This window comes from Oryzias latipes, chromosome 17 (genome assembly GCF_053564925.1).
Source record: "Oryzias latipes strain Hd-rR chromosome 17, Olatipes_Hd-rR_3.1".
NCBI classification, from domain to species: domain Eukaryota; kingdom Metazoa; phylum Chordata; class Actinopteri; order Beloniformes; family Adrianichthyidae; genus Oryzias; species Oryzias latipes.
Window position 1 is genome coordinate 14,186,163 of NC_136253.1, and position 1,123,713 is coordinate 15,309,875.

Here is a 1,123,713-nt window from a genome sequence, read left to right on the forward strand (position 1 = left end):
GCCCAAAGTTCAAGTAACTTTGAAAGAATTCGGTCTCTCTAGTCTCCCATAGTTAACTCCATGACTTAGGGGGTAGGGGGGGCCTGGTCGTCGCTGCTCCTTGCCCTTCTGCCGTGGGCCGGGGTGGGGTTCGGGGCCTCCGGTGCCTGGCGGGGGGTGGTGGGGGCTCCGTTGGTCGGGGGGTCGGGTCCGGCGCCTGGGTGGGGCGGGCTGGGGCGCTGCGTGGTCCTCTGGGCTTGGGTGTGGGGGTGCGTGGTAGGGGGGTGGGGTGGTGGTCTGGCTTGGCTTGGGGGGGTGGTCCCTTTGCCTGTGCTGGGGGGGGTTGGCGGGGGGCGCTGCTCGGGGGGGGGGCCCAGCGGCGCTGGATGGGCTTCCCATCTACACCTGGGGCTGGGATCGGCCCTTCCCTGGCTCTGGGGCGGGACGGGACAACCCTCTTGGGGCCCCCTGTCGCTCTGGGTGTCATCCGGTTCGGCTGCGGGGTCTGGGGGGGGGGGGTGGGGGGTCTTGTCGGCCCTGTCCTGTGGGGGGGCATTCTGGGGGAGGGGGGGGGCACTATTGGTACGGGGCAGGGGGGGTTGACGGGTCGGCGTCTCCGCTGAGGCCATCGGCGGTTTCCCCGGCCGGTTGGCTGCCTCGGTCCTGTCGAGGCCTGACCAGAGCTCTTCAAGGGCCGGCGTTTGGGGGTGGGGGCCTGGGCTTGCTCCGGGGGGGGGGGCCAGCGCTTTCTGGCTCCTCTCTCTCTGTGTGGGGGGGGTGGTGCTGGGCCTGGGGTGTCGGCGCCTCCGGGGGTGGGGCCCCTGGGCTGGGTGGGCCTGGCCCCCTGGCTGGGGGGGGGGGGGCGGGGGACAGCTGTTTGACCACCGGGGGACAGTCTATCAGCTGTCCCCAACTTACCCCCTTCCTCATATAACCTCATAATAGGGTGAGGGGGTGGGGGGCTTAGCCTGCGATGAGCCTTGGGGGGGGGTTTACTAGGCAGTGGCCCCCCTCCTATGGTTGCCGTATGGAGTGGGCCCCCCCTCTTTCGGTTTTATTTGCACCTTAGACATGTAGGGCCCTTGGTAGGGGGGGTGCTTGGACATCACTGCCAGCAAGCAGCGGATGTCCTCCTAGCACCCTACCCGCCAATTTTAACCGCACCTAAGACATTTAGGACCCCTTGGTGGGGAGGGTGAGGGGACGTCACTGTGAGTAATCAGGAGATGTCCCCTTAGTGCCCTACCCGCCAATTTTAACTGCACCCCCCTTAGTACACAAACCCCTCCCCCCCCCAATATATACATCCCAACGTAAACACACACACACAGTCACACACACACCCTCTCAAACAAACATACACGCACACACATTTTGCAAGGAAGGTGGGACCTGGGTCCATCTGTCCCCTGCCTCTTCCCTGGTGGGGGGTACGGGCCCCTTTGCAACGGCGGCCGTGTCCCCAGGGTGCCGGCTTCCTGGGCCCGGCTGTGCTCTCTCCGCGCGGTGGGGGGGTTCACATTACATCTGAGCCGGGGATGTCTGGTCCCTGGGGGGTGGGTTCTTGTCCTTGCTCCTGAGTGCTGGGCCCCGCCAAATTTCCAACTGTGGCCGAGCCTGGTCGGGCCATATTTACAACACCCCTTGTGGGCCCTCTTTTTTCCCCGGGGTTCCCCCCTCCTGGGCGGGGGCGGCGGGCCCCTGCCTCGCTCCTCCCTGGACCAACCGTTTGGCCGGGCGGATGGCTGCCTGGAGTGCAGAGCGGGTGGGCTGGCTCGTACCTGGGGTTGGGGCGGGGGGATGCCCGGAACTCCTGGGTGGTGGTGGGGTGCTCGTTTGGGGCTGTGGGCGTCCTTCTCCGGTGGGGCCCTGCATTGGGTTCTCCCGGCGCGGCGGGGGGGCTGCTCTCCTGGTTGGGCTGGGGCGGCGCTCTCTTTCCCTCCCTCTCTGGCCCTGGCCTGGGTGGCGGGCTTGGTCGCCCGGGCGGCGGTTGTTCCCTGCCGGTTCCCGTGTGGCGTTGGGGGGATTCCGGCTGCCGCTGCTGCTGCGGTGGGGGTCTTGGGGTGGGGATGGCTGGGCACTCTCCCTCCTTCTTTTCACGTTCCACCATCCATTTTAGAAGAACATAAACACTCACCTGAGCACTGGTGTTAGCTCACCTTTGCACTAACAGTTTGCATGACTGAATGACTGAAATATTTCACACTAGTTGGTTTTAAGGCATAAGTATGCGTGTGAACACTATCTGTTTTGTGTACATGTCGACAGGTGGACATTTTTGCAGCTAGCAGGTGTGTTTATAACATTTGAGTGTGTGTGTGGACAGGCTCCGCCCTTTTTTTTTTTTTTTTTTTTTTTTTTTTTTTTTTTACTACATTTGAACCTTACCATAATGATAAACAACCAGTAAACTTGTTGCTTTATGCTGCTTCATGGTCTTATCCCCCTTCCCCTCCTATTATCACCCCCTACCCCCCCTCTCTCTAACGTCCCTCTCTCTTCTTCCCCTCTTTCCTTTTCCGTCCGGTCCAACACCAAAGATTTTCAGACATGATTGAAATTAATAAAGTTTGGCCTCAATTACAAAAGGGGTTTATTCAGACATACCTTTGGTTTGTCTGAAGATTAATAACCCCTCTTGTTAAAGTAAAATATGTCCAACACAAGAGGCCCTCAGCTCTCATCTGTCTGCCCAGCTGTTGGACAGGACAAGTTAAAATTTAGAGTCTTAAGATTATTGTCGTGGGTTGACTATGGAACACAAATGAACAAATGAACAACCAATTAAATCAAGATTTGTTCTTTAACCATCATAATTTCATTGAACCCAGTCACACTCCATGAATCGCGCTCCCGATTACATTATAGGCCCGTTCCATTGCTCCGGCCTCTGCACAGTTGTTCTTAATTGCTCTTCCACTTCACTTAAATAATCATTTGGCAGAAAAGCAGATAAAAAAGCCTCCTTGAATGTTAACCAATCATGCACAACAGGTTTAGTGGCTTTCCACCAGCTTAAAGCAGGTCCCTTCAGAACCGCGGACAGGGCTCCTAACAGCTCATGATTTGATAAGGGTCTAAGGTCAAGATAGTTCTCACACTGTTCAATGAAATTCAGCGCATCCGAGGTCTGCGGACCACCGAACGTGGGAAAATCCAACCGAACAGGAGGTTTGGAGTAAAAGGAGGTTGCACCAGACTGACTTATTTGGTGTGAATGACAGGGTGTGGGTGTCACAGTGTAATCTGTTTCGGTGGATATGGCTACTGTTCGCCGAGGCAGAGGGGTACTAACAGTCCTAAGTTTCTTTAGTTGGTTCTGCCATTTCTCATCCCTTCGCAATAAACAGTTCACCACATCCTTCTCTAGTTTTTCTATGCTGGACATTAAAGTTTTTTCTAGCTTAGCAAAGCTGATGTCCACATACTCCCTGAAATTACCTTCTCGGTTAAGAGAGCTTGTGACAGATGCTCTGAAAGTTTCTTCTAATTCCTTCACGTGATCTTTAAGTGCTGCCACCTTCTGAGCTAGATTGTCATTCTCCGTTTGACAGTTTTGTTCTTGTGTATGAGCTTCTTCTGTCTCAGCAACTTCAACCCCAGCATCATCATTCACATCATCCACTTCATCATCCTCATTATCCCCCTGTACGGACCCGTCATCCTCACTGTTATGCAGGTATAAGGTACTTAGTAATGATGATAATCCTCCGTCTGAAGTTTGTCTGCGGGTAACAAATGGCCCAGCTGTGAAATCTAAATCTGTTTCAGCCTCAGCCATTTCTGTTGCTTTGTGTCTCAGTAACTTTTTAGAAATTATAGAAGTAATACATACACAAATCACCCCACACACCCACGAAAACAAATTACAAAAAGGATAAATTAATCCCCATACTGGCCACCATATGTAACACTCTACAGTTCATTTAGAGTCTTAAGATTATTGTCGTGGGTTGACTATGGAACACAAATGAACAAATGAACAACCAATTAAATCAAGATTTGTTCTTTAACCATCATAATTTCATTGAACCCAGTCACACTCCATGAATCGCGCTCCCGATTACATTATAGGTCCGTGCACGCGTTTACGATGATTCCCTATTGTCCGTCTAGCGACTCCCACCTGTGTGCGCGTAAGCGCTCCGACGTAAACAATTCCTCCCAAAGTCAAAAGAAACAGAAAAACTGAAATGATCTCACCCCGTCCTTCGGGTTAACGTCAGGGAGTCTCATTTTTCTCATGGTCACTTTCCAGCCACGTACTTCCCCAAAAGAAATTAATAATAATCCCAGCGGCAGAAGTTGGAAAGGTCCGCGTCAGATCCTCCTCTGTGACTCCCGATGGTCGGTTTCCGGGGTATTCCGTGCGTGCTTGCTGTTGGAAGGGCCCTCTTAGTCTCCCTTTCCGTCTTGTCAGAGTTTGAACTCTCCTTAGGCTCCTAGCCCACCTTGTCTGTCCCTTTTTAACCCGGAAGCCATGCCGGGTGTTAACGCACCCCAGCTGATCGCATCAGCTGTGAGGAGGGACGTCAGCGGCATCCCCGGTACACAAATACCCAAAATACACACATTCACTAAAATAAAAGGAAAACATAGGACCTCTTCACCTCATAGGGTGTAAAATACAGAAAACATGATACATTTATGTGGCTTTGTCACAGCTTTGAATCGGTAATCCCTAAAATAATAAATCCAGATCAATCAGGCTTTATACCTGGTAGACAGTCATTCTATAATATGCGCCGCCTGCTGAATGTGCTGCACACTTCCCATTCCGTGCACCAGCCAGAAGTTGTCATTTCACTAGATGCAGATAAAGCATTTGATCGAGTAGAATGGGAATTTTTATTCGCCACTCTAGAAAAGTTTGGATTTGGTCATAATGTAATTTCCTGGATAAAAACAATTTATTCTACACCCATGGCATCAGTATGTACTAATTCTACATCGTCTGACTATTTCCATCTGTATCGTGGAACAAGGCAGGGCTACTGTTTATCACCATTTCTTTTTAATTTGGTCATCTGGCCATTGCCCTACGAATGGATGACAGGATCTGTGGAGTGCTCAGACATAATGAAATTCATAAAGTCTCCTTGTACGCAGAGGATCTTTTAGTATATTTATCTAATCCCAAGCAATCAATCCCAGCATTTTTAGCATACTAAACTCGTATAGTAAAATATCTGGTTACACAATAAATTTCTCCAAAAGTAACCTCTTTCCAATCAATGAATTGGCAGCAACAATAGATTATACCCCCTTTCCTTTTAAAAGAGTTGAAGAATTTACTTATCTTGGTGTTAAAATTACACACGATTACAAAGACCTCTACCATTTCAACTTAAAGATTTTGTCAGAACAAATAAAGGAAGATCTGACGAGATGGTCTTCATTACCTATCTCTTTAGCCGGGAGAGTAAATATAACTAAAATGTCTGTCCTCCCCCGTTTTTTATATTTTTTCCAAATGATCCCTTTCTTTTTACCAAAGACAATGTTTAGGGAAATAGATAATATGATCTCATCTTTCATATGGTGCAGAAAAGTTCCAAGAATGAAAAATATGTTTCTGGAAATGCCAACATCTGCCGGAGGTCTAGGCTTACCTAATTTTATATCTTACTACTGGGCGGCAAACATTAGTAAGATACCACATTGGATTTCCACATGGGGTAGTAGCCAGGGTCCAGCCTGGGCTAAAATGGAGGTAAATAGCATGTATACAGTTGGTCTGGTTTCAATTGTGAGTTCCCCTAACCCTATAATTTCACATCCCCAGATTCTTAATCCAGTTTTAAAACATTCCCTAAAAATCTGGTTTCAGTTTAGAAAGCACTTTAGCTTTACTCGTCTTTCCTCTTTTTCTCCCATAGTTAATAATCCCCTTTTCCCACCGTCCCATATCGATGGTGCATTCCAGATGTGGCACAAAAATGGGCTGGTATTTTTGAAGGACCTTTTTTCCAAAAGAAATCTAATGCCCTTTGAATTACTACATGAAAAATACAATATTCCCAGATCCCACTTTTTCAGATTCCTCCAACTCAGAAGTTTTGTTAATAAATATTTTGATCCCTCAGAAGCTTGTCACATTGACACCATGGACGACTTACTTGCTTTAAACCCTCATACAAAGGGCAATATATCTAAAATTTACAACAAGATCCAGGGTATTAAACCACTTTCATTGAACAAGACCAGGCTGGCATGGGAAAAAGATCTTGATGTTACATTTTCAGAAACATTGTGGCAACTCTGCTTGGAACGGATTCACACCTGTTCTATTTGTATTAGACACCGTCTTATTCAATTTAGAGTGTGACATCATCTTCATTATTCAAATGAAAGACTTTCTAGGATCTACCCTGATGCCAGTCCTTCATGTCTAAAGGCCCGTACACACCGGGACGAATATTCGCCAGGCGTTATTCGCCAGCGTTTTTCGCCACGTTTTTTGTGTTCACACCCAGGCAATTTTCGCTGACGATGAGCCGAGCGACCATGCAATTTCATTCCCTGACATTAGATGGCGCTTAATGTAAACAGAAATGCTCCTGTACACAAGGTGGCGCTGCGCAACTTTACGCTTCTTAAAGTCGCTTTTCACTCAGAAGAAGAGAGCAAGTATTTACGCGATTGTCAGAATCAAACAAAGAAAACATGAATATTTCAAGCACCAGTAGCTCCAACTGGTGCTTGGTTCGGGGATATTTTAGAATGTCCATCATTATTTCTTCGCGGCAGTGTAGACGCTACTTGGCGTCTATCTTCTTCGCTGGTATGTGTGCTCAGCAAGGCAGTTTTGTGTTTGAGCGCCCCCAAGTTGTGTTTTACTGTAACTTCAGAAGCTCCAGACACGTGTGCAAAAGCGCCATTCTCATTGGTCGAGTAGATTTCGACGCGACGCGTCGAAGAAAAAAAACGAACCCGAGGCGTTTTTTTTTTTGACGCTTCGACGCCTGGCGTTTTTTCGCGTCGGTGTGCACACTCTCATTGGTGCCCTTTGTTTAGTCACGAGGCGTTAAACGTCGGCGAAAATCGCCGGCGAAATTCGTCCCGGTGTGAACAGGCCTTAAGATGTAAACAAAGTCCAGCCTCTCTAGGACATATGTTCTGGAACTGTATCTCACTGAGGAGTTTCTGGACAAATATTTTTGAGGTCCTTTCACTGATTTGTGAGACAAAGGTTCCATCCTCCCCACTCACTGCTGTTTTTGGGGTTTTGCCCCCTGAAGTCAAAGTCTCTAAATTCAAAGGGAGGGCAGTTGCCTTTGCAACAACAATAGCCCGTAGGACTCTCCTCTTCCAGTGGAAATCAGATAAACCTCCTTCGTTTAATGGCTGGATTAGAGAAATGCTCTCTGTGTTGCAACTGGAAATTATTGAGATACAGCAGGGAGAACAGCTGTGAAAAGTTTATGAAAATTTGGACACCCTTTACAAATTATGTTAAAAATGTGAGTCTAAGCTGAAACCTCTTTGCATGTTTTAGCCTAATAACCTAAACGTGAACATATAGAGGTATGCGGACATAAGTGTGTGTATTGTGTGGGTCTATAAGTGTTTGAATATGCCTGGGTACTTGTTTTTATACAGATAGAATAGAGAAAAACATTTGAAAATTTCTGTCATGGATGTACACTTTTCTTTCCTTTTTAAATTTCTTTCTTTTTTTTTTTTGTTCTAAATTTATTCATTATTATTATTATTATTATGTTTTGGGGTGGGGTGGGAGGGTTTCTGTGCAGGTTCGTGTCTTTAAGTTTGTATCATAAAATTTCTGAAAATAAAGTTTAAAAAAAAAAAAAAAAGGTATGTCCTTTAATTGACATCACAGCTGTTTTCAAACCCATAATCAGTCAGTCTGACTATTTAAAGGGAGACAAATAGTCACGTTGCTGTTTGGTGATAATGTGTGTATCACACTGAACATGCATGGACAACAGAAAGCGAAGGAGAGAATTGTCCCAGGACATTAGAAACAAAATTATAGACAAACATCGTAAAGGTAAAGGCTATAAAACCATCTCTAAGCAGCTTGAAGTTCCTGCGACCACAGTGGCACATATAAGTTTAATACCCATGGGACAGTAGTCAACCTCTCTGGACGTGGCCGGAAGAGGAAAAGAGGAAAATTGATGACAAATTGAGGAGACGGATGGTTAGAACTGTATCCAAAAAGCCCAGAACAATCTCCAAAGACATTAAAGGTGAACTCCTAGATCAAGGTACATCAGTGTCAGATCGCACCATTTGTCATTGTTTGAGCCAGAGTGGACTTCATGGGAGACGAGCAAGGAGGACACCACTGTTGAAAGGAAATCATATAAAAGCCAGACTGGAATTTGCAAAAATGCATGTTGACAAGCCACAAAGCTTCTGGGAAAATGTCCTTTGGACAGATGAGACAAAACTGGAGCTTTTTGGTAAGGTACAACAGCTCTATTTTGGTAGACTCAAAAATGAAGCATACAACGAAAAGAACACTGTCCCTACTGTGAAACATGGAGGAGGCTCAGTTCTGTTTTGGGGCTGCTTTGCTGCATCTGGCACAGGGTGTCTTAAAGTTGTGGAAAGTAAAATAATATCTCAAGATTATCAATGCATTCTGGGTAGAAATGTGCTGCCTAGTGTCAGAAAGCTTGGTCTCAGTCACAGGTCATGGGTCTTCCAACAGGACAACTATCTAAAACACACAGCCAAAAACACCCAAGAATGGCAAAGAGAAAAGCGTTGGACTATTCTGAAGTTCTATTCTATGAGCCCAGATCTGAATCCCATTGAACATCTGTAGAAGGGGCTGAAACATGCCATTTGGAGAATACACCCGTCAAACCTGAGACAACTGGAACAGTTTGCTCATGAGGAGTGGGCCAAAATACCTGTCGACAGGTGCAGAAAGCTCATTGACAAACACAGAAACTGTTGAATTGCAGTGATTGTGTCATGATTTTCGAGGCTTCAAGACAGACCCAGATGCTGGAACCCGGAAGGAAAACAGGAGAAATTTGTGGTAAGTAATTTGGTTTATTTTAATCTTATTTTCCTTCTTTTGTAAGGACAAGGGTCTTTGGCTTGAGGCAGCAGGTGAGTAGCTGATGACGTGGCGTGGCTGGAGGGCTTCTATGAAGACTGTGCGAGCATGAACAGCAGACGTGGTGAGCGTGGTTTGTATGGATGAGGTAATCCCAAGGTAACACTCGTGGTGAAATATTCCTGGAAGCTAGGCCTAAAAACAAAGTTATTTGACGAGAATAATTCAAAGGCAAAAACATGAGTGACCTGACAAGCACCATGGAGGAGCACTTCCAACAAAGAGTTACAGTAATCGAGCCTAGACGTAACAAACGCATAGATATTTCTGATTTAGCAATATTCTGCAAAAAAGGCAGTTCTACACGCCTCAGTTTTTTCTGGGTTCAAGAGGAGATAATTAATTGTCATCCAGGTCTTGATGTCTCTAATGCAGGCATTCAGTTTCTCTATGTTGTCATTCTGGTCAGGTTTCATGGATAACTACAACTACAACTAAAACTAACTATAACTACATCTGCGTATCATCTGCATAAAAATGGAAATTAATGCTGTGTTTCCTGATTATGTTTCCTAGGGGTAGCATATAAAGCATAAACAGGATGGGTCCTAAAACTGAGCGCTTAGAGTGCACTGAGAGGAATGTCCATTTACATTAACAAACTGATCCTATCGGATAAATAGGATTTAAACCACTGGAGGGCAGATCCACTGATCCCTATGTCATGCTCTAATCTTTGGTGTGAAATACTGTGGTCAATGGTGTCAAAGGCTGCACTGAGGTCTAACAGGACCAATAATAAGTCATTAGAGACTCTAACGAGTGCAGTTTCCGTGCTGTGGTGAGGTCAAAACCCCGACTTAAAGTCTCAAAAGTGGCTGTTGTCCTGTAGGTGGCAGTAAAGCTGCTTAACTACAACTCTTTCTAGGATTTTAGAAACAAAGGGGAGGTTTGATATTGGTCTGTAGCTGGCCAAGATGCAAGGATCTAAATTTGGCTTTTTCAGAAGAGGTTTAACAACTGCATATTTAAAAGACTGTGGCACATGAGGTATTTACTATCATTCATATGGAGTCATTAATTAGGGAGGAAGGTTTCTTTAAAAAGTCTTGTGGGAATTGGGTCTAACAGACAAGTTGAGGATTTGGAGGAAGTAATAATTATTGCTATTTCCGCTTGATCCTCAATAGTGAAGCAGTCTAATGTTACAGTCGTTTCTATGGATGCCTCCAGTTCTACCGCTTCAGCCTGCTCTGGGCTGATAGTAGGAATAACTTGATTCAACTTCTGTCTAATATTGGAGATTTTACTATCGGATAATGCAATATTCCTGTGTTTGCAGGACCATGGATTTGATGTCCCAGGTGAGGTTCCCTACAATGCAGGTAGAGGGGACAATGGTAGATGGAGTGGTGGATTCAGAATAATTGTATTTTTTAGAAAGAGCATCGTTTTTCGTCTGCGCCCCCGGGGGTGGGGCCCCTGGGCTGGGGGACAGCTCTTTGACCACCGGGGGACAGTCTACCAGCTGTCCCCAACTTACCCCCTTCCTCATATAACCTCATATTAGGGTGAGGGGGTGGGGGGTCTAGCCTGCGATGCGCCTTGGGGGGGGGGGCTACTTGGCAGTGGCCCCCCTCCTATGGTTGCCGTATGGAGTGGGCCCCCCCTCTTTCGGTTTTATTTGGACCTTAGACATGTAGGGTCCTTGGTAGGGGGGGTGCTTGGACATCACTGCAAGCAAGCAGCAGATGTCCTCCTGGCACTAAGTAGACGTAAACAAAATGGTTGAGAGAATTATGTAAGACATTGTTGACCAGTCTTTGAAATACTGCCAGGGCGTTAGTGAGTCAGAAGGGCATCACCAGATACTCGTAATGACCTAGCGGTGTGTTAAAGGCCGTCTTCCACTCATCGCCCTCACGGATATGGACTAAGTGGTAGGTGTTGCGTAGGTCTAATTTAGAAAACACATGAGCTTCATGGACAGAGTCAAAGACAGGGGTAGAGAATACCTGTCCTTGACAGTACCGTAATACCGTTCGGAATAAATTCTGGGTTATAGAGCGCACCTGATTACAAGCCGCACCCACTCATTTTCACGTATTAAGCTTCCTTCTTAAATACACAAGCCACATCAGTATATAAGCCGCATACATTAAGCAACGCGGTCAAGCTGCAGATTGTAGCTTTTCCCGCATCGATTCATGTTCATCCAGGCTAAATGTTGTTGTTAGCGCCTGTTAGCCTTCACTTAACCGTTCTTCCGGTTTCGTTCTGGCGCAAAAAAGCACTGACCACACAGATTAAAAATAAAATGAGCAAACAGGCGCTTCATAATAACCATAACATAACAATAATAAAGGTACGTTTAAAAGATCATCTCGTATATTACGGAGCTGCTAATGGATGGGCTAATAAATAGATGGGCTAGTGTCACTGTGACTCTGAGGTAAATTCACTCCTGAGCATGCGCTGTTCTCTCCTTCACGCAGCTGACTGGCTTTTCCAAACCCGTTGGTGATGGTATATTTTTTCACGCTGCTTTTAACGATTGCTTTTAACTTGAAAGCTGCATCATATTGTAGTGGCGATCACATGCACGTTGGGTCTAATGGCACCAAAGGATTCTAGGATGGAGCTGGGCATGCGTGTTTCTTATTGTTGAACCATGACTGAAGTGTCTAAGACCTGTAGTCAGGTCCATGCTGTTTGGCTGCTTAGAGGTGTTTTGAAAAATAATTGGCTTGCTGCTTGGAGTTGGATTACGCATTCCACCCATGCTCTGAGACCGAAGAAACGTTCAAGGCGGCCGCCAAATAAATCCTCAAATAAGCCGCGTCACTAAATACACCACAGGGCTGTAAGCGCATGACAAGAGTAGCGGCTTATAGTCCGAAAATTACGGTAATTTGATTAAGTTCAAGGTATCTATGCAGGGTCATAGGGACTTATCTTTTTTCTCTACAAAGAAAAACCCTGCACTGACAGGAGACAAGGAGGGACGAATGTGACCTAGAGAGAGGGCTTCTTGATTATAGTTTTCCATGACTTTCTTTTCGGGACCAGAAAGACTAAACAGTTTGCCATTAGGTAGCGGGATGTCATTTATCAGGTTGATAGCACAATCATAGGGCCTATGAGGAGGCAAAGCACTAGCTTTAGTTTTACTGAAAACCATTTTAAGATCATGATAACAAGAGGGTATCTTAGATAAATCAACGGTTTCTGTGATGTTAGCGGCTAAGGGTGCCGTGGCAGGGATGGCAGAATGTAAACAGTTGGCTAAGTTGGCTCCAATGAGAAATGCGTAAATTAGTCAAGTCAATCTGAGGGTTTCAACCAAGAAAAAAACAGAATTTATAATAATAAAAAGAATAGATACTTCATTGATCCCACAATGGGGAAATTCTTCTCCGCATTTGAGCCATCCCCTGGGGGAGCGGTAAACTGCAGCCGCTACTGCGCTCGGGAGGCAGTAACGTTAAGGGTCTTGCCTAAGGACCCTCACTGAGTGATGTTAATTGCTCGCCCATTGATATGGTAAGTGCCCCCAGTACCATTTCTCTTTTCCCTCCAGGAATCGACCCCTGGATTCCTGCATGGTAGCCTTTCACCTTACAAACGGAGCTACCCAGCCGCCTAGAAGTTTGGGGGGTCTGGGTGATGAAAATATTCTCTGTGGTTACCTGACGTGAGGAGTAGGAGGGGTTTGGTACGATGAGTAATCCTACGTAGATAGGTGTTGTCCTCCTAATCCTGAAGCTTTGATGGGTCAATCGAGAAGTTCTATGGGGTTTATGGAGCCACAACACCTGCAATGCAGACTAGACAAAAGCACACCATCCTAATGACTTATTTTGTATGTTTTCATCTTCCCTTATTGAATAATAAAAATAACTTTTTGCCTTGAGGACAGAGAGAGCGGACAGCCACAGAGCCTAACACGTCGTGTTTCTCCACCTCTCCCCTTTTGCAAAGGGTTTGAAAATTCATACAAATTCTTGTGTATCTTTTCGTTTCCCAACTGCACATTTCATTTTCATACGTCCTGAACCATCCGAATCTGCGAAGGCTGGATGGGAGGCCAACTTAAGTTATTTGTTTTTTTTTTCTTGCAGGATGTTTCCCAAGGACGAGAGTTTTCAGCTTGAGGCAGCAGGTAAGTATCTGATGATGTGGCGTGGCTGGAGGGCTTCTGTGAAGGCTGAGCATGGACAGGTCCGGAGGTAATCCAAGGTAACACTCGTGGTGAAATATTCCTGGAAGCTAGGCCTAAAAACAAAGTTATTTGACGAGAATAATTCAAAGGCAAAAACATGAGTGACCTGACAAGCACCATGGAGGAGCACTGGCACAGGTAGGGTTTATGACTTTGTCAATGACGTAGGAACCAATGTAGTGGGGATCCAACTTCCGGGAGGTAGCCTGGATGGGGATGTTCCTCGACAAGAGCTATACCCTTTGACCTGGTCGGTAGGTGGGTCCCACCACCATGTGGCGATGGGCGATCTGGCAGTTGCTTTCCTTGGTGCGGAGGAGAGCCGCTCTGGCCTGGTGCTAGATCTGTTGGCACAACTGGAGATGGAGCTGGACCGAGGGCACTGACAGATCAAGTTCCTTTGACGGAAACAGAGGTGGTGAGTACCCGAGGGAGGCCTCAAAGGGAGATATCCCCGTGGCAGAGGAAGGATGATTGTTGTGGGCATGTGATTGGCCCACAACACCATGGAGGAGCAACAAACTGGCGATGAATGCTGAATCCTTAAGACTGGAGGTTGATGAGGTTAGTGAATACAGCTGGGAATCCTCAGGAGCAGAGCAGAGAGGGGAGGAGGAGGAGAGCTGCCAGAGGCACCATGACAGATTGCCTCAAAAGGTTGTGCAACAAAATATTAAGTTATGGGTACCATCATTTTTGTCCAGCCCTTTTTCATTATTATTTTTTTTTTTAAATAATTCTGTTAATCAAAAACTCAAAAGTAACGGCTGATTTTGATTATTTAATTTTCAATACATTTTAATTTATTGTAACTTTTGTCATTTGCCATTTCAGTGAGCATTGTGGACTTTCTCTCTTTAACTGAGGGGCACCAACAATTTTGTCCACCACTGTATATATACTATGACAATATGGTCGGAAATTCATTATTAACCATAATATTAAGGCAAATACAGTATAATTGTTTATTAATACTATATCTTAATCCAGAGGTTTGTGCTCCTACTGTAAAAAATCCTGCCTTGTGTTGACACCCTCAGGTTTCCAGCAGAGCTGCTGATTCCAAACACAGTTATGGCTTCCACTCACACATACGCAGCCATTCACATCATTCCGGATCCTTAGGTTGCAAAGTTTAATCATTTCAGGAAACTCATTTGACAAACTTCCACAACCAATCAGAAAAATACCACAGTACCTGATAGGGTCTAGAATTCTCAGGCTTTATCCAACAAATTTAGAAAAACACGTAATTTAACTGACTCCGCTGTCCAAGCCAATTAAACGTTTCTACTCACAGATCAGCAGGACCTTCACTGCTCAGTCTGCGTGGTCACAATGTTCTTCGTCCCAATCTATGGAGTATCGTCAACCGTTGGGAACCGGAGAAAAACCAGCCCAAAAATGGGATCTGACTGTGGCCACAGATTTTTCAATTTCTGCAGTTTTGCCGATCCATCTAAACTAAACCAACACTTCTCAACTATATTTGAGCCGGAAGAAAGGACACTAGCCGCGGTTACATGGGCAGAATATCTTGATCGGATCATTGGTCGGATTACAATTAAACCGTGCACATGGGATCAGAAAAACTTTTTCCGATTAGAACAAACGTTCACATACTCTGCAATTTTGTTCGGAATAAATCATTTTGACATGCGCAGACCTTTTCAAAAATCGGAAAGGGGCGTGGAAGAAGAACCAACGGATGTCCGTTGAGCATTCTGTGTAAACAAAGATGGCTGCGGTTGGGATGGAGCGTGACGAGCTGCAGAGCATGCATTTTGTTTTTGTGGACACCGTTTTACAAGCTCAAGCTAGACTATATACATTTTGGCATAATTTGATGAGAGAAAGAGAACCAGAGGAAAATTTAATTCCACCCGCTATCACTTTAGTCCCCCCTCCACCGCCACAGACACAAAGCCACTGGATGAAGGTGAGGAGTAAAGACTGGTGGTAGAGGGTGGTACTTCTGGAGTTCAGCAATGAAGGGTGGAAGCAGAATTTCCGGATGACATGACCGTTTTTGTGAAGCTTCGCGCATTAATGGAGAGTTATATGGCCCCAGAAGATGTTACCGTGAGAGCTCCAGTCCCTCTCATCATGCGTGTTGCAGTAGTGCTGTAAAAACTGGGCAGCTGTGGCAAACCAATTTGGAATAAGCAAAAGCAGCATCAAGAAGTTTGTCTACATGTTTTGCAAAGGAATGGTACAAGGGCCAATTAAACAGCTGATCCGTACACCGACGGAGGCAGAGGCCGAAGAGATTGCCAGGCGTTTTGTCACATAATATTCCACAAATTATGGGGCTTATCGATGGAACACACATTCCAAAACTTCCTCCTTCAGACGGCTACAAGGACTTTGTGAATCGTAAAGGATGGCCATCCTACATACTACAGGCTGTTGTTGACGATCAATTCTAGTAAAAATAAATACTCTCTACAAACTCTATATATATATATATATATATATATATATATATATATATATATATATATATATATATATATATATGACATATTGCTGTAATATATATAACATATTGCTGCAAGAAAGTGGCACCCTTCCTAGTTTGGGATCAAGTTAATCCCTATTAAAAAAAATAAAATAAAAGTAAAAGTATGATTCAGACACACAATTTTTATTTGAGGTACCAGAGCAAATTTCCCACGTGTGGGATCAATAAAGTTTTTCTGATTCTGAACTTTATTCCCAAACCATTTTATTCTCAACCTTAAAGATTGCGAGTTCACACAGGAAGTTAACTCTCACAATATGCAGCTACTGAGTATCATTTAAGGTGTGTGTGTGTGTATATATATATAACCTGGGAATAATTGCCCGTGGATTGTCACTAGGTTTAAGAAGTACATGTATAATTTATAATAAGGTTTCTCAATATTTCCGTAGGGATACAGATGGATTGAACAACAAAGCAACATATTGCTGCAAGAAAGTGACACCCTTCCTAGTTTGGGATCAAGTTAATCCCTATTTAAAAAAATAAAATAAAAGTAAAATTATGATTCAGACACACAATTTTTATTTGAGGTACCAGAGCAAATTTCCCACGTGTGGGATCAATAAAGTTTTTCTGATTCTGAACTTTATTCCCAAACCATTTTATTTTTCAACCTTAAAGATTGCGAGTTCACACAGGAAGTTAACTCTCACAATATGCAGCTACTGAGTATCATTTAAGGTGTGTGTGTGTGTATATATATATATATATATATATATATATATATATATATATATATATATATATATATAGATATATATATATATATATATATATATAGATATATATATAGATATATATATATATATATATATATATATATATATATATATATATATATATATATATAGATATATATATAGATATACATACACACACACATACACACACTCATTTTAACTGTCTTAAATACATTTTTCTTTGTGTGCAGGATGCTGTGGACATTGGAAGACAGACTAACTTAAACCAGGCAGAGCAGGAAACTGTTGGAGTTGTTGTTCCCTCTGTGGCTTGTCCTCTCTCCTCTCATACCTGTTCAACCCTTGTGGGAAATCAGAAAAAACCATGGCCAAGACATTAACATTTATGTATTGATCTCTGCATGTCATCTCAGCAGGATGTAACAAAAACTAACAATGTGAACAGATCTCATCTGCCCTAAAAAATACTGCCCCCCTTAAGAAAATAAATGGCTAATAATCACCACTGGTATTTTGTAAAGCTTCATTTTTTAATGTTTGACCATTAAATGTGTTTTGTTCAAAAGACTGATGGTTTTGTAAATATCTTTGAAACACAGAGTCAAGTGGATTAGATTCTGTGAAATTCTGAACCACAATTCAGAGAAATTAAAATAACTGTTTTTAAAACTCCTCAAAAGACTTGAGGTGGAAAAGTCACTGTTTTGGTGCAGGCACTGAGAAATGGGAAGCAGACAGTGTGCCTGGGCATGTTGTCAATGCAATCATGGTCAAAATGGACAACTATGTTAAATGCTTCTCTTTCAGTTAACAGGAGATGTCTGTGAGCCAGCTGGACAGCCTTTGCATCACACTAGGGATGTCTTTGGGGCCTGCATCTGGAAAGAAACAAAAACAGCAAAGTTGATTAACCAAAAAAAAAGTGAAAAATTAGGATTAAAATTGTTTTCTTACCTTAAAGAAGTTGTAGACATCCACGTCGTAGCTGGCTCAGTATTCCTGCCTTATTTCTTATGGCACGCATAACAACGGCCCTTATAGAAGACAACAGAAATTGAAGGAATTTTATATTTTTGTGGTCCTCATTTCTCCTAGGCTTTTATCTTATCTTTATTTCATTGAAGGATTCCTTTAGGTTTACTGTGTGTGGTTCCTTTGAATTTCAAAGGGACTTCCTGAAAATTTCATTATGTAAAGAGGTTTTGATGCTGCAGCTTCGAACTCATCCCCTTCAGGAGAAAACAGTCTTTGATCTTCTAAGGCCATTTGGTTGTAGCTCTGACATGGGCCATAAATTAACTATCTCTGGTACTGTAGCTGTGGGAACCACTCCAGGCGTCCGCTCACGTGTGAAGAACAAAGCTCTAGGATCTACTTCCTGCGGTGACAGTTCCTGCCACCCATGGGGATTCCGTACCGTGTCCATCTGTGAGGTTCCCCCCAGAGACCAGATGCTGTGATGGACTGAAGGAAGTAGGCAGGCTCCTCTGTCAGCCAATCTCTAGCGACCAGAGGCGGAGATTCAGCTGCGGGGGAGGAGGTTCTGACCACATGTTTAAAAGTCTGCACTCAAGAAACTTTCCTTTGTTCCCACACGGCCTCAAGTGATTCAGATTTGTAACTTCTTTCGTTTTGATGGTTTTGGATTTGGGAACCCAGATCGATCTGTTTTATTCTGTTTTCAGAAATATTGTTAGGGAATAAATTTGTTAAACTTAATCCGGTGGAATCCCGTGGTTTTCTTCTTCTCGACTTTTTTGAACATGCAACAAGGAAAGTAATCTCAAAGCGACAGATTATTTTCCTACATTTTTGGTGACCCCGACGTGATAAGTGGGGAAGGAACGCGGAATCGCAACGCGGATAAGAGGACCGATAGTGGTTTATTACGAGATCTCTGAGACTTTCGGCGAAAAGTCGGTGACGCTCCCCCCCACGTGCTTGACTTTCCTCGAGGCCTCACAAACAAGAAGGTAAAGCAGGAACCTGTTCGTAAATTCTGCATATTGATCAGGTTATTCTCTTAGTGAATAACTCAAATTGTAGGGAAGTGAAGTATGTGGGCGGCATAACGCACCTGCATAAGTTTTGTGGTTCACCCTCCCTTGAACAGCGGATTGGACGAGAACAAATTATAAACTTTGGACGGCTGCAAATGGATGATAATTGAATACAAGCAAATTATACAGGTTTTGCGTCTGTTCAGCCTGTGCACATTTGAGCGGGAGCAAATTGGGAGCTTGTGATATTTGGAAATCAGCAAATTTAGTAGGTTTGCATCTGTTTACCCTGTTACGAAATCCCGTACAAAAAATAGTGTTACTATAGGAACTAATTTTGCGCGTTTTAGGATTTTCGGAAACACCAGGAAGGTGGCGACCCTTCACAATTTTTTTTTTTAATGCATAAAGAAACCACAGAGAGATTCAAAATAAAAATGAAAGGTGCATTAGACAGAAGAAATGAGGAAACCGGTGAATTTTGTTTTGACGACAGACTTGATGACGCTGACGACTTGACTTGACAACAGCGGTGAAAATGGCTTGAATGAGGATGAATGGAATGAAATGTATGTAATTTTGGAAAGAATGGGATGAAAAAGTGTTTGAAATCTGTGTATTTTAACTGTATCTTCCACATTTCCCTGTGTATTGTCTGCTCTATGGACGCAGCCATCTTGCTCACAGCGTGTTTACGTCACATGGACCGATGACGGGACGTTTTAGTTGCTTCAAATGTGTCGACGATTCTGATTGGGTTTGTCTGTACCACGTGGTAAGTATGACGGAGTCCTAGCCAAAATGGCGTCGGCGGCTGTGATTGGTTTTGTTTGTACCATGTGGTTGGCGAGACGCGTCCCTGGCGACCAATATTGCGGGAAGTGCTGAACTTTTTCACGATTAAATTTGAAGAGTTTGGGATGTAATTTGCGGTACAATCATGGTGGGGATCGTCGTTATCGAGCGTGGTCATGACCTCGGTTGTAAGACATCGTTTAAAAACAAATTTCAGTGGGTTTTCGGTTCGCCGAAAAAAGGTTTTTTTGTAGCGCAGCGCCTCCGACGGGAGCCTCTGTCGCAACAGCGAGATCAACATGCATGCTGGCAGGGTCTAATACATTTTGTGTAAAATAATCTTGTAATTATTTCGGTTTTCTTATTGTGAATACATGTCTCTAAGTTGTTTGTATGTCCTAACCGTGATTAAGTTCAGCTGTGTTAAAAGAAGTATTATTGACATTGATTAGTATCTGTTGGTTTAGATCCGGACTTTCTTAAAAAGAATCTCTACAATGTTTAATTTAGTTTGTCTGTTTGTTTTTAATCTTTCCCTGATAATTTAGGATTGTTGTGATGTGCTGGTTTTCTGTGTGAATGAGAATGACTGGCGATTCTGTTTGTTTGAATCATAATCAAAAGTATTTGAAAATTGTTATCAGAATGGGGAAAAGGAGGAGGTAAATAAAAGGGAAACATGGTTTTGAGGATCTGGAAGGATGTTGCAATGTAGAGACAAGAAATGTAAGGTGAAAAGCAGGAGAAATGAAAGGCATGGGAAGTGAAATGGAGGGTCTGTGGACATGGAAAGGTGTGGTAAGAAGGTGCAGGGTCTGGTAGAACGAAATGTTTTTGGTTAAATAAGGAAAAGCTTAAATTGTGGGATTTTGTTTCTTTTAGCACATCTCCAAATTCTTTTTAGGGCAGCAAGTCCTTAATGGTAAGTAAAAACAATTCGTCTTTGTTTCTTGATAAGAGTGAATGATTAGCGGCCAGAATGCATGTAAGACAACATATTTTTCAAAGATTTTGCTCCAGGTCCGTCATTTCGGACAAAGAAAATTTTAGGGATTTTTCCCTTTGCTGGCTTTCATTACTGATCAACTGACGGCGTTGGAGACGGTGAAGAATGAACATGACTAATAAATTTCTAAATCTCTTTTCAAGCAGAAGAGCAGACCTGTCCTGAGACCTCATAAATCTTTACGCAGAAAACCCCCCTCTGCTTCAAACCCCCCTCTGCTTCAAAACCCCCTGTGCTTCAAAACCCCCTGTGCTTCGTGGGTGAGTGACAAAAGGCGCAGAAGTTCACCATCCTCCGCAGCTCACTACCTTCACAGGAGGGGGCCGAGTCAGGAATGTCTGACCCTCAGGTCTGCTCTCCTAGTCAATTGAAGGCATGAATTTACACATGAAGAATGCAGTGCAGCGTCTGGCAGGTGATAAGAGTCGATTTTAACATGCATCTGATTCATCACTGCAGAGCACATGACAGGGCAGAGGGAGAAGTTGATCAACTGAAAAAACTATTTCTATGAAACTATGAAAAAATTATTTCTGGATAATAAAGGCGTTACAAATTAAAGGAAAGCAAATAACATGATGACTTTAACGTTAACACAGACTGGCAAAATTGTGTTTTTTCAGGTGTTCACTTTCCTCCCTCAATAAAAATGTACAGGTTAACTTCGCCTTCAACAACTAACTCCTGAGTTTTAGAGCATTTCTGCATTGTCAGTCATCACAGCAGAGAGGAGACGGCTCATGAAGATGCAGAGGTGATGTTAAAAACGCTCTCTGATGCTTCATGGTCCACAGGTTCAGTTGATGTTGGTTCATGCTTCACCGTCCCCCCGGTGGTGATTCAGGTAATTACAGGAGCACAGGTTTTTAGATTCCAGTGCAGCTGAGTGACTGATGCAGATGAAGGGAAGAAGGACACTCAGTCTGGGCTGTGGAACTATGGTGTCATTGAATATTCGTATTCTTCATGGTTTAGTTTTTTGAAACCGGTTTTAAAAGCAGATGGATCACGTGGCATATGATTTAAGCTAATGTTAATTTAAGTTGACGACGTCACCATTACTATAGAACCTATCCGTCCCTGATCCATATTGCATGCTGTCAACTTTAACCCCAAAAGGTGTGTTGTTCATTGCTATTGACTTAGCACATGTTTTCTTTTGCATTCCATTACATAAAAATAGCAGACAATTATTCGCATTATAGTACAGAGGGGTTCATAAAATCCTTCTGGCATTTTTAATCACTGTTTAAAATCTCTCTGACAGAATATTATGCTATAAGAGGTTTGTGTTTTGCTAATGTAGGTTGATGACATCTGCCTGCAATTAATGAAAGATCTTATGTTGCAGCTGTATTATTTCTTCTTGTGACCTTGCCTTTACAGGAGCGTGGACAGGACGCCTGTTCACCTTATCGAAGCACCAAACAGTTTATTGTTTTTATGTTCTTGCTTTACATTTAATTCGTTTTATGTGTTTGTGTCCTGGAGCTTAGCCCCAGGCCAAGAGAGGGAGGTAGACAAAAGAGGTCTTGATAATTAAAAGAAGGACATTATTTTATTATCATCATTTAAATGTATTTGTCTAGAAAGAATGTTTAAATGGGAACGCAAAATAACAATTTTCAAAGCTTTGTGTGTCTGTTCATCTGATTTTCTCTCATCCACAGCATGAGTATGTTCTACGACTGGGTCATTAGACGACAGCCCCTAATACACTTTTTTCTTTTTCTTGAATATTTATCTTCCCCACTTGTGTTCTTCATAAAACAGCATGAGGGGAAGCAGACCTTTGAGAAGAGAAATGTGGTGGACCTTTTCCGTCATATTTGCTCTTACCCGCGCATGCGTAAATTGATTCTTGTCTCATTGTCTTTTGTGTTTTATTTTTTATTTTTTAATTTCCTGACCCTAACACTAACAAAAACTTAGACCCACAGCAAAATCATCTTGGCAGAACAGTACCACAGCAGTGGACACCCCAAGTTCTTTAGCAGCCGTTCTGTTGTATCAGATGTGTCACATCTCTGATAACAGGCTTATTGAGAAGTCCATAGGAGGCCAGGTCCAAGCTTGCCAGAGCTTGTGGGACATGCAGAAGGAGGACGCGAGTGTTCGAGGCCCGGAATGACCTTTTTTGGACTTTGTTGCATTTTACAAAATTGCTTGCTGTTATGTTTGACAATTCTATTTTTCTTTTCATCGTCTGTGTGATTTTGTTCTGCTTTAACATTTCTCAATTTCCCCCTTAATTCCAGGTGTTCCTTTTCCTTACAGGAAGTGCTATTTTATTGTCTTTGTATCTTTTGCCTTTTAGAATAATTTGAATTTGTATTTGTGCATTTTCTTTATTTACTATTTTATGTCTTGTTCTTTGTAAACGCCAATGTGCCAAAGATCCAATGAAGCATGAGTATCCTTAGGGATGGTCGCCGAAAGGGGCTCGGGGCCTTAGCAAGCATTTTTCCTGTCCAACTGAATGTTTCTTAAAGATCATTGCAAGCTTTCTTAAAGATCAATGCAAAATCCACAGGTTTTTCGCTGCTAAACTCATAAATGGATCATCAACACCTTTGAAATGCACATTAATGCACATTGGTTCTGTTATAGATTGTGAGGGCTTGAGACCACAGCTGTTTTGATTGCATGATGTGATAATGTGTTTTTACTTTTTGTGTAAGAGACCCTAATTTTATAGATTTCTTTGCTAAAGAATGGTCCTCATATCTTCAAAATAATGACCACCAAGGTATTTCTTTGTGCCTTTTATGGGAAGCCGGGAAAGCAGTCATGAGAGGAAAAATAATCGCCTTCTCATCCCACAAAAAAAGAAAAGACTGTTAGAGGAAACCTACAGCAACTCTCCGGATGATCAAACTCTACAACAAATAAGGAAAGTAAGAATTGAATTAAATGAAATAACTAATCAAAGAACACCGTTTTTATTACAGAGACTACGCTTGGAGAGGTTTGATCACAGTAATAAATCTGGGAAATATTTGGCAAATCAACTCAAAATAAACAAAGAGAAGACAACTATTTCATCAGTCATAGACCTAACAGGAAATGCAACACATGATCCAGCTGCAATAAACTCAGTTTTTAAAAACTTTTACCAATCTCTCTTCTTCCACTTTCGGCTTCTCCCATCAGGGGTCGCCACAGCGAACAAGTCGCATGGTAAATTTGGCAATGTTTTACGCCGGATGCCCTTCCTGACGCAACCTTCTCAAACTGGGCTTGGAACCGGCACAGAGGTAGAGAAGGGAACAGGGAGCAGCCCGGAGTCGAACCCTGGTTTCATGGACGGAAGGTGCCGCAAACCAGCACGAGCTAAACCAGCTCCCGTTTTTACCAATCTCTCTACTCATCCCAAATTAATCCTTCTGACAATGACATCAACAGTTATCTCAATAGCATAGATTTGCCTAGACCAACAGAGTAACAAATCACAGCCCTGGATTCCCCTTTTACTAAAGAAGAGCTACATAAAGCATTAACCAACATGCCTAGTAAAAAAGCCCCAGGACCAGACGGCTTCCCAGCAGAATTTTATAAAGAGTTTTGGGAAATCTTAGCCCCTATTTTTCTCAGAATGACAATAGAAATTAAGGACAACAATTATCTACCTCCAAATATGAATTCTGCTACTATAATCTTACTTCTGAAACCTGGAAAAGATCCCACATCACCATCCAGCTATCGACCCATATTGCTGATTAATGCAGATCTTAAAATAATCTGCAAAGCCTATGCAGGAAGGCTAGAGAAGGTAGTTCCCTCTCTAATACATCCTGACCAAACAGGTTTTATAAAGGGTAGACATTCATCTACCAACATGCGCAGATTAATCAACCTCATAGATTATACAACCATCAACAACAGAGAAGCAACCATTTTGTCACTGGACGCAGAAAAGGCATTTGATCGGGTCAACTGGAAATTTTTAATAGCCACCCTGAAGAAATTTGGCTTTGAGAAATCATTTATTAACTGGATTAAAATATTGTATGCCTCTCCTAATGCCCGCATCAGAACAAATGATCAAACATCTCCAAGCTTTAATTTACAAAGAGGAACCAGACAAGGCTGTCCACTATCTCCATCTTTATTTGCACTATTTATTGAACCTCTAGCTGCTGCTATTAGGCAAAGTCGAGACATTGAAGGCATTCATACCAAAAATTTAGAACACAAAATAAGTCTTTATGCAGATGATGTTTTACTATTTACTCCAAATTCACAATCTTCCATCTGCCAAATCATCTCCCTAATTAATAGATTTTCCTCAGTTTCAGAATACTCCATAAACTGGTCTAAAAGCACAATTCTACCAATTAATTGCAATTATCTAAATCCGTCATCTATTAAAATACAAACAGGCAACATAAAGTACTTAGGTATAAATATCTCCTCTAGGCTTTCTGATCTACTCAAGCTAAACCACACCCAACTACTTAAAACAACCGAGGCTGATCTCACTAGATGGAAACTCTACCCATTTCTCTAATCGGGAGAGTTGCAACCATAAAAATGACGATTCTCCCAAAAATTAACTACCTATTTTCAATGATTCCTTCCAAACCTCCAACTACTTGGTTCAAATCATTAGACTCATTCATTTCCCAATACCTCTGGGAAGGTAAACCCCCACGGATCAGTTTAAAAACTATAAAAACAAACTAAAGATAGAGGAGGACTAGGCCTTCCAGACTTCCAGGACTACTACTCCGCGAACAGATTGTGTTATGTACAAAAATGGCTGAATCCTGGTGTGCTAGATGAATCCTGGCTAGACATAGAACAAAATCTCTGTGATAACCTAGATATTTCTAATTTACCTTTCTTCAGTTCTAAAATTAAACAACACAAATGCTTCAGAAGTTTAAACATCAGCTCATCCTTAACAGCCTGGTGGGATTTTCTTAAAAAAAAACAACCTCACATTATTTCCATGTAAATTTACCCCCATTTGGAATAACATTTTGATTAACAAAAACATGATTCATTTTGCTTCATGGAAGAACAAAGGAATCCAGCAGTTCCAGCATATAATTCAGAATAGAAAATTTATGTCCCTCTCAACGTTATCCTCAACCTATGTAATTAATATAAACAAATTTCTAGAATATCAGCACATTAAATCAGCTATAAGCACAAAATACTGCCTGACCCAAATAGACCGAGACCCCCCCCCCCCTTACAGTGACACGTTTCATTGACCTTAAAAATCCCAAATTCACCTCCAAAATTTATAAGATGCTATTTGACATAGATGAAACAATTTACTTACCCATGACAAAATGGGAGTCTGAGCTATCATTGAATTCTAGTGATCAATTTTGGCTACAGATCTGTTTGAATGCCTTTAATATGACCAAATGCCCTAATCTGCAACTTATTCAATACAAGGTTCTCCACAGAACTCACTACACCGGACAGAGGTTATTTAAAATGGGTCTCAATCAGTCTGCTATATGCACACAGTGCATAGGTAACAACATAGACGACTATTTGCATGCCCTGTGGTTCTGTCCACCTGTCCAATCATTCTGGCGTAAGGTTTGTGAGGATTTATCAATCTGGTTTAATCATAAGATTCCTGCTTGCCCCAAATTCTGCTTATTAGGTGACCTGAATAACATCAACATGGAATCTAACAAGGCCTATATGGTTCTCACCGCTGTATGTATCGCAAAGAAAACTATCCTCCTAAACTGGAAATCTAAAAATAATCTTAGCATCAACCACTACAGAAACCTCATGTCAGAGCATATTAGTTTAGAGATAATGTCCTCCACAAAACACCTGTCGGCTTCAGACTCTCCCTGGCTCCAGCTGGTTAGTCACATCACCTAGTAGGGGTGGGATGGTGATAGGTTGAGCCGGGTCCTGGCTGGTTGGATGGGCCGGGGTGGGTTTGGGGGGGTGGGCTCTGCCGGGCCTGCCGTTCTCCCGGCTCGGGGCTCTGGTTGCCTGGGTGGGGTGGTGGTGGGGGCGCACACTCTGCCAGCAACTTGGCAGGGGTTCCTGGGCGGGTGCCTTCTGGGCGCGGGGTAGGCAGTGCGGCTGACCGGGAACGGCGGCCGGGTGCCGTGCTGGGTGGCTGGTCGCCGTGGCGGGGGCTGGGGGGAGGGGTTTGGGGCCTGGGGTCGTCTGCCCGTGGCCAGTGTTTCGCCCGTGGCCGGTAGTTGGCGCGAGGCCTGGCCCCCCGGGGGTCGACGCCACAGTCACAGCAGGGGTTAAGGGGTTCACTTGGGTGGGTTTATTTCATTATTCTTCTTTCTCTTTCGGCTTTTCCCATCAGGGGTCGCCACAGCGAATCATCCTTTTCCACCTCACTCTGTCATGGACATCTTCTACCCTAACATTAGCCAACTTCATGTCCTCTGTTAAGACATCCATATATCTCCTCTTTGGCCGTCCTCTTGCCCTCCTGCCAGGCAGCTCCATCTCCAACATCCTTCTACCAATATATCCACTATCCCTCCTCTGAACATGTCCAAACCATCTCAGTCTGGCTTCTCTGACTTTGTCGCTAACACAGGCAACATGAGCCGTCCCTCTGATGTACTCGTTCCTTATCCTGTCTAACCTGGTCACTCCTAAGGAGAACCTCAACATCTTCATCTCTGCTACCTCCATCTCAGCCTCTTGTCTCTGTCTCACTGCTACCGTCTCTAACCCATAGAGCAGAGCTGGTCTCACCACTGTCTTGTACACCTTTCCTTTGAGTCTTGCTGGCACTCTTCTGTCACACAACACTCCTGACACTTTCCTCCAACCGCTCCAACCTGCCTGCACTCGCCTCTTCACCTCTTTTCCACACTCCCCATCACACTGAACTGTTGACCCCAAGTACTTAAACTCCTGCACCTTCTTCACCTCAGCCCCCTGTAACCTAACGCTTCTACCTTGATCCCTCTCGTTCAGACACATGTATTCTGTCTTACTACGACTGACCTTCATGCCTCTTCTTTCCAGAGCAAACCTCCACCTCTCTAGCTGTTCCTCCACCTGCTCTCTACTCTCACTGCAAATTACGATGTCATCCGCAAACATCATTGTCCAGGGAGATTCCTGTCTTACCTCGTCTGTCAGCCTGTCCATCAGCATAGCAAACAAAAAAGGACTCAAAGCTGATCCTTGGTGTAGTCCCACCTCCACCTTGAACTCCTCTGTCTGACCTACAGCACATCTCACCACCGTCATACTTCTCTCATACATGTCCTGAACTACTTTGACATACTTCTCTGCCACTCCAGACGACCTCATACAGTACCACAGCTCCTCCCTCGGCACCGTGTCATACGCCTTCTCTAAATCTACGAACACACAATGCAGCTCCTTCTGACCATCTCTGTACTTTTCCATCAACATTCTCAAAGCAAAAATGGCATCAGTGGTGCTCTTACGGGGCATGAAACCATACTGCTGCTCACAAATCTCCACCTTCTTCCTAAGCCTGGCTTCCACTACTCTTTCCCACAGCTTCATTGTGTGGCTCATCAACTTTATTCCTCTATAGTTGCTGCAGTTCTGCGTGTCACCCTTGTTCTTAAAGATCGGGACCAGGACGCTTCTCCTCCATTCCTCAGGCATCTTCTCACTCTCTAAAATCCTATTGAACAACCTTGTTAGAAATTCCACTGCTGTCTCTCCAAAGCACTTCCATACCTCCACAGGTACGTCATCAGGACCAACGGCCTTTCCGCTCTTCATCCTTTTCAGAGCCTTCCTAACCTCCTCCTTTCCAATCTCTGCTACTTCCTGCTCCACAACAACCACATCTTCCTCCCTTCTTTCCCTGTCATTTTCCACGTTCATCAGCTCCTCAAAATACTCCTTCCATCTTTTCTGTACACTCTCCTGGGTTGTTAGCACATTTCCATCTCTGTCCTTAATCACCCTTATCTGTTGCACGTCCTTCCCATCTCTGTCTCTCTGTCTGGCTAGTCTGTACAAGTCCTTCTCTCCTTTCTTTGTGTCTAACCTGTCATATAGCTCATCATAAGCTTTCTGTTTGGCCTTTGCCACCTCTCTCTTCACTCTACGCTGCGCTTCCTTGTACTCCTGTCTACCTTCCTCAGTCCTTTCTACATCCCACTTCCTTTTAGCCAACCTCTTCCTCTGGACGCAGTCCTGTACTTCCTCATTCCACCACCAAGTGTCTTTACCGTCTTTCCTCTTTCCAGATGACACACCTAGCACCTTCTTACCTGTTTCCCTGATAACCTCTGCTGTAGTTTCCCAGTCATCTGGAAGCTCATCCTGACCACCCAGGACCTGTCTCAACTTCTGCCTAAATTCCTCACAAGTTTCTTCATTCTGTAGCTTCCACCACTTGGTCTTCTTTTCTGTTTTCCCTCTCTTCTTCTTCCTGACCTCCAGAGTCATCTTACACACCACCATGCGGTGCTGTCTGGCTACACTCTCTCCTACCACCACTTTGCAGTCATTAACCTCTCTCAAATGACCTCGTCTACATAGGATGTAGTCCACCTGAGTACTCCTGCCTCCACTTCTGTATGTCACTCTATGTTCCTCTCTCTTCTGGAAGTAAGTGTTGACTACAGCCATTTCCATCCTCTTCGCAAAGTCCACCACCATCTGTCCCTCCAGATTCCTTTCCTTCACACCAAACCTGCCCATCACCTCCTCATCACCTCTATTGCCCTCACCAACATGCCCATTAAAGTCTGCTCCAATAACAACTCTCTCCCCTCTGGGGATACTCTCTATGACCTCATCCAACTCACTCCAGAATCTCTCCTTCACTTCTAACTCACAGCCAACCTGTGGCGCATACCCACTGACTACATTCACCATCACCCCTTCAATTTCTAACTTTAGGCTCATCATCCTGTCTGAGACTCTTTTCACCTCTAGAACACTGTTTACAAACTCCCCCTTCAGAATCACACCTACCCCGTTTCTCTTCCTATCAACACCATGATAGAACAGTTTGTATCCTCCTCCAATACTACGTGCCTTGCTGCCCTTCCACCTTGTCTCCTGCACACACAGTACATCTACCTTCCTTCTCTCCATCATGTCTGCCAGCTCTCTGCCTTTCCCTGTCATTGTGCCAACGTTAAGAGTCCCTATTCTCAAACCTATGTTCCTGCCTTTTCCCTTCTCTCTCTGGCCACGGACCCTTCTGCCTCCCCTCTTTCTTCGACCAACAGTAGTCAAATTTCCACCGACACCCTGTAGGTTAACAGCATCGGTGGCGGTCGTTGTTAACCCGGGCCTCGACCGATCCGGTATGTCTAAAGTGGTGTGGATGATTCGCATGGTTATTTTGCCAATTTTTACGCCGGATGCCCTTCCTGACGCAACCCTCTCTATTTATCCGGGCTTGGGACCGGCACAGAGGCAACTGGCTTGCAACCCCTGTGGCTAGATTAGGTTTATTTCATTATTATTATTATTATTATTATTATTATTAGATTTTTATTAGATTATTATTAATATTATTATTATTATTATTTATTTATTTTTTTTGGGGGGGGGCTGGGGGGGGCGGTGTGCTAGTCCTTAGGGAGGCCAGGGTATGAATGGTGGGGCTGGACCCCCTGCCCCTCCGTTCTGGCGCTGGGACACTTCCTTGGTGGCTGTCTCTCGGTGCTACGAGGTTCTGGCCTCCAACTGCGGCTGACTTGCCGTTTCTGGCTGCCTGGCCGCTCTGGGAAGGGGGGCACCTACTGCGGCCAGCTGGGGGGCCGGTCGCTCGGGGGAGCCTTCTCCCCCGGTTGTGCCCATCCGCCTGCTCCTCCCCGCTTTCACCCAAACAAATATTGCACACAGGCACATAGGGCTCCGGGATCTGGATGGGAGGGGTATGCTGGCGGGGCTCACTGGGGATGCCCCTCTCTTGGTTCTCGTTGGCACCCGCCCTCCTCCCCGCTTTTTACTTGCATATTAGACACTCTGATTCATCTAGGGCCTTGTGGAGAGGGTCTGGTGGAGGGGGGCACGGTGAAACATCCCTGCTCACCTTTCGCTGGCCCCCCCCACAATTTTAACTTCCTCTGTAGACACACACACTGCATGCTAGCAGCACACACGCAGCAAATACACACCACTCACAGAGGGATCCCGGAGTGGGGGGCTTTGCGGCTTGGCAGTGGTGGAGCCCCCATCACTGGGGACCTCCTATTTTACCTGCAGCACACACACAGCACTCCCACACCTCCATACATGGGTGGGGTCGGGGAGGGCGGCCGGTCTTAACCCGCCTGGTCCTCTCAGGGCGGCCGGGCTTATGGGTATCCTGTCGGCTGCGGGAATGGTTGGGCATACGGCGCTGGGGGTCAACCGGCTGGGGGGGGGTTGCTGCGTGGCGGCGGGGGGCAGAAGGGTAACCAGATGATTGGGTGTATGTGTGCGTGAGTGCATGGGTAGGACGGACCTGGGGGATGGCTCGCTGGGTCCCTCTGGGGCTTTCCCTCGCCATCACAGAGAGGGGAGGGCACTGAGAGGGTTGGGGAGGGGGGCTCAGATATTATGGCGGGGGGGGGGTTGTAGTGTGTAGGGTTGTAGGGTTATGGGGGGTGGCTGTGGGTGCGTGGCGATCCCTGGGTTGCTTAGGTCGCGTGCCTGGGCTGGCTTGCGGAGACGGGGCGCCGGTCGGGGGTGGCCGACTCATGGTTCCCGGGGGCCCTGGCTTTGTCCCTGGCCTTTGTCTCGGTGTCCGGCGCCCGTTGGCCCCCATGGCTGCCGCCTGGTACGGCTAAGCGCTCCTGTCTCGTGGCCTGGGGGCCGGACACTGGGTTCGCTTGTGCCTCTGGGCATTGGGGGGGCCCCTGTAGGGGGGCCCTCTCTGTGCCTGGCTGGTGGAGTGGGCGGTCCCCTCCTCCTCCCCTCCCGGGCTGCCTGGGTCCGGGTGCTGGGGGGGCTTCTGGCCTGGGGGGCTCCCCTCCCCTCTCCTGGTCTGGCTGGTCTGGCTGGGTGGGATCTGGTTCCCCTTATGAACACACGGTTCACGTCGGCAGCATGCATGTATCTCCACCCCCACGTGCACGTGCACACTGCCACACTGCTCCCTGTCTTCTTCATCCCTCCTCGTTACCCACAGTGTATTGATGGACAGAATTTTTTTTTTTTTTTCTCGCTCATCTTAGTGTCAGATTTTCACCTTTGATGTAACATTCGTCTTTCCAGCAGATCTGGTATAATTGTTACAGCTTAAAATAATTACTTATTCAAATCAGTGCTTGTATCCCCCACCTTTTCACCTTTCTTCCTTTTACTCTCTTCCAATCTCCCCTCACATTCTTCCCCTCTCCCTCCCCACACACACTAAATGTAACAAATAAATAAAAAATAATACGACAAAAAGGGGTTTATACAAATCTACACCCTAGTTTCTCGAAGCTATATAACCTCTTTTTGTGATAGTAAAACCTGTCCAACACAAAAAGCCTTCAGCTCTAATCTGTTTGCTCAGTTGTTGGACAGAACAAGTTAAAAAAGAAAAAAAAAAAAAACATCACCCAGTGAGGGTCCTTGGGCAAGTCCCTTTACGCTACCACGTATCTCACAACATGAGAGACAATAAACCACATGTCATGCCAGCTCAGACGTTGCCCGGCTAAACAAGGTCTGCGTCAGGTGCTGAGGGACCAAAGCCTCCTGATGGAAAGTGGGCTACTGGAACAAGATGAAAATGGACTAGATGTGAGAACAAGGTGCTGTTAGAATGCTACTGCTCAAGTAATCCCACCCAGAGGGGTTACATGCAGAGAATGTGGAATGAATGGATGCTTCGAAACCCACAATCAAGGCTAACTGCCAAATAACTGGTAGCCCAGTGCTCTAACATCCACAAATGGCAACTCCTATCACAACTTGAGATCGAAGCGATACAATACAATGCCGAGGGAGAGCCAGAACAACAGGTCAGAGAGGAGGTTATACCACACTCCCACCCTGAGATTGGGTACACAGCCCCAACACTGCAAAAAAGCCCCCAGAATCAGGAGATATATTTGTCTGGATATCCTCAGAAATACCCCATATCTGGTGATATCTATGGTGGATACTCTCCGGACATGACTGTTTATAAGTTCATGTCCTGAGCATATTAACTCCGAGTATGGGACACTTTTATTCTGATAGAATCTGGAGATGAGATTCTCTCCAGATATGAGATGCGTCACTAGTGATATCCAAGGTCAGGATGTTTCCAGATTCTATCCATGTCAAATCTGTTGATATCTGATGTCCGTATACCAGTCATATCTGAAGTTAGGATTTGGAACATATGGCCCTCTGTCATATCTGAAGAACCAACATCAGTGATATCCGAGGTCAGGATATTTCCAGATTCTATCCATGTCATATCTGTTGATATCTGATATCCGTATACCAGTCATATCGGAAGTTAGGATTTGGAACATATGGCCAGCAGGCAAATCTGAAGAACAAACACCAGTGATGTAAGTCGGGATATTTCAAGATACCAGTCATCTCAAAAATATATAAGAAATAAAAGGTGACAGAAAACCGGTATTACTCAAAAATATCTTATTACAAAATAAATAAATAAGTCAAAAACCACAGACAAACATGCATCCTTTTTTTCTCCTCTGCCAGATAGCAGCTCTTAACTGGGCGTGAGTTTCTTTCAGTAAAGCCAGCTGAGTGTTTAAAGCGTAATTTTGGCTCAATTCCACTCTTCCAGTTTTCATCCCAGGCTTTTTGGCATTTCAGCATCACCTTGGTTAGCCTAGTTGAGCGTCACTTTGGCGAGGCTTGATAATAAGATGGTTTGTCCTCGTCAATTTCCTCGCCGCTAACATAGTTTGCATTGGCTATGACAGATCCTCTTGATTGAGAATCTTCTCAGCAATTTTGACCCTCTTTTTGAAGAGCTTTGGACCAACAGGAAAGGAAAATATTATTTTAATTAGAGGAAACAACATACACACACATAAACAGTTCAACTGGACCATGCATGACCTGAGTAAATGAAACAAGGTCACAAATAGGACAACTCACCTGGGGCCTCATTTATAAAACTTTGCGTAGGATTTGCGTCAGAAGTGGCGTACGGATGAAACATAGGATGTGCGTACGCACAGAAATATTCGGAGTTATAAAACCGTGCGCACGCACATCTTACGCATCTTTCTCTTAATAAATCACAACCAATTCTAAATGCTGTGCAGCTTTTGCGGCCTCATGACACGCCTATAGTTGCCCATAAATAGTCCGTGAAACGCCCACAAAGGAATATTCATTGATTGCGAAACCATGCCAAACACGGAGAGAAAATCAAAAAAACGTAACTTCACTCAATGTGAAGTAGAAGTTATCGTTGGCGAGGTGGAAAAGAGGAGAATAATGTTGTTTGGAGGGCACAGTGTGGCCTTACTAATGCCAAAAAGGCACGTGAGTGGCAGACGGCGGCAGACGCTGTAAATGCTGCAGCCTCACAACCTTGGACCGTGGCCGAAATAAAAAAGAAAAGGTCGGACATCAAAGTCAAGGCAAAAAAACGTCTAGCGCTGACACCCTCCCCCCCCCCACACACACACACACCCGTGTCTGCCACGGGTGGGGAGGGGTGGGGGGGGGACACCGGAGCTGACCCCTCCTGATGAGAGACTGGCAATAATTGGGGAATCCCTCATATTACACCAGAGCCGGGGGTGTTCGTGTCCCTGGGGGGTGGGTCCTGGTCCTTGCCCCTGGGCGCTGGGCCCCGCCAAACTTCCAACATGGCCGAGCCTGGTCGGGCCATATTTATAACACCCCTTGTGGGCCGCCCTTTTTTCCCCGGGGTTCCCCCCTCCTGGGCGGGGGCGGCGGGCCCCTGCCTTGCTCCTACCTGGACCAACCGTGGGCCGGGTGGGTGGCTGCCTGGAGTGCGGAGCGGGTCTCCCTTGGGGGGTCCTGGCTCGTACCTGGGGTCGGGGCGGGGGGATGCCCGGAACTCCTGGGTGGTGGTGGGGTGCTCGTCTGGGGCTGTGGGCGTCCCTCTCCGGTGGGGCCCTGCGTTGGGCTCTTCCGGCGCAGCGGGGGGCTGCCTTTCTGGCTGGGCTGGGGCGGCGCTCTCTTTCCCTCTGCGCCTCCCTGCTCTCTGGCTGTGGGGGCCTCGCGGCGGTCCTGCTGGCCCTGGCCTGGGTGGCGGTCTTGGTCGCCCGGGGGGTGGTTGTTCCCTGCCTGTTCCCTTGTGGCGTTGGGGGAATTCCGGCTGCCGCTGCTGCTGCGGCGGGGGTGTGGGTGTGGGGGTGGCTGGGCGCTCCTCCTCCTTCTTTTCACATTCCACCATCCATTTTAGAAGAACATAAACACTCACCTGAGCACAGGTGTTGGCTCACCTTTGCACTAATAGTTTGCATGATTGAATGAATGAAAGATTTCACACTAGTTGGTTTAAAGGCATAGGTATGCGTTCGTGAACACTATCTGTTTTGTGTGCATGTTGACATGTGGACATTTTTGCGGCTAGCAGGTGTGTTGATAATATTTGAGTGTGTGTGAACAGGCCCCGCCCTTTTTGTACTACATTTGAACCGTACCGTAACGATAAACAACCAGTAAGTCTGTCTGCTCTATGCTGCTTCATGGTCTTACCCCCTTTCCCCTCCGATTATCACCCTCCTACCCCCCCCTCTCTCTAACGTCCCTCTCTCTTCTTCCCCTCTTTCCTTTTCCGTCCGGTCCAACACCAAAGATTTTCAAACATGATTGAAATTAATAAAGTTTGGCCTCAATTACAAAAGGGGTTTATTCAGACATACCCAAAAATAATTGGGGAATCCCTTTTAAGTGGAGTGGTGACTGAGGCGCAGGGGGACACCGACGCGCCAGATGCACCGGGTGACACACCCCCAAAAGCCCGCAGAGGAAGTCGGAACCGGCTCACAAGCCACTCGTCCTCGTTTGCCAACAAGTCTCCTTGCTGTCTAAAGATGCGTTCACTCCGAATTCTTCCATTTGCCACATATTCTAAGAGCACAAGATCAGCCATTGTGCGTCATTACGCATTGTGATGGGGCATTTTATTTCCATCCATTTAATTACATCTGACAAGCTGCAGATGTTGGTAATAATCGACGTGGAAATGGGAAATTGATCAGCGCAAATGTAATTTCTTGTTGCTTTCTGAATGGTCGAGACATACGCCATACATTGTTTCATCAAAAATAAAACAAACTAAAGGCATATGCATGAATACCATAATTCTGTAGCTTATGAAGAAATCTGTTACTATGAAAACAACTTTCCCCAGTGGACAATTAATGCATCTCTCTCTATCTATCCATCTGTCTGTCTAATTGCACCTATATCTGCTCCGCCAGACGGACACATTGACGGGAATGTCAGTTTTGTACATTATTTCGTTCTGTTAAATATATTATTTATGAGGATGAATTGCACAACATTCCAATATTGCAGAAAATATTTCACTTTTCTTTTTGCAAATATGTGTTCATTTGAATTTCTGTTGTAATTTTCGTTTGATTTTTTTTTTGTTTGTTTCACTGCTGATCGGTCCAACGGGTGTTTGTGTAGGCTGTTAATTGTAAGACTTGCTTTGTGAAGTCTTCATGTTATTTATGAGAGGCAGGATTGTCATTTTCACTTTCACGTGTTTCTTCCATCTGCCGACGGCGTCGCCGTTTCTCATTTCACCCGTTTTTGTGCGTACGCCTGGGTCAGAGCTTGCGTGAAGGACCGCACATTTTCCCATCAAGTTTGCTTTTTATAAATCTCAACTACTGCGTAGAGAGTGGCGTACGCTTTCTTTTGTGCGTACGCAACGTTTATAAATGAGGCCCCAGATCATGCTGACTGGTCCTCCTTTTGACCTCCTCCTTGCTTCGATCTCCATTCTCTCTCTTGCACTTGAGATTGTCAATAGCTCGATTACAAGCTCCTAGTCGATGGAAATATCAAATGTACAGAAGATGAGGTCAACATGTTGCATTGCAACATGTTTCCAAAGTGGAATATTCAACATGTGCCATGCAGACTGTCACAGTGGCTTTTTTTAATTATCCATTATCAATGCTATATCATTATTGTAACTTAGTGTTTGGTCTTAAGACATGGAAACACTAAATGAGCTGTCTATCACACTAATACAATTGCAATCCTATTCAAAAAATCTCTGAAAAGAAAGTAACACTGAATACTTGACATTGAGTCTCTCACATTATCTCTAACTTATGGCAAGTTGTGTAAATCCAACTTCATGTGCTTACTTCTAGATTGGTGGAAAGTCCAATTTGGTTCCACATCTTTCACTGCTGCCGTCATCTCCTCATTGTGCGGTGTTCTGAAGCAAAAAAAAAGACAATATTTTATAACTGACTGGAGTTCTTGTCAAGTTTCCTAAAACCATCGTGAGAAAGAAACATACTTGTCATCTGCCCGGACCTTCCACTGGAGCTGCTCTCCGAGGTTCTTGTGTATGTGATGGACAAGAATCTGAAAGAAAGAAGAAGTCTGTTAGGTTACAGTAACATTGCTGTTCTTGCCAATGTTCTAGAATACAGGCACCTGCCCAACACAAAACCCCCCAGCGGCCGAGTGGCAAACTAAAGAAGGCATGTAGCTTATAACCACAAAGGAAGATCCGCCAACGTTTTCCGACCACGGTCAGAAAGAGAAAAGTCATCGCAGGAAAGGTTCAACAAAGGCTAAACATGAACAACCATTTTTAAAGTGCAAAAAAAAAAGTGAACACGTGTTTGTCTGTTTGGCTGCTTTAGTGAATCGTGCTGCTGCTTTTATTTGTCCTTCTTACAAGTTAACCGTGTCAGCTATCGGTGAGGATCTTAATGGGGTGACGATGTTTCCTGCCGCGCTGAATTCACGCTCCCATGGAGAGCTCGTAGCGCATATAGACGTATATTTTCCTGCCACTTTTGACAGAAGTGCAGAGCCATCGGGGCGCCTTCGCTTCACCCTCGCCCCCGCAGGCTCCTCGCCTCTCCTTTCCCTCCTCCAGTGCCCCTAGCGAGAGGGCAGCCGACGTTCGGACCCTGTGTCTCCGTGCTGCCCGCGCTAAACAGGCCCCACGGCGGTGGGGGGCGACGTCTGCCGCTCCAGCGGGGGAATCGGGAGGGAGTGACGCCGCGGCCGGCCAACACGTAGAACCTAAAAGAAACCTAATTGACATAGTGCCCAGGGTGTCCAACATCCATAACCGCACGAGAATTCAGAATACACAATAATTAGCAAAGATGAATATGTTTATAGTTCAAATCACACACCAAATGCAGTCCTGTAACTTCAAATAAATATATAAAGTGTGGGTCCTCGGTGATGACGTCTCGCGGGTGATGCGCCAGTTTTACGGTCTGACACCGAATCCCAGGAAAAGCTACTAGGCTGCGCAGATGATCCATGATCCTTATGGATCACAGGCCCCGGTTCTGCACAGATGTGTGCCGCGGATTCCAACCCCCCCCCCCCAATCCTCCGTCCCCTCCACGCACTTCATTCAATCTATACGGTCACGTCCTCTGCTGTTTACTGCGTTAAAGTCGCTGCTCGACGTTTGTCCGTTAGGTGATGTCATGTTTCTGGGTTACTTGAAGTTTTATACAAAAGCGAAGTTTTTCAGCACCAAATATTTTTACACACTGAAGATACATACGGAAACTTCAAGCGGAGGGGGGTCGTATCCGGTGTCCTTGTAGCTTCTTCTCGGTTTTTTACACGTCGTCCAGCCTCTGCAATTCTGTTTCAATCGCTTCAGATGAAGACTCTTTTCCTGAAAAAAGGGAAGGATGTGGTTTATTTTTGCTATTTAAAATAGCCCCCGGAATTGGTTAAATATAACCCCGTAGCCGCCAAGCCCCGAATATAAACATGCCCATTAATTTAGATCAAAGTTACATGAACTTATCGGCTCGGCCGGGTCATTGCTGCCAACTCCCGGATCCTCTGAGGTCTGGTCACTGTTAGGACGCGGTCGGCCTCGCTTACAAGAGGGTGTGCACGCAACATAGTCATCCATGTCTCCTACGGTCAACTTTTATTCTTTTTTCTGTCTTCATCTTCGGACCTACAGCCATTGTTTTCAAACAGATTGCATCGTGGCGGCGCGGAGCACTATAACTCGACAGCTGATTGGTCGCGTTGCAGAACGTGACCAATCAAATTTCACTTTACTGGAGCTCGGGTAACACTTCCGTTTGGGGTCCTTTCGACTGAGTATAACGTCACACTGCAGTAACCAAACTTGAAAAAACTACGTAGCGTCGACATCTGCTTGGGCTCTACGTATTTTCATTTCACTTTCCCTTTTGTAACCTAAAGGAATGTTCCCTCATAAATTGTGTCTGACAATATTCTTTGTCATTTTTATAAAGACATGTTGTCACAATCCGCTCGTTACTCCAGTTTAAGTTCAGCCGTGGCTGAAATTTTTGTCAGCATGGCTAAATGTTGCCCTTCCGGGTCCGTTCTGTCAATAATAAAGCAATGGGTGCACGGATTAAAAAACTATAAGAGAACATGAATTCAATAATAATCATAACAATAATAAAGGCACGTTTCGAATACAATCTCGCTCTAACTCGCAGCTCTGTTCGTTTACAACAGACGTCATAATATTTTCTTCTATGGTAGTATCCTAAATTGTCAAGACCAATCACTGTCTGACACGTCATAAGACCAACATACAGCCAATCACATAATGTGACGTCAGCATTCGTCGAAGGACCCCGAACGGAAGTTCCAGGCCGAACGGTTATGGTACCTACAGCGGCAATGGTAACTACGGAGGATATGCACCAGAAATGCCTCAACACTTAGATAAGTATAAACTACAGATACTACAGGATATTTACCTTCTTTAGTATCTTAACTCCAGATATTTCCAGATTTGAATTCAGGTCATATTCGGAACTTGGATAAGACCAAAACAAGACACAACCAGTATCTTCTGCCCGGATATCTTCAGATATGCTGCATGTCTGGATATGCACCAGAAAAGCCTCCACACTTAGATAAGTATACAATAAAGATACTACAGGTTATGTACCTTCTTCAGTATCTTTACTCCAGATATTTCCAGATTTTACTTCAGATCATATTTGGAACTTGGATATGACCAAAATAAGACACAACCCGTATATTCTGCCTGGATATTTTCAGATATGCTGCATGTCTGGATATGCATCAGAAATGGTCCAGATTCTTTAGATTTTTAAGAAAGTATCCCCAACAGATATTTATGGATTCTGGCTCTTTTCGCGCAGTGCAACAACATGCAGGCAGCAACTTATCAGGTGCAGCTCAGGCGGACACAATGGTGGAGTCAGGGAGTGGCAGAATCAGAGTCTTTAATATAATTTCAGGAGGCCATCCAAAAGAGGAATGATTCAGGAACAAAAAAGCTCTAAGAACTCTGGAGAGATTAAGGCTGGATTGCTCACAGTGAAAGAAAGAAAATCTGGCACTGGCTTGAGAAAAAGCACTGCTTATATAGGGAAGACAATGAGGCACAGGTGGAGCACATTAGGGAGGAAGCAGATCACACAGCAGGAACTGGAAATTAAGACAGAAAAGACAGGACTTCAAAATAAAACAGGAAGTTACAGCCAGAGGGCTAACTAGTCCTGACAGTACCCCCCCTCCCACGGCCTACCCCGTGCGGCCCAGACCCGTGAGAGGTGCGGAAATCCTGGATGAGCTGGGGGTCCATGATATGATATAAGCAAGCGGCCGACAGTATATACAGGGCCTCCACCAAGGATCCGGGGGGGCGGAGGTGGTACAGAGGATGGAACCAGGGGGCTTTCCCGCACCGGCTTGATGCGGCTAACATGGAAGGTGGGATGAATCCGAGAAGACCTGGGTAAGCGGAGTCTGACAGCAGAGCGATTAATTATTTTTGATACTGGAAATGGTCCAGTGAATCTCGGAGCCAGCTTACGGCACTGCAATTTCAGCGGGAGGTCCCGGGATGAAAGCCACACCTTCTGCCCAGGCGAGTAAACCGGAGATGGACGACGGCGGCGGTCTGCAAACTTTTTGTATGAGTGCGACGATTTCAACAGGGTTGCCCCCGCTCTGATCCACATGCCTTTACAATGACGCACCATAGCTGCTGCTGAAGGAACTGCAACCAAAATTGTGGGCCCCGGTCAGACAGAATGCTCTGAGGAAAGCCAAAGTCTTTAAACAGATGGGTGGTGAGGAGTTCAGCAGTCTGTTTGGCAGTTGGAAGTTTGGGCAGGGCGAAAAATTTGGTCATCTTGGAGAATCTGTCAACCACTGTAAGAACCACAGTGTTACCTTGAGATTCAGGTAATCCGGTGACAAAATCCACAGAGATCTCTGACCAGGGACGCTGAAGAATAGGCAGGGGTTGAAGGAGTCCAGCTGGAGGGGCATTTGAGGATTTCTGTTGGGCACAGACAGAACATGCAGACACAAACTCGGACACGTCTTTTTTCATATCTGGCCACCAGAACCTCTCTGTTACACGAAACAAGGTCCGTTTCACCCCTGGGTGACAAGATATCAGGGAGGAGTGCCCCCACTGTAGTACTTCACTTCTCAACTCCGGAGGAACAAACAGCCGATTAGGGGGCAATGCTGCAGGACTGGCGATGGATCTGTTGGCAGACCTTACTTTGGATTCAATGCTCCATGTGAATGCTCCCAGAACTCTTTCAGGAGCCAAGATGACAGACTCCTCCACAGGCAGGTCAGCAGAGGAATACATCCGGGACAGAGAATCTGGTTTTACGTTTTTGGATCCAGGTCTGTATGAAAGTATATGGTTAAATCTGGAGAAAAAGAAAGCCCACCTTGCTTGCCGGGGATTCAGACGTTTAGCTGTCCTTATGAATTCCAGATTCTTATGATCGGTCCAGATCAGAACCGGATGGACTGCGCCCTCTAGCCAGTGCCTCCATTCTTCCAGTGCGACTTTGACTGCCAAAAGTTCGCGGTCCCCCACAGCATAGTTCCTCTCTGCAGAAGACAGCTTGCAAGAAAGGAAAGCACAAGGGTGAACTTTTCCGTCCTCACCTGACCTCTGGGAGAGTACAGCTCCAACACCAATATCGGAGGCATCCACTTCTACGATGAACTGTTTAGCTGGGTCCGGCAAGGTGAGGACGGGGGCTGTAGTGAAAGATGACTTTAAACGTTGGAAGGCGGCGTCAGCCAATGCAGACCACTGGAAGGTAGTTTTAGAGGAGGTTAGCGCATGAAGGGGAGCAGCCACCGAGCTGAAACCCTTGATGAACTTCCTATAGAAGTTTGCAAAGCCCAAGAACCATTGGAGATCTTTCCTGGTGGTAGGGGTGGGCCACTTCAGCACACTATCCACCTTGGATGGATCCATGGCCAGAGACCCCTGCGAAATGATGTAACCCTAGAAACTGACCTGGTCCTTATGGAACTAACACTTCTCCGCCTTCACATAGAGGTTGTTGTCAAGTAGTCGCGTAAGGACTTCTCTTACTGTGGAGACGTGTTCGTCCAGGCTGGGGGAAAAAAACAAGATATCATCCATATACACAAAAACCTTTTCATTTAACAGATCCCGGAGAACATCATTCACTAGAGATTGAAAGACGGCGGGGGCATTTGTGAAGCCAAAAGGCATGACCAGGTACTCATAATGTCCGATGGGGGTGTTGAAGGCCGTCTTCCACTCATCCCCCTCCCGTATTCTGATCAGGTGATAGGCATTCCGTAGGTCAAGTTTTGTGAATATTTTAGCACCCTGCAGAATGTCAAAAGCAGACGAAACAAGGGGAAAAGGGTACCTGTTTTTGATGGTTATGTCATTTAGTTGAATGTAATCTATACAAGGTCTCAAAGACTTGTCCTTTTTCTCAACAAAAAAGAATCCTGCACCAGCAGGGGAAGAGGACGGCAGGATCAGCCCCGCCCGTAGCGAGGTCTTGATGTATTCTTCCATGGCAAGACGCTCAGGGATTGACAGGGAGAACAGCCTGCCTTTAGGGATGGGTGCCCCTGGGAGGAGGTCAATGGCGCAATCACCGTCTCTGTGGGGAGGTAAAGAGGTGGCATAACATTTATTAAACACATCCTTTAAGTCATGGTAGCACAGAGGAACACCTTCCAGGTCTGGAGTGTCATCAGGATTTAGGTTAGGGGACACAGGGAAACAGTCACTAAAGCAGCTTTTCCCCCAGGACTTCACAGTTCCCATGGACCAGTCTATGGCTACGTTCACACTGCAGGCTGAAACGACCCAATTCCGAATTTTTTGCCCCTAAGCGGCCCAATTCCGAACTTTTCATGACAGTCTGAATGACACAGATCCGATCTTTTCAATTGCGACCCAGGCCCCGTGGGTTTGCCGTCCTGATTCCGAATTGTAGCCATTCTTTTCAATTGCGACCGCCGTCTGACCGGCCAGGCGCCTTGATTCAGAATCGTACGTCATCGACACGCAACAAACGTCATCATTTTGCGTTGAAGTAGGCGGGAACGAGAACGTAAACATCAACCATGGTGGACGATGCTGCTGAGACCAGTCAGTGGAAGGGAAGCGAGATCCCCGATTGGATTAATAGTTGGGGTAATCGCTCTATTCAGGCCAAACTCCAGGGCTGGGCGGTTTTTGAAAAAATTTCCAGCTAAATGGCAGAGCGTGGTGTTGAACCTTTCCCGCGATAACTTTTTTTTCTTTCTCCCCTTTCCGACGTGCTCAGAAGCGCGGGGGACCCAGGCGATCCCCCTCCTCCTCCCTGTTCTGATCCTTAGATTCTCCAGAACAGGTTAATAAAGAGTCCATAGCATTTATTCTGGGGGAAACCTTCTTTTATTACCGTCATCCGTAACACACAACATGAATGCGCGCACACACTGCCCCCCCCCCCCCTATTCTCTATCGCGACACGCGCTTGCACACACAAACACGCGGGCGCGCGGGCCCAACACATACACATTCCTCTTCCACTACAGTGGGTACAGACGATCCCGACTCCATTGCCTTCTTAAAATGAGAAGATTGTAATTGTGCTGCTCCTTCGTGAAAATAAATTTAATATTACAAAAAGAGTTCCGCTTTTGACAACACTGTTGTTGACATCCATGTTAACGTTTGCTCGTCAAACAACAAGTGACGTCGTTCACCGTTGAGTATTCTTCTGGCTTCTGCGCATGCGGGTCTCGTTTGGGTCGTGTCACGGTCACACTGGAGATCACAAAAGTTCGGATTTACTTGGAAATGTGAACGGTCTAGCAAACAAATCTGATTTTTTCAAAAAATCCGAATTGAGCATTAAGCCCTGCAGTGTGAACGTAGCCTATGTGAGGGTTGTGCCTGAGAAGCCATGGGAACCCTAACATAAGAGGATGAGCTGCTGAGCGAAACAGGTGAAAGGTTACCAGTTCTGAATGTCCGTCAGGAAATGACAGAGTCACGGGAGGGGTCTTGTGCGTGATGTAGCAAAGCAATCTACCGTCCAGTGCAGTGGCTGTGAGAGGTACTGACATCTCAACTTCCTTTATGCGTAGTTTCGACGCTAGCGCATAGCTCATCAAGTTGGTGTCTGCTCCGGAATCTAACAGCGCACCCTGAGCGGATGTGGAGGTGTCTGTGGTGAGCGTGACTTGCGTTAATTTTCTGGGTACGAGATCCTGGACTGGGTTGCACTCACCATGACGGAGGAGGTGTTGGTGGAAGCAGCTCCCCTGATAGGGCAGTTGGCGATCAGGTGTCCCAGCTGAGCACAGTAGAGGCAGCGACCCTCGCTGAAACGACGTTGGCGTTCTGCTGGAGTTAGGCGGGTGTGACCCACTTGCATGGGTTCAACAGCATCAAGAGGCGGAACAGCCCCTGAGCATGATGGTTGGAGTGCAGGGGCGTAGGGCAAACTTGGAGGTCTGGAGAGAGGGGCAGATAATCTCCCACGTTGACGCTCTTGTAAACGTTGATCTATTCTGGACGCCAGCGAGACCAGAGCATCCAGCTCTGGGGCGAGGTCGAGAGGAGCGAGATGGTCCTTTAAACGCTCCGACAATCCTGTGTAGAAGGCATCCACTAGCGCCGGCTGGTTCCATCCACTATCAGCAGATAGAGTTCTGAACTCAATGGCATAATCCATCACTGATCTTCTACCTTGTTTTATGTTCACAAGAGCTTTGGCAGCCTCTCTTCCAGGGACAGCAGAATGGAAAATCTGTCTGAAAGTCTCTAATGGCATAATCCATCACTGATCTTCTACCTTGTTTTATGTTCACAAGAGCTTTGGCAGCCTCTCTTCCAGGGACAGCAGAATGGAAAATCTGTCTGAAAGTCTCTAGGAATAAAGGCAGCGAGTTGCACACAGCGCTGCGCCGGCTCCATTCCGATGTGGCCCACGCCTTGGCTCGTCCAGACAGGTAGGATACGATGTAGGCGATTTTGGCTCTGTCCGAAGGAAAGGCGTGGGATTGGAACTCAAAATGGAGCTCACACTGCGTGAGAAAACAGCGACAGTCTCCTGAGTCCAAAAGAAAAGCGCTCTGGACTGGATAGTCTAACAGGGCGGGGCTCGGAAGGTCCGGGGGACGTAGTAGCTGTCTCAGAGGGAGCAGAGGGAGTCACAGAGGAAGAACACTCCGAAATGTTCCGATTCTGGAGCGCCGTGGTTACGTCAGAGAGCTGCGTTGAGAGTGATGACATGGTGGTGGCAAAATCATGCGAGCTGTGCGAGCTGTTGGTGTTGCTGGGTTATTCTCTGACCTTGTGTTCCAAGCGCTGCGAGGAGACGTTCTGACTCAGGTGTATCCATGTTATGGCCAGATTGTAGTATCAGGTGCAGCTTACGCGGACACAATGGTGGAGTCAGGGAGTGGCAGAATCAGAGTCTTTAATATAATTTCAGGAGGCCATCCAAAAGAGGAATGATTCAGGAACAAAAAAGCTCTAAGAACTCTGGAGAGATTAAGGCTGGATTGCTCACAGTGAAAGAAAGAAAATCTGGCACTGGCTTGAGAAAAAGCACTGCTTATATAGGGAAGACAATGAGGCACAGGTGGAGCACATTAGGGAGGAAGCAGATCACACAGCAGGAACTGGAAATTAAGACAGAAAAGACAGGACTTCAAAATAAAACAGGAAGTTACAGCCAGAGGGCTAACTAGTCCTGACACAACTGACCTGAAGGACAAGATCATGTCTGCAATGAACACTAGGCAACCCTGACAGCAGCTACAACGGTTAAGTGATATACCGCCTGAAAGTCTATTGGAAACTGTGAATGAAGCATTGAGGGCAATTCCTACCACATCCATCACGGAAACCAATGAACTGGTTTACACTTTAGCAGCAGTGATCCTTGAGATGATTGGCTATAAGAGCAACCATGGAAGAAAACAGTACCCACCATGGAAGCAACGGTTAGAGGACAAAATCAAGGCAACTCTGAAGGATGTGAGTAAGCTGACAGAGGCTCAAAGAGGTACAATGAGAAACCAAGTACCTAAGAGATACAGCCAGATGCCCATACCTGAAGCACTGGAAACTGCCAAACAAAGGCTACTAGCCTTGAATAGCCGCCTAAAGAGGTACACAAGAGACAATGAAGCCAGACGAATAAACAGGCTCTTCGCAACTCAACCTGCAAAAGTGTACGCTCAGTGGCAGGGTCAAAACAGCCGAGCAGACCCACCAAGGCTAGAAACTGAACAGTACTGGAAAAGTATATGGGAGAAAGAGACAGCACATAACAGCAATGCCCAGTGGCTGGTCTCTCTGAGAAAAGAACATAGCAACCTCCCTGAACAGAATCCAGTATACATCACAGTGGCAGACATCCAAGAAAAAGTCTCAGGTATGAAGAACTGGACAGCACCGGGCCCTGACATGATACATGCCTACTGACTAAAGAAGCTTACCGCACTCCACGAGCGCCTAGCAGCACAAATGAACCAGCTGCTAAGAGACGGGACTCACACCGAATGGCTTACGAAAGGGCGAACGATCCTGATCCAGAAGGATCCCTCAAAGGGTGCAGTCCCATCCAACTACCGGCCAATAACCTGTCTCTCCACAACATGGAAGCTGATGTCAGGCATCATTGCAACCAAGATAAATAGGCACATGGAGTGACACACAGAATGGCATTGGTAGAGACTCCAGAGGAGCCAAACACCAACTCCTGGTCGACAGAACAGTCGCTCAAGACTGCAATTCACGACACACCAACCTGTGCACAGCCTGGATTGATTACAAGAAGGCCTATGACTCAATGCCACACACATGGACCACTGAATGCTTGGAGCTTTACAACATCAACAGGACTCTAAGGCCGCCTTTACACTGCAGGTCTAGATGCCCATATCCGATTTTCTGACTATATCCGATTATTTTGAAGACCCGCTTACATCATCTTTTAAAACTGACCCGTATCCGATATTTGCATTTACACTATACAATGCTGACACCATCAAACGTAGACGTTATAACCCGGAAACGGAAGTAAAACAACGGATTTCCTTTTCCGGGTCAGAACGTCTCCAATAGATACTGACAATAACAATGGATGCCGATACAAATAGAACCATACAGTGTCTTGCTTTCCATACCATTTTGAACAGTCGCCAAAGATATCTGCAAATCATTGATCTTGTGCGGCGTCGGAGAAAAAAGAGGAGAGCCCTCGTTGCAGCGTGGGCGAATTTAGCGATGATCGCTGCAACTTCTGTGCAAAGGGAGGTTTGGATGCATCAAGGGACTCAAGACTGGTGGGATCGCGTTGTTGGAACCTGGGATCAGGAACTGTGGGTCGGCAACTTTTGTATGCGACAAGAAACCTTTGAGATGTTGTCTGTGCGGCTGTCACCAATGCTCTCTTACGAGGATACGACATTTCGCCAGGCAATCCCAGTGCAGAAGCGTGTTGGAGTTGGACTATGGTGGCTCGCGACAGGAGCGGGTTATCGAACACTGGCACATCTGTTTGGTATAAGTGATGCATCAGTGTGCCTAATAGTCCGGGAGTTTTGCCATGCCGTACGACATGAGAGGATGCGTGAGTACATCAAGCTGCCAGAAGGTGAGGAGCTCCAAACCGTACTCCTAGGATTTAAGAATCGATGGGGCTTCCCTCAGTGTGCTGGGGCTATTGACGGGAGTCATATTCCAGTCATCGCTCCCCATGAGAACCATGCAGATTACTTTAATCGCAAGGGATGCCATTCTGTGATCTTGCAAGCAGTTGTGGACCACAAATACTGGTGAGTACATATATAATGCATATTGATTTTCTTTCCTTGTTGTTGCTATGCCTTTTGCCATGTTATTCTGTTATTATGTGTTGTTTTCCATTTGTATCTGTCACTGTCTTCACTCAGATATTGTGTATTTCCCTTTTTAATCTACAATTAATACCTCCACCCGAATAGTTTCAAAAATATCAACATCGGATGGCCAGGAAGTGTTCACGACTCCAGGGTTCTTCGTAATTCTGAGATCTACGAGAAGGCAGAAAGCGGAGTCCTCTTTCCAAACGTGAGTTGTGTTTCTCTTTAACTCTAATTCAGCCTTCATTGTGTGCAAAGCATACATAGTATAGAAAGTTATCTCCATACACATTACTTAACTATCCCCGCTTTATCTACAAACATATGTATTAATTAGTGCGGAAGGTTATTGTCATGAAATATGGATCAATGATATAGACGCACAATAATGTAACTACAAACATTCACCTTGATTTGCACAGTAATGTCATTATCACAGAATCTCTCTTCAGCAAATGTAATTTGTTTTTTCCATGATCACAGACCACTGAGGAGATCCAGGGCACACAAGTGCCTATCATGCTGTTGGGGGATCCAGCCTACCCACTTCGGTCCTGGCTAATGAAGGGGTACCCGGAAACTGGGAATCTGAATGAACAGCAGCGTCAATTTAACAACAGACTAAGCGGGGCCAGAATGACGGCGGAGTGTGCATTTGGAAGACTGAAAGGTCGTTGGAGGTGCCTGTCAAAACGTCTTGATGTGGACATATCACTGGTCCCCACAGTTATCTCTGCATGCTGCACCCTGCATAACATCTGTGAGAAACACAATGAAGCCTACAGTGAACATCCTAGTGCAGCTGGACTTCCTGATGTACCACCAGGTGATGTTGACCCATTGGGCATTGGAGACATCCAGACCCTGAGAATCAGGGAGGCACTGACCCAATATTTTGCTCAGAAATAAATGTAAACAATTTAATAAAAGATAAAAAGACATTCCTAATGCTGTACTGGTTTTTATTTCACTGTTGTTCAAATAAAAGTAACATTTTCTAGTCTGTGCATATATTAAACATTTTACTCACATAGCAATAAGAATAACAATGCTCTTCCAAAAAATAAATACATTAGGACTATAATTCAGTCTGTACTTTACATTCTGTAAACAACGTATAACATAATCCAGAATAATCAAAAACTAGAAAATAAGTACAAGATGACTTCAAAACAACTAGTCATCCTCTGAAGGCAGGAGTGATGTAAATTTCAACTCCGGTAGCTTTGGATTGGGGGAACTGACAGGCTTAGAGCTGATGCGGCCCTGTTGAGAGGGTGGAGGTTGAAGGGTGGTCAAGATATTTGGAGGTGGCATTAGAGGAGGTAGGAGTGGTGAATGATTATCTGAAATGAATGGAGGGTGGGAATAGTGAGAGGGACCAGCAGAAACACAATCCTGGTAAAAGGACCATCATTTTGGGTCAAACGTGGGCGTGTGTGATCCTGAGTAAAGGGACCTGGGTGTGAAAAAGTCTGACTGAACCTATGTGGGTGAACCTGATCTGAGAAATAGCTTGAACCTGTGGCCTGGCCTGGGTGAGGTGGTGGCTGGTACGATTGTCTTCCTGCAAGAAATTGTGTGAACATTGTCATCATCTTCATTTGTTTGTAGAGTGCTTTATCAATAACTACATTATGAGTGTTGCCCAATAACATTATAGCTGTATTGCTGTAATATTGATTTTTATGTAAATAAAATAAGTACATCACACTGTGAATGAAAATGAAATGACCTACTTGTAAAAGACAAATATTGGAATTACGGTTATACAAATGATTATTTATTATACTTGGTGTACTACGGTCCGGAGGTGTTGGTGTTGAGGCTCTTGTAGGTCCTTATGTGGTGCACATGCTGGTTGTGGCTCTCTCATATGAAGAACTGGTCTCACTTGAGGTGGCCTGTGGCGTGTCAGGGGGGTCATCTGTTTGAACAATGATGACATTTAAAATTACAAAAAGGGGCTGATGTGAACTCAATATATCAGAGATTACTCTTAATAAGTATGACTAACTGTGATCACATTTGTCATGAGTCTATGATAATAAAAATAGAAATGGAATATAGAAAACGAATGTAATAGCCTATAGTTTATTATATAATATTGAAGCATTCTTCGAACTATAAATACCTGTTAACTATCAATCATACTTTGTTATGAATGATGGTAGCTGTAATATTTTAATCGCTTAAATATTCTTCTAATCTGTCCAATACAGAGACAACTTTAAATTGCTGGACTATTATAAATGCAATGGAATAACATTAACAACATAAACGAAGATTTAAAATAAATCCTGTTTGCCCTTACCTGTACTGTTACTGTTCTCACACTCCGGCTGTTCACAGTCCAGCGATGACGGCACATCGTCATCATCTCTGAGGGAATCCAGTAATTCGGGTGGTCGGCAACTTGGCCTGTCACCCAAAATGCCTTCCATTTGATCATAGAATGGGAATGTTGCACGGCTATTTCCACTCTTATTATTGTGGTCTTTTACCGATTTGTATTTGGATTTCAAGCTTTTGATCTTACGCTGGCACTGTAGCCACGAGCGCTTAAACCCGTGCTTCCCCATATCTCTTGAAATGTCTTCATACAAGGATTTGTTTCGATAACATCCCTGCAATTTCGCCTGCACTGTCTTGTTGCCCCACAGACTTAAGAGGCATGACACCTCCGCATTGCTCCACTGTGTGTAGCCTTCGTCCTCCATCGCTCTTGTAATTACTCATGTGGTCCGAGGTGGTGGTTTCCACCTGAAATGACGTCACTCACTGACGTAGGACTCGCATTTTCCGGGGAATATCCGATATGTCTGCTTACATGGCACACGCAAATGCATGTATCCGATTTGTTTCCGATTTATTTCCACATATGCGAGAGGCCTGTATCCGATCTGAGAAAAACGGAATCCACGAGCTTTTGTCCTGCTTACACATTCACCGATCATATCCGATCTGTGCCAAATGAGCGGAAAATATCGGAATTGGGTCACTTGAACAATTCAGTGTAAAGGCGGCCTAAGAGCCTTCATAGGAAACTCAATGAAGCTGTGGAAAACCACCCTTAAAGCCAATGGGAAGCCACTTGCACCAGTGTCCATCAAATGTGGGATATACCAAGGTGATGCTCTGTCCCCACTGCTGTTCTGCATCGGTCTAAACCCCCCCAGCCAAATAATCAACAAGACTGGCTATGGATACCGACTCAGAAATGGGGCCAACATCAGTCACCTCCTCTACATGGATGACATCAAGCTATATGCTAAGAGCGAGAGTGACCAGGCCTCTGGTAGAGGACCCCACTTTGGAGGAGAAACCACTCGCGGAGGGTGAGAGGTGCACGTTTATATATATATATATATATATATATATATATATATATATATATATATATATAATTTGATTTGTTTTTGTAAGAACATCTCATGCATAATAAAGCTATGTTACATCTGTTTGACCTGTTTCATTTGTCCCTGCCATGCAGTCTTTGGAACATCAGCTGTAAAATGCCAGGCAGTGCACATGATGCAAATGCATTCTGATCTTTTCCAAAGGGCTTATCTCTCACCCAAGGTAAGAAAACATTTGTTTTTTTGTTTTTGTTTGATGGAACTGCCTAAAATGTATGCTTGCAAAAACATGTCCACCAATAACCGGTAATTTCCGTTTTATTTAATAGGGAATCAAGCCCATTGGGGGTAAAGACACCAATCTCCTAATTGTAGGAGACCCTGCCTACCAACTTCTTGACTGGCTGATCAAGGGATACTCAAACTCCCAACGGCTGACTCCTGAGCAGGAGTCTTTCAACACCTACCTAAGCTCAGTCAGGGTAGGAGTAGAGATGACTTTTGGACTGTTAAAGTCAAGGTCGAGGGTTCTGCTTAAGAGAAGTGACTTTCATTTCACTTTCATGCTAACCATGATTGCCACCTGCATGCACTGCACAACTTCTGTCAGAAGGAACGGGAGCATGCCACCAGCAGCTGGTTGGAAGAGGCCCGTGATCGGACAGTTCATTTTCCACAGCCCAACCAGCAAGTTAACCCACAGTGCAGTAGTGGTGACAGCAGCATAAGAAAGGCTTTGACTAACTATATGGCCGCTGCATTCCCACTCCAGACAAGGCACCAACACTAGATCTTTCTTGCTTTTTTATTAACTGAAATAATGCCAACCTTACTTTCTTTGGAGTTCTTTAGTGTTTTCACAAATGCAACCGACAGTGCAAATGTTAAGGTTTGTACATATCAGTAAAAAGAAAAAGAGTGTTGTTTTGTGCTTCAAATGATTGTTTATTGAAATAAAATCTAAATAAATGTAAAATTTTTCAAAGGATTCCTGTTTTTAAATATTCCCTGTTGATCCTTCAATGCTACAGCTGTGCAAAAAATATGGTGTCACTGCTAGTGACCCCTGAAAGTACGCGTTTTCACAAGTGTTTTGTACAATACCTTAAAAAAAATGTTACAGTATAAAAAAATATAAAACAGTATAAAAAATATAAACATAATATAAAGTGTCAAAAGGACATTTAGCTCTTTCGCGCAAAACAATTTGTAAAATGTGCATTTCAACAATCAGGAGAAGGTAAACAGATCAAAATGTCACATTTGCATGTAAGTGTAAATGTAAACATACAAAGCCTTAAATATCAGCAGCAATAACAATGTGCAATTATTAAATGAAACAATTAGCAGCAATGTTCTGGAACTTGTGCAATGTCTAAATGAAATGATGACATTAACAGTTGATTCCATTTTTAACTCAGATCGTGCAAGGTGTACTCTGAGTTGTCGCTGTAGTGCGACGCGTTTTGGCTGTAGTTAGCCGACCTGCTGTAGTTTGTGAAGGAGTGCTGGGGAGAATACGGAGCCACTGGAGGAGGAGGATGTGCTGGAGGTGGAGGAGGAGGTGGACGGACGATGGTTCTTAGACCATCCAAAAGTTGGGTGACAAGGCGCTCATTTGCCCGTGAACTCTCTTCCACAAACTGTGTGAGGAGACGCTGATCCCTCTCTAGTCTTCTTTGTTGTTGTTCCCCAATCCACCGGTTTTGGAACTCTTGCATTCTTTCGAGGAATGCTTGCTGCTCTGTCATTCAAGTGCTCATGGCTTTGGCATATCCCGATGAACTGTGCCTTTTCCCTAAAAAAAACAGTATAAAAATCAAAACACTAAACCAAAAAATGAGGTTGTGATATAAAGACAAGTTTAATTCAACCTCCAAATCAAATGCAGAAAAAACAGATATTTAGCTATTGCATTGATCAAAAGTGGCTTTTATAATTAAATTCCTTGTGTTGTTAAGGATTTATGACCCACCAAAAAAAATGTAATACTTTTAAATACTCACTTTTTTTAATTGCTTCTCCCAATGATCTATTGTCACTTGTGGCCAGCTCTGAGCTCTGTGCGCCATTGTTAATTTCATCTGAATGAGACACAAAAAACATGTTATTTAATAGGCTCTTTAGGCTAAAAAAAATAGTAAATATTGTGCAGTATGTTCTAAGTTTACACACTTACCATTAATGCTACATTCATTGGGATCTATTAAGTCCTGGCTCGCCGGTGTGCTGCATGTGGCACACTGGAGAGCCAGAACATCCACGCCATTTGTAAGTACGTTGGACAATGTTCTGTCGCCCATGAACTCGTCCATCGCCCGGTAATAAGGAAAGGTTGAAGGGTCAACCCCGCTTCTGGTGTTGTGATTTTTAGCTTTGTAATAGGCTGTCTTTAAACTTTTCCAACGATTTTTTATCTGCTCTATTGATCGATCTATCCCATCTTCCTTTTAACGCTCGTGCACTTGAATGAATAATTCTTGGTTCCGAGACTTCTACTATTTTAAGTTCATTTAAAATCTCCAGTAAAATATGGGTGTCGGGAAAAGACCTGTTTTTCTTCTGTCCCGCCATATCTTTACCCAGCTCCCGTAACGGCCACGTGGGGTATGTCTGCGCGTGACGTATAATGCGTGCGCAGTAGTGACCACGTAAGGTACGTTTGCGCGTGACGTGAAATACGTGCACAGTAGTGACCCTCAATCGAAAGAAACATACATGTACCCCGGTCGGATTAACAAGCGGTATAACCCACCTATCTTGATCGGAGAGTATTTCTGATCTGAACGAGTCTGATCGGGGCAGAGTATTCCGAACGGCGCGTTTACATGGCGCATTTTTCTTCCGATTGGGCATTCTTTCCGATTACTTTTGCCCATGTAAACGTGGCTACTGACTCACTCTAAATCTTTTCTCGAGAGAGAGCAGACAGGAACACAATCATGCAATTCTCCATTTGCGCTGAGTTTACAAAGGTCTGCCTCCTCGTTTTTATTTAAAAACAGGGTGTTTCCCTGCATACAGACATGTTGGGTCTGCTTCTAAAAGGGAGGGAGAACACAGGTCAGTAAGCTTATTCTAAACAAACATCTTCAAAGAACAAATGCTCCTTTGAGATACAGCTTTGTTGTTGACTCCTGTGGTTTTAGGGTCCATCTCCTGCATATCAAAGGTGATCAGCTATCACCGGGTCAATGCAGGACGGCTGTGCTGGGTCATGTCCTGTTTTCCCCGAGAACCAGTTTCTCGCAGAAAAGCAATATAAACACACTCTATAGTTCAAAAGGTCAGAGTAAATATGGGATAACGTATCTACAATTCTTGCAACAAATAGTATTTTTAGCCTATTGGTGGATTTTTTTATATTCTTTTCTGCTGTTCTGATGTGATTTTTACCAGGAGTAAAATGATACATAATAAATAATTGTGCCCTGTGGTAGGGGTTAAAAAAGAATACTACCAACGTATTCCCTGCGTGTCGTAAAAGGCGACTAAAGGGGACAGAGCGAGAGGGCTGGGAATCCTCTCCCCTGTAACTATATTCCTAAATATGGTGGTTACCTCCCCAAACCCTTAAGATTGGGTGGTTGAGGCCCGCGTCCTATTGTTGCTAAATTCGAACATTTCAAACAGAAGGAGTTGGTGAAGGGCCGCGGACGGGAACTCAAAGGCACGCATTACAGCGTTAATGACCAGTTCCCGGCAGAAATCCTCCGTAGAAGAAAGATCCTGTTCCCGCTGAGGAGGAAGCATCTTGCTGCTGGTTCAAGAGCGATTGTGGCCGTTGACAAACTTTACGTGGACGGCCGGCTGTTCTGGGACCCGGAGATCACCCCCTGGGTTTGCTGAAGGCTTTCAGATCCGCGCTGAGAACATCTGCGCTGCCCAGAAGAAACCCGCTAAACTTACTTCAATGAATGGAAAACCGGATCATCAATAATCCACACCTCGATCTCAGGAAAACAGTCTTTTTTTTTCTTCTTCACCTCAGTCCCACTCATGTGTCTATTGTTGTTTTGTTGTTGTTTTCGTTTTCCCTTCTATCTCTTTTTTTCTTGCCTTTACTCCCCCCCCCTCTCCCCCCTCATCATATGTAAATCACCTGGAAGCAACTCATCCTCGGTAAGTATTTATTTATGCACGGAACGGGCGCGCGCGCACACAGGGGTGTGCACATGCGATCCCGCACACACACGCCGACATACTGCAATCACCTCACACAGGCTCTCATAGGACGCACGCGACACGCAGCTCACATAGCCAGAAAACGTTCACGCGCACAGCGCTTCTCAATGCGGGCACGCGCACACGGACTGGTACACAAGCACTACTTAGCTTTACACCTTTTCAGTCAGAGCAGTTATGAACAGTCTTAACATCGTTAGCTGGAATGTGCGTGGACTTGGCTCTGAGCCAAAGAGACTGAAAGTGTTAAATCACCTGGATGGTCTAAAAGCAGATATAGCTCTACTACAGGAGACCCATTTATCAAATTCTTTGAATCACCTTATGTGCTGCTTACAATTTCCAGTTATATACTCTGCCAGTTACAACTCCAAACAACGAGGAGTTGCTGTTTTAATTAATAAAAATCTTAATTTTACTCATAAGGATACAGTTACTGACCCAGAAGGCAGATTTGTAATCATTAATATATCCATTCAGAATAAGGACTTTTGTATAGCGAGTGTTTATGGCCCTAATGTTGACGACTCTTCCTTCTTTCACAGATTCTTCACCTCACTCTCAGTTCACTCTGACTCCACAATCATTATAGGAGGAGACTTCAACCTTGTTTTGGACCCTGAACTTGACAGACTCAGCACAGCAGCAAATCAGCGTACATGGCGGTCTGCAAGTATTCTAAAGCAGTACATGAATGATTTGGGTCTCTGCGACGCTTGGCGCTCATGTCATCCAAGCACTAAGGGGTTCACCTTTTTTTCTCCAGTTCACTATTCACACTCCCGTTTAGACTATTTATTAATCAGTAACTCTCTTTTAAAAAATATTCAAAGCTCCAATATCCATCCAATTATTATCAGTGATCATGCACCAGTCTCTGTAAACATTTCTAGGGAAAAATCCACACCCTCTGGTACAACCTGGAGGTTTAATACGTCTCTGTTAAAGGACCAGGAATTTCTTGAATTCTTTAAAAAAGAGTGGGCAACCTTCTTAGACTTCAACAATACTCCAGACATCCCACCGTGCGTTCTTTGGGAAACAGCAAAGGCAGTAATGAGAGGGAAAATCATTTCTTATTCAATGCACAAAAAACGCAAAAAGAAAGCAGATTTATTAGAATTAGAAAATAAAATCAAAACCCTGGAGACTGCTTATGCTGCTTCAGCACAGGAGCGCATTCTGGGAGATCTGAAAAATTTAAAGCTGCAGTTAAATGACATCATTAATAAACGAACACAATTTCAAATACAAAAGCTACGACTTGAAAGATTTGAAAACTCTAATAAATCTGGCAAATTTCTGGCTAATCAGCTTAAAATTATTAGAGAAAAATCATCAATCACCTCTATTATGGACCAAACAGGAAATGTCACTCATGACCCGGTCAAAATTAATAACGCATTTGAAAACTTTTATAAAAACCTGTACACACCGCAGATCAATCCGTCAGAGCAAAGTATTGACTCATTTCTTAATAATGTAAACCTACCCAGGCTAAATGAAGATCAAATCACAAACTTAGATTCTCCGCTCTCGCTGTCTGAACTTCATGAAGCTCTGTTACTTATGCCCAATGGTAAAGCACCAGGGCCTGACGGCTTTCCTGCTGAGTTTTATAAAGAATTCTGGGAACAACTGGCACCAACATTTTATAAAACGGTCACATCTATTAATGAGAGCCAATCAATGCCACCTAACATGAACTCAGCCAACATAATTCTTCTTCTAAAACCAGACAAAGATCCCACTAGTCCTTCAAGCTATCGCCCTATTTCTTTAATCAATGCAGATGTAAAAATCATCTGCAAAGCACTAGCAGAGAGAATAGAAAAAATCACTCCTCACATAATTCACTTCGACCAGACTGGATTCATCAAAGGCAGACTCTCGGATGATAATGTCCGTAGACTAGTTAATATAATAGACTTTGCCACCATTGAAAACCAGGAAATGACGGTACTATCGCTGGATGCTGAAAAAGCCTTTGACAGAGTAAATTGGAAGTTCCTTATTGCTGCCCTCCATAAGTTTGGTTTTGGAGAAGCATTCATCAATTGGATCAAAATATTATATCACAACCCCAATGCATCAGTTAGAACTAATAAACAAACTTCAAACAGGTTTTTTCTTGGAAGAGGAACCAGACGGGGCTGCCCACTCTCTCCTTCTCTTTTTGCTATATTCATTGAGCCTTTAGCTGCAGCAATAAGACAGAATGAGAGTTTATAGGAATAAAAACCAAACACAGCCATCATAAAATTAGTCTTTATGCGGATGACATATTACTGTTTTTAAGGAATTTACATTCTGTAAATGAATCAGCAATGATCATAAATGAATTCTCCTCCATATCAGACTATTCCATTAATTGGAATAAGTCTGTTTTATTACCACTCAACAGGAATATGGATCAAAGACTCACAATTCCAGTTAAAACAGGAAATATCAAATATCTGGGTATCTACTTTTCCCCCAAACTATCAGAACTGGTGCAGCTAAACCACACCCCATTACTGAAAAGCATACAGGACGATCTAACACGCTGGACTAACCTGCCTCTGTCCCTTATGGGCAAGGCAGCCACGGTTAAAATGAAAATCTTACCCAAGGTTAATTATCTCTTCTCAATGATTCCCACACAACCGCCGTTAAAATGGTTCAAAACATTAGACTCATCCATATCAAGCTTTCTATGGAACAATAAACCTGCAAGAATTAGTCTAAAAACTTTAAAATCTGCAAAAAGCTGTGGAGGATTAGAATTACCTAACTTCCACAAATACTTTCTTGCAAATAGATTACAATACATCTTAAAATGGTTAAAAAATAATCCAGAAACTAACTCATGGTTAGACTTGGAACAGGCGTTATGTGGAAAGATCAACCTATCAGATCTTCCATTTATTAGCCAAACAGTTAAAAAACAGGATTGTTTCAAAAGCATTAATATAAATGCCACTTTAACAGCCTGGTGGGAATTTCTCAAAATATCAAAATCATCAATTCAACCGTGCAAAATGACACCCATCTGGAACAACCCGGACATCCTTATTAACAAAAAAATGATTCACTTCCCAGCTTGGCAAGCAGGGGGCATAAAACAACTAGAGCACGTAATTACTGATAGAAGATTCATAACTCCCCAGGAACTTCAAGACAAATATGGAATAAATAACTTCTTGGAATATCAGCAACTTAAATCAAGTATTACTAAAAAGTATAAATATAAAGACGACGATTTAAAGCTACCAGATGTAGTTAACACTCTGATTAATTTTTCAATGAATAGAACTCTCTCCAAAATATACCAACTTTTATGTAATTTAGATAACAATATTGCCCTTCCAACAAAAAAATGGGATGCAGATTTGAGCATCAGCACAGATGAAAGCTTCTGGTCAGAACTCTGTCTAAACACCTTTAAACTGACAAAAAGTCCAAATCTGCAGCTAATCCATCTCAAAACTCTTCACAGAATTTACTACACTGGACAGAGGATGTTCAAGATGGGTCTCAGTAACTCAGACATTTGCGAGCACTGTGATAATAATCTACCCGACAGCTACATGCACGCACTGTGGTTCTGCACTCCTGTCCAGGCTCTCTGGCAGCAGGTATGTGCCGATTTATCAGTCTGGCTTAAGGTTTCAATCACTGCCTCACCATCACTTTGTGTGCTTGGTGACATGAGTGCCATCGATATAGAAGAAGGATTAGCATCTATCATTTTCATAACTCTTTGTACTGCCAAAAAAACTATTTTAATAAATTGGAAAAACAAGAAAAATATAAACATAAGTCAACACAGAAATCTCCTGTTTGATCATATCAGCTTGGAAAAAATGTCAGCCCAAAGCTCAAGTAACTTTGAAAGAATTCAGTCTCTCTGGTCTCCTGTGGTTGACTCCATGACTTAGGGGGTGGGGGGCCTGGTCGTCGCTGCTCCTTGCCCCTCTGCTTTGGTTTGGGTTGGGGGTCGGGGCTTCCGGTGCCTGGCGGGGGCGGTGGGGGGCTCCGTTGGTCGGGGGGTCGGGTCCAGTGCCTGGGTGGGGCGGGCTGGGGCGCTGCGTGGTCCTCTGGGCTTGGGTGTGGGGGTGCGTGGTGGGGGGGTGGGGTGGTGGTCTGGCTTGGCTTGGGGGGGTGGTCCCTTTGCCTGTGCTGGGGGGGGTTGGCGGGGGGCCCTGCTCGGGGGGGGGGGGGGGGGGGGCAGCGGCACCGGATGGGCTGCCCATCTGCACCTGGGGCTGGGATCGGCCCTTCCCTGGCTCTGGGACGGGACAACCCTCTCGGGGCCCCCGGTCGCTCTGGGTGTCACCCGCTTCGGCTGCGGGGTCTGGGGTGGGGGGCTTGTCGGCCCTGTTCTGTGGAGGGGCGTTCTGGGGGGGAGGGGGGGCCCATTATTGGTACGGGTCGGGGGGGCTAGCGGGTCGGGGTCTCCGCTGAGGCAATCGGTGGTTGCCTCGGCCGGTTGGCCTCCTCGGTCCCGTCGAGGACTGACCAGAGCTCCTCTAGGGCCGGCGTCTGGGGGTGGGGGCCTGGGCTTGCTCCGGGGGGGGCGACGCTTTCTGGCTCCTCTCTCTCTGTGTGGGGTGGGTGGTGCCGGGCCTGGGGTGTCGGCGCCTCCGGGGGTGGGGCCCCTGGGCTGGGTGGCCCTGGCCCCTTTGCTGGGGGGGGCTGGGGGACGGCTGTTTGACCACCAGGGGACAGTCTACCAGCTGTCCCCAACTTACCCCCTTCCTCATATAACCTCATATTAGGGTGAGGGGGTGGGGGGTCTAGCCTGCGATGCGCCTTGGGGGGGGCTACTTGGCAGTGGCCCCCCTCCTATGGTTGCCGTATGGAGTGGGCCCCCCCTCTTTCAGTTTTATTTGCACCTTAGACATGTAGGGTCCTTGGTAGGGGGGGTGCTTGGACATCACTGCAAGCAAGCAGCAGATGTCCTCCTGGCACCCTACCCGCCAATTTTAACCGCACCTTAGACATTTAGGGCCCCTTGGTGTGGAGGGTGAGGGGACATCACTGTGAGTAATCAGGAGATGTCCCCTTAGTGCCCTACTCGCCAATTTTAACTGCACCCCCCTTAGTACACACTCCCCTCCCCCTTCAATATATACACTCAAACATAAACACACACACATGCACACAAACACCCTCTCAAACACCCATACACGCACACACATTTTACAAGGAAGGTGGGACCTGGGTCCATCTGTCCCCTACCCCTTCCCTGGTGGGGGGTGCGGGCCCCTTGGTGATGGCGGCCGTGTCCCTTGGGTGCCGGCTCCCTGGGCCCGGCGGTGCTCTCTCCGCATGGTGGGGGGGTTCATATTACACCTGAGCCGGGGGTGTTCGTGTCCCTGGGGGGTGGGTCCTGGTCCTTGCCCCTGGGCGCTGGGCCCCGCCAAACTTCCAACATGGCCGAGCCTGGTCGGGCCATATTTATAACACCCCTTGTGGGCCACCCTTTTTTCCCCGGGGTTCCCCCCTCCTGGGCGGGGGCGGCGGGCCCCTGCCTTGCTCCTACCTGGACCAACCGTGGGCCGGGTGGGTGGCTGCCTGGAGTGCGGAGCGGGTCTCCCTTGGGGGGTCCTGGCTCGTACCTGGGGTCGGGGCGGGGGGTTGCCCGGAACTCCTGGGTGGTGGTGGGGTGCTCGTCTGGGGCTGTGGGCGTCCCTCTCCGGTGGGGCCCTGCGTTGGGCTCTTCCGGCGCGGCGGGGGGGCTGCTTTCCTGGCTGGGCTGGGGCGGCGCTCTCTTTCCCTCCGCGCCTCCCTGCTCTCTGGCTCTGGGGGCCTCGCGGCGGTCCTGCTGGCCCTGGCCTGGGTGGCGGTCTTGGTCGCCCGGGGGGCGGTTGTTCCCTGCCTGTTCCCGTATGGCGTTGGGGGAATTCTGGCTGCCGCTGCTGCTGCGGCGGGGGTCTGGGTGTGGGGGTGGCTGGGCGCTCCTCTTCCTTCTTTTCACATTCCACCATCCATTTTAGAAGAACATAAACACTCACCTGAGCACAGGTGTTAGCTCACCTTTGCACTAATAGTTTGCATGATTGAATGAATGAAAGATTTCACACTAGTTGGTTTAAAGGCATAGGTATGCGTTCGTGAACACTATTTGTTTTGTGTACATGTTGACATGTGGACATTTTTGCAGCTAGCAGGTGTGTTGATAATATTTGAGTGTGTGTGAACAGGCCCCGCCATTTTGTACTACATTTGAACCGTACCGTAATGATAAACAACCAGTAAACCTGTCTGCTCTATGCTGCTTCATGGTCTTACCCCCCTTCCCCTCCTATTATCACCCTCCTACCCCCCCCCCCCTCTCTCTAACGTCCCTCTCTCTTCTTCCCCTCTTTCCTTTTCCGTCCGGTCCAACACCAAACATTTTCAAACATGATTGAAATTAATAAAGTTTGGCCTCAATTACAAAAGGGGTTTATTCAGACATACCTTTGGTTTGTCTGAAGATTAATAACCCCTCTTGTTAAAATAAAATATGTCCAACACAAGAGGCCCTCAGCTCTCATCTGTTTGCCTAGCTGTTGGACAGGACAAGTTTAAAAAAAAAAAAAAAAAAAAAGATTGGGTGGTTGAATGTGCGGGGGTGTAGTACGGATGGAAGCACAAAGAGATCTGATTGGAAGGATGTTTGGAGAGAGGGGGATGAGCTTGTAAGCACTGAGTGAGACAAAGATGAAAGGGAAGGGTGAGTGTGTGTTTGGAAGTGTGAGTGGGAGAATGTCTGGTGTAGAGAGCGGGAGAGCAAGAGAAGGTGTGGCTTTGCTGGTGAGCTGTGAGGTGAGACGATGTGTGGTTGAATGGAAGGAGGTTTCACCAAGACTGATGTGGGTGAAAGTGAAAATTCTGAAGGAGTTGTGGGCGTTTGTGAGTGCATATGGTCCTGGCAGTGAGAGGAATGAAGAGGAGACAGTGACCTTCTGGAATGACTTAGATGAGTGCTTGCAAGGATCTGGAGCAAATGTGAATGTAGTGCTGATGGGAGATCTGAATGCTAGAGTGGGTGATGAGAAAATTGAGGGTGTTGTTGGCGTGCATGGTGTTCCTGGAAAGAATGATAATGGTGAGAGACTGATAGGAATGCGAACTGAAAGAGAGATGGTGATTGGGAATACATCGTTCAGAAAGAAAGAGATCCATAAGTATACATGGGTGAGGCAGAGTGGTGGAAGAGTGATTGATAAAGCACCGATGGATTATGTGGTGGTTTCAAAGGTTGCATGTAGTAGATTGCTGGATGTAAGTGTGAGGAGGGGAGAGAGTGGAGGTATGTCTGATCACTATTTGGTGGAAGGAAGGTTGCGTGTGGGTATGCCATGGGTGAAATCGAGAAAGAGTGGGGATGCAAGAGAAGTTCTGAGAGTGAGTATTTTGAAGAACAGAGAGAAAATGTGTGAGTATCAGAAGGAATAAGGTGGCAAGTGGAATATGGTGAAGGAGCGAATGGTTGTTGGAGTGGAGGAAGAATGGCAACAGTTCAAGAGTGCAGTGGTTGGAAGTGCAGAGGAAGTGTGTGGTGTGATACGTGTTGGGGGTGGTGTAAGAAAGGGAAGTGAATGGTGGTGCGAGGATGTAAGGTTGGCTGTAGCTGAGAAGAGATCTGCGTACAAAGTATGGCTGCAGAGAAAGGACAGGGAGTCATATGAGTGTTATAAGGAGGAGAAAATGGATGCTAAGAGAGCTGTGCGTGAGCCAAGAGTGGCTGTGGACAAAAGTTGGGGCAGACAGTTGACTGATAAGTTTCGAGAGAAGAAGAAAATGTTTTGGAAGGAGGTGAAAAGAGAGGAGGGAAGGATGTTGAATGAGGGGAATGCAGTAAGAAAAAGAGGCTGCTGAATGTGGAGGAAGATTGGGATGCTGTGATTGGGATGAATGGAAGGGAAAGTAGACTGAATCTATTGGGAGAGTTGAATGAAGCGTTGATTACGGGAGAGGAAGTTGAGCAAGCTGTGGGAAAGTTAAAAGTAGGAAAGGCTGCAGGTGTGGATGGGTGTACTGTGGAATGCCTGAAGTGTGGTGGAGCGATCGTGATTGAGTGGTTAGTGAGATTGCTGAATGTGTGTTTTGTAAGTGGGCAGGTGCCGCTTGATTGGATGAGTGCGTGTGTGGTTCCCCTGTACAAGGGTAAGGGTGATAAGTACGAGTATGGTAGTTTTAGGGGTATTAGTCTGTTGAGTGTTGTAGGCAAGGTGTATGGGAGAGTGCTGATCAATAGGGTAGTGGAGGGGACTGAGTGTATTATAGCTGAAGAGCAGTGTGGTTTCAGGAGAGGTAGAGGGTGTGTGGATCAGGTGTTTGTTGTGAGACAGGTGTGTGAAAAGTTTTTGGCTAAGGGGAGGGAGGTGCTTTGGGCATTCATGGATTTAGAGAAGGCGTATGATAGGATTGATAGAGAGGCGTTGTGGGTTGTGTTAAGTATGTATGGTATTGATGGTAGTTTGTTGGAAGGTGTGAAGAGTTTTTATAGAAACAGTAGAGCGTGTGTGAGAGTAGGAAATAGCATGAATGAGTGGTTTCCTGTGAGGGTTGGTCTGCGTCAGGGATGCGTGATGTCTCCATGGTTGTTTAACGTGTATATGGATGGTGTGGTAAAAGAGGTGAAAGAAAGGGTGTCGGGTACGGGTGTGAGCATGATAAATATTGACGGCAGCGAATGGAATGTGAATCAATTGCTGTTTGGAGATGATACTGCTCTAGTGGCTGACTCAGAAGAGAGTTTGGCACGTCTGGTTGAGGAGTTTGGAAGGGTGTGCGACAGAAGGAAGTTGAGAGTGAATGTGGAAAAGAGTAAGGTGATGAGGTGTACGAGATTAAAGGGTGAACATAGATTGAATGTGGCATTAAATGGGGAGATGTTGGAAGAGGTAGAGTGTTTTCAGTATTTGGGGTTGTGTGTCTGTGTGGATGGTGGAATAGGGGGAGAGGTAGGGTTTAGAATGAAAAAAGTACGAAAGGTATGGGGGGGAATGAAGAGAGAGTTTGAATGTAAGTCACTGGGAAAGGATGCGAAAATGAGATTGTATGAGGGTGTGGTGGTGCCTGCAGCGTTATATGGGGCTGAAACATGGAGTCTGAAAGTGGTGGAAAAGATGAAGCTGAATGTAATTGAGATGAGATGTTTGAGGAGTATGTGTGGTGTGACGCGTATGGATCGTATCAGAAATGAAGTTATTCGAGAGAACTGGTGTGATGCGAGAGTTGGCTTATGGAGCAGAGCAAAAGGCACTGGGATGGTTTGACATGTTGAAAGAATGGAAAGGGAGCGATTGGTAAAAAAAGGTATGCAAAACTGATGTGAGTGGAGTGAGATTGAGAGGAAGACCACGAATGGGATGGACATAGGGTGTAAGGAGAGCGCTGAATGCAAGAGGGATGACTGTGGTGCAGGGGAGAGTGTCATGACGCTCAAGGCGTGAGGACCCAGACGCTGGAACCCAGAAGAAGACAGGTAAGTGATTTTGGCGAGAAAAGGATTTATTGTTTCTCCAGGTATGGTAATGTAAATAGTTGGAGGTATTCTAGGCTTGAAGACAGCTGGTGGCGTGGCTGGAGGGCTTAGTGCGGTTAGTGTGGGCTGTGAGACCTTCTGGCTTAACCGAGCAGCAGAATGGCAGGAAGCTGACGTCACTCGTGAGATGATGATGATCCTGAAGCAGAGAGCAAGGATTAATGCAAGGCTGAGAGCAAAACAAGAGCATGAGAGCATAAACTGAAGACCAGGCTTAGTCACCATAAGGGGTAACGAGCTGGCGTTGAACTGATGAGTGAGGTCTCCTTTTAAGCAGCATGGTAGATGAGGTGAGTGAAGTCAGCTGGTGGCAATCAGGGAGCAGGGCAGGCAGGGCTGGAGGGGGAGGAGTCTGACAGGCACCGTGACAGAGAGAGGCTGGTCAGGATAGGGATGGGTGGAGAGAGTTTTGTGTATGAATGAATGGATGGGTGTAGTAGAGGTCTGGGGCCTCATTTATAAAACTTTGCGTAGGATTTGCGTCAGAAGTGGCGTACGGATGAAACATAGGACGTGCGTACGCACAGAAATATTCGGATTTATAAAACCGTGCGCACACACATCCTACGCATCTTTCCCTTAATAAATCACAACCAATTCTAAATGCAGCGCAGCTTTTGCGGCTTCATGACACGCCCATAGTTGCCCATAAATAGTCCGTGAAACGCCCACAAATGAATATTCATTGATTGCGAAACCATGGCACACACCGAGAGGAAATGAAAAAAACGGAACTTCACTCAATGTGAAGTTGAAGTTATCGTTGGCGAGGTGGAAAAGAGGAGAAAAATGTTGTTTGGAGGCCACAGTATGGGCATTACTAATGCCAAAAAGGCACGTGAGTGGCAGACGGCGGCAGACGCTGTAAATGCTGCAGCCTCACAACCTTGGACCGTGGCCGAAATAAAAAAGAAATGAAAGAAATGGTTGGACATCAAAGTCGAGGCAAAAAAATGTCTGGCGCTGCATCGCCAGAGTGTGTCTGCCACGGGGGTATGGAAGCGATTATGTAGGATAAATAAAAAGCAAAGTCAAAACCAGAAATGCTTTTTCATTTTCAAAATGAAAAAGCATTTTTCGACTCAAAAATATAATTAAAAAGCAAACCACCAAAATGCTTTTTCATTTCCTTCCTCAACACAGCTTATTCTGTCACTTAATTAAAATTAAAATGAAAATGGTATTTGACATTTCATTTTCAAGACGTTCCATGGTAAATGTGTAGCATAATTATGGCCCGCAGCAGCAGTCACTGACTGCAAGGACCATATTGTTTTCGCAGTTGGAACGACGACTTCGCCGCCTTTCAGCGAGAATTTGACCCCCGCCGCATGCTCGAAAAGTCACCAAAACTTGCACACACCTGGGATAAATTGCAAATGAATTTTCCACAAAGTCAACGTCACCCCCCCGAAGACGATGACATCACGGCCAGCGATCCCGTCAAAAAAATGAATGGGCCGAAAATCGCGTATGGGGCCGAACAAAATGTACTTCAAAATACAGCCGCGAAACCAAGACACACGTGTCGGGGATACCCCAAAGATGTTTTGAAATCATTATGGGACGGCCACACGACCTACGGCTTGGCGGCCATTTTGTGGCGAACTCTGAGAATTGGCGATTTTCGTGTTTTCCCACAATACGGGGAAAAGACACTTTTGTTTGAACGATTTTCACGCAATTGCACACACTTGCTGCCAGCTCCAGTCTACAAACACCCCAGAAGTGTCGTTGACCTTTGACCTTGGGAAAAGGCCGCCATCTGGAATTTTCTCAAAAAAGCACCTTTAGCACCAGATACAAACGAAAACTCGTCGTTGGAATTTTCATCAATCGTCTCGTAACTTTTCGGGCACCAACGGCCAGCTACTCTGGACAAAATGTTGGAATTAGAAGTTGTAGATTTTGAACGGCGTGCGCGTGGCGAGCTAGCAACCGTTGCCATCTTGGCTAGCTCGCACATTTTTCATCGGAATGTCGTGAAGAGGAAATATGCGATTCCTTGGCCCGCGCTGAACAAAACGATGCTACGCACGACAAGATCGATAAAGGAATGTGGGCGTGGTAAGCAAAAAACCGTCGCAAAAAAATGTGCCGACTCGGCAAAAACGAAAAAATTCGGAACTTTTTCTTTTAGAATCGACTAACGAAACCAATATACCCTTGTCCGCGATATCCAAAGGACGTTTTGAAATCATTACGGGATGGTGACACGACCTACGGTTTGGCAGCCATTTTGTGCCAAAATCTGCCATTTTGCGTTTTTCGCGTTTTTACACAATATGGAAAATTGAACTTTGTTTCGAGCGATTTTCACGAAATTTGACTCACATGTTGCTAGAGCCAGTCCACAACTACCTCTGGAGTTTTGTCCACCTTTGACCTCGGGAAAAGGCCGGCATCTTGAATCTTCTATAAAAAACGCCTTTACCCCTGGATTCAATCGTAAACTTGTCGTTAGAATTTTCCGCGATCGTCTCGAAACTTTTTGGGCATCAACGGCAAGCTACTGTGAAAAAAAATTTTGCAATTAGAAGTTGTAGATTTTGAACGGCGTCCGCGTGGCGAGCTCGCAAAGTCGCGCACTGCTATTCCTCATACCTTATTATGGCCCGCAGCAGCAGTCAGTGACTGCAAGGACCATATTGTTTTCGCAGTTGGAACGACGACTTCGCCGCCTTTCAGCGAGAATTTGACCCCCGCCGCATGCTCGAAAAGTCACCAAAATTGGCACACACCTAGGATAAATTGAAAATGAATTTTCGGCAAAGAGAACATCACCCCCCCCCCGATGATGACATCACGGCGAGCGTTCCCGTCAAAAAAATGAATGGGCCTAAAATCGCTTATGGGGCCAAAAAAAAAATATTTCGAAATACAGGTACGAAACCAAAACACGCGTGTTGGAGATATCCCAAAGAAGTTATGAAATCATTATGGGATGGCCACACGACCTACGGCTTGGCGGCCATTTTGTGGCGAACTCAGAGAAATGGCGATTTTCGTGTTTTTTCACAATATGGGAAAACGAGACTTTTGTTTAAGCGATTTTCACGAAATTGCATACACATGCCACATACACGATTCTACAACTACCAAAGAAGTTTTGTTGACCTTTGACCCTGGGAAAAGTAGGCCATCTTGAATTTTCATAAAAAATCACCTTTAGTACTGATACAAACGAAAACTCGTCCTAGGGATTTTTATCGATCTTTTTGAAACTTCTCGGGCATCAATGGCAAGCTACTGTGGACAAAATGTTGGAATTAGAAGTTGTAGAATTTGAAACGTGTGCGTGTGGCGAATTCGCAACCGTCGCCATTTTAGCTAGCTCGCACATATTTTATCGGAATAGCCTGAAACTGAAATATGCGATTCCCTGGCCCACACTGAACAAAATGATGTCACATACGACAAAATCGATAAAGGAATGTGGCCGTGGTAAACAAAAAACAATCGCAAAAAAAGTGCTGACTCGGCAAAAAAAAAAAAAAATCGGATTTTATTTTTAAGAATCGGCTAACGAAACCCAGATAACTCTGTCGGGTATATCCAAATAAAGTTTTGAAATCATTACGTGATGGCGACCCGACCTACAGTTTGGCGGCCGTTTTTTGCCAAAATCTGCCGTTTTGAGTTTTTCGCGTTTTTACACAATATGGAAAAATGAACTTTTTTTCGAGCGATTTTCACGAAATTTGACGCGCATGTCCGTAGCGTAAGTCTACAATCACCTCTGGAGTTTCGTCGACCTTTGACCTCGGGAAAAGGCGGCCATCTTGAATTTTCTATAAAAAACACCTTTACCACCAGATTCAAACGTAAACTTGTCGTTGGAATTTTCATCGATTGTCTCGAAACTTTCTGGGCATCAATGGCAAAATACTGTGGAAAAAATTTTGGAATTAGAAGTTGTAGATTTTGAACGCCGTGCGCGTGGCGAGCTAGCAAAGTGGCGCACTGTTATAACTCCCATGCATTTCAATACAATACAGTGAAAATTGAATCCATGCATAAATGCCTGAAACTGAATACATTGAAAAACACTGGATATGGACATATAAGGAATGTGGGCGTGGTTAGCATAAAACCCCTGTTGCTAAGGACAACAAAAATTTTACTTTTACCGATTTGTCCGAAACTGACGTCAATCTGTTCGTCCTCTCAAGGGGACCAAAACACAAAATGGTTGCTATGGAGATAAAATCAACAGAAAAGCCGCCATTTTGGAAAAAGTGGGTTTTTTATCAACTTATGACATATAGCTCTCAGCAATGGAGGAATGTGTTTTTTCTGAGTCAGTTGATGATGCTGATCGCTATGCTAGCACTTTTAGCCACATTAGCATAGCTAGCATAGTTAGCATAATTAGCATTTCAGGTAATGTGTTTTTCTGAGTTAGTTGATGATGCTGATCGCTATGCTAGCACTTTTAGCCACATTAGCATAGCTAGCATAGTTAGCATAATTAGCATTTTAGGTAATGTGTTTTTCTGAGTCAGTTGATGATGCTGATCGCTATGCTAGGACTTTTAGTCACATTAGCATAGTTAGCATAGTTAGCATTATTAGCAAATCCAGCCTTGACTAGCTTTTAATTTGTGGGCGGTGAGGGCGGTGAGGGCGGAGAGGGCCGCGGTGTTGCGTAGAATTGGGCGTGGAAGGCGGGTTGCGTCTGCGGGCCATACAACGCCGCTTGCGGCTTTAATTCATTTAGAAATGTCTAATTTGACATTCAAAATGAATTAATTGAAATGCTTTTTACAAGCAAGTTCACCGCAAAGCTGCAGATAAATGTGTAAATATCTGGGAATTATATCAGTCTTTATTTTGTTCTGGACACCACTGGAAACACAAATTCATATGATGGTTTCTCAGATCGTAGCAGCATTTCCGTTTTCAGCGATCATCGGAGCTTCGCGCTCCGCTGTGCGAAGGCAGCTGGCGGTCCGCAGAAAAAAGCTTGTCCGCGGTGGGTCCGGAGGAGGACCGCAGAAGGCGGACATGCTGCTATGTAGTCCTGAGAAGCTGTGGAAACTCATCAGAAGTTCACAACCATCACAAAACCCTCGTCTCTGCCGCTAACACAGTCTGCTCCTGGTGCGTGTGTGCGTCAGTAAGCAGCCGGACACACGGAGAAAGCAGTGACGTCATCGCCCCGCCTCCCCTCTGCTAATGCTTTTTGGAAATGAATATTGTGACAAGGTGGGCGGGGTGGATGTTAAAATGCAAATGCAATCCCCTCTTTGCATTTTCGTTTGAATTATGATACAGAATAAGCGGTTTTAAGTATAAAATGAAAAAGCATTTTGAAATATTGCTTTTTCTTTTTAATTTTGAGTCAGAAAATGAAGCTACATTTTGAAAATTAAAAAGCATTTCTGTTAATCCATTTTAATTGTCAAATTAGACATTTCTAAATGAATTTTGGTACACATTTACCAGGGACCTTTTTGAAAATGAAATGTCAAATACCATTTTCATTATCATTTTAATTAAGTGACAAAAAAAGCTGTGTTGAAGTATAAAATGATAAAGCATTTTGAAGTATTGCTTTTTCTTTTTAATTTTGAGTCAAAAAATGCAGCTTCATTTTGAAAATTAAAAAGCATTTCTATTAATCCATTTTAATTGTCAAATTAGACATTTCTAAATGAATTATGCTACACATTTACCATGGAACGTCTTGAAAATGAAATGTCATATACCATTTTAATTTTAATTTTAATTAAGTGACAGAATAAGCTGTGTTGAGGAAGGAAATGAAAAAGCATTTTGGTGGATTGCTTTTTCATTATATTTTTGAGTCAAAAAATGCTTTTTCATTTTGAAAATGAAAAAGCCTTTCTGGTTTTGACTTTGCTTTTTATATATGCTACATAATCGCTTCCATACGGGGGGGGCGGAGCTGACCCCTCTTGATGAAAGCCTGGCGGCAATAATTGGGGAATCCCTTTTAAGTGGAGTGGTGACTGAGGCGGAGGGGGACACGACGCGCCAGATATACCGGGTGACACACCCCCAAAAGCCCGCAGACGGCTCAAGGAAGTCGGAACCGGCTCATAAGCCACTCTTCCTCGTTTGCCCGCAAGTCTTCTTGCTGTCTAATGATGCGTTCTCTCCAAATTCTTCCATTTGTCACATCTTCTAAGAGTGCAAGATCAGCCATTGTGCGTCATTACTCATTGTGACGGGGCATTTTATTTCCCTCCATTTAATTACATCTGACAAGCTGCAGATGTCGGTAATAATCCACGTGGAAATGGGAAATTGTTCAGCGCAAATGTAATTTCTTGTTGCTTTCTGAATGGTTGAGACATTCGCCAAACATTGTTTTATCAAAAATAAAAAAAACTAAAGGCATATGAGTAAATACCATAATTCCGTAGCTTATGAAGAAAGGTTTTACCGTCTGTCTGTCTGTCTGTCTGTCTGTCTGTCTGTCTGTCTGTCTAATTGCACCTATATCTGCTCCGGCAGACGGACACATTGACGAGAATATCAGTTTTGTACATTATTTCGTTCTGTTAACTATATTATTTATGAGGATGAATTGCACAACATGCCAATATTGCAGAACATATTTTACTTTTCTTTTTGCAAATGAGTGTTCATTTGAATTTCTGTTGTAATTTTTGTTTGATTTTTTTGTTTGTTTCACTGCTGATCGATCAAACGGGTGTTCGTGTAGGCTGTTAATTGTAAGACTTGCTTTGTGAAGTCTTCATGTTATTTCTGAGAGGCAGTATTGTCATTTTCATTTTCACGTGTTTCTTCCATCTGCCGACGGCGTCGCCGTTTCTCATTTCACCCGTTTTTGTGCGTACGCCTGGGTCAGAGCTTGCGTGAAGGACCGCACATTTTCCCGTCAAGTTTGCTTTTTATAAATCTCAACTATTGCGTAGTGAGTGGCGTACGCCTTCTTTTGTGCGTACGCAACGTTTATAAATGAGGCCCCAGGTGATTTTGGACGCAGTCTTCTCCACTCTCTGCCGGCGTTTGCGGTCTTTTTCTAAGATTATAAAGCGTGGAGATTCTGTTGGAATGAATGCGCATAGATGGGGGTTTTTTACAATTCAAGCCAAATATTTATTACACTAACAATATCTGTAATACAGAAATCTGGCCTCAATAAATACCCCGAATGCCTTTTATTAAAACAGGGCTCACAGCAGGAACACAAGAAAGAGCGCTGTTTCTCTCCCTGCCCGGGGATTTATACAATGTATTGATGAATATGTAAATGCAGAGAGGAGGGTAGAGAATCCGCCTGGTCAGTGGTCTCCATTGCTCCCAGGGCCATTAGCTGTCACAAAACCATCTGCACAGACAGACAAACTACAAAAAGGCGCCCCCCCCCACCAAGAGTGCCTGGCACCCACCTCCCCAACCTGCACTCCCATGAATCTGCTCCTCTAAACTGCATTGGAGCCTCTCACACATGTATAATCAACAAAATGAAATGTTAAAAGTGTGTTTTCTTATTTGCTCGTCAGTTTCCTTCCTAAATGTCATTCTTCTAAATCTGTAAAGTGTTTGTGTCTCTAAATGTTTCCAGTTGCTGTTTTCCAACATGTTAGAAAACTGTGGTTAGAGAAATAACAGGCCTGGAATGTTGAATGTGTTTGTTCTCACACTGATGTTCAAACTGGAGTTTTTTCTATTTCCAGTTTGAAAATAAGGAGAAGCAGAGAAACAGTTCAGTTCAGTGGATCTGAAGGCTGCAGAGCAGCAGATGTTCTCTAAAGGCTGACTAAACATTGACAGCTATTTATTAATGAAGTTTGATTTGATTCTGTTTTCATTTGGTTCCTTAATCCTCAGTTCAGTGAGTTTAATAATATAATAAAATAAATGATTGATACTTTATTTATCCCACAATTGGGAAATTCTTCTCCGCATTTGACCAATCCCCTGGGGGAGTGGTGAACTGCAGCCAAACCACACTCGGGAGGCAGTAGCGTTAAGGGTCTTGCCTATGGGCCATCACTGGGTGATGTTAATTGCTCATCAGTGATATGGTAATTGCCAGAGTACCATTGTTAATTGATAACTGGATTCCTGCATGGTAGCCTCTCACCTTACCAACAGAGCTACCCAGCCGCTAAAGTTTGTGAGTCTGTGTGAGATGGAGGTGAAACATGTCAACCTGGCTGTGGTTTCCTGCTCTCTTTCTGTCACAAACAGTAACATCTGTTCATCTGCAGGTTTTTGTTCAGCCTGCAGGGATCATTTCTCACTGTGGAGGTCAAACTTCCAGCAGCTGCAGTAGTAGGAGGCTGAATGATCCACTTTGACTTTATTGATCTTCAATTCAGATCCACTCTGGGTTTTTTTAGCTGTGAAATCATTTTTCTGAGGATGACCATAACCTTTGTATATGTCACGATTACTTTCACGAAACCGAAGAATCAGTCTGAATGTTTCTGTTTCTCTCTTCTGGTACCAGTATATGTAGCTACCACACGGCTGAGTTCCACAGCTAAAAAGGACACTTTGACCAACTCTTCTGGTCAATGTTAAATCCTCCTGAATCAGTTCTGCTGCCATGGCAACCAGTGCTGCAGAGACACAGACAGACAGGTGAAGGTCAGGATGACAGTGTTTGTTCCAGGTAGACCTGGTTGGCTCCTGATTGGCTGCAAACACTCACCTGAACACAGACAGCACAGAGCAGCAGCTGGGAGGAAAAGCATTTTGTTCAGCCGTGTTTCCTCTGCTCAACCTGAGGAGAAGTGGTGTTCTGATGCAGCTGAGGACAAAGAAGGACCTGAGAGCTGTGAGATGAGAGCAGGACCACGTTCTTTGGGACTCCTCCTCCAAGCTCCCATCAGCCCCTGCAGCTCACAGAGAAGACTGCTGCTGCAGACGGACAGCTCAGCTGAAGCTGCTGTGTGGTTTCATCTTCCTGATTTGAATCTGACAGCAGATGAAGAGAATCTGGGTCACATGATGCAGAAACACTCCAACACATTCATGTTCCACAAACACACTCAGCTTGATGCTGAACTCACAAACACACACTGTTATCTGCTGTTTAACAGCTGTGGAGAAAATACACAAGTATCAATTCATGTTCTGTTTCTTGATGAATCTCTGTGATCCATGATGAACTCATGTTGATGCTGGAAGCTGCTTGAAATGTTTTCTACACTATTTATGTCTAGAGAAAAATATCCATCCCACAAAAACACACACATGCAAGGAGTAAACAGGTGTGTTCAGGTGAGAATCTGCTTCAAGCTTCCTCTCAGTAAACAGTCATTTCCAGCATTTGGATTGAAGACTTCTGTCCCTAAAATGGGTTCTGGATGCTGATGATCACAGAGAGCAAACTGGTCAAGCGTGTGTTTAATCCCCAAACAACCACAGACCAAATGATGACCTTTGACCTTTTCCTTCTTTAATGTAGTTGGATTTACAGTAGAAGATACATCCATGCCTGTTTTGCACATGTGTCTGTGTGTGTGGTTCTACAACAGAATAAAGGAAACAAATAATACATTTATAATAAATCAAATTCAATAACCAAACCCAAAATAATAATATTCATGATTCAATAATTTAGCAACAGGATGTCTTAACAATAACCACTTAGCCTTTTGGATCTGCATTTGGAAACATTCTACAAACCTCTTATAGCATTATTATACCCAGAATATTATACCCAGAAAACTTATGTTAACTGGAGGAACTAATTCAATCCAATATTCTAGAACTTCTAACCAAACTAGCTTAACTTGTTAAGTGAGCAGAAAATGTCCACACCAAAAAACAAACAAATTTTACTCTAAACAAACACAAACATTGTCTCACTGCTCTCATGGACGCTTACTTAAGCTTAGAAACCCAAACTGCTCTTTAAAATATTGTGTTTGCTGCTCTGTTTACTTCTGTTTACAATTTAGAATTGGATTTACTCAAACAACGACGGCGCCCTCTAGTGGTGAACTTCAGAACAACGCCTCAGTCCTCTCTATAGAACAGCATTAACAATGTTGAGTTTCAAACAACTTTAGTTGTTGTCTATTTTCAGATTTTCTTTCTTCTGGTTCATGATTCTTAGTTTTTATCCTCTCCATCTTCCCCTCTTTACCCTCTCTCCTCTACCCATGATTAGAGACAATGGAAGTGATGATGCATTTAAAGCTCTGAATTCAGAATCCTCATGAAGAAATAAAATATGAATACACATATTTTGGGATTTGAGATTCTATATTTACTAAAAACAATGTCTAAAACAGAAAACAAGAGAATTTTTGTCATGATCAGAAACACAAAAATGATGTTTGTGTGTTTCTTTTGTGTTTGTTTTCAATTGTGTAGCCAGAGTTCAGGGTGTGAAGGCTGCAGAGCACAAACACACACATCTGCAGGCAGTTTGATTGTCTGTCAGCAGCATTTCCTGTAATCCAAACCACTGAGAGCAGATTCATATCTGCTGCTGTTCACTCATCAACCTCCCTCCTCTCTGCTCTCTGTCTTTATTCTGCTGCATGGAAACTTTTCATTTGTTGATGTTCTTGAAAGAATCACAAACTTACAGTTAAATGTCTTCAAACAAGAAAATTGTCTTTGAGTTTATTGAGAATATTGTTGCAAATAAAATGTAAGAATATGGATCAATGTGTAGAAACAGAAAATGTAAATGAAAAAGCAGAAAACTGCAAAGTTCCATCTCTACAACACAGCTGACACAGTTTGATGAAGGATCTACAGCAAGTCATGAAGAACATTTGAGAACTGTGATCAAAGTGATGAATGAGATGAAAGGAGGAGATTTGATGGAGAGAAAAGACCAGCAGAAAACAGTCATTCATGTCTGGAGTTGGTGGATGCTCCCTTGTTTCTGAGGATCATCAGCAGAGAGAGTCCACAGCAGTACACCAGACTCTTCACTATCAGCACTGAGTACAGCAGGCAGAGCAGCTTCACCCTGCACTCAGACTGGAAGGACAGCTTCACCAGGTCCAGAGGAGGAACAGAAGCTGTTCCCTCTGCTAGAATGCTGGAAGATGCTGGATGGGATGTTGGAGCTGCTGGATGGGATGTTGGAGCTGCTGGATGGGATGTTGGAGCTGCTGGATGGGATGTTGGAGCTGCTGGATGGGATGTTGGAGCTGCTGGATGGGATGTTGGAGCTGCTGTGGAACCTGCAGCTGGAAGTGCAGGAACCTCTGAAACAGAGAAAGAGTCAGAAAGAGTCAGCATGAAGCTGAATCTCTGTTGAACACAGTCACCAAGCCTTCATTGCCTTGTTGTGTTTGGGCCTCCACTGTGCCCCCCTCATGTTTGACGGAGCAGATGTATTTATAGGAGCTGTCCTCTTGCTGATGGAGCAGCAGGATGGAGGCGCTGCGTCCCGACTCTCTGAGATCCAGCTGCTCTTCAGAGGTCAGGTCCTCCAGTGGTCCGTTGTTCTTCTGTCTTTTCCAGGAGAACTGGACCACAGGAGGAAACATGGCTGAGGCCAGACACAGCAGGGAGCTGCTCCCCTCCACATGGACTCTGGATGCTGCTGGGTACACGCTCACCACGGGCTTCACTACGGACTCATCTGAAGTTTGACAGCAGCAACAAGCAGCACAGACACACACTCACACAGTCAACAGCAGCTTCCAGAAGTGCATTCAGTCTGATCCTGGAAACTCCATGAACTCTGATCACTAAACTCCTCATCAATGCAGCACAAAGTTCACTTCACTCACTGGATTCAGCTTCACATCAAACCGTCATCAGGAGACACGACGGCTGCAAATCATTTCTACACTCAGACTAACTCATTTGGAAGAAAAAGATCTTTAGATATTTGGAAATTAAACACTAAATCTGTGCTTAAAAATTTTAAATATGCGGAATTAAAATACACATTTTTTATTTAATTTACCAAAAGATTTATCTTATCGTTTTATGATAACATTTATAGATTTTTTAACACTTACACAATCTTACTTTTTACAGAAAATTGTTCACATTATCACAAAAATCAAAACACATTTATTTTTACTTTAAACTATTTTTAGATTTTTGAAAATATTCAAGAACAAAAAGGACCTTAAAAGACTCCAAAAAACATGTCAAGTTAAGCAAATAAATCCTTTAATCTTTCATTAATGACTTTTTAAATTCTAGATATTTTAGAGAAAAGAAACAAGTTCTAAACAATAATTGATCTGATAAAAGTATTTTGTTTTTTTATGATAAATACTTCAATTATGTAAAGTGCTTTAAATGTTTTCAATTTAGTTTTACATTTATGTAATGCATTTATATATAAAGCATTAATTTAATTTTATTTAAATTAGTTAAAATTCAAGAACCATTTTTACAACATTTTTGTGAATTTTTAAACATCTATTCTAATCATTAACACTCAAAAAAATTATGCAAAGTGCTTTGACTCATTCAAATTTATGTATAATTTATAATTTCAATTTAGTTTAAACAAGTTCAAAGTCAAGATCAATTTTTACAACTTTTTTGTGAATCGTTATTTACTTCAAAATGATAATTTTCTTCCGTTTCATTTCCAAACTTCATTCAATTCAGTTGAAGCTCAGATCTGATCTTGTTCTCAGAAACCAGCAGATGTTCCAGAATCAGTGAGACCATCAAACTCTAAATATTTGGAACATCACTCAGATTTACAGAAATCAAGAATCAGTTTAGTTGTTCAGTGAGATTTCAACATGTTTGCAGAAATGATTCAGCTTTTCTTCTGGAACAATGGCTGCTTGATGAATTCTCTGCTAATGATGAACAAACTAACATGTGAAGCTGAAGCAGCAGAAACTGACTTGAAACACATTTTCTACAATCAAACAGCTCAAGGAGCAGAAATGGTTCTTCTTACCCGTTACAAACAGTCCAGTTCCAGATCCAAAGATGAGGTAGGCATAGTCATAGCTATAGTCGAACCACACAGTGAGAAAGTGTGCTCCAAAAACCTGTGTGCTGTTAAAGTGTCATCTGAGTGAATCAGGATCATATTTCAGCTCCATGATGAGTTTCTCTAATGTTCAGATCAACATGACTGTCTCTGTCTGCAGTGGAGGAACTTGGTGAACTGCTGTGTGAAATGAGAGAAGAAAATGACAAATATTCCTGCAGTTATTAGATGAAAGATTCATGCAGAAAGTGACAGCATGAAAGAGGAAATGTAGAGTTGTGCACGTGTTCAGTTATCCTGAAGTCCATCAGTCTGTTTTCTTCTGCTCCTCCTGAAACCACAGGAACATGAGAGAGCAGCACAGTTCTGCTGGGAGTCCAAACACAGACACATTCAGCATTCAGAGCTCACTTCCACTCTCAGAGTTTCTGTCTCACTTCTGGTCTCTGCTGCTTTCATGCAGTCAAACAGAAGCAGAAAGATCTCTGCTCCTCTGAGAAAACCACACTTTGGGTTTCAATCCCATTCTGTCTGAACAGAACATTTCTCTGAACCAGAGCAGTTTGTGTTTCTGAAACTAGAGAAGCTGATTCAATAAAAACTGCAGATGTAGACCATGAAGAAGCTCAAATCCACATTCACATTCTGGAAGGATCAGTTCCTAAAAGTCCAGGACAGAGACTCTGGAACATTTAGAAAATGCTTCTTTCTGAAGCTCAGTGATGTCGTTGGTGGAGAGATAGTTAAGTTCAGATGGGAGAGTTAAAGATGAACAACTCTGGTAAAAACATGGATGGAACAACACAGAAAGACTCTTTAGTGAGAAGCAACACATTTAAACAGAGTCAGAGAAATCAATAGTGTGACTCTTCCTCTCTGAGGATGAAGAGTCTCTGGAATGAACAGAAACCTTCAGGAGAGCAGCAGCTGTAGAGATGAACCAGCAGCTCCATGAAGTCCTTCCTCAGCACAGAACAGAGTTCTCCATTGGAGAAAAAAAAACTTCAAAGCATTTTGGACCTTAAAGCAAAGTACAGAAAAGTTCTATAAATATAAACCATTTACCAGAAAAGATGAGTCAAGTCAACTTTCTTTATAAAGCGCTTTTAAAACTGCAGAAGATGACCAAAGTTCTGAACAACTCAGGATAAAAACAAAACAACAAACTAAAACAAACAGCATCAAATCAATGAATTAAATAAAAACCAATAAAAACATCAACTCACACTGAGGGAGAAAAAGTGAGTTTTTAACTTGGATTTAATTCATTCAGTGAACGGTCCTGCCTAACCTGCAGAGGGATTCCATTCCACAGGATGGGGTCAGCAACGGCAAATGCTCTGTCCCCTCTGAGTTTCTGCCGTGTCCTTGGCACATCCAGGAGCAGCTGGTCAGCTGATCTAAGCCAGCGGGAAGGGGAATGCAGATTTAGCAGCTCAGAGAGGTAGGGCGGAGCCAGACCATTTAAAGACTTAAAAACTAATAAAAGAAGGTTAAAACCAACTCTAAAATGGACAGGCAGCCAGTGGAGAGAAGCCAGAACTGCTGTAATATGCTCTCTCTTCCATGTTCCAGTTAAGAAGTGTGCAGCAGCGTTCTGCACCAGCTGGAGACGGGACAAGGATGAGTGAGGGACACCAAAGGAAAGAGAGTTACAGTAATCCAGCTGAGTTGTAACAAAAGCATGAATTACTGTCTCAAAGTGCTTTCTTGATCAAAATGATTTGACTTTAGCCAGCTGCCTGAACTGAAAGAAGCTGGATCTCACCACTGAACTGATCTGCTTGTCCAAATGAAAACCATTGTCCATCTTCACTCCTGAGTTTGTGACAGTAGATTTAACAGATTGAGTGAGAGAACCCAGAGACTATAGGGTCTGACTCACTGTTGCCACTGGGACCAAAGACGATCACATCTGTCTTTTCCACATTGAGGTGGAGAAAGTTCAGAGCCCTCCAGAAACATGAAAGTTTGATCTGATTGATCCTTTTATAATTCAGATTTCTGACAATGAGGTTTGGATTTCTTGGAGCTGAAACAGCTTGAAACTGTTCTAACAGTTGGACTGACATGGATCCACTGAAGAAAAGAGAAGCTTTTTGGATGTTTAGATGCAGAGAAACAGGAGTCAGAGAATCTCTTCCTTTAGTCAACAACTAACTGCATCTGCTGGTTTGGTTGCTGAGGGTCTAGTTGAGCATCAGCCTTCAGGTGGAGATCCATTCAAACAGTAGAGACTCACTGAATAGTTTCTCAAGTGGACAAGATTCATTTTTCATTGTTTTGGGGTTTAAAGTAACTTTTCATGTTCAGTTTGAAAGACTTTATTAAAGATCACTGTTCTGATTTCAGTGTTTTCTGATTATCAGAGTTTTCACCTTCAAGAAATTAAACTTCATCTTTTTGTTTAGTTTGATCTATTTTTTCTGGATCATCAAGAAAAAGAAAAAAAACATGTTTATGCTGAGTATGCAGAATCCAAGTAGCTGCACATTATGAAAGAAAACTGTTGAGCTTTTCGTTGAGTGTTTTGAATTGACATGACTTCCTGTTTGGGAGGAACAACATGTCTGTGGGAGTTGTTCATCTACTGGAAAATGTCCACCTCTTTCCTGGACACAGGAATGTTGGACAAAGACAACAAAGACTCTGATGATTCCTCTGCAATGTGGCTTCATCTATGAATTCCAGCCTTTTCATGAAGGCAGCAGCAACACATACATTTATTTATGACTCTGTCAGTAAATCCTGGGACTCAGGATCAAATAAGCAAAGATGATGGATGAATTTTATTTTTGATCAGCTTTGATTTTTTGGTTATTTTGGTATCAAAACATTGAGATCAATCAGGAAAAGTGTTTATGCTTTGATAGTAAAATGCTTTATTATTAACAAAATCTCTGTATATCATAGAAATGGAAGAAGAGGTGTTCAACGCTGAAAGTTTTGTTCTCTCTAAAAACTGTAAACTTTTGCAAACTTTCAGCCTGAGAAACTTTTCAACCTTCAAGCTGAGAACACTGCAGGAGACAGGCTTCAGGAGAGAAACATGGAAGAACGGGTGGATGCGCAGGGAGGCAGGCAACTTAAGACGGACCACTGAGGGGTTGATGACCCGGTCGATCTTGAAAGGGCCAATGAACCTCGGAGACAACTTCCTGGACTCGACCTGCAGAGGAATTTCACGTGTGGATAACCAAACCTTCTGACCCGGTTCGTAGTCCGGGGCTGGGACCCTGCGGCGGTCCGCCAGAGCATGGTTCCGATCCCTGCGATCTCCCTGCGGAGATGATTCTGGACATAAGGGACGGCCACTGCTCTTTCCTGAGAGGGGAAGAGGGGAGGTTGATAGCCATTGGATGCCATGAATGGAGACAGACCTGTGGCGGAGGAGACCAAGGAATTATGCGAATACTCAATCCAGGGAGGATGAGTTGACCACAAAGCAGAATGACTAGCTGCCACACAGCGCAAAGCCGGCTCCAGGTCCTGGTTAGCCCGCTCAGTCTGGCCGTTGGTTTGGGGGTGGTATCCAGAGGACAGGCTAGCTGTGGCTCCAATAGCCCGACAGAAAGCGTTCCACACCCAGGAGGTGAACTGGGGGCCTCGGTCTGACACAATGTCCTGGGGCAGACCATGCAACCGGAATACCTGCTGGACCAGGAGGTTGGCTGTCTCGAGGGCAGAAGGGAGCTTGGGAAGTGGCACAAAATGGACGGACTTTGAAAAAGGGTCAACAATTGTCATGACTGCTGTGTTACCTTCAGAAGGTGCGAGGCCAGTAATGAAATCCACAGCTATGTGGAACCAGGGTCGATGAGGAACTGGGAGTGGTCGCAGAAGATCAGCTGGTGCTCGATGAGAAGCCTTTCCACGAGCATAGACAGAGCAAGCCTGGACAAACTCCCATGTGTCCGCAGATATGGAGGGCCACCAGAACCGCTGTTTAAGCAACGTCAAAGTCTGGTGTATTCCAGGATGGCAAGCCACCTTGGAGTTGTGGCCCCACTGCAGCACAGAGGAGCGAGCAGATGGGAGAAAAAACAGGAGACCTGTGGGACATTCAGGTGGAGAGGGGAGGTCCTTCAGAGCTCTCTCAACCTCACGCTCCACCTCCCAGATGGCAGCACCGACAACACAGGAGCGAGGTAGGATGGTGTCCTGAGGAGTATCACAGGAGGCTGGCAGCTCGAATTGCCTGGACAGGGCATCAGGCTTTAGGTTGCGGGACCCTGGGCGGCATGTGAGTGTGAAATTGAAGCGTCCCAGAAAAAAGGACCACCGAGCTTGACGGGGATTCAGTCTGCGGGCAGAACTGAGGTACGACAAGTTCTTGTGATCCGTCCATACCAGGAAAGGTTGAGATGTTCCTTCCAGCCAGTGGCGCCATTCCTTCAAGGCCAGCACAACTGCCAACAGCTCACGATTCCCCACGTATTAATTCCTCTCCGGAGGAGACAGCTGTCGGGAGAAGAAAGCGCAGGGATGCATCTTCCGATCTGAAGATGAACGCTGAGAGAGCACCGCCCCAACTCCAGACTCTGAGGCGTCCACTTCCACCATGAACTGAGCTGTAGGATCAAGATGGGACAGTACAGGAGCAGAACAAAAGATTTTTCAATTTAATAAAGGCTGCCTCAGCTCTTGAGGACCATGAGAAGGATTCTCTTACAGAGGTCAGCTTGGTCAAGGGAGAAGCCACAGAGCTGTAGTTTCTGATGAACCTCCGATAAAAGTTGGCAAACCCCAAAAACCGTTGGAATTGCTTTCTGGTTGTGGGTGTAGGCCACCTTTCTACAGCTTGGATCTTGGCAGGATCTGGCTTGAGTTGGCCCTTCTCAATCACAAACCCAAGAAAACTGACATTGGAGGCAGGAAAGTCACATTTCTCACCTTTAGCATAGAGCCTGTTTGCTAACAGCCTCTGTAACACAAGCCTGACATGTTGAACGTGCTCATCAAGAGTCCGTGAAAAAAATCCAAATATCATCTTGTTTTTGACTGTTATATTGTTTAGACCTGTGTAATCAATACATGGGCGAAGGGACCCATCCCTATATCAACAAAGAAAAATCCTGCTCCAACAGGGGAAGAGGAAGGCCTGATAAGTCCAGCAGCCAAACTCTCAGTTATATATGTCTCCATCGCATTCCTCTCAGGCTTGGAGAGGTTGTACAGTTTACTGGAGGGGCTACTGGATTTGACTTCTAACGCATATATTTGCAAACAGACTCAAATCAGACATAACCCAAATAATCTCTGAAACGCAGTCAGGTTTTATTAAAGGTCGCTCAATTCATAATAACTTGCGCCTTGTTCTGGGTATGATTGACTATGAAAATCTCATAGATACAGACGGTTTTATTCTATTTTTAGATTTTTACAAGGCCTTTGATATGATTGAGCATAAGTTCGTGTTTCAAACTCTGCAGTTCTTTGGTTTTGGTAACAAATGTATTAATACAGTTAAAACTTTTTATTATGAAACCAGTAGTTCCGTTTGTTTACCTCAGGGGACGTCTCAAAGATTTAACATTAGCAAAGGTATAAAACAAGGTTGCCCCATTTCACTTCTTGTTTTTATTGCAGCAGCAGAAATGCTGTCTTCTCTCATTAAACATACTGACTTTGATAAGCTGTCAGTTGCAAATTGTCACGGTGCCTGGCGGCCTCCTTCCCCCTCCAGCTCTGCCCTGATGTTCCTGATTGCCACCAGCTGCCATCACTCTCCTCATAATCTTCTGTGGATTCAAAAGGAGATCCAACGCCACTACTCGACGCCAGTTTGTTACCCCTTATGGTGACTGTTCTGGTTCTAGCCTCGTTACAGCTTTGTTCCAAGTCTCTGGCTCTGACTCTGACTAATTCTTTGTTCCTTGTCTCAGGATCCTACCGCTCACGAGTGACGGCAGCACGGACCTTCCATCCTACGCCTCAGGAGAACGGAAACCCTCGGCAACCGCTAACCGCTTCAAGACCCTCCAGCCACGCCACAGCCACGTCTAATCGGGACACTCTTCAAACCAGCCATCTTCACATCTGGAGAAAACAATAAATCCTTTCTCATCATCCACTTACCTGTCTTCCTTCTGGGTTGCAGCATCTGGGTTCCTCACCCTTGTGAAATCATGACACAAATGCTGAATTTTCAATAAGCCAACTAGCCGATGATACAACAATCTTCCTGAATAATCTTCATGACATCCCCAAAATTCTTAAAACTATTGTCATCTTTTCAAAAGCTTCAGGCCTCAAATTAAACCTAAATAAATGTGAGATCTTACCCATTAAACCATGTACATTATTGAATGCTTATAATATTCCTATTAAATCCACAGTTAAATACTTCGGAATGCATATAACTTAAAACAAAACAGTCTTGGAAAAACTGAATGTTTGGGACAAGCTAGAGAAATGTTCGTCTCTGCTAAATAACTGGGCACAGAGAGATCTTTCTATTTTTGGTAGAATTCTCCTCACCAAAATTGAAAGCATATCAAGATTCATATATCCCACCTATTCTATAGGTGTCCCTAAGCCATTAAATCTATTAATCAAATCAATTTTAACTTCCTATGGAAACGGAAAACACACTGTTAAAAAAGGTACGCTGACTAAAAAATATGAAGATGGAGGTCTACAAGCCATAGAATTTAACAGCCTTAATGGCACCTTGAAAATAAACTGGTTAAAATCATTTATTAAAAATCAAAACAGGTTCATTGTTTGGTTCATTGTTCCTAATAAAATGTTTTCCAGCCTAGGAGGGATCCAATTTTTACTCAGTTGTGATTTTGACATTAAGAAACTTCCCATCCAACTCTCATCTTTTCATCAGCAAGTTCTTCTTTATTGGAAACTCATTTATAAACATAATTACAGTCCACACAATACTCCCCTATGGAACTGCAGATACATCACTGTTAAAAACAAATCCATCTTTGTTCCAACATGGTTTGAAAATGGAATTTGGTCTTTAATGCATCTTCTTAATGACAATGCTACTCTCATGTCTTTTGATGATTTCACAGCTAAATATGGTTCACTAACAAATAGAAAAGATTTTGAAAAAATTATTAAGGCCATTCTTAAAAATGTTGTAAAATCAGTTTCTGATCTGTTTCATGATGACATCTACAGACATCTTACTGTCCCCAAGCTTCTGATTAATGGACACAACATAGCAACTGCCAAACCATCAAATCAGAGAATATTTAATGAAATGTCCTTTCCCTACATCTCAAATCCAAATTATATAACTCAATATTTTAATATTTCATAAAAGAAACAAATACGAACTAAATACCGTATTTTCCGGACTATAAGTCGCCCTTTTTTTCATAGTTTGGCAAGGGGTGCGACTTATACTCCGCAGCGACTTATATTAGAAATAAATTGAAATAAATACATTGTTAACCCTCCTGTTATGTTCATTTGTGAGGAACAGAGATGATGTTCCTGGGTCAATAGGATGTATGAGGTATGTTAAGTGTTAAGAGTATGTTAAGTGACTCAGAGAATCAGCAAACCTTTTTTACAGTAAGATCTTGAAGGCTAAAAACACAATATTCTATTTTCCAATGATTTTATAGATTCAGAAATGCAATAAAAATGAAAACTGTTTTTACAAATACAGGATGAAAACAGAGTATTAGTTGGCCAATGATGCTTCATGAAAGGAATAAAAAAATAAGTTTGAGAAAGAATTACTGTGAAATTATGAGATAAACAGTCTGCTATGATTGTGTCATATGAGGTTGTGCAAGTTATTAGTTGTTGGTCTCAGATTTTGTCAAATAAATTTCCAGTCAAAATGCGACTTATAGTCCAGTGCGACTTATCTGTGTTTTTTTCTACTTTATAATGCATTTTTGAGCTGGTGCGACTTATACTCCGGTGCGACTTATAGTCCGGAAAATACGGTATTTAAAACTCCCCATCCCTCCGAAAGCCAAGGAAGTCCACTTTAAAACCTTTTCAGGTATCCACCCTTCCAAAGAATTATTATGAGAACGGTTTGGAATTCCTGAAAATTGTTGTTCTTTTTGTCATGTGGAGATTGAAACAACTGAGCATCTTTTCTTTGAATGTTTTTATTCTGATGTCTTTTGGAATAATTTACATTATTGGCTTTTCCCCAAGATTCCACTTTTAGCAGACTTTTCTATTAAGGATATGATTTTTGGGTTTATTTTAGAAAACAAGAACACAGAACTTAATCTGAATGTTGTAATTATTTTGGGTAAATTCTATATGCATAAATGTCTTTTCCTTAAAATCAAACCATTTTTTTCTACATTTCATAAAGAACTCTGCTCTTTTTTTCATCTGTAAACTTCATGGAAAACAAACTTGCTATGGAACTTCAAAGTATCATATGTAAATTGCAGCTTTTTGATAATCCCCTAAGCTAAGAATCATTCAAATGTCTATGTAAACACCCCTTTTTTTCTACTTATTTTTATTTATATTTTATTTCAATGTCTTGTATTTAATTTTTTTCTGTATTATTGGTAAAATTTTACTTTATTTTATCATGCATTTCTTGTTTGTACATGTCCAGTACTTTTTTCGATGTTTCTATACTTTGAAAAAATGTTCAAAATAAAAGATGATAACTAAGAAAAAAAAAAGAAAAAAGAAAAGTTCCTCAGGGGTGAGAGTCATCCTGCCGAGCTGCATTGTATGAGGTGTGTGTGAGAGCATTTTCACATGTGTATGTGAATGAATATATTTTCAGTTGTATGTATACAAGCATTTCACTAGTGTATGTGAGAGATTTGATATGTTTTTATGAATGCTAAGGAAGACTCAGCAAGGAAGACTCATTGTGCGCCGAACGAAGACAGACTCGCTTTTCTGAGCTTCATTGTTTTGTTCACTTGTTCCACGGTCTGACACCAGATTCTGTGGAAATACTAAAGACGAGCTTTAGCGAGTATTCTTTTTGGAACTGAGCGAATTTATGAGCAGAATCACAACAAGGAAGTGAAGACTTCAACCACTTATGATTGGTCAGACTGATGATGTGTGATTAAGCCTCCAAAAATGATTGGTGGAGACAGTTAGAGGGGCGGGAGTTTTCCAAAAGAAGAGCTGACACTGTGGCTAAATTGTGGTACCATCATTGTTATCAAAATGTATTTTATAGTATCAAAAAAACAGAAAAAAGTATTTCACGATCTTTCATATTCCTAACTTCTCAGTGTTTTATCAGGACCTGTTTGGATGAACACAGAGCAGGGGCCTGTTTCAGAAAGGAGGTTAAGTGTAAACTCTGAAACCCTGAAATCAGGGAAACCCTGGGTTTTCCGTTTCAGAATGGGAGGTTTGTTAAACCAGAGAAAGCAGAGTGAGTCAAACCCGTTTCTGAAAGAGAGGTAACTTTTACTCGGAGTCAGTGTCCATGGTTACTTACGCTGTGAACCTAATATGGTCGGGAGCAGGTTTTATTCCCTAAACTCAAGGTTTCTGCCGGTCCCCTCCCCTTTTTAAAGACGAAGCGGTATTTTTCGCTTTAACCTCCATTGCCCAAATTTCCGTCACACAGAGACAAGTGACAAGAATGGCTTGTCCTTTTTTGGAGGACCCAATAGACGAGGAGGCTGCATTAATTCCTAGAGAATTACATTTACGTCGTGCGAGGATTTTGAGACCTAGACTAGATATTTTGTCATTTCCCCATACGTTTTTGTTTGAGCGTTACCATTTTTCGTTGCAGTCAATTACATATATACAATGAAAACAACATTAGATATCTATTGTTATGTATATGTTTCATATGTCAAATATTGTCAACAAAGCTAACATCCATGACATGCTCAAATTTGACCTGATTGAATTATGTTTTTATACTTCATTTTTAGCTGCTGCCATGTTCTTTTAATTCCTGCAAGATTGCATCTACATGAAAATGAAATCAGGGACATTGAATTAGATTAATGTAACAATTACTTTTTGGAAACACAATTTGCTAGTACTGCTTAATTTCTTAATCCCATATAGACCTATACCACTTGATCAATACAAGGGTAGACAAAAGTTAACTTTTAAAAACACAATTAATGTATTAATATTAAACTGACCAACGTTTGCAAGAGGGGAAGGTTAACAAAAAAGTCCTCTAACTGTCTCTGTTTTGCAGATGCAGCGGTGTTGCTTTTCTTCTGGAATATGTGCTCATATTCACTGTAACTCTGCAGCAGCACGTCAAGTTCAGCTGGCGAAAAATACGCAGACCTCTTTTTTTCCACGGTTGCCATGGTGACTCGTAATATCTGCGCTCCATTGATAATGGCTTCTTGTTGTCGCGGTGCGCACGCTTACCTCCGAATCAGTCCACTCAGAATTGATTGACCTAACTCCGATCAGCTTCTCTGAAACAGAAAACTCAGAGTTGTTAATCTCCCGATTGACCAACTCAGAGTTCAAGTTCAACCTCAGAGTTGGTTGAACCTCCTTTCTGAAACAGGCCCCTGATATCTTGGAGATGGAAAATGTTTTAGATCAGTGAAAATGGGTGATTTCCCACGGCACACCTGACCATCTCCCACTAGATTTAGGGAAAAACCAACAAACTTAATAAAGAAGGAGGCGACAGAATATGCGCCAGAGAGGAGAGAGACTGTTGCTGGGTATTATCTCTGTCTGTTCTCCCCGTAAAAAGGTACCTTTGGTCTGTTGTCTTTCTTTCCTTATTGTTATTCTGATGTTGCAGGTTGTTTTAACCCTTGTGCTATCCTAGGCACTTTAACATTAGGAGTTGGGTCATCTAGACCCACTAGACAGTGCGCTGAACCTTTTTTCTTCAATGATTTGTGATCTTCACTGGTGTCCATGGATTACATGAAATCTTTCCACCTTTATCCACCTTTGTCATGGTAGGGAGAACACGTCAATGTAAGGGTGGGGTCATCTAAGATAGCACAAGGGTTAACCCAGTGCTTCTCAAATAGTGGGGGGCGCGACGCGATGCCAGGGGGGCCGCGCAGTAGAAGTGAAATATTTTATTGGGGGGGGGCTTGCAAAAAATAATTGAGAAGCACTGTTTTAACCCAACAGTGGTGGTTTTTCCTCCTGATTGTAAAAACATACGTGATCTTAAAGACATGAAACACATGAACACTCAAGATTCTGACAAAGGTTCCATTTCTTTGTCATTTTTTATAGTCATTGTTTTATCAGGGATTTTTATTTGACATTAGAACAGCTTTGTGTCTCAGTTCTGATCAATTTGACTTTTAGCTTGAGATAAATATAATGTTTGTTATTTTCTTGCTAAACTTCACTAAACTGAAAGAATTTCCTGATCAGACTTAAGGTCACAAAACAGCATCCAGATGTTTGGAGCAAAGAGCTTGAAGCTGAGTTTCTGCACAAACTTTGGGTCTTTTTATCAAACACACCTGTTTAGAGTTGAATCAATGAATGTTTACAAACACAATGTTTACAAACACAACAACAACAACAGCTTGACTCTCACTCACAGACTGATGAAGACTTTGACATCTTCATCACTATTTCTTCAACTTGAATAAACACAGAAATCTGTCTGCAGTTCAACAGGTTCAGGATTCTGACAAACAATTAGATTTTTCTGGATTTAACATTTCAATCATTAAAAGCAATTCTCAATAGATCGCCGATTTCCGGAGTCACCATGGAAACGCGTGGTGGAAAAAAAAAAAGAAAGCGCTATACTTCAGTGAGACGAAGTCTGAGATTTTAATGACGGCGTATGAAGATTATCCGACCATCAAAAAGTAACACGGCTGCATCATCAAAAGAAAGAGTTTCTGCTTGGAGACAAAGAACAGACAAAGTAAACGCACAAGTTTCTATCTCATTTCTATTTTCATTGTGACGCATATAAATATAACTTATCCAACTTAAATGAATTACTTCTATTGGTAACAAGTAATTGAGTTAAATTTATTCAACCTAATTTCTTACGTCTATAAAACTCAATAATTGTTTATACAACTCAAATTTACATATTTATCTAACTAAATGTCATATTACTCACATTCAAATAATTGCTTTTCCATCTTAATTTATTGTACTTCTTGGACTCTCATATGGTGGGTATGCAGCATATGCGTCACTTTGGGGCGGCGGCCAAAGAGGAGGCCAAACTGAAAATGTGAGAATTATTTGATAGTCCGTATTTTTTAATTTCCCTGCTGTTTGTGCAGATATATTTACATGATATGATCAGAAACAGAAGCACATTGTAACTGATTGGGCGCTCCTGCTGCAGCCGCTCCTCCCTCCCTCAGGTCTTGAACAGAGAGCGCAATCCAGCACGAGTCTGCTGTTAGAAATCTGGAGGTTCTCTTTGACGGCTCAATATCAGTGTCTCCCCATAGATGGAACATTACAAATTGACCTTCACCTTTAGTGTAGATGCAGAAAGTTGTTCTGCATTCATGTTGTTTTGGAAGATTTGTTGTTTTTCTGATTTTTCTGATCATTTCAACACCGCATGAACGCAGCATTTCTCTAAGTTTGTTTCTGTCCTTGAGGGACATCAACACTTTGGTGCAATTGGAACTAAAATGAGAACAAAAGTCACAGTTTTAAATAAAACCGCAGAATGTTAAGTTTAGAAAATATTAAAACTTGTTTTCATCCACATTCTATCTTCTTTCTTTCTCTTATCAGGTGGATTACTAAAACACTCCCCTCATCTGCTCCTGGACCGGCCCTTCTGTCAAACTTTAGAAGCATCTGTTGCTCATGAGTCAGAAAGTTTGTCCACCACTGCTCTAGGGCGTCCCTACTATCAAGTCAACAGAACAGATAGTCTGACTCTGAGAGGGAAAGCAGGTAGAAGGACGAGGAAAGAGAGGATGAGACTCACCATTTCTGATTCCAGACCCACAGCACACTGCTGCTTCCAAACAAGGAAATGAATCATTTTTCATTCAGAAAATGAGTATATTTTATTGACTGTACTGGATCATGTAAAACAATGAAAATGTAATTAATAAATTAAAGCCACAAGTGGCGTTGTATGGTTGTCTTTGCCGAAAATTCATTTCACATTTATCCCAGGTTTGTGCCAATTTTGGTGAGTTTTGTTATGTGGCGGGGGTCAAATTTGATGTCAAAGACGCCGTTAGAAAGAAGAATAAAAAAACATTTGAAAAACATTATTGAAGATTTTGCGGTTAGGATTTCTTATTTCAATCCACCCTGTCTATTACTATAGGCTGGGCATGTCTTTTTGGCTTTATGCCCTTCCTTTGAGGCCTTTTTGTGTTTTTGTCGTCATTTTTGCGATGACAATTTTGACGTTTTTGCAGTGATGTTTTGCATTACACAATTGCCATGTCGTTTGTGCTTTGGGCGACTTTTGACGCGTTTATTTTGACGTTTTGAACCTTTTTGAGTGTTTAAAGTTACAATATGGTCCTTGCAGTCTGTGAATGCTGCGGACCATAATAAATGATAATCTTTGTCAAAATGGTTTTATATCCATCACTTCACTCGTCTTGTTTGATGGACAGAAAAGTCTATTAAAGGTTTTCAGGTTGTGGACAAAGGACAAAAGATTCAAGAAAGCATCAGGTGTTCAGTTTAGACAGACAGGCTGACTAAGCATTGACAGCTATGTGGACTTTTCTGGAGGTTTAGCAGGTGGACAAAAGGACAGAAGATGGTGAGCAGTCCATCAAGGAATCATCTGGAAAAAACAGATTGTCAGAACTTTGCCAGATCCACAGTCTTCTTTGTTTTGTGTGTTTCTCTGAGCAGCTGCTAATCACTGCATTGAAAGCAGACTGAAAGCTCAGCTTTTTCAGACTCACTGATTTCTGAGTTTCTGTGTCTGCAGAAGCTGTCACTCTGGTTTCTGCATTCAGGAAACTCAGAAAGAGATCATTTATTCTCCACACATTTGGACAAAGGAACAAAGGAATTAGAACAGGTTCATGATTTCAGGATTTCATTTCCTGCAGAGTCAAGCCATGAGTTTCTTTTAGAACTACAGTCATGATTTCATGTCTGGATTCATTGTGTGTGGGGTCATGGGGTCAATGTGTCAATGGAGGGGAAGGGGGGGGGACAATGGGGTGACTTTGTTTTTTAACTGTAAATCACTTTAAGCTGTGTGTCATAAAAATCACTTTTTGTTTAACAAATAAAGTTTGATTTGATTTGATTGTGTTTTCATTTGGTGCCTTAATCCTCAGTTCAGTGAGTTTGTGAGTCTGTGTGAGATGGAGGTGAAACATGTGAACCTGGCTGTGGTTTCCTGCTCTCTTTCTGTCACAAACACTAACATCTGTTCATCTGCAGGTTTTTGTTCAGCCTGCAGGGATCATTTCTCACTGTGGAGATGAGATCCAGCAGCTGCAGTAGTAGGAGGCTGAATGATCCACTTTGACTTTATTGATCTTCAATTCACATCCACTCTGGGTTTTTTCAGCTGTGAAATCATCTTTCTGAGGATGATTATAACTTTTATCTAGTTGACCGTTTCTTTTATCAATATCAAGAATTACTTTAAATGTTTCTGTTTCTTTCTTCTGGAACCATCGCAAATAATCAGATTCACACTCCTGAATTCCTCCACAGCTGAAAGAGACACTTTCACCAACTCTCCTGGTCAATGTTAAATCCTCCTGAATCAGCTCTGCTGCCATAGCAACCAGTGCTGCAGAGACACAGACAGACAGGTGAAGGTCAGGATGACAGTGTTTGTTCCAGGTAGACCTGGTTGGCTCCTGATTGGCTGCAAACACTCACCTGAACACAGACAGCACAGAGCAGCAGCTGGGAGGAAAAGCATTTTGTTCAGCCGTGTTTCCTCTGCTCAACCTGAGGAGAAGTGGTGTTCTGATGCAGCTGAGGACAAAGAAGGACCTGAGAGCTGTGACATGAGAGCAGGACCACGTTCTTTGGGACTCCTCCTCCAAGCTCCCATCAGCCCCTGCAGCTCACAGAGAAGACTGCTGCTGCAGACGGACAGCTCAGCTGAAGCTGCTGTGTGGTTTCATCTTCCTGATTTGAATATGACAGCAGATGAAGAGAATCTGGGTCACATGATGCAGAAACACTCCAACACATTCATGTTCCACAAACACACTCAGCTTGATGCTGAACTCACAAACACACACTGTTATCTGCTGTTTAACAGCTGTGGAGAAAATACACAAGTATCAATTCATGTTCTGTTTCTTGATGAATCTCTGTGATCCATGATGAACTCATGTTGATGCTGGAAGCTGCTTGAAATGTTTTCTACACTGTTTATGTCTAGAGAAAAATATCAATGATTCTCATCTGTTAACACAGGGAAGTTCCTAAACAGCCATGTGGGGGCGCTCTCCAGCTGCTTTAAATTAAAGTAATGGTTTCAGAGATATTTCAGTTACTTTTTAATGGAAGATTCTAAACCATGAAGTCTGTTTTCCTCCATTAGAAACATTTCAGGAGATCTTTGTGTGAAAACTTTTGACCTGATCGTCACAAAGACAAGATTCCAGTTTTTTCTTTGGTTCTCACTGATCTCATGAAGATTTTTCTCTGATGTTTTCAATGTCCTCATTAGGACCAAATAATAAGACGTTTGAGTGAAACTTTTTGTTTCAGGAACTTCACATGTTGTAAAAAACAAAAACATTTTTTTGCTTGTTTGCTTGGATGAAAAATCATTTGTAAAATTCTAACTCTGTATTTTTACCTGATATCAGATTTTTAAAGATTTGAATGTTGTCCATTCAAACAGTCACCTACCAATTTTTATCTACCCTTTCATAAATACACACTCATGTTCATCACAAAAACACACACATGCAAGGAGTAAACAGGTGTGTTCAGGTGAGAATCTGCTTCAAGCTTCCTCTCAGTAAACAGTCATTTCCAGCATTTGGATTGAAGACTTCTGTCTCTAATATGGGTTCTGGATGCTGATGATCACAGAGAGCAAACTGGTCATGTGTGTGTTTCATCCACAAACAACGACAGACCAAATGATGACCTTTGACCCTTTTCTTCTCTAATGTAGTTGGATTTACAGTAGAACATACATCAATGCCTGTTTTGCACATGTGTCTGTGTGTGTGGTTCTACAACCGAATAAAGAAAACAAATAATACAATTATAATAAACCAAATTCAATAACCAAACCCAAAAAAATAATATTCATGAGCCAATAATTTAGCAACAGGATGTCTTCATAATAACCACTTAGCCTGTTGGATCTGCATTTGGAAACATTCCACAAACCTCTAATAGCATTATTATACCCAGAATATTATACCCAGAAAACTTATGATATTGTGACCAATGGGGATTTGGTTCGGGGGTGTGATGCAGTATATAAGGAGAACAGGTGTGTGTGTGGGATGTGACACTTGGCCGTTTTCAGTTTTGCGGTGTGTCGTGTCGTGGGGTTGCTGTTTATGGTATGTGTTTGTTTTCACATTCATATATTTAGTGTGTTTAATGTTTCACCTGTTTCTTTAAATATATTTGTGTATATCACATTATTGTATGTCATCATCTTTTGGTTAGTGCCGCTGCTTTGGTATGACAATATAAAAATAAAAGGGCTTGAACCTTTCTATTGTCTTCGCTCTTGTTTCTGCCGTCGTGGCACGCACCTGCGGAGGAACGGGCGACAATATTAACTGTAGGAACTAGTTCAATCCAATATTCTAGAACTTCTAACCACAACTAGTTTAACTTGTTAAGTGAGCAGAAAATGTCCACACCAAAAAACAAACAGATTTTACTCTAAACAAACACAAAAATTGTCTCACTGCTCTCATGGACGCACACTTAAGCTTAGAAACCCAAACTGCTCTTTAGAATATTGTGTTTGCTGCTCTGTTTACAATTTAGAATTGGATTTACTCAAACAACAACGCCTCAGTCTTGTCTTAAGAACAGCATTAATAGTGTTGAGTTTCAAACAACTTTAGTTGTTTTCTATTTTTAGATTTTCTTTCTTCTGGTTCGTGATTTTTTGTTTTTATCCTCTCCATCTTCCCCTCTTTACCCTCTCTCCTCTACTCATGATTAGAGACAATGGAAGTGATGATTCATTTAAAGCTCTGAATTCAGAATCCTCATGAAGAAATAAAATATGAATACATGTATTTTGGGATTTGTGATTCTATAATTACTGAAACCAATGTCTAAAACAGAAAACAGGAGAATATTTGTCATAATCAGAAACACAAAAATGATGTTTGTGTATTTCTTTTGTGTTTGTTTTCAATTGTGTAGCCAGAGTTCAGGGTGTGAAGGCTGCAGAGCACAAACACACACATCTGCAGGCAGTTTGATTGTCTGTCAGCAGCATTTCCTGTAATCCAAACCACTGAGAGCAGATTCATATCTGCTGCTGTTCACTCATCAACCTCCCTCCTCTCTGCTCTCTGTCTTTATTCTGCTGCATGGAAACTTTTGATTTGTTGATGTTCTTGAAAGAATCACAAACTTACAGTTAAATGTCTTCAAACAAGAAAATTGTCTTTGAGTTTATTGAGAACATTGTTGCAAATAAAATGTAAGAATATGGATCAATGTGTAAAAACAGAAAATGTAAATGAAAAAGCAGAAAACTGCAAAGTTCCATCTCTACAACACAGCTGACACAGTTTGATGAAGGATCTACAGCAAGTCATGAAGAACATTTGAGAACTGTGATCAAAGTGATGAATGAGATGAAAGGAGGAGATTTGATGGAGAGAAAAGACGAGCAGAAAACAGTCATTCAGCATGTCTGGAGTTGGTGGATGCTCCCTTGTTTCTGAGGATCATCAGCAGAGAGAGTCCACAGCAGTACACCAGACTCTTCACTATCAGCACTGAGTACAGCAGGCAGAGCAGCTTCACCCTGCACTCAGACTGGAAGGACAGCTCCACCAGGTCCAGAGGAGGAACAGAGGCTGTTCCCTCTGCTAGAATGCTGGAAGATGCTGGATGGGATGTTGGAGCTGCTGGATGGGATGTTGGAGCTGCTGTGGAACCTGCAGCTGGAAATGCAGGAACCTCTGAAACAGAGAAAGAGTCAGAAAGAGTCAGCATGAAGCTGAATCTCTGTTGAACACAGTCACCAAGCCTTCATTACCTTGTTGTGTTTGGGCCTCCACTGTGCCCCCCTCATGTTTGACGGAGCAGATGTATTTATAGGAGCTGTCCTCTTGCTGATGGAGCAGCAGGATGGAGGCGCTGCGTCCCGACTCTCTGAGATCCAGCGGCTCTTCAGAGGTCAGGTCCTCCAGTGGTCCGTTGTTCTTCTGTCTTTTCCAGGAGAACTGGACCACAGGAGGAAACATGGCTGAGGCCAGACACAGCAGGGAGCTGCTCCCCTCCACATGGACTCTGGATGCTGCTGGGTACACGCTCACCACGGGCTTCACTACGGACTCATCTGAAGTTTGACAGCAGCAACAAGCAGCACAGACACACACTCACACAGTCAACAGCAGCTTCCAGAAGTGCATTCAGTCTGATCCTGGAAACTCCATGAACTCTGATCACTAAACTCCTCATCAATGCAGCACAAAGTTCACTTCACTCACTGGATTCAGCTTCACATCAAACCGTCATCAGGAGACACGACGGCTGCAAATCATTTCTACACTCAGACTAACTCATTTGGAAGAAAAAGATCTTTAGAAATTTGGAAATTAAACATTAGTCTGTGCTTAAAAATATAAAAAATGACCAGTTAAATTCAACACCTTTGTTTTGATTCATCAAAAGATTTTTGTCATTCTATGATAACTTTTTTATAGTTATCAACATTTAAACCATATATATTTTTGTTATCCAGTAGTCAGTTCTTTATAAAAAACAAATGATCATTTGTTAGTTTGTAGGTCTAAAAATTGTTTTTTGACTGTAAACCTTTTTAGAATTATGACAATATTTAAGAAAGAAAAACATGTCAACTTAGTCAAATAAAGCCTTTAATCTTAAATCAATGACTTTTTTGATTTTTTTTTAGACTTTGAGAGAAGAAATGACATGTTTTGATAAATAATTGATCTGAACAATTTTGTTTTAATGATAATTACACTCAAAGGTAAATCATGCAAAGTGTTATCATTTTGATTTAATTAAAACAAATTTAAAATCAGGATCAATTTAAAATGCTGTTTTAGTGAATCATTATCTACTTTAAAATCACCATTTTCTTCAGTTTTATTTCCAAACTTCAGTTCAATTCAGTTGAAGCTCAGATCTGATCTTGTTCTCAGAAACCAGCAGATGTTCCAGAATCAGTGAGACCATCAAACTCTAAATATTTGGAACATCACTCAGATTTGCAGAAATCAAGAATCAGTTTAGTTGTTCAGTGAGATTTCAACATGTTTGCAGAAATGATTCAGCTTTTCTTCTGGAACAATGGCTGCTTGATGAATTCTCTGCTAATGATGAAAAAACTAACATGTGAAGCTGAAGCAGCAGAAACTGACTTGAAACACATTTTCTACAATCAAACAGCTGAAGGAGCAGAAATGGTTCTTCTTACCCGTTACAAATAGTCCAGTTCCAGATCCAAAGATGATGGACCCATAGCCTGACACACACAGTGAGAAAGTGTGTTACAAAAACCTGTGTGCTGTTAAAGTGTCATCTGAGTGAATCAGGATCATATTTCAGCTCCATGATGAGTTTCTCTAATGTTCAGATCAACATGACTGTCTCTGTCTGCAGTGGAGGAACTTGGTGAACTGCTGTGTGAAATGAGAGAAGAAAATGACAAATATTCCTGCAGTTATTAGATGAAAGATTCATGCAGAAAGTGACAGCATGAAAGAGGAAATGTAGAGTTGTGCACGTGTTCAGTTATCCTGAAGTCCATCAGTCTGTTTTCTTCTGCTCCTCCTGAAACCACAGGAACATGAGAGAGCAGCACAGTTCTGCTGGGAGTCCAAACACAGACACATTCAGCATTCAGAGCTCACTTCCACTCTCAGAGTTTCTGTCTCACTTCTGGTCTCTGCTGCTTTCATGCAGTCAAACAGAAGCAGAAAGATCTATGCTCCTCTGAGAAAACCACACTTTGGGTTTCAATCCCATTCTGTCTGAACAGAACATTTCTCTGAACCAGAGCAGTTTGTGTTTCTGAAACTAGAGAAGCTGATTCAATGAAAACTGCAGATGGAGACCATGAAGAAGCTCAAATCCACATTCACATTCTGGAAGGATCAGTTCCTAAAAGTCCAGGACAGAGACTCTGGAACATTTAGAAAATGCTTCTTTCTGAAACACTGCTGTGTGGCAGATTATAGCTGAAATTCAGATTTCTAGTCACCGAACAAGTTCACAGGCAGTGTTGCCAGATAGAGTCACAGTTTATAAGATCAAATAAGATCAAGTCAAATGAATTACACATTCACAAATCACATATGTAGAAAGGGGATGTTACTCGACTGGCTTTTTCACAGCTACCTGTCCAGTCTAAAAGCTCAATCATATCTATCTATCTATCTATGATTGGGAGAAACAACAATATACAGCTTTTGTAGATTTATTTTCCCCTACTGGACTGGTTAAGTACCCGATGCAGTGATTTTTCAAAATAAAACATTTCTCAAAATCAAAGGTAGTTCAGACTATTAATAAAAGGAGTACAGTATTGAATATTTCTTCAGCAGACCGGCCTTCTTCCATTCATTTTCTTAACCCGCTATAACCTATGTATAACCTCTTCCATCCTTGTGCTGCGCTGTTGTGTATTCAATTGCTCCACCACAACACTAGAGGGCGCGTTGTATGACTGACTAAGTTCAGTTCTGTATGTCACGTTGTGAAGAGGAAGCATTAAAGAATATAGCGGGAAAGCAATCTGAGTCACGTCCTGATTTCTGTGCAAATCTGAGGATTACTTCTACAAAAATACAACAAATTGGTGACGAGGATGGCGAATCTTGTCCCCTGCCCTGCGTTTTTTCTACAGTCCGCCGGACAACCTGCGATTCCATTCGAGATGTGGATGAAAATGTTTTCCAATTACCTGCTTGCTATCGGCGCAGATGGGGATGAGTGGCCCGACAAGCGTAAACGTGCGCTGCTTCTACATTGCCTGGGAACGGAAGGACAACGCATATTCTACACGCTGAAGGACGGAGGTGCAAGTTTTGACTCAGCCGTAGCTGCATTGAAAAAACATTTCACACCAGCAATCAACGTGGTGGTGGAGTGACACAAGTTCAGACAGGTAGAGACCGCATGAGACTGTTGCTGAATATGTGGGCGCACTGCGTGAGCTGGCGGCGACATGTGAGTTTGCTGAAAATACGGACGAGATGATACGGAATCAGCTCATCGAGCATGCTAATTGTCCGAGAATACGGGAGAAATTGTTGGTGTAAACGGAGGGAACGCTTACACTGGACATGGCAGTAAAGATGGCGTCTCAAGTGGAGTCGGCAATAGGACACGCACAGACTCTAGCAACACCACCGGAGGCTCCGGTGAACGTCATGACTGCAAAGCCAAAGCACCCACCCAAAGTAAGGAGAAATAAACCAAACGAGCCCGGAGCAGCACCTAAACGGGACCGGTGTTGTTTTAGATGTGGCTCTTCAGCTCATCTTGCCAACGCTCCAGACTGCCCTCCACGCAAAGTGACCTGCCGAAGCTGCTGCAAAACTGGACATTTTGCCCGTGTGTGTAAGTCCAAAGCTACAGCTAAGGTGGGAGAAGTGGTTGTTCTTGAAATGAATACAGTACTGATGTTACAAGATTAGCCAGTCAGCAACACTGTTCACAGGTAAACAGAAAAATCTACCAGCCAAACACATTTCTTTCCAGCCAATTTACTTTACACAGAAAAACCTTAAGAGTTTTACTTCATACAATGATAATTGTCATGGTGCCTCTGGCAGCTCTCCTCCCCCTCCCTTCTCTGCTCTATTCCTGATTCGACCCAGCTGTGACCATTCAACTCATCAACCACCTGCCATACTTAAAAAGATCCAGTTCCAGCATTCATTGCCAGTTCGTTACCCCTGATGGTGCACAGGCTGGGCGTCACGTTACTCTTAGTTCATGTGTTTATGCTCTCGCCCAACTTTGTTTTATGCCTCGTTCTCAGGACATTATTACCACCAGTGGTCACCTGAGTCTCCAGCCTTCCTGATCAGAAGCTCCTCACACATTCTTACCTCATACTTACTTACCTCATAACTCATAACATAGTTTTCCTTCCGGGTTCCAGCATCTGGGTCTGTCTCGCCTAGCAAGTCAAGACAATAACATGTTGAATGATAACAGGAAAGGGTCACAACAACAATTGTTTATGCTTTTTATTTCTGAAGAATCTTTTTCTAAGTAACTCCTTTATTGATTTATAATCCAAGTCTGTGTTTTTGGTGTTTCTCACCATCAATGAAGTGTTTCATTTTTTTTCAAAAATTACTTGTTTTCTTTAGTCTAGCAGTAAAACATTGTGCTGAAAACACATGTTATCTCTTATAAAGAGATGAAATATTGGTTATTGAAATTTGCTTAAGAAAAGAAATTTGCATAAAAGTAACTTATAAATGGTATAATTTAAATAAATGGTTACACTTTTTATTGATAATGATCTTATTTATACTCATTGTGGGGGGGGGGGGGGGGGGGTCTTTTTCCTAAGGGGGGGGGGTGCTTTGCCATAAATAATTGAGAAGCACTGATGTAGAGGAATGAAGAAAAGCCTCTCTAATGGTTGAGGGACAGCAGGCATGTTATAGCAGTGTTAAAAACAGGCTGGCAGCTGAGATTGTAATGAGAAAAATAAAGGAGCTTGTTTGAGCTGGTTTTGTTTCAGACATATATTAAGAATTTCTTTAACTCTGAAAGTTTTATCCCTTGACTGAAACAGCACTGAATAAAGATAAAAGCTGCTCCTATGGGAAGAAGTAGGGAGAAGTATGTGTGATGCTGGGTTAGATGGTGTTTTTGTTTCATTTTTTATTGTTAAAAATATGGATAATTATTGTTTTTTGAGTGACTTTTTAGTTTACAGCGTTTTGCTTTTAATATCACTTTGGCTGAACGACACTTTGGATTTTAGTTAAATATTTGGAAATGTTTGACAACAATGAAGAAAATCTATTATTTACCATCACTAAGTGATATCCAACAAAAATGTATGTTAAAATAAAAAAATATATCTATTCTTATATATAATTTAGTCTGTATTCTTTCCAAATCTTCCCAAAATAATGTTTATAGAGAAAGAATCAGGACAGATGGACAGAAACAGGTTGGTCTTATGGTGAACGTTCAGGGCAAAGTCAGTTCATATCAAGTCAGTTGCTTTCAAATAGTCTTTTTAATAAAAAAATTAAAATAAAAAAAACTGTGCCTTAGCAAGATGTTTAATCTATTTAAAACATGAAATAATTCATGCTTGGCCATAATTTAGTGGAAAAGAATACAGACAAGAGGTGAAGGAGACAGACATGAGGTTGGTGATGCATCTGATAGAAAAGAGAGCAGAGATAACTTTAGGTAGGAAGAATGAAACTATTGAAGCCACAATAACCTAGATGCTCATTCTGGTTCAAATTTCTGCTGACCACCAGTTCACTGTGGCCTTCTGGGAAAATAAGTACAGACATACATGACAAATCAGTCACAACAGAGAAGAACGAGGGGAGAGGTTCAGACAATGAAGATGCTGATAGAGAGAGAGAGACGATTAGCTGATAATGAAGAGGGAGAAGAACAGAGAGGTACAGAGGAGAGGGCTGGGGCATTCCTTCATCAGAAGATCCTTCTGAATGGCCTTAACCACACTAAATTGAGGGCTCTTTGAGGCAATAATGGTTGAAAACGGCTCACATAAATGTTCTGCTGGGCCATATCCAAGATCAGTTAAGCATTAATTAGTATATACATTTAAACACAAAAGACGTGTTGTGTGGATGTTAGGTTAGCTTGACGAGGGGTGGGTGGAGCATTTTATAATGTGCATGTACAGTGGTGGACATAATTGTTGGTACCCCTCAGTTAAAAAAATTACGTCCACAATGCTCACTGAAATGACTTGAAACGTTCAAAAGTAACAATAAATTAAAATGTATTGAAAATTAAATAATCAAAATCAGCCATTACTTTTGAGTTGTTGATTAACAGAATTATTTAAAAAAAAGAAAAAATTAAATAGGGCTGGATGATGGTACCCATAACTTAATATTTTGTTGCACAACCTTTTGAGGCAATGACTGCAATGAAACAGTTTCTGTATTTGTCAATGAGCCTTCTGCACCTGTCCACAGGTATTTTGGCCCACTCCTCATGAGCAAACTGCTCCAGTTGTCTCAGGTTTGAAGGGTGTCTTCTCCAAATGGCATGTTTCAGCTCTTTCCACAGATGTTCAATGGGATTCAGATCTGGGCTCATAGAAGGCCACTTCAGAATAGTCCAACGCTTTTCTCTCATCCATTCTTGGGGTTTTTTGGCTGTGTGTTTTGGATCATTGTCCTGTTGGAAGACCCATGACCTGCGACTGAGACCAAGCTTTCTGACACTAGGCAGCACATTTCTACCCAGAATGCCTTGATAATCTGGAGATTTCATTTGACCTTGCACAACTTCAAGACACCCTGTGCCAGATGCAGCATAACCCTAACCCCAAAACAGAACTGAGCCTCCTCCATGTTTCACAGTAGGGACAATGTTCTTTTGGTTATATGCTTCATTTTGAGTCTACCAACATAGAGCTGATGTGCCTTACCAAAAATTCACAACTGGAAAAACTTGCAGACTGGAAAAACAAATTCCAGTCTGGCTTTTTTATGATTTCCTTTTTAACAGTGGTGTCCTTCTTTAAATTAAGGCAATTTGATCTAATACAGTTTGTCACATAAGTTCTACTGTAAATATATACAGAGAGCAGCTCTCCAGCTGACTCTACTGCTGTTAGAAATCTGGAGGTTCTCTTTGACGGCTCAGTATAAGTGTCTCCCCATAGATGGAACATTACAAATTGACCTTGACTTTAGTTTAGATGCAGAAAGTTGTTCTGCATTCATGTGGTTTTGGAAGATTTTGGATTTAAGAGTACTCTCCTACAACTGTCGTGGCCTGCGTTTGGGTCAGAGTGCAGAGGACCGAGCCCGCCGAGTTGTTGTAGACCAACTGCTGGAAAAATGTGATGTGCTTTGCGTACAAGAGACCTTTTTAACAAAGCAGGACTTGGAGGGATTAAACTCAATGCATGAGAATTTCCATGGGGCTGGGGAGTCCACGACGGATATTTATGATGGAATAATAAGAGGTCGAATATCAGGGGGAGTAGCCATCCTCTGGGATAAAAGACTTGATTCCTGTATAAATATCAGAAGGATGGAAGTGGACTGGTGTATAGCTATACACTCAACACAGAACGGCAAGGAATGTGTCATCCTTAATGTGTACACCCCCTATGAGTGTCATCAAAATGAAACAGAGTTTCTTAATAGGCTTGCTTTTATTAACTCTTTTATGCAAGATTATACATTTTTAAATGTGTTTGTTATTGGTGATATGAACTCTGACGTCTCTGACAACAAATCTATTTTTGCGAATCATTTGAAACATTTCTGTGTGGATAATGGTCTGACACTCTCATCTGAAATCTTGCTGCCTGAAGATAGTTTTACACACATTAATGAAGCATGGCATATGACTTCCTGGTTAGACCATTGTATTACAACAGCTGATGCTCATGCCTCCCTGACTAACATTACGATTTTTTATGAACTGTCATTTGCTGACCATATTCCTTTTGGGATGCAAATAAATTTGCTGAGTTTACCTTTGAGGCAAAGGTACAATCCTGATAGTTCCTCATATTTGGATTGGAGCACTCTCTCAAAAGATGAAGTGTCATTGTACTCTGTATATTCAGATACATTATTAAGTTCCATTTCTCTGCCTAGAGAAGCAATTACATGTAGAAGTGGAAATTGCAAAAACCCTGCTCATGTCTCTGCTATCTCCTCTCTGTACAAGAATATAACGAAAGCTTTGCTTGATTCTAGTAGCTTCTTAAGAGCACGAGAAGCCTCAAAGGAATGGGTTCTCGCTGGGAAACCAAGGCCTGGGCCAGTTTTTGAGCAAAAACGGGTTACCAATGCAAGATATAAGTATGCAAAAGTTTTTATTTGTAAAAACGACCAGGAAATGAGAGCTGACTCTTCTGGAAACTTCTGGAAAGAAGTGAAAGTTAATACTGCTGGCATAAAAACAATTCCATGTGTGGTAGACGGGGCCTCTGGCACTGAAAATATTTAAGAGCTATGGCGACAACACTACATAAGAATATTCAACTGTGTCCAGACTGATCTGTATGTAGTCAATGATGCTGATACCACTGGTATAATCACAACACATAATGTTCACTAAGCCATCTCCAGACTGTCTAATAACAAAGCTACTGGACTTGATGGGGTATCTTCTGAGCATGTGAAGTTTGCCAGTGGAAGGGGAACTCCACTACTTGCAATGTGTTTTACAGCTTTTCTTGTTCATGGATTTTTACCAGACTCCATGATAGCTGTAATGTTAGTACCAGTGTTAAAAAACAAAGCTGGAAAGATTGGTTGCACTGAAAACTACAGACTAATTGCTCTGGCTAGTATTCTATCTAAACTCGTTGAGATAATCCTGCTGGACATGATTACAGAGTTTGTGAAAACAACTCACAATCAATTTGGGTTCAAAGAAAAGCTTGGTACTGACGTGTGTATATATGCTCTTAAAGAAATGATTTACAAATATAGGAGTCTAAATTCCTCTGTTTTTCTGTGTTTTTTAGATGCCTCTAAAGCAATTGACAGGGTAAATCATAAGAAATTATTTATGAAACTGACGAAGAGAGGTGTACCCAAATGTGTTGTGTGTATTCTGCCGTATTGGTAAGCTCAACAAACAAAGCAGGTTAAATGGGGAAACCAGGTGTCAGAACCTTTTAAATCCACCAACGGGGTGAGACAAGGGGGCATTCTCTCTCCTATTCTGTTTAATTTATATTTGGATGATTTGTCTCTTAAACTTAACGCCTGTCACACTGGTTGTGTGGCTGGAGATCTAATTATCAACCATTTGATGTATGCTGACGATCTAGTTGTGTTGAGTCCAAGTACTGCTGGTCTTCAACAATCGCTTAACATCTGTTCTGCTTATGGGCCTGATAATGACATCATTTTTAATGCACAAAAAAGTCTGATTATGATCTCTCGGACAAAAGAAGACAAAAACCAAAAATTCTCTGATTTTTACCTGTCAAATGCTGTCCTTGTGTGTACTAATAAGATCAACTATATTGGGCATATCATTTCAGAAGACTTGTCTTGGGCGACTATAAAAGTGCCAGTAGGAGAAAGCTGCAGGCGGCGTACAATGATGCTGTCAGACTGCTTTTAAAAAAGCCAAGGAGGACAAGTGCTAGGGAGCTTTTTGTTTCACTCAGAATTAACACTCTCTGGGCTTGCATGCGCTCGCTTATGTTCAAATTTATCTGCAGATTAAACGCTTCAGAGAATACTCTCATCTTGGCTATAAGCAACATTAGATTTAGTGCAATACGTTTCCGGTCAAATCTATGGAAACACTGGAGGGACTGTCTTTGTACTTGTCTTTGTAATTAAGGTTTTATAGTGTGGTATGTATATGTAATCTTTTTATCTTGGTATTTATTCTTATCCTTTTTTAATCAATTTATTTTTATTAAGTATCTTTTCATTAACTTTTTTATTAACCGTAACTATACACCATACCTCAGCTTGTGTATTCTTGACACTGTATTTTTTTAAACGTGGTAGGTCTGTGTACTCCTTTTTACTGATTGGACCATGAGTCTGGAATAAATTCTATCTATCCATCTATCTATATCAGACTTAAGGTCACAAAACAGCATCCAGATGTTTGGAGCAAAGAGCTGGAAGCTGAGTTTCTGCACAAACTTTGGGTCTTTTTAACAAACACAACATGTTTAGAGTGGAATCAATGAATGTTTACAAACACAATGTTTACAAACACAACAACAACAACAGCTTGACTCTCACTAACAGACTGATGAAGACTTTGACATCTTCATCACTGTTTCTTCAACTTACAAAAGAATAAACACAGAAATCTGTCTGCAGTTAAACAGGTTCTGGATTCTGACAAACATTTAGATTTTCTGGATTTACGTGTCGCACGGTGGGACGTGTCCTACGGTGGAGCACGTGATGCTGTAGTATCGCGAGAGCCGACGAGAGGAGTGTGGTGAGTTTACTTGGCGGCGCGTAAGTTGTGAACAAACATTTTTGATTTATTTAATTACACCGCCATATTTAAATAATCCAGAAAGTTAAAAAATAAAAATCTTAAAAAGTTTGTCAAGCATTTGCCAGCCTGGATGACCTGGAGGACCTGGAGGATCTGGAGAATTACATCGACGAGTGTTTCAATACCTGCCTCATGAAGAAATCCAACACCGCCACTCCGTCCACCAAACGCAACCGTCCGGAAGACTCCCCGGGGGCTGCCTCCTCCCCAGGCAGCAACATGAGTGATATCCTGGATTCGATTGATAAAAGGCTCTCCAGCCTTGATTGACGTTTAAATCTGCTGGAGATCCTCCATAAGGAATTCCAAGGTCTGCGAGAGTCTCTGGAGTTCAGCCAACAGCAGGTGCAGGAGCTCGCAGCGGAGAACCAGGCCCTCAGAGAGACCGTGAAGATCTTGGGCCACGACACCGCCCGTCTTTCTGAGGAAAACCGATCCATCAAGGAAACCCTCCTGGATCTTCAGGCGAGGAGCATGAGGGACAATCTAGTGTTCGCAGGGATTCCAGAAGAGGCAGGGGAAGTCCCGGAGAACATTGTTAAGTCCTTCATAGAGGTCCACCTGAAACTCCCCAAGGAAGAAGTCCAGAAGATCTCCTTCCACAGGGTTCACCGGCTCGGAGGAAAGAGGCCGGACAATCAGCGTCCCCGTCCTATTGTTGCTAAATTTGAACATTATAAACAAAAGATGCAGGTAAAAAGCAGAGGGCGAGAGCTGAAAGGCACACATTACAGTGTTAATGATCAGTTTCCAGGCGAGATCCTCCGCCGGCGGAAAATCCTCTTCCCGCTGAGGAGGAAGCACCTGTCTGCTGGAGCCAGTGCGGTGGTTGCCGTTGATAAACTTTTTGTGAATGGCAAGCTGTTCCGGGACCCAGAGGTAACACCCTGGCTGTGCTGAAGGCTTTCAGAGGCGCACTGACATCTGCGCTGCCCAGAAGAAACCCGCAAACTTATTTAATTGAATAGGAAATAATCGGATCATCAATAATCCACACCTCTCAGGAAAAGTGTTTTTTCTTTCTCTCACATTCATGTTTCTGTTGTTGTTTCGTTGTTTTTGTTTTTTGTTCTTTCTCTTTCCCTCTCTCTTTTCTCTTGTCCCCCCCCCTTCCCATGTCCTCATATGTGAATCAGGTAAAGTCAACGCAACCACGGTGAGTATTTATTTATGCACGGAACGGGCGCGCGCGCATACTAGCGCGCATAAGAGCATGCACACGCGATCCCGCACACACACGTTGATAAACTGCAAAAACCTCACTTAGGCTCACACAGGACACTCGCAACATGCAGCTCACAGCCAAGACAAGTTCATCCCCAACGCACAGCGCTTGTCAGTGTAGCAGGTACGCACAGCGGGCACGCGCACACGGACGGGCACACGCACTATTTAGCCTTGCACTCTCCCGGTTAGAACAGCTATGAACAGTCTTAACATCGTTAGCTGGAATGTGCGTGGACTTGGTTCTGGGCCAAAGAGATTGAAAGTGTTAAATCACCTGAATGATCTTAAAGCAGATATAGCTTTGCTGCAGGAGACCCATTTATCATTATCAGCTGGTCATCTCCTGTGCTGTTCCCAGTATCCAGCTATGTATTCTGCCAGTTTCAACTCCAAACAAAGAGGGGTTGCAGTTTTGATTAATAAAAATGTTACATTTACTCATAAGGATACAGTTACTGACCCAGAAGGCAGATTTGTAATCATTAATATATCCATTCAGAACAAGGACTTTTGTATAGCGAGTGTATACGGTCCTAATTTTGACGACTCTTCCTTCTTTCACAGATTCTTCACCTCACTCTCAGTTCACTCTGACTCCACAATCATTATAGGAGGAGACGTCAACCTTGTTTTGGACCCTGAACTTGACAGACTCAGCACAGCAGCAAACCAGCGTACATGGCAGTCTGCAAGTATTCTAAAGCAGTACATGAATGATCTGGGTCTCTGCGACGCTTGGCGCTCATGTCATCCAAACGCTAAGGGGTTCACCTTTTTCTCTCCAGTTCATCATTCACACTCTCGTTTAGATTATTTATTAGTCAGTAACTCCCTTTTGAAAGAAATTAAAAGTTCCAACATTCATCCAATTATTATCAGTGACCATGCACCAGTTTCTGTTACTATTTCAAGGGAAGTACCCAGACCCTCGGGTTCAACCTGGAGGTTTAATACATCTCTGTTAAAAGACCAGGAATTTATTGAATTCTTTAAAAAAGAGTGGGCAACCTTCTTAGAATTCAACGATACTTCTGAAATATCACCAAGTATTCTTTGGGAAGCAGCAAAAGCAGTCATGAGAGGGAAAATCATCTCTTATTCAACGCATAAAAAACGCAAAGAGAAAGCAGATTTATTAGAATTAGGAAATAAAATAAAAACTCTGGAGACTGCCTATGCTGCTTCTGCACAGGAACACATACTGGGGGACCTGAAAAATTTAAAGCTGCAGTTAAATGACATCATCAATAAACAAACACAATTCCAGATACAAAGGCTTCGACTGGAAAGATATGAAAACTCAAATAAATCTGGCAAATTTCTAGCTAATCAGCTTAAAATTAATAAAGAAAAATCAACAATCACTTCGATTATGGACCAAACAGGGAATGTCACCCATGACCCGGTAAAAATTAATAATGCGTTTAAAGACTTTTATCAAAACTTATACACTCCACAGATCAATCCATCAGAACAAAGCATCAACTCATTTCTCAACAATATAAACCTGCCCAAGTTAAACGAAGATCAAATCACAAATTTAGACTCTCCGCTCTCGTTGTCTGAGCTTCATGAAGCTCTGTTACTTATGCCTAACAGCAAAGCACCAGGACCCGACGGCTTTCCTGCAGAGTTTTATAAGGAATTCTGGGAACAACTGGCACCAACGTTTTATAAAACGGTAAAATTTATCAATGAAAGCCAATCTCTACCACCTAACATGAACTCTTCTTCTAAAACCAGACAAAGACCCCACGAGTCCTTCAAGCTATCGCCCCATTTCTTTAATTAATGCAGATGTAAAAATTATCTGCAAAGCACTAGCACAGAGAATAGAAAAAGTCACTCCTCACATAATTGACTTTGATCAAACTGGATTCATCAAAGGCAGACACTCGGATGACAATGTCCGCAGACTCGTTAACATAATAGACTTTGCCACCATCAAAAACCAGGAAATGACTATACTATCACTGGATGCTGAAAAAGCCTTTGATAGAGTAAATTGGAAGTTCCTCATTGCTGCCCTCCATAAGTTTGGGTTTGGAGAATCATTCATCAATTGGATCAAAATATTATATCACAACCCCAATGCATCAGTTAGAACTAATAAACAGACTTCCAACAGGTTTTTTCTTGGAAGAGGAACTAGACAGGGTTGCCCACTCTCCCCCTCTCTTTTTGCAATATTTATCGAGCCTCTAGCTGCAGCAATAAGACAGAATGAGAGTATTAAAGGAATTAAAACCAAACACAGCCATCATAAAATTAGTCTCTATGCAGATGACATATTACTGTTTTTAAGTAATATACATTCTGTAAATGAAACGGCAACAATCATTAATGAATTCTCTTCTATATCAGACTATTCCATTAATTGGAATAAATCTGTTTTATTACCACTGAACAGTAATGCGGAGCAAGGACTCACAATACCAGTTAAATCAGGCAATATAAAATATCTAGGTATTTATTTTTCCCCCAAAATATCAGAACTGGTGCTGCTAAACTACACCCCATTACTGAAAAACATACAGGACGATCTAACACGCTGGACCAACCTGCCTTTGTCCCTTATGGGCAAGGTAGCCACGGTTAAAATGAAAATCTTACCCAAAGTTATTTATCTCTTCTCAATGATTCCCACACAACCGCCATTAAAATGGTTCAAAACATTAGACTCATCCATATCAAGCTTTCTATGGAACAATAAACCTGCAAGAATTAGTCTAAAAACTTTAAAATCTGCAAAAAGCTGTGGAGGATTAGAATTACCTAACTTCCACAATTACTTTCTTGCAAATAGATTACAATACATCTTAAAATGGTTAAAAAATAATCCAGAAACCAACTCATGGTTAGACTTGGAACAGGCGTTATGTGGAAAGATCAACCTGATCTTCCATTTATTAGTCAAATAGTTAAAAAACAGGATTGTTTCAAAAGTATTAATATAAATGCCACTTTAACAGCCTGGTGGGAATTTCTCAAAATATCAAAATCATCAATTCAACCGTGCAAAATGACACCCATCTGGAACAACCCAGACATCCTCATAAACAAAAAAATTATCCACTTCCCAGCTTGGCAAGCAGGGGGCATAAAACAACTAGAGCACATAATTATTGATAGAAGATTCATAACTCCCCAGGAACTTCAAGACAAACATGGAATATATAACTTCTTGGAATATCAGCAACTTAAATCAATTATTACTAAAAAGTTTAAATACAGAGACAACGATTTAAAGCTACCAGATGTAGTTACCACTCTGATCAATTTCTCAATGAATAAAACTCTCTCCAAAATATACAAACTTTTATGTAATTTAGATAACAATATTTCACTTCCGACAACAAAATGGGATGCGGATTTGAGCATCAGCACAGATGAAAGTTTTTGGTCAGAACTTTGTCTAAACACCTTTAAAATGACAAAAAATCCAAATCTGCAGCTAATCCATTTCAAAACTCTTCACAGAATTTACTACACTGGACAGAGGATGTTCAAGATGGGTCTCAGTAACTCAGACATTTGTCAGCACTGTGACAGTAATCTACCCGACAATTACATGCATGCACTATGGTTCTGCATGCCTGTCCAGGCTCTCTGGCAGCAGGTATGTGCCGATCTATCAGTCTGGCTTAAGGTTTCAATCACAGCTTCACCGTCACTTTGTGTGCTTGGTGACATGAGTGCCATCGATGTAGAAGGAGGATTAGGCTCTATCATTTTCATAACTCTTTGAATTGCTAAAAAAACTATTTTAATAAATTGGAAATGCAAAAAAAATATAAATATAAGTCAACACAGAAATCTGCTGCTTGATCATATCAGCTTGGAAAAAATGTCAGCCCAAAGTTCAAGTAACTTTGAAAGAATTCGGTCTCTCTGGTCTCCCATAGCTAACTCCGTGACTTAGGGGGTGGGGGGGGCATGGTCGTCGCTGCTCCTTGCCCTTCTGCCGTGGGCCGGGGTGGGGGTCGGTGCCTGGCCTCCGGTGCCTGGCCGGGGGTGGTGGGGGCTCCGTTGGTCGGGGGGTCGGGTCCGGCGCCTGGGTGGGGCGGCCTGGGGCGCTGCGTGGTCCTCTGGGCTTGGGTGTGGGGGTGCGTGGTGGGGGGGGTGGGGTGGTGGTCTGGCTTGGCTTGGGGGGGTGGTCCCTTTGCCTGTGCTGGGGGGGGTTGGCGGGGGGCGCTGCTCGGGGGGGGGGCCCAGCGGCGCTGGATGGGCTTCCCGTCTACACCTGGGGCTGGGATCGGCCCTTCCCTGGCTCTGGGACGGGACGGGACAACCCTCTCGGGGCCCCCGGTCGCTCTGGGTGTCATCCGCTTCGGCTGCGGGGTCTGGGGGTGGGGTGGGGTGGGGGTCTTGTCGGCCCTGTCCTGTGGGGGGGCATTCTGGGGGAGGGGGGGGGGCACTATTGGTACGGGGCAGGGGGGGTTGACGGGTCGGGGTCTCCGCTGAGGCCATCGGCGGTTTCCCCGGCCGGTTGGCTGCCTCGGTCCCGTCGAGGCCTGACCAGAGCTCTTCTAGGGCCGGCGTTTGGGGGTGGGGGCCTGGGCTTGCTCCGGGGGGGGGCGGCGCTTTCTGGCTCGCCTCTCTCTGTGTGGGGGTGGTGGTGCTGGGCCTGGGGTGTCTGCGCCTCCGGGGGTGGGGCCCCGGGGCTGGGTGGGCCTGGCCCCCTTGCTGGGGGGGGGCGGGGGACGGCTGTTTGACCACCGGGGGACAGTCTATCATCTGTCCCCAACTTACCCCCTTCCTCATATAACCTCATAATAGGGTGAGGGGGTGGGGGGCTTAGCCTGCGATGAGCCTTGGGGGGGGGGGGTTTACTAGGCAGTGACCCCCCTCCTGTGGTTGCCGTATGGAGTGGGCCCCCCCTCTTTCGGTTTTATTTGCACCTTAGACATGTAGGGCCCTTGGTAGGGGGGGTGCTTGGACATCACTGCCAGCAAGCAGCGGATGTCCTCCTAGCACCCTACCCGCCAATTTTAACCGCACCTTAGACATTTAGGGCCCCTTGGTGGGGAGGGTGAGGGGACGTCACTGTGAGTAATCAGGAGACGTCCCCTTAGTGCCCTACCCGCCAATTTTAACCGCACCCCCCTTAGTACACACACCCCTCCCCCCTCAATATATACATCCCAACATAAACACACACACATGCACACACACACTCTCTCAAACACACATACACGCACACACATTTTGCAAGGAAGGTGGGACCTAGGACCATCTGTCCCCTGCCTCTTCCCTGGTGGGGGGTACGGGCCCCTTTGCAACGGCGGCTGTGTCCCCGGGGTGCCGGCTTCCTGGGCCCGGCGGTGCTCTCTCCGCGCGTTGGGGGGGTGCACATTACATCTGAGCCGGGGGTGTTCGTGTCCCTGGGGGGTGGGTTCTGGTCCTTGCTCCTGAGTGCTGGGCCCCGCCAAATTTCCAACTGTGGCCGAGCCTGGTCGGGCCATATTTACAACACCCTTTGTGGGCCCTCTTTTTTCCCCGGGGTTCCCCCCTTCTGGGCGGGGGCGGCGGGCCCCTGCCTCGCTCCTCCCTGGACCAACCGTGGGCCGGGCGGATGGCTGCCTGGAGTGCGGAGTGGGTCTCCCTTGGGGGGTCCTGGCTCGTACTTGGGGTTGGGGCGGGGGGATGCCCGGAACTCCTGGGTGGTGGTGGGGTGCTCGTCTGGGCCTGTGGGCGTCCTTCTCCGGTGGGGCCCTGCGTTGGGTTCTCCCGGCGCGGCGGGGGGGCTGCTCTCCTGGTTGGGCTGGGGCGGCGCCCTCTTTCCCTCCGTGCCTCCCTGCTCTCTGGCTCTGGGGGCCTTGCGGCGGCCCTGCTGGCCCTGGCCTGGGTGGCGGGCTTGGTCGCCCGGGCGGCGGTTGTTCCCTGCCGGTTCCCGTGTGGCGTTGGGGGGATTCCGGCTGCCGCTGCTGTTGCGGTGGGGGTCTTGGGGTGGGGATGGCTGGGCACTCTCCCTCCTTCTTTTCACGTTCCACCATCCATTTTAGAAGAACATAAACACTCACCTGAGCACAGGTGTTAGCTCAACAGACTGAATGACTGAAATATTTCACACTAGTTGGTTTTAAGGCATAAGTATGCGTGTGAACACTATCTGTTTTGTGTACATGTCGACAGGTGGACATTTTTGCATCTAACAGGTGTGTTTATAACATTTGAGTGTGTGTGTGGACAGGCTCCGCCCTTTTTTTTGTTTTTTTTTTACATTTGAACCTTACCATAATGATTAACAACCAGTAAACTTGTTGCTTTATGCTGCTTCATGGTCTTATCCCCCTTCCCCTCCTATTATCACCCCCTACCCCCCCTCTCTCTAACGTCCCTCTCTCTTCTTCCCCTCTTTCCTTTTCCGTCCGGTCCAACACCAAAGATTTTCAGACATGTTTGAAATTAATAAAGTTTGGCCTCAATTACAAAAGGGGTTTATTCAGACATACCTTTGGTTTGTCTGAAGATTAATAACCCCTCTTGTTAAAGTAAAATATGTCCAACCCAAGAGGCCCTCAGCTCTCATCTGTCTGCCTAGCTGTTGGACAGGACAAGTTAAAAAAAAAAAAAAAAGATTTTCTGGATTTAACATTTCCATCATTAAAGGCAAATTTGAACTGTCTAATACTGTTTGTCACATAACTTCTACTGTAAATATATATTGTTTTTTTTTAATGAGTTATCAAAACCAGAGAGCAGCTCTCCAGCTGACTCTACTGCTGTTAGAAATCTGGAGGTTCTCTTTGACAGCTCAATATCAGTGTCTCCCCATAGATGGAACATTACAAATTGACCTTGACTTTAGTTTAGATGCAGAAAGTTGTTCTGCATTCATGTGGTTTTGGAAGATTTGTTCTTTTTCTGACGTTCATGTGTGTTTTCTGAGTCTGATAGTCATTTTTCTGATCATTCCAACACCACATGAATGCAGCATTTCTCTAAGTTTGTTTTTGTCCCTGAGGGACATCAACCCTTTGGTGCAATTGGGACTAAAATGAGAACAAAAGTCACAGTTTTAAATAAAACCGCAGAATGTTAATTTTCAATCAACATCAAAACTTGTTTTCATCCACATTCTATCTTCTTTCTTTCTCTTTATCAGGTGGATTACCAAAACACTCCCCACATCTGCTCCTGGACCGGCCCTTCTGTCAAACTTTATAATCATCTGTTCCTCATGAGTCAGAAAGTTTGTCCACCACTGCTCTAGGGCGTCCCTACTATCAAGTCAACAGAACAGATAGTCTGACTCTGAGAGGGAAAGCAGGTAGAAGGACGAGGAAAGAGAGGATGAGACTCACCGCTTCTGATTCCAGACCCACAGCACACTGCTGCTTCCAAACAAGGAAATGAATCATTTTTCATTCAGAAAATGAACATATTTTATTGGATGTACTGGATCATGTAAAACAATGAAAATGTCATTAATAAATTAAAGCCGCAAACAGCGTTGTGTGGTTATTTTTGCCAAAAATTCATTTCACATTTATCCCAGGTGTGTGCCAATTTTGGTGAGTTTTCTGGTATGTGGCGGGGGTCAAATTTGATGTCAAAGACGCCGTTAGAAAGAAGAATAAAAAAACATTTGAAAAACATTATTGAAGTTTTTGCCGTTAGGATTTCTCATGTATTTCAATGCAGTCTGTCTTTTACTATAGGCTGGGCATGTCTTTTTGGCTGTATGCCATTCCTGTGTTTTTGTCGTCATTTTTGCGATGACAATTTTGACGTTTTTACGGTGATATTGTGCACGTGTGTGTGTGTTTTTGTTGTGTTACACAACTGCCCTGTTGTTTTGTGATTTGGATGACTTTTAACCTGATTTTTAGGCATTTTCAACCTTTTTGAGTGTTTACAGTTACAATATGGTCTTTGCAGTCTCTGAATGCTGCGGACCATAATAAATAATAATCTTTGTCCAAATGATTTTATATCCATCACTTCACTCGTCTTGTTTGATGGACAGAAAAGTCAATTAAAGGTTGTCAGGTTGTGGACAAAGAACAAAAGATGAAAGATAGCATCAGGTGTTCAGTTTAGACAGAAAATAATAAGAAAAAAAACGCTCCAAAGAAAAAGATAAGCAGACATTTTCTGAAATTAACACTCGGTAAACACCAAATGATACTAAATGTACCATTTGATGAGTCAAATTTTGAGGACCATTTGCCAAATGCCTAATAAATATTTGCACCTAAACAGACTAGTATTGTTATTTAGCTTATTGCTGGATTTATTTCTGTCTTTTTTTGCAGGTCTGATGTGATTTTTACCAGAAATCTTTAAAAAGAAAACAGCTTCAAGTTAAGTGAGAACTAACTTAGACACTGTATCTTAGTTGGGAATTCAGTATATATTTTACTTTTAATAGTTAATACAGTGACATCAATTCTATATTTTGTTTTTGTATGTATGCAGGTTTGAAGTCTTGGGGGCGGGGCTAGGGGGGTTCCAGTGTTTCACCCAGGGCGCCAAACTGACCAGAACCGCCTCTGAAAATAAGAATTGAGAACCAAACAGACAAAACTGAAAGCTCAGTTTAGAAAAGACAAGAAGGTTTTTGCTAAAAGCTGGAATGTAAACATTTGTAGAATAATGTCTGCAGACTGATGATGACAATATTTAACAGGAGAATCAATCAGATGAAGTTCAGACAGGACTGAGTTACCCTCTAAAAACAAACACACTGATAACAATGTGGGATTTAGATTCAATGAACAAAACTGAATGTAATCATCTTACATGATTCCAGTTTATTGGTTATTTTTATTCACCTCTTCATGCAGTAGGTCACTAATTTGCAACATTTCATTAAATCCAGGACTCAACTTAACTTGCAGTAACTTACAATAAAATTAAAAAAATAATAAATGAATAACATTTTTATCTACCAGTAACTGTGAATATATTCAGGCATAAAGGGGTTAATATTTTATAAAACTCCTTTTCTTAGGTTAGTAAATGTAAATAGTTTATTTTCTTCTTTGCTTGTCAAACAGTTTCCTTACTAAATGTCATTCTTGTAAATCTGTAAAGGGATTGTGTCTCTAAATGTTTCCAGTTGCTGTTTTCCAACATGTTAGAAAACTGTGGTTAGAGAAATGACAGGCCTGGAATGTTGAATGTGTTTGTTCTCACACTGATGTTCAAACTGGAGTTTTTTCTATTTCCAGTGTGAAAATAAGGAGAAGCAGAGAAACAGTTCAGTTCAGTGGATCTGAAGGCTGCAGAGCAGCAGATGTTCTCTAAAGGCTGACTAAGCATTGACAGCTATGTGGACTTTTCTGGAGGTTTAGCAGGTGGACAAAAGGACAGAAGATGGTGACCAGTCCATCAAGGAATCATCTGGAAAAAACAGATTGTCAGAACTTTGCCAGATCCACAGTCTTCTTTGTTTTGTGTGTTTCTCTGAGCAGCTGCTAATCACTGCATTGAAAGCAGACTGAAAGCTCAGCTTTTTCACACTCACTGATTTCTGAGTTTCTGTGTCTGCAGAAGCTGTCACTCTGGTTTCTGCATTCAGGAAACTCAGAAAGAGATCATTTATTCTCCACACATTTGGACAAAGGAACAAAGGAATTAGAACAGGTTCATGATTTCAGGATTTCATTTCATTTCCTGCAGAGTCAAGCCATGAGTTTCTTTTAGAACTACAGTCATGATTTCATGTCTGGATTCATTGTGTGTGGGGTCATGGGGTCAATGTGTCAATGGAGGGGGAGGGAGGGGGGGCAATGGGGTGGGTTGATTTTTAGCTGTAAATCACTTTGAGCTGTGTGTCATGACAAGCACTTTTTGTTTAACAAATAAAGTTTGATTTGATTTGATTGTGTTTTCATTTGGTGCCTTAATCCTCAGTTCAGTGAGTTTGTGAGTCTGTGTGAGATGGAGGTGAAACATGTGAACCTGGCTGTGGTTTCCTGCTCTCTTTCTGTCACAAACACTAACATCTGTTCATCTGCAGGTTTTTGTTCAGCCTGCAGGGATCATTTCTCACTGTGGATACCTGCAGTAGCAGTAGTAGGAGGCTGAATGATCCACTTTGACTTTATTGATCTTCAATTCACATCCACTCTGGGTTTTTTCAGCTGTGAAATCATCTTTCTGAGGATGACCGTAACCTTTATATATTTCACCATCACTTTCACGAAACCAAAGAATCAGTCTGAATGTTTCTGTTTCTTTCTTCTGGAACCAGTATCTGAAGCTGCTACTACACTCCCGAATTCCTCCACAGCTGAAAGAGACACTTTCACCAACTTTCCTGGTCAATGTTAAATCCTCCTGAATCAGCTCTGCTGCCATGGCAACCAGTGCTGCAGAAACACAGACAGACAGGTGAAGGTCAGGATGACAGTGTTTGTTCCAGGTAGACCTGGTTGGCTCCTGATTGGCTGCAAACACTCACCTGAACACAGACAGCACAGAGCAGCAGCTGGGAGGAAAAGCATTTTGTTCAGCCGTGTTTCCTCTGCTCAACCTGAGGAGAAGTGGTGTTCTGATGCAGCTGAGGACAAAGAAGGACCTGAGAGCTGTGAGATGAGAGCAGGACCACGTTCTTTGGGACTCCTCCTCCAAGCTCCCATCAGCCCCTGCAGCTCACAGAGAAGACTGCTGCTGCAGACGGACAGCTCAGCTGAAGCTGCTGTGTGGTTTCATCTTCCTGATTTGAATCTGACAGCAGATGAAGAGAATCTGGGTCACATGATGCACAAACACTCCAACACATTCATGTTCCACAAACACACTCAGCTTGATGCTGAACTCACAAACACACACTGTTATCTGCAGTTTAACAGCTGTGGAGATGCTCATGTTGATGCTGGAAGCTGCTTGAAATGTTTTCTACACTGTTTATGTCTAGAGAAAAATATCAATGATTCTCATCTGTTAACACAGAGAAGTTGCTAAACAACAGACCAAATGATGACGTTTGACCTTCTTCTCCTTTAATGTAGTTGGATTTATAGTAGAAGATACATCCATGCCTGTTTTGCACATGTGTCTGTGTGTGTGGTTCTACAACAGAATAAAGAAAACAAATAATACAATTATAAATGAACCAAATTCAATAACCAAACGCAAAATAATAATATTCATGAGTCAATAATTTAGCAACAGGATGTCTTCATAATAACCACTTAGCCTGTTGGATCTGCATTTGGAAACATTCCACAAACCTCTTATAGCATTATTATACCCAGAATATTATACCCAGAAAACTTATGACGTTAACTGTAGGAACTAATTAAATCCAATATTATAGAACTTCTAACCAAAACTAGCTTAACTTGTTAACTGAGCAGAAAATGTCCACACCAAAAAACAAACAGATTTTACCCTAAACAAACAGAAAAATTGTCTCACTGCTCTCATGGACGCACACTTAAGCTTAGAAACCCAAACTGCTCTTTCAAATATTGTGTTTGCTGCTCTGTTTACTTCTGTTTACAATTTAGAATTGGATTTATTCAAACAACGACGGCGCCCTCTAGAGTTGAACTTCAGAAAAACGCCTCAGTCCTCTTAAGAACAGCATTAATAATGTTAAGTTTCAAACAACTTTAGTTGTTGTCTATTTTTAGATTTTCTTTCTTCTGGTTCATGATTTTTTGTTTTTATCCTCTCCATCTTCCCCTCTTTACCCTCTCTCCTCTACCCATGATTAGAGACAATGGAAGTGATGATTCATTTAAAGCTCTGAATTCAGAATCCTCATGAAGAAATAAAATATGAATACACATATTTTGGGATTTGGGATTCTATATTTACTGAAACCAATGTCTAAAACAGAAAACAGGAGAATATTTGTCATAATCAGAAACACAAAAATGATGTTTGTGTATTTCTTTTGTGTTTGTTTTCAATTGTGTAGCCAGAGTTCAGGGTGTGAAGGCTGCAGAGCACAAACACACACATCTGCAGGCAGTTTGATTGTCTGTCAGCAGCATTTCCTGTAATCCAAACCACTGAGAGCAGATTCATATCTGCTGCTGTTCACTCATCAACCTCCCTCCTCTCTGCTCTCTGTCTTTATTCTGCTGCATGGAAACTTTTGATTTGTTGATGTTCTTGAAAGAATCACAAACTTACAGTTAAATGTCTTCAAACAAGAAAATTGTCTTTGAGTTTATTGAGAATATTGTTGCAAATAAAATGTAAGAATATGGATCAATGTGTATAAACAGAAAATGTAAATGAAAAAGCAGAAAACTGCAAAGTTCCATCTCTACAACACAGCTGACATAGTTTGATGAAGGATCTACAGCAAGTCATGAAGAATATTTGAGAACTGTGATCAAAGTGATGAATGAGATGAAAGGAGGAGATTTGATGGAGAGAAAAGACGAGCAGAAAACAGTCATTCAGCATGTCTGGAGTTGGTGGATGCTCCCTTGTTTCTGAGGATCATCAGCAGAGAGAGTCCACAGCAGTACACCAGACTCTTCACTATCAGCACTGAGTACAGCAGGCAGAGCAGCTTCACCCTGCACTCAGACTGGAAGGACAGCTTCACCAGGTCCAGAGGAGGAACAGAGGCTGTTCCCTCTGCTGGAATTCTGGAAGATGCTGGATGGGATGTTGGAGCTGCTGGATGGGATGTTGGAGCTGCTGTGGAACCTGCAGCTGGAAGTGCAGGAACCTCTGAAACAGAGAAAGAGTCAGAAAGAGTCAGCATGAAGCTGAATCTCTGTTGAACACAGTCACCAAGCCTTCATTACCTTGTTGTGTTTGGGCCTCCACTGTGCCCCCCTCATGTTTGACGGAGCAGATGTATTTATAGGAGCTGTCCTCTTGCTGATGGAGCAGCAGGATGGAGGCGCTGCGTCCCGACTCTCTGAGATCCAGCTGCTCTTCAGAGGTCAGGTCCTCCAGTGGTCCGTTGTTCTTCTGTCTTTTCCAGGAGAACTGGACCACAGGAGGAAACATGGCTGAGGCCAGACACAGCAGGGAGCTGCTCCCCTCCACATGGACTCTGGATGCTGCTGGGTACACGCTCACCACGGGCTTCACTACGGACTCATCTGAAGTTTGACAGCAGCAACAAGCAGCACAGACACACACTCACACAGTCAACAGCAGCTTCCAGAAGTGCATTCAGTCTGATCCTGGAAACTCCATGAACTCTGATCACTAAACTCCTCATCAATGCAGCACAAAGTTCACTTCACTCACTGGATTCAGCTTCACATCAAACCGTCATCAGGAGACACGACGGCTGCAAATCATTTCTACACTCAGACTAACTCATTTGGAAGAAAAACATCTTTAGAAATTTGTAAATTAAACATTAAATATGTGATTAAAATATTAAATATGCTGAATTGAAATACGCATTTTTTATCTAATTTACCAAAAGATTTATCTTATCGTTTTATGATAACATTTCTAGATTTTTTAACACTTACACAATCATACTTTTTACAGAAAATTGTTCACATTATCACAAAAATCAGAACACATTTATTTTTACTTTAAACTATTTTTAGATTTTTGAAAATATTCAAGAACGAAAAGGACCTTAAAGACACCAAAAAACATGTTAAGTTAAGCAAATAAATCCTTTAATCTTTCATTAATGACTTTTTAAATTCTAGATATTTTAGAGAAAAGAAACAAGTTATAAACAATAATTGATCTGAGAAAAGTATTTTGTTTTTTTATGATAATTACTTCAATTATGTAAAGTGCTTTAACCCTTGTGCTATCTTAGATGACCCCACCCTTACATTGACGTGTTCTTCCTACCATGACAAAGGTGGATAAAGGTGGAAAGATTTCATGTAATCCATGGACACCAGTGAAGATCACAAATCATTGAAGAAAAAAGGTTCAGAGCACTGTCTAGTGGGTCTAGATGACCCAACTCCCAACGTTAAAGTGCCTAGGATAGCACAAGGGTTAAATGTTTTCAATTTTTTTTACATTTATGTAATACATTTATATATAAAGCATTATTTTGATTTTATTTAACTTAGTTAAAATTCAAGAACCATTTTTACAACATTTTTGTGAATTTTTATCGATCAATCAATCAAACTTTATGTATGATATAGCGCTTCTCATGCAGTTGCGCAGCTCGAAGCGCTTTAACATTAAATTTAAACATCTATTCTAATCATAAACACTCAAAAATAAATTATGAAAAGTGCTTTGAATCATTCAAATTTATGTATAATTTATAATTTCAATTTAGTTTAAACAACTTCAAAGTCATGATCAATTTAAACAACTTTTTTGTGAATCATTATCTACTTTAAAATGATCGTATTCCTCCGTTTTGTTTCCAAACTTCAGTTCAATTCAGTTAAAGCTCAGATCTGATCTTGTTCTCAGAAACCAGCAGATGTTCCAGAATCAGTGAGACCATCAAACTCTAAATATTTGGAACATCACTCAGATTTGCAGAAATCAAGAATCAGTTTAGTTGTTCAGTGAGATTTCAACATGTTTGCAGAAATGATTCAGCTTTTCTTCTGGAACAATGGCTGCTTGATGAATTCTCTGCTAATGATGAACAAACTAACATGTGAAGCTGAAGCAGCAGAAACTGACTTGAAACACATTTTCTACAATCAAACAGCTGAAGGAGCAGAAATGGTTCTTCTTACCCGTTACAAACAGTCCAGTTCCAGATCCAAAGATGCCGACCCACACAGTGAGAAAGTGTGTTACAAAAACCTGTGTGCTGTTAAAGTGTCATCTGAGTGAATCAGGATCATATTTCAGCTCCATGATGAGTTTCTCTAATGTTCAGATCAACATGACTGTCTCTGTCTGCAGTGGAGGAACTTGGTGAACTGCTGTGTGAAATGAGAGAAGAAAATGACAAATATTCCTGCAGTTATTAGATGAAAGATTCATGCAGAAAGTGACAGCATGAAAGAGGAAATGTAGAGTTGTGCACGTGTTCAGTTATCCTGAAGTCCATCAGTCTGTTTTCTTCTGCTCCTCCTGAAACCACAGGAACATGAGAGAGCAGCACAGTTCTGCTGGGAGTCCAAACACAGACACATTCAGCATTCAGAGCTCACTTCCACTCTCAGAGTTTCTGTCTCACTTCTGGTCTCTGCTGCTTTCATGCAGTCAAACAGAAGCAGAAAGATCTCTGCTCCTCTGAGAAAACCACACTTTGGGTTTCAATCCCATTCTGTCTGAACAGAACATTTCTCTGAACCAGAGCAGTTTGTGTTTCTGAAACTAGAGAAGCTGATTCAATGAAAACTGCAGATGTAGACCATGAAGAAGCTCAAATCCACATTCACATTCTGGAAGGATCAGTTCCTAAAAGTCCAGGACAGAGACTCTGGAACATTTAGAAAATGCTTCTTTCTGAAGCTCAGTGATGTCGTTGGTGGAGAGATAGTTAAGTTCCAGATGGGAGAGTTAAAGATAAACAACTCTGGTAAAAACATGGATGGAACAACACAGAAAGACTCTTTAGTGAGAAGCAACACATTTAAACAGAGTCAGAGAGATCATTAGTGTGACTCTTCCTCTCTGAGGATGAGGAGTCTCTGGAATAAACAGAAAACTTCAGGAGAGCAGCAGCTGTAGAGATGAACCAGCAGCTCCATGAAGTCCTTCTTCAGCACAGAACAGAGTTCTCCATTGGAGAACAAAAACAACTTTAAAGCATTTTGGACCTTAAAGCAAAGTACAGAAAAGTTCTATAAATATAAACCATTTACCAGAAAAGATGAGTCCAGTCAACTTTATTCATAAAGCGCTTTTAAAACAGCAGAAGATGACCAAAGTGCTGAACAACGCAGGATAAAAACAAAACAACAAACTAAAACAAACAGCATCAATTCAATAAATTAAATAAAAATCGATAAAAACCAATAAATACATCATCTCACACTGAGGGAGAAAAAGTGAGTTTTTAACTTGGATTTAAATCATTCAGTGAACGGTCCTGCCTAACCTGCAGAGGGATTCCATTCCACAGGATGAGGCCAGCAACGGCAAATGCTCTGTCCCCTCTGAGTTTCTGCTGTGTCCTTGGCACATCCAAGGATGAGTGAGGGACACCAAAGGAAAGAGAGTTACAGTAATCTATAGAGTTGTAACAAAAGCATGAATTACTGTCTCAAAGTGCTTTCTTGGTAAAAATGATTTGACTTTAGCCAGCTGCCTGAACTGAAAGAAGCTGGATCTCACCACTGAACTGATCTGCTTGTCCAAATGAAAACCATTGTCCATCTTCACTCCTGAGTTTGTGACAGTAGATTAAACAGATTGAGTGAGAGAATCCAGAGACTATAGGGTCTGACTCACTGTTGCCACATGGGACCAAAGACAATCACATCTGTCTTTTCCTGATTGAGGTGGAGAAAGTTCAGAGCCATCCAGAAACATGAACGTTTTAGTCAACAACTAACTGCATCTGCTGGTTTGGTTGCTGAGGGTCTAGTTGAGCATCAGCCTTCAGGTGGAGATCCATTCAAACAGTAGAGACTCACTGAATAGTTTCTCAAGTGGATAAGATTCATTTTTCATTGTTTTGGGGTTTAAAGTAACTGTTCATGTTCAGTTTGAAAGACTTTATTAAAGATCACTGTTCTGATTTCAGTGTTTTCTGATTATCAGAGTTTTCACCTTCAAGAAATTAAACTTCATCTTTTTTTTAGTTTGATCTATTTTTCTGGATCATCAAGAAAGAAAAAAAACATGTTTATGCTGAGTATGCAGAATCCAAGTAGCTGCACATTATGAAAGAAAACTGTTGAGCTTTTCTTTGAGTGTTTTGAATTGACATGACTTCCTGTTTGGGAGGAGCAACATGTCTGTGGGTGTTGTTCATCTACTGGAAAATGTCCACCTCTTTCCTGGACACAGGAATGTTGGACAAAGACAACAAAGACTCTGATGATTCCTCTGCAATGTGGCTTCATCTATGAATTCCAGCCTTTTCATGAAGGCAGCAGCAACACATACATTTATTTATGACTGTCAGTAAATCCTGGGACTCAGGATCAAATAAGCAAAGATGATGGATGAATTTCAGTTTTGATCAGCTTTGATTTTTTGGTATCAAAACATTGAGATCAGGAAAAGTGTGTTTATGCTTTGGTAGTAAAATGCTTTATAATGAACAAAATCTCTATATCATAGAAATGGAAGAGGAGGTGTTCAACTCTGAAAGTTTTGTTCTCTCTAAAAACTAAACTTCTGCAAACTTTCAGTCTGAGAAACTTTTCAACCTTCAAGCTGTTCAGCAGAGATTGGACTCTTTCATTTGTTCTTCTTTCAACAATTCCTTACATGGTTTTCACACAATCACAGTTTAGGTTTGACTAAAAATTTAAAGCATTTCTGGATTGAATGGATCTCACTAAAGAATGTTTACAACCAAGTGGTGACATCACAGGTTACAGTGTATGAGGATAGTTTTAGATTTCCTTTTTTGTGTTGCTGCCACAACAGCAAAACAGTTTGTCACAGATTTCATATTTATTTTCAGCATAACATTATTCCTCTGAAACAGCCACTTTTTTCTCTAGAGCTGAAAATCTAATCCAAACTTTACTGAACTCCCTCATATCTGACCACTTTACATTAATTTCCTAAACTTACTTGATCCCTAACTGGGTCAAGATGAACAGATGAAGACTTAGACAGCTTCATCACTGTTTCTTCAACTTACAATGGAATAAACACAGAAATCTTTCTGCAGTTGAACAGGTTCAGGATTCTGACAATTGGATTTTTGTTTTTTAATGAGTTATCAAAAACAGAGCAGGGGGGGTATTCCAAAAAGCATGTTTAAACATATATATCTACACATCTACACATATATAACTTTTCCAACCTGAATTAATTACTTCTATTGCTAACAAGTAAGTCATGACTAGAACGCAGGACAGACCCAGGTGCTGAAACCCAGAAGGCAGAGACAGGTTAGTGAAGGATTAGTAAGAAGTTTGAGTTTTTGGTTGATCCTGGCGAAGCTGTGGGTGACGTGGCTGCGGCTCTTGGCTGGAGGCTCCGGTACCGTTCGTGGCGAGCTCCCTGAGCGAGGGGCGAGACAGAGTTCGTGGCTTGAGTTCTTGGTGCGTGGCGTGGCTGGAGATCTTGAGGACAACAGAGACTGTGGCTCGCAATGGCAGGCGGCGTCAGCGATGGAGAGCTGTGGCTTCTGCTGCTCGAGGTGGTAAGACTCAGGTGACATTTGTGGCATGAGGTGGAAAACCTGAAGTGCAGAGGACAAGACAAGATTAGCTCAGACAGCGCCAAGGGGGCCAGACGTAGAGAGCTTCAGGAGGGTTAACAAACTAGCAAAGAATGATGAAGCTGGGTCTCCTTTTGTAGCAGGTGGCTTGATGAGTTGAGTAGTCACAGCTGAGATGAATGAGCAGCAGAGCTGGAGGGGGAGGAGTCTGACAGGCCACCATGACAAAGTAATTGAGTTAAATTTATGCACCCTAATTTCTTACGTCTATCCAACTCAATAATTGTTTATACAACTCAAATTTACATATTTATCTAACTACATGTCATATTACTCCAACTCAATTAAATGTTTTTCCATCTTAATTTATTGTACTCCTTGAACTCTCATATGTTTACGTTTGAGCCTGCAGATATACTCCATTTTTATGACAATAAAAAGAAAGAAACAGTATGGATTCACAGCATGAAATCAATTACCCTTTCTCAGACTTTAACATTACATCAATCCTCAGTAGGGGTGCTAAAACTTAAAACTCTTCATGCTCTCTCTCCCTCTCACTAATGGGGCAGAAAGAATTAAACATAACAGGACAAAATAACTAGACAAAACACAGTAAAACAGCTAAACAACTAAACAAATTTAAACAAAAACCCACACTTAAACCTTGTGCTATCTTAGATGACCCCACCCTTACATTGATGTGTTCTCCCTACCATGACAAAGGTGGATAAAGGTGGAAAGATTTCATGTAATCCATGGACACCAGTGAAGATCACAAATCATTGAAAATAAAAGGTTCAGCGCACTGTCTAGTGGGTCTAGTTGACCCAACTCCCAATGTTAAAGTGCCTAGGATAGCACAAGGGTTAAACCCAAATTCCTTTTGCCCGTCTAGACAGGCAAGGGGAATGGTAACCCACAATTCCTTGCGCTGCCGATCTTTTTTTTTTTTTTTATCAACTTTATTGCACATTATGTCATTTTACAAGGATGTACTTTTCAGGTATGCAATAAAAAACACAACTGCTATGGAGTGATATTTCTGCCACCACGTTGCACACAAAACTTTCTAAGTTGAACACAAAACTTTTTTGCTCAAAAATTGTTTTTTTTGCTTTCAAAAACTTTTTTTTGCTTTCAAAAACGTTTTTTGAGTTTGCAAAACACATTTTTTTGCGTGCATTGTGTCAAATCTCGCTTTTGTCTTCTCTTTGATTTTGCTGACTACTTTGAGCGCGAATTAGCGTGATATGACTGCCACTGGCATCGCCAAAAAGAAATTTGCATGCGTTGTGTGTCATCTCACTTTTTTCCTATCTTTGCTGAGTTAAGTTTCGGTTTGAAGTGACAAAGCTGCCATCAAACACCTGCTGATTGGGCCAGATTCTAACCAATCAAGTGTCTTTGTCTCATATTGACGGTACTCGGAGGCAGACATGGACTTTGGACTTTGTGTCGGTTCTGTTCGTACGGGTTTCTGCCGTTTTCAACCATTCTTATGGAGTCCTATACTGTTCATAATTAAATAAATAAATATTTAATTAAATAAATAAATATGGCCTCATGAAAATACACAATCAACCAATAAATCTCTCTCTCTCTCTCTCTAAATATATAAAAAGATCATGAAATGGTGAAAAACCTGCATACTGATTTTATATAAGCCATTATATTATTCAATATATTTCATTTTGCTTTAAAAACCTGTTCATTATTTTAAAACAGCGTTTTAAAATATTCATTTTTAATCATGTGGAATATTATTATGATTCTGTCTTTTTTCAGAAGCTCGTATTTCAAAATCAATATTTTCCAAAGTAGCTTTGTTTTTATTTCATGTTGCTGTTTTTCACAATGGCTTATTTATTTCATGAAGAGCTTTTTCAGGAGAATGAGTCTATCTGTCAATCAGTGAAAGTGGGCGGGATCGGAGATCGTCAGCCATAAATTTTAAAATCTGACTTAATAAAAATGAACGAATGCTCAAAATAATAAAGTATGAATTATTGTTAAAATTATATTTAAAAAAACGAAAACGCCTTCATCCAAAAATACAAAAATGAGGGTAAAAAGAGCTATTTCAGCCTCTGAGCCTCGGCAGCAGACACCATGTTAGAGTCATATGGCAATGTGATTGGTTAGAATCTGGACCAATCAGCAGCTGTTTGATGGCAGCTTGGTCACGTCAAACCGAAACTTAACTCAGCAAAGATAGGAAAAAAGTGAGATGACACACAACGCATGCGAATTTCTTTTTGGCGATGCCAATGGCAGTCATATCACGCTAATTCGCGCTCAAAGTAGTCAGCAAAATCAAAGAGAAGACAAAAGCGAGATTTGACACAACACACGCAAGAAAATGTGTTTTGCAAACGCAAAAAACGTTTTTGAAAGCAAAAAAAAGTTTTTGAAAGCAAAACAACAATTTTTGAGCAAAAAACTTAGAAAGTTTTGTGTTCAACTTAGAAATTTGGTGGCAGAAATATCACTCCATAAACTGCAAATATCAAAGACACATCTGTAACAAACAGAAGAACAAGAATAGAGATAGAAATAAGCCAGGGGGTTAAACTCTACGAGAAAATACTGAAACTATCACATACAGACAATGTTCTGATTGCTTTTTGCTTCTCTGAATTTCGAATGCTGATGATATACTGATTTAATTCAGAAAGGAATACAGTGAAACAAGGTTTTTTCTACCAGAAAATTTACATTTATGAACATGGAATTTAGCCACAATTAGTAAAAGATTTAAAAGAAAAGCAGAGTCCTTTTGCATATTTTTTGATATTAGACCCAACAAAACATCTTTCCACAATAAGACAAAACAAGAATCAATTTTATCATTTATAAAATCCCATATCTTCTGCCAAAACACCTTAACTTCGGGACAATACCAAAAAAGATGGATAACTGTTTCAGGGGAATTACAACCAAAACTAGACAGTGTGTCAATGTTTAATTTAAATCTGTTTTGAATAAACATTTTAGCTGGGTAAATTCTATGGATAATCTTAAAAGAAACTTCTTTAACCTTATTAGTAATTAAAAATTTATTGGGTGTTTGCCAAACCTCCTTCCATGCAATGTCTTCAACAAACATGTTCCAATAAGACATGCTACGAGGTAGTGAAACAATGTTCGTTTGAAATAATGCCCGTATTGCTTTGTTGTTTTTCCTAGGATAACCAGTCAGACAAATTTTCTCCACAGGAGTATTTATGGGAGAGAGTAGAAAAGGCTCCTCAATATTAACTCTGTGTTGGAATTTAAACAGCATGCATACACCAGAGCATGGCCGGCCCTCCCTATACGCGAATTACGCAGCCGCGTAGGGCCCCCGTCATCACCAGGGCCCCGAAGTGGCGAAAAAAATAAAATAAAGAAAGACCCAAATCTGGCAACCCATTTCATAGACCTTCCGTACCAACGTGCGCTCTGAATGTTGTGCAAAAGAAACTTGCCTGCACTTTTGTTATCCCCCCTTCAACACACCTGAACCAATTTGGCAACCCAAATAAGGGCGTCACGCCCCTCTTAACAACAATTGGTCAACATCATTCCATCTGAGCCATACTCAGTGTGCATTTACGAGCGCATTTTGTTTCAATAAAGTTGGGAAAAAGAAAAAAACGAGCACATTTTATCACACTGATCAAAGCGACAAGACAGCTTCATGCCAAAGATACTTTATCCATCATTAGGAGCTGAAAAAAGATGAAGAACTTCAACATCAATCACAAGGTACGTTTGGAGGATGTTGGAGCCGTATTTATACATTATCCTGCCTTTCGGTGCAGCTGCGCAATTTACGTCAAATAATATCGATCCGAGGTGAAGATTGCATAAACAATCCCGTTTGTCGTCATTTCCAATGGAGAACTCGAAAATAATTCTGATATCCAAGTTTCCAAGATCATGAGGTCGGACATGACCTTCCAAAACGGATAATAGCAGAGAAAAGTAATGATTATGGTATGGTGGCTGAAAAATGTTTTAAACTCATGTTAATCGTATTGTTTAATTGTTTTGCTAACACATTTAGTGCGTTCTGCATTTTCCGGTTTATGTCATTATAAAAACTGCTGTTTATTCTAGCAGGTCAGGTATTCCGACTTTTTCAACATTGAATGTGTCTTAAAATCTTGCATTGGCATGAAATATGGAGAATCAAAACTGCCAAATACATAGGAAATAAATGTTCTCATTTATAAATGACAAGCAATATAAATGTACTAATTTTAAAATCATGAATGTAAAATAATAGATAAAGACGTGTATAAATGCTTATATTTCCATTTATACTCAAATTACTGTTCACAGTTATTATTTATAAATGGGTACAATTATTTCTTATTTGTATTTTGTAGTTTTGGTTTTACAGTTTCTTCTGCTCTCAAAACGTATTGGAGGTGGTGCAGCGTCCACATCCCAAGATGTTCCTGACTTCACTGAAGATTTCATCTCAGGTAATTTTATAGCATGTAAAGTAATAAAAAAAACAGTGTCTGCATAAACCCTTATATTTATAAACAGCAGCTGAAGAGAATGGAGTCCCAAGTTCTTCATAATTAAATTAATGAAATATGACCTCATGCAAATAATCAAACAATAAATCTCTCATAAATGTATAAAAAGATCATGAAATTGTGAAAAACCTGCACATAGATTTTAAATGAGCCATTATTAATATTCTGCTATAGATATTTTATTGGCTTTATCAGTGATTATTGTATAATAAAACTTCTTGTTTTTTAGCTGCAGAAGAAACTCCTGTCACCACATCTACTGTTGAAAGGGAAAACATTTGACTGTTTGACTTTTCACTGTTAGCTTTTATTGAAGTTCTGTATCTTATGTTCCAGAGGCTCCAAGAGAGGCGTGTATGGAAGAGGAGCAGACTGGATCCAAAATTCCACCTACCGGTACCTCAAATCTAATGGTCCAGATGAATGACCAACCACAGTCTCTGATCCAGTAAGAATGGATTTGGTGCAAAGAAGTCCTTTTCAGACTGAGAAAGACTATGACCTTTATGTTGGATTGTTTTATTGTTATTTGATTTGCAATTAAGTTGCTGTTTTTAATAAGTTGGAGTTTTGGGAATGTCATTTGTTGAGTGCCTAATGTTACAATAAAAATATATATTTATATATCTATATGCATTTGTCATTCATATTTATTTCTTTGCATTTAAAATTTGTTCGGCACCACTAAATGTGTATCCAACATGCAGACAATTTACTGTATTCAATTCTTTGGCAGCAACAATAATTCACAAATGTATTAATAGAGATATCTCATTTATATTACAATAACAGTTGTGTTTTTTTGGTGCTGCTCATCGGTTAGAGGGCCCACAAATTAAATTTCGCTTAGGGCCCCCAGAAGACCAGGGCCGGCCCTGCACCAGAGGGAATCGCTCCGAACACTCTAGCATATTCTAAAGGGGGAACAGGGAAGTTAAATTTAGAGAGAAACTCCTCATAAGTTAAAAGTAAGCCCTGGTTGTTAAATAACTGACACACAAAAATAATCTTATTTCGCAACCAATGTTCTATGAAGAGTGATTTGCGTTTATATAAAATGTCCCTGTTATTCCAGATAGAATATTTGTGAGGTGAAAAGTTGTGTTTGTATACAAGGGACCATGAAAGGAAGGCTTGGCGATAAAACGCAGATAACTTAAGTGGGATTTTACATACATCATAATTACACATGAGAAAGAAACCAGCCCCACCAATTTTAGATAAAACATGAAGAGGTATAGTGTTCCAAATGGAGCTGGGATTTCTAAAAATTTGTTTCAGTCAATTAATTTTAAATGTGTTATTCAAGGTAGAAAAATCAAAAGAAAATTGAGGCCACCTTTGTCATAGGAGTTCATGAGAACCTTTTTTTCTTAAGTAATGGGTTCTATTTTTCCAGATGAAATTTAAAAGCATTTTGTCAATTTCTTTGATAATTTTATCATCAACGTGTAAAGCCAAAGCTGCGTATGTTAAGCGGGAAACACCTTCTGCTTTGCTGAGTAAAATCCTTCCTCTCAAAGATAAATCTCTGGAGAGCCACTGATTCAATTTCCTTTGGGTTTTTTCGATTATTGGGTTAAAATTTAGGGAGCTTCTTGCATGTTGGTATTTTGTTATTAAAATACCTAAATATTTCACTTCAGATTTAACTGGAAGATTATACAAAGTAGTAGCAGCACATTCTTTAATTGCCATTAATTCGCATTTATTCACATTCAGACAAAGACCGGACGCCTTTGAAAATGTCCCAATAACGTCAAAAGCAACAGGAATTTGCTTTTCATTTTTTAGAAAAAGTGTAGCGTCTTCTGCAAATTGAGTAATGATTAGTTCTTTGTCAATGAGATTGATGCCTTCAACTGCACTGGATTTAATGTGATCTGTTAACAGTTGAGAAACTAAAAGGAAAAGATACGGAGAAACTGGACAACCTTGCCTAATTCCTCTCTCTAGATTAAATCTGGGAGAGGTGCCACCTGCTAATTTAATAGAGCTGTTGCAGTTTTTGTATAATTTAACAATAGCTGAAAAGTATTCCAAAACCAAATTTTTGAAGACAATGCAAAATAAATTTATGTTCTACGGTATCAAATGCTTTGTAAAAATCCAAAAATTTAATAAAACCATTATCATTTATAATGTCTGGATGATCAAGAATGTCCAAAACTAGCCTGGTATTATTCATTATATGTCTTCCTGACATAAAGCCAGACTGGGTCTCATCAATTACTGAGTCCAGTGTCAGTTTTAGTCTCTTAGCCAAGATTGTTGCAAAGATCTTATAATCATTGTTTAGTAGCGATATTGGACGCCAGTTATCTAAGAATGAAGTCTTTTCCGGATTTCGGAATTAATGTCATCAAGCCTTGAGTCAACGTCGTAGGAAGAAGTTCTTTATCTATACTTTCTAAAAACATTTGATGTAAAAAGGGAGACAGATCCTCAGCAAAACATTTATAAAACTCTGAAGTCAGCCCATCTGTCCCTGGTGATTTATTGGATTTAAGTTGTTCTATGGCCTTTTGCACTTCCTCAAGTGTTGTAATGCTTTCACATTGCTCCTTTTCACTTTCAGTGATGGTCTTAACTGTTAACGAATCTATGAAGGCATCTGTTGAAACTTGACAAAATTTAGAGCTATAAAGTTTCTGGTAAAATTCACAACAATAGTTAGAAATGACTGTATGGTCTTCTGAAATAATTCCATCTATATTCATTCTGTGAATGCTGCTACCTTTAGAATGGTGTCTCTCCAGATTAAAGAAGTAGTGTGAATTTTGTTCACCGTTTTCAAGCCATCTTGATCGAGATCTCATTAAAGCTCCCTTGGCTTTTTGAAGATATAAATGATCCAATTCAGTTTGAAGGTTAGAGAGTTGGAGTTTATCTTCATCTGATAGTGTCTCAGCATTATTTTGACACAAGTGAGTGATTCTTGAAATGACATTAGCTTCATGTGCTCTTCTACTTTTAGCTTTATCACTACTTACTTTTCTGAGATATTTACTTCAAATTTTTCAAATTTTAAAAGCTCCCAGTGTAAACTATATTTCTTGTCTATGTTAGCTTTAGACCAAAAATGTGCCATTTCTCTTTTGATTTGTTTTTTAACATTGTCATCCAGTAAAATAGAGCTATTAGGTTTCCAATAAGCTGAATGAGTGGCATAAGACTTAGAGATGGTAAACCTTATCTTAATAACTATGGCTTTGTGATCTGTAAGAGTAGTGGGGCAAATGTTTACATCAATCTGATCTATAGCAACACTTTTTGAGACCAACCAAAAGTCAATTCTGGACCGACTTGTACCAGTTTTGTTACTCCATGTAAAGCATTTGACATCAGGGTTTTTCCTTCTCCATATATCATGGAGGTCAAATTTCTCCATAAAATTCTTTAACTTGGTGTTGCTTCCATCCGGCGCACGAGGAGGCCACCTATCTGCATTATTATCTGGGACATTATTGAAGTCACCCCCCAACAATATGATAGCATTTGGAAATTTTTCTAACCATTTTAACAATATGTTTTCTATAGAGAAAAGAAGTTGATCATTTTTTTTTGACAGTGTTGTATCCATAAATATTGGCTGAAATAACAATATTATCATCACATTGTAGTATTTGGCAAATATAATGACCCGATGGATCACTTTCAGTAAGTAAAATATCCCCACTGAACCTACTTTTTAGAGTTGTTACCCCGGCTGATCGCTCTGTACCATGTGAAAACCATAAAGAATTACCCCATTGACACTTCCAGAATTTGGCATCAGATATTGAATGAGACTCTTGTAAAAAACAGAGATCTGACTGAAACTGCTTAGCAAAAAGAAATAAAGCTTTGCGTTTAACATTGTTGCGTAGCCCCCTGGCATTAAAAGAAACAAACGATAGAGTAAACAGATTATTACTTCATGGACCAGGGCATAGTAGGCTTTTTAGCAAGAGGAGGCTTACTTGGGGTTCCTGGGAGTGAAGGAAATTCCTCCTCCGAAGTTACGGGTATGTCCATGCTGCTGCCGGAGTAGTCGTGCTCGTCGGCTATCAACAAGCTAGCGGAGCTTTGTTTCTCTTTTGAAGATTCGCTTTGTTTATGTAACCGGCAGGTCTGCCTGTGACAGGTGTAGGCCTGCTGATTGGGGATTTGGTACAGCTGTGTCTGTCCCTATATAAGAAACGGGGAGTGAGTGGACAGACAGTGGCTGCCTCTTTTCGTGGTGGTATGTATGGCTGAAGCTCCTCTTGTTGGGGGGGGACGTAGATCACATTTTACTCATATTCTACTCTTTTTAACTAGATGCTGTAAGCGGCTGGACGTATTGCAGATGTCTTGAGCCACTGCGTGTTTTTTACCCACCTTTTTTTTTTTTTTTTTTTTTTTATTGCACACTGCGTGTTCTACCCAAAAAAAAGAAATCAGCCCAATTTGGTTACCACAACTGCACCAAACGAAATCAGATCCTGCCGACAACGCCAGAAATGTGACCAAGGCACCGTCAGTGCAGAGTGGAACCACCAAAACAATGGCTGAGACAATAAAAGCTTATAAAAATTTAATTTAATGAACAAGTTTAAAATCTAAAATTGTAGTTTTACTCTGATTAACAGTACACAGAATAAACAATAGAAGGGAGATGCAGGAATAAAAACAGGAAGGCCGAGCCGACCGCCTGTGCAGGAGGGGAGGGAAAGAGAGAGGCCGTGGACTAAGCCAGTAAGAGGCAGCGCACCTCACTCCACTCCGTGCTAAAAACAACTAAAACAAACCCACACAAGATAAGAAAAAAACATGCCAAAGAAACTTCCACTACACACTAAAAGGGAAAAATAATAAACAAATACAGTGAGGGAACTGGAGTGAGGAAGACGCTGCCACCAGAGGCCCCCTCACCGACACCACACGCACCGGCGCCCGACTCAGACCTGTAAACCAATAAAAGAAATCAGAGTCAACCACACAATAAGTACAACATCACTCTAAAAGCACATTAAAATGTATAAAAAAAGGGTGGGTAAAAAACACGCAGTGGCTCAAGACATCTGCAATACGTCCAGCCGCTTACAGCATCTAGTTAAAAAAAGAGTAGAATATGAGTAAAATGTGATCTACGTCCCCCCAACAAGAGGAGCTTCAGCCATACATACCACCACGAAAAGAGGCAGCCACTGTCTGTCCACTCACTCCCCGTTTCTTATATAGGGACAGACACAGCTGTACCAAATCCCCAATCAGCAAGCCTACACCTGTCACAGGCAGACCTGCCGGTTACATTTAGGAGGTTTGGGCATTTTGAATGGTGGGAATTTGTAAAAAGTATCCAAAAACTACAATCCAGAACGTTCCCTGATCGTTTTCAAGAAAAAACAAAATCTTGCTGCTTCAAAAAAGCTCAATAAAAAAGTTAGGTGCTCGGAGCTCGATAAAAACAAACCGGTCACGCCGCCATCTTGCCGGCTCCCCGGTGCCGATCTAACAGCAGCACCAAAGTTACACCTACTTAATCGAATTAATTTAAAAAAAAGTAAAATAACTGTCTTATAACTACGTGTTATTTTTAAGTTGACTTAACAAAAAAAAAAAGATTTATCTTAACTGAAGCAAAAAATTAAGTTAGATCAATGTAAAAAAGTTTATACTCTTACTCAAAATGTATAGCCACTCTACTGTCTGTCATTCAGACTAAATGAAATGGTTGTATTCCATGTGCCTTTTTGTAAAATTGTTTCATAAATGTCAATTTGTAAGTTCAATAAAAGAATTGACAAGTGATTTTGTTTTCATTATTTTATTCATTATTGAAACGATAAATTTTAATCAAGCTCCTATATACTAGTTTTTAGTTTTTTGTCTTAAATCATTGCTCAAAATAAGGGTTTTTGCCTAGTTTTAAGATTTAACTTATTTACCTAGGTCTAGACATTTTTTCTTAAATCAAGACATCTTCTTCCTCTTTCGGCTTTTCCCATCAGGGGTTGCCACAGTGAACAAGTCGCATGGTAAACTTGGCAATGTTTTATGCCGGATGCCCTTCCTGACACAACCTTCTCAAAGCAACCGGGCTTGGAACCGGCACAGAAGTAGAGAAGGGAACAGGGAGCAGCCCGCATTCGAACCCTGGTTTCGCGGACGGAAGGCACCGCAAACCAGCACGAGCTAAACCAGCTCCCTTCTTAAATCAAGACATCTTGTCAAGTAAAATTTACTAGCTGCACTGGCAGATAATTTCACTTGTTTCTAGTGATTTTCTACTAGAAACAAGTACTTTTTTCTAGAATTAAGATGGTGGTTTTTTGCAGTGCGTCACATTGGGGCGGCGGCCAAAGAGGGGGCCAAACTGAAGATGTGAGAATTATTTTATAGTCTGTATTTTTTAATTTCCCTGCTGTTTGTGCACATATATTTACATGATATGATCAGAAACAGAAGCACATTGTAACTGATTGGGCGCTCCTGCTGCAGCCGCTCCTCCCTCCCTCAGGTCTTGAACAGAGAGCGCAATCCAGCACGAGTCTGCTGTTAGAAATCTGGAGGTTCTCTTTGACGGCTCAATATCAGTGTCTCCCCATAGATGGAACATTACAAATTGACCTTGACTTTAGTTTAGATGCACAAAGTTGTTCTGCATTCATGTGGTTTTGGAAGATTTGTTGTTTTTCTGACGTTCATGTGTGTTTTCTGAATCTGATAGTCATTTTTCTGATCATTTCAACATCACATGAACAAAAGTCTTAGTTTTGAAATAAAATTGCAGAATGTTAAGTTTAGAAAACATCAAAACTTGTTTTCATCCACATTCTATCTTCTTTCTTTCTCCTATCAGGCGGATTACCAAAACACTCCCCACATCTGCTCCTGGACCGGCCCTTCTGTCAAACTTTAGAAGCATCTGTTGCTCATGAGTCAGAAAGTTTGTCCACCACTGCTCTAGGGCGTCCCTACTATCAAGTCAACAGAACAGATAGTCTGACTCTGAGAGGGAAAGCAGGTAGAAGGACGAGGAAAGAGAGGATGAGACTCACCGCTTCTGATTCCAGACCCACAGCACACTGCTGCTTCCTAACAAGGAAATGAATCATTTTTCATTCAGAAAATGAGTATATTTTATTGACTGTACTGGATCATGTAAAACAATGAAAATGTAATTAATAAATTAAAGCCGCAGGCAGCGTTGTGTGGTTGTCTTTGCCGAAAATTCATTTCACATTTATCCCAGGTGTGTGCCAATTTTGATGAGTTTTCTGTTATGTGGCGGGGGTCAAATTTGATTTCAAAGACGCCATTAGAAAGAAAAATAAAACAACATTTGAAAAACATTATTGAAGTTTTTGAGGTTAGGATTTCTTATTTCAATGCGGTCTGTCTTTTACTATAGGCTGGGCATGTCTTTTTGGCTTTGAGGGCTTTTTGTGTTTTTGTCGTCATTTTTGCGATGACAATTTTGACGTTTTTGCGGTGATATTTTGTAGCGTTACACAATTGCCATGTCGTTTGTACTTTGGATGACTTTTGACCTGATTTTTTGACGTTTTGAACCTTTTTGAGTGTTTACAGTTACAATATGGTCCTTGCAGTCTGTGAATGCTGCGGACCATAATAAATGATAATCTTTGTCAAAATGATTTTATATCCATCACCTCACTCGTCTTGTTTGATGGACAGAAAAGTCTATTAAAGGTTGTCAGGTTGTGGACAAAGGACAAAAGATTTAAGAAAGCATCAGGTGTTCAGTTTAGACAGAAAAGATGAAGAAAAAACACTCCACAGAAAAAGACAAGCAGACATTTTCTGAAATTAACACTCAGTAAACACCAAATGCGACCTGATGATTTAAGGACCATTTGCCAAATGGCTAATAAATATAAATAAATAGACTAGTATTGTTATTTAGCTTATTGCTGGATTTATTTCTGTGTTTTTCTGCTGTTCTGATGTGATTTTTACCAGAAATCTTTAAAAAGAAAACAGCTTCAAGTTAAGAGTGAACTAACTAACATACTGTATCTTAGTTGGAATTCAACAATTTTTTTGTATCTGTGTGTATGCAGGCTTTGAATTCTTGGGGGCGGGGCTAGGGGGGTCCAGAGTTTCATCCAGAGCGCCAAACTGACCAGAACCGCCTCTGAAAATAAGTATTGAGAACCAAACAAACAAGACTCAAAGCTCAGATTAGAAAAGACAAGAAGGTTTTTGCTAAAAGCTGGAATGTAAACATTTGTAGAATAATGTCTGCAGACTGATGATGACAATATTTAACAGGAGAATCAATCAGATGAAGTTCAGACAGGACTGAGTTACCCTCTAAAAACAAACACACTAATAACAATGTGGGATTTAGATCTAAGGAACAAAACTGAATGTAAACATCTGACATGATTCCAGTTTATTGGTTATTTTTATTCAACTCTTCACAACGTATGTCACTGATTTGCAACGTTCCATTAAATCCAGGAATCAACTGAACTTTCAGTAACTTTAGAAATATATTCGGGCATAAAGTGGTTTATTTGTCAAATTAATTTTCTTAGGTTAATGTTAAAAGTCTATTTTCTTATTTGCTTGTCAATCAGTTTCCTTCCTAAATTTCATTCTTGTAAATCTGTAAAGGGTTTGTGTCTCTACATGTTTCCAGTTGCTGTTTTCCAACATGTAAAAAAACTGTGGTTAGAGAAATAACAGGCCTGGAATGTTGAATGTGTTTGTTCTCACACTGATGTTCAGTTGACAAAAAGACAGAAGATGGTGACCAGTTTGTTTCATTTCCTGCAGAGTCAAGCCATGAGTTTCTTTTAGAACCATAGTCATGATTTCATGTCTGGATTCATTGTGTGTAGGGTCATGGGGTCAATGTGTCAAAGGAGGGGGGGGGGCAATGGGGTGGTTTTTACTTTTATTTTGTTTGTCTTCTTGCTTTTTTACTTTAAATCACTTTTAGCTGTGTGTCATGAAAATCCCTTTTTGTTTTACAAATAAAGTTTGATTTGATTTGATTGTGTTTTCATTTGGTGCCTTAATCCTCAGTTCAGTGAGTTTGTGAGTCTGTGTGAGATGGAGGTGAAACATGTGAACCTGGCTGTGGTTTCCTGCTCTCTTTCTGTCACAAACACTAACATCTGTTCATCTGCAGGTTTTTGTTCAGCCTGCAGGGATCATTTCTCACTGTGGAGATCTCTCTTCCTACAGCTGCAGTAGTAGGAGGCTGAATGATCCACTTTGACTTTATTGATCTTCAATTCACATCCACTCTGGGTGTTTTCAGCTGTGAAATCATCTTTCTGAGGATGATTATAACTTTTATCTAGTTTTCCGTTGCTTTTATGAATATCAAGAATTACTTTAAATGTTTCTGTTTCTGTCTTCTGGTACCAGACTATGTAGTTGCTACCATCACACTCCTGAATTCCTCCACAGCTGAAAGAGACACTTTCACCAACTCTCCTGGTCAATGTTAAATCCTCCTGAATCAGCTCTGCTGCCATGGCAACCAGTGCTGCAGAGACACAGACAGACAGGTGAAGGTCAGGATGACAGTGTTTGTTCCAGGTAGACCTGGTTGGCTCCTGATTGGCTGCAAACACTCACCTGAACACAGACAGCACAGAGCAGCAGCTGGGAGGAAAAGCATTTTGTTCAGCCGTGTTTCCTCTGCTCAACCTGAGGAGAAGTGGTGTTCTGATGCAGCTGAGGACAAAGAAGGACCTGAGAGCTGTGAGATGAGAGCAGGACCACGTTCTTTGGGACTCCTCCTCCAAGCTCCCATCAGCCCCTGCAGCTCACAGAGAAGACTGCTGCTGCAGACGGACAGCTCAGCTGAAGCTGCTGTGTGGTTTCATCTTCCTGATTTGAATCTGACAGCAGATGAAGAGAATCTGGGTCACATGATGCACAAACACTCCAACACATTCATGTTCCACAAACACACTCAGCTTGATGCTGAACTCACAAACACACACTGTTGTCTGCTGTTTAACAGCTGTGGAGAAAATACACAAGTATCAATTCATGTTCTGTTTCTTGATGAATCTCTGTGATCCATGATGAACTCATGTTGATGCTGGAAGCTTCTTGAAATGTTTTCTACACTGTTTATGTGTAGTGTTTAATCCACAAACATCGACAGACCAAATGATGACCTTTGACCTTTTTCTTCTTTAATGTAGTTGGATTTACAGTAGAAGATACATCCATGCCTGTTTTGCACATGTGTCTGTGTGTGTGGTTCTACAACAGAATAAAGAAAACAAATAATACAATTAGAATAAACCAAATTCAATAACCAAACCCAAAATAATAATATTCATGATTCAATAATTTAGCAACAGGATGTCTTAATAATAACCACTTAGCCTGTTGGATCTGCATTTGGAAACATTCCACAAACTTCTTATAGCATTATTATACCCAGAATATTATACCCAGAAAACTTATGATATTAACTGTAGGAACTAATTAAATCCAATATTCTAGAACTTCTAATCAAAACTAGCTTAACTTGTTAAGTGAGCAGAAAATGTCCACACCAAAAAACAAACAGATTTTACCCTAAACAAACACAAAAATTGTCTCACTGCTCTCATGGACGCACACTTAAGCTTAGAAACCCAAACTGCTCTTTAAAATATTGTGTTTACTGCTCTGTTTACTTCTGTTTACAATTTAGAATTGGATTTACTCAAACAACGACGGCGCCCTCTAGTGGTGAACTTCAGAACAACGCCTCAGTCCTCTCTCAAGAACAGCATTAATAATGTTAAGTTTCAAGCAACTTTAGTTGTCTATTTTTAGATTTTCTTTCTTCTGGTTCATGATTTTTTGTTTTTATCCTCTCCATCTTCCCCTCTTTACCCTCTCTCCTCTACCCATGATTAGAGACAATGGAAGTGATGATTCATTTAAAGCTCTGAATTCAGAATCCTCATGAAGAAATAAAATATGAATACATGTATTTTGAGATTTGTGATTCCATATTTACTGAAACCAATGTCTAAAACAGATAACAGGAGAATATTTGTCATAATTAGAAACACAAAAATGATGTTTGTGTATTTCTTTTGTGTGTGTTTTCAATTGTGTAGCCAGAGTTCATGGTGTGAAGGCTGCAGAGCACAAACACACACATCTGCAGGCAGTTTGATTGTCTGTCAGCAGCATTTCCTGTAATCCAAACCACTGAGAGCAGATTCATATCTGCTGCTGTTCACTCATCAACCTCCCTCCTCTCTGCTCTCTGTCTTTATTCTGCTGCATGGAAACTTTTGATTTGTTGATGTTCTTGAAAGAATCACAAACTTACAGTTAAATGTCTTCAAACAAGAAAATTGTCTTTGAGTTTATTGAGAATATTGTTGCAAATAAAATGTAAGAATATGGATCAATGTGTAGAAACAGAAAATGTAAATGAAAAAGCAGAAAACTGCAAAGTTCCATCTCTACAACACAGCTGACATAGTTTGATGAAGGATCTACAGCAAGTCATGAAGAACATTTGAGAACTGTGATCAAAGTGATGAATGAGATGAAAGGAGGAGATTTGATGGAGAGAAAAGACGAGCAGAAAACAGTCATTCAGCATGTCTGGAGTTGGTGGATGCTCCCTTGTTTTTGAGGATCATCAGCAGAGAGAGTCCACAGCAGTACACCAGACTCTTCACTATCAGCACTGAGTACAGCAGGCAGAGCAGCTTCACCCTGCACTCAGACTGGAAGGACAGCTCCACCAGGTCCAGAGGAGGAACAGAGGCTGTTCCCTCTGCTGGAATTCTGGAAGATGCTGGATGGGATGTTGGAGCTGCTGGATGGGATGTTGGAGCTGCTGTGGAACCTGCAGCTGGAAGTGCAGGAACCTCTGAAACAGAGAAAGAGTCAGAAAGAGTCAGCATGAAGCTGAATCTCTGTTGAACACAGTCACCAAGCCTTCATCACCTTGTTGTGTTTGGGCCTCCACTGTGCCCCCCTCATGTTTGACGGAGCAGATGTATTTATAGGAGCTGTCCTCTTGCTGATGGAGCAGCAGGATGGAGGCGCTGCGTCCCGACTCTCTGAGATCCAGCTGCTCTTCAGAGGTCAGGTCCTCCAGTGGTCCGTTGTTCTTCTGTCTTTTCCAGGAGAACTGGACCACAGGAGGAAACATGGCTGAGGCCAGACACAGCAGGGAGCTGCTCCCCTCCACATGGACTCTGCATGCTGCTGGGTACATACATAAAAAAACATGTTTATGCTGAGTATGCAGAATCCAAGTAGCTGCACATTATTAAAGAAAACTGTTGAGCTTTTCATTTAGTGTTTTGTATTGACATAACTTCCTGTTTGGGAGGAGCAACATGTCTGTCAGTGTTGTTCATCTACTGGACAATGTCCACCTCTTTCCTGGGGGGTATTCCAGAAAGCAGGTTATGCTAGCTCTCCCGATAAGTTTGAGGCTAAGGAAGTTGATAACCTCAGCTTTTGGTTCCAGAAATGGAGGTATGTTTCAGGGTATGTCAAGTTGCCATAGCAACTCATGCTGTGAACATAACCTGGTCCGGAGCAGGTTTAGTTGAAGCTTAGTTTGTTTATAGAGAGGTGAAGCAGCATGGCGTGTCCATTTGAAGATGATTTAGTGGAGGAAGAAGCTCAGATAATACTTTTTCCACAGTGAGATGGTGATAAGACCACATATGGATGTTGGAAACAGAAACTTTTTTACTTTGATCTAACTTAATTATTTGTTTCAGTTCAGATAAATCTTTTTTTTTGTAAGTCAGTTTAAAAATTACACGTAGTTTTCAGACAGTTATTTTACTTTCATTCAAATTAATTCAATTAAGTAGGTGTAACTTTGGTGCCGCTGTTAGATCGGCACCGCAAGGGATTGTTGGATATCATCCTCTTTGCCTGTCTGGACAGATTTGGGTTTAAGTGTGGGTTTTTGACCAAACGTGTTTAGTTGTTTAGCTGTTTTACTGTGTTTTACCGTGTTTTGCCGAGTTATTTTGTCCCACTGTGCTTATGTCTCTGCACCCTGAGTGAGAGTAAAGGATAGGATGATGAGTTTATATAGCACCCCTACCGTCGTATATTGTAATGACAACGAAATAAGTTTTTTAAATTAATTTATGCACGCCGCGCATTTTTCTCCCGTCCTTTTTATTTTTTTAAAAAATAAGTATATCTGCCGTCTCATACTTAGACAAATGAGATATAAATATAAATATATTTAATAAAGATGGAAAAAATATTAATTGAATTGGAGTAATATGACATTTAGTTAGATAAATACGTAAATTTGAGTTGTATAAAAAGTGAGTTTTATAGACGTAAGAAATTAGGTTGAATAAATTTAACTCAAATACTTGTTACGAATAGAAGTAATTCATTTAAGTTGGCAAAATTGGATAAGTTATTTATTTATATATATATATATATATATATATATATATATATATATATATATATATATATATATATGCATCACAAGGAAAATGGAAATAAGATCAGAAACTCGTGCGTTTACTTTGTCTGTTCTTCTACTACAAGCAGAAACTCTTTCTTTTGATGATGCAGCTGTGTTAATTTTTGATGGCCGTATAATCTTCTTTCGCCGTCATTAAAATCTCAGACTCCATCTCACTGAAGTATAGCGCTTTCTTTTTTTTCACCACGCGTTTCCATGGTGACTCCAGAAATCTGCGATCCATTGAGACGGCCTTTATGTACCTGCTATGCATGTGCACTAACCCAGGGTTACCAAGTCGAGCGTAATTACGCCAACTCATATCCGGTCTTTTGGAACCGACAGAGTAAGCAAGTTCAGGCGGATTTCAGCCAGAGTTCAGGCTTAAAGTCAGGCTAGTTTAAACATGCTTCCTGGAATACCCCACAGGTTATGTTCAGAGCATGAGTTGCCATGGCAACTTGACACACCCTGAAACATACCTCCATTTCTGGAACTGAAAGCTGAGGTTATCAACTTCTTTAGCCTCAAACGTAGCTAGCATAACCTCCTTTCTGGAAAACCCCCCTGTATGGAAGCAATTCTGTAGCATTAATAAAGAAGCAAAGTCAAAACCAGAAATGCTTTTTCATTTTCAAAATGAAGCTGCATTTTTTTGATTCAATATTAAAATGAAAAAGCAATCCACCTAAATGCTTTTTCATTTCCTTCCTCAAAACAGCTTTTTCTGTCACTTAATTAAAATGATAATGAAAATGGTATTTGACATTTCATTTTTAAGACGTTCTCTGGTGAATGTGTAGCATAATTCATTTAGAAATGTCTAATTTGACATTTAAAATGGATTAATAGAAATGCTTTTTAATTCTCAAAATGAAGCTGCATTTTTTGACTCAAAATTAAAAAGAAAAAGCAATCCACCGAAATGCTTTTTCATTTCCTTCCTCAAAACAGCTTTTTCTGTCACTTAATTAAAATGATAATGAAAATGGTATTTGACATTTCATTTTCAATAAGGTCCATGGTAAATGTGTAGCATAATTCATTTAGAAATGTCTAATTTGACAATTAAAATGGATTAGAAGAAATACTTTTTAATTTTCAAAATTTAACTGCATAAAATGACTCAAAATAAAAAGAAAAAGCAATATTTCAAAATGCTTTTTCATTTTATACTTAAAACTGCTCATTCTGTGTCATAATTAAAACGAAAATGCAAAGAGGGGATTGCATTTGCATTTTCAAATCCACCCTGGGAAACTTGTCTCAATATTCATTTAGAAAAAGCATTAGCAGAGGGGAGGCGGGGCGATGACGTCACTGCTCTCTCTGTGTGTCCGGCTGCTGACAGACGCACACACACGCGCACCAGGAGCAGACTGTGTTAGCGGCAGAGAAGAGGGTTTTGTGATGGTTGTGAACTTCTGATGAGTTTCCACAGCTTCTCAGGACTACATAGCAGCATGTCCGCCTTCTGCGGTCCTCCTCCTGACGCACCACGGACAAGCTTTGTTCTTCGGACCGCCAGCTGCCTTCGCACAGCGGAGCGCGAAGCTCCCGATGATCGCTGAAGGCGGAAATGCTGCTGCGATCTGAGAAACCATCATATGAATTTGTGTTTCCACATGATGGTTTCTCAGATTGCTTCACGCTGAATTTGCTGTTTGATTTATTAAGATCCAGAAATCCAGGTTTGAGCAGTCCAGGTCCAGCGGTTTGTGAACAGGACCCGGTTTGAGGTGATCTTTACGACGGAGTTTTAGGGCCACGGGGAGGAAAAAAAATTCTGGCCAACATGACGAGATTAAAGTCGTCATGTCGACTTTAATCTCGTCATGACGAGAAAAAACTCGACACAAAGTTTCGAGAAAAAACTCGTCCTGTCGAGATAAAAGTCGATATAAAGTTTCGAGATTAAAGTCGCAATGTTGCGCGCGAGCAGTGAAGCTGAGTCTTTCAGGAGTATTCAGTGTTATGGCTGTTAGTGAGCTAGTGGCTTTGTATTTAAGAGTTTACGACAGAGTTTTATGGCCACCAAAAAAAAGAAATTTTATTAGGAGATATAAACTCGTAAATTTACGGGGAAAAAAGTCATAGATTAACAAGGAGAAAACCCCGAAGTTGTCTGTTTATCGGAGCATCGCTTGAAGATGAACTATGTGGAGCCTTTTGTGAAGCTTTATTTCCGGATTATAGGTTTAAAACAGAGATTCTGAGTCTTTTGGCGACTCAAAATCAGATTATTTTCCGTGTAGCAGTCTTTCCGGGGTTCGGTGTCGGTAAAGCGGAGTTTCATATGTAAAATAAAGAGCTCAGAGACACGTTTGGATGTAGTGGACCGCTGCAGCCTTTATTCTCCCTTTCATTCACATAACCTGAAGTTCATCTGTCACATTACGTCATGAACCTGTCATCCGATCACCAATGCGGAAGTAAACAGTGTTACATACGCCCCCTCCTGCAGAAGAAGCGACCCGTTTGATCATTAAAAAACAAAGATGAATGAAAATAGTCTGTTATATTAGCATTACAACGTTGAAAAAGGCAAAAAGTGCTTCTCCTCCTCAGACGGAAGCATCACACAAACATAGAGATCTTGTCTTTGGTGGAGGAAGAAAGGATTCAAGCAAACAGCTGCAGGGACACCCGATGACGGCTTCATCGGGCTGCAGTGATCCTGCAAACCAACCATCAATAAATAAAACTTTAATAACTTGTAAATCAAACAAATGAGCTTCCAAACATTTGGAACGTTATCAATAAACATTCAGCTCACCTGTTCAACAAAGTTTAGTCGGTCTGCTCTGCTGCTGCGCGGCGTTCACCTGCTGCTCTGCGTGCTGCTCACTTCCACAATAATCTCGTAAATTTATGAGTTTTTTTGCTCGCGCGCAACATTGCGACTTTAATCTCGAAACTTTATTTCGACTTTAATCTCGACAAGACGAGTTTTTTCTCGAAACTTTGTGTCGAGTTTTTTCTCGTCATGACGAGATTAAAGTCGACATGACGACTTTAATCTCGCCACGTTGGCCAGAATTTTTTTTTCCTCACCGTGGCCCTAAAACTCCGTCGTAGATCTTAATGTGAAAAATGCAGCAAAATGTTCCCTTTGCCCCCGCGAATCAGAAGCTGTGGATCGTAACCCAACTTCAGCGTCGTCTGACCGCACGGATTTAAAAACATATGATCGAGCAGAGCAGGCCCTTAAATATAATCATGACAGTAATAAAAGCACATTATGAAGATAGTCTCCTGACGCTTCGCGCTGAGTGAGTGTTTTTGGTCCAACCAGCAACGTTTAGCATGGAGAAATCTGCTGTCTGTTGATGGGGCTCCAGCTGTCATCAAACAGTAAATTTAGCGCGAAGCTGCAAATAAATGTGTAAATATGTGGGAATTACATCAGTCTTTATTTTTCTCTGGACACCACTGAAAACACAAATTCATATGATGGTTTCTCAGATTGTAGCAGCATTTCCGCCTTCAGCGATCATCGGGAGCTTCGCGCTCCGCTGTGCGAAGGCAGCTGGCGGTCCGATGAACAAAGCTTGTCCGCGGTGCGTCAGGAGGAGGACCGCAGAAGGCGGACATGTTGCTATGTAGTCCTGAGAAGCTGTGGAAACTCATCAGAAGTTCACAACCAACTCAAAGCCGTCTTCTACTCTGCCGCTAACACAGTCTGCTCGAATGGCAGGCCATTTTAACATTAAAAAGCTAGACTGGATGTGTGTTGCAGATATCTTTATTTGAGTTTTGCCTTGTCAAAAAGAACATTTCAGATATCCGCAACTACATTCTTCCTATCCGTAATTTAGTCAGAAATATGTTGCTGATATCTACAATGTTCGTTCCGGATAGTCAAACTTAGCTTTTTAATGTTAAAATGGCCTGCCATAGTACTCGTGGTGTGTCTGTGTCTGTCAGTGGCCGGACACACGGACAAAGCAGTGACGTCATAGCCCCGCCTCCCCTCTGCTAATGCTCACTGAGAAAGAATTTTGCTACAAATTTCGCAGGGTGGATGTGAAAATGCAAATGCAATCCCCTCTTTGCATTTTCGTTTTTATTGTGAAGAATACGCGGTTTTAAGTATAAAATGAAAAAGCATTTTGAAATATTGCTTTTTAATTTTGAGTCATTATATGCAGTTACATTTCTGTTAATCCATTTTAATTGTCATTTTAATTGTCAAATTAGACATTTCTACAAAAGATTGCTACACATTTACCATGGACCTTATTGAAAATGAAATGTCAAATACCATTTTCATTATCATTTTAATTAAGTGACAGAAAAAGCTGTTTTGAGGAAGGAAATGAAAAAGCATTTCGGTGGATTGCTTTTTCTTTTTAATTTTGAGTCAAAAAATGCAGCTTCATTTTGAAAATTAAAAAGCATTTCTATTAATTCATTTTAAATGTCAAATTAGACATTTCTAAATGAATTATGCTACACATTTACCAGAGAACGTCTTGAAAATGAAATGTCAAATACCATTTTCATTTTAATTTTAATTAAGTGAGAGAAAAAGCTGTGTTGAGGAAGGAAATGAAAAAGCATTTTGGTGGATTGCTTTTTCATTATATTTTTGAGTCAAAAAATGCAGCTTCATTAAAAAAATGAAAAAGCATTTCTGGTTTTGACTTTGCTTTTTATTTATGCTACAGAATTGCTTCTATACCTTTGGAGTCTTTAAAAAGAAAACATAAACTGATGTAGTTAAGTGTGAACAAATTTCTATATCTTAGATTTGAAATCAGCATATAAGTCAATTCTACTTGTATAGTTAATAAAGTAACATAACTTATTTACTTTGTTTTTGTATCTGGATGTATGCAGGCTATGAATTTCTTGGGGGCTGGGGGGTCCAGTGTGTCACCCAGGGCGCCAAACTGACCAGAACAGCCTCTGAAAATAAGTTTTGAGAACCAAAAAGACAAAACTCAAAGAACTAAACTTAACTTGCAATCACTTGAAATAAAAATAACATAAAAAATAATCATTTACATTATTTATATATCAGTAACTGGAGATATATCCATGCATAAAGGAGTTAATATTTCATCAAACTCCTTTTCTTAGGTTAGTAAATGTTAAAAGTGTATTTTCTTCTTTGTTGTCAAACAGTTTCCTTCCTAAATGTCATTCTTCTAAATCTGTAAAGGGTTTGTGTCTCTAAATGTTTCCAGTTGCTGTTTTCCAACATGTTAGAAAACTGTGGTTAGACAAATAACAGGCCTGGAATGTTGAATGTGTTTGTTCCAACCCAGTCAAAGTCACGTGATCCTGAGAAGGCTCGTAGAAAATGAATAGAAAAATGAAAGGTATCCGCCTCACAGTTTAGGGGGCGTTTTTGTAAAACTCTCACGCATTTCCATGTGGACAAATGTAGCTACTACACATTTTAGGAGGAGACTGGGTTGGTTTGTTCTCACACTGATGTTCAAACTGGAGTTTTTTCTATTTCCAGTGTGAAAATAAGGAGAAGCAGAGAAACAGTTCAGTTCAGTGGATCTGAAGGCTGCAGAGCAGCAGATGTTCTCTAAAGGCTGACTAAGCATTGACAGCTATGTGGACTTTTCTGGAGGTTTAGCAGGTGGACAAAAGGACAGAAGATGGTGAGCAGTCCATCAAGGAATCATCTGGAAAAAACAGATTGTCAGAACTTTGCCAGATCCACAGTCTTCTTTGTTTTGTGTGTTTCTCTGAGCAGCTGCTAATCACTGCATTGAAAGCAGACTGAAAGCTCAGCTTTTTCAGACTCACTGATTTCTGAGTTTCTGTGTCTGCAGAAGCTGTCACTCTGGTTTCTGCATTCAGGAAACTCAGAAAGAGATCATTTATTCTCCACACATTTGGACAAAGGAACAAAGGAAATAGAACAGGTTCATGATTTCAGGATTTCATTTCATTTCCATGAGTTTCTTTTAGAACTACAGTCATGATTTAATGTCTGGATTCATTGTGTGTGGGGTCATGGGGTCAATGTGTCAATAGAGGGGGGGGGGGGGGGGGGGGGCAATGGTGTGGGTTTGTTTTTAACTGTAAATCACTTTGATCTGAGTGGCATAAAAATCCCTTTTTGTTTTACAAATAAAGTTTGATTTGATTTGATTGTGTTTTCATTTGGTCTCATGAATATTGTTCTCTGATGTTTTCAATGTCCTCATTAGGACAAATAATAAGACGTTTGACTGAAACTTTTTGTTTCAGGAACTTCACATGTTGTAAAAAACAAAACAGTCTTTTTTGTTTGAATAAAAGAATTGTATGTGAAATTCTAATTCTGTACTTTTACCTGATGTTAACCCTTGTTAACTGAGCAGAAAATGTCCACACCAAATAACAAACAGATTTTACCGTAAACAAACACAAAAATTGTCTCACTGCTCTCATTGACGCAAACTTAAGCTTAGAAACCCAAACTACTATTTAAAATATTGTGTTTGCTGCTCTGTTCACTTCTGTTTACAATTTATTATTGGATTTACTCAAACAACGACGGCGCCCTCTAGTGGTGAACTTCAGAACAACGCCTCAGTCCTCTCTTAAGAACAGCATTAATAATGTTAAGTTTCAAACAACTTTAGTTGTCTATTTTTAGATTTTCAGGATTTTTTGTTTTTATCCACTCCATCTTCCCCTCTTTACCCTCTCTCCTCTACCCATGATTAGAGACAATGGAAGTGATGATTCATTGTAATTCTATATTTAATGAAACCAATGTCTAAAACAGAAACAGGAGAATATTTGTCATAATCAGAAACACAAAAATGATGTTTGTGTATTTCTTTTGTGTTTGTTTTCAATTGTGTAGCCAGAGTTCATGGTGTGAAGGCTGCAGAGCACAAACACACACATCTGCAGGCAGTTTGATTGTCTGTTAGCAGCATTTCCTGTAATCCAAACCACTGAGAGCAGATTCATATCTGCTGATGTTCACTCATCAACCTCCCTCCTCTCTGCTCTCTGTCTTTATTCTGCTGCATGGAAACTTTTGATTTGTTGATGTTCTTGAAAGAATCACAAACTTACAGTTAAATGTCTTCAAACAAGAAAATTGTCTTTGAGTTTATTGAGAATATTGTTGCAAATAAAATGTAAGAATATGGATCAATGTGTATAAACAGAAAATGTAAATGAAAAAGCAGAAAACTGCAAAGTTCCATCTCTACAACACAGCTGACATAGTTTGATGAAGGATCTACAGCAAGTCATGAAGAACATTTGAGAACTGTGATCAAAGTGATGAATGAGATGAAAGGAGGAGATTTGATGGAGAGAAAAGACGAGCAGAAAACAGTCATTCAGCATGTCTGGAGTTTGTGGATGCTCCCTTGTTTCTGAGGATCATCAGCAGAGAGAGTCCACAGCAGTACACCAGACTCTTCACTATCAGCACTGAGTACAGCAGGCAGAGCAGCTTCACCCTGCACTCAGACTGGAAGGACAGCTCCACCAGGTCCAGAGGAGGAACAGAGGCTGTTCCCTCTGCTGGAATTCTGGAAGATGCTGGATGGGATGTTGGAGCTGCTGGATGGGATGTTGGAGCTGCTGTGGAACCTGCAGCTGGAAGTGCAGGAACCTCTGAAACAGAGAAAGAGTCAGAAAGAGTCAGCATGAAGCTGAATCTCTGTTGAACACAGTCACCAAGCCTTCATTACCTTGTTGTGTTTGGGCCTCCACTGTGCCCCCCTCATGTTTGACGGAGCAGATGTATTTATAGGAGCTGTCCTCTTGCTGATGGAGCAGCAGGATGGAGGCGCTGCGTCCCGACTCTCTGAGATCCAGCTGCTCTTCAGAGGTCAGGTCCTCCAGTGGTCCGTTGTTCTTCTGTCTTTTCCAGGAGAACTGGACCACAGGAGGAAACATGGCTGAGGCCAGACACAGCAGGGAGCTGCTCCCCTCCACATGGACTCTGGATGCTGCTGGGTACACGCTCACCACGGGCTTCACTACGGACTCATCTGAAGTTTGACAGCAGCAACAAGCAGCACAGACACACACTCACACAGTCAACAGCAGCTTCCAGAAGTGCATTCAGTCTGATCCTGGAAACTCCATGAACTCTGATCACTAAACTCCTCATCAATGCAGCACAAAGTTCACTTCACTCACTGGATTCAGCTTCACATCAAACCGTCATCAGGAGACACGACGGCTGCAAATCATTTCTACACTCAGACTAACTCATTTGGAAGAAAAACATCTTTAGAAATTTGTAAATTAAACATTATGTGATTAAAATATGGGTAACGCTTTATAATAGGTGTCCTTAATAAACTATAACGCTTTATAATAGGTGTCCTTAATAAACTATTTATAAGACATTAACAAGCACTTTTAATGTTGTAGTAAGCTGCTTATAAAGACAACTATTACCAGTTGTAAATGTCTTACAACTGACTTACAAGTTCAAATAAGCTGCTTATGAACACATTAAAAGACTCATTAATAAACTATTTATAAGACATTAACAAGCACTAGTAATTTTGTATTAAGCTGCTTATAAACACATTTATTAATCCTTCATAAAATGCCTTTCTTGATAATAACAGTGTTGTAATTAACAGTTTATTAAGTGTTTTGCAGCCCCCCAATCTAAAGTGTGATCAAATAGGGGTTCATATTCACAAGCCATTTATAAACTGCTTGTATGGGATTAATAAATATATTAACAGGTCCCATGTTAAGTGGACTTACATTTTCTTAAGGCCAGCTGCTATGACTTAACCTCAAGACTACACCACCTGGATGAATGAGAACCTTTACTGACAGTTTGAGTGTTTTGCAGCCTCCTAAAGTGTGGGCTATGTTTTGCCACAAACAAAAGCAAAGTACAGAATATGAGAAACGCCCTTTATAACATTAACCAAAGCAACAAAAAAAATCACGTATTTGTATTGATATTATTAAAGAGATTCATGTCCCTCCTCCAGCCTCATCCTTTCATGCATTCCTCTTTTGTGTAATTTGCAACTTAATTATTAAATATATTTTCACAAATTCTGTTCGGTTAAAAGTGTGCGTGTGTCCGCGCGCAGACAGACGGCCTGAAGCGCGCTCTTGGTAAGAGGCGGGGCGGGGCGTTGCACACCCCCAACAACAGGTTAGATGACAGAGGCCATTAGGCGTCTCTACCTGGTGCTTCAGTACATAAGACTCCAACAGCCGCACAACCTAACGTAGTCCACCAATATATATTCATGAGATATTGATGCCAGCACTGATCCCGCGGGGGGGGGGGGGGGGGGGGGGGGGGGGGCGTCCGCTGCGGGCGGGAGCGGACGCCCCCCCCCCCCCCCCCCCCCCCCCCCCCAGCACAATTCAAACCGCCCAATCCCGCGAGATTTGGGTTGGGACCCGGCGGGACCCGATCCCAATGCAGCTCTCTAGTCTGCTGCTCGCTATAGTTATCCACTTTGTCTGTCCCACAAGTCCGAAGCCGCATGAACACCCGTTCTGGAGCTGGAAGGGCGAAGTCGCCCGAGCTGAAGAAAAGCATGAAGAGGAAGCAAACAGACGAAGCACGTCTCCCTGGTAAGCTACAAACAAATATGTCAAGTCCTGGCTTCTCTGAAGACCTAAAATAGCTGAATCGTGTTTTAATTATATTTTGTCAAATAACTCCAAATGGATCAGTCCATTAATATTTATTTTGTTTATGACGGTTATGCCACTTTCAGACAGACGTATTTTCCCATTGGAGCGTTTAAACCAGTGGCGATTTCTTTAAGACTGCAAAGGAAGCTCGGCTTCCCATATAATGTCACATAATTAATGGTAAAATATGTACTATTGTATTAACATTTCACTAACCCTAACCCTCCCATGCGGATTTTTCAAGTTCAGTCGAAATAAAAACTGCCGCAACCTATGTCTTCGATATTTGCTCGGCGAAATTGCTTGATTTTCATCATACATTGAACACAATTATACACCACATTCCTTGTTTCAGTTTTTGCGGAGTTTAATTTTAATTTAAGATCGTTCCAATCGCATTTCAGCTGCCCAGAGACATTCACTATCCGTTCTAAAGGTCCTGTGATGTCGGTCTTTTACTTCTTTCAACCAATCAGATTTTGAGATGGTGTCAGCACGCACTTCTAGCAGGCTAAGACAACGTCACGGTATTCGGACCTTTTGATTGGACATAAGTTTCAGGAAGTCACACGCAGCTTTGTCCAGTTTGACACAGAGCTGCGGAGCACTTTCTGATCTGTCCTAGTTAAAAACAGAGCTGACTGTAATGTACGCCATGGAGGATTTTTTAGGAAAATCTCCCACTTATCTTGACTTCCTTCATCAGAAAAATCTGAGTGAGATCGTGAAGCAGTCATACAGATTTGTGTGTTTGGCGCTGACCATCCCTTAAAAATTGTACCATAAGAATGTTACTTAATATTTGCAAAACATAAAATGTATTCTTCAAAATGTTGTTTTAATGTTTCTACCAATCCCAAATAGTCTTTTAAATGATAAACTTTTATTTTTTTTCCCCCTAACAGATCTGGCTGAAGTGTCACCTACTGCCCAGCTTGTTACAAAACAACAGCAACAAGCCATCAAAAAGCTGACAGAAAAAATTCAGAGGCAGGAGGAGCTCATCAAAGAGCTGTCAGCAGAAAAAGATTTTCTGAAAGAACAGCTAGGTATGTGCAAGCAACACCACATACTACAAGTAGTGTTGTTGCCTTTCCTTAATAAAAGTAGTAGCTTAAAAATTACACTGTGCTTTTGGGTTGCAACAATTATATTTTTGTTCTGCAGCTAAACATCCTCCACAAGCCTCCACAAATGACATAATGCTGCATGGGAAACAACAAAAAACTTCCCAAGTTCAGTCAAGTTCATCTGCAAGTTCATCGAGCAGTTATTCAGACTCGAGTGACTCTTCATGCAGCGATTCTTCATGTGACTCTTCCTCTGAGTCTTCATCTTCAGATGAAGAGAAGAAGAAGAAGAAGAAGAATGGAAAGAAGAAGAAAGGAACACCAAAAAAGAAGAAAAAAAGAGGCAAGTGTTATGGTGAGCGGTAGGACCCCAAAGCAGAATCTGACTCCGAGGGCAGTTAAACAGTTTTTATTCCTCACAGGACAAGGAACAGAATTGGACAGGCAGCAGAATCAGGGAGCTAAACTGGAAAACCACAGATATGTAGAGCAATGGAAAAGTGATAATCCGGCATGGAGAAGCAACAGGCTCAGGCATTTAAAGACCTTGATGAGATGAGGATCAGGTGTGCCATGTAGGGAGGCAGCAGGGAAAAAGTCAGCCACGCCCACCTGGTCACACTGATCACAACAGTGCCCCCCCCTCAAGGGACGCCACCCGGCGGCCGACCAGGCCTGTCGGGATGACGGGCATAGAAGTCATCAAAGAGAGCAGGGGACAGGATAAAGGAGCGGGGAACCCAGGAACGCTCCTCCGGGCCATAACCCTCCCAGTCCACGAGATACTGCAGACCGCGACCCCGTCGCCGGACATCCAGAAGGCAGCGAACAGGAAACGCCGGATGATCATCCACGACCAGGGCGGGAGGAGGGGGCTCGGCCGGAGGGCTGAGAACACTGCAGGAGACAGGCTTCAGGAGAGACACATGGAAGGAAGGGTGGATGTGCATTGAGGCAGGCAACTTAAGACGGACCACCGAGGGGTTGATGACCCGGTCGATCTCAAAAGGGCCAATGAACCTCGGAGACAACTTCCTGGACTCGCACTGCAGGGGAATGTCTCGTGTGGAAAGCCAAACCTTCTGACCCGGTTTGTAGTCCGGGGCTGGGACCCTGCGGCGGTCCGCCAGAGCACGGTTCCGAGAGGCAGTGCGGGAGAGGGCTGCCCGGGTCTCGTGCCAAACACGACGGGCCCTGCGGAGATGGTCCTGGACAGAAGGGACGGCCACGGCTCTTTCCTGAGAGGGGAAGAGGGGAGGCTGATAGCCATTGGACGCCATGAATGGAGAGAGACCTGTTGCGGAGGAGACCAAGGAATTGTGTGAATACTCAATCCAGGGAAGATGAGTTGACCACGAAGCAGGATGAGTAGCTGCCACACAGCGCAAAGCCGCCTCCAGGTCCTGGTTAGCCCGCTCAGTCTGGCCATTGGTTTGGGGGTGGTATCCAGAGGACAGGCTAGCCGTGGCCCCAATGGCCCGACAGAAAGCGTTCCACACCCTGGAGGTGAACTGGGGGCCTCGGTCTGACACAATGTCCTGGGGCAGACCATGCAAACGGAATACATGCTGGACCAGGAGGTTGGCTGTCTCGAGGGCAGAAGGGAGCTTGGGAAGTGGCACAAAATGGACGGACTTTGAAAAACGGTCGACGATTGTCAAGACTGCTGTGTTACCTTCAGAAGGTGGAAGGCCAGTGATGAAATCCACAGCTATGTGGGACCAGGGTCGATGAGGAACTGGGAGTGGTCGCAGAAGACCTGCTGGTGCTCGGTGAGAAGCCTTACCACGAGCACAGACAGAGCAAGCCTGGACAAACTCCCGTGTGTCCGCAGATATGGAGGGCCACCAGAACCGCTGTTTAAGCAACGTCAAAGTCCGGTGTATTCCAGGATGGCAAGCCACCTTGGAGTTGTGGCCCCACTGCAGCACAGAGGAACGAGCAGATGGGGGAACAAACAGAAGACCTGTGGGACATTCAGGTGGAGAGGGAAGGTCCTTCAGAGCTCTCTCAACCTCACGCTCCACCTCCCAGATGGCAGCACCGACAACGCAGGAGTGAGGTAGGATTGTGTCCTGAGTAGTATCACAGGAGGCTGGCAGCTCGAATTGCCTGGACAGGGCATCAGGCTTTAGGTTGCGGGACCCTGGGCGGTAAGTGAGGGTGAAATTGAAGCGTCCCAGAAAAAGGGACCACCGAGCTTGACGGGGATTCAGTCTGCGGGCAGAACGGAGGTACGACAAGTTCTTATGATCTGTCCATACCAGGAAAGGTTGAGATGTTCCTTCCAGCCAGTGGCGCCATTCCTTCAAGGCCAGCACAACTGCCAACAGCTCACGATTCCCCACGTCATAATTCCTCTCCGCAGGAGACAGCTGTCGGGAGAAGAAAGCGCAGGGGTGCATCTTCCGATCTGAGGATGAACGCTGAGAGAGCACCGCCCCAACTCCAGATTCTGAGGCGTCCACTTCCACCATGAACTGAGCTGTAGGATCAGGATGAGACAGTACAGGAGCAGAACAAAAAAGATTTTTCAACTTAATAAAGGCTGCCTCAGCTCCTGAGGACCAGGAGAAGGGTTCTCGTACAGAGGTCAGCTTGGTCAAGGGAGAAGCCACAGAGCTGTAGTTTCTGATGAACCTCCGATAAAAGTTGGCAAACCCCAAAAACCTTTGGAGTTGCTTCCTGGTTGTGGGTGTAGGCCACCCTTCTACAGCTTTGATCTTGGCAGGATCTGGCTTGAGTTGGCCCTTCTCAATCACAAACCCAAGAAAACTGACACTGGAGGCATGAAAGTCACATTTCTCACCTTTAGCATAGAGCCTGTTTGCTAACAGCCTCTGTAACACAAGCCTGACATGTTGAACGTGCTCATCAAGAGTCCGTGAAAAAATCAGAATATCATCAAGATAAACAAACACAAATCTATTCAACATGTCACGCAGAACGTCATTGATGAGACATTGAAAAACAGCTGGAGCATTAGTCAGTCCAAACGGCATCACTAAATACTCAAAATGTCCCAGAGGAGTATTGAAGGCCGTCTTCCACTCATCACCCTCCTTTATTCTCACTAAATGGTAAGCGTTTCGGAGGTCGAGCTTGGTGAAGATGGTTGCAGTCTGGAGGGAGCTGAAAGCAGAGTCCATGAGTGGGAGAGGATACTTGTTTTTGACTGTTATATTGTTTAGACCTGTGTAATCAATACATGGGCGAAGGGACCCATCCTTCTTATCAACAAAGAAAAATCCCGCTCCAACAGGGGAAGAGGATGGACGGATGAGTCCAGCAGCCAAACTCTCAGTTATATATGTCTCCATCGCGTCCCTCTCAGGCTTGGAGAGGTTGTACAGTTTACTGGAGGGTAGAGAAGCACCAGGTAACAACTCAATCTCACAGTCATAGGGTCGATGAGGGGGCAGAGAGGAAGCACGGTCCTTAGAAAAAACTTCCCTGAGGTCATGATAATCCGATGGTACACAAGAAAGGTCAATAAGTTTAGGAGGCTCAGGAGAGGTGGAAACAGGTGGTACAGCAGCATGTAAACAGTGAGAGTGGCAAAAAAGACTCCAATTAACTATGGATTGAGAAGACCAGTCTATGTGTGGATTATGGAGTGAAAGCCAGGGCAGACCCAACACCAGCAGAGAGGATGGAGATGAAATGATGTTAAAACTAATCAGTTCTCTGTGGTTGCCAGAAACCAGCAGGGACACAGGACGTGTTCGGTGAGTGACACAGGATAACAGTCTACCATCCAGAGCAAACACTTTTTTAGGGTTTGGTAGAAGTTCAGTGGGGATGTTGGATTGGGACACAAACTGAGAGTCAATAAAATTGTCATCTGCACCGGAATCCATTAAAGCCTGGATCTGTAATGTTGTGGTGTCATATGAGATCGTACCTTGAAGATGGATGCGTCTGGAGGAGGGATCCACAGGGGTTCGGCTCACCAGTGCCCCTCCTGAGCCTGATGAGCCCGGTCTTTTGGCCGTACGGGGCAGTTGGGCCGGAAATGGCCAGACTTGCCGCAGTAGAGGCAGAGCCGCTGGTAGATGCGGCGCTGACGTTCCTCAGGTGTGAGAGTCATCCTGCCGAGCTGCATAGGCTCCTCGCTGCAGCGCGGCGTGCTCTGTTCCTGGGGAGGCGTGGTCGCGGAGTCCCGCTGAGTTGCAGGTGGAGGGAACACCGGCAGATGAAGGGGCGTGACCGGCAAGGAGCTGGCGGGACGAGAGGGTCGAGCTGCTCTTTCCCTGCGTCTCTCCCGAAGGCGGTTATCCAGCCTTATGGAGAGGGAAATTAACTCCTCTAGGTTGGAAGTTTCGTCACGAGCAGCTAGTTCGTCTTTGATCTCCTCTCTAAGACCCCGGTAAAATATTCCGGTGAGGGCCTTTTCATCCCAGCCACACTCCGCAGCGGAGATGCGGAAGTCAATGGAGTACTCCGAAACTGAAGCGGGACCTTGGCGTAAGGAGAGCAGGCGATTTCCAGTCTCTTTTTCCTGGAGAGGATGATCAAAAACTTTGAGCATTTCAGCCGTGAATAAAGCCAAAGAGTCGCAGTGGGGAGAATTACTGCCGGCTAATGCAACAGCCCAGGCAGAGGCTTTGCCTGACAGTAAACTCATGATGAACGCCACTTTGGATCTTTCAGAGGAATAAGTGAGAGGTTGCTGATCGAACACGAGTCTACAGTGATGGATAAATGATTTGCATAGACCTATCTCTCCGGAGTACCTGCTGGGAGTGGGGATGAAGGGCTCACGGGGAGATGATGCAAGAACATGAGGAGCAAGTGACGGGGCTGGATCCGATACTGCGGCTTGAACTGGATCCGGGGATCTTCCTGAGGTGAGTTGAGACGAGACCTCCTCCAGGCGACCGCCGAGACGATTTATTCCGGTGGAAAGATGTTGAAGGGTGTTCATGATTTCCTGGAGAGCTTGATCATGCCGTCCAACAAGGGCCCCTTGGGACGAAAGGGCATGTTTAACCTCTTCAAACGCTGCGGGGTCCATAGTTTGGCCGGATTATTCTGTTATGGTGAGCGGTAGGACCCCAAAGCAGAATCTGACTCCGAGGGCAGTTAAACAGTTTTTATTCCTCACAGGACAAGGAACAGAATTGGACAGGCAGCAGAATCAGGGAGCTAAACTGGAAAACCACAGATATGTAGAGCAATGGAAAAGTGATAATCCGGCATGGAGAAGCAACAGGCTCAGGCATTTAAAGACCTTGATGAGATGAGGATCAGGTGTGCCATGTAGGGAGGCAGCAGGGAAAAAGTCAGCCACGCCCACCTGGTCACACTGATCACAACAGCAAGAGTGGAAAGAAGAAACAAATTAAAGCCCGCAAACATGTCAGAAGAGGTAACTTCAAATTTTCAATTTTCTTGAGAAATAATTGCTCTGGTGTGTCCCCTTACAGACAGGTAATAACATAGACAGAAACCCAAATGTGACAGGTATAGACAGTTAACATGTAAAAATGATGAGATGTGTATTCCATTAAAGGGTAACACAACAGGACAGTTAGAGACTCCACTCCCAGCCCGGATTTAAAAAATGGGGAAAAAAAGTGGCGGGGCGAGGCTTGGTTACACTCACACTGCCTCTTCAGTATGGGGAGTGATACTGACCTCAGCAATGCCCAACAGTGGGGCTGCTTGCACAGCTGAGGGTTTGCAGAACCATGTCGGAGTGATAAAATGAAGCTAACATCATAGCAAAGAATCCTGAGTGAATGTTCATTCCAAATCCCATCACCAGGACAGAGTTTGCTGGATTAAATGACAATTACACTTAACAACTGTTGTCTAACTTCCACGTCCGACCGTTACACAATCTAAGATGGGCAGGGCTTTTATATGCTGGAGATGTAAAGTATGACACGAAACCTCTGAAATGACATGGGACCTAGACATAAATAGACCAATCGTAAAATTCAACTTTAGTACCTTGTTTTAACCTCTAGTGGGCAGCACACAGACAGTTTTAGACCATAAAATCAGGAACATATATGTTTGACAATTAATATATGTCATGCAAACATGCAGAGTACACAATTTCAAAACATTGCTTGACCATCCTTTCTATGTTTCAGCACGTGTCCCAGATGAGGTGGTGGAGCGTTACAGAAAGGTCCTCAAGGCCTTTAACAAAGGACAAACATTAACTGCAGCATTCATAAAAGTGGGAGTAGATCGGAACACCGTTGTGTGCAGTGCTGCGGTGGCAGAACTTGCCATTGCAGCCCCACAGAAGTACTCCGAGCTGAAACAGTTTCACAATCCCAAAAAGAAACTTAGCAACTTTACAAAAGCTTGCATCGACACAATTGATGCAAATTCACAAATTGAAGACACAATCGACACTTTCAAAAAAAGTGGACAGTTACTGCCCCTTGGGAAGGGCAGATATTGATTTTTTTTTTTTTTTTAAAGTTTGTTGAAAGTTTAAAATGTTATCCACAATGTTGTTGTGATGTGTTAGAGTTGTTATATGTTTGTGGCTTTGGTTAATGTTATAAAGGGCATTTCTCATATTCTGTACTTTGCTTTTGTTTGTGGCAAAACATAGCCCACACTTTAGGAGGCTGCAAAACACTCAAACTGTCAGTAAAGGTTCTCATTCATCCAGGTGGTGTAGTCTTGAGGTTAAGTCATAGCAGCTGGCCTTAAGAAAATGTAAGTCCACTTAACATGGGACCTGTTAATATATTTATTAATCCCATACAAGCAGTTTATAAATGGCTTGTGAATATGAACCCCTATTTGATCACACTTTAGATTGGGGGGCTGCAAAACACTTAATAAACTGTTAATTACAACACTGTTATTATCAAGTAAGGCATTTTATGAAGGATTAATGAATGTGTTTATAAGCAGCTTAATACAAAATTACTAGTGCTTGTTAATGTCTTATGAATAGTTTATCAAGGACATTTACAACTGCTTATAAATGCGTTTATAAGCAGCTTAATACAACATTTCTAGTGCTTGTTAATGTCTTATAAATAATTAATTATGAGTCTTTTAATGTGTTCATAAGCAGCTTATTTGAACTTGTAAGACATTTACAACTGGTAATAAATGTGTTTATAAGCAGCTTACTACAACATTAAAAGTGCTTGTTAATGTCTTATAAATAGTTTATTAAGGACACCTATTATAAAGCGTTACCGAAATGATACACAACAGCAATATAAACATCAGTTATACATTCATACAGTAACTAATCATACTTAGGATAATTAGACATTAATAAATATTGCTTGAAAGGGAGTTCAAGGAAGCGAATTTATATAATCCCACCCCGTTAGGATCCCACCCATACTATAACCATTTTATTACATGATTTATCAATATCCGGTTCCTGGTTTTTATCAGACAGAATTAAAAATCATAAGATATCGATAAAGCACATGACAAAGATGAATTACTTAAGTATTACGTCAAAAATAACTATTTTAGAAATCAACATGGCAAATGCAGATCAGTCATCTGAAATATATGCAGATTATGTTACTTATAAAAGCCATTCATATGAATAAAACATAATACTATATCAGTAAAATAGACAACACCGTTTTAGGAATTTTTATAGCAAAATTTCATCAAGTATCAAAAGATAAAAACATGTGCAAAATTATGCTACATTAGGAAAGATTTTTGAATCAATTTATCAATTTTTGGAGAAAGTGAAGTTATATCATTAAAAGTCAATCAATTTAACAATTTTCAATAAGTGATAATTCATTTGTTTTACTTTTTTTAATTTTTTTTTTGTATTTTTATTTTATTTTTTTATAATAAAGTAATGCTGTAGGGGAAAAGTAAAAAGGGTCCATAACTGTCGATTGTCCAAGGTTGGCATTTCTTCTTCTACTGAATAACAGCTGATCTTCTGGGTTTGAACAGAGTTAGATAGATAGATAGATAGATAGATAGATAGATAGATAGATAGATAGATAGATAGATAGATAGATAGATAGATAGATAGATAGATAGATAGATAGATAGATAGATAGATAGATAGATAGATAGATAGATAGATAGATAGATAGATAGATAGAGTACTTTATTAATCCCGAGGGAACTTGCATAACCATCCGATGCTGCTCAAATACACAAACATTCAATAGAAATTTAAAGTAGTTGAGTAATAAATAGTCATAAATTCATAAAATAGTCACCCCACTAAAAACAGAATAAAATGGATAAAAATATAAGAGCAGTAAAAACAAAATAGAAGAAGTAAAAGCAAAACCATAAAAGTGGTAAAAAGTAGATGCCCGTTTAGTGACTCCTCCTCATGCCCCCTCCCCTCCCAGCAGCATTGAACAGTTTAATTGCACTCGGTGCAAAGGACTTCCTGAGTCTTTCTGTGGAGCATGGCAGAGAGCGAAGGCGGTCGCTGAATACGCTCCTCTGGTCACTAAAGAGTCCATGTAGGGGATGACCAGTGTTCTTCATGATGCTGTCCAGTTTGGACAGCATCCTCCGCTCTGCCACCACCTCCACTGTCTCCACGGTCCGGCCCACCACACAGCCTGCCCTCCTGACCAGACGATTCAGTTTTTTTATTGTCCTTTTTGTTCGCGCACCCCCCCCAACACACCACCGCATTGGACAGGGCACTTAAAACAATAGATTGATAAAACATCAAAAGGAGATCTGAGCAGACATTAAAAGAGGCAAGTCTTTTTACAAAGAACAACCTGCTCTGCCCCTTTCTATATATGGAGTCCATGTTTACCGACCAGTTCAGCTTCTTGTCCAGGAGGACTCCAAGATATTTGTAGTTATCCACTACCTCCACCTCTGCTCCACCAATGAGGATGGGCTGAACCTCAGCAGGTGTTCGTCGGAAGTCCAGCACCATCTCCTTTGTCTTGGATGTGTTCAGGTGGAGGCAGTTTCGTTGGCTCCAGTGCACAAAGTCCTCCACCAGCTGTCTGTACTCCCCCTCCTCACCCTCTTTGATACATGCCACAATTGCTGTGTCATCCGAGAACTTCTGAAGGTGGCAAGCATCAGAGTTATAGTGGAAGTCGGTGGTGTAGAGGGTAAAGAGGAGAGGTGATAGGACTGTGCCCTGTGGAGCCCCCGTGCTGCCAGTCAGCATGGAGGAACTGCAACTCCCCATTTTGACAAATTGTGGCCTGTTGGTCAGATAGTTCGTTATCCATGACACCAGATGGAAGTTCACACCAAGGGAGAGGAGCTTCTGCTAGAGAAGGAGGGGCTGGATTGTATTAAAAGCGCTGGAGAAGTCAAAAAAGAGCATTCTCACAGCACAGCCCCCTGTGTCCAGGTAGGAGAGGGCCCGATGTAGAAGATACAGGACGGCGTCCTCAACTCCTACTTTAGGTTGATAGGCGAACTGGAGAGGGTCCTCATCCCCCCGCACCTGGGGTCTCAGGCGCTGCAAGACCAGCCGCTCCAGCGTCTTCATGACATGAGATGTAAGGGCGACCGGCCTGTAGTCATTCAGCTCACTGGGGCGACTCTTCTTGGGCACAGGAACTATGCATGATGTTTTCCACAGTGATGGGACCCTCCCCAGCTGCAGGCTCAGATTATAAACCTGCTGTAGGGGTTCTCCCAGTTCTGCAGCACAGGCCTTAAGGAGCCGTGGACTCACTCGGTCTGGGCCAGCTGCCTTCCTGGGGTGGAGTCGTCTCAGTTCCCTGCTCACTTGATCCGCAGTGATGGAAAAGGGGTGATCATCGGGAGTTGGTGACTGAGATGGGGGCAAGGGGAGGGCAGCAGGAGGGGGAGCAGAAGCAAGATGGTTGGGGAGGACGGTGGGGCACTGCAGAACCGGGGAGCAGGCAACATGTGGAGTAGCCTGGGGGGAGCTGAACCGGTTGAAGAAAATATTGAGTTCATCTGCCCTCTCCTGACTCGCACTTGTCGCACCGCCCTCTTTTTTGCTGCATCCAGTCATGGTCTTCATGGTGTTCCAGACCTCACGCAGGTTGTTGTCCTTCAACTTCAATGCAGACATTAGATTCAGGTCCACATCCTTCTTCAGCTGATATCAGCGATGGTGAAAGTTGAGGTCAAGTTGTCTGCAGGTCAGAACTCTGCTGTTATTCAGGTTACGTCAGACATACAGAGAAAGTGATGAATCCACGTGTCATATTTCTTGAAATTATTTGGCTCTTTGGTTTATTACTCCATGTTATATTCCCTTTGCAAGCTTCCTCTCAGTAAACAGTCACTTACAGCATTTGGATTGAAGACTTCTGTCTCTAATATGGGTTCTGGATGATGGATTCTTCTTTAATGTAGTTGGATTTACAGTAGAAGATACATCCATGCCTGTTTTGCACATGTGTCTGTGTGTGTGGTTCTACAACAGAATAAAGAAAACAAATAATACAATTAAAATAAACCAAATTCAATAACCAAACCCAAAATAATAATATTCATGAGTCAATAATTTAGCAACAGGATGTCTTCATAATAACCACTTAGCCTGTTGGATCTGCATTTGGAAACATTCCACAAACCTCTTATAGCATTATTATACCCAGAATATTATACACAGAAAACTTATGATATTAACTGTAGGAACTAATTAAATCCAATATTCTAGAACTTCTAACCAAAACTAGCTTAACTTGTTAAGTGAGCAGAAAATGTCCACACCAAAAAACAAACAGATTTTACTCTAAACAAACACATAAATGGTCTCACTGCTCTCATGGACGCACACTTAAGCTTAGAAACCCAAACTGCTCTTTAAAATATTGTGTTTGCTGCTCTGTTTACTTCTGTTTACAATTTATATTTGGATTTACTCAAACAACGACGGCGCCCTCTAGTGGTGAACGTCAGAACAATGCCTCAGTCCTCTCTCAAGAACAGCATTAATAATGTTAAGTTTCAAGCAACTTTAGTTGTTTATTCTTAGATTTTCTTTCTTCTGGTTCATGATTTTTTGTTTTTTATCCTCTCCATCTTCCCCTCTTTACCTTCTCTCCTCTACCCATGATTAGAGACAATGGAAGTGATGATTCATTTAAAGCTCTGAATTCAGAATCCTCATGAAGAAATAAAATATGAATACACATATTTTGGGATTTGTGATTCTATATTTACTGAAACCAATGTCTAAAACAGAAACAGGAGAATATTTTTCATAATTAGAAACACAAAAATGATGTTTGTGTATTTCTTTTGTGTTTGTTTTCAATTGTGTAGCCAGAGTTCAGGGTGTGAAGGCTGCAGAGCACAAACACACACATCTGCAGGCAGTTTGATTGTCTGTCAGCAGCATTTCCTGTAATCCAAACCACTGAGAGCAGATTCATATCTGCTGCTGTTCACTCATCAACCTCCCTCCTCTCTGCTCTCTGTCTTTATTCTGCTGCATGGAAACTTTTGATTAGTTGATGTTCCTGAAAGAATCACAAACTTACAGTTAAATGTCTGAAAACAAGAAAATTGTCTTTGAGTTTATTGAGAATATTGTTGCAAATAAAATGTAAGAATATGGATCAATGAGTAGAAACAGAAAATGTAAATGAAAAAGCAGAAGACTGCAAAGTTCCATCTCTACAACACAGCTGACACAGTTTGATGAAGGATCTACAGCAAGTCATGAAGAACATTTGAGAACTGTGATCAAAGTGATGAATGAGATGAAAGGAGGAGATTTGATGGAGAGAAAAGACGAGCAGAAAACAGTCATTCAGCATGTCTGGAGTTGGTGGATGCTCCCTTGTTTCTGAGGATCATCAGCAGAGAGAGTCCACAGCAGTACACCAGACTCTTCACTATCAGCACTGAGTACAGCAGGCAGAGCAGCTTCACCCTGCACTCAGACTGGAAGGACAGCTTCACCAGGTCCAGAGGAGGAACAGAGGCTGTTCCCTCTGCTAGAATGCTGGAAGATGCTGGATGGGATGTTGGAGCTGCTGGATGGGATGTTGGAGCTGCTGTGGAACCTGCAGATGGAAGTGCAGGAACCTCTGAAACAGAGAAAGAGTCAGAAAGAGTCAGCATGAAGCTGAATCTCTGTTGAACACAGTCACCAAGCCTTCATCACCTTGTTGTGTTTGGGCCTCCACTGTGCCCCCCTCATGTTTGACGGAGCAGATGTATTCATAGGAGCTGTCCTCTTGCTGATGAACCAGCAGGATGGAGGCGCTGTGTCCCGACTCTCTGAGATCCAGCTGCTCTTCAGAGGTCAGGTCCTCCAGTGGTCCGTTGTTCTTCTGTCTTTTCCAGGAGAACTGGACCACAGGAGGAAACATGGCTGAGGCCAGACACAGCAGGGAGCTGCTCCCCTCCACATGGACTCTGGATGCTGCTGGGTACACGCTCACCACGGGCTTCACTACGGACTCATCTGAAGTTTGACAGCAGCAACAAGCAGCACAGACACACACTCACACAGTCAACAGCAGCTTCCAGAAGTGCATTCAGTCTGATCCTGGAAACTCCATGAACTCTGATCACTAAACTCCTCATCAATGCAGCACAAAGTTCACTTCACTCACTGGATTCAGCTTCACATCAAACCGTCATCAGGAGACACGACGGCTGCAAATCATTTCTACACTCAGACTAACTCATTTGGAAGAAAAAGATCTTTAGAAATTTAGAAATTAAACATTAAGTCTGTTCTTAAAAATATGAAAAATGACCAATTAAATTCAACACCTTTATTTTAATTCATCAAAAGATTTTTTTTGTCATTCTATGATAACATTTTTATAGTTATCAACATTTAAACCATTAAAATTTTTGTTATCCAGTAGTCATTTTTTTATAAAAAACAAATGATCATTTGTTAGTTTGTAGGTCTAAAAAATGTATTTTGACTGTAAACCTTTTTAGAATTATGACAATATTTAAGAAAGAAAAACATGTCAACTTAGTCAAATAAAGCCTTTAATCTTAAATCAATGACTTTTTTTGATTTTTTTTTAGACTTTAAGAGAGAAATAACATGTTTTGATAAAGAATTGATCTGAAAATTTTTGTATTTTAATGATAATTAAACTCAAAGGTAAATTATGCAAAGTGTTATCATTTTGATTTAATTTGAACAAATTTAAAATCAGGATCAATTTAAACAGCTGTTTTTGTGAATCATTATTTACTTTAAAATGATAATTTTCTTCCGTTTTGTTTCCAAACTTCAGTTCAATTCAGTTGAAGCTCAGATCTGATCTTGTTCTCAGAAACCAGCAGATGTTCCAGAATCAGTGAGACCATCAAACTCTAAATATTTGGAACATCACTCAGATTTACAGAAATCAAGAATCAGTTTAGTTGTTCAGTGAGATTTCAACATGTTTGCAGAAATGATTCAGCTTTTCTTCTGGAACAATGGCTGCTTGATGAATTCTCTGCTAATGATGAACAAACTAACATGTGAAGCTGAAGCAGCAGAAACTGACTTGAAACACATTTTCTACAATCAAACAGCTGAAGGAGCAGAAATGGTTCTTCTTACCCGTTACAAACAGTCCAGTTCCAGGTCCAAAGATGTAATAGTAATAGCTCCCACACATTGAGAAAGTGTGTTACAAAAACCTGTGTGCTGTTAAAGTGTCATCTGAGTGAATCAGGATCATATTTCAGCTCCATGATGAGTTTCTCTAATGTTCAGATCAACATGACTGTCTCTGTCTGCAGTGGAGGAACTTGGTGAACTGCTGTGTGAAATGAGAGAAGAAAATGACAAATATTCCTGCAGTTATTAGATGAAAGATTCATGCAGAAAGTGACAGCATGAAAGAGGAAATGTAGAGTTGTGCACGTGTTCAGTTATCTTGAAGTCCATCAGTCTGTTTTCTTCTGCTCCTCCTGAAACCACAGGAACATGAGAGAGCAGCACAGTTCTGCTGGGAGTCCAAACACAGACACATTCAGCATTCAGAGCTCACTTCCACTCTCAGAGTTTCTGTCTCACTTCTGGTCTCTGCTGCTTTCATGCAGTCAAACAGAAGCAGAAAGATCTCTGCTCCTCTGAGAAAACCACACTTTGGGTTTCAATCCCATTCAGTCTGAACAGAACATTTCTCTGAACCAGAGCAGTTTGTGTTTCTGAAACTAGAGAAGCTGATTCAATGAAAACTGCAGATGGAGACCATGAAGAAGCTCAAATCCACATTCACATTCTGGAAGGATCAGTTCCTAAAAGTCCAGGACAGAGACTCTGGAACATTTAGAAAATGCTTCTTTCTGAAGCTCTGCTGTGTTGTAGGTTAGAGCTGAAATTCTACTTTCTAGTCAACGATCAAGTTGGCAAGTAAATTAAAAAAATCAACCAGACACATTTTTTACCGGCCAATTTATTTAACACAGAAAAACCTAAGAAGTTTACTTCATACAATGATAATACGTTGAATGATAACAGAAAAAAGTCAGAATAAAAATTGTTTATGCTTTTGACTTCTAAAGAATTTCAAAACTCAAAGTGAAACATGCAGAGAAAACAAGGATTGATTCACGCACTTTATCTTTGTAATGTTACAAAGACGCTGTTAATAAACAGTGGATTCAATTCTGTTACTTAGAACATAAAAGGTTTTATGAATGTCCTATTATTAAATTAGCTGTATTTATCCGTTTATCCGTCTTAAAGTCCAGTGTTTAAAATTATTGTCAGACTTTAAACTGCTCCTTGAAAACACATTAGTGACACACAGAACAGCTCTTTAGCATTTCATCACAGCGTTGTAGCTTCACAGCTTCATAGCATCAGTGTCTAACAACACCACTGTCTCCAAATCAAAACTTTAAATAAACATTGAAAAGATGTAAATGACAGTTTGATCTTTTTAATCATTTTGACTCTAAATAATTCAGATTTCTGACTCTGAGGTTTGGATTTCTTGGAGCTGAAACAGCTTGAAACTGTTCAAACAGTTGGACTGACATGGATCTACTGAAGAAAAGAGAAGCTTTTTGGATGTTTAGATGCAGAGAAACAGGAGTCAGAGAATCTCTTCCTTTAGTCAACAACTAACTGCATCTGCTGGTTTGGTTGCTGAGGGTCTAGTTGAGCATCAGCCTTCAGGTGGAGATCCATTCAAACAGTAGAGACTCACTGAATAGTTTCTCAAGTGGACAAGATTCATTTTTCATTGTTTTCGGGTTTAAAGTAACTGTTCATGTTCAGTTTGAAAGACTTTATTAAAGATCACTGTTCTGATTTCAGTGTTTTCTGATTATCAGAGTTTTCACCTTCAAGAAATTAAACTTCATCTTTTTCTTTAGTTTGATCTATTTTTTCTGGATCATCAAGAAAGAAAAAAACATGTTTATGCTGAGTATGCAGAATCCAAGTAGCTGCACATTGTTAACCCTTGTGCTAAGCACTTTACCATCGGGAGTTGGGTCATCTAGACCCACCTGACCAGGGAGCTGCCCTAGTGGCTCCCTGGAGCATTTTCAAAATATTTTGAAAATGTAAAAAGATGGAGGAGAGAAATATATTTTTTGTTTTAATATGGTTTCTGTAGGAGGACAAACAAGACACAAACATTCTTAACGTTTCCCAATGCTGAAAAAATGTGTAGAATAAATATTAAATTTCAACATTTCTGTCAACGAAGATTTGCTTCATAGCCTGCGACACAAATTTCTACCAGCACGGCTTGTTTTTGTTTTTTTTTTACTTTCAGCGGACCGCTAGGCAGGTGGCTGATGTAAATGGAACCGCCGTCAGTTCCATGCGTTGCTTGATGAAGTTGAAAGCGAATATTCTGATCTCCTGCTACACAACAGTCCGATGGCTGTCCAGGGGGAGGTTTTTTGTCGCTTTTTCGTCTGTTTCGAACACGTGAATACATTCCTGAAAAGCTAAGACCTGAACTACCTGCAACTGGAAGATACTGAGTAGCTCAAAAAGCTGCACTTTTTGGTGGATATGACAAGCCACCTGAGCGAGCTGAATGAAAGTCTGCAGGCGCCTCAAATGCTTGAAACTGTTCTGTCATTCAAGTGCAGCTGACTGTCTTTGCAGAGATGTACAGCTAAAGAAGAGGATGCTGCTAGGTTTTACCCGTGCACTGACTTGCTTGGCATTAGCACAAAAATCAAACTTAAACTGTATTAATTTGATTTTATATAATTTACCTTTTCAAAAGGCTGCTGTTTTTTCTTTTTTATAAAATCAGGCTGCGTTTTATTGCACTCTGTTTAGTTCCCAGAGAGGGGCGCGTCACGCATGTTCCATTTTGTTGTTTTTTGCTCGAATCCTCAAAATAAAATGAAATGATAGTCATTTTCTAATGATTCAAACACAACTCTTCTTTCTTTCTCTTATCAGGTGGATTACAAAAACACTCCCCTCATCTGCTCCTGGACCGGCCCTTCTGTCAAACTTTAGAAGCATCTGTTGCTCATGAGTCAGAAAGTTTGTCCACCACTGCTCTAGGGCGTCCCTACTATCAAGTCTACAGAACAGATAGTCTGACTCTGAGAGGGAAAGCAGGTAGAAGGACGAGGAAAGAGAGGATGAGACTCACCGCTTCTGATTCCAGACCCACAGCACACTGCTGCTTCCAAACAAGGAAATGAATCATTTTTCATTCAGAAAATGAGTATAATTTATAGCTGTAATGGATCATGTAAAAAATGAAAAAGTAAAAATATAGATAAATAATAATCTGTGTTCAAATGATTTTATTTCCATCACAGTTTCCTTCCTAAATGTCATTCTAAATCTGTAAATGGTTTGTGTTTCTAAATGTTTCCAGTTGCTGTTTTCCAACATGTTAGAAAACTGTGGTTAGAGAAATAACAGGCCTGGAATGTTGAATGTGTTTGTTCTCACACTGATGTTCAAACTGGAGTTTTTTCTATTTCCAGTCTGAAAATAAGGAGAAGCAGAGAAACAGTTCAGTTCAGTGGATCTGAAGGCTGCAGAGCAGCAGATGTTCTCTAAAGGCTGACTAAGCATTGACAGCTATGTGGACTTTTCTGGAGGTTTAGCAGGTGGACAAAAGGACAGAAGATGGTGAGCAGTCCATCAAGGAATCATCTGGAAAAAACAGATTGTCAGGACTTTGCCAGATCCACAGTCTTCTTTGTTTTGTGTGTTTCTCTGAGCAGCTGCTAATCACTGCATTGAAAGCAGACTGAAAGCTCAGCTTTTTCAGACTCACTGATTTCTGAGTTTCTGTGTCTGCAGAAGCTGTCACTCTGGTTTCTGCATTCAGGAAACTCAGAAAGAGATCATTTATTCTCCACACATTTGGACAAAGGAACAAAGGAATTAGAACAGGTTCATGATTTCAGGATTTCATTTCATTTCCTGCAGAGTCAATCCATGAGTTTCTTTTAGAACTACAGTCATGATTTCATGTCTGGATTCATTGTGTGTGGGGTCATGGGGTCAATGTGTCAATAGAGGAGGAGGGGGGGCAATGGGGTGGGTTGATTTTTAGCTGTAAAACACTTTGAGCTGTGTCATGAAAAGCACTTTTTGTTTTACAAATAAAGTTTGATTTGATTGTGTTTTCTTTTGGTGCCTTAATCCTCAGTTCAGTGAGTTTGTGAGTCTGTGTGAGATGGAGGTGAAACATGTGAACCTGGCTGTGGTTTCCTGCTCTCTTTCTGTCACAAACACTAACATTTGTTCATCTGCAGGTTTTTGTTCAGCCTGCAGGGATCATTTCTCACTGTGGATATAGTATTTATAGCAGCTGCAGTAGTAGGAGGCTGAATGATCCACTTTGACTTTGTTGATCTTCAATTCACATCCACTCTGGGTGTTTTCAGCATTGAAATCATCTTGTTGAGGATGATTATAAGGTTTATTGATTCCACAACTGCCTTCAAGAAAATAAAGAATTATTTTAAATGCTTCTGTTTCTTTCTTCTGGTACCAGAATCTGAAGCTGCTACCACACTCCCGAATTCCTCCACAGCTGAAAGAGACACTTTGACCAACTCTCCTGGTCAATGTTAAATCCTCCTGAATCAGCTCTGCTGCCATGGCAACCAGTGCTGCAGAGACACAGACAGACAGGTGAAGATCAGGATGACAGTGTTTGTTCCAGGTAGACCTGGTTGGCTCCTGATTGGCTGCAAACACTCACCTGAACACAGACAGCACAGAGCAGCTGGGAGGAAAAGCATTTTGTTCAGCCGTGTTTCCTCTGCTCAACCTGAGGAGAAGTGGTGTTCTGATGCAGCTGAGGACAAAGAAGGACCTGAGAGCTGTGAGATGAGAGCAGGACCACGTTCTTTGGGACTCCTCCTCCAAGCTCCCATCAGCCCCTGCAGCTCACAGAGAAGACTGCTGCTGCAGACGGACAGCTCAGCTGAAGCTGCTGTGTGGTTTCATCTTCCTGATTTGAATCTGACAGCAGATGAAGAGAATCTGGGTCACATGATGCACAAACACATTCATGTTCCACAAACACACTCAGCCTGATGCTGAACTCACAAACACACACTGTTATCTGCTGTTTAACAGCTGTGGAGAAAATACACAAGTATCAATTCATGTTCTGTTTCTTGATGAATCTCTGTGATCCATGATGAACTCATGTTGATGCTGGAAGCTGCTGGAAATGTTTTCTACACTGTTTATGTCTAGAGAAAAATATCAATGATTCTCATCTGTTAACACAGGGAAGTTCCTAAACAGCCATGTGGGGGCGCTCTCCAGCTGCTTTAAATGAAAAGTAATGGTTTCAGAGATATTTCAGTTACTTTATAATGGAAGATTCTAAACCAGGGGTCGGCAACCCGCGACTCAGGAGCCTGTTTTGCTCATGTGTCTGTGTGTGTGGTTCTACAACAGAATAAAGAAAACAAATAATACAATTATAATAAACCAAATTCAATAAACAAACCCAAAATATTAATATTCATGATTCAATAATTTAGCAACAGGATGTCTTCATAATAACCACTTAGCCTGTTGGATCTGCATTTGGAAACATTCCACAAACCTCTTATAGCATTATTATACCCAGAATGTTATACACAGAAAACTTATGATATTAACTGTAGGAACTAATTAAATCCAATATTCTATAACTTCTAACTAAAACTAGCTTAACTTGTTTAGTAGCAGAAAATGTCCACACCCAAAAAAAACACTAAAATTGTCTCACTCATCGTGGGCCGGGTGGGTGGCTGCCTGGAGTGCGGAGCGGGTCTCCCTTGGGGGGTCCTGGCTCGTACCTGGGGTCGGGGCGGGGGGATGCCTGGAACTCCTGGGTGGTGGTGGGGTGCTCGTCTGGGGCTGTGGGCGTCCCTCTCCGGTGGGGCCCTGCGTTGGGCTCTTCCGGCGCGGCGGGGGGCTGCTTTCCTGGCTGGGCTGGGGCGGCGCTCTCTTTCCCTCTGCGCCTCCCTGCTCTCTGGCTCTGGGGGCCTCGCGGCGGTCCTGCTGGCCCTGGCCTGGGTGGCGGTCTTGGTCGCCCGGGGGGCGGTTGTTCCCTGCCTGTTCCCGTGTGGCGTTGGGGGAATTCCGGCTGCCGCTGCTGCTGCGGCGGGGGTGTGGGTGTGGGGGTGGCTGGGCGCTCCTCCTCCTTCTTTTCACATTCCACCATCCATTTTAGAAGAACATAAACACTCACCTGAGCACAGGTGTTGGCTCACCTTTGCACTAACAGTTTGTATGATTGAATGAATGAAAGATTTCACACTAGTTGGTTTAAAGGCATAGGTATGCGTTCGTGAACACTATCTGTTTTGTGTACATTTTGACATGTGGACATTTTTGCGGCTAGCAGGTGTGTTGATAATATTTGAGTGTGTGTGAACAGGCCCCGCCCTTTTTGTACTACATTTGAACCGTACCGTAACGATAAACAACCAGTAAGTCTGTCTGCTCTATGCTGCTTCATGGTCTTATCCCCTTTCCCCTCCGATTATCACCCTCCTACCCCCCCCTCTCTCTAACGTCCCTCTCTCTTCTTCCCCTCTTTCCTTTTCCGTCCGGTCCAACACCAAAGATTTTCAAACATGATTGAAATTAATAAAGTTTGGCCTCAATTACAAAAGGGGTTTATTCAGACATACCTTTGGTTTGTCTGAAGATGAATAACCCCTCTTGTTAAAATAAAATATGTCCAACACAAGAGGCCCTCAGCTCTCATCTGTTTGCCTAGCTGTTGGACAGGACAAGTTAAAAAAAAATAAATAAATAAATAAATAAAATAAAATAAAATAAAATAAAATTGTCTCACTGCTCTCATGGACGCACACTTAAGCTTAGAAACTCAAACTGTTCTTTCAAATATTGTGTTTGCTGCTCTGTTTACTTCTGTTTACACTTTAGAATTGGAATTATTCAAAGAACGATGGCGCCCTCTAGTGGTAAACTTCAGAACAATGCCTCAGTCTTCTCTTAAGAACAGCATTAATAATGTTACGTTTCAAACAACTTTAGTTGTTGTCTTTTTTTAGATATTCTTTCTTCTGGTTCATGATTTTTTGTTTTTATCCTCTCCATCTTCCCCTCTTTACCCTCTCTCCTCTACCCATGATTAGAGACAATGGAAGTGATGATTCATTTAAAGCTCTGAATTCAGAATCCTCATGAAGAAATAAAATATGAATACATGTATTTTGGGATTTGGGATTCTATATTCACTGAAACCAATGTCTAAAACACAACACAGGAGAATATTTGTCATAATCAGAAAGACAAAAATAATGTTTGTGTATTTCTTTTGTGTTTGTTTTAAATTGTGTAACCAGAGTTCATGGTGTGAAGGCTGCAGAGCACAAACACACACATCTGCAGGCAGTTTGATTGTCTGTCAGCAGCATTTCCTGTAATCCAAACCACTGAGAGCAGATTCATATCTGCTGCTGTTCACTCATCAACCTCCCTCCTCTCTGCTCTCTGTCTTTATTCTGCTGCATGGAAACTTTTGATTTGTTGATGTTCTTGAAAGAATCACAAACTTACAGTTAAATGTCTTCAAACAGGAAAATTGTCTTTGAGTTTATTGAGAATATTGTTGCAAATAAAATGTAAGAATATGTATCAATGTGTATAAACAGAAAATGTAAATGAAAAAGCAGAAAACTGCAAAGTTCCATCTCTACAACACAGCTGACAGTTTGATGAAGGATCTACAGCAAGTCATGAAGAACATTTGAGAACTGTGATCAAAGTGATGAATGAGATGAAAGGAGGAGATTTGATGGAGAGAAAAGACGAGCAGAAAACAGTCATTCAGCATGTCTGGAGTTGGTGGATGCTCCCTTGTTTCTGAGGATCATCAGCAGAGAGAGTCCACAGCAGTACACCAGACTCTTCACTATCAGCACTGAGTACAGCAGGCAGAGCAGCTTCACCCTGCACTCAGACTGGAAGGACAGCTTCACCAGGTCCAGAGGAGGAACAGAGGCTGTTCCCTCTGCTAGAATGCTGGAAGATGCTGGATGGGATGTTGGAGCTGCTGGATGGGATGTTGGAGCTGCTGTGGAACCTGCAGCTGGAAGTGCAGGAACCTCTGAAACAGAGAAAGAGTCAGAAAGAGTCAGCATGAAGCTGAATCTCTGTTGAACACAGTCACCAAGCCTTCATTACCTTGTTGTGTTTGGGCCTCCACTGTGCCCCCCTCATGTTTGACGGAGCAGATGTATTTATAGGAGCTGTCCTCTTGCTGATGGAGCAGCAGGATGGAGGCGCTGTGTCCCGACTCTCTGAGATCCAGCTGCTCTTCAGAGGTCAGGTCCTCCAGTGGTCCGTTGTTCTTCTGTCTTTTCCAGGAGAACTGGACCACAGGAGGAAACATGGCTGAGGCCAGACACAGCAGGGAGCTGCTCCCCTCCACATGGACTCTGGATGCTGCTGGGTACACGCTCACCACGGGCTTCACTACGGACTCATCTGAAGTTTGACAGCAGCAACAAGCAGCACAGACACACACTCACACAGTCAACAGCAGCTTCCAGAAATGCATTCAGTCTGATCCTGGAAACTCCATGAACTCTGATCACTAAACTCCTCATCAATGCAGCACAAAGTTCACTTCACTCACTGGATTCAGCTTCACATCAAACCGTCATCAGTAAACACTATGGCGTTTCATCGGTGCCATTAATTGAACGAGCGTAAAGACAACTAAGGCCGCCTTTACACTGCATGGTTCAAGAGACCCAATTCCGATTTTTTCCTCTCATGTGGCACAGATCGGATATGACCGGTGAACGTGTAAGCAGGACAAAAGCGCATGGATTCCGTTTTTCTCAGATCGGATACAGGCCTCATTCATATGTGGAAATAAATCGGAAACGAATCGGATACGTGCATTTCTGTGTGCCATGTAAGCAGACAAATCGGATATTCCCCAGTAAATGCGAGTCGTACGTCAGTGACGTCAATTCAGGACACCACCAACTGAGATCACATGACTTATTAAGGTGCTTTTTGTGTGCTTATTTTGCTGTCAGCGTGTTACCTTTCAGCCTCAGTCTTCAGACCGTAGTCGGAAGCCGCTGTTATGTCCGGTCCCGTCCCGTCCCGGCCCGGACGCAAACGGTAACTAATGAAGCAGGACAACGTTGCTATGGAACAGGCTAGAAGCCGTTTATTTCTTTGGGGGGCGTGTATGATGGGGACCGTGTGTGTGTGTGAGCGCACAATTAACAATTAAAGCCATATTATTTTTCACATAACACAATCCTCTCCTTACAATACAACAGCACTGGATTAAACGGCCCAGTTTCAGTTATGGGTGTTTTTTCCTGTATTTAATGCTAACACATACCGGTAAAACATGCATGCTGGTGTGTGTTTTAAAAGGCACCAAGAGCAAAGAGTCGGTTGTGATTTATTTTTATTTTTTCAGTCATCAATTAGCATCCAAAAATCCATCAAAGTCTTCATCTTCTGTATCTGAAATGAACAGCTGGGCTACATTTCTATGAAACAAGTCAGCTTCCCTTTGGTCATCATCAGAGTCCGTCTCTTTGCCTTGCGGCTCCCAAGAACAAGCAGACACGTCAGCCCAAGTTTAAGGCCTGTACACACCGGGACGAATTTCACGCACGATATTCGTCGACGTTTAACGCCTCATGACTAAACAAAGGGCACCAATGTGAGTGTGCGAACCGACGCGAAAAACGCCACGGGTTCGTTTTATTGGTTTGACACTCTGCGTCAAAAATTATACGACCAATTAGAATGGCACTTTTGCGCACCTGTCTAGGGCTTCTGAAGTTACAGTAAAACGCAGCATGGGGGCGCTCAAACACAAAACTGGTTTTCTGAGCACACATACCAGCGAAGAAGATAGACGCAAAATAGCATCTACACTGCCACGAATAATGACAGACATTCTAAAATATCCCCCTAAACGCTCATGATACATTTTCAGCTCTTGTACCAGTCGATAAAACTCCCGATGTTCTTCTCTTCTCGTAACTATAGGATGTACCCAAAATCGGGGTCTTTTCCGGCATCTTTCATCTTTCAACAGAACAATAATTTCTTCATCGCTGGAACTGGAGCTAGAGCCACTGGTGATGATTTCTTTGTATGATTCTGACAAGCACGTAAATACTTGCTCTCTTCTTCTGAGTGAAAAGCGAGTTTAAAAAGCCCGGGGTGTACTACAGTCCTACAGTCCTATAGTCCAAAAGTGTAGTGTAACTCGCCCGTTGCTGCGTCCCAGTAAGAGGGGCAGAAGATGGACAGCTTATCTTTATAACCTTTTTTAATCATGAATGTTCTTTAAGGAAAAGAAAATAACATGTTCTCAACAAACGATTTAAAAAAAATCAAATTTGTTTTTCTTTTGAGAATTACTTTAATAAATGTCAAACTAATTTCAAATAAGGGGTAGTTTATAAGATTTTTTTTAAAGAACCATTTTCTCCCTAAAATCATTTTCTTCCGTTTTGTTTCCAAACTTCAGTTCAATTCAGTTGAAGCTCAGATCTGATCTTGTTCTCAGAAACCAGCAGATGTTCCAGAATCAGTGAGACCATCAAACTCTAAATATTTGGAACATCACTCAGATTTGCAGAAATCAAGAATCAGTTTAGTTGTTCAGTGAGATTTCAACATGTTTGCAGAAATGATTCAGCTTTTCTTCTGGAACAATGGCTGCTTGATGAATTCTCTGCTAATGATGAACAAACTAACATGTGAAGCTGAAGCAGCAGAAACTGACTTGAAACACATTTTCTACAATCAAACAGCTGAAGGAGCAGAAATGGTTCTTCTTATCTGTTACAAACAGTCCAGTTCCAGATCCAAAGATGTAGTAATCCCCTGACACACAGTGAGAAAGTGTGCTCCAAAAACCTGTGTGCTGTTAAAGTGTCATCTGAGTGAATCAGGATCATATTTCAGCTCCATGATGAGTTTCTCTAATGTTCAGATCAACATGACTGTCTCTGTCTGCAGTGGAGGAACTTGGTGAACTGCTGTGTGAAATGAGAGAAGAAAATGACAAATATTCCTGCAGTTATTAGATGAAAGATTCATGCAGAAAGTGACAGCATGAAAGAGGAAATGTAGAGTTGTGCACGTGTTCAGTTATCCTGAAGTCCATCAGTCTGTTTTCTTCTGCTCCTCCTGAAACCACAGGAACATGAGAGAGCAGCACAGTTCTGCTGGGAGTCCAAACACAGACACATTCAGCATTCAGAGCTCACTTCCACTCTCAGACTTTCTGTCTCACTTCTGGTCTCTGCTGCTTTCATGCAGTCAAACAGAAGCAGAAAGATCTCTGCTCCTCTGAGAAAACCACACTTTGGGTTTCAATCCCATTCTGTCTGAACAGAACATTTCTCTGAACCAGAGCAGTTTGTGTTTCTGTAACTAGAGAAGCTGATTCAATGAAAACTGCAGATGGAGACCATGAAGAAGCTCAAATCCACATTCACATTCTGGAAGGATCAGTTCCTAAAAGTCCAGGACAGAGACTCTGGAACATTTAGAAAATGCTTCTTTCTGAAGCTCAGTGATGTCGTTGTAGGTTAGAGCTGGAATTCTATTTTCTAGTCACTGATCAAGTTGTGCCAGTAGATATAAAAAATCTACCAGCTAAACAAATTTTTTTGCACATTTTTTAACTCTGCCTTCAGATGATTATAGATTATATGAAATAATAAAAACAGCTGGAAAACATCATAAAATGTTGGATTAATGTCATTGTGTCAATGACAGTAAAGATGCAGAACTCTCTCAAGGGAAGGGGGGTTCAACACCAGCTTTGTAATTTTACAAAGACACTGTTAATAAACATTGGATTTAACTCTGTCACTTAGAACATAAAATGTTTTATAAATGTCCTGTAATTAATGTAGCTGTATTCATCCGTCACGTCTAAAAGTTCGGTGTTTAAAAATATTGTCAGACTTTAAACTGGTCCTTGAAAACACATTAGTGACACACAGAACAGCTCTTTAGCATTTCATCATAGCTTTGTAGCTTCATAGCATCAGTGTCTAACAACACCACTGTCTCCAAATCAACATTAAAAAGTTGAATATTAAAGTTTGATTTGTTTGATCATTTTATCTCTAAATAATTCAGATTTCTGACTCTGAGGTTTGGATTTCTTGAATCTGAAACAGCTTGAAACTGTTCAAACAGTTGGACTGACATGGATCTACTGAAGAAAAGAGAAGCTTTTTGGATGTTTAGATGCAGAGAAACAGGAGTCAGAGAATCTCTTCCTTTAGTCAACAACTAACTGCATCTGCTGGTTTGGTTGCTGAGGGTCTAGTTGAGCATCAGCCTTCAGGTGGAGATCCATTCAAACAGTAGAGACTCACTGAATAGTTTCTCAAGTGGACAAGATTCATTTTTCATTGTTTTTGGGTTTAAAGTAACTGTTCATGTTCAGTTTGAAAGACTTTATTAAAGATCACTGTTCTGATTTCAGTGTTTTCTGATTATCAGAGTTTTCACCTTCAAGAAATTAAACTTCATCTTTTTGTTTATTGTGGCAGGATTAATTGGCTCAGGTGCGGTGGGGAGGATAATTGCAGGTAGTGGCCGCATGGGGCGCTATAAAAAGGCCAACAAGCCCTCAGTTGGTCATGGTCAGCATTTGGCCATTGGAACCACTTCCTGTCGCGCTCCTCCGATTAGCCTCACAGTAGGCCTGCACTATAAATTGCAAATTTATCACTATCACGATTTCAAGCTGTGCAATATCCATATCGGAAAAGTCTGCCAAAATCGCAATAAATTGTTAACCTTAAATGTGTTAAAACAATTCTATGGCAGCTTGAAGTATTTAATGATTTTTGATTGATTTTTAAGGAACTTTATGTGTTTGACCAATCAGATGGAGCTTTTATGTTAAATGTTGACTTCTTATGTAGTCGACGGTCATTTGGAGTATAATTGAAGCTATTTTGACTCTTATTTAAATTATACACCTGCAGTGAAATGCAACTTTCTTTAGTTGTTTTGCTATTTTTTCATATACCGCAAGTCATATCGTCATCGCAATATTGATCACTATAATCGCACATCGCAAGTTTTCCTCATATCGTGCAGCCCTATACCTCACAGGTAATGTAGCGGGGGTAGGCTGTTTACAGGAGTTCGATCGGTGCCTCATGCTGACAAACTGGTCTCAGCTCCAGATGAGAACTGCAGGCACAGATTAGAGGCAAAATTACGGCCTCTGCATTTGAGCGCCACCCAGGTGGCAAACAGTCTGTCTGGTAGGCCTACTAGGGTCAAGTCCTACGCTTGCCTTTAAGCTGTTTTTATTTTTGCTAATGTTGTTTGTTGGTCTTGTATCACCAGGGACTTTCTGACGCTCCCACTGGTGGAACCACTGCTGCTTTTTATATACTGAGTTTTTGGAAGCATTTTAAGGAACTGTCACTGCTCGAATCCCTGTGGACTCTGACCAAAAAAAAAAGCTGTTCTGCAATGGCCTGTTCCTTCTGGACGTAAGCAGTTACAGCGCTTCCTGGGGTTTGCAAATTTTGACAGGCGTTTCATTCCAGGCTTCAGTGGCGTGGCTGCACCTCTTCACAGACTCATCTCGGCTAAGGTACGTTTCGTCTGGGATGAGGGAGCAGATAAAGTGTTTGCCGAGCTGAAAAGACGTTTCTCTGCAGCTCCTGTCCTGACTCAACCTGACTCCTCCAAACAATTCATTGTGGAGGTGGATGAGTCTGAGTCTGGAGTGGGGACTGTTTTGTCTCAGAGGGCGTCTGATAACAAAGTCCATCCCTGCGCATATTTCTCCTGCAAGCTCACTCCTGCAGAGAGAAATTATGACATAGGGAACAGACAGCTGCTAGGAGTTAAATTAGCCTTGGAAGAGTGGCGGTTGGAGGGGGCTGAACAACCGTTTCTGGTTTGGACTGATCACATAAACCTGGAATATATTCAACCAGCCAAGACACTTAATCCACGCCAGGCCAGATGGGCCCTGTTTTTCGACAAGTTTAATTTCTCCCTTTCCTACCGACCGGGCAGTAAAAATATCAAGCCTGATGCTCTTTCACGCCAGTATCAGCAAGAGGATTCTGAGGATTCTATGGCAATCACCACCATTGTTCCTCCCCATTTGGTGCTAGGAGCCCCTCGGTGGGCCTTGGAGCGCAGGGTCAAGTCTTCAGTTCCTGATGTGGCTGCCATCCCTGCTGGATGCCCTGCTAACTGCCTGTATGTTCCTCCCTCTCTTCGGCCTGCAGTTCTCAAGTGGGGTCACTCCTCTCGGTTGGCATGTCATCCTAGAGCAGGGGTCGGGAACCTTTTTGGCCAAGAGAGCCATAAACGCCACATATTTTTAAATGTAATTTCAAAAGAGCCATACAATAATGTAGTGTTCCTTTCCCACACTGAGCCACGGAAGCTTAACCTCTTTTAAGGTTCTTTATTCTGGTTATTGCAGACCGCAACAAACGCCGTACAATTAATTCAGCAACTCCTGAATCTCTCCCGCCGAGACGAGAGCGCTTCTCCCAACTTTATATTCCCCCCTCCCGCTCCAGCCCTCCCATTTCCCTTATTCGGCCCATAGCTGAACCCCATTGGTCCAAACTACCTAACAACAGGCTGAGCTACAGAACTGAGAGCCAATCAGATCTCTGCTTGATGCGTTCAATGAACTCCAGAACTTTTAAAGCGGCCCAACAGCCAAGTTAAACTCAGTCCGCGACAATATGTTTATAAATATACAAGTGAATGTGTGCCTTTGATGTAATTTCAACATTTTTAAAGTACAATAAGTCTATGGATTCCTTTGAAAAACATTGTTACGCTGTTGCTGATAAATGATGAGTATTTCTCGTAGTAGTTTTGCTGATTGTCTAGTCTGGTTGAGACGTGGTGAGTTTCTGCTTCATGCAGGCGTTGAGACTTTAAACGGGATCTTAGGTCTGAATGTTCTTTAGATGTGACAAAGACTGATCACATGCAGATGTGGAGACAAACACACACTCACACACTGCAGTGAGTGACGGGCAGTGGGTTTTACGTTTTACAATCGCTACGCAATTCACCTACTGCCTGTGCCCCCCATCCCCAACCCCCACCCTCTGCTTTCTTCCTCACACATCCCGTCTCCGCAACTGCTCTTCCTCAGAGACGGGAGCGCGCAGTTTTAGGCACAGCAATTCACAGGTTTCCGGGTGGTACAAACTCTGTAAAATAATAGAGATTTGTAAACTGATAGTTTTCTCTCCAAGCACCGCTACTACTGCGGGCCTCTGGCATCGCATCCCGCCCGAGAAGGACTGGTCTAATGAAAAAAAGAAAAAAAAAGTATAATTAAAGATTTGTCTGCGAGCCACATGTGACCATCATAAGAGCCATATATGGCTCGCGAGCCATAGGTTCCTGACCCCTGTCCTAGAGTGACAAGAACCACGTTCCTGGTGGACCAGCGGTTTTGGTGGCCCACAGTGTCCTCTGACATCAGGGCTTTCGTGTCTTCGTGTCCTGTATGTGCCAGTGTCAAGGTACCCAGAAAACCACCTGCCGGTGTCCTGCAACCTCTACCTGTGCCCTCCAGACCTTGGTCCCATATCACTATGGACCTCATTAGTGGGTTACCCAACTCTAAAGGTAACACTGTCATCTTAACCACCATAGACAGGTTCTCCAAACTGGTTCATGCGGTTCCTCTGCAGAAGTTGCCATCAGCCAAGGAGTTGGCTGTTATAATCGCCTAGCGTGTGTTTTGTGTACATGGCCTTCCGCAAAACATCACTTCAGATCGAGGACCGCAGTTTGTTGCCACCTTCTGGAGTGAGTTCTGCAAGCTTCTTGGGATCAAGGTCAGCCTGAGTTCTGGTTTCCATCCTCAAACCAACGGCCAGGTAGAGCGTTTCAACTAGGATTTGGAGAAAACATTACGAGCCATGTGTGCCAAAAACCCGAGCACTTTGTCTTCTCAGCTGCCCTGGGCTGAGTATTCTCACAACACCCTCCAAAATTCCTCTGGTTATTCACCTTTTTAAGCTGCCTATGGCTACCAGCCTCCTCTTTTTCCCCACCAGGAACAGTCAGCTTCTACCTCTGGTCCTGCTGCTTTCGTGAGGCGCTGTCGACATACTTGGAGCAAATACAGACAACAACTTCTGCAAAACCAGGAACGATTTACTGCCTAACTAAAATGAGAACAAAAGTCACAGTTTTGAGATAAAGCTCCATAATCTTCTGCTTTCAAATATACATGTTAATTTTCAATCAACATTAAAACTTGTTTTCATCCACATTCTATGTTCTTTCTGTCTCCTATCAAGTGGATTATCAAAACTTTCCCCACATCTGCTCCTGGACCAGCCGGACTTGAATCAGACGATGGACTCAATGATGTTAACTGATGGACTATTATGGGGTATTCCAACCCATTTATTTACTCCACAGTCATAGTCACACTGTAAAAGCTAAAGTAAAGCAAAGGAGCAAACTTATAATAATTCCTTTTTGATATACAACAATTCTTTTTTTTTTTTAACTTGATGAGATGAGATGAGAACTGAGGGCCTCTTGTGTTGGACATATTTTACTTTAACTATTAGTGCAAAGGTGAGCTAACACCTGTGTTCAGGTGAGTGTTTATGTTCTTCTAAAATGGATGGAGGAATGGGAAAAGAAGGAAGGAGAGTGCCCAGCCATCCCCACACCAAGACCCCAGCCGCAGCAGCAGCGGCAGCTGGAACCCCCCAACGCCACACGGGAGCAGGCAGGGAAAAACCGCTCCCCGGGCGACCAAATCCGCCACCCAGGCCAGGGCCAGCAGGACCGCCGCGAGGCCCCCAGAGCCAGAGGGCAGGGAGGCATGGGTGGAAAAAGAGCACCTCCCCAGCCCAACCAGGAGAGCAGCCCCCCCGCCGGGAGAGCCCAACGCAGGGCCCCACCCGAGAAGGGCGCCCACAGCCCCAGACGAGCACCCCATCACCACCCAGGAGTTCCGGGCACCCCCCCCCCTAACCACAGGTACGAGCCAGGACCACCCAAGGGAGACCCCCTCCGCACTCCAGGCAGCCACCCACCCGGCCCACGGTGTGTCCAGGGAGGAGCAAGGCCGGGGCCCGCCGCCCCCGCCCAGGAGGGGGGCACCCCGGGGAAAATATACATATATACCACAATTCTTTACCTCAGCCAGTAGCGTTAGATTGTTGGATAACTTCAAACAGAAACCCATTTTGTTATTTTACACAAAACAAATTGAAAATAATCACAAAATGTATACAGTAAACATAACCAAAGATCATACCTGTTCGCCTTCTAGCTAGGTGTCATAAACATATTACAGCTTTACACAGTTATCCGTCCATTTTTCTTCTGTTTCCTCTGTTGCAGTAGCGTCAGCTGTTAACCTTTTCTTTTTTGTTTCTGTTGAACTGACACGCTTCACAGAAAAAGCGGAAGTAGGTGGAACCTTCACAATAAAAGTTTAAAAGAAAATACACTTTACAAACATTAACACTGTTTTTTTTTATAATTTTCTTTTACATCTTCAACATACTTCTTTTTAAAATTAAAGGCATCTTCAATGAAAGGAAATGTTAAACAATGATAAGAAAGCAATTAAAATAGGTCATTTACACTCCCACCAAATCATTTTGGTGTTTTTTTTTTTTTTTAATAACAGGTTGATAACCATAGAGGGAACAAACACAAATGATTTCCAAACAAAATGAACAATGACCAGAAACTAGTTACTTAAAGTAGGCCTAAAAACTGTCAAGAAGGTGTGCCTTGTAGCAATCTAGTCACCTTCTAGCAATAAAACCAGTTTCTGAACAGGACGTTCAAGCACTAACTGCTTGATAATACGTTCATCCTTCTAGTTAAATTTTCTGTCACCCAAACATATCTTCACTCCTCTAACACACCCATCTTTATCTGTTGTGGTCTCTGAAACTCTACCCAACCTCCATTCAGTTCTAGGCAGGTCATCATCTTTTATCATTACTATATCTCTGATCTGCAGATTGTCATGACTATAGAACGACTGAGACCCAGATGCTGAAACCCAGAATGAGACACAGGACAGAGATGTCTTGGCGAGAAGGTAGATTTAATATGATGGCCAGACAGGTAGGTAACGGTTACTGGAGGTCCGAGAATGTAACTGCGGCTCGTGGCGTCACTGGTGGAACTGCTCGTTCGGGTCTGGAGTCGGCAGCGTGGGTCCGTCTCGTGAGGCAGCTGGTTCGGCAGAGGCTCGTGGTGAGGATGGAGGGAACAGACCAGTAGAAGAGTCCGGATTACGGCTGCTGTGGGTGACCACTTGTGGCTGAGGTTTCCTGGAGACAGGTAAGACAGCATATGTTAACTACTTGGCTTAAGGCAAGGCAACAAAGCATGAACTTGACGTGAGGCCAAATATGCACCATCAGGGGCAACGGACTGGCGTTGAATGAAGATCCTGGAGCTCCTTAAGAAGGCAGGTGTGTCGATGAGGTGAGTGGAAGCAGCTGGGGATAATCAGGAACCAAGCGGAGAGGAGAGGGGGGAGGAGTCTGACAGAGGCACCATGACAGTACCCCCCCCTCAACGACCGCCTCCAGGCGGTCAAGGGCGGCGATCTGGGTGGGCCCGGTAGAAATCCTCAATGAGCGAGGGGTCCAAAATGAGAGAGCGGGAAATCCAGGAGCGCTCCTCCGGCCCGTAACCCACCCAGTCGACCAGGAACTGGAATCCGCGACCCCGACGGCGGACATCCAGGATCCGATTGACGTCGTAAGCCGGAGCACCGTCGATGAGCCGGGCGGGTGGCGGGGAAGCAGACGGCGGGCACAGAGGACTGTCCAGAACTGGCTTGATCTGGGAAACATGAAATGACGGGTGAACCTTCAGAGCCTTGGGAAGACGGAGTCGGACGCAGGTGGGGTTGATGAGTTTCTCTATGACGTAAGGTCCGATGAATCGTGGAGCCAGTTTCTTGGAGGTGGCTTGGATGGGGATATTACGTGTGGAGAGCCAGACCCTTTGGCCAGGTTGGTACTCGGGTCCCACCACCCTGTGACGGTTGGCGATGCGGCAGTTGCTCTCCTTGGTGCGGAGGAGAGCAGCCTTAGCCTGTGCCCAGATGCGTTGGCACCGCTGGATGTGATGTTGTACGGAAGGCACCGCCAAGTCCAGTTCCTGTGACGGAAACAGAGGTGGTGAGTACCCGAGAGCGGCCTCAAAGGGAGAGAGCCCAGTGGCAGTGGAGGGATGAGCATTATGGGCATACTCAATCCACACGAGATATTGGGACCAGTCCTGCTGGTTCTGTGCCGCCAAGCAGCGGAGAGCTGCCTCCAGTTCCTGGTTAGCTCTCTCCGCTTGGCCGTTGGACTGAGGATGGTAGCCAGATGTGAGGCTGACCGTGGCCCCCAAGGCCGTACAGAAGGCCTTCCAGACCTGAGAAATGAACTGGGGGCCACGGTCAGAGACAATGTCCAGAGGGATACCATGGTGACGGAAAACCTGCTTGGTCATGATATCAGCAGTTTCGGTGGCAGTGGGTAGTTGAGGGAGCGGAATGAAGTGGGCCATCGTGGAAAATCGATCTATGACTGTGAGTATGACGGTGTTACCTGCTGATGGGGGTAGCCCGGTGACAAAGTCCATTGCCAAGTGGGACCAGGGCCGGCTGGGCGTAGGAAGTGGGTGGAGCAACCCCGCCGGAGCCGAGGAGGACGTCTTGGATCGGGCGCAGGTGGTGCACGCCGAGATATACTCCCTAATGTCCTTCTCCATAGACGGCCAATAAAACCTCTTACGAAGTAAATGGAGGGTACGGTGGACCCCCCCATGGCACGCCAGACGAGACGCGTGACCCCAAGTGATGACTTCGGAGCGGAGATGAGCGGGTACAAACAGTGTGCCCCTGGGAGCGGGTGGATGGTCAGAGTCCCCTTCCAGGGCTTGAAGAACCTTGGCCTCGATATCCCAGGTGACACTTCCTATGATGCAGGATGAAGGGAGGATAGATGATAGAGTGTTCTCAGACGGACTGTATTTCCTGGAGAGGGCATCGGGTTTGATGTTGCGGGAGCCCTGTCTGTAGGTTATGGTGAAGTGAAACCGGTCAAAGAAAAGACACCAACGAGCTTGCCTGGAGTTGAGTGTTTTCGCGGAGCGTAGGTATGCCAGGTTTTTATGGTCCGTCCAGACGATGAAAGGCTGCTCGGCTCCCTCCAACCAGTGACGCCACTCCTCCAGGGCAAGTCTGATGGCTAAGAGGTCCCAGTTGCCAACGTCGTAATTCTGCTCAGAAGGGGACAGCTTGCGAGAGAAAAACGCACAAGGTTTGAGTTTTCCAGAACTCCCCTCCTTCTGTGAGAGGACAGCGCCCACCCCTGAGTCAGAGGCATCGACCTCAACGATAAATTGCCGCGAGGGGTCAGGTTGGATGAGGATCGGGGCAGAGACAAACAGTTTCTTTAACCTGTCGAAGGCCTGTTGGGCTTCGTTGGACCAGACAAAGGGATGCTTTATGGAAGTGAGGCGTGTAAGGGGAGAAGCAATACTGCTGTAATTGCGTATGAAGCGTCTGTAAAAGTTAGCAAAGCCCAGGAATTGCTGTAGCTTCTTACGGCTGGTTGGAGGTTTCCAGTTGGTAACAGCTTCTATTTTGGATGGATCAGGGCGTATGCAGCCAGCCTCGATAATGTAACCGAGAAACTGTACAGTGGGGGAATGAAATTCGCACTTTTCATGCTTAACAAAAAGCTGATTTTCCAATAGTCTCTCCAACACCAGACGAATGTGATGCTCGTGTTGAGCCAGATCGTGGGAGTAGACAAGAATATCATCTAAATAGACAAAGACGAATCGATTAATGAAGTCCCGAAGGACATCGTTAACTAGCCTTTGGAAAACTGCCGGGGCGTTGGTGAGGCCGAAAGGCATTACTAAATATTCGTAATGCCCTAACGGGGTGTTAAAGGCAGTTTTCCACTCGTCCCCTTCCTTAATTCGGACCAAATGGTAGGCATTGCGGAGATCTAACTTTGTGAATATGCGAGCCTTCTGGACGGAATCAAAAACAGAGGTGATTAATGGCAGTGAGTATTTGTCTTTTACGGTGATTTGATTTAGTTCGCGATAATCAATGCATGGTCGGAGGGACTTGTCTTTTTTCTGCACAAAGAAAAAGCCTGCTCCCACGGGGGAGGAGGAGGGTCGAATGTGCCCCAGGGCGAGGGCTTCCTGTACGTAGTTCTCCATGGCTGTCTTTTCTGGTCCAGATAGATTAAACAAATGGCCCTTGGGCAATGGAGCGCCTGGCAACAGGTTTATGGCGCAATCATAAGGTCTATGAGGTGGGAGAGCACTAGCTTTGGTTTTGCAAAATACTGCTTTTAAATCATGATAACAACGAGGAATGTTGGACAAATCGACTTGGCTATGACACTCAGCGTTAGGAGAAGTAACGGAAGGGAGAGCAGAGAGAAGACAATTAGCGAGGCAATATGGGCTCCACTGGATTATAGTCCCTTGAGCCCAATTAAACTGAGGATTATGCAGTTTTAGCCAGGAAAACCCGAGTACTATGGGAGTATGGATGGACTTGGTGATGAGGAAACGGATAGACTCACGATGGTTGCCTGAAGTAATGAGCAGGATGGGTTTGGTGCGGTGGGTGATGCGGGATAAGAGTTGACCGCCTAAACCGGAAGCCTCGATGGGGGTCTCCAGGGGTTCTGTGGGAATCGACAGATCATTAACAAGTTGCTGGTCAATTAAACTCTGCTCGGCCCCGGAGTCGACCAGGGCCCGTAACTCATGCACATGGAGATCTTGACTTAACTTGACAGGGATTAGTAAAAAATTATTACCGGCCAGGTAGATGTTTGTTACCCCTCGCAGCCTGTCTCCTAGCGAGGGGTTCGGGTGTTTAAACGAAGCGGGCAGGAGATGACAATGTGGCCCTTTGCTCCGCAATAGAAACAGGCCCCCTCCATGCGCCGTCTGCGGCGTTCCTCTTCAGACAGTCGAGAGTGTCCAACCTGCATAGGCTCGTCTGGAGGTCTAGAGGGGCTGAGGGAGTCGAGAGGGGTGGCGTGAACAGCGTGTGAGAAGTTGGAGGATGTAGTGGTTGCGGCACGCTGGAAAACAGGCCCTCGTTCCCTTTGACGCTCCCGCAGGCGAACATCAGAGCGGAGTGCCGCAGAAACCAGTTCCTCAAATGACCGGGCTTCGGGTTGAGAACACAGATGATCCTTAATTTGTTCATTTAAAGACTGGTAAAAGATCCCCTTCAAAGCTGCGTCGGGCCAGCCTGCCTCGACCGCCAGAATACGGAAATCTATAACGTGTTCACTCACCGAGCGGTTACGCTGCCTGAGCGCGAGTAACCGACGGGTTGCTTCGTCCTGTTTGCGTGGTTGGTCGAAAATTAACTGGAACTCTCTGAGGAAACGTTCATAAGTGAGGTGGCTTATGGGATTGGAGGAGAGGAGAGCCTGGGCCCACTGGAGGGCTTTATTGCGTAGAGAGTTGACGATCAGTGATATTTTACTGTGATCCGACTGATAATGACGGGGGGCTTGTTGGTAAATCAGCTCGCATTGGAGGAGGAATCCTCCGCAGGCTTCGACGTCACCAGTAAATGGTTCCGGTTGCAGCCGGATGTTTTCGTGAGCGGAGGGTGATCCGGAAACGGAAGTAGCCGAGTTAGCCGTAGCTTGAGCCGTATCTGTTGGAACATGGGAAAAATGTCCGGTTAAATTGTTCAATGTCTGTGTCAAACCGTCCAGGCGATGAAAAAGGTCCTGTTGGGCCACGGCCATCTGGGATAGGGCGTCGGCCTGGCGACCAAGCAATATGCCTTGCTGGGATACGGCTAATCTGAGTCCCTCCGGGTCAGCTGGGTCGGGATTATGGCCAGTCCGTTCTGTCATGACTATAGAACGACTGAGACCCAGATGCTGAAACCCGGAATGAGACACAGGACAGAGATGTCTTGGCGAGAAGGTAGATTTAATATGATGGCCATACAGGTAGGTAACGGTTACTGGAGGTCCGAGAATGTAACTGCGGCTCGTGGCGTCACTGGTGGAACTGCTCGTTCGGGTCTGGAGTCGGCAGCGTGGGTCCGTCTCGTGAGGCAGCTGGTTCGGCAGAGGCTCGTGGTGAGGATGGAGGGAACAGACCAGTAGAAGAGTCCGGATTACGGCTGCTGTGGGTGACCACTCGTGGCTGAGGTTTCCTGGAGACAGGTAAGACAGCATATGTTAACTACTTGGCTTAAGGCAAGGCAACAAAGCATGAACTTGACGTGAGGCCAAATATGCACCATCAGGGGCAACGGACTGGCGTTGAATGAAGATCCTGGAGCTCCTTAAGAAGGCAGGTGTGTCGATGAGGTGAGTGGAAGCAGCTGGGGATAATCAGGAACCAAGCGGAGAGGACAGGGGGGAGGAGTCTGACAGAGGCACCATGACACAGATTTCTTTTTGGAGTGTACCAGCATTGCCTGATGGCGATGTTGGACAAATATTCCTTGCGCCAACGACTCCAGAACTGTTCTGCTAGGTATTGTACATGATGCCATCTCTTTCTAGCGTAAATGTCTTTGACAAACTTGCCGGGGGGAAAAAGAACTGGAGTAGACTTCAAGGTAAGTAGGTGGTTAGGGGGGAGTGGCTCCAGACAGTTAGGATCGTTGAGGTTTTCAACAGTGAGAGAGTGACTGTTAACTATTGACATTGCCTTATAAAGGAATGTTCGAAGTGAAGCGTCATCGAGATTTCCAGGAGAGAGAGAGAGAGAAAGAGTCGAGTTGAGGATACTCCTGACCGTTCAAATCTGACGCTCCCATACTCCGTTGGCATGGCTTGAACCTGGAGCATTCATAAGAAAGTCACACTGATACAACACCCCTTGTGGGCCCTCTTTTTTCCCCGGGGTTCCCCCCTCCTGGGCGGGGGCGGCGGGCCCCTGCCTCGCTCCTCCCTGGACCAGCCGTGGGCCGGGCGGATGGCTGCCTGGAGTGCGGAGCGGGTCTCCCTTGGGGGGTCCTGGCTCGTACCTGGGGTTGGGGCGGGGGGATGCCCGGAACTCCTGGGTGGTGGTGGGGTGCTTGTCTGGGGCTGTGGGCATCCTTCTCCGGTGGGGCCCTGCGTTGGGTTCTCCCGGCGCGGCAGGGGGGCTGCTCTCCTGGTTGGGCTGGGGCGGCGCTCTCTTTCCCTCCGTGCCTCCCTGCTCTCTGGCTCTGGGGGCCTCGCGGCGGTCCTGCTGGCCCTGGCCTGGGTGGCGGGCTTGGTCGCCCGGGCGGCGGTTGTTCCCTGCCGGTTCCCGTGTGGCGTTGGGGGGATTCCGGCTGCCGCTGCTGCTGCGGTGGGGGTCTTGGGGTGGGGATGGCTGGGCACTCTCCCTCCTTCTTTTCACGTTCCACCATCCATTTTAGAAGAACATAAACACTCACCTGAGCACTGGTGTTAGCTCACCTTTGCACTAACAGTTTGCATGATTGATTGACTGAAATATTTCACACTAGTTGGTTTTAAGGCATAAGTATGAGCGTGAACACTATCTGTTTTGTGTACATGTCGACAGATGGACATTTTTGCAGCTAGCAGGTGTGTTTATAACACTTGAGTGTGTGCGTGGACAGGCTCCGCCCTTTTTGTACTACATTTGAACCTTACTATAATGATTAACAACCAGTTAACTTGTTGCTTTATGCTGCTTCATGGTCTTATCCCCCTTCCCCTCCTATTATCACCCCCTACCCCCCCTCTCTCTAACATCCCTCTCTCTTCTTCCCCTCTTTCCTTTTCCATCCCGTCCAACACCAAAGATTTTCAGACATGATTGAAATTAATAAAGTTTGGCCTCAATTACAAAAGGGGTTTATTCAGACATACCTTTGGTTTGTCTGAAGATTAATAACCCCTCTTGTTAAAGTAAAATATGTCCAACACAAGAGGCCCTCAGCTCTCATCTGTCTGCCCAGCTGTTGGACAGGACAAGTTAAAAAAAAAGAAAAAAAAAAAAGAAAGTCACACTGATTTTCGGCTAGAAAGGTTGTTAGTTTGTCTCCATCAACTTCTTTGAGAGCTTCCTTCAACTCATTTCTGGCTCCCAAGAAGTTACTGCCTTGATCAGATGTGATTTGTCGCACCATTCCACGTATGGCAATAAAGCAACGCAGTCCGTTTATGAAGAAATCTGTTGACAGATCCTCCAGCATTTCAATGTGAACGGAGAAACAATTGAAAGGAAGGCCATATCTTTTCCTTGTGTTCCGTCCTTGATTAGTGTAGAAGGGTCCGAAGCAGTCCATTCCACAGTTCATTTCAATTCAGTTCAATTTTATTTGTATAGCCCAAATTCACGACAACAGTCGTCTCGATGGGCTTCGTATCGGTAATTGAAAAAGTGAAACATGAACTCAAAAAGGATCATGAATACATAGAATTCAATAGGAAAATACTAAAATAAACTAACAAACTAACTAAGCTATACTGGCATCCCTGCCCTTAGACCCCCTTCGCGGTAAGGAAAAACTCCTTAAAAAAACGGATTCCGGAAAAAACGAAGAAACCTCAGGGGTGTCCACATGAAGGAGGGATCCCCCCCCAGGACGGACAGGCAATTTACCAGAACTCTTAGAGAATAATTAACTTATCTAACTCTTAAACTACATATACAAAGTCCAACAGACGAGCTACATCCAGCCGGGGTTGGGGGGAGAGTCAGGGGCGCGAGTTGAGCCAGAGAAAGGAACCACAGCCAGGTGTCAGAGCAAGAGCAGAGATGAGGTACACGACAGGGTACAGAGCAGAGACGAGCCAGAGGCAGGATCCACAGCCAGGTGTGGAAGCAGTAGTAGAGGCAAACCAGAGACGGGTACATGGTCAGGTACAGGAGCACGGATGAGCCAACTGGAGTCTGGAAGCACTCCCACTCCCCAGGAGGGGAGAGGGAAAGAGGGACAATACATGAATAGCACTGCACCAAAAAGAGGCATGGAGAACTAAATGATAAATGATGATCAAAAATAGAGAAGAGAGGAAGGGTAGAAGTAGATGAGAAAAGAGGACAGAACCCCAGTGCACCATAGTTACCCCAGCTTCAACTTCTAGCAGCCTAAAAACAAATTGTTTTTGTTATTAAGTTTAATTTAAACAAATTAACATTAAGTTAAATAATCTCTGAATACTAACTAGTTTGATAATAAGCCTGTCCAAAGAGGAATGTTTTCAGTCTAACTTTGAATGTAGAAACTTAGTCGTGGTGGTCCAGCTTGATTAGTTACCGTTTGCGTCCCCGCCGGGACCGGGCAGGAAATCACAGTGGTATCCGACTACGGTCTGAAGCCTGAAAGGTAACACGCTGATAGCAAAATCAGCGCACAAAAGCACTTTAATGAGTCATGTGATCTCAGTTGGTGGTCTCCTGAGTTGACGTCACTGACGTACGACTCTCATCTACCGGGGAATATCCGATTTGTCTGCTTACATGGCACACGCAAATGCACGTATCCGATTCGTTTCCGATTTATTTCTATATATGAATGAGGCCTGAATCCGATCTGAGAAAACCGGAATCCATGCGCTTTTGTCTTGCTTACACGTTCACCGGTCATATCCGATCTGTGCCAAATGAGAGGAAAAAATCGGAATATGGTCAACTGATTAAAGCAGTGTAGATGCGGCCTAAAAGTTCTCTCTCAGTAGTCTCTGAGGTGTCTTCGAGAGCGACTTTGATCCTTTTGATTTTGCAGTGCAGGTTATCTATTTATTTCTGTAACTCTATCTGTAAATTGTGATTTTCTGTGTCCTCTATATTAAATAAAAAGTTGTTTCAGTATTGCTCTTAGACTACACAAATGGAAATAACTTATTGTTTAGAATATAAGCCGATAACTTGAATGTAGCTCACAGTAAAATAGATAATTCAGTCAATTGAACTGCCTTTTTAAATCACAGACTTCGAACGTAAGTCAATCCCCTTTTTTCTTTTTGTAAACAAAATCAATATACAATATAAACTGTTTACATATCAAACTGAACACATTTTTTTAAATAAATTAAATCAAGAAATAAACAAAGTGATAACAGTCCTTTGCTCAAAGTGTAACCTTTGTTGTTCTTTTAGTCCGACAAATGTTCTTTAAAGTTGATGTTGTTTCCTTCTTTAACCAGTTCTGATTGGAGCAGTCAATGTTCTTGCTGGAGCTTGGCCTTTTCTTTCTCAAGTTGAATAAAATGTTCCATACCTTGTCTGACCGTCACATCCAACTGTTAAGTCAGCTGCGAAATGATCATCTTGTGGACTTGCAGAATGGTGCTGAGTTGCCTGATGAAGTGTATGATCTTCAATGCCAAACGATTGGCAGCACAGCCCCTTGCTTGTCCTCATGAGTCCGTGGTGCAGCGTGACCATGGGATGATGTAGGTGTCAGCTCTTACTGTAGCATTCCAGCCGGACTTGATTGAGACGATGGACTCAATGATGATAACTGATGGACTATGATGGGGTATTCCAACCCATTTATTTACTCCACAGTCATAGTCACACCGTGAGAGCTGAAGAAAAGTAAAACAGCAAACTTACAATAATTCCCTACCTCACCCAGTAGCGTTAGATTGTTAGATAACTTCAAACAGCAACATATTTTGTAATTTTACACAAAACAAATTGAAAATAATCCCAAAATGTATACAGTAGACATAACCAAAAATCCTACCTGTTCGCCTTCCAGCTAGATGCCAAAAACAAATTACAGCTTTATGTAGCAGGATGATGCAGGTTTTCTCCTGTTTTTACCTGTTTTGATTGTGACTGTTTGTGTGACGGTGGGCATTGATTGTGTTTTTGTGGTTTTCTTTCAAACAATATTGCCGACCCTTTTTTTATATTTCTCCCCCCCCCCCTTTTCTCAGGGGTGTTTTGTTCTATTTTTGGTTGCCAATCTCCACGTGGGTCGGCCCAATGCTACGTTGGTAAGCCTCGGCCCTCGAAGGGTCTCCTCCCATTTTTCCCTCCCCAGGGTGATTGAGTCCCTTGTTTTTAATACATTTAATGTAAATAAAATCACTTCTTACTGGTACCACGTCTTGGCCTCATTTTAAACAAAAAATCTGCATGCCTGTGTTGCAGCGCTTTGGGTTCCCCGGACCCTGTACACAGGTTGGCTTTTTTTTTTATCACAATGATGTTCAAACTTGAGTTTTTTCTATTTCCAGTTTGAAAATAAGGAGAAGCAGTTCAGTTCAGTGGCTGACTAAGCATTGACAGCTATGTGGACTTTTCTGGAGGTTTAGCAGGTGGACAAAAGGACAGAAGATGGTGAGCAGTCCATCAAGGAATCATCTGGAAAAAACAGATTGTCAGAACTTCGCCAGATCCACAGTCTTCTTTGTTTTGTGTGTTTCTCTGAGCAGCTGCTAATCACTGCATTGAAAGCAGACTGAAAGCTCAGCTTTTTCAGACTCACTGATTTCTGAGTTTCTGTGTCTGCAGAAGCTGTCACTCTGGTTTCTGCATTCAGGAAACTCAGAAAGAGATCATTTATTCTCCACACATTTGGACAAAGGAACAAAGGAATTAGAACAGGTTCATGATTTCAGGATTTCATTTCATTTCCTGCAGAGTCAAGCCATGAGTTTCTTTTAGAACTACAGTCATGATTTCATGTCTGGATTCATTGTGTGTGGGGTCATGGGGTCAATGTGTCAATAGAGGGGGAGGGGTATGCGGTGGGTTTACTTTTCAACTGTAAAAGCACTTTGAATTGTGTGGCATAAAAATCACTTTTTGTTTCACAAATAAAGTTTGATTTGATTTGATTGTGTTTTCATTTGGTGCCTTAATCCTCAGTTCAGTGAGTTTGTGAGTCTGTGTGAGATGGAGGTGAAACATGTGAACCTGGCTGTGGTTTCCTGCTCTCTTTCTGTCACAAACACTAACATCTGTTCATCTGCAGGTTTTTGTTCAGCCTGCAGGGATCATTTCTCACTGTGGAGATCACCCTTCTCGCAGTTGCAGTAGTAGGAGGCTGAATGATCCACTTTGACTTTATTGATCTTCAATTCAAACCCACTCTGGGTTATTTCAGCCGTGAAATCATCTTGTGGAGGATGACTAATATTTTTATCTAGTTTTAAATTGCTTTTATGAATTGAAACAATGATTTCAAAGGTTTCATTTTCTTTCTTCTGGAACCAGTATAGGTGGTTAAAGAAGTCACCATCACACTGCTGAATTCCTCCACAGCTGAAAGAGACACTTTCACCAACTCTCCTGGTCAATGTTAAATCCTCCTGAATCAGTTCTGCTGCCATGGCAACCAGTGCTGCAGAGACACAGACAGACAGGTGAAGGTCAGGATGACAGTGTTTGTTCCAGGTAGACCTGGTTGGCTCCTGATTGGCTGCAAACACTCACCTGAACACAGACAGCACAGAGCAGCAGCTGGGAGGAAAAGCATTTTGTTCAGCCGTGTTTCCTCTGCTCAACCTGAGGAGAAGTGGTGTTCTGATGCAGCTGAGGACAAAGAAGGACCTGAGAGCTGTGAGATGAGAGCAGGACCACGTTCTTTGGGACTCCTCCTCCAAGCTCCCATCAGCCCCTGCAGCTCACAGAGAAGACTGCTGCTGCAGACGGACAGCTCAGCTGAAGCTGCTGTGTGGTTTCATCTTCCTGATTTGAATCTGACAGCAGATGAAGAGAATCTGGGTCACATGATGCACAAACACTCCAACACATTCATGTTCCACAAACACACTCAGCTTGATGCTGAACTCACAAACACACACTGTTATCTGCTGTTTAACAGCTGTGGAGAAAATACACAAGTATCAATTCATGTTCTGTTTCTTGATGAATCTCTGTGATCCATGATGAACTCATGTTGATGCTGGAAGCTGCTTGCAATGTTTTCTACACTGTTTCTGTCTAGAGAAAAATATCAATGATTCTCATCTGTTAACACAGGGAAGTTCCTCAACAGCCATGTGGGGGCGCTCTCCAGCTGCTTTAAATGAAAAGTAATGGTTTCAGAGATATTTCAGTTTGTAACCCTTGTGCTATCCTAGGCACTTTAACATTGGGAGTTTGGTCATCTAGACCAGTGATTTTCAACCAGTGTGCCGTGGGAAATTGTCCTCATTACCTGATTTAACAACATTTTCCATCTCCAGGATTTCAGCTCTGTGTTCATCCAAACAGGTCCTGATAAAACACTAAGAAATTAGTTATATGAAAGATCATAAAATACTTTTTTCTTTGTGTTTATTTGATTCCATTAAAAACATTTTGATAAGAATGAGGGTACCACGATTTAGCTGCAACTAAAGCCGTTTTCTGAAAAGTACCGCCCTTTAACTGTCTCCACCAATCATTCTTGGATTCTTAATCACATGTCATCAGTTTGACCATCAGAAATTGTTAAAGTCTTCACTTCCTTGTTCTGATTCTGCTCAAAAAGTCGCTCAGTTCTAACAAAAATACCAGCTAAAGTTCGTCTTTAGCGGTGTAACTTTCCACAGAGTCCGGTGTCAGACCGTGGAACAAGTGAACAAAACCATGAAGCTCAGAGACGCGAGTCTGTCTGTGTTCGGCGGATTTTAACTACATCTCCCATGATGCATTGGGTTAAAAGTGACAGCGCGAGCGTCTCGGTGCACAACGTGTCTCTCCTCTTAACGTCTTGAAACAACAGCAAACACAAATCAAAACGTTTTTAAATCTTCTAACTTTGAAAAACAGCGGCAACTTCCAGCTTGTTCTGCCACAATTATCACAAAAATGCATGAGAGATCATGGAGGGACTGTGGATCAATACAGACTGATTTTCTCCTTTTTTTTTTGAATGCTGGTGTGCCGCGGGACCTTTGTCAAGGTTAAAGTGTGCCGTGGCTCAAAAAAAGTTGAAAAACACTGATCTAGACCCACTAGACAGTGCTCTGAACCTTTTTTCTTCAATGATTTGTGATCTTCACTGGTTTCCATGGATTACATTAAATCTTTCCACCTTTATCCACCTTTGTCATGGAAGGGAGAACACCTCAACGTCTCTGCCGATTGGTAATCATTTAATTTAATAACTTTAATTTTGGGGACCACTGGCCATTTTATGAATTTCCATAGTTGGGCACCCGATGTGACAGGTGTTTCAGTTATTTTATATTTCACTTTTCTATTAAAGTGGTACAATTTACTTTTAAAGGATTTGTTTAGACATTTATTATCACATTTCTTTCATTAAGTTTTTTTTCACCTATTACTACATTTGGTAGTTTAATTAGAACATTGGAAGATATTATTGTATTTCTTAGTAAATGTATTAAAGCAATTGGAATTGCTTTGCAGGTTTTCTGAAATTTCATGGCTGAACATTCAATATCTTATTTGCTTTTAAAGTCCCTTAAATGAAGAATTTTTCCATTCAAATCAAGAATATAACTTGCAAAAAAAATCTTGTGGTCAAACCAAAGCTGATGAAACATTGTCTTCCTGTTTATGGTAATTACTCTGTTGTTCCACAGGGTGGCGCAGTGAGGAGTAAAACTATGGCTAAGTATCAGTTTCCAGTAGAAGAGTACTTGTTTGTGAAATTCTGAAATCTTTTTAGGAAGTTTGGAATTTTCAAAGTCATATCTCAGCAAGAAAACTAATCCACCTACTTTTTTGAAGATATTTTTGGGAATATAAACCTATATTGAGTCAGGGTTAGCCATAAAGTCTTTTAACCATTTTATTCTAAAGGTTCCAACCATTGATTCAAAATCAGTCGTCTTTATACCTCCCAAATTATATTCCTTAATTAGTTGAGATTTTCTGATGTTATGGGTTTTATGTCTCCAAATAAATTTATGAATAATTGAGTTGTTTTTTTTTTTTTACATTCTTTGGGTTAATGTAAAGAGATTGACGCGAATATATTAATTTGAAAATTCCTTCTGGACAACAAGTTTCTACCAAAAATAATTAAATCTCTGATTAACCAATGATTGACGATTTCTGCATTTGGAAAAATTCTTTCCATCATGTCTTTTTCTACTCTTTCTTTTTTATTTCTGATTAATTTAATTCCTAAATATCTCACTACGTGGTTTACTGTGATTGAAAACATTTATTTTTCCAGACAAGAGTACAGGGGGAGTTGAGTTGAGTGTTCGGGTACATAGTTGAGTACATAGAATTACATTTTAAGGTGATATTTGACATCCTTGCCTTATGCCACATGTTACATTAATTTTGGGTGTTAATACTGAGTTTGTGATGTAACTGTAAATTTCTAGACGTTATATAGAAAATTTTTATAATTGAGCAAAAGAGTTTTTCCAAATCCAAAATGTTCCAGCGTTTGAAATAAAAAAAGTTATGTTCTACAGAATCAAAGGCTTTAAGTAGTCAATAAAGAAAATGAGACCTTCTGTTTCTAACATAGATTGATCCATCATATCCAGAATTAATCTAACATTATTATGTATGTTTCTACCTTTTATAAAGGCAGATTGAAAACTATCCACTGCTTTGTCTAGAACTCATTTTAATCCTGTTTGCATAAACCAATGCCAATAGTTTATAATCATTACACAGAAATGTGTTGGGCCTCCAATTATCTAATTTTGTCAATTCCTTATTTGCTTTAGGAAGTAAGGTTATCAGTCATTTTTCAATGCAATTTAAATTTCTGATATAGTTACATCATCTTCTAAACTAATTTTTATCATCGTGTTCTATCTTTTCTTTTGAATGTGTTTGTTAATTTGAGCACAAAATATGTTACAATTTTCTTTACAAAAATTCGAGCTACATATACTTGAGTTAAATGAAAAAAATTCAGATTTTATTTGCTCTTGGTCTTCAATTAACATTCCATTTTTGATTATTTTACCTATTTGTTTTTTTTTGTCTACATTTTTTAAACCATAAAAGTATGTTGTGTTTTTTTCTCCTTTAATCCACTTGGATCGTATGAAAGCACCGTTTGCTTTTTCCATATAAATCTCATCAAGTTGCCTTTGGAGCAAGTTTAACTCGACCAGATCTTCCTTTGAAGGATCAGCCTTGCTGCATTAAATGTGCATCTTTCTGACAATTTACTTTTGCTTTAGTTTTCTAGTTTTTACAACATTTTTGCCAATTTCACCTGCTATACATTTGCATTGGCTACATTACATTGGCTAAACTGAAGACAATGTTAACCAGGTCTGACCTTCAGCTGATCATCCATGCTTTTATCTCATCTTGTTTAGACTACTACAATCTCTTTATACTTATTTTAACAAAAAGTCTCTTAAACATCTCCAACTGGTCCAGAACTCTGCTGCAAGGCTTTTAACTGGAACAATAAGCGCACTCATACCACCCCTCTGCTTTTATCTCCACATTGGCTTCCTGTTAAATTTAGAATAGATTTTAAGATTTTGATTTTAGTTTTTAGAGCCTTGCACAGACAAACCTGGATCTATATTTCTGACCTTTTAACTCCCTACACGTTCTCTAAGGTCCACTGAAAAAATCTTTTGTGTTCCAAAGACTCGTTTTAAAACTAGGTGAGACGTCGCCTTTCAGGCAGTCGCTCCCCGACTTTGGAACGACCTCTCCCTGTCTCTGCGCCAGATTGACTCAGTGGAGTGTTTTAAATCTCAAGTTAAGACATTTTTTTTTTAGTAGAGCTTTTAGCTGACTTTTACTTGTGTTAACTTCTGCCTGTTTGTTTGTTTACTTCTATGCCTGTGTGTGTTTTATTGGGTCTCGCTACTGATTTTATATTGTTTTAACATTTTGAAGCACTGTCATTTCTGTCATTTCCATTCCTTTGACTTTCAAACATAGAGATCTGATCTCCTTAGTAAATATATCATTAGGTTGAAGTTTGTTAAATTTCCACGTGTTGTGAGATGAGTGTGTGGTCCTGAGGAATTTATTTTTCTATTGGCGGATGCACACAAAAAAAGGGCAGGAGACTGAGGTACTAAGATTAAAATGATTTTATTACAAAACGTTAAAACCAATTAAAAATGGACCCGTTTAAGAGACATGCACAAACAGATTCAGTATGCTGATGACCAGAAGACTTGAGGGAGGTGGAGGCTCCCAGAGAACAAAAATAAAATTTTACCCCACTAACGTGATGCAGACCGACCACACACACACACACACACACACACACACACACACCCACCCACCCACCCACACACACACACACACACACACACACACACACACACACACACACACACACACACACACACACACACACACACACACACACACACACACACACACACACACACACACACACACACACACACACACACACACACTTCACTCCAAACCAGGGGGAATAGCCTCCACCTAGAACTCAGGGCTGGCACCTGAGTCCTCAGCAGATGGGAGGGGGGAAAACAAAGATGGATTACACGATAAAATGCACAATTAAAACACAGTTCTAAAGAATTGTATAAAAATGCTAAAAACAAAATTAAAGAAACTCTCGTGAGAGTAAGTCCTCCGGTAGGGTGCTGCTCAATGAACGGAGCGCGGCCGAGCTTTTATTCTCGTTGGTGGTGGAGGAGATTCAGACGTGATGCCCCGTTTAGTCCTCCGTCGCTCATGCTCAGAGGCAGCTGAGGAGCACCCGGGCCCGGCAGAACCCTGGTCAGGAGCCCGCAGGGATTCTGGTCACGAGCGGTGACAGTTCCTTAAAATATTTTTTAAATTCACTTCATAAAAAGCAGCTGCTGTTCAGCAGGTGGGAGCATCAGAAAGTCCCTGGCGCAGACAGACTGTTCGTCACCTGGGAGGCGCGCTCAATTGCAGAGGCTGTATTTGGCTCAAAATCTGTGCCTGCAGGTCTCATCCGGAGCTGTGAGGCAAACCGGAGGTGTGCATACACGTGAACACATTTTTTGCATAATACCAGTTCATTGTGAGGGTTTCAACTCCCAAAATCAGAGAACTGAGTCCATGAAGGTATATCATTTCACAGGTAAGTATTATAATTTTTTTCTTTTAATGCTGCAGGGGCATCATTAATAAAACACACGGACGAGCCCCCATAACACACACACAATGAGGAACTTTTAAAGATTTTATTGAACTTGGAGAAGGGGAGGTAGGGACTCAGGTTGGGCCAAAGGAATGAAATTAATAGAACAAAACCCAGCCTGGCTATCAAAGCGCTAGAACTAAAACAGGAAAACAAAAGACTCACTGCCTTATCTATAAAGTGGTGATAAAACATACAAGGGGTGGCACCAACCAACTTACCTAGTGTGTCTAACAGAAAGCAAGCTGCATGAGGTGTACAGGGTACCCTGTCTTACCTGTCCACAAACCTCCAACACAACAAGCTCAAAACATTCATCTGGTTGTGATCCAGAAAGAGCTCCTCTCCAGTGGCTCACAGGAGCTTATATGAAGCCCAGGTGGCTGGCTTTGGGGCCTGATTGTGCAGCTCGTCAGGTCTCCACCAGGTGTTTTCACTCAGCTCTTTAAACACATGCAGAGGAAGGAAACAAAAGAATGACACATGAAAAACCCCTGCATGTAACAACATGCATGATGCTGCAGGGCTGTTATCAACATGCTGCATGATGTACGGATAAATGTAAATGTAAAAATGTACATTTTATTTTGCTAAACCTGTATATAACATACTAGGCTATTATAGTAATATAGATTTATACATTTCTGACTCAGTGACTGAACTTTTCTTGCAAGTTTCCAATGGATTCAGACTTAAGGAAAAAGTGGGCCTTAGCAATAAAAAGATCTAACCCAGATGGATCACTGTGGTACCAACTAGCAATACAGTCTGGATATGTTCAAAACATTTGTGGAAACAGGGGGGTATTCCAGAAAGCAGGTTATGCTAGCTCTCCCGATAAGTTTGAGGCTAAGGAAGTTGATAACCTCAGTTTTCGGTTCCAGAAATGGAGGTATGTTTCAGGGTAGGTCAAGTTGCCATGGCAACTCATGCTCTGAACATAACCTGGTTGGGGGCAGGTTTAGTTGAAGGTTAGTTTGTTTACAGAGAGGTGAAGCAGCATGGCGTGTCCATTTGAAGATGATTTAGTTAATGAAGAAGCTCAGATAATACTTTTTTCACCGTGAGAGGATGATAAGATCACATATGGATGTTGGAAAATTAAACTTTTTTACTTTTATCTAACATAGTTATTTGCTTCAGTTAAGATAAATCATTTGTTTGTTAAGTCAGTTTAAAAATAACACGCAGTTTTCAGACAGTTATTTAACTTTCATTCAAATTAATTCAATTAAGTAGGTGTAACGTTGGTCCTGCTGTTAGATCGGCACCGCAAAGGATTGTGGGATAGCATTTCCTTTGCCTGTCTGGACGGATTTTGGTTTAAGTGTGGGTTTTTGACCAAATGTGTTTAGTTGTTTAGCTGTTTTACTGTGTTTTGCCATGTTTCGCTGAGTTATTTTGCCCTACTGAGCATATGTCTCTGCACCATGAGTGAGAGTGAAGGAGAGGATGATTATTTTATATAGCACCCCCACAGACATCTATATAATGACAATGGTGGAAAATTCTTTAATGAATTTGTGTGCTACGTGCATTTTTTCCCCGTCCTTTTTATTGTTATTAAAATTAGCATATCTGCCGGCTCATACTTAGACATATAAGAGATCAAGAAATATAATTAATTAAGATGGAAAAAATATAAATTGAATTGGAGTAATATGACATTTAGTTAGAGAAATACATAAATTTGAGTTGTATAAACAATTATTGAGTTTTATAGACGTAAGAAATTAGGTTGATTAAATGTTACTCAATTATTTATTGCCAATAGAAGTAATTCATTAAGGTGGCAAAATTGGATAAGTTATATATATATATATATTTATATGCGTCACAAGGAAAATGGAAATAAGAACAGAAACTTGTGCGTTTACTTTGTCTGTTCTTACTACAAGCAGAAACTCTTTCTTTTGATGATGCAGCCATATTACCTTTTTGATGGACGTATAGTTTTCATAAGCCATCATTAAAACCTCAGACTCCGTCTCACCGAAGTATAGCGCTTTCTTTTTTTCTACGCGTTTCCATGGTGACTCCAGAAATCGGCGATCCATTGAGAATGTCTTTATGTACTTGACATACACGTGCATTAACCCAGGGTTACAAAGTCGAGCGTAATTACGCCAACTCATATCCGGTCTTTTGGAACCGACATACCCCGGGTAAGCAAGTTCAGGCGGATTTCAGCCAGAGTTCAGGCTTAAAGTCAGGCTAGTTTAAACATGCTTTCTGGAATACCCCCCAGATTTTGATAAGACTGGCCAGACTGTTTGCTTGAAACCCAACACCATAACATCTGTGTTACACAAATTGATCACTCACATGAATCAGTATAAATCTATTGTTTTTCTTTGCTGTTTTTGTTTTTTTAGGGTAAATCTATTGTTCACTTTTGGACTTCTTTTGAATATTTATTTTTATTATTATTAATAATAGACTTATTTTTTTTATTTATTTATTGACTTATTATTTCTTTATTGTTATTATTTATTGTTTGTATTGACTTACTATTGATTTACTATTATTATTATTATTATCATTATTATTATTGACTTATTGTTGGGTTTTTCTAAATAATTTAAAGAGGTCAAAGAGGTCTAAAACTTCCAAATGTTTAAAAATTATTTTTAAAAATTATTTGTAATAATTTTTTTACAAGAAGTCCTGCAACAATGCATTTTATGCTTGAGCTTTTAAGGCTGACTGTTTCTCTTCTTTAACAACAACAAATGATGGATATATATATATATATATATATATATATATATATATATATACATACATAAATATATATATATCTATATATATGTATAAATATATATAAATGTAAAAATATATATAGTATATAAAAGCTACTTGGACACCACTAAAATCAATAGAAATCATTGTCATGTGGGCGTCGTTGACCTCACCAAGATGGTGTCACGCTCTGCCACCGCCAGCCAGGCTTCTAAAGCGGGCGTGTCTCCTCTAGTGATATAACTCATTGGCTGCCCTTGAACAAGTGAAGGCTTCTTGGCCTTTTATAGCGCCCCATGAGGCCACTGCTTGTAATTATCCTCCCCACTGCACCTGAGCCAATTAATCCTGCCACCGGTGTGTATTATTGCACAGTTTTAGGGAAAGGCCAATTAAACAATGGTCAGTAAGTGGAGACGGTTCTATTTCACAGTTTTCCACATCTGCAGATACTGGTTGAGAAACAAGACATTAATCCATTCTTGATCGCTGGTTATTGTTTGAGGCACTAATCTATGTATAGTTTAGAGACGTGGGATTTTTTAATCTCCAGTAATCAAACAAGTTTGAAGCAATGTTAAAGTCTCCTCAAATATTTATTTTATCTGTTGCATGACAAATTTTCCATTCCACCAAACCTTAGCAAGTTTTTCCAACATATTCTTATTTTGTAATTTGTTTTGTACCCATATAAAGTCAGCACAATAATAATTTGCTCATTAATTTCAATAGCTGCTAATAACCAGTGGCCTTCTCTATCTCCAAGATGCTTAATTAACTTCCCCGAAAACCTGGTAAACAGAATCAAGACTCCTGCTGAGCGGCTTGTGCTGTGTGAGTAAAGGATTGTATCTCCCTTTTGTTGTTTCCAAAATACTTCATCTGCTGGACCTGAGTGGGTTTCTTGCAGTAAAATGAGATTTGCCTCAAGTTCTTTACAAAATAAAAAGAGTGCCTTGAGTTTTGCAATATTTTTCAAACCTCTAGTATTTAAAGAAACAAATAAAATAGACATGAACACTGAACAGAATATTTGGAGTCTAAATAAATGCTGAGATTTCCTAAAGATGCAGGAATGAGCAGATTGTCCATCCAAAACCATAAGAAAACATAACTGGACCAACTTTCCCAGACAACATTAGTTATAAGTATTTATTTTATTATTACTATTATTTATTTATTTTAAACTTTGTCTTTATCAACCTTTGAACTTACATCATTCTAACGCTCAACAAAAACAGACCTTTAAACTCTGTCTCTGGTCTTCATGGCATCACTTTCCTCCCTTCAATCAGAGTATCCCTCCTTCAGAAAGGCTCTCTTCCCGCTCCGTCTGGCTTGTTCCACTATCGGCCAGAGTTTAGCTCTTGCTTCTCGATCTTCTTTGGAAAAATCCTCCCTGAAGTGGATCTTCATCTCTTTGCAGACTCTGGCTTCCTTAGATTTTTTTCAAACTTCGTCTCTCACCGTGCGCATTGCAAACTGGATTATTATGGGTCTTGGCATGTTGTTATTCACTGCGCCTCTTTTTCCCATCCGATGAACGGTGTGGACAGTGTCCCGGAGCTTCTCCACAGACATCAAAACTGCACTTTTAGATTTTAGTGTGTGAGGATACCGAGGACGACCTCTCTCGTGTTTTCGTTGTCTTTCTCAGGCACCCCCATCAGCCACAGGTCCCATCTCCTCTTGCATCTTTCACTCACCAGACATTTCTCTCTCAACACTTTGTTTTCTGATGAGAAATGCTCCACACCTTTTTGCAGCTTCACAATATTTTCTTTGTTCCCCTTTGGTAGATTTTCCAATCTCATCAATGCGTTCTCCGTGCCTTCCCATTTCTTTTCCAAGTCGTCAAATCTTTTCAGAGCTGTTTGGATTTCATCCATTCATGAATTGAGGCCGTCAAATCTTGTTCAAATGGTCTGCACGGCGTGAGCGAGGCTAGCATTACTAGCGCCATCTTGTTTTTTCAAGGCTCCTTTTTTCATCATTCGTTTTGGGTTTGGGCTGTTTAAGCAGATCAGGTCATTCACATCATCAGCAACCGCTTGCTCCATTTGTTCCGTTTCTTCTTCTTCACAACAGTTTTCCATAACCCGGAAGTCATAATCATGGTCGCTAACGTTAGCTTGCCTTGGGTTAGCCATTCTTTGAACAGTAGAGAAAAAAAACGTGAAAAATGTATCTCGAAGTTATCTGGTATCTTCTGATGCTTCTGAGGATGGTTGGTCTCACCACAATTCCTAACTGTGGGCTGCCAGCTCTACCTCTCTACCCCCGGGACACTCCTCTCTCAGAGTGTCTGAAGATCCTGATTGTGTCTGGTTAAAAACTGCAGCTTGTGGCTGCCAACGTCAGGCCTCGGTGCCCCAGCTCCTGCCAGAGGGCTTCAGGCTGCACCCTGAGCTTCTACTTGGCCTCTGCTGCAGCCAACAGAGAGTGGTGTCAACCCCTTGCTTTTCCATGGTCATTGGAATGAGGACCTGCTGAGAGGTGCCACACCCTTCCCAAGGACCTATGCTGTGCTGTTTTTATCCTTTTTTACCTTTTGGTTTTAAGGTGTGTGTGTGTGTGTGTGTGTGTGCGTGTTTGTGTGCGTGTGCGTGGGTGTGTGTGTGTGTGTGTTGGTGTAGTGTAGGAGTGAGGGTGGGCATTGTTTGTTTTTGATCTTCTAAAGCAATATTGCCGGACCTGGTTTTTATGTTTCTCCCCCGTTTTTTTAGAGTTGAGTGGGAGTCGGAGCATGTTGGGAAGCAAACCAGGTGGAGGCTGAATTGGGGTGTGTGTGGATTTAGTCAATTTCTTTTTTCACATGTGTGCATGCCACAGAGTGGTGTGTTTCTTTTTTTTTTTTTATTTTGGTTGCCAAACTGCTCCACGTGGGTCGGCCCAGCGCTCCGTTGGTAAGCCTCGGCCCTTGAAGGGTCTCCTCCCATTTATCCCTCCCCAGTGTGATTGAGTCCCTTGTTTTTAATACATTTTAGTGTTAATAAAATTGTGTTTAAACTGGTGCCACGTCTTGGCCTAATTTAAAAAAATAATCTGCGCGCCTGTGTTACAGTACTTTGTGTTCCCCGGACCCTGTACCTGGGGTGGCATTGTTGCTTTTCGTCTGCTACGACCACTTGCTATAAAAAGAAAACATAAACAGATGTAAGTTAAGTGTGAACAAACTTAAATACTGTATGTATCTAGTGTTTCACCCAAGGCGCCAAACTAGCAAGGAACGCCTCTGAATACACGTATTGATATCAGAACAGACAAAACTCAAAGCTCAGATTAGAAAAGACAAGAAGGTTTTTGCTAAAAGCTGGAATGTAAACATTTGTAGAATAATGTCTGCAGACTGATGATGACAATATTTAACAGGAGAATCAATCAGATGAAGTTCAGACAGGACTGAGTTACCCTCTAAAAACAAATCAACAAAAATGATTTAGATATAATAAAAAACTGAATGTAATCATCTGACATGATTCCAGTTTATTGGTTATTTTTATTCACCTCTTCACGCCGTATGTCACTAATTTGCAACGTTCCATTAAATCCAGGACTCAACTTAACTTGCAGTAACTCAAATTAAAAACATATAAAAATAATAAACATTTTTATAGACCAGTAACTGAAACTATATTTATGCATATTTCATCAAACTCCTTTTCTTAGGTTAGTAAATTTTAAAAGTTTATTTTCTTCTTTGCTTGTCAAACAGTTTCCTTCCTAAATGTCATTCTTCTAAATCTGTAAAGGGTTTGTGTCTCTAAATGTTTCCAGTTGCTGTTTTCCAACATGTTAGAAAACTGTGGTTAGAGAAATAACAGGCCTGGAATGTTGAATGTGTTTGTTCTCACACTGGTGTTCAAACTGGAGTTTTTTCTATTTAATAATAATAATGGATTAGATTTTTCTGCGCTTTTCAAAGCGCTTACATTGTGTCCATTATTCATTCACTCCTCATACATACTTGGTGATGGTAAACTACTGATGTAGCCACAGCTGCACTGGGGCAGACTGACAGAGGCGTGGCTGCCATTTCACGCCTACGGCCCCTCTGACCATCACCAGGATCATCCATGCACATTCACACACCAGTGGAGGCCACACTGGAGGCAAGAGGGTGAAATGTCTTGCCCAAGGACACAACGACATTTGGCTGGTGGGAGCGAGGAATCGAACCGCCGGCCCTTTGATCATTGGACGACCAGCCCCAACACCTGAGCCACTGTTGCCCCCAGTTTTCAGTTTGAAAATAAGAAGAAGCAGAGAAACAGTTCAGTTCAGTGGATCTGAAGGCTGCAGAGCAGCAGATGTTCTCTAAAGGCTGACTAAGCATTGACAGCTATGTGGACTTTTCTGGAGGTTTAGCAGGTGGACAAAAGGACAGAAGATGGTGACCAGTCCATCAAGGAATCATCTGGAAAAAACAGATTGTCAGAACTTTGCCAGATCCACAGTCTTCTTTGTTTTGTGTGTTTCTCTGAGCAGCTGCTAATCACTGCATTGAAAGCAGACTGAAAGCTCAGCTTTTTCAGACTCACTGATTTCTAAGTTTCTGTGTCTGCAGAAGCTGTCACTCTGGTTTCTGCATTCATGAAACTCAGAAAGAGATCATTTATTCTCCACACATTTGGACAAAGGAACAAAGGAATTAGGACAGGTTCATGATTTCAGGATTTCATTTCCTGCAGAGTCAAGCCATGAGTTTCTTTTAGAACTACAGTCATGCTTTCATGTCTGGATTCATTGTGTGTGTGATCATGGGGGGACTGTGTCAATGGAGGGGAAGGGGAGGATAATAGGGTGGTTTGTTATTTTTAACTGTAAAAGCGCTTTGAGCTGTGTGGCATGAAAAGCAGTTTTTGTTTTACAAATAAAGTTTAATTTGATCGCTTTTCATTTGATGCCTTAATCCTCAGTTCAGTGAGTTTGTGAGTCTGTGTGAGATGGAGGTGAAACATGTGAACCTGGCTGTGGTTTCCTCCTCTCTTTCTGTCACAAACACTAACATCTGTTCATCTGCAGGTTCTAAAGAACAAATTCAATTCATGTTTAGTGATTAATCTATGATTAATAAAGAATGTTTCTGATCTGATAACAAAAGAAACCGCATAAAACAGCCATGTGGGGGACCCCTTGAGTTGTAGTAGTAAAAGTAGCTGTCTGTTTATGAAGGTAAATATGTTCCAAAAAGAACGCGCTTGTAGATTTGATGTGAGAACTTGTGATATAGAATCTGAAAACTTGCACACCAAAAATCTGCATCTGTGTGTAGAAATCTTCTGCTGTAAAATTCGACAAACTAAAGTACAACTGACAAATTCCCATTAGTATGTGTTCATTTAGAGTTACAACTTCACATCTGTGATTACAACTGCTAAAATGTGCTTCTGCGTGTGTTCGAATCTGCTGGCACAAATCACAAGTGTGCTACCACTGAGCTCTGAATTCTGACACATTCCTTGCGGGAAACTTGTGTCAAAACTGATCTGTGTCTGAAAATGGAACAAGGGGGGGAGGGAGAGTAAGAGGAGGCGGAGTCAACACTCAGAGAACCAGGTAAAGTTAGAAAGTTATTCACAGATTCGGACTTCCTGCTTAATTAACTCTTCTGATAAACGGTCAAAGTATCTCAATCCTTTTGTATTAACCCAGAGAGTTAACTACAAATGCATTTCTAAAGAAAAAAGTCTGTTTTTTCCTGTATTTTAACGAGAAATGATCTCTTTGTGCTGTAAATGCAGACATGCAGCGAGACGGCTGCAAATGGACCGTCAGCAGGAAAATCCTCTTTGTTGTATCAGGACAATAGGGCCAGGGCTATTGAGCAGCTTTATTATAAATCATATGTATTAACATTTGAAAAAAAAAATTAGATTAGATCAACGCGTTCCACGTGGCTGTCGAGGACCCAGCCGTCACCCAGCACCTGAGTCTGCGCGACAGCCAAGCTCCGTGGAGGAAAGGAGAGGCGAAGAGCCCGCTGGGTGAGGGCGGAGAGCGACGGTAAGGATGGGACAACACAGGAGCAGAGCAAAATAGATTTTTTAGCTTCACAAAGGCATCATCAGCTACTGAGGACCAAGAGAAGTGTTCTCTGACAGAGGTCAGCTTGGTCAGGGGAGAGGCCACAGAGCTGTAGTTCCTGATAAACCTCCTATAGAAGTTAGCAAACCCCAAAGACCTATGCAGCTGCTTCCTAATAGTGTAAGGGTGTAGGCCAATCTGCTCTTTGATCTTGGCAGGATCTGGTTTGAGTTGGACGTTCTCAATCACAAACCCAAAAGAACTGACTGCAGAGGCATGAAAGTCACATTTCTCACCTTTAGCATATTGTCTGTTTGCTTGTAATACAAGCCGGACATGTTGAACGTGCTCCTCAAGAGTCCGTGCAAAAATCATAATGTCATCAAGGAAAAAAAACAAAAATCTGTTCAACATGTCACGCAGCACGTCATTGATAAGACATAGAAAAACAGCTGGAGCATTAGTCCGTCCAAAAGGTATCACCAAATATTCAAAGTGTCCCAGAGGAGTGTTGAAAACCGTCTTCCACTCGTCTCCCTCCTTGATTCTTTAAGCTTGGTTGTAGCGGCTGCGAGGTTATGAGCCGCTAGAGAGGCTGCGACAGGTCCTGTTTGCGACGCGCTCCACAAAAAAACTATCACCAAAAATCCACTTTGTTTGTGTGTCGTGATTTATTCCACTTCGTTGCCACAGATGACACATATGATACGATCCATCATGTGGAGTTCATAATCAAGTATAAAGGTGGTCAACAAAAAATACTGGGCCCTGTGCACCCTCTCTGTGTCAAACCAACAAACCAAACTAACACAGGTGACAGGTGCGCCTAAATGACGTCTTAACTAATCACGTGACCAAAAAAGGGAATTATAAACAAACATGATAATGGCGACTACACACCAGCCCCTAATTATTTGGCAAATAGACATATAATTACACACTCAAAAGAAACATTAAATCAGCATAAACAATACAAATTCATTCAATTCCTTTCTTTTTTCACATTCTTTTTCGTTAGTCAATTGGGGAATTATAAACAAACATGATAATGGCGACTACATTGGTGAAGACGGTTGCAGAGACTGGGGCCGAGGGCAGGTTGACAATTTATTTCTCATGAACAAAAACTAAATTAGACAGGATGCTGAATTCACGGAGTTAGACCGATATACAGGACAGGTGCTAAGAGCTACTGAATAGTAATAATCCAGGCAGGGAGCAATGACAGGCTCAGGCTTTTAAAAGTTTTCTTGTGGGTTCCAACATCTGGGTCTGCTACGTCATACATATCGTGACAGATCGAACTGGCCAAAATCCAGACCCAGCTGACCCGGAAGGACTCCTTCTAGCTGTTTCCCAGCAGGGATTAGCTCTGGGGTGCCAAGCCAAGTCATTAACTCAAATGGCCTCGGCTCAACGGGATCTTTTCCGATGCCTCTACAGCATATCTCAAACCCTGAAGGAACTAACGGGTCAAAGCTCTGCTAACTTCGCAGCTTCTGCTCCACATCCGGCTTCCAGCAACTTTAACACTTCCGCTTGCGCTTGGACTCAAAAAACTTCCGGCTCCAACCTGAACCATTTCATGGTAATGTAGAAACATGTGGAGGTTTCCTCAGCAAGCACCCCGATATTATCAATCTGACCACAGCAAGATTACATTAATAGTTAATTCACTGAGAAGCAAGGCATTACAGTGGGCTCAAGCTTTTCTCGCATCTTACCCCATATATCATGTTTCATTTGACCGTATTTGACCAACCTCGTAAGGAGGAGGAAGCTACACGAAAGTTGCTAAGTCTCAAACAATGCAACCGTTCAGTAAATGATCATCTTATTGACTTCCGTATTCTAGCGGTGGAAGCTGGTTGGCCTGATGTCGCTCTAAAAGGGATCTTCTATCATTCACTAAAAGAATCCATCAAAGATCATCTATGTTTCCAACCTGAGACCAACTCATTTGAAGAACCTGTTTTTGCAGCGCTGCAATCTGACATCCGTCTCCAGGAATGACAGGTGGAACGCAATGTCATGAACGGAAAGCAAACTCAAACTCCACGGTTGGGGCTGGGTTCTTTTTTGTTGAAAAAAGGACAAAACACTACGCCCATGTATAGACTTTAGCGAACTTAACCAAATAACAGTTAAAGATAAATTTTCTCTTCCCCTGATAAGTTCATTTTTTGATTCCATTCAGGAAGCTCGTGTTTTCACTAAATTGGACCTTCGTAATGCTTACCATCTGGTCCATATAAAGGAGGGAGATGAATGGAAAACTGCATTCAAAACTCTGTTTGGGCACTTTGAATATCTTGTTATGCCCTTCGGCCTTACTAACGCCTTACTAATCTGCAGTATTTCAATGTCTCGTTAACAATGTCCTCAGACACTTCCTGAATCGCTTCGTGTTCGTCTACTTAGAAGATATACTCATATACTCTCATGACATCTCTCAACACATGAACCATGTACATCTCGTTTTTGGAACGCTTACTTGAGAAACAACTTTACGTTAAAGCACAAAAATGCGAATTCCATGTGTCTACTATCTATTTTTGGGCTATATTTTTGAAGCCGGTAACATTCGTCCAGATCCTGCTAAAATCAATGCCGTTACCAGTTGGGAACCCCCTGACACTAGAAAAAAACTACAGCAATTCCTAGGGTTTGCTAACTTCATTAGAAATTACAGCACTATCTCTTCTCCTCTCACTCAACTCACATCCATCAACAAACCCTACATTTGGAGTCATGAGGCCCAGTCTGCTTTCAACTAGTTGAAAGAACGTTTTTTCTCAGCGCCTATCCTAATACAGCCAGATCCCACCAGTCAATTCATTGTTGAAGTAGATGCCTCAGATTCTGGAGTGGGAGCTGTCCTATCCCAAAGGGAGAAATCATCTGGCAAACTAAAACCATGTGCCTTCTTTTCCCAAAGGCCATCCATGGAGAAAGATGTTAGGGAATATGTCTCTGTCTGTAATACCTGTGCCCGCTCAAAATCCTCTAACTCTCCGCCAGCTATTGCAATCACTGCCCGTTCCTAGTCGCCCTTGGTCGCACATCACTATGGACTTTGTCACAGGACTATCACCATCACAAGGCAACACCGTCATCCTCACCATAATTGATTGTTTCTCCAAGGCCGTCCAATTCATCCCTCTTACCTAGTTACCCACAGCCACGGAATAGGCCGAGATTCTAGTCCAGAATGTCTCCCATCTCCATGGCATACCTAAGGACATTCTTTCCAATTGAGGCCACCAATTCATATCCCAGGTATCCTCCGCATTGGGTGCCATGGTTAGTTTGACCTCTGGTTACCATCCACAATCCAACGCTCAGGCGGAGAGAGCTAACCAGGAGTTGGAAGCTGCTCTTCAGTGCTTGGCAGCTCAAACCCAGTGGATTGGTCCAAATATCTGGTTTGGAACGAATACTCCCATGATAATCACCCTTCCTAAGCCACCGGGTTGTCTCCGTTTGAGGCCTCCCTCGGGTACTCACCACCTCTGTTTCCGTCACAGGAACTAGGTAATGCCCTCGGTCCAGCACCATCTCCAGCTGTGCCTACGTATTTGGCACCAGACCAGGGCAGCTCTCCTGCGCACCAGGGAGAGCAAATGTCGAACAGCCAATCGCCCCAGGGTGGTGGGACCACGTACCATCCCGGTCAGAGGATTTGGCCCTCCTCTCTGAACATTCCCATCCCTACACCACTAAGCGGATCATCAATCCCTCCTGTGTCCGCTTGTGGCGGACCTTAAGGTGGTACACCCATCATTTAATGTTTCCCAAATTAAGCCTGTTCAGGAAAGTCCTCTGTGATCATCATCCAAGTTACCTCAACTACGTCTGAGTTTTCTTCCGGGATCCAGCATCTGGACATCATACATGTCAGGACAAGAAATAAGGAATAAATCTTCTGCCAAACTAAAAGAAATGTGGAACAAATCTTCTTTACTGCATGAGTTGTCTGCAGTATTCAATTGTGTAACCAGAGTTCAGGGTGTGAAGGCTGCAGAGCACAAACACACACATCTGCAGGCAGTTTGATTGTCTGTTGCAGCATTTCACGTAACCCAAACCACTGAGAGCAGATTCATATCTGCTGCTGTTCACTCATCAACCTCCCTTCTCTCTGCTCTCTGTCTTTATTCTGCTGCATGGAAACTTTTGATTTGTTGATGTTCTTGAAAGAATCACAAACTTACAGTTAATGTCATTGAAGAAAAAGAAACATGAAAATTGCCTTTAAGTTTATTGAGAATATTGTTGCAAATAAAATGTAAGAATATGGATCAAAATGTATGAACAGAAAATTTAAATGAAAAAGCAGAAAACTGCAAAGTTCCATCTCTACAACACAGCTGACACAGGATCTACAGCAAGTCATGAAGAACATTTGAGAACTGTGATCAAAGTGATGAATGAGATGAAAAGATGATGTTTTATGGAGAGAAAAGACGAGCAGAAAACAGTCATTAAGCATATCGGAAGTTGGTGGATGCTCCCTTGTTTCTGAGGATCATCAGCAGAGAGAGTCCACAGCAGTACACCAGACTCTTCACTATCAGCACTGAGTACAGCAGGCAGAGCAGCTTCACCCTGCACTCAGACTGGAAGGACAGCTTCACCAGGTCCAGAGGAGGAACAGAGGCTGTTCCCTCTGCTAGAATGCTGGAAGATGCTGGATGGGATGTTGGAGCTGCTGTGGAACCTGCAGCTGGAAGTGCAGGAACCTCTGAAACAGAGAAAGAGTCAGAAAGAGTCAGCATGAAGCTGAATCTCTGTTGAACACAGTCACCAAGCCTTCATTACCTTGTTGTGTTTGGGCCTCCACTGTGCCCCCCTCATGTTTGACGGAGCAGATGTATTTATAGGAGCTGTCCTCTTGATGATGGACCAGCAGGATGGAGGCGCTGCGTCCCGACTCTCTGAGATCCAGCTGCTCTTCAGAGGTCAGTTTCTCCAGTGTTCCGTTGTTCTTCTGTCTTTTCCAGAAGAACTGGACCACAGGAGGAAACATGGCTGAGGCCAGACACAGCAGGGAGCTGCTCCCCTCCACATGGACTCTGGATGCTGCTGGGTACACGCTCACCACGGGCTTCACTACGGACTCATCTGAAGTTTGACAGCAGCAACAAGCAGCACAGACACACACTCACACAGTCAACAGCAGCTTCCAGAAGTGCATTCAGTCTGATCCTGGAAACTCCATGAACTCTGATCACTAAACTCCTCATCAATGCAGCACAAAGTTCACTTCACTCACTGGATTCAGCTTCACATCAAACCGTCATCAGGAGACACGACGGCTGCAAATCATTTCTACACTCAAACTAACTCATTTGGAAGAAAAAGATCTTTAGAAATTTGGAAATTAAACATTAAATCTGAGCTTAAAAATGCAAATGTGTTGAATTTTCATTAAACATTTTTATTTATAGAAATACCTTTTTTTAATTATTAAAAGTTTTTTGTCATTCTATTATAAAGATTTTCATATTTTTCAGTATTAAAAAATATATAGTTATTTGTATAATCCAGAATATTAGTCATTTTTTTACAAAAAAGTTATTTTTTTTCAAAAGTTTACCTTTTTAAATTACATTTATGGCTCAAATTATCATTTTGATTTAATTTCCACAAGTTCAAAGCCAAGATCAATTTTACAACGTTATTGTGAATCATGATCTACCTTAAAATGATCATTTTCATCAGTTTTGTTTCCAAACTTCAGTTCAATTCAGTTGAAGCTCAGATCTGATCTTGTTCTCAGAAACCAGCAGATGTTCCAGAATCAGTGAGACCATCAAACTCTAAATATTTGGAACATCACTCAGATCTGCAGAAATCAAGAATCAGTTTAGTTGTTCAGTGAGATTTCAACATGTTTGCAGAAATGATTCAGCTTTTCTTCTGGAACAATGGCTGCTTGATGAATTCTCTGCTAATGATGAACAAACTAACATGTGAAGCTGAAGCAGCAGAAACTGACTTGAAACACATTTTCTACAATCAAACAGCTGAAGGAGCAGAAATGGTTCTTCTTACCCGTAACAAACAGTCGTGTTCCAGATCCAGCGATGTAGTACTTGTTGCCCGACTCACACAGTGAGAAAGTGTGCTCCAAAAACCTGTGTGCTGTTAAAGTGTCATCTGAGTGAATCAGGATCATATTTCAGCTCCATGATGAGTTTCTCTAATGTTCAGATCAACATGACTGTCTCTGTCTGCAGTGGAGGAACTTGGTGAACTGCTGTGTGAAATGAGAGAAGAAAATGACAAATATTCCTGCAGTTATTAGATGAAAGATTCATGCAGAAAGTGACAGCATGAAAGAGGAAATGTAGAGTTGTGCAGGTGTTCAGTTATCCTGAAGTCCATCAGTCTGTTTTCTTCTGCTCCTCCTGAAACCACAGGAACATGAGAGAGCAGCACAGTTCTGCTGGGAGTCCAAACACAGACACATTCAGCATTCAGAGCTCACTTCCACTCTCAGAGTTTCTGTCTCACTTCTGGTCTCTGCTGGTTTCATCATCGCCCCCTTCAAAGTCCCGTTCTTGTTCTGTAGGTGGTCCGGGACACACCACAGCCTGATCCAGTGGTGGTCCTGGATGCACTCCAACCCATCCCTGCACTCTGGCCCGACCAGCCGGAGCTTAACGACTGGCCCGACCCGCCGGAGCTCGACTACTGGCCCGACCCGCCGGAGCTCGACGAATGACCTGACCCACCAGCCGACTGCTGGCAGAACCCTGACTGTGCCATTTTTGGTCCCTGACTCCATGCCTGACAGGTCAGCTGACTCCATGCCTGACCGGCCAGTTGACCCTATGCCCGACCCGCCGGAGCTCGACTACTGGCCCGACCCGCCGGGGCTCGATGACTGACCTGACCCACCAGCCGACTGCTGGCAGAACACTGACTTGGCTCTGGGCCAAAGAGATTGAAAGTGTTAAATCACCTGTGTGGTCTAAAAGCAGATATAGCTTTACTGCAGGAGACCCATTTACCGAATTCGTTGGACCATGTCATGTGCAGCTCACAATTTCCAGTCATGTATTCTGCTAGTTATAACTCAAAACAACGAGGAGTTGCTGTTTTGATTAATGAAAACCTTAATTTTACTCATAAGGATACAGTTACTGACCCAGAAGGTAGATTTGTAATCATTAATATATCCATTCAGAATAAAGACTATTGCATAGCCAGAATCTATGGCCCGAATGTTGACGACTCTTCCTTCTTTCACAGATTCTTCACCTCACTCTCGGTTCACTCTGACTCCACAATCATTATAGGAGGAGACGTCAATCTGATTCTGGACCCTGAACTTGACAGACTCAGCACAGCAGCAAACCAGCGCACATGGCGGTCTGCAAGTATCCTAAAGCAGTACATGAATGATCTGGGTCTCTGCGACGCTTGGCGCTCATGTCATCCAAACACTAAGGGGTTCACCTTTTTCTCTCCAGTTCACCACTCACACTCTCGTTTAGACTATTTATTAATTAGAAATTCTCTCTTAAAAGATATCCAAAGTTCCAACATTCATCCAATTATTATCAGTGATCATGCACCAGTTTCAATAAAAAATTTAAGGAAATATCCATACCCTCTGGTACGACCTGGAGGTTTAACACGTCTCTTTTAAGGGACCAAAAATTTATTGAATTCTTTAAGCAAGAGTGGGCAACCTTCTTAGAATTCAACAATACTCCATACTATACAATACTCTATATTTCACCATGCCTTCTTTGGGAAACAGCAAAGGCAGTCATGAGAGGGAAAATCATTTCTTATTCAACGCATAAAAAACGCAAAGAGAAAGCAGATTTATTAGAATTAGAAAATAAAATCAAAACTCTGGAGACTGCTTATGCTGCTTCTGCACAGGAACACATTCTGGGAGATCTGAAAAATTTAAAGCTGCAGTTAAATGACATCATCAATAAACAAACACAGTTCCAAATACAAAGGCTACGACTTGAAAGATTTGAAAACTCTAATAAATCTGGCAAATTTCTGGCTAATGAGCTTAAAATTAATAGAGAAAAATCAACAATCACCTCTATTATGGACCAAACAGGAAATGTCACTCATGACCCAGTAAAAATTAATAAAGCATTTGAAAACTTTTATAAAAACTTGTACACACCACAGATCAATCCGTCAGAGCGAAGTATTGACTCATTTCTTAATAATGTAAACCTACCCAGGCTAAATGAGGATCAAATCACAAACTTAGACTCTCTGCTCTCGTTGTCTGAACTTCATGAAGCTCTGTAACTTATGCCTAATGGTAAAGCATCAGGGCCTGACGGCTTTCCTGCTGAGTTTTATAAAGAATTCTGGGAACAACTGGCACCAACATTTTATAAAACTGTTGTGACGGTGTGGCACTGTCAGACGACGAGTGGGGGGCCACGCCGTGTTTTATTGTTTGTGTATTGATGTATTTTTCATTTAATGATTTAATGATTACTACCTGTGGTGCCACCTGGGTGGAATGGAGAGCAACACCCCGTGGGCGTGGCGTCCCATTTAAGAGGGAGCACTGCAGGTGGTGTAAGGAGAGAGGAGTGACGGAGGTACCATGCGCTGTGTGGCCCTGCGTTGAGAAACTGTGGTGTCAACTGGTTCTGAATAAAGAACGACCCTCCTCACCTTAGCTCCTCTGCATCCTTTCCTGGCGGGACCCCGTCACATATGGTGTCAGAAGTGGGATCGCAGAGGGGCCACAAAAAGGTGAGGACGCAGTGGCGTGGTGGGGAAGACTCCCCGGCAGCTCAGCACCTCCTCCAGGTACTCTATCCTCTGGGGAAGAGGGGGTGGATCCGGGTCGCCTCGTCGGAGCGTCAGGCCTGGCCAGGGCCCCGGAAAGGAACATTACGGCGTCCAGATCGGCGTCCATAACGAGCGGCGGACTTCGCGGGCAGCAGGGGCGGACCGCCGGAGCGCGGAGACGGCCGGAGGCGGGACGGGCACACCGCCCGGTTCCACTGCCGCGGATGCGGGCATTGGAGGCCTGCGCGGAGCTGGACAGGGGATGGACCGACGTCTACCGGGCCGTCAGGGGAGTGCTCCGGGAGAGGCGTAACGACTCGCCTGTAACCTGCTGTCGGCGGCTCCGATCGGCTGAGGTGCCATCCAGGAGGAGACCAGCGGGTGCGTGTGGCCGAAGGAAGGGCCGTAGCCGGGGCTGGGACCGACTGGAGCGGCGCACCGAGGAGCGGATCGGAGGGATCGCCGTCGTGGAGCAGCCGCAGCCCGTGCATCCATCTGACGCGAGGACGTGGGAGGAGGAGCACGTGCCGGAGGAAAGTCCCGCTGATGCCTGTAGACCAACTGGACAGGGCCTCTACATTAGGCGAGGGGCGCCTGCGGAACGGGTTGGTGGTTCGGCGTGGCCGGGCTTGCGCGGCGGCGGAGGGCTGGACTGGATCGCCGCACACCGTCGATCTCTCAGAGGAGGGGGATGGTGTGACGGTGTGGCACCGTCAGATGACGAGGGGGGGCCACGCCGTGTTTTATTGTTTGTGTATTGATGTATTTTTCATTTAATGATTTAATGATTACTACCTGTGGTGCCACCTGGGTGGAATGGAGAGCAACGCCCCATGGGCGTGGCGTCCCATTTAAGAGGGAGCACTGCAGGTGGTGTAAGGAGAGAGGAGTGACGGAGGTGCCATGTGCTGTGTGGCCCTGCGTTGAGAAACTGTGGTGTCAACTGGTTCTGAATAAAGAACGACCCTCCTCACCTTGGCTCCTCTGCATCCTTTCCAGGCGGGACCCCGTCACAACGGTCATATCTATCAATGAAAGTCAATCACTACCACCTAACATGAACTCAGCCAACATAATCCTTCTTCTAAAACCAGACAAAGATCCCAATAGTCCCTCAAGCTATCGCCCAATTTCTCTAATCAATGCAGATGTAAAAATTATCTGCAAAGCACTAGCACAGAGAATAGAAAAAAATCACTCCTCACATAATTGATTTCGACCAAACTGGATTCATCAAAGGCAGACACTCGGATGACAATGTCCGTAGACTAGTTAATATAATAGACTTTGCCACCATTGAAAACCAGGAAATGACGGTACTATCGCTGGATGCTGAAAAAGCTTTTGACAGAGTAAACTGGAAGTTCCTTATTGCTGCCCTCCATAAATTTGGGTTTGGAGAATCATTCATCAATTGGATTAAAATATTATATCATAACCCCAATGCATCAGTTAGAACTAATAAACAGACTTCCAACAGATTGTTTCTCAGAAGAGGAACCAGACAGGGTTGCCCACTCTCCCCCTCTCTTTTTGCTATATTTATTGAGCCTCTAGCTGCAGCAATAAGACAGAATGAGGGCATTAAAGGAATTAAAACTAAACACAGCCATCATAAAATTAGTCTCTATGCAGATGACATATTACTGTTTTTAAATAACTCACGTTCTGTAAATGAAACGGTAACAATTATTAATGAATTCTCCTCCATTTCAGACTACTCAATTAATTGGAACAAATCTGTTTCATTATCACTGAGCAGTAATGCGGAGCAAAGACTCACAATACCAGTCAAATCAGGCAATATCAAATATCTAGGTATTTAATTTTCCTCCAACTTATCAGAACGGGTGCAGCTAAACCACACCCCATTACTGAAAAGCATACAGGACAATCTAACACGCTGGACCAACCTGCCTCTGTCCCTTATGGGCAAGGCAGCCACGGTTAAAATTAAAATCTTACCTAAAGTGAATTATCTCTTCTTAATGATTCCCACACAACCGCCACTAAAATGGTTCAAAACATTAGACTCATCCATATCAAGCTTTTTATGGAACAATAAACCTGCAAGAATTAGTCTAAAAACTTTAAAATCTGATGAAAGGTGTGGAGGATTAGAATTACCTAACTTCCACAAATACTTTCTTGCAAATAGATTGCAATACATCTTAAAATGCTTAAAAAATAATCCAGAAACCAACTCATGGTTAGACTTGGAACAGGCGTTATGTGGAAAGATCAACCTGTCAGACCTACCGTTTATTAGTCAAACATTAAAAAAACAGGATTGTTTTCAAAGTATTAATATAACGCCACTTTAACAGCCTGGTGGGAATTTCTCAAAATATCAAGATCATCAATTCAACCGTGCAAAATGACACCCATCTCGAACAACCCAGACATCCTTATAAATAAAAATATGATATATTTCCCAGCTTGGCAAGCAGGGGGCATAAAACAACTAGAGCACATAATTATTGATAGTAGATTCATAACTCCCCAGGAACTTCAAGACAAACATGGAATAAATAACTTCTTGGAATATCAACAACTTAAATCAATTATTACTAAAAAGTTTAAATACAGAGACAACGATTTCAAGCTACCAGAGGAAGTTACCACTCTGATTAATTTCTCAATGAAAAAAACTCTCCAAAATATACAAACTTTTATGTAATTTAGATAATAATATTTCACTTCCGACAACAAAATGGGATGCGGATTTGAGCATCAGCACAGATGAAAGCTTCTGGTCAGAACTTTGTCTAAACACCTTTAAACTGACAAAAAGTCCAAATCTGCAGCTAATCCATTTCAAAACTCTTCACAGAATTTACTACACTGGACAGAGGATGTTCAAGATGGGTCTCAGCAACTCAGACATTTGTGAGCACTGTGAAAGTAATCTACCCGACAGTTACATGCATGCACTATGGTTCTGCACGCCTGTCCAGGCTCTCTGGCAGCATGTATGTGCCGATCTATCAGTCTGGCTTAAAGTTTCAATCACGGCTTCACCGTCACTTTGTGTGCTTGGTGACATGAGTGCCATCGATGTAGAAGGAGAATTAGGTTCTATCATTTTCATAACTCTTTGTATTGCTAAAAAAAACTATTTTAATAAATTGGAAAAACAAGAAAAATATAAATATAAGTCAACACAGAAATCTGCTGCTTGATCATATCGGCTTGGAAAAAATGTCAGCCCAAAGTTCAAGTAACTTTGAAAGAATTCAGTCTCTCTGGTCTCCCATAGCTAACTCCATGACTTAGGGGGTAGGGGGGCCTGGTCGTCGCTGCTCCTTGCCCTTCTGCCGTGGTTCGGGGTGGGGATCGGGGCCTCCGGAGCCTGGCGGGGGGTGGTGGGGGCTCCGTTGTTCGGGGGGTCGGGTCCAGTGCCAGGGTGGGGCAGGCTGGGGCGCTGCGTGGTCCTCTGGGCTTGGGTGTGGGGGTGCGTGGCGGGGGGGGTGGGCTGGTGGTCTGGCTTGGCTTGGGGGGGTGGTCCTTTTGCCTGTGCTGGGGGGGGGGGGGGGGGCGGCGCTGGATGGGCTGCCCATCTGCACCTGGGGCTGGGATCGGCCCTTCCCTGTCTCTGGGACGGGACGGGACAACCCTCTTGGGACCCCCAGTCGCTCTCGGTGTCATCCGCTTCGGCTGCGGGGTCTTGGGTGGGGTGGGGTGGGGGGCTTGTCGGCCCTGTCCTGTGGGGGGGCGTTCGGGGGGGGGGGGCACTATTGGTACGGGGCAGGGGGTTGGACGGGTCGGGGTCTCCGCTGAGGCAATCGGCGGTTGCCCCGGCCGGTTGGCTGCCTCGGTCCCGTCGAGGCCTGACCAGAGCTCTTCTAGGGCTGGCGTTTGGGGGTGGGGGCCTGGGCTTGGTCCGGGGAGGTGCGACGCTTTCTGGCTCCTCTCTCTCTGTGTGGGGTGGGTGGTGCCAGGCCTGGGGTGTCGGCGCTTCTGGGGGTGGGGCCCCTGGCCGGGGGGCTTGGGGGACAGCTTTTTGACCACTGGGGGACAGTCTACCAGCTGTCCCCAACTCACCCCCTTACTCATATAACCTCACATTAGGGGGAGGGGGTGGGGGGTTTACCCTGCGATGCGCCTTGGGGGCGGGGACTACTTGGCAGTGGCCCCCCTCCTATGGTTGCCGTATGGAGTGGGCCCCCCCTCTTTCTGTTTTATTTGCACCTTAGACATGTAGGGTCCTTTGTAGGGGGGGTGCTTGGACATCACTGCCAGCAATTAGCAGATGTCCTCCTAGCACCCTACCCGCCAATTTTAACCGCACCTTAGAAATTCAGGGCCCTTTGGTGGGGAGGGTGAGGGGACATCACTGTGAGTAATCAGGAGATGTCCCCTTAGTGCCCTACCCACCAATTTTAACTGCACCCCCCTTAGTACAAACACCCCTCCACCCTCAATATATACATTCCAACATAAACACACACACATGCACACACACACCCTCTCAAACACACATAGACGCACACACATTTTGCAAGGAAGATGGGACCTAGGACCATCTGTCCCCTGCCCCTTCCCTGGTGGGGGGTGCCGTCCCCTTGGCCGTGTTCCCTGGGTGCCGGCTTCCTGGGCCCGGCGGTTCTCTCTCTGCGCGGTGGGGGGGGTATACATTACACCTGAGCCGGGGGTGTTGGTGTCCCTGGCGGGTGGGTCCTGGTCCTTGCCCCCGAGCGCTGGGCCCCGCCAAATTTCCAACTGTGGCTGAGCTTGGTCGGGCCATATTTACAACACCCCTTGTGGGCCCCCTTTTTTTCCCCGGGGTTCCCCCTTCTGGGCGGGGGCGGCGAGCCCCTGCCTTGCTCCTCCCTGGACCAACCGTGGGCTGGGTGGGTGGCTGCCTGGAGTGCGGAGCGGGTCTCCCTTGGGGGGTCCTGGCTCGTACCTGGGGTTGGGGCGGGGGGATGCCCGGAACTCCTGGGTGGTGATGGGGTGCTTGTCTGGGGCTGTGGGCGTCCTTCTCCGGTGGGGCCCTGCGTTGGGCTCTCCCGGCGGTCCTGCTGGCCCTGGCCTGGGTGGCGGTCTTGGTCGCCCGAGGGGCGGTTGTTCCCTGCCTGTTCCCGTGTGGCGTTGGGGGGATTCCGGCTGGCGCTGCTGCTGCGGCGGGGGTGTTGGGCTGGGGATGGCTGGGCACTCTCCCTCCTTCTTTTCACGTTCCACCATCCATTTTAGAAGAACATAAACACTCACCTGAGCACAGGTGTTAGCTCACCTTTGCACTAAAAGTTTGCATGGTTTAATGACTGAAATATTTCACACTAGTTGGTTTGAAGGTATAAGTATGCGTGTGAACACTATCTGTTTTGTGTACATGTCGACATGTGGACATTTTTGCAGCTAACAGGTGTGTTGATAACATTTGAGTGTATGTGTGGACAGGCCCCGCCCTTTTTGTCCCACATTTGAACCTTACCGTAACGATAAACAACCAGTAAACTTGTTGCTTTATGCTGCTTCATGGTCTTATCCCCCCTCCCCTCCTATTATCACCCTCCTACCCCCCTCTCTCTCTTCTTCCCTTCTTTCCTTTTCCGTCCGGTCCAACACCCAAGATTTTCAAACATGGTTGAAATTAATAAAGTTTGGCCTCAATTACAAAAGGGGTTTATTCAGACATACCTCTGGTTTGTATGAAGATTAATAACCCCTCTTGTTAAAGTAAAATATGTCCAACACAAGAGGCCCTCAGCTCTCATCTGTCTGCCCAGCTGTTGGACAGGACAAAAATAAAAAAGAAGAAGTATCCACACCAGAATGTTCTTTCATTTGTCCGATCAGTCTGTCAAACTCCCTTCTGCATCTGGGTTATTAGATATGAAAGTACAACACTGTTCCCCGAAGATAGCGCAGACACCCCTTTTTTCTGCCAACAGCATTTCAAGAGTGATGCGATTTTGGAATGCCATGAGAAAAGTGGCTGCCAACTGCCCGTGCACCGCTTCAAACCCACTTTGAGTTCAATGGCCTAATCTTTGTACATTATAGTGTATATAATTCATTCTGTCTACGTTCTTATTGATGGTACAGCACCAACACAATACTGATTCAAATCCCACTGCTACCTGGTTTACCAGTTTATACTCATCTGGTACCCCCCTTGGAAATCCGACTGCGTCTATATATGTTGGATCAGGTGTTTGCCAAGAAGTGTGACGTTTGCCTCTATGCAGCCATTGTTGAGGTAAAGTGCTAGACATCCTCTGAACCAGTGCTACTGAAGAGATGGGGTACACTGAAACTGGTAACAGAAGGGATACTAAGGCAAGTTCCTGTGATTTTTAGGGCTAGTTTGTCCAAGAGTCTATCATCCCCACACCACCACCAAATATCCGCTCTTGCCACCGGGGAGAATTTGCTGGATATTATGTAGGTATAATTATAACATTCTCGAGTGAGCTTCCCTATAGGTTCCCCAGTGCCCATCAGATTTACACAAGTGAAGATATTTCGAGCTACTTTAGACGAGAAGATTGTTTTTTTCCTTTCAGCTGATACTACAGGATATACGTTATCCCAACTAAAACAGTTCGGGATGTGGTTGGTGTTATTCATCACTGGAAGGGTACATGAGACAGTTATAGTTGCCCTGTAACAGGGGTCTGGGACCTAAACACACCACACAACTTTGTTTTGACATGGTAGCCGCTTGTTCCGCCATCAACAACAAATATTTCGAGCCTCCTGATACACCTGTTACAATTTGGAACCACTCATCTGTGGAGGGGCGACCGCTGATTATTTTCACCCTTTTTGCTGGTTTAGATCCGGGACCGGGTCTTAACCCTCCAATCTGCACTTGTGCTGGCGCAGGGGTGATGACTGACCCAGCCTGTGCAGTGGGTTGTGCTCGAGGGGGTTCTAGACAAAATGATATTTGCAGGGGTCGTGTCCCTGTGCCCCATCACACAGCTCTATCCAAGAGCAATAAACTTTGCCAGGATTCTCCAGCAGGGGTGGGGGAATTTGAGAGTACGTGGTGTTTAACCTAAAGCTAACTTTTTTCAGACTGTCGAACCGTTTGTCCTGTTTTAAAAAAAATCTTGTGCTTTGACAATGTTCTGTGTCGTGTGTCAAATGGTGAACTATGTTATGCTCCTTTTTTATGTGAGTTATTGTTCTTTTTCTTGTTGTCATGGATCCTTGATTAAACTGACGTATTAAAACTCTTCTTCTTCTTGTTTAAATGGCGGGAGGCACCAATGAAGGTGCATTACTGCCACCTACTGTGTTGGAGTATGGGTCGAAGTGGGGGACTACCTAACAGAACAAAAAACAATTATATTCTCCTTAATAATCTGGTTCTGCCCAAAAAAACCATAATTGCGCTATTCAAATTTTCCTCCCCTCCAAAGAGCGTCTTCAAACTAAGCCTTTCACCCTTTGGCAACCGTCCCCTATTCTCCAGCTGTCTTCTAAAATCTGCTCAACTGATTCTTCCCCGTTCCCCCAATCACAACTGCACTGACGGTGAATCACATGCACGAGCTCAACGTGGCCGGGGTTAGCATTCCACAATGTGTGTGGACGGGGTTAACATTACACAGCGTTTCAGCATTCCGCAACGTTGAGTGTTCTGCAGGCTGCAGCCAGGGCTTACTCGGAATAAGAGCTTCATGGATGGGAGAAGAAGAACTCACATGAGGCGGCTGAAGAGGAGGAGCAGCTGAAGATGAAGGTAGGTGCGATGTGCCATCAGCGATGGTTTGGAGCAGGGACTGGAGTTGGGCTAAGTGCTGCAAGAAGGTCAATTGATTGTTCGACAGTGCATTGATCATCTTTCCCTGTTGGTCCAGGGTGGTGGCATGGGTAGACAGAGTCTGGATGAAGAGATATGAACCTACTGGGTCCATAATGGTCAGTCTGTTGTGTTATGACAAGTGTGGCTGGACCCAGAAGCAGGACAGAAACAGAAGGTGGCTGAATAAGTGATATTTATTGAGTCCCAGTGGTGGTAGGGGGTTCAGGCTTGGATGATTTGTGGCTATCAAGGTGACGGAATTGAACCTTGCTTGGAGTCCAGAAGAGTGACAAATGGTAATCAAGGCTGATTCCTGGAGAGGCAGACAGAGAGAGGATGAGCTTGCAGCATGAGGAACTTGGCATAGAACTAAACGTAGACATAGAGCATAACATGGGTCTGAACTCTACCGCATGAAACAGACGGACTGACGTCAGTTGATGGGTGAGGAGTCCATATGAAGGCTGCAGGCTGATGAGGTGATGGGTGGCAGGTGTGATGAGGATTCCCTGCTAGGTGTGAGGGAAGACCAGGATCCTAACACTGGGACTGTTCCTCCAGCTGTAAAATGGGACCAGTATCTCTGCTGCCAGGAGCGTCAAAGCATGCAAAGAAGGTTTTTAAGGTGTCAGGCAAGGTGGGGTCATGGGTGATCTGCGTGTTGCTCCTGTAGTCTGTGATGATTCTAATGCCTCTCCACATCTCCCATGGGTTGTTGTTTGCAAAGTGCTCCTCTACTCATTGTCTGTATCTGCGTTTGGCCGGGTTGATGCCCTTCCTCAGCTCTGCCCGGGCCTTACTGTAGGCCAGCCTGTCACCTGACCTATAGGCTTTAACCCGAGCTTTGAGCAGAGACCACACTGTGCCAACAAAAAAATGGTTTCTGGTTTGGGTACACTTTGATGGACTTTATGCTATATCTTAGTTGTGAATTCAGTACATAAGTTAATTTAATTTTAATAGTAATTAAAGTAACATAAATTATATATTTTGTTTTGTATACGTATGTATTCAGGCTTTGAATTCTTGGGGGCTGAGCTGGGGGGTTCCAGTGTCTCATCCAGGGCGCCAAACTGACCAGGACCGCCTCTGAAAATATGTATTGAGAACTAAACAGACAAAACTCAAATGACTCAACTTAATTTGCAATAACTTAAAATAAAAAAATATAAAAAATAAATAAATTTACTTTTTTTATAAATTTTTATGCGTAAAGGGGTTATTATTTCATCAAATTCCTTTTCTTAGGTTAGTAAATGTTAAAAGTGTATTTTCTTATTTGCTTGTCAAACAGTTTCCTTCCTAAATGTCATTCTTGTAAATCTGTAAAGGGTTTGTGTCTCTAAATGTTTCCAGTTGCTGTTTTCCAACATGTTAGAAAACTGTGCTTAGAGAAATAACAGGCCTGGAATGTTGAATGTGTTTGTTCTCACACTGATGTTCAAACTGGAGTTTTTTCTATTTCCAGTTAGAAAATAAGGAGAAGCAGAGAAACAGTTCAGTTCAGTGGATCTGAAGGCTGCAGAGCAGCAGATGTTCTCTAAAGGCTGACTAAGCATTGACAGCTATTTATTAATAAACTTTGTTTTGATTTGATTGTGTTTTCATTTGGTGCCTTAATCCTCGGTTCAGTGAGTTTGTGAGTCTGTGTGAGATGGAGGTGAAACATGTGAACCTGGCTGTGGTTTCCTGCTCTCTTTCTGTCACAAACGATAACATCTGTTCATCTGCAGGTTTTTGTTCAGCCTGTAGGGATCATTTCTCACTGTGGACATCTCTCTTCCCGCAGCCGCAGTAGTAGGAGGCTGAATGATCCACTTTGACTTTATTGATCTTCAATTCACATCCACTCTGGGTTATTTCAGCCGTGAAATCATCTTGTTGAGGATGACCGTAAGGTTTGTTGATTCCACACCTGCTTTTATGAAAATTAAGAATTATTTTAAAGGTTTCTGTTTCTTTCATCTGTAACCAGAGCAAATATTCAGAGTCACACTCCCAAAGTCCTCCACAGCTGAAAAAGACACTTTGACCAATTCCCCTGGTCAATGTTAAATCCTCCTGAATCAGTTCTGCTGCCATGGCAACCAGTGCTACAGAGACACAGACAGACAGGTGAAGGTCAGGATGACAGTGTTTGTTCCAGGTAGACCTGGTTGGCTCCTGATTGGCTGCAAACACTCACCTGAACACAGACAGCACAGAGCAGCAGCTGGGAGGAAAAGCATTTTGTTCAGCCGTGTTTCCTCTGCTCAACCTGAGGAGAAGTGGTGTTCTGATGCAGCTGAGGACAAAGAAGGACCTGAGAGCTGTGAGATGAGAGCAGGACCACGTTCTTTGGGACTCCTCCTCCAAGCTCCCATCAGCCCCTGCAGCTCACAGAGAAGACTGCTGCTGCAGACGGACAGCTCAGCTGAAGCTGCTGTGTGGTTTCATCTTCCTGATTTGAATCTGACAGCAGATGAAGAGAATCTGGGTCACATGATGCACAAACACTCCAACACATTCATGTTCCACAAACACACTCAGCTTGATGCTGAACTCACAAACACACACTGTTATCTGCTGTTTAACAGCTGTGGAGAAAATACACAAGTATCAATTCATGTTCTGTTTCTTGATGAATCTCTTTGATCCATGATGAACTCATGTTGATGCTGGAAGCTGCTTGAAATGTTTTCTACACTGTTTATGTCTAGAGAAAAATATCAATGATTCTCATCTGTTAACACAGGGAAGTTCCTAAACAGCCATGTGGGGGCGCTCTCCAGCTGCTGTAAATGAAAATGAATGGTTTCAGAGATATTTCGTTTACTTTTAATGGAAGATTCTAAACCATGAAGTCTGTTTTCCTCCATCAGAAACATTTCAGGAGATCTTTGTGTGAAAACTTTTGATCTGATCATCACAAAGACAAGATTCCAGTTTTTTCTTTGTTTCTCATTGATCTCATGAATATTTTTCTCTGATGACAAAATAATAAGGCGTCCTCGGCTGGGGGTTGGGGAGCCAGTGACTCCCTCCCCAAGCTGGTCATCTCTTTCTGCTGTTAATGACCCAGGTGGAACTGGTTCAGTTTGTTTGGGTTTCAGAACACTGCCATAGATGGATGGAAGAATAAACCTGAGACCACCATTCTTATTAAGAGAAGGTTTATCTTTCTTGACAAAGATGGCTTCTTTCACTCCTCGCTTAAACCATCCTTTCTCTCTGGCTAGAATTCGGACTTCACTGTCCTCGAACGAGTGGTTTGTGGCCTTCAGGTGGAGGTGCACTGCAGACTCAGGTCCACTTGGGTTGGCTCTGCGATGTTGGTAAAGCCGTTTGTGTAGAGGTTGTTTGGTTTCTCCTATATATTGTTCATTGCAGTCCTCTTTGCAGTGGATAGAATACAGAAAATTACTCTGTTTGTAGCTAGGATTTTGTCCTTTGGATGAACCAGTTTTTGTCTGAGAGTATTAACTGGTTTGAGATGAACTGGGATGTTATGCTGTCTGAAAATCCTTTTTAGTTTTTCAGACAGGCCTGAGATATAGGGAATTGAAATACTGTTCCCTTTCGGCTCTTGTTCCTTGTCTTGTTTTCCTGTATGTTGGGATGGTGAATGCCCAGTTGAGATATCCACAGGTTTGGAGGGCTTGACGGATATGTTGCCCTTCTTTCTTCTTTCCGTCAGAGCTTGTGGGCACCTCCTGGGCTCTGTGTTGTAATGTTCTGATAACGCCTAGTTTGGGCTGTAAAGGGTGGTTTGAATCAAATAAAAGGTACTGATCTGTGTGAGTTGGCTTCCTGTACACTTCAACCTGGAGCTGTCTGTCCTCTCCAATGATCACAGCACAGTCTAAAAAGGCTAGGTTGTTGTCCTTTGTGTCTTGCCTGGAGAACTAGATTTTCTTGTCGACTGTGTTGTTCTGTGAAAGTCTCCACTTCCTGGATCTTGATCTTGACCCAAGTGTCGTCCATATATCTGAACCAGTGGCTCCCAAGAGCCCTGGGAAAGAGTCCAGGGCTCTTCTCTCGAATTCTTCCATGTACAAATTGGCCACAATGGGCTAGATTGGAGAGCCCATAGCACAGCCGTGTGTCTGCCTGTAGAAGTTTCCCCTGAATTGGAAATATTCTAAACCGCTCTTGGGGGGTATTCCAGAAAGCATGTTTAACCCTTGTTTATCTTAGATGACCCCACCCTTACATTGACGTGTTATTCCTACCATGACAAAGGTGGATAGAGGTGGAAAGATTTCATGTAATCCATGGACACCAGTGAAGATCACAAATAATTGAAGAAATAAGGTTCAGAGCACTGTCTAGTGGGTCTAGACAATGTTAAAGTGCCTAGGATAGCACAAGGGCTACGAACAGCATTAAGAATGTTACGTTTCAAGCAACTTAAGTTGTTGTCTATTTTTTGATTTTCTTTCTTCTGGTTCATAATTTTTTGTTTTTTTTATTTGTTTTTATTTTTTGTTTTTTATAAAATATGAATACACATAATTTGGGGTTTGTGATTCTAGATTCACTGAAACCAATATCTAAAACAGAAAACAGGAGAATATTGTCATATTCAAAAACACAAAAATGATGTTTGTGTATTTCATTTGTGTTTGTTTTAAGTTGTGTAGCCAGAGTTCAGGGTGTGAAGGCTGCAGAGCACAAACACACACATCTGCAGGCAGTTTGATTGTCTGTCAGCAGCATTTCCTGTAGTCCAAACCACTGAGAGCAGATTCATATCTGCTGCTGTTCACTCATCAACCTCCCTCCTCTCTGCTCTCTGTCTTTATTCTGCTGCATGGAAACTTTTGATTTGTTGATGTTCTTGAAAGAATCACAAACTTACAGTTAATGTCATTGAAGAAAAAGAAACATGAAAATTGCCTTTAAGTTTATTGAGAATATTGTTGCAAATAAAATGTAAGAATATGGATCAAAATGTATGAACAGAAAATTTAAATGAAAAAGCAGAAAACTGCAAAGTTCCATCTCTACAACACAGCTGACACAGGATCTACAGCAAGTCATGAAGAACATTTGAGAACTGTGATCAAAGTGATGAATGAGATGAAAAGATGATGTTTTATGGAGAGAAAAGACGAGCAGAAAACAGTCATTAAGCATATCGGAAGTTGGTGGATGCTCCCTTGTTTCTGAGGATCATCAGCAGAGAGAGTCCACAGCAGTACACCAGACTCTTCACTATCAGCACTGAGTACAGCAGGCAGAGCAGCTTCACCCTGCACTCAGACTGGAAGGACAGCTTCACCAGGTCCAGAGGAGGAACAGAGGCTGTTCCCTCTGCTAGAATGCTGGAAGATGCTGGATGGGATGTTGGAGCTGCTGGATGGGATGTTGGAGCTGCTGTGGAACCTGCAGCTGGAAGTGCAGGAACCTCTGAAACAGAGAAAGAGTCAGAAAGAGTCAGCATGAAGCTGAATCTCTGTTGAACACAGTCACCAAGCCTTCATTACCTTGTTGTGTTTGGGCCTCCACTGTGCCCCCCTCATGTTTGACGGAGCAGATGTATTTATAGGAGCTGTCCTCTTGATGATGGACCAGCAGGATGGAGGCGCTGCGTCCCGACTCTCTGAGATCCAGCTGCTCTTCAGAGGTCAGTTTCTCCAGTGTTCCGTTGTTCTTCTGTCTTTTCCAGAAGAACTGGACCACAGGAGGAAACATGGCTGAGGCCAGACACAGCAGGGAGCTGCTCCCCTCCACATGGACTCTGGATGCTGCTGGGTACACGCTCACCACGGGCTTCACTACGGACTCATCTGAAGTTTGACAGCAGCAACAAGCACAGACAGACAACAACCTTTTTGACTCAGAATTTTAAAAACAGTTTAAATTTCTAATGAATATTAATGAAAGAATGATTTGGCCAAAAAAATGTAAATTTAGTCAAATAAAGCCTTTAATCTAACATTTTTTAAATTCTAAATATTTTGGAAAAAAAGGAAAACACCATGGTATGAACAATAACTAATCTTAAAAATTTATTTTGTTTTTTAGGATAATTACTTAAAAACTTAAAGGTAGATCATGAAAAATGCTTTGAATTTTTCAAATCTTTAACACGTATGTCTCAAAGTATCATTTTGATTTAATATAAACAAATTTTAAAAAGGTAAACTTCAGTTCAGTTGAAGCTCAGATCTGATCTTGTTCTCAGAAACCAGCAGATGTTCCAGAATCAGTGAGACCATCAAACTCTAAATATTTGGAACATCACTCAGATTTGCAGAAATCAAGAATCAGTTTAGTTGTTTAGTGAGATTTCAACATGTTTGCAGAAATGATTCAGCTTTTCTTCTGGAACAATGGCTGCTTGATGAATTCTCTGCTAATGATGAACAAACTAACATGTGAAGCTGAAGCAGCAGAAACTGACTTGAAACACATTTTCTACAATCAAACAGCTGAAGGAGCAGAAATGGTTCTTCTTATCTGTTACAAACAGTCTAGTTCCAACTGCTGTGTGAAATGAGAGAAGAAAATGACAAATATTCCTGCAGTTATTAGATGAAACTTTCATGCAGAAAGTGACAGCATGAAAGAGGAAATGTAGAGTTGTGCACGTGTTCAGTTATCCTGAAGTCCATCAGTCTGTTTTCTTCTGCTCCTCCTGAAACCACAAGAACATGAGTGAATCCCAAAGTGGTGTGCGGCCTGTTCACACACACCCCCAAATGCCACAAACATACCTGTTGGCTCAGAAAATGCTCACAGACAAATTATGTTAACCTTTACACAATGCAACTGATATTCACAGACGCATACTTATGCATTCAGACCGACCCAAGTGAAATATTTAATTCAGTCACTCAAACTATTTGTTCAGAGGTGAGATAGCACCTGTTCTCAACTGGGTCTTTATTTTCTTCTAAAGTGGATGATGGAATGTAAAAAGGAGGGAGAATGTCCAGTCATTCCCGAACCAAGACCCCTGCCACGGCAGCAGCGGCAGCCAGGAACCCCCCAACATCTGCACGGCAGCAGATAGTGAACAACTAATCACATCCACCACCCAGCCCAGGGCGAGCTGGACAGGCGCCCCCAAAGCCAGAGAGCAGGGAGGCACCGGGGGACAGTGAGTGCAAGTCCCTGCCCAACCAGGAGAGCGGCCCCCCCACCGCACCAGTAGGGCCCAATGCAGGGCCCCGCCCCAGGAGAGCACCCTCAGCCCCAGACAAGCAACCAACCACCACCCAGGAGTTCTGGGCATCCCCTTACCCCAACCATGGGTGGGGGTGGGGGGAGGCCTACAAGGGCCATGTAGATGTGGTGAGGTACCTTCCAAAGGGAGACCCACCCCACGCGCCAGCAACCGCCCACCCAGTCCATGGTTGGTCTAGGTGAGAGCAAGGCAGGGGTCGGCCACACCTGCCCAGGAGGCCATTTACATAAACGAAGTGATACCTATCGGACAGAGGATTTAAACCACTGGAGGTCAGATCTTCTGATCCTTATGTCATGCTCTAATCTTTGGAGTAAAATACTGTGGTCGATAGTGTCAAAGGCTGCACTGAGGTCCAACAGGACCAGAATAGAAAGTTGTCCCTTTTCTGAGGCCAATAATAAGTCATTAGAGACTCTAACTAGTGCAGTTTCCGTACTGTGGTGGGGTCTAAACCCCGACTGAAAGTCTTCAAAGTGGCTGTTGTCCTGTTGGTGGCAGTAAAGCTGCTTAACTACAACTCTTTCTTGTTTAAGTGAACGTGTTTCAGCATTAAACCACGGTGCTACTCGGTTTTGTCTGACGAACTTAGGTTTCAGGGGGGCAACAACACCGAGTGTACTCCTGAGGGCTTGTAAGGCATCATTAACAAACTGGTCATTTATACTAGGACTGATGCTATGGGAGCTGGACTCAGAGTATTTTCTCAGAATATCACTAAGTACTGGCTGAACTGTGTGTTTAAACTCAGACACAGAACGGTCAGTTAAGGTTCTTCTAAGCTGTTTCTTATTCACTGGGGCAGAAGGATGTTCCAGTGTAAACTGGAAGGTAATCAGAAAGTGATCAGAAATGATGGGGTTAAGAGGAAGGACACTCAGCTGGCTGATCTCTATACCATGGGTTAGAACAAGGTCCAGGGTGTGCTTATGACAGTGAGTGGGTTCATTCACACTTTGGGTGAAACCAACATCATCTAATAAAGCTGCAAAAGCCGTTCCTAGACAGTCACTGGGGTCATCAACATGAATATTAAAATCCCCTAATATTATAATTTGATCAGAGTCTAAGACAATAGTCGATAGGAAGTCGAAAAACTCAGTTAAAAATTCTGAATATGGGCCGGGGGGGCGATAAATAATTATGAATAAAACAGGTTTTCGAGTCTTCCTGTTTGGGTGACTTAAAGACAATATGATGCTTTCAAATGAATTATAAGCATTTTTAACTTTAGGGCTGAGAAGTAAGCTAGACTGTGATATTACTGCCAAACCACCTCCTTTCCCTGAAATCCTGGATTTCTGATAGTTAGCATAAGTGGGGGGGGGGGGGGGGTTGCTTCATTCAATCTAACATAGTCATCCTGTTGGAGCCAAGTTTCTGTTAAGGCTAAAAGACTGAGGTTGTTATCATTGATTAACTCATTGACTAAGAGGGACTTGGAGGAAATGGATCGAATGTTTAATAAACCACATTTAATGACATCATAGTTCTGCTTGTGAGAACTGCTGTCTGTCACTTTAAGGTTTCTATGACGCGCTCCTTTCATTTGTCTTTCAGCACATAAGCTAAAGCTAGGACCTGCTTGACTTTCCCTGCATGGGTTTTGCACCAGCACTAACCCTAAGGGAGGCTCAGAGGAGCGTTTTACACTGCTGCTCTGCGCCCGGGTCTCGTCTCTGGGCTGTCAGGTTACCTTTGCAGTTACTGAGGATCAGCAGTAACTCACTACTCATTAATTTTGCTTTAACAGCAATCAACATGACGTTAACCTGAGCACTCTCAGACATAACAGTGTACTTTTTTCATTAGAGTCTTCACAGTCTTTACCGAGTTTTCCGCTAAGCCATTGGACTTTGGATAGTTTGGACTTGATGTTACATGTTAAAACCCCCCATCTTTAGCAAGGTCAGCAAAGTGACTGCTGGGAAACTGCGGTCCATTGTCTTAAAACAGCTCACAAGAAAACACAGTGTCTGGAAAACACACTTGGGGAAATTGATCACTGCTATGCTTGATGTTGAATGCAGCGCTTAGACTTCAGGATAGTTTGAATAGTAGCCTGTTACTACCAAGTAACTTTTACCATTACAGTCAAACAAATCAGTTCCAACCTTATAATAAGGTCTGTGTGGAACTGGGTGATACATCAGTGGCTCAGCTTGTTGTTTCGGTCTGTAAATGCGGCAAAGTTCACACGAAGCTGTCGTCTGGCTGATGTCTTGGTTGATTCTTGGCCAGATCATTACATCCCTTGCTCTCCGTTTACACTTGACCTCTCCAAGGTGACCTTCATATATCTTATGAAGCATCTGCTTGCGCAGGAAGGTTGGAATGACAAACTTGCTTCCTTTTAACACTATGTCCTCCACCACTGTGAGCTCTGCTCTGCAGTTCCAGAAGTCCTGAATTTTTTTAGGCCATCCTTTGAGTAATGTTCTTTTCTGTTCTTTCCTGGTTTCATCTGCATTTGTCTCTGTTTGTATTTGTTCTGTTCGGTCAGCAGCTACCGGCAGAGATGTCAGGATCATGTCCACATACGCTTGTATTTCTGCACCTTTTCCGCTGTCCTCCTTTTCATCTTTGTCCACTGCTCTAGACAAAGTGTCAGCTGTGTACATGTACTTTCCTTTTGTGTACATCACATGGACGTCATATTTTTGCAGCTTAATTTTAAGAGACAGAATAAGGGGTGTTGAGGAAGAAAATGAAAAAGCAATTTTAATTTTGAAAATGAAAAAGCATTTCTGGAATTGACCTTTATTTTTAATTATGCTACAGAATTGCTTCTATAGGAGGCAGCTTGATGCTGAACTCACAAACACACACTGTTATCTGCTGTTTAACAGCTGTGGAGAAAATACACAAGTATCAATTCATGTTCTGTTTCTTGATGAATCTCTGTGATCCATGATGAACTCATGTTGATGGTGGAAGCTGCTTGAAATCTTTTCTATACTGTTTCTGTCTAGAGAAAAATATCAATGATTCTCATCTGTTAACACAGGGAAGTTCCTCAACAGCCATGTGGGGGCGCTCTCCAGCTGCTTTAAATTAAAGTAATGGTTTCAGAGATATTTCAGTTAGCTGTTTAGAAAATGCATTTTCACAACTATTGGTGAATTTTTGTGATCCATGGTTTTATTATTGACTGATTGTTGCATCAAAGTGAAACCTGCTTCTCTATAAATCTGATTTCAAATTTTTAAAATGGTAAATGGTAAATTAAATTTACCATTTAAATTTCTGCTTGAATCTGCTTTGTTTGTTTTCTACACTGACTCTAATAACATGTAACTGATTATCTTCTAAACAAAGAAGCGCCTAAACAGCCATGTGAGGGCGACATTAGGCTGTTTCAAAGTGAAAGTCACTGTATTCATGCTCTTCATTACAGTTGTTTTTCATCAGTTCAATTCAATAATTTAGTTACTTTTTGATCGAAGCAGAAAAAATCTATGCAGTCTGTTTTCTTCCATTAAATAAGTGTTTTGTTTGTGAACACTTTTGACCTGGTCGTCACAAGGACAAGTTGAAAGTTATTTCTTTGATCCTCATTTATGTCATAGATGTTTTTTACTGATGTCTCCCGTTAGGACAGTAAAACCAGAAATTTGTGGGAAACAATCAAGTTCAACAAAAATGGTGACAAATATAATTCAGATAAGTAAAGTTTACTCTAAGTTACAAAAGGGGTTTTATTCAAATATACACCTTGTGTGTGAGAAGATTCACAACAGTAAAATATGTCCAACACAAGATGCCTTCAGCTCTCATCTGTTTGCTCAACTGTTGGATAGGGCAAGAAATTTGTGGGAAAGATTTTGGCTCTGAGTCTTCCTCTACTGTAGAAATCAAAACAATCGAGTTTGTCTTGGAATGAAAACTGAGTAAAATTGTAATTCTTTACTTTTACCGTCATCATATCTTAGGTTAGGTGTTTAAGTTGTTCATCTAAACTGTTATTCTTTTATTTTTATTTTTAATAAAATAGACAATGATTCTCATCACACACAAAAAAAACACACATGCAAGGACTACACAGGTGTGTTCAGGTGAGTGCGTCTCATTTTGAACATTGATTTTGTTAAGCTCTAACCAACCTTTATTTGTCGTCTATTTACCAGATTTTCTTTCTTCCTTTTCATGTTTTTTTTCTGTACTACTTGATTCTCTACACCTTCCTCTCTTTTCCCTCATTCTACTCTCCTATTCATATTAGAACACACGCCCCCAACCTAAAATTCTTAGAACGCATTCTTACACAACCCCAACCTACAAGATGTGTTTCTCACATTTATAGAAACTTTTCTTCAAACATTGACCATCCTACAGATTACTGCAAAAGACAGTGGCAGACTGATTTAGGTGAATAAATGAGTAACAATGAGTGGACCCATCTGATAGAGAACATGCTAAAACTCATAACTTCAAACTCACAAAGAGAAACAATTTAAAATATTACACAGACTCCATTTTATACCATTGCTAAGGAGCATGCTGGGCTTAGACTCTGCCTACTGTTGCAAGTGTAACAGTGAAATAGGTACATATGCACACATGCTGTGGAAATGTAGTAGGATACAAAAATACTGGACTGAAATAAAAAAGGAAGTCACAATATCGTTGGGATGTAGCGTGGAACTCTCAACCTTTCAGTGTGTTCTTGGCGCTAAAATGGATGTGTCAGGTACAAACACAACGCCATGCTAAGTGAAATTCTTCTGTTTGTTTCTGGAAAAAATATTCTGAAATTCTGGATTTTCAAGGACACTTCGACCATAGAGGACTGGTACACAGAGGTTTTGAAGCTCCTCCCTCTGGAAAGAATTACGCATAACCTTTCATGACAATATTGAGGAGTTTAAAAAAAATCTGGCAACCAGTTCTGGATAAAACTAATCTCTCCCTGGATTGAAGTCTGTTCTGGTGAAATGCAAAAAACCTGTACTAGACTTTTTTGCCGCTGGTGATGAAGGAAGCCCCCTTTTTTAATATTTTATTATTTTTTTAACCTGCTGCCTGTTTATAATAAATAAGGGTTTGTAAGCATCTTGATGTTCTACTTGTCATGATTGAGTATGTTTTATCTACCCAAATGAAAAGAAAAAAAAATCAGTTATTAGAACTCTACTATATCTAGACTGTATAGACACTAAAAATTCAGAGAATTCTTGAATAAAACAGAAGTGGGCTTTGGTGGTCTGTAGACAGTAACACAAAATAAGCGGACTGTTGAAAGAAAATACATGATGCTCAAACGTGGAGTAGCTATTTAACGTGATTGTTTTTGTTGCAGATGGATTATTTTGTGTTTTGTCTGGTAATGTGTGAATGAGATGGAGATATCTGACTGTGGAGCTGGTGGATCTGAGCTGGGGGTGTTTGTAAAATCTGCTTTTTATGTGAACTGGGATGTGTTGTGTGATTTTAACTGAGCATGCAGACAGTCAACGAACAGTGTAGTGGAGCGGAGTGTGAGGTCAATGTTCATTGATAGAACTTGAGATCCTGTTTGATTTTTGTGGATGACGTCAGGTTTAAGGAGATATGGTCTGTTGCAGTGGTGAAATTGTCAACATATGAAATATTATTGGAAATTCAGTGTTCCTTAAGCCAGATGTGAAGTTGTCACAGACAGCTGCAACAACTTAACTCATAAAGGAGGAAGCATGTGCTTCCTGTTTTAAGGCAGATTGACACTCCTAATGTGCGTTAAAAAGTAAGCTATGATTCATTAATCCAGTGGTTCCCAAACTGGAGGGAGTGCGTTGGAGTTTTTTTTTTTTTCATACTTTATTGACAAACAACACACTACAATAACAATGTGAATGTCTCAGGGGGAATTGAAATGTGTACATATTGCAGAAAAATATAAGAAATAAAACAAAAAGTATATAAATATATACACATACATATACAACATAAGACAAAAAGAATTATTACTTCAAAAATCTTTGGGGTTTAATACATTTTAAATCTTTCAAAAATTAAATTAGTTCGAATTGCTTTTTGGTTTAGCAGATGTTTGATAATGGTACATTACTGATTGATTTCACTCAAAAACTGCTGGAATTTAGGTTTGGAGTTTGACCATTTGGCTTTATGAATATGGAATTTTGCCAAAAATAAAAACAATTGTGTAATGAAGATACAATCTTTGTCTACTTTGACATTAAGGTAACCCAGAATAATGTCTTTATCTAAAAATGTAACAGTTTGTTTAGTTATATTTCCAATATAGTTTCCCACTTCAATCCAAAACGTATTTGTATGACTGCAGTCCATAAACAGAATTCCACAGAATGAACAAAACAGGTCCATGTCCAGAATAAATCTACTCAAAGTTTTTTTGGTAGGATATATACAATGCAATACTTTGAAGGACACCTCTTTTATTTGGTTATTTAGACAGTATTTATTGCTAATAGTCCAAGCATAAGTCCATTTTATGTCCACAAATTTGGATTCCCAATAAAACCTCCCAGCAGGTAAGTTTGTTGTATGTAAAAGATTTCTTATTTGTTTATTGGAAACTGAATTAACACAAATATCCACATTGTCCAAAAAACATTGTCTGGGTTCTTAATTGACTTGTGTTATAAATCCCTTTAAACAGTTGAAGTAGACTGGTTGGAACGACATCTAACACTATTGCATATTCTCTGGGTGGAACAGGAATACCGAATTTTAAAAGAATTTCTTCATGCGTCAGAAGATGTCCATGAGAATTGAAAAGTTGTTGTCATGGCTCGCTAACTTGGCGGACCCAGTTGCTGGAACCCGAAGGAGGACAGGAGGTGAATGGAAGTAAGTAAGTAAGTTTAATAGTTCCAGAAAGGTGACATAGTATGCTGTGGCAGGAGGGCGGCGAAGCTGGAGGGACGTCGAAGTTCCGAAGCGAGACGTGGAAGTGCGGCTGCGGCTCCCGACGTGGTTTCGGCTCGGCTGTGGCTCTTGGCGTGGCTTCGGCTCGGCTGTGGCTCTTGGCGTGGCTTCGGCTCGGCTGTGGCTCTTTGGCTTGGCTGGAGGTTCGGCTATGGCTCTGGACGTGACTGAGACTCCGTGACTAGGTAGGTGGCTTCTGGTGATGTTCTGCTCGGTTGTCTCTTGATTCGAGGTGTCCACTCGTGGGCATGAAGGTCCTGGAGACAGGAAAACGTACGTGAGGCATGGACGAGATACTAGACATGAAAAGACAGAGAGGAAGACCAGACTAGCACCATCAGGGGTAACGATCTGGCGATGAATCCTGGTCTTGAGGCTCCTTAAGTAGGTCGGTGAGGTGATGAGATGAGTGGACGCAGCTGGGATGAATCAGAGGCCAAGCAGAGAGGGGAGGGGGAAGGAACCTGACAGAGGCACCATGACAGTACCCCCCCCTCAACGACCGCCTCCAGGCGGTCCAGGGCGGCGATCAGGATGGGCCCGGAAGAAATCCTCGATGAGGGACGGGTCCAGGATGAGAGAGCGCGAGATCCAAGACCGCTCCTCAGGACCGTAACCCTCCCAGTCAACCAGGAACTGGTGCCCGCGACCCCGACGCCGGACGTCCAGAATCCGGCTAACCGTGAAGGCGGGGGCGCCGTCGATGACCCGGGCGGGTGGTGGGGAAGCGGACGGCGGGCACAGAGGACTGTCCTGAACAGGTTTGATCTGGGAGATGTGGAAAGAGGGGTGTACCTTGAGCGCTCGCGGAAGGCGAAGGCGGACACAGGTAGGATTAATGATCCGTTCAATAGTGTAGGGTCCGATGAACCGTGGAGCCAGCTTTCGGGAGTGGGCTTGAATGGGTATGTTGCGCGTAGAGAGCCATACCCTCTGACCAGGCTGGTAAGTGGGTCCCACCACCCTGTGTCGATTGGCGATGCGGCAGTTGCTCTCCTTGGTGCGGAGGAGAGCATCCTTGGTTTGGCACCAGACGCGTTGGCAACGCTGGAGATGTTGCTGGACCGAAGGCACCGCCAAATCGAATTCCTGGGACGGAAACAGAGGTGGTGAGTACCCAAGAGCGGCCTCAAAAGGTGACACCCCAGTAGCAGAGGAAGGATGCGTGTTATGAGCATACTCTATCCACACTAAATACTGGGACCAGTCCTTCTCATTCTGTGCCGCCAGGCAACGTAGAGCTGCCTCCAGTTCCTGGTTGGCCCTCTCCGCTTGGCCGTTGGACTGGGGGTGATATCCGGAGGTGAGGCTGACCGTGGCCCCCAAGGCGGAGCAGAAAGCCTTCCAGACTTGGGAGATGAACTGAGGGCCACGGTCGGAAACAATGTCCAATGGAATGCCATGATGCCGAAAGACCTGGTCAACCAAAACTTGAGCAGTCTCTGTAGCTGAGGGTAACTGGGACAGAGGAATAAAGTGTGCCATCTTGGAGAAACGATCTATGACGGTGAGGATGACGGAATTACCCTGGGAGGGAGGTAAACCAGTGACAAAGTCCAAGGCGATATGGGACCAGGGACGACTGGGGATAGGAAGGGGTTGCAATAATCCAGCAGGAGCGGAATGGGAAGCCTTAGAGCGGGCGCAGGTGGTACAGGCAGCCACAAACTCACGGACATCCTTCTCCATGGAAGGCCAGAAAAATCTTCTGCGGAGGAGATTGAGTGTTCTTCGTACGCCGCCATGACAGGATACTCGAGAGGTGTGCCCCCAGGAAATGACGTCGGACCTGAGGTTGGTGGGTACAAACAGGGTACCGTTAGGACATGGGGGATGATCGGGTTCCTCACCTTGAGCTTGGAGGACTCGATTTTCAATATCCCAGGTGAGGGCGCCCACTATACAGGTGGATGGGATGATGGTGGTAGTGGTGTTTTCCGTGGAGCAATATTTCCGGGAGAGGGCGTCGGGCTTGATATTCCGGGTTCCGGGTCGATAGGTGATGGTAAAACGGAATCTATCAAAGAACAAACACCACCGAGCCTGCCGTGAGTTAAGCCTTTTAGCCGTTCTCAAGTAAGCCAGATTCTTATGATCAGTCCAGACGATGAAAGGTTGTTCTGCCCCCTCCAGCCAGTGCCGCCACTCCTCCAGAGCCAGTTTAATAGCCAGCAGTTCGCGGTTTCCCACGTCGTAGTTCTTTTCTGCTGGTGACAATTTCTTAGAGAAAAAAGCACAGGGTTTAAGTTTACCTGACTTTTGCTCCTTCTGGGACAGGACGGCTCCCACCCCGGAATCGGAGGCATCCACCTCAACTATAAACTGGCGTGAGGGGTCGGGTTGAATCAATATGGGAGCAGTGACAAATAGTTCTTTAAGATGATCAAAAGCCCGTTGAGCCTCAGGGGTCCACTGAAAGTTGAGGTTAGTGGAAGTCAGGCGGGTGAGAGGAGCAGCTATGCTGCTGTAATTTCTGATAAATCGTCTATAGAAATTGGCAAACCCAAGGAATTGCTGTAGTTTCTTCCGATTGTTAGGGGGCTCCCATTTAGATACTGCCTCAAGCTTGGAGGGATCGGGTCGTATACGACCAGCCTCAATGATGTACCCCAAAAACTGGACGGTTGCCACATGAAACTCACATTTTTCTGTTTTGACAAACAGTTGGTTTTCCAATAATCTAGTGAGTACCTGACGAACATGTTGCTCATGCTGAGTTTGGTTGCTGGAATAGATGAGAATGTCGTCCAAATAGACGAAAACAAACCGGTTCAGGAAGTCTCTGAGGACGTCATTCACGAGTCTCTGGAAGACGGCAGGGGCATTCGTCAACCCAAAGGGCATAACAAGGTACTCATAGTGCCCTAGAGGCGTTGTGAATGCCGTCTTCCACTCGTCTCCTTCCTTGACACGTACCAAGTGATAGGCGTTGCGCAGATCCAGTTTGGTGAAGATGCGTGCGTCCTGAACAGAATCAAATACGGAGGTGATTAGAGGCAGGGAGTATTTATCCTTGATAGTTATTTGGTTGAGTTCCCGATAATCAATACAGGGACGGAGAGATTTATCCTTCTTTTCCACAAAGAAGAAGCCTGCTCCAACTGGGGAGGAGGAGGGACGGATATGACCCAGGGAGAGCGCCTCCTGGATGTAGCTCTCCATTGAAAGTTTTTCAGGTCCGGAAAGGTTGAATAATCTCCCCTTAGGTAGTGTGGAGCCGGGCACAAGGTTAATAGCACAATCGTAGGGACGGTGGGGGGGTAGTGTGTTAGCTTTAGTCTTACAGAAGACATCTTGAAGGTCATGATAACATGCAGGGATCTTTTCTAAATCAACCTTACTTGACTGCACAGTGGAATGATGGTGAGCGGTGGGTATAGCGGACGAAAGACAGTTAGCCAGACAATAGGCACTCCAGTTAGTGATTTGACCTAGGCACCAATTGAACTGAGGGTTATGACGTTTAAGCCATGAAAAGCCTAAGACAATAGGAGTGTGAGTAGATTGAGTAATAAAAAATTGTATAGTTTCCCGGTGGTTGCCGGACGAAAGCAGTTGAACAGGTTTGGTGCGATGCGTTATCCTGGAGAGGTGTTGACCTCCTAGGCCAGAGGCTTCAATGGGGGTATCCAAAGGTTCTGTGGGAAGGCAGAGTTTGTTAACCAGATCATGATCTATCAGGCTCTGTTCTGCTCCGGAATCAATAAGGGCCTTGGAACAATGAATTTCGTTCTTACAAACAATCTTGACCGGGATGTAAAGAAAACTCAAGGTACAATGAGTGATAGCTTCTTCCCCCCGCGACCTGTCGCTTAGCGGAGGGGTTCGGGTGTTTAAACGCAAAGGGCACTGAGAGACTAAATGTCCTTGAGCCCCGCAATAGAAACATGAACCCTCATCCCTGCGTCGTTGTCGCTCCTCTGCTGACAATGTGGAATGACCTATTCGCATAGGTTCCTCCGGTGTTTTGGAGGTTGTATTTAAATTTGTTCTGGGAGACGACAGGAAAGTGGTGGTAGATTTTTTTGTGTTCAGTGGACGTTCGTTTTGACGTTCTCTGAGCCGAATGTCGGATCTGAGAGCTGCTGTGACGAGATCTTCAAAAGTATTAGCTTCAGGTTGGGTACACAAATGATCTTTTATGGACTCGTTCAGTGACTGATAAAAGATGCCTTTTAGCGCCAAGTCTGGCCAGCCAGCTTCAACTGCCAGGATACGAAAATCTATGATGTGTTCACTGACAGTTCGGTTACGTTGTTTCAAATTTATGAGGCGTTTTGTAGCCTCCTCCTGTTTTCTGGGCTGATCAAAAATCAGACGAAACTCTGTTAGGAAACGGTCATAACTAAGGTGAGAGAAGGGATTAGCCGAGATAAAGGCTTGGGCCCACTGTAGGGCTTTGTTTCTAAGTGAATTAATGACAAGAGTGATTTTGCTGAGGTCCGTGTGATAGTACCTGGGGGCTTGCTGAAATATGAGTTCACATTGCAATAGGAAACCGCCGCAGGCTTCGACGTCACCTAGAAACAGTTCCGGTTGTAGCCGGAAGTTCTCCGGTAGGTCGGCTGAACCGGAAGCGGAAGCGGAGATGTTGCTGGAAGACGGTAAGGCTAAACCTGTAGCAGACTTAGCATGTTGTCCGGTTAATTCAATCAGAGTTTGTGTCATACCGTCTAGTTTGCGAAATAAGTCCTGCTGAACTGATGCCATCTGGGATAGAGCGTCAGCTTGATGTCCTAGCAAGATTCCCTGCTGGGTTACGGCGAGGCGAAGTCCCTCCGGGTCAGCTGGGTCGGGTGTCTGGCCAGATCGTTCTGTCATGGCTCGCTAACTTGGCGGACCCAGTTGCTGGAACCCGAAGGAGGACAGGAGGTGAATGGAAGTAAGTAAGTAAGTTTAATAGTTCCAGAAAGGTGACATAGTATGCTGTGGCAGGAGGGCGGCGAAGCTGGAGGGACGTCGAAGTTCCGAAGCGAGACGTGGAAGTGCGGCTGCGGCTCCCGACGTGGTTTCGGCTCGGCTGTGGCTCTTGGCGTGGCTTCGGCTCGGCTGTGGCTCTTGGCGTGGCTTCGGCTCGGCTGTGGCTCTTTGGCTTGGCTGGAGGTTCGGCTATGGCTCTGGACGTGACTGAGACTCCGTGACTAGGTAGGTGGCTTCTGGTGATGTTCTGCTCGGTTGTCTCTTGATTCGAGGTGTCCACTCGTGGGCATGAAGGTCCTGGAGACAGGAAAACGTACGTGAGGCATGGACGAGATACTAGACATGAAAAGACAGAGAGGAAGACCAGACTAGCACCATCAGGGGTAACGATCTGGCGATGAATCCTGGTCTTGAGGCTCCTTAAGTAGGTCGGTGAGGTGATGAGATGAGTGGACGCAGCTGGGATGAATCAGAGGCCAAGCAGAGAGGGGAGGGGGAAGGAACCTGACAGAGGCACCATGACAGTTGTCTGATTAAAACAATATCATTATCATACCATCTAGGAAAAAGTGATTTATTCTTGTATTGTACATTACTGTTATTCCAAATACAACAAGTTGTTGGAGAAAAATTATGTTTATAAAGGAGTTTCCAGGCCAGCAGGGCTTGTTTGTAAAAGTTTGAAAGTTTTGTGGGTAATTTTTCAATTTTACAATTACATTTTAGCAAGACTTTAATGCCTCCCATTGTGTCAAATATATATTTGGGAAATGCTTTCCAGATATTGTCTTCCCCTTTCAATAAATTACTTAACCACTTTATTTTAAAAGAGTTGTTTAAAGTTTCACAGGTTAATACATCAATGCCCCCATGTTTTCTGGTGTTACACAAAACATTTTTCCTTAAGTTATGACATTTTTTCCTTCAAATAAAATCAAATAATGTTTTGTTTAATAGGTTACAGATGTGTTTTGGCATTTCTAAAGACAGAGACACATAGACAGATCTAGAGATTCCCTCAGCTTTAGATAACAAAATTCTACCATTCAGAGAAAGATCTCTCATTAACCACATGTTATAAGGCGCGGTGGAGTTTAGAAACAAAGGATTTGTATGTTTGTGTCAGTGTGGGGGGGTCGAAAATATTCTAATCTTCAGAAAGCGGGGCCCTGCAGAAAAAGTTTGGGAACCACTGCATTAATCTAATTTTTATGTCAGTTGGTTGCTTCCGTTCAAGGCCGTTCATGTCTGATAATGCACACCTCGAAGAGCATTATTACACTTATACCATAGTAAATTACAAAATAAATAAATATTAACTAGATTTGTAGAATTTCAAGAATATTAAAGTATTTTTTACACCACACAAGAGCTGGATCCGCTGGCTCATGAATCACTGTAACCGAAGTTTTTGCCCCTGCATCGAGAAATGGCATCATCTGACTTAGAATATCCTGATACGCTGAGGAAGATCATCGCGGAGAATAGGCCTAATCACTCATCTTGATGATTGAATGATGGGTGCAACTGGCCAATCCTGGAAGAAGCGACGCTCAAAACAAGCTGCTGACGGACAGGAAATCAGAGAACTTGAGGAGAAGATCCAAAATGTGACAGAATTCCTCAAGGGTAATAAGGAACTAAGCTAGAAAGCTACAAGACAGTTTTAGAAAGGACAGAAATGATAACAAAACAACTGCTTGAAAACAACAATCTAAATTTACAAATGGAAGATGAAATTGGAAAACAAAAGGAGAAAAGAGAAAATCTTGAAATTCAGTTGGTAGAGATGATCTTTCTATCTAACTTAGCAACCAATGGAGTCAGCAACCGAGCAGAGACAATTGTGTGTGCACCTCAACAGAAGACATCAACACAGACAGAATTTGATAGACCTGAAAGTGCTTCTGGATTGAACTAAGTAACAGACTCTGCTTGTTTTGAATCACAAAAAAGTATTTTTACCACTGGAGCTGCACCTAGGAAAACTACCAACAATAGAAGAAAAAATAAAACCATTTGCCCTAAAGCCGTTAATCTGTCACATCAGTTCAATTGGGTTCAATTCGAAGAAGCGGCTGTTAGAGTTAGCAGCTGTCCATGTACAATAGGGGTAAATATTAGATAACATTAGCTAGTAGAAATATAACTATTGTAGTAAATAAACTTCGATTAGATCCACCTAAAATTCAATTTCATGAAGTATGTAGCATTAAACACTTTTAAAAGGTGTGACAGTTTTTTTTATCCCTTGTGCTATCCTAGGCACTTTAACATTGGGAGTTGGGTCATCTAGACCCACTAGACAGTGCGCTGAACCTTTTTTCTTCAATGATTTGTCATCTTCACTGGTGTCCATGGATTACATGAAATGTTTCCACCTTTATCCACCTTTGTCCTGGTAGGGAGAACATGTTAATGGTCATCTTGACGCCATAGGATAGCACAAAGGATAAATTAATTTATATTAAAATATTTATTATAAAAAATGTTGATGTTTTTTATGATGATAAATGTAAGTTGTCATTAATTTTTTTTTGGAAATGTTTTTACTTGGAAGTAGAGAAAGTAGTCTACAGTTAATGAATATTTGTACATCTTTGTTTTTGAGATTCATTTTTTTATTTAGCTTAGTTTGTAATCATTCATTAAACATTTATGTCACAGTCAGTTACGTTTTTTAACCTTTTGTATTTAGTAACTTAATATAAGCTCATAGTCATCACATGAAACGGAAAAAAAAAAGGATTTGGGGATTTTTGTGATTTTTGGGTTTTTATTTGCTTCTTTTTTTCTTTATTAATGTTATACTTTCTCGGCCTTCCAATTAACAAAAAGTATTATTTTTTTAACTGCACTGTATTATTTTAGTTGGTTTATATCTGTTTGACTTGTACCTTTGTTCAGTTTCTCTTGATCTTTGTTTTTAAAAGTAAAAAGATATTGATTAAAAAAATGTATTTATATAAAAATATGTTAGGATATATTGTCTTAGACAAAAAAATAGAAACATAGACTCATACATATACATACAGAATCAAAAAATATAGAGAGAGAGATAAAGTTGTTAAAATATGAAAAGAGATTTATAGACATACATACAAATATATTTAAATAGCCCTCAGTAAACTGGCATCAGGCTGAGAGCAAAGATGTTTGGGGCTAATGCCCCTGCTGGGGTCACCTAAAGCAGACAGGCCCTAAGCGACGAGCCAGACCAAGAGCGGTTCAAAGCTCTTTCATGAAAAGGCAACAGGAAGTTCTGACAATGTTGCCTGAATTGGTGCCACCCAGGCCCCACTGTTACATCCCTTTTAATCCATGATGCCTATGTAAAAAGGGATGAATGTGTAACATAACAAAAAACCTGTCAGGGATCAGCAATAATTGGCAGCTAGGCCATTTATCACAAGTATTGCACCAACAAAGAGGGATAGTAAAACATGGACACAAATGAAAGGGGATTAGTAAATAACAAATTAGAGAGTCTGGCTATTTCAACAACAAAAATGAAGACAGAAATAGAACACAAACAAGAGCGAAAGTAAAATGAACCTAAAATGTGAAGAGACAAAAGAAAAGCTCAACACCAGTGAAAAAACACCAAAAGTAATAAATAAAGGCAAAACCTGGCCGAACAGGCAAAACAAGGCAGCAGGCTGGTGTGGGTAAACTTGTTAGCCCTCCCTGGTCGGCCATCCCGCGTTGAGAGTGGTGTCAATCACAAACAGCTCAACTCATCTTTAGTTGTATAGCACTTTCAATCAACAGCAGCCGACAGAAAGTGCTGAAAACGAGAAATGAAGAAAAGAAACACTAAAACATCTTAAAACACAAGAGCGTTGAAACACCAGCGTTGAAACTCAAAACCTCACCCACACTAAAGTTGCCTGAGCTGATAGCACAAATAAACATATCAGAAGGGTTAACAATGTATTTATTTCAATTTATTTCTAATATATTGTATATATATATGTGTATATATATATATATATATATATATATATATATATATATATATATATATATATATATATATATGTCTGTAGTGGTTTTAGAATGGACCTACTCAAAGTGCTTTACATGAAAACATAATCAAATTTAAAAACGAAATGACAAGACACCAAACAAATATCTTGTTTAAAACCCACACAATGCCAACGCCCCCCCACACACACGCACACACACACACAAACACACACACACACATATACACACGTATACACACCATGATAAGAAGAATGATAAAATGATATAATGTGGAAAATATCTTGTTCTGAAGTGGGGAAACAATATTTTGGGGACATGTCCACATCAGTGACCCCCCACTCAAGTTCACAGAATACACTAGCACAGGACACCCCCAGATCTAAACAAAGAGCCAGACCTGGAAATAAAATGTGAAAGGAATAAAAAAAAAAAGAAAGGATTAAAATAGAATTATAACTAAAGAAGTACACAAATAAACATTAATAGACAGATTAAAAAAATGGTAAATGTGAATAAAGAAATAAAGTATAAATAAAAATGTATACATACACATTTATCAAATTAGTAAAAAGAGAACACAAATAATTAAAATATCAAATGAGTTCCTAAATTTCAACTAAAAGCTAGATTTTAAAAGGTAGGTCTCCTTCATTTAAAAACTAAACAGTCTTTGCGGCCCTGAGGATCTCTGGGAGGCTGTTCCACAGGCGAGGTCCATAAAAACTAAATGTGGCCTCGCCGTATGTTTTAGTTCTGACTTTTGGGACAACCAACAGGCCTGTTTCAGAGGACCCCAGAGTCCAAGAGGGCTCATACTTTAAAATCATGTCAGATAAATATGAAGGCCCGAGACCATAAAAAACATTTATAAACCAGTAAAAGAACTCTAAAATCAATTCTGAATTTCAGAGGGAGCAAATGCAGCGATTTTTAAATGGGTGTAATGTGGTCCCGCCCCCTGGTCCTCGTCTACATGCATGCGGCTGAATTTTGCAGCAGTTGAAGGTTCGATATCATTGTTCTGGGAAGACCAGAGAGCATGGCATTACAATAATCTAATCTGCTGGAAATAAAAACATTCATTAGCACCTCTGTGCTGGCAAGAGAGAGAAATGGACGGACATTGGCAATATTTTTAATACGATAAAATCCTGTTATTGTTATATTTTTAATTTTCCTGAATAAAATTCATCCTAGAGTCAAAAATAACACCCAGGTTTCTCACACACTGAGAAGTTTTGTTATTCCTTAGTTAAGATAAAACTATCTCTCTCTTGTCTTCAGAACCGATCACTAAAACCTCTGTTTTGTCCTGATTGAGCTATAGGAAGTCCTGTGCCATCCATGACTTAATGTTTAAAATGCATTTTAAGAGTTTACTGAGTGACTCTTCGTCATCAGATGACAAAAGAATGTAGAGTTGAGTGTCACCAGTTTAGCTATGAAAACAAACGCCATGCCTCCTGATGACATGCCCAAGTGGCAGAATATGTAGATTCAAAAGTAGTGGGCCTAAAATTGAACCATGGGGACCCCACAATTGATTTCAAAGACCCTTGAGGGGCATGTATCCATACTTGCGTAAAATCTTCGAGCTGTGAGATAGGAGTAAAGCCACTTTTGTACGGTACCAGAGATGTCCAAACCTCTCAGTCTGTTAAGTAAAATGCTGTGATCTACTGTTACAAATGCAGTGGCGGACCGTGCAGTACAGAACTGGGCCTTCAGTAGTGCTACGTCTGAATCACTCAACCCCTCATTAAACATTTTTATGCCTCTAATTAAACCGAATAATCAAAGCAGTAAACGAATCTCGCCATGCAGCTACAGCCACCACAAAACCTTGAAATAAACCTCATACATTTGAAAAAGTCATTATTAAATTTATCATTTCACTCATCAAAACATTGGATTATTTGAAGACAAAATCTATCCAAATCTCTTTCCTCAAACACAGTTTGATCGCCCTGTCATGTAGATTATCGCGCTTCAGTTCCATCAAGAAGTCCTTTTCTATTCCTTCAAGGCCAGTGCTGAGAGCCGAGTCTGTCCAGTCGTGTTTCTGTGTAGGTTTGAATTCGCTTTAGAACACAAGATTTCCGCTCGACAGATGCAGTGGACACGGAGATGGTCAGTGACACGCACACAAATCTGTACGGCTGCTTCACAATCCCACTCAGATTTTTCTGATAAAGGAAGTCAAGTCAAGGAGATCACTGGAAGATTTTCCTGCTAAATCCTCCATGGCATACATTTCAGTGAGCTCTGTTTTTACTGTAACTGAGACGGCGCGAAAAAGTGACAAGGCTGCATGTAACGTCCTGAAACATCTGTCCAATCTGAAGGTCTGAATACTGTGATGTTGCCTAAGCCTGTTAGAATCCATCTAACACCATCTCAAAATCTGATTGGTTGAAAGAAATGAATGACCAACACTGATTTCACATCACAGGATCTTCACAACTCTTGCTGAAGGCCCTTATCCTGCCTGGCAACAAAAGACAGCTGAAATGCGATTGGTTAAATGCTCCAATATGAAAATATGTCTGTCTGGAAGCAGCATAACCATCACAAACATAATAAAAATGAATGGACAGACCATTTAGAATGTTTTAATGAGTGTGCATGGACAAAATATAATTAACACGTGAATCAGATAATTTTTTGGCCTTCAGAGAAGGCTTTGAAGGCCGTAACGGCCCACCACTGCTTGAATACCCCTCTGCTCTTCCGTTGAGGCCTTCTATGGACCCGGACAGCCCAAAACCCCACAGCACCCGTACGGGTGCCTGTGACCAAGGCCTAAACACTTTAAATATTGAATGAAAACATTCATTTTATTCATTTATTTATAAGTAACCCTTGTACTATCTTAGGCACTTTAACATTGGTTGTTGGAGTTGGGTCATCTAGACCCACTAGACAGTGCCCTGAACCTTTTTTGTTCAATGATTTGTGATCTTCACTGGTGTCCATGGATTACATGAAATCTTTCCACCTTTATCCACCTTTGTCATGGTAGGGAGAACACGCCAATGTAAGGGTGGGGTCATCTAAGATAGCACAAGGGTTACAAAAGTTTATGATAACCTTTACTATGAAGACGTACAAAGTGCCACATTAAAAATGTCTGATTTAACTTGGGTTGTGTTTTCTCCTTTGTGACCCCACTCCCCAGCAGTAGACTTCATCCCCACAAATACAACAAAAACGATGTAGAAAGATTCCAAGATCATCACAGATCAGTTAAAGGAGCATCCAAACAGCTCGCATTATATTGTAATGAGCCTGACTTGAGTCTCTGCTCAGCTTGATATGATCGAGGACCTGAGGAGCTTGTCTGAGACCTCCATTCTTGAGTGTTCTCTAGAGACTTAAAGGAAACCTGGATCTTCAATTCTGAGATTGACTTTGTCATAACAGTGGAGACTTTTGTTACTTTCAAGATTCCAGGTCAATGAAGAATTAAAAAATAGAACATTTAAAGCTAAACTTGACCTGGTTTTTTGTGACCTGGCACAAGTTCACAAATCCACCCTAATCTGGCTGGAAGCCAACATTGTCAGAGCTGGTGTCCATGTTGGACTGAGGTATGTGTGGACAGCTCTTCCTCCTGGACTTGGAGAGAACTCTTTGGAGGAGGCTGTGCGATCGCTGGGGGGCCGCTGATGTTCCGGGTTCAGCCCTCACGGGGGGCCTGCTGAGCTGCCGTTGAACACTGTTCTTCCTCAGCATCTTTGGAGTGTTATGACCGCTGCAACACACAGGACTGGATCAGAACACGGAATCTGGTTCTGCTTCAAAAAACTCTCAAAATGTTCTGTTGTCTCATAGAGGTATGTGACTATGTGGTAAAACTGAACCAACAAACAGCAGCAGCGGAAAAAGACATAAAATGCCCCTCCCCCAAAATAACAATTTCTTTGTTATCATCAATCTGGCAGGAAGCTTAAGAGATATTGATTTGGTTCGTGTCATGTGAAACCTCTAAAACTCCACATGGCTTTGGTGACCCAGGTTCTAAAGTACCTGGTGCAGCCACAGGGGAGGCGAGTTGTTTCCATAATGGCTGGCACTGACCCCCTCCTAAGCAGAGTGGGTGTGGCCCTGGATGAGTCTTTGTCCTGTAGAACAAATACAATTACATCACAGCCTGCTGTTAGCCAATCAGCTGCTGGCTTCATTTCCACTCTATTTTATCCTCTCAAAACAGAAACCACAGGTATTTATTCACCAGACACAGGATCTCTGATGTCACTCAGATGGTTCTGAGCAATTTCAGGCAAAATGGCAATTGGGTGGGAAAATAGTAAATAAGAGTAGAGTCCGTCCATGGGGACTACCCCCCTGCCAAATTTCACGCTTCATTTTACTGTAATTAACATGCTAAAAACCTAAACTTAGGTCAGAGAAGATCAATGCTGAATTTAGCAGAAGTCACAGGTTATGACAAACCAACCAGTTAACAAATGTTTGTATGTTAAATCTTAAAACTCTTTTAATGGGTCACCCTGGTTCTGTTTGAGTTCTCCAGAACAGAAATGTTGTAAATATGGTTCTGTTCTGTTAGATCCTTCAAGCAAGGCCTGAAAAAGAGCTGCAAGTTGATTGATTCTAAATTTACATCAGAACCTCAAAGATCTCCTGTTATTAGAAAATATTTAAATATATCAGAAAAGTAAACAGAACCTTGTGATTAAACTTTATGTGTTTACATTTACTTTTGAAAGCTAAAGTTTAATTGAAAAAAGAGGAAATTAAGAGAATTCTGGTTTATTTGCGGGTGAATTCTGGTTTGGGTCACTTCAGACACAAACCAAAGAGTAAAAGACAAAAAAATGTAAAGAAATAATATGTATTTTAAAAAAAAAACAGCTTAAATCTAAACAAATCTGAGCTGATAATAGTTGGAGAATGAATCATCAGAAAATACCTGAAAGTCCAAATACAAACAAAAACAATTTTGAAGAGTTTTGACATGAAAAAATGTCACTTATTTAATGACCGATAACATTTTTTTTATGAGATTTCACAGAAACACCCGAATTAAATAAATGTAAATAATTTCACAACACTGTAACATATTTGGAAACTTACAACAGGTGATGATGCTGGTTTAAAAGAATTTAAATAATTTTAGACCACACTTTATATTCTTTCTATTCTGATTTTTTTTAAACATTTAGAGATGTCCATTTTTTTGTTAAAGATTTAATTTAAATTCCTTAAATTAAGAAATGATGCAGAATTCTCCACCAAATCCTCATCAAAAATAACTGAAAACTGAGAACTGAGGATCTTTTTCAAGCTGTAAAGCATCTTAAATCCAAATAGACAGAAATCCTTCAGTGTTTACATTCATTCAGGTCCAGTCAGATTAAGAGCTTTCTGAGGTGTTAATCCTTCAAAGAAAGTAACTTGTAAGGATTGCTGCAGCCAAATCTCCGGTTACACATCTGTTTTACCTGCAGCAGCTCCACACATGCGACTGGGAAGTAACCCTCATCTCCGTTCATCAAGCGTCCGAACCACCAGGTCTCATCCTCCTTAAACAGAACCTGGATCAGGTCTCCCTGGTTCAGGTCCAGCTCCTTTGGCCACTGAGAGCGGTACTCGATCCGGACTTCCACCACCTGCCACTGAAAGAGAGGATTCAAGGTTTTTCAAGATTCAAGGTTTTATTGCTGTTTGCACAAGCAGTACATCGGAATTTTTCTTTGGCATCTCTCATGTCAGGGTAAATATAGAAAAGACAAAAATGTAAAAATAAATTAAAAAAAGTAAAATTAGACAACAAAAGTACAAAAGTATAAATTATAATTATGAGTAAAAATGAATATTGCAGCGTCCCGATCTATTCAGAAGAATTATTGCAAATGTGGAGTTAATTGTTTATTGCATTTAGTGTGCTAGCTGGATGGCATGTCATATGATTCAGTTCAGTCTTCCCTCTCTGTTGTCCTGAGCCAGCATTCTGATTGCTGCTGGGAAGAAAGAAGCTGTTGTGGAAGCGTGTGGTGTGTGCGTGGATGCTTTCGCGCCTGAAAAAGAGGACATGCTTGTCCAGACTGAAGATCAGAGCTCTCATGTCATTCATCAATTAAAGTCTCTTTAACAAATACATTTATACTTTTAAATGTCATAGGCCTGCAGTCACAACAGAAAGAAGCTCCAGCTGAGCACTGCTAGCTCTGAAAAGGCAGTAAATCCAACCACAGAAGAAGAATAGCACATCTGTATTTTTTTTTTACTTAAAGAAGTCACAAAAAGTGCAGTATGATTCTGCTCCAGAAGCTTGTGGGAACATGAACTATTTTTATTTTTCAATTCTTTAATTTTTAATTTATGTCTCATTACTGATATAGAAATATTTGCAATCAGATTTCAGAGAAGTTTATGTCCACTCCATGACTGTCCTGTGGCTGCAACGAGCCCCCACATGACCAGTGTTCCACCACTATGCTTGATACTTAGTGCTGAAAGGATCATCATTCCCTTAGTTCCAGTTTAATAGATTTAATTTACGCTTCAAGACTTTTCTTTGCCACATTTTTTTCTCTCTCAGTCAAATCATAGTTGTTGGGTCTTCTTATGGGTCCCCAACATTTTGTGTGAAAATATTCAGCTGTTGTTGTCTGATGATGGACAGATCCTGTTTGCACATCCACAACTAAATTGCCAACTGCGGTTTGAATGTCTACAAGGCTCCTACACCAGAGGCCTGGGAGCTTGAGGGTCCTGCAGTATCTCAGCTGTTCCTAGCACTGCGCTTTTCTGGACTGAGAGGTCTGAGGTCTTTCCATGTATCTGTTGTAGCCACTCCTCCAGCTTGGGGGTTACAGCCCCGAGTGCTCTAATTACCACTGGCACCACCATCACCTTCACTTTCCATGCTTTCTGCAGTTCTTCTCTGAGTCTCTGGTATTTCTCCAGTTTCTCATGTTCCTTCTTCCTGATGTTCTCATCGCTTGGCACTGCCACATCCACCGCAACGGCTTTCCTCTGTTCTTTATCCACCACTACAATGTCTGGTTGGTTCGCCATTATCATCCTATCAGTCTGGATCTGGAAGTCCCACAGGATCTTTGCCCTCTCATTCTCTACCACCTTCGGAGGTGTTTCCCATTTTGACCTTGGGGTTTCCAGTCCATATTCTGCACACATGTTCCTGTATATTATTCCAGCCACTTGATTGTGGCGCTCCATGTATGCTTTACCTGCCAGCATCTTACACCCTGCAGTTATGTGCTCTTTTTGTAAACTCTACACTTTGGCTCTTGTGTGTCATACTGCCTCAGCAATTTAAAATGACAAAAAAAATAGAAATGCAAGTGAAATTAAAGGACAATTTTAACTTTTTATGAATCCTAAATAACTTTATCTTTAGCATTTTAAAAATGTTATTTTTGGGTGATTCTTTATTATTTTTTAAATCAGTTTGTGGCTGAAGCTAACTTTGCCCTTTAAAATAAAATAAAATAAAAAAACATAATGTTTATCAAAATAAATTAAACAAGACTTTCAAGAAAATGTTGATTCATTGTTTGCGCTCCATGTGTGTGTGTGTATGTGTGTGTGTGCTAGTGTGAGTGCTGTGTAATCTGCTCAGCAGGCTGTAAATACTTAGAGGTCAGAGGTCACAGTGATGTAACACTGATTAAGTCATTTGCCAGACCTCTAAACCTGGTTCTGATGTACACCCTGAAACAAGGTCTGGATCTGATGTTCCTGCAGAAAGAGCTTCCTGAACGTCTCATTTCTCACATTTCTTAACATTTTAAGGTTTGAATGTTTGAGTGTTCACATGCAGACTTGACTCACAGAAATCAAACGTCATCCGGACCTCATCTTCACCCTGAACCCATTACTCACTGCAGCTGACCCTCAAGATGCTCCTGCAGGAGATGGAGCTCCAGAAAGAAGGTTCTGGGTATCTGGGTATCGTGTTAGAACGTTCAGCTTTTCCCTTCTGTTCACCAGAACCAGGTGACACAAGTCTGTAATCTCAGTTCAGAGAAGCGTTCAAATCCTTCCCCCACGATGAAGTAGCTGTTCGTGGAGGGATTTGTCAGTTTGGTACATCTCTTTGGAACGGTTATAGCGTTTAAGTACTCTAGGAAAATCAGATTGTTCTCCTGAATGAGCTGGAGGAAACTGTCAAGGGGACAAAGGTTGTCAATCTCTGCTCCAGCTACTGCATCCATGACCGAGTCCACTCCAGCTGACAGAACAACTGCATGAAAGCAAGAACACCTGACATCTTCAGACAGATTAAATAGCTTCATTAGAAAAGACGGAAAGCTGGGAGAAAAGCCTCCCCCGTCCAGATAGAAATGAGCCATGAAGCAACTTCCAGGTGGTTTGAGATTTTAAATATGGCAGTGACCCACAGGGCTGTTATCAAAGATAGCTGGACTTCTGCTTGACATGTTTCCTTTGCTTGCCAGAAGATGCAATCAGCTCAGACTTCCTGTAGAGAGTTCAGGCTTTTTAAGTACCAGTAAAGTGAACAGCGAGACTTGTGTCACATCAGACCCTGATTCCATCATTTCTCATAAAAAGTTGTTTTAAATTAAAATGGATATTCTCCCAACTTCCTCAAATGATCCTCCCACACAGTGAGGGAGAAGAAGTTTGTGTCCGTTCTTCCCTTTGTAGCTACATATTTAGGCAGTAGCATAAAGGGTCTTCCACAAGGACCCACACTGGATGAAACCCATAGCTCATCCGGGGAGTTTCCCGTGTGTCAGTCCTGCACTTACAAATGAGCTATCCAGCTGCTCAGTGGAGAGTTCAGACTCCAAAACAGCAAAAAGGTAACCCGGTAAAATCTGTAGTAATGGCCCATGAGTTATGCCATCCCAGAGAGCAGTAATGCAGCTGTATCTGTGTGTTGGTATTTTTGTGTGTGAGCTTGTGTTTCTCTGTGGGTGTTTGTGTCAGGAAGCAGGTTTTACCTTCTGAGTATCCACATGTCCTTTCCAGTTCCTCCAGACTAGAAAAACACAAATATAGAAACATATTACGGTAATGATATTGGCCAACAATAACAACACAAACTCCATCCATCCATTTTCCTAACCCGCTGTATCCTTTTCAGGGTCACGGAGTTGCCAGATCCTGTCCCAGCTACTGCTGGGTGAAGGCAGGGGACACCCTGGACAGGTCGCCAGTCTGTCGCAGGGCACACAATCTCTCCCACACTCTCACAAATGCACACCTATAGACAATTTAGAGTAACCAATCAGCCTGTGAAGCACGCTTTTGGACTGTGGGAGGAAGCCAGGGTCCCCGAAGAAAACCCATGCATGCTCTTGGAGAACATGCAGACTTGGTTGGGTTGGGTTATATTTTTTCTTAGAGTGTAGGGGCTCTCGGGGTCTGGTTCCATTAAACAAACTGTATAGTGGCTCAGCAAAAAAATGTTGATGATCACAGGGCGATTTCGTAAATTCAGTGTAGTTATAATCTAAACATGATGGGGGGGAATGATTTTAAATGCAGAATATAAAAAAAATCCTGTGCAAACATTGACAGTTCAACAGCTAAAGTATTTGTGGAAGCACTTCATGATTTTGTTTTTGGCAGAGAAGAACGAAAAGTTTTTAGGTTTGTTTAAAGGCCCCCGACCTCCAAAAACAACAGGAGGTTGATCATTTTAAACCAATTTTACCAAAACCTTCTGGTCTGCAAATGTTGCCTTGCCAACTTTAAACTTGGTGAATCTGTTATGAATGACGTGAAAATACAAGGCAGAAGATTTTGTCTGTCCTTGTGGGCGTGGTTAGAAATTCACATTCATTAACTATTTTTGCCTGAAAGATCAATATTCAAATACATATCTTTAGCTTTTGGGCCGTTAATACTATCCATAGAGAAGGAAATCCTGAAATATTCAAGGATTATTCAGTCACCCATTCGTTTTCTTCTACCCCTTTCGGGGTCACTGGATTCCTTGTGCTTGTCCTGCTGGGTGAGGGTGGGGTACACCCTGAACAGGTTCCCAGAATCATCCCCCCACACAATCACACACGCACACCTAGAGACAATTTAGAGTAACCAATGAACCCACGAAGCATTTTTTTGGACAGTGGGATGAAGCTGTGGTGCCTGGAGAAAACACATGCATGCACCGGGAGAACATGCAAACTCCTCATAGAAAAATGGTCCCAGCCAAGATTTGAAGTCATCTCGCTTTGAGGCGAAAGCACTGACCAATATTAGATTCAGTGTCTTACCCAAGGACCCTTCAACAAATTGATAGGCAGGGTGGGAACTGAACCTGCACCCTTCAATCAGAGGTCAACCGCAGCATCGCCCTGATCAGTCTGACTGATCTGTAATACCAGAAGGTGTGAGACAGTGTGTTTGTGAGTCTCACCTCGTGGAGAGAAGACGGTGGTGTAGACCTCCAGCTGTTCGTCTCTCTGTCTGTAGATCTGCTGCATGATGGGCTTTCTCTTAGAGGGACGGTGAGTTTAAATACCTGCAGGGATAATCCCATGCGCACACTGACACGCATGTAGACAGACAGAGCAAAAGTAGAAGTGATGACTCAATCACTACAATGTTATGATTTAAAACTGCCAGATCAGAGCTAAAATACAAGGATTACTGAATTTTCTTGTTTTAAAAAATTCAGTGATGTGGATGGGAAACCTGAAAGCTTCAGTTTTTAACATAAATCAACCTGATTTCTTTGCCTTTAGTGTACAGGACATTTTGTGCACGTCTGTGTGCATGTGCACGTATGCAAGTGCACGGTAGCTTTACTCTGCAGAAAACCAATGATTACTAAAAACTGATGTGATGATTTCTCATGGCTGCAGGTCCATTTTTGCACATGCTCAGTAGTTGTGAAGTCTATCTCACAGGTGAGCTCAGGTAAACTGAACAACGCTTTCAGGGAGGCAGTCAGATCAGGTTTATGTAACGTTTCTTAATGAATCAGATTAAACCAGATTAACAGATTAAAGAAGCAAGCGTTCCGAGAAACGCTGTAAACCCAGTATGGTCCCACTTTTGTGAGGGCTGCCCCCTGCTGGTCAAACTGACTGCAACACCTCCAAGGTTAAATTAATTCAACAAAACTGCAAGGCAAATTTTTTGAACCTGGTCATAATAACAAAAAAGACCAGAACATTATTTAAAATTTTACTTACTTTTTTAGTAAATGTAAAATGCCAAAAAATGTGTTCTAAATATTTTTTTACCATGAAATCAATGTAAAAATTAATGAATGTGCTTTACAAATGTGTTTTTTTTTTTGTGATTTTGTTTCCAGTTCTTTTTGCATGGTCAAATCCCCTCTGTAAAGTTTTTGTTGATAAAAACAGATGCTAGGTGAGGAAAAACTCCACAGTCTTTCATCTTTGTCCTTTAACTGGAAATGTTATGGTTCTACATTTCAGTCAGTTTACAATAATCTGTTTTTTATTTAGATTTGTACATGTGAACACTCATGAATGCTTAATCTTTGCTTTAAAATGAATGATTTTATTCACCGAAACACAAGTTTCTAATATTTTTTTTATCAGAAAATGAAGCTACTATTGTGAAAAGATCCCATGCTCAAAAATGATTTAGTAAAGTTTATTTATAAATTAGCAATTCTATGCCAAAGTCACAATTTTCATCAGTTAAAAAAAATCAAAGGACAGATTTTTCCTTTTAGTTCAGCCAGTTTTAACTGATGCTGAACCCTGAAGTCACCAGCAGGTACTGCATCTCAAGACATTGCACAGTACCTCACACATGAAAATGCCGCAGTTTCTGCTCTTTCATATATCAGAACTAATGAACCTTCTGAGTTCACGAACACTGTCTCTTTGTTAAAGTCATCAGAGAAGTCTTTGGTCAGCTGCCAGGTCAGTAGAGCTTCATGGAGGCTTCAAAAAGCTGGCTCAGGTCCTCTTCTGTGTGCTTTCTAGGAGAAAGTTTAGTGACGCGCTCCTGAGGAGGAAAAAAAAAAAGAGATAAAACACCAGAGCAGCACAACTTTGCAGGTGGAGGCTGTTCTCTGCAGGGCACTCACCTGAGGCAGGGTCCCCTTCACCAGAGCCGGGATGTCGTCTTTGCTGTACCCCACGGCGCCGAGTCCATCTTCAACATGCAGGTCTGACAGGAACTGACGGAGTGTGTCAGCCAGACTGGCGCCTGCATCCTGACGCTTCACCTGCTGCACATCTGCACCTGAACACACCACAGAGGCCTTTATGACACCTGAAAGCCCCACTATTAAATGCACCAGACCTACTTCCTTAAATGCACCACAAAATGCTACAGACAGGTCATGGTGGCACATCCCACAGGCAGTTTGATTCCAATGCTCTGCCTCGTCTTTAGTACAGACAGGGTAAGAATCTTGGAATTGTTATAGGAGGTTGCCTCTAAATCTTTCATGCCTATAATAATGCCAAATGATCTACCTTTGAAAGGATGCGTTTTTGCCCCTTTAACAAAGTAAGAGGACAAATGTTTATGCTGGAGCCACATGAAGACTTCTATTGTGAGGGTTAATAGACGACGAAGTGTGCATTATCAGAAATTAACGAACGATGTAGAAGCCTGAACCGTCCGACGCGAAGCGTTAATGCTGATAATACATAATTCAAAGATCATTAACCCGCTTATACCATGGTCACTCAAAAGAATATTCAACCAGTTTTTAGTACTTTATTCTTGTTATTGTTTCGATTTGAATCTCTTTTTTAGCAAAAAGCAGACTATTTGTTGCGTCTTGCGGAGGAGCGTGTTGTAACGACCTCCGATCTCGACTGCAGTGGCAAAGTAATATCTATGCTGATCGTCACGATGGGTTAGATAAAGCATCCGATCAGAGAGAATTCACCTCTTACCGCTTGTTTTTGTCCCGATGATGACGTAAAAGTTTGTTTTAAAGCAGCCAGCGCAGTGATACAGAACATTTAAGTTATGTAACTGGAACTTCTTTTTTAGGCATGCGTTATCACTGTGCATTATCACTTTTTAATGCACACCCAGCAGCCAATCAGAATCGAGTATTCACCCAGACCATGGTATAACTGTAATTAAATGGGATCTCTGTCATCAGTGTCCTCCGCTCTCATGTAACCCCGTTCACTGTTAATGCCCCGGGCTGATGTGTGTGAGCTGTGAGGCCTTCAGGTACCAAGAATCTCTGCAGCCTCCAGGTGGCGCTCTGGGCACATGGGGGCAGTAAAGCTGAAGACAGCAGGAGACGTGAGGACGACAGAAAGTCCATGAGGCTGAGAACACACAAGAACACGCGGTTGATCAAAACCAGAACTTTGAACGGAAACTGTCTTAGGTGAACTGCATGGACTTAATGGCGAGTGTGTGCCGTGTTCCAGGATCGCTGCTCACCACTAGGGGGTGCTCCACACAGTAGCCTTTGGCTGTGTGAGTCTTGACGTTTCCTGCGATGGGGTATGACATGCCATGGCTGCGGAGAGCAGAGGACAGCAGCTTTGTGAAACAGAACCGAACCAAAGCCCAGTCTGAAAGTGAGTCTGCAGAAAAATGCTGAAGCTGCACAACTATTGGTCGTCACCACAAATGGACTCCAGCATTTCCAAAGCCGATCCCAGCAAACACACTGGCCAGGTGCATACTGGACCGGGCCTCCAGGTCCTCTGGGTCACGAACAGCTCTGAGGACAATCAATCAGACAATCACACAACACCAGGAGCTTTCCCACGAAGCAGGTCATCAATGTTGCTGATTTTCTTTTTCAAAATAGAAGATTTTACTTGGCATTACTTTACATTTCAAATTCACAGAAAAAATAAAGACTGAACTACAAAAAAGGATGATCTCCATACATTTTTACGTGTAAATCCTCCTAAAGATGAACAGATTAGTCTTCACAGATCTGTTTGTTTTGAATGTGACCTTTAAAAATATCTCTTTCAGCTCTGCAAGTGTTTGGACCTTTGCAAGTTAAAAATGGTTCAAATATGTTTAAGTCCAGTTCTGGTCTCAGTGCAGGTCCACAGACATCCTCTTTGGATCTCATGAAATTCTCACCATCACATCTGTTCAAGTCTTTTTAACTAATATGACACGGGTTCTGGTTCCAGTTGAGTTCAGTGCTGGTTAAAACCAAAAAGTTTTAAAGGGGAGTTTTATGTTAAAGCAGCTCTGCCTGAATGTAGACATGAAACATGAACTTCATCATTCTGGCTTCATGTTCTGCAGGTTTTTTAGTGACCTTTGAGTTCTGAAGAAGCAGTGAGCACTGAGTGAGAACTGGAAATGATTAAACAGAAAATAAAAGATTACCGTTTCATGTACTTGGCTACCACATGGAGGGCGTGGCGGGACCAGACATCACTGATTGGGTTGCTGCCCTGGTAGGCGGGGCGTAGGATTGGGTTGGAGGGGCAGGGGCTTCTCTGGTCGTAAGGCAGGGCGGTATATGACTCCAGAGCGTGACTGATAGACACAGAGAACATGAGTGTTGGACCTTTGACATTTATGACACATTTATGACCCCATCCAACCATCATGCTTTGAATCTGGATCAAAGGGTTCTGCTTTAGATTTGATCTGGTTTGTGTTCATCTTGTGTTTTAAAACAAATTTGAGAAAGTTGTGGTGTAACACAGGGTATTGAAATGGGACCACTTCTGTTTATACTTAGAAGCTCCCTCTAAGAAAGCATAGTTAATCGTGATAAAAACAAGGAAACACGGATGCAGTTCTGCATCCCTGGAATCAAACAGAAATATTTAAACAATAAAAAAAAAGAAATTCTTATTTAACTTGGAATGCTAAACAAAGTTTCTACGGTGTCATCTTTTTGAATACAACAGATTTTGCTTATTTTAGAAAACCTATGAATATTCTCCTGCTCTCACTATTATTACCCTACAGAATTGCAAGTGGACCTCAATGTTCAGGTCCAGAATTGAGGCAAAGCATTTAAGTTTCAAAATATTGTGAGGAACCAGTTGTTGAGTGAGCACAGAACCCTAATACCTTAAACACTAAACAAATCCCCGCAGTGACTTCCTATTTCAGAGAAAAATAATTCTATATAGGAATTATCCAGTTAAGAGTTCTGCATCTTTAAAGTTAAGTATTTGGTACCACACATAGAGTTTTACTACCATAATGGAGGAATTGACAGGGTGAACATTTAGGTTATTTATCGCCACCTGCTGTCAGGGTAGATGAACATGCTCGTGAAAGCAGAGGACCTCAAACACACAAAAACACAGATTTTTAAACATTAAAACCATGAAAGGTGGAGACAGACCAGAGCACGTCGAAGCCGCTGTTGGCCGCCACCCTCTCAGGCATGCTCAGAGTATGGGTCGGGTCCACAATGCCCAGCATGGGTCTGATGGCCCTACTGGCAATGCCTGAGCAAAGACAGCCAATCACAGCTCTGAGTGAAACAGTGATGTCACACGTTCATCAAAAAGACACACTTGTTTTAAATGAAAGTATTTGAAGCTCCGATTCAACTCTCATTAAACTGAAGATGCAGATCAGTCTTCATCACCATAAGGATCCTCTTCCAGCCTTTCAGAGACTTCAGTTATCCATCCTTCACTGTGATTGACCACATTTTAGCTGATAGTAACTTCATCTCACCTGTTTTAGCCTTCAAGGGTTCATAGTCAAAGATGGCGACTCCAGTGGTCTCACTCCCAGTGCCAGCAGTTGTTGGAACTGGACAAAAAAAAAACAGAGATGGATTCGGTGGACAGATTCATAAAAAAAACCTGTTATTCTCCATGATGACAGGACGTACCTGCGATGAGCGGCTTCAGTGGATTCCTGATGGGCTTCCCTTTGCCAATCGGAGCATTAACAAAGTCCAGGAAGTCAGCTTCAGGGTGACAGGCGTACAGGTTGGCCGCTTTACAGGTGTCAATTACCGACCCGCCACCCACCGCCACAAACACGTCAAACGAGCCCTTTTTGGCAAACGCAATGGCGTCTTTAAAGCTGCAGCACAGAGGAGATTCAGTGAACTTACCCAAAAACATCCTGAAAAACTGACCCCTGAACTCCTGACACAGAGGAGTTAGTGATATTACAGAATTTACGTCATGCTAGTTTTTTTTATTCCAGTTTTTTCACGTATATGATGAGACTTTTTTTTTTTAATCAGAGACTGTAGTGGTGTACCACAGGGCTCTGTGCTTGAACCCTAACTTTTTAACCAATAAAAAACTATAGCTCAACAAAATGAACATTGTTATGCCAATGATTGATACATATTTAATTAATCCAGGTGTCACCAATCAGCTCAGTACATTTCGGTCTCTTCTCGCGTCAGCATGAGTTCCTGTCCAGCAGTCACGTGGGTCGGCTCACCTGGAGTCTGTGGGTTCCACACGCACGTTGTCGTACACCTTGAAGTTGACTCCGTTCTTGGCCAGGGACTCCAGAACAGCCTTCACAGGAGGGAGAAGCGACAAGTTCCTGTCTGTCATCAGACAAACGTTCCGAGCGCCGAGGTTCTGGAGGTCCTGGAAAAACAGGAACAAAATCCCAAATCTGTTTTGAAACATGAACCAGCTGCAAGAGAAAACAGGGTTCTGACAAGGAAATTTGGCTGGTAAACATTCAGAGAACATTCAGTGACTGGTGGTGTGACGCTCTGGGTTTTTGCTGAGGCTGATGACGGTCATGAAGGTGAGCTGCGGTTACCATGCCGATCTCCTTGCTGACTCCTGGTCCATACCGAATGTTGGAACTCGCCATCTGACAGAAAGTTGTTAGAGATAATCAGTAAAGGTTCCCAAACAATCAAACTAGCTGGTTAACCCTTCAACAGCAGAGCTTTGGTTCTAGTGTTGACATTCTTCCACTGCCGTAACTCTTCAACCGTTTAACATAATTAACATAATTCCAGCAGACTTTAAAGCAGAAAACAGCAGCCTTGCACTGATATGCAACACTTTGCAACAGCTCATTCTGCCATAGAGAAAAGAGGCTTGTACCACTGTTCTCAGAAACAAAATCAGCTGATCCAAGGTGATCACATAAATGGTTATAGATGTACAGCACAACAGAGAGCGTGTGGTAGTTAGGTGTTGCTGGTGACATCTACTGTGTTACCCCCAAACTCTAAGGCTGAGACGTCTGCTTTATCTGTGCCTCATGAAGAACATTTTAGACTTGAAGAAGTACCTCAAAGGCATAATCGGTGGTCCTGGCGGTGCAGCCTGCAGCTCCAGCGCCTGGAAAGAAAATTCATGAAGGAAGTTTTGTCTGAGATGAATCTAATGATCTGACTCCAACCAGCAAGTAAATCAACAACAAAATATTCATACATTAATGTATGAATGAACTAAGTGGGCAGCATGTATGTACCTTGGTGGAAGGTGTTGGAGTGAGCAGGACATCTGCACCTGCACACAAATACAGAAAGAGAGAGAGAGAGAAAAAGCTAAAACAGCTGGAAGCTTTATGCTCATCTACAAACAGAGATCTCTAAAAGATCTTTTATTTTTATAATAATTTAGCTTCAGAACTGCAGGTTGGAGAGACCTACAGTCCGGGGTTCAGTTTTGGTCTGGACTCAGGTCTGAACTGGGTCAAAAACCGGAAGTCTATTCACAATCTGAGTCGATAAAGTCCAGATAGCCATAAAAGAGCTAAAAATAAACCCAATACTTAAAGATGAGGCTTGCCCGTCCATTGTCACGTGACCTCTGTTGTTGTAAACAGTTACTCTCGTGCACAAACATCTGTGAATCCAGAACAAGTTGTTTGAGAGCGCCGATTTTCTACAGAACCTCAGAACATCAAAACCCGTCTTGCTCCAGCGGCCCCTTGCCGAACCTTACCCCTTCCCTCACGGGTTTTTAGCAGAGTACGTACAAACGGGAATGCCCGGTACCGGAACCGCCATGTGGGTCGGACTTACGCCGCACGCTCGAGCTGTCTGAGCAGGTGAACGATCCGATCACGACCCGCCATGTACGAACCCTGTTCGATCCGATTAAATCAAAGAAGGTCAAGGTGCTGAATCTGCCACTGCTTTTCATAATAAAGCTCTAACGGAAGTGAGGAATCAGCTCTACAAAATAAAAGTGCAAACCTCTGCTGACAGCATGACAAAGAAAAACTTAAAAAACAAATATTAGTAAATAAATATAGCTAATCAATATATAAGATTACAGTAAAATAACAAATAAAATGTGTTTTGAGAACACATTTGGATGTGTTGAAACTAAATTAAGACTATTTATTAATTATTTTCCATTTATCATCTGATCGCTGGAAGCCCCTGTTTTGTTCAAACGTGCACAAATGTTTTATATTCAAAGTTTTCTTCTAAAAGAAGAGATATTTTTAGATTTGTGAGGATCTAAAGCATCAAAGGTCACAGACGTTTACAGGTGCACACTTCCTGTTGATCTGCACTTCAGTAAACATGACAGTAAACATAACCCTCATCGCCATGCAGGGAGACTCATCGACCTTTAAACAAATCTGTGCCGCTCTCCTCTGATACATCCAAAGTCTTTGCTTTGTTTCTGTTCAGCTTTTTATGTTTTGAACTCAAACAGACTGAGTTTAATTGAGATTCATGCTGAGTTGTTAGAAAACATCTAATTAACAAGAGACTCCAGCAGACAGAAAGAGGCTGGGTTGATAAATTAAATGATGAGGTCCACGCAGCAGGAATTGCAGTAACCATCTTAACTCATCTGCATTTTTGTGACACAGCATTGCTTTGTTCATAAAGGAGAGAATTCTTGAGTTAGTTATTTTACCAGGATCTTATGAAAGTCACCTGCATTATAAGCTTGAGATCAATGAAGAGATTTCTGACTTCTTTAGACCATTTTAAAATATAGGTTAACTCTTCTATTTTGTGCTTTGTTTAGCTGCTGATCATGGTTGCATTTAAAAAGTCATTGTATTAAGTGTGTAATCCTGCCCTTATGATTTCTTGGCATGGAGCCATTGTCACATTTAAGCTTTTGTCAACAAATTTTGGTCCATTTGCAATTTGGACATGAATGTAATCAATAAAAAATATAAAGTCTGCATTTGATCTGGACCAAAGAAGTAGACCAGTTGACTTTTTTTGGTGTGGATGTGACCCATAAAGGTCATTATTTCCGTGTAACCCTGGGTGCAGAACTCCAACAATAAACTGATGAGACTGACCAAAAATGAGGTCAGCTGACAGTGCTGACAGCTGACTGTCAGTAGGAAGGAAAACATTTGTCTTTAACTACAGACGTTGAAATGACTGTTTGACTAAAGTGATGCACCAAGAACAAGCTGTGATAACTCCAAAATCTCTGAGATCACCAGAATGAGTGGACCCCAACCCCACACCTTTGAACATTGTCACAAGTTGTTCTTTTCTTCTTCTCAGACTGTAAAGCTTTAGAGTAAAGTGAAACATCACCAAAAATAATTGACAAAAATGCAATTTTCTGAACAAATTAAAACATATTTCTTATCCAATCAACCTTCTCTGTTCCCTGATACATTTTAATGGAGAAAAAAATTATCAACTATGTCTGAACCCAAACAAATTTAATTAACAAGCTTTTATCCTCCTGCAGACCCGAGTGGAGCAGCAGTAGCTAGAAGAGGCAAAAACATTTGAATAAGATCATTCATACAGAAATTCACAAAAAAACAGGAAGAAGAACCAAATTAAATGGAGGATGCCGAAAAGCTTAAAGACTAGTCCAGAATTCTTGGAAAAAAAACTTCAATAGTGCCACAACGCTTCAAACAGCACAACTTCTGAACACGCTATAAATAGAAACTCAGCCGGTGTCCCCTGTGAGTCTTCTATGAATATACTAAGAATCTGTAAAGTAGTGCATTAGTACTATTTGTTGGTGTGTATCAGTGTGTGTATGAGAGGATTAAGTCATGCAATGTACTTGTGACACTGATGTTATGACTCTGTACTATTGACTGTACCCCCCACCCTTTATCTTCCCCATCTTAAACTCTTACCCCCATACATCCCATTCTCTCCCTTTTTTCCGTCTGGTCCAATAAGGAATGCATATAAACATAATTATTATAAATAAAGCTTAGCCTCAAATACAAAAGGGGTTTATACAAATATGCACTTTGCTTGTCTGAAGATCCATAAACCCCTATTGCAACGTTGAAATCTTTCCAACACGAGAGACCTTCAGCTCTGATCTGTTCGCTGAGCTGTTGGACAGGACAAGTTATAAATAAATAGACAAATAAATAAATAAAAACCCATTTTAATCTTTGACATGGTCAAAAATGGTCTTTACATTTTATATATCATAACACTAACAATAACACTTTATTGTTCAAGCTGAGTACATGTACATGTAAATTCTACTTTTTCAAAGGTTTTTGAGTTTTTTTAAACTGTTCTGATTCCTTTTAATGCGTATCAACCAGATTCAATGTTACAAAAATAACAACCGTGATCAAAAGCAGAAGTTCAAGAAGTCTCTTGAGATAATGAATGTTTGAACACAAAATGATTGAATTATTAGAAACCACATTAATGATTTTGAGTGCCGAACATAATAGAAACACTAGAAGAGAATTTAATAGTGCAAATTACTTCAGATTTCATAAAAGTAATCATAAACAGTTAAATACTTTCATAAAGTTAGTAAACTGGTTCAAAAGCTGTTGACTCACTGCTTCTCACATATAACAGATTTTTTGGATCTAATATCATGGATCTAAGAATAAAACTGTATGAACTTATGAAGATGCCTGTGGAGCTGAAGGTCATTTAGCCGGTCTATGGAAAGGTCACGTCACCATCATCTTCATTGTCTTCACAGAGATGCTTTCCCACCCCCTCCTTCCAACAGGAAGTCAACTAACATTTTTGTCAAAGGAGCAGCATGCAAACTGCAGGAATTTTATTTTGAAAATCATTGCAGCTGCCTCACTCTACCCTTCATGAAACAAGAAGTGATGAAGATGATGAGAATGTTCTGGACCTCATAAGGTTGATGCATATTATTTCTGTCAAATAAACTCTTAAACTTCATGACTTGTGGCTCTCCTTCCTCACCTTCCTCATAAGGCATCTGAGCATGTGCAGAGAGAGCATTTTTGCTCTTCAATTTCTGGCAGGTATAAAACCTGAAGAGGCGGAGCGTTTAAGTCAGACTGAGGAGACACAGAAAGGAGCTTCACCTGGTGGGAGACAGTGAGCCGCTTACCTGCTGCAGAAACTGAAGAGGAGGCGACACTCAGCTCACGTCCAGGTAGACGTCCACCTGCATCAAAGAACAACTGTCTTTTATTTTATTTGATTTTAATTAACCTTTATTTTTTCAGGTAAGACAGATTAAGAAAAAGTTCTAAATTTCAATGTTGCCTTGGACAAATGCAAGACCTTTCTAGAAAGAGAAATAAAAGGAGTTACAGGAGACACATAGACAGAAACAATCAGGATAAAACAGCAATAATACAAAAAATCATTGAAATAGTTCAAATCAATATTCTATGTAAAATTAGGATTTCACATTAGGTTGATCATAACTTAAATTGGAAGAATAATAAATTCCCTTATGTGGATAAGTGTAACTAAAGCACATTCAAACTGAAATACTTTTAGGCATTTATAGCAGAGCAATTGTTAGATTTTACATGTAGTTTATATGTACATTCTGTAAATGTAAAAGTTAAAATTAAACACATCCTGATGTGTTTTTGACTCATCATCTTGAAGAATTCTGTCCTTAAAATCAATCAGAGACCAGTTGTGAGTGTGATGTACTCAAGCCTTTAAACAATATAGATGACGCATTTTGGAGGAAAGATGATTTAGTTTGCTTTTCAGGATTTTGAAGGTGTCTGAAATTTAGATTTGAAAGATGGACAAAAGTAATGTGAGAATTCATGGTTTGTGCAGCTGCAGTTTGTGTTGAGGAATCCTCTGCAGTTTATGCAGACATCAGTCCTGAGGGATCATCTGAACCACTGAAGAAGACGGAGCAGTTATGGTGACATTTTTGTGCTGCTGTTCTGTGAAACTTCTAAAAAGCAAGAAACTGAACTGTTAAAAGTGTGTGCGTGTGTGAGGTGGGGGGGTGCAGACGGCCACACATGCACACAATGCAGGCTTCTAATCAGATGCGTTTGGCATGAAAACAACAAAAAACAAACCAGGGGACTCAGTGATGTAACATGTAGCATTTGACTAAAGAAAGCATATCCATATTGTTGCCTATTTTTTATCAAACAAATTGAATCAAGAAATCTGCTATTTAAACAAAAGTAAAACCAGTGGAAGAACTTCTAGAACAACTGAAAAAAATGTTACATTTGAGATATGTCATTTTAAAACAAGTCATTGAACTCATCAAAAGCTGTCCTTGTAAAGTTTTTGGGTCTTTTATCAAATGGAAGCCTTAAAATGTCTGTAATTAGACTAATTTCTTGGTAGGTTTTGAGCTTTTGCATCGATGACACTCTTCTGCGCACAGACAGGCTTCAACATCCACCCATCTTCAGGAGTCTCACAGCGATCTCTCTCATTGGTCGCTCCTCTTCCTTCTGTAGGCTGTGAGATGAAGGTGAAAGTGCTGCTCCTTGCAGTTCTACTTGGCATCGTCCCCTCACACACCGCTGTAGGCCGACCTTCTGTGGACCCCCTAAGACGAACCAAACCGCTGCTCCTCCGCCTTGGCGAGGAGTTTTCCTTCTGGCTGGGTGGGGGAGGCACAGCTCCAGATCCATCCTCGCCCTCCTCCTCCTCCTCAACAGTGAACCGAGCTCTGCTGCAGCTCTCACAGCACCTCCTGCAGACCCGGGCAGAGCAGGTGGAGCAGCAGCAGCTGGAAGAGGACGGCGAGGAAAAGGAGAAGAGGTCCGAAGAGCCTTCCATCTCTCTGGATTTGACCTTCCACCTGCTCAGAGAGGTTCTGGAGATGGCCCGGGCTGAAAAAATGGTCCAGCAGGCCGACAACAACCGCAGGATGATGGAGTTCTTTGGAAAATGACCTCCTCCTGTCTGAGCTGGACGTTCACCCTGCAGAAAGGCTGCAGCTGCAACTGATGTTCATGAACACACACGTCCTTTAAGTTTCACAAACCAAAGAAAAAATTCCAAGAAAATGCCATTCCAGCAAATTTAGATTGTCTCAAGTGATCATAAAAATGTTTAAGAAAAGCTTCACTTTTGTGATTTAACACGTTTTTTTGTGTATAATTAAGAAAAAATCTTTGAAAAAGGATTTTGATATAAGAAAAGTCATGACACATACACCAAGTCAATGGAGTCGTTGAGAACAGTCCTCCAGGTAACACATACCTTTATTCTATCATTTAGATGACTTTTTTCTGATTTCATGCATTAAAACCGTCAAAATAAAAGCTTTTCTTTTGAAATCCGAGTAGTTTTTTTCTCATAATTTATAGTTTTCTTTAATTAGATTCAGAAAACGGTGTTTGATAATAAAACATTTATTTGACATTCAAAAGAAAACTGGAAGTTTTGAAAGGCGGCCTCATATTTTCATCTCAAACCTTCCTCCATCTGTCACCAAAGAAGCTGTTTAACCAAAAAAACCTTTCTATCCACACATATCAACAGCTTAAAAAGTGGTTCTGTCACTTTCTAAAAACAGAAACGCTGAATCAAACTAATCAAGTCCTGCAAAAAATAATCCATGCCAGACTGATCCAGTTACTGGAAGGGGATGGATTTGGGTTTACTTCTGGTTGAGCCAGCTGAAGGAGAACACATGTTTGGGTCCATCTTTGTCCTCGGAGTCACTCTGCTGCTCCGACTGAGGAGAAAGAAGAGAGGAAAAAGAGAGACCATGAACTCCTCATGAAACATTAACATTTCTTTAACAGGTCGAGTCACATGAAACCTAAAACATTAACTGTAATGTGTTTTTTCAGGCAAAACTTGCAAAAAGCAGCATGCTTTTTATTGCATTTTTTAAGATAAAATAAAAACTTACTTAAAATATTTAAAGTCTTATTAGGGGGGCATTGTGAGACACCTGAACCCAGCATCCAGCTTCCTACCTGTGTGGTGGAGCTGGGTAGAGGCAAAGGAGGTGGGGTTTGGCTTGGTGGAGACGACACTGGGCTCCTTGCCTGTGGAATTGGGATGGGCGGGGCCTCTGAATGTCTCTGTGGGGGCGTGGCTGGGAGGATAGGTGGGAGCTGGTGATTCGGCAACTGCGCAGATGTTGGCGTGGCATGCAGCTGTGACTCAATGCGACTTCCTGCTGTGGTCACTCTCAGCTCTGCCTCCTCTTCTTCATCTTCCTCATCGTCTTCATCAACTAGGAAACAAAGGAAGAAGGTCAATGAATTATGTCGCTGTTTCTTTAATTAGGACACAAGAATTTTACAACATGAATCTGCTGGTTTCCTGATATTTTTTATACCTCAAATCAAAACTTTTCAATTTGAGTTAAAAAACCAACAAATAAATCAACATCTCAGCTGTTTTTATTTTGGCTCCAGCTGCATGAGACTCTCTGATGTTCACCACACTGCCACTGAGATCCAGCTGAGCATCATGGATGTTCATCATGGATGGAGGAAAGGAAATTACTTCTGAAGCTGATTTGAGCCAGAGCCTTTCTCTGACAATCAAAGTTAGCCTTGAAGTGCTCCATGTTCTCGTAGCCATGCTGAACTTTATCCAGGTGAGATGTGTTGGTGCCCTCCACCAGTCTGAAAGAAAACGGCCAGACAAAACAATGAATTTTGACAAAAAACCCAAATCACTAAGAACAATAGAAAAAATTCTAACAAATTAAAGTAAACCAAACAGAAACCAATGTGAAGTGACAACAAAAAGAAACTCACTTCAGCAGCAAAGGTTTGGCCGTCTGTGGAAGCAAAGAAAACAGAAAAAAAGGTTAATGAAGAAACTTCCTCCTCTCATCTAAATTATGTTCAGCCTGATTTTTTCTATTGGATCAGACATTGATCTTCTTAAAATAGTATGGTGAAAAGATGTGGAGGAACCAGAAGAGCCGTGGAAAGACTGTCCAGTAAAATTATTAGCTTTCACAGAACTTTGCTTGGTTTATTAAATTTAGTAAGAACTGACTGCATTTACTCTTGCTTGAACTAAATAACACTCATGTTAACTTTGGTGCATTTAGATTCAACAACACCAAACTGGAGGCACCTTTTCTTTTCTTTCTCATTGAACTAAAAGTCCATGCCGCATTCAAGGTCACCTGAAGGAACACGGCCATCTCAGACTCATCCATGGTCTGGATGGCGGTCTCCAGCAGCTTGGCAGTGCCTTCCAGGTGTTCGCTGTACTTCCTCCTCAGACCTCGGATGTAGTCCAGCTTCTCCTCCTGCTCAGCATTGATCCTCAGCGTCATCTCGCTCTTTTTCTCCTCCAGCAGAACAAACAGGTGATCAAACGTCTCACAGACCCGCGACTTCTGTCTGCGGCTGTTCTCCTGCAAAAACACCCCAAATGAAAGAGCCTAAAGAGCAGATGCTCAGACCCAGGAGAAACGCGAGTCTCTCATGGTCCTTAACTAACTAACCACTACTGCTAGTGGTTAGTTAGTAGCAGTCAAGCTGGCGGAACTTATTTTTTACCTGTTTATAGAGCTTTTTAAAAACTACTCTTCATCAGAAACTTAGGGCTGACAACTTTATGCTCTGTGAAGCACTTAAATTGTTTTTTTTTTTTTTTTTTTTTTTTTTTTTTTTTTTATCAGACACTGGGTTTGTTTTGTGTAAAACCTACCGACATGTTTCGGCGGAATGCCTTCCACCTTCGTCAGGGTCGTCATCAGATGGTGGCGTGTGACGTCTTTAAAAACAGCTGATTTGTGACTGAGGCGGAGTCACCTGTCAAACTTTGACAAGTGACTCCGCCCCTTGATGTCCGTCTTTCTCTGGAGGATGTTGCTCCAGGTGTGAGAGAGCAGGAAAGCCCCCTCATCCCGGTTCATGGAAGTGTGGGCTCGTTTTCTGATCTCCACCGCCTCCATGATCCATCTGCGGTGTCTGTTGTCTTCGGTGCGGAGGACTTTGGCCTTTTCCCAGTCCATGATATGGTTTTCTTGTTTGCAGTGATCCGTTATGGCTGATTTCATGTTTTCTTGAACTGCCTGTTGTCGTCTGGCTCTTGTTAGTATTTTGTTTGTTTCCTTTTCGCATTCTTTTTGATGTTCTGTTTTTCTTGTGATGAAGGAGCGTCCTGTTTCTCCGATGTATGTTTTATTGCAGGTGTGACATGGGATTTCATAAATGACATTGCATTTTTTATTTTGTTCAATCTTATCTTTTGGGTGAACCAGTAGTTGCCTGAGTTTTTTATACGGTTTCACTGGGGTGCTGATGTGATGCTTTTTCATGGCACAGACCATTTGAACACGATGGACGATACGGGACAAATCAAATTCACACATGAAGAGGAAAAAGACAACTCCATCAACTTCCTGGACATCAACATCAGACACATGGAAAACAAAGACATAAAAATAAAAATACACAGGAAACCAACTCACACAGACCAATATTTATTATGGACCTCAGAACATCCTACCACTCACAAAATATCTGTCGTAAGAACCTTGTTTGAGCGTGCAGAGCTGGTAACGGACGGGGAGGACAAAACGGAGGAGAAGAAACACATAAAAAATGCACTAACCAGGTGTCAATATCCTCAATGGGCCATAAAAAAGGGACAAACACAGGTGGAGCAGAGGAAATGCAAGGAAGTAGAGAAGGAAAAACTGAGGAAAAAACCAGAAAACAAAGGAATGGTTACATTGCCATACATCAGAGGAATCACAGAACGCATCCAAAGAGCCATGAAAAAGCATCACATCAGCACCCCAGTGAAACCGTATAAAAAACTCAGGCAACTACTGGTTCACCCAAAAGATAAGATTGAACAAAATAAAAAATGCAATGTCATTTATGAAATCCCATGTCACACCTGCAATAAAACATACATCGGAGAAACAGGACGCTCCTTCATCACAAGAAAAACAGAACATCAAAAAGAATGCGAAAAGGAAACAAACAAAATACTAACAAGAGCCAGACGACAACAGGCAGTTCAAGAAAACATGAAATCAGCCATAACGGATCACTGCAAACAAGAAAACCATATCATGGACTGGGAAAAGGCCAAAGTCCTCCGCACCGAAGACAACAGACACCGCAGATGGATCATGGAGGCGGTGGAGATCAGAAAACGAGCCCACACTTCCATGAACCGGGATGAGGGGGCTTTCCTGCTCTCTCACACCTGGAGCAACATCCTCCAGAGAAAGACGGACATCAAGGGGCGGAGTCACTTGTCAAAGTTTGACAGGTGACTCCGCCTCAGTCACAAATCAGCTGTTTTTAAAGACGTCACACGCCACCATCTGATGACGACCCTGACGAAGGTGGAAGGCATTCCGCCGAAACATGTCGGTAGGTTTTACACAAAACAAACCCAGTGTCTGATAAAAAAAAAAAAAAAAAAAAACAATTTAAGTGCTTAATAGAACTTATAGACACAATGAACTTCATTGAATCTTTATGCTCTGTGTATTTTTATCTTTAAAATAGTCCTTTAGTTCCTTTTTTTTAATTAAATCTTTATATCTATTTAAAGGTCAAGTATTTTATGTTTTACAAAAAATGTGTGTTTACTTGTGTTCCTTCTGTGTGTACTATAAGTATTTGTTTTGTATGCATCATGTGTGTTTGGCATGCCTTTATATGTCCTGGACTAAGCTGCTTTATACCCTTTTTAAAATCTTGCTTTTACTTAAAATAATTTCCCCCCAGCTTTCATGTCTTCAGAATCATTTAGATGTTTCTATTGTTCAAAATGTTTTATGTGTGTTTGGTGTCTTTCATGAGTCTGGTTCAGTTTGGGGAGATTCTGTGATAAAGGTGGGTGAAAATTGTACATCAATGGCTCTGCAGGTTTCATCCAGCTGACTGATGATGGCCTGAACTCTCTCGTTGTTTCCAACCAGCATGGACACACAGTCGGTGAGCTCCACCTGCAAACACAAACGCTCAGTCCTGCACTGATGTGTCGCTGTGTGAAGGGGAAAAAAAATCAAATGAAAGCTGCAGTGGATGTTGAGGGTGCCGTGGTTTGGGTCTGACCTTCTGCTGGCCGAAGACGTCATTGAGAGGAGCCACGTTGCAGTTTTTATGAGCTCCAAAAACCTTACAGAGGGAGCAGGTGGGGACACTGCAGGTGATGCAGTAGATGTTTATCTTCTCATCCTCGTGTTCCTCACACATAGGCTGATCTGTCTTGACTTCTGGAACCGGTTTACTGATGGACATAGAGGTCATGAACAGAGTCAGTGGTCAGGATTATTCCTGATGGTTCAGATCCTCACCAGCAAGATGAGGACACCATGACTGCAGACAATCCTCCAGCTCTCACAACAATCAGTGAACATCAGGGTGTGTTATAAAACCCTTAGAAAAAGCAGAATCCCCTAAACAGCTACTGAAATAATTCTATTGTTTCCATCAGAACACCTCCAAGCTGCTGTTCACTGCTGAATATTAGAGATGAAAGTTTATTGCCCAACTTGTTTATCTGACTGAAATAGTGTGAATGTCGCAAACATGTGACGTGTGGAGACCTGCGCGGAATCCTGCTGCTCTCTGAAACATAAGGACTGGCTGAGAGTATCATAAATGAGGGCAGAAATAACTTTAGGACAAACATAAATAAAGTTAGGTTTTTCAATTTTCTATTTCAAAGTCTGATTTCTTTAGCCTAAATCTGAGAAGAGTTGGTTGGCCTTGTTTGCACAAATCAAACTTGCTGTCATTGCTGGTTAGTTCGCTCTGAAGCTAAGTTCTCACAGTCCTCAGCAACATTCAAGCTGCCTCTTTCAGTGAAAAGTCTATGTAAACACAGGTAAATTTCTGGCTTCTGCTTTTAAATCTCTCGCGTTCACGGGTAGCTACACGAGTTTTTCGACATTTTAACGCTCTATGTACAAACATGTGGCCTTTGAACGCATGTTAAAAGTAAAACCTGTTTGAACTTTGACCAATCAGAGGCTTGCTTTTGGCAGTGACGTATGGTTGGCGTCTCTTTTCTTCATGCAAGTGCCAACCGTTTGGAAATTGATCACGGAGGACAAATGGAGAACTCTTTCATAGATCGGAATAGAGGTGTGAAAAAAAAAGATTCTCAAGATTTGCACCACTTCGACATTTCACACCCAGTCTCTTCCAACTGTGGGTGGCGAACATGTGCTAGTAAACAGTAGAACACGAATAAAAAGGAGAAGTCCCTCCCTGGTTATCCAGTGTGAATACCCTGGGCTTCCAGAACCCGTGTTTAGTGCATTCTTCAACGCGCGTCAAATGCCCGGTGTGCACGTACTATGTAGCTTCAGGAGACAGGGAAATGTGTACATGTCATTGCAGTTCATGTGGCAATCAAGATCTCTGAAGGACTCTTAAGATCTGTTAAGACATCAGAAACCAAGAGGATCCACAGTTTCAATGCACTGAATAACACACTTGTTAGTCACAAGTCAGGTGTCTTTTTGTCTCAATTAACACTGTAATTCTTTCAACAGACACAACAAAAGAAAACATTTAAAGCCCCACAAATATCAAAGTTTCAGCCATGCCATGTAAACATGCTGACCCGTAACCATAGGAACAACACTGACACACACAGTGTGACACGTGTGTCAGTTAAGGGAGACAGCAGCCTCATGGGAGCATCTCAGGTGGTCTTTATTCTTGTAAAGTCAAGGTGAGTGTTTCTACCTGGTGTTCCCTTGTTTGTACATGTCGATGATGTTCTCCACCAGCAGGTTCCTTTGCAAGCCGTACACCCCGTGCCGGTCCAGAACCACTTCATGGCGGCAGGAAGGGCAGCGGAAACGCCCCCCTGAGGTCACGGTGGAGCCGCTCCTCGCAGACAGGTAGGGGTTGGAGGCCTGCACAGGGGGGGCATTGCACACATTCAGGTCCTTATAAAAACATGATAAGCTATGTTGACAGCAATGTTTACATACATTCCATATTCCAAACAAAGAGCTTATTCTGAAAATTACAGTATTGTAGATATATAATGTTTACATGTGTTACACAGCGCCAGGCCTTCATTTTACCCAGCAGCACATCAGCGACTAATGACAAGCATCAACTTTCAGAACAATCAACCATTTTATAATTCATTCTGCAATCCTGAAGCTTGTGTTAGTTTGACCAACAGGGGGAATTCCATTAAAGTCAACAGAATTCCAAAATACAAACTGAATAGTTATTTTTATTCATAAACTGATTTTAACAGTCTCAAAATGATCAGAAAATACTCTCTTCTCATCCTTAATTTGTGAAATATGATGGTAAATGTCATTTCATCAGTAATACCTACACATAACATGATCAGCTTACGAGGCAGTGTCTAATTCCTGATGAGCCTTTTCAGGATGAGAAGGCATGCATAGGTTTGTTTCTTTTACAAAGATATAAACCTCTTTTATTATCTTTGTCAGTTTCATATTTGGAAAAAATTAGGGAAATGAATTGACATCACCTAAATCTAACAGCTGCAGCTAAAATTAAGCTGACAGCAGCTTTGAAAAGGCTGACAAACATCTCATCCAGAGGTAAAAAACAGTTTTTCAGAGCCTAGTTCTAGTTAATGAGTTTAACTTGTGTTCCTTATGATCATCTGACAGATTAGAGCTTAAAGAAGTTTTAGGTTTAGACGTGTCTTGAACCCTTGTGCTGTCCTATGGGGTCAAGATGACCGTTGACGTATTCTTCCTACCATGACAAAGGTGGATAAAGGTGGAAAGATTTCATGTAATCCATGGACACCAGTGAGGATCAAAAATCGTTGAAGAAAAAAGGTTCAGCACACTGTCTAGTGGGTCTAGATGACCCAACTCCTAATGTTAAGGTGCCTAGGATAGCACAAGGGTTACAATGAAAAAGCTTTGTCATTAGTTTGGGCTTAGCCATAAACTTAAACTTGTGTGTGTCTCACCTGGAAGACATCGTTGGCACACTTGCGGCACAGGTTGTGTTGACATGGCAGGATGACCACCGGCTTGGTGAACATCTCCAGGCAGATGGGGCAGATGAGTTGCTTCTCCAGGCTCTCCATGACAGAGAAACTGTCCACCTGTGAGGTGAAGGTGGGATATGGGGGAAGAGGGGAAGCTGTCCAGGAAAAAAGTGCAACAAAGAGCAACTAGAGGTTCCGGCCTGTGAGCTGCTCTTGGTCTGTTTTTAGACGAGGGGACGTCAGCCGTTGCCGTGCCGACATACCCTTATATGTCAAAGGTTAGCAAGTGGCATGTTGGAGGGTAGAGGGGGCTGCAACAGGAGGGGGGGGGTGAGTGAGTTAAAGGGGCAGAGTGCAGCTTCTGTAGCTGCAGAGCTCTCTCTGGTGGTCAGAGTCCCTCAGAACCAGAAGTCACGTCTTTCAGAGTAGAATCCAGTGACAGACTTACTCAGGAGCTACACATCTACAGCATTAACGTCACACAGACTCACAATAAGCCCACACACACTGGAATAACACTTCAATGATTTATTCAGTGACAAAACAGCAGAGACCCCCCCCTCAGGTTAGGTCACATGACCACATGTTTTCCCAACGCAAGTAAAGCACAAACCAAAGCATTATCTACATCATCTCTATAGGCCAAGTGCATGTGTGTACATGGAGGGAGAAAGGCTTCAGTGCACAAATAGTCTGCAGCTTTTCTCTTTTATGCTTCGTCCCCACTCAAACCCCAACAATCAACAGCCAATCACAGCATAAGTTTGATGAGCAATGGTACCTGAACAATTAATTAATTAATTAAACTGCAGTCTTACTTTGCCAGAAATCCTTAAAGTCTGCAGCTAAGGATGTTTGAAGACAGCTTGTTACTGATGAAAGTATTAAGGTTGCAGGGTGAAGGCAGAGCCAGTCAGATGCTGTCAGGTTTTCACAAATGTCAGACTGATTCTTAAGAAACTCAAAGGGATGCTGATTTAAGTGGTTTTGCTGGTTGATGTGTGGGTTTGCGGCAGGGATGAGCCATGGCGCTCCTGGTCCGACTCGGCCTCAAGTGTACGTGTCTCCGTATCTGCGATGTCCATCGCCTATCAGCTGCGTCTTCTCGCTGGCGTTGGTCGGCTGGTGGACAATCGGCGGTTCACTGTCTGCAAACAAATAAAACACACATTCAGCAAACCTCAGAGGAACAACAACTACAAGTTCTTTTCTGTAGATGGCGACAACATTGCTAAAGGTAAAGTGTGTTATTTACCTCATCTGTGCATAAAGAAAACTTGTTTTGGGATTTTTCAACAAGGCCTGAAGGACATACTTTTAAATTGGACAAACCTTTTGGCACAATATTTGTACTTTGACTTGAGTACCGCATTTGTGAATGAAGACTACCAGATGGAAGCATCGTCACTATTTTTATTCTGGTCTGTGTTTCCATAAATATCCCCTAGTATTCTTTTCTAAGCCCACATCAGCTGGTACCTGGTAATAGACGATCATAACAGCATAACTTTTACAATTTGCCTCTTTGTAAACCATTTGATTTGCCATTTTTCAGGTTTAGAGTTGATTTCCTGTCTGAAATACCCTATAAATCACTGTTGACAACAATAAAATCATCCATCCACCGCTCTGAGTCACAGGGCTGCTGGAGCCGACCCCGCTACTTTTGGGTGAAGGCGAGATACTGAGCAGCTCGCCAGTCTGTTCCAGGGCTGATACTAAAACACGCATTGATATTTTTAATATGATATTTTGCAGTACTTTTAGTGTTTGTAATGTCAAAGATCAGATGGAAGCCAATCATGCAGCTTTTTCTGTTTTTAAAATGACAAACTATCAGTTTTTAAGGAAGTTCTTCATATTTGAATGAGAAATGGTTTTTCATTTTTATAGTTAAAACATCAAAGACGAATGTTAAAAATGTGTGGTCATCTTACCATTGCCTGGATCATTGCGTATCTCCTCCTCCAGGTCGTCAGGTGACACATAATCTGGCCCTGCCCCCTCACCTGCGGGCGGGGGCCTAAGTTTTCCGCAGCAGCAGTTGCAGCAACAGCAGAGGCAGCAGCCGCAATAACATCCAGTCAGGATCCCACACAGCAAAAAAAGACCCTGGAAGGAAATCAAGCCTTGAAAGGTCACAGCTCACAGTTCACAGTTCATGCTCAGAATGAACATAAGCCCCACTCCCACCTTGGCCCACCAGGTAGACAGCATGAAGTATGTGTTGACATTGTCTTCCCCAAACTGTTGGGCCACGTACAGCCCCAGGGATCCGTATGAATCGTAGATGTTCCTCTTGGTGAGGTCGGTCAGCACAGAGTGAGCATTGTTCAGCTCCTTGAACTTGTCAGCTGCCTCTGGGTTCTCCGGGTTCTTGTCTGGATGGTACCGCAGTGCCAGCTTCCTGACACCAGAGACAGGAGGTTCAGTGCTCACAACAGTTTTATCCATTTAAATCAGAGTAAAATTTTCTGTGAGAACTGTGGATCAGCTAAAAAAGGCTTCAGATTATAAATATATTCATTTTATTTAAACCTATATAAACAATCAGGAGTAAAAGCACGTGGAAAATGATCATTTCACGCAGACTGCTTTTTCAATATTATGAGTGGCAAGTAGTTTCCAATGTTTTTGGTGAGGTATTATTAAACATAAAAAAATAAAAAGTGATTCAGCTGTAAGAAAGCACTACATTTTAATGTCTGTAGAATCTAGAGGGAGGAAAATATGATGAGGGATGAGAGTTTTCTGAGCTCCTCTGGAACATATGAGATGAGTTAAACTACAGATAAACCTTCGATCCTCATGACAAACCCAATCCAAACAAAGCAAGTAAATAATCACGATAATCTTTACCTGACATGTCCTCTATGAACCTAACATTGAAGCCCTACCCGATCATCTTATTATTATTATCATGTATAATATATAAAAAGAACATTCCTAGTGGTTTCTTTATTATGATTGCACTGTTTTCAGACAAAAAAAAACATGTTGTTTTCTTGGACTTAGTTCCTGCAGGGCAGCAGTTGTTCATCAGAAATTTGCCTCTGAGTTGTGGTTGGGACCGTTGGCACAGAGTGAGCCTTCTTTAATTTCCCATTATCCCTTTGTTTACATACTCTTCCACTAGCTTACAGCCCCGCGCAAAACTCTGACCTAACATTAGCGGTGCAACAAAAATGACGAGCGGTATTGAAGCTTTCCAGCCGCAGAGTCTTGAGCCAGATGCTCGGATGAGGAAAAGCGAAGATCTAGTCGTCTACAGGTGGATACATCAGAATGGAGCAGATCAGGGAACTTGTAACCCACCCAGAGTATTCTCTACATAAAACCCACAAGCTTTTTCAAACTGCATTATTTCTTCTGCTCCCAATTCTAAACGATTTGAATAAAATAATACTCAGAAATTTAATTTTTATCAAAATTTTATTGTCTGCCATCATGAGGAAAATGCTTACTGAAAATGTTAAAAACACCAATAAACACACAATTTTCATTGGTGTGTCTTTAAATACATTTGTTGCATAAATAGTTCAAACATTTGAAAACAACCAGAACTTTTTTTAAACTAAGTTTGAAGTTAAGACCCTCCCCTCCTTCATTAGAGTAAGAATCTTTGCTCTCTCCAGATGAGGTCCGATGCCATTGTAAGAGGATATTTGATATGACAACTTAAAAGTTCAGGAATAATGTATTTGGTGTGTTATTACATTGATCTCTTTGTTTATTTGTCTTGAGTTTATTTTTTTGTATGACTTTCTATGCTGGTCCCAGAACATCCACACCTAAATCCACTACTGTGTAGGAAATATTGTATTCAAAGATAAACAAAGACTAAACTACAGCCACCCCATGCTGCAACCAGGGAAAAATCTGTTTTAGAAATCTTCCATTGTAGCCATTTACTTTGAGGATGAAACAAAAGAATCAGCAGCCAGCGTGAAATAATGTGACTCTAAATGTTCAGCACAGTTGGTTCATTAGGCCAAACAGTTTGTTTAGGTGGAATTAGAATTGAAATATCCTTCATAAAGAGCAGCCCTGTACCTTGGGTTAATGCTTCTATGCTTAACGTGAAATCAGCTCCATCCTGTTTATCATGTGTCAGCTGACTGCAGGAGAGTAAACTCACCTATAGGACTTTTTGATTTCGTCATGGCTGGAGCCTTTCTCCAACCCTAAGATCTGATACAAAGACTCTCCAGAGGTCGACAGAGTTCGCTGCTTCCCTTCAGACATCCTGACACCATCACCTGTTACAGGTGCAGGAACATCACACAGGTGAAGCAGCTCGGATGTGGCAGACAGGTCCGATGCCTCAGTGCCAGTTGGACCTTTTTAACCAAACACAAACACTACTGTGGCCTGAAGCTCCCTGTCAGCAGAGGATGTCAGATGATGGGATCATTGCAATAATTGTAAATGTTTTCAACGACGACTTAACTCCAGTCTGAGATGCTCGGCATGACTTTATATGACTCACGGACTATAATGGTGAACGTAAAAAGACCCGAAATTTTTTCATTTTCTGTTTTTTTAGGAAAAGCTGAAAATGCTGACATGTGATTAACTAACTAATAAAAGCAAATATTTGAAATAATTTTTAGAACTTTCAGACAACAGTTGCAAAATTAATTTAGCCAAAGAAACTCAAAACTTCTGTAAAATTATAACAGTTTGCACAAAAACCTAACATCAGAGTAAGCAGTCAAGTAAAATCAATAGAAGGTTAAATAGTTGAGAAAACCAATAAATAGTCACATTTTCATTACAAAATTGTAATGGTAAACAGTGCAACACATGTTATAAACTGATGGAAATGTTTGTTATTGCTAGATTATCTGACTAAATGTTAATACTGTTAGGAAAGAATACTGCTAAAGAATATAAGAAGCCATAAAATCTGTCATTTTGGAAGCTTTGGAAATGTGCACAATTCTTTAAATTCAAATGTGCTTGTTCCTTTTCAGGAAGCATTAAATTTCATTTTCCAAAAAGCGTTGAAATGGTTAAAAACAAAAGAGCAATCAAGATTCTTCTGATGGAGCTGATTTTTTTGATATCAGAATGGTTGTAGAGGCTGAAAACACGGTAAAGATTTTACATACAAAAAAGTTCAGAAGATTCCAGAGCGTAGAAGTTTCTAACAATAACTGAATTCTTGTCTTACTTTCTCTTAACTACACTGAGTTTGGAGAACAGGTGTAATGTTTGCATTAAATACATTTTGTAGCATAAAAAGACCGAATTGTTTTTATCTATCAGTCTTTTCTTTAATCCTTGTGCTATCCTAGGCACTTTAACGTTGGCAGTTGGGTCATCTAGACCCACTAGACAGTGCTTTGAACATTTTCTCTTCAATGATTTGTGATCTTCAATGGTGTCCATGGATTACATGAAATCTTTCCACCTTTATCCACCTTTATAATGGTAGGGAGAACACGTCAATGTAAGGGTGGGGTCATCTAAGATAGCACAAGGGTTAATGAGATCTCCTGGCGCCAAATGCACAGGCAAAGTTAGAAAAAGAAACTCTCAAAGGAAAGTTTGGAAAGACAGTGTCATGGAGGAGCCAGCAGCTGCAGAGATCCTGGGACAGAGCATCCACTCTGATCAATAATTCATGACAGATTCTCTGACATCAGCCTTAAAGCAAGGACGTCACCAAAACTCAAAGATCTAACTTTGGATTGCTTGTGAGTTTGTGTTTTGATTATGAAGATACCGATGACGCCGATCTGATGATGGTGGAGCATTAACTACAGAAAAAACTCAAGGTTGATGGAGGAGGTCAAGATGAGAAAGGCCTCAGACATAAAGAACAAGTGAACCAAACTTTTTTGAAATACCATTTCCTCAACAGATCCAGAACAAGAGGTCGCATCCTCTGATTTTATTCACATAGATCCAGGTTGGGATTTCTTTAACACGTGAATAACAGGCCTTTTTCCTAGTGATACATACAACTGCGATGATGGTACTTTGAAAGAAGCCAAAGAAAAGTTACCTGACTGTTGAGGACTTGCAGCTTCTCAGCACGTCGTGTCCTCGCCAAACGTCGACCTGTCCAGGTGTTCAGGTCTGGTCTAGTGACTCACAGGATCTCTGACAGCCTCCATCAAACATTCATCAGGACTTTGGCTCAGGTGACAACTGGACGCCACGCCTGCTCAGGTTTCCAAGAAACGCTCTGGTAGATGCATTGTGGTGGACAGAGGGGAGGTTTCTATGGCAACTATAATAGAGCTGATAGACGAATGTGAGGGGTCTTTTCTTAATCTGAATTTAAATGTGCGTTTGAAGCACTGGCAGCTGATTGATCCGACTATGAGGAAGAGTCAATTGGGTGTCATCACAAAATTGACGATGAAACCAACCTTCACCTAAAGGATGCGGCACCTAGAACCTCCCTGAGGCAAAACCGGAATGAGCTTTAACTCATTTAAGACCATATAGACAGCTGCAGTACATTCACATGACTGCAGGGGTCGCTTCTCAAGTAACACAAGCTGATGAAAAAGGACACATCCAACAGCACAAAAACAATTCCAACATTCCATCACCTTCCTGGAATTCTTCTACTATGCGTTCAGAGCACTGCTGTGAAGAATCATGGTGATGGAGGAGCCAAAGGCAGAAGACATAAGGGGGGGAGGCAGGCATGATTAAAACTTTTTAGCAATAAAAATACTCAAAACATAAGCAGCTTGTAAAAATGAAAACTAATTACTGGTGGCATTGAAAAAAAAACACCTACGAACAAAACAAAAATGGCATAAAATGCAAACCAAGACAAAATTAGAAAACAAACATCAAAACAAAATCCTTCTTCCACTGTAAAGTCAAAAACAGATTCAAATTCCTATTCACCCCTTGTGGTTTTTGAAGAAACTCTAGAGAATTATATTAAATTAAATTAGTGCCAAGGCAAATTGAGACAAAAACCCACATTTTCTCTATTCTGAGTGCAACAACATGGATTAGGACAGACATGTTCAGTTTGTTTGTTTTTTAGTGCTTACAAGGGTGTTCATTGTTAGCAAACATTTGTTGTTGTTCTGTCTCGATCAATGTTTCATTTTCTTTGTTATAAGTTTAATATTGGTTTAGTTGTTAATTTTTCTTATTTGGGGCAAAAAGATTTAACAATTCATTGTGAAGCTATAAGTTGTGTGTCTTACGCTGTCATCTAGTGGCCACATGCAGTGTGTACAAGTGGTTTGGAAAAGATGGGCAGGCGCTGGCGGGGTGGTGCGCATGCGTCGAAAGTAAAGCTGTTTTATGTATCCGAAACCCTGTGAGAAGCGTACGGGGCGGGGACGGGGCGTGTAGCGCCTGAAGGCCATACAACGCCGCTTGCGGCTTTAATTTTTTTTTACAAACTAAAATGTGTCTCGAGAAAAGCGAGCCCTTTAAGTTTAGCTCACTCACAGGCTGAATCAGCACATTTGGCTGAGGGCAGAAGAGTTGTTATTTTTATTGCTCTAACCTGCCTTAGAACAGGTTAGAACAAGCATTTATGTTGAATAATTAGAAATAAGAGTCAATACCAGAAATTCATTTTCATTTTCAAAATGAAGCTGTGTTTGTAGACTTGAAAAATCAATCCACCGCACAGCTTTTTCTTTTTCTTCTTCTTCAACATTTCTGTCACTTACTTATGATAAAAAAAATTGTATTTGACATTTCATTTTCAAAAGGTTGTATAGTAAATGTGTTGCAGAATTCAATTAGAAATTTCTACTTTGACAATTATAATTTATTAATAGAAATGCTTTTTCATTTTCACAATATAACTGCATCAATTGATACAAAAATAAAAATCAAAAATCTATCCTCCAAAATGCTTTTTCATTTTCTAATAATAATTAAATTTCAGTCATCATTTCCAGAGTGGAGGCGGTGCGATGACGTCAGTGCTCACTCGGTGTGGCCAGCTGGCCGCTCTATGCGAGCCAAGCATGTCTCTGAGCAGTGCAGCCTGACTCGTATTGTTACCGAGCAGGGGAGGGGGCTTTGTTACGGTCTGCGCTCTGGAAGAGACTTTAGAACGCAGTCCGTCCGGATGCTCAACGTGAGTGAGCTGCAGGAATCAGGAGAACTTGTCTCATGGGAAAACTGTGTCTCCAAGCAGAGAAACGGCTATGGGATGGTGTGTGAGCTGGTGGAGGCAGCTTGGAGTGCAGAAATGCTGCTTCGCAGTCCTGAGAAACCGTGCAAACAATTGTGTAGATTTGTATTTTCAATCGCGTCAAGACAAAATAGCGGCTGATGTTATTCACACAAATATATGTGCAGCCAAGATGGTCATTGGGGCTTTGCTTGCGCGGAGTTTAAGGTCATCTGGGGCTAAATGTTGTGAGCACGTATTAGCTTAACCCTTGTGCTATCCTAGGCACCTTAACATTGGGAGTTGGGTCATCTAGACCCACTAGACAGTGCGCTGAACCTTTTTTCTTCAATGATTTGTGATCTTCACTGGTGTCCATGGATTACATGAAATCTTTCCACCTTTATCCACTTTTGTCATGGTAGGGAGAACACGTCAATTGGGTCATCTGGATCGGGTCATCTGGACCCCATAGGATAGCACAAGGGTTAATACGAACCCTTCTTCTGGGTTCTGCCAAAGAACAAAGCACTAGCCGCATGGATTTAAAAAATGATGAGCAAACAGTCACTGAATAATAATCATAACAATAATAAAAGGACATTTAGAAGATCGTCTCCTGCTGTTTCCTGCTGGTTTTGCTGTTCGAGGACAGCTGCAGCCTCCCTCAACACAGATTTTGCCATGTTGAACTTTGGGCGGTAGTGCCAAGCACCCACTGACGTCATCACCCCGCCTCCCCCCTGGAAATGCTGATAGGAATTTAATTATGCTACACATTTTGTGAGGGGGATGTGAAAACCAAAATGCAATCCCCTATTTGCATTTTCGCTTTAATTATGTCACAGTAAAAGCTATGTTAAAGAAGAAAAAATGAAAAAGAATTTTGAAGGATTAATTTTTCATTTTATTTTTAAGACAATTGATGCAATTACATTCTGAAAATGAAAAAGTATTTCTGTTAATCCACTTTGATTGTCCAATTAGATATTTCTAAATGATTTTTGCTACAGATTTTCTATAGAACTTTTTGAAAATCAAATATCAAATACTATTTTCTTTATCATTATAATCAAGTCACAGAATGAGCAGTGTTGAAGAAGAAAAAGAAAAAGCCGTTTGGTCGATTGCTTTTTTTTTAATTCTGATTCAAGAAATGCAGCTTCAATTTTGAAAATGAAAAAGCATTTCTGGTATTGACTTTTATAATGAATTATGCAACACAAATGCTTTCATACAGATGAGATTAGTACTAGTGCTGGCATTTTGCTGTTTCATTCCTGTTTCATATCGCTGAAGAATGAACATACCATAACATTGAAGCACACAAACTATATCTAGGAACAAACCTTTATTTGTTTCAGATGCAAGGCTGTGAAAGTGCTTTACATTTGAAAAGAAAGTTTACAAAGCAATCATCAACAAACAGACAGGAAAAACAATGATGAAGTCAATTGAAAACATTAAAATCAATTTATTTTATTGAAATGTATTATATAATTCAATAAAATAATATTTAATATTATTTTGGATATTATATTCTATTAAATAATTTATATATGATAAAAGAATATATTTAAAACAAGGTTTATGTATATATATATATATATATATATATATATATATATATATATAATTTATATATGATAAAAGAATATATTTAAAACAAGGTTTATATATATATATATATATATATATATATATATATATATATATATATATATATATATATATATATATATATATATATATATATAGAAAACTTGTTTTGTTTTGAGCCTTGACTCTGGGAAACTCTTTAATTTGGACATGGTTTTACATAAATTATATCATCTGCATAGTATTAAAAATTATTTGAAAGGGAAAAAACAAATGATGACATTGTTAATCATAGTGAAATGGAGCACTGGGGTACTGTGTGTCATGTGATCAAGCTCAAATTTTGTGTCTTTAAAAGTGTACACAACATGAACCCCCCCCCCCCCCCCTCCCTGCCTTTAAATTTTGACATTAACCATCTGAGAGGAGTACTGTGCTCCATAACACCAACTGATTATCTTTTTGAGGAGGATGTTAGGCTCCTCTGAGATTGATCAGGATCACCTGACCAGGATATGACATCACTACAAAACTATTGACATCATTCAGGATATTAACAACTAACAGGATATTAAAAGCGACATCAGTCTCAAGGCATTCAGGTTTTATCAAGGTGGAGAAGCTGAACAATCTCAGATCTGCAGACAGATTTCAAGTTTTTACACTTTGTGATCCACTCATCTCATCATGCAGGGCTACACAGGCATCTGCAGCTGTGAGTACTCGTCCTGTCCCTCCTTTTCATCCAGCTGAGGCTCCACATCTTCACCATCCAGCTGCAGGGTCAAAGGTTACTGGTCAAACTAGTTAACAGAGTCAAGCTGTAGCCATAGATGCAGCGTGTGCAGCACATGCCGCAGTACAGAAGCATAAGCAGGAACTGAATAAACGTGAAAAATGTCATCTTTACGGTGAGCCGTCCCTCTAAGAAGGGAGGACAGTACCAACTAAAAAATTATTTAAAAATCCCTTTTACAACCTAAAATACTGAAGCAAATGCAGGTTGTAACAAACGTGCCTAAATGTTAACTTTTTACTTTATATGGAGACACACCAACATGTTTTGTGTGTTCTGGTCATCTCACATCATTTCCTTTGACTCTCTTTCTGCTTCTCTTCCTTCATCTGAAGAATTTGACTTGAGGCATTTGTCCTAGAAGAGCTGCATAAATATGTCCGTGCAGAACAGAAACTTCCTTTATTTTACTTTTTTCTATCCACACCAAGAACTTAATGGATTAAATAGATTGCAACAAAAACATATACTAAATAAAAGGGAAGCTACTCACCAATTAGGCTTAACATAAAACTAGAAAAGTACTTTTTTTAAAAAGTCTTTGCATACCTTTTTGTGTTTCCACCTTCATTTTTTTTTATATTTTGATATTTTTTAGGTTTTATTTTCCTGTTTCTCCTACTTTGATTCTTGTTTTTTAAAACCTACCTTCAATGAGGAGGAAAAATACATTAAAAAGCTGACTAAATATGTGAGTCTTTGTTTGTCTCATTTTCTGGCTTTTTATGGCATCAGTGTGTTTTAGTTTACAGCAACAGTGAGAGGAGAAGAGAGATCATGAAGTTCAGAGGAGAGATCAATGAGTCCAGGTTTGAAACTTGACCCTCAATGAGAAATTAGTTTATGCAGAGTTAGATGGATTCATCTGTGAGCTTCAATACTTGTAAAATTCTTTAAATTTGTTGTTAATTTCTTCTTAATCATGTGTAATATTTTCTGTCTTGTCAATTAATGAATGTCATGGTGGATTTTTCTCATTTTCACGTTTTGGCTAAGTTATATTTTCTGAGATGAGGTTTATCTAGAATGTTTCCTGTGTAGAAGCAGCTTCCAGGGTTTTTTATATCCGATATAGATTATTTCCTTGTGCTTTTAGAATATCTGCATGTAGAAATTATTAAATTTTGTTTTACTGCTATTTTCATCACGACAAATGATGATGGTTCTGTCAGTGACCGATCCTCATCCTGAAGACATCTTTCAGTGATGTTGTGATGAAGATGAGGGTGGGACTCACACTCTGCAACTCCCTGCAGCTGAAGATGCGGGGCAGCAGCAGCTTCCTCAGCGGGATGGTCAACAGCAGCATGAAGGGGAACGCTGCAGCTGCTGCCGTCGCCATGACGACCCACAGCAGAGACAGGCACAACAGCTGGACCAGAGTGAACAGATGCATCCTTAGCGTGCGCACCTGTAGCAGGGCGCAAACACAGGTGAGACAACAGAACTGCAGTTAAGCTTCCTATGAAAAATATTTGAATGTTCTGTTTTTTTTCTTGTTGATTTTTGCAGTGATCACTAAATACTGTTTATGCTGCAGAGTTCAGTGTTTTAAACTCAAGTGTTGGGATGACAACAGCTTAACACAGAACACTGAGGAGAACCGCAGATAACGCTGTGAATAAACGGCCGTGGTGCAGCGGTAGGGCAGTCGACCCATGATCGTAAGATTGCAGGTTCGATTCCCGCCTTGCACGCCCATGAATCAAAGTGTCCTTGGGCAAGACACTGAACCCCACCTTGCCTCTGGTGGTAGGCGGGCGCCTGTGTTTGGCAGCGGAGCTGCCACCAGTGTGTGAATGTGTGAGTGAATGTGTGACTGGGTGAATGGGTCTGTGACTGTAAAGTGCTTTGTCCTTGTAGGAAGAAAGGCGCTATATAAGTATACGCCATTTACCATTTACCAATAAACGATTTCTTCAAAATTCAAAACAATTTACAAAACGCCAGTCTGTTCCAGTTAAATACATTTTTGTTCCTCTCTTACCTTGCGGACGTAGTTGAGGTCAGGGTGGTACTTTGGTGGCATCAGCAGCAGGATGAGTCTCTCTGTAAGCTGGATCCCGTTCAGTGACATCACACCCATGTAGAGGAAAATCCCAAACAGCACTGCCAGAGGGATCTGACGGAGAACCTCCCCGATGGTGATGGACAGACCTGGTGGAGGAGAGAAGAGATCAGAGGGCGAAAAGAAAGCAGCAGCTCATGAGATTAAGAAGGTACACCCTCACCATACCTACTAAAACAGCCACCACAAAGCCCGTCACCCTCTGCTCCTTGACCTCCTGGATACATGGCTTGTCTCCAGGGGTGACAGATTTCCTCATGACTGTCAGGGCGTTGGTGTGAGTGACGGATCGAACGGTGGCGGCCGATAACCACGGCAATCCAAACAGGGCAGAGATCCCACCTGTCACCACAATGATCAGGAGGTCCATGTGAAAACCGGTCCCCTTCACCAGCATCCTCTCCTTCTTACTGACGATGAGCCTGTAGGAAATGTACAAACAATCTCAGTGTTATTGACAAAGTGAGAGCAAAACAGATTCTACTCTTTTAAGGCTGAAAGTAGAGCTTCTGCTGTTCATTATGAGGAGGCTGTAAGCAGTTACACGACAGGAGGGATTAGTTTTCACTTGGAAGGTTTTGGCTATGACTTTTTTTAACTTGTTCACAAAGAATCATTGAGGAAGATGTTTCTACTTCTTTGTTTCTAAAAGATTCGATTTTAATAAAAGTTCCTTATGAACAAGTTTGCCTATCAAACAAAAAGTTGTTGTCAATCAGACCAATAGTCAATTTTGTGTGTTACATCCTGTGCAGATCAGCACCAACAGGAGGGACAAGCCCACATTAAACTCAGTAAGTTTTCTATGAAGAGAAAAAAGTTGTACGCTGTGATCTGCGACTCCATGAAGACGAGAATAAAAACAAGGATGGCCGGCAGGATGCTGGCTCCCATCATCCAAACAGGAAACTGTCCATCGGAACCCAAAGGAGAGATGAACCACCCTCTTTTCTCTGGAGTGGAAACTGACAATCCACTGGGCACATTCAGCTTCTGTAAGTAGGAGGAGTCCGACTGTCAGATCAGTCTCAGCATATCCGTGTGCTTCTGTGCATGACCTTTAAACTGACCTGGGTGTAGGTGTCCTCTACACTGTAGTCTACCAGCACCATGATGAGGATTGCAATTGGAACGCCAAAGTCTCCAATGACTCGCCGGAGCTAAGACACATAAAGTCACATCTTTAATGATCAGCCGGCGCAGAAAGAAAAACAGAGATCCAGACCCTCACACAAAACCCTGGAGGGTTCTACTGGACAGGGACACATACGGTACCATAAGTTATACAATATGCATTCTCTTTGGACCTCTGAAGGTCAATAAAGCTTGTGGTACCAACTTCATCACCACCTCAGGTTCTTTAAGTTTATCCAAACTGTGTGAATGGTCCTTCTAATCTAATCGTCTCTATACATGCTCATGTACATCAGTTACTTCAGTCTAAACTAAAATGGAGTCAAAGTCTGGATGTACTGACCCTTCCAGGGAAGAAGGAGCTGTTCTTGAACATGCGCAGATAGAAAGCGATAAAATATGTTCCCGCCATGAGCACCAAAGACAGCAGAGCTGTGTTCGGTTCTCCGACAACCTTCTCTGCAGCCACAGTGGAGTTGCTTAAAGATGACAATTCTGTGGTGTTTTCAGGTTGGCAGCCTCTGAGTGGGTGCTCTTTAAAGATCTAGGAGATATAAACATATCTGTATTATTAAGAAATAATACACATCTAAAAAAGGAAAAAGTCATTTTCTGCATTTGTCTTCACATTTTGTTTAAGTTAATAATAAAGTCTAATATTAAAGCTAGGAGAAAAATAGTTTTTTTTTCCTATCATTTGTTTTACAAACAACATGGTTGAGGTCTTTGAACTTACCTTGACCAGTTTAGCAAATGTCTCATAGATAAAGATGAGCGAAATGAGGAAGGAGAAGATCTCCTGAGTGAAGCGGGAAACAAAGCGAACCAGAATGCTTCCTTCAAAAGCCACGGTCAGGATAACAATGAGCACCAACCAAAACCCGATCCAGACCCTGCCGGTCAGGTACTCAATGCCATTGTCTCGACAGAACTGCAAGGAACAGGACAGTGGTATGTTACAGGTCATGCAGGCAGGACGGGGCTGTGTGAGGCACCACAACATGACGGGGGAGACACACAATGCAGAGACACAACTCTAGTTTTTTGACCAGTAAACTCACGTTGTAGAATGCCTCTTCAAAAACCAGCAGAGGTCCAGAGAAACCGATAATCAGCAGAGGTTGAGCCCCCAGCAAACTGAACACTATGCCATAAACTGATGTGGCTACTATCAGCTCAGATACGCCGATCAGACCTTCTGTTTTCTCACCTGCATCATGGACAGAGATCAGAGTTGTAAAATTTCCTGGACAACGTCTCATTCTTGAGTTCATGTCTACATTTTTTAAGGGGGATTGTTACCGAGAAGTCCACCAAAGGTGATGGCAGGAGACAGAGCAGCAAAAAAGATGAAGATGATAGCAGCCATGCACTGAGGGTTAAGAGCATCCCGGATGTCACTGCGGTACTGAGGGTAGCGCCGCGTCACGTCTTTGATCAGACCGCCAAAAAGACGGCCCGAGCGCTTGAGAGGATCATCACTGGATTTGGAGACAACAAGGGAATCTGGAAGAGAATGCCACCTTTTATGCCAAACCATCAAAAGGGAAGAAGTAACATTAACTGTATGTGATTAATGCATTTTTTTTATACATTTAACTATAAACTTTGATGGTAAAACACTGGGTCCCTACCAAACATCTTTTTTCCCTCCCAACAGCCAAAGTCAGCACAAACAATTTTCTTACACATCACCTAAAAACTGTTTAAATAGTCAATACCGGTTCATCTTTGAACATGCTGAGCACTGGCACTCCACAGGGCTGTGGGTTAAGCCCTCTCCTGTAAAATTGTACTTTGGGGATTTTTAAACAAAAATGATTCAGGAATAAAACAAAGGAGATTACACGATGACAGGCAATAGTTGTGACTTTATGTTTTCCAATTTAAAATTTCTTGTCTAAATTTTTTTTCTACCTTGTTGGTTATTTGGGACTTTAAAGGGGATGTAGCTAAAAATAATTGCAGTCTTATGAATCAGACTAAATTACCACTGTTCAGCTATTAAAACCAATGAGAAGCTCAGACTCACCAACATCTTCATGAATTTGGTCTTGTTTCTCCTGAAGCTTGTTGTTCTGCTCATTCTCCCTCCTCATCATCATTTCAGATGAGTGGATCAACATTTCTCCACTGATCTCAGAGGGAGGAAGGACTATGCTGCACTCCAGGAAACTGTTGATGGCTGTCAGCAGGTCCTGCCGATCTTCTGTGTGGTATGCGGTCTCATGGAAATGCTGAAACACCACAGAATCTTTATCTGGCCACCAATGATGCTCCTGTTTCAGATTATGAAAGACATTTTCTGGAGGGACTCACTTTGTCTGACATAAGCATTGAGATTGAACGTCCAGTCTGATGGTAGTCAATGTTGGCAGAGGGTGGGCCCAGCAGGAGGAAGAGAAACTTTACAGGGACCGGAACCTCCAGCACAGAATCTAGCAGAACTGCCTCCTGCAGCCTCACAAAGGCCATGGAAGGCTGGTCCAGAAACCCCACACTACCTGCAGGAGCAGTCAAAGAACCAAACGACCTCAAAGATGTTACAATACATGGAGCAAATTCAGCCTTTCTGAAGAGGAATGTGGGAACAGTTTCTTTTCATTTTTGTGATTTCCTGTTTTTAACTTAATACACTGTGTTTTGTTTGGGCTTTTTCATTGTTTTTTCAGGGGAGGGTACAGATAATTCAATTTGACATCCTTTCCATGAAATCTGAATCTGATTTTGCGTTTGCTTGGATTTGCTGCGTACCTACAAGCACCAAAGTGGCCTCAGCTCGTGCTGAGATCCTCTCCATCAGCTGCATCTCTGGTCTGGAGTTCCCAAGCTGCGGATTTTCTTTCTGGCAGCAGAGTTCTGATTGGTTGTTGAGTCTGTCCATCACAGACACCATAGCAGCTGCAGAGATGTTTCTGCTAAAGAAGCTTTTGTCCTTTTCATCACTAGGATGGCTGGTGAGAGAAGAAGAAACCTGTTTATTGAGTAGAAACTGAAAAATTCTGTTGATCAGAAGAATGTGAGGACATGTGGACCTGTGTCGCAGCAGCAGAACTCTCAGCAGCTTCTCTCTGTCTTCAGCTTTGATCTGATCTGAGAGGACCAACTGCTCCACCACCTGCTGAGCAATACCAGGCAGAGTCCTCTGCTTCAGATCAAGAAGCACTGCACCTGAAACCACAACACCACCATCATCATCACAAATGTGCAGAACTATCCACTGATCCTGTTTGATTCAAAGGAGCAGAAACAACAACGTGAAGGTCTTCACTGGGTCTCCTCACCATGGGAGATGGCTTTTCGGAGTTGGAGCAGAGAGTGAAAGGACAGGCAGCTGACTTGAGGCCTCCCCCAGCACTCTGTGTCCTCCTCCTCCATCTCCTCCTCAAACCTGAACCATCGAGCCGTCTCCCTCCACTGCAGATCGTGGTTCTGGTCAATCACCAGCTCTTTCAGCTCCACAAACACCTAAAACAGAGACATTTGTCATGACAGAGGACGCCTCTGCAGCTCCAAGCCTTCATCAAGCTGTACCGCACCTCCCGCTATGAAGATCACATGTTGATTGAAAGAAAGAAAGAACAGAAGAACACATCAGAATATGTATGTGGATAAAATGGTTGCAAATGAGCTCAAAGTTTAGAATCCAGAAAGAAGAAAAGTGACTCCAGGCAAAGCCGTCCACAGCTCTACCTTGTTCTGTTGGCTCTTCAATTCTAAACCCATCATCACGAAGACCAAAACCAAATGTCCCAAAGATGAAGCCGAGCCCAGATTTTACCTGACGCCCCCAGCTGGCTCTTCATCTCCCTACTCAGAGCCCATTTTCCCACCTGCTGACAAAACCACTCAGATTAACTGGATCAGACTTTTGGGCTCGTCTTTCTTGACCTCCATCAGGGACGACCACGTCATTCTGTTCCCACCAGACCACCTGAACTCTCACCCGCCTTCTTCAGCTACGCCGGCTCTTTTTGTTCCCGTGAAGCTTAGTGCTCTTTATCATTACTCTCTCTTTGGGACTTTCAAGTCTGAGTCGGATTCAAGTTCTACTCAGCTCCAAGAAGTAGGAACCAGCTTGAACATCACTCTTGGAAACACATTAACCTTTCCTTGGACTCCAAAGTCCCTTATTCCACAGCATTACATTTATTTTTTACAACTTAAAGGAAGTCAAGAGAGATATCCATCTTTGCTGAGTAAAACGTCCTAAAACAGTCAGACTATCTTTAGAGAAAAGCAGTTTTCAGAGAAGGAAAAACTCACAGACTTACCGGTAGAAAAAACATTTCCACAATTACTTTTTGAATAAAAAAAAGGATTTATTTTGAACTACTGATAATCTCAATATTTAGCATTTTATCAGTGATATTGAAGTTCCCGTGTAAAGATCAATCCTCGTGAATGGAAGACGAGACATGTCCCGATGAAGGATGCAGTGCTATTCTGAGATGTTCTGGTCATGAAGATCTAGTCAAGATCTCATAAAAGGTCTTTCAATACCACCTACCTCATGAGGCGAACAAGATGACAGGTGTTGGTTTGAGCGGTTTGATCCTGGGTTTTTGGAGGCATGGAGGGGTGGTTCTCTGGAGTTCTGCCTCAACACGTTACATCGAGCCGCTGAGACCTCATCCCATCTGACTGGACCAGGACCAAGGAAACAAAGCAGAGCAGCATTGACCTGACCTTTCCATAAAACAAAGTCCGATTCTGCTGCATGTAAATAACAAACAAAATGTTTAAGAACAGGAAAAACAATCAATAAAAAGAACAATATCTTAAGATCAACATATCAAAAGATGCAAATAGAAGCAGCAAATTCAGATACATCTGTATAAAAATGAAGCCTAAACACAGACAGAGTAAGTTTTGCTGTTACAGGTGCTGTTGTGAATATTTGGTTGTGTGTTTAATAAGGTCGGGTTGTAACAGAACAGAAAACAGTTTGTCTGCAGTCCGGTTAACCGGCGGGTACAGACTGTTATGCATAATGAGTGTTACGATTCATTTTAATGACGATTCTATTCATATCATAATTTGCGGTTGCTCATCCGTTTCATATTTGATATTTATTCATTTTTAACAATTCGATTTACTGACCTAATATCAATCCAGGACATCTTTAGCCAATAATTCCACCAATGTGACTCAGAGATAAATACCTGATACTGAACAGAGCAGGTGAAGTTTTCCATTCCTTGTAGATAATCAAATATAAATGAAATAAATGAACAAACAAACAAGTGAACTAGAATTATTGCCACTTGTTCATTTTTACGTTACTATGCCTCAATCAAAATGTTCTTTTTCAATATCAATCATAGATCGATTTATTTCATTTTGAATTAAATTCTTAAATGTTTCGGTCGTTACGATTTGACTTAATTAACAACTCAAAGAGATCAATCTGATTGGATAAATCGATTCATCACTTATTGATAAATTGTTACATCCCTAACAAATAGCATCAAGTCTGTCCGACTGTTTTCAAAAAGCTAATCTGTAAAAATAATTCTGTAGTCTTTAGTTTGATTTGACCTGTTGCCTTTGGCTAAAAGCGTCAATAGAGATTTTTTAAGACAAAAAATATATTACTTGATTTGACTTGATTCAATCTTGATTTAGGTTCAGAGGATTTGAGCCATAATTCAAAATACTACATCTTAGAACCATTAACCATTTTTAGGCAACACCGCCCCCCTTTCTCTTATTCCATCAGCTTTGAAGGGCCTGTCACCTCTAGGTCCCACCCCCACAATGGAGGTTCTTGTGGGAACTTTCTGACTTCTAAGTAAATCTCAGGCTCGACTGAACATCAGTACATGAGGATTAAGGAGAGATGAGACTGAATCATCTGATCATCTTAAAGACACAAACACACAGGTGAGACACTCTGCAGGTGAGCCCGCTCTCAGGTTTCTGGAAAAAGGTCACCTTCTGTGATTCAAGATACTATCACATCATCTCTTCATTCCTTCACAAACGGCCAATCGCGACGCAGCAATGAGTCAGCTTATCTCCCTGTTGTGCGTCACATTCCTCAATGTTGGGATTTTTTTCTGAATAGAAGCTGCTGTTAAACATAAAGTTAATGATTTCAGCAAAAGGTCATAAGAAGTGAAAAGAAAAACATTTTCACATCCATATATTTTGTGTTTAGTCTTAGTAGGACATGGCCTAAACATCAGTAAGTCTAAATGTAAACAGAGTTCACATTTACAGATTATGTAAATCCATTGTAATTACTGCGTCAAATGTAAATGCCAGCAGAAGTACACAGAACCACAAACTACCTGACGTAGACTCTCAGTTATTCAGGTCTTTTTAAAACCAAAACATTTTCAAATAAAGACTAACCCTAACTGTAACTCTAAAATATGTATTTGATGGAAATCAAAAATTCAATCATTTTAGTAGAAAACTTGTAGCCTACTGTCTTTATGTATTTAAGCCATAAAGCAAAGATATTTGCCTATAAAGAGCAGGGATTCAACACTTAAAAAAGAAAGAATAAATATATTTCATAATGATCAGCTGTTTTAAAACCTGCTCAGGCTGAAAACCATGAAGAGCTCAACCAAAGACATGGTAACCCTGTGTGTTTACACATCAAACCCCAGCATGGGTCGACCCCTCCCATCCAGGTGAGCTCAGGTACTGCAGAGAGAACGCAGCAGTAGATAAGCGTTTGTACTCACTGAGATCCACCTTCAGAACATCAAACAACCAGCTGTTGAAGTGCCTGATCACCAGCAGAGAAGAAACCGACTTCATGTTGATCTGATGTAACAATCAGGACCAGAACCAAAACCACTCTCAGAGTAACAATAGACAGAGGCAGTGGGCCGGTTGTGTGGGTCGACAGCATTGTGTTCGGGTCAACAGCAGCTTCATCTCACATGAGCAACTTGGACCAGCACCAGCAGAGCAGAACATCAGCCACAGTGATGAAGGCAGTCAGACAAAGTACATCTGCATTGTTGGGTCGATGTCTGCAAATGTGTTTGTTTGTGCTGGATGAAGGTTGTGTACTGACCTCTGATGCAGCCAGCATCAGCAGGAACACCGGTCCTGGTCCGATCTGCTGAGAGCTGTCTGTCACTGAATGAGCGGGTGGGTGGGTCACTGTATGTGGGAGGAGTTAAAAGTTGAAAACCTTTGAGAAGTTTGAGAATCCACACAGGAATGGTGTTACATACAGTACCTGGTAGGTGTGGCCCCCTCCTCTTCCTCTTGGTCGTCTTTTGTGAAGGTCTCAAGGTTGGAGGCGGAGCCTCGTCTGCCATCCTTTCTCATCTCATCGTGCTTTTTTTTCCTGCTGTCTGGGGGCAGCTTGGAGATGGAATAATGCCCATGAACCGAGGACTGGCGGTGGTCTGAAATGCCACAACAGAACAAGTAAAAGAAATAAAACTGCGTCTCAATGTGGGTTTAAAGACCAATCAAGAACTAAGAACCTCCAACTACATCCACCCAATCACATCAAAATTACTGCTGTGTCCTGGTTCTGGTCCAGATGAAGCCAATGTTTTAAAGATTTATCTACAACAATACACAAATATTATCTGTGCTAGATGTGGAGCAGAGAATCTTCCAGATGGCAGAACTTCTTAAAGTTCAGCATCAGCTGTCATTTCAGAATGAAGTCTCCACAGGTTCATCCACTAGTGGAACCTGGAAGTTTACTGTCATGTACGTTTTTCAAGAACATCAGGAAAATTGTAAGAAAACCTGGATTGAAAACATGGATGAAAAACTGTCAGGACTAAAAAAACATGTATAGATTTAACTGTTGATGCCTTCCAAAGATCACCAGAATCATCCAAAGATGGTAAAGGAGTAGGTTATGGAAAACCCTTTGAGAATAGATTTCTTGCCTTTATTAGGACTACAAAAAACAAAACAAAATGATTTAGGATTCTTCTCTGGAGCTTCTAAAAGTTGTTAATGAGTCTTAAGGAATTATCAGAATTCTATATTAGTCTCTTTAACTTAGATATGCAATTCCTTCTGGATTCTCTGTACTCCGTTCTGGATTCCCACCTTTGATGTCCTGCTCATCATAAACCCGATGTTTCCCTGGAGGGCTGCGGGTTTCAGGATGAAGGATCTGCTGAAAACCCTGATGTTCAACCACTTTGTTGGGATCTTTGTTAGAAGCCTGCTGACAACATATAAAGAGAGAAGTAAAGAAATGGACGGGAAATGAGGAAAATCTGTTTCTTTAACCCTTGTGCTATCCTGGGCACTATAACATTGGGAGTTGGGTCATCTGGACCCACTAGACAGTGCTCTGAACCTTTTTTCTTTAATGATTTGTGATCTTCACTGGTGTCCATGGATTACATGAAATTTTTCCACCTTTATCCACCTTTGTCATGGTAGGAATAACACGTCAGTGTAAGAGTGGGGTCACCTAAGATAGCACAAGGGCTAAAGGCTCATGATGAAGGCTTCTTCACAGAAAAGGAAGGCAGAAGAGAAGATGGTGGGAATTAGAAGATGGACTAATGTGTGACGTTTTTTTTTTTTTCATATTCCCTCATTGTTGTCACTCACAAAATACGGTAGTTTTGAGTAAAACCAAACAAGACTCTTCATATGGAAATCTGTTAGCAGGGATCTAAGACTTACAGAGCTGAGATGTCTGTTTCTTTCATTAGCCACCATAACATCTTCACACACTCACCGCTGACCCTCTGAGAACATCACCAGGTCCATCGGAGCTCTGAAGGTCTGTGGCTTGGTGTGGGTCCATGGTCTGAGGTTCTAAAGTTCAGCAGGAGCTCAAACAGCAGAGCCTTGAGTGAAGAAAACATCACCAGTCTTAAAGCTTTTGTTCATCTAAAGCAGATTCTGTTCTGCTCTGTAGGATTTCTCTGAAAGTGAGGAGACACTTAGGAAATTAGACATTTAGAAAATTAGAAAGTTGGCAAGAATTTGGGAAATCAATTTCTTGGCCTTTGGTTTTCTCTGTTTCGGAAGCTGAATGTGATGTTTCCACAGGGTTGTTTGAGAAACTCTGCTCTTCCTCCAACTCAAGCATCCATCTTTACTTCAGGCATGTCAGCAAGCACTGTTGATAAAGTCACAGTTTCCCCTCCAAAAGGTAAAGCAAAAGACCTTGATCTGCTATTCATCACTGGAGCTGCGGTTTTGCGATAAGTTATTACCATTTGTGGCGTGAAATATTCTCCATCTCCCCTCTGATTTGTGTGTCAGTGTGCATTCGTACCTGCTCAGCGTGTTTCCGTCCAGCAGATTCACAGCTGAATGCTCTGCAGCTGCTTTATAACAGCTCACCTGGGTGTGTGTGTTTCATTAAGCCGTTAGCACAACAGTAATTATTTGCTTTCCCACACTTGGATTCAGATGCAATTCTGCATTTACATAGGATTTTCTGTCATTTAGAGTGTTTATTACTGTTTGTGTACATTGGGAGTCGATGTTGTGATTTTCTTCTCATGACATCAGATGATCACTCCATCAAATAATAGCTGTCATTCGTCAACACACACTTTGTCAAATAAACACAACTTTATTTGTATATTCTTTACTGTCTCAGATGGGTGTTTGCGCTCGTTTTGATGAGGTTGTGCTGCATTGACCCCGTACATTTGGATCAGGAACATGAGATGGTTCAGTTTTTTAAATGCTGCTGGGTTGAAGAATAAGAAAATAAACAATGAACTGCAATAAAAAGTAAAAATTGTTATTTTTTTGCCAAAAAGTAGCAAAAAAAATTCTCTCTTTTCTATGTTGTGAGGCTAATTTAATTTTGTATATTTCTATATTTATGTTTTTCAATCAAAAATCATTTTTAGGTTAAAAAACCATTTAAAAAAATCGCTGCTTTGGATTAAAGGCCAAACTTTTCTAATATTTTAATTCAATTTAAAGTAGAAAAAATATGTGGATTGTCTTTAAAGAGTCATGTGACCACAAGTACTAGTTTGACTCTGTCTGTGTCACCTGTCCTGTTTGTGTGTTTACATGTGTGTATGTGTGTGTGTGTTTACATGTAGGTGTGTGTGTGTGTGTGTGTGTGTGTGTGTGGGTGTGTGGGTGTGTGTGTGTGTGTGTGTGCAGGTTCCCACAGGGCGTGACACAGGTGAACGTCCTGATGTGTTTACAGAACATCTCAGAAGAACAGCAGAATGATGACGGTAAACAGCAGCAGACTCACAACTCCACCAACAGCAGATTAACACAAACACACACAACAAAGCCATGCAGCGACACGTTGACCTTCAGGTTCTGCTGTGGTTCTGTTCAACAGTCCAGTGTATGGCCCACATGGACCGCTCTAACCAGGGCTGCACGCAGAACCTGTCCTCAGGGTCACACAAGGACATGCAGAAGAAGAGGAAAGCGAGCGGTTCCGACAGAACTGGACCGATCCGTATCCAGAGTTCACTGAGAGGAGTTTTTCCCAGAGGCGTCACCCAGCAGCCTCATCCTTGCTCTGGCTCCTCCTCTTCTTCACCTCCTTTAATCCCTCCTGAATACTGTGCACCGCCTCCTGGTCTCCAGCCTGCTGAGCCAGACTCAGAGCCTCTTGGTAGAATCGGACAGAATCCTCTAGCCGGCCTAAGGAGACAGAACCCGATCAGACCTGCGGAGGGCAGATGTGGCTCCTTACCCGCTCACCTGTGCTCACCTGTGTGCAGCAGGATGCCTGCCATGTTTCCCAGCAGCACATGTTGCTCCAGGTGCCCTGCAGCGCGGCTCAGATCCACCGCCTGCTGGATCAAAACCAGCGCCTCATCATGGCGGCCCTGAAGGTCCAAGATGGTGGCCAGGTCACTCATCAAGACCAGAGTCTGGAGGGAGGTAAACAAACTGTTCAGAAAAGTTTCATTTTCCTCTGTGAGTCTCAGGTGCGCTCACCTGTGGATGAGTCTCTCCTTGCTCCTGGCGGCAGATGTTTAAAGCGCCCTGGTAGTCCTCTCTGGCGTGGTTCAGGTGTAGGTTTGATGCTCGGTACCGGGCGCGCGAGTCCAAACACAGACCGAGCAGCAGGCGGGTCTCCTTCCTTAGAGCTTCCGCCTCCTCTGCCCACAACATCAGTGATGAGGAAAACAAAAAATAAAAGCTGCAAGCCTCCACCATTTTCTGCTCCAGCCCTGTTCCTCCAACCCCCCCCCCCCCCCCCCCCTCCTCCTCCTCCTCCACACTAATCATGCTTCCACCATCCTCATGATTATAATAATAATTATAATAATAGACTTTATTTGTAAAGCACTTATATTGTCCACACAGACCCAAAGTGCTGTCCAGTGACAGAGATAAAAACGAACAAAAGGATTGAATAAAACAGATTTAAAGAAAAGCTTCTAAGGTTACACTGTTAAAATAAAACTCATCACTAACAGTTCATGAAAGAGAATTCATTAAAACGTGGTGAGATAAAAGAAAGAGGGATAACCTCTGTACTGTGTATTAAAAGCCAAGTTTAAAAAGTGGCTTTTTAGAGAGCACTTAAAACAGGCAGTTATGTTGTCTGTCTAACATGAATTGTTCCAGAGTGTTGGAGCTGCAAAAACCTTGGTCCTCTATGAGTTTGACTTTTGCTTTCAGTCATTCTAGAAGCAGCTGATCTAAGAGGATTGAGAAGGGGTAGGCCAATATTAGGAAAACTCGCAATTTGCGATATTAATGATGATTAATATTATTATTATAAATAATAAATATTATTATGATGAAATAATATTACATGAAAAAATAGTAAAACAACCAAATCCATCATTTCCATTTAATTGCAACAGTTTTATTGAAATAATAACATAACTTAAATTACACTCTAAATGACCCTCGTCTACATAGGAGGCGGGCATCTAGCATAGAAGTCGTCCATCCAATTAGTCAAAAGGATTTTTTTTATACGTTAAATACTTCAAGTTTCCATATGATTGTTTTAGCACATTAAAGGTAACCATTTATTGCAATTTTCCCCGTCTTTTCTGATGTGCGTATTGCACAGCTTGATATCGTGATAACAATACATTTGCGATTTGTTGTGCAGACCTAGGAGGGGGCTTAAGGCTGCAGGAGCCCATTGAGATAACGAGGCGGCAAACCATGAAAGGATTTTAAAACAAATAAAAGAATCTTAAAATGAATTCTAATATGAATAGGAAGCCAGTGTAGTGAGGCTAAAAAAGGGGAGATGTGATCATATGTGATGCCCCAAAACAGACTAAGAGGCAAAAAAAAGACCTCACAGCTTCACCTGAATAAAAACTGGAGACAAAGTTGTCTTTTGAGTAAAATTGCAGTCATTGTTTTTAGGTAGTGGGTTATTGCTAAAATAAACAGACCTCATGATAATGAAGGGGGATCTAGTTTAGTTTAGTCTGAATTGAATTGAATAACGATATTGTTCTTCCTTTGAAAAGGCTTGGGTCAGAACTTGCTAAAAAACAATCTGGCTTACCAGAACTTTCCTGACCTAATTTCAGCGTTTGACATAAGCGGTTATCCGGTTGTCCGAGACAACCAGATTTCACGGAGGACAACCAAATGAACCTGATGGTTGTCCATGTGACAACCTGATCTTTTGTTCAACATTTTGGTATTTTTCGACTATTTTTCAAGTTTCAATGGTTATTATTTGGCAAACTCTGAATTGAGACCTATGCAGCAAATTCTTTCCACTGACAAACGAAGTGCATGCATGCAAGCGAATCCTTTGTTTCTACATCTGTACTTTTCAATAAAGATTACCGGTTTTCAAATACGTGTTGAACAATACCTGGTGCGACCGCTAGAGGTCTCCAAAAACACACAAAAGGATTTTGTTTTCAATTTTTTGGCAATACTTTGTGTAACCAGATGCTTCAATATTTAGTCAAATGTTTGTTTTTAATATTTAAAGAGTTTTTTAAATGTCCATCATAAGAGGCAGTTGATATTAGATGTATAGAAGAAATAAAGATGTAAGTACTGACATCTGAGTAGGTTTCGTTGCTGTTGAATATTGGTATCGAAGGACAACCAAAAATTGGGGAGGACAACCAAGTTTACTTGCCAGGTTGTCCCTTATTTCTAACACTGAATTGTCACCTGTCAGTATCTCACCTGTCTGCTTTTCTGCTGGAAGCTCTTTGTGTTTCTCCAGTTTAGCCTCCAGAGATTCTGTGCAGAACTTGAAACCATGTTCAGCAAGCTCAGCCCTCAAAAAACGACAAACTCAGGTCAGAAAACTCTGAACTTCCACCCAGATAAATCAGTTGGCCCGCCTCTCACTTGTTCCTCTCAGCATAGATGGTGGCCAGTTTCAGAGACATCTCGATGACGGCGTTGTCGTCCTGGAGGCAGAGTCAGCTGTGAGACTGCAGCTGTTCCGTTCAAATACAAATGAGGCGCCGGCACGACTCACCTCTGGAGTTCCTCCTGACAGCATGAAGCTCATGGCGGCTTTGAAGAGTTTCTCTGCCTGAGAGGAAGAGGAGCACAGATGAAGATGTCAGCTGACAGCTGAGAGCTGCAGGATATCTAAAAAGAGATAATGATGTGCAGGAATAAGAGTTACTCCTAAAAGACAAACCCAGCTTCACATAAAGTGAAGGAATGTATCTGATAAAAATGACAAACATGTTACAGTTTAACCACTTCCACAAACGGTTGTGACTATGCTGCAATGAGCCAATACTCACATTCTCCAGCTGACCCTGAACGTAGGCAAGATTGGCCATCTGAAAAGCAAAACAAATCTGAGTCACGTAAACCAATAATGTGGTGGTAGACTGCATTGTTAAGCTGCATGACAGCTCCTGCCTGGACAGGTGAGAGCTCACCTGGCTATAGGTGTAGATGATGGCCTGTGTGTTGTGGGTCTGATGAGCCAGAGCGACAGCCTGGTGCAGAAAGGAGGAGGCGGCCTGCATCTGACCACGGTGGATGCTGAGCTGTGTACGAGTACAAACAGTAAAAATATCTTTACTTCGCTGCAACAAAACACTACAACATTACTGTAACAATGCCACAGCCGCTCCATCGTAAACCTGTTCCTCTACAGGTGACTCTCCGTCTCTGCACCGTGCACTGTGCACTGTGCACGTGCAACATGCAGGAGTTCCTGCTTCTGTTTCAGCCCGGCTTATGGTACCTTTGCTTTCTTCAACAACAAGATCATCTCATCCTCCTTCTTCTGAGCTTCATCCCGTTTGTTTTCCTCAGAGCTGCTGAACAGGGAGAAGGCTGTGCGTGTGCACACACAGTCAGCACAAAGAAGAAATACACGTGCAGTTTTTGAGACTTTAGTCTGACCGAACTCACCGACTGCTGCCCACAGAACTCCTGCTCCTGTCTGGACGTTTCTCCTGAAGTGTCCATGTCTGCTCTGCGCTATCAAGCATCTGGAGCTGGCTCCTGCCTCAGGTTGTGATGTCACAGAGAAGCTCTGAACAGCAATGGAGCGCCGCCTGGAGAAGAGAAAAATATCTATGCATGACAAAAGCAGGCAGAGCTGTCCTGATTGTCTGATTAACAGTAGATGACAGAATTAAAGATCTGTCTCATAAGCCTAATTTTAGAATGATTATGGTCATCAACATCTGACATCAGATATTCATGCACCCATATTTAGCTTTGAAACATGCCTGATCTGTTGTAATATCTGTAGTAATCTGTATGTATTGTGTCTGTACAAACTGATCTGAGGTAATAATACGTTTATTTATCTACATTTTAATACAGATTTTTTTCCCATTTCAGATTTTATGTTTTGCTTTGGTCACATGACAGTCTTCAGGGATCTGGTTATCATTATCATCAGCTGGTTTATGCACCTCTTCTCACTCTTAATCCAGTGTAATACAGCAACAATATGTATTCTTATTAATTTGTCCCCTGATCTAATTTAAACTGGGAGTGTTTTTAATGATATAATAGTGAAAGAAATGCCGGTAAAACCTGTTTGAGCTGACGCTGTCAAATCAGAGGACACCTGAACGCACCACGTCCTCAAGTTTAAGGCGCGCGGCAGAGAAAGCCGCAGCTATCGAGCAGACTCTGAGAGCGGCTGACGGCTCCCACTGACGGAATTCTCCACTCAGTTAGGGTGGGTTAAAGGACACGAACTCACCTGAGTCCCGCCGAACCAAAAATCCCACTCTGAGTCCGGCGGAGGACGGCCAGGACCGCACGGTATGCTGCCATCTTGCCTGTTTACACAAGACCGGAAGTGACGCTTCAGGATGCACTTCTTCATAATAAAAGACGTACTGAAAATTATTTTATTTTGAAGCAATACAACTGAACGTTTGGCGAATGAGACACGACCCGTATTTACAGTGAATTCGCTTGTGGGTCCTTTCTGGCTATAAATTATAATTTTGCACATTTTCAGCTATCTCTATTTTAGTTTCAAAACCATTAGGATTTCTATATGTTGTTTGCTTTTCTTTCCTTTTCTTTTTTTTTTTTAAATATTTTGGAGAAAAAACTGATGCTCCTTAGAAACAAATAAAAACTTCAGGAAAGTTTTAGCTATGCATATTATAAACTATTAATTGTTCATTAAATAAGAGGCCCTTTCCCTGTTTTTATTTTTTGTATGGTACTTGTCTTGAGTAAGTGATAAAATAATTGGTACCAGGAACTTTTTAGTTTGTTGTCATTATTTAACCCTTTTAAGACAATTTTCTTGTTTTTTTTAACCTTGTATAGGTTAAAAAATACGAAAATAGGAATAACACTATAGTGTATTTAGTCGAATTTAGAGAATTTTACCTTTTTTTCAGGTATTTTGTCCATTTTTGCAGTCAATATTTAATAATTTACTACAGTTTTCTTCCACTTTTTTTGTGTTCTATGTCATTTCAAAGTTATTTTTAAAAATGTATTATATAAAGTATTTTAGTCTTTTCATTTCCTTTAGTGTTTCAGCATACTTCAACTTTTAGTACTCACTCAAGAATTTCTTTTATATATTTGATAATGATGTTGTAACATGACATATAAAACAAAATAATGACAGCAAATCAAGACAGTTCTTTGTTTTGGTTTTATTGTAAGTTTCATTTTTACTTTTCTTCAAGATGCATATTTACAATATTGACAATTGTTTTCCTTGTTTAACTAGACAGACACATCCATCAGAGAGCAGGTAGAGCCAAACATCAGACCTCGGACATCAGCTTTGACTAACGTTCAACCCTTCAAGAACAGGTCCAGACTTTATGTTTCAGATGAACTAAGACCAGGTTTCAACCCAGTGAAGCACAGATGGAACAATAACAAGCTTTCTTTTTAAGCTTTGTTTGTTTCTTCTCCATTTATGTGGTCTCTCATAACCGCAGAGGCTGACGAAAATATTTTATTAGAAGAAACCAATTGTTTAACTGTTGGGTCTCACTTCCTATTACTGTCACTACCCCTAATGTCCTGCTGGTTTTAAACATAGAGGTTCACCAAGATTTTCTTCCAGAAAGCAAAAATTCTTAGGTTTTACTGGTAGGTTTGAAGATCAAGCTATTTTGTGTCACCCACATTGACTGTATGAAAACTGGACTGAGTGACGAATGTCGCATTCAAACAGGAAGTATCCGTCACTTCCAAGACGCTAAAATCCCATCGACTTTTATAGAGAAATAGACAACTATTCTTCAGTCATCATACTTGAAGAATAACCATTCTTGCTCTGATTCCTTTATTAACATCTTCTTTCTTCTTTCTAATCCTATTTTCATTATATTTTTCTGTAGAAAAGGTTATTCAATTTATAAACTTACCAATCAGATGCTTCAATAAAAGTATGTCGTCACACGTTTAATGTTTGAAGCGTTTGACAGATTCTCCTGAGTCTGCTTTCAAGTGGCAGGGGTGTAGTCTTCTAACAAGCTCACTTCTGATTGGTAAGCGTGGTTCAGTAGATAAAATGACTCACTGCATACTGATGTCTGGCTCCAACATGGCAGCGTGTATATGGTAAAAATAAAAATAAGCGACTGAATTGACTTCATTTGGTTTGAGCTAGAAGTAAGCCATTTTCTATGGGTGACGTCACACTCTGTCCAGTTCTCTTATACAGTCAGTGGTCACCCACTGTCAAACCATCACACAATCAGCTTACTGTATAGATATTCTCATTTATCGAGTTAAATTCCACCAAGTAGTAGGTTAAAAAAAAGGTGGGAACTCATGAACCAGCTGATAAACCTGTTTCAGTTCACTGTTTTCTTTTATCTACTACTTACTCTATAGTGAAGCTTCAAACGACCAAAACACAAGCTGCACATTGTCATACAAACTTGCAGCACCCCCACCAGTCTGTGACCATTACTACAATATCTTGAGTCATGAGACAGCTCATTATGGGATTCTTTTAATACAAAAATGAGACCAGGATATGACACAAAACAGTTTGATATAACAGCTGCACATTCTGACTTAGTAAAGCTGGATTAAAAAGAAAATCAGTTTTTTTCTAACTCAATTTGGTCTTTTCTTAGAAAACGTCATATTGTATCCACGAGGAGGTCCAAGTCAGGGTCTCATTGTTCCGGTCCCAAGCCCGGATAAATACAAAGAGTTTTGTCAGGTAGGGAATCCGACGTAAAAAATCTTTACCAAACCAAATATGCAAATCAGATCTACAATATCCATACCAGATCGGTTGAGGCCCGGATTAACAACGTCCGCTATTGGTGCTGTTCACCGACAGGGGCCGGTGAATACAGGGTTGTGTTGGAAGGGCATCCAGCCCTGCCCAAACCACCTGATTTGTTGTGATGACCCCTTAAGGGATATAGTGAAAGGCAAACAAAAACAACATTGGTCGAACAGGACAGGAGAAAGACACATTCGTAGGAAGAGAAAGAAGAGGAAAGTCATGAGTGTTGGACTGAAAGTAGGGACTTTGAATGTGGCTATGACAGGAAAATGTAGAGAGTTACTAAAAGCTTAGGAGCAGGGTTTAAGTTGTTATATCATAGTGGACATAGGAAGAAAATTGGGGTAGGAACTATCTTAAAGAAGGGGTGGCTAGGAGTGTTTCAGAGGTCAAAAGAGTGTCAGAAAGAGTGATGAGTCTGAAGATAGAAATGGAAAGTGTGATGTTTAATGTTGTTAGTGGGTATGCCCGACAGGAAAAATGGGAGCTGGAGGAGAAGGAGAAATTCTAGTTGGACCTTGATGAAGCGATGATGACCATCCCTAGAAGTGAGAGACTTGTCATTGGCGGAGATTTCAATAAACATGTTGATGCAGAAAACAGAGGTGATAAGGAAGTGATGGAGCAAGTTTGGTATCCAGGAGAGGAACGTAGACGGACAGATGGTGGTTGATTTTGCAAAAAAGATAGAAATGGCTATAGTGAATACTTTTTTGAGAAGAGACAGGACCTATAGGAGTGGAGGTAAAAGCACATAGATAAACTACATCTTGTGTAGACGGTGTAACCCGAAGGAAATCAGTGATCGCAAAGTAGTGGTAGGCGAGAGTGTTTCCAAACAGCATAGAATGGTGGTGTGTATGATGACCGGTGATGAAAAAGATGAAGAAAGAAAGGGCAAAGGCAGAGAAGAGGACAAACTGGTGGATATTGGAAAAAGAAGAATGTTGCATGACTGGGTGGTCAGGAGGTACTCCCAGATGAGCGGATAACTACAGCTAATGTGATCAGGGAGACAGGTAGGAATGTCATTGGTGTGTCATCAGGGAAGAAATTTGATAAGGAGACTTGGTGGTGGAATGAGGAGGTGCAGGAGTCTATACGGAGTAAGGTGCAAGCTAAGAAGAAGTGGGACACTGAGAGGACTGAGGAGAATGGACAGAAGTACAGGGAGATGTAACGAAAGATGAAAGTAGAGGTGTCAAAGGCCAAACAAAGAGGGCGATAGTGACCTATACATATTAGCAAAGCAGAGAGACCGGGATGGGAAGTACCTGCAGCAAGTTAGGGTGATTAAAGATTGGGATGGTAACATATTGACAAATGTCAGTACTGCAATGGAAAGATGTAAAGAATACTTTAAAGAGTTGATGAATGAAGACAATACGGCAGAATCTGAATTCATTGCCTTCCCCTATGGATACTCCCCAACCCATTTATCCTTCCAAGCAAAGAGATATGGATCGTGTCTTCAAATCACTACCACTTGATGACATCATGAATGGTAACCAGACATCTACGTTAGCGCATAGCTGCTAGTCCTTGGAAAATAAATAACATTGGTTTTATAACTTTAAAAAGTCACACAAGAAGAAAAAAAAACATCACCTACATTTCAATGTAAACGAATGCGCTTCAGAGCACACCCACGCAAAGAAATGCGTTTCTCCTCTCGTCACAAGTACAACACGGATCATCCCACCGGCGAAGGAATACCCAGCTTAAGTGACTACAACTACCCCTTAAAAAAAATTTGGGACACTGCTATAGCTCCAAATGCTCCAACAATTGAAGATATAGAGATGAGCCAGAAAGGTAAGGGATGATTTCTGATTTGGCCTAAGAGAGAGAATATAGAATAGAAGACATGACTGTTGTGGAGTAGGAAGTAACAAAGATTATTAAGGGTGAAGTGAGGGGGACATTGAAGAGGATAAAGAGTGGAAAGGCCTGATGATATACCTGTGGAGGTATGGAAGTCTGTAGGAGAGATGGGAGTAGAGTTTTTTGACTGGGTTGTTCAACAGGATCTTAGGTGGTGAGAAAATGCCTGAAAAATGGAAGAGAAGTGTGATGGTGCCCATTTTTAAGAATAAGGGAGATGTGCAGAGTTGTTGCAACTACAGAGAAAAAAAGCTGATGAGTTATATGAAAGAGCAATTGAAGCAAGACTAAGCCCAAATATGGTTTCAAGGCAAAACAAAGAGCAATACAGATGCAATATTTGCTTTGAAGGTGTTGACAGAAAGTACAGAGAAGGTCAGAGAGAGCTACACTGTGTCTTTGTAGAGCTGGACAAAGCTTTTGACAGGGTGCCCAGAGAGTCTGGAGTGAAAGAAAAGTATGTTAGAGCAGTCCAGGACATGTATGAGGGCTGTAAGACAGTGGTGAGGTGTGCTGTAGGGGAGACAGAAGTGGAGGTGGGATTACATCAGGGACCAGCTCTAAACCCCTTCCTGTTTGAAATGCAGTTGGTCAGGCTGAAAGATGAGGTTAGACAGGAATCACCATGAACTATGATATTTGCAGACAATATTGTGATGTGTAGTGAGAGCAGGACAGAGATGGAGGAGAAGATAGAGAGATGGGAGGTTTGCCCAGGAAAGGAGAGGAATGAAGGTTAACCGCAGCAAGACAGAGTACTGTACATATGTGTGAATGAGAGGGACCCAAGTGGAAGAGTGAGGTTACAGGGAGAAGCGATAAAGAAGTGGGAGGATTTGATGTATCTAGGGTTAACAGTCCAGAGCAGGGGTCACCAACCCTGTGCCCGCGGGCGCCAGTGCGCCCGCAGGGAAAGCACCGAAAAAAAATCTTTTTTTTTTATTGAAGCAAATATTCAACAAACAACCACGGCATGTCTGTCAATGACAACAATATTAATTCTGAGATAAAGGTAGACAAAGAAAACCCAAATATGTAAACAAATATAACTTAAAAAATATTCAAAAGTAAGGGTCTATTACAAAAGTTTAAATGGATCAAATAAATTACACAATTTCTGGACATTCTTATGATTCATGTAATGTAAAGATTTTGAGAATAGGTTGAGGTGGTTGAGTAATCCATTAATGTGAGGATTAATATTCCTGTCTGTTTTTATTTACATTTAGGTTTAAAAAGTTAAAATTAAGTTAAAGTTCTAAAGTTTTAAAAGTTTAGCTTTAGTGTGTTCAATAAATATTTATCTTGTTCGGCTGCAACCTAAAGTCTGTTTTGAATTTAGGCTCCTTCTGCAACTGAGTTTGACCCCCCCCCCCCCCCCCCCCCCCGTAATACGAGTCTAGAAAATTCATGTATGTTTTTGCGTGTAAAATGAGCAAATAAAAAGAGGGCACACAAAAGGAAGTCCTCAAATTGTGTTGTTTTTCTTTTGTTTGTTTGTTGTTGTTTTTTTTTTGGGGGGGGGGGGGGGGGGGGGGCTAGGAGGTTTTTAGTGGCGCCCTTCATACCACTTGGTGCCCATGAAATAGCCCTCAGTTTCAAAAAGGTTGGTGACCCCTGGTCCAGAGTATTGGAGAGTGTGGAAAGGAAGGAAGGAAAGAAAGGAAGAAGCGAGTGCAGGCAGGTTGGAATGGGTGGAGAAAAGGGCCAGGTGTGATGTGAGATAGAAGAGTTTCAGCTCAAATGAAAGGAAAGGTGCAGAAAACTGTGGTGAGACCAGCTGTGTTGTTTGGCCTCCAGAAAAGTGGCGCTGAGGAAAAGACAGGAGGCAGAGCTGGAGGTAGCAGAGATGAGGATGCTGAGGTTGTCATTGGGAGAGAGCAGAGTGAATAGGATCAGGAATGAGTACACCAGAAGGACAGCACACGTTAGAGGTTTTGGAGGTTAAGTCAGAGGGACTAGACTGCGATGGTTCAGATGGAGAGACAGTAAATATATTGGTAGTCTAGAGCTGCCAAGCATCAGGTCTAGAGCAGGGGTGCTCATTGTGTCAATCACAAGGATGTGACGATAGATCCCCATATATATTTTCAAATAGCAATGTCAGTGAATAATCATCCTCACTGTGAAGTCTGTCACTTAACTGACATGCAGAACGGCCAATCGAACATCCTGCTACATACGCCACAGGACATGCCTGTTTAAATACAGAGAGAACCTTCTTCCTGCCATCATCTGTCATCCCTGTTGCGTGCCGGGTCCCCAGTGGAGGGCTTCTCCAGCTTTTAGGAGCTTTTATTGAAGCCTGGGCCGGCCCGTGTGTCTCCTCCATTGAAAGTGGCCCAGCTGTCCTGCCACGGCGCCGAGCCCACTCAGGCAGCGTTGTCCTGAAGCACATGCCTCTCAAGGCCTGCAGACCAGAGGCCTGCGTGTGTTGTTGCTGCCGCACAGCCCAGCCAGGAATGCCACCACAGACCATACCATATTTCCACCCATTGGAAAGCTTTACTCTAGCTCCTGAGGATAGCTAGTTATCCTCTTAATAGCATATGCATGTTTCAAAAATTAAGCCAAAAAACTGAGCGCCAGATATGGAGTTTTCCTTCCTCCTCATCTTCAGAAAGGCGTGAGCGTTTAGTGTTAGACTCCTAACCGCGGATCTACCTGCTAATGCGCCTTATTTTTCTACACTGGCCCAAGGTCAGTCGCTCAAACAGAACCTAAAACAGAATGCCTGTTTAGTTGTAAGCACACAACAACTAGTAACAGATGGATCTGATTCAACCAGCTGTTGAAGGCCAAACGAGAAACGTTTTGTCACGTTCTAATCTTACATATTCATCAGAATGTATCCATTTAATTCAAAGTGAGCGTCTGATTCACTTAATAATCATAACTGTACATTAAAGCACTTAAAAATAAGAATTTCAAATTACTTTAAATATATTAAATTAATTACTATCATATATAAGTAGATCTTTTGAAGCTTGTCATTTCAAAAGTAGCTTGCATGCTGAAAATGCGTGAGCACCCCTGGTCTAGAGGAAGATCGAAGAGAAGGTTTATGGATGCAGTGAACGAAGACATGAGGGTAGCTGGTGTTAGAGGAGAGGATGCAGAACAGAAGAGGAGGGTTAGATGGAGGAAGATGATTCCCTGTTGGGACCCCTGAAGGGAAAAGCCGAAAGGAAAAGAAGACTTGGAGAATGTCCACAGAGAATCCACAATAAGTATTCTCTAATTAATCTTTTCAAACAGTTTTTATTTTGTTAACTCAATTATCTAAATGTACTTTAGGTTGGTGTTAATCAGAAATAATGTAAAAACTGTTTTCAAGCTAAATAAATTGGTTTTGAATATGAACTTGACAAATAAACAAATGTTTAATCATACAGTGTTAATCCTAAATCTAAATTTGAAACCTCTGAATAGATTTCAGTGTAAGGAAGTGAGGGCGGGCGGCCCTTCCTGTGACTTTGTGGAACATCCAGAGACACAAAAGCGTCTTTTGAATCCAGAAACGGTTTAGCTAACAGAGAGGCCAAGAGTCAGGATGGAGCAACTATAGACACAAAAACCCAAACTGAAGTCTCAGAGAAGAACATCCTCTCACAGAATCCTCTGAATGGAGAACACAATGAGACCAAAAGGTAGAAAAGATCTGTTCACACACAGCCGAAGCGATCAGAAAGGAAGCTCACATCTCCAGGTTAAACCACTTTATAAATATGTATCGCTACAGACCATGTTTGTGTAAACTAATAAAGGTTTTAAGAGGGCCTGGCTCCAGTAAACTCTCCATAAATCTGGATTTTACGTACAGAGAGTTGGTTCATATGACTAAAGGTGGACCTGCAAACTTCCTGATCAGGTCTCACTGAACTTTTCTGATCATCTTCAGTTTTTTTTCTTCTTGGCCCATGAATGACTGTGTGAGGCGTCATGTTGCTCTTCAAAGGTTGTGCAGGACACTGCAGCTCAAAGGGGTTAAGCATTCATCAGCCCACCACATGTTATTACAAAGCCTTATTTGATTACTTTTCTTATAAAGCTTTACAGCATACTGTTGTACCTTTCATAAATGCCAGACATACCAAGGCGTCTGCTGCAGAGACTGTGGTTACTTTGGTGCGTAACTCCTGTCCCAAAGATCTGCTGAGTCGGAGAAATCAAGCAGAAGGCACTCCTTAAAGCTGCACTCGGTTTGCTATCAAACGTCCGTTTTTTTGGGGTTCCAAGTGAGAGTTCGCCTGCATCTTTCATCAGTAGATGATCACACTCCCCCTGCAGCACCATTTCTAAATGGTGGCTCTCTTAGGTTGGAGGACGAGCCTCCACACTGCCTGCACTCAAAACTGCATACAGGGATACTAAAGCAGCCTGAAGAACACAAAGACACTTCAGTTCAGACTTTGTTGGCGCTAAATGAAAGTGTTAAGCAGAAAATAAATATGTGACCTTCCTCAGCTCAGTTGCCGGCATTTGGTTCCACCGTGCTGCTATGGCAGTTACTAGTGCGGTCTCCACCTCCCTCAGAAGGCGGCGTCCTAGGGGAGCAGCGGCGTTGCAGCCTGGTGAAGCTTGAACCTCTTGAGGTGATGGCGCAGCACTCCTTTGGTCTTGAAGGTCTTGCCGCAGCTGCAGGCGTGCGGCCGCTCACCGGTGTGGTCCAGCTGGTGAACGCGCAGCAGTGAGCTGGTGAGGAAAAACTCGCCGCAGGTGATGCAGTAATGGCTCTTCTCACCTGTGTGCTTGGCCCGCTGGTGAGTCAGCAGGGAGCCGGAGGTGATGAAGCTCTGGCCGCATTCCTGGCAGCTAAAGGGCCGCTCACCGGTGTGGATCCTCTCGTGGGCCCTCCAAGAGTTGTGGTAGGAAAAGGCCTTCTGGCAGTAGGAGCACTGGTAGAACTTCTCCTTGGTGTGGCTGAGGCGGTGCATCTTCAGGTAGTGGGCGATGGTGAAGCTCTTGCCGCAGTCGTCGCAGGTGAAGGGCTTCTCCCCCACGTGGAAGAGCTTGATGTGGGAGCGCAGGTGGGAGGACTGGGTGAACCTCTTGCCGCAGGTCGTGCAGAGGAAGGGCCGCTCGCCCGTGTGGGTCACCATGTGCGCTTTGAGATGCGGCGACTGCGTGAACCTCTTACCACAATCGGAGCACTTGTAGGGCTTGAGGCCGGTGTGGGTGCGGTCGTGCAGCTTCAGGCCCTGCAAGCTAGAGAAACACTTTCCGCACTCGTCGCAGTGATACTCCTTCAGGTCCTCGTGTGTCCGCTGATGGCAGCGCAGGCCGCTCAGCAGCTTGAAGCCCTTCCCACAGGTGGGGCAGACGTGCGGCTTCCTGCTAGAGTGGGTGGCCTGGTGGACCTTCAGGCTCTGAGGGTTGCTGAAGGTCTTGGAGCACTTGGTGCATGGAAGCAGCTTGGAGGCCTTGTGAGACTTGCGATGAAAGCTGAAACCTTGATAAGACACAAACATCTTCCCACAGGTGGTGCAGCAGTAGCTCTTTTCCCCCTTATGCACTTGGAGGTGCACAGCAAGGTCCTCCTGCTGGTCAAAGCCGTCCCCACAAAACCAGCACTTGAAGGGTTTGGTCCCTGAGTGCGTGCGGTGGTGGGTCTTCCAGTCCCTCTTCAGGGCGAAGGTCCTGTCACAGTAGGAGCAGCGGTACGGCTCGCTGCGGTCGTGGATCTGCTGGTGGACCACCAGACTAATCAGAGTAGGGTAGGTCTTCCCGCAGTGCCAGCACTCATTGGCCTTCTGTCCTTGGTGGGTGTGCAGGTGAGCCTCCAGGTGGGACTCCTTGTAAAAGCCCCTCTCACACTCTGGGCAGAAGATCATCTTCTTGCCTGAGTTGGTGAGGAGCGGCTGCCGTGGCTCACAGAGCTGAGGGTGATCATCTGGAGGTAGGGGGAAGAATTACAAAGTTATTACCTGTGCAAGTGTGACTCAGCCTTCAAAAAATGACCTCAGCATAAAAAAAAAAGCTTATCCAGGGATAGAAAATTTGGTCGTCTGCTAATTCATTACAATTGGGAAAAAGAATAAACTTTAAGACTTTATTATTTTTCAAAGAAAACAAAAGTCCTTTAACCCGTTTATTTTCTGAAACAAGAGCTAAATCTGGAGCTCTCACTATGAAGAGTCCGAAGGTTTGATTTGCAGCACAGCTGCTTAAGATCTGAAGGACAAAGCCTTTTTCTTATTCTCACCCAGAGACAGGAAGTCCCGCCCCTCTAGCCATTCCTTGCAATCAGTCAATTTGATGGACAGCTTTTTCAAGAAGGGATAAGAGCAGATTTCCACATCCTCATCAGGCTCCGGCTTGATCTGAATGCTGTCCGGTCCCTCAAAGATGTCCTGAAATGACACGTTCTTTACCAGCCGTGCACGTGATGCACATTCGTGCACAGATGTGTGTGTGTGTGAGTGTGATGGACAGAAAGCAGCTGGACTTAGAACAGAACTCTGGAGAACTCCTAAGAGTCCAATTGAGCCCCCTCTGACATTTGACACCACCTTTAACTGGTTGTGGAGAGTTTGGACCTGAAGGAAAAAGGCTCAGCATCAGAACCGGGTTGGTACCTCACCTCTGGTCACAGGAGGGCATCCTTCTGGAGAGGGCTCACCTGCCTCCAACAAATCAGCCAATCAGGATTCTTCTTCTATCCGGTTCTGATACGTTTTATTATTATTTTTGACAGTTCATCATAACTCAAGCTTACGGAACCACAACTGGTCCGTACCGGTCTGCCTGCAGACAGACAGAGTTGCAGCGAGACCTGAGCCTCACCGAACCAAAGAACCAGCTAATTCTACCATCCTCTCCATCTTTGATCGGGAGTCTGCTGCACCGAACCATCCCGACAGATCCCCAAACTCACTCCTGTTCACACCGATCCAAGAATGGACCACTTGTGTTCGCCTGAGACCCGGTAGACCGCGGTACCGAGAACAATCCGCCTAACCTGCTGTTTCCTGAACGGAGTTCAGCAGCGGACGCTAGCGGGGATAAACGTCCCCTTTTCCCGTTCAGACCCGGCTCTGCTCGTGTCGGTGTTTTACCAGAGAACGGCAGTCGGCCTCCATGGCTCCGGTTCGACCGCTGGTTCTGGCGGTGACGGGGAAGCGGACAGAGACGGGGGTCCGGAGCTGCTAACGGTCCGGAGCGGCGCTGCAGAGGTGGACTTCCGGGGGAGAGGTCAGACACGTACACACGATGGTCACTACGACCGAGCAGAACCCCCAACTCCAAGCCGCTGCAGAACCGGGATTAGAGCCCGACGGCCCAGTCTCTTACGGTGGATTTAAACAAAAAACAAAGAAAAAAATGGGGGGGGGGGGGGTCTGGTTCCTTCAAAAGAACCGAGCTCCATCATTACTCATTGTTTCCTAACAGAACATTTTGTTTCTTTTCATACCTTTTCTGAGTCTGAACAATGAGATGAAGTGAATGACAGGACAGTTTCTGCAGCTCTGCTGTTTCAGAATATCTTCCAGTCTCTTCAGCAAACCAGAACTTTGACTTCAGAAGTCACGTCAAGTTCTGCTATTCTGAAGAAAGACAAAAAAATGCCTAGCCATTAGCTAGTGGGTTGTCATGAGGTTTTCCAAAACTGAGATGTTCCTGTAGTTCAAACAGGGAAGATGCCCATGGAAACATGTTTTACCTTTGCAGTCACAAAGACTAAAAAGTAAAGCCGTGATGAGCTTTAATCACATCATGCCCAATAAGCCCAAACCTAAACATGGTCATCCTTACAGATGTGTTCTGGTTCTGACCCATAACAGAACTAATGACCCGTTCTCATCTCATCCAGCAGAGGGAAACAAACCTCAGACAAAAAGATCTTCAACATGAGTTTATTAGCAGACCGGCTCTGGTAATTCCACTGGAAATCAACTCAATATCAGACAATTGATACTAAACCTTTTAATCCACACATTTATTTGACAAGGCTGCTGTTGAATACATGATCAGTACATAAAAACACTGGAAAAAAAAAAAAAAAGTCATTTCAATAATCTTGATCGATTTAAAAAGCATTCCCAGCTGTCTTTGAATTAAGGCTGTGACGTTTAAGCAAAAAATAAACTTTTGTTTTTTAAGACAATTTCTTCACAGTGGTAGTAGTTAGAAATTCAACTCTTATTTGTGAATGGGACCATTGGTGGGGAGCAACCCCACCCCCCCTTCCCATCGTGGAGCGTTGCAGGGACCCTGTGGCCTCCTCAGCATATTTTCTACGTCACAAATAAGCTCTTTTTCAAACTGTATTTTTTCCCCTCTTCTGCTCCTGATTCACAATAATTTGAATAAAGAAATACTCAAATGAAACTTTTGGTTCAATTTTCTTTATATCAGAAAAATGACACAAGAACATGTATTAAAAAAAAAAAAAAGTATTTTCAGAGTGGGACTTTAAATATTAAACTGTTAACACATCCCTGTTTCTGCTTCTGAACTGGTGACAGGATTTGATGTTTACATCTTGAAGCCATGATGAAGACCATCCAAACGTGCAGAAATCCCAGGTGAACCTGAAGGCATCTGCCAGCAGGTTTTTGCAGAGCTGATGGTACATCTGAAAGCACAAGACAATCACTCACTGCTCTCCGATTGGTTCCTCGGGTCACCTGACCAAACTCAGTTGGCCGTTCTGGGATCAGAAAAACGCTTCGGTCGATATTTGTCAACGCGCCGCAACCTGAGAGCACACTGCCTGGAAGTGGTGCTACAATTCGGCCTTTTGTTTACATCATCTCCCTGCACATGGTTCCCCACTCCACCCACATATTCACCTGTGATCATCATCTGCATTTTGGGGCCACGGCGGGTCAGTGGGCAGAGATTCTCCTGAGGGAAACATTGACAGAACAATGATCAAGGGGAGAACACTTGTGAGCTCTGCTGATATCAGAACCACTTGGATCAGAAAACGCTTCGCCAAGTTAAGATCACGGCCCTCACCCTGTGAACATACTGCTGCAGGCAGAGCTTCAGACGGCCTTTTTTGACATCACCTCCAAACCAAAAGGTGTGGCAAACAGAGCGGTTCTTACCTGCACAGCACAAAGTCAAGTGGCACAATGAAATCTGTCGATTTGGTGCATGGAGTTTCCTGCTGCTGGAGCGTTCAGTAGCAGGAACCTGAAATCCCTCTGCCAGCAGCATGATGCTGGAATGACGCATAAGTTCTGGTGCCTGTGGTACAGTTCTGTTGACCCTGGTCCAAAGCTCTCAGTCTGCAGAACCGTGTCTGCCTCCCAGAACCTCATCTTCTTTGACTTTGTCCGTGTGAGGGTTGGGCTGAAGTAGAGGATCAGAACCGAGTCAGTACCATCAGACGGAAGGAGAAAAAGGGACATCAGTTTTGATTTCATAAATAAAAAGTCAGACCAGCTTATAACACGTGACCTTTTGTTTTATAAAGAGAAGGTATCAGGAGAAAAAAAAGCAGCTAAACTCTGGTAGGCCTCAGTCTCAATGCTTGTTCAATACACCCGTTAAGTTTGACATACGCGAACAACTAGGTTCTGTCTGTAATACCGATTCAAACGTGTTGCATGCACGGTAATTCTGGCGGAACCATCATCAAGCCTTAGTCTCACACAGCATAAACAATTAAAATATATTTTTGAGAAAACCTCCGTCAAGATTTAACTTTTACCCCATTTAGAGTAAGATGTAGAAGCATGATGAACCCGTGTGGGCGACAGAAACGCAAAAGTTCCACATAAACCTCAAACTTTAAAATACTTTGACTTGGTAACTCACAGAGCTCGCGGTATCCGTGCACGTGCTCAGTCGGTCCTGAGCGTTAGCATAGATTAGCATGTAGTCATGCCGCGGCGGGTCGGTGCTGCGGCCCCTCATTCCTGGACAGGATAAGGGGTTCGACTCCTGAACAAGTAAATGTCCAACAGACCACAAACCGAATTCCAACCGAACCATTTGTCTAGAGCGCGGAAAAACGACGGTCTGCCACAGCGTTCTTCTTCTTTTTCTTCTTCTACTGCTGCTATATAAAGCTTTGGTAAACAGCGCCACTCGGTGGGCCCTTCTGTCATTACAGCAAAGTCATACAGTGTAAGAACAGAATCATGTGTTTGATTAGAATTCCACCACCCATTGTGATTTTTTTAAAACAACTAATCTGTTGTTCTTTAGCTAACATACCATACAATACCAAAAACCTTTTTTTATCTGCCTTTACACTAATTTGACACCCGTCTGCTCTTTTGCTGCTAAACAGCTCCAGGTTCTCTGGAGAGTGCTTTCACAAGTTTTGGAGAGTTTTATGAGAATGCTTGACCTTTCTTCCAACAGCATGTTTGTGAGATTGAACATTGATGCTGGATTAGAGGACCTGGCTCGATGCTTAATGTTCTTATTCGGACCTGATGGAAAGTTGCCGACCTTTGTGGTCTGGGAGCCTCAGCATCCGCTCCTTCAGTTTTCTGTGCTCCAACACTTCCTGGCTGAGCTGCTGTCGCTCCCAATCAAATTCACTTTGCTTTGATGTCACAGACAGTTGACTGGAATAACTAGAAGAGTGAAAATATCAAGAGTGGACATGTTCCAGCACAGGAGCATCACATAAGCTGGAATTCACTGAGAACAGCTGTTCTTTACAGATGTCTGCATGATTTCATATACCCAAATACTTATAAAAAAAATGCAAATATTTCCCAAAAGTAATTTTTGCTAAACAAAATTCAAAAAGCTGCCTGTTACATCACATCCACTTATTGACTGATAAGAGTTTTGAGAAATTCCTCTAGAAGGAAAAAATTGTGGCCTCATTTTAGTATGAAGACCTTTTCATTATTAAATTGATGGTTTTGACAGGAATCAATGTAGAACCTGAAAAAGGCCTCAAATGACACAAAATTGCTTAACCAAGCTTTTCAGTACAAATATGTTCTGAATCCAAATCAGAGATATAGTCTGAGAAATCAAATTTGCTTTGAACTGAAACAAATTCCCTTCAATCCATGAATAACGATTTGCTGATATTAGATTAGAAATCAAAGTAGATTCTTTAAAGAAAAACCCAAATTTTGATATTTTAAAACAAACAAATCTTGAGGGAGTCTCTGTAGGTCTGCCTTCAAATGGATAAGATCATTAGTTGAATGCTTGAATTTATGTTCTTCTGTCATTTTTTTGTTAGTTTTTTTATTTGCTATCATTAGTTCAGTGCTAAAACTATAATAATAAAACTTAATTTATTATTGTAAGTAGTTTTCAACTGGAGTAAAACACAGTGGGAGTCAGAGAGGAATATGTTTTGTTTTCACCAACTGTACATGTTATAAATATTTTTGATATAAATTTCCCTTTGAATTATAAACAAAATTCAAAATTTAAAGCTTTATTTAGTCATGTGAAAAAGTCTGAGCTGTGGCTTTTCAGGCAGACATCTCCAGCTCAGTTTGCTGGTAAGATGCTTGTGATGCTCTAACAAAAGTTGCATTAGTGACTACACAAAACACAGCAGCATAAATTAATTCTTTAATTTTCTTAATCCAGACGGACGTTCTCCCCTCACAGGTAGACGGACAGGCGGACAGGAGACAGACGGGAGTGGAGTCTGCTGCTGAGAGCTCAGAGAGGCACAATGATGAAGAACTAAAGAGCAACGCAACCTAAAAAATAAAATCACAGTCTTTGTTTACATGCGGCATCTCCATGGCAACAGAATAAAACCATGAACTACCATCAGCATCTGTCTACATCAGCAGCCAATCAGAGAGCAGCTAGCGGCGGTAGACCCCAAAGGCTACTAGGCTGAAGAAGATCGTGACCCCAACCAGTGAGGCAGTGGCGGGGGCGGTGAAGAACTGCCGGTACTGGATCTGACAGTACCACAGCACGGACAGCATCAGGACCAGCAGCGGCACCATCAGGCTGCCCACATTAAGCGCCACCTGCACCTGGTCGCCGGGCCGCACCCCTCCCGCTGCTCCCCGCGCGGCGTGCTGAGAGATGTGGCAGTGCAGGACGCAGTTGTGAGCCAGGTTGAGGGAGGCCAGGGTCTGAGCGTCGTCCTGCAGCAGCTGGCCCTGGTAGATGAGCCGGACCTGCTGCTCCTGACCCGCAAAGTAGGTCCTGATGCACACACAGAAAAACACACACACGTGCATCAACACAACCTCATTTCAACCAATGACATAATGCATTTGTGCTTCAGTCAAACTCAGACCAGAGTTGTTGTTTTTTTTACCCTGATAAAAAATGTAAACAAGATAATGACAGCAGAAAAGGCAGAAGACACTATTGTGTTATCATTAGGCCTGCACAATATACCGCAAATGTATCGTTATCGCAATATCCAGCTCTGCAATATGCATATCGCAAAAGACAGCATAAATCGCAATAAATCGTAAACCTTAAATGTGTTAATACAACCTTATGGCAGCTTGAAGCATTTAACAAATCAAATAAATCCCTTTATGCATTTGACCAATCAGATGGAGCCCTTCATGTTGTTGACCAATCAGATGGAGGCCTATTATGTTAGATGTTTGTCTCCTATGTCGACAAGGGTCATTTAGAGTATAATTTTTCAACTGTTACAATGAAATGGTAATGATGTTTTTGGTTATTTTGTTATTTGTTTATATACCACAAATTATACCGTTATCGCAATATTAATCTCTAATATCGCATATCGCGAGTTTTCCTCATATCGTGCAGCCCTAGTTATCATTAAATTTACCAGACAAACAGCTCATCCAAATGCAAAAGACAACAGGAAAATGTCCTTTTGTCAAAATGAGACAGATTCCACATGAGCCTTACTCCAAGCATCCAGGCTACAGATTTTACATGAAGGAGCCATATTGTTTGCTTTAATGTGTCATTTCCCGTTTTAAGTGACTGAATTAAGCAGAACATCATATCTAGTTTCATGTTGTTCTATTGGTTTACAGCCAAATGACGTCTCTGCTGTATATAATTCTATAGCCCTTTACTATACAGTCATCAGTGCACACAGACATTCACACACTGATGGTGGTTCCGCTGCTGAACCTCAACCCCCTGGAGAAATGAGGGGTTCAGTGTCTTGCTCGAGGACACTGAACCCCAGATGGGAGAACTGGCAGATGGGTGGACAGGGCAGGAGGCTGGGAACTAAACCTGCCATCCAATACAACCTATTTAGTAGGAGTGTAAGGATTCAGTTGAACAACGATTTGATTCATATCATAACTAGTGGTTGGTGATACGATTCATAGTTGATGTTGGTTTATTTTAACGATCCGGTTCATTAACCTAAAATGGATTCAGGTCATATTTAGCCAAAACTTCAACCAGTGTGACACAGAGATAAATACCTGGGTACTGAACAGTGTAGGTGAAGGTTTCCTGATTCTGTGTATTTCTTGCAACGTAATCAAATGTAAATTAAATATGTGATCAAACAAGTAAACTAGAATTAATGGTAAATCCATTAAGAGTTTAGTTTTCTAAAGTTCAGCCCTCTGTTGTTATTTTCACATCCAAATAATCCAAAGGGAACATTCTTAGAACATTCTATCACACTGTTTGGTCACATGTCTTTGCTAAATTCAAAGCGTTTCCACACATTGGACTGTGATCATTTCATGCTGACATCACAAACCTGTTGTCCACTGTGATTCACTTGGTCATTTTTACCTCATAGTAAAATAAACCTACCACGTCTCAATCCAAATTCATTTCATCTTGGGATGATTTTTTTTAATAATTATAGGTTGATTTGATTCGATTAATTCACCACTGTAGCCAACTCTCATTACCTGGGAGTACGAAATTAAAAAAGGCATTTCAAACAAGAGCACAAGCCTCAGGAGGTTAAGGCACACTGTCCAAAACTGATCGATCTACTTTGATAAATCGATTCATCAATTTATCACTGACCCCTACACTTGAGCAATAAGCAGGCAGCGAACAAAGCATCATAGTGAATGTTTAAAACAAACCGACTGTGAAGCTTTTCTTTTTCAGAGCAACAGCTTCAGCTGCATTTATCCAGCATTCTGTGGTTACGTATAACTGCTGCTATGAACCATGATGATGATGATGAGGAGGAGAAATGTTGCAGACAGAGCTGCAGCTTCAAGATTCCTATTGTATTCCTGAAACATTGAGAAGAACCAGAAAGGCCTTCTTTGCTGGATGCGTGTCCTCCTGTGGGGTCCTCACGATGTTTGCTTCAATTCATGAAGCAAACGTGACCGACAGACGTCCCACATCTTCCTGTCTCAAAGTTTGATGAACCAGATTTCTTCCACACGCCCTCAGCAGCTTCATAATAAAGATCTAAACTGACATACAGAACTGCAGCCGAAGTTTGTGTCCCTGCATGCAGAAATAGCATCATCTGACTCAGAAGTGGGCAAAAACAATCCTGATACGCTGAGGAAGATAATTGCGGAGAATAATTATCATCCCAATGAATGAATGATGGAAACCAGCCTCTTGAGGAAGAAGATGCCCTCTCACACTTAACTGATGAAGGAGGAAGCATGAGACAGAGAGACACTCCTAATGTGTGATATAAAGTATCAGTCTATTGATCTGAATAAAAAAAAACTCTTCATGTTGAGCAATATTCCAATGTTCAATGTTTTATAAAGTATCAGAAATATTTCAGAAGGGTTTTTGATGAGTGAGGATCTGTGGCGGACATTCTTCCCCCACAGGGGTTGGGGGTGCTTCCAGTATTTCCGGGTGCCTCTGACCCCCCCCTGCGCGAATAAGGTGGCAATTCTGTAGTGCAATATAGTATGGTAAAGTGCACCGTATTACAGTAATGCAGTCCTTTGTGTTGTGTTGTACAGTATGGTTCAGTGTATGGGATGGTGAATTAGAGTTTAGTGTTGTAAACTACAGTCCAGTACAATGTATTACAGTTTATTCCAGTGTAGTGTGATGGTATACTAGAATATAAAACAGTGAATACAGTGTTGTACAGTAAGTACAATGTAATGCAATGTAGTACAGTGCTGTACACTGAAGCCTATTTTAGTACTGTGTAGTAAGATGTAGTACAATGAAGTACAGTAAAGGACGGTGAAATACTGTATACTACATAGATAATAGTGTGGTATATTGCAGTACCGAGTACAGACAAGTATGGTGTGATATGGTCCATTGCAGTGCAGTACACTGTGTTAAATTGTACTGCAATGAAGTACGTAAAAGTAGAATAAAGTACGGTGTAGTACAGTGAAGTGTGGTGCAGTGTAATACCATGTAGTGCAGTACAATAAAGTAAACTGATAGATACGATAGAAAAGTTACCGTTTGATGTATCCGATGGTGTCTTGTGGTTTGACTTGAGCCGTTCTCTCTGTGTCGTTCAGAAATTTTAGTCTGACCACCATGTTTCTTGGGGAGGACAATGGCTCCCCCCCTGCTCTGTGTCTGACTCCTCCCCCCACCTCACTACCTTCCTGTGTGGCGGAGGTCGTGGGTGGAGCCTCTGACGGGACGCTGTCATTCACAGAGCTGGCAGCTGAAGATGAGGATGACGTTGGAGAGAAAGACAAGGAGCTGCTGCTGGTGGAGGACAGGGGCGTGTCCTGTGGGGCAGAGACGGTGCCTTCTGTGGGGGTGGGGTCTGTAGAGGCATTGAACAGGTGCTCTGGGGGCTCAGAGGTGTGGGTGGAGATCCATGCCAGCAGCAACACCAACAACACCAGCAGTGAGCCAAAGAGCAGCGTCACCTCATCGCCGACACCTTCGATTAGAGCCATCGCCCACGATGACACACCTGCAAACAGGAGGCGGAGCTTAGCGTCAGCCATCACGAGTTTCATTTGTCATAGAGCACCACCGATAATAACTCTTAGCTTTCCGTGTGAATGTAACCAACTCAGAATTGACCGGACTAACCATAACCAGCCTGATCTTTTGATCTATTTTCAACGTGTTTCCTTTTTATACTTTTACTTGTTCATTTTTTGATTGAATGTATCAAACACAGTTAGCATTTAAGTGCTGCTTCAGTTTACATAGGTATTTATTCAATGTGCCCTAATAAAAGTATTATGAAGAAAAAAAACCCAGGAAACTTTAAAATGCGAGCAGTACAACTATGATGACGTGGTTGAAGAAGCCCTCTCCGCACTCACCTGTTCTTTTTGTAAACAAACTCCCAGTATAACCCACGTGGCATTTTCAAAGTATTCCCGGACCCTGAACCGTTCTAAACTGCCTCACTAAGATGACTGTTACCCAGCCAAACCCTCATTATTTCACTTTTACACTGCGGCCGCACCTGTGATCTTTCCTCGATGTCTGAGCGTTGTCAAACTGAGGTCAGCTCCCCACGCGCCCTGTAATGCCACCTGTTAATCACGTCACGTGACACACAGAAGCACATCTCACCTGGAGGGTGGACGGCCGGACTATGTATGTGCAGATCCAAACATGCAACTCGAACCAAACCATGGTCTCTAGTGTAACCTGGCTTTATCGGAACCTAAGTTCCGAGAAGCTAACTAACAACTCTGACAAGAGAACGAGTTCAGAGCGGGATACGAACAACCTGACCGAACCTTGTTTAGAGCTGGACCCAAACAGAGGCTAAGAGGAAGCCTCGGAACAAACAGACAGACTTGAAACTCACTGATTAAGGTCCAAACGTCATATCATGAGTTGTTAGCCCGTGGGCTTCCAGGCTAATGTTCGCCAGATGGTCACTTCCTGTTCACGCTTCTTCTTCTGGCCTCCCGGTAGAACCAACGCGATGATGGTGGCATGCTGCCATCTGCTGGTACTTGGTGAAACACCACACGTTCAGGCCGTTGATCAGAAATGAATGAGAAACCTTATGGTGGATGAAAGACAGACCAAAGACGTTCGTGGAGTGAGAAGTGGTTGGTGTGAGCAAAGATGCACACAGCTTAAATGGTCGGAGACATTCCCTAAAGGGAACAGTCAAAAAGTGAAAAAACGTAAGCTTTCTCGATCATTACATTCAATTGTTTTATAAAACACATTGTCAATCATATCGTAATGGTGGTTTAAACTCACACGGGGAGAGACTCAATTTGCCTCATAGTTCCTGTATCCTTGAAGTTTCAAAATAGATCTCTTATGTAACGACTAGTTTACTTAATCTGCCTAAAGTCAGCTGCCTAATTCAACCTTTACCTTTTAATACATCATTTCAAGGTGTTATCAGAATCAGAGATACTTTATTGATCCCACACGTGGGAAATTTGTTTGTCACCATAGCAACTGACAGCAGAGGGGAAAAAAGACTAAGAATTAAGTAAAAAAAAAAAAAAAAAAAAACAAGAACAAGAAAATGTAGCATAAATACAGACATCAAGGTATTATAATTTAAAAAGCTATTTACAGAACAGTGCAAGTAGAAGATGTGCAAAAGAAATGTGCAAAATAGAAAACAACTAAATAAATAGGTAATAAAAGATGTGCAAAGGTTATTTTTTGCATTGTGTGTTGTACAGGGTTATTGCATTGGGTATGAATGACTTTTGGTACTGGGCAGTTTTGGAGCGGAGCTGTCTGAGCCTCCTAGAGAAGGAGCTCCGCTGTTTGTTCAGAAGAGGGTGAAGAGGATGCTCTGGGTTGTCCATGATTGAAAGGAGTCTGTTCAGGGACCTCCTCTCCATCACTGCTTCAAAGGTGTCCTGTTTGCAGCCAATGACAGAACCCGCCTTCCTGATCAGCTTGTTCAGTCTGTTGGTGTCACTGACTGCAATGCTGCTTCCCCAGCAGACCAAGGAGGAGAACAGGGTGCTGGCTACCACAGACTGGTAGAAGATCCCCAGCATCTTGCTGCACACATTAAAGGACCTCAGCTTCCTAAGGAAGTAGAGTCTGCTGCAGGCCTTCTTGTACACAGCAGTGCTGTGGCTCCTCCAGCTCAGTCTGCTGTCGATAGTCACACCCAGATATTTATACTCCTCCACCGCTTCTACATCCTTGCCCATGCAGAGGCGTTGTAAGACAGTCCTTTTCCTCCGGAAGTCGATCACCATTTCCCTGGTCTTGTCCACGTTGAGCAGCAGGTGATTCTCTCCAGCCCACTCCACAAATCCATCCACCAGCCTCCTGTACTCCTCCTCCTGTCCACCGCTTATACACCCCACAACCACAGAGTCATCAGAGAATTTCTGTAGGTGACATGACTCTGAGTTGTGCTAAAAATCTGAGGTGTATAAGGTGAACAGAAATGGAGAGAGCACAGTGCCCTGTGGGGCTCCCACACCACTCAGCACCACGTCAGACAGGACACCGCCCAGTCGGAAAAACTGTGGTTAATCTCTGAGTCACGCTGGTTGAATTTTTGGCTTAAGATATCCCTGATCGATTTTACTTCAGTAAATCAAATTGTTCAAAATGAACCAATATTGACTATATTTCATTTAATCAACAAGAAATAATAACTGAATTGTTTAAATGAATTCTTGCACCCTATGTTTTCGGTAAATGGTGTCAGACCTTTTGATTCTTTCTTTGATTAAACATTGGTACAGATCGGTTTGGTACATCCATCCATCCATCTTTTTCTGCTTATCCAGGACCAGGTCTAAGCAAAGATGCCCAAAATGTGCCACATGGGAGGTTTGGTTATTTATTTTTTAATTTTCCTAAACCAAAAACAACAATAACAACATTTCCTCATCTTTTTTAATACATATACATACTTTGGAAGTTGTTCTAAATTAGACCAACTCTATAAAATTCTATTGGATAAATCCACTTGCATTAGACCGTCTAATGTAAGTGGATTTATCCACTAGAATTGAAGTTCAAGGTGCGAGCTGTCCCTTTATTTGTTGGTGAGCATCCACACCAGCAGGGGGCAGCAGTGTGACCATCCGGCTGCGCTGTGAGTCTTTTCGTGGTTCTGGACCGTCAGTGGCCCGTCACTAACCCTTGGAGGATACATTCGAACCGGGTTGTCATATCCACACTCCTGGAGACCCCACCTGAGGAAGCTGGAATCCGGAATTCACATTAAAAGCACACGTGATCACGTGCGCTCCGTCAGGGCGTCTGATCAGATCATCGTTATATCTTTAAACTTGGATCCACATAAAATCAGAATTTCACTAAAGAAAAAAATATATATTGTGGATTAATGCAAAACACTCCCGCTGTATCTTCTCATTTAATGTTGAACTATTTGATCCACTCGGTCCCAAACTTCTCAGAAGGGACCGCAAACTGCAGGGGCTCGGACCGGCGAATGGTGAACTCTCAGCGGGCAGGACGCCACGAGGATGCGCGCAGCTGTGCAGTGGGAAGCGTGCCGACCCGCCGCCTCCGGGCCACCGATGTGCTGCAGTCACGGAGCGCCGCGCGCGCCGGCGACGTCCGCGTGACTTTCCGGGGACTCTGGTTATCAGTGCGCGAGGAAGACGCGGGGCCGAAACATCAGTCTACTCTCTGCTGCATCTTTGTCAGCGGGTCCCCGGGCCCCGTTCAGTCAGACACGGTCGGTGAGGAATCTGGACCCGGACCAGCAGATTTACAGCAAGCAGGTGGATCACCTGAAAAAGACGTTTTTTCTATAAAGGAAAAAAAAGGGGGAAACCCACTTTGCCACCATTAAAACCTGCTGCGAGGTAAAGTAGTTTCAGCGGGCTTGGCTGATGTTTTCACCGCTGTCTCTGGTTTCATCCTCCGCCTTTGTCCTCATGCTTTCCCCCGGAGTTCCTCCCCCTGCGGCGCTGGGCGGAGTTTCATACCGGACTAGACGCTCCTTTTGTCGGATTCGTTTCGACCTGAATCCCCGGGGTTTGCAGCTAAAAAATACCCACTTTGACGGGCCCGAATCAGTAAAATCGACCACGGTGGTGATCGGTGATCGCCAGGGTTTCTATCTAAACCAACAGGTGAGTGGTCACTTGGGATTTTAAACGGTTTTCTAGGGTTTTCTCTCCGTTCGTCCCCGAGTCCCTAGAACCTTCATGGCGGCTTTGCGGTGAAGGCTTCTGGGGCAGCAGCGCCACAACGCGCCCGCTACGCTCCAGAAATCACAGAATCATGCACTACAGCAAATACATGCATAAATATAAACGCTTAAATTGCGTTTTTAATGCGATTAAACCCCCACAAAAGCATTCCTAGGTCGACGGTTTCCACCATTTCAGCACTTTTGCTAAATAATACGATTATGGGCTCCACGTGTCGATCGAGCTTCGAATCGGTTCTAAAGAGTTCGTCAGGTCGGTTCTGATCACCCGCTTTTTAAAGAACCGTTCAGCTTGGTCTCGAAAAGGTCCACATATTTGTGTCAGTCGCTCTGCTAGTCCATGCCAGCGGAAGCTACGTGCTGACTCCTGCCGGAGAATGGACGCCATTACCGGGCAGCGGGAGCCCGACGGCCCGCCGGGTTCACCGAGCTGCGCATTTTCGCTCCCCGCCCGCAGAAGCCAGCGGCGCTCCGGGCCCGTGGAGTGCCCGAACCCGTCCTCACGGGGAGATTTTCTTTCTGTTTGGACCTCCGGTAAAACGTGGTAAACAAACAGGCTCTGAGGCAGCCCCCGAACACAGACAGAGCCGTGTCGCTGGATTCGGTCGGACCGCTGGGAAACTGGTGGAAACTCTCACGTGATCTCCAAGCAGCGACGTTAAAGCGGCAGATTTTTCTCCTCCGGTTCTGGTGACCCAGACGGGTTACCGCGATCCAGTTCTAAAGTTTGGAGTGGTCCAGATCTCCTCTGCCGGTCTCCACCACCGACGGTGTCTGGAAGGAACAGGTGTGGCGTGGACATCCCTCCAGTTACCTGTTTCCGCTCACCTGTGGGTGTGGGCGGGGCTTTTGCAGAAGTGCATGGAACCCCATAAAATCCTGAATTTTCTGCATGGTATCTATTAGAAGCCCAAAGTTAACCTTTGCACAGTCCTGCTCAAACTTTAAAGAATTGTGTTTTTGGTGTTTTTTCTCAAGATGGAGAACACATGGGAAGAAAATGAAGCTTAAAATTGCATTTCTTTATTGAAATTGTTGTGAATCAGGAGCAGACAGAACTGCTGTTGAAAAATATCATATTTGTGACGTAGTAAATACACTCAACAAGCCCCCTGCTTCCCTCCGTTTTGATGCATCTACCTGTAGACAAATAGATCCACATCTTTGTTTTCCTGGTCCGAGTTGGCGTCTGGCTCAAAACTGTATGGCTGGTCGGAAAGCTCCAAAACCTTTTGCCATTTTTGTTGCTCTGCTATTGTTAGGTTGGAATAGTGAGGGGCTGTAAGCAAGTGGTAGAGAGTTTAAACAGATGGATGGCGGGAAGTGGGTACAGGCTTACCACGAAAGTATTTTTGGGCCAAAAATGGCATAATTATAATTAACCCTTGTGCTATCTTAGATGCCCCCTCCCTTACATTGACGTGTTCTCCCTACCATGACAAAGGTGGATAAAGGTGGAAAGATTTCATGTAATCCATGGACACCAGTGAAGATCACAAATCATTGAAGAAAAAAGGTTCAGAGCACTGTCTAGTGGGTCTAGATGACCCAACTCACAATGGTAAAGTGCCTAGGATAGCACAAGGGTTACAAGGATCACTGGGGACGCTTTTACAACAGATCAAAAGCTGATCGAAGTGGGACTTTGAACTCTGGATTTACAGTGATAAATATTAGGTGGCACTATAGGTTCTCCTGGTAAATATGGAGGCAACTCTGTTTTCTATTGTTTTTAGTCATTTATCATTTTGGATGTGATGGAAACTGATTTAAAAAAAGAGCCAAAGCTGTGAAGAAATGCAACACTTTGGCAGATAGTGTAAAATACATTTTCTAAAGACGAGGAAGAGTTTTCTGTATATTCCCTGGACTGAGCAAGCATTGAGTCCCTGTGGAGAGGAAAACACTGAAGAAACCTCCAGCTGGAGCAGATCCAGAAAATACAGCCATCTGCCATGAATAAGGGGTCAAAGAGAAAGAAAGAAACTTTGCAAATCTCCATTAGGACCAAAGAGACGTGTTGGAAACGGCAACAAGCTTGGTTTTAAAAAGCCCAAATAAAGGCGAAGGTGTACAATGCAGAAAATAATGATAAGGGGGGTAAAAAAAAACTCAGTTTTAGAAACTATTTGCAAATTAATATTTTTGTGAGAATTCCAGAATTTATGACCTTGGGCAAGATTTTGTTACGGTTTTATTCAGACATCTGAACAGTTGAAATGTTCACAAAGAGGCCTGCAGTCTCCATCAGTGACCCCACCTTCAAAAACTGCATTCAACCTTTTTTTTGTGCAGAGGAGGCGGAGCCTTCTCCATCAGTCGCTGCAGGATGAACGGCGGCGGCAGCGTCTCCACAGCGCAGAGCGCCAGGACCAAGGCGGACACAGGTAAACACATTACCTCAGTGCGAAGACTGAGGCACTTTGACCCCGCCCACAGGAGGCGTGTTGGAGCAGCTTCTTTCTGCAAGGGAGGATGCTGGCATCACTGACACGCTCCGGGCTGCTGCTCCTGACTTTGTTTTCAGATAACTGGAGCAAGGAGGACTGCCTGACTCTGTTGGAGAGGATCCGCAGTCTCCTGCCAGACGGAGACGCCATGAAATACAAAACCACAGAGTCTCACTTTGACTGGGAAAAAGTGTGTTTCGGCAGCTTCACCGGAGACATGTGTCGGCAGAAGTGGCAGAAGGTCTCAACAGAGGTATGAAGGCCTTTTCCAGGATGTGTTTAAGGTCTAAGAAAATGGTTTATGTTCTTACAAGTTACATTTCTTTAAAGATTTTCAAACCATGTTTTGTCGGATCAAACTATTTCTGTGTTGAAATATTGAACACAAAGTGAGCAAAACACGTGGCAGGACGGTCATTAAAGCTTATTGGAGTAGGCTCCTGGAGCCAGCTTAAGTATTAAACCAAGCCCCATTGGTTTTCCAGGTTCGGAAGTACAGAACAATGACAGAGCTCATTGTGGACGCCATCGAATTTGTCAAGAACCCGTACAAAGGGAAAAAGCTGAAGGTGAGGCCTGACCGGCTTTCTGTGAGCCTGAACCTACTATGAAATGGTCTTAACATATACGGTTAACTTGGGTCGGGTGACTGTAGCCCACTTTGTTGAAAAACTGTGTGCCAGCAGGTTGGTCGGTGGTTCAAATCCTTGCTCAATTAAGGTAAAAAAAAAAACGGTTAACTCCACGATGCCTTTAAACAAGATTCTTTGGTTAAAATCAACTGCCAAGTGATAAAATGAAACTTGTAGTTTAAATATTTTAACCAAATCAGTATCCCTAAGTGTGGGGAGCACCATTGAGGCCAGGCTCAATTTTCCAGAATAAACACATTTTGATACTTGACCTTTGACCTCTACTTTTTCCAGACACACCCAGATTTCCCTAAGAAGCCCCTGACTCCATATTTTCGGTTCTTCATGGAGAAAAGAGCCAAATATGCCAAAATCCACCCAGAGATGAGCAACCTGGACTTGACAAAGATCTTGTCTAAGAAGTACAAAGAGCTCCCAGAAAAAAAGAAGGTAAGGACCAGAACCAGGACCGGTCTTGGAGAATCTGTAGCTCCTGAGCTGCAGGCTTCTCGAGGACATCCTTGCTTCATTCACATATTCTCAGTATTCTGGCAAACATCAGCTTGACTTTGTTTTTCTTCTGCAGCAAAAGTACATCACAGAGTTTCAGCGGGAGAAGGAAGAGTTTGAGAAAAACATGACGCGTTTTAAGTGAGTGAACAGCCCCAGCTATAGCTCCTTTCTGTGAATTACCAGTAACCTTCATGAAGCACAGCTAATGTCAGCCGACTTGCAGGGAAGAACATCCAGAACTCATCGAGGAAAGGAAGAAGTCGGACCTGCCGGAAAAACCCAAAACCCCCCAGCAGCTGTGGTACAACCATGAAAAGAAGCTCTACATGAAGGTCCACCCGGAGGTACACACACCCACCGCCTTTGCTGCTTCTGTCTGGCAAAACACACCTGATCCAGGTACTCAGCAGCAGGTAGAGCAGGGATATCAAAAACTGGCAGGACAGCAGCTGTCTAGCCCAACGTGCCATTCAGGAACCTGACCTCCTGCTCTGTGAAGCGTGGGGGTCATAGGACTGACTTTACAGTTGAGTGCAACTCAAAGAAGAGCTTGTACTACCATGTCACGTGGAGTGGTGTTATTATAAAGAAATGCTATCCTTAACATGCACATTCAAACCATTATTTTGATGCAAGAAACGCTGATATCCTTATAGAAGAAGTGTTGTGAAGAGAGCACAGGTTTCTTAGGGAGGCATCAGGTCAATTAAGGAAGTGCTGACATCTCTGTGTGTGCAGGTGAGTCAGAAGGAGCTGAAGGAGGCTCTGAGGAGGCAGTGGTCCCAGCTCTCTGACAAAAGGAGACTCAAGTGGATTAGCAAAGCCCTGGAACTGCAGAAGGACTACAAGGTACCAGAACTAAACTGGGCTTTCTGGCATTGAGCAGTCTGTTCTTCCTGTCACCTCCCCTGTCATTGTGGAGTCTCCTCACTGTGAATGAGACACAGTGGACCTTCATCTTGTGTGATGAAGGTCGGTCTGACACATGGACTGTGCTGTAGGGCAGCATGAGGGCGTATCACGAAGCTCACCCAGACGTCAACTCAGACGATCCCGTTCGCTCCGTCCTCACCAAGGCCGAGAGACAGCTAAAAGACAAATTTGATGGCCGGCCGACAAAGCCTCCACCGTGAGTTTGCAACCACATTCTTTATCAAGCCCCCCTCATCATATGAAGCACTAACCACTCGACGGTTTCCAGCAATGGCTACTCTCTGTACTGCGCTGAGCTGATGGTGAACATGAAGGACGTCCCCAGCACAGAGCGCATGGTGCTGTGCAGCAAACAGTGGAAGATGATGACGCAGAAGGAGAAGGACATGTTCCAGAAGCGCTGCGAGCAGGTTGGTAGGACGCCGGCGGGCCGTGCAGGCCGCAGCTTCACATCTGCTCTCTAACGCTAACACGTGTTCCCACAGAAAAAGAAGCAGTACGACATCGACCTGCAGCGGTTCCTTGAGGTGAGGCCAGACTCCCACATCACAGTGCAACCAAGAAAGCTTCTTAGATCTGAGATAACCAGCAGAACAGTTTTAGGGAACTTTTTCAATCTTTGGAACCTTTTGCTGATGATGGTTTCTTGTTCTTAAAGAAGACGTTCTACTGATCTGCCCGTTTGTTCAGACGTTTTTGTCTTTTGGTTTGAACAAAAGGGAAGCCAAACAGGAATTGAGCTTTGGAAATCCTCCCTTTTTTTGTTTTTTAGAGTCTTCCAGATGAAGAACGAGACAGAGTGCTGGGAGAGGAGAAGATGGGTGGTTCCAAAGGGACCGTAGCCTCAAGCCCACATCGAGCAAAATCTCCATCAGTGAAGGTCACACACAGATTCTTGTTCATTTTGCCAAAGGATGTCAGAAAAAAAGTGTTTTTATTTTTCCATGAAAATGTTCTAAACTGTTTCCTGTGATTCTAGGAGCGTACCCGTGAAGTGGAGCCAGAGTCGTGGGTACCCCCCGGACCACCCAAAGATCGGCGGGATGGTAAGAAGACGGTGAAGCTTCCAGAGACGCCGAAAACGGCTGAGGAGATGTGGCAGCACAGTGTAATTGGAGACTACCTGGCTAAATACAGAGTGAGCTGCTTCTTGGTTCCTGTCAGAGACGGGTCGGTGTTTCTGGAATTGTTCTGGCTCTCGCATTAACATGCGTTTGGTCCTCTGACTCGGACGACAGAGCGATCGCAGGAAGGCCCAGGTGGCGATGGAGGCAGCCTGGAAATCAATGGAGAAGAAGGAGAAGATTCCATGGATCAAGAAAGCAGCAGAGGACCAGAAGCGTTACGAGGTTCAGTACCGACCCGTGGTCAGTGAGCCACGCCCCCCTACACTGACCCCACACATGAATCACTGCTGTCTTTTCTGTCTCCTCCCCTTGCCCTCTCAATCACCTGTTTGTGGACATCTTGGACGTCCTCATGCACTGACTCTCTGTGTCCTGTAGAGGGAGCTGTTGGAGATGAGATCTCCTGCAGCTGGACAGAGGAAGCCCAAGTTTGATGGAGAACCCAAAAAACCTCCAGTGTGAGTTTTGGTTTCCAAGCATCTGATTGATCAAAGTTGGTAGCAAAATCAAAAAGCTTAATCTTAGTTCTGCTAAACTATTTAGATGGTCATCACTGGCATTGCGTGACATGGATCTTATCCAGTAAACCACTTTTATAACCCATTTTCCCCCCTCTTGCACTGCTGTGTCTGCCCTACAGGAGCGGGTATCAGATGTTCTCCCAGGAACTGCTGACCAATGGGGAACTAAACCACTTCAGCTTGAAGGAGCGCATGGTGGAGATCGGCAAACGCTGGCAGAAGCTGAGCCAGACCCAGAAAGACAAGTACAAGAAGCAGGTGGAGGAGCAGCAGGTGGAATACAAGGCCGAGTTGGAGGCCTGGGTCAAGGTCAGTTCAGCACACTGAATGCTGTAGCTCCAGCTGGAGTAGAGTGAGTCACTTCTCTCTGTGGTCAGGTCGGACATCAGGGGCTTATCCCCACATTTGATGTCACATGACAGAGAAAGCCTCTTTAGAGCAGCAGTCACTGTAAATCTGGCTCCACCACACATCCCCGTGCATCTGCATGGTTATTGGTGCTACGATTGGACATTTAAGATGTGAAAATCAGATGCAACTGTTGCCGGGTGACGCCTCTGTCACGTCGTTGGATGATGTCACATCACCTCCCACTACAGTTGGTGTAACATACCTCCCTCTCCTTTCCAGTCTCTCTCTGTTCAAGATCGAGCGGCCTACAAAGAGTTCTCCTCCTCGGTGAGTCCCCCCCCCCTTGGTGTCGTCGTTTTTTCTTGTTTCAGCAGTTGTGTAGTTTAATGCTCAATTCTTCTGTTTGTGTTCATCAGAAACGTCGCAGCACTACAAAAGTCCGCAGTAGTCCTGTGGCCAAAGTCCGCGTCACAGCAAAGGGGAAGGCCAGCGGATCAAGACCCGCCCCTCCGGCTGTCACCGTCAACAAAAGGGCGATGGCGTATCGGGCCAAGGTGACACAGCGCTGACTCAGCAAACCGCCCGCTGACCATCGGGCTGCAGGTTGAATGCTTTTGTCTGGTCCTCCTACAGCAGGACATGTCCGACTCTGACGAGGAAGAGGAGAAAAGTGACTCCACAGAGTCTGATGATGACGACGAAACTTCAGGAAGCTCAGACAGTGAGGATGACGATGAGGTGAAGGACCAGCTGGACTTATTTCTTTACCATAAATCCTTTTTTAAGATCACTCAGATTTCTGAAGTTAACTGTAATAAATGCTGAATGGAAGTTTAGCTGAGATGCTCTGCACATCCCAAGACTCTTCCATCCTTTCCTCAGAACGATGACGATGAAGAGGATGACGATGATCAGAGTTCGTCGGAGGAATCCAGCGATTCAGACTCCGACTAGCTCCACCCCGTCCCCCTCATTGAAGAGGACAGGGTGTGCAGGCCACGCCTCCTCAGGTGCCATTCATCCCAGTGGATCAATGAGAGGTGGTGATGTGTGAAGTGGGCGGAGCCAGATGGAGTTTTGTTACCTGTGTTTTTTTTGTCTTTTATCGAGTGTTTGTTGGTTTTTATCAGGACATTTCAGAGGGACAGAGAAAAGCTCACGGGAGCTTCCCCGTTTTTCTTTTTGGAGCGCAGTGTTGTGGGTGGGGTTTGTTGCAGGCGGGAGTCGGAGCCTGTGCGTTACCACTGAGGGAGGAGTCGGTGTTGAACCTCCACTCAGCAGTTCAAAAACTAAATAAATGCACTTTTTCTCATTTTGTCATCTCCGTTTTTCATTTTTACAGTTTGGAGTCGGTGGCCCTTCCCCCTTTTGTAATAGAGGGTTCCATCTGCTATGTTTCCCCCCATTCCTCCATTTAACCGGAAGGTTTGTTCCATAAATTCCCCCATTTCTGTCTGATTGTTGCTGAAGGTGAACAGAAACACAAACTCACTTGTTTCGGCTTTTATAACATTTCAATTCATAGATTTACAGAATATAAACGATTTCCATCTGTCACCTGATGCTCAAATAAATAATCTGCCCTCTGACTCCCCCACCCCCCGCTGGGAACACCACTTCCTTTCAGCCTTTGGCACGCATTTTACAAAACAGCTCCACATGCATTTCTGCCTCCATGGTTAGATTTTATAAAACTGTAATAGAACCCAATCCCTCCCCCATTCAGAACACCCAAACACCCACGCTGCTCCTCCCGAAAGTGAGGGAAGCAGCTGCACAGCCTGCTGGGAGTCCATTGATCTGTGAGCGACTAAACAAAGGCTGCTGATCCATCCATGAGTGACGTCTTCAAAAAGCCCAGCTGGGCTCCAGTCAGGCTCAGGCCCGATCTCCGGCAGGAACACACACATACGTTCACACACAGACACACTTCAGTCATAGCGAAACATCCAGCAGCTTTTTGTGCAGGTACTGCTTCACCTCCTCGATGCCGTTCAGTTTCTCCAGCTCGTGGTACGGCAGCTGGGGAAGGGGGGCAAAGAGGAAACAGGTTGCATAACTCAAACACCAGGTGCTGCATGCATTTCTGGAACTAGCCCATCGGGTTCTGGACTCCAGGAACTCACTTGCAGGATGATGTATCCCAGCAGCCTCAGATGGCGGTCTCTCATGGCGCGTGACCCAACCAGGACCTCAGAGTTGTGACAGTAGTGCCACTTGTCGTTTACAGACATGATAACCCTGGAAAGAGCCGTATGCTGTGACCCGGTTCGCATCGACAACAACAAAGTTTACTGTAATGAAGACTCACCTCCGAATCTGCCTCTGCTCTGGCGGGACGCTGCCTGGTACATGTGGGGATGTGGGCCCCCTGTCGGGTCCAGGCCCTTCAGAGTAGGTCACTTCCTCGTAGAACTGAGGCAGCTCGCAGTCGCTTCCCTGGACCTCCAGAGCTCCCGCAGTACCCTCCTCCTCCAGGATTTTCCCGATGGAAAACTGGAATAGAGAGTCTGGTGCTGTGGTCCCAGTGGGCCCCTGGGTCGAGGGTGGAGCCAGGGCATCAGATGGAGGGCTGCTGAGGGTGGAGCTGTCCTGGCTTTCTACAGAGTGCTCCTTGGCCAGACCAGAGTAGTACTCTGATGCAGGAACATAGTATGGCCCATAATCTAAATGCCCGCCATTAGCGCCAGGCTGAGGAGGTCCTGAGGCCGCCGCTGCAGCGCCACACACGTGGTGGGGGTGGAATCTTCCAGTCTCTACGCCTCCACCCAGTCCGTCAGGCGCCTGAGGCGGGTGCTGGGCACTATCCTCCAGTGCAAATGGAGAGAACTTTTGAAACTCTGACGTCACCACGGCAACTGCCTCTTCAGCTGTTTTTGTTGTTACGGCAACGCAAGAGGGAGGAGGAGGAACCACACTCACAGGAAGGGAGGCTCCAGAGGTGATGGGCAGAACTCTTCCAGAACTGTCCAACCAGAGCACAAAGTCTGCAGAGACAGAACAGCAGTAGTGGATACATCTGCATGCTATGCTTTAGCAATGTGCAACCATGTGCAGTAAATAATGTGCACCTCATAGACATTGGACACGTGTGTTTTTATTCCTGTGGTTACTCTGCCTGTTATACCTGTGTAGTATCCAGGCGGGAGGACCTCGTCTTGCTTGTAGCTTTGTTCTCCCAGCAGCTGTCGCAGAGCCTCAGCTACCAGACCTTTATAACTGACAGAGAGAGACGGACCAGAACCAATCAGGACCAGCTTTACTGTCACGTCTTTTCCTCTCATCCGTGGTGCTTTTAAGTGTTAACAAGTATATTTATCCGATGCAAGACAGCCCCTCTAAACCTGTGGGGAGGGGTTACCTGTACTTGCGGTTGACCTCGTCCGCCGTCAGGGCGTGGTCAAACATCAGCACCTTGTGGGTGTCCTGCAGCCGAGGTCCGGTGTAGTCTCTGTACTCCAGCTCCACAGCGGCGTCCAGCAGAGACAGGTATCTCCTGACAATCAGAGCGTACGGGCTGTCTGCAGAGAGCAGGCGGACACTTCAGTCATCCTGGAGTCATACTGACGCTCCTGGGGGGCTTTTACACTCACTGGTGACGTTGCTGATGAAGGCAGAGGAGAAGACTCTGTGCAGGACCAGACCTGGAAAATGGCCCAGCTGAAACAAAGACATCAGAATATTGACCGTGGCGAGCGGCGAGCTTAAAGCCTTCAGCTCCAGGACTTCTTCAAGGCGAGAAAAGAACTGCTGCTCGTTGGATGGGCGGTAATTCATCCGGCTGAAGGGAAACACCAGTTTCTGGATTACCTAAAGATGCACACGTGACACAACTCAGATAAGGGTTCGGCAGCAAAACGATGCAACAGATGCGAAGCGCTCCTCACTTTGCTGTCCAGGTATTCTGCCTTCTTCACCAGGAAGTCTGCGATGGTGTCGAGCAAACGTGTCTCTCTCAGTCGGTGGCGGGCAATGTATTTGGCGATGAGAGCCATGGTGTACGGGGTGATGCTGTCCACCTTTTTAGACAGCTCCTCTGTGAGAGAGGAGCACAGCAGAAGAAAGCTCAGCAGATTTCAATGAAAGGAAACACGTTCAGAAGAGTCTGAAATCAAAGCTCACCTGCCAGGCTGACGATGAACCGCTCTTGTCTGTTCTGGTAGAACAGATGTGAGCTGAAGATCAGCTCCAGACTCTTGTTGCTCGCCTCTCGGGCACACGCTGCAAGCATCTCGTCCAGCAGAACCATTTCTTGGTCCCGGACAGCGCTGACACTGGCCAGAGTGTGTTTGACCAGCCGCAGAATCTTCCTGAGGACAAAGCTCTGACATGAAGGCTCATGGGAAACACCAGACTGATCAGTGGCGTCATACTGAGCGCGCTCAGGTCAGACAGCTGGTTTTCTAACTATGATCAGCTAAGGATTGTGGGCTGGATGTGAAAGGCTTTGGGTTTATTTGAAGCCAGTTTTTCAGCTCTGTGGTCCCTACTTTAAACCAAATTTCAATCCTTAAATAGAAAAAACACAAGTTTTTGAACCAAAGGGTAAACATTTTGGCATTTTAGAATTCCCGCCTTAACCCCGCTCACATATTGCACTATATAGGGCGTTCGCCCTGTCTCTGCGAAAAACCAGTTTATATCAATGCTCACTAGATTGGCGAATATAGACCACGATGCATTGCGTCGGAACAATTTTTGCAATTTTTTTAAAATGTATTTAAATGTATTTTGTAAATAAATCATCAATGTTTTTATCTTTAGTGGTATCATAAAGAATAGTTGCAAAACGCTCACATTAATTCAATTTTTAATTTTGTGAAATCGATGACGTCATAGTCGCCGATTAAAAAAAAAAAAGTAGTGAACATGGTGTCCGAATTGCTTTTAAAATTCAGGGCACTACATAGTCCCGCACTAAATAGTTTTTTAGTAATTAGGGGTTGAGGTGGGAATGCAGACACAACCATACACTACTATTGGCTACACCTGTCCATCTGATTGTTTATGCAAATTTCCAATCAGCCAATCATATGGCAGAAACTTGATGCATCTAGGCATGTAGACAACCTGCTTCAGTTCAAACCGAGCATCAGAATGGAGAAGTCAGGTGATTGAAGTGACTTAACGTCTCATGGTTGTTGGTGCCTGACGGGCTGGTCTGAGGATTTCAGAAACTAATGACCTCCTGGGATTTTCACCCACAACCATCTCTAGGGTTTACAGAGAATGGTCAGAAAAAGAGAAGATATGCAGTGAGCAGCATTTCTGTGGGTGGAAATGTCTCGTTGATGCCAGAGGTCAGAGGAGAAAAGCCAGACTGGTTCCAGCTGATAGACAGGCTACGGTAACTCAAATAACCACTGCATACAACCGAGGTCTGCAGAAGAGCATCTCTGAATTCACAATTCATCCATCCTTGAGGCAGATGGACTACAGCAGCAGAGAAACACAGGGTGCTACTCCTCTCTGCTAAGAACAGGAGACTGAGGCTACAGTTCACACAGGCTCACCAAAATTGGACAACAGAAGATTGAAAAAATATAATCTGGTCTGATGAGTCTATTTCTGCTGTGACAGTCAGATGGTAGGGTCGGAATTTGGCGTCAACAACATGAAAGCACAGATCCATCCTGCCTTGTATCAATTGTTCAGGCTGGTGGTGGTGGTATAATGGTGTGGGGGATATTTTCTCAGCACACTTTAGGCCATTTAGTACCAATTGAGCACGATTACAACACCACAGTCTACCTGAGTATTGTTGCTGGTCATGTCCATCCCTTTATGATCACAGTCTTCCCATCTTCTGATGGCCACTTCCAGCAGGAAATGTGCCATGTCATGAAGATGGAATCATCTCAGCCTGGTTTCTTTAACATGACAATGAGTTCACTGGACTCAGATGGCCTCCAGAGTCACCAGATCTCATCTCAAAAGAGAAACTTTGGGATGTGGTGGATCGGGAGATTAGCATCATGGATGCACAGCTGACAAATCTGCAGCAACTGTGTGATGCTGTCATGTCAATATGGACCAAACTCTCTGAGAAATGTTTCCAGTACCTTGTTGAAACAATACCACCAAGGATATAGGCAGTTCTTAAGGCAAAAGGGGGGCCAACCTGGTACTAGCAAGATGCACCTAATAAAGTGGCCGGTGAGAGTATATTTCTGTTGACTGAAGATGACAGATTTATCAGTGAGAAGCCACAGCGTGGTCACTGGGTGATGTGCGTTCCCTCACCTGTTAGCCAGCAGCTGATCAGGGTTTGGGGGGGTGTTAGCACTGCTGCTAGTTCCAGTGGTTGCAGCGCCCCCTGCAGTGGGCTCTGATGACTGCAGGGAGCACCACTTGAGTCTGTAGTAGGAAAGCAGCAGAAAGAGCGTCTGTGGGTGGCGCTCTCGCTCCAGGTTCTTCTCTAGGCCAGCCAGGCAGGCCTCAGTCAGAGGATGCTGGCTGCCCGGGTGGAGCTTCATGCTGGAGCTGAACACCATGGACATGTCCTTCTGGTTGAACTGGTTCAGGCGGGACTGGGACTCAGCCTCCAGCGCCTGAACCACCTGCGAGTTGCTGGGTAGACCTGAGCAAGGCAAAGCGTTGACATTTAGTAAGGTGGAGTCAGCGTGCTCGTCAGTGGCGAGCGGTGACTTACCGAGTGCAGCCACAGCATAAAGGCAGTTGACCACGCTGAAGTTGTCGAACTTGGCGCAGTCACTGACGATGGCATCGCACAGCGTCTGAAAGTCCTGATGCTCCAGAATCTGCCGCCCTTCCACCTCTGCAGCCGCGCCACTAGAGACCTCGCCGTCACTTCGATCCCCAGAGCTATGCGACGGGGGCGTGGCTTGCAGCAGCTGCCCGATCTTCTGCAGGGCCACGGGGTAGTGGTTGTGGGAGATCTTGGCCGGGTTCTGGGTGACCCAGCGCAGAACCTCATCGGGTCGGCGCGAGCGCTCAATCAGGCGTTTCATGGTGAAGAACGTGTCATAGCTCATCTTCTCGTGGATGAAGTTCCACGTCTTCTTCTTGCTGCCACTGACGGCCCCCCCACCAGGAACGCCGCCTCCATACATGTGCAGGGAGGCGTGGTGCTGGTAATGTGGGTGCAGAGGGGGCGGGGCTAGGGGGTGAGGCTGTGGGTGGGGCTGGTAGTGATGGTGGAAATGTGCTCCTCGGTGGGAATCGGGGCGGCTCTGATACAGCGGGTAGTTGGGGGGAGGTGCTGCTGGGTGTGGATGGTGAGAAAGGTGGGGGTGAGGGGGCGCCTCCAGCACAGCCAGCCCCGCCCTGCGCCCCGGTTTAACCCCACCCGCTCCCCTGCCCGCCACCCCACCTCCCCCGGCAGTGCTGTAGAGGCGTGTGGCGTACATGGCGGCGGCCTGGGCAGCAGGACGGGGGAGACGAGGAAGGAGGCGGTGAGCTTGGCTCAGGAGGCGCCACCCAGTGGACAAATGCAGCATAGTCCAACAGCCAGACCACCAGGAGGCAACAGCACAGCACTCCTGTAGGGGGGAGAGGAACAGGTCAACACCCCCAACACCATCCGTTTCCTTACAGATTTCCTACTTTCAGAAGCAAAAAAAGTACTGTTTGTGTTGTACTAGTGTGATTTCTGACATTTTTTATCCAATTCTAAAGGTTTTAGCATAACTTCAATTCTGAGAGAATTGTATTTTGGAGATTTCTATAAGACAATTTAAAGGGACGACTTTTTGTTTAGCCAGATTTAAGGCTATTTCACAAATGTCGGAGAGAAAATCGTTGGTTGCTAAAAGTTCTCATAAATCTTTTTCATGACATTTATCAAACAAACACAGAGGATTTAAAGTCCCATACTGTGTCTAAAGAGTCATTCTCACAGGTGAAGTGTGTCAAAACACTTAGAACAGTGAGGAATTGTTCTGCATGATTAGGTGTTGCTATGCAGTTCTTTGTTTTTCAACCGACTGACCGATTTTCCTCATTTATGATGCTTTTCTAACGCTAACCTCCTTTATTTTTAACATTTTGCATCAGTGACGGTGTTTTAGTGCAGAAGGCTCAAACACAGACGTCTGCAGTCACTCTAGCAGCTGCAGCTAAAGGACATTTGTTTGACTTATTCTGAATATTTATAGTATTGCAGGTTATTTTTATTTTGAAGCAGGTCATTTTTGTGGCTATAAAAATACACATCCATTTTTTTCTGTACTGAATTTAGTCTTAAATGTAAAAAACCTGTACTGAAGCTTAACTCTTGAGTAGGTTGTTGTTAAAATGCTAACTTTGGTCCATAGATGATCTTCTGTTTATGCAGGGTTCGGGTAGAAGGGACAGTAGTTTCCCAGTAAAAACACACAAACCTCTTCCACCTCTTCTGGGAGGACACTGACAAAAAATGACATTTAGCAGGCTTAAATGTATTTAACTAAAATGTGAATGGATTTGCCATTAATTCTTGTTTACTTGTTTGTTCACACATTTATTTGACACTTGATTATCTTGTATGTAATGCGAGGAATCTGTAAAAACTTCACCTGCTCTGTTCAGTATCCAGGTATTTATCTCTGAGTCACACTGATTGAATTTTTGGCTACAGATGACCTGAATCCATAGTAGGTCAGTGAATCGTATCGTTCAAAATGAACCAATATCAACTATGAATCGTTTCAGGAACCACAAATTACAATATGAACAGAATCCTTGTTGAAATGAATCACGACATCCTAATAAAAGACATGAGCCGAGATCAAGCAGTTGGGTATATTTTGAAGACAATATCCAGGAACTAATCTGACCTCCTTCCACAAAGTGTTCAGCAGATCAGAGATCAATAATATCCATGTGTAGATCAGCACTAAGGTGTAAACGCATCACCATAGGCTGCATGGCTGGAGCTAAAGGGAGGGAGTCAACAGGAATACGTGACTGTGTCATCTTCTCCCTCATGACGTCACTCAGATAGCTGGTCAGCAGGTGCAGATGGACACCTGACCCCGTGCTCTAAAGTCATCACCAGTGAATTCACTGTGGATTGTTTGGGATTCATATGATGCCGCAGATCGATCACCTGTGACTGTGAGTGACAGTGCTGTCCTTCACCTCAGAGAGACACGCTGAAAGTTAGCATGCTGCGGTGATCTGCGGTGCTGCGTCACGCACACGCCCCGGCTCACGTCCCCCAAACAACATGACGTCTATAAACAACGACGCGCCGCTCCGTGGCACCGCGGCGTGACCGCTAACAGCTGACTGACAGGAGAGAGAGGGACGCTACAAGCTAGGCTAGTTTAGCATGTAGCAACGGTCCTGTCCCCGCAGTGAGCGGACCAGCGACTGTCCCGGGTCAAATCCAAGTTGACAAGGACTCTCACCTCATAGTTCAATGACGTCAGCAGCGCCGCTGCGGAAAAAAATGGGGCCGCTGACAGTGCACGTTCAATGGGGAATGAATCGGCGTTCAGCCGCTAAGCCCCCAACCAGCTCGCCATTCTGATGTACCCAGCATGCACCTGGAGGGTGCAATAGTGACACCTAGTGGCAAGGAGGCCAATTTGCACCACCACGAACACAATTTGATTGTGTAATTCTTTACTTAACTGTGTTACTAGACATGACGATTACTCTTTCTAATACAGAGTTCTGTCGATTGAATTGTGAAAATATGAGAGAACATCTAGGAATACAGCTATAAGTTTGTGAGGGGATTGGAAACATTAACATTTAGACTCATTCTTACATTTTCCCAGATAAGAAAATAAAAACGAAATGTTCACCTGAACACAACTTTTAATCAAATATGAAATCTTCAGAAAACATTCCCAAACATTCACACACCAAACAGGGTTCAGAGGTCAGTAAAGGAAGCAGTCAGCCTATCAGCTGGGTCAAAATGAAGCTGCTTTGGCTGCTTCGTCAGAAGAGGATGAACCCAAATGCCTAATAAAATTAATTGAACCACAACTCTTTTATCTATGGAATCTGCAGCAAACACAGTGCTGCTTTGCCTCTAAACTGCGCATAGCTACAGAGTTGTGGGCTTAAGTTGTAGCTCTACAATTCATTTGCTGGATGTTTCTTCAATTTTGAAGCATCTTTTTCCTTTTGACGTGACAATCACTGTTGATAAGTTGTACATTTACAGAGATTGATCCTATCACCAATTGAATAAGAAAAAAAATATCATGATGACAAAAGTTTTCAATAAAGATGACATTTGAATTCATTTGTGTATATCTTTATTTTAGATGATTATTTCTATGGAAAGAAATGTACGACAACATTTAAAAATCATATTGGAATGACATTTGGGGACTTAAAACAAAAACCTTGTACTGTCATTGTTGGCTGCAGTAAACTTTTACAAATACATGTTGTTGTTTTGTTAAATAAAGCTTGTACAGTTCTGAAGTCACCATAGCCTTGAACAATTGCAGAATTTACAGCTCAGCACATTTATTTGAATGTATTCAAAGTCAACCAATGCAAGCTCAAAGTCAGGAAACTTAATAATTCATGCGTTTTTCATAAAGTTTTTCCTTTTCGCACAGCTTCAATGACTCAAAAAGACCAACAGAGGATCACTCAATACTATCAAATCATTAGTTTGGATGATTACTGATCCATGCGAAACTTAACAGACATTTGATGAATTGAGAGAAAATTGTCGTGTTACTCTGACAAATCTTTTGTTTGGTTTAATATTATAAAAAATAAAATTGTACCTACATTGATTGAAAAAAATTTAAATGGTTGGTAAGAGACTGTTAAAAGACTAAAGGTGACAGAGCCTTTGCAGCAGTGGCTCCATCCCTCTGGAACTCACTTCCTCTCAGCATCAGATCTGCAGATGCTAAAAACATATCTTTTTAAAATTGCTTTTCTAAATTTTTTATATTCTGCGTTTTTATATTGAAAGGTGCTGTACAAATAAAGTTTATTATTATTATATTATTATTAACTGAAAGAAGCAGGTTGTGGCTCGGCTCCGGCTCGGCTGTGTGCTCATTGCAGTCTCCGTCTTTACCAGATGGTGGCGGTAAAACATTCTTTCTCCTCCACAAAGACACAGACGAAGAAGAAAGCCAAACAAAATCATGGCGGAGTTGTGGGGTTACGGAACACTTTGGGTGAACTTGGACTGGGTTTAGTTTTTGTAACATTATTTTCTTTTCCTCCGTGCTGACCGGAAGCATGGCTCACCGATACCTGCGGCTATCGGCGGGCTGCCGGAGCCTATTTCGACTGCTGCCGCCCTCCGGAGCTCCGACCAGGCTGGTAGGTGGAGGAATAGCTAACACATGCTAACCTTGACAGCGGCCGAAGAACAAGAAGGCGATGCCGAATCGGTTGTAGGATTGGCTGATAAACATTCGCGGAGAAACATCCTCTGTCTGCTCTGCGGCTTGTTTATAAGTCACAGAGACGTGACGTTATTTAAATCTAATGTTAATATGAGCTTACGTCGCTGGTGAGCAATCAATGACAGAGAGAGTGTCTGCACCTCAGGAAAAAGTAAGAAATAACCGACAGTTAGCTTGTTCTTTGTATTTCTCAGGTAATGTTGTCAACAACTCCGAGACAGGTGGAAGGGGGGCGGAGCCTACTTGGCGACCTACTGGGAGCTTATAGGAGCCTGAGCTCCAAACCCCCAAAAGGTAGGACACCTGTCTGACAGGTGTGACTCAGTCGGTCAGAAAGGGAGCAAGCGTGTCCAGGAGGAAGTCTGGGGTTAGTTAACTGAAACCTGTCATTTTGGACTAAACGGTTTATGTAAAGCCTCAGCAGAATGGAAACCTGACCTCCAGCTGGCTCCTGTCTGATCTCTATCCACAAGTTGGAACCATTTGAGAATTCTTGTGGCATTTTTCAGCAGTTCATTTGAAAGGTTTTGTTTAAAAGACACATTTGAACTATTTTACTGTTTGTTTTCTGCGCAGGTTTTGAAAAATATTTTCCTGACAGCCAAAAAAGTGAAAAGAACTCCGACCCTGAAGCAGCGAGTAAAGGTAAGCCTGCTGTCAGAACGCAGATGGAACCATCAAACCAAGATAAGCAGTTGAGATAACTTTTCCTGTCTGAACATGAAATACTTTAAACGTTAATATGAGTAAAAAAAAGTAAAATAAATAAATATCAGTGTATATATTGCCTGCTAAGTCTTTCTTATAGGAATGTTCTTGTTTGAAAATCTATTGTCAGGTCAGTAAATGGCATTGACTAACATAACAAGAGTAACAATCGTAAAAAGACCATAACCAATAAAACTGACCAACTCCAATCATCTTTTGAAAAATCGTCCCCTTTGGTCTTTTATCGTGATGAGGCCATTTTCAGCCAAAATAGGAAACTGTGTTGGTTTTGAGGACATAGTTTGTGCAGAGCAGCAGTAGTTCATTAGAAATTATACTCCGAGTTGTGGGCGGGACTGTTGGCGCTGAGTAAGCCCGCCCCTACTTGCCGTCTTTCATTCAATTTATTTTACTTGTATAGCCCAAATTCACAACCACAGTCGTCTTGATGGGCTTTGTAACGGTAATTGAAAACGTAAAACATATAATCAAAAGGATCATGAATACATAGAATCCAACAGGAAAATACTAAATTGAACTAACAAACTGACTAAGCTAAATTGGACATCCCTGCCCTTAGACCCCCCTTCTCAGGAAGGAAAAACTCCTAAAAAAAGTGGATTCCAGGGAAAAATGAAGAAACCTCAGGGTGGCCCACATGAAGGAGGGATCCTTCTGTAAACGTACCATCTTCGCTAGCTTACGGCCCCTAACACCCCCAACTTAACATTATAAGTGCAACAATATTGGAGCCATTTAGTTTGGATCCAGATTTCACCTCAAATGAGAAAACGAGGACGTACATGGCTCTAATCGTCTACAAGTGGATTCATCAGAGTGGAGCTTGTGGCCCGGCGGTTGTAGCTGCTATGTCACAAGTGTATTTTTTTGTCTGCTCCTGATTCACCACCATTTGAGTAAATAAGAATAAATTTCATTTTAAGCATAATTATCTTTATATGTCATCAGAACAGTGCGGTAAGAACATGTTAGAACCAGCAAAGGCACAACTTTCATTGGAGTGGGTCTTGATGTGTGCTACAGTCCTTAGGATGACTTTATTTGACCTCTTTATGTTTTTCCATTACTAACAGCTGTTGGAGTATGTGTTTGTCCATGCTAGGCCAACAATTTTGCAGTCAACCTTCGATTGGTAAAACAACGCGGTATAAAGGGCAGGATGGCGTGATCAGTTGAACTAAAGTCAGGATTATTAGCCTGTCCTGGACATCTTTGTTTTACTTCTGAGCCTCACCTTTTCTTTCATTGATAGTGCAGAGCCTATAGCTTTAGGCCACAGCTTGTGGTTCTGATCCAGAGGAGAGTCGTGTGTGTTTATTTTTTGTTTTATTTTCAGAATCCAAACCTGCCAGTGCTCAGAAATCATCAGGGAAGATGGGAGGGGGCGGGGCATCAGGAGGGGGCGGGTCTTCAGGAGGAGGGAAACGAGGAGGTCGTAAAGAGGACTCTCACTGGTACAGTCGCCTTCAGAAGGTCAGTCAGCTGATGGGTGTTGGGGTGTCTGCTGGGATTAAAGTAGATCTGTGACGGTTCTGTTTCATGTTCTGTTCGTTCTAGGGGGACATTCCCTGGGATGACAAGGAATTTCGGTTGTATTTACTGAGCTGCGTAGCATTCTGGACCACCATAACCTACTACTTTTTCCTGAGGGACGGTGGACGGGAAGTGACCTGGAAGGACTTTGTAAACAACTACCTGTCCAAGGGTGTGGTGAGGAGCACACAAACAGGCGGCACAACAACGTCTAGCTGCAGATGGGATCAGCTGTGCGTGTCTTTGTTCATCAGGTCGACCGATTAGAAGTTGTTAACAAACGTTACGTCAAAGTAGTGTTCGCCCCGGGGAAGACGCCGGTGGACGGGGTGCGTTCTCTCCTCACTGAGCACGTTCTCTGGAATTGGCTGTTTCGTTTGTGACCCTCCTCTGCTGTCTGTGTCGTGTCCTGCAGCAGTACGTCTGGTTCAACATCGGCAGTGTGGACACATTTGAGAGGAACCTGGAGACGGCTCAGTATGAGTTCGGCATCGAGGGGGAGAACCGGCTGCCTGTGGTTTACTCCACAGAGAGTGACGGGTGACAAACGCCAACACACAGCCACGTCTGCCGGAACCCTTCTGGTCAAACCAGAGGTTTAGCTAATGCACTTGTTTCCTTTGCAGCACATTCCTGCTAAGCATGCTCCCCACGGTGCTGATCATTGGCTTCCTGCTCTTCATGCTGCGCCGTGGCCCAGCGGGGGCGGGGCGTCCCGGCAGGGGAATGGGCGGCCTCTTCAGCGTCAGCGAGACGACAGCAAAGATCCTGAAGGACGAGATCGACGTAAAGTTTAAAGATGTGGCCGGATGTGAGGAGGCTAAGCTGGAGATCATGGAGTTTGTCAACTTCCTTAAGAACCCCAAACAGTACCAGGACCTCGGGGCCAAAATCCCAAAGGTATAGAGGGGGGAGTCTACAGGAATTTACTGCAGAACTAGTCACAGTTTAGGTTGCAGTTGTAACATCAAGTCTATCCTTTTGTTGATAGGTAATTTACAGAGTTCCTTCATTTATGACTGGAGTTACATCCTAAAAATAACCAGTTATAGGTGAAATCCGCTTGTTATGATTACAGATGTTTTAAGGCTGTAAAAATCCACACTACACACTTTCTACACTTTTCTCAGACAGACTTGAACATTTTCACACTTTTCTTTCTCGTTTAAATTCTCATAGTTCAAACCTTAATACAAAAATAAGTTCAGTATTTTAAAATGAAAACAAAGATCGAAGATTGAATATGTAAATGTAGCAAACTGCATGCATGGAGGAGATTGATTGGCATGATCTACAACCAATCAGGATCCAGAACACAGCTGCAAAACAGCAGCCAGACCCCTGCAGGTGAACTGCAATATATCAATGGAACACTGTACAGACACAAATGGACATTTGTTCTCTCTAAACACCAACCTGTGGTCAGCTGTGTGTAAATACATGTTGTTCTCCTCATATCCCTTCCAATCTATCCACAGTAGGTGCATAGCAAGAAGAAAAATGATTACGCAAACAGATTTGGAGCAGCTTTGGTTAGCCGGTCAGTAGAGTAGATGGGTAATAGACATCAGTGCTGGAACACCTGAAAAAGGACTTCAGTTAAGTAATTTTAATTAGAAAAAAAAAACCTAGAGATTCAAAATGAAATTTAGCAATGAAAATGTATGATGGTCAAGTAGAATCTCATCCTTTATTCACACAGAAAGGATTTGAAAGATCTCTAATGTTTGGCATGAAAGAAACAATAAAAAGTCTTGCAAGACTTTGTGCAGCTCCAGAAACTCCTAATTCATTTGTGATCAGTCACCAGTTTCTCAGATTTATGTCTCTGAAATACGTAGGTCATTAACTACAATTCATCTTCAACAGATTAAGGTTTATTTCCTGTTATTCCAATTTTATCACATCAGTTACTTATTACATGTTGGTGAAAATGAACTCTTGACAGCACAAATGTGTTGTCATTATCTTGTATACAATGACAAATTCTGTAATTTTACATTTTTTATCATCAAACGTTGTTGTGGAGAAACCTTCAAACATGGTTCTACTGTGGGTGAAGGATGTGAGCAAAGGTTACAACTTCTGATTCTTGTAGGATTTGAATATTCATCCACCTCTTTTCCCACAATGCCTTTGGGTGTAGAGGCTCACAAAAGAAAGCCTCCCCGTTCTGTCTGAGCATGTTGGATCTGGATACACTTAAACAAAAGTGTGTTTTTGTGGGTTCAGGGAGCCATCCTGACCGGGCCTCCAGGAACAGGAAAAACTCTTCTGGCCAAAGCGACGGCTGGGGAGGCTAACGTGCCCTTCATCACTGTGAATGGCTCGGAGTTCCTGGAGATGTTTGTGGGCGTCGGCCCTGCCAGGGTGAGTGGGCCGGCCGTAAGATCTTCAGTCAGAGTTGAAGGAAACAAGGGAGAACAACTAAGGAGGCTGTTCTGCTGCTTTGACTGCCTGAACAGGTGAGGGATCTGTTTGTCATGGCGAGGAAGAATGCTCCGTGCATCCTCTTCATTGATGAGATCGACGCTGTGGGGCGGAAGCGGGGGCGTGGGAACTTTGGCGGGCAGAGTGAGCAGGAGAACACTCTGAACCAGCTGCTGGTGGAGATGGATGGTGGGTCCTCCTCCTGTCGCCTCTCACCCTCTGGATGCTCTCAGCAGGATGCTTTGAGGAAACCTCTCTGCTCTCTCCTGCAGGCTTCAACACTGCCTCCAATGTCGTCGTTTTAGCTGGAACCAACAGGCCAGACATCCTGGACCCGGCTCTGATGAGGCCCGGTCGCTTCGACAGACAGATTTACATTGGTCAGTGTGGCGTGGACTCGCAGAGCTGAGCGCAGCAAATTCTGCAGGATTAAATACCAACAGGTTCTCTGTTCTAGGTCCTCCTGACATCAAAGGGCGAGCATCCATCTTTAAAGTCCACCTGCGTCCTCTGAAGCTGGCTACAGATATGGATAAAGACGCCTTGGCTCGGAAGATGGCTGCCCTCACTCCTGGATTCTCAGGTCAGCTGGGTTTCGTGCTGTGGGACCAGAGGCTGGCGTTCTGCTGAGGTGGTGGATTCTCACTGCAGTCCAGTGGCAGAAGAAGCCTCATGATCACACATGAATATACTATTCTAGCCTGAACTCAGCTGTGGTGTTCAATGGAAAGTAGAAAGTGCCACCACATCCTTCATTGGGTACCTGAGAGACCATGATTCAGTGCTGCTGAGGCATGTTTGGATTTTACGTCTATTTGCCCTGTTCTCTGTCTTTCAGGCGCAGACATTGCCAACGTCTGCAACGAGGCCGCTCTGATCGCGGCTCGTCATCTGTCCGACAACATCAACCAGAAGCATTTTGAGCAGGCGATTGAGAGAGTCATTGGAGGTGAGACACACACTTTGAAGCTGAATGGGATCCAGGTCTATAGGATCTGGACCTGACTTCTTCCTCTTCTTCCTCCGCTGAAGTTTTCTGAACTTTGCACCGCTGCTCTCCTTTCAGCTCACCCCCCCCCCCAATGAACCTTTAAGCTTAAAATCAATTCCGAACTCTCAGTAACACATCTTTTTCTGCCTGTGAGCAGGTCTGGAGAAGAAGACCCAGGTCCTGCAGCCAGAGGAGAAGAAGACTGTGGCATATCATGAGGCCGGTCACGCAGTGGCTGGATGGTTTCTGGAGCATGCAGACCCTCTTCTAAAGGTCTGACTGTTGTAAAAATCCTACCTGGCTGTGGTTGATCATTCAGACGGACCGTCAGCTGTGATATTGCTGTTGTCATCTGTGCAGGTGTCCATCATTCCCAGAGGGAAGGGTCTTGGTTATGCTCAGTACCTTCCCAAAGAGCAGTACCTCTACACCAAAGAGCAGCTCCTGGACCGCATGTGCATGACCCTGGGGGGTCGGGTGTCAGAGGAGATCTTCTTTGGACGGATCACCACTGGAGCTCAGGACGACTTACGCAAAGTGACGCAGAGCGCCTACGCACAGGTGAGTCCACACAGGTCACAGGTCCCGGACCTGTCAAGAGTCTGGTCATCCTGACCCCATGTCGCCTTTTCTTCTGCAGATTGTTCAGTTTGGGATGAACCAAAAGGTGGGTCAGGTTTCCTTCGATCTGCCCCGGCAGGGAGAGATGGTTTTGGAGAAACCGTACAGCGAGGCCACGGCCCGTCTGATCGACACGGAGGTTCGAATCCTGATCAGTGAGGCGTACGAGAGAACCAAGCAGCTGCTGCAGGACAAGAAGGGAGAGGTGGAGATGGTACGGGTTCTGTTTCCTCTGTTAGACAAGAGCATAAAGGTCTGGAGATAGAGTTCTGCTAATGTCAGCTCTAGATCCAAATGTTAAACCTAAAGACTGATCAAAAGTCATCAGACATTTCTGACAAACTCCATCATCGACTGGGTCAGGTTCCTCCAGCCAAAACCAACATAAATTCTGAGATCTTTTTTACGTGAAGGAGACCAGGATTGTGGAGTTGGTTTCTTTTTCTGGACTGTTTTCAGAAAATGTTCTCACAAATTCTTCATCTCGCGTTGTTTTCAAACAACGAACCAGCACTGTCATTTTAGAGCTTGTTCCACAGAATCACTTTTTTCTTGAATAGAAGTTCCCACTTCTAGATGAACAGCCTTTTCTAACCTCCAGGGCTTTATATCCATCTTCTTTATTCCTCTGTTCTTCTCCAGGTGGCCCAGCGGCTGCTGGAGAAGGAGGTTCTGGATAAGAATGACATGGTGGAGCTGCTGGGAAAGCGGCCGTTTACTGAGAAGTCGACCTATGAGGAGTTTGTGGAGGGAACTGGAGGTGAGGAGGAGGACACAACACTCCCAGAGGGTTTGAAGGACTGGAACCAGGAGAGGAAGGAGCGCAAAGAGAGCCAAGAGGAGCAGGTGGCTCGTCAGATCTCTGGAGGAATGCCCTTCTAGGGTTCCCAGGTTCCACATAACCACGACACTGACCATCAGTCAGAAATTTCATAAAATACCAGAGGTCCAGAGACTTGTTTGGATATTCCCCACACTCTCTTATTTGGAACTATTTATGTTGAGCTCTGTACCCGACACGGATGTTTTAAGCAACCATTAGTTCTGTTGGACGAAGCCCATGTGCTCCACATGTATAGAAGCTTTTTCCTCTCACCTTCAGAGAACTAGGAGAAGGCTACTTACGCTGATAACTTTCATCTGCAGACGTTTGAGCTCCACCAGCTCAGAATTATACAACCACATCTGCAGCTTAGAAGCTAAAGAAAACCACTGTATTGGACCGGGCTGAGAATAGCTGTAGGATCTTGTTTTATCAGTTTGAACCTCATCTAAAGCATAGACCTCTATCTCTGCTCTCAGATGATTGAGCTCATGTTCTAAAGCCTGATCCAGCTGTTTTCTGCACCGTCATCCGGGTTCTCAGCTCTAAACATTCACTTATATTGGCAGACTTTCTTCCAGCTGTTGAGTATCTGAATCTGACCCACACTCTGATCTCCAAAACCAGAAACTCTTGAGGGGAAAGCTTTGTTTCAAAGTCTGGACTGTGCAGAATCCTGACCCGTTCTCCAGAGTGTGAATGTAACACATGCCGGAAGTTTTCAGTGGAACTCTGAAGTATTGAAACTGAATTCAATGAGCAGTTTAATAGTATAAAACATTGAAGTACAGCGTAATGGTTGAAATGAACACTTTCATCCTCACTGTCATTATCGCTGCCACTGTTGCCATGGTAACCGTGCTACAGCTGTTAAGACGCGGTCTGAGCTAATCAGAAATTTAATAGCAGTCAATTGATTGCTGCTGGTTGCTCTCGATGTAAAGATGTAATATGATGATAGCAACATTTCAGTGTGAAATTAAGTTTTAATAAATTCAGAAAACTTCAAAACTGAGCGAAAACCCTCCCCGATTACAGCTCTAGTCGCTCTGACTTCTCTCAGAAAAAGCTTGAGATTGTCGTCCATCGGGACAACTTCAGCTTCTCCCTGAATGAAAGAAACACAAGAAGACAATGGAGACTAGAAACAGCAGTCTGTGGAATCACAGTACGTTTGAGCCGACATGGGAACAATGACCTGCATCTTCTGCTGGTGGGATTTTACTGAGGTGACGGACTGAATCTTTGGTTACACAAGAAAAACCAGCTGGAAGTTTGGAGACTTTGGTGTAAATGTTGCAGAAAGGCCAAAGTATTTTTGAAGACAGAGAAAGAAATAGAAAAGCAAGCAGGTCAATAATCCTTGAATTTATTTCATGTTTAAAAAAAACGTGAATTTTAAAAATACTTTTAATGAGTAGACACAATACTAACAATAAGACATTGTGCCTCATTAGTTTTTAAAAACAGCAGAATCACAATCTAAACATGAGCTATCATAATTCTAAAAAAACATTAACCAATTATAATTAATTCATAATCTCAAATAAAAACAATAAAATGTTAAAAAGAAAAATGCTTTAAAAAACAAACCAAAAATGCAAACAGCAAAATCTTAATAATAGCATAATGCTAAAACAATTAGTGCTAAATAGGCTGAATAAACTCTGATTTTACGATATTTAGCCTAAACATGTATGTTTGCTGGATTACTAGTACTAGAAAGCAAAAAGTCCATTTCAGAGTGCTAGTTGAACCAACTTAAAAATATTTTTTTTTTTTTGTTTTTAACAAACTTGACCGTCCATACATAGTATGACAGCACAAACAAATATGAACAAAGGGGCCAAAGGAAGAAAGTATCAATGGAAAAAAAGAAATATTACAGAGAATATTCCTATTAATCACAAACTTAAAAGATGGAGAGCAAAAAGGGAATCACCAATTATTCTAATTGTATTTGCCAAATATCTTTTTAAAGTCTTTTAATTCTCCGAGCTCATACTTTTATTTGGCATGCTTTTCAATTTCATTGATAAAAACGGACAGGAAATGTTTTATTAGTATATTTACATTTATTAATAAAATGTGGCCAGAATGAAAATTAAGTTAAGTGAAATAGATCCCGTTGTCTTCATTGTCTTTAAAAGATGTCAAAAACCGTGTGTTTAAAACGGAAGGAAACGTTTGGGAGAACATTTTTTCCAGCAAATTTAAAATACCAAACCAAAATGTTGTCTATGAAGACTCTCATTCATCCAGGTTGGTTCCATTGTAGTAGGTTTAGGGGATAAGAGGTGAAATGTCTTCTAACTTTAAAATCAAGTCCAGATGACATCCACTAAACCTACTACAAACCAAAATGTTGTGTAGCTGAAGGAAGTCTTACAATCAGCTGGAGAAATGATCTGAAACTTGAACAATGCTTCAATTTTCAGATGAGAGACTGAAGTCCAGCAGAAATACATTTTGTTGGAACTGCGATCAGTCCAAACAAAAGTTCATGTTTGTAATCAGAAAAATAAAATGGCTTTTGTCAGAATCCAGACTTGAATAAGTTACTGTCACTGTGGTTTCCAGCTTCCTGTTTTTAACATCAAATAGTGATAAAATTGCAAGTTTAAGCAATTGATTAAAAAAAACAAAGTTTCCTCCATTATTAGAAATACCGAGAAAATCGTCAGCTAGACTTCTGAGCTTGGCTTTCATTGTTCGTTTTTCTACATTTTTCTGTAAAAATCTTTCCGTTTTAAAGACTTGAAAGGTTTTAGTTACTTTGAAGAATATCTGTCATATAATGGAGTTAAATTTAAAAGCATTTAAGAAGAATAAGCATCCATCACGTGCTGAGCATTGTGTTAGTTGGAAAAGCTTATTTAAATTCGTTTCAGAGACGTTGAACTTAAGCAAGTTTTAAAAATGTAAAGGAAAACAGACTGGAAATGCTTTACGGTGTAATCCCCTCACACCGATGAGATGCGCCGGAAGTGACGTAGCGCGGAGCGGCGGTGTCGGGGCTGCAGACAGCAGCAACTCACTGAAAAGCAGCAAACCTGACCTCAGCGGTGGAACTGTGGACTCTGAGAGCCGGAGCGGAGAGCGCCGGAGCCGGGCCGGAGCTGTATGGCGGCGGCTGTGTCTGCGGTAAGACCCGAAACCAGTCGGTCCGGTTTCTATACATCATGCTAAGCTAACGCTAACAGCCTCACTGCGCAGGCCCGAAGCCTCCTATGGTTTTTGTCAGAATCAGTTTTGAACCCAGAGTACCTGAAACACACAGAACTGACGGGCTGGAGGCAGAGCATCAGTCTGGGCTGAGACGGAGCCTGACTCATGAAAACATCCTCCAAAGTTCTGAATGGATGCTCACCTTAACTATGCAGGTGTGCACACCTGCTGGTTCACTTCAGGTTTGTCGGGTTTAATTGCAGCTGATCGACGATTGGTGCCGCGCAGACTCAGTGCTGCACGTGAGGTTTTTTGGATAATGAACAGAGTTGACTGGTGAACTGAGTGTCGGATCCAAACACAACTCCATGACAGCAGATTCTCTCCATGAGTGTTGTATCTCAATGAGACTTTTTGTAACGGGTATAAAGATTTACTGCAACTCTGATCAGATGTTCTGATCCAAAACTCACTTTCTGTTGGGGCAGAGTCTCTTCAAAGTCACTAAAGTCACAAAAGTCACTGGAGTACTTGGATAACTAAAATAATTATCGATCAAAATTGATTTTCAATTAACAAATCCAATCCACAAAACACATTTTATACAAGTCTTTTTAATGTTTTTATTTGTCTCCAGGCAAAAAAACAGATTTTCTGTTCATTGTTATTATTAAAGTTACAACTTTATTCAGATGAAATCATCAAATGCATACAAATATATTTTCATTGTAAAGTAATGTTTACGTTAAAATTTGAATACAAATGAATAAAACTTTATTGATCCCATTAAATGGAAATGACCATAGCTCTATTAAAAACATTCATTCATTTTCTATTCCGTTTTGTCCCTTTCGGGGTCTCGGGGCTGCTGGAGCCTATCCCAGCCACTTGCAGATGGATAATAAATACACTTAAAAACACAATCATTTGCGTCCAGTGGCTTATTTTTTTGCAATTATATTTAAATCATATAAACTTTATACACACAGGAAGTAACGTAATAATTGGGGAGAAGTCTTTGTATGTCAAAGTCAGATGAAGGTTGTAATAAAAATGCTTTCTACTAATCAAGTCAATAATTGTATCATTCAAGAAATCAGAGTATGGTCAAATTTTTTACTACATGTTAACTGGATTATCAATTAAATGAAAATAAGTGGTTGTTGTCTTTTTTCTTCTTTAAACCTTTCTGTGTGCGGTTTCTGTCACTGGACGGTTTGGACAACATCCATCCCAGACCACATCCCTCTCCACTTTGTTTTGCTAATGTTTGATCATCAATCAATCAATTAAACTACGATCTGTTTTGATCACCTGCTGCTGTCTGCAGGGGGGGCCGGCTCTCGTCATGGAGAATGGACAGGGGACCACCACAACCACCAAGCTGGGCCTGCCACCACTCACCCCTACCCAGCAGGAGGCGCTGCAGAGGGTAACAGACAGGGCTGATTTAAAATATTTCCTCATAAACCAGTCCAGCAAAGACACTTTTCCATGGAGTTTAGCTGGTAGAGATGTAGAGGCAAAATTTGACAACAGCTGAGCACTCAGAAACCCCTGGAAGGATGTTCAAACGTTGGATGCTGCAGAGTTGTGACCAGCTGTTTCCTGCATGCAGGCAAAAAAGTATGCAATGGAGCAGAGCATCAAGAGCGTGCTGATGAAGCAGACTCTGGTGCAGCAGCAGCAGTTCACCAGCCTGCAGGTAAGAGCTTTGGTGAAGACTGAGCACGGAGGAGAAAGATTCAGAACTGAAACCTCCTCTGCTGGCTTTTCTGATGAGTCTTGTGTGGTTTGACTCTGTCTCTCAGATGGCGTCGCTCACCATGGGTATAGGAGATGCTCTGTCTCCTCTGCAGTCGGTGAGTTGTGTTTTCCTAACTGTTACGGCATAAAATTGTGTGTTCAGACTAGCACCTTCCCTGTCTGTCTGCTGTTTGTGTGTCTGTGTGTTGGAAGAACTTTGTATACCCTATTTTCTGGAGTATAAAGCACTCCTTAATTTGCAGCTGTTCAAAGATGCATATTAAAGAAGAAAAAAACACACTTCATGAGATCATTCAGTCTCTTTTTTTTTAACGTTAATCTTGACCTTGTGCTGCAGGGGCTGCGTCTGAACAAGGACGCTTTCAGGCAGTACTTCTGTCTCTCTGTGACCCAGTTTGATGATTTGCTTTCCTGCTGTAGTGAGAGGAAGGAAAACTAAAATAATAATAATAATGTCTGGATGCAAATGTCCTCCCTGGCAGACAGGGGGCACTCTGCTGCTGGCTCACACTTCTTCTTCTTCGTCTGCTTGCTGTGAGCTTCCAGGTGGCGGCTCAGAGGCAGCGAGCTCTGGCCATCATGTGTCGCGTTTACGTCGGCTCCATCTACTATGAGCTGGGCGAGGACACCATCAGGCAGGCCTTCGCCCCTTTTGGACCAATCAAAAGCATCGACATGTCCTGGGACTCGGTTACCATGAAGCATAAGGTGATCTTCGTTTCTTCTTTTACCCCAAAGTTCCACAGTCTGCCCCCCATGAGCTCCGATTGTTGATCTACCTGATTGTCCCTGTAGGGCTTTGCCTTTGTGGAGTATGAGATGCCTGAAGCGGCTCAGCTGGCTTTAGAGCAGATGAATTCTGTCGTCCTAGGAGGAAGGAACATTAAAGTAAGTCCAGATCCACCCCATGTGGTAGAATGACTGGTTTTTAGACGTCTATTAGTGTTTTAGTTTTCTGCCTCTACATCACCTTGTGGATGTGAAGGTTGTTGAAGTTTTCTTGTCTGTCAGGTGGGGAGGCCCAGTAACATCGGTCAGGCTCAGCCAATCATTGACCAGCTGGCAGAGGAAGCGCGTGCCTTCAACAGGATCTACGTGGCCTCAGTGCACCCCGACCTTTCAGACGAGGACATCAAGAGTGTCTTTGAGGCATTCGGGAGGATCAAGTCCTGCATGTTGGCCCGTGAACCCACGACGGGCCGGCACAAAGGTTACGGCTTCATTGGTGAGCACCGCTTGTCTGCGTGCTGCCTTTGCCAGCCTCGGCAGCGCTGACGGGGTTCTGGGTTTGGGTCTGAGCCGATTTCAGCTCCTCTATGTGGGTGGCATGTTTGGTTTTCAGAGTACGATAAGCCTCAGTCGTCTCTGGATGCCGTCGCCTCAATGAACCTGTTTGATCTTGGGGGCCAGTACTTGCGGGTGGGGAAGGCGGTGACTCCGCCCATGCCTCTCCTGTCACCAACAACTGCTGGAGGATTGCCTGCTGCGGCTGCTGTTGCGGCTGCGGCCGCCACCGCTAAGATCACATCTCACGTAAGAAGCTCCGCCTCCAGCATCAGCGGCGTTCTGCAAAAGATTTCCTGCAGTTCTGCATCACGTTGCTTCTGTATTGATGCAGTGTGTTTGCTGGCTTTAGGATCCCATAGGAGCATCAATGCTGGGAGCGCTGGCTGGACCGGCGCTCCTCTCCCAGCAGCTCGGACTTCCTCAGGCTGTCATGGCCGCCCAGGCCCCAGGCGTAATCACAGGTACACGTCCTCAATTCCACCCACGCGTAGTTCTTTCCTGCTGAAATGTGCCGGCATAGTCATCAGCACTTTAACAGCCGGGTCTAGTCTGCAGAACCACAGAGTTGTAAAGAGACGCGTCAGCCACCACATTTCACAAAGCCCTGAATACTAAACTGACTTAAGGATCAATGGAATCGTGTTTGTTTGGGCATGAAAGTAACCTGTTATTCAGTATTCAACCCTAAAGTTACTCAGGTTTACAGTTTTTCCAATTTATTTTGTGGCAGCAGGTTTAGTTTTAGATGTACATTTTATGATTTTTTTATTTTTTAGACTAAACTTTGCAGTCTTTTAAAATGCCTGACTCGCCATTCCTCTGGTTTTTTTTTAGGGGTGACTCCAGCTCGACACGGCTTACCTCAGGTGGGTTTGGTGAACCCCGTGTTGGCCACGCCCCCTTCAGCAACGGCTCCCCTGGGAGTCGAGCAGAAGAAGAAGGAAGAGGAGGAGCGGCAGCAGGAGACGCTGCTGGACGGCGCCATGGAACCCCTGAGCGAGCAGGAGCACGTGAGCATCAGCGGCAGCAGCGCCAGACACATGGTGATGAGGAAGCTGCTGCGCAAACGAGAGGTGAGGTCCACGCTCCGCCCAGGAGCAAGGCAGCGGCAGACGAATGGGGGTTTTGGCGAAGCCCCTGCTGTGAGCTGACTTTGTCCACCTTTTTGTCCGTCTGCAGTCCACCGTCATGGTTCTGAGGAACATGGTTGGGCCCGAGGACATCGACGACGACCTGGAAGGGGAAGTGACGGAGGAGTGCGGTAAATACGGCCAGGTGAAGCGGGTCATCATCTACCAGGAGCGGCAGGGCGAGGAAGACGACGCAGACATTATCGTCAAAATCTTTGTGGAGTTCTGTGAAGCCATGGAGATGAACCGAGCTATTCAGGCACTCAACAACCGCTGGTTCGGAGGACGGAAGGTGGTCGCAGAAGTTTATGACCAAGAACGCTTTGAGAACAGTGACTTGTCCACGTAATAACTGGAGCAGAGACTATGGGGAGTAGCATAGTGGCCTCTTTCTAACCTGTTTTTTTATAGCGTTTGTCTTCAGGGAAACGTCTCCTCTTCCTCTTTGGCTGGTTTCTCTGCAGCATCAAAGTCATGTTTTATGTTGTCTGTCCTGCTCTCCCTTTTTTTTTAAGCAGCAAAGTTCTCACGGTTACCACGGTTACTGCTCAGGTGAAGGAAAGGACTTTGTTACAAATCTCCCCCTCCTTCCTACACCGCCTCTGAAACATGCAGAGGGAGTTTTGTGGTTCCACAGGTCCAGATTCACACCTGCTCGCCGCCAGGTGCTGCATTCCTGCTCCTAAATCCAGTTTTGGTTCCGGCACAAAACGTTCCTGTCAGCAGGAAGTTCTGGTTCTGGCCATTGCATTGAGGCTTTTGGCATTTAGAGCCCAGCAGTGAAGGTTCCTGAAGGCAGCAATGATGCTTTTATACCCAGACTGACTTTAGGGGGTCTGTGCTGCGTCTCACGTTCTCTGAACTACACTCATGCCAAAACTGATCCTCAGAATCCTGGATTCTTGGAGAAAAGGTTCCAGGCAGCGGCACCACACTCACAGTGATGAAGGTTAAAATATATTTGTGAATAATTTGTGAATAAAAGCATTTTTTTTTGCTCTTTTCTTTCTGTGAAGCTGCTGTTTGATCAGCTAACACTTTGCCCACGGTTCTGGTAACTTCTGGAGAAGGCGTTTGGCTTCAGGTGAGTATTGGTTCTGAAGGTGAGGCAGTTCGCCTTCACTGCTTCCGTTGTCTGTTGAAGGAGATAAAAGTGTCTGTCTTAAAAATATCTGATCCAGAAGAGGCAAAAAAAGCCAAATTAGAGAAAAGGTTGGTTCTGCTAGTCCTGTCATAAGACCATAACCTCTTCACCACGTTGACCTTTAAGCTGTTGTCCAACTTTTCTGTGTGGTCTCAGCTTTGTTCTTCCTATGTTGCTCACTCTCTTTTGGTTTTACTTCTGCTTTTCTGAGCTTTGAATCTCACCAGGTGACAAAACCCATCGTTTTTTAGACTGACCTGAGTTGAGATGAGCTTTCAAAGCTGCCAAGGTTTTACACCCAGCAAACCAATGAAAGGCATCAAGGTGCAGACCGAATAACCCAGAGAGAAAGGTCGCTGTAGATTGAACAGACTGTTCTAAACAGAATTGCTGATAAGTTTACCTCTCCGTTTGGTTGCTTTGCTTTCACATGCAGCACTTTCAGAGTTGGACCAATGACTGAATCTCCTGCTGAAAAATTCCGTTTAACGGCTTTTAATTGGAGGGATAGTGTACATAAAAATGTTCAATTCTGCCTTAAATATAAAATAAAGTATAGTTGAACAGAATTAACTCATGCAAAAGATCTTTACTGTCTAAATGCTGAGTTTTGTCCACATAATTTATTTTAAATATATTTTTATTGAAATATTACACACTAATATATAATAATTCACTTTTTTACACCGAAACTTCACAAAGTAACATGGTAGTTGTTAGCTCAAATGTTTAGGGCCATAGAATAGTCTTTGTTTATGAAAGACTTTACCATTAAACAAAAATGAGCCCCCCTTAAATGTACATCTCTGATTGTGAAACACAGACTAAGGAACCATAACCAGGTGAACCAGATGCTATTTAGAAAATGTTAGGATGAGGAAATGTTGTCAAATCTGCTGTGGAGCATCCAAACTCTGGGACTTTTTTTTTTTCTTTTTAAGAAATTCTCTGCAAACAAATAAAGTAAGCCAAAAAATGTGTTTTTGCAGTTTGTTTAAAGATTTCTGACCTCCCAAAAAAACCGGATCCTTTGAAAACAAGTAATTGCACAAGTTGACAAATCTTACATAATATATGTCGGAATCACATCATTAAAAAAAAACATGAGATTATAAATACCGGTATCTTATATGGGATTTTTGTGTCAAGTATCAGGCAGTGCTGCTTAAAGGCACAACCAGTATAGAAATGTTTTTGTTTGCACATATCAGAATGTGTTCAGAACGCCATACATTTGTATAATTTCTGTTATGACATAAAGTCCACCAATCCTGACGGTCCTATCCTTTAACTTCACAGCTGTGCAGGTGAGGGCGTCACAGAGCCTCCTCTGCACCTGTTTGTCCTGAGACTTGGAGATAGGATGTAAAAACTGTGCTGTCACAGATTTGGGTAACTTTCCTAACATGTGGCCACAATCAGGGGTCACTTTTACTGTTATCATGAGCTTTAGAAAAATTGATCCTATAGATTTAAGCAGTGTATAATATTGACCAGCAGAGGACAGAAGAGTTCAAGTTACTTTTTTTTGTAAAAAAAAAAACCTCACCAAGTTCATAATGAAATCTGGGCAATACCAATTTTTTTTTTAGACAAATTACAAGATTATTCTTGGGAGATATTGAAGGCGTCGCATTTCCACAATGCTTCAAGGGTGAATGAGTTTTTACTGATGTCAGCTGCTCAAAAAGCCATAATAATCTGGTATATATTTAAAAAAATCCATGAAGGTTTGGTTGCATCTAGTTTTTTTTGTCTCTTTAACTGAATCCGTGAAGGTTTTCCTTCATCCAAGCTTCTTTAACTGAAAGAACTAGTGCTGACTGAAGCCATTGTGATCAGCTCCAGTTTGTCTGGGCGTTGACTTTGATCTCAGGGCAGATGGTTTGAGAGTAACTCAATGAAAAATGTTTTGTCTTGAACGGAGCCTTTTTTTTCCCCTTCAGCTGAACTTATGTCAGTCAGCAGCATAAAAAAGACAAAAGGACAGAAACACTCCAGTTAATCTTTTTTTATTGAAACCCTGATTAGATTTTGGATAGTCCCTATAAAGGCAGTTTTAATGTCATTCAAGTTAAGAAAGGTTCTGTGTGAGCAGACATCCAGCAGGTCAGGTTTTTTTCTTCTTTTATGAGGATGTACAAACAGACTGCAATTATTATATTGTCATCTATCAGCGGTACGTCTACTTTCTGAATCAGTGTGAACATTTTCACATGACTGATCTTTGTGTTCTGGTCCTGAATGGTCTAGTTGTTCTCACAAAATGAAGCACTGACTCTTTATAAGAAAAATAATTAGTGGAACGAGAATGTAAGATCTTTGCCTGATTGTTAACTACAATTATTTGTTAATTTAGCTGTTTATCCTATTTTTGGTTTTCTTTTTTGTAATTCAGTTACCTTGAGAATTTTGTTCAGTTTTATTTTGTATGGCAAGTGATGCTAATTAAACGAATAAATAAAAAAGTAAAACTCCTGAGACATGTGAGATGGAAGAACTGCTGGGTTTGTCCCGTTTTAGTGTCCTCAGGTCTGAGTCTGAACCCTCGAAAAAGAGTTTTTGTAAGGATACTTTATCTTTATGAAAATATGAAATAATATTTTATATGAAGATTATGAAAATAAAAATTAATTAGATTTTCAACATACATGAAGTAACAAGGATCACGAAAATTGATTTTGCAGAGATCTCGCTGTGCAGTGAAGCCTTTTATCATCTTCATCAACTCCATAGAGAGGGAACTTGGCACTCTTAAACATTCCCTAATGAAGGTGACAGTAACTGAAAATTACTGAAGGTGAAACAGATTCATGTTTCTTCATGAAGCTTTCACACACCTGACACTAAAAACAACACAAACGCATACAACACTACAGATAACCTGCATGTGTTACTAATTTAGTAACATTTTTAAAAAAGCCGTGTTCACCTGAGCATCGCTGCTGTTTTCTCTATATAACTTAACGTAAATTAATCAACAGAAAAGCTCCCGTCAGAAAGGAAAGAAGGTGACAACATGTCATTTCTTTTCTGAGCACCAGCCAAACGAAGATGGAAGAGAGATTTGATCATCAGTTTCCTGAAACTTGATGCCAAAGCCTTTTCAGAGACCCTCTAAGGATGATGCAGTCCAACCGTCTGTCAACAGGCACATAAAAATGGTTCACCAAACAAGTCTATCCTGTAACATTATTCTGCACCACTGCATCTGCTGTCAGAGTAACTGATGTGACTGGAATGTCTGTCCTGAAAAGACACGCATCTGCAGGGCTCGCTGAATTTGCATATAAACCCACAGTTCTGCTCTGAACTCCTGACATCAAAGGAACGGGCCGATCTGTCAGGACCACGGGCAAAAGACCAGGAGGCGGGCTCACATCAACCCAATTTTAAAATCCCTGCATTGGCTCCCCATATGCTTCAGGATTGATTTTTAGATACTTTTAACCGTTTTTATATTTCTTAACGGTCTTGCGCCTTCTTATCTATCAGATCTTTTAGTAAAGTATGAACCCTCGCAGACCCTGAGATCCTCTGGCACTGGTCTGTTAACCGTTCGGTTTGTAAAAACTAAAACCTATGGAGAGGCTGCATTTCAGCACTATGGCCCCCGATTATGGAACAGTCTGCCAGAGGACCTGAGGGCCGCAGAGAGCATTAACGCTTTTAATAAAAGGCTCAAGAGCCATCTTTTTAACCTGGCTTTTAGCTAATTTTTACTACCACTATTTGTTTATTTATTTTATTTATTTTTATTCTATTTCTTTTGTTTTAAGAACTTACACTAGATTTTTACGTGTTTTAATTTACCCTATAGCAGTGTTTTATTGTTTATTGCTTTTTTCAATGTTTACTTTTTCAGTCTCCTTTTTTATTTTATTTTTTATTTACTTTTCTTTATTTATTTTCCAGTGCTTCCTCAGTTGGGACCTCTCCCTCTGGGTCAGCTGCTGTTCAGCCACTGCAGCTCTAGATGGGGACCTGCATCACCTCTTAGCTGTGGTGGAGCGGTCCCCGCCTGAGATGCTGCATTTGGATGTCTATGCAGCTATTCACAGGTTGTCTATGGGCAACAGGAGTTCTTTAGAAATTCGCCTCCAAGTTGTGGGTGGAACTGTTGGTTGTGAGTAAACCTGCACTCATTTTCCATCATCCACTTGTTCCTCTGCAAGCTTACAGCCCCTCAGACCGCCAACCTAATATTAGTAGTGCAACAAAAACGGTGAGCAATATTGAAGCTATCCATTTGAATTGAGCCAGATGCCAGCTCTGACGAGCTAAAAAAACCGACATGGATTTAGTCGTCTAGATGTTGATGCATCAGAATGGAGCGGAGCAGGAAGCTTGTGGCACACAGATTGTAGTTTGTAGAAAACAACTAAAGTCTTTTTCAAACTCAATTTTTTGTCTGCTCATCTGTAAAAGCAGAAATACTCAGAAATGCTGTTTTAATCTTAGTTTTCTTCATATGTGTCCTTCATCCTGGGAAAAAAAATGCATCAAGAACATATTAGAAACACCACAAACACCATTTTCATTAGAGTGAGTCTTTAAGTTCTGCTCTTCATGATTGTTCCAGTAAACACTCTGACTGTCATGGATTCCTTTAAGGTGAGGCATGTCATCAGTCAGCTGCACTTTCGTTACTCATGGGTTTCATAATGAAGAAAAATAAACTAGAAAAGCGACAACTGTGAATTGGAATTCCTTCAGCAGCACATTGTCTTTCTACCGTTGAGCTACGCCCTTCACATATAGGCTTACCTCCGTTCATGCCTCCGTTCCTCTTCTGCTGTAACCAGACACTAAAACAGAACTTTCCCTCCTGTAAGCAAACAACTGCTGCTCTGCTGGAACCTGAAGAACAACTTCTACAGAATCTGTAAGTAACTCTGGTGGGACAAAAAGCTGAGACAAACATGACTTAAATGTGTTTTCTTCTTTGGTACTCATTTACAAACCAATGTTATTATTATTTTAGCATCCAAAATGTTTTTTCTTGTCTGTGGTTATGTATTTATTTAAAGGTTAAGAGAAAACTAAAATCATAACTGGACAGAATCAAACGCAAAACGTGTTTAGGTTGTTGTCTCAAACTGATAAAGGAGAAGAAAAAGAAAGAAAAGAAAAGAACATTTGTGATTTTCTCCCCAAGTTTAAGACATTCAGTTGCGTGACAAAACGTAAATATCTACGATGAAATAAAATTATCCATGATAAAGAAAAGAGAATTGGCAGAAAGTGTCAAAAATGAAACATGATTCATTTAAAAAAGCATAAATGGTTGCAGAAAATGACAACCAATGACAACAAATGAAATGAGAAAAATAAGAACAAAACAGTTACAAAGTAAACAATTAATGAATTAGTCAAATTTTAACCTTAAAAAGAAAAACGTCAAAGTAGAATGGCAAATATAAGGACAATTTTTTCTTTAAGTTCCGTGTTCAATACACTAATCATTGGTTTACAGAGCAGACTAGCTTTACATGATGAAAGGGAGCGTTGGGGTAAAAATTTCTTTTTTTTTTTATTTTTTTTCATCATTACCATGTTTTATTAAAATGTAAAATATCCAATGCCACTTTAAAATACTATCAAATGTGTTTACGTCTAAGCATGTTGTTCAGCAATACAGCAATTCTTGAGTCTTTACTAGAAACGACAGCAGAGCTCTTAAAAAGTCTTAAAGTGCCGTAATTACCTTGACATTATTGCATTGTTACTAGACGTTTATTATCAAATTATATACAGCATTATACTTTTATACAAACATACAAAATGTATTTTGTGATAAAAATGTGTAAAGATGTTGTGCTTCGGTTTCTTAATGCACTTCTGCTTGTCCTCCTCAACAGCAGTAACAAACAAAACCCACAATTTAAACCCGACAAAAATCCTTTACATTTTGGCCAAGAAAAGAAAAACACAACAGGGTACAGTAGTAACACAAAAAGGGGAGGAAAACGAAGACAAAGAAACTCAGAACTCAGAAAAATTTCAATGAAAACATTCATTATTAATGTCTTAAAACTGATGACGGTTCTCATTTCTAAGTAACTGCTGATCAAAACAAAACTATGAGGGGAGTTTAGTGATGCTTCACTAAATGAAAATAAAAACAAATGTTAATAAAAAAAATCAGCTCCTGTGAGACAAAAAACAATAGAGATGACTGGAAAATATTCCATTTTTATCTTACATGGAAAATTAAGTTCCCTTTAGGCTGTACTTTGTCTTCCCAGCTACTTAAACCTGCAGAACCCAACAATAATTTTCTCCAGGACTTTTAAAGTAAATGAAAAAAATTTGGTTTTTGTTTGTTCATTTTGGGAAGCAGCAATTAACAGCAGCCAAATAACTATTAATAAAAACATAAAAATAAAAAAACAGGAAAAAGTAAAATAAAAATCAAAAAACAAACAAAGACCAAAAAAAAAAACGAGTGTCAAATATGACCCTGTGGGATCTCCAGGGCTAAACTTCATGTTAATCCCTTCATGGCGTCTCTTCATCTCAATGGCGGCAATATACTTCCTTCTCTGTGAACTGCTTCCACTGCTATACACTTTTATTTTTGTGTGATATAATGTCGTGTCAACAAACCTTTTTTACATCCTGTCAGATAAAAAGTTAGGAAGATAAAATAAAAGAAGTCAGCCTAACTCATGATGAGGATGAGATAAAAAGTCTTTTTATTTCAGACAGGATGTAAAACAGCATTATGTAAATCCGTCTATAACTCAAATGTTGTAGTGCTGCAACTTTTGTTTTCCATGGGGAGAATTAACTGTCAAACAAGTTTGTCAAATTGGAAGAGAATTTTGGAATTGATTCTATTCTGTGCTTTGAGTTTATGTAAGAGATAATGGCAGATGAAGGGTGCATAATCAGACATTAACGCACGCCATGGAAGACTGAACCGCCCGACGCGAAGCGTTAATTTAAAGTAAATCATATTGAATCATGTTAAAACAAGAGCAAATTTAAAAACTGCTTGTAGCTAAACGAAGTAAGCAGCGTTTTAATGAAGCGTAACAGAAATGGGGTAATTTTTTTCTGTTTCTGTCATTTCAAATGTATAATTTATGATTTTGGTTATTTTTTAGATTCAACCAGAAGGATAAAATTCAAATTTAATTATTTATAGAACACTTTTTCTGTTGCAGAACACCTCAAAATGCTGTACATTAAACACATGAATAAGTAAATAGACAAACAAATTAATAAATAAAAGTACGGTAATCCTGATAAAAGCTCCCCAACACTCATACACATTGTACAAAAACAGACCATGAAATCAAGCTAAAACATAAGCAAATTTAAAAAGTAGCTAACAGAAAAAGTTACATCTGGAGTTTTATGTTTTTTCTTAAAAACCTTCACATTGGATGAAGCCCTCACATCCTCAGACAGGCCGTTCCATGGGCGAGGCCCGCGGTGCCGGAATGTGGCCTCGCCGTTTTTGGTTCTGACCTTGGGGAACATCAGCAGACCTGGACATGAGGGCTCTGGGAGGGACATAAACTAACAGTACTTCTGATAAAAACTAAGGTCAAAGTCTATTTAGACATTTATAAAATAAATAATCCTAAAATCGATCTTAAATCTGACTGGGAGCCAGTTCAAAGATTTCATAATTGGAGTAGTGTGCTTTTTCTTTCTGGTCCTGCGGTTAAGAGGCACACAGCAGATTAACAGTAGCTTTCATAACACCAGAAAGAATTATAATATACAAATGTAATGATCTTCAGCTTGTCGTTTCTGTACCATGAGGTGCCAGAGTTTCAGTAAACGGTACAATTGTATTTTATTTTAGAACTGTAAGGTTCAGGCACAGTCTGTTTGGTACCACATTTTGCTCTTGTGCAGTGTTTTCTTCCCTCCCTGCTCCTTCAGCAAACCAATTGATATTTTTCATCCTTCTCATTTTTCCTCCTTGGAAAAAAATTGAATTCGATGTGGTAATTACGTGAATTAAATGTGCCTCACCTTTAGATCTTATCTGTAATGTTTTTTCTATAATAGATCCGCTGCTGCAGGAGACCTGCATGGATGGGGAGGTCATCAGATCACTTTGATCAGGAGCAAAATGAACCTGAAACTCCCCAAAACAAGGAACAACAGAAAGAGACTGGACATCCACATCAACAGCAGATGATCATCAGGATGCCTGTTTTAAAGTTACAAAAAATAGGTAAGCAAACTGCAAGTGGTGCTGATGACAGCTGTGGCAGAGAAGCTGGTCTAATAAAATCAGCCTGCATGTCGGGGCAGATGGCAATACAAAGGAAAGGTAGACATGCTTAACCTGTCATGCTGCAATTACCTGTGTGAGGGAAGTTTAAAATTTGGAAAATCTTTGCATTGTTTTACGTTATTATGCAAATAAGTTGTTTACTTTGTTTAAACCAGGACTCATCTGGAAATAAGACCCAGTTGACACTGAGGTCATGCAGGTTTTTGAAATGAGTTTCCTTTTTATTTCCTCATTTATTAGTTGGGGTGAATGAATTTCTAAGTTCAAAATGCATAAAAGTTTTTTTCTTCACACCTTCTCTTATCTTTTGTCCTTTTCACAGCCTCAAATATGTAAAGAAAATGTTCAAACTTGCATGTAGGGGCAGATTTCACTAAAAAGACCCAGTCATGCAGCAAATGCTTGTGTGAGCGAAGTAGAAACTTGGATAACCTTTGCATTTCTAAAAGAGTACTTTACTTTGTTTAAAAATGGATGTATTTGAGAAATAGACACAATAAGAATTTGAAACTGAGGTCCTGCAGGTTTGTAATCATTGGGGTAGGGATCCATTTCCTTTCATTTCTTTAACAATCATTTGGGGGGATGGCTTCCTGTTTCCAGGTGCAAGAAACTTGTTTTTACCTTCACACTCTGTGTGACCTTTTGTCCTTACAGATCAGCCACAAATATGTGAAGAGGTTCAAACTGATCAATACATTTGCAACCAGAGGAGTAATTTCAGTCTAAATCAGAAGGAACCAGACCTGGAAAATAATAAAAAACCGAAGCAGAAAGGTGATGACCTTGATCCAGAACCAAGCAATGAGAAGCTCCTCTTTGCAGCTGAGAGCCAAGTCACGAAAGAAAAGCAACGCATCTTATCTGAGTCGGTGGTAAACGTTCAACTAAAGGTGGACAGGAGACATTGTAGAGACAGCAATCTAAGCAGCTCTTCAGGAAATACCAACATGAATGGGAAGTCTTTGTCATGTAATGTTTGTGGGAAAAATTTTAAGTACAATTCCCATCTCAAACGTCATCTCATGATCCACTCGGGGGAGAGGCCTTACAGTTGTGAAAGCTGTGGAAAAGGGTTCAGACAAAGCAGTGATTTGACTGTTCACATGAGGATCCACACTGGCGAGACGCCACATCACTGTAAGGTTTGTGGTAAAGGCTTCTCTGTTACCAGTGTTCTGAAGATTCACATGAGGACCCACACGGGTGAGCGTCCGTATTCTTGCGAGACCTGTGGCAAAAGTTTCACCAGCAGCAGCAGTCTGACCATCCACCGGAGGTGTCACACAGGGGAGAGGCCCCATTCCTGCACTAGCTGTGAAAAGGCTTTCAGCTGCAGCAAAGCTTTGACGATTCACATGAGAACTCACACGGGCCACAGGCTGTACTTCTGTGAAACATGCAGCAAAGGCTTCAGCTGTAACCAAAGCCTGAAAATTCACATGAGGATTCACACAGGTGAGAAGCCTTTCACCTGCACCATCTGCAGAAAAAGCTTCAGGCATAAAGGAAGCCTGTCTTTGCACATGAAAGTTCACTCTGGAAAAAAAACATTTTCCTGTAAACTGTGTGGAAAAGGATTTTTCATTGAAAGTAGGCTGACCGACCACATGAGAATCCACACGGGCGAGAAGCCATTTTCTTGTAAAACCTGTCACAAGAGTTTCAGTTGTAACCAAAGTTTGACTGCTCACACTAAAGTGCACTCAAGTGAGCGACCGTACTCCTGCGAAAAGTGTGGAAAAAGGTTTCGTCATAGTGGCAGTTTGACCTTTCACCTCAAAACTCACTCGGGCCAGAAGCCTTTTTCATGTGAGGTCTGTGGCAAACACTTCATTGCAAGCCGTGCTCTGACCGTCCACATGAGAACCCACACCGGAGAGCGTCCTTTTTCCTGCACGACATGCAGCAAAAGTTTCTCTTTGAAATGCATTTTAAAGGATCACATGACAACCCACTCAGGTGAGAGGCCCTTTTCCTGCCAAACGTGTGGCAAAAGTTTCAGTTTGAAGCGCTCTCTGCAGGTCCACGTGAAAACCCACACGGGCGAAAAGCCCTACTTTTGTGAAATGTGCGGTACAAGGTTTCGCACAAAACACAGCATTGATGCTCACATGAGGATTCACAGCGGCGAAAGGCCATTTTCCTGTCAAACGTGTGCTAAAAGCTTTACCAATAAGTCTAGTTTGACCATTCACATGAGGATGCACACAGACAGCCGGCCGTACCGCTGTACAACCTGTGGGAAGAGTTTCAACAAAACCTATGCCTTGACTGTCCACAAGAGGACCCACACAGGCGAAAAGCCCTTTCCTTGTGACTTGTGTGGAAAAGCATTCACCCGCAGCAGCGGTGTGACCAACCACATGAGAGTCCACACGGGAAGCAGGCCCTTCGTCTGCGGCACGTGCGGCAAAAGCTTCAAAAGTAGCAGCAATTTGTTAAGCCACATGCACACACACGCAGCCGACAGGCAGCACTCCTGCATGACGTGTCAGAAGAGTTTCTCTACTAAATACCTGCTGACCGTCCACACAAGAAGCCACACAGGTGAAAACCCCTACGTATGCAACACCTGCGGGAAAAGTTTGAGCTGTGGTAGTAGTTTGAAAGCACACATGAGAATCCACACGGATAACAAGCGGTTTGTGGAAGATGTGGGAAAGAGTTCAGCACTAAGAGTAGTTTGAACGGCACACACTCAGAAAACACACTCAGACTGGAGTCCTGGAAGGCCTCGAGGCGTTCTTTCTCATCCAGAGTCTCTCTCAGGGCAAAATCATGCACTACAATTGTACATCCAGATTACACAACGCAAGAGGGGGGAATTTTAATTCTACAAATAAAGAGTTTGCTGTGCAGGCTTCTTTCATAAAAGTTCACCGTCAATGGCGATGTGGCAATGGAGAAACAGAAAGAGCAGACACAACAATTAAAGTCTTCCCAATGTTTATGTAAAAACGTAATTTGATTTTGGCTTTTGTTCCTGTCTGTTTTCCTGATTGGATCATAATCCATGTAATCTGTTGTGAATTGTGCTCGTTAATCTGTACTGGAAGTTCTGAATGACACTTTATCTTGGTTAATCATAATTAAACTGGTTCTATCTAGTGTTGCTGTGCCATACATCAACATTTACTGCTCGACAAGCACTAATAATAACTGAGACCTGCAGCCCTGAAGAGGAGCTTTGTGATATTGAGACCTTCCATCTGCACTGAATTCAAACCGTCTCCTCTGACAGACGGGCACGGTGCCGTGTGGTTAAGTAACCTGGTTTGTGGGGGACGTTCAGGTTGTTGAACAGGACCGTGTGCAGCAGCTTCAACCACAAACAAAGTCATGCTTTGCAGCAAGTCGCTCTCTGACATCATTCTGTCTCTAAAAGAACTGAAAAAGAAAACATTTTACAGGTGTTTTAAATGTTTACATATATTTAAATTCGCTGACTTTTTTTTAATGCAGAAGTGTGTATCACATTTATAATAAATATTCATTCTTGAAATTGAAAAACATAAACATTCATAATTTCGCTGCACCCATTTAAATAAAATCGTGTCATCTCTAGATTGTAATTAGGCTTTTAGTTTGCCTGAGTTTTCAGAAAGCTTAATGTAACCTGATTATTTCAGAGCATAAAAAAGCAGCCACTGATTTCTGACTGTGGAACAATATTCACCTGAAAGGCTGCATGCTTTCAGACCTTTGCTTGATTGCTGTTGAACTGCTTTAAAACAATGAACGGGCTTAAACATGGAAGCTGTCACCCTAAAAACGGAAAAAGAAATGTATTCCTCAACATGGATGAAAATGGTTAAACCATTCATCATTGGTTATTACTTTAAAAAATAAAGATGCAGAAGATTCAAGTTTTCTAGGGTTAGTGTGAGTGTTTGGGAAGGGGGGGTGTTCACTCGGGTCGTCAAGAAGACTATCAAGGTGAATAATCGAGGAAACTCTCATCAAAATGAATTGGGTTTATTTTTCAAATCGTGTAGCGTGAAAAAACATGATTGCATTGGTCAAAGTGGTTTGGGGTAATTGTGTATTCATTGTGAGTTTGATTGGGCTTTAACGCTTGTTTTCTCTTTCATGCATGTTGGTTGAATGTCTGTGATAAACATGAATAAAAAGTGTTCACATGTTTATCAAAATGATTAAATAAAGTACAGCTGGTGTGTGGAAAAGGTGGGGTCTTTTCTTGAATGAATGATTGGTCTCTATGTTTCTGCCTCAGTCTCTATAGTGAGAGTTTCCAAACAACAAAGATAATCAGTTAAGGTTTCATCTCAATTTGTGCAAAACCTCGCAATCAGTTTGGATCAGAACCAAGAAAAATGACTGTACTCAAACCTGTTCTTCTCTCACTGGATTCCTCTTCAATTAATTAGTGGTTTTAAAGTATTGGCACTAATTTAAACATCTCTGAACGGTTCTGTGAACCCAGTACTGATTGGATCTGCTCGTGAGTTCCAAACCTGGCAGGTCTACAATCTGGAGGAAACATTCAGCTGATAGAACCCAGGTGTTTTTTAGCTATCGCTGTGTTCGAGTCCAAACATAAAACTTTTCTCTTTTCTAAAGCATTTGTATAAAATACTCCATGCTCACAGTTTCATTTACTGCTCTTTGCATATGTACATTTTCTATCCCTGTACAGCTCTCTCTTGTGTGAAAGAGGTCCTGTGAAAATAAAGCACCGATGGAATCATTTTATCATTTACCTGATATGTGCAAAGCTCAAACAGAGCTGGGGTCTCCTCTAGGTGCAAGTTCAAAAGTTGAAACTGAACTTGGCATAAATGTTTTTATAAATGCGTTGCCATCTTTCTGGAATGACATTCGATGGTTTTCCTTTGGAAATGTTGCCTTTTGTGAAGGAATTTGTTTTAGTATTATCATTGTGTAAATGTATTTGGTGAAATGTATGTTTAAATGTTAACTCAGATTGACCTTTTTACCTCTTCTGAAAACAGTTCTGTGTGTTTGTTCATCTGCTTCTCATCCCCAGCTAAGAGGGGGTTTTACGACACACTGTCCTTAGCTGATAAGGAATACTGTTTGAACTTAGAATCCAACCAAATGGGTCATTATACAACACCCCCTAATGAACTTTTCTATTTGTCTTGAAAATGTTACCTCCTTCTTGTGTCCTTAATAAAAGCAGCATGAGGAGAGGCAGACCTTTGAGAAGAGAAGCGTGGTAGACGTTTTCTGTCACTCTTGCTCCTCTCCCTCGTGCATGAGAAACTTGATTCTTGTTGTGGTTTGTTGTTTATAATTGTGTTTTTCTTTAATGTCTAGATGCATTTATCTGACACCTATATTCCAATCAATATTTCAATAATTCATTAAATTCCCACCCCAAATATCTTTGTATCCCCTGTGCTATCCTAGGCACTTTACCATTGGGAGTTGGGTCATCTAGACCCACTAGAAAGTGCGCTGAACCTTTTTTCTTTAATGATTTGTGATCTTCACTGGTGTCCATGGATTACATGAAATTTTTCCACCTTTATCCACCTTTGTCATGGTAGGGAGAACACGTCAATGTAAGGGTGGGGTCATCTAAGATAGCACAAGGGTTAAAAAGATATTTGGGGTGGGAATTTAATGAATTATTGAAATATTGATTGGAATATAGGCAACATTTCCAAAGGAAAACCATCGAATGTCATTCCAGAAAGATTCCAGAAAGACGTTCCCAGTTTGTAGCTGTGTCGTTTTCTCTGACTTAGTTTCTGCAGAGCAGCAGTAGTTAGAAATTCACCTCTGAGTTGTGGGCAGGACTGTTGGCACAGAGTAAGCGTGGAATGATTATTATTATACTTTTATACTTTTTGATAATGCATTTACCTGGTTCTTTGTATTGTGGAGTGAGCGGATACAGAACATTTTCACAGAACTTGATCTTCAGTTTACTTATAGAAACAGGCTGATCTGCAAAATCAGAAAATTAAGAAACGCATGTTTTGAGTTATATACTGATGTTTTATGTAAACGGAAAGTTTCGGTACAGAACTTTATGTTAACCATAATCTAAGAAGGTCTCATAGGTCTGTGTGTGTCCAGTTCAGATGTGATATTCTGCCTCTAGCTTTAGATTCCCCTCTGTCCCGGAAGAGAACCGTGTTTGTACCTTTGTCACCAAAATAAGATAGAAAATGAATCCCAGTTTTTGTTTGTTGTCCCATCTATCACAATCAAAGTAGTGAATTGTTCACAGATATATTTTTGTTCGATATGTCAGATGAAGACGGATTGAAACATTTGTTCAATTTTAATGTGTTTAAAACTGCAAATTTTTCGTTGAAAGGTTGGGAACGCCGTAAGGCTTTTTATTTAAAATGATGGAAAACCTGTCTGCCTGCTGTTTGTGTCTTTGTAAGTACATGTGGGCTTGGCGCCTTTGGAGCTTGACACTAAAATAATAATAAAAGTCTGATGATGATGATGATGATGTATACATGAACATCGTGTGTGTGTTGTAATAACGACTCGCTTGCTGTCATTTGTTCCAGGAACGGCTGGTCTCTTAATCTCGTGCTTGTACGAACAGACAGAGAGCCATTGTATGCCATGACTTGATTTACACATGTTGGGTAAAAAAAAACTGCCTGCTGTGAGAGGGGGGTTCTAGGCAGAGCTCATCAGAGCAGAGCCGAAGCACTTCTTTTGTGTAGACGCCCCTGGGTCTCCTTTTTGCAAAAGGTTTGAAACTTCATGCAGATTCTTGTGTGATTTTTCCTTTTCCCATTTGCACATCAGGTTTTTGTTGTCCTTAACCATCCAAACCTGGGAAGGCCTTACCCAGCTGCAACATAAGCCTGCCTAGACTTCCCATTATCCCTTTGTTAACAAGGTCTCCCTCTAACTTACAGCCCATCACAATCTTAGCCTAACATTACCAATGCAACAAAAATGGTGAGACATGTTGGAGCTTTTCAGATAAACGGTTTTGAGACAGATGCCAGGTCACACGAGGAAAACAAAGACATACATGATCAAGTCGTCTACAAGTGAATGCATTAGAATGGAGCTGAGGAGGGAGCTGTAGGCCTGCCGATTGTAGCTTCTGCATCACTGATACAGGTTTTATCAGACAGCATTTTTTCATCTGCTCCTGATTCACGACGATTTGAATGAAGAAATACTCAGAAATGCAATCTTAAGCTTAATTTTCTCACTGTATGTCTTCCATTATCAGAAAAATGCTACAAGAATGTTAAAAACAGAAAAACCATGATTTTCATTGGAAATGTTCTTTATGTGTCCATGTCAAGTCTTGTCAAGACTTGTAAATTGAAAAAAATATTTCAAAGTTATTTGTATATATTTCAGTGCTATTATTTCATAGAAAAATGTTACGTCATTTTTCCTAAAGATTGTAATGCACCTGTTTACCAGGTTAATTGCAAAAAAGAGAAAGGTGTAACGTGAGTGAGTTGTCTCTGGTTAAACAAATAAAACTAACCAACTTCAGAGGATTGCAGGTAGTGGCAGTTGTAATTTTGCTTAGCTGGTTTGCACCTTTTATTTTCAACCTTTCTTTTGCAGATCTTCTGCTTGTATTTTGTGCTGTTTTTGACCTAATTTTAACTCTGCTTAAACTGTCAGACCTGAGTTCAGAATAATTCATTCTCTGCTCGGTGACAGGGCCAGGGCTGTGGCTGCAGAAAAAAAAGCCCAGATCATCGCTCTTCCATTGCTGTGCCTGACCCCTAGCTTTGAGGCATTTATTTTTAAAAAAGTGGGGTTGTGTGTTACATTCAAACATCTCCACTTTAGTTTTGTCTGTTCTCATTCCCATTGCATATGAGGTCTGATTGTTTGATTTTTTGTTTCAATAAAAAAGCTTTTGTTCCAGCAACCATTCCAAACAAATCCATATTTATTCTGTTTTCATGTGCTGAACCTGGGTTTTGCTGGGATTTTATGAGAAAATCACCTGTGGAAAACCTATGAGAAATATGTTAATTAGAGCTGCTGTCACTCATTGGCATTAGGAATTAAAAGTTTGTTAATCCTTTCAGCATAAGGTCAAGTAAACCCATGCTGGTCCAAAATTTTGCCAAACAGAATTTCTTTTTTATTTTCATGTGGAATCTTTCTCAGAAACAGCGTCAGTCATGCTGGACTCCGGTGGTCCTCGCTTCACGTTTTTCTGTTTCCATTTGTTGTCCTCATTTTCAGTCCTCGTGGTTGAACATATTAACAGGATATCAAAGTGGTTATTTGCTAATCTTCCTCTGTTGTCAGTGATTCTGTGTGAACTGGAAAAAAAACAACATCCAAGAATAAAGGTTTAATGGTTCAGTAGTGAAGATGTTTAGAAAAGATGTCTAAAGAAAACAGCCATGAGACAAAAGCCACTGAGGAGTAAGAGAGTAGTCATCTTTTTATTTGTTACTTCGTTACAGAGCTGCAGGTCTATTGGGCAGAGCTTAAACATACAGAAAACATGAAGAAGTTGCATCTTCCTAAACTTGACAGGTTAATGTGAGGAGGTAGATTCCCGGAACATGTTCTCGTCTTCTGTTTTTTGACAGCATAGATTTATAGCTCTGTGGGCGTTGAGCCTGCTTATTGAAACACAATCCACTTCGCTCCAGGCAGTACTGAATAGGAGAACTGGTTTGGGGGTTTGGAACAGATCTGCACAGGCGGCTCCAGAAAATCCAATAAAGTGGACGGGTCTCTTTCAATATATCTTTTTGCAAAGAAAGACTTAGTACTGGGTGCAATGACATGGAGCTCGGTAAATTATTTTTTTTTTATTAACAAATATTTTTATATATGCCAGATTGCAAAGAAAATGATGGACAATGCTTCAACTTAATGAGCAGAAATAGAAATACAATTATTGATTTCTTTGTGACACAGATGTACTTAATTGTGGATGTCTTGCTTTGTGGGGGAAAAGCCATGGATCAACAACCCCAGAGACTAGAGACCCCGATGAGGTTTAACAGTCAGACATGCCAAAGTATTGTTCCTGGTGGAGAGGGGGATGTAGGAGGGCCAGAAAAACTTATAACCATACCGGAATACAAAGGCTAAAAAATGATGATTTTTATTTGATTTGATTTGAAATGGTTTATTTCAAGCAATCAAATAAGAATAATGCACAACAACAATACAATAATTAGTTTTACTTTCATACAATAACTAAACAAAATTAGTATATTTAGACATATTAATAAATATTGCTTGAAAGGGAGTGGAAGGAAGCGGTTCCTAGCTTTTATCAGACAGAGCTAAGAGTCCTGAAGTATCAATAAAGCACACGACAAAAATGAATTACTTAGATTATGTGAAAAATAACTTTTAGAAATCAACATGGCAAATGCAGATCATTTATCCATGATGAGAAGGAAAAGCATGCAATACAGCTATTGGTTCAGGATGAAGGTGTAACACAGTGATGTGAGAAGAAACGCCAGCCCAGACTTCCTGAAAGAGAAGCAGATCGTCCTCCTTGGAATCGAGCCAAAGCTTCACTTCTTATCTCCGCTGGCAGAAGACTCGTTGAACAACCATCTCTGAAAGACAAGATAATTATCTAGTCCCACACTTCTTTAGAATCACAGCCAAGAAAAATGATCAGCAACTAAATCTGAGAAGTTCCAGTGTTGATTGATGGAGCATTAATAAATATTCCTCCAGCTATGATATGAAAAATCCAGGAGCAAAATACTGAAGAAGAAAATTAACCCTAGTGCTATCTTAGATGACCCCATGGACACCAGTGAAGATCACAAATCATTGAAGAAAAAAGGTTCAGCGCACTGTCTAGTGGGTCTAGATGACCCAACTCCCAATGTCAAAGTGCCTAGGATAGCACAAGGGTTACAGTGCTGCGTGGGATTTTTCTGAATGAAACAACTTTATTACTTAACTTGAAGCAGTAATGAAATAAAGAAAATTACATGTTTAGTACTTAGTACACACAGCTGTTTTTTCATTTCTGTGTTTAGTCATAGTACAACAAAAAAGTCCTAACAGATGGATAAAAAGCAAGAAAATAGTTCAGAATTAAACTCCAAATTTAACTTGAAAGCTTCACATCCTGTTAGGGTTTACATAATTATCATTTGCTTACACGTTATTATCACCATAATATGATTGTCTCTGTTCTATCAGTAAGAAAACACTGACGCAAGAAGTGCTGATTATACAAGACATGACATTGCTGTTCTGCCTGACTGAATGACCCACGTTCATGTCTGCAACTTTCAGCTTTCAAGAAAAAGAGGCTCCATGCACTGGGAAGACGGTTTCTCCTTCTGCAGAAGCCGAACAAAATATAGGCTCCGGTGTGGTTCTTCTCTTTGTTAAGGAAAAATCATAACCCTAGCAGTTCCTGTGTCCAAATAATGTATATTTTCAAAACAGTATTTTCAATCATACAGATGTGCATGTTGTCTTTAGTAAAAACTTCTGTAGAATTCAGTTCACAATAAATGTGAACAAAAAGCTGTTTTTGTCAAACAAAAAGAAAAAGAAAAAACTGAGTTTGAAATTAATTGTGACAACTTTGACTTCATTAAATGATGGTAAAACTTCCAACATTATTTATATAACACTTTTGCAACTCGAGTCACTAAAAGTGCTTTGCACAAAAATATAATCAAATTCAAAAATAAAAGGACAAGACAAACAAATGTTTTGTCTCACAGTGAGAACTGTGAGGAAGCGGTATTTAACTCCCGAAGTGGCTGCAAGTTTTATTGATATTTTTAAGCAAACTCCTGCTCAGATTTTACCTGCACCCTGTGATTTTATTGTTGATCATTTTAATAACAGACTTCAGTCTTCCATAGATGCAGTGGCTCCATTCAAAACAAAAACATTAAGAGCCACTCTTAAAATCCCATGGAAGACTGATGACACTAAACGTCTGAAGCAGAACTGCAGGAGAGCAGAGAGGAGATACAGGAAGACGGGCCAGAACCTCTTATTTTTCAAAAATCATTTCAGAAAATAAAAACAACCCCAAAATTCTTTTTAAAACCATTGATATTTTAATAAATAAAGACTTCAACAAGTCCTCCATGCCTTCATCTAATGCTGCATGTGAGGACTTCACAGACCACTTCATGGGTAAAATCAATGCTATAAGAAAAATTTCATCCATGCAATACACTGATCTTAACAGACCTCCAACATTGTTGTTACCAGAAGAAACACTGGGGAGTTTTGTCCTGGTTGATGCGGAGATGCTTGGTCGAGTTGTATCCCAAGTAAACATTACAACCTGCCTTTTAGATCCCATTCCCACTTCACTTTTTAAAACATTTTATGGATTCTTTGAGTCAGAGCTTTTAAATATAGTAAACTGCTCTCTTCAGACGGGGGTCTTCCCCTCGGCCTGTAAGACGGCGGTGGTGAGGCCCCTTCTGAAGAAGAGTCAATTAGATACAAAAAATCTGGATAACTACAGACCCATATCCAACTTACTATTTTTAAGTTAAATTATAGAAAAAAGTGTCGCTACTCAACTGCATGAGTTTTTAAATGGCCAAAGATTTTTAGAAAAATATCAGTCTGGTTTTAGGAAAAACCACAGCACAGAGACGGCTCTTTTAAAGATCGTTAATGATCTTAGATTAAACTACGACTCACAGAAGCTTTCTGTTCTGGTGCTAATGGATCTTAGTGCCGCTTTTGATACAGTAGATCAGCAGATTTTATTAGACAGACTTAGGAGTCTAGTGGGCCTCTCTGGAAATGTTCTTAAGTGGTTTTACTCTTACTTTACAGGGTGACACTTTTATGTAATTATAGATATATGCTCTTCAGGAATCCATGAAATAAGTTGTGGGGTTCCCCAAGGGTCGATTTTAGGGCCAATACTGTTTAATTTATATATGTTGCCTCTTGGGGAGGTCATCAGGAGACATGGCATTGACAGCTATGCTGATGATACACAGCTTTATATCGCTGTGTCTTCTGATGACCTTGAACCTGTTAACACTCTTTTAAACTGCATTTTAGATATAAAGTCATGGATGGCAGAAAATTTCTTACAGCTCAACCAGGACAAAACTGAAGTTTTAATCATTGGTCCTGAAGACAAGAGAGAGATGATTTTACTACATCTTCATAATTTTAAACCTTCTCAATGTTTGAGAAACCTGGGCGTACTTTTTGAGCTAAATTTTATCCCACACATTAAAAATGTCGACAGGATTTTATCATCTCAGAAACATTGCCAGAGTCCGCCCATTCCTCTCTCTTGCCAGCAAAGAGGTGCTGATGCATGCTTTTATTTTCAGTCGTTTAGATTATTGTAATGCCCTGCTCTCTGGTTTATCAAAAAAGTCTATTTCAAATCTACAACTATTGCAGAACTCTGCGGCACGAGTTCTGACGAGGACCAGAGGGCGGGAACACATTACACCGATTTTGAAATTTCTGCATTGGCTCCCTGTGTGTTTCAGGATTGATTTTAAAATTCTTTTAATGGTTTATAAATGTTATTATGGGCTTGGGCCTTCTTATTTAAATATATTATTTTAAAATATGAAGACTTGCGGACCCCGAGGTCCTCCAGTGCTGGCATCTTAGTTGTTCCGAAGGTGAGGACCAAAATGTATGGTGAGGCTTCGTTCTGCCATTACAGTCCTCGCCTGTGGAACAGCCATCCGGAGAACCTCAGGGCCGCAGAGACTGTAGAGGTTTTTAAGAAGAGGCTCAAGACCCACCTTTTTAATTTAGCTTTTAGTTAATTTTAACTGCTAATTTATTGTATTCGTTTTAGTATAGGCTATCTTATGTATTTATTTTCATTTTATGCATCTTATTCTCAATTTTTCGTTTTTATATACATCTTATGTCTTTAATTTTAGTGCATGGGAAGCACTATTTTATAAATTAAGTTTGATTTGATTAAAACCCATGATCTAAACAAAGAGTCAGACCTGGGAGATCCCATTGCAGTGACCCCGTTCACCGTTCACAGTGATTATACTCACTGACAACTTTATTAAAGACAACTGTTCAATTGCTTGTTAACTCAAATTTCTAAATCACCCAATCACATGGTAGCAACTCAGTGCATTGAAGGTAGGCATCTTGACATGGTCAAGACCATCTGCTTTAATTCAAACTGAGCATCAAGATGAGGAAGAGAAGTGATTGAAGTTGTGATTGAATATGGCATGGTTCTTGGTTCCAGACAGGCTGGTCTGAGTATTTCAGAAACTGCTGATCTACTGGGATTTTCACCCAAACCCATCTCTAGGGTTTACAGAGAACATGGCATCATCAAGTGTAGCCAACAAATCTGCAGCAACTGTGTGATGCTATCATGTCAATATGGACCGACCTCTCTGAGGAATGTTTTCAGTACGTTGTTGAAGCAGTTCGGTACTAGCAAGCTGTACCTAAAAAAGTGGCCAGTGAGTGTAGCTAGGTTAATTGTGGAGGAGAAGGATCTCTAGAGGAGAAATTCGAGACTACTAAATTGTGGGATGTGAGCTTTATGAATTCTGTGACAAAGGGGCTGCATGATTTTTTTATTCAGCTCTATGACTAGTTTTCAAAAAGCTTCTGGGTCCTGTGAATCACAAAATGAAAGACTAAAAAATATAGTGTGTGATAACCAATAAGAACCCAAACCCATTTTTCCCTACAGGAAAATTATGTGGAACCAAATCATCAGACCAATTGGACCATGGGACACATTCCTAATGTTGTTCTGTTACACTGATGTCACCATGAGTTCATGGATAAAACAGGTAAAGAAAAGAAGGATTTTTTAACTTGTTCAGTCCAACAGTCCAACATAAATCTATAATCACCCAAATAATTAAGGAGGTTTGTGTCTTTTTACAGTCTGTTAAATGGCATCAGTAATATTTTTCTAAATGAAGATGTGAATTAAGTCCACATCCTCATCAAAGAGCCAAATTCCGACGTTTCTCACATCCCTGCTGAATAACGGATTCCTGCAGGCCACGTTACTCTGGAGAGCCTTTTTCTCATCCTGAAGCTTCATCAAAAACATTGCAAATGTAAAATTATCTTAGAAAATCAAAATCAGTTTCGGCCCCGGCTCCTGCTTAATTTCTCAACAAAAAATGTTTTCTACCAATGTGAGTTTTTAACCCAAATCCCACCTCCTATTCCTTTGTGAGTTTTCGTTTGGTGAGTTGAATATTTTAACTTTGTGTGAGGAAAACGAACTTTCGCCTGAGTGAGTTCTAACGTGAGTGTTAGGAGTGATTAGAAACAGAATAGTTAGAAACTCCCTTTAACATTTTATTACACTAACTTTTACTTTTTATCACATTAATGGCTTAAACTCGATTCACTATGTATTATCATCTCAAAATTATATGACACTCCAGACAGAGCACAACCAAGACTATTGTCTCGCAAACATTCCTTTAACATCCTCCCTTTTCATCTTTGTGTGTTCTGGTGTATGTGTTCTGGCAAATGTCTGTGATAACCTCAGAGAGATCTGAAACTTTAGGTGCTCTGACCTTCAAACATCTAGCCTGCAACAGTCTGTGGGTGGGTTTTTCACACCATGATCCATCAAATGAGGTTCTGAATATGCAAATACAAGGTATATATGCCAAGCCTTTTTCTGAGCTCCTTTGTTCGGACTTTGAATGCACCATGTTCATCTGTCTGTAACCCTGTGTACAAATCTGTGGTCTTTGTGCGGAGTAAACCTACAAAAGCTAAGTTTTGTCTCTGAGTCATTATTCATTATTTCTGTGTGCAATAAACTGACGGGGTAACGAACTAATATAATACAGTCCTTTCTAGACAATCCAGTTTCTTCACAGTGAGTGTCTAAAAGGCAGTTTTGGGTGAAAGACTTTTTCTACAAACTGGACGGAAAACGGCTTTTCCTCGTGTGAGTCCTCATGTGAATTCAAAGAAACTTTCATCACAAATCTCAGAGAAATGGCCTTTCACCTATGTGGCTTCTCATATGAACAGTTAAAGAGCCAAACCTGGTGTAAGTCTTTCCACAAACACAATATGAGAAGGACTTGGTATCTGTGACAGTCCTCATGTGAAGATTTAGACTTCCTCTCTGAGAAAAGCTTTTTCTGCACGTGAACCTTTAACGAACTACTACCCCTGAAACCTTACATGTCTGGTAAACACAACTTTGTCTGACAAGGACGAGTTCCCAGCACTGCTAACTGCCTCTTTATTTCTATCAAAACTCTCATCAAGATCTATTTCTGTGTTTCCTGCAGAACTTGAAAAATCCCAATCCCATCCTTCCAGATCCGGCTTTCAGCCGCAATAGAAATACATCTGGGTTCCGTTTTAATGTTAGGGTCTTGAGCATAATAAGGAGTCACAGTTCAAGGGTCGTTTAACACTTCAACTGTGTCAAGAGTTCTTCTTCTTTTATCTATCTAGATTGTTTTTCCTTGAGATCCAGACTGCTGCAGCTTTCCTGGTATTGGAGTTGCTCCTGACAGATTTGATGCTGTGGCAGTAAATAGAAGCCATTGACATGGAACATTACAAAGAAAAATGACAGTTCAGCCATTAAACCCTGAAATGAATCTCAGCTGTCATACGTAAGGTTAGACATCATTCTGTCATCCTCCTCCCTCCAGACACGTTACTGTTGAACATCTTGAAGTTCTATTTACACAAAAAGGAGCTATAGTTTGGTCAAATTAAGAAAACTTTTTGTGAATTTAAAGATTTTATCAAATATGATGAGATGAAGGTCTTTGTGTATTTCTACAGTGAATTGTGATTAAGGTAACATTTTAAACAAGTTTTAAAAGCCACTGTGGGGATCTGGGCTGCTTTACTGCATTTGTCACAAAATTGCCTCAAAATGTAACTTGTAAACAAAGAATAAAAAATACATTTATATTTGCAGTACAAAGTTTGTCCCCCTGGTCTAAGAAATATTAATCCATCTGTGAAATAAAAAATCTTTAACATGCACTTAACCTAAAGAAAAATTACTCCTGATTGAAAAACTTGACCAAGAGTTCAATCAGTGCCTATGTAGTTCTTAAAATATTAGTGCTTGTTTAAAAAGATAAAATTGAAAGAAAAAAAAGAATTATTTAAGAATAATTGAATAGATAGGGCATATCGACTTCTGCCAATCAGCTCCGTCCAGAACTGTAAAACTGGTGTTCTGGAAGAATTGAAATTAAAGTTTAAGAAGGTAAACCATTGTCTGTGTTTTTAAGAGTAAATGATCTTTCAATCAAAAGACCGAGAGGTTTATCAGACAGCAGGGTTACACATTTTGCTGAAACTTCAATAGCGTGTTATAGTTTACATCAGGGGAGTCAAACTCATTTTGGTCTGGGGGCCACATTCAACCCGTCTCATCTCAAGTGGGCCAGACCAGTAATATAAAAGCAAAATAACATATGGTCAACTTGTTAAATGTAGCTTTATTGTTGTATCTTTTTCTCAGTTGGAAAAAATGCCTCAATAAACATAGCACCCTTATCACTTATTATTTCACATTCATTCACAGAGGCCAATGGATCTCAATTGAAGTGCATTTCACTTGTAAAAAATTGGTTTATTCAATTTTATACAGACTGAATCTTTCCCATCTGACACTAAAGCAATCCTGATAATAAACTCAAGAGGGGCTGCGGGGGGAAAAACATCCTGGCTAGAATGTAAATGTGCAAATTAATGAAAAATTAAACTAAATTAAACTTGTAAAACATTTGTGAACATAAGAATTTGGAGTTAACCTCCTTTCTCTCCTGAAAATTCACCAAGCCATCAATATCAGGATTAAGATCCTGTGTAGAAACACATTTACTGCCATTCTAGTGTGCAAAACAGAACGAAATGTCTAAGAATCTTTCCTAGGTTGCAACACAAAATTGTTGGACACCCCTGATTAAAATACATTGCTATTATTTTGGAGGGGTAAACAGGAAGTGACTCTGCACTTCTAGTTCCTTTACTCATGATTGGTTTATGTTATTGATGGTTAACCATGGCTAACCAGAAGCTCTGGGAGTGAACGTTGGCACATGGCAATGGTTCCACTTTACATTAGAATTCCTGTGTTTGTGTTCCCTAAAAACTGCTGTCAAGAAGAATTGAACAGATTTATGCAATCTCAGTTTGGGTCATATTTTAGGACACAAAGTGGCATTAAAACAATCAGTACAGCAGAATAAAAAATTATTTTGACATTTCTTTTTTTAATTTAAGCATCAAAACCCCAGTCCAGTCTTTTAATTTTAAAATGTAGGTAATTACACCCCGGCCAACAGGACAGAGCAGACAGCGCCTTCTGGGTTCTCTCTTCTTTGCTGTGTTCTTTAGTCGTTTCTCTTTTACTTGTGTTTGTTTTTGTGTATTTTATTGTGTGGGGCTTATTTAAATATTTTATTACATGAATAGGGATTGGTGTTTCCTGCATTCTTGTTTTTATTATGTACAGCACCTTGAGCTGTTTCTTTTACATGAAAAGTGCTATATAAATAAAATTAATTTGAATTTGAATATAGAAACAGTAATGCGGTAAATCAACATTTCTGTTAGTATAATAAACAAACATGAGAGTAATGTTAAATTTTAAAAGTCTATAAAGAATGTTTTGTGATGCATTTATTTAACAAAAAGCACGTTCTTATATAGCCTAAGGTCACACTTAAAGACAATATTTTAATAAATTTAAAGCACATGTTTATTCACTGGCTAGATCGCACATTTTCTGTGAAGACAAACAAGAAACTCCTAAATTTAAAAAGAGTTGAAAATATGATTTTGCATTTTTTAAATATATTTAATGACCTTAAAATCTTAATTGTGCAAATTCTTGACAAAATAGAAAAAAGGCTGAAGTTATTTACCTGTATTTATGTGCAACAAAAAGTGATGGAAATTCATGTTAATGCGCACTAATGCAGTACCTACACGTATTTTAAATGCGTCCAAGGCTGAATTTTGTTGTTGGTCGCATATATTCAAAGTTAAACTTGAAGTTTGATCAGTTATCACACTCCTAGGTGTGTGAAACGTGTTCTCCACATTCGATCCATCCCCTGGGGGAGCGGTGAGCAGCAGAAACACTCAGGAACCATTTGGAGGTTTAACCCTAACCACAACTTTAATCCTAACCTTAACCCATCCTCTGGGTATGTGGGGCAGAGAAAAAACTTCAGGGCTGAAAATCACGTGCAAAGAGACACTTTTAATAGAAAAACACTTCTAAAAGTTCTCTTAGTGAGTCATCAGGAGATGTCTCACTAACCTCACGAATAGAACTTTTCTTCACTTTTCTTCCCATGATGCTGCTGTTTATTTGTCATTTGAAGAAGGGAGAGAACATTTTCCTACACGCTTCCTACATATAAATCTGCAGCAGTGTGAGTCCTCGTGTGAGCAGTCAAAGAATCATTCCGACTGAAACTTTTTCCACACGACTTGCAGAAAAAAGGCCGCTCACCTGTGTGAGTTCTCACGTGATCCTTCAAGGAGCTGTTTCGTTTAAAACCCTTTCCGCACCTTTCACAGGCGAAAGGCCTCTCGCCCGTGTGGGTCCTCGTGTGGGCCTTTAGGATACTACTTTGAGTGAAACTTTTTTCACACACTTGACAAGTAAAAGGCCTTTCACCTGTGTGAGTTCTCATGTGATAGGTTAGGCTATTGGCCTGGCTGAAAGTCTTCTGACATATCCTACAGGTAAAGGGTCTCTCTCCTGTGTGAGTTCTCATGTGCTCGGTCAAACTTTTTGCCTGGCTGAAAGCCTTCTTGCAGATTTCACAGGCAAAGGGCTTCTCACCTGTGTGAGTCCTCACATGGAGAGTCAATGTAGAGGATGTGGTGAAGCTTTTTCCACACACGCTGCACGAGAAGGGCTTCTCACCCGTGTGAGTTCTAACATGAAGGGTTAAGCTGCAGGATTTGGTGAAGCTTTTTCCGCAAGTCCCACAGGAGTATCTCTTTTCCCCCGTGTGTATTCTCATGTGATCCGTTAAATAGTTACACCGACTGAAGCTTTTGCCACAGGTTTTACACGTGTAAGGCCGCTCGCCTGTATGTATTCTCATGTGAACAGTCAAATCGCTTCTCTGAACATAACCTTTGCCACACATGTCACACGAATGGGGCTTTTCACCCGTGTGTGTGCTCATGTGGTGGGTCAAACTGTGAGCGTGACTGAACGCTGTCTGGCATACGTGGCAAGAAAATGGCTTCTCACCTGTGTGAGTTCTGGTATGGATAGTCAAGTCACTGCTTTGAATGAAACCCTTTCCACATACTTCACAAGCATAAGGCTTTTCACCTGTGTGCTTCCTCATGTGGACGGTCAGATCACTTTTTTGAAAATAACTTCTTCCACATAATCTACAGGAGTAGGACTTCTCTCCTGTGTGTATTCTCATGTGGGCCTTCAAATAAGCACGTCGGGTAAAAACTTTTCCACATGTTTCACAGGAATGTGAAGTCTCGTGTGAAGGAGAGTCCAGCTGAACAGTCACAGAACCACTGCACTGGATCTGAGGGTTTCCTTTCAGAACTGGGTTCTCATTTGGTTCTGGGTTGGAGCCCATTTTTTCCTGATCATCCTCAGTGACCATGAAAGCATCATTTTCCTGCTTCAGTTCCAGCTCCTCTCCTTCCTCACCGATGCAGATCTCCTCCCACTCCTCTTTGATCAGTGGAAGCTCTGGTTTCTCTTCATCCGGACTGGAGCTCCTCTCCTGCTTCCAGAGAAGCTGCTCATCATCAGTCTCCTCCTTACAGATGTTTTTCTCTGAGAGTTCTGCAGGAACAAAGATTCAGGAGAAAAATTGTAAAATAATCTGTAACATTAGATAAAAGGACTCTGTTCCCACAAACAACCAGCAGTCCTGTGAAAAAAGAAGAACCAGACTTTTGTTTCACAAAACTTCCCTTCTCTACAAGAACTGAAAAAATTGCACTTGATTTTTTACTACACTATTCCTTTTGCAATTTTTTTTAATTTTTATTTTCATTTTGATGAGAAATGAATGTTTTTTTAAAGAAAAGTGACAGTTCTAGCCTTGTTCTCAATAAGTAATTTAAAATTACAACAAATATTTTTCCAAACAAACTTTAGAAATTAAATTAATTTATGGCAGTTTTCAGTTTCTTGTTGATATTCAGCAGAGGATGAAGCTCACCTTCAAACTGGATTACAAATATTTCATCACATTCAGATTTGATCTCCTGCTTCAGTAACAGCTGCTCTTCCTCCCGGCTGCTGCAAAGTTCCTCCTCCTCCTCCTCCTCTTCCTCTTTGATTTGTGAAAGCTCTGGCTGCTCCTGACAGAAGCAGTTGCTTTTTTCATCCTCCTTACAGACATGCAGCTGTGGAACATCTGTGAGAAGAAACATTCAGCCAGATAAAATAAATGCTGTTCAGCTTTTGGCAGAAATAAATAATTATTTGAATAAGCTGCCAACCCCCTACCCCCTACCATAACTGTCAATCTGCTGTTGCCCAGGGCGGAATTTTCCAGGGGGCGGCACGGACGAAAATCCTTCAATATTTCTTTTTTGTAATATGAATAGCGGAGCACGTCCATTCTCTTTATCTGAAGGTTTCATTATAAGTGTTAAATGGCGCCCTCTGCTGCACGACACTGAAACTAGCGTCCTCACCTCTGTAGTCTTTGGAACAGAAGTCCAAAAATTCGAGAGGAGGGCGCAACTCACCGGTGACAGGGTGAATCACACACACAGGTAATTGGGAGTCTTTTTCACTCTAACAATCATCTTTAGTTGAAACTACTTTCACAATAAATTATTGACTGCATTCACCATGAATGTATTTTTAAAACCCAATTCAATCTCTCAAACATACTATAATAAGTATTGGTTTAACGCGAAGCTGATGCGATACTAAGCAGTCGTTGGTTTCAGAAGATGCTAACTTATTTATTTCCGTGAGTGCAATAAAATGAAAAGGACAAAACCATCCGGTGCCCAATTTAGAAAAAAAAGACCAAGAGAAACGTGAAAAGGACAAAGATATGATATTGAACACTGTTAATGTCATTATGTAAACCTATGACAGCTTTAAACATGCACAATAATATTTGAAGAGTTAGGCTAAGGCTATTTTTAGCCTCTACTTGCACATCATTTCAATTATTAGTGTAGTCGATATGGTTTATATTTTCACAGTCAGTCACAGTGTGCACATATTCATTCATTCATCTTCTAATCCGTTTTATCCCTTTCAGGGTCAAAGGGCTGCTGGAGCCTATCCCGACCACTTGCGGGCTAAGACTGGGTACATCCTGGACAGGTGGCCAGTCGGTCGCAGGGCCACAATCACACACCCATGCACACTCACACTCACACCTATGGACAATTTAGATTAACCAATAAATCTATGAAGCATGTTTTTGGACGGTGGGAGGAAGCCGGAGTTACCCACACATGCACAGAGAGAACATGCACACTCCACACAGAAAGGTCCCCCGGTGATGTTCTGTTTCAGGTCCCCCAGACGGGGGCCTTCTTCCTGTGAGGCAAGAGCGCTAACCAATGCCCCACCTAGCAGCCATACAGTATGTACATAATTTCATAAAATGTATAACAATCCATGCTGCCTCTACAAATTCCACAAACACTTATTTATTCACAATATATGTGGCTTTTTTAGGATTTCAAACATAAAAACATCTCCATTCAGTACAGCAGCTTCAGTGGATGAAGAACTGACCCAGCTAACAGGCCCTTATCCATGGCTGACAGGAATCCAACACATCTGGTTTCCAGAGGAGGAATTGAGGAGCCATCCACATGTGTTTTTCCCAGGAATGACAATGATGGAGGAAGCTGTCATGACCAGTACTTCAAATAAACTTTATTTAGTAGAGAAGAAATGCAAAGAACATGGTTGATGTACTACGGGGAGGGGGAGGAAAAAATAACGGGCTCTTGTGGGTTTTTTTGCTGCAAACCTTTATCCAAAAAGAAAATTAATTTAACCAACCCTAGATTTAATGACTGGAAACATGCTAGTTCTTAGATCACCTCACATAACAATAGCCCAAATAAAATCCACTGCAAGAAAACTTGGAAAGAATTAGCTGTAAGGAATAAAAAAGCTTAAGCTTATCGAAATGTTTCTAAGATCATCCAAGGCTCAAGATCGGCTATCTGGTTTGGCAGTCATAAGCATAAACTCCACTGTAGCTGAGAGACAAACATATGAGGATTTGATTGATGACTTTTCGCATATTAAGGCACATTTTTAGTGTCTACCAAGAGAAGCCGACCTAGTTTATAGTGTAAGCTATGAGATTTTTCAATTCAATTCAATTTAGTTTTATTTATGTTGCCCAATAATACAACAATAGTCATCTCAACGGGCTTCAAGCTTTAAATTGCACTTAGTTGTGTCTAGGATTTTTTTAATCTTATAATGGAGGTCATTTTAAACTTCAAGCAAACATTTGTGATGTTCTCCTTGTAAGAATTATTACTTTATGTGTTTTTATAGCAGTCCTATACGCTGTAAGAATTTCCAAGCCTCTATTTGCATTTTTTTATATTTTTTATTTGTTAAATATTCAAAGAATAGAGAAAACCATTAAAAGCAATTGTACATTTCTGGGTCATAATGGGGGGGGGCAGCAGAGGGCCACTACTGGTGTGGCTCGCCCAGGGCGTCATGTGCCAGAACCGCCACTGCTATCGACAAAACTAGTGGTTTTATTAACAAACAAGCATTCAGCTTTTTGTTTACAGGTTCTTAAGACCCACTGAACAGAACACCCCAGCTGCATTCTGAAACTGCAGAGGCAGAAATGGACTGACCACTCTTGGCATTTTCTTTCAAAGGCAGAGTAAACACCTTTTCCCTCCTGGTTTAGCCTTAAATCGTGAACCAGTTAGTCAAACTGCGCACTTTGTTCTCATTTATCGGACATTTAGAGTTACATACCGACTCTGCAATTTGGTCCTCCATTCGTGAAAACATCCATCAATCTAAACTGTTGTTTAAATGTTAATTATGACAAAAACTGTGGGAATGTTTCGAGAGTAGAAGCTAAAACCGGAAACTACAAGCACTGTATCCAGACGAGCTAACATTACACTGCCCTCTAGCGGCACGGAGTGTAAAAACAAAAACAAACCCTAACAACTCCTCCCTCGCTCTCTCTGGAAGATTTTTTTAAGTCAAAGTAATGATCTGCAATTCACATTTCAATTTGCATATTGATCATGCAATTTAAAAATGTATTTTTCAATTTACTATACAATGTTAAAAAACGAAATTTCAATACTTGGTTTGCTATTGTGTTTTATGGAAGTAATTAGGATTTCTTTTTTAAACTTTTAAAAAAAATGTAAATGTTTCTACAGGGCGCATAAATACTGATCAAACTAAAGGCAACACTTATTTAACACAACCTTGACCTACATGGATGAATTATCCTTAATAAATAATTTACTAAACCACAGGCAATCGTGTTTCATTAACAAAGAAATTACACATTTTTCAAAATTAAAATGTAAATACATTTAAGAAAAAATTTCACCATAGCTGTGTTTAAGTACATAATTTTAGATACATGTATGCAACTATTAATTACACATAAAAGAGAAAAAATACTATTCTTTTTTCAAAACATGGTGCAGTGCCAACAGCAATTCCTGGAAAAAGCTGTAGATTGAACAATAAATATTCTCATTTCTGTCATTTCTTTTGCAGACAATAAAGAGGATGTAAAAAAAACATTTTTTACAAATGTTTCACAAGAACTACGCTTTCACCTGTGTGGGTGCTTATCCGGTAGGCCAAACCATTAACATTACAGAAGGTTTTGGGTATATTTCACGGGAAGCAGGCTTCACACCTGTGTGATTTCTCATGTGAGCTTTTAAGCCAGTACTTTGATTGAAATTTTTTTCACATACTTTACAAGTATAAGGTCTTTCACTTGTGTGAGTTTTCATGTGGACTGATAAATGACTACTTTGAGTGTAGCTTTTTTCACATATTTCACAGGTATAAGGCCTCTCTCCTGTGTGAGCTCTCATGTGGACTTTCAAGTTAATACTTTTAGTGAAACTTTTTCCACATATTTCACAGGTAAAAGGTCTCTCACCTGTGTGGGTTCTCATGTGGACCTGTAATTGACCACTTTGAGTAAAACTTTTTGCACAAACTTTACAAGTAAAAGGCCTTTCACCTGTGTGGGTTCTCATGTGACAGGTCAAACTATTTGCATGGATGAAAGTTTTCTTACAAATATCACAAGAAGGCTTCTCGTCTGTGTGAGTTCTCATGTGAGCTTTCAAGGCACTTAGTTGAATAAAACGTTTTTCACATACTTCACAACTAAAAGGCTTCTCACCTGTGTGACTTCTCATGTGCTCAGTCAAAGTAGTTGCATGGGAGAAAGCTTTCCTACAAATTTCACAGATGAAAGGCTTCTCACATGTTTGAGATTTTACATGGAGAGTTAATTTGGAGGATGTTGTGAAGCCCTTTCCACATGTCACACAGGAATGTTGGTTTTCGTGTATTCGCATGTGATTAGTCAAGTATATATATCGACTAAAGCTTTTTCCACATGTTTTACAAGTATGTGGTCTTTCACCTGTGTGAGTTCTCATGTGAGTCTTCAAATAAGCACGTCGGGTAAAAACTTTTCCACATGTATCACAGGAATGTGAAGTCTCATGTGAAGGAGAGTCCAGCTGGACAGTCACAGAACCACTGCACTGGATCTGAGGGTTTGCTTCCAGATCTGGGTTCTCTCTTGGTTCTGGGTTGGAGTCCATGTTTTCCTGATCATCCACAGTGACCATGAAATCATCAGTTTCCTGCTTTAGTTCCAGCTGTTCTCCTTCCTCATTGATGAAGTGCTCCTCCTCCTCTTTGATCAGTGGAAGCTCTGGTTTCTCCTCATCCAGACTGGAGCTCCTCTCCTGCTTCCAGAGAAGCTGCTCATCATCAGTCTCCTCCTTACAGATGTTTTTCTCTGAGAGGTCTGCAGGAACAAAGATTCAGGAGAAAACTATGAAAACATCTGAAACATTAAATGTTGGGACTCTGTTCGCTAACATACATTAACATGATTCAGTGTAATTCTATAATCACAGCATTCATTCATTTTTTCCACAGTTTTGTTTCACAACAGCTGCTCTAACATAATTAACACAAACAGTCACATAGAAAAGAAACAGCCACTCTGTTAGGAAGAACCAGACTGTTGTTCCACAGGAAGTTTCTTTTTCTACATGAATGCGAACATTTTCTCAACAGCCACATTTGCTCGTTGGGAAAATGTTGCGAGAAATTCTTTTTGTTTGTTTTCTGTTGATATTCAGCAGAGGATGAAGCTCACCTTCATACTGGATTACAAATATTTCATCACAGTCAGACTTGATCTCCTGCTTCAGGAACAGCTGCTCTTCCTCCTGGCTGCTGCAGAGTTCCTCCTCCTTCTCCTCTTCCTCTTTAATACTTTGAGGCTCTGGCTGCTCCTGATCTAAGTAGGTACTTCTCTCTTCCTCCTCCTCTTTATCTTCTTCCACTTCATTCATACAGACAAGCAGCTGTGGAGCATCTGTGAAATAAACCAATAATAAATACAAATGAAATACAGTAAATCATTATTTTAAAAAGATGCAACTGATTAAAAAAAAAAGCCATCTTATTCATTTTCAGAACCTGCTGAATCCCTTTCGAGTCACTGGAGCCAGCCCAGCTACTGTTGGGCAAAGGTGGGTACACCCAGAACAGGGCAACTAACTCAAATGCACACTTAGGGGGATAGTTTAGAGATACCAATGAACCTATGAAGCATGTTTTTGGACTGCAGGAGGAAGTTCCCAGAATAAAGCCCTGCACTCACCGGGAGAGCAGGTAAACTCCATTAATGTCCCAGCCAGGATTCCAACCATTTCCAACATTTTCACTATGAGGTGAGAATAATTTCTAAATTTAATCATTCAGGAAAGAAAAAGTATAAATATTGTCAATTACTAACTCACACAATAAATGTTTTGATAAAAATAAATTATTAGTTGGGAATTTTTGAGTGTTTTTGATTGATAAGGCATTGTGAATATTAAATAGGGAAAATATTCAGCAATAATAAATAAAAGTAACATTTACTTTTTTATTTTTCCGTTTTCCTTAATTTACATTATATTTAACAATCCCCCTGTCACTCAGGAAAACCGATTTATTCCCAGCCTTTACCAAACAATCATCCAGCTTCTAGCTTTTTTTTACAGAATGAACCACTGAAGAACAGTTGAACAGTCCAGCTGGATTCTGCTACGACCTTGTTTCTGAACTGCAGAGGCAGAAATGGACTGATCACTACTGGAAGTTTCGACAAGTCCAGCAGTAAATTCCGCTTTTCCCCACCAGACAGTAGAGCCTTAGTCAGTTTGTGAAGTCAAACATCGCACTTTTGTTCTCACACTTATAGTTACATACCAACTCTGCAATTTGGTCCTCCATTCGTGAAGACTTCCATCAATCCAAACTCTGCTTTAAATGTTGATAATTACAAAAACAGTGGAAATGTTTCGAAAGCGGAAGCACAAATCTATAACCACACGGCTAAAACCGGAAACCTACAAGCACTGTATCCAGACAAGCGAACATTACACTGCCCTCTACCGGCATGGAGTGTAAAAAATCAAAACCTGACATCTCTCTCCATCTCTCTCTCTCTCTCTCCATCTCTCTCTCTCTCTCTCTCTCTCTCTCTCTCTGTGTACATAAATATGAAAACAAAAAAAATGGCTGAGGGGAGGAAAAAGACAACTTAAAATAACAATAATTTTGCAATACTTAGTTAAATCTTTGCTTTTCCTTGTTTATGTTAGAAATACCCTGGGTTACCAAAAGTGTTTGCTCACCTATCCAAATGATCAGATTTAGGTGTCCTAATCACTTGGTCTGGCCACAGGTGTATGAAAGTAAGCACTCAGGCATGCACACTGTTTTTGCAAACATTTGTGAAAGAATGGGCCGCTCTCAGGTGCTCAGTGAATTCCAGCGTGGAACTATTACAGAATGTCACCTATGCAACAAATTCAGTCATGAAATTTCCTCACTCCTAAATATTCCACAGTCAACTGTCAGCTCTGTCATAACAAAACAGAAGAGTTTGGCAACTACAGCAACCAAGTAATAATAATAATAATAATAATACATTTTATTTAAAAGCGCCTTTCAAAACACCCAAGGTCACTGTACAAAGTTAGAGGTAAAACACAATAAAATCACATGTTAAAAACAATAAATAAATTGGATTCATTAGTAAAATCAGCTGACAGAGAATGAGAAATTGTGTTCCGGAAATGCAAGCTTAAACAGATAGGTTTTAGGTGGAGTCCCATAGGTGGATTTAAAGATCAGAAAGGAGTCAGTGTTACGGAGGTCTGGGGGGAGAGAGTTCCAGAGTTGGGGAGCAGAGCGACTGAAGGCACGGCTCCCCATGGTGACCATACGGGCCGGAGGGACAGAAACTGAAGGGAGGACCGAGGGGACCGAGAACAGAACCTTGAGGAACACCAGATGAAATGAGTGAGGGTTGGGATTTAAAAGAATTCATTTGAATAAACTGAGTGCGGCTCGAAAAATAAGAATGAAACCAGGGGAGGGGGGTGGACTCGATACCGAGGGCTGAAAGTCTGTGGAGGAGGATGGAGTGAGATATGGTGTCAAATGCTGCGCTCAAGTCGAGGAGGATGAGGATGGTGATGAGTCCAGAATCAGCTGCTAGGAGAAGGTCATTGGTGATTTTTAGTAGGGCAGTTTCTGTGCTATAAAGGGGTGAGATGATGGGAAAGTTGGGAGGCGACTATTTTTTCAAGAATTTTTGAAATGAAGGGGAGGTTAGAAATAGGACGAAGATTATGAAAAGAATTGGGGTCTGAGCCGGGTTTTTTTAGGATAGGTCTGACGGCAGCGATCTTGAGGAGTGAGGGGACAATACCTGATGTCATTGAGGAGTGGATAATGGCACAAATGAAAGGAAGAAGAGAAGGAAGGCAGGATTTAACCAGGGATGTTGGTAGGGGATCTAGCAAACATGTGGATGGTTTGGACTTATGGATGAGGCGGGAAATTTCACTGGGATCAGGGAGGAGAAAGGAAGTGAATATATGAGTAACAGAAAATGAGTCAGACGGGGTGGGAGGAGAGGTGAAGGAATGGAGATGCTGATGGATATCTAGAATTTTCTGGTTAAAGAATAACTGAAGAGAATTACAGTGCTCATCTGAATAAAAATGAGGGGGAAAACTGTTACGGGGTTGAAAGACATTATCCATTAAAGAAAACAGAATTTTGGAATTTCCCTTATTTACATCAATCAGTTCAGTGAAGTAGTTCGTTTTAGTGATAGAAACCAAGTCCTTGTATTGTAGAATCTGTTCATTGTAGATTTCCTTATAAATGAGAGAGCCAGTTTTTTTGCAGAGCTGTTCCAACTGGCGGCATTTGGCTTTCATTTTATGGAGTTCAGGGGTGTACCAGGGGGAAGATTTAACAAATAAAACAGACCGGGTTTTTACCGTGTTGTTCCTCCGTCCATCTTTATTTACAAAATCATGAACAACAAAAGATCTTTCTTCTATGGTTTACATCAACATGAAACTGTTCATACATAGGTTTCTGATTTAAACAACAATTGGTCAAACATTCAGCGCATATCCAAAGCAATTATCCAAATATGACAGAGATAACAGAACAGTAATGAGAAAACAGGAATTAAAACAAAAAAACATTTATTATATAATTGGAAAAACGTATAAAATGGCACCGCCATCATACGTGTTGTGATGGCACTTTGTCGTTTGTATGTTATAGTTAAAAAAAACACCTGTGCCTCAATCATTGACTGTTTATTTCACTTTAACCCATAACAACCCATGATGACATCAGTCTAACAGTAAAATATAAGACTTTTTTTTGTTGTTTTTTTTTCTGGTGTATCCTACATTATTTAATTTTTCAGGAAAAATGGGTCTGGGTTCTCTTGGGTTAAAACAGTTATATAATGTTATAGGTCAATTCGATTAACAGCATGCCTCAGAAAGATAAAGCTGGTGGGATTATAGGAATACAAATTGATTCATTGATTAAGTTGATTGATCGTTACACTGCTAATAAGTAGAATACCAACACAATACAGCCTAGATGTGAATCAAATATTTTTCATTATTAAAACTCAAGCCATCATGTTTTGTTGATGAAAAACTTACAAATTTTTCAAAATGTACATTCAAATTTGTACACATTTAATAAACAATTTCAATCTTCATTGAGTTTAACTACATAATTTTAGATCCATGTATGCGACTATTAATCACACACAAAAAAGACAAAATAGTATTCTTTTTCAGAACACGGTGCAGTTTCAACAGTGTGGTGGTTGAACCTCAAACCACCACATAGGTGTTAATATTTATTTCATTTTTCTTTAAAAGTAAAACATTCACTTTTACTTTGTTTACTTAAAATAAATTAACAGTGGGTGCACACATTTCATTTGTTTTAAGTAAGAACAATAGTTTCATCCCTTTTGTTTGTTTTCTGAGTTTCCATCCCAGGTGAGCCCATCCATAGTAATCAGCAGAGATTGGGACATTCCACTGGGGAACTGCAGGGATTACCAACTCTCCTCATAGACTTTATTTTTGTTTTTTTAAAGGAAATTATTTAATCCACTTTTTGTTGAAGATTTTTTTTGTATTAAATGAATTTTGTTTGGTTTCTGTTTTCCTGTTTTGTAATTAGATTAATTGGTTGGAATGTTTGATTTGTTAGTTTTCCCCTCCCTCATGTGTCCAGTATGGTTTGTCCCTGTCTATAAAGCTTCCCCAGTGAGTCAAGGCAGGGGATGAGTCTGAGTCTGGTCAGGCCTGTTCAGTTTAGGCCCACATGTTTTGTTTCATTTCGTTATTTTTTCAGTTGGGCCCAAATTACTTTAGATTTGAAACTTTTCTGTTTTTGTACTTTTTTTTTTAAATCTTCCTTTACAAAAAACAAAAAAAAAAAACATTAAAAGATCTTGCAAGAAACCCTGTCTTGTCCATTGACTAATTGTGAACCTTCACAAACAGAACTTTTTGGAACAATCTGAAGATTGAACAACAATGTAACTTTCTGGGTTATAAAACTATGGTTCCGTTCCTCAGATGTGTGAACTTTGATATAAGCCGTCAAAGCTTCACTTTCGTTAACACAGATTCCACAAAATTTACAGAGAATAATATTCTCATTTGAGGGATTTCTTTTGTCGACAGTTTGTGAAGAGAATAAAAGAAAACTTTTTACACTTTTTACAAGAATAACACATTTCATCTGCTCATGTGTACATAATGTGTACATTTCAGCAGAGACAGGCTTCTCACATGTGTGAGGTCAAAAACCTGTGTGAACCTTTAAGGATCTATTTTGAAACGTTTTATGCTTTGCAAGTAAGAGGTTTCTCACCTGTGTGAGTTCTCATGTGGACCTTAAAGTGACTACTTTTAATGAAACTTTTTTCACAAATTTCACAAGTATAAGGCCTTTCACCAGTGTGTGTTTTCATGTGAACTGATAAATGACTACTTTGTGTGTAACTTTTTCCACAGACTTCACAAGTAAAAGGCCTCTCTCCTGTGTGAGCTCGCATGTGGACTTTCAAGTGAATACTTTTAGTGAAACTCTTTTGACATACCTCACAGGTAAAAGGCCTCTCACCTGTGTGGGTTCTCATATGAACTTGTAATTGACAACTTTGTGTGAAACTTTTTTCACATAGTTCACAAGTAAAAGGTCTCTCACCTGTGTGTGTTCTCATGTGGACTTGTAATTGCCAACTCTTAATGAAAGTTTTTTCGCACACTTCACAGGTAAAAGGCCTCTCGCCTGTGTGAGTCCTCATGTGGACTTTAAAGTGACTACTTTTAATGAAGGTTTTTTCACACACTTCACAGGTAAAAGGCCTTTCTCCCGTGTGAGTTCTCATGTGCACTTTTAAGTGAATGCTTTTGATGAAACCCTTTTCACACACTTCACAGGTAAAAGGCCTCTCACCTGTGTGCGTTCTCATGTGACACAGCAAACTATTTGCGTGGCAAAAAGTTTTCTTACAAATTTCACAAGAAGGCCTTTCACGCGTGTGTATTCTCATGTGAATTGTCAAATTACGACGTTTGGCAAAAACCTTTCCACATGTTCCACACCAATGTAAGCTCTCATGTGAAGGAGAGTCCACAGTATCACTGTTTCTTATACCAGTGCTTCCTTCCAGAACTGGGTTCTCACTTGGTTCTGGGTTGGAGTCCATGTTTTCCTGATCATCCTCAGTGACCATGAAAGCATCATTTTCCTGCTTCAGTTCAAGCTGATCTGCTTCCTCACTGATGAAGTGCTCCTCCTCCTCCTCTTTGATCAGTGGAAGCTCTGGTTCCTCTTCATCCAGACTGGAGCTCCTCTCCTGCTTCCAGAGAAGCTGCTCATCATCAGTCTCCTCCTCCCCATAGATATTTCTATCTGATGGGTCTGCAGGAACAAAGATTCAGGAGGAAACTAGTAAAAACATCTGGAACATTAGACAAAAGGACTCTGTTCCCTAACAGACATACAGCAAGAATGGGTGTAATGGGCAGTTCTTTACATCTGTAAAGGGTTTTAAAATTAAGAGATTCTTTACCCCATGTCTTCAAGCAAGAAGCCAAAAACATTTCAGTTCTTAAAGTAGAAAGAGCTTCTTTTATAAGCTCAGAATCTTTTGCATTGGTAATTTTCCAATATTGTTCAAGGTAAGATGTCTGATTCACAAAAATAGGTAAAAGACAACCCAAAATAGGGTTTACATTTAAAGACCCAGTCCAATGAAAATGATGTTTTTTTTGTGTTTTAACATTTTTTTCTTGTCCTTTTCCTCTTGGTGTTAGACTTATATAAAATAATTTAAGAGCAAATATAAACCCACGGTTTGAAAAGCCGCAGGTTTGTGGCGCAGCAACTGCGGTGGGCGGGCCAAAGTCTCCCTGCTTCGATCCATTTCTGATGCATCCACTTGCAGACAAATAGATCCATTTCCGCCTTCATTTTCCTCATCCAAGCTGCCATCTGGCTCAAAAATGTCCAGCTGGATAGCACCCATATTGCTGGCTGTTGTTTTTGCTAAGCTACTGTTAGCTTGTTGTTATACGAGGCTGTAAGCTGGCGGGAGAGAGTGTAAACAAACAGCAGCGTTTTACAAGACGCTGCTGTTTTTAGACTTGCCTGGTTCCCAGCACTGTCCCACTGGATTTATCAACTATTAATCAACTAAATATATATTAAAAATAAACAGCCTTATTCTCTATGGTAGTTTTCTCTGTTTAGTTGATATTCAGCAGAGGATGAAGCTCACCTTCAAACTGGACTACAATAATTTCATCACATTCAGATTTGATCTCCTGCTTCAAGAACAGCTGCTCTTCCTCCTGGCTGCTGCAGAGTTCCCCCTCCTCCTCCTCCTCTTCCTCATTGATCTTTGGCCGCTCCTTATCCAGAAATGTTTTCTCCTCCTTTTTTTCCCTGCAGACGCGCAATTGTGGAGCATCTATGTGAAAAAATTAGACAATATGAAATAACTGATTATTTTAGAAGATCTCATAACCTTTTTTTCAAATATAATTATTTATTTCAGTTAAACATGACAGCAGCTAGTTGTTAATTACTAATTAATCATTTTTAGATTTTATAAACCGAATGTTTCAAAAGAAACAAACCTAAAAATCCATCAATTCTTTGCCCTAAAAAAATAAAAATAAAAAGAATTTTTGCAGAAATTTTTTATTAATATAAGATAAGTAAGTTCAAAGAGAAACATAGGTATTCAACAATAAAAATTAAAATCAACATTTACTTATTTGCTGTTTTTTTTAACTTACAGCATCATTTAACAACCTCTCTCTCCATCAGATCATGTAAAGACCAACTTTCACTTATGCTGCAGTCTAATTTACCAAACTATCTGCTGCCACCAAAGAAATACAATAAAATGTAAAAAATTAAAGGCAAATTTAAAAAACAATTATTATTCACACTTTATTTCAGACTCAGTGCTTCCTCAAGGTGGAGGTGTAGCGGCATGAGCTCCTTAGGGGATCAGTTAGCGACATTACAATTGCATTCACAGACTTGTCCAGGCGCTCCATGAGGCTGTGGGTAAGACAACGTAGTAGTGCCTCACAGGTGGGGATGTGAGCATCCACAAACAGCTGACTGGCTCTGTACCAACTGGGCACCTGTAGCAGAAGCCTACAGGCATCACTATAGGCCACTATGAATCTACAGAATGTCCCACATCCATAATCCCACCACAGAGGAGCCGTATACAGTGGAGTGCTGTAAGCTCTGAACAACGGTAACTTCACTTGGAGAGAACACATTCTGAACTTTCTCATCAGCATATTTGCCTGAGCATAGAGTTTACAGTATTGTTTCTGGATATCTCTGTCATCCCACCAATCACCAGTAATAAAATGTCCAAGATATTTAATGATTGAAGTTTGTACCAAAGGCTGTCCACTAGGGCTGCACGATATGAAGAAAACTCGCGATATGCGATATTAGTAATTAATATTGCGATAACGATATAATTTGCGGTATTTAAACAATTAGCAAAACAACCAAAAATATTATTCCCATTCCATTACAACAGCTTAAAAATTATACTACAAATGACCCTTGTTGACATAGGAGGCGAACATACAACATAATAGGGCGCCATCCGATTAGTTAACAACGTGAAAGGGTCCATCTGATTGGTCAAATGCAGAAAGGGATTCTTTCAATCCATTAAACACTTCAAGCTGCCATAAGATTGTTTGGCCACATCTAAGGTAACCATTTGTTGCAAATTTGCTGTCTTTTGCGATATGCATATTGCACAGCTTGATATTGCGATAACGATAAATTTGCGGTATATTGTGCAGGCCTACTGTCCACAAAGTTTTTTAAAAAAAAGGAAAGTTTACATTGTTGTCGTCTTTGGTCCCAACAGTCATTATTTTGCATTTAGAAGGATTATAATAAATATCAAAGTCTCTGCTATAGTCAGAGCAGACTTTTTTAAAGTTTCTGCATCCCAGCACTGTACGGGCTAAAAATGACAAGGTCATCAGCGTACATAACATGGTTAAAATCTGACATCCAACAGAACACCCAGTTTTGCATAGATTTAACTCAGTAGAGAGATCATCAATATATGCATTGACTAAAAAATGGTGAAAGAATCCCTCATTGTTGGACACCATTACTCACATAAAAAGTCTCTGATACAACATTGCCCAATTTAACAACCATTATTTGATTAGAATACCAAAAAAACAGGAATAGAACCAGATATTTCGGCACACCTCGATTTATTAGTTAATAGTATTATTAAGTATTAATACTTTTTGGTGGCTGAAGGCTCTTTTTTTAAACCAAATTGATTCTCACTTGTTAAAAGATGCACTTCAAGTCTAGTCATTAACACATATTCTAAAATTTTTAAGATGTTGCTGGCAAGGGCAATTGGTCGGCAATTTAACAGACCATTTAAACTGGCAGTCTTGTCTTTAATGACAGGAACCAGTACAACCGAAAGAACTGAATCAGGTAGGACTCCATGCATTAAAAAGACAGAAACACATGGTCAACAGGGACAGTAATTTAAAACTTGAATATAATGTTATCTAGACCACATGCTTTGCTTTCTTTTAACTTTAAAATTGCATCATGATGTATCTCACTTGCACGAATCACCACTGTGTCAGTGATATCCACATGGTCAATAGAAACTACATGGCTTTTCACCGAATTAAGCAGGTCAGAATAATGCTTTCACTAGAAGTCACCAATTTTATCAGTGCCACATACACCTTCAATGTTGGATGGCAATGAAGTTATACAGTTATTCATAACAGTAACCTCCTTCCAATATTTATGGTAACCATTGTTTTGTAGACCTCTGGCCAGAGAGTCTGCTCTCAACATGTTTTCTTCCCTTTTAATAGCAAAAAGTGCATATTTGAATCTAGCAGAACTCACTTTCTAACTCTCAAACAGTGCACCTTGCAGAGTTTTCCCTGCTTCATGCCAGAGTGTGAAAGCATCCCTGGCTGCATCATGATGTTCAGCTACAAGTCGTTCCAGCTTTATAACAGTCCAGCTTTATGACTCCTGCCTCAATAAGCAGAGACTACCATCTTTAGAACTTTGACTATATTTTCACAGAACTCTCACACAACTCATTGCGATGATTAGCATTTTTGCAGTTTGGATCATGGCATGTCAGTGCATCTCTGGGTAATTTTACTGCCTGCAGCTGAGTATCTGTGACTGGTTGCTGTTTATATTGTCCTGTAACTTAATTAGACCAACCTAGTCTAAGTCTAAAATAATTCTGCTAAATTCTATCTTTTCGTTAACAGAAATTGCATCTGTTCTTCGCTTAAGAAGTAAGTAAGATGCATTCCACTGTGATGACTTTTTTCCGGACTGCTCACCACTGGAAGTTTGTTTCAAATGCAGCAGAAAATACCCTCAACCACTTGGAGCCCCTTCCCAAAGCTCTCATCGCTGCTTAGCCATGAGTCAGCAAGTCAAACATCGCATTTTGTTCTCATCTATTGGACATTTGGAGGTACATACCGGCTGTGAATTTTAGTTCTGCGTTCTTGAGGACTTCCATGAGTCTGAACTTATGTTTAAATGACGATTAAGACGAAAATTGTTGAGTTTTTTCTGACAAAAGACGCTAACAATTTATATTCATAAGGCTAAAACCGGAAACTAGGACATTTTCCAGACATGACATTAAAGCGCCCCCTACCGACGCGGCGGGTAAAAGCAACTTTTTACAGTGTTGTGTGTGTGTGTGGGGGGGGGGGGGGTCTATTTTTTTATCACAAACTTTAGCAATTGTAACAATTCAATACACAACAATGCAAAACAGCATCAAGAAAGGAACAAACCAGGGGGCTATTCTTACATTTTACACAAAGACATTAAAACTGAAGCGCAGATCGAACGTTTTAATGGCTTTCTTATTGTCAGAGTTTCCTATTGTGTCCATGTATTGTTTGACCTCATTGATAAAGATAGAAAAATGAAGGGTATGATTGTAACTTTGAAATTATGAATGTTCCATTTGCATTAAAACAATAAAAGGTTAATTAAGTATGATTGTTCACTTTTTGTTGTTCAATGTTAGAAACAATCATCAACTTTTTTTAATTTACTTATTGCACATTTGCTAAATATAATACAAAATAGAACATTTATAACAATACAATATAAGATACAACACAATTCCAAATACAGAATAAAATTGTTTTAATCTTAATCATAAAGAACAAAATATAAGTAAAATTGATTTATAACTCCACAATTAAAGAATAAATGATCAACAGTCATTTAAACAAAAACTGCACGGAGTGTAAATAAAATCTTATCGTGTTCCGTTATATTACATTCAGATTTTCTTTAGTTCTGTTCTATCTACATAAATACCGATAAAAGAAACACAAACTAGATCTAAATTGATGAAATTTACAAATAGATTCATAACAAACCAACAGCCATTATGTTTTATTACCAGAGAATTTACACATTTGTTAAAATGTAGTCAAATTTTAAATTTAAACACATTTCAATCTTCATCAGGAGATTACCATAGCTGTGTTTAATTACATATTTTTAGATACATGTGTACAACTACTAATCACACACAAAAGAGGAAAAATCCTACTCGATATTCAGAACATGGTGCAGTGAATTAGAACGTTTTGGAACAACTTCCAAAAATGTATTTTTTTGTATAGTAAAACTATGGTTCCTCTGATGTGAGATACAAAATACATAATAACATTTGTTATTATGTATTATCACTCTCATTTGTGTGATTTCTTTTGTAGACAGTTAATAAAAAGAACAGGAAAAAAATGTTTACACTGTTTTTTTTTTTTTTACAAGAATGGCCCCTTTTACCTGTGTGCGTGCTCATGTGGGCTATACCACAAATATCACAGAAGGCTTTGTGTACATTTCACGAGATGCATTGAAACGTTATCATACTTTATAGGCAAGAGGCCTCTTACCTATGTGACTTTTTCATGTGAAGAGATAAGTGACAACTTTGAGTGTAACTTTTCCCACATATTTTACAAATATAGGGCCTCTCACTTGTGTGAGTTTTCATGTGGACTGTTAAATAACTGCTTTGAGCGTAACTTTTTCCACAGACTGTACAGGTATAGGGCCTCTCTCCTGTGTGAGCTCGCATGTGGACCTTCAAGTGAATACTTTTAGTGAAACTCTTTTGACATACCTCACAGGTAAAAGGCCTCTCACCTGTGTGGGTTCTTAAGTGGACTTGTAATTGACAGCTTTGTGTGAAACTTTTTTCACATATTTCACAGGTAAAAGGTCTCTCACCTGTGTGCGTTCTCATGTGGACTTGTAATTGACATCTTCTGATGAAACTTTTTTCACATATTTCACAAGTGAACGGCTTCTCACCTGTGTGAGTCCTCATGTGGATTTTAAAGTGACAGCTTCGAACGAAGGTTTTTTCACACACTTCACAGGTATAAGGCCTCTCACCTGTGTGGGTTCTCATGTGCATTTTTAAGTAAATCCTTTTAATGAAGCCTTTTTCACACACTTCACAGGTAAAAGGCCTCTCGCCTGTGTGCGTTCTCATGTGACAGAGCAAACTATTTGCGTGGCAAAAAGTTTTCTCACAAATTTCACAAGGAAGCCTTTCACGCGTGTGTATTCTCATGTGATCAGTCAAACTGCGACGTCGGGGAAAAACTTTCCCACATGTTCCACACCAAAATAAGCTCTCTTGTGACGGAGAGTCCAGCTGGACAGTCACACCATCACTGATCTGAGTGCTTCCTTCCAGAACTGGACTCTCACTTGGTCCTGGTTTGTAGTTAATTTTTTCCTGATCATCCTCAGTGACCATGAAATCATCAGTTTCCTGCTTCATTTCAAGCTGATCTTCCTCACTAATGAATTGTTCCTCCTCCTCCTCTTTGATCAGTGGAAGCTCTGGTTCCTCTTCATCCAGACTGGAGCTCCTCTCCTGCTTCCAGAGAAGCTGCTCATCATCAGTCTCCTCTTCCCTATAGAGGTTTTTCTCTGAAAGGTCTGCAGGAACAAAGATTCAGGAGGAAACTAATAAAAACATCTGAAACATTGGATGAATTTTGTTTGAAAGTTTACATTTAAAAAAAAAACACTCAAAAGTTTCAACTTTACTCTCAATAACGCATCTAAAATATTAATTACTAAACTTCAAAGCTAACATTAAGAATTAAACTCGTTAAAATTAGCTCACCTTCGTACTGGACTACAAATATTCCATCACATTCAGATTTGATCTCCTGCTTCAGGAACAGCTGCTCTTCCTCCTGGCTGCTGCAGAGTTCCTCCTCCTCCTCTTCCTCTTTGATCTGTGGAAACTCTGGCTGCTCCTCATCCAGAAATGTTTTCTCCTCTTCCTCCTCTCTATAGAACTGTGGAGCCTCTGTGAAAAGAATCAAGATTAAAACAGATTATTTAAAATATTATTTTAGAAGATGCAACAGATTTAAGCACCTTTTTTAAAAAAAATGTGATCGTTTATTTCAGTTAACAAACATTGCAGCTGATAATTACTAGCTAGAGAACTTCAGATTTGATAACTTTCTAAATATAATATTTCAGAAGACACAAACCTAAAAATCCATCCATTTCTTTTTTCCGCCCACATTTCGTAGAATATTTGTTGTCAATTTATCATCAGGGAACATTACAAAGAAAAACATTTATAGTCAACAATAACAACTTAACTTTATATTTAAGTTCTGTTGTTTTTCCTAAACTTACAGTATTTTTTTTTATTAATCCATTTCTGCATCAGATCATGTAAAGCCTGACTTTCAATTTATGCTCAAATGTTAATAAGCAGTCTTAATTTACCCAACTGTCAATTTGCTGTCAACGAATCTGGCTTCTTCCAGATCATTGCTAACATTTGTTTTTTTACTGCAGAGTCAGAAATGGGCTGCTCACCAGGTTCCTTTCAAATGCAGCTGTAAACATCCTTAACCGATTTAAATCTGTGCCTTCAAAGCTCTGGTCGCTGCATCATTTTTAGCCGTAAATCACCAAGTCAAACATCTCATTTTGTTATCATTTATCGGACATTTGGAGTTACATACCGGATGTGAAAGTTGGTGGTCCATTCTTGAAAACTTCCATCACTCTAAACGTGTGTTTAAATAAGGATAATAACAAAAATTGTGGATTTTTTTCTGACAAAGGACGCTAACAGTAAATATTCATAAGGCTAAACCCGGAAACTGGGACTTTCATGACATAAGGCGCCCCCTAGCGGCAAGGCGGGTCAAAATAACTTATCCGAACGCTAGATTTTAGGAATGTATACATTTATTTTAACAACGATTTGATTTATATAATAATTTTGGTTGACCAATTCGTAGTCGATAATGGTTCATTTTGAATGATCCAATTTGATCTAATTTACTGACCTAAAATTGATCCAGGAAACCTTTACCCAAAATCTCAACCAGTGTGACTCAGACATAAACACCTGATACTGAACAGTGCAGGGGAAATTTTTCAGATTCCTTGTATTTCCTACAAGATAATCGAGTGTAAATTAAATATGAGAAAAAAGAAGTAAACAAGAATTAATGGTAAACCTATTCAGATTTTAGTTTCCTAAAGTTCATCCCACTGTCGTTTTTCCACATATGACTCTCTGGTGGCCTCTGCTATCCACTACGCCGTGGCGTGTTGGGGAGCAGGCAGCACAGACCGGGACAGGAAGAGACTTAAAAAGCTGGTCAGGAGGGCCAGTTCTGTCCTGGGCTGTCCACTGGACTTTTTGGAAGAAGTTGGTGAAAGGAGGATGTTGGCCAAGCTAACATCCATCATGGTCAACACCTCTCACCCACTACATCAGACAGTGGAGGCGCTGAACAGCTCCTTCAGTGGCAGACTGTTACACGCTCCACGTAGGAAGGAACGGTTCCGCAAATCATTCATCCCAACAGATTGTACAATGCCACAGTTTAAATATGCATGTACAAACCGGTTATCATACATCCATAGCCCATCTGTATATTCTATGTTTTTACTTTATTTATTTCATTTTATTATTACGCACAATATACTGGAGTGGCGGTCATGTGCATTTTAGGTCTGTAGCAGCAGGGGATTGTGGGATGTGGTCCCCTGATCTAATTAGGGCTCAGCAGGAGCGTTTCTTTTTGCCCACGTTTCTTTGCAAATGGCAGTTTTGTTGTTTCACCTTAGTTTATTCTTCCTGTTATGTTTGTTTCTTGTTGTTGCACCATAAGTGTGGGAGGGGGAGAGGTTGATGACGGCTGTGCAATGTTCTGTTGTGCGTGTTCTTAATGATTGGGATTGTTATGCTGGAAAGTACGCTGCATTCTCAGCTTCTTTCTCTGTCTCTTCCTCACTGAGACTGTACAGAGTCGTGCGGTGTGTGTGGGACACGGATAGTGCACCAGCACAGCCAGATTGATTGACGGTACAAATAGGCGACAGCTTTGCTCCCGAACTTCCCACCGCAAGTGACGACCTGTTGGGCGTTACAATACGTTATGTCGTAATAGTGAACATAAGTTGTTACTTTTTCTATTTTTGCACATTTTGAACACCCTTCACTTTTGCAAATTGCTGTCATTCTTCTCTGCCTTTTGAACTGCTGTAACAATTGAATTTCCCCAATGTGGGATCAATAAAGAATATCTCTCTCTATCTCCATCAAATCAATCCAAAGGGAACATTATTAATTCTTTTTTTAATTCTACCACCCTGTATGGTCACATGACTTTGCTAAATTCAAAGTGTTTCCACACATTGGACTGAAATGATGACTGGATCAGTTCATGCTGACATCACATATGTGTTGTCCACTCTGATGCACTTGGTTGTTTTTACGTTATAGTGAAATAAATCTACCATGTCTCAATGGTATTTTCTAATATCGTTTCCATTTGATTTATGTAATTTTAAAGTGATTGTTTAATGGTTTAGGTTGATTTGATGAACAACTTGCCTCAGACAAATCAATCTAGTTGGATCTCACTGTAAAATAAAATGTATCTCATTTTGGGGGGAAAAATGTTTTGCATACATCGATTCGATTCAATTCTGCCTCAGACAGAAGGCTTGATTATAGGACGAGAAATGGGTTCATTGATTACTGTAATCGATCAATCATTACAACCCTACTTTTATATTTTTCTCTCTCATGCAGTCCGATACGCATCCTGATACATGAACCACAAGTCAATACATAAAAGATTTTGTGGCAATCTGACACACTCCAATTTTTTGACCAAAATTGATACAATTGATGTTGTTCGTTTGGCTTTTAAAACTAAAGATTAATGAATGCTTTTTCACAGAGAAGCTCATGTTTATCTTACCAGTGGTTTTTTATTTTTATCAACAAAAACAAAATCTCCTCAACATAACAGCTTCAAACATTCAAACCTGGCATTCTGGGTCCTTTAGACTTTTCTGTTCTTTATGATAAAAGCAAGATATTTATTTATTTAGGTATTATGTGCAATCCTGTGAATAACAAGGGTTACATGTTTAGTGCTCATGACCTACAACCCTTGTTGTGATTCACCTTTAGCTAATTGTGCTCGAGTCAACTTGGTAGAGGAAAGTTTGTGATTGGACACCTTTTTATTTGCTCGACATGTACATAAAAAGGCAAAGACAGCAGAGACACAACAGGAAGAGACACCGAACGTTTGCAAGAAACTGATTATTAACTTCTTGATCGACTTTATATATTATTTATCATTCACTAGAATGATCTTTGATAACTCTGGGCCTCAAAGTTATCAAAGATCATTCAGGTAAATCCATTGAATTTTTATCACTCTACTCTTATTTTCAAAACCAACATTTTTTTTTCTGCCATTTTTGTTGTCCTTGGTCAAACGGCATTCCTGAATATGATGTTTTTAAAGACCTACTCCTATCATTTTTCCCTATATTTTCCTGGTGTTTTTGTAAGTATGACTATGCTGTTTTTCTTCCCCCCAAACTCATAAAACTTGTCATTTTCTAGGACACATGCGTCAAACTCAAGGCCTGCGGGCCAAATGTGGCCCACCATGTCATTTTATGTTGCCCGCCAGAGCATAAATGTTTTTAATTTCTTAGAATAAAAAAGAAAAATTGGTGTGTATTTATTCATATAGGAGGAATCAGACTTGGAATATCGGATTGGGCAACTGTACATTAGGACTTAAACACTGTCCATATAACCTAGCCTGACAGAATCAAATTTAAAAGGATTTATGCTAGAGTAAGAAGCAAACACATGTTTTCTATGCAACTATAATTGTCACTTTAGTGTTACAGTTAAGTTATAATAAATAAATATTTAAATATTTTTTTAACATTAAGGAGTAGTTGTATTTATTTTTCATTGCATTTAGTTACATGCATAAGTTATATCTGGCCCTTTGAGGACAGCCACTATGCTGATGTGGCCCTCGGAGAAAATGAGTTTGATACCCCTGTTCTACTGTAGGGCATGGTTTCTGCAGAGGCAGTTCAACTCAGAAATTCAGCTCTGAGTTGTGGGCAGGACGGTTGGCATGAAAGTCAGCCCTCTACTTATTTACCACCCCCATTCATTTTTTTTTTAACAGTATCTACTGTTAGCTTACAACCCCAAACTAACATTATTGGTGCTGTAAAAATGACAAGAAATCTCAGAGCTACCCAACTGTACAGTTTTCAGCCAGCAGATATCAGCTCAGACGAGGAAAACAAAGACATACAAGGATCTACTTGTCTGCAGGTGGATGCATCAGAGTGGAGCAGAGTAAGGAGCTTGAGGCAGCCGATTGTAGTTTCTACGTAACAACAAACTTTTTATGTCTGCTCTTGGTTCACCATGAATAAAGAAATACTCAGAAATGTAATTCCAATCCTAAAGTTCTTTATATATGACAAAACTATAAAAGACAATGCTAAAAACACACTCATTGACTGTATGCAAATGCAGAACTGGACAGAGCAGGTGTGATGTCACCCGCAGAAAAAGCCGTCCATTCAGCTCCAGCAAATTCAGTCGCCATTTTTCCGTGATACAGATGTTTCTAAGTTGGAGCCTGATGACTGTGAATGGTCCAAATGGTCTAAGCCCCAACATCTGTATGGCAACTACTGTCGCCAGTCATGAGTAAGCCACTTTGAAGCCCTCACCCCTTCCACTGAAAGCAGGGAGAATCAGTCATACATGAGAGGAATGATTGGTCAGTTTATAACTCGCGATAAAGAAAATATATCATTAAAAAACATTAGGATTAGCAAGAAGAAGATATCAGAGCAAGGATGGTTATTCTGACAAATATGACTGAGTAATAGCTGATCATTTCTCAATAGATGTCTATAGGACTTTGTCTTTTTGGAGTCAGCAGGTACTTCATAACCCAAGGGAGGGGCGGGGGTCACTCAGTCCAACTGTCTATATACAGTCAATGGGGTGGATCTTTAAGGCACAATTAACACTTTTTCATCTGATGTTACCATTTCAGTTCTTATGATTACATTGACAGTTTTAATTTAATACATGAATTATTTTCTAATCAGGCGGCTTCTCACAATAAGCTCTGGTCCTCTACCAGAGGCCTGGTGTGATTTGTCATGTGGAAGGTTAATCAAGAGGATGCAAATAAATAAATAAATAAATAAATAAATAAAACCAACACTTTTTCCAACACGTTTTACAATAATGACGCCTTTCACCTGTGTGGGTGCTCATGTGGTCGCCCAAACCAGAAATATCCCAGAAGGCTTTGGGTAAATTTCACGGAAAACAGACTTCACAGCTGAGTTAGTTTTCATGTGAGTTTTCATGTGAGTTTCCAAATAAGCACTCCTAATATAAACCTTTCCACATATTTTACAGGAATTTGAAGTCTCATGTGAAGGAGAGTCCAACTGGACAGTCACAGAATCACTTTTTCTGATCCGAGAGTTTTCTTCCAGAACTGGTTTGGAGTCCATGTTTTCCTGATCGTCCTCCGTGACCATGAAAGCATCAATTTCCTGCTTCAGTTCAAGCTGCTCTACTTCTTCAGTGATGAAGACCTCCTCCCACTCCTCTTTGATCAGTGGAAGCTCTGGTTTCTCCTCATCCAGACTGGAGCTCCTCTCCTGTTTCCAGAGAAGCTGCTCATCATCAGTCTCCTCCTTACAGATGTTTTTCTCTGAGTGGTCTGCAGGAACAAAGATTCAGGAGGAAACGTTGGAAAACATCTGGAACATTCATTGTTGGGACTCTGTTCTCTAACACAGTGGTCCCCAACCTTTTCAACGCCACGGGCCGGTAGGACGTCACATAAAGGTTTTACGGACTGGTCTTGAATTTATAGGTGGATGCTTATTGTCGCTACAATTTGATAACCAAATGACAGAGACGTGATAAGACTAACTCTGAGCTATCATTTGACATGCATGACATTGTACATCACACAGGTGTCATCATCCTCTCACCTTCCCACACTCATGGTACAAAAAAGAAGTACTGTCTATTAAATGTAGCTTTCTTTTTTTGGTTGCCTCCAACTCACATGCACACCTAATTTAGAGATACCAATGAACCTATGAAGCATGTTTTTGGACTGCAGGAGGAAGCTGGAGTGCCCAGAATAAAGCCCTGCACTCACAGGGAGAGCAGGTAAACTCCGTTAATGTCCCAGCAGGGATTCCAACCAGAATATTCTCACAATGAGGTGAGAATACTTTCTAAATTTAACAACTCAGAACAGAAAAACTAGAAATATTATCAAGTACTTACTCATTGAATAAATGTTTTGCCAAAAAATATATATATTGTAGAGTATTTTGATTGAATTTAAAACTAACATTGACCTTTTTTGCTGTTCTCCTTAACATAGAGCTTCTTGATCAACCCCTCCTCATCCATCAGATAATGTAAACCCCAACTTTCAGTTTAAGCCCAAATGTTTATATGCAGTCTTATTTACCCAACTGTCAATCTGCTGTCAACAAAACCGACTTCTTCCCAGTTTTTACTAAACAATCAGCTTCTAACAGCCCAGCTGGACTGTGCTACGATTGTTTTTGTAACTGCAGAGGCGAAAATGTACGGCGTTATAATGATGCCAGCTTATTGTGGCATTTAAACTTAAAGTTTGAATTGAAAAATAAAAGATTTAAAAAGAATAATTACAAGATTTACATTTTAAACCGTAAATAAAATTCAATAATATTTATTTAAAAAAAATTATTGGATCAGGACTCAGTTTAGGCTGATACTCAAAATCAAATGACAGAATTGGATTGGGACATCCCGAATAATAATAGAGTGCGTCTCTAGAAGGCCATTTGACCAAGAAATTCTAACCTAGACTGCATTATGTCAACAACAGACCTAAACATCCTAGATGCAGTTGACTCGGAAACACGCACTCCATAATAGTTTCAAACTCATCAATTGTTACCATAAGTTGCCTAGTGACTAGTTGACTAGTGTAATTAATGTGTGATTGACTATGGCATCATGTCATTTAAATGAATCTTCACTCAAATCCAAAATGTCACATTTACCTTTTGGTGACTTGACATTGTTATACCCCAACTTTATAGAAGGGGCCCAGTCAGGATTGGTTTTATCATAGAGGTCTGATGGTTTGCCTGGAAAAAAGAAACCATCACTGAAAAAACAAGATACATGAAAGGAAGAGTTAGATAGGCCTTCTACTTCAAACTGTGCTGTGCCTGAAAACAAGCTTACCCAGCCTATTCATTAGTAGAACAATTAAAACTAACCTTCTTTATAATTTGGAGTATAATACCACAGTTCAGGAGTTGTATAAATAAAGAACAGACTACAGCAAAAGGCTTCCACTCCAGACCCAGTGCAGTTCAGGGGGATGCTGGCCGCTAGTAGTACTTGTTGTTGTTGTTGTGTTAGCACTGGATCATCATGTATGCATTGCTATTATTATTCACTAACTATTTCACCAGCAGCTTTCTAAATGCACAGACTCGTGTATATTTAGCTAAATTTCCAAATTGTAACTCACCTTTGATAAAATGATCCGAGCATACTCGTAGATTCGCCACAGATGTTTGAGGCAGGATTCTCGCCAGCCATAACTTACGCCGTTCGGCTGTCAAACATTTAGTAGTTTCTCCCTGACGAAAGATGACTGCAGGTAACCTATAATATCCCCGATCTGATCCACGACTTCTCCGGTTCTTGCAAGCATAAACACCACAGGTATTGACCATTATAGCGAGTAAATGAATTAAATCCCGTTTCTAGGAGTTGTTCGCTTGCCCTCCAGCATGGCGGACCGGAAGATCGGTGACGTCGTCTTTTGCTTCCTTTCTTTCCGGCAGGCTATACACTGGATGATGTAATGCTGCCCCCTACAGGAGTTTGCTGGTATTTCATTGAACAACACAGGGTTCAGCGGAGGAAATGAATGACTGCTGGTCTAACAGATCAGAAACACACAATGATATAATGGACTGAAAGGAAAAGATGGAAATGTTTAAATCAACTGTTGAGTTGTTTATCAAAACGTTTTCTTTCGTCACTATATTAATTGCAAGTGAAAGTGACATTAATGAAGGACTCCCGCTCCCCACAATCACAAAGGCCACTGTCATACCAGACCACAAAGTCCCAGTCGGAACAAAGAAAAAAAAGTTATTGAATAAAAATGCAAAATACATTTGATTTGAAAGGTATATTAATTTTGTTAAATGTAATTTGTGGTTTAAAATGAAGTCTTGTAATTATTTTCAGAACTTTTAGTTTTTCAGTACAAAGTTTTAGTTTCAATGTCACGTTAAGCTGTTGGAAAAATATTTTTGTGTAGTTATGAATTGTGTTTTTGCTATTAAATAAAAATGTTAAGCTGGAGTCATTATAAAGGACTTATCATTAGAAACAAAATACAATTTTGTAAAATCTATTAAAAGAGAAACACTTGTGGCTTTTTTTTCTCCATGCAGTGTAGTGTTTTTGAATCTAATTTAAGATAATTCACTTTTTGGAACAATTTAAAAATTGAACAAAAATTTGATATTTTGGAATAGCAACCAATGATTCTTCATGGGACTTCCACAAGATTAGATTCCACATAACTTACAACCAAGAATATCACATTTGTGGGATTTCTTTTGAAGAGAGTTAATGAAAAGGATGGAAAACAAACATCACACTTTTTACAAAACGACACATCTCACTTGTGTGGGTCCTCATGTGGGCTAGGCCACAAATATCACAGGGGGCTTTGTGCATATTTCATGAAAAAAAGATTTTGCACTAGTGAGTACTGTGGGCTTTTAAGATAGTACGTTTTCATGCTTTACATGTAACAGTCCTGTGGACTGTTAAATAAGTACTTTGAGTGTAAATTTTCCCACATATTTTACAAATATAGGGCCTCTCACTGGTGTGAGTTTTTATGTGGACTGTTAAATAACTGCTTTGAGGACAACATAATCCACAGACTTTACATAGGGCCTCAGCTGTGTGAGTTTTCATGTGGACTTGTAATTGACATCTTCTGATAAAACTTTTTTCACACACTTTACAACTAAATGGCTTCTGGCCTATGTGTATTTTCATGTGAATACTCAAATTACAATGTGGAGTAAACACTTTTCCACATGTTCCACACCAAAATAAGCTCTTATGTGAAGGAGAGTCCTGCTGGACAGACACAGCATCACTGATCTGAGTGCCTCCTTCCAGAACTGGGTTCTCACTTAGTTCTGGTTTGAAGTCCATTTTTTCCTGATCATCCTCAGTGACCATGAAAGCATCAGTCTTCTGCTTCAGTTTAAGCTTATCTGATGAAGTGCTTCTCCTGCTCTTCTTTGATCTCTGGAGGCTCTGGTTCCTCTTTATCCAGACCTCCAGAGCTCCTCTCCTGCTTCCAGAGAAGATGCTCAGCATCAGTCACCTGACAGATGTTTTTCTTTGAGAGGTCTGCAGGAACAAAGATTCAGGAAGAAACTTTGAAAAACATCTGAAAGATTAGATAAAAAGACTCTGTTCCCTAACAGACAAAAAGCATGAATGGGTGTAATGTGTTTTTAACTAAAGGAAACCGTGTTCGCCCTGCAACAGACGGGCGACCCGGCCAGGATGTACCCCTACTTTGCCCAACAGTAGCCGGGACAGACTCAGGGATCCCCGTGCTCCAAAAGGGATATAGAGGGTTAATAAAATAGATGGATAGAAACAGTGCTCATGTCAGAAGTCAGAACTGTATCTCCCCCTCTGGTCACCAGCAGGAACCATCTCCGGAGTGCTGGAGGCACTTCAACTCCCAGCAACCCCAGCGTGCACTTCCTGGATGCCACACACCTGACTCATTCACTCAGTCACTTACAGTCTACTTAAGCACTGCACTGAGACACACTCAGTGAGAAGTATCGTTTGTGGCACTCTGCCTTCTTGCTGAGCGTTATATTTGGACCTTATCCTCGGTCTTCTGACCCTGTTTCTGACTGTTTGCCTGCTGCGACCCTCACCTGGATTTTGACCAACCCGTCTCTCCTCTGATGATCTTATGCTTGTTATCGATTCCTGCCTGCCTGACCCTGATTTAGCTTAGTGGACTTTTAGCTCATCTATAATTTCAATAAATAATAATTGAAGCAATTATTAAGAATTAAATGACACTATCCTCTGGTAGCTTTCAGTTTTTTGTTGATATTCAGCAGAGGATGAAGCTCACCTTCAAACTGGATTACAAATATTTCATCAAATTCAGATTTGATCTCCTGCTTCAGGAACAGCTGCTCTTCCTCCTGGCTGCTGCAGAGTTCCTCCTCCTTTTTGATCTGTGGAGGCTCTGGCTGCTCCTGATCCGGAAAGGTTCTCTCCTCCTACTCCTACTCCTCCTCCTCCTACTTACAAATGCGCAGCTGTGAAAAATATGTGAGTAAAATCAACATTAAAAAAGATGCAACTCTTTAGAATGACATCAGCTAATTTGGGCCACTTTTTGGTTAACCACTTGGGAAGCTGAGGAATAATTCAACCTGTTCTCCCTTCTGCATGACAACCTCAAAAAAGGACAAACCTTCCTTTGGAGCCAAATCCACTGATAGGCCAACTATTTCTTATACACCTCATCATTGTAAACTTGGAAGAGTAGAAGGGTGGGTCCTCAAGTGTCAGTGCAGGTTTGGTGAATGGGTCCATAAGAAACTATGGTCAGGTTCCGGCTGCAAAATAGTGTCTTGTCTGGAGGTTGAAGAAGACGAGGGGTGTGGTTACTGCCAGACACATTTTGTAGAAATAATAAAATTAGAGAAATACATAAAAAACAAGGTGGTGCAGTGGTCAGAGCTCTTGCTCTTGTAAGAAGGTCCCCGGTTCAAGTCCTGGCTGGGGGACCTGAACCAGAACATCAATGCGGGACCTTTCTGTGCGGAGTTTGCATGTTATCCCTGTGCATGCGTGGGAGACTGGGGACTCCGGATTCCTCCCACCACCCAAAACCATGCTTCATGGGTTAATTGGTTAATCTAAATTGTCCCAAGGTGTGAATGTGCGGGTGTGTGATTGTGGACACTCTACCCTGTAACAGACTGGCAACCTGTCCAGGGTGCTCCCTGCCTTCGCCCACAAGTGGCCGGGATAGGGTCCGGCAGCCCCGTCACCCCGAAAGGGAATAAACAGAAGAAGATTAACATAAAAACAATTTTACATAACAATTACCCCACAAAGGTGTTTATATCCAAATTCTCAAATGTAGAAAATAACTGTAGTTTTCGTAATGATTTCCCTGAATCAGTTCTTCATCTTTTGTACTTTTGTAAATTCTCTGGAACCAGTTAGAACGATTTGTAAACATCAAATTAAACAGTAATAGAATTACAAATATCAAACAAATTCTCACATCAGTCAGTTTTTATCCAACTATTCTCTGACACCCTGACAGAGATGTTTTCAGAGCAATGCTGGAGCCGCTTTCCTTTATCGTGCTGCAGCAGTTGTCCCTTCAGCATTGAGGGCTGCCAGACAGGTGGTCATCTCTCCCTTTTCTCCAGAGCAGATCTCCATAAATGTTTGCTCAGCCATTTGGTTGAGCTGAATTGGCACTGGAGACTGTGGAGTACCCTTCAGGGCACCCCGTCACAGCTCGACATGTATGATGGGGATTTGGGTTGTGTAGTCAAAAGCTAGTTTTTGCATGTCTCTCTTGCTAAGAGGAAATCTCCTCCATGCCATGGTTTTCAACATGAAAGCAAGCTCCTTCTCTGCTGCATCTGAGAGGTTCGGTTTTAGACCTGACACTCGATCAGTGCCGTCTACCTAACCACTACTTTGCAGTGTGGCCCGAGGAAAATTCCACTCAACTTCTTTGTGATCTAAAATTCAGTAGTCATTTATTAGAATGATTTTTGTATTTCTAGAGCAGTGAAATGCACCATGCGAAAGTATTCTCACCTTTCTGGTGGAAACCAGAAAAAAAGGATCTAAACATAGAGGTTGTGTTAGATTAGATGCCCTCTAGCCTGTTGAGGATAGGCCGGGGATGTTCATGAAGGCAGATGTATAGCGTGCAACCCTCTTAACCCTTGTGCTATCCTATGACCCCACCCTTACATTGACGTGTTATTCCTACCATGACAAAGGTGGATAAAGGTGGAGACGATTTCATGTAATCCATGGACACCAGTGAAGATCACAAATCATTGAAGAAAAAAGGTTCAGAACACTGTCTAGTGGGTCTAGATGACCCCACTCCCAACGTTAAAGTGCCTAGGATAGCACAAGGGTTACGCCACTCTTCACTGGGGTTCTCCCTCAGCTGCCCAATGGTCCTGGTTGGGCGTGATTCACATCACTTGCAGATTCAGAAAAAGATCTGGGACAGACTGTCTGCCTAAAAGGATGAAAGAACCTTAAACAGCAGAAACGAAAATTGACCTTCCACATTTATATATCAAACTTTTTAGTTCAGAGTTGAGTGAATGTTTATGATTCCTAGATTTTAGAATAGACAGCATGTCAGTGTACATTTTCTGCTGATAATACAGATGGTTCATATGAAACCGTTATGTTAATAGCTAAAGTTCTAACGGTGTTGTAATATCAATTTTTATACTGTTAACTTGTTTCCAGTGAGACCCATTTTGAATAACATTTAGGCCATGCTGTTGCTCTTCCTTTTTTCTTCTCATAGGACAGATTCATTTTTTAAAACAATGTTAAACGTTACACATCCAATGATGTGGTACTTTCCTTATGTTTCTTTAATGAATTAATTTGTCAATATCAGCATGATTAAAGGTATTCATTCAACCATGTTATACTGTGTATTCAACCCCATTACTCGATACATTGTCATTACATGTTTTTTAATAATATTAACATATATTAGATAAATGCTTGTTGAACTGTGGACAAAGTTTAGAGGACATGTACAAAATATATGAAAACCTAATATAGTGTTTATGTCGATGTATGTTTTCATTATTTATTAAAACCGCTTATACATTCAATAGCCAAATCTTACTTGACAGTCAAATTATTATTATTTGGAATACGAACAATATACTTACAATGAGTTGTGTTACACAAGGGACAGGTGATTACAGAGGAACTGGAAGAATTTGTTAAAATATGTTTTAGAGTTATATTCATTCAGGAGTCAGAATGTCCCGTTATGGGGTTGAATTTAAAACAACCTTGGTGACAAATTAATTTATAAGATTTTTAGAGATTTCATGTGTAAGGTAGGAAACCATATTTTTTCAGAGGTTCAAATAGTCCTTCATCTGATGCAATGTTAAGAAACACACATTTATTGGTAACATTTTCAATAACCAGAGAAACCAATGTGCACCGATTCCAGAGAATAACCCAGCTGCTTCTGCACTTGGAGCAAATCAGAGTTTCAGTAGCCAGGTTGTAATACAGGTCTACGTCAAGAACCTGCAAACCCGTCTGTGGATCCCTCCACTGCTCAGTGGAAATATTCACCAATCTAGTGAGCATCTATGTACACTGGCTTTTTGCTTGTGGGAAATGACTAGAGCACTTGATTTTGGAATTGCAGATTCCAGCACTTCTTTCACAAACAAATTCTACTCTACTGGAAAATGATCTGTTCATCATTTTTCCCCACATTCCATTACTCTGTGGAAGAATAGATTCATATTACATGGGAACAAATCACTTTTTCCTGGTGAGTGGTATGAAAAGAACATTTGGTCTATACTTCATATGTTGGATGGTACGAGTCATTTTCTCAGCTATGAGCAGTTCTGTCAAAAATATATTTTTATGCAAAGCAAATTAGTCCATGCAAAAGTCAGAAAAGCTATTCTATTGGAATATGTTCACTTGATAAAAGGTATACTGTTAACCTATGACACCACAATTTCAATTAAATCTCTCTCTATATATTTTTGCTTGTAATAAAGTTTTGAGATCCTTCCCATAAAAAATGGCTTTTTGTAATTTACTGCTCTCATAATTTGTTTGCTGTTTAAAATGTTTTTCGGCACATTCCCACAGGAGTCGTCACACCAAATAAGCTTTCACTGATCCGCACGTTTGATTTGGCAGTTTTTACGCCGGATGCCCTTCCTGACACAACCCTTGTTTTATCCAGGCTGGGGACTGGCACAGGGGGACCCAGACTTGGACCCCCTATTGGTTATAAAAGTTGTTGATGAAGTTGTTCTGTTGTTTGAATAAAACATAAGGAAAAGATTTTTTGGAACAGATACTGGGGTTCCCACCAAAGAAGTGATACTTCGCTGTTAAGCTAGCTTTTATTAAAAAAAAACAACACATCACAAAAAACAACAAAATAAAGAAGAAATACAGTTACAACTTTGAGTGACACCTTTCACCTGTGTAGGTGCTCATGTGGGCTAAAGCACAAAAATGACAGAATTGTCTATATTTTACATGAAACAGGTTTCTCATCTGTGTGCGTTCCCATGTAGGCTTTTGATTTAAAAAAAAGGTTTTATACTTTGCAAGCAAAAGGCCTCTCACCTGTGTGATTTTTTCAGATGAAGTGATAAATTACTACTTTGAATATAACTTCTTCCACATATTTTACAAGTGTAAGGCCTCTCTCCTGTGTGACCTCTCGTGTGGACTATTAAATAACTACTTTGAGCGTAACTTTTTCCACATATTTTACAAGTATAGGGCCTCTCTCCTGTGTGGGTTCGCATGTGGACTTTCAAGTGAATACTTTTAGTGAAACTTTTTCCACATATTTCACATGTAAAAGGTCTCTCACCTGTGTGGGTTCTCATGTGGACATTTAATTGACAAATTTGAGCAAAACCTTTTTCACACACTTGGCAAGTAAAAGGCTTCTCACCTGTGTGCGTTCTCATGTGGACTTTTAACTGAGCAATTGTAGTGAAACCTTTTTCACAAACGTCACAGGTAAAAGGCCTTTCACCTGTGTGACTTCTCATGTGGACTTTAAAGTGACTACTATTGTTATAGGTTTTTTTACACACTTCACAGGTATAAGGTCGCGCACCTGTGTGAATTCTGAGGTGGACTTGTAATTGACATCTTTTAATGAAACCTTTTTCACATAGTGGACACGTGAAAGGCCTCTCGCCTGTGTGGGTTCTCATGTGATGGAGCAAACTCTCTGCGTGGCAAAAGGTCTTCTTACAAACTTCACAAGAAGGTCGTTCACGCGTGTGTATTCTCATGTGAACACTCAAATTACGACGTCGGGTAAAAACTTTTCCACATGTTCCACACCAATGTAAGCTCTCATGTGAAGTAGATTCAACAGCATCACTGTTTCTGATCTGAGTGCTTCCTTCCAGATCTGGATTCTCACTTGGTTCTGGTTTGGAGTCCATCTTTTCCTGATCATACTCAGTGACCATGAAAGCATCATTTTCCTGCTTCATTTCAAGATGATCTCCTTCCTCACTGATGAAGTGCTCCTCCTCCTCCTCCTCCTTGATCAGTGGAAGCTCTGGTTCCTCTTCATCCAGACTGGAGCTCCTCTCCTGCTTCCAGAGAAGCTGCTCATCATCAGTCTCCTCCTTACAGATGTTTTTCTCTGAGAAGTCTGCAGGAACAAAAAGGTTAAAGAGAAAACTAGTAAAAACATTGAAAAAGCTAGATATAAGTCCTCCTGAGCAGGCGGTCCCAGTGGTTAGCGCTGTTGCCTCACAGTGGGAAGGCCCCCTGTTCAAGTCCCAGCAGGGACCTTTCTGTGTGGAGTTTGTATGTCTCCAGACTTCCTCCCAAAGTGCAAAAACATGAATGTTTCATAGATTAATTAATCAAGGGTGTCCAAATCCAGGCCTCGAGGGACGGTGTCCTTCATGTGTTCCAACCAGCCTGCCATTGAAGCTCCTTAGCTAAACACGTGTATTTAGCCGCTGATTGTGTGGTCTTCAGATCTAGTAATCATAGCAGCAGCTTGTTCAAAACTTCTACAGCTTGTTTAATATTGATTTGCTGATGTCTGACTGTGAAATAAACAGTTACAGAGACTGAACAAAATCCTGTGTTATTAGTGAAGTTAGCTGTGGTCTTGGACCTGAACTCTGTGACCCATAAAGTTAAATTGCTTTTAAACTCGTAACAGTAATTCTATAATCACAGCATTGATTTATTATTTCCAGTTTTTTTTTTCATAACAGCTGCTCTGACATTAGTTCACACAAACAGTCATGTGGAAAAAAAAGCAGCAGCTCCTTTAAAGGAGAACCAGACTTCATTTGAACAGAACTTTTCTCATCTCCATGAACATTTACTGTATCTCTAGTGCTGTTTTCTTAGCAAAAATTGGTTTTAATTTATTGTCAGTTTTAATTTAAAATATACTATTAAAAAACAAACCCTACAAAGTTTCAACTTTATTCTCAATAACTCATCTCGCATATCAATAAAAATTAATCTATGCAAATATTAGAAATTAAATGACCCTATCCTCTATGGTAGTTTTCAGTTTTTTGTTGATATTCAGCAGAGGATGAAGCTCACCTTCGTACTGGACTACAAATATTTCATCACATTCAGATTTGATCTCCTGCTTCAGGAACAGCTGCTCTTCCTCCTGGCTGCTGCAGAGTTCCTCCTCCTCTTCTTCCTCTTTGATCTGTGGAAACTCTGGCTGCTCCTGATCCAGAAATGTTCTGTCCTCCTCTTTCTCCTCCTCCTCCATACAGACGCGCAGATGTGAAACATCTGTGAGAAGAAACAACATATTCACTAAATTACTTATTTAAAAAGATGCAAATGATTTACAAAAAGAACCTTCTCTTCAAATATGATTATTCTGTGCAGTTAAACATGCCGGCAGCTGTTTGTTTAATAATTACTAAACATTTTCAGATTTGATGATGTGGCAGGACGATTAGGTTGAGGTGTAGCAGGGAGGATAATGGCCTCATGGGTACTGTCAAAAGGTCAAGGTGTCCACCGGCCAGCTTGGGCGTCACTGCCACTGTCCACGTCCTCGTTTGCACACTTCCAGGTAGCCTTACAGCAGGGGGGGGGGGCAAACTTTTGCAAAGGGGGCTAGATTTGGTGTAGTTAAACTGTGTGAGGGCCAACCGTTCGGCCTGCATTCTCGAACTATTTTAAAAAGATTCAGCACAAATGAACATCTTAATGAACACATTTATTGCAGTGGTATTTTCATTTCTTCACATAGAACACAAACATCTAAATACAGTTTAACCAAAATTACTGAATTCCACATTTGAAGACTAGAAATAAAAATAAGAAAAAGTCTTTCTGGAAAATAAAACTCTGGGTTCATATGAAAATTTTACTTTCTAATCACTATTAAATGCTTACTGTGAACCTCTACATTTAAACCGTTTGAACAGCACTTATATGATGGGGATACTGATATATCGATTGCATCAAAAAGGCCAGGCCAGGACTTACACGACTTATCGTATAAGTCAGAGTCACTCGGTCCTCACGTGGTTCTTTTTAAAGTTCATAACAGAAAATTCCTACTCACACTAGTATGTGGAGCCAAACAAGCGCAACATTTTATAGCCAATGTTCGCATCTGATGAAAACAAAACAAGTGTCATTTAAAATAGTACATCATATATATCCTTTTAAAAATAAACTTGGGTGGATTTATTCTGGATATGGGCCAGTCATGTACATTTTGTGGATCAAAAGAGGAAATTATTTGTCATTTGTTTGTGAATTGTATACATACGAAAAATATTCTGGACTAATATTGGAAATTATATTAGTTGCAAAACAAGAAAAACAATCAAGATTACAGAAAAGGACCAAATTTTAGGCTGTTGTAATGACAGCATGACCATAACTTCATTTTTATGATCAAATTAATTTTGTCTTGGGGGAAATTTCACATTCATAAAGAAATGGTCACTCATTAAGAATAATATACTCTAGCTCATTGTTACTTTTATTTGTTTTTTGGTTATGAGATGCTTCTGTACTAAAGATGTATTTGGTATTTTCTCTTTCTCTCTCTCTTTCCCCTTGGCAGATTCACACATGTTGTTTATAGATAAAATTAAACATAGTTTATTTTAAATGCAGCAGTGAGTAAACCATAGACACCTTTTTTGACTGAACACCTTGAAAATACAATATAAAATATAAGTATAAAATTGCAATTCAAAGAACATAGCACAACTCAAAAATTGAACAACTCATGACATGTGTGCCATAACTAAAGCTCTCGTCGCTGCCTAAACTTTACCATGATAGCCTTGAATCAGTCAAACGTCGCATTTTGTTCTCATTTATAGGATATTTGGAGTTACATACCGACTGTGAAATTTAGTTCTCCGTTTTTGAAGACTTTCATCACTCTAAACTTCTGTTTTTATATAACAATCACAACGAAAATTGTTGATTTTATTTCTATAAAAGAGGCTAAAACCGGAAACAAGGACCTTATCCAGACCTGAAATTAAAGCGCCTCCTAGCGACACGGAGTGTAAAAACAACAATTTAAACATTTTTCTCGTTCTCTCTATCTGTTAAGTGTTACAGGCCAGGTTCGCAGGTTATGATGGTTCAGGACACCAAAGATCTAATGTGCAGTGGGAAAAGAAATAAATCGCACAAGAGTCTGCATTAAAGTTCAAACTTTTGCAAAGGGAGAGATTCGGACTCATTTCAGACACCACCAATCCAGAAAGCTCGGCTGTCATCTGCTCTCTCTCTGCTCCTCAGCAGACAGCTTTGTTATTTCCCAGCATGTAAACATGTAAAATACCTCATTAGATAGATTCTGTGTCTGAGTGTGTAAGTCAGCAGAGGCCAGTCAAGGACAGTCGGTCACGTCTGCATCTCTCGTCTGCAATCCACAGATGCTTAAACAACTCAGTGCAGACAAGAAAACACAGACAACCTTGTGCTGAGTTCAGCACTTTACAGCAAGCGAGCACAGTTGTTATTGCTACTCATACAATGTTCCATCTTCTTATATAATATTCTTCATAAATAATTGCTCTTTACACAGTTAATGTGCAAAAAACAAAAGCACACAAAAATTACCCATGAAAAAAACAAGTTTAAGCACTGGCACCTGGAGGGCTCCGTATATATTTCATATTCTCTTAAAAAAAAATTTGTATTTGTGACCATCAATATATACTGGTTTATTATTCTTTTTTCTCATGTGAAAGATGAGCCCTTCTTTGCACTTTAAAATGTGTTGTATCATAACTTGGATGCTAGGATTAATACCCAAAACTGGTTGAAATACACAAAAACAAATTTCACAAAACTTTTGTTTTTCCCTGGTGTGATGTACTAGTTGAGATATTTTGATTGACAATATTTTAGTTTTGCACATTTGTAATCTCTTTAAAAACATTCTAAACAACATACAATGATGATTTGTATCTTTTACCATTAAAAAACTTTCAGTTTGGTTCCAAGTAAAATTTAAGCACATTTTTTTAAAAAGTTCATCTTCATCAGCAGTTTATTACAGTTCTGATTAATTACATATTATTAAAAAACACACATAAAAAGTTTAAACCACACATAAATGAAAAAAAACAAAAAACGTTTGTACTTTCAGTCATCTGTCATACTCTAATGCAAAATCTTACACAATTCAACTAATAGGTAATCTATACCCAAAATCTTCATGTGAGAAATCCATTTTTAATTTATGTAAATCCTGATAAATGTCTCTACTGGATAGAAAAAATGTGTATTAACTATCCAACATTTTGCTTCATTCCTAAATATTGCACACAAATGTCTCTTTTTTTGTAATTTCAAACTATGGCTCCTCGGATGTGTGAACTTTCATATGAGCGGTCAAAGCATCCCTTTCATCGAAACAGATTCCACATAATTTACAACAAAGAATCTTCCCGTTTGTGTGAGTCCTCATGTGGACGGTTAATGAAGAGGACGCAAAAAACCTTTTCCCACATGTTTTACAAGAATGACGCCTTTCACCTGTGTGGATGCTCATGTGGTAGGCTAAACCGTAAGCATGACGGAAAGCTTTTTGGCACACTTCACAAGAAAAAGGCTTCTCGCCTGTGTGAGTTCTCATGTGTTGTGTCAAACTGTAGGCATGACGGAAAGCTTTTCGGCATGTTTGACAAGTAAAAGGCTTCTCGCCCGTGTGAGTCCTCATGTGGTCTGTCAGGTTACTATTTCGGATGAAATTCTTTCCACACATTTCACAGGAGTACGGCCTTTCATTTGTGTGAGTCCTTAAATGTGTGTTTAAACCATGGGCATAACTAAACGCCTTTTCACAAATTTCACAAGAAAATGGCTTTTCACCTGTGTGAGATCTTGTATGGACAGTTAAATCGCTCCTTTGAATGAAACTTTTGCCACATGTTTCGCATGAAAAGGGCCTCTCACCTGTGTGTATTTTCATGTGAGTCATCAATTTACCCCGTCCAGTAAAAACCTTTCCACACACTTTGCAGGAATGCGACTTCTTATCTGAAGGAGCGTTCAGCTGGACGGTCACAGCATCACCTTGATCCAGTCTGTTTCTGCAGGCTTCACAAAGGCCTAGTGTCACTCCAGGGTGGATTACATCAAGTTGCTTCACCTGGGTCTGATTCACGTGTGAATGAGTGAAGGTTTTTCCACAAACGGAACATTTAAGAACATCCATGATTTCATCTGTGTCTGTTTGACAGCGACTCTCTAATGTGGAAGAGTTGCCTAAAAGGTGACCAATGTTTCTGATCTGAGGGTTTCCTTCCAGAACTGGGTTCTCTCTTGGTTCTGGGTTGGAGTCCATGTTTTCCTGATCATCCTCAGTGACCATGAAATCATCATTTTCCTGCTTCAGTCCAAGCTGATCTTCTTCACCGATGCAGTTCTCCTCCTGCTCCTCTTTGATCAGTGGAAGCTCTGGTTTCTCTTCATCCAGACTGGAGCTCCTCTCCTGCTTCCAGAGAAGCTGCTCATCATCAGTCTCTTGACAGATGTTTTTCTCAGAGAGGTCTGCAGGAACAAAAAGATTCAGGAGAACACGTATAAAATCATCTGTAACATTCACAACTGGGACTCTGTCTCCTAACAGACATAAAATATGAGTCAGTGTAATTATATAATCACAGCATTCATTCATATTCTCCACAGTTTAAGTAATACCAGATTGTATTTACACAGAACTTTCCTCAACTACATGAACTCAAACATTTACACAACAAGCACATTTGCTTTATTTATCTCTGATTCTGTTTACTTAGTAAAACAGCCTGATTTCTGATCCTGCTATTTTTCTTTTCACATTTGGATCCTCTGTTCATTTGCCCAAAAACATCATTTAAATGAACACTACAACATAATACTAATAAACACAAAACCAATATAATAACACAATAACATTTGTTTAAAAAATAGTTAAAGTATCTCTGTGATATCTAAAGAGGATGAGGCTCACCTTCAACCTGAATTACAAATATTTCGTCATGGTCTGTCTTGATCTCCTGCTCTTCTTCTGGGCTGCTGCACAGTTCTTTCTCTTCCTCTTTGTTTTGTGGAGGTTCTCGTTCCCCCTGAACAGAGTTACTTCCCTTAACTTTCTTTTCCTTGCGTACATGCAGCTGTGGAACATCTGTGGGAAGAAACAAAAGAAGTACAAATGGAAAACTTGTGGGTTGATGACACGAGAATTAATAAAATAGAAACATTTATTTATTTAACATATTTAACCATGTAAACCAGCAGTTATTGTTTGATCTTGTAGTATTTTTTATTATTGTAAAGCCTCTGCATGCTGCTCTACTACAACAACTGTTTGACTCCTGAGATGAGTCTCTCAAAATCAGTTATTTCCTGGATCTCATCACATGTGCTTTTCTGAAAAAGACTTATAGCAAAGATAAACACAAAAGCGCCTGTTTCAGGCTCCCAGTTATCCTACAATTCATTGCAAAATGCAGAGAAGTGAGAGACTTGTTCAAAGTCAGAAAGAGCAGAAGCAGGTAAGAGAAGCTGACGTGGTCCCAGTCCCAAACTCTGGGATGTATGTAAACAATGATCCACTGGTCAAAGATGCACTTCTATGAGGAAATACATTAGTCAGTGTCATCATGGGGTCTGTATGTTTTTAGACTCATGAATGAAAGATGGCTTAAGTGAAGAAGAAAAAAACAAACAAATGCCAGGACTCAGTAAATGAGCAGAGGAATCATTATACAGATAACATTATGATCTGAAGTTTCTTTCTCTTCTTTCTCACGAGAACAACAATCACCAACACAGCTTCATTTATTCAAATCATTCTAAATCTTCTTCAGATTTAAAATTAATTTTCCAGAAACCAGAAAGCTTCTGACAATCGTATACTTAATTTATTAGATAAAAAGTTTTAAAATATTTCATCTCTAGAATAAACAAATATTTTAGAATTGGAATACACCTCATTTTATGTTAAGTATCATGTACCGTTATTAAGTTATTTTGGTCCAAATCACTACATTTATGGTCACAGCTCGCAAATGTAGGTATTTAAGTGTCATTAATCCTCACTTTAGACAACAGCTGCGTAACATACCGACTTTGCAGAAATCGGATTCTTGTTTTTCAAAAATATCCATATGTAAAGCATTTAGTTAAAGCTTATTTTCAAAGAAATAGTGTGAATTTCTTCGGCACCTAGAGATGCATAAACAAATAGCTTAAACCGGAAGTACATGACTTCCGGAGTTTAAGGACAACTGCCCCTAGTGGCGTGGAGAGCAAATACTGAAACTTCATTATATCAGCGTAAATTTCAAATTTTCTTTGCTCACACCTTAGTTTATGTTCTGTTAAATAAATGTCAGTATGCTGAAAAAATAGATGCAACAAAATAAAATACAAAGGCAATTTTCATCTCAACAGTTTCGAATTTACCTTTTCAAGATTCAAGATTCAAGATCAACTTTATTAATCCCCGAAGGGAGATTTAGTACTATCTAGTATTTAGTAATATTTAATAATTTAGTAATATTCAGTAATATAAATTTATTAATATCTCTTTCATATCTCTGTATGACAAATACTCATATGCATCTTTAAAAGGTGGAATCATAACTGATAAACAATGAGGAATTTTATTAGGTCCCCTTAAACTGGAAATTTTCCTTTTCATCTTCTAACTTTTACTTATCTTCCATTCTTCTGCTTTCAAGGTTTTTTTCAAAATTTATTTACAAATATTGCACATTAACATATTTACACTTGTGTATGAAGTATTTCAGCCATGGTTATGAGTAAATTAACTACATGTATTTTCTCTGCATTAAGTCTCCCTTGTGTAAAATATCCAAAAATAATATGCTCATAAAATAATCTATAATCTTCACATGGATGAGAAAAGCTTAGAAATTCTGCTCTTATTCCGTCGTTTCCAGGGGACATGTTGTTTTTCAGATTGTTAATTCAAATTCAAATTCAAATTAATTTTATTTATAAAGCACCTTTCATGTCAAACAGACAGCTCAAGGTGCTTTCCATAAAAAACAAACAAGAATACAATAAAAACAAACCCCACACTGAAACTTCCTGTAAAAAAATGACAGAATCACATGCCAATTTATCTTCTTCAATGATTGTATTTATGTTGTTATTCAAGGAATCGCAGAATGAAATCTTTGCTTCCTGACAAAATGTTGTCTTACAAAATTCACAGTAATAATCATGACGAAAACTAGAAATAAGCTTTTTATCATTTGTAATTTTTCCATCTATATTTAACTGTAACACTGAATTAGACTTTGCTTGTGTCTTCTCTAATCTGATAAAATAAGAAGTCATTTGTTCCCCTTGTTCCAACCATCTTTGTTGGGATCTTATAAAAGCTCCTTCGGCCTTCGCTTTGTACATATTGTCAAGGTTTAATTGTAAATCTATTAATCTTAAATTTTGCTCCTCATTTAGGTTTTCTGGTGGTAAACTTGAGAGTTCAGTAACTTCAGGGATAATTCCTTCTTCTAATTTATGTTTGGATTTTGCCTGAATGCTGCCACATCTTCGCAAATATTTTAGAAACTTCTAATTTTAAGAGTTCCCAGTTGGAACTGTAAGCCTTTTCCTGTTGTGCTTTATCCCCGGAAAGTTTAATGAGCCTGTTAATCACTGATTGAACACATTCATGTTTTAATAGTGTGCTGTTCAGTTTCCAGTAACAGAGTTTTCAGGACACATTTTCATCAGGAAAAAATTGTATTCTGATTGTTAAAGCTTTGTGGTCAGTTAGTGGTGTTGCTAAAGTGTCTGCAGAGACATTCTCTTTGTCTACATCCTTTGAGAGAAGCCAAAGGTCTAAACGTGATTGCCTAGATCTGCTCTTATTACTCCATGTATTCTCCCTTTTATCAGGAAAATTGGTCCTCCATATGTCACATAAATCCAACTTTTCTACTACACTTGATGTAGACTTTAGAGTCTGACCTGGAGGCCATCTATCAGTGTTTTGGTCCACTACCACATTAAAGTCACCTCCATTTAGCACGTGTGTGCTTGGAAATCTGGCTAACCAGAACATTATTTTATCTTCTGGAGTGTCCAGAAGCTGATTGTTATCAGAGTTGGAATTATAGCCACAAATATTGGTCGTCATGCAATGAATATTGCTCATCTTTACAATTAGACAAAGAAAATGACCATTTATATCAGAATCAGTGTGCAAGACTTCCCCCTTAAAATTACTCCTCATGCAACATACCCCTGCAGAGAATTCTGTGCCATGTGAAAACCAAACGTCATCCCCCCATTGATCTTTCCAAAAATTTGCATCCTTAGCAAGTGAATGAGATTCCTGAAAAAAAACAGTCAGTTTTTTGCTGTTTAGCAAACAAAAATAAGGCCTTACGCTTTACATTATTCCCTAGCCTTCTGGCATTTAACGAGAAAACAGATAAGGACATAAAAAAGTAGAAAAATAAGTAGAAAAATAGAACTTTCATAACTTGTAAGAAAACTTTAGTCCCCAAAAAACTACCTATAGGTCAACAGCAAACGCAGTCGCACCTTCTTAAATCAAACTAGTGTGAAACAAATAATACTGAGAACATTTAAGTATAAACTCAACAGCCTCTTTGCATATAAAAATGTCAAGAAAATGACATTAATATCTCCATTTTCTGTTTTCAGGGGTGAACCCCTCATTTATACATTCCATGGAGTAAAAGTAAACTCTGCCTCCCTCTTGTGGTAAAGGTGGGTAACTGCTCGGCGTCGGTCCCTGCAGTCCAGGGGTGTCAAACTCATTTTCACCGAGGGCCACATCAGTATAGTGCTTGTCCTCAAAGGCCCAGATATACATGTGACTAAATGTAATGAAAAATAAACGTTACTACTCCTTAATGTTAAATAAATAATTTATTTATTATAACTTTTTAAAGTGACAATTACAGTTGCATAGAAAACATGTTTGCTTGTTACTCTACCATAGATCGTTTTAAATTTGATTCTGTCAGGTTAAGTTATATTGGACAGTGTTTAAGTCCTAATGTATAGCTGACCAATCCAACATTTCAAGTCCAATTCCCCTAGATATGAATAAATACACAGTAATTATTATTTTAAGAAATTAAAAGCTTGCATGCCCTCGAGGGCCACATAAAATGAAATGCGGGCCACATTTGGCCCCTCGGGCCTTGAGTTTGACACGTGTTGTAGTCCATGGGAGGTACCATCAGAATGAGGATTTAGAAATAAAACCATAGGGAAAAAAATTGTTCACGTTCAAGTCAAACATTCATTTTAAAAAGTTTATTGTGCGTCAAAAACATTCCAAACAGCAAAATGTCAATGTGCAAGATTTTTATTATCAGAAACAGTTCATACAGTCAATCAAGGTTCAAACAAACTATCTCAAGATTGCCGTCCACCTGATAACAGTTTTTAGTTACATATTAAAATGTGATTACAAAGAAACCATTTTAACATCACAAATGAGCTATGCTAATTACAACAGGCAACAAAGAGCAAATATTCATTCAGGGGAAAACAAGATGCCATTCCTCCAGATAGAAGTTTTTCCGATCAAATTTATATTATTTTTTTTAAACCATGCAGCATTTCTTAAAAAATGTACACCTAAAAAACTTTAAAAGACAGCAAAGAAATGTAAGGATCGTCAGGGAATTCAGGCACCTTATGTTCTAATCTGCAGATAAAAAAGAAATCTTCACTTTGAGGAAAACCAAGACCTAAGGCCGTGTTTAGCTGAACTTTTATTGTAAAAACTTGTCTGACTCCATGATGAATGTTTCATGATGAATCTCAAACTTGATCATGGTTTGCCTCAAGACTTTAGGAGCAGATGTTAACACACAAAAGCTGCAAATATTTTTTAATTCCTAAAATTTTTCACTAAAAATACAACATAATCACAACTTAAATCCAATAACAATGGTCATTATTGTGTGTGCTTAGTGTAATTGTCATGCACATTAAAACTGTCTTTGACTTTAAAAAGAAATGTGATGAAACCGTCCCCACAGAATGTACATGGTATTGCCTACCTGTGCGTTTTCATGTGGTCTGTCAAAGCAGTCTTTTGATTGAACCCTTTTCTACATACTTTACAAAAGAACAGCCTCTCGACTGTGTGAGACTCCATGTGAATGTTTAAACTGCAAGCGTGGCTGAAAGCCTTTTTGCATATTTTACAAGAGAAGGGCTTTTCCCCTGTGTGGGTTCTCTTGTGGACTTTCAAATAACTCTTTAGGCTGAAGGATTTTTCACAAACGTCACAGGAAAAGGGCCTCTCACCCGTGTGCGTCCTCATGTGCACCGTTAGACTTTGACCGTGGCTGAAGCTTTTTCCACATAACTCGCAGGAAAAAGGCTTCTCACCTGTGTGTGTTCTCATGTGAATGGTTAACCTGGACGATGCGCTGAACCCCTTTCCGCATATCTCGCAGGAAAAAGGCTTTTCGCCCGTGTGCGTCCTCATGTGGACTGTTAATGAAGAAGAATCAAAGAAGCTTTTTCCACAGGTTTCACATGAAAAGGGCCTCTCGCCGGTGTGAGTCCTCATGTGTTTGGTCAGAATGTAAGCGTAGCTGTATGTTTTTTGGCATATTTCACAGGAAAAGGGCTTCTCAGTGGTGTGAATGGTCATGTGAACAGCCAGGTATCTGCTTTGATTAAACCCCTTTCCACATATTTTGCAGGAAAACAGCCTCTCCACTGTGTGAGTCTTCATGTGTTTGGTCATGCCGTAACTGTCCCGGAAGTCTTTACCACACGTTTCACAGGCATACGGCCTCTCGCCTGTGTGAGAGCGATTATGGACGGTCAGTTTGTAGGAGGCAGAGAAGGATTTTCCACATGTTTTGCAGGAATATGGCCTCTCGCCTGTGTGGGTTCTCTTATGGACAGCCATATAGCAACTCTGACTAAAGCGTTTTCCACACGTGTCACAAACATAGGGCCTTTCGCCCGTGTGCGTTCTCATGTGGACAGTTAGCGTTGAAGATTCAAGGAACCTTTTTCCACATTTGTCACATGAGTAGGGCTTCTCACCTGTGTGGATTCTCATGTGAGTCGTCAAACTGCGACGTTGAGTAAAAACTTTTCCACATGTGTCACAGGAATGGGAGCTTTCATGTGAAGGAGTGTCCAGGGTGACGGTCACGGAATCGCCGTCTCTGATCCGAGTTTTGTTTTCCAGGACTGGGCTCTCACTTGGTTCTGGTTTGGAGTCCATGTTTTCCTGATCATCCTCAGGGGTCATAAAAGCCTCCGCCTCCTTCTTCACTTCAAACTCCTCCCCTTCCTCACTGATAGAGAATTCTTCCTGCTCCTCTTTAATCTGCAGAGACTCTGCTTCCTCCTCATCCAGACTAAAGCTCTTCTCCTCAGCTTCCTCTTCCTCCTCCTCGTCTTCCTGCTCCTCACATAAATACCGCTGTGAAACATCTGTGGGAGAAGGCCAAGACATTGGAAATGAAGCATGAAGAAAAACCACACACATGGCGCAAATGAACACATGAATGAGAATGACAATAAACAAGAATGTACTCTAGAAATGCACTTATTCCGTTTACACGGTCAAGCCTCCCCCCAACTATACATCTTAAATGTGCTGATAGGCAAGAATAAATGCTGTGAAAAGCTGTTTTTCATTTTTAACCAGATTGTTTTAACATTGCTGCGTTTATTTGCAGAATTATTTTCCTTTCTATAGCCTAAACCAGGGATCAACAACGTTTATGACACGAAGCGCCGATTTAAAATGTTCTCCTCACCAACTCTAATGGGAACTGTAATACAAAAAATACAAAAACATTTCCAATGTATCCCAAATCTGATTGAATTGACAAACAGCAGGTCTAATAGCTTTTATAAACATATTTTGGCATTAACTAAAAAAAAAAGTGCTTTCACATCAATATTGCACAAGGAAAATAGTTCAAAGTGAAATAATATTTCAGGTGTGTTTGTTTGAAACCATAAGTACTGCATTTGTGGTTTGTCATTCCCACATTAATAGGACTGGAAACGTCAGAACAAAATACCATCAATATTTCTAAGAACTTTACAACCATTAACATAAAAACGAGAGTATTTTGGCTTATTCGTTTTCTGTGACATTATGAAACAAGGCCTGGGTAACTTAATGTAAGTTCATTCTGTCATGGTGCTTTTATTGCATGTATAATCAAATAGTTTTACTTTTTCCTTAGTTTGCTAATTATAGTATTATAATTTTCCACAACTGAATATTCTTCTTTTTTTTCCACAGCAGTAAATGACGTGGTGATCATTTGTAGTATTCATTTAAAAACCGGTTTACATTTCATATTGACATTTGGAAGAACAGAAAGAAAGTCTGGGTTTAATCAGACCTTGTTTGGTTTTTACTTTACAAACTGAAATAATGACTTCATAAATGTCATAGCTGTGCAGTCATGAACGTGTGCAGCTCGTGGATCCGAGGCGCGCTTTTCCCATGACTCACGCACACGGTACGCTCATGTTCTATCCACAGACACTCATTTCACCCCACCTGTCAATCATCAGCAACAGTTTCAAAATCACAGGATCATTATTACAAAGTTTTCATCTCACCGTAGCAAAACTTAGTTCCTTTTCCTGTGATGCGCATTCATTTATCATTTAAATTGCATTTACTAGAATGCTGACGCGGGAAACGCGCAGTATTTATAAGCTATAGGTGGGCGGGGTCACATTAACAGCACTGCGTGATTGACCTTTTCCTTATGATGCCAAAGGGGGAAAAAGATCATTGTGAGAGGAGATGATCACTCAAACTCGATTTGTTTTTCAAATCCAAAAGATACAAACAGACGACAGATCAAGTGCTTATTGTCGTTTCATCCCCTGCCACCGTCTTTCCCTCTGTGAACCAGCTTACCGACCACCGGCTTCAACAAACCTGATCCTACACACTCACATGTACATGTAAATGAGAGTTTTGCTGCTCATTTTCTTTAACTTCAGATGGAAACATGGCTGAAAACTTCACAAACCATTTAACATATCTGTTCTGTCCAGCTTTACTTCAGACACCCTGATCAAGTTCTACATGGAGTTTGGTTGAACTGTCGATTCCTTGAACTCACCATCTTCAGACGTTTCTTCACATTCAGTCTTGAACTCCACCTTCACGACATCCTCCTGATTCAGGAGCCGCTGCTCGTCCTCCTGATCACTGCACGCTTCCTGCGGTTCCTCTTTGATCTGTGGAGGTTCTGGTTCTGCTTGGTCCAGACTGGAGGCCCTCTCCTGCTTACAGAGCTGCCATTCATCCTCATCCTCTTCACGGACGTGCTTCTGTTGAGCATCTGGAAGCAAAAAGCAAAGAAAAATAAACTTCTCCTTTAAAACCTGAATAAGACACAAACTGCAGAAGTTCACTGCTTCACAGACACAATCCATACAACTCTCACGCATTTGATTGATTCCTCTCAGTCTCACGCCACACCTCTATTTCTCATGCTGAGACACAACTAAAGTGACTTTTTTCCTGTTTATTTTTATGTATCTGTTGTGGCTAAAGAAACACTTTTGGGATCCATAAATGTGGCCTGCAGAGACGGTGGTGATTACTCAATTACAATAAGTGGGGATCTTTGTTCACGTGGATGTGGACACTGTGCACATAATTCACTGCTGAGTCGCTCACTCATAAACAACAACAACAAGAGTCCATCTAGTCTGATTTCACATTTTCCAGCTGTGTATTCTGAGTAAATACATACCTGGAAACAGCAGCCATGGAAAACATCCCCTGACAAAAAGTTCTAAATCTTATTTACTAATTTTAGTAGCCTATCAAAAAGTTTATTTCATTTGAAGTATTTCATAAACGCATTGTAGAAATGCAAAGAAATGTTTTCTATTAAATGGCTCTCCGGAGTGAGCAGCGCAGAAATACTGGCCCATGAAGCCTTAGTCACACGCTGCAGGTTTTTGGAACAAGTGCGACCGTATCTTAAGGTGCGACCGGTGTGTCTTTGTGTTCCTGTGTGGCTCATTCGGCCACTTTAGGGCGTCAAACGTGCGATTGTCGTGCGTGTTGTAAGAGCATGGTGAAGTCTTTGTAAGGGTGCTGTCATACCCCAGTCAGCAGTGAAGTGTGCACACTGGCTCTCTGACCGCACAAATGCTTTATGCGAGGGGCGTGCACGTGAGACGAACGTGCCTGTGGGGTGTCCACACTAACTACACTCTGATTTTCTGTATTTCTCATTTCTAAAAGCTAGGATGGGAGTACAGAGCGCGCACCTTTCCCCTGAACAGCACCAATCGGCTTTCTGCACAGTGTGCAAAGTGCAAGCGTCTCACCCATTTCCCCCTTATTGAGATGGGATTTAAGGCTCTTTGGAGGGAGCCCATCGTTTGGATCACTTCATTTCAAAGGCCCATTCAAATTTGGCTCTTTTCATTTTTATTAACTTTTAAAAAGCCACCCTGGAGATTATTCAGGTCATATTCAGGTCATATCAAATTATCTCCAGGTCCTGGAGATAATTTGAGTTTAAGTTTGAATGATCAAAAAAACAAATTAATAATAATAATAATTCAAACTCAAATATTGGTGAGAAATCTGAATTTAAATTATTCTGATCCTGATCTCAACCCATGAATCCATTATTATTAACCCATTGTTATTCCCAGGATAACATGAATAAACTCCAGGCTGGCTAAAAAAAAATTTTTTTTTAATCAGTTATAGTTTGGGGCTGCACGGTGGAGCACCTGTTGCCTCAAAGCCCCCCGTTCAAGTCCCGGCTGGGGGACCTGAAACTAAACATCTGTGTGGAGTTTGCATGTTTTCTCCTGGGACTCCGGCTTCCTCCCACCGTCCAAAAACATGGGTTAATTGTTTACTCTAAATTGTGTAAATAAAGTGTTTATAGTAGTGGGGCCTTGCGACAGACTAGCGACCTGTCCATGATGTCCATTCCCTTCGCCCACAAGTGGCTAGGATAGGCTCCAGCAGCCCAATGACCCCAAAAGGGACAAAGTGGGCTTAAAGATGAATTTTAGCTCAACATGGATTCATTGTAAATATTCCACTTTCATATCCCTTTGAGTTGATAGTGAGATCACTATCAACTGGTATAGTATATACCAACTCAATAGTGAGATGACTATCAACTGCATCACTAATGCAACAGCTAAAGCAGGAGTCTGCAACCTTTAAAACTAAAAGAGCCATTTGGTCCATTTTCTTACTGACTAAACCAAGTTACGCAAAATCTCACTACAAAGTTTATAAATATACGTAAACTTTATCAAAGCAGCGTCCGAAATAAGCAGTTATCCTGTTGTCCGGGACAACCAGTTTTCACGGAGGGTCAACCAAAAATGAACCTGATGGTTGTCCGTGTGGCAACCTGGTCTTTTATTCAACATTTTGGTATTTTTCGATTATTTTTCAAAGCTTTTGGGAAGCCGATGTCCGAGTGTAAACGAACGATGTCACGTGACTTCCGAACGAACCGAGTACGCCCGAAAACATGGCAAAATGACAACATTGCACCTGCATGTCTTGTTTAAAAGATCAGGGATATTAGTCTTTACTGCTACTGCAGCGCACAATGTAAACATGGTATCATTTACACATGTGTTTATTTGAAAAAGATGTTTTATCATATTATAACTTTTCATCACGTATAATTATTACTTTATATTTGGAATGCTGTATTAGTCCCAGTCCATACAAGTGTTCTAAATTTTAAAAATACTCATTAGGTTACAGTGTCGGTTAATGTCATCAATTTTCTGATATATTATAGGGTATGATAAAGTATTTGCATTTGACCGTAACAGTATTTGATTTACATGGCAATACTTTGTGTAACCAGATGCTTCAATATTTCGTAAAATGTTTGTTTTTAATATTCAAAGAGTTTTTTTAAATGTTCATCATAAGAGGCAGTTGATATTAGATGTATAGAAGAAAGTTGCTGTTGAATATTGGTATCAAAGGACAACCAGAAATTGGGGAGGACAACCAAATATTACTTGCCATTTTTTCCCCTTATTTCTAACGCTGCTTAGTGTCATAGTGTCTATGATAAAGTCTGAATGATGAATCATGTTGAGAGACTACATGATCTACTCCCTCAGGATTTATTAACAACAGATATGAAAAAACGGTATAAGATTTTATGAAGACAATGTAGAACCCTGAATAAGCTAGACTCACACAGATCACCTCTATACCTTACATTTAAATGATCAACTGGTACCTATTTACACCGTCTATGGAGTTGTTAAAAGATTTCACATTTCTGGCTGTGTGTCACCAAAGAAATCAGATCCATACAGAAACTTAAACTTTGTAAAGATCCAGAATAAAGAATAAATCTGCGTTACTTAGTAAACTCCTTTTTCTACAATGAAAGTGCATTTTATTCAACTGGGTTAAAGAACAACCTCCCACTGTAAATCAGTGATAGAAAGACATTTTCGATTTGATTTGATTTGAAATGGTTTATTTCAAGCAATTACCGTAAGTAGAAATAATACACCAAAGCAATATAATCATCAGTTATACATTCATACAGTAACTAATCAAGTGTATGATAATTAGACATATTAATAAATATTGCTTGAAAGGGAGTGGAAGGAAGCGAACTTATATAATCCCACCCCGTTATACTATAACCATTTTATTACATGATTTATCAATATCCGGTTCCCAGTTTTTATCAGACAGAATTAAAAATCATAAGGTATCGATAAAGCACATGACAATGCACATTTTTCAAGAAGACAATGTTTTTATGGATTTCTGGCGCCCACCCCTCTGCTGCAACATTGACGCAGTGATCTGGCTGATCCGATTCAAAGGGTTTTCAAATCATTGGAATGGCGTTCTTATCTGACAAGATAAGACAAAGATTGGTCCACAGGCTTGCCACCACTGCAAAGCTGTTCCTGGTGCTGGTCCCCTCAAATGGAAAGTGGGCTTAAACAAAACCAGGACCAGGAACAGTTTGGCTATGGACAGAACATTATTATCAATTATGACAATTAAAACGGGAGTCCTTTAGCCATGTTTCAAATGAGAGACATCACATGACATTCTCAAAGCCTCCAAAAAGTTACAATCCAGAACAAATAGTGACACAGAGTTTGAAACTGAATTGTGCTATAGACCTTGTCGCTTGTCTTAATATGAGTATGTAGTTTAGTGTTTGTTTCTCGTGTCATTAAGGTGGATGATTAAGTTGTTGCTGTCATAGACTGTATTATAGGAAGTACCTGCAGGCTCCAAGGAGCCAAAATCCCATAGACTCCAATGGAGAAATAAACAGCCATTACTCAGTCATTCGATTGGTCAGAATAACAACTGCTGATCTGACACATTTTTCTTAACATCTTCTTATTATTCCCAATTTCTTTTCATGATATTTGTTCTTTATCACACGTTAGTTAAGTTATAAACACGCTAAACACAGATGCGTCTGTAAAAGCATGTGGTGCCTACTGGCCCCCATCTTGACCTTTGAATTTTTTGACAGGTTCTCCTCAGCCTGCTTTCAGGGGTAGGGGTGTGGACTTCCAACAAGCTCGCTCCTGATTGGCGACAGTAGTTGCCATAGAAAGGTTGAATGGAAAAAAAACTTTGACTCAGATCAACTCTTATCAATCACTGCTCACTAACCTTATCTGGAATCCAATGGCAGCGTATCGTGAATAAATGTAAACTAAATTGACTTCATTTGGTTGAGCAGGTAGTAAACCATTTTCTATGGGTGACATCTTGTTCTCTTTTACAGACAATGGTTGTCTATAAAAAGTTGTTTATTTTTAAATTACTTGCAATTACTTTTCAATAATTTCGGCTTGTTGTTTGTTTTTTTACCTTGTGGTGCATTACTTCCCTATTACACTTTCACAAAACCACACGCAACGGTATAGAATGACTTAATATCTAAGAGTCTGACTCTTAAGAGTGTTATTTAAAAAATAGGCAGCCCTGCAGTACTGTGATAGTGAAACTTTTAGAGTTTCTAGAAACAACCTTAATTATGTTATAGATTTCAGAATCTGAATGTCTTTCCCATAATAATGAAATGGAAAAAACAGATTGAAATTTAAGTTGAACCAATCAAATCAGCTTAAGAAACACAGTTGAATTAAGTCTTAAATGTTTTGTATTCTCATGAATCATTACTTTTTTAATGGATTAGTCCCATTATTCCAAAATGACCTAGTAGGTTGGACGTTTGAGCTTTATCAAACCTTTTGTTCGTTATTCTTCATCATCAAAGAGAGCTCAGTAATTAACATGTGGTTTCTTTGCGATACGCAGTTCTTGTGCAGTTATTTAGCGATGCATCAGACTCTTAAAAAGTCACATACCGATACTTTGAAAGGTTGGTCGTTTCTTTCTTGTGATTTCCATAAGGTTGCAAATTACCCAAGGATAATTTCCTTAAACTAGAAATATTTTCCAAAGCTACAGCTATCGAGCTAAACGGCTAGCACCAAAAACCGGAAATGGAAAAAAAAAAGGTTTGCGCTGCGGCTTGGATCTCATACTGCCACCTAGCGGCATGGAGTATAACAATTATTTCATTGTCGACAGAAATCTATGATTTTGCGTAATTAGGACTAGTTTTATCCACAATGGTTACATGTATATGTGTACTTGTGTTTGTTTGTGTACAAAAACAATGTTTGGAAACAGAGCAACACTTAGAAAAACACTTACAACAACACTTACAAAAAAAGAAGAACAAAGTTAAAATATCATGTGGAATATGGTCAAAACGTTACAAGCACAGAAAATAGAACATTTCAATGAACTCTTGGGGACTGACACTGCTAGAAATACTGATGAAAGGGATTACTTGTTATCAACTTTTTAAAAAGATATTAAACATATAAAAACCCTGAACCTTGATTTTGGGGTTGCGGTCTTGTTTTGGTTTAAAGTATACTATGTGTATTACAAAGCAACAAAAAAAACAATAATAATAAAAATTCAGATTTTATTTATTCATTTTTTTTGTTGCTAATAAGCAAATAACAATGAAGAAAAACTTTTCAGTTGGCTTATACCAAGCACGTGTAATGCAATAAAAATAAATAAATACAAATTTCTTATCTGGCATTTTCAAACAGAAAAATAATGTTAAAGTCTTAAGAACAAAATATTTTAGGAATTAAGCAAAATAGTACACATTTCTACAGAATTATTTTTTCAATTTAGTTTTTCAGTTAGTTCAAAGAAGGCAGAAGTTTAACTGAACTGTACCCAAAAACCTCCTGATTTCATGTTTCACTTAAGTGTTAAATTTCTCAGATCTCTTTATGCTTTATTTATAAAACAGAATTACTTTCAGACAGATGTTACAGCAGAGTGTTGTGTGCATTAAAGAGCAATTTTTATCTAACTTAGACAATATAATAATAATTACCCAAATAAAATCAAGCTTTTACCAGATGTATGTAGTAAGTGGGCCTTATGTTGAAAAACGTTTCTGATTTAATTAAAGAAATTACTTTTCTCTAGATGCACAGTTAGAATTACATGTTCTCACCTGTGTGAGTCTTTACATGAGCTGCTAAAGAAAAGTTTCGACTGAAACCTTTTCCACATAATTTACAGGTAAAAGGCCTCGCCCCCGTGTGGGTTCTCATATGAACAGCTAAATTACTGTTTTGGGTAAAACTTTTTCGTCACATTTTACAAGTAAAGGGCCTTTCACCTCTGTGAGTTCTCATGTGGTAGGTAAGACTTTTAGCATGGCAAAACGCTTTTCCACAAACATCACAAGAAAAGTACTTTTCATCTGTGTGTGTCCTTAAGTGATCAGTCAAGTAACTCCTTTCCCTTTCCACACATTTCACAAGAAAAAGGCTTTTCACCTGTGTGCGTTCTCAAGTGGACAGTTAAAGTAGAAGACTGAGTAAAACATTTTCCACATATCTTGCAGGTATGCTGCCTCTTACCTGTGTGTGTGCTCATGTGGTAGCTAGACTGTAAGCGTAACTGAAATTTATTTGAAATATCTGGCAAGAAAAAGGCCTCTCACCTTGGTGGTTGATGGCTTAAGTGACACCGTCGAATGAACCCTTTTCCACAAATTTCCCACGAATAAGGCTTTTCACCTGTGTGAATTCTTATGTGAGTTGTCAAACTACCACGTCGGGTAAAAACCTTTCCAGATGTGTCACAGGCATGCGAGTTCTCATCTAAAGGAGAGTCCAGCGGGACGGTCACAGCATCACTGTTTCTGATCTGTTTGCTTCCAGACCTGGGTCCTCACTTGGTTCTTGGAGTCCATCTTTTCCTGATCATTCTCAGTGACCTTGAAAGCATCAGTCTCCTGCTTCAGTTCAAGCTGCTCTCCTTCTTCATTGATGCAGTGTTCCTCCTCCTCCTCTTTGATCAGTGGAAGCTCTGGTTTCTCTTCATCCAGACTGGAGCTCCTCTCCTGCTTCCAGAGAAGCTGCTCATCATCAGTCTCCATCTTACAGATGTTTTTCTCTGAGAGGTCTGCAGGAACAAAGATTCAGGAGGAAACTATGACAACATCTGAAATATGAGACATAAGGACTCTGTAAAACGATCAATTTATCGTTAAATTTAAATAACCCAAATGGTTTGGTTTGATAGAAAAAATAAAATGATACTGTGTATGAATGCTTTATTTTCCCTGTTGTTTCTATGGTTTACCTTCAACTAAAGCATGCAGTAAAATTCTGTTTGGATGAGGTGTATGGGGTACAAACACTCATCTCAACATGAAAAGGAGGAGCAGCATAAACACAGACAAGCATTAACTGCCAAACAGCTGAATAATCTGAGCCAAATTACAGTCATCATCAGTGAACTACACACAGTTACTTAATAAACCAAAGGCATTTAAAACTTTCATTTTATAAATTTAACTAAACAGGTATTCATAGAGCATTTTTCTGTTATTTTATGATCTTCATCATAAACCTTACCTTCAAACTGGATTACAAATATTTCCCCACACTCAGATTTGATCTCCTGCTTCAGTTACAGCTGCTCTTCCCCCTGGCTGCTGCAGTGGTCCTCCTCTTCCTGTTTGATCCATGGAGGTTCTGGCTCCTCCAGATCCAAGCTGGAGTTCCTCTCATCAAACTCCCCCTTCTCAGACACATGCTAATGTGGAACATCTGTGATCAAAAATGACAAAATAGTTTCTCTTTTAAAAAATAAAACACAGTGTATGTTTATATTATAGTATCGCTACTGACTGTTTGAAGTGATCTAATTAAAACTAAAATCTGCAATTCACAAGGTCATTTTAAAGTGAAGTACCATAAAGATAAGTAAAGAATATCTAAGGAATTAACATCATTATTTATAATAATCAAAACTTTTATAAGATATCATTTTAATATATATAAACACCCAAAGTTTAATATGTAGAGTACATGATCATGTATGATTTTTCTATGTACATTTAAACACTAACTTAAGCACAACTGCCTTAGTGGAAAAAAATAATAAGATTTTCTTTTTATTTCTTTCCCTGAATTGTAAGTCATTCAATTAGATTGAACGTTTTTACAGGTTTTTAGTTCAGTGTGCCAATTTTGCAAAAGTTTGGTTCCTCTTTACTAACGGTTTCCATCCGTCCAACCTTTAATTTTTCACGAGAAATGTGAAAATTTTCTTACAAGTCTACAAACCAATTTTACCCCTCATAGATCAACTTTATGGAATAATAGAACTGTATTAGTTGGTAGGAAATCTATATTCAAACAGGATTGGTTTGACAGGAATATTCTTTTTGTTAAAGATTTAACTGACAGTGAAGGTAATTTATTGACTTTTTCTTCTTTTATAAATAAATACCATCTCACCTACAGCCTTAGAGAATTTAAAAAAGTATGTCAAGGCTATTCCTGCTGCTCTGATTCATTTAATAGAGAACACTGTATTAATTTCTCATAGCGCAATTATCTCATTACCAAAATTACAGATAAATGGATGTAATTTCTTAGATCTCAAACAAAATAACAATCTTTTGAACAACAGTATAAAGGAAAGAATTTATCATGTCCATAATCGACCTTCTTTTAGATCCTTCTGTTATTCCAACAGCCAATCTCTGTTAGTTAAAGCACACTCAAAGTATATTAAATGGCCTGTTCTGCCCAAAATTAAAGAAACTCATTTCAAAATAATTAATAAATATTTTCATGTCTCCGATTTTCTTCAAAGCAGATTTAAATTAGATGTGGAATCTTGCACTTTTTTTTAAACTGAAATGAAGAAACGCTGGAACATTTGTTTTTTTCATGCAATTACTCTAAGGATTTCTGGACTCACATAAGGAATTGGATTAATTTAAAACTGAACATTCCCCCTTTTGGTATTTTTGATGTCCTTCTGTTTATGGAAAATCTAGATGATTCTTTCTCAAATATCATTAATATAATTTTGCTTTTAGGAAAATACCATATCCACTGTTGCATGTGGAGAGGTTCCAATCCCTCCTTCCCAGGTTTTATTAACAAATTTAAATTATATTATTTCTCACTGAAAAAATTACTATCCTCGGTAGGTGTTAAAATAATATCTAAACAAATTTCCTTGTGGCTGTTATTCTAGTTTCTGTCCTGTATTATCATTTGGCTCCTGGTAAATTTTTTATTTTCTTTTTTTTGTAAGTGTTCTAACACTGTATGTTGAAGACATCTGAGTATTTCGTAGTGTGTTCATCCTCTGATGGAGTTTGTATTTTGTCTTTGAAAAGTTTTTTTTTTTTTATTGAAAAAGACAATTGAGGTTAACAGTTTGAGACAATTGTATACAATTATGCAAAGTATGGAAACAGCGGAAAAAAAAATACTGGACATGTACAAACAACAAATGCAGAATAAAACAATATAATTTTTTTCCAATGATACAGAAAAATAAAATAAATACAAGACATTAAAATAAAATAAAAATAAAAAATAAATTAAAAGTAAATTTAAAAAAGGGGGGGGGGGGTTTACATAGACATTGTAATGATTCTTAGTTTAGGGGGCTATCAAAAAGCTTCAATTTACATATGATACTTTGAAGTTCCATAGAAAGTTTGTTTTCCATGAAATTTACAGATGAAAAAAAAGAGCAGAGTTCTTTATGAAATGTAGAAAAAAATGGTTTGATTTTAAGGAAAAGACATTTATGTATATAGAATTTACCCAAAATAATTACAACATTCAGAATAAGTTCTGTGCTTTTGTTTTCTAAAATAAACCCAAAAATGATATCCTTAATAGAAAAGTCTGCTAAAAGTGGAATCTTGGGGAAAAGCCAATAATGTAAACTATTCCAAAAGACATCAGAATAAAAACATTCAAAGAAAAGATGCTCAGTTGTTTCAATCTCCACATGACAAAAAGAACAACAATTTTCAGGAATTCCAAACCGTTTTCTTTTGTCTTTGAAAAGTTCAATTAAAAAAACAACACTAAAACAGAAAGTGACGAAACACACTTTAAAGGTAAAGGAGTTCACTGCCGCCCCCTAGTGGCAAGCAAAAATCTGTCCACATTGCTATAACTTTTAACAGCTTAAAATTCACATTTGTGTTATTGCTGGTTTACAACTTTACTAGCCATGTAGTTTTCATATTCAAGAGGTAAATGAACTACAAGAAGGTGCACGACAAACAAACTTTCCATTTTCATGACGTCCCTGTAGCAGATTTCGATTAGTCAAATATATGGAAGTAAAGATCTAATCAGGATTTTTGGGGGAAGCTGAACAATTTAGAAATAACTAAACATATGATGATAAAGCTGTCTGTGTGGAGGGCTGTTTTACACATATGCCACAACTTTTAAAACATTGCAGACAGACTGTCATGATGATTATCCGGTTTATTATCACACCATTCCCCAGGTTAAATTCAAGTATGCTTACGGTCAACTAACATACTGTTTCATACATTTATCATGAAAGTGGTTAAACATATTTTTATCTACCAATAGTTAAAACGCTTTAAATATGCTATGAAAGGAAAATCAATCCAACAGGTTTTTAAAAGTATCAGAAAAAAGGACGATTCTTTCTTAAAAAAGAAAACTCACATCTGAACATGCAATTTTTTATTTATGTTTATACACATAAGTTATATTAGAAATGCCTTATCATTTACTTACAGTGGTCAAGCCATAAACAATTGCAATAAAATCCAAGGATTTTTTATAGATTTTCATGGATTATAACTCAAGATCTCTGCAGATGCCGTGCCTTTATTTAAAGAGAAACCGCTGCCCGTCATCATCTGAACACAAATATATGTAAATATACAACATCTACAGTATACACAATTCTGCAGCCAGTGAAGTGCAACGGAGTTCAAATGCTATCATCCTAGCAACTCCTAAAACCTTTTTTTATGTAATGAGTCGTCGCTTACAGACTTGGGACCTGTTCAGGTTGTACCCCGCCTTTGCCCAACAGCAGCTGGGTTGGCTCCAGCAACCCGTGATCTCTAAAGGGACTCAGCAGGTTCTGAAAACCAAATCCAAACACAAAAGTTTTATCATAAAAACCTCCCTCCAAGAATTCTGCCTCTAAAGTTTCTCTTTTAAGTGAATATTTCACTTTTTGGTCATGGGTTAACTCCAATGACCTGTTTGTTTTCTCAGTAACCATTACTGATTGTTTAGTTAACTCAGTGCTTCTCAAATAGTGGGGCGCGCCCCCAGGGGGGGGGGCGAGAGCGATGCCAGGGGGGGCGCGCGGTGGTGGCGGTTTTAGGCACAGGTTTGTCCGGTGCGCAAATTTAACGTGGGGGCAGCGGTGACAGCGGCTCAGTGCTTGGAAAATAATCTGGTCCACTATTCGGTTCCTATTGTCTGTTCTGTCTGTCCGCGGCTGCGCGAGTGAGAACGAAAGGGGAGGGGTGGTGTGGGCCCTGTCTGCCAGGGGAATCGGGGCACGCGGACCACTGCTACCGCTGCCTGTTGCCCAAGATCACCGCTGCCCTTAGATTCCTAAGCTCATGCTAACAATGTCATTCTTTATGAACTATTGTAGACATTTTGATGACGTGTCTTTATTTTCCATCCATGTTTTCTTTGTCTGCCTGTGGTTTAGTTGGTGTCAGACAGACATAAAGACAGCAGGTAATGCAGGAAAACAGCTGCACTTTTATGAGATCAGAAATAAACAATCCGTCATTTAGAAAAAAAAAATCAGCACGTTTTTACCTATTTCTTCAGACTAAAAACGTTAAATATATTGGTGCTGCTGTGTTAATGTTTCAGATCAATTTAGATTTAATATTATTTATTGATTGAATTATTTTTTTCAGCATCAAATGGTTCAGTTGGTCAAAATGTTTCTAGTTTAAATAAGGAATGACAGATTTTTTTTATTTCAGGTACTTTCAGCTTCTTTTCTGTTTTAGACTAGAACAGGGTTTCTGTGGCTAAATAAAGTTAATATTTGTTGAAAGTGGATTTATTTTGCTTTTTTCTTTTGTTAGTGTTAAAAGATACAATTTTAGGTATACAAATTTTATAGATACTGACCTGATGTATTGTCACCGCGCGAGTGTGTCTGTGTGTGTGTGTGTGTGTGGGGGGGGGGGGTTATGGGGGGGGGGGGGGGGGTCAGGTGGGGCGCGAAACATTTTCTTTTCCTAGGGGGGGCCTGGCAAAAAATAATTGAGAAGCACTGAGTTAACTTGTTGCAAGTAATCAGCAGCAGGTGGGGCAGAGATACTGGAAACTTCAGCGGGAGTCCTCCAGGAATGACACCTGTATTATTGCATTGATGGACACTTTCAACACTGCAATTTTAGAATCACACAGTCAAAATATACAATGAGCTTTTTTTAAAAAATAAATCTAGGATTTTTCACCTGTGTGAGTCATCATGTGAGCCGACAAAGAAAAACTTCGGCCAAAGCTTTTTCCGCATAATTGACAGGAATAGGGCGTCTCGCCTGTGTGCGTTCTCATGTGGGCCGTCAAATTACCACTTTGGGTGAAACTCTTTCCGCACATGTCACATGAAAAAGGCCTTTCGCCCGTGTGAGTCCGAACGTGAGCCTCCAAAGAAGCATTTCGCTTGAAGCCCTTGCCACACATCTTACAAGTGAAAGGCCTCTCCCCTGTGTGAGTTCTCACGTGAGCCTTCAAAGTACTGCTGCAGGTGAAACTTCTGTCACATATTATACAAGAAAAAGGCCTTTCACCCGTGTGTGTTCTCATGTGAGCTTTTAAAGACCAACTCAGGTTGAAGCTTTTTCCACAGGTTTCACAGGAAAATGGCCGCTCACCTGTGTGAGTTTTCATGTGGACGGTTAAGGAAGAAGACGTGAAGAAGCGCTTCCCACATGTCTTGCAGAAATAAAGCTTCTCGCCCGTGTGAGACTTCCGGTGAATGTTCAAGGACGCATTTCGATTAAAGCTCTTCCCACATATTTCACAAAAGAAAGGCCTCTCATCTGTGTGAGACTTCATATGAACTTTTAGAGAACCGCTCTTGATGAAACGCTTTCCACACTGTTCACAGGAAAAAGGCCTCTCGCTCGTATGAGTCTTCACGTGAGAAGTCAAAGAATCATTCCGGCTGAAACTCTTTCCGCACAGTGTGCAAGAATAAGGCCTCTCGCCTGTGTGGGTTCTCATGTGATGCTGCAACGTACTGTTCTGCGTAAAAGCTTTTCCACACGTGTCGCAGGTGAAAGGCCTCTGAGCGGTGTGAATTTTAACATGATGCTGCAAGGAACCGCTTTGAGTGAAAGCTTTTCCACAAATGTCACAAGAAAAAGGCCTCTCGCCGGTGTGAATGCGCATGTGATTGGTCAAACTGTACGGCTGGAAGAAACATTTTCCACACGTCTCACAGGAAAAAGGCCTCTCGCCCGTGTGAGATTTCATGTGATCTTTCAATGAACTGTTTCTGATAAAACTCTTTCCACATATTTCACAAGAAAAGGGCCTCTCACCTGTGTGCTTTCGCATGTGATTGGTCAATATGTAAGGCTGGAAGAAAGCCTTTCCACATATTTTACAGGAAAAGGGCTTTTCGCCTGTGTGAGTTCTCATGTGATGCTGTAAAGTACTGTTTTGGGTAAAAGCCTTTCCACATGTTTTACAAGAAAAGGGCTTTTCACCCGTGTGAATTCTCATGTGGTCTCTCAAAGAGCTGTTTTTGACAAAACCCTTTGCACAGATTTCACAGGAAAAGGGCCTCTCGCCTGTGTGAGTTCGCATGTGATCTTTCAAAGAACTATTTTTCATCAAACTCTTTCCACATATTTCACAAGAAAAAGGCTTTTCGCCTGTGTGGGTTCTTGTGTGAGCTTTTAAAGAACCGCTATGCTTGAAGGTTTTACCACATAGTTTACAAAGAAAGGGCCTCTCCCCGGTGTGCGTTCTCATGTGGACAGTTAATCTGGAGGATACGGTGAAATCTTTTCCGCATATCTCGCATGAATAGTTCTTCTCCTCTGTGTGTTTCTTCATCTGAGTTGAGAAATTACTGCACTGATTCAAAGCTTCTCCAGATATGTCTGGACTAACATCAGTGACGATAAAGGCACTAATCTCCTGCTTTAGTTCAAGCTGCTCTCCTTCCTCATTGACGCAGTTCTCCTCCTCCTCCTCCTCCTCCTCCTCTTTGATCAATGGAAGCTCTGGTTCCTCCTCCTCCAGACTGGAGCTCCTCTCTTCCTTGCAAAGTTGCTGCTCATCATCCGTCTCTTCTTTACAGGTATTTTTCTCAGAGGGGTCTGCAGGAACAAAGATTTGGGGGGAAACCAGTAAAGGTTTGAATGATCTGAATTTTTGTGTCACTTTGCGCTTGCTCTAAACTCCACCACCTCTAAGCACCACAATGTAAAAACTCCAAATACATTTTTATGAAAACCAACAATTTATAAATCAAACCATTCTCTGATCTTCAGAGGATGAATCTTACCTTCAAACTGGATTACAAATATTTCCTCACACTCAGATTTGATCTCTTGCTTCACTAAAAGCTGCTCTTCCTCCTGGCTGCTGCAGTGGTCCTCCTCTTCCTCCTTGATCTGTGGAGGCTCTGGCTCCTCCTGATCCAGACTGGAGCTCATCTCCTCCTCAACCTCCTGCTCCCCCCAAACATGCAGCTGTGGAACATCTGTGTGAAGTTGACATTAAATGAAAGCAGTTAGTGTTTGATACTGGGTTTCCACATATTGCCGCTCTATTGCCAAATCTACTACAAACCTGGACTGAATCCTTCAAAGGAGGTTACAGATTTAAAGCCTAAAGCCTAAAGCGTTGTGGTTGTCAAAGTGTGTGCACCTTTTTGGGGGTGACAATGTTTAAATTTAAGCTTTTACATTCAACAGAGGTCCAAACATTGGGCAAAATTCAAAACAACCTCTGAGAATTCCAAAATAAAAGTCTGAGGCCCCGTTAGTTCTATACCTATAGAGTGGACCGTTAGCAAAAAAAAAAAAAAAAAAACTAAATCCGGTGGCAGTTGGGGCCTTGATGAGAGTATAATAAACTAACAATGAAGAACGTGGAGAGATTTAAGATCATGGTCTGGAGTTGTAAATTGAATTTAATAAAGAAAATCTTGATTATAAATGAGGTCTTTTTTTTGCCAGCTGTAAAAATGTTTTATGTTTATTTTCCTCACACAGAGAAGGTTCAGAAACATAGGAATGCTAAACTTGTGGACATGTGTAGAAATGCAAACACAGACAAAAAAAACTACCCAAAGAGAAACATTCACAAATATAAATAGTCCAAATCAACCTTGTTTACAGTATTATATCTAGATGTGAATCATAATATGAAGCCCACAAGAAAATATTTTTAAAGAAATGACATATTTACAGAAAAGTCATATTCTCTATAAACCTCTGAGCTGTAATGCTGATTAAAGAATCTTCAGGTTGCACAGTAAACAGTATAGTGTTTTTACTTACCTGTTGTATTGTTTTGTATTTAGTTTTTAATAAAGTTTTTTTTTTTTTTTTGGGGGGGGGGGTCAACCAGCAGTGGGTCTCCAGTGCAGAGGAGAGAACCTGTTCATTGATGACACATGATTCACACTCTCGATACAAAAAAGTGGGTCAAAGTGGGTTTTTTTTTTTTTTTTTTTTTTTTTTTTTTTTTTTTTATTGAACTTTTCAAATACAAAACATACAAACTCCAGCAGAGGATGAATACACCACAAAATACAAAAACACTAATGGGGGTAAAAAATACTCTCAGTCATAAACATTAAGTGTTGAAACACTTACAAAAAATACAAATAAAAAATAACAGGAGCCAAATGATAGCACAGGACAGACACTAGAATAAAAGCCACAAAGAAATTTGTTTAGATATTTTTTTAACACCTACCGAGGATTGTAATCTTTTCAGTGAGGAATAATATAATTTAAAATCGTTAATAAAACCTGGGAAGGAGGGCTTGGAACCTCTCCACTTGCAACAGTGGATATGGTATTTTCCTAAAAGTAAGATGATATTAATGAAATTTGAGAAAGAATCATCAATATTTTCCATAAACAGCATGACATCAGAAATACCAAAAGGGGGAATATTCAGTTTTAAATTAATCCAATTCCTTATTTGAGTCCAGAACTCTTTGGAGTAATCGCATGAAAAAAACAAATGTTCCAGTGTTTCCTCATTGGAGTTACAAAAAATGCAAGATTCTACGTCAAATTTAAATCTGCTTTGAAGAAAATCGGAGACAGGATAATATTTATTTATTATTTTGAAATGAGTTTCTTTTACTTTGGGCAGAACAGGCCATTTAATATACTTTGAGTGTGCTTTAACTAACAGAGATTGGCTGTTGGAATAACAGAAGGATCTAAAAGAGGCTCGATTATGGACATGATAAATTCTTTCTTTTAAACAGTTGTTCAAAAGATTGTTATTTAGTTTAAAATCTAAGAAATTACATCCATTAATCTGTAATTTTGGTAATGAGATAATTGTTCTATGAGGAGTAAAAACAGTGTTCTTTATTAAATGAATCAAAGCAGCAGGAATAGCTCGACATACTTTTTTAAATTCTTTAAGGCTGCAGGTGAGACTGTATTTATCTATAAATGAAGAAAAAGTCAATAAATTACCGTCACTGTCAGTTAAATCTGTAACAAAAAGAATGTTTCTGTCAAACCAATCCTGTTTAAATATAGATTTCCTACCAACTAATACTGTTCTGTTATTCCATAATGTTGATCCATGGGGGGTAAAATTGTGAATAAATATCATTTTCCAAAACTGAAGAACCTGTTTATGGAAGTTGGACAAAATGAATGGAATCTTGTTGACTTCAAAATCACATTTCAAAAGGAAGTCTATGCCTCCTAAATGTTTAAAAATGGATCTTGGGATATGAAACCACATGGAGTTACTATCAACCAGAAGAGCTTTTAAAAAATTAATCCTGAAAGTACCGACCATAGCTTCAAAATCTAGAGCATTGATGCCACCATTATCATAACTTTTGACCAGTTGGGAACGTTTGATATAATGTGTTTTGTTTTTCCATATGAATTGAAAAATAATAGAGTTAACTTTCTTAATGTTTGGAGGGGATATGTATAAGGAATAGCAGGGATAAATAATCTTAGAGACGCCTTCTGCTTTGGTTAACAGATTTCTCCCAAAAACAGTTAAATCTCTTGTCAACCATCGACTTAAACTTTTCTTTATATCAAACAATCGATTTGTAATGTTGACTTCTTCCCTCCTTAATGTGTTTTTAGACAATAACACACCCAGATATTTCACTTCATGAACAACCCTAATGGCTTCAATAGTTTGGTGCTGACACGAGTGAACGGGGAGGATTTCACATTTGGAAATATTTAGCTTCAAGCCTGATGCTTTGGAAAATAACTGAAGCCTACTTAGAGCTTTAACAACCTCTGCATCGTTTTTTAGAAGTAAAGCAGTATCATCTGCAAACTGACTAATTTTGTATTGCTTTTCAAAAATAGAAATACCTTGAATATCATGACTATGTTTTATGAGGATGGTTAATAACTGAGTGGCTAATATAAACAGTTTGGGCGAGATGGGACAACCTTGTCGGATACCCCTTTTAATTACAAATCGGGGAGTAATTCCTGGATTTAAGGAAACTGAACTATAAATATCATTATAAAACATTTTAATAATATTACAAAATTTATCACCAAATCCTAAAAATTTCAGGGCTTTAATTAAAAAGGAATGCTCCAATGTGTCAAATGCTTTATAAAAATCTAGAAATAATATTAAACTATCTGGGTCAACAAAGTCACAATAATCCAATAAATCTACTACCAACCTGATGTGATTATGGATATTTCTTCCTTTAATGAATGCTGACTGACACTCATCCACTAAATCCTTCAGTCCTCTGTTTAGACGTTCTGCAAAAACATGAGCCAAAATTTTATAGTCATTGCATAACAAAGTAATTGGTCTCCAATTATCCAAATATAAAGTATTTTTATTAGGTTTGGGGATTAAAGTGATTAACCCCTGTCTCATTGTGTTAGAAAGGCTACCTGCTGAGATACATTCTAGAAAAGCTTCATGTAACAAACGTCTAATATCAGTCCAAAAGAATTTATAAAATTCTGCTGTTAAACCATCCAAGCCAGGAGATTTCCCAGAGGACATCTTAAGAACAGCAGCATCCATTTCCTCAATGTCTAAATCGTTTTCCATAAAATGTTTAAATTCTAAGTCAATGTTTTGGTTCAATCCTTCAATGCTTTCGAATAAAATTTCACTGTCAGCTTCGGAATGATAGGACTTATATAAATTGGAGTAAAATGTGTGTATTTCTTTGTTAATTTCCCTTTGGTCTTCATAAACAAAATTATTTACTGATAGTTTGTTAATTTGCTTTTTTAATTGCCTTTGTTTTTCAAGATTAAAAAAATATGTGGTATTTTTTTCTCCCTCTTCAATCCAGCGAGCTCGGGATCTCACAAATGCACCTCTAGCTTTTTCAATATACAAAATGTCTAACTCGCTTTGTAATTTATTTAATTCTAATAATTCCTCAGTCGACAAATCCATCTTTTTACATAGGTCATTAATATTTCTTAAAATATTTTGTTGTTTTAGACGTTTCAATCTTAAAGCACTTTTACTAAATTCAATTGCAAGACTTCTAATTTTAAACTTAAACCATTCCCATTTACTCACAGGTGACATGTCCAAGACATTCACTTCTGTTATTAATTCTCTAACCTTGTTGCAAAAACAGGAGTCTTCCAAAAGCATATTGTTGAATTTCCAAATTTGAATTAAATCAGTTACTGACCGATTACATTGAAGGGATAAAGAAACAACACAGTGGTCTGTTAAGGGGGAAGCAGAAATGGAACATTTATCAATATATTTTACTAATGATGAAGATATTAACCAATAATCTAACCTTGAAGATTGTCCATTTCCTGCAGCATTAAACCATGTATATTGCCTGGTCACTGGGTTCAGAATTCTCCAATAATCAACTAAATTGACAACATTCATAAATTCAACCACCAGATCATCAAACTTGTGACATTGTGCTCTAGGTGGATGTCTGTCTAACCAAAGGTCTGGCGCCAGGTTAAAGTCACCTCCAACTATGACATTATCAGTTAAATGAGCATGTTTAAGGTCTAGAATTTGTTTACATAAGTCTGAGAGGAGTGTTTTGTTTTTAGCTCTTTCATTATAACCATATACACAAACCAAAATAAACATTTCACCGTTAAACTCAAATATTAATATCAACCAATGGCCATAAGTGTCCCCAAAATGGTTAATAACTTTTCCCGGGAATTTGTTTAAAAGTATCATAACACCAGCTGAATGAGAGGTCCCATGACTGACATAAATAGAATCACCCCACTGTAATTTCCAGAAGTTTACATCTTCTTCAACTGAATGGGTTTCCTGCAAAAAAACACATTTAGCTTTCTGCTCCTTACAAAATAAAAAAATAGCTTTTCGCTTAACATTGTTTTTAAGCCCCCTAGTGTTTAAAGAAATGAAAGAAAACATTTAAGAATTATCAAAAGCACAGCAACCGCAGAAGATGTGCAGGAATGAACAATATTGTCCTTACCAGACAATTCAATGAGCATTCTTCACCAAGAACATGAACTGACAGAACACTAACTCTCACTGACTGTAATCTATTGAGGGTCCACTCTTCGATTGTCGATCAGTGCGTACCCCTCCTTCAGGAACGCTCTCTGACCCCTCTTCCTCGCCTCTTGGACCAGCGGCCACAGCTTGGCTCTCGCCTCCCTGTCCTCCTTAGAGAAATCTTCTTTGAAGTGGATGTGCATTTCCTTGCAGACTCTCGCCTCTCTTGACCGTTTCCACACGTCATCCCGGACCACTCTGGACACAAACTGCAGGATTATCGACCGCGGCATATTGTTGGAAGTCGCCGCGCTCCCCTTTCTTCCCAACCGATGGACCGTGTCAACTGCCTCTCGCAGGCGGTCCGCGCCGATGGGAACCACCCTGGTCAAGATGCCGATGACGGTTTCTCTGATGTCTTCTCCATCCTTCTCAGCCAAACCATTCAGCCGCAGATTCCACCTCCGTTTGTAGCGGGCATGCTCAGCCACCGCTTCCCTTAGCCGCTTGTTGTCTCCTTGAAGTTCAGCCACTCTTTTCTCCAGATGTTCTAGAACTCCTTTATTCCTTTTTATAGCTTCTGAGTTGGCATCAATTCTTTCATCAAACTTTTTCAGTAGGGCTGTCTGTTCGTCCATTTTGGTCGTTTGCATGTCGACCTTCTCCGTCAGGGCGGCCACGGCTTCCATAATTCTTTCGAACATACTTTCATCCTGCAAGTTCTGCCCGCACCCTTTCTTTTGCTTTTTAGGATGAGGTGCTTTGACTGGAGTGTGTGCAAGGTTCACTAACTTTTCTTTGGACCTTTCTCCATCCCCTGTAGTGACTTCAACAGCTTCCTCAGTCATCTCGTGAATATCGGACTGGGAATAATAGTCGTGCTCGTCCATTTGCATTTCGGTTAGCTTACTTTCGATTTTCAAAAGGAAGAAAAAAACAAGTTTACGGTAGTCCGCGATTCCTCTCACAAACTTTAAATAGAAACTTAGAAAAAATTTCAGTGTTCTTGGTTATAGAATGCAAAAAAAAACTCACAAACAAGGACAGAAAAAAAAACTCTTACACCGGAGCCCGCAAAGTACGTTCGTTCATTCCGCCATCTTGCCTCCTCCCCCGGTCAAAGTGGGTTTATTCCCTTAACAGTAACATTTTGAGCAGAATGCAAAGTTACTTTGTCCTTTTTAGAGTTCATCAAGAGACAAAGTAGAAGGCAAAAGAGAGGAAAAAATAGATAAAGATGGCTAGCTGTGTTTTTTCCCCTCTTGTATGCTGCAGAATTTCACTCGTATAAAAACTGACCTCTTAGTCTTACTCTACTCTAGTCTTAGGCTTGAAGTCCTGCGAGTTTTTGTTTTTTTAAGCTACTGTGTCTGTGTCTGTGCTTCGTTACTACTTCAATTTGGGAAACAGGGTTTAAATGTCTGGTTTCTGCGTCAGAGGACTACATACCGATCCTCAGTGCGTTCAACTCTTGGTTCCTGAAGATTTCCATGAATATCTTTTCAAGGAAGACTTCCTCATAACCACTGGACGTTTCCACTGCTGTAGTAGAAGCTAATCGTTGATAAACAGAGCGCCAAACCGGAAACGCTTGTTGTTTCTACTTACATAACGACGCATTACCGCCCCCTAGTGGACACGCATACGTAGTACATTCACGCACAAATGTCTATTTTTGTGGTAAACTGCCTTTTTCTTTTAAATCTATCTCTTATAAACGAAAGCAGTTCAATTTGATTTTTTATTTTATTCCAGTAATTGACTTTGATGATATTTTTGATTATCTAAGTTAACCATATATATATATATATATATATATATATATATATATATATATATATATATATATATATATATATATATAAAGCCAGGATAAACGAGTTCTCTTTCAAAATGTAAAAAACAAAAAACAACAACAACAAAAAACTTACAATTACAACAAAATAATACCTACTGTGATATTCATGACAGTACAAAAAATAACTTTCTATACCACATTGAGTTGCCTGTTTCCCCCAAAGTCAAACAGACTTGGCTAAAAATTATTGAAAAATAATCCTTAAAATCTTGTAGGAATTTTATTTTCATTCTGTAATTTTAGTGGTAAAACTATTGATCTTAGCAATGAGATATCTCTTGCAAAGGATGATATTCTGATGATGATTATGATGAATTTATCCTTTCTGAAGTATGATCAACATATTGTTTTGTTATTTACAGTTAACAGAGGAACAATTCTTCTCCCTCTAAGAACTACATTAAGGGTTTCTACACATCTTTTCTACTCTAATTTATTCAAATGAAAAAGTAAAATCTGCACCTTAATGATTTTAGTAATTCTGAAACCCTCCGTCACATGTTTATCTAATCATTATTCTGTACGTTTTTGCCTTTTATACTTGTAAAGTGTAGATTTCCAGTCCCTGCAAACATTTCCTGACATGCTTTCACTTTGTAGGATTTCATGTGTTGTTTTACAGGCATGACTTGATTTTTTTCCACTGCTTTGGGCTAACATGGGTGTTTGTCATACCTAATGATTCTTTCACACCGACAACTAATAAATAAACACAATCCCTCCCCAACAGGGTGCAGCAGTTCCCAGCAGTTGTACACTTAGACCTGTAGAGGACTCTGTTGCTCAGCAAACCATAGAAGGAGGTGCAGAGAAAGTAAGTGTGGTCTTGTCTTATCATGAAGGGACTTTTGGATGTTTCTTATCTAGAAGATAGGTTGTCATAAACTGTGTGGGCAGTGTTTGTGGCCGTTTCTGTTGGATTCCATGAATGGAACTTCCTGTGTTTTAAAAGGACGCTTTTTTTTTTTTAAAGTAAAAACATTTTTTTTATAAACAACATTTTAGTTGAAAATTAGGATCAGCAAGAATACACCATCATGATTTTGAAATTATTGTGTGAAACAAATTAGGAATGTTAATGTTAAATGGCTTACCAACAATCAGGCATTTCCTAATGATGCAAACGTTTGGAATTTAGAAAAAATGTCTTAAAGAGAATTCTTGCATGTGAATCATTCTGATAGAAAGTCCTTCTGGGAATACTGAAAAACTCTGATAATTGAGTACATTTGTTATCCTAAACTTGAGTTTCGGTAATTGTTGCGTTAATTTGTTCTGCTTGAAGCACAACAGCTGCGGACGACAGAACTCCCCTCTGATCCTCCAGAGTATTTCATTTACTGGATCCCTTTTTTTTAGGAAAATGAGATGTCCAGGTTACTCACCAAGATGTGTCACTGCTATAAAGTTGCGGAGTAATTTACTCTGAAATCCAATTTGCATTCCAATGTTTGATAGCTTTAGAGTACAGGAACCCCAGAATTTATTACACATCCCCGTATGTGGAGTGCTTGGTCATTCAAGTAAATAAAACACAACATTTGAAGTAATTACAGATGTTTATTATTGTAATGAGAACTACACAGTTTCTGGCACTTTGCAGCACAACATCCCAGCTGTTTGTGAGGAAACAAACTGAGGCGGCAACATCAGATCAGAGTCCTTCAATGCTAAGATAAAGGTTTAAAGTGCAGCAATTTTTACTTCACTGAAAAAACCTGTGAAGTCAGAATTAGTATCTTGATAGAAGTGATTTCCTTCACCTGCAGCAGTTAAAAATAATCCTGAGTGGTTTCATTATCTGATTCTAACCCCTACCATAAGTGGATCAGCTATTGCATTTTTCTCATTTAGTCTAATTTCTTACATTTGATTTAATTACTGTGTCTTTTAGTGTCTTTAGGTAATAACTTTGGAGGCTTTCATAAACCCACCAATCACTAATATTTAGCTTTCTACTTTCACCTTTTCGTTTTTGGTGTGGTTTTATTTTTGGCAGTTTCGGGAACTTTCCAACTGTTCAAACAAATTTCACAAAAACACAAAAAAAACATTTCAAATTATTTGATAAAGATCAGATTTAAAGACTGGACTAAAAAGGTTTCATACAGAAACTCTCAAATAAAATATAAAAAAAAAACTGCATTTGTTTGCGCATAGGAGAAACTAAATGTTGTTATAAGTGATGGCAAAGGGGGCGGGGGCCTGGGCTTGCTCGGGGGGACGCTTTCTGGCTCCTCTCTTCCTGTGTGGGGTGGGTGGTGTGGGGCCTGGGGGGTCGGTGCTTCGGGGGATGGGGCCTGGGGGGGGGGGGGGGGGGGGGGGTCAGCCTGCGAAGTACCTTCTGGGGAGGAGCTACTTGGCAGTGGTCCCCCTCCCATGGTTGCCGTATGGAATTGGACCCCCCTCTCGGTTTTAATAGCACCTTAAACACTAGACTTGGTGGTGGGGGGGTGCTTGGACATCACTGCTAGCAAGCAGCAGATGTCATTTCAGCATCCTACCCGCCAATTTTAACTGCACCTCAGACATTTAGGGCCCCTTGGTGGGGAGGGTGATGGGACATCACTGTGAGTAATCAATAGATGTCCCCTCAGTGCCCTACCCGCCAAATTTAACTGCACCCCCTAAGTACACACACCCTTTACCCTTCAAAAAATACACGCCCTCACAAACACACACACATGCATTTCACATGGAAGGTGGGACTTAGGACCATCTGTCCCCTACCCCATCTCTGCTAGGGGGTACTGGGCCCTTGGCAACAGCGGCCGTGTTCCCTGGGTGCTGGCTTCCTGGGCTTGGCGGCCCTCTCTCCACACAGGGAGAGGGATCCCTGAGCTTTCTGGCAAGACCAAGAGCCGGGGGGTGTCCGTGTCCCTTTGGTGTTGGGCTGGAGCTTGCTCTCTCTGTCCCCCCCATGCCTCCCTGCTCTCTGGCGCTGTGGACCTCGTGGCGGTCCTGCTGGCCCTGGCCCGGGTGGCGGTTGTTCTCCACCTGCTGCCGTGTGGCGTTGGGGGGTTCCGGCTGCCGCTGCTGCTGCGGCGGGGGGTCTTGGTGTGGGGATGGCTTGGCACCTCTCCCTCCTTCTTTTCACATTCCATCATCCATTTTAGAAGAACATAAACAATCACTCGAGCACAGGTGTTAGCTCACCTTTACACAATTATTTTGCGTGATTGACTGAAATATTTCACACTAGTTGGTTTGAAGGCATAAGTATGCGTGTGTGAACATTATTTGTGTTGTGTACATGTTGACAGGTTAACATTTTTGAAGCCAACAAGTGTGTTTACAACATTTGCGTGTGTGTGTAGACAGGCCCCGCCCTGATAGACTTGTAGTACATCTGAATCTCACTGTAATGAGTATAACCATCCAGCAACTTGTTTATGCTGCTTCATGGTTTTATCCCCCCTTTCTATAATCACCTTCCAATCCCCCCCATCTCGAACATCCCTCTCTCTTCTTCCCTCCTTTCCTTTTCCGTCCGGTCAAACACAGAAGATTTTCAAATATGATTAAAATAAATAAAGTTTGGCCTTGATTACAAAAGGGGTTTATTCAGACATACCTCTGGTTTGTCTGAAGATTCATAACCCCTCTCGTTAAAGTAAAATATGTCCAACACAAGAGGCCTTCAGCTCTCATCTGGAAAATAAATAAATAAATAAGGGATGGCAAAGACTTTTTTTTTTTAGTCAAATACATTGTTAGACCTGGGTTATGCAAGAGTTGCACAGTATTTAAGGAGACTGTTGCTTGGAGCTTTTCGGAAAACTCTCCAAAAAACTTGCATGTATGTAAATCCTTCTTGTAAGAGTTAAGAAATGTTTCATAATCAATAAAAAAACTAAAGTTTTCTAAATGTTTTTATAAGTCTCTTGAACCAGATTGTCTAAAGATAAAATCCTTTTCTATTTATTCTTACCATTTGGGATTTCAAACTTTGGCTTGAACACCTGCTGCCCATTTAAGGAGCTTCCTTCCTGTGTAAGGATCCATCCTGCAGGAAACTAAACTGAAGCCTCTCCCCATTTTCACTGATAATAGAACAGTGCAGTGTGAGCTTATCAGTTTGCAGTTTGTTGAGTTTTATCAGCCAGGCAGTCTGAGCTGTCAGGTGCAGTTTTGACTTTCTTCTTTTTCGTTGGTTAACCAAACAACAGTTGTCTGATTAGATTATCCACAAGAAAACTAATTCAGCTGCTTCCTTCTGTGTTGACACCTTGTAGCTTCTTTCACGGTACAAGTCGCTACAAAGGAAGTGTGTTAGATGAATGTGAGGGTTAAAACTTTCACTAATGCAGATCCCCTCAGCTGATGAAGAACAGTGAGCTGATGTCACAAACCACAGCAGGTGAAGCTTCTCTGCAGATCTGAAGGTGATGCTTTGAAGTTCAGGAAACTGTGTATTTCTGGGTTACTCTCTTCCTGACAAGCAACTAGCAACTACAAGAAACATTTCATGTCTTCTCACTTGTCATGCCTAAAAATGTATTTTGCAGAACACATTTGATGTTGGGTTTCTGAGTGTGTAACATTTAAGAGAAGAAACTGTTGTTGTTTATTAGTTTAGAAAATGAAGGGGACATAAACTTCTAAGAAGTATATCTAATACTGCATGGTTTATTGAAGAAAAGTTCATGATCAAACAGTAAATAATAAAAAATACATCTTTGGGATTCATTTAGAGTAGCTGTGATAGAAAAGTGACTTTTTTTTAAAAAGAACTTGAATTTTTTTATTTCAGTTTGTAAACCTGCATCTGAGCAAACTTCATAAAATCTGAAACGATGGGAAACGATGATAAAAAAAAACTGGAACTGTTCAGTCACAGCGGTGGAAGGTTGATGAGGAGGGTTTGTCTTGTGGCTACAGACGATTGGACCAATTTGTGTTCATATTGTTGAGAAAGAGTCACAATGTCTTCCTTAAGTCTTCCAGTGCAAATAAATAATGTATTTTTCATATTTTGGCCTCATAATTCTTTTCCCCCAATTTGTCCAAAAGCAACAGGACAAGCCCTAATGCTAGGACACACTTGGCCTAAATAATCTTTTGTTAAGTGTAGATTGATGTCAATAAATTGATAGATGATTGTCAAGCACATCTGGAGGACTGTCCTAGGGAGATTTGCATTTTTCCATCACACCTTAAACTGGGATTCAGGTATAACTTCTCACACAGTCTGGCACGGGTCACTGGTCCCCAGTCTGTCCACTCGCCCACCGTGTTTTTGGACACTTAAGGAACTTTTGTAAACCCCTTGAATTTCCATCCATGGTCCCTTTCTGGGAACATAAGTGAAGAAAGTGGGCCTCAGAAGTACTAGGTTGGAAACACACCTTCAGATTTTTGGTTTCTGTCAGAGTTACTGCGACCACATTCAAATTTCTGACCGAGAGACAGGATGTTTGCTGGGTGTGCAGACACTGTGCTATGAGCCGTGCGTCTTTTGAGACTTTCTAAATGGGGAACCACTACAAAAAAGACAGTAAAAAGGCCTGAATGAAAGCAACAACTTCTCTGACAGGAAAAAACCTGAACTAAAGAGCAAGAGTCTTAATTACAATCAGTATGAGCCCCGCTGCAGCCTAGGTGTAGTTTTGTTTTTGCAGAAATGGATCGATGGAGTGTGGTGAGTTGTGAAGTGTAGGGAAGACACCCATGACTCATATTTTTATTTACATGCTCACATTTACGCGTGTGTGACATATTTAGATTTTCCTAATATAACAGCACGTTTCTTAGTGATTGTTTTTCATTCCTGACTCAAAAGGGCAATTCCCTTTAAATGTGCAAAAACCCCTGAGCTGTCAAATTGCCCAACCTTTATGCTTTGATTTTGTTTTGATTGCACAGTCTTGAGCATAAAGTTCAACAGCCAAAATAATAATTGCCGGCATCTGAAATCTCAAAGTGTACATGACATTTGATAAAGAGTTTTTTCTCCAGCTGTGATCTCTGTCAGGATCCTGGTCCTCTCTTGTGTGTGAACGTGTTTTCATGTTATTCTTTCAGGTTATTCTCTCTTGAGGTCGTTAGCACACCAGATCTCTTCTCTCTTTTCAGCGGTTTGCTTCAGCATCCTGGTACTGCGCATTAGATCTTATCTCGAAAGTTACATGGGTCAAAGAAACAGTTGCTGAAATCTTCTTTCTGTTTTAAAAGCTTCAGTATTTCTGTTGATGCCGGCTATTTGCAGGGAACCACCTCTCCTGCTTTAGTTAACCTGCTCTAGCATTCAGCTCCCACATTCTGAGTCTGCATGCAGCATCTTTTCATCACAAAAGGACGTTTTGTTTGCTGCACAGGAATTCACACTTTTATTTCACAAACTGATTAATTGATTCAGATGTGACATTTGAAAACAGCCTTATCATATTTATTATATGTCCTGAAAAATGCAGATTTAAATTCTGGTTCACCTTCAAAAAGCAATTTGGACTACCAGATGTTCCCCTTGGATTAGCATTTTCCTTAAACAAGTATAGATTCAAAATGTTCAGTCATTGCAGAGTTTCCTCAATGAACCAATATTTTCACTGAACATCAAAAATGAACTTACAAATGTGTTTTCAACAAACTACAGTCCCAAAACGTTCACAGTGGGTTCCCATCCATGTAACATTTGTTTTACTGTTATAGCTATTTTAGCTGATTCTTGCTGGCTTGAAGTTTCTTCCCTGCTTCAGCAACTGAAAACAGAGAACATCACACATTCCTGTACTCGTGGGGTCATTTTCACTGAAACATAAGTGTGTTATTCTCAACAACTGGAAAATAGTTTCTCTCAAGACTCCCTACGGTTTCAGGGTTCAGAGAAGCTTCGCCCACGAAGACGTTTTGTTAGTTTTTTGTCTTTACTTTTTTGAAACACCTGACATCAAAAGCTTTTTCTTTACATATCAAAACCACACGGCAGAAAAACTTGAGCGTCAGTGACAGCAATGGAAAAGGAACACTTTTTAGTGTCAGTGGTCTTCAGACAAAGGCTGGTTTCACTTTCCGCTCAGCGTGGGGAGCGGCTCGACTTGGGAAAACCCTGCTGCAAAGACAGAAGTGGGCAAATCTTAGGGGGGGGGGGGGGTTGCCATCACGACGGCTTAAAGAAACTTGACAGGATGGTTGAGGGAGGTGCAGTTCTGCAAAATGTGATATTATTAGAAACTATGACAAAACCAACTAAATCGTTATCTACAAATCACCTGTTAGTTAAAAGAAACAGATGCAAACAAACTTCAGTTTGGCTAAAAATAAGGTAATGAGGTCAAATAAAAACAGAGATGAAGCAGTGAGCCTCTAAACAGGTGCAAGAAACCAAAAAGGTCTGAAGACCACCTGTTGTTCTTTTGAGCTCAAGTCAACACATGGACTAAATTGTTTATAGGCGTTTATGAAAATAAGCATGTTTATGAGAAGGAATTGGGAGATGACATGTTCTGTGTCAAACGGTCTGGCTAAGGAGCGCATTAGAACTTTTTACCAACTTGCTGAGCCAAACTACCTGTGATATGACCTATGACCTCTAATAGGCTCTGATGGAGAAGATTCTGATTGAACCTTCTGTCTTTAGATTAAGAAAGCAGGTCTTTCTTATCAGTTCTTCTGTCTTTGTATCAGAAACTTAAAATACCTTCAATTCTTTTTTCTTAGATTTAGATCAGGGCTCTGCAACCTTCAACATAGGAAGAGCCATTCTAATTGATTTCTGACTGACAAAAACTCAGCAGGACCCACAATGTCTTACTTCAACCTTTAATAAAAATAAGACTCAGAGTTGTTTTTTATGATATTGTTACTATAAATCATAAATATAAAGAGAAATTAGCCTTTTTTCAAATTAAAAGTCATTGCTTTTGACTTCCTTTCAAAATAAGACTGCTTGTGTGAAATCACCTCCGCAAATGTAGTAGTAGTGTAAAATCGGCAGTGCTTTATGATAAAACATATATATAATTTACCATATCTGGCTGAAATTCATGAATCTACATTTAATAAATGAAATCAGAGCCAATCAAGTGACCCTTACAAAACAATGAGGCACACAAAAAAAATCCTGTGCTCTGTTCCAAACTAGAAAATGTGCCTTATAGTTCTGTGTGCCTTTATCCTGGTTCTGCTTTCTGACTTCCAATAGATTTTTCGATGTACATGATGGCGCACAAAAATCTGTCAAAAAATCTTGTTTAACTTGTGATGGGTACTGTCCTCCAACTGTTAGTGAACAAGTTTAATAAAGTTTGAGATAGTTTACTTTCCTTTTTTTCTTTACTTTACTACTTATGTTACTTTTTACTTTACAGTCATTTTCATGATTAAAAAAACGTTGTTTTTTCTTTCACTGAGGAAGAGTAAAAGAGTCACAGAGGCTCTTTGGAGCCAGAGGTCGCAGACCCCTAAACTAGATGCTCCAGATCAGACTTGGGCAGAGTATTGCTGTTGTTCAAAGAGAAGTTTTTTTGTTTTTTTGTCAGATGGACTGGAGAGAATGATCTAGAATTTGGAAGTTCTCAGGGTAACACAAGATTTCTCTAAAAAAGATAAGATCAGATTCGTCCAGATTGGGATGGCCAGACCGCCAACAGAAGTTGAATAGTAACGTTCGACTTTCATTCACCAAACCAGATTTGAACAAGGTCTAATTTGAGAATTCAAGACAGTTTCTCCCTTATTTTAAGGCAACTAAACTGTTTAAACCATCCCTGTAAGCCTGGCCTGAAACTCTGTCACTAAAAACTCTAAGTGACTGAAAACACAACTGAGTGTTGATTACTTTATCTTTGAGAAAGAATTTACCTTTAACTGCTTCTGTGAGGCCGCCCCATAAAAGCAGTTAATAATTAGGGCAATGTGCCGTTCACCGAACAAGTGGGACACAATAAACCAGGGTAAGGCTGTGTGTGTCATGTGTGAAGGAGAAATATAAACACCATAAACACCGCCTTTTCTGAAAGATCTTTTGGTTAATCAGTGTCCTGGAATACATGAAAGAGTGTTTTAAAAATGTTTTTTGACCTATTTTTCAAACTAAATGTTCCGTCTGGTTTTGAAGAGCACATCTGTACAAATGAAATTGTTTCTTAATTTACATCATTTTTTTCTTTTACCAGATTTTAACAGACATTCTTCAGAAATAAAGGGGATGGATGTATTTTTTCTGCAGTAGAAACATTTTTGTGAAAATGAGGAATGTTTTTGCAAATTAGGGAATTAGTCCTAATCCCAATGTGCCACAGAACTCCAACGATGTTAAAAAAAAAAAAGGGAATCTGTCATGAATCACTGCAGTTGGATGTGAGTCCGATTAAAAAACAAGAGTAGTCTGACAAAAATGCTGCAGCTGCCACAGAGGAGTAATGACTCACAGACAGTAGCTCCTATGTTATGTGGAAAAAACCACCACAACTACAATGAAAAGAGGATTACAGTTGAAGAACTTCAGCTTGAAAATGTTTTTACTCTAAAAACCAAGTGGACTTCATCTGCATCTTAGCTTTTTTCATGTCAATATTTTGAAGTAAATGAAATAGCAGCAAACTTCTCAGTTTACTGCTTGACTTTATAAATATTATTCTAGCAACAGTTGTGAGATTTGTACAAAAAACGTTGGTATTTCTGGGGGGGATTATTGAGATCTTAATAATGGTTTTATTTTACAAAATTGTAACTAAAATTCTTTTAACTTTTTTTCTGTCTGATCCTAGAAATCTGATCCTGTAAATCTCATCTTTGACTGTGTTCTTCCAGCACCACACCAAACTATCTTGATTCTCCTTCTTCTATTGCCAAAATGTCTGACCCTTCCCAGCGCAGGATGCCCCTGTCCCCGTTTGTTTCTCCCCCCTCATCACTCTCAGAGAGCCTCAGCATCTTTAGCTCTGTCTCCTTTAGTTCATTCAATGACTACACTCACATAAAATGTCAATTAATCTACAAAAGTGATCCATTACTGACCCCATTGCTATTTTGAGTATTGCAACACCCTGATTTTAAGAATTACATGTTATTTTAAAGTCTAAATTATACAACTAAAGTAATAAGAAAAGAGAAAAGAAACAACACCCAATAACAAAACGTACAACAGGACTCTGTCACTGCTCCTGCCTTCTCATAGAGTTATAGGACCAAACAATTCTAAAGGTTTATGGAGAAACGAGGACAACAAGAGCTCTAAATTTTATGTAAAAAGGTTGTTGCATTTCAGCACACAACCAGCAGATGCAGTTTTTCAAGTGCTGACCTCGATAATATTAAGGAACACTTAAAACATCCTTCAGTTAACTGAAGTTTGTGATTTATTGTTGGTGTACGTTCAAACTGAATGTAAAACTCAACAATAAAAGGTTTGGATCAGCCGTCCTCATGTACTCAACTAAACCTCCATTCCTGAGGGAGAACATACGCAGGTAGATTTTGTTTTCTGTATTCAACAATCCCATGAAGGAGATTACAAGTTCTCTCACATTTATGAGACATTGAACAATGTCTCATAAATGTGAGAGAACTTTTAATCTCCTTCATGAGACAGAGTCCATCTGACTAAATAATCAATTTGTAAGGGGAAACATCTTCAACCAGTCCCATTTGTTCAGCAGGGAGTTATCATTTAGCAGAATCTTGATGCTTGCACTAAACTGTAATGTAATTTGAAGATCAAAGCATGACAACAGAAAAGTGTTTAGTCACTGCTGACCTCTACGGATGAGATGCATGAGCATGACTCAGCAGTCTGGGCAGTAGAGTCGGTGACTCAGGGGTTCACATTTTGTGTTGTTTGGTAAGAGAAAGGAAGAAGGTGTGGTCCATCTGTTAATCCAAAAGATCTGTAATCTATGCCAAGACACAACAACAGCAAGGCGTTTGGAACCATTTCTATTTTCTAACAAAGAAAACAACTCATCAGAAACAAAAGTGAATGTGCCTTTTTAGTTACTAATGTTAAGATTAATATGAAACATAAATTCAAGCAACTGTTTTTGGGGGGAAATCTGTATCAGTCTCATGAACTCTGAATATTTGGAGGAAAATGACTTTACTGTCTGAGGGCTGAAAATCATCCTCCCTGTTGAGATGTCTGTCTTTATATTTTCATTTTTGTAATCCATCCTGGTATCAAACCCTCGTCTCCCCAAGTAGATCCCTCACTTCTGATTTTACTGACTTATGGTTTTTCTAAAATTAGGCTGTTTCATGTTGAAAAACTGCTTCAAACTCTTACAAAGTTTTTATTAAAATGTTTTCCTTTAATTCTAAGAATCTCAATTATTTTTTGTCCTTTGTTATTGAATTTCATAAACAGATGTGCAGTGTAGCATTTGACACATTTTTAATCAGTTTTTGAAACAGATCATCATTATGTGTGGTGGTGATCATATTTAGACTCTTTTTAGCTTATTAGAATCCAACAGTTGTAGCGTTTGTAGTTAAAAAATAAAGCTTTTCTGAATTTACTTCTCTCTAACGTCCTTCTCATTTTAATACCTGGTTACTTACTTGTTGCAATTCTTTCAGTATTTTAAATTTCAGTGATTGTTAATGCATACTTTAATACCTTTAGTGAGCAGCATTAGTTCTCAGTGTTTATATCTGGATTTTTGTAGGAAACTCAACGTTGGTGGATGCTGATGAATAAAACAAATATTAATTTAAACCTCTTCAGCAAAAGTAACATTATAAAAACATTTGGAAATCTGATTATTAAAGAACAGATGAATCCAATGAAAAACAGAAGCAAATGGTAACTTTCACAGGACCTCCATAAAAGGGCTTTTATTTTGAAGGTTGAGCATCAGATGAGCAGCTTTTCTCTCAAATTAATCAGTTCAATAAAGTAATTATAAAAATAAACTATTTCAAATGAGAAACAATCTAACTAGACACACATAGTTCTCTGCTGATAAAAACCAGCTGACACTTGAACAAACTTTCAAGGCTTTTAAATATATCTACTCTTATCAGTTGTTTATGAAAGCAACAAGAAGATAGCTGTTTAACTTAAAATATTTAAAAGATCCAAACACAAATAAATAACAGGCTGATCACAGACCAGATGATAGGGGGCAGTTCCGTTTCTGACACAAAAACAACCAATAAAAATGAAAAGAAAACACAAAAAATAGCTACGTTAGTGGGTTAATGTAAAGTCCTGAGCTGCTCAAGTCGTCGCTTCAGCTCTCGGCTCCTCTTCCTCAGCTCCTCCTTCGTTGTTAGCAGCTTCCTCTCATCTCCTCTGATTTCCTTAATGAACTCTGTCGCCTTTCTCAGGATCACCACCTTTGCCGCCTTGTCATTGTTGGCCACCGCCGGGACTTCGTCCCTCAGAGTCAGGAAGCTCATCCTGAGCTCGTTCCGCCGCTGCCTCTCCAGCACGTTGTGAGTCATGCGCTTGTCACTGTCCTCTCCATCAGAACGTGGACTCCAGCACCGCCGGCTCTGCCTCGCTCCAGCGCTCTCCGCCTTGGGCCGCTTCGCAGCAGGCTGTTTGGCGGCATAGTTGTGTTGGTGGATGTTGATGTGAGAGCGTTTGAGGACCAGAGGAGTGAGGGCACACCTCCGTGGCGTCTTCTGCCTCTCCACCGTCACCACATCAATCTCCTCCTCACAGTTTTCCTCCTCTTCGTCTTCTGGAAAAAAACAGAAATGAAATGCAAAAATATTAATACAAGGATTAAAGTTTCTAAACAAACCCCAAACCTCCCTTGAGACAAATGCCAATAAACATCTAAAAGATCTACAGTTATTGTTATACTTTGCATCAGATAGTGTTAGTCCACATGTGGAGAACCTTGTCAGTCCCTCTCTAAGTGTAAAAAATGTTCCAAATGACACGTTCATCAACTTCAAAAGCTCATTTTAACCTCTGAAGGTTTACACAGATTTCCAAAGTAAGAGTTTCCTTCTCACCTGATTCATTGTCACTGCTGCTGAGTGGGGGTGAGTCCAGACACAGCTCTGGTCCCACTTCCATCTGTTCTTCACATATGCTCTGCTTCTCGCTCACTGTGGAGCACGGGAACACCACCGAGGGGTCGATACAGTGTGCGGCCGCAGCCTGAAGGTCCCGTAGGTACTCGGGATTCACCTCAGTCTGACTCAGAACAGCTGCTCCACCTGTGAGGCTGGAAACAGCAGAGGTGCTGCAGGTGGAGGAGGCCTTTAGTGAAACCAGCTTCTCTGACAGCACCTTCTCCAACTTCTCAGCTGCTGGGAAGCTGCTGCTCCACATGCAGTCCTGGATGATGAAGGACTGGAGGAAAGTTTCGGAAGCGGTGAAATCTTTGTCTAGCAGGTTAGAAACTTCCTCCAGGTGGTCTGCAGCAGACAGCGAGGTGTTGGACGGTGACGGTGCCCGGCTTGGGGACAAAGGAGGTGTAGGTAGGAGCTCAAACTTCTTCCAGATGTCCTCACCTGGCCCCGGGAGGAGCTGGCAGAGTGAAGGAGGGTAGAAGGTTTCCTCATCCATGAAGTAAGGCTGAATTGTGTCATAGTCGTAATCATAGTTGGACCCTGACATGGATAACACAGGTGGCATTGTGGCTGCCTGTGGAGGAACAAAACATGGGTTAGATGTTTTTAATGATTCTAAACCAGATCAGAACCATGGCTCTGTCTTGGGCCAATATTCTATCTGAATGCTCACATTAAAAAAAAAAAAAAAAAAAAAAAAACAAGACCACCTTTATCTAACATCCTGGAAACTGGTGTCCTTTTCTCTGCTATGACAACTCTCTTTTGACAGTCCAGGACCCTAAAAACCTAGGAGACAGTCCAGCTTTATCTAAATTACAGTTTTTAAACTTTTCAGTGGAATCCACGGTATATTTTCACAGTTAATTTATGCTGAAGTGAAGTAAACATATCTGCTCAGCTTTGTTTTTAGTGGTCATTTTCTTATTTCTAAAAGGCTTTTTTTTATCATGCAAATCATTAAAAAACCTAAACTTAATCAGAGGTTAATGCTGCTTCTGAAATCTGGAGCAGCTCTTGCATTTGCTGAGTCTGTGGTTGCTTTCTAAGAATTGATCCTCACTATGATTTCCTGTTCATAAAGGCTAATGTAGGCTGACATGCATCATATAAATAGGTATGCATGATGATTTCTATCTTTGGATCAACTTATGAATTGCTATTTTTTTCTTTGCATAGTTGTAAACATAACTGTTAAACTGCATGGGAGATAAATTACAGCAATGCATAAATTATCCACCGTGTTTTACATTATCAAAAGTTGTCTAGAAACAATTAAATGTACGTGTAAATATATAAAACAGCATTCATTTATCAAACAAAAGATATATATCACTTTTTTAGTAACTAAGTACCGCAAATATGTTCGACGTTTCTCAAATTGAAAACAACACGGCAAATTTATTTAAAAATTAAATACAATTTTATTTTACAAATAAAAATGTAAAGTGTGGTTGTGAACAAGCAAATAAATACTTCGACAAACAATTTCCCCCATATTTAAGGGGAATTAAACGTTACCAGCTGTTTAAACTTACCGTTATTCACAAGAAGAAAACTTGATTAAACTGTCGTAAAAACTGCGAAATTCCAATGTTTGTGAAAAAGCAAAGAAATCCTTTGGGTAGAATTTTTGTCCAAATGAATATTTTTCTCGTATTAAAGTCTTGTCGATGGCAGCGTTCAAAACTGACTCCGTCGATGTTCAGAGTGAGTCACTGCATCCCGCAGCTCCGCTCATCTTTAATACCCTGACTTTTTCCCCTACATCTGAACACGTCACAGTTTTCGCGCCAAATGTAATCTGCGTAGTAAATTAGGAACACGTCGTAATTTGATTTCGAGGACATGAAAAAAAACTGCAGGAGTTTTTCTTTCAGAAAATTCCAAAACTGACGACTCTTTTAGGGTTTCTTTAAAATAACTATTGTTAAATGGAGGGACTTATTTATTCCGCGGATGTGTAGCCAGGGGGAGTCAATGGAGGTCCGTCCGGCTGACTGTAAATGATGCAAAGGAACAAAGTTCCGGGAAATCAGCTCTCATCCCATGATGAACTCATGGAGACGTAAACAACAACAAAAACAAGAACAATACACACAAAACAAACGAACTAAAGGTAGAAATGAGTAAATTAAAACCCCATGAAGGAATTACGAGCTTAAAAGACGATTGAAGTCACTAAAATGTAAGGTTTTTACAAAAATACTTCTAAATTAACCTAAAAAGTGAATAGTTTAAGATTAAAACTGTGGATCTAAAGATAAATAAATTACTTTAAAAAGTAAAATTTTAAATCAGGAATAGAGTTGACTTGTACTATCACCATACCAAAGGATTAGACGATATTTTATTATTGTATGTACAATCATTGAATACATTAGAATAAATGAAAATCCATGATCTAAAATTAAAAACTTTAACTTTTTATTCAAACATTAAGATAGTTTTCTTTGTTTTAGTTTTAAAAAATTGCTATATGTTAAGTTTAAAAAGAAACATGTTTGTTTTAACTAAATGTTTCAAGCAGAAATACTTTACTTATTAATTTTCTCAGTCTTAAAAAGATTATTCTGAGTACTATTTATGCTGAGACCAAAAAAAAAACTTTTTTAGAGTCTGGCCTCAATGGTATGTCTCGATGCCAAATATTTTTTCTTTAATGTCATTGGGTTGTTTTTGTTTATTTGTGTTATAAACATAAAAAATTTCAAAATAGATTTGAATTCTTAAAAGACTATTTGGTCTCTTCCATTGACACCGAATATTAGTCGGTATGCGTTCACTCTGGCACCATCTGCTGGTGAACAGAAGTTACTGCACTTACACTCAGGCAGATTTCTTAACTTCCAAGAATCAAATTAATAACTTTTTTTATTATCTTCCGTAAAGGGAGATTAGCGCATAAGGAAAAAAAACTCAAATATAAAAATGTATTTGACAGAAAAATGTGCTTTCAGATGACAAGTGAAAGTCAGTTTTACAAATGTAAAAATCTGGTCTAGTTTGGTTGGAAGAATCAGATAAAAATAAAAAATTTAAACTTTTTATATCTACAGACAATTAAAATGATAAAAATATTTTATTTACATACATTCATTGAACATAAGTTTGACAACTGTAACATAGTTTTAGCCAATTTATTATTATTTTTTAGGAAGTATCTAATTTTATAAACGTGCAAATCCGTTTTACTAAACATCCACGTTTGCATCAATTTTCTGTTTTTCAGCACCAACAATGAAATTGCTGCAGGAGAACTGCTTTGATATTCGGGCATTTATCAAGACACACAGTGGGATTTAAAGTCTTTAAAATGTACAAAATAATTTAGGATCAAATAAAAATTTTTTATGATAAAACATTTTGGTAATGTATAAAAACACAGTAAGGGTAAAGCTTAATTTCTAATCTTTCTTTGCACTCAATTATCCAGAGTAGACTCCAACAGCTGATCACATATGACTTCTCATGTGGACAGTTAACCCGCAACTTTGACTGAAAGTTTTTCCACAAATCTTACAAGAGTAGGATTTCTCACACGAGTGTATCTGCTTGTGGATCAGCCATCCTTCCCTTCTGGTGAAACTTTTGTCACATAAATTGCAGGAGTACGGCTTTTCATCTGTGTGAGTTCTCATGTGCACAATTAAATTGCTCCTGCGGCTGAACCTCTTGGCACACGTCTCACAGGAATACGGCTTTTCGCCTGTGTGGGTTCTTGTGTGGGCGGTCAGACTGCTGTTGCAGTTGAAGCTTCTTCCACAGGTTTCACATGAATACGGCCTCTCACCTGTGTGAGTTCTCCTGTGGATAGTCAGGCTGTAACGTTCGGTGAAGCTTTTACTGCACGTTTCGCATGAGTACGGCCGTTCGCCTGTGTGAGTCCTCGTGTGTATGGTGAGATTGCAACTTCTACTGAAGCGTTTTCCGCATGTTTTACACGAATACGGCCTCTCACCCGTGTGCGTTCTCGTGTGGATTGTCAGACTATAACTGTCGGTGAAGGACTTCCCGCAGGTTTCACACGAAAAGGGCTTCTCACCTGTGTGAGTTCTCATGTGGATGGTAAAATTTCCGCTTCGGCTGAAACTTTTTCCACAGGTTTTACAGTCGAACGGCTTTTCGCCAGAGTGGATTATGACGTGCTGCGTGATTAAGGACTTCTTTTTGAAAGCTTTTCCACAAACGTCACACGCAAATGTTTTTTTCACTGAATCTATGCTGAAGCGAATCTCTGATGAAGAACAGTCATCCACCGTGACCATAGTGGGATGCTGGTTCCTGTAAGGTCTCCTGCCTGGATCCAGCCCAGCACTTTCTGTGAATCCTGGCTTGACATGATGGTTTGCATGCAGAGCTCGTCTTTCAGATCCATCAGGGCTGTGAGACAGGAGCTCCTCACTGCTGGGCTCTGGCACAGATTCATCACTTTCTTCATAGTCAACCGTCACCATGAAAATATCAGTTTCCTCCTTCAGCCTGGTCTGAAATCCCCTCTGAGTGCAGCAGCTCTCCTCCTGCTCTTCTTTAATGTGTGCAGGTTCTGCTTCCTTGTGATCCAGATACGATTCCCACTTCTGCTTGAACAGCTGGTCATCAGCGAGAACCTCTTTTCTCTCTTGTGAGAGGTCTGGAAGAACAAGAGATCAGAGAAGAACATTTGACACACATACAGTAAGGTCAACATGAGGTCAACATGGTATTTTCAGATGGTAAAATCCATCCAGCAGATACCAGAAGCAAAAGAAGAAGAGTAGTAGTAAAAGTAAAGACAGAAAAAGTAAATTTTTGTCTGAAAAGCACTAATGTAGCTTCAGCTGTGCGATCCTAGATTTAGATTAGCATCTTTGCATCAACAGGAAGGAGAGTGAGGAGTGCGATGGGCAGAGTGCAGCTTGAGAGTCTCCTGAAGGGCAGAGAGCCAGAGGCCTGCTCATGCTGACCCAGACGCAGCTCCTTTTAAAAGATTTTTTCACTAAATATTTTTGCTTCCTTTTGCAGTTTGCATTTATTCTTACAGTTTAAAACACATACAAAATTATTATTATTATCTAGATTTTATTTTAATTCTATAAAAAACATTTAGTGTCTTCAACTGAATGAAACATCATTGTGCATTTGCATAATCTATCATTAGTATTGTTCTTTAAATAACTATCTTTTTTTACTTCTGTTTTTTGTGGTTTTCCTAACACATCAAAAAAACGAGATAAAAGAATCAGGCAATAAGTTCTTTGTTTGTTCATTTATTCCTTTCTTACTTTAATTTTAAACTGCCAATGATTGAGCAGTTTCACTCCCATCCAGAGTCTTTATATCTTTTACATCCAGTTCTTTTCAATTATTGCACTAAGAAATCCTAGATCTTCTATTTATGCACAACTATTTTGAGCATCTCTCCAAGTTTGTGGCACAACTTGCAAAGATAAATCTTTTGGTTTTGTTAATTAGTTAGCAGTTTGTTAGTTTGCTTCAATCATTGCTGCATTTGTCCCTTTTCTCTAAATGTTTTGTAGTCCAAACTCTCTCATTTTAATCATGTTTCCATCATTGAGGTGATCATGTTTTCATACACTAGGTAGGGATATTTTAGAACAGTGTTGACGCTAAATACTCTGAATACTAGAGTAAAAATCCTCATGAAGCTCACCTTCATGCTGAATGATGACTGTTTGAATCATTTCCTCACATTCAGACTTGCAGTGGACCATCGTGTCAGTCTCCTGTTTCAGCACAAGCTGCCCCCCACCATGACTGCTGGACAGATCCTGAGGCTCCTCCTTGACCTTTGGAGGTTCTAGTTCGTCCTGATCAGGACTGAAGCTCTTCAGCAGGTTCCAGGGTTGCTGGAACTCCTCGCCGTTACAGACGTGTGGCTGTGGAGCATCTGGGAGACGAAAAGACTGAACATACAAATCTAGATGATCCATTTCTAACACATTATTTAAAGGTGTGTCATAAGGTTAAAAGAGGGATACAGTTAGGATGGACTGAATTTCCTCTGACACCTTAAAACCATTGCTTTGCTGCAAGCCTTCTCAGCAATATATTTACAAAACTTTATTTGGTTTACAATCATTTTATCCATTGACCTTTAATACTAGGAGACTATAACGCAATGTTTCTTAAACTAAACTGATTTTCTTTTTTTGCAGTTTAGAAAGTTCTTATTTCAAGGTTGTGACTTTTGTTCTCATTTTAGTGGCACAAATATTTCTACATTGAAAACACTCATGTACATAAATGAAAGTTTATTTATAAAGCACTTTTTATATAAGAATACACCTCAAAGTGCTTAGTTTGGTAGGTAAATAAGGGTTTTATTTTATTTAAAGAGTTTAAAATATGCAGACCAAGCAGGAGAAAGGCTTTTCAAATTCAACATCCATCAGGTTGAGGAAAGCTGCAGAAAATTAAGTAACTGATCCCTTTGGATACTATTAAAATATATCAAGCAACCAAAGCAATTAGTTATTAACAAATATGTATATAATAGTTACAAGTAGCAAATAGTAATAATAGAAAAAAGTTGCCCCTGCCAGGCATGCAGTGGTGGACAGAATTGTTGGTACCCCTCAGTTAAAGAAAGAAAGTCCACAATGCTCACTGAAATGACTTGAAACGTTCAAAAGTAACAATAAATTAAAATTTATTGAAAATTAAATAATCAAAATCAGCCATTACTTTTGAGTTGTTGATGCAATTAAACGGTTTCTGTATTTGTCAATGAGCCTTCTGCACCTGTCCACAGGTATTTTGGTCCACTCCTCATGAGCAAACTGCTCCAGTTGTCTCAGGTTTGACGGGTGTCTTCTCCAAATGGCATGTTTCAGCTCCTTCCACAGATGTTCAATGGGATTCAGATCTGGGCTCATAGAATCCACTTCAGAATAGTCCAACACTTTTCTCTGAGCCATTCTTGGTTTTTTTTGGCTGTGTGTTTTGGATCGTTGTCCTGTTGGAAGATCCATGACCTGCGACTGAGACCAAGCTTTCTGACACTAGGCAGCATTTTTCTACCCAGAATGCCTTGATGATCTTGAGATTTCATTTGACCTTGCACAACTTGAAGACACCCTGTGCCAGATGCAGTAAAGCAGCCCCAAAACAGAACTGAGCCTCCTCCATGTTTCACAGTAGGGACAGTGTTCTTTTCATTGTATGCTTCATTTTTGAGTCTACCACCATAGAGCTGATGTGCCTTACCAAAAAGCTCCAGTTTGGTCCCATCTGTCCAAAGGACATTTTTCCAGAAGCTTTGTGGCTTGTCAACATGCATTTTTGCAAATTCCAGTCTGGCTTTTTTATGATTTCCTTTCAACAGTGGTGTCCTCCTTGGTCGTCTCCCATGAAGTCCACTCTGGCTCAAACACAGACGAATGGTGCGATATGACACTGATGTACCTTGATCTAAGAGTTCACCTTTAATGTCTTTGGAGGTTGTTCTGGGCTCTTTGGATACAGTTCCAACTATCCGTCTCCTCAATTTGTCATCAATTTTCCTCTTCCAGCCACGTCCAGGGAGGTTGGCTACAGTCCCGTGGGTCTTAAACTTCTGAATAATATGTGCCACTGTCATCACAGGAACTTCAAGCTGGTTAGAGATGGTTTTATAGCCTTTACCTTTACCATGTTTGTCTATAATTTTGTTTCTAATGTCCTGGGACATTTTCTGTTGTCCATGTTCAGTGTGGTTCACACCTTTTCACCAAACAGCAATGTGATTATTTGTCTCCCTTTAAATAGGCAGACTGACTGATTATGGGTTTGAAAACAGCTGTGATGTGAATTAAAGGACATACCTGAGTTCATCATGACCTCCTGAGCAATTAGTTCTCAGTCTTTTTTCTCAGTCATTTTTGTCCAGCCCTATCTCATTAGTTAGTTTTTTAAATAATTCTGTTAATCAACAACTCCAAAGTAATGGCTGATTTTGATTATTTAATTTTCAAGAAATTTTAATTCATTGTTACTTTTGAACGTTTCAAGTCATTTCAGTGAGCATTGTGGACTTTCTTTCTTTAACTGAGGGGTACCAACAATTCTGTCCACCACCACAGCCTCCTGAAATGAATTTAACCTGCCATCACACTAGTAGTCTGGATTGATGGAGTTTCGCAATTCGCACACTTAAAAAGCTATATTTTTCTATTTGAACATACAGCAAACGGCTTTTTGGTTTCAGAGGCTAAAACCAAACCGCTTTACATTTATCAGAAGAATACAGTTATTAGTGGTTGTCAGAGACCTGTTGTTCTCTGCAGATCATTGCAGGTTTGTCCGGCAGTCTGCGCACGCGCTCCACCTCTCTTTGTCGTTAAGCTGGAGGACAAAGCTGATTGAAACTCCTCTTTGTGAAGCTGAAGACATCGCCGCGTATAATACCAAAACATTAATGTGATATACCAAAAAATACTTGCTAAACACAATACTCACACATGTAAACTAATGACGTAGACCCACTTCCGTTCACCGTTTTGTGACCCGGAGCCTCTGCTGCCATCATGTGGCTCGGAGGAGAAACCGCATCTCTGTAGTAGACTACAGCCTATGAAAATTAAAAAAGTAAACTACAGCCTATAAAAATAAACAAAGTTGACTATAGCCTTTTGATTTATTTTTGAGTACACAGTATAGAGTGGACGTGCTTTAAATTTCACTTGTCTTACAGACTTGTGAAGCATTGTAAATCCTTGTATACACTTGTCCATTCATGTAACACCTACAGTTGTACAATCGTATTATTTGATGCCCTTCATGAAGAAACTTTCTGCATTTATCCAAACTTGGTTAGTGGCTACAGTAACTTGTAGCACCTAGAGGCCCACAGAAGTCTCTCATCCATCCTGTTCTAACCATGGTTTTGGCTGCCCATTTGTCCAGATTTTCTTTTACCAGCAGAGGGAGCCAAAGCAAACCTTTAAACCTATAAGCAGTATGTGAAAAAGTAATAAATAAAAACGAAAAGAACTGTAAATATTTTTTAACATAGAGAAAAGGAACAGAGGAAGAAATTTACAGTAAAAATTAAATATCAATAAATCTATTTAAGAGAATTGAATTTGAAAATACAGTTCAAATGTTTACGACTGTGTGTTGACTGTACTGATATATCTAATTCAATAACAAAATTTGACAAAGCAATAGCTCTTTTGAAATAGGAATATAACAAAATGTCATACATGGAGGAGATAAAATGGGGTATTACAATTTTTTTCAATTGCCAAGACGCAAAGTGTCCTTTCCAAAACCATTCTCAAATCTGGTAAAAATATCTATCAAAAATATCTCTCACATATATATATCATATATATGTGATATATATATATATATATATATATATATATATATATATATATATATATATATATATATATATATATATATATATATATATATATATATATATATATATATGTGATATATATATATATATATATATATATATATATATATATATATATATATATATATATATATATATATATATATATATATATATATATATATATATATATATAATGAATATTATTATGAATTCCAAAATATATAGATATTTTATGTCATGATTTGAACTTGTCTTGTTTTTGGTCCTTGTTCTGTCTTGTTTCTGTTTCCTGTTTTATTTTGAAAGTCTCCTGTCTTGTCTGTTTTCTTGAGTTTTACTTCCTTTGGTCCCCATCAGCCCTGATCGTGTCCACCTGTGTCTTGTCTGCCCTGTCTGTATTTAAGTTTTGTCTCTGCCTTCCTCCTGTGTTGGTCCATTAGTATTCCTGTTCTGGTGTTCATGCCATGTCATGCCCTGTTCCTCGTTCCTTGTCCCTCGCCACGCCACAGTGAGTTTTCGTTTGGTTTTTGTCATCCTGCTCTGCAGCGCTTTTTGTTTGTTCTTTTTGTGCATTAAAACCCACTAGCCCTGATCCTTGCCTCCTGCCTCTGCATCTGGGTCCAACCGGCTCTCGAGCCACCTCACCGTGACAATTTTAGATATTCAAATTCAAATTAATTTTATTTATAAAGCACTTTTCATGTCAAACAGACAGCTCAAGGTGCTTTCCATAAAAAACAAACAAGAATACAATAAAAACAAACCCCACATATGAAATAAAATCATTAAATAAGCCCCTCATAATAAAACACACAAAAACAAGCACAAGTAAAAGAGAAATGACAGAGCTTAAGAAAAGAGAACCCAGAAGCTGCCGTCCGCCCTGTCCTCCTGTTGGCCGGGGTGTCAGCATCTATGCAACACGAGCACAACTCATCCCCAGCACCCCCCGCCCCAGAGACCCCCAACCCCCAGGCCCAGAGCACCAAACATGGGCGCACCAGGCCCGGCAGCCAGGGCAGTCGGAACAAGAGATGCCAGAGGACAAATCTCTTGGAGCCCGAACACTAACACCCCAGCCAAGGGTGAGAAAACACTCGTAAACAGTCTAAAATGTAAAAGTAATAAAATAAGAAAGTTAAGATATAAAAACAGGTAAATATGCAAATATTAATTAAAATAAAATAAGATAGGATTATTTAGTGCCCAAAAAAGTCTAAAATATAAATTAGAATAAATTAAGATATAAAAGGACTAAAAGACATTAGACAAATAAATATTTGATAAAATAGCATATAAAATATAAGAGTAAAGATAGCACATATAAGATCTAATTAAAAGCTAAGTTAAACAAATGAGTCTTTAGTTTCTTTTTAAAAACCTCAACAGAGGATGAGGTCCTCACATCCTCAGGCAGGCTGTTCCACAGACGAGGTCCGTGACTAAACGAGGCCTCGCCATGGATTTTTGTCTTGACTCTAGGGACCATCAGCATATATGATATGCATATATGATACATACATGTATCATATATGATATATGATACATACATATATCATATATATATATATATATGATACATACATGTGTGTGTGTGTATATGTATATATATATATATATATATACACACACACACACATGTATATATATATATATATATATATATATATATATATATATATATATATATATATATATATATATATATATATATATATATATATATATATATATATATATATATATAAACACAAATCCAAACCTGACTGAAAACCATTTTAACTCCGTGTCGCTAGGGGTCAGTATAGGGCCCAAGCTTAACCCAAATTTGTCACTTCCGGTTTTCACTTTTTGCAGTCCGACAGCTGTGTTTGGGAGCATCTTGATGCTCCTGTGCAAACCCTTTGCACAGTTGATCTTCGACACGTTTTCAGTCAGTGACAGACTGATGGAAATTTTTAGTAAGCAAGACCACCGTTTCCAAAAAATCGGTATGTAAATCTAGTTGTTAAACGGCGAACTAGGACAAATACTTTAATTTAATTTTAGAGATTTCTTTTCTTAGGCTGAGCGTCTGGAAGACGTCTCATGAACTCACGGGTCAGTCTAAAATAACACCAAAAACATCTATGCAATTAATATTATTAAACATTATTGCTCCTGTAGAAATGTGTTTATGACATGCAACATTTAAATCTACAAATAATATTTATTTCATATATTTAAACATTGACTTTAGAAATTCAAAAATGTTTGGTTTACAAGTGGATTCACATGAAGAAGTTAAAATACTGTAATTGTGCCTTTAAACATTAACACAATAACAAAGAAGGGGGAGGATATGTGACCTGTCAACAACTGAGAATAATGAATGTCAGTCAGCATTGTTGTGCTGAAATAGCTCCATATTCAAACTTTTATTTCAGACTCAGGTGGTCCATAGGAGGAAAAGAGAATAAAATAAAACATAAGATACAAATACAGTATTTATAATAAAAAGTAAAAAGATATAACTTAAAAAGAGTATAATCGCTGTATCCAGTGTTTCCTTAGGGCAGAAGTGTAGCGGCATGAGCTTCTTTTGGGATCAGTCAGAGACATGATAATTGAGTTCTTAGATTTGTCCAGGCGTTCCATGAGGCTGTATGTAAGCTTACGCAGTAGAGCTTCACAAGGAGGAGGGAATGTTCATTTCTATCTGGATGAGTTATAGAATAATGTTAATGTGACGTACATTCACTTCTGGTAAATGAGCCTTTTCTGATGATCTTTGCTCCTTTTTAAAATGTCTGTGGGACCAGCTGAAGCTTTTTCTTCACATTTACTTTTTATAAAAGCTTTTAATCCAAATCAACCTAGAAATGAGTTCAGTCACTCTGCAGGTTACATCCAATTAAAAGTCTGCTTTCACTTGCATGAAACACAACCATAGATCAGCCAGCTGCAATAAACTTCAAAAAGAACAGACTGTCCAAAGGAAAACAACAAAAATCTAGATTTTTGTGTGTGGCAACATTGATGAGAGACAGTCATTTACTGAAGCAAACTTTATTATTAATAAAAAATATAATCTTTGTTTGAGTGAGGGAGTTTGTTTCTATACAACATAAAGCCCCACTCTATCTATTGTAAAAGGCAAAATCATTTGCCTTTTTCTAGAACATAGTTTCTAGAACATAGTTTCTGCAGAGCGGCAGCACGAGTTAATCCAAAATTCTCCTCTGAGTTGTGAGTGGGACTGTTGACTATCATCCCTTTGTTTGCACTCTCCTGCTACCTTACATTACCTCACAACCCCAAGATCACACGAGTCAACAAAAAGAGCAAGCATTTTTGGAGCTACCCAGCCCTACAGTTCTGAGTCAGATTCCAGCTCAGATGAGGAAAACAAAAACACATTTATGGATATATTTGTCTGCAAGTGAATGGAAGAGAAGGAAGCAGAGCAGGGAGCTTGTGACTGTAGCAGCTGCATCATTTCTACAGGTGTTTTCCAACAGCGTTTATTATCTGTTCCTGATATGCCATTGATTTGAATAGAGAAATACTCAAAAATGCAGTTTTAATCTTATTTTCTTTATATGTGTCCTCCATCATCAGAAAAGTGCCGCAGCAACATGTTAAAAACACAAAAACACAATTTTCATTGTAGTGGGTCTTTAAACACTTGACAGCTATTGTTGAATTTGGGTGATGTCCATCAGGTTTTTTGTTTTTTATCTTTAATAAAGAGCTTTGTTTCACCGTGGTTTCTGCTTTCAGATGTTCCACAGCAACAAATCTTTGAGGTTGAAGAGGATAAATGTCCTTACTTGCTTTTCTGTCATTTCTTCTCACAGATGTTTTACAGCTGCGTGGCTGTAAGGAGGAGGAGAGGAGCTCCAGTCTAGATGAGGATGAAACCGAGCCTCCACAGATCAAAGAGGAAGAGGAGGAACTTTGCTGCAGCCAGGAGGAAGAGCAGCAGTTACTGAAGCAGGAGATCAAATCTGAATGTGAGGAAATATTAGTAATCCAGTATGAAGGTGAGCTTCATCCTTCATTCACTGACAAAAAGATGTTTGTGACATATTGTCCAGGGCTCGACATAGCCATTTGTCCGCTGGCCCGGTCCTGTTTTTCGAGCAGTGCGGACCACAAGACTTTACTTTTCACTTGTCCGCTCGGGCCACTAAAATATCTAACGGTTTATACATTCTTCACCTTTTTCAATAAAGTAAATTTTGCGAAAACGTGTAGATTTACCTCGTCTTCATAATTTAGTTTTTCTGCTAGTCCTGTGTTCAGACCTCAAGGGTTTCTATGGGAAACCTTTGATCACTTCTCCTTCTCTCCCGCCTGCGCGCGCGGCTTTCACTGCCGAGCACCACGCGGCACGCGCTCACTACTTTTTTTTTTTCAAACTTTATTGAATGTCACAATTCAATACAAAACAATGTTAAACAGCAACAACGAAGGCACAAGCCAGTGGGTTATTATTACATTTGATTATAAATCCGACACCGTCACTGAAGAGAGACTGAAGCATGTCAGAGATGTGGAAGACATGGCAGGAATAGATAGGAATATGTTGGATGGAGTAGTGGGTATAATTAGTAGTATGGACAGCAAGATATTTAATGAATGCATTGAAGATGAAACTGTATCCACTAAGCTTTAAGCTGAATGTCAAAGAATCAAAGGCAACTCCAAATACCTGAATCTCAGACTCAAATGCAGTAGAATGTTAAACTACTTAATTTTGTTTTTCTTTACAACACTGTAAGCAGTAAGTATTTCTAGTTAGCTGAATGATCTCAGTTAGACCTGCACAATATGAGGAAAACTCGCGATATGCGATATCAGAGATTAAATTTGCGATAACGATATAATTTGCGGTATATAAACAAACAGCAAAATAACCAAATAACCATTCCCAGTTTAAAAATTATACTCCAAATGACCCACGTTGACATAGGTTACAAACATCTAACATAACAGGGCTCCATCTGATTGGCCAACAATGTGAAGGCGTCCATCCGATTGGTCAAATGCATTAAGGGATTTATTTGATTCGTTAAATGGTTCAAGCTCCCATTAGATTGTTTTAACACATTTAAGGTTTATGATTTATTGCGATATTTGCCGTTAGAAGCACCATGAAAACTTCTGAACTAGTGTTACCTACTACACTTCAAAACATCTGAAACAGACTAGAGCAGATTTAAGTTTGATATGGTCTATTTTCAGTCATTGAAAAGTGTAGAAATAAGTGATGTCACCAGAATGCACCAAATTGCACCATATTAAAAGTTTCCGGGGGGGCATGCCCCCGGACCCCCCTAAAGTTGCAAGCACCTGCGGAGCGGCGGGTCCCGCTATGCGCGGTGTCGGGCCAGTAACTTTCAGGCAGGGCCAGTAAGTTTCAAAAACTACTGGCCCTGTGGGCCAGTGCAAATTTCTGGGCTATGTCAACCCCTGTTGTCTGATTATTGTGGATCAGTGTGCATCAGTGGAATAACTGAAAGTATGAGTGAGTGTGTGTTTTTATCCAAGAACAATTCTGACTGACATCATATTGTTGTTGTAACTTGATTTTCTAGTATCTGATTATCAAAAAAGTTGCAGCTCCATAGAGAATGAAATGCTAACTTGAATGTGTATGGTTATTATACTGCAGTAAAGGACACATCAGTTAAATACATAAATATACCTCTGTTATTGGAGAAAGCATAGCATGTCTCATCCTGAACAAACTATGCGGTTTGGAAGTAGGTTGATGTCTAAAGGTTTAAATTGATGTATGATGGTTGTGATTAAATATTAACACTGATTCATGATTTGGAATGTTAGCAGACATTGTTTTTTCCTCCTGAATCTTTGTTCCTGCAGACCTCTCAGTGAAAAACATCTGTAAGGAGGAGACTGATGATGAGCAGCTTCTCTGGAAGCAGGAGAGGAGCTCCAGTCTGGATGAAGAGGATCCAGAGCTTCCACTGATCAAAGAGGAGGAGGAGGAGGAACAATTCATCAATGAGGAAGGAGATCAGCTGGAACTGAAGCAGGAAAATGATGCTTTTCTGGTCACTGAGGATGATCAGGAAAACATGGACTCCAACCCAGAACCAAGTGAGAACCCAGTTCTGGGAGCAAACTCTCAGATCAGAAACTTTGGTCACTTTAAGCTTTTTGGCAAAGCATCCACATTAGAGAGACACTGTCAAAGGAACACAGAGGAAAACTCAGTGCAGTGTTCCGTTTGTGGAAAAACAACTCATTCACTTGGGAAACAGTCCCAAAGGAAGCAACTTGATGTAATCCACTCTGATGTGACTCTAGGCCTTTGTGAAGCCTGCAGAAACAGACTGGATCAAGGTGATGCTGTGACCGTCCAGCTGGATGAGAGGTCACATTCCTGTGAAACATGTGGGAAGGTTTTCACTCGGCGTGGCAGTTTGATAACTCACATGAGAATACACACAGGTGAGAGGCCTTATTCGTGTAAAACATGTGGTAAAAGTTATATTCAAAGAGGAGATTTGACTGTTCACATGAGAAAGCACACAGGCGAAAAGCCGTTTACCTGTGAAATGTGCGGAAAGAGTTTCACTCAATCTTCCAGATTGGTTGTCCACATGAGGGGTCACACGGGTGAAAAGCCTTTTAACTGTGAAATATGTGGGAAAAGTTTTAATCGAAGTGGTTCTTTAACTGCCCATTTGAGAACCCACACCGGCGAGAGGCCCTTCTCCTGTAAAATGTGTGAAAAAGGTTTTACTCAGAGCAGTAACTTAGCCGCTCACATGAGAACCCACACTGGTGAGAGGCCCTTTTCCTGTGATTTATGTCCAAAGTCCTTTAAGCTGCGCGGTTCTTTGACTGCTCACATGAGAACTCACACAGACGGGGAGCCATAGTTTTACATAGTAAACATAATTTACTCATTTCCATATGACGGTGGCTTAACACATATCAATTATGGAAGCAACCCCATAATTGTGATGTAAATAAAGTTTTGGTTGAATGCTTTATTTATTATTTGCAATACAAATATCCTTGACGGCTGACAGGCTATATTTTTAAAACCTAAAGAAAGTTTCAAATAAACTTGATATACTTTCTAGAGGGCAGCTTCGACTGTATGATGAAAGTATTATCGCATGCATCTGCAGCTAAATATGAAGAATTTGAAGGAATTTTTAATTGTGTTGTACTCTTACTTGTGTTGCAATTGTCAAAAATATTTTTTTAAAACCAAAACATCATTGTCATTTTTAAAGTGGGATAGCCTTGGTGTTTCATTTCAATAAAGTAAAATAAAACTTTTTATTCTGGAAATTGATACAGATGCCTGATTGTAAATAGTAGCAAAAATCAACTTTTTTGAGTCATTTGCAGTTATTTTTCTTACTCAACCACATATTTATTAGTGTACCCTTTTTTAACATTAAAAAGGTAATACTAGTCTTACTTGAATATAATTTTAGGGTGGTTTTAGCTTCTGGTTTTCTGTTCAACTAACCAAAACCTGAAAAACTATAGTTGATAAAAAAATTGGAATAAAGATTTATTCTTTTTACCAGCAGATGAAGACATTGATCATAACACATGTCTTCTTTTGAATATGAAATGTAATTGATACCCAACTATATTGTAAATACCTGTATTAAACTCACTTGGGAATTGTTATATAGCAGTTTTTATCCGATATATTTGCTATGATTTAGTTTTTACATTTTCCATTTCAAGCCACTAGAGGGCAGTAACGCTTTAAATATGATTTGAAAGTCTGGCAGTGCTGGCGACAACCAGCATGACTGCCTATGAAAATCACAGGCTGTAATTAATGTTAACATTAAAAGTATCCTTAAACAAAGATTAGACTGATGGAATTATGCGGAAATGAAGAATCTGACTTTCACAGAAATTGAATGTAACTTTTAAAGTCTGATGGCAGGTTCAAGGAGAATTTAGAGAGTGAGATTAAACGATTGATTGACTAAACTAATTGTTTAAATTATCTGTCAAAAACAGCTGATAAAGCTGTCCTCTGGTCAATTTAAAACAATCGCATACATTGAATTATTTAAAAAAATGTGTTTATTGGTTTTAAGTCATTTCGAGGTGTGTAAAAAAATAGAATAGCCTTTTCCTTTAAGCACGGTTTCTATGGCGATGAGGGGGTGGGGGTGAAACAACATATTAAAGCATGAAATACTGTATTTGTTACTAAGAATGTAGAGGTTTGGGGCTAATATTGACCCCAATTCAATCTTTAATTTACAAAACCTTTTTACTTTTAGGAGATAATTATTTCTGGTACATTCACGTCCCATGCAGCCAAAGTGCTGGAAAGGATTTTGTTGTCCCACCTGAGGTCTTTGGTGAAACCATCTCTGGACCCACTTCAGTTTGCCTACCAGCCACGCCTAGGGATGGAGGATGCTGTTATTCACCTGCTGCAACGTGCTCATTCTCACCTGGATGGAGGGGGGGGGCACTGTGAGGGTCACATTCTTTGATTTCTTCAGTGCGTTCAACACCATGCAGCCCTGGTTACTGGGTGAGAAGCTGCAGCTAACGTGGTCTCCTGGATCATTGACTACTTGTCGGACTTGTCCGGTTGGGCAGTGTCCTGTCTGACAAGGTGACGAGCAGTCTGGGGGCCCCACTGGGCACTGTGCTCTCTCCCTTCCTGTTCACTTTGTACACCAGTGACTTCCAGTATAACTCAGAGTCATGCCATCTTCAGAAATTCTCTGACGACTCTGTGGTTGTTGGCTGCATTAATGGTGGGCGAGAGGAGGAGTACAGGGAACTTGTGGATAAATTTGTGAGATGGTCTGGAGCAAACCACCTACTGCTCAATGTGGAAAATACCAGAGAGATGGTGATGGACTTCAGGAAGAAACCACCAGCTTCCCAGCCTCTCGACATCTTGGGCAGAGATGTCCCAGAGGTAGAAAAGTACAAGTACTTGGGAGTAACCATCGACAACAGAGTGAGCTGGAAGAACAACAGCACTGCTGTGTATGAGAAGGCCAGCAGCAGACTCTACTTCCTGAGGAGACTAAGGTCCTTCAACGCGTGCAGGAAGATGCTTGAGATTTTCTACCAGTCTGTTGTGGCCAGCACTCTGTTCTTAATGTGTGAGTGTGTGAATGTGTGTGTGACTGGGTGAATGGGTCTGTGACTGTAAAGAGCTCTGTCCTTGTAGGAAGATAGGCGCTATATAAGTATACGCCATTTACCATTCTTTTCGGTGGTCTGCTGGGGGGGGCAGCATATCTGCCAGGGACACTAATAGACTGAACAAATTGGTTAGAAGAGCTGGCTCCATAATCGGATGTAAAATAGACACGTTTGAAGCTGTGATGGAGAGGAGGACTTTAAATAAGCTCGTATCCATCATGGATAATCCGGAGCATCCTCTCCATCCTGTACTTGATGGTCAGCAGAGCTCCTTCTCCCATAGGCTAAGGCAGTTTCGCTGTCACACCAACCGCTACAGGAGATCATTCCTGCCTCACTCCATTGGATTCTATAACTTGTCATCCATGTGCAATAGATAAACTCATTTACAGTCTGTCTGTTTTTTGTCCTGAGCTGTCACGCAATACATACATGTTTCTTTCTGATTGATTGTTCTGGTCTCTGTTGTCATCTATTGTTTGTATGTTTGTATCTTGAGCCTAACGCCGACGCTGTACCAACCCATTTTCCCAAGTTGGGACCAAATAAAGCATCTTTATCTTATCTTTATCTTTTTATTGGCCTGTGATTAATACAAGACTAATATCGGTGCTCTGGTTGGCATGTTGTGAAGTATAAAACTTTTTTTTTAAACTTCCACAACAGTCAAATATTTTTGACTAAGCATTCTTTTCTCCAGAGAATGTCATTACTGGTTACCATTATGATAGTGAAGACACCAACAACATGTTTGTTGGCTCAGACATCGTTGAGACTTCTGTGACAGAAACCTACTGTGGCCCTGAAGTGCAAATCACATCAACAAATCCCTCAATGGAAAACATTTTATAGATCCCCACCTTTGAAAATCCAATCACCTCTTTGTCTCAGATCCACATGCTACACTCGTTTGTGTGTTTTAACACAAGATGACCTTGAAAAATCTGATCAAATCATGTCTTTCATTTGGTTTTTAATAAAAACCTGACTGAGATCATCCAAGCAGTAAGTTCTTAACAAATCTCTGCTTTTTTGGAGGGTTTTGTTATCTAGGATACGTAGTTTTGGCAGAGTGAAGTAGAAACCCGATAAACTTTGAAGCTCTTTTCTACAATTGCCAATTAACCTGATATAAGGATCATTGCTTTGTTTTGATCTGTTATGTCTGTTAAGAAGACTAGTTTCTGTTCTTTGTGGCAACAGGCTTTTAAGGTTAATCTAATGTAGTTACCCCCCAACCCTTGAGCTGCAAACCCGCACCAATTCATTGGTCAATTGGTCCCAGGCTGCACAGTATTAAATTCATTGACACTATTTCTGCTTTTACATATTATCTGATTCTTTTACATAAATTCTGAAGGATATTTCATTTTGGAAAACAACCAGATTTCCTCCACTACATCTGTCTGTGACTCACAGTCTTACCTAAATCCGCTACCCTCTACCTTAAAAATGCTGCTCTGGACAGAAACAGAGCGTCTTTGGAAAGTTTGTATGTGCAGAAAAGAGACATTGAAGATACAGATGAAGAGACTTTAAATTCAAAGACGAAAGCTGCAACTCACAGACAAGACCAGAGTTCCTACTTGAAATAGGGAATTGGTGCAATAGGTTTCTCCTATGCACCAAGCCTGCATGTGACCACCTGGCTCTCCAGTGTTACCAGAGTGCTGCTAATAAGGTTGCACACATACATTTTATTATTATATTTAGAAAATACCCATTTTTATGCATTCAATTTAGTCGTATTTATCAGCCATATTGTTTGACATTAATCATGTCCGTGCTTCAAAACAGGTTAGGGTTTGATGATCTAGAATACATTTGACTTTTCATTTGAGAAGTTAATCTCTGATCTAAAGAAGTTGTGTTTAGTACAATATAATTTCTGTTTTGTGGAAACCTTTACAAATGTATCTTAAATGCTTCAATTTAATAAAAAGAAATAATTTAAACTCATTATTTGTTTAAAACATTTATATCAGATTCATATTTTGGGAATATTTTTATACCCAGATGCTGAGTTTAAATGTGTTCTAACCGATTAAGTTTCAAAATACATGACATTTTCACCATCGCATATTTTAGTAGTCAAATCTGCTTGGCAGATCAATACAATAAATTACACTGAACAAAAATACATATGCAACAGTAATGATGAGAGAAAAAATTGTTTTTAAAAGTGTTTAGTAATAAATAGTAAAACAAAGGTTTAATTGTTTAAACAATTGAATGATAATAAATGTTAAAAACTTGTTTTTAAAAAGGCATATGAAAATCTAAGGGTCTATGTTTGGATATCAACCAGTGAATTTATTTTAAAGCACTAAAGTAAAAAAATTAAATCCGTTTAAATAACTTTCAAAAACATTTTTTTGAATTCTATACGAACTCCTTGCCTATAGGGGGCAGTCATATTCATTGGGGAGGGGGCGTAAATGTCTGTAACCCGGATGTGGAAAAACCCAATCTTTTCCGGTTTGGATTCGGCGCTTTGTTTGGGAATGTTTAGGTTACGCGCTGGTAAAGACTTGCGTGTTTTGTTGAAATTATCTTTGGAAGGAGGACAGATCGATGGAAATCTTCATAAAGCTGTAGTCCCACTTCCAAAAAGTCGGTATGTATTTCTGTAAAAGTCAAGAGCAGCTACGAAAGGAAATAAGTTAAATTCATACACTTCAGTTTGAAAAAAATGTAAGCAATGAATCTGAATGTCTTCGTTTTGGTATTATTTTGGTTTTTGTTTAGAGTTCGATATAGCATTCAGAAAACTGTTGTTTGAGCTCCTGCTCCGTCTAGTCTAGTGCTTAAAGATGTTATTCTTTTTTTCAATAAACTTTATTAACAAATATTGCACATACAAAATACCAAAAAGTGAGACTCCACACTATAAATTTTCACATTTGCCAGGAAAATGAACAAAAATTCCAAAAAGCTATAATAATAGCAATATAAAACAGGTTAAAAATATATCAAATAATAAAGGTAAAAGATTCTGTTAAAGTTTCAAAAGTGAGCATATTTGAACTGTTAGTGCAGGATTCAATGCTATTTACATACAGCATCATTTCTTTCTGAAAAACATAGAATACTGTTTTTTGTTACCATTTATACACTTGTGAATAAAACATTTTGCCATAATTATAAGTAAGTTAACCATATACATTTTCTCTGCATTAAATCTCCCTTGTTTAATATATCCAAAAATAATATTTTTGTAGAGTAATTTATAGTCTTCATATAGATGAATTGTTATAAAATTAGTCAAATCTTTCCAAAATGTTTGAGTGAAATAGCAATACCCAAAAAGGGTGAGGCACCGTTTCTGGTGAAGAATGACAAAAGGAACTGTTTATGTCCAGAACTTTTTTAAATTTGGTTTAAAAACATGTTTAAAAAAAAAGGGGTTTCCCATGGTAAAATGTATTGAGTTTTCCAAAAATTTGCATCCTTGGCAAGTGAATGAGGTCCCTTAAAAAATGCCAAAATCAGTATTTCCTGTTTAGCGATCAAAAAGAAGGCCTTACGTTTTACATTATTACTTAACCCTCTAGCTTTTAACGGGAAAAAAGATTGACATACAAAAAAGTAGAAAAATAAGTAGAACAATAGAACCTTTTTAACTTCAAAAAATACATATATACTTATGTCAACAGCAAACACAGTCGCACCTTCTTAATTCAAAATAGTGTTACTAAGAATATTAAAGCATTAACTCAACAGCATCTTTGCATATGAATGTATGCCAAGAAAAATAACATTAATTTGACCATTGTTTTAAAAATTCAAATTGAACCTTTTTCTTTTTTTTCTTCTTTTTTAACCTTCTTTACGTTATTAATCACCAATGATTATTTCCCCTTCTCCTTGGATGAATAACCCCTGACACTAGCATAGTAGGCCCCTTTTTAAAGATGTTAACATTATTTATCCAGTTTATAGACGATTCATAGCGTCCATGTCACATGACCACATTTAAGCCTCTGGACTGGTCTGTTTTAATGGCTCTTAAATTGGTACAAAAGGCCTTTTTAATACCAAATTTTAACTTGGCATTCTTTAACAATAACATTCTTTAACATTCAACATTTTTCGTTGTGATCAAAGCCTTAAAGTAGCGGTTGTTGTGAATTTATAAAATAACTGCAGCAAAAATACAAATTGGCGCTGAAACAAACAAACATGGAATTTCAAAGCCCAAACTTAGCATGAAGGTGTGTATGTTTGTGTTTGTGTGTGTGTGTGTGTGTAGGGATTAAATGCATGAGCAAGTGACATGTACCCTACATTGTAAATCACGTTTTTTTTTTCTGTTTTAAACAAATTCTTGTAGCGTTTTCCCATAATGGAGAGTATAAATGAAGAAAATCAGGGGTAAAACTGTGTCTTTTTAATTATTTTTATATTCAAATCTAAATGATGAATCAGGAGCAGATAAAATAATGCAGTTTGAAAAAGTTTGTAGTTGATTTGTGCAAACTACTATCAGCAGGCCACAAGCTCCCTTCTTTGCTCCATTACGATACATCTACTTTCAGATAGATCCATGTACGTCTTAGTTTTCCTCATCCAAGCTGCCATCAGGCTCAAAACTGTAGAGCTAAAGAGCTCTAATATTACCCGCCATTTTTGTTGCACCAGTAAAGTTTGGTTGGGGTTATGAGGGGCTGTAAAGCTGGAGAGAGTGTAAACAAAAGGATGATGGGACATGAGGGAAGGCTTACGTCCGTTCCAACACCCCTGCCCAGAACTCAGAGCAAATTTCTAAAGAGATCCTGTCGCTCTGCAGAAACTATGTCCTAGAAAACGACACAGGGTTTTTTATTTTGGCTAAAAATGTCATACTCATGATTAAAAGATCACTGGGAACACTTTTAGAATAGATCAAAAGATGACTGGAGTGCGACTTTAGGTCTGAAGGGAGGGAGGTGTGGTGTAGTGTATCGTATCGTATTTGGGATGTTGTGTGTGATGGATGAATATAGTCTGGATATCCATTCATTTCCTACGACAGTCACTTTTGACGGCGAACACCACAGGTGGTTGATTGGAACACTATTAGTTTTAATGTATGTTCAAGTGCATAGTGTGAAGGATATAAGACTTTGAGGCATTCAGATGTTAAACACAGCATAAAAATGTTTTTAGATGAAAATTGGTCAGATTTGACTTGAACATGACCAGAGTCTAGCCATTTAAAAATGTCCTGATGGGCAATATAGTTTTTAAAATATAGTTTTATTCATTTGTTAATTTGACCTATTTTGACTTCTGATAAATCATTCACGTTATTACTTTTCCACACATTTTTCCATACAACCCGGAAGGTAATTGTAATAGGTTTAACTTTTGCATCTGTTGATGAAGGGTTTAATAACGAACATGTATTACTTCTCCCGCCCCTCTTTCAAATCATGGTGTAAAGTCGTTTGTATTTCCGGGTTGCAGCTATTGTGTGACGGGAATGTGCACGTTAAAACAAACAGTGACTTTGGAAATGTGTGTACTTTCTCTCTTCTTTTTAAATGATTTTGTTTTTCTGACGTTTTTGTCTATCAGGAGTACATGATGAATGGCAGCTCTAACCAGGAAAGAGTCTCCAGTTTGGACCAAGCAGAACCAGAACCTCCACAAATCAAAGAGGAACCAGAGGAACTGTGCATTGATCAGGAAGGAGAGCGGCTGGTCCAGAATCAGGAGGCTGATGTGAATCTGGAGTTCCAGACTGAGGAGTTGGATCATCACCATCATCAGAGAAACATCATCAGGGTTTCTGATGTAACACTGCAAAGTACAGGTATAAAAATGTAACTGTTCTGACATTAATGGTTTTTTTTTTTATTAAGAAAAAGGCTTGTACTTGTTTATCATTTCAATCACACCTTTTACTGACTTCTAGGTCTCAGATGTGTTATGACAGCCTGACAGCTTCTCTTTCACTATCTTTACACACCAGCAGAGGCTACATGCTAACATTTGTTGAAAGTTTCCTGCAAACAGGTTTTAGAGAAGAGACCTACCAAAAAATGGTAGAGAGAAAACCTGTTCAGTTCAGAGAGCAGGAGTAAGGTAGAGTGTCAGAGCTTACAGCTCAGTAAAATGTAATCTCAGTAAGGTACTTTACCTCCTACAGCATGAAAAAGAAAAGTGTATTTGTTAAATAAACAGATCTGGATGTCAGTTTCATGGTGGATTCTTTATTTCAGCTGGTTCTGTTGGGCTGGACTTAAACAAAAGTGACCAAGAGCCAAACATGGCATTTTTTCTACCACTTAAATAACTGGATTGCTGGAACAATAAAAAGTTTGTGTACACAAAACCCACAGAAGCTTATTAGCATCACCAACATTCAGTTACAATTCTCAATGCTCGGCCCGGTTCTGTCTTCAGTGAAAGTGTAAACAGCTAAAGTGAAAACCTCTAGCTAGTTGTTAGAATGTGTGTAGAAACATAAAATTATTTTCTCAGACATTATTTCTGAGATAAATCCGGCCTCCTAGAACAGTTCTACATGTGCCACAACCTGAAATGGATTCAGCTTTTAATTAAGTAATTTAACAAATAACAGAGGATTGACCTCAGAAATGTTTTGGTTTTTATAATCATGAATCAGAATCAGAATCAGAATTCGTTTATTGTCATATGCACAGCTTACACCGACATACGAAATTAGTTCCAGTACAACCTGAACAAGATCAGACATACAACAGATACACATATACAGTTCAGAGTTGACTGAGGCTGCAGCAATAAATGCGCTGCCTTACTAGGATGGGTGTAGATGGGTTACCAATGGGGAGGGTCTGGGTCATTGGTGACAGAAAAAAAGTCGTATCTCAACACTGTTGTTACAATGTGTAGATACAAGAAAAAAAGTACACCCTCTAAACACAAAAAGCACATATTATCACGACAACGCAGTACACAAGGATCACTTAGTTCATGTGATTCAGGATTCATGTGTTTATCGTTTTTGCTTCACAGCCACCTCTTTTACTTTTGCTTCCATCTTTCCATCATATTTCTGGAACCTGTCAACAATTTTCCATTCCTGCCCCCTGATCACTTTCCTTCTAAATCTTTGTTCCTGCAGACCTCTCAGAGAAAAACATCTGTAAGGTGGAGACTGATGATGAGCAGCTTCTCTGGAAGCAGGAGAGGAGCTCCAGTCTGGATGAAGAGGAACCAGAGCTTCCACTGATCAAAGAGGAGTGGGAGGAGGTCTGCATTAGTGAGGAAGGAGAGGAGCTGGAACTGAAGGAGGAGACTGATGCTTTCATGGTCACTGAGGATGATCAGGAAAAGATGAACTCCAAACCAGAACCAAGTGAGAACCCAGTTCTGGAGGAAAACCCTCACATCAGCAACAGTTATTCTGTGACTGTCCAGCTGGACTCTCCCTTAGATGAGAGCTCAAATTCTTGTGATTCATGTTTCTTCCAAAGTAATAATTTAAAAGCCCACATAAGTATCATACACACAGGTGAAAAGCCTTTTACTTGTGAAGTATGCGAAAAAAGTTTCACTACAAGTAGTAACTTAAAAGCCCACATGAGGACTCACACAGGTGAGAAGCCTTTTATTTGTAGTGTATGTCAAAAGAGTTTCCTTACAAATACTGAAATAAAAATCCACCTTAGAACTCACACAGGTGAAAGACCTTTTTCCTGTGAAATATGTGAAAGAAGTTTCACTACAAGTAGTCACTTAAATGTCCACCTGAGAAGTCACACAGGTGAGAGGCCTTTTTCATGTGAAGTATGTCAAAAGAGTTTCCTTACGAGTGTTGAATTAAAAGTCCACCTGAGAACTCACACTGGTGAAAGACCTTTTTCCTGTAAAGTATGTGAAAAAAGCTTTACCACAAGTAGCACCTTGAATGTCCACATGAGGACTCACACAGACGAAAGGCCTTTTTCTTGTATAGTATGTGGAAAAGGTTTCATTCAAAGTAGTCACTTAAAAGCCCACATGATAACTCACACAGGTGAAAAGCCCTTTTCTTGTAAAGTATGTCAGAAAGGTTTCTCTAGAAGTAGCTCTTTAAAAGTGCACATGAAGAAGACCTCTCACACAGGCGAGAGCCCTTTATCTTGTCAAAAGTGAAAAAAGTTTCATTTGAAGTAATTACTTTAGGAGTCTGAATGAGAGCTCACACACGTGAGAGGCTTTTCTCTGTTAATATCTGTAACAAGAAAACGTTTATCCAGGCAAGAAGTTTGACCTGAAGTTTCATTGGAAGTTTTTCCTTTAAAAGTTCACATGAGAAGAACTCTTACAGATGAAAGCCCCTTTTCATGTGAAACTTGTAGGAAAGCTTTACTTAACCTAAAAGGTTACATTAACTTTCCAAACCACCTTTGCCAATCATTGACAGCTGGTTCGCTGTGGTGAACCAGCATAAGGGAAATGCTGAAAGGTGAACAACATGAGAAATCACACAGTGAAACGATTCATTTTTTGTATATTTCTGTATATCTTCTAATATTGACCCATTATTATTTCCAACAAACACCAGTTATGAAGAAATTCTGGGGACAAACAGACAGCGGTGCTCTAAAGTGTCGGTCTGTAGCAGCCGTCAGTCTCCAACGACTCACCATGCAGAGATGCATGTTGGGAACGTGAAGAACATGATAATACCATCTTTGTCATTAATCCTTTCCTTTGACCAGAAAAGAGGGGGGCTGAATTTGTCCGATCGGTATGTGATTACATTGGTGACTATGGTACCATGCCATATTTTACTGTCACCTGAACCCCGTCTCACAACTGCCAGACTTTTCACTTTTTGAATGAACGCCAGGCCCCTTATTGGAAGATATACATTATGCAGAATCTGTTTTAATGGAACTTCACGACAGTTCACAGGTTTGATGAAGACTAGTTTATTGTAATAGAGCAAAATGTTGAAAGAGCACTGTGTTTTTGTAAAGTAAAACCAAATATTTCTGTGCAGTATAATCATTTTTCAGGATTCACAAAGATGGGAGATGGATTTCTCACATGGAGATTCTTGGTTATAGATTACTAATCCATTGAATGTTGTGAGATTTTGCATCAGAATATGACATGTCTGAAAGTACAAACGTATTTTCTTATATTATATGTGTAAATTCCAGTTGTATACTGTACTGGAATTTCTAATATTTAAGTAAACATTGCTATAATAAACGCTGATGAAGGTTTAAAATAATCTCCAGTGCTTAAATTTAACTTTGAAAAAATGTGTAGATTCTTTGATAATAAAACACATACATCTTTTGTTACATCGATACAGGGAGAATGTTTTGAGAGCAAACTCAATTTTACACTCATGCACTGTTCACGTTTATACCTTGAGGTTGCCCGTGACGACCATAGATCCACCTGTGGACCAGCGGGACAAGGGCCCTCCATAAGGGTGGAGTAACCAGGGTGAGGCAAATACTGAGGCTAGTTTCCCACCCAGGCTTAATCCATCTTGGACTTGGACCAGAGATCTTCCAGCTGGAGATCCAAAACACATGCCAAAACTTTTTCAATAAGTACATTAGTGGAAGTTTCGAGACAACTTCCACAATTCTGACTTATTTGTCAGAGATGATGTACCGTCTGGCACCAACAACCATCCCATGTTCAAAGTCACTGCAATCATCTTTCTTCCCCAATCTGATGGTCGATTTGAGTTGCAGCAGATCATCTTGACCATGTCTACATGTCTAAATGCATCGAGTTGCTGCCATGTGATTGGCTGATTAGACATTTGCGTTAAGGAGCAGTTTGACATGCGTGCCTAATAAAGTGTCCAGTGAATTTGATTTGATTTAAGACCTACTTCAAACTTCTGATCTATTTTAAAAGTGTTCCCATTGGTGGTTTAACTGCAATCATGTTGTTTTTAGCCCAAATAAAACAAAACTGATTATTGAGGAGATAGTTCTGATTCACAACGATATAACAGAGAAATACTCAGACATGCAACTTTAAGCCTAATTTTCTTTTTGCATGTTCTCCATTATCAGAAAAATGCCACAAAAACATGTTAAAAAAACACCAGAACCAGAACCAGAGCTTTCACAGACCAAAGAGGAACAGGAGGAGGAGGTCTGCATCAATGAGGAAGGAGAACAGCTTGATTTGAAGCAGGAAAATGATGCTTTTTGGGACACTGAGGAGGATCAGGAAAAATGGACTCCAAACCAGAACAAAGTGAGAATTTTGTTCTGGATCAGAAACAGTAATTCTGCAACTGTCACGCCAGCTGGACTCTCCTTCAGATGAAAGCTCATTTTTTTGTGACACGTGGAAAACGTTTTACTCAATGTGGGAATTTGAAGACTCACATGAGAAATCACACAGGTGAAAGACCTCTCACTTATAAAATTTATGAAAAATGTTACACTTCAAGTACTTATCTAAAGGTCCACATGACAATCATACTGGTGAGAGGCCTTTTTCTTGTAAATTGTTTAAAAGAAGTTTCACAACACAGACTCATTCAAAAGGCCACATGTTAACTCGCACAAGTGAAAGACCTTTTTCTTGTGAAATTTGAAAGAAAGCCTTCAAACACTCAAAGAGTTTGTCCCGTTAAATGAACATTCCAGCACGTGCACAGCTGTTTACTTGTAAAGTATGTGAAAAAAGTTTCAGTCAAAGTTGTCAATTAAAAGTTGACATAAGAACAACTCACACACTTGAAAGTCGTTTTTTATGTGAAATTTGAAAAAATAAATAAAAAATTATCTACTTAAAAGGTTTGCCCTGTCACATGAGAACTCACGGAAGCGAAAAGCCATTTTCTTGTAAAATATGTAACTAACATTGTTTTCAAAATCATCAATTTAGAGCCCCCATGAAACAGTTCCACTTTAAAAGTCTATATGAAAACTTACACATGCAAAAGGCTTTTCTCTGTTAAAATGTGCAAGAAGGCTTTTTCCAGGCAAAAAGTTTGATCTGTCACACATACAGGTGACTAGCTTTTTACTTGCAAAACATGTTTAAAAAAAGAAAGTTTCATCCAAAGTAACTTAAAAGTTCACATGTGAAGAACTCATACGAGATGAAAGCCCTTAGTCATGGGAAATTTGTAAGAAAGTTTTAGCCACCAAAATGTTAGACCCATCACATGAGAACTGAACACGTAAAAAACATTCTTGTAAAACATTTTGGAAAAGTTTTTTGCATCCTCTTTATCGACTGTACACATGAATATTTACACACTAGTGAAAAGGTTCTTTTTTGTAAAGTACTGTGTGTCTTCTAATATTGACCCATTATTGAAATCCGTTTCCAAAAAACGCCAAGTGTGAAGAAATGTTGGGACAAACCGGCAACAGTGCTCTAAAGTGCCACAGCAACCCTCAATCTTCAAGGGTCATTGGATTAAGACTAAGGAAAAAGATTGAGGTGCTCTACTTAATCTTATTCCTAAAATAATTCATTACAATTTAATCAAACCACACTTCCCAGCTTTGACCATTAATGATGTTCCCCTACAAGATAAAAAACGTGACAATAAACTAGTAACTCTAAACTTAGAAAGCTAGAAAACAACATAATGATGAAATTATTTTACTTATAAACGAAATACCCACTCTAAATTAAATTAAATAAACACATTTTGAAAGAATATCAAAAATTAATCCTGCAGGAGATGCAATTTTGATTAATCTGGAACTGAAACCATTGCTTATATATAAATATATAATTTATCTTTTTTTACCGTCCATGAATGAAACATCTCTTTTGCGATCAACTTTATGATTATTCTGTAAGAACACTTCATATATTTGTAAATGATAAAACACATGCCCTTTGTTTACCATCTTTTTCTTTTTACTTTTTCTTTTTACTTTGTCATTTTAGTTATTGTTTGCTTAATTCTGATGAATGTTTCACTTTCACTGACTTGATTTGTATATGAAATATAAAAGTACTTTTAATTATGATCGATTAAAAAAAAAAGTGTGATTTACCTAGCGTTTTTTCAAAACCTCCCTGCCCATAGGGGGCGGTAATGCCTCTAGCCCGGATGTAAAATGAGGTCATATTTTTCCGGTTTGGTTTCGGAGCTTTGTTTAGGAATGGTTATTTCATGCATAAAGATTTGCATGTTTTGTTGAAAAGAGTCTTAGGAAGGAGGACATGTCGATGGAAATCTTCATAAATCAGTAGTCCAACGTTCGGTATGTATTTCTGTGAAAGTCTAGAACAGCTACGAATGAAAAAGGGTAAACTCCACTGATTATTTTGAAAAATGTAAGCTTGTAAAGCTTCGTTTTGAAATTATTTCATTTTTCTTTAGACTTTGAAAAATGATTTTGCAAAGTGTCGTTTGAAATCTCTCCCCGCACTCTAGAATTTAGTAGACGACATTTTATTGTATTTATTTATTTATTAAAGATATCATAACACGCCAAAAATCTCTCGCAGAGAGAGGACAATAACAAAACGTAACCTTATTACGGGTTGTACAAAGACACAACACAGTCGTTTTTTGATGATCAAAAACAGAATACATTAAAAATGTAAAAAGAATTAAAAAAAATGGAACCAAGAAGTGACACAGAAAACTAAAAGAATAACCATGTAACTATTTCTTAAAAGGGTAATTAGAATAGAATAGAATGCCTTTATTGTCACTATACACATGTACAATTTGCATCACACGTGCATACAGTGAAATGAAAGCCGCTCACTATTCAGTCCAAACATGCATGACAAAAGTTATCTCACAAAAATAATAAAATAATTTCACAAAAATGAATAGTACAATTTACAAAAGTACAAAATGTACAATAGAACATTTCTGCAGAGAGGTAGATAAAAAAAAAAACAGTTATGCCCATTATGGCAGATATTAATATATTGCACATGATGAGATTATACTTCACATAATGAGATGGTGTTGACATGATGAGATGCGCATAGTGAAAGAGGGAGACATGAGGGTGGAGCTGTCAGTGTCAGTGCATGTGTGAGTTCAGGATGGTCATGGCTTTGGGGGAAAAACTGTTTTTAAGGCGGTTTGTCCTGGATCTGATGCACCTGTAGCGCCTTCCTGAGGGCAACAGGTCAAACAGTCCAGAGCCAGGGTGGGAAATGTCTTTTATGATCTTCCCAGCTCTGCTAAGACAGCGGGAGTAGTATATGTCCAACAGGGAGGGGAGGGGGGAGCCGATGATCCTCTGAGCTGCTTTGACTTCCCTCTGCAGTCTCTCCCTGTCCACCATGGTGCAGCTGCCTTACCACGTAATGCAGTAGGTCAGAAGGCTTTCAATGGACGCACGGTAGAAGGTTGTCAGAAGGCTGGGGTCCAGATTGTGCTTTCTGAGGACCCGCAGAAAGTGGAGTCTATGCTGGGTCTTATTGATGACCTCTGTAATGTTTTCTGTCCAGGAAATGTTGTTGGAAAATAAAACTCCCAGAAACAGGAAGGTGTGGACCCTCTCCACACGCTCTCCATTGATGTAGAGGGGAGCTGGGTCGGTGCTGTGCCTCCTGAAGTCCACGATGATTTCCTTGGTTTTCTTGGTGTTCAGAGCTAAGTTGTTGTCTGAGCACCAAGCTGCCAGCTTCAGGACCTCCTTCCTGTAGGCTGCATCGTCTCCCTTTGAAATTAGTCAGACGACTGTGGTGTCATCAGCAAACTTCACGATGATGTTGCTGTCGTGCTGCGGACTGCAGTTGTGGGTGTAGAGGCAGTACAGGAGTGGGCTCAGCACACAGCCCTGTGGGCAGTCAGTGCTTAGTGTGCGTGTGGGGGAGAGGTGGGGCCCAGCCTCACATCCTGGGGCCGGTCATTGAGGAAGTCCTTTATCCAGGCACATGTGAGGGGGGCAGGCCTATAGTGTCCAGTTTTCTGATCAGTACGTCCGGGATGATTGTATAAAGGCCTGTTCACACCGGGACGAATTTCGCCGGCGATTTTCGCCGACGTTTAACGCCTCGTGACTAAACAAAGGGCACCAACGAGAGTGTGCACACCGACGCGAAAAAACGCCAGGCGTTAAAGCGTCAAAAAAAAAAAACGCCTCGGGTTCGTTTTTTTTTTTCGACGCGTCGCGTCGAAATCTACTCGACCAATGACAACGGCGCTTTTGCTCACGTGTCTGGAGCTTCTGAAGTTACAGTAAAACACAACTTGGGGGCGCTCAAACACAAAACTGCCTTGCTGAGCACACATACCAGCGAAGAAGATAGACGCCAAGTAGCGTCTACACAGCCGCGAAGCAATAATGACGGACATTCTTAAATATCCCCGAACCAAGCACCAGTTGGAGCTACTGGTGCTTGAAATATTCATGTTTTCTTTGTTTGATTCTGACAAGCGTGTAAATACTTGCTCTCTTCTTCTGAGTGAAAAGCGACTTTAAGAAGCGTAAAGTTGCGCAGCGCCAACAGTTCAGTGTGATGGGGAGTGTGGAAAAGAGGTGAAGAGGCGAGTGCAGGCAGGTTGGAGCGGTTGGAGGAAAGTGTCAGGAGTGTTGTGTGACAGAAAAGTGCCAGCAAGACTCAAAGGAAAGGTGTACAAGACAGTGGTGAGACCAGCTCTGCTCTATGGGTTAGAGACGGTAGCAGTGAGACAGAGACAAGAGGCTGAGATGGAGGTAGCAGAGATGAAGATGTTGAGGTTCTCCTTAGGAGTGACCAGGTTAGACAGGATAAGGAACGAGTACATCAGAGGGACGGCTCATGTTGCCTGTGTTAGCGACAAAGTCAGAGAAGCCAGACTGAGATGGTTTGGACATGTTCAGAGGAGGGATAGTGGATATATTGGTAGAAGGATGTTGGAGATGGAGCTGCCTGGCCGGAGGGCAAGAGGACGGCCAAAGAGGAGATATATGGATGTCTTAACAGAGGACATGAAGTTGGCTAACGTTAGGGTAGAAGATGTTCATGATAGAGTGAGGTGGAAAAGGATGATTCGCTGTGGCGACCCCTGATGGGAAAAGCCGAAAGAGAAAGAAGAAGAAAGTTGCGCAGCGCCACCTTGTGTACAGGAGTATTTCTGTTTTACATTAAGCGCCATCTAATGTCAGGGAATGAAATTGCATGTTCACTCCACTCATCGTCAGCGAAAATCGCCTGGGTGTGAACACAAAAAACGTGGCGAAAAACGCTGGCGAATAACGCCTGGCGAATATTCGTCCCGGTGTGTACGGGCCTTTAAAGGCAGAGCTGTAGTACACAAAGAGCATCCGGACATAGCTCTGCTGCTTCTCCAGGTGGCTCAGCACAGCATGCAGGGCTAAGGCGATGGCATCCTCTGTAGACCGGTTTGTGCGGTATGCAAACTGGTGGGGGTCGAGTTCTGGGGGTTTATCATTGATGTGCCGGAGGACCAGTCTCTCCAAGCACTTCATGATAATTGGTGTGAGCGCAAATGGACGGTAGTCATTGAGGCTGGAGATGGGAGATTTCTTCGGCACTGGGATGATGGTTGCAGATTTCAGACAGGAAGGTATCACTGCCTGGGCCAGGGAAATGTTGAAGATCTCTGTGAAGATAGGTGGGGCATTTGGCAGTTTTCCAGATTTGCATGGTTTTATTTTGAGTTACAATATATTTTGCATTCAAAGCGATAATTCACACTTCGTTAGGCATTATCCCTTGCATAATGCATACAACGCTTATCCCTTTACCATCAAAGACATGCATACTTACTTAATTCTTCATAATTAAATCTTATTAATTTTTAGGTTAAATTGTCCTCCACGTCAAGCAGACGATTTGATGCACAGGACGACACATCGTCATGGTAACGGCTACTGAGCCTGCAATGACCTTGTTTAGCTGCAGAGGAATGAAAAATATACACTGTATGTCAGAAAAACTTTAACAAAGCCTCAATTCAGACAGAAAGCTTGCTTCTTCCAGCTAGTTTTTATCCTGATGATGAAGCAAAAGAAACTCCTAAGTCTAAATTGTTTAATTCTTCCCTCTGTTTGATTTCCATTCTTATATTATCTTCTCTCTTTCTATTCTGATGCATCTTAGGGAGGTCAAAGGAAACTATGGGTGTATTCAGACTGGAAAAGTCTGTTGGTCCGGACTGAGTCCACATAATTGGATCCGGATCGAGTCCTGAACCTTAGTCTGAATTCAGACTGCCGTCCACCATATATTTCTGATTCCAACTAAACCGTGTAAACAAAAACATGTGACTGAAAGTGCTAGGGAGGGCGAAGTAACCAGAGAGAGAATAATGGAAGTCCTGCGCTTTCTTGTCGGGGTAGTTTAGTTACGGTATTCAGACTTTACATTTCGCTAACCAATGTTGAATGTCTGTATTAAGGTCAGATCCACCATTTTTGCTTGCTATTTTGGCGGTTACAGAGGAGATGACTAAGAAGCTATGCTGATAAGTGTTTATGACATAAATTGTAAGAAAAACAGTTTGGAAGAAGCAATGTGTATCACAATAAACGTTATTTTAATGATTCTGCATTTACCCGACCACATTTCAATGACTTGCTGTGTCGTCGTTGCTCCGCTACTTTGTTGACATCTTGTTATGCTCGGCTACGGTGGCCATTGTGGTTCAGTTGTTCCGCACAGAGCATGAAGCCTTTTTAGACTGAAGAAAGTCAAAGCCAACCGAAGCTCAGTCCTATTGAAAACGAACCGAGACCACCACTTCCAAAGATGAGTCAGAGAGCGGTTCCTGATTTCAGACCAGGGTCCCTTGGGTGTATTTATACTGAATTTTTTTTCCTAGATTTTGGGGGAAATGTACTCTGGTTCCCTTTAAGTGAACCGAATGAGTCCAGTCTGTATACACCCTATAAAATCCCTCGTGTCTTTTCCATTGTCTCTCTGTTGTGATGGGCTGTGAAATAATGTATGAAGACCTATGTTTGTTTTTTTATCTATGTATTTGTTTGTTTTAAATTAAATGCGTTTCAAATGTATTAAAAATTGGAATACAATCTATATAGTACAAACCTATAGATACTAATAGTAATATTGTATTTTGTTTTAATGTTCTCAGTTTCTGTTGCTCCAATTACCAACTGGTGCTTAGGCCAGCACAATTAAATAGATTATAAATAATCTCTGTGGACTATCAGTTTTTAATCAACACCATCCATCCAATCAGAATTGACCGTTCATCCGGTCCATGGTATAACTGAAATTGGCATGCTGAAACAGTGAGTATTGAAGTGTCAGTCATTTTTATTCTTGTCTAAAGGATTTTGTTCTTCTGTGGTTTTTGTCTGTCAGGAGTACATGATGAACCGCAGCTCTAACCAGGACAGAGTATCCACTCTGGGCCAAGCAGAACCAGAACCTCCACTAATCAAAGAGGAATCGGAGGAGCAGTGTATCAATCAAGAGGAAGAGACGCTGCTTCCACATCAGGAGACTGATGTGAAGGTGGAGATAATATCTAATTGTGACGAAACACCCAAACTCTGTAAAAATTTTAAATTTGAGTTCAAAGAATTGTTAGATCATAAGCATCATCCGGCGAACATCATCAGGATTCCTGTTGAAAAGCAGCATGAAATAGGTATGTCAACTTTAACTGTTCTGACAAAGAATGTTGTTTTTTATTATGAAACAACTGGTGCCTGAACATATAAGAGTCTTCTTATAACCACTATCTAGTTCCTTCTAACGACACTCTTTGCATTTGCTGATATCTTTTAGATGACGAAATCTGCAGTAGATCTAATCTTTATATGTCCTCAATTAAATACATCTCTTAAATAGATAGAAACTACAAATATAATCTTTTTGTCTAAGAAAAAAGCGTGAAAGACAAAAGAGTGAATGTGGATGTTTTGTCAATGTTTTCTGCTCATGAAGATGAACAGTCTGGTTCTTCTTTAAAGGAGCTGCTCCATCTGTTCCACGCGACTGTGTGAATTAATGTTACATCACCTGTTATAACACGAAATAGTTGAGAATGAGATTAAGTGCTGTGATTACAAAATCACATTGTTATTTGGTTGGCAGGGAACAGAGTCCTTTTATTCAATGTTTTAGATGTTTTTTAAAGTTTCCTCCTGAATCTTTGTTCCTGCAGACCTCTCAGAGAAAAACATCTGTAAGGAGGAGACTGATGATGAGCAGCTTCTCTGGAAGCAGGAGAGGAGCTCCAGTCTGGATGAAGAGAAACCAGAGCTTCCACTGATCAAAGAGGAGTGGGAGGAGGTCTGCATTGGTGAGGAAGGAGATCAGCTTGAACTGAAGGAGGAAAATGATGATTTCATGGACACTGAGGATGATCAGGAAAACATGGACTTCAAACCAGAACCAAGTGAGAACCCAGTTCTGGAAGCAAACTCTCAGATCAGAAACAGCGATATTGTGATTGTCCAGCTGGACTCTCCTTCACATGAGAGCTCACACTCCTGCGATACATGTGGAAAACAGTTTATTCAACGTGGTCATTTAACAATTCACATGAGAACTCACACAGGTGAAAGACCTTTTACTTGTGAAGTATGTGAAAAAAGTTTCATCACAAATAGTAACTTAAAAGCCCACATGAGAACTCACACAGGTGAGAAGCCTTTTAATTGCAAAGTATGTCCAAAAAGTTTCCTCACACGTAGTGAAATGAAAATCCACCTGAGAACTCACACAGGTGAGAAGCCTTTTTTGTGCAAAGTATGTGAAAGACGTTTCACTACAAGTAGTGCCTTAAATGTCCACATAAGAACTCACACAGGTGAGAGACCTTTTTTATGTGAAGTGTGTCAAAAGGGTTTCCTTACGAGTAGTGAAATGAAAATCCATTTGAGAACTCACACAGGTGAAAGACCTTTTTCATGTAAACTATGTGAAAAAAGTTTTACTACAAGAACTGTGTTAAATGTTCACATAAGGACTCACACAGGCGAGAGGCCTTTTTCCTGTGAAGTATGTAGCAAAATTTTCACTACAAGTAATGCCTTAAAAATCCACATGATAAGCCACACAGGTGAAAGGCCTTTTTCTTGTATAGTATGTGGAAAAAGTTTCATTCGAAGTAGTCACTTAACAGCCCACCTAAGAACTCACACAGGCGAAAAGCCTTTTTCCTGTGAAATATGTCAAAGAAGTTTCACTACAAGCAGTCACTTAAATGTCCATCTGAGAAGTCACACAGGTGAGAAGCCTTTTTCATGTGAATTATGTCAGAAGAGTTTCCTTACATGTGCGGAATTAAAAGTCCACTTTAGAACTCACACTGGTGAGAAGCCCTTTACTTGTAAAGTATGTGAAAAAAGTTTTACGACAAGTAGCTGCTTAAGAGTCCACATGAGGACCCACACACATGAAAAGCCTTTTACTTGTACACTATGTGAAAAAAGTTTCTCCAGAAGTAGTTCCTTAAAAATCCACATGAAAAATCATGTAGGTGAGGAGATTTTTTCTGGTAAAGAGTGAAAGACAATTCATAGTAACTTCCTTAACCCTAAAACACTTCAGCTATAAAAAGTTACACCATCACTTTTGCCGGGTAATTTTTACCAGATATATTATACCCACCACAAAGTACTTGTCATAAAAATAGATCAAAACATGACACACGATAAATTAGTGTTTTATTTTTTATTTTCAACTGGTATGTAAATTTGAAAAAAGAAAAACTTAGGAGAATCCTAACAACATGCTCAAAAATTATTGAAAAATTAGGAATTTTAGAACAGAAAATTCCTAAAAAAAATACTAAAATGATACTAGAAGCTCGGTCTTTGGTCCACCCATTCCTGGGACATGTGAGACTTCCCTGGTGAAGGCGCAGACTCCTTGCCACGCGACATATTGAAACTCGTGTAAATAGTTTTGCTCGGTTGAAACTCACCCGGCGAAAGTGCTCTAGGATTAAAAGTCCACAGGGGAACTTGCCTTTCTTTTTTCAAACTTGTAAAAAAGATGTTTCCAGGCAAGAAGTTAGACCTATCACATGAGAACTTACACATGTACAAACCATAATTCTGGTAAAACATTTCGAAAAGGTTTTTTTGCATCCTCATCATTAACTGTACACATATGTACAAAAGTGAAACTATTCATTTTTTGTATATTTCTTCATATCCTCTAATACTGACCCATTAGTAAATCTGTTTCCAACAAACACCAAATATGAAGAAATGTTGGGACAAACAGACAGCGGTGCTCTAGAGTGTTGGTCTGTAGCAGCCGTCAGTCTCTAATGACTCACCATGCAGAGATGCATGTTGGGAACATAAAGAACATGCTAGTGCCATATTTGCCATTAATCCTCTCCTTTGACCAGACAAAGAAGGGGGCTGAATTTCAGTGCATGATTACGTGATTTGCACCTTGCTACCGAAAATATGTTACCATGACATATTTTACTGTCAACTGAACCCAAGGAAAGGTTTAGGACTTTGGGTTTGGTTCATTTCATAGTCAATGAAATTGTAAAGTTTAATTTAATCTTCAGACTGTTCCACATAAAGCAACATGTTGAAAGAGCACTGTGTTTTTGTAAAGTAAAAACTAATATTTTCTGTCCAGTATAATCATTTTTCAGGATTCACAAAGATGGGAGATGGATTTCTCACGTGGAGATCCTTGGTTATAGATTACTAATCCATTGAATGTTGTGAGATTTTGCATCAGAATATGACATGTCTGAAAGTACAAATGTTTTTTAATTTTTATTTTATGTGTAAATAGCAGTTGCATACTATATAGGAATTTCTGATATTTAAGTAAATTGCTGTTGTAAACTGCTGATGAAGGTTTAAAATAATTGTCAGTGCTCAAATTTAACTTTGAACAAATGTGTACATTCTTTCATAATAAAACGCATACACAATCATAATGGTCGGTTATTTAGAACTCTTGTTCCTGTCTTCATTAAGGTCACAGACCAGTTTTATGTAAGACACTATTTTTATGGTGATACTGAAATTGGCATTTTAATCTTTTTTTTTTAAGCTTTTGGTTTCTCTTAACTTTTGAGGAGGAAAAATCAGTGTATCACATTAAAAGGGCCCTACAGGAAATCTAATTTAAAAAGACTTTTACGGTTTGGTCTGTTTATGAATATTTAGTACATGCAGTGGTTAAGAATTTTTTTCTTCCAACCTTTATTTACCCTGGAATTTGTCCCATTGAGATTAAGAATCTCTTTTTCAAGGGAGTCCTGGCTAATTAACTTTTTGTTGAAGTAATCTTCTGGAGACCAACACATCAGAGGGATTGTCTGTAAATATTTTAAAGAGGATCAAGATTGCTGATTTCTGAAGTTGTTTTTTTATTAGTAAAAATGTATTCAAGACAAAATTATAGTGTTTTTTCCCCCACAGAACATTACTTTAGTCCAAGTCCTGTGAAAAAACTACAGCACACTAAGACAACACAATTATTCATCAGGGCCAAATTTTTCTTTCATTTTTTTTTTTTTTAAATCTTGAATCTTGACCCTTTGTGAAGGCTTTTTATCTATAACACAAAGGACCACAGTCTTTTCCAGAACAATTAAACAAGGGCCATTCAAATTTATCTTTGCAGTAGGACCTTTTTTTAAATATGAATTTTCCACAGATTACAAACTAGATGTTTTTATTTCTTAAATGTATAAATGTTGGATTCTAGGATTTTTCTGTTTGGAAATCAATTAATCTATTTATTAGAAGCACTAATGTGAAACAAGTAAAGTATCTGGTTTATTTTTTGAAACATTTGTGAGCATTTTACAAACTTTTCGCCCATAGGGGGCGGTATTTCTTCTAAGCGGGAAATTAAGGAAGCCAGTCAGTTCCTGTTTGGTTTTGGTGCGCACTCAGTTAGTTCTCACGGTGGTTTTCCGAAGGACGACACCGATGGAAATCTTCAAAAAGCACTAGGTCCGACTTCCAAAGAGTTGGTATGTATGTAACTCTAAATGATAAACTATAAAAGAAACTTCTACATCTCTATGTTTGAAAAAAATGTTAGCTTTGAATCTTTTTTTAAAATAAACTTCATTGCACATAATGCCATTCTAAAGAAATTCACATCAGGGATGCAGAATAGGAGAACAGTTGCAAATATCAAATATATATATATATATATATATATATATATATATATATATATATATATATATATATATATATATGTGTGTATATATATATATATATATATATACATACATATATATATATATATATATATATATATATATATATATATATACATATAAACAAGATTAGAAATAAGCCAGGGGGTTATGTTTTACAACAAAATATTGAATCTTTCAAAGTGACACTCGGACAAGGTTTTGATTGCTTTTTGCTTCTCAGAATTACGAATACTAGTAATATTCCAATTGAACTCAAATTGAAAGAATACCACGAAACAAGGTTTTTTCGACCAGATAATTTACATTTGTATATATCAAATTTGGCTAAAATGAGCAAAAGGTTTTAAAGTAAATCAGAGTCCTTTTGTTAATTCTTTGATATAAGACACCTAACTAGACATCTTTCCAGAATAAAAGGAAACGAGCATCAATTTTGTCATGAATTAAATCACAAATCTTCTGCCAAAACACATGAACTTGAGAAAAGATGAGTGACTGTTTCAGGGAAATTGCAGTAAAAACTACAAAGTGTATCTATGTTTAATCTAAATCTATTTTGAATGAAATGTTTCGCTGGGTAAATTCCGTGGATAATCTTAAAATTATTTCTTTTACATGTCATCAAGAATTTTATTGGGTGTTTGCCAAACCTCCTTCCATGCAATATCTTCCACAAACATCAAATAAGACATCATCTGAGGTTTGAAATAATGTTTGTTTGAAATTATGTTCTAATGGATTTATTGTTTTTCCTGGGATAGCTTGACAAACATATTTTCCCAACAGGAGAAGTAATGGGAGAGAGCAGAAAAGGTTATAGCATATTCTAAAGGGGGAACGGGGATGGTACATTTTGGAAGAAATTTCTCATATGTTAAAAGTAAGCCCTAGTTGTTGAATAATTGATACACAAAACGTATCTTATTTTTGAAATGTTCTATGAAAAGTGACTTGTGTTTAGCGGTAAAATGCAGATAATTTAAGGTGGGATTTTATAAACATAATTACACATGAGGAAGAAATCAATGCCACCAATCTTAGATAAAATATGAAGAGTTAGAGTATTCCAAATGGAGCTGGAATTTCTGAAAAGTTTTTTTCAACCAATTACTTTTAAATGACTAGTTTAATGTATAAAAATCAAGAAAAATTAAGGCCACCTTTGTCATAGGAGTTAATGAGAATATTTTTCTTTAAGTAATGGCTTCTGGTTTTCCATATGAAATTAAAAAGCATATTGTCAATTTCTTTGAACACTTTATCATCAGTGTGTAAAGCCAAAGCTACGTATGTAAGACAGGAAATACCTTCTGCTTTGCAAGCCTGGAATTAAATAGCATCCATGTCACATGACCATTTTTAAAGAGCATTTCTGAGCATGAAAAATGCGGTGATGATCAGTTTAAATTGAGTTTAAAAACAGATGTGCAAACAATGTACTGTACCAAAAATTAGGGTTTGTTGTAATGTTTTTGTTTTAGCTTAAGGACTTGATTATGATTTTTTCACTTGATTTTTTTTCCTCACGCATTTATTCATTCATCATTCAATTTGCAGCTTCTTCACCTCTAGAACATTTTTTTTCTAAATCAAAGTCCTCCTTTAGCATCAGTCCTACTTAATTTCTCTTTCCATCCATGATAAAACAGGTTGTTGAACCCGTTTCCAATCTATATGCATTTGTCTCTTTACATCATTTTCTAACACAGAATATCCACCTTTCTCTAGTGTTTCCATGTCAAAATCCCACCATTCTAAGTTCTTATTCTAAATCTCACATTCCTATCCTTCTGTTCTTCTCTCTGTAAACACAGCGTCCTTCTTCCCCTTGTTTTGACTAACAGTAGTCTAATTCCTACCAGCCTCTTTCTGGGTGGGAACACCCCTGGTGGTGGTCTTTCTTAACCAGTGCCAACTGTGCTGGTATGAAAGTTCTGTTTGGTGATTTGCATGATTGATTTGGCTTTAGTTCTGTGTCAGATGGAATTACCGGCTCGACCGTCTGCATTTATCCAGACTTTGGACCCTCACACAAACCCACTGGATTCATTAGTAGTTTTGCTTTTTGGAAAAAAGAAGAATCAAAGTTGGAAACTTCCTTGACAGTCAAATTGTGTGATCAGGCTAATGTACTGGCACATCAATTTTCCATAAAGCTATGAAAAGAGTCCTGTTTAAGCATGCTGTACTCCAGAGCTGACCTTTCGATAAGTTACCCCTGGTCTTGGATGAAAAGGCTGCTGGTTGGTTTAAAAGATACCTTTAAGGTACTGTTAAAAAAACGAAAATGCACGAGTGATGTAGAGCTGTGACGGTGTCGGATTTTTGATCACCGCGGTGATGAACCAGCAGGGGGCGCGGTTTCACGGTTAACCACACCCCTTCCCCCCAAACACAAAATCCCCCGGCTGCGGCGTCACAAATGAATGTAATTACAACGCAGTATTCTTTATTAACAAATAACAGTAACAACTAACTACTAACTATCTAACAAATGAACTAACTATGTAGGTTGTAGAATGACTGTGTGTGTGTGTCAGCGTGCTGCGTGTGTAGAAGGAAGGAGCGCACACATGTGTGTTGGGGTGTGAAGGAATTTATATTTTTTGGTAAATTCATTAGGGTTTGCAGTCTTAAATTTTATTACATTGAAGATAAGTCATTTGCTGAAGTGTGTGCTTTTACATCCTTAAAACCTCGAAGAAGCTTCTTTAAGTTGTGAGAGGTTTCAGGAATGCAGCTCCAACCTCCAACCCCCTTCAGGAGAAAACAGTCTTTGATCTTCTAAGACCATCTGGAAGCCTTAACTGTAGATCTGACATGGACCAGAATTAAATTGTCTCCAGGATTCAATTCAATTAATGGGAACCCCCTGGAGGTGTCAACTCACATGAGAAGGACAAAGAGTTGGGACTGATTGCCTGCGGAGAAGGATCCGGGCGACGGTGCTGGACCCCCATGGGGACACAGTTGGTGGTCGGACAGATGTCCGTCTTTGAAATAACCCCCCTGGACGTTTGAAGCAGGAAGCTAGGACCAAATGCTGTAACTCCTAACATGGGCTGAAGGAAGTAGGCGGGCTCCTCTGTCAGCCAATCTCCAGCGACCAGAGGCGGAGATTCGGCGGCCATCTTGCTCCCGGGGGAGGATGTTCTGACCACATGCTTAAAAGTCTGAACTCAAGGAATTTTCCTGTGTCTCCAGACAAGCTGCATGTGAATTCGGAATGTAACCTCTTGCGTATTGCAGGCCTTGGTTTTGGACACCCAGATCGATCTGTTTTTAGAAATATTGTTAGGGAATAAATTTGTTAAACTTAATCCGGCCGAATCCCGTGGTTTTCTTCTTCTCGACTTTATTGAACATGCAACAAGGAAAGTAATCTCAAAGCGACAGATTATATTTTCCAACAGGTGCGTGTTGATTATTCTGCAGCTGCAGCTCTCCAGCTGCATGCGAGGTTTCAGCTGTGCTCTCTGGTACAGACATATTCTCAGAATATTATATATTGCCCAGTACTAAATGAGACTGCAGACACTTTGTCACTTTTCTGGTAGCCATGAAGTCGGACACCCATGAAGAACACGGGGCAGGAGGCTCCGCCTTTATTTATACAGACACGTAACTTTGTGCTGCACAAAATAGTTCCCGGGTTTGAGTGAATGAGAATAGTAATAACCCCCCCCCCACACACACACACACACACACAAAAACCTCTGCGGGCGGCCGTGTCGCGCACTCAAGAACGCACACAGCTTGTAACGGAAATGAATACAATAGAAATTAATTAGAATGCAGTAAATTTGTCGTATTTCCTCGCGCAGCGCAAGAGGTGAGAGGTGTAGGCAGGGAATAAAGGAGAACACTAATAAAAGGTTTCCCCCCAGAAACCCTTATCACCAAAGATGATGTGTTTAATGTGTTTATTATAATTCCAATCACGCACCAAATGCAGAACTTTAAAAAAAAAATGTTAAAAAAAACTTGTGGTGTTGCCGTTATTGTCACACCCCTAGTGATGATGTGCCCACACTTAGGATTTACATGTAAAGTTTTATGACATGCTTAACATACTTTCAGAATTCTCTTTCAATGATGTTAATGAGTCTATGTAATAGATATGTTTGATTCATTTTCTAAAAGAAAAGTGTCTTTGTCTGGGAGATTTTTGCCTACAGACGATCACCAGCGACTTGTATGTGAGGAAGATGAGGATGAATGGCAGCTTTTTAAACAGGGGAGAAACGCCAGTTTGGGCCAAGCAGAACCAGAACCTTCACAGATCAAAGAAGAACCAGAAATAATGTGCAGTAAGCAGAAGAGAGAGCGTCTGGTCTTCAATCAGGAGACTGGTGTGAAGGTGGAGTTGAAAGTGAAATGTAAAGTAAAATGCAAAGTCTGTTAGATTTTCAAATTTGAGTTCAAAGAATTGTTGATTTTTTTTTTGTTTTTAGCATTATCTGAGGAAGATCATCAAGATTCCTGTAGTGAAGCTGCACAGACTGGGTATGTAGACTTTAACTCTTCTGACAAATAATGTTTTTTTTATGAAACAAATTGTAAATGGCATGTATTTGTATAGCACTTTTCTACCTTCAGAGTAGCCAAAGACTCTCACACACTGACGGTGGCTGCTGTTTAGCTACACAACCAGGCCTCTGGGAGCAACGTGGTAAATCAGGAGAAGCAGGTCAAAGTTCATCTGAGTGCACATGTCTGTAGGAACAAACTTGAGTCTGAAAGTTGCTACTGATCAATGATAGAAAAATAAGTTTTCATATGAACATATAAGTGTGAACACAGTATAAATTTAAAGAGATTAAAATCATTATTTCAGATTAAACAGACATAGTTAAAAATTTAAAAATATAAACCATTGGTTAATATTGCTGAAACTTTTTTGATAGTACAGTCGTGGCCAAATGTTTTGAGAACAATATAATTTGCATATACTCCAGAATTTTATGAAGAGGGGTCAGATGAATTGCATAGTCCTTCTTTAGACAGATAGACGTGCAAGGCGGAAATCAAACCTGCAATCTTACGGTCGACCCCCCCTACCGCTGCACCATGGCCGCCCCGAGGCGGCAGACTTGACATGTTAAAAGGAGGGTGATGCTTGAAATCATCGTTCTTCCATTGTTATCCATGGTGACCTGCAAAGAAAAATGTGCAGCCATCATTGCATTGCATAAAAATGGCTTCACAGGCAAAGATATTGTGGCTCCTAAGAACGCACCTAACAATTTATAGGGTCATCAAGAAATTAAAGGAAAGAGGTTCAGTTCTTGTGAAGAAGGCTTCAGGGTGTCTAAGAAAGTCCAGCAAGTGCATCTCCTATAGAGGATTCAGCTGCGATCGGAGTGCAGAGCTTGCTCAGGAATGGCAGCAGGCAGGTGCGGGCGCATCTGCAATGGTCTCAGCATCCTGAGACCATTCATGTGTGGGGTTGCTTCTCATCCAAGGGAGTGGGCTCACTCACAATTTTGCCCCAAAACCTAGCCATGAATAAAGAATGCTACCAAGACACCCTCCAACAGCAACTTCTTCCAACAATCCCACAACTTTTTGGTGACCAACAATACATTTTCCAGCACGATGGAGTACCGTGCCATTAGGGAAAAGTGATAACTAAGTGGCTCGGGGGACCAAGACAATGAAATTTTGGGTCCATGGCCTGGAAAGTCCCCAGATCTTAATCCCATTGAGAACTTGTGGTCAATCCTTCAGAAGCAGGTGGACAAACAAAAACCTAATTCTGACAAACTCCTAGAAGTGATTGTGAAAGAATGGGTTGCTTTGAGTCAGGAATTGGCCTAGAAGTTGATTGAGAGTCGAATTGCAGAGGTCCTGAAAAAGAAGGGCCAACACTGCAAAAACGGACTCTTTGCATAAATTACATGTAATTGTCGATGAACGCCTTTGAAACGTATAAAGTGCTTGTAATTATATTTCAGTACATCACAGAAACAAAGATCTAAAAGCAGTTTAGCAGCAAACTTTGTGAAAACTAATATTTGTGTCATTCTTAAAACTTTTGGCCATGACTGTATGTCATAGTCTTTTGAACCATTGCTTACATGTCCCTGAACACATCATCACACTTTAACAGACTTAAATGTGTCAGATGTGTTATGACATCCTGGCAGCTTTCCTTTCTCTCTCTATTTGCACACACCAGCAAAATTAAGCTACATGCTAACATTTGCTGAAAGTTTTCTGCAAATGGCTTTTAAAGAAGACATCCCCCACAAAAGAGAACACATGTTCAGTTAAGAGAAAATGAGTTAGGTAAAATGTCAGAGCTCACAGCTCAGTAATATAAAGATATCTCCCTGTTGGGAAAAGCAGGATTTTTGCGAAACAACAGACCTGGCTAACACATACATCCACTTTTTCCACTATGCTAGTGGTGATTGGTAAAAACAATCATCTTATATTCCTTATATATGCACATCCATCTTTGTTAAAGTTTGGATGTTGTATGTTTTCATGAGAGAAACGCAGAAACGCTGTTGAGGCCACCTCTGGGATGATGTCATGAAATGGGCGGCACCCACAATGAGCGAAAGGTGGTGCCTCAGAGATCAAGTCGTCTTACTTCTGGGTTGGAAAATGAGCTGCGAACATAACTAATATTTCATTAAGAGATTATTAAGTGTGCCAAAAGTGATTATATTATCATGTATATGGATTAAGTTTACTCTAAATAGCTCAAGAAAAGCACAATTTAGACATTTTAAAGAACAGGATTACATAAACAATAAAAAGTTTGGGTGCAAAAAACCCACAGAAGCTTATGAGCAGCACTAACATTCTGTCACTGTAAAAACCAATAAAAGTCTTCTTTGGGTGATTTCCCTCAACAAAATGTGAAGAAGTGAACTCTATCAGTTTGTCTTTGTCTGTTTTTTTTCTAATATAACTGTTTTTCTGTGGTTTCTGTCCCCAGATGTTCGACAGCAACGTGTCTGTGAGGAAGATGAGGATGAAAAGCAGCTCCATAAGCAGGAGAGTCACTCCAGACTGGACCAAGCAGAACCAGAACCTCCACATATCATAGAGGAACCTGAGAAAAGAGAAAAGAAGTGCAGTGATCAAAAGGGAGAGCAGCTGGTCCACAATCAAAATGATCCTTATGTGAAGGTGCAGTTCAAGTCTAAATTAGAAGAAACATGCACAGTGTGTAAACATTTAAAGTTGGAGTTAAAGGAACTGTTGCATCAACGCCACCATCTAAAAAACTTCAACAGGATTCCTGTAGTAAAGCTGCAAAGAATAGGTATGTAAATCTGTTCTCACAAAGAGTTATATCATTATTAAGACAGAAATTGTAATTGAAATGTACTTGTTTACTGCTTCTCTACCTTTAAAATGCCCAAAGACATTCACTCATCAATGGTGGTTGCTTTTTACCCGCACTAACCAGGCCACTGGGAACAAACTGGTTCCGGGTACTCGGTACAGTGATGATGAAAGGTTGCCAAATGTGTGTTTACAAACTATTGGACCTATTTCCCTCCTTAAACAATTTCCGAAATTCTTAGAGAATGGTGTTCATCTTTGCTATTTCTTGTTTCACAACAACCTGTCCTACTCTGCAGTCCCTAATATTGTCCTTATTTGTCAGTCCTTGAAAGTTCTAGTTGCATCTAATTATCACATTTGTGGAACCTGTCAACCCTTTTCTATTCCTGTTCCTGATCACTGTTACCTGCTTCACATCCTTCCATCTTTGTTTCTCTGTCTTGCCATTCTGTGCAGATCCACCTCTCCTTCATTTGTGTCCAAGTTCTCATTCAAATTCTCATTTGTCTTTCAATTCTATTCAATTCCATTTTATTTGTATAGCCCAAATTCACAACAACAGTCGTCTCGATGGGTTTCGTATCAGTAATTGAAAAAGTTAAACTTACAATCAAAAGGATCATGAATACATAGAATTCAATAGGAAAATACTAAATTGAACTAACAAATTGACTTTGCAGTAAGGAAAAACTCCTAAAAAAAACAGATTCCGGAAGAAACATCAGGGGTGCCCACATGAAGGAGGGATCCTCCCCCAGGACGGACAGGCGATTCACCAGAACTCATAGAGAAGAATTAACTTAAAAAATGCTACAACTACATATTTAAAGTCCAGCAGACGAGCTTCATCCAGCCGAAGTTGGGGGGACAGTCGGGGGCGAGATTCGAGCCAGAGGCAGGATCCACAGACAGGTGTAGGAGCAGTAGTAGAGGCGAGCCAGAGACGAGGTACACGGTCAGGTACAGGAGCACGGATGAGCCAACTGGAATCTGGAAGCACTCCCACTCCCCAGGAGGGGAGAGGGAATGAGGGACAATACATAAATCACACTGCACCAAACAGAGGCATGGAGAACTAAATGATAAATAATGATCAAGAAAAGAGAAGAGAGGAAGGGTAGAAGTAGATGAGAAAAGAGGACAGAACCCCAGAGCACCATAGTTACCCCAGCTTCAACCTCTAGCAGCCTTTTAAAACAAATTGTTATTAAGTTTAATTTAAACACACTAACATTAAGTTAAATGATCTCTGAATACTGACTAGTCTGATAATAAGCCTGTCCAAAGAGGAATGTTTTCAGTCTGACTTTCAATGTAGAAACTGAGTCGGCCTCTCTTACATGAGCTGGTAGTTTATTCCATAAAACTGGGGCTTGGTGGCTAAACGCTCTACCTCCAACCGTACTTTTACTAATTCTAGGAACCACAAGCAGTCCTCCATTTTGCGAGCGAAGTGTTCTGTTTGGGTGATAAGGGACTATGAAGTCTTTGATACAGGACGGGGCCATTCCATGTAAGGCCTTATAGGTAACCAGGAGGATTTTGAACTTGATTCTAGAATCCTCTGGGAGCCAATGGAGCGAAACTAACACAGGAGTGATGTGATCTCTTCTGCTAGTTCCTGCGAACAATCTAGCTGCTGCGTTCTGAACAAGCTGGAGACTTCTTAAGGAACTCTTAGGACACGCTGCTAACAAGGAGTTGCAGTAATCCAGCCTCGACGTAACAAATGCATGGATGAGTTTTTCAGCATCACTCTTAGAAAGTATATTTCTGATCTTAGCAATATTCCGCAGGTGAAAAAAGGCAGTTCTGCACGCCTGAGATATGTGAGCCTTAAATGATAAATCCTGGTCAAGTAAAACCCCAAGGTTTCTAACTGTGGAATTGGGGGCTATAATTATGCCATCTAGGGAGACTATCTGAGCAGACAGACCATCTCTGAGTTTTTTAGGACCTAGTATAATGACCTCAGTTTTTTTTTGGGTTCAAGAGGAGGTAATTAATTGTCATCCAGGTCTTGATGTCTCTGATGCAGGCATTCAGTTTCTCTATCTTGTCATTCTGGTCAGGTTTAATAGATAAATACAACTGCGTATCGTCTGCATAACAATGAAAATTAATGCTGTGTTTCCTGATTATGTTTCCTAGGGGTAGCATATAAAGCATAAACAGGATGGGTCCTAAAACTGAGCCCTGTGGGACTCCGTAGTTGACTCGAGTGCACTGAGAGGAATGTCCTGCATTTACATTAATGAACTTATACCTATCGGATAAAGAGGATTTAAACCACTGGAGGGTCAGATCCTCTGATCCTTATGTCATGCTCTAATCTTTGAAGTAAAATACTGTGGCCAATAGTGTCAAAGGCTGCACTGAGGTATAACAGGACCAGAATAGAAAGTTGTCCCTTTTCCGAGGCCAATAACAAGTCATTAGAGACTCTAACTAGTGCAGTTTCTGTGCTGTGGTGAGGTCTAAACCCCGACTGAAAGTCTTCAAAGTGGCTGTTGTCCTGTAGGTGGCAGTAAAGCTGCCTAACTACAACTCTTTCTTGGATTTTAGAAATAAAGGGGAGGTTTGATATTGGTCTAAAGTTGGCGAAGTTGCTAGGATCTAAACTGGGCTTTTTCAGAAGAGGTTTAATTTAAAATTTAATTTAAAAGCATCATTTAAAGTGTCAATTAAAAGACTGTGGCACGTAACCCGTTTCCAGAGAGGCATTTATCATTGTTAATATGGGATCATTAATTAGGGGAAAGGTTTCTTTAAAAGTCTAGTGGGAATTGGGTCTAACAGACAAGTTGAGGATTTGGAGGACGTAATAATTGATGCTATTTCCGCTTGATCCACAGCAGTGAAGCCTAATGTTACAGAGGTTTCTATGGATGCCTCCACTTCTACCGCTTCAGCCTGCTCTGGGCTGATAGAAGGAATAACTTGATTCAACTTATGAGATTTTACTATTGAAAAATGTAAGAAAATCATCAGAGCTGAGAGAAACAGGAACTTGTGGTTCTAATGAGCTCTGACTGCGCGTTAATTTAGCAATAGTGCTAAAAAGAAATCTTGGATTATTTCCATTCTCTGATATTAAGGTTAGAATAGTACTGGGTTCTAGCTCTACGCAGAGCTTTTTTATAATTTAATAGGCTATGTTTCCAGACATCCAGAGACTGCTCTGAACTGGAGTTGCGCCATTCTCTTTCCAACTTACGAGTTTCTTGTTTAAGAGAACGAGTTTCAGCGTTAAACCACAGTGCTACTCAGTGTTGTCTGATGAACTTAGGTTTCTGGGGTGCAACAACACCGAATGGACTCCCGAGGGCTTGTAAGGCATCATTAACAAATTGGTAATTTATACAAAGACTGATGCTATGGGAGCTGGACTCAGAGTATTTTCTCAGAATGTTACTAAGTATTGGTTGAACTGTGAGTTTAAACTCACAGTTCGGTCAGATAAGGTTCTTCTAAGTTGTTGCTGATTCACTGGGACAGTAGCATGTTCTAATGTAAACTGGAAGGTAATCAAAAAGTGATCAGAAATGATGGGGTTAAGAGGAAGGACACTCAGCTGGCCAATCTCTATACCATGGGTTAGAACAATGTCCAGGGTGTACTTATGACAGTGAGTGGGTTCATTTACATTTTGGGTGAAACCAAAAACATCACTCTTTCTTTTTACATTAAATGTGCATTTTTACATGGTTTTAAATTATTGTTCTAAATTGTTCATTTTTAAAAGTGTGTGTTTTTACTGAAAAACCTTTTTCGTGTTTCAGTATTTCAGTAGTTTCTGTTTTATTTGTAATTAAATATTGTGAACATTTTATATCATTTCTGTTTGTGAAGAAGTGAACTCCATCAGTTTGTCTTTTTGTTTTTTTCTAATATAACTTTGTTTTTCTGTGGTTTCTGTCCCCAGATGTTCAACAGCAACATCTCTGTGAGGAAGATGAGGATGAAAAGCAGCTCCATAAGCAGGAGAGTCACTCCAGACTGGACCAAGCAGAACCAGAACCTCCACATATCAAAGAGGAACCTGAGGAAAGAGAAAAGATGTGCATTGATCATAAGGGAGAGCAGCTGGTCCACAATCAAAATGATCCTTATGTGAAGGTGCAGTTCAAGTCTCAATTAAAAGAAACGTGCACAGTGTGTAAACATTTAAAGTTGGAGTTAAAGGAACTGTGCATTAATCAAGAGGAAGAGTCCCTTTTCCTGAATTTCGAGACTGACGTGAAGGTTGATTTAAAGATGGAGTTGAAGGAACTGTTGGATAAACACCATCATCTGAGAATCTTCACCAGGATTCCTGTAGTAAAGCTGCAAAGAATAGGTATGTAAATCTATTCTGACAATGAAGGATTTCATTATTAAGACAGAAATTGTAATTGAAATGTACTTGTTTACTGCTTCTCTACCTTTAAATTGCCCAAAGACATTCACTCATCAATGGCGGTTGCTTTTCACCCGCACTAACCAGGCCACTGGGAACAAACTGGTTCCAGGTTGAAGCCTGTGGTGACCGAAGAAGTGAATTCCATCAGTTTGTCTTTTTGTTTATTTCTAATATAACTTTGTTTTTCTGTGGTTTCTGTCCCCAGATGTTCAACAGCAACATCTCTGTGAGAAGGATGAGGATGAAGGGCAGCTCCATAAGCAGGAGTGTCACTCCAGACTGGACCAAGCAGAACCAGAACCTCCACATATCAAAGAGGAACCTGAGGAAAGAGAAAATATGTGCATTGATCATAAGGGAGAGCAGCTGGTCCACAATCAAAATGATCCTTATGTGAAGGTGCAGTTCAAGTCTAAATTAGAAGAAACATGCACTGTGTGTAAACATTTAAAGTTGGAGTTAAAGGAACTGTGCATTAATCAAGAGGAAGAGTCCCTTTTCCTGAATCACGAGACTGACGTGAAGGTTGATTTAAAGTTGGAGATGAAGGAACTGTTGGATAAACACCATCATTTGAGAATGTTCACCAGGATTCCTGTTGTAAAGCTGCAAAGAAAAGGTATGTAAATCTATTCTGACAAAATTGTTATATATTATTAAGAAAGAAATATAATTATTCTAATATTATATAAGAAGAAGAAAAATTATTCAGCCCCCTTAAGTTAACACTTTGTGGCGCCACCTTTTGCTGTGATTACAGCTGTAAGTCTCTTGGGGTATGTCTCTACCAGTTTTGCCCATTCCTCCTTGCAGAACAGCTCCAGCTCAGTGAGGTTGGATGGAGAGCAGTTGTAAATAGCAGTTTTCAGTTCTTTCCACAGATTCTCGATTGGATTCAGGTCTGGACTTTGACTTGGCCATTCTAACACCTGGATATGTTTATTTGTGAACTATTCCATTGTAGATTTTGCTTTATGTTTTGGATCATTGTCTTGTTGGAAGAGAAATCTCTGTCCCAGTCTCAGGTGTTCTGCAGACTCCATCAGGTTTTCTTCCAGAATGGTCCTATTTTTGGCTCCATCCATCTTCCCATCAATTCTAACCATCCTCCCTGACCCTGCTGAAGAAAAACCATGATGCTGCCACTATCATGTTTGACAGTGGTGATGGCGTGTTCAGGATGATGAGCTGTGTTGCTTTCAGGCCAAACATAACGTTTGGCATTGCTGCCAAAAAGTTCCATTTTGGTTTCATCTGACCAGAGCACCTTCTTCCACATGTTTGTTGTGTCTCCCAGGTGTCTTGTGGCAAACATTAAACAACACTTTTATGGATATCTTTAAGAAATGGCTTTCTTCTTGCCACTCTTCCATAAAGGCCATATTTGTGCAGTTTACGACTGATTGGTGTGCGATGGACAGACTCTCCCACCTCAGCTGTAGATCTCTGCAGTTCATCCAGAGGGATCATGGGCCTCTTGGCTGCAGCTCTGATCTGTCTTCTCCATGTTTGAGTTAAAGGTTTAGACGGACAGCCGGGTCTTTGTAGATTTGCAGTGGTCTGATACTCCTTCCATTTCCCTATCCTCGCTTGCACAGTGCTCCTAGGGATGTTTAAAGTTTGGGGAAACTTTTTGTATCCAAATCCGCCTCTAAACTTCTCCACAACAATATCTCGGACCTGCCTGGTGTGTTCCTCGTTCTTCATGATGCCCTCTGCGCTTTGAACGACCTCTGAGACTATCACAGAGCCGGTGAATTCATACGGAGACTTGATTACACACAGGTGGACTCTGTTTCTCATCATTAGTCATTTAGGTCAACATCGACTCATTCAGAGATCCTCACTGAACATAAGGAGGGAGTTTGCTGCGCTGAAAGTAAAGAGGCTGAATAATTTTGCACGCCCAATATTTCAGTTTTTTATTTGTTAAACAAGTTTGAAATATCCAATATATTTCGTTCTACCTCATGATTTTTGATGGTCCATTCACTGCACGTTCTTCCCTCAGAGACATCATAGAACCCACTATTGTCCCCCAATTCCACCAGAACACCCCCAACTTTCTGTTAGAATTGTCACAGCTGGACTCCAGGAAGTAGGAGTGCGTCGTGCTTTGACAACCTAAAGTCCCTATAGCATGTCTGGGACCAAATAAAGCAGACTGGATGATCATACCCCACCCCCACATTACCTGGCAGAACTGCATGTTGCACTTGAGGAAGAGTGGAAGGCATTGTCTCAGAACAACATCATGAGGTTATGAGGGGCATGAGACGTCACAGTCATGCCGTCATAATGGTAAAAGGTAGAAATACCTGCTGTTGACATGGTCAAATTTTTGTAATTTGAGGGCTGTTTTTATAATTATTATCGTTTTGGGGTAATACATGTTAAACTAATGCAAATGGTGTTTTCCTCTTATTCATTATTGGTATGATCAAAGGAAACGTTTACGTATTTCATCCACATTCAGACCAAATAGGAGAAGCACTCATGTAAACAACAATATCTCTAACTTAATGTTGGCAGTGTGAATAAACTCTGTACAAAAGCTATAATACCAATAAAATAGCATAATAGTATAATAATAATAGCATAGTATAATTTATCTTTGTGAAGCAGTGAACTCCCATCAGTTTGTCTTTGTCGTTTATTTTTCTGTGGTTTCTTCTCCCAGATGTTCGAAAGCAACATGTTTGTGAAGAAAGAAACCAGGAGAGAAACTCCAGTCTGGACCAAACAGAACCAGAACCTCCAAAGATCACAGAGGAACCAAAGGAAAAGAGTTTTAATCAGGAGGGAGAGCAGCTGCTCCTGAATCAGGAGGCTGATGTGAATGTGGAGATGAAGTCTGATTTGTTGGATCATCAACAACACCTGAGGGACATCACTAGGCTTCCTGTAATGACGCTGCAACGAAAAGGTATGTAAACTTTTAACAGTTGTGACAAAAATGTTTTTTTAATCTTAATAAAGTAAAAGAGAACTATAGATTTCTGCTGCTGTCAGTGACTCTGTACTTGTTCTTGAGTGTGGAGGAGTTGTCTAATCCCATAAACTTGACATGCATGAGCATATTGGATTGAACTGGATTGCTGCATTGACCAGGGTATATCCAATACATTTCGTTCCACCTCATGACTATGTCCCACTTGTTGATTTTTCACAAAAAATTAGTTTTATATCTTTATGTTTGCAGCCTGAAATGTGACAAATAGTTGAAAAGTTCATGGGGGCCTAATACTTTCACAAGGCACTGTATTTTTTATAGAAGAGACTCATCAAAAACAACCTTCTTTGCTGGAGAAGTTCCCATCATCCTGCCTGACCAATCACCTGCCTATCGGCCCCTCTAAGCACGTTTAAAAATAGATAAAAGTTCTGAGTGTGATTTCAAAATGTGTCTGTGTTCGATAAAAACAGACGTCCTGAGTTGTGTATTAGGTGACTAATATTTGTGACTTTTTTTTTTAAACAAAACTACTACCCATCTCATGTGAAATAGTAATATTTATTTACTCTTATTTATTTCACGCGATCATATTATTTTTCTTAATTGTGCCCGTTGCCTTTTTAATTTTATTATACAATATTTTTGCTGATGTGGAAAACAAATTCTTCAAAGCAAGGGTCAATGGACGATAACTACTGCCACTTTAATTTCAGGATTTGTCACCTAGTTATAAATAAAAATGTAATTTCTTTTTTACAGCACTCTAGGCAAACATTCTGCAGTTGAAATTCTTTTTTTTTAATATTTAGCTTTTAACAATTGATTTGTTGAGACTAATACTATTGTGTTTTAAATCTTATTAATCCTGTATTTTACTTTCATTTTTGAAGAATTTGAACTAAATGAAGGTAAGTTTACATAGTGGGACAGTGTTTTACCACTAGATGACAGTACAATTTCATCATAAAATTTTCATCCTAGAGTAGAAGAAATTGAATAAGCGAAAGTAAAACGGAAGTTCAACCAAAGAGCTACAGGTGATAGATTTCTATGAAAACTAGTCAAAATAAACAAATTTCAACATACAAGAAAGATAGGAATGTAAAGATATAAGGCGGCTGTTGGTCAATGCTTATATTGCAGTAATTCCTTCTGTCTGGTGTCCTGATTGTAAAAAATGTAAACCCTCATTATTTTCCCTTATACAATAAAGCGTATTTGCAAAGGTTCTCTTTAAAATTCTTCCCCTGGCAGAAGTCAAAAGTCAAATTTTTCAAGGCTGTGAAATAGATTTCAAGCTATGTAGAAATAATCATAATAGTAAATAAAAATAATAGGGGACAGACAGGTGTAAATCTTTAAATAATCTCTCTAAAGACAGAATCTGTTTGAGGCCAACAGACTTTAAGTCTTCCTTGTAAAATGGCATTGCAGCTACATATTTTTTGAAAGTTCAACTTTAAACATTAGTAATTGTACGAGTCAAGTTTTGGAGCAGAAATCTTATTTTTTAATTTCTACATAATTGTTATTTTCTGTGTGTTTACTCTGGAAGGAGCTTTGGACGATTGGCTTCTCTGTAACCAGGAGGGAAACTCCAGAGTGGACCAAAAAGAACCAGAACCTCCACAGATCAGAGAGGAGCCAGTGGAGCTGTACAGCAACCAGGAGGGAGAGCAGCTGAATCTGGAGACTGTTGTCAACGTGGAGTTCAAATCTGAATGGGAAAAAACATTTCTAGGTGGTGAAATCAAGGCACTGTTGGATCAGCAGTACTCTCCGGGGATCAGGACTCCTGAAACTAAGTCTAACAAATTAGGTACCGGTTTGTAAAATGTAATTCTTTTGGGAAAGAATTTTGTTTTTTTTTCAGTGATGCGAAAACTGGTTACTGAGTTAAAGCACATCTGCCTACCTGAGTGTCTGAATTAAAAGACTGTCTGAAAGTGACCCAATGTTCTCCAACTTCAAATAAAGTCCAAACATGGTCTTTAACATGAGTCTTTTTTTTCAAACAAAGCTCATACATTTTCAATAAATGTGTACGTTATTTTCCTTATAGTTATTTTCTTGGTTATAACAATTAATTAAATAAACGTTATTTAAATGTTTATATTGAAAACATTTTTTGTTGTAAAAAATCGCCCCTGTGCTAAAAAATACCATAGGTCATTTGTTTCTAATATTTTAAAATTGTGACCTTTTTTAATCATTTTTGTTTATTAAGTATTGAACTCTATCAGTTTGTCTTTTTCATTTTTTTTCTGTGGTTTCTGTCTCCAGATTTTCAACAGCTACATGTCTGTGAGGAGGATGAGGATGAATGGCAAAAGATACACTCCAGTCTGGATTGGGCGGAGGAAGCTGATGTAACTATGGAGAACCAATCTGAGTGTGAAGAAACATTTGAAGGTTAGAAAAAACAAGGACCTGCTCGAAATGCACATTTATCTACATTTCCATAAACTTTTCATTAAAGTGGCTGCATGTGCAGAAGCTGGTGTGGCAGTAGCATAGTTCAAATAATGTCCAAACGTGATCTTTTTCTGATGTTTTTGCTTAAAAACTGCACTCTTAATAAAACATTGAATGTACTTTTATTGTAACTTTTATTGATTGTTAGTAGATTTCATGTACCTACTATAAGTTGCTGCGGAGTATAAGTCGCACCAGCCCAAAAATGCATTATAAAGTAGAAAAAAAACACAGATAAGTCGCACTGGACTATAAGTCGCATTTTGACGGGAAATTTATTTGACAGAATCTGAGACCAAGAACTAATAACTTGCACAACCTCATATGACACAATCATAGCAGACTGTTTATCTCATAATTTCACAGTAATTCTTTCTCATACTTATTTATTTATTCCTTTCATGAAGCATCATTGAAAAACTAATACTCTGTTTTCATCCTGTATTTGTAGAATGTAGTCATTTTTATTGCATTTCTGAATTTATGAAACCATTGGTAAATAGAATATTGTGTTTTTAGCCTTCAAGATCTTACTGTAAAAAAAGGTTTGCTGATTCTCTGAGTCACTTAACATCCTCTTAACACTTAACATACCTCATACATCAAATTGACCCAGGAACATCATCTCTGTTCCTCACAAATGAACATAACAGGAGGGCTAACACCGTATTTATTTCAATTTATTTCTAATATAAGTCGCTGCGGAGTATAAGTCGCACCCCTTGCCAAACTATGAAAAAAAGGGCGACTTATAGTCTGGAAAATACGGTAAATGTTTATGCTGAAAAACATTCTGTTTTTATCAACTTTTCCCAATGTTTTTCCACACTAAGCTACGAAAAAACCCTAAAGAAAGATACCCCCAGAGGTGCCCGAGAGGGGGGGGGGATGAGCACCTCACACATACGGATTTCCCGGTACAAGATACTAGCACTGGATTATTGACAATGAGAGCAACCTGCTTTTGCGGCAAGTCCTGTAAGAACTTTAGGGGTCTGAAGATTCACCAGGCCAAGATGGGCTACACGAGGGGTAAGCAAGCAAGCAAGGCAACGCACAGAGACAGTGCTTAGCACTACTTCTGGTAAGGCGGAGGAGGAGCAGGTCCCGGAATCACCCCACAGCGTCCAGAACCTCCAAGCCCTGCATCCTGCACCTAGCAGACCATCTGAACATCGTCGAGTCTTATGGCCTGCTGCAAACAAGGAGACTGAGTGGCGCCAGTTTGATGAGGATGTGGATGCAGCCCTAGAAGCAACGACGAGAGGAGTTCATCAGCGTCTACAGTGGATGCGTACGCTGATTATCAACATTGGTGCGGAGAGGTTATGCATCAAACAACCGAAGGCAAGGCACCCGACTCGCCCAAACCGGAATGAAGCTGAGATTGGCAAGCTAAGGAAAGAGCTGAAGGCCCTAAAGCAACAGTTTATGAACGCAAGAGGGGAGGACAAATCCGCCCTTACTGAGCTCCGGGTCATCTTGAGGAAGAAGCTCATCTCCCTAAGACGTGCTGAGTGTCATAGGAGAAGAGCCAGAGAGAAAGCTCGCAAGCGGACTGCTTTAATAGCAAATCCATTTGGATTTACCAAACAGCTGCTAGGACAGAAGTGCAGTGGAAGTCTTGTGTGCTCAGAGGAGGATATTAGCCAGCACCTTATTGATACTTACAGCGACGAGAGAAGGGAGGGCAATCTCCCACCCTGTAGGGAGCTTATCAGACCACAAGAGCCCTTTATCCATTTTAACACCAAAGAACCCACCATGGCCAAAGTGAGAGAAACAATCAAAGCCGCGCGGGCTGGTGCGGCCCCTGGGCCCAGCAGTTTCTGTCTGCGATTCACCTCAGGCTCAGTAACATCCGCATGGCACCGTGGAGAAAGGCATCATCACGGGTTGTACCATATCCGGGGTGCTGTTTGCCCTTGCGATGAACATGATGGTCAAAGCAGCTGATGCAGAATGTCGGCGTCCACTATCCAGATCAGGCAAACGCCAACCACCAATTCGTGCCTTCATGGATGATTTGACTGTCACATATACATCAGTGGCAGGATGTAGTTGGCTCCTCCAAGGGCTTGAGAGGCTTATGGCTTGGGCAAGAATGGTGTTTCTTCTTTCCCTTTTTGGCTTGTCACCACAGCTAATCATCCTCACATTCGAGGACTAATCGCATGGTAAACTTGGCAATGTTTTACGCCGGATGACTTCCTGACGCAACCCTCTCAATTAATCCGGGTTTGGGACCGGCACACAGAAGTAGAGAAGGGAACAGGGAGCAGCCCGGATTCGAACCCTGGCACGGATGAAAGGCGCCGCAAACCAGCACGAGCTAAACTGGCTCCCTGGGCAAGAATGGTGTTTAAGCCAGCTAAATTAAGATCCCTCGTTCTGAGGAAAGGAAAAGTGGTGGAGAAGTTCCGTTTCTGCTTGGATGGAGTCCTAATTCCCTCAGCGTCAGAACAACCAGTGAAGAGCCTGGGGAAAGTCTTTGACGCTACACTGAAAGATAAGGCAGCGGTAAAGACAACCCACAAGGAGCTAAAAATCTGGCTATCAGTAGTGGATAAGTCAGGTCTTCCAGGAAAGTTCAAAGCATGGATATATCAGTATGGCATTCTACCGAGACTCTTGTGGCCATTACTGATATATGAAGTTCCAATTTCGAGCGTGGAGAGCTTTGAATGTAGCATCACCCAGTTTCTGCGCAGATGGCTGGGTCTGCCAAGGAGTTTAAGGAGTAAAGCTCTTTATTCCTCTTTATTTATTTGTTCCAACAAGCTGCAACTCCCCTTCACAAGCCTGATAGAAGAAGTCAAAGTCACCAGAGCCAGAGAAGTGCTACTATATAGAGACTCAAAGGACACCAGTCTCCTCTGCAGGCATCATGGTGCGAACAGGAAGGAAGTGGCAGGCTCAAGAGGGAGTTGTTCGTGCAGAAGCCAGGCTGAGACACAGTGTCCTGCTGGGCAATGTGGCAGTGGGTAGAGCGGGTCTTGGAAGCCACACAAGACCAAAATTCGACAGAGCCAAAGGGAGGGAGAGACGGCAGTTGGTGCAGGAAGAGATCGGTACAGAGGTGGAAGAAGATCATTACAACAAAGCAGTAGCGATGCACCAGCAAGGTGCTTGGACGAGATGGGAAAATGCATTGACCCGCAAGATCACATGGTCAGAACTGTGGAAGTCAGAACCAGCCAGACTCAAGTTTCTGATCCAGTCGGTCTATGATGTACTTCCAAGCCCATCCAACCTGCATTGTTGGGGATTAGTGGAATCACTGGCTTGCACCTTGTGCCAGGCAATAGGCACCCTGGAGCATGTCATGAGCTGCTGCCCTAAGGCCCTGGGAGAGGGAAGGTATACATGGCGTCATGACCAGTTTTTGAGGGCAGTGGCTGCCACCATCTGCACAGGAATTCAGCAAAGCAAACACCAGCTACCAGAGAAGTACAATATTACTTTTGTCAGGGCAGGAGAGAAACCACAAGCAGAGCGAAAGACCTCAACTGGGCTGCTAGCCTCAGCTCGTGACTGGAGATTACAGGTGGACCTGGGGAGAAAGCTTACATTTCCAGAGCACATTGCAGAGACTTCCCTCAGGCCAGACCTGGTTTTAACATCTGACGCCACAAAGCAAGTGGTGCTGCTGGAACTTACAGTACCCTGGGAAGATCGGATGTGGGAGGCTAACGAGCGGAAGAGGGCCAGATACTTGGAACTGGTGGAGGCCTGTTAGATGAGCGGCTGGAGGGCACATTGTGAGCCATTAGAAGTGGGCTGCAGGGGTTTTCCAGGGCAATCCCAAAAACCAAAACCATCAGTGAGGCAGCAGAAAGAGCGTCTAGGTGGCTGTGGATCAAAAGGGCAGATTTGTGGTTTGGCGCTGCTCGGACACAAGCTGGGGACTGATCACCCCCGGCTGGGTCGCCCAGGTGAGGGTGTATTATGATCTAAGACCTGAAACACCCCAAGACCCTGGGTTCATCACTGAGGATGTTTTCAGCTGCACCAGTTGGTGTATTTAGTTACTTCTCAAGCATTTTAAATTGCCTCTGTGTACAACTACTGTACACATAAAGTTACTATACTGTAACAAAGTTGTTTCTTAACAAATTAAAATGTTTTACCATTTTATATAATTTTTCTGAAGTCGTGAACTTCAGTTTGCCTTTTTTAGTTTTTTAATTTTTTCTGTGGTTTCTGTCCCCAGATGTTCCACAGCAACATGTCTGTGAGGACGATGAGAAATGGCAGGAGAGACACTCCAGTCTGGACCAAGCAGAACCAGAACCTCTACAGATCAAAGAGCAACCAGAGGAACTCTGCAAAAATCAGGAGGGAGAACAACTGTTCCTGAATCAGGGGACTAATGTGACTCTGGAGAACACATCTGAATGTGAGGTTACATTTGAACATTGTGAAATCAAGGAACTGTTTGATCATCAGTACTTCCTGAGGGTCAGGATTCCTGAAAAAAAGTCACACAAACTAGGTATTTAAATTGTAAATTTTTTGAAAACGTTTTTTTTCTTCATCTGGGTGCATTGAGTGTTTAAAGGTTCAGACCTGAGTTTGTAAGTGACCCGGTGTTTTCCAAGTGTAATTTAAAAAAGGTTCAAACAAAAATTGCTTGAATGTGCTTTTATTGTTATTTTATTAATTGTTGGTTGTTTTTATTTAAAGTTTATGCTGAAAAACCTTTTCTGTTTACATTTTTCATTTTCATCTGTGTACAACTTCTACTATACAAATAAAGTTGCCTTTAAAGCAAAGTTGCTTCTTAACAACTTTAAAATTGTGACAATTTTATATCACTTCTTTATGTAAAGTAGTGAACTGCATCAGTTCAAAAAGAACTGTGTTTTTTGTCCCCAGATGTTGAACAGCAACAAGTCTTTGAAGAAGATGAGGAGGAATGTCAGCCCCATAAGCAAAAGAGACACTCCAGTCTGGACCAAGCAGAACCAGAGAAACTGTGTAGTAATCAAGAGGGAAAGAAGCTGCTGCTGAATGAAAAGGAGGCTGAAGTGATATCTGAATATCAAGAAATATTTGAACATTGTGAAATCAAGGAACTGTTAGATCATCAGTACTGCCTGAGGGTCAGGATTCCTGAAACAATTTCAAACAAAACAGGTATGTAAAGTTTAATTGCTTTGGAAATGTTTTATTTCCTGAATGATAAAGAAAACAGAAAAATGATTTCAGGCAGATCTGGGTACAAAAGGGTCTGAAGGAGAAGTCCAAACTTGATCCTTGTTTAAAGCTACACCCAATTATGACTGTGCGTTTATTATTATTTTAATTGTTTTTGTTTTTTTGATAGTGACGAAAAACATTTCCAGTTTCTTAAAAACATTTTACGCTACTCACAAAAAAGTAGGGATGTTGTGGAAAAACTGGATGTCATACATAAAGTGTTTCATTTCACAGATTTTCAGGATAAGGAGGGAATTGTTTTGGGATAATAGGCCAACCTCACTTTGTGTTTTCCACATAATGATCTCACAGTGGGCCTTACTTATGGGGACAAAACCAAAACATTCTAAAAGCAAAAGCTTTCAATGTGGCATTAGTTTCAACTTTCTGTAGGTATAAAGTTAACTTTGCCAGTAAGTCATTCCAAGTTCACCATTCAAACAGCCATGAAGAGATGACGTCGCTCAACAGACGAGCAACTGGCCATAGTGTGTCTTCAGGTTGGTGGTAGGCAGTCAGATGTTGCAGGTGAACTTGATGAGTCTCAAAGTGTCATTTGCAGACTTGCATCAAGGCAAAGAACAGACTGCAACCATGACCAACACCTAAGGAGCTTTGCACTGAAACTTCATTTTGCAAATGCCGCACAGCTGCTTGATATTTGAGGGATATTAAGGTTTTCAGGTGACTCGACTGAAACCATAACACTGCTGTGGATGTTTGTTTTTATAATTATTATCGTTTTGGGGTAATACATGTTAAACTAATGCAAATGGTGTTTTCCTCTTATTCATTATTGGTATGATCAAAGGAAACGTTTGCGTATTTTATCCAAATTCAGACCAAATAGGAGAAGCACTCATGTAAACAACAATATCTCTAACTTAATGTTGGCAGTGTGAATAAACTCTGTACAAAAGCTATAATACCAATAAAATAGCCTTTTTTAAGCAGACATCTTTCTTATCAACTTAAAAGTGTGACCCTTTTAGTATAATTTATCTTTGTGAAGCAGTGAACTCCCATCAGTTTGTCTTTGTCATTTATTTTTCTTTGGTTTCTTCTCCCAGATGTTCGAAAGCAACATGTTTGTGAAGAAAGAAACCAGGAGAGAAACTCCAGTCTGGACCAAACAGAACCAGAACCTCCAAAGATCACAGAGGAACCAAAGGAAAAGAGTTTTAATCAGGAGGGAAAGCAGCTGCTCCTGAATCAGGAGGCTGATGTGAATGTGGAGATGAAGTCTGATTTGTTGGATCATCAGCAACACCTGAGGGACATCACTAGGCTTCCTGTAATGACGCTGCAACGAAAAGGTATGTAAACTTTTAACAGTTCTGACAAAAATGTTTTTTTAATCTTAATAAAGTAAAAGAGAACTATAGATTTCTGCTGCTGTCAGTGACTCTTTACTTGTTCTTGAGTGTGGAGGAGTTGTCTAATCCCATAAACTTGACATGCATGAGCATATTGGATTGAACTGGATTGCTGCATTGACCAGGGTATTTGCAGATCCATCCATAGTCCACATTTCTTAACAAATAAACCTTAACTGTTTTTTCAGCCAGTGCTTACTTCTAAGTGTAACTCAAAGGAATGAATACCATTCAGGATCCATGTGGTCAAATCTCATCAGCTACCTAATGCACAAAAATACCTTTAAATCTATAAACACACAGTTATCAACCAGATTCAAAATTCAAATTCAAATTTATTTATATAGCGCTTTTCATGCTTCATAGCATCTCAAAGTGCTTCCCAAAGAAAGAATAAAACAAATAAGATAAAAATATATATACAATATTTAAAATAATAAACAAAGTAAAAAGAATGTAATAATAAAAAAAATGCAAATAATAATAAAATAAATGAATTAATAAAAACACACAAAAACCCAACACATACACATCCCTCCTTTAAAATAAAAACAAATAAAATTAGCTGTTAAAATTTTATAAAATCAAATAAAAACATGTGGACAACTACAAACTATGTAAAAGCTTTACTAAAAAGATGTGTCTTAAGTTTTTTTTTTTAAAAACCTCCACACAGTGGCTGAAGGCCTCACGTCCTCAGGCAGGCTGTTCCACAGGCGAGGCCCGCAGTGCTGAAAGGAGGCCTCGCCGTGGGTTTTAGTTCTGACCTTTGGGACCACTAGCAGACCTGCACCTGTGGACCTGAGGGCTCTGGGAGGGTCATAGACTAAAAGTAAATCTGATAAAAATGAGGGTCCAGTTCCATGTAAACTTTTATAAACTAATAAAAGAACCTTAAAATCGATCCTAAAGCTTACAGGGAGCCAGTGCAAAGACTTCAAAATTGGGGTAATGTGCTCCTTCTTTCTGGTTCTGGTTAAAAGGCGTGCAGCTGAGTTTTGAACAAGCTGCAGCCGGTTTATAGTATTTCTCTTAGCACCAGAAAGAAGAGCATTACAATAGTCTATCCTAGAAGTTATAAAAGCATGGATTAATATTTCAGCACTGGCTTGTGAGAGAAAGGGTCTCACTCGGGCAATATTTCTAAGATGATAAAATGCAGTCTTTGTAACTTGGTTTGCGTGTGCTTTAAAGTTAAGATCTGCATCTAAAATCACACCGAGGTTTTTACTTTATTGCACACATTCAGATTAAAAGTTGATAAATAGGATTGGACCCTTTCTCTCTCAGCTTCAGGACCAACAATTAAAATGTCAGTTTTGTCTTGATTGAGCTTTAAGAAGTTCTCTCCCATCCATGTTTCAATATCTAAAACACAACTTAAAAGGTCGTCAATGGGTCCCATGTCATCAGGAGACACAGCCACATATAACTGGGTGTCATCAGCATAACTATGAAAGTTTATGCCATGTCTCCTGATGACATCACCTAGCGGTAGCATGTAGAGGTTAAAAAGTGTGGGGCCAAGGACCGAACCTTGTGGCACACCGCATGTCAGTCCGTGCCTCCCAGATGATGCATCATTTACACTGACAATAAAATCTCTTCCTGTGAGGTAGGATGTTATTTATCTTATCAGTGAAGTGGACTGCAAACTCTTCACATTTTAAACTGCTAAGAATAGAATATGGGCTGGAAGAGATCGGATTGATTAGTCTGTCAATGGTGGAAAAAAGAATCTTTGGATTAGAAAAATTGTCAGCTATTAATTTTGAATAGTATTCCTGCTTTGCATGTTTAATAAATTTGTTGTATTGGGTTAGTTTTTCCTTAAAGATTTGGTAATGAATTGTTAGTTTTGTTTTGCGCCAATTTCGTTCAGCAACCCTACAGTTTTTCTTAAGTCTCTTGGTTTCCTCTGTTCTCCAAGGAGGGGGTGCTTTGGCTTTGACCGTTTTTATTTTAAAGGGAGCGACTTTGTCCATTATTGATATGAGCTTGTTATTGAAGTTTTGGACAGATATATCAACAGACAAACTTAGAGTGTTTGGTTGGCTGTGTTCCAGATGTGAGGTGAAGTTTGCAGCCACTTCAGGGTGTAGACAACGCCTTCTAACAGTTCTCTTTGGAAGTCTTTGGGTGACAGAGCCATTGATAGTAAAAAACACACACGAGTGGTCTGAAATACCAAGATCCACAACAGAGGTCACATTGGCCATCAGGCCACGAGTGATTAAAAGATCCAGTGTGTGACCCCTGTTGTGGGTGGGAACACTGACATGCTGAGTAAAATCCATTGTTGCTAAAGTGTTTAAAAATTCTTGGACATATGGGTCCGATGGGTTGTCCTTATGCAGGTTAAAATCACCCAAAATAATTATTCTGCTAAAATCTTAGTGTATAATTGAAAGCAGCTCTGCAAAGTCAGAATAAAAAGATGAGTTACACTTTGGGGGTCTATACACTATCAAACACAACACAGTGGGATTATTAAAAACAATGGCCTGGTGTTCAAAAGATGTGTATTCATGAAACAATTTGTCTGTAAAACTAATAAAAGCAGACAGGATAGCAGCAGTTCCCCCACCCCTACCCTGTTTTCTGTCTTTGCTTGTAAAGTAAAAAAGGGGTGGAGTCGCTTCAGACAGTGAACCAGTAGAACCACAATTCCAAGTCTCTGTTAAAAACAGGCCATTTAGGTTATGATCTAAAATTAAGTCGTGGATCGAAATGATTTGTTTGATAGTGAGCGTACATTTAAAAGTGACAGATTCAATTGAAGCAGATTATTATTGGATATGGATTGCTTTTAGGTTTTTATAATTCCTGTTAGAAGTTTTTAATTGAGTTGTAGATCGGTTTGTTGTTATAGTTTGTATGGGAAGCGTGGCAGGTGTTATTGGGGGTTTGGATAATAACCCATGAAGGGGGCCTAGGGGAAGAACAGAGATTTGGTGTGATCCGGGTTCAGGTTCTGGAGAAGTTAAGGAAGCTGGCAGTCAATCCTCTTTAAAACAATGAACAGTATGTTGAATGTTAGCTGTTAAAATACTGCTACCAAGTAGACTAGGGTGAAGTCCATCTGGTCTGTAAAAAGAAGGGCGATTCCAGAAAAGGTTAAAATTGTCAATAAACCAAACCTGTGCGTATGGGAGGTGGACAGCAGCCAGGTGTGAAGGGAGAGGATCCTGCTAAAACGTGTAGATCCTCTAGTAAGTGTGGGAATAGGTCCAGAAATAAAAACGTATTTCCCAGTATTGGATAAAAGACTGAAAAGTTCCCTAAATTCCCTTTTTGTGATTTCGGATTGTTGAAGTATTGCGTCATTGGTTCCAATGTGAACTATAATCCGAATGACACTGGTTGGGAGGGAAAGCAGAACCTCAGGAAGCTCTTGAAGAAGATCCTTCACCTTGGCCCCAGGGAAGCATCTGGTAATGGCATTGATGTACCTTATATTCCTGATTATAGAGTCACCAACAATCAGGGTGGTTGGGGGGAATAGTGGTTGGGGGTGAGAGTGACGAGCCTCAGCCGGAGCAGTCACTCCCTCCTGGTCCTTTGCTTTTGCTCCTGGGGCTGGGGGCACAGTTCCGGGCTGGACCGATGGTGGCTGGTCCCGCCCGGAGACCGCCTGGCCACCGCATCCTGAAGGATCTTGATCCTCCGGTGGGCAGGGGCAGTGTCACCACTTGATGTCTGGGATGTTTTTGTGGATTGTTCCCTCATCCTGGCACTGGAAGAGGTGGATGGAGCAGCTGTCTTTGGCCCCCCATTATCATTGCTCCCTGCACCATTAGGGGGGGCCGACGTCAGTACCAACATAGTGGGAGATGGATCATGTTGCACACCAGGCCCCCCAGGAGTAGAGATGGCCGCCTCGTCTTCCGCCAGCACATCAAACTGGTTGGACAGTGCAAGATGGGGAGGCGATGTCTGCCTTATCTGGGCTCTCCTTGTTCCTCTGACAACCCCTTCAGTCCAGGATGGATGATTCCTTGGTGTGGAGCAGGAAAAAGGCCGAGCACATTCTGCAGAGTCCATAGGAAGAGTGTCCTGGGCAGCCGACATTTCAAGGATCACTCTCAACTGTTTGGAAGCTACTCCAAAAGCGCTTTCAAGGAGTGTTTCCTTTAGCCATGCTAAAGCAGCTTCTAAATTGAGCTGGAAAACTTCATCCACACTGTCTGACATGTTTGAAGGCATGCTGAAAGAAGGTGGAATAAAGATGAACTACAAGTACATTTTAAATCTGGTCTCCAGTAACGGCTGCAGACCCGTGGAAGAGTTATCATGTAAAGGGCAAACTACCAGTAGTGTGAATCTGTTGAAAAATGAATCAAACTTCCAAAGGCTGCAACTCAAGACATAGGAGTCAGTTTGCTAAATGTATTAAATCGTTTCTGTTTAAATTCATGGTAGTAACAGATCTTTTTAGGACTTCAGTTTGAAATTAAGTTAGTCGTACAGATGCCTTTTTTACATTTTTTTTTTTTTTTTTTTTTTTTTTTTTTACCTTGTCCTGTCCAACAGCTGGGCAAACAGATGAGAGCTGAGGGCCTCTTGTGTTGGACATATTTTACTTTAACAAGAGGGGTTATTAATCTTCAGACAAACCAAAGGTATGTCTGAATAAACCCCTTTTGTAATTGAGGCCAAACTTTATTAATTTCAAACATGTTTGAAGATCTTTGGTGTTGGACCGGACGGAAAAGGAAAGAGGGGAAGAAGAGAGAGGGACGTTAGAAAGAGGGGGGGAAGGAGGGTGATAGTAGGAGGGGAAGGGGGGTAAGACCATGAAGCAGCATAGAGCAACAAGTTTACTGGTTGTTAATCACCATGGTAAGGCTCAAATGCAGTACAAAAAGGGCGGAGCCTGTCCACACACACACCCAAGTGTCAAACACACCTGCTAGTTGCAAAAATGTCCATCTGTCGACATGTACACAAAACAGATAGTGCTCACACGCATACTTATGCCTTAACACCAACTAGTGTGAGACATTTCAGTCATTCAGTCACGCAAACCGCCAGTGCAAAGGTGAGCCAACACCCGTGCTCAGGTGAGTGCTCATGTTCTTCTAATATGGATGGTGGAATGTGTAAAGAAGGAAGGAGAGCGCCCAGCCATCCCCACCCCAAGACCCCCACCGCAGCAGCAGCGGCAGCCGGAATCCCCCCCATGCCACACGGAAACCGGCAGGGAACAACCGCCGCCCGGGCGACCAAGCCCGCCACCCAGGCCAGGGCCAGCAGGACCGCCGCAAGGCCCCCCAGAGCCAGAGAGCAGGGAGGCACAGAGGGAAAGAGAGGGCCGCCCCAGCCCAACCAGGAGAACAGCCCCCCCGCCGCGCCGGGAGAGCCCAACGCAGGGCCCCACCGGAGAGGGACGCCCACAGCCCCAGACGAGCACCCCACCACCACCCAGGAGTTCCGGGCATCCCCCCGCCCCAACCCCAGGTACGAGCCAGGACCCCCCAAGGGAGACCCGCCCCGCACTCCAGGCGGCCATCCGCCCGGCCCACGGTTGGTCCAGGGAGGAGCAAGGCAGGGGCCCGCCGCCCCCGCCCAGGAGGGGGGAACCCCGGGGAAAAAAGAGGGCCCACAAGGGGTGTTGTAAATATGGCCCGACCAGGCTCGGCCACAGTTGGAAGTTTGGCGGGGCCCAGCGCTCAGGAGCAAGGACCAGAACCCACCCCCCAGGGACACCAACACCCCCGGCTCAGATGTAATGTGAACCCCCCCACCGCGCGGAGAGAGCACCGCCGGGCCCAGGAAGCCGGCACCCCGGGGACACGGCCGCCGCTGCAAAGGGGCCCGTACCCCCCACCAGGGAAGAGGCAGGGGACAGATGGTCCTAGGTCCCACCTTCCTTGCAAAATGTGTGTGCGTATATGTGTGTTTAAGAGGGTGTGTGTGTGCATGTGTGTGTGTTTATGTTGGGATGTATATATTGAGGGGGGAGGGGTGTGTGTACTAAGGGGGGTGCAGTTAAAATTGGCGGGTAGGGCACTAAGGGGACATCTCCTGATTACTCACAGTGATGTCCCCTCACCCTCCCCACCAAGGGGCCCTAAATGTCTAAGGTGCGGTTAAAATTGGCGGGTAGGGTGCTAGGAGGACATCTGCTGCTTGCTGGCAGTGATGTCCAAGCACCCCCCCTACCAAGGGCCCTACATGTCTAAGGTGCAAATAAAACCGAAAGAGGGGGGGCCCACTCCATACGGCAACCATAGGAGGGGGGGCCACTGCCTAGTAAACCCCCCCCCCCAAGGCTCATCGCAGGCTAAGCCCCCCACCCCCTCACCCTATTATGAGGTTATATGAGGAAGGGGGTAAGTTGGGGACAGCTGGTAGACTGTCCCCCGGTGGTCAAACAGCTGTCCCCCCCCCCCCCCCCCCAGCAAGGGGGCCAGGCCCACCCAGCCCAGGGGCCCCACCCCCGGAGGCGCCGACACCCCAGGCCCAGCACCACCCACCCCACACAGAGGGAGAGGAGCCAGAAAGCGCCGGCCCACCCCCGGAGCAAGCCCAGGCCCCCACCCCCAAACGCCGGCCCTAGAAGAGCTCTGGTCAGGCCTCGACGGGACCGAGGCAGCCAACCGGCCGGGGAAACCGCCGATGGCCTCAGCGGAGACCCCGACCCGTCAACCCCCCCTGCCCCGTACCAATAGCGGCCCCCCCCCCTCCCCCAGAATGCCCCCCCACAGGACAGGGCCGACAAGACCCCCCACCCCACCCCACCCCAGACCCCGCAGCCGAAGCGGATGACACCCAGAGCGCCCGGGGGCCCCAAGAGGGTTGTCCCGTCCCGCCCCAGAGCCAGGGAAGGGCTGATCCCAGCCCCAGGCGCAGATGGGAAGCCCATCCAGTGCCGCTGGGCCCCCCCCCCCCGAGCAGCGCCCCCCGCCAACCCCCCCCAGCACAGGCAAAGGGACCACCCCCCCAAGCCAAGCCGGAACACCACCCCACCCCCCCACCACGCACCCCCACACCCAAGCCCAGAGGACCACGCAGCGCCCCAGCCCGCCCCACCCCGGCGCCGGACCCGACCCCCCGACCAACGGAGCCCCCACCACCCCCCGCCAGGCACCGGAGGCCCCGGCCCCCACCCCGGCCCACGGCAGAAGGGCAAGGAGCAGCAACTACCAGGCCCTCCCATCCCCTAAGTCATGGAGTCAGCTATGGGAGACCAGAGAGACCGAATTCTTTCAAAGTTACTTGAACCTTGGGCTGACATTTTTTCCAAGCTGATCTGATCAAGCAGCAGATTTCTGTGTTGACTTATATTTATATTTTTCTTGCTTTTCCAATTTATTAAAATAGTTTTTTTAGCAATGCAAAGAGTTATGAAAATGATAGAGCCTAATCCTCCTTCTACATCGATGGCACTCATGTCACCAAGCACACAAAGTGACGGTGAAGCTGTGATTGAAACCTTAAGCCAGACTGATAAATCGGCACATACCTGCTGCCAGAGAGCCTGGACAGGCGTGCAGAACCACAGTGCATGCATGTAATTGTCGGGTAGATTACTGTCACAGTGCTGACAAATGTCTGAGTTGCTGAGACCCATCTTGAACATCCTCTGTCCAGTGTAGTAAATTCTGTGAAGGGTTTTTAAATGGATTAGCTGCAGATTTGGACTTTTTGTCAGTTTAAAGGTGTTTAGACAAAGTTCTGACCAAAAGCTTTCATCTGTGCTGATGCTCAAATCCGCATCCCATTTTGTTGTCGGAAGTGAAATGTTATTATCTAAATTACATAAAAGTTTGTATATTTTGGAGAGAGTTTTATTCATTGAGAAATTGATCAGAGTGGTAACTACATCTGGTAGCTTTAAATCGTTGTCTCTGTATTTAAATTTTTTAGTAATACTTGATTTAAGTTGCTGATATTCCAAGAAGTTATTTATTCCATGTTTGTCTTGAAGTTCCTGGGGAGTTATGAATCTTCTATCAATAATTACGTGCTCTAGTTGTTTTATGCCCCCTGCTTGCCAAGCTGGGAAGTGGATAATTTTTTTGTTTATGAGGATGTCTGGGTTGTTCCAGATGGGTGTCATTTTGCACGGTTGAATTGATGATTTTGATATTTTGAGAAATTCCCACCAGGCTATTAAAGTGGCGTTTATATTAATAGTTTTGAAACAATCCTGTTTTTTAACTGTTTGGCTAATAAATGGAAGATCTGACAGGTTGATCTTTCCACATAACGCCTGTTCCAAGTCTAACCATGAGTTGGTTTCTGGATTATTTTTTAACCATTTTAAGATGTATTGTAATCTATTTGCAAGAAAGTATTTGTGGAAATTAGGTAATTCTAATCCTCCACAGCTTTTTGCAGATTTTAAAGTTTTTAGACTAATTCTTGCAGGTTTATTGTTCCATAAAAAGCTTGATATGGATGAGTCTAATGTTTTGAACCATTTTAGTGGCGGTTGTGTGGGAATCATTGAAAAGAGATAATTAACTTTGGGTAAGATTTTCATTTTTACCGTGGCTACCTTGCCCATAAGGGACAGAGGCAGGTTGGTCCAGCGTGTTAGATCGTCCTGTATGTTTTTCAGTAATGGGGTGTAGTTTAGCTGCACCAGTTCTGATAGTTTGGGGGAAAAATTGATACCTAGATATTTGATATTTCCTGATTTAACTGGTATTGTGAGTCTTTGCTCCGCATTATTGTTCAGTGGTAATAAAACAGACTTATTCCAATTAATGGAATAGTCTGATATAGAGGAGAATTCATTAATGATTGTTGCCGTTTCATTTACAGAATGTAAATTACTTAAAAACAGTAATATGTCATCTGCATAGAGACTAATTTTATGATGGCTGTGTTTAGTTTTGATTCCTTTAATGCTTTCATTCTGTCTTATTGCTGCAGCTAAAGGCTCAATGAATATAGCAAAAAGAGAAGGAGAGAGTGGGCTGTCTGGTCACCCTGTCTGGTTCCTCTTCCAAGAAAAAACCTGTTTGAAGTCTGTTTATTAGTTCTAACTGATGCATTGGGGTTGTGATATAATATTTTGATCCATTTGATGAATGCTTCTCCAAAACCAAACTTATGGAGGGCGGCAATAAGGAACTTCCCGTTTACTCTGTCAAAAGCTTTTTCAGCATCCAGTGATAGTATGGACATTTCCTGGTTGTTAATGGTGGCAAAATCTATTATATTAACAAGTCTTCGGAGATTGTCATCCGAGTGTCTGCCTTTGATAAATCCAGTTTGGTCGAAGTCAATTATGTGAGGAGTGATTTTTTCTATTCTCTGTGCTAGTGCTTTGCAGATAATTGCCTTTTTACATTTAACTTTGTTCTGCTCCTTTCTGTAAGGAGTTGGGGACATATGGCTGATCTGTAACCGTGAGAGAAACTCCAGTCTGGACCAACCTCCACAGACCAAAGAGCAACCAGAAAAGCCGTGCAATAATCAGGAGGGAGAGCTCCTGAATCAGGAGACTGATGTGAAGGAGACTGATGTGAAGACAACTACCAGACCGAAGCAAGAAACAGCTTGTTTTGTTGTTATGAGACGATGCTGCCAGCAACATATAAAAATGCAGATTGCAGGGGTTTTTAGAGGCTCAGATGAGAACGAGTGAAACACTGCAGCTTCACAGCGGCTAATGCACGTAGCATCGCCCAAAGTGCTGTCGGCAAAGCGGGCCAAAGTTCTGCAGAACCTCCCAGCAATAGATTCTAGTTTAGCGACCTGATGGATCAGAGGGATGTGTACAACTCTCTGAAAAAAAGGCCGACATTGTGGTGATGACCGTTACTAGTTTACATCCCCGTGTGAGAAAGCGGAGTTGCAGCTGCAGTGCAGACTGTGATGTAAACAAAGCACCTTAGCCACATTAAAGCAACTTTCCTTCACCCTGTCACGCTGCCTCATCATCAAACTTTGTTTCTGGAAATATTTGCGGTAGTTTTTTTCCTCCCCTTTATTTTTGAAGGACCATTTAGGCTCCAGATGTGTTTAAAAGTACTGGAGAAGCTACATTAAACAATATTGAAAATAAACAGCACGTTGGTTACTCAATCATACTTTTAGAATCTTATTGGTTAAGGCACATTCATTCCATTTTTTTTTCCTATACTAGAAAATATTTTGTTGTGGAAATCAGACAATGTTGACTGTTCCCTTTATATATTTTAAGTTACCAAAATAAAAGCACTAGGAATTTGCTTGGGTAAAAGCAACTTATATATGACATACAGTTGCAGTGCTTACCATTGCGATTATTAAATAAATTGAATTTTACAATTTTATTACAATGGAAGACATATTGAATTTCAGGTAAAGTTTTTTCTAAGTCAAACTTTAAATAAAAAAGAAAGAAAATGTGTTGCGGTACAATATCAGGATACGTATCGTATTGCCAGACTCTTGCCAATGCACACCCCTATTACTCGATTATGCTAATAATGTCATTCTTTATTGTCTATTGTAGACATTTTTATTACATGTCTTCCACCATTTTCCATACAAAATGTATTTTTTACGTATGCACGTCGTTTAGTTGGTGTTAGTAACCTGTTTTGACGGCAAGTAATGCAGGCAGTAAAACATCTTCACTTTTTGAGATCATAAATAAACAATCGATAATTTGTTTATATATGGATTGAGGTTTTTGGAGGTTTTTTTACTGTTGGTGTTGCACAAAATTAGGAAAATTCTAAATATTTTGAATTAATCCCAGTGATGAGTTCTAGGATTTAGTCTTTAATGGTTTATAAGACCTAAAAATGATATTCACAATAACAAGTTTTAAAAAAAAAATCAATACGTGATACGTTTCACAAAAACAAACACAGGACATCACACACCAAGCAGAAATAAACTTATTGCTAAAAATGAGTCAAAAGAGAAAAGAAAACGGAATGATTTTATTTTTTATTGATTATACTTCCAGACTTTGTTTTTGTTCTCCAGCATGTTCATGGTAGTATAATTTTGACAGAATATATTTTTATGGAGATAAATATTATAACTTGTTTAAATTTGAACTTGATTTATTCTGGATTCATTTTCCTGTCCGTTTTTATTCATATTTATGTTTAAAAAGTTAGGTGTATTTTTTTTATAACTTTATTTTATATTAGGTTTTCTTGCATGAAAACAAAACACAAACCAAAATCAAACCAGAGGGGGTTACTTGCCCAGGGAGAAAGTTAGTGTAGAACCGCCCCTGTTCATACACAAAATGGCGAATTGAACAATAAAATGTCCAGAAAACAGTGTTGGCAATGAATAAATGTGGTTGTTGTATGAATGTTTAAATTCAGGTAGACGAGTAAAGTTCTGTGGACTAACAGTCAGCTCTTTCTTTTTTGTGAATTGAAGGTAGAGCAGCTGTAATGACACGATACTCTGGATAATAAGAATGAATGCTGTGATTTATACATTGATTTGTGTTCCATGGGGACGTAGTAGCGCAGAAGTTGAGCGATCGATCCTCTGATCGGAAGATTGCTGGTTTGGTTCCCGCTCTGCACACATGTGTAGAAGTGTCCTTGAGCAAGACACTAAACTCCACATTGCTTCTGGTTGGCATCAGTGTATAAATATGTGTGTAAAGTAGAACTAACTGGAGACTGTTAAGTAGAGAGACTGTGACTGTAAAGCACTTTGAGCCTTTTAACAAGGTAGTAAAGCCCTTAATAAGTATAGACCATTTACCATTTCTGTCTGTTAGGGAACAGAATCCCAACATCTAATGTTTAGGGTGTTTTTCATAGTTTCCTCACAACTCTTTGTTCCTGCAGACCTCTCAGAGAAACACATTTGTAAGGAGAATGAAGCTAAAAAGCTTCTCTGGAAGGAGGAGAGGAGCTCCAGTCTGGTTGAAGAGGAACCAGAGCTTCCACAGATCAAAGAGGAGGAGGTCTGCATCAAAGGAGAACAGCTTGAACTGAAGCAGAAAAATGATTCTTTCATGGTCACTGAGGATGACCAGGAAAAGATGGAATTCAAACCAAAACCAAGAGAGAACCCTGTTCTGGAGGCAAACACTAAGATCAGAATTAGTGATGCTGTGACTGTCCAGATGGACTCTCCTTCACAGGAGAACTCACATTCCTGTGACGCACTTGGAAAAGATTTTACTCAAAAGGGTCATTTGAAAACCCATACAAGCATACACATAACTGATATGCCATATTCTTGTAAAGTGTGTCAAAAATGTTACACTCAAAGTAGTGAATTGAAAGTTCACATGAGAACTCACACAGGTGAAAGGCCTTTTACTTGTAAAATATGTGAAAGAGGCTTTGTTACTAATGGTAGCTTAAAATTGCATCTAACAACTCACACAGGGTAAAGGCCTTTTAATTGTGAAGTATGTGGAAAAAGTTTTTCTTGTAGTTCTGCCTTAAATAGTCACTTCATAATCCATACCGGTGAAAAGCTTTTTACTTGTGAAGTATGTCAAAAAGGTTTTACGCCAAATCAATACTTTAAAGTCCACATTAGAAAACGCATATGTTAGAAGCATTTGTCTTATAACACTATTATCACTGCTGACATTATAATGGTTTAGTTTAGCACGTGAGCACCCAGACAAGTTAAAAGCATCCTTCTTATAAAAGATGTAGAATATATTAAAAAACAATTATCAATCTATATAGACTGTTCCAAATAAAGCAAATTCCAAATAATACAAATATTTTCTATGCACTACAGGTATTTTTCTAAATTGACAAAGTTGAAAGATGGACTTCTCACGTGGGGATTTTTAGTAATAGATTAGATTTTTATTGAATTGTATGAGACTTTGCAATAGATTTTGACAAAAATCTGTAAACACAAAGGTATTTTCTTCTTTTATAAAATGTTTAAGAATGTTTACAAAAGTAATTTACCGGTACATAGCAGTAGTAAACTGGTGATGAGGATTGAAAATGTGCCCTAAGTGTGCTTACATTTCATTTTGTACAATTTGTTCATTCTTTATTAGTAGAATCATATACACATCAGTATGGTCTGTTGTTTAGAATGTTCTTATAATCCCTGCAGATGTGCCAGTAAACACAATGTTCCAGTGCATTGCTTGAAATGTATATTTTTTTGTATTTTGTTAATGCTGTTTTGTTTTGTTTTTTCAAATAAAAGCGAGATTTACTTAAGCATGGATTGAATTCAAACAGTGACACAGTGTGGTGTTTCTTCTGTTCTGTTTCCTGACTGTCTCTGTGATTTGCAGGTCGGCTGTCGCTCCTCCTGGATGGCCCCTCCCTTTCCTGCCTGGTCTTCTCTGTGGAGGAGTGCACAGCTGCCTGCACTTTGCAATCATGCTTATTTAAGTTGATGCTACTCAGTCCTCAGTGTCGGTGCGTCCCTGTTAAGTCCGTGGTTTTCCGACTCAGCCGACACTGAGGTCTGTTTTGTCCCTTAGCCTTTTTCTGAGCTTAGTTGTTTCCCTTTTTTGCCTTTTGCAGTTTTCCCTCTCTTGAGGAGCTTTTTGTGTTTTTGTGATCCCACGTTGTGGCGCTTTCTGTTAGCATTAAATTGCCTCCTAAGCGCATTCCTGAGTCTCAGCCTGATTTCCATCTGCACTTGGGTTTCCGTCCCTCCAGCCGTGACATTACGCACCGACCATGTCAAACCCAGCAGATTTCGTTCAGGCTTGTGACGTTCCACTGCCTCCAGCAGATGGTGACAGTGGGTCTGATGGAGGACTTGCCTCTTTGGCTCAGGACTTGCGTGGCTGTATGGCGGGTATGTTGGAGCTTCATAACCGTTTAAGACATTTAGAGAGACCTACTCCTTTGCCCCGACAGATGCGACTGGGACCACCTGAGCCGTATGGTGGAGATGCTGACGACTGTCAGGCATTTCTTGCTTCTTGTCAGCTACAGTTTGACTTCAACCCCTGCGAGTTTCCATCCGAGGAAAGCAAAGTTGCTTACGCATTGAGTTTTTTGACTGGCAGAGCGAAGCGCTGGGGTTTGGCTGAGTGGTCTCGGGGGGCACACCACTGTCACACTTTTAGAGCTTTCTCTGCCCAGCTACTAACTGTTTTTAACCCATCCACTCCCCATCGGGCAGCTGCCTCCCAACTGCTCCGTCTCTCACAGGGATCTCGATCTGTTTCCGATTACGCTGTGGAGTTCAGGACTCTCGCTGCCAGTACTCGCTGGCCTGAAGACGCCCTAGTGGATGTGTTTTGTAAGGGTTTATCTGGCTCTCTGAAGGATGAACTTGCAGCAAGGGAGCTTCCAGAGGACTTGGAGGAGTTGATCGACTTAGCCACTCGAATCGATCGACGGATGAGGGAGAGACTCCAGGAACGTTCCAGCACCACCCGTGGAGCAGGTCTTCCTCCAGCACCCATGGGTCCTGTTCCTGCTCATCTCTCCAGTGTCAACCCTTCTCCTGTCTCCATTCCGTCTTCTGAACCCATGCAACTTGGTGCAGGCCGACTCTCGCCAGCTGAAAGGCAAAGACGCATGAGAGAAGGTCTGTGTCTCTACTGCGGGCAGTCCGGTCATTTCATCCGAAGCTGTTCATCAAACACCAGGGCTCGCCAGTGAGAGGGCAACTGGTGAGCCGCGTCTCCGCCTCCTTTTCGCCCTCTCGACCTCCTACAAGCCTCCTGGTGTCACATGATCAGCTAAAGGGTGAGTTTAACGCTCTTATTGACTCTGGCTCAGATGGAGATCTGATCTCTCAAGAAGTGGTGGACAGACTCAGGATTCCCACTCACACCTTAAGTACGGCGCTACATATTAACGCAATCAATGGCTGTTTAATCCACAAAGTGACTGCTCGTACTGTACCTGTGAAAGTGACGGTATCCGGTAATCACAATGAACTTATGTCCTTTTTTGTGGTTGAGTCCATGAGACCTCCAGTCATCTTAGGTTATCCATGGCTGTGCAGACATAAGCCCCATATTGACTGGGTCTCAGGTAGAGTCTTAACCTGGAGTTCCTTTTGCTTGATGAACTGTCTAAACGCTGCCACTACACGCTCCTCAGCCCTGAGTACCCCTTGTCCCGAGTCACCTAACCTCAGCAAGGTACCCTCTGTTTATCACGACATGGGTGAGGTGTTTTGTAAGACTCGAGCAAAGGCTCTGCCTCCCCATCGACCATATGACTGTTCTATAGATCTTCTCCCAGGTACTCAACCACCCAGGGGACACCTCTACCCACTTAGTTCCCCTGAACGTGAAGCCATGGAGCAGTATCTTCATGAGAGCCTTCAAGCTGGCATCATACGGCCTTCTTCCTCCCCAGCAGGAGCAGGATTTTTCTTTGTCGGGAAACGCGATGGTGGATTGCGCCCCTGCATCGACTACAGGGGGTTAAACAATATCACTGTCCGTAATACTTACCCTCTCCCTCTGCTTCATTCTGCCTTTGACCTGTTGAAAGGTGCCAAGATATTCAGCAAGCTGGACCTACGCAGTGCTTACCATCTGGTACGCATACGAGAGGGAGACGAGTGGAAGACGGCCTTCAACACCCACAATGGACATTTTGAGTATTTAGTTATGCCCTTTGGTCTGACCAATGCTCCGGCAGTCTTCCAGTGTCTCATTAATGATGTTCTTGGGGACATGATTAATAGATTCGTGTTTGTCTATCTTGACGACATTTTGATTTTTTCTCCTGACGTAGAGACCCATGTGCAGCACGTCCGGGCAGTTCTTCAGCGTCTCTTGGAGAACCAGCTGTTCTGCAAAGCAGAAAAATGTGAGTTTCACTCTACAAAGATCACATTTCTGGGCCATGTAATTTCTCCGGGTTCTGTTCACATGGATAGGGCCAAGGTTAATGCTGTCTTAGAGTGGCCCACACCAACAGGAAAGAAACAGCTTCAAAGGTTTCTTGGCTTTGCAAACTTTTATAGGCGCTTTATTAGAAATTTCAGTGGCGTTGCTGCACCCCTGCACAAGTTGACTTCGGAAAAGGCACGTTTTGTCTGGGATGAGGGGGCCAGGAATGCCTTTTCCGAGCTAAAGCGACGTTTCTCTTCAGCCCCCATTCTAGTTCAGCCCGACACCAGCAAACAGTTTATTGTGGAGGTGGATGCGTCTGACTCCGGAGTGGGGGCTGTACTGTCTCAGAGAGCGTCTGACAATAAAATTCATCCCTGCGCGTTTTTCTCCTGCAAGCTCTCTCCTGCAGAGAGAAATTACGACATAGGGAACAGGGAGCTCTTGGCAGTGAAACTGGCTCTTGACGAATGGCGTCACTGGTTGGAGGGTGCCGGACAGCCATTTCTCGTTTGGACAGACCATAAGAACCTCGAGTATATACGAACTGCTAAGAGACTTAATCCTCGTCAGGCACGGTGGGCACTTTTTTTTGACAGATTCAGGTTCTCCTTGTCCTATCGACCTGGCACAAAGAACATCAAGCCTGATGCGCTGTCGCGACAATTCCAGGATGATGTAGCTGTGGATTCTGCGCAGGACTCCACCATTTTGCCACCTGCCTTAGTGTTGGCCACGACTCGTTGGGCCTTGGAACGTAAGGTTAAGACTGCAGTGACTAACAACCTCTCTGTTCCTGCTGGCTGCCCAGCCGGTTGCCTGTTTGTCCCCTCAAGCCTGCGTCCACAGGTGCTCAAGTGGGGTCACTGCTCCCGTTTGGCCTGCCATCCAGGAGTCACTCGGACTGCCTTTTTAGTGGGCCAGCGGTTCTGGTGGCCCACAATGTCCTCGGACATTAGAGCCTTTGTATCATCATGCCCTGTTTGTGCCAGTGTCAAGGTTCCCCGGAGACCCCCTGCCGGACTTCTTCAGCCTCTCCCAGTGCCCTCTAGACCTTGGTCTCATATAGCCATGGACTTTATCACCGGGCTCCCAGATTCTCAAGGTAACTTAGTAATTCTGACCATAATCGACCGTTTTTCTAAGCTGGCACATGCTGTGCCCCTTCGACAACTTCCTTCGGCTGAGGACTTGGCAGCAGTAGTGTCAAAGGAAGTGTTTCGCCTGCATGGACTGCCAGAGAATATCGTTTCTGACCGGGGACCACAGTTTGTGTCAGCCTTTTGGAAGAAGTTTTGCAACCTCTTGGGCATAAAGGTCAGTTTAAGTTCAGGATTTCATCCACAGACTAATGGACAGGTGGAACGCTACAATCAAGATCTGGAAACAACGTTGCGTGCCATGTGTTCCAAGAATCCCTCCACTTGGTCAACTCAGCTCCCTTGGGCAGAGTATGCCCACAACTCACTTGTCAACTCCTCAGGTTTTTCTCCCTTCCAGGCAGCTTATGGTTACCAACCTCCGCTCTTTCCCCATCAAGAGGGCATGGTGTCCACTTCAGGCCCTGCTGCCTTTGTTCGACGCTGCCAGCGCACTTGGAGGGTGTTTCGTACTCGCTTGATGGAAAATCAAGAGCGGTTATCCATAGTGGCCAACCGCCGGCGGTCTGTGGCACCACAGTACAGGGTTGGAGACAAAGTGTGGCTGTCCTCAACTGATGTACCTCTGAAAGGTGGGCCACGGAAGCTGCATCCCCGTTTCATAGGGCCTTTCTCAATCACTAAACTCATCAACCCAGTTGCTGTGAAACTGGCTCTTCCACCCTCCTTAAGAATTCACCCTGTATTTCACGTGAGCAAGTTGAAGCCTGCAAGGGAGAGTTCCCTACATGCCGTGCGGGGGGCACCCCCTCCACCGCGTGTCGTGGATGGTGGTTTGGTCTACACGATCAACAGACTTCTCTCTTCTCGGAGAGTGGGCCGTGGTTTGCAGTACCTGGTGGACTGGGAGGGCTACGGTCCTGAGCATCGCCAGTGGGTGGCCAAGCGGGACATCCTGGACAAGGGACTGTTGGCTCGATTCCATCGGGAACATCCGGACCAACCTTCTCATCCGTCTGGAAGCCGGACTCTGAGGGGGGGGTTATGACACAGTGTGGTGTTTCTTCTGTTCTGTTTCCTGACTGTCTCTGTGATTTGCAGGTCGGCTGTCGCTCCTCCTGGATGGCCCCTCCCTTTCCTGCCTGGTCTTCTCTGTGGAGGAGTGCACAGCTGCCTGCACTTTGCAATCATGCTTATTTAAGTTGATGCTACTCAGTCCTCAGTGTCGGTGCGTCCCTGTTAAGTCCGTGGTTTTCCGACTCAGCCGACACTGAGGTCTGTTTTGTCCCTTAGCCTTTTTCTGAGCTTAGTTGTTTCCCTTTTTTGCCTTTTGCAGTTTTCCCTCTCTTGAGGAGCTTTTTGTGTTTTTGTGATCCCACGTTGTGGCGCTTTCTGTTAGCATTAAATTGCCTCCTAAGCGCATTCCTGAGTCTCAGCCTGATTTCCATCTGCACTTGGGTTTCCGTCCCTCCAGCCGTGACAAACAGTCAATGTTATCTCATTGACTTAGATGGTAACTCCAGTAAAAAAGTTGTGTATACTGTACAATGTAATAATTCTGTCAAAACAACTCTCAGACAATAGTTTAGAGAAGAAACACTGCTAGAACTTCAATTATCCTTAATTTGCATTTATAATAAATTTATAAGACCTTAAACACCTTTTGAAAAGCAATATTTTAAATGGCAAACAACAGAATTATTTAAGACAAAAAACAAATAGTTTATTGGTAGTAGTTACATAATTTTACCAGAAAATAGAGATTGTATGTTCACATTTCTTTCTTGTGGATGCTGCCAGCTTAGAAAAAAAAAATACAGGTCAAACTGTGTTTAAGCTGGAAGGCAAAGGTTTTTTTTTTTTTAAACATGTCTTTCAATCAAAAATTAATAAAAAAAAACGTACCGGAAGTACGACTCATAAAAAAATATACAGGAATACCCTAGTATGGAAAATTGGAGAAAAAAGGAAAACATCAGTTAAGTTTCTGAAACTTTTAAGCTCTGTCATTTTGGGGTTACACACCTCAGAATCGCCTATTGAGACAAATTTCACACTCACTTTTGATTATGCTAATTAATCTGTATACAATCATTTGTCTAGGGATCCTTGTTGGAGGGCTCAGCCAGATGTTTTCAAGCAAACCCCTTACAGTACATTTGGGTCTGGCATGTCTTGCCGGCCCCCTCCCCTGCCACTTGATCAAACTCATCATGGGGCTCAGCATTGACTGTATAAGAAAAATGCATTTTCAAATACAGTCAATGGAGCTCACAAGTAAAGCCAAACCAGAGTGCCCTTCACCATGAGCAACTCCAGAAACATTGACAGTAGCAACACTGCAATGAAAGAGGCAGGGAGAGGAGAGATAGAAGAACCTTTGGGCTTTATTTTTGGAACCAGAGCGTAGTACATCACACTGGGTTCATCATCCTCTCCCGCCCCAGCACTCAATGTGCAAAAAGTGGTTGGCTGCCTGGAGCGTGTGGCGGGTCTCCCTTGGGGGGCCCTGGCTCGTGCCTGGGGTTGGGGTGGGGGGATGCTCAGAACTCCTGGGTGTTGGTGGGGTGCTCATCTGGGGCTGGGGGTGCTCTTTTGGGGTGAGGTCCCGCATTGGGTCCTCCCGGCGCTGCAGGGGGGTTGCTCTCCTGGTTGGGCTGGAGCTGCACTCTGTCCTCCCATGCCTCCCTGTTCTCTGGCTCTGGGGGGCCATGTGGCGGTCCTGCTGGCCCTGGCCTGTGTGGTGGATGTGATTACCGGAGGGGTGTTGTTCTCTATCTGCTACCGTGCGGGTGTTAGGGGGGGTCCTATCTACCGCTGCTGCTACGGGGGGGCCTTGGTGTGGGGATGACTGGGCACTCTCCTTTCTTTTTACATTCCATCATCCATTTTAGAAGAACATAAACACTCACTAGAGCACAGGTATAAGCTCACCTTTGCACAAATAATTTGAGTGATTTAATTAAATATTTCACACTAGTTGGTTTGAATGCATAGTTATCATTATTTGTATTCTGTATTTCTTGACGTGTGGAAGTTTTTGGAGCTAACCGGTATGTTTTATAACATTTGGGTGTGTGTGTGAACACAGAGATTTATTGGTTGATTGTGTATTTGCATGAGGTCATATTTATTTATTTAATTAAATAGTTTGCTGATAGGACCAACAAAGCACTGACGTCATCGCCCAGCCTCCCTCCTGGAAATGCTGACTGGATTTGAATTATTTAACAGTTTTTCGCAGGGTGGATGTAAAAACGAAAATTCAATCCCCTCTTTGCATTTTCATTTTAATATGACACAGAATATACGGTTTTTATGTGAAAAATAAAAAAGCATTTAGGAGGATTTATTTATTTATTTTGAGTCATTTAATGCAGTTAAATTGTGAAAATGAAAAAAATATTTCTGTTAATCCATTTTAATTGTCAAATTAGACATTTCTAATTGAATTTTGCTACACATTTACCTGAGACCTTTTTTGAAAATGAAATGTCAAATATCATTTTCTTTATCATTTTAATTAAGAGACAGAATGAAACAGGTGGAAGTAAAATGCATAGAAACATGCCTCCCAACAGGATAACACTATTGTCTTCTTTTTTTAAGCTGCATGGACAAGCTACATATGAGATGATAACAAAGGGGCTGGGGGGGGGGGCACATGAATATAAACAGCGCAGATACACTTCAAGTAGGAGAATTGGAAAAATATTAAACTGTGACCAAAAACATTTAACAATAAAGTATAAACAATTACAGCCATTTTTTACTGAAACTGAGTCACTTCAGCGTACAATGAGTCTTCCCAGTTGAATGTCTTGAAACCACATTAAACAGTTTTTTAAATCTTCTTGATGAAATCAGAAGATTGTGAAACAACAACGGTTAAGTTGTCCTTCAAGGTTTGTGTTTAGTAACAGCCAAACATCCCAGTTTTTATGGAGAAAAATCTTAAAAAATGATCAGGGGTGCCAAAACTTTGTCACTGCATTTTAAATGTTTCTCATTCAGTTAACAGGAGATGTCTTTGAGCCTGCCCAGAAAGCCTGTGCATCACACAGGGGACGTCTCAGTCTTAGGGACCTGCATCTTAAAAGAAACAAAACAGCAAATTCAATTTACCAGAAAAAGGGAGGGAAAAATTGAGATTAAAATTTTTTTGATGCCCTTCACGCAGTTGTAGACATCCACACCTTGTTGAATGGCTCAGTATTTCTGCCTTTTTGTTATGGCATGCAAAACAACAGCCCTTATAGAAAACAAAACAGACATACAGGATTAGTCCATTTTAAAACCACCTAATTTTAAAAGAACTAATATTTCTATTGATGTTTAATACTGGAATAATTTTAAGGGGAATACAATTATGTAAGGCATGTTTTTGCTGGTCTGCTAAAATTTTCTCTGCTCTGGTTCACTCATACCCAAATTTTGCCAGTCTGCATAGAGTAGACGCATGTATTTTGTTAATTTGGCACAGCAATATGTTGTTATGTTCAATTCCCTCTGTAATCGACAAAGGAAATGTTGACATACCTTATACAGTGAGGTCAGTAAGTGTTTGATCACCCTGTGATTTAGCAAGTTCTCCCACTTAGAAAACATGGAGGGGTCTAAATTTTTTTCATCATAGGTGCATTTCCACAGTGAGAGACAGAATCTGAAGAAACATTCAGAAACCATGTTGTACGATTTTTTAAAACAGTTTATTTGTATATTACTGTGACAAATAAGTATGTGATCACTTGAGTTAAACAACTTTAATATTTGGTACAGAAGCCTTTAACAATTACAGAGGTCAAACGGTTCCTGTAGTTCTTCACTAGGTTTCTACTCACTGCAGCAGGGATTTTGGCCCACTCCTCCATACAGATCTTCTCTAGATCTGTCAGGGTTCGGGGCTGTCACTGAGCAAGACAGAGTTTCAGCTCCCTCCAAAGATTCTCTATTGGATTTAGGTCTGGAGACTGGCCAGGCCACTCCAGAACCTTGACATGCTTCTTACGGAGCCACTCCTTGGTTTTCTTGGCTGTGTGCTTCGAGTCATTGTCATGCTGAAAGACCCAGCCACGACCCATCTTCAACGCTCTGACTGAGGTAAGGAGGTTTTTGCCCAATATCTCACAATACAGAGCCCCATTCATCCTCTCCTTAATACAGTGCAGTCGTCCCTGTGCAGAAAAACACCCCCCGAGCATGATGCTTCCACCCCCGTGCTTCACTGTAGGTATGGTGTTCTTGGGATGATGCTCCTCCTTCTTCCTCCTCCAAACACACTGAATGAAGTTAAGACCAAAAAGTTTTACTTTGGTCTCATCTGACCACAAGACTTTCTCCCATGACTCCTCTGGATCATCAAGATGGTCACAGATGGTCACTGGCAAACTGGTGCTCGGGTGGGGGTTTTTGGGGTAGGGATACAACAATACCATGTATGGTAGAGGATGACAAGTCTCCCTACACATAACACTTCACCAAGAAGCCTTGGAATTTATGGGGGGGGCTAAACTAAGTAAATAAACAGATAAATAAACAAGAAACAAATATAAATCAGTCAAAGGGGGAAAAAAATAATAAATAAACAAATAAGAAATTTTAAAAAAGGGGAAAAAATAAATTGAGGAATTCAGTGTGATCATGGTACACTCTAAGAGGAACACATTCAGTAAACCCACTAGCTTATTCACCTTTGCACAAATATGGGCATGGGTATTCCTTTTTTTTCTCTTTCTCTACATCCCTCTTCATGAATAGCGGTAATGCGAATATTGTGTGTACCTGTCTATGTGCAGTAATACCAGTAATCTTGGGACATAAATCTTTAATCATTAATGTATGATTATACTTCTAACTTGTAAATAGTTGTGTGAAGACTATTTTTTGTTTGTTTGTTTGTTGCGGTGTGAACTAAGTTATGAAATGTAATATACTTACAACACTTTTTTGTTTTAACTTTGTAATGAACAGCAAATTAGTCTCCCTTAATTTGCTTCCAACAGGACAACTGTCTTCTGAATGGGCCTTTCCAGGTAAACAGGTTTGGAGATACGCTTTCCTTTTCAATCTAGAGTGTGATTACTCATCAGTAGCTTCGCCTTTCTCACTCTTTCATCCTTAATAGGGTACACATCAACGATTTTTGCCAACTTCCACTGGTTTCGTACAATATCATTGATTTAGGCATTTCGGTGTTAAGTCCATTTTTGTCTACTCTGAAGATTCAGCAAGTACTCCTTTTTCCATCTTGTCCAAAAGGTATTGGCAAGGAGTTGAACACGACGCCATCTCTTCTGAAGATAAAGATCTTCCTTGACAAACTCGCCTGGTGGTGTAGAGATGATCGTGGACTTCATGGTCAATATGTGGTTTGTCGTTCGAGGTTCTGGGCTTGATGGGTCATATAGTTGATCTGTGGTAAGAGGTCGACTATTTATCACTGCCATGACTTCATAAAGGAATGTTCTTAGGGAGGAGCTGTCAAGTTGTTTAGCTGATTTTTCAAGGATGGATGACATAACACTTCTTATGGTGTGGATTTGTCGTTCCCAGACACCACCCATATGACTTGAAGCTGGGGTGTTCATGAGAAACTCGCATTCCAGATTTTCCAGCTTGATTTGGTCAATTTCCTTGAATGCCTCTACGAACTCATTTCTTGCGGCAACAAAGTTCGTCCCTTGATCACATCTTATCTGACAAACTGAGCCTCTTATGGCGATGAATGCACGCAGCGCATTGATGAAGGCATGGGTGGTTAAATCATCGAGTATTTCTATGTGCACTGCTCTTGAGCACATGTAGGTGATTAACAAGCGGTAGTGTTTTAGCTCTTTCCTGCCTTCCTTTACATAAAAAGGACCAAAGCAGTCCATCCCACAGTAGGTGAATGGTGGGGTAGTCTCCATCCGATCTTCCGGGAGGTCTGCCATTTTCTGCTCTTCTGTGCATCTCCTGAACTTTCTGCATTTAACACATCTGTGGATCTAAGAGGATACAACCTTGCTGCACCCAAGGATCCAATATCCATTTGATCCATTCAAAGTGATCCCTCCTTGATGTTATGTTTTCTCATGGTGATGCTTGATGAGTAACATTGACACATGGCTGTCTCTTGGTAAGATAACTGGATGCTTGTCATTAGAATATAAAGCAGCATGCTTGAGACGTCCTCCAACTCCAAGTGAGCCTTGGTCATCCAGAAATGCACTCAATTTATGCATCTTATTGACAATGTCTTTGGTTTGGATTGACGTGGGATTTTGAAGGGACTTTATTTCATGTGAGAAGGCAGCATCTTGAACCATTCTGATAACTGTCAGCTCTGCTTCCTTTCTGTCTTCCACATTACTGACTTAACAAGATCTTCTCTTGCGTTCCTTCACTTCCTTTGCAAGGTGCTTGAGTCTAGCAATGTCTTTGATCATTCTTGACCAGTCTGAGAATTTGTGCATGTGATCCAGAAGGGATCTTTGTTCTTTGGCTTGTGTCTTGAGCACCTGAACCTTCTTGACTTCCGAATCACTGCTTGATATCTCTCCCACCTTGATCTCACCACTGGACATGACTTTCTGCCAGAGAAAATCTGGACCTTGAGACCAGTTTGAGGCCGTAAGTTGTTCAGCTGTAAGACCTCTAAAGCCATGGTCTGCTGTGTTCTCTTCAGATGCCACATACCTCAACTGTGCAGGCTCTGTGCTTTGTTTAATACGTTCAACTCTGAAACAAAAACATGGAACCTCCTGGCTTTGTTCGCTATGTATCCTAGGACAACTTTTGAATCTGTCCAGTAAGTTTCTTGCAAAATTTCAACTTCCAGTTCCTTTTTCAGCATATCACCAGTGCGAACAGCAACTACAGCAGCTGACGATTCAAGTCGGGGAATAATTTGGACTTCCGATGTTGGAACTCTTGATCTTCCCATCACCAAAGAACAGTGAGCTTCACCAGATGTGCTTACTGCTCTGAGGTAGGTACACATGCCGTATCCAGATGCACTGGCGTCAGAGAAATGGTGCAGTTCATAATGCTCTGCATTGATGTTATTTGGAGTGTAGCATCTTTGAATCTTTACCTTTGCCAAATTCCTTAGATCAAGCAGATCTAAGGAATTCCATCAAGATGGAAAAAAGACGGACTTCATGTTTCATTAGAGATTTTTAAAAACTCCTTGAATGAGTATCAGGCTGCTGTGAAAAGTTCCAAGACCCAGTGTATGTCGAATGTTGTGTCTGAGAACATCAGCAAGCCTAAGATCCTTTTAAATTATTTAAAGTCTCTCTTAAGTCCTGGTGATTTATCCTGCCTGACTCCTTCTGTTTTACTCTGTGAACAGTTTTTAACATTTTTTACTGACAAGGTCAGTGCCGTCAGGTTTTTACCCTCTCCTTGTACCCCTGACCCCTCTGTTTTAACGTCACCACTTGCTGTTTTAGATCACTTTGAGCCTGTCACTTCCTCTCGGATTTCTGAGATAGTTCAGCACCTGAGGCCTTCCTCCTGCCCCAGGTGACTGTGTTCCCCCCAGACTCCTGAAGGAGGTCTTGGATGCCATAGGCCCCTAGATAGTTGGTCTCATCAACTCTTCTCTTGTTTCGGTGTGTGTGCCAGCTGCTTTCAAACATGCTGTTGTGCAACCCCTTTTGAAAAAGAATAACTTGGACCCTAATGTTCTTTCAAACTTTAGGCCGATTTCAAAGTTATCTTTTCTTTCAAAAATGCTAGAGAAGGTGGTTTATTTTCAATTACAGGACCATCAAACAAAACATGATATCTCTGAGAAGTTTCAGTCTGGTTTTAAATCCTGCCATAGCACTGAAACCGCTCTGATCAGGGTGTGCAATGACCTTCTTTTAGCTGTGGATTCTGGGGCCTCCACTGTTTTAATTCTTTTAGATCTTACTGCTGCTTTTGACACAGTGGATCACAGCGTATTATTATCCAAACTGGAGCACTCTGTCGGTGTGAAGGGCACAGCACTCAGTTGTTCAGATCTTATTCAGGTGGAAGGAGTTTTTCTGTCAAAAAAGTTTTTCTGTTGGACAGTACTCTTCTCCAGAAGCTCCACTTGAGCATGGTGTACCCCAGGGCTCAGTTTTAGGCCCTCTTTGATTCTCGCTATATCTGCTGCCACTGGGGTCCATTTTTAGGATATATAATGTTTCCTTCCACTGCTAAGCCGATGACATCCAGATCTATGTTCCCTTAAAATCTGGAGGAGCTGAGGGTCTTGGCAATTTACAGAAGTGCTTGGCAGAAATCAAATCCTGGATGGAGCTGAACTTCCTCTGTCTGAACAAAAACAAGACAGAGGTGTTCGTTTTTGGAAAAACTGACTTGCTGACAGGCTGCTGTAGTGCTGTTGGCCCCCTGGACCCCTCAGATTCTCCTTTTATTAGGAATCTTGGGGTAAACCTTGACAGGCATTTTAAATTTGACAAGCAGGTCAGTGCAGTAATCCAGTCTAGTTTTTATCACTTGAGGCTAATAAGCAAAGTTAAGCCTCATGCTGTGGAACAAGTAATTCATGCTCTAATCTTCTCCAGACTGGACTACTGTAACTCTCTCTACAGTGGTATTGACCAATCTCTGCTCCGCCGCCTCCAGCTGGTTCAGAATTGGGCGGCCCGCCTGTTTACGGGGACCAGATGGTGTGAGCATATCACTCCACTTTTACGCTCTCTTCACTGGCTGCCTGTGTCTTTTAGGATCACTTTTAAGATTTTACTTTTGGTTTTTAAATTTTTGAATGGTCTGGCACCGCTGTATCTCTCTGAGCTTTTACATGTGTATCCTCCACGTCGAGTCCTAAGATCTGAAGATCAAAGGCTTTTAATGGTTCCCAGGACTCGGCTTGTGACTCGGGGAGACAGAGACTTTTCAGTTGCAGGTCCTAAACTCTGGAATGCTCTCCCCTTCTCTGTGAGGTCTGCCAGATCCATCAGTGATTTTAAGTCACTTCTAAAAACTCATCTTTTTAGTCAGGCTTTTAACTCCAGTGAGCGGATTTAGTGGGTCAGCTTGTTAATTTTATTCTTTCACTGTTTTATTGCTTTATTGCTTTTATTGTTTCTTTATTGTATCATATTGTCTCTGGTTTTATGTGATTTTATGTTAAGCACTTTGGTTGCTTCTGCTTAAAAAGTGCTATACAAATAAGAAATTGATTGATTGATTCCCACTGAGGTCGAAGACCTTCAGGTAAGATGTCATCCCAGCTGAGTTTATCTCGACACATCTGCTGCAGGATCTGCTTTCCTAGCAGGATGAAGGGTGACACAAATCCAAGTGGATCGAACACAGATGCAACTGTGGATAAAACTCCTCTTCGAGTGAGTGGATTTTCCTTAACAGTTACTCTGAACTGGAACTGGTCTGATTCCACACACCATTGCACTCCTAGTGCTCTTTCTATGTGGATTTCGCTCAATGCCATGTCCTTATTTTTGGTAGATAATCAACATTCTTCCTTTGGAAGTGAAGCCAAGACCTTGGTGCTGTTTGATATTGTAGCGACCTGGGGGTTAGCCCCGCCTCCAGCCCCTAAGGCTCATGGGCTCAGTTTTGGGGTGAAAACCTTGAGTGAGAGGGCTGGAAGCACAAGTGACCTCCATGCTGTTTGGGCTGTTTATGTGTTCTTGAATAAACGGGCTTGATGCTCAAAAGGAGACATTTCTCAGCATATATATATCGCCGAATCTTAACTGCAGCGGTGGTGCTGCGCGACGCGGACTATATGTTACGTGATGCGGCGCGATGCGCCGCATCACGTAACATATAGTACGCTGTTTATGAGAAAAGTGATACAAATCGAAAAAAAAAACAAGAATTAAGGACTAAAACCTGGTTAATATGTATTGCTTTTGTAAGTGACCATGGTATAAGCGGGTTAATGGCCTTCGAAGTGTGCGGTTACTACTTTTTAACGCACTTCGCGGAAGCAACCGTCCTCCGCTTCGCGTCGGACGGTTCAGGCTTCCACGGCGTGCGTTAAAAAGTAGTAACCGCACACTTCGTCGGCCATTAACCCTTACTTATTGTTTTTCATTGCGCTAAATAAAAAAATATTTAATTGAATTAGAGAATTTATACAGTGATTCCTGTCTTCTTATGCCTTTTATAAGTTTCCATGTGCATGTATTAGGGAGTTAATAAATTCTGTCTGGCCTCACAGACTCAAAAAAATAACTCATTGGATGAACTCAATTTAATTGTGGGCAGGATTTCCATCCAATAAATATGAGTTACCCCACCTCACAGAAAATTCTTCCATGTAACGAAATATAATCGAGTTAGTCGAACTCAATTTTATCGAGAAAGGCAAAGGAAAAAGATCATGCAACAGAAGCCTAAAGTCAGTTTCAAACTCAGAACCTCTGTATTATAAACCCGCTAACTAAGCCGCTGAGCTAACACTCTGTTGACGAAAGGAGGCCGCCGGTATAAATAGATAGATTCTTTATTTCTATGAATGACGCTCTTCGTGTATCGTCTTATTGGGAGAAGCCGACTTGAAACGATTTCATGCCACAGTTTCGTTTTTTACGTGGAAAAAACGAACTAAAGTTTTCACTTTTGAAAAGTCGAAGGATTTGAAGGACTAATAGTCATACCAGGCATTACATTAGATGAAGGAGTTGAACATTTTAAAAGTTCAATGGTTAAAATAGGTGAAAAATTGTAGCCGTGAGACGGCAAAAAGCATAAAGAGAAACAGGAAAACAGCATTCAACAGCATGCCCCTTACTTGAACTCAATTATTTTGGATTACTGGAGTTATAGGGGAAACTATTAATACATTTTCTGTTAGGTCAATTAAATGTAGATACAATCTTTTAAAATAAACTTTTTAAATAAAACAAACAGAATTTTATTGTGTTGCATGAAAGAGGGACTTGAATCATTTTTTTGAGTGATAAAAAAAATTGCACCATTCAAATTTTCCTCCCCTCTGTTCTCTTTCTTCCTCATACAATTCACAATGACACAAAATGTGCTCCAATGATTTTTCCCCTTTCCTGCAATCACAACTGCTGTGACAAAGGTGAATCAAATGCACGGGCTCAGCGTGGGCGGGGTTAACATTCCACAGCAGACGGGCTCAATGTGGGCGGGTATAACATTCCACAGCGTGTTCACATTCCTCTGCGTTCCAGCATTCCACTATGTTGACCCATTCTGCAGGCTGCAGCCAGGGCTTACTCCGAGTTGGCACCGTCTCGTCTACCCATGCGGAGCAGAAGAGTTCTCACTGTTGCAGCCTCGTGGAATTAGCATGAGCACGAGGTGTTTAAAACACACAAATAAATTATGACATTGATAATTCAATTATACATTTATGTTATTTCTACTAATCTTAGCGGTGATTGTCACGTGGCTGCATCAACAGCAAAATTAATCAACCATTCAGGGCTTTGAAACCACACAGAACAGCGGCATCTGGGACTGGACATACAACAACATATGCTTCAACTAAGCTCCTTGTAACAGTTGAATGTTGAAGAAAAAAAGTAAAACAAAACAATGTTAATGATGATTTGAAAAAACAACGAAATACAACACGTGATGTTTTCTGTAAGAAGTGCTTCACACAGCAAAACACACATGACATGAAGAAAATAAATGCAAAGCACATATAAAAATAAGTTGTATAATGCTGGTCTTGTACTGAGCACCTCTGGATGCCATCCTTATTGACTTTTCAACTGAGCTATCTCTTCTGATGATGTTGCACTGTGCCATTGTAGATTTATTGAAGTATTTTTTTTTAGACAACATTGAATATGTAGTGTTTTATTAGGAGAAATCGGGTTGAAACAATCCTGAACCACAGTACGTTTTTTCCCAAGAGCCATGGTAAAGTGCAATGAACTGACGTTGATTCCAATACAAGGGAAACAATAGAACTCATCGGGAAACGTTCGAGATTCATCTTGTATTTCTAGAGAATAGCGAGCCCAACTGTTCGAACACAAGTGACATCTGAACCGTGATTCGACCAAACAATACATTTGGCACTTCATACGTCATCAATCACGTGATCTGCACTACTTGACACGCGCCACGAAACATTGTGCCGAAACACTCAGTTTCATGAAGGTGAAACACACACCGAAGCGTCCGTGTCAAACGGGCCATCCCTACAAATCCTTGTAAAATGAATCCTTAGACCCTTAATAGACAGTTCTGATTTAACAAATGCTCAAAAGGTTTTGACAAATTAACAAATTAAAAGAATACAAAAAGCAATGCTTGGGATCAGTGTGCTTTATTTGGATATCTGCAATTAAACTTGAAAACTCTCTCAACAAAAGACCATAATGAATATTTGTTTCAATAATAAAAGTTACACATTTATTCAAAGTCAAATTTTAACACATTTAAGGTACATTTTAAATCTTTATCAGCAGTTAACTACAGCAATGTTTATTTACATTTTTTTAAACATATCATGCAGAGAAGAAAGGCAAATGCTTTTTGCACCTTCAGACAAACGTCATACTTTATTGCAGAATCTCACAATTGTATGCAAAGGTAATCTATTACTAAAATCTCCATGTGGGAAATACATCTTCCAACATTGTGTATCCTCATGAATGTCTCTATTAGGGGTGTAATGGTACACGTACATAGTTGTACTGAACTATTTCGGTACGGCAATTTTAGTTTGGTTCACTTTTGTACCGTTTCAGTACTCCACCCCAAATGTATTATCTTTACGCAGAGGCGGAACTAATATTAGCCATGAGTTTCCGCCAAAACGCTATTAGGTGACGGAAGTGACAGTAAGCATGTGAACAGTATCAGCATGGCTAATGCAGATGTGAGAAAAGAATCTCATTACGCTCTCCTGTGTGGGGGGGGAACACTTTGGCTTTGTTGTGAGCATCAATGAAGGGAAAAGACAATTGGATGAGTCTAATGCTGTGTGTCGACATTGTTACACAAAAATAGCGTATGCCACAGGTAACACCAACGCACTTTAAATGACATCACACGACTGTAAAAATCGGGTCTACGGGAAAAAGATGTGCAAGTTAAAGAATTTTTGTTTTTCAGGCCAGTGTTAATTATCCTAAGTTTTTGGTTCCTGACAGCTAATAGTTCTTTTATTTTATATAGCTGATCACCTACTACCTTAAACCAATAAATGCATTTTGCAAGTAATTTTTTTCTGTCTTTTTTGTACCAAAAAAATACCAAAAATGTAGCGACCCTTATGAAAGACTGAATCGAACCAAATTGAGATTTTAGTGTACTGTTACGTCCCTAGTATCTACTGCATTGAAATCTTTTTAATTTATTTAACAAAAACTTGGTGCCGTTTGAATATTTTTGACTCTTCTTTTTAAATAAAAATATGTATTCTTGGATGTGTGAACTGTCGTATTTGTGGTAAAAAACACGACTTTGATCGAAGAATTTACATAATTTACAACATAAAATCTTCCCAATGGTGCGATTCCATCATGTGTTCTATTATGGGAAGTTAAGGAAGATAATGCAAAAGTGAATGACACCTTTTACCCGTGTGGGTGTTCATGTAGTCAGCTAACTCTTGTGCTATCTTATGGGGTCCAGATGACCCTACCCTTACATTGACGTGTTATTCCTACCATGATAAAGGTGGATTAAGGCCCGTACACACCGGTACGAATATTCGCCAGGCGTTATTCGTCAGCGTTTTTCGCCACGTTTTTTGTGTACACACCCAGCCGATTTTCGCTGACGATGAGCCGAACGAACATGCAATTTCATTCACTGACATTAGATGGCGCTTAATGTAAAACAGAAATACTCCTGTACACAAGGTGGCGCTGCGCAACTTTACGCTTCTTAAAGTCGCTTTTCACTCAGAAGAAGAGAGCAAGTATTTACGCGCTTGTCAGAATGATACAAAGAAAACATGAATATTTCAAGCACCATTTGGAGCAACTGGTGCTTGGTTCGGGGATATTTTAGAATGTCCGTCATTATTTCTTCGCGGCTGTGTAGATGCAACTCGCCGTCTATCTTCTTCGCTGGTATGTGTGCTCAGCAAGGCAGTTTTGTGTTTGAACGCCCCCAAATTGTGTTTTACTGTAACTTCAGAGGCTCCAGACACGTGTGCAAAAGCGCCATTCTGATTGGTCGAATAGATTTCGACGCGACAAAAAAAAAACGAACCCGAGGCGTTTTTTTTTTTTTGATGCTTTGACGCGTGGGGTTTTTTCGTGACGGTGTGCACACTCTCATTGGTGCCCTTTGTTTAGTCACGAGGCGTTAAACGTCGGCGAAAATCGCGGGCGAAATTTGTCCCAGTGTGTACGGGCCTTTAAGGTGAAGAGGATTTCATGTTCTCCATGGACACCAGTGAAGATCACAAATCATTGAATATTGTAGGGTCTAGATCAGTGTTTTTCAACCTTTTTTAATCCACGGCACACTTTAACCTTGACAAAAATCCTGCGGCACACCAGCATTCAAATATTAAGAAAATAAGAAGGAAAATCTCATAGTCTGTATCGATTTACAGCCCCTCCGCAATCTCACATTTTTGTCATAATTGTGGCGAAAACTATGGAAGCGATTGTGTAGCATAAAAAAAAAGAAGTCAAAACCAGAAATCCTTTTTCATTTTCAAAATGAAGCTGCATTTTTGGATTTTTGAATTAAAATGAATTAAAATTAAAATGTTGCCACACATTTACCAGGAACCTTTTTTAAAATGAAATGCCAAATACCATTTTCATTATCATTTTAATTAAGTGACAGAAAAAGCTGTGTTGAAATATAAAATGAAAAAGCATTTTGAAGTATTGCTTTTTCATTTTAATTTTGAGTCATTTCATGCAGCTTTATTTTGAAAATTATTTTAATTGTCAAATTAAACATTTCTAAATGAATGCTACACATTTACCAGAGAACGTCTTGAAAATGAAATGTCAAATACTATTTTCATTTTAATTTTAATTAAGTGACAGAATAAGCTGTGTTGAGGAAGAAAATGAAAAAGCATTTTGGTGGATTGCTTTTTCATTTTAATTTTGAGTCAAAAAATGCAGCTTCATTTTGAAAGTGAAAAAGCATTTCTGGTTTTGACTTTTATTTTTATTTATGCTACACAATCGCTTCCATAAAAAACGGTGGAAGTAGCAACTGTTTTTTTTTCTAAAAGATGCCATAAAGCTAAGTTAGAAGATTTAAAAACCGTTCGTTGTGTGTTCGTCGTGGTTTCAAGACGTTTAACAATAAATACTCATTGTGCGCCGAGACCCTGTCCCTTTAACACAATGCATCATGGGAGATGTAGTACAACAGCCGCCGAACGCAGTCAGACTCTATTCTCTGAGCTTCATTGTTTTGTTCACTTGTTCCACGGTCTGATACCAGATCCCGTGGACAGCTACACCGCTAAAGATGAGCTTTAGCTAGTGTTTTTGTTGGAACAAAGTAACTTTATGAGCCGAATCTGAACAAGGAAGTGAAGACTTTAACCACTTCTGATTGGTCAGACGGATGACGTGTGATCAAGCCTCCAAGAATGATTGGTGGAGACAGTTAAAGGGGCGGGAGTTTTCCAAAAACATTTAATAGAATCAAATAAACACTAAGAAAAAAGTATTTTACGATCTTTCAGATTCCTAACTACTCGGTGTTTTATGAGGGGCCTGTTTGGATGACCAAAGAGCTGATATCCTGGAGATGGAAAATGTTTTTAGATCAGTGAATGAGGACAATTACCCACGCATACCTGACCATTTCCACTAGTGTGTCGCAGCCCACTGGTTAAAAAACACTGGTGTAGATGGCCCCAATCCCAATGCTAAAGTGCCTTGAATAGCAAGAGAGCTAAACAATTAGCGTGACAGAGGTGTTTTGGTTCACTAAACGTGGCCTTTCCTCTGTGTGCGTTTTCATGTGGGCACATAAGGAACGACTACGCTTAAAACATTCTTGAAAAAACTTTACAAGAATAAGGCCTTTAACCTGTGTGAGTTCTCATGTGACACGTCACATTTCTCAAGGAGACAAAAACTTTCTTACAAATGTCACACGGAAAAATCTTCCCAGCTGTGTGAGTTCTTATGTGGACTTTTAAGTCACTACCTGTAGTGAAACTTTTTCCACATACTTCACAAGTAAAAGGCCTCTCACCTGTGTGAATTCTCATGTGAACATTTAAGGAAGAATTATGAGCAAAATGTTTTTCACAAACTTTACAAGAATACGGCTTTTCACCTGTGTGAGTCCTCATGTGGACCTTTAAGGCTCTGCTGTCCATGAAACCCTTTTGACATATTTCACAGGTAAAATGCCTTAAACTTGTGTGAGTTCTCATATGACAGGTCAAATTTCTCAAGGAGGCAAAAACCTTCTTACAAATTTTACACAGAAAAAGCTTCTCAGTAGTGTGAGTTCCTCTGTGGGCTTTTAAGTCACTACCTCTAATGAAACTTTTTCCACATACTTCACAAGTGAAAGGCCTCTCACCTGTGTGAATTCTCATGTGAACTTGTAAGGAGGAATTTTGAGCAAACTGTTTTTCACAAACTTTACAAGAATACGGCTTTTCACCTGTGTGAGTCCTCATGTGGATCTTTAAGTCTCTACTTTTCCTGAAACCCTTTTGACATATTTCACAGGTAAAATGCCTTAAACTTGTGTGAGTTCTCATATGACAAGTAAAACTTCTCAAGGAGGCAAAAGCTTTCTTACAAATGTCACACGGAAAAAGCTTCTCAGCTGTGTGAGTTCCTGCGTGGGCTTTTAAGTCACTACCTGTAGTGAAACCTTTTCCACATACTTCACAAGTGAAAGGCCTCTCACCTGTGTGAATTCTCATGTGAACTTTTAAGGAAGAATTATGAGCAAAATTTTTTTCACAGACTTTACAAGAATAAGGCCTTTCACCTGTGTGAGTCCTCATGTGGACCTTTAAGGCTCTGCTGTCCATGAAACCCTTTTGACATAGTTCACAAGTAAAAGGCCTTTCACCTGTGTGAGTTCTCATGTGACAGGTCAATCTATTTGCATGGATGAAGGTTTTCTTACAAATGTCACAGGAATAAGGCCTCTCACCTGTGTGAATTCTCATGTGAATATTTAAGTGAGAAGGTTGAATAAAACATTTTTGACAAACTTTACAAGAATAAGGCCTCTCGCCTGTGTGAGTTTTCATATGACAGGTCAAATTCCTTAAGGAGACGAAGACTTTCTTACAAATATCACACGAAAAAGGGTTCTCAGCTGTGTGAGTTCTTATGTGGGCTTTTAATTTAGACCTTTGAGAAAAGGTTTTTCCACATACTTCACAAGTGAAAGGCCTCTCACCCGTGTGAGTTCTGATGTGGACACTTAAGGAAGACTTATAAGAAAACTGTTTCTCACAGAGTTCACAAGAATAAGGCCTTTCCCCTGTGTGAATTCTCATGTGGATCTTTAAGTCTCTACTTTGCATGAAACCCTTTTGACATAGTTTACAAGTAAAAGGCCTTAAACTTGTGTGAGTTCTCATATGACAAGTAAAACTTCTCAAGGAGGCAAAAGCTTTCTTACAAATGTCACACGGAAAAGGCTTCTCAGCTGTGTGAGTTTCTATGTGGACTTTTAAGTCACTACCTGTTGTGAAACTTTTTCCACATACTTCACAAGTGAAAGGCCTCTCACCTGTGTGAATTCTCATGTGAACATTTAAGGAAGACTTATAAGAAAACTGTTTTTCACAGACTTCACAAGAATAAGGCCTTTCGCCTGTGTGAGTCCCCATATGGGCCTTTAAGGCACTGCTTTGCCTGAAACCCTTTTGACACAGTTTACAAGTAAGATGCCTTTCACCTGTGTGAGTTCTCATGTGGATTTTTAAGTCACTACTTTTAATCAAACTTTTTCCACATACTTTACAAGTGAAAGGCCTCTCACCTGTGTGAATTCTCATGTGAACATTTAAACAAGAAGTTTGAGTAAAACGTTTTAGACAGACTTTACAAGAATAAGGCCTTTCGCCTGTGTGAGTTCTCATGTGACAGGTCAAATTTCTTAAGGAGACGAAGACTTTCTTACAAATATCACACGAAAAAAGCTTCTCACCTGTGTGACTTCTTGTGTGGGCTTTTAATTTAGACCTTTGAGAAAAAATTTTTCCACATACTTCACAAGTGAAAGGCGTCTCACCCGTGTGAATTCTCATGTGGACATTTAAGGAAGACTTATGAGTAAAACGTTTTTCACAGACTTTACAAGAATAAGGCCTTTCATCTTTGTGAGTCCCCATGTGGGCCTTTAAGTCTCTACTTTGCATGAAATCCTTTTGACATATTTCACAGGTAAAATGCCTTTCACCTGTGTGAGTTCTCATGTGATAGGTCAAACTATTTGCATAGATGAAGGCTTTCTTACAAATCTCACAGGAATAAGGCCTCTCACCTGTGTGAATTCTCATGTGAATATTTAAGTAAGAACTTTGAAAAAAACATTTTTGACAAACTTTACAAGAATAAGGCTTTTCGCCTGTGTGAGTTCTCATGTGACCGGTCAATGCACCTGAACTGACGAAACCTTTGTTACAAATGTCACAGGAATAAGGCCTTTCACCTGTGTGAATTCTCATGTGGATTTTCAAGTAACTACTTATAGTGAAACCTTTTCCACATACATCACAAGTGAAAGGCCTCTCACCTGTGTGAATTCTCATGTGATGGGTCAAATTCCTCAAGGAAACGAAAACCTTCTTACAGACTTTACAAGAATATGGCATTTCACCTGTGTGAGTCCTCATGTGGAGTTTGCCATTTGGTTCTGGTTTGGGGTCCATATTTTCCTGATCATCCTCAGTGACCATAAAATCAACAGTCTCCTGCTTAAGTTCAAGCTTTTCTCCTTCCTCACTGATAACTTGCTCCTCCTGATCCTCTTTGATGACTGGAAGCTCTGGTTCCTCTTCATCCAGACTGGAGCTCCTCTCCTGTTTCCAGAGAAGCTGCTCATCATCAGTCTCCTCCTTACAGATGTTTTTCTCTGAGAGGTCTGCAGGAACAAAGATTCAGGAGGAAAAAACATCTGAAACATTAGATAATATGGCCCTATTTCCTTTCCAACATAAAACATGAATGTATGCAATTTTATAATCACAGCATTTATATTTTCCACAGCTTTGTTTCATAACAGATGCTCTAACATAATTAACACAAACAGTCACATGGAAAAGAAAGAGCAGCTCCTTTAAAGAAGAACCAAACTGTTGTTCCATAAAACGTTTCTCATCTAAATGAACTCAAACATTTACATGATAACCTCTTTCATTTATGGACAATGCTGTTCATTTGGCCATTTTATTCTTGATTCTTTTAAAAGTCGTTTCTTAAAGATTGTAAATGAAGCTGCTGTGTGTAATCAGTCCGTCTCTGTGTTATCAGAGCTAAAAAGCTTAGCTTCCGACCTTTTGCCATGTTGTGCAGGAACAACCAGGCGTGGCTCATTTGCGGAGCGTGATGTGTGTAGGAGTACAGAGGTGCAGAGAAGCTGGTGGAGTCCACTACTCTGTAAATGACTGTCAAGAGTTTGGATCTGATGTGGACAGCTAAAGAAAGCCAGTAAGACTTAAATAGAGGACTAACATGATTTCTTTAAAAACAAAAAACCAACAGTCATACAGCTGCATTTTGGAACTTTGTCAGAGTTTTTTTTTAAACAAGTTTCTTTTTATTTGAGTATTCAGCAACATATACAGTGTAAAAGACATTCAAACTTTTTTTTTCGCTTAATACCCCAAACAAACAAACAAACCCACCCTGTTGCACCCTAAAAGAAAAAGAATTAAATACAATAAAAAAGGAATTTGCTGAATGGAGTAACAGTGTTAGCCCTCAGAAAGATGTGATGGATCAAAATTTTTGATCTTGCTCTGAACTGGCTGCCAGACATTAAAAAACCCTGCAGTACAACCCTTCATTGAATATCTGATTTTTTCTACGGTAAGATGGCACATAAGATCAACAAGATATTTCCTAAGAGTAGGGGGTTGTTTGTTTTTCCAGTGTAGGAGGATTAGCCTTCTGGCCAGAAGTGTAGTGAAAGCAATTACACTTTTGGATTTACTTGGAAGCTGCAGAGAGAACTCTGATACACCAAAAATTGCAATTGAAGCCTCAGGAGCAATGTGTGTCCCCAATGCGTCAGAGAGAAGTTGAAAAATGTTGTGCCAGAAGGCCCTTAGTGTCGGACAAAACCAAAACATATGCGAAAGTGTACCTGGTTCCCTATCACAACGATCACAATTAGCATTAAGGTCTGGTTTGATTCTAGCTAACTTTACTTTGGACCAATGCAGTCTGTGAACCACTTTGAATTGTATAACCCTTTGTCTTAAGCATATTGAGGATGAATAAATATTCTGAAGAGCAGTCTGCCATACATCCTCTGATAGGTCCGCAGCCAAATCTTCTTCCCACTTTCTTTTGGTATGAGTCAGTGGATCTGTGTTTGATGAGTTGATTGCTGTGTATATTTTGCTGATGAGTCCTTTTGACTGTGGATTAAAGGTCAAGATGTTTTCAAGAAGTGAGTCTGGTGGTCGCGAGGGGAAATGGGTGAATGTGGTAGATAGAAAACTTCGAAGTTGAAGGTATCTGAAGAAGTGAACATCAGGAATTCTAAATTCACTTTTTAGTCTCTGAAATGAAACAAATTGACCTTCGATGAACAGATCCTTCAGGGTTCTCAGACCATTTGCGGACCAATATGTAAAAGAGTTATCAGTTATGGAAGGGAGAAACATAATATTTTTCACAACTGGGGCATTAATTGACATATTTTTAAGGTGCAGGCTTCTCCTAAATTGTGCCCAGATTTTAAGTGAATGTTTAACTACTGGGTTCTGTGAAATTTTGTCGAGAGATTGTGACAGTGGTATTGTTGAACTAAGTAGAGAGTGTAAAGAGGCAGATTGACATGACATTCATTCAAAATTTTACCATTTAAGATCCTTATGACTTGATATCTCTAGCCAATAAAGCAATGTGCGGATATTAGCAGCCCAGTAATAGTATTGGAAATTGGGAAGTGACATTCCTCCATAATCATTGTGGTATTGTAAAATATTTTTGCGAATGCGGACAGTCTTCCCATTCCATATATATGATGAAATCAGTTTGTCTAGGTTAGAAAATAATGTTTTTGTTAAAAATAAAGGTATAGACTGAAAAAGATATAGAAACTTAGGTAGGATGTTCATTTTAACTACATTAATTCTGCCTCCTAAATAAATTGGTAAGGATTGCCAGCGTTGCAGGTCTTGTTTTACACTATCTAACAATGGAATAAAGTTTGTTTTGTACATATGTTTATAATTGCTTGTGATCCAAATCCCTGGATACTTGAATTTATGCTGGCTTAATTTAAATGGTATGGAATTTGACACATCTTTTAGTGCAACAGGATTTATGGGCATCAGTTCAATTTTGTGCATATTTATTTTATAACCTCATATTTTTCCAAACTCACGCAAAAGTGTGAGTAAATGAGGAAGGCTGTATAGGGGATCAGATATATATAGTAATGTGTCATCCGCGTACAGAGACACTTTGTGTTCAGAATCCCCTCTCTGAATACCTTTAATAGAATCATCACCTCGAAGAGTAATTGCCAGAGGTTCAATGACCAAAGCGAATAATAAAGGTGATAAGGGGCATCCTTGCCTTGTTCCACATCCCAGCTTAAAAAAAGGTGAAAGATTATTATTGGTACGAATTGCTGCGACTGGGGAAGAGTAGAGAATACGTATCCATGAGATAAACCTTGGGCCAAAGCCAAATTTTTTAAGTGTATAAAAAAGGTAGTCCCACTCCACACGGTCGAACGCTTTCTCAGCATCAAGCGAGAGAACTATTTCTGATGTATCTGGTGGAGAGGGATGATGAAGAATATTTAAGAGTCTTCGAACATTATGAAAAGAATGACGATCTTTGATAAACCCTGTTTGATCATCAGATACGATAGAGGGCAAAACAGTTTCCAAGCGATGTGCTAGTATCTTAGCAAAGATTTTACTATCTACATTTAATAACGAAATAGGCTGGTAAGAACTGCACTCTAAGTGACTTTTACCTTTTTTATGTATCAAAGAGATAACAGCCCGTCTCATAGTCTCTGGGAGAGAACCTGAGAGGGAGGAGTCATCATAGACTGAAAGTAATATAGGGGACAAATCTTTTGCAAAGGTTTTGAAAAAATCACTTGGGAAGCCATCTGGTCCTGGTTATTTCCCGCTTTGCATAGAATTTATGGCCTTCTGAATATCTTCTGTTTTAAAAGGTCTCTCAAGATTTTGAGATACTTCCTCATTTACTTTAGGCAGATTAAGTTTGCTAAAAATATTGTCAAAAAGTACTTGATCCTTTTTAGATTCTGAGGTGTATAACTGTGTATAATATGTATGAAACCTTTGATTAATCTCTAAAGGGTCAGTTAACTTCACATTCTGTTCAGTGTTGATGGCTATAATAGCCTGAGCCACTTGCTGATGACGAAGCTGATGGGCGAGTGTTTTACCTATCTTTTCCCCATGTTCATATGATTTATATCGACATTTGTTTAAAAGACTTTCAATCTGCCGTGTAGTCGACAGATTATATTCGGTCTGAAGAGCTAGGCGCTTTTTAAACAGGTCAGATGAAGGGGAGTTAGCTAGCATATCATCTAATTGGAGAATATCATTTTCAATCCTCTTAAACTTTTCAGTTAAGGCCCGTACACACCGGGACGAATATTCGTCAGGCGTTATTCGCCAGCGTTTTTCGCCACGTTTTTTGTGTTCACACCCAGGCGATTTTCGCTGACGATGAGCCAAGCGAACATGCAATTTCCCTGACATTAGATGGCGCTTAATGTAAAACAGAAATACTCCTGTACACAAAGTGGCGCTGCGCAACTTTACGCTTCTTAAAGTCGCTTTTCACTCAGAAGAGATCAAGTATTTACTCGCTTGTCAGAATGATACAAAGAAAACATGAATATTTCAAGCACCAGTAGCTCCAACTGGTGCTTGGTTCGGGGATATTTTAGAATGTCCGTCATTATTTCTTCGCGGCAGTGTAGACGCTACTTGGCGTCTATCTTCTTTGCTGGTATGTGTGCTCAGCAAGGCAGTTTTGTGTTTGAGCGCCCCCAAGTTGTGTTTTACTGTAACTTCAGAAGCTCCAGACAAGTGTGCAAAAGCGCCATTCTCATTGGTCGAATAGATTTCGACGCCAGGCGTCAAAAAAAAACAACGAACCCGAGGCGTTTTTTTTTTACGCTTTGACGCGTGGCGTTTTTTCGCGTCAGTCTGCACACTCTCATTGGTGCCCTTTGTTTAGTCACGAGGCGTTAAACGTCGGCGAAAATCGCGGGCGAAATTCATCCCGGTGTGAACGGGCCTAAAGAAGTCTTTTCGTTCTAGCACTATAAGATATAATTTGGCCTCTAAGGCAGTGTTTTTCAACCTTTTCTGAGCCACGGCACACTTTAACCTTAAAAAAAAATCCCGCGGCACACCAGGATCCAAAAATTAAAAAAAAAACAAAAAAAACGGAGAAACTCAGTCTGTATTGATCTACAGCCCCTCCACAATCTCACATGCGTTTTTGAGATAATTGTGGCAGAAAAAGCTTGAAACTGCAGCTGTTTTTTTCTAAAAGATGCAATAAAAGTTAAGTTAGAAGATGTAAAAACAGTTTGTTGTGTGTTTGTTGATTTCAAGACGTTTAACAACAGATCTCCTTGAGCGCTGTCACTCTCATAACCCAATGCATCATGGGAGATGTAGTGCATTAAACGGCCGGCGGAGATCGCGTCTCTGAGCTTTATTGTTTTGTTCACTTGTTCCACGGTCTGACATCGGATTCTGTGGAAAGCTGCACCGATAAAGACGAGCTTTAGCTGGTGTTTTTGTTAGAACTGAGCGACTTTACGAGCTAAATCGGGACAAGGAAGTGAAGACTTTAACCACTTCTGATTGGTCAGACTGATGACATGTGATTAAGCTCCCCAAGAATGATTGGTGGAGACAGTTAAAAGGACGGGACTTTTCCAAAATACAGCCGGAGTTGCAGCTGAATCGCGGTACGTCATTCTTATCAAAATGTCTTTAATAAAATAAAATAAACGCAAAGAAAAAGTATTTTACGATCTTTTATATCCCTAACTCCTCAGTGTTTTATCAGGGCCTGTTTGGATGAACAGAGAGCTGAAATCCTGGAGATGGGAAATGTTTATTTTTTCAGTTAATGAGGGCAATTTTCCACGGCACACTTGACCATCTCCCACGGCACACTAGTGTGCCGCGGCACACTGGTTGAAAAACACTGCTCTAAGGTATGCTTTTAATGATTCCCAAATTAAGCTAGAGGACATTCCAGGGGTGCTATTACGTGTGATATATTCCTTTATTTCCTTTGAAATAAATTTAACAAACTCTCTATCTGAAAGCAGTAGAGTATTAAATCTCCATGGTCGATATTTATTACCTGGACTTGGCATTTTCAATGTCATTAACAATGGTGCATGGTCAGATATAGCTATTGCTTGATATTCACACCTATTGACTAGAGAAAGTAGGTTCCTATCAAGGAAAAAATAATCAATTCGTGAGAAAGTTTTATGTACTGGTGAGTAGAAAGAGTAACTTCTGCTATTGGGATTCTGGAATCTCCAGACATCAAACATTCCATATGTTTTAAGAAGCTGGTTGATCACTTGTGAGGCCTGTGATGGTTGTGTGGATTTAGGCGAACTACGGTCAAGGGAAGGAGTTAGTACACAATTTATATCACCTCCGAGGATGAGATGGTGCGAATCTATGTTTGGTATTCGGGAAAATTTTCAGTTAAAAAAACACCATTGTCCCAATTAGGAGCATATATGTTTGCCAGTATAACAGGAGTATTATTCAATCTTCCCACTACTATTATATATCTTCCAGACGGGTCAGCTTCTACTTTTGTCATGTTAAAAGAAATTGATTTTTTAATAAGAATGGCTGTACCTCTGGATTAAGAATGAAAGGTAGAATGAAAAATATGTCCCACCCATCCCCCTTTAAGTCTGGAGTGATCAAAAGTGTTAAGATGAGTTTCTTGGAGGAAGGCAATGTCAGTATTCAACTGCTCCAAATGTGAGAGCACCTTCCTACGTTTTAATGGATGATATAGTGATTTGACATTCCAGCTAACAAAATTAACTGGGCAACAGCCATTCTGATTATTGAATAACTGACTAGCCATTTGCTATGAAAAACAGTATTTTTAAGGCATTAATCTGGGCAAGTAAATACAACCTGTAAGACATGAGATCTCATCACTTTAACAGAAATAGCTGCAACAGATGAAAATAAAATAACGTTAGGTTGCACTAATAGCTTGCATGACTGAATGACTGAAATATTTCACACTAGTTGGTTTTAAGGCATAAGTATGCGTGTGTGAACACTATCTGTTTTGTGTACATGTCGACAGGTGGACATTTTTGCAGCTAGCAGGTGTGTTTATAACATTTGAGTGTGTGTGTGGACGGGCCCCGCCCTTTTTGTACTGCATTTGAACCTTACCATAATGATTAACAACCAGTAAACCTGTTGCTGTATGCTGCTTCATGGTCTTATCCCCCTTCCCCTCCTATTATCACCCCCTACCCCCCCCCCCCTCTCTCCCTCTCTAGCGTCCCTCTCTCTTCTTCCCCTCTTTCCTTTTCCGTCCGGTCCAACACCAAAGATTTTCAGACATGATTGAAATTAATAAAGTTTGGCCTCAATTACAAAAGGGGTTTATTCAGACATACCTTTGGTTTGTCAGAAGATTAATAACCCCTCTTGTTAAAGCAAAATATGTCCAACACAAGAGGCCCTCAGCTCTCGTCTGTCTGTCCAGCTGTTGGACAGGACAAGTTAAAAAAAAACAAAAAAAAAAAAACGTTAGGTGCAACAGGTAACCTACCCCACCCATCACTAACAAGAACATGGTGATCATAAACAACCCTCTTACAACAAAATCCACACATTATGTGCTTGTTAGAACTCTAGCGTCCAGTTTGCTCTGTAAAATATTTAAGAGTAGAAATACCAAAAAGCCTTTTAACATCTGACACTCAGATTAAATGTCCATGTAAATGGTGCAGGTGAAGAGGTCACACACAAAAATAAAAATATTAAATTAAAAAAATTAATAATAAAAAAGGGAGGAAAAGGTAGGGCTCATTCCGATCATAGTTTAACTATTTATTCAGATTACCATCCTTTTAGTAGTCATATAGAGTGGAAGTATGATTTGTGTGATGAGCATTTCTGTCAGTCTTCCGGTGTGACAAAAAAAAACCCCACAGGAATAACGTAGATGAGTAAAAAATTGAGAAAAAAAAAGAAGAGAAAATAGTAAAAAATGATCACTCCTCAAAGAATATTTCCCTTCACATACGTCATGGCTTGTGCTGCATCCTTAAATCGTTTTTCAATTCCATTGTGTGTAATCCGCAGCTGTGCCGGGTGAAGCAGCCCATAACGCACGTTCTCCCGTCCACGCAGAAGCTTTTTTACCTCATTGAAGGCCGCCCTGGCGCTGGCTACACTCTGTGGATAATCGGGAAAAATGAGGATGGTGGCACCTTTGTAGAGGAGAGGACCTGCAGCTCGGGCACGGCGGAAGATCTCAGTGTAATCTTGATCGTAGTGCATCTTCGCGATGATCACTCTGGCTTTCCCATCTGCTTGTCTCGTCTGTAGAGCGCGGTGGCATCTGTCAATCAGCACTTCTTTATCGATTTTCAACACCTCTTTAAGTAGTTTGGAGATTGAATCGGGTGTGCTCGGAACTTCCTCGGGTACATTCAATATGCAAATGTTTGATCTCCGCATGCGTCCTTCCATATCCACACACTTTTCTTGGAGGATCGACACGTTTTTTTCCAGCTGCTGGACAGATTTTGTAAAGTTGTTATGTCATCCGAACACCCTGAAAGTCCTCGCTCCATCTCTGACACAGTAAATTGAATTGCTTTCAACTCTGACCGCAATGTGGCGGTGTTGTTGGTCAACTCTGTTCGGACCGCTTGCATCTCCATTTTCACCTCCCCGAACTCCTTCGCTATCACTTTTGCGAGCTCCGTCTGGAAGAGCTGGGTGATTTCTGATTTGATCGAGGCCAGTATGTTGCTCTTCAGATCTAGTCCCGTCTCAGACAGTTCACAAGGCTCCATTGGTGCTCCTAGCTCTTCAGGTGGTGTGCTAAGTGTGGAGCTAGCTGAATCTGAGCACGTTTTGCTAGCAGAGGCAGCCGCAGCAGCTTTGCCCGTATATTTATATTTGCGGACACTACTTGCCATCTCAGCTTGCAGAATAAAATCCAGGCGATGAGGAAAGAAGATAGGTTGCTAAGCTGCACGAGTTTTCTTGGCACTTTTTAGAGTATTATGGCTCTTTTTTGCTAATTTATGCAGAGCACGCTAAACATGCGACCTACTCCATTGCCTGCTCGCTAGCGCCCCGGAACTTTGTCAGAGTTTAACCAGGAAAAGTGCAGCTAAGAACTTAACACTGAGAGGACAAACAACAGCAGACTACAGAGGTGAAAAAGGTCAAACAAAGGATGTCGGGGGACTTGTGAGACAGTTTGTCTCAACTGAAGAAGGAAGAGGTGTATCTGTACCCATCTGCAAGGCAGAGAAATAGAGATGGAAGAATATAAAGCAGGTTACAGTGATCAAAAATTATTCAAGAAAACAAACAAAAGCTAAATATTTAGATAAATATTTGATATATCAAACTTTGGATGATTAAAAATCAAAAGTAAAAGAATATACATGTAAATGTACTCTTAATCACAAGAAGACATATTTGTACATCAGTGGTCCCCAACCCCGGGCCACGGACTGGTACCAGTCCATGGGTCATTTGGTACCGGGCCGCACAGAAAAAATAAAATAACTTACATGACTTCCGTTTTATTTATTTCGGAATCTGAAAGATGTTTTATTTTGAAAAATTGCCAGATTCTCTGTTACATCCGTCTATGTCACTCTTGATGCAGGCCAATTCTCTCGTCTCAGTCACATGATAGGATAATGCTAAAATAAAACCCAGGAACTAGCAAAATGAATAAAAAACATATTTGGAAAGTTTCTCTGCCAAGTGGAAAAGGCACAGCCAGGAGACAGAAGAGGAGCCTTCCACTTCCAAAAGAAGAAATTTGTAATTACATTACATTTGTAAGTATCAGGAGTCCTACTTAAAATACGGATTTATCCCAACGGGAGATTCCCTCGAACCATTCAGCATTGTGGTGAGTTGGATTTTCCATGCACTTATTTTGAGGGCATGTTTAAATGTTATAATAATAGCGACCAGGGAGTGTTGCGGGCAGAGAGGACATTGCTCATGTCATAATTCGTGTTTATTGTTATGTTCAGAAATTACCACAGTTTTCATGCAAGTCATATTATTTTGTTGTATTGTAGTGTCGGTCACGTGCAAGTTTGGTCTGCTGGCATCACAGGGAATTAAATCAGTCCCCTTTGCCTGCTTTGGTCAAACAGGGTTTAGCACGGGTGTTTCTTTTTGCCTACGGGTCCTTTCATCTAGCAGTTACTGTATGTTGTTTCACCCTTAGTTATTTCTTATTGTTGTGTTTACTTCTTTTTAGCACCATGAGTGTGGGAAGGGGAGAGGATGATGTCACCTGTGCGATGTACAATGTTTTACGTGTCAAAATAAAAGCGCAACATAGTTCTTATCATGGGTCTCTGCCTTTATTGCAGCGTTTCTGCTAGGGTTGGGTGATGTCCCTTATGTCCCTAAACATTTTACCCGGTATTTCAAACACTGCGCATGTGCAAATGATTCATTCCGACCGAAAACATGACCCATGTGAACGTTTATTATAATCGGAAAAAGTTATTCTGGGCACATGTACACAGTTGAAATCGACTCTGACCATGTGATCAAAATATTTTGCACATGTAACCGCAGCTTATGGTGTCGACTCGCAGTGTGGTGGGGGCGTGGCATCACAATGGTGTCTCTCCATCATGATGCCAGTCAGCCATCGCCAATGGACGATGGTATCGGCCATCGGCACAACCCTAGTTGCTGCTGTGTGTGTGTCCGCCACATATAGTATCCTGGTCCATGAGAACTTTGCTAGACATCAAACCGGTCCATGGCGCAATAAAGGTTGGGGACTGCTGCAGTACATAACTATTTTATTTTTACAATAGTTTTTTTTTTCACATAGTTATCATAATACGATTCTAATGGGAGTTATTTATACTTTACCAGTCCAAGTTCAGGTCATTTATCAAATCCATAAAGTCCCACTCCAATCACGTCTATCAATTGTAAAATTGTTCTCAGTAGTCATTTAATTATGATTATGCCATTTTTAGGGGGAAAATAAATAAAAAAATAACCTTTGTTGTTTTCTAGGACATAGTTTCTGGGCAGGGACTAAGCCATTGTTCATTTCACATCATCCCTTTGTTTACACTTAGCTTACAGCCCGTCAAAACCCCAACCTAATATTAATGGTTCAACAAAAATGGTGACCCATATCGAAGCTATCCAGCCGTACAGTTTTGATCCAGATTGCAGCTCAGACTAGAGAAACAAAGACGTACATTGGATATATTTGTATACAGTGGACATATCAGAATGGAGTGGCACAGTGAGCTTGTGATTGTACTGATTGTAGTTTGTATGTAACAAGTACAAGCTTTTTCAAACAATAGTATTTCATCTGCTCTTGATTCACCACAATTTCCAAATACTCAGAAACACAGTTTTAATGTTGACTTTGATAGAAGTAATAAAAACATGTCTTAAAAAACCTTAGTCTCATTATCCAGATATTTAGCAAATAGAAATAATTGTATTAATTGTATTTGACCTAAAACAGAAAAAGTTTACTTTTATTTCATGTTTGACAGCGAGAGAAAAAGCATATGTGTGTTTTTATATGGTGTATGTTAACTTCTGGTTTAAACTGTACATTGTTTCCTTCTAGCTTAATTGACTTTTTGAAGTTCTCTAGGTTGTAATACTTGCAGACCATGTTTAACAGGGCCCTTGTCCTTCTGGAAGATGTAAGTATAACTGAGTAAGATAAGATCAAGTTGTCTGCAGGTCAGAACTCTCTGAGCAGGTCATGGTCACAGCAGACTTTTTAGAATTAGGTTAGATCTCTGATGTAGGCCTGGAGCGATAAATCGATTGAATGAATTAATTCAAATTTTTTGTTACAGGCGATTTAAAATTTAATATTCTGACCACGACTCCTGCTGCTTCATCGTCTTTTCCGTGGAGAAGATAGGGTTTATTAATTTATTTAAAACCTTAGACCCCAGATATGAGCTGTATTGTTAATCCTTTGAAAAAAGGCGTTACTCTCAAGGTGAATGTTTGTCTCGTTTTAGTCTAGACTACAAAGCGTGACTTAAAACACAGCCGGGACTTTAAGTAAGTAACCTTTTTATTTTGAACAAGTGAAAACAAGTGTAGAATAACAAAATAAGACAAAAACAAGACAAAAATTATATAAAACAAGAGAAAATTATATAAAACTAGAAAATCCAAGATTATACAAACAACACAAGTCCAAAAGCGAGTGAGAAATGTTTTTTATACTTAACTTTGATTCCAAGAGTGTTCTTTTATTTATAATTCATCCCAGAAATGGGGGGTTACATTTGTTTTGCATTTGATTAAATAAAAGAAGAATTTTCTCTTAGTTTTCTGCCGTTTGTACATATTGCTTTCGTTAAGTTGGGTGCGGTGGGCCATTGCAATTTTCTTAAAATCTCAATTTAATGTTTTATATAACTTTTTTTTTTGCTTAGTCTTCTGTGACCAAGCACTTCTTGAAGTCTTTCATGTGGTTGATTACCATGACCGTGGCCAGCTCTGGTGGTCCGTTTAGTTTGATGTATATTTTTACAGTTTCTCACCCAGGTGTTCTGGATTTTTCTACTTCTTCAAATGTCTGACTTTTCTGGCAATTTCTACATTCCTCTTGGTCACATAGTTGTTCATAAAATTACCCCTCCTATTATCCTTGCGGTCAATTTGACCCCAATCAAATGTTTGTCATTAAAAAATAAATAATAGTTAACCTTTTTATTTTTACTTCAGATTTCATAATTTTTCCTAATTTGACGGGGACAAATGATTAAGCATAAAATTATCATGATGATAATTTTTTCAATGTGCTAAGCACATATGGCAAACATTGGTGTTCCTTGGGGGTTAATTTGACCCCAGGCTGGTTTATCTTTGTAAAACGTGTCTGTCTTTGTGTGTGACCTAACATCACAACACCTGCAGGTGCAGACTTAATACTTTTAAGTTGGTACATAACAGGGGGGTGGGGAAAACAACTACCGTAATTTCCGGACTACAAGCCGCTACTTTTTTCCAGCGCTTACAGCCCTGCGGCTTATTCAGTGACGCGGCTAATTTATGGATTTAATTAGCGGCAGCCATGTACGTACTTTCGAACTCAGTGAATAGTTTGAATTCTTTATCTAACACCAAGCACAAGGCATTTATATTCAACACACCTCTTAGCAGCCAAACAGCATGGACTTGACTTCAGGTCTTAGACACTTCAGTCATGGTTCAACAAAACGAAACACGCATGCCCAGCCACATCCCAGAATCCTTTGGTGCCATTAGACCCAACGTGCACCAGATCGCCGCTACAATATGATGAAGCTTTCAAGTTAAAAGCAATCGTTAAAAGCAGCGTAAAAAAGTCCACCGTCACCAACGGGTTTGGAAAAGCCGGTTTGCTGCGTGACGGAGAGAACAGCGCATGGAGTGAATTTACACTCCATTTACGGTTTCTAAGGAAACCGTAAAAGCGGAATTTTGCTTTGAAAAACTCACAGCCTCCATGTGAGCTGGAGACATCTTCTCCTGCTGATTGAGCTGCGGGGCCGATGGCAGTCTGAAGGCTCCCACACGTAACAACGCACCCGCCCCTCATACACAAAACGTACAGTATTAAGTCCGATTGCTTTGCACAGAAACGATTTGTTCCATCCACCGGCGCAACGGGGACGAAGTGCTCCTCCTTGAAGCCGCCCTGGCCAGAGGTGTCGGAGTAGATAGGAAGGTGAGACAAGGAGCGCGCGGGGCGGGAGCGGAGCGCAGAGGCGTCCGCGGAGTGCAGAGGCTTCTGAATTCTGACGCACGCGCCGCACTGAAGCGCGTATCACGCTGAGGCGCGCGCTTTTCAGTCGCTGCTGCTGTATTTTACCGGTGGGTTTTTTAACCAGCCCTGTTACTCCCATAACGCTGCCGCGACACAAGCGGAAGGAGAGCTGTACCCGTTCACCCCTCCATGCACTGCTGATACTTGCTCATTCTTAAACACGTACAACAGAATGGCGAGCCGGGCATTGGCCCCGCCTTTAGCCCCTAAGACTCATGGGAAATGTGGAATCGCGGATGTAAATTTCCTCATCATAACTGAGGGATGTAATGTTGATTATATGGTTACTGTTTGTAATTTTATGTATGATACCTAGATTGTCAATAAGTAAAAAAAAAATGAAATAAAAACACCATAACTGAGGAACTTGTGAACAGAATAGAGGTCCGTGCTGTTTGACAGATGTTGACATACTCAAATACATGAGCCAGAGGCAAAGCTGACTCCACCCACAGTGTGCTAATGAATTGCACTCACTCTGGGATGCTGGCCGTGATCTGTCAGGATGACAATATCGCCTAACACATGCGCGGCTTATACTCTGACGCGGCTTGTGTATGTATCAAAATAATTAAACACGTGAAAATGGGTGGGTGCGGCTTGTATTCGGGTGCGCTTTGTAGTCCGGAGTTTACGGTATTCCCACCAGAACTTTGACATTTCTCGAGTGTGGTGTGAAATCCTGCCAAAATGAGGAAGCAAATGTAGGCCTGTGAGTTGATCACATCCAAGTCTTTCCACCCACACATGGCTCCCCTCTAAAATTATCATCTCAAGTAAAATATTTTCTATTGACGGTTATATATGTTGTATTTATATTATAATGTTGAACTGTAACACTTGAAGGTCACTTTAATTTGCTGAACGTCACTTTGCAGCAGACAACAGAATTTCCCCATCGTGGGATAAATAACGTTTTATCTCATCTCATCTCTCAAATGAAGAGCTCAAATAATGACTTTGTCTTCAACATGCTGACTGTGTGTCTGGTGGGACACTCTTAGCAAGAAATATGTCTGCAGGGAGCAAGCACAAACTCTCTTCACATCCTGTGTACAGTAATGCAGACTAAAAGCTCTACTCTGGGCATAAAGAACTGTTCAATGTTCTGATTATCTGAATTATATTCTCAATATGATTTTCTGTTTCACATAAAAGGTTTTTTTTTTTTTTTAAAAGGGACAAAAAACTTTAACTCTGCCAATGCCGGTCCCAAGCCCGGATGACAACAGAGGATGGTTAAGTGAGACTTTACAGTGACTAACCACAAATATGTCACAAAAAAGGAGATAAAAACAAGTAAATAAATATGTTCATAAAAGGAAATGGGGGCCACTGACATCAGCCAATATGCTTTATTCTGTGTGAGTCATGAATGTGCTCCCCAAATTAGAAATGGTTTGGATGAAAACTGTTCGATATCCACAAACTCTAAAACTAAATGTTTAACCTGATGGTGGCACTACAGCAAAAGTCATATAATCACCAAAACCAATAGGGTTAAGACTAGAGCCCTGCGCAGGACTATTTTTTTCATCCCGCTCTCGCCCGCCGAATTTTTGACCAATCCCGCCCGCTCCCGCAACGTATGCGTTACATTCCCGCCCGCACCCGCAATATGTACGTCCTCTCCCGCCCGGACCCGCAAAAATCAGAGAATTTATTCCCGCACAGTAATAGAGATGCATTGATTTTTTATCGTCTCCCGTCCCGCAAGAAAAAAAAACACGTATTTGTCCCTCCTCTAGCCTCATCTTTTCATGCATTCCTCTTTTGTGTAATGTGCAACTTCATTATTAAATATATTTTCACTAATCCTGTTCGGTTAAAAGTGTGCGTGTGTCTGCGCGCATAGAGACAGCCTGAAGCGCGCTGAACCAGCTGGTAAAGATGCAGGTCAAAGTCATTTGAATTTATGGACGAAAAAAAACATTAATGGTTCAACAGAGCTGAAAATCTATGAATTAATTTTTTCCTGACGGAAAAATACTTTTTTTTTAGCTTCAGCCTTCTCCAGTTTTTGCTGTTTTGCGCCTCAGTGGGGCATCGGCACGCAGATCTGAACACCATCTCACGATGAACCTCGTTTGTGGTTCTTTTCTGCTTTATCAATTGACATCATGTCCTTGCCAGGAAACCTGCTCCTTCCTTATCCCGTCAGTGTTGGCAGATAGAGTCACAGCTCTTTCATCCTTCTGCTGCGCTAGAGCGCCCCGACTATCGTGTCAACCTACGATGACCGTATTTAGCACTCTCTGTGTAGCATACACTAAGGAGCGCGGGTAAAAACAACTCTCAGCTGCAGAGTATATGAACAGGTGAACAGGTAGAGAGGAAAAGAAGGTAAAGAGGCGGGGCAGGGCGTTGCACACCCCCAACAACAGGTTAGATGACAGTGGCCATTAGGCGTCTCTACCTGGTGCCTTCAAGGAGCTTCAGTACATAAGAATCCAACAGCTGCACAGCCTAACGTAGTCCGCTAATATATATTCATGAGATATTCATGGCAACACTGATCCTGCAGGGTTTTTTTTTTTGCCGCCCGCAGCACAATTCAAACCGCCCAATCCCGCGTGATTTGGGTTGGGTCCCGCGGGACCCGGCGGGACCCAATCCCAATGCAGCCCTCTAGTTCAGACTCTTGTGAACATTAATAATGTCAGTAAATTTGAGAAAATTTGTATTAAAACTTTTTAAGATACATTCATTCTGATTTAAAGGTTTGGCTGGATGGTGGCGCTAGACTACAGGTCAACCCACTTATCTGTTTCTTCATCAAGGGGTAGGTAGGTAGATAGATAGATAGATAGATAGATAGATAGATAGATAGATAGATAGATAGATAGATAGATAGATAGATAGATAGATAGATAGATAGATAGATAGATAGATAGATAGATAGATAGATAGATAGATAGATAGATAGATAGATAGATAGATAGATAGATAGATAGATAGATAGATAGATAGATAGATAGATAGATAGATAGATAGATAGATAGATAGATAGATAGATAGATAGATAGATAGATAGATAGATAGATAGATGACTTTATTAATGTGTTCAACAAATAAACAATGTGCCTGAAACAAAAAAAACTTGGTTAACAATTTTATGTAAACAGTGATGAAAGTCGGGCAAGGAAAAAATCCCTGAAGTTTTCTTCGAGCGATATGGCGGCCGCGGAGAGAAATTTTTGAAAAAAATACATGGTCTTAGATGAATTCTGGTATATTCTGGCAGCTAGTTATTCACTTCTTAATCAAGAAACTAAGACTAATTGAAGCACCATGATTTAACATTCAAACCCCTAGTATGACTTACCAGTAAGGACTTACTGGTCCTAAAAAAGAATTTGGATAATTGTTAAAAGTAACACAATCCTCCAATCTAAGCTTTTCCTTAAAACTACAAAACATACAATTGCTAAAATATAGTAACATCAAAGCCCCAAATAGCAAAAAGAACACCAGTAACTATGATATTCTATGAAAGTACCTCATTTTTTTGAACAATTTCTGCTTTAGAAATACTGTTTTCTCAAACTATAATTTAACCAACATATGGGATCTGCTTCTGCAACATAATACATCAATTCCTTAACACCAATACTTAGTAATCTGGGAAATACCAAAACATACAAACAAAATTAAACATTGTCTTCTTCTTCATTAATTGTAATTATAAATATTTTAAAAAATAATGTTTACAATGTTTAAACAAAATTAAACATTGTAAACATTATTTTTTTAAAATATTTATAATTACAATTAATGTCAATAATGCTTTTTACTGTGTGTGGTTCCCGTACTTTGAATTTCAAAGGGGCTTCCTGAACATTGCATATGTAAAGAGGTTTTAGGGCTGGAGCTCCAAACTCAATTTCCTTCAGCAGAAACAGTCAACAGTGCCAACAGGCTGGCACGTTAAGACGCTGTTAATTTGGCGCTGTGCAAGCTCTGAAACTGGGAACCCCGGATGTCTGTTTTATTTTGTTTTACTCCGTTTTAGAAATATTGTTAGGGAAATAAATTTGTTAATCTTAATCCGGTTGAATCCAGTGGTTTCTTCTTCACGACTTTTTGAACACGCAAGGAAAGTAATCTCAAAGCGACAGATTATTTCCTACATTCTTGGTGACCCTGATGTGATTAATTCAGGAAGGAACGCGGATCGCAACTCGGAGCAGACTGGTAGGACTGGATCATAGTGGTTATTACCAGATTTCTGAGACTTTTGGCGAAAAGTCGGTGACGTTTTCTCCCACGTGTTTGACTTCCCTCGAGGCCTCACAAACAAGAAAGGTAACGCAGGAACCTGTTCGTAAATTCTGCATATTGATTAGGTTATTCTCTTAGTGAATAACTAAAATTGTGGGGAAGTGGAGTATGTGGGCGGCATAGCGCATCCGAATAAGTTTTGTGGTTCACCCTCCCGGAACAGCGAATTGAGTAAAAGCAAATTGTACACATTGGGCAACAGCAAATTTTGAAAACATTGAGAAACAGCAAATTATAAAGGTTTTGCGTCTGTTCAACCTGTGGAAATTGAGAAACAGCAAATTGGGAGCTTGTGATATTTGGTAATCAGCAAATTTAGTAGGTTTGCGTCTGTTCAGCCTGTACAAAATCCCGTACAAAAAACAGTGTTACTATAGGAACTAATTTTGTGCGTTGTAGGATTTTTTGAAACACCAGGAAGGCGGCGACCCTTTACAAATTATTTTTTAGGCGGAGAGAAACCACGGAGAGATTCAAAATACAAATGAAAGATGCATTAGACAGAAAATATGAGGAAAACGGTGTATTTTGTTTTGGCGACAGACTTGATGACGCTGACGACTTGACTTGACAACAGCGGTGAAAATGACTTGAATGAGGATGAATGGAATGAAATGTATGGAATTTTGGAAAGAATGGGATGAAAAAGTGTTTGAAATCTGAATTTTAACTGTATTTTCCACATTTCCCTGTGTATTGTCTGCTCTATGGACGCAGCCATCTTGTTCACAGCGTGTTTACATCACATGGACCAATAACGGGACGTTTTAGTTGCTTCAAATGTGTCGACGACTCTGATTGGTTTTGTATGTACCACATGGTAAGCGTGACGGAGTCCTAGCCAAAATGGGGTCAACGGCTATGATTGGCTTTGTTTGTACCATGTGGTCGGCGAGACGCGTCCCTGGCGACCAATATGGCGGAACACGCTAAACTTTCCAAATTTGAAGAGTTTGGGATGTAATTTGCGGTAAACTCATGGCGGGGATCGTCGTTATCGAGCGTGGTCATGACCTCGGTTGTAAGAGGTCGTTTACAAACAAATTTCAGTGGGTTTTGGGTTCGCCGAAAAAGGTTTTTAAGTAGTGCAACGCCTCCGACGGAAGCCTCTGCCACAATGGCGAGTTGGCTGCGTGCATGACTGCTGCAACAGTCTCTGTTTGAACGAAAACAACTCTCTCAGGAGGTTCTCCAAATCTTTTCAAAAACATGGTAAGGTAGCATCGGTCTAATGGATTGTGTGTAAAATAATTTTGTAAATTATTTCGGTTTTCTTATTGTGAATACATGTCTCTAATTTGTTTGTATGTCTTAATAACCGTGATTAAGTTCAGCTTTGTTCGAAGAAGTATTATTGACATTTTAAATTTGTTTAATTTAGTTTGTCTGTTTGTTTTAATCTTGTGCACTGCTGTGTGAATGAGAAGCGAATGAGTGGCGGGTTTTTTTGTTTGAATCATAATCAATAGTATTTGAAAAGTGTTATCAGAGATGGGAAATGGACAAAGCAAAGGAAAAATGAAGTAAAGGAGAAATGAAAGGCATGGGAAGTAGGGTTGTGCCGATGGACGATATCATCGTCCATCGTGATGGGTGACTGACATCCCGATGGAGAGACCACCATCGTGATGCCACGCCCCCGCCACGTTGCGCGTCGACATCATAAGCCGCGGTTACATGTACAAAATATCTTGATGGGATCAATGGTCGGATTAGAATCCAACCGTGTACATGGGCCCAGACAAATGTTTTCAGAATAAAAAAACGTTCACTAAGGTCACAATTTCGGTCGGAATAAATCATTCGCACACGCGCAGTATTCGCACATGCGCAGTTTGAAAACCGGAAGAGGATACAACTTCCGCCGAGCGGCTTTTTTTCCAAAATTTATTGAAGGTAACAATTCAATACAAAACGATAACAGTGGCGAGCAGCTATATACATTGACATGTCAGCTCGGTAAAATACGAGACGATCTTCTAAACGTGCTTTTAATAATGTTACGGTTATTATCAAACACCTGTTCGCTCATCATTTGAATTTTAATCCGTGTGGTCAGTGCTTTTTCTGAACGTAGCCAGGATTAGCAGTATGCTAACACGGGCTAACAACATTAGCTTTGGGTGGCGCTGCACGTAAACGTGTAAGAATAACATCAGCCTTTATTTAGTCGGGACACGACTGGAAACACAAATCCACGTGATTGATTGAATGTTTTCTAAGGACTGAGCGAAATTTCTGCTTTGAAGCTCAAACCGCTGTGTGTCTGCTGACGATCCGAACTGTGCTCAGACACACGTTTAGACCCGGTTCTGAGTTTGATAGCTCGTACCCCTAGAGCTGCGGGACGGATCGCAGTCTTAAATCTCCCACACATACCGCTCATGTACCCCCCCCCCCTTCCCATCAAACATAAAGCTGTAAATACGCCCTCCGCCGGTCCACTTCGCTAGTTAAGTGCAGGAGCGGACCACTTCTTTTCTATTTTGCTTGTTACTTTTTCTGTTAAAGTCACTTCCCTCAGTTTATACTGGATCATCGCGGATTAACCATTAGTTGGGAAATAAAATGAAAAAAGCAAAATAACGAATAGCAGTTATATAAGAACGAAAAATGTAAAAATACCCCCCCCCTCCCCCCCCCCCCCCCGGACGATGTCATCGTCCATCCCGATGGTTGACAGCAAACATCGTCAACGGCCAAATTAGGGGACATCGCCCAACCCTAATGGGAAGTGAAATGGAGGGTCTTCGGACATGGAAAGGTGTGGTAAGAAGGTGCAGGGTCTGGTAGAACGGAAGAAGAGGGAACATGAATGTTAAAACGCTAGTTATGAACGATTCATTTCAGTGAAATGGTTTATTTTTGTTTATGTGTAAGGTACCTAATTTGTTGTGTTATGTCTTTTGTAAAAAAAAAGTTAAAAGTTATTGTCTTTGTATTGATTGTCTGTATTTTAGAGTGTGAATTGTGTTTTTGGTTAAATAAGGAAAAGCTTAAATTATGGAATTTTGTTGCTTTTGGCACTTCTCAAAATTTCTTTTTGTAGGACAGCAAGTCCTTAATGGTAAGTCAAAACAATTCGTCTTTGTTTCTTGATTAAGAGTGAATGATTAGCGGCCAGAATGCATGTAAGAAAATATATTTTCCAAAGATTTTGCTCCACGTCCGTCATTTCGGACAAAGAAGGTTTTAGGGATTTTTCCCTTTGCTGGCTTTCATTACTGATCAACTGACGGCGTCGGAGACGGTGAAGACTGAACATGACTAATAAATTTTCTAAATCTCTTTCCAAGCAGAAGAGCAGATCCCTCCTGAGACCTCATAAATCTTTACGCAGAAAAAACCCCTCTGCTTCGTGGGTTGAATGACAAAAGGCGCAGAAGTTTACCATCCTCGCAGCTCACTACATTCACAGGAGGGGGCCGAGCCAGGAGTGACTAACCCTCAAGCTCTCCTAGTCAATTGAAGGCATGATTTTGCACATGTAGAATGCATTGGAATGTCTTGCAGGTGATAAGAGTCGATTTTAACATACATCTGATTCATCACTGCAGAGCACATTACAGGGCAGACGGAGAAGTTGATCAACTGAAAAAACAAAGCAAATAACATGATGAGTTTAAATACCCTCAGGACCTGCAGCAATGTTCAGGTATCGGAGGCCGGGACAGGAAAAAAAGGCGGATATCCTGTCAGACGTGAGCCCCCCAGGGGACCCACCCCCAGCAGCAGCTGGACATGGCATCTGTGGCGCTCAGGACAAATGGGCCCGACTGCCCACAACAATGTACCCAACAGCAAAATGCACAGAGGGTGTGGCGGAATGAACAGTACCCACAACTGCTCCAAGCCCCTCCTCCACCGTGGCGAGGACCACAGGGGTGGAAAGTCGGACAATACCACTTGGTGATGCAGGAGCCATGGTCCCTTTCAAGCTCAGAGGTAACTCCATGATGAGTCTAATGGACATTGGTGAGACATGTTCTTCTATAAACTGCCAGTTACCTCCACCTTCTCTGACAAATGGACATAACCTGCAAAAGACCATCCGACTGACTGATGACCAGATGGTGGAACATTCATATGTGCATTTACCACACGCGCCTGTGAATACGGGACATTCTTGTCAAAGCAGGAGCCAGCATTCATTCAGACTGGATGCCATGCCACACACCACAGCCAACCCCCACTGCAGACATCCAGGGGTCCCTGACACGCCAGGTGTGTCCAAGAATTTCAGGTATAGAAGCCACGAATCCTGTCCTAGAAGCCACATTTTCCGCCTCCGATGACCTGAACTGCACGCTCTATTATGACGGAGAGGATGATGAACTGCACACCAGGAAGCTTTTCATCGGGTAGAAGGCCATACGTGGCATTTAAACTACACTGACATATACAGTGGTCCTGTGGGTTTAACAGTTTATTTTGCATTCACAAACTCACAAATGCAGTGGTGCACAGCTGTACCTCACTTAGCACTCCCCCTAGCCTCGGCAACTCAGACCCCTGACTGGGCGGGAAGTTACTTGCCTTCAACGACTGACTCCTGAGTTCTAGAGCATTTCTGCATTGTCAGTCATCGCAGCAGAAAGGAGGCGGCTCATGAAGATGCAGAGGTGATGTTTAAACACGCTCTCTGATGCTTCATGGACCACAGATTCATTTGATGTTGGTTCATGCTTCACCGTCCCCCCGGTGGTGATTCAGGTAACTACAGGAGCACAGGTTGTTAGATCTCAGTGCAGCTGGGTGAAGGATGCAGATGAAGGGATGAAGGAAACTCAGTCTGGGCTGTGGAACTATGGTGTCATTGAATATTCGTATTCTTCATGTTTTACTTTTTTGAAAACCGGTTTTAAAAGCAGATGGATCGCGTGGCAAAGGATTTAAGCTAATGTTAATTTAAGTTGACGACGTCACCATTATTATAAAACCTATCCGTCCCTGATCCATATTGCATGCCGTCAACTTTAACCCCACAAGGTGTGTTGTTTGTTGCTATTGCTTTAGCACACGTTTTCTTATGCATTCCATTACATAAAAATAGAAAATTATTCGCATTATAGTACAGAGCGGTTCATAAAATCCTTCTGGCATTTTTAATCACTGTTTAAAGTCTCTCTGACAGAACATTTTGCTATAAGAGGCTTGTGTTTTCATGATGTAGGTTGATGACATCCTGCTAGCAGCACCAACTGCTGAACTCTGCCTACAAGTAATGAAAGATCTTCTGTTGCAGTTGTAGTATTTCTTCTTGTGACCTTGTTTTTTACAGGAGCGTGGACATGACGCCTGTTCACCTTACCGGTGCACCAAACTGTTTGTTGTTTTTATGTTCTTGCTTTACATTTATTTCATTTTTATGTGTTTGTGTCCTGGGGCTTAGCCCCAGGCCAAGAGAGGGAGATGGACGAAAGAGGTCTTAATGATTAAAAGAAGGACATTATTTTACTGTTTTATTATTATCATCGTTTAAATGTGTTTGTCTAGAAAGAATGTTTAATTTATTGACCATTTTTAGATTTTTAGAGCTTTGTGTGTCTGTTCATCTGATTTTCTCTCATCCACAGCAAGGATGAGTAGGTTCTACGACTGGGTCATTAGACGACAGCCCCATAATAAACCTCTCTCTTTTTCTTGAATTTGTTTCTTCCCCACTTGTGTTCTTCATAAAACAGCACAAGGGGAAGCAGACCTTTGAGAAGAGAAATGTGGTGGACCTTTTCCATCATATTTGCTCTTACCCGCGCATGCGTAAATTGATTCTTGTCTCATTGTCTTTTGTGTTTTATTGTTTTTATTGTGTTTTATTGTTTTTTGTTTTTTAAGTTCCTGACCCTAACACTAACAAATACTTAGACCCACAGCAGAATCATCTTGGCAGAACCGTACCACAGCAGTGGACACCCAAAGTTCTTTTGCAGCCGTTCTGTTGTATCACCATGTGTCAGATCTCTAACAGGCTTATTGAGAAGTCCATAGGAAGCCAGGTCCAAACTTGCCAGAGCTTGTGGGACATGCAGAAGGAGGACGCGGGTGTTCCAGGCCCGGAATGACCTTTTGGATTTTGTTGCATTTTACAAAATTGCTTGCTGTTATGTTTGACAATTCTATTTTTCTTTTCATCGTCTGTGTGATTTTGTTCTGGTTTAACGTGTCTCAATTCCCCCCCTTAATTCCAGGTGTTCCTTTTTCTTACAGGAAGTGCTATTTTATATTGTCTTTGTTATCTTTTATTTTTTAGAATAATTTGAATTTGTATTTGTGCATTTTCTTTATTTACTACTTTATGTCTTGTTCTTTGTAAACTTTTGTAAACGCCAATGTGCCAAAGATCCGATGAAGCACGAGTATCCTTAGGGATGGCCACCGAAAGGGGCACGGAGCCTTAGCAAGAATTTTCCTGTCCGACTGCTCAATGAATCTTTCACATAGATGGTTAAAGTTTAGCTCCGACAGTTTTCGCTTCTAAACTCATGAATGGATCATCCACACCTTTGAAATGCACATTGGTTCTGTTATAGATTGTGAGGGCTTGAGACCACAGCTGCCAGGTCATGTGGACCTGCTGAAATGTTTTGATTGTCTGATGTGATAATGTGTTTTTATTTTTTGTATGACCTCACTTTGTGAGGTCAAGAGAGGGAAACTGAAGGAATTTATATTTTTTGGTCTTTATTTCTCTTAGGCTTTTTATCTTATCTTTATTTCATTGAAGGTTCTCTTTCAGGTTCACTGTGTGTGGTTCCCGTACTTTGAATTTCAAAGGGGCTTCCTGAACATTGCATATGTAAAGAGGTTTTAGGGCTGGAGCTCCAAACTAATCTTCCTTCAGCAGAAACAGTCTTTGATCTTCTAAGACCATCTGAAAGGCTTGGCTGTAGGTCTGACATGGATCATAAATCAATCATCTCTGAGACTGATTCAATCCCTGGGAACCGCTTCAGACATCTGCTCACGTGTGGGGAACAAAGGTTTATTATCTACTGGCTGACAAGAAGTTCCGGTCACCTGTGGGGGACCACCTGGGGAGCCATTTGGTTGCGGGACCATGTCAGTCTGTGAGGAGACCTCCTGGACAGCAGACGCGGGGAAACAGATGCTGACTCTAAGTATGGACTAAGGAAGTAGGCAGGCTCCCTGCCGGCCAATCCGAGCGGCCAGAGGCGGAGATACAGCAGCCATCTTGCTTCCAGAGGAGGAGATTCTGACCACCTGTTTAAAAGTCTGCACTCAAGGAACTTTCCTTTGTTCTCAACAGGCTGGCACGTTAAGACGCTGGTAATTTGGCGCTGTGCAAGCTCTGAAACTGGAAACCCGGATGTCTGTTTTATTTTGTTTTAGAAATATTGTTAGGGAAATAAATTTGTTGATCTTAATCCGGTTGAATCCAATGGTTTCTTCTTCACGACTTTTTGAACACGCAAGGAAAGTTATCTCAAAGCGACAGATTATTTCCTACAAAACCATTTACAGACTTGACATCAATGGCAATTTCAAACAATGTATAAGACAGTTAGCATGTTTTAATGTCTGCATAATTTCCACCGTAACTAACTGTATTAGAACGGAGAGTGAAATTCTGAACAATTACCTCCAACATGCGAATGTACGATAAAGAAATCGCCATATTTGTCTTTTTCTTCCAACCAAGATCACTTAAATTTGTTTTTTATAGTAGTTAATATAATAGACTTTGCCACCATTGAAAACCAGGAAATGACGGTACTATCGCTGGATGCTGAAAAAGCCTTTGACAGAGTAAATTGGAAGTTCCTTATTGCTGCCCTCCATAAGTTTGGTTTTGGAGAAGCATTCATCAATTGGATCAAAATATTATATCACAACCCCAATGCATCAGTTAGAACTAATAAACAGACTTCAAACAGGTTTTTTCTTGGAAGAGGAACCAGACAGGGCTGCCCACTCTCTCCTTCTCTTTTTGCTATATTCATTGAGCCTTTAGCTGCAGCAATAAGACAGAATGAGAGCATTATAGGAATAAAAACCAAACACAGCCATCATAAAATTAGTCATTATGCGGATGACATATTACTGTTTTTAAGGAATTTACATTCTGTAAATGAAACAGCAATGATCATAAATGAATTCTCCTCCATATCAGACTATTCCATTAATTGGAATAAGTCTGTTTTATTACCACTCAACAGGAATATGGAACAAAGACTCACAATTCCAGTTAAAACAGGAAATATCAAATATCTGGGTATCTACTTTTCCCCCAAACTATCAGAACTGGTGCAGCTAAACCACACCCCATTACTGAAAAGCATACAGGACGATCTAACACGCTGGACTAACCTGCCTCTGTCCCTTATGGGCAAGGTAGCCACGGTTAAAATGAAAATCTTACCCAAGGTTAATTATCTCTTCTCAATGATTCCCACACAACCGCCATTAAAATGGTTCAAAACATTAGACTCATCCATATCAAGCTTTCTATGGAACAACAAACCTGCAAGAATTAGTCTAAAAACTTTAAAATCTGCAAAAAGCTGTGGAGGATTAGAATTACCCAACTTCCACAAATACTTTCTTGCAAATAGATTACAATATATCTTAAAATGGTTAAAAAATAATCCAGAAACCAAGTCATGGTTAGACTTGGAACAGGCGTTATGTGGAAAGATCAACCTGTCACAGCTACCATTTATTAGCCAAACAGTTAAAAAACAGGATTGTTTCAAAAGCATTAATATAAATGCCACTTTAACAGCCTGGTGGGAATTTCTCAAAATATCAAAATCATCAATTCAACCGTGCAAAATGACACCCATCTGGAACAACCCGGACATCCTTATTAACAAAAAAATGATTCATTTCCCAGCTTGGCAAGCAGGGGGCATAAAACAACTAGAGCACGTAATTATTGATAGAAGATTCATATCTCCCCAGGAACTTCAAGACAAATATGGAATAAATAACTTCTTGGAATATCAGCAACTTAAATCAAGTATTACTAAAAAGTATAAATTTAAAGACGACGATTTAAAGCTACCAGATGTAGTTACCACTCTGATTAATTTTTCAATGAATAGAACTCTCTCCAAAATATACAAACTTTTATGTAATTTATATAACAATATTGCCCTTCCAACAAAAAAATGGGATGCAGATTTGAGCATCAGCACAGATGAAAGCTTCTGGTCTTAACTCTGTCTAAACACCTTTAAACTGACAAAAAGTCCAAATCTGCAGCTAATCCATCTCAAAACTCTTCACAGAATTTACTACACTGGACAGAGGATGTTCAAGATGGGTCTCAGTAACTCAGACATTTGCGAGCACTGTGATAATAATCTACCCGACAGCTACATGCACGCACTGTGGTTCTGCACGCCTGTCCAGACTCTCTGGCAGCAGGTATGTGCCGATTTATCAGTCTGGCTTAAGGTTTCAATCCCTGCCTCACCGTCATTTTGTGTGCTTGGTGACATGAGTGCCATCGATATAGAAGAAGGATTAGCATCTATCATTTTCATAACTCTTTGTATTGCCAAAAAAACTATTTTAATAAATTGGAAAAACAAGAAAAATATAAACATAAGTCAACACAGAAATCTGCTGTTTGATCATATCAGCTTGGAAAAAATGTCAGCCCAAAGCTCAAGTAACTTTGAAAGAATTCAGTCTCTCTGGTCTCCTGTGGTTGACTCCATGACTTAGGGGGTGGGGGGCTTGGTCGTCGCTGCTCCTTGCCCTTCTGCCGTGGTTTGGGGTGGGGGTCGGGGCTTCCGGTGCCTGGTGGGGGCGGTGGGGGGCTCCGTTGGTCGGGGGGTCGGGTCCGGTGAATGGGTGGGGAGGGCTGAGGCGCTGCGTGGTCCTCTGGGCTTGGGTGTGGGGGTGCGTGGTGGGGGGGGGGGGGGGGTGGTCTGGCTTGGCTTGGGGGGGTGGTCCCTTTGCCTGTGCTGGGGGGGGGTTGGCGGGGTGCCCTGTTCGGGGGGTGCAGCGGCGCCGGATGGGCTGCCCATCTGCACCTGGGGCTGGGATCGGCCCTTCCCTGGCTCTGGGAAGGGACGGGACAACCCTCTCGGGGCCCCCGGTCGCTCTGGGTGTCACCCGCTTCGGCTGGGGGGTGGGGTGGGGGGCTTGTCGGCCCTGTCCTGTGGGGGGGCGTTCTGGGGGGGAGGGGGGGCCCATTATTGGTACGGCTCGGGGGGGCTAATGGGTCGGGGTCTCCGCTAAGGCAATCAGTGGTTGCCTCGGCCGGTTGGCCTCCTCGGTCCCGTCAAGGCCTGACCAGAGCTCCTCTAGGGCCGGCGTCTGGGGGTGGGGGCCTGGGCTTGCTCCGGGGGGGGCGACTCTTTCTGGCTCCTCTCTCTCTGTGTGGGGTGGGTGGTGCCGGGCCTGGGGTTCGGCGCCTCCGGGGGTGGGGCCCCTGGGCTGGGTGGCCCTGGCCCCTTTGCTGGGGGGGGGCTGGGGGACGGCTGTTTGATCACCGGGGGACAGTCTACCAGCTGTCCCCAACTTACCCCCTTCCTCATATAACCTCATATTAGGGTGAGGGGGTGGGGGGTCTAGCCTGCGATGCGCCTTGGGGGGGGGGCTACTTGGCAGTGGCCCCCCTCCTATGGTTGCCGTATGGAGTGGGCCCCCCCTCTTTCGGTTTTATTTGCACCTTAGACATGTAGGGTCCTTGGTAGGGGGGGGTGCTTGGACATCACTGCAAGCAAGCAGCAGATATCCTCCTGGCACCCTACCCGCCAATTTTAACCGCACCTTAGACATTTAGGGCCCCTTGGTGTGGAGGGTGAGGGGACATCACTGTGAGTAATCAGGAGATGTCCCCTTAGTGCCCTGCTCGCCAATTTTAACTGCACCCCCCTTAGTACACACACCCCTCTCCCTTCAATATATACATTCAAACATAAACACACACACATGCACACAAAGACCCTCTCAAACACCCATACACGCACACACATTTTACAAGGAAGGTGGGACCTGGGTCCATCTGTCCCCTACCCCTTCCTTGGTGGGGGGTGCGGGCCCCTTGGCGATGGCGGCCGTGTCCCTTGGGTGCCGGCTCCCTGGGCCCGGCGGTGCTCTCTCCGCACGGTGGGGGGGTTCATATTACACCTGAGCCGGGGGTGTTCGTGTCCCTGGGGGTGGGTCCTGGTCCTTGCCCCTGGGCGCTGGGCCCCGCCAAACTTCCAACATGGCCGAGCCTGGTAGGGCCATATTAAAACACCCCTTGTGGGCCGCCCTTTTTTCCCCTGGGTTCCCCCCTCCTGGGCGGGGGCGGCGGGCCCCTGCCTTGCTCCTACCTGGACCAACCGTGGGCCGGTTGGGTGGCTGCCTGGAGTGCGGAGCGGGTCTCCCTTGGGGGGTCCTGGCTCGTACCTGGGGTCGGGGCGGGGGGATGCCCGGAACTCCTGGGTGGTGGTGGGGTGCTCGTCTGGGGCTGTGGGCGTCCCTCTCCGGTGGGGCCCTGCGTTGGGCTCTTCCGGCACGGCAGGGGGGCTGCTTTCCTGGCTGGGCTGGGGCGGCGCTCTCTTTCCCTCCGCGCCTCCCTGCTCTCTGGCTCTGGGGGCCTCGCGGCGGTCCAGCTGGCCCTGGCCTGGGTGGCGGTCTTGGTCGCCCGGGGGGCGGTTGTTCCCTGCCTGTTCCCGTATGGCGTTGGGGGAATTCCGGCTGCCGCTGCTGCTGCGGCGGGGGTCTGGGTGTGGGGATGGCTGGGCGCTCCTCCTCCTTCTTTTCACATTCCACCATCCATTTTAGAAGAACATAAACACTCACTTGAGCACAGGTGTTAGCTCACCTTTGCACTAATAGTTTGCATGATTGAATGAATGAAAGATTTCACACTAGTTGGTTTAAAGGCATAGGTATGCGTTCGTGAACACTATCTGTTTTGTGTACATGTTGACATGTGGACATTTTTGCAGCTAGCAGGTGTGTTGATAATATTTGAGTGTGTATAAACAGGCCCCGCCCTTTTTGTACTACATTTGAACCGTACCGTAATGATAAACAACCAGTAAACCTGTCTGCTCTATGCTGCTTCATGGTCTTACCCCCCTTCCCCTCCTATTATCACCCTCCTACCCCCCCTCTCTCTAACGTCCCTCTCTCTTCTTCCCCTCTTTCCTTTTCCGTCCGGTCCAACACCAAGGATTTTCAAACATGATTGAAATTAATAAAGTTTGGCCTCAATTACAAAAGGGGTTTATTCAGACATACCTTTGGTTTGTCTGAAGATTAATAACCCCTCTTGTTAAAATAAAATATGTCCAACACAAGAGGCCCTCAGCTCTCATCTGTTTACCTAGCTGTTGGACAGGACAAGTTAAAAAAAAAAAAAAGAAATTGTTTTTTATCTTCTTCTCACAACTGAGGTCGTGACCAGGCTCAATAATGAAGATGCTCGCCATTATTTTAACACAAATGTGATCGCAAACTCTTCAGATTTGTTTGTGAACGTTTAGCGTGGGTCCGCCAGTTTTGGTCTCTCGGGAATCCGTCATGCTGACCACGTGGTACAGACAGAGCCAATCAGAGCCGTTTCAGACAATATTTTCATCCGTAGAGATCAAGTCTTCTCAACACTGATGACATCAAAGTATGTGCTAACAGCGAGACATTGACTCTTTAATCCCCACAACCAGGATCTACAGAACTGACATCTACATGTCAATCAAGCTTGAGAAATGCAGTCAGATGGAGACAAAAAGGGGTAAAGTACCAGTAGGTGAAAAAGAAGAGTTCCCACTTCCAGAAGGAACAATAGCTGACATTGAGGATGGTTACAAGTACCTTGGACTACCACAGGCAAATGGCAACATGGACAAGACAACAAGGAAAGACAGCCAAATACCTCCAATGAGTAAGGCAAGTTCTGAGAAGCCAACTTAACTGCAAGAACAAGACCAGGGCAATAAACAGCTATGCACTGCCAGATTTCAGATACCCTGCAGGAATAATAAGAAAGCCAAAGGAAGAGATACAGACCATGGATGTTAAGTCACGAAAGCTCCTCACCATTCATGGAGGGTTCCATCCAAAATTCAGCACCCTGAACCTGCATGCTAGAGATGTTCGCTTTAGCCCCGCATGCTTTCACTGAATGCACCAGATTTCCTGACAAAATACTGAGAACTGTGACTGAATGTTGCTGATAAACTTGTGTGGGTTTTTAGTACCCAACTTTTTACTGGTCCTGTTCCACAATTGGTAGAATCAACACGGTGACATCACAAATACTAACAGAAAAGTTTCAGCAATATTGACAAAAAGTTTATACTTTTTCCATTGTTACCTGTGTCTCTGTTTAGTCTAAACTGAAAATTGAAATCTTTCTTCAAATTTGAAATGTGCTCACATTTATATGTTCATATGAAATTTTACTTATCGATCATCAATCGGCAGCAACTTTCAGACTCAAGTTTGCTCCTACAGACATGTATGCATTCAGATGAACTTTGACCTCCTTATTCTGCTTTACCACGTTGCTCCCAGTGACCTGGTTGGTGTCTTCAGGTCATTGGACAGCTCCTCAAAACATGAAAACCGTTCTCCAGCCTTGAAGAGACAAACTTTTTTAGCAGCTGTAAGACTTACCATCTACACCAGAGGTGGGCACTGAGGGCCGCACTCCTGCATGTTTTCCAGCATACCCTGCTCTGGCATGTTCTGATTGGCTGGACACACCTGAACCATATAATCAGCCATGAGTAGGGCACGATTATTGGCTGGACACACCTGAACCATGTAATCAGCCATGAGTAGGGCAAGACTATCTGGAAATCATGCAGACACACCGGCCCTCGAGGCCTGGAATTGCCCACCCCTGATCTACACCATAAAAAAAAATCCAATATAAATATAAAATAGCATTAATACAATAAATGTCAAGCTTATCTTTTATTAAAAACAAAAGGGGTTTAAGTCAAGGTAGGGTTGGGTAATGTCCCTTACATTGGCGGTTGACGATGTTTGCTGTCAACCATTGGGATGGACGATTGGGGGGGGGGGCTATTTCGGTCAAATATAATTGCTATTCGTTATTTTAGTTTATTACTTTATTTATTTTATTTCCCAACTAATGACTAATCCGCGATGATCCAGTATAAACTGAGGGAAGTGACTTTAACAAAAAAGTAACAAACAAAAAAGAAAAGAAGCACTCCGCTCCCGCACTTGATTACCGTAAATTCCGGACTACAAAGCGCACCCGATTACAAGCCGCACCCACCCATATTCACGTGTTTGACTGCTTTTATACATACACAAGCCGCGTCAGAGTACAAACCGCGCATGTGTTAGGCGATATTGTCATCCTGACGGATCACGCCCAGCATCCCAGAGTGAGTGCAATTCATTAGCACATTGTGGGTGGTGCCAGTTTTGCCTCTGGGTCACGTATTTGAGTGTATCGACATCTGTCAAACAGCATGGACCTATATTCTGTTCACAAGTCCCTCAGTTATGGTGTTTTTATTTCATTTTTTTTTTACTTATTGACAATCTAGGTATCATACATAAAATTACAAACAGTAACCATATAATCAACATTACATCCCTCAGTTATAATGAGGAAATTTACATCCGCGATTCCACATTTCCCATGAGTCTTAGGGGCTAAAGGCGGGGCCAACGCCCGGCTCGCCATTCTGTTGTACGTGTTTAAGAATTAGCAAGTAGCAGCAGTGCATGGAAGGGTGAACGGGAAAAGCTCTCCTTCCGCTTGTGTCGCAGAAGCGTTATGGGAGTAACAGGACTGGTTAGAAAACACAACGGTAAAATAAAGCAGCGGCGACTGAAAAGCGCGCGCCTCAGCGCGATACCCGCGCCTCAGTGCGGCGCGTGCGTCAGAATTCAGAAGCCTCTGCACTCCGCGGACGCCTCTGCGCTCCGCTCCCGCCCCACGCGCTCCTTGTCTCCCCTTCATATCTACTCCGACACCTGTGGCCAGGGCAGCTTCAAGGAGGAGCACTTCGTCCCCGTTGCGCCGATGGATGGAGCAAATCGTTTCTGTGCAAAGCAATCGGACTTAATACTGTACGTTTTGTGTATGAGGGGTGGATGCGTTGTTACGTGTGGGAGCCATCAGACTGCCATCGGCCCTGCAGCTCAATCAGCAGGAGAAGATGTCTCCAGCTCACACGGAGGCTGTGAGTTTTTCAAAGCAAAATTCCGCTTTTACGGTTCCCTTAGAAACCGTAAATGGAGTGTAAATTCACTCCATGTGCTGTTCTCTCCGTCACGCAGCAAACCGGCTTTTCCAAACCCGTTGGTGACGGTGGACTTTTTTACGCTGCTTTTAACGATTGCTTTTAACTTGAAAGCTTCATCATAATGTAGCGGCGATCACGTGCACGTTGGGTCTAATGGCCCCAAAGGATTCTGGGATGCGGCCGGGCATGCGTGTTTCGTTTTGTTGAACCATGACTGAAGTGTCTAAGACCTGAAGTCAAGTCCATGCTGTTTGGCTGCTAAGAGGTGTGTTGAATAAAAATGCCTCGTGCTTGGTGTTAGATAGAGAATTCAAACTATTCACTGAGTTCGAAAGTACGTACATGGCGGCCGCCAATTAAATCCATAAATCAGCCGCGTCACTGAATAAGCCGCAAGGCTGTAAGCGCAGGAAAAAAGTAGCGGCTTGTAGTCCGGAAATTACGGTAGTCAAGTAGACCGGTGGAGCGCGGACTTACAGCTTTGTGCTTGGGGGGAAGGGGGGTGGAGGGATGCTTTCTTACATGAGCGGTATGTGTAGGAGATTTAGGACTGCGATCCGTCCCGCAGCTCTAGGTGAACGAGCTACCAAGCTCAGAACCGGGTCTAAAACTGTGTAAGCAGAGCTTGTATCGTCAGCACACACAGCAGCTTTGGGGCGGTGTGAGCTTTAAAGCAGAAATGCCGCTCAGTTCAAACAATCACATGGATTTGTGTTTCCAGTTGTGTCCCGACTAAATAAAGGCTGATGATATTCCCATATGTTTACGTGCAGCCAAAATGAAGATTGCAGTACCACCCAAAGCTAATGTTGTTAGCCCATGTTAGCATACTGCTAATCCTGGCTTCTTCCCGGCTCCGTTCTTCAGCAGAAAAAGCACTGACCACACGGATTAAAAATAAAATGATGAGCGAACAGGCGCTTCATAATAACCGTAACATTAATAAAAGCATGTTTAGAAGATCGTCTTGTATATTACCGAGCTGACATGTCAATGTATATAGCCGCTCGGCGGAACTCACATCCTCTTCCGGTATTATCAAACCCTACTGCGCATGTGCGAATGATTTATTCCGAGCGAAAGTGTGACCCATGTGAACGTTTATTATATTCTGAAAACATTTTTCTGGGCCCATGTACACGGTTGGATTCTAATCCGACCATTGATCCGATCAAAATATTTTGCACATGTAACCGTGGCTCATGGTGTCGACTTGCAACGTGGTGGGGGCGTGCCATCACGATGGTGTCTCTCGATCGTGATGTCACTGACGCATCACGATAGACAATGGTATCGTCCATTTGCAAAACCCTAAGTCAAGGTCTTTAAAAAATTGACCAGCAACTCTGATGTGGAAGAGGAAACATTGTATAATTCAGGAACAGCTTCTCCAAACCCTCTGCTGCCCTTTATTTAAGTTTGGAGTGAAGAACTTTGGGTCAAAGATTTTATATTTCTTCCTGGAGCACATGGTTTAAGTAACTCTTTAATAAACCTTTAATAAATACAATGGAATACTTTTATTATTTTACATAGTTACCATAATTCCTTTAATTTAGTTTAATGAATAACTGCAGCTTTCTAGCCTTATTCTAATGTGATTGATCAGAGACAACTAAATCAAAAATGTAAAACATTAAGATCCATAGACATACTGGTTAATGCAGTAATCCAGTTCAAGATGCTCAAGCATGTCAAATTTATAAGATTAGGAAACTCCTCCACACTCACAGAGGAGCTGCTCAGGCTGGGGAGTACAGAGTCACTGACAGCAGCAGAAAACAGTGACTTTTCTCCTCCTTTACTTTGTTTCTTAGGAATAAAAAGCATTCTTTGTCAGAACAGTTACAGTTTACGTACCTATTCGTTCCAGCTTTATGACAGGAATCATGGTGATGTTCCTCTGGTGATGCTGATGATCCAACAAATCAGACTTGAACTCCATCTTCACATCAGTCTCCTGATTCAGGAACAGCTGCTCTCCCTCCTGGTTACTGCAGAGTTCCTCTGGTTCTTCTTTAATCTGTAGAGCTTCTGGTTCTGCTTGGTCCAGACTGGAATGTCTCTCCCTTTTATGGAGGTGCCATTCATTCTCATCCTCACACAGATGTTGCTGTTGAACATCTGGGGGTAGAAACCACAAAAAAGATAATGCTTTAAAAAAAAAGAGATGCATACTCACAAAGTTTACTGCTTCACCAACAAAAATGATATTAAATAGATCACAATTTTAAGTTACTAAGAACGTAAATGAAACAAAGCCACCTCATTTGCATTGTAGCTGTTGTATACAAAGACACAAAATGCATTATTTAAAAATTTATGACAATTAATAACACATAAATATAAGCACAATGGTACAGGGAAAGAGTGAAGTGAAGTGAAAAAATTGATGTTTTAACCCTATTTTAATTACATTTTAGGAATATCATTTGTTCTTTAGACTAACAATTGCTCCTACAGATACTAATGAACAGATGTGCTTTAACCCAATTCATTCATTTTCCATATCACTTCAGAATGAAAAAAAAAACATAAAAACAAAAAACTTATCTGATAAGTCATATTTCACATACCTCTTTTGGCAAACTCCTCAACCAAACGTCTCTCCTTGCTCGTTATCATCCTATGTAACACCACCTAAATTATTTTTACTTTTATTTTTTTACATAGTTACTATAATTCATTTTATTTAGTTTAATAAATAACTGCAGCTTTCTAGCCTTATTCTAATGTGATTGATCAGAGACAACTAAATCAAAAATGTAAAACACTAAGATCCATAGACATACTGGTTAATGCAGTAATCCAGTTCAAGATGCTCAAGCATGTCAAATTTATAAGATTAGGAAACTCCTCCACACTCACAGAGGAGCTGCTCAGGCTGGGGAGTACAGAGTCACTGACAGCAGCAGAAAACAGGGACTTTTCTCCTCCTTTACTTTGTTTCTTAGGAATAAAAAGCATTCTTAGTCAGAACAGTTACAGTTTACGTACCTATTCTTTCCAGCTTTATCACAGGAATCATGGTGATCTTTATCTGGTGATGCTGATGATCCAACAAATCAGACTTGAACTCCATCTTCACATCAGTCTCCTGATTCAGGAACAGCTGCTCTCCCTCCTGGTTACTGCAGAGTTCCTCTGGTTCTTCTTTAATCTGTAGAGGTTCTGGTTCTGCTTGGTCCAGACTGGAATGTCTCTCCTGTTTATGGAGGCGCCATTCATTCTCATCCTCACACAGATGTTGCTGTTGAACATCTGGGGGTAGAAGCCACAGAAAGATAAGCATTAAAAAAAAAAGAGATGCATACTCACAGAGTTTACTGCTTGTCCAACAAAAATTATATTAAATAGATCACAATTTTAAGTTACAAAGAACGTAAATTAAACAAAACCACCTCATTTGCATTGTAGCTGTTGTAGACAAAGACACAAAATGCATAAGTAAACAATTTACGACAATTAATAATACATAAACATAAGCATAATGGAAAAGTGTAAGAGTGAAGTGAAGTGAAAAAAGTGATGTTTCAACCCTATTTTAATTACATTGTAGAATGTCATCACTTTAGAATGAAACAAAAAAACAGAAACTTATCTGATAAGTGATACTTCACATACCTGTTTTGTGTAAGTCTGTCTCAGCATTTCTGATCCCCAGGCAGTACTGATAATGTGACAGTTCCTTGAACTGAAACATAATCCTTTTACAATCTCTGAAATTCTCTTTACATTTAGACTATAATTCTGCATTTACATCAGCATCCTGATTCAGCCAGAGCGACTCTTCCTCCTGATTAATGCACAGTTCCTCTGGTTCCTCTCTGATTTGTGGAGGTTCTGGTTCTGCTTGGTCCAAACTGGAGGCTCTCTCCTGGTTAGAGCTGTCATTCATCATGTACTCCTTGCATAAAGAAAAACACAAAAGAACAAAGACATTAAGACAAGAGTAAAAATATTATAACCATTTCAAAATTGACTGTTATAACATGCACAATCTAGTTATACGTTTGCTGTATCGGGTTTAGTTAGGATCAGCTTGAAGTCAATAAAAATTCAGATTGTAAATTTAAAAAACTAAAATATGATACCAGCTTTAAACTTGAAAGTATTCAGTGTAAAAGTGAAAGAAAAACTGACATTTGTAGAAAAATTTATATTTTAAACTTGGAATGACAACAACAAAACCTCTAAACCTGAAGCTATTACCCAGTGAAAAAAATGTCTATGTCTATATCTATTTACCCAGGCTGTGTCCCACCGAAGTGGGGTAGCCTAGACAGGACACACATTCTTAACTCCCTCCTTCTCTTCCCCAAACCCTCCTCCTTTAGTTTGTACGTGTGTAGAAAGTGTTTTTTTCTTTTTTTTATTTACCAAGGCTGTGTCCCACCAAGGTGGGGTAGCCTAGACAAGGCACACAATTTTAGCTCCCTCTGTCTCTTCCCCAAACCCTCCTCCTTCAGTGCGTGTGTGCGTATGTGCGTGCGACTGGTCTGAGGTCTGGTCTAAGCCACACCACACTGCACCAGGGTCAGCTGCACAGCCCACTGTGGGCACCTCCACTGCAGGGCCTCAGCCAAGGCTGGTTTCCCCTTGCCGCTTCATCCCAAGACCAGACCTCTCCCACACCCATCCATTCATCCATCCACAAACTCTCTCCACCCATCCCTGTCCTGAGCAGCCTCTCTCCCCTGCACCACAGTCATCCCTCTTGCATTCAACGCTCTTCTTACACCCTCTGTCCATCCCGGACAGGGCAGAGTTGGGAAGGGGAGAAAATGTAGTAATGTAGTAACCAATGAGTTATATCGCTAGAGGAGAGACACGCCCGCTTGGGAAGCCTGGCCGAAGGTGGCGGAGCGCAACGCCATCTAATGATTTCTATAGCCTTTGGTGGCATCTAAGTAGCTTTTATACAATTTTTTATTTTTATTTTATTTATTTAGCTAGTTCTCCCACTTAAAAAACATGGAGGGGTCTAAGATTTTCATCATAGGTGCATTTCCACAGTAAAAGACAGAATCTGAAGAAATATTCAGAAATCACGTTGTACGATTTTTTTAAACAATTTATTTGTATATTACTGTGACAAATAAGTATTTGATCACTTGATTATCAGATAGATTTCTGACCAGTAAAGACCTGCTGTTCTGCTTTTAAATAGTCCAACTCCACTCTGTTCATGATTGTAAATTAGTGGCACCTGTTTGAGGTGGTTAGCTTGCATAAAGGCACCTGTGCACCCCACAATCAGTCAGAAGTCTAACTACCAACATGGTCAAAACTAAAGAGCTGTCAAAAGACACAAGAGACAAAATTGTAGACCTTCACAAAGCTGGAAGTGGCTACGGGGCAATTGCCAAGCAGCTTGGTGAGAAAAGAACAACTGTTGGAGCAATTGTCAGAAAATGGAAGAGGCTAATGATGACTGTCATTGTCCCTCGGACTGGGGCCCCTCGCAAACTCTCACCTCGTGGGGTATCGATGATGCTAAGGAAGGTGAAGAATCAGCCCAGGACTACACGGGAGGAGCTGGTCAATGACCTGAAGAGAGCTGGGACCACCGTTTCCAAGGCTATTATAAATAATGCATTAAAACGCCATGGTTTAAAATCATGTATCGCATGGAAGGTTCCCCTGCTGAAGTCAGCCCATGTCAAGGCCCGTCTGAAGTTTGCCACTGACCATCTTGATGATCCAGAGGAGTCATGGGAGAAAGTCTTGTGGTCAGATGAGACCAAAATAAAACTTTTTGGTCTTAACTCCATTCGGCGTGTTTGGAGGAGGAAGAAAGAAGAGCATCATCCCAAGAACACCATACCTACAGTGAAGCACGGGGGTGGAAGCATCATGCTCTGGGGGTGTTTTTCTGCACAGGGACGACTGCACTGTATTAAGGAGAGGATGAACGGGGCTCTGTATTGTGAGAAATTGGGCAAAAACCTCCTTACCTCAGTCAGAGTCTTTCAGCATGACAATGACCCGAAGCACACAGCCAAGGAGTGGCTCCCTAAGAAGCATGTCAAGGTTCTGGAGTGGCCTGGCCAGTCTCCAGACCTAAATCCAATAGAGAATCTTTGGAGGGAGCTGAAACTCTGTCTTGCTCAGTGACAGCCTCGAACCCTGACAGATCTAGAGAAGATCTGTATGGAGGAGTGGGCCAAAATCCCTGCTGCAGTGAGTAGAAACCTAGTGAAGAACTACAGGAACCGTTTGACCTCTGTAATTGTTAACAAAGGCTTCTGTACCAAATATTAAAGTTGTTTAACTCAAGTGATCACATACTTATTTGTCACAGTAATATACAAATAAACTGTTTTTAAAAAATCATACAACATGGTTTCTGAATGTTTCTTCAGATTCTGTCTCTCACTGTGGAAATGCACCTATGATGAAAATTTAGACCCCTCCATGTTTTCTAAGTGGGAGAACTTGCTAAATCACAGGGTGATCAAATACTTATTGACCTCACTGTATATACATCATTTGTTGTTTTTAAATAAGAGAAACAGTCAGCCTTAAAAGCTCAAACTTTAATGAAAAATGCATAGTTGCAGGACTTCTTACAAAAGAAAAATATTTCAAAGCATTTTTAAAAATAATTTTTAAACATGTAGAAGGTTTAGACCACTTTAACATGTAATTTTAATTATTTAGAAAAGCCCAACAATAAGTCAATAATAATAATAATAACATATAAATAAGTCAACAATAATAATAATAATGAATCAATAATAAATAATGATACAAAATCAATAGAAATTTAATAATAATAAATGATAAGAATAAATTAACAATAATTCAACAAAAAGTCCAAAAGTTAACAACAGATTTACCCTTAAAAAAAGAAGAAGAAAAAAAAAGAAAAAACACTAGATATACTCTACTTGTTCATGTGAGTGATCAATTTGTGTAACACAGATGGTTTGGTGTCGGGTTTCAAGCGAAGTATAATATTTAGTAGTAGTAGTAGTAGTAGTAGTCTTTTTTATTTTGGACTAGTGAAACAAATGTAAAATAACAGAATAAGACAAGAACGAGACAAAACTTACAAAAACAAGAAAAAGACGAGTAAATTATACAAAACAAAACAAAATGATATAAACACCAGTCCAAAAGGGAGTGAGAAGAAGAAAAATCTTATAAACTCTCACCCCCCTTTACCCTAAGCCCTTACTTTCCCACCATCAGAGTCCAGTGCCCTACCCAAGTGTATATGTACATATATACATGTAATTTTCATTTCCAAACAACATACAAATGAATAACAAAACGTATTGTCAAAGTATGCAGATTTATAAATGCTGACATTCTGTATTTTTTTGTATTTGCACATATTTGTCCATGATCATCTTCCTGTATCTATATTTAAATTCTTTTATGTTTGGACATTGTTTCAAGCATTTACTGGTTCTGTTCCACAACTTCACTCCACAAATTGAAACACAGAATCTCTTTTTATTTGTACGTGCTTTATGTATGACAAATTTATCTTTTTCCCTAAAATTGTATTTTTCCTCTCTTGTGATAAATAACCTTTGGATATTTGTGGGTAATAAGTTGTTTTTGGCCTTGAATATTATTTGAGCGGTACAATACTCTACTAGATCGTAAAATTTGAGTAATTTTGATTCTATGAATAATTTATTTGTGTGCTCAAGGTAACTGACTTTGTGTATGATTCGTATTGCTCTCTTCTGAAGTATTGAAAGTGAATGTAACGTTGTTTTATAGTTGTTCCCCCAAACCTCTACACAATAAGAAAAATATGGTAAAACTAATGTACAGTATAACATGTGGAGGGATTTGTGGTCCAGAACCAGTTTAGCTTTATTTAAGACAGAAATACTTCTGGATAGTTTAGCTTGTATGTAGCTAATATGTGCTTTCCAAGTAAGTTTGTCATCAATTATGACCCCAAGAAATTTATTTTCATAAATTCTTTCAAGTTTCACCCCATTTATGTGCATGTCAATGTCAATATTTTTACCCTTATGGTGACCAAATAACATCATTTTTGTTTTACTTAAATTTAGTGAAAGCTTATTTACATCAAACCACAGCTTCAGTTTTTCCATCTCCTTCTTAACAATTTCAATGAGTTGCTGCAAATCATCCCCATCACAAAACACATTAGTATCATCAGCAAATAGAACTAGCCGTAATTTGTTAGAAACCTGAAATAAATCATTTATATATAAAATAAACAATATTGGTCCCAGAACCGACCCCTGAGGGACACCACAAACAATGTCCAAACATTGGGAACAAGCACCATCAACCTTTACAAACTGCTTTCTATTGCTCAAATAGCTTCTGATCCAGTCTAGCACTAAATTAATTAAAATATTTAATAATTAATTAAAATATTTTAATTAATTAAAATATTTACCTTTCAAATGTTATGCCTTTCTCCTTCGTGGACTCATTTCTGTGATTTTGGCAGTTGAAACCCGCAGAATGAAGTGGCATTTTACAAAAAATGTGTTCACATGCATGCACTGCAGCAGTGACTTGACCTCACCAAGATGGCGGTGCTCTCCTCCCATGAGAAATCACATGATGTCCTCTCTAGTGATATAACTAAATGGATAGAACTCATTGGTAGTAACAGATGCTGTTTTGTGTTTTCAACATTTGCTTTTCTGTTTCTTTCACTCCTGGCTTTCAGTCTTCAGTTTATGGTTTGAACTCAGACTTTTTCGCTTTCAATTCTGAGCCTAATTTTACATGGGACCCCCAAGTAAAACAAGAAAGAGGCTGGTAGAAATTGGACTACTGTTAGTGAAAAAAAGGAAAGGAGGAGTTCGTCTTTACAGACAGAAGCCAGAAAGGATTCAAGTCAAGTCTGACTCATGGACAGAAAAAAAGTGGATATCCTGTGTTTAAAAAAAAACAATTGAAAGAGACAAAAGCTTATAGATTAGAAACGCATTCAAGTTGTTTTATCTGGGTGTGGATGGAAAGAGAAAATAACTGGGACTGTTCCTGAAGGAGGAGTTGAATTTAAAAAAAATGTTATGAGGGGAAGAAGCCAGAAATTAAGCGTGACGCTGATTGAATGAACGCGAAGAAACGCAAATAATTCATGTCTTAGTTGGAGATAAAACAAAATCATTGAAAATAAAACACATTTGGTACACAGTATATCGTTTAACCTTTGTTTTAAGACCTATTAATGGTTGATCAAGCATTGATAAACAGAAATGCCCTTAATGCCTGGTAATATATAAACTGTTAACGCTTATATGCGCAACAATGGGCAAGGACAGAGCTCAAACAGTTTTCAGAATTTTAACAAAAATGATATAATATCAAAATAACAAGATTCGACGAATCTTCAGACTAAAAATGTAGGAGTTCTCTTAATTTTCACTAGTGGCTGTTTTAGACTTTCACAGAAATACATACCGCCTATTAGGAAGTTCAACTACGGCTTTAGAAGGATGTCCGTCGATCTGTCCTCCTTCCTAAGTTCCTTTTCAACATTTTCATCAAAAATGTGAAGTCTTTAACAACGCGTGAACGAACCATACCGTAACAAAGCGCAGTGACCTAACCGGAAACGATTGGCTGCTTTCACATCCAGTCATGAGCATCACCGCCCCCTATGGCCAAGGATGTTTGAGCGGGAAAATGAAAATTGTTTTTTTTAAAAAGAGCTTGTTTCATAATACGGACGCATGCACATGTTGTTAATTCATACCGCCAGACAAGCTCAAAATTTTTAAAACAAGTTTCATTTCCCCCCTCAAACCTCCTTGCCCATAGATGCTCGTGACTGGATGTGAAAGCAGCGAATCGTTTCCGGTTTAGTTACGGCGCTTTGTTTAGGTATGGTTAGTTCACGCAGTGGTAAAGACTTCACATGTTTTGTTGTGAAGGATCTTCGGAAGGAGGACAGATCGATGGAAATCTTCTTAAAGCAGTAGTTAAACTTCCTAAGAGGCGGTATGTATTTCTGTGAAAGTCTAAAACAGCCACAAGTAAAAACATTTTATTTTGAAGATATGCGTTGAATATAGTTATAAAGATATGTGTTGAATAGTACTACTAGCAGTACTCGTCATGTGATATTTCATTATTGTTAAGATTCTGAAAACTGTTGTTTGAGCTCTGTCCCTGCTCTTTTAGCGCATATAAGCGTTAACATTATATCCAGTCATAGACGACGCATAGCGCCATCGTCACGTGACCATGCATTAAAGGGCATGTCTGTTAATTAAATGCTTTGATCATCCATTTAAATAGGTTTTTAAACAGGGTTTAAAACGATATACTGTACCAAATATGGTTTTGTCAATGATTTTGTATTATCTTTTCCTCCTTTGAGTTGAAACCATAATCTGAGGACTGAAAGCCAGCAGTGAAAGAAACAGAAAAGCAAATGTTGAAAATACAAAACAGCATCTGTTACTAAAAAACATTTGTTTTCACTGGGTAACAGCTTCAGATTTAGAGGTTTTTTTGCTGTTGTTATTCCAAGTTTCAAATATACAAAAACATTTTTCTCCAAATGTCAGTATTTCTTTAGACTTTACAATGAGTACCTTTGAGTTTTAAACTGTTTTCATATGTTAGTTTTTTTTTTATTTACAATCTGGATTTTTATTGACTTCAAGCCGATCCTAACTAGACCCGATACAGCTACAGTATAACTAGACTTTGCATGTTATAACAGTCAATTTTAAAGTGGTTATAACATTTTTATTCTTGTCTTAATGACTTTGTTCTTTTGTGTTTTTCTTTTTGCAAGGAGTACATGATGAATGACAGCTCTGACCAGGAGAGAGCCTCCAGTTTGGACCAAGCAGAACCAGAACCTCCACAATTCAAAGAGGAACCAGAGGAACTGTGCATTAATCAGGAGGAAGAGTCGCTCTGGCTGAATCAGGATGCTGATGTAAATGCAGAATTACAGTCTAAATGTGAAGAGAATTTCAGAGATTGTAAAAGGATTATGTTTCAGTTCAAGGAACTGTCACATTATCAGTACTGCCTGGGGATCAGAAATGCTGAGACAGACTTACACAAAACAGGTATGTGAAGTATAACTTATCAGATAAATTTTTTGTTTTTTTTCATTTTGTAAATGAATTGGGTTAAAGTACATCTGTGTTTATGAGTATCTGTAGGAGCAATTGTTAGTCTAAAGAACAAACGATATTCCTAAAATGTAATTAAAATAGGGTTGAAACATCACTTTTTTCACTTCACTTCACTCTTTCACTTTTCCATTATGCTTATGTTTATGTGTTATTGATTGTCATAAATTGTTAAATAATGCATTTTGTGTCTTTGTATACAACAGTTACAATGTAAATGAGGTGGTTTTGTTTAATTTACGTTCTTTGTAACTTAAAATTGTGATCTATTTAATATCATTTTTGTTGGACAAGCAGTAAACTCTGTGAGTTAAAGTTAAAGCTGGAAAGAATAGGTACGTAATCTGTAACTGTTCTGACAAAGAATGCTTTTTATTCCTAAGAAACAAAGTAAAGGAGGAGAAAAGTCCCTGTTTTCTGCTGCTCTCAGTGACTCTGTACTCCCCAGCCTGAGCAGCTCCTCTGTGAGTGTGGAGGAGTTTCCTAATCTTATAAATATGACATGCTTGAGCATCTTGAACTGGATTACTGCATTAACCAGTATGTCTATGGATCTTAATGTTTTACCTTTTATATTCAGTTGTCTCTGATCAATTACATTAGAATAAGGCTAGAAAGCTGCAGTTATTCATTAATCTAAATGAAAAGAATTATGGTAACTATGTAAAAAAATAAAAGTAAACATAATTTAGGTGGTATTATATAGGATGATAACGTGCAAGGAGAGACGGTCAGTTGAGGGGTTTGCCCTTCTTATACCCTGTTAGAATGCAGCTGCCTTTATAGTGACTGATGGAAGATAAAAATGACCACATCTCCTCAATACTTGCTGCTCTTCACAGGCTTCTTGTTCATTTTAGGATCCAGTTGACGGTTTTATTTATATCTTTTAGAACTTTGAATGGTTTTGGTTCCATTGTATTTATTAAAGGTTTATTAAAGAGTTATTTAAACCATGTGCTCCAGGAAGAAATATAAAATCTTTGACCCAAAGTTCTTCACTCCAGACTTAAATTAAAGGGCAGCAGAGAGTTTGTAGAAGCTGCTCCTGAATTATACAATGTTACCTCATCCACATCAGAGTTGCTCCAACTCTTTCTGGTTTTGAATCTTTTGGTACTATTTTAAAGACCTTTACTTAATAGTCAAAGTAAACTTTATTGTCAATCTCTATGATGTTTTCACATACATGGAAATTTGAAATTCTGTTTCTCTTCAAACTTCAGTCTAAACGGGGAATCTAACTTCAAAATAAAAAATAAAATAGAATAAGACAGGGAGGAAAAACCTTCATGCAAAAATAAGTTTGTCTCTTCAAGGCTGGAGAACGGTTTTCATGTTTTGGTAGAAACACCAACCAGGTCACTGGGAGCAACGTGGTAAAGCAGGAGAAGCAGGTCAAAGTTCGTCTGAATGCACGTGTCTGTAAGAGCAAACTTGAGTCTGAAATTTGCTGCCGATTGATGATCGAAAAGTAAAATTTTATATGAACATATAAATGTGAGCACATTTAAAATTTGAAGAAAGTTTTCCATTTGCAATTCCGACTCAACAGAAACACAGTGAGCAATGGAAAAAGTATAATTGTTGCAATGCTGCAAAGAAATTAATTTAGTTTAATGCTGTAAAGCATTCAACCCTTTGTTTTCCTGTTTCTCTTTATTACACTCATCTTCCGGCGTTTTTCGGCACTTAACTCCTTCTACTATTTTGACCTATTTTAACCATTCAACTATTAAAATGTTCAGCTCTTTCAGCTTATTCCTGCTATGACTTTTGTTTTTTCAAATCCTTCAACTTTTCAAGATATTTCAGGATTTTCAAGGAATTTTGCGCCATTGAAAATTAATACATAGGGAAGTCTTGGTGCATGAGGTCGCCGGTTCAAGACCCCGCTCGGACATTTCAAATTTTTTAACCATTCAACTGACTTTTAATCCTTCAAATCCTTGAAGTTTTTGAGATTTTCCAGGATTTTCCATTATTTTTTTTTCCATTGGCTACACCTTTAAAACCTTTGTTTCTTTCAACCATTATAACTTCAACATACTTTTAGCTAGAGACACCGTTCAAACATTGAAATGCTCACAAGGCTTTGGTCTTCAACATAAGTTTGTAATCATTATGGGATTGCAACACAACCTACTGTTTGGCGCCCATTTTGTTCCAAAATAAGAGCCGATTTTTGGGTTTCATTGCATCCATGGCTGGAACTGAACATATTGAAGTACACTAGATATTAGGGCTGGGAATCACTGGGTACCTCATCATACGATGCAATTTGTGATACATTGCTCACTATAACGATACTTTTACGATATGGCGATAATGTGATAATCGATATATATCGTCTCTAACAACTCACGATATATCAACTTTAAGAAAGAAAAATTTGAAAAAATGTTTTTTGGAAAATATTTTCCCATTTACTTTTTAGTTTTTAAACAATAATAATGAACAACTTGTGTCCTATCTGGTTTAATGAAAAACAGACTTTTGACTAACATTGCTGAAATCAGTAATACTCTGTCTTTGACAAACAATGACAATTTTGATTCTAAAAAATATCTGTAAAATTCGGTTTAAACAATTGTGAAAATGAACAGCAGTGCCATTATTTTGTACAAAATAGCTGTAAACAGGATAAAAAACGAATAAGTCAAGTAGCTGCTAGGCACATTGTTATTAATTTTTGAAAAACAGAACCATAGCCATTGCTTATTTTTAAAAAATAGATGTTAATCAGATATTAGTTCTGTGAACAAATTATAGAGTTTTTGTTAAAAATAAATGACACCATTTAGTGCAAATGTGGTGTAAACAAAAATATAATTCTCCCAGAAAAAAAAATCGGGTAGCTATGAACTTTCCAGTAAGTTATTTAACAAATAAACTGCTTTTAAAAAAATTAGCAGGGATAAAATACATGAACTCAAAGTGCATCTAAAAGTAAACACCTTTGTGAACAAAACTTTAGGGGAAAAGCTACATGTGATGTATGTTTATGTTTTTCTGGAGAACCACAGGCTTTTTTATGGAAGCGATTCATTCATTCATTCATTCATTTTCTTAACCGTTTATTCCCTTTCGGGGTCACGGGGCTGCCGGAGCCTATCCCGGCCACTTGGGCGTAGGCAAGGGATACCCTGGACTGGTCGCCAGTCTGTCGCAGGGTATGGAAGCGATTATGTAGCATAAATAAAAAGCAAAGTCAAAACCAGAAATGCTTTTTCATTTTAAAAATGAAAAAGTATTTTTTGACTCAAAAATATAATGAAAAAGCAATCCACCAAAATGCTTTTTCATTTCCTTCCTCAACACAGCTTATTCTGTCACTTAATTAAAATTAAAATGAAAATGGTATTTGACATTTCATTTTCAAGACGTTCTCTGGTAAATGTGTAGCATAATTCATTTAGAAATGTCTAATTTGACATTCAAAATGGATTAATTGAAATGCTTTTTAATTTTCAAAATGAAGCTGCATTTTTTGACTCAAAATTAAAAAGAAAAAGCAATACTTCAAAATGCTTAATCATTTTATACTTCAACACAGCTTTTTCTGTCACTTAATTAAAATGATAAAGAAAATGGTATTTGACATTTCATTTTCAAAAAGGTCCATGGTAAATGTGTAGCATAATTCATTTAGAAATGTCTAATTTGACAATTAAAATGGATTAACAGAAATGCTTTTTAATTTTCAAAATGTAGCTGCATTTTTTGACTCAAAATTAAAAAGAAAAAGCAATACTTCAAAATGCTTAATCATTTTATACTTCAACACAGCTTTTTCTGTCACTTAATTAAAATGATAAAGAAAATGGTATTTGACATTTCATTTTCAAAAAGGTCCATGGTAAATGTGTAGCATAATTCATTTAGAAATGTCTAATTTGACAATTAAAATGGATTAACAGAAATGCTTTTTAATTTTCAAAATGTAGCTGCATTTTTTGACTCAAAATTAAAAAGAAAAAGCAATATTTCAAAATGCTTTTTCATTTTATACCTAAAACCGCTTATTCTGTGTCATAATTAAAATGAAAATGCAAAGAGGGGATTGCATTGCATTTTAACATCCACCCCGCGCACCTTGTCACAAAATTCATTTAGAAAAAGCATTAGCAGAGGGGAGGCGGGGCGATGACGTCACTGCTTTCTCTGCGTGTCCGGCTGCTGACTGACGCACACACATGCACCAGGAGCAGAGTGTGTTAGCGGCAGAGAAGAGGGTTTTGTGATGGTTGTGAACTTCTGATGAGTTTCCACAGCTTCTCAGGACTATATAGCAGCATGTCCGCCTTCTGCGGTCCTCCTCCGGACGCACCACGGACAAGCTTTTTTTCTTCGGACCGCCAGCTACCTTCGCACAGCGGAGCACGAAGCTCCCGACGATTAAGTGACAGAAAAAGCTGTGTTGAAGTATAAAATGATAAAGCATTTTGAAGTATTGCTTTTTCTTTTTAATTTTGAGTCAAAAAATGCAGCTTCATTTTGAAAATGAAAAACTATTTCTGGTTTTGACTTTGCTTTTTATTTATGCTACATCATCGCTTCCATAGAATGTTGAAGAAAAATAGTAAAACAAAACAATGTTAATGATGATTTGAAAAAAACAACGAAATACAAGACGTGATGTTTTCTGTGAGAAGTGCTTCACACAGCAAAACACACATGACATGAAGAAAATAAATGCAAAGCACATATAAAAATAAGTTGTATAATGCTGGTCTTGTACTGAGCACCTCTGGATGCCATCCTTATTGACTTTTCAACTGAGCTATCTCTTCTGATGCTGTTGCACTGTGCCATTGAAGATTGAAGTAATTTATTTTAGACAACATTCATGATGTAGTGTTTTATTTGGAGAAATCGAGTTGAAACTATCCTGAACCACAGTACGTTTTTTCCCAGGAGCCATGGTAAAGTGCAATGAACTGACGTTGATTCCAATACAGGGGAAACAATACAACTCATCGGGAAACGTTCGGGATTCATCTTGTATTTCTAGAGAATAGCGAGCCCAACTGTTCGAACACAAGTGACATCTGAACCGTGGTTCGACCAAACAATACATTTGGCACTTCATACGTCATCAATCACGTGATCTGCACTAGTTGACACACGCCACGAAACATTGTGCCGAAACACTCAGTTTCATGAAGGTGAAACACACACCGAAGCGTCCGTGTCAAACGGGCCATCCCTACAAATCCTTGTAAAAATGAATCCTTAGACCATTAATAGACGGTTCTGATTTAACAAATGCTCAAAAGGTTTTGACAAATTAACAAATTAAAAGAATACAAAAAGCAATGCTTGGGATCAGTGTGCTTTATTTGGATATCTGCAATTAAACTTGAAAACTCTCTCAACAAAAGACCATAATGAATATTTGTTTCAATAATAAAAGTTATACATTTATTCCAGTCAAATTTTAACACATTTAAGGTACATTTTTAAATCTTTATTAGCAGTTAACTACAGCTATGTTTATTTACATATTTTTAAACATTTCATGCAGAGAAGAAAGGCAAATGCTTTTTGCACCTTCAGACAAACATCATACTCTACTGCAGAATCTCACAATTGTATGCAAAGGTAATCTATTACTAAAAAACTCCATGTGGGAGTCCCATCCCTAGTATCTACTGCATTGTAATCTTTTTAATTTATTTAACAAAAAATTGGTGCCGTTTCAATATTTTTTACTCTTCTTTTTAAATAAAAATATGTATTCTTGGATGTGTGAACTGTCGCATTTGTGGTAAAAAACAAAACTTTGATCAAAGAATTTACATAATTTACAACATAAAATCTTCCCAATGGTGCGATTCCATCATGTGTTCTATTATGGGAAGTTAAGGAAGAGAATGACACCTTTTACCCGTGTGAGTGTTCATGTAGTCAGCTAACTCTTGTGCCATCTTATGGGGTCCAGATGACCCTACCCTTACATTGACGTGTTATTCCTACCATGAAAAAGGTGGATTAAGGTGAAGAGGATTTCATTTTCTCCATGGACACCGGTGAAGATATCAAATCATTGAAGAAAAAAGGTTTAGCGACCTGTATTGTGGGGTCTAGATCAGTGTTTATCAACCTTTTTTAAGCCACGGCACACTTTAACCTTGACAAAAATCCTGCGGCACACCAGCATTCAAAAATTAAAAAGATAAGACAGAAAATCTCATAGTCTGCATTGATTTACAGCCCCTCCGCAATCTCACATGCATTTTTGTGATAATTGTGGCGAAAACTATGGAAACGATTGTGTAGCATAAATAAAAAGAAAAGTCAAAACAGAAATGCTTTTTCATTTTCAAAATGAAGCTGCATTTTTTTGATTTTTGAATTAAAATGAATTAAAATTAAAATTTTGCTACACATTTACCAGGGACCTTTTTTAAAACAAAATGTCAAATACCATTTTCCTTTATCATTTTAATTAAGTGACATAAAAAGCTGTGTTGAAGTATAAAATGAAAACAGCTTTCTGAAGTATTACTTTTTCATTTTAATTTTGAGTCATTTCATGCAGCTTTATTTTGAAAATTAAAAAGCATTTCTATTAATCCATATTAATTGTCAAATTAGACATTTCTAAATGAATTATGCAACACATTTACCAGAGAACATCTTGAAAATGAAATGTCAAATACCATTTTAATTTTAATTTTAATTAAGTGACAGAATAATCAGGTTTGAGGAAGGAAATGAAATAGCATTTTGGTGGATTGCTTTTTCATTTTAATTTTGAGACAAAAAATGCAGCTTCATTTTGAAAATGAAAAAGCATTTCTGGTTTTGACTTTTATTTTTATTTATGCTACACAATCGCTTCCATAGAAAACGGTGGAAGTAGCAACTGTTTTTTTTCCAAAAGATGTCATAAAAGCTAAGTTAGAAGATTTAAAAACTGTTGTGTGTTTGTCGTGGTTTCAAGACGTTTAACAATAAACACTCATTGTGCGCTGAGACCCTGTCACTTTAACCCAGTGCATCATGGGAGATGAAGTGCAAACAGCCGCCGAACGCAGACAGACTCTCTTCTCTGAGCTTCATTGTTTTGTTCACTTGTTCCACGGTCTGATACCAGATCCGACTACGTGTAAAACATTCTTGAAAAAAACCTTACAAGAATGAGACCTTTAACCTGTGTGAGTTCTCATGTGACACGTCAAATTTCTCAAGGAGACAAAAACTTTCTTACAAATGTCACACGGAAAGATCTTCCCAGCTGTGTGAGTTCTTATGTGGACTTTTAAGTCACTACCTGTAGTGAAACTTTTCCCACATACTTCACAAGTGAAAGGCCTTTCACCTGTGTGAATTCTCATGTGAACATTTAAGGAAGAATTATGAGCAAATTTCTTTTCACAAACTTTACAATACGGCTTTTCACCTGTGTGTATTCTCATGTGGACATTTAAGGCTCTGCTGTCCATGAAACCCTTTTGACATAGTTCACAGGTAAAATGCCTTAAACCTGTGTGAGTTCTCATATGACAGGTCAAATTTCTAAAGGAGGCAAAAACTTTCTTACACATTTTACACGGAAAAAGCTTCTCAGTGGTGTGAGTTCCTATGTGGGCTTTTAAGTCACTACCTCTAGTGAAACTTTTTCCACATACTTCACAAGTGAAAGGCCTCTCACCCGTGTGAATTCTCATGTGGACATTAAAGGAAGACTTATAAGAAAACTGTTTTTCACAGACCTCACAAGCATAAGGCCTTTCACCTGTGTGAGTCCTCATGTGACAGGTCAATCTATTTGCATAGATGAAGGATTTCTTACAAATGTCACAGGAATAAGGCCTCTCACCTGTGTGAGTTCTCATGTGAATATTTAAGTGAGAAGGTTGAATAAAACATTTTTGACAAACTTTACAAGAATAAGGCCTCTCGCCTGTGTGAGTTTTCATGTGATAGGTCAAATTCCTTAAGGAGACGAAGACTTTCTTACAAATATCACACAAAAAAGGGTTCTCAGCTGTGTGAGTTCTTATGTGGGCTTTTAATTTAGACCTTTGAGAAAAGTTTTTTCCACATACTTCACAAGTGAAAGGCCTCTCACCCGTGTGAGTTCCCATGTGGATATTTAAGGAAGACTTATAAGAAAACTGTTTTTCACAGACTTCACAAGAATAAGGCCTTTCACCTGTGTGAATTCTCATGTGGATCTTTAAGTCTCTACTTTGCATGAAACCCTTTTGACATAGTTGACAAGTAAAAGGCCTTAAACTTGTGTGAGTTCTCACATGACAGGTCAAATTTCTCAAGGAGGCAAAAACTTTCTTACAAATTTTACACGGAAAAAGCTCCTCAGCTGTGTGAGTTCCTATGTGGGCTTTTAATTCACTACCTGTGGTGAAACATTTTCTACATACTTCACAAGTGAAAAGCCTCTCGCCCGTGTGAATTCTCATATGAACCTTTAAGGAATACTTTTGAGTAAAATGTTTTTCACATACTTTACAAGAATAAGGCTTTTCACCTGTGTGAGTCCTCATGTGGGCCTTTAAGTCCCTACCTGTAGTGAAACTTTTTCCACATACTTCACAAGTGAAAGGCCTCTCACCTGTGTGAATTCTCATGTGAACATTTAAGGAAGACTTTTGAGTAAAACGTTTTAGACAGATTTTACAAGAATAAGGCCTTTCACCTGTGTGAGTTTTCATATGATAGGTCAAATTTCTTAAGGAGACGAAGACTTTCTTACAAATATCACATGAAAAAAGCTTCTCACCTGTGTGACTTCTTATGTGGGCTTTTAATTTAGACCTTTGAGAAAAAAATTTTCCACATACTTCACAAGTGAAAGGAGTGTCACCCGTGTGAATTCTCATGTGGACATTTAAGTTAGACTTATGGGTAAACTGTTTTTCACAGACTTTACAAGAATAAGGCCTTTCATCTGTGTGAGTCCCCATGTGGGCTTTTAAGTCTCTATTTTGCATGAAATCCTTTTGACATATTTCACAGGTAAAATGCCTTTCACTTGTGTGAGTTCTCATGTGATAGGTCAAACTATTTGCATAGATGAAGGCTTTCTTACAAATGTCACAGGAATAAGGCCTCTCACCTGTGTGAATTCTCATGTGAACATTTAAGGAATAATTTTGAGCAAAACATTTTTGACAAACTTCACAAGAATAAGGCTTTTCGCCTGTGTGAGTTCTCATGTGACCGGTCAATGCACCTGAACTGACGAAACCTTTGTTACAAGTGTCACAGGAAAAAGGCCTTTCACCTGTGTGAATTCTCATGTGGATTTTCAAGTCACTACCTATAGTGAAACCTTTTCCACATACATCACAAGTGAAAGGCCTTTCACCTGTGTGAATTCTCATGTGATGGGTCAAATTTCTCAAGGAAACGAAAACCTTCTTACAGACTTTACAAGAATATGGCATTTCACCTGTGTGAGTCCTCATGTGGAGTTTGCCATTTAGTTCTGGTTTGGAGTCCATCTTTTCCTGATCATCCTCAGTCACCATAAAATCAACAGTCTCCTGCTTCAGTTCCAGCTCCTCTCCTTCCTCACCGATGCAGATCTCCTCCCACTCCTCCTTTATCAGTGGAAGCTCTGGTTTCTCTTCATCCAGGCTGGAGCTCCTCTCCCGTTTCCAGAGAAACTGCTCATCATCAGTCTCCACCTTACAGATGTTTTTCTCTGAGAGGTCTGCAGGAACAAAGATTCAAGAGGAAAAAACATCTGAAACATTAGATAATATGACCTTATTTCCTTTACAACATAAAACATCAATGTATGTAATTTTATAATCACAGCATTTATTCCTATTTTCCACAGCTTTGTTTCATAACAGATGCTCTAACATAATTAACACAAACAGTCACATGGAAAAGAAAGAGCAGCTCCTATAAAGAAGAACCAGACTGTTGTCCCATAAAACGTTTCTCATCTAAATGAACTCCAACATTTACACGATAACCTCTTTCATTTATGGCCAATGCTGTTCACTTGGCCATTTTGTTCTTGATCCTTGTAAAAGTAGTTTCTTAAAGATTGTAAATGAAGCTGCTGGGTGTAATCAGTCCGTCTCTGTGTTATCAGAGCTAAAAAGCTTAGCTTCAGACAATGTTGTGCAGGAACAACCAGGCGTGGCTCATTTGCGGAGCGTGATGTGTTTAGGGGTACAGAGTAGAGGGCTGCATTGGGATCCCAAATCTCGCGGGATTGGGCGGTTTGGATTGTGCTGCGGGCGGGAGCGGGCGGCAAAAAATAAACCCCGCGGGATCAGTGCTGGCATGAATATCTCATGAATATATATTAGCGGACTACGTTAGGCTGTGCAGCTGTTGGTTTCTTATGTACTGAAGCTCAGTGAAGGCACCAGGTAGAGACGCCCAATGGCCTCTGTCATGTAACCTGATGTTGGGGGTGCGCCCCGCCCAGCCTCTTACTCCTCTGAGCGCGCTTCAGGCCGTCTGTCTGCGCGCGCACACACGCACACTTTTAACCGAACAGGATTTGTGAAAATATATTTAATATTTAAGTTGCACATTACACAAGAGGAATGCATCAAAATTTGAGGCTGGAGGAGGACATGAATCTCTTTAATAATATCAATAAAAATACGTGTTTTTTTCCTGCGGGAGGGGGGCGATACAAAATCAATGCATCTCTATTACTGTGCGGGACTAAATTCTCTGAGTTTTGCGGGTGCGGGCGGGAGTGGACATACATATTGCGGGAGCGGGCGGGAGTGTAACGCATACGTTGCAGGAGCGGGCGGGATTGGTCAAAAATTCAGCGGGCGCGGGCGGGATGAATAAAATAGTCCCGCGCAGGGCTCTAGTACAGAGGTGCAGAGAAGCTGGTGGAGTCCACCACTCTGTAAATGACTGTCAAGAGTTTGGATCTGATGTGGACAGCTAAAGAAAGCCAGTAAGACTTAAATAGAGGACTGTCAGGATTTTCTTTAAAAACAAAAAACAAACTGTCATACAGCTGCCTTTTGGAACATTGTCAGAGTTTAACCAGGAAAAGTGCAGCTAAGAACTTAACACTGAGAGGACAAACAACAGCAGACTACAGAGGTGGAAAAGGTCAAACAAAGGATGTATGGGGATTTGTAACAGTTTGTCTCAACTGAAGGAGGAAGAGGTGTATCTGTACCCATCTGCAAGGCAGAGAAATAGAGATGGAAGAATATAAAGCAGGTTACAGTGATCAAAAATGACTCAAGAAAACAAACAAAAGCTAAATATTTAGATAAATAGTTGATATATCTATAAAAAAATATAGCAAACTTTGGATGATTAAAAAATCAAAAGTAAAAGAATATACACGTAAATGTACTCTTAATCACAAAAAGACATATTTGTACATCAGTGGTCCCCAGCCCCGGGCAGCGGACTGGTACCAGTCCATGGGTCATTTGGTAGCGGGCCGCACAGAAAAAATAAAATAACTTACATGACTTCCGTTTTATTTATTTCGGAATCTGAAAGATGTTTTATTTTGAAAAATTGCCAGATTCTCTGTTATATCCCTCTATGTCACTCTTGACGCGGGCCAATTCACTCATCTCAGTCACATGATAGGATAATGCTAAAATAAAACCCAGGAACTAGCAAAATGAATAAAAAACAAACATCTTTGGAAAGTTTCTCTGCCAAGTGGAAAAGGCACAGCCAGGAGACAGAAGAGGAGCCTTCCACTTCCGAAAGAAGAAATCTACATTTGTAAGTATCGGGAGTCCTACTTAAAATACAGATTTATCCCAACGGGAGATTCCCTCGAACCATTCAGCATTTTGGTGAGTTGGATTTTCCATGCACTTATTTTGAAGGCATGTTTAAATGTTATAATAATAGCGACCAGGGAGTGTTGCGGGCAGAGAGGACGTTGCTCATGTCATAATTCGTGTTTATTGTTATGTTCAGAAATTACCACAGTTTTCATGCAAGTCATGTTATTTTGTTGTATTGTAGTGTCGGTCAGGTGCAAGTTTGGTCTGCTGGCATCACAGGGAACTAAATCAGTCCCCTTTGCCTCCTTTGGTCAAAATAGGGTTGAGCACGGGTGTTTCTTTTTGCCTACGGGTCTTTTCATCTGGCAGTTACTGTATGTTGTTTCACCCTTAGTTATTTCTTCCTGTTGTGTTTACTTCTTTTTAGCACCATGAGTGTGGGAAGGGGAGAGGATAATGTCACCTGTGCGATGTACAATGTTTTACGTGTCAAAATAAAAGCGCAGCATAGGTCTTATCACGGGTCTCTGCCTTTATTGCAGCGTTGCTGCTAGGGTTGGGCGATGTCCCTTATGTCCCTAAACATTTTACCCGGTATTTCAAACATTACTGCGCATGTGCGAATGATTCTATCAGACCGAAAACATGACCCATGTGAACGTTTATTATAATCGGAAAAAGTTATTCTGGGCACATGTACACAGTTGAAATCGACTCTGACCATGTGATCAAAATATTTTGCACATGAAACCGCGGCTTATGGTGTCGACTCGCAGTGTGGTGGGGGCGTGGCATCACAATGGTGTCTCTCCATCATGATGCCAGTCAGCCATCGCCAATGGACGGTGGTATCGGCCATCGGCACAACCCTAGTTGCTGCAGTGTGTCCGCCACATATAGTATCCTGGTCCGTGAGAACTTTGCCAGATATCAAACCAGTCCATGGCGCAATAAAGGTTGGGGACTGCTGCAGTACATAACCATTTTATTTTTTCAATAGTTTTTTTTCACATGGGTATCATAATACGATTCTAATGGGAGTTATTTATACTTTACCAGTCCAAGTTCAGGTCATTTATCAAATCCATAAAGTCCCACTCCAATCACGTCTATCAATTGTAAAAGTGTTCTCAGTAGTCATTTAATTATGATTATGCCATTTTTAGGGGGAAAATAAATAAAAAAATAACCTTTGTTGTTTTCTAGGACATAGTTTCTGGGCAGGGACTAAGCCATTGTTCATTTCACATCATCCCTTTATTTACACTTAGCTTACAGCCCGTCATAACCCCAACCTAATATTAATGGTTCAACAAAAATGGTGACCCATATCGAAGCCATCCAGCCGTACAGTTTTGATCCAGATTCCAGCTCAGACTAGAGAAACAAAGACGTACATTGGATTTATTTGTATACAAGTGGAGATATCAGAATGGAGTGGCACAATGAGCTTGTGATTGTACTGATTGTAGTTTTTATGTAACAAGTATAAGCTTTTTCAAACAACAGTATTTCATCTGCTCTTGATTCACCACAATTTCCAAATACTCAGAAACACAGTTTTAATGTTGACTTTGATACAAGTCATAAAAACATGTTTTAAAAGAACCTTAGTCTCATTATCCAGATATTTAGCAAATAGAAATAATTGTATTAATTGTAATTGACCTAAAACAGAAAAAGTTGACTTTTATTTCATGTCTGACAGTGAGAGAAAAAGCATATGTGTGTTTTTATATGGTGTATGTTAACTTCTGGTTTCAACTGTACATTTTTTCCTTCTGGCTTAATTGACTTTTTGAAGTTCTCTAGGTTGTATTACTTGCAGACCATGTTTAACAGGGCCCTTGTCCTTCTGGAAGATGTAAGTATAAGTGAGTAAGATGAGATCAAGTTGTCTGCAGGTCAGAACTCTCTGTTGCAAGTCATGGTCATAGCTGACTTTTTAGAATTAGGTTAGATCTCTGATGTAGGCCTGGGCAATAAATCGATTGAATGAATTAATTCAAATTTTTTGTTACGGGTGATTTAAAAAATAGTATTCTGACCACGACTCCTGCTGCTTCATCGTCTTTTCCGTGGAGAAGACAGGGTTTATTAATTTATTTAAAACCTTAGACCCCAGATATGAGCTGTATTGTTAATCCTTTGAAAAAAGGCGCTACTCTCAAAGTGAATGTTTGTCTCGTTTTAGTATAGACTACAAAGGGTGACTTAAAACACAGCTGGGACTTTAATTAAGTAACATTTTTATTTTGAACAAGTGAAAACAAGTGTAGAATAACAAAATAAGACAAAAACAAGACAAAAATTACATAAAACAAGAGAAAATTATATAAAACAAGAAAATACAAGATTATACAAACAACACAAGTCCAAAAGCGAGTGAGAAACATTTTTTTATACTTAACTTTGATTCCAAGAGTGTTCATTTATTTATAATTCATCCCAGAAATGGGGGGTTACATTTGTTTTGCATTTGATTAAATAAAAGAAGAATTTTCTCTGAGTTTTCTGCCGTTTGTACATATTGCTTTCGTTAAGTTGGGTGCGGTGGGCCATTGCAATTTTCTTAAAATCTCAATTTAATGTTTTATATAACTTTTTTTTTTTTGCTTAGTCTTCTGTGACCAAGCACTTCTTGAAGTCTTTCATGTGGTTGATTACCATGACCGTGGCCAGCTCTGGTGGTCCGTTTAGTTTGATGTATATTTTTACAGTTTCTCACCCAGGTGTTCTGGATTTTTATACTTCTTCAAATGTCTGACTTTTCTGGCAATTTCTACATTCCTCTTGGTCAGATAGTTGTTCATAAAATTACCCCTCCTATTATCCTTGCGGTCAATTTGACCCCAATCAAATGTTTGTCATTAAAAAATAAATAATAGTTAACCTTTTTATTTTTACTTCAGATTTCATAATTTTCCTAATTTGACGGGGACAAATGATTAAGCATAAAATTATCATGATGATAATTTTTTCAATGTGCTAAGCACATATGGCAAACATTGGTGTTCCTTGGGGGTTAATTTGACCCCAGGCTGTTTTATCTTTGTAAAACGTGTCTGTCTTTGTGTGTGACCTAACATCACAACACCTGCAGGTGCAGACTTGATACTTTTGAGTTGGTACATAACAGTGGGGTGGGGAAAACAACTTTTCCCACCAGAACTTTGATATTTCTCGTGTGTGGTGTGAAATCCTGCCAAAATGAGGAAGCAAATGTAGGCCTGTGAGTTGATCACATCTAAGTCTTTGCACCCACACATGGCTCCCCTCTAAAATTATCTCAAGTAAAATATTTTTTTATTGACAGTTATATATGTTATATTTATATTATAATGTTGAACTGTAACACTTAAAGGTCACTTTAATTTGCTGAACGTCACTTTGCTGTTGCCGCAGACAACAGGATTTCCCCATCGTGGGATAAATAGAGTTTTATCTCATCTCATCTCTCAAATGAAGAGCTCAAATAATGACTTTATCTTCAACATGCTGACTGTGTGTCTGGTGGGACACTCTTAGCAAGAAATATGCACAAACTCTCTGAACATCCTGTGTACAGCAGACTAAAAGCTCTACTCTGGGCATAAAGAACTGTTCCATGTTCTGATTATCTGAATTATATTGTCATTATGATTTTGTGTTTCACATAAAAACTTTTTTTTTTAAAAAGGGGCAAAAAACTTTAACTCTGCCACGGCCGGTCCCAAGCCCGGATGACAACAGAGGAAGGGTAAGTGAGACTTTACAGTGACTAACCAAAAATATGTCACAAAAAAGGAGATAAAAACAAGTAAAAAATTATGTTCATAAAAGGAAAGGGGGTCACTGACATCAGCCAATATGCTTTATTCTGTGTGAGTCATGAATGTGCTCCCCAAATTAGAAATGGTTTGGATGAAAACTGTCCGATATCCACAAACTCTAAAACTATAAGTTTAACCTGATGGTGGCACTACAGCAAAGGTCATAAATCACCAAAACCAATAGGGTTAAGACTAGAGCCCTGCGCAGGACTATTTTCTTCATCATGCTCCCGCCCGCGCAATTTCTGACCAATCCCGCCCGCTCCTGCAACGTATGCGTTACACTCCCGCCCGCACCCGCAAAAATCAGAGAATTTATTCCCGCACAGTAATGGAGATACATTGATTTTGTATTGTCACCCGTCCCGCAAGTAAAAAAAACACGTATTTGTCCCTCCTCCAGCCCCATCTTTTCATGCATTCCTCTTTTGTGTAATGTGCAACTTAATTCTTAAATATATTTTCACTAATCCTGTTGGTTAAAAGTGTGTGTGTGTCCGCGCGCAGACAGACAGCCTGAAGCGCGCTAAACCAGCTGGTAAAGATGCAGGTCAAAGTCATCTGAATTTATGGACGAAAAAAAACATTAATGGTTCAACAGAGCTGAAAATCTATGAATTAATTTTTTCCTGATGGAAAAATACTTTTTTTTTTAGATTCAGCCATCTCCAGTTTTTGCTGTTTTGCGCCACAGTGGGGCATCGGCACACAGATCTGAACACCATCTCACGATGAACCTCGTTTGTGGTTCTTTTCATCAATTGACATCATGCCCTGCCAGGAAACCTGCTCCTTCCTTATCCCGTCAGTGTTGAATATCTGAGTAATATTTGAGGATAATACGAGGGTTAAGTTTATTTCCTTTTTTCATCAGAGCAAGTTTGTGTTTTCGATTAATGAACCTTAATCGCTGGTTCTTCAGACTCCTTTCTCTTGGGAACTAGGTGGTTGTCTTGGTTTTATGTTAGGAAATCCCTTTTGGAACTGAGAAAGTTCTCCACAGAGTTGCCAACCAGCTCACTGGGATTGGGCATACTGTTAGCATTAGCTGCACTAGCCTTTGACCAGAATTTAATCTGTGATCCTATCATAATCACATTGTTCATCTTGCAGTTTTCCAAGACATCCACACATTTCTCGAGTACATCGTTCATGATTGCTTAATGGCGCAATGGGTCTATTTTATAATGAAGATGTTCAGAATACTAAACTGGACCACTCAATATAAACAAAGAATGTCAGTTACCTTCTCAACACTGATGACATCAAAGTAACAGCGAGCAAGATATTGACTCTTTAATCCCCACAACCAGGATCTACGGAACTGACATCTACATGTCAATCAAGCTTGAGAAATGCAGTCAGATGAAGACAAAAAGGGGTAAAGCGCGGACTTACAGCTCTGTGTTTGAGGTGGGGGGGGGGGGGGGGGGGGCGCTTTCTTACATGAGTGGTATGTGTGGGAGATTTAGGACTGCGATCCGTCCCGAAGCTCTAGGTGAACGAGCTACCGAGGTCAGAACCGGGTCGAAAAGTGTGTATCTAAGCAGAGCTTGGATCGTCAGCACACACAGCAGCTTTGGGGCGGTGTGAGCTTCAAAGCAGAAATGCCACACCGTTCAAACAATCACATGGATTTGTGTTTCCAGTCGTGTCCCCACTAAATAAAGGCTGATGTTATTCCCACATGTTTACGTGCAGCCAGGATGCAGATTGCAGCACCACCCAAAGCTAATGTTGTTAGCCCATGTTATCATACTCCTAATCCTGCCTTCTTTCCGGCTCTGTTTTTCAACAGAAAAAGCACTGACCACACGGATTAAAAATAAAACGATGGGCGGACGCTTTATAATAACCGTAACATTAATAAAAGCATGTTTAGAAGATCGTCTCGTATGTTACCTAGCTGACATGTCAATGTATATAGCCGCTCGGCGGAACTCATATCCTCTTCCGGTATTTTCAAACCCTACTGCGCATGTCCGAATGATTTATTCCGACCGAAAGTGTGACCCATGTGAACGTTTGTTGTATTCTGAAAACATTTTTCTGGGCCCATGTACACGGTTGGATTCTAATCCGACCATTGATCCGATCAAGATATTTTGCACATGTAACCGTGGCTTATGGTGTCTACTCGCAACGTGGTGGGGGCGTATGGAAGCAATTATGTAGCATAAATAAAAAGCAAAGTCAAAACCAGAAATGCTTTTTAATTTTCAAAATGAAGCTGCATTTTTTGAGTCAAAATTAAAAAGAAAAAGCAATACTTCAAAATGCTTTTTCATTTCCTTCCTCAACCCAGCTTTTTCTATCACTTAATTAAAATGATAAATAAAATGGTATTTGACATTTCATTTTAAAAAAGGTCCATGGTAAATGTGTACCAAAATTCATTTAGAAATGTCTAATTTGACAATTAAAATGGATTAACAGAAATGCTTTTTAATTTTCAAAATGTAGCTGCATTTTTTGACTCAAAATTAAAAAGAAAAAGCAATACTTTAAAATGCTTTTTCATTTTATACCTAAAACCGCTTATTCTGTGTCATAATTAAATCGAAAATGCAAAGAGGGGATTGCATTTGCATTTTAACATCCACCCCGCGCACCTTGTCGCAATATTCATTTCGAAAAAGCATTAGCAGAGGGGAGGCGGGGCGATGACGTCACTGCTTTCTCTGTGTGTCCGGCTGCTGACTGACGCACACACACGCACCAGGAGCAGAGTGTGTTAGCGGCAGAGAAGAGGGTTTTGTGATGGTTGTGAACTTCTGATGAGTTTCCACAGCTTCTCATGACTACATAGCAGCATGTCCGCCTTCTGCGGTCCTCCTCCTGACGCACCGCGGACAAGCTCGTGAATCAAAAGCTGTGAATCGTAAGCCAACTTTAGCGTCGTCTGACCGCACAGATTTAAAAACATATGATCGAGCAGAGCAGGCCGTAAAATATTATCATAACTGTAATAAAAGCACATTATGAAGATAGTATCCTGCAGCTTCGCGCTGTTTTTGTGGTTAGTTAGTGTTTTTGGTCCAACCAGCAACGTTTAGCATCGAGTAATCTGCTGTCTGTTGATGGAGCTCCAGCTGTCATCAAAGAGCAAATTCACCGCGAAGCTGCAGATAAATGTGTAAATATCTGGGAATTACATCAGTCTTTATTTTGTTCTGGACACCACTGGAAACACAAATTCATATGATGGTTTCTCAGATCGCCGCAGCATTTCCGCCTTCAGCGATCGTCAGGAGCTTCGCGCTCCGCTGTGCGAAGGCAGCTGGCGGTCCGAAGAACAAAGCTTGTCCGCAGCAAGGTTATAATAGTTTCGGATTTTTTATTAGTTTTAGTTTTTATTTCGTTTTGAATTTTTGTTTTTAAATTTATTTAGTTTTTATTAGTTTTTAGAGGCTGCTTTACTAGTTTTTATTTTTTGAAATTGCTTCGTTTTAGTTTAGTTTTTAATAGTTTTAGTGTTAGTTCTAGTTTCTTCTTTTTTTTTTTTTTTTTTGTAAATTAGGATATTTGTCAGGTGCATGATTCAAAATCCCCAGAATAAGTATTGTATGATAAAAACTCAATCAAAGATACATTTTGAAAAACTTATTATTCAGAGGACACAAGGACAACCATCCTTAAATTAAAATACTACAGCCGATAACAGCATTACGTTATCTGCTCTGGCTTCTTTTTCGGGGGAGGGCGGGCGACAGGCTAGCTTGTCTAGGTACTGTTGATTTGTGTTGTTGTGTGCGCTTTTTAAATGTACTTTTAGATTCGTAGGGTTTTTCCCTTTGAGGAGCGTTCCACAAATGTTGTCTCCTGCTTCGACTACAAGGCACTTACTTTAGTTTTCGACGCTGTTATATTCAAAAAAGTCCCAAATAGGACTCTCCCGCTTTCTCCCAACTTTTAATGCAGCCAGCACGCTCATGTAAATGTCTATGAACCCGCTAGCCGGCAGTGTCTGACAGACATCATGTGACGTCACAGACAACGTGATGCCGTAAGGTTCAGATACACAGTAAAACTAGCAGCGTGAAGTAAATAGACTTTATTTCAACCCAAAAGACTTATGTATTAACAAAGACGAAAACGAAGTATTTTTTGGGGTTAATATTAGTTAGTTTCAGTTCGTTTTATACACACAACAAACAGTTTTAGTTAGTTTTCGTTTTTTTTAAAACTCTCGTTTTTATTTTTATTTCAGTTAACGAAAATGTTTTTTCAGTTCTAGTTTTAGTTTTTTCGTTCGTTTTCGTTAACTATAATAACCTTGGTCCGCGGTGCGTCCGGAGGAGGACCGCAGAAGGCGGACATGCAGCTACTTAGTCATGAGAAGCTGTGGAAACTCATGAGAAGTTCACAACCATCACAAAACCCTCTTCTCTGCCGCTAACACAGTCTGCTCATGGTGCGTGTGTGTGCGTCAGTCAGCAGCCGGACACACGGAGAAAGCAGTGACGTCATCGCCCCGCCTCCCCTCTGCTAATGCTTTTTCTAAATGAATATTGCGACAAGGTGCGCGGGGTGGATGTTAAAATGCAAATGCAATCCCCTCTTTGCATTTTCGTTTTAATTATGACACAGAATAAGCAGTTTTAGGTATAAAATGAAAAAGCATTTTGAAATATTGCTTTTTCTTTTTAATTTTGAGTCAAAAAATGCAGCTACATTTTGAAAATTAAAAAGCATTTCTATTAATCCATTTTAATTGTCAAATTAGACATTTCTAAATGAATTATGCTACACATTTACCAGGGACCTTTTTGAAAATGAAATGTCAAATACCATTTTATTTATCATTTTAATTAAGTGACAGAAAAAGCTGTGTTGAAGTATAAAATGATAAAGCATTTTGAAGTATTGCTTTTTCTTTTTAATTTTGACTCAAAAAATGCAGCTTCATTTTGAAAATGAAAAAGCATTTCTGGTTTTGACTTTGCTTTTTATTTATGCTACATAATCGCTTCCATAGGGCGTGCCAACACGATGGTGTCTCTCGGTCGTGATGTCACTGACCCATCACAATAGACGATGGTATCGTCCATCGGCACAACCCTGAGTCAAGGTCTTTAAAAAATTGACCAGCAACTCTTTAATAAACCTTTAATAAATACAATGGAACCAAACCATTCAGAGTTCTAAAAGATATGAATAAACCGTCAACTGGATCCTAAAATGAACAAGAAGCCTGTGAAGAGCAGCAAGTATTGAGGAGATGTGGTCATTTTTATCTTCCATCAGTCACTATAAAGGCAGCTGCATTCTAACAGGGTATAAGAAGGGCAAACCCCTCAACTGACCGTCTCTCCTTGCACGTTATCATCCTATATAATACCACCTAAATTATGTTTACTTTTATTTTTTTAAATAGTTACCATAATTCCTTTAATTTAGTTTAATGAATAACTGCAGCTTTTTCTAGCCTTATTCTAATGTAATTGATCAGATACGACTGAATCAAAAAGGTAAAACACTAAGATCCATAGACATAGTGGTTAATGCAGTAAACCAGTTCAAGATGCTCAAGCATGTCAAATTTATAAGATTAGGAAACTCCTCCACACTCACAGAGGAGCTGCTCAGGCTGGGGAGTACAGAGTCACTGACAGCAGCCGAAAACAGCGACTTTTCTCCTCCTTTACTTTGTTTCTTAGGAATAAAAAACATTCTTAGAACAGTTACAGTTTACGTACCTATTCTTTCCAGCTTTATGACAGGAATCATGGTGATCTTTATCTGGTGATGCTGATGATCCAACAAATCAGACTTGAACTCCATCTTCACATCAGTCTCCTGATTCAGGAGCAGCTGCTCTCCCTCCTGGTTACTGCAGAGTTCCTCTGGTTCTTCTTTAATCTGTAGAGGGTCTGGTTCTGCTTGGTCCAGACTGGAATGTCTCTCCCGTTTATGGAGGTGCCATTCATTCTCATCCTCACACAGATGTTGCTGTTGAACATCTGGGGGTAGAAGCCACAGAAAGATAATGCTTTAAAAAAGAGAGATGCATCCTAACGGAGTTTACTGCTTCACCAACAAAAATGATATTAAATAGATCACAATTTTAAGTTACTAAGAACGTAAATGAAACAAAGCCAACTCATTTTAATTGTAGCTGTTGTATACAAAGACACAAAATGCATTATTTAACAAATTTAAGACAATTAATAACACATAAACATAAGCATAATAGAAAAGTGAAAGAGTGACGTTAAGTGAAAAAAGTGATGTTTTAACCCTATTTTAATTACATTTGAGGAATACTGTGTGTTCTTTTAGACTAACAATTGCTCCTACAGATACTCATAAACACAGATGTGCTTTAACCCAATTCATTCATTTTCCTTATCACTTCAGAATGAAAAAAAACATAAAAACAAAAAACTTATCTGATAAGTTATACTTCACATACCTGTTTTGGCAAACTCCTTAACCAAACGTCTCTCCTTGCACGTTATCATCCTATATAATACCACCTAAATTATTTTACTTTATTTGTTTACATCCATCCATCTATCCATCCATCCATCTTCCTCCACTTATCCGGGACCGGGTCGCGGGGGCAGCAGTCTAAGCAGAGATGCCCAGACTTCCCTCGCCCCAGCCACTTCTTCCAGCTCCTCTAGGGGGGGGACCCTGAGGCGTTCCCAGGCAAGCCGAGAGACATAGTCTCTCCAGCGTGTCCCGGGTCTTCCCCGGGGCCTCCTCCCAGTGGGACATGCCCGGAACACCTCTCCAGGGAGGTGTCCAGGAGGCATCCGGACTAGATGCGCGAGCCACCTCAACTGGCTCCTTTCGATGTGGAGGAGAAGCGGTTCTACTCCGAGCTCTCCGCGGGTGACCGAGCTTCTCACCCTTTCTCTAAGGGAGCGCCCAGCCACCCTACGGAGGAAGCTCATTTCAGCCGCTTGTATTCGGGACCTCGTTCTTTCGGTCATGACCCAGAGCTCATGACCATAGGTGAGTTTTGGAACGAAAATCGTTATATAGATATTTCTTTACATACTTACCATAATTCTTTTCATTTAGTTTAATGAATAACTGCAGCTTTCTAGCCTTATTCTAATGTAATTGATCAGAGACAACTGAATAAAAAAGGTAAAACACTAAGATCCATAGACATACTGGTTAATGCAGTAATCCAGTTCAAGATGCTCAAGCATGTCAAATTTATAAGATTAGGAAACTCCTCCACACTCACAGAGGAGCTGCTCAGGCTGGGGAGTACAGAGTCACTGACAGCAGCAGAAAACAGGGACTTTTCTCCTCCTTTACTTTGTTTCTTAGGAATAAAACCATTCTTTGTCAGAACAGTTACAGTTTACGTACCTATTCTTTCCAGCTTTATGACAGGAATCATGGTGATCTTCATCTGGTGATGCTGATGATCCAACAAATCAGACTTGAACTCCATCTTCACATCAGTCTCCTGATTCAGGAGCAGCTGCTCTCCCTCCTGGTTACTGCAGAGTTCCTCTGGTTCTTCTTTAATCTGTAGAGGTTCTGGTTCTGCTTGGTCCAGACTGGAATGTCTCTCCCGTTTATGGAGGTGCCATTTATTCTTATCCTCACACAGATGCTGCTGTTGAACATCTGGGGGTAGAAGACACAGAAAGATAAGCATTAAAAAAAGAGAGATGCATCCTAGCGGAGTTTACTGCTTCACCAACAAAAATTATATTAAATAGATCACAATTTTAAGTTACAAAGAACATAAACTAAACAAAGTCAACTCATTTGCATTGTAGCTGTTGTAGACAAAGACACAAAATGCATTAGTTAACAATTTACGACAATTAATAATACATAAACATAAGCATAATGGAACAGTGAAAGAGTGAAGTAAAAAAAGTTATGTTTCAACCCTATTTTAATTACATTTTAGAATGTCATCACTTTAGAATGAAACAAAAAAACAGAAACTTATCTGATAAGTGATACTTCACATACCTGTTTTGTGTAAGTCTGTCTCAGCATTTCTGATCCCCAGGCAGTACTGATAATGTGACAGTTCCTTGAAATGAAACATAATCCTTTTACAATCTCTGAAATTCTCTTCACATTTAGACTATAATTCTGCATTTACATCAGCATCCTGATTCAGCCAGAGCGACTCTTCCTCCTGATTAATGCACAGTTCCTCTGGTTCCTCTTTGAATTGTGGAGGTTCTGGTTCTGCTTGGTCCAAACTGGAGGCTCCCTCCTGGTCAGAGCTGTCATTCATCATGTACTCCTTGCATAAAGAACAAAGTCATTAAGAGAAGAGTAAAAATATTATAACCATTTCAAAATTGACTGTTATAACATGAAAAGTCTAGTTATATGGTAGCTGTATTGGGTCTAATTAGAATCAGCTTGAAGTCAATAAAAATTCAGATTGTAAATTTAAAAAACTAACGTATAATACCAGATTTGAACTTGAAAGTATTCATTGTAAAAGTGAAAGAAAAACTGACATTTGTAGAAAAATTTATATTTTAAACTTGGAATGACAACAACAAAACCTCTAAACCTGAAACTGTTACCCAGTGAAAAAAAATGTCTAAGTCTATATCTATTTACCCAGGCTGTGTCCCACCCAAGTGGGGTAGCCTAGACAGGGCACACATTCTTAACTCCCTCCTTCTCTTCCCCAAACCCTCCTCCTTTAGTTTGTACGTGTGTAGAAAATGTAGTAACCAATGAGTTATATCGCTAGAGGAGACACGCCCGCTTGGGAAGCCTGGTCGAAGGTAGCGGAGCGCGACGCCATCCAATGATTTCTATAGCCTTTGGTGGCATCTAAGTAGCTTTTATACAATTATTTATTTTTATTTTATTTATTTAGCTAGTTCTCCCACTTAAAAAACATGGAGGGGGTCTAAGATTTTCATCATAGGTGCATTTCCACAGTAAAAGACAGAATCTGAAGAAACATTCAGAAATCACGTTGTACGATTTTTTTTTAAACAATTTATTTGTATACAGTAAACCCTTGTTTTTCGCGGGGGTTACGTTCCAAAAAGAACCCGTGATAGGCAAAATCCGTGAAGTAGAAACCTTTTTTTTAACAATTATTATACAATTAAATTCTCTATTATACATTGAAAAGAAAGAACAAACCGTTTTACAGGCTCAAGCATTTGTTTCACAAATAAAAGTACTTTAGAAAAGGTTTTTCAACAAATAACTTCTGTACTGTACTGTCAAATAATAATTTTAACCATCAATGTGAACAGAAGGCTTCAAATTGCGGAGATTAGCCCCGCCCACCGCAACCCGAGAGTAATTGGATTAAACTGGAGAAAATTTAAAATGATTATTAATGATTATTATTATTTAAAAAATACAAAGTACGGTCATACAAATAGTGACTCAGGTGTATTTCACTGCTCTTGAGCCGCTGCATCCTGACTCTGCTCTGCAGTGTTTTCTCCCTTTGAAGCCCGCGGTGCAGCTGTGTTTGTTCGGGAGAAGAACACAGTGATTGGCAGTTGTTGTTGTCGCTCCTTTTTTCCATGGGTTTTAGAGAAACTCGAAATTGCAAGATGATTTGCACGTATCTGTTGTAAATTTGGCAAGCTGTTTTACCTACGTGTACATATTAAACTGCAACGTTATTGACGCACAGGTAAAGAAGTGGAGTGACTTTTTAGCCAATCAGAATGCAGAACACAATGCCCGATGCAAATCCGTGAAGTAGCGAAACCGTGAAAAGTAAACCGCGTTATAGCGAGGGATCACTGTATTACTGTGACAAATAAGTATTTGATCACTTGATTATCAGATAGATTTCCGACCAGTAAAGACCTGCTGTTCTGCTTTTAAATAGTCCAACTCCACTCTGTTCATGATTCTAAATTAGTGGCACCTGTTTGAGGTGGTTAGCTTGCATAAAGGCACCTGTGCACCCCACAATCAGTCAGAAGTCTAACTACCAACATGGTCAAAACTAAAGAGCTGTCAAAAGACACAAGAGACAAAATTGTAGACCTTCACAAAGCTGGAAGTGGCTACGGGGCAATTGCCAAGCAGCTTGGTGAGAAAAGAACAACTGTTGGAGCAATTGTCATCAAAAATGGAAGAGGCTAATGATGACTGTCAATGTCCCGCGGTCTGGGGCCCCTCGCAAGATCTCACCTCGTGGGTATCGATGATGGTAAGGAAGGTGAAGAATCAGCCCAGGACTACACGGGAGGAGCTGGTCAATGACCTGAAGAGAGCTGGGACCAACGTTTCCAAGGCTACTATAAGTAATACATTAAAACGCCATGGTTTAAAATCATGTATCGCATGGAAGGTTCCCCTGCTGAAGTCAGCCCATGTCAAGGCCCGTCTGAAGTTTGCCAATGACCATCTTGATGATCCAGAGGAGTCATGGGAGAAAGTCTTGTGGTCAGATGAGACCAAAATAAAACTTTTTGGTCTTAACTCCATTCTGTGTATTTGGAGGAGGAAGAAGGAGGAGCATCATCCCAAGAACACCATACCTACAGTGAAGCACGGGGTGGAAGCATCATGCTCTGGGGTGTTTTTCGGCACAGGGGACAGGACGACTGCACTGTATTAAGAAGAGGATGAATGGGGCTCTGTATTGTGAGATATTGGGCAAAAACCTCCTTACCTCAGTCAGAGCGTTGAAGGTGGGTCGTGGCTGGGTCTTTCAGCATGACAAAGCCCACAGCAAAGCACACAGCAAAGAAAACTAAGGAGTGGCTCCCTAAGAAGCATGTCAAGGTTCTGGAGTGGCCTGGCCAGTCTCCAGACCTAAGTCCAATAGAGAATCTTTGGAAGGAGCTGAAACTCTGTCTTGCTCAGTGACAGCCCCGAACCCTGACAGATCTAGAGAAGATCTGTATGGAGGAGTGGGCCAAAATCCCTGCTGCAGTGAGTAGAAACCTAGTGAAGAACTACAGGAACCGTTTGACCTCTGGAATTGTTAACAAAGGCTTCTGTATTAAATATTAAAGTTGTTTAACTCAAGTGATCAAATACTTATTTGTCACAGTAATATACAAATAAACTGTTTTAAAAAAATCGTAGAACATGATTTCTGAATGTTTCTTCAGATTCTGTCTCTCACTGTGGAAATGCATCTATGATAAAAATTTTAGACCCCTTCATGTTTTCTAAGTGGGAGAACTTGCTAAATCACAGGGTGATCAAATACTTATTGACCTCACTGTATATACATCATTTGTTGTTTTTAAATAAGAGAAACAGTCAGCCTTAAAAGCTCAAACTTTAATGAAAAATGCATAGTTGCAGGACTTCTTACAAAAGAAAAATATTTCAAAGAATTTTTAAAAACAATTTTTAAACATGTAGAAGGTTTAGACCACTTTAACATGTAATTTAAATTATTTAAAAAAGCCCAACAATAAATCAATTATAATAATAATAACAATATATACATAAGTCAACAATAATAATAATAATAATAATGAATCAATAATAAATAATAATACAAAATCAATAGTAATTCAATAAGAATAATAAATGATAAGAATAAATCAACAAGTCAACAAAAAGTCCAAAAGTTAACAACAGATTTACCCTTAAAAAAAGAAGGAAAAAAAATAAATAAGAATTACTCTACTGATTCATGTGAGTGATCAATTTGTGTAACACAGATGGTTTGGTGTCGGGTTTCAAGCGAACAGTCTGGCCAGTCTTTTCAAAATCTGTTTCCACAAAATGTTTTGTACATAGCCAGACTGTATTGCTAGTTGGTAACCACAGTGATCCATCTGGGTTAGCTCTTTGATAGCTAAGGCCCACTTTTTCCACAAGTCTGAATCCATTGGAAACCTGCAAGAAAAGTTCAGTCACTGAGTCAGAAATGAATAAATCTCTATTACTAGAGTATCTTAATCCTAAAATACTGTATATAGGTTTAACAAAATAAAATGTACATATATGTTAAAAGTAAATTATATGTACATCATCCCTACATGTTGATAATAGCCCTGCAGCATCATGCATGTCAACATGTTTTATTAATGAAGCCCCTGCAGCATAAAAAGAAAAAAGTATAATATTTACCTTTCAAATGTTATGCCTTTCTCCTTCGTGGACTCATTTCTGTGATTTTGGCAGTTGAAACCCGCAGAATGAAGTGGCATTTTACAAAAAATGTGTTCACATGCATGCACTGCAGCAGTGACTTGACCTCACCAAGATGGCGGTGCTCTCCTCCCATGAGAAATCACATGATGTCCTCTCTAGTGATATAACTAAATGGATAGAACTCATTGGTAGTAACAGATGCTGTTTTATGTTTTCAACATTTGCTTTTCTGTGTCTTTCACTCCTGACTTTCAGTCTTCAGTTTATGGTTTGAACTCAGACTTTTTCGCTTTCAATGCTGAGCCTAATTTTACATGGGACCCCCAAGTAAAACAAGAAAGAGGCTGGTAGAAATTGGAGTACTGTTAGTGAAAAAAAGGAAAGGAGGAGTTTGTCTTTACAGATAGAAGACAGAAGGGATTCAAGTCAAGTCTGACTTATGGACAGAAAAAAGGTGGATATCCTGTGTTTAAAAAAAAACAATTGAAAGAGACAAAAGCTTATAGATCAGAAACGCGTTCAAGTTGTTTTATCTGGACGTGGATGAAAAGAGAAAATAACTAACTGTTCCTAAAGGAGGAGTTTGATTTAAAAAAAATGTTATGAGGGGAAGAAGCCAGAAATTAAGTGTGACGCTGATTGAATGAACGCATGGAAAAGAAAAGCAAATAATTCATGTCTTGGAGATAAAACAAAACCATTGGAAAAAAAACACATTTGGTACACAGTATATCGTTTTAACCTCTGACTGTTTTAAGATCTATTAATGGTTGATCAAGGCATTGATAAACAGAAATGCCCTTAATGCCTGGTAATATAATCTGTTAACGCTTACATGCGCAACAATGAGCAGGGACAGGTTTCAGAATTTTAACAAAAATGATATAATATCAAAAATAACTAGATTCGACGAATCTTCAAACTAAAAAGGAGTTCTCTTATTTTCACTAGTGGCTGTTTTAGAGGTTCACAGAAATACATACCGCCTATTAGGAAGTTCAACTAAAGCTTTAGTAGGATTTCCGTCGATCTGTCCTCCTTCCAAAGATCCTTTTCAACATTTTCATCAAAAATGTGAAGTCTTTAACAACGCGTGAACGAACCATACCGTAACAAAGCGCAGTGACCTAACCGGAAACGATTGTCTGCTTTTACAACCAGTCATGAGCATCACCGCCCCCTATGGGCAAGGATGTTTGAGTGGGAAAAATAAAAAATATATATATATATTTTTTTCAAAGAGCTTGTTTCATAATACGGACGCATGCACATGTTGTTAATTCATACCGCCAGGAAAGCTAAAATTTATTTAAAACAAGTTTCATTTCCCCCCTCAAACCTCCTTGCCCATAGATGCTCGTGACTGGATGTGAAAGCAGCGAATCGTTTCCGGTTTAGTAACGGCCTTTTGTTTAAGTATGGTTAGTTCACGCAGTGGTAAAGACTTCACATGTTTTGCTGTAAAAGATCTTCGGAAGGAGGAAAGATCGATGGAAATCGTCTTAAAGCAGTAGTTAAACTTCCTAAGAGGCGGTATGTATTTCTGTGAAAGTCTAAAACAGCCACAAGTAAAAAAAAAAATAGTTTGAAGATACGCGTTCAATCTAGTTGTTAAGAGAGATTCTGAAAACTGTTGTTTGAACCCTGTCCCTGCTCAGCACGTTAACATTATCCATTCAAAGACGATGCATAGCGCCATCGTCACGTGACCATCATGCATTAAGGGCATGTCTGTATGATAAATGCTTTGATCATCCATTTAAATAAGGTCTTAAAACAGAGGTTAAAACGATATACTGTGCCAAATATGGTTTTGTCAATGATTTTGTATTATCTTTTCCTCCTTTGAGTTGAACCATAAACTGAGGACTGAAAGCCAGGAGTGAAAGAAACAGAAAAGCAAATGTTGAAAACATAAAACAGCATCTGATACTAAAAAACTTTTTTTTTTCACTGGGTAATAGCTTCAGGTTTAGAGGGTTTTTTCAAACAGTTTCAAAACATACAAAATATTTTTTCTCCAAATGTTAGTATTTCTTTCAACTTTACAATGAGTACTTTGGAGTTTAAAACTGTTTTCATACATTAGTTTTTTAAATTTACAATCTGGATTTTTATTGACTTCAAGCCGATCCTAACTAGACCCAATACAGCTACCGTATAACTAGACTTTTCATGTTATAACAGTCAATTTTGAAATGGCTATAACATTTTTATTCTTGTCTTAATGTCTTTGTTCTTTTGTGTTTTTCTTTTTGCAAGGAGTACATTATGAATGACAGCTCTAACCAGGAGAGAGCCTCCAGTTTGGACCAAGCAGAACCAGAACCTCCACAATTCAAAGAGGAACCAGAGGAACTGTGCATTAATCAGGAGGAAGAGTCGCTCTGGCTGAATCAGGATGCTGATGTAAATGCAGAATTAAAGTCTAAATGTGAAGAGAATTTCAGAGATTGTAAAAGGATTATGTTTCAGTTCAAGGAACTGTCACATTATCAGTACTGCCTGGGGATCAGAAATGCTGAGACAGACTTACACAAAACAGGTATGTGAAGTATCACTTATCAGATAAGTTTCTGTTTTTTTATTCTGTAAGTGAATTGGGTTAAAGCACATCTGTGTTTATGAGTATCTGTAGGAGCAATTGTTAGTCTAAAGAACAAACAGTATTCCTCAAATGTAATTAAAATAAGGTTGAAACATCACTTTTTTCACTTCACTTCACTCTTTCACTTTTCTATTATGCTTATGTTTATGTGTTATTAATTGTCATAAATTTGTTAAATAATGCATTTGGTGTCTTTGTATACAACAGCTACAATGCAAATGAGTTGACTTTGTTTAGTTTATGTTCTTTGTAACTTAAAATTGTGATTTATTTAATATGATTTTTGTTGGACAAGCAGTAAACTCCGTGAGTATGCATCTCTCTTTTTTTTAAAGCATTATCTTTCTGTGGCTTCTACCCCCAGAACAGCAGCATCTGTGTGAGGATAAGAATAAATGGCACCTCCATAAACGGAAGAGACATTCCAGTTTGGACCAAACAGAACCAGAACCTCTACAGATTAAAGAAGAACCAGAGGAACTCTGCAGTAACCAGGAGGGAGAGCAGCTGCTCCTGAATCAGGAGACTGATGTGAAGATGGAGTTCAAGTCTGATTTGTTGGATCATCAGCATCACCAGAGGAACATCACCATGATTCCTGTCATAAAGCTGGAAAGAATAGGTACGTAAACTGTAACTGTTCTAAGAATGCTTTTTATTCCTAAGAAACAAAGCAAAGGAGGAGAAAAGTCCCTGTTTTCTGCTGCTGTCAGTGACTCTGTACTCTCCAGCCTGAGCAGCTCCTCTGTGAGTGTGGAGGAGTTTCCTAATCTTATAAATTTGACATGCTTGAGCATCTTGAACTGGATTACTGCATTAACCATGCAGTAATCCAGTGATGAACACTAAGATCCATATGTCTATGGATCTTAGTGTTTTACCTTTTTGATTCAGTTGTCTCTGATCAATTACATTAGAATAAGGCTAGAAAGCTGCAGTTATTCATTAATCTAAATTAAAGGAATTATGTTAACTATGTAAAAAAATAAAAGTAAACATAATTTAGGTGGTATTATATAGGAGGATAACGTGCAAGGAGAGACGTTTGGTTGAGGGGTTTGCCCTTCTTATACCCTGTTAGAATGCAGCTGCCTTTATAGTGACTGATGGAAGATAAAAATGACCACATCTCCTCAATACTTGCTGCTCTTCACAGGCTTCTTGTTCATTTTAGGATCCAGTTGACGGTTTTATTTATATCTTTTAGAACTCTGAATGGTTTTGGTTTCATTGTATTTATTAAAGGTTTATTAAAGAGTTATTTAAACCATGTGCTTTTCCAAAACTGGAAAAGGCTGAAGCTAAAAAAAAGTATTTTTCTGTCAGGAAAAAATTAATTCATAGATTTTCAGCTCTGTTGAACCATTAATTTTTGTTCCCTCCATGAACTCAAATGACTTTCACCTGCATCTTTACCAGCTGGTTCAGCGCGCTTCAGGCCGTCTGTCTGCGCGCGGACACACGCACACTTTTACCGAACAGGATTTGTGAAAATATATTTAATAATTAAGTTGCAAATTACACAAAAGAGGAATGCATGAAAAGATGAGGCTGGAGGAGGGACATGAATCTCTTTAATAATATCAATACAAATGCGTGTTTTTTTCCTGCGGGATGGCAGACGATACAAAATCAATGCATCTCTTACTGTGCGGGAATAAATTCTCTGAGTTTTGCGGGTGCGGAAGGAGTGGACATACATATTGCGGGTTTGGGCGGGAGCGGGATGAAGGAAATAGTCCCGCGCAGGGCTCTACCAGGAGGTCACTAGGAGCAACGTGGTAAAGCAGGAGAAGGAGGACACGTTCATCTGAAAGCACACGTCTGTAGGAGCAAACTTGAGTCTGAAATTTGCTGCAGATTGATGTTCGAAAAGTAAAATTTCATATGAACATATAAATGTGAGCACATTTAAAATTTGAAAGATTTCCATTTGCAATTCTGACTCAACAGAAACACAGTAAGCAATGGAAAAAGTATAATTGTTGGAATGCTACAAAGAAATTAATTTAGTTTAATGCTGTAAAGCATTCAACCCTTTGTTTTCCTGTTTCTCTTTATTTATTACACTCATCTTCCGCCGTTTTCGGCACTTAACTCCTACAATTTTCACCTATTTTTACCATTCAACTATTGAAATGTTCAGCTCTTTCAGCTTATTCCTGCTATGACTTTTGTTTTTTCAAATCCTTCAACTTTTCAAGATATTTCAGGATTTTCAAGGAATTTTGCGCCGTTGAAAATTAATACATAGGGAAGTCTTGGTGCATGAGGTCGCCGGTTCAAGACCCCGCTCGGACATTTGACTTTTGACATCTGACTTTTAGTCCTTCAAATCCTTGAAGTTTCTGAGATATTCCAGGATTTTCCATTATTTTTTGTTCCATTGGCTACACTTTTAAAACCTTTGTTTCTTACAACCATTATAACTTCAACATACTTTTAGCTAGAGACACCGTACAAACATTGAAATGCTCACAAGGCTTTGGTCTTCAACATAAGTTTTGTAATTATTATGGGATTGCAACACAACCTACGGTTTAGCGGCCATTTTGTGCCAAAATAAGAAGCGATTTTTGGGTTTCATTGCATCCATGGCTAGAACTGAACATATTGAATTACACTGGATATTAGGGCTGGGAATCATTGGGTACCTCAAGATACGATGCAATTTGTGATACATTGCTCACTTTAACGATACTATTACGATATGGCGATGATGTGATAATCGATATATATCGTCTCTAAAAACTCACGATATGTCAAACTTTAAGAAAAAGATCTTGGAAAAAATGTTTTTTGGAAATTATTTACCCATTTCTTTTTAGTTTTTTAAACAATAATAATGAACAACTTGTGTCCTATTTGGTGTAATGAAAAACAGACTTTTGTGTAACATTGCTGAAATCAGTAATACTCTGTCTTTGACAAACAATGACAATTTTCATTTTAAAAAATATCTGTAAAATTCGGTTTAAACATTTGTGAACATGAACAGCAGTGCCATTATTTAGTACAAAATTGCTGAAAACAGGATAAAAAACGAATAAGTCAAGTAGCTGCCAGGCACATATGTATTAACTTTTGAAAAACAAAACCATAGCCATTGCTTATTTTACAGTTGTGAATCAGATATTAATTCTGTGAGCAAATTATAGAGTCTTTGTTAAAAATTAATGACACCATTTAGTGCAATTGGGGTGTAAACAAAAATAAAATTCTCCCAGAAAAAAAAAAACGGGTAGCTATGAACTTTCCTGTAAGTTATTTAAGAAATAAACTGCTTTTAAAATAAATTAGCAGGGATGAAATACATGAACTTAAAGTGCATCTAAAAGTAAACATCTTTGTGAACAAAACTTTAGGGGAAAAGCTGCATGTGATGTATGTTTATATGTTCATGTTGTTCTGGAGAACCACAGGCTTTTTAGCGTCAAGACGCCGCTCATCTACCGCTGCTTTGACGAGAAGGGGGGTCAAAGGGGAGGAATGACACTCCTGCTGTTTCCAGCACCATCTCAACCATAGCTCTGGTCTGGGCGTACAGTGCAGGGATCATTTTTTCAGTATTTCCAAGAGGGAAGCGACAGCCACGGCTTTCTCACACAACTCCGGGTGATGCAGCTTCAATGCAGCCGGCACGTCTTTTAACTTGCTGCTCTCGCTATTTCCTTGTTTTTCCCTTCTGCCATTTTTGTTTGATTGTGTATTCTTCTTCGTCCGTCCGCGACAGCCAATCATGCAACGAGCGCCCCCTACCTACCCTCCGAAGAATCGTTTTACCAAAGGATGATTAATATAATGTTTTACATGATCTTCAAACCATAAATAAAAGGTCGATACTTGACAAAAACGCTTGGAGAATCAATCACGGGATTAAATATCGCGATATAGCACCATATCAATATTTTGGCACACTCCTACTAGATACAGCGGGGAAAATAAGTATTGGACATGTCAACATTTCTCTCAAAAAACATATTTCTAATCGAGCTATTGACACAAAATTTTCACCAGATGTCGGCATCAACCCAAGTAATGCACACATAGAAAGAAATCCAAACATTTATGTCCATAAATGAAGTTATGTGTAATAAAGTGAAATGGCACAGGGAATAAGTATTGAACACGCTTAATGAAATTTATTTAATACTTAGTGAAAAAACCTTTGTTGGTGATTACAGCCTCAAGACGCCTCCTGTGTGGAGAAACCAGTCGAATACATTGCTCGGGTGTGATTTTGGCCCATTCATCCACACAAACCGCCTTCAAATCTTCAAGCTTCCGGGGGTCTCTTCTGTGAACCCGGATCTTCAGTTCTTTCCAAAGATTTTCAATTGGATTCAAGTTTGGTGATTGACTGGGCCATTCTAGCAGCTTTATTTTCTTTTTCTTCAACCAGTTTAGTGTTACCTTGGCTGTGTGCTTGGGATTGTTGTCTTGCTGAAAGATCCACCCTCTTTTCATCTTCAGCAGCCTGGCAGATGACAGCAGATTCTGATCAAGAATGTCTCCATACTTTTCTCCAGTCATTATTCCTTCAATGATATGAAGTCTACCAGTACCACATGCTGAAAAACAGCCCCACGCCATGATGCTCCCACCTCCAAACTTGACTGTTGGTATGGTGTTTTGGGGGTGATGTGCGGTGCCATTTTTATTCCAAACATGTTGTGTCTTATGACATCCGAAGAGTTCAATTTTGGGTCTAATCTGACCAGAGTATCTTCTCCCAGAATGTCATGGGTTTATCCAAATGTTGTGTCGCAAACTCCAAACGAGCTTCAACACGCTTCTTCTTCAAAAATGGAGTCTTGCGTGGTGTGCGTGCATGGAGGCCATGGCGGTTGATTGCATTACTCATTGTTTTCTTTGAAACAACGGTACCTGCTGATTCCAGGTCTTCCTGAAGCTCTCCACGAATGGTCCTGGGCTGTTGGAGAACCCTTCTGATGATTGTTCTGACTCTTCTGTCTGAAATCTTGCGAAGAGCACCTAGCCGTGGCAGGTTTATGGTAATCCCGTGTTCTTTCCACTTGGGTTGTGCCGATGGACGATACCATCGTCCATCGTGATGGGTGACTGACATCCCGATGGAGTGACACCATCGGGATGCCACGCCCCCGCCACGCTGCGAGTCGACACCATAAGCTGCGGTTACATGTGCAAAATATCTTGATAAGGATTATTGGTCAAATTAGAATCCAACCGTGGACATGGGCCCAGAAAACCTTTTTCAGATTATAAAAAAGTTCACATGGGTCAAAGTTTTGGTCGGAATAAATCATTCGCACATGCGTAGTAGTGTTTTTAAAAACCGGAAGCGAAACTTAGTTTCGCCGAGCGGCTACATTATACGTCAGCTCGGTAATATACGAGATGATCTCCTGAACGTGCTTTTATTAATGTTACGGTTATTATGAAGCGCCTGTTCGCTCATCATTTTAATTTTAATCCATGTGGTCAGTGCTTCTTCTGTTGAAAAACGGAGCCGGAAAAAGCCTGGGTTAACTTATTAGCAGTATGCTAATACGGGCTAACAACATTAGCATGAACATAAATTTTATGCGGAAAGGCTGCACGTAAATATGTGGGACTGACATCAGCCTTTATTTTGTCGGGACACGACTGGAAACACAAATCCACGTGATTATGTGAACGGTTTCTAAGGACTGAGCGGCCTTTCGGCTTCGAAGCTTACACACTGCGTTAGCTAGCGCTCCGAGCTCTGCCCCGACACACTTTTACCGGGAGACCCGTCTCCTAAATTCCGGTTGCTCGTTCACGTAGAGCTGCGGGACGGATCACAGTCCTAAGTCTCCCACACGTAACAAAGCATCCTTACTTCCCCTAAAACACAAAACTGTAAGTCCGTCTGCTCTGCTAGAGACACGTCTAATCAAATGCAGGATCGGACCACTTCTTTTCTATTTTATTTTTTTAAGTCACTTCCCTCAGTTTAGACTGGATCATCGCAGATGAGTCATTATTTGGGAAATAATTCTACAAGTTTCCATGTGCAATATTGCCACCTACCGGTTTTTAAGGAGTTTTTCCTTACCGTGAAGGGGGGGGGGGTGTCTAAGGGCAGGAATATCAGTTTAGTTTAGTCTGTTTGTTAAAGTTTAGTATTTTTGTAATGCATTCTTTGTATTCATGATCCCCTTTTTATTGTTTTTCATTGCGCTAAATAAAAAAAATTTAATTGAATTAGAGAATTTATACAGTGATTCCTGTCTTCTTATGCCTTTTACAAGTTTCCATGTGCATGTATTAGGGAGTTAATAAATTCTGTCTGGCCTCACAGACTCAAAAAAATAACTGATTGGATGAACTCAATTTAATTGTTTTGTCAGGATTTACACCCAATAAATATGAGTAACCCCACCTCAAAGAAAATTCTTCCATGTAACGAAATATAATCGAGTTAGTCGAACTACATTTTATCAAGAAAGGCAAAGGGAAAAAAAAAACAAGCAACAACGGTCTAATGCCAGATTCGAACTCAGAACCTCTGTATTATAAACCCGCTAACTACGCCGCTGAGTTTACACTCCGGTGATGAAACAAGGCCGCCGCTATAAATAAATAGATTCCTTATTTCTATAAATGACGCTATTCGTGTATCGTCTTATTGGGAGAAGCCGACTTGAAACGATTTCATGCCACAGTTTCATTTTTTACGTGGAAAAAAACGAACTAAAGTTTTCACTTTTGAAAAGTCGAAGGATTTGAAGGACTAATAGTCATACCAGCCATTACATTAGATCAGTGCTTCTCAATTATTTTTTGCCAGGCCCCCCCTAGGAAAAGAAAATGTTTCGCGCCCCCCCTGACCCCCCCCCCCCCCATAACCCCCCCTCCCACACACACACACACACACAGACACACTCGCGCGGTGACAATACATCAGGTCAGTATCTATAAAATTTGTATACCTAAAATTGTATCTTTTAACACTAACAAAAGAAAAAAGCAAAATAAATCCACTTTCAACAAATATTAACTTTATTTAGCCACAGAAACCCTGTTCTAGTCTAAAACAGAAAAGAAGCTGAAAGTACCTGAAATAAAAAAAATCTGTCATTCCTTATTTAAACTAGAAACATTTTGACCAACTGAACCATTTGATGCTGAAAAAAATAATTCAATCAATAAATAATATTAAATCTAAATTGATCTGAAACATTAACACAGCAGCACCAATATATTTAACGTTTTTAGTCTGAAGAAATAGGTAAAAACGTGCTGATTTTTTTTTTCTAAATGACGGATTGTTTATTTCTGATCTCATAAAAGTGCAGCTGTTTTCCTGCATTACCTGCGGTCTTTATGTCTGTCTGACACCAACTAAACCACAGGCAGACAAAGAAAACATGGATGGAAAATAAAGACACGTCATCAAAATGTCTACAATAGTTCATAAAGAATGACATTGTTAGCATGAGCTTAGGAATCTAAGGGCAGCGGTGATCTTGGGCAACAGGCAGCGGTAGCAGTGGTCCGCGTGCCCCGATTCCCCTGGCAGACAGGGCCCACACCACCCCTCCCCTTTCGTTCTCACTCGCGCAGCCGCGGACAGACAGAACAGACAATAGGAACCGAATAGTGGACCAGATTATTTTCCAAGCACTGAGCCGCTGTCACCGTTAAATTTGCGCACCGGACAAACCTGTGCCTAAAACCGCCACCACCGCGCGCCCCCCCTGGCATCGCTTCGTGCCCCCCCCTGGGGGCGCGCCCCACTATTTGAGAAGCACTGCATTAGATGAAGGAGTTGAACATTTTAATAGTTCAATGGTTAAAATAGGTGAAAAATTGTAGCCGTGAGACGGCAAAAAGAATAAAGAGAAACAGGAAAACAGCATTCAACAGCATGCCCCTTACTTGAACTCAATTATTTTGGATTACTGGAGTTATAGGGGAAACTATTAATACATTTTGTGTTAGGTCAATTAAATGTAGATACATTCTTTTAAAATAAATATTTTTAAATAAAACAAACAGAACTTTATTGTGTTACATGAAAGAGGGGCTTGAATCATTTTTTTGAGTGATACATAAAAAAAATTGCACCATTCAAATTTTCCTCCCCTCTGTTCTCTTTCTTCCTCATACAATTCACAATGTCACAAAATGTGCTCCACTGATTCTTCCCCTTTCCTGCAATCACAACTGCTGTGACAAAGGTGAATCAAACGCACGGGCTCAGCGTGGGTGGGGTTAACACTCCACAGCAGACGGGCTCAATGTGGGCGGGGTTAACATTCCACAGCATGTTCACATTCCTCTGCGTTCAAAGCATTCCACTATGTTGACCCATTCTGCAGGCTGCAGCCAGGGCTTACTCGTGTGTTTTGCAACAATAAGGTTGCGTAGGTCTTTGGACAGCTCTTTGCTTTTACCCATCATGCAATGCTTATGTCTAACAGCTTGCTGGTGAGAAACCTTTTTAAAAGGCATCAATCAGGACTATACCAGCTGATATTACTTTGCATTAATAGGGGGCAGGTTAACCTTCTGAATACTGACAAACTCCAGCTGCTTTCTTAGCTTGCCAGACCTTTTAACCCCTCCTTTTCTTCATGTGTTCAATACTTATTCCCTGTGCCATTTAACTTTATTACTCATTACTTCATTTATGGACATAAATGTTTGGATTTCTTTCTATGTGTGCATTACTTGGGTTGATGCCGACATCTGGTGAAAATTTCATGTCAATAGCTCGATTAGAAATATGTTTTTTGAAAGAAATGTTGACGTGTTCAATACTTATTTTCCCCGCTGTATGGACAAATAAGGAATGTGGGCGTAGTCAGCAAACAACCACCGTTGCTAAGGACGTCCAAAAGTTTACTTTTTCCGAGTTGTCTGAAACTGACGTTTTGAAAAAAAAAGTGGATTTTCTATAAATTTATCACATGTAGCTTAGCTTATATTTTGTGTATCATTCATTGTCTTAAATTTGTTAAATAATGCATTTTGTGTCCTTGTATACAACAGCTAAAATGCTAATGAGGTGGCTTTGTTTAATTTACGTTATTTGTAACTTAAAATTGTGATCTATTTAATATCATATTTTTCTGTGGCTTCTACCCCCAAATGTTCAACATCAACATCTGTTGATCTATTTAATATCATTTTTGTTGGTGAAGCAGTAAACTCTGTGAGTATGCATCTCTCTTTTTTAAAGCATTATCTTTCTGTGTCTTCTAGCCCCAGATGTTCAACATCAACATCTGTGTGATGATAAGAATAAATGGCACCTCCATAAACGGGAGAGACATTCCAGTCTGGACCAAGCAGAACCAGAACCTCTACAGATTAAAGAAGAACCAGAGGAACTCTGCAGTAACCAGGAGGGAGAGCAGCTGCTCCTGAATCAGGAGACTGATGTGAAGATGGAGTTCAAGTCTGATTTGTTGGATCATCAGCATCAGCAGTGGAACATCACCATGATTCCTGTCATAAAGCTGGAACGAATAGGTACGTAAACTGTAACTGTTCTGACTAAGAATGTTTTTTATTCCTAAGAAACAAAGCAAAGGAGGAGAAAAGTCACTGTTTTCTGCTGCTGTCAGTGACTCTGTACTCCCCAGCCTGAGCAGCTCCTCTGTGAGTGTGGAGGAGTTTCCTAATCTTATAAATTTGACATGCTTGAGCATCTTGAACTGGTTTACTGCATTAACCAGTATGTCTATGGATCTTGGTAAATGGTAAATGGCGTATACTTATATAGCGCTTTCTACCTTCTTTCGAAGGCCCAAAGCGCTTTACAGCAGTGTTTTTCAACCAGTGTGCCGCGGCACACTAGTGTGCCGTGGGAGATGGTCAAGTGTGCAGTGGGACATTTCCCTCATTAACCGGTTTAACAACATTTTCCATCTCCAGGATTTAAGTTCTTTGTTCATCCCTACAGGCCCTGATAAAACACAAAGAAATTGGGAATATGAAAGATCGTAAAATACTTTTTTCTTTGTGTTTATTTGATTCTATTAAATACATTTTGATAAGAATGACGGTACCACGATTTAGCCGCAGCTTCAGCTGCGTTATGAAAAGTTCCGCCCCTTTAACTGTCTCCACCAATCATTTTTGGGATCTTAATCACATGTCATCAGTCTGACCAATAAGAACTGGTTAAAGTTTTCACTTCCTTGTTCTGAATTCTGCTGAAAAATTCTTTCAGTTCTAACAAAAATACCAGCTAAAGTTCGTCTTTAGCGGTGTAGTTTTCTACAGAATCCGGTGTCAGACCGTGGAACAAGTGAACAAAACAATGACGCTCAGAGACGCTAGTCTCTCTACATTCGGCGGATTATTGAACTACATCTCCCATGATGCATTGGGTTAAAGTGACAGTGTGAGCATCTGGGCGCACAACTCTCTCCTCTTAACGTCGTGAAACCACAACGACCACAAATCAAACAGTTTTTAAATCTTTTAACTTAACTTTAATTACATCTTAAAAAAACAGCTGCAGCTTCCAGCTTTTTCTGCCATAATTATCACAAAAATTCACTGAGATTATGGAGGGACTGTAGATCGATACAGACCGAGTTTCTCCGTTTTATTTTACTTTTTTGAATGCCGGTGTGCCGCCGGATTTTTGTCAAGGTTGAAGTGTTGACGTGGCTCAAAAAAGGTTGAAAAACACTGCTTTACAGTCATAGTCCCATTCACCCATGCACACACACTCACACACTAGCGGCGGCTCCTCTGCCGAACACTGGTGCCAACCTCCCACCAGAGGCAAGGATGGGTTCAATGTCTTGCCCAAGGACACTTTGACAAATGGGCGTGCAAGGCGGGAATCAACCTGCAATATAACGATCATGGGTCGAACACCCTACCCCTGCACCACGGCCGCCCACGCACCACGGCCGCCCACACTTAACAGTCTACCTTACTCTACCTATCTTAACATTTTACCTTTTTGATTCAGTTGTGTCTGATCAATTACATTAGAATAAAGCTAGAAAGCTGCAGTTATTCATTAAATAGAAAGGAATTAAGGTAACTACCGTATTTTCCGGACTAAAAGTCGCTGCGGAGTATAAGTCGCACCAGGCCAAAAATGGATTATAAAGTATAAAAAAACACAAGTTGCATTGGTAACACTTTATATTAAGATTCCTTAACAAGCTTTGTTAACACATTAACAAGCATTATAAATGAATTTATAGGGTGTTAGTAAGACATTTATTAGTACAATAAGTCTAATAAGATTTATTAAATTCCTTAGTTAACACATTTACAAGCATTATTATTAGGATGTTTTTAAGATGCTAATGATGCATAAAACATAATAAATATATATATATATATATATATATATATATATATATATATATATATATATATATATATATATATATATATATATATATATATATATATATATATATATATATATATATATATTAATGTAACATTAGGCACTCAACAAATGAAATTCACAAAACTCCAACTTATTAAAAACAGAAACTTAATACTAAATTATATAACGATAAAACAATCCAACATAAAGAACACAACAACTCAATGAGGGGGATTTTGGAAAGTCAGAGTCTTTCTCAGTCTGGAAAGGACCTCTTTGCACCAAATCCATTCTTACTGGATCAGAGAGTGTGGTTGGCCATCATTCATCTGGACCAACTGGATTTGAGGTACTGGTAGGTGGAATTTTGGATCCACTAGGCTCCTCTTCCAAACAGGCATCTCTTGGAGCCTCTGGAACATAAGATACAGCAAACAGTGAAAAGTCAAACAGTCAAATGTTTTCCCTTTCAACAGTAGATGTGGTGACAGGAGTTTCTTCTGCAGCTGAAAAACAAAAATTATTATTATAAAATAATCAATGATAAAACTAATAAAATACCTAAAGCAGAATACTACTACAACTACTATTCTACAACTCCGTCGTAGAATACTACTAGTTTAGTGGCTCATTTAAATCTGTGTGCAGGTTTTTCACAAATTCATGATCTTTTTATATATTTATGAGAGATTTATTGTTTGATTGTATATTTGTATGAGGTCATATTTATTCATTTTATTATGAACAACTTGGGACTACATACTCCTCAGCTGCTGTTTATGAACATAAGGGGTTATGCAGACACTGTTTTTTTTTTACTTTACATGCTATAAAATTACCTGAGATGACATAATCCTGGATGACAAGAACATCTTGGGATGTGGACGCTGCACCACCTCCAATACTTTTGGAGAGCAGAAGAAACTGTCGGCTGAGACGGAACTGTGCAAAGCATCATCATTATGTAAAACCAAAACTGCAAAATACAAATAAGAAAAAAATGTACCCATTTTATAAATAATAAATGTGAACAATAATTTGAGTATAAATGGAACTATAAGCATTTATACACGTCTTTATCTATTATTTTGTACGTTCATGATTTTAAAATTAGTACATTTATTTTGTTTATCATCTATAAATGACAACCTTTATTTCCTATGTATTTAGCAGTTTTGACTCTCCATATTTCATGCTAATGCAAGATTTTAAGACACATTCAATGTTGAAAAAGTCAAACTACCTGACCTGCTATAATAAACAGCAGTTTTTTCAATGACATAAACCGGAAAATGCAGAATGCACTAAATATGTGTTAGCAAAACAATTAACCAATACGATAACGTGAGTTATTTAAACATCTATCAGCCATCATACCATTATCATTATTTACTTTTCTCTGCTTTCAGCCGTTTAGAAGGCCATGTCCGACCTCATCTTAGAAACTTGGGTATCAGAATTATTTTCGAGTTTTCCATTGGAAATAACGACAAACGGGGTCGTTTTATGTACAATCTTTACCTCAGATCGATTAGTATTTACGTAAATTGCGCAGCTGCATAGAAATACTGGATAATGTAAAAAAGACGGCCCCAACATCATCCAAACTGATCTTGTGATTGATGTTGAAGTTCTTCATCTTTTTTCAGCTCCTAATGATGGATAAAGTATCTTTGGCATGAAGTTCTCTTGTTGTCGCTTTGATCAGTGTGACAAAATGGGCTCGTTTTTTTCTTTTTCCCAACTTTATTGAAATACAATGCGCTCGTAACTGTACAGTGTGCCAGGATCAGATGCAATGATGTTGACCAATCGTTGCTAAGAGGGGCGTAACGTCCTTTTTTGGGTTGCCAAATTGGTTCAAGTGTGTTGAAGGGGGGGATCACAAAAGTGCAGGCAACTTTCTTCTGCACAATATTCAGAGCGCACGTTGGTACGGAAATTCTATGAAATGGGTTGCCAGATTTGGGTCTTTCTTTGTTTTACTTTTTTTCGCTACCTCGGGGCCCTGGTGGTGACGGGGACCCTACACGGCTGCGTAATTCGCGTATAGGGAGGGCCGGCCATGATTATGCCACAGAATGTGCAGTTTTAAGTATATAATGAAAAAGCATTTGGAAGTATTGCTTTTTCATTTTAATTTTGAGTCATTTGATGCAGTTACATTTTGAAAATTAAAAAGCATTTCTTTGAATCAATTTTAATTTTCAAATTAGACATCTCTAAATGAATTGTGCTAGACATTTACTAGAGAACTTTGTGAAAATGAAATGTCAAATACCATTTTCATTTTATTTAAGTGACAGAATAAGCAGTGTTGAAGAAGAACATGAAAAGCATTTTGGTGGATTGCTTTTTCATTTTAATTCATTGTATGAATGTATAACTGATGATTGTATTGTTTTAGTGTATTGTACTTATTTAGTTGCTTGAAATAAACCATTTCAAATCAAATCAAATAAAAAAATGTAATTTACTGTATGTATAACTACAAACATGTCTTCTTGTGATTAGGAGTACATTTAAATGTATATTCATTTACTTTTGATTTTTTTAATCATCCAAATTTTGTTATATATTTTTTTTTAGATATATCAACTATATATCTAAATATTTTTGATCACTGTAACCTGCTTTATATTCTTCCATCTCTATTTCTCTGCCTTGCAGATGGGTACAGATACACCTGTTCCTCCTTCAGTTGAGACAAACTGTCTCACAAGTCCCCATACATCCTTTGTTTGACCTTTTCCACCTCTGTAGTCTGCTGTTGTTTGTCCTCTCAGTGTTAAGTTCTTAGCTGCACTGGTTAAACTCTGACAATGTTCCAAAATGCAGCTGTATGACAGTTTTTTTGTTTTTAAAGAAAATCCTGACAGTCCTCTATTTAAGTCTTACTGGCTTTCTTTAGCTGTCCACATCAGATCCAAACTCTTGACAGTCATTTACAGAGTGGTGGACTCCACCAGCTTCTCTGCACCTCTGTACCCCTACACACATCACGCTCCGCAAATGAGCCACGCCTGGTTGTTCCTGCACAACATGGCAAAAGGTCTGAAGCTCAGCTTTTTAGCTCTATTTACACAGAGATGGACTGATTACACACAGCAGCTTCATTTACAATCTTTAAGAAACGACTTTTACAAGAAAAAAGAACAAAATGGCCAAGAAAACAGTCCATAAATGAAAGAGGTTATCATGTAAATGTTTGAGTTCATTTAGATGAGAAACGTTTTATGGAACAACAGTTTGGTTCTTCTTGAAAGGAGCTGTTCTTTCTTTTCCATGTGACTGTTTGTGTTAATTATATTAGAGCAGCTGTTATGAAACAAAGCTGTGGAAAAATGTGAATAAATGCTGTGATTATAAAATTGCATACATTGATGTTTTATGTCGTAAAGGAAATAAGGTCATATTATCTAATGTTTCAGATGTTTTTTCCTCTTGAATCTTTGTTCCTGCAGACTTCTCAGAGAAAAACATCTGTAAGGAGGAGACTGATGATGAGCAGCTTCTCTGGAAGCAGGAGAGGAGCTCCAGCCTGGATGAAGAGAAACCAGAGCTTCCACTGATAAAGGAGGAGTGGGAGGAGATCTGCATCGGTGAGGAAGGAGAGGAGCTGGAACTGAAGCAGGAAAATTATGATTTCATGGTCACTGAGGATGATCAGGAAAAGATGGACTCCAAACCAGAACCAAGTGAGAACCCAGTTCTGGAAGCAAACACTCAGATCAGAAACAGCGATGCTGTGACTGTCCAGCTGGACTCTCCTTCAGATTCTCATGTGAAGGAGAGTCCAGCTGTCTTATGTCAGTCATATTCCTGTGACACATGTGGAAACATTTTACCTCAACATAGTGATTCAATACACACGTCGGAAAGGCCTTATTCTTGTAAAGTCTGTGAAAAAAGTTACTCTCAAAGTTCTACCTCAGAAGCTCATATGAAAACCCCTACAGGTAAGAAACCTTTTTCTTGTAAGGTATGTAAAGAAGATTTCACTCAAAGGAAAAATGTCAAACTCCACATGAGAACTCACACAGGTGAGAAGCTTTTTTCGTGTGAAATTTGTAAGAAGGTTCTCGTCTCCTTGAGAAATTTGACCTATCATATGAGAACTCACACAGGTGAAAGTCCTTTCACTTGTGAAGCTTGTGGAAAAATTTACACTAAAGGTAGTGACTTGAAAATCCACATGAGAACTCACACAGGTGAAAGGCCTTTTACTTGTAAACTTTGTCAAAAGGGTTTCATGCAAAGTAGAGACTTAAAGGCCCACATGAGAATACACACAGGCGAAATGCCTTATTCTTGTGAAGTCTGTGAAAAAAGTTTTACTAGAAATTCCAACTTAAATGCTCACATGAGAATTCACACGCGTGAGAGGCCTTTCACTTGTGAAGTATGTGGAAAAAGTTTCTTTAAAAGTAGTGACTTGAAAATCCACATGAGAATTCACACAGGAGAAAGGCCTTTTTCCTGTGAGATTTGTGACAAAGGTTTCGTCCATTCAGGTGGATTGACCTGTCATATGAGAACTCACACAGGTGAAAGGCCTTTTACTTGTGAAGTATGTGGAAAAAGTTTCGCTCAAAGTAGGGACTTAAAAACCCACATAAGAACTCACACAGGTGAGAAGCTTTTTTCGTGTGATATTTGTGAGAAACACTTTGTCTCCTTAAGAAATTTGACTTGTCATATGAGAATTCACACGGGTGAAAGGCCTTATTCTTGTAAAGTTTGTCAAAAATGTTTTACTCAACATTCTTGCTTAAATGTTCACATGAGAATTCACACAGGTGAGAGGCCTTATTCCTGTGACATTTGTAAGAAAGTTTTCATCCGTTCAGGTGCATTGACCTTACACATGAGAACTCACACAGGTGAAAGGCCTTATTCTTGTAAAATATGTCAAAAGGGTTTCATGCAAAGTAGAGACTTAAAGGTCCACATGAGGACTCACACAGATGAAAGGCCTTATTCTTGTAAAGTTTGTCAAAAATGTTTTACTCAATGTTCTTGCTTAAATGTTCACATGAGAAGTCACACAGGTGAGAGGACTTATTCCTGTGACATTTGTAAGAAAACCTTCATCTATGCAAATAGTTTGACCTTACACATGAGAAATCACACAGGTGAAAGGCCTTATTCTTGTAAACTATGTCAGAAGGGTTTCATGCAAAGCAGTCCCTTAAAGGCCCACATGAGGACTCACACATGCAAAAGTATGTGAAAAAAACTTTTCTCAAAGTACTAAATTAAAAGCCCACATAAGAACTTGCATATCTCCATGTGAAATTTGTAAGTTTTTTGTCTCCTTGAGAAATTTGACCTATCATGAAAACTCACACAGGTTAAAGCCTTTATTCTTGTAAAGTTTGTCAAGAATGTTATACGCGAAGTAGTTCATTATGTGCCCACATGAAAACCCACACAGTAGTAAAACGCCACATGTAGTAAACCAAAACACTTCAAATCCTCTTCACCTTAATCCACCTGTGTCATGGTAGGAATAACATGTCAATGTAAGGGTGGGGTCATCTGGACCCCATAAGATAGCACAAGAGTTAGCTGACTACATGAACACCCAAACTGGTAAAAGGTGTCATTCGTTTTTGCTTTCTCTTCCTTAACTGCCTATAATAGAACACATGATGAAATCGCACCATTGGGAAGATTTTATGTTGTAAATTATGTAAAATCTTTGATCAAACTCATGTTTTTTACCATGAATGCAACAGTTCACACATCCAAGAACCCATATTTTTATTTAAAAGAATAGTTTTCCTGGATATTCAGACTATTCTGAATAAAGCAAAAATATTAAAATGGCACCATGTTTTTGTCAAATAAATTAAAAATATTTCAATGCAGTAGATACTAGGAATGTAACGGTACGCTAAAATCTCATTTCGGTTCGGTTCAGTATTTCATAGGGCTCGGTTCGGTACATTTTCTGTTTGTTTGTTTTTTTGTGACAAAAAGTCAAAAAAAATTACTTGCAAAATGCATTTATTGGTTTTATATAACAATGAATAAAGTGAACCTATGTAGGTGATCTGCTAGATAAAATAATACAAGTATTAGTTGCCAGTAACCAAAAACTTTGGATAATTAACACTGGCCTGAAAAACAAGTAGCTTTTTTTTTTTTTACTTGCACACTTTTTTCTTGTAGACCTGATTTTTACAGTCGTGTGATGTCATTAAAGTGTGTTGGGTGTACACGCTATTTTTGTGCAACAATGTCGACACACAGCATTCGACTTGTCCAATTGTCTTTTCCCTTCATTGATGCTCACAACAAAGCCAAAGTGTTCCCCCCACACAGGAGAGCGTAAGGAGATGGGGGGGGGGGGGGGGGGGGGGGGGTCCTCAAATTCTGGCCTCACATCTGCATTAGCAATGTTGATACTGTTCACATGCCTTACTGTCACCTCTGTTACCCAATAGCGTATTTGCGGAAACTCTTGGCTAACATTAGTTCCACCTCAGCTCAAAGATTATACATTTTGGGGGTGGGGTGGGGGTGGAGTACTGAAACTGTACCAAAGTGAACCAAACCAAAATTGCCGTACCGAAATGGTTCAATACAACTACATGTACCATTACACCCCTAACAGATGCATTCAGGAGGATTCACAATATTGGAAGATGTATTTGCCACATGTAGATTTTTAGTAATAGATTACCTTTGCATACAATTGTGAGATTCTCCAATAGAGTATGATGTTTTTCTGAAGGTGCAAAAACCATTTGCCTATCTTTGCATGAAATGTTTAAAAATATGTATATAAACATAGCTGTAGTTAACTGCTGATAAAGATGTAAAATGTACCTTAAATGTGTTTAAATCTGACTTTGAATAAATGTATAACTTCCTATTAATGAAACATTTATACATTATGGTGGTCTGTTGTTAAGAGAGTTTTCAAGTTTTATTGCAGATATCCAAATAAAGCACACTGATCCCAAGCATTTCTTTTTGTATTCTTTTAATTTGTTAGTTTTCAAAACTTCTTGAGCATTTGTTGAATCATAACCGTCTAGCAACCCTTGTGCTATCCTAGGCACTTCAACATTGGGAGTTGGGTCATCTGGACCCCACTAGACAGTGGGGATGATCTTCAATGATTTCTGATCTTCACTGGTGTCCATGGATTACATGAAATCCTCTTCACCTTTATCCACCTTTGTCATGGTAGGGAGAACACGTCAATGTAAGGGTGGGGTCATAGGATAGAACAAGGGTTAAGGGTCTAACAATTCATTTTAACAAGGATTTGATTCCTATCATAAGTTTTGGTTGCTGATCTGATTGATAGTTGAATCTAATTCACTGACCTAAAATTGATCCAGGACATCTTTAGCCAAATATTCAACCAGTGTGATAATTAACCCTTGTGCTATCCTAGGCACTTTAACGTTGGGAGTTGGGTCATGTAGACCAGTGTTTTTCAACCGGTGTGCGAGATGATCAAGTGTGCCGTGGGAAATTGCCCTCACTGATCTAAACACATTTACCATCTCCAGTATATCAGCTTTGTGTTCAACCAAACAGACCCTGATAAAACACTGAGAAATTAGGAATATAAAAGATCGTAAAATACTTTTTCTTTGTGTTTATTTGATTCTGTTGCAGGGGCCAAGAAAGGGAAAACTACCACAAAGCAGGTTACGAAGATTTATTAATACAAAAACCCCGTCATGAGTAGAATAAAAATGTTGACACCACAGGAGCATGCAGACAAAAAAAAACACAGTTCATGCACAACAATAAATAATGAAAACATGCAACGTAACTGTGATGCACAGCACTCGGTGGGATACGGCACCCACCAAAATAACATGCGGGGTGAAACCTGAAGGAAGTGACTAAAAAAAATGACAAACAGAACAGAGGGTAAATAGTCCGCTCCTGCACTTGATTAGTCAATCACGCTGGGACAGCTCCGTCAGGAGCGGACAAAGTACAAAACATAAACTTAAACAGGACAGCAGGGCACATTATTCCAACACTAAAAACAGAAGAAGCACCATATTAAAAACATTTGATAAAAAATAATTTACCATTTGTTTAAAATATACCTCTGCTGTGATAAAAGTGTAAAATACCTGGTGCGTCGCAAAACCTCACGCCCAGTCTTTAAAACCCCCAGAAGAGCAGGATCTACCTCTGCCGTGATCCTGTCATAAAATAAAAAATAAAGCATCAAGCACTGCTTAAGAACATCATCCACAGGTAAGGATAACAGCAGTCTTACCGCACTCTTTGCTCGAGCCAACTCACGCTGCTCTCTGAGCTAACCAGCTTTCTCACAGGAAGCTAGCGCCATAGCAACCACACGTCAACTTCCTTTTTAAACCCCCTGAACAATGGGTATAGAGACACCTACAGGTGACTCCCGTTACATCTCTCCCCCTCAAAGTACATCGTCGACCCGACGATGTGGGTCCACCGAGACCTTTGCTGATATAGGCAATTTATGTGGGTTAGAATGTTGTCCTTCAGTTTTTTGGGTTGACTTCCTGGGCTCACAAACTAGTGGCCTGTCAGCTTCTTCCGTGAGCTCCTGACCTTGAGGAGGTTGTATCTGAGGTGGTACCTCCTCATCGTCTACATTCAATGAGTCATCCAAATGGAGCTCAGCACCATCATCAACACCACCTACGCCCCCCTGTGCATGCTCCGGAACCTCCCCCTTCACTGAGGCTTCCCCCGCCGGCTTCCTCTCAGGGACATTCCGTAGCTCTGCCCTGTGAACCTGTCGCAGGGGACCGTCCTGACCTGCAGGGGCTACCGAATACACAACCCCCTGTGGAGATGGCCGGCGAACAACCTGATAGGGAGTTGGGTCCCAAAAGTCTTGGATTTTATTCCTTCCTCTAACTCCATGATTCCTTGTGTACACCAAATCACCCTTATCAAAATCTGGGGCCAGACACTGACCCTGCATTTTCAGGTCTCTTTGCGCCCTGGTGTTTTCCATCTTCTGCTGCACCGCTGCATAGGCCACAGCTAAGGAGCTCTGATACTCTTCAAGCCATTCGTCTAAAGGAAGATCATGCTCCATTTCACTTCCCATCAAAAAGTCTACCGGCAACCTCGGTTCTCTGCCAAACATCAGGAAATATGGGGTCATACCAGTTGATTGATTGACAGTTGTATTGTAGGCAAATGTAACTTGAGAAAGGTGGCGAGGCCATCTGCATTTCTACTCAGGTGGTAATGTCCGTAAAAGGTCATGCAGCGTGCGGTTAAAACGTTCACATTGGCCATTGCCTTGGGGATGGTAAGGGGTTTTGCGGCTTTTGTCAATTTGATACAGTTTACAGAGTTGGTGCACCAGATTACTTTCAAAATTCCGCCCCTGATCTGAATGAATGCGGGCTGGGGGACCAAACAGTTGAAACCAATGTTTCACCAATGCCTCTGCGACAGTGCTAGCTCTTTGATCTTTTGTAGGGACCGTTTGTGTATATTTTGAAAACACATCTGTCATCACCAAAACATTCTCCCTGCCATCAGTAGCCGGATCCAACACAGTAAAATCTATCGCCAGAACTTCATGAGGTCGAGAGGCTTTCATTGAGCCCATAAAGGTCTTAACCTTTGGTTGTAATGCTTTTGACACTACGCACCTCTCACAGCTCCTACACCACTTCTCCACATCCGTATACATGTTTGGCCAGTAATACCTCGACCGAATCAGCTGCAGAGTCCGTTCGGTACCCTGATGGCCATGATCGTCATGTAAGGAGTGAAGAATGGATTCCTGCAAAGACTGAGGCAACACCAACTGATTAACTTCTCCCTGTTCATCTGAACTGTAAATGCAGCGGTAGAGCACTGACTCATGTTCCCGGAGATGCTTCCACTGTCTTATCAATTCCCTGGCCGGTTTAATTAACTCGTGCCTCTGTCTAGCATCTGGTATTTTACCCCTTTCCCAGTATTTCAAGAAGGGGCCAAGGACAGGGTCTTTGTGTTGTAATGTGTAGAGGTCTGAAGGAGACAACCCAGGTAAGGTACTTATCTCAGCTTGCACCCCTAAATCCCTCTCACTTCCCAAAGGCTCAGTTTCTGACAACTCCAACACTGGGTGCTGACGCGACAATGCATCGGCATTGGCATTTTGGGAACCTGGGCGATATTTGATGGTTAAATCAAATACTGCCAGCTCAGATGCCCACCTCTGCTCTGTAGCCCCCAACTTTGCTGTTGCCAAATGACTTAGCGGGTTGTTATCAGTGAACACCGTACAGGCATTCCCCACCAGATACTCGCGAAACTTTTCAGTGACTGCCCACTTCAGTGCTACCAGCTCCAACTTCATGGAAATGTAGTTGTTCATGTTCTTCTCAGCAGGCTTCAAGCTACGACTTGCAAAAGCCACGGGGCGCAGCTTGCCCCCATGCTCCTGGGACAGTACAGCCCCCAAGCCGGCATGGCTAGCATCTACCTCCAGCACAAAGGGTTTCTGAAAGTCTGCATAAGCAAGAACAGGAGTAGTTGTTAGAGCAGTCTTCAGTTCCTGAAAGCTTTGCTCACACTCTGTGTCCCAGAACTCATCCACGGGCTTTTTCTGCGTCTTACCCTTTCTTCCAGGAGGGAGGAGCCTAGCCACCAAATGGTTTAATGGAGAGGCAATCTTTGCAAATCCAGCAATAAACCTTCTATAGTAACTTGCAAACCCCAAAAACTATCTGAGGTCGGCCAGGTTAGCTGGTCTTCTCCAGTCACGGACTGCAGCTGCTTTCTCTGGGTCGGTCGACACCCCCTCTGCGGACACCACATGGCCCAAGTACTTCACCTGTTTCTGAAAAAACTGGCACTTTGAAAGCTTTACCTTCAAACCCTGCGCATCTAAACGGGAGAAAACTTGATCCAAACGTTGCAAATGTTCAATGGAAGAGGAAAAAACGATGACATCATCCAAGTACAACAGCACAGACTGAAAACGACAGTCCCCAAACAGTCTTTCCATGAGGCGCTGAAAAGTGCTAGGTGCATTGCATAAACCAAAAGGCATACGATTGAACTCGAATAAACCAAATGGTGTGCAAAAAGCAGTTTTTGCCTTGTCATTTCCAGCTACCTCCACCTGACTGTATCCGCTGGCCAAGTCAAGTGTCGTAAACCACTGTGCTCCGGCCAAGGAATCCAAGGACTCGTCGATTCTTGGCAGGGGGAATGCATCTTTCCTGGTTCTGGCATTCAACTGCCTATAGTCTACACACATCCTCAGAGCACCATCCTTCTTTTGCACGAGCACAATGGGTGATGCGTAGGGGCTGCTGCTTTCTCGAATGACCTGGCTTTGTAGCAACTGTTGAATGTGACTGCGTGCCAGCTCATACTGGGAGGGAGGAATTCTTCGGTATGACTGTATGGCTGTTTCGTCTAATAAAGGGATCTCATGTGTCATTAGATTCGTGCAGCCAACATCAAGGTCATTCTTAGCAAAAGATAGGCAGCTTTCTGTCCTGCTGCACATATATCACAGGTGTTTGTATTACAGTCTCAATGTTTCCACTTGAAGTTCCAGGTAAAGGTGATGTTCCATGGTTTGCAGCTGCTGCTCTCAAGGTAACAAGTTCGCTTTCCAGGTCCTTTATCCGCCGAGACATGTCCTGCTCCTCAGGCTCCATGACTCCTGAGAAGATACTGCCCCTGCTATCCTCAAAAATAAAACAAAAAATCTGCAAATTTCACAGAAAAGCCTAGGCACTTCCCCTTTTAATCCTGCCGACAACACCAAATGTTGCAGGGGCCAAGAAAGGGAAAACTACGACAAAGCAGGTTACGAAGATTTATTAATACAAAAACCCCGTCATGAGTACAATAAAAATGTTGACCGTATCACTGACACCACAGGAGCATGCAGACAAAAAAAAAAACACAGTTCATGCACAACAATAAAAAATAAAAACATGTGATGCACAGCACTCGGTGGGATACGGCACCCACCAAAATAACATGCGGGGTGAAACCTGAGGGAAGTGACTAAAAAAAATGACAAACAGAACAGAGGGTAAATAGTCCGCTCCTGCACTTGATTAGTCAATCACGCTGGGACAGCTCCGTCAGGAGCGGACAAAGTACAAAACATAAACTTAAACAGGACAGCAGGGCACAGTATTCCAACACTAAAAACAGAAGAAGCACCATATTAAAAACATTTGATAAAAAATAATTTACCATTTGTTTAAAATATACCTCTGCTGTGATAAAAGTGTAAAATACCTGGTGCGTCGCAAAACCTCACGCCCAGTCTTTAAAACCCCCAGAAGAGCAGGATCTACCTCTGCCGTGATCCTGTCATAAAATAAAAAATAAAGCATCAAGCACTGCTTAAGAACATCATCCACAGGTAAGGATAACAGCAGTCTTACCGCACTCTTTGCTCGAGCCAACTCACGCTGCTCTCTGAGCTAACCGGCTTTCTCACAGGAAGCTAGCTCCATAGCAACCACACGTCAACTTCCTTTTTAAACCCCCTGAACAATGGGTATAGAGACACCTACAGGTGACTCTCGTTACAATTCTATTACAGACATTTTGATAAGAATGATGGTACCACTTAGCTGCAACTAAAGCTGTTTTCTGAAAAGTTCCGCACCTTTAACTGTCTCCACCAATCATTCTTGAAGGCTTGATCACATGTCATCAGTCTGACCAATCAGAAGTGGTTAAAGTCTTCACTTCCTTGTTCCGATTAGGCTAATAAAGTCGCTCAGTTCTAACAAAAACACCAGCTAAAGCTCGTCTTTAGCGGTGTAGCTTTCCACAGAATTCGGTATCAGACCATGGAACAAGTGAACAAAACAATGAAGCTCAGAGAAGCGATCTCCGGCCGTTATTGTGCTACATCTCCCATGATACATTGGGTTAAAGTGACAGCATCTCGGCGCACAAAGAGTTTCTCCTCTTAACGTCTCGAAACAACAACGAACACACATCAAACAGTTTTTGAATCTTTTAAAAACACTGATCTAGACCCACTAGACAGTGCGCTGAACCTTTTTTCTTCAATGATTTGTGATCTTCACTGGGGGTCCATGGATTACATGAAATCTTTCCACCTTTGTCATGGTAGCGAGAACACATCAATGCAAGGGTGGGGTCATCTAAGATAGCACAAGGGAAACCTGGTACTGAACAGTGCAGGTGAAATTTTCCAGATTCCTTTTATTTCTTACAAGATAATCAAGCGTAAATTAAATGTGTAAACAAGCAAACAAGTAAACAAGAATAAATGGTAAATCCATTAACATTTTACTTTGATAAAGTTCAGTCCATTGTTGTTTTCCCTCATCAAAAATAATCCAAGTGGAACATTGTTAAAACCTTCTACCACACTCTATGGTCTCATGTCTTTGCTTAAGTCAAAATGTTTCCACACATCGGACTGGAATGGTGCACTGATCATTTTTTGCTGCCATCACGTGTTGTTCGCTCTGATGCGCTCGGTCATTTTTAGGTTAAATTAACCTACTGTGCCTCAATCCAAATGGTATTTCCGAATGTCTTTCATAATAGATTTTTATAAACGGTTTTATAAGGGTATAGGGCAGTGGTCGGGAACCTTTTTGGCCGAGAGAGAGAGAGCCATAAACGCCACATATTTTTAAATGTAATTTCGAAAGAGCCATACAATAATGTAGCATCCCTTTCCCACACTGAGGCATGGAGACTTAACATCTTTTAGGGTTCTTTATTCTGTTACTGTAGACCTGCAACAAACGGCGTACAATAAATTCAGCAATTCCTCAATCTTTCCCGCCGAGATGAGAGCGCTTCTCCCAACTTTATATTCCCTCACTGCCGTAACAGCTCTCCCATTTCCCATAGCTGAACCCCATTGGTCCAAACTCCCCAACGACAGGCTGAGCGACAGAACTGAGGGCCAATCAGATCTCTGCATGATGCGTTCAATGAACTCCCGAACTTATCACGCAACCCAACAGCCACCCAGTTAAACTCAGTCCGCTACAATATTTTTAAAACTAAATATACAAGTGAATGTGTGCATTTGATGTAATTTCAACACTTTTAAAGTACAATAAGTCTGTGGATTCTTTTTAATAACATCTTCATGCTGTTGCTAATAAATGATGAGTATTTCTCAGCATTAATGGGACTTCTGGTGCTCTGTGGTAGTTTTTCTGATGGTATTGTCCGGTTGATACGTGGTGAGTTTAAGCTTCATGCAGGCGTTGAGACTCCGGTAAACACGATCGCAGGTTGGTCTGAATGTTCTTTAGATGTGAGAAAGACTGCTCACATGCACACGTGGAGCCAAACACACACTCACAGGCTGCAGTATGTGACGGACAGCGTGTTTTAAGTTGTGACAATACCTGCGCGATTCATCTTGCTTCCTGTACCCAATACCCCCCCCCCCCCCCCCCATTTCTTCCTCACCCGTCCCGATCCTGCAGCTGCGCGCTCTTTCTCAGAGACGGGAGCGCGCAGCTGCAGGCACGACAATTCACAGGTTTCAGGCTATTACAAACTCTTTGAAATAACAGATAAAAGTAAACTGATAGTGGTGGCGCAGATTTTTTTTTGCTCTAAGATTTTCTCTCTCTCCAAGCACCGCTACTACTGCGCGCCCCTCTAGCATCGCATCGCGCCCGAGAAGTACTGGTCTAATGAAAAAACGATTTTATAATTAAAGATTTGTCTGCAAGCCAGATGTGACCATCAAAACAGCCATATGGCTCGAGAGCCATAGGTTCCTGACCCCTGGTAACGGGGTACGGCTTTGAAATGATTAACAACTGACCTCAGATCAGTCTGGTTAGATGTGGGAATAGAAATTGATTCATTGATTAAGTCGATAAATAATCACCCCCTACTGACCATCATCTAAATGTCAAATCGGAACACTTGAAATAAAATATTTTTTTAGTAATCCTTCATTTTTTTAAAAATGGTAAATTTTAGAGAAGAAAATCCTTTGGAATACCAAATATCCAATTATTTGCATTTATATAAAAAAAAGACTGTCTACTTAAAATCAATATTTTAAACAAAAAACAATATACCGTAAGTATTAAAGCCAAAAAAGCAGAAATTTGTATTGTTTTGTTTTGTTGTGGTGACCTACTTTTACCAGCAGATGGAGACAACAGGGGCCAAATTCAATGTTTTACAAATTATTTTGTGGATGCTGCCTGTGGAAGTTTCAATTGACAAGTGCTATCCTAGGCAGTTTAACGTCGGGAGTTGGGTCATCTAGACCCACTAGACAGTGCTCTGAACCTTTTTTCTTCAATGATTTCTTCACTGGCCGCACGGATTAAAAAAATTATGAGCGAACAGGCCCTTAATAATTATCACAACAGTAATAAAAGCATTTTTTGACGATCGTTTCCTGGTGCTTACCGCGGATTTTGCTGTTCGAGGACAATGAGATGATAGGACCATTAAAGTACTGACGTAATCGCCCCGCCTCCCTCCTGGAAATGCTGACTGGATTTGAATTATGCAACAGTTTTCGCAGGGTGGATGTAAAAACGAAAATGCAATCCCCTCTTTGCATTTTCATTTTAATTATGACACAGAATACGCGGTTTATAAGTGGAAAATAAAAAAGCAATTTGGAGGATTTATTTTTTATTTTATTGTTGAGTCATTTAATGGAGTTACATTGTGAAAATGAAAAAATATTTCTGTTAATCCATTTTAATTGTCAAATTAGACATTTCTAATTGAATTTTGAAATTTTAAAATTCTTTTGAAAAGGAAATGTCAAATACCATTTTCTTTATCATTTTAATTAAGAGACAGAATGAAACAGGTGGAAGTAAAAGGCTGATGCATAGAAACATGCTTCCCAACAGGATAACACTAATGTCTTCTTTTTTAAGCTGCATGAAACAAGCTACATATGAGATGATAACAAAGGGGCTGGGGTGCACATTAATGTAAACAGCGCGGATACACTTCAAGCAGGACAATTGGAAAAATATTGAACTGTGACCAAAAACATTTAACAATAAAATATAAACAATTACAGCCATTTTTTTTTACTGAAACTGAGTCACTTCAGCGTACATGAGTCTTCCCAGTTGAATGTCTTGAAACCACATTAAACAGTTTTTAAATCTTCTTGATGAAATCAGAGGTAAACAGTTAAGTTGTCCTTCAAAGTTTGTGTTTGTTAACAGCCCAACATCCCAGAGTTTGGTCCAAGTCATCTTTCTAACTGAAACACTTTTCTCTCAAAAGGTCTGGATTATTTTATGTTATATTTAAGAAGTCATAACATTTAAGAAACAGGATTAAGGTGAAGTGGCCAACAGACACAATTAAACTAAATTGAAGCAATTAAATAATCTAAAAAGAAATAAAAACATTTTCGCTAAAGCCCGCGGTGCAGCTCTGTTTGTTCGGGAGAAGAACACAGTGATTGGCAGTTGTTGTTGTCGCTCCTTTTTTCCATGGGTTTTAGAGAAACTCGAAATTGCAAGATGATTTGCATGTACGTAATTTGGATGATTTGCAGGTATCTGTTGTAAATTTGGCAAGCTGTTTTACCTACGTGTACATATTAAACTGCAACGTTATTGATGCACAGGTAGAGAAGTGGAGTGACTTTTTAGCCAATCAGAATGCAGAACACAATGCCCGATGCAAATCCGTGAAGTAGCGAAACCGTGAAAAGTAAACCGCGTTATAGCGAGGGATCACTGTATTACTGTGACAAATACGTATTTGATCACTTGATTATCAGATAGATTTCCGACCAGCAAAGACCTGCTGTTCTGCTTTTAAATAGTCCAACTCCACTCTGTTCATGATTCTAAATTAGTAGCACCTGTTTGAGGTGGTTAGCTTGCATAAAGGCACCTGTGCACCCCACAATCAGTCAGAAGTCTAACTACCAACATGGGCAAAACCAAAGAGCTGTCAAAAGACATGAGACTAAATTGTAGACCTTCACAAAGCTGGAAGTGGCTACGGGGCCAAGCAGCTTGGTGAGAAAAGAACAACTGTTGGAGCAATTGTCAGAAAATGGAAGAGGCTAATGATGACTGTCAATGTCCCTCGGACTGGGGCCCCTCGCAAGATCTCACCTCGTGGATATCGAAGATGCTAAGGAAGGTGAAGAATCAGCCCAGGACGGGAGGAGCTGGTCAATGACCTGAAGAGAGCTGGGACCACCGTTTCCAAGGCTACTATAAATAATGCATTAAAACGTCATGGTTTAAAATCATGTATCGCATGGAAGGTTCCCCTGCTGAAGTCAGCCCATGTCAAGGCCCGTCTGAAGTTTGCCAATGACCATCTTGATGATCCAGAGGAGTCATGGGAGAAAGTCTTGTGGTCAGATGAGACCAAAATAAAACATTTTTGTCTCAACTCCATTCGGCGTGTTTGGAGGAGGAAGAAAGAAGAGCATCATCCCAAGAACACCATACCTTTAGTGAAGCACGGGGTGGAAGCATCATGCTCTGGGGGTGTTTTTCTGCACAGGGACGACTGCACTGTATTAAGGAGAGGATGAATGGGGCTCTGTATTGTGAGATATTGGGCAAAAACCTCCTTAGAGGTTCTCTCCTCCGTCAGAGCGTTGAAGATGGGTGGTGGCTGGATCTTTCAGCATGACAATGACCCAAAGCACACAGCCAAGAAAACCAAGGAGTGGCTCCCTAAGAAGCATGTCAAGGTTCTGGAGTGGCCTGGCCAGTCTCCAGACCTAAATCCAATAGAGAATCTTTGGAAGGAGCTGAAACTCTGTCTTGCTCAGCGACAGCCCCAAACCCTGACAGATCAAGAGAAGATCTGTATGGAGGAGTGGGCCAAAATCCCTGCTGCAGTGAGTAGAAACCTAGTGAAGAACTACAGGAACCGTTTGACCTCTGGAATTGTTAACAAAGGCTTCTGTACCAAATATTAAAGTTTTTTTAACTCAAGTGATCACATACGTATTTGTCACAGTAATATACAAATAAAATGTTTTTTAAAAATCGTAGAACATGATTTCTGAATGTTTCTTCAGATTCTGTCTCTCACTGTGGAAATGCACCTATGATAAAAATTTTAGACCCCTCCATGTTTTCTAAGTGGGAGAACTTGCTAAATCACAGGGTGATCAAATACTTATTGACCTCACTGTATATACATCATTTGTTGTTTTTAAATAAGAGAAACAGTCAGCCTTAAAAGCTCAAACTTTAATGAAAAATGCATAGTTGCAGGACTTCTTACAAAAGAAAGATATTTCAAAGAATTTTTAAAAACAATTTTTAAACATGTAGAAGGTTTAGACCACTTTGACATGTAATTTAAATTATTTAAAAAAGCCCAACAATAAATCAATTATAATAATAATAACATACATAAGTCAACAATAATAATAATGAAACAATAATTAATAATAATACAAAATCAATAGTAATTCAATAAGAATAATAAATGATAAGAATAAATCAACAATAAGTCAACAAAAAGTCCAAAAGTTAACAACAGATTTACCCTTAAAAAAAGAAGGAAAAAAAATAAATAAGAATTACTCTACTGATTCATGTGAGTGATCAATTTGTGTAACACAGACGGTTTGGTGTCGGGTTTCAAGCGAACAGTCTGGCCAGTCTTATCAAAATCTGTTTCCACAAAATGTTTTGTACATAGCCAGACTGATTTACTAGTTGGGTTGGTAAGTGGGAAAAATAAAAAAATATATATTTTTTTTTTTCAAAGAGCTTGTTTCATAATACGGACGCATGCATATGTTGTTAATTCATACCGCCAGGAAAGCTCAATTTTTTTTAAAACAAGTTTAATTTCCCCCCTCAAAACTCCTTGCCCATAGGGGGCGGTGATGCTCGTAACTAGATGTGAAAGCAGCGAATCGTTTCCGGTTTAGTTACGGCGTTTTGTTTAGGTCTGGTTAGTTCACGCAGTGTTTTGCTGTAAAGGATCTTCGGAAGGAGGAAAGATCGATGGAAATCGTCTTAAAGCAGTAGTTAAACTTCCTAAGAGGCGGTATGTATTTCTGTGAAAGTCTAAAACATCCACAAGTAAAAAATTAGTTTGAAGATATGCATTCAATCTAGTTGTTAAGAGAGATTCTGAAAACTGTTGTTTGAACCCTGTCCCTGCTCAGCGCGTTAACATCCAGTCAAAGACGATGCATAGCGCCATCGTCACGTGACCATGATGCATTAAAGGGCATTTCTGTATAATAAATGCTTTGATCATCCATTTAAATAGGTATTAAAACAGAGGTTAAAACGATATACTGTGCCAAATATGGTTTTGTCAATGATTTTGTCTTACCTTTTCCTCCTTTGAGTTGAAACCATAATCTGAGGACTGAAAGCCAGGAGTGAAAGAAACAGAAAAGCAAATGTTGAAAATACAAAATAGCATCTGATACTAAAAAACTTTTTTTTTCACTGGGTAACAGCTTCAGGTTTAGAGGTTTTTTTCAAACAGTTTCAAAACATACAAAATATTTTTTCTCCAAATGTTAGTATTTCTTTAACTTTACAATTAGTACTTTGGAGTTTAAAACTGTTTTCATACATTAGTTTTTTAAATTTACAATCTGAATTTTTATTGACTTCAAGCTGATCCTAACTAAACCCAATACAGCTACCGTATAACTAGACTTTTCATGTTATAACAGTCAATTTTGAAATGGTTATAACATTTTTACTCTTGTCTAAATTAGTTTGTTCTTTTGTGTTTTTCTTTATGCAAGGAGTACATGATGAATGACAGCTCTAACCAGGAGAGAGCCTCCAGTTTGGACCAAGCAGAACCAGAACCTCCACAATTCAAAGAGGAACCAGAGGAACTGTGCATTAATCAGGAGGAAGAGTCGCTCTGGCTGAATCAGGATGCTGATGTAAATGCAGAATTAAAGTCTAAATGTGAAGAGAATTTCAGAGATTGTAAAAGGATTATGTTTCAGTTCAAGGAACTGTCACATTATCAGTACTGCCTGGGGATCAGAAATGCTGAGACAGACTTACACAAAACAGGTATGTGAAGTATCACTTATCAGATAAGTTTCTGTTTTTTTTCATTCTGAAGTGATAAGGAAAATGAATGAATTGGGTTAAAGCACATCTGTGTTTATGAGTATCTGTAGGAGCAATTGTTAGTCTAAAAGAACACACAGTATTCCTCAAATGTAATTAAAATAGGGTTAAAACATCACTTTTTTCACTTCACTTCACTCTTTCCCTGTACCATTGTGCTTATATTTATGTGTTATTAATTGTCTTAAATTTGTTAAATAATGCATTTTGTGTCTTTGTATACAACAGCTACAATGCCACTGAGGTGGCTTTATTTAATTTACGTTCTTTGTAACTTAAAATTGTGATCTATTTAATATAATTTTTGTTGGTGAAGCAGTAAACTCTGTGAGTATGCATCTCTCTTTTTTTTAAGCATTATCTTTCTGTGGCTTCTACCCCCAGATGTTCAACAGCAGCATCTGTGTGAGGATGAGAATAAATGGCACCTCCATAAACGGGAGAGACATTCCAGTCTGGACCAAGCAGAACCAGAACCTCTACAGATTAAAGAAGAACCAGAGGAACTCTGCAGTAACCAGGAGGGAGAGCAGCTGTTCCTGAATCAGGAGACTGATGTGAAGATGGAGTTCAAGTCTGATTTGTTGGATCATCAGCATCACCAGAGGAACATCACCATGATTCCTGTCATAAAGCTGGAAAGAATAGGTACGTAAACTGTAACTGTTCTGACAAAGAATGCTTTTTATTCCTAAGAAACAAAGTAAAGGAGGAGAAAAGTCCCTGTTTTCTGCTGCTGTCAGTGACTCTGTACTCCCCAGCCTGAGCAGCTCCTCTGTGAGTGTGGAGGAGTTTCCTAATCTTATAAATTTGACATGCTTGAGCATCTTGAACTGGATTACTGCATTAACCAGTATGTCTATGGATCTTAGTGTTTTACCTTTTTGATTCAGTTGTCTCTGATCAATTACATTAGAATAAGGCTAGAAAAAGCTTCAGTTATTCATTAAACTAAATTAAAGGAATTATGGTAACAATTTTAAAAAATAAAAGCGCAAATAATTTAGGTGGTATTATATAGGATGATAACGTGCAAGGAGAGACGGTCAGTTGAGGGGTTTGCCCTTCTTATACCCTGTTAGAATGCAGCTGCCTTTATAGTGACTGATGGAAGATAAAAATGACCACATCTCCTCAATACTTGCTGCTCTTCACAGGCTTCTTGTTCATTTTAGGATCCAGTTGACAGTTTTATTTATATATTTTAGAACTCTGAATGGTTTGGTTCCATTGTGTTTATTGAAGGTTTATTAAAGAGTTACTTAAACCATGTGCTCCAGGAAGAAATATAAAATCTTTGACCCAAAGTTCTTCACTCCAGACTTAAATTAAAGGGCAGCAGAGAGTTTGGAGAAGCTGCTCCTGAATTATACAATGTTACCTCATCCACATCAGAGTTGCTCCAACTCTTTCTGGTTTTTAATCTGTTGGTAATATTTTAAAGACCTTTACTTAAAAGTCAAAAGTCAAAGTAAACCTTATTGTCAATCTCTATGATGTTTTCACATACATGGAAATTTGAAATTCTTTTTCTCTTCAAACTTCAGTCTAAACGGGGAATCTATCTTCAAAATACAAAATAAAATAGAATAAGACGAAGGGGCATCATGTAAAAATAAGTTTGTCTCTTCAAGGCTGGAGAACGCTTTTCATGTTTTGGTAGAAACACCACCCAGGAGGTTGCGGGATTGGGCGGTTTGAATTGTGCTGCGGTTTGAATTGTGCTGCGGGCAAAAAAAAAAAAAAAGCGGGATCAGTGCTGCCATGAATATCTCATGAATATATATTAGCGGACTACGTTAGGCCGTGCGGCTGTTGGAGTCTTATGTACTGAAGCTCCGTGAAGGCACCAGGTAGAGACGCCCAATGGCCTCTGTCATCTAACCTGTTGTTGGGGGTGTGCAGTGTGTTCTTTAAGGCCTGATATCGCGGTCGCGTGTAGGCGGAGCTACCAGCTAAAGTTATGGTTTGATCGCTGCATGGAGCGATGTGTGCATCAATGCATGGTAGACACGAAGAATGTGGAGACATCAGGTTTATTATTTGAAGAGTTCTACTTGGTAATCATGTTTCCATGTTTAAGTTCATAAAATCATCCCAGGGAAAGTCTCTGCTTCAACCCCCGCAGTGAAAGCTGCGTCTGAATCTGACGCCTGTGTTTCCATCTCTCTGACAGAGTTTGAAGCTAAAGCCCCTCCCCCGCCTCTCTACCTGCTTTTCTTCTCTACCTGTTCACCTGTTCATCCTCTGTAGCTGAGAGTTGTTTTTCCCCGCTCTCCCAGTGTATTCTACACAGAGAGCGCAAAATACGGTCATCGTAGGTTTACACGATAGTCGGGGCGCTCTGGCGCAGCACACGGATCAAAGAGCTGTGAATCTATCCGGCAACACTGCGCAGGATAAGGAAGGAGCAGGTTGCCTGGCAGGGACATGATGTCAATTGATGAAAAGAACCTCAAACGAGGTTCATCGTGAGTCACGCATTGTTCTCAGATCTGCAAATCAGTAAAAACTGGAAAAGGCTGAAGCCAAAAAAAAGTATTTTTCTGTCAGGAAAAAATTAATTCATAGATTTTCAGCTCTGTTGAACCATTAATTTTTGTTCCCTCCATGAACTCAAATGACTTTCACCTGCATCTTTACCAGCTGGTTCAGCGCGCTTCAGGCCGTCTGTCTGCGCGCGGACACACGCACACTTTTACCGAACAGGATTTGTGAAAATATATTTAATAATTAAGTTGCAAATTACACAAAAGAGGAATGCATGAAAAGATGAGGCTGGAGGAGGGACATGAATCTCTTTAATAATATCAATACAAATGCGTGTTTTTTTCCTGCGGGATGGCAGACGATACAAAATCAATGCATCTCTATTACTGTGCGGGAATAAATTCTCTGAGTTTTGCGGGTGCGGAAGGAGTGGACATACATATTGCGGGTTTGGGCGGGAGCGGGATGAAGGAAATAGTCCCGCGCAGGGCTCTACCAGGAGGTCACTAGGAGCAACGTGGTAAAGCAGGAGAAGGAGGACACGTTCATCTGAAAGCACACGTCTGTAGGAGCAAACTTGAGTCTGAAATTTGCTGCAGATTGATGTTCTAAAAGTAAAATTTCATATGAACATATAAATGTGAGCACATTTAAAATTTGAAAGATTTCCATTTGCAATTCTGACTCAACAGAAACACAGTAAGCAATGGAAAAAGTATAATTGTTGGAATGCTACAAAGAAATTAATTTAGTTTAATGCTGTAAAGCATTCAACCCTTTGTTTTCCTGTTTCTCTTTATTTATTACACTCATCTTCCGCCGTTTTCGGCACTTAACTCCTACAATTTTCATTTTTTTTGCGTTTCACTGCACCCATGGCTAGAACTGAACATATTGAATTACACTGGATATTAGGGCTGGGAATCATTGGGTACCTCAAGATACGTTGCAATTTGTGATACATTGCTCACTTTAACGATACTATTACGATATAGCGATGATGTGATAATCGATATATATCGTCTCTAAAAACTCACGATATGTCAAACTTTAAGAAAAAGATCTTGGAAAAAATGTTTTTTGGAAATTATTTACCCATTTCTTTTTAGTTTTTTAAACAATAATAATGAACAACTTGTGTCCTATTTGGTGTAATGAAAAACAGACTTTTGTGTAACATTGCTGAAATCAGTAATACTCTGTCTTTGACAAACAATGACAATTTTCATTTTAAAAAATATCTGTACAATTCGGTTTAAACATTTGTGAACATGAACAGCAGTGCCATTATTTAGTACAAAATTGCTGAAAACAGGATAAAAAACGAATAAGTCAAGTAGCTGCCAGGCACATATGTATTAACTTTTGAAAAACAAAACCATAGCCATTGCTTATTTTACAGTTGTGAATCAGATATTAATTCTGTGAACAAATTATAGAGTCTTTGTTAAAAATTAATGACACCATTTAGTGCAATTGGGGTGTAAACAAAAATAAAATTCTCCCAGAAAAAAAAAACGGGTAGCTATGAACTTTCCTGTAAGTTATTTAAGAAATAAACTGCTTTTAAAATAAATTAGCAGGGATGAAATACATGAACTTAAAGTGCATCTAAAAGTAAACATCTTTGTGAACAAAACTTTAGGGGAAAAGCTGCATGTGATGTATGTTTATATGTTCATGTTGTTCTGGAGAACCACAGGCTTTTTAGCGTCAAGACGCCGCTCATCTACCGCTGCTTTGACGAGAAGGGGGGTCAAAGGGGAGGAATGACACTCCTGCTGTTTCCAGCACCATCTCAACCATAGCTCTGGTCTGGGCGTACAGTGCAGGGATCATTTTTTCAGTATTTCCAAGAGGGAAGCGACAGCCACGGCTTTCTCACACAACTCCGGGTGATGCAGCTTCAATGCAGCCGGCACGTCTTTTAACTTGCTGCTCTCGCTATTTCCTTGTTTTTCCCTTCTGCCATTTTTGTTTGATTGTGTATTCTTCTTCGTCCGTCCGCGACAGCCAATCATGCAACGAGCGCCCCCTACCTACCCTCCGAAGAATCGTTTTACCAAAGGATGATTAATATAATGTTTTACAGGGTCTTCAAACCGTAAATAAAAGGTCGATACTTGACAAAGACGCTTGGAGAATCAATCACGGGATTAAATATCGCGATATAGCACCATATCAATATTTTGGCACACTCTTACTAGATACAGCGGGGAAAATAAGTATTGGACACGTCAACATTTCTCTCAAAAAACATATTTCTAATCGAGCTATTGACACAAAATTTTCACCAGATGTCGGCATCAACCCAAGTAATGCACACATAGAAAGAAATCCAAACATTTATGTCCATAAATGAAGTTATGTGTAATAAAGTGAAATGGCACAGGGAATAAGTATTGAACACGCTTAATGAAATTTATTTAATACTTAGTGAAAAAACCTTTGTTGGTGATTACAGCCTCAAGACGCCTCCTGTGTGGAGAAACCAGTCGAATACATTGCTCGGGTGTGATTTTGGCCCATTCATCCACACAAACCGCCTTCAATTCTTCAAGCTTCCGGGGGTCTCTTCTGTGAACCCGGATCTTCAGTTCTTTCCAAAGATTTTCAATTGGATTCAAGTTTGGTGATTGACTGGGCCATTCTAGCAGCTTTATTTTCTTTTTCTTCAACCAGTTTAGTGTTACCTTGGCTGTGTGCTTGGGATTGTTGTCTTGCTGAAAGATCCACCCTCTTTTCATCTTCAGCAGCCTGGCAGATGACAGCAGATTCTGATCAAGAATGTCTCCATACTTTTCTCCAGTCATTATTCCTTCAATGATATGAAGTCTACCAGTACCACATGCTGAAAAACAGCCCCACGCCATGATGCTCCCACCTCCAAACTTGACTGTTGGTATGGTGTTTTGGGGGTGATGTGCGGTGCCATTTTTCCTCCAAACATGTTGTGTCTTATGACATCCGAAGAGTTCAATTTTGGTCTCATCTGACCAGAGTATCTTCTCCCAGAATGTCATGGGTTTATCCAAATGTTGTGTCGCAAACTCCAAACGAGCTTCAACATGCTTCTTCTTCAAAAATGGAGTCTTGCGTGGTGTGCGTGCATGGAGGCCATGGCGGTTGAGTGCATTACTCATTGTTTTCTTTGAAACAACGGTACCTGCTGATTCCAGGTCTTCCTGAAGCTCTCCACGAATGGTCCTGGGCTGTTGGAGAACCCTTCTGATGATTGTTCTGACTCTTCTGTCTGAAATCTTGCGAAGAGCACCTAGCCGTGGCAGGTTTATGGTAATCCCGTGTTCTTTCCACTAGGGTTGTGACGATACCATCGTCCATCGTGATGGGTGACTGACATCCCGATGGAGAGACACCATCGGGATGCCACGCCCCCGCCACGCTGCGAGTCGACACCATAAGCCGCGGTTACATGTGCAAAATATCTTGATAAGGATTATTGATCGAATTAGAATCCAACATGGGCCCAGAAAACTATAAAAACGACTATAAAGGGGGCGTGGTTTGACAGAGCATGGAGTGAGACGTGTTTTGCGGAGCGGAGCGGAATAATTGCCTTAAAGTATAGTTCTTGGCACGATTGAGGAGTAAATTCTAGCCTGGACTTTGTTTAAAGTTGCGGTGACACGAAATAAATACTTAAAATGTCTGGAAAACCATCGAGAGGAAAGCAGACAACTCTTTTACAGGTGAGGCCCGCCACACCGACCCAGCCTGCAGCCCCCACTAGCAAAGACTCCGCAGGTGAGGAGGAACTAGTGGCGGCTAGCTTAGCGGCCCACACCGAAGTTATTAAGCAGGATATTCTGTCATCCCTTCGGAAAGACCTGGTGGATACTCTTAAAACCGAAGTCCGGAATGTTTTGGGAAGCGAGTTGGCATCTGTGAGAGCGGACATAAACGCGGTCAGATCTGAAATACGGGAGTACAGAGAATCCGTCACATCGGAGCTGACGTCGCTCAGCGCCACGGTGAGAGGGATGGAGGAAAGCCTCTCCACCTGCACAGACGATGTTACACTGCTGCAGAACGACGTGCACCGCCTTAACGCCATAGTTGAAAATCTCCAAAATAAATGCGAGGATCTAGAGGCAAGATCACGGAGAAACAACATCCGACTGGTGGGCGTACCGGAGGACAAGATCTGCTCTACAGCTTCCATTGCAGCGCTGCTTCAACAGGCTTTCAGTTTGAAAGAGGCGCCACGGCTGGACCGGGCGCACCGCGCTCTCTTCCCGGCTCCAGGGCGGGGGAAGCCGCCGCGCGTCATCGTGGCCCGCTGTCATTACTTCCAGGATTGTGCAAACATCCTTCGCCTCGCACGGGAAAAACAGCAGATCAAAATGGATGGTATGGCTATTTCAGTTTTTCCAGACTACACTGCAAAAACCGCAAAAGACCGCGCGGCGTTCAATGACGTGAGGAGGCAGCTTCGTGGGGTGGAGGGCGTGCGGTTTGGGATCCTCTTCCCAGCCCGGCTCAGAATCACCTACAAAGGCGAGGAAAAAACCTTCTCCTCACCAGAAGAAGCCCAAAAATACATCACTCAAAATATCAAACAACGCTGAGCAGGTGATAAAGAACACAACATTCGCATTTGAAGAGTATTAGACTGTGCAGCATTGAACTAAGTTCAAGTTATTTAAAACAAGTTCAACTTGGTTCAAATGTGCGAGCATATACTCTTTTCCCTATAGCTTTACACTACGTTCTTTGTCATTATGTGAGTTTGAAAAGGGAATTGTGTTCATGTCTGTGTTTATATGCACACCTATATATTTATTTTGGTTTAGAGGCTTAATCAGGTAAAAAGGTTCCAAAATTTTTTTTTGCAGGCTTTGGTTGTGTCTTTATGCGTGCCTTTTTTCTATCCACTTAAATTTCTGTTTATTTGGGTGGAATTTTATTGTTCTGCTCCGCTTAGCAGGTGAGCTAGTGCACCCTGAGCACTTTAGTGCAAACTTTCCGTGTAGTGGGAATGTGGATGCGATCTCCACTATTTTGTTCTTTTTGTTCTGGGGAGATCGGCACTCATTTGGGGATCTTACATTACTGTTTTTTACTTTACACTTTTATTGCTTCTATTTTATCTTATCTTTTTATTTTTTTACTTTGTACTCCATGTCAGACACATCTCTCTCCTTGTTTATTGCTTTATGAGTAAACCTAAATTAGGTTCCTCGGATCCAACTCGTTTTATTAGCTGGAATGTAAAGGGTTTACAGCATCCTATTAAACGCAGAAGAGTCTTTTCCCACCTGAAAACTTTCAAACCAGACATCATTTTTCTGCAGGAAACCCATTTACACTTAAACGAACATTCAAAATTAAAACAAGGCTGGATAGGTCAAACCTACCATTCTAAATATGAAAATCGTTCTAGAGGTACAGCCATACTAATCAGAAAAGGTGTGCCGTTTACACAGACAAAAACTGTATCTGACACCAAAGGTAGATATGTCATAGTTGAGGGGAAATTGTTTGGGATGGAGGTGATCCTAGCTAACGTTTATGGCCCAAATTGGGATGATCCACAATTTTTTATAAATTTTTTCACTAACCTCCCTGTGACAACCACACACCATTTAATATTAGGTGGAGATTTTAATCTTGTTTTGAAGCCAGAGGTTGACAGATCAAGTCCAAAGTTCCCACCTAAATTATCCAAATCTGCAAACTCAATCATATCTTTTATGGATTCCTACAAACTATTTGATCCCTGGAGACAAAACAATAAAACTTCCCGACAATATTCATTCTTTTCGCCTGTCCACCAGTCATATTCTAGAATAGACTTCTTTCTAATTGACCAAAGGTTCCTTTCTTTAATAACTAATAGTCAATATCATAGTATAGTGATCTCTGATCACTCCCCTGTTCAGTTTGACCTAACCTTCCCAGAAAACATAGTACCTCGACGCACATGGCGTTTGGATCCAATGTTATTGTCTCATAAACCCTTCCAAAGATACATATCAGACCAAATTGATTTTTTCCTTCAAATTAATACCACACCTGGAATGTCTGTTACTACTATCTGGGAGGCACTGAAAGCTTATCTCAGGGGACAAATTATCTCTTTTGCAGCTCATAAGAAAAAAGAGAATGGTCGCCGCCTTGCAGATTTGTCCCAACAAATTAAAGTAGTAGACCAGAAGTACGCCAATTCGCCAAGTCCCTGTTTATATAAAGATAGACTACTACTACAGGCAGAGTTTAATAATATTTCTGTTGAACAAACTGAGAGGTTACTACTTAAAACAAAACAAACCTATTATGAGCATAGTGAGAAGGTTGGCCGACTACTATCCCATCAACTTAGACAATCCTCTGCAAACCGCACTATAAGTGAGATCAATACAGGACAGGGACAAAGGTCCAATCAGCCCATGATCATAAATAACCAGTTTAAAAAATTCTATTCAAGCCTTTATACTTCCCAAGTTTCTGCTTGCCCGTCCGAGATCCAGACTTTTTTTGACCCTCTTATAATCCCACAGATTAGCCCTGAGGACAGAGCCAGATTGGACTCTAAATTTTCAGTTGAAGAGATTGCCCAAGCGATACAATCTATGCAAAACGGTAAGACACCTGGCCCAGATGGGCTACCAACAGAGTTTTACAAAACATTTTCCTCTAAATTGTCCCCTTTTTTATGTAAACTCTTTGAGGAAATCCACACGGTTAAAAAATTGCCACAAACTATGAACCAGGCAATTATCACTGTTCTTCCCAAAAAAGGAAAGGATCCATGTGAGTGCAGCTCGTACCGGCCCATCAGTCTACTGTGCTGCGATTATAAAATTTTCACTAAAGTATTAGCTCGTCGCTTTGAATCGGTAATCCCTAAAATAATAAATCCAGATCAATCAGGCTTTATACCTGGTAGACAGTCATTCTATAATATGCGCCGCCTGCTGAATGTGCTGCACACTTCCCATTCCGTGCACCAGCCAGAAGTTGTCATCTCGCTAGATGCAGATAAAGCATTTGATCGAGTAGAATGGGAATTTTTATGCGCCACTCTAGAAAAGTTTGGATTTGGTCATAATGTAATTTCCTGGATAAAAACAATTTATTCTACACCCATGGCATCAGTATTTACTAATTCTACATTGTCTGACTATTTCCAGCTGTATCGTGGAACAAGACAGGGCTGCTGTTTATCACCATTTCTTTTTAATTTGGTCATAGAACCTCTGGCCATTGCCCTACGAATGGAAGACAGGATCTGTGGAATCCTCAGACATAATGAAATTCATAAAGTCTCCTTGTACGCAGATGATCTTTTAGTATATTTATCTAACCCCAAGCAATCAATCCCAGCATTTTTTAACATACTAAACTCGTATAGTAAAATATCTGGTTACACAATAAATTTCTCCAAAAGTAACCTCTTTCCAATCAATGAATTGGCAGCAGCAATAGATTATACCCCCTTTCCTTTTAAAAGAGTTGAGGAATTTACTTATCTTGGTGTTAAAATTACACACAATTACAAAGACCTCTACCATTTCAACTTAAAGATTTTGTCAGAACAAATCAAGGAAGATCTGACGAGATGGTCTTCATTACCTATCTCTTTAGCCGGGAGAGTAAATATAATTAAAATGTCTGTCCTCCCCCGTTTTTTATATTTCTTCCAAATGATCCCTTTCTTTATACCAAAGACAATGTTTAGGGAAATAGATAATATGATCTCATCTTTCATATGGTGCAGAAAAGTTCCAAGAATGAAAAAGAGGTTTCTGGAAATGCCAACATCTGCCGGAGGTCTAGGCTTACCTAATTTTATAGCTTACTACTGGGCGGCAAACATTAGTAAAATACCACATTGGATTTCCACATGGGGTAGTAGCCAGGGTCCAGCCTGGGCTAAAATGGAGGTAAATAGCATGTCAACAGTTGGTCTGGTTTCAATTGTGAGTTCCGCAATCCCTATAATTTCACATCCCCAGATTCTTAATCCAGTTTTAAAACATTCCCTAAAAATCTGGTTTCAGTTTAGAAAGCACTTTAGCTTTACTCGTCTTTCCTCTTTTTCTCCCATAGTTAATAATCCCCTTTTCCCACCGTCCCATATCGATGGTGCATTCCAGATGTGGCACAAAAATGGGCTGGTATTTTTGAAGGACCTTTTTTCCAAAATTCTAATCATTCTAATGCCCTTTGAATTACTACATGAAAAATACAATATTCCCAGATCCCACTTTTTCAGATTCCTCCAACTCAGAAGTTTTGTTAATAAATATTTTGATCCCTCAGAAGCCTGCCACATTGACACCATGGACGACTTACTTGCTTTAAACCCTCATACAAAGGGCAACATATCTAAAATCTACAACAAGATCCAGGGTATTAAACCCCTTTCATTGAGCAAGACCAGGCTGGCATGGGAAAAAGATCTTGAGATTACATTTTCAGAAACATCCTGGCAACTCTGCTTGGAACGGATTCACACCTGTTCTATTTGTATCAGACACCGTCTTATTCAATTTAGAGTGTTACATCGTCTTCATTATTCAAATGAAAGACTTTCTAGGATCTACCCTGATGTCAGTCCTTCATGTCTAAGATGTAAACAAAGTCCAGCCTCTCTAGGACATATGTTCTGGAACTGTATCTCACTGAGGAGTTTCTGGACAAATATTTTTGAGGTCCTTTCACTGATTTGTGAGACAAAGGTTCCATCCTCCCCACTCACTGCTGTTTTTGGGGTTTTGCCCCCTGAAGTCAATGTCTCTAAATTCAAAGGGAGGGCAGTTGCCTTTGCAACAACAATAGCCCGTAGGACTCTCCTCTTCCAGTGGAAATCAGATAAACCTCCTTCGTTTAATGGCTGGATTAGAGAAATGCTCTCTGTGTTGCAACTGGAAAAATTGAGATACAGCAGGGAGAACAGCTGTGAAAAGTTTATGGAAATTTGGACACCCTTTACAAATTATGTTAAAAATGTGAGTCTAAGCTGAAGCCTCTTTGCATGTTTTAGCCTAATAACCTAAACGTGAAGATATAGAGGTATGCGTACATAAGTGTGTGAATCTGTGTGGGTCTATAAGTGTTTAAATATGCATGGGTACTTGTGTTTCTGCAGAGAGAATAGAGAAAAACATTTGAAAATTTCTGTCATGGATGTACACTTTTCTTTCCTTTTTCTTTTTTATTTTTTTTTCTTTTTCTTTTTTTTGTTCTAAAGTTATTCATTATTATTATTATTATTATTATGTTTTGGGGTGGGGTGGGAGGGTTACTGTGCAGGTTTGTGTGTTTAAGTTTGTATCATAAAATTTCTGAAAATAAAGTTTAAAAAAAAAAAAAGACTATAAAGACTATAAAAACGTTCACATGGGTCACAGTTTTGGTCGGAATAAATCATTCGCACATGCGTAGTAGTATTTTTAAAAACCGGAAGCGAAACTTAGTTTCGCCGAGCGGCTACATTATACGTCAGCTCGGTAATATACGAGATGATCTCCTGAACGTGCTTTTATTAATGTTACGGTTATTATGAAGCGCCTGTTCGCTCATCATTTTAATTTTACTCCGTGGTCAGTGCTTCTTCTGTTGAAAAACGGAGCCGGAAAAAGTCTGCGTTAACTTATTAGCAGTATGCCAGTACGGGCTAACAACATTAGCATGAACATAAATTTTATGCGGGAAAGGCTGCACGTAAATATGTGGGACTGACATCAGCCTTTATTTTGTCGGGACACGACTGGAAACACAAATCCACGTGATTATGTGAACGGTTTCTAAGGACTGAGCGGCCTTTCGGCTTCGAAGCTTACACACTGCGTCAGCTAGCGCTCCGAGCTCTGCCCCGACTCACTTTTACCGGGAGACCCGTCTCCTAAATTCCGGTTGCTCGTTCACGTAGAGCTGCGGGACGGATCACAGTCCTAAGTCTCCCACACGTAACAAAGCATCCTTACTTCCCCTAATACACAAAACTGTAAGTCCGTCTGCTCTGCTAGACACGTCTAATCAAACGCAGGATCGGACCACTTCTTTTCTATTTTATTTTTTTAAGTCACTTCCCTCAGTTTAGACTGGATCATCGCAGATGAGTCATTATTTGGGAAATAAAATAAAGTAATAAAGTAAAATAATGAATAATATTTATATAATAACAAACACCCCCCCCCGACGATATCATCGTCCATCCCGATGGTTGGCTGCAACCATCGTCAACTGCCAATTTAGGGGACATCGCCCAACCCTACTTTCCACTTCCACAAGTTAAGAAATGCGCCTGTAACCAATGCCTTCAGTGTGTTTCAACTACCCCTATCTGCAGCCTGCAGAACTGCACAACATAGTGGAATACTGGAACGCTGAGGAATGTGAACACGCTGTGGAATGTTAACCCCGCCCACATTGAGCCTGTCTTCTGCATTGGTTTTACAAGTTTCCATGTGCAATATTGCCACCTACCGGTTTTTAAGGAGTTTTTCCTTACCGTGAAGGGGGGGGGGGGGGGGTCTAAGGGCAGGAATATCAGTTTAGTTTAGTCTGTTTGTTAAAGTTTAGTATTTTTCTAATGCATTCTTTGTATTCATGATCCCCTTTTTTCAGTTTAGACTGGATCATCGCAGATGAGTCATTATTTGGGAAATAAAATAAATAAATCTAAACTTCCACAAGTTTAGAAATGCGCCTGTAACCAATGCCTTCAGTGTGTTTTGCAACAACAAGGTTGCGTAGGTCTTTGGACAGCTCTTTGCTTTTACCCATCATGCAATGCTTCTTGTCTAACAACTTGCTGGTGAGAAACCTTTTTAAAAGGCATCAATCAGAACTATACCAGCTGATATTACTTTGCATTAATAGGGGGCAGGTTAACCTTCTGAATACTGACAAACTCCAGCTGTTTTCTTGGCTTGCCAGACCTTTTTACCCCTCCTTTTCTTCATGTGTTCAATACTTATTCCCTGTGCCATTTCACTTTATTACTCATAACTTCATTTATGGACATAAATGTTTGGATTTCTTTCTATGTGTGCATTACTTGGTAGGGTTGTGCCGATGGACGATATCATCGTCCATCGTGATGGGTGACTGACATCCCGATGGAGAGACCACCATCGTGATGCCACGCCCCCGCCACGTTGCGCGTCGACACCATAAGCCGCGGTTACATGTACAAAATATCCTGATGGGATCAATGGTCGGATTAGAATCCAACCGTGTAGATGGGCCCAAAAAAATGTTTTCAGAATATAAAAACGTTCACTAAGGTCACAATTTCGGTCGGAATAAATCATTCGCACATGCCCAGTTTGAAAACCGGAAGGGGATACAACTTCCGCCGAGCGGCTTTTTTCCCCAACTTTATTGAATGTAACAATTCAATACAAAACGATAACAGCGCCGAGCGGCTATATATATTGACATGTCAGCTCGGTAAAATACGAGATGATCTTCTAAACGTGCTTTTAATAATGTTACGGTTATTATGAAACACCTGTTCGCTCATCATTTGAATTTTAATCGGTGTGGTCAGTGCTTTTTCTGAACGTAGCCAGGATTAGCAGTATGCTAACACGGGCTAACAACGTTAGCTTTGGGTGGCGCTGCATCCTGTGAATAACATCAGCCTTTATTTAGTCGGGACACGACTGGAAACACAAATCCACGTGATTGTTTGAATGTTTTCTAAGGACTGAGTGACATTTCTGCTTTGATGCTCAAACCGCTGTGTCTGCTGACGATCCGAGTTGTGCTCAGACTCACACACTTTTAGACCCGGTTCTGAGTTTGATAGCTCGTACCCCTAGAGCTGCGGGACGGATCGCAGTCCTAAATCTCCCACACATACCGCTCATGTACCCCCCCCCCCCCCCCCCCCTTCCCATCAAACACAAAGCTGTAAGTCCGCGCTCCGCCGGTCCACTTCACTAGTTAAGTGCGGGAGCGGACTACTTCTTTCTATTTTGTTTGTTACTTTTTCTGTTAAAGTCACTTCCCTCAGTTTATACTGGATCATCGCGGATTAACCATTAGTTGGGAAATAAAATGAAAAAAGCAAAATAACGAATAGCAGTTATATAAGAACGAAAATGTAAAAATACCCCCCAGGCGATGTCATCGTCCATCCCGATGTTTGACAGCAAACATCGTCAACGGCCAATTTAAGGGACATCGCCCAACCCTATTACTTGGGTTGATGCCGACATCTGGTGAAAATTTCATGTCAATAGCTCGATTAGAAATATGTTTTTTGTCCCGCTGTATGGACAAATAAGGAATGTGGGCGTAGTCAGCAAACAACCACCGTTGCTAAGGACGTCCAAAAGTTTACTTTTTCCGAGTTGTCTGAAACTGACGTTTTGAAAAAAAAAGTGGATTTTCTATAAATTTATCACATGTAGCTTAGCTTATATTTTGTGTATTATTCATTGTCTTAAATTTGTTAAATAATGCATTTTGTGTCTGTGTATACAACAGCTAAAATGCTAATGAGGTGGCTTTGTTTAATTTACGTTCTTTGCAACTTAAAATTGTGATCTATTTAATATCATTTTTGTTGGTGAAGCAGTAAACTCTGTGAGTATGCATCGCTCTTTTTTTTTTTAAGCATTATCTTTCTGTGTCTTCTACCCCCAGATGTTCAACATCAACATCTGTGTGATGATGAGAATAAATGGCACCTCCATAAACGGGAGAGACATTCCAGTCTGGACCAAGCAGAACCAGAACCTCTACAGATTAAAGAAGAACCAGAGGAACTCTGCAGTAACCAGGAGGGAGAGCAGCTGCTCCTGAATCAGGAGACTGATGTGAAGATGGAGTTCAAGTCTGATTTGTTGGATCATCAGCATCGCCAGATGAAGATCACCATGTTTCCTGTCATAAAGCTGGAACGAATAGGTAAGTAAACTGTAACTGTTCTAAGAATGTTTTTTATTCCTAAGAAACAAATCAAAGGAGGAGAAAAGTCCCTGTTTTCTGCTGCTGTCAGTGACTCTGTACTCCCCAGCCTGAGCAGCTCCTCTGTGAGTGTGGAGGAGTTTCCTAATCTTATAAATTTGACATGCTTGAGCATCTTGAACTGGTTTACTGCATTAACCAGTATGTCTATGGATCTTGGTAAATGGTAAATGGCGTATACTTATATAGCGCTTTCTACCTTCTTTCGAAGGCCCAAAGCGCTTTACAGCATTGTTTTTCAACCAGTGTGAACACACTCACACACTGGCGGCGGCTCCTCTGCCGAACACTGGTGCCAACCTCCCACCAGAGGCAAGGATGGGTTCAATGTCTTGCCCAAGGACACTTCGACACATGGGCGTGCAAGGCGGGAATACCAACCTGCAATATAACGATCATGGGTCGAGCGCCCTACCCCTGCACCACGGCCGCCCACGTACCACGGCCGCCCACACTTAACAGTCTACCTTACTCTACCTATCTTAACATTTTACCTTTTTGATTCAGTTGTGTCTGATCAATTACATTAGAATAAAGCTAGAAAGCTGCAGTTATTCATTAAATAGAAAGGAATTATGGTAACTACCGTATTTTCCGGACTAAAAAACACAAGTTGCGGTAACACTTTATATTAAGATTCCTTAACAAGCTTTGTTAACACATTAACAAGCATTATAAATGAATTTATAGGGTGTTAGTAAGACATTTATTAGTACAATAAAGGCCCGTACACACCGGGACGAATATTCGCCAGGCGTTATTCGCCAGCGTTTTTCGCCACGTTTTTTGTGTTCACACCCAGGCGATTTTCGCTGACGATGAGTGGAGTGAACATGCAATTTCATTCCCAGACATTAGATGGCGCTTAATGTAAAACAGAAATACTCCTGTACACAAGGTGGCGCTGCGCAACTTTACGCTTCTGAAAGTCGCTTTTCACTCAGAAGAAGAGAGCAAGTATTTACACGCTTGTCAGAATCAAACAAAGAAAACATGAATATTTCAAGCACCAGTAGCTCCAACTGGTGCTTGGTTCGGGGATATTTTAGAATGTCCGTCATTATTACTTCGCGGCTGTGTGTAGACGCTACTTGGCGTCTATCTTCTTCGCTGGTATGTGTGCTCAGCAAGGCAGTTTTGTGTTTGAGCGCCCCCAAGTTGTGTTTTACTGTAACTTCAGAAGCTCCAGACACGTGAGCAAAAGCGCCATTCTCATTGGTCGAGTAGATTTCGACGCGACGCGTCGAAAAAAAAAAACGAACCCGAGGCGTTTTTTTTTTTTGACGCTTTAACGCCTGGCGTTTTTTCGCGTCGGTGTGCACACTCTCGTTGGTGCCCTTTGTTTAGTCACGAGGCGTTAAACGTCGGCGAAAATCGCCGGCGAAATTCGTCCCGGTGTGAACAGGCCTTTAGTCTAATAAGGTTTATTAAATTCCTTAGTTAACACAATTACAAGCATTATTATTAGGATGTTTTTAAGATGCTAATGATGCATTTATTGGCATTATAGGTGCCTAACAAATGTGTCAGTGTTAATAAGCTTAATAAGATTTATTAACAACCTTTGTTAACAAATTAAGAAGTTTTTTTATTGTTTGGGGTTCTAGTAATATATGTATTAGCATTAGAGATGTCTGACACAAGCCTAAGTGTTCATAAGCTTATAAGTTTTATTAACTAACTTAACAAATTAAAGATATTTATTAGCATTATAGATGTCTTGCAAAATAATAAGATTTATTAACATTTAAAGTCAGACCATTGTCTTCTAAATCCATATTACTAAACTGCTTATAAGCTTTACAAATGTATTAATTAACTTTGTTAACAGTTTATTAATTGTTTTGCAGCACCTCAACTAAAGTGAAGACAGTTTTTACCACAAAAACTACAAAGCATAAAGATTGTAAAAAGAACTTTATAACATTAAAACAGACTAAACATACACCAATCGTTCTGTAAAAGATATATATTAATTTAATTCAGACAAATAAAAAGAATCAAAAACATATAGACTGGTGTTGGATGACTCAGTTGGAGCAACTGGTGCTTGAAATATTCATGTTTTCTTTGTATGATTCTGACAAGCGCTGACAAGCGCATAAATACTTGCTCTCTTCTTCTGAGTGAAAAGCGACTTTAAGAAGCGTAAAGTTGCGCAGCACCACCTTGTGTACAGGAGTATTTCTGTTTTACATTAAGCGCTATCTAATGTCAGGGAATGAAATTGCATGTTCGCTCGGATCATCGTCAGCGAAAATCGCCTGGGTGTGAACACAAAAAAACATGTTGAAAAATGCTGGCGAATAACGTCTGGCGAATATTCTTCACGGTGTGTACGGGCCTTAAGAGACCATTCAATTGGATGAAAGCGAGCATGCCTGTTTTGCTGATGGGTTTGATTGACAGATTTATTAGCCAATGGTGACATTAGTTAACCTGCCCATCTCTGATTCCTTTCAGATTTTGATCCTTTTGAATTTTTGATCACCGCGGTGATGAACCACCAGGGGGCGCGTTGTCGCGGTTAACCGCAGCCCCCACCCCAAAAAAAAAAAAAAAGCAAAACACACAAAATCCCCCGGCGGCCGCATCAGAAATAAATACAATTAGAACACAGTATTCTTTATCAACAAATAACAGTAACAACTAACAACTACATATCTAACTTGTGAACTAACTATAGGTGTTGTAGATTGACGGTGTGTGTAAGCGCGGAGTGTCTTGTGTAGGAATAGTAGGAAGGTGCGCACACGTGTGTTGGGGGTGTGCGTTGATTCTTCTGCAGCGGATCGCTCTGGAGCTGCACGCAAGTTTCACCTGTGCACTCTGGTACAGACATCTTCTCAAAATATTATGTATTGCCCAGTAATAAGCAGACTGCAGACACTGTCACCTTTCCGGTAGCCGTGAAGCCTGACACCCATGAAAAACAAAGGGCAGGAGGCTCCGCCGTTGTTTATACAGACACGTAACGTTACGCTGCAAAAAATAGTTCCCAAACAAAACTTGTAGTGATATTCATGGAAATCTAACAGAGCGTTCATGTTTAGTGTTACAGAGTGAAGGAGAACAGTAATACCCCCCCCCCAACACAAAATCCTCCGGTGGGGGGCCGTGTCGCGCACTTAAGAACGCACGCAGCTTGTAATGGAAATGATTACAATGGAAATGAATAATTAGAAAGCAGTAAATTTGTCGTATTTCCTTGCGAGACGGAAACTTCTGTTGTAGAATGAGGATGTGTGCTTCTGAAAGCATGCGCCTGTTTGTGTAACTGTAAAGGGAGCCGCGTGTCACGTGCAGCGCAGAGGCGGACAGTGAGAGCGCGCGCCTACGAGAGAGAGTGACAGGCGCGGTCGGACAAAAGGAGAGAACAGTCTGAAAGAAAGAAGGAAAGTCTGAACACAGGACTAGCAGAAAAAGGAAATTATCAGCAAAGATGAATGCGTTTAATGTGTTTATTATAGTTCCAATCACGCAACATATGCAAAACGTAAAAAAAAGGTGCGGTGATGAGGTCATGACGCACCACAACCTCGTCCAGTGGTGGTCCCGGACGCACCTCGACCCATCCCGGCTCCCAGGGGGGTGCCGCCTGCACCCCGACCAGTCCCTGCTTCCAATGGCATGCCTGACCTGCCGGCCGACTGCTGGCCCGACCCGCCGGCCGACTGCTGGCCCGACCCGCCGGCCGACTGCTGGCCCGACCCGCCGGCCGACTGCTGGCCCGACCCGCCGGCCGACCGCTGGCCCGACCCGCCGGCCGACCGCTGGCCCGACCCGCCGGCTGACTTCTGGCCCGACCCGCCGGCTGACTTTACGCCTTACCCACCGGCCGACTCCAAGCCTGACCCGCCGGCCGACTCCACGTCTGACCCGCCGGCTGACTCCACGCCTGACTCGCCGGCTGACTCCACGCCTGACTCGCCGGCTGACTCCACGCCTGACTCGCCGGCTGACTCCACGCCTGACTCGCCGGCTGACTCCACGCCTGACCCGCCGGCTGACTCCACGCCTGACCCGCCGGCTGACTCTACGCCTGACCTTCCAGTTAACTCCACGCCTGACCGTCCAGCTGACTCCACGCCTGACTGTCCAGCTGACTCCACGCCTGACTGTCCAGCTGACTCCACGCCTGACACGCCGGCTGACTCCACGCCTGACCTTCCAGCTGACTCCACGCCTGGCCTTCCAGCTGACTCCACACCTTTCCTTCCAGCTGACTCCACGCCTGACCCTCCAGTCGACTCCACGCCGGCCGACTGCTGGACCGACCCGCCGGCCGACTGCTGGCCCGACCCGCCGGCCGACTGCTGGCCCGACCCGCTGGCCGACCGCTGGCCCGACCCGCCGGCCGACCGCTGGCCCGACCCGCCGGCCGACCGCTGGCCCGACCCGCCGGCTGACTTTACGCCTTACCCGCCGGCCGACTCCACGCCTGACCCGCCGGCCGACTCCACGTCTGACCGGCCTGCTGTTTTCACGCCTGACCCGCCGGCTGACTCCACGCCTGACCCGCCGGCTGACTCCCCGCCTGACCCGCCGGCTGACTCCACGCCTGACCCGCCGGCTGACTCCCCGCCTGACCCGCCGGCTGACTCCACGCCTGACCCGCCGGCTGAGTCTACGCCTGACCTTCCAGTTAACTCCACGCCTGACCGTCCAGCTGACTCCACGCCTGACTGTCCAGCTGATTCCACGCCTGACACGCCGGCTAACTCCACGCCTGACACGCCGGCTGACTCCACGCCTGACCCTCCAGTCGACTCCACGCCGGACCGGCCTGCTGACGCGTCGAAAAAAAAAAACGAACCCGAGGCGTTTTTTTTTTTTGACGCTTTAACGCCTGGCGTTTTTTCGCGTCGGTGTGCACACTCTCGTTGGTGCCCTTTGTTTAGTCACGAGGCGTTAAACGTCGGCGAAAATCGCCGGCGAAATTCGTCCCGGTGTGAACAGGCCTTTAGTCTAATAAGGTTTATTAAATTCCTTAGTTAACACAATTACAAGCATTATTATTAGGATGTTTTTAAGATGCTAATGATGCATTTATTGGCATTATAGGTGCCTAACAAATGTGTCAGTGTTAATAAGCTTAATAAGATTTATTAACAACCTTTGTTAACAAATTAAGAAGTTTTTTTATTGTTTGGGGTTCTAGTAATATATGTATTAGCATTAGAGATGTCTGACACAAGCCTAAGTGTTCATAAGCTTATAAGTTTTATTAACTAACTTAACAAATTAAAGATATTTATTAGCATTATAGATGTCTTGCAAAATAATAAGATTTATTAACATTTAAAGTCAGACCATTGTCTTCTAAATCCATATTACTAAACTGCTTATAAGCTTTACAAATGTATTAATTAACTTTGTTAACAGTTTATTAATTGTTTTGCAGCACCTCAACTAAAGTGAAGACAGTTTTTACCACAAAAACTACAAAGCATAAAGATTGTAAAAAGAACTTTATAACATTAAAACAGACTAAACATACACCAATCGTTCTGTAAAAGATATATATTAATTTAATTCAGACAAATAAAAAGAATCAAAAACATATAGACTGGTGTTGGATGACTCAGTTGGAGCAACTGGTGCTTGAAATATTCATGTTTTCTTTGTATGATTCTGACAAGCGCTGACAAGCGCATAAATACTTGCTCTCTTCTTCTGAGTGAAAAGCGACTTTAAGAAGCGTAAAGTTGCGCAGCACCACCTTGTGTACAGGAGTATTTCTGTTTTACATTAAGCGCTATCTAATGTCAGGGAATGAAATTGCATGTTCGCTCGGATCATCGTCAGCGAAAATCGCCTGGGTGTGAACACAAAAAAACATGTTGAAAAATGCTGGCGAATAACGTCTGGCGAATATTCTTCACGGTGTGTACGGGCCTTAAGAGACCATTCAATTGGATGAAAGCGAGCATGCCTGTTTTGCTGATGGGTTTGATTGACAGATTTATTAGCCAATGGTGACATTAGTTAACCTGCCCATCTCTGATTCCTTTCAGATTTTGATCCTTTTGAATTTTTGATCACCGCGGTGATGAACCACCAGGGGGCGCGTTGTCGCGGTTAACCGCAGCCCCCACCCCAAAAAAAAAAAAAAAGCAAAACACACAAAATCCCCCGGCGGCCGCATCAGAAATAAATACAATTAGAACACAGTATTCTTTATCAACAAATAACAGTAACAACTAACAACTACATATCTAACTTGTGAACTAACTATAGGTGTTGTAGATTGACGGTGTGTGTAAGCGCGGAGTGTCTTGTGTAGGAATAGTAGGAAGGTGCGCACACGTGTGTTGGGGGTGTGCGTTGATTCTTCTGCAGCGGATCGCTCTGGAGCTGCACGCAAGTTTCACCTGTGCACTCTGGTACAGACATCTTCTCAAAATATTATGTATTGCCCAGTAATAAGCAGACTGCAGACACTGTCACCTTTCCGGTAGCCGTGAAGCCTGACACCCATGAAAAACAAAGGGCAGGAGGCTCCGCCGTTGTTTATACAGACACGTAACGTTACGCTGCAAAAAATAGTTCCCAAACAAAACTTGTAGTGATATTCATGGAAATCTAACAGAGCGTTCATGTTTAGTGTTACAGAGTGAAGGAGAACAGTAATACCCCCCCCCCAACACAAAATCCTCCGGTGGGGGGCCGTGTCGCGCACTTAAGAACGCACGCAGCTTGTAATGGAAATGATTACAATGGAAATGAATAATTAGAAAGCAGTAAATTTGTCGTATTTCCTTGCGAGACGGAAACTTCTGTTGTAGAATGAGGATGTGTGCTTCTGAAAGCATGCGCCTGTTTGTGTAACTGTAAAGGGAGCCGCGTGTCACGTGCAGCGCAGAGGCGGACAGTGAGAGCGCGCGCCTACGAGAGAGAGTGACAGGCGCGGTCGGACAAAAGGAGAGAACAGTCTGAAAGAAAGAAGGAAAGTCTGAACACAGGACTAGCAGAAAAAGGAAATTATCAGCAAAGATGAATGCGTTTAATGTGTTTATTATAGTTCCAATCACGCAACATATGCAAAACGTAAAAAAAAGGTGCGGTGATGAGGTCATGACGCACCACAACCTCGTCCAGTGGTGGTCCCGGACGCACCTCGACCCATCCCGGCTCCCAGGGGGGTGCCGCCTGCACCCCGACCAGTCCCTGCTTCCAATGGCATGCCTGACCTGCCGGCCGACTGCTGGCCCGACCCGCCGGCCGACTGCTGGCCCGACCCGCCGGCCGACTGCTGGCCCGACCCGCCGGCCGACTGCTGGCCCGACCCGCCGGCCGACCGCTGGCCCGACCCGCCGGCCGACCGCTGGCCCGACCCGCCGGCCGACCGCTGGCCCGACCCGCCGGCTGACTTCTGGCCCGACCCGCCGGCTGACTTTACGCCTTACCCACCGGCCGACTCCAAGCCTGACCCGCCGGCCGACTCCACGTCTGACCCGCCGGCTGACTCCACGCCTGACTCGCCGGCTGACTCCACGCCTGACTCGCCGGCTGACTCCACGCCTGACTCGCCGGCTGACTCCACGCCTGACTCGCCGGCTGACTCCACGCCTGACCCGCCGGCTGACTCCACGCCTGACCCGCCGGCTGACTCTACGCCTGACCTTCCAGTTAACTCCACGCCTGACCGTCCAGCTGACTCCACGCCTGACTGTCCAGCTGACTCCACGCCTGACTGTCCAGCTGACTCCACGCCTGACACGCCGGCTGACTCCACGCCTGACCTTCCAGCTGACTCCACGCCTGGCCTTCCAGCTGACTCCACACCTTTCCTTCCAGCTGACTCCACGCCTGACCCTCCAGTCGACTCCACGCCGGCCGACTGCTGGACCGACCCGCCGGCCGACTGCTGGCCCGACCCGCCGGCCGACTGCTGGCCCGACCCGCTGGCCGACCGCTGGCCCGACCCGCCGGCCGACCGCTGGCCCGACCCGCCGGCCGACCGCTGGCCCGACCCGCCGGCTGACTTTACGCCTTACCCGCCGGCCGACTCCACGCCTGACCCGCCGGCCGACTCCACGTCTGACCGGCCTGCTGTTTTCACGCCTGACCCGCCGGCTGACTCCACGCCTGACCCGCCGGCTGACTCCCCGCCTGACCCGCCGGCTGACTCCACGCCTGACCCGCCGGCTGAGTCTACGCCTGACCTTCCAGTTAACTCCACGCCTGACCGTCCAGCTGACTCCACGCCTGACTGTCCAGCTGATTCCACGCCTGACACGCCGGCTAACTCCACGCCTGACACGCCGGCTGACTCCACGCCTGACCCTCCAGTCGACTCCACGCCGGACCGGCCTGCTGTCTCCAGGCCGGACCGGCCTGCTGACTCCACGCCTGACCGGCCTGCTGACTCCACGCCTGACCGGCCACCTGACTCCACGCCTGACCGCCCGCCTGACTCCACACCTGACTCCAAGCCTGACTCCACGCCTGACTCCACGCCTGACTCCACGACTGCCTCCACGCCTGCCTCCAGGCCGGATCTGCCTTGCCGGACCGCTCGCCCCCCCGGCCGTCCCCCGGACCTGCCTCGCCGGACCACTCGGCCCACCGGCCGTCCTCCGAACCCGCCTCGCCGGACGGCTCGGCCCCCCGGCCGTCCTCCGGACCCGCCTCGCCGGACGGCGCGGACCCCTGGCCGTCCTCTCGACTCTTCTCGGCCTTGTTGGTGTGCCAAGCCCGGCCTCCCTGTACTCTGGTGCCTATCTACGTTTGTCTCACAGGCCCCGTCCTCCTTGGTTGACAGTTGGAACCTCGGAGCGGTTCCTTGAGGGGGGGGTACTGTCATGGTTTGAGTTTGTTGTGTCTTGGTTTTTGCTTTAGTTCTTGTTCTGTCTTGTTTGGTTCTGTTTCCTGTTTTATTTTGAAAGGTTTCCTGTCTTGTCATGTTTTTTGAGTTTTACTTCCTTTGTCCCAATCTGTCCTGATCAGGTTCTTGTCTCCCCTGCCTGTATTTAAGTCTCGTCTCTCCCTTCCTCTTGGGCTGGTCCATTAGCTTTTGTCATGGTGTTCACGTCTTCATGTCTTAGCGTCCTCGTTCCATGTCCCTCGCCAAGCCACAGTGAGTTTTTGTCTTGTTAAAACAAGACTAAACAAGATTAAACCCCTTAGTCCTGAACCCGTTGGCCTCCCGTCTCTGCATTTGGGTCCTACCGGCTCTCGAGCCCCCCCCCCCACGTGACATCCGTATCTTCAATGCAATGTAATGAGACACACACAGACAGAAATGTGAAGGTATCTGCTGTAAATCTATGACGTAAATTAATAACAGGATAAATGATCGGCTAGTCAGTTAGCATGTAGCCTAATAGCCTTCGAATGTAAGCGGCTGACTGCTAAAGTTAATAAAAGACAAGTCCTGAATATTATTATTCCTATTGGACCCTAAACTACAATATCAGCTGTCTGTCTGTTTACCGACCAGCCAGTTGCCCAAATGCCGGCATACATCAGAGAGCTCTGCGGCGGAGCTAGTAGTAGCCTAGCAGGAGCTATCGTATGACAAAGCAGCCTAGTTATCATAAATCTTTTGATATTTTTCTTATATTCATTGAGACAGTAATAAAGTGATCATTTTTGTTTTTCATGTTCCTTTTTTGAACGAATGTGGGTCACAGAGACACGGAAGTTACCGCTGAAAGCAGCTTTTGCCGGCGTACAGAGAGCATATCCGGGTGAATGATTTATTACGTGAATAATTATTGCCTTCGAACGGATTAATTATTGCTTTCGAACAAAATAATTATTGCGTTCGCTGTTAATCATTTCGAGGGAACGGAATAGTATTATGAGGGAAAGCAATAGTATCTTGTGGGAACGGAATAGTATTTCGTGCGAACGAGATATTAATATGTGGGAACAAGATATATTTTAATATCTTAATGTCAGGACACGGGCTCCGTACTGATGTAACATAATTTTGCACGTATTTTAACTTTTGATACTTGATCAAATTTTGCTAAGAAAATATTTGAAACAGTGTTATGTCCATTTTACTGATTATTGTATTATTTATATTAATCATATGCATGACTTTTATAAGTAACATAATCTGCATATATTTTGGATAAATTATCTGCATTTGTTTGCCATGTGGATTTTGATAAGTTATTTTTTTACATAATAATTTAAGTTATTCATCTTCGTCATGTGTGTAGCCTGGTGAATTCAAGCCTGCATAGGACATAAAACTGTCTTTGGGTTCTTTATTCCAAAACAAAAATGTAACTCAGGATTTCACATTTAAAAAAATGGTAATCAGGAAGATAAAAAATAAAACAAAATGTGAATCTATTATGCCATCTAGATGGTTCTTTTAGCCAGTTACTTTCCGATCTTCCAAAATTACGAAAGAAAACAAGTGTAAACAAAACAAAAACAGAGAAAATCATCAAATTTAAGAAAAAGAGTACACAAGAATAACTACAGCAGGTGCTCTTTGGCCTGAACTGTAACAGAGATGACGTCGAAGTTGAACACCAGCCACATTAACTCAGTCGAGCACTGCTATAAAACACACGTAAAATGCAGCGACAGTTGTACAAATCAAATTACTAATTTCATCAAATATATTAAAACTGAATATTATTTACAACAATTACATTCAACACACTTCTTTTTTTAGCTTTTTATGTTTGTTAACCCTCTTGACGTCTGTCAACGGCTCTTCACGTCAGGTTTCAATCCGCAGATCAAAATAACTGTCAAATAAGGGTCCGACCATTTTTCCTTCTTCAGAGTACACTCTTTCCTTGTTGAACTGGTCCTTGAAAATTCAGGAAGCGCCACCTAGTGGCATAACCTTGTACCTACATTTTTGTCCACTTGGCTACATGTGCTTAATTGATATTTCAGGTTTCTTAATTCTGTCTGATAAAAGCTAGGAACCAGATAATGATAAATCATGTAATAAAATTGTTACGGTAGAATAGGGGTGGGATTATCTAAGTTTGCCTCCTCCCACTCCTGTTCAAGCAATATTTATTAATATGTCTAATTATCCTAAGATTGATTCATCATTGTATGAATGTGTAACTGATGATTGTATTGTTTTAGTGTATTGTACTTATTTAGTTGCTTGAAATAAACCATTTCAAATCAAATAAAAAAATGTAATTTACTGTATGTATAACTACAAACATGTCTTCTTTTGATTAGGAGTACATTTAAATGTATATTCATTTACTTTTGATTTTCATCAAAAGTAAATGATCCAAATTTTGTTATATTTTTTTAGATATATCAACTATATATCTAAATATTTTTGATCACTGTAACCTGCTTTATATTCTTCCATCTATATTTCTCTTCCTTCCAGATGGGTACAGATACACCTCTTCCCCCTTCAGTTGAGACAAACTGTCTCACAAGTCCCCATACATCTTTTGTTTGACCTTTTCCACCTCTGTAGTCTGCTGTTGTTTGTCCTCTCAGTGTTAAGTTCTTAGCTGCACTTTCTGTGGTTAAACTCTGACAATGTTCCAAAATGTAGCTGTATGACTTTTTTTGTTTTAAAAAAAAATCCTGACAGTCCTCTATTTAAGTCTTACTGGCTTTCTTTAGCTGTCCACATCAGATCCAAACTCTTGACAGTCATTTACAGAGTGGTGGACTCCACCAGCTTCTCTGCACCTCTGTACCCCTACACACATCACGCTCCGCAAATGAGCCACGCCTGGTTGTTCCTGCACAACATGGCAAAAGGTCTGAAGCTCAGCTTTTTAGCTCTATTTACACAGAGATGGACTGATTACACACAGCAGCTTCATTTACAATCTTTAAGAAACGACTTTTACAAGAAAAAAGAACAAAATGGCCAAGAAAACAGTCCATAAATGAAAGAGGTTATCGTGTAAATGTTTGAGTTCATTTAGATGAGAAACATTTTATGGAACAACAGTTTGGTTCTTCTTTATAGGAGCTGCTCTTTCTTTTCCGTGTGACTGTTTGTGTTAATTATGTTAGAGCATCTGTTATGAAACAAAGCTGTGGAAAATAGGAATAAATGCTGTGATTATTAAATTGCATACATTGATGTTTTATGTCGTAAAGGAAATAAGGGCATATTATCTAATGTTTCAGATGTTTTTTTCCTCCTGAATCTTTGTTCCTGCAGACCTCTCAGAGAAAAACATCTGTAAGGAGGAGACTGATGATGAGCAGCTTCTCTGGAAGCAGGAGAGGAGCTCCAGCCTGGATGAAGAGAAACCAGAGCTTCCACTGATAAAGGAGGAGTGGGAGGAGGTCTGCATCGGTGAGGAAGGAGAGGAGCTGGAACTGAAGCAGGAAAATTATGATTTCATGGTCACTGAGGATGATCAGGAAAACATGGACTCCAAACCAGAACCAATTGAGAACCCAGTTCTGGAAGCAAACACTCAGATCAGAAACAGCGATGCTGTGACTGTCCAGCTGGATTCTCCTTCAGATTCTCATGTGAAGGAGAGTCCAGCTGTCTTATGTCAGTCATATTCCTGTGACACATGTGGAAACATTTTACCTCAACATAGTGATTCAATACACACGTCGGAAAGGCCTTATTCTTGTAAAGTCTGTGAAAAAAGTTTTACTCAGAATTCTTCCTTAAATGTTCACATGAGAATTCACACAGGTGAGAAGCTCTTTTCGTGTGAAATTTGTAAGAAGGTTCTCGTCTCCTTGAGAAATTTGACCTATCATATGAGAACTCACACAGGTGAAAGTCCTTTCACTTGTGAAGTTTGTGGAAAAATTTACACTAAAGGCAGTGACTTGAAAATCCACATGAGAATTCACACTGGTGAAAGGCCTTTTACTTGTAAACTATGTCAGAAGGGTTTCATGGAAAGCAGTCCCTTAAAGGCTCACATGAGGACTCACACGCGTGAGAGGCCTTTCACTTGTGAAGTATGTGGAAAAAGTTTCACTAGAGGTAGTGACTTGAAAATCCACATGAGAATTCACACAGGAGAAAGGCCTTTTTCCTGTGAGATTTGTAACAAAGGTTTCATCAATTCAGGTGGATTGACCTGTCATATGAGAACTCACACAGGTGAAAGGCCTTATTCTTGTGAAGTATGTGGAAAAAGTTTCACTACAGGTAGTGACTTAAAAACCCACATAAGAACTCACACAGCTGAGAAGCTTTTTTCGTGTGATATTTGTAAGAAACGTTTTGTCTCCTTAAGAAATTTGACTTGTCATATGAGAATTCACACGGGTGAAAGGCCTTATTCTTGTAAGGTTTGTCAAAAATGTTTTACTCAACATTCTTGCTTAAATGTTCACATGAAAATTCACACAGGTGAGAGGCCTTATTCTTGTAAACTATGTCAAAAGGGTTTCATGCAAAGTAGAGACTTAAAGGTCCACATGAGGACTCACACAGGTGAAAAGCCTTATTCTTGTAAAGTCTGTAAAAAATGTTTTACTCAACATTCTTGCTTAAATGTTCACATGAGAATTCACACAGGTGAGAGGCCTTATTCCTGTGACATTTGTAGGAAAACCTTCATACATGCAAATAGTTTGACCTTACACATGAGAAATCACATATGTTAAAGACCTTTTACTTGTAAACTGTCAGAAGGGTTTCATGCAAAGCAGTGCCTTAAAGGCCCACATGAGGACTCACACATGCGAAAGTATGTGAAAAAAAACTTTTCTCAAAGTACTAAATTAAAAGCCCACATAAGAACTTACATATCTCCATGTGAAATTTGTACGTTTTTTGTCTCCTTGAGATATTTGACCTGTCATGAAAACTCACACAGGTTAAAGCCTTTATTCTTGTAAAGTTTGTCAAGAATGTTATACGCGAAGTAGTTCATTATGTGCCCACATGAAAACCCACACAGTAGTAAAACGCCACATGTAGTAAACCAAAACACTTCAAATCCTCTTCACCTTAATCCACCTGTGTCATGGTAGGAATAACATGTCAATGTAAGGGTGGGGTCATCTGGACCCCATAAGATAGCACAAGAGTTAGCTGACTACATGAACACCCAAACTGGTAAAAGGTGTCATTCGTTTTTGCATTCTCTTCCTTAACTGCCTATAATAGAACACATGATGAAATCGCACCATTGGGAAGATTTTATGTTGTAAATTATGTAAAATCTTTGATCAAACTCATGTTTTTTACCATGAATGCAACAGTTCACACATCCAAGAACCCATATTTTTATTTAAAAGAATAGTTTTCCTGGATATTCAGACTATTCTGAATAAAGCAAAAATATTAAAATGGCACCATGTTTTTGTCAAATAAATTAAAAATATTTCAATGCAGTAGATACTAGGGATGTAACGGTACGCTAAAATCTCATTTCGGTTCGGTTCAGTATTTCATAGGGCTCGGTTCGGTACATTTTCTGTTTGTTTTTTTTTGTGACAAAAAAGTCAAAAAAAAATTCTTGCAAAATGCATTTATTGGTTTTATATAACAATGAATAAAGTGGGAGCCGGTTTAGCTCGTGCTGGTTTGCGGTGCCTTCCGTCCGTGAAACCTGGGTTCGACTCCCTGTTTCCTTCTCTGCTTCTGTGCCGGTCCCAAGTCCGGTTGCTTTGAGAGGGTTGCATCAGGAAGGGCATCCGGCATAAAACATTGCCAAATAAACCATGCGACTCGTTCGCTGTGGCGACCCCTGATGGGAAAAGCCGAAAGAGAAACAACATATAACAATGAATAAAGTAAACCTATGTAGGTGATCTGTTAGATAAAATAATACAACTATAAGCTGCCAGGAACCAAAAACTTTGGATAATTAACACTGGCCTGAAAAACAAGTAGTTTTTTTTTTTTTTACTTGCACACTTTTTTTCTTGTAGACCTGATTTTTACAGTCGTGTGATGTCATTAAAGTGTGTTGGGTGTATACGCTATTTTTGTGCAACAATGTCGACACACAGCATTCGACTTGTCCAACTGTCTTTTCCCTTCATTGATGCTCACAACAAAGCCAAAGTGTCTCACATCTGCATTAGCCATGTTGATACTGTTCACATGCCTTACTGTCACCTCTGTTACCCAATAGCGTATTTGCGGAAACTCATGGCTAACATTAGTTCCACCTCAGCTCAAAGATTATACATTTTGGGGGTGGGGTGGGGGTGGAGTACTGAAACTGTACAAAAGTGAACCAAACCAAAATTGCCGTACCGAAATGGTTCAATACAACTACATGTACCATTACACCCCTAACAGATGCATTCAGGAGGATTCACAATGTTGGAAGATGTATTTGCCACATGGAGATTTTTAGTAATAGATTACCTTTGCATGTAATTGTGAGATTCTCCAATAGAGTATGATGTTTGTCTGAAGGTGCAAAAACCATTTGCCTATCTTTGCATGAAATGTTTAAAAATATGTATATAAACATAGCTGTAGTTAACTGCTGATAAAGATTTAAAATGTACCTTAAATGTGTTTAAATCTGACTTTGAATAAATGTATAACTTCCTATTAATGAAACATTTATACATTATGGTGGTCTGTTGTTAAGAGAGTTTTCAAGTTTTATTGCAGATATCCAAATAAAGCACACTGATCCCAAGCATTTCTTTTTGTATTCTTTTGATTTGTTAGTTTTCAAAACTTCTTGAGCATTTGTTGAATCATAACCGTCTAGCAACCCTTGTGCTATCCTAGGCACTTCAACATTGGGAGTTGGGTCATCTGGACCCCACTAGACAGTGGGGATGATCTTCAATGATTTCTGATCTTCACTGGTGTCCATGGATTACATGAAATCCTCTTCACCTTTATCCCCCTTTGTCATGGTAGGGAGAACACGTCAATGTAAGGGTGGGGTCATAGGATAGAACAAGGGTTAAGGGTCTAAAAATTCATTTTAACAAGGATTTGATTCCTATCATAAGTTTTGGTTGCTGATCTGATTGATAGTTGAATCTAATTCACTGACCTAAAATTGATCCAGGACATCTTTAGCCAAATATTCAACCAGTGTGATAATTAACCCTTGTGCTATCCTAGGCACTTTAACGTTGGGAGTTGGGTCATCTAGACCAGTGTTTTTCAACCGGTGTGCGAGATGATCAAGTGTGCCGTGGGAAATTGCCCTCACTGATCTAAAGACATTTACCATCTCCAGTATATCAGCTTTGTGTTCATCCAAACAGACCCTGATAAAACACTGAGAAATTAGGAATATAAAAGATCGTAAAATACTTTTTCTTTGTGTTTATTTGATTCTATTACAGACATTTTGATAAGAATGATGGTACCACTTAGCTGCAACTAAAGCTGTTTTCTGAAAAGTTCCGCACCTTTAACTGTCTCCACCAATCATTCTTGAAGGCTTGATCACATGTCATCAGTCTGACCAATCAGAAGTGGTTAAAGTCTTCACTTCCTTGTTCCGATTAGGCTAATAAAGTCGCTCAGTTCTAACAAAAACACCAGCTAAAGCTCGTCTTTAGCGGTGTAGCTTTCCACAGAATTCGATATCAGACCGTGGAACAAGTGAATAAAACAATGAAGCTCAGAGAAGCGATCTCCGGCCGTTATTGTGCTACATCTCCCATGATACATTGGGTTAAAGTGACAGCATCTTGGCGCACAAAGAGTTTCTCCTCTTAACGTCTCGAAACAACAACGAACACACATCAAACAGTTTTTGAATCTTTTAAAAACACTGATCTAGACCCACTAGACAGTGCGCTGAACCTTTTTTCTTCAATGATTTGTGATCTTCACTGGTGTCCATGGATTACATGAAATCTTTCCACCTTTGTCATGGTAGGGAGAACACATCAATGCAAGGGTGGGGTCATCTAAGATAGCACAAGGGATACCTGGTACTGAACAGTGCAGGTGAAATTTTCCAGATTCCTTTTATTTCTTACAAGATAATCAAGCGTAAATTAAATGTGTAAACAAGCAAACAAGTAAACAAGAATAAATGGTAAATCCATTAACATTTTACTTTGATAAAGTTCAGTCCATTGTTGTTTTCCCTCATCAAAAATAATCCAAGTGGAACATTATTAAAACCTTCTGCCACACTCTATGGTCTCATGTCTTTGCTTAAGTCAAAATGTTTCCACACATCGGACTGGAATGGTGCACTGATCATTTTTTGCTGCCATCACGTGTTGTTGGCTCTGATGCACTTGGTCATTTTTAGGTTAAATAAACCTACTGTGCCTCAATCCAAATGGTATTTCCGAATGTCTTTCATAATAGATTTTTATAAACGGTTTTATAAGGGTATAGGGCAGTGGTCGGGAACCTTTTTGGCCGAGAGAGAGAGAGCCATAAACGCCACATATTTTTAAATGTAATTTCGAAAGAGCCATACAATAATGTAGCATCCCTTTCCCACACTGAGGCATGGAGACTTAACATCTTTTAGGGTTCTTTATTCTGTTACTGTAGACCTGCAACAAACGGCGCACAATAAATTCAGCAATTCCTCAATCTTTCCCGCCGAGATGAGAGCGCTTCTCCCAACTTTATATTCCCTCACTGCCGTAACAGCTCTCCCATTTCCCTTAGCTGAACCCCATTGGTCCAAACTCCCCAACGACAGGCTGAGCGACAGAACTGAGGGCCAATCAGATCTCTGCATGATGCGTTCAATGAACTCCCGAACTTATCACGCAACCCAACAGCCACCCAGTTAAACTCAGTCCGCTACAATATTTTTAAAACTAAATATACAATTGAGTGTGTGCATTTGATGTAATTTCAACACTTTTAAAGTACAATAAGTCTGTGGATTCTTTTTAATAACATCTTCATGCTGTTGCTAATAAATGATGAGTATTTCTCAGCATTAATGGGACTTCTGGTGCTCTGTGGTAGTTTTTCTGATAGTATTGTCCGGTTGATACGTGGTGAGTTTAAGCTTCATGCAGGCGTTGAGACTCCGGTAAACACGATCGCAGGTTGGTCTGAATGTTCTTTAGATGTGAGAAAGACTGCTCACATGCACACGTGGAGCCAAACACACACTCACAGGCTGCAGTATGTGACGGACAGCATGTTTTAAGTTGTGACAATACCTGCGCGATTCATCTTGCTTCCTGTACCCAATACCCCCCCCCCATTTCTTCCTCACCCGTCCCGATCCTGCAGCTGCGCGCTCTTTCTCAGAGACGGGAGCGCGCAGCTGCAGGCACGACAATTCACAGGTTTCAGGCTATTACAAACTCTTTGAAATAACAGATAAAAGTAAACTGATAGTGGTGGCGCAGATTTTTTTTGCTCTAAGATTTTCTCTCTCTCCAAGCACCGCTACTACTGCGCGCCCCTCTAGCATCGCATCGCGCCCGAGAAGTACTGGTCTAATGAAAAAACGATTTTATAATTAAAGATTTGTCTGCAAGCCAGATGTGACCATCAAAACAGCCATATGGCTCGAGAGCCATAGGTTCCTGAGCCCTGGTAACGGGGTACGGCTTTGAAATGATTAACAACTGACCTCAGATCAGTCTGGTTAGATGCGGGAATAGAAATTGATTCATTGATTAAGTCGATAAATTATCACCCCCTACTGACCATCATCTAAATGTCAAATCGGAACACTTGAAATAAAATATTTTTTTAGTAATCCTTCATTTTTTTTAAAATGGTAAATTTTAGAGAAGAAAATCCATTGGAATACCAAATATCCAATTATTTGCATTTATGTAAAAAAAGACTGTCTACTTAAAATCAATATTTTTAACAAAAAACAATATACCGTAAGTATTAAAGCCAAAAAGCAGAAATTTGTATTGTTTCGTTTTGTTGTGGTGACCTACTTTTACCAGCAGATGGAGACAACAGGGGCCAAATTCAATGTTTTACAAATTATTTTGTGGATGCTGCCTGTCGAAGTTTCAATTGACAAGTGCTATCCTAGGCAGTTTAACGTCGGGAGTTGGGTCATCTAAACTCACTAGACAGTGCTCTGAACCTTTTTTCTTCAATGATTTGTGATCTTCACTGGCCGCACGGATTAAAAAAATTATTATGAGCGAACAGGCCCTTAATAATTATCACAACAGTTATAAAAGCATTTTTTGACGATCGTTTCCTGGTGCTTACCGTGGATTTTGCTGTTCGAGGACAACGAGATGATAGGACCATTAAAGTACTGACGTCATCGCCCCGCCTCCCTCCTGGAAATGCTGACTGGATTTGAATTATGCAACAGTTTTCGCAGGGTGGATGTAAAAACGAAAATGCTATCCCCTCTTTGCATTTTCATTTTAATTATGACACAGAATACGCGGTTTTTAAGTGGAAAATAAAAAAGCATTTTGGAGGATTTATTTTTTATTTTATTGTTGAGTCATTTAATGGAGTTACATTGTGAAAATGAAAAAATATTTCTGTTAATCCATTTTAATTGTCAAATTAGACATTTCTAATTGAATTTTTTGCTACACATTTACCTGAGAACCTTTTGAAAAGGAAATGTCAAATACCATTTTCTTTATCATTTTAATTAAGAGACAGAATGAAACAGGTGGAAGTAAAAGGCCGATGCATAGAAACATGCTTCCCAACAGGATAACACTAATGTCTTCTTTTTTAAGCTGCATGAAACAAGCTACATATGAGATGATAACAAAGGGGCTGGGGTGCACATTAATGTAAACAGCGCGGATACACTTCAAGCAGGAGAATTGGAAAAATATTAAACTGTGACCAAAAACATTTAACAATAAAATATAAACAATTACAGCCATTTTTTTTACTTAAACTGAGTCTCTTCAGCGTACATGAGTCTTCCCAGTTGAATGTCTTGAAACCACATTAGACAGTTTTTAAATCTTCTTGATGAAATCAGAGGTAAACAGTTAAGTTGTCCTTCAAGGTTTGTGTTTATTAACAGCCCAACATCCCAGAGTTTGGTCCAAGTCATCTTTCTAACTGAAACACTTTTCTCTCAAAAGGTCTGGATTATTTTATGTTATATTTAAGAAGTCATAACATTTAAGAAACAGGATTAAGGTGAAGTGGCCAACAGACACAATTAAACTAAATTGAAGCAATTAAAGAATCTAAAAAGAAATAAAAACATTTTCGCTAAAGTTTTCAAAGACATCAGTTTTAATTAAGATAAGAGAATAACTAATAAAACTTCAACATGTTTACCTTTTGTGTAGCTATAGAAAAATAAATATAATGTTAGGTTTTTTTGTGTAAAATTTATCAAACATATTGTAAATTGTTCAAAAATTAAAGTTGCTTTTGCACCAACATTAAAAAAATATTAAAATGAATAAATCACTATTTAGAAAGATTATAATAGTTTTTTATGTGACATTACATAAAACTGAATTTTAATAAACTGGAGGGTAAAAACAACTACCAGGGTAAAATTTCAAATAATTTAGTAAAAAATTAATACGGAAAACTAACTTAAATTTTATGGCATCATTTAGAAAAAACAGCTGCAACTTCCAGACTAATATACATATTTTCATTTTAACTTTCTTTTAATTTACTGTTCATTTTTCTTTGTGTGCAGGATGCTGTGGACATTGGACGGCAGTCTAACTTAACCCCTTGTGCTATCTTAGATGACCCCACCCTTACATTGACGTGTTCTCCCTACCATGACAAAGGTGGATAAAGGTGGAAAGATTTCATGTAATCCATGGACACCAGTGAAGATCACAAATCATTGAAGTAAAAAGGTTCAGAGCACTGTCTAGTGGGTCTAGATGACCCAACTCCCAATGTTAAAGTGCCTAGGATAGCACAAGGGTTACACCAGGCAGAGCAGGAAACTGTTGGAGTTGTTGTTCCCTCTGTGGCGTGTCCTCTCTCCTCTCAGACCTGTCCTTACTGTTCAACCCTTGTGGGACATCGAAATCCCGCTAGCTAGCATTCATGTTTTATGTCTGATCGGAAATAAGGTCATATTATCTGATGTTTCAGATGTTTTTTCCTCCTGAATCTTTGTTCCGGCAGACCTCTCAGAGAAAAACATCTGTAAGGAGGAGACTGATGATGAGCAGCTTCTCTGGAAGCAGGAGAGGAGCTCCAGTCTGGATGAAGACAAACCAGAGCTTCCACTGATCAAAGAGGAGGAGGAGGAGGTCTGCATTGGTGAGGAAGGAGAGGAGCTGGAACTAAAGGATCTGACAGCTGTTTTGAGGTTCCCATGTTGACATTCTTCAGAGGAGATGCAAAGAGGAGAAAAACTTGCTCTAGGGCACCTTAAATACCTCTTCTCATGATTGACTTCACATGTGTATTTAGGTCAAGGGTCAATTAGCTTATAAAACAAATTTTGTCTTCCAATAATTATTGATAAAGGTATTCAAATCAATATGACAACAGGGGTGCCCACATTTACGCACCTGCCTATTTTTGTTTAAGTAATTATTGCACAGTTTCTTTAAATCCAATAAACTTCTCTAATCAAATATCACTGTGTTCATCTGCTATATGTTATATTTAACTGAAATTGATGATCCGAACCAGCAATGATTTCTGAAGAAAAATCTTGAAAATTATCAGGGGTGCCCAAACTTTCTCATACCACTGTATTTTAAATGTTTCGCTTTCATTTAACAGGAGATGTCTGTGAGCCTGCCCAGAAAGCCTTTCCATCACACCAGGGGGGTATTCCAGAAAGCAGGTTCTGATAGTTACCATGGTAAGTTTGAGGCTAAAGAAACGGATAACCTCGCTTTCGGTTCTAAAAATGGAGGTATGTTTCAGGGTATGTCAAGTTGCCATAGCATGAACATAACCTGGTCTGGAGCAGGTTTAGTTGAAGGTCAGTTTGATTGTGGTGAAATAATCAAAGCTCTTTTAATTACAACCACTGAGTGTTACATTTTAATGTGCAATAATGATTACTGAAATGTTTAAAGTACAATCAATAAGCTATTGATTTTGTTTACTTGATCTGAAATGTGTAGCAATAATTACTGGTTTAATGTTATCATGTGTTCTAATGATAATCAATTATTATTACATATCGGTTCCGTTACTGTTTACTGAAATCATGAATGAATGTTTTCTGAAGATCATCAATCATTTCTAGGCACTGGATTTTGTTACTTGAAGAGAATCTATCTGATCAGAACCAGATTTAAAACTCTGTAAAACTATCAGATGAATGAACTCAGTAGGGGTGGGATTATATAAACTTGCTTCTTCCCACTCCTTTTCAAGCAATAAATCAAACTCTACTTATACTTTAGTTAATGATCACTGTATTTAATTAAGCATATATGATTTAAGTGACGTTTTTGTTTTGTTTTCTGTCTTTTTAATCTATGCATTTCATCATTTCTGTAATGAGTTGATAAATATGTTTAAATTCTTTATTGCTTTGACTACAATTCTTGAAATAAATCAATAAATCAAATCAAATCAATATATCAAAAATCAATCAAAGATGAGAAGCAGCATGACGTGTCCATTTAAGATGATTTAGCTCAGATAATACTTTTTCCACCATGAGAGGGGGATAAGACCTTGTATGGATGTTGGAAAGATAAACCTTTGATCTAACTTAATTATTTGCGTCAGTTAAGATAAATCATGTTTTTAAGTTGGGTCAGCTTAAAAATAACATGTAGTTTTCAGACAGTTATTTTACTTTCATTCAAATGAATTCAATTAAGTAGGTGTAACTTTGATGCTGCTGTTAGATCAGCACCGCAAGGACTTGTGGGATACCATTCACTTTGCCTGTCTGGACAGATTTGAGTTTAAGTGTGGGTTTTTGACCAAATGTGTTTTGTTTAGCTGTTTTACTGTGTTATTTGTACTGTTATATTTAATTCTTTCTGCACCATGAGTGAAAGGGAGGGAAAGGATGATGAGTTTATTTAGCCCACCTACTGGATACCCCCTGGCGCCGATTGCTGTGCTGGCCCCGACCCTGAACCCCATCCCCACCCCTTTTTAGCCAAATGCTGCTGCTGTGCGCCAGCGTTTGGAAGTGATGCATCGCTTGTAAAAAACAACAAAAGGAGTGGAAAATATTATTTAGTCAAGAATTCCCTCATCGTGCAGTTTATTTCAGTCAGGGCAGTCTTGATTTCGCCCAACTCCTTGGCCACCTCTCTGATTGAACTACTGACTTCCCTCTGCATTTCAAGGACTGCATCGGTGAGGACACGTCCACTGCTGGAGGGTTGAGAGCCGCGTGCCGTGGAGACGCTGGGTCCAGACGGCTGCTCAGCTGCAGCATCGTAACCACTGGCCCCGCTGGAACACCCAACAACTAAAATAAAATTGTTCTATATTAATAAACTGTAATTGTGTAGCCTGCATACATGTGACTTGACTGCATTCATTTGAATTATTTCTCTTACCTGTGTCACCCGGTGCATCTGGCGCGTCAGTGTCCCCCTCCGCCTCAGTCACCACTCCACTTAATAGGGATTCCCCAATAATTGCCAGCCAGTCTCTCATCAAGAGGGGTCAGCTCCGGTGTTCCCTGTCCCCCACCCGTGGCAGACAGACTCTGGCGATGGAGCGCTAGATGTTTTTTTGCCTCGACTTTGATGTCCGACCATTTCTTTTTATTTCGTTTTTTTTTTTTTTTTTTTTAACTTGTCCTGTCCAACAGCTGGGCAGACAGATGAGAGCTGAGGGCCTCTTGTGTTGGACATATTTTACTTTAACAAGAGGGGTTATTAATCTTCAGACAAACCAAAGGTATGTCTGAATAAACCCCTTTTGTAATTGAGGCCAAACTTTATTAATATCAAACATGTTTGAAAATCTTTGGTGTTGGACCGGACGGAAAAGGAAAGAGGGGAAGAAGAGAGGGACGTTAGAGAGAGGGGGGGAAGGAGGGTGATAGTAGGAGAGGAAAGGGGATAAGACCATGAAGCAGCATAAAGCAACAAGTTTACTGGTTGTTAATCATCTTTCATTTCTTTTTATTTCGGCCACGGTCCGAGGTTGTGAGGCTACAGCATTTACGGCATCTGCCACCATTTGCCACTCAAGTGCCTTTTCGGCATTAGTAATGCCCACACTGTGGCCTCCAAAGAACACTTTTCTCCTCTTTTCCACCTCGCCAACGATAACTTCTACTTCACATTGAGTGAAGTTACGTTTTTTTGATTTCCTCTCTGTGTTTGCCATGATTTCACAATCAATTAATATTAATTTGTGGGCGTTTCACGGACTATTTATGGGCAACTATGGGCGTGTCATGAAGCCGCAAAAGCTGCACTACATTTAGAATTGATTGTGATTTATTAAGGGAAAGATCTGTAGGATGTGCGTGCGCACGGTTTTATAAATCTGAATATTTCTGTGCGTACGCACGTCCTATGTTTCATCCGTACGCCACTTCTGACACAAATCCTACGCAAAGTTTTATAAATGAGGCCCCTGGCCTCCCACAAGTCTGCCTCCACGCTCCCTGGTGTCAAGATTCTGCCTAGCATCCTGACTGCTCTGGTCCCCTTTAAATTAACTCTGAAGATCTCATACTCCTGGGTCTGTCATCTTTTGTTGGTCCTCAAGACCTGGTTGTGACAGTACGTTCCAGCCAAGATGGACCCAAAGATGGCCCAGGAGCTCCAGGATAGGTAGAGGGCGCTTTTCGTAATTATGACGTGTGGATGCCTGAATTTACATCTAGCCTGTGTGAAATTACTGAAACTCTCTGCTATGACCATCTCCCTAAGAACTCCTCCTCCTATCACTGTACAGCCTGTTAATGAAATTAAGATTGATCCTCCAGATAAATACGATAGAAATCTGCATCACGTCGAACCTTCCTCTGCCAATGTGAGATTAACTTCTCCCTACAGTAATCTGTCTTCCCTTCGGAAAGATCAAAAGTTGCCTATGTTATTTCACTGCTAACTGGTTGAGCAGCTCAATGGGCTACCACTGAGTGCGCTCGAGATTCTGTCATCTGTTCTTCTTACAGACAGTTTTCAGAGGAACTCTAGGCCATTTTTGACCCTGTGAAACTCCATCGGGAGGCAGCACATCAACTCACAAAGGTGTGTTGCAGGGGCCAAGAAAGGGAAAACTACCACAAAGCAGGTTACGAAGATTTATTAATACAAAAACCCCGTCATGAGTAGAATAAAAATGTTGACCGTATCAATGACACCACAGGAGCATGCAGACAAAAAAACCACAGTTCATGCACAACAATAAAAAATAAAAACATGCAACGTAACTGTGATGCACAGCACTCGGTGGGATACGGCACCCACCAAAATAACATGCGGGGTGAAACCTGAGGGAAGTGACTAAAAAAAATGACAAACAGAACAGAGGGTAAATAGTCCGCTCCTGCACTTGATTAGTCAATCACGCTGGGACAGCTCCGTCAGGAGCGGACAAACAAAGTACAAAACATAAACTTAAACAGGACAGCAGGGCACAGTATTCCAACACTAAAAACAGAAGAAGCACCATATTAAAAACATTTGATAAAAAATAATTTACCAATTTGTTTAAAATATACCTCTGCTGTATGGAGAGAAATTAGACTCAGTCGGATTTGTGCGTGCGTAATACTTGATTTGTGCGTAAATTAGGATTTGTGTATGGATATTCTTGTTTTGTGCGTGCGTAAATTAGGATTTGTGCATAAATTTGGATTTGTGCGTGATTTGTTACTCACATAATACGTTTTGTGTATAAGTTAAAAAAATTTAAAATGAAAAAAATACAAAATGCAATTTACGTATGCACAAATTAAGATTACAACAGTTTGAAACTACTTACACACACACACACACATCTTTAAAAAACACGCACGAATCCCTTGTTACGCACACACAAAGCCAAAGTTACGCACGGATCTACCGTGAGACTCTTTTCACGTCTCACAAATTCGTCCGTAAGTGCTGCGTTTAAATACCAGTGGAATGCTCGGTCATTAGAATTTTCCTATCAGCCTTCCCTTCTAAACGTATTTCCTTCAGTGGGTGTAGTAGGGCTTAGAGCCCTGCGCGGGACTATTTTCTTCATCCCGCTCCCGCCCGCGCCCGCTGAATTTTTGACCAATCCCGCCCGCTCCCGCAACGTATGCGTTACACTCCCGCCCGCTCCCGCAATATGCATGTCCACTCCCGCCCGCACCCGCAAAACTCAGAGAATTTAGTCCCGCACAGTAATAGAGATGCATTGATTTTGTATCGTCCCCCGTCCCGCAGGAAAAAAACATGTATTTTTTTTGATATTATTAAAAAGATTCATGTCCTCCTCCAGCCTCATCTTTTGATGCATTCCTCTTGTGTAATGTGCAACTTAAATATTAAATATATTTTCACAAATCCTGTTCGGTTAAAAGTGTCCCTGTGTGCGCGCAGACAGACAGCCTGAAGCGCGCTCTTAGTAAGAGGCGGGGCGGGGCGCACCCCCAACAACAGGTTAGATGACAGAGGCCATTGGGCGTCTCTACCTGGTGCCTTCAAGGAGCTTCAGTACATAAGAATCCAACAGCTGCACAGCCTAACGTAGTCCGCTAATATATATTCATGAGATATTCATGCCAGCACTGATCCCGCGGGGTTTATTTTTTGCCGCCCGCTCCCGCCCGCAGCACAATCCAAACCGCCCAATCCCGCGAGATTTGGGTTGGGTCCCGCGGGACCCGGCGGGACCCGATCCCAATGCAGCCCTCTAGTAGGGCTTAAAAAAACTTGAAAGGAAAATAAAATTTATCTGAGAATATTACTTTCACTTTTAAACGCTAATATATATATTAAAAGTATATTATTCTCCGAGACACCGAATTGATACAAAATGCGTGATAGGAACGACCAGTAGGGGGCACTGTTTTTTTTCTTCCGGAAAAATCAAAGGCAGTCAGACTGAGAGAGTCACGGGAAGAATGGCGGCCCATCTCGGTGGTCAGCGCCCAGAAGTAAGTAGCCTCTGTGTTCAACACTAAAATCTACTGTCTTCATGTATTGAGTCATTGAGTTGAGTCATTGTCTGGATACGTTTAGAAGGGAAGGCTGATAGGAAAATTCTAATGACCGAGCATTCCACTGGTATTTAAACGCAGCACTTACGGACGAATTTGTGAGACGTGAAAAGAGTCTCACGGTAGATCCGTGCGTAACTTTGGCTTTGTGTGTGCGTAACAAGGGATTCGTGCGTGTTTTTTAAAGATGTGTGTGTGTAAGTAGTTTCAAACTGTTGTAATCTTAATTTGTGCATACGTAAATTGCATTTTGTATTTTTTTCATTTTATATTTTTTTAATTTATACACAAAACGTATTATGTGAGTAACAAATCACGCACAAATCCAAATTTATGCACAAATCCTAATTTACAAACGCACAAAGCAAGAATATGCATACACAAATCCTAATTTACACACAAATCAAGAATTACGCACGCACAAATCTGACTGAGTCTAATTTCTCTCCATACTGCTGTGATAAAATTGTAAAATACCTGGTGCGTCGCAAAACCTCACGCCCAGTCTTTAAAACCCCCAGAAAAGCAGGATCTACCTCTGCCGTGATCCTGTCATACAATAAAAAATAAAACATCAAGCACTGCTTAAAAACATCATCCACAGGTAAGGATAACAGCAGTCTTACCGCACTTTTTGCTCGAGCCAACTCACGCTGCTCTCTGAGCTAACCGGCTTTCTCACAGGAAGCTAGCGCCATAGCAACCACACGTCAACTTCCTTTTTAAACCCCCTGAACAATGGGTATAGAGACACCTACAGGTGACTCCCGTTACAGGTGCATCAAGGTAAAGAGACTATTGACGATTACATCACACGTTTCCGAACCATAGCATGTAACATTTACTCCCTTTTGGCTCCTGAGAGGAAAGCTATGGAGACTTGCATCAAGGAGTCGTTAGCTGCCGGACTAATAAGACCCTCTTCCTTTCAAGCTGGGGCCGGGATTTTTCTTTGTAAAGAATAAAGATGGGAGCCTGAGATCCTGTATTGATTACCGGGGGCTAAATGAGATCACTGTACGTAACCGGTATCCTCTGCACTTATGTCTTCTGCATATGAACTTCTTCAGGGGAACAGGATTTTCACAAAATTGGATCTTCGCAATGCCTACATTCTGGTCATGATCAGGGCAGGTGATGAGTGGAAGACGGCATTCAACACACCTTCAAGCCATTTCGAATATCAGGTCATGCCTTTTGGCTTAACTGTCATTTTTCAGAACCTCGTCAAGGATGTTTTGGATGACATGATTAACTGCTTTGTTTTTGTTTATCTAGACGACATCCTTATTTTCTCACCTTCTATGGTGGAACTTGTCCAACATGTGCGTAAGGTCCTGCTGAGGGTACTCTAGAACCAACTGTACGTCAAGGCAGAGAAGTGTGAGTTTCATACCACCACTTCATCCTTGGCCTAGTCATTTCTGAAGGATTTTCTGAAGGAATGGACCCGAGGAAGCTACAGGCTGTGTTGGAGTGGCCGAGACCGTAAACAGCTATAACTGTTCCTCGGGTTTACTCATTTCTATCCCAGCTTCATAAAGAATTACAGCAAAATAGCATCTCCTCTTCATGCCTTGACCTCGCCAAAAAGGATTTTTTTTTCTTGGAACCAAGAAGCCGAGTCCGCCTTCCAGGAATTGAAGCACCGTTTCACCTCAGCCCCAATATTGTGTACAACTGATCCCAGTAAGAAATTCATCATGGAAGTGGATGCTTCTGACTCTGGGATCAGTACTGTCATCTCTCAAAGGAGCCAGGAAACAGGGATCATCTATGTGCTTTCTTTTCTCGTCGCCTGTCCAGTTCTGAAAGAAACTATGACGTCGGAGATAGAGAGCTGCTGGAGATCAAGGACGCTCTGGGGGAGTGGCGTCACTGGTTATAGGGGTCCGAGAAACCTTTTGTAGTATTCACTGACCATAAGAATCTGGAATACCTATGAACTGCCAAGAGAGTTAATTCTTGCCAAGCCCGTTGGTCTTTGTTTTTTAACCGGTTCAACTTTTCTCTGTTTTATAGACCAGGTTCCCTAAACACCAAGGCTGATGCACTGTCCCAATGGGAGAACGGTCCCTCTAGGGAGGCGTCTCCGGAATTCATCCTGCCAGCCTCAGCTCGATTAGCGGTCACAAATACTGACATAGAAGAGGAGGTAGGGTCTGCTACTCTAGGCTCTCAATCCCCATCAAATGAAGCTAGATTTGTTGAATCAAAATTTTAAAGAAAAAACAATCCGCCAAACCACTTTGTCTTTTTCTTCTTTAACACTGCTCATTCTCTTTCTTAACTAAAATGATAAAGAAAATGGTATTTGACATTTCCTTTTCAAAAAGTTCTCAGGTAAATGTGTAGCAAAATTTAATTAGAAATGTCTAATTTGACAATTAAAATGGATTAACAGAAATGCTTTTTCATTTTCACAATGTAAAACTGCATCAAATGAATCAAAAAACAAATTAAAAATCAATCCTCCAAAATTCTTTTTTATTTTCCACTTAATAAACCGCGTATTCTGTGTCATAATTAAAACGAAAATGCAAAGAGGGGTTTGCATTTTCGTTGTCACATCCACCCTGCAAAAACTGTTGCATAATTCAAATCCAGTCAGCATTTCCTGAGGGAGGCGGGGTGATGACGTCAGTACTTTAATGGTCCTATCAGCAAACTGTCCTCGACCAGCAAAATCATCTGGAAGCAGCAGGAAACGATCTTCTAAATGTGCTTTTGTTACTGTTATGATTATTATTAAATAAAGGATTACTACAAAAAAAATTATTTTCAAGTGTTCCTATTTGATATTTAGATAATAGCCAGTAGGGAGTGATGATTAATCGACTCACTCGATAAATCAATTTCGATTCCCACATTTAACCAGACTGATCTGAGGTCAGTTGTTAATCGGATCAATGCCGTACCCCTATACCCTTATAAAACCATTTATAAATCTTTTATGATAGACATTCGGAAATACCATTTGGATTGAGGCACAGGTTTATTTAACTATAATTTAAAAATGACCAAGTCTATCAGAGCGAACAACAAACATGTGATGACAGCAAAAAATGATCAGTGCACCATTCCAGTCCGATGTGTGGAAACATTTTGACTTTAGCAAAGACATTAGACCATAGAGTGTGGTAGAAGGTTTTAATAATGTTCCACTTGGATTATTTTGATGAGGGAAAACAACAATAGACTGAACTTTATCAAAGTAAAATGTTAATGGATTTACCATTAATTCTTGTTTACTTGTTTGTTTGTTTACATATTTAAATTTACACTTGATTATCTTATAAGAAATAAAAGGAATCTGAAAAATTTCACCTGCACTGTTCAGTACCAGGTATTTATCTCTGAGTCACACTGGTTGAATCTTTGGCTAAAGATGTCCTGGATCAATTTTAGTTCAGTGAACTGGATTCTACTACCATTCAGATCAGCATCCAAAACTTATAATAGGAATCAAATCCTTGTAAAAAAAATCCTTGTTAGACCCTGAATAGACGGTTCCGATTAAACTCAACAAATGCCCAAGAAGTATAGAAAACAAAGAAATTAAAATAATACAAAAAGCAATGCTTGGGATCAGTGTGCTTTATTTGGATATCTGCAATTAAATTTGAAAACTCTCTTAACATCAGACGACCATAATGTATATATGTTTCATTAATAGGAAGTTATACATTTATTCAAAGTCAAATTTTAACACATTTAAGGTACATTTTAAATCTTTATCAGCAGTTAACTACAGCTATGTTTATTTACATATTTTTAAACATTTCATGCAAAGAGAGGCAAATGGTTTTTGCACCTTCAGACAAACATCATACTCTACTGAAGAATCTCACAATTACATGCAAAGGTAATCTATTACTAAAAATCTCCATGTGGGAAATACGTCTTCCAACATTGTGTATCCTCATAAATGTATCTATTAGGGGGGTGTTATGGTACATGTAGTTGTACTGAACCATTTCGGTACGGTTATTTTGGTTTGGTTCAATTTTGTACCGTTTCAGTACCCCACCTACTTCGCGCAAAACATTCTTGACAAACTTTACAAGAATAAGGCCTTTAACATGTGTGAGTCCTCATGTGGACCTTTAAGGCACTGCTTTGCCTGAAACCCTTTTGACATAGTTTAACAGTAAAAGGCCTTTCACCTGTGTGAGTTCTCATGTGGATTTTCAAGTCACTACCATTAGTGAAACTTTTTTCACAAACTTTACAAGTCAAAGGTCTTTCACCTGTGTGAATTCTCATGTGACAGGTCAAATTTCTCAAGGAGACAAAAACTTTCTTACAAATGTCACATGGAAAAAGCTTCTTAGCTGTGTGAGTTCTTATGTGGGCTTTTAAGTCACTACCTGTAGTGAAACTTTTTCCACATACTTCACAAGTAAACGGCCTTTCACCTGTGTGAATTCTCATGTGAACATTTAAGGAAGACTTTTGAGTAAAATGTTTTTTACAGACTTTACAAGAATAAGGCCTTTCACCTGTGTGATTTCTCATGTGGATTTTCAAGTCACTACCTGTAGTGAAACTTTTTCCACATACTTCACAAGTGAAAGGCCTTTCACCTGTGTGAATTCTCATGTGAACATTTAAGGATGACTTTTGAGTAAAATGTTTTTCACAGACTTTACAAGAATAAGGCCTTTCACCTGTGTGATTTCTCATGTGGACCTTTAAGGCTCTGCTGTGCATGAAACCCCTTTGACATAGTTCACAAGTAAAAGGCCTTTCACCTGTGTGAGTTCTCATGTGTAAGGTCAAATTATTTGAATGGATGAAGGTTTTCCTACAAATGTCACAGGAATAAGGCCTCTCACCTGTGTGAATTCTCATGTGAACATTTAAGCAAGAACGTTGAGTAAAACATTTTTTACAGACTTTACAAGAATAAGGCCTTTCACCAGTGTGAGTTCTAATATGATAGGTCAAATTTCTTGAGGAGACGAAGACTTTCTTACAAATATCACATGAAAAAAGCTTCTTAGCTGTGTGAGTTCTCATGTGACTGGTCAAACTATTTACATGGATGAAGGTTTTCTCACAAATGTCACACGGAAAAAGCTTCTTAGCTGTGTGAATTCTTATGTGGACTTTTAAGTCACTACCTGTAGTGAAACTTTTTCCACATACTTCACAAGTGAAAGGCCTCTCACTCGTGTGAATTCTCATGTGAACATTTAATGAAGAATTTTGAGTAAAATGTTTTTTACAGACTTTACAAGAATAAGGCCTTTCATCTGTGTGAGTCCTCGTGTGGACCTTTAAGGCTCTGCTGTGCATGAAACCCTTTTGACAAAGTTTACAAGAATAAGGCCTTTCACCTGTGTGAGTTCTCATGTGTAAGGTCAATCCACCTGAATGGATGAAAACTTTCTTACAAATGTGACAGGAATAAGGCCTCTCACCTGTGTGAATTCTCATGTGAACAATTAAGCAAGAACTTTGAGTAAAACATTTTTGACAAACTTTACAAGAATAAGGCCTTTCACCTGTGTGAATTCTCATGTGATAGGTCAATCTACTTGCATGTATGAAGGTTTTCTTACAAATGTCACAGGAATAAGGCCTCTCACCTGTGTGAAGTCTCATGTGAATATTTAAGTGAGAAGGTTGAATAAAACATTTTTGACAAACCTTACAAGAATAAGGCCTTTCACCTGTGTGAGTTTTCATGTGATAGGTCAAATTTCTTAAGGAGACGAAAACTTTCTTACAAATATCACACGAAAAAAGCTTCGTCGCTGTGTGAGTTCTTATGTGGGCTTTTAATTTAGTGCTTTGTAAAAAGTTTTTTCCACATACTTCACAAATGAAAGGCCTCTCACCCGTGTGAGTCCTCATGTGGACCTTTAAGTCTTTACTTTGCAAGAAACCCTTTTGACATAGTTTACAAGAATAAGGCCTTTCACCTGTGTGAGTTCTCATGTGATAGGTCAAACTATTTGCATGGATGAAGGTTTTCTTACAAATGTCACAGGAATAAGGCCTCTCACCTGTGTGACTTCTCATGTGAATATTTAAGTAAGAACTTTGTGTAAAACTTTTTTGACAAACTTTACAAGAATAAGGCCTTTCACCTGTGTGAGTTCTCATATGACAGGTCAATGCACCTGAATTGATGAAACCTTTGTTACAAATGTCACAGGAAAAAGGCCTCTCACCTGTGTGAATTCTAATGTGCATTTTCAAGTCACTACCTTTAGTGAAACTTTTTCCACATACTTCACAAGTGAAAGGCCTCTCACCTGTGTGAATTCTCATGTGATAGGTCAAATTTCTCAAGGAGATGAGAACCTTCTTACAAATTTCACACGAAAAAAGCTTCTCACCTGTGTGAGTTCTCATGTGGAGTTTGACATTTTTCCTTTGAGTGAAATCTTCTTTACATGCCTTACAAGAAAAAGGATTCTTACAAGAAAAAGGCCTTTCAGATGTGTGTATTGAATCACTATGTTGACATAAGACAGCTGAACTCTCCTTCACATGAGAATCTGAAGGAGAGTCCAGCTGGACAGTCACCGCATCACTGGACAACAGTGATGCGGTGACTGTCAATTGGTTCTCAATTGGTTCTGGTTTGGAGTCCATGTTTTCCTGATCATCCTCAGTGACCATGAAATCATAATTTTCCTGCTTCAGTTCCAGCTCCTCTCCTTCCTCACCGATGCAGACCTCCTCCCACTCCTCTTTGATCAGTGGAAGCTCTGGTTTCTCTTCATCCAGACTGGAGCTCCTCTCCCATTTCCAGAGAAGCTGCTCATCATCAGTCTCCACCTTACAGATGTTTTTCTCTGAGAGGTCTGCAGGAACAAAGATGCAGGAGGAAAAAACATCTGAAACATTAGATAACACGATCTTATTTCCGACATAAACAATAAATCAGACATAAAACATAAATGAATGCTATTCTATAATCACAGCATTTATTCATATTCTCCACAGTTTTGTTTCATAACAGCTGCTCTAACATAATTAACACAAACAGTCACATGTAGGGATGGGTAACGTTAAGGTCTGAACGGTACTTCTACTCTTATTGATACTGCTTATCCATCCGGTATTTTAACGATACTCTTATCGATACTTCTTGAGGACAAAAACTAAAAAATAAATAAATGAAAAATGACAACATAAAGTGTTTTATTTGCTCATTATGCAACAACATTGTTTTTTAACAAAACATTTTAGTTTATACATGATAATGTTACAATTCAAACCTGGACTGCATGTGGATGTGCTAGACCAGGGGTCTGCAACCTGTACCTCTCAAAGAGCCATTTGGATCAGTTTCCCACTGAGATGAAAGCACAGGGAGCCACAACACTAGATGTGTTAGAAAAAATGTTTTTGGCGATATGTTGCAATAGTTCATTTAGCACTTCTATTGATTCAAAAATGCTGTCAGGATATTTATTTAATTATTTTTATTCTTTATAAGCGTGATGTTTCCTTTGATCTTTTGTCCATTTTCCACAACCTTGAATAGGATTTTCCGTCTGTCAAAGACAGAGTTAAGATGAATGAGATGATGGAAACAAATTCACTTTGATACAGACTCCTTTCTATTCATTTTTTGTATTTAAATCCAATAAATTATATAAACTTTATGGATGACAACTATTTTTTTTATTAGAAGGCATCTGTTAGTTTGTCTGGAATCATAAGTGGTGAGTCTAAGCCCCGCCCCCGCCTCTCTACCTGTTTGTTGTTTTTCCCCGCGTGCAACCCCCCCCCCCCCCCGCGTGTTTAGGATAATAAGGGCGCCTTGACGCAAATTTCATTAATTTTACATGGAAATGAGTGGTTTTAGTCAAGTGCAGGGGTCGGCAACCCAAAATGTTGAAAGAGCCAAATAGGACGGAAAAAACAAAAAACAAATATGTCTGGAGCCGCAAAATATTAAAAGCCCTATTTAAGCCTAATAATGAAGGCAACACATGCAATATGTATCTATATTAGCCTAATATCAAAATGACTAAGTTGGTTCAAACACATAATGAGCATTATTAACGATTAAATGTTTATTTGCCCTGCAGTGCATTCAGCGGAGAACGACGCGTCACGTGACTGCTCTGTTGTGAAAGTTTGACTTTATTTCAATGTTGTAATGACCCAGCTGGGACGTCACTTTAACGGGGCAGTTAAACCTTAACTGCCAGCGTTGTGGCATCATAGAAGAGCTGTCCGTGTCCCTAACACCGCACAACCTCAGACAGTCACAAGGAGAAATAAACAGGAAGCACCCAAAATCCCTTTTCAGCATCAAGCCCGTTTATCCGAGCACATAAACATCAAAACAGCATGGAGCTGACTTCAATTCACAACACTCTCACTCAAGGTATTACCCCGAAACTCCCCACTTCCCACGAGCCTTAGGGGCTGAAGGCGGGGCTAACCCCCCAGGTCGCTACAAAATCAATGAATTTTGTTTCATTGCTTTGATAAAATGAAAGAAATGTAATAAAGAATTCCGATTTTTGATGTCATTTTTATTTTGAGGATTCGAACAAAAGAATGCTCCCCTGGCATATCTGAAGTTTAATTTGTAAATTTGTGTTTTGTATTGTACTTTCATTTTGTACAACAAAAGTAAAAAAAAAAAAGCAATATTGTAGTGGCGGTCATGTGCATTTTACGTCTGTTAGCAGCAGGGGATTGTGGGATGCGGCCTCTTGATCTAATTAGGTCTCAGCATGAGCGTTTCTGTTTGCCCACGTTTCTTTTAATATGGCAGTTTTGTTGTTCCACCTTAGTTTATTCTTCCTCTTATGTTGTTTCTTTATGTTGAACCATAAGTGTGGAAGGGAGAGAGGTTGATGACTCTTGTGCAATGTTCAATGTGGTGCGTATTAAACTAAAGAGGCTTGTAATACCAGAAAGGAGATTATGCTCTTAAGCTTTATGCCTGCTCCTCTCTGAAACTGTTCGGAGACGTGCCGTGTATGGGTCACGGAGAATACTTCAGCGCAGTCAATTGAATGACAGCTCAGCCAGGGCTCCAGACTGCGACCAATTGCTCGCATTTTGCGACCAAAATTTGAGAGTGTGCGACTGAATTTTACATCCAGTCGCACATGTGCAACCAGTAAATTTGCCTCCCCCACACTACGTATTTTTTTATACATTAAACGTGGAAGGGGCCCGTCAATGATCAATGAAATAATCTGATACGCTAGCGCACACGCACGCAGGCAGACACACACAGTCGCGCACATACTCATGAAACGCGAGCACACACTCTCGCGTGATGCCCGTCTGTGAGGCGGCCACTGCGTGTGAGAAGAATAAGTCACTGTAAGTGGCTAAAATGCGTGGAGGGGGCGGGGCCTAGAGATATTCGCGCGCGCGTTAACATCTGTGGGAAGGAAACGGAGACAAATATAGTCACAACCTGATATGCGCGTCTGAGCTATGAGTAAGTGAACTATTGATTCGTTCTTCCGACCTGCGGCTAGTGTACCAGTGCCAGAGTGTACAGCAGGGGTCTCAAACTCGCGGCCCGCGGGCTATTTGCGGTCTCCAAGATGATATTTTGCGACCCCCGCCTTAAATGAAAATTTAATGTTACTGCAGCCCGCCAGTTTTAATGAATGACACTTTTTCATTGTCGTGCACGGAGATGACCAACCAATCACAGTGGAGTAAATGACTGTTGGGGGCAGGACAATGACAGGGCTTGAAAGCAGGGAACCTGACAGCCCCCTCCCTCCCCGGACCACATTATTAAGGAGTTCCTTACTTTCCTTTTTAGAACATATCTATTCGCTCGTAATTGTCTAAATGCATGCAGTCCGTGCTGAACTTTTCTCTGGGTCACACAGAACCGGAGGAAGGTTTAGGTTTTGGTTACGGCGGCGCATCAAACGGTTTATGCACGGCTGTTAGGGCAGCCCACCGCTCCCGCGGGAGTCTGGTCAGCTGAGGAGAATAAATGTCCCACACCTACATGTGTGACAGCTAACATGGCTCTAACATTAAACACGCTCGAGCAAAAACAACATTAGTTTTAGAAACACTGAAAATACGTGGGGAAAATGCAACGATAGACGTGTTTGAGATGAACCAGCAGCTCGCCTGGGCCATCTCACCTACCCCCCCCCCCCCCCCCCCCCCCCGGCGGTGGGGGCTGTGAGATGAAGGCGAGTCTGCAGCAAGACTGAAGGACAACAGGAAGTTGGAGTTGTCCTTAACATTCAATTTAGTTTTAATATTCCTCTCCCCCTTAGTATGATCTGTTATTATATATTTATTTTATGATTATATTAATGTTTTGTAATGTATGTAGCGTTTTTTAATGAATTGGTATTTTAAATTATTTTAATTAATCACTCAACTACAAAAACCATCAGGACACATGTCCCATAATGCATTGTTTTGTAGTCTGTAGGGCAGCTTTCAGTCAGTTTAGTTTCCAGCTGTGTCCGGGTAGGTTTGCCCCTTGCTCCCACCCCTTTCTCGCAATATTTTTGTGATGATTGACAGTTGATGTTGGAGCAAAAACAAAAACATATGTCTCACACCAGGTGATCTGTGCAGTGTTGAGTCCACCTGGGTGATCTCAAACACGCTTATTGTGCATCTTGGCTGCACCTATTTGGTGTCTCAAAGATAAATTTCCATCCGTTTTCTTTACTATTTGTACTGTCATGACAGCGATGGTGCTGTTAGTTTACCTGTTGTTGCATCTTCAAAAGTGAAGAATAAAATGTGACTGAATTAGAAACAGCACATTGTAATTTCTGCAAGTATTATTAAAGTATTTATTAGTAATACAGTGGAAATTAATAGATTTGGTTAGCATGTTGATTTACGGTATGCGCCCCTAAATTTTCTGGTTGTGCCCCTAAAATTTTCAGTTAGGGGCCACTGTGCTCCTAGTGAAAAAAGTTAGTCTGGAGCCCTGAGCTCAGCTTCCAGACAGCTTGGCTCCCGTTTTGCCCTCTGCAAGTGACGTACCTACCTGACATAATAGTTTTTTCTACGCATTCTTACAGCATTGGAAAACGTTAATAATGTTTATGTCTTGTTTTTCCTCCTACAGAAACCATGTTAAAAACAAAAAATAATTTTCTCTCCCTCCTCTTTTTTACATTTTCAAACATTTTTGAAAATGCTCCAGGGAGCCACTAGGGCAGCGCCAAAAAGCCGCATGCGGCTCCTGAGCCGCGGGTTGCCGACACCCGGTCTAGGGGGATAAAAGGATTTTTTTGGGGACTCACATGTCCTCTACAAGATTACCACTGACTGTCTTTTTAGAAAAACTTTCCGTCCCATAACAGACTGGTCGGCTTTCACAGCTGCAGACACGCCCCCTCCGCGCGTTCACGCTGCTGTCTCCCTCCTGCCCGCTCGTACTAACTGATGGTGTTAAAGGCACCACAACAATCTGAGAACATGATATTTACAAAAACATAGAGAGATGCAGCACAGGGAGGAAAGAACTGCATTTTGGACCGTTTAGCTCTTTCCACCATCGTCTATCTTTGGTAGCGCTCCTGTGTGCGCGTGCTGTCTGAACAACAGCCCCGCCCCCTTGTGCACACAGATAGTCAGACAGACCCTCTCCTCTGTAGCGAGAATAGCGAAATTAATATCATCAATAACTGACGGACAATTGACTGATTTGGTGGGTTACATATGGCAGATAACGTTTATACCTTAGGGGACACAAAAAATGAAAAAAGCAACTTCTCCAGTAATGATAGCAGAACCGTTGAGGTCAGATCTTAACGATACTGCAGTCTTGAAGAATGTTGCCCCGGGGCTCGTTCAATACTGGGGCTCGGTACCCGTCCCTAGTCACATGGAAAAGAAAGAACAGCTTCTTTAACCTTTAAAGAAGAACCAGACTGTTGTCCCATAAAACGTTTCTCATCTAAATGAACTCCAACATTTACACGATAACCTCTTTCATTTATGGCCAATGCTGTTTTCTTGGCCATTTTGTTCTTGTTTCTTGTAAAATTCATTTCTTAAAGATTGTAAATGAAGCTGCTGTGTGTAATCAGTCCGTCTCTGTGTTATCAGAGCTAAAAAGCTGAGCTTCAGACCTTTTGCCATGTTGTGCAGGAACAACCAGGCGTGGCTCATTTGCGGAGCGTGATGTGTGTAGGGGTACAGAGGTGCAGAGAAGCTGGTGGAGTCCACCACTCTGTAAATGACTGTCAAGAGTTTGGATCTGATGTGGACAGCTAAAGAAAGCCAGTAAGACTTAAATAGAGGACTGTCAGGATTTTCTTTAAAAACAAAAAACAAACTGTCATACAGCTGCCTTTTGGAACATTGTCAGAGTTTAACCAGGAAAAGTGCAGCTAAGAACTTAACACTGAGAGGACAAACAACAGCAGACTACAGAGGTGGAAAAGGTCAAACAAAGGATGTATGGGGACTTGTGAGACAGTTTGTCTCAACTGAAGGAGGAAGAGGTGTATCTGTACCCATCTGCAAGGCAGAGAAATAGAGATGGAAGAATATAAAGCAGGTTACAGTGATCAAAAACAATTATTCAAGAAAACAAACAAAAGCTAAATACTTAGATATATGGTTGATATATCTATAAAAATATAACAAAATTTCGATGATTAAAAAAATCAAAAGTAAAATATTATACATCTAAATGTACTCTTAATCACAAGAAGACATATATGTAGTTATACATACAGTACACGACACATTGAATCTATTACACGAAAAGTTTTTTTCAAAGAGTGTATTTATTCACAAAGGAGGGGAGGAAGTGAACACATATAATCTCACCTTTATTATTCCTGACATAACTATTTTATTTTGATAGTTTTTTTCACATAGTTATCATAATATGATTCTTCTTTCACTTTTGGCTTCTTCCCATCAGGGCTTGCCACAGCGAATCATCCCAACGTTCGTGGACGAGTCGCATAGTTAACTTGGCAATGTTTTACGCTGGATGCCCTTCCTGACGCAACCCTCTCAATTAAGCCGGGCTTGGGACCATAGAGGTAGAGAAGGGAATAGGGAGCAGCCCAGAGTCGAACCCTGGTTTCACGGATGGAAGGCGCAGCAAACTAGCACGAGCTAAACTGGCTCCCTATCATAATATGATTCTAATGGGAGTTATTTATACTTTACCAGGCTGTTTTAGCTTTGTAAAACGTGTCTGTCTTTGCAGGTGCAGACTTGATACTTTTGAGTTGGTACATAACAGGGGGGTGGGGAAAACAACTTTTCCCACCAGAACTTTGATATTTCTCGTGTGTGGTGTGAAATCCTGCCAAAATGAGGAAGCAAATGTAGGCCTGTGAGTTGATAACATTCAATTATTTCCAACTACACATGCCTCCCCTCTAAAATGATCATCTCAAGTAAAATATTTTCAATTGACTGTTTTATATTTTATGTTACATTTATATCATAATGTTGAACTGTAACACTTGATTTTAAGATACTTTTAACAGTTTTTATATTTCTTAACGGTCTTGCGCCTTCTTATTTATCAGATCTTTTAGCAAAGTATGAAGTCTCGCAGACCCCGAGATCCTCTGGCACTGGTCTGTTAACCATTCCGACTGTAAACACCAAAACCTATGGAGAGGCTCGGTTCAGCACTATGGCCCCCGTTTATGGAACAGTCTGCCAGAAGACCTGAGAGCTGTAAAGAGCATTAATGCTTTCAAGAAAAGGCTAAAGACCCATCTTTTTAACCTGGCTTTTAGCTAATTTTTACTACTTTTATTTATTTATTTATATGTATTTCTTTATACATTTTATCTTGTTTTATGAATTTGAACTAGATTTTTAACGCATTATTTTAATTTACCTTATTTCAATGCTTTATTGTTTTTATCAATATGTTTACTTTTTGATTCTCATTTTTATTTTCATTTTTATTTCCGGTGCTTCCTCAGTTTGGACCTCTCCCTCTGGGTCGGCTGCTGTTCAGCCACTGCAGTTCTGGATGGGAAACTGCATCACCACTTAGCTGTGGTGGAGCGGTTCCCGCCTGAGATGCTGGTATGGGTTTACTGCCACAGACGTGGAGGAAGAGACCCAATGCTGCAACATTTGCCTAAAGCCCATCGCAGTCAAATGCTCTCAGTTACCTGTCAGTTACCTTCTCAACACTGATGACATCAAGCTATATGCTAACAGCGAGCAAGACATTGACTCTTTAACTCCACAACCAGGATCTACAGAACCGAGATCTATATGTCAATCAAGCTTGAGAAATGCAGTCAGATAAAGACAAAAAGGGGTAAAGAACTGGTAGGTGAAAAAGAAGGGGTCCCACTTCCAGAAGGAACAATAGCAGACATTGAGGACAGTTACAAGTACCTTGGACTACCACAGGCAAATGGCAACCTGGACGAGACAACAAGGAAAGACAACCAAATACCTCCAATGAGTAAGGCAAGTCTTGAGAAGCCAACTAAACTGCAAGAACAAGACCAGGGCAATGAACATTTACGCACTGCCAGATATCAGATACCCTGCAGGAATAATAAGACGGCCAAAGGAGGAGATACAGACCACGGATGTTAAGACATGAAAGCTTCTCACCATACATGGAGGGTTCCATCCCAAATCCAGTACCCTGAGACTGCATGCTAGAGATGTTCACTTTAGCCACGCGTGCTTTCACTGAATGCACCAGATTTCCTGACAGAACACTGCCAACTGTGACTGAATTTTGCTGATAAACTTGTGTGGGTTTTTAGTACCCAACTTTTAACTTGTCCTGTTCCACAATTGGTAGAATCAACACGGTGACATCACAAATACTAAAAGAAAAGTTTCAGCAATATTAACAAAAAGTTTATACTTTTTCCATTGTTACCTGTATCTCTGTTTATTCTGAACTGCAAATGGAAATCTTTCAAATTTTAAATGTGCTCAAATTTATATGTTCATATAAAATTTTACTTTTCGAACATCAATCGGCAGCAAATTTCAGACTCAAGTTTGCTCCTACAGACACGTGTGCATTCAGATTAACTTTGACCTCCTTCTCCTGCTTTAGAACGCTGCTCCCAGTGACCTGGTTGGTGTTTCTACCAAAACATGAAAACCGTTCTCCAGCCTTGAAGAGACAAACTTCTTTTAGCCGCAGTAAGACTTACCATGTACAATATAAACAAAAACAAAAATCCAATATTATTATATAATTGCAATTAATACAATAAATGTCATGCTTATCTTATATTAAAAACAAGAGGGGTTTAAGTCAAAATTGACCAATAGATTCGAAACCAAAAAGAGTTGGAGCAACTCTGATGTGGATGAGGAAACATTTTATAATTCAGGAGCAACTTCTACAAACTCTCTGCTGCCCTTTAATTTAAGTCTGGAGTGAAGAACTTTGGGTCAAAGATTTTATATTTCTTCCTGGAGCACATGGTTTAAGTAACTCTTTAATAAACCTTTAATAAACACAATGGAACCAAACCATTCAGAGTTCTAAAAGATATGAATAAAACCATCAACTGGATCCTAAAATGAACAAGAAGCCTGTGAAGAGCAGCAAGTATTGAGGAGATGTGGTCATTTTTATCTTCCATCAGTCACTATAAAGGCAGCTGCATTCTAACAGGGTATAAGAAGGGCAAACCCCTCAACCAAACGTCTCTCCTTGCACGTTATCCTCCTATATAATACCACCTAAATTATGTTTACTTTTATTTTTTTACATAGTTACCATAATTCTTTTCATTTAGATTAATGAATAACTGCAGCTTTCTAGCCTTATTCTAATGTAATTGATCAGAGACAACTGAATCAAAAAGGTAAAACACTAAGATCCATAGACATACTGGTTAATGCAGTAATCCAGTTCAAGATGCTCAAGCATGTCAAATTTATAAGATTAGGAAACTCCTCCACACTCACAGAGGAGCTGCTCAGACTGGGGAGTACAGAGTCACTGACAGCAGCAGAAAACAGGGACTTTTCTCCTCCTTTACTTTTTTTATTAGGAATAAAAAGCATTCTTTGTCAGAACAGTTACAGTTTACGTACCTATTCTTTCCAGCTTTATGACAGGAATCATGGTGATCTTTATCTGGTGATGCTGATGATCCAACAAATCAGACTTGAACTCCATCTTCACATCAGTCTCCTGATTCAGGAGCAGCTGCTCTCCCTCCTGGTTACTGCAGAGTTCCTCTGGTTCTTCTTTAATCTGTAGAGGTTCTGGTTCTGCTTGGTCCAGACTAGAATGTCTCTCCTGTTTATGGAGGTGCCATTCATTCTCATCCTCACACAGATGTTTCTGTTGAACATCTGGGGGTATAAGCCACAGAAAAATATGATATTAAATAGATCACAATTTTAAGTTACAAAGAACGTAAATTAAATAAAGCCACCTCAGTGGCATTGTAGCTGTTGTATACAAAGACACAAAATGCATTATTTAACAATTTAAGACAATTAATAATACATAAATATAAGCACAATGGTACAGGGAAAGAGTAGCTTTTAAACACAGACCGTGAAAAAAAAAGTGATGTTTCAACCCTATTTTATTTACATTTGAGGAATACTGATCGTGCTCTCAGTGACTTTTACCGGTACTGTTTTTTTAACCATGCCTGTCACTACCATATTGCTGCCGTGTTACTGCCATGTAACAGACGTGTACTGTCTTTCTTTGTAAATATATCATGTGTTGAGCCTTTCCTGTGATTACTTTTTTCTTACTTTCTTTCCTCTCCGCCAGAGGCAGATCTTCCTTCGTGGTTCACTTCCCGGTTCTGACCCTCAGAGTCCCCAGAGTGGGTTGATAATGAATCATTCATCTTCTTCTGGGGGAAACCTTGTTTTATCACAGTTCTCTTTCACTCTGTATAACAAACATAAACGCACACCCCCCACAAACTTTTGATGCTCTTGCTCTCACTACCTTTTGCGCTGCACGTGACTCTCCCCTCCCTCCGCTGTAATCAGGTGCGCTCTACAGCCCGGGAATTACAGTATATATAAAGTATATTCAGGGCAACCCCCCGAGGAAGACTTAAGTTGCTCTGTTCTTCACTGTCAGGTTATTTGGTCCAATAAATGCCTATATCTATTTTCAGATGCAGAACTGTTGTAAGCTCCCCCGTGAACCGCCACCTTAACGTGGTGGGGGAGTTTGAGAGCTCGAATGATCCCAGAAGCTAAGCTGTCTGGGGTTTAAGCCACTGGTAGGGTCTCCCATGGCAGATAGGTTCTGGGTGATGACCCAGACAAAGAGCAGTTCAGAACCCCCTGATGATAAGAAACAACGAGGACCCGATTACGTCGCCCGGATTGGCGTCACCGGGGCCCCACTCTGGAGCCAGGCCAGGGGTTGGTGACCGGGGCTCTACCCACGGGCCCCGGTCTGGTACAGCCCGAAGGAGCGACGTGGGACCACTCTCCCATGGGCCCACCACCCGTAGGAGACCTCAAAAGGGGCAGGTGCAGTGTGGTTTGAGTGGCAGTCGAGAGCGGGTGCCTCAGCGGCCCAAACACCGGTCATGGAACTTGGCTTTTGGGACGTGGAACGTCACCCCTCTGGGAGGGAAGGAGCCTGAGCTGGTGCGAGAGGCTGAGAGATACCATCTAGATGAGGGGTCGGCAACCCGCCGCACTGGAGCCGCATGCGGCTCTTTAGCGCTGCTCCCTGGAGCATTTTCAAAAATGTTTGAAAATGTAAAAAGACGGGAGAGAGAAATATATTTTTTATTTTAATATGGTTTCTGTAGAAGGACAAACAAGACACAGATATTCTTAACGTTTTCAAAACTGTAAGAGTTTGTAGAAATAAAATTGTAACGCCCAGTAGGTAAGTCTGAATAACGGGAGCCAAACTACCTGCAAGTTGATCTGTCAATCAACGGGCTGCGCTGAAGAGCATTCCGTGTCCCTGACTTCGCACGACTCCGCACAGTCTCAGAGAGGAGGGGTTAGTGAAGGAAACTGAGAGCAAACTCTCTTTTCCGATATTAGAAACACCATTAGCATTGAATACGCATCACATTGCACAGCAGTCATCAACCTCTCTCCCTTCCACACTCATGGTACAATAAAAAGAAACAAACATAACAGGAAGAATAAACTAAGGTGGAAAAACAAAACTGCCACTTAAAAAGAAACGTGGGCAAACAGAAAAACTCAGGCTGAGCCCTAATTAGATCAGGAAACCGCGTCCCACAATCCCTTGCTGCTAACAGACCTACCTGGGGGTTAGCTCCAACTACCCCTGGCTGCAGCCTGCAGAACTGGTCAACATAGAGGAATGCTGGAATGCTGAGGAAAGTGAACATGCTGTGGAATGTTAACCCCGCCCACACTGAGCCCGTGCATTTGATTCACCTTCATCAGTGGAGTTGTGATTGCAGGAAAGCGGAAGAATCAGTGGAGCACATTTTGCGTCATTGTGAATTGTATGAGGAAGAAAGAGAACAGAGGGGAGGAAAATTTGAATGGTGCAATGTTTTTTCACTCAAAAAATTGATTCAAGCCCCTCTTTCATGTAACACAATAAAATTCTGTTTGTTTTATTTAAAAATATTTATTTTAAAATAATGTATCTACATTTAATTGACCTAACACAAAATGTATTAATATTTTCCCCTATAGCTCCAGTAATCCAAAGTAATTGAGTTCAAGTAAGGGGCATGCTGTTGAATGCTGTTTTCCTGTTTCTCTTTATTGTTTTTGCCGTCTCACGGCTACAATTTTTCACCTATTTTAACCATTCAACTAATAAAATGTTCAACTCCTTCGTCTAATGCCTGGTATTACTTTAAGTCCTTCAAATCCTTCGACTTTTCAATAGTGAAAACTTTTGTTAGTTTTTTCCACGTAAAAAAACGAAACTGTGGCATGAAATCGTTTCAACTCGGCTTCTCCCAATAAGACGATACATGACGAGCCTCATTTATGGAAATAATCAATCTATTTATACCGGCGGCCTCATGTTGTCACAGGAGTGTTAGCTCAGTGGGTTAGGTACTGGGTTTATCATGCAGAGGTTCTGAGTTCGCAGCTGGCAGCAGACTTTTATCGCACGATTTTTTTTCCTTTGCCTTTCTTGATAAACTTAGTTCAAATAACTCAATTATAAATTGCTGTCTTCTTATGCCTTTTACAAGTTTCCATGTGCATGTATTAGGGAGTTAATAAATTTTGTCTGGCCTCACAGACTCAAAAAAATAACTCATTGGATGAACTCAACTTAATTGCGGGCAGGATTTCCATCCAATAAATATGAGTTACCCCACCTCACAGAAAATTCTTCCATGTAACGAAATATAATTGAGTTTGTCGAACTCAATTTTATCAAGAAAGGCAAAGGAAAAAAATCATGCAACAAAAGTCTAAAGCCAGATTCGAACTCAAAACCTCTGTATGTTGGACCCACTAACTGACCCGCTGAGCTAACACTCCTGTGAATTCCTGAGGCCGCCGGTATAAACAAATAGATTCATCATTTCCATAAATGAGGCTCGTCATGTATCGTCTTATTGGGAAAAGCCGAATTGAAACAATTTCATGCCACAGTTTCGTTTTTTACGTGGAAAAAACGAACGAAAGTTTTCACTTTTGAAAAGTCGAAGGATTTGAAGGACAAAAAGTCATACCAGCAAAAAGAATAAAGAGAAACAGGAAAACAGCATTCAACAGCATGCCCCTTACTTGAACTCAATTATTTTGGATTACTGGAGCTATAGGGGAAACTATTAATACATTTTGTGTTAGGTCAATTAAAAGTAGATACATTCTTTTAAAATAAATATTTTTAAATAAAACAACATAAAAAAAACATTGCACCATTCAAATTTTCCTCCCCTCTGTTCTCTTTCTTCCTCATACAATTCACAATGACACAAAATGTGCTCCACTGATTCTTCCCCTTTCATGCAATCACAACTGCACTGATGAAGGTGAATCAAATGCACAGGCTCAATGTGGGCGGGGTTAACATTCCACAGCGTATCCACAATCCTCAGCATTCCAGCATTCCACTATGTTGACCAATTCTGCAGGCTGCAGCCAGGGCTTACTCGTTAGCCCCGCCTTCAGCCCCTAAAGCTCATGGGAAGTGGGAGTTTTGGGGTAAAACCTTGAGTAAGAGTGTTGTGAACTGAAGTGAGGTCCATGCTGTTTGGACTGGTTTATGTGTGCTGGAAGACATGGACTTGGTGTTGAGGAGGACATTTAGCCTCTTTAGCTATCAATTAGTCCCTGAGACTCTCCAGAGTTGTGCGGTGTATGAGGTACTGGCAGCACTCTTAAAAGCCTCTTGATAAGCGGTTTAGCTGTTGCTTTCCCGCTTGGGTGACTGTCCGGCTAAGTCATTAGGATGTTAAACTTCAACATTTCTGTCAACGGAGATTTGCGTCATGGCTTACTCCACACGTTTCTACTAGTAGGGCTTTTTTTTTTAACTTTCAGCAGACCGCTAAACAGGTGGCTGATGTAAATCGAACCGCCGTTAGTTTGGTGCATTGCTTGATGAAGTTGAAAGCAAATATTCTGATCTTCTGCTACACAACAAAGTCTGATGGCTGTCCAGGGGTGACGTTTTGCGTCACTTTGTCTTCTGTTTAGAACACGTGAAAACATTCCTGAAAAGCAAAGACCTGAACAACCCGCAACTGGAAGATGCTGAGTGGCTGGAAAAGCTGCACTTTTTGGTGGAAATGACTGTGACAAGCCACCTGAGCGAGCTGAATGAAAGTCTGCAGGCGCCGCAAATGCTTGAAGCTGTTCTGTCATTCGAGCGCAGCTGACTGTCATGGGGCACGCACGTTCCATTTTATTGTTTTGTGTTCAAATCCTCTAAATAAAAATGACATCAAAAATCGTATTTCTTTATTACATTTCTTTAATTGTATCAAAGCAATGAAACATAATTCATTAATATGTAATGAAGTTAAACTTGCACAACAGAGCAGTCACATGACGCGTCGTTCTCCGCAGAACGCACAAATAAACATTTAATAGTTAATAATGCTCATTATGTATTTGTAACAACTTAGTCATTTTGATAGTAGGCTAATATAGTTAATATAGATACACATTGCATGTGTTGCCTTCATTATAAGGCTTAAATAGGTTTTTTAATATTGTGCGGCTCCAGACATGTTTGTTTTTTGTTTTTTTCCGTCCAATTTGGCTCTTTCAACATTTTGGGTTGCCGACCCCTGATCTAGATATCGTTGGGATCACATAGCCTGGGCTCTGAAACGCAGTCCTTAGAGAGGGGTTGGATTTTCTCCAATCTGGAGTTGCTCAAGGTGAGAGGCGGCGGGCCGGTGTGGGCTTACTCGTGAGCCCCCAGCTCAGCCGCGAAGTGTTAGAGTTCACCCCGGTGGACGAGAGGGTCATGTCCCTCCACTTCCGGGAGGGGGCTTCCTCAATCCGACTGACGCGCCTTCTTTCGAAGAAGCAGAGAATGAGGACTTTGGGGTGAGGCTGTCTATTACCCGGGCTGAAGTCATTGAGGTAGTCAACGAGCTCCTCAGCGGCAAGGCCCTGGGAGTGGATCAAGTCTGCCCTGAGTACCTCAAGTCAAAAAGTTCAAGGATTTGAAGGACCAAAAGTTATAGTTGGAATAAGCTGAAAGAGCTGAACATTTTAATAGTTGAATGGTTAAAATAGGTGAAAAATAGCACAAAGAGTTAAGTGCCGAAAATGGCGGAAGATGAGCGTAATAAATAAAGAGAAACAGGAAAACAAAGGATTGAATGCTTTACAGCATTTTTCTTTTCTTTTTATTTGGTTGAATGCTTTACAGCATTCGGAAATCGGAATTGCAAATAGAAATCCTTCTTCCAATTTTATATATGCTCACATTTACATTTACAGTGAGGTCAATAAGAATTTGATTTAGCTAGTTCTCCCACTTAGAAAACATGGAGGGGTCTAAAATTTTCATCATAGGTGCATTTCCACAGTGAGAGACAGAATCTGAAGAAACATTCAGAAATCATGTTCTAGGATTTTTTTAAACAATTTATTTGTATATTACTGTGACAAATAAGTATTTGATCACTTGATTATCAGATAGATTTCTGACCAGTAAAGATCTGCTGTTCTGCTTTTAAATAGTCCAACTCCACTCTGTTCATGATTCTAAATTAGTGGCACCTGTTTGAGGTGGTTAGCTTGCATAAAGGCACCTGTGCACCCCACAATCAGTCAGAAGTCTAACTACCAACATGGTCAAAACTAAAGAGCTGTCAAAAGACACAAGAGACAAAATTGTAGACCTTCACAAAGCTGGAAGTGGCTACGGGGAAATTGCCAAGCAGCTTGGTGAGAAAAGAACAACTGTTGGAGCAATTGTCAGACAATGGAAGAGGCTAATGATGACTGTCAATGTCCCTCGGACTGGGGCCCCTCGCAAGATCTCACCGTTCTGCCCAGGGACGACTGCACTGTATTAAGGAGAGGATGAACGGGGCTCTGTATTGTGAGATATTGGGCAAAAACCTCCTTACCTCAGTCAGAGCGTTGAAGGTGGGTCGTGGCTGGGTCTTTCAGCATGACAAAGCCCACAGCAAAGAAAACTAAGGAGTGGCTCCCTAAGAAGCATGTCAAGGTTCTGGAGTGGCCTGGCCAGTCTCCAGACCTAAGTCCAATAGAGAATCTTTGGAAGGAGCTGAAACTCTGTCTTGCTCAGTGACAGCCCTGAACCCTGACAGATCTAGAGAAGATCTGTATGGAGGAGTGGGCCAAAATCCCTGCTGCAGTGAGTAGAAACCTAGTGAAGAACTACAGGAACCGTTTGACCTCTGGAATTGTTAACAAAGGCTTCTGTATTAAATATTAAAGTTGTTTAACTCAAGTGACCACATACTTATTTGTCACAGTAATATACAAATAAACTGTTTTAAAAAAATCTTACAACATAAATTCTGAATGTTTCTTCAGATTCTGTCTTTCACTGTGGAAATGCATCTATGATGAAAATTTTAGACCCCTCCATGTTTTCTAAGTGGGAGAACTTGCTAAATCACAGGGTGATCAAATACTTCTTGACCTCACTGTATATGTTCATATGAAATTTTACTTTTAGAACATCAATCGGCAGCAACGTTCAGACTTAAGTTTGCTCCTACAGACATGTGTGCATTCAGATGAACTTTGACCTGCTTTTCTGCTTTACCACGCTGCTCCCAGTGACCTGGTTGGTGTTTCTACAAAAACATGAAAAGCGTTCTCCAGCCTTGAAGAGACAAACTTATTTTTACATGAAAGTTTTTCCCCTTCGTCTTATTCTATTTTATTTTGTATTTTGAAGTTAGATTCCCCGTTTAAACTGAAGTTTGAAGAGAAACAGAATTTAATTTCCATGTATGTGAAAACATCATAGAGATTGACCATGAAGTTTACTTTGACTTTTAAGTAAAGGTCTTTAAAATATTACTAAAAGATTAAAAACCAGAAAGAGTTGGAGCAACTCTGATGTGGATGAGGAAACATTGTATAATTCAGGTGCAGCTTCTATAAACTCTCTGCTGCCCTTTAATTTAAGTCTGGAGTGAAGAACTTTGGGTCAAAGATTTTATATTTCTTCCTGGAGCACATGGTTTAAGTAACTCTTTAATAAACCTTTAATAAATACAATGGAACCAAACCATTCAAGGTTCTAAAAGATATGAATAAACCGTCAACTGGATCCTAAAATGAACAAGAAGCCTGTGAAGAGCAGCAAGTATTGAGGAGATGTGGTCATTTTTATCTTCCATCAGTCACTATAAAGGCAGCTGCATTCTAACAGGGTATAAGAAGGGCAAACCCCTCAACTGACCGTCTCTCCTTGCACGTTATCATCCTATATAATACCACCTAAATTATTTGCGCTTTTATTTTTTTACATTGTTACCATAATTCCTTTAATTAAGTTTAATGAATAACTGAAGCTTTTTCTAGCCTTATTCTAATGTAATTGATCAGAGACAACTGAATCAAAAGGTAAAACATTAAGATCCATAGACATACTGGTTAATGCAGTAATCCAGTTCAAGATGCTCAAGCATGTCAAATTTATAAGATTAGGAAACTCCTCCACACTCACAGAGGAGCTGCTCAGGCTGGGGAGTACAGAGTCACTGACAGCAGCAGAAAACAGGGACTTTTCTCCTCCTTTACTTTGTTTCTTAGGAATAAAAAGCATTCTTTGTCAGAACAGTTACAGTTTACGTACCTATTCTTTCCAGCTTTATGACAGGAATCATGGTGATGTTCCTCTGGTGATGCTGATGATCCAACAAATCAGACTTGAACTCCATCTTCACATCAGTCTCCTGATTCAGGAGCAGCTGCTCTCCCTCCTGGTTACTGCAGAGTTCCTCTGGTTCTTCTTTAATCTGTAGAGGGTCTGGTTCTGCTTGGTCCAGACTGGAATGTCTCTCCCGTTTATGGAGGTGCCATTCATTCTCATCCTCACACAGATGTTGCTGTTGAACATCTGGGGGTAGAAAACACAGAAAAATAATGCTTTAAAAAAGAGAGATGCATCCTAACGGAGTTTACTGCTTCACCAACAAAAATGATATTAAATAGATCACAATTTTAAGTTACAAAGAACATAAACTAAACAAAGTCAACTCATTTGCATTGTAGCTGTTGTATACAAAGACACAAAATGCATTATTTAACAAATTTAAGACAATTAATAACACATAAACATAAGCATAATAGAAAAGTGAAAGAGTGAAGTGAAAAAAGTGATGTTTCAACCTTATTTTAATTACATTTGAGGAATACTGTTTGTTCTTTAGACTAACAATTGCTCCTACAGATACTCATAAACACAGATGTGCTTTAACCCAATTCACTTACAGAATAAAAAAACAGAAACTTATCTGATAAGTTATACTTCACATACCTGTTTTGTGTAAGTCTGTCTCAGCATTTCTGATCCCCAGGCAGTACTGATAATGTGACAGTTCCTTGAACTGAAACATAATCCTTTTACAATCTCTGAAATTCTCTTCACATTTAGACTTTAATTCTGCATTTACATCAGCATCCTGATTCAGCCAGAGCGACTCTTCCTCCTGATTAATGCACAGTTCCTCTGGTTCCTCTTTGAATTGTGGAGGTTCTGGTTCTGCTTGGTCCAAACTGGAGGCTTTCTCCTGGTTAGAGCTGTCATTCATAATGTACTCCTTGCATAAAGAACAACACAAAAGAACAAAGACATTAAGACAAGAATAAAAATGTTATAGCCATTTCGAAATTGACTGTTATAACATGAAAAGTCTAGTTATACGGTAGCTGTATTGGGTCTAATTAGAATCAGCTTGAAGTCATTAAAAATCCAGATTGTAAATTTAAAAAACTAATGTATGAAAACAGTTTTAAACTCAAAGGTACTCATTGTAAAGTTGAAAGAAATACTAACATTTGGAGAAGAATATTTTTGTATATTTGAAACTTGGAATGACATAAAAAAAAACTCTAAACCTGAAGCTATTACCCAGTGAAAAAAAAAAGTTTTTTAGTATCAGATGCTATTTTGTATTTTCAACATTTGCTTTTCTGTTTCTTTCACTCCTGGCTTTCAGTCCTCAGTTTATGGTTCAACTCAAAGGAGGAAAAGATAATACAAAATCATTGACAAAACCATATTTGGTACAGTATATCGTTTCAACCTCTGTTTTAATACCTATTTGAATGGATGATCAAAGCATTTAATAAACAGAAATGCCCTTTAATGCATGATGGTCACGTGATGATGGCGCTGTGCATCGTCTTTGACTGGATGCTAACGCTTATGCACTAAAGAGCAGGGATAGAGCTCAAACAACAGTTTTCAGAATCTTAACAAAAATGAAATAATATCAAAATAACTAAATTCAACGCATATCTTAAAAATGCAGAAGTTCTCTTATTTTCACCAGTGGCTGTTTTAGGTTCACAGAAATACATACCGCCACTTAGGAAGTTCAACTACGGCTTTAGAAGGATGGCCGTCGATCTGTCCTCCTTCCGAAGATCCCTTTCAACATTTTCATCAGAAATGTTAAGTCTTTACCACTGCGCGAACTGAACATATCTAATCAAAGCGCGGTATCCAAACCGGAAACGATTGTCTGCTTTCACATCCAGTCACGGGCATCACCGCCCCCTATGGGCAAGGAGGTTTGAGGCGGAAAATGGAGTTTGTTTTAAAGTGTGGATGCCATGCTTTGAACAACTTTGTCAAATAAAAAAGCCTTTTAAAACGCTGATTCTATTGATACCAATAGTTAGCGTCGAAAAAAATCCGAAGCATATGAATAATAGACATCTTTCGAAGGAATCAGAGATTTGAATTTGCCGCTAAGAACGCAGGCTGGAAGTGACCTCGATATGACCTGTGACGTCACGAAAGGCATTGACTTTCGCAGTTCCGCTTCGGACAGCATGTAAACAAAACAGGTAGTCTTCGTTTCTCTCGTGTTTAAATCTGTTAATCATCAACATGCCAAGTCGTTGTGTGGCAGCTGGATGTAGCAATACATCTAGTGAAAGTGTATCTGTGTATAAATTCCCAAAACAAGAAACGCTGCTGAAACAATGGACAGAACAAGTGCAGCGAACGAGGGCGAATTGGGTGCCAACTGCTTCGTCAACTTTATGCAGCGAACATTTTGAGGCAGACTGTTTTGAAGAAACACCACAGCTCATGAAAGATATGGGAATGCATGTCAGATATAAAAAAGTATTGAAACCGAACGCAATCCCCACCATTTTCAAGAGATCGCTAGTGGGAACGTCCGAAACAGAAACGCCCAGTACCAGCACTGGCAGCAGCCAGTACAAAAAGAGAAAATCTGTGACCGAAAAGCTGGCACAAAAGAGAGTGAGTTTAATGTTTATTACAAAATTTATTTATTACAAAAGAGAGTGAGTTTAACGTTTAATATATATACGGTATATATATTGATATAAAAATTTCCCTATGCTATATTATACATAGGCCTAGGCCCTAGAGTAACAGATCTTTATACTGAATAATCCTTCATTTTAATTAAATGTTGCCTGTACACATTTCACACAATTAATTATAAGCTGTTTAGCAGCAAGACAACTAGTAACAGGAAGAGGACTAACAATATCTATGACAATATTCCAGGAAGTACAGGAGCTTCTAGCCCAACCAGTTGAAGTGCCTGAACATATTCAAGAGGAAATGGAGATAGATGAACCGCAACCAGTCCCTGTACATGTAAGATGATCACATACATGGCCGGCCCTCCCTATACGCGAATTACGCAGCCGCGTAGGGCCCCCGTCACCAGCAGGGCCCCGAAGTGGCGACAAAAATTAAATTAAAAAAGACCCAAATCTGGCAACCCATTTCATAGAACTTCCTTACCAACGTGTGCTCTGAATGTTGTGCAAAAGAAAGTTGCCTGCACTTTAATGATCCCCCCTGTCAGCACACATGAACCAATTTGGCAACCCAAATAATGACGTTACACTATTTAGCAACGATTGGTCAACATAATTGCATCTGAGTCTGGCACGGTGTGCATTTACGAGCGCATTTTGTTTCAATAAAGTTGGGGAAAAGAAAAAAAAACAGCACATTTTGTCACGCTGATCAAAGCGACAACAAGAAAACGTCATGCCTCAGAGACTTTATCCACCACCAGGAGCTAAAAAAAGATAAAGAACTTCAACATCCATAACAAGGTAAGTTTGGAGGATGTTGGGGCTTTATTTTTACATTATCCAGCATTTCTGTGCAGCTGCGCAATTTACGTAAAATACGAAGCGATCTGAGGTGAAGTTTGCACATAAACGACCCCCTTTGTCGTAATTTCCAATGGAAAACTCGAAAATAATTTTGATACCCAAGTTTCCAAGATGAGGTTGGACATGACCTTCTAAAACGGCGGAAAGTAAAGAAAAGTAAATAATGACAACTATATGGTGGCTGAAAAATGTTTTAACTCACGTTATCGTTTTGTTTCATTGTTTTGCTAACACATATTTAGTGCGTTCTGCATTTTCCGGTTTATTACAGCATAAAAACTGCTGTTTATCTGTTATAGACAGGTAGTCAGGTAGTCTGAGTTTTACAACAATGAGTGTGTCATAAATCTTGCATCGGCATGAAATATGGAGAATAAAAACTACCAAATACATAGGAAATAAAGGTTCTCATCTATAAATGACAAACAAAATAAATGTACTAATTTTAAAATTATGAACATACAAAATAATACAAAAAGAAGTGTATAAAAGGCTTATATTTCCACTTATTCTCAAATTAGTGTTCACGTTTTATTATTTATAAGTAGGTACATTTATTTCTTATTTGTATTTTGCAGTTTTGATTCTACATAATGATGATGTTTTGCACAGTTCCGTCTCAGCCGACAGTTTCTTCTGCTCTCAAAAAGTATCAAAAAGTATTGGAGGTGGTGCAGCGTCCACATCCCAAGATGTTCCTGACTTCACTGAAGATGTCATCTCAGGTAATTTTAAAAGCATGTAAAGTAATAAAAAAAACAGTGTCTGCATAAACCCTTTTTTTCATAAACAGCAGCTGAAGAGTATGGAGCTCCAAACTGTTCATAATTAAATTAATGAAATATGACCTTATGCAAATATACAATCAAACAATAAACCTCTCATAAATATATCAAAAGATCATGAAATTGTGAAAAACCTGCACACAGATTTTAAATGAGCCACTAAAGTATTATTAGTATTCTGCTAAATATATTTTATTAGCTTTATCATTGATTATTGTATAATAATAATTCTTGTTTTTTAGCTGCAGAAGAAACTCCTGTCACCACATCTACTGTTGAAAGGGGAAACATTTGACTGTTTGACTTTTCACTGTTTGCTTTTATTGAAGTTCTGTCTTTTATGTTCCAGGGGCTCCAAGAGAGGCGTATATGGAAGAGGAGCCGACTGGATCCAAAATTCCACCTACCTCAAATCCAGTTGGTCCAGCTGAATGTCTAACCACACTCTCTGATCCAGTAAGAATGGATTTGGTGCAAAGAGGTCCTTTTCAGACTGAGAAAGACTCTGACTTTCCAAACTCCCCCTCATTGAGCTGTTGTTTTCTTTATGTTGGATTGTTTTATTGTCATTTGATTTGCTATTAAGTTGCTGTTTTTAATAAGTTGGAGTTTTGTGAATGTCATTTGTTGACTGCCTAATAATACATTAAAACATATATATCTATATATCTATATACATTTGTCATTGATTTTTTTTCTTTGCATTTAAAATTTGTTTGGCACCACTTAATGTGCATCCAACATGCAGGCAATATACTGTATTCAATTATTTGGCAGCAACCATAATTCACAAATGTATTAATAGAGAGATCTCATTTATATTACAACAACAGTTGCGTTTTTTGGTGCTGCTGACCAGTTAGAGGGCCCACAAATTAAATTTCGCTTAGGGCCCCCAGAAGACCAGGGCCGGCCCTGATCACATATATATGTATTTGTTGTTAAAGTAATTAGTGAATTGCATCACTCTGTGCTTCGCTATCGGTGCTAGCCATGTTGTCTGCCTTTCGTTACGTCACAAACATGGCGGCGCGAAGTCGGCGGAATGCGTGAAGCCGGCGGCCGTCCTCGTTGTTTATATCGCGTTTTTCGCTATTTATTCTTTTTCGAAAAATATTAAAAACAATCGCAACATGAAATAGAGACTATTTACTATATTTTGGCTTATTAAAATAGGCCATGTCACCCACACTTTAAGATTCTGAAAACTATTGTTTGAACCCTGTCCCTGCTCAGCGCGTTAACATTATCCAGTCATAGATGATCGATGCATAGCGCCATCGTCACGTGACCATCATGCATTAAAGGCATTTCTGTATATCAAATGCTTTGATCATCCATTTAAATAGATATTAAAACAGAGGTTAAAACGATATACTGTACCAAATATGGTTTTGTCAATGATTTTGTATTATCTTTTCCTCCTTTGAGTTGAACCATAAACTGAGGACTGAAAGCCAGGAGTGAAAGAAACAGAAAAGCAAATGTTGAAAATACAAAATAGCATCTGATACTAAAAAACTTTTTTTCACTGGGTAACAGCTTCAGGTTTAGAGGGTTTTTTTGTCATTCCAAGTTTCAAATATACAAAATGATTGTTCTCCAAATGTTAGTATTTCTTTAACTTTACAATGACTACTTTGGAGTTTAAAACTGTTTTCATACATTAGTTTTTTAATTTACAATCTGCATTTGTATTGACTTCAAGCCGATGCTAATTAAATCCGATAAAGCTACTGTATAACTAGACTTTTCATGTTATAACAGTCAATTTCGAAATGGTTATAACATTTTTATTCTTGTCTTAATGTCTTTGTTCTTTTGTGTTTTTCTTTATGCAAGGAATACATGATGAATGACAGCTCTGACCAGGAGAGAGCCTCCAGTTTGGACCAAGCAGAACCAGAACCTCCACAATTCAAAGAGGAACCAGAGGAACTGTGCATTAATCAGGAGGAAGAGTCGCTCTGGCTGAATCAGGATGCTGATGTAAATGCAGAATTAAAGTCTAAATGTGAAGAGAATTTCAGAGATTGTAAAAGGATTATGTTTCAGTTCAAGGAACTGTCACATTATCAGTACTGCCTGGGGATCAGAAATGCTGAGACAGACTTACACAAAACAGGTATGTGAAGTATCACTTATCAGATAAGTTTCTGTTTTTTTATTCTGTAAGTGAATTGGGTTAAAGCACATCTGTGTTTATGAGTATCTGTAGGAGCAATTGTTAGTCTAAAGAACACACAGTATTCCTCAAATCTCAAATCTCAAATCTGAACTCGGTCGAGTTCAGAGCGCGACTCTCAGCGGAGAGAGTGACAGCCTTCCGGGCGTGTCTGTCACAGTTCCGCAGGGGAGCGTGGATAACATTCAGACTGTGCCTCAGACTCCTCGGGCTGATGGCATTGGCTCTGTCCGTCATCCCTTTTGGTCGCTTACACATGTGTCCTTTTCAGCTGTGGGTGGCGTTGCTCAATCTAAGCCCCGCCCGCCATGGTCACCGGCAAGTGCTTGCTTCGGTTACGTGCATTCTCGCCCTACACAAGTGGAGGGATATCTCCTTCCTCACCACGGGTGTTGTCATGGGAACCGTGCAAACAAGACAGGTGATCACCACCAGGGCCGGCCCTGGTCTTCTGGGGGCCCTAAGCGAAATTTAATTTGTGGGCCCTCTAACTGATCAGCAGCAGCAAAAAAACGCAACTGTTGTTGAAATATAAATGAGATATCTCTATTAATACATTTGTGAATTATTGTTGCTGCCAAAGAATTGAATACAGTAAATTGCCTGCATGTTGGATGCACATTTACTGGTGCCAAACAAATTTTAAATGCAAAGAAAAAAATATGTGACAAATGTATATAGATATATATAACAGCAACTGAATACCAAATCGGATAACAATAAAACAATCCAACTTAAAGAAAACAACAGCTCAATGAGGGGGATTTTGGAAAGTCAGAGTCTTTCCCAGTCTGAAAAGGACCTCTTTGCACCAAATAATTCTTTCTGGATCAGAGACTGTGGTTGGTCATTCAGCTTGACCAACTGGAGTTGAGGTACCGGTAGGTGGAATCTTGGATCCAGTAGGCTCCTCTTCCATTCACGCCTCTCTTGGAGCCTCTGGAACATGAGAGACAGAACTTCAACAAAGCAAACAGTGAAAAGTCAAACAGTCAAATGTTTTCCCTTTCAACAGTAGATGTGATGACAGGAGTTTCTTCTGCATCTAAAAAACAAGAATTATTATTATACAATAATCAATGATAAAGCTAATAAAATACCTAAAGCAGAATACTAATAATATATTAGCTCGTTTAAAATCTGTGTGCAGGTTTTTCACAATTTCACGATCTTTTTATATATTTATGAGAGATTTATTGTTTGATTGTATATTTGCATGAGGTGATATTTCTTAATTTAATTATGAACAGTTTGGAGCTCCATACTCTTCAGCTGCTGTTTATGAAAAAAGGGGATATGCAGACACTGTTTTTTTTATTACTTTACATGCTTTTAAAATTACCTGAGATTCCATCTTCAGTGATGTCAGGAACATCTTGGGATGTGGATGCTGCACCACCTCCAATACTTTTTGATACTTTTTGAGAGCAGAAGAAACTGTCGGCTGAGACAAAACTGTGCAAAACATCATCATTATGTAGAATCAAAACTGCAAAATACAAATAAGAAATAAATGTACCCATTTATAAATAATAAAATGTGAACACTAATTTGAGAATAAGTGGAAATATAAGCCTTTTATACACTTCTTTTTGTATTATTTTGTATGTTCATAATTTTAAAATTAGTACATTTATTTTGTTTGTCATTTATAGATGAGAACCTTTAGTTTATTTCCTATGTATTTGGTAGTTTTTATTCTCCATATTTCATGCCAATGCAAGATTTTAAGACACACTCATTGTTGTAAAACTCTGACTACCTGACTGTCTATAACAGATAAACAGTAGTTTTTATGCTGTAATAAACTGGAAAATGCAGAACGCACTAAATATGTGTTAGCACAACAATGAAACAAAACGATAACGTGAGTTAAAACATTTTTCAGCCACCATATAGTTGTCATTATTTACTTTTCTTTACTCTCCGCAGTTTTAGAAGGTCATGTGCGACCTCATCTTGGAAACTTGGGTATCAAAATTATTTTCGAGTTTTCTGGGAAATTACGACAGACGGGGTCGTTTATGTGCAAACTTCACCTCAGATCGCTTACACAGAAATGCTGGATAATGTAAAAATAAAGCCTCAACATCCTCCAAACTTACCTTGTGATTGATGTTGAAGTTCTTTATCTTTTTTCCGCTCCTGATGGATAAAGTCTCTGAGGCATGACGTTTCCTTGTTGTCGCTTTGATCAGCGTTACAAAATGTGCTTGTTTTTTTCTTTTCCCCAACTTTATTGAAACAAAATGCGCTAGTAAATGCACACCGTACCAGGCTCAGATGCAATTATGTTGACCAATCGTTGCTAAATGGTGTAACGTCATTATTTGGGTTGCCAAATTGGTTCATGTGTGCTGACAGGGGGGATCATTAAAGTGCAGGCAACTTTCTTTTGCACAACATTCAGAGCACACGTTGGTAAGGAAGTTCTATGAAATGGGTTGCCAGATTTGGGTCTTTTTTAATTTAATTTTTGTCGCCACTTCTGGGCCCTGCTGGTGACGGGGGCCCTACGCGGCTGCGTAATTCGCGTATAGGGAGGGCCGGCCATGATCACCACAGACGCCTCGCTGACAGGCTGGGGAGCCACTCACGAGGGCAGGACAGTGAACGGTCTGTGGTGCTCCCACATGCGATCAGTTCACATCAACTGCTTGGAACTCCTGGCGGTGTCTCTTGCACTGAAACATTTCTTACCCTTCCTGAAAGGGGGCCATGTTTTAGTCAGGACCGACAATACCACAGTGGTGGCGTATATCAACAGACAAGGAGGGCTGCGCTCATTTCAGTTCCACACGCTAGCACACAGACTGATTATGTGGAGCAGCTCCCGACTTTTGTCGCTGCGGGCCATCCATGAACCGGGGAGCCGCCCTGCTCTCCAGAGGGAACCCGCGTTACAGGGAATGGAAGCTCCACAGCCAGGTGGTAGCCCAGATGTGGAGCATTTACGGTCAAGCAGAGGTCGATCTCTTTGCGTCAGCGGAGAACGCTCAGTGTCAAATGTTCTACTCTCTGACGGACCAGAGCCCCCCCGGGGGTCGACGCTCTAGCGCACGAGTGCCGACTTCTGTATGCGTTCCCACCGTTGGAGTTGATTGCCCCTACCCTCACCAGGGTTCGGGAGGGGAAACACTCTCTCATCCTCGTAGCCCCTCGGTGGCCCGGGAAACACTGGCTAGCGGACATCATTCAGATGCTGCACAGCCAACCGTGGCCTGTGCTTTCACGCAGGGACCTCCTGTCGCAGGCCCGCGGGGAAATTTTTCATCCTCATCCGGAACGCCTGGCTCTGTGGGCCTGGCCCGTGAGAGGCTGAATCTCATGGCAGCGGGACTCCCACAGAACGTCATGGACACGATCCAGAGTGCCAGAGCGCGGTCTACCCGTTCCGCCTACGGCACCAAATGGCGCGTTTTTGAGGACTGGTGCGTAAAAATGGCCGTAATGCCTTTCCAGAGCCCCGTCCCAGTCATTCTATCGTTCCTTCAGGAACTGATTGAAAAAGGTTTGTCCTTTTCCACCATTAAAGTGTATCTGGCGGCCATATCCGCCTGTCACATAGGTTTTAATGACAAAACAGTGGGCCAGCATCCGCTTATTTGTCAGTTTATGAGGGGCGCACCTCGGCTCCGACCGGTGTCGAAAAGCCTTGTTGCTCCTTGGGATTTACCGGTGGTGCTAGACGCACTGTCGTGCACACCGTTTGAGCCACTGAGGCAAGTCAGCCTCAAAGCGCTCTCTTTTAAAACAGCTCTGCTTATTGCACTAGCTTCTGCTAAGCGAATGAGCGACATCCATGCGTTGTCAGTTCACCCGTCCTGTTTGCAGTTCTCCAGAGGGGATTCTAAGGTTTTGTTGAAACCGAATCCGGCATTTATGCCCAAGGTTTTCAACTCTACCATACCTTGCCACCCCATTGAGTTTTTGGAATTCAATCCGCCTCCTTTTTCCTCTACGGAGCAAGAGAGGCTTCACACATTGTGCCCTGTGCGGGCGCTGTGCATATATGTGGAGAGGACGGCTGGCTTCAGAAAATCTGAAGCGAGAAGAGGTGTGCTTACTTAGACTGAGGAGAGAAGATGGCGTCCGTCTCTTATAGCAGGAGGAAGTCCCGCCTCCTGAGAGCAGACGTCACCTTCTGTCTGCCAGTCAAGACTGGCGTAATGAAAAAGAGCTTCTGGGGGACAGCGCAGGGGGCGTGTCCCATAGTGAGATACCTCACTCATGTTTCAGAGAACCGGGGTCAAGTTCTTAACCTAAAGTTAGAAGCTCGGTCACCCGCGGAGAGCTCGGAGTAGAACCGCTTCTCCTCCACATCGAAAGGAGCCAGTTGAGGTGGCTCGGGCATCTAGTCCGGGTGCCTCCTGGACGCCTCCCTGGAGAGGTGTTCCGGGCATGTCCCACTGGGCGGAGGCCCCGGGGAAGACCCAGGACACGCTGGAGAGACTATGTCTCTAGGCTGGCCTGGGAACGCCTCGGGGTTCCCCCAGAGGAGCTGGAGGAAGTGACTGGGGCGAGGGAAGTCTGGGCATCTCTGCTTAGACTGCTGCCCCCGCGACCCGGTCCCGGATAAGTGGAGGAAGATGGATGGATGGATAGATGGATGGATGTAAACAAATAAAGTAAAATAATTTAGGTGGTATTATATAGGATGATAACGTGCAAGGAGAGACGTTTGGTTGAGGGGTTTGCCCAAACAGGTATGTGAAGTATAACTTATCAGATAAGTTTTTTGTTTTTATGTTTTTTTTTTCCATTCTGAAGTGATAAGGAAAATGAATGAATTGGGTTAAAGCACATCTGTGTTTATGAGTATCTGTAGGAGCAATTGTTAGTCTAAAGAACAAACAGTATTCCTCAAATGTAATTAAAATAGGGTTGAAACATCACTTTTTTCACTTAACTTCACTCTTTCACTTTTCCATTATGCTTATGTTTATGTGTTATTAATTGTCTTAAATTTGTTAAATAATGCATTTTGTGTCTTTGTATACAACAGCTACAACGGAAATGAGGTGGCTTTGTTTCATTTATGTTCTTAGTAACTTAAAATTGTGATCTATTTAATATCATTTTTGTTGGTGAAGCAGTAAACTCCGTTAGGATGCATCTCTCTTTTTTTTAAAGCATTATCTTTCTGTGGCTTCTACCCCCAGATGTTCAACAGCAGCATCTGTGTGAGGATGAGAATAAATGGCACCTCCATAAACGGGAGAGACATTCCAGTCTGGACCAAGCAGAACCAGACCCTCTACAGATAAAAGAAGAACCAGAGGAACTCTGCAGTAACCAGGAGGGAGAGCAGCTGCTCCTGAATCAGGAGACTGATGTGAAGATGGAGTTCAAGTCTGATTTGTTGGAACATCAGCATCACCAGAGGAACATCACCATGATTCCTGTCATAAAGCTGGAACGAATAGGTACGTAAACTGTAACTGTTCTAAGAATGTTTTTTATTCCTAAGAAACAAAGCAAAGGAGGAGAAAAGTCCCTGTTTTCTGCTGCTGTCAGTGACTCTGTACTCCCCAGCCTGAGCGGCTCCTCTGTGAGTGTGGAGGAGTTTCCTAATCTTATAAATTTGACATGCTTGAGCATCTTGAACTGGTTTACTGCATTAACCAGTATGTCTATGGATCTTGGTAAATGGTAAATGGTAAATGGCGTATACTTATATATTTCTTTTTTTTTTTTTTTTTTTACTTGTCCTGTCCAACAGCTAGGCAAACAGATGAGAGCTGAGGGCCTCTTGTGTTGGACATATTTTATTTTAACAAGAGGGGTTATTCATCTTCAGACAAACCAAAGGTATGTCTGAATAAACCCCTTTTGTAATTGAGGCCAAACTTTATTAATTTCAATCATGTTTGAAAATCTTTAGTGTTGGACCGGACGGAAAAGGAAAGAGGGGAAGAAGAGAGAGGGACGTTAGAGAGAGGGGGGGGTAGGAGGGTGATAATAGGAGGGGAAGGGGGGTAAGACCATGAAGCAGCATAGAGCAGACAGGTTTACTGGTTGTTTATCGTTACGGTACGGTTCAAATGTAGTACAGAAAGGGCGGGGCCTGTTCACACACACTCAAATATTATCAACACACCTGCTAGCCGCAAAAATGTCCACATGTCAACATGCACACAAAACAGATAGTGTTCACGAACGCATACCTATGCCTTTAAACCAACTAGTGTGAAATCTTTCATTCATTCAATCATGCAAACTATTAGTGCAAAGGTGAGCTAACACCTGTGCTCAAGTGAGTGTTTATGTTCTTCTAAAATGGATGGTGGAATGTGAAAAGAAGGAGGAGGAGCGCCCAGCCACCCCCACACCCAGACCCCCGCCGCAGCAGCAGCGGCAGCCGGAATTCCCCCAACGCCACACGGGAACAGGCAGGGAACAACCGCCCCCCGGGCGACCAAGACCGCCACCCAGGCCAGGGCCAGCAGGACCGCCGCGAGGCCCCCAGAGCCAGAGAGCAGGGAGGCGCAGAGGGAAAGAGAGCGCCGCCCCAGCCCAGCCAGGAAAGCAGCCCCCCGCCGCGCCGGAGGAGCCCAACGCAGGGCCCCACCGGAGAGGGACGCCCACAGCCCCAGACGAGCACCCCACCACCACCCAGGAGTTCCGGGCATCCCCCCGCCCCGACCCCAGGTACGAGCCAGGACCCCCCAAGGGAGACCCGCTCCGCACTCCAGGCAGCCACCCACCCGGCCCACGGTTGGTCCAGGTAGGAGCAAGGCAGGGGCCCGCCGCCCCCGCCCAGGAGGGGGGAACCCCGGGGAAAAAAGGGCGGCCCACAAGGGGTGTTATAAATATGGCCCGACCAGGCTCGGCCATGTTGGAAGTTTGGCGGGGCCCAGCGCCCAGGGGCAAGGACCAGGACCCACCCCCCAGGGACACGAACACCCCCGGCTCAGGTGTAATATGAACCCCCCCACCGCGCGGAGAGAGCACCGCCGGGCCCAGGGAGCCGGCACCCAAGGGACACGGCCGCCATCGCCAAGGGGCCCGCACCCCCCATCAGGGAAGGGATAGGGGACAGATGGACCCAGGTCCCACCTTCCTTGTAAAATGTGTGTGCGTGTATGGGTGTTTGAGAGGGTGTTTGTGTGCATGTGTGTGTGTTTATGTTTGAATGTATATATTGAAGGGGGAGGGGTGTGTGTACTAAGGGGGGTGCAGTTAAAATTGGCGAGTAGGGCACTAAGGGGACATCTCCTGATTACTCACAGTGATGTCCCCTCACCCTCCACACCAAGGGGCCCTAAATGTCTAAGGTGCGGTTAAAATTGGCGGGTAGGGTGCCAGGAGGACATCTACTGCTTGCTTGCAGTGATGTCCAAGCACCCCCCCTACCAAGGACCCTACATGTCTAAGGTGCAAATAAAACCGAAAGAGGGGGGGCCCACTCCATACGGCAACCATAGGAGGGGGGCCACTCCCAAGTAGCCCCCCCCCAAGGCGCATCGCAGGCTAGACCCCCCACCCCCTCACCCTAATATGAGGTTATATAAGGAAGGGGGTAAGTTGGGGACAGCTGGTAGACTGTCCCCCGGTGGTCAAACAGCCGTCCCCCAGCCCACCCCCAGCAAAGGGGCCAGGGCCACCCAGCCCAGGGGCCCCACCCCCGGAGGCGCCGACACCCCAGGCCCGGCACCACCCACCCCACACAGAGAGAGAGGAGCCAGAAAGCGTCGCCCCCCCCGGAGCAAGCCCAGGCCCCCACCCCCAGACGCCGGCCCTAGAAGAGCTCTGGTCAGGCCTCGACGGGACCGAGGAGGCCAACCGGCCGAGGCAACCACTGATTGCCTCAGCGGAGACCCCGACCCGTTAGCCCCCCCGACCCGTACTAATAATGGGCCCCCCCTCCCCCCCAGAACGCCCCCCCACAGGACAGGGCCGACAAGCCCCCCACCCCACCCCAGACCCCGCAGCCGAAGCGGGTGACACCCAGAGCGACCGGGGGCCCCGAGAGGGTTGTCCCGTCCCGTCCCAGAGCCAGGGAAGGGCCGATCCCAGCCCCAGGTGCAGATGGCCAGCCCATCCGGCGCCGCTGGGCCCCCCCCACCCGAGCAGGGCCCCCCGCCAACCCCCCCCAGCACAGGCAAAGGGACCACCCCCCCAAGCCAAGCCAGACCACCACCCCACCCCCCCACCACGCACCCCCACACCCAAGCCCAGAGGACCACGCAGCGCCCCAGCCCGCCCCACCCAGGCACCGGACCCGACCCCCCGACCAACGGAGCCCCCCACCGCCCCCGCCAGGCACCGGAAGCCCCGACCCCCACCCCAAACCACGGCAGAAGGGCAAGGAGCAGCGACGACCAAGCCCCCCACCCCCTAAGTCATGGAGTCAACCACAGGAGACCAGAGAGACTGAATTCTTTCAAAGTTACTTGAGCTTTGGGCTGACATTTTTTCCAAGCTGATATGATCAAACAGCAGATTTCTGTGTTGACTTATGTTTATATTTTTCTTGTTTTTCCAATTTATTAAAATAGTTTTTTTGGCAATACAAAGAGTTATGAAAATGATAGATGCTAATCCTTCTTCTATATCGATGGCACTCATGTCACCAAGCACACAAAGTGACGGTGAGGCAGTGATTGAAACCTTAAGCCAGACTGATAAATCGGCACATACCTGCTGCCAGAGAGCCTGGACAGGAGTGCAGAACCACAGTGCGTGCATGTAGCTGTCGGGTAGATTATTATCACAGTGCTCGCAAATGTCTGAGTTACTGAGACCCATCTTGAACATCCTCTGTCCAGTGTAGTAAATTCTGTGAAGAGTTTTGAGATGGATTAGCTGCAGATTTGGACTTTTTGTCAGTTTAAAGGTGTTTAGACAGAGTTCTGACCAGAAGCTTTCATCTGTGCTGATGCTCAAATCTGCATCCCATTTTTTTGTTGGAAGGGCAATATTGTTATCTAAATTACATAAAAGTTTGTATATTTTGGAGAGAGTTCTATTCATTGAAAAATTAATCAGAGTGGTAACTATATCTGGTAGCTTTAAATCGTCGTCTTTAATTTTATACTTTTTAGTAATACTTGATTTAAGTTGCTGATATTCCAAGAAGTTATTTATTCCATGTTTGTCTTGAAGTTCCTGGGGAGTTATGAATCTTCTATCAATAATTACGTGCTCTAGTTGTTTTATGCCCCCTGCTTGCCAAGCTGGGAAGTGAATCATTTTTTTGTTAATAAGGATGTCCGGGTTGTTCCAGATGGGTGTCATTTTGCACGGTTGAATTGATGATTTTGATATTTTGAGAAATTCCCACCAGGCTGTTAAGGTGGCATTTATATTAATGCTTTTGAAACAATCCTGTTTTTTAACTGTTTGGCTAATAAATGGTAGCTGTGACAGGTTGATCTTTCCACATAACGCCTGTTCCAAGTCTAACCATGAGTTGGTTTCTGGATTATTTTTTAACCATTTTAAGATATATTGTAATCTATTTGCAAGAAAGTATTTGTGGAAATTAGGTAGTTCTAATCCTCCACAGCTTTTTGCAGATTTTAAAGTTTTTAGACTAATTCTTGCAGGTTTGTTGTTCCATAGAAAGCTTGATATGGATGAGTCTAATGTTTTGAACCATTTTAATGGCGTTTGTGTGGGAATCATTGAGAAGAGATAATTAACTTTGGGCACGATTTTCATTTTAACCGTGGCTACCTTGCCCATAAGGGACAGAGGCAGGATGGTCCAGCGTGTTAGATCGTCCTGTATGCTTTTCAGTAATGGGGTGTGGTTTAGCTGCACCAGTTCTGATAGTTTGGGGGAAAAGTAGATACCCAGATATTTGATATTTCCTGTTTTAACTGGAATTGTGAGTGTTTGTTCCATATTCCTGTTGAGTGGTAATAAAACAGACTTATTCCAATTATTGGAATAGTCTGATATGGAGGAGAATTCATTTATGATCATTGCTGTTTCATTTACAGAATGTAAATTCCTTAAAAACAGTAATATGTCATCCGCATAATGACTAATTTTATGATGGCTGTGTTTGGTTTTTATTCCTATAATGCTCTCATTCTGTCTTATTGCTGCAGCTAAAGGCTCAATGAATATAGCAAAAAGAGAAGGAGAGAGTGGGCAGCCCTGTCTGGTTCCTCTTCCAAGAAAAAACCTGTTTATTAGTTCTAACTGATGCATTGGGGTTGTGATATAATATTTTGATCCAATTGATGAATGCTTCTCCAAAACCAAACTTATGGAGGGCAGCAATAAGGAACTTCCAATTAACTCTGTCAAAGGCTTTTTCAGCATCCAGCGATAGTACCGTCATTTCCTGGTTTTCAATGGTGGCAAAGTCTATTATATTAACTAGTCTACGGACATTATCATCCGAGTGTCTGCCTTTGATGAATCCAGTCTGGTCGAAGTGAATTATGTGAGGAGTGATTTTTTCTATTCTCTGTGCTAGTGCTTTGCAGATAATTTTTACATCTGCATTGATTAGAGAAATAGGGCGATAGCTTGAAGGACTAGTGGGATCTTTGTCTGGTTTTAGAAGAAGAATTATGTTGGCTGAGTTCATGTTAGGTGGCATTGATTGGCTCTCATTAATAGATGTGACAGTTTTATAAAATGTTGGTGCCAGTTGTTCCCAGAATTCTTTATAAAACTCAGCAGGAAAGCCGTCAGGCCCTGGTGCTTTACCATTGGGCATAAGTAACAGATCTTCATGAAGTTCAGACAGCGAGAGCGGAGAATCTAAGTTTGTGATTTGATCCTCATTTAGCCTGGGTAGGTTTACATTATTAAGAAATGAGTCAATACTTTGCTCTGACGGATTGATCTGCGGTGTGTACAGGTTTTTATAAAAGTTTTCAAATGCGTTATTAATTTTGACCGGGTCATGGGTGACATTTCCTGTTTGGTCCATAATAGAGGTGATTGATGACTTTTCTCTATTAATTTTAAGCTGATTAGCCAGAAATTTGCCAGATTTATTAGAGTTTTCAAATCTTTCAAGTCGTAGCCTTTGTATTTGAAATTGTGTTCGTTTATTAATGATGTCATTTAACTGCAGCTTTAAATTTTTCAGATCTCCCAGAATGTGTTCCTGTGCAGAAGCAGCATAAGCAGTCTCCAGGGTTTTGATTTTATTTTCTAATTCTAATAAATCTGCTTTCTCTTTGCGTTTTTTGTGCGTTGAATAAGAAATGATTTTCCCTCTCATGACTGCCTTTGCTGTTTCCCAAAGAACGCACGGTGGGATGTCTGGAGTATTGTTGACGTCTAAGAAGGTTGCCCACTCTTTTTTAAAGAATTCAAGAAATTCCTGGTCCTTTAACAGAGACGTATTAAACCTCCAGGTTGTACCAGAGGGTGTGGATTTTTCCCTAGAAATGACAGAGACTGGTTACAGAGACTGGTGCATGATCACTGATAATAATTGGATGGATATTGGAGCTTTGAATATTTTTTAAAAGAGAGTTACTGATTAATAAATAGTCTAAACGGGAGTGTGAATAGTGGACTGGAGAAAAAAAGGTGAACCCTTTAGTGCTTGGGTGACATGAGCGCCACGCGTCGCAGAGACCCAGACCATTCATGTACTGCTTTAGAATACTTGCAGATCGCCCTGTACGCTGATTTGCTGCTGTGCTGAGTCTGTCAAGTTCAGGGTCCAAAACAAGGTTGAAGTCTCCTCCTATAATGATTGTGGAGTCAGAGTGAACTGAGAGTGAGGTGAAGAATCTGTGAAAGAAGGAAGAGTCATCAACATTAGGGCCATATACACTCACTATACAAAAGTCCTTGTTCTGAATGGATATATTAATGATTACAAATCTGCCTTCTGGGTCAGTAACTGTATCCTTATGAGTAAAATTAAGATTTTTATTAATTAAAACAGCAACTCCTCGTTGTTTGGAGTTGTAACTGGCAGAGTATATAACTGGAAATTGTAAGCAGCACATAAGGTGATTCAAAGAATTTGATAAATGGGTCTCCTGCAGTAGAGCTATATCTGCTTTTAGACCATCCAGGTGATTTAACACTTTCAGTCTCTTTGGCTCAGAGCCAAGTCCAAGCACATTCCAGCTAACGATGTTAAGACTGTTCATAACTGCTCTGACTGAAAAGGTATAAAGCTAAGTAGTGCTTGTGTACCAGTCCGTGTGCGCGTGCCCGCATTGAGAAGCGCTGTGCGCGTGAACGTTTTCTGGCTATATGAGCTGCGTGTCGCGTGCGTCCTATGAGAGCCTGTGTGAGGTGATTGCAGTATGTCGGCGTGTGTGTGCGGGATCGCATGTGCACGCCCCTGTGTGCGCTTGTGTGTGCGCGCGCCCGTTCCGTGCATAAATAAATACTTACCGAGGATGAGTTGCTTCCAGGTGATTTACATATAATGAGGGGGGAGAGGGGGGGAGGAGAGTATAGGAAAGAAAAAAAAAGATAGAAGGGAAAACGAAAACAACAACAAAAGAACAATAGAAACATCAGTAGGACTGAGGTGACGAAGAAAAAAAAAAAGACTGTTTTCCTGCGATCGAGGTGTGGATTATTGATGATCCGGTTTTCCATTCATTGAAGTAAGTTTAGCGGGTTTCTTCTGGGCAGCGCAGATGTTCTCAGCGCGGGTCTGAAAGCCTTCAGCACAGCCAGGGGGTGATCTCCGGGTCCCGGAACAGCCGGCCGTCCACGTAAAGTTTGTCAACGGCCACAATCGCTCTCGAACCAGCAGCAAGATGCTTCCTCAGCGGGAACAGGATCTTCCTTCTACGGAGGATTTCTGCCGGGAACTGGTCATTAACGCTGTAATGCGTGCCTTTCAGTTCCCGTCCGCGGCCCTTCACCAACTCCTTCTGTTTGAAATGTTCGAATTTAGCCACAATAGGACGCGGGCGCTGGTGGTCGGACCTTCTTCCTCCGAGGTGGTGAACCCTGTGGAAAGAGATCTTCTGCACCTCCTCCTTGGGGAGCTTCAGGTGGACCTGTAAAAAGGATCTGACGGTGGCCTCGGGGTCTTCTCCTACCTCCTCTGGAACCCCCGCGACCACTAGATTGTCCCTCATGCTCCTCGACTGAAGATCCAGGAGGGTTTCCTTGATGGATCGGTTCTCCTCGGAGAGACGGGCGGTGTCATTGCCCAGGATCTTGACGGTCTCTCTGAGGGCCTGGTTCTCCGCTGCGAGCTCCCGCACCTGCTGCTGGCTGAATTCCAGAGACTCCCGCAGACCTTGAAATTCTCTATGGAGGATCTCCAGCAGATTGAGGCGGCAATCAAAGCTGGAGAGCTTTTTATCAATCGAATCCAGGATATCGCTCATTCCGCTGCCTGGAGAGGACACAGCCCCGGGAGAGTCCTCAGGCCGTTCACGCTTGGCGGAGGGGGTGGTGGTGGCGGTTCTGGGCTTCACCATGTTGCAGGTATTAAAACACTCGTCAATGAAATTCTCCAGGTCCTCCAGGCTGACAGAAGCTTAATACTCTTAACAGGTTATGTTAGTTAGCAGGAAATATTTTAATATGGCGGAAAAATGAAACAAGATCGAAAATGTTTGTTCAAATGCTTACGCGCCGCCAAGTCGACTCACCACACTCGTCTCGCTGGGTCTCGCGATACTACAGCATCACACCGTCTGTGGCATGGCAAGGGACATCTTATATAGCGCTTTCTACCTTCTTTCGAAGGCCCAAAGCGCTTTACAGCAGTGTTTTTCAACCAGTGTGCCGCGGCACACTAGTGTGCCGTGGGAGATGGTCAAGTGTGCCGTGGGACATTGCCCTCATTAACCGGTTTAACAACATTTTCCATCTCCAGGATTTAATTTCTTTGTTCATCCCTACAGGCCCTGATAAAACACAAAGAAATTGGGAATATGAAAGATCGTAAAATACTTTTTTCTTTGTGTTTATTTGATTCTATTAAATACATTTTGATAAGAATGACGGTACCACGATTTAGCCACAGCTTCAGCTGCGTTAGGAAAAGTTCCGCCCCTTTAACTGTCTCCACCAATCATTCTTGGGATCTTAATCACATGTCATCAGTCTGACCAATAAGAACTGGTTAAAGTTTTCACTTCCTTGTTCTGAATTCTGCTGAAAAAGTCTTTCAGTTTTAACAAAAATACCAGCTAAAGTTCGTCTTTAGCGGTGTAGTTTACCACAGAATCCGGTGTTAGACCGTGGAACAAGTGAAAAAAACAATGAAGCTCAGAGACGCTAGTCTCTCTACATTCGGCGGATTATTGAACTACATCTCCCATGATGCATTGGGTTAAAGTGACAGTGTGAGTATCTGGGCGCACAACTCTCTCCTCTTAACATCGTGAAACCACAACGACCACAAATCAAACAGTTTTTAAATCTTTTAACTTAACTTTTATTACATCTTAAAAAAACAGCTGCAGCTTCCAGCTTTTTCTGCCATAATTATCACAAAAATTCACTGAGATTATGGAGGGACTGTAGATCGATACAGACCGAGTTTCTCCTTTTTATTTTATTTTTTTGAATGCTGGTGTGCCGCCGGATTTTTGTCAAGGTTGAAGTGTGCCGTGGCTCAAAAAAGGTTGAAAAACACTGCTTTACAGTCATAGTCCCATTCACCCATGCACACACACTCACACACTGGCGGCGGCTCCGCTGCCAAACACTGGTGCCAACCTCCCACCAGAGGCAAGGATGGGTTCAATGTCTTGCCCAAGGACACTTCGACACATGGGCGTGCAAGGCGGGAATCAACCTGCAATATAACGATCATGGGTCGAATGCCCTACCCCTGCACCACGGCCGCCCACGCACCACGGCCGCCCACACTTAACATTCTACCTTACTCTACCTATCTTAACATTTTACCTTTTTGATTCAGTTGTGTCTGATCAATTACATTAGAATAAAGCTAGAAAGCTGCAGTTATTCATTAAATAGAAAGGAATTATGGTAACTACCGTATTTTCCGGACTATAAATCGCTGCGGAGTATAAGTCGCACCAGGCCAAAAATGGATTATAAAGTATAAAAAAACACAAGTTGCGGTAACACTTTATATTAAGATTCCTTAACAAGCTTTGTTAACACATTAACAAGCATTATAAATGAATTTATAGGGTGTTAGTAAGACATTTATTAGTACAATAAGTCTAATAAGATTTATTAAATTCCTTAGTTAACACATTTACAAGCATTATTATTAGGATGTTTTTAAGATGCTAATGATGCATTTATTGGCATTATTGGTGCCTAACAAATGTGTCAGTGTTAATATGCTTAATAAGATTTATTAACAACCTTTTTTAACAAATTAAGAAGTTTTATTATTGTTTGGGGTTCTAGTAAGATATGTATTAGCATTATAGATGTCTGACACAAGCCTAAGTGTTCATAAGCTTATAAGTTTTATTAACTAACTTAACAAATTAAAGATATTTATTAGCATTATAGATGTCTTGCAAAATAATAAGATTTATTAACATTTAAAGTCAGACCATTGTCTTATAAATCCATATTACTAAACTGCTTATAAGCTTTACAAATGTATTAATTAACTTTGTTAACAGTTTATTAATTGTTTTGCAGCACCTCAACTAAAGTGAAGACAGTTTTTACCACAAAAACTACAAAGCATAAAGATTGTAAAAAGAACTTTATAACATTAAAACAGACTAAACATACACCAATCGTTCTGTAAAAGATATATATTAATTTAATTCAGACAAATAAAAAGAATCAAAAACATATAGACTGGTGTTGGATGACTCAGTTGGAGCAACTGGTGCTTGAAATATTCATGTTTTCTTTGTATGATTCTGACAAGCGCTGACAAGCGCATAAATACTTGCTCTCTTCTTCTGAGTGAAAAGCGACTTTAAGAAGCGTAAAGTTGCGCAGCACCACCTTGTGTACAGGAGTATTTCTGTTTTACATTAAGCGCTATCTAATGTCAGGGAATGAAATTGCATGTTCGCTCGGCTCATCGTCAGCGAAAATCGCCTGGGTGTGAACACAAAAAAACATGTTGAAAAATGCTGGCGAATAACGTCTGGCGAATATTCTTCACGGTGTGTACGGGCCTTAAGAAACAATTGAATTGGATGAAAACGAGCATGCCTGTTTTGCTGATGGGTTTGATTGACAGATTTATTAGCCAATGGTGACATTAGTTAACCTGCCCATCTCTGATTCCTTTCAGATTTTGATCCTTTTGAATTTTTGATCACCGCGGTGATGAACCACCAGGGGGCGCGTTGTCGCGGTTAACCGCAGCCCCCCCCCCCCCCACCCACCCCCCCACCCCAAAAAAAAAAAAAACAAAACACACAAAATCCCCCGGCGGCCGCATCAGAAATAAATACAATTAGAACACAGTATTCTTTATCAACAAATAACAGTAACAACTAACAACTACATATCTAACTTGTGAACTAACTATAGGTGTTGTAGATTGACGGTGTGTGTAAGCGCGGAGTGTCTTGTGTAGGAATAGTAGGAAGGTGCGCACACGTGTGTTGGGAGTGTGCGTTGATTCTTCTGCAGCGGATCGCTCTGGAGCTGCACGCAAGTTTCACCTGTGCACTCTGGTACAGACATCTTCTCAAAATATTATGTATTGCCCAGTAATAAGCAGACTGCAGACACTGTCACCTTTCCGGTAGCCGTGAAGCCTAACACCCATGAAAAACAAATGGCAGGAGGCTCCGCCGTTGTTTATACAGACACGTAACGTTACGCTGCAAAAAATAGTTCCCAAACAAAACTTGTAGTGATATTCATGGAAATCTAACAGAGCGTTCATGTTTAGTGTTACAGAGTGAAGGAGAACAGTAATACCCCCCCCCCCCAACACAAAATCCTCCGGTGGGGGGCCGTGTCGCGCACTTAAGAACGCACGCAGCTTGTAATGGAAATGATTACAATGGAAATGAATAATTAGAAAGCAGTAAATTTGTCGTATTTCCTTGCAAGACGGAAACTTCTGTTGTAGAATGAGGATGTGTGCTTCTGAAAGCATGCGCCTGTTTGTGTAACTGTAAAGGGAGCCGCGTGTCACGTGCAGCGCAGAGGCGGACAGTGAGAGCGCGCGCCTACGAGAGAGAGTGACAGGCGCGGTCGGTCAAAAGGAGAGAACAGTCTGAAAGAAAGAAGGAAAGTCTGAACACAGGACTAGCAGAAAAAGGAAATTATCAGCAAAGATGAATGCGTTTAATGTGTTTATTATAGTTCCAATCACGCAACATATGCAAAACGTAAAACAAAAGGTGCGGTGATGAGGTCATCACCGCGGTGATGCTGTGATGCGGTTATGGTCACAGCCCTATCTCTGACATGCTTCAGTCACTTCAGTGACGGTGTCGGATTTATGATCATCGCGGTGAAAAAACACCAGGGGGCGCTCTGAACTGTGTGTCAGTTTAAATATATCTGTGTAAAATGTAATAATAACCCACTGGCTTGTTCCTTCGTTGTTGCTGTTTAACATTGTTTTGTATTGAACTGTTACATTCAATAAAGTTTGAAAAAAAAAAAGTAGAGTGAGCGCGTGCCGCGTGGTGCTCGGCAGTGACAGCCGCGCACGCAGTCGGGAGAGAAGAAGTGTGATATAAGGTTTTCCATAGAAACCCTTGAAGTGTTAACACAGGACTAGCAGAAAAAGTAAATTATGAAGATGAGGTAAATCTACACTTTTTCGCAAAATACACTTTATTGAAAAAGGTGAAAAATATATTAACCGTTAGATATTTTAGTGGCACGAGCGGACAAGTGAAAAATAAAGTCTTGTGGTCCGTACTGATCGAAAAACAGGACCGGGCCAGCGGACAAATGGCTATGTCGAGCCCTGTTTATGCTTTGTGGTAAAACTGTCCACACTTTAGTTGAGGTGCTGCAAAGCAATTAATAAACTGTTAACAAAGTTAATTAATACATTTGCAAAGCTTATAAGCAGTTTAGTAATATGGATTTAGAAGACAATGGCGTGACTTTAAATGTTTATAAATCTTATTAACACTTTCAGGTATTTGAATGACATCTATAATGCTAATAGATATCTTACTAGCATCTGACACATTAATAAAGCCTATGAATTTGTTAAGTTAGTCAATAAAACTTATTAAACTTATGAACACTTAGGCTTGTGTCAGGCATCTATAATGCTAATACATATCTTACTAGAAGCCCAAACAATAATAAAACTTCTTAATTTGTTATCAAAGGTTGTTAATAAATCTTTTTAAGCTCATTAACACTGACACATTTGTTAGGCATGAAGAAAATGAGAAATCAGTCGCTTTGAGATTTCTTCCATCCGTGTTCTTAAGTCGGGAGAATAACCAGAAAATGCCAACGGAATAAAATTAAGAGGTTTTATTGTCCCTAACAAAGAGCTCTAAACAAAATAAAACAGAATAAAACAGATCGATCTGGGTCCCCAAATCCAAAACCATCAAAACGTAAGAAATTAAAATCCGCATCACATGAGGCCGTCTGGGAACAAACCTTTGTCCAAAGCATGGCTCTTTTAAACATGTGGTCAGAGTCCCTCCTCCTGAAGCATGATGGCCGCTGAATCTCCGCCTCTGGTTGCTAGAGATTGGCTGACAGAAGAGCCCGCCTACTTCCTTCAGTCAATACTTGAAATCACAGCATCTGGTCTCTGCTTCCCGTGGTCCTCCACAGGCGGCCGGAACTTCCCAGCATGCATTCAGTAGATCATAAAGCTTTTATTCTCCACACGTGAACGGACACCTGAAGTGGTTCCCACAGCTACAATCAGTCCCAGAGATAGTTAATTTATGGCCCATGTCAGACCTACAACCAAATGGCCTTAGAAGATCAAAGAATCCCTTTCTTTCCCCTGACGGGATGAGCGTGGAGCTGCAGTCCTGAAACTTCTCACATATGCAATTTAAGGAAGCTTCTTCAAAGTTCAAAGGATGTTAAAGCACACACTTCAGCAAATGACTTATCTTCAATGTAATAAAATTTAAGACTGACAACCCTAATGAAATTACCAAAAATATAAATTCCTTCAGTCACTTATAATGGCAATAAATGCATCATTAGCATCTTAAAAACATCCTAATAACAATGCTTGTAAATGTGTTAACTAAGTAATTTAATAAACCTTATTAGACTTATTGTACTAATAAATGTCTTACTAACACCCTATAAATTCATTTATAATGCTTGTTAATGTGTTAACAAAGCTTGTTAAGGAATCTTAATATAAAGTGTTAGCGTTGCATTGTGACGGGAAATTTATTTGACAAAATCTGAGACCAAGAGCTAATAACTTGCACAACCTCATATGATACAATCATAGCAGACTGTTCATCTCATGATTTCACAGTAATTCTTTCTCATACTTATTTATTTATTCCTTTCATGAAGCATCATTGGCCAACTAATACTCTGTTTTCATCCTGTATTTGTAGAAACAGTTGTCATTTTTAGTGCATCTCTGAATCTATGAAATCATTGGAAAATAGAATATTATGTGAGCCTTCAAGATCTTACTGTAAAAAAAAAGTTTGCTGATTCTGTGAGTCACTTAACATACTCTTAACACTTAACATACCTCATACATCAAATTGACCCAGGAACATCATCTCTGTTCCTCACAAATGAACATAACAGGAGTGTTACAATGTATTTATTACAATTTATTTCTGACATAAGTCGCTGCGGATTATAAGTCGCACCCCTTGCCAAACTATGAAAAAAGGGCGACTTATAGTCCGGAAAAAACGGGTATGTAAAAAAATAAAAGTAAAAATAATTTAGGTGGTATTATATAGGACAGTGTTTTTCAACCAGTGTGCCGCGGCACACTAGTGTGCCGTGGGAGATGGTCAAGTGCGCCGTGGAGAAATTGCCCTCATTAACTGATCTAAAAACATTTTCCATCTCCAGGAAATCAGCTCTTTGTTCATCCAAACAGGCCCTGATAAAACACTGAGTAGTTAGGAATATAAAAGATCTTAAAATTACCTTTTCTTTGTGTTTATTTAATTCTATTAAAGAAATTTTGATAAGAATCACGGTACCGCGATTTACCTGCAGCTATGACAGTTTGCGGAAAAGTCCCGTCCCTTTAACTGTCTCCACCAATCATTCTTGAAGGCTTAATCACATGTCATCACTCTGACCAATCAGAAGTGCTTAAAGTCTTCACTTCCTTGTTCTTAATTCTGCTGATAAAGTCGCTCAGTTCTAACAAAAATACCAGCTAAAGCTCTTCTTTAGCGGTGTAGCTTTCCACAGAGTCCGGTGTCAGACCGTGAAACAAGTGGACAATACAATGAAGCTCAGAGACGCGAGTCTTTCTGCAAGTTTTCGGCAGTTTTCACACTCCATCTCCCATGATGCATTGGCTTAAAGAGCCAGTGTCCCAGCGCACAATGAGTTGTCCTTGCGAAACGCCTTGAAACCACAACAAACAAACAGTTTCTAAATTTTCTAATTTAACTGTCATTTCATCTCTTAGAAAAAACAGCCGTAACTTCCTGCTTTTCCGGCCACAATTATCACAAAAATGCACGTGAGATTGCGGGGTGGGGGGGGTGGGGGGGGGTGGGCTGTCGATCAAAACAGACCATGAATTTCTGTTTTTTTTTTTTTTTTTGGATGCTGGTGTGCCGCGGGATTTTTGTCAAGGTTAAAGTGTGCCGTGGCTCAAAAAAGGTTGAAAAACACTGATATAGGATGATAACGTGCAAGGAGAGATGTTTGGTTGAGGGGTTTGACAAAATAGGTATGTGAAGTATAACTTATCAGGTAAGTTTTTTGTTTTTTTGTTTCATTCTGAAGTGATAAAGAAAATTAATGAATGTGGTTGAAGCACATCTGTGTTCATGAGTATCTGTAGGAGCAATTGTTAGTCTAAAGCAGTGTTTTTCAACCAGTGTGCCGCGGCACTCTAGTGTGCCGTGGGAGATGGTCAAGTGGGCCGTGGGAAATTGCCCTCATTAACTGATCTAAAAACATTTACCATCTCCAGGATATCAGCTCTTTGTTCATCCAAACAGACCCTGATAAAACACTGACAAGTTAGGAATATGAAAGATCGTAAAATACTTTTTTCTTTGTGTTTATTTGATTAAGACATTTTGATAAGAATGACGGTACCGCAATTTAGCTGCATCTTAAACGCTGTTTTAGGAAAAGTCCCGCCCCTTTACCTGTCTCCACCAATCATTCTTGGAGTCTTAATCACATGTCATCAGTCTGACCAATCAGAAGTGGTTAAAGTCTTCACTTCCTTGTTTCGATTTAGCTCATAAGTCATTCAGTTCTAACAAAAATACCAGCTAAATACCAGCTTAAGCTCATCTCTAGCTGGTAAATAGCCAGAGGAGTAAATAACGAATACCAATTATATAAGAACGAAAAATTAAAAAATAGTGTCTTGGAAAACTTCAAAATGAACAACGGGATCACAGATTAAACCCTGGTCAAAGGCTGGTGCAGCTAATCCTAACAGTATGCCCAATCCCAGTGAGCTGGATGGCAACTCTGTGGAGAACTTTCTCAGTTCCAAAAGGGATTTCCTAACATAAAACCAAGACAACCACCTAGTTCCCAAGAAAAAGGAGTCTGAAGAACCAGCGATCAAGGTTCATTAATCGAAAGCACAAACTTACTCTAATGAAGAAAGGAAATAAACTTAATTTTATGAATAACTATCTGACCAAGAGGAATGTAGAAATTGCCAGAAAAGCCAGACATTCGAAGCACAAAAATCCAGAACACCTGGGTGAGAAACTGTAAAAATATACATCAAACTAAATGGACCACCGGAGCTGGCCACAGTCATGGTAATCAACCGCATGAAAGACTTCAAGAAGTGCTTGGTCACAGAAGACTGAGCAAAAAAAAGAAAGTTATTTAAAACATTGAATTGTGATTTTGAGAAAATTGCTATGGCGTCAGAGATCTTCCTTAATTCTAAAAAGTCAGCTGTGACCATGATTTGTAGCAGAGAGTTCTGACCTGCAGACAACTTGATCTCATCTTACTCAGTTATACTTGTAACATCTTCCAGAAGGACAGGGACCCTGTTAAACATGGTCTGCAAGTAGGGTTGTGCCGATGGACGATACCATCGTCCATCGTGATGGGTGACTGACATTCCGATGGAGAGACACCATCGTGATGCCACGCCCCCGCCACGCTGCGAGTAGACACCATAAGCCATGGTTACATGTGCAAAATATCTTGATCGGATTAGAATCCAACCATGTACATGGGCCCAGAAAAATGTTTTCAGAATATAACAAACGTTCACATGGGTCACACTTTCGGTCGGAATAAATCATTCGCTCATGCGCAGTAGGGTTTGAAAAACCGGAAGCAGACATCAGTTCCGCCGAGCGGCTGTATACATTGACATGTCAGCTCGGTAATATATGAGACAATTTTCTAAACGTGCTTTTATTAATGTTACGATTATTATGAAGCGCCTGTTCGCTCATCATTTTAATTTTAATCCGTGCGGTCAGTGCTTTTTCTGTTGAAGTACGTACCCTGATAGAAGCCAGGATTAGCAGTATGCTAAGACGGGCTAACAACATTAGCTTTGGGTGGTGCTGCAATCTGCATCCTGGCTGCACGTAAACATGTGGGAATAACATCAGTCTTTATTTAGTCGGGACACGACTGGAAACACAAATCCATGTGATTGTTTAAATGGTTTCTAAGGACTGAGCGACATTTCTGCTTTGAAGCTCACACCGCCCCAAACCGCTGTGTGTGTGTTGACGGTCCAAGCTCTGCTCCGAGACACACACTTTTAGACCCGGTTTTGAGTGCGGTAGCTCGTTCCTCTAGAGCTGCGCAACGGATCGCAGTCCTAAATCTCCCACACATACCGCTCATGTAACAAAGCACCCCCCCCCCCTTCCCCTCAAACACAAAGCTGTAAGTCCGCGCTCCGCCCGTCCACTTGACTAGTTAAGTGCGGGAGCGGACCACTTCTTTTCTATTTTGTTTGTTACTTTTTTTTGTTAAAGTCACTTCCCTCAGTTTATACTGGATCATCCCGGATGAGTCATTAGTTGGGAAATAAAATAAATAAAGTAAAATAACGGATAGCAATTATACAAGACCGAAAAATTAAAAATAGCCCCCCCCCCCACGACGATATCATCGTCCATCCCGATGGTTGATAGAAAACATCGTCAACAGCCAATTTAAGGGACATCGCCCAACCCTATCTGCAAGTATTACAATCTTGAGAACTTCAAAAAGTCAATTAAGCCAGATGAAAAAAAACGTACAGTTGAAACCAGAAGTCTTCATGCACCACACAAAAACACACATACGCTTTTTTTTTCTCACTGTCAGACATTTAATAAAAGTAAGTTTTTCCTCTTTTAGGTCAATTACAATTAATACAATTATTTCTATTTGCTAAATGTCTGGATAATGAGACTAAGGTTTATTTAGACATGTTTTTATTAATTGTATCAAAGTCAACATCAAAACTGTGTTTCTGAGTATTTGGAAATTGCGGTGAATCAAGAGCAGATGAAATACTGTTGTTTGAAAAAGCTTGTATGTGTTAGGTACAAACTACAATCAGTACAATCACAAGCTCCATTTTGATGTGTCCACTAGTATACAATAAATCCAATGTACATCTTTGTTTTTCTAGCCCCACCTCCCCCCTGGAAATGCTGACTGAGAAAGAATATTGCCACAGATTTTGCGGGGTGGATGTGAAAACGCAAATGCAATCCCCTCTTTGCATTTTCACTCTAATTATGCCCAGGGCCGGCCCTGGTCTTCTGGGGGCCCTAAGCGAAATTTAATTTGTGGGCCCTCCAACTGATCAGGAGCACCAAAAAAACGCAACTGTTGTTGTAATATAAATGAGATCTCTCTATTAATACATTTGTGAATTATTGTTGCTGCCGAAGAATTGAATACAGTAAATTGCCTGCATGTTGGATGGACATTTAGTGGTGCACAACAAATTTTAAATGCAAAGAAATAAATATGAATGACAAATATATATATATATATATATATATATATATATATATATATATATATATATATATATATATATATATATATATATATATATATATATATATATATATTTTTTTTTAATGTAACATTAGGCACTCAACAAATGAAATTCACAAAACTCCAACTTATTATAAACAGCAACTTAATACCAAATTTTATAACGATAAAACAATCCAACATAAAGGACACAACAGCTCAATGAGGGGGATTTTGGAAAGTCAGAGTCTTTCTAAGTCTGAAAGGACCTCTTTGCACCAAATCCATTCTTATGTATCTCAACTACTACAACTACTATTCTACAACTCCGTCGTAGAATACTACTAGTTTAGTGGCTCATTTAAATCTGTGTGCAGGTTTTTCACAAATTCATGATCTTTTTATATATTTATGAGAGATTTATTGTTTGATTGTATATTTGTATGAGGTCATATTTATTAATTAAATTATGAACAACTTGGGACTCCATACTCCTCAGCTGCTGTTTATGAACATAAGGGGTTATGCAGACACAGTTTTTTTATTACTTTACATGCTATAAAATTACCTGAGATGACATAATCCTGGATGACAAGAACATCTTGGGATGTGGACGCTGCACCACCTCCAATACTTTTGGAGAGCAGAAGAAACTGTCGGCTGAGACGGAACTGTGCAAAATATCATCATTATGTAAAACCAAAACTGCAAAATACAAATAAGAAAAAAATGTACCCATTTATAAATAATAAATGTGAACAATAATTTGAGTATAAATGGAAATATAAGCATTTATACACGTCTTTATCTATTATTTTGTACGTTCATGATTTTAAAATTAGTACATTTATTTTGTTTATCATCTATAAATGACAACCTTTATTTCCTATGTATTTAGCAGTTTTGACTCTCCATATTTCATGCTAATGCAAGATTTTAAGACACATTCAATGTTGAAAAGTCAAACTACCTGACCTGCTATAATAAACAGCAGTTTTTTCAATGACATAAACCGGAAAATGCAGAATGCACTAAATATGTGTTAGCAAAACAATTAACCAATACGATAACGTGAGTTATTTAAACATCTATCAGCCATCATACCATTATCATTATTTACTTTTCTCTGCTCTCAGCAGTTTAGAAGGCCATGTCCGACCTCATCTTAGAAACTTGGGTATCAGAATTATTTTCGAGTTTTCCATTGGAAATTACGACAAACGGGGTCGTTTTATGTACAATCTTTACCTCAGATCGATTAGTATTTACGTAAATTGCGCAGCTGCATAGAAATACTGGATAATGTAAAAAAGACGGCCCCAACATCATCCAAACTTATCTTGTGATTGATGTTGAAGTTCTTCATCTTTTTTCAGCTCCTAATGATGGATAAAGTATCTTTGGCATGAAGTTCTCTTGTTGTCGCTTTGATCAGTGTGACAAAATGTGCTCGTTTTTTTCTTTTTCCCAACTTTATTGAAATACAATGCGCTCGTAACTGTACAGTGTGCCAGGATCAGATGCAATGATGTTGACCAATCGTTGCTAAGAGGGGCGTAACGTCCTTTTTTGGGTTGCCAAATTGGTTCAAGTGTGTTAAAGGGGGGGGGGGGGTGTCACAAAAGTGCAGGCAACTTTCTTTTGCACAACATTCAGAGCGCACGTTGGTACGGAAATTCTATGAAATGGGTTGCCAGATTTGGGTTTAAGTATATAATGAAAAAGCATTTTGAAGTATTGCTTTTCATTTTAATTTTATGTCATTTGATGCAGTTACATTTTGAAAATTAAAAAGCATTTCTGTGAATCAATTTTAATTTTCAAATTAGACATTTCTAAATGAATTTTGCTAGACATTTACTAGAGAACTTTGTGAAAATGAAATGTCAAATACCATTTTCATTTTATTTAAGTGACAGAATTGTCATGGTGCCTCTGGCAGACTCCTCCCCCTCCAGCACTGTTTCACTCTTCTCCTGATTGCCTCCAGCTGCTGTCACTCTCCTCATCATCACTTCTGCTCTTAAGGAGCTCCAGCGCCTCAAGCCGACGCCAGATCGTTAACCCTTACGGTGACTCGCCTGGTCTTGCTATGCTCTATCTTGTTTTGCTCACGTACCCAACCTAATTCCTATTCTCCTGCCTCAGGAAACCACGTTACGAGTGACACCAGTGTGGGTCATCAGTTAAGCCGTTCCAGTGAACCGGAAGACTCTTCGCCGTACGCTGACCGCGTTAACACCTCCAGCCACGCCACAACACAAGCCATCTTCACATTCGGACCTCGCCGGGACCAAACCTCAGCCTCACACGGAGAATCAATAAACTATTACTCATCTGCCACTTACCTGTCTTACTCTGGGTTTCAGCATCTGGGTTCGCTTAGCCTGAAGAATCATGACAGAACGATCTGGCCAGACTCCGGACCCAGCTGACCCAGAAGGACTCCGTGTCGCCGTGAATCTGCAAGGCATCGCTCTGGGTCGTCAAGCCGACGCGTTGTCCCAAATTGCATCCGCCCAACAAGAGCTGTTTCGACGTCTAGACGGTTTGACACAAACTTTAACGGATCTAACTGGTCAAATGTCTACACCTTCACCCACAGCTACGCTCCCGCCTGCCAGCAACGCTTCCACTTCCGCTTCCGCTATGACCCCGGAAAACTTCCGCCTACAACCTGAGCCGTTCCTGGGTAATGTCGAAGCATGCGGCGGTTTCCTCCTACAGTGCCACCTACTGTTCCAGCAAGCCCCGGGGTACTATCAGTCAGATCATAGTAAAATTACATTAATTATAAACTCCCTACGCAATAAAGCTCTACAATGGGCTCAAGCATTCCTGGCTGTAAATCCTATCACCCACCTATCTTTCGACCATTTCATCAGGGAGTTCCGACTGGTATTCGATCAACCTAAAAAACAAGAGGAGGCTACCCGCAGGCTTTTAGCCCTTAAGCAGCGAAATCGATCGGTTAGTGACCATGTTATCGATTTCAGGATCCTGGCTGTAGAAGCAGGATGGTCAGATCCAGCGTTACGGGGAGTTTTCTACCAATCGTTGAATGAATCCATCAAAGATCACCTATGTACGCAGCCCGAAACTCACTCTTTCGAGGAGCTCGTCACCGCGGCTCTCCGTTCTGACACCCGTTTACGAGAAAGACAACATGAAAGGCCCACTCAACCTCGTAAAAGCCCAGGTATGACTCACCACTCTCCGCTAACCCCCCCATCTGCCACACTTCTTAGTGCTTCTGAAGAGCCCATGCAAATCGGCCATTCTAAGCTGTCTGCAGAAGAACGACAAAGACGGCGAGATGAGGGGGCCTGTTTCTACTGCGGACAGCAGGGACACCAAGTAAACCAGTGCACTGTTCGTTTAAACTCCAGAACCCCCCGCTAGAAGACAGGCCGCGGGGGGGTGTATCCATTACTACACATAAAGACTTTCTTTTTGTTCCTGTCAAGCTCTGCCATTCGTCTAAGATCACCGACCTTCATGCTTTAATTGATTCTGGGGCTGAACACAGCCTAATCGACCATAGTTTGGTTTCACGTCTCTCGTTACCCACTGAAAGACTCGAAACCCCTATTAAAGCAGCCGGCTTAGGAGGACAACATCTCTCCTTAATTACTCACCACACTAAGCCTGTACTGCTTATCACCTCTGGAAATCATAGGGAGTTTACCCAGTTTTTCGTCACCCACACCCCTCAGAATCCCGTCGTGCTAGGTTACTCGTGGCTTCAACGTCATAATCCACAGTGTGATTGGGTTCATCACCGCATCTCTAATTGGAGTGAGTTTTGTCTAGCTAACTGTCTTCGGTCTGCTGTTCCTTCTATTTCAGCCCCCTCTCCTCCTAGTCCAGAGGAGATTGATCTCTCTAACGTACCTGACTGTTATCATGACTTAAGAGCCGTGTTCAGTAAATCCAAAGCCAGTTCTCTACCACCCCACAGACCATACGATTGCGCCATAAATTTGCTAGATGGAGCCACTCTTCCCAAGGGGAGATTATTTAATCTTTCTGGTCCTGAGAAAGCAGCTATGGAGAAGTACATCCATGAGGCACTTTCCTTGGGACACATCCGTCCATCGTCATCTCCCGTTGGTGCAGGGTTCTTCTTCGTAGAGAAGAAGGACAAGACCCTCAGGCCTTGTATTGACTACCGCGAGCTGAACCAAATCACTATTAAGGACAAATATTCTCTCCCTCTTATTAGCTCAGTCTTTGATTCCATACAGGAAGCTCGTATATTTTCCAAACTTGACCTCCGTAATGCCTACCACCTCGTTCGGGTCAAGGAGGGAGATGAATGGAAAACTGCCTTTAACACACCCTTAGGGCATTACGAGTATTTGGGCATGCCCTTCGGCCTGACCAATGCTCCTGCAGTTTTTCAGCGGTTGGTGAACGACGTTCTCAGAGATTTCATAAATAGATTTGTCTTTGTATATCTCGATGATATTCTAATTTACTCCAAAGATCCCACTCAACACATGAATCAGGTTCGGCTCGTGCTCCAGAGGTTGTCTGAAAATTACCTATTTGTGAAGGCAGAGAAATGTCAGTTTCACTCCTCCGTCATCCCATTCCTGGGTTACATTTTTGAGGCAGGCAGTATCCGGCCTGATCCTGCCAAAATTGAAGCTGTCTCCCAGTGGGATCCCCCTACATCTCGTAAAAAGTTGCAGCAGTTTCTCGGGTTTGCTAACTTCTACCGACGATTCATCAGGAACTACAGTGCTATCGCCGCGCCCCTCACACAACTCACATCCACCAGCAGACCTTTCCAGTGGAACCAAGCAGCCCAAAAGGCTTTCGACACTCTTAAAGGACTCTTCGTTTCAGCCCCCATCCTTATCCAACCCGATCCTACCAGACAATTCATCGTCGAGGTAGACGCTTCTGACTCTGGGGTAGGAGCTGTTCTATCCCAACGAGAAGAGAAGTCCGGCAAATTAAAACCTTGTGCCTTCTTCTCTAAGAAACTCTCCCCCGCGGAGCGGAACTATGATGTTGGGAATCGGGAACTTCTCGCAATTAAACTGGCTTTAGAGGAGTGGCGTCATTGGCTGGAGGGAGCGGTCCAACCATTCATCGTATGGACGGACCACAAAAACCTCTCGTACTTACGCTCGGCAAAAAGACTAAACTCCCGCCAAGCCCGCTGGTGCCTGTTTTTTGATCGCTTCAATTTCTCTATCACCTACAGACCAGGCAGTCGTAATGTCAAGCCGGATGCCCTCTCCCGGAAATATTGCTCCTCGGATGAACTGGACAGCACTCCCGCCAACATCATCCCGCAATCCTACATCATTGGAAGTCTCACTTGGGACATTGAAACCAAAGTTCTTCAGGCCCAAGGTGAGGAACCGGACCACCCCAATCCTCCTAATGGTACGCTCTATGTTCCTCAATCCCTCAGATCGGACACAATTACCTGGGCTCACTCGTCCCGCATCGCCTGCCATGGGGGTGTCGCCAGAACCCTCAACCTCCTCCGCAGACGGTTTTTCTGGCCTTCTATGGGTAAGGATGTCAGGGGGTACGTTGCCGCCTGTCCCACGTGTGCACGCTCCAAATCCTCTAATAATCCACCATCTGGACTACTGCACCCATTGCCTACTCCCAGTCGACCATGGTCACACATAGCTGTGGATTTTGTTACCGGTCTTCCCCCCTCCCAAGGCAACTCAGTAATCTTCACTGTCATTGACCGTTTCTCCAAGTTTGTTCACTTTATTCCACTTCCTCAGTTGCCCACAGCCACAGAGACAGCTGAAATTCTGGTCCAGCAAGTTTTCCGACACCATGGCATCCCCACTGATATCGTCTCTGATCGGGGTCCCCAGTTCGTTTCACAAGTATGGAAAGCGTTCTGCTCGGCGCTGGGCGCCTCTGTTAGCCTCACCTCCGGATACCATCCCCAATCAAATGGGCAGGCTGAGAGAGCTAATCAGGAGCTGGAAACCTCCCTTCGCTGTCTGGCCGCTCAGAATTCCATGGACTGGTCGAAATATCTGGTATGGGCCGAATACGCACATAACTCTCACCCGTCCTCTGCCACAGGATTGTCCCCGTTTGAGGCCGCCCTCGGGTACCCACCGCCACTGTTTCCCTCGCAGGAGCTGGACTTGGCAGTGCCCTCGGTTCAGGACCATCTTCGGCGGTGCCAAGACATCTGGCACCAAACCAGGGCTGCTCTCCTCCGCACCAAGGAGAGCAACTGCCGTTCTGCTAACCGCCACAGGGTGGTGGGGCCCACATACCTGCCTGGTCAACGGGTTTGGTTGTCCTCACGTAACATACCCATCCACGCCACGTCACGTAAGCTTGCTCCCCGTTACATCGGTCCTTACACTATTGAGAAGGTCATCAATCCCTCCTGTGTCCGCCTCCGGCTGCCCGCTGCTCTCAAGATCCACCCGTCCTTCCATATTTCCCAGATCAAACCTGTTCAGGACAGCGCGCTTTGCCCCCCTTCCGCATCCCCTCCACCCGCCCGGCTCATTGACAATGCTCCTGCCTACACCGTCAGCCGCATCCTGGACGTCCGTCGCCGGGGTCGTGGCCACCAATTCCTGGTGGATTGGGAGGGTTACGGTCCGGAGGAACGTTCCTGGGTCTCTCGCTCCCTTATCCTGGACCCTTCCCTCATCAGGGATTTCTATCGTGCCCACCCGGATCGGCGCCCTGGCCCGCCTGGAGGCGGTCGTTGAGGGGGGGGTACTGTCATGGTGCCTCTGGCAGACTCCTCCCCCTCCAGCACTGTTTCACTCTTCTCCTGATTGCCTCCAGCTGCTGTCACTCTCCTCATCATCACTTCTGCTCTTAAGGAGCTCCAGCGCCTCAAGCCGACGCCAGATCGTTAACCCTTACGGTGACTCGCCTGGTCTTGCTATGCTCTATCTTGTTTTGCTCACGTACCCAACCTAATTCCTATTCTCCTGCCTCAGGAAACCACGTTACGAGTGACACCAGTGTGGGTCATCAGTTAAGCCGTTCCAGTGAACCGGAAGACTCTTCGCCGTACGCTGACCGCGTTAACACCTCCAGCCACGCCACAACACAAGCCATCTTCACATTCGGACCTCGCCGGGACCAAACCTCAGCCTCACACGGAGAATCAATAAACTATTACTCATCTGCCACTTACCTGTCTTACTCTGGGTTTCAGCATCTGGGTTCGCTTAGCCTGAAGAATCATGACAAGAATAAGCAGTGTTGAAGAAGAACATGAAAAGCATTTTGGTGGATTGCTTTTTCATTTTAATTTTGAGTCAAAAATGCAGCTTCATTTTGAAAATGAAAAAGCATTTCTGGTTTTGACTTTTCTTTTGAATTCTGTAACAGAAATGCTTCCCTAGAATCTGGATCAAAACTGTATGTCTGGATAGCTTCGATATGGCTCTCCATTTTTGTTGAACCATTAATATTACGTTGGGGTAGGGCTGCACGATATGAGGAAAACTTGCGATATGCGATATTAGAGATTAATATTGCGATAACGATATAATTTGCGGTATATAAACAAATAGAACAATAACCAAAAACATCATTCCCATTTCATTGCAACAGTTTAAAAATTATACTAGGTGACAATTATCTAACATAATAGGTCTCCATCTGATTGGTAAACAATGGGAAGGCGTCCATCTGATTGGTCAAAGCATAAAGGGATTTATGTGATGCGTTAAATGCTTCAAGCTGCCATAAGATTGTTTAACACATTTTGGGTTTACGATTTATTGCGATATTCACCGTCTTTTGCGATATGCATATTGCAGAGCTGGATATTGCGATAACGATAAATTTGCGGTATATTGTGCAGGCCTACGTTGGGGTTTTGAAGGGCTGTAAGCCAATGGGAAACAAAGGGATCATGTGAAATGAACAATGGCTTAGTCCCCACCCAGAAACTATGTCCTAAAAAACAATAAAGGTTATTTTTTAATTTATTTTCCCCCTAAAAATGGCATAATCATAATTAAATGACTACTGGGAACACTTTTACAATAGATAGACGTGATTGGAGTTGGACTTTTTGGATTTGATAAATGACGTGGAGAAAAACAATGTAAAAATAAAATAGTTATGTCAGGAATAATAGAGGTGAGATTATATGTATTCACTTCCTCCCCTCTTTTGTGAATACATAAACTCTTTTTGACAAACTTCACATGTAATAGATTCAATGTAGTGTTTGCAAGATCTTTGCAAACACTTCAAAAATCTGCCAAAAAACATTTCCCCCATAGTTATGCATTCCAAAAACCTTTTTTTTTTCTGTTAATCAGCAGAAGAAGAAATACCAGCCTTGGTCATTCGACAGATTATGGAACCTGTTTTTATTTTACTTCACAGCTTACCTTATTATAAAAATAAATAATAAAAATAAATTATTACATCAATGATTGAAAATGGTTAAATTGGTTGATTTATAATATTACTTCACTTGTTCCAAAAATTTATAAATTGATTCATGATTTTTCCTGATGTACGGGGCCCGTGTCCTGACATTAAGATATTAAAATATCTTGTTCCCACAGATTAATATCTTGTTCCCTCAGATTAATATCTCGTTCGCACGAAATACTATTCCGTTCCCACAAGATACCGTTGAGTTCCCACAAGATAGTATTGCGTTCCCTCAAAATACTATTCCGTTCCCTCGAAATGATTAACTCGTGCGAACGCAATAATTATTTAGTTCGAACGCAAAAAAGCACAAAAGCATCCATCGCATTCACGTCATGCTTTGCGCCCAATCATTGGTCTTGTTGTTACACCTTGGTTACAGGGACACAGTGATTGGCCAATGATTGGCCGCAAAGGATGTTGGGAAACGTGACGTAATGCTATTGTTGTTATGCTACGTGCTAAAGGTAAGTGCATGAGGCGAAGCAGCCAGCTTAATATGATGTTTTTCAGATTTTCATCGAGAAAATAACAGATCGACCATTCTTGCTTTTATTTATACCCCTATTGAATGCTCACAGAGACACGGAAGTAGCGGCAGGAAGCGGCTTTTGCAGCAAGATGACTGAGGGCATACCAGATCATGTGAATGAACGTGAATACGATGGATGCTTTTGTGCTTTTTAAAATAAATAAATCTGTTCTCTAAACATCTTCCGTTGTCATGGTTTGAGTTTGTTGTGTCTTGGTTTTTGCTTTAGTTCTTGTTCTGTCTTGTTTGGTTCTGTTTCCTGTTTTATTTTGAAAGGTTTCCTGTCTTGTCATGTTTTTTGAGTTTTACTTCCTTTGTCCCAATCTGTCCTGATCAGGTTCTTGTCTCCCCTGCCTGTATTTAAGTCTCGTCTCTCCCTTCCTCTTGGGCTGGTCCATTAGCTTTTGTCATGGTGTTCACGTCTTCATGTCTTAGCGTCCTCGTTCCATGTCCCTCGCCAAGCCACAGTGAGTTTTTGTTTTGTTTTAGTATTCCTGCTCTGCAGCGCCTTTTGTTTTTATTAAACCCTTTAGTCCTTAACCCGTTGGCCTCCCGTCTCTGCATTTGGGTCCTACCGGCTCTCGAGCCCCCCCCCCACCGTGACATCCGTATCTTCAATGCAATGTAATGAGACACACACAGACAAAAAATGTGAAGGTATCTGCTGTAAATCTATGACGTAAATTAATAACAGGATAAATGATCGGCTAGTCAGTTAGCATGTAGCCTAATAGCCTTCGAATGTTAAGCGACTGACTGCTAAAGTTAATAAAAGACAAGTCCTGAATATTATTATTCCTATTGGACCCTAAACTACAATATCAGCTGTCTGTCTGTTAACCGACCAGCCAGTTGCCCAAATGCCGGCATACATCAGAGAGCTCTGCGGCGGAGCTAGTAGTAGCCTAGCAGGAGCTATCGTATGACAAAGCAGCCTAGTTATCATAAATCTTTTGATATTTTTCTTATATTCATTGAGACAGTAATAAAGTGATCATTTTTGTTTTTCATGTTCCTTTTTTGAACGAATGTGGGTCACAGAGACACGGAAGTTACCGCTGAAAGTGATATGGTGCCGCTGTCAGACTCCTCCCCCTCTCCCCTCCACTTGGCTGCTTCTCCATCCCAGCTGCTGCCACTTACTTCATCACCTCTTCTGCCTTCATAAGGAGCCTCTGGATCACCAGTCTTCGCCAGTCCGTTGCCCCTGATGGTGCATAGTTGGCCCTCTCGTCTCGTTCATGGTGTTCTGTCTCGTTAAGCCCTTGGCTAATTTCTGTCTCTGCTCATCTCCAGGAATCCTTTGTCACAAGTGGTCGCCTGCATCAACTTCTGTCTGGAACCTTCCCTCCGTTCGCTCCCGCTGGTCCCACCTCGAGCCTCTGCCGTCTTCTGCCATCTCTCGGACCCCCTCCGACGTCAACTCCTTCCGACTGTCTGCAGAAAGATCCAACAGTGACGCCACTCGAGTTCGATCTTCACTCTCTGGGAACCCTAGATCCTGCCCACGGCTTTCTGTCTGTTCTCTATTAAAACCTCTTACCTGCCACGCTCGTCCTCCTCTGTGTTTCTTCCGGGTTCCAGCGTCTGGGTCGACAAGTGTTCTGTAGCCATGACAGAAAGCAGCTTTTGCCGGCGTACAGAGAGCATATCCGGGTGAATGATTTATGACGTGAATAATTATTGCCTTCGAACGGATTAATTATTGCTTTCGAACGAAATAATTATTGTGTTCGCACGAGTTAATCATTTCGAGGGAACGGAATAGTATTATGAGGGAACGCAATAGTATCTTGTGGGAACGGAATAGTATTTCGTGCGAACGAGATATTAATATGTGGGAACAAGATATTTTAATATCTTAATGTCAGGACACGGGCTCCGTACTGATGTAACATAATTTTGCACGTATTTTAACTTTTGATACTTGATCAAATTTTGCTAAGAAAATATTTGAAACAGTGTTATGTCTATTTTACTGATTATTGTATTATTTATATTAATCATATGCATGACTTTTATAAGTAACATAATCTGCATATATTTTGGATAAATTATCTGCATTTGTTTGCCATGTGGATTTTGATAAGTTATTTTTTTACATAATAATTTAAGTTAATCATCTTCGTCATGTGTGTAGCCTGGTGAATTCAAGCCTGCATAGGACATAAAACTGTCTTTGGGTTCTTTATTCCAAAACAAAAATGTAACTCAGGATTTCACATTTAAAAAAATGGTAATCAGGAAGATAAAAAATAAAACAAAATGTGAATCTATTATGCCATCTAGATGCTTCTTTTAGCCAGTTACTTTCCGATCTTCCAAAATCACGAAAGAAAACAAGTGTAAACAAAACAAAAACAGAGAAAATCATCAAATTTAAGAAAAAGAGTACACAAGAATAACTACAGCAGGTGCTCTTTGGCCTGAACTGTAACAGAGATGACGTCGAAGTTGAACACCAGCCACATTAACTCAGTCGAGCACTGCTATAAAACACACGTTAAATGCAGCGACAGTTGTACAAATCAAATTACTAATTTCATCAAATATATTAAAACTGAATATTATTTACAACAATTACATTCAACACACTTCTTTTTTTAGCTTTTTATGTTTGTTAACCCTCTTGACGTCTGTCAACGGCTCTTCACGTCAGGTTTCAATCCGCAGATCAAAATAACTGTCAAATAAGGGTCCGACCATTTTTCCTTCTTCAGAGTACACTCTTTCCTTGTTGAACTGGTCCTTGAAAATGCAAGAAGCGCCACCTAGTGGCATAACCTTGTACCTACATTTTTGTCCACTTGGCTACATGTGCTTAATTGATATTTCAGGTTTCTTAATTCTGTCTGATAAAAGCTAGGAACCAGATAATGATAAATCATGTAATAAAATTGTTACGGTAGAATAGGGGTGGGATTATATAAGTTTGCCTCCTCCCACTCCTGTTCAAGCAATATTTATTAATATGTCTAATTATCCTAAGATTGATTCATCATTGTATGAATGTATAACTGATGATTGTATTGTTTTAGTGTATTGTACTTATTTAGTTGCTTGAAATAAACCATTTCAAATCAAATCAAATAAAAAAATGTAATTTACTGTATGTATAACTACAAACATGTCTTCTTTTGATTAGGAGTACATTTAAATGTATATTCATTTACTTTTGATTTTCATCAAAAGTAAATGATCCAAATTTTGTTATATTTTTTTCAACTATATATCTAAATATTTTTGATCACTGTAACCTGCTTTATATTCTTCCATCTCTATTTCTCTGCCTTGCAGATGGGTACAGATACACCTGTTCCTCCTTCAGTTGAGACAAACTGTCTCACAAGTCCCCATACATCTTTTGTTTGACCTTTTCCACCTCTGTAGTCTGCTGTTGTTTGTCCTCTCAGTGTTAAGTTCTTAGCTGCACTTTCTGTGGTTAAACTCTGACAATGTTCCAAAATGTAGCTGTATGACTTTTTTTGTTTTAAAAAAAAATCCTGACAGTCCTCTATTTAAGTCTTACTGGCTTTCTTTAGCTGTCCACATCAGATCCAAACTCTTGACAGTTATTTACAGAGTGGTGGACTCCACCAGCTTCTCTGCACCTCTGTACCCCTACACACATCACGCTCCGCAAATGAGCCACGCCTGGTTGTTCCTGCACAACATGGCAAAAGGTCTGAAGCTCAGCTTTTTAGCTCTATTTACACAGAGATGGACTGATTACACACAGCAGCTTCATTTACAATCTTTAAGAAACGACTTTTACAAGAAAAAAGAACAAAATGGCCAAGAAAACGGTCCATAAATGAAAGAGGTTATCGTGTAAATGTTTGAGTTCATTTAGATGAGAAACATTTTATGGAACAACAGTTTGGTTCTTCTTTATAGGAGCTGCTCTTTCTTTTCCATGTGACTGTTTGTGTTAATTATGTTAGAGCAGCTGTTATGAAACAAAGCTGTGGAAAAATATGAATAAATGCTGTGATTATAAAATTGCATACTTTGATGTTTTATGTCGGAAAGGAAGTAAGGTCATATTATCTAATGTTTCAGATGTTTTTTTCCTCCTGAATCTTTGTTCCTGCAGACCTCTCAGAGAAAAACATCTGTAAGGAGGAGACTGATGATGAGCAGCTTCTCTGGAAACGGGAGAGGAGCTCCAGCCTGGATGAAGAGAAACCAGAGCTTCCACTGATCAAAGAGGAGTGGGAGGAGGTCTGCATCGGTGAGGAAGGAGAGGAGCTGGAACTGAAGCAGGAAAATTATGATTTCATGGTCACTGAGGATGATCAGGAAAACATGGACTCCAAACCAGAACCAAGTGAGAACCCAGTTCTGGAAGCAAACAGCCAGTTCAGAAACAGTGATGCTGTGACTGTCCAGCTGGACTCTCCTTCAGATTCTCATGTGAAGGAGAGTCCAGCTGTCTTATGTCAGTCATATTCCTATGACACATGTGGAAACATTTTACCTCAACATAGTGATTCAATACACACGTCTGAAAGGCCTTATTCTTGTAAAGTTTGTGAAAAAAGTTTTACTCAGAATTCTTCCTTAAATGTTCACATGAGAACTCACACAGGTGAGAAGCTCTTTTCGTGTGAAATTTGTAAGAAGGTTCTCGTCTCCTTGAGAAATTTGACCTATCATATGAGAACTCACACAGGTGAAAGTCCTTTCACTTGTGAAGTTTGTGGAAAAATTTACACTAAAGGCAGTGACTTGAAAATCCACATGAGAATTCACACTGGTGAAAGGCCTTTTACTTGTAAACTATGTCAGAAGGGTTTCATGGAAAGCAGTCCCTTAAAGGCTCACATGAGGACTCACACGCGTGAGAGGCCTTTCACTTGTGAAGTATGTGGAAAAAGTTTCACTAGAGGTAGTGACTTGAAAATCCACATGAGAATTCACACAGGAGAAAGGCCTTTTTCCTGTGGGATTTGTAACAAAGGTTTCATCAATTCAGGTGGATTGACCTGTCATATGAGAACTCACACAGGTGAAAGGCCTTATTCTTGTGAAGTATGTGGAAAACGTTTCACTACAGGTAGTGACTTAAAAACCCACATAAGAACTCACACAGCTGAGAAGCTTTTTTCGTGTGATATTTGTAAGAAACGTTTTGTCTCCTTAAGAAATTTGACTTGTCATATGAGAATTCACACGGGTGAAAGGCCTTATTCTTGTAAGGTTTGTCAAAAATGTTTTACTCAACATTCTTGCTTAAATGTTCACATGAAAATTCACACAGGTGAGAGGCCTTATTCTTGTAAACTATGTCAAAAGGGTTTCATGCAAAGTAGAGACTTAAAGGTCCACATGAGGACTCACACAGGTGAAAAGCCTTATTCTTGTAAAGTCTGTAAAAAATGTTTTACTCAACATTCTTGCTTAAATGTTCACATGAGAATTCACACAGGTGAGAGGCCTTATTCCTGTGACATTTGTAGGAAAACCTTCATACATGCAAATAGTTTGACCTTACACATGAGAAATCACACATGTTAAAGACCTTTTACTTGTAAACTATGTCAGAAGGGTTTCATGCAAAGCAGTCCCTTAAAGGCCCACATGAGGACTCACACATGCGAAAGTATGTGAAAAAAAACTTTTCTCAAAGTACTAAATTAAAAGCCCACATAAGAACTTACATATCTCCATGTGAAATTTGTAAGTTTTTCGTCTCCTTGAGAAATTTGACCTATCATGAAAACTCACACAGGTTAAAGCCTTTATTCTTGTAAAGTTTGTCAAGAATTTTATACGCGAAGTAGTTCATTATGTGCCCACATGAAAACCCACACAGTTGTAAAACGCCACATGTAGTAAACCAAAACACTTCAAATCCTCTTCACCTTAATCCACCTGTGTCATGGTAGGAATAACATGTCAATGTAAGGGTGGGGTCATCTGGACCCCATAAGATAGCACAAGAGTTAGCTGACTACATGAACACCCAAACTGGTAAAAGGTGTCATTTGTTTTTGCTTTCTCTTCCTTAACTGCCTATAATAGAACACATGATGAAATCGCACCATTGGAAAGATTTTATGTTGTAAATTATGTAAAATATTTGATCAAACTCATGTTTTTTACCATGAATGCAACAGTTCACACATCCAAGAACCCATATTTTTATTTAAAAGAATAGTTTTCCTGGATATTCAGACTATTCTGAATAAAGCAAAAATATTAAAATGGCACCATGTTTTTGTCAAATAAATTAAAAATATTTCAATGCAGTAGATACTAGGAATGTAACGGTACGCTAAAATCTCATTTCGGTTCGGTTCAGTATTTCATAGGGCTCGGTTCGGAACATTTTCTGTTTGTTTGTTTTTTTGTGACAAAAAAGTAAAAAAAAAATTACTTGCAAAATGCATTTATTGGTTTTATATAACAATGAATAAAGTGGGAGCCGGTTTAGCTCGTGCTGGTTTGCGGTGCCTTCCGTCCGTGAAACCTGGGTTCGACTCCGGGCTGCTCCCTGTTTCCTTCTCTGCTTCTGTGCCGGTCCCAAGTCCGGTTGCTTTGAGAGGGTTGCATCAGGAAGGGCATCCGGCATAAAACATTGCCAAATAAACCATGCGACTCGTTGCTGAAAGGGAATGGGAAAAGCTGAAAGAGAAACAACATATAACAATGAATAAAGTAAACCTATGTAGGTGATCTGCTAGATAAAATAATACAACTATTAGCTGCCAGGAACCAAAAACTTTGGATAATTAACACTGGCCTGAAAAACAAGTAATTTTTTTTTTAACTTGCACACTTTTTTTCTTGTAGACCTGATTTTTACAGTCGTGTGATGTCATTAAAGTGTGTTTTATCTGTTGAAATAACAGATAAAAGTAAACTGATAGTGGTGGCGCAGATTTTTTTTTGCTCTAAGATTTTCTCTCTCTCCAAGCACCGCTACTACTGCGCGCCCCTCTAGCATCGCATCGCGCCCGAGAAGTACTGGTCTAATGAAAAAAAGATTTTATAATTAAAGATTTGTCTGCAAGCCAGATGTGACCATCAAAATAGCCATATGGCTCGAGAGCCATAGGTTCCTGACCCCTGGTAACGGGGTACGGCTTTGAAATGATTAACAACTGACCTCAGATCAGTCTGGTTAGATGTGGGAATAGAAATTGATTCATTGATTAAGTCGATAAATTATCACCCCCTACTGACCATCATCTAAATGTCAAATCGGAACACTTGAAATAAAAATATTTTTTTAGTAATCCTTCATTTTTTTAAAAATGGTAAATTTTAGAGAAGAAAATCCTTTGGAATACCAAATATCCAATTATTTGCATTTATATAAAAAAAAGACTGTCTACTTAAAATCAATATTTTAAACAAAAAACAATATACCGTAAGTATTAAAGCCAAAAAAGCAGAAATTTGTATTGTTTCGTTTTGTTGTGGTGACCTACTTTTACCAGCAGATGGAGACAACAGGGGCCAAATTCAATGTTTTACAAATTATTTTGTGGATGCTGCCTGTGGAAGTTTCAATTGACAAGTGCTATCCTAGGCAGTTTAACGTCGGGAGTTGGGTCATCTAGACCCACTAGACAGTGCTCTGAACCTTTTTTCTTCAATGATTTCTTCACTGGCCGCACGGATTAAAAAAATTATGAGCGAACAGGCCCTTAATAATTATCACAACAGTAATAAAAGCATTTTTTGACGATCGTTTCCTGGTGCTTACCGCGGATTTTGCTGTTCGAGGACAATGAGATGATAGGACCATTAAAGTACTGACGTAATCGCCCCGCCTCCCTCCTGGAAATGCTGACTGGATTTGAATTATGCAACAGTTTTCGCAGGGTGGATGTAAAAACGAAAATGCAATCCCCTCTTTGCATTTTCATTTTAATTATGACACAGAATACGCGGTTTTTAAGTGGAAAATAAAAAAGCAATTTGGAGGATTTATTTTTTATTTTATTGTTGAGTCATTTGATGGAGTTACATTGTGAAAATGAAAAAATATTTCTGTTAATCCATTTTAATTGTCAAATTAGACATTTCTAATTGAATTTTTTGCTACACATTTACCTGAGAACCTTTTGAAAAGGAAATGTCAAATACCATTTTCTTTATCATTTTAATTAAGAGACAGAATGAAACAGGTGGAAGTAAAAGGCTGATGCATAGAAACATGCTTCCCAACAGGATAACACTAATGTCTTCTTTTTTAAGCTGCATGAAACAAGCTACATATGAGATGATAACAAAGGGGCTGGGGTGCACATGAATATAAACAGCGCGGATACACTTCAAGTAGGAGAATTGGAAAAATATTAAACTGTGACCAAAAACATTTAACAATAAAATATAAACAATTACAGCCATTTTTTACTGAAACTGAGTCTCTTCAGCGTACATGAGTCTTCCCAGTTGAATGTCTTGAAACCACATTAAACAGTTTTTAAATCTTCTTGATGAAATCAGAGGTAAACAGTTAAGTTGTCCTTCAAGGTTTGTGTTTATTAACAGCCCAACATCCCAGAGTTTGGTCCAAGTCATCTTTCTAACTGAAACACTTTTCTCTCAAAAGGTCTGGATTATTTTATGTTATATTTAAGAAGTCATAACATTTAAGAAACAGGATTAAGGTGAAGTGGCCAACAGACACAATTAAACTAAATTGAAGCAATTAAATAATCTAAAAAGAAATAAAAACATTTTCGCTAAAGTTTTCAAAGACATCAGTTTTAATTAAGATAAGAGAATAACTAATAAAACTTCAACATGTTTACCTTTTGTGTAGCTATAGAAAAATAAATATAATGTTAGGTTTTTTTGTGTAAAATTTATCAAACATATTGTAAATTGTTCAAAAATTAAAGTTGCTTTTGCACCAACATTAAAAAAATATTAAAATGAATAAATCACTATTTAGAAAGATTATAATAGTTTATGTGACATTACATAAAACTGAATTTTAATAAACTGGAGGGTAAAAACAACTACCAGGGTAAAATTTCAAATAATTTAGTTAAAAATTATTACGGAAAACTAACTTAAATTTTATGGCATCATTTAGAAAAAACAGCTGCAACTTCCAGACTAATATACATATTTTCATTTTAACTTTCTTTTAATTTTCTGTTCATTTTTCTTTGTGTGCAGGATGCTGTGGACATTGGACGGCAGTCTAACTTAACCCCTTGTGCTATCTTAGATGACCCCACCCTTACATTGACGTGTTCTCCCTACCATGACAAAGGTGGATAAAGGTGGAAAGATTTCATGTAATCCATGGACACCAGTGAAGATCACAAATCATTGAAGTAAAAAGGTTCAGAGCACTGTCTAGTGGGTCTAGATGACCCAACTCCCAATGTTAAAGTGCCTAGGATAGCACAAAGGTTACACCAGGCAGAGCAGGAAACTGTTGGAGTTGTTGTTCCCTCTGTGGCGTGTCCTCTCTCCTCTCAGACCTGTCCTTACTGTTCAACCCTTGTGGGACATCGAAATCCCGCTAGCTAGCATTCATGTTTTATGTCTGATCGTAAATAAGGTCATATTATCTGATGTTTCAGATGTTTTTTCCTCCTGAATCTTTGTTCCGGCAGACCTCTCAGAGAAAAACATCTGTAAGGAGGAGACTGATGATGAGCAGCTTCTCTGGAAGCAGGAGAGGAGCTCCAGTCTGGATGAAGACAAACCAGAGCTTCCACTGATCAAAGAGGAGGAGGAGGAGGTCTGCATTGGTGAGGAAGGAGAGGAGCTGGAACTAAAGGATCTGACAGCTGTTTTGAGGTTCCCATGTTGACATTCTTCAGAGGAGATGCAAAGAGGAGAAAAACTTGCTCTAGGGCACCTTAAATACCTCTTCTCATGATTGACTTCACATGTGTATTTAGGTCAAGGGTCAATTAGCTTATAAAACAAATTTTGTCTTCCAATAATTATTGATAAAGGTATTCAAATCAATATGACAACAGGGGTGCCCACATTTACGCACCTGCCTATTTTTGTTTAAGTAATCATTGCACAGTTTCTTTAAATCCAATAATCTTCTCTTCTCAAATATCACTGTGTTCTTCTGCTATATGTTCTATTTAACTGAAATTGATGATCCGAACCAGCAACGATTTCTGAAGAAAAATCTTGAAAATTATCAGGGGTGCCCAAACTTTCTCATACCACTGTATTTTAAATGTTTCGCTTTCATTTAACAGGAGATGTCTGTGAGCCTGCCCAGAAAGCCTTTCCATCACACCAGGGGGGTATTCCAGAAAGCAGGTTCTGATAGTTACCATGGTAAGTTTGAGGCTAAAGAAGCGGATAACCTCGCTTTCGGTTCTAAAAATGGAGGTATGTTTCAGGGTATGTCAAGTTGCCATAGCATGAACATAACCTGGTTTGGAGCAGGTTTAGTTGAAGGTCAGTTTGATTGTGGTGAAATAATCAAAGCTCTTTTAATTACAACCACTGAGTGTTACATTTTAATGTGCAATAATGATTACTGAAATGTTTAAAGTACAATCAATAAGCTATTGATTTTGTTTACTTGATCTGAAATGTGTAGCAATAATTTCTGGTTTAATGTTATCATGTGTTCTAATGATAATGAATTATTATTACATATCGGTATCGTTACTGTTTACTGAAATCATGAATGAATGTTTTCTGAAGATCATCAGTCATTTCTAGGCACTGGATTTTGTTACTTGAAGAGAATCTATCTGATCAGAACCAGATTTAAAACTCTGTAAAACTATCAGATGAATGAACTCAGTAGGGGTGGGATTATATAAACTTGCTTCTTCCCACTCTTTTTCAAGCAATAAATCAAACTCTACTTATACCTCAGTTAATGATCACTGTATTTAATTAAGCAAATATGATTTAAGTGACGTTTTTGTTTTGTTTTCTGTCTTTTTAATCTATGCATTTCATCATTTCTGCAATGAGTTTGATAAATATGTTTAAATTCTTTATTGCTTCGACTACAATGCTTGAAATAAATCAATAAATCAAATCAAATCAATAAATCAAAAATCAATCAAAGTTGTGAAGCAGCATGACGTGTCCATTTGAAGATGATTTAGCTCAGATGATACTTTTTCCACCATGAGAGGGGGATAAGACCTTGTATGGATGTTGGAAAGATAAACCTTTTTACTTTGATATAACTTAATTATTTGCGTCAGTTAAGATAAATCATGTCTTTAAGTTGGGTCAGCTTAAAAATAACATGTAGTTTTCAGACAGTTATTTTACTTTCATTCAAATGAATTCAATTAAGTTGGTGTAACTTTGGTGCTGCTGTTAGATCAGCACCGCAAGGACTTGTGGGATACCATTCACTTTGCCTGTCTGGACAGATTTGAGTTTAAGTGTGGGTTTTTGACCAAATGTGTTTTGTTTAGCTGTTTTACTGTGTTATTTGTACTGTTATATTTAATTCTTTCTGCACCATGAGTGAAAGGGAGGGAAAGGATGATGAGTTTATTTAGCCCACCTACTGGATACCCCCTGGCGCCGATTGCTTTGCTGGCCCCGACCCTGAACCCCATCCCCACGCATTTGAGCCAAATGCTGCTGCTGTGCGCCAGCGTTTGGAAGTGATGCGTTGCTTGTAAAGAACAACAAAAGGAGTGGAAAATATTATTTAGTCAAGAATTCCCTCATCGTGCAGTTTATTTCAGTCAGGGCAGTCTTGATTTCGCCCAACTCCTTGGCCACCTCTCTGATTGAACTAATGACTTCCCTCTGCATTTCAAGGACTGCATCGGTGAGGACACGTCCACTGCTGGAGGGTTAAGAGCCGCGTGCCGTGGAGACGCTGGGTCCAGACGGCTGCTCAGCTGCAGCATTGTAACCACTGGCCACGCTGGAACACCCAGCAACTAAAATAAAATTGTTCTATATTAATAATCTGTAATTGTGTAGCCTGCATACATGTGACATGAATGCATTCATTTTAATTATTTCTCTTACCTGTGTCACCCGGTGCATCTGGCGCGTCGGTGTCCCCCTGCGCCTCAGTCACCACTCCACTTAATAGGGATTCCCCAATAATTGCCGCCAGTCTCTCATCAAGAGGGGTTAGCTCCGGTGTTCCCTGTCCCCCACCCGTGGCAGACAGACTCTGGCGATGGAGTGCTAGATGTTTTTTTGCCTCGACTTTGATGTCCGACCATTTCTTTTTTATTTCGGCCACGGTCCGAGGTTGTGAGGCTACAGCATTAACGGCGTCTGCCACGTGCCTTTTTGGCATTAGTAATGCCCACACTGTGGCCTCCAAAAAACATTTTTCTCCTCTTTTCCACCTCGCCAACGATAACTTCTACTTCACATTGAGTGAAGTTACGTTTTTTGATTTCCTCTCTGTGTTTGCCATGATTTCACAATCAATTGATATTAATTTGTGGGCGTTTCACGGACTATTTATGGGCAACTATGGGCGTGTCATGAAGCCGCAAAAGCTGTACTACATTTAGAATTGATTGTGATTTATTAAGGGAAAGATCCGTAGGATGTGCGTGCGCACGGTTTTATAAATCTGAATATTTCTGTGCGTACGCACGTCCTATGTTTCATCCGTACGGCACTTCTGACACAAATCCTGCGCAAAGTTTTATAAATGAGGCCCCTGGCCTCCCACAAGTCTGCCTCCACGCTCCCTGGTGTCAAGATTCTGCCTAGCATCCTGACTGCTCTGGTCCCCTTTAAATAAACTCTGAAGATCTCATACTCCTGGGTCTGTCATCTTTTGTTGGTCCTCAAGACCTGGTTGTGACAGTACGTTCCAGCCAAGATGGACCCAAAGATGGCCCAGGAGTTCCAGGCTCAGGTAGAGGGCGCTTTTCGTAATTATGACGTGTGGATGCCTGAACTTACATCTAGCCTGTGTGAAATTACTGAAACTCTCTGCTATGACCATCTCCCTAAGAACTCCTCCTCCTATCACTGTACAGCCTGTTAATGAAATTAAGATTGATCTTCCAGATAAATACGATAGAAATCCTGCATCACGTCGAACCTTCCTCTGCCAATGTGAGATTAACTTCTCCCTACAGTAATCTGCCTTCCCTTCGGAAAGATCAAAAGTTGCCTATGTTATTTCACTCCTAACTGGTTGAGCAGCTCAATGGGCTACCGCTGAGTGCGCTCGAGATTCTGTCATCTGTTCTTCTTACAGACAGTTTTCAGAGGAACTCTAGGCCATTTTTGACCCTGTGAAAATCCATCGGGAGGCAGCACATCAACTCACAAAGGTGCATCAAGGTAAAGAGACTATTGACGATTACATCACACGTTTCCGAACCATAGCATGTAACATTTACTCCCTTTTGGCTCCTGAGAGGAAAGCTATGGAGACTTGCATCAAGGAGTCGTTAGCTGCCGGACTAATAAGACCCTCTTCCTTTCAAGCTGGGGCCGGGATTTGTCTTTGTAAAGAATAAAGATGGGAGCCTGAGATCCTGTATTGATTACCGGGGGCTTAATGAGATCACTGTACGTAACCGGTATCCTCTGCACTTATGTCTTCTGCGTATGAACTTCTTCAGGGGACCAGGATTTTCACAAAATTGGATCTTCGCAATGCCTACCATCTGGTCATGATCAGGGCAGGTGATGAGTGGAAGACGGCATTCAACACACCTTCAAGCCATTTCGAATATCAGGTCATGCCTTTTGGCTTAACTGTCATTTTTCAGAACCTCGTCAAGGATGTTTTGGATGACATGATCAACTGCTTTGTTTTTGTTTATCTAGACGACATCCGTATTTTCTCACCTTCTATGGTGGAACATGTCCAACATGTGCGTAAGGTCCTGCTGAGGGTACTCTAGAGCCAACTGTACGTCAAGGCAGAGAAGTGTGAGTTTCATACCACCACTTCATCCTTGGCCTAGTCATTTCTGAAGGATTTTCTGAAGGAATGGACCCGAGGAAGCTACAGGCTGTGTTGGAGTGGCCGAGACCGCAAACAGCTATAACTGTTCCTCGGGTTTACTCATTTCTATCCCCGCTTCATAAAGAATTACAGCAAAATAGCATCTCCTCTTCATGCCTTGACCTCTCCAAAAAGGATTTTTTTTTCTTGGAACCAAGAAGCCGAGTCCGCCTTCCAGGAATTGAAGCACCGTTTCACCTCAGCCCCAATATTGTGTACAACTGATCCCAGTAAGAAATTCATCATGGAAGTGGATGCTTCTGACTCTGGGATCGGTGCTGTCATCTCTCAACGGAGCCAGGAAACAGGGATCATCTATGTGCTTTCTTTTCTCGTCGCCTGTCCAGTTCTGAAAGAAACTATGACGTCGGATATAGAGAGCTGCTGGAGATCAAGGACGCTCTGGAGGAGGGGTGTCACTGGTTAGATGGGTCCGAGAAACCTTTTGTAGTATTCACTGACCACAAGAATCTGGAATACCTATGAACTGCCAAGAGAGTTAATTCTTGCCAAGCCCGTTGGTCTTTGTTTTTTAACCGGTTCAACTTTTCTCTGTTTTATAGACCAGGTTCCCTAAACACCAAGGCTGATGCACTGTCCCAATGGGAGAACGGTCCCTCTAGGGAGGCGTCTCCGGAATTCATCCTGCCAGCCTCAGCTCGATTAGCGGTCACAAATACTGACATAGAAGAGGAGGTAGGGTCTGCTACTCTAGGCTCTCAATCCCCATCGGCCTGCCCCACAGAATGTTTATACGTACCTGACAATCTCAGAGCTACAGTGATGCAATGGTTCCACTCTTCCCATATGTTTTGTCATCTCGGTCAAAGAAGAACCTATTCTGTTATCAGACAGCTTTTTTGGTGGCCAAACATAAGAGAGGAAATTAATGAATTTGTCTCTGCTTGCCCGGAATGTGCTCAGGTCAAAACATCGACTCCTCCTCCTACTGGGTTGCTACAGCCATTGCCAGTTCCCAGAAGGCCCTGATCTCACATCTCGCTGGATTTTGTCACAGGGCTCCTACCATCTGACGGGATGATGGTAATTCTGGCGGTCGTCGACCGGTTCTCTAAGATGGTGTATTTATGAGGGTCTGTCGGAGTGCGTTAAGGATGAGTTGGCAGCACGTGAACTCCCAAGATGGATCAATGATCTAATATCACTGGCAGCCCGCATTGACAGACTCATTCAGGAGAGGGGAAGGGAGAGACATCGTGGATCACGTAACCCCAGAGTTTATCATGAACCCAATCTTGTGTCCTGGCCTCCTATGTTGACGAGGGTCATTTGGAGTGTAATTTAAGTTATGTTGATTCTTATTTAAAACAAACTGCAATAGTGAAATGTGAATCATGTTTTAAGTTGTGTTGCTTTTTGTTCATGTATCGCAAGTTATATCGTCAGCGCAATATTGATCTCTAAAATTGCAAATCGTGAGTTTTCCTCATATTGTGCGCCTGGAAATATGAATTATAAGAAATAAATCAAATTAAAGCCGCAAGCGGCGTTGTATGGCCCGCAGACGCAACCCGCCTTCCACGCCCAACTCTACTCACCAACGCCAACCTCACCGCCCTCACAGCCCACAAATTAAAAGCTAGTCGAGGCTGCAATCTGCTCATTGTTAAATATGCTAACAATGCTAATGTGGCTTAAAGTGCTAGCTTTGCGATCAGCATCATCAACTCTATCAGAAAAACACATTGTTCAAAATGCTAATTATGCAACTATGCTAGTTATGCTAATGTGGCTAACAGTGCTAGCATTGCGATCAGCATCATCAACTCTCTCAGAAAAACACATTACCTAAAATACTAATTATGCTAACTATGCTAGTTATGCTAACATAGCTAAAAGTGCTAGCATAGCGATCAGCATCATCAACTGACTCAGAAAAACACATTCCTCCATTGGTGAGAGCTATATGTCATAAGTTGATAAAATAATCCCCATTTTTTTAAAATGGCGGCTTTTCTGTTGATTTTATCTCCATAGCAACCATTTTGTGTTTTGGTCGCCTTTTGATGATGAACAGATCGATGTTAGTTTCAGACGAATCGGCAAAAGTAAACTTTTTGTTGTCCTTAGCAACAGTAGTGTCATGCTAACCACGCCCACATTCCTTATATGTCCATATCCAGTGTTTTTAAACGGTTCAGTTCCTGCTATGGATGCATGCATTCAATTTTCACTGTATTCCAATGAAAGGCATGGGAGTTACAACAGTGCGCCACTTTGCTACCCGTGACATCGTTTTGACATCGTTTTGTTCAGCGCGGGCCAGGGAATTGCATATTTCCTCTTCACGACATTCCGATGAAAAATGTGCGAGCTAGTTAGGATGGCAACGGTTGCGAGCTCGCCACGCGCACGCCGTTCAAATTCTACAACTTCTAATTCCAACATTTTGTCCAGAGTAGCTGGCCGTTGATGCCAGAAAAGTTACGAGACGATTGATGAAAATTCCAACGACGAGTTTTCGTTTGTATCTGGTGCTAAAGGTGCTTTTTTGAGAAAATTAAAGATGGCGGCTTTTTCTCAAGGTAAAGGTCAACGACACTTCTGTGGTGTTTGTAGACTGGAGCTGGCAGCAAGTGTGTGCAATTGCGTGAAAATCGCTCAAACAAAAGTGTCGTTTCCCCCTTTCGTGGGAAAACACGAAAATCGCCAATTCTCAGAGTTCGCCACAAAATGGCCGCCAAGCCGTAGGTCGTGTGGCCGCCCCGTAATGATTTCAAAACATCTTTGGGATATACCCGACACGTGTGTTTTGGTTTTGCGACTGTATTTTGAAGTACATTTTCTTGGGCCCCATGCGCGATTTTCGGCCCATTCATTTTTTTGACGGGATCGCTGGCCGTGATGTCATCGTCTTCGGGGGGGTGACGTTGACTTTGTGGAAAATTAATTTGCAATTTATCCCAGGTGTGTGCACGTTTTAGTGACTTTTCGAGCATGCTGCGGGGGTCACATTCTCGTTGAAAGGCGGCGAAGTCGTCGTTCCAACTGCGAAAACAATATGGTCCTTGCAGTCAGTGACTGCTGCTGCGGGCCATAATTATTCCATTTTCTTAGCTCTTTTTTCGTTGGAGCTGGACTGACATGAGCCAGTGTTACCGGGAAATGTTCAGCTAAGATCTTAGTGTGTGAAAGGACAGACACAACAGACGGAAGCTACTAAAGCGTAGGTGGTAAAGGTAAAACAAAGGACGTATGTGGACTTGGAAGACTGCTTAGACACAAATGAGAAAGAGGGTGATCTGTATGGAAGCATTTTTGTAGCATATTTAAAAATAAAAGTCAATACCTGAACTCATTTTTCTTTTTCAAAATGAAGCTAGATTTGTTGAATCAAAATTTTAAAGAAAAAACAATCTGCCAAACCACTTTGTCTTTTTCTTCTTTAACATCGCCCATTCTCTTTCTTAATTAAAATGATAAAGAAAATGGTATTTGACATTTCCTTTTCAAAAAGTTCTCAGGTAAATGTGTAGCAAAATTCAATTAGAAATGTCTAATTTGACAATGAAAATGAATTAACAGAAATGCTTTTTCATTTTCACAATGTAAAACTGCATCAAATGAATCAAAAAACAAATTAAAAATCAATCCTCCAAAATTCTTTTTTATTTTCCACTTAATAAACCGCGTATTCTGTGTCATAATTAAAACGAAAATGCAAAGAGGGGTTTGCATTTTCGTTGTCACATCCACCCTGCAAAAACTGTTGCATAATTCAAATCCAGTCAGCATTTCCTCAGGGAGGCGGGGTGATGACGTCAGTACTTTAATGGTCCTATCAGCAAACTGTCCTCGACCAGCAAAATCATCTGGAAGCAGCAGGAAACGATCTTCTAAATGTGCTTTTGTTACTGTTATGGTTATTATTAAATAAAGGATTACTACAAAAAAATTTTTTTTCAAGTGTTCCTATTTGATATTTAGATAATGGCCAGTAGGGAGTGATGATTAATAGACTCACTCGATAAATCAATTTCGATTCCCACATCTAACCAGACTGATATGAGGTCAGTTGTTAATCGGATCAATGCCGTACCCCTATACCCTTATAAAACCATTTATAAATCTTTTATGATAGACATTCGGAAATACCATTTAGATTGAGGCACAGGTTTATTTAACTATAATTTAAAAATGACCAAGTGTATCAGAGCGAACAACAAACATGTGATGACAGCAAAAAATGATCAGTGCACCATTCCAGTCCGATGTGTGGAAACATTTTGACCTTAGCAAAAACATTAGACCATAGATTGCGGTAGAAGGTTCTAATAATGTTCCACTTGGATTATTTTGATGAGGGAAAACAACAATGGACTGAACTTTATCAAAGTAAAATGTTAATGGATTTACCATCAATTCTTATTTACTTGTTTGTTTGTTTACATATTTAAATTTACACTTCATTATCTTGTAAGAAATAAAAGGAATCTGAAAAATTTCACCTGCACTGTTCAGTACCAGGTATTTATCTCTGAGTCACACTGGTTGAATCTTTGGCTAAAGATGTCATGGGTCAATTTTAGGTCAGTGAACTGGATTCTACTACCATTCAGATCAGCATCCAAAACTTAAAATAGGAATCAAATCCTTGTAAAAAAAAATCCTTGTTAGACCCTGAATAGATGGTTCCGATTCAATTCAACAAATGCTCAAGAAGTATAGAAAACAAATAAATTAAAATAATACAAAAAGCAATACTTGGGATCAGTGTGCTTTATTTGGATATCTGCAATTAAACTTGAAAACTCTCTTAACAACAGACCACCATAATGTATAAATGTTTCATTAATAGGAAGTTATACATTTATTCAAAGTCAAATTTAAACACATTTAAGGAACATTTTATATCTTTATCAGCAGTTAACTACAGCTATGTTTATATACATATTTTTAAACATTTCATGCAAAGAAGAGAGGCAAATGGTTTTTGCACCTTCAGACAAACATCATACTCTATTGGAGAATCTCACAATTACATGCAAAGGTAATCTATTACTAAAAATCTCCATGTGGGTAATACGTCTTCCAACATTGTGTATCCTCATGAATGTATCTATTAAGGGTTTATGGTACAAGTAGTTGTATTGAACCATTTCGGTACGGCTATTTTGGTTTGGTTCAATTTTGTACCGTTTCAGTACCCCCCCTACTTCGCGCAAAACATTCTTGACAAACTTTACAAGAATAAGGCCTTTAACATGTGTGAGTCCTCATGTGGACCTTTAAGTCTCTGCTTTGCCTGAAACCCTTTTGACAAAGTTTACAAGAATAAGGCCTTTCACCCGTGTGAATTCTCATGTGACAGGTCAAATTTCTCAAGGAGACAAAAACTTTCTTACAAATGTCACATGGAAAAAGCTTCTTAGCTGTGTGAGTTCTTATGTGGGCTTTTAAGTCACTACCTGTAGTGAAACCTTTTCCACATACTTCACAAGTGAAAGGCCTTTCACCTGTGTGAATTCTCATGTGGATTTTCAAGTCACTACCTGTAGTGAAACTTTTTCCACATACTTCACAAGTGAAAGGCCTTTCACCTGTGTGAATTCTCATGTGAACATTTAAGGAAGACTTTTGAGTAAAATGTTTTTCACAGACTTTACAAGAATAAGGCTTTTCACCTGTGTGATTTCTCATGTGGACATTTAAGGCTCTGCTGTGCATGAAACCCTTTTGACATAGTTCACAAGTAAAAGGCCTTTCACCTGTGTGAGTTCTCATGTGTAAGGTCAAATTATTTGAATGGATGAAGGTTTTCCTACAAATGTCACAGGAATAAGGCCTCTCACCTGTGTGAGTTCTCATGTGAACATTTAAGCAAGAATGTTGAGTAAAACATTTTTTACAGACTTTACAAGAATAAGGCCTTTCATCTGTGTGAGTTCTCATATGATAGGTCAAATTTCTTGAGGAGACGAAGACTTTCTTACAAATATCACATGAAAAAAGCTTCTTAGCTGTGTGAGTTCTCATGTGACTGGTCAAACTATTTACATGGATGAAGGTTTTCTTACAAATGTCACACGGAAAAAGCTTCTTAGCTGTGTGAGTTCTTATGTGGACTTTTAAGTCACTACCTGTAGTGAAACTTTTTCCACATACTTCACAAGTGAAAGGCCTCTCACCCGTGTGAGTCCTCATGTGGACCTTTAAGTCTTTACTTTGCATGAAACCCTTTTGACATAGTTTACAAGAATAAGGCCTTTCACCTGTGTGAGTTCTCATGTGATAGGTCAAACTATTTGCATGGATGAAGGTTTTCTTACAAATGTCACAGGAATAAGGCCTCTCACCTGTGTGACTTCTCATGTGAATATTTAAGTAAGAACTTTGTGTAAAGCTTTTTTGACAAACTTTACAAGTAAAAGGCCTTTCACCTGTGTGAGTTCTCATATGACAGGTCAATGCACCTGAATTGATGAAACCTTTGCTACAAATGTCACAGGAAAAAAGCTTCTCACCTGTCTGAGTTCTCATGTGGAGTTTGACATTTTTCCTTTTAGTGAAATCTTTTTTACATACCTTACAAGAAAAATGTTTCTTACAAGAAAAAGGCCTTTCAGGTGTGTGTATTGAATCACTATGTTGACATAAGACAGCTGAACTCTCCTTCACATGAGAATCTGAAGGAGAGTCCAGCTGGACAGTCACCGCATCACTGGACAACAGTGATGCGGTGACTGTCAATTGGTTCTCAATTGGTTCTGGTTTGGAGTCCATGTTTTCCTGATCATCCTCAGTGACCATGAAATCATAATTTTCCTGCTTCAGTTCCAGCTCCTCTCCTTCCTCACCGATGCAGACCTCCTCCCACTCCTCCTTTATCAGTGGAAGCTCTGGATCCTCTTCATCCAGACTGGAGCTCCTCTCCTGCTTCCAGAGAAGCTGCTCATCATCAGTCTCCATCTTACAGATGTTTTTCTCTGAGGGGTCTGCAGGAACAAAGATGCAGGAGGAAAAAACATCTGAAACATTAGATAATATGATCTTATTTCCGACATAAACAATAAATCAGACATAATATAACTATAACTATAATCACAGCATTTATTCATATTCTCCACAGTTTTGTTTCATAACAGCTGCTCTAACATAATTAACACAAACAGTCACATGTAGGGATGGGTATCGTTAAGGTCTGAACGGTACTTCTACTCTTATTGATACTGCTTATCGATCCGGTATTTAAACGATACTCTTATCGATACTTTTTGAGGACAAAAACTAAAAAATAAATAAATAAAAAATGACAACATAAAGTGTTTTATTTCCTCATTATGCAACAACATTTTTTTTAACAAAACATTTTAGTTTATACATGATAATGTTACAATCCAAACCTGGACTGCATGTGGATGTGCTAGACCAGGGGTCTGCAACCTGTACCTCTCAAAGAGCCATTTGGATCAGTTTCCCACTGAGATGAAAGCACAGGGAGCCACAACACTAGAAAATGTTTTTGCCAATATTTTGCAATAGTTCATTTAGCACTTCTATTGATTCAAAAATGCTGTCAGGATATTTATTTAATTATTTTTATTCTTTATAAGCGTGATGTTTCCTTTGATCTTTTGTCCATTTTCCACAACCTTGAATAGGATTTTCAGTCTGTCAAAGACAGAGTTAAGATGAATGAGATGATGGAAACAAATTCACTTTGATACAGACTCCTTTCTATTTATTTTTTGTATTTAAATCCAATAAATTATATAAACTTTATGGATGACAACTATTTTTTTTTATTAGAAGGCATCTGTTAGTTTGTCTGGAATCATAAGTGGTGAGTCTAAGCCCCGCCCCCGCCTCTCTACCTGTTTGTTGTTTTTCCCCGCGTGCAACCCCCCCCCTGCGTGTTTAGGATGATAAGGGCGCCTTGACGCAAATTTCATTAATTTTACATGGAAATGGGTGGTTTTAGTCAAGTGCACCTGCTTGACATAATAAAGTTTTTTCTACGCATTCTTACAGCATTGGAAAACGTTAATAATGTTTATGTCTTGTTTTTCCTCCTACAGAAACCATGTTAAAAACAAAAAATATTTTTCTCTCCCTCCTCTTTTTTACATTTTCAAACATTTTTGAAAATGCTCCAGGGAGCCACTAGGGCAGCGCCAAAAAGCCGCATGCGGCTCCTGAGCCGCGGGTTGCCGACACCCGGTCTAGGGGGATAAAAGGATTTTTTTGGGGTGCTCACATGTCCTCTACAAGATTACCACTGACTGTCTTTTTAGAAAAACTTTCCGTCCCATAACAGACTGGTCGGCTTTCACAGCTGCAGACACGCCCCCTCCGCGCGTTCACGCTGCTGTCTCCCTCCTGCCCGCTCGTACTAACTGATGGTGTTAAAGGCACCACAACAATCTGAGAACATGATATTTACAAAAACATAGAGAGATGCAGCACAGGGAGGAAAGAACTGCATTTTGGACCGTTTAGCTCTTTCCACCATCGTCTATCTTTGGTAGCGCTCCTGTGTGCGCGTGCTGTCTGAACAACAGCCCCGCCCCCTTGTGCACACAGATAGTCAGACAGACCCTCTCCTCTGTAGCGAGAATAGCGAAATTAATATCATTAATAACTGACGGACAATTGACTGATTTGGTGGGTTACATATGGCAGATAACGTTTATACCTTAGGGGACACAAAAAATGAAAAAAGCAACTTCTCCAGTAATGATAGCAGAACCGTTGAGGTCAGATCTTAACGATACTGAGGTCTTGAAGAATGTTGCCCCGGGGCTCGTTCAATACTGGGGCTCGGTACCCGTCCCTAGTCACATGGAAAAGAAAGAACAGCTCCTTTAACCTTTAAAGATGAACCAGACTGTTGTCCCATAAAAGGTTTCTCATCTAAATGAACTCCAACATTTACACGATAACCTCTTTCATTTATGGCCAATGCTGTTTTCTTGGCCATTTTGTTCTTGTTTCTTGTAAAATTCATTTCTTAAAGATTGTAAATGAAGCTGCTGTGTGTAATCAGTCCGTCTCTGTGTTATCAGAGCTAAAAAGCTGAGCTTCAGACCTTTTGCCATGTTGTGCAGGAACAACCAGGCGTGTCTCATTTGCGGAGCGTGATGTGTGTAGGGGTACAGAGGTGCAGAGAAGCTGGTGGAGTCCACCACTCTGTAAATGACTGTCAAGAGTTTGGATCTGATGTGGACAGCTAAAGAAAGCCAGTAAGACTTAAATAGAGGACTGTCAGGATTTTCTTTAAAAACAAAAAACAAACTGTCATACAGCTGCCTTTTGGAACATTGTCAGAGTTTAACCATGAAAAGTGCAGCTAAGAACTTAACACTGAGAGGACAAACAACAGCAGACTACAGAGGTGGAAAAGGTCAAACAAAAGATGTATGGGGACTTGTGAGACAGTTTGTCTCAACTGAAGGAGGAAGAGGTGTATCTGTACCCATCTGCAAGGCAGAGAAATAGAGATGGAAGAATATAAAGCAGGTTACAGTGATCAAAAACAATTATTCAAGAAAACAAACAAAAGCTAAATACTTAGATATATGGTTGATATATCTATAAAAATATAACAAAATTTGGATGATTAAAAAAATCAAAAGTAAAAGATTATACATCTAAATGTACTCTTAATCACAAGAAGACATATATGTAGTTATACATACAGTACACGACACATTGAATCTATTACACGAAAAGTTTTTTTCAAAGAGTTTATTTATTCACAAAGGAGGGGAGGAAGTGAACACATATAATCTCACCTTTATTATTCCTGGCATAACTATTTTATTTTGATAGTTTTTTTCACATAGTTATCATAATACGATTCTTCTTTCACTTTTGGCTTCTTCCCATCAGGGCTCGCCACAGCGAATCATCCCAACGTTCGTGGACGAGTCGCATAGTTAACTTGGCAATGTTTTACGCTGGATGCCCTTCCTGACGCAACCCTCTCAATTAAGCCGGGCTTGGGACCATAGAGGTAGAGAAGGGAATAGGGAGCAGCCCAGATTCGAACCCTGGTTTCACGGATGGAAGGCGCAGCAAACTAGCACGAGCTAAACTGGCTCCCTATCATAATACGATTCTAATGGGAGTTATTTATACTTTACCAGTACAAGTTCAGGTCATTTATCAAATCTATGAAGTCCCACTCCAATCACGTCTATCTTTTGTAAAAGTATTCCCAGTAGTCATTTAATTATGATTATGCCATTATTAGGGGGAAAATAAATTTAAAAATAACCTTTGTTGTTTTCTAGGACAGTTTTTGCATTGTGGGCGGGGAATAAGCCATTGTTCATTTCACATTTCACATCATCCCTTTGTTCTCTAGGTTGTAATACTTGCAGACCATGTTTAACAGGGCCCTTGTCCTTCTGGAAGATGTTATAAGTATAACTGAGTAAGATGAGATCAAGTTGTCTGCAGGTTAAAACTCTCTGCTTCAAATCATGGTCACAGCTGACTTTACAGAGTTAAGTAAGATCTCTGACGCCATAGCAATTTTCTTAAAATCACAATTTAATGTTTCAAATAACTTTTTTTTTGCTCAGTCTTCTGTGACCAAGCACTTCTTGAAGTCTTTCATGCGGTTGATTACCATGACCGTGGCCAGTTCTGGTGGTCCATTTAGTTTGATGTATATTTTTACAGTTTCTCACCCAGGTGTTCTGGATTTTTCTGCTTCAAATGTCTGACTTTTCTGGCAATTTCTACATTCCTCTTGGTGAGATAGTTATTCATAAAATTAACTCTCCTATTATCCTTGGAGTCAATTTCAATGTTTGCAGGTGCAGACTTGATACTTTTGAGTTGGTACATAACAGCGGGGTGGGGAAAACAACTTTTCCCACCAGAACTTTGATATTTCTCGTGTGTGTGGTGTGAAATCCTGCCAAAATGAGGAAGCAAATGTAGGCCTGTGAGTTGATCACATCCAAGTCTTTGCACCCACACATGGCTCCCCTCTAATATGATCATCTCAAGTAAAATATTTTCAATTTACTGTTTTATATTTTATGTTACATTTATATCATAATGTTGAACTGTAACACTTGATTTTAAGATACTTTTAACAGTTTTTATATTTCTTAACGGTCTTGCGCCTTCTTATTTATCAGATCTTTTAGCAAAGTATGAAGTCTCGCAGACCCCGAGATCCTCTGGCACTGGTCTGTTAACCATTCCGACTGTAAACACCAAAACCTATGGAGAGGCTCGGTTCAGCACTATGGCCCCCATTTATGGAACAGTCTGCCAGAAGACCTGAGAGCTGTAAAGAGCATTAATGCTTTCAAGAAAAGGCTAAAGACCAATCTTTTTAACCTGGCTTTTAGCTCATTTTTACTACATTTATTTATTTATTTATTTAAATGTATTTATTTATACATTTTATCTTGTTTTATGAATTTGAACTAGATTTTTAACGCATTCTTTTAATTTACCTTATTTCAATGCTTTATTGTTTTTATCAATATGTTTACTTTTCGATTCTCATTTTTATTTTCATTTTTATTTCCGGTGTTTCCTCAGTTTGGACCTCTCCCTCTGGGTCGGCTGCTGTTCAGCCACTGCAGTTCTGGATGGGAAACTGCATCACCACTTAGCTGTGGTGGAGCGGTCCCCGCCTCAGATGCTGGTATGGGTTTACTGCCACAGACGTGGAGGAAGAGACCCAATGCTGCAACATTTGCCTAAAGCCCATCGCAGTCAAATGCTCTCAGTTACCTGTCAGTTACCTTCTCAACACTGATGACATCAAGCTATATGCTAACAGGGAGCAAGACATTGACTCTTTAATCCCCACAACCAGGATCTACAGAACCGAGATGTATATGTCAATCAAGCTTGAGAAATGCAGTCAGATAAAGACAATAAGGGGTAAAGAACTGGTAGGTGAAAAAGAAGGGGTTTCACTTCCAGATGGAACAATAGCAGACATTGAGGACAATTACAAGTACCTTGGACTACCACAGGCAAATGGCAACCTGGACGAGACAACAAGGAAAGACAGCCAAATACCTCCAATGAGTAAGGCAAGTCCTGAGAAGCAAACTAAACTGCAAGAACAAGACCAGTGCAATGAACATTTACGCACTGCCAGATATCAGATACCCTGCAGGAATAATAAGACGGCCAAAGGAGGAGATACAGACCACGGATGTTAAGACATGAAAGCTCCTCACCATACATGGAGGGTTCCATCCCAAATCCAGTACCCTGAGACTGTATGCTAGAGATGTTCACTTTAGCCACGCATGCTTTCACTGAATGCACCAGATTTCCTGACAGAACACTGCCAACTGTGAATAAATGTTGCTGATAAACTTTTGTGGGTTTTTAGTACCCAACTTTTAACTTGTCCTGTTCCACAATTGGTAGAATCAACACGGTGACATCACAAATACTAACAGAAAAGTTTCAGCAATATTAACAAAAAGTTTATACTTTTTCCATTGTTACCTGTATCTCTGTTTATTCTGAACTGCAAATGGAAATCTTTCAAATTTTAAATGTGCTCAAATTTATATGTTCATATGAAATTTTACTTTTCGAACATCAATCGGCAGCAAATTTCAGACTCAAGTTTGCTCCTACAGACACGTGTGCATTCAGATTAACTTTGACCTCCTTCTCCTGCTTTAGAACGCTGCTCCCAGTGACCTGGTTGGTGTTTCTACCAAAACATGAAAACCGTTCTCCAGCCTTGAAGAGACAAACTTCTTTTAGCCGCAGTAAGACTTACCATGTACAATATAAACAAAAACAAAAATCCAATATTATTATATAATTGCAATTAATACAATACATGTCATGCTTATCTTATATTCAGTGATGAAAGTCAGGCAAGGAAAAAATCCCTGAACTTTTCTTTGAGCGATATGGCGGGCACAGAGCGAAATTTTGGAAAAATACGTGGTCTTAGATGCATTCTGGTGCATTCTGGCAGCTAGTTATTCACTTCTTTATCAAGAAACTAAGACTAATTGGAGCATCATGATTTGTCATTCAAACCCCTAGTTTGACTCTCCATTAAGGACTTGCTGGTCCTAAAAAAGAATTTGGAAAATTGCTCAAAGTAACACAATCCTACAATCTACGCTTTTCCTTAAAGCTGCAAAACATACAATTGCTAAAATATAGTAACATCAAAGCCCCAAATGGCAAAAAGAACACCAGTAACTATGATATTCTATGAAAGTACCTCATTTATTTATACATTATTTCTGCTTTAGAAATGACTGATGTACAACATCCACTTGCACTGTTTTCTCAAACTATAATTACATCAAAATATGGGATCTGCTTTAAACTATAATTCTATAACATAATACATCAATTCTTTAACACCAATACTAAGTAATCTGGGAAATATCAAAACAAACATACAAACTAAACTAAACATTGTAAACATTATTTTTTAAGGGAGTGCGGGTCCAAACCATCAAATACTTATAATTAATGTTAACTATACTGAACTAAATCATGGTAATTAGGAAATACAAATAAATTAGATAGAGAAATGTATTCAAAATAAAAACTGAAACTCAAAACTAAAATTGAAATTATTTCAAAATGTGGTTTTGAGATTATTTTACACAAAAAAGTATTTGACCTACACTACCTTAAAAATCTTTTTTTTTTTTCCAGCCAAGACCACTTCAATTTGTTTTTTATCGTCTTCTCACAACTGAGGTCGTGACCACGCTCAATAATGACGATGCCTGCCATTATTTTAACACAAATTTGATCGCAAACTCTTCAGATGTGTTTGTGAAAGTTTAGCGTGGGTCCGCCAGTTTTGGTCTCTAGGGAAGCAAGTCACGCTGACCACGTGGTGCAGACAGAGCCAATCAGACCCATCGACGCATCCGAAAGCAACTAAAACGTCCCGTCATTGGTCAATTAGGCCGGGAAGACGAAAGATGGCCACGACCATAGAGGAAGCGATCTGCGGAGAAATATAGAAAATAAAGCTAAAATTAGCTGATTTCAGACCATTTTCTAATCCGGAAAGCGATTTGTCCGTAGAGATCAGGTCTTTATTTCCCGGAAAGTACGTTCGGTTTGCTCAAAAACCCGGATTTCCGGGAATTCCCGGAAGACTTTCATCACTGTATATTAAAAACAAGAGGGGTTTAAGTCAAAATTGACCAATAGATTCGAAACCAAAAAGAGTTGGAGCAACTCTGATGTGGATGAGGAAACATTGTATAATTCAGGAGCAACTTCTACAAACTCTCTGCTGCCCTTTAATTTAAGTCTGGAGTGAAGAACTTTGGGTCAAAGATTTTATAATTGTTCCTGGTTTAAGAAACTCTTTAATAAACCTTTAATAAACACAATGGAACCAAACCATTCAGAGTTCTAAAAGATATGAATAAAACCGTCAACTGGATCCTAAAATGAGGGCAAACCCCTCAACCAAACGTCTCTCCTTGCACGTTATCCTCCTATATAATACCACCTAAATTATGTTTACTTTTATTTTTTTACATAGTTACCATAATTCTTTTCATTTAGATTAATGAATAACTGCAGCTTTCTAGCCTTATTCTAATGTAATTGATCAGAGACAACTGAATCAAAAAGGTAAAACACTAAGATCCATAGACATACTGGTTAATGCAGTAATCCAGTTCAAGATGCTCAAGCATGTCAAATTTATAAGATTAGGAAACTCCTCCACACTCACAGAGGAGCTGCTCAGACTGGGGAGTACAGAGTCACTGACAGCAGCAGAAAACAGGGACTTTTCTCCTCCTTTACTTTTTTTATTAGGAATAAAAAGCATTCTTAGAACAGTTACAGTTTACGTACCTATTCTTTCCAGCTTTATTACAGGAATCATGGTGATCTTTATCTGGTGATGCTGATGATCCAACAAATCAGACTTGAACTCCATCTTCACATCAGTCTCCTGATTCAGGAGCAGCTGCTCTCCCTCCTGGTTACTGCAGAGTTCCTCTGGTTCTTCTTTAATCTGTAGAGGGTCTGGTTCTGCTTGGTCCAGACTGGAATGTGTCTCCCGTTTATGGAGGTGCCATTCATTCTCATCCTCACACAGATGTTGCTGTTGAACATCTGGGGGTAGAAGACACAGAAAAATATGATATTAAATAGATCACAATTTTAAGTTACAAAGAACGTAAATTAAATAAAGCCACCTCAGTGGCATTGTAGCTGTTGTATACAAAGACACAAAATGCATTATTTAACAATTTAAGACAATTAATAATACATAAATATAAGCACAATGGTACAGGGAAAGAGTAGCTTTTAAACACAGACCGTGAAAAAAAAAGTGATGTTTCAACCCTATTTTATTTACATTTGAGGAATACTGATCATGCTCTCAGTGACTTTTACCGGTACTGTTTTTTTAACCATGCCTGTCACTACCATATTGCTGCCGTGTTACTGCCATGTAACAGACGTGTACTGTCTTTCTTTGTAAATATATCATGTGTTGAGCCTTTCCTGTGATTACTTTTTTCTTACTTTCTTTCCTCTCCGCCAGAGGCAGATCTTCCTTCGTGGTTCACTTCCCGGTTCTGACCCTCAGAGTCCCCAGAGTGGGTTGATAATGAATCATTCATCTTCTTCTGGGGGAAACCTTGTTTTATCACAGTTCTCTTTCACTCTGTATAACAAAAATAAACGCACACCCCCCACAAACTTTTGATGCTCTTGCTCTCACTACCTTTTGCGCTGCACGTGACTCTCCCTACCCTCCGCTGTAATCAGGTGCGCTCTACAGCCCGGGAATTACAGTATATATAAAGTATATTCAGGGCAACCCCCCGAGGAAGACTTAAGTTGCTCTGTTCTTCACTGTCAGGTTATTTGGTCCAATAAATGCCTAAATCTATTTTCAGATGTAGAACTGTTGTAAGCTCCCCCGTGAACCGCCACCTTAACGTGGTGGGGGAGTTTGAGAGCTCGAGTGATCCCAGAAGCTAAGCTGTCTGGGGTTTAAGCCACTGGTAGGGTCTCCCATGGCAGATAGGTTCTGGGTGATGAGCCAGACAAAGAGCAGTTCAGAACCCCCTGATGATAAGAAACAACGAGGACCCGATTACGTCGCCCGGATTGGCGTCACTGGGGCCCCACTCTGGAGCCAGGCCAGGGGTTGGTGACCGGGGCTCTACCCATGGACCCCGGTCTGGTACAGCCCGAAGGAGCGATGTGGGACCACTCTCCCATGGGCCCACCACCCGTAAGAGACCTCAAACGGGGCAGGTGCAGTGTGGTTTGAGTGGCAGTCGAGAGCGGGTGCCTCAGTGGCCCAAACACTGCTCATGGAACTTGGCTTTTAGGACATGGAACGTCACCCCTCTGGGAGGGAAGGAGCCTGAGCCGGTGCGAGAGGCTGAGAGATACCATCTAGATGAGGGGTCGGCAACCCGCCGCACTGGAGCCGCATGCGGCTCTTTAGCGCTGCTCCCTGGAGCATTTTCAAAAATGTTTGAAAATGTAAAAAGATGGGAGAGAGAAATATATTTTTTATTTTAATATGGTTTCTGTAGAAGGACAAACAAGACACAGATATTCTTAACGTTTTCAAAACTGTAAGAGTTTGTAGAAATAAAATTGTAACGCCCAGTAGGTACGTCTGAATAACGGGAGCCAAACTACCTGCAAGTTGATCTGTCAATCAACGGGCTGCGCTGAAGAGCATTCCGTGTCCCTGACTTCGCACGACTCCGCACAGTCTCAGAGAGGAGGGGTTAGTGAAGGAAACTGAGAGCAAACTCTTTTTTCCGATATTAGAAGCACCATTGGCATTGAATACGCATCACATTGCACAGCAGTCATCAACCTCTCTCCCTTCCACACTCATGGTACAACAAAAAGAAACAAACATAACAGGAAGAATAAACTAAGGTGGAAAAACAAAACTGCCACTTAAAAAGAAACGTGGGCAAACAGAAAAACTCAGGCTGAGCCCTAATTAGATCAGGAAACCGCGTCCCACAATCCCTTGCTGCTAACAGACCTAACTGGGGGTTAGCCCCACCTTCAGCCCCTAAAGCTCATGGGAAGTGGGAGTTTTGGGGTAAAACCTTTAGTAAGAGTGTTGTGAACTGACGTGAGGTCCATGATGTTTGGACTGGTTTATGTGTGCTGGAAGACATGGGCTTGATATTGAGGGGGACATTTAGCCTCTTTAGCTATAAATTCGTTCCTGAGACTCTCCAGAGTTGTGCGGTGTATGAGGTACTGGCAGCACTCTTAAAAAGCCTCTTGATAAGCGGTTTGGCTGCTGCTTTCCCGCTTGGGTGACTGTCCAGCTTAGTCATTACGATGTTAAACTTCAACATTTCTGTCAACGGAGATTTGCGTCATGGCTTACTCCACATGTTTCTACTAGTAGGGCTTTTTTTTTTAACTTTCAGCAGACCGCTAAACAGGTGGCTGATGTAAATCGAACCGCCGTTAGTTTGGTGCAATGCTTGATGAAGTTGAAAGCAAATATTCTGATCTTCTGCTACACAACAAAGTCCGATGGCTGTCCAGGGGTGACGTTTTGCGTCACTTTGTCTTCTGTTTAGAACACGTGAAAACATTCCTGAAAAACAAAGACCTGAACTACCCGCAACTGGAAGATACTGAGTGGCTGGAAAAGCTGCACGTTTTGGTGGAAATGACTGTGACAAGCCACCTAAGCGAGCTGAATGAAAGTCTGCAGGCGCCGCAAATGCTTGAAGCTGTTCTGTCATTCGAGCGCAGCTGATGTCATGGGGCACGCACGTTCCATTTTATTGTTTTGTGTTCAAATCCTCTAAATAAAAATGACATCAAAAATCGTATTTCTTTATTACATTTCTTTAATTGTATCAAAGCAATGAAACATAATTCATTAATATGTAATGAAGTTAAACTTGCACAACAGAGCAGTCACGTGACGCGTCGTTCTCCGCAGAACACACAAATAAACATTTAATAGTTAATAATGCTCATTATGTATTTGTAACAACTTAGTCATTTTGATAGTAGGCTAATATAGTTAATATAGATACACATTGCATGTGTTGCCTTCATTATAAAGCTTAAATAGGTTTTTTAATATTGTGCGGCTCCAGACATGTTTGTTTTTTGTTTTTTTCCGTCCAATTTGGCTCTTTCAACATTTTGGGTTGCCGACCCCTGATCTAGATATCGTTGGGATCACATAGCCTGGGCTCTGAAACGCAGTCCTTAGAGAGGGGTTGGATTTTCTCCAATCTGGAGTTGCTCAAGGTGAGAGGCGGCGGGCCGGTGTGGGCTTACTCGTGAGCCCCCAGCTCAGCCGCGAAGTGTTAGAGTTCACCCCGGTGGACGAGAGGGTCATGTCCCTCCAATTCCGGGAGGGGGCTTCCTCAATCCGACTGACGCGCCTTCTTTCGAAGAAGCAGAGAATGAGGACTTTGGGGTGAGGCTGTCTATTACCCGGGCTGAAGTCACTGAGGTAGGCAACGAGCTCCTCAGTGGCAAGGCCCTGGGAGTGGATGAAGTCTGCCCCGAGTCATTTGTTTTTCAACAAACTAAGCAACCAAAGAGCATGGCCTTCACTTCAGGTCTTAGATACTTCAGTCATGGTTCAACAAAACGAAACACGCATGCCCGGCCGCATCCCAGAATCCTTTGGTGCCATTAAACCCAACGTGCACGTGATCGCCGCTAAAATATGATGCAGCTTTCAAGTTAAAAGCAATCGTTAAAAGCAGCGTGAAAAAATCCACCATCACCAACGGGATTGGAAAAGCCGGTCAGCTGCGTGACGGAGAGAACAGCGCATGTGGGAATAGCATCAGCCTTTGTTTTGTCGGGACACGACTGGAAACACAAATCCACGTGGTCGTTTTAACGGTTACTAAGGACTGAGCGGAATTTTGCATTGAAAAACTCACAGCCTCCGTGTGAGCTGGAGACATGTTCTGCTGCTCGTTCACATAGAGCTGCGGGGCCGATGGCAGTCTGAAGGCTCCCACACGTAACAACGCATCCGCCCCTCATCCACAAAACGTACAGTATTAAGTCCGATTGCTCTGCACAGACACGATTTGCTCCTCCCTGGAGCCGCCCTGGTCAGATGTGTCGGAGAAGATAGGAAGGGGAGCGCGCGGGGCGAGCGCGGAACAACAGTGCTTGTTGTGAAAGGAAACTGCTGATGCACGCGCCGTGCTGAGGCGCGCGCTTTTCAGTCGCCGCTGCTTTATTTTACTGCTGTGTTTTTTTTAACCAGCCCTGTTAGTACCATAATGCTGCCGCGACACAAGCGGAAGGAGAGCTGTTCCTTTTCACCCCTCCATGCACTGCTGCTACTTGCTCATTCTTAAACACGTACAACAGTGAGGCGAGCCGGGTGTTGGCCCCCCCTTTAGCCCCTAAGACTCATGGGAAATGGGGAATCGCGGATGTAAATTTCCTCATCATAACTGAGGGATGTAATGTTGATTATATGGTTACTGTTTGTAATTTTATGTGTGATACCTAGATTGTCAATAAGTAAAAAAAAAAAACGTAAAAATAAATAAATAAATAAATAAACCATAACTGAGGAACTTGTGAACAGAATAGAGGTCCATGCTGTTTGGCAGATGTGGACATACTGAAATGCATGAGCTTGAGGCAAGGCTGACTCACCCCACAGTGTGGTAATGAACCTCACCTATTCTGTGAGTCAGGACGTGACATGCGGCTTTTAGTCTGACGCGGCTAAGCAGTCAAACACGTGAAAATGGGTGGGTGCGGCTTGTAATCGGGTGCGCTTTGTAGTCCGGAATTTACGTTAAGTATTTGATTTAGCAAGTTCTCCCACTTAGAAAACATGGAGGGGTCTAAGATTTTCATCATAGGTGCATTTCTACAGTGAGAGACAGAATCTGAAGAAACATTCAGAAATTATGTTCTAGGATTTTTTTAAACAATTTATTTGTATATTACTGTGACAAATAAGTATTTGATCACTTGATTATCAGATAGATTTCCGACCAGTAAAGACCTGCTGTTCTGCTTTTAAATAGTCCAACTCCACTCTGTTCATGATTCTAAATTAGTGGCACCTGTTTGAGGTGGTTAGCTTGCATAAAGGCACCTGTGCCCCCCACAATCAGTCAGAAGTCTAACTACCAACATGGGCAAAACCAAAGAGCTGTCAAAAGACACAAGAGACAAAATTGTAGACCTTCACAAAGCTTGAAGTGGCTACGGGGCAATTGCAAAGCAGCTACGGGGCAATTGCAAAGCAGCTACGGGGCAATTGCCAAGCAGCTTGGTGAGAAAAGAACAACTGTTGGAGCAATTGTCAGACAATGGAAGAGGCTAATGATGACTGTCATTGTCCCTCGGACTGGGGCCCCTCGCAAGATCTCACCTCTTGGGGCATCGATGATGCTAAGGAAGGTGAAGAATCAGCCCAGGACGGGAGGAGCTGGTCAATGACCTGAAGAGAGCTGGGACCACCGTTTCCAAGGCTATTATAAATAATGCATTAAAACGCCATGGTTTAAAATCATGTATCGCATGGAAGGTTCCCCTGCTGAAGTCAGCCCATGTCAAGGCCCGTCTGAAGTTTGCCACTGACCATCTTGATGATCCAGAGGAGTCATGGGAGAAAGTCTTGTGGTCAGATGAGACCAAAATAAAACTTTTTGGTCTTAACTCCATTCGGCGTGTTTGGAGGAGGAAGAAAGAAGAGCATCATCCCAAGAACACCATACCTACAGTGAAGCACGGGGGTGGAAGCATCATGCTCTGGGGGTGTTTTTCTGCACAGGGACGACTGCACTGTATTAAGGAGAGGATGAACGGGGCTCTGTATTGTGAGAAATTGGGCAAAAACCTCCTTACCTCAGTCAGAGTCTTTCAGCATGACAATGACCCAAAGCACACAGCCAAGAAAACCAAGGAGTGGCTCCCTAAGAAGCATGTCAAGGTTCTGGAGTGGCCTAGCCAGTCTCCAGACCTAAATCCAATAGAGAATCTTTGGAAGGAGCTGAAACTGTCTTGCTCAGCGACAGCCCCAAACCCTGACAGATCTAGAGAAGATCTGTATGGAGGAGTGGGCCAAAATCCCTGCTGCAGTGAGTAGAAACCTAGTGAAGAACTGCAGGAATCGTTTGACCTCTGGAATTGTTAACAAAGGCTTCTGTATTAAATATTAAAGTTGTTTAACTCAAGTGACCACATACTTATTTGTCACAGTAATATACAAAGAAACTGTTTTAAAAAAATCGTACAACATGATTTCTGAATGTTTCTTCAGATTCTGTCTCTCACTGTGGAAATGCATCTATGATAAAAATTTTAGACCCCTTCATGTTTTCTAAGTGGGAGAACTTGCTAAATCACAGGGTGATCAAATACTTATTGACCTCACTGTATATGTTCTTATAAAATTTTACTTTTCGAACATCAATCGGCAGCAACGTTCAGACTTAAGTTTGCTCCTACAGACATGTGTGCATTCAGATGAACTTTGACCTGCTTTTCTGCTTTACCACGCTGCTCCCAGTGACCTGGTTGGATGTTTCTACAAAAACATGAAAACCGTTCTCTAGCCTTAAGAGACAAACTTATTTTTATATGAAGGTTTTTCCCCTTCGTCTTATTCCATTTTATTTTGTATTTTGAAGTTAGATTCCCCGTTTAGACTGAAGTTTGAAGAGAAAAAGAATTTCAAATTTCCATGTATGTGAAAACATCATAGAGATTGACAATAAGGTTTACTTTGACTTTTGACTTTTAAGTAAAGGTCTTTAAAATATTACCAACAGATTAAAAACCAGAAAGAGTTGGATCAACTCTGATGTGGATGAGAAACATTTTATAATTCAGGGGCAGCTTCTACAAACTCTCTGCTGCCCTTTAATTTAAGTCTGGAGTGAAAAACTTTGGGTCAAAGATTTTATATTTCTTCCTGGAGCACATGGTTTAAGTAACTCTTTAATAAACCTTCAATAAACACAATGGAACCAAACCATTCAGAGTTCTAAAAGATATGAATAAAACCGTCAACTGGATCCTAAAATGAACAAGAAGCCTGTGAAGAGCAGCAAGTATTGAGGAGATGTGGTCATTTTTATCTTCCATCAGTCACTATAAAGGCAGCTGCATTCTAACAGGGTATAAGAAGGGCAAACCCCTCAACTGACCGTCTCTCCTTGCACGTTATCATCCTATATAATACCACCTAAATTATTTGTACTCTTTTTTTACATTGTTACCATAATTCCTTTCATTTAAATTAATGAATAACTGCAGCTTTCTAGCCTTATTTTAATGTAATTGATCAGAGACAACTGAATAAAAAAGGTAAAACACTAAGATCCATAGACATACTGGTTAATGCAGTAAACCAGTTCAAGATGCTCAAGCATGTCAAATTTATAAGATTAGGAAACTCCTCCACACTCACAGAGGAGCTGCTCAGACTGGGGAGTACAGAGTCACTGACAGCAGCAGAAAACAGGGACTTTTCTCCTCCTTTGCTTTGTTTCTTAGGAATAAAAAGCATTCTTTGTCAGAACAGTTACAGTTTACGTACCTATTCTTTCCAGCTTTATGACAGGAATCATGGTGATGTTCCTCTGGTGATGCTGATGATCCAACAAATCCGACTTGAACTCCATCTTCACATCAGTCTCCTGATTCAGGAGCAGCTGCTCTCCCTCCTGGTTACTGCAGAGTTTCTCAGGTTCTTCTTTAATCTGTAGAGGTTCTGGTTCTGCTTGGTCCAGACTGGAATGTCTCTCACGTTTATGGAGGTGCCATTCATTCTCATCCTCACACAGATGTTGCTGTTGAACATCTGGGGGTAGAAGACACAGAAAGATAATGCTTTAAAAAAGAGAGATGCATCCTAACGGAGTTTACTGCTTCACCAACAAAAATTATATTAAATAGATCACAATTTAAGTTACAAAGAACGTAAATGAAACAAAGCCACCTCATTTGCATTGTAGCTGTTGTATACAAAGACACAAAATGCATTATTTAACAAATTTAAGACAATTAATAACACATAAATATAAGCACAATGGTACAGGGAAAGAGTGAAGTGAAGTGAAAAAAGTGATGTTTCAACCCTATTTTAATTACATTTGAGGAATACTGTTTGTTCTTTAGACTAACAATTGCTCCTACAGATACTCATAAACACAGATGTGCTTTAACCCAATTCACTTACAGAATAAAAAAACAAGAAACTTATCTGATAAGTGATACTTCACATACCTGTTTTGTGTAAGTCTGTCTCAGCATTTCTGATCCCCAGGCAGTACTGATAATGTGACAGTTCCTTGAACTGAAACATAATCCTTTTACAATCTCTGAAATTCTCTTCACATTTAGACTTTAATTCTGCATTTACATCAGCATCCTGATTCAGCCAGAGCGACTCTTCCTCCTGATTAATGCACAGTTCCTCTGGTTCCTCTTTGAATTGTGGAGGTTCTGGTTCTGCTTGGTCCAAACTGGAGGCTCTCTCCTGGTTAGAGCTGTCATTCATCATGTACTCCTTGCATAAAGAAAAACACAAAAGAACAAACTAATTTAGACAAGAGTAAAAATGTTATAACCATTTCAAAATTGACTGTTATAACATGAAAAGTCTAGTTATACGGTAGCTGTATTGGGTTTAGTTAGGATCAGCTTGAAGTCAATACAAATGCAGATTGTAAATTTAAAAAACTAATATATGAAAACAGTTTTAAACTCAAAGGTACTCATTGTAAAGTTGAAAAAAAAAATACTAACATTTGGAGAAAAATGTTTTTGTATATTTGAAACTTGGAATGACAAAAAAACCTCTAAACCTGAAGCTGTTACCCAGTGAAAAAAAGTTTTTTAGTATCAGATGCTATTTTGTATTTTCAACATTTGCTTTTCTGTTTCTTTCACTCCTGGCTTTCAGTCCTCAGTTTATGGTTTCAACTCAAAGGAGGAAAAGATAATACAAAATTATTAACAAAACCATATTTGGCACAGTATATCGTTTTAACCTCTGTTTTAATACCTATTTAAATGGATGATCAAAGCATTTAATAAACAGAAATGCCCTTTAATGCATGATGGTCACGTGATGATGGCGCTGTGCATCGTCTTTGACTGGATGCTAACGCTTATGCACTAAAGAGCAGGGACAGAGCTCAAACAACAGTTTTCAGAATCTTAACAAAAATGAAATAATATCAAAATAACTAAATTCAACGCATATCTTCAAACTAAAATGTAGACGTTCTCTTATTTTCACTAGTGGCTGTTTTAGAGGTTCACAGAAATACATACCGCCTCTTAGGAAGTTCAACTACGGCTTTAGAAGGATGGCCGTTGATCTGTCCTCCTTCCAAAGAACCTTTTCAACATTTTTATCAGAAATGTTAAGTCTTTACCACTGCGCGAACTGAACATATCTAATCAAAGCGCGGTATCCAAACCGGAAACGATTGTCTGCTTTCACATCCAGTCACGGGCATCACCGCCCCCTATGGGCAAGGAGGTTTGAGGGGAAAAATGGAGTTTGTTTTAAAGTGTGGATGCCATGCTTTGAACAACTTTGTCAAATAAAAAAGCCTTTTAAACGCTGATTCTATTGATACCAATAGTTAGCGTCGAAAAAAATCCGAAGCATATGAATAATAGACATCTTTCGAAGGAATCAGAGATTTGAATTTGCCGCTAAGAGCGCAGGCTGGAAGTGACCTCGATATGACCTGTGACGTCATGAAAGGCATTGACTTTCGCAGTTCCGCTTCGGACAGTAGGTGATCAAAACAGGTAGTCTTCGTTTCTCTCGTGTTTAAATCTGTTAATCATCAACATGCCAAGTCGTTGTGTGGCAGCTGGATGTAGCAATACATCTAGTGAAAGTGTATCTGTGTATAAATTCCCAAAACAAGAAACGCTGCTGAAACAATGGACAAAACAAGTGCAGCGAACGAGGGCGAATTGGGTGCCAACTGCTTCGTCAACTTTATGCAGCGAACATTTTGAGGCAGACTGTTTTGAAGAAAAACCACAGCTCATGAAAGATATGGGAATGCATGTCAGATATAAAAAAGTATTGAAACCAAACGCAATCCCCACCATTTTCAAGAGATCGCTAGTGGGAACGTCCGAAACAGAAACGCCCAGTACCAGCTCTGGCAGCAGCCAGTACAAAAAGAGAAAATCGGTGACCGAAAAGCTGGCACAAAAGAGAGTGAGTATAACGTTTATTACAAAATTTATTTATTACAAAAGAGAGTGAGTTTAACGTTTAATATATATACGGTATATATATTGATATAAACATTTCCCTATGCTATATTATACATAGGCCATGCCGTGTTCTGGAGGCTAGCCGAATCTTCATGCTATCGTCATCGGCATCACTAGACCGTACTACTTTCTGCTATATCCTCCTCACTTTCGCAAAAGGGTTCGAATCGACACGGTTGCAAAAGTGACTCATCATCATGATAATCTCCGCAACTTTCCTCTTCATCTTTCTGTTCATCTGATGATAAATCGCTAATAGAGAGCATCACTCTGTGCTTCGCTATCGGTGCTAGCCAAGTTTCATTCCCCCCCCCCCCCCCCCCCCCCCCCCCCCCCCAAAACCTCCTTGCCCATAGGGGGCGGTGATGCTCGTGACTGGATGTGAAAGCAGCGAATCGTTTCCGGTTTAGTTACGGCGCTTTGTTCAGGTATGGTTAGTTCACGCAGTGGTAAAGACTTCACATGTTTTGCTGTAAAGGATCTTCGGAAGGAGGAAAGATCGATGGAAATCGTCTTAAAGCAGTAGTTAAACTTCCTAAGAGGCGGTATGTATTTCTGTGAAAGTCTAAAACATCCACAAGTAAAATAATTAGTTTGAAAATAAAGATATGTGTTGAATCTACTACTACTAGTCATGATATTTCATTTTGTTAAGATCATTCTGAAACAGTTGTGTGAGCCCTGTCCCTGCTCTTTAGCCATATAAGCGTTAACATTATCCATTCAAAGACGATGCACAGCGCCATCATCACGTGACCATCATGCATTAAGGGCATTTCTGTTTATTAAATGCTTTGATCATCCCTTTAAATAGGTCTTTAAAACAGAGGTTAAAACGATATACTGTACCATATACTGTATGGTTTTGTCAATGATTTTGTATTATCTTTTCCTCCTTTGAGTTGAACCATAAACTGAGGACTGAAAGCCAGGAGTGAAAGAAACAGAAAAGCAAATGTTGAAAATACAAAATAGCATCTGATACTAAAAAACTTTTTTTCACTGGGTAACAGCTTCAGGTTTAGAGTTTTTTTTTGTCATTCCAAGTTTCAAATATACAAAAACATTTTTCTCCAAATGTCAGTATTTTCTTTCAACTTTAGAATGATTACTTTGGAGTTTAAAACTGTTTTCATATGTTAGTTTTTTAAATTTACAATCTGGATTTTTATTGACTTCAAGCTGATCCTAACTAAACCCAATACAGCTACAGTATAACTAGACTTTTCATGTTATAACAGTCAATTTTGAAATGGTTATAACATTTTTATTCTTGTCTTAATGTCTTTGTTCTTTTGTGTTTTTCTTTATGCAAGGAGTACATGATGAATGACAGCTCTAACCAGGAGAGAGCCTCCAGTTTGGACCAAGCAGAACCAGAACCTCCACAATTCAAAGAGGAACCAGAGGAACTGTGCATTAATCAGGAGGAAGAGTCGCTCTGGCTGAATCAGGATGCTGATGTAAATGCAGAATTAAAGTCTAAATGTGAAGAGAATTTCAGAGATTGTAAAAGGATTATGTTTCAGTTCAAGGAACTGTCACATTATCAGTACTGCCTGGGGATCAGAAATGCTGAGACAGACTTACACAAAACAGGTATGTGAAGTATAACTTATTAGATAAGTTTCTGTTTTTTTTATTCTGTAAGTGAATTGGGTTAAAGCACATCTGTGTTTATGAGTATCTGTAGGAGCAATTGTTAGTCTAAAGAACAAACAGTATTCCTCAAATGTAATTAAAATAAGGTTGAAACATCACTTTTTTCACTTCACTTCACTCTTTCCCTGTACCATTGTGCTTATATTTATGTGTTATTAATTGTCTTAAATTTGTTAAATAATGCATTTTGTGTCTTTGTATACAACAGCTACAATGCAAATGAGGTGGCTTTGTTTCATTTACGTTCTTTGTAACTTAAATTGTGATCTATTTAGTATAATTTTTGTTGGTGAAGCAGTAAACTCCGTTAGGATGCATCTCTCTTTTTTTTAAAGCATTATCTTTCTGTGGCTTCTACCCCCAGATGTTCAACAGCAGCATCTGTGTGAGGATGAGAATAAATGGCACCTCCATAAACGGGAGAGACATTCCAGTCTGGACCAAGCAGAACCAGAACCTCTACAGATTAAAGAAGAACCTGAGAAACTCTGCAGTAACCAGGAGGGAGAGCAGCTGCTCCTGAATCAGGAGACTGATGTGAAGATGGAGTTCAAGTCTGATTTGTTGGATCATCAGCATCACCAGAGGAAGATCACCATGATTCCTGTCATAAAGCTGGAACGAATAGGTACGTAAACTGTAACTGTTCTGACTAAGAATGCTTTTTATTCCTAAGAAACAAAGCAAAGGAGGAGAAAAGTCCCTGTTTTCTGCTGCTGTCAGTGACTCTGTACTCCCCAGCCTGAGCAGCTCCTCTGTGAGTGTGGAGGAGTTTCCTAATCTTATAAATATGACATGCTTGAGCATCTTGAACTGGATTACTGCATTAACCAGTATGTCTATGGATCTTAGTGTTTTACCTTTTGATTCAGTTGTCTCTGATCAATTACATTAGAATAAGGCTAGAAAGCTGCAGTTATTCATTAAACTAAATTAAAGGAATTATGGTAACTATGTAAAAAAAAAGTACAAATAATTTAGGTGGTATTATATAGGATGATAACGTGCAAGGAGAGACGGTCAGTTGAGGGGTTTGCCCTTCTTATACTCTGTTAGAATGCAGCTGCCTTTATAGTGACTGATGGAAGATAAAAATGACCACATCTCCATAATGTAGATCCTGGTTGTGTGGATTAGAGAGTCAATGTCTTGCTTGCTGTTAGCATATAGCTTGATGTAATCAGTGTTGAGAAGGTAACTGACATTCTTCGTTCAGACTGAGTGGTCCGGTTTGGTATTTTGAGCGTTTTTATTATAAAATGGATAAAGCCCAAACGAAAAGCCCAGGGACTACTTTAACCAAAAACGTCTAAAAAAGTACCCAAAGATGTGGTTGAGTCCATGGCAATCATGATCTATTCACTCGAGTAATGTGTGGATGACTTGGAAAACTTTAGGATGAACAACTTGATTATCAAGGGGATTTAGTAATTTTGGAAACCCCAGATGATGATGTCATCTCTTTAGATGCCTCTGATACGTCTATTGACAGCATTTGAGTTAATTACAAACACACCTGTGTTGGCATGCACCATAAATCGCAAATTTATTGTTATACATCAAGCTGTGTGCAGTATGCATATTCCAAAAGATGGCGAGAATTGCAATAAATGGTAACCTTAAATGTGCTAAAATAATCTTATGGCAGCTTGAAATATTTAATGAATCAAATAAATCCACTTAGGTATCGCTCAAGAAGGAGACTGGTTCTGTGTTCCACAGATGAACATACTTTGGTCCGATATGTCCAGAACAACCCAAGGACGAAGGCAAAAGATGTTGTGGAGATGCTTGCTGAAGATGGTAAAAATAGATTAGAATAGAAAACAATAGAATAGGTCTTTAATAATCCCTTAGGAAATTTAAAAATGGCCATCTGCTCACACTCATAAAACACACACATACATGAAAAACAATAAAAATAGTAAATATAGCAACAGATTGAAATTATTAATAAATAAAAAAATAGATTTATAATTTAAAAATCAGTGGGTAAAAAAAAATAAAAAAAGACAAGAAATTACTTTTACGATGCCCTGCCAGAGAGTAGTATTGCCTGATGGCACGAGGAACAAAAGATTTCTTCAGTGTTTCTGTGGAGTAGCGCTGGGAGTCTGTTGCTGAATGTGCTCCTCCTGCTGGTGAAGGCATCATGTAGGGGATGTGAGGGATTCTTGATGATGGCCCTGAACCTGGTCAGAGTTTTCTGCTTTGCCACTTCCTTCACAAGATCCAGCTTCAGTCCCACCATAGAGCTCGCCCTCTTGATGATCGTTTTGAGCCTGCAGATGTTCTTCTTGATGGTATTGCACCAGCACACAGCAGCATAGAGGAGAGCACTTTCCACCACCGACTGATAAAACATATGCAGCAGTTTTGTGCAGATCTTAAAGGAGAGCAGCCTCCGGAGAAAGTACACTCTGGACTGGTTCTTCTTGTAAAGCTGGTCTGTGTTGATAGTTCAGTCCAGCTTTTGGTCTAACACAACCTCCAGGTGTTAGATGATGTCCTGATGTTCTGTGATGTGTTGGGGAGCACATTCTGCAGGTGGAGGGCGTAAATCACATGAAGAGGACACGGGAAGAGAGAGATCATGGGTGGTTAGTGATGAAGGAGCAGCCTGAGCAGCTGGGCCCTCCTCTGGCTGAGGGGTGAGAACAGGCAGTGGAAAGGGCACTGTGATGGGTGTAGCGCGGACCAGGCTTGTATTGAAAATGGGGGGAATGGCGGGTGAAATGTCAATCCTATTAAAAAAAGGTATTCAGCTCATTTTCTGCACTCCCCCCCCCCCCCCCCCCCCTCCACCTTTGTCACCTTCTTGCACCCTGTTACTGTTTTCATGCCTTCCCACACTTCCCTGATGTTGTTTTTCTCCAGTTTCCTCTCCACCCAGTCCTTATAGGTATTTTTCCCCCTTCAAGCAGCTCCTCAGTTCTGTCTGCACCTTTTTCATTTCCTCCTGATCGTTTTTGTGGAAAGCTCTCTTCTTTTTATTTAGAATCACTTTCCTAGTTATCCAGGGTTTATTATTTGCAAAGCAATGGGCTGTTTTTGTGAGCACAACAGTATCTATACAGAAGTTCATATAGTGTGTTATGCATTGAGATGCTCCCTCCATGTCCTCTCCATAATGATCCAGCAGACTGCTCCAGTCAGTGCTTCCAAAACAGTCCCTGAGCTCCTCCTTCACCTCAGGTGTCCACCTACTCACGCTCCGTTTTATTGGTGTGTAAAAAGGCTGTAAGGAGATCAAAACGTGATCTGATTTGCCAAGAGCGGGGAGGGGTGTGGCCTGATAGACATCTTTGATGTTGCAATACAGCAAATCTATAGTCCTGTCATTGCAAGTTGGGCAGTTCACGTACTGCTGCATAGATGACAACGGGGAATCAAGGGCGACGTGTTTAAAATCCCCTGAGATGACCACAAGTGCCAGTGGGTGCCGTGCTTGTAGTTCCATGACCGTATTAACAACCGCCTGCATCCCTGGTTATGCGTGCGCTCTGGGAGGAATGTAAGCACAGACAGCCAGGACATGCGGCTAAAAGTTCAAAGTCTCTGCAGCAAATGGTCTCTTTAACAGTGAAGTGACCAGGGTTACACCACTTGTTGTTAATGTACATTATGAGGCCGCCTCCTTTACTTTTGCTGTCAGCGCGTGCCAGAGAGAAGCCTGGTAGCTCCAAATTGTTGTCAGGTGTGATGGTTGTTAGCCAAGTCTCTGTTAGCATGAATAGACAGCACTCTCGATAGATCCTTTGACTACCGACCAACCCAAGGATTTCATCTGCCTTATTTGCCAAGGCATTTACATTTCCCATGATCACTGACGGGATTGGTGGTTTATATCTCCGGCTGCGTTCTTTTTTTGGCGATGGCCCTTTTTCTCCTCTTCGCCTCAGCACGGGTCCCTCTCTATCTTCTTCTTAGCTCTTCTGGAATGTTATGTCGTATTCCAGCCTTGCTTTTCATCAGACTCAAGAGTTCAGTTCTCTTGTGACAGGTTTGTGGGTTTGAGAGACTTTTTAGAGTCTTTCATTTCACGCCCACATTTAAACAGAGCAGTTGACCAGCAGCACACCTGACCCAGCGGCACCATACATATGTATGTGTCATTATCAATGTGTTATTTTCAACAGTAAAACGAGCACTGTACAGACATGGGCTGAAAGGCTACTCTGCCAGGAAGAAGCCATTACTCCAAAAGAAATATAGAAAAGCCAGGTTTAAGTTTGGCAATGCACACAAGGATAAAGACTTTAATTTGTGGAGATATGTCCTGTTGTGTGACAAAACTAAAATTGAACTGTTTGGCCACGATGACTATTGTTATCTTTGTAGGAAAATAAGGGGGGGGGGGTGGCATCATGTTGTGCAATTGTTTTGCTACTGGTGGGACTGTGCACTTCAAAAATAGATGCCATCGTGAGGACAGAACAGTATGTGGAATTATTGAAGCAAAATCTGAAGACCTCAGCCAGAAAGCTAAAGTTTGTGCGCAAATGGATCTTCCAAATGAATAATGACCCGAAACATACTGCCGAACTGGTTACAAAGTGGCTTAAAGGTAATAAAGTCAATGTTTTGTAGTGGCCATTGCAGAACCCGGATCTAAATCCTAATAAACATGTATGTTCAGAGCTGAAAAGGAGTGTACATGCAAGGTGATATACAAACTTGACTCAGTTACACCAGTTCTCTTAGGAGGAATGGGCCAAAATTCCTACAAATCTTGTGAGAAGCTTGTCAAAGGATATCCAAGACGTTTGACCCAAGTACTGCAGTTTAAAGACAATAGTACCAAATACTAATGTATGTAAACTTTTGACTTTGATAAAAGTAATAAATACTTGTCACAAAACCCTAGTCTTATTATGCTAACATTTAGCAAATTAAAATAATGTTAATTATCAACTAGAGCTGTGACGGTGTCGGATTTTTTATCACCGCGGTGATGAACCACCAGGGGGCGCGGTGTCGCGGTTAACCGCACCCCCCCCCCCCCCCCAAAACAAACAAACAAACAAACAAAACACAAAATCCCCCGGCGGCCGCATCGGAAATAAATACACACGTGTGTGTGTGGGGTTGGGGGGGGTGGTGTTGATTCCTCTGCAGCGGACCCCTCTCCAGCGGCATGCGAGTTTCACCTGTGCTCTGTGGTAGAGACATCTTCTCAGAATATTATTTATTGCCCAGTAATAAACAGACTGCAGACACTGTCACCTTTCCGGGGCAGGAGGCTCCGCCTTTGTTTATACAGACACGTAACTTTGCGCTCCACAAAATAGTTCACAAACAAAAAAATGTAGGGATATTCATGGAAATCTAACAGCGCGCGTTCATGTTTGGTGTTGCAGAGTGACTAAGAACAGTAATACCCCCCAACACAAAATCATCCGGTGGGCGGCCGTGTCGTGCACTTAAGAACACACGCAGCTCAGCTTGTAATGGAAATAAATAATTAGAACGCAGTACATTTGTCGTATTTCCTTGCAAGACAGAAACTTCTGTTGTAGAATGAACATGTGTGTGTGTTTCTGAAACAGGGCACTTGTGAGTAAATAGAGTGCGCACGTGCCTCGTGCTTTTAAGAGACAGTACTGACAGCCGCGCGTAGGCCGGTGCAAGGAGAGAAGGAGAAGAGTGATAAAAGATTTCCCATAGAAACCCTTGAAGTCTGAACACAGGACTATTAGAGAAAGTAAACGTTTCAAACATTTTCTAAATTCAGTGGGTTTTGGACGAGCGTCTTTGAGAAGGAAGGAGAGGTTTTGCTGTTGCTTTCTGGAGTGAAGAACAAAAAGGCATCATATTTTCTTGTGTTTAATGTTTTTATTATAGTTCGAATCACGCACCATATGCAAAACTTTAAAAAAAAAAAGTGCGGTGATGCGGTGATGACCTCATCACCGAGGTGATGCTGTTATCTCACAGCCCTAATGTCAACTTCTATTTTCAACTGTATACCCACCTTTGAAGCCACCATGGACCATCTACAGAATTTGGACCATTCATGTAACAACACTACTATCTCTATAACATAGTTCAACTGAGCCCTCAGTCAGGAAAGTCTTTAACTCCCACATCCAGGAGAGCTTCAAACAGGTAACAAAGGAAGCTGGGAACATCGAGTCCGAGTGGACCATGTTTTCCACCTCCATGTCTCTGGTGCTACTATTCAGAGCTGTGGTCACAACGTCTCTGGTGCCAGTCGCGGTGGTAAACCCCGAACCCGGTGGTGGACACCGGAAGTAAGGTATGCCGTCAAGCTGAAAAAAGACTCCTACCAGGCCTGGTTGGCTTGTGGGACTCCAGAGGCAGTTGACAGGTACTTGTGGTCTAAGTAAGCTGCGGCCCAGACTGTTGCAGAGGCAAAAAATTTGCTCCTGGGAGGACTTCGGTGAGGCCATGGAGAAGGACTATCGGTTGGCCTCGAAGAGATTCTAGTAAACTGTCCAGCCCCTCAGAAGGGGACAGCAGTTCTCCAATTACCAGGGAATCACACTCCTCAACCTCCTGTCTATGCCAGGGTACTGGATAGGAAAGTCTGTCAGATAGTCAAACCTTAGATCCAGGGTTAGTGGGAGTTTTATCCAGTCCATGTGTTTTGTGGATTTGGAGAAGGTCTTTGACTGTGTCCCCCGTGGTATCCTGTGGAGGTTGCTCTGGGAGTATGGGGTCCGGGGAGCCTTACTGAGTGTTTTTTCCTGTCTATGTATGACCGAAGCGAAGAGATTTGGTTCACATAGCTGGCAGTTAGTCAGACCTGTTTTCGGTTCATGTTTTCGGTTCATGCTCTTTATTACCGGTCTGCTCAAAGGTTTTATGGATGGAATTTCTAGCTGCAACTAGGGGCAGGAGAGGGTTTGGTTTGAGGATCACAGAACTTCTTCATTGCTCTTTGCAGAGACTGTTGTCCTGTTGGCTTCATCGAGCTAGGACCTTCAGCATGCATTTGTGTGGTTTGCGGCCCATTGCAACGCTAAATCTCAGGCCATGGTTCTTGACCAGAGAAAGGTAATTTGCCATCTCTCTGTGGGTGGAGTGCTCTTTCTCCAGGTGGATGAGTTTAAATTTATTGAGGTCTGATAATGAGTGAGGGAAGGTCAGAATGTAAGATTGACAGGTGAATCGGAGGAGCGTCCATAGTTACGCAGTTGCTTTACCGGTCCGTTGTGGTGTAGAAAGCTGAGCCAGAAAGCAAAGCTCTCAATTTATCAGTTAATCTACGTTTCAATACTCAGCTCTGAGTCATGACTGAAAGCTCTGAGTCATGACTGAAAGAACAAGGTCCCGGCTGAAATTAGCTTTCTCTGTAGGTGGCTGGGCGCTCTCTAGAGAGGTTGAGAAGCTTGGTCACCCGTGGAGAGCGCGAAGTAGAAGAGCTTCTCCTCCATATCGAGAGGGGCCAGTTGAGATGGTTTGGGCATCTAGTCTGGATGCCTCCTGGACGCCTCCCTCTGGAGTTGTTCCGGGCATGTGCCACTTGGCAGAGGCCTCTGGGAAGACCCAGGAGATGCTGGGGAGACTATGTCTCTCAGCTGGCCTGGGAACGTCTTGAGGGTCCCCCCAGAGGAGCTGGAGGACATGGCCGGGGCGAGGGAAGTCTGGGCATCTTTGCTTAGACTGCTGCTCCTGCGACCCAGTCCCAGATGATTTACTGATGCTGGATCTGTGATATGTATTATTGTTCGTAATAATCTTTTCTGATGACAGTAACCATTGCATTTTGATACTTGTCCTGTGATACTTTTAAATATGTCTGGAATAATGCAATGTATTTTAATGTAGTTAAGAAACGCTAATATTTGATTTATTATTAATGTCTGAGATACACTTCAATGAAAATCCTGTTTTTAACATGTTCTTGTGGCATTTTTCTCATAAATGTGTATAAAGAAAATCAAAATTAAAACTGTGTTTCTGAGTATTTCTCTATGTAAATTGTGGTGAATCAAGAGCAGATGAAATAATGCAGTTTGAAAAGGCTTGTACTTATTCCATACACACTGCAATCAGTACAATAACAAGCTCCCCTCAGCGCTCCATTCTGATGTGTCCGCTTGTAGACAAATATGTACGACTTTGTTTTCCTCATCTGAGCTGGAATCTTGAGCTTAACTGTAGGGCTGGATAGCTTCAATACTGCTCGCCGTTTTTGTTGAACCATTAATATTAGGTTGGGGTTTTGAGGGGCTTCTCTACGTGACTGTTTGTGTTAATTATGTTAGAGCATCTGTTATGAAAAAGAACTGTGGAGAATATGAATAAATGCTGTGATTATAGAATAACATTCATTCATGTTTTATGTCTGATAGGAAATAAGGTCATATTATCTAATGTTTCAGATGTTTTTTCCTCCTGCATCTTTGTTCCTGCAGACCCCTCAGAGAAAAACATCTGTAAGGAGGAGACTGATGATGAGCAGCTTCTCTGGAAGCAGGAGAGGAGCTCCAGTCTGGATGAAGAGAAACCAGAGCTTCCACTGATCAAAGAGGAGTGGGAGGAGGTCTGCATTGGTGAGGAAGGAGAGGAGCTGGAACTGAAGGAGGAGACTGATGATTTCATGGTCACTGAGGATGATCAGGAAAACATGGACTCCAACCCCGAACCAATTGAGAACCCAGTTCTGGAAGCAAACAGCCAGTTCAGAAACAGTGATGCTGTGATTGTCCAGCTGGACTCTCCTTCAGATTCTCATGTGAAGGAGAGTTCAGCTGTCTTATGTCAGTCATATTCCTGTGACACATGTGGAAACATTTTACCTCAACATAGTGATTCAATACACACGTCTGAAAGGCCTTATTCTTGTAATGTTTGTGAAAAAAGTTACTCTCAAAGTTCTACCTCAAAAGCTCATATGAAAACCCCTACAGGTAAGAAACCTTTTTCTTGTAAGGTATGTAAAAAAAATTTCACTCAAAGGAAAAATGTCAAACTCCACATGAGAACTCACACAGGTGAAAGGCCATATTCTTGTAAAGTTTGTGAAAAAAGTTTTACTCAGAATTCTTCCTTAAATGTTCACATGAGAATTCACACGGGTGAGAGGCCCTTCACTTGTGAAGTGTGTGAAAAAAGTTTCACTAAAGGTAGTGACTTGAAAACCCACATGAGAACTCACACAGGTGAGAGGCCCTTTTCCTGTCACATTTGTAACAAAGGTTTCATCCATTCAGGTGGATTGACCTTACACATGAGAACTCACACAGGTGAAAGGCCTTTTACTTGTAAACTATGTCAAAAGGGTTTCATGCAAAGCAGTGCCTTAAAGGCCCACATGAGGACTCACACAGGCGAAAGGCCTTTTATTTGTAAAGTATGTGAAAAAACCTTTTCTCAAAGTACTAAATTAAAAGCCCACATAAGAACTCACACAGCTGAGAAGCTTTTTCCGTGTGACATTTGTAAGAAAGTTTTTGTCTCCTTGAGAAATTTGACCTATCATATGAGAACTCACACAGGTGAAAGGCCTTATTCTTGTAAAGTTTGTCAAAAATGTTTTACGCGAAGTAGTTCCTTATGTGCCCACATGAAAACTCACACAGGTGAAAGGCCACGTGTAGTAAACCAAAACACTTCTGTCACGCTAATTGTTTAACCCTTGTGTTATCCAAGGCACTTTAACATTGAGAGTGGGGTCATCTAGACCCCACAATACAATACGGTAAACCTTTTTTCTTAAATGATTTGTGATCTTCACTTGTGTCCATGGATAACATGAAATCCTCTTTTACCCTACCTGTGTCATGGTAGGGATAACACGTCAATGTAAGGATGGGGTCATCTGGACCCCATAAGATAGCACAAGAGTTAGCTGACTACATGAACACCCGCACGGGTAAAAGGTGTCATTCACTTTTGCATTATCTTCCTTAAGTGGCCATAATAGAACACATGATGAAATCGCACCATTGGGAAGATATTATTTTGTAAATTATGTAAAATCTTTGATCAAAGTCATGTTTTTTACCACGAATGCGACAGTTCACACATCCAAGAACCCATATTTTTATTTAAAAAGAAGAGTTTTCCTTGATATTCAGAATAGTCTGAATAAAACAAAAATATTGAAACAGCCCCATGTTTTTGTCAAATAAATTAAAAATATTTGAGGTGAAATTGGTGAAATTTTCCAGATCCTTTTAATTTCTTACGAGATAATCAAGTGTAAATTAAAGATGTGAACAAGTAAACAAGAATTAATGGTAAATCCATTCACATTTTACTTTGAAAAAGTTCATAGGTCTGTCCAGGGGTACGGCATTGATTTGATTAACAACTGGCCTCTGATCAGTCTGTTTAGATGTTGGAATAGAAATTGATTAATCGATTAGGTCGAATAATCATTACCCCCTACTGGCCATTATCTTTTTTTCTTTTCAATTGTCCTGTCCAACAGCTGGGCAAACAGATAAGAGCTGAAGGCCTCTTGTGTTGCACATATTTTACAGGGGTTATGAATCTTCTGACAAACCAGAGTTATGTCTGAATAAACCTCTTTTGTAATTGAGGCCAAACTTTATTAATTTTATATCATATTTGAAAGTCTTTTGTGTTGGACTGGACGGAAAAGGAAAGGAGGTAAGAAAAGAGAGGGATGTAAGAGAGGGGGGGATAGGAGGGTAATTATAGAGGGGGGGGGGGGCATGAAGCAGCATAAAGCAACAAGTTACTGGATTGTTATACTTGTTACGGTGAGGGTCAGATGTAATACAAGTCTATAAGGGCGGGGCCTGTCCACACACACACTCGAATGTTATAAACATACCTGTTGGCTCCAAAAACATTCACATGTCAACATGTACACAATACAAATATTGTTCCCACACGCATACTTATGCCTTCAAACCAACTAGTATGAAACGTGTAGAAAAACCCCCCCATAGCATGATGCTAACACCCCCATGCTTCATAATTTGAATGGTGTACTTGGGATGGTTCTCATCATTCTTCTTCATCCAAACATGCTGGAATTAAGACCAAAAAGTTCTATTTTGGTCTCATTTGATCACATGACTTTCGCCCATGACTCCTCTGGATCATCCAAGTGGTCAATGGCAAACTTTTGATAGGCCTGGAGATGTGTTGGTTTAAGCAGGGGAACCTTCTGTGCCAAGCATGATTTCAAACCATGACGTCTTTGTGTATTTTCAAAAGTAACCTTGGAAACGTTGGTCGCAGGTCTTTTCAGGTCATTGACCAGCTCCTTCTTTGTAGTTCTGGCCTGATCCTCCGCTTCCTTAAGATCAACAAGACCGCACGAGGAGAGATCTTGCATGGAGCCCCAGTCCAAAGGAGACTGACCATCATGTTCAGCTTTTTCCATTATCTAATAATTTCTCCAACAGGAGACCTTTTTTCATCAAGCTGCTTGGCAGCTGCTAAGTGACATTTTTCCTGCTCATATGCCAGTTAACACACCTAAGGAAACATAATTTTACATAATGAAAAATAAGTTGATCAATCTTAGCAGACTGTTTCAAATAAAGCGAAATGGGAAAAGAGCACCATGTTTCCGTCAAATTTCTTTCCAGTAGACATTTTTCTGAATTCACAAAGATGGGATATCGATTTCTCACTTGGAGATTTTTGGTTGTAGATTATCTGTTGGGACATCAGTGTCTGGGTTCTTATGGGTTAAAATGTATCTGAGATTTGTGTGAGTTTGAGAAATGTCTGAAATTCTAAAGGTATTTTCGTCTCTTTTATGTATGATGAAATGTTTAATAATATTAAAAAATATGTCATAAGATATATACTATATAACCAAAAGTATTCGCTCATTTGCCTCACATATGAACTGAAGGCCATCCCATTCCTAACCCATATAGTACAATATGATGTCTGTCCACCTTTTGCTGCTATTGCAGCTTCAACTCTTCTGGGAACGCTGTCCACAAGGTTGAGGAGTGTGTTTATAAAATGTTTTGACCATACCTCCAAAAGGTCATTGGTGAGGTCACACGCTGATGTTGGTGGAGAAGGCCTGGCTCTCAGTCTCCACTCTAAATAATCCCAGAGGTGTTCTTTTGGGTTAAGGTCAGGACTCTGTGCAGGCCAGTCAAGTTCTTCCACAGCAGACTCTGTCATCCATGTCTTTATGGACCTTGCTTTATTTGGAAAAGTCTGAATATTTAGTAGTTTTTTTGTCTATTTAATGTAAAACTATGAATGTGTCGACTGTTGTGAGTGGTAAAAACATCACTTTCATTAAATAGTAAAACAAAGAATCTTTTGACTTGTGTGACTTCTTATGTGAACAGTTACTAAAGAGATGAGATGCAGAAATCTTTTTCCAAATATTTTACAAGAATGACACCTTTCACCTGTGTAGGTGCTCAGGCTGCAGGGTGGGGTAGTCATTAGCACTTTCTCTTCCGGATCTGGCTTCATGCGCTAGCTTCCTCTGACACTCCAAAAATATGCGTCATAGATTTTTTGGAAGGAGTATAACAATTTGTTTAAACAACGATTCCATTCAAGTCATAATTTGTTGTCGCTGATCCGATTCATAGTCAATATTGGTTCATTTTGAATGATCCAATTTACTGACCTAAATTGGATTTAGGACATCTTTAGCTAAAAATTCAACCAGTGTGACTCAGTGATGAATACACTGATACTGAACAGAGCAGGTGAAGTTTTCAGGATTCCTTGTTCTTCTTGCAAAATAATCAAGTGTGAATTAAATATGTGTACAAACAAACAAGTAAACAAGAATTAATGAAAAAATGCATTTGATGTTTTTCCACATCAAAATAATCTAAAGGGAACATTATTAGAACATTCTATCTCACTCTATGGTCACATGACTTTGCTAAATTCAAAGTGTTTCCACACACTGGACTGGAATGATGGCTTGATCATTTTTTGCTGCCATCACTTGTTTGTTGTCCCCCGTGATGCACTTTGTTTTTACGTTACAGTAAAAGAAACCTTCCATGTCTCAATCCAAATGGTATTTCCCAAACCCGATTATTGATTTATCTTATTTTGAAACGATTTTATTATATCAGTCGATTAAATTCTGTTCTGCCTCAGACAGATCTATCTGGTTAAATAGATTTAACCAGATAGATTTTTTTCACCCCCTATTATTTGGTGAATCTAAATTGTTCCTTAGGTGTTAGCATTTGTGTTTGTGGCTCGTTGGGATAGGCTCCAGCAACCCCAACAGGTATTAAGTGGATATAAAAACTAAAGTATGGGTGTTCAGGTGGGAGGCTACACCATAATAACCAAAACTAAAAGACATCTCCCCCGTGTCAGTTCTTACAAAAGCTTTTATTTTTGACCACACTAACAGTTTTTTTTCCCAGACTTTACTAAAAATGGTCTCTCACTTGTAATAGTTTTGTGATCTATTGATTTACTACTTTGAATACGAGTGTTTACTCATAGATTACAAGTGAAAAGTCTTTCCAGCTGTGTGAATTCCGGTACAAGTCTTCAAATTCATTACTTGAGTAAAGACATTTCCACATATTCCACAGGAATATTTCATATAAACAGTTATATGGAAAAGAGTGATCTGCTAATTGAAACATGAACCAGACCGTTGTTCCACAGAACTTTTCTGTCCACTTGAACTCAATGATGAAGAGGGCAGTGGAATAAGGCTAGCATGCTTAACCCTTGTAGACCCCACCAGACAGTGCTCTGAACCTTTTTTCTTCAATGATTTGTGATCTTCACTGGTGTCCATGGATTACATGAAATCTTTCCACCTTTATCCACCTTTATCATGGTAGGTAGACCACATCAATATCAGGGTGGGGTCATCTGGACCCTGTAGGATATCACAAGGGTCAGGTTGTAGTTAGGCCAGCAGAAAACCCAGCTGGGATTCAAACCAGGGCTTCTTCTGATTAGCGAAACTTCTTTGATACACTTTAAAAGTAAAAGGTCTTTAAGTGATGTGAGTTCTCATGTGATGTTTCAAACTCCTTGCATGTTTAAAAGCTTTCTTACAAATTTCACATAAAAAAGGCTTCTCACCTGTGTGAGTTCTCATATGGGCTTTTAAGACGCTCCTTGTAGAGAAACATCTTCCACATACTTCACAGGAAACAGGCCTCTCACCCGTGTGAGTTCTCATGTGAGCTTTTAAGTCGCTACTTTTAGTAAAACCTTTTTCACATACTTCACAGTTGAAAGGTCTCTCACCTGTGTGAATTCTCATGTGGACTTTTAAGTGACTACTTGTAATGAAACCTTTTTCACATACTTGACAAAGAAAAGGCCTTTCACCTGTGTGAGTTCTCATGTGATAGGTTAAATTCCTTGCGTATGTGAAAATCTTGGTACAGATTTGACATGAAAAAGGCGTTTCACCTGTGTGAGTTTTGATGTGAACTTTTAAGACACTCCTTGTAGTGAAACTTTGTCCACAGAACTCACATGAAAAGGGCTTCTCACCCGTGTGAGTCCTCATGTGGACATTTAAGATGCTGCTTTTAGTAAAACTTTTTTCACATACTTTACATGTAAAGGGTCTTTCCCCTGTGTGAGTTCTCATGTGGACTTGTAAGTTTGCACTTTGCATGAAACCTTTTCCACATACATCACAAGAAACAGCCTTCTCACCAGTGTGAGTTCTCATGTGGACATTTAAGATGCTACTTTTAGTAAATTGTTTTTCACATACTTTACATGTAAAGGGCCTGTCACCTGTGTGTATTCTCATGTGAGTCTTCAAATTAGAACGTCGTGTAAAAACTTTCCCACAGGGTCCACACCAAAATAAGCTCTTATGTGAAGGACAGTCCAGCTGAACAGTCACAGAATCACTGCACTGGATATGAGGGTTAGCTTTCAGAACTGGGCTCTCACTTGGTTCTAGCTTGGAGTCCATGTTTTCCTGATCATCCTCAGTGACCATGAAAGCATCATTTTCCTCCTTCATTTCAAGCTGATCTGCTTCCTCACTGATGAATTGTTCCTCCTCCTCCTCTTTGATCAGTGGAAGCTCTGGTTTGTCTTCATCCGGACTGGAGCTCCTCTCCTGTTTCCAGAGAAGCTGCTCATCATCAGTCTCCTCCTTAAAGATGTTTTTCTCTGAGAGGTCTGCAGGAACAAAGTTCAGGAGCAAACTAGTAAAATCATCTAAAACAATAGATAAAAGGAATCTGTTCCCTAACAGACATAAAAGATTAATCAGAGTAATTCCATAATCACAGCACTTATTCATATTATCCACATTTTTATTTCATAACAGCTGCTCTAACTGTAATTAAAACATAATGTGACACGGAAAAGAAAAACTAGCTGCTTTAAGCATAAACCAGACTGTTGTTCCACAGAATGTTTTCTATCCATTTACACTCAAACATGAAGAAGGCAGTGGAATTAGCCTTGTAGGCTTTAAGTCAAAGAAGAGTCTGTTGTCCAAGCAGGAAGTAGTATTTGCAGTTAGGCCTGGAGAAAACCTTTACATTCTAGCCAGGACTTGAACCAGAACTTCTTCTGAATACTTACAGTAAAGTGACTTTCAAATACTTTACAAGTATAAGGCCTATCTTTAAGTTATGCGAGTTCTCATGGGATGTTTCCAATTTCTTGCCTGGATGAAAGCTTTCTTACAGGCTTGTCACCTGTGTGAGTTCTCCTATGAGCTTTTATGTCAATACCTTTGTCACACACTTTACAAGGAAAGGGCCTTTTGCCTGTGTGAGTTCCTATGTGGGTTTTTAAGGCACTACTTATAGTAAAAATTTTCTTAAATACTGCACAAGGAAAAGGATTTTCAACTGTGTGTGTTTTCATCATTAAACTACCCCAATCGGGCAAAAATACCTTTACACATTTTACACAAGAATTTGAGCTCTCATCTGAAGGAGAGTCCAGCTGGACAATCACAGCATCGCTGTTTCTGATCTGAGTGTTTGCTTCCAGAACTGGGTTCTCACTTGGTTCTGGTTTGGAGTCCATGTTTTCCTGATAATCCTCAGTGACCATGACAGCATCAGTCTCCTCCTTCAGTTCCAGCTCCTCTCCTTCCTCACTGATGAATTGTTCCTCCTCCTTCTGCTCCTCTTTGATCAGTGGAAGCTCTGGTTTCTCCTCATCCAGACTGGAGCTCCTCTCCTGCTTCCAGAGAAGCTGCTCATCATCAGTCTCCTCCTTACAGATGTTTTTCTCTGAGAGGTCTGCAGGAACAAAGATTCAGGAGGAAACTAGTAAAATCATCTGAAACATTAGATATAAAGACTCCCTAACAGACAGAAAACAGGAATCAGTGTAATTACAGTGGTTACGGAAAGTATTTCACTCTTTTAGTCCCTCTTTATATCTGTGCGGCCAAAAACTTTCTCAATAATGGACACTGAGCACAACAGAAAAAACAGGCGTAGAAATCTCTGCAATTTACAAAAAAGAAAAACTGGAAGGAAAAAGAAAGCATCACTAAAGTATTCAGACCCTTTTCCTAGTATTGAGTAAAAGCCTCCTTTAGGAATTATATGACTTTATAGTTTCTCTTTCTTTGTAAAATGCAGATCTGCAAATCTTTGAAAATTTGTAGAAATATCTTCATATTTGTTTTTTCTGTCAAGCTAGAGTCCTCAGTGTATATTATTGAGTAATAAAATGAACTTTCCTGATTTTGACAAATGGCCGCAGTGATACATGGCTGCGGGGTCTGGGGGGGGTGGGGGTGGGGGTCTTGTCGGCCCTGACCTGTGGGGGGGCATTCTGGGGGAGGGGGGGGGGTCCACTATTGGTACGGGGCAGGGGGGGTTGACGGGTCGGGGTCTCCGCTGAGGCCATCGGCGGTTTCCCCGGCCGGTTGGCTGCCTCGGTCCCGTCGAGGCCTGACCAGAGCTCTTCTAGGGCCGGCGTTTGGGGGTGGGGGCCTGGGCTTGCTCCGGGGGGGGGGCGGCGCTTTCTGGCTCCTCTCTCTCTGTGTGGGGGGGGTGGTGCTGGGCCTGGGGTGTCGGCGCCTCCGGGGGTGGGGCCCCTGGGCTGGGTGGGCCTGGCCCCCTTGCTGGGGGGGGGGGGCGGGGGACAGCTGTTTGACCACCGGGGGACAGTCTATCAGCTGTCCCCAACTTACCCCCTTCCTCATATAACCTCATAATAGGGTGAGGGGGTGGGGGGCTTAGCCTGCGATGAGCCTTGGGGGGGGGGTTTACTAGGCAGTGGCCCCCCTCCTATGGTTGCCGTATGGAGTGGGACCCCCTCTTTCGGTTTTATTTGCACCTTAGACATGTAGGGCCCTTGGTAGGGGGGGTGCTTGGACATCACTGCCAGCAAGCAGCGGATGTCCTCCTAGCACCCTACCCGCCAATTTTAACCGCACCTTAGACATTTAGGGCCCCTTGGTGGGGAGGGTGAGGGGACGTCACTGTGAGTAATCAGGAGATGTCCCCTTAGTGCCCTACCCGCCAATTTTAACTGCACCCCCCTTAGTACACACACCCCTCCCCCCTCAATATATACATCCCAACATAAACACACACACATGCACACACACACCATCTCAAACACACATACACGCACACACAATTTGCAAGGAAGGTGGGACCTGGGTCCATCTGTCCCCTGCCTCTTCCCTGGTGGGGGGTGCGGGCCCCCCTTTGCAACGGCGGCCGTGTCCCCGGGGTGCCGGCTTCCTGGGCCCGGCGGTGCTCTCTCCGCGCGGTGGGGGAGTTCACATTACATCTGAGCCGGGGGTGTCTGGTCCCTGGGGGGTGGGTTCTGGTCCTTGCTCCTGAGTGCTGGGCCCCGCCAAATTTCCAACTGTGGCCGAGCCTGGTCGGGCCATATTTATAACACCCCTTGTGGGCCCTCTTTTTTTCCCCGGGGTTCCCCCCTCCTGGGCGGGGGCGGCGGGCCCCCTGCCTCGCTCCTCCCTGGACCAACCGTGGGCCGGGCGGATGGTTGCCTGGAGTGCGGGGCGGGTCTCCCTTGGGGGGTCCTGGCTCGTACCTGGGGTTGGGGCGGGGGGATGCCCGGAACTCCTGGGTGGTGGTGGGGTGCTCGTTTGGGGCTGTGGGCGTCCTTCTCCGGTGGGGCTCTGCGTTGGGTTCTCCCGGCGCGGCGGGGGGGGCTGCTCTCCTGGTTGGGCTGGGGCGGCGCTCTCTTTCCCTCCGTGCTTCCCTGGCCTCTGGCTCTGGGGCCTTGCGGCGGCCCTGCTGGCCCTGGCCTGGGTGGCGGGCTTTGTCGCCTGGGCGGCGGTTGTTCCCTGCCGGTTCCCGTGTGGCGTTGGGGGGATTCCGGCTGCCGCTGCTGCTGCGGTGGGGGTCTTGGGGTGGGGATGGCTGGGCACTCTCCCTCCTTCTTTTCACGTTCCACCATCCATTTTAGAAGAACATAAAACCTCACCTGAGCACTGGTGTTAGCTCACCTTTGCACTAATAGCTTGCATGACTGAATGACTGAAATATTTCACACTAGTTGGTTATCAGGCATAAGTATGCGTGTGAACACTATCTGTTTTGTGTACATGTCGAAAGGTGGACATTTTTGCAGCTAGCAGGTGTGTTTATAACATTTGAGTGTGTGTGAACAGGCCCCGCCCTTTTTGTACTGCATTTGAACCTTACCATAATGATTAACAACCAGTAAACTTGCTGCTTTATGCTGCTTCATGGTCTTATCCCCCTTCCCCTCCTATTATCACCCCCTACCCCCCCCTCTCTCTAGCGTCCCTCTCTCTTCTTCCCCTCTTTCCTTTTCCGTCCGGTCCAACACCAAAGATTTTCAGACATGATTGAAATTAATAAAGTTTGGCCTCAATTACAAAAGGGGTTTATTCAGACATACCTTTGGTTTGTCAGAAGATTAATAACCCCTCTTGTTAAAGCAAAATATGTCCAACACAAGAGGCCCTCAGCTCTCGTCTCTCTGCCCAGCTGTTGGACAGGACAAGTTTAAAAAAAAAAAAAAAAAAAAAAAAAAGGAAGTAGTATTTACAGTTAGGCCTGGAGAAAACCTTTACATTCTAGCCAGGACTTGAACCAGAACTTCTTCTGAATACTTACAGTAAAGTGACTTTCAAATACTTTACAAGTATAAGGCCTATCTTTAAGTTATGCGAGTTCTCATGGGATGTTTCCAATTTCTTGCCTGGATGAAAGCTTTCTTACAGGCTTGTCACCTGTGTGAGTTCTCCTATGAGCTTTTATGTCAATACCTTTGTCACACACTTTACAAGGAAAGGGCCTTTTGCCTGTGTGAGTTCCTATGTGGGTTTTTAAGGCACTACTTATAGTAAAAAGTTTCTCAAATACTGCACAAGGAAAAGGATTTTCAACTGTGTGTGTTTTCATCATTAAACTACCCCAATCGGGCAAAAATACCTTTACACATTTTACACAAGAATTTGAGCTCTCATCTGAAGGAGAGTCCAGCTGGACAATCACAGCATCACTGTTTCTGATCTGAGTGTTTGCTTCCAGAACTGGGTTCTCACTTGGTTCTGGTTTGAAGTCCATGTTTTCCTGATCATCCTCAGTGACCATGACAGCATCAGTCTCCTCCTTCAGTTCCAGCTCCTCTCCTTCCTCACTGATGAATTGTTCCTCCTCCCTCTGCTCCTCTTTGATCAGTGGAAGCTCTGGTTCCTCTTCATCCAGACTGGAGCTCCTCTCCTGCTTCCAGAGAAGCTGCTCATCATCAGTCTCCTCCTTACAGATGTTTTTCTCTGAGAGGTCTGCAGGAACAAAGATTCAGGAGGAAACTAGTAAAATCATCTGAAACATTAGATATAAAGACTCCCTAACAGACAGAAAACAGGAATCAGTGTAATTACAGTGGTTACGGAAAGTATTTCACTCTTTTAGTCCCTCTTTATATCTGTGCGGCCAAAAACTTTCTCAATAATGGACACTGAGCACAACAGAAAAAACAGGCGTAGAAATCTCTGCAATTTACAAAAAAGAAAAACTGGAAGGAAAAAGAAAGCATCACTAAAGTATTCAGACCCTTTTCCTAGTATTGAGTAAAAGCCTCCTTTAGGAATTATATGACTTTATAGTTTCTCTTTCTTTGTAAAATGCAGATCTGCAAATCTTTGTAAATTTGTAGAAATATCTTCATATTTGTTTTTTCTGTCAAGCTAGAGTCCTCAGTGTATATTATTGAGTAATAAAATGAACTTTCCTGATTTTGACAAATGGCTGCAGTGATACAGGGAAGAATTCATTTCTTACAGTAGTTCCAAAGACTGTGACATCATAAATATTGTCAACATCTTTATGCAATATTAATTAAAAGTTTGCACTCATTCATCTATAACTCTTTTTAGTCAGAATTAAAGGTAGCAATCTCTCATTAAATTTTAACTGTGGCAGTCGGTTTTAAAAGAAAGGTAAAACTGAGCAGCAACTGTTCAGTTTTTTGTCATCGGTCAGTGGCCGCCCAGGCACATATGGAGGTCGTGCAGTGGCAGGAAGGCAGCAGCGCAATAACTGACTGATGGGAGGGTCTCCAAGGTCCCCCAAATTGACCGATGATCAGATGATTTCAGGCCGCTACCCTCCAGCCCCCCCCTTCTCCCATTCTGCCTTCTCACTGCCACCTGTTATAAAAACTGTTAGAAACCACACGGAAGCAGCGTGGGCACTTTTGATGTAAATATTATAATTGTGTATGTAAGTAGTATGTAATTTTGTTTTGTGAGCTGCACATATTTTCTTGATTTTCTTGTGCACTGAGAATGTGCAGCAGTGCAAGATTGAGCAATCGCGCAGTGAACATTGGCCCAGGTTACCGGGCCGCTGCTGGCTGGTGGCACTTGATATGGACGGCTGCTGTGTGGAAACATTTAGGCATGATCTAGGCCAGCAATCTGGCTGCTACCACCCAGTGACCAATGATTTTCAACAAAAAAAAAAATGAAATCGGCCAGCAGCAGCTGAACTTGAAGATTCCGCCGATGGCTCCTCATTGTGCGGTGGCAGTTGCGGTTTTGACCGTAGCACTTACCACTTTGCTCCCGGCGGCCTGATTAATGTTGGTAAACAGCAGCCACCATCAGTGAGTGAGTGTGTGTGAATGGCTGGATGGGACTGTGACCATGAAGCTCTTTGCCATTAAAAACTGTTAAAAAGCTCTGTGCCTCTCACTATTTGTTTTATTAATTCATTCATCTTCGTTTCCGTTTGTTCCCTTTCGGGGTCGCGGGGCTGCCGGAGCCTATCCCAGCCACTGTGGGCAAAGGCATCCTTGTCGCAGGGCCACAATCACACCTATGGGCAATTTAGATGAACCAATGAACCTATGAAGCATGTTTTTTTTTTTATAACTTTATTTATTGAACATTTTTTGTATTAAACACACATACAGAGTGTATAATGAAATTTAAAAAAAAGGCAATCTGTAAAAATAAACACTCGAATGTCAACCCGTCCCACCCCCCAACCCACCCACCCCCTTCAACAACCCCTAAGAGGCCAAGTCAAACACAGAAAAAAATAAATAAGAAAAATAAAAAAACACAAACCACTTGGGCATTTAAAGATAAGAAATAGGTTCAAAAAGAAGAGGAGAAATAAATAAATAAATAAATAATAAAAAGGGTAATTAAATAAGTAGTAATAAGTGAGAAAACCAGAGTAACAGCAGTGGCTGTTCGTTGCACTGGTGCTCAGTCAGCCTCCAGATTGTGAGGAAATGTCAAGGAGTCCATATATTGTAGGAAAGGGCTCCAGGTCTCATGAAACACCCTGAGTGAGCCTTGAAGTGAGTACCTAAGCCTCTCAAGTTTGAGATTATAAAGCACCTCGCGGACCCAGCGGACATGCGAAGGGGGACGGGGGGAGTTCCAGTTCAGCAGGATCAGCCTGCGTGCTAACAAGGTGGCAAATGCAATGGCCCGCTTCAGTGCACTTGGCGTGTCTGAAGTTGGGGGGAGACCAAATATTCTATGACGCATGTTTTTGGCCGGTGGGAGGAAGCCGGAGACCCCGGAGAAAAACCACACATGCACGGGGAGAACATGCAAACTCCACACGGAAAGGTCCCCCATACATGTTCTGTTTCAGGTCCCCCACCTGGGACTTGAACCAGGGGCCTTCTTGTTGTGAGGAAAGAGTGCTGACCACTGCACTGTGTTTCATAATAATAAACAAAAAAACAGTCTTTGTCAGAAAAGTTAACGTTTACATACCTATTCTTTGCAGCTTTATTACAGGAATCCTGATGATGTTCCCCAGCCGATGATCCAACAAATCCGACTCAATCTCCAGCTTCACATGCGGGTCCTGGTTCAGGATCAGCTGTTCTCCCTCCCGATTACTGCACAGTTCTTCTGGTGTCTCTTGGATCTGGGATTCTGGTTCTGCTTGGTCCAGACTGGAGTTCATCTCTAGGTTACAAAGCTGCCATTTGTTCTGAACTACTTACAAACAAAAACCAGAAAACAAAGTTATTAGCCAACTTTCATCCTCAAGTCTTCAAAACTTCTACACACAAATCCGCCGCGAAATCTACGGGCGCCGCCATATTGGCTATCGCCATTACTGCGTGGCTGTGGACTGTGACTTACCGCTGCCCTCTATTGGATTTTCAATGAAAGCATTTCTAACGCGAATATCACAGGTGACAGGTAGATAAACAATGGCAAAGGAAAGGGAAGATTGGGTAGATGACGTCAGGCAGTGGCCAAAATTAACCGATGCAGGTAATTTAATGACAAGATAATGTATTAAGGCGCGTATTCATTGATGACAGCAATAAAACCGAACGCTATCATTACTAGCTGTGTTGCTAATATGTTCATTAGCTTGCAAACATCTAAAACACGTCTAGTTGTAGTAAAATAAATGTTTTTACAGGTATCCAGGATAATTTTATTATTTTATCATTTTTGTTAAATGTCTTGGGCCTGATTCTGTTCAGCGTATCCCTGGGCAACCAAACAATCACCTTTTCCCTCATAAACCTTGCAAGGATTGGTCTCCAAAATGTAAATATTTCAGATGCAGTGGTTCTACTCACTCCAAATCGTTTACCCAAGTCAGTGAACAATAAACCCAAACGGAGTCTCATTAAAACAAGCAAAAATTGTTCATGGACAGCCAATTTGGTATTAAGTGGTTGTGAGCAAAAAGTCAGAACGGCTCGCAAAAGTAGCCAGAAACTGTCAGCACATAAACCTGTATGAAATATAAAGTCTTTGTTATTTAAATTTTTCGCTGACACTGATGGCGTTGGATCAGTCTGAATGGCACAGTCCTTCATCGGCTTGTTACCGCTGCTGAAACTGTAGTTGTGGTCCATGTGATCTGGCCACTGGATTCCAACATCAGGTGTTTGCAGAGGCAAATTTTCCAAATTTCCAACATCCACATCTGTTTCCATTGGTTCAATAGCTGAGTTCAGGTGTAGTGGCTGAAGACATCTTTTTCTGGGTGGAGGTCTAGCTGGAGTTACCTAAAGAAAAAAAAAAGAGCTGTGCATTAGTAAAACATGAGAATGAAGCATATTTAAACTAACAATGTGATGCAATAATATGGCTCTGCTAAGAGACCTACTTACATGACAATCATAGCCCATGAACAACACAGGATATGGATTTTCTCTTGTGGGTTGTCCGTCAGGAAAATGTATCCCACACACCTTAGTGAAACATAAATATACATACATTGGTTGTTGTAAATACTTCTGAAATACTTTGCACATGCACAATTCCATTTTACCATCCTATTTATTAATCCCTGGAGGGGTTTTACAGATAATATTGTTCTTTTTTGTGGTTTAAGGGGCCAAAATTGTTGTTAATCCCCATCCTTTTTAGTCTCCTGTTGTAATTGAAGTACTATGTGGATTTATTATTTGTGCAAGAATGAAGATTTGTCTATTTGACATACTAGTTTAATTATTTCATAACACCAATCACAAAATAATCAAAAAACCAATTGGTTGAGTACATTTAACCAGCCATAGCAGATGTTTTTTTACCCAAAGAAAAGCAACGAGGACAAACAGTTAAGCCAATGCACAGAAATAAACTACAGTAACTTAATTACAGATCATACAAAGCACTAAAAACAGAGCTTTAGTCTTGTAAAATCATATTTTCACTTGGAAACACTACGACATGAAAGCTTCAGCTGTGTTTTCGCCTGTGGCTAATAATGTTAGCATCTTAGACCGCGGTCAAGTGAGCCGACACCGACTAGCTAGCCGTCACTGACTTTTTGCATGCGCGTTTACATCATAGTTTACGGTGCACACCGCCAGTGAGCAGAAAAGACAGTATACAGCGCTAATATCACCCATGTCACAGTTAATCATTATCAAATAACTTTCAAATAAAACTTTCAATGGAATATTGTTGTTAATGATGTTCACAAATATCACAGCAAGTTTGTAGAAGATTTGCTGTATAAAATTAGAGATATTGTCATTATAGTCTCATTCAGGCCTCCTCATTCATAGTCAGTGTAACATGGAAACCACCTAAAATGCCAGTTTATTAAAAGATTACACAAAGGTTTCACTTAACAATATTCCATTGAAAGTTTTGTGTAATCTTAGACAGAAGCCACTTTAGAATGAATTGACATGACTGGACCAGATGTGGCATTTTCCGTGGAGAATCTTTATTACTTTTTCATTCCATGCCATGCCATGCTCAACAACACACAAAACACTCTTGTTAGTGTTCAAACTCACTTTTAGAATCTGTCTGATTGCAAACATTTCAAACAAACCCATTATTCTTGGTAGTTCATTATAGAATGGTCAGACATGCAATATAAATGAATAAATCTGTACATCAAATGACAATATAGAGCTGCAATATCTCTCATTAATTCCTGAGCACAGTACATGTTATTTGATAATGATTAATTGTGACATGGGTGATATTAGTGCTTTATACCGTCTTTTCAGCTAGCTGGCGGTGTGCACCGTAAACTATGATGTAAACGCGCATGGGAAAAGTCAGTGACGGCTAGCGTGACCGCACTTCCACAGATGTCGGCTCACTTGACCGCGGTCATCTTAGCTGTTATGTTATATTACACCCTCTGTGTGCAACATGTGGCATTAACAGATCGAACAATCAAAGCCAAACGTACCACAGTATTCTTGTTTGCTGTGAAGCCATTTCGGTTTATGTATTTCATCCACTTTTGACGCACATCTTGGTCCTCCGCTCGACCAGGAAATCTGTGTAATCCATAAGGCCGTAAACACGGGCAGTCTAGGTGCAGCAAAGGTTTGTGAATTTCACAAACAGTCTTATTCCAGGCCTGTATTTTTGCACTGCTGTTAAAGCAGCCGAAAACACAACATGTTCTCCCCGGCATCGTTCAAAAAAAAAAAAATGGACAAACTTTTTGCATCTAAGCTCGCTTGTAAACTTGCAGCGAACGTCTGCAACAGCCGCTGCGGGACCAACAACAAGCTACTTTTCTGCTACTTCCTTAGCAGCAGAGCACCGCAGTAATGGCGCCACTACTTTACTTCCGGGTTTCGCCGAATTTGTGTATAGCTGCAGCTAAGAGAGCCTTCTGAATATTTAAGGATTTTATGGAAAACGTCAGATGGAGTTTTCTGCAGCATTCTGATGGAAACCTTACCCTGAGGAAAACCAACTTTCAGTTTCTGCTCACATGGTTATATATTGTCTTATCTGTCAAACTGTCAACAAAACCGACTTGTTTTAAGCTTCGGCAGCAGTCAACACTATTATATTCCAGCATGTAATTAGAGTATATGCATCAGTTAGTCTGTGAGAGTGATCTATCGGCTACTAGAGCTGGGTAACTTGTGTGAAGAGCTGAACAAACTGCTGTCCTGATTCCCTGTGGATTGCAAAGCCCTCTTATCTGACAATCTGAACAAACCTCAATCTGCTAACACATCCTTGAGTTTCTGATCATTTCCCCTGCCCACAATCTGTTGATAACGTGGATGTTCTTGGCGTTGTTGTTTTTTTCACCACCAACTTATCACACAATGACAGATCATCATGGACAAATCGGTCATTACTTTGCACGTATCCGTTCATTTCTTCAGTTCTCAATCAAAAGAACTACAAACTCTTTCAGTGCTTAGTTTATAGCTTAACTGTAAGACAGCTGTGGTCAAACATCACGTTTTATTCAAATTGATCAGACATTTTTGTTACTGTGCAGTTTTTGTTTTGTGAAGACTGCCATCAGCCTAGTCATTTCATGGATAAATATCCCCAAACTGTAGAAATCTTATCAAACAGTGACAGCCAACATTACAAATCAAATGACAGCAAAGCTAAAACCGGATACTGCTGCCTTTTTCCAGACATGATAAAAATTACGTCGCCCTCTAGCGTCACGGAGTGTAAAAACAATCAAATATCAGTATGAAAATTTATTTTGAGTCATAATTCAAAGTTATATGCAATTCAGGCTTGGAATATGAAAATACATTTTGCAATCTAGAATTTAATATTACAGAGGGCTAGGTAGTAGAAACAACTGTTGCAATTAATCCATATTTCAAGTTTATCTCCTGGTGTTGTTTGTTCAACGCAGATTTATTCTATTCTTCCTTAATTTGTCTTTTTGGTGCAAAGAAACTTTCCTAAGATGTTTGTTATGTACTAACTTTGCTTGGCGGTCAGTGCACCTTCTTTAAGTGGCCTGGTCCTGTAATTTGCCTGTGAAATCATCATGACCTGTGTAGTTCTAACCATACAACCTTAACAGGAGAGAACCAACCCCAATGAAAATGCCACAGAGGAGTCCCCTTTTAATAATATGGACCATAGAGATGGGATAATCGTAAGAAACTTGATGTCAAAACACAATAAACACTGAGTCATTTATTGATTTCCTGAAATTAAAAAAAGATTTAATATATTTTACATGTAACAAATGAATATTTACATACAGTTCCACCTTAAGGTCCTGCTGCAGTATCTGTTCTTCAACCACGTTTGTGCGCCCATTTTCTCAATCTTATCTGCCTTTGAAGATAGACCTTATACAGCTCCTTTGCTGTCAAACTGAAAGGAGGGATTCAAGGATTGTTCAGTAATACAACATTTATGGAAGGACAACTGTAGACCATTCTTACACTGCTAGGATCATAAATCACTTTGTAATTAAACAAAGACACTCATCTGGTACGGAATCCCCAACCATACTCTATGAAAAGTCAATGAAAATCTATTAGTCTTATGCTTAAAGGGGGTAAATGTAATTTATAATATGCTGATTTTTGTGGATATTCTAGCATTGTCTAGTTCCTTTTCTCATGAAAACGATGATGAGGATTGTCCATGTTGGATTTCAGTTTTTGATATATCCTCCTTTTCACTCACCACAGTCACAGACTCAAGGGGACATCCCAGAACGGAGCCAGATTGCCACACAAAAGGGCAACACTGTCTTCTTGACGTATTTTTCTCTTTAGGTAAAAAAACAAAACTCCACAAACAGTAAATCACAACGATCCAAGTTCCAAGTCAAATGCCTGTTTACAGAACATTTTCAAGCGTTTTCAGCAGTTTATTATAGTTTTGTTTAATATATGATTTAAATACACATTTGCAACTTTTTACATACACATTAAGAAAAAATGATTGTCATAGCGTAATGCAATATCTCACACAATTGAATGAAAAGGTAATTTATTATTCAAAATCTTCATGTGAGAAACTGGTCTTCTATCTTTGTGAATCCTGATAAATGTATCTTTTACATAAAAAAAACCATTTGTTTTATTTGTTTTTACTTTACAAAAAAAGATAATGCTGTTTTGAAATTTTGCTTACAGGTATATATAAAACTCTGATAAAATAAACATATTTTTTCAATATATAAAATCATTGATCCACAAAAAAACTTTTTATTGAAAAATATTCCACAAAATTCACAACAAAGAATTGTCTGGGCAGTGTAATTTAAAGATTTAATGAAAAAGACAAAAAAAAAATGACTTCTTTGACCTGTGTGAGTGCTCACGAAGACATTAAAGTCAGGGCTTGCAATGAAACTTATTTACATGTAACAGGCCTTTCAGCTGGGTTTTTACTTTGGTTTTAAATTGAATATCTTTTCTTTACTGTAACTTTTTAACAGACTTTACAAGTAGAGTCAACTGTTTGGGTTCAGTAGTGGATATTGGAGTCACTACTTGCAGTGAAACATACTTTACTTTCCAAATAAGGTCTAACTTATGAGAGTTCGTTGGCTTTTCCCTGTACTACTTTAATTTAATCCTTTTTCACATACTTCTAGGTGAAAAGCTTTTCACCTGTGTGAGTTCTCATGTGGACTTTTAATTCACTACGTGTTGGGAAACTTTTTACACAAACTTCACAGCAAAAAGGCCTCTCACCTGTATGAGTTCTTATGTGGACTTTTAAATGACTACTTTTAATAAACGTTTTTTCACAGACTGTACAAAGAAAGGGCCTTTCACCTGTGTGAGTTCTCATGTGAGACTTTAAGTCGCTGGTTGAGATGAAACTTTTTTGACATACTTCACAGGTAAAAGGCCTTTCACCTGTGTGAGTTCTCAAGTGGACATTTAAGGCAGCTCTATGCATAAACCGTTTTTGACATACTCTACAAATAAAAGGTTTTTCACCGGTGTGAGTTCTCATGTGATCGGTCAAACTTCTTGCCTGGATGAAAGCTTTCTTACAAATTTCACAGGAAAAAGGCTTCTCGCCTGTGTGAGTTCTTGTGTGGATTTTTAAGTCACTACTTGTACTGAAAAGCTTTTCACATATTTTACAGGTAAAAGGCTTCTCACCTGTGTGAGTTCTCATGTGGATTTTTAATTCACTAATTGAGGGGAAACCTTTTCCACATACTTCACAAGAATAGGGCCTCTCACCGGTGTGTGTTCTCATGTGGGTTTTTAATTTACAACTTTGACTGAAGCTTTTGCCACATACTTTACAAGAATAAGGCTTCTCACCTGTGTGTGTCCTCATGTGAACTTTTAGGTCACTGCTTTGAGTGAAACTTTTCCCACATACTTCACAAGTAAAAGGCCTTTCACCTGTGTGAGTTCTGAGATGAACTTTTAAGTCACTATTAGTAATGAAGCTTTTTTCACATACTTTACAGGTAAAAGGCCTCTCACCTGTGTGAGTTCTCATGTGGACATTTAAGGCAGTACTTTGAACAAAACTCTTTTCACATACTTTGCAAGAATAAGGCCTTTCACCAGTGTGTATTCTCATGTGAGTCTTCAAATTACTACGTCTAGTATAAACCTTTCCACATGTGTCACAGGAATGTGAAGTCCCGTGTGAAGGAGAGTCCAGCTGGACAGTCACAGCATCAATGTTTCTGAACTGGGTGTTTGCTTCCAGAACTAGGTTCTCAATTGGTTCTGGTTTGGAGTCCATGTTTTCCTGATCATCCTCAGTGACCATGAAATCATCATTTTCCTCCTTCAGTTCCAGCTCCTCTCCTTCCTCACCGATGCAGACCTCCTCCCACTCCTCTTTGATCAGTGGAAGCTCTGGATCCTCTTCATCCAGACTGGAGCTCCTCTCCTGCTTCCAGAGAAGCTGCTCATCATCAGTCTCCACCTTACAGATGTTTTTCTCTGATGGGTCTGCAGGAACAAAGATGCAGGAGAAAACTAGTATTAACAGGGACAATCAGTATAATTATATATTCCAGTGTTTTTCAACCTTTTCTGAGCCACGGCACACTTTAACCTTGACAAAAATCCCGCGGCACACCAGCATCCAAAAAATAAAATAAAGGAGTAACTCCTAGTCTGTACTGATCTACAGCTCCTCCACAATCTCATATGCAGTTTTGTGATAATTGTGGCAGAAAAAGATGGAAGTTGCAGCTGTTTTTTCTAAAAGATGTAATAAAAGTTAAGTTGGAAGATTTAAAAACTGTTTGAAGACTTTTAACAAGGAAGACTCATTGTACGCTGAGACGCTTTCACTTTACCCAATGCATCATGGGAGATGTAGAGCAAACAGCTGCCAAACACAGACAGACTCGCTTCTCTGAGCTCCATTGTTTTGTTCACTTTATCCACAGTCTGACACCGGATCCCGCGGAAAGCTACACCGCTAAAGAAGAGCTACCGGGTATAAAGCCTGATCGATCTGGATTTATTATTTTAGGAATTACCGATTCAAAGCGAAGAGCCTTTTCCTTTTTTGGGAAGAACAGTAATAATTGCCTGGTTCCTAGTTTGCTGAAATTTTTTAACCGTGTGGATTTCCTCAAAAAGTTTACATTAAAAAGGGGAAAATTTAGAGGAAATTGTTTTGTAAAACTTTACTGGTTGCCCATCTGGGCCTAATGTCTTACCATTTTTGAAAAAAGTTTTAACTGTGTTCCCACTTATATGTTCATATGAAAACTTACTTTTCTGTAATCAAGCCGTAGCAACTTTCAGACTCATGTTTGCTCCTACAGACATGATGAACTTTGACCTGCTTCTCCTGATTTACCACGTTCCTCCCAGTGGCCTGGTTGTGTAGCTACACAGCAGCCACCGTCAGTGTGAGAGAGTCTTTGGCTACTCTGAAGGTAGAAAGGTGCTATACAATATACTACAATTTTTAAAATAAAAAACATTATTCATCAGAACAGTTACAGTTGACCTACCTATGCTTTGCAGATTTACTACAGGAATCCTGATCATTGTCCTCTGGTGATGCTGATGATCCAACAAATCAGACTTGAACTCCATCTTCACATCAGTCTCCTGATTCAGGAGCAGCTGCTCTCCCTCCTGGTTACTGCAGAGTTCCTCTGGTTCCTCTTTGATCTGTGAAAGTTCTGGTTCTGCTTGGTCCAGACTGGAGTGTCGCTCCTGCTTATATAGCTGCCATTCCTCGTCATCCTCACAGACATGTTGGTGTTGAACACCTGGAGGAAAAAACACAAAGAAATGATTTGCCCCAATTTTAAGTTGCTAAGAAACAATTTTGTTTCAGTATGGCGAATTTATTTGTACAGTAGTTGTACGCAGAGGCAAGTAATTTTTTTAGAAAGGGTTTTACTATAAACATTTAAATAAAAACAATTTAAATCAATAACAGTAAAAGCTGCTTTGAACTGCTTCTCCTGCTTTACCAGATTGCTCCTGGTGGCCTGGAGCAGGTAAACAGCAGCCACCATCAGTGTGTGTGTGTGTGTGAGTGAGTGAGTGAGTGAGTGAGTGAGTGAGTGAGTGAGTGAGTGAGTGAGTGTGAATGGCTTAAAGGGACTGACCACAAAGCTCTTTAGCAGTAAAAAAGCACTATATAAGAACACGTCACTTACCATTTGTTTTATAATCATAAAACATCATTTTTCAGAAAAGTTAGAGCCATTTACACATTCTACGACGTTTGTACTGGATTTGTAGAATTGGTCAACTTAGTAGCCCAGCAGTTCTATTGGCTGAGATGTACGACGTAGTAGATGCGCATTGTTCTTGTTTGTTTTAGTGAAGCCTTAGAGCTAAGAGAGCGCACTAGTTTTTGGACCGTACTTTAACGTTCTTATAATATGTTAATATGTTTCGTACCAATAAATTACTTTCCAATCCACTTGGAAAGTAAACATTTGAATACAAAGATATAGGACTGTGGAAGCTCATTTAAGAAAGACGCGTCAACTATAAGCTTCGACTCTACAGCTTAAGTGTCCCTTTCAGAAATTAGAATGAGCCACACTTACAAGAACAGTTCAAGTTTACATACCTGTTGTTTGCACCTTTCTAACGGGATTCATAATGATGCTCCCCAGGTGATGCTGACGATCAAACAACTCAGATTTGAACTCCTCCTGTTCTCCCGCCTCATTACAGCACAGCTCTTCTGGTTCCTCTTTCATCTGTTGAGGTTCTGGTTCTGCTGGGTCCAGATTGGTGTTCATCTCGTTAAAGAGCTTCCATTTGTTCTGAACTCCAAACAGAAGAAAAAACAACACATAACATTAAAGTTACCATGTTGAAGAAAAACACACATTCTAAAGTTTTTGACGTTTCTTTAAGAGATCTCTAGCTGCAGTGACATTTCACATGAACAAATGTATTCTGTTGGTGTTCAGACCAACCTCTGTCTTCAGGTGTGTGAGATCTTTATCATCTTATCTTTCTCATATCGTGAATTTCTCCTTCATTTGTGCACATTTCGATCCAAATCTCAACTTCCACTTTTCTGTCAGTTTTAATTCTTTGACCAAATGATTGTGGAAAATGTATTATATTACAAACATGCTTGTGGTAATATAAACAAATTTACTGTGAAAAGCTAAATATAAAAAAAGAAAGAAAACGCATAAGATCCAGAAAAGAATATTAAAATTTATGTGGCATTTCAAATTAAATGAAAAAGACATATTTCAAAATCACATCTAGAAATGTCATTGCTTTCAAAAGCCCCCATTCATAAACAAAGGCCTGCATCATCATTCAATCATCTTTTTCAATACATCATTCATTAAGTCAGCCAGTCTTTTATTGGTCATCTTCAACCCTTGTGTGTTTCATCCAGGCTGGGGGGTTCTTCACAAAGCAACCCAACATTTTTGTGTCAGAGGTGGGATCCATGTCTGAAGGTGGAAACGGTAAGAACCTGATTTGAGGCTCGGTGACCAATCAGAGCCGGCTGAGGGTTAGCAGGAGGAGGGTTCAGCTGGAAGTGGGTCCCTAAACATTCGTCTGAAGGGGGATTCAGTACCAGCAGATATAGAGCCGGTGCCTGGCTCACTACAACAATGGCTCCAATTTCAGAAAGACATGAGTGAAAGGTGGGATTAGGAAGCAGTACGGCAGGAGAAAAGGTGGTGCCAAATTCAGAGGAAAAACTTCAGAAATGACATGAAACAGCAGCAGCAACCGCCAGGTGAAGAACATTCTCTATAGATGTCATCACTGGGTGGTGAGAGTGGTTCAACACTCATGGGAAATGCTCAAACTTAAGTAAAAGTAAGAAGATAAATAAACAAAGCTATTTTAAAAATAAATAGGAGATGATTAATGAAGTTCTTCTGTCAGCAGAAACAAGCGGGTGAGGAATGTCTTCTTCATAAGTTCTCTGTACTTGTTGGTGGAGAACACCTGTCGCACAATAACATCCTGGATAAATCATACAGTCATCAGTATTAGCCTAAATAACAAAAGGCGTTTTTATTTAAATTCACAGCTACAGTAGTGTGTTGGAAGATCCAGACCCCCCTGATGCAACAGTAGAATAAATCCAACAACACAAGAGGCCTTCAGCTCCTGTCTGTCTGCTCATCGGTTGTTAAAAAAGAAAAATCCTCAGTCATTCCTCTGCTCTGATCTGGACATTTCTTCCTTCATCCTTCAGTCCTCCATCAATAGCAACCTGATCCTCTTTTGGATCACAAGGCTGTTGCCGATTTACTTTCTGGTCATAATGAATCTCACTTGTAAGTCATTTTAATTAAAAGAATTTGCTAATGATTACGAAATTAAAATGACATTTGTCATTCTTGGGCAAAGAGAACATGGCCCACAAATACATGTTTAAGTTGTTCTTTAACTCCAACACAGAAATGATAAAGTGAGTGTCCTAATTTTTCCTAAACTTGAGGGAAAAAATGATTTTTAGACAGAGGTTTATGTACCTTTTCTTTGTGTTCCAGGAATCCTGATGGTGTTCTGCAGACTGCAGTCCTCATCCGACTCTTCTTTGAACACAGACATGATATTTCCACAGGTTTTCAGAGTTTCTTCACATTAAGACTAAAACTGTACCGGTGAGCAGCTGCTCTCCCTCCTGATTGCTGTACAGTGAGTTCCCCTTTCATTCGTTGAGGATCTAATTCCGCTCGGTCCAGACTGGAGTTCCTCTCACTCTCACAACCACGTTGCTGTAACATCTGAAGGTAAAAAAAACACAAATGACACTTGTGGTAGTTAATTTCTTAAATAAATAGTAACTATTAGCGCAGGGTTTAAATCGAACTCTATGACTATTCGTGCACTGTTGTTGTTGCTGCATTCATTAAGTCAAGTCAAGACAGACTGCTAGTCAAACACAGAGCATTTCGTTACCTTTTATTGGACATTTGAAGTTATATTTCGACTGTGTAAATACGTTTTCGTTTTGTGACGTCTGTCGTCAGTTTAATCAACTTAAAATTGGCTAACGCGAAATTTACGGGGATACTTTTGACTGAGACGCTAGAGCTAACAACGGCATTCCTTCAATACTATGGAACCGGAAACTCCGACTTTAGCAGACACGGTCTTTTACACTGCCCTCTAGCGACACGGAGTGTAAATAAAACAAACCCGCGGTTTTGCTGGTTGACTGACTAATTGATTGAATTTTCTTTTACGGACTAATGGTTTTGTCACTTTGTGCTTTACTCCTACTCCTGTTCTTGTTCTACGGAGGGCCTTTAGATCATGATCTCTTAAACTATTTTCGTATTTTCAAGTTATTTGAACCAGTTCATATTACTTTTTAAAGCAACTAAAAGGTAAAACTTTTTTTTCATGTGAAAATATAAGCTTTTTTTCCTCTTCAAAAAATTGCTGTGCTCAAAACTTAGATACAATTATTTTATTCCTGCAACTTATCCCTACACAAATGTTGTATAATTACTAGGGGTGTAATGATTCATTTTACCAACGATTTCATTCAATATTTGTCAAGTTATTTTGCCCCACTTGAAGGGGAAAGCATCAAATGGAGGAAACGCCAGCAGGAATCCATGAACTTGTCCCTTTTCTTTTCCTTGCATTTGTTTTTAGACAGAGAACGTTTTCTAGTTGTATTCAAAATCCACCTTATCAGGTACTATTAAAGGTGGAGCTGTTGTACACACGTACATAAATAGTTTTTCCCTGTATGCTTTCCTTCTCTGTTAGATTATTTGGGTGACCTGTGATGCCCCTTCAGAATCAGAATCTTTTTATTGGCCAAGTACAGCAAATGTACAGGGAATTTGTCTTCAGTTACTTGTGCACTCGTGCAAACTACCAAATATAATATACTATTGTATTTATTATAAAAGTTTAAGAGATGGGATGCCCAGGATCATTTTTAATGTAATTTCTATATTTTCATTCCCTTTGTAGGGGAAGGTGACATGACGACAAGCAGTGGGACAGGAAGGAAATTATTTAGTCTTCTTAACTCACTGCAATGTGCCATCTCCATTATCTTCTTTTTCTTTGCAGGAAGTTTTTTCATCTTAATGATGTTTGTAACATTTTTGTGATGGACGGAAAAGGAAAGAGGGAAGAGAGAAGGATGTTAGAGCTGAGGGATAGGAGGGTGATTATAGAAAGGGGGGGGGGGGGTAAAACCATGAAGCAGCATAAAGGAACACGTTGCTGGATGTTTACAACCATTACGGTCAGGTTCAGATGTAGTCCAAATCTAGAAGGGGCGGGGCCTATACACACACACATACTTAAATTTTATAAAGATACCTGTTGGCTCCAAAAATGTTCACATGTCAACGTGTACACAATACAGCTCATGTTCACAAATGCATTCAGACTAACTAGTGTGAGACATTTCATTCTGTCATGCAAACTATTTGGCTTTCTGGTATGCTAATCAAACAATGGTAGTCAACTGGGGCAATGTCTTATCAGAGCCTTTTTATGTAAGCAATGGAGTTCAACAGGGGGGGATCCTCTCTCCATTTCTATTCAATGTGTATATTCATGACCTATCCACTAATCTGAATCTGTGCAAAACTGGGTGTGTTGTTGGATGTCAAACCTTTAATCATCTCATGTATGCTGATGACCTTGTCATTTTTAGCCCCTACAGTGCTGGGTTACAAACACTTTTAACAGTTTGTTCTGACTATGGCAGAGACTTTGATATAAAATACAATCCCTCCAAAAGCAAAGTAATGATCGTAAGGACCAAAGACGACAGAAATGTAAACTTTCCTGTTTTTAAGCTTTGTGGAACGACTCTGGAACAAACATCATCTATCAAATATCTTGGACATTTCATTACTGACGATTGGAGGGATGATAGAGACATTCAGAGACAGTACTGTAAACTCTATGCTCAGGCAAATATGCTGATGAGAAAATTCAGTGCATGTTCACTTCAAGTGAAGTGTTCGCTGTTCAGAGCTTACTGCACTCCTCTGTATACGGCCCCTCTTTGGTGGAACTATGGACGTGGGACATTCCACAAATTCTTAGTGGCCTATGATGCTTTTAGGCTTCTGCTACAGGTGCCCAGGTGGTACAGAGCCAGTCAGCTGTTTGTGGACGCTCACATCCCCACCTGTGAAGCTCTACTGCGTAAGCTTACATACAGCCTCATGGAACGCCTGGACAAATCTAAGAACTCAATTATCATGTCTCTGACTGATCCCAAAAGAAGCTCATGCCGCTACACTTCTGCCCTGAGGAAACACTGGATACAGCGATTATACTCTTAAGTTATATCTTTTTACTTTTTATTATGTATACTGTATTTGTATCTTATGTTTTTTTTTCTTTTCTTCCTATGGACCACCTGAGTCTGAAATAAAAAGTTTGATTTATTTAGGCAAAGGTGAGATAGCACCTGTGCTCAAGTGGGTCTTCATGTTCTTCTAAGGTGGATGATGGAATGTAAAAAGACTGCTCAGCCATCCCCAAAACAAGCCCCCCGCCGCAGCAGCAGCAGCAGCAGTTACAGCTAGAACCCCCCAACACCCACATGGTAGCAGATATAGAATAACCGCGCGCCGGGCAGTCACATCCTCCATCACCCAGGCGCCCCACGCTCCATGCAGGTTGGTCAAGGAGAGAGCAAGGCAGGGGCCCCTCGCCCAGGAGAAGGATGCCCAAGAGAAGTGGGGGTCCACAAGGAGTGTTGTAAACATGGCCTGACAAGGCTCACCCATAGTAGGAATTTTGGAGCCCGGTGCACGTGACGTCACAACGGAAGTGACGTCACAACGGAAGCCACACTACAACGGAATCGGGGATCAGCTTGTTGGTACACAGTAGTGTATTGGCTTTTTCTATGTTCATCACTTCAACAAGAAGGAGGTAAACAAGAGTACGAATTGGAAACCGGACGAGGAAGTGAAAATGTTGATGTTCAATGTTACTATATATCTGTACTTTTGATGTTATTTGGTTAGGCAAGGCAGCCCCAGGTTTTTTGCCGGTTTATATTGTTAGCTCCTTCCTTTGCCTCACGAGGAGACAGCCAGTGTACAGAAAGACCACTAAAGTTCACGGTGAATCGTCGAATTTGCGTCTGGCGCCTCTCCTTTGCCGCGCGGCGAAGTCAAACTGGCCGTTTGTCCTAAAACGTGTTCCTGCGCTTCATGCTGCGGCCGAGTGGGAGGAGCTTCCAGCTAATGTTTTTAGCCTGATCGCTACATGGAGCATGTCTGTGTTTATCTCACTTACAATGCATGGAAGACGCAGGTGGTGTTGAGAGATCAGGCTGATTTATTATGAAGAGTTCTAAAAAAAATGTAGTCTGGTCCCCATTCAGGGTTTATGAGCGAGCGAGCTTCACAAGCTGAAGCTCCGCCAGCCCCCCGGCTGCTAGCTGGCTGGCAGACCCAGAGCTGCTTTTTTTTAAGGAACTTTATTGAACACAAAACAGAACAACACCAGAACACTTGCAAAAAAAAAAAAAAAAAATCACAAAATATGGAGGATACAGTAGAAAGAATAACGCAATTAAAGGGGAGCAAAAAAAAAAAAAAGAAGTAGAATACTTATCATTATGCATATACCTGCACATGCACACATTCTTAGACAAAAAGACAAAAAAGAAAACAATTTCAGAGTTGGATAGTAGTACATAATGCAGGGGGATGTACAACAATGACTAAATAAACTGTCTCGGATACCGGGATTATCGCTCAGAATATCATATACTGTTATGTCTTTTGGTGAGTAGATTAATCTTATGGATTTAAAGTATAAATTCACTTTTTTATATAAAAGAAGGTAAAGTTGGGGTGACATTTCTGTAATCTGTTTTGGTGTATAAAAAAATCTGGCCAAACATAACGCGTTATTGATACATAAATTATTTACATTTTTGTGTAGTAACAGGCCAAAAATTATGATTTCTTTTAAAGAGAAGTCCATAATGAATGGGAATTTATAGCTTAACAATTTGTACATTTTTACAACGTTACATAGGAAAATATGTGGTTGGTGTCGTTCCTCAACAGCAGTCTGGCAGAAGGAACAACAGTTGTCATCAATGTTAAAACATAACCTAAGTAATTCTTTGGAGGGATAGAAATTGTTCATAATTTTGAACTGTATAACTTTTGTGAAGTTTCATGAATGCGGTTCTTAATTTGGAAAAAATATTTTGTTCGAATGTCTGAAATATATTATTTTTGTTCTGTCGTCCAGGAAATAATCTTGTAATGAACCAATTTCTGATAAGAGTTGTTACATTTTTTGTCCATAAGAGGGCATCCTTCAATTGATAATGAGGCTAATTATGGTTTTATAGTTACATGTCATTGTGTTTACGTAGTTTCAAGAATTCTGCAATGGGAGGATTTAAGTTATGTTTTAAACAAAATTGCTCATAATCTAGAAAATTACCCTACCTGTTCATCAGGTCAGTGATCGACCACACACTTCGCCCAAACCATTCAGATCAAAACACTGACTTGTTTCTATGGAGGATGTATCTGTTGTTCCAAATAACATTTGAGTGTGGCGAGAAATTATGCACATACAATATTTTCCAGTATAACAGAATTTTTTGTGGAACTCTGATAATGCTATAGAGCTTATTAACATCAAACTCACTAATAAGCACAAACTTTAACCCACCTATTTTGTTAAATAAATAATTTGGGACACAGAATCAGAATTATTGGTTTTGTTTGATCCACCATTTTAACCAGTTTATCTTCAGGGTCCCATTAAGGCTGTCAAAATCAATAACTGAGATGACCATCTTTAAATTCTTTGTCTATATATTTAGTTCTTTTTCATGTAATGAGGTTTGTTTCTCCAAATATAGTTAAAATTCATTTGGTTCATGGATTTTATCATTTTGTGTGGGATGGCAATAGAGTAAGATGGGTAAATACATCTTGACAAACACTCTATCTTTGTTAGATAGATCCGGTCCAGCAGCGACATGTCTCTTTGGAGCCACATATTGCCTTGCATTCATCACGTTTTTTCCTCACATTCCTTGATTAGCTCATTTTTTTAATCTTTGTTGATGTACATGCCCAGGTATTTAATTTCAGATTTAATGGGGGATATGATTGATTTCTTTTAAAGGTGTGTCATGAATAGCCAATAGTTCACATTTATTTAAGTTTAAGTTTAACCCTGATGCTTTGGAAAGTTTGTTACATTTTCAATAGCTGCTGTAATTTGATGCTAATCTTTTAAAAGCAGTGTTGTGTCTTCTGCTAGCTGGCTAATAAAGATCCCTGTGTCCAGGACATTTAACTTTTCAATATTATTACAATTCTTAAAATAGATGGCCAACATCTCAGTAACTAATAAGATATTGTGAGATGGGAAAGCCTTGAGGGATTAGTACTCCAGTTTTGAAACTTGGGGTGGAGCCATTTGGAAGGATAACACAACTGCGGATATTCAGATATATACCATAGACGAAGTTTCCTAAATTTAGTGACAAAACCAAAATTCTCCAGTGTTATAAACGGATGCTCCACTGAGTCAAAGGCTTTGTAAAAATCCATAAAGAGAATAAAACCATTATCTTCTATAAGATGTCGGTGTTCAATAATGTCCATAACCTGTCTTATATTATTATGAACTGCCCTTTAAATAGCCAGAATGTGTTGTCGCAATAGGTCCTGAGAGTCCCGTATGGAGACGAGAGGCAAAGATCTATGTTAATAATTTGTCGTCTGAATTTCTTAAAGTGATAGGTCTTCTGTTTTCTGTAAGTCTAGAATCTTTGTAAGGTTTTGGGATGGAAACTATAATCCCATGTTTCATTGTAGTTGGGAGTGTGCAGGTCTCAAAAATTTCCAGGAAGACTTGATACAGATACAAATTTCTGATATCTTCCCAAAAGTGTCTATGATGGTCCCCTGTGAGCCCATCTGATCCAGGAGATTTATTAAGAGAGAGTTGACTAATCACAGCATCAATCTTAGAGATTAAAAGTGAAAGTAAAATTGATGTCTATTTTGGGGATGTGTTGAGCAATCTCTTTTATAATATTGTCAACGTCTGTTCTCGAAAGATTTGAGCTGTAGAGTTGGCTATAAAATCTACACATTTCTGAGGATGTAGACCTAGAGCCGGTGTACCTAGGTGTAGGTACCAAAACTGTTTGGCCTGCAATAAGTGTTCGGGGGCCTGCGAATAATGATGACGTCACACTTGATTGGCTGTACGTTGGTCCGATGACGTGTCAGATAGTGATTAGTCCGGACAAATTACGGTTCTACCATAAATGAAGAAATTTTGAGTTCCGTTGTAAATAAACAAAGCTCCGACGTAGAGCGACATGATCTTCTCAACGAGCTTTTATTATTGTTATGACTATAAGTGCATGTTCGCTTATAGTTTTTTCTTTTTTAAATCCATGGGGCCAGTACTTTATTCTTTGGCAGAACAGACCCGGAAGTAGGGTTAGGATTAGGTTAATACGTGCTAACAATATTTAGCCGCGGATAAACCTAAACTGGAATAACATCAGCCTTTATTTTGTCTGGACCTGACTGGAAACACTAAATTACATGATTTTTTGCACGGTTTCTCAGGACTGTTTATTCCTAAGCTGCTTCTCTGCTTGGAGATGCAAATCTTCCGGGAGACCTTCCGGGAGACGGTTCTCCTGAGCTCGCTCACGCAGAGCAGCCAAACCGAGTGTGGTCTAAACTTTTCTCTGGACCGCATACCGTAACAAAACACCCTCCCCTGCCTGCGTACGAGAAACTAGGAGACTCCAGCTGATCTACTCAGAGACACGGTTTGCTAGCGTCAAGCAACAGGTTTATTCTAACAGCCACATATCTTTTTACAAAGTGGGTTGTGGCAAAATCTCTGTATAAACATTACAAAGAATAATGTAAGACACAAATTATTAAGGAAGAAAACTTTAAGTTACATGCCACAAGTCCCTGATTAGTGGATGCGATGAGGCGACCTAATCACTGTTCAGATAGCTTAACTCTCAATTGCAATCTCAAATTGCACTGCAGCCCGAACAGTGTTTGGTGTAAACGCACCACATGGAGAGGAGTATTGAGTTCTATAGCTTTACTCGATTAAACATGGAGATGAACCACTCCATAAAAACACAACTGGCAACATGTTCTGACAGCCTGGAACAAAAACACATGTAATTATTCAAACTGCATATCTCAAATATGGTAAAGCTTTTAAAGCCTTATAATTTTCTGAGTTTTTTAAAGATTCAACATTCTTTTAAATTTCGCAGATTCAGGCAAGATGGGTTTGTTATTAGTATATTTTCATTTAAATGTAATATTAGGCCAGGATGAAAATTAAATTGAATAAATAAATCAGTTGTCTTTCTTGTTTTAAAAAAACCCCAGGAACTGCTGGCTAAAATGTTAATATAATTTAAGGCCAAAGATATCTAATTATGCTTTTTTTTTAACAGATCACAATGTATTGTCCTTTTTGTGGACACCAGCAGCCCTTTAAACCACTGTTTTGCTGTTCATGTGGCAAGAGCATCAAATTCCTGTGTGATATTGATGATGACGAGCCTGGGACAAGTAAGGTTTAAGTTTCTTTCTGTTTTTAAATGAGGCTTACCGGTAGGCAATGTACACTCTATATACTCTATGAGCATAGTTGAGAACACTATGTGTCTTTCTGTCCTTTTTTATTGACAATTGGACCCTTATCTGAAGCTGAGGCACCTGGAGAAAGTGCATTGGAGTCATTTCAGACTTCCCCGAGTCTAAAGGAGAAAGAGGAACGAATGTGTTTAAAAATAAAAAAAGTAACATTAAAAGAGAAGCGGAAGGTTGTGAAGGTAACTCTTTTTGCTGATATAAACTAAAAATTTGTTGACAGTCCATTGTGTTGTGTATTTATAGTGTCAGTGATGTAGTTAACAGTCAGTATTTCAATGTTTCCCTGTAGATTTCAGTAGGCCTTATGCGGCTACAAGATGGTGGACTGAAGGCTGCAAGAGGAACAGTGCTTCCCCTTTTGGTGCAACCAGAGGTGGATGCCACTGAATTGCAGAGAGCTGCTGAACAAAAACTGAAGGCCTTCCACCGAAAGTTACATGGTGGTCCCTTCTTACTGCTCTACCCTGACGGTACAAAGATAAATAATATACCAGGAACGGAAGTACCTTTCACTCTAAAAGAGTACAAAGAGACATTGGGGAAGGCCTACCAACGAATCACACTGTACATTTGTGCAGCTGAAGATTTCTTTACCTCTTGTAAGTAATTATGAAAGAATTTCCAACCAAGAAGAACCTTTCAAAATGATTTGTGTTTTTCATGAAAAATTATCTGTCGTTTTAAGTAGTCTAAAATCTTCTCATACTGTTGATGTACTTCACAGCTCAGGAAACCAACTCTGAATCTGACTTATCAGATTCAGAGGAGATCATCAGGAGAGGTGAATAAATAAGATTGTTTACATTATCATATGTGGGTGACATGATAGTGATTTGAGTTCTTGGGAATCAAACTATTCAATGCAACATTAATGACTTGAAATTTTATTTTATATTTAAGTAAAAGATTACTTTCAAACAATAATCATAATATTCAGTAAGGAAATAAGTTACTTGAGTAAGAGAGATTTTTTTTTCAGAGTTAAGTCTGTGGCAGCTCCAGGATTTTTTTTTTACTTCAATAGATTAGAGGTTTCTAAATGACTGTACAGAGTAGCCAATTCATTTTTATGTAAAATTACAATTCAAAGAAGGAAAGTAACAGGGGTGCATATTCATACGATTCAAATCATTAACAGTTGGAAAAAAAGGTACCTTCATCTTGAGGACTCCTTAGGAACCTGACATTTCTACAGCATGAGCTACAGTATACCAAGGATGCATGGACGGTTCACCTCACAGAAAGGACTAAACATGACCTGATAAATGACAAAGCAAAGAGATTTAAGTTTAAAATTTGTTTAGGTGCTTTCTCAAAAGTCCCTCTACTTAAATACATATTTATTTAGTTAAATGCACACTATATCAACCCAACCTCTTCAATGAACACCATCATATTTGGCATAATCTAAAAAAAAATTTGAAGAAATTGGATCAACATAATTATTTGTCTTGCTAAATTTTAACATTCCGGTACACAAATACTAATATATGAAGGACACCCCCCTTCCCCCCAATAAAAATGACTTAATTAATTTTGTTCATCATTTTAATTGATGGGCTGCACGGTGGTACAGTGGTTAGCGCTCTTGACTCACAGCAAGAACGCCCTCGGTTCAGGTCCCGGCCGGGGGACCCGAAACAGAACATCAATGCGGTGCCTTAATGTCCGGAGTTTGCATGTTCTCCCCGTGCACGTGTGGGTTCTTTCCGGGGTCTCCGGATTCCTCCCCCCATCCAAAAACTTGCTTCATAGGTCAATTGGGTACTCTAAGTTGTCCCTAGGTGTGAGTGTGAGAGTGAATGGGTGTGTGATATGTGACACTGCAAAGTGACGAACTGTCAAGTGTGTCCCCTGTCTTCGTCCACGAGTGGCCGGGATCGGCTCCGGCAGCCCCGTGACCCCGAAAGGGATAAAACGGTAGAAGAGAATAAATGAATGAAATTTAATTGAGGATTTTATAAGTAGAAATAAACTGAACCCATTCTTGTATGTAAGAAATATGGTGTTTGATGGGTTTGTGTTTGAAAAAAGTGAAGTTCATCAGTCAACATCTTTCATTCTTGAAAAATTCAACTTATTTTTTTGGTTTTCATTAATTAAACTTAGTAATTACTATTAAAGATTAATTATTTTCTTAATGCCTAGCTATAATTCCAGCTAGCTAGCTATATACTCTATGAGTATAGTTGAGAACACTATGTGTCTTTCTGTCCTTTTTTATTGACAATTGGACCCTTATTTGAAGCTGAGGCACCTGGAGAAAGTGCATTGGAGTCATTTCAGACTTCCCCAAGTCTAAAGGAGAAAGAGGAACGAATGTGTTTCAAAAAGAAAAAAGCACCATTAAAAGAGAAGCGGAAGGTTGTGAAGGTAATTATTTTTGCTGATATAAACTAATAATTTGTTGACAGTCCATTGTGTTGTGTATTTATAGTGTCAGTGATGTAGTTAACAGTCAGTATTTCAATGTTTCCCTGTAGATTTCAGTAGGCCTTATGCGGCTACAAGATGGTGGACTGAAGGCTGCAAGAGGAACAGTGCTTCCCCTTTTGGTGCAACCAGAGGTGGATGCCACTGAACTGCAGAGAGCTGCTGAGCAAAAGCTGAAGGCCTTCCACCGAAAGTTACATGGTGGTCCCTTCTTACTGCTCTACCCTGACGGTACAAAGATAAATAATATACCAGGAACGGAAGTACCTTTCACTCTAAAAGAGTACAAGGAGACATTGGGGAAGGCCTACCAACGAATCACACTGTACATTTGTGCAGCTGAAGATTTCTTTACCTCTTGTAAGTAATTATGAAAGAATTTCCAACCAAGAAGAACCTTTCAAAATGATTTGTGTTTTTCATGAAAAATTATCTGTCGTTTTAAGTAGTCTAAAATCTTCTCATACTGTTGATGTACTTCAAAGCTCAGGAAACCAACTCTGAATCTGACTTATCAGATTCAGAGGAGATCATCAGGAGAGGTGAATAAATAAGATTGTTTACATTATCATATGTGGGTGACATGATAGTGATTTGAGTTCTTGGGAATCAAACTATTCAATGCAAAATTTATGATTTGAGAATGTCTTTATATTTAAGTAAAAGATTACTTTCAAACAAGAATTATAATAGTCAGTAAGGAAATAAGTTACTTGAGCAAGAGAGATTTTTTTTGCAGAGTTATGTCTGTGGCAGCTCCAGGATTTCTTCTCTGCAATAGCTTAGAGGTTTCTAAATCACTGTATGGAGTAGCTAAATCATTTTTATGTAAAATTACAATTCAAAGAAGGAAAGTAACAGGAGTGCATATTCATACGATTCAAATCATTATCAGTCAGAAAAAAATTTACCTTCATCTTTAGGAGCCTGATATTTTTACAGCATGAGCTACAGCAGTGAACCCCAACCTTTTCAACGCCACGGACCGGTCTTGTAATTGAAGGCGATTGATTATTGTTGCTATGCTGCGATAAACAACTAACATAGTTGTGACCAGACAAACCCTGAGCTTTTATTTTGACACTCATGACATCGTACATCGCACAGGTGTCATCATCCTCTCCCCTTCCCACACTCATGGGGCAAAAAATAACTTCTGTCTATTTAGCTTTCTTTTTTTGGAAGTCGAAGGCTCCTCTTCTGTCTCCTGGCTGGGCCTTTTCCCCTTGGCAGAGAAATGTTCCAAAGACGTTTGTTTTTAACTCATTGTGCCAGATCCTGGGTTTCATTTTAGCGGTATCCTATAACGTGACCAAGAAGAACGCCTTGGCCTATGTCAAGAGTTTTATTGACGGATGTTACAGAGAATCGGGCAGTCTTTCCAAATAAAACATCTTTCAGATTACGAAATAAATAAACCGGAAGTAACGTAAGTTATTTATTTTTTCTATGCGGCCCCATACCGGTCCGCGGCCCGGAGTTTGGGGACCGCTGAGCTACAGTATACCAGGATGCATGGAAGGTTCACCCCACAGAATGGACAAAACATGACCTGATAAATGACAAAGCAAAGACGGTAAAGTTTAAAATTCGCTCAGGTACTTTCTGGAAAGTCCCTCTACTTAAATACATAATTATTTAGTAAAATGCACACTATATCAACCCAACCCCTTAACTAAACACCATCATATTCAGCATAATCTGAAAAAGATTAGAGGAAATTCGCATCAACATGATTATTTGTCTTTCTAAATTTAACATACCAGTACACAAATACTAATATATGAAGGACAGCCCCCCGCTCCCCCCCATAAAATTGACTTAATTAATTTTGTTCATCATTTTAATTGATGATTTTATAAGTAGAAATAAACTGAACCCCTTCTTGTATGTTAAAAATATGGTGTGAAATGGGTTTGTGTGTGAAAATAGTGAAGTTCACCAGTCAACATCTTTCAATCTTGAAAAATTAAACTTATTTTTTTGGTTTTCATTAATTAAACTTAGTAATTACTATTAAAGATTAATTATTTTCTTAATGCCTAGCTATAATTCCAGCTAGCTAGCTATATACTCTATGAGTATAGTTGAGAACACTATGTGTCTTTCTGTCCTTTTTTATTGACAATTGGACCCTTATTTGAAGCTGAGGCACCTGGAGAAAGTGCATTGGAGTCATTTCAGACTTCCCCGAGTCTAAAGGAGAAAGAGGAACGAATGCGTTTCAAAAAGAAAAAAGTAACATTAAAAGAGAAGCGGAAGGTTGTGAAGGTAATTCTTTTTGCTGATATAAACTAATAATTTGTTGACAGTCCATTGTGTTGTGTATTTATAGTGTCAGTGATGTAGTTAACAGTCAGTATTTCAATGTTTCCCTGTAGATTTCAGTAGGCCTTATGCGGCTACAAGATGGTGGACTGAAGGCTGCAAGAGGAACAGTGCTTCCCCTTTTGGTGCAACCAGAGGTGGATGCCACTGAATTGCAGAGAGCTGCTGAGCAAAAACTGAAGGCCTTCCACCGAAAGTTACATGGTGGTCCCTTCTTACTGCTCTACCCTGACGGTACAAAGATAAATAATATACCAGGAACAGAAGTACCTTTCACTCTAAAAGAGTACAAGGAGACATTGGGGAAGGCCTACCAACGAATCACACTGTACATTTGTGCAGCTGAAGATTTCTTTACCTCTTGTAAGTAATTATGAAAGAATTTCCAACCAAGAAGAACCTTTCAAAATGATTTGTGTTTTTCATGAAAAATTATCTGTCGTTTTAAGTAGTCTAAAATCTTCTCATACTGTTTATGTACTTCACAGCTCAGGAAACTAACTCTGAATCTGACTTATCAGATTCAGAGGAGATCATCAGGAGAGGTGAATAAATAAGATTGTTTACATGATCATATGTGGGTGACATGATAGTGATTTGAGTTCTTGGGAATCAAAATATTCAATGCAAAATTTATGATTTGAGAATGTCTTTATATTTAAGTAAAAGATTACTTTCAAACAAGAATTATAATAGTCAGTAAGGAAATAAGCTACTTGAGCAAGAGAGATTTTTTTTCAGAGTTAAGTCTGTGGCAGCTCCAGGATTTTTTTTTACTTCAATAGCTTAGAGGTTTCTAAATGACTGTAAGGATTGGCTAATTCATCTTTATGTAAAATTAAAATTCAAAGAAGGAAAGTAACAGGGGTGCATATTCATACGATTCAAATCGTTAACAGTCAGAAAAAATTTAACCTTCATCTTGAGGACTCTTTAGGAACCTGACATTTCTACAGCATGAGCTACAGTATACCAGGATCCATGGAAGGTTCACCCTAGAGCCCTGCGCGGGACTATTTTCTTCATCCCGCTCCCGCCCGCGCCCGCTGAATTTTTGACCAATCCTGCCCGCTCCCGCAACGTATGCGTTACACTCCCGCCCGCTCCCGCAATATGTATGTCCACTCCCGCCCGCACCCGCAAAACTCGTAGACTTTAGTCCCGCACAGTAATAGAGATGCATTGATTTTGTAATGTCTCCCGTTCCGCAGGAAAAAAACACCTACCGTAATTTCCGGACTACAAGCCGCTACTTTTTTCCTGCGCTTACAGCCGTGCGGCTTATTCAGTGACGCGGCTAATTTATGGATTTTATTGACAGCCGCCGCGTACGTATTTTCGGACACAGTGAATGGTTTGAATTCTCTAAGACCAAACACAAGTCATTTGTTTTTCAACACACCTCTAAGCAGCCAAACAGCACGGACCTCACTTCAGGTCTTAGACACTTCAGTCATGGTTCAACAAAACGAAACACGCATGCCCAGCCGCATCCCAGAATCCTTTGGTGCCATTAGACCCAACGAGCACGTGATCGCCGCTACAATATGATGAAGCTTTCAAGTTAAAAGCAATCGTTAAAAGCAGCGTGAAAAAATCCACCATCACCAACGGGTTTGGAAAAGCCGGTCAGCTGCGTGACAAAGAGAACAGCGCATGGAGTGAATTTAACTCTGTCATAGTGACTCGGCTGGCTGCACGTAAATATGTGGGAATAACATCAACCTTTATTTTGTCGGGACACGACTGGAAACACAAATTGACGTGGTCGTTTTAACGGTTCTTAAGGACTGAGCGGAGTTTTGCATTGAAACGCTCACAGCCTCCGTGTGAGCTGGAGACTGCGTGTCGTTTGAGCTGCGGGGCCGATGGCAGTCTGAAGGCTCCCACACGTAACAACGCATCCGCCCCTCATACACAAAACGTACAGTATTAAGTCCGATTGCTCTGCACAGACACGATTTGCTCCGTCCACCAGCGCAATGGGGACGAAGCGCTCCTCCTTGAAGCCGCCCTGGCCAGAGCTGTCGGAGTAGATAGGAAGGGGAGACAAGGAGCGCGCGGGAGCCATGAGGCGTCGAGCCATTCTGCAGGCTGCAGCCAGGGCTTACTCGAGGCGTCCGCGGAACAACAGTGTTTGTTGTGGAAGGAAACTTCTGACCCACGCGCCGCGAGGAGGCGCGCGTATCGCGCTGAGGCGCGCGCTTTTCAGTCGTCGCTGATTTATTTTACTAGTGTGTTTTTTAACCAGCCCTGTTACTCCCATAACGCTGCCGCGACACAAGCGGAAGGAGAGCTTTACCCGTTCACCCCTCCGTGCACTGCTGATACTTGCTCATTCCTAAACACTTACAACAGAATGGCGAGCCGGGCGTTGGCCCCGCCTTTAGCCCCTAAGACTCATGGGAAATGGGGGATCGCGGATGCAAATTTCCTCATCATAACTGAGGGATGTAATGTTGATTATATGGTTACTGTTTGTAATTTTATGTATGATACCTAGATTGTCAAAAGTTAAAAAAAAAAAAAAAAAAAAAAACATAACTGAGGAACTTGTGAACAGAATAGAGCTGCATACTGTTTGGCAGATGTAGATATACTCAATTACATGAGCCTGAGGCAAAACTGACTCCACCCACTGTGTGCTTATAAATCACACTTGCTCTGTGAGTCAGGACGTTATCTGTCAGGATGACAATGTTGCCTAATTCATGCGGCTTGTACTTCGATGCGGCTTGTGTTTGTATAAAATTAGTTAAACACGTGAGAATAAGTAGGTGCGGCTAATAATTGGGTGCGCTTTGTAGTCCGGAATTTACGGTATTTGTATTGATATTATTAAAGAGATTCATGTCCCTCCTCCAGCCTCATCTTTTCATGCGTTCCTCTTGTGTAATGTGCAACTTAATTATTAAATATATTTTTACCAATCCTGTTCTGTTAAAAGTGTGCGTGTGTGTGCGCGCAGACAGACGGCCTGAAGCGCGCTCTTAGTAAGAGGCGGGGCGTGGCGCACCTCCAACAACAGGTTAGATGACAGAGGCCATTGGGCGTCTCTACCTGGTGCCTTCACGGAGCTTTAGTACATAAGAATCAAACAGCCGCCCAGCCTAACGTAGTCCGCTAATATATATTCATGAGATATTCATGCCAGCACTGATCCCGCGGGTTTTTTTTTTTGCCGCCCGCTCCCGCCCGCAGCACAATTCAAACCGCCCAATCCCGCGAGATTTGGGTTGTGTCCCGCGGGACCCGGTTGGACCCGATCCCAATGCAGCCCTCTAGTTCACCCCACAGAATGGACAAAACATGACCTGATAAATGACAAAGCAAAGACATTAAAGTTTAAAATTTGCTAAGGTACTTTGTCAAACGTCCCTCTACTTAAATACATATTTATGTAGTAAAATGCACACTATATCAACCCAACCTCTTCAATAAACACCATCATATTTGGCATAATCTGAAAAAAATGAGAGGAAACTCACATCAACATGATTATTTGTCTTGCTACATCTTAACATACCAGGACACAAATACTAATATATGAAGGACACCCCCCCCCCATAGAAATGACTTAATTAATGTTGTTCATCATTTTAATTGATGATTCTATTAGTAGAAATGAACTGAACCCCTTCTTGTATGTTAGAAATATCGTGTGAAATGGGTTTGTCTGTGAAAAAAGGGAAGTTCACCAGTCAACATCTCTTTCAAAAAATTCAACTTAGTAATTACTATTAAAGATTAATTATTTTCTTAATGCCTAGCTATAATTCCAGCTAGCTAGCTATATACTCTATGAGTATAGTTGAGAACACTATGTGTCTTTCTGTCCTTTTTTATTGACAATTGGACCCTTATTTGAAGCTGAGGCACCTGGAGAAAGTGCATTGGAGTCATTTCAGACTTCCCCGAGTCTAAAGGAGAAAGAGGAACGAATGCGTTTCAAAAAGAAAAAAGTAACATTAAAAGAGAAGCGGAAGGTTGTGAAGGTAATTCTTTTTGCTGATATAAACTAATAATTTGTTGACAGTCCATTGTGTTGTGTATTTATAGTGTCAGTGATGTAGTTAACAGTCAGTATTTCAATGTTTCCCTGTAGATTTCAGTAGGCCTTATGCGGCTACAAGATGGTGGACTGAAGGCTGCAAGAGGAACAGTGCTTCCCCTTTTGGTGCAACCAGAGGTGGATGCCACTGAATTGCAGAGAGCTGCTGAGCAAAAACTGAAGGCCTTCCACCGAAAGTTACATGGTGGTCCCTTCTTACTGCTCTACCCTGACGGTACAAAGATAAATAATATACCAGGAACGGAAGTACCTTTCACTCTAAAAGAGTACAAGGAGACATTGGGGAAGGCCTACCAACGAATTACACTGTACATTTGTGCAGCTGAAGATTTCTCTAACTCTTGTAAGTAATTATGAAATAATTTCCAACCAAGAAGAACCTTTCAAAATGATTTGTGTTTTTCATGAAAAATTGAAAAATTGTCTGTCATTTTAAGTAGTCTAAAATCTTCTCATACTGTTGATGTACTTCACAGCTCAGGAAACCAACTCTGAATCTGACTTATCAGATTCAGAGGAGATCATCAGGAGAGGTGAATAAATAAGATTGTTTACATTATCATATGTGGGTGACATGATAGTTAGTGATTTGAGTTCTTGGGGAATCAAACTATTAAATGCAAATGTAATGAATTTAAATTTTTTTATATTCAAGTAAAATATTACTTTCAAACAAGAATTATAATAGTCAGTAAGGAAATAAGTTACACGAGTAAGAGATATTTTTTATTTTTTCAGAGTTGAGTCTGGGGCAGCTCCAGGATTTTTTTATTGCAATAGCTTAGAGGTTTCTTATGGAAGCGATTGTTTAGCATTATTTTAAAAAAAAAGTCATAAGCAAAAATGCCTTTTAATTTTCAAAATGAATTTTCATTTTTTGACTCAATATTAAAAAGAAAAAGCAATACTGCAAAATGCTTTTTCATTTTCTATTTAAAAACCGCTTATTCTGTCTCATATTTAAAAGAAAATGCAAAGAGGGGGATTGCATTTTCATTTTCACGTCAACCCTGCGCATAGTGTTGCATAATTCAATTAGACTTAGCATTTCCAGAGGGGAGGCAGGATGATGACATCAGTGCTATCTCCGTGTGTCCGGCTGCTAAGAGACACATGCTGGGAGCAGTGTAGCTTTGTTTTAGTGGCAGAGTAGAGGGCTTTGTGACGGTTGTGTACTCCTGATGATTGTACACAGCTTCTCTGGACTACGTAGCAGCATTTCCAGCTTTCGCGGTTCTCCTTCGGACGCACCGTGGTTCGTCGAAACTTTCCCCCGGACTAGCTTTGTTTTCGGACCGGCAGACGCTATCGCATAGCGGAGCGCAAAGCCCCGCGATCTGAAGCTCCGGTTCGCTGAAGGCGGAAGTGCTTTTACACAGATCTGAGAAACTCTAAACCATCATATTAATTTGTGTTTCCAGTGGTGTCCAGACAAAATAAAGGATGATGTACTTCCCACATATTTACATCTAAGATGCTCATTGCGGCATTGCCCGCACAGAGTTTTAAGTACCTCCACGGCCAATGCTTTAGCACATATTAGCCTAATGCTAACCTGTCTTTCGGGTCCTTCCAGCGAAGAAAAAAGCACTGAACACACATTTAAAAAATATGAGAGAGAAAGCCCCTAATAATAATCATAAGAGTAATAAAGCACAGTGAAAAGCACATGCAGCTTCATTATGAAAACGAAAAAGCATTTCGGGTATTGACTTTTATTTTTAATTATGCTACACAATCCCTTCCATCGTTTGTAAATGACTGTACAGAGTAGCTAATTCATTTTTATGTAAAATTACAATTCAAAGAAGGAAAGTAACAGGGGTGCATATTCATACGATTCAAATAATTAACAGTCAGAAAAAATGTACCTTCATCTTGAGGACTCCTTAGGAACCTGACATTTCTACAGCATGAGCTACAGTATACCAGGATGCATGGACGGTTCACCTCACAGAAAGGACTAAACATGACCTGATAAATGACAAAGCAAAGAGATTTAAGTTTAAAATTTGCTAAGGTACTTTGTCAAAAGTCCCTCTACTTAAATACATATTTATGTAGTAAAATGCACACTATATCAACCCAACCTCTTCAATAAACACCATCATATTTGGCATAATCAAAAAAAAAATTAGAAGAAATTTGCATCAACATGATTACCGTATTTTCCGGACTATAAGTCTCCCTTTTTTTCATAGTTTGGCAAGGGGTGCGACTTATACTCCGCAGCGACTTATATTAGAAATAAATTGAAATAAATACATTGTTAACACTCCTGTTATGTTCATTTGTGAGGAACAGAGATGATGTTCCTGGGTCAATTTGATGTATGAGGTATGTTAAGTGACTCAGAGAATCAGCAAACTTTTTTTTACAGTAAGATCTTGAAGGCTAACAACATAATATTCTATTTTCGAATGATTTCATAGATTCAGAAATGCAATAAAAATGACAACTGTTTCTACAAAAACAGGATGAAAACAGAGTATTAGTTGGCCAATGATGCTTCATGAAAGGAATAAATAAATAAGTTTGAGAAAAAATTACTGTGAAATTATTAGATAAACAGTCTGCTATGATTGTGTCATATAAGGTTGTGAAAGTTAAAATGCGACTTATCTGTGTTTTTTTCTACTTTATAATGCATTTTTGGGCTGGTGCGACTTATACTCCGGTGCGACTTATAGTCCGGAAAATACGGTATTTGTCTTGCTACACTTAACATACCAGGACACAAATACTAATATATGAAGGACCCCCCCCCCCCCCCCCCCCCCCCCCCCCCCATAGAAATGACTTAATTAATGTTGTTCATCATTTTAATTGAATATTCTATGAGTAGAAATGAACTGAACCCCTTCTTGTATGTTAGAAATATCGTGTGAAATGGGTTTGTCTGTGAAAAAAAGGAAGTTCACCAGTAAACGTCTCTTTCGAAAAATTCAACTAAGGAATTACTATTAAAGATTAATTATTTTCTTAATGCCTAGCTATAATTCCAGCTAGCTAGCTATATACTCTATGAGTATAGTTGAGAACACTATGTGTCTTTCTGTCCTTTTTTATTGACAATTGGACCCTTATTTGAAGCTGAGGCACCTGGAGAAAGTGCATTGGAGTCATTTCAGACTTCCCCGAGTCTAAAGGAGAAAGAGGAACGAATGCGTTTCAAAAAGAAAAAAGTAACATTTCAAGAGAAGAGGAAGGTTGTGAAGGTAACTCTTCTTGCTGATATAAACTAATAATTTGTTTGACAGTCCATTGTGTTGTGTATTTATAGTGTCAGTGATCTAGTTAACAGTCAGTATTTCAATGTTTCCCTGTAGATTTCAGTAGGCCTTATGCGGCTACAAGATGGTGGACTGAAGGCTGCAAGAGGAACAGTGATGCCCCTTTTGGTGCAACCAGAGGTGGATGCCACTGAATTGCAGAGAGCTGCTGAGCAAAAACTGAAGGCCGTCCACACAAATTTACATAGTGGTCCCTTCTTACTGCTCTACCCTGACGGTACAAAGATAAATAATATACCAGGAACAGAAGTACCTTTCTCTCTAAAGCAGTACAAGGAGATATTGGGAAAGCCCTTCCAACGAATCACACTGTACATTTGTGCAGCTGAAGATTTCTCTAACTCTTGTAAGTAATTATGAAAGAATTTCCAACCAAGAAGAACCTTTCAAAATGATTTGTGTTTTTCATGAAAAATTGTCTGTTGTTTTAAGTAGTCTAAAATCTTCTCATACTGTTTATGTACTTCAAAGCTCAGGAAACTAACTCTGAATCTGACTTATCAGATTCAGAGGAGATCATCAGGAGAGGTGAAAAAATAAGATTGTTTACATTATCATATGTGGGTGACATGATAGTTAGTGAATCAAACTATTCAATGCAAAATTAATGACTTTATTTTTTTTTTATATTCAAGTCAATATTACTTTCAAACAGGAGTTATAATAGTCAGTAAGGAAATAAGTTATTTGAGTAAGAGATCTTTTTTTTTTTTTTGCAGAGTTACGTCTGGGGCAGCTCCAGAATTTTTTTTATTGCAATAGAGGTTTCTTATGGAAGCGATTGTTTAGCATTATTTAAAAAAAAAGTCATAACCAGAAATGCATTTTTGGGGGGAGCTGTGAGCTGCTGCTGAATTGCGCTCGGGGGCAGTAGCGTTAAGAGTCTTGCGCAAGGGCCCCAACTTGGTGATGTTAATTGCTCGCCATTGATATGGTAATTGCCCCCAGTACCAATGTTTATTCCCCTCCGGGAATCTAACCTTGGATTCCTGCGTGGCAGCCTTCCTTCTACCTTACCAACCCCGCTACCCAGCCGCCCAAAAACATAGATAATCTGTCACCCCTCCTCTTAAAAGACAGTTCTTTACAACACAACTCTTATCTACTCACACACATACACCCATCGTGCTGTTTTTTTAAAGATCTTCTCTCTTTTTCTTTGATTTCATAGGTTTTGAGAAAGGTGTCAAAGATTTGTGTTGAAATTTAGCATGCAATATAATGTTGCTGACTTAATTAATTTTGTTCATCGTTTTTATTGATGATCCTGGGAGCCAGTTTAGCTCGTGCTAGTTTGCGGCGCCTTCCGTCCGTGAAACCAGGGCTCGAATCCAGGATGCTCCCTATTCCCTTCTCTGCTTCTGTGCCAGACCCAAACCCAGATAAATTTAGAGGGTTGCGTCAGGAAGGGCATCCGGCGTAAAACATTACCAAGTTAACCACGCGACTGCACCTCGAAAGAGAGGTTGTTTTGCTGTGGTGACCACTGATGGGAAAAGCCGAAAGAGGAAGAAGATTTTTATTGATGATTCTATAAGTAGAAATGAACTGAACCCCCAGTAATAAAAGGTTTTTATGTCGTTTTTCATTGCAGTTTGAAAACCTTTAAAGACTTTAGTTCAGCTTGAAGCATAATTTCAAGATAAGTTTAAGCTTTTCTTAAATTTCAAGCCCTTTGGTTAGTTTGCTAGTAAATTATTACATATTTGAATCCTGTTTTCCACCATTGTGCATTAGTATCCTACCACTAAATGTCAGTTCTGGTGTTGCTGTCAGAAACACTGCGGTGGTTCCAAAACTCATTGAAATTTAGCAAAGTACATTCAGTATAATCCAGTGGTATAACTCTGATGTGCTTTGTTTCTTTTTGTATGTCAGGGAAATATTCTGTGAAATGGGTTTGTGTGTGGAATTTTTTTTGAATTTTATCATTTTATCTAATTCTCTTTCATTCTTAAAAAATTCAACTTAGTTTTTTGGTGTCTCCCACCAGATGTTCAACAACATCACATTTGTAAGGAGGATGAGGATGAAGGGCAGCTTTGCAAGCAGGAGGGACAGTCCAATCTGTACCAAGCAGAACCAGAACCTCCACAGATCAAAGAGGAACCAGAGGAGCAGTGCGGTGGTCAGGAAGGAGAGCGGTTGGTGCAGAATCAGGACACCGACGTGAAGGTGGAAATCAAGTCTGAATGCAGAGAAACAGCTGTAGACTCTGAAAGTAACATGTTTGCATTTAAGGAAGAAGATCCACAGTATTGCCACAGAAATACTATCAGGATTCCTGAAAGACAGTTACATGAAATGGGTATGTAAACCTTTTACCTTAAGGTCAGTAATTTATCACTTTGTTTTATTTTGGTCACACTGCCTTTTAGCCAATAAAGAGGTTATTTTTATAAATGCAGGTATATGAAAACTAGGTTCATGTAGCATTCCAGCCGGACTTGATTCAGACGATGGACTCAATGATGATAACTTATGGACTATGATGGGGTATTCCAACCCATTTATTTACTCCACCGTCATAGTCACACCGTGAGAGCTGAAGAAAAGCAAAACAACAAAATTACAATGATTCCTTTTTGATAATCAACCGTCCTTTACCTTAGCTTGTAGCGTTAGATTGTTGGGTAACTTCAAACAGCAACCTATTTTGCAATTTTACTCAAAACAAATTAAAATAATCACAAAATGTATACAGTAAACATAACCAAGAATGGAGATGGAGCCAAAGTAAACATTTTCTCATAAAGTAGGAATGACTGAATACAAAGCAGTTAAAGATCAACCAAAGAATCTCGAGTAGAATATTATTGTTATGTAAGATGTAAGGTTCCAACCAAACATGAATATTTCTGGACGCCAGCTATTAACTTAATTTAGAGCACTTAAGATGACATGAATTTTTTGAAAAATTGGATGGAGTTTGTTGAAAAATTGATTTGGAAAATTCAGAGGCTTTAATTTGTGCTGTTGAACTTTATAGCAGTAGTGTTTTACAAATAACCATGCAGAACTGTGCTTGTGTTTTAGGAATTACCACAAAGACTTATCACAATATGCCACAGTGTGTATGTCACACCGGCCCTTACTTTTTCTTTCTACCTTGCTGCTGGTTTGCACACAATCATGTCGCTGGTGGCCTCTTGTGATCTTCCCTGTAGAATAACAATCTTTTGTGTCAAAGTCAACATATTAACACAAAACTAATGGCAAAAGTAAAAACAGTTCATTGTTACCCGTTTACGAGGATGATGCCAGGACTGTAATTAACGTTCAAATTCACATACATATACATACAATATGTAGTGAATTGTATTGCACGACTCCCTGAGTACAGGCCTAAGAGCTGTTAGTATGGTCAGGTGACTGAGCATGAATAAAATTTCAATTAATATTTGACAATATAGCCTAGCATACATGAAGTGATGTAAGGCCACAAAAATTCAAAAAAGTGCAGTGTCCACGTGCTGAAAAATGGTCAAAATGTAGAGTGCCATTTTATATCGATTGTGTAGAATAATGCAGTGTCTGTTCCAAAACAGCCCAGGTAGTACAGCGTGTTGTGTGGGTCAGGGGTCCAGGAAGACGGGTATGAGGTATTTAGGTTGAGGGCCCGAATGGTCTGGGGGAAGAAGCTCCTCCTATTTATCTCTGTTTTAGCCTTGTGCATAAGGAGGGCAATGGGAGGGATTTAAAGCCCTTTGTTGTGTGCATTTTGGAAAAGCAATGCGACCAAATAATTCTAGACAGCTCTTCCAGCACTGCATGAGCATGTTGTGCTATTTACAGTTACAAGGACTGAATCAGCCTCAAAAGGTCATCTGTTGAAAAAATACAAACAGTTTTAACTGTGGGGGTTATTGTCAAAATATGTTTTTAACAAAGTTTTAAAGAAGACAGTCTGATCGCAAGTTGAGGGGGGGGGGCATATATGTATGTGTGTATCATTGTATAATCAATATCAATCAATCAATATAACCGGTGAAAGTGTAAGCAAGACAAAAGCGCATGGATTCCGATTTTCTCAGATCGGATACAGGCCTAATTCATATGTGGAAATAAATCGGATACGAATCGGATACGTGCATTTGCGTGTGCCATGTAAGCAGACAAATCGGATAGTGTCGGAGAACCGTAAATTAAACAAAGGCGTATCCGCGGAAGGCGGAAATGCTGCTACGTAGTCCTCAGAACGTATACGTTTGATAGTTTCAGCATTGTATAGTGTAAATGCAAAAATCGGATACGGGTCACTTTTGAAAGGTGATGTAAGTGGGTCGTCAAAAAAATCGGATATAGTCAGAAAATCTGATATGGGCATCAAGACCTGCAGTGTAAATGCGGCCTTAGGGACCGTCAACAAATTAACAAGTGCATGAGATGGAGAAGATTTAGATCAAACTTAGGACTAAATGCTTTGCAAAAATAAAAAAAATTACTATAAAACATTTCCTCATGTTGTGTTTAAATAAATGTATTTTTTCTACAATGTTTTAATGAGAAAAGTTTTGCAATCAAGATGCTCAATATCTTATAAGAACAATGGTTTGAAGTGAAGATTCTGTTTTTTTTAAATAGCTTCCAAACCATGTGACCTTATGATTGCAAATATATAACAAATTATGTCTCCAACATACACCATACACACAAAAATTTTATGAGAATTGTCATATTAAAATTCCAAAGGTTTGCATATTAAATCTGGTCAATATTTTCAATAGCTCATAAACCATGTGACCCAAAGAGATTAAACATATTCCGAACTGTAGCACTGACATCCCAAAAACAAAGACGCCACTTTGTTTTGTTATTAACGTTGTTAAATATTTTATATGAATTTTTATATCAAACTTTCACAGGTTTGCATAAGAAATTTGGTCATTGTTTCACAATAGCTCCCAAACCACCTGACCCAAAGAGATTAAACCTATGCCGAATTGTGGTACTGACATCCCAACATCAGAAACAATATTTTTTTTGGTAATCAAAGATAATAATTATTTTATATAAATTTGTATATCAAAATTTCACAGGTTTGCAAATGAAATTTGGTCTTTTTTTTTCAATAGCTCCCAAACCGCCTGACCAAAAGAGATTAAACATATGCCGAATTGTGGTAGTGACCTCAAATTGCTGGAGTTTTATATAAAAATTTCATATGTGTGTATGGTGTATGTTGGAGCCATGAGTTGGCATATATTTGCAATCATAAGGTCACATGATTTGGAAGCTATTTAAAGAAAAAAAACAGAATGTTTACATCAAACCATTTTTCTCATATTTTGAGCATCTATGATTGCAAAACCTTACTTATTAAAACATTACAAAATAAATATGATTATTTAAACACACCATGAGGAAATGTCTTATAGTAATTTATTTCTTTTTTGCAAAGCATTTAGTCTTAGTTAAGTCTTGGCAACAATCTGGCAACAAAGCGGCCGCAGAAAAGATTACAGGTGAGACATGCCTCACCAGCAGGGGGCAGACGTGAGCTGACAGCTGCTTTGTAGCTACACTGGTACCGTAGAAAAAGACTAAGAACGTCTTTCTCCATTGAGAGGGAGGAACTCGTATAAAATAAAGGAAAATAAGGAAGACTTTACAACAGATCATAGAGATTTTTGTGGAGGATCGACACATGGACTCAAAAAGTAAGGCCAAAGACGTTTTTCAATGTTTGTTTTTAAAAAAATAACATGGGAGTAAGTGGATAAAAATGTAAGTAAAGTAATTTATTGTATGATCATTTTTACAGACAGACAACATTTGATAACACTGATTAAAGCTCCAGAATTTGAATTTGGAAAAATACCAGAAATAGTTACTGAAGGTCAAATGTGTGCTGAACACATTCTGTATACTTTAATTTCTTACAGTACATATGAATAATTTATACACAAGGGGGGGGGGGGGGGGGCTCAGCTAGCAGCACATACTTTGATTGAGGCATCTGATTGGTCACTTGATAACTTGAACAATTTGTCATTAAAAAATGTTGTGAAAAAACGAGTGATTAGCGAAACATGCTAAAAACAGTTAGCTGAGCAGTAGTGGTTGGTTATTCTGACAAATAGACCGAGTAATAACTGTTTATTTCTCAATAGAAGTCTAAGAGATTCTGGCTTCTTGGAGCCAGCAGGTACTTCCTATTTGGATTCAAAGGGGGAGGGTTGTTCAGTCAGTCAGTTCTCCAGTCATTGATTGAGAAAGAACGGACACAAATGCCTTTAAAAAGAAAGTCCTACTGTGCAGATTACAAACTGCAAGCATCGAAATATGCTGCCGAAAACGGTAATCGAGCAGCAGGAAGAAGGTTTGGAGTGAGTGAGAAACTCGTGAGGGATTGGCGAAAAGCGGAGGCTATTCTCACTGTAATGAAAAAAACGAAAAAAGCTAATCGCGGGCTAAGAGCTAGATGGCCACAGCTGGAGGAGCGGGTTCACCGATGGGTGCTGGAACAACGCGCTGCAGGAAGAGGTTTCACGACGGTGCAGTTACGTCTCCACGCCCAGGTAGTTGCCAAAGAGATGAATATAAATAACTTTGCGGGAGGACCTTCCTGGTGTTACCGCTTCATGCAACGCAGCCGTCTCTTCATCAAAGAAAGAACAACGAAGACCCCAAATCTGCCTGCAGATTTCGAAGCAGAGACGGACCGCTTCCGTGAGTTCATTTGAAACCAGTAACTGTGCACAACGTGACAGCAGATATATGATTAACACGGATGAATGAAGATGAATATTGAATGGACACATTGTTGTGCTTTTATACCAGTATTTGATCCAGGTACTCTTATTTTTCACGAAGCTAAATGGAAATTAAAGTGTGAAGGCAGGAGTTTATTTCTAGTCCGTTGACGCGTCAAATTTGCGGAAAGAAGCCGGAGAAACGGTAAAATGTTCCGGGTCACGGAAAAACCCCCAGAAAAACTTCCGTTGTACTTTCAAAATAAAATAGTTTTAAATGCTCTCCATCTCTCTCTCTCTATCCATCCATCCGCATGCGTATATAATCTCACTGAAGGGGTCTTTCATACTCAAAAGTCTCTTGCTGATGAAAGGAGGTTTTCTTCTTCAAATTTGATGATACATGGCTCCAATTTATTCTTTCCTTTTCACGGATCAGTCGTCCTGGTACCTTTGCTGAAAAAAATCCTCAAAGCATGATGTTTCCGCCCCCATGCTTTACAGGTGCTATGATGTTCTTTGGATGCAACTCAGTTTTCTTTCTCCTCCAAACACGACGAGTAGATTTCTTACCAAAAAGTTCTGTTTTGGTTTAATTTGACCCTAGGACATTTCCCCAACATCCTCCGGATCATCCAAATGCTGTCTAGAAAACCTTCGACTGGCCTGCACATGCACTGGCTTTAGCAGTGGGACACGTCTGGCACTGCAGGATTTAAGTTCCTGGCAGCGTAGTGTGTTACTGATGGTAGTCTTTGTTCCTTCGGTCCCAGCTCTCTGTAGGTCAGACACTAGGTCCACCGTGTGGTTCTGGGATTTTTTCTCACTGTTCTTATGATCATTTTGACTCCACAAGTTGAGATCTTGCAAGGAGCCCCAGATGGAGGGAGATTATCAGTGGTCTTGTATGTCTTCCATTTCCTAATAATTTCTCCCACAGTTGATTTCTTCACACCAAGTTGCTTATCTATTGCAGATTCAGTTTTCCCAGTCTGGTGCAGGTCAACAGTTTAGTTTCTTGTGTCCTTATACAGCTCTTTGGTCTTGGCTATAGTGGAGTTTGGAGTGTGTGTTTTTGACAAAAAAATATTCATGACACACAACGTGCATTTTATAAGTACTCAATGAGGAATGAAGGAGGCGGAATGAAGACAATGTACACAAACTAATGGTTATTAGATGGACTCCCTATGCAATGCAAGGGAGATGCACTGCAGACAGACGAGTGTAAATCTAGAAAATGATAAATATTTTAATTAACTTCACCTTCTAACCATTTTTTCAAAGACCTTATTTATAAGAGAACATAAAACATTCAACAAAGGGCTGAAAGAAGTCTGTCTTTTTGAAGTTTTGCTTCGCTTGGTCTGTGTTTTAATGGCTAACAGCAGTAGTGTTTGTAGTAATACTCTTTAGAGGACAAGCCAATTGAAAACTCAAGAAAAAGCTACACGTGCACCAGGAGAATTAACACAGCAGCAAAACTAACGACTCACCACCATTCAGCTCACTTAAACTGAAGCTTCAAAAATTCTTTCTGCCTCCAGATGTCCTGCAGCGACATGACTATAAAATGGAGGAGGATGACCCAGAACCTCCACAGATCAAAGAGGAACCAGAGGAACTGTGCTGTAATGAGGAGGGAGAGCAGCTGCTCCTGAGTCAGGAGCCTGATGTGAAGGTGGAGTTCATGTCTGAATGTGAGGACAGTGAAAATTTCATGTTCGAGTTCAAGGACGAGACGGATCAGGAGTGCAGTTTGCAGAACATCATCGACGATTCTGAAGCAGAGCCGCGAAATAAAGGTCTGTAGAGTTGAACTGTTCTGACAGTTTTTTGTATGTTTTATTTCAGCATATCAGTGTGTCATTCAATTCCTTAAGTTTTAACCAAACTCAATGCCTTACAGCTCAGACGTACTAAAAAACAAGCTCCTTTTGAAAATCCGTCTTCAAATGTTGAAGTGCAGTAAGTCTTTAATTCACATATTAACCAGATGACTTCACTAATGGGATTTTATTTTGAATAACCAGAATTAGTATCTGCAGGCTTCCTCTTCCGCTTCGGCCCGTCATGGTTCACCATCTGTGAGGCCGCAGAATATGGACTGAGCATGCTCCAAGTGCTGTTAGGTTTTTGTCCTCTTTAAATCTATACTGAACAACAACTACACAAAACATGAAATGTATGGACATAGCTTTGAGGACTTCATGCTGTAACGAGCACACAAGAGCTGAACTTCACTGACACCTGACAGGTGTGCTGTGCGCATAAAGCATGAAGTTGCGGACTTGTGGCCTGGTAAAGCGCAGACTGTAAGACTATTTTGATGTCAGGTCCTGTGATCACGGGGGAGAGAAATTATTCTGGACTGATTGGGTTTGTCACTCTGTGCTGTTCACATGTAATGAATTCAGTATTTTCGATTTTCCTACAACGTAAACTTCTTTCTTATACTATTGTTAGATCATAGGTGTTTGGAAAAACAACAGTTTTGCCGGCTTGAACACAATAGTGCAAAATAAAAATCTGATAAACGGATTGCTAAACCGTTCCCACGGATTAATCAATTATGCTCGTACTGTTTCAAAATCGTGCGCGCGCACAGATTGCATGCGCATGTCTCCAGAACACGGCCTGTGGCTAATGATGTCACGCTATTAGATTGGCTGTACGTTGGTCAGATAGCGTGAAAGATAGTGATTGGTCTGGATAAATTACGATAAAACCGTAGAAGAAGAAATTTGAGTTCCGTTGTAAACAAAGCTCCTACATGGAGTGAGATGATCTTCTAAACGGACTTTTATCATTATTATGATTATTAATAAGTGCATGCCCGCTTAGTCTTTTCTTTTAAATCCGTGCGGCCCGGAATGACCCGGACGAATGGTTAGGATTAGGTTAATACATGCTAACAACATTTAGCCGTGAATGAATTTAAACCCGAAAAATATAATCGGACTGGTAACACAAATTCACATGATTGTTTGCAGGGTTTCTCAGGACTGTTCATTCAATAGCTGCCTCCACCCGTCCCAAAGCCGCTCCTCTGCTCGGAGATACAAATCTCCCAGGAGACTTTGTTCTCCTGTATTCGGCAGCTCGCTCACGCAGAAAAGCCAGACAGTCTCCTCCGTTTCTTGCACACTGTAACAAAGCACCCTCCCCCGCCTGCAAACCCAAAGCTACGAGTCTGGCTGCTCTGCTCAGAGACACGCACATGCAATGTGGGCCCGCGCAAGATTGCGCAAAAGTATGAGCACAATTGATTAATCTGTGGGCACAGTGTCGCAATCCGTGCGCACAGTTTATCAGATTTTTTTATTTATTTTTTTTGGCCACTGGCACTTGGAGAGCTATGTAACAATGTTCTATAGCTACTCACCTTTCTGCTAGGATTGGCTTGGCTAGTTAAGCAAACCTAACTAAAAAAGAATATCCAATTCGTTGATGCTTTGGAGACGTTACTATGTGTAAAATATTTATGCAACTTTTATATTTAACAGCCACATTCTCCACTTCAACTGAATCCCTTTTGGGCGATCAGGAGACGTTTGATCCCCCCACGAGTGCGGGGCCTTCAACTCTGAACAGGAAAAGGAAGCGGAAGACGAGGCTAGACGCCAGCGATGTGATGAAAGCCTTCCTGAAAATCCAGCAGCAGCAGCATGAGGAGTTTATGCGTGCTGAGGAGCTGCACCACCAGCAGGAGACACAGATGCTGGAGAACTGGATAAAGGCGGACAGGGAGATGGAGGAACGTCACCTGGAACTGCAGAGGCAAACTAACCACATGCTTGAAAGGATAATGACCCGACTGCTGGATTTGGTGTCTCCGACGCATCAGAAGATGTCTCGGGCCCAACAAACTCCCCACAATTTTTACTCTGATAATGAACTGATGACAGAAGAATCCAAACCATGATTGCCACAAACTTCGCCACACAAAGACTCAAGTTTGATCAAAATTGGTCCATTTTTTTCATCTTCAGTGCTGATTAATGTGAAGACTTTTGGTATGGTCTACCAAATATTGTATGCTTTTTATGTTACCAAACATTTTTTTGATTTAGATTAAAATAACTTTTTCAAAGAATGACTTGTTTTTGTTGTTGACCCTGCAGCCAAACACTTTCCAACATTACAGGCTGTGATGATTGTGTTGATGTGCCCATTATTAGCCATTTTCAGCTAATGCCATTTTTATTTGAAGAAGAAATTCAGCATTGGCCAATCGGACGTCAAACGCCCTCGGCATAGTCATGCTGTCCTGAACCTGCTGTTCAACACAATCTGTGCAGACATTTTCTATGATTAGAAGGTGGGTTATGTTTGTAAAATGTGTGCAAAAGACTGTCAGGGATCAATGATTGATATTTGCTAACAAAGTTTCCATGAAACGTTTCCTGCCCGTGTCAATGACCTGGAGGCATTTTTTTTATGCAGCTCCCAGTGGGAAGATGGAGAAGAAACGAGACAGGTGGATCTGAAATATCAATGGTGTTCCACTTTGTCGGTCCATCTATTTATGAAATCAATAACACTTTATGAATTCAAGCAACAACTAAAGTCTCTGACACAATGCACTCGTATTAACAAGCTCCTCCACAGAATTCCAAATGAAAGAGGACTTCAGCTTAATGTTGGTGGTTTCACTGAGGGAAAGCTGATCACCCCAAAGGGTGTATCAAAAGCTGCCATTTCTGCAAGGAATGGTGGCTCTTTTAAACAGGAATGGATCCTCAGTCATTGGTCCACAGCAGATGGCGTCTTGGTTATCAGGTGTTGAAGGGCTGGTCCACACTGAGGCTGCAGCTCTCAGCTCAGAAGGCACAGACTCATACACACCTTCACGCCATCCAAACTCGCATGCGTAAACAGATACAAAACACACAGAGTGCTGGACACACCAGGGCCGGAGCATGAAACTGCTGAAGAACAAAAAAAGATGAGTGAAATACGTTTTTATTACATAGATGAACAAAGGAAATTCAAATGCAGCAATAAGCCAGAAAACGTTTAATACGTGCAAAAACGGCACCTTATTATACACTAAATTTAAAGGAGACTAATCGACACAGCAATTTTAAACATTTAAAGGAAATTTAACAGTAATTTGGTCTGAAAAAAGAAAAAAAGAGCTGATGTGCTTAACCGTCGCATTTGTACAGAATTTTGAGTACATTCCCATACCGTTAGGGGGCAGTAGTGAATGAAGTTTCAGAGCGACGAAAGTCAGTCAACTTGTCCCTGGTGGTCTAGTGGTTAGGATTCGGCGCTCTCACCGCCGCGGCCCGGGTTCGATTCCCGGTCAGGGAACATAATCTTTTCCGTAATTCTGAGAAGAAATGACCTATAACCTTGTCTGTATGCGACAGATTCAATACTTAATCATAATGTCTTATCATCTGGCTTTTATATATATATATATATATATATATATATATATATATATATATATATATATATATATATATATATATATATATATATATATATATATATATACATAATTGACAACCGTTCTCTTAATACATACCTGACAGTGAATATCTGTAAAATGGTATTATGTGCAATTAAGTTTCAATTCTGGAAGAAAATGCTTGCCAAAGGAACAATAAATTGTACATCAAATGTTCAAAGTAAACGACAGGGTCCATTAAGTGGGTCCATCTATTTATTAAATCAATAACACTTTATGAATTCTGTAGTTGTAATATACACAGAGCTTGGTTTTGCAGAAACTTCATTGTTTGCCGTAATTGCTGCTGTATACTTTGTGATAGTGTGTGGATTGAACCAGGAGATGACTGGTTAAATGTTTGAATTTCAGTTCAAACATTAATTTTGACTCCAGCTCCAGTTTTCTAATCCTCACTGTGGTGTCGGGCCTTTTCCTGAACTTCAAACTGAAGGCGGGTGAGATGGACTTTTCAGCCGTGTTTTGTCCCGGGTCCCACTCAAGGAAGAGCTTGGATTGTACCTGGGAAGGCTAAAAGGAGTCTCTAGAATATTTAAACCGGAAGTGGGTTGCAATCTGCATCAGAATACTTGTGCGGCACATACACTGTTGCTAAATGGCTGGACTAGCGATGAAGTCCTCCAACTCAAAGCCAGTAGCCATCCGATATACCCAAGTGGGAGGCACCTCAGGGACAGTAGTGCGGTAGCACTAACAGTTGATTGCAATCAATATCCTGGACAAGCCCCCACTTATTTAACAATCCCAACCCAAAAAAAGGTGTAACAGAAAATAAAGGAAGGCCCAGACAGGCGTGCTGTGCTAAAGTGCAGCTTTTAATTAGCTGTTGGCTGAAAAGGCAAACAAAAGGAGAGATGTCAGAAAACAAAGTAGAACAAGTTGTTTGCAACAATCAATCTTCACGAAACGAGACCCATCAGGTAATAACAGTTTAACAAGTGCTTTGGACAAAACAAGCAACAACTAAAGTCTCTGACACAATGCACTCGTATTAACAAGCTCCTCCACAGAATTCCAAATGAAAGAGGACTTCAGCTTAATGTTGGTGGTTTCACTGAGGGAAAGCTGATCACCCCAAAGGGTGTATCAAAAGCTGCCATTTCTGCAAGGAATGGTGGCTCTTTTAAACAGGAATGGATCCTCAGTCATTGGTCCACAGCAGATGGCGTCTTGGTTATCAGGTGTTGAAGGGCTGGTCCACACTGAGGCTGCAGCTCTCAGCTCAGAAGGCACAGACTCATACACACCTTCACGCCATCCAAACTCGCATGCGTAAACAGATACAAAACACACAGAGTGCTGGACACACCAGGGCCGGAGCATGAAACTGCTGAAGAACAAAAAAAGATGAGTGAAATACGTTTTTATTACATAGATGAACAAAGGAAATTCAAATGCAGCAATAAGCCAGAAAACGTTTAATACGTGCAAAAACGGCACCTTATTATACACTAAATTTAAAGGAGACTAATCGACACAGCAATTTTAAACATTTAAAGGAAATTTAACAGTAATTTGGTCTGAAAAAAGAAAAAAAGAGCTGATGTGCTTAACCGTCGCATTTGTACAGAATTTTGAGTACATTCCCATACCGTTAGGGGGCAGTAGTGAATGAAGTTTCAGAGCGACGAAAGTCAGTCAACTTGTCCCTGGTGGTCTAGTGGTTAGGATTCGGCGCTCTCACCGCCGCGGCCCGGGTTCGATTCCCGGTCAGGGAACATAATCTTTTCCGTAATTCTGAGAAGAAATGACCTATAACCTTGTCTGTATGCGACAGATTCAATACTTAATCATAATGTCTTATCATCTGGCTTTTATATATATATATATATATATATATATATATATATATATATATATATATATATATATATATATATATATATATATATATATACATAATTGACAACCGTTCTCTTAATACATACCTGACAGTGAATATCTGTAAAATGGTATTATGTGCAATTAAGTTTCAATTCTGGAAGAAAATGCTTGCCAAAGGAACAATAAATTGTACATCAAATGTTCAAAGTAAACGACAGGGTCCATTAAGTGGGTCCATCTATTTATTAAATCAATAACACTTTATGAATTCTGTAGTTGTAATATACACAGAGCTTGGTTTTGCAGAAACTTCATTGTTTGCCGTAATTGCTGCTGTATACTTTGTGATAGTGTGTGGATTGAACCAGGAGATGACTGGTTAAATGTTTGAATTTCAGTTCAAACATTAATTTTGACTCCAGCTCCAGTTTTCTAATCCTCACTGTGGTGTCGGGCCTTTTCCTGAACTTCAAACTGAAGGCGGGTGAGATGGACTTTTCAGCCGTGTTTTGTCCCGGGTCCCACTCAAGGAAGAGCTTGGATTGTACCTGGGAAGGCTAAAAGGAGTCTCTAGAATATTTAAACCGGAAGTGGGTTGCAATCTGCATCAGAATACTTGTGCGGCACATACACTGTTGCTAAATGGCTGGACTAGCGATGAAGTCCTCCAACTCAAAGCCAGTAGCCATCCGATATACCCAAGTGGGAGGCACCTCAGGGACAGTAGTGCGGTAGCACTAACAGTTGATTGCAATCAATATCCTGGACAAGCCCCCACTTATTTAACAATCCCAACCCAAAAAAAGGTGTAACAGAAAATAAAGGAAGGCCCAGACAGGCGTGCTGTGCTAAAGTGCAGCTTTTAATTAGCTGTTGGCTGAAAAGGCAAACAAAAGGAGAGATGTCAGAAAACAAAGTAGAACAAGTTGTTTGCAACAATCAATCTTCACGAAACGAGACCCATCAGGTAATAACAGTTTAACAAGTGCTTTGGACAAAACAAGCAACAACTAAAGTCTCTGACACAATGCACTCGTATTAACAAGCTCCTCCACAGAATTCCAAATGAAAGAGGACTTCAGCTTAATGTTGGTGGTTTCACTGAGGGAAAGCTGATCACCCCAAAGGGTGTATCAAAAGCTGCCATTTCTGCAAGGAATGGTGGCTCTTTTAAACAGGAATGGATCCTCAGTCATTGGTCCACAGCAGATGGCGTCTTGGTTATCAGGTGTTGAAGGGCTGGTCCACACTGAGGCTGCAGCTCTCAGCTCAGAAGGCACAGACTCATACACACCTTCACGCCATCCAAACTCGCATGCGTAAACAGATACAAAACACACAGAGTGCTGGACACACCAGGGCCGGAGCATGAAACTGCTGAAGAACAAAAAAAGATGAGTGAAATACGTTTTTATTACATAGATGAACAAAGGAAATTCAAATGCAGCAATAAGCCAGAAAACGTTTAATACGTGCAAAAACGGCACCTTATTATACACTAAATTTAAAGGAGACTAATCGACACAGCAATTTTAAACATTTAAAGGAAATTTAACAGTAATTTGGTCTGAAAAAAGAAAAATAGAGCTGATGTGCTTAACCGTCGCATTTGTACAGAATTTTGAGTACATTCCCATACCGTTAGGGGGCAGTAGTGAATGAAGTTTCAGAGCGACGAAAGTCAGTCAACTTGTCCCTGGTGGTCTAGTGGTTAGGATTCGGCGCTCTCACCGCCGCGGCCCGGGTTCGATTCCCGGTCAGGGAACATAATCTTTTCCGTAATTCTGAGAAGAAATGACCTATAACCTTGTCTGTATGCGACAGATTCAATACTTAATCATAATGTCTTATCATCTGGCTTTTATATATATATATATATATATATATATATATATATATATATATATATATATATATATATATATATATATATATATATATATATATATATATATATATATATATATATATATATATATATATATATATATATATATATATATATATATATATATACATAATTGACAACCGTTCTCTTAATACATACCTGACAGTGAATATCTGTAAAATGGTATTATGTGCAATTAAGTTTCAATTCTGGAAGAAAATGCTTGCCAAAGGAACAATAAATTGTACATCAAATGTTCAAAGTAAACGACAGGGTCCATTAAGTGGGTCCATCTATTTATTAAATCAATAACACTTTATGAATTCTGTAGTTGTAATATACACAGAGCTTGGTTTTGCAGAAACTTCATTGTTTGCCGTAATTGCTGCTGTATACTTTGTGATAGTGTGTGGATTGAACCAGGAGATGACTGGTTAAATGTTTGAATTTCAGTTCAAACATTAATTTTGACTCCAGCTCCAGTTTTCTAATCCTCACTGTGGTGTCGGGCCTTTTCCTGAACTTCAAACTGAAGGCGGGTGAGATGGACTTTTCAGCCGTGTTTTGTCCCGGGTCCCACTCAAGGAAGAGCTTGGATTGTACCTGGGAAGGCTAAAAGGAGTCTCTAGAATATTTAAACCGGAAGTGGGTTGCAATCTGCATCAGAATACTTGTGCGGCACATACACTGTTGCTAAATGGCTGGACTAGCGATGAAGTCCTCCAACTCAAAGCCAGTAGCCATCCGATATACCCAAGTGGGAGGCACCTCAGGGACAGTAGTGCGGTAGCACTAACAGTTGATTGCAATCAATATCCTGGACAAGCCCCCACTTATTTAACAATCCCAACCCAAAAAAAGGTGTAACAGAAAATAAAGGAAGGCCCAGACAGGCGTGCTGTGCTAAAGTGCAGCTTTTAATTAGCTGTTGGCTGAAAAGGCAAACAAAAGGAGAGATGTCAGAAAACAAAGTAGAACAAGTTGTTTGCAACAATCAATCTTCACGAAACGAGACCCATCAGGTAATAACAGTTTAACAAGTGCTTTGGACAAAACAAGCAACAACTAAAGTCTCTGACACAATGCACTCGTATTAACAAGCTCCTCCACAGAATTCCAAATGAAAGAGGACTTCAGCTTAATGTTGGTGGTTTCACTGAGGGAAAGCTGATCACCCCAAAGGGTGTATCAAAAGCTGCCATTTCTGCAAGGAATGGTGGCTCTTTTAAACAGGAATGGATCCTCAGTCATTGGTCCACAGCAGATGGCGTCTTGGTTATCAGGTGTTGAAGGGCTGGTCCACACTGAGGCTGCAGCTCTCAGCTCAGAAGGCACAGACTCATACACACCTTCACGCCATCCAAACTCGCATGCGTAAACAGATACAAAACACACAAAGTGCTGGACACACCAGGGCCGGAGCATGAAACTGCTGAAGAACAAAAAAAGATGAGTGAAATACGTTTTTATTACATAGATGAACAAAGGAAATTCAAATGCAGCAATAAGCCAGAAAACGTTTAATACGTGCAAAAACGGCACCTTATTATACACTAAATTTAAAGGAGACTAATCGACACAGCAATTTTAAACATTTAAAGGAAATTTAACAGTAATTTGGTCTGAAAAAAGAAAAAAAGAGCTGATGTGCTTAACCGTCGCATTTGTACAGAATTTTGAGTACATTCCCATACCGTTAGGGGGCAGTAGTGAATGAAGTTTCAGAGCGACGAAAGTCAGTCAACTTGTCCCTGGTGGTCTAGTGGTTAGGATTCGGCGCTCTCACCGCCGCGGCCCGGGTTCGATTCCCGGTCAGGGAACATAATCTTTTCCGTAATTCTGAGAAGAAATGACCTATAACCTTGTCTGTATGCGACAGATTCAATACTTAATCATAATGTCTTATCATCTGGCTTTTATATATATATATATATATATATATATATATATATATATATATATATATATATATACATAATTGACAACCGTTCTCTTAATACATACCTGACAGTGAATATCTGTAAAATGGTATTATGTGCAATTAAGTTTCAATTCTGGAAGAAAATGCTTGCCAAAGGAACAATAAATTGTACATCAAATGTTCAAAGTAAACGACAGGGTCCATTAAGTGGGTCCATCTATTTATTAAATCAATAACACTTTATGAATTCTGTAGTTGTAATATACACAGAGCTTGGTTTTGCAGAAACTTCATTGTTTGCCGTAATTGCTGCTGTATACTTTGTGATAGTGTGTGGATTGAACCAGGAGATGACTGGTTAAATGTTTGAATTTCAGTTCAAACATTAATTTTGACTCCAGCTCCAGTTTTCTAATCCTCACTGTGGTGTCGGGCCTTTTCCTGAACTTCAAACTGAAGGCGGGTGAGATGGACTTTTCAGCCGTGTTTTGTCCCGGGTCCCACTCAAGGAAGAGCTTGGATTGTACCTGGGAAGGCTAAAAGGAGTCTCTAGAATATTTAAACCGGAAGTGGGTTGCAATCTGCATCAGAATACTTGTGCGGCACATACACTGTTGCTAAATGGCTGGACTAGCGATGAAGTCCTCCAACTCAAAGCCAGTAGCCATCCGATATACCCAAGTGGGAGGCACCTCAGGGACAGTAGTGCGGTAGCACTAACAGTTGATTGCAATCAATATCCTGGACAAGCCCCCACTTATTTAACAATCCCAACCCAAAAAAAGGTGTAACAGAAAATAAAGGAAGGCCCAGACAGGCGTGCTGTGCTAAAGTGCAGCTTTTAATTAGCTGTTGGCTGAAAAGGCAAACAAAAGGAGAGATGTCAGAAAACAAAGTAGAACAAGTTGTTTGCAACAATCAATCTTCACGAAACGAGACCCATCAGGTAATAACAGTTTAACAAGTGCTTTGGACAAAACAAGCAACAACTAAAGTCTCTGACACAATGCACTCGTATTAACAAGCTCCTCCACAGAATTCCAAATGAAAGAGGACTTCAGCTTAATGTTGGTGGTTTCACTGAGGGAAAGCTGATCACCCCAAAGGGTGTATCAAAAGCTGCCATTTCTGCAAGGAATGGTGGCTCTTTTAAACAGGAATGGATCCTCAGTCATTGGTCCACAGCAGATGGCGTCTTGGTTATCAGGTGTTGAAGGGCTGGTCCACACTGAGGCTGCAGCTCTCAGCTCAGAAGGCACAGACTCATACACACCTTCACGCCATCCAAACTCGCATGCGTAAACAGATACAAAACACACAGAGTGCTGGACACACCAGGGCCGGAGCATGAAACTGCTGAAGAACAAAAAAAGATGAGTGAAATACGTTTTTATTACATAGATGAACAAAGGAAATTCAAATGCAGCAATAAGCCAGAAAACGTTTAATACGTGCAAAAACGGCACCTTATTATACACTAAATTTAAAGGAGACTAATCGACACAGCAATTTTAAACATTTAAAGGAAATTTAACAGTAATTTGGTCTGAAAAAAGAAAAAAAGAGCTGATGTGCTTAACCGTCGCATTTGTACAGAATTTTGAGTACATTCCCATACCGTTAGGGGGCAGTAGTGAATGAAGTTTCAGAGCGACGAAAGTCAGTCAACTTGTCCCTGGTGGTCTAGTGGTTAGGATTCGGCGCTCTCACCGCCGCGGCCCGGGTTCGATTCCCGGTCAGGGAACATAATCTTTTCCGTAATTCTGAGAAGAAATGACCTATAACCTTGTCTGTATGCGACAGATTCAATACTTAATCATAATGTCTTATCATCTGGCTTTTATATATATATATATATATATATATATATATATATATATATATATATATATATATATATATATATATATATATATATATATATATATATATATATACATAATTGACAACCGTTCTCTTAATACATACCTGACAGTGAATATCTGTAAAATGGTATTATGTGCAATTAAGTTTCAATTCTGGAAGAAAATGCTTGCCAAAGGAACAATAAATTGTACATCAAATGTTCAAAGTAAACGACAGGGTCCATTAAGTGGGTCCATCTATTTATTAAATCAATAACACTTTATGAATTCTGTAGTTGTAATATACACAGAGCTTGGTTTTGCAGAAACTTCATTGTTTGCCGTAATTGCTGCTGTATACTTTGTGATAGTGTGTGGATTGAACCAGGAGATGACTGGTTAAATGTTTGAATTTCAGTTCAAACATTAATTTTGACTCCAGCTCCAGTTTTCTAATCCTCACTGTGGTGTCGGGCCTTTTCCTGAACTTCAAACTGAAGGCGGGTGAGATGGACTTTTCAGCCGTGTTTTGTCCCGGGTCCCACTCAAGGAAGAGCTTGGATTGTACCTGGGAAGGCTAAAAGGAGTCTCTAGAATATTTAAACCGGAAGTGGGTTGCAATCTGCATCAGAATACTTGTGCGGCACATACACTGTTGCTAAATGGCTGGACTAGCGATGAAGTCCTCCAACTCAAAGCCAGTAGCCATCCGATATACCCAAGTGGGAGGCACCTCAGGGACAGTAGTGCGGTAGCACTAACAGTTGATTGCAATCAATATCCTGGACAAGCCCCCACTTATTTAACAATCCCAACCCAAAAAAAGGTGTAACAGAAAATAAAGGAAGGCCCAGACAGGCGTGCTGTGCTAAAGTGCAGCTTTTAATTAGCTGTTGGCTGAAAAGGCAAACAAAAGGAGAGATGTCAGAAAACAAAGTAGAACAAGTTGTTTGCAACAATCAATCTTCACGAAACGAGACCCATCAGGTAATAACAGTTTAACAAGTGCTTTGGACAAAACAAGCAACAACTAAAGTCTCTGACACAATGCACTCGTATTAACAAGCTCCTCCACAGAATTCCAAATGAAAGAGGACTTCAGCTTAATGTTGGTGGTTTCACTGAGGGAAAGCTGATCACCCCAAAGGGTGTATCAAAAGCTGCCATTTCTGCAAGGAATGGTGGCTCTTTTAAACAGGAATGGATCCTCAGTCATTGGTCCACAGCAGATGGCGTCTTGGTTATCAGGTGTTGAAGGGCTGGTCCACACTGAGGCTGCAGCTCTCAGCTCAGAAGGCACAGACTCATACACACCTTCACGCCATCCAAACTCGCATGCGTAAACAGATACAAAACACACAAAGTGCTGGACACACCAGGGCCGGAGCATGAAACTGCTGAAGAACAAAAAAAGATGAGTGAAATACGTTTTTATTACATAGATGAACAAAGGAAATTCAAATGCAGCAATAAGCCAGAAAACGTTTAATACGTGCAAAAACGGCACCTTATTATACACTAAATTTAAAGGAGACTAATCGACACAGCAATTTTAAACATTTAAAGGAAATTTAACAGTAATTTGGTCTGAAAAAAGAAAAAAAGAGCTGATGTGCTTAACCGTCGCATTTGTACAGAATTTTGAGTACATTCCCATACCGTTAGGGGGCAGTAGTGAATGAAGTTTCAGAGCGACGAAAGTCAGTCAACTTGTCCCTGGTGGTCTAGTGGTTAGGATTCGGCGCTCTCACCGCCGCGGCCCGGGTTCGATTCCCGGTCAGGGAACATAATCTTTTCCGTAATTCTGAGAAGAAATGACCTATAACCTTGTCTGTATGCGACAGATTCAATACTTAATCATAATGTCTTATCATCTGGCTTTTATATATATATATATATATATATATATATATATATATATATATATATATATATATATATATATATATATATATATATATATATATATATATATATATACATAATTGACAACCGTTCTCTTAATACATACCTGACAGTGAATATCTGTAAAATGGTATTATGTGCAATTAAGTTTCAATTCTGGAAGAAAATGCTTGCCAAAGGAACAATAAATTGTACATCAAATGTTCAAAGTAAACGACAGGGTCCATTAAGTGGGTCCATCTATTTATTAAATCAATAACACTTTATGAATTCTGTAGTTGTAATATACACAGAGCTTGGTTTTGCAGAAACTTCATTGTTTGCCGTAATTGCTGCTGTATACTTTGTGATAGTGTGTGGATTGAACCAGGAGATGACTGGTTAAATGTTTGAATTTCAGTTCAAACATTAATTTTGACTCCAGCTCCAGTTTTCTAATCCTCACTGTGGTGTCGGGCCTTTTCCTGAACTTCAAACTGAAGGCGGGTGAGATGGACTTTTCAGCCGTGTTTTGTCCCGGGTCCCACTCAAGGAAGAGCTTGGATTGTACCTGGGAAGGCTAAAAGGAGTCTCTAGAATATTTAAACCGGAAGTGGGTTGCAATCTGCATCAGAATACTTGTGCGGCACATACACTGTTGCTAAATGGCTGGACTAGCGATGAAGTCCTCCAACTCAAAGCCAGTAGCCATCCGATATACCCAAGTGGGAGGCACCTCAGGGACAGTAGTGCGGTAGCACTAACAGTTGATTGCAATCAATATCCTGGACAAGCCCCCACTTATTTAACAATCCCAACCCAAAAAAAGGTGTAACAGAAAATAAAGGAAGGCCCAGACAGGCGTGCTGTGCTAAAGTGCAGCTTTTAATTAGCTGTTGGCTGAAAAGGCAAACAAAAGGAGAGATGTCAGAAAACAAAGTAGAACAAGTTGTTTGCAACAATCAATCTTCACGAAACGAGACCCATCAGGTAATAACAGTTTAACAAGTGCTTTGGACAAAACAAGCAACAACTAAAGTCTCTGACACAATGCACTCGTATTAACAAGCTCCTCCACAGAATTCCAAATGAAAGAGGACTTCAGCTTAATGTTGGTGGTTTCACTGAGGGAAAGCTGATCACCCCAAAGGGTGTATCAAAAGCTGCCATTTCTGCAAGGAATGGTGGCTCTTTTAAACAGGAATGGATCCTCAGTCATTGGTCCACAGCAGATGGCGTCTTGGTTATCAGGTGTTGAAGGGCTGGTCCACACTGAGGCTGCAGCTCTCAGCTCAGAAGGCACAGACTCATACACTCCTTCACGCCATCCAAACTCGCATGCGTAAACAGATACAAAACACACAGAAAGAGTGCTGGACACATCAGGGGCGGAGCATGAAACTGATGAAAAAGAAACAAATATGAGTGAAATGCGTTTTTATTATAGATTAACTCAAATGCAGCAATAAGCCAGAAAACGTTTAATACGTGCAAAAAAAGGCACCTTATTATACACTAAATTTAAAGGTGACTAATCGACACGGCAATTTTAAACATTTAAAGGAAATTTAACAGAAATTTGGCCTGAAAAAAGGAAAAAAAGAGCTGATGGGCTGAACTGTCGCATTTGTACAGAATTTTGAGTACATTCCCATACCGTTAGGGGGCAGTAGTGAATGAAGTTTCAGAGTGACGATGATAAGTTGAATTGTCCCTGGTGGTCTAGTGGTTAGGATTCGGCGCTCTCACCGCCGCGGCCCGGGTTCGATTCCCGGTCAGGGAACTCAATCTTTTCCGTAATTCTGAGAAGGAATGACCTATCGAAACCTTGTCTGTATGTTACAGATTCAATGTTAAAATGCCGAGGATAGCACAAGCGTTAAACGGTGGGGAGAAGCTGGTGTCCATGGGGAAAACCCAAACATGCACAGGGAGAACATGCAAACTCCACACAGAAAGGTCTCCTGTTGATGTTCTGTTTCACGTCTCCCAGCCGGACTTGAACCGGAGGCCTTCTTGCTGTGAGGAAAGAGCGCTAACCACCATAATTAAACTTACATTTTTCAAAAACTGGAATGATGATCTCTCTTCAAATACAAACTAAACATTTAAGAAAAGAGGATATAGCATAAAGTATTATCCTTAATGGAGTAAAGATCCAAATTCTTCTGTAATAATTACTCTGTAAGCAAAGTTTGTCTATTTTCCTTATTTTTTAACATTTAACCCTAGTGCTATCCTAGGCACTTAACATTGGGAGTTGGGTGGCGCCGTACGAAGCGCGTGCCTCGCAGCTTCCTTAATGCGCTCGTATTTATCGGCCGAGAGGAGAAACGCGGGGCGGCTTTAATGAACACCCCGGTTGTCAGGAGTGGTCTTCTGCCGGGGGCATGATGTGCCGCGGGGCAGAAAGAGACTTTCTGATGACAGAGTTTGCGCTCAGTGAATTTAAACACGCGTCTGCAGTGACGTATGCATCAGAGGATGTCCGATTGGCCATTCTGCATGTCAATCAAGTCCCATGCTTCTCGGTGAGGATTTTGATTGGCTGGTGGATTTTTAAGAAGTACTTTTTTTTTTTAATCTTCTCTGTCCTGCGATCTACCCTCATGTCCTTCCACGTCAAGTTCCCGGCAGCAGACCACTCCGGACATCACCAAGCATGAATGAGGAATGAAGAAATACTGGAGATACATCGTAAGCGCTTTGAGCGTCTGGAAAAGTGCAGATAAATCTAATCCATTATTATTAAATCTGAAAAGAGCGTCAGGAGACTCAGAAAGGCCGACCAAACTAAAACTAGTCATTCCTCCTTAAAAGAAATGTAGTTTTTAACAGGTACATTTGTTTCATTTTTCTCTCCTACCAAGAAAAAGTCTGTTTAGAATTTTTCAACCTGATTTTTGCTCTTTCAAGAGATTCCAGTCTGATTCTCATGGATGATGTCATTCTCGTGTATTTACGTGTTGTAATTGTTGCTGGTATGTATTGATCTAACCGAACCTTCCTCCGACTTCGTGCGGCCAAGAAAAAGGTTAATCACTGGCCGCATGAATTTAAAAAAAATTACATGTGAATAAACACTTTCTAGTCTCATTTGTATATATAAAAAAAGTTTTTAATCGTTTTATGTGCAATAAAGCTAATTAAAAAAACTTCAAATCCTTCAGAAATCTTTTTAAAAGTTGAGAATTACAAACTTTCAGCAAAAAAGATATTAATTAATTTACACTTTAGAAAACTTATTTAAACCGATTTGCTTATTTTCTAACATTTAAAAACTATTTTGTAAGCATAAAATCCCTCTTATGCCTTATGTAAGAAAATATAGCACATTTTTTGTCTTGTTTATATTAGTTTAGCATTTCTACAATAATTTGTTCCATTATTGGGCAACTGCATGAAAATCAGATCAATCAGAGAAATCAACCAACTTTTAGTTTGTATTAAGGTGGAGTCTCAACCATCTGCTCTGTAGTGCATCTTTACACTTTAACTGACATGACAGTTTTATCCACAGAGAAGTTTATTAAAGATGAAGATAAATCTGTAGTCGAGACGTGTAAACATTAGAAAGCTGAACTTTATAAAACACAAATGCTTCAAAAGAGCAGCAGTTTAAAAGTTTATGATTATTTGGAGAAAAGGGACATTTTAACTTGAGACATAGTAACTTATACGAAAATAAGAAAAACTTTTTATGAGAAATGAATAAAATAGTCTTTCTGACTTCTTCTCACCTGCGTACGGAGCCCGTGTCCTGACATTAAGATATAAAAATATATCTTGTTCCCACAGATTAATATCTTGTTCCCACAGGTTATTATGTCGTTCGCACGAAATACTATTCCGTTCCCACAAGATACTATTCCGTTCCCACAAGATACTATTGCGTTCCCTCAAAATACTATTCCGTTCCCTCGAAATGATTAACTCGTGCGAACGCAATAATTATGTCGTTCGAACGCAATAATTAATCCGTTCGAACGCAATAATTATTCACGTCATAAGTCATTCACGCGGATATGCTCTTTGTACGCCGGCAAAAGCCGCTTTCAGCCGTAACTTCCGGTCTCTGTGACCCATATTCGTTCAAAAAAGGAACATGAAATACAAAAATGATCACTTTATTACCGTCTCAATGAATATAAGAAAAGTATCAAAAGATTTATGATAACTAGGCTGCTTTGTCAAACGATAGCTCCTGCTAGGCTACTACTAGCTCCGCCGCAGAGCTCTCTGATCATGTATGCCGGCATTTGGGCAACTGGCTGGTCTGTTGTCAGACAGCTGATATTGTAGTTTAGGGTCGAATAGGAATAATAATATTCAGGACTTGTCTTTTATTAACTTTAGCAGTCAGTATCTTTACATTCGAAGGCTATTAGGCTACATGCTAACTGACTAGCCGATCATTTCCTGTTATTAATTTACGTCATAGATTTACAGCAGATACCTTCACATTTCTGTCTGTGTGTGTGTCTCATTACATTGCATTGAAGACACGGAGGATGTTTAGAGAACAGATTTATTTATTTTAAAAAGCACAGAAGCATCCATCGTATTCACGTTCACATCATCTGGTACGCCCTCAGTCATCTTGCTGCTTTTGTGCTTTTTGAAATAAATAAATCTGTTCTCTAAACATCCTCCGTGTCTTCAATGCAATGTAATGAGACACACACAGACAGAAATGTGAAGGTATCTGCTGTAAATCTATGACGTAAATTAATAACAGGAAATGATCGGCTAGTCAGTTAGCATGTAGCCTGATAGCCTTCGAATGTAAAGCGACTGACTGCTAAAGTTAATAAAAGACAAGTCCTGAATATTATTATTCCTATTCGACCCTAAACTACAATATCAGCTGTCTGACAACAGACCAGCCAGTTGCCCAAATGCCGGCATACATCAAAGAGCTCTGCGGCGGAGCTAGTAGTAGCCTAGCAGGAGCTATCGTTTGACAAAGCAGCCTAGTTATCATAAATCTTTTGATATTTTTCTTATATTCATTGAGACAGTAATAAAGTGATCATTTTTGTTTTTCATGTTCCTTTTTTGAACGAATGTGGGTCACAGAGACACGGAAGTTACCGCTGAAAGCGGCTTAGTTTTGCCGGCGTACAAAGAGCATATCTGCCTGAATGACTTATGACGTGAATAATTATTGCGTTCGAACGACATAATTATTGCGTTCGCACGAGTTAATCATTTCGAGGGAACGGAATAGTATTTTGAGGGAACGCAATAGTATCTTGTGGGAACAGAATGGTATCTTGTGGGAACGGAATAGTATTTCGTGCGAACGACATAATAACCTGTGGGAACAAGATATTAATCTGTGGGAACAAGATATATTTTTATATCTTAATGTCAGGACACGGGCTCCGTACCTGCGACTTCCATCAGTCAGACGGGTTTTGTTCCAGCTGTCGTGTTTCTGTTCATTCTTTCAAGATCTCCCACATTTGTAAATACATAATTAATTTCAACAACTAATGAAATAAAACACAAGAATCTGTTCAGCTTCGTTTTGTTTCGTCAAGCTCGCGGCAATAGCACGTTGTTGATGTTTACTTCCGCTGGAAGAGCCCCGCCCCCTGCTGGACATTCATAGGCACTGCAGATTATACATTGGAGCTGTATTCATTGTTTAATACCGTTTTTGGGGTGTCAGTGTTAAGATTAACAGTGATTTCCTGGAAAAGAAGGAATTTGCACGGTAATTAAAGTTTTTTATCTATCAAAATACAGGAAGTCCCAAAGATTTGATATTTAAAGCTACATCTGAAAAAAATCAATCTAAAATAAAGTAAATCAATATCTGAATTTTTTACAGCCAACAAATCACCAAGACAGTCAGAAAACAAAACCAGAAAAGCAACATCCAGGCAGGGAATGAAAGAATTTGAGAATGACAACAAATGTTCTGATTAATCTATTCAAACATCATATTTAAAACATGTTTTACATATCAACACCTTAGTTATTTAATCAGTGGGGATTTTTTCTAGAAATGCTTTGTATCCATAAGCAAACAACAACTGGATCCACATATGAGCATAAAGAACCTGAAGACATCTACACATTACCTGGTCCTCTATGAGTTATGTCTCTTAATTATCCAGTTACAAAAAATAAAACACAATCTTCATTTTTTGAACCCATTTAGCTCTTGCTAAGAATTTGCAGTTTTGAGGACCAAATATCTTCCCAGGTTCTTTTTGATTTGAAACATTTTTCTAAAAAGACAAAACAGTTTGGAAATATGGCCTGAAATTTTGGTATTTCAATTTAAAGTAATCTGAGATTATGACGAGATTTTTTACTAAAATTAGACATGAAGATCGTCGTCCCAGTTCAGTTATCATGTAAGAATTTTAGGATTTAGATGCAGATATAAGATAAAAGACATTTTCGTTGTCCATTCATTTCTCAAGTCGTGCTCTTAATAGCCTACCCGGTTAAATTAAAAAAACAAACAGTATTTATGGGGAGAATTGATCCACTCTGACCTGCTCAGAACTGAGCTGCGGGACGAGATCTGCAATATTAAAATGAGGTCCTCCTTTTTGGAAGCAGCTTCTCATTGGACAATCTTAAAACCCTCCATGTCTCAGTTCTTCTGACAGGGTTAGATGGAGGAAGCTGATTCCCCTGAAGGGAAAAGCAGAAGTAGTCGTCAGTTTTCTTCACTAAACTGCACCTTGCAAGACAGTCAGTGGTCCAAAGGAGGAAAGAGTCGAGCAGAAGCTTTTCTTTATTGGAACACTTCACAGGGACAACAGAGCATCAAGCTAACAGCTCACAGCTGTTCCTACAGCCGTCTTCCTACTGTACCTTCAGCCCCTGCCTAGTTAAGCACCTGTGAACAAATAGGACAAGTTCAAACATTTACATTAATAAATAAGTCAATGTCGTATGTCCTAAAATACATGCAATATAAAAAACATCAGGAAGAAACATATCAAACAAGGTAAAGCTTTTTCACTTTACAGTGGTGCTTAAAATAAAAATAAAATAACTGAATGTCTTTTCTCTGCATAATCTATTCACTTGAAAATACAAGAAGCAGATCCTTCCTCACACAGTTTCATCATCATCATCATCATCATCATCTCACTCAAGTCTTCCCGCAGGTTTCAGTGTAATCTCAGGATGTGATGTGAACCTCAGACTGAAGCTACAAGGTTAGTGGTTTCTTTTTAAATTCCTGGTAGAATATGGAGCTTCTTCCACACTGCTCTGGTTCTGAAGTGAGACCAGAACCGGAGGGTTTAGGAGAAGGGCTTCTCGCCTGTGTGGACCCTCCTGTGAACTAACAAAGTCCCGCTCTGAACAAAGTTCTTCCCACACTGCTTGCAGGAGAACCTCCTCCACAGGTTATGGTTTCTGATGCGGGCCCACACACTGCCGCTCCGGAGGGAGCGCTGATGTTCCCTGAAGGGGCACCTCCTCCTGCGGACGTGAGTCCGGCTGTGGGCCAGCGAGTCCCCACTCTGTGTGAAGCCTTTGCCGCACGTCTTGCAGAAATGTCTCTTCCCCCCTTTGTGGACTCTGTCGTGTTTCTTCTTCAGGGACTTAAACTTGAAGGTTTTGTCACAGAGGTCACACGCCAAGAGCTTCTCGTCTTCCTCAGAGCTGCAGGAACCCTCTGGAGGAGGACAGCTGTCAACGACTCGCCTTTCCTTTCTCAGCTTCGAGTTTCCAGCTGACGTCGCGTCCTCCGGTTCTCTTGACTGTGGCTTTTGCCCTGCAGCCTCACCGTGGGAATCGGACTGGATGTGACCTCTGTGCGGATCCGGCTCGTACCCATCGCTGTCCTCAGGTTCCTGCTTCAGAACCAGCTGCAGGCTGAGAAGCCCTTCTGCGAAGCTCAGAGGTTCTGATGGGCTCTGGTCCGCTCTGCAGCGGCTCTGCTGGGGGGGCGGAGAGTGTGCCGCCTCCTCCTCCCTTTGGACAGAATATTGTTGAAGATCTGCGAGGAGGAAGACAAATGTGGTTAAACACAGGAGGGTTCAGGTGATGGGGAGGGGGGCAGCCCTCCTAAAATACCTGAGCAAAGCACTGAAGGTTCTAGAGCGGTCCAACATCTATCGCCTGCTAAACAAGCATTTGTGGCCGCAGAAACCGTCTTTATGTTGATCTAAACTGGATCAATGTTTTGTTGAGTTTTTCACAAACTCAGAATTTACTTTAATTTCAAAGCTGACATAAGTTTCTAGAAGCCCCGCCCACATTTTTAACATAAGCATCCCATGAACCACTGCTGTGCTCAGCTTGCAGTCTAATGTTTAGAGTGCGTTGGGTTTTTTAGTCTGACCGCGTTCATGGCGGGCTCCCTGCAGGAACATCAGGCCATCATACCTATTCTGTGCAGATGGATTTTGGGGATCTGGATGTCTTTCCGTAGCCTGAGCAGATGATTCACCTCCTCGCTGACTTGAGACTCGTCTTTGGACTCGCGACAAATCGCTGCGTTTGCCGCCTGCTGGTGGATCAGCGGCTCATCCTCCTGACTGCTGCAGAGCTCCTCCTCTTCCTTTTTAACCTCTCTGAGTTCTGGTGTTGGCGCCTCCTGGTTCAGACCAGGACTGCTCCTCTGCTTACAGTTGCTCTGGGGAGGCGGAGCTACCACAGATGGACAGATGGTAAAAAATGGACAGAGAAAAAAAAGCATCAGAATCGCTGCGTTGTTTCTTTGCAAAACCAGAACCATCGTCTTAAAGTTCTCCATGGAGACGTCAGCAGGAAGACGTCAGCAGAGTTTTGGGCTGTCTTTCTACAGCAAGCTGTCAAAATTCAGAGAAGTGGAAAGTCAGACGGTCCTGAGAACATTCCCATGGAGGTATGGAAGGTGATGGTTTTTTTCTGACTGGATTATTTAACAAAATCGTGTTCTGCTGCTCATTTTTAAGAACGAGGCAGAGTGATGGAAACGTCAGAGAAATAAAGCTGATGTAATAAACAATAAAGTTATTATTTTGGAAAGAGTAGTAAAAGCTAGACTGAGGTCGGAGGTGAACGTTTGTGAGCAACAGTTTGGTTTCATGCCAATGAGGAGAATCATAGATGGACTGTTTACTTTGATGAGGCTCCTGGAGAAGAACTGAGGAAGTCAGAAGGAGCTGCATCGTTTCTTTTTGGATCTAGAGAAAGTCTGAGACAGGACACAGGGATAGCAGCTGTGGTTTGTGTGAAGAAGCCTGCAGAGAAGAACGATGGAGGCAGTGGTGAGATGTGCCGTGGGGGTGACAGAGGGATTCTAGATGGAGGTGGGATCAGCTGAGCTCCTTATTTGCTGTGAAGATGGACAGACTGACAGACAGACCATGATGTTTGCAGATGATATGGTGAAAGTGGAAGCAGGTGAAGGAACATCTACAGCAGGGGATCTCAAAGTACGGCCCGGGGGCCAATGGCGGCCCGCGGGAAGAGTTTTTGTGGCCCTCAATCAATAAATGTTGGGGAGCCAGTTTAGCTCGTGCTGATTTGCGGCGCCTTCCGTCCGTGAAACCCGGGTTCGACTCCGGGCTACTCCCTGTTCCCTTCTCTACCTCTGCCGGTTCCAAGCCCGGTTTGAGAAGGTTGCGTCAGGAAGGGCATCCGGCGTAAAACGTTGCCAAATTTACCATGCGACTCGTTCGCTGTGGCGACCCCTGATGGGAGAAGCCGAAAGTGGAAGAAGAATCAATAAATCCTGATCGAATGGTTATTGAACCAGCTGTCCATTGATTGGAAAAATATTGTTTCATGGTTTCTGGCGACATCTGCAGGAAGAAAATGGTAATTACACTCGGGTGTCAACAGTATGGTGGATTCATTTCACCCCAAGCGGGCAGACAACATTTTCTATGTCACCGCCTCTGGACCGTGACAACGGTAGCAGAAATGGCGGGATATGGAGAGAGAGCCAGAGGAAAAACGTTGTGTTGTCGAGGAGAAAAAGGCGTTTTCAAGCTAAGTGGTCAAATGCTTACTTTGTCTTACCTTATGGGCTGGATAAACTCATGTGCTTTATTTGTAAGCAGGTAAATGAAATGCCAAAAGTATTCAATATAAATCGTCAAACAATGTTACAAATTATAAAAACGATGACAAATTTACAGACGAGGAGCGCCACAATAAGCTCCAACAACTACAACGAGGCTTTGCTTCACAGCAGATGTGTACAAACATGACTAAATGCAGTGAAGCTATGACAGAAGCTACATACGTTGTTGCTTTGGAAATGACCCGAGTATCAAGCCAGTCAGTGACGGGAAGTTTGTAAAAAGAATGTATGCGGAAAGTAGCTGACATTGTTTGTCTACAGCAAAAGAAAAAGCTTGAACAAATAAGTCTGTCAAATGATACAATTACTAGACGAGTAGAACATCTGGGCAGCAACCTCTGACCACAATTGGGAAACATCTGGAGGGCCTGGTTAACTGTACAATGACACTTGCTCATTAAAGTTATTAAAAACAACTTTTTCGGTTTATCCATTTTCTTTCACCAAAATTGGCCCCCAGTCTAACGTCGAGTACTTCATTTGGCCTTCAGCTACAAAAACTGAGAGAACCCCTGATCTAGAGAGATGAACGTTTGCTTTGGGAGGGAGAAACGAAGGTGAGCCGCAGAAAGACGAGGCTTTCTGTGTGTCGATGAGAGGAACTGAAGAGGAGCAGTGAGGTTCCAGAGAACAGAGGTGAGGAAGGTGGAGACCTTTCAGTACTTAGGAAGAATGAAAGGAAATGGAAAGGTGTCGACGACTGAGGTCGTCCATGTAGAGAAAGACACAGGAGGCAGAGCTGAAGATGTTGAGGTTCTCTTTGGGTAGTGATGCAGACACATAGGATCAGATTCAGGAAGGAATCCAGAGGAAAAGCCCATGTTAGATGTTTAGGAGATGCATTTCAGAGCAGAAGACAGACTGAGGTGGTTTGGACACGTTGTGAGGCGGGACAGTGACAAGCTTAAAGGATGATGAGGTTGGATCTATCAGAAGAAGTCTGTAAGAGGACACAAGGAGGAGACAGAGGAGCCGGAAGATTCCCTGTGGAGAACTCTAGAGGGAGGTGAAGCAGGAAGAGGGGAGCTGTGTTAACAAAACGAATTTTTACCAATTTTCTCGAAAGATTTCTTTAAACACAAATCCCGAGGAGGATGGGAAACGCCCCCTATTTGTAAAACTCCAAATCACGTGACTGAATTGATCCAAACCCTATATAATACCTCGCAGGGCTAAGCTGTGGGGTCCCGCAGAGCTCCGTACCTGCTGGGCACAGCTGCGGTGCGGTTGCGGGTTTCCTCCTCAGCGCGGTCAGCAGTCTGCGTTGCCGCTCCATCGCCTCTTCGTACTGCATGATGGTTTTCTCAAACTCCGCGAAAATATCCAGCGCTGCGACCGTGAGTCTGTCGCTGATTAACTCCCGGAAGTACTGAACGGAAAACATTTTCCCAGAGACGAGCAGATTTCCCCCTGAAGGAAAATATAACTTTACCAGCAGACTGAGGATGAATCCACAACTGGCGCTTTAATGCTACTTCCGTGGAGTGTTACACCGAAAAGGTCCGACTGGAAACTTAGGATTTATTAAAGTCTGAGTTCAAACAAACTTACATTTGATTTATTTAACAGTTTTATTAATTAAAAAAATATAAACATGTGCCATGTACCTTTATTTGTTAAAGAGTTTTTCACTGCAATACTGCTGGTTCAGTAAAGTATAAAGTACTGTTATTACCTTATATGTTGACTAACCAAGTCAGATAAATTTCATTTCAAATATGATACAAATACTTCCCCATTCAATATTCTATTTTCCAAAGATTTAGAAAGGATATTGACCCCAGTTGCTCTTTTAGCAACAATCATGCTGAAACTTTTAGACATTTATTTTGGACTTGCACTCATACTGAAGCCTACTGGTCTGGTGTTTTAAACTTGCTGCAAACACATGTTATCCCCAATGTTCCTGTCTGTTTCAAACAAACTCTTGTTTTTTTGTTGTTTGTTTTTTTAAATACAAGGAAGACAACAGGGCCTATTTACTTAATTTTCATTCTGGCCAAATATTACATTCATAAATGTAAACATGCTAGTAACAAATCTGTGAAATTAAGAACGCTGAGCATTTAAAAGGTTTAAAAACTTGATATATGTTGAAAAAACACAATTTGAATAGTTGGTGATACCAACCCTTTAAAGTTTGTGATTCATTATAATATGATCTGCGCTTTACATTTTTCATTTTTTTTCTTTTTCATTTCTTTCATATGTTGCTTTCTGTTTTTACCCCCTTGTCCAGTTTTGTCCATCTGTGTTTGATTTTATGTAACAAATGGCACTTTGGTTTGTAAAGTTTTTTTTAAACTTTATTGTAAACTTCAGTTTCAGCACAAAACTAATAATATACATTGTACATCAATACAAACAAATACTATGAAAAAGAATATAGTAATTATAATATTGAGCGTGGGGTAGGAGCAAACAAACTAAAGCATACAATGAGCAAATAGAAGTAAGGTTGATAAAGGATTGCATAATTGACATTTTCAATAATTTTATGTTGGGAACAAATTTCAATAGCTCCTATAGATTTAAAATTCAGTACATAGCTTGACCTCCAAAGGGAAAAAAGAGAACTTTGGAATGTTATAAAATTTACATTTATAAGTTTAAATTTTAGCAAGAAAGATAACTAAAAAAAATTGGTAGAAATTGAAATGGCATATTCTTATTTTGGTGTGAGCCAAACAATACATGATTCCAAAGTAAAGAAAATGAGAGAGCAAATTGGTAATAAAAGAAATCACAGTAAATTTGCCAAAAAGAGTGAGAAAAAGAGCAAGGCCAAAATAGACTAGTAACTGTTTCGGGTGAAAGTTTCCAAAAGTACACAGTGTATCAATATATGTACTTTTCACATAAAAAGCACATACAATTATTTGGAGTGGTTTCTTTTATTCAATACTCTATTAATGTCTGGGAAGTTTTTCATTCACAAAAGCAGATTCTTAAAAATCCAACCATTATTCTGTACATTTCATAAAGAGATCTGTATATATTTTAAATCACTAAAGTTACGAAAGAAAATGCAAGGAAACTGTCCACCTTCACTGAAGATAAAATGCTGTATTACAATCCCTAGCATTATATTATATTATATTATATTATATTATATTATATTATATTATATTATATTATATTATATTATATTATATTATATTATATTATATTATATTATGGCATTTGTATAAGACTACATTTCTAATTGTATTTATTGTATTTTACTATTATTTTTTTATCTTCATTTCTTTCTGTCCTATATGTGGATATGTATGTGATCTTTTGAAGTTGTAAAAAAAACAAACAATAATAATAATAAAAAGGAAAAAGAAAATGTTGGTGGTGGAACGACACATTCTTAGAAACACAACTGCCGGTACTCAAATGTGGAGCACTGTACCGGAAACTGTCAAGCGCCCCGGCGGAAGTAAACAAAGAGGAATTCATTTAGTTTGGCGTGTGAGTGTGGAGGATTGTGGATTCTCCGCTATAGAGTTGCAGCTGCAGCAGCGATGTCTTCAGTTCAGTCTCTGAGAGAGTTTATCAGCGAGCAACTCACTGCTGCTGCTGAAGAAATCTTCAGACAGTTTGAGAAAACCATCGTCCACTATGAGGAGGAGATGGATCGTCAGCGCAGACTGCTGGATAATTGTAGCAGCTGGAGAGTACCGACTAATCCACACAGACCAGGTAAACCTGCTGTGATCACAACGTTTTTGAACCAGTAACCATAATGCAGATAAACGTGCGTTTTTTTTTAAATCCCTGTACTGAGAACTATCAAGCAGAAGATAGAATCTTTGAGGACATGACTCTGACATAAGGTGTCCATAAAAGTTGTTATCTTATAAGGGATTTTAAAACATACAAAATATATTTTTTTACAGTCCTGAGAACTCGTCATCATTGATGTAAGTCGTTCAAGTGTTTATTGAAAAGTTACATTAGAAAGTACATAGTTTGATGTGAGATGTGTACTTGAGTCACAAAGTAAGTAATGTTAGCCTTATCACGTCCTGTTGATCCCAAATCATATCCAGAAAAGTTCATCTTTGACTTGACGTTCATCAGTGGAGAGAAGGGTGTTTGGGGCTCACCTCACCTTTTGTCAGTATGGTGGTAAAACCAAAAATATGTTTTTCAGGTGGTCCTAGTAAGTCATAAATGTAAGTGCAACATGTGTTGGAGCCCTGCAACCGTTAAAGGAACTCAAACGTTTATAGAGGAACAGATGCCGCAACTCCGAGAAGTATAAATGAAAATCCCGAAAAGATGAGGCAGTGTTGTCGTGTCTGCACAGAACCTGCTTAGAACCCCCAGCTTTATGTGACCTTGCAGATCTGGAACCTCCAGGAGTCTTTGAGGAAGACCAGCCGCTCTGGAACCAGGAGAGGAGCAGCAGCCTGAGGGAGCTGCAGGTCAAAGAGGAGCAGGAGGAGCCGTGCAGCAGTCAGGAGAGGTGGCAGGAGAACAATGTTTCCTCTGTGAAGGCTCCCTTTGAGGCAGAGTCACGCTGCGAGCAGCTTCTCTCTCAGATCCCTCTCGTGCCTCAGGACCAGCAGGGTGGGGCGTACATGGAGTTTGATGGAGACGCAGAGGTGATGTCGCAGCAGAGACCAAACAGAAGAGGCTGCACCGACCCAGAGGGTGCCTTCCTGCCAGAGCGCGACTTCATGATTGAAAACGACAACAGGGTCTGTAAATGCAGCATCTGTGGGAAAAGCTTGAAAGACAAATACTCTCTAAAAGTCCACAACAAGATCCACACGGGGGAGAAAGCCTTTTCCTGCCACATGTGTGGAAAACGCTTCCGATACAAACACGCCTTGAAGGTTCACGTCAGGATCCACACGAACGAAAAACCTTTCAGCTGTCGAGTCTGCGGGGAGACGTTTCGTCAGAGCAGCAACCTGATCAGCCACCTGAAGAGACACCAGGAGCACATGCTGCTGCCGAGCAGCCAGGGCCGCAGGTGACAGCTGTCAGAGGAAGGTCACCTCACGTCTGTCATCGTAAAAGCATTTTTGGTAGATGAACACCAGTAAAAAACTGAACTGAAATCATAATTTATTATTATTGTTATAATAAGAATTTATTGATACTTCAAGATTCTTAATTCTGTCAGTAAAGCTAGGAACCAGATATTGATAAATCATGTAATAAAATGGTTATAGTATAACGGGGTGGGATTATATAAGTTCCTTTCCTTCCACTCCCTTTCATTTATTAATATGTCTAATTATCCTCAGTTTGATTAGTTATTGTATGAATGTAAAACTGATGATTGTATTGTTTTGGTGTATTATTTCTATTTGATTGCTTGAAATAAACCATTTCAAATCATTAAAATAATCGGCTTAAAACCAGAGGAATGTTTTGATCACAACATCATTGCTAATTTGAGTATTTCATCCTCAACTGCAATAAATTTGTATTTTAATCATTTGTGTTATGAAAGACTGAAGGAGTCAAATGCACTTCATCCGTGATGTGTTGGTTTGTTTTTTTCATCTAGATTTATGGTTTGTTGAATGATGAGCTAAAATATCTTGCTCATTAAGGGATATAATGGATTGGTTATGAAATCATTAGCTCTGTCCTGTGTGCACACATTCTGTCACAGATTTTTGTTGGTCAAATCAAAGTTGTTTGAAACAAACTGTACACAACCGAACATTTAAGTCTTAAAAAATAAACCAAATGAGTGAGTGTACAAACTGTGATAATCGATGATCATCCATAGTTAAAAATCAGCTCTTTTTAAATTATGTTATTATCAATCATGTTTTTCTCTAACTGCAGCTTTGTCATGAAGGGTTTTTTTTAATTTTTTATTATACTATGTAGTTTGAGATCTTGCACTTGCTTATGTGAACCACCAGAACGCAGCAGAGCTCTTCTTGAACTGGACAAAAGAACAGAAGAGCAAATTTCCTGACAATGTATTCAGCACAAATTCTGGTGGAAAAGTTTATTAAGCTAATTTTGTTACAGATCTTAATAAAAAATGAAGTTAAAGCACAGAGTAATCAAAAACTGTTGGTGTTTGAATGTTTATTTCTCTTCTGGTGGTAATGTCAATCATCTAAGAGCTAGTACTGCTGAGCAGAAAGACTCACCAGTGGGTCAACTGGTCCTTATATGTATTTTTTGGGGGGCACACGAATGATAAAAGATAAAGTTTTGTTTATAAGCTTTTGATGCGGTTTGGTTCTTTACCCCATTCCTGCAGGTCTCTCCTCCAGCAGGCAGCAACAATGCGTATTTATGCACTCATTGAGGAAAAAGCTTCATTCAGAAATACATAGGAATCTAAGCAGAGGCTCATGTATGTAAGGACTCAGCAGACACACAATGCGACAATTTAGATTTTTCACAGTTCCAGGTGTCACAAATGGAAACTTTCAGTTTGAATTTATCTGGAGTTTTTGTACACTAAAATTCCCATGTGCTATGCCAACAATATTGACTTTTTTGTGTGCTTTATGCAGAAACCTTATGATTTTTCGTGCATTCAAGTGTTTTATTCTGAAAAGGTGATGTGTTTAATGCTTAAACATTTGGGGCTTTCATGCAGAAACTTTCATTGCTTGCACACCATTTTTTTTTTTACATTTTTCACTGAAGAGTTGAATGCTGAGAATTATAATTGTTTCAGTCTAAAACTTTCAAATGTTTAATTCCAAAACTGTAAGTCTTATGTTGAACCAGGAGCAGGCGACTTCAGATATCGTTGTCGCACTCATGGCTGATTACCTGGATCTGTTGTGTCCAGCCAAAAAACCCGTCAGATGTTAGAAAGCAGGCAGGGATGCGGGTCTTGGCCTCCAGCACGCCATCCATAATCATTGTTCATGAAGCGTTCACTTTAAAAGAATGGGGCAATCATTCCATGTTTTGTTAACCAGAAAAATATTTTAAAGGTGTTATCTACAATCATTTATTGAAATGCTGTGTGTAGTTCTAGGTCAGTGTTTGCAGCTGCAGCTGGCTTTTGTACAGACCAGCAGCTGTTTCAGGAAGCCGGCTTATCATAGACCAAGCTTTCAGAAAAACCTTGACTAAGTGAGCCTGAGCTGTAACTTTCTGTGTTTTTGGGTTCATAAAGGCAGTGATCAGTGACCAGGTGGGTGTGTATGTGTATGTGTGAGTTCTTGTGTAAGTTTGCGTGTCTTTTCATGTGTGTGTTGAGCAGCAGGTGTTGTGTCTATGTGTGGTTTGTCTGTTGGTCTGTCAGTTGAAGACTTTTTTTTAAACACGCTATAAAACTGCTTTGTTTAGCTTTACCAAAATTGTACTTCATTATATAAGGGATATATAATATATTTTGCATATATATTATATACATTTAAACAAAAAAAGTGATTCTAGACTGAATGTGATGTATTCATTTTTGGATGAAGTTGGTGTTTGGATTATTTCTCTTTGTAAAGTCCTTTGAGCTGCAGACGATCTGTATGACAAATGCCTATGTGCTTCCTTTTGATCAGCTTTACATAGAAAAGGCAAGTAAAGCATGAAGCCAAGCAACAAGTCCAATTACTTTTAACTGTTAAGTGAATTCACTTGTTTTACAGTCAACATGAGGCAGTGTTAGCATTCTTGCCTCACTGTGAGAAGCCCTTGGTTTGCATATTGGTAGGGACCTTTCTATGAGGAGTTTGAATATTGCCCCGGTGTATTTGTGGCACTCCGGCTATCTGGAGTCAGTCCTGCGTGTCAGCAGGACTGAGGAGATCCTCAAAGAATTCCTTCCACCGCCCCAAAATATTCCCAGTGGAAGTCAACAGCTCCTTATCTACGCTGAAAAAGGTGCCTCCAGAATACTGCTTCTCCCTTCTGTAATACTTGATGGTTTTCTTGAATCTGTTTGAGCCCAGCAAAAGTTTCTCAGTAGAGTCAAACTCCTCACAGGACCATGTTTTTCCTCGGGCGCAGCTCACTTAGACTGTGTCACAAGAACAGACAGGCGTTTATCAGCTCAGCTAAAAGACTACAAAGTTAAATCAGGGTTAGGCAGGCAGGAGTCAATAACTGGCATGAGAGCATCAGAGAAGAGACACAGGTGGTCAGGATCCAGGTGAGAGTCAGGGCAGATGGCAGGAGATCATATCCAGATACAACACTCGGTAATGAAGGCAGAATACCACAAACAATACTTCACACTGCGTGAAGCTCAGTGCAGTGTTTAAGCATCCAGGAAGTATGCGCTGGGGTTGCTGGGAGATGTAGTGTTGTTAGAACTGGTGACCAGCGGGGGACACAGAGCTCTGACTTCAAATATAGACTGTTGGTACCTGTCAGCTGCGTCAGGAGTCCAATAGGTCAACCAGGCTTGGTAGAACTCTTTCTTTAGCTTGATGGCATCCTTTATTTTTGGTTATCCACCATCGAATTTGGTGATTGCCACCTCAACATGAAATAGACCTTGCAACCACAGCTCAGAACAGCAGCAGAGACAAGAGGGGAGGAGAGCGAGTTTCACTTGGATTCAATTTTTCCAGCCTACCTTTGTGCCCGTTTAAAGTTTTCCTGGATGTGGGAGTTGAAGCCCTCCCTGATGGAGGGCTTAGCCAGATGTTTCCAGTCAACTGTCACATTTTGTTTGATTTGATTGATTTATTGATTCATTTCAAGCATTGTAGTCAAAGCAATAAAGAAAAGGAGTGGGAAGAAGCGAGTTCATATAATCCCACCCCTACTGATTTTGATGGTTTTACAGTTTTTATAATCCAGTTCTGATCAGATAAGATTCTCTTCAAGTAACAAAATCCAGTGCCTAGCAATGACTGATTAACTTCAGAAAACATTCATTCATAATTTCAGTAAACAGTTTGAGTCCTTGCCTTCCAGCAAATCCATCTCACCACCAGGTAGTGATCAGAAGTGAACATGGTGTTTGTTAGAGACAAACTTCGAAGATTTACAGAAGTCAAACAACAGAACGGCACTCGGATTCAAAGACACATTCTTCCTCTTCCAATGGTTTGGGTCAGTCTTAGGTTGGTTTACAGATAGCAGGCTCATCTCCTCTGTTCTCAGGAATGTAGGTTTCCACTGCTCCTGCATCTGTCAAACACTGTCAATTGGCTTCAGGTTGTGCCTAATGGAGATTTCTGCACACTGTTGGTCAGCAGGTTTGGCTGTCCACCACTGACTTCCTTGCTTGGGTTTTGTCCAGGAAGTTGTCCACCCGTTTCATCTATCCTTTCACTATGTCCAAGGTGACAAACCTGTTTTATTATGTCTTCCCTGACCTTTAGACATTCCACGTCTCAAAGCCTGTCCGGACCAGCTAGAGTCCTAAAGATCAGAAGATGTCACGATTAGAGGGTATTTAGAGTTTAGTTTGAGCAAGACACAAAAGATTCAAATATGAATGCTTTGCTAAAAATATGTCGGTGTTTATGATAAAAAAACAACCAAAAAGCTCCTTCATACTTCCAAAAGAAATTAGGTCAATCACAATATTAGGCTTTTCTCATTTAGCCAATGAGCCCCAACATTTATCTGAATGTGTGCAGTTCAAATCCTACAATCCAATTATTGCCCTTCAGAGGATAGTGGGGTTGTTAGGGGTTTGGGTGTACTGGTGGAGGGATGATACGGTGATGCAGTTATTCACAGAGAGGGAGGTCCAAATTATTAGCGTTTCCAACATCTTGTTGTTCGTGCTCATTTTCTTTCCCCATCAGGGTGGGAGGTGTGAAAGGAGTGGGGGGTTGTGTGTAGGTCTGGGTAGGGGGGCCCTATTTTTTTTTAATTTTCGTGCTTGTTTTTATATTATTTATTTTGTTTTGTTTTAATGTAAAGCACTTTGTGTTATGCTTTCACATGAAAATTGCTTTAGAAATAAAGTTTGATTGATTGATTGATACTAAAATACGCATTCATTAATTTACAGGAAGGTAGGGCAGACAGCATCTTCAGGGTTCTCTTTTATTTAGCTTCTCTTCTGTCATAATAATTTCTCCTGTATTTGTGTTTGTTTTTGTGTACAATATTATGAGGGGTTATCTTATTATTTTATTGCATGTGTGGAATAAGCGACCTGTCGCTATTTCAGGCAGGCACACTCGGCAGTGTTTTACAGGTTACTCCCCTAGGGCGGATCAGTCAATTAACTCACCTGCTCAGCGTTCTATTTAAGCCCAGGTGTGCAGTTGTTCATTCTCTTTCTTACCTTGAGCGCTCATTCTTCGCCCCTCCCTCCTCCCCGGCTTCCACCTGTTGGCTCTGTTAAGGGGGGTTTTGTTACCCCGAAAGTTTTATGGAAATTAACTCATCGAATTGAACGGAGCCTTATGCCAAATGAAAAAGATGTGAATGCCAACTTAAAGAATGTGAAATGAAGTATGTGAAATACATATTTCTTACTGCAAGAGTTGTCTGACTGAAATTATATTTTTGTTTGTTATGCCGTGTACAGCAACTTGAGCTGTTTCATGAAAGCCGCTTTACAAATAAAATGAATTTGAATTTGAATTCTGATTATTGAGTGTAACACACACTGCTTCTCTCGCAAACGGAGAACCCAGATTCTCTGTTTGTGAGTTTGTTGTTTCAAAGTGTGAAACCACAGTGAACGTAATTGAAGCTGCAGGGCACAAACACAGACAGCTGCAGAAAGTTTTTATTGTCTGTCAACAGCATTTCCTGTAAACAATAACCACTGAAAGCAGATTTATATACGCTGTTGTTCATCAGCCCCCCATCCCTCTCAGGTCTGTGGTAGAAAATTGAACAAGAAGACAGTTTTGCAGCTTTAAAAACAATGAAGAACATTTTTCTTTGCAGGTAGACTGAACCAGTTTTTACAAAGACAAGCTAAAATATAGCTGCTTTATCCTAATGAAGGTTTAGAGTGACAGTTGTTTGACTAAAGTCCTCATGGACCAGTGCCCTGCCCTTTTTCAGTCAGACTCTACCATTTTTGTTAACAATACATGTCCGACCTGATCAGAAGAATCAAGGCATGGAAGGAATTTTATCTCTTGAGGTCTGCAGGTTGACATCCCTGCTCTGGAAGAAACCATCTTTGATGTCCTTAACGGCTATGTCTTAACTCACTCCCTATTCCCTAAATACTAAAAAACAATTTAGTGCAAGACTATCTAGTGCCCTAGATTTTAAAAGCAATTTGGACATCATGCTTACTAAATGTTTTTAGTAAGCATGATGAAGTCACCAAGTAAAACATAGTACATATGAGCATTTTTCAACAACTATTTATCAACCTATTGTGTTCTGATGATGAAAACGTTGATGGGTTATTGAAAAAATACATTTAAATACATTTTTTCCGCAAAGATTGTTCAAACTCAATGCGTTGAGGTCTATATGCCTAATCGGGATCACTCTGGTTTTGCACAGAGACTTCTGGGAAATTTAAAGTGCACTCCATTTTGGATAGATTTGGACAGCACTACAAAAGGGGGAACAGACTTTGTAGTACACTACGTAGTGAGTAGTAAAGTAATTAAAAAACAAACTAATTTGTCATGAAGATAATGAAACGTTTGAATGCGTTTTGGGTTACTGCACAAATCAATGTGGTGCAGAATTTTATTGTGATTCAAAGTGTTTTGACATTCCATTTAAAATTCGATTCTGCACTTTGCTCCACAGGTTCTACAAGGATTTTTCAGAACTTTAGGAAAAACAGAAGTGATTGATCATAAAAAATTCTCATGCCCATGATCTCATGAAGTTATGGAAATATAAATAAATATGTTTTTGCAATCGGATGAGAACTGTGTCTGACAGATGTCTAACACGAGGACGTTTCTTGTAATTAGGACGATAAAAGTTGTTTGTTGCTTTAGCCACAGCTTCTGATGTTGAGGCTGCAGAGCATAAACACACACAGCATTTCCTGTAATTCAAACCACTGAGAGCAGATTCATGTCTGCTGCTGTTCACTAATCAACCTCACTCCTCTCTGCTCTCTGTCTTTATTCTGCTGCATGCAAACTTTTAGTATTTTTATGTTCTAGAAAGAATCACAAACTTACAGCAGGTCTACTAATTCTGGTCTTTGTGATCTATCACCCTGCCTGTTTTACAACTTTTTCTGCCTTTTTGCTGCTCATTACATGAATCAGGTGCAGTCAGTCAAGCAAACATGGGAACACAGCTAATCGGCAAAGGGAGTGGGGGGTACTAAAAGGCTGGGTCATAACAGAGTTAAATGTCTTTGAAGAAAAAGAAACAAGAAGGCTCTCTTTGTGTTTATTGAGAATCTTGTTGATACATGTGGAGAATATGGAACAGTGTGGCCAAACAGAACATCCTCACAAGGCAGCTACTGACATAGACTGATCTACACCAAGTCACAAAGAGCATTGGAGAGCTGTGAAAGATCATAAAAGACGAGCAGAAAACAGTCATTCAGCATGTCTGGAGTTGGTGGATGCTCCCTTGTTTCTGAGGATCATCAGCAGAGAGAGTCCACAGCAGTACACCAGACTCTTCACTATCAGCACTGAGTACAGCAGGCAGAGCAGCTTCACCCTGCACTCAGACTGGAAGGACAGCTTCACCAGATCCAGAGGAGGAACAGAGGAACCTGCAGCAGGAATCTCTGAAACAGAGAAAGAGTCAGAAAGAGTCAGCATGAAGCTGAATCTCTGTTGAACACAGTCACCAAGCCTTCATTACCTTGATGTGTTTGGGCCTCCACTGTGCCCCCCTCATGTTTGATGGAGCAGATGTATTTATAGGAGCTGTCCTCTTGCTGATGGAGCAGCAGGATGGAGGCGCTGCGTCCCGACTCTCTGAGATCCAGCTGCTCTTCAGAGGTCAGGTCCTCCAGTGGTCCGTTGTTCTTCTGTCTTTTCCAGGAGAACTGGACCACAGGAGGAAACATGGCTGAGGCCAGACACAGCAGGGAGCTGCTCCCCTCCACATGGACTCTGGATGCTGCTGGGTACACGCTCACCACGGGCTTCACTACGGACTCATCTGAAGTTTGACAGCAGCAACAAGCAGCACAGACACACACTCACACAGTCAACAGCAGCTTCCAGAAGTGCATTCAGTCTGATCCTGGAAACTCCATGAACTCTGATCACTAAACTCCTCATCAATGCAGCACAAAGTTCACTTCACTCACTGGATTCAGCTTCACATCAAACCGTCATCAGGAGACACGACGGCTGCAAATCATTTCTACACTCAGACTAACTCATTTGGAAGAAAAAGATTTAATCTTTGCTTTCAAAATTAATAAATATCATACAAGGTAGTTCATCAAATGATATTCTTTTAAAAAAACACATAAACTTAAAAAAAAGATTTTAAAGTTGTAGTTTAGTCATTCAAAAAGTTCTTTAATAACTTAGAACAGATTACTGTTTCCTTATTTTATTTTATTGAACTTAAAAAACACAACATCACTTTTTGGTTAACTTTTAAACACAATTTATACATGTTCAACAATTCAACACAGAACAAAGAAATATACAAACATGTCCAAAATTTTGAATCAACGATTTTTCCCCCTAATTTCCAAGTATTATCTAAAGCACAAAGGTTGATCCAGAAAATGAAAATAATACCTTTGAATTAGTAATTTAATACAGATAAGACATTTTCAGTTGTTCTAAAATTAATTTAATGTAACTAAATGTGAAAATTATATAAACAAATTTTGATAATTTTAAAATTAATATTAAAATATTACATTTTTTTGTCAGAAATCAAGAATCAGTTTAGTTGTTCAGTGAGATTTCAACATGTTTGCAGAAATGATTCAGCTTTTCTTCTGGAACAATGGCTGCTTGATGAATTCTCTGCTAATGATGAACAAACTAACATGTGAAGCTGAAGCAGCAGAAACTGACTTGAAACACATTTTCTACAATCAAACAGCTGAAGGAGCAGAAATGGTTCTTCTTACCCGTTACAAACAGTCTAGTTCCAGATCCAAAGATGGAGTACTCATAGTCCAGACACAGTGAAAAAGTGTGCTACAAAAACCTGTGTGCTGTTAAAGTGTCATCTGAGTGAATCAGGATCATATTTCAGCTCCATGATGAGTTTCTCTAATGTTCAGATCAACATGACTGTCTCTGTCTGCAGTGGAGGAACTTGGTGAACTGCTGTGTGAAATGAGAGAAGAAAATGACAAATATTCCTGCAGTTATTAGATGAAGGATTCATGCAGAAACTGACAGCATGGAAGAGGAAATGTAGAGTTGTGCACATGTGCAATTATCCTGAAGTACATCAATTTGTTTTCTTCTGATCCTCTTGAAACCACAGGAACATGAGAGAAAGCTGCTGAACTTTGTGCAGCTTTCAAACATCGTGATGAGACAATGAAAAGAAATGTTACTGTTGGGGGAAGGTGAGGCACACCGTGTCTAGATTGCCAATCTAGCAATGATTCCTTAAGACTGAAATGTGATACCAGCAGAAAGATGGATGAATGGATGGATGGGTTGGTTGGTTGGTTTGGGATTCATGTTTCAAAGTCGATACTGTAAGGTCCATAACAGGACAACCCCCAGCAAGTCGCTAAAGTGAGTTCAATACTTTGTTTGAACTAAAGAAGTTAACAGGAAAATAAAAGACATCTGAACATTCAGAAAACCACAGAGTTCAAGGATTTCTTTGAGGCGGATGTTAGTGTTTGATTTTTTTATTTGCTCACATGGAGTTTCTTCATAAAAATGCCCTAAAGAGCCAAACTGAGACCAGACTGCAGTAGGGCAAACAGATGTCTTGCTGATAACCTGAAACATCAAAGATGCTCTTTAACCCTTGTGCTATCCTAGGCACTTTAACATTGGGAGTTGGGTCATCTAGACCCCACAAGTGCGCCGAACCTTTTTTTCTTCAAGGATTTGTGATCTTCACTGGTGTCCATGGATTACATGAAATCTTTCCACCTTTACCCACCTGTGTCATGGTAGGGAGAACACGTCAATGGTTCTCTTGACCCCATAGGATAGCACAAGGGTTAAGTCCCAAATCAAATGATAGCAAAAGGAGCAAAAACAAACATTGAACAAAGAGAAAACAGAACAGTTCAGCAAGTTGGTGTGAGGGCTGGCAGAGCAGCAGCAGATCTAAGGGGCTGACTGAGCAGAGCCAGTCATGTGGACGTTTCTGGGGGTCTAGCAGGAAGACAGCAGAACAGGAGATGGTGACCGGTCCATCAGGAGGTCAAACTGTAAGATAGTTTTAGACAGTGTGTTCTATGTGTCTCTCAGAACGGCTGCTAATTCTTTCAACTAAGTATGTCTGTTAAATTCCCACTGATACTCTGGACAAGTGAAGCATTTTTTGGACTGTGGGACGAAGCCGAAGTTCCCTTAAAAAACCTCACACATTCATTAGTAGGTTATGCTGGGATTTGAGCAAGGGCCTTCCTGCTGTGAAGGGACTCTACCAACCACTGTGCAGCAGAGTAGACCAAGCATTCCAAGCTGACTAAAACCTCAACATTGTGTATTTTTGTCCCTTAGAGTCTGCAGAAGCTATTAAACTCTGATTTCTGTATTAATGAAACTCATGATGAAGTAATGATCAGAGGAAATATTGGCTATTTAAAAATTTGGAAGATGTATTTGTATGTTTATTGTCAAAACTGTTTCATACTTTGATAATTTCATTTTTATCTCTGCTTTTTGATTTTATTTGATGCTTTAAGTGTGCCTTTGAGTCTGAGTGAGATGAAGATGAACCAGGCTGTGGTTTCCTGCTCTCTTTCTGTCACAAATCGGTTCATCTGCAGGTTTTTGTTCAGCCTGCAGGGATCATTTTTCACTGTGGAGACTGATCCTCCTGCAGCTGCAGTAGTAGGAGGCTGAATGATCCACTTTTAGTCTGTTGATCTTTAATTCACATCCACTCAGAGTTTTCTTAGATAAGAAATCCTCTTCCTGGGGATGACCATAATCTTTTTTTATTTTGCAGTCACGTCCATAAAAATGAACAATTTTTTTAAATGTTTCTGTTTCTTTCTTCTGCCACCATAATACGTAATCAGGGTAACACTGCTCAACTAGCCCACAACTAAATGTGATGTATTGACCAACCCTTCCGGTCAATGTTAGATCATCCTGAATCAGCTCTGCGGCCATGGCAACCAGTGCTGCAGAGACACAGACAGACAGGTGAAGGTCAGGATGACAGTGTTTGTTCCAGGTAGACCTGGTTGGCTCCTGATTAGCTGCAAACACTCACCTGAACACAGACAGCACAGAGCAGCAGCTGGGAGGAAAAGCATTTTGTTCAGCCGTGTTTCCTCTGCTCAACCTGAGGAGAAGTGGTGTTCTGATGCAGCTGAGGACAAAGAAGGACCTGAGAGCTGTGAGATGAGAGCAGGACCACGCTCTTTGGGACTCCTCCTCCAAGCTCCCATCAACCCTGCAGCTCACAGAGAAGACTGCTGCTGCAGACGGACAGCTCAGCTGAAGCTGCTGTGTGGTTTCATCTTCCTGATTTGAATCTGACTGCAGATTAAGAGAATCTGGGTCACATGATGCACAAACACACTCTGGTTAAAAGTCAAAGAACTTTCACTTTATTTAGGCAAATCAATTTTTCTCATTTATTTGATTTCCAAACAGGATCCGTGTCGCTTAAGAGTTTTTACAGTTTATCAGTTTTAAATTACAGTGGTTTGCATTGTTTCTATTTGATCTATTAGTTTTTGAAGAGATCTAAACATTTTTTATAGTTTTCACCTTTGTCAGGTCTGCTGGTTGCATAAAAATGATTTTTAATGATTCAGAACAGCAGATGGATCAGACCATGTGGCTCAACAAACACAAACTAATAAAAGCTTCAGTCTGGACCTCCAGAAGCTAGATTCTGAACCCCTTCTCCAGAGGATTTGGATCCACAGTCTAGCTCTTCTGATCATCGATTCAGGCAAGGTGCCGCTGAATCTGTTGCATGAATGTTCTGTCTGTTCTTCTTTTGGTTCAGAATTCTGCAATAAATGTTAAGATTCTTGCAGATCTTTATGTTTTTTATTATTTTGAGAATAATCATCACTTAACCTAGATGCTGTTTTCTACTCTCCTGTCACAAACAGTTCATCATCTGCAGGTTTTTTATCTACTGTAATTTTTGTTTGTTTTTTGTCTTACGTTTTTAAGCAGATAAAGATGAAAGTGTAATTTTACAAAACAAGAAAACCTTTAGGGAATTTTCAACTGAAAACTTTGCTCCTACTCTGAAACAGACTGGCGACGTGTCCAGGCCTCGCCTTCACCAAACAGAAGCTGGTTTGGCTCCAGCAACGCCCTGACGCTGAAATGGATTCAGAACATGGATGGATGGCTTTGTTCTTCTAAAAAATTATAAAGAGTTGAGGTACAAGTTTACAAATCCTCTAATAATCAGTGAGAGATACTTAGATTGTGAAGATCCTCCAGAGTAGAGCTCAACTCTTCAGCTCTCTCTTTAAAGCCCCTCCCACATCCCAGAGTCTTGGATTTGTAGAGAGTGATGTCTTCCTTCATGATTACGAAATCATTGCAACTTTCAATAAAGTGTTTAATCTAGAATATTTTTATTCACAACAAACATTGCTCATGGATTAATCTGTATTCCTACACTGCAGAGGGTTGGACAGATTTCTACAGGTTTACCCCTAAAAATGATGAACCAGACAAAAAAAATCTGATTTTTGGGGAAAATGTTAATTCATGCACAATTCTTTTTTTCCTCGCAGACTATGATGCTAGTACAAAAAAATACTGTAACCACATATGATGTTTTTCTATTCTTTAAAATAGAAAATAAGATGTCTGAGTTCCAGCTTGAAACTGTAAAAAAATAAAGAAAGATTTAGGAAATCAGGATGTGGAGGTGCAGAAGAAGACCTGGTCCTTGTGCGTCCTCAGGTGAACCCTCAGGTGTGTTTTCCTCTTAAATGTGCGTCCGCAGGCTCCACAGCGAAACGGCCTCTCGTCCGTGTGTGTTCTCATGTGTGCTGACAGGTTCCCGTTCTGGGTGAAGCCTTTGCCGCAGGTCTTGCAGCAGAAGGACTTCTCGCCAGTGTGGATCTTCCTGTGCACGCTCAGGTGGCTGCGGTGCATGAAGCTCCTCCCACAGGTGTCGCAGGTGAACAGCTTCTCGCCCGTGTGGGTCCTCATGTGGCTCAGCAGGTTGCATTTTTGGGAGAAGCGTCTGCCGCAAGTCCTGCAGGGGAAGAGCTTCTCTCCAGTGTGGGTCCTCCTGTGCACGCTCAGGTTGCTGCTGCAGGTGAAGCTCTTCCCACAGGTCTCACAGCAAAACAGCTTCTCCCCCGCGTGGATTCGGACGTGGCTCAGCAGGTTGCCCTTTTGGGTGAAGCCCTTCCCACAGGTTCTACAAATGTATGGCCGCACACCACTGTGGATCCGTAGGTGCTGCTTCATGCTGTACTTGTCTTTCAGAGTTTTTCCACAAATCTCACAGTTTACAGATTTGTTGGAGGACGTATCGTTGAGGCAAAACGATGAGGAGGAAGAGCTTTCTCCATAAGTGCTCATTTCTTCTTTTATTTCCAGATTCTTGGCTGATTCCAGGTCTGGACCCTGGCTCTCGATCAGTAGAGAGTCCAGGAAGTGGAGCTGAGCAGCTTTGGGTTCTATTTCAGAACCAGAGAACATCTGGGCAGAAAGATCCACCTCAGTCTCTGATCCAAGCTGCTTCCAATCCTGACTGCAACCCAGCTGTGGCTGTTCCTCCTTGATCCACTTCAGCTCTGGTTCCTCCGGGCCCTTTTGGTGGTTAAGGGACAGCGGGTTGACCACGAACTCCTTACAGATGAATGCTGGGATATCTGTGAGAAGAAAGAGGAAAACAGCTAAATATTTGACAAAAAACACAATTAAGTGCAGTTTATTCTAGGTTTATTCAGCTCTGATTTACTTAATTTTGGGAGATCTGTGATCGGCCAATACACACATGTAGCAACAAGTCAATTCGTATCATAATTAGTGGCTGTTAATATGAATTAAAGTCAATATTGGTTCATTTCGAAGGATCTGATTGGACCTGATTCCCTGACCTAAAATCTATTCAGGACATCTTTAGCTAAAAATTCAACCAGTGTGACTCAGAGATAAATCCCTGGGTCTGGAACAGTGCAGGTGAAGTTTTCCTGAGTTTTTCTGTGTATTTCTTGCAAGATAATCAAGTGTAAATTAAATATGTGTACAAACAAGCGAACTAGTAAACTAGAATTGCTGGCAAATCCATTCATATTTTAGTCTAATAAAGTTCAGCCCATTGTTGTTTTTCCACATCAAAATGATCAAAAGGGAACATAATGAGAACATTCTACCACACTATATGGTCACATGTCTTTGCTAAAATTAAAGTGTTTCCACACATTGGACTGAAACGATGGACTGATAATATTTTCAATTCAATTCCATTTTATTTGTATAGCCCAAAATCACAACAACAGTCATATCGATGGGCTTCGTACTGTTGATTGTAAAGTAAACATAAAATCAAAAGGATCATGAATACATAGAATTGAGTAGGAAGATTCTTAACTGAACTAACTAAACAGACTAAACTAAAATGGGGATCTCTGCCCTTTGACCCTCCGTCACGGTAAGGAAAAACTCCTAAATAAACCGGATTCTAGAAAAAAAAGAGGAAACCTCAGGTGTCTACATGAAGGAGGGATCCTCCCCCAGGGGGTGTCATCATGTGTGTTGTGGCTATGATGACACTTGGTTATTTGTACGATCAATTCAGAAGGTTTACAGTAAAATAACTATCTCAGTTCAAATAGTATTTTCAAATATTGATGAAATCAATTTGTTTAATTTTGGGTATAAACAGTACTATAAAAACGTATAGAAAAGTGTTCATGAACATTAGCTTTACACTACTTATCTCTTTTATGGTTCTTAAATGGAGAAACCTGATGGTGTATGTAATCATAACTCTTTTTATAGCTTTCATCTACTCCCATAAAGGGCTGCTGGAGTGACTCCTCCACCTCCATATAATCTTATCCAGACTCCTCTATCCTAGTTTCATGAGGATAATTATCAGTGATATAAAAAAACCTGTTGTTTTCAGTCTCAACTCGTGGTGACATTTTGTTCTTTTCTTTTGTTGTTGTTGACTACATTCACTCCAGCTTTGCCCAGATGGTCTCTCCAGAGGCCCCTGCTGTTCTCTATCTGCTTCAGTCCACTCACCTCACATCCAGGTTTACTGATTTAATGATGAGAGTCTGCATAGTCTTTACAGCCCCAACCTAAAATTCCTTAAAAACAGCAACAGAACAGTTATCTTGACAGAGCTAGAAGAACTCCTTCATTTCAGTAAAAAGAACTGACTCTACCCTCCTAGCGGAGGACGTCCAAAAAAATAACAAATGGAGGATCTAAACTTACGTTTGTGAATGAGCTGTATTGTAAAACTCAACAGTCTATCTGGCGTTCGTACCTGCTATGTTGTTTGTGTTTCTTTTCCAGCTGCTACAATTATCCAGCAGTCTGTGCTGACGATCCATGATCTCTTCCTCATACTGGACGATGGTCTTTTCAAACTGTCTGAAGATTTCTTCAGCAGCAGCAGTGAGTCGCTCGCTGATAAACTCTCTCAGAGACTGAACTGAAGACATCGCTGCTTATATGCACACATACGCCGGGAAAACGAGCTAAAACAGCTTTTTCTTGAAAGGAGTCCACACTGCTACGGGGTTTGTTTACTTCCGCTAGTGTCACACTAAGACGGTCCGATGGGGAACACGAGTTACTTTTCACGGCTGCCTTCCTCCAAAACACTAAAAGTTTTTTTCAAACTCCAAATATATTTTATTTTATCGAGAAATTTTGTTTACATAAATGAAAAAATATATATATATAAGTTTAAACCTGAAAGTTATTGTCACATGCAATGAAGAGATTTTAGATTTAAACATTTTGATAAAAATATTTCATTTTCTTTTGAACTTTGAGACTGGTTAGTCTTTTTTTCTAGTTCTAATATTTTGCTAAAGTTTATTTTGTTTATGCTTTTCTTTATTTTTTTTTCTATTTTGTGAAAATTTGAACTGAAATATATTCATTGTTACAGCAGTAATTATGTTTCAATGAAAAGTCTGATATCATGACAGGAGTTTTTCTAAACCTCCGCTCTGTTATTTTTTTTATTGATCTGTATTTAACCAGGATATTCCCCATTGAGAATTCATTCCTCGTTTGTAAGGGAGTTTTGTCAAAGAGGCAGTAAATACAAATTTACAAGCATATTCAACATTAGAACAGTAAAACATTAAAACACTAGAACGTTAAACATTTGACATTATAATGAAAACAATTTCTCTCTGTAACTGAAACATTGCGTTATTGAAGGGTTAAGACTTGGAAACTTGTTACTGGAACATCAACTGCAGGTGGACTCATCTGCTGTCTTTGCATGTGGGATTCTCAGTAGAAAAGAGTTTCCATGAAGCAGAAAGAGTGAGGGCTTGATGAGTGTGAACAGCAGCAGATATGAATTTACTCTCAGTGGTTTTTAAAACAGGAAATACTGCATAAACGGAGAGTCGTGCGGACACAGATGTTGCATGACTGCAGCATAGTGGTTTTTATTCTAACAGCTTCTATTTAACCCCTAACCTTACAGACTTATATTTTGGATTTTTACACATTTTATTTGATCACTTATTAGACCTGTTTGTCATACTGACATTATGGAGCCTCAATGACCAATGATAACCCTCTATAAACAAATATTAACTATTTTTATGATATGTCTCTGATTTAAAAAATTAAATATAAATTCAAATAGTCATCTACAAGATAGTTTTTTTCTTCATGAGAGTTATTGCCAGAATACATTCTCAGGCCCGTTTTATTAAGCATACCTGTCCACCTGCTTGTTTACACAAATTTCTAATCAGCCAATCACATCGCAGCAACTCAATGCATTTATGCATTTAGGCATAGTCAACTAACAAGTTGTAGTTAATAAAGTGGCCAGTGAATGTAAATGAACGCCCCCACTCCACACCATCCAAAGGGTCACTGATCCTTAGGAGAACATCATCACAGCTGCTTTTGCAAACAAGCAACATGTTTGTTGTCTGACCCTTAGATTTCAAAAATAGCTCTCATAGTGAGGACATTGCAGTCATGCATATGTGTTCTTATAACCTTTAGCCTTTTCTTCGTGACATTGTTGAAATCTGATTGACAAAAATCCATAATAAAGAACACAAAATTGCATGATTACCCTCAGTTTCCATGTGCTTTTTAATTACAGTCAGATCAGCAGGGGAATAACTAGGTGTTTTTGTAACATGAATAGCAGGCACAAATAACAGTGCTTAAATAAGAATTTAGAAGGCACTATTGCTGAAATAAATAAAAAATACAACAGAGAGAATCAGATAGCAGCCCTTACAGATGGTCTGATATTGTTCTCACACGAGTTGTGCGCTGTTTTCTGTTACACAAGCAAGCATTTTGTGTGTGTAGTTGGGTCTGTTTGCACCTGATGCATTAGATTAAGACTATGGGGTGCCGTCTGTAAAGCTGCAGAGGCAAATATTAACAGCAATATTTTTTGTTGTCCAGCCTGTTTTAGGAGAAAAAAACAGGTTTCATTTTCAAATGCATGTCTTTACATTTTAATTTATGTATTTATAAATGTTACATTTACTAACAAAAATGTTAGTAAGCCAAATATTTAGTTTAAAGTTAAATTTTTTTTATAATTATATATTTAGTTTAGAAACTTAATGTTTAGTTTGTAAATGAATGAATCTCACCTGAATATTTATTTTCTAAAAATATAAGCTTTGTATAACTAAATATTTATTTGCTAAATAAACATTTAAGTCCAAGTTAAATATTTTCAGTTTTAAAAATATGAAAAATATTAAAAACATATTTTTAAATAATGTTAATATAAACTTGCTCTTTATTTTAAAGGGTAAATATGTGTCCTCGTCATTAATTTTTGATATCACAACGTTAGTGGAGATTTTTTCTAGATTTTAATTTTTTATTATCACACATTTTTTAAAGAATCTGAATATAAAAAAATAAAACATGACTTGTCATGCATCTGATGTACACAGCACTTTTGTCCCACACGCAAAAAGTTTGCCTTACATAAAATAATTTGACTGTTAAGTATTAAATTTGTAGAAATTTGCAGGACTTAAAAGAATGATGTACGTAGACCTGCCCTCCTGCCAATAGGCAACAGAAGAGGCAATGGTCATTTAAACTATAATCATTGCTAGAATCAACATATTATTAACTTGTTGTCACAATGAAAAAAAACCTTTTGAAGACTACAGTCAAACTTAGAATCTTTGTACCCCCAAAACCTATAGGTAAGCAATAACATGCTTTGTAAAACAAATGAATCAGAAACCACAACCTATCCAAAAGGATTTCCAGCACAAATATAAAAAGAGCAAAATAAAAAAACACTTTTGAATTAAGCTGACAAAGATGGGTGGCTTCCTGAAATGTGACGATGCAACAAAAAGTTCACTCTTATCTAGAGTTTATTTGTAAGTCCAGCATTAAATTTAATATTTCTTTTTGAAACATGAATGTGTTTGAGCGTTTGTGCATCATGTGACCCAGATATTCTTCATCTGGTGTCAGATTGACTTCAGTTCTATGAAACAACACAGCTGTCATTCTGCAACATCCGTCTTCTCTGTGAGCTGCAGGGGCTGATGGGAGCTTGGAGGAGCTATCACAAAGAACGTGGTCCTGCTCTGATCTCACAGCTCTCAGGTCCTTCTTTGTCCTCAGCTGCATCAGAACACCACTTCTCCTCAGGTTGAGCAGAGGAAACACGGCTGAACAAAATGCTTTTCCTCCCAGCTGCTGCTCTGTGCTGTCTGTGTTCAGGTGAGTGTTTGCAGCCAATCAGGAGCCAACCAGGTCTACCTGGAACAAACACTGTTATCCTGACCTTCACCTGTCTGTCTGTGTCTCTGCAGCACTGGTTGCCATGGCAGCAGACCTGATTCAGGATGATTTAACATTGACCAGAAGGGTTGGTCAAAGTGTCTCTTTCAGCTGTGAAATAACAAAGCAGTTTAAAGATGATTATGTGTACTGGTACCAGAAGAAAGAAAAAGAATTCAGAATAATTCTCGATCTAAAAAAAAGTAGTGGTGCAACAGATAAACGGTACGGTCATCCTCAAAAAGATGATTTCACAGCTGAAAAAACCCAGACTGGATGTGAATTGAAGATCAATAAAGTTACAATGGATCATTCAGCCTCTTACTTCTGTAGCTGCTATAAAGACGTTCTCCACAGTGAGAAATGATCCCTGCAGGCTGTACAATAACCTGCAGATGAACAGATTCATGACAGGAAGAGAGCGAGAAGCCACAACCAAGGTTCACATGTTTTGCCTCTATCTCACATCAGCAACCTACTGAAATGAGGACCTAAGTTTTAAGCAGTGATGAACTTCAACAATGTAAAACATCACACAGTTGCTTTCCTCACACACAGGTGTGTTCGGACACACACACTGGATAAAGAAAGAAGAAGTAATGTGCACAGAATTTTAAACGGGCAGGGGCTCTAAGTCTGAAAATGGCAGCAAAATCATGTAACAAAACACATATCCACCAGCTTTTATCCCCAGAATACTGGAATCATTAATGATATTTTGTGTTATTAGTTTACTGTTGCTTTAAGGATTTGGGGGTTCATGTTACAAGAACCTGGATCCAAATGCAGCAGGTTTATCAAGGTCAGGCAGGCAGGGGTAAATAATAGGCATAAGATCATCAGAGGAGAGACTGGGTAGTCATGATCCAGGCGAGAGGCAGGCAAACAGAGTCAGAAACTGGGTAAGGAAACATAAGATCATGTTCAAATATAACACTCGGTAAGGAAGGCAGAGTGGCAAAAACAATACTTCACACTGAGTGTGGCTCAGTGCAGTGCTTAAGTAGACTGTGAGTGATTGAGTGAATGAGAGTCAGGTGTGTGGCATCCAGGAAGGGCACACTGGGGTTGCTGGGAGATGTGGTTCATATAGTACTCTGGAGATAGTTCCCGCTGGTGATAGAGCTCTGACTTCTGACAGAGCCCCCCTCCTGTGAGCGGCTCCGGAATAGAATAGAAATAGAATAGGTCTTTAATAATCCCTGAGGAAAGCAAGGTGCCCTCCGACGCCAAGGTCGGAGTGCCAGTCTGTCGGGGTGGCATAATTGGAAGACGCTGATCAGGGAGGGATCCCGTGGTTGCCTTCTTCAATGATTTCTGGGCATATTCAGAACCAAACTAGGAATTAACTCCAGTCCTCTTGATGCTGAATACAGTAGGTTCTGAGGAAGCGTGTGATCTCTTGGTTCAGGTGTTTCACTTGGCCATTTGACCATTTGGCCACCATTTCTGTGGATGGTGGCTGGAGGTGAGATTCAGGTTAATGCCCAGACCCTTACACGCAAAGCCATCAGGATTGCAGGGGACCCCTCCCGCCCATCCCAGAGACACTTCAACCTGCTGCCATCAGGGAGGAGGCTGCAAAGTCTGCAGGCCAGAACCAGCAGACTCAAGGACAGTTTCCTCCATCAGGCGATAAGGACACTCAACTCCCTCCCTGTCCTCCCCCCTCTGGCCCCTCCACTCCGTCCTACAAGCCCACACTGAAAACTTTCACAACAGTTCAGTTCACCGCTTTCACCAAAGACTGCAGTCACTAACTCATCCACTTACTGTTCTCAGCACTGTTGTCACTTTAAACTGCCACGTTAACCATCTCATTGCTCTCTGCACTGTTTAGACTACTGTTATTCTTCTTATTATTGCTGTCTTTTTATCTATTTTTTAAGTCGTTTATTTATTTATTTTTTATATGCTGCTTGCACTGTGGGGTGAGAGGAAAGCAATTTCATCTGTGCTGTATGTCTTTAGATAGATAGATAGATAGATAGATAGATAGATAGATAGATAGATAGATAGATAGATAGATAGATAGATAGATAGATAGATAGATAGATAGATAGATAGATAGATAGATGACTTTATTAATCCCACAATGGGGAAATTTCATTTATCTGTGGCAGCAACACGACATTCAGAAATAATCTGTATAATATAACATCAATAAAGGACATCACAAATTACATTTATATTAGATAATTAAAAATATTACTAAAATTATTATGAAAAATTATTATCAAAAATGAGATTCTTATTAAATAAAGAAATAAATATTAAATAAATACAGCTGCAAAAGTGTAAAAAACATGCGGTCTGCAAAACATGTAAACTGTAAAAAAACATTACAAATTTTTTCAAAATACAGAAATAACTAATGAAGTTCACAAAAACACACAACTGTTCAGGAACAAAAAACAATTTAAAATTGAAAAACAACAACTACAACAAAAATAAATGAATCAATGACTAAACAGAAAAACACCCCTGGGACCGTGGAGTGTCACTTTGACACGGTGTTGTACAGTCTGATGGCTGTGGGGAGGAATGACCTGCGGTAGCGCTCCTTCTTACACTGAGGGTGCAACAGTCTTGTGCTGAAGGAGCTGGTCAGCGCCTCTACAGTTTGGTGTAGGGGGTGGGAGGGGTTATCCATGATGGATGTCAGCTTAGCTAACATCCTCCTGTCCGCCACCTCCTCGATGGACTCAAGTGTGCAGCCCAGGACAGAGCCGGCCCTCCTAACCAGTTTGTTAAGCCTCTTCAAGTCTCTGCCTGCACTGCCGCCCGCCCAGCACACAACTCCATAAAGGACCACTGAGGCCACCACAGTGTCGTAAAAGGTCCTCAGCAGCTGTCTGCACACACCAAAGGACCTCAGTCTCCTCAGCAGGTGAAGGGGACTCTGGCCCCTCCTGTACAGAGCATCCGTGTTGTTGGACCAGTCCAGTCTGTTGTTCAGGTGAACACCCAGATATTTAAATGTGTTCACGACCTCAATGTCTGAACCCTGGATGTTCACCAGTGAGTGTGATGGTGAGGACCTCTTGAAGTCCAGGATCAGCTCCTTTGTCTTGCTGGTGTTAAGCAGCAGGTGGTTAACTTCACACCAGCTAACAAAGTCAGTGATGACCCCCCTGTACTCCTGCTCATCCCCCCCTGATACACAGCCCACAATGGCACTGTCATCTGAGAACTTCTGCAGATGACAATGGTGGGAGTCGTAGGTGAAGTCTGATGTGTACAGGGTAAACAGGAATGGGGAGAGCACAGTCCCTTGAGGTGCCCCCGTGCTGCAGACCACCACATCAGACACACAGTCACGCAGCCTCACAAACTGTGGCCTGTCTGTGAGGTAGTTGATGGTCCAAGCAACCAGATGTTGGTCCACACCTGCAACCTCCAGCTTCCTCCTCAGCAGTGATGGCTGAATTGTGTTGAAAGCACTGGAGAAATCAAAAAACATGACTCTCACAGTGCTCCCAGGGGCCTCCAGGTGAGACAGGGCCCGATGCTGCAGGTAGATGATGGCGTCATCCACCCCGATGCCTGGTCGATATGCAAACTGCAGCGGGTCCAGTGCTGAGCTCACCTGAGTGCGGAGATGGCTGAGGATGATCCTCTCCATAGCCTTCATCAGGTGGGAAGTCAAGGCGACAGGTCTGAAGTGGTTCGGTTCCGTAGGACGAGGTACCTTTGGAACCGGAACCAGACAGGAAGTCCTCCAGAGGACTGGTACCTTCTCCAGTCTGAGGCTCATATTAAATATAAACAGCATCACCACACAGAGCTGGTCTGCACACTCCCTGAGGAGCCTGGAGGTGATGCTGTCAGGGCCTGTTGCCTTCCTGGCCTTTGTTCTCCTTAACTCCATCCTAACCTGATTCAGGGTGAGGCAGAGGGGGGTTGGAGGATGGGTGGGCGGTGGCTGGTCTGGTGCTGTGAGTCGTTGGGGGGGTCCCTTTGCTTCTGTTTTTTATGGATGCAGTACATTTGACAATAAAGCCGACTTTGACTTTGACTTTGACTTACACATTTCTCGCCACACACGTGAGGTCAACTGTGGACCATGGTCCGACACGATGTCCTCCGGAAGACCATAATGCCGGAATACGTTATCGATGCGTTTACCGCCGTTTCCAGAGCTGTGGGCTACTTAGGCAGAGGGATCAACCGACACACCTTAGAAAAGGGGTCAAGATCAAGGGGGGGCAGATCAGTGATGATATCCACTGCAATGTGAGACCAGGGACTTTGAGGTATTGACAGTGGATGTAGGAGACAGGCCGGAAGCTGTTGAGGAGACTTGGCCATTTGGCAGGATGTACAGCGGGTCACGTACTGGGCCACGTCTGCCTGCAGTGTGTGCCACCAGAAAGAATGTGCTGTTAAAGAACATGTGCTAGCCATACCTGGATGTCTGGCTGAAGGCAAGTCGTGCACTAGGTGGAGAACCTGCTTGTACCGTGGAATGTACACCTTATCAGCCGGACAGGACGGTGGTGGAGCCTCTGTAGCGTTCGTGTCAGAAAATTCTGTTATCATATCCCACTGAATAGGGGCTAGGATCAGTGAAGAGGGGACGACGGATTCTGGTGTGACTGATCCTTCCGCCGTGGTGTCACAAAGGCGCGAAATTGCATCAGCCTTTTAAAATTTCCCCCGGTGTTTCATTTTGAACTTAGTATTTAACTTCCTGTCCCAGAACTATCTGCTCTGTGTTGACATCGGACAAAAGTAGAGACTCTTGACTTTGACTAATATAAAGCATTTTCTGACATATTGACCTTATTTAAACTCGTTGAATCAGTGGAAAGTGACTAGTTGGACCAGAACTCACAGGTTCAAGCTGCTTCACTCTCACATCTCTTTAGTTCTCCTTGGGAGAGCAGCTTCTCTCACTGTCCCTGGCTGTCCTTAACTGTCTCCGGTGGCTCTGAGCCTGAACGGAGCCCCAAAGACAGAAGCGACAGCTCAGAACCCACGTATAACTAGAAAATAGTTTCGACATAATACCGGGGAGTTTGTAGCAACATTTCTTTCTTGTATCTTTAACAGAAATGTATTAATGTTGATTCAAAACATAATAACAATAATAATAAAAAACCAAAGAACACTAGGGTATTTTTGAATACGAAGCAAAAAAGGGCAGATGCTCAAGCACCCCTGGGCCCTTTGAGTGCACGTGCCTGACACTGATCTTCTATCTTGTGCCCCATCTCAGGTGGGAGGCGCTATTGACTGGTTTGGTTTGTTCTACTACTGTCCAGTCCAGGGCCTGTAGAGCCTTTTATGCTGACCTGAACTAATTTAAAAGAGTACATTTGTTTCTGTTCTACCAAAACATGAATTTAAATTGCTTTTCTTTTCTTGAAAAAAAAAACCCAAAAAAAGTTATTGTATGTCTGTTAATGTTAAATTGTATCCATTTTGTTCAGGAGCTGACAGTCCTCTGTGTTATGGTACAGTTTTTATGCAAGCCTGTGTTATCGGGTATTAAGTATCGCCAACTATAAACTTGAAGAAATAAAAGATGATGGGTTGAAAACCTTTTGAAGACTTTATTCCTCTCTCTGCATATTTATTGGATAATCAACCACATCTTATTTTCAAAATGATATTTACTATTTAAATATTTGCATCTTTGTTAACTCACAGGGCGTTTGGCCAAAGCATTTGTTTCCTGTTTCTCCCTATACCTTGTTCCAATTAAGGGGTTGCTGAGAGGGACACACTACTGTTAGTGCATAGTTGTAATGGTCCATACCTTACTAATTTAGATACGCACTCTTGAATTGTGAAGACTATTATTCATGCACATTTTTTCTACGGGAATGCTTTGAGTGACAGGTTGGAGTGAATATTTATAAAGTAGGTGAGATGCACCTTATGTTGCCAACAAATACTTTTCAATACAAATACATGACAATCATAAGTTTCATTTTTATGACATTCAGTGGCTGCAAGAGCCTCAAAGTAACTGTGATAAACACCTGTGCTCCCCTTAAGATGCAGCCGCTTTTCTCAATTACCCTCCAAGGACCCAAACAAGAGAAGGGCAAAGGATTCTGCAGTTTAGCTCAGTTTTTCAGTGACGTTTTTGGTCATGTTCTGTTTTCTATCAGTCACCCCTGGATTACATGAAATCTTTCCACCTTTATCCACCTTTGTCATGGTAGGGAGAACATGTCAATGTAAGGGTGGGGTCATCTAAGATAGCACAAGGGTTAATTGTCTTCAGTGAGTAGAAGTGTCTGGATTTCAGTTCTACCTTGTCAGGTCATTTGCTTTTCCCTCTTTTTGTTTCTCCATGGTTTTTGTCCTGTTTATGTTTATTTATTAAATGTTTATGTTTCTGCTCAATTTCCTGCCTTCTGGCTCTTACACCTCCAGCTCCTAACAGCTGTACCAAATGAGACTCTTGTTCAAGATAGGGATTCACACCAAAACTTTCTTTTGCATCTGATCCTCTAAACCCCATGTGTCAAACTCAAGGCCCGGGGGCCAAGTGTGGCCCGCCATGTCATTTTATGTGGCCCGCAAGAGCATAAAGGTTTTTAATTCTTTAAAATAAAAAATAAAAATTGGTGTGTATTTATTCATATCTAGGGGGAATCGGACTTGAAATATGGGATTGAGCAACTATACATTAGGACTTAAACACTGTCCATATAACCTAACCTGACAGAATCAAATGTAAAATGATTTATGCTAGAGTAACAAGCAAACATATGTTTTTTTTTATGCAACTGCAATTGTCATTTAAAAGTTATAATAAATAAATAATGAATTATTTCACATAAAGGAGTAGTTTCATTTATTTTACATTCCATTTAGTTACATGTATAAGTTATATTTGGCCCTTTGACGACAGCCACTATGCTGATGTGGCCCTCAGTGAAAATGAGCTTGATACCCCTGCTCTAAACACAGGCTTTTGCTGTGATTGAGAAGGTTTTAATATGGAAGACTGGGAAACTGAATGATGCAGAGTTTAAAAAAAAGCATTTCTAATCAGAAAATATGACGGTAAAAAGATAAATTTAGTGTCAGACCTGTAGTGAGGAAGTAATCAAGTGTTCATTGTGTTAAGTGTTTATTTTAAAATTTCCCAGGGTTTTTTATTTTGAACTTAATATCTAACTTCCAGTCTCTGCACGATCTGCACAGACAGGAATTGATGTGCCGCTCAGATGTCTGGCAAAAGTGAAATGGGACTCCTTGACTAATATAGAGCATTTTTCTGAAATATTAACCATATTCAAGCTTGCTAAATATGTGGATGCAACTAGTTAGACCAGAACTCTCAGATGCAAGTTGCTTCACTGTCACGCCTCTTCAGTTCTCCGTTGGATAGCAGCTTCTCTCGCTGTCTCTAAGGCTACGTTCACACTGCAGGGCTTAATGCTCAATTCTGATTTTTTTTTTAAATCTGATTTTTTTGCAAGGCCGTTCACATTTCCAATTAAATGTGAATTTTTGTGATCTCCTGTGTGACCGTGACATGACCCAGAAGTGACCTGCATGTGCAGAAGAAGACTCAATGGTGAACGACGTCACTCGTTGTTTGCGGAAGTAGCTAACGTTAACAATGTATGTCAACAACAGTGTTGTCAACAGTGGAGCCCTTTTTGCATATTACATTTACTTTCACAAAGGAGCCAGCACAATTACAATCTTCTCATTTTAAGAAGACATTGGAGCCAGGATCGTCTGCACCCACTGTTGTGGAATGGGGATGTGGAGGTGCTGATTTAATATACATAATAATAATATAATTTATATACATCTGGTACTCCACGAGGAACCCCTATGGCGTCTATGTAAGTAGGGTCAGTTTCAGTCAGCCACACTTCTCGCTTATGGCTATGTCTCCATCTCTGAGGATAAATACTAGACATTTTAGCAACCAAAACGTCAACCGTTATAGGATACACAGAAACAGGTAACAGAATTTAGTTTCGAGAGTTGTAAGTTAAAAATAGTAGTAGTATTCTCTGGGTTCAGTGAGTTTTCTTTAGCCATTTGTCTTATTGGGCAAACATGAGTGGGTGGACTTACAGTTCTCTCAGTTGAAAGGATTGTTCCATTTTCATACCCAGGGGGCACCAGTACTGGCAGGTAAGCCACGCTATAACAATGGTTACAATCACAACAACATTATATTTCACACAATTTTGAAAACCTTGGTTTGCCATCTCGACCAATTTTTTTTCTTTCTTTTTTCCTTCTAAATGGGTCGGTGGCTTGAAGGAGGATCCGCTGTCGGTCCCCCGAGCTTCTGACCACGGTCGGAAAGGGAGAAAAAAAAAATTAATCGCGGAAAAGGTTCAACACCACGCTCAGCCATTTTGCTGGATTGGATGGATCGGCCATTTTGGCTTCTTGGGACCAGCCAATACGTCCTATTTGGAATGCGAAAATGGGAGGGGTCACTCAGTCCAGTTCTCATATACAGTCAATGATTAAAACCCACTTCTAGTAGCAAGTGATTCAAGTTAGATGACAAAACCTTTACTCTTTACTCTTTCTTTTTAACATTATCCGATATTTCTGTTCCTTGTGTCATCACAATGTTTTAAGCTGCATAAGTTCAGCAGCTTTCTCTCATGTTCCTGTGGTTTCAGAAGGATCAGAAGAAAACAAATTGATGTACATCAGGATGACTGCACGTGCACCACACTTCTTTTCGTTTTTCATGCCGTCAGTTGAATCTTTCATCTAATAACTGCAGGAATATTTGTCATTTTCTTCTCTCATTTCACACAGCAGTTCACCAAGTTCCTCCACTGCAGACAGACATGTTGATCTGAACATTAGAGAAACTCATCATGGAGCTGAAATATGATCCTGATTCACTCAGCTGACACTTTAACAGCACACAGGTTTTTGTAGCAGACTTTCTCACTGTGTGACGGAGGCTCTGGGTACTACATCTTTGGATCTGGAACTAGACTTCTTGTAACGGGTAAGAAGAACAATTTCTGCTCCTTTAGATGTTTTATTGAGGAAACTGTGAAATCTAAATTGATTCTTGATTTCAGAAAAATATGTGATGTTCTAAATATTTAGAGTTGGATGGTCTCACAACATCTGCTGTTTCTGAGAACAATATCAAATCTGAGCTTCATCAGAATTTAACTGCATTTTGGAAACAAAACAGAAGACAGAAATGTTCACTTTGAAAATAATTTTTAAAAAGATCAATGGAAATGACAAAAAAACGTCTCAAGAAAGAAAAATGCAAATTATTAATGTTATAGAATGTGACAGATGCTTTTTGTTGTTGTTCAACAGGTACATATTACAGTGACGTTTTTTTTTGTTTGGTTTTCTTTTGTGTCGAGAATCATTGATTCAAATGTGACCAGTATTAAGCAGGTATTTGTGTTTTTTAAAAAATGTTGAATTACTGAAAATGCTTTTCACGTAGAAATCCAGCATTTATTTCTTGTTTTTTTTTTTTTGAAATGGCTGTACATATAATTGATACTGCAGTACGCTGTTCCAAAAGTCACATTTGTGTTGAAAAGTCAGACACAAACGCTTAATAACAATTGTTCTGTTTACCAAAATGCATCGTAGGCAAAAATTTCATTTCTCTCTGTCATAAATTTACCTTTTTTTAATGATAAATAATGATAAATAACGATAAATAACATTAAAAATCTTTACAAATGCCAAAATATTTTTAGAAGATTTTTTTAATTTATAATTTTTTAAATGTATTGATTATGACAATAATTGATTATAAAAGCAATTTCATTTAATTTTCCAAAATCTTTTTGTTCTAAATGACTTAAGGTTCAGCCGTCTTCTTTTAATAGCTTAAAATTAAGAGATTAATTTACGGGGCATGTATAAGTTTCATTTTTTGTTAAATTGTTTCAAGACTCTATAGTGTTTAAAAGTAAAAAAAAATTATGGTATCTTTTTGTTTTAGTTAAAAAAATAATAGCTGCAGAATCTTAATCTGTCCTTACTTGATAAATGATATTTGCAGGATGACAATGTTACAATTTTTGGCTGGTAACCGTTGTGCTATCCTATGGGGTCAAGATGACCATTGACATGTTATACCATGACAAAGGAGGATAAAGGTGGAGAGGATTTCATGTAATCCATGGAAACCAGTAAAGATCACAAATAATTGAAGAAAAAAGTTCAGCGCAATGTCTTGTGTGGTCTAGATGACCCAACTCCCAATGTTAAAGTGCCTAGGATAGCACAAGGGTTAGATCTTGGCTGTTGACTGTGTGAGTGTGTGTCTGTGCTGCTTGTTCCTGCTGTCAATTTTCAGCTCAGTCCGTAGTGAAGCCCGTGGTGAGCGTGTACCCAGCAGCATCCAGAGTCCATGTGGAGGGGAGCAGCTCCCTGCTGTGTCTGGCCTCAGCCATGTTTCCTCCTGTGGTCCAGTTCTCCTGGAAAAGACAGAAGAACAACGGACCACTGGAGGACCTCACCTCAACTGGGGAAGAGCAGCTGGAGCTCAGCGAGTCGGGGCGCATCACCTCTATCTTGCTGGTCCAGCAGCAAAAGGACAGCTCCTATAAATACAGCTGCTCCGTCAAACATGAGGGGGGCACAGTGGAGGCCCAAACACAACAAGGTAATGAAGGCTTGGTGACTGTGTTCAACAGAGATTCAGCTTCATGGATGCGTTCAAAGAAAGCAGAGGAGCAGAAGAATGACATTTCTCCCTGTAAACATCTGACTCTTTGTTTCAGAGTTGCCTCCACTTCCAGCTGCAGTTTCCACAGCAGCTCCAAAAGCCCCAACATCTCGTCCAGCAATTGTCAACATTCTGACAACAGGCACAGCCTCTGTTCCTCCTCTGGACCTGGTGAAGCTGTCCTTCCAGTCAGAGTCCAGGGTGAAGCTGCTCTGCCTGCTGTACTCAGTGCTGATAGTGAAGAGTCTGGTGTACTGCTGTGGACTCTCTCTGCTGATGATCCTCAGAAACAAGGGAGCATCCACCAACTCCAGACATGCTGAATGACTGTTTTCTGCTCGTCTTTTCTCTCCATCAAATCTCCTCCTTTCATCTCATTCATCACTTTGATCACAGTTCTCAAATGTCTTTTATGACTTGCTGTAGATCCTTCATTAAACTGTCAGCAGCTGCGATTTGAAAATGTAACATTGCTTTATTGTGCTTTTTCATTTGAATTTTCTGTTTGTGCCATTTTTCACATTTGTCTGGAACAATAAACTCAAAGACAATCTTCTTGTTTTTTCTTCTTCAGACACAATTTAGTGTAAGTTAAGGATTCTTTCGATAACATTAACATATAAAAAGTTTCCATGCAGCAGAATAAAGACAGAGAGCAGAGAGGAGGGAGGTTGATGAGTGAACAGCAGCAGATTTGAATCTGCTCTCAGTGGTTTTTATCTCATGAAATGCTGCTGACAGACAATCAAACTAGCTGCAGCTGTGTGTGTTTGTGCTCTGCAGCCTTCACACCGTTAGCTGTTGCTTCAAAATTTTTTTTTTCAAAAAACAACTTTTACTTTCTTTAAAGATCCAGCTGTTTGTCATGCATCCATTCTGGTTAGAACATGGAAACAAGTAAAAAAAAATATGTCTATATTTACCTAAGGATCCATACATCCATCCAGCCATCCATGTCAAGTATCAAAACATTCAGTCAAAAAGCAAATATTATGGACAATCTTCTGTTGTGAAGCAGGAATAAAAAATAAAAAGCATGGAAATGTTTTTGAGGGTAATTCAGTCCCTCCAGCATTCTATGTGTCATGGAATGCCCCTTCCCCAGGCAGCAGGCAGCCTTGCCAGGTATATGAACTGGCACAGGTGGTAACAGTGTGGTTCTGGCTATACATCAGCCTATTTAGCAGAAAATTCTCTGCTGCTCAGTGTCAGAAAATTGCATGTGCCTGTGACTCTACAGTCAGACTGAAAGTTCTCTATTCTTGCCTAAACCTTGCTGCCTTTGGTTTTTCCTCTGTCTATGTGGCCTCTCTGGTGAGACAGTGTTTCAGTGGCTTTGGATCCTAAGACCCTTGGAGGATTTCCTGATTGTGAAGCGTAAGCATTAGGATTGTTTTCCTGGATTCCCTGGTTTTCTTTGTATGTGTGTGTGTCCCTCTCTCTCCTCCCCTGGACATATCCAAGGTCATTCATGAACTTTCAGAGATTCAACCTTCATCACAGAAGTGAGTGGTGAACTGACTTTCTGGTTATCTCCCATCTCCTCACCACCTGGAATCAGTTTTGTTCTCCATTTCTCAGTACGCCTGACACCTTCTGGTGGGACAGGGAGTTATCGCCACAGACTCTAGAAACTTTGTTATTAAATAACAGTGTGGTTCTGCGATTTTTGCTTACCTTTCTTGTGATCATTTTGAGCATATTAAATGAAATCTTGCACAGAATCTCAGATCAAGGGAAATTCTCAGTGGTCTTTTGTGTCTTGCATCTTCTTGTAATTATTCCAAGAGTTGACTTCTTCACACCGAGCTGCTTTTCTATTGCAGAGATAATCTTCCCTGCCTGGTGCAGCTCTACAATTTTGTTTCTGGTGTGATTTGACAGCTCTTGTGTTTTGGCCATAGTGGAGTTTGGAGTGTGACTGTTTGAAGATGTGAACGGGTGTATCTTACGATAACAGACTCAAACAGCAGCCATTATTACAGGTAGCAAATGGAAGACAAAAGAGCCTCTTAAGAAGAAGTTACAGGTCTGTGAGAACCAGAAATTTTGGTTGTATATAGGAGAACAAGGCGACAGGCTGGCAACTGGTCCAGATATACCCGGCCTTCGCCCAACATAGGATAGGCGCTGGCAGCCATAGGACACGGAGGGTTAAAGAAATACATGGTGGATGTAGGAGAACAAATACTTATTTTACAGAGGGCTTTACTAATTATTTCATTAAAAATTCTACGATATGATTTCCTGGACTCTTAACCCCATTCTGTCATTCTCTTGGTGATAGCACAGGGCAATTTCCAGACCTCTTCTCTGTAGAATCCACACTTTTTAAGCATCTTTTCTCAGAGGATTTTCAGCCTTCCTCCTCCTCATTTGTTTTATATATTGTTAATGGAAAAAACTGTTGAGTTTGAAATTCCTTCAAAGTTTTGTCATATTGATATAACACTCTGAGATGTTTTTTTTAAGTGCTTGCCTGCTTGAAAAACAGGGGAGGAAAAAAGAAGATCCAAAATTAAAAAAAAAAATCAAAAACATGGAGATCAGAAAAACCCTTCAGATGATCAAAACCTCCAAATCACGAACCTGCAGAAAATCAGAATAATGCAGATGATTGACAACCTGCAGGTGATGGACTATTACAAAACATCAAAAATCTGCTGATAATTGAAAAAGCTGGTGATGATCAAAAACATGTAGATAATCAAAAATGTGTTGAAAAACAAAGCTTCCAGAAAAACACAAACCTGCAGAGGATTAAAAACCAACAGATGATCAAAAGGTACAAAAACCTGTAGATGATCTCAAACCTACAGAAGATTAAAAACTACAGAACATCCGAACCTTCAAAGGACCAAAAAGCCGCAAAAGATTAAATGCTTGTAGCAGGTAGAAAGCAGAAAACGGCATCGAGGTCCATTAATGGTTATTCTCACAATAATGGGTGGCATTGTATAACTGTGAAGAAATGTCAAGATTTGCAAGAATCTTAAAGACTTTTGAATGAATGAATAAAGATTTATTTATATTACACTTCACAATTCCTTGATGGTACCAAAGTGATTTAAAATAAAAGACAAAAAAGTTTAAAATTAATGCAAAAACCTGAACAGAAAAAAAGTTGGATTTTCTTGCATTGTTTACTGGTGTTACGGCTGTGGCCACATTTCATTTGTTTCTTTTTATTCTGTGTTTTGTGTATTTTGTTTCTATCAGAGTGGGACTTTGTTGTTTTTGTGCAACCTTAATCCAACCTTATCGATGCAACCTTACAAAGTTAAAAACTATTCAAAAAATGAACGTCTCTTCAAATACTAAACAAATCAAATACAAATATACAAATTACAAAACATTGTAATTTAAAAAGTATAAACTGTAAAAATTGTCTCAAACAGTTAAACCAATCCTGTTTGAAAATTAAAAGGAGAAAAATTAATTTGCTTCAAAAATTCTTTGACTGGAGTGTTTGTGAGTTCAGCATCAAGCTGAGTGTGGATGAGAACTAAATTAAGTGTTTGTGGAACATGAATGTGTTTGAGTGTTTGTGCATCATGTGACCCAGATTCTCTTCATCTGCTGTCAGATTCAAATCAGGAAGATGAAACCACACAGCAGCTTCAGCTGAGCTGTCCGTCTGCAGCAGCAGTCTTCTCTGTGAGCTGCAGGGGCTGATGGGAGCTTGGAGGAGGAGTCCCAAAGAACGTGGTCCTGCTCTCATCTCACAGCTCTCAGGTCCTTCTTTGTCCTCAGCTGCATCAGAACACCACTTCTCCTCAGGTTGAGCAGAGGAAACACGGCTGAACAAAATGCTTTTCCTCCCAGCTGCTGCTCTGTGCTGTCTGTGTTCAGGTGAGTGTTTGCAGCCAATCAGGAGCCAACCAGGTCTACCTGGAACAAACACTGTCATCCTGACCTTCACCTGTCTGTCTGTGTCTCTGCAGCACTGGTTGCCATGGCAGCAGAACTGATTCAGGAGGATTTAACATTGACCAGGAGAGTTGGTGAAAGTGTCTCTTTCAGCTGTGGAGGAACTCAGCAGAGAAGCAATGATATATATTGGTACCAGAAGAAAGACACAGAACAATTCAAAATAATACTACATTTTAATAAAAATGATTGTGGAATAAATAAAGGTTACGGTCATCCTCAGAAAGATGATTTCACAGCTGAGAAAACCCAGAGAGGATGTGAATTGAAGATCAATAAAGTCAGAGTGGATCATTCAGCCTCCTACTACTGCAGCTGCTGGTCCCACAGTGAGAAATGATCCCTGCAGGCTGAACAAAAACCTGGCGATGTTGGTGTTTTAGATAAGAAGAGAGAAGGAAACCACAGCCAGGTTCACATGTTTCACCTCCATCTCACACAGACTCACAAACTCACTGAACCGAGGATTCAAGCACCAAACAAAACAGAAAGCAGAAAAGAAATGAAACAATGACAATGTGAAACACTAAATATTTGCTTTCTTAACATCACACATGCATGCAGAGACGTAGAAGCAATCACTGGACAAAATGGATGGTAAACACTTATCCTCTATCTTGTGCCCCATTTCAGTTAGGAGGGGGGGCACTGACTGGTTTTGGTTTGTACTGCTAATGTCCAGTGGTCCAGGCCCTGTAGACCCTTTTGTTCTGGCCTGAACTATTTTTTAAAGTAAATTAGTTTTTGTTCCTTCATAATTGTCACATTAAAAAGACAAACAAATAAGAAATACTGTTCTCTTCTTTTTAAATTGTGTCCATTTAGTTCAGCAACTGACAGTACTGTGGATGGTGGCACAGTTTTTATTCAAATGTAATTCAGTAAGCTTGTGTTATTAGGTCTTGAGCTTTGTAGCTTCACCATCAAGGATGAGCATGCACCTTCCCATCCTTAAAAGTGTTTACCAAACTTCTTTCTCTAATCCCTTCAAGTTTTTTTTAATTATGTTTTTACATTTTTTTTCACTTATTTATTAAACTTGTTTTTGGCAATAACACACAAATCAAATATTCAAGTTGAGTCGATAGGATAAATTATCTCAATCGTTTCAATAGTTTCTATTAAATATGCCAGGGGTTTTCAAAACCCACAATCATGAATCAGGTCGCTGTCTCCCCCTCTGACCATCAGCGGGAACTTCCCATCAGCCCCTGCTGTCACTCGCTATAAACCCCACAGCTGTGTCCCACCAGTAATCACTCACAACAGCATTTAGTGAAAGTGCTAAGCTCTGCTCTGGCTTACAATAGTATTTTTGCAAAACATTTGGCAATGTTAGATACAAGTGTTGCAGATAACTTAATCGATCTGGCCTTTGGCCAGACTCATGCAGTTCCTGTCTTCCCATGCAATGCTTGAATTGCAAGGGCCACAGGGCACAGGGCAGATTCAGTACCTGACTCAAGACATCAGGCTCAACGCATGTCCACCTCAAGGTTATCTGGCTCATCGCCATCAACTCTCCACGCTGCCCTGTTCATCCAGCCATCCAAGTCTGCTGGGTTCTTTGTGAAAAAGAAAGATGGGGGTCTCAGGCCATGCGTAGACTTTCGGAGCCTGAATGATGTCACAGTAAAGTACAGTTACCCTCTGCTCCTGGTTCCTGCAGCTCTGGAGCAACTATGCACTGTGCGCTTCTTCACAAAGCTGGACCTATGCAGTGCATATAACGTCATTCGAATTCATGAAGGTAACAAATGGAAAACCAGTCCAGTCGAATTCAATCATTCTGGGGGCGGCCGTGGGGCAGCGGTAGGGCGGTCGACCATGATCGTAAGATTGCAGGTTTGATTCCCGGCTGTGTCCTTGGGCAAGACAATGAACCCCACCTTGCCTCTGGTGGAAGGTTGGCGCCAGTGTTCGGCAGCGGAGCCGTCACCCTTGTGTGAATGTGTGTGGGACTTGGTAAATGGGTATTTGACTGTAAAGCGCTTTTGGCCTTGTAGGTAGAAAAGCGCTATTTAGGTATACGCCATTTACCATTTAGGAAGAGGTCAGCTGGAGACTGTCCTGTTGCACATGTTGGTGTAGTGCGATATTGCAGCAGAAATATGGATGGTTTTTCCTCCAAATCAAATCCTAAGTTTCTAAGCTTCTGCAAACCTTTCAGTGTGCGCACTGCTTTCTCCACTAACTCATTTGAGGATTAATGTCTTGGAGCACTCATGGAAGTTTGGAACTCTTTTGAAATGAAAGTTGTTGCACTGTCAGTCACAATGTGTTCAGGGAGGCCATACGCTGCTGCAAACAGTGTCCTTAGTCTTGTGATGCTGACTTTGGAATGTGCATCAACCAAAAAATAAAAACAAATGTTCTTTTCCTGAATGGACCATCAGAGTCCATGTGAAGACACTTCTAGGACTCTCCTGGAAACTCCTATAGATGTAGTGGTGACTATGGTGCCATTCTTTGTTCAAGAATATTCCACTTCTTTGCTTTAATAAACTCCTGAGTTGCTTTGGCTGTATGTTTTGGGTCGTTGTCCATCTGTATTATGAAACGCCGCCCAATCAGTTTGGCTGCTTTCACCTGGATCTGCGCAGACAGTATGTCTCTGAACACCTCAGAATTCATTCAGCTGCTTCTGTCCTGTGTCACATCATCAATAAACATTAGTGTCCAAGTGCCACTAGCAGCCATGCACGCCCAGACCATCACACTGCCTCCACAGTGTTTTACTGATGATGTAGTCTGCTTTGGATCAAGAGCTCCACGCCTTTTCCATACTTTTCTCTTGCCATCATTCTGGTAGAGGTTGATTTTGGTTTCATCTGTCCAAAGAATGTTTTTCCATAACTGTGCTGGCTTTTCTAAATGCTTTTTAGCAAAGTCCAATCAAGCCTTCCTATTCTTGAGGCTTATGAATGGCTTGCATCTTGCAGTGTACCCTCTGTATCTACTTTCATGCTGTCTTCTTTTTATGGTAGACTTATTATCACATTATTATGCAATCCTTTTGTTCAACCCATGGAATAAAAGCTGAAAGTCTGCACTTCAATTGCATCTGAGTTGTTTTATTTAAAATTCACTGTGGTAATCCACAGAAACTAAATTAGAAAGAATTTGTCTCTGTCCAAATAGTTATGGTCCTGACTGCACCTGCACTTTGTAATCAAGCTTATTTAAGTTGAAGTAACTTAGTCCTCAGTGTCTTGCGTCCCTGTTAGGTCTGGGGTTTTCCTGTTTAGCCAACACTGAGATCTGCTTGTCTTTTGGCTTTTTTTTTTTTACTTTACTCAGTTGTCCTTATTTTGTCTTTTGTAGTTTTCCCTCCTTTTAGGAGTTTTCTGTTTGTGTTCCCACCTTTTGTCATTTTCTGTTATTTATTAAATCGCTTCTTAGCGCATTCCAAAGACTCAGCCTGATTCCTCTCTGTACTTGGGTTTCCGTTATTCGAGCCGTAACATTGTTTGACGTAACATTTGTTTTGATTTCTAAAGTGTAATGACGTTTTTTGTGTCATCAATTTAAATCACATATTGGAAAAACGATGTGGAGTGCCTTTTGATTAGAATAGGCTTTTGTTTTAATCATCTTTAGTAATTGATTCATTTAATTTAATTTAATTTCGTTTATTGCTTAAAAAACATCATTTGATCAAAGTCAGTGTACTTGTCACAGCTGAATCAAGTTACGGATATGAATTTAAAGTTAAATGAGGACCATACATGGTATTCCTTTTGTATGAGGCCAGAACAGTCTCATAATTCAGAATTGCACACACTCCGAGTCACAAATGCATCAGATTGCCTCCAGAGTTTAAAAATCTGAATTTTGAGGAGGTCGACTCATCACATCAACCCTACAGGAACTCAGCTTTGGGCACGTGACACGTTCAACATGCAAATTTAACGCACCGATCATGTTAGGTGTGAATGCTGCTATAAAGTGTTGTTCAAAGTCCTCCTCTTTTTTCTTGGATATATTGATTCTGTTGTCTTGTATTTTTCTGGGCTCAAAGTCTCCTGATTACTTCAGCTAGCTGAACTCTAGTTCAGTTTTTACAACTGTTAGACACTCAGCTAAGTTTTTAAGCTTGTTTTTTATAAGTCTTCGTTGTCACTTAATGCTTTGTGTTTTTTCAGGGGAATGGCCAGCTCTCTCTTTGAAATATAATTTGTGTTAAATTAAGTTTTAAGATGTTTTTTAAAAGTTTTAAGACTGTTAACTGCAGGAAATCCAAATTGTCCATAGGGTTGTAAAGACAGAAAGGAAGTGTAAGATTCCTGAAGCAATGTTCTTCTGAACATTGCTTCAGGTTAATGAGGAGTCACTGCATTATCAAATTTGGTTTGTTTAAAATAAGCATATCTTGGCCAAAAGGCCAGTTGACTGAGACCTCATTTCCAGAGTTAAGTAGGCTACCTGACAAAACATCAAGTCCACCATCATATTTTTGTCCTTTACTGCTAAAACTGTGACATTTTTAGTCTTTTTCAAGATGGATGACAATGCACTCTTTAATCTTCTAAATCCTTTAAACATCATTAGACCCTATTTCCTTTTATAGTCTCAACACAATGTTGTTTGAGAGGTGCACAAAGTTCAGCAGCTTTCTCACATGTTCCTGTGGTTTCAGGAGGATCAGAAAAAAAATGATGTACTTCTGGATAATTGCACATGTGCACCACTCTTCTTTTTGTTTTTCATTCCGTCACTTCCTGCATGAATCTTTCATCTAATAACTGCAGAAATATTTGTCATTTTCTTCTCTAATTTGTCACAGCAGTTCACCAAGTTCCTCCACTGCAGACAGAGACAGTCATGTTGATCTGAACATTAGAGAAACTCATCATGGAGCTGAAATATGATCCTGATTCACTCAGATGACACTTTAACAGCACACAGGTTTTTGTAGCACACTTTCTTACTGTGTTTCAGGGGATTACTACATCTTTGGATCTGGAACTAGACTGTTTGTAACGGGTAAGAAGAACCATTTCTGCTCCTGTTTGATTGTAGAAAATGTGTTTCAAGTCAGTTTCTGCTGCTTCAGCTTCACATGTTAGTTTGTTCATCATTAGCAGAGAATTCATCAAGCAGCCATTGTTCCAGAAGAAAAGCTGAATCATTTCTGCAAACATGTTGAAATCTCACTGAACAACTAAACTGATTCTTGATTTCTGCAAATCTGAGTGATGTTCCAAATATTTAGAGTTTGATGGTCTCACTGATTCTGGAACATCTGCTGGTTTCTGAGAACAAGATCAGATCTGAGCTTCAACTGAATTGAACTGAAGTTTGGAAACAACATTTTTGTCTGTGTTTTTTTAGTCAAAAATGTCTAAAATTATCACAGTAAATTTAATCTGATTTCAAACGTTTTTTGCCTAAACAAACAAAAGAAAACATACAAAATGTTGAACTGAAAATTTAAATAACAAAAGTGTTAAACTTCCAGCATTGCTGGACAAAAATGATTAACATTTTATCCATTTAAAATAGAAGATGAATGTAGCAAACATGTTTTTATGTTTCATTTTTGGGTAAAAAGTTTCAAAACATTAAATAGTGTTTTAAAGTCAAGAATGTTATGGTATGTTTTTGTATTAGTTCAACAAAATATAGTAGTTGCGGAATCTTAATCTGTTCTTACTTAATAAATTTCATTTTCTGGATGATACTAATACAATTTTTGGTAACCTTAAAAATGCTGCTGTCAAACTTCAGCTCAGTCTGTAGTGAAGCCCGTGGTGAGCGTGTACCCAGCAGCATCCAGAGTCCATGTGGAGGGGAGCAGCTCCCTGCTGTGTCTGGCCTCAGACATGTTTCCTCCTGTGGTCCAGTTCTCCTGGAAAAGACAGAAGAACAACGGACCACTGGAGGACCTGACCTCTGAAGAGCAGCTGGATCTCAGAGAGTCGGGACGTATCATCTCTATCCTGCTGGTCCAGCAACAAAAGGACAGCTCCTATAAATACAGCTGCTCCGTCAAACATGAGGGGGGCACAGTGGAGGCCCAAACTCAACAAGGTAATGAAGGCTTGATGACTGAGTTCAACAGAGATTCAGCTTTTTGTGGAGATGCTGTCAAAGGAAGCAGAGGAGCAGAAGAATGACGTTTCTCTCTGTAAACATCTGACTCTTTGTTTCAGAGTTGCCTCCACTTCCAGCTGAAGGTTCCACAGCAGCTCCAAAAGCCCCAACATCTCATCCAGCATCTTCCAGCATTCTACCAAAGGGAACAGCCTCTGTTCCTCCTCTGGATCTGGTGAAGCTGTCCTTCCAGTCAGAGTCCAGGGTGAAGCTGCTCTGCCTGCTGTACTCAGTGCTGATAGTGAAGAGTCTGGTGTACTGCTGTGGACTCTCTCTGCTGATGATCCTCAGAAACAAGGGAGCATCCACCAACTCCAGACATGCTGAATGACTGTTTTCTGCTCGTCTTTTCTCTCCATCAACTCTCATCTCATTCATCACTTTGATCACAGTTCTTTAATGCTCTTTATGACTTGCTGTAGATCCTTATGATCTACCTTGTGGAGGTGTAGCATTGTTGTCTTCTGCTTTTGCATGTAAATATTTTGTGCACATTAGTCCAAATCTTCCTTATCTTTACAACAATGTTCTTAATAAACTCAAAGAAAATGTTCTTGTTTCCTTTTCTTCAAAGACACAAAATTATGAGTTCATGATTTTAATAAGAACATGCAAATATGAAAGGTGTTCATGAAGCAGAATAAAGACAGAGAGTAGAGAGGAGGGAGGTCGATGAGTGAACAGCAGCAGATATGAATCTGCTCTCAGTGGTTTGGATTACATGAAAATGCTGCTGACAGACAATCAAACTGCCTGCAGCTGCGTCTGCAGCCTCAACATTGTTAAATGTGACTTTACACTTAACAAAAACAGCTTTTGCTGTCCACATAATGAAAAATGAATATGTGGTTTTGTTTTATTCTTCCAACATATAAATGTTAAAAATATTCATCTTTATTTCTGTTAATTTTAAAAGTTTACTCAATACTTACTTTACCCATACATTTTAAGATCAGTAATAGCTTGGTTGGCTCCAGCAGCCCTGTGGATCCAAAAAGTGATTCAGCAGGTTCTGAAAAGGAATCACTGTATGGGTGTCATGGTGCCTCTGGCAGACTCCTCCCCCTCCAGCACTGTTTCACTCTTCTCCTGATTGCCACCAGCTGCTGTCACTCTCCTCATCATCACTTCTGCTCTTAAGGAGCTCCAGCGCCTCAAGCCGACGCCAGATCGTTAACCCTTACGGTGACTCGCCTGGTCTTGCTATGCTCTATCTTGTTTTGCTCACGTACCCAACCTAATTCCTATTCTCCTGCCTCAGGAAACCACGTTACGAGTGACACCAGTGTGGGTCATCAGTTAAGCCGTTCCAGTGAACCGGAAGACTCCTCGCCGTACGCTGACCGCGTTAACACCTCCAGCCACGCCACAACACAAGCCATCTTCACATTCGGACCTCGCCGGGACCAAACCTCAGCCTCACACGGAGAATCAATAAACTATTACTCATCTGCCACTTACCTGTCTTACTCTGGGTTTCAGCATCTGGGTTCGCTTAGCCTGAAGAATCATGACAGAACGATCTGGCCAGACTCCGGACCCAGCTGACCCAGAAGGACTCCGTGTCGCCGTGAATCTGCAAGGCATCGCTCTGGGTCGTCAAGCCGACGCGTTGTCCCAAATTGCATCCGCCCAACAAGAGCTGTTTCGACGTCTAGACGGTTTGACACAAACTTTAACGGATCTAACTGGTCAAATGTCTACACCTTCACCCACAGCTACGCTCCCGGCTGCCAGCAACGCTTCCACTTCCGCTTCCGCTATGACCCCGGAAAACTTCCGCCTACAACCTGAGCCGTTCCTGGGTAATGTCGAAGCATGCGGCGGTTTCCTCCTACAGTGCCACCTACTGTTCCAGCAAGCCCCGAGGTACTATCAGTCAGATCATAGTAAAATTACATTAATTATAAACTCCCTACGCAATAAAGCTCTACAATGGGCTCAAGCATTTCTGGCTGTAAATCCTATCACCCACCTATCTTTCGACCATTTCATCAGGGAGTTCCGACTGGTATTCGATCAACCTAAAAAACAAGAGGAGGCCACCCGCAGGCTTTTAGCCCTTAAGCAGCGAAATCGATCGGTTAGTGACCATGTTATCGATTTCAGGATCCTGGCTGTAGAAGCAGGATGGTCAGATCCAGCGTTACGGGGAGTATTCTACCAATCGTTGAATGAATCCATCAAAGATCACCTATGTACGCAGCCCGAAACTCACTCTTTCGAGGAGCTCGTCACCGCGGCTCTCCGTTCTGACACCCGTTTACGAGAAAGACAACATGAAAGGCCCACTCAACCTCGTAAAAGCCCAGGTATGACTCACCACTCTCCGCTAACCCCCCCATCTGCCACACTTCATGGTGCTTCTGAAGAGCCCATGCAAATCGGCCATTCTAAGCTGTCTGCAGAAGAACGACAAAGACGGCGAGATGAGGGGGCCTGTTTCTACTGCGGACAGCAGGGACACCAAGTAAACCAGTGCACTGCTCGTTTAAACTCCAGAACCCCCCGCTAGAAGACAGGCCGCGGGGGGGTGTATCCATTACTACACATAAAGACTTTCTTATTGTTCCTGTCAAGCTCTGCCATTCGTCTAAGATCACCGACCTTCATGCTTTAATTGATTCTGGGGCTGAACACAGCCTAATCGACCATAGTTTGGTTTCACGTCTCTCGTTACCCACTGAAAGACTCGAAACCCCTATTAAAGCTGCCGGCTTAGGAGGACAACATCTCTCCTTAATTACTCACCACACTAAGCCTGTACTGCTTATCACCTCTGGAAATCATAGGGAGTTTACCCAGTTTTTCGTCACCCACACCCCTCAGAATCCCGTCGTGCTAGGTTACTCGTGGCTTCAACGTCATAATCCACAGTGTGATTGGGTTCATCACCGCATCTCTAATTGGAGTGAGTTTTGTCTAGCTAACTGTCTTCGGTCTGCTGTTCCTTCTATTTCAGCCCCCTCTCCTCCTAGTCCAGAGGAGATTGATCTCTCTAACGTACCTGACTGTTATCATGACTTAAGAGCCGTGTTCAGTAAATCCAAAGCCAGTTCTCTACCACCCCACAGACCATACGATTGCGCCATAAATTTGCTAGATGGAGCCACTCTTCCCAAGGGGAGATTATTTAATCTTTCTGGTCCTGAGAAAGCAGCTATGGAGAAGTACATCCATGAGGCACTTTCCTCGGGACACATCCGTCCATCGTCATCTCCCGTTGGTGCAGGGTTCTTCTTCGTAGAGAAGAAGGACAAGACCCTCAGGCCTTGTATTGACTACCGCGAGCTGAACCAAATCACTATTAAGGACAAATATTCTCTCCCTCTTATTAGCTCAGTCTTTGATTCCATACAGGAAGCTCGTATATTTTCCAAACTTGACCTCCGTAATGCCTACCACCTCGTTCGGGTCAAGGAGGGAGATGAATGGAAAACTGCCTTTAACACACCCTTAGGGCATTACGAGTATTTGGTCATGCCCTTCGGCCTGACCAATGCTCCTGCAGTTTTTCAGCGGTTGGTGAACGACGTTCTCAGAGATTTCATAAATAGATTTGTCTTTGTATATCTCGATGATATTCTAATTTACTCCAAAGATCCCACTCAACACATGAATCAGGTTCGGCTCGTGCTCCAGAGGTTGTCTGAAAATTACCTATTTGTGAAGGCAGAGAAATGTCAGTTTCACTCCTCCGTCATCCCATTCCTGGGTTACATTTTTGAGGCAGGCAGTATCCGGCCTGATCCTGCCAAAATTGAAGCTGTCTCCCAGTGGGATCCCCCTACATCTCGTAAAAAGTTGCAGCAGTTTCTCGGGTTTGCTAACTTCTACCGACGATTCATCAGGAACTACAGTGCTATCGCCGCGCCCCTCACACAACTCACATCCACCAGCAGACCTTTCCAGTGGAACCAAGCAGCCCAAAAGGCTTTCGACACTCTTAAAGGACTCTTCGTTTCAGCCCCCATCCTTATCCAACCCGATCCTACCAGACAATTCATCGTCGAGATAGACGCTTCTGACTCTGGGGTAGGAGCTGTTCTATCCCAACGAGAAGAGAAGTCCGGCAAATTAAAACCTTGTGCCTTCTTCTCTAAGAAACTCTCCCCCGCGGAGCGGAACTATGATGTTGGGAATCGGGAACTTCTCGCAATTAAACTGGCTTTAGAGGAGTGGCGTCATTGGCTGGAGGGAGCGGTCCAACCATTCATCGTATGGACGGACCACAAAAACCTCTCGTACTTACGCTCGGCAAAAAGACTAAACTCCCGCCAAGCCCGCTGGTGCCTGTTTTTTGATCGCTTCAATTTCTCTATCACCTACAGACCAGGCAGTCGTAATGTCAAGCCGGATGCCCTCTCCCGGAAATATTGCTCCTCGGATGAACTGGACAGCACCCCCGCCAACATCATCCCGCAATCCTACATCATTGGAAGTCTCACTTGGGACATTGAAACCAAAGTTCTTCAGGCCCAAGGTGAGGAACCGGACCACCCCAATCCTCCTAATGGTACGCTCTATGTTCCTCAATCCCTCAGATCGGACACAATTACCTGGGCTCACTCGTCCCGCATCGCCTGCCATGGGGGTGTCGCCAGAACCCTCAACCTCCTCCGCAGACGGTTTTTCTGGCCTTCTATGGGTAAGGATGTCAGGGAGTACGTTGCCGCCTGTCCCACGTGTGCACGCTCCAAATCCTCTAATAATCCACCATCTGGACTACTGCACCCATTGCCTACTCCCAGTCGACCATGGTCACACATAGCTGTGGATTTTGTTACCGGTCTTCCCCCCTCCCAAGGCAACTCAGTAATCTTCACTGTCATTGACCGTTTCTCCAAGTTTGTTCACTTTATTCCACTTCCTCAGTTGCCCACAGCCACAGAGACAGCTGAAATTCTGGTCCAGCAAGTTTTCCGACACCATGGCATCCCCACTGATATCGTCTCAGATCGGGGTCCCCAGTTCGTTTCACAAGTATGGAAAGCGTTCTGCTCGGCGCTGGGCGCCTCTGTTAGCCTCACCTCCGGATACCATCCCCAATCAAATGGGCAGGCTGAGAGAGCTAATCAGGAGCTGGAAACCTCCCTTCGCTGTCTGGCCGCTCAGAATTCCATGGACTGGTCGAAATATCTGGTATGGGCCGAATACGCACATAACTCTCACCCGTCCTCTGCCACAGGATTGTCCCCGTTTGAGGCCACCCTCGGGTACCCACCACCACTGTTTCCCTCGCAGGAGCTGGACTTGGCAGTGCCCTCGGTTCAGGACCATCTTCGGCGGTGCCAAGACATCTGGCACCAAACCAGGGCTGCTCTCCTCCGCACCAAGGAGAGCAACTGCCGTTCTGCTAACCGCCACAGGGTGGTGGGGCCCACATACCTGCCTGGTCAACGGGTTTGGTTGTCCTCACGTAACATACCCATCCACGCCACGTCACGTAAGCTTGCTCCCCGTTACATCGGTCCTTACACTATTGAGAAGGTCATCAATCCCTCCTGTGTCCGCCTCCGGCTGCCCGCTGCTCTCAAGATCCACCCGTCCTTCCATTTTTCCCAGGTCAAACCTGTTCAGGACAGCGCGCTTTGCCCCCCTTCCGCATCCCCTCCACCCGCCCGGCTCATTGACAATGCTCCTGCCTACACCGTCAGCCGCATCCTGGACGTCCGTCGCCGGGGTCGTGGCCACCAATTCCTGGTGGATTGGGAGGGTTACGGTCCGGAGGAACGTTCCTGGATCTCTCGCTCCCTTATCCTGGACCCTTCCCTCATCAGGGATTTCTATCGTGCCCACCCGGATCGGCGCCCTGGCCCGCCTGGAGGCGGTCGTTGAGGGGGGGGTACTGTCATGGTGCCTCTGGCAGACTCCTCCCCCTCCAGCACTGTTTCACTCTTCTCCTGATTGCCACCAGCTGCTGTCACTCTCCTCATCATCACTTCTGCTCTTAAGGAGCTCCAGCGCCTCAAGCCGACGCCAGATCGTTAACCCTTACGGTGACTCGCCTGGTCTTGCTATGCTCTATCTTGTTTTGCTCACGTACCCAACCTAATTCCTATTCTCCTGCCTCAGGAAACCACGTTACGAGTGACACCAGTGTGGGTCATCAGTTAAGCCGTTCCAGTGAACCGGAAGACTCCTCGCCGTACGCTGACCGCGTTAACACCTCCAGCCACGCCACAACACAAGCCATCTTCACATTCGGACCTCGCCGGGACCAAACCTCAGCCTCACACGGAGAATCAATAAACTATTACTCATCTGCCACTTACCTGTCTTACTCTGGGTTTCAGCATCTGGGTTCGCTTAGCCTGAAGAATCATGACAATGGGGTTATCAAAAGAGAGAAACTTACTTTTCTAGTTTGTACAGCAGGGGGATTCTCTGAGCCATAAAGCATTCACACAAACGACAGGTTTTATTGTTTTTATTTAGGAATCAGGAAGACTAGAGATAATATAGAGAGGAGTATAATAAGTAACGAAGACACAAATTTCAAATTGGCTTTGTGATGATAAAGTCAAAAGTGCTCACACAAAGATGTCCATGAATGTCTCTAAAGTAGGAAAACAGCCTGCATGGTTTATCATCTTAATACAAAAGTGGGGATATTGTGAAAAACTAAGCGGATGTCATATACATTGTGTTTGTTTCACTTGACAGATTTTCAGGATAAGGAAGCAGTTTTATTGGAGTGATAGACACATTTTATTTGGTGTTTTCCACATGATGGGCTCAATGGTCAGTGCGCTTTACTCATTAGGGCCAAAATCGAAAATTTCCAACAGAAAAACCTTTTTTAATGTGGCATCAGTTTCAACATTCTATGGGTATAAAACGCTGAATTTTACCAGTAAGTCATTCCAAGTTCATCATTCAAGCACCCATGAACATGTGGCAGCACCTGGCAGTAGCGTGTCTTCAGGTTGGTAGTCGGCAGTCAGCTGCTGCAGGTGAACTTGGCGAGTCGCAAAGCGTCATCAGAGGACTTGCATTAAGACACAGAACTACTGGGAGAATTTGTGGCCCAGGAGTGAAGCCCTGCAAATGACAGACCACAGCACACTTCGTTTTGCAAATGCCACACAGCTGCAGGCTATTCACCAGATGTGAGGGGTATTAGGGTTTCTAGAAAAAAAAAACACTTCACTGCTCTTCACATGGTCAATATGTGCTATATGAGGCCATCTATGTGGGGCTAAATATCCAACTAATGAAGATGGTGTTTCCTCTCATTCATTATTTGTAATATCAAAGGGAACTTTCATATTTCATTAAAATTCAGACTAAACAGAAAATCAATCATGAAAAAACACAATCCCCAACTTACTTTGAGTAGTGTTAGTACTGCGAAGAGTGGGGTGACAAGAAGATGCTTTCTTTTTGTGTGAAACAGCCATTGACTGTATAATATATAACTGGACAAATAGCGTGTGATGCCACTCATTGAAAATGACTTGCTTCCGATTCCAACCAAATTAAGTCAATTTAGTCGCCCATTTTTAAGCGATATGTCCTTTGCCATGTTGGAACCAGACGTCCTCAGTAATCCGTGATTGGGCAGTCTAAATTTCTATGGCAACCACTCTCTTCAATCAAGAAGGCCACACCTCTACAGCTGAAAGCAGGCTAGGGAGAATCTTTCAATCAGACACTTTGAACGTTTGACGCAAGGTCACATACTACGTCAGTTTATGACTTGAATGACTGACTCTGGGGGGGTGGCAAATGAAAACAGTAAAGTGGAAGGCCATACATGATAAGATCAAAAATACGTATTTCAAACTGTTTTATTATTGTTACTGTTATTAATATTAAAACACTAGTTATTCTAGCAGAGATGCTATTACCAATGCCTAAAGAAGCTTGTATTGATGATGTCTTAAGCTTTTTCAATAATTTTGTTAATAATTATAATGAATTATAAGAAATTATAATAAATAATGGTTATACTTTGCTTTTTCCCTAATTTATTGTAGTTTGTGCCCACGTTTAAGCCTAGTTCTCCCATATGTTGTTGGCTGTCCATTGCTGATCTTTTTTTTCTGTTTTTGGACTTGGAGTTGTTGGTGGGTTTATCAAATTTTATGACTTATATTTACAGATCAGATTATTCATTTAAATAACTATTTGGATTGCTTGCCAGATTTACATCACCCCAACCCTGATCACCAATGTTCCTCATCCTGCCCAGTCTTTGCTGAACATTCACGTCTTTGACTTCTCCACCACGTAGCTGAGCTATTTACTAAAAACTATTTTTTGCTCCCAAATTTGTCTTTCTGGTTTGTCTGTCCTAATTCATTACATGATTATGTAGTTTGGACACATGAGGTGTGCATTTGTACAAATCCCTTCTGTATTTGAGACTAAACTTTTTTAATATATATTACATTTGTGTGCATTTATTTGTAGACTGGACAGAGGAGAGTGGGACATAGATATGAGGGGACAGCTACCATATAAGAAGTGTAAAGTTGAGCAGCTGGCTCCCCCCACCAGGTATAGAGTAGGGCCCAAAAACATGATTAAAATCAAGAGAGGGGGTTGCAGAGCAGATTGGGAACAAAGGTGGTTGAACCCCTAAGGTGAATTATCATTTAAGAAAAGAAGTAGGGTCTGGAGAAAGCTTCCAGACTAACCTGTGATTTTATCTAAAAAAAACCACCTGTCCTTCAGCCTTGCCCCCAAGTGTTGGGCCTCAGGCCTCCCAACCAGAAGGATGTATAGTTCATTGATTGTTTCCTTATTGATCAGATACATCAATCAACAAATACTATGTAAATGTATGTATTTTCAGATAACCTGCTATTTCTAAGTTCAGCATCAAGCTGAGTGTGTTTGTGGAACATGAATGTGTTTGAGTGTTTGTGCATCATGTGACCCAGATTCTCTTCATCTGCTGTCAGATTCAAATCAGGAAGATGAAACCACACAGCAGCTTCAGCTGAGCTGTCCGTCTGCAGCAGCAGTCTTCTCTGTGAGCTGCAGGGGCTGATGGGAGCTTGGAGGAGGAGTCCCAAAGAACGTGGTCCTGCTCTCATCTCACAGCTCTCAGGTCCTTCTTTGTCCTCAGCTGCATCAGAACACCACTTCTCCTCAGGTTGAGCAGAGGAAACACGGCTGAACAAAATGCTTTTCCTCCCAGCTGCTGCTCTGTGCTGTCTGTGTTCAGGTGAGTGTTTGCAGCCAATCAGGAGCCAACCAGGTCTACCTAGAACAAACACTGTCATCCTGACCTTCACCTGTCTGTCTGTGTCTCTGCAGCACTGGTTGCCATGGCAGCAGAACTAAGTCAGGAGGATTTAACATTGATCAGAGCAGTTGGTGAAAGTGTCTCTTTCAGCTGTGGAGGAACTCAGCCATGCAGCGGTAGCTACATATACTGGTACCAGAAGAAAAACACAGAAACATTCAAACCGATTCTTAGATTTGATCAAAATAGTCGTGTTGCATATGACGGTTATGGTCATCCTCAAAAAGATGATTTCTCAGCCTTGAAAACCCAGACAGGATGTGAATTGAAGATCAATAAAGTTAAAGTGGATCATTCAGCCTCCTACTACTGCATCTGCTGGTCCCACAGTGAGAAATCTTTCCTGCAGACTGAACAAAAACCTTCAGATTGTTGTGTGCTGTGTTTGTGACAGAAAGAGAGCAGGAAACCACAGCCAGGTTCACATGTTTTAGTTCCATCTCACACAGATTCTCAAACACACTGAACTGAGGACACAAGTAAAGAAATAAAAACAGAAATCAGAGAAAAAATGAAATCATGAAAGTGTGAAACCGGATAAACCTTGAAGAACCCATGATGACATCAGTGTAACAGAAGATTATAAATGTATTCTGTGATCTCCTTGATCCCACAAAATTTTCATTTTAGGAAAAAAATAGTCTGGGTTCTCACAGGTTAATATTAAACATCTTGTCATGGTCCCGTGGGGATTCGAAAGGACCCAGGCGCTGGAACCCGGAAGAAACTCGGAAACGAGGTGTAAGTATAAGAAAGATTTAATTTCTCTGAAGGAGAGTCTGTGACCAAGTCTTTGTTGCTGCGTGGCGGCTGACTGGAGGGTGGAGGCAGACGGAGCTCGAGACTGAGGCTTGCTGGATCCGAAGGGAAGACGTAGAGGGGAACTGGAGAACTGTAGCCCGAGGAGCACACTCGTGAGGATGATTCCTGAGAGCAGAACGGAGAAGCAAAATCAGCGTGATCAAGCCAAGGTAAGGCACAAGACATGCGAGAGCCAGACTATGCACCGTGGTAAGAACAACGGACTGGCGTTGACGTCAGGTCCTGGATCTCCTGAAGTAGGCGGTTTAACGAGGTGATGATTGGAACCAGCTGGTCGCGTCCAGAGCCGAGCAGGAGAGGGAGGGGGGAAGGTGACTGACAGAGGCGCCATGACAGTACCCCCCCCTCAACGACCGCCTCCAGGCGGTCCAGGACGACGGTCCGGATGGGCGCGGAAAAAGTCGTCGATGAGGGAACGGTCCAGGATGAGGGAGCGGGAGATCCAGGAGCGCTCCTCCGGACCGTAACCCTCCCAGTCCACGAGAAACTGAAAACCCCGACCCCGGCGCCGGACGTCCAACACCCGGCTGGCGGTGAAGGCCGGCGCGCCGTCAATGATACGGGCGGGCGGAGGGGAAGCGGACGGCGGGCACAACGGGCTTTCGTGGACAGGCTTGATTTGAGAAATATGGAATGCGGGATGTACCTTCAAAGCAGCAGGTAGGCGCAGCCGGACGCAGGAGGGGTTGATGATGTGGTCGATCTCGTAAGGGCCGATGTATCTGGGTGCCAGCTTACGAGAGGACGCCTGAACAGGAATATTGCGGGATGACAGCCATACCCTCTGCCCCGGTAGATAGACGGGTCCCACCACCCTGCGACGATTAGCGATCTGGCAGTTGCTCTCCTTGGTGCGGAGGAGAGCCGCCCTGGCCTGCCGCCAAATGTCCTGACACCGTTGAAGATGGAGCTGGACCGAGGGCACTGCCAGATCGAGTTCCTGAGAGGGAAACAGAGGGGGTGAGAACCCTAAGGAGGCTTCAAAGGGGGACATGCCAGTAGCGGTAGAGGAGTGAGTGTTGTGAGCATACTCCACCCAGATGAGGTATTTGGACCAGTCTGCTTCATTTTGCGCCACCAAGCATCGAAGAGCTGCTTCCAACTCTTGGTTTGCCCTCTCAGCTTGCCCGTTGGACTGCGGATGGTAACCAGAACTAAGACTGACCGTGGCCCCGAGGGCGGAGCAGAACGACCTCCAAACTTGAGACGTGAATTGGGGTCCGCGGTCGGACACGATATCACTAGGAATTCCATGGTAACGAAACACATGATGGACCAGGATATCCGCAGTTTCGGAGGCAGAGGGGAGTTGTGCTAGTGGAATGAAATGGACAGCCTTGGAAAAGCGATCAATGACCGTTAGAATTACAGTGTGCCCTTGGGACGGAGGCAGACCGGTAACAAAATCTAGTGCAATGTGTGACCAAGGGCGACTAGGTGTGGGCAGAGGCAACAGATGTCCGGAGGGGGGTGAATTAGAGTTCTTAGAGCGAGCACAAACTGAGCAAGCTGCCACGTACTCACGGACGTCTTTCTCCAAGGAAGGCCAGAAAAACCGTCGACGTAGCAGGTTGGTGGTTCTACGAACCCCCCCATGACAGGCAATCTTAGAGGCGTGCCCCCACGTCAACACCTCAGATCTCAGAGAGTCGGGTACATACAAAGTTCCAGGAGGACAGGTAGCATGATCAGGTATCTCACCTTGGGCTTGTTGGACTTTGTTCTCGATCTCCCAGGTGAGATTACCTATAAAACAGGAGGTGGGGATGATAGTGGATTCAGAGGTAGGTTCCGTAACTGAGTATTTTCTGGATAAGGCGTCTGGCTTGATGTTACGACTGCCGGGTCGATAAGTGATGTTGAAATTGAATCGATCGAAGAACAGACACCAGCGGGCTTGACGGGAGTTTAGGCGTTTTGCACTGCGTAAGTATGCGAGGTTCTTATGATCAGTCCAAACAATAAAGGGTTGTTCTGCCCCCTCCAGCCAGTGACGCCACTCTTCCAGAGCCAGTTTAATTGCCAGAAGCTCTCGGTTGCCCACGTCATAATTCCGCTCGGCTGGGCTCAGTTTACGAGAAAAATAAGCGCATGGTTTTAATTTGTTGGAGGTTCCTTCGCGCTGAGATAGCACGGCTCCCACACCGGAATCGGAGGCGTCTACTTCAACAATGAATTGTTTCTTGCCATCAGGTTGTATCAGAATGGGTGCCGTGACAAAAAGTCCTTTGAGTCTTTTAAAAGCCATGTCGGCAGCAGGGGTCCAAACAAAGGGCTTATTAACAGAAGTGAGCTGAGTGAGTGGAGCCGCGATGCTGCTGTAATTTCGGATGAACCTTCTGTAGAAATTTGCGAAGCCCAGAAATTGCTGTAACTTTTTGCGGGTTTGTGGGACCTCCCATTGAGTGACGGCGTCTATCTTTGCCGGATCGGGCCGAATGTTACCGGCTTCAATAATATACCCCAAAAAGGGGATAGAAGAAGTATGGAATTCGCATTTTTCCGCTTTTACAAATAGTTGGTTCTCCAGTAGTCTTTCCAGAACCAAGCGAACGTGATGCTCATGCTGGGTTTGACTGGACGAATAAATTAAGATATCGTCCAGATAAACGAAAACAAACCTATTTAGGAAATCACGAAGTACGTCATTCACGAGCCGTTGGAAAACAGCAGGGGCGTTCGTGAGGCCGAATGGCATGACCTGGTATTCATAGTGACCCCAAGGGGTGTTGAAAGCGGTTTTCCATTCATCACCCTCACGGACGCGGACCAGATGGTAGGCATTACGGAGATCAAGTTTGGAAAATATTTTAGCCTCCTGGACAGAATCAAAAACAGAATTAATGAGTGGAAGTGAATACTTGTCCTTAACAGTAATCTGATTTAACTCACGGTAGTCGATGCAGGGTCTCAGGGTTTTGTCCTTTTTCTGCACGAAGAAAAATCCTGCACCGACTGGAGATGTAGAGGGACGGATGTGGTGGAGGGAAAGGGCTTCCTGAATGTAGTTTTCCATGGCCTCCTTTTCAGGACCGGAAAGATTGAACAGTCTTCCCTTAGGGAGTGGGGCGCCGTTGAGCAGTTCTATGGCACAGTCATATGGTCTATGGGGTGGTAGTGTACTGGCTTTGGATTTACAAAAAACAGTTCTGAGGTCGTGATAGCAGGAAGGAACGTTGGACAGGTCGATATTCATTTCGGACTCCGAGGTGATGGAAACAGAGGAGGGAATGGCGGAATGAAGACAGTTTGCCATGCAATAAGTACTCCAGTTGGTGATGCGAGGAACGGCCCAATCGATGCGTGGATTATGAGTTTGGAGCCAGGAGAAACCCAGGATGATGGGGGTCTGAGGGCATTGTGTGATAAAAAACTGGTGGTATTCTCGATGGTTGCCGGAGGTGAGAATGAGGACCGGTTTGGTACGAGACGTGATGCGAAAAAGTTGTTTACCACCTAATCCGGCAGCGTTAATAGGGGACTCGAGAGGTTCGAAAGGCAACGAGAGGTGGTTAACGAGCTGTGAGTCGATAAGACTATGTTCAGCGCCAGAATCGATGAGAGCACTAAATTCACTGACTTGACCCTGATGAGTAATTTTGACAGGTACATACAAAAACCTGATTTCTTTGACGTGAACGTTTTCGACCCCCCGTGGCCTGTCATCTAACGAGGGGCTCTGGAGTTTAAACGTTTTCCACATTGGGAAATTACATGACCGGGACGCCCGCAATAGAAGCACAAACCTTCGTCGCGACGTTTCTGACGTTCCTCTGCCGTTAGTTTTGAATGGCCTATCTGCATGGGCTCCTCCAAAACATGTGTGGGGGACTCGTGTGCGGGAAAAGAAAAAACCTGACCCGGAGCTCCGGGGTTCCGAGGGAAACTGGTTGGTTTGTGGCTCCGTTCGGCCGCACATCAGATCGGAGGGCTGCTGAGACTAGCTCCTCAAAAGAGTCAGGTTCGGGTTGTGAACATAAATGATCCTTAATTTTCTCATTAAGGGACTGGTAGAAAATACCCTTGAGTGCGGGGTCAGGCCAGCCGGCCTCCACCGCTAAAATGCGAAAATCGATCAAATGTTCACTCACCGAGCGATTGCCTTGTTTTAAGCTAAGCAACCGTCGGGTGGCTTCCTCTTGTTTGCGAGGCTGATCAAACACGAGGCGAAATTCTCCGATGAAACGATCGAATGGCAGATGAGAAATGGGATTAGAAGCCAAAAAAGCCTGGGCCCACTGGAGTGCTTTGTTACGGAGGGCGTTTACAATTAATGATATTCTGCTGTGGTCTGACTGGTAGAATCTGGGGGCCTGCTGAAAGATAAGCTGACACTGTAGGAGGAATCCTCCGCAGGCTGCAACATCGCCGCTGAATGGTTCCGGCTGCAGGCGGAAGTTTTCGGGGGTCATGGCGTCAGCGGAAGTCGGGTTGTTGCCGGAAGCAGCAGTTTGAGCTGAGACTGTGGGATTCGAGGGTTGCCTTGTTAATTCTGCGAGAGTATGAGTAATACTGTCGAGTCTGCGGAAAAGGTCCTGTTGAACTGCGGACAGTTGAGTAAGGGCGTCTGCTTGACGACTAAGGAGAGTACCTTGAACAGATATGGCGTGGCGGAGTCCTTCCGGGTCAGCTGGGTCCGGAGTATGGCCAGTCCGTTCTGTCATGGTCCCGTGGGGATTCGAAAGGACCCAGGCGCTGGAACCCGGAAGAAACTCGGAAACGAGGTGTAAGTATAAGAAAGATTTAATTTCTCTGAAGGAGAGTCTGTGACCAAGTCTTTGTTGCTGCGTGGCGGCTGACTGGAGGGTGGAGGCAGACGGAGCTCGAGACTGAGGCTTGCTGGATCCGAAGGGAAGACGTAGAGGGGAACTGGAGAACTGTAGCCCGAGGAGCACACTCGTGAGGATGATTCCTGAGAGCAGAACGGAGAAGCAAAATCAGCGTGATCAAGCCAAGGTAAGGCACAAGACATGCGAGAGCCAGACTATGCACCGTGGTAAGAACAACGGACTGGCGTTGACGTCAGGTCCTGGATCTCCTGAAGTAGGCGGTTTAACGAGGTGATGATTGGAACCAGCTGGTCGCGTCCAGAGCCGAGCAGGAGAGGGAGGGGGGAAGGTGACTGACAGAGGCGCCATGACACATCTGAATACTTTATTACAAGGTCCACACAGTAGCAAACCTTTCAAAATTTTAAAAACTACAAACTGCTGAAAATGTGGTGGAAAAATCCTTCCTTCTAATATTGTTGAGACTCCTAAAGTATTCAACAATGTTGGGAATAATATTTTTTAAAAGTTTATATAGTTACTCACTACTTATTCATAAATGTAACTGAGTTAGTAACTAAATTACTCTATGACAAAAGTAACTGGTTACCAATAAACACAACTATTTTTTTAGTGTATAAAAAAGTTTATGTCAGACAATATTTCATTTTTTCATCAGTTTTCACAATTCATTTGAAATGATTAAGATAGATTAAAACTGACAATTTACAGTATTACACAGTAGTTGTCTCCCCAACAAGTTTTGATTTTGATTTGATTTTGAGCAAACACATTTTTAGATAACTCAAAGTGTGTTTAACTCTGTTGCTCAACTTAAATACATTTATGTTGAAATCTCAGACAACTGTACTTGCTATCTGGGTTTAACAGAAAAACTTCTCTCCAGGATACAATGTACACTTTATGCATGTTCTTACCTTAGACTTCAATTAATCTGAAGCAGTTTTTAAATCTAGAAAATATCAACTTTCTACAGGGCTGCTCCAGACTTGTTTTTTGCACCTTGTTCCGCCTGATTGATTGGGACGAGTGTTCTGGTGTGAATTTTCGAGTGTGAAAAGTTTAGACTAATAAGTTTATCCAACTCTGACCTTAAAATAATCTGTAAACTCTTAACTACACGACTACAGACTACGTCGCCAAGCATTGTTTATTGAGACCAAAATGGAATTATATCTGGAAGGCAAAGATTTCACAACGTGAAACGTATTATCCATTGTAGTAAAAATAAAGCAGAAATAGGTTTATTAGCAGCTGGGTAGCTCGGTTGTTAAGGTGAAAGGCTATAACATGCAGGAATCCAGGGTTCGATCTCTGGAGGGGAATGAGCAATGGTGCTGGGGGTAATTACCATATCAGTGGTGAGCAATTAACATCACCCAGTGAGGGTCCTTGGGCAAGACTCTTAACGTTACTGCCTCCCAAGTTGGCTGCAGCTCACCGCTCCCCCAGGGGATGGGTCAAATGTGGAGAAGAATTTCGCCATTGTGGGATAGATAACGTATCTATCATTATTATTAATTAGCACTGGATGCTGAAAAGGCCAATGGACCTTTGATAAGGTATTGGCCTTTTCTGTTTAAGGTTATGGACAAATTTGGATGTGGAACCAACTTTAAAATGTGGGTCCAGATCACACCAAGGCAAAAATCTTGACAAACAGGAACACTTCACAGTCAATAAACATAACATAAGGCTCCAGGCAAGGGTGTTTGCTATTTACAATGGCAATTAAACCACTAGCAATAGCAATACGATCCCATACTGGACTATGGAATCATGATGGGTCCAGTAGAACACAAAATAGCTGTATATGCAGATGATGTGATTGTGTTTCTCTCTCAGCTTTAAAAGTCAATTCTTTTTTTAAATGGAAATAATCAGAAAATATGGAGAAGTTTCTGGATACCGAGTGAACCAATGAAATCTTATGTATTACTACATGAAGAAGAAAGAAAAAAATCAAACTTCTGAAACTATTCAATTTAACGTTGTTGAAAGTTTCAAATATTTGGGAATCAATATCAGGCCAAGACTAAAACAGATAATATAATCAAAATATGATCCTTTAATTTAAAGATAAACGGCTCCATAGAGAAATGGATGACACTATCAATATCAGTATCAATCATGGGAAGAATAGATATATTAAAGATGAGTGTACTCCCAAAACTAATTTATCTGTTTCAAAACATACCCTTGCCACACCCTCTAGACTTATTTTCAAAATTAAAGAAAAAAAAAAAACTCAAAAAAGTTATGCAAAGACACAAAGAACCCAATTCTTAAACGTTTGATACAAATCTGGTTCGGAGTTTTAAATGACATGAACAAGTCTCACCCACACACAATATAGCCCAATTTGGGGGAACAAATTCTTCACCCCAGGTAGAGCGGATGCCACCTTTAAAATATGGGAAACAAAAGGTCTTCCCACCATCCAGGACTTATATTTGCCAGATTATGATGTTATGTCATTTGAAGAGTCAAAAGCTAAAAATGAGTTGACTAAAAAACATTTTTATAAATATCTCCTGGTCAGAAACTTTGTAGGACAAACACAGAACACCCTCAACAAACCACAATGTTCAATTTTAGAAAAATGTATGGTGAGAGACAGTTCCAAATACGGCAGCATTTCTGAGTTTTATAATATGTTTTTGTCAAACTCAAGCGAAAGTTCACAATACAGAGTAAATGCTTGGAAAGAAGATCTCCTAAAAGAAATTACAAATGAGGAATGGGAGAGTGAGTGCTTGAGCTCAGAAGGTGTCAATTAACTCGAGACTAAAATTAATACAATACAAATAGTAAATGCGTACATATGTTCCACCAGTGGATTTAAATATCTATAACAAAAATATACCAGATGTCTGCGCCAAATGTGTGTAAATGAAAGGAATATACTTGCACTGTACTTGGGAATGCAAAGGTATACAAACATTTTGGGGAGAAGTGAAAGTCACACTAGAGAAAATTACTTTAAAGCAGATTCCACTGGGGCCAAAGTTTTTTTTTATTACATATATTTCCAAAAATACATAACTACATCAAAGGTGAGAGGGCGTTCATAAATCTCAGCTTGAGTCATGCAAAAATGTGTATTGTCAAATGCTCGAAAAACACATTCACATAACAATGGGAATTAGAGAAAGCGTTGCCTAAATACTGTTGATAATAAGTGCAATTTTTGTGATGGCTGAATCAAGTGGAATGTAAAATCTGTTTCTGTTTTTTTCTGGCATTGAAAATTTGATAAAAAGAATGTGGCAAAAAAACATACCTTCATATGTTTAGATTAGACCTATCGCTTTCCTTGATGAACTTCAAGACTACGAAGCTCATAAAGAGAATGCCAAAAGTGTTCAAAACAGTAATCAAATCATAAGGTGGCTACTATGAAAAACCTAGAATATAACATATTTTTATAACATACAATTCCACATGTGTTAATTCACAGTTTTGATGCTTTAGTGTGACTTTACAATTTTCATAGTCATGAAAATAAAGAAAACTCTTTGAATGAGAAGGTCAAGTCAAGTCAAGTCAACTTTATTTATAAAGCGCTTTTAAAACAGCAGAAGCTGACCAAAGTGCTTAACAATGCAGAATAAAAACAAAACAACAAACTAAAACAAACAGAATAAAATCAATAAAAATCAATACTAAATAAAAATAAATAAAACAAATAAAAATAAATAAATAAAACCAATAAAACCAATAAAAACATCAACTCATACTGAGTTAAAAGCCAGGGAGAAAAGGTGAGTTTTTAACTTGGATTTAAAATCATTCAGTGAACGGTCCTGCCTAACCTGCATAGGGATTCCATTCCACAGGATGGGGCCAGCAACGGCAAATGCTCTGTCCCCTCTGATTTTCTGCCGTGTCCTTGGCACATCCAGGAGCAGCTGGTCAGCTGATCTAAGTGAGCGGGAAGGGAAATGCAGGTGTAGCAGCTCAGAGAGGTAGGGCGGAGCCAGACCATTTAAAGAATTAAAAACAAATAAAAGAATTTAAAAACCAACTTTGAAATGGACAGGCAGCCAGTGGAGAGAAGCCAGAACTGCTGTAATCTACTCTCTCTTCCACGTTCCAGTTAACAAGCGTGCAGCAGCGTTCTGCACCAGCTGGAGAAGAGACAAGGATGAGTGAGGGACACCAAAGGAAAGAGAGTTACAGTAATCCAGCCGAGTTGTAACAAAGGCGTGGATTACTGTCTCAAAGTGCTTTCTTGATAAAAATGATTTGACTTTAGCCAGCTGCCTGAACTGAAAGAAGCTGGATCTCACCACTGAACTGATCTGCTTGTCCAAATGAAAACCATTGTCCATCTTCACTCCTAAGTTTGTGACTGTGGATTTCACAGATTGAGTGAGAGAACCCAGAGCTATAGGGTGTGACTCACTGTTGCCACTGGGACCAAAGACAATCACATCTGTCTTTTTCTCATTGAGGTGGAGAAAATTCAGAGCCATCCAGATTTTCAATTCCTCCAAGCACTTAATTAAAGGAGTGGGCATCCTTTTTTTTTATTGGCACATATATCTGGGTATCATCCGCATAGCAATGAAAAGCACAGTTATACTTTCTAAGAATGGAACCCAGGGGGGGTAAGTAAAGGGAGAAAAGCAGAGGCCCAAGGACTGAACCCTGCGGGACCCCATACAGTAGTGGAGCAGAGGAAGATTGAACATTATTGAGGTTTACACAAAATGTTCTATCTTCTAGATATGACCTGAACCACTGCAGAGCAGTGCCACGGATGCCTACAAGTTGCTGTAACCGGGAGATCAAGATGTTGTGATCCAGTGTGTCGAAGGCAGCCGTAAGATCCAGTAGTACCAGAACCACATGGTCCCCAGCATCTGCAGCTAAGAGGATGTCGTTAAACACCCTGAGCAGAGCTGACTCGGTGCTGTGTAGAGATTTGAAGCCAGACTGGAAAACCTCAAGGTTGCCATTTTCATCTAAAAAATCCTTTAATTGGACATACGCAAATTTTTTCCAGAATCTTTGAGAGGAAAGGAAGTTTAGAAATGGGTCTAAAATTGGACAGCACAGAGGGATCCAGGTTAGGCTTCTTGATCAACGGCTGTGCTGTAGCATGTTTACAGTTTCTAGGAAACACACCAGAGGAAAGGCTGCCGTTTACAACAGCAAGAACTGCAGGTCCCAGAGTAGTGATAACCTCTTTAAATAATCGGGGTGGAATCGCATCAGAGGGGGAACCTGAGGGCTTCAGGTGTTTCACAGTCTCATACAGAAAGGACAGAGTCACTGGTTCAAACTGGTCAAAGGTTACAGGGCAAGACACAACAACAGAGGGGTCAAATCCAGGTGGTGATATGAGCGCCATGACATTATTCACCTTGTCCACAATAAACTTAAGGAAGGTTTCACATGTCTCCAGCGTAGGTTGGACACAGACAGGCTTAGGGGCATTAAGAGCTGCATCTATGGTGCTAAACAGGACACGGGGCTTGTGTCGGTTTAACAGGATAACATTTGACAGATGTTCCCTTTTTGCCTCTTTTACAGTAGCCTGATAATGACGCCAGCTGTCCTTCAACATCTGTAGTGACACCTGTAGCTTGTCCTTTTTAAACTTCCGTTCAGCTTTACTGCACTCACGTCTAGCAGCACGAGTTACGTTGTTCAACCACGGCTCAGTTTTAACTTTATGCTGCCTGGATTTAAGTGGAGCCACTGCATCCAGTACTGTAAGGCAGGTGGAGTGTAACCAGTGCGTCCAAACCTTTGGTCTTTACTGTATGTATGTGAAGAAAAATTCTACCATGTTGGTGGCATATCTTATTGTTTTCCACCAATCCTGATTGTCTGTTTTGTCCCACAATATTGTACAGTTGTACAATATTTTCAAACAGTGTTGACAGTTTTTGCTTTTGGCTGATGTAAAAATTCAATAAAATAATTATTCAGCAGGACTGCAGCCTGTGGTGCAATGAGGGATGCTTCAAAAGGCTGGAAGAAAAGCATCTAGCTCATAGTATGTCACTACCAATAAGTGGTATCATGATGGAAATGGTCTATACAAGGGGTCAGCAACCTGAGGCTCTGGAGCCACATGAGGCTCCTTCATCCCTCTGTGGCTCTTTGACTATTAGAGATATGCTTTGAAGTAGAACTGTGAGGGACATGAGGGACATGATCTCACTAAAGGTCTTCTGCCTCTCAAACAACTCCAGGCCACCATACTTTTGCTCTCAGTCTCTGCTTTGCTTTAACTATCTCTAGCTACTATAGCATGAGCTGTGACCTGCCTTTTTTACCTAAATGTTTGAGGCTTGGACCCCCATTGCTGCACTCTGCTGTCTACGCATCTAAACCTAGAATATGAGTTTGTAGCAACAAAAAAAGTCTGCCTATCTGTGCTCAACCTCATGTTTAATGTTTGCTTCATGTGTTACAGTTTCAGGGGATGTGAGGTGGGTAACGGTTACGGTCGGTTTTTGTTTTTTTGCTCTATAAATTAAAATTCATATTATTTGGTCAGTGTTATGTCTGAAATTGTGTTCCCCAGCTTGGTGTTGGGGAATTTGGAAGAGGCTTGGTGTGAAATATTGAAGCTGTGCAAATTTCACAAATCCTGCTTCAGGCTTTTTCTCTCACAGCTCTATTCCGATATATGAAAAAAATTGGTGTCATATATATCCGTCTGGGCAGAAACCACAATTATTACCATGTCCTCCAAGATCAATTTTCAAATGATTGGCATTTCTATGAATTGAAAGGGACACCATTTATTCGTCACTACCAAATCTGAGTCCCTGATTGGCCAAAATTACATTCACATGGGTATGCGCATGAAAGTGGGTTTTGCATATGGTGTTCACACTGGACTGTTGCTACCTGATACAAGGACATGTACCTGCACTTGGTGCAAAAATGTATAAGCTGAAGTAAAATTTGGTGAATCTTGCTCTAGGTATTTTCTTTCACAGCTCAATTTTGACAGGCGAAAGACTTGGTGTCATGTATTTCCAGCTGAGCACAATGCATGTTTAATGTATGTGTTTTTGTAAATAGAGCGCAAAAACACTATGTAAATGTGGGTTATGTGAACACAGGTTTAGAATGTGGTCACCTGAACTGTATACACATCTTCTTTGACTTTTCATAGGAAATGGTTGCTTGACGCTCTATTCAAACTGTATGTAATGCTCTTTGCTCCCCTATGGAATCAGCACAGAAATAAGGGTAACCACAGAAAAGGAAAAAGAAAAAAACAAAAAAGCCTTCCTTTGAATGTGGAAGAGTTTTCTCAGAGTTTCTCTCATGTTCCTTTCATGAGGATCAAAAGAAAACAGACTGATGGACTTCAGGATAACTGAACACGTGCACAACTCTACATTTCCTCTTTCATGCTGTCACTTTCTGCATGAATCTTTCATCTAATAACTGCAGAAATATTTGTCATTTTCTTCTCTCATTTCACACAGCAGTTCACCAAGTTCCTCCACTGCAGACAGAGACAGTCATGTTGATCTGAACATTAGAGAAACTCATCATGGAGCTGAAATATGATCCTGATTCACTCAGATGACACTTTAACAGCACACAGGTTTTTGTAGCACACTTTCTTACTGTGTGTCAGGGGATTACTACATCTTTGGATCTGGAACTGGACTGTTTGTAACGGGTAAGAAGAACCATTTCTGCTCCTTCAGCTGTTTGATTGTAGAAAATGTGTTTCAAGTCAGTTTCTGCTGCTTCAGCTTCACATGTTAGTTTGTTCATCATTAGCAGAGAATTCATCAAGCAGCCATTGTTCCAGAAGAAAAGCTGAATCATTTCTGCAAACATGTTGAAATCTCACTGAACAACTAAACTGATTCTTGATTTCTGCAAATCTGAGTGATGTTCCAAATATTTAAAGTTTGATGGTCTCACTGATTCTGGAACATCTGCTGGTTTCTGAGAACAAGATCAGATCTGAGCTTCAACTGAAGAAATTTTCAACTTTCAAAGAAAATTATTCGAAAACACTTTTAGACTAATTAGTTAAACACAGTTTTAATATAAAATGAAATCTGTACAGACAGAATGAAAAAAAATGTAAGTGCATGATGAAACCATCTGTGTGTTCTAACAATTTTTTTTCTTTTTCAAACATGCTTTAAAAATTGTAAGCTTTATAGTGTTTTCAGTTGAATATGATTAAATGATTAAAATCAAACGTCTTTAATATCACTTGTTCTTAAGCTTGCACAATAAATCGCAAATTTAGCATTATTGTGATATCAAACTGTATTTTTACTATTGAAAGATAGTGAAAATTGCAAAAAGTGGTTACCTTAAATGTGCTAAAACGATCTCATGGCACCTTGAAGTATTTAACTAACCAAATAAATCTGTTGCATTTAACCAAATCAGATGGATCTCTTTTATGTTAGATGTTGACTCTCATTTGAATTAAACTGTAATACTGAAATGAAAATTATGTTTTTGGCTGTTATGCTATTTGTTCATGTACCGCAAGTTATATCGTCATGGCAAAATTCAATCATTCATCTTTCGTTTAATCCCTTTCGGGGTCACGGGGGTGCTGGAGCCTATCCCGGCTACTTGAGGGCAAAGGCAGGGTTCACCCTGGCATGTTCGCCAGTCTTTCGCAGGGTCATCGCAAAATTGATCACAATAATTGCAAGTAGGGCTGCACTCCTATTATGCAGCCCAACTTGTTCTGATCACAAAAGTTGATGATCAAAGCAAATCTTTTACTTTTTATCTCCTTGTGTTCTAAATGAGTTAGTCTGAGCGTAGAAATGATTTGCAGCCGTCGTGTCTCCTGATGACGGTTTGATGTGAAGCTGAATCCAGTGAGTGAAGTGAACTTTGTGCTGCATTGATGAGGAGTTTAGTGATCAGAGTTCATGGAGTTTCCAGGATCAGACTGAATGCACTTCTGGAAGCTGCTGTTGACTGTGTGAGTGTGTGTCTGTGCTGCTTGTTGCTGCTGTCAAACTTCAGATAAGCCCGTGTTGAAGCCGGTGGTGAGCGTGTACCCAGCAGCATCCAGAGTCCATGTGGAGGGGAGCAGCTCCCTGCTGTGTCTGGCCTCAGCCATGTTTCCTCCTGTGGTCCAGTTCTCCTGGAAAAGACAGAAGAACAACGGACCACTGGAGGACCTGACCTCTGAAGAGCAGCTGGATCTCAGAGAGTCGGGATACAGCGCCTCCATCCTGCTGCTCCATCAGCAAGAGGACAGCTCCTATAAATACAGCTGCTCCGTCAAACATGAGGGGGGCACAGTGGAGGCCCAAACACAACAAGGTGATGAAGGCTTGGTGACTGTGTTCAACAGAGATTCAGTTTAATGTAGAGATGCTGTCAAAGAAGGCAGTGCAGCAGAAGAATGTCATTTCTCCCTGCAAACATCTGACTCTTCATTTTTTGTTTCAGAGTTGCCTCCACTTCCAGCTGCAGTTTCCACAGCAGCTCCAAAAGCCCCAACATCTCGTCCAGCAATTGTCAACATTCTGACAACAATCACAGCCTCTGTTCCTCCTCTGGACCTGGTGAAGCTGTCCTTCCAGTCTGAGTCCAGGGTGAAGCTGCTCTGCCTGCTGTACTCAGTGCTGATAGTGAAGAGTCTGGTGTACTGCTGTGGACTCTCTCTGCTGATGATCCTCAGAAACAAGGGAGCATCCACCAACTCCAGAAATGCTGAATGACTGTTTTCTGCTCGTCTTTTCTCTCCATCAACTCTCATGCTTTCATCTCATTCATCACTTTTCATCACTGTTCCATTTAAAAATTCTGTTAAATGCAATTGTGAAATTATTTTACGATGATATGCAACAATATTCTCAATAAACTCAAAAACAATCTGCTTGGTTTTTTCTTTTTCTGTAAGTTTATGATTCTTTCAAGAACACAAAAACGCAAAACGTTTTAATGAAGCAGAGTCAATACAGGGAGCAGCAAAAGAGGGAGGTTGATAAGTGAAGAGCAGCAGATATTAATCAGTTCTCAGTGGTTATTATAACAGGAAGTGCTAGTAACAGACAAAAAACTTTCTGCAGCTGTGTGTTTTTGCTCTGCAGCCTCCAAACCGTTAACTGTGGCTTTACGATGAAAATTTTTAAAACCGCAACTTCTGTTGTCCATATTACGACAAATATGCGTCTTTAAGTCATCACTCGCACACAGTCATCCTTAGAACACAATAACAAGTGCAAAAGAGGATTTATGCACGTTTCTGCACTTATCGAAGGACAGTGACTCGAATGTTTTTGGGAAGATCCATCCACAGCAAAGAACAGAATAGCATTTTAATAGCAAATGTCAAAGCACTGTCAAACTTAAAAGATCATGGACATTTTTTTAAGGGGTTCACTATTTTTTTCCCCTCCAGAATTCCATAATGATGGATTTGCACTACTATGAATTCAATTAATTCCCCCAAATTATTCACAACACAGCAACTTCATGCAATCACAGCAACTTTGGCAAATTACTCTTATTATGAATATGTTTCACCATCAATGTCAAGTAGGGGGGCTGATAAAGGACCCAAAATGAAGAGACGGGAAACAAGTGGTTTCCAAATAAATAGGGTTTAATACTCATAAATAAACAAGCGCTGATGAGCAGGGTAACCAAACTTAACCAACTGTCAGGGTGACCAAGAAGACAGGGAATCAGACAATATGAACAAACACAGAGGAAGGCAGAGACAAGACATACAAACAGGACTGACAAGACACAGGTGAAAACGATCAGAGGCTTTGAGGAAAGCAACAAAATCACTTACTTCTTTGACTTCTCCACCACATCGCTGAGCTCTTTCCAAAAACTCTTTTTTGCTCCAGAGTTTCTGTCTTTCTGGCTTGTCTGTTCTAATTCATTAAATGGTTATGTAACTTTGGACACACAAGGTGTGTATTTGAACGTACCCCTTCTGTATTTGAGACTAAACCTTATTTATATTATATTTGTGTGCATTTCTTTGTAGAATTGATGGAGGAAAGAGAGTGGGACATTGGATATAAGTGGACAAATACCAAAAAAGTAAAAGGGTGTAAAGAATTTTAGCGGCTGGCTCCCCTCACCAGGGATGGACTGGGCCCAGAGAAATGTGGAAAATCAACGGGTTTGGGTCGTGGAACAGGTAGGCAATCGAGGAGGGAGGACCCCCTGCCAAGTAACCCCTGAGATGCAATGAAAATTGAGCCCCCCTCACCAAAATATAAAAGAGGGCTGTCTGGAGACCGCTTCCAGACTAATCTGTGATTTTATTTTTAAAAAAAGGTCGCCTGCCCCTCACCACCCACCCCCGAGCGTTGGGCCTCATGCTTTTGGCTCCAGAACTCCCAGCCAGGAGGGCAGATCGCAAGTTGATCGTTTCATTATTGATCACAATAATAAATCAACAAATATTATGTAAATGTGTGTATTTTTAGATAACATGCTGTTTTCAAGTTCAGCACCAATTTGTTTGTGGAACATGAATGTGTTTGAGTGTTTGTGCATCATGTGACCCAGATTCTCTTCATCTGCTGTCAGATTCAAATCAGGAAGATGAAACCACACAGCAGCTTCAGCTGAGCTGTCCGTCTGCAGCAGCAGTCTTCTCTGTGAGCTGCAGGGGCTGATGGGAGCTTGGAGGAGGAGTCCCAAAGAACGTGGTCCTGCTCTCATCTCACAGCTCTCAGGTCCTTCTTTGTCCTCAGCTGCATCAGAACACCACTTCTCCTCAGGTTGAGCAGAGGAAACACGGCTGAACAAAATGCTTTTCCTCCCAGCTGCTGCTCTGTGCTGTCTGTGTTCAGGTGAGTGTTTGCAGCCAATCAGGAGCCAACCAGGTCTACCTGGAACAAACACTGTCATCCTGACCTTCACCTGTCTGTCTGTGTCTCTGCAGCCCTGGTTGCCATGGCAGCAGACCTGATTCAGGAGGATTTAACATTGACGAGAAAAGTTGGTCAAAGTGTCTCTTTCAGTTGTGGAACTGAGCCATGTAATTATATCTACTGGGTCCAGAAGAAAGAAAGAGAAACATTACGAGTGGTTCTTGAATTTTCCGAAAGTAATGCTAAAATATATAAAAGTAATGATCATCCTCAGAAAGATGATTTCACAGCTGAAAAAACCCAGAGTGGATGTGAATTGAAGATCAATAAAGTCAAAGTGGATCATTCAGCCTCCTACTACTGCAGCTGTAGGTCTCCACAGTGAGAAATGATCCCTGCAGGCTGAACAAAAACCTGCAGATGAACAGATGTTAGTGTTTGTGACAGAAAGAGAGCAGGAAACCACAGCCAGGTTCACATGTTTCACCTCCATCTCAAAAAGATTCTCAAGCACAATGAAACTGAATCCAAATTAAAGAAACAAAACAAAAAAGCAGAGGAAAAATGAAATCATGAAAGTGTGAAACACTATAAACCCTGAAGAACCCATGATGACATCAGTGTAACAGAACATTAGAAACATGTTCATTGAACTCCTTGATCTGTGGTACATACCACATATTTTACTTTTTAGGAAAAATTAGTCTTGGCTATACATGTTAATAATAAACATATGAATACTATATTACAACATTTTTAAAAGTTAAAAAACTACAAACCACTAAAACTGCAGTGGAGAAATCCTTATTTCTAACATTGTTGGGAGTGTTATTAAAGAATGTTTTTTCATATTTAGTCGCTACTTCGCCTTAAATTTAACTGGGTTAGTAACTGAATTACTCTATAATAAAATAGTATAATATTAAGTGGTTACCAGAAAACACAACTACTTCACAGTTTTTATCAAATGCTAAAACACAAAAGCCAATCCCCTAAACAAAGTGACCAGTTGTTGAAACACATTTACTAAATCTAGCCACCTTTTTACAATATCATAAACACATTTCACATGAAGGCACACTTCATAAAACACAATCCGTTCTCATAAATCTTAACACATTTTTCTTTGCTATCATGAAAGTGTGAAACACTATAAACCCTGAAGAACCCATGATGACATCAGTGTAACAGAACATTAGAAACATGTTCATTGAACTCCTTGATCTGTGGTACATACCACATATTTTACTTTTTAGGAAAAATTAGTCTTGGCTATACATGTTAATAATAAACATATGAATACTATATTACAACATTTTTAAAAGTTAAAAAACTACAAACCACTAAAACTGCAGTGGAGAAATCCTTATTTCTAACATTGTTGGGAGTGTTATTAAAGAATGTTTTTTCATATTTAGTCGCTACTTCGTCTTAAATTTAACTGGGTTAGTAACTGAATTACTCTATAATAAAATAGTATAATATTAAGTGGTTACCAGAAAACACAACTATTTCACAGTTTTTATCAAATGCTAAAACACAAAAGCCAATCCCCTAAACAAAGTGACCAGTTGTTGAAACACATTTACTAAATCTAGCCACCTTTTTACAATATCATAAACACATTTCACATGAAGGCACACTTCATAAAACACAATCCGTTCTCATAAATCTTAACACATTTTTCTTTGCTAAAACACAAGTTGAAAAAGAACTCTGCTCATATTCTCAAATGAAAGCTCGTGATACAAAACACTTGCCACAGTCAGCAATATTTGAACACAATGAACACATCTAGCGTCATTCATTAAACACAACAACTCAAAATTGAAGACATTTGTTGCTAATGCTGTGACCACACGTTAAAAAAGCAAGTTTAGAGAACACAGTTTGATGAAGATTTCAAATAAGCACAATGGTTGAAGGAAGAGTCAGGGGAAGAGGAATTTGAGTCAGAGGAGGAAGAAGAGCTGGTCATGGAGGAAGAGGAGCAAGCCAATGAGGAAGAGGAGTTGAAATTAGAAGAGGAACAGAGGAAGAGGCCAACAAGGGAGAGGAGGAGGTCCAGGAAGGAGAGCAAGACAACCTTGCACCATCATTATGAACGAGATGCGAGCAACAGTCATTGACCATGTCATTGTCCATGGCATGACAATGGCTGAAGCGGACTAAGAGTCCGTCTAAACCTGAGTAGGTTCATCGTGGCCACCATTATCAGGGCATTTGACCGGCAGAAGTGGAGGCAAAGAGGCCGTAACATCATTAGCCATGATGTTTTGCTGTAGTGTGTAATGATGTGTGTAGTAGTTACATTTTTGAAAGCTTCAAGCAGCTATTGTGCTGTGAAAGTTTGAGTTTTGAAATGAGAAGGTGTGGTTGTGTTTCTGTGGCTTTAGAAAAGGATGTTGTGTTTAGACAATGGGGAACATGGAGGACACGTTTGTGAAATGTGTTTTAGCATTTGAGAAAAACTGTAACTGTGTCAAAAAGTTTGTCTGTCAATATTTGGATTTTTCTGATCAGTTTTCACAATTCATTTGAAATGATTCAGTTAGACTAAAAACGACATATTACACAGTAGTAAGTATTGTATTTGCAAACAAAAATTCAAATAACATGAAGTGTGTTTAACTCTGTTAAACAAATTCATATTTAAATCTCAGACAACTGTACTTATTTTCTGTATGTAAAAAAAAGTATCATGGACCTTCCCCAGCATTCATTGCCAGTTTGCTGCGGCCTGTTGCGGTAAGATTCCAGCATGGGGTTGTAGCTCCGGGTGGGGGATAAGGATAATGTGTCAAAATATCCTCTGTGGCTTGTTTGTGCCAGCCTTAAGAGAGCTTCCCAGTCATACTTGATGTGAGTTAACACTCTGTGGACGTTTTGAGACAGAAACAGATCTAACAAAATCAAAATAAAACAAAACCTGACTCCTGAGAGTGGCGCAATGTCGCACACTGGGGAGTGTCATCTTGATCACCTATAAATAATAAATTAAATAATAAAGGCTAGTCCTCGTCAGTTATACAGGACACCCGAAGCCACCCAGGCCTTTGAGACCCTTTGAGTCCCACTTCTCCCAGGCTCACATTCTTCGCCCTCTGGATCCCATGTCCCAGTTCAATGTGGATGTAGACACCTCTAGTACCGACATTGTGGGGGGTCCTATCCCAATGCCATGGTCAGTCGGCCAAATCATACCGCTGTGCCTACTACTTTTGGAAGCTCACCGAGTAGTAGGCACTCGTTGACCATGAGCTGTTGGCCTTGAATGCAGCATTTGGTGAGTGGTGGCATTGGTTAGAGGGGGCATTGCTAATATTCATTGTTTTGACCGACCACTACAGCCTGTAGTACATCCGTACTGCCAAACAATTCAACCCTTGCCAGGCACGCTGGTCATTGTTCTTTTCTTGTTTCCAATTCCAGATCACCTACCACCTTTGCTCCAAGCACCGCAAAGCCGATGCTTGGAGATCCAAGACACCTCCCCTAATGCTCCGTCGGATTCCAAACACATTGCCTCACTGTTGCTCATCCTGGCTAAGGTAAAGTGAGATATCACGATGGTGCTTGCTCAGATCAACGAACAACACCTGCCTCCTCTGTTATGCCCAGCCGACTAATTATGTCCCTAAAACCCATCGTCAGCAAGTGCTCCACCTGGTCCATGACACACCTGCCGCAGGCCATCCTGGTACTACCACCACACAAACCCTAACTGTTTCTGGTGGTCCACCCTGCAGACAGACGTTGCACAGTACATCGCCCTGTGTTCCACCTGCCAGAGGACCAAGGTCCAGTTGGTCTCCTGCAGCCGCTACCCATTCCACGCTGGCCCTGGTCTCATATCGTAGTGGACCCTGTGACAGATTTGCCCTGGTCTTAGGGTAACATCATCATTCTGACTGTAGTGGACTGTTTCTCCAAGGCATGTCGGTTGATCCCTAGCTCTGGAGACTTCTGAGCGAACAGGTCCCTCGCTTCTGGAGCCGCTCGTCTGGGGTTTTTTGTCATGAATCGGTACCCTGTCTCCCCTTCTGGCCATCAGCAGGAAATATCTTGAGAGTGCTAGCACTCCCTGCTACTCCACACTCCACTTCCCATCAGCCCCTGCTGTCACTCTCAGGAGCCCCAACGCTGTTTCCCATCACTTCCAGCAGTATTTAGACAGAGCACTTAACTCAGTGCAACACTTGTTTGTGACTCTGGCCTAAAATTCTGTGCATTCTTCCATCATCTGCCTCTGCCTGATCCTTGACTTGCCTGTCTCTGACCCATGTCTGCCAGCCCCCTACCTCTCCATGTGTCCTCAATAAAGTACTGCTCATGGTTCCTCCTGACTCTGCCTCATTGTTACAGTAGGCATATTTCTGTGCAAGTTAGAGATTGATTAGTTACACCCATAATCTGCATTTACTGCTATTAAAAAGATTCATGTTGATGTAGCTTGTAGTAGTACTCGCATAAACAAAAGTCTACTTTAACCCCTGGTTTAAGGGAAATGCTATGAATTATAACTGTTAATTTGACATGTAGGACATGATCTTACTAGGTCTTGTTTTTACCTAACATTTTGAGACTGGGACCGCTCTCCCCTCCTGCATTGCTCCAATTGGCTGTCTACGCATCTAAACCCAGAAAATGAGTTTGTAACTATTAAAATTTCCGTCTGCTTATTTTAATTTGTTTTTCTGTGCTCAGACTAATGTCTAATGTTTTTTAGCTCTATAAATGAAAATATATATGAATTGATTAGTGCTTCGTCTGATTTTGTGTTCTCTTACTTGACACACCTCTTGTCAGGTGTGTCAAGTAAGAGAACAAGAGAACAGACATGAGTTCAGGGATGTTAAGACGAGTATGTTTACCGGAGGGCAACTGTTGGGGCATGGGGGGGCTTGGACTGGACTGAGGGTATGTGGGACCTTTCCTGATCTTTATGCTCCTGTATCCCCAAATCCATATTTGGATTCCTCTGTGATGGATGTACTGAAGAAAGGCTGTAAGAGCATTAAATGATTCAATAAAAAGGACTATTTTTTTTGTTTCATTTTTTTGATGGTCTCATCACCACATCCAAATTTTGGCCCAATTGACAGATGAGTCAAACCCTTGTACTTGAGATACAGCAGACCAGTAGTCATCTGTATCTCAAGTTCTATTTCAACCAATTGTTACTGTAAAAAAGACATGTCATCATGTTTAAGGAAAAACAGCTTTTGAGAAGAAAAATAATTATAGAACCCTTGTGAGCTCACCTCCTTAACAACAAAAGAGAAGTTAAAGGATCTTGTGAAAGATTAATTTAAAAAATTACATAACAAGTAATTTAGCTCTGTCTCCACTCCAGTTTCCATCACTGTACTTTTGACAGATAAATTATTTAGAGTGATTAGTTTCATAAGACTAAGACAAGAGTCGAGAGTTCAATAATGCCTTTGCTTGTGTGTTGAATTCTGGGATGTGCAACCAATGATGCTCATTCACACTGGACAAGCAGGGAGAGGCTTCTTCTTCTTTTTCTTTTGCTACGGTTTACTAGCACATGTTTACCACCTACATTTGGAAGAGGCTTGGTGTGAAATGTTGAAACTGTGCAAATTTAACAAATCTTGCTCCAGGGTTTTTCCTTTCACGGCTCTATTCTGATATAAGAAAGACTTAGTGTTATATAATTCCTTCAAGGCACGATTATAATGTATTCCCCCAAGATTAATTTTCAAATGGTTGGCACTTCTATGACTTAAAAGTGACGTCATCCATTCATCACTACCAAATCTGAGTCCTTGATTGGTCAAAATTTGATCTGGTTTACCTTTCAACATGCGTGTAGTTTTATGCTACATACGCATAGAGCACGAGATGTGCATTCACAGGGCTAAATGTGCATTTTTGAACACTGGTTTAGCACATGGTATTCACACTGGACTGCCACTATTAGATACTAGCCCATGGGCCTGCCTTTGGTGCAAAATCTTTGCACAGCCCTGTACCGATATAAGAAAGACTTGGTGTCATGTAATTCCAGCTGGGCACAATGCGCAATAACCCTTGTGCTATCGCACTGGTTCTTTAATTGTGTTTCCAGTAGGGGTTAAACAATTCATTTTAACAACGTATCGTTTCATATCATGATTTGTGGTTGACGGTCCGATTCACTGACCGAAAATCAATCCAGGACATCTTTAGCCAAAAATTCCCCCAGTGTGACTCGGAGTTAAATATCTGGATACTGAACACTGCAGGGGAAGTTTTCCACATTCCTTGTATTTCTTGCAACATAATCATGTGTAAATTAAATATGTGCGCAAACAAACAAGTAAACAAGAATTAATGGTGCGTCCATTCACATTTTAGTTCAGCCCACTGTTGTTTCACATCAAGATAATCCAAAGGTAACATTAATAGAACATTCTACCACTCTGTATGCCCTAATGTCTTCAAAATGTTTCCACACATTGGACTGGAATGATGGATTGATCACTTTTTGCTGCATCGCATGTGTGTTGTCTGCTTGGCCGTTTTTACATTATAGTAAAATAAACCTACTGTGTCTATATCCAAATGGTATCTTCCAATGCCATTTTGGTTGTTTGATATTGGAAAATAAAATCAATTTAACCCTTGTGCTATCCTAGGCGCTTTAACATTGGGAGTGGGGTCATCTAGACCCACTAGACAGTGCTCTGAACCTTTTTTCTTCAATGATTTGTTATCTTCACTGGTGTCCATGGATTACATGAAATCTTTCCACCTTTATCCACCTTTGTCCTGGTAGGGAGAGCATGTCAATGTAAGGGTGGGGTCATCTGAGATAGCACAAGGGTTAAGTGTAACTGTTTTGTACAAAGAGCTCAAAAATGGTCTTCAAAACATGACATGTCAACACAAGTTTTGAACGCGGAGACCTGAAACGTGTATATACACACATATACACTGACTTTTTTATTGGGAGTGGTTGCTTGAAGTTCTGTCCAAACTGCATGTAATGCTCTTTGCTCCCCCATGGAATAAACACAGCAATAAGAGGAACCGCAGAAAAAAAGAAACACAAACAAACCTTCTTTTCAATGTAGAAGGGTTTTCTCAGAGTTTCTCTCATGTTCCTGTGATTTCAGGAGGATCAGAAGAAACCAGACTGATGTACTTCAGGATAATTGCACATGTGCGCTACTCTTTTTTTCATTTTCATGCTGTCAGTTTCTACATGAATCTTTCATCTAATAACTGCAGGAATATTTGTCATTTTCTTCTCTCATTTCACACAGCAGTTCACCAAGTTCCTCTACTGCAGACAGAGACAGTCATGTTGATCTGAACATTAGAGAAACTCATCATGGAGCTGAAATATGATCCTGATTCACTCAGATGACACTTTAACAGCACACAGGTTTTTGTAGCACACTTTCTCACTGTGTGTCAGGGGATTACTACATCTTTGGATCTGGAACTAGACTGTTTGTAACGGGTAAGAAGAACCATTTCTGCTCCTTCAGCTGTTTGATTGTAGAAAATGTGTTTCAAGTCAGTTTCTGCTGCTTCAGCTTCACATGTTAGTTTGTTCATCATTAGCAGAGCATTCATCAAGCAGCCATTGTTCCAGAAGAAAAGCTGAATCATTTCTGCAAACATGTTGAAATCTCACTGAACAACTAAACTGATTGTTGATTTCTGCAAATCTGAGTGATGTTCCAAATATTTAGAGTTTGATGGTCTCACTGATTCTGGAACATCTGCTGGTTTCTGAGAACAAGATCAGATCTGACCTTCAAAACTGACTTTACCTGCAGTTTGGAAACAATTTTCGGTAACACTTTATATTAAGATTCCTTAACAAGCTTTGTTAACACATTAACAAGCATTATAAATTAATTTATAGGGTGTTAGTAAGACATTTACTAGTACAATAAGTCTAATAAGGTTTATTAAATTACTTAGTTAACACATTTACAAGCATTATTATTAGGATGTTTTCAAAATGCTAGTGATGCATTTACTGATATTATAGGTGCCTAACAAATGTGTCAGTGTTAATAAGCTTAATAGGATTTATTAACAACCTTTGTTAACAAATTAAGAAGTATTATTATTGTTTGGGGTTCTAGTAAGATATTTATTAGCATTATAGATGCCTGACACAAGCCTAAGTGTTCATAAGCTTAATAAGTTTTATTAACTAACTCTCTTCTTTCTCTTTCGGCTTTTCCCATCAGGGGTCGCCACAGCGAATCATCCTTTTCCACCTCACTCTATCATGAACATCTTCTACCCTAACTAACGTAACAAATTAATAGACTTTATTAATGTATCAGATGCTAGTAAGATATTTATTAGCATTATAGATGTCTTGCAAATACCTGAAAGTGTTAATAAGATTTATTAACATCTAAAGTCAGACCATTGTCTTCTAAATCCATATTACTAAACTGCTTATAAGCTTTACAAATGTATTAATTAACTTTGTTAATAGTTTATTAATTGTTTTGCAGCACCCCATCTAAAGTGTGGATGTTTTTTACCACAAAAAAACACAAAGCATAAAGATTGTAAAAAGAACTTTATGACATTAAAACAGACTAAACATACACAAATTGTTCTGTAAAAGATATATAAAAATTTAATTCAGACAAATAAAATTTTTTTTAAAACATATATACTGTTGTTGGATGACTAGCATCATAGCTAATAAGGATAAACTATTAGCATCTATCCTGAGTGAAACATTCATTGCAAATCCCATCACCAGGAGACAGTTCTCTGCATTCAATGCCAACAGCATTCAACCACATTTTCCTTGCTTCAAAGTCCACAAGAAAGTTACAAAAGCCAGTAATTTTTGAAGAACGAAGACAATAAACCTACAGGAGCCATGCTAAAGCTAACACGCTAACGACCGACCGGTGCAGAATCAAAGATGGGCGGGGCTTTTTTTCGTCACCTGTGTGAAAGCAAAGTCTAAGAGGCCATTCAATTGGCTGAAAGTGAGCACGCCTGTTTTGCTGATGAGTTTGATTGACAGATTCATTAGCCAATGGTGACATTAGTTAACCTGCCCATCTTTGATTCAAAATCAAAGATGGGCAGGTTAGCGTGTTAGCTTTAGCATGGCTCCTGTAGGTTTATTGTCTTCGTTCTTCAAAAATGACTGGCTTGTGTAACTTTCTTGTGGACTTTGAAGCAAGGCAAATGTGGTTGAATGCTGTTGGCATTGAATGCAGAGAATTGTCTCCTGAGTCCTGGTGATGGGATTTGCAATGAATGTTTCACTCAGGATAGATGCTAATAGTTTATCCTTATTAGCTATGTTGCTAGTCATCCAACAACAGTATATATGTTTTTTTTAAAAAAATTATTTGTCTGAATTGAATTTTTATATATCTTTTACAGAACGATTTGTGTATGTTTAGTCTGTTTTAATGTCATAAAGTTCTTTTTACAATCTTTATGCTTTGTGGTTGTTTGTGGTAAAATACATCCACACTTTAGATGGGGTGCTGCAAAACAATTAATAAACTATTAACAAAGTTAATAAATACATTTGTAAAGCTTATAAGCAGTTTAGTAATATGGGTTTAGAGGACAATGGTCTGACTGTAGATGTTAATAAATCTTATTAACACTTTCAGGTATTTGCAAGACATCTATAATGCTAATAAATATCTTCCTAGCATCTGACACATTAATAAAGCCAAATAATTTGTTAAGTTAGTTAATAAAACTTATTAAGCTTATGAACACTTAGGCTTGTGTCAGGCGTCTGTAATGCTAATAAATATCTTACTAGAACCCTAAACAATAATAATACTTCTTAATTTGTTAACAAAGGTTGTTAATAAATCTTATTAAGCTTATCAACACTGACACATTTGTTAGGCACCTATAATATCAGTAAATGCATCACTAGCATCTTGAAAAATCCTAATAATAATGCTTGTAAATGTGTTAACTAAGTAATTTAATAAACCTTATTAGACTTATTGTACTAATAAATGTCTTACTAACACCCTATAAATTAATTTATAATGCTTGTTAATGTGTTTACAAAGCTTGTTAAAGAATCTTAATATAAAGTGTTACCCAATTTTCAATTTTCAAAAGAAAAATAATCACACAATTACCCTGCCCACAAGTGGCCGGGATAGGCTCCGGCAGCCCCGTGACCCCGAAAGGGAAAAACGGTACAGAAAATGAATGAATGAAAATTAATCACTACATTTTTGGAGACAATTTTTTTAGAATGATTTTAAAGTTTAGTTTGACATACTGTAACTCACAACAAAAACTATAGAGACATAATAAAAAAACCTAAAAATGAACAATGAAAGCATCTGTGTATTATAACAGTTTTTTAAATTTTGTAACTTTACATTTTTTTTAAAAGTTGAAAATAAAAAAAAAGTGATTTAGTTAAATGTTAGTGCATTTCATTTATTTTTGCAGTTAATTTTTCAAAAGTCTCATCAAAATAAAAAGAAATTATTTACATAAAAATAAAAACTTTCAATTTTTTTTATCTGTATTCTGTTATGATAAATAAACTATGAATATTTGTATTTTATATACACATATAAATATATAAATATATATATATATATATATATATATATATATATATATATATATATATATATATATATATATATATATATATATATATTTATATACATAGATGATCAAAGAAAATCTTTTACTTTTTATCTCCTTGTGTTCTAAATGAGTTAGTTTGAGATTAGTAACAATTTCCAGCCGTCGTGTCTCCTGATGACGGTTTGATGTGAAGCTGAATCCAGTGAGTGAAGTGAACTTTGTGCTGCATTGATGAGGAATTTAGTGATCAGAGTTCATGGAGTTTCCAGGATCAGACTGAATGCACTTCTGGAAGCTGCTGTTGACTGTGTGAGTGTGTGTCTGTGCTGCTTGTTGCTGCTGTCAAACTTCAGATAAGCCCGTGTTGAAGCCCGTGGTGAGCGTGTACCCAGCAGCATCCAGAGTCCATGTGGAGGGGAGCAGCTCCCTGCTGTGTCTGGCCTCAGCCATGTTTCCTCCTGTGGTCCAGTTCTCCTGGAAAAGACAGAAGAACAACGGAACACTGGAGAAACTGACCTCTGAAGAGCAGCTGGATCTCAGAGAGTCGGGACACAGCGCCTCCATCCTGTTGCTCCATCAGCAAGAGGACAGCTCCTATAAATACAGCTGCTCCGTCAAACATGAGGGGGGCACAGTGGAGGCCCAAACACAACAAGGTAATGAAGGCTTGATGACTGTGTTCAACAGAGATTCAGTTTAATGTAGAGATGCTGTCAAAGAAAGCAGAGGAGTAGAAAAATGATGTTTCTCCCTGCAAACATCTGGCTCTTTGTTTCAGAGTTGCCTCCACTTCCAGCTGCAGTTTCCACAGCAGCTCCAAAAGCCCCAACATCTCGTCCAGCAATTGTCAACATTCTGACAACAGTCACAGCCTCTGTTCCTCCTCTGGACCTGGTGAAGCTGTCCTTCCAGTCAGAGTCCAGGGTGAAGCTGCTCTGCCTGCTGTACTCAGTGCTGATAGTGAAGAGTCTGGTGTACTGCTGTGGACTCTCTCTGCTGATGATCCTCAGAAACAAGGGAGCATCCACCAACTCCAGACATGCTGAATGACTGTTTTCTGCTCGTCTTTTCTCTCCATCAACTCTCATGCTTTCATCTCATTCATCACTTTTCATCACTGTTCCATTTAAAAATTATGTTAAATGCAATTGTGAAATTATTTTACGATGATATGCAACAATATTCTCAATAAACTCAAAAACAATCTGCTTGTTTTTTTCTTTTTCTGTAAGTTTATGATTCTTTCAAGAACACAAAAATGCAAAGAAACAAGGGAGCATCCACCAACTCCAGACATGCTGAATGACTGTTTTCTGCTCGTCTTTTCTCTTAATGAGATCTCATCCTTTCATCTCATTCATCACTTTGATCACGGCTCTTTGCTGTTTATCCTTCATCAAACTATCTGCAGCTGCTTTGTGTAAATGTAACATTGGTCTCTTCTGTTCCATTTAACAATTCTGTAAAATGCAAATTGTGAAATTATTTTACGATGATATGCAACAATATTCTCAATAAACTCAAAGAGAATCTGCTTGTTTTTTTCCTTTTGCTGTAAGTTTATGATTCTTTCAAGAACACAAATATGCAAAAGGTTTTGATGCAGAGTTTTGAAGCAAAGTCAATACAGGGAGCAGCAAAGAGGGAGATTAATGAGTGAACAGCTGCAGTTATTAATCAGTCCTCAGTGGTTATTATAACAGGAAGTGCTAGTAACAGACAAAAAACTTTCTGCAGCTGTGTGTTTGTGCTCTGCAGCCTCCAAACCGTTAACTGTGGCTTCACGAGGAAATTTTCAAAAACTACAAATGTTACTGTCCATATTGTGAAAAACATCCTTCTTTCCATGCACGTCATAAGTCTCACCAGTCAATTGTGTCACTTCATCGCATTTTCAACATCCATTTTACCTGTAAAGTTGTTATGAGCACCTTGATGCACATTGTGCACCTAACATGTGTTACATGTGAAGATGTTGCATCAAATATATGTGGTTGCAAAGACAATAAAATCTATTGAATCATAAAACAGCTGTCATCTAGAACACTCATTTGTATCAAGTACAAAAAAGTCAACATTTTTGCTTCTCTTAAACTTGACACAAAGAAAATTCCATTCTGATTGATCTAAAGCAGCAAAACAATGTTTAGTGTTTGATGTTCGACCAGAGAGCAGAGCGGAAGGGGCTTGATGAATGTGAACAGCAGCAGATATGAATCTGTTCTTAGTGGTTATTATTACAGGAAATGACGCTGACAGACAATAAATCTTCCTGTGGCTGTGTGTGTTTGTGCTCTGCAGCCTCCATGACATTAGTGGGGCTTCACACTTAGATGTACAAACACACAACCAGCTTTTACTGTCCAAATAATGACAAATATTCTTGTTTTAGACATTAGTCTAGATAATAATATTGAAAAAAATACTTACGTTTGTTTTACTAATTTATTTAAAAGTTCCTTTTAATGAAGACAATGTCTTTCTTTATCCATAAATGTTTCGTACAACCAAAACCATGTGTCAAAACATGAAACATTTACTGTTTGGATTTGATAGCAGGGAGAGCCACTGAGTCAAAAAGTATTCATATAAATTGCAGGTTTTATTTTCTTTTTGAGACATTACAAAAAATAAAGATAATCTAGAGAGGAGAATAATTGGTGCCAGAGGAATATATTTCAACTTGTCTTTATGAGGATTAGGTCAAAAGTGCCCCCGCAAAAAAAGTTTCTTAAATGTCACCAGAGGAGAAAAACAGCCTACATGGTTTATGACAGAAGTCAGACCTGTTTTCCCTTCTGGTCACTGGTGGGAGCCAACTCCAGAGTTCGAGACGCACTACCTCTCTTAGCATCCCCAGTGTGCAGTTTCTGAGTGCTGAACACCGGACTCTCATTCACCAAATCGACCACAGCGTATTTAAGCACTGCACTGAGCCTCACTCAGTACGAAGTATTGTTTGTGCCACTCTGCCTGCGTTACCGAGCATTATATCCTGTCCAGATGTTCTGATTTCCTGATCCTGTTTGTCTCTTTGCTGCCTCCCTCGTATCTCGCTTGGATCTTGACTACTCCTGTTTCTTCTCTGATGGTCTCATGCCTGTTATCGACCCCTGCCTGTCTGAGCCTGATTTAGCTTTGTGGACTTTTAGCTGAGCTAATAAACCTGCTGCAATTGGAACCAGCCGTCTGCCTGTTTTGTGACAGATTATAATCTTCCATAAAAAAAAGAGAAACGAGTACCCTGGTTGAACTGATGAATAAGTACTGTGAAGATTGGTATGACAAGTAGATACTTTCTTTTTAATTGAAACAGCTGAAGGGCACTCCCTTAAAGATGTGCAACGAATAATCGATGAATAAACTTCTATTCCTATGATCCAGCCAGATCAATCTATCTGTGGCAAGTTGTTAATTGAATCAAATCAACCTAAATCATTAAAAAATCTTTTCAAAATGCAGCAAATCAATCTATAATCGATAATGGAAAATACCATTTAGATTGAGACACAGTTTATCATACTATAACAGAAAAACGACCAAGCAGTACAGCAGACAACACACGTGATGTCAGCAAAAAGTGATCAAGCCATCATTCCAGTTAAGTGTATTGAAACACTTAGAATTTGGCAAACATGTGACTATATTTGTGTTTGAATGTTTTGATAATGTTCCGTTTGGAGTATTTTGATGTGGAAAACCAACAGTGGACTGAACTTTATGAAACTGAAATGTGAATGGATTTACCATTAATTCTAGTATAATTGTTCATTTGTTCACATATTTAGTTTATACTTGATTATCTTGCAAGAAATGCAAGCAATAAGGAAAACTTCACCTGCACTGTTCAGTACCAGGTATTTATCTTTGAGTAACACCCTTTGAGGTTTTGGCTAAAGATTTCCTGAATAAATTTTAGGTCAGTGAATTAGATCGTTGAAAATGAACCCATATCAAGATCAATCGGATCAGCAACAACAGATTATAATTTGAATCTAACCCTTGTTAAAGTGAATCGTTACACCCCTGTTGTTTCCTTAGCAGTAGCACATTAGAATCATTTATAGGATACTTTAATCAGTGTAAAAAACATACAAAACAGCTTCAAAAAGAAATGACAACAAAAACAGATCTCTGTAGGTTAGGGTTACATTTTCATAGAAATAATCAGCTGATGGTTTCATTGATCATTGATCAAATTTAAAGTGAATGTGTCCTTGCTCCACAGCTGTTAAACAGCAGATAAAATTGTGTGTTTGTGAGTTCAGCATCAAGCTGAGTGTGTTTGTGGAACATGAATGTGTTTGAGTGTTTGTGCATCATGTGACCCAGATTCTCTTCATCTGCTGTCAGATTCAAATCAGGAAGATGAAACCACACAGCAGCTTCAGCTGAGCTGTCCGTCTGCAGCAGCAGTCTTCTGCTTCTGCTCTCATCTCACAGCTCGTCCTTCTTTGTCCTCAGCTGCATCAGAACACCACTTCTCCTCAGGTTGAGCAGAGGAAACACGGCTGAACAAAATGCTTTTCCTCCCAGCTGCTGCTCTGTGCTGTCTGTGTTCAGGTGAGTGTTTGCAGCCAATCAGGAGCCAACCAGGTCTACCTGGAACAAACACTGTCATCCTGACCTTCACCTGTCTGTCTGTGTCTCTGCAGCACTGGTTGCCATGGCAGCAGAAATGATTCAGAATGATTTAACATTGACCAGAATAGTTGGTCTTCAAGCTGTGGAGGAATTCAGATGAGTTGGTATAATGACAAGAAAAAAAAAAGAAACATTAAGACAGATTGCAGAAAGAGAAGACATTTTGTCTGCTGAGAAAACACAGACAGGATAGGAGTTGAAGATCAATAAAGTCAAAGTGGATCATTCAGCCTCCTACTACTGCAGCTGCTGGATCTCATCCCCACAGTGAGAAATGATCCCTGCAGGCTGAACAAAAACCTGCAGATGAACAGATGTTAGTGTTTGTGACAGAAAGAGAGCAGGAAACCACAGCCAGGTTCACACGTTTCACCTCCATCTCACACAGACTAAACTCTGGACCTATAAGTTAAATAAAACAGAGAGGAGTGATGAAATTACGTAAACAGTGAAATACTTTTATTAATAAACATACCAACACTTCATCCAGATGTCAATCTTTACTCCAATCATCACTTCATCCTGAGTTCCGTAAATGGTTAAATGAGACAGCTTCTGCAGGCACAGAAACTGGAGAATGCTGAGCTTTCAGTCTGCTTTCACTGCAGTGATTAGCAGCTGTTTAGAGACACATGGCAGAAGAGAGTGTCTCTGGTCTAAACCATTTAACACTAATGAAAGGATGAAACAAGTAAAAAAAAGAAGAAGAAAAGAAGATGTGGGAACAAACACATCAATATTACATTTTGGGTTTCTTGTTCAGCTAAGCTTGGAGCAGGTACAGTGATTGTGTCTGTAAAAGGATGCTGAGGTTGGAGCTCCTAGGAAGACCAGAGCCGAGGTTGAAGGATGCAGGTATGGAAGACATGAAGGTGGGTGGTGTGAGCCAGGAGGATGCAGTGGAAAAGGCTGGATGGAGGCAGATGAATTGCTGTGGCAGAGCGACCAAAGGGCATCAAAAGGATTTCCTGTACTGCAAAATGTAGTATTCTGTTTTTGATATGTAAGTTTATTTAAAAATGTATGACACAGAACATATAAAGATGAAGGGAGGTAATATATAGTCACAGTTACAGATAATAAATAAAAAGGTGAACGTCACAGAACACATTGCTATTTTGTAATGCACATTTTACACCAGGCATGTCCTAAGTCCTGTGAGCCTTTGCTCATTTCCCATCATCCCTTTGTTTACACATTCTCTCACTGGCTCACAGCCCTTAAAAACCTTAAGCTAATATTAGTAGTGCAACGAACAAGAAGGGTAATATTAAAACACACCAGAGAAAATAAGGACATACATGAATCCCACTGATTTAAAGGGGATGCAAGAAGAATGGAAAAGAGCATGAGCCTTGTGGCTTGAATATTGTAGTTCTTCTGTTAAATTGCAATCTTCCTCAAACAGCATTGAAATTAACTGCTTCAGATTCCACTGCTTCCAGTCTAGTCTGTCCCTGACTAACCATAGTTTCAATACAGAAATACTCAGAAACACTGTTTGATCTTAACTTTCTTTTTACATGCAATCCATCATCATAAAATGCTACAAGAACATGTTAAAATCAACAAAAACACAATTTTCATTTGAGTCTTTAATAGTTCCTCCTTCATGCAAATCTTCCAGCTAATTTATGGCTTTTCTGTTTATTTTTTATCAATGACAACACCAAAAGATGGTGGGGCCAAACATAAATCATAGTTGTTTATAGTTTTTTCAATTTGAACCAGGGCCTGTCATCACCTAAACTTATGGAGTCTGTTAGTGAGAGGGTAAAATCTGACTTTACTGTTTTCTCTTGTGTAAAACTGCTGCCCTCTGCTGGTCATTTTTCAAACTCTTGAATGCTCAAATCCAGGAGTCAGAGCATAAAGGAATCAGTGCTCTCATGTTTGTGGTCTACGGAGCAGTCTACACAGATGCGCAGGCGATGAACAGCTGATAAATTGAAATTGTGGATATGGAAAGTCTAGTTTGAAGGGTCGCTAGGTGTTCAACCACATCTTTTTTCATGTTTCCTAACAGTTTCGGCCTGTTAGTGTTTTATCATAAATTCATAGGGGTCTAGCCCAGGAGAAGGATTTGCCCCCTTGTGATCAAACATCCGTAGCTGAGAGTTTTCCACTATAACATATTTCACTCAAAATAAAGAACAGATCATCATGAAACTGCTTTGAGCTTCTGGAATCTCAATGAGTCATGCAGAGCTGTTGGGTCGGTCTCTGGTTCTGGTTTTTAAGTGGGTCAAAGACATTAACTGGTTATGTCTGGATGCCCCCTGTAACCCTTGTGCTATCCTAGGCACTTTAACGTTGGGAGTTGGGTCATCTAGACCCACTAGACAGTCCGCTGAACCTTTTTTCTTCAATGATTTGTGATCTTCACTGGTGTCCATGGATTACATGAAATCTTTCCACCTTTATCCACCTTTGTCATGGTAGGGAGAACACGTCAATGTGGGCCTCTCATTGTATCATCTACTGGTTCAAAATGACGCCCTTCAGCCTCATAGCATTGACATCAGCAAGAACACCAGAGAAGACTGGAAGACAGCTCCCTTTAACAGAAAGTCACTATTCAGTGAAAACTCAAAACAGCAAATCAAGATTAAAAAAAATCCTCAGTTTAAGCCAAGGAACAGAAACATATACAGCTCCTTAAACACAGAAACCAATGCAGTAAATACAAACGTCTGAGAACCACCAAAACGGTTGGCTCGAATAAAGAAACCAGAACAAAGAACCAGGGTCCAAACCATGACATGACCAGATAGGTTTAATGTGTCACTTTATTTTGACAAGTATATTTCTGACAGTTTAATTTGAAAAACTAAATCTGACAGTTTAAACTCACAGCATCCTGTTAGTCAGAGATAAAAATCCTCGTACAAATATTGCAAATATTTAAGTGCAGATTTGGATTTCAAGAGCACTTAAGAAAACATTCATACATAAGGCAGCAAAGTCACACTGAGTTCAGTAAAGTTCATTAAATCTTGTGTCTGGTTCTCGGTTAAAAAGGAAAAACTGATCGGTTCTGATCCAAAATGCAACAGTGAGAAGTTTTCAAGGAGTTATTTTTTACAAGAAATAAATAATGTAACTGCATTTGATCCAACAGAAACACACAAATTAATGTTTTCTGCTCCTTGACAAATGAAACAGCAAAATAATGTGTTAAATTATACACAAGGTTATTTCAAATATATCTTCTGACTAATAAATGACTAAATAACCAATAAAATATGTAAACATTACATTCAAGGAATAAAGTGCAAGTTTCAAACTGCTTAAGAAATCAATAAATCAAATCCGATGAGGTCCTAGGAATTCAGTCAGAGACAACTCCTGATTGGAGCATCGTGGTCAGCTGACCTCACAGGTGAGCTACATCATTCAGTGGGCTGGTGGGTTCACCTGCAACAACAGGAAACACAGAACCATCACAGCAAACACAAAAACCAGCAGACTGCCAGATCCTCTGTGAGGATGACCACTCTGAGTCAAAACTTCACCAAGACAAAAAAAAAGGTTTTCCTAAAAACTCCTGTTTTTCTTTAAGTGTAAATGTTTTTAATGAATATATAAAAACATAAAGTTATTTACATAATATAAACTTAAGTCTACTGTTCTATAATGATATAATCATATATTTAATTTTAGAATGCCTGAAATAGGATCTTTGTACGGTGTGCCTGAAAAGCAAAAACTTCAACAAATCACTCAATGCTAAACATACTGAAGATCACATCAACAATCAGAAAAGCAGAACAATTAATACCAAAAAAAAAAAGTTTAGAAATCAAATCAAAATTCCTAAAGCCAAAATGTCATTCCCAAAAAAACCAAACACATTACAAAAAATGAAACAAAACGGGAAGGAGATTTTTCGGAAAACAAAACAAATTTCCAGAAATCCAAATGAAAGGTTAAAAATAGAATAAGAAATCAGAAAAGGTAGGTACTATTGGACATCAAAGGGCGGCAGAGGGGCCATAGGCGCAAACTGGCAGCCACGCCTCTGTCAGTCTGCCCCAAGGCAGCTGTGGCTACAACAGTAGTTACCGTCACCAAGTATGAATGAGTAGTGAATGAATAATGGACATAATGTAAGCGCTTTGAGTGACTTGAAAAGCGCAGATAAATCTGATCCATTATTATAATTATTATTATTATTATTACATCACTGATTGGATAATTGTTTGTTCACCTTTTCAACCAGAAGTCATTTGGCGTGGTAATATTGTCCTACAAACAATATTTCTTTAAGCTTCTGGCCACAGCCACTGATTGCTCAACTACAAAAACACCAGAGTTCAGTCAAAACATCCTTCTGCTTTCCCTATTTTTTTAAACTCAAATGTTCTCATCCAATCAGTAATGTCCCATAATACCTATCTTTTCTAGGTTCTTATTTTGTTTCATTTTTTAATATTTGTTTTCGATTTCTGAAAATTATTTTTGCTTTCCGAAACATTTCTTTTTACGCTTTCGTTGCTGGAGTTTTGTTTTTCATTTTTTTAAATGTAACATTTTTTTTTGTTTTGTTTTGTTGTGCTTTTTAAATTTTGATTGTGATCTCTAATATTTTTTTTGCTCTGAGTGATTTGTTGTGCAATTTGTATTTCAGGGCCACCTAAAGACACTATGTATGAGAATCACTATGTCTGTGCATTTCCTATGGTCTCCCACACAAACTCACACGTACATTGAAAAACTGGGATCCAGATTGAAAAAAAGGACCAAACATTCATTTATGCAGCAGGAAAAATTCAACTTGTTATTTGGTTACTCAGTTCTAATTAGAACCAATGTGGATGGACTCATAGCTCAGAGAGCCAAAGGTGCAGGAACCTCATACTAACCATGCAAATGCACTAAAAACGTTTGAACACAATGCTTCACATAAACAATCAAAGCTTTTTGGATTTGTTTAATCTGCAATCTCTGTGAAAATGTACGTTCCCGATGTCTGATCATTTTAAAGATCAACATAATAAACAAAGCTGTAACAGACAACATGTTTGGGTGTTTTCAAAGCCCTCTCATTGTGATTTTAGGAAAAAAAAAGGCTCTACTAAGAGTCTTTTCTGCTCTTTTTCTGACCCCTGACGTTCTCATTTCTGTTTCTCTTCTGAAACACCTTAAAGAACCGCAAGTCATCTGGGATTTACCTTTGACTTTGGAACTGACCAAAAATGTGACGGGCTCCTTGCACCACCACACCTTCACCGGTCCGTCCAGAGGAAAGCAGTCCAGCTCCTCACAGAGGAGCACAGAGCCATTTTGAGCCTGCAGGTCAGAAGACACACAACTTCACCACTGACATCACACACTTGTTCCACAAACCTCCGACACTTGCACACACCTACACATACATGCACAACAAACACGCACCTAAACACACATACATACACACCTCCAGCAACTGCACACACATGTACATACATGCACACGCATGCAACAAATGCAAACACATGCACATAGATGGACACACGTGCATTATTCTTCAGCACTTGCATGTAAGTGCACAACAGATATAGACATGTTTGCACCTGCACACAAACGCACATTTATGGAGACACGTGCACACACCAAAGTGCACATACACGCACAAACAGGCAAAGCTGTGTGTGTTTTTAAGACCTGTGAGGGGCTGCTGGACTTCTGACAGTTATCACTGATGTTTTGTTTGTCCATCATCAAATTCATCATCCCACCTGAGCACTCTGAGACCTGCTCCACCCGTACACACACACACACACACACACAGTGAGTTCTTGACCAAAACATCCATCAGCAGATGTTCATTTCCCCCCCTCACCTCGTTTTGTAGCTCCCTGATCTTCAGGGGTGTTGGTGTTGTTGGAGCACTCCTGAGTAGTGCTTGGATGCGCTCTTGAATCGGTGTTGGAGTCCTGCACACAGCTGCACCTTCCGAGCTCTGATCTGACCTGCCTGCAGCAGCACAGAGAACTGAGACAGACCGGCTGGTCTGGCTGCAGTGCACGCAGTCATTCTCCCTTCTGCAGGGGTGCTTGAAGGAGCAAAGGGGGGTGGAGGTGAGAGCTGGATGAAGTGGCTCCAGGTTGCTCACCTCACGCATACAGTGTGCCCCCCTGCAGGAAGAGGAGTCCAGAAAGGAGGTGCCTTCTTCGGTGTGCATCAGTTCCTCCACTTCACCGACAACCTTAACACAACAAAACCATTTGACCTGACCCACAAACCTTTATGAAACCGCCAGACCTTAGGGAGACCAGATCCAGCTTCTGACAGAACCAGGATCCAGGCCAAATTCTGTTCTCAATAAACTCAGCCTGGTTCTGTCTAGTCATCAGAACAGTCAAAGGCAGTAGGTTGTGTATCTGGAGCGGGTTTTGTGTCTGCTCACATCAACAATCTGCTGGCCGCTGTTGGTGAGCTGCTGCTCCGGACAGCTGCAGAGCAACATGGGGTGAAGGTCCTGATGGGAGGAGCCCGCCTCTAATTCGCAGCACCACATCTCTGAGTTCTGTGAAGGAGACCATCTGAATCAGAGAGAGAAATAAAAAGTGGCTGTATCGTGAGGGAAAGTGGTTACCGTCTCCGTCAGCTCTGCAGACGACGCTAACTTGCAAGCGCTCAGGGACGAACTGTATCCTGAGGAGAAGGTGGGGGTACAGGCCGAGTAGAGATGGGTGAAGTTTGTATGGGGCCTATACATGCTGTGTTGACTGGAGGGGCAGCAGCACTCATCCATCCCCCCTCTCAGTTTGTCAGCCTGCTTGAAGACACATCAGTGTTACTTCAACCCAAATGCCCTCTTGATGGGTGGGTGTGTGGAGAATGGAGGGAGACCTTGATGGGGAAATTGGCTGGGATTGAGGGGTTGCAGGTCCAGGGTGCAGACATGGAAGAGGAGCTGTGCAGATTCAAGAACTGCAGGTAGCCCTCCTTTTCCACCTTCCTCTTTAGCGTGGAGTTCCAGTGGTTCTTGATGGCGTTGTCCGTCCTTAGAGCAGTAAGCAAGGAGGCAGAGTTAGAGCCCACTCTACAGGGAACAAGTGCATTCTCACCTGCCAGGCAGCAGTTTCGAAATGTCCGCCCAACGGTTTCCCAGCAGGCTGTGCGCCTGGCACACAACGCGGTCCTCCTCCAAAGTCCAGCTGCTCTTTTTTACTGTTGGGTTCAGGTGGTTGTGCCAGCGCTCGCGGCACTGCTTCCCATTTCGGGTGTGCAGGTGTTTGGCAATGAGCGACCAGCGCTTAGTGCCATACCTCTGAACAAGCTCTGTGACCTGCACAGGAAGTGTCATTGCATGAGTGTCAAAACCTTCTTAGCCATTTTCTAATCAGTGGGCAGAGTTTCAGGTGAGTGTTTACCTGTTGATCCTCATAAACAGTCCAGGGCCCTTTGATTAGCTCTGGATTTTTGATCTGGTGCCAACGACGCTGACACTGCATCTGTGACCTCTGACCCTGGTAGACCCCAGCAGGTTACCTCACCATGCTGCTCACTGACACCTCTGCTCAACTGTTCACATGTACACTTGTTTATTCTGACATGTGAATCTAAATCTACTCACTTCAAAATGCAGAGCCACTGCAGACCAGCTGTTGGAACCAAATTCCTGCACCAGGAGGCGTAGAATTTCATCCTGACAGCAAAAGAAAAACTTGTTATCCGTCTAAAACAGAATTCAGCAGACTCTGAGTGTAGGTATTGAAGACTTACTTCCTCTTTAGTCCATGCAGGCTTCCGTAGAGATGCTCTGGAAAATCGTCTTGAGCTAAAGTGACTCTTTGACCTGAGACTGAAGCAGCATTAGAACATCCAGTCAGTATGGAAAACTGTTCAGTCCACCTGACTTTGAGATACTCCTTTGTACAAAAACATTAAACCCCTTTAACTGTTGTTAGATTTTAAATTGGAGTTAATTGTAGTAAATTGAAGATAAGGTAGATAAACTGGTCCACTGAAGTCTAATCAGTCATGGTGACTCTCCTGAGCTCAGACTATGGATGAAACTGAGCTTCCGCTATTATTTGTTATCATCTGAGAGTCTGCAGTTGACGCCTGAGGGACAAGTAAAAACAGGAGTAAGATAGAAGTGAAACAAGTGCAGAACAGGAGTGGAAAAGGTTTGGAAAAACAGCCAAACATGGAAAATCGAAATAAAAAAGGTGAAAAGAGACAGGACAAGTGTGAAGTCCATTGAGATGACTATTGTTGTGAATATTGGGCTATGTAAATAAAATTGAATTGAATTGAATTGAGGCGAGAGGGAAACAAGGTAAAACAGCAATGAAACATTGTGTAAAAAGGAGTGGACCTAGAATAAAGCAATTGTGATAAAGAATATAATACAAGTGGAACAGGTGTGAAACAGGTGTAAAGTAGAAGTGAGATGAGTTCTCACCTGGACCTACGGCTCCTGCTGCTCATGTCTGCCTGTCTGAGTCTGATGGATGCTGAAACTATAGGAAACAACACCTGAAATGCCCACAGATTTGGGAGAAATGCATTTATTTCTAAATTAATGTAATACAGAATACTTATTGCTATAATGAAGCAGTGTAAGCCATTATTAATAAAGTGAATTTTTAATCTTGACATATTCTATAACTTGTGTATCAACAGACCAACCAAAAAACAGCAAGAACACAAGGAATTTACAGATTAGGAATGCCAGAAACAAGATTTTTCATGCTGGTCATGGTCACTTTAAGCTTTTTGAAGGTATTTATTTGAAGGCTTTATAGACTACAAATAAATTACTTAACTTTATTTTTTGTAGGCTCTATAGACTTAATTTTTTACTTGTCTACTACCTAATAAGTGTGTTTAGTCTTATATATGTTTTTCTTATAGAGCCAGTTGCTGACCATCCTATTGTTAAATGGAGTAAAGATGTATTAAATCACCACCTCTGTACTATATTTTTCACTCAATATAGTGTTCTCCTTCAGCAGTTTTTACACACAGAGTATTTTCAAAGTAATGCAGGAGTTTTAAAATGCATCATAAGTCTGAGACTATGATATTATAAAGTAAGGGGTGTAACGATCCATATTAACGATTTTTTGATTCATATCATAATTTGTGATTCCCGATACAATTCAAAGTCTGTTTGGATTCATTTAAAATGATCTGATTCAATGACCTGAAATCGATCCAGGACATCTTTAGCCAAAACATCAACCAGTGTGGCTTAAAAGTTTTCCAAATTTTGTATGTTTATTGCAAGATAATCAAGTTTATATTAAATATGCGTAAAAACAAGTAATTAATGGTAAAGAATTAATGGTCAATCCATTCACATTCCAAAATTCAGCTCACAGTTGTTTTTCCACATAAAAATAATATAAACGGAACATTAATAGAACATTCTACCACCCTGTATGGTCATGTCTTTGCTAAATTCAAATGTTTCCACACATTGAAGTGAAAATTGCTGCATCACATGTGTGTTGTCTGCTTGGTCCTTCTTACATCATAGTAAAATAAACCTACTGTACCTCATTCCAAACAGTATTTTACAACATCAATATGATCGATTAATATTGATAGTGACTGACTCAATTAACAACTAGCCTAAAACAGATCCATCTTGTTGAATCGTAATAAGTGGATTCATCAATCAAGTCGATTAACTGTTACACCCCTGATAGTAATAGATTACTCTTAACTACAATACTAAGTAATTTGTACTGTATGGAAGTAGCTTGCTCAACACTGAAGTAGGTTTATTTAATTAATATTTATAATCAGATCCCAATATTATTATCATATCTGAATAAATCTTTCAACCAATCAGTCTTTAAAACAATACTCTATGGATTCTGGGCATCAAACGTCAAGGTTTCAACTTTTTATGTAAAGAAATTTTTCTCAAATTGGGTTTTAACATCTTCAGACAATCCCCAAGCCACAGAGTAGAAGATGATTTTTTTCTGCTTTTTTTTCTGTTCAGCAGATCTGCTTCGTTTTAGTACCCCCCCCCCCCCCTCTGATTTCTTAAATCAGATTAAAATTATTTCCATTTAGGGGGATCTGCAATCTGAGCCCGCCGAGGCTAACGCCGTTACCGGCTCCCTGCGACCGTTAAAGGCGTTAAAAGCCTCTCAGAAGATGATCGGGACCCCGCAGCACCTGTTAGCCGTCCCGAACCTCTGCCCCCCGTCCATCAACGACCCGGGGCTGCCCGCTGCAACCCAACTACCTCTTCTGCCCCCCTCCTAACGAAATATTTTACCCCTACTCACCGATAGCGGCGCTACAGGATCTAACAGTGCAAACGGTGAGACCACGCGCTCTCCCCTGATTGGACGAAGATAGCTTCACTTACCCGCAGCTGATCCATGAACAGCTGGTGATCAGCTGCGTGGAAACACTTCACTCACCTTCCTAGAGTTTAACCAACATAAATGCAAAAATATTCGCAGCATTTCTAGACTGGCGTTTATTTATTTGTCTATTTATTTATTTTAGTCTATTCTATTTTAATTTTAAATTTTTGTACTCCGGACATTTTAGATTTGGTCTGTGCTTTTTTGATGTATGCAATTTGAAAAAAAAAATCATACATTTTTCAACATTTTAGGAACAAACCTGACTTTATCAGCAAACAATTTTCTTTCTGATAAAAATCATAAAGTGAAACATTTCTCTAAGTTTGACTGTTTATTTGTCTGTAGTTTGACTCTTGACTCTTTGGTAAAACAAAATCAACTTGACTTCAAAACCTCATCTCTTATATAATTACTTTACCTTCTTAGAAAGCCAAAGTATTTTACAGTCACAGTTCCTTTCACACATGCACGCACATATTCAAACACTGATTCACCGCTGCCAAACACTTGCACTGATCTATAACCACCAGGAGCAATGTGGGGTTTAGTGTCTTGCCCAAGGACACTTCGGCTCACGGGTAGACACGGCAGAACTGAAGCTGCAATCTTCCAATCCGAAGTAAACCGCTCTACCTCTAAATTGGCATTTATATAAATTAAATTAGTTAAGTTTCTAAACTTATGGCTGAGGTGCCCCTAAGTAAGCCAAACTGGTATGTAAAGGTTTTCAAGAGGCCTTGTTGGCTCTACGCTTTTTCCAGAATGCACAGATTTGAATTACTAAACAAAACTTTGGTAAAAAATCTGATTTTATTTTCTAATGGATCAGTTTAGTTTATGAATTAAAGCACATATTATCTCATCCTGCACACCAATGGAAAATTGGAAAAGTAGCCTGGCACAGTTGCTGCCCAGTTAAATATTTTTTTTATTAATTCTGCACAAAAATATACTGTATCTGATGTTGTTTCAAGAAGATATTGCAATGATCACTCTCACACAATGTTTACTAAAAAAATTGATAACAGAAACAGAATTTATAAACATAATTGGCTCATTAAATTATTCTAAAGCTAAGGATGAGTACAACAATTACTCCAACTTTTTGAGAGAACATATAGAGATATTAATAAAGCCAATTACCCAAAGGGTACATTTGTCTATTAAACACTCTGAAGTCCCACCAACATGGAAAGTGGGTGTGGTGAGCCCAATATTTGAAACCGGGTTTATAAATGACAAAAACAATGACAGGTCAATACCCTCCCTGTAGTTTCAAAAATAATCGATAAATGGGTGGTACGAATAAATGAACATGCAGTTTCGATTTTGTAACCACTATTTGACTGAATCTGCTCTTAGTTTATTTCTTGAAAAAGAATGAGGTTGATAAGGGAGGTTGTGTCAGGGCAGTTTTTCTAGACCTAAAGAAGGCTTTTGACACTGTTTACCACCAATTATCATAAACCAAATTAACACACTTTAATTTCTCCAAAAAAGCCATTAACTGGTTAAAGTCATATCTCACTAATAGAAAACAATGTGCAGTGGTCAAATCACCCCCACTTAGACCCAAATAGTCCCACAAAGATTTATAGGCGGACCAGTCTTGTTTTAACTATACATTAATAATTTAACAGAGGTATGCAAAAAAATTCATGTACAAATTTTTCCTAACGAAGAAGTAATTTTCACACCTGCAAAAACTACACATTAAGCCGGTCCTATTTTTACTTCAACGTTAGTACAAGTCCAAAAATGGCTCACAAAGTCACGTCTTCTTTTAAATACCAAAAGACTGCATGTGTGATATTCTCTATACAATAGAAGCAATACCCCAACAAAACGTTTTTTGGGAAACAAGGAGCTTATTGGTTCAAGAATTTAAGAAGTTATTCTTGACCCCTCCCTTACTTTCAAAAAGCATTTCCAGAAAATCTCAAAATCAAATTTAGTATGTTTAATTTCAGACACATACGAACATGACAATAACAGCAGCAACAATGCACATACTCTTGAACAAAACATCCTGTTTCCTACACTTCATGAACCAGCACGTGTAAATATTGTATGTCACTTATGGGCACATAGCGCATTTTGACTATTTGAAATGATTCGTTTTGGTAGATAATTTATAAATTAACATTTAAGTTTTGATAAACTCTTAATAACATTTTGTATCATTGTATTACTTGTCATTTTTATTGTCAATTTTTTATTTGTTTAACCTTTATTTATCCAGGAAATGTCCCATTGGGATAAAGAATCTGTTCAGAGTCCGGGCTAGGAGGAAACAACAAATTACGTTTAAAATAAAAATGTAAACATTTAAAATGTAAAATAAATAAAAATGAGAGCTTATGTAAAACAGGTACAGTTAAAAGTGACTTTTTCTCCATTCTCAGTCTGGATATGAAAACATTAAGAGGAATGAGTTATTTTAATTTCCAGCTTTTTGTAGAGTATTCCATGTGGAGGGGGCAGAAAAGACAAAAGCCTTTTTTTCCAGGTCTGTACGGGCAAATGGAACAGCGAGGAACAGATGGTCATTGGAACGCAGTCTATATGATTCTACAGTCCTCCGCTTGATCAAGCTGAATGTAGGAAGGTAAAAGTCAAAGAAGAGATTTGTAAATAAAAATGCACCAGTGTGTGAGCGTCCTGGTGGACAGAGAAGTCCATACCACTCGAGAGTACAGTTTGCAATGATGAGTCGAGGCCTCAGAGTTTGTTACAAACCTCAAAGCAGCGTGATACACAGAATCAGTCTTACTCAAACATTGAGCTGTTGCATTCATATATAAAAGGTCTCCACAATCTAAAATGGATAAAAAAGTACGGTGACAATTCGCTTTTTAATCCCAGAAAACCCAGTTCCAATTTCAGTTTCCTCACAAGATTCTCAATGTGGGGCTTGAATGTGAGTGCATCATCAATCAAGGATCCCAAATATTTGTACACATGAACCACCTCAGTTTCATTTCCCTCCAGAATAGAAACTGTAGGGAAAACTTGTGGTGTTTTTCTAGAGTTTGAAAGCGATATTAATTTGGTTTTGTCTGCATTAACCAGTAATTTTAGTTGAAGAAATGTATGATGTACAGTGTCAAAACCTTTTTGCAGAGATTTAACAGCAGTTGCAGGGAATGGGTCAAAGCAATAAATAATTGTGTCATCCCAATAAAAATGCACATTTGCATCAGACACATTTTGACCTGTATCATTTAATGACAAATAGAAGGGGTCTTAATACAGAACCCTGTGGCACCCCTTTGTGTACATTTAAGAATGTAGAGCACAAACCATCATGTCCAACACATTGGGTTCTGTTACTCAAGTAATGTGTGAGTCAGGAGACTACATGATCTAAAAGGCTAAAACTGATGAGCCTTTCTTTTAACAGAACAACAAGAATGTCATTTATCACTATTGCAGCAGCATTAGTGGTACTGTGCTTTTTTCCTGAAGCCTGACTGCAATGTTGAGAGAAGCTCATTTGAGTATAATTGATCGCATACAAGAGATTCAAGAATTTTTTCCAAGACACACAGATTGGAGATTGGCCTGTAGTTGGTTAAAACTGCTGGATCCCCTCCTTTTAAGTAAGGAGTAACAAAAGATGATTTCCAGATGGAAGGAATTTCTTGATTTTTTTGAAATTCAGAGTTCTAAGAGCTCTATGAACTTGATTCATAGTAAAAAATGCAAAAGTTTCACCTGAAAACACAGATGAGTTTACACTGTGGGGCACTGAGGTAGCGCCTTTGGAATCAAAGAAAGAGCCAGATAATATAAAGTGATTATTGAAACAATTTCAAACCTCAGTTTGGTCATAAACTAGGACTGCTGTTTTTAAAACAAACGAAGGAAGAGCATGTGAGCTTTTGTTCACCATCCAAAATTTCTGTGAATTGTTGAGGTGCTCAGTTGTGACAAATAGATAATATTCTGATTTAGCTTTTTTAATGAATGAAGTGCATTTATTTCTCAGTTGTCTAAAGGTGGACCAGTCACCATCTGAGTCTATTTTTCAGGCTTTGGCCAAGCCACATTCTGGAGGCGAGAACCAAGGATTATCTCGACCTTTCACTCTAAATTTCTTTATTGGAGCATGTTTATTTATAATCTTTTCAAAGTTTTTCTTAAAAAACCTAACTCAACATTGGGCAGCAGGCCTATGTTCTTCCAGTTAACCAAGGATAAATCATGATGATAGGCTTGTTCATTGAATTTCTCCTAAAGACTTGTAAACTAAGAGTTTACATTTGGGGATTTTTGCGTCTCTGCATACTGTAACCACACAACGATCACTTAAATCATTACAGAAAACACCCGAAGATGAAAATTTATGTGGAGCATTTGTTAGAAATAGACCAATCAAAGTAGACTTTTCAGAACATTTAGTATTCGGGGCTTTACGTATTTCTGATGTTTGCTGTTGGCAAACTTTGCCGAGGGACTACAGTAGAAAATTAGCTTTGCAGTCAACATTGGCACATTCATAGAAATGTTCGTTGATGTGCACTGTTTTTTTCAAATAAGGCTGTTTGGCACAATCCTTCTTTTATTTTGAAATGGAAGACACACAGACATCTGTCAAAAGTAAAAAACAATTTCACCTTTTCAGAACATGGTAGTTTCTCTTTATATTTACATTTTTATTCATGCAAAAATTAAGTAAAACTCATATTTATGTTTAGTAAAATTGTAATGAATACAAAGTACAGTTGTATCAAATTTTCCTAAAGGGGTAAAATAAGACTTTGAATCTCCTACCATTTCAATTTTAATTTTACTTTTATAGCCCAATTTTATATCATACTATGTTTTGATCAACACAAAACAAGCCCAAAATGTCTCTTTTATTACTAAAGGTTGCGACTTCCTTTTACAGTTTTCAATTGATGACAAATAATCTCTTATGACCCACATTTCTTTTACTTCCAGCTCTTTCTGAAGCAAGAAGGCAAAACTAGACAAATTTAAGATTTAGAAACATATAACTTTCTGAAATCAAGAATTTTAAGGTTAATTGTTAACCTTATGATATAGATCCCTTTATAAATGTTAGTTAATACGTATATTAGCATCATTAAACTATTTAAAAACATGTTAAAAGGGCAATTTATGCATTACTTTGCATTACTAGGTGAATTATTTAATGCATTAGTTTGCAGTACTGTTCATTATTAAACTCTACTGAAGTGCATAACAATTCATTACCTAAAGTTTCTCTATTCACTTACTTAGCATTATGCATGCATCATCGTGTTAGTTAATATACATGTGAAGCCTTAACGTCTGAAATAATTAATCGTGATTTTTGTTTGGAGTTAGGAAGCAAAAGTTTTAATGGTTTTATTTAATGACTTTACAACCCTAACCCTTTATAAATGCTGTTTATAAAACCTCATTAGCATTGCTTAACCATGGTTAATATGGAATGATTCTTGAAACTTTAATGTAAGTTAAAGTGAACTGAGTCGACATCAAGAACAGAATAAGTGTTCATTTAAATCAGTGTCTATCAGACATAAACTCAATTTCCCACAATGCTTTGCACAAGCTCGTCGTTTGCTCCCGCCCGTTGTTCCTCTTTCCCGACATGCTTTTCGTCAGGGCCGAGAAGAACGGATGCAATGATGGAGTCCGCTGGTGGCTAAAAGTCCCAAAATGTGTTAATGTTTTGTTTAAATAAAGTTTCAGACGTGGGTAGTACTTAAAGAAAGAGTTATTAAAGAGTACAAACATTTCATGTCGGCTAGATAGCTCCGTGTCCTGCGGGAATCGTTGGTGAGTTTTTTTTTTTTAGCGGTAAAGACCAGACTTCCGGCGACGCCGCCATTTAGCTGCTTTCTTAACAAAAAGATAAACATGTCGAACCGGGCATAAAAACCATTTGTACCTTACTATCACTTCATCCATGCATTGGGCCCACGAGGAGCCGCATTTGTGTTTACATGTATTAGCCGCTGCTAGCTAGGTTGTTATCGCAGCTGAGCTAGCCGCGTGATGCGTGGCTAGCCAACAGGAGGTTCTGTTCGGTTTACAACCAAACTCTACCGCTGCTGTATGCTTCCCGGTTCTGAAGAGTGTTCACAGTCAGGGGTGCAGGTTCATTTGGGGGCGAAGCTTTCTGTTCCACAACGGTTCGTGCTAGCATTATTCTGCCGCGATACCCAACGAGATACCTTAATTTTTTTGTTCACGATATTTCGTCGTTATCATATCTGTAAATATTTATATATTCTACTCTAAAGAAAATGTGTTCATCAGTGTTTAATACCCTACCATGAAAATCCAAAAGCTTCAATTTTCACATCTGACAATTATGTACTTTAGAACAGTTATAATTAAACAATCACCAATGTCGATATTCAGTCGAATATCCAGGTGTGTTCATCAAATATGGCATAGTCAGGCTGACTATGCCATAATTTGATCTGGATAATACCCGACTGTCAGGTAAAAAGAAAAAAAACAAGTTCTAAAACTGCCAAGTGTACCTAAACGTTTTTCTTGTCATGGACCCACTGCTTTGTCACCAGTCTGCTGCTGCAGGTGTTGAAACTAAGGTCTTTTATTTGTCAGAGAATTTTAGCTTCTTTGTAACAGTCAGGATGTGAGTTTTAGAATTTTTTTCTGATCTTCCCGTAGTTTTTTATGTGCAACAGAAAGCTGACGGAATTCTGCGCCCGTAGCCCAAACTCAGTGCGATGGTGGAGAGGCTTATTTCCTAATCCATGCGGTGATTCTCTGTTCACATGCAGTTTGAAGGACTTTGAATCTTTGTTTTTGTTTGGTTGGTTAATTGTATCTGCCAAGAAACTGTGTGCAGAGTCAAATTTAAACATAATCTCTTTTAATCCTGGGTTGCTAGTCTTCAACTCAGCAGCACTTTTGACTCAGAATCTGTAATTTTCAGAACAGTAGATCAGGGGATTTTATTTTTCATTTAGAGCTGAAATTCAAATCTAAATTCTCTAATCCTGAGTATTCTGGCCTGAAGGTTGACAGTAGAACTGGTCACTTACTGCATTCCCTATTGCTGCAGATTTAGCTGGTCACCATGGCGACGGACGTGGGCTCCCCCCAGCGGTTCTTCCACATGCCACGGTTCCAGCACCAGGCTCCCCGACAGGTGTTCTACAAAAGGCCTGACTTTGCCCAGCAGCAGGCCATGCAGCAGCTCACTTTTGATGGGAAACGCATGAGGAAGGCTGTGAACCGCAAGACCATTGATTACAACCCCTCCGTCATCAGACACCTTCAGGTAACACACCTGTTTGAAACTTATTACTAAGCACAATTAGTCAATAAATTAGGGGTGGGCTATACCGGGGATTTGAGTATTGATTGAAAAGGGCTAGTATTGCCGATTTCGATATCCATACTTTTTCTTAAAATGTATTATAGAATATTTTTGGAAATACACAATTTTTTGTTGATTACGTTTATAATAAAACACAGGACAGAAACTTTTGGCAAACTTTCTTTTAAATAATTAAAACAATCTGAACTGAACATATAAATCAATTATAGAACATTCATCTTCTAAACCGTTTTGTCCCTTTCGGGGTCACGGCGCTGCCGTAGCTGAAGACAGGGGACATACTGGACAGGTCGCCAATCTGTCAATCACACTCACATTCAGACCCAGGGACCATTTAGAGTAACCAATTAACCTATGAAGCATGTTTTTGGATGGTGGGAGGAAGCTGTAGTCCATGGAGCAAACCCATGCATGCATGGGGAGGACATGCAAACTCCACACAGAAAGGTCCCCCATTAATGTTCTGTTTCTGGTCCCCCAGCCAGGACTTGAACCGGGGGCTTTCTTGCTGTGAGCCAAGAGCGCTAACCACTGGACAGAACATGAGCATTAGTAATGGCACAACAATAAAAATAAGAAAACAGTAACTAGTGCAAAAATGTGCAAAGATATAAGTATAACAGCATCACGAACATATATTAAAATAAATAAATAAGTGCAGTAATAAAATATTAAAGTCACCAGTGAAAAAAGTAAACCAAAGCAGCACTTTAAGAAATATAAAAATATAAACACAGCAGAAAAATCCTTCTTTTGGTGCAAATATGTGGCTCTTTAATGACACCATTCTCTGATGAAGTAGGGAGGGGAGGGGCCAGGTGTGAGCTGCAGGTGTGAGCTGAGAGAAGAGGAAGGGCTCTGTTTACACAGACGGACAATGTTGCCAAACTGGGCTGCACTTGCATGAACTCCATAAGCAAATTTAAGCTCTTTACTGGACATATTGAAGGAGAACTGCATAGAATGTATCAATCTCATCACGCTAGTAACAATACTTCACCGTGGTATCAATACTATCGATACTCAGATCGATCTGCCCACCCCTTCTGTTGTAACTTTATTTAAACACTCACCCTGTGCCGTTAAACAGCCGGAGATTTTACAGAATAAATCACTTTAAAACTCTTTTTTTTCTGTAGAATCGTCTTTGGCAGAGAGACCACAGAGACCTTAGAGCCATCCAGCCTGATGCCGGCTGCTACAATGATGTAAGTGCAGAAAAGTGTGCGCATGCGTGCACTTCCATGTTCCAGCTGACCAGACTCAGGGGGATTTTGCAAGAAAGGGAATAAACAGTTTTTGTAAATGTTTGTGTTGCAGCTCGTCCCTCCAATCGGGATGCAAAACAACCCTATGAACGCCGTCACCACAAAGTTTGTCCGGACCTCCACCAATAAGGTCAAATGTCCCGTGTTTGTAATCAGGGTGAGTCGCCGCACAGCTTTGTTGACGTGATGCAGTGAGTACTAACATATATACAAGCTAATCTGCTTCCTGTCTGTCTGCAGTGGACTCCTGAGGGCCGCCGGCTGGTGACCGGGGCCTCCAGTGGAGAGTTCACTCTGTGGAACGGGCTTACCTTCAACTTTGAGACCATCTTACAGGTGAGCCTTTGCTATTAGACTAAAAGGGGTGGGTGGGCCCGCTGTTGAAGCAGCGGGCCCTATCGCACAGTCGTTCAGTTAATCCTTTTTTATTCCTCATTGACTCTTTTGAGGTTACTTCAAACAGAACTGTCAGCACAGAATGTTGTGAGCATGCTCACTAAATTCTGCAGAACCAAATATTTTCTAAAAACTAGAAACGGTGCAAGTTCTTCAACCTCCGCCTTCCTCTTTGTGTGTGCAGGCTCATGACAGTCCAGTGCGGGCCATGACCTGGTCTCACAACGACATGTGGATGCTGACGGCGGACCACGGTGGCTACGTGAAGTACTGGCAGTCCAACATGAACAACGTCAAGATGTTCCAGGCACACAAGGAGGCCATTAGAGAAGCCAGGTTTCTACCCAATCTCCCATTCTCTGTAGCTCAGACCCTGGGGGGGCGCTGCCTCCCCCCTCAGCTGGTGTTGTGTTTGTTGTGGTACATTAATGACAGATGTAAGCGTGTGCTGCAGCACTGCACTGATCTGTTGTTGACTTTGTGCCTGCTGAGCCGTGTATCTGTGTTTACACTTCCGCCTGATCTGTTAAATAAAGTCATGCTTCACCTGAGCAGGTTTGGGTCGCCCGCTGGTTCAGCTGAAGGTCAATAAAGGCCCAAAAGCAATAAAGTTTCAGCAGGGATCAATAAATAAAGTGACAGTCACTCCGGCTGCTCCAACTGTCAGCTGGCTGGGTTTAAATAAAGGTTTGAATTCCACATGTGCATCCTGGAACACAGAACCTACCTTTTCCCATAATGCATCGAAACAACCCTTTTCTACTTTTCTGTTTTAGGATGAAGTTAAAATTACTTGAAAAGAGGCAGTGATATCATCAACACAGTCAAACACACCTGAATACTACATTACCCAAAAGGCTTAGGACCAGAGGCAGACTTGTTTTCCAGCTGTGCAGAGGCAGCAGACTGTGTTAATGCGTCATAACCAGTGGTCGCTCTGGTCACCTGATCATAACTGTTGTCTATGGAGACCACCCATCCGCACTTGCCCCACAGGAGGGGCATCAGCATGCGTTAGTGAGGTCTTTACCCTTTCTTCCACATTGAAGTCCATTTAAAAAGGTTTTCAAAATAACTCCTCAGATTAACACTTAATGATTTTATCAACCAAGAATAGTTTTGAAATGTGTGTAACAAACTCCTTAAGTTAAAAACATACATCCTTTTATTGAAGTTTCTTATTGGAGCATAAGAACAAAAAGTAAAAATAGTAATTCAGTGTAAAACTGTTGACCACATTGGAGCTGTCAGAATAGATTTATTCCTCCTCTTTTTCTGAATTCCCTCATTTTCACCTCCATTGCCCCCCCCCCCCGTGCTCCTGTGTGATGTGTCAGTCAGCCCCCCTCCTCCCGCTCCACCACAGCAGCATGTAGCTCACTCATCCTACACCTCTAGAAACAAACTGCCCCATTCACTGGGATCCGCTCCTCCTGTCAAATAGAACAGCTTCTTTTAGGTGTAAAGGACAGAAACTCCATCACACTTCAAAGTATTTTTGTCTCTGAAATCCCTAAAAATCCCCAAATTACTTTTGTTTTTATGTTTAAAACCTTAAGTTCAATTGTGTATTCATGCATTTATCTGTTTGATGCCCTCGTCTGCATGATGGTTTTATATTTTATCATAGTACCGTGTGTTGCTCTGTTCAGACTAATTTAACCTGAGCCATTTCAGACGTGGGAAAGTGTGAAGAATGGAGCGCTAGCTTTCAGGATCAGTCTAAACAAGGACTCCCCTGAGAATCCCAAAAAGCTCTAAAATCTCAGCGTCTGCACCAAAGTCGAAACTTTGATTTGACTTTTCATTTTTGTGTGTTTTCTATAGTCTGTTCCTCTATTGTTACACAGGTTTAGCCTTTAGTTTCTTTTTTTTAAAATAACTATTGGATGTATCCGGAAAGGAGGAGAAAAGTCTGTTCTCCTATGCTTTGATTTTTTTTCTCTGATATCCACAGTTTTATAAATGAGTGACGTCAGAAACTTGAGTGGAAATGTGGGTTTGAAATGTGATGCTGTGGATAACTGGCAAGCAGAAAACTTTAATATCCAGTTACTAACTTAAGCCCCCTTAATCTGTTTCCATAGTAACCAGCTATACTGAAGCCTCAGGAGGTCGGAAACTTTGTCTTTGAGCGCCAAAACACTTGAGATTAATTACAAACAACTTTGGAGCAATTTATTTCAACTCAAAATATCACACATTTGGATGCCATGTTGAACATATGTTTGTCTTGTGTGGTCCTGTAAAAAATGAATTGATTTCCTTCACGTCTGTGACTTAAACCAACTACGGTATCACCTCATCATCAAAGTCTGGATCACATCCTGGTTCACACACGGTTCTGGTCTATAAGGACAGGCGGCTCCTGACTGGTTCTGTGTCTGAGGCCATCTACACCTTTGACATTTTCAGACGGGTTCAAAACCACATTTTGTGGTTATTTTATATTAGTGTCGAATGCTGAACAACAGTAGAAAGCACTCGGCCAGGAAATGGATTGTTCTAAAATATCCTCAGGGCCTTTTTTTGTCACCATCTTACATGAGACAAAAATATCTGATCTTTTTTTTAAATGTTGATAAATCTGCAGAGACCTTTTAATGTTCCGGCTCAAACACGAGTTAAAAGAGTTAGCATCAGAGTTTGAGGTGTCAACACAAAGGTCTCCACTTGTAATTCTGCTTCTGTTTGTTTCCACGAGTTTCAGAAAACTGAGCTGAGTTCTGCTCTGAAAATGAACGGAGAAGGTTCTGATTCTTCATGAACGCTTCTGGCAGATTCTGAGTTCTTATTGGATTCAGCTTTCAGAAATTCCTTACAGTCTAGAAAACCACATATGTGCTTGATAAAAGCATTGGTCTACTTTTGAGTTTTTAATAGTTGTAGAATAAGGTTTAGAGACGGACAAGACTGTAATTCATAGTTCAATCCGACAACTAGATTATTTGACCCCTTTTAGGAATATTGAGGCCACCTCCAGCTCTGTTACTCTGAAGCATCTTTTTTTCTATCTCCATCAGTCCACACAGCCTGGGACACTAAGCTTTTGGGTTTTTATTTAAGCTTTTTCAAAAAATTTATTTTTAAGTTATAAAAACCTACAATAAAGCAACTTAAATTTATTTGACAGTAATCCAAGAAGCGTCAGTAGCATCTTTAGCATTTTTAACTTTATTCTGGTTGTTCTAACAACTCCAGACTATTATCTATTTTAGGCTCTGGCATTGATCATGCCACTGTTTCAAAGTTTTGTATTCTTTTGAAGTCATTATAGCATTATAAGAAGCTTCATTTTCAGTTTTTTTTCTCTTGTTAACATTTTGATGCATTTTTGTAGGAAATGTTTTTTTATAGTCAGTCATGAGGAAGATGTCTGCAGCCTCTTGTGTGCAGGTGAATCTTCATCTTCAGGGCTTTTTTCTCAGCCTTTGACTCTTGAAGCTGCCTGACCTCCACGACCTTTACTTTAACTCAGACGGCAACACAGAATGAAGGACTTCCTCTTTTTCTTCCAGGGCTTCCTTGAGTATTTCTGCTGGATTTTGCTGTTGATGGTGGTTTATTTCACCATTTCTGAATTCTTTTGCAGAATCGTAAAGTTTACCTTGAATATGAAAATTACAAATCCAACTTCTTCTTACAGTCTAGTTATGCTGATGCATTCATGTTCCAACTGAGAGCCCATACCATAATTCTTCTGTCCCAACCTTCACAGCAGTCAGACAGAGAAGTGCTGCTCTTGAAAAGCCAGTTTTTTCACTTTTATAAACAATAAAAGCAGGACTTTTTTTCTCCAGTTTGAAAGAGGAATCCAAACGTTCTGCAGGGCTGGTTTTGGTTCTGTAGAAAAAACATCGGAACATCTTAAACACTAAAACAGGCGTTTAACTGAAGCCGCTGATTTTTTACACAAGCCCAAAAGGGGAAATAAATTTAAAATTTAAATCTGAGCTCAAGAACAGTTTTTTTCTATTTTTTCCCTTGCTGCTTTGAATTCTCTGTTCCTTTTAACAAGAAGATGCTTTTTTGTCAATTTATTTCCAAACTCTCCCTCACTGTTAGCTGTTTTTGCGTGATGGAATAGAATAGAATAAAACGTCACAGAGGACAAATTTACCTAATGTTTGGTTTCATTACTACTCAAATGAGATTAAACAGATGACAGAAATACAGACATACAGTTCAAACTTCACTGTGAAGCTGCTGTTCAAGCTTTTTGGGCGGAATTTTCCCCATTTTATTACCTTTCTTATAAATTTTGTTCATTAAAAAAACATCAAAGAACTTTGATCACAAAGATCATTCAGACTTAAATCATTCATCAGAAAATTTCAATAACAAATTTAAAATATATATATTTTTAAAGAACAGCTACATTTGATAGAACTACTTAAGTTAAATAGTTTGGAATCAACAGTTTATCTTACCCCCCCCACACACACAGTTTAACAGTATAAAATGTAACTTTTTTTGCCCTCTTTTTCTTTATAACACTCATATGATTATTGTTTAACCAATTGAGAGATTTTAAGCACTGTGGCCATTTTCATATGTAAAACCAGTAAACTAATGTTTAAACGGTTCCAGCTTTCACATGGATATTTTCACTGGAAATGCAGACACGCTCATTTGTTTTCAGATTTCGTCAAATTTTATTAAAACAACCTGTAATATAGGAATTATTACAAAAAGAGTATCAAATTTAAAGTAAATAAATCGAAAGTTTGGTCCCAGTAATATATACTATAGGTTTAATTTTCTGGAACTTTTCTTATCCTCTAATAATCAAAGGAGCCCAAAGGATTAGGACTGACTATTCACTGCACAGCTGTAGGAACTACATTTTCAAAGACTTGTGCCGTTCACAGTTCAAAGGTGGCTTCAACTTTTTTCTGCACGTCATAAAAAAAAAAAAAAGAAGAGAAAGAAAGAAAGAAAGGGGGCTCGATCACGTCTGAAGTTTTATTCTGGATCAAATCCACAAATGTAGAAAAACGTCAGAGCTCCCAAACTTTGGTTTCCTGACCTCTGACAGAACAGCTGCAGCCTTCAACCTGCCTGCTCACATTTACACGTCTTAGCCGTTTGGTCACAACAGAAAGCTGCAACGCTGATGCTCTTAAGAATGTTTTAGAACAGCATCATTATATGAGAGGCAACAGAAATGGTTCATTTAAACACTAAGGTCACATTTTGGATTCCTAATTGAGGTTCAATCCTGACCGTCTTTTCTGAAGAGATCAGAGGCTTCATGTGTCACAAAAAGCAGGAGTTCAGTGGTTTCTCCATCTACTTGTGTCTACATGAGACACATGCACTTCTGTTTTTTCTGCTGCTTCAACAGTAGTATGATTTAAGGCACCGTCTGAACTCTGCCCTCTAAATTATTATTGCATCTCGTTCAGATATATTGTCATTCTGAAAGATGCCTAAAATAAATGAGTGAACATGAGTCATGATCGTGCACTTAGAGTTTCTGCAGGGTCCTAAAAAAAGAAGAAGCTTGTGTGCTGTAGCGTTTGACTGTTTGTGAAATTTCTATCAGATGCCCCAACATGAGTTTGCGCTGTAGGAAATCTACATTTCTATTTTAGAAACTCAGTTATTTGAAATTTACTGTGAGTGTCCAGCAGGTGGAGCTAATCAGCCTCAGATTGCAGATGAACCCTGTTCATTTGGGTTAAATCTGACAGATTAAAGAACGTTTTCGAATTTAAAAGGTTTTTCATTCTGAAAGATGAGGTGTGATTGTTTGTCAACTACTTTCAAAATTCGAGCCTAATTAACATGCAAAAGTATGTCAGTTTTGAGTTTGGTACATTCAGGATGATGAAAACTCCTCTTCTTCTTCAGCTTCTCTCCGACGGACAACAAGTTTGCCACATGCTCAGATGACGGCACTGTTCGAATCTGGGACTTCCTGCGCTGTCACGAGGAGAGAATTCTCAGAGGTCAGCAGTGCTGTGGTCCAGTCCAAAAAGCCAGCCCTGGGCCTGAACGCCATGACTCATTACCCGATGTTCTGTGTGTGCGTGTGCAGGTCATGGCGCTGATGTGAAGTGCGTGGACTGGCATCCCACCAAAGGCCTGGTGGTGTCAGGCAGCAAGGACAGCCAGCAGCCCATTAAGTTCTGGGACCCCAAAACGGGACAAAGTTTGGCCACACTGTGAGATCACAGACACCCCTTCCTGGTTGATTCATTACCATGGCAACCAGTGGCTCACCTGCATCTTTTTCTTTAGCCATGCCCACAAGAATACAGTGATGGAGGTGAAGTGGAACCTGAACGGGAACTGGCTTCTGACGGCATCCCGCGATCACCTCTGCAAGCTGTTCGACATCAGGAACCTGAAGGAGGAGCTGCAGGTGTTCAGAGGGCACAAAAAGGAGGCCACAGGTGAGGAACCCGACAGCTAAACCAGGCCAAAACTCAAGCAGCTGACTGTTCTCTCTGTTTCTGACCAATCTTCTCTGTCGGCAGCGGTTGCCTGGCATCCCGTTCATGAGGGTCTATTCGCCAGCGGAGGCTCTGATGGCTCGCTGCTCTTCTGGCACACTGGGTTAGAAAGACGGAGTCCAGCAGAACTTCCAGAACCCCACAGGACTCCAGCTGGCCTTTGTTTACAGTCCTTTTTGTTTGGCAGGGTGGAGAAGGAGGTGGGAGGCATGGAGATGGCCCATGAGGGGATGATCTGGAGTCTGGCCTGGCACCCGCTGGGTCACATCCTGTGCTCCGGCTCCAACGACCACACCAGGTGAACGCTTGGTCACGTATGTGCACATAGGTGCACATACGTGACCCACGTCCACGCGCAGGTTATGCTGCATGTATTTGTATATCATGGTTGGTTACACTTAATTACATTAAGTATGACTGAATCTTAAGTTTACGTTTAAGTTGATGATAATTTAGTTGAGTTAAATGGTTAATTATTATAATTATATAAATACAATGTATATTCATTAAATTTCTATATGTAATATATTTTTATTGTGATAATTCGTTCTGATGAACTTAATTTGATTCTCAGGTTTGTTGTATATGTGAGTGTATTATGACACAGCAGGAGCCTGTTTCCCTGGAGACGCCAGCTCATTTAATTACACGAATCCACATCCTCTTCCTCTCTGGAGTCTAAAAAAACAAAGTCTTGCTCTGTTTCCTTTGTGATTAGAACCTCAGATAAAGCAGGCCGCTGTTATTTTGAAAATTTAAGCTGATTTTGGCCTCAGAAATGCTCAGCCACAGGGCAGCTGTTGCTTTCTGGCCAGCAGGGGGAGCTCAACTTAAATATGAACCATGGAGACTCTATTTTCATAGGTTTATTTGTGTTCTGATGTATGAACTCCGGTGTGCTCCTCCTCAGTAAATTCTGGACTAGAAACCGGCCCGGAGACAAGATGAGGGACAGGTACAACCTGAACCTGCTTCCAGGGATGTCAGAGGACGGTGTGGAGTACGGTAAGCTGCAGGAGACAAACTTCACTAAGACTTTTGTGCTTTAACTTCCTTTCAGCTGAATGTCCTGTCTCTGTTTTCCCAGATGACGTGGAGCCCAACAGCATGGCCTCCATCCCTGGGATGGGTATCCCTGAGCAGCTGAAGGCCGCCATGGAGCAGGAGCAGAGCAGTACGAGTTGTGAACTTACCTCCAGTTCTCGTCATCTATAGATCTCACCTATGTTGGTCCTTCGCAGATAAAGATGCAGCTCCAGATGTGGAAATGTCCATCCCTGGTCTGGACTGGGGCATGGAGGAGGTCATGGGCCGAGACTCCAAGAAGGTCCCTCAGAAGAAGGTTCCTTATGCCAAACCCATCCCTGCGCAGTTTCAGCAGGTAAGAACCTCACCTGTGGTCAGGGTGAGCTAAAGCGCGCACGTCTGGCTGAAAGTGCACGTCTGTGTGCAGGCCTGGGCTGAGAACAAAGTTCCCATGATGCCTCCTGGAGATTTACCCAAAGACCGAAAGCTGGAACAGAAGGTGGACATGAAAAAGAAGACGCAGGCGGAGTTGGAGCAGGAGATGGCTGCACTGCAGTACACCAACCCCATACTGCTGGAGGTGCACACGCGCACAATACAACACAAACACACATCAGTACCATCAGGATATACCACAAACGTTGTGGCATTTTTAAAAATGAAACATCTCAGAGGAATTATACTTTTGATATCTGAGCAGCAAACAGTTCCATATATGAAGATCCAAGATGTTTTCAAACCAGATTGATGCACAAAAATGAATGTAGAAGTTCATAATCTAGACCTGGTCTGTGATCATTTTGTCTGGGGGTTTTCAGAGCTACAGGGCTGAGGGACACGTCGTTCCCGGCAGCAGCAGCTCGTTCTGTTGGAGAGTTCAGACTGAAACAGTTGCAGTTAAAGCTGTTAAGCTGTTCATGTTGTTTTGTTATTGCTGAGCATCCTTACCAGACTCACCTGCCAGTCACTGCATCTCACCTGCAGGACTCCAACTCCTCCCAGTACAAACAAACGTTTTCATCTTCTGTTGGATTGTTTTATCTAGTATCAAGTATTTACAATTTTTATTGAATTTACATTAAAAAAATTACATAAGTAATATTTTAATGTACAAAAAATGAAGGAAAATAGTCCCAGAAACGACCCTCTGACTGAAAAATTACTCAGTTATTGGCTTTAACCACTTGGATTATCTGATTGAATCCATCACTATGGTAACTTGATTCAGAATAATTTAAATATTTTTTAGGGTTATGGGGTAAAGATTTAGCACAGCAAGAAAAGCCGCCATCTAAACTGGACTCATGGATCTGGCTTTCGTGAATTTTCCAGTCCAGATCTCTGGAAAATCCGGGTTTCTTCTCATCTTAGTTTTGCGGGACGCCCGTCTGGACCTGGCTAGAACCCAGACTGACTGAGTTCTGGTTCTGTGTCTCTACAGCAAATGAAGATGGACCGGATACACCAAGAGGGAAATGTCGGCCCCCCACAGGGACCAGGCTCAATGCCCTACTCTGGCCCCGGGGGCCCCATGCCTCCTGGCCAGCAGGGTTTTGCTCCTAACATGGCCCCTCAGCATATGCCCAACAACATGGGGACCCCCATGGGCCCCGGTTTCATGCAGCCTGGACAGATGGGGCCGCCCTCTGGACCTCAGGGCCATCAGGGGCCCTCTCAGGGCATGATGGGACCCTCAGACATGCAAGGACAGAGACATCCTGGCCCCCCAAGGAACATGGGCCCTCAAGGGCCTCACGGCATGGGACCTAGAGGGATGCAGGGGCCCCCTGGAGGAATGATGGGGCCCCCACCTCGAGGAATAGGCCCAAGGGACTCACAAGGGCCCCCACCTCAAGGGGGAATGATGCCCCCTCAGGGGAACATAATGGGCCCTCAGGGGTCTATGCAGGGTGGAATGATGGGCCCTCCGACAAGGACACATGGCAACATGCCCACCAACTATGGGATGGGCAACATGCAGGGCCCCCAAGGAGGAATGCACTCTGGAAATATGCAGGGTCCCCCGAATAACATGCAGGGGCCCACAAATAACATGCAGGAGCCTCATGGGAACATGCAGGGGCCTCACGGAAATATGCAGGAGCCCCCCTACATGCAGCACCAGGTGAGCAGATCTTGAACCAGTTTTCAGGACCTGGTCCAGGTTCAGACCTTGGAAGTGGATTAACTCTGTTCTGGTCTCACAGGGGCAGAACTCGGGGCCCATGATGCATGGGATGGGCCAGCAAGGGCCCAACAGCAAAGGTGAGGCAGCCTGGTCCACGAGGGCCTTTGTCAAATCACGGACGCTTCCATGCCCCCCCCCCCCCCCCCCCCCCCCCCATCAAATGCTTTCTAACAAAACTTTGTTTCTCTTTCTGACCCAGCAGACCCTCGGGGGCCACCCCCAAGCCACCACATGGGTCCTCCCAACCGGCAGGGACCTGGAGGACCAGATCAAAGTTCTGGACCGTATTGGGGGGACAACCAGCAGGGCCGCAGAGGACAGCAGGAGTTTGAGGGGGGGCAGGATTACCATGGCAGAGGAGATGATGGCTGGAGGACAGGTCCGGGATATCAGGGCAGAGGAGGTGGGGGCCACAGAGGCGGGGGCCACCGAGGGGGAGGACACAGAGGGGGCGGAAACGAAGGGAGCTGGGGACACGAAGACCGTTACGGAGGGGGAGACTTCCGAGGACGGCGGGACGATAGGTGAGACTCTGACACTGTTAGTGGGACGTAACCTCGCACCAGTTTCTGGTTCTTATCTATATTCTGTTGCAGGTTCAGAGGAGGGGGCCAGGGTCGGACTGGAGGTCAAGGTTACTCTGATGAGTACGGCCAGGACGAAGGCTATGATGGTGGCGAAGAGATCGGCCGGGGGTGGGACAACGGGGGCCGAGGGAGGCCACCACGAGGAGGGGGAGGTTAGGATCTTGACCATGGGGTATGTGAGAGGTTAGGGCCACACTTCTAGATTGTAAACTTTGTTTTGTTTTAGGTCATGATGGTTATCGAGACGGGTCACAAATGCACGACGGCTCGTCTCCCGCCGGCCGGGAGCGCTCCTCATCCCTGCAGGGGATGGACATGGCCTCCCTGCCCCCTCGCAAGCGTCCATGGCAGGATGGGCCTGGAACGGGTGACCCGCGGGAGCGAGACTCCCCTGTCGCTGATGGAGGTACAAACACACACAGACCTTTGGTGTACCACAGGGATATGTCTTTAAAACTATTTCAATGTGTTTATGATCGACCTGGGAACAGTAATCAAGGCTTTTCTCGAGTTGCAGACGTGCACCTCTCATATTTTGTTTTTCTTCCATTTTCCCGTTTATTGCCTCAATTTCCGTACATGCTGTTTTCTGTCTGCAGGTCGTCCCTCTGGCAGAGGTGGGAGGGGTGGATGGGGTCCCGGTGGACCTGGTCCAGGATCCAGAAGAGGAGGACCCCCTCCTAGAGGAGCACTGCGGGGTGGTGTGCGGGGCCGGTAGTTTTGACTGAATACCCCTTCTCCTGTGACTCCCCCTCCTTTAGATCCCAGAATCCTTCAAAAACTTCCAGATGGACTATAGGTCATGTGACCTGTCACATGATGCTTTGCAGCGGCTGGAGAGGCGTGTACAGAACTGGAGCCATGTCTGTTTGCAGTTTTTTCTAACAGATTTCTACGTGTTCGTGTCGTTCCCCAAGATTCACACCTCCAGACTTTGAACCCCCCCCCACCACTTGACAGGAAGTGGGGATCACATGACACAAACAGGTGTTTCTTCAGTGGTGAATAAAATCGGTGACTCTGCTCTATAGTTGCTTCTTCTTTCATGCGGATACCATCTCACAGGGGGGTGTTGTGGTGTGGGTTTAAAGATTTTAATAAAAAGGTACGAGTGTTCACGCTTCATTGATCTAGACGCTGTTAGAGAAGCAGAAACTTTCCAGTCAGAGCGGCTCTATCCAGACGGATTCATGAGATCGTGTTCCAGAGGGAAAATAACGATAGAGATTATGACACTTAAGATGTTGTGGGAGTCATTTTATTTTGGTTCGTGTAGAGAAGTGTCTGTATGTTGGGAGGAGGGGGCTCCAAGCGCCAGCAGGTCATAAAACCTGAGAATCAGCTGTTCAGCTCTTCTCTGCAGGGCTGAGCAGTCAGAACCTGGTGGTGTTCGACCTGTTTGCCTCCATTTCAAATGTACCCTGGAACCTGCAGCCTTTAGGGTTCCTGCAAGGGGACACAGCGCCACCCTGTGGCTGCTGTGTGTAATAACCGCCTTAATAGGTTAACAGTAACAGAAAAGTTTATTTTCAGAAAACTTAGTTAAATCCGTAGTCACAGGAGGAATGCTTCAACTAAACCACTGGACCTGCTCGTGCACCGATCCATGAAGTGACGCTCCTTTAGCACAAACGTCTGCGCCTGACAGTCCGCGCGCAGGGTTCATTTTAGTCATATAGGTGATCAGTCGGTTCACTGACTGCTTCAGATCGGTAAGGTTTTTCCTGTCACGGTCCTTTTGATGGCGGAGGCCGCCATGCCGCCAACCAGCCTCATCCCAGCGCTCCCTCCGGGTATCAGCGACACCACGAACCCACCGATGACTGCGACCTGCAGCGCGGCTCCAAGCGCCGTCAGCACGGTGCTGTGAAGGCTCAGCGCCGCGTAAAGGGTCCCCCCGAGGGCGCACAGGTACACCGCCGCTCCTGGAGAGGTGGGCAGTCCGGCGGCCAACTTGCTGGGCCCCCGCAGGACCGCGGCGGCAGCGATGGCAAACAGGGATCCGAGCGACCAGAGCAACGCGAACTTCCGGGCGTAGAGCAGCAGCAGCGGGGCGTACAGAGCGGACAGGCCGAAGCAGAGCGATGAGAATGACACGCACACGCCAAAAGCAACGAGCCGCTGCCGGCGGCTCAGTCCCGGCAGGCAGGGGTCCGGCTCGGCCGACCAGGGCCAGGAGAAACCGCTGTTTCCTCCAGAAGACGGTTGTCCTCCGGCCCACGGACTGGACCAACGCCCGAACCAGCTCCCAGAAACCGGCTCTGGGTCTCCCAGATCCACTGCAGTGCTGGAGCTAGACTGCGAGATAGTTCTGGTCCCGCCGCCTTTGGACTGAGCCAAGTATTCCTGGAGTTGTCGGTTCAGTTCCGCCATCACTCTACAGGTTTACAAGACTTCTGCTACAAGTCAAAGAAACTTCCGCTTCAGGTCAGAGGGACTTCCGGTGCTGGTTTAAACCCCCATTCTTCTGCTGCCCTCTGTAGGCGAGAAGTGACATTACAGCACTGACAAAACACTAATTTATAAAATAAATCGTGGTGACTGAGAGGATTTACATCAGCATTAAACACACAAAGTCTAAGATGTAGCAAAAGCATGCACGTAAGAATGCAAACACTAAAAAGCTGAAGTTTGCTTCCATTCCACAGTTACTGGGTAACGGTTGAGGGAAGGAAAAGGGAAATGTTAAAAGACACCTGTCAATATGAATGAATGAATAAATTAACCAATGCAAAACTGCAAATCATAAATTATAGAGAAGATAAAACTTTACAACAGACATTTACCGATTTGTAAAAACTGTTTAATAATATTAAACAGTAAATTAATTTCATTTTTATGCTTGAAAATAGTTTTTACTCTTAGTTTAAAAAAAGAGAAGCTAATGAATTCAAAAACACATTTTATGGTTTAAATTAAATAAACATTTCTTATTCAAAAAGTGATTTTAGTTATCTCCGTGCGGAAACCACAGTCATGTATTTTCTGGGAAATATTGCAAAAAGACCAAAAAAATTTTTTTTTTCACAGATTAGTTTAATAAATGACTGAGCTGTGTTATTGCTGCACTGTTTGAGTCCTACCCACATGTGACAAACAGGTTTCTCCTTAGCTGCAGACTTGGAAGACTGCAGTTAAGGAAAAACCTGAGGGGAACATTTGAATGGAAAAAACAAAACGACTGATTTATTTGCTTATATTAAACGTACCATTCTAAGTCAATTCTTTAGGCTTGATTAATACATAACCAGAAGGAAATGTTTTAAAAGTTCAAGTAAAGGAGCCCAAATCCTGCTAAATTGTTAAAAGTCTGGTTCCTTTTTCCTGTTGAACATCTGAAACTCTTCCCTTTTTAATAACACAATGGACTTAAGGGTTGAATTCTTTTCCATCAACTTTTAGTTATTATTTCTCAAAGCATAACAGTGAGCAAACCAGCGGTAGATGCAGGACTCACCCAAAGAACCTGGCCGTTTTGATACAGAATGTTTAAAACAGCTGAAAGAAGTTTGGAACAAATTTCCCGGACCAGCCTATGACAATTTAATTTTTTATTTTTTTGACAGTGATGCTGAATTATTTGTGATTTTATTGTGGAAACGAGGGGAACCTCAGGACTGGAGCAACAGCAAAATATAAGCAGAGCAGCTTTATTTGCATATTAGTCTTTACACACAGATGCCACTCAAAATACCAAAGATCCAAAAAGCTTTGAAAGGATAAAAAAAAACAAGAAACAACAAGAGTTCATCATTTTAAAGAAAGGAACCAGAAGAGAGCAGCAGTTTAGGGTCAGACTGGAATGCAGAAAGACTTGGAGCACATCTGTTCATTGAAGCCGTGAGAAGCTAAAAGCAGCTTCTCCCTGTTTAGTTCTAACTCCAAGTTCTCAAATTAACCCCTGCAGTGATTGGCCAGAGAGACTCACAGCCATGTAGGGTGACTGGGTTTCAGATTCAGAGAGCAGAGGAGGCAGCAGTAGCAGGTAGCTCCTTCACGGTTTAACTCTGGTGGGTTCTGTCTGCTGACCGGACCTAAGAGAACATTCAGCCGCTGAAAAATCTTCATGAATGAAACTAAAGGAGAGGCGTGTTCTGCTCTGCTAGAGACCCACAGAACTTTAAAGTTCCCAAGTGGAACCAGAAGAAACACAAGCCTGTGTGACATGTGCCGACCCAGAAGATCAGAGAATGAATGACGGAGGTCTGGGTTTGAAAGTCTCCTTCAGATGAACGTGAAACAGTTTCTGTGCTCAGAATCTTCACTGAAAGGAGGGAGTGTCATGGTGTGGGAAAAGAAAACTCCCTGCAGTTAAAGGTAATGTTAACTTAAGCTTCTATTTTTCCTTAGTGTGTGTCTAACCATACCTTTTTGTGCTAAACTGGCCTATCAGCTTACTATTGTTGGGTCTTACAGCTGAGCTACACTGTTGGTTTTCTTCTAAGTCAAATACCAAAACCTATCTCCACATTAAATTGGAGTAAAAGGTTTGAGAAGTTTAGATCTTTTTTGAACATGTTAAATTTTCGGATTTTGGTTCTATCACTGGCCTGCACGGCGGTGCAGTGCAGCACTCTCGCTTCACAGTGAGAAGGCTCTGGTTGGAATCCTGGCTCGTTTCTTACTGTGTGGAGTTTGCATGTTCTCCCTGTACATGTATGGGTTTTCTCCAGGAACCCTGGCTTTATCCCACAGTCCAAAAACATCCTTCAAAGGCTAATTGGTGTCTCTAAATTGCCCCTTAGATGTGGAAATGAGTGGGTGTGATTGTACGTCTCTGTGTGGCTCTACGAAGGACTGGTTACCTGTTCAGGGCAAACCCCACCTTTGCGGATCCAGCAGCCCTGTAACCCTGAACCAAACCAAGCCAGTTCAGAAGCTGGATGGAGGCTTTGTGTGATATTCAGAGGTCTGTTCTTGTCTTTAACTTTTCTGCCACTTGTTTTTATTCAACAGGTAGACCTGAAGCCAGCTGTGGGGTCTTCATTAGTGCAGATGTTGCTGTCTCAGGTCACGTCCACCCTGTTCCTGAGTGGTGCCGACGCTCCACTTAATGCGGCGCTGGTGTCACAGAAAGGCATCACCCTGATTGTCAACGCCACACTAAACCACGCCTGCCCCGCCTACCCCGGTGTGGAGTGTTTGCGTGTCCCTGTGTGCGACCTGCCCTCTGCCCGGCTCAGTGACCACTTCGACCGGGTGGCTGACCGTATCCATGGTAACCGTGACGGAGGCACCCTTGTGCACTGCGCTGCAGGGATGAGCCGCTCGCCAGCGCTGGTCATGGCGTATTTGATGCGTCACCGCGGTGTAACACTGCGCCAGGCTCACCACTGGGTCCAGGAGAGCCGGCCCTTTGTCCGACTGAACTCTGGCTTTTGGGAGCAGCTACTGCAGTACGAGAGGAGGCTGTATGGCCGAAACACAGTCAGGGTGGCTCAGGAGCCCCCGCCCATTTCTAGACCGTTGGAAAAAGCACCACTTACCGGGAACAGCTGGGTAACCTTTGTACCCAAGTCACCCCTGATGTCCCGCCCCTCTCAAATTCTACAGTCTCAGGTGATGGCATCAAGAAATAAATCCAGAAGAGCATCTAAACCTTTAGCAAAGAGGCAAAGACTGTTGTAAAGTAGGAGACATGTACCACAAAGGACCCCACACCTAGTTTTGATTCATTTTATTGAGCCAATCAGGTTCCAGAGATCTGTCAACAACCACTTGAATCATCAGTGACCTTTTCCTTCTAGTATTTATACTTCTGTGACTGAGGAAAAAACGTCTGCAGAAAAACCTGAACCAAAAATTCTTAAAGGCTGAAAAAAACAAGTTTAATCTCAAAAACAACCAAAGACACTGAGTAATGTGATTACTGCAGAATTCAGCTCCAAAAAAGATGACCTAATATCAAAGTTGTAGGGTTTTGTTTTCTGGATCATAGTGATCAAATACTGGGCTTTTTTTCAGGGTTGCACTCAAAGTGGTTGATAACCAACATTTGTGGCCAGTATCGCTTGTAGTGAAAGTAAAAATAATTGTGTCAAAGTTTCACAAACTCTGTTTAACTTTAGTCAATGCTTTAAGCATGCTCTATTCAAGAGAAAAGCTCATAACAAATAATAAACAGAAGCATCTCTGTAACGTTGAACGACTGATATTTGTTTGCAATTCATATAGTAACGACATGCTCAGAGTTCTCAGCTCTAGTTTAGATCAATCTGCAATGGATTCAATTCCCCATGCAAAAAAATCCTGTTTTTTCAGTTTTTGATATGTACTTGCAGCATTTTTCTTATGAAAGAGAACAAATGTAATAAAAAAATAATTTAATTTTTGCATTTCTGAGTATTTCTCCTTAATCAGTCAAACTGTTGCAAAGACGCTCGGTTTGAATCAATGAGCTGTTGTGATGTCACAGCGGTCCAGTAGCACGTGTGCATTGAACAAGCTCCATGATCTGCCCCGTCCAGCGTGCACAATTTCAGGCGTGGGAGAAGAGAAGGTAGCACATTGATGCGCTGCCCCACTTGCATTTTAAGAGCGTCCAAAGCTGGATTTTGTTGTTGGCCGCACATGTTTAAAATTAAACTTAAAGTCCCAAATATGTTCTCTCTCTGACCGAGTTTGAAGGCCTGCTGTCCCGCATTAACCAGAGAGGGTAAAAATAAAAACAAGAATAGAATCAGGGGAACTTTTTTTTATTTTTGCCTTAATGAAAATAAGAAAATTATCATAAAGTTCAGGAGGCTGTTGAAAACTTGTGCAAATGAGTTTGGGTCTCCTCTTCTGTATCTTTTCAACCTAAGCCTGGACTTGGGACATGTTCCATCCTGTGGAAGGCCTCATGTATTGTTCCTCTCCCCAAAGTCAGGCATCCTAAAGAAAACAAGGACTATCAGCCTGTAGCAGTGACCTCACATGTGATGAAGACTTTTAACCCTTGTGCTATCTTAGGCATGTTAACATTGGGAGTTGGGTCATCTAGACCCACTAGACAGTGCGCTAAGCCTTTTTTCTTCAATGATTTGTGATCTTCACTGGTGTCCATGGATTACATGAAATCTTTCCACCTTTATCCACCTTTGTCATGGTAGGGAGAACACGTCAATGCAAGGGTGGGGTCATCACAAGGGGTTAAGACGTAAGTTCTGCTGCAGCTGAAGCCACAAGTGCAGCATGTCTAAGATCCACTGCAGTTTGCATACAGGGAGAGAGTGGGGGTGGAGGACGCAATCCTCTTCTTGTTACACTGTACCTATGCACACCTGGATGAAGGAGGTGGCACTGTGAGAATGCTTTTTTTAAATTTCTCCTGAGCCTTTAACACAATAGATACTCACCTGCTGGAGGAGAAACTCATGGGGGGATCTGTCTCCAGTACCCTCAGCTGCAGTGTAAGGGCACCGCAGGAGACAGTCCTGCCTCCTCTACTCTTCACGCTGTATTCGTCTGACTTCCACTATGACACAGCAACCTGCCACATGCAGAAGTTCTCGGACGATGCAGCTATTGTGGCCTACGTCAAATGGGAAGAGGAGAGGGAGTACGGGCGGCTGGTGGAGGACTTTGTGGCCTGGTGCAGGGAAAACCAGCTGCGGCTGAACATCCAGAAGACCAAGGAGATGGTTCTGGACTTCAGAAGTCCGAACACCTCAGTGCGTGTACATAGAGGGAGAAAACATGGAAAACGTGGAACATGGATTGACTGAAACAATAATGTGCACTGCTTTTTATGATGTATGTGGTTTTAATAATGTTTGTTTTTATGTATTTTTTGTATTGAAATGTGCTGCCTCTTGGCCGAGACTCCCTTGGAAAAGAGGGTTTTAATCTCAATGGGACATTCCTGGTTAAAAAAAAAAGGTTAAATAAAAAAAACGGAGATGGTACAGATCTACTAGTACTTGGGGGTTGTGTTGGACTGCAAGCTGGACTGGACTACCAACACGGACCAGCTTTGCAAGAAGAGCCAGTCCAGGCTGTATTTCCAGAGGCTGCTCTCCTTTAACATCTGCACAAAATTGCTGCATATGTTTTATCAGTCAGTGGTGGAGAGTGCTCTCCTCTATGCTGCTGTGTGCTGGTGCAATACCAGCAAGAAGAACATCTGCAGGCTCAATAAGATCATCAAGAGGGTGAGCTTTGTGGTGGGTCTGAAGCTGGATCTTGTGAAGGAGGGGGCAAAGCAGAACACTCTGACCAGATTCATGGCCATCAAGATGAATCCCTCACATCCTCTACACAAGGCCTTCACCAGCAGGAGTACATTCTGCAATAGACTGCTGTCCCATTGCTGCTCCACAGACAGACTGAAGAAATCTTTTGTTCCTCGTGCCATCAGGTAATACAACTCTCTGGCCGAGCATCTAAGAAACAATAGCTTTTAATTCATTTAACCCAATGATTCTTAAATTATTTAATCGATTAATGATTGTCAGCAGACGGCTGTTTTAAAATTTCTTCAGGGATTATCAAAGACCCTATCTATCTATTTTTCTCTGATCAAACCCATTTGGAGCAGCAAAGCAGAAAAACATGACACTGAATTATATTTACGTTAATGTTACAATTATGATTTGTATCCATTATATGTAGTTTTTAATGGATGAATCATTGAAATGGAAAAAAAAAACAGCATTTTTCTCTAACTATATTATTGATTCTTACATTTAACAAAGTATGATGATGTTGATTTCCAAATTCATTCCAAACAACTTCATACTGTTGTTGCCAAAACAAAATATATGTGATAACCATGAAAAACTTTAGTCTTGAAGGGAAACAAGCTGTGAGCAAACATTCACTGCAAAAAAGAACTGCAGCTTCTTCAACTGGAACTCTTAAGCAAAATGACCATGAATGATCTGGATCAAGAAACCTTCTGCTGTTCCATCTGTCTGGATCTGCTGAAGGAGAAGACTTTTGATGTCTTCTTTTTCTCTTTCTGAAAGGTTTAACAGCCACATTCTCTAAAGTTCTCCTCTTCCTGATCTGCAGCTCCTCGTCTGTCATGATGGGCGTAACCAACAGGAAGAGAAGAAAGAAGCTGATTGGCTGAACTCCCAGTGAAAACACCTGATCAGAGTCAAACTGGTTTATGAGGAAGTGAAACTCTCACAGTCTTTGTGTCTGAGAAGAGAAATGGCGCAGAAAGGAGTTGATCTGGATCAAGAAACCTTCTGCTGTTCCATCTGTCTGGATCTGCTGAAGGATCCGGTGACTATTCCCTGTGGACACAGCTACTGCATGAAGTGTATTCAAGGATTCTGGGATGAAGAGAAGAAAATCCACAGCTGTCCTCAGTGCAGGAAGACCTTCATACCGAGCCCTGTTCTGGTGAAAAACTTCATGTTTGCTGCTTTAGTGGATCAGCTGAAGAAGACTGGACTCCAAGCTTCTCCTGCTGATCTCTGCAATGCTGGACCTGAAGATGTGGTCTGTGATGTCTGTACTGGAAGAAAACTGAAAGCCATCAAGTCCTGTTTGATCTGTCTGGCCTCTTACTGTGAGAAACACCTTCAGCCTCATTTGGATGCAGCTGCATTCAAGAAACACAAGCTGGTGGAACCCTCCAAGAACCTGCAGGAGAACATCTGCTCCCGTCATGATGAGGTGATGAAGATGTTCTGTCGCACTGATCAGAAGTGTATCTGTTATCTCTGCTCTGTAGATGAACATAGAGGCCACGACACAGTCTCAGCTGCAGCAGAAAGGACTGAGAGGCAGAGAGAGCTGGAGGAGAGTCAACAACAAATCCAGCAGAGAATCCAGGACAGAGAGAAGGAGGTGAAGCTGCTTCAACAGGAGGTGGAGGCCATCAATCACTCTGCTGATCAAACAGTGAAGGACAGTGAGAAGATCTTCACTGAGATGATCCGTCTCCTCCAGAAAAGAAGCTGTGATGTAAAGCAGCAGATCAGATCCCAGCAGCAAACTGAAGTGAGTCGAGTCAAAGATCTTCAGGAGGAGCTGGAGCAGGAGATTACTGAGCTGAAGAGGAGAGACGCTGAGCTGAAGCAGCTCTCACTCACAGAGGATCACAGCCAGTTTCTGCTCAACTACCCCTCACTGCCACCACTCAGTGAGTCCACACACTCATCCAGCATCAATGTCCGTCCTCTGAGATACTTTGAGGATGTGACAGCAGTTGTGTCAGAGCTCAGAGACAAACTGCAGGACATTTTGAGAGAGGAATGGACAAACATCTCACTGACAGTCAATTATGTGGACGTTTTACTGTCAGTACCAGAACCAGAACCAAAGAGCAGAGCTGACTTCTTCAAATATTCATGTGAAATCACACTGGATCCAAACACAGCATACAGAGAACTGTTACTGTCAGAGGAGAACAGAAAGGTGACAAGGATGGAAAAATCTCAGTCTTATTCCGATCATCCAGACAGATTCACTGATCGATTTCAGGTTCTGAGTAGAGAGAGTCTGACTGGACGTTGTTACTGGGAGGTGGAGTGGAGAGGAACAGAGGTCGATGTAGCAGTCGCATACAAGAACATCAGGAGATCTGGAAATGAAAGTTCATTTGTTCGTAATGACAAATCCTGGACATTATTTTGTTCTCGAAATATTTTCTTATTTTACCGGAACAGCACAAAAACCTCCATCTCAGCTCCTGGTTCCTCCAGAGTAGGAGTGTACCTGAATCACAGAGCAGGTGTTCTGTCTTTCTACAGCGTCTCTGAAAGCATGACTCTCCTCCACAGAGTCCAGACCACATTCACTCAGCCGCTCCATGCAGGACTGAGGTTGGGTTTTATTGGAAGCACAGCAGAGTTCTGTAAACTCAAATAGTTCCTGAAGTTCCTGAAAGAAGTGAGATGTTTGTGTTTAGTGATTTCTCTGCTTTGGATCATTTTGAACTAAACGTTTTAACTGTTAATATTCTGTGGAGTAATGTTTGTAGTCAGAAATAAAGAGAGAAATGAAAATGTGGATTTGAGACATTTTTGAACATGAATCTAAAAAGTTTTGAAGTAAAATCTGCTTTCTTGTTTCTTTGATCTTTGGGATTTTACTGTTTGAATTCAAATTTCACACAAATGTTTTGTTCATGTTTTTGTGTTGTTGTCATGTGAACTGAAGGAAGCTGCAACACAAATGGAATCAGTGACGTCACAATCAAAGACTTTCTCTGTTTGTTCTATTCAGAAACGACGAGAAGAAACTGAAGGAGAAGATTGTTTGTAGAAAGAAGAACATTTACAACTTTGTTTTCTGTCTTTTTGCTTTATTTGACATTTTATGATTGAACGTTGGTGTTTTCATTTCTTTGTTCTTCAGAGAAAAGTTGTTTCTGATCATTTGACAATAAAAACATCCTGATTCTTTTGTATTCATTCCAGAGCTTGAGTTAAATCTGATGAAGAAAAGTGGGAATAATATGAAGGAAGAACTGAGGCAGTTTTCCTAGAACTCCAGAAATGACAGAGTTCATGTTTACAGCAGAAACATTTCTGTCACTTCTCTGTTATGGCGGAATGTGAAAAGTTGTGGTTTTTGCCGCTCTGCAGCTCGTGCTATACTGAAAGAAGAACTTTATTTGCTGCTATCCAAAATGAAAATACAAGTGGAAGGAAGGAATAATGCCTAAAACAGCTAAAACTGGACAAGAAAAAACTGAAAAATCTTAACAACCCAAGTTAACCAAGTTTCGTCTTCGAGGGGAAGCGCAGAAGGCTAACGCTACCACTGACCAAATGGGGGAGACGGGTGAAGAGGAAAGCAGCAAGGGGGATAAAATATTGTTTGTTGTAACCTCCATGAAGACAGACTTCTCTACAAGGTTTGACAAACTTTTAATGGCAGTCGAAGACATGAAAAGGGAACTAAATGATTGCACTGAACGTGTGACACAAACGGAGGTGCGCATTTCCAACACGAAGCTTTGCAGGCCAAGATTAGCGCACTGGAAACAAAAGGAAAAGCTCTGGAGGACAAAGTCTTAGATTTGGAGTCAAGATCAAGGCGGAACAATTTAAGACTTGTCAACTTGCCAGAAGGAGCTGAAGGGCAGGACCTGTGCCTGTTCTTGGAAAAGTGGCTTCAAGAGGCGCTCGGCACCAAAAAGCTTCAGACTCCGCTGATCATAGAAAGAGCGCATCGAATCGGACCACGGAGAGACGGCAACACTCCACCTCTCGCTCTAATCATGAGATACCTCAACTATAAGGATAAGCTGGCTGTTGTCTCTGCGGCACGGGCCAAAAAGGATCTTCGCTATAAGGAGCAGCGGATCCGACTCTACCTGGACCTAGCGGCGGGAGTGCACCAGCTTCAGAAACAGTTCGACTCGGTTTGGGAGGATCTGCGCTGATTGGGGATAAAGCACAGAGTGATTCACCCATCAAAGTTACTGGTGACCTACGAGAGGAAGACGCTTGCTTTTAAAATGCAGACAGAGGCTCGAGAGTTTCTGTCCGTCCGCCCGCCCGCCCGTCTGTCTGATCTGTATCATCAGAAACACAGTCCCATCAGATTCGAGAAGAAAGGTGATTGAAGTGACTTTAAAAGTGTCAATGTTGTTAGTACCAGATGGGCCTGTCTGAGTTTTTCAAAAAGTGCTGATCTACTGGGACTTTCACCCACAATCATCTTTAGAGTTTACAGAGAACAGTCCCAAGAACAGCCAATGTTGGCCGAAATACCTTGTCGAAGTCAGAGGAGAATGGCCAGACTGGTTCAAGCTAGAAAGGCAACAGCCTACCTGAGTATTGTTGCTGATCATGTCCATCCCTTTATGACCACAGTACCATCTTCTGATGGCTACTTCCAGCAGGATAACATTCTATTTCATAAAGATGCAATCATCTCAGACTGGTTTCTTGAGATTGATAATGAGTTTACCAGATTCAAATGGCCTGCACAGTCACCAAATTTCATTCCAATGAAGCACCTTTGGGATGTGGAGATTGGCATAGTGTATGTGCAGCAGACAAATCTGCAGCAACTGCGTGATGTTACCTCCAGCTGATGAGGCCGCTGCTCTCCATAGCTTCTATAAGCTGATCATTTATCTGCTCCACCATGTGTGAGGAATCCACATCCAATTTCCCTGCCCTCAATCATACAGTTTTTAATTTTGGCTGCTTCTTGCTAGAAGTCAACAATCCAGATTCCAGAAGTCAACAATCCAGAACTGCCTGTGTAACCAATCAGATGGTGCTGTGGGTGGACCAATGATGTAGTGTCACAGCTGCATCTGATCCAAAAATTTTTTTTAAATGAACCTCATATTAGCTCATTGGATATAAAAAAAAAGGCAGATTTGGAGGAAAACACCAAATATTATCCACTTTATCAACTCGACTCAACTCAACTTTTAGTTGAATTTAACTGGATATGCACCATAGTTGGGTGTAAAAGTAGGCCTAAGGCTTGGTCTTGAGGGATTACTCACAGCAAAAAAAGAAAAAAGTCCTATATTTAGAGAAAATGCAAGCTAATTGAGAGGAACCCGGCTGCAGACAAGAGGACCTCTGACATCATCAGCCGGAAGCAGAAATGATACAATTTACCATAACCCTAACTGGAAAGACCGTAATTGCTTGGGTTCCAGGGTTTTTCAAGTATCATGGGGGCACGTCCAGTTCCGTTGGAGGATGTCTAATTGAGGACTTCTGGTTCTGGACATTGATGTCTGCAGCCAGGTCCTCTTGGGGCACTTTCTCATTCAATTTATTTCAATTCAATTTTATTTGTATAGCCCAAAATCACAACAACAGTCGTCTCGATGGGCTTCGAAGTAAAACATGAAATCAAAAGGATCACGAATACAAAGAGTTCAATAGAAAAATACTAAAATGAACTAACAAACTGACTAAGCTATACTGGCATCCCTGCCCTTAGACCCCCCTTCGCGGTAAGGAAAAACTCCCAAAAAAACCGGATTCCGGAAAAAACGAAGAAACCTCAGGGGTGCCCACATGAAGGAGGGATCCTCCCCCAGGACGGACAGGCGATTTACCAGAAATCTTAGAGAAGAATTAACTTATCTAAATCTACAACTACATATATAAAAGTCCAGCAGACGAGCTTCATCCAGCCGTGGTTATCGGGACAGTCAAAGGCGCGAGTCGAGCCGGAGACAGGAACCACAGCCAGGTGTAGGAGCAGGAGCAGAGACGAGGTACTCGGTCAGGTACAGAGCAGAGACGAGCCAGAGATGAGCCAGAGGCAGGATCCACAGCCAGGTGTAGGAGGGCGAGCAAAGGCGAGGTAAACGGTCAGGAACTGGAGCACGGATGAGCCAACTGGAGTCTGGAAGCACTTCCACTCCCCAGGAGGGGAGAGGGAAAGAGGGACAATACATGAATCGCACTGCACCAAACAGAGGCATGGAGAACTAAATGATAAATTATGATCAAGAATAGAGGAGAGGAAGGGTAGAAGTAAAAAAGGAAAGAGGACAGAACCCCAGTGTACCATAGTTACCCCAGCTTCAACTTCTAGCAGCCTTTTAAAAGAAATAGTTATTATTAAGTTTAATTTAAATAAACTAACATTAAGTTAAATAATCTCTGAATACTAACTAGTCTAACAATAAGCCTGTCCAAAGAGGAATGTTTTCAGTCTAGCTTTGAATGTAGAAACTGAGTCGGCCTCTCTTACATGAGCTGGGAGTTTATTCCATAAAACAGGGGCTTGGTGGCTAAACGCTCTACCTCCAACCGTACTTTTACTAATTCTAGGAACCACAAGCAGTCCTGCATTTTGCGAGCGAAGTGTTCTGATTGGTTGGTAAGGGACTATGAGGTCCTTAATATAGGACGGGGCCATTCCATGTAAGGCCTTATAGGTTAACAGGAGGATCTTGAACTTAATTCTAGAATCAACTGGGAGCCAATGGAGCGAAACTAACACAGGAGTGATGTGATCTCTTCTGCTGGTTCCAGCTAACAATCTAGCAGCTGCGTTCTGAACAAGCTGGAGACTTCTTAAGGAACTCTTAGGACACGCTGCTAACAAGGAGTTACAGTAATCCAGCCTCTCATGATGAACTCAAAAACAGCCTTCAAACACAAACAATGTACTTGAAAAGAAGATACATTATTGCTCATTGTTGCAGATTGCTTAAAAAATGTTTCTGCACAAAGATCTGTTGATTTTGTCTGAACCAAGTCTCCATTTCATGTTTTTGCAGGCTACCACCAACTCTGAAACTGAAACAGTCTGTGGATCTGTCACAGAAGCTTCTGGATGAACAAGTCTTTCTCTTGAAATGTTGCCTGTCAGGCATAGCTGTTATGGAAATGTTCTCACCGTGCACACTGGGGAAGGTTGAGCATAGTGTCACAGATGCATGTGAGGTTAGTTTCATGGTAAAAGTTAGAAAGTGTCAGTTTAGGAAAAAATAATAAAGATCATGTTCATTTTTAATGTAAATTGATTTTTGTGTGACATTTTTTTAATGAGGAGCAGTAATTTGTTAATGGTGTGGTACAGAAAAGGGTTTTTAATTAAAAACCTGAAGCTAACTTCATGGCACAGCTGAACACCAGAAGCTTTATCAGTTTAGTGTGTGAGCCTAAAGTGTTGCCTCTGCTGAATAAAGTTGCAATGTCTTCCGTTCAGTCTCTGAGAGAGTTTATCAGAGGAACTGCTGCTGCTGAAGAAATCTTCAGTTTGAAAAAACCATCGTCTATCAACCCCCACCAGGGTTACTGTGGGACCCAGGTTCTGCCCAGACATGCAGAATGTCACTTCCATGCAGATTATTTGATTGCCCAGTTACATCAAGAATTGGAGGAAACAAAGCTACAAATGGCCAAACAAAAACAACTCAAAGAGAAATTCATTAATGATGGAAAAGAGATCAAGCAGGAACTGGAGAGGCATCAAAATACGCCCATTCAGACGTCTTGAGCGCCGCCAAAATCTCTAACCAAGTTAGAAGCGACATCAAGCAGAGAAAAAAGTCTTAGTCTTAGGAAAGTCTTAGAGAGCAGCTGGATTCCAAAAGTCAACAATCCAGAACTGAGACTCTCCTGAGGGAAGAGATTGAAGATCTGAAGGCAGACCATAAAGCTCATATGTCAACCACCAGAAAGGAAGTTGAAGTCCTGCGTCAAGAGCTGGAACATGAGAATTCTGTTTTCTCACAAGAACTTTTGATGAAGCAGCAGATCATCAACAGCCTCAAAGCGGAGCAGAACATTTCACTCCAAACCACGGCCCAACAGATCGCCACCATGACCATTGCGACCTGCAAAACAGAGCTGAAGTTTCAGGCAGAGCTGCAGAGTCTGAAAGTTCAGCTTCAAGACAAAGAGAACCAAATCCATCAGCTGCTGGAAGAAAAATGTGTCCAGCAACAGCCTCCAGTCCCTGTGGTCACTGTGATCCAGACCACAGAGGACACTCAGGACGCCCACCCAGTCCAGGAGACCAGCCAGCACTTGGAAGATGGAGGTCTTCAGGTCATCAAAGAGGACTCTGAAGAACTTCCAGGAGCCAAGAGAAAGTCTCCATCATTCTGGAAAAGTGCAATATATTTTCTGGGCCTGACAAAATCCAAAAAGAACAAGAATTCAGCAAGTAAAGCTGCCTAAAAGAAGGACTCTGGATAAGAGCAAAGGCCAAAAGAAAACCCTCTACGTCTAATTCTCTAGATTTTATGTGTTGTTAAAATAGTTTGGCCAGTTTAGAGATTGTTTCATGTTTTGATTTAGTTTTTTAAATATTGTTTTGGTTTTTATAGCTGTTTTAAATGTTTTTAGTTACTTCTTCATTGATATTTGTTTAATAATGGTTATAGTAAATGTGTAAATGATATGAGGAATAAAAAAATGTTATCATTAAAATATGTTAGAAATGTTAATACTAAAACAAAGACCACAAAGATGGAGCCTCATCAGCTTCTGCTGAAGCAGGAGGAGAGAAGCAATCTGCTAATCTCTTGTAAGACCACAAAACTCAAAGCAAACAGTCCCTCAACCCACTTTGAGATTTCCCACGAAGAAGAAAGCAATTGAGACTAAAGCAGGTGAGAAATAACTATGCTCTGCTCATGCTTTAAGATTTGGTTTCTTTAATCCAACAAAAATAATCCCAAAATAAATGTCTTTCTTAATTAAAAAAAAAATCCAAATTGGATCATATTTTATGAAATAGTTCAGTCCTGGTTTTCAGTTGTTAAGATGAGACTTGTTCTGGGGTGTTCCAGCTTTTACGTCCTGCATCAGAGTCTCACTAATTCCACCCATGAGAATCAGTCTTTGGTTTGCAGTTAGGCCGCTGTGTGGTTGTCTGATGTGAAGCAAAATTGAAACAGTGTTTTATTGAGAGTCCCCTTACAGACTTCCGGTCTGCTCCATCCAGTCATAAAACAATGTTGTCTTCCAAATTTCTAATTTGAAACTAATTATGGTTAGGAAAAAGGAGTTTTCACATAAGACATGAACAAAGATGAAACTTTTTATATCAAAATATTTTATATAAAAATCTAAGATGATTTTTAAATACTAGTATCACTGAAGTTGTCATGTGACCTTTGCAGATCCATCACCAATGGGTTTCATAAGGTGTTTCTGTGGAGGGGAACAACTGGGACTGACTTCACTTTAGTTCATTAAGTTGATTTAGTTCAGGTAAAGTTGAACATATACATGGGTGGTCGAAGCAGACTGAGAGCAGTGCTGGTCCGCGGGGACCCCGCGGCCGTGAAAGAGGGCGCAGTGAGCGCTTCAGTCCACGTTTGCGGTGCAGTGAGATCCAGACGCCGTGCGCTGTAAAGCATGGGGCAGGCAAGACTTGTCTAACCTGTACATTCAGCGAGCCACAAGACCCCTGATCCATTCTGATGGATCCACTTGTAGACGACTGGATCCATGTCTTTTCCTCATCTGAGCTAACATCTTAATTATTATGCCATTTTTAACCAAAATCAAAAAACCTATGTCATTTTCTAGGACATAGTATCTGCAGAGCGGGAGGAATTCAGTATGTAGTTTTTACATTTTTTCACATCTTGATTCCTCAGATACATTTTTTCCAACAGTAAATTGTGCTGTTGTGCCGTTTGGTAGGGTTCAGCCTGCTAGTCCTCAGTGGAGTGATCACAGCTAACAGAAAACTTGAAATGCTGCTTTAATCAAAGTACCCATAATGCTACACTCTTTGTATCCTCAGATTAATGCGGTGATCAGAAAAAAAATCCTAAATATTTTATTCCTAGTTCAGAAACTCCATAAATGTCCAGTTTGAAGTGCAAAAATCTCAAACTAATACAGTAACATGAACAGAAACAGTAACAGAACACGTCTTGTTGCATTATAAAGTAGAAAAAAACACAGATAAGTCGCACTTGGACTATAAGTCGCATTTTGACGGGAAATTTATTTGACAGAATCTGAGACCAAGAACTAATAACTTGCACAACCTCATATGACACAATCATAGCAGACTGTTTATCTCATAATTTCACAGTAATTCTTTCTCAAACTTATTTATTTATTCCTTTCATGAAGCATCATTGAAAAACTAATACTCTGTTTTCATCCTGTATTTGTAGAATGTAGTCATTTTTATTGCATTTCTGAATTTATGAAACCATTGGAAAATAGAATATTGTGTTTTTAGCCTTCAATATCTTATTGTAAAAAAAAGTTTGCTGATTCTCTGAGTCACTTAACATACTCTTAACACTTAACATACTTCATACATCAAATTGACCCAGGAACATCATCTCTGTTCCTCACAAATGAACATAACAGGAGGGTTAACAATGTATTAATATTAATTTATTTCTAATATAAGTCGCTGCGGAATATAAGTCGCACCCCTTGCCAAACTATGAAAAAAAGGGCGACTCATAGTCCGGAAAATACAGTAAGCTTTTACTGTCCCTTCATTTTCTCTTTTTAGAAACAGTGCAGCATTTTCCACTTTTCTATTTTTTTCATGAGGTAAATTTGCTTGAGCAAATCTTTAGAAATTAACAAGGCAGAGCACTTCTAGGTGTTGGTGACATCCAGGCCTTTGGGGGGGAGAAATCATTGTCATTGTCCGTTATGGTCAAAATGGTTAGGCTTGTTTGTTTTCTTAAAGAGCTGTCCTACGAGGCAGTTCAGTTTGAATTTGGAACTGGCAGATGAATGTTGTTGTTTTGGCAGTGGTTTGGTTTCACTCCATGAGCCAGTCTGTGGACCAGCAGGAAGTGGAACCTGGACAAAGTGGTTCTGGTTCTTCCTCTAGTCCGTCTGCAGGTACTGGACAGAAAAGGCGTCCAGCTGAGCCTCTAACTCTGTCGCTCTGTTCCTGCAGACACAAGAAACACGAAAACTCATCTGTTTCTTTTAATCAATACATTCTGATGTGTGAGCCAAGCGCAGTGGGCGGAGCTTTTACCTGAAGGCTTTTGACTTCCTCTGGATGCTCTCCAGCCTCTGGATGGTGGAGCTCAGCTGCCGGATGCTTCCTTCCAGCTCGGCCTCATTCAGGTTAACTCTCTGACTCAGACGAATGAACGTTGAGGTCAGCTCCCTTATAAGGAGAACAAACTGTCATGGCGACGGTCCATGCTCAGTCAGACCCCAAGGAGGGCGGGGCTTACTTGTACACCTGCTGGCTGCAGGCGGAGCTTGTGACGGGTATGACAGCTCCCAAACTGTGAGCTGCGTGCTGCACAAACTGCTGCTTCAGAGCGCGCTCCCTGCTGGCGTCCGTCCAGGTGAGCCTCTCGTAAAGGTACAGGAGGCCGTACAGGGAAAAGGAGAGGGCGATAACACGCCAGCCCACAGAACGCCACACCTGCAGCAGAACACACCTGAGTCAAACATGTTTTATTGAGTCACACAAACATACAATAAAGCAGGGGTGTCAGAATCCAGGCCTCGAGGGCCGGTGTCCAACATGTTTTCCATTCAATATTGAAGCTCCTTATTGGCTAAGCACACCTGATCGAGGTAATCAGCAGCAAGATAAGGCAGGATTTCTGGAAAACCAGCAGCAAAACTTTTAAAGTTTCTTAATGATTTCAAAATCAATATCATGTCACATGACATGTTACTATGTTCACATTCAACCAAACTTTCAGTCAATAAATTTCAGGTTGTTGGGGTCCAGTAAATGACTGTCAGTAATTCTACATAGGGGAATTCACTGTGATTGGTTAGATGGATCAGTGGAAGGTTCTGCATATCATCAAGCAAAATGTGCATCCATTTTATCTGCATTAAGCAGCCTATGCAGGGAGTGCAACATGACAGATAAATCAAACCTCATTTATTTTAACTCAACATTTTTTCAGTTGTCATATAAAATTAAAACAATACATTCAATATTTAAATTCATTATGATGAAGCACAGTAAGTATCACTTTGCAGGTTTCTGACAATGATAATTGTCCGACAATCCATCAAGGAACAAGCCTTCATAATTTACTAAAGTCATACTAAAACATTTTGACCAATTTTTGACCATAGTGTACTACAGAAAACCGGTTATAGATCAGTAAAAACATCTACATTTTATAGATAAGGTGAACTTTCAGTTTTCACAGAGATCTTATGATCTTGATGGTCTTCTCACAACACATCACCATATGTTGTCATGTGGTGTCATACTTTGAGACAATATGACAGCCTTTTCAATTAGTTAGAATCAGTCAAACCGCCCTGTCTCTGTTTATATCAAGATGTGTAGATTTGATTTTTTGGATAGAGGAAACTCCAAGGTTCACTCACCAAACAACAGTTTTTAAAGCAGCTGCCTTAATGATACTGTTTCATAGGTGTTTATTCATTTATTTATTTACTTTTTTAAACAATAGCGCATCAGCTTTAATATGTGTCCAAAGTTTTGAATGTTTTCCTTCTTTTAGTGCAAAAATCAGAGATTGGTCCCTAAGAATCTAGTAGGAAATTTAATTTATTTCCCTTTGTCTTTCATCATCTTTGACTGGCTCGGTTCGTCAATGTGTCCAGGTTTTAAAGAAAAGAGGCGTGTCTTAGGAATCAAATCTGACAGTAAACTGTGACCAGCAAAGCTTGACCTACCACTCCACCAATTACCAGCACCGTCATAGATGCTCTGGAGGTGGCAGACACTAGCCGTTTTGCTACAGAAACCATCATCTCATCTTTGAAGACAGACCCTTCCTGGAGAGAGGAGGAGGAGGTCAGTATCTTCAGATAAAGGTCTGACTGTGAATCAGATGCTGTGTCAGCTTGCCTGGGACTTGCTGTCGAGGCCTCTCAGAGCACGCCTGGCATTGGCAGCTCCTATGAACCGGGTCACGAGGGCGGTCCACCCCAGAGAAAATTGGAAGTCAATGTTCTCCTGAAAGTCAGCACAGAGGGCGGCAAGACCAAGGTCATAGGTCAGCTCAAAGGAGGTATAGGGGACAGAGAGCTGGTCCTGAACAGATGATGACAGAAGGGGGCGCACACTGTCTGAGGGCAGAAGACACGTGGAGTCAGGTGCAGGAAAAGGGGTGGACTGAAGCAAGTCAAAGGGGCAGGCAGTACCAGTCATGTGTCTCTGAGCATCCTTGATGTCTCGATGGACTCCAGCAGAGCAGCGGTGCGCCAAAGAGGCCAGCAGCTGGTCCTGCAGGTGCTGAACCAGCTTCTGTACACAGCAGACATTCAGTACATCATGAAGACCTGCATTTCAGCAGATCCAAACAACACTTTCACATGTCCTTTGTCACAATAGCACACAAAGGACAATCAGAGTGATGGAAGGATGGAGCACCAAACTGAATTATAGTCAGACGCAAGTGGAAATAACACATTTTTAATTTGTAAAAATATCAAGGATTTTCTCAAAGTTTCTGGCAGTAAATCTAAAAAAAAATCACCTCTTGGGCTTTTGATCTCATATTTTAATCGTATATACTACATACAGATGTGTATGTAGTATATGGATATAGATTACTATCATGCCAGGAGAGTGGCCTTGGTTAATCTTTATTTGAAAAACAAATAATCTGGGTTCACCAGATAAACCAGCTATGCTCTGAGTTTGGTGAGTTTCACCTCCTGCTCCAAATGAGACTGCCGTATCCGAGTCCCTGATTTGTCAAAGTTTGTACTGGTTTAATTGGCAACATGCGTTCAATGGTCACATGTTTTGTACGTAGAGCCCAAAGACGGTTGTAAAAACGTGTGTAGCTAAAAATTTGACTTTTATACGCAGATGCCTGAAACGCACATATATAAACTTTACACATACTTTCATTGGAAGTTGTCGCTTGGATGCATGTTGCGTGTTGTGAACATAGCTTCAGACAAATCTCAAAAAATGAAGTCATGACTGAAATTTTCATGAAGCTGGGTTATTAGAGTTCAAAGGTTCCTCCCCCACACCTGAAGCTGCAAGTGTGTGTGTGCACGTGTCTTACAGCCTTGTAGAGCTCTAGAGTCTCTTTAGTTGGCTTGAAGTCGGCTCTAAACTCTTCCACCAGCACCGGAAGCAAGCGGATATGATCAGACAGCGCCGAGGCCACCTGAGCACAGAACGAATGTTGTTACTATGGAAACACTATCAAAAACCAAAGGGAGCATCAGGAACTGTTGCTGACAGACTCCACGAAAGGAAGATCTTGCAACTGCTAAGAAAAATCCATCCATATGGGTGGGACCACCGTCACTGAAGAGACTTTTTTGTACCCACATTTTTTAAACTGGTCTTGGGTTACTCTTCTCCAACAGTCAGGTTCAAGTCAGTAGACGCTGAAGTTATAAAAATCTTGAGAATTATTTTGTGAATTATCTTTTGGTTTAACAATGAGCACCAGCAATGTTGGTGGTCTAAAGCTAAAACGGTTACAGTTTCTCTTGCTGAACCACTCTAGTCTCTACCTAGAAGGATTAGCACACCTTGGCAGTGACTTCATCGCTGAGGATCTGGATCCTCTCCTTGATGCCGTTGGTCAAGCGATTCATCTGTCCTCGAACAAAGTCCAGCTGGTCCCGCTGCTCCTCACGCTCCTCCAGGCAGCAAATCCTGTCAGAAGTCAGGGTTCAGAGAAGCACACAGTAACTCAGCATTGTTCTGATGCTCACTTTCTGTCAGCTGATGCGATGTTGATAGCGTCCATCACAGCCTTGATGGCTTCTGTGATCTGGCACGCTCGGACAGTATGCTGCTCAAACTTGGTCCGGACCGCAGAATGGGAGATGAACTCCTGCAGAGACCAAGACTTTACTTTAGCCCAAACATCGAGCCAGTCTTTGGCTGGTCCAAAGGGAACCTTCTCAACCAAACGTGTGCTTCCGTACCTCAAACGTTCGCTCGAACCTCTGGAACTCTGTTAGCCGCTCATGGAAACCCTCTGCCAGAGCCCCCCCTGCAGAAAGACACAGACCAAGTTTACCTTTCATTCAGCAGAACTGCAAAAAGATTTCATAAATATCTTTCCACTAAAGTAAGAGGTCAAGTCTTAACCAAAGACAAACCAAAACCCCCCCCCCACAAAATAGCAAAGAAACAAAACAAAACAAGAAAGTAAGGATGGATGGCCGGCCGAATGGGGAAATAGACAGACACAAAAAGATATACAAGACAAATGCAGCCTCAAAAGAGGCACAAACCAGTGTCCTGCTTGTGCCTGTCCCAAGCCCAGTAGATGCAGAGGATGGCGTCAGGAAGAGAATTCCACATAAAACTTATAAGACATATCAAATAGATCAACGAAGAAGATAGATATATGGATAGATGAACTGATAAGATGATAGCTGGGCTTTCTATGCATTTAAGGGCCTCGGACACCCCAAACTCTCAGCACACTTGTCCCCCCATAATTTCTACCTGCACCCCATAGTGGGGCATGCTAAATCCACTCCAAGCCTGGCTCACTTTGTATCTGGCCAAGATTCATGTCATACTTCTACAGATAAAACTGACCTTTACTGAAGAATCTATACATGGTGCCCGAACTTTGGTTCAAAGAATCAGAGGCAGACGGTAGAAGGTTCCATCCTTCAGAGCCTACCAAAATCCACAAACCCCCCAGAATTTCCAGCCTTTAATCTGCACTTAAATGCTGATCAATCAGGAATCAGATCAATCTGAGAGTCAGACCCCCCCCCCCCACCCCCACTACATTCTGCCTCGATGTTACGTCTGACTGATGTGAAGATGGTTTTGGTATGAGACTGACCCTCACCTGTCTCACCTGTCTCGGGCATGCCCTGTGCTCGCTGCATCCTGGAGCTAAGAACCTCTTTGGCAGAGATGAAGAATATCCTCCCTGGAGCTTCGTTTGGCCCAACCACCCCCAGCTCCTCAGCCAGGAAGCCGACACACCGATCTAGGTGCTGTTTCCTCACCTGGACAGCAGGGCATCAACTTTGTTATCACAGTTTATCTAATTTCACACACCTCCGTTTGTCTAGTTACAGAAATTATTTTGAAATAATTCTCTAGTCGAATGTTTATTTTGCTTTTGGAGCAACCCCATCCTGTCCTGTGTCTACTTCACAACAAAACCCTCCTGTTTGTCAATGTGATAATCAAACCTCCTGGATGTAGTCAGGCTCAGTTACTGAGGCGTCCCAGCGGTTGTGCAGGATGAAGATGTTTGGTTTAGAGATCCTCTCACTGACTTTGTGGAAGAAAAGTTTCTCCTGCAGACAGAAAGGGAACTTTGAGGCGTTTTCACGAGAGACAAACACAGACTATGTTGTCTCCTTACTGTGTTCATGAGCGTTGACTCTGCGTTTCCCACCAGAACAAAGACGTCTGCATCCAAACAGAACTTATCGATCCAGCTGTCCAGCTCCAGGGTGACGTCTGTCCCAGGACTGCTCATAAGAAGCAAGAAACAATCCACAGGCTTAGGTCACACGGGACACATGTCAGGTATCCAGCCAGACCACCCAGTAAAAGATAACTTGCTGCATAAATATATAATTTTAAAAAATCAAGATCCCATCTGACATTTTCTGGCTGGAACTTGACAGATGGTGGTTTCTGCCCTCCAGGGGGCGCTGGATTATTTGTGATGTCAATCAAACCTATTCATTTCTCTGTTCACCCATTGCCATCATATTGGCAGGAAATTACATCACAGAACCCTGGCTTTGTCTCTGTTGGGACATGCCCAGTAAGGCAGTTTGGTAATTAATTACTTTACCTGTCAATCAAAAGACAACGCATCAGTTAGTGCTGCCATTTGATGTCAGATAAATAATAAATGTGAGGTTCACAAAAACTACAGGGAATTTCCATAAAATAATCAATTTAACCAGAGAGGGTGAACATGTTATAGCATTGTAAAATTGGACAGTTTGACACTATTGATTTAGACTGAGAGAACCCAGTTGTTGATTGCTGAATTGATCCGGCTCCAGTTTCTTTTATTGATTTTTTTTATACATTGTTTTATTTTATATTATTTTGACAAGTTGATTCTTGGTTATAAAAAAAAATTTAAAAAAACATTCCTGAATCCTCCTACAGTTCATTTGCAGAATTCAGAAATAGAATTGGTAGAAGAAATATGCCATAACAGAGATGTGATGCTTCTGTCAGAGAGGCCGCTGTCTCCTTCGGAACACGTCTGCTCTGTGTTGTCTCACTGATGTGGCTGTCATGCCTCTGGTCTTCATGCATCTGGTCTTCATGCATGTTTAGCTGTGTGCAGGTGGGAAGGAAAGGGGAATCACCTGTCCATGAGCACCAGGTCATTTCTCAGCAGAGCACATCGGCTTTTGGGCCAGAACACCTTCACCAGGCAGCTGGAGTCCAGTGTGGGGTCCATGTGAAGGGCATGAGCCAGCTGGTTGACAGTCTGAGGAGGGAGTGAAGGTGAGATTTCAGCAGAGAACAGGCGATAAAAGCATGGCGGTTGCCATACACTGATGCTCCGCCTCTCTTCTGACGCCTCAGAGGTCAAGTAGGCCTCATCTCCATCCGTCCCCTCCACACTCAGGAAACAGTTGGTGGTGTGTCCGATTCCGCTGGGTAGCACGCGGTCCCTGAGCATGGCATTAATCACAGTGCTCTTTCCATTACTCGTCCTGAGATCACAAAAACACTATTATTGTTGTCATCATCATAAAAAAAAATTAAAAAATTAGATCACTTAAATAGCTTAGCTAGTAGCTATAGCAAAATGACATACAAAAAGTATGTGGGAGCCGGATGACAATTATTTTTTAACAACTTTTTTACTCGTGTGCAACCATTGAAACACGAGTTCCTAGAGTTCAATCATCTGTTACTATGGCAACAATTAAGGCACAACCATTACCTGTATAATAAAACTGGACTAAGAGACCTCTCACTGCTGGAGTTCCGAGAAGTACACAGCAGTTCCAAGAAGCCAAAATCCTTTCCATAGACTTCTATATAGAAATAAACAGCTTTTCATTCTATTGGTCTGAATAACCATTCTTGCTCTGATACCTTTCTTAAATATCTTTTTATTGTTCACCTTTCGGCAGATCCCATCAGGGGTCGCTACAGGGAATCAGCACAGGTGGTTTTTAGACCAAATGCCCTTCCTGACAAAACCCTCTTTTTTCAAGACACAGGAAGACCCAGATATGCAGCAGCGCAAAAACCTGTGTATATAACTATATATTGTTGTGCTTATTTTAATGAAACAGTGGATAAAACCTTGTGTTTGTGTTTAACACAATTTCAGGTGTGTTGTTTTTGTGAAGGAAATCAGAGGAACCAAAAGAGCAGGACTCATGACAGGTGTCCGCTGATGGATTAAGGTTTAAAGGTGAAGTCCGGACGATAATGAAAGGATTTCCGCAGATGTTCAGGAGCTGAAGTTTCCTCCTGAAGAGGAGCGCTCATCCTTGTCTGAGCCTCAGTTTAGTCACCCCAACCTTCCACAGTTTATTCAAAAAGAGCATCAGAATTGTTCACCCGAGGAAGAACAATTTTCTGCAGTATCATGAAGGAGGTCATCAGTACTGACTGTTTAGCGCTGAATTACAGTATTTAACTGCTGTCAAAGATGGAATTTGCAGCTTAAAAAGAAAGACTCCCATTGATGACAATAAACCATGGATGCTCCTCAGAGCGGATGGTTTTCTGAAGATGGTGGGATGTAAAAATAGAAATATTTGTTTATCAGACTGCAGAGAAACGTATCAATGCCTCTCTGAGTTTCACAGGAAAGCTCTCTGTATCATGTAACTGTCGTTGCATCACTGGTTTCCACGGAAACAGTCCGAGCGTTCCTTGCATCAACGGTTTCCGAAGCTGCAGCTACACTACATTCTCAGATAAGTTTATCTGAAGCTGCAGTTTGTTCCCGTCTGCTGGCTCGTCGTAATCTGCAGCTAAACACCAGCAGCTGCTGAATCTGAGCCCACAATACCACAGGAGAGGTCACCGCAGCAGCACTCAGTGCACATACATGCACTTTCACCATTTGAGCACAAAAACAAGAACTACAACAGACTAAATCTCAGCGTTCCAAAATCTGTTTGGAGACTAATTCCAACAGAAACCAGGAAGATGTCAATACAAACTCAGACAAGACCGAAGTTATTGTTTTTGGCCCACAGAAACAAAGAGAAATTGTCAGCAGCTACCTTCATTCTCTGTCTCTTAAACCCTCAAATCAAGTCAGAAATCTAGGGGTAATCATGGACTCTGACCTGAACTTTAACAGCCATATCAAGTCAGTAACATCAGCGGCATTTTACCATCTGAAAAACATTGCCAAAATCCAAAACATAGTGTCAAAGCCAGACCTGGAGATACTTATCCATGCATTTGTCTCCAGTAGGTTAGACTACTGTAACGGCCTGCTCACCGGCCTGTCCAAACGAGCTGTAAAACAGCTTCAGTACATCCAGAATGCTGCTGCTCGAGTCCTGACCAGAACCAGGAAGTATGATCACATTAGTCCTGTGCTCAGGTCTCTGCACTGGCTCCCTGTACCTCAAAGAATAGACTTCAAAGCAGCTCTGCTTGTGTACAAGTCTCTCCATGGCCGTACACCAAAGTACATCTCTGACATGTTAGTGCCATATGAACCATCTCGTACTCTGAGGACCTCAGGGGCCGGCCTCCTGTTGATTCCCAGAGTCAGAACTAAACAAGGGGAATCAGCGTTTCAATATTCTGCAGCTAAAATCTGGAACAGCCTCCCTGAAGGCGTAAGACAGGCCTCTTCTGTGTTCATGTTCAAATCTAGACTTAAAACATTTCTGTTTAGCCGTGTATATGACTGAAAGGTCCTATCTGCACTTTTCCTTCCTTCCTTTCTTTTTAAATCTTTTTTTTTCTTCTTTTCTTTTAAAGTAAATTTTATGTTGATTATTTCTATGATGTATTGTGATTTTAATGCATTTTTCTGTTTTGTGAAGCACCTTGAATTACTTTGTGTACGAATTGTGCTATACAAATAAACTTGCCTTGCCTTGCCTTACATCTTTGGATTATGTTTAAAAGCTAAAGCTGCAACTGCACAATCCAACTGTACCAGAGTTCTCTTTTGCTGTGGTCCGTCTGCAAACAACCTTGTGTTATTAAGACAGATCATTGTATGAAACACACTTTTTGCTCTTGAACACCTTTTTCCATGTGTTCATAAGCCCTCCTTCTTTCATTTATTGGTGAATGGTAAGCCAATGTAAAGAGCACATACTGCCACCTACTGTATGTGGGAAAGTAGCCATGCTCAGGCACAAATTGTGGACAATGTGAGGCTGGACATACATGGAAACAAATCTTGATCTATCACAGACCGACACACATGGGCTATACCCTGAAAATATCCAAACTGAAACACAAATGTGCTGAGCCACAACAAAATACACTCATCATTAATTTTCTCAACAAATGCTGCTTCAATCAGGCGATTTGATTATTTTAAAGTGGCATCCATAAGCCCGAACTCTGATGGAATTTCAGCTTCACACCATCAGAAGACTGGATCCAAACAGCTGTTGGAAAATCACCATGGAAACCTTCAGAACTACAGCGCATCCGGATTCATTCTGCTACCTTTTACGTTTGCAGTCAGAGTAAAGAATAGTTCTGGCGTTTTCTGAATCTGGCTCTTACCTGCCAAAGAAAGCCACCTTCATGTGCCTCCGGAGGAGAACATCTCTGATGGTGTACAGTTTGGTGGCACAGCTCTGCATCTCCAAGCTCTGCTCCTCTACAGCCACCATGTCATCCTTTTGCAAGGCTGCTGACATCCCATAAAAACCAGAGACAATTGTGAGACCACAAAACACTTAAAAAGTTGTTAATTCAAGATTTGTGTTCATGTTTTTCAGGCTTTTTTTGTGAAAGATCATGATGTTTGTGAAACACAATAGCCTGATGTCCACCTCAACTCTTCTGAGTCTCTGTTAAATATTTAGCCTGTGTGCTGTTAATCTGAAATGAAATTATGTGATTTATATTAAAGCTGAGGAAGCATTAATACAAACTCTTCAGCCTCCAGCAGCTACATATAGAGGACATTACCATGCAGACAGTTTCTGACTCTGATAAATATTTGAAACTCCCCAAAAAGTCTACATTTTTTCTTTTCTTGTGTTCTGTGAATTTTCTTTTGTCTTCAGCAGATCTTTGTGGTTCTGTCTGCATTTCAGTTTTTATGTTTGGTTCCGCTGCTGTTCTGTGTTCTGGATCTTCTTTTTTAGCCGACACCCATTTCAGTTTTTTTAGGTGATATATAGATAGACATCTTCTATCTCTGTGGCTGTGAAGAAAGGTTTCTCTCAGTTTTTTGGCTTGATTCCACAATAAATCAAGTCAGATTCTAAACTTAAAGGTTCTCTTCTTTCATTTTTATTTCAGGTGTGAGAGGAGTGTCATTTTACCCTTTGCAATTGTGGAGTTATATAGTTTCAAAGCAACAACTTAAGATGTTAAATCAACTAAGGTCTGGAGATTTATACTTGCTAGAGTGGAGCTGAAAAGGTGTGAGAGTGTATTTCTAACCATCCACGAAGGCAGATCCATCCTTGACAAAGTCCAGCAGCTGATCAAAGATGGAAGTGATAGATCGCTTTGCTACGCCGAAACGCTGTAGAGGAGATGGACCTTCTGCATCCATGACACCTGCACAAATATGAACAATCTTTAATCTTTATCAGGTGTTTAATCATCGTTATTTCACTAAAGGAAAAATTAACTGTTGAAAAACCTACGTAAATGCTTGAGTACTACGGTAAGTTGAATAAGAGTATAGGTAAAATTAGTCTTTGGAACACAAGGATATTTCTAAAATGTTACTTGAGTATTAAAAATGTAACTTAATACTTAATGCCTCTTTTTGTTGTTTATGAAATATGATGGGAAAAAAGTAACATAGGTAGATGGGTTAAATTAACAAAATAAACAGTGAGAAGACGTGACAGAAATTAAAGTCAGTATGGTAGTCATTAATCAAGGTCTCCTTAATTTTATCCAACAAAACAATGTTACAATATTATTACTATTTTTGTAACTTACTACAGAAATGTTATGAAAATGCAATGCAGGCAAACAGAGGCATGACAGAGACATGGTGAAAAGGGGCAGAAGCTTTACAGCAGCATAACAGTGGGTTAATAGAGATAAAATAAAGGTGTATCGTTGTTGCAACAGCAGGGTAACAGAGGTTTAACAGAGGTGTTATCGAGATGTAACAGAGAAAAAAATAGATGTGTATCAGTGGCGTAACAACAGTGTAACATAAGTGCTATGGAGATGTAACAGAGGTGCTATAGAAATCTCACCATTGACTTTATACACAGAAATCTGGACTGAGTGACTCCTTACCTCCTGATGTTCCAAACAGGAAGTACCCTATGGTCCTAAAAAAACGAAATCCCATAGACTCCTACTGAGTAATACACAACTGTTACTCTGTCTTCTTATTTTTCAGAATTCCCATTACATCTTTAAAAAATGTTCTTGCTAATCCTAATTTTTTTTCCATGACATTTTTGCTGTAGCCAGCAATTCAAGGTATAAACTGTTCAATCACTCAATAAAAGTGGGTGGCCTCGCTTTAAACATTCTAAGCATTTGACTGACAGATTCTCCTGCTTTTAGTGGAAGGGGTGTGGCCTTCTAACATGCTTTACTACTGACTATGAATGGTCGCCATAGAAAGGTTGACTAAGACCGACACGGCCGAATCACAGCCTACTGAAGATGTCTGGTTCTGACACGATGACGGGTTACAGCGGAACAATGAAGACTGAATTAACTTCATTTGGTTGGAACTGAAAGTTGGTCCATTTTTAAGGGTGACATCACAGTCGCTCCGTCTAGTTCTCTATAAACAGTCAATGCATGTAACAGAGGTATAATAGAGCTATGACAGAGATGAAATGGATGTGTATCTGTGTACTAACGAGTGTAACAAGTGTATTAGATGTGTAACAAAAGAGTAATAGAGATGAAACAGGCGTGTAAGATTATGGAAAAAATGTTATATATAAAAGAAATTAAACAAGGGTATCAGTATCAGTGGCATAACAGTGGCATAACAGCCCAACGGTGTAAGAGATGTAACAAAAGTAAAATAAAGGAATATCTATGGCACTAATGCAGCATAGCAGAGGTTTAACAGAGATGTAGTAGATGTAACAGAAGCAACACAGAAGTATAGCAGTGGTATAACAGATGTGTAACACAGGTTTAACAAATGCAACAAAAGAGTACGGCAGGCACACAAACACACATCTGATTTGAACAAGTTAAATGTTTTTATGACTTCTGTTAATCTTGAAAAGCTAAACAATTAGCTTGACTTGGGCCTGCTGGTAGGTGTTCATCTGGTTGTGGCATGTTCCTGATTCCAATACTATTTCAGAATGTGTTCTAAATCAGATGAAATTGCATAAACTCACAGAATGGCTGCAGGTTCAAGGGTCAGCTAGGTTTTCCGAGATCCTCGTTGTCAAATCACTACCTCTGCCCGTCATCCTTCAGAAACACAATCTCTGAACTGATCCTCTGTACTGCAGCTAAGCTTAGTTTGTGTGCGTATGGGTGCACTCTGATCCTCTTAGCTGAACCCAGCCTGCAGCCACCTGTCTGCTCTCAGGTGAGTCCGAGCTTCTTCACTCCTGTCTGTTCTCACCATAGACATTTATACACCAGATAGGAAATCTCTGACGCCGACTGGTTTGCTCCACCAATACAAGTACATGTCAAGAATTGGTATTTTTGTAAAAGTTCAATATTTTTGTCAGTCAGATTAAAAGTTTAAACTAAAATTAGTGATGTATTTTTATAATCATCCATCCATTCTCTAAACCCGTTTTGTTCCAGCCACTTGTGGACCAAAGCAGGGGACACCCTGGACAGGTCGCCAGTCTGTCCCAGGGCCATAATCAAGCACCCATACACACTCGCGTTCTCACCAAGGGACAATTTTGAGTAACCAATTAACCAATGAAGCATGTTGGACAGTGGAAGGAAGCCAAAGGCCTTTGGAGAAAACCCACGCATGCACAGATAGAACATACAAACTCCACACAGAAATGTTATAATCATTACACACATAAAAAATAAACATTTTTCTTGTAAGGTTAATGGTTTTTACTTGCAAGTTGGGAAAATCCAAAATTCATTGTCAAAAAAATGTTTTAAAAAATGCAATGCTAGAAGCTCATGGGGTCAGACTGCAAACAGCCAATTCACTCATGCCAGATGCAAAGGTTTCCTGAGCCTTTAAACTGTCTCTCATTCTGGGTCATTAGCCACACAACCATGGCAAAAACTGCTGACTTAGCAAACTAGACATATGGGCCACAAATGTGGCATTTATAGTGTCAAGCTATTTCTGATTAATGTAGTTAATATGGATATCTAACAGGAAACGTCAGAAAACATCACGTTGACAGGCTGCTATGGAAATGTTGATTTTTATTTTCCAATAGGGGTTAATACCTGCCTACATTGTCAAAGGTACAAAAACGGGTTCAATGAGCATGGTGTTGCCATGCTTGATTGTCCAGCAAATGTATCTGATGTATGGACTTTTGTCAAGAGGATAATGAAAGACATCAGACCCCACAATGCAAAAGACTTGAGGGAAGCTATTAGGCAACCTGGGCTTCAATGACACCTACACAGTTCCACAGAATAATCGTCTCCATGCATCGACGCACTGAAAAAGAGGGGCCAACCAAGTAGTTTGTGAATAGAAATGAAGATAGTTTTCAGAGACATCCTTTTTTACAGGTCTGATGTATTCCAACTTTCATAGAGTCTAAATTTCAGGTTTTCATTATTTGAAGGTAATATTCTGTCATGGCAAGCTAGGCGAGGCAGACCCAGGCGCTAGAACCCGGAAGGAAAACACAAGGTGAGTAAATTGGTAAGTCAGGTTTTAATGATATTCGGAGTTGCTTGAGATCTTGATGTGGCTGGAGGCTGGAGAGCAGCGGGTGGGTGGTGGTCGGAGTTGGCTCGTGGCGAGGCTGGAGGTCAGTGATGGCTCGAGGCGAGGCTGGAGGTTCTTGGTGTTCCGAGAGGTTCTGTGGCTCAGGTAATCCGGTGACTCAGGTTTCCACTCGTGGTCAGAATGTCCTGAAGGCAAGGCAATACAGAAGTTAGACGTGAACATGAACACTTTGACAAAACTACACGAGAGACCAGGTTATGCATCATCAGGGGCAACGAACTGGCGATGAATGCTGGTTCTGGATCTCCTTATGAAGGTCTGGTCGGGGATGAGGTGAGTGGACACAGCAGAGATGAATCAGGAGCCAAGTAGAGAGGGGAGGGGGAGGAGAGCTGACAGAGGCACCATGACATATTCATTAAAAGTACAGGAACTAAAAGCTAGAAAATGTGGTGTAATGTGTAGTTACATTTAAAACTACAAGTTTCACTTTGTGAGTTGAGTGACAAAAATATACAAAATGTTTGTAGATACACCTGTGGACAATTTCTAGATCTTCAAATGTTATTACTTCAACGTCTTTGAAGTTCTTATTGTGACTCCACAAGTAATAAAATAAAATGCAATATTTCTGGGTTATTTCAATGTTTTTCCGCTCATTTGTGTTGTTTGAAGGATAAAAAAAAATGTTTTGTCTGTCTGTCATAGCTGTGAATCCATTCAATCCAATCCATCCATCTATCTTATGAACCCGCTGAGTCTCTTTTGAGGTCACCAGGCTGATGGAGCCTGATGCAGCCAACAACGGGCAAAGGCGGGATTCATCCTGGACAGGACCCCAGTCTGTCACAGGGCCCATTTTATCTACTGGTCGTGGAAATAAGATTCAAGTGCTAAATCTGAGCTTTGGTCCTTCATCTAAACTTAGTTTAGACTTATAAAATTGACTTTAAAGTTCAGATGTCATCCACTTCAGAGGTCAACCCTTTCAGAGGGAGTCCCTTCCATGTGATCCGTTGTTTATCCATAGTAGTTGCTATTAAAATACAAAGAAAATGATCACTGGAATCAATTGAAACTGGATTACAACATCTGAAATGAATCTAATATGTTTTTTTCAGCTGTGAAATTATGCTTTATTGATACATTGAATATAGAATTGAATGGATGGGTTTCTCTATATGGACCGGCCTGAACTTTGTTGCTATGGTAAGTCTATGGGGTCTATGGGGTCTATGGGGTCTAGGTCAGTGTTTGCCCACATCCTCAGACACGATGGGAGTGTGTTTCTCCTCGACAACACCCTGCAGATAAAGGAGGTGTGGTCTGCCAGAGTCCAGATGATGAAAGCCCCTCATGGGGTTGCCATTTGGATGATGAAAGGATCTGTGTGGCACTGATAGACTCACTGCATTGTTGCATCACTTCTGGCAAGCAAACGTGTTCAGATCTTAAGAGCTTGACCTGAAAATATAAACCTACTGACAGTCACAGAATTCCACACTCTTGGATCTACACAAGAGAAAAACTGGTCTTTTCTACCATGGTAAGGTATGGCCTCTCACAGGTCAGAAAATCTGATCCAAAATCTGACTAGTGTTTCCGTAGCAAGTACGCCGTTATGTCAGGGTAATGAAAAACCTCCATGAGATTCTCATACTTGATTAGCACAGCGTGAAATGTTATTGGTTCATATTTCAGCTGAAGTTGAACACAACAACATCTCATTAGCTATTATCAGGTCAATATGAGGTTGTTCTAAAGCAAGACCACTGGCTTAAAATGTACCTGTTTTTATTTAGATTATTGATGGTTGTGTTTAGTTTAAATAGTAATAAAGTAACATGTACTCTCACAACCATTTCATTTACATTAGTTTTTACTCAAGGAAAATATTTGAGGGCTGAAGGCAACAAAAAAGAGGAGTGTGGAGTGATGAAAGGTGGTGAAAAAGTGCAAACAGAGAAAGACAAATGATGGGAGAAAGGATAAAGCAAAGAGACAGACAGGCGCTGAGGAGACACCAGAAGAGGAGTGCAGACAGACGTGTGACAGCTTCAGATCCACAGAGAGATAGAGGGAAAAGGAGGAGCATGAGGAGGAGAAGGAGAGGGAGGAGGAGTTGAGGGAGGAGATAAAAGCGAGGTGGCTGAGCAACAACCCTCAAACTGAGGAGGACAGAGCTGCAGACAGACAGAGGGGAAGCAGAAAGGACAGACTGTTCAAACCTGAAGAGTTCCTGCACAGGAAGACGGGATGTGAAGCTGCAGAGGACAAATACCCACCAGAAATAGCCCAGAGGTCTTGAGAAGAAACAAGAACGGTGCACCATGGGAACCGCTCGCTTCCTAAAGACCTAAATATCCTTAACCTCAACTCTATCCAAACCCTCCAGCATGTTGACTAGATCTGCTCCAGGAAAGAGGGTTGGGGTGAGGGAGCTGCTGAAGCTCCCTTTGCTCCTGGGAATAATGATGTCCATGAAGATGGTGGTGGAGGCGCAGGCACCCAGCGAGGAGAACCAGGAGCTCCTAGAGGATGATGACACCTTCAGCGCTGAGATGCTGGTAAGACTTGATTTATGAGCTGTTCGGAAGTGTGTCCTCCCGGAGGGTCAGAGGTCAGCAGCTGACCTGAAAAGTAGCTTCTTCTCCTCATGTGTAAACACCAAAAAGGAAACGTTTCCGTCAGAGAAATGTGTTCTTCCTAAGTTTAACCAGAAATAGTGTTTGATTAAGTAAAAGATGCTTGTCAAGACAGGCTGGGGTATGAAGTGCCAGTTTGCAACTGATGTTGTTTAAAAGTGATTCATAAAACATCTAATCAAGTAATTATTTAACTCTAATTCTTCTCATAAACCCAGAATATTTTGGTTGTATACTATTAACCTGTGAAAGTGACCATAGGGTTACAGTGAAGGAGATAATCTCTGCTTGTCCTGAACAAGCAAAAAGAGACAAAGAAGAGAAAACCTCCCTGTAAATGAAAGATTAGAAACCTCCAGCAGAACCAGACTCTGTAAGTACTGGAAATCTGCTGTGAAGGTTGGAGTTTGAGTGGAAATGACACAGGCAAACACTGGAACATCTGCTTTAAGACACAAGAGAAATATAAGCAACTGATTTAGATGAAGAATCAAACAGGTCTTCTCAAACATCAGAGGTGTTATCTGGAGATCTTTGAGACAAAAAAGGAGACTCTGTGACCAAATAAAGCACACAAGCGAGTTTAGAGCTTTTTGAAAGGAGAAATGACTGATGAGCTTCAGCAGCAGCATTGGGGAAAGTTTGAGCTCTAATTTCTGCATTGGGACTCTCTTGACTCTGTTCATAAATCAGAAGAGCTCTTGAAGAACACTGCCCTGCCTTGTGTCTTCCAGGAAACGTCGTCCTCAGAAGTGTCCAGACTTTCTCCACTCAATTCCTGGCTGCTCTTCCGAAAAAACTCCAACAAAGGAGAAAACCGAAGAACCAAAGGTCCCAAGAGAACCTCAAAGGTAAATTTATTCTCTGATTCAACGGAATTCACACAAATCTAAATTGAAATGGTCTTTCCTCTGGTTCAAGACTGCCTCATGCCGGAGTGGAGGGAAATGACAGAGCATTCAGATTTGTTTAAGAAGCTGCTGGTGTCCTTGTAGATGAAGCATCTCTTTAATTCTTTTAAGAAACTAAAGTCAGATATTTCAGATCATCTTTGAAGATCAGTGCATTTAGCTGAAGTTTAGATCTGCTCCAGCTGTCCTTTCCTTTCCAAGTGTAAAGACATCTCTTGAGCTTTCATCACTTCCACCATCTAAGCTCCAACCCCACAGACGTCTGCTTCTCTTATGTCATCGTTTTGAGAACTGTATCTGTTTCTGACAAAGTTTGAGGAAAAATAAGCGTCAAGATCTGTGACAGATTCTTTAAAACCAGCAAACCTGTGTGGTTCCAAAATCCAGAGCTTCACAGTGGCAGTTTGAGAATTCCGGACCTGCTTCAAGACCTCATTCACAACACTAAAGCAAACCCTTTCTTATTTAAATGTTCCTCTGCAGCATGGCCTTCCAGGACCTCCAGGCCCTCCAGGACCTCAGGGACCCCCGGGGTTACCTGCTCCCCTCCTGCCCCAGCAGCAGGAGCTCATTCAGGAGCTGCGGCTCAAGCTGAGAGGTGAGAACTCCCAAGTCTCTAGAGATGGTTCAGCTGTCAGTTCTACAGCAGCATTAGTTTTAGGGAAGAGGAGAAGAAAAAAACCTGTTTGAGTTTAGTCAGAACAAACGCGCCTCATTTTCCCATCATTCATCCTGCTGCTGTTTTCTGTTCTCATGTTAGATAAATACTGCTGTGTGCGTATGGGGGTGTGTGGAGGCAGGCTGTCTGAGTCCTTAATAGGGGTAATTTTGTGGAGCGTGGATGTGAGCTGGCTCAGCCGCAAGATTCCTTACATTCCTGCTGACTGATGGTGCGTCGTTCCTGTTTCTATGTGAATCTGTTTGTTCCTGCATGTTTCCATTTGGCGGTTTCTCCAGAGTCCCTGAATCCTCGCAGATGAAAACAATGTAATGAATCATTAAAGTACATGTTTGAATGACAGCATGGATCTTAGGTCTGATCCAAGCGTCTCCACGCATCACTGCCTTCTGTCAGGACTTAGGAAGGAGGCACCCCTGGAGCTACATCAGTTTATGGTTTTCCTCAAAAACACGGCAGCATCTCTAAATTTTACCCAAAATGCTTTTCTAATGTCTAACAATAAGTTTAAGAGGTGAGGGCTCACATTTACTAGAAACAGAACAATTTTCTCTAGAAAAAATCTGTCCTATTTTTATGTATCACTTTTAGTTTGTTTGTCAAAAATACACTATGTCAGTGTAAGCAGTCCTCCTGAACTGTCAGCTGATTGCCTAACCTGCACCTGGTACACAGTAATGTACCACATTATGATTAATTACATCAACTCTGCTTTTTCTATTATTTCTGACCAAGGGTGTACCACAAGGTTCCATTGTTGGACCACAATTACTTACTATTATTACATTGAAAATGTTAGTCAGAATTTTACAAGTAAAAATGTAATGTATGATATTGACAGTGTTCTTAACTGTCAAAATAAAAGTCCACTTTACAAAGTTGATAAGTTAAAATACATTGTTCAGTAAGATTATTAACCTGATTTCTGTGGGTTGTTAAATAGACAAGGATCGATAATATAAACAGAAACACAAAAAATACTTCTTTTTTGTTGCTTTTTTTCCACATTTTGTTGTCAGATTTTCAGCTTCTTTCTCTGAATAATCAGTAAACATTTTTTTTTTTTTTTACAAAACTGGCATATCTAAATCTGCATATTTGAATCTTTGCTTCAATCTGGTCTCATAGTCAAGGCTTGGGAGGTCAAAACGCTCCACACTGGTCCCTTAGTGTCCACCTGGTTGAAGAAGGTAGACTGCTTAACCTTTGTGCTATCCTAGGCACTTAACCATTGGGAGTTGGGTCATCTAGACCCACTAGACAGTGTGCTGAACTCTTTTCTTCAATGATTTGTGATCTTCACTGGTGTCCATGGATTACATGAAATCTTTCCACCTTTATCCACCTTTGTCATGGTAGGGAGAACACGTCAATGTAAGGGTGGGGTCATCTAAGATAGCACAAGGGTTAAAATCCACTCAGGCTTGTACTGTTTTCAAGGGGCTTTTTTAGACTTGCAGTTGAAACTGAATGTAATTTTTTTCATTTTATTTTTATTTCTGTCCTAAAATAATCAATTTATCACAAATACATGGGAATTTTTGTATTCTGACGCCTGCAACATTTTCACAAACTTTCACAAAGATTGTCAAAGAGATTTTGGATATTTGTTGGGAACAAAACACCAAAAATCTTCATTTTGTTTCTGAAACAGAGACAAACCTGCATATTTATGCATCTGTGAGCCTCTAAATTCACAACTTCGTATTTTCCACAGATTGTGTCAAAATGGCATCTGAATGAATGAATTGTATTTATTGTCATGCAACAAGAGCAAATGCAACAAAATTGCTCTTTTTCTCAATTTTTGGTAGAGTTTTGGAAAATCAATCTTAAATCATTTTGTTTTACTTTCATGTGCAAGGACAAACCTGCGTATTTCAGGACTTGTAAAGAACTTCATGGCTCCTCGCTTGGTCCATTCATTTTTTAGAGGTTGTAGAGGCAGAAATTGTGGTCTGAGCTGTGTTTGATCTTGCAGAGCTTTATTAAAACCCTTCAACAGTCTAATGGTTCTGACTTTAAACCTTGTTAAAATCAAAATAAATAACCCATCTTTAATCATTATTTAATGACATGAAGGATTTCTGCAGAGTCTCTAAATCCAGACTCTTTTTTTTTTTTTCCTGCACCACAAACCCCTCTGCATGTGCCTCCCACACTGGCCCCACCCCCATCTGAATAAACGTGTCTCTGTCTAAAGTCAAAGTGAAACCTCAAAGCAGCTGAATGTCAGAATTTCTGTCAAAACTGAGACCAGATTTACCCACAATTCACAGGGACTGGCTCCTCCTGTGTCTGAAAACTTGCTGTTTACGTCTGCATGCTCTGGAGGCTACCAGCCAAAACACACTTTCCTTATGAAGTCATTTTCCCTCCTCCTCCTCCTCCTCCCCCTCTTCATCTCAGACATGATGGGTGGGGAGTGTATGCAGTGTGACCGTCCTCTTCGGGTCTCCACCTCCTTCTCCAGTCGCCTCATGCAGCCCCTCAGCGTCCCACGCCGCAGCCTGCAAGAGCTGCACCCCTTCAGCAGGGTAATTCACACAAACCTGGACACACACATCTGCATCAGGACTCAGATCAGGATCCAAACCAGCAATCACAGATCATCAAATGTATGTTACATAATGCAAGAATGACGAGAAGAAAAACAATTTCATCCATCCATATTTTCTCGCTCATTCCTGTGCATAAGGGATGTTAGGGCCTGGAAAAACTAATATGGATTTTAAATGCTCCCTTTAATGTACTTGGTTTAAAAAACCATGCAAACCTGCCAAACTCACAGTGAAAAATGATTTACTCTTTAATGATCTGCTCCTCCCCTCAGAACAAACAATCCTGCATTTGTGATAACTGTCAGTGTGAGCTTCTCATGATAGATGTCCTTTTTCTCCTCTTTGCATAAATCTTTGGGTTCAGAGTTTAAGGTCATGAAAGACATTTAATCCAGACTGACCAGGACTCTCTTAAACCTTTCCATCAATTCATTCAGATGTGGTTTGAGTCCAGATCATTGGTCTGCTGCAAAGTTCTTGTTAACTGTGGGGAACGTTCTCAGTCCCTCCCAAGAACTGAGCAGTCAAAACCTTTGTTTGGTTAGGACAGACTAACGGTTTGCCAGGAAGGGAAGTGTGACATTGGATTTTTTAAAATGATATCTGATATTTTTAACTGTTGGTTAACATGCATAAATATATTTTAAACAGTCTAACTTGGATGTCTAACTCATACACACAACCAACATTTTGGAGTGTTTCTTTCAGGAATGCTGATGCGTTCAGGGTCACCATGGCTATATGATCGTAGCAGAACTTTTAAATCACAGATCTATTGATGAAGATTTTCTAATATTTGATGTTCCATATGATATTTAGGTGCATCCAAACATTTAACCTCCCATACATCCTTCAAATATCCCCAGGTTGTCCACTCTTGATTAGATGCCTTTCAATCAACTTACAGTTATAGAAAAATCTGAAGAACTCTTTCCTTTTCCACACTGACAACCTGCAGCTAAAGGTCACATCAAGTCTGAGGAACTTTGTGATATTTTTGTCTTTCACTTCCTGCTTGACAAACTCCTTCCTTTACATTTTGGTTACGCTTTGGTTTTTACAGATCAGCATGTGAGACCTTTAGCACCAGGTTTGTGAATAACCTGGTTTAATCCTCATCATCAGCCTTGCTGTCTTTTCAGTCTGCTGCAGCCACAAGAACGCTTAAGCTGGCCTTTTATTTTTTAAAAAGTTTTTTGAAGCTCATCATTTTAAGGCAGAATGCTGCTTAATTTAGAACGGCATCTTTTACATACAAACCCATAACTGAATCGTGTCTGAGGGATGTTTCCTTCTGTGTTTGCAGCCGTCAGACTCTGAGCAGAACCTTCAGAGGGGTCCGAGCTTTGACAGCAGCACCGGCAGGTACACGGCGCCCGTCTCTGGCTTCTACCAGTTGACTGCCAGCATCCTCATAGGTACCATGCACACGACACATTGAATCCATTAAATAGAGTTCAAGCGCTTGAAAGGGACTGGGAGGAAGCTATTTTAAATAATCCCATCTCTTTCTGTTTTACTTAAATTTTTTTTTTTTTTTTACAAAGCTGTAGACATAACACGTCACAACATCTATGTAGTTGTTTGTAATTCATCAGTCCAATTTCAGATTATCTAGTGCCTGTACAGCAATACATATTAATTATATCAAGAAAAACAATGTAAATGTTATTTACATCCAGAGAAATCCTAGACTGGACAAAAAAGCCTCCACCTGTTCCTCTATGGAGCTCCTCTCCAACTCACCGGGTTCCTCCCAGATGTCAGTGGTCGCTGCATATGCATATGATTGGGGTTCGAGATCTTTAGTCCAGAGATCACCATGTTGTTGAATCTGAAGTGTATTGCTCCAAGTCGCCCACTTGTTTCTCAAGTTCAGCGATCATATTGTCTTTCTGCTCGTCGCCTCCCCACCTCCACCAACACCATTGAAGTTCCTGCTCCTGGATCTTGATGATTGTCAAGTCTTCAGCCACAACAAATCACGGGATCTTTTGATCTCTTTTACCTTATCCATCACAGAGCTTTTCTTCTGGGTCATGGAATCCCTTTTTGGAGCTGGAACAATAGCATATAAGAACATATTTCTCCTATCTCTCTCTGGGAGGCATCATTCTCCCATTTGCCAGAAGAGTCTGAAACTGTAGGCATATACCAGATTTCAGCACTCTTTACATGTTTAACAGAAGAAATTTGTTTCCTGACAGACACAAACTTCACAATTGTCGTCAAATATTCTGCTTTGTGGACACATGAAGCTATATCTATCCAGGTCACCGTGGTAACTCAGCATCAGCTCAAACTCAGCATGACTTACCTTCATGCTCCCCAATCCCATAAATATCTAAGGCATCGTCATGTTTAGCATCTTAAGGAAACATTTCAGCCTGGTTTTCCACAGAAATGTTTCACAGAAACAAAAACAAATGTTAACTAGAACTCTGAAGGTAAATCAACAAAGCTGGACTTTCTCACAGCTGTTGGAGATTACAGGGATCTGTGCAGGAACGACTGGAATCTGTCAGAGAATAACATCCAGGTGTAGTCATGTGCCGAAGGAAGTTTATGCGATCTCCCTGCAGGAAGGTGTTTTAATGCCAGAAAAGTCCTCAGTCACCAGAAACACCAGAAACACCCCAACGGCATCTTAAATAAAGTTCATCACCTTTTTTTGCACACACTTGCATACTTTTGCATTTTCATCATCATTTGCAGTCTCATTCTTTATTCTGAACTTACTGTGAAGACAAATCTTCAGGATCTGTTCAGTTCTGTTAGAATTCTCGACTCATTACTTAACCCATTAGCGACAAGATTAGGATTGCGCTTGAATCTTTGAGTGTCTTTTGAGTTTACTTACTTTTTAAGTGGCAAAATTAGCATTTTCATGTTTCTTTTTTTTTTAAACTTACCTTTGAATGAATTTCCCTTCTCTACCTCTGCCGGTTCAAAGCCCGGTTTGAGAAGGTTGCGTCAGGAAGGGCATCCGGCGTAAAACATTGCCAAATTTACCATGCGACTTGTTCGCTGTGGCGACCCCTGATGGGAGAAGCCGAAAGTGGAAGAAGAAGACCTTTGAATGAATTTACTGAATCGTTTTAGTATATTTGTCCAACTATTAAGCCCTTCATTCCCTTCATTGTGCAAACAAACATGGTTTCTTCACATCACTCTGGTTCTGTTTCAGAGTCGGGGGACCGTCTGCAGGTCCGGCTCAGAGATAGTGTGAGAGCGGCAATCTGCATCGAGTCTCTGTGTAAAAGCAATCTGTGAGTGCTGCCCCCTTCTGGCCCCCACTCAACACAATTACACAATGAGACACAAACGCATGCAGAGACTCATAGATGTGTGTGTCTCAGCTCTGTAGAGTCAGTAATGGCTGTAGCTGCTGCTGGAGGAACATCCAGCGTCTTACTGACAGGAACCCTCTACTTGCAGGTAAGCCTCTCACCTGTGTGATGTCACATGTAAACAGACAAGATGGTGTCATATTGTGTTGCTATCTGCAGGCCGGGGAGTACGTGTCTGTGTTTGTGGACAACGGCACAGGCTCGGCCATCAGCGTACTGCAGGACTCACTGTTCTCTGGGATTCTGCTGGGAGTCTGATCCGAAGTTTCTGATCGACAGCTGGTTCTGGATCGACCCGCTTCAGTCTGGATTGCAAAAACTAAAAGGGCTCTGAAGAACAGAATCAGATCAGAACTCTTGGATCCACAAAGAAGCTTTCAAAACTCGTCTTTATGATTTTTTTTAATGAATATTTATTGCCAATAAAACCTTTGTACCCTCTGTCACGGGTCAGCGCACATGACCTCTCTGTTTTCATCGCTGTCATCATGGCTACAGTTAACACTCTGATGAAACCTCCGCTAAAACATCTGAAAGTTGGGAGAATCCTCCCATTGGTGATCATCAAACTCTATAAGTGGAAATGAACTCAAATGATCAGAAATCCAATTTTTGAAACAAAAGGAGGGACTTCCAAGAATGTTTGTTCCTGAAGACTAGTGAGGTCACTTCCTCTCTGGAACAGTTCCACAAACCTGTCCAGAATAGGTGGGGACCAGTTATTTCTGAACGAGACGTTTTTATTTTCTTCAGATTATTTTCTCACAAGGACAAACTGGACCTCAACCAGTCTTTAGAACCAAAGCAGAACCAGCTTCAGGAAGCAAAGCTCCGCCTTCCTGCAGCTCTTCATGTTCCATCTTGTTGAGTGCAGATCCACAAGCTTCCAACGCTGCACAAAAGCACGTCAGCAAACCGCAGAGGCGTTAGTGACATCATCACGCTCATAAAGCGGCGCCTTGTGTTTGGCGTTGAGCCCCAGAGGCACACGCTCAATTCCTGTATGAGGCGGGGCCACAGAGAATCCTGGGTGGCAGACACACACAAACACTCAAACACACAAACACTCACACACGGAGGAGAAACATGGACGGTTCTCATTTGATCTTCAGTGTTCCTGAAAGAGTCAAACAAACCAACACCATTCACGAAATTCAGTTTGGTTGTTTAACTAAAGTTTTGATCCAGAAAATCCAGAGTTCATCCTGAAGGGGAAGAAAATTACTAATCCTGTAGTTCACGTCATCATGAATCAGCATAAAAACCTGCAGACAAGCTGGCATAAGCAATAGGAAAAGTGGAGTTTTCATTCATAAATATACTGTTAGATGTCTAAACACATTCCTTTCAGTCATCTGTCCATCATTTTCTTTTATTATTAATACAAACCAAACAGACTTTAAACAACTACTGCTGCAGCCTGCACAGCAACACAGACAAATAAACACAAAGGTTGAAACCCCGCTAAACTAAAGTTGATGCACTTTGACGATAAATTAGATTAGCTCAGAGAGAGTTTGGGACGGTTCGGAACCTTTAACCAAAGAAATCACACTTATATGAGGTGGGTCATATGACCAGAGTTATTTTTCCCCAAGGGCTCTTCCAATAACTTTTTGTTCTAGATCAGTGTTTTGCAATATTTAAAGATAAAAGAGACATTTGCTCCAGTTTCTTACTGACAAAACCAACCGGGAGCCAGAAAAACGGTGTAGAAAAATACACTTTAGTTTTGTTTCTGTGGCCATTAAGCCACTCATTTAATAACAAGTAGCTTTCAAATATTAACAATATTTGAAAATTGTAATTTTCTTTATGGATTGATTTTAACTTTACTTTTGACAACAGCACTCACAAATTCGTTTCAAAATAAAAGACCCAAAAATCTGTCAGAAGATCCTCCTGCTTCAGCAGATTTACTTGAATTAGAAAAACAAGAAAGCCAAATGATGCACACCATTTTTCATCGTTAAGACTTCGGTGGGCAGTCATCCTTTTTCTCCTTTTTCTATAGAATCTAAACATGACAACATTGGTGTAAAATCCTTTTTTAGAATCTATATGTCCTTTAAACCTATTTTAATAAAAAGCACTCTAACTGTAATTTTTCTGAGTTAGCTGAGATGTTAAAAATTTAGATTTAAATAACAAAATTTACTTAACTAAAAGAAATAAATCAAAACTACAAACCCATTATTTATTGAAATTTTTAACATTTTACTTCAAAGGCAAATAGCCACAGAGGGATGACGGATCCACACATGGCTCTAGAGCCTCAGGTCGCAAACCCCTGATCTAAATCCTCCTGCGTAAAAAATGTACAACTTCTTTTGGTTCTCCACCAGAGATCCACAGCCAAACCACACCAGGTTAAGCTGGTCACAGTAGCGAAACAATTAGCAAACAATCTGAGAAGAAAACCAAGCATCAAGATCAAATGATAACCATCAAAAATGTGATACGTTCAGACAAGCAGAGTCCACTCATGTCTTAAGTAGTTAAACCTGAATATCTACTCCTCAAGGGAACCCAGTATTTCTGTAACTTATTTTAATGTGAGGCAGCATTTTTGCATTCTCTGCTGTTGCCATGCATACCAAAGAAGGATACATAAACCTATGAACCTGGAAAACAAACCTTAAATAGAGACAAAAGGCCAGAACCTTTCAGCTCAAACTTGCTCAGTCTAGAAGTCCAGATGTGCCGTGTTTAGTTAATAACTGTCTTCTATTAAATGTAGTTTTAAAAACATCCTATTAAACTGCACATAGTTTTCAGTAATAAAAAGTATTTCCTGAGCACAACATTTTAAAGTGGGGACTGCAAAGAATTGTGGGATTTTTCTAAAGATTATCAAAGGAAATGAGGAAAAAAGGCTCAAACCTGCTTTTCTGTTTTCTGAATCTGAAGCTCCTTCTCAGTGGGGTTCAATAACTTCCTGTTATCTATCCACACCGATTGATTGAGTCCACATGAAGAATCACGTTTAACAGTTTAATCTGTAAAACATTAGATTACATTTGATCATTCCAAGTTCAAGGATGTGAGGAAGAGCAGCAAAGATGAAGAGCGGACAGTGAGGTGGTCGCTCTCTTTAGTGATGGGGGGGGGGGCTTTGCCTGACCCCCACAGTTCAAGGGGAGATGTGGAGAGACAAGTCTAGCTGAACCCTTCAAGAAACAATCAAACCAAAAATACAGGGGCCAATGCTGAGTCTTTGTGGATTCTGCTCCTGAGCTTCTTCATTCAGTCCTCCACTGGAGGTTTATGGCTTTATAGGGAGGGGGGTGCCGCTGAACCAGCATGTTCTTCCTCCTCTTCATGCAAAAAATGCAGGTGATCGCCTTGTCCTTGTCAATAGTTGTGAAACATGCTCCTGTTTGAACAGCACTAAAAGAGTTCCACATCATTATACCTCCGCCTCTATGCCTAACAGCAACTCCGAGGAGTTCCTGCTTTAATGTGCTTCAGTAAAGACTGAATCTAAAGGTTAAATATCTGCATGCACATACAGAACGTTGGCTATAATGAAGGATTAATATGTGCCGTACATATGAAAAGCTTTAGTACAACACAGTTTTTTCAAAATAAAAGCAGCTTTGGGATAACAGGAAGTGATGAAAGAAGAGACAGATGTGATGTCACATTCCTGCGGTTGCTATGAAAATGTGCTCATTAATGAGAAATCATGTGACATTTACGGCTTTTTTCCACAAACAAGGTCAGCTGCAGTACTGATGATGATGGTGTGCAGCCTTCATCCTGAGCAATTTCTGGAGCCTCACACTTCTAGTCCCTGCTGCTTCATGAAAGTCCTGCATGCCTATAACTTACACCTTCTCTCATGGATTCACATTCGCATACAATCTGACACATCACTCCATCATTTACAGAGGAAAACAAAAACACAAGCCATGAACCAGGAATGAAAGATGGAAGCTACTTTAGCCAGAAGAGGCTAATACACTTTATAGTCACGAATCAGAAAGCTTTGAGTGACAGAGCCCTCTTCTGGACATGTGGACAGTCACCAGGACTTTGTTGGACCTTCTTGAGCTGTGTAGAATTATCCATCCTATCAATCAACCATCCATCCATCTATCTATCACTATGAAGACATTTGGGGACCCTTCTCTCTGCAGACACATTCTCCATGTGGAGTAGCACTGAAACCAGCTGACAGACAGAGGCAAAGCAGCAGCTGTTAGGAGAAACTGGTTCCTGCAGGAGCATCAGATGAGGTCTGGATCAACTATTTAAGATAACTGACCTCAGATAACTTCCTGTCATACCGTTTAATCACCTCACATTTCTAAATAACTACAGATTTGTTGTATTTTATCCCAAATGAAAACTGTCCTGAATCAGTTTTTAGTTTTTTCTGCGTTTCTCTCAGTAAACAGATAAACCTGCATAAACCCCGATGGCAGGAGGTCACCTAAGGGGAGGAGCAACTGCTGAGGAACCAAAGAGGATCTGAGGAGCTCTGAAGGTAAGGATGGTGTCGGCCCACCAACAACACAGCAGGGCGGGGCAGCAGGTTGGGGGCTTGAATGGCTTTAAAAAGCAGAGGGGCAGCAGAAGCACTGGGGGGTTTATAAAGGGTTTGACGTGACAATCCTGCGCCGTCTCATCTCTTTGGCTTCACTGAGTGGTTTCTTGTGGGGGGCGGGTCACACGTCCCCCCCGTGGAACGCCCTAATCAGCAGGTCCAGGTCACCCGTGCTGGCAGCCTGGAAAAGCTCGGGCTGGTCCATCATGGAGATGGCGATGCGCAAAGCGGCCCAGATGTTGGCCGACATCTGCTGATGGCTGCAGCTCTGACTCCGCCTCTGCTGGTTCAGAGCTGTCAGGAAATTACTGACTGCCTCCCTGAGGAACCAAAACCAGAACAAGGTCAGAGGGATCAGCAGTCAGCTGCTGTGGGACAGTAGTCGTCTCAGTTACCTGTGCGCTCCCAGGTTGATGCAGGTGATTCCCAGATTGTATCGGGAGCGGATGAATCCGGGCTGCAGCTCTAGGGCTCGGGTGTACGCCTCCACCGCCTCCTCGCTGCGGTTTCCGTTTGCCAACGTCGCCCCCAGCCGGTTCCACAGCAGGTAATCCTAAGGGAGTGACAGGTGATCAGAAACGCAGCAGACAGACTGCCGAAGGAAAGAAAGATCTCCTCATGACTGCAGACAGTGGACGTTCTTTGTTTTCATTTGATCAGAACATTTTATTGCAGATGTGGAAGTAATGGTAAAATGATGTCAGCAGACACAACAGGCTTTGAAATAGTTTTTTTTTTTGAGTGGTACGGAAAACGCCCTTCTAATGAAATAAAGCTTTTCTTCCTGCCTTGAAACCCAAGGCACTTTACAGTCCTGTTTACCCATGCAACATTCACACACTCAACTCCCTAAGACTGGCGCCAACTCATAACTACCAGGAACATTATGGTATTCAGTGTCTTGCCCAGGGACACTTTGACACATAGGCAGGCAGGCCGGGAACCAAACCTGTGATGTTCTGATCTGAGGTCGACCGCTCTGCTGCTGCACCACGGCAGCCCTAAATACAGATGTTCATATTCAAAAGAATGAAAAGTGGGCGTTTCGTTCTTATTTGAAGCCTTTCAAAGTTGTGGTACCCAACCTAATTTGGACAACAAACCAATTTTTAACAAACAGTCCTTTTAAATGGTAAATATATTATAATAAAATAATACATCCGGGATCCGGGGTAAAGACAGATATTTTTAAAAATATGTCCAACACAAGAGGCCCTCAGCTCTCATCTGCCTGCCCAGCTGTTGGACAGGACAAGTAAAAAAAAAAAAAAAAAAAAAAAAGACATATCTTTTAAAAATAATAACAAAAGTTTTTTTTTTATGTTGGTTTATTTTATTGGTTTATTTTGCCATTTGTATTATTTATGTAAAATACAATATAAACAAACAACCAATACAAAAAAAAGAGGCAGATGCATATGAAGCTTATTAGATGCCTATCCCTCTATATCCTTCAATGTCCATGCTGATCAGTTTAACAAACCAAATAGATACAAACAAATAAAAAAACATCCTTGATGCAAGTAAATCAAAACCTTTTACATCTGTGTTTTGTAATTATTTTTCTAGTTACGTTTTTGACTTTTTTTTCTAATCATCTCAAAAGCATTGCTAGTCTCTCTCTTGCCAGCACAGAGATGCTGTTGTATTTAGTAATTTAGATTATTGTAATGCCCCGCTCTCTGGTTTACCCAAAACATCTCTTTCAAATTTAAAACTAATACAGAACTACAGAGACAGAAATAAAGAGCCCTCGCGGACCCTGAGGTCGGCCAGGGCTGGACTTTTAGTTATTCCTAAGGTGAGGACAAAAACTTCTGCCATTACGGTCCTCGCCTGTGGAACAGCCGGCCGGAGAGCCTCAGGGCCCCAGAGACTGTAGAGGTTTTTAAGAAGAGGCTCAAGACCCACCGTTTTAATTTAGCTTTTAGTTCATTTTAACTGGTTATTTATTCTATTAGTTTTAGTATATGTTATTTTATGTACCGGTATTTAATTTCACTTTATGCATTTTATCTTATTCTCAATTTTACATTTTTTATCGTATGTATTTAATTTTAGCATATATTCTTACGATTTTAACCCCAGCATTTCTTGTGGGGATCTTTTCTACCAGGACTGTCCTGGCTCGGTTGGTGCTTGTTCCCAGAGTTGTCGTCCTCGCTGGGGCAGCTGGAGTTTAACGTTGCAGCATCACGGCTGTGGAGTGGACCCCATTGCTGTAATGGTCTAGGTGGGCACTGTGGCGATGTTCCTATGGCTGAGCTGACTCCTGGTATGAATAGATTCCCAAATATTCTTTCCTCACACCAGAGCCACGCCTTAAATTTATTTTAGAAGTTATTTTTTTAAGTATTAATTGTTTGCGGGGTCACGTTTCATATGTTTTAACGGGGGTGAAGAGTGAAGTAGGATGGGTGAAGGGTGGGTTGGGTTTTTATTGCAATACTGTGTATGTTTTTTGTTTTAAATGTTAAAAAGCTTCAAGTTGCGCAAGGCAAAGGATTTGTTTAAAATGCAAGTAAATTATTTAGGAAAGCTGTCAATGACTTCCTTAATAAAGGACATGTTGATGCCATGACGAGCAGTAGATTTTTTACAGCTTGGTGTATGGGGAACTGAACTCATGGCTTACGTTTTTGTTTTTCTCCGCTATAATATATAGGGCGGTCGTGGTACCCATACGTGGGTGGGCAAGGCCACGTAATCAAGTAGGGCTGCACGATATGAGGAAAACTCGCGATATGTGATATTGGTGATTAATATTGCGATAACGATATAATTTGCTGTATATAAACAAATAGCAAAACAACCAAAAACATAATTTCCATTTCACTGCAACAGTTGAAAAATTATACTCCAAATGACCCTTGTCGACGTAGGAGGCAAACATCAAACATAAAAGGGCTCATCTGATTGATCAACAACGTAAACGGGTCATTCCGATTGGTTAAATGCATAAAGGGAATTATTTCATTTGTTCAATATTTTAAGCTGCCATGAGTTTATTTTAGCACATTTAAGGTAACCATTTATTGCGATTTTCGCCGTCTTTTGCGGTATGCGTATTGCACAGCTTGATGTCGCAATAATGATAAATTTGCGGTATATTGTTCCTCCCTCTTTTACTTTGCGCAAAGGCATTCGTTTTTGTACTTTGTTAGCTTGGTGGTTTATTTATTGAGTTAATGACCAAGTGCCCAAAGCAATCGCTTTAAGAAGGTAGTGGATGTAGGTAAGACATGGGACAGACCCACCCCGATCATCTTTGTAAAAGTGTTCCCAGTGTTCTTTTAATTATGATGATGCAGTTCGTTTAGCCTAAATTAAAAAAAATCTCTGTTGTTTTCTAGAAAATAGTTTCTGCTGAGCAAACATAGTTTGTTGGAAATTCCCCTCTGAGTTGTGGGTGGAACCGTTGGTGTGGAGCAACCCCACCACCTTGCTGATACCCCTGAGCTTATGGCCCGACCAGCAGATTTTCTCCATCAAAAATGAACTCTTTTTCCATCTGCAATTTTTTTTGTCTGCTGAATATATGTCCTCCTTCATCAGAAAAATGTCTGAAGAACATTTTAAAAACACCAAAAACACCATTTTAGTGGAGTGGACCTTTACCACACGCAGAGAGTGAGTCATAGACAGAAGTGGTGAAGAGAATCCTGTAGATTTCCAAAACAATCTTCCTTAGAATTAGATAATAAATGAAACAGAAATAATGTAAGTAATCTTTTCTCTCAGTGCAGCATGGTAACAATTGATCAGTTTCCTGTGGTGTTGGACCCTCAATTAAAAAAACAGCTAGACCACACCCCCTTCACTTTGTATACAGGCATGGCGTCAAGGAGCTGAAGTCCTTTCAAGGGGATTTCAATCCTTTACCTGCTAGAGATTCAAACTGAAAAGGTTTTATGAATCCATGTGGTCCTCACAAAAACAACTGACAGATTAATTCCTCTGTCTATCTCACTGCAGAGAAATGAGGGGTGTGTGTTAGGGGGCTCCACCTGTGGTCTGACGGTTAGTGCCGCACTGAAGGCCCCCACCGCCTTCTCAAAGTCTGAGCTCAGGTTGTAGAGGATTCCCAGTCCAGTCTGCAGGTCCGGATCCACTGAGTCCAGATTCAGCAGAGCTGCTTCCTGAAAGAGGAACAGCACTTCCTGCAGCTCCCCCCTGAACAGACACACAAGATAAAGCACCTGACCTTTCCACACATACAAGAGAGTACAGATGACACCCCGCCCATACAGACAGGATCGTGCAGCTGACCGCCCTGAACAGGAAAATGCAGTCTTTAGTGGCCACATCCCTATATGATGTCATCACAGGCTCTGCTCCTGCAGGGGGTTTTACCTGGCAGGTGAGCAGCACTGGGGGCTCCTGTGTGGCGTGCCAGCTGGAGAGTTGCGCTGCGAGCTCCACCTGTCCATGTCCAGGTGTCGGTAGCGTGGGTTGTGCTTGATCCATCGCCGCAGCGCGTCACACGCCTCACGCTGCATGCCGCTGTTGGTGAAGCTTGCTGCCAGCGCCATCAGGGCAGGCAGGTTGTTGGGGCGGAGCTCCAGACACCTGCAGCAGGTGAGCAGACAGTTACAGCAAGAGCAGACATGCCTTATTTGACCTTTAGGGTAAGGGGTCTGACCTCTGCAGGGACACAATAGCAGCCTGCTCATTCTCATTCTCAGCCTGTGTCATCCCCAACAGCTGCCAGGCCTGCACACATACAAAGAAGAGGAGGAGCTTAAACCTGACATGCCACGATCAGCCAGCCATAGGGTTGTGGTGTCTCACCTCTGCATCCTGCGGGTCCTGCAGGATGGCAGCCTCCAGCAGCAGCACTGCTGTGTTTAGGTCTCCCTCTCGAGCTTTCTCCTGACCCTCAGTGAAGACATTGGCCGAGTCTTTGTATGGGTTGTTGGTACTGAAGTAGTAACTCTGAAGAACCCAGAGTAAAAGACGGTCTGAGGCTTCTGATCATACATGAGCTTTCATGATGAGGACAAGGATCTGACTGCTGTCCAAATGTCCTGTTTTTGCCTGAAAATACAGGCCACACAGGTCCTAACCCAAGAGCAGGCCTCTGACTTCATTATTGAAACCCTTTTGAAAACACAATTAATGCCACATTAGTTCCCCTGGTGACCAGCAAGGAGCTTTCCCCAGTAAAATAAATATTTTCTCTATCAGTGGTAAATTATCTAACTATATATAAATAATCAATGGCCTGATTCAGACAACTTTTACTTAAAAATGCTTATTTTAAAATATATACAAAAAAATCATGCAAGTAGTTGAAGGTTTATCTAAAACGAAATTTTAAATTAATTGGCTATGGTTCTCTGGATTTATGTATTTAAACTGATTAAAAAGAAAAATGGCGTCTATTAACCCTTGTGCTATCTTAGATGACCCCACCCTTGCAGTGACGTGTTCTCCCTACCATGACAAAGGTGGATAAAGGTGAAAAGATTTCATGTAATCCATGGACACCAGTGAAGATCCCAAATCATTGAAGAAAAAAGGTTCAGAGCACTGTCTAGTGGGTCTAGATGACCCAACTCCCAACGTTAAAGTGCCTAGGATAGCACAAGGGTTACAGGCCAAAAAGTGATTGTCATATTTTATCAAGATGTCAATATCATTTAGGAAAAAAATGCCTTTAAAGTGCCCCAAAATCCCTTAGATTATTTGACTGCAAATTTCAGCATTATTTTTTTTATAATCTTCCAGATTATGTGACCCTGCCATTACTACTGATCTGGAGTCAAACAGAAAGGTTTGGTGGCTCAACCAAAGCATCATATGGAAACCTTTATTGTGAAAGATTTACAGGAAGTGCAAGAAAAAAATCTAAAGCAGAATCAGAGAAACTGATCAAATCTATGGGAGCCAGCAGATGTTTAACACTAGGTCGCCATAGCGACGTAAACTTTTGCGCAGAAAGGGATTAATATGGGATTACCGCTGACCGACCGTCTGCATGCAGACACTGACGCTGATGTCAGGTCAAAGGATTAACGCTGCAGATTAATGAGAAACATCCATTTAGGTGATCATCTGTCGGCGACTGCACCTTACTGAGGCATTGTGGGAAAACAGCAGGTTAACAATTCTCTGATTGCACATGAATGCACCGGGGTTTTGTCCTTCAGGACCACAATTAGCCTCAGATGTTTTATAAAGACCTCAGGAGCCCCACGAACAACAGAGAGGAGAGTTACCTTCTCCACAGGTGAGGCAGTAGGCGGGGCCGGTTTCTGAGCCTCAGACTCCTCCAGCCAGTTTCTCCGAGCAAGCTCCTCCCACTCGGCCTGCATCTTATCCCAGAACTCTGTGTCCGACTGTCACACAATGAAAACACAAAGCACAATTTAAACTCAACTTTCACCAGTAGGAGGCACCATTGCAACATTTAGACTACAACAATGTCACAGCACATGATCAGTCCCATTAGATCCATTCACATTTTTGAATTTATAAACCTAAGTGTGAAAAAAAATCCTGGTGTTGCAAAAGGGGGCGGAGTCACACAGCAGTGTTTTGAAGAAAGTTTAAGTGGTGAAGATCAGCAGTTGTAAGATTTTTGACCATGACGTAAAAGAGATGAACCATATTACTGCTAACACTAATGTAATAGGTTCTGAGTCACCGTTTCTATGGCAACCACTCTCGCCGACTTTATTGGAAGGCCACACCCCTACCATTTTCAAAATGATCACAGAAGAGTCTGTCGAACATTTTGACATTTTTGACTGGAGACAACAAACTTTTATCGAGGCATCTTATTGGCCAGTTTATAACTGGAATAACTTGCAATACAGATACAATATCATAAAAAAATTAGGATTAGCAAGAACATGTTAAAAAAGGTGTCAGAGCAAGAATGATTATACTGATAACTATATCAGCTGTTTATTTCTCAATAGAGGTCCATGGGATTTTGGTTCTTATAACCAGCGGGTACTTCCTGTTTGGAAAACCAGGGGGAAGGGTCACTCATTCCAGTTCTCATGTACAGTCAACGGTTTTAGTTCAACTTAACGTGGAAAATAAAAATTCAGACCAAAGAACAACTGTTCTAGGACCAATCGTCTGGTTATTTTATTTCATATGCAGATCTGTTCTTCTGTCACTAGTTTCAGACTGGGTAAGGGTTTTAGAAGGAATTTAACATCATCGCTAGGTTGAACCAGCTCAAAAACCCACCTCCACCGCAGCCTTTGCCCGCACAAATTCATCCTCCTGAGACTCGTGTCTGAGCAGGAGAGAGCGCGTCCTCCGGCGCTGTGTGGAGGCGCCACAATCCTGGAAACACAAACAAACGAAAACGCACACAGATACACACACAGACACAGAAAGGTCAGCCAACAGCTATCAGCATGACACTCAAACAGAAAAAAACCCTGATAAAACTCAACAATGCTTTATCAGCATCTTTGAGTTTTTGTTTTCTTTGCAATTTTTGTATTAGCTGTGTTTTAGTCTCTGTCTCTACTCACATTTTAGGTTTATGTTTATGTCACGGTTTAGATCTTTGTTCACCCAATTATTTAAGTTTACAACATTGCCAACATCTTATTTTACGTCTCAAAGTAGGTCAATATTTGTGTTTTAGTTTACGTCTTTCTCCCATTTGAGTTAATATCTTTTTACTCTCTGACAGTTTACAGTTTAGTTTACATCAAAGCTTACATAACTGCAAAATTAAAAAGCTGTAAGAGTTTCATCCTCCTGAGTCTGGACTTCCAACCCAGATTCTATAGGTTATGTTTTTAACAACATAGTTTGTGAGACAGTTTGAGTTCTGGTTTCTGACGGTTTACACAGTAGTTCATGACTTTGTTGACATCTTTACATAACTTTAGATTCCATGTCTCACTTTTCTGTCACAGTTTGTTATTGTATACCAAAGTATTTTATATTTTATTTTGTATCAATTTATATCTTAATTTTCTTGTTGTTACTAAAGGGTAAAGTAAGTGTGATTTGTAAACCACTTCTGCTTAGTTTTGGTGTTTATCTTAGTTTCCATCTCAGATTACATCTTAGTTTGTGTCACAGTGATGGTGGATTGGTGTCCTGCAATGGTGAAATCTAAAAATCATTTTTTACACATTCAGAGAAAATAATAGCTGATTGCAAATGTAAATTTATTTACAGTCCAGCCAGAAATATATTCCATTCCCCATCCTCAGTACAGAATTGTTACATAACATGCCAATTGTCTCTAGTTTAACTATCTTCTGGGAAACATTTGTATTATTTTAATCAAGAAAAGCATTTGCTGTAAAAAACTGTAAGTTAAGAATTTACTTTCACATATATTAAAATTTATTGAATGTTGGGGCAAAAAACAACTACAGCGCCCTGGAAATGTTCAGCTCTATCCTTTTGTTTGTGCCACCGGTGGCGGCGAAGCTCACCTGTGCAGAAGACGTGAACTCCAGATCATCGAAGCTGTGGAAGTCAAAGTTGCTTTTCATCAGATGATCCGTCTTAAACTCTGCAGACCTGAAGAAGAAAAAAGAAGTCAAACAGTGAAAAGAAAATGTTTACAAAAACACACAAAGTTAGCCTTTTGTGCTCATTTCTCTCAGATCATTATTTATTTATCATCTTCCTCCCTGTCCTCAAAGTTCTTTTCAACAAAACATGAAAGTGAAGAGGAGCTAACTCCGATTCCTCCCCATGTTTATTTTCGTCTGCTGAACATTGGAAGGAACATTTTGTCCATCAGAATAAAAGTTAGGACTCAAAGCTGATTTCTGCTCTTTCTGAACAGGCCACATGGAACACAACTGCAAGATAATCACAAACTATGTGTCACTACGGCTTGAAAAATTCAGTTCTTATAAGTTTCTGACACATTTGCTAAAGTCAAACTCTTCTCAGCTGTGAATTCCAAATCAAAGGTGAAGATGAATTACCAACAGTTGTTTCAAAGTTTAAACATAAAGATGGACGATCCTGTGGCCATGTGGCTCGTCCGTTTGTGTCAGGCTAATGAAGAACATTTTAGCTCTATGGCTTTTGCGATCCTAACTGGAATAAAATGTCACAAAGCAACCACAAGGGGTCTCAATCCAGTGGTTTCGTCTTGGTCCCAGATAATGCAGAAGATTGTGCCAGGAAAGACGTAAAACCAAAACCAAAACCAAACAAAGACATCACAAATAAAACTTTAATTACAGATCGGTCTTGGTTTGGCTTGACAACGACTGCCACTGGTGCTGGTGACCTACAGGGTGCAGGTAGAAGTTTGACTAGTCAAAAAGGGAGAGTAGAAAGCTGTTTGTAGGCAGAGAAAATGAAAGGCAAGAGTGTAGGACTTGGAGTAGGAACCTTGAATGTAGGGGTCTCAGACTACTTCTCCCTCGTGTGCGTGGTCCATGTGTCTTCACTTGCGTTGGTGAGATTTTTCTGCCTGCTGCTTGTGGCCTCACCACGTCTTATTTTGAGCTGCGAGTGTGTCTCACCCTCCAGAGGCTGCACGGGCGGTTTTCGCTTTGGCACTCTTGAACCGGTGCTTGCCATTTGTGGCGTTTCTTTTTTCTTCTTCTTATTCTTTTGCAGCCGTTCTTCCAGTGTTCCTGCTTGCCTCGGTGGCCGTGGTTGCTGGTGTTCCGACCCTTTCTTCTTGGCCGCTCAGGCCGTCCTTCCCTGGCCTTTGCCGTGCATTGTTGGTGCCCCGTCGTGGTGCCCCGTTGTGATTTGGTTGCTTGTCTTGGTTGCTGGGCTGCCTGCTCTAGAACCTTGAGCCCGGCCGGGGGATTCTGATGGCCCTTCCCTCACGGTCGAGGACCTTTCATCCGATCTGGCTCATGTGAATGGCGTTGATGGCGTTGCAGGGTCACCGTGACCGTGCCGGGCCTTCTGCTACACTCACACTTGCGGAGGTGGCCTCAGATTCCGAGTTTTGGGAGTACTTTGACGTTGCCAGCCTCTGGGCTTCTTACTCGGGGTCTCATGCCACCACCAGTTTGCAGGGTGGGGACGACGCATCCACTGCTGCTGCTGTGCGTGCCTCATTAGTTTGGATTCAACTTGAAGTTGCTACCCGCCTGTCACAGCAGTCCAGCGCTTTCTTCCATCTGCAAGATGGTTCTTCCTCCTTTGATGTACCTCTGAGGAGTAAATCATGAAGTCTGATGGACGTGCTCTGGCGGCCATGCACGAGGCCCCGTGCTTTGCTCTGGGACGGATACAGTTTTGCAAACTGGATTTTTGCATCTGGTTCTAATTCACAGTAATTTAAATAAAAAAATACTCAGAATTGAAAATGTTGGCTTAATTTCCCTAATAAGTCCTCCATCATCAGAAAAACATCTAAAGAACATTTTAAGAACACCATTTTCATCTGAGTGAGTCTTTAACAACGGAGATTTATCTCCAGTGTCTTTTGACATTCTTTGAATTACTGTAACTCTTCAACCATCTAAGCTATTAATGTAATTCCAGTGGATTCTGAAGTGAAATAATCAGCTTTGCACTGAAATGCAACAGTTTACAGTAGTACGGTAAAGTAAAACCAGCATAAACCAGCTGATTCTGAGTTCGCTCTTCTCTGGGTCAAAATGTGTAAAAATCAAATGAATTGCGTAAACAGTGGAAGAGTTACAGTAGTTCAAAGAACTCTGTTGTTAAAGGGTTAATTTATTGCTGGATGGTGAACCAACAAAACGATGGCATATTTCCATCTACTGTTTGGAGGAAAACATCTGTGCTGAGGTCTGGATCTGGAGAGGGAAGCCTCAACTGCTTCACCTCCATCATGTTCAAGTCTTTCTAAAAACTACATTTCTCGCAGGCCAAACATAACTCAAGCTTTGGTCGTCATACCACAGCAGCTCGCTGGATGAGTGGTGGGAGGTGCATCTCTTCTCGTATCTCCTCCTGCGTCCTCCATCCTCCATGCCCATGTGTACCTTGTCCCATTTGTCCAGAGGAGAGAAAAGGCTCACTGCAGAGCAGACAGGAAAACTACATTAGAAACCATCGCAACGGGAACGCACAGCCCCAAGAACATCAACACCAAAGGGAAAAGAAAAGGAAATCCAACACAGAGGATGAGCACTGATGTGATCTAAGTCTATTTTTGTTAGCTTTGATGCAGAATCCCCATCGCTACACAAGTTTAAGGTGAAAACAGCAGAGCCACACCCACCATCAGGCTGCGAGGGTGTGACACAGGAAGACCTCATCACATTAAAAGCTCAGATCTTTGGTTTAATCACAACTGACTGATTTCAAAGCTTTCAACAAATGAGCAGCTTAAAAAATGAACGGATCAACTGAAAAAGTAAAAAATGAGAGGACAATAAAGGTACACAAAGAAACCACCATTCAACACATAGGAGCAGGTGTTGCCCATCCTTCCTCTCTGAGGAACTGACCTGAATCCAGAGAAACCTTCTCAGGTGTTGGGCTGGCAGGCAGGTGCTCCCCCTCCACCTGAACCAGCTCCGTCTCGTCTGCTCGCGCCCGGCGTCGAGGACTTTTAGAGCTGCCCTTTCTCCTCAGAGGACTTCTCCTGCTGTCCTTCCTGATGCTCTCACCTGGGTCACTGAGGTCCACCAAGTCCAGAGCTGTGGACAGAACTGCAACAGAACTGCAATGTATCTGGGATCCAAACTTAACACGATTCATGCAGATCAAGTTTGGACTAAAAGGCACATAAAGATCCAGGAAAGAAGCATGACGCTCCATTAGCAAGGCCACATGTTTGCTAGTTGGTGGTTGGTACTGAGAGGATGGCTCCCCTGAATCCTTGTTTACACGGTTTATTGGCCTTTTGTTCACAGTTTGTTACTGTAACAAAAGTTGGATAAAAGTTGGAAACTGGGCAAGGCCACATGGAATAAATCTTAAAGCAGATCAGACTGCAGAGAAAAAGATGGACAAGAAATTGGCAGGTCTGTTTCCAGAAGGAGAACTGCGAAAGTTTCTGGTTCCTAATCGATGATGACTTTGCTCAGTCCTTAAACATCTTCTCCGCTTGTTCACTTGATATTTGAGAAAAATTGTTCTGATGAGCATCTGCAGCGTCGGGTCCGCCACGTGACCCCGGTCAGCTATAACAGAACCTGTTCTCGTGGGTCACATGATCGTCGTCGATGACAAAGCAGCTCCAGCGCGCTCAGCTGAAACGTGAGCCGGCGCCACAGTCAGAACTGCAGCTCTGCTTCCTGACAGCAAATACCGCTTTTATGTAAATTCACCTCTGCTGCCAACAACAAGGAGGAGGAGGAGGTCAGAGGTGTTAATGAAGGCTAAGGCACCTGCTGAGAGGGGGGGGGGGTGACAGATGGGCACAGGGGGGGAGAGGAACAGCCAAGGACACAAAGTTAGAGAAGGGCGAGGAGGAACAGAGGAGGCAGGAAGTTGGAAAGTCAGAGGAGAGCAAAGATGAGGAGGAGAACGCTTCGTCTTCATCAGTGAGAGCATCTGGAGAACAGACATGGCTCGTGACCGCATTAATATTCAGGAACTTCTTCAAGAACAAAACAAAGGGATTTTAATTCCAAACATTGGCAAGAAGCAGTTGTCTTTCCAAAGCATTTGAACAGTCTAAACTGACATCAGAATGAATGCAGGTGTAAAAAAAATTAGACACAAAGAAGGTGATGATCCTTAAAACCCACCAGGTAACTGCCCGTCAACATTAGGACAAAGGAGACAGGCGTTAACTTTTCCCAGATGGCATTAAAAGCAACTTTATCTGCGTCTGAAATTCTGAATTGCATCAGTTCATCTTGTGAAACGTTAGAACATCTCTTTTACAGTTCCAACCAGATAAAAATATTTTGGACTGATATTCACAATTGGTTGTCACTCAAAGTTTTCAATATTCCCTTTTTCCCTTTACCTGATGTTATTTCTTTATGGAAAATCTGGACCCGGGAATTTCTGATGTCATTAATTTTATTATTTTATGGAAACATTTCATTAATTTATGTAAATGGTAAAATACATGCCTTTTGTTTTGTATTTTTTGAAATTCTTTTTCTGATTATTATAAGTGTCTTAAAGGCATTCCAAACAAAAACAAGAAAACTACAGTAATTTATCAAAATATATCAAAAGCATTGTTATTTTGAATTGTTTTTTGCTTTGCCTTTGCCTACTTTTATTATTGTGGTTTGTTCTTATATGTGTGTTTGATATTAACAATTGTTTCTTTATTGTGCAACTGAATGTGAATTTCTGTAAATTGAAAAATGTGCAATAAAGTTTATTGGAAAAAAAATCAGTTCATCATGTTGATGATGTGCAAGAGGAAAAGGTTTATCACTTCGGTCAATGAGCCTGATGGAGCTGAAGCTTCAGCTGAGAGCCTGGCAGGGATCTGGGGGTGATGAAGAGTTAGCAGTAATTAGCGGACAGTTACCTGCAGTGTTGGAGGTGGGGGGTCGGGTGGAGGCAGACTCACTCCGACTCTCAGACAGGAAGTCGTCGATGGAGGGGCTCAGTAGGGGCCGACTTTCCTGCTGCTCACCCACCAGCTGGAGGACACACAGAGGTTCAGAGAGACGGGGCGTGAAGAGTCTAAGGTCTGCAAGCCCCTGCCGCCTCACAGTCTCATGACCCAACGTCTGCACGTGTCCAAAAGGAAGCTCCACAATCAGCAGTTAGGAAGATCAAAGATATATTTTCATAAAACGGACCAGAGCTAAAGAAGTGATTCTTCTAGGCAGCAGGTGCAGGAGCCGTCCAGCCTCACACTGACCATGCAGGTCTGTCCCGCCCACCATCCCTTCCAGCAGGTTGTAGCATGCCCTCTTTTTATTGGTTTAGTGTCCACCACTGGAAGAGCTTTAAGAAGGGCTTGTTTGATTATGTTTTGGTTTTAAACATTTTAAAAATGTAGGGGTTACACAACTCATGCCATAGCTTTGGAGAATCGATTATAGCAGGTCTATATGGCGACATGGCCTTCTGAACCGTGATCTGGACCATCTCTGCAAACCTCCCACATTCCAAAAACATGATTTATAGGTTAATCACACTCTAAATGAGTGTGTGAATGTGAGTGTGGGTGGTTGTATGCCTCTGTAAGGCTCTGCAGCAGACTGTCAAATTGTCCAGGTTGTACCCCGCCTTTGCCCCAACAGTAGCTGGATAGGCTCCAGCAACCTCATGACCCCCCCCACAGGACGAAACAGGTTTAGAAGATAAACCGAAATTTCTTCAGAAGAATTTTTCTGTGGCTCCATCACAGAATGCTGTCCTTCCTTTCGGACAGAAAGGCAAACATGAAGCTGCAGGATTAAGCAAGCAAACATTCAGAAACATTTCAACAATGCAACATTTCTAATCTGCTACACAAATGAGCATGGTTGTCATGCCAACCTTTGTTGTCACAGTGGCGAGGGGGTTCCCTTCAGAGGACGCCTTTCTACCAGGAAGCTCCTTCAGCACCATGGCAACTGCCCTTTGGCCCCTCCCCTACAACAGGCAGATTGACAGGTTCACTCAGCTTCACACGGGACACACGTTTCCATCGAAACAACGAAGTTCTCCTTCAAGTTGGCTGATGGACACAGGAGCAAACCAGCGTAAGTCAGCTGGCATCCCCCCTGCTGTGTTTACTGATGAAGGTCAGAGCTCTGTTTACAACAGATGCAGACCAGCTGTCACAGATGACTTCATCCTCTGCAAAACTGATGACTCCTCCTCACTTATCTTTGCTTCAAATTTAACAAACCTAAACTCTTCATTTTCATTTTTTTCTAGATCTAAATATTTTATTTTATTTTATTATTTTTTAGAAATCAGCAAATGTTTGTTTTCTCACAAGCATCCACCACCTAGTTTGTGTTTTTCATTTCTATTTTTTTATTTTTTATTACCACTAAGTGGCTTGATGTTAGTAGTCTGGTTCCTTATCAGTCTGACTCTTGTGTTTCTTCAAAAAAAATACAACCTTATTACTCAGTATATAAAAAAAGGGCTATGTCCAAATAACACTTCTGACTCCCTAACTACTCAAAAACTATCTAGTGCCATGATTTTTAAAAGCAATTCAGACACCATCCTCACTAGGTTTTTTGTTTTTTTAATGGTAAACAAGACGTCACTGATTTCACGAAAATGAAAATGCAAACAAAAGAATTTTACAACAAATATTTATGAATCCACTTTGTTCTGATGATAAAAGCGTATACACTAAATAGTGCACTAAGTAGTGAGGAGTTCAGGAATTCAGACATAGTCAATAAATTAATTATAAAACTGTTTAATTTTTTAATGTCTTTTAAAAATATAAAAAACCAAAACCAGGTTCTTTTAACTTTTTGTGAACACTAATCCCTCTGCAGGTCTAATCTGTGGTGGATGTTTTAAAAAACACCCTCTGACCTCACTTCCTGTTACAACAGCAGGCGTGGGGCTCACCTGCTCCTCATCATATGATGAGTGACAGCACAGAGAGGCATGACAATGGTTGTGATGATGTCACTGTCCGTCAGTCGGCTAGTGATGGCGGGCTGCTCGGCTAAGTCCAACCGTTTTATCAATCCTCTGCCAGCGCAGGCAGAGGAGGAGCCGGCAGACCGGGGGGCTGCGGCATGCTGGGGGCTGTGGGTCCACGGTACGCAGGACCCAGGGGGGGCTGAGGGGAGCTCAAGGCCGTGCAAACACACGCGCACAGAGGAAGAGGAGCACTCTTCATCCTATGCTTGTAGTGCTTGCTCTAATCTTCCTCACTCTGTCAGTGTCCGCCACCCAGCTGTGAACCCAGAGTGTGTGTGCGTGTTGATGTTGTGCGTCTAAAAATAACCTGCTGTTGTGCTGAGCAAACAGTCCTGCGAGCAGCTGATCTGAGAGCAGATCCTTCCAGCTCCGCCTGCCTTTCTTCACCATCACCATCCTTTCATTTCATCATCACTAACAGCAGTGACTGACTTGCCTTCCTGCCTCCTGCTTGTGGGCGGGGTTTGTTGGGCAGCAGGTGAAGGTTTTGTCCTCAAAGAAGAAGGATCAGGACTGAAGAGCATTTCCGTGAACTGTGATGGATCAGGACTGCAACTCCTGAGGGCCGGGCTGCTGTTGGGCGTTTTAAGCCATTCTCCAGCATGAATAAACTGGATGAATCTTCATGATTCCCTGCAGTTTTTTCTGTGGCAGAAGAAGAAAGCCTGAGTTGTGGCTCTGGGTTTCAGATTCTGCAGCTGAGTCTTCACGGTTGATGCTGCTCAGAAGAAGCGAGTGTGCTGAGGACAGCAGCAGCCCTCAAGAGACCAGATATTTATAACCTGCAGCAGCTAATTCATCATGGAAGTCAGAGCATCCCCAGCGGCTACGTTTGGGTCAGCCACACTGTAACTACAGACTACAGGAGCCTGCAGAGGACACTCAGGGCCGGGTTCAAGGTCTGACCTCCTCTTCACCCAGAGGCTGTCATTCTCAGATTAACTTCTTTGAAAAATGTTAGCATCAAACAATGGAAAGAAGCTTCCACTAACACACTGAGCACACCGCCAGAACGAGGTGAGCGCGAGAAAAGAAAGCATTTACAGCTCTCCCTTTTCACCTCACCTGCACCACTACCTTCTTTCTTCTTTTTTTACCTTCTAAAATCTCCAAACCAAATCCTCCCATCCATAACCCGTTGAATCCGTTTAGGGCTGATGGGTTTGCTGGACCTTATCCCAGCTGCTGTTGGGTGCTGGCTGGGTAAAACAAGGACAATTCACCAGTCCGTTGCCGGATCAAACACACTCACATGCACACCTAGGGACAAATTAGAATAACCAATCAACCAATGAAGAATGTTTTTGGACTTAGGGAGGTGGTTACCACTCTCACCTCACAGAAAAAGTTCGTAGTTCGATTTCTGGATGGGTTTTTCTGTGTATAGTTTGCATGTTCTCCATGTGTATGTGTGGGTTTTTTTTTATCTCTCCGGCTTCCTCCCACAGTCCAAAAACATGCTTCATAGGTTAACTGGTGGGTCTAAATAGTCCTTAGGCATGAATGTGTGGGTTTGTACGTGTGTGACCCTGCTTCAAATGGGCGACCTGTCAAGGGTGCAGCTTGTCTTTGCCCAGTGGTAACAGGGAGAGGCTCCAGTGATATTGTGACCCCAAAAGGGATTTAGTGGGTTTGGAAAATGAATAAATGGATTAAAAGAATGTTCAGAAGAGGATTCAAAGAGAGTAAATGCTGATTCAGCGCTGATGAAATGATCACATTTTACTAAAAAATCGAAAATAATATACAAAAAACAGTAAGCTTTAAAGAATACAAAGTAGTTCGCTGAACAAGCCTAAACCACCAGAACCTCATCTCCATGTCGACACGATGCACGTCTCCACTCGTCGATGGTCTTAACGCCAGGCTGAGGCGTGTAAAATCTGAAAAGCTCCTGGTCTTCCTGGCCATCACTATTCCTTTCTGAAATGCCTAAGCGATTGTTTTATGATATTTAGAGCCTTTTTCTCTGAGACCAGAGCTCTATAGAGTCAAGCTGGACTGTGTCTTTGCTCGTTCATTGAGAGCACAGTAAAGGCTGTGGTGTTTCTGTATGGCTGTTTGCCTCATTTTAGGAAGAAATCTTCTCCTAAAGGATCTGAAGGAGGCGCGAGCTTGTGTCTCTCAGGACAGCAGACAATGAGCTTGTGGAGACAACAAATGAGATGAAGAGATGCTGATCCTCTTCAGCATGATGGCAGAAACGTTATGAATATTGAAGATTAAAACACGGCAGATGAATGAGATTTTCTTCTTGGGTGATGTTCTTGGGATTAAACAGAACGCAAAGTCCGTCGCCCTGTCAGCAAATTTATGGAAACACGAGACGAGAAATCTGTGAGCAGAAAAGAACCTTTTATGTGTGTGTGTGTGTGTGTCTGTATGCACATGTCCCTGTGTGGTGTGTTTGTGTAATAAACAGAACACATAAATGACAAAACACAGATGACAAAACTGCAAAAAACAAAAAATTATGCAACTTTGCCAAACACTCAAATGACAAAAACAAGCAAAAACACACAATAATGACAAAACACAGAAGTCAGAAAACTCCCCACCAATAGCAAATACACAAATGAAAAAACGTAATAACCAAACACATGCCTTAAAATACACTAAAAATACAAAAATGTCAAACACACAGGCGACAAATAACCCCAAAGACATAGACACAAATAACAAGACACGTAAAAAACAAAACACATATATATGCATATAACAAAAAACTGAAACAAACACAAAAACAACACACTTCTGAGGACACATGGATCTAAAACCAGTTGCTAAATCCATAGTTCCTATTTAGCATTGTTCTCTGTAGGTTTCATATAAATTGTGCTGAACCCCCAAACCACCCAGCCTACATGAAAACCTGCTCAAAGTCACATGAAGCAGCCAAACGGCTTTAGCTCCATTTCCTAGACCAGGCACCGGAAATAAAGTGTGAGTTCAGGAGACAAACTGCAGGTTTTCTGCAGAAAAGTGTTACCTTGGTGACATAAACCAATCCTCCTTCTCCTCAGATTTACTGACGTTGGTGAACCAACAAAATAAGCAGAAACTGTCACAAAACTCAAAGCGAGCACACGCTAGCAAAGACAGACTTCAGCTGAGTTTCCACAATTGTGGGTTCAGTATCAACCCACTCTGAGGTGGACAACTGTTGTTTGAAATGCTATACTGCTATGAATACAACTTCTTAACTAACAGATGAAAACTATCGCTGAACTAAACCAAACCTAATGAGGCCAAACCTTTTGGTTGGGAAGGTTCCTCGTCAATCATCGTTTTCTCAGAGGTCTTTCAGCAGAAGTCTCTTAACAACAGCAGGGATGTTTCCTCACATGGAGAAGCTCCACATTTCGAGCTTCAGTGAATGCAGCAGGATGTGGCGTTGAGGGATGGAAATATTTTCCAAAATGACATGTGCCAGAAGAAAGAATCGTGTAATGAGAAAATGTTGCTCTATTTCAGACCTGTCATGTTTAATGGCATCTAATTTTGAAAGACATTTCATTCTTTTACTGATTGTTTTCCATTTTTCTCAGCTTTGATTTGATAGAACTTCTATTTTAGTTGCAGCTGCAAACTGATGTCTATTTCACGTTCTTCTGTGTTTAAAATAAACCTTCTTATCTCGTCTCTCTTGTGTTTTCTTGTAGTCATCTTCATTATTCCTTTTTTTTAATCTTTTGTTTTTTTGTGTACAATTATCTAACTCCTCCAGCACTCGGTACAATGAGATGCAGTCCATTTAGTGCCGAGCTGCTGGGTCTGGTTTGACATGAAGTGACCTGACAGAGACATGAAAGCGAGGCTGTCTCATCTTCACTCTGCTGCAGAGGATCAAAGCGAGGCGTTCACTGTCGGAGCTCAAATCTGATTTCAGATGTTCAGTCAGCCGAAAGTCCCTTCTGTGTGTGAGGCTCCTAAGTTTAAGTGTAATTTTACACAACATCTGTAGCGAGGAACACGCACACATACATCTGTGATACCGAACCCAAAATTCAGGCCCATCAATGAAGCTACCGTCCACCATCCTCAGCACCAGTGAAAGGAATCTCAAACTCAATTTCTGCCCCATACTCAGGTTAGTTTGACCCCAGAGTCCGGTTGCTTTGTCTGCAGTATTTGCTCTGTTCTGTGCTGGAACAAGAGCAAGGGAACTGCACCATGGCCCGGCTTACAGAGGTGTACCAGATCACTTTTCCGAGGTCCTATAAAGAACTGCTGCGATTGCTAAACATGATGATTCTCCAGAACTATGGCATCAGTCATGTATCCATGACCCCCTTATGTTAAAAACGTTAAACCACCCTTGCAATATTGCAAACAACATTGTGCAAAAGAAATCAAAAAATGATATTTGTTTATAAGACTTTTTCATTCACTCATATACATCTCCTACTTTGATGCCTGGGTGGATGGTAGGGATGCCACAATTCTTGGTTTAAAACTGAACCGTATGCTACACCATTCAACCAAATCATGGGGAAAGTGAATCGTTGCATCCGTACAGTACACCAGTATGTTTGGTGTCAAACACGTGTGTAAGAAGGATTTATTATTTGTTGTTTTATTACATTACAGCAGGCTTAGTGTCAGCCAAATGAAAGCTGTTTCTTGAATGGTAAAAGGGTAAATGGTGTATACTTGTACAGCGCTTTCCGACCTTCTTAGAAAGCCCACGGTGCTTTACAGTCACAGTCTCATTCACACACATTCATACACTGATGCCACACTGTCACCAACCTATAACCAGGAGCAATGAGGCGTTCAGTGTCTTGCCTAAGGACACTGCAACACCACGGCCACCCTGTGTCCCACCCCGTTTCTTCTCTGTTACTGTTTGCTCAATAGCAAAAAAAAAGAAAAAAAATCTGAATTCTGTTGTTGTTTGGTAATACACAAATTATATATCGAACTGAAATAAAACCTTAACCCAATAAAGGGGGTTTGCACTGAATCGTAAGGAAACTGTATCATTGTGTCCCTGGTGGATGTTAATTAGGGGTGTAATGATTAACCAATAAATCGATGAATCAATTTCTATTCTATGCCAACCAGATCGATCTGTCTGAGGCAAGTTGTTAATTGGATCAAATCGGCCTATGCCTTGGTAATCGATTATCCCTTGTGCTATCTTACAGGGTCAAGATGACCATTGACGTGTTCTCCCTACCATGATAAAGGTGGAAAGATTTCATGTAATCCATGGACACCAGTGAAGATCACAAATCATTAAAGAAAAAAGGTTCAGTGCACTGTCAAGTGGGTCTAGATGACCCTACTCCCAATGTCAAAGCGCCTAGGATAGCACAAAGGTTAAATTGATTTTATTTTCCAATATTAAACAACCAAAATGGTATTGGAAAATGCCATTTGGATATAGACGCAGTAGGTTTATTTTACTATAATGTAAAAACGGCCAAGCAGACAACACACATGCGATGCAGCAAAAAGTGATCAATCCATCATTCCAGTCCAATGTGTGGAAACATTTTGAAGACATTAGGGCATACAGTGTGGTAGAATGTTCTATTAATGTTACCTTTGGATTATCTTGATGTGAAACAACAGTGGGCTGAACTAAAATGTGAATGGACTCACCATTAATTCTTGTTTACTTGTTTGTTTGTTTGTAAACATATTTAATTTCCACAAGATTATGTTGCAAAAAATACAAGGAATGTGGAAAACTTCCCCTGCAGTGTTCAGTATCCAGATATTTAACTCCGAGTCACACTGGGGGAATTTTTGGCTAAAGATGTCTTGGATTGATTTTCGGTCAGTGAATCGGACCGTCAACCACAAATCATGATATGAAACGAATTGTCGTTAAAATGAATCGTTTCGCCCCTACTGGAAACACAATTAAAGAAGGGTAGGCTGCCACCATCTGTGGATGGAGGGACGTCTGCACTCAGGCCTGGATGTGGGCAGGTAGAAGTCAGTCTTGGTGAACAATCAGGATTGTACAGAGTGATGGTGGGTGGAGATCCTACAAGATCAAACCTTTTTTTTTTTTTTTTAATCTTTGGTCTTGCTGCTGCTAACAAAGAGCAGGGGGGTTACAAAGATTCTCAAAAGTTCTTTTAATTCCCATAATGATGTCATCAACAAAGAACAGCAGAACTTTTTATGTGCCTAAATGTTAACCAGAACCTCTTGGAGCCTCAGCAGACGTCTCCCTCCCAGAATCCCAGAATCAGCTGTTTCTCTGCTGATGTACATTTAGAAAGCTGCCTTAATAAAAGCAGCAGCTGCCGGTTTGGAAATGTGTTCTGGTTCTGTCAGAGATGAGGCAGCGAGATGTTTGAAGCTGATGAGAGGCTTAAGGTGGCGGGAGTGACAGCGGCTGCAGCTCACAGTGATTAAACTGTAAATCTGCATTTACACAGCAGGGGACACAGCTGCTGCAGCTGTGGGGACTCCAGAGGAGACAGGAACCTCGGTTCTGATCGTTCTGATCAGAATTCTATTGCAGAATTGTTGTTATCAAAAGTTAAGATATCTGAACAATTGAATTGCAGTTCCAATCCGACCCAGTGGACCAGAACTGTATCCAGATCCAGCTCAGACCTGAGATCTGCAGCTGCTTGACAAACTTGTTTCTTAACGATAGAAGAACCGAGCAGAACCAAGTGAAGCTCCTGACATTTCAGATCATCCGGGTCTGCTGGTTCTGATTGTCAGCAGAAACTCAGCTGGACTCTGTTCTGGATCTATAATCCCTATTTATAATGATGTGGAGTATTCTGATGGAACCTGCTCTTTTGTCCAACATGGTTCTGCTTTGGATCACTAGTATGACAGTCTAAACTCAGGTAGGAACTCACCTGGACCGGGTACATGGTTCCGTATCCGGCTCAGCGGCACGCAGCTGGAGCTGCAGGCGCCTGGCAGAAGTGCACTCCAACCCAGCTCCGTAACCAAGATACAGCCTCTGCTTAAACCTCGTAGTCCTGATCCAACCTAACCGTCCCGGTCAGGTCCGGGTCCCACAGTGCCGTCCTGGTCCGATCCCGGTACCCCTGCGCCGTCCTGGTCCGGCCCGTCGCACCGTCCCGTTCAGGTCCCGCTGCGTCCAGCCCGTTCTCGCTTCAGCAGGGTCCAGTTTGCATCTGCCTGCGCTCTGATGGACTGTGTGATGAAAATATACCGAGCGGAGTCGAAGCGCTCCGATCTTTCCCGAGCTCAGGTGTCCGAGACGCAAACTTCCGGTAGAGACTTTAAAAATAAAATGCACTTAACGATAATTTTTCAATTTCACTAGGAAAGTCTTAAAAACAAAAATATGAATGTAGCTTTTATTTAAAAATATATCAAAGATCCTCAGCTAAACTCACCAGATAGGGTGATTTGTTCTTTATTAAAGAAACACCAAACTTCAATATTCTTTTATATTTAATTATTTACGATGCTTGCAATATTTTATAATTATTGCCCCCCCCCCCCCCCCACGGTCCCCTTAAAAAACCTTATTTGCGGTAAAGCTCTTCACTTTTTGTTTATGGCCAAGGTTTGAACTCGCGCAGGCGCACCTCTTATCTTTCCTAACTCAGGAGCTCCCTCTGGTGGAAAACAAGTGCAAGAATGGAGACAGTTGAACATTATTGAGTTTTTTTTCTAAGTTTGTAATTTACCTCTCACAATGTATAGTTTAATTTACATTTGTGTGAACACAGAAGAAAAAAATGATTTTCAAAGTATTTTATCTTGGTTGTTGAAATGTGGGACTCAAAAGCCAGATTTACAGAAATGGCACAGCAGAACCAGCTGATCCAAAGTGGTTTAAATGTACCCAGGTTAAACAGCACAATAGAAATCAACTGTTGTTCTAAAAACAGGTCTTTTTTCTTTTGAACACAAATCTCCAAAACAGTCTGCTGTTCATTTTCCACTTGATCAGTACAATTGCAGCATCCTTCTTGGACACAAACTGGACCCTGATCACCTCTGGAGGAGACAGGAAGAATCAGCTATTAGGAGTTTTTATATCAGCTTTTATTTGAAAAAAATAAAAAAATAACAAGTGGTCAGTTCTGTAGGAGATTCATCTGGTTGCAGGAACCTTTCTCCTCTACTGTGAAGGTGGGGCTCATCCAGGACAGTTTTCCAGTCTATATGATTCTCCTGGTCCAACTTTAAGCCGTCCAGCCTTAGATCGTTCATAACAATCTGGGCCACAGAAAGTTGTAGTATCTCATCGTTTGATTATTCTTGTTGTGGGTGTGATTAGGTGTGATTTTTGCTGTGGTCTGACTTATTCCTGCTCTGGTTAATCGTCTGCTTATGTGACTTGAGGCTCCTGCACTGGAAGTCTTACTACTGATCTGGTTTAACTACTTGGACGATTAGAACCACTGAGGACCAATAACCCAACAACACTACACCTCAGTGGGTCTCAGTCTGAAACGGAACCGCACGTCAGTGGAGGGCAGCAGGATCCCCAGTCCAGCTCGACTGGGGTCCAGGGCAGGTCTGGGCTGCCCCTCCTCCAGCTCCATCTCAAAGTAGAGCAGGAGCACGGACAAGAACTGTTTGATCTCATTGACGGCAAAGTATCTCCCCGGGCACATGGAGGAGCCAGATCCGAACGGCATCAGGTAGTACCGCAGCTTCTGCCCATCCTTGTAGAAGTCTGTCTTCACGGCGCCGTCCTGCACGAAGCGGTCAAACCGAAATGTCTGAGAAAACAAGAAGGACAGTCAGAGAAGGCAGAGCCACGACAGAAAAGTGACTGGGGGCGACGAGTGTGAGAACAGTGATCAGTTCTACCAACTTTCCTATTAACACAGATTTAGCTTGTGTGTTCGTGTTAAAAGGAAGTTTGTCTTCTTGTTGTCATCATCTGGTTTCTTTTCTTTGCTGATCCTATTCTTAAATGAATATCTAACATGGCTCCTCATAGATCATGAACCGTTAATGAGTTTAGTTTAAATTTTGGTTACCATGGTTCAGCATCCCTACTTCTTTTTAAACAGTTTAAAGAGTTGCAGAGTTTTCATGTTTCATGACTTTGAAACAGTATTGTTTAAACTAGTCTGGGTCCACAGGACCCCAAGGTTATTCTGGACCACATTCACAGTTGACTTCCTTTCCAATGACAGAACTTTAGCTTCATATGGAGGTGAAGAGGATTAAACAGTTTCTGAATGTTTCTGGGAACTCTTGAAAGTGACTTAAAATGGGTCTCAATCAGTCTGCTGTATGCACACAGGTAACAACATAGACGACTATTTGCACGCCCTCTGGTTCTGTCCACCTGTCCAATCATTCTGGCGTAAGGTCTATGAGGAACTATCAATCTGGTTGAATCATAAGATTCCTGCATGCCCCAAACTCTGCTTACTAGGTGACCTGAATAACATCAACATGGAATCGCACAAGGCTTATATGGTTCTCACCGCTGTATGTATCGCAAAGAAAACTATCCTCCTAAACTGGAAATCTAAAAATAATCTTAGCATCAATCACTACAGAAAGCTCATGTCAGAGCATATTAGTTTAGAGATAATGTCCTCCACAAAAAACCTGTCGGCTTCAGACTCTCCCTGGCTCCAGCTGGTTAGTCACATCACCTAGTAGGGGTGGGATGATGGGGATGATGGGTTGAGCCGGATCCTGGCTGGTTCAGTGGGCCGGGGAGGGTTTGGGGGGGTGGGATCTGCCGGCAGGATAATATGAGCCACTGCCACTTTGGATAATATGGCGGGTGAGGAGGGTTGTAGAGGGAAGAGTAGGGGGGGCTGTGGTTGCGTGGTAATCTCTGGGTTGCTTGGGTCTGGTGCTGGGGCTGGCATGCGGAGACGGGGCGCCGGCTGGGTGGAGGGCGGCTCATGGGTTTTCGGGGCCCTGGTTTTATCCTCGGCCCGTGTCTTGGTGTCCGGCGCCCGGTGGCCCCCATGGCTGCCGCCTAGTACAGCGAAGCACGCCTGTCCTGTGGCCTGGGGGCCCAGACGCGGGGTTCGCCTATGCCTTCAATTTCAGCTCAAATCTGTGCTGAAATGGGAGATGGGGTCTTTTAACAGGATGCAGTTAGATAGTTAGTATTTCTATTTTGGGGGGGGTTACACCTTTTTGCAAAGGCAAGGGTTTGATGACATCATATCCAACCAAAATAGCGACTACTGTGGAGCTGAAGAAAATCCAATAATAAACCATAACATGTTTTTTTTTTTTGTTTGACTTGTGAAACGCGTGTTTTCTGCTTAAAATAATTAATGACATGTTTTTTTTAATCTGGATTATAAAAACAATGTCTATTCCTCTTTTTGAGTCATTTGGTATTTGTTGGATCTAATTAATAGACACAGTAAATAAGATAAGAGGCAGTTCTGGACATTTTCCACCAGATGGCAGCACAGTTTCCACAATGATCACGCATCAAGGCAACCCCCCCCCCCCCCCGCAACCCCCCCCCCCCCCCCCCCCGCTCCCAAACCACCACCTAAGGGGGGAAACTCATCAGTCTATGAAACTTTTGGGTGCAGACTATTTCCTGGTTTAACCTCAGATTAAAGACGGAGCGGCAGAGCTTCTCTACCTGAGGCTCCTCGTAGATCTCGGGGTCCAGGTGCATGCTCTGGGGGTACAGAGCGATGATGTCTCCTTTCCGGACAGAGATTGCGCGGCTGGCATCGAGCCGCAGACTGAAGTCCTCCTGAGCCACTCGGATGTTAGTGGAGGCCGAGGACAGGCGGAGGCTCTCGTTGATGGAGCTTTCTACAGGATGAAGCAGACGCTCTCTTCAGGTCCTCCACAGAAACCAGCTGCTTTGAAACAAACCCACTAAACACCCTCCATATTTAAAGTTTTCTTGAAGTCATTTAGGTTCTTATCATTACTCATGATGGACATGATCAGAGATTCTGTCTATAAAAGAATGCACTGACTGATTCTGTGATTAGACTAAGAGAAAAAAAGTCTGGGTTCAGGATAATGTGGAAAAGAACAAGCGAACATGCAACTTCTACTCTTGTTTGTAAATCCTCGACCTAGAATTCAGAAACAGTGTAGAAGTCAGTTCAAAGTTTGGATAAATATGTTGCTTTGTGATACCGAGATAGATGAGTTTGTCCAGCTGCTCCTTGCTGAGATTCACATCGTTGTCGGTGCTGAACTCCACGCCGTCGTCTCTCAAGACATCCAGGATCTCCTGCCGGACGGCCTGCAGAGCCTCAGGGTGGCTCACCAGGTAGTACGTGGCCCAGAAGGTGGCAGGGAGCGTGTTCCCCACTGAGGCCCACAGCATGGCAAAGTGGTGAGCTGAGAGTCAGAATGAAAGCGGGTCAGAACTTACAGCTTTAGAAACCTGACATTTTCCCAGCCTTCTGGGCTAAAACTGAAAAGATTCTGTCTGGTTCATCAGGGAGGAGCCTGATCTCAGAGAGGGTTCAGGCAAATGTAAGTGGGTCATGTGAGTGCACCCTGCTTCTCCTCATCTGGATCAGTAGACCAGGAGGCCTAATTCATGGAATCTGAAGGACTCTAATCAAATAAGGTGCATAAGGATCCAGAGCCACCAGATCCCTCCTCTGCCTTCCAGAAAAGTGAAGACAGGGAGAACATCTTCTCACCTGACACCCTTACTTTATCTGACTCTGGAATTCTGAACCTTCTGAGAAAAGAACAGCAGCAGAACAAGGTCTACCTCCTATGTCGGTGTCCTTCAAGCTCTCCTGTTCAAACAGTCCAGCCCGCATCTTGATGAATTGGGACGTGTTGGAAAAACGGGACAAATGCTTCGGCAGGAATTGGTGGATCAGCTTCTTGCGGATGGCGCTGGTCTTCCCCAGGAGCCAGATGGGAACCTGGGCAATGAGTAGTGGGAACATGTTGTCAAACTTGTTGAAGTCCTCTCTCAGCGCCTCCATGCCGCTGTGGCGCTGGCCGGTTGCAGGTCGGCCAAACATGGTGAGGAAGGTGGCTTCAAACATGACGGAGGAACAGAAGTCACACATGCTCCTGGTCCCCCAGAGGCCATGGTCCAGGTGGTCCTGACGAAAGACCAGCAGCAGATTACCCATCATGCTCTCTGTCAGGGGTTGGAGGTTGTCTCCCTGCAGGAGCTGGAAGGAGCGCATTATTTTATCCCACAAGTCAGAGTGCACAGGCTTGTATCCAAAGGTCAGAGGCGCCACTTTGCCCGTGAACTCATGGAAGTCCAGTTGGCGACCCTGCCTGATGACGCTCGGGTACAGAAGTGGGTCCATGATGAAGGTCATGTATTTACCTACAGCACAGAAAGAAGATTGAAAAACCTATTCATAGTACAAACTTTCCAGAACCTTAAGGTACCAGGATCAGAAGTACGGTTCAGGTGCCTTTCAGGAAGAAAAATGTTAGTCATTGCCGAATCTCTACAACCAAAAGGTTGGCCTGGTGTCAAGAGGGGCAGCAAAGAGGCCACTTTTCTCCAAAAAAAACATCAGGGGCAGACTGATTTTCTGCAAAAAGTATGGCAAATATGACTGCTGAGGACTGGGGCAAAATCATATTCTCCGATGAATCCTCTTTCCGATTATTTGGGGAATCTGGAAAAAGGCTTGTCCGGAGAAGAAAAGGTGAGCGCTGCCATCAGTCCTGTGTCATGCCAACAGTAAAGCATCCTGAGACCATTCATGTGTGGGGTTGCTTCTTATCCAAGGGAGTGGGCTCACTCACAATTTTGCCCAAAAACACAGCCATGAATAAAGAATGCTACCAAAACAACCTCCAACAGCAACTTCTTCCAACAATCCAACAACAGTTTGGTGACTAACAATGCATTTTCCAAGTAGTTTAGCAGCAAACTTTGTGAAAACTAATAATTGTTTAATTCTCAAAACTTTTGGCCATGATTGTAGATCTGTAAGAGCTCACAGAACACACAGTGAAGGAAGTCCTCTCTGTGATAAAAAAAAAAAAAGAAAATCCTGAAATTAAGTGTAAATGAAGGCAAGATCTGTTTCTGGATCTTGTTAAAAGACAAGTACCATTATTCTGGACCAATCGCAAACGTTTGGGTTAATCTCTGAACCACATACAACGAAAAAAACTATAATTTTTGTTATTGGGTTATATAAACTTTTTTGTGCAAACATAGTTTGAAACTCGAATAAATGTGCATGCAGGTCTCTAATGGATACATATGTTAAAAGAGCCCCTGCGGTTTAAAAAACAAACTAACTGGAACATAACAGTGCAAAAAGGACGGGTCCAACAAAGGATGTGCAGTGAGCTGATTCTTATTCATTTGTTGGGCAGATTGTTGCTGACTTAAGCAGTGACTCAGGTGGTTGGGCAGGTTGTCCAATGATTGAAGGGTTGGCGGTTCAATCCCTGCTTCCCCCAGCCAACTGTCGTTGTGTCCTTTGGCAAGTCACCTCACCCTCCTTGCCTCCAGTGCAGCTCCACTGGTGTGTGAATGTGCATGAATGATGATCCCGGTGATGGTTTGTCAACTGGCAGCCACGCCGCTGTTAGTCTGCCCCAGGGAAGCCGTGGCTACAACAGTGACTTAACATCACCAAGTATAAATGAGGAGTGAATGAACAATGGACACACTGTCGCTTTAAGCATCCGGAAAAGCGCAGATAAATCCAATCCATTATTATTACTACTTCACCCTCGGGATAGTTGGTCCTCCACACCAACCAACAGCCTGATTTATAGGTCCTCTGCCTGCTGCTGATCATCGTCCTTGGCCCTGTTTACTCTACCAGAACCTGGACTCACAGGAACCAGCAGTAGAGCTTCAAAAAAGCTGGAGGGAAGATCCTAAAGACCAGCACTGAAAAATTCTATTGGTGCATCTTAGTGACAACTAGTGGCACAAGTTGGAAACTGCAACTTATAAAATAACTTACAGTTTTTCTCCATTTGGTTTGGCTCATTTCTTGAAACAGAAATGACTTTCTCAAAACAACATGGACAAACCTCCAAACCACTTGGCAATTGTTCACAACAGAATGGCATTTCTCATTAGTTTCATCAAATTGCAAATGTCTTAGTACACGTCTCAATGTCTCAGTACATCTTTCAAATGATTAAGTACAGGTAGCCTTCATTTAGCACAATTTCCAAGTGAATAGATCTTGTTGATCTAAACTGATTGTTGATTCTCAGTCTAATGGTTGTTCTCTCCAAAATGAGTCAGCATCATTTCATTTATTGTGTAAGTCATCACATGCACGATAGTCTGTTCAATTGTCAAAATTAGTCAAGAACATAATATCATGAATACGATATATGAATCCCTTGGAACATTTGATAAATTTATTACAGTAATTGACAGTCAGGTGAAACTAGAACTTGACTAACGAAAGAGGATGTCCCAGGCCAGCGAGGGGGCAATATGTAATTTCTGTCTCAATAAATGAGCCAAACCAATGGAGAAAAACTGTAACACTACAGCATGAAGATCAAATTCAACAGCTTGTTTTCAATAAAAAAACCCTCAACCATCCGGCCTCAAACTGGACTTTTTAAACCCTGAACTGATGAAGCTTTTCGGGATGTGAGAAGATTGTGATTCATGTCTGTACCGATTGTGTAATAACAAATCAAACGTAAAAAATGAATTAGTGATGTTTCAAATATTTTCTGTTTTGTCTCAATAACGTCATCATTTTATGGGTTCATGTAGATCCAAACAGACTGAGGAAGCACTGAGGGAGAATCAAGATCAGAGGATTTATTTGAACGCAGTGTGAACATCTGTGTTATATTTTTGGACTACATCCATGTACCATCCATGAAGGAACTTTACATTCTGATCCCAAGCTGTCCTCTCTTGTGGTTTTTTTACTGTCACAAAAACTGAACAAAGATGATGTAGAATCTAATGTCTGCACTTTATTTTGAAAGAACAGCAGGGATAAGGTGTTCAAACACACCTGCTATGTGCACCGTGAACACATCTCCGTACTTCCTCTTGTACTCTTCAAGAAACTTGTGGGCATCTTTCCCGAACTGCAGAGCCTTCCCGATGAAAGGAATCCATCCATTGATCAGCGGAGGCTCGTCGTCTCTCCTGCCCGAAAAAAAAGACACAAACTCATCTTCTTCACTGTTTAGTGGACAACAGTTCACGTGTAGCTTGTCGTGAACGTGTTAATGATTAACCCTGCTGAACTTTAAGCTTAGATGTTCCTGCTCTGCCAGAACTAGGTAAAACTGGAACAGAAACAAAACGATCTCTTCCTTCTATTTTATCGTTTTAGTTATTATTCACACATGATCAAACCCGAGTTCTGAGGAAAAATGTTCACACTCAGATCCTCCTCTGACTCTTTTCATCTTTCCAACTGGTTCTTCTGGTTTCTCCCACTATTATGGTTTTCGTAACATTAATCTGCTCATTGACATGAAGGAGAAGGAGACGTTCCAGCAGACCCTCAGCAACAAAGATCATCTTTAAACAAATTCCTATGATCTTTATTCAATTGCATTTTCAAAATGATTACAGATCAACTGTGAGTTTTAATAAATTCTATATATTGTATTACAATGTAGGAATACATAGAGTTTAATGTTCAAGAATTTAGAGCTATAATCCAGTCACACAGGGAGTTTGATCAGATCAGAATTCAGATTTCTGCCCGGCAACAGAATCCTTTAGCATTTTTAACACATTTATGCAGCTTTGTTCCACTCAAGCTTTGATGATTCTCTCACATCTGCTTTGATAGCCCTTTTTTTCCGATTCTTTAAGTTTTGCCTAAATTTCAACTAACTCAGGAAGTCGTTTGACTTTTTTCCTGCTGCGTCGTTCCCTTTAAAAATTCTGAGATTTCTGTAACCCTTTAAATATTTCAAAGACTTTTGCCGTCTTTCAGCATCTTCAGTAGATTCTTCCTTTGGTCTAGTTGGCTTTCACTCACTCAGCAGATAATGATTTGTGCAGCCTGATCATCTGCAGCATGAAGACACATTTAAACAGAGCCAAGCCTTCTGAAACCAAAGGTTTAGGAGATCTTCAGGACAAAACTGCATTTGCATGAAGCATTCCAAATAAAGAGAAACATTCTGGTAGAGGTGTTTACATGAGTACATGAATCATAGCAAAAGGAATAATCCTGTTTTAAAAGAGCCTACATCTGTGGGATAATAAAGAAGCTTCAAAGGGGGCCTGGAATGGAAGAAGACCAGATGAAACATGTTGACGTGTAAATTTGTTGGTGGGACGCAGTAGCAGTTTTAGGCACGGGCAATACGGGCAATGGCGCGGGGCGGAAAATGAAGGGGGGCGGCGCCGGCGGCTCAGCGCTTGTAAAAAGATATATGCACCACTATTGGTTTACTTATATCACAGAGTTTGTAACAGCCTGAAACTTGGCGGCGCCCCCGCCCCGCAGCTGCGCACTCTCCTGTCTTTGAGAAGAAGACGCAAATGTGTGTGAAGAAGGAGAAGGGGAGGGGGCGCGGGGTGAAGGGCGCACGGTGAGCACGGCGACGACATACAGCATTTTGAAGAGAACTGTGATTTGGACTGTGAACTGTGAACAAGAGAGCTTGTTCAGGACTTGTTCAACGACTCTAAGGCTACGTTCACACTGCAGGGCCTCTTGCTAAATTCCACTTTTTTGAAAAAATCAGATTTTTTTGCAAGGCCGTTCACATTTCTAATTAAATGCAAATTTTTGTGATCTTCTGTGTAAACGTGAAATGACCCAGAGTTGACCCGCATGCGCAGAAGAGTACTCAACGGTGAACAACGTCAGTCGTTGTTTGTGGAAGTAGCTAACGTTAGCAATGGATGTCAACAACAGTGTTGTCAACAGCGGAGCTCTTTTCGCATTATTACATTTATTTTCACAAAGGAGCCAGCACAATTACAATCTTCTCATTTTAAGAAGGCATTGGAGCCAGGATCGTCTGTACCCACTGTAGTGGAATGGGAATGTGTATGTGTTGGGGCCGCACGCGCGTGTGTGTAAGAGAGAGGAGAGACCGCGTGTAGCGGTAGAGAAAGAGGGGGGCTGTGGGGGCGCACATTCATGTTGTGTGTTACGGAGGAAGGAGAACAGTTATAAAAGGAGGTTTCTTCCAGAATAAATACTATTGAATCTTTATTAACCTGTTCTGGAGAATCTGAGGGTCCGTACGGCGAAGTGAACCCCGGAGGAGGATCCGCCTTGGGTCCCCCGCGCTACTGACCACGGTCGGAAAGGGAGAAAAAAAAATAATCGCGGGGAAGGTTCAACAACACGCTCTGCCATTTCGCTGGAAATTCTTTCAAAAATCGCCCGGTTGCGATGAGAGCCCTTGAGTTAGGCCTGAATGGAGCTGTCACCCCAAATGTGAATCAAATCGGTGACCTCGCTTCCCTTCCACTGACTGGTCTCAGCAGCATCGTCCGCCATGGTTGTTGTTTATGTTCTAGTTCCCGCCTACTTCAACGCAGAATTATGACTTTTGTAGCGTATGGATGACGTACGGGTCGGGTTCATGTGGCCTGGCCGGTCAGAAGGCGGTCGCATTTGAAAAGATCGGAATCGTATCGGATTCAGGACCACATACTCAAGTGGCCTGGGTCGTTTTTGAAAAGATCAGATCTGTGTCGTTCAGACTGTCATGAAAAGATCAGATACAGGTCGCATAGGGGCAAAAAAATCGGAATTGGGTCGTTTCAGCCTGCAGTGTGAACTTAGCTTAAGTTTCCTAGAGCTTATCACTTTCATGTCTGATGAGGATCTATCAGAAATATGTCCCAACCTTTGGACTGCTCTCAGGATTGCACTCACCTTGCCAGTCACTGTGGCTCAAGGAGAGAGGAGCTTTTCAAAATTCAAGTTGATCAAATCATATCTAAGGTCAACAATGTCTCAGGAGCGACTCACTAACCTTGCCGTTGTTTGTATCATTCATTCAGTAGGGGAGCAGATTTCATATGATGACGTTATTGACGAGTTTGCATCAAGGAAGGCTAGAAAGGTTAAGTTTTAGTTAGTGTTTTCTGTTCTTAGTGCAATGGTGCTGCAGTTTTACTTATTTTAGCGTGTTATTTGTGTGATAAAAGATTTGTGCTTTATAATACTAATTTTATATTATTTATTCAATATTGTGTTTGATTAAATATTTTCCTACCTAACTGTATTTTTGCCATGCTTATGGTCTTTTATTTTATGTTCTGATAACTGTTATAATGCTGTGCAGAATTCTGATAAACGTCTTTTTTTTTATCAATTTCTTAATTTCAATGACAATAAAACATGTCAGTTGACATGGACAAAGTGACTCTATGGGGGGGGGGGGGGGGGGGGGGGGGGTCTCGCCCAGGGAATAATTCAGGATATAACCGCCACTGGTGGGATGTTTCCAGAACCCACAAAGGTCTGCTGAGCACACAGCATCTCAGAGACCAACCCTTCCTTCAAAGCAGGACTGTTCCACAAAAGTTCCAGGTTCAGATCCAGAGGACAAACCTAAGCAAATCATCTGCTGTTCCTGCTTTCGTGCTTGCTGTATCTTACGGTGTTGAACCAGCAGCCGGTTTCTCTGGCTACGCCCCCCTCTCTATCTAGCTGCTTTCTCTATGCCCCTTTGTGCTCTAAAGTTCAGGAATGTGGTTGCGAGGTGGCGCCTTCCTCCCAGGAGACCGGTCCATTCCCTCCTGGTGCTGACCTACTTCTGCAGAGTAACAACAAGCAGCTTCCTGTCCCAAAACTAATCAGCCCACTTTGATCACTTTGGACATTCAGCTTCAGGTCTGCAGAACTCAATGTGTAGGTCCAAAGGACTGGTCTAGAGAGCGTCATGTTTCCCAACCCTGGTCCTCAGGGAACCCTGTCCTACATTTTTTCAATCCTGCCTTGCTCAAAGACACCTGCCTTTGATGAATGTCATTATCAGGCTTCTGCAGAGTCTGATGTTGAGCTGAATCAGGACAACGCGGAAAACACACCGGACAGTGTTCCCTGAGAAGTAGATTTGGGAAACACTGGTTTAGAGAATCATATGTGCTAATATGTCCATTAAACACCTATGTTTACATCTTTGCTAATATGTAAAATACAATATGAACACAAATGTGCTAACACTTCTTATAACATTTGGGTTGTGTCTGAATTTCTTCACTACTCACTACTTAGTGCACTACATGGACAATACCAATACCAGTTTTTGGGACAAAAATAAGACAAAGAACCGATAAGGAGGGAAACACCAGTAGATCCCCTCACCCACCCAGTAAATCATGTGAAGTTTTGATTAGGGATGCACGATGAGGACAACTTGCGATGTGTGATATTAGAGATTATTATTGCGATAACGTTATAATTTGCGGTATATAAACAAATAGCAATATAACCAAAAACATAACGCTGATTTCATTGCAACAGTTTAAAAATTATACTCCAAATGACCATTGTCGACATAGGTGACAAACATCTAACATAATAGGCCTCCACCTGATTGGTCAACAACGTGAAGGGCTCCATCCGATTGGTCAAATGCATAAAGGCATTTATTTGATTTGTTAAATGCCTCAAGCTTGCCATAAGATTGTCTGAACACATTTAAGGTTTACGATTTATTGCGAATTTTGCCGTCCTTTGCAATATGGATATTGCAGAGCTGGATATTGCGATAACGATAAATTGGTGGTATATTGTGCAACAAATTAAAAGTCCTCTTATGTAATAACATCTTTTGGTTGTTGATGCAGGCTGTATATAATTGTATTTTAAATGTAAAGATGGAATTCTTAACATGGGAGTAAAAGTGGAATTGCTCCGAATCAAGACCAGCCACCAGTGGTTATTTAAAAAAATAGCAACTCCTGATGCTTCCTGGTCTGCTTTGAATTCTCAAATGGAAAAGGGGGATTCAGTGTTTACATGATTAAATCTGTCCTAACACCAGTGTTAACATCTGTCAAGATACAAGCCCATATGCAAACACCACTTCCTGCACCAATGCGAATGTTTGTGAAACCTACAGAACCTACAGCAAAGAGAGGATAATTGACTTGAAATGTGCTGCATTTTGACAGGTTATACAAAAAATGCTTGGGGCATCCAGCGGTTCCAGAGCCCCAATGTACTAATAATAGTGAGTAATGAAAAAACTCACTTCCCAGACTGTAAAAGAAAGTCTACAAAAGAATCCACGACACTGAACTGTGCCACCAGAAAACAAAACCAGGGACAATCTGGATTATTGTTCTTACCACTGACTGTATATGTGAACTGGACTGAGTGAGTGTGACATCACCCACAGAAAAAGGCTAACTTCCGGCTCCAACCACATGAAGTCTATTCAGGCTATTATTAAATTCTCTCCCTACTCCCTAATTACTAACATTTCTTTTCACAAAAATTGTTCAAACGCAATACATTGTGGTCTGTTTCTAATCTAGTGAGCAACAATGCACACTGCTTTTTGCAGAGAGTTCTGCAGGGGAAAAATAGGATTCATTGTAACATTTTAATTCAATTCAATTCTATTTTATTTTATTTATATAGCCCAATATTACAACAATAGTCATCTCAATAGGCTTCAAACAGGTATTTGTGAAATAAACATGAATCATAAAGAACATAAAGTCAAAGAATTTACATCTATGACTCATAAAATGCTATGAGGCATAGAATTCGTTAGAAAGGTATCTGAGCAAGAATCGTTTTGGTGACAAATATAATGACTGAGTAATAGCTGTATATTTCTCAATAGAAGTCTAAGGGAGTTTGGCTTCTTGGAACCAGCTGTACTTCTTGTCTGGAAAGCCAGGGGGAGTGCTCACTCAGTCCAGTTCTCATATACAGTCAATGGTTCCTACTGAACTATTCCTACAGGCTGAGATTGACAGAAAAGTGACACAAGGATCACTAAAAATTAATACCAATGAAAAAAAAATCACTCTTCTGTATCAACAGTTACTAGCAAAGTAAAAAGGAACAGATTTTTTTTTTTTTTACTTTGCTAGTAACAGTTATCAACAGTATTCTCCCAGAATGCTTTGCAGCCCCAAATGTTTACTTTAAAGTCAACAGAACATCCCCCTGTGGAGTCAAAATTTGACCCCACCGTCTCTGCCTCTCCATCTGGATGGTCTCAAAAGAAAACTGAACCAAAAATGCGCTTCAGGGGGTCAAAACTTCAGGACTAGAGAGGAGGTCTAGCAGGGGGCGGGGTTCTGTTCATCCATCTGTCTATAATTTAACATCAATCAAGTCTGACAGAACGGGCTTCTTCTGTTTTTGGACCAGAACCCACAACTGTAGTGAACAAGCCGACATCATAACAGATTTGAAAACTTTTTTCCTGCAGCGGACCAGGCAAACGAGCCGAACCGAACCGGGTAGTACTGACCTCTTCCTGGTGCGCAGCAGTAAGAGCAGCAGCCCGACGAGGCCGAACAGCAGCGGCAGCAGCGCGGACATGACTGGGTCCCCAACGACGCTCCCCCGGACTCACTCCTGCACGCGCTTTATGCTTAAAGTTAGAAAAAAGGCACACAGCACTTCCGGCTGCAGACTTCAAAATAAAGCTTCCGATCAGAGTGATTTTCCTGTAGTTTTCCTCTTCTCTGCCCATTATCCCTCCTCCATCAAGCAGACAGGACAAGTAAATGATCAAGAGTGCTGCTTTGTTGGATTAGACAGGGATCCCAATAAGTTAAAAAAAAAAAAAGCAATCCGCGTTTGAACCGTGGTTTGAACTTTATACTTTGAACTTATGTTTAATAAATCTGTAAGTACATTTTGTTATCAAGTCCCCTTGTGGGAGATGAACTAACAGAAGCCAGCAAGGAATAGGAAACTTTTTTTTATTTAAATTGGTTAATTCCATGAAATCAAAACAAACACAAAGACACACATCAAACCCAATTAGGATATTTGATCATACATTGATTGACAAATTAGGAAAGGAAAGAAATGCACTCACATTCATGTACATATTCACATACAAGTTTAAATGATGCCATTATAATTGTTCTTAATCATAAAAGACACATTTGTACTCATACATACAGTACATTCATACATCTACCGTTTTATCCCTTTTCGGGGTCACAGGGCTGCTGGAGCCTATCCCAGCCACTTGTGGGCGAAGGCAGGGTACACCCTGGAGTCTTTGCCAGTCTGTCGCAAGGCCAAAATCACACACTCATTCACACTCACACCTATAGGGACGATTTAGAGTTGCCCATTGACCTATGAAGCATACAGTACATGAAACATTAAATCCATCAAATATAATGATGATCAAATAGATTTAGCTCAATTTAATGAAAGGAATTAATCACTTTAAAAGAAGAAGTCTAAATTGAGGCAGAACTTTATGAACCATTTTGGAGTAATACAAAAAATTAAATCAATAAAAAAACACTGTGAGGGTATTTACAAACAGCAACCATTAAATGTTACAGACACTATTTGGTGCTAAAACAACTAAATAACACTAAAACCAGTGATTGCTCATGCAGGCAAAATTCTTTGATAAGTAACCCTTAACTATGAAGGCCAGACGCTCCAACTTCCTGTCCTGAAAAACATGGCTCTACTGATGTGCAGCTTTTGTTCCTTATTAGAGTGAATTTTGTATTACTTACTTTGGCTGATGTTTCAGCCTCGTTCAGCTGGACCTCGACACACTAAAAAGAACCTTCCTGTAAAAGGTTTCGAGTGTTTCTGTCTCAATGTCCTTAAACTGTCTGTAAAACAGCTCTGAACTCAGCTCATTTTCTCTGACAATGAGCCACAGTGAAAATCAAAACCACTTTGTCGGAGCTGATCCAACAGAAAATCCAAAACAGATGAGAAACAAAGTAACAGTCATGTTTCAGTTTGAGTCCCGCAGGGTTACGAGGAGAAAAAGAGGCTGCTGAATAACAGCACAAAGCCCCCTTCAATTCTGAGAAAAGCATCCAGAAGCTTTTGGGCAAATGTCTGGGGTCGATGAGACTAAAAAGAAACTTTCAAGATCTTTCAAGATTCTATAACTAACAAGGCTTTTCGCAGTCAGACATGGAGGTGGGAGTGTGATAGTGGGAGACTGGAGCCACGTGTTCACTGATTTGACATGTTCAAACTTCTTCATGTTTCCAGGCTTTTCAAGGTGTAAACATTTTCTCCTCAGGCTTTCTTCAGCCTTCAGTGTATCCTTATTACGGAAGGTTCAGATTTCCTTACATGTTTTTTATGCCAGTCGTTGCTTGTTTCTTCCTGCAGATCATCTGGTTGGCAGTTTTATCTGGTTGACAGTGTAAAAGAGAATCATTTTCTCTGCAGATCACAGCTTTCCTGTCTAGATCTGTCTGGACCCGTCCCCCATCCTTTGCAGTGGAGCAGCTCCAGGGTTTGGAGACAGTCAGCATGTCAAGAACTGAATCATCACAAACACAAAACTCAGTCTTGTGCTCAGAAACAGGAAGCCTTCAAATTCCTGAACCCAAATCATTAGACCCACATAAAATCACCAGATCCGAGCTGTGCCAGCATATGCAACAGAAGATGGTGGCCCGCAGTAGTGCGGCGGCTTCTCGTGCTCCCGCCACCAGCACCGTTTTTACTGTAAATGGCTGGCCCGGGACCAGAGACACAAATTTCGGTTATTTGCTGTGGTGAAATGACAATAACGAATCATGAATCCTGACTTTACAAAGCACCTAAAAATAAATCTAACATGATTCAGAATGGGCCACATTTTAGATTCTGTAGCTTCAGGGAACCTTCACAGAAAACCAGAAGGTCTGTTCAGAAGCTTGGAAACGTGAACCAGAGGGAGGAGAGGCCTGGACATCTGCTGAGACTGAAACCAACCTGCTTCCACACACAAAATATGATCAAAGGAAAGAAAAAAAAAGGAAAATGAATGGAATTATGAGTCACTGAATGAATGGATGGATAAAAATATCAATTACGGTAACAAACAACTGCATGTGTGAATGAATGAATTAAATAATTAACACATGAATAAAAAATTGTCAGGATGAATGAAAGCTAATCTCTGAAGTAAGACGCTAGTAAAGAAGTTAATTAACAAATCAATCAATGGGTGGATTAATAAATGAACACATGACTGGATGAACTGATGAATGGATTGATGTTTCGTTCTTATGGAACCAAGGGGACTGACTGACAATAATAATGTATCTTTCAGAACTGAACCACCATGATTTGAGGCTTCTTGCGTGTAGTAAGCAGTAACAATAAAGTAAAATTTATTGAAAATTAAATAATCAAAATCAGCCATTACTGTACGGTTTCTGTATTTGTAAATGAGCCTTCTGCACCTGTCCACAGGTATTTTGGCCCACTCCTCATGAGCAAACTGCTCCAGTTGTCTCAGGTTTGACAGGTGTCTTCTCCAAATGGCATGTTTCAGCTCCTTCCACAGATGTTCAATGGGATTCAGATCTGGGCTCATAGAATCCACTTCAGAATAGTCCAACGTTTTTCTCTGAGCCATTCTTGGGGGTTCTTGGCTGTGTGTTTTGGATCGTTGTCCTGTTGGAAGACCCGTGACCTGCAACTGAGACCAAGCTTTCTGACACTAGGCAGCATTTTTCTACCCAGAATGCCTTGATGATCTTGAGATTTCATTTTACCTTGCACAACTTCAAGACACCCTGTGGCAGATGCAGCAAAGCAGCCCCAAAACAGAACTGAGCCTCCTCCATGTGTCACAGTAGGGACAATGTTCTTTTCCTTCCAGTCTCAATCTCCTTGGTCGTCTCCCATGAAGTCCACTCTGGGTCAAACAACCACGAATGGTGCGATATGACACTGATGTACCTTGATCTAGGAGTTCACCTTTAATGTCTTTGGAGGTTGTTCTGGGCTCTTTGGATACAGTTCCAACTATCCGTCTCCTCCATTTGTCATCAATTTTCCTCTTCCAGCCACGTCCAGGGAGTTTGGCTACTGTCCCGTGGGTCTTAAACTTCTGAATAATATGTGCCACTGTCATCACAGGAACTTCAAGCTGCTTAGAGATGGTTTTATAGCCTTTACCTTTAAGATGTTTGTGTTAGATTTTGTTTCTAATGTCCTGGGACAATTCTGTCCTTCACTTTCTGTTGTCCATGTTCAGTGTGGTTCACACCTTTTCACCAAACAGTAACGTGACTATTTGTTTCTCTTTAAATAGTCAGACTGACTGATTATGGGTTTGATAACAGCTGTGATGTGAATTAAAGGACATACCTGAGTTCATCATGACTCCCTGGACAATTAGTTCTCAGTCTTTTATGGAGGTACCATCATTTTTGTCCAGCCCTGTTTCATTACCGTAGTTTTTTTTTTTTTTTAATAATTCTGTTAATCAACAACTCAAAAGTAATGGCTGATTTTGATTATTTGATTTTCAAGAAATTTTAATTTATTGTTACTTTTGAGCATTTCAAGTCAATTCAGTGAGCATTGTGGACTTTCTTTCTTTAACTGTGGGGTACCAACTATTCTGTCCACCACTGTAGGTCTGCCATACCCTCATGTCTACATGGCTGTGCTGCTCAGCCGTGGGGAGAGCTCTTAAGGAATTTGAGAACATTGGAGACTTCTTAATGAGCCGCGCTCAGTGTGTATTGCAGTGAAGACCTCTGGTGCTTCCTCATCTCCACAGTTTGGGTTTGGGCACATAAACCCATACCTTCAGACTCTCAGAACCTTCTGACCCAGAACTGACTAGATGGATCAGATCCACACCTTGGAAAGACTTCAAAATCCTTCAGAAAACATATTTCCCAGTTCCAACCCTGATACATCACCATGCAGCCCAAGTGAATCTTCTCCTTCACAGTGAGAGAGCTCTGGTTCAAATCCCAACTGGGTTCCGTCTGTGTGTGGCATTGTGGTGGACTGGTTAACTGTCCAGGGTGAACCCACCTTCATCCTCAAGAAGCTGGAATAGGCTCCAGCAACCTCTATGACCCTGCACAGAGCAAAGACAGTGTAGATAATTGATGTATTGTTTTTAAGGACCCCAAACTATAAAGTTCAGTTTTGTTCTGCTGACTGGACCAAAGTCTGGTGGTCATGTGTGAACATCAAGATGCAGCTCTCATCCTGAACATTGCTGTATGCCCAAACCTCTAAGATTACTCACTCCAACATAGATGTTTGCTTCCAGGTCTTTGTTAAAATGAAGCACAGCGTCAACTCTGACATCTCCCATCTTTATGTGTGCTAGAAATAAAGACCACATGGGAAATGGAGGAGAGCATCTCAGCTGCAGCTGTGCAAAG

General features: G+C 41.2%; 47 protein-coding genes, 14 long non-coding RNA genes, 7 other non-coding genes, 1 pseudogene and 2 gene segments (V, D, J or C); 31 read left to right on the top strand and 40 right to left on the bottom strand.

Moving 5' to 3' along the window:
- Positions 1-75,140: 75,140 nt before the first annotated feature.
- LOC101155003 (immunoglobulin lambda-1 light chain) lies at positions 75,141-92,132 on the bottom strand. The gene is made up of 4 exons (XM_078934845.1): positions 91,813-92,132; positions 77,443-77,495; positions 75,844-76,146; positions 75,141-75,766 (listed from the first exon to the last, which is right to left on the bottom strand). Exons 1-4 carry the CDS (start codon positions 92,124-92,126, stop codon positions 75,402-75,404), a joined length of 1,035 nt encoding a protein of 344 aa, XP_078790971.1. The 5' UTR covers positions 92,127-92,132; the 3' UTR covers positions 75,141-75,401.
- A 2,825-nt stretch (positions 92,133-94,957) lies between these two features.
- Positions 94,958-99,608, bottom strand: LOC144986782 (uncharacterized). The gene is made up of 3 exons (XM_078934846.1): positions 99,569-99,608; positions 95,564-95,905; positions 94,958-95,432 (listed from the first exon to the last, which is right to left on the bottom strand). Exons 1-3 carry the CDS (start codon positions 99,606-99,608, stop codon positions 95,203-95,205), a joined length of 612 nt encoding a protein of 203 aa, XP_078790972.1. The 3' UTR covers positions 94,958-95,202.
- A 19,481-nt stretch (positions 99,609-119,089) lies between these two features.
- LOC144986778 (Ig lambda chain C region-like) lies at positions 119,090-120,054 on the bottom strand (the record flags this gene model as incomplete). The annotated part of the segment is given in 2 exon segments: positions 119,090-119,580; positions 119,712-120,054. Coding segments are annotated over 2 exon segments (573 nt in total), but the record flags the coding sequence as incomplete, so codon positions are not given.
- Positions 120,055-145,008: 24,954 nt separating this feature from the next.
- Positions 145,009-146,206, bottom strand: LOC144986874 (uncharacterized). Its single transcript, XR_013650752.1, has 2 exons — positions 145,911-146,206; positions 145,009-145,811 (listed from the first exon to the last, which is right to left on the bottom strand). It is a non-coding gene; the product is annotated as an uncharacterized LOC144986874 (long non-coding RNA).
- Positions 146,207-150,179: 3,973 nt separating this feature from the next.
- LOC144986817 (Ig lambda chain C region-like) lies at positions 150,180-151,144 on the bottom strand (the record flags this gene model as incomplete). The annotated part of the segment is given in 2 exon segments: positions 150,180-150,670; positions 150,802-151,144. Coding segments are annotated over 2 exon segments (573 nt in total), but the record flags the coding sequence as incomplete, so codon positions are not given.
- Positions 151,145-152,525: 1,381 nt separating this feature from the next.
- Positions 152,526-154,142, top strand: LOC110013773 (uncharacterized). The gene is made up of 3 exons (XR_013650575.1): positions 152,526-152,677; positions 153,646-153,789; positions 153,908-154,142. It is a non-coding gene; the product is annotated as an uncharacterized LOC110013773 (long non-coding RNA).
- Positions 154,143-174,871: 20,729 nt separating this feature from the next.
- Positions 174,872-182,822, bottom strand: LOC144986784 (uncharacterized). Its single transcript, XM_078934849.1, has 3 exons — positions 182,744-182,822; positions 175,343-175,684; positions 174,872-175,211 (listed from the first exon to the last, which is right to left on the bottom strand). Exons 1-3 carry the CDS (start codon positions 182,820-182,822, stop codon positions 174,982-174,984), a joined length of 651 nt encoding a protein of 216 aa, XP_078790975.1. The 3' UTR covers positions 174,872-174,981.
- A 44,883-nt stretch (positions 182,823-227,705) lies between these two features.
- Positions 227,706-229,107, bottom strand: LOC144986803 (uncharacterized). The gene is made up of 2 exons (XR_013650644.1): positions 227,940-229,107; positions 227,706-227,842 (listed from the first exon to the last, which is right to left on the bottom strand). It is a non-coding gene; the product is annotated as an uncharacterized LOC144986803 (long non-coding RNA).
- A 24,803-nt stretch (positions 229,108-253,910) lies between these two features.
- Positions 253,911-261,054, bottom strand: LOC144986924 (uncharacterized). Its single transcript, XM_078935690.1, has 5 exons — positions 260,883-261,054; positions 259,459-259,496; positions 255,967-256,140; positions 254,531-254,625; positions 253,911-254,255 (listed from the first exon to the last, which is right to left on the bottom strand). Exons 1-5 carry the CDS (start codon positions 260,947-260,949, stop codon positions 254,039-254,041), a joined length of 591 nt encoding a protein of 196 aa, XP_078791816.1. The 5' UTR covers positions 260,950-261,054; the 3' UTR covers positions 253,911-254,038.
- A 1,023-nt stretch (positions 261,055-262,077) lies between these two features.
- Positions 262,078-268,546, bottom strand: adhfe1 (alcohol dehydrogenase iron containing 1). The gene is made up of 14 exons (XM_004078763.4): positions 268,392-268,546; positions 267,836-267,873; positions 267,653-267,702; positions 267,170-267,223; positions 266,834-266,988; positions 266,265-266,461; positions 266,105-266,182; positions 265,764-265,869; positions 264,785-264,937; positions 264,054-264,152; positions 263,867-263,945; positions 263,652-263,748; positions 262,536-262,693; positions 262,078-262,453 (listed from the first exon to the last, which is right to left on the bottom strand). Exons 1-14 carry the CDS (start codon positions 268,442-268,444, stop codon positions 262,370-262,372), a joined length of 1,401 nt encoding a protein of 466 aa, XP_004078811.1. The 5' UTR covers positions 268,445-268,546; the 3' UTR covers positions 262,078-262,369.
- Positions 268,547-271,587: 3,041 nt separating this feature from the next.
- Positions 271,588-273,838, top strand: LOC101166988 (corticoliberin). Its single transcript, XM_011486228.4, has 2 exons — positions 271,588-271,716; positions 273,017-273,838. The coding sequence occupies exon 2, from the start codon at positions 273,025-273,027 to the stop codon at positions 273,454-273,456; it is 432 nt and encodes a 143-aa protein (XP_011484530.1). The 5' UTR covers positions 271,588-271,716; positions 273,017-273,024; the 3' UTR covers positions 273,457-273,838.
- A 65-nt stretch (positions 273,839-273,903) lies between these two features.
- On the bottom strand, positions 273,904-281,724 carry LOC101169972 (E3 ubiquitin-protein ligase TRIM63). The gene is made up of 9 exons (XM_011486227.4): positions 281,448-281,724; positions 280,217-280,389; positions 278,573-278,747; positions 278,368-278,463; positions 275,668-275,901; positions 275,288-275,310; positions 275,031-275,152; positions 274,493-274,755; positions 273,904-274,245 (listed from the first exon to the last, which is right to left on the bottom strand). Exons 1-9 carry the CDS (start codon positions 281,565-281,567, stop codon positions 274,168-274,170), a joined length of 1,284 nt encoding a protein of 427 aa, XP_011484529.3. The 5' UTR covers positions 281,568-281,724; the 3' UTR covers positions 273,904-274,167.
- A 252-nt stretch (positions 281,725-281,976) lies between these two features.
- Positions 281,977-287,678, bottom strand: dnajc5b (DnaJ (Hsp40) homolog, subfamily C, member 5 beta). The gene is made up of 5 exons (XM_004078765.5): positions 287,482-287,678; positions 285,607-285,727; positions 283,662-283,875; positions 283,406-283,580; positions 281,977-282,616 (listed from the first exon to the last, which is right to left on the bottom strand). Exons 2-5 carry the CDS (start codon positions 285,711-285,713, stop codon positions 282,519-282,521), a joined length of 594 nt encoding a protein of 197 aa, XP_004078813.1. The 5' UTR covers positions 285,714-285,727; positions 287,482-287,678; the 3' UTR covers positions 281,977-282,518.
- Positions 287,679-291,642: 3,964 nt separating this feature from the next.
- On the bottom strand, positions 291,643-304,023 carry slc4a2a (solute carrier family 4 member 2a). Of its 5 annotated transcripts, XM_020711325.3 has the most exons (20): positions 303,874-304,023; positions 303,228-303,345; positions 302,389-302,560; positions 302,221-302,309; positions 299,692-299,825; positions 298,466-298,649; positions 298,217-298,352; positions 297,936-298,135; positions 297,501-297,685; positions 297,214-297,418; positions 296,484-296,687; positions 296,243-296,391; positions 295,918-296,112; positions 295,525-295,725; positions 295,118-295,207; positions 294,874-295,040; positions 294,216-294,469; positions 293,967-294,136; positions 293,217-293,390; positions 291,643-291,959 (listed from the first exon to the last, which is right to left on the bottom strand). In XM_020711325.3, exons 1-20 carry the CDS (start codon positions 303,940-303,942, stop codon positions 291,879-291,881), a joined length of 3,177 nt encoding a protein of 1,058 aa, XP_020566984.1. In that variant the 5' UTR covers positions 303,943-304,023; the 3' UTR covers positions 291,643-291,878. The 5 variants fall into 5 exon arrangements, with proteins under 5 accessions (XP_020566984.1, XP_078790699.1, XP_078790701.1 ...); XM_078934573.1 differs by lacking the exons at positions 302,221-302,309; positions 302,389-302,560; positions 303,228-303,345; positions 303,874-304,023 and adding an exon at positions 301,883-301,979; XM_078934575.1 differs by lacking the exons at positions 299,692-299,825; positions 302,221-302,309; positions 302,389-302,560; positions 303,228-303,345; positions 303,874-304,023 and adding an exon at positions 298,963-299,063.
- A 679-nt stretch (positions 304,024-304,702) lies between these two features.
- Positions 304,703-310,407, bottom strand: ttc19 (tetratricopeptide repeat domain 19). The gene is made up of 11 exons (XM_023965686.2): positions 310,273-310,407; positions 309,465-309,610; positions 309,295-309,386; positions 308,984-309,094; positions 308,843-308,881; positions 308,566-308,622; positions 308,433-308,494; positions 308,265-308,359; positions 306,075-306,238; positions 305,845-306,007; positions 304,703-305,774 (listed from the first exon to the last, which is right to left on the bottom strand). The coding sequence occupies exons 1-11, from the start codon at positions 310,344-310,346 to the stop codon at positions 305,626-305,628; spliced, it is 1,152 nt and encodes a 383-aa protein (XP_023821454.1). The 5' UTR covers positions 310,347-310,407; the 3' UTR covers positions 304,703-305,625.
- Positions 310,408-316,209: 5,802 nt separating this feature from the next.
- On the bottom strand, positions 316,210-321,898 carry LOC101167988 (uncharacterized). 3 transcript variants are annotated; one of them, XM_011486234.3, is made up of 4 exons: positions 321,744-321,898; positions 320,891-321,038; positions 319,430-320,578; positions 318,130-319,358 (listed from the first exon to the last, which is right to left on the bottom strand). In XM_011486234.3, exons 1-4 carry the CDS (start codon positions 321,765-321,767, stop codon positions 319,342-319,344), a joined length of 1,338 nt encoding a protein of 445 aa, XP_011484536.1. In that variant the 5' UTR covers positions 321,768-321,898; the 3' UTR covers positions 318,130-319,341. The 3 variants fall into 3 exon arrangements, 2 of the variants coding, with proteins under 2 accessions (XP_004078879.1, XP_011484536.1); XR_002292275.2 differs by having other exon boundaries at positions 318,928-319,065; positions 319,144-320,578; XM_004078831.4 differs by having other exon boundaries at positions 316,210-320,578.
- LOC144986739 (uncharacterized) lies at positions 321,744-326,391 on the top strand. Its single transcript, XR_013650596.1, has 2 exons — positions 321,744-321,879; positions 326,236-326,391. It is a non-coding gene; the product is annotated as an uncharacterized LOC144986739 (long non-coding RNA).
- On the bottom strand, positions 322,528-324,692 carry LOC101170462 (uncharacterized). Its single transcript, XR_177530.4, has 4 exons — positions 324,457-324,692; positions 323,742-323,988; positions 323,481-323,535; positions 322,528-323,263 (listed from the first exon to the last, which is right to left on the bottom strand). It is a non-coding gene; the product is annotated as an uncharacterized LOC101170462 (long non-coding RNA).
- On the bottom strand, positions 326,184-335,412 carry tmub1 (transmembrane and ubiquitin-like domain containing 1). 3 transcript variants are annotated; one of them, XM_023965691.2, is made up of 4 exons: positions 335,266-335,412; positions 331,304-331,504; positions 329,974-330,445; positions 326,184-326,793 (listed from the first exon to the last, which is right to left on the bottom strand). In XM_023965691.2, exons 3-4 carry the CDS (start codon positions 330,426-330,428, stop codon positions 326,442-326,444), a joined length of 807 nt encoding a protein of 268 aa, XP_023821459.1. In that variant the 5' UTR covers positions 330,429-330,445; positions 331,304-331,504; positions 335,266-335,412; the 3' UTR covers positions 326,184-326,441. The 3 variants fall into 3 exon arrangements, with proteins under 3 accessions (XP_023821459.1, XP_004078816.1, XP_004078815.1); XM_004078768.5 differs by lacking the exon at positions 335,266-335,412 and having other exon boundaries at positions 331,063-331,342; XM_004078767.5 differs by lacking the exons at positions 331,304-331,504; positions 335,266-335,412 and adding an exon at positions 330,807-331,003.
- Positions 333,541-342,466, top strand: ubtfl (upstream binding transcription factor, like). 7 transcript variants are annotated; one of them, XM_023965658.2, is made up of 21 exons: positions 333,847-334,277; positions 334,366-334,547; positions 336,923-337,014; positions 337,155-337,330; positions 337,563-337,646; positions 338,004-338,159; positions 338,296-338,360; positions 338,446-338,566; positions 338,961-339,071; positions 339,224-339,351; positions 339,424-339,565; positions 339,641-339,682; positions 339,928-340,035; positions 340,135-340,293; positions 340,394-340,522; positions 340,661-340,740; positions 340,923-341,112; positions 341,434-341,481; positions 341,571-341,708; positions 341,788-341,892; positions 342,037-342,466. In XM_023965658.2, the coding sequence occupies exons 3-21, from the start codon at positions 336,957-336,959 to the stop codon at positions 342,106-342,108; spliced, it is 2,112 nt and encodes a 703-aa protein (XP_023821426.1). In that variant the 5' UTR covers positions 333,847-334,277; positions 334,366-334,547; positions 336,923-336,956; the 3' UTR covers positions 342,109-342,466. The 7 variants fall into 7 exon arrangements, with proteins under 7 accessions (XP_078790715.1, XP_023821427.1, XP_023821428.1 ...); XM_078934590.1 differs by having other exon boundaries at positions 341,791-341,892; XM_078934591.1 differs by having other exon boundaries at positions 340,394-340,504.
- Positions 342,467-342,642: 176 nt separating this feature from the next.
- On the bottom strand, positions 342,643-350,649 carry fastk (Fas-activated serine/threonine kinase). The gene is made up of 11 exons (XM_023965630.2): positions 350,508-350,649; positions 347,807-348,656; positions 347,398-347,734; positions 345,277-345,464; positions 345,042-345,190; positions 344,748-344,964; positions 344,516-344,675; positions 344,282-344,373; positions 343,466-344,141; positions 343,281-343,395; positions 342,643-343,176 (listed from the first exon to the last, which is right to left on the bottom strand). Exons 2-11 carry the CDS (start codon positions 348,612-348,614, stop codon positions 343,090-343,092), a joined length of 2,829 nt encoding a protein of 942 aa, XP_023821398.1. The 5' UTR covers positions 348,615-348,656; positions 350,508-350,649; the 3' UTR covers positions 342,643-343,089.
- A 1,513-nt stretch (positions 350,650-352,162) lies between these two features.
- On the top strand, positions 352,163-360,638 carry LOC101168241 (AFG3-like AAA ATPase 2). Its single transcript, XM_023965646.2, has 17 exons — positions 352,163-352,410; positions 352,691-352,790; positions 353,073-353,141; positions 354,562-354,698; positions 354,783-354,935; positions 355,013-355,087; positions 355,174-355,298; positions 355,385-355,658; positions 356,991-357,128; positions 357,224-357,377; positions 357,461-357,568; positions 357,646-357,771; positions 358,027-358,137; positions 358,337-358,452; positions 358,540-358,740; positions 358,820-359,014; positions 359,443-360,638. Exons 1-17 carry the CDS (start codon positions 352,327-352,329, stop codon positions 359,680-359,682), a joined length of 2,406 nt encoding a protein of 801 aa, XP_023821414.1. The 5' UTR covers positions 352,163-352,326; the 3' UTR covers positions 359,683-360,638.
- Positions 360,639-362,588: 1,950 nt separating this feature from the next.
- puf60a (poly-U binding splicing factor a) lies at positions 362,589-367,979 on the top strand. Its single transcript, XM_023965671.2, has 11 exons — positions 362,589-362,767; positions 364,122-364,223; positions 364,410-364,496; positions 364,603-364,653; positions 365,105-365,266; positions 365,354-365,446; positions 365,570-365,783; positions 365,901-366,091; positions 366,195-366,306; positions 366,680-366,918; positions 367,025-367,979. The coding sequence occupies exons 1-11, from the start codon at positions 362,747-362,749 to the stop codon at positions 367,322-367,324; spliced, it is 1,572 nt and encodes a 523-aa protein (XP_023821439.1). The 5' UTR covers positions 362,589-362,746; the 3' UTR covers positions 367,325-367,979.
- A 4,907-nt stretch (positions 367,980-372,886) lies between these two features.
- On the top strand, positions 372,887-379,935 carry LOC101168490 (uncharacterized). The gene is made up of 3 exons (XM_023965669.2): positions 372,887-373,004; positions 376,151-376,319; positions 377,040-379,935. The coding sequence occupies exons 2-3, from the start codon at positions 376,178-376,180 to the stop codon at positions 379,070-379,072; spliced, it is 2,175 nt and encodes a 724-aa protein (XP_023821437.2). The 5' UTR covers positions 372,887-373,004; positions 376,151-376,177; the 3' UTR covers positions 379,073-379,935.
- A 5,560-nt stretch (positions 379,936-385,495) lies between these two features.
- LOC110016951 (uncharacterized) lies at positions 385,496-422,811 on the bottom strand. 9 transcript variants are annotated; one of them, XM_020711339.3, is made up of 4 exons: positions 399,295-399,482; positions 396,518-396,715; positions 395,998-396,135; positions 385,496-385,924 (listed from the first exon to the last, which is right to left on the bottom strand). In XM_020711339.3, exons 1-4 carry the CDS (start codon positions 399,332-399,334, stop codon positions 385,887-385,889), a joined length of 414 nt encoding a protein of 137 aa, XP_020566998.1. In that variant the 5' UTR covers positions 399,335-399,482; the 3' UTR covers positions 385,496-385,886. The 9 variants fall into 9 exon arrangements, 8 of the variants coding, with proteins under 8 accessions (XP_020566998.1, XP_078790734.1, XP_020566997.1 ...); XM_078934608.1 differs by lacking the exons at positions 385,496-385,924; positions 399,295-399,482 and adding an exon at positions 402,811-402,986 and having other exon boundaries at positions 394,546-396,135; XM_020711338.2 differs by lacking the exon at positions 385,496-385,924 and having other exon boundaries at positions 394,546-396,135; positions 399,295-399,479.
- LOC110016953 (uncharacterized) lies at positions 404,905-412,198 on the bottom strand. Its single transcript, XM_020711355.3, has 3 exons — positions 412,012-412,198; positions 408,740-408,931; positions 404,905-407,880 (listed from the first exon to the last, which is right to left on the bottom strand). The coding sequence occupies exons 1-3, from the start codon at positions 412,049-412,051 to the stop codon at positions 406,796-406,798; spliced, it is 1,317 nt and encodes a 438-aa protein (XP_020567014.1). The 5' UTR covers positions 412,052-412,198; the 3' UTR covers positions 404,905-406,795.
- Positions 422,812-429,200: 6,389 nt separating the features above from the next.
- Positions 429,201-830,409, bottom strand: LOC110013423 (uncharacterized). 24 transcript variants are annotated; one of them, XM_078934502.1, is made up of 12 exons: positions 829,914-830,409; positions 828,997-829,143; positions 828,861-828,930; positions 828,172-828,435; positions 820,461-820,724; positions 752,273-752,536; positions 744,109-744,372; positions 647,044-647,307; positions 645,411-645,674; positions 616,063-616,326; positions 614,926-615,189; positions 576,496-580,376 (listed from the first exon to the last, which is right to left on the bottom strand). In XM_078934502.1, the coding sequence occupies exons 2-12, from the start codon at positions 829,135-829,137 to the stop codon at positions 577,336-577,338; spliced, it is 5,364 nt and encodes a 1,787-aa protein (XP_078790628.1). In that variant the 5' UTR covers positions 829,138-829,143; positions 829,914-830,409; the 3' UTR covers positions 576,496-577,335. The 24 variants fall into 24 exon arrangements, with proteins under 24 accessions (XP_078790639.1, XP_078790628.1, XP_078790627.1 ...); XM_078934513.1 differs by lacking the exon at positions 576,496-580,376 and adding an exon at positions 429,201-430,511 and having other exon boundaries at positions 828,861-829,143; positions 829,914-830,077; XM_078934501.1 differs by having other exon boundaries at positions 828,861-829,143; positions 829,914-830,077.
- LOC111946257 (uncharacterized) lies at positions 434,293-437,588 on the bottom strand. Its single transcript, XM_011486243.4, has 3 exons — positions 437,451-437,588; positions 436,335-436,508; positions 434,293-435,892 (listed from the first exon to the last, which is right to left on the bottom strand). Exons 1-3 carry the CDS (start codon positions 437,491-437,493, stop codon positions 434,694-434,696), a joined length of 1,416 nt encoding a protein of 471 aa, XP_011484545.1. The 5' UTR covers positions 437,494-437,588; the 3' UTR covers positions 434,293-434,693.
- On the bottom strand, positions 440,690-466,078 carry LOC101171776 (uncharacterized). The gene is made up of 5 exons (XM_023965678.2): positions 465,920-466,078; positions 459,297-459,494; positions 457,222-459,108; positions 444,478-444,699; positions 440,690-442,810 (listed from the first exon to the last, which is right to left on the bottom strand). Exons 1-5 carry the CDS (start codon positions 465,960-465,962, stop codon positions 441,405-441,407), a joined length of 3,756 nt encoding a protein of 1,251 aa, XP_023821446.2. The 5' UTR covers positions 465,963-466,078; the 3' UTR covers positions 440,690-441,404.
- Positions 450,357-452,530, bottom strand: LOC144986745 (uncharacterized). The gene is made up of 2 exons (XR_013650602.1): positions 452,336-452,530; positions 450,357-451,880 (listed from the first exon to the last, which is right to left on the bottom strand). It is a non-coding gene; the product is annotated as an uncharacterized LOC144986745 (long non-coding RNA).
- On the bottom strand, positions 462,621-465,578 carry LOC144986724 (uncharacterized). The gene is made up of 2 exons (XM_078934631.1): positions 464,448-465,578; positions 462,621-462,750 (listed from the first exon to the last, which is right to left on the bottom strand). Exon 1 carries the CDS (start codon positions 465,364-465,366, stop codon positions 464,518-464,520), a length of 849 nt encoding a protein of 282 aa, XP_078790757.1. The 5' UTR covers positions 465,367-465,578; the 3' UTR covers positions 462,621-462,750; positions 464,448-464,517.
- c-myc17 (transcriptional regulator Myc-1-like) lies at positions 478,073-481,072 on the bottom strand. Of its 2 annotated transcripts, XM_011486175.4 has the most exons (3): positions 480,839-481,072; positions 479,238-479,874; positions 478,073-478,957 (listed from the first exon to the last, which is right to left on the bottom strand). In XM_011486175.4, exons 2-3 carry the CDS (start codon positions 479,863-479,865, stop codon positions 478,467-478,469), a joined length of 1,119 nt encoding a protein of 372 aa, XP_011484477.1. In that variant the 5' UTR covers positions 479,866-479,874; positions 480,839-481,072; the 3' UTR covers positions 478,073-478,466. The 2 variants fall into 2 exon arrangements, with proteins under 2 accessions (XP_011484477.1, NP_001265781.1); NM_001278852.1 differs by lacking the exon at positions 480,839-481,072 and having other exon boundaries at positions 478,467-478,957; positions 479,238-479,865.
- Positions 482,364-487,846, bottom strand: LOC101169486 (uncharacterized). Of its 3 annotated transcripts, XM_020711345.3 has the most exons (4): positions 487,740-487,846; positions 487,552-487,625; positions 484,954-485,206; positions 482,364-483,933 (listed from the first exon to the last, which is right to left on the bottom strand). In XM_020711345.3, exons 2-4 carry the CDS (start codon positions 487,570-487,572, stop codon positions 482,756-482,758), a joined length of 1,452 nt encoding a protein of 483 aa, XP_020567004.1. In that variant the 5' UTR covers positions 487,573-487,625; positions 487,740-487,846; the 3' UTR covers positions 482,364-482,755. The 3 variants fall into 3 exon arrangements, with proteins under 3 accessions (XP_020567004.1, XP_020567003.1, XP_004078884.1); XM_020711344.2 differs by lacking the exon at positions 487,552-487,625 and having other exon boundaries at positions 484,954-485,190; positions 487,740-487,814; XM_004078836.5 differs by having other exon boundaries at positions 484,954-485,190; positions 487,552-487,777.
- On the top strand, positions 489,044-672,664 carry LOC105356154 (uncharacterized). 13 transcript variants are annotated; one of them, XM_078934602.1, is made up of 5 exons: positions 490,482-490,622; positions 492,471-492,656; positions 504,896-505,129; positions 515,017-515,305; positions 515,825-518,581. In XM_078934602.1, the coding sequence occupies exons 1-4, from the start codon at positions 490,517-490,519 to the stop codon at positions 515,040-515,042; spliced, it is 552 nt and encodes a 183-aa protein (XP_078790728.1). In that variant the 5' UTR covers positions 490,482-490,516; the 3' UTR covers positions 515,043-515,305; positions 515,825-518,581. The 13 variants fall into 13 exon arrangements, with proteins under 13 accessions (XP_078790724.1, XP_011484541.1, XP_078790728.1 ...); XM_078934604.1 differs by lacking the exons at positions 490,482-490,622; positions 492,471-492,656 and adding exons at positions 500,338-500,419; positions 503,362-503,599; XM_078934600.1 differs by lacking the exons at positions 504,896-505,129; positions 515,017-515,305; positions 515,825-518,581 and adding exons at positions 494,503-495,093; positions 496,914-498,151.
- On the top strand, positions 519,515-556,674 carry LOC105356162 (uncharacterized). Of its 5 annotated transcripts, XM_020711320.3 has the most exons (13): positions 519,515-519,628; positions 523,991-524,186; positions 524,281-524,332; positions 526,779-527,108; positions 531,060-531,473; positions 531,742-532,155; positions 534,217-534,462; positions 536,048-536,311; positions 536,776-536,904; positions 541,181-541,462; positions 541,846-542,106; positions 543,240-543,485; positions 555,317-556,674. In XM_020711320.3, exons 2-13 carry the CDS (start codon positions 524,130-524,132, stop codon positions 555,868-555,870), a joined length of 3,249 nt encoding a protein of 1,082 aa, XP_020566979.1. In that variant the 5' UTR covers positions 519,515-519,628; positions 523,991-524,129; the 3' UTR covers positions 555,871-556,674. The 5 variants fall into 5 exon arrangements, with proteins under 5 accessions (XP_020566979.1, XP_023821391.1, XP_023821392.1 ...); XM_023965623.2 differs by lacking the exon at positions 519,515-519,628 and having other exon boundaries at positions 523,828-524,186; XM_023965624.2 differs by lacking the exon at positions 519,515-519,628 and having other exon boundaries at positions 523,828-524,186; positions 541,181-541,366.
- Positions 622,885-624,110, top strand: LOC110016963 (uncharacterized). The gene is made up of 3 exons (XR_002292285.3): positions 622,885-623,022; positions 623,828-623,974; positions 624,041-624,110. It is a non-coding gene; the product is annotated as an uncharacterized LOC110016963 (long non-coding RNA).
- Positions 653,148-803,568, top strand: LOC105358153 (uncharacterized). 12 transcript variants are annotated; one of them, XM_078934583.1, is made up of 9 exons: positions 653,148-653,295; positions 654,025-654,307; positions 654,735-654,992; positions 663,587-663,856; positions 686,138-686,401; positions 763,950-764,213; positions 801,307-801,444; positions 801,916-801,997; positions 803,465-803,568. In XM_078934583.1, exons 2-8 carry the CDS (start codon positions 654,034-654,036, stop codon positions 801,984-801,986), a joined length of 1,539 nt encoding a protein of 512 aa, XP_078790709.1. In that variant the 5' UTR covers positions 653,148-653,295; positions 654,025-654,033; the 3' UTR covers positions 801,987-801,997; positions 803,465-803,568. The 12 variants fall into 12 exon arrangements, with proteins under 12 accessions (XP_078790709.1, XP_078790703.1, XP_078790702.1 ...); XM_078934577.1 differs by lacking the exons at positions 801,307-801,444; positions 801,916-801,997; positions 803,465-803,568 and adding an exon at positions 795,813-797,373; XM_078934576.1 differs by lacking the exons at positions 763,950-764,213; positions 801,307-801,444; positions 801,916-801,997; positions 803,465-803,568 and adding exons at positions 700,871-701,134; positions 713,331-716,754.
- Positions 722,132-724,456, top strand: LOC144986740 (uncharacterized). Its single transcript, XR_013650597.1, has 3 exons — positions 722,132-722,270; positions 722,742-722,823; positions 724,283-724,456. It is a non-coding gene; the product is annotated as an uncharacterized LOC144986740 (long non-coding RNA).
- On the bottom strand, positions 724,181-724,708 carry LOC144986738 (uncharacterized). The gene is made up of 2 exons (XR_013650595.1): positions 724,499-724,708; positions 724,181-724,407 (listed from the first exon to the last, which is right to left on the bottom strand). It is a non-coding gene; the product is annotated as an uncharacterized LOC144986738 (long non-coding RNA).
- Positions 726,427-728,850, bottom strand: LOC111949130 (uncharacterized). The gene is made up of 3 exons (XR_002875180.2): positions 728,724-728,850; positions 728,575-728,646; positions 726,427-726,556 (listed from the first exon to the last, which is right to left on the bottom strand). It is a non-coding gene; the product is annotated as an uncharacterized LOC111949130 (long non-coding RNA).
- LOC111949131 (uncharacterized) lies at positions 792,799-793,265 on the top strand. The gene is made up of 2 exons (XR_002875181.2): positions 792,799-792,929; positions 793,013-793,265. It is a non-coding gene; the product is annotated as an uncharacterized LOC111949131 (long non-coding RNA).
- LOC144986718 (uncharacterized) lies at positions 810,644-862,958 on the bottom strand (annotated as a pseudogene). The gene is made up of 2 exons (XR_013650580.1): positions 862,847-862,958; positions 810,644-812,599 (listed from the first exon to the last, which is right to left on the bottom strand). The product of XR_013650580.1 is annotated as an uncharacterized LOC144986718 (transcript).
- LOC101156140 (uncharacterized) lies at positions 830,331-842,663 on the top strand. 5 transcript variants are annotated; one of them, XM_023965652.2, is made up of 5 exons: positions 830,446-830,826; positions 832,202-832,348; positions 832,415-832,484; positions 832,912-833,175; positions 840,932-842,663. In XM_023965652.2, exons 1-5 carry the CDS (start codon positions 830,446-830,448, stop codon positions 842,149-842,151), a joined length of 2,082 nt encoding a protein of 693 aa, XP_023821420.1. In that variant the 3' UTR covers positions 842,152-842,663. The 5 variants fall into 5 exon arrangements, with proteins under 5 accessions (XP_023821423.1, XP_023821420.1, XP_023821418.1 ...); XM_023965656.2 differs by lacking the exon at positions 830,446-830,826 and adding an exon at positions 831,291-831,430; XM_023965655.2 differs by lacking the exon at positions 830,446-830,826 and adding an exon at positions 830,331-830,402 and having other exon boundaries at positions 832,202-832,484.
- On the bottom strand, positions 845,819-866,213 carry LOC111949116 (uncharacterized). The gene is made up of 7 exons (XM_078934594.1): positions 866,196-866,213; positions 866,066-866,125; positions 864,172-864,375; positions 863,090-863,353; positions 851,968-852,207; positions 848,462-848,701; positions 845,819-847,619 (listed from the first exon to the last, which is right to left on the bottom strand). Exons 3-7 carry the CDS (start codon positions 864,344-864,346, stop codon positions 846,463-846,465), a joined length of 2,076 nt encoding a protein of 691 aa, XP_078790720.1. The 5' UTR covers positions 864,347-864,375; positions 866,066-866,125; positions 866,196-866,213; the 3' UTR covers positions 845,819-846,462.
- A 3,109-nt stretch (positions 866,214-869,322) lies between these two features.
- On the top strand, positions 869,323-897,148 carry LOC101163634 (uncharacterized). 50 transcript variants are annotated; one of them, XR_013650576.1, is made up of 22 exons: positions 869,323-869,462; positions 874,030-874,147; positions 874,271-874,410; positions 874,521-874,830; positions 874,956-875,011; positions 876,464-876,604; positions 876,715-877,024; positions 877,150-877,205; positions 878,795-878,935; positions 879,046-879,355; positions 879,481-879,536; positions 882,847-882,987; positions 883,098-883,407; positions 883,541-883,596; positions 886,142-886,282; positions 886,394-886,703; positions 886,829-886,885; positions 888,351-888,665; positions 894,600-894,857; positions 894,962-895,020; positions 895,092-895,184; positions 896,559-896,696. XR_013650576.1 is itself a non-coding variant. In XM_078934554.1 (22 exons), exons 2-21 carry the CDS (start codon positions 874,036-874,038, stop codon positions 894,973-894,975), a joined length of 3,168 nt encoding a protein of 1,055 aa, XP_078790680.1. In that variant the 5' UTR covers positions 869,323-869,462; positions 874,030-874,035; the 3' UTR covers positions 894,976-895,020; positions 896,559-897,148. The 50 variants fall into 50 exon arrangements, 46 of the variants coding, with proteins under 46 accessions (XP_078790680.1, XP_078790691.1, XP_078790689.1 ...); XR_013650577.1 differs by having other exon boundaries at positions 895,101-895,184; XM_078934554.1 differs by lacking the exon at positions 895,092-895,184 and having other exon boundaries at positions 888,351-888,532; positions 888,599-888,665; positions 896,559-897,148.
- A 1,151-nt stretch (positions 897,149-898,299) lies between these two features.
- On the top strand, positions 898,300-898,371 carry trnae-cuc (transfer RNA glutamic acid (anticodon CUC)). The gene has a single exon. It is a non-coding gene; the product is annotated as a tRNA-Glu (tRNA).
- Positions 898,372-900,180: 1,809 nt separating this feature from the next.
- On the top strand, positions 900,181-900,252 carry trnae-cuc (transfer RNA glutamic acid (anticodon CUC)). The gene has a single exon. It is a non-coding gene; the product is annotated as a tRNA-Glu (tRNA).
- Positions 900,253-902,051: 1,799 nt separating this feature from the next.
- Positions 902,052-902,123, top strand: trnae-cuc (transfer RNA glutamic acid (anticodon CUC)). The gene has a single exon. It is a non-coding gene; the product is annotated as a tRNA-Glu (tRNA).
- A 1,871-nt stretch (positions 902,124-903,994) lies between these two features.
- On the top strand, positions 903,995-904,066 carry trnae-cuc (transfer RNA glutamic acid (anticodon CUC)). The gene has a single exon. It is a non-coding gene; the product is annotated as a tRNA-Glu (tRNA).
- A 1,773-nt stretch (positions 904,067-905,839) lies between these two features.
- Positions 905,840-905,911, top strand: trnae-cuc (transfer RNA glutamic acid (anticodon CUC)). The gene has a single exon. It is a non-coding gene; the product is annotated as a tRNA-Glu (tRNA).
- Positions 905,912-907,724: 1,813 nt separating this feature from the next.
- On the top strand, positions 907,725-907,796 carry trnae-cuc (transfer RNA glutamic acid (anticodon CUC)). Its single transcript has one exon. It is a non-coding gene; the product is annotated as a tRNA-Glu (tRNA).
- Positions 907,797-909,606: 1,810 nt separating this feature from the next.
- Positions 909,607-909,678, top strand: trnae-cuc (transfer RNA glutamic acid (anticodon CUC)). The gene has a single exon. It is a non-coding gene; the product is annotated as a tRNA-Glu (tRNA).
- Positions 909,679-914,637: 4,959 nt separating this feature from the next.
- Positions 914,638-919,482, bottom strand: LOC101172276 (uncharacterized). 2 transcript variants are annotated; one of them, XM_004078773.4, is made up of 3 exons: positions 919,153-919,482; positions 916,263-916,526; positions 914,638-915,873 (listed from the first exon to the last, which is right to left on the bottom strand). In XM_004078773.4, exons 1-3 carry the CDS (start codon positions 919,331-919,333, stop codon positions 915,173-915,175), a joined length of 1,146 nt encoding a protein of 381 aa, XP_004078821.1. In that variant the 5' UTR covers positions 919,334-919,482; the 3' UTR covers positions 914,638-915,172. The 2 variants fall into 2 exon arrangements, with proteins under 2 accessions (XP_004078821.1, XP_020567022.1); XM_020711363.2 differs by lacking the exon at positions 919,153-919,482 and adding an exon at positions 916,981-917,180.
- A 1,864-nt stretch (positions 919,483-921,346) lies between these two features.
- On the top strand, positions 921,347-923,392 carry LOC101172764 (uncharacterized). Of its 2 annotated transcripts, none has more exons than XM_020711370.2 (2): positions 921,347-921,639; positions 922,303-923,392. In XM_020711370.2, exons 1-2 carry the CDS (start codon positions 921,462-921,464, stop codon positions 922,923-922,925), a joined length of 801 nt encoding a protein of 266 aa, XP_020567029.1. In that variant the 5' UTR covers positions 921,347-921,461; the 3' UTR covers positions 922,926-923,392. The 2 variants fall into 2 exon arrangements, with proteins under 2 accessions (XP_020567029.1, XP_004078823.1); XM_004078775.4 differs by having other exon boundaries at positions 921,349-921,639; positions 922,288-923,392.
- Positions 923,393-930,167: 6,775 nt separating this feature from the next.
- Positions 930,168-933,198, bottom strand: LOC101172526 (uncharacterized). Its single transcript, XM_078934660.1, has 2 exons — positions 930,610-933,198; positions 930,168-930,532 (listed from the first exon to the last, which is right to left on the bottom strand). Exons 1-2 carry the CDS (start codon positions 930,815-930,817, stop codon positions 930,336-930,338), a joined length of 405 nt encoding a protein of 134 aa, XP_078790786.1. The 5' UTR covers positions 930,818-933,198; the 3' UTR covers positions 930,168-930,335.
- A 371-nt stretch (positions 933,199-933,569) lies between these two features.
- On the bottom strand, positions 933,570-938,669 carry LOC101170955 (uncharacterized). 2 transcript variants are annotated; one of them, XR_013650582.1, is made up of 4 exons: positions 938,368-938,669; positions 935,793-936,736; positions 934,144-934,408; positions 933,570-934,051 (listed from the first exon to the last, which is right to left on the bottom strand). XR_013650582.1 is itself a non-coding variant. In XM_023965687.2 (2 exons), exons 1-2 carry the CDS (start codon positions 938,543-938,545, stop codon positions 935,766-935,768), a joined length of 1,149 nt encoding a protein of 382 aa, XP_023821455.1. In that variant the 5' UTR covers positions 938,546-938,669; the 3' UTR covers positions 935,463-935,765. The 2 variants fall into 2 exon arrangements, 1 of the variants encoding a protein (XP_023821455.1); XM_023965687.2 differs by lacking the exons at positions 933,570-934,051; positions 934,144-934,408 and having other exon boundaries at positions 935,463-936,736.
- An 11,004-nt stretch (positions 938,670-949,673) lies between these two features.
- LOC101174696 (immunoglobulin lambda-like polypeptide 5) lies at positions 949,674-953,086 on the top strand. Its single transcript, XM_078934850.1, has 5 exons — positions 949,674-949,684; positions 949,964-949,982; positions 950,757-950,829; positions 952,162-952,470; positions 952,589-953,086. Exons 1-5 carry the CDS (start codon positions 949,674-949,676, stop codon positions 952,858-952,860), a joined length of 684 nt encoding a protein of 227 aa, XP_078790976.1. The 3' UTR covers positions 952,861-953,086.
- A 19,146-nt stretch (positions 953,087-972,232) lies between these two features.
- Positions 972,233-977,782, bottom strand: LOC105356156 (uncharacterized). The gene is made up of 4 exons (XM_078934630.1): positions 977,633-977,782; positions 976,732-977,552; positions 972,826-973,580; positions 972,233-972,745 (listed from the first exon to the last, which is right to left on the bottom strand). Exons 2-3 carry the CDS (start codon positions 977,302-977,304, stop codon positions 972,987-972,989), a joined length of 1,167 nt encoding a protein of 388 aa, XP_078790756.1. The 5' UTR covers positions 977,305-977,552; positions 977,633-977,782; the 3' UTR covers positions 972,233-972,745; positions 972,826-972,986.
- Positions 977,783-986,388: 8,606 nt separating this feature from the next.
- Positions 986,389-987,282, top strand: LOC101174219 (uncharacterized). The gene is made up of 2 exons (XM_004078781.4): positions 986,389-986,727; positions 986,857-987,282. The coding sequence occupies exons 1-2, from the start codon at positions 986,520-986,522 to the stop codon at positions 987,126-987,128; spliced, it is 480 nt and encodes a 159-aa protein (XP_004078829.2). The 5' UTR covers positions 986,389-986,519; the 3' UTR covers positions 987,129-987,282.
- Positions 987,283-989,007: 1,725 nt separating this feature from the next.
- LOC110016965 (uncharacterized) lies at positions 989,008-993,116 on the top strand. Of its 2 annotated transcripts, none has more exons than XR_013650584.1 (4): positions 989,008-989,228; positions 989,321-989,376; positions 992,682-992,800; positions 992,904-993,116. It is a non-coding gene; the product is annotated as an uncharacterized LOC110016965 (long non-coding RNA). The 2 variants fall into 2 exon arrangements; XR_013650585.1 differs by having other exon boundaries at positions 989,321-989,416; positions 992,904-993,060.
- A 5,705-nt stretch (positions 993,117-998,821) lies between these two features.
- Positions 998,822-1,001,372, top strand: LOC101174947 (uncharacterized). The gene is made up of 3 exons (XM_078934851.1): positions 998,822-998,840; positions 1,000,196-1,000,498; positions 1,000,621-1,001,372. Exons 1-3 carry the CDS (start codon positions 998,822-998,824, stop codon positions 1,000,890-1,000,892), a joined length of 594 nt encoding a protein of 197 aa, XP_078790977.1. The 3' UTR covers positions 1,000,893-1,001,372.
- Positions 1,001,373-1,007,246: 5,874 nt separating this feature from the next.
- On the bottom strand, positions 1,007,247-1,014,834 carry LOC101171195 (uncharacterized). Its single transcript, XM_078934619.1, has 13 exons — positions 1,014,814-1,014,834; positions 1,012,885-1,012,942; positions 1,012,200-1,012,278; positions 1,012,051-1,012,122; positions 1,011,848-1,011,943; positions 1,011,542-1,011,762; positions 1,011,324-1,011,477; positions 1,011,067-1,011,246; positions 1,010,878-1,010,997; positions 1,010,311-1,010,676; positions 1,010,133-1,010,222; positions 1,009,661-1,009,778; positions 1,007,247-1,007,903 (listed from the first exon to the last, which is right to left on the bottom strand). Exons 2-13 carry the CDS (start codon positions 1,012,908-1,012,910, stop codon positions 1,007,863-1,007,865), a joined length of 1,563 nt encoding a protein of 520 aa, XP_078790745.1. The 5' UTR covers positions 1,012,911-1,012,942; positions 1,014,814-1,014,834; the 3' UTR covers positions 1,007,247-1,007,862.
- Positions 1,014,835-1,020,415: 5,581 nt separating this feature from the next.
- wdr33 (WD repeat domain 33) lies at positions 1,020,416-1,035,099 on the top strand. Of its 3 annotated transcripts, none has more exons than XM_023965628.2 (21): positions 1,020,416-1,020,610; positions 1,021,872-1,022,090; positions 1,023,290-1,023,358; positions 1,023,471-1,023,575; positions 1,023,659-1,023,754; positions 1,023,999-1,024,150; positions 1,029,671-1,029,768; positions 1,029,858-1,029,984; positions 1,030,061-1,030,215; positions 1,030,300-1,030,378; positions 1,030,463-1,030,573; positions 1,031,186-1,031,280; positions 1,031,363-1,031,449; positions 1,031,517-1,031,656; positions 1,031,729-1,031,881; positions 1,032,743-1,033,426; positions 1,033,509-1,033,566; positions 1,033,692-1,034,013; positions 1,034,086-1,034,228; positions 1,034,303-1,034,482; positions 1,034,676-1,035,099. In XM_023965628.2, the coding sequence occupies exons 2-21, from the start codon at positions 1,021,887-1,021,889 to the stop codon at positions 1,034,792-1,034,794; spliced, it is 3,177 nt and encodes a 1,058-aa protein (XP_023821396.1). In that variant the 5' UTR covers positions 1,020,416-1,020,610; positions 1,021,872-1,021,886; the 3' UTR covers positions 1,034,795-1,035,099. The 3 variants fall into 3 exon arrangements, with proteins under 3 accessions (XP_023821396.1, XP_023821394.1, XP_023821395.1); XM_023965626.2 differs by having other exon boundaries at positions 1,020,417-1,020,610; positions 1,033,689-1,034,013; XM_023965627.2 differs by lacking the exon at positions 1,020,416-1,020,610 and adding an exon at positions 1,020,827-1,020,966 and having other exon boundaries at positions 1,033,689-1,034,013.
- Positions 1,035,100-1,035,318: 219 nt separating this feature from the next.
- On the bottom strand, positions 1,035,319-1,036,500 carry sft2d3 (SFT2 domain containing 3). The gene has a single exon (XM_004078777.5). It carries the CDS (start codon positions 1,036,447-1,036,449, stop codon positions 1,035,781-1,035,783), a length of 669 nt encoding a protein of 222 aa, XP_004078825.1. The 5' UTR covers positions 1,036,450-1,036,500; the 3' UTR covers positions 1,035,319-1,035,780.
- A 1,527-nt stretch (positions 1,036,501-1,038,027) lies between these two features.
- Positions 1,038,028-1,040,403, top strand: LOC101171695 (uncharacterized). Its single transcript, XR_013650594.1, has 2 exons — positions 1,038,028-1,038,393; positions 1,039,033-1,040,403. It is a non-coding gene; the product is annotated as an uncharacterized LOC101171695 (long non-coding RNA).
- Positions 1,040,404-1,042,843: 2,440 nt separating this feature from the next.
- LOC101173009 (tripartite motif-containing protein 16) lies at positions 1,042,844-1,045,427 on the top strand. Its single transcript, XM_004078776.5, has one exon. It carries the CDS (start codon positions 1,043,215-1,043,217, stop codon positions 1,044,880-1,044,882), a length of 1,668 nt encoding a protein of 555 aa, XP_004078824.2. The 5' UTR covers positions 1,042,844-1,043,214; the 3' UTR covers positions 1,044,883-1,045,427.
- Positions 1,045,428-1,052,842: 7,415 nt separating this feature from the next.
- On the bottom strand, positions 1,052,843-1,065,972 carry mfn1a (mitofusin 1a). The gene is given in 18 exon segments (XM_078934587.1): positions 1,052,843-1,053,345; positions 1,053,436-1,053,570; positions 1,053,641-1,053,837; positions 1,055,085-1,055,265; positions 1,055,267-1,055,480; positions 1,055,556-1,055,658; positions 1,056,434-1,056,538; positions 1,056,912-1,057,038; positions 1,057,098-1,057,219; positions 1,057,314-1,057,381; positions 1,058,210-1,058,363; positions 1,058,553-1,058,660; positions 1,058,729-1,058,837; positions 1,059,702-1,059,826; positions 1,059,893-1,060,055; positions 1,063,072-1,063,198; positions 1,063,963-1,064,082; positions 1,065,864-1,065,972. Coding segments are annotated over 17 exon segments (2,220 nt in total). The 5' UTR covers positions 1,064,078-1,064,082; positions 1,065,864-1,065,972; the 3' UTR covers positions 1,052,843-1,053,278.
- A 3,557-nt stretch (positions 1,065,973-1,069,529) lies between these two features.
- Positions 1,069,530-1,077,969, top strand: si:ch1073-184j22.1 (erythroferrone). Its single transcript, XM_004078780.4, has 8 exons — positions 1,069,530-1,069,932; positions 1,070,745-1,070,861; positions 1,071,405-1,071,519; positions 1,074,010-1,074,137; positions 1,075,468-1,075,579; positions 1,077,349-1,077,430; positions 1,077,521-1,077,599; positions 1,077,671-1,077,969. The coding sequence occupies exons 1-8, from the start codon at positions 1,069,762-1,069,764 to the stop codon at positions 1,077,767-1,077,769; spliced, it is 903 nt and encodes a 300-aa protein (XP_004078828.1). The 5' UTR covers positions 1,069,530-1,069,761; the 3' UTR covers positions 1,077,770-1,077,969.
- LOC144986744 (uncharacterized) lies at positions 1,075,685-1,077,735 on the bottom strand. The gene is made up of 2 exons (XR_013650601.1): positions 1,077,235-1,077,735; positions 1,075,685-1,077,073 (listed from the first exon to the last, which is right to left on the bottom strand). It is a non-coding gene; the product is annotated as an uncharacterized LOC144986744 (long non-coding RNA).
- Positions 1,077,970-1,080,491: 2,522 nt separating the features above from the next.
- On the bottom strand, positions 1,080,492-1,104,707 carry pex5lb (peroxisomal biogenesis factor 5-like b). Of its 2 annotated transcripts, XM_011486262.4 has the most exons (14): positions 1,104,374-1,104,707; positions 1,096,413-1,096,508; positions 1,095,451-1,095,565; positions 1,093,457-1,093,660; positions 1,092,903-1,093,023; positions 1,090,487-1,090,574; positions 1,089,270-1,089,368; positions 1,088,285-1,088,404; positions 1,086,855-1,086,998; positions 1,086,706-1,086,776; positions 1,086,417-1,086,632; positions 1,086,071-1,086,236; positions 1,082,459-1,082,616; positions 1,080,492-1,082,383 (listed from the first exon to the last, which is right to left on the bottom strand). In XM_011486262.4, the coding sequence occupies exons 1-14, from the start codon at positions 1,104,386-1,104,388 to the stop codon at positions 1,082,185-1,082,187; spliced, it is 1,812 nt and encodes a 603-aa protein (XP_011484564.1). In that variant the 5' UTR covers positions 1,104,389-1,104,707; the 3' UTR covers positions 1,080,492-1,082,184. The 2 variants fall into 2 exon arrangements, with proteins under 2 accessions (XP_011484564.1, XP_011484565.1); XM_011486263.4 differs by lacking the exon at positions 1,096,413-1,096,508 and having other exon boundaries at positions 1,104,374-1,104,686.
- Positions 1,104,708-1,105,519: 812 nt separating this feature from the next.
- Positions 1,105,520-1,119,011, bottom strand: cyp7b1 (cytochrome P450, family 7, subfamily B, polypeptide 1). Its single transcript, XM_004078778.4, has 6 exons — positions 1,118,835-1,119,011; positions 1,112,417-1,112,553; positions 1,109,191-1,109,772; positions 1,108,599-1,108,805; positions 1,108,084-1,108,262; positions 1,105,520-1,106,224 (listed from the first exon to the last, which is right to left on the bottom strand). Exons 1-6 carry the CDS (start codon positions 1,118,903-1,118,905, stop codon positions 1,105,925-1,105,927), a joined length of 1,476 nt encoding a protein of 491 aa, XP_004078826.1. The 5' UTR covers positions 1,118,906-1,119,011; the 3' UTR covers positions 1,105,520-1,105,924.
- Positions 1,119,012-1,123,713: the final 4,702 nt, after the last annotated feature.

Bases quoted from the DNA above. Each gene is read 5' to 3' on its own strand.
- LOC101170955 (XM_023965687.2), bottom strand. From the start codon at position 938,545: ATGTCTTCAGTTCAGTCTCTGAGAGAGTTTATCAGCGAGCGACTCACT. The intron at 936,737-938,367 runs GTACGAACGCCA...TTCTTCTCACAG, and splicing joins AAACACAAACAACATAGCAG to ATATCCCAGCATTCATCTGT.
- LOC101156140 (XM_023965650.2), top strand. From the start codon at position 830,446: ATGCCAAGTCGTTGTGTGGCAGCTGGATGTAGCAATACATCTAGTGAA. The intron at 832,485-832,911 runs GTATGTGAAGTA...TTCTACCCCCAG, and splicing joins GACAGACTTACACAAAACAG to ATGTTCAACAGCAGCATCTG. The intron at 833,176-840,931 runs GTACGTAAACTG...TTGTTCCTGCAG, and splicing joins CATAAAGCTGGAACGAATAG to ACCCCTCAGAGAAAAACATC.
- LOC101167988 (XM_004078831.4), bottom strand. From the start codon at position 321,767: ATGGAGGCCGACTGCCGTTCTCTG. The intron at 321,039-321,743 runs GTAAAACACCGA...GTGTCATTTCAG, and splicing joins AGGCCGACTGCCGTTCTCTG to GACATCTTTGAGGGACCGGA. The intron at 320,579-320,890 runs GTGAGAATAAGA...CCCTACCTCCAG, and splicing joins GCGGGACTTCCTGTCTCTGG to ATGATCACCCTCAGCTCTGT.
- wdr33 (XM_023965626.2), top strand. From the start codon at position 1,021,887: ATGGCGACGGACGTGGGCTCCCCCCAGCGGTTCTTCCACATGCCACGG. The intron at 1,029,985-1,030,060 runs GTGAGATCACAG...CTTTTTCTTTAG, and splicing joins GGACAAAGTTTGGCCACACT to CCATGCCCACAAGAATACAG. The intron at 1,031,281-1,031,362 runs GTAAGCTGCAGG...CTGTTTTCCCAG, and splicing joins AGAGGACGGTGTGGAGTACG to ATGACGTGGAGCCCAACAGC.
- LOC144986924 (XM_078935690.1), bottom strand. From the start codon at position 260,949: ATGCAGCAGATCTACAGACAGAGAGACGAACAGCTGGAGGTCTACACC. The intron at 259,497-260,882 runs GTGAGACTCACA...GTGTTTTTCTAG, and splicing joins CACCGTCTTCTCTCCACGAG to TCTGGAGGAACTGGAAAGGA. The intron at 254,626-255,966 runs GTAAAACAGATG...TTTGTTCTACAG, and splicing joins CATGTGTGGAGCTGCTGCAG to GACAAAGACTCATCCAGGGC.
- LOC101169972 (XM_011486227.4), bottom strand. From the start codon at position 281,567: ATGGAGAGCCTGGAGAAGCAACTCATCTGCCCCATCTGCCTGGAGATG. The intron at 278,748-280,216 runs GTAGAAACACTC...TATGTCCATCAG, and splicing joins TACAAACAAGGGAACACCAG to TAAACCGGTTCCAGAAGTCA. The intron at 274,756-275,030 runs GTAATTTCCTTT...TTTGTTTCCTAG, and splicing joins GGCTCAAATCAGCTTCAGAA to TTGATGAAGACGATGAGGAA.
- cyp7b1 (XM_004078778.4), bottom strand. From the start codon at position 1,118,905: ATGTCCGCGCTGCTGCCGCTGCTGTTCGGCCTCGTCGGGCTGCTGCTC. The intron at 1,112,554-1,118,834 runs GTCAGTACTACC...TTTTTCGGGCAG, and splicing joins CTGCTGCGCACCAGGAAGAG to GAGAGACGACGAGCCTCCGC. The intron at 1,108,263-1,108,598 runs GTATCACAAAGC...TTCATCCTGTAG, and splicing joins GGACAAACTCATCTATCTCG to AAAGCTCCATCAACGAGAGC.
- LOC101173009 (XM_004078776.5), top strand. From the start codon at position 1,043,215: ATGGCGCAGAAAGGAGTTGATCTGGATCAAGAAACCTTCTGCTGTTCC.
- tmub1 (XM_023965691.2), bottom strand. From the start codon at position 330,428: ATGGCTCTAATCGAAGGTGTCGGCGATGAGGTGACGCTGCTCTTTGGC. The intron at 326,794-329,973 runs GTAACTTTTCTA...TGTGTGCATCAG, and splicing joins ACCATCGGATACATCAAACG to GACCTACTTTGCGGGTCAGG.
- LOC105356154 (XM_078934596.1), top strand. From the start codon at position 515,023: ATGATGAACCGCAGCTCTAACCAGGACAGAGTATCCACTCTGGGCCAA. The intron at 515,306-669,154 runs GTATGTCAACTT...TTGTTCCTGCAG, and splicing joins TGAAAAGCAGCATGAAATAG to ACTTCTCAGAGAAAAACATC.
- ubtfl (XM_078934589.1), top strand. From the start codon at position 336,957: ATGAACGGCGGCGGCAGCGTCTCCACAGCGCAGAGCGCCAGGACCAAG. The intron at 341,709-341,787 runs GTGACACAGCGC...GTCCTCCTACAG, and splicing joins CGATGGCGTATCGGGCCAAG to CAGGACATGTCCGACTCTGA. The intron at 341,893-342,036 runs GTGAAGGACCAG...TCCTTTCCTCAG, and splicing joins ACAGTGAGGATGACGATGAG to AACGATGACGATGAAGAGGA.
- slc4a2a (XM_020711325.3), bottom strand. From the start codon at position 303,942: ATGGACCCACACCAAGCCACAGACCTTCAGAGCTCCGATGGACCTGGT. The intron at 295,041-295,117 runs GTCAGTTTAAAG...TCCTACTTACAG, and splicing joins TAGAGGACACCTACACCCAG to AAGCTGAATGTGCCCAGTGG. The intron at 293,391-293,966 runs GTAAGAGAGGAA...GCCCTGCTACAG, and splicing joins ACCTCAACTACGTCCGCAAG to GTGCGCACGCTAAGGATGCA.
- LOC101166988 (XM_011486228.4), top strand. From the start codon at position 273,025: ATGAAGGTGAAAGTGCTGCTCCTTGCAGTTCTACTTGGCATCGTCCCC.
- LOC110013423 (XM_078934501.1), bottom strand. From the start codon at position 829,137: ATGATGAATGACAGCTCTAACCAGGAGAGAGCCTCCAGTTTGGACCAA. The intron at 828,436-828,860 runs GTATGTGAAGTA...TTCTACCCCCAG, and splicing joins GACAGACTTACACAAAACAG to ATGTTCAACAGCAACATCTG. The intron at 752,537-820,460 runs GTACGTAAACTG...TTCTACCCCCAG, and splicing joins AATAAAGCTGGAAAGAATAG to ATGTTCAACAGCAACATCTG.
- LOC110016953 (XM_020711355.3), bottom strand. From the start codon at position 412,051: ATGGAAGTCCTCAAGAACGCAGAACTAAAATTCACAGCCG. The intron at 408,932-412,011 runs GTATGTACCTCC...TTTTTCACATAG, and splicing joins AGAACTAAAATTCACAGCCG to ATGCTCCACAATTGCGCGTC. The intron at 407,881-408,739 runs GTGAGCTTCATC...TTGTTCCTGCAG, and splicing joins TATTGTAGTCCAGTTTGAAG to ACCCATCAGATAGAAATATC.
- LOC105358153 (XM_078934577.1), top strand. From the start codon at position 654,034: ATGAATGACAGCTCTAACCAGGAGAGAGCCTCCAGTTTGGACCAAGCA. The intron at 663,857-686,137 runs GTACGTAAACTG...TTCTACCCCCAG, and splicing joins CATAAAGCTGGAACGAATAG to ATGTTCAACAGCAGCATCTG. The intron at 764,214-795,812 runs GTACGTAAACTG...TTGTTCCTGCAG, and splicing joins CATAAAGCTGGAACGAATAG to ACCTCTCAGAGAAAAACATC.
- LOC144986782 (XM_078934846.1), bottom strand. From the start codon at position 99,608: ATGTGTGAGGAGCTTCTGATCAGGAAGGCTGGAGACTCAG. The intron at 95,906-99,568 runs GTGACCACTGGT...TGACTGTGTGAG, and splicing joins CAGGAAGGCTGGAGACTCAG to TGTGTGTCTGTGCTGCTTGT. The intron at 95,433-95,563 runs GTAATGAAGGCT...CATCCCATCCAG, and splicing joins GGAGGCCCAAACACAACAAG to CAGCTCCAACATCCCATCCA.
- LOC101155003 (XM_078934845.1), bottom strand. From the start codon at position 92,126: ATGGCAGCAGAGCTGATTCAGGAGGATTTAACATTGACCAGGAGAGTT. The intron at 77,496-91,812 runs GTGAGAAATGAT...GTTCGACTATAG, and splicing joins TGCTGGATCTCATCTCCACA to CTATGACTATGCCTACCTCA. The intron at 75,767-75,843 runs GCAATGAAGGCT...TCTCTGTTTCAG, and splicing joins GGAGGCCCAAACACAACAAG to AGGTTCCTGCACTTCCAGCT.
- LOC101172526 (XM_078934660.1), bottom strand. From the start codon at position 930,817: ATGTTTCCTCCTGTGGTCCAGTTCTCCTGGAAAAGACAGAAGAACAAC. The intron at 930,533-930,609 runs GTAATGAAGGCT...TCTCTGTTTCAG, and splicing joins GGAGGCCCAAACACATCAAG to AGATTCCTGCTGCAGGTTCC.
- pex5lb (XM_011486262.4), bottom strand. The intron at 1,095,566-1,096,412 runs GTTGGCATGACA...TGTGTCCTCCAG, and splicing joins TCGCCACTGTGACAACAAAG to CTGGTGGGTGAGCAGCAGGA. The intron at 1,089,369-1,090,486 runs GTGAGCTTCGCC...TTGTGTTTCCAG, and splicing joins AGTTCACGTCTTCTGCACAG to GATTGTGGCGCCTCCACACA.
- LOC105356156 (XM_078934630.1), bottom strand. From the start codon at position 977,304: ATGACAGAACGGACTGGCCATACTCCGGACCCAGCTGACCCGGAAGGA. The intron at 973,581-976,731 runs GTGAGTGAACAT...TTTCCCTCTCAG, and splicing joins TAAAACAAGGCAATCGCTCG to GAACTCGATCTGGCAGTGCC.
- LOC144986724 (XM_078934631.1), bottom strand. From the start codon at position 465,366: ATGCAAATGGACGAGCACGACTATTATTCCCAGTCCGATATTCACGAG.
- fastk (XM_023965630.2), bottom strand. From the start codon at position 348,614: ATGCTGCATTTGTCCACTGGGTGGCGCCTCCTGAGCCAAGCTCACCGC. The intron at 344,965-345,041 runs GTGAGGAGCGCT...GTGCATCTTTAG, and splicing joins CAGAATACCTGGACAGCAAA to GTAATCCAGAAACTGGTGTT. The intron at 343,396-343,465 runs GTGAGTCTTCAT...GGCTCTTTCCAG, and splicing joins GAGCAGAGGCAGATTCGGAG to GGTTATCATGTCTGTAAACG.
- LOC144986784 (XM_078934849.1), bottom strand. From the start codon at position 182,822: ATGACAGTGTTACCTTTAGAGTTGGGTAACCCACTAATGAGGTCCATA. The intron at 175,685-182,743 runs GTAGAGGTTGCA...TGACTGTGTGAG, and splicing joins CCAAGGTCTGGAGGGCACAG to TGTGTGTCTGTGCTGCTTGT. The intron at 175,212-175,342 runs GTAATGAAGGCT...CATCCCATCCAG, and splicing joins GGAGGCCCAAACACAACAAG to CAGCTCCAACATCCCATCCA.
- LOC101168241 (XM_023965646.2), top strand. From the start codon at position 352,327: ATGGCTCACCGATACCTGCGGCTATCGGCGGGCTGCCGGAGCCTATTT. The intron at 355,088-355,173 runs GTGCGTTCTCTC...CGTGTCCTGCAG, and splicing joins GGAAGACGCCGGTGGACGGG to CAGTACGTCTGGTTCAACAT. The intron at 359,015-359,442 runs GTACGGGTTCTG...GTTCTTCTCCAG, and splicing joins AGAAGGGAGAGGTGGAGATG to GTGGCCCAGCGGCTGCTGGA.
- adhfe1 (XM_004078763.4), bottom strand. From the start codon at position 268,444: ATGGCGGGTCGTGATCGGATCGTTCACCTGCTCAGACAGCTCGAGCGT. The intron at 264,153-264,784 runs GTAATCTTTTAT...GATTGTCCTCAG, and splicing joins GTAGCCAAGTACATGAAACG to AGCTGTTCGTGACCCAGAGG. The intron at 262,694-263,651 runs GTACCTGAAGGC...TGGTGTGTTCAG, and splicing joins GGAGGCTGCAGAGATTCTTG to GTGCAGATGTGCAGCAGGTG.
- LOC111946257 (XM_011486243.4), bottom strand. From the start codon at position 437,493: ATGGATATTTTTGAAAAACAAGAATCCGATTTCTGCAAAGTCG. The intron at 436,509-437,450 runs GTATGTTACGCA...TTCTTCCCACAG, and splicing joins ATCCGATTTCTGCAAAGTCG to ATGTTCCACAGCTGCATGTA. The intron at 435,893-436,334 runs GTGAGCCTCATC...TTGTTCCTGCAG, and splicing joins ATTTGTAATTCAGGTTGAAG to ACCTCTCTGAGAAAAACATC.
- LOC101172764 (XM_004078775.4), top strand. From the start codon at position 921,462: ATGTCTTCAGTTCAGTCTCTGAGAGAGTTTATCAGCGAGCAACTCACT. The intron at 921,640-922,287 runs GTAAACCTGCTG...GTGACCTTGCAG, and splicing joins GACTAATCCACACAGACCAG to ATCTGGAACCTCCAGGAGTC.
- LOC101172276 (XM_004078773.4), bottom strand. From the start codon at position 919,333: ATGTTTTCCGTTCAGTACTTCCGGGAGTTAATCAGCGACAGACTCACG. The intron at 916,527-919,152 runs GTACGGAGCTCT...CATCTGTGGTAG, and splicing joins ACCGCAGCTGTGCCCAGCAG to CTCCGCCTCCCCAGAGCAAC. The intron at 915,874-916,262 runs GTATGATGGCCT...TCCTCCTCGCAG, and splicing joins AATCCATCTGCACAGAATAG to ATCTTCAACAATATTCTGTC.
- puf60a (XM_023965671.2), top strand. From the start codon at position 362,747: ATGGCGGCGGCTGTGTCTGCG. The intron at 364,654-365,104 runs GTGAGTTGTGTT...GTGAGCTTCCAG, and splicing joins CTCTGTCTCCTCTGCAGTCG to GTGGCGGCTCAGAGGCAGCG. The intron at 366,092-366,194 runs GTAAGAAGCTCC...TGCTGGCTTTAG, and splicing joins CCGCTAAGATCACATCTCAC to GATCCCATAGGAGCATCAAT.
- si:ch1073-184j22.1 (XM_004078780.4), top strand. From the start codon at position 1,069,762: ATGTTGACTAGATCTGCTCCAGGAAAGAGGGTTGGGGTGAGGGAGCTG. The intron at 1,069,933-1,070,744 runs GTAAGACTTGAT...TGTGTCTTCCAG, and splicing joins CCTTCAGCGCTGAGATGCTG to GAAACGTCGTCCTCAGAAGT. The intron at 1,071,520-1,074,009 runs GTGAGAACTCCC...TCTTCATCTCAG, and splicing joins GCTGCGGCTCAAGCTGAGAG to ACATGATGGGTGGGGAGTGT.
- LOC110016951 (XM_078934608.1), bottom strand. From the start codon at position 402,850: ATGGAAGTCTTCACGAATGGAGGACCAAATTGCAGAGTTG. The intron at 396,716-402,810 runs GTATGTAACTAT...TTCTTCTCACAG, and splicing joins AGGACCAAATTGCAGAGTTG to ATGTTCCACAGCTGCATGTC. The intron at 396,136-396,517 runs GTGAGCTTCATC...TTGTTCCTGCAG, and splicing joins ATTTGTAATCCAGTTTGAAG to AACTCTCAGAGAAAAACATC.
- LOC101174696 (XM_078934850.1), top strand. The intron at 950,830-952,161 runs GTAAGAAGAACA...GTCAATTTTCAG, and splicing joins AACTAGACTTCTTGTAACGG to CTCAGTCCGTAGTGAAGCCC. The intron at 952,471-952,588 runs GTAATGAAGGCT...TCTTTGTTTCAG, and splicing joins GGAGGCCCAAACACAACAAG to AGTTGCCTCCACTTCCAGCT.
- dnajc5b (XM_004078765.5), bottom strand. From the start codon at position 285,713: ATGTCTGAAGGGAAGCAGCGAACTCTGTCGACCTCTGGAGAGTCTTTG. The intron at 283,876-285,606 runs GTGAGTTTACTC...CTCTGGTGTCAG, and splicing joins GAAATCAAAAAGTCCTATAG to GAAGCTGGCACTGCGGTACC. The intron at 283,581-283,661 runs GTGGGAGTGGGG...ATTTCCTTCCAG, and splicing joins TGTCTACCTGGTGGGCCAAG to GGTCTTTTTTTGCTGTGTGG.
- LOC105356162 (XM_023965623.2), top strand. From the start codon at position 523,947: ATGTTTGATTCATTTTCTAAAAGAAAAGTGTCTTTGTCTGGGAGATTT. The intron at 532,156-534,216 runs GTATGTAAATCT...TTCTTCTCCCAG, and splicing joins TGTAAAGCTGCAAAGAAAAG to ATGTTCGAAAGCAACATGTT. The intron at 536,905-541,180 runs GTTAGAAAAAAC...TTCTGTCCCCAG, and splicing joins GTGTGAAGAAACATTTGAAG to ATGTTCCACAGCAACATGTC.
- c-myc17 (XM_011486175.4), bottom strand. From the start codon at position 479,865: ATGCCACCTGTGTTATCCATGTCAGGGTCCAACTATGATTACGACTAT. The intron at 478,958-479,237 runs GTGAGAAGGAAA...GTTTTTTTCCAG, and splicing joins CAGCAGTGACAATGAATCAG to AAGACGAAGAGGAGGAAAAC.
- LOC101171195 (XM_078934619.1), bottom strand. From the start codon at position 1,012,910: ATGAGCAGCAGGAGCCGTAGGTCCAG. The intron at 1,012,123-1,012,199 runs GTAAGTCTTCAA...TTTTGCTGTCAG, and splicing joins CTGCATGGACTAAAGAGGAA to GATGAAATTCTACGCCTCCT. The intron at 1,010,223-1,010,310 runs GTGAGGGGGGGA...CGGGTGGAGCAG, and splicing joins TCAGGGAGCTACAAAACGAG to GTCTCAGAGTGCTCAGGTGG.
- LOC101163634 (XM_078934519.1), top strand. From the start codon at position 874,036: ATGTATTGTCCTTTTTGTGGACACCAGCAGCCCTTTAAACCACTGTTT. The intron at 874,148-874,270 runs GTAAGGTTTAAG...TATTGACAATTG, and splicing joins TGATGACGAGCCTGGGACAA to GACCCTTATCTGAAGCTGAG. The intron at 876,605-876,714 runs GTAATTATTTTT...GTTTCCCTGTAG, and splicing joins AGAAGCGGAAGGTTGTGAAG to ATTTCAGTAGGCCTTATGCG.
- LOC101174947 (XM_078934851.1), top strand. The intron at 1,000,499-1,000,620 runs GTAATGAAGGCT...TCTTTGTTTCAG, and splicing joins GGAGGCCCAAACACAACAAG to AGTTGCCTCCACTTCCAGCT.
- sft2d3 (XM_004078777.5), bottom strand. From the start codon at position 1,036,449: ATGGCGGAACTGAACCGACAACTCCAGGAATACTTGGCTCAGTCCAAA.
- LOC101168490 (XM_023965669.2), top strand. From the start codon at position 376,178: ATGGGGAGGTCATCAGATCACTTTGATCAGGAGCAAAATGAACCTGAA. The intron at 376,320-377,039 runs GTAAGCAAACTG...TTGTCCTTACAG, and splicing joins TTTAAAGTTACAAAAAATAG to ATCAGCCACAAATATGTGAA.
- LOC111949116 (XM_078934594.1), bottom strand. From the start codon at position 864,346: ATGAACACCAATCTGGACCCAGCAGAACCAGAACCTCAACAGATGAAA. The intron at 863,354-864,171 runs GTATGTAAACTT...TTTTTCCTCCAG, and splicing joins TAGAAAGGTGCAAACAACAG to GTGTTCAACACCAACATGTC. The intron at 847,620-848,461 runs GTGAGAACCCAG...TTGTTCCTGCAG, and splicing joins GGACTCCAAACCAGAACCAA to ACCTCTCAGAGAAAAACATC.
- LOC101174219 (XM_004078781.4), top strand. From the start codon at position 986,520: ATGTTTCCTCCTGTGGTCCAGTTCTCCTGGAAAAGACAGAAGAACAAC. The intron at 986,728-986,856 runs GTGATGAAGGCT...TTTTTGTTTCAG, and splicing joins GGAGGCCCAAACACAACAAG to AGTTGCCTCCACTTCCAGCT.
- ttc19 (XM_023965686.2), bottom strand. From the start codon at position 310,346: ATGGCAGCATACCGTGCGGTCCTGGCCGTCCTCCGCCGGACTCAGAGT. The intron at 309,387-309,464 runs GTGAGTTCGGTC...GCACACGCACAG, and splicing joins AGTTCTGTGGGCAGCAGTCG to CCTTCTCCCTGTTCAGCAGC. The intron at 306,239-308,264 runs GTGAGATACTGA...TGTTGTGGGCAG, and splicing joins TCCAGCAGAAAAGCAGACAG to AGGAGGCGGAAGCTCTAAGG.
- LOC101171776 (XM_023965678.2), bottom strand. From the start codon at position 465,962: ATGGAAATCTTCAGGAACCAAGAGTTGAACGCACTGAGGATCG. The intron at 459,109-459,296 runs GTAAGATTCATC...TTGTTCCTGCAG, and splicing joins ATTTGTAATCCAGTTTGAAG to ACCCCTCTGAGAAAAATACC. The intron at 444,700-457,221 runs CCTAGATTTATT...TTTTGCTTCCAG, and splicing joins GACTCACACAGGTGAAAAAT to ATGCTCAACAGAAGCACGTC.
- LOC101169486 (XM_004078836.5), bottom strand. From the start codon at position 487,696: ATGTTTTGGTATTATACGCGGCGATGTCTTCAGCTTCACAAAGAGGAG. The intron at 485,191-487,551 runs GTCTCTGACAAC...TTCGTCTCCCAG, and splicing joins TGATCTGCAGAGAACAACAG to ATGCTCCACAGCCACACGTC. The intron at 483,934-484,953 runs GTGAGCTTCATG...TTGTTCTTCCAG, and splicing joins AGTCATCATTCAGCATGAAG to ACCTCTCACAAGAGAGAAAA.